The 1131669-nt window shown below is 33.2% G+C and overlaps 10 protein-coding genes and 1 long non-coding RNA gene across 29 annotated transcripts; 5 read left to right on the plus strand and 6 right to left on the minus strand.

The window, feature by feature from the left end:
* Window positions 1-13774: 13774 nt before the first annotated feature.
* Taldo (transaldolase) lies at window positions 13775-67222 on the minus strand. Its single transcript, XM_075378309.1, has 8 exons — window positions 67017-67222; window positions 45861-45984; window positions 32152-32259; window positions 29806-29937; window positions 25156-25281; window positions 23171-23307; window positions 20098-20208; window positions 13775-14162 (listed from the first exon to the last, which is right to left on the minus strand). Exons 1-8 carry the CDS (start codon window positions 67108-67110, stop codon window positions 13993-13995), a joined length of 1002 nt encoding a protein of 333 aa, XP_075234424.1. The 5' UTR covers window positions 67111-67222; the 3' UTR covers window positions 13775-13992.
* A 10781-nt stretch (window positions 67223-78003) lies between these two features.
* On the plus strand, window positions 78004-102628 carry LOC142332395 (thymidine phosphorylase-like). Of its 4 annotated transcripts, none has more exons than XM_075378821.1 (9): window positions 78004-78141; window positions 80465-80590; window positions 82636-82716; window positions 86059-86250; window positions 88308-88466; window positions 90720-90838; window positions 96620-96782; window positions 97670-97891; window positions 102274-102628. In XM_075378821.1, exons 2-9 carry the CDS (start codon window positions 80476-80478, stop codon window positions 102546-102548), a joined length of 1326 nt encoding a protein of 441 aa, XP_075234936.1. In that variant the 5' UTR covers window positions 78004-78141; window positions 80465-80475; the 3' UTR covers window positions 102549-102628. The 4 variants fall into 4 exon arrangements, with proteins under 4 accessions (XP_075234936.1, XP_075234939.1, XP_075234938.1 ...); XM_075378822.1 differs by lacking the exon at window positions 78004-78141 and adding an exon at window positions 78486-78596; XM_075378824.1 differs by lacking the exon at window positions 97670-97891.
* Window positions 102629-106432: 3804 nt separating this feature from the next.
* On the minus strand, window positions 106433-136409 carry LOC142332038 (STAGA complex 65 subunit gamma-like). Of its 4 annotated transcripts, none has more exons than XM_075378135.1 (8): window positions 136319-136409; window positions 135439-135659; window positions 126795-126900; window positions 120058-120185; window positions 115360-115469; window positions 114978-115099; window positions 111040-111221; window positions 106433-106648 (listed from the first exon to the last, which is right to left on the minus strand). In XM_075378135.1, the coding sequence occupies exons 2-8, from the start codon at window positions 135615-135617 to the stop codon at window positions 106495-106497; spliced, it is 981 nt and encodes a 326-aa protein (XP_075234250.1). In that variant the 5' UTR covers window positions 135618-135659; window positions 136319-136409; the 3' UTR covers window positions 106433-106494. The 4 variants fall into 4 exon arrangements, with proteins under 4 accessions (XP_075234250.1, XP_075234249.1, XP_075234251.1 ...); XM_075378134.1 differs by having other exon boundaries at window positions 136239-136322; XM_075378136.1 differs by lacking the exon at window positions 136319-136409 and adding an exon at window positions 136072-136089.
* Window positions 136410-136463: 54 nt separating this feature from the next.
* On the plus strand, window positions 136464-141555 carry LOC142332039 (small integral membrane protein 20). The gene is made up of 3 exons (XM_075378138.1): window positions 136464-136675; window positions 137651-137707; window positions 141429-141555. Exons 1-3 carry the CDS (start codon window positions 136561-136563, stop codon window positions 141464-141466), a joined length of 210 nt encoding a protein of 69 aa, XP_075234253.1. The 5' UTR covers window positions 136464-136560; the 3' UTR covers window positions 141467-141555.
* A 60204-nt stretch (window positions 141556-201759) lies between these two features.
* LOC142332040 (uncharacterized) lies at window positions 201760-216558 on the minus strand. The gene is made up of 3 exons (XR_012758127.1): window positions 216480-216558; window positions 208893-208970; window positions 201760-201987 (listed from the first exon to the last, which is right to left on the minus strand). It is a non-coding gene; the product is annotated as an uncharacterized LOC142332040 (long non-coding RNA).
* A 4542-nt stretch (window positions 216559-221100) lies between these two features.
* Window positions 221101-283193, plus strand: LOC142332037 (beta-1,4-glucuronyltransferase 1). 3 transcript variants are annotated; one of them, XM_075378132.1, is made up of 5 exons: window positions 221101-221270; window positions 271360-271858; window positions 274707-275208; window positions 280038-280188; window positions 282765-283193. In XM_075378132.1, the coding sequence occupies exons 1-5, from the start codon at window positions 221235-221237 to the stop codon at window positions 283050-283052; spliced, it is 1476 nt and encodes a 491-aa protein (XP_075234247.1). In that variant the 5' UTR covers window positions 221101-221234; the 3' UTR covers window positions 283053-283193. The 3 variants fall into 3 exon arrangements, with proteins under 3 accessions (XP_075234247.1, XP_075234245.1, XP_075234246.1); XM_075378130.1 differs by lacking the exon at window positions 221101-221270 and adding an exon at window positions 226512-226887; XM_075378131.1 differs by lacking the exon at window positions 221101-221270 and adding an exon at window positions 251341-251501.
* A 25043-nt stretch (window positions 283194-308236) lies between these two features.
* Bap170 (Brahma associated protein 170kD) lies at window positions 308237-586375 on the minus strand. Of its 5 annotated transcripts, none has more exons than XR_012758142.1 (22): window positions 585714-586374; window positions 579570-579663; window positions 493995-494092; window positions 474611-474762; window positions 447149-447367; window positions 432581-433266; window positions 411960-412124; window positions 409174-409504; window positions 406467-406674; window positions 402325-402742; window positions 393595-393996; window positions 386484-386738; window positions 385361-385775; window positions 378369-378773; window positions 369518-369753; window positions 345844-346871; window positions 344685-344844; window positions 329771-329935; window positions 327099-327152; window positions 316433-316524; window positions 312847-313702; window positions 308237-309108 (listed from the first exon to the last, which is right to left on the minus strand). XR_012758142.1 is itself a non-coding variant. In XM_075378240.1 (21 exons), exons 1-21 carry the CDS (start codon window positions 585803-585805, stop codon window positions 313597-313599), a joined length of 5676 nt encoding a protein of 1891 aa, XP_075234355.1. In that variant the 5' UTR covers window positions 585806-586375; the 3' UTR covers window positions 310857-313596. The 5 variants fall into 5 exon arrangements, 3 of the variants coding, with proteins under 3 accessions (XP_075234355.1, XP_075234352.1, XP_075234354.1); XR_012758143.1 differs by having other exon boundaries at window positions 308239-309108; window positions 313543-313702; XM_075378240.1 differs by lacking the exon at window positions 308237-309108 and having other exon boundaries at window positions 310857-313702; window positions 393700-393996; window positions 585714-586375.
* Window positions 586376-589248: 2873 nt separating this feature from the next.
* Window positions 589249-841240, minus strand: LOC142332109 (uncharacterized). 5 transcript variants are annotated; one of them, XR_012758155.1, is made up of 21 exons: window positions 840700-841240; window positions 722848-722983; window positions 721667-721862; window positions 690722-690938; window positions 687072-687292; window positions 686858-686985; window positions 682754-683023; window positions 679518-679737; window positions 665687-665839; window positions 663529-663812; window positions 663047-663291; window positions 661834-661901; window positions 659745-660515; window positions 654206-654460; window positions 641570-641810; window positions 636581-636791; window positions 632180-632306; window positions 616109-629098; window positions 614550-614646; window positions 609023-609142; window positions 589249-589526 (listed from the first exon to the last, which is right to left on the minus strand). XR_012758155.1 is itself a non-coding variant. In XM_075378336.1 (18 exons), exons 1-18 carry the CDS (start codon window positions 840911-840913, stop codon window positions 628805-628807), a joined length of 4251 nt encoding a protein of 1416 aa, XP_075234451.1. In that variant the 5' UTR covers window positions 840914-841240; the 3' UTR covers window positions 614433-628804. The 5 variants fall into 5 exon arrangements, 1 of the variants encoding a protein (XP_075234451.1); XR_012758156.1 differs by lacking the exon at window positions 614550-614646; XR_012758157.1 differs by lacking the exons at window positions 609023-609142; window positions 614550-614646.
* A 298-nt stretch (window positions 841241-841538) lies between these two features.
* LOC142332312 (RIB43A-like with coiled-coils protein 2) lies at window positions 841539-867333 on the plus strand. Its single transcript, XM_075378675.1, has 7 exons — window positions 841539-841720; window positions 852827-852967; window positions 856744-856907; window positions 857961-858201; window positions 864902-865129; window positions 866201-866307; window positions 867024-867333. The coding sequence occupies exons 1-7, from the start codon at window positions 841598-841600 to the stop codon at window positions 867163-867165; spliced, it is 1146 nt and encodes a 381-aa protein (XP_075234790.1). The 5' UTR covers window positions 841539-841597; the 3' UTR covers window positions 867166-867333.
* A 1551-nt stretch (window positions 867334-868884) lies between these two features.
* On the plus strand, window positions 868885-907536 carry LOC142332263 (lysosomal acid lipase/cholesteryl ester hydrolase-like). The gene is made up of 8 exons (XM_075378587.1): window positions 868885-869184; window positions 881519-881717; window positions 885607-885727; window positions 891149-891395; window positions 894523-894678; window positions 901091-901172; window positions 904747-904892; window positions 906819-907536. Exons 1-8 carry the CDS (start codon window positions 869026-869028, stop codon window positions 907017-907019), a joined length of 1311 nt encoding a protein of 436 aa, XP_075234702.1. The 5' UTR covers window positions 868885-869025; the 3' UTR covers window positions 907020-907536.
* Window positions 907537-912720: 5184 nt separating this feature from the next.
* On the minus strand, window positions 912721-950117 carry LOC142332303 (uncharacterized). 3 transcript variants are annotated; one of them, XM_075378657.1, is made up of 4 exons: window positions 949742-950112; window positions 931592-932037; window positions 924400-924618; window positions 912721-917845 (listed from the first exon to the last, which is right to left on the minus strand). In XM_075378657.1, the coding sequence occupies exons 1-4, from the start codon at window positions 949848-949850 to the stop codon at window positions 917765-917767; spliced, it is 855 nt and encodes a 284-aa protein (XP_075234772.1). In that variant the 5' UTR covers window positions 949851-950112; the 3' UTR covers window positions 912721-917764. The 3 variants fall into 3 exon arrangements, with proteins under 3 accessions (XP_075234772.1, XP_075234771.1, XP_075234773.1); XM_075378656.1 differs by having other exon boundaries at window positions 924400-924633; XM_075378658.1 differs by lacking the exon at window positions 912721-917845 and adding an exon at window positions 919472-919610 and having other exon boundaries at window positions 924400-924633; window positions 949742-950117.
* Between the last annotated feature and the right edge of the window lie 181552 nt (window positions 950118-1131669).

Below are 1131669 nucleotides of genomic sequence, written 5' to 3' on the forward strand. Positions count from 1 at the left end.
CCTGTCAAAAACTCAAGTGTTTGATTAAACCAAAAAAATTTTCAAAGTGGCTGTGATGAAGTAGAGTACAATAAAGTTACGAATGTTGTCTGCGGATTAACATCAATGAAGACAACATTCAGACCAGTCATAACCTTGTGCAAGGTGACATGGGTCTTTACTGGGAGTATGTATATATGTTGTCACACTCTTGGAGACAGCAAGTGTTAACAAGATGGATTTCACATCTTACTGAGGCAATGAGAAATGTCCAGAAAAACATCTGTCAGCTTCTGAATCACTTTGAGGAAGGAGAGTGGAATTTTTGGACAGTATTGTGACCAATGATGTAACATGGGACTGCTACTATACTTGGGAAGCAAGAGAACAAGTTTGGTTTGGTGGAAAAGTGGGAGGGGGTACCAATCAAGGCCAAGAAATGTTTGTTGGCTGGAAAAGTTCTGGCAACTTTGTTTTGGGACTCAAAAGGTATGTTTTTCATTGATCCTGCATAAGTGAAGGATGGTAGATGCTGTTGCATTTACCAATTGTTAGAAAACATCAAGGCTGCTTATCGCAACAAACTACACCAACAAACAACTTCCTGCTTCTCCAACAAGTGATTGTTTTGCTGAAAAAAGCTTTAGGAGGGGAAAGATTCTAACACAATGCCACAGTCAATATGTGTGGAGTTGGTTGTTGGGATAGCCATATTGTTTTGTTTTTTTTTTGAGGGGATCAGGAAATTAGATTAAATGTAAGTAATTAATTTATTTGTAATCTTATCTAATATCAAGAAAGCTATGTAAACAAACTCCAGTTAATATTTGAATGACCCTTGTAATTTAAAAACCTTTTTTTACGTTTCAATTTATGTTGTCTTTTTTTTTTTTTAAATTAATTTATTGTTTCTCCACATAAGCTATAACTTTATAGCTGGGATATTGGGATAGTTTACTGTCTTGCCCAAGATCTAAGGTCAGGGTTACATTATTAATATATTTCCACTGATTTTCTAAACAAATTTTTTTCCTAGTTTTAGATTGAAAAACTATGTTCCTCTTGAAAATTTTTTTGTTTTTAAGTTTTGCAACTTCAGGCCTCTTTAAAAAGTTCATTCTTTTCACAGTCTGTTTAAACCAGTTCTGATTATACTGTCTGGTATTGCTGGATTCAGGATTATGTTAACACAAGTAAACTTGAATTTAACACATAGTAATCAATTTTACGAACCTCAAGTTCTTAAAAGTTAAAACCTTAAAGTTCTTCTTTGCCTTTTTTCTGGGCTATTTAAAGTTTTAAACTGAACTATAATAATAGATGAGAATATACTTTATTATTATGTTAATTGTTTACTTTATTGCATATCTTAAGACTTCCTTCCAAGCTGGTTTTTATTGTATTACACTTCATTTATTTAAAAACTACTTTTACGACCCAAATTAAACAAATGACAAACTTCTTTCTGTAAAGTAAGAAGATTCCGGTAAAAATATTTGATTTAATTCTGTTCTATAATTTGTTGTTGACCCAATCTTTTGCTTCTTCATGATTCTGTTACAGTGAATTATGAAGGATGCAAAGTTATATTTAAATTTTTTAATAAGATTTCAGCATCCAGTTGTAAAATTTTGTAGCAAAGGTTAGTTGGATGTAATAGTAAAAAAAATTTTAAAAGTATGCATAGTTTTTAAAAATAAGTTCCCAATTTGTTCAATGTACCAAAATCATTAAAATTCTTTTTATTAAGGAATTTTTAATTTGATTTTATTTGTAGTTTGTTTTTAATTAGGTCACAGTTGCGTTGCATGCATATATGTTTACCATGTCAGCTGCCATATATATATAATTTGGTCAGTGATAAAATATAGTGGAATGTATCTTTCTAAAATAGTTCAGGTTTATCTTTTGTTAAATTTTCTTGATTTTTTTTTTTAGTATCAAATATTGAAAATATGTATTTATATTGAACCTGTTCATTGTTGTAAATTATGGAAGTACATCTTGCTTGAATTTTATCATAAAATAAAAATACACTAACGTTCAGTTTGCAATTGGTAAAAAATTCTTCTAACCAGGGAGCACAATAGTAATAAAAAACCAATGGAAAAATTACTAAACCATCAGTGTTTTTAATAAAAACAAAAACCATAGTATTAACGGGAAGTATTTTACTATTTTTATTGTTTAGCTTATTCTCTAGCATCACGAGTTTTTTTTCTCAGGAACTGTTCTTCTCAAGACTTTTGATGTATATAAGTTATTAAAAATATTATCAAACATAATGGATTGTTTCCTGCAGGTAGAGTTACTTTATGTTATGTAACTCAAAAGTTGCTTTCTTTAATTATTACAATAAGTACACCATTACTTATTGCTGAATATGTGGGTGTGTATGTAAATATTGGTGAATGTCTGAATATTTAGATTGTTAAATATTGGATTTAACAATTGGTTTTCATCGCTGATAAATAATGTTTTATTCTTGGCCGATGAAGAAGATAATGGGAAACCGTTTTCAATATTTATATTTCTGTTTCATGAGAGGGAAGAAGGGAGTGAGTGAACAGCAACATCCCATCTGATTGGTATTGCACCAAAATTTTGATAATTTATTATAAAAAAAACATTGACTACAGCAGTTAACATGTTTGCAGTTTTTATTTTTAAATTAAATTTTATTAAAGGAATTTTATGATTTATTTTTTGAAGGCAATTATTATGTAAGTTAGTTATCTTATGAAGATAATATTGATAATGTAAATAATCAAGCAAAATATTTGTTATTAATTTATAAATATTTAGTTATTTAGCAAGTAGTTCTATTGTTTTTCATTATGTATTATGTGATATGCTTGTTAAAATCCAAATATGTGCTAATCCTTTAAAATACTAAAAAAATTGTTAAAAATTAACATTAATTGTGATAAGTTTATTTTTGCACAAAATATATTTGTAATACTTCTATTGTGTATTTTTTTTTAAACAGCCTACTTGTCATATTATATAAAAATACAATTAAATTAAACAGTAATAGTTACATTTTTATATTTATCAATGAATAATTTTGTTTTCCAATTTATTTTACTTTATACATGCAGTTTAAAAATTTTTATTGTTTCAGGTAGGTTCCTTTATAGTTATTAAAACAAAAATGCTTATCAATTCATTTTTATTTATTCGCCATCTAGTACATAAATAGGTCCAAAAATAAAATAAGCAAATTAAGATTTTATACACTTGCAAACATTTGTATGGATTTATGTTATGTTTGCTTAATAATTTTATAATAGCAATAAAAATAGTATTAAGTTTCAGAGATTCATTAGAGCTAGTATATTAAACATGTTTAGTCATTAATGTTTTAATCAACTTCACTCCCTTTAATCTAGGGGCATTAATTCTCTATATTCCAAGACAATCGCGTCGTAAGGATGCAGTTTACAATCTTACCCTATTCCCATCTCATTCCAATTTCTTTCAAATACATTTTAAAATTAAGCTTGTTTCTTACTTATTTTTCATCATTTCCTTACCTGTTTGAATATTTGTCCTGACATAATTTCAACCGCATTGTATCAAAATACAATGCGGTTGAAAAAGAAGTAGTCTAAATCCATGAAACTGCAGCCATTTAAGTACATAATTTCAAATAAACAAATTTTGTGTTGTATTATTTATGATGTCTTCCGAACAAATAATTTTTTTTTAAGTACTCTGTAACATAATATTTACGTAAATATTGGCTATATATGGTAATATACCACTGTATGACAGTAAACGTGTGTTAATTGTGTATGTAATTCGTTTTAAGTTTATTTCAATATACAAACTACATGGTTTAATCGACTTTTTAAAGTTAAATTAATTTCAAACAAGTTTCATTAGACACTCTAAATGTGCATCAGACAAATGATTTCTCACTTTTGATTTTAAAAAAAACTGCTCGCAGGTATATGTGGTAGCAAGAAGTGAAGCTAAAAACAAACAAAGCATAGTTTTGAATTACTGGGAATTTGTCTTCGTTGACACACTGTGAATAAAGATTCAACAGTCCAGTATTTCTAAACTTTCCTTGCAAATCTGTATTGCATCGCAATTTGATTAGTTCCTTTTGCATATTGGTGAGTTTTCTCAACTTCACTAAATGGTATAGAAAAGACCTGGAATAAATATTCATTTGATTTGAAATCATGTAATTGTTAATAAAGTCAGACTTCAAAGAAACAAATTGCATCCGTATATTTCTCTTTGTTGGTAATTCAACTGAGCCATTGTGAGGAAGTGGAAAAAGTTATTCTTCTTTTCTTAAATGAAGTTCACATAAATGTAGCTTTGTTTCAAACATTTTTATTTGGTCAAATAGGTTATGGATCCAATTTTTTGTTCCTTGTGAAGACATAAGTTCAAATCATTGAGATGCATGGAAATGTTAGTGATAAAACCAAAAGCCACCCGCTCAGGATCGTTGATGAAACATTTTGCCTTTATTGTTCATGAACTGAGAAATTTCATCTGTAAGATTGAACACTCTCTTTAGAAATCTTTCTTTCCTTACTAAGCCAACAAACTTCTGTGTACTATAGTACGTCTCTGTACTCTGCATCCATATCACCGATGGAAGATTGAAATTGCATAAGATTCAATCCTCGAGATTGAATGAAATCGACGTTGTTTATTATGCTTTCATTTCCTTAACAGAAACATTTTTCACACACAATTGTTTTTTAATGCAGAACAACAATACTTCATTAACTACATGTTTCCACTAGAATTTGCTTCATTTTGAATTGGGCAGTGACAGCGACTTCTTTCTTGCCAACCATGGGGCCCTGTCAGTAGCAATTCCTGAGAGATTGCTCAGCTTAAGATTAAATCTCTCCAAAGTTGAGGATAAAGCTTTGAATATGTCATTTCCTTTTGTGATGCCTTTCACGGGAAATAGAGCTGCCCTTTCTTCAGTAGTATTAAAGTCTTTGTCATTACTTCTGATAAAGATGCACGACTGAACAATGTCTGTAACAGCTTCAAAGTACTTTCAATTGCTTCAGCCAATTCCTCAAACCTTCTTTGAAACAGTAACTCCAGATAAGCTAATTTTTGAAAATAAATGTTTCTGTGCCAAGCATGGATTTCGGCTGCTGACTCCATGCACTCCTTTACAAACTCATTATCAGAGAAGGGTTTGGACTTGCAGCCAGTTTTTTTCAGATACTAGGTAACTAGCTTTAACACTTAATTCACTTAAATGTAAATTGTTAAATCTGCAGTCTCTTCTTTAAATCTGTCAGTTTTTTTAAATGATATTGTCCCTGATATTTGCCCATTTTGCTAGTGTGCTTAGTTTCATAATGGCGCTTTTTTAAACTCCATCACAGATATATATAGACTCATTGAATATCAAACATACATGTTTTTCTTAAATCTCAACAAAGAAATGCAGATCTGACCACTTGTCATTAAACAACCAATTTCATCAGAAACCTTTCATTTTTTGCCAGAGCTTGTGGCCGTTACAATATAAACCACAAAACATTATGTAAACAAAAATAACATAATACTGAAACAGTCATCAGATGCATCAAAGCAAACTGAACTGAGAACTAAACAAAAGATCAAATGTGAAGAATTGGAGTGTCTGCAGCAGTGGGAGTACCAGTAAATCAGTTTTGTCAATTGTATGCAACAAAAATTTGAACACATGGACTGTAGCTTGCATACACTACAGACAAATTGTCAAAGTGATAATTAACTATGTATGTTAACAATATAAACATTCATCTTAAGAATGAAATCATAATTTTTAATTTTACTAATTTAAAAAAAAATGTTAATGTAAAGCTCTTCTTGGTAAATCTTTCAGCATTTAGCAGTAGTATCTGAAGTTAAAAGTCAAACGACAAATATTTAATCCAACATCAGGCTGCGAGTTGAAGATCACACTGATCTATAGTATTAAATTTGTCTCATGTATAAAACTGATTGAAAGGCAATGATCATAATACTGTAGGATGAATGAACGGTCATTTGTATTATTGGTAAAATATAATTACAATAGCTATCTAAAATTATTATTGTGTTACATTTTTCAATAGTCAAATTTCTCTCTTATAAAAAAATTAATTTCTAATCTTTTCCCTTAATCTATATTAAAGTCAAATAAGAATAAAATGCGATTTTTTTTTTATAACCTCAGAATAATTTTACATTTCAAATTGAAAAAAAAATTATCTACATTTTAAATGAGAAAGGCTTTTTTGTGCTATAAAATATACCTTATAGAAATAATAGTAAAAAACTTTTTGTAGATTTTGTTCATTAAAATATCATTCTCATTAACCACCTCTAAAACTTTTGGGTTTGCCAAAGATATTCATTTTTTTTTTAATGAGTTGCTTATAAAGTAGATATATTTTTCTATACTGATTAAAATCATAACTTCCTGACTATACAATTTAATCTTATTTTTTTTACTTTTAATATGAACATAATTATTTGCTTAATAATAATAATATGGAATGTAATAATTAATTCAGAATTTCCACCATCTTTAAAATTGAAATACCTGATACTTTCTCTTCTTTATATATTCAAGGGTTAGACATACATCTGTTCCAAACTTGGAAACTATCCACGGTTATAAGAATTTAAGTCAGTACAATCTCTTACAAGAGTATCCATGTCTCTTCCCCCAGCAGAATATAATGCTCTCACACCCAGGGTATTCTATCACGTGGCATTCTTTTCAAATATTGTTTCTTTAATCTTGATAAACCACAATTCTTTCATTCAAACTGTAAATGTTAAGGTTAGCACGTATATTTTCATTTCACAGTAGATGAAATGCAGACAATTCATTACTTGTAGAAATCTGCTCTAGGATTATATCATTAAGGACTACCTTTGATTGTACAGGATAATTTCCACAAAATATTATCACTTGTTTTGCTTGCAGAAATTTTAAAATTGTAATCCTTACATACTTTTTTGTTGATGAAAGAACATCCAGTATGCTACTATCCAACAAATCTGTTCTTGTTAAGATTGTAGTCGTAAAACCATGTTCTTTGTGAATAGATATTTTTATCTAACTGCATATCATTTCTGCTATTTGGGCATTTTTTCATTCTTTTTAGTACACTCCATGATTGTTCAGGTAAGTAGTGGTATGATAATACCAAAGTAGTGGTATGGTAAGACCACCAATAAAAAAAAATTAATTCAGTTAGTATGAATTCACAACCAGCAAATAAGAGCAAGTTACTGATATCACTAGCATATGAGATTTTATTTTATCACTAGAGTGAGAAAAGTAATGAGACTGACTTTTTACTTACCAAATTTTTTATTTTTTTCAAACAACAATATTATCCGCTTCAAAGTAGTTCCCTTGGGCAGCTATATACTGGCAGAGTCGTTCCCACTCCTGGTAGCAGCGCTGGAAGGCTTCAACTGGTCGGTCACAGTCTTTTGAATGTTCTCCAGAGTTCCAAAATGATGTCTTTTAAGAAGACACGTTTCAATTTCGGGAAAAGGAATAAGTTTTGAGGCCAAAATTCCCTGATGGAAATGGCCTTGTGACACAGGGCATTGTCATGATGAAGCATCCACTTGTCTGCAATGTCTGGTCTCACGTGAATCACTCTTTTCCTGAGCCTTTCAAAGACACCTTTGTAAACACTTGGTTGACAGTTTGTCCTGGAGGAACAAATTGTAATAGGAACCTACTGTCAAAAAAGTAAATCAGCATGGTTTTGATGTTTGATTTGCTCATTCAACATTTTTTTGGTCGAGCAGGTGACAGAGTGTGCCACTCTTGGCTTTGCCGCTTTGTTTCAGGATCGTACTCAAATATCCAGGATTCATCACCTGTGATCACACGATTGAAGAATTCTTGGTCATTGATAATCCTCTCAAGAAGATTGTCCACACATTTCTTTGATTGTCCTGTTCCATTGTGAGGTTTTTCAGCACCAATTTCCCACAAACCTTTCGCATGTCCAAATCATCCATCAAAATTTGATATACGGTTTAAATTTAACCGTTCACTCATCATCCTTATTGTAAACGACAGTCTGATCTCACTAGCTTAACGTTTTTGTCAGATTTTGAAGTCGATGGTCTCCCTGAGTGAGGTTGATCTTCAGTGTGTTCTCGGCCTTTCAAAAATGATTTGTGCCAGCAGAAACCTTATGCTCTTAATAAGCAATGTTCCCCGTAGGCCTGTTTCAACTTTTCCAAGGTCACACTCGCAGATTCCCTAAGTTTAACACAAAACTCCGTTACACAAATGTTCCAAATTCTGAAGCTCCATTTTCAACAAACAAAAACACAAATTCACTGATGGCACTATCAAAAATGATGTGTTGAAATTTGTACTGAGCATGTGGAAGGGAACAAACCGGTCTAGCACAGACCAGTAGACACAGCGTTGCCAGATCGCTTGCAGTGTTACCAATCTCATGACTTTTCTCACACGCCTCGTATATAAATAAATTCTTTATTTTTTTATATATTTTGTTAATGACAAAAAAATATATACTGTAGTGTATTTATTTACTGTATTTTTATAATACATTAAATAACTTGATTTTATATTATTGATACCAAGAAATTATTGTTTCTTATTATTAGTAACAAAGATTATAAAATACTATTATTTACATAGCGTTACTGGTCAAACAAAAAGTGTTACTTATCATTTCCAAAGGAAACAAAAACTAATTATTTAAATATTTTAAAAATGTTAATTTTTATAGTAAAGAAAAAGTGCACTTTACCTGTTTTACATGTATCACCAAATTACCTCAAATTACGTATTTCCCTTATATAAATGTGTAGAACATTTTTTAAACTAATAATTTTTTTTTATTACCAAAAAAGATTAATTTTAATCCATATCTCATGGAGCATAATGTATTTCTGTTTATAAAGCATAGTGTGTGTATGGTAATTTCATTTGGTTTACATATATATACTATTGTGAATAATCATTTATAACTGGTTTAGAAAATTTGTATACACTAGACAAATGTATACAGATTTGATGTATTAATATCATAATATGTACGGTTTATTTCCACAAGCATTAAAATAATACAAATTGTAAAGAAATTATATCACATAAAATAATATTTTTAATATCATAATGCTCTGAAGTATTATTATAGTAACTAAAATTTTGAAGTACAAAAACAGCATAAAAAGTTGAACTTAGTGGTTTGTACACAGTAAATTTAATAAGATTACTTTTATTTCAAAAATAATATTTCCTATCTTAATCGAAAATGAGCGACTTTGAGAAAATGAACTGTCACACTTTGATAAACCAAAATATTTTGTAAAGAATGTTATCAGTGCCACACAAAAAGAAAATGAAAATTGAAAAATCAAAGAAAACACAGTTTTCTGCCACAGTTGTGAGGAAAATCTCCATTCTTTTTTTACTTCTGTAACAAATCTCTGATACTGGATTTTTATATTAAGGAAAATAATGTACAAATAAGAAAATTGTGGGCAGGTAAAGGATTATTTTTACATTATGAACCTAAATTTTAACACACAGTTAAAGTAGAACAGTTTATTTACCGATAAGAAAAAAGTGTTATTATTCATAACATTCACGGTTCTTCCAATTTCAGATTCACATGCTCGCATATTATTATTTATGCATATTCACAAAACAACTTTGCCTTTATTTAATTGAGATTTGTAACAGAGCTGTCATATCTGTTATAAGAATAGGATAGAATGTAATTATAATTTGAAAACTTTACAAATGTTAGTGGTTACAAAGGAACTGGTAATACTAACTGTAAAATTAAGGATTAATTTGTCAAACTTCCATAAAGAAAAGCAAATCAGGGTGCTGGATAAAGCAGTTAAGATTTCCTGTGAGTTGATTATCCTTTTCCTCTATACAATTTTATCTACTCCTTTGTTTAGGGTTACAGTTTGTGAAATTCATCGGTGTAAAAATTGGTTTATAGTGAATTTTAGAATAATTAAAACTTAAATTATCTAATGGGTAAAAAAAAATTATTAACTTTTCAAGATATATGAATACTTGTTTACTTATTGTTAGCATCAGGATATAATGCAACTTCATCCCCTATTACTACAAAATGGACTGGGGAATTGTAAAAATCATGTTCCATTTCAGCAGAGAATGAACTCTTTGATTCCTAACTAAGGGAAGCAACAATAAACTACACTAGTGGCCAAAATACCTAAACTGGGGCCTCCTATTCCATAACATTATACCTGATATACATTTTCAAATAAGGTAAAATTTTTATGATATTCTCATTCTTATATCGATAGATTTTACATTTTGCGCTAGATAAATCTAGCGCGTTACAAAATGTAAATATATATGTTTTTGACAAGTCTAGTTGTTAATGATTTTGTGTTTTGTATGTTTCTGAGAAATTAATAACTAGAATTTGCAAGGTATTATATGTTTGTGCAGAATATACTTGTCTGCATTTGAGATGATGTTAAACGTAACATTGGGCCATATACATTCGAGTAATCTGGCTTACAACCTATCGAGTACTGTAATCTAAAATAAAAAAAAACTGTATATAGTGGAAAAAGTTTAAAATCATGAAAACAATTGTAAACTGAAATTAATTAAACTATCGTCAAAAAGGCAATTTGGAAAATGCAAATACAAAAAATTCTTGATAAGCACAGGTTAAAAAACCTTTCACAAAAGCCGAAATACTTTACGTTAATGATAAACCCTGTATGAAAAAACTAATGAAACCACTTTTAAATAGATTAATAAATATTTCTTAACTTTTATTTTTAAATTCGGATGTATGGAAATGAAAAGCAATCGCTTAAGAGTTTCTGATAGTAATCTATTATAGTTATGTACGATTAAAAATTAATATTTTTTGTTTTAATTTATATTTTAAGTGAGAAATATCATACCTGGCATTGTGGCTGTTCTCATTTCTTATTAAGGAGCATACTTATTTACAAGTAAAGAAATAGGAGTGATATGTATTGACAAAACACCTATCACTTGTAACTCGAACATCATACATATACAGATGAATGTATGGACATACGTTTAGACTAAATAGCACATATCTTTCAATAAATCTTGTAATATAAAGATTTTTATTATAAACTATAATTCTACAAAAGCTTTTACAAATATACCTGTTAGCATACTTGTGCAGACAAATTGAGACCACTTCTGACTGATCTATATAGAAGAAATGTGACGGTCAGAGGGAAAAGCGTCAGAATGCCTTTGACACTAGATACACAACAATTTTTATGACATCGTATAATCATTATCAAATGTGCTTTTAAGCACGACTACAACCGTTTTACATTACAGTAACAAGACTTCTTTTCCTCCAGACAATAGACTAGATGACAGTAAGGGAAAACCTGATAGAATTTTGTTTTCTACAATCGGTCTTAATCTTTCTTTCTTTTTCCTGTTTAGCCTCCTGTAATTGCCGTTAAGATAATACTTCAGAGGATGATATGTACGAGTGTAATCTTGCAACAATCTCAGTTCAACCTTTCCTGAGATGTGTGGTTAATTGAAATCCGACCACCAAAGAACACCGGTATCCACGATCTAGTGTTCAAATTCGTGTAAAAATAACTAGGTTTACTAGGACTTGAACGCTGGAACTCTCAACTTCCAAATCAGCTGATTTGGGAAGACGCGTTCACCAGTAGACCAATCCGGTGGGTTAATTGGTCTTAATCTAGAAATATTGAAAATGAATCTAATTTAATTTATTTAAGATTATTTAATATTTTAAAGAAATAATTAAAAATAAAGCCTATTGGTCAGATGACATAAAACACCAATTGGAGCGCATGACGTCTTGTCTTGCAAAACGTCAGATTGTTTACAGCGGTTTATGTGGATTGTGGATTTTGTGCTCTAAAACACATTTTTTTTGTGTGTTATACGATTTTCTGTAAGAGTACGATGATTACAAGTCTTTGCGATGGAAGCAGAGTTCGCAAAAGCCTACAACAGTAACTTGCCCAAAATTGATGTGGTTATGCTGGGAATGTTTTTCGCATCAAATAGTGATTTCTGCTCAGCGGAATTCTGAAATATCAAAACTTCTATTTAAGTGCACAACTATAAACATTGCCGTGTATTAGTTTTTCGTAATAAGTAATTATTACCTCTTATTACGATCTGCTGTATAAGTACTGTTGGTGAAAATTCTTTAATGCCCACAACGCTTAACAGCCCATCGACCATACAGTTGGTTCTTACATGGCGCCACTGAAACGCTATATTGAAATAAGAAAATAAATAAATAAAATTATAATCTTTCAAACTTAATCTACGCTCACTAACCTTGACTAGCGAACGTAGGTTAAGTTTGTTTAGATTATATTTATAATTTTATTTATTTATTTTCTTATTTCAATATAGCATTTCACTGGGGCACCCAGATTTTCAGGAAAAGAGTCTACATGTGAACTTAGGAAGTGTACCTTCAAGCTCATAGAACAGCCTAAATTTTTGTACTTCTGCAACATGTTCTCAGTGATTGATTTGAAGTTCGGATTCTTCTTATTGGCCAGAAACTTGGTTACTACATCTTTTAAAGCTCCCCCAGGCATCTTTTTTGGAACTTCCATTTGTTTCTCAAAATTACCATTTTTGAGAAATTTTCTAATGTCAGGGGACCAATAAAGACACCCTCTTTTAGTTTGGCAGTTGGTAAGCTTTTGACAAATAGCAGATCTAAGAGGTAGCAGGTGCAAAAGTAGAAAAACTTTATTCGGATCTATGAGAGCTATTCAAAGCGCATTTTTGGTTCCAGGTTCTAAAAAAGCTTGTTTTGGCCAATCTTTTCTTATCCAATGATTTTCTCTGTCTCTGCTATTCCATTCACACAAAAATAGGATACTTTGTATATCCTCCTTGCTGTCCTAAAAGTGTCAATATTATTTTTAGATTGCTGCACATAATCCACTTACGATTGTTATATTTAATTTTATCAAGAATGAATTCCAAATTATCGTAACACTCTTTAAATGGACAAAATGTCGGACGGGTATTGACAGATACATATTCCCATTGTGAAGAAGGGCAACTTTTGAGGCTTTTTTCGGACAAACATATGAACAGTCTCTAATTAGTACTTTCGTACGAATGTTAAATCAAGTCAAAAGTCCACATAATTTTTCTAATTCAAAAAACTAATTATTCTTCTTTCAAAAAATATGAAAGAAAACCCTTTTCTCTGTACCTGTACCATGATAATGAGGTGCGTGCTGCTTGCAGGTTTTTCTCTTTATTCTTTGAACCAAGCAATTCTGAATTTCAATTGGCCAGATGAAAGTCTGAAACCAAATCATTTAGTTCAGACTGTGAATAAAGCTCTGATGCACAGCTATCTCTGGGTTCGTACTCCTCAATGTTATCTAACTATTAGGAAATTGAAAGAGGATAAATTAATACCATGTTATACATATTCCAGTCTTCATAATCATTGATAGGATCTCATTATTTGTTGCTTAACTTCATTTTTTGTGAACATGATAGCTGATACGTTTCTTTATTTTATAACTTACATAACTGAAAATCATATTTTATTAAATCTTAGAACATGTTCTATTCCTCATTCTAAGAGCGAAAAAACAAGAGATAAAATTGGAAAAATAAATATACGCCTACTGGGAGTAATGTGTAGTTACCTACATGAGAGAAAATTACGCCTACAAGTTGGTCTACATGATTCCTGAAGGGTTAAGGAAAAAATGAAATAATCTAGAATTAAAAAGAAAATAAGTATAAATATATATATTTAATAATATCCCACAACAATTAGTAATCAACATTTTAAAAACAAAAATAAAGTTCTTCATAAAAAGGAATGTGAAAAAATTACCTCTATAATGCTTTTTTGTTACTAATTCTTCTTAACATAGTACTGCATTTATTTTAGCAATGAAGTCCCAATTTCCCTACAACTTTTATGAGATTCAATACCTCTTATACTTAACTCACTTTCCTTTTATTATTAAATCAGACAACAATTTTTCCAATTTACGAGCATCGTCAGCAAATTTACGAATACCTTCTGATAATTTATCGGTAGCCATCTGATCCTCATTAAGATGCCAACGGAAACTTGATTCATTTAACGTTATTTTCTCCAAATCAGATTTGCGAGCTGAAATAAATAAATTACATTCTAATTTCAATAATGAACAATATTAGCAAACTAAACTATTTATGTGTGCATATATATACATACATACATACACACACACACACACATACACATACACACACACACACACACACACACATACACACATATATATATATATATATATATTATTCTCCTTCACATCTTTTAAGAATCATATTCCTCTGTACTAATAAACAAATTATTATAATGGTAATAATGAATCTTTAGTAAATAATATGTAAAAAAAAAAAACAAATGTCAAAAATTAAACCTAATGCCTATTTAATACCAGTAACAAAAAATTGACAATGTATATTTAAAATATGTATATACTGATAACACTGATGAAAATTTAACAAAGGTTTATGATAAAAATATATTTATGCCTGCATACCAGACGAATAACCATTTAATAAAACATTTAAAAAATAATAAACATATTGATTTATATGGTTTATAAGATTTGGGTGGAATTTATAAAATTAAATGTAATGAATGTGACCATATTTATACAGGAAAAACCACTAATTTATTAACATATTTTAATTTATTTAACATATTATAAAAATGGAAAACTGGGTTTCCCTATGTTTCTGATCATCTTAATAATAATAATAATAATACACATTCAATATCTGACATTCAAACAAATTTAGAAATGGAAATTAAAAAATACAATATTAATACAAACAATGGGGATTAAGACATTTTAGAAGGTTTTTACTCTCTCTCCCTCCCACCCTCTCTCTCTCTCTCTCTCTCTCTATATATATATATATATATATACATATATATGTAAGTAAATTTAATTTGATCAACCTTCAGAGTATGAGGATGACATTATAAAAGCTGCTGTAGATAGCAGCAATTCTTCAGAGATTGTTAATTTATACTTCAACTCTGTACAGTTATGTAACATTAGCTAGTTGGACCACATGCATTTTTATTTTATTTAAATTACTTATTTACTTTTATTTTATTTTTAATTTAATTTTAGTAATTGACGTCAAATTTCTATATATGGAATTTTTTAATTTTTAGTTTAAAAAAAATTAAAAATATAATATAAAAATAATTTTTAATTTTAATATGCAATTTGATCTGAATAATTTGTAAAGTAATTTAATGCAACTGATGATGCAAGAAATTTAAAAAAGCGATTTTTGCATGCATAATGGAATAAGATAAGCGACATCCTACTTATCTATTAAGTTTGTAGTACTTATCTACTTATTTATTATTCTGTACTTTGGTTGATGTTTTATTTTTCTAAAATCAATCCATTCAAGACCCATATCACCTCTGCACTAATAATTTAAATATGTAATATAAATCAACTTAATTCACCCAAGTACAGAAATAAGATAACTCTTATTTTATTATTTTCTTTATAATTTTTACTTTCATGGATCCTGCTTCATCGGTCATATATATAAAATTTGTATACGATTACATATTAAACAGAAAATATTAAAAGATTAAAGAAGTTACATACACATATGCAAAGTCATATGAAGTAATAAGTAAAATAAAATAAAATAAAAACAAATAATAACCTGTATATGGCTAGCCAAATACTAATACTATGCTATCTAATAAAATGAAGATTTCATGTATTATCTAGGAAGATGCTGTTATCTGTTGCAGCTTTTATGAGTATATCTCCTTCAAAATCTATCAGTTGGTTGATTAAGTTGAATCTTTGCTTAACAAAGCTCTATATCCATTTTGAATTGCAATTTGTTTTGTAGTATTTATTTCTGTTTATTATTTTGTGTATAATGGATGGCTGTATTAATCATATTTGTTTATACATTAATTTTAAGAGACCAAGTTTGATTTGATTTTCTATGAATTGTTTTATTGGCTATAGATTTCCCATATACCGAAGTTACAATTTGATTATTTTTGTTAATTTCAATACTAACATCTAGAAATTTATTGTTATGTTTATAACTATTTCAAAAGTAAACTTTAAATTATTATAATACGAATTAAGTTAATTCGAAATTATGAGTGTTCATTATTTATAAGCGGATCATAAACAATAAAAACATCATAAATATGAGTCCATAACAAAACCTCATGTGTGTTAATAATGCCATAGACAATTTTACTCTCAAAATCTTGTAAGTATATCAATGACATGATAACGGATAAAGGAAATCCTAAGGCAAGGTATCTTCCTGTGTATAACACTCGGTTATTAAATTCCATGAATGCATGCTACTTATACCACTACCACCGCCAACAGTTAAGTTTTTAATTTATTTACAAATTTGTATTCGTTTCTTATGTTATAACTGTAATGTAAATTCATTTTTATCCTAAGGATTTTATCTATAATTTTGGAAATAATATAATATGGAAAAGATGTAAAATCTTAGATCACATTGGGATGCCGGGTTTATGTATTTTTGGAAGTCTTGTTAATTCTGGAGCAAACGGTTCAAAAGGGTATAATCTAGTATGGTAATCTTAAATTACTGTTATAATCAAAAATAGTTTGATATTTTGTAATTAAACTTTTTTAAATTTATTAATAGGGTCTTTTATTTTCTTAAGTTATTTTCAATTATATATTGTTTCATTAAAATATTATATTTTTCAGTGTACATAATAACAACCTTATTAGTTTTATCGGATTTTAATATGATACAATTATTTTCATTTAATTTATTATTGAAATTGTTAATGACTTTTTTATTAAAACGTGGTATATTAATAAATAATATTTAAATCTAATTTTATGGATATTGCTGCTAATAATATTACATACAAGTTCCTTATCAGGGGGATATATTTTATTAATATTTGTTTGGTATTGTTGGTGCGTATGTGTGTGTGTGTGTGTGCGCGCATGCGTGCATGTACGTGTGAATGCGTGCCAAATTGCGGATTCATGTTTTGTTGCGTGCTGATGTATGTTGATATGCGAGTGTGAGGTAGTGGGGATTCCTTTGTGCATAGTTAGTGCGTGGCGAGATATTGTGAAAGACGGATGTGTGGTCCGTCTTAAGTGCATAATTAGCAGTAATAATTAATTCATTCCAATAAAATGTTATACAGTCCACTATTGTGTGTGTGTGTAGATCATTTATCAGACAATCATTGTTCATTTAGTGAAAAAACAAAACAATATTTATTTCAGAATCGACTATAATATTTTTGATAACATTATTCTTGTTACTATCAAACAGATTAAATTTAAAAGCATTAGCGATAACAAATTGTTCAGTATCACCAAAGTTAACGTTTGTTAAATTAAAAAAATCATTATTAGTACTTATACTAAGTATTTGAATTTTCTTGTATGTTGTTAGCCTAATATGTTGTACTGTATGTTGTTAGTATATGTTATACGTATATGCCTAATTTAATATCAGTGGGCGAACACGATGTGAACTGGTGAACAGTATATAGACGCACTGATACAAGCATCACTCCCACCAAGCAGTTCTCCCACCTTAGTGGCGCTGCAGCCCCGCCATTCTCAGGCTCCAATAAAAGTGTGCACGAGAGTGAATTTTCAATTCATCCTTGGCCACCACCTGGAGAAGACCAAGAAGAAGAAGGAAGAAGACAGACGTTCCCTGGCTGCTTCAACATGGAACCTTCCAACAGATGCCAACATCCCCACCGGAGCAGCAGGCCCGGCCGGCCAACCAAGGGAACTGCTGGACATGGATGATACCTTCCCGCTCCAGTTTGCCAAGCTTCAATTGGCCTGGCTGGTGGGCTCAGCAGCAGTGGCCAGCCCAGTGTGGAATCGCTCAGGGAGAACCGCCTCGGCTGTGTGGCAAAGGAAGACAGACACCAACCCGACACTGCAGGCCACCACTGCCATGCTGTAGTGGAGACCCAACTGTTGCTGAGGGAAAACCCAGTCTGAATTAAATGGATGAGCTGCAACTCCTTGACTTTGCTGGAGACCAGCTTCCGGACCCAACAGCTCTTCTCAGAGCTAATGCAAAAACGGCCCTTTTCAGGGCCACCACAAGGTTATGAATTACAAGTCATCGAAGCCATTTGACGACAACAACAGCCCTTCTCAGGGCTACCATAAAGTTAGTAATTACAACAAGCTGTCAAAGCCAATCGACAACAAAAACAGCCCTTTTCAGGGCTACCATAAACCTTATGGTGGCACTTACTAACCTAGTAAGTGCCACGTGCCATCGAAGCCATTCGGCAACAATATCAATGAAACATTTTTGATTCATAACAATGAAGCACCATTTTTATTCATAACATTTCATTGAAACTTATCATATAGATTTCTGTTATTACCATTATTTCTTATTTTAATTATATTACCAATTTTAATATGTTTGAGATTCTTTTGACTTATGTTTATGAGTTTCAAGATTAATTTTAAATCTTAGCTACCTACTGATAAAACAATTCATATATTAAAAAAATCATGGAACACCCTAAATTTATTGATAACATTATCACTATTATAAGGAATATATGTTAACAAAATTACTTTTGAATTTAATAACAAGTGTTACACACAGGAAAAACACACCTTGCCAATGGGATTTCCTTTATCTGCTATCATGTCAGAGATATATTACAAGATTTTGATAATAAAATTGTCTATGGCATTATTCACACACACACGGTTTTGTTACTCATTATGTTGATGATATTTTTGTCATTTATGATCCGGGTTATAAATAATGAAAACCTCATATTGTTGAATAAACTTAATTCATATAATAATTTAAAGTTTACTTTTGAAATAGATATAAACAGAACAATAAATTTTCTAGATGTTAATATTGAAATTAACAAAAATAATCAAATTGTAATTTCGGTATACAGGAAATCTATAGCCAATAAAACAATTCATAGAAAATCAAATCATCCTTGGTCTCTTAAAATTAATGTATAAACAAATATGATTAATACAGCTATCCGTTATACACAAAATAATAAACAGAAATAGATACTACAAAACAAATTGCAATTCAAAATAGATATAGTGCTTTGTTAAGCAAAGATTCAACTTAATCGACCAACAGATAGATTTTGATGGAGATATACTCATAAAAGTTGCAGCAGATAACACCATCTTCTTAGACAATACATGAAATTTTCATTTTATTAGATAGCATAGTATTAGTATTTGGCTAGCCATATACAGGTTATTATATGTTTTTATTTTATTTTATTTTAAGACCAATGATGCAGGATCCTGCAAATGTACTATCGTAAAAATTACAAAGAAACTGAAAATAATAAAATAAGGTAAGAGTTTTCTTATTTCTATACTTGGGTGAATTAAGTTGATTTATATATATATATATATATATATATATATATAAATAAAATATGAAAAAAAGAATTTGTCCACTTCTTTAGTTATAGACATACCTTTAATTTCAATACAGAACAACCACAAATATAACAAATTTAAAAGTACATTTTGAAAGTAAACTGCCCTTAAAAAACCATACTGAACAAAAGACGCCTGATTATTGGTGTAAAAACAGAAAAGATGTCACTCCAGTATCTGTGAGCTGTGAACTACGACAGTAAAAATGCAAAATTATGATAAACTGTGATATAGCAGATATGGCAAGCAAAAAAAAATTTGATACGCTGGGACAACAACAATTGGGATAACAATAGATACTTAAATCACCAATAAAGTTAATAATAAAAATGATAATTTGGTCAGTGTTACAGACACACAGTTGACCAGTATAATCATACAAATGTTTTATGTACAAAGTTATTTAACTTTTATAATGAGTAATTTAATTTTTTTAATACAAACTGAAAGAGGCACAACATAATAAATTATACTTAAATATGAATAGGAATCATTGATTTCCCACAGTCAAACAGATTTCTATCATTCAAGATTAAAAACAAAAAACAATCTGATAGAAAACTAACTTACCAGCTTTCTCATTCAATGCTTCATAAATTTCTGCAGAACTATTATCAAGCTCTTCCAATAATTTTGGACTGATGGTCAACAAATCACAACCAGCTAAGGCTTTTATTTCACCTGAAGAATAAACATAATTAGTGTCAGAAAAAAAATGAACAATATATTCATAAATTTAAAACTTTGCATATCATTTAGAAAAACTGGATCTACAGTAGCGTAACAAAACCAGTATTATAATGGACCTGATTAACGGATCCCTGCCAATTAAGAAAGTAGTCGAAAATATAATATTTGTAAGAATCCAAAAAGGGGCTAAAAGAAACCCTTTTATTACACCTAACAGGTCCATTTAACAATCGTCCTTTGTTAATACTGTCTGCTGACACATCTAAACAGATGTTGTTCTAACATCTAAGAAGACTTACTGGACCCAAGTTAGGAATGCATGGGAAACTGACAGGACACGGTCGATCATTTTCACGCTCAACTGGGGTCTGGTCCTGGAGTTGAAGAGAATAGGAGTATAAATACTTTAGGGAAGAGCAGTTGACAGTCAGTCTGTGAGAGTTCTAAGTGAGGAGTTATTATGCAAGTTTGAAGCAAGAGTATTCTAAGAGATCAGTGAAGAAGCGAATTTCTAGCGCATATATAAGTTTGGCGCAATTAAAGTGATGTCACAAGTAATTCCAGTGTGGACAGTACATGAAAACAAGAAACGGTTTGGTGAGTTACTGTTAGATTATAAGTGAAAGAGATAATATAGTAAATTTCATTCATAGATTGTTTGGGTAGTTTTATTTGTGAACAGCAAAGATATTCGCAGTGAAAGAACTTTATACTTGTCTTATCTATTATACTATTGTTATTAATACAAATGGTTAAAAGTGTCAAGATTAGCAGTCACGCTGATGTTTTTTGAATTGAATTCTGGTTTTCAATATTTAACTATCTGTACATAAATCTTGATGATTACTTTAAATTCTATCTTGTTTATAATAACTGATTATTATTTTTTGTTGTGGTTATGATTACTATTATTAATAAAATTATTAGTAAATTGTCATTTATTATTATTTTGATTATTATTGATTTTTCTTGTTTTACTTATATTTTTAAACTAATAAATTGTAATTATATAAATATTTTCAACTATCAGTTTCTCAATATCCTGATCGAGCTACGAACACATGACAGTTATATATTAGAATATAATGTTATCAGATTGATCTAATTCTATTTTACAAGATCAAAATTCAGTACCAAATTTAGTCAAACAAAGACTCTTAAAAGTAAAACTTAAAAAACTGATTACTTATCAAAACAAAAAGTTAAATTTTGAAAAACATATAGTCTGGCAAGCTGTTCCCTAGGAATTTGTCCTCAAATCTCAATACACATAAAAGTTGTGGACTTTAAACTACCCTTCTTGTAGGCAGTCGCTATATGGGTTGATGTGCTCTTTTCTCTTTCCACCTTTTCCTTGTTTTACATTCCTTCTTCCTAGAATATGTGCCACAGGAATCTGATCAGACTCCACTTATTCCATCTTTGGCACGTTTTATTATCTGACACAACAGCTACTTTTTCAACGGAGTAGCGACCATCTGTGCTTGTGAAATGTTAAAGGACTTGTTTCCTATCCAGGAGCAGCCCAAAAAACAAACTAGAGACCAAGATGTATGTCTACAAAGTAAAATCTATAAAAATTACAATTAAAAAATTTAATTAATTAAACAAATCAGAAATTTCATTAGTCATTCATAAATTAGAATTGTAACATGGAAGAAAATTTTTGTATAAAGCAAAAAAAAGGTTAAAAAAACCAAGCACATTAAAATAAACAGTATGCCTATTAATATCCTTAATAAAAAGTAAAATAAAAACTCCATTACTAGTATTCTATCACACTGAATTGCTATTTGAAAATTCTTTATAAAGTAGGTCTGTTCAGAAAATAACTGAACATTTTTAATTACGCATATTTAGTGACGTGCAGCGAGCAGTATTGTGTTCCTCATAACCTCCTCTCCAACCACATGTTCTTGGATTGTTGATAACTTGTTTAGTTTCTATGTTATTGTTATTTGAGTGCAATATGTTTAAGTGTTGGTAGGGATATTTGTAATGTATTTTTCAGGAGCAACGATAAAACGTAACCTTCGACTTCATCTGATGACATCCATGTTCAGAAAATCAACGATCTGGTGTGTGGCTACAATACTGAGACAAAAGTTAAATCATCACAATGGATTGGCAAAGGATCTCCACACCCCAAGAAAGCATGTCAGTCTCGATCCACTGTCAAAGTGATGCTCTCTGGTTTTTCGATTTTAATGGAATTGTGCATTTTGAATTCTTGCCTCAAGGTGAAATAGTAAACTGTGCATACTATCAAAGCATTTTACATCAGTTACATGAAAAATCCGCAAAAAGAGACCAGAGTTGCGACAAGACAACTCATGGTTCCTTCTCCACAACACGCCCGCACATTCAGCTTTGTCAATTCATCAAAAATCTGATGTCTGTCCTTCCTCAGCCTTACTACGTGCCAGAACTGGCTCCTTGTGATTTTTTCTTATTCCTGAAATTAAAATCAGTAATGAAAGGATGCTGTTTTGAGACTATTGATGACATTAAAACAAATTCGTCACGGACCTTAAAGGCTATTCCAAATGAAGCCATCCAGGACTGCTTTGCAAAGTGGAAACCACTGAGAAAAGCATGTGAATAGAGGAGGGAAGTACTATGAAGGGGACAAGGACCAATAATCTGTAGAATTAATAAGGATTAAAAAAATAAAGTTTGGTTTATTTTCTGAATAGATGCTGTATGCCCAAGTGAGCTGCTATCCTTTAAAAAAAGTAGATTATAAAGGTTTTAAAATTAAAAAATTCTTGACCGTTGAAGAAATTTAATTGTTTTTTTTTAAAAATCTACTACAAAAGAAGATGTAAAAAAATATTTACAAAAACTTTCTCATCTGATGGCATACTGAAAAATGGTGTTCTAGGACCAGGCTAACAAGTGTGGTAAATACATTTTAAAAGTATATGATGAAACAATATAATACATTACATACCAATGTTACGGAATGAAGCACCCATGACGACAGTTTTGTAACCAAATTTTTTATAATAATTGTAAATTTTTGTTACAGATTGAACACCAGGATCTTCTGACGGCTCAAAAGATTTTTGATTTGAATTTGCAACATACCTATAAAAAAAAAACTACAGCTATTCTTCACATAAAGAATTAATTTAAAATTAGAAAAACTATAGCGAAAACTCATAAGACCTGAAAAAATACAATCTAGCAGAAAAACAATCGATAACACTTAAAACTTTCATTATTCACCAACAAAATGTAAATAATGAAGAACATTTCTACAAACAATAATCTTCTTTATAGCAGATAGTGGAATTCTAATTAAAAAGAAAACTTAAGCAATATGTTTGGAATTTAGCACTACATTGTCAATAGTAAATACAATGATATGAATAAGACAAGAGATTACATCCCCTGGCAGTCTAAAAGAATTTCACAATACCACAATCTTGGAGAATAGGTTAATTAAACAATCCCCATACACACGGTTCAGTTTATTTCATTTATATGCATTTATTATTAATACTGCTGATAAACAACCACATAAGCCAAAGAAAAGGAAATATGCAAATTGCATAATTTGTGTAGAAAATTTAATCAATAAGCCCATCAAGAATTCACATGAGAGCCATCAGATATCCATGAGTGAGCCTAGTGTGCTCCATTCGCAAACGGCAGATAATAACCTCCTCTCGATGGTTATTGTGCATGAGGAGCTCCACAGTGAAACACTGTCCTTAATCGGATGAAGTTTATTGCTCATACTAGCATCCCACTCACTTGACATTCATCATTAACTACCTTCTTCAGGAAACAGACAAGATCATTAGAAGCAATGCAACTGGTAAAAGAAGGCTGAAAACAAGCCTCTTTTGCCGCACTATCTAGACACACTCATTGCCTGGAATTCCTGTGTAGTTGGGGATCCAGCAGAAGCTCACCATTGTATTATGTCTATCATTTGTAAAATGATACACTCAAGCTCATAAACAATAGAGTGTCTGTAGTATACATCACTAATTGCCTGTAAGGCACTCATGGAATCTGAGCAAACAAGAACAAGTCAAAATTCTGGGCTAACCAAAGCCTTATTAATGGCATACAGTTCCGCAAAAAAAAAAAAAAAATACTGATCATGCTGGGAAGGCCAAAGATGTATGTTTTGTTGCTAATCACAAAATCACAATCAACAGAATTAATGTTTCCAGAGCCGTCTGCACAAACTGTAACATCAGGATTCATGTTATTTATAATACCATAAAATTTGTTTTGCAAGATAACACGATTTCTGTTCTTTTTTTTTGTATTGACAAAGATCAAAGCAGTAAATAATGAGAAGACTGCCAAAGAAGATAATAACATGGAGTAACAGTAAGGACTGGAGGTAATTGTATATATAGAGCTGAGAAAAGATGTTGAGCTCTGTTATCTAGCAGAGCAGATCTCGACTGTTCCTGGTATCAATTAGCAACTGGTTCACGAATAGCACATCAACGGTAGGATGTTTGATGTGGTAGCACAACCACATCAATGGTTGTGCTTTAATGCGAGCCACATAGGAGCATATCATTTGCTTCATCTTTTACAAAGAGATGGGCTCACCACTGTCTACCAGCAGACTTACCACAGAACTACAGCGAAAAGTACCCGTACTAAAATGGATTGCAGTGAGCATTTTTTAGTGTAATGGCCCATACCAATGACTAAGCCATGCAGCTGTAGTCTAGGCGGGAACAAACTAGAGCCTGGTAGAAGCACGTACGATCAGCTTCCCAACAGGTATTAGATAGAATCCTCAGCATATCCAACATTTTTAGTCATTTTACCTTCAGCTCCTTCAAATGTGTTATCCACATCAGCCGTTGGTCTAACATGACTGATGATGAATGATGGTGTCCTTAGCAGATGATGTAAAAAAATTAACAATAATAATAATAAAAATAATAAAATACATACCAATCTAAAATACGTCCAACAAAAGGAGATATAAGTGTAACACCGGCTTCAGCACAAGCTACAGCTTGGCAAAAGGAAAATAAAAGTGTTAAATTACAATGAATACCATACTCAGACTCTAATGTCCTGAAAAAAATAAAATATTAAAATGAAATTAGCAACAAATTTATTCATAATACTTTTAAATAAAACAATTAGTAGCAGTTACTACCCAGTTTTAGATAGTAGTGACTAATTGTATACCAAAAGAACTCAGTTTTACAAACAGTAAATATTATTCTAAAAAAAAATTCATGAGATTAATTAATAATAGCAACACAATAAAATTTTGAACAACTTGTATCATCATCAACATCAGTAAGTTAAAATTATAAAAAATAACTTTTCCAATATTATTGTTTTAAACTTTGTCACTGAATTATTTTTATTTGAATTTTGCTAAAATAAATTTAAAAAAAATTGATATGCTAAACAATTGATAAGTTCTGTGTGAAATTTAATAAAATTAATTTGAAGCGGAATAAAAAAAAATTGATATTTTATTCAGATCTCAGGATTTCTACTGAAATTACAAATATTTAAATACTTTTAAAGATTCTTCAGTTTTGATTAAATTTACCATTAATGATTATCAGAAAATTAGGGGTGCTTGAGTGGCTAGGGTGTCTTAAACATCTTCAAAACTACTTATAGCTGTTGACAGACCACCTGAAATCAGCAAATTTTTATTTAACATTCCATGTCAATGATTTAAAAAAGCAATTTTCTCCAGTGTCCACTGTTTTTCAGAGGTTTGTCAAAAACTGTCAACAGTAGTAAGAAGTATGATAGTTACACAGAATTAAATTTTGAAACATTTCTTTTAAATTCATATATACAATACATTTATAGGTAAAACAGCAAAAAAATACACTTTTTAATAAATTGAAATTAATTTGATATTATTAGAATTCAATATTTTATTTTTGGAATTTCGAACCATACAAGATCTCGTTATATCTATAACAATTTCAGATCCAATTCCTCTTTTCTTTATATCAATCATCTGAATTAAATTTATTAATAGCTTTATTCACTGTAACAAGTTACAAAATTAACAATAAAATAATTTATTTAACTTTTGCCAGCTGTTGAATATATATTTTTACCAATTGAGTTTGTGCATTTAATACTACCTAGAAGTAATTATTCCATATCACAAAAACTAAATTGAATGACATCACAAAAGCTGTCAGAGGCACAATTCCATCCATCACTACATGCCACAGAACACAAGAAACATTACAGCACTTTCACGAATCTCTGCTGATATACGAGGGTCATTCAATAAGTCCTTAGAAAATACAAGAGATGGTTTGCTTTGTCACTAGTGAAGTTAAGTTTCAGCTGTATCCATCACGTGGTTTCATTGTCATAGTTGATTGAAGTAACAAGCTACTGTTTATTTAAAAAAATGGAAAAAAGTAAGTTTTGAGTGGTGATTAAACACTTTATATTTAAAAGGCTTAACACCGAAAGAGATCAAAGCTGAGTTGGATGAAGAGCACATCTGCTCCTGTGTTTGCAACTGTTTACAATTGGGTAAATGAGTTTAAAAGTGGCCATACATCCACAAAAGATGAACATCGTTCTGGACATCCAGTGAAAGGGAAGTTTGCATATTTCATTGAGCAAGTAATGATCCTTTTCCCAGGCAGAGAATCAGATTTCAGTTTGGTGTCCCTAAGATAAAAAAATTGTATAATTTATTTATTCATTATTAACCGTATGATCACAAAGCAGTGCTAAAGAAAAAAGGGCATATATTAATTAACAAATACTTTTAAACATTAAGAGAATTTTTCAAATTAGTTCAGTATTTCCTAAGGTTAACTAGAAAAACAAACTCATTAAAGGAAATATGAGAAACCATCTCCACAGAAATTAAAATTTTTATTTTTATCTTTTTTTTTAATATAAATTACAAATGATCCACTGAGTAATACAGTAACCTGAACCGGGGTTAATGAACCCCAACCACTAAAGTACAACAGTATCCATTGTCTAGGATTTAAATCCGTACAAAAGCAATTAACTGGTACTAAAATTTGAACCTCAAAACCTTTGACTGAAAAACAGCTATTAAACAAGTTATTTGCGAGGACAAGTTCCATTAAACCAGCCTGGTGGGCTATTTCTAGTACTTCTCTCAACTAATTGTAATTGTCCACTTTTAATTGTTCATTTACTATCACTATGTGTGCACTACTTACTCAATTATTTACTTAACTATATTTGAATTACAAAGGTGAATATAAACTGTAATTTTTTTTTATAAATTTATTGATTAATATATGTAATTCATACCTTCATCATTTCTCTATATAGTCTTGTGCATGATCTACATACTTTTGTGTATGATTTGGAGGCTTGAATATGTACTCCTTGTTCATAAAAAGTTTGAGGACAAGTCGTCAATTAATTCTGTACACGCTCTTCATCTTCACTGTTTTTGAATTGTACCCCTCCAAGTGAATCTTTCAAGGGTGTAAAAAAAAATAGTCAAAGGGGAACAAATCTGGACTGTAGGGAGGGTGGTCAAGGGTTTCCCAGTGCATTTTTTCCGATGCAAAACGAGGATAAATTGTGGTGCCTAGATAACAATGCAGCTTGGCATTGTTATCGAGAAGGATGACATCTCTGTTGTATATCCCATCTTTTATTTTGGTAGGCATCTTTGATTGATTGTTAAGAGCTGGCACAGCTGCATACACAGTTCACCGATTGTGGAGAAAATCGATGATTAAAACTCCCCTTGAGTCAAAAAATATTCGGCTGACAAGACGGGTTTTGGCTTTCACTGGGCTCCCCTCATCCTCCCTTCACCATTACTTACTCGCCATGACATGGATGATGTTGTAAGCTGTGAGACTTGACCTTGGGTGTCGATCATGACTTTTGTTTTCTACCCGCCTTTAAATTGTCTGGCCCACATATACACTTAGTTCTGGGACAGTGTAGCATCCCCAAACTGTATCTTTAAACGAGTTCAAATTTCCATTAGTTAAAAATTTTATTTATGTTGTGCAACAGATTACAGAACCGCTTGCTCACTCATGGCTGTACTAACAACAGAACAGAGCAGAGGGGCAAACCAAGCTGGTTCCCTCTCTCTAACAAACTGAATATTAACCCCTCACTCCGCCATCCAGCTTGGAACTGCCTGCTGCATAGAACAGCAAAATTACTGTTTAAATTTGATTCACCCTCATATTTATTTATATTTGAGTAAATATTTTTTTCTTTTTCTCAATGTGATCAGACTTTTGTTTCCAAATTTAAATAAATTCCTTTAGGAACAATTAATAGAGAATTTATTGATGACATAAATGATTAAAGTAATAATAATTATTATAAGCTGGTTATGAATTATATCACAACAGAACAAACCATTTTATAATTTGAAATGTAGTACACTTTTTTCACACTAATTAATTAATTTGTCTCAGTATTTTTTGATAACTCTTTGAATCAAAAATATAAGGAAACATGTTGCATATGGTTCTGTTCTTTATCTCAGTGCTCTAGATTTTTTTTCTGTAAAAGATTTCTTATTATCTTCACAACAGACCAAAGGAGTTCTAGTTGACAGAGATATAAAATTTAAACATTTTTAATTTTTAAAAATTATAATGATACAAACAGAATGATGATTAATGCTGTGCGAGAGAAAATCAAAAGTTAATATATCTTTGTTTTCCAGATCAGGAGGCTAGTAACACTGACTTTTCTGTTATCTACAACTTTATTTTTCTGTTTCGCCTCCAGAACCACTGTAAGGTATTACTTAAGAGGATGAATGAGAATGATGTGTTTGAATGTAAATGAAGTGTAGTCTTGTACAGTCTCAGGTCGACCATTCCTGAGTTGTGTGTTAATTGAAACCCAGCCACCAAAGAACACCGGTATCCACAATCTAGTATTCAAATTAGTATAAAAGTAACTGCCTTGCTAGGATTTGAATCTTAGAACTCTTGACTTAAAAATCAGCTGATTTGCAATGAGGAGTTCACCACTAGACCTACCCAGTGGGTTATTATCTACAACTTAACCATGTGTAAGTGCTAAAAGTAATGACTCATTATTTAGCTCTCTGCTTCTATTATATCACATTAATTTATTACAACTCCTTCGAAGTTCTCTCTAAAAAAAATTTAAAAAAAGAAGGGAAGTGATACATTTCCTTCATTTAGAGATCGCTCTGTCCATGTTACCAGGTTCCAACTGGTGAACCCATTCTGTCAATTATTCTTTGTCAGAAATGAATCTCTTTCATTTCAAATGTTTTGTTTAACAAAGTATACTGCTTCTGCACCATGACCAGTTCTTGTGAATTCCAGCAAGCAGATTTTTATAATCTTAATGACTGATGGATGACTGAAAATGCAAACATGGCTTTTATTCAACTTATTTGTAATTTAAACAATTCTAAACTTATGAAACATTTATTCTACAGTTCAGTACTGGTGTTTATCTTTGAAGCATAAGCCCATCTGAGATATTTCCCTCATTTGTTGATCTAAAGTTCAACAGTGAGCTCTTGCTATTAGTATAATACAAACACGCTAACATAAAATAATAATTAACAATCACCCTCTGACATTAACTTACCTAGCCGCTTGTATTCCTTCCCAAGTTGAAGCCAACTTGATTAATATACGGTCTTTCTTAATTCCATGTTCCTCATACATTTTTATATATTTTCTCGCTTTCTGTATACTTGCTTCCTTATCAAACGACAATCTAAAAGAATATAAAAAAATAATTAAATAACAACTTAATAACTATTAATAATTTAAATACTAACAAAATTTGTATTAACACTGATAAACCAAAATCATAAGCTGTGTTTCAAAAAATTATTGAAGGTAATTTTAAACAATATTTTAGAAAATACAAATAACAAGGTAATTTTAAAAAGTATTACTTTTTTAAAGTCTTTTTAAATATTCTGCTCACACAAGCGAGTGGCTCAACTATTTCAAAATCAAGAAATGATGTTACATCTCTTATATCATGAGTCTCCGAAATGTATCAGTTGATTTTTTTTTGTTGCAATAACAGCTATAAAACCACGTTGACCAGTAATTTCTAATGTGTAGTGTTGCTTGTGTATCAATAACCTTTTTGTGAAACTTTGTGTCAGTAATGAACATATTACATCATCAGCATAAAAAAATCTAATCAAACCATTAACATGCATAGAAAAGGGTTGACTACAATACTGCTCTAACCCACATCTTGATTACTGCTTTATAAAGAAAAACAGTGGAATTATGTACTTACTGAAGAGATTTTAGATGTAAATCTGGCAAACAATTATAATAATTAGGTGACAGATATAGCAATCTTTTATATACTTATAGTGTTTGTAAATGTTTTGCAGATAATTAAACATCAACTGTAGTGTTAATAGTTGTTATTACAAACAGTAGGCTAGATGCTTAAATATTTGACTGCAAAATAATATTTCTGAAATGTTGAACAGTAAAAAATAGTGATTATAAACAATCATCTATAGATTTATATTAATCTGTTGTATAGTTTCTAGCTGTGGAAACTGTTTTGTACATAAGAACATCATTAATAAAACTGCAGATTGAAAAATATCACCGAAATTTTATAAAATAAAATTTTAAATCCAGTTATATTTTTTTCTTAACTTCTTTAATTCTCCAGATGTAAAATATATTCTTATTGTACAGTAAATTTTTTTACATTGATGTAGGAGAGATATTCAAAAAAGAATGATATAAAATAAACAAATAAATAATTTACCCACCAAATAAGTTAGGCACAGTCCAACTTGATAAAGTTTTTTTGAAGTAGTCTCCATCAAGCTGTATGCACTTGGCCTGACATGTCTGCCAGCTAGAATTCACAAAGCCACTCTTCAAAATTGCTGTTGAAGTCAAAGCACTGGACTAACACTTCAATTTCAAGTGAGGGAAGAGAAAAAAAAAATCACATGAAACAAGCTTTGGCACACATTCAATGTTCTGTCAAGGCAAACACTGGCAGCACGAGGGCACCAATTAATGGATACAGCTCATGTCATTTTCTTTGGATATGTTCAGCCAATATCTTCAAAACTATCAATTAATGATGTCAAGTAACTTATATGCAGAGGCATTTCACGACAGTAAACTATTCCAGAGTATTTAAGGAAAACATTATTACTACAAGCACAGCAAAACATTTTTGGTCTTCTTTGGCATCAGATTGATGCTGATTTTCAGACTCCGCTCACCTGTTTTCTTTTGGGATTATAGTCGAGAAGTCTACTCTCATTACCAGTAATGACAGGATTCAGATAAGCCTCATAATGTTCTGCTATCAAAAACTGATTGTCCTTACATGCTTCTACTCATATAAGCTTCTATCAAGAATTAGCAATCTCATCAACACCTTACACAGACATACCTCATGTACAAGTGATCATGAAGAGTGGTGAACCTTCCTAATTATTAGTTCTTAATCATGATCTCACTATAGTGGCTGATGCAAATGGACTGCCCTGCTTTGTAGTCTTAATACAGTCCTTTGAAACTTTTTCAACTGTGAAACACAGAAAAATGTGGAAAAACATCTTCATCATACACTTCTACAGCAGATTTCTGCATTCGGACATAAAATTTGCAGTCATGTACTGTTCATCACACAAACCAACTCCATTTTTCATACGTGATTGCCAGTTGCTTGTGCTTAATCAGAAGCAAGTAACTAAGATGCATATGCATTCCACAAAAACTAACCTTCTCACAATAACTGATTTTATTCCCATGTGTTAACATCACGCTATAAAACAAATTTATTCCCACTCTTTCTTAGCTAGCCGTCATATAATGATGCAATCTGTTTAACATAATATCTATGCAAAAGAATCGCCTTACATAATTATTAAAAAAATTAAGGAAAAGGTATTTTTATAGATCAACAGTAATTTTTAATTATTACCTGGCATCAACCTCAGTAGAAACACGTCCAGGAATTATATTTAAAATTTCTGTACCAAAAAGGACAACCAGTTTGTCCAGTGCAGCTTCAACTTGTGCCTGTACAGTCCTGTAACAAATAAAATTACTGTAATGTGAGAAGAATTCATTAAACATTATAGAATAGAAAAACTATACGAGGTTGTGTAAACAATATTGTGTTCAACTGAAGTCTTAGAGGACAGATAGGTAAGTTTGCCTTCTTTTCCTGTTTAGCCTCCGGTAACTACCGTTTAGATAATACTTCAGAGGATGAATGAGGATGATATGTATGAGTGTAAATGAAGTGTAGTCTTGTACATTCTCAGTTCGACCATTCCTGAGAGGTAAGTTTGCCTGCAACACACTTGGTAACAATTCAACATTAGATAAGCTCAATTTACTTTTAATCTAAAAGTAACACAGAAATTATAAATTCAATTTAATTATTTATTTTTATGTTCATACTTACATTAAAAGTGGATGTCAATTTTTGGTATTTTAAGTGCATAAACTTTAGGATATAACTCTGAGGTATCTACTACAATTTTAATACAGTAAAACTTTCCAATATCGGACATGGCTTGGGAACAATAATGTCTGTTATTTACAGGTGTCTGCTATTCAGAAAAATGTGAATACTGTATTATGTTTGATTATACAGAAACACTGTCCTCTATGTTCATATGTGAATAAAAAAAATATAAAACACTGTTATTACTGAAATCTACAGATAAAATAAGAGAATAAAATTACTATACTACATTAAAATAGAATAAAAACAATGTAAGTTATAAAAACATTAATCAAAGAAGCTACAATATATAAGAATATTAATCAAAACATATATACAAAAAAAATGTAAAAATCAAAATAAAATACTAAATACGGATACATACAATTTATTTATACGTAGATGGTTTAAAATAGCTATCTATTTTAGTTTGAATAAGTCCTGGTATACATTTTTTTTCAATAACCAATTGCACTTCTGATATTAAAATATTCTGGTAATCCTTTTTGTAAGAAATAATGCATTAATTTTATAACTTCTTCTCTTGCTTCCTTACTCATGATGGTAATCCGGGTTCATTGTCATTACCATCATCAGAATCATTGTCATTCATTTCGGAAGTAGTCAAGTCTGAGGCAGCAACAAGATCACAGGTGTCATTAAATATATCCTCAGTGTTGAGCACGTCGTCAGTATCCACTTTTCCAAATGGTTCAATATGTTCTTGTAATCCACTTGTGTGACAATTTTCATTTGGTTAAATAAGATTTTCAATGTTGGAATTGAAGTTAGTTTTTGGAGGTTTAATACCGGCTTTTATGAAATAATTTCTCACTGTTATAATAGTAACCTACCTGCTTTATAGCCATATGAATTCTTAAAACTGCATCCAACATACTAATGCTTTTAGAAAGCTCATCAGCATCCGTAACTTACATTGTTGACAGTAAGTACTGTAGCATTTTTTTCCTACATTGGATTTTAAATTTCTGAATGATCCCCGATCAAGCAGTTGACATACTGCAGTAGTATTTGGGGGAAGAAATATCAATTTTACATTTTCTTAGCTAATATTAGGGTGGGATTTTGCATTGTCCAAGAATAGCTTCCTATTCTACAATCAAAACTTAACTATCAGTCCCATCATTAATTCCTTAATAATTAAACATTTTTTATTTGAATACCAGTCAATTTCTAATGAATTTATGTTCATGCCGCTAAAACATTGTGGCTTTGCAGCTTTGCCAATTGTTAGTGGTTTTTCAAATTCACCTAGCATTCACAGCCAACATAAAAGTCAGTCTTTCTTTTGATATCTTCTTCCTTGTACATTTTCCTCTTCCAAATACATTGCTTCACTGGGCAAAGCCTGGAAAAAAGATCAGTCTCATCGCAATTAAAAATGTTTCTTTCAATATAACTAATATTTCCCTTAACATTTCCTTCCACTCAGACATCAAATTCTCATCTACAGCACCAGCCTCATCACAAATATTTTTATACGAAATGTTATGTCTAATTCAGAATTTACCAACTTCTTGATGCTTTAAACTCATCGTAACAGAGTTCTTTAGCAATGTCTAGTGTTTTCTCACATATCAAAGTTCCAACATATGTATAGATAATTTACTACAAAAATGCAGTACTAAACTGTAAAAAAAAAAAATATATTAATGTGTTCAATGTACAGTATACACTTGCACAGCAACCGATATGGATGATCAATTGATTGAAATCATAACACTAGCATCTAGGCGAGAAGTGCTTCAATTCATAACAGATAAACAAATTAGTCATACTGAGTAAACAATAAAACAAAAAAATTACAATTTTTATTCCTGCTGTCCATTTTTCAGAACTAATTTCAAAAATTTTTAAATGCACATGCAGTAGCAAGCAAGCAAATTAATCCGAACAGACATTATTTAATAAAACGTTACTTTATTTTTTTTTTAAATCCTCTACAATTTGTAAATATCTAGTAATTAATATGTCCTCTATTCTGAATCGCTTCATGGACGCTTTGATTTGGCATCAATTCAAGAAGTCTAATACACATTTTTTTGATTCTTCATCATGAAACCATACCAATATTATTGCTCTGTTAAGGCCAATTATTGTGGTACAATTATTTATGAGTTGTTTTTGGACTAGTGCCCTAAGACTACTAAAACACTACAATGAAATAAGAAAATAAATAAAATTATAAACATAATCTAATAAAACTTAACCTACGCTTGCTAACCTTGCCTAGCGAGTGTAGGTTAAGTTTGGTTATATTATATTTAAAATTTTATTTATTTTATAGCGTTTCAGTGGCACCACCATTTAAGAACTAACTACAGCAGTATATCGCCTAGTATATTAATACCAAGCTTTTTAACTGGGTTTAAGTCTGGGGAGTTGCCTGGCCACAGGAGCACTTAAACTGATTCCTTTCTTTAAAAATGTTTCCACTTTTTTGGTAGTATGGCATGGTGCCAAATCTTGTTGCAACACTCCGTTGCCTTGTGGGAATTTATTTTTGTTACAACACTTTCCTTCAGACCTTCAGAATCATGATATATCCATCACCTTTTCAACATACCTCTGCCATCAAATGTGAAACAACCCTAAAACATTCTTTTATGGAGATATTACATGATTGTTAGATATGAGCTGGTGATATATTTTCATTCAATGTTTTTCTAATGTATATACACCCTTTGCCCCTGAACATAAAAATGTGACTCGTCAAAAAACAACATTTTTCCAGTCTTTTTTGCTCCAGTTAACATCATGTGCTTTGGCCTGCAAGAGCCTTTTTTTGGCCACTGCTGATATTAAAAAACTGCTTTTAGCTGGCTGATAAGCTTTCCATCCAGCCGCAAGAAGTCGACTTCAAACAGTTTTCACATATAAATCTGTTTCACTGGTTACTAATTCTCAATTTAAGTCCAGAGCAGATAATTTTGGATCAAGTTTACTTTTTCTCACTAATCCTCTATTAGGGCTGTTTTCTGTTTTATAGTCACATTTGCTTTTCCTTTAAGGTGAAAAGGAACCAGTTTCTTTAAATTGTTTTAAAATAGCATTCACTGTTCCTAGTCCTACAGCACACTCAGAAACTATTTGTTGATGTGTCATACTGGTAGTCTCAGAAAGAGAAACAATTCTCAAATACTTTCTTGAAGTGATATCCATTACTATACATTCAAGACACACAGAACAAAAAATATAATATGATATTGTAACAAAAAATAAAACAAAATTTTCATTTATAATATGAAAATTGCTAAATAACCAAAGAACAATAACCTCAGATTATACAAACACCTTAACAAATGGATGTGGTCAAACAGTGTAGCCACAACATACGAATAAATGAAAAATTTCCTGCATTCAGATTAATTTGCATGCTACTGTATGATAACAAAGTCAGGGATTGACTTGCACATGGGGGCTTAGAATTTTAGCATAAATTCCATATTATGTTAAAAATAAAAAAGAACAAATAATTTGGTGACATAATTTGTTTTATTCTATTACTTTCCTGCATCATAGAGCTATGCTGTGAGAAGCAATGAATAGTAATCAAGTCAAAAAATGGGGCATGGTGCTTTTCTCAACATGTCATGACACAGGAACCAAAAAAATAAAAAAGTGGGGGTAATGATCATAAGTTTGAAACTTTGATTGGATAATCAGATTTTGATGAAATTTGAACAGATTCAAAATATAATGCAATTTGTTGGTGAAGGTTATGACAAAAATCTACAGTCAAAAGATAAACTTAATACATAAGAATAATAGGACCACATAAATATACAATCCGATACAATCAAAATATACTATAAAACTTTGGGATTAAAAAAATTATAAATATAAATTCCTCTTAAACATAAATAAATATCCTGTTTAATGTTATTTATAAAAATCATATTTCTCAGGGTCATATACAGAAGAGATGAGAATTCTTCAGACTAATTTTAAGTTGCTTTATGGAAATCTAATCTTTGATTCTGTGGTGATGTATTAAAAAATTTAGATGCTAAAAACAAATATTGTCTTTGGCCAAGAGTAGTCTTTCATTTTCGTTCTATACAAAATTATTATGAAGTCTAGTATTTATTTCACGAATTAAATATTTTACACAGTTATCCACTAGTTCCATCACAATATTTGAGGAAAATTTACTTGTCAGATGAAAAAAAAGCTCTTATGTTACTTGTCTTTGAAAAAGAGGAAAATATAGTATGTTAATACACTAAAGCAGTATTACATTACAATATGAATACCATTTTATTCCTTTACTACGGAACTATTTTATTTAGGTAAGCTGCACATTACATACAGATGAAGGAGTCAATCAATAGCGGTATACTGCACAAAATTTAAAAAAGTGATTAAATGAATAAGATAACTGTCAGTGCTGCACTCTATTATCATCCCCAAGTGGTCAATCCCACACCCAGTTTAATACACTGTTATAAGTGATTTCTTCTTTTTTTTTCATTTAAAGTCAGGACAGATTTCAGTTAGTGTAATACTGGTCTACTCAACATCTGCTTAACCATCAGTGATGTTAATTCACATTTCTACCTATAGAGTTCCAACAGTTTGGTGATGTTGTTCTGTGTGTTGTGTTGTCACAGAGCTGATATTTTTTATATGGTAATATTTAATATTCTCCAAATTTTGTTTTTAATATTTATGTTCAGTAAGTGTTGTTGATGTGATAAAATACTAAAATAATCATGATTCTGATGTCGGTGACATTAAGTAGTATGATAGTGAATACAATCCTAACCTACAAACCCAAAATGATTTTGGCAATGATGATGATGATGATGATGATACATTTGTAAAAACAAAAGAAATCATGGAAAGGAATACATAGGCGTTCCAGGAAAGACTAAAAAAATTGTGATTCTGGACCACAATGTCAATGTTCACTGCAGCGTATTGATTTTAAATGCAACAAATAATATTATATATCTTGTCGAACAAGAAAAAAAAAGCAAAATATTTTTGTAGCTAATATAAAAATTATTTTTACATTATTTACTTACTTCCCGTTAACTATACTGACACTGTATCATTGAAAAAGTATGAATTAACTAAAGGTAATGTTTCATTTAAGATAAGTAATAAACAGGACTGAGCCCATTATATTAATGTAGAAAGAAATACATATGGAGAATTTCATACCTTGATGCCACAGCAAAAAAAGGATGAAAAATATTTTAATGTTTATTATAAATTAATAGCGCCTGTTTTAATAAAACTTTAAATCTAATCACAGATGACATTAAAAAGGACTTTGTCTTTTTTCTTATATTTTGCATTCTCACCGCTACATGGCTATGCTGATCTATAAGGTACAACAAATACATAAGCCCTCATGAATTTAATAGTGTAAATTTTTTCAATGCTAATATTCTATGCTGATCTGTGAGAAGGAATTTTTCCATCGATCATAAACAAGTTTTCAACATACACCGTATAAACTTCTGCTTCACTATTGTTGCCACATGTGCTTATTATCGGTGGAACACAATGAAGCCAGTAGACGTCAAGGGAACTTGCAAGTCTTATCTATGCACCTGCACATGCACTCCAACTTTCACACCAGCTCACAGAGCAATGGCCCATCACAGCAGCCTGCACCCGCCACCTCGTGCAGATGGGTTTACAAGCAGCAGGAAAGCAATGTATTCACTTGTGGATCACAAGCAGGAGAAGATCAGGATGAAGTCCCCTCACCAACTCAACATGGGATCTCGTGGCAGATGCCACCATCCCCACTGGAAAGGCAGGACTGGAATGAGGCTGACTAATGTCAGAAGTTGTAGGGGTGACATCAAGCACTGCTCATGGAGAACTGCCTTGGTCACGTATGTGGAGAAGGATGACTGATGCTGACCCAACAATGCAGCACTTTGGGTGCCACCACTACAGCGGACTCTGTAGTGGGGACACAACTGCCACTGACAGGACGATTCCCACTGGGGGAGTTCGATTGCAATAGAAGAACCATAACACCCCAACTCAAGCCAAGTCAACATCACTGGGGACCAGTGACGACTCAACGGTCCTTCTCGAATAGTCCTTTTAAGGGCCACCACTACAAAATTCCAAACAGCCCTTTCCAGGGCTACCACAAGGTTCTAAGTGCCACTAGTCATCAGATCAATTTGGCAACATATAAATATGACTGCTGCAATAACCTTACTCGATCATTTTAGTTATATTATTGATTTACAAAAAAAATTAATTTCAGAAAATTTGAGTTCAGATTGTAATAATTTAAATTTTAGGGTTGTCATTACATTTATCTATCAGTAACTTAAAACAATATGTATGTAATAATTAATCTAACATGACAACATTACGCTGTTAATAATATTAAATGTGATGTGACAACTTTGTGACATAACACCTCATTCATGAGGTTATATCTCCTTACCTAATCACCCGCATTTTCCAAAAATGTAATAGAATCAACTGTCTATAACACAAGCTACCATACAAATTTGAAGATGTTACGTTAAATTTTTCCAGATATACAAATAATATCTCATAGTACACCACATATGTCACAATATACAGGTTTTTTTAGGACGATTTTTGAACCTTAAATCATCAAGAAATACAAGAGTTCAACTCTTTTTTTTACTCCTGGCAATACTTTCTCTTATTTATAAACTAATAATCTTAAGGAAAATAAGAGTATCTATATCTATTCTTTAATTTATAAATTATTTTTTTTTATATAAATTAATTTTTAATATTTATTCAAATTGCAATTTTTCATATAAACTGCATCAATGGGATGTTTTGTGATTACAAATCCTTGAACTCTGATGATAAATGAACTATTTGATATAATTAAATTAAAGAGTGATAACACGTCAGAGTTAGTTTTACATTGATTCGATAAAATGATTCCTTTTTTAAAATTACTTTTCATTTTATGAAATGCTATTTTATCAAAAAAGATGTAACAAAGCTTATATTTTTAAAAGAGACTGGAGCATGTGTTTATTACTTTAATGTTCAAAAGGAATTAATTTTTTGATTTCACTACAACTTTACGGCTCAAGACAACAAAAGATTTATAACTTAAAAATTAAAAATAAATCAAATAACATATGTCTGCATTTTTCCTCTTGATATAGCTTTAGAGATTTTTATTCTTCTAGTACAATTTTCAGTTCAGCCTTCTTTAACATCTTGCATTAATCAAACAGGTACAAAGGGGAACTGATCTAACATTTGCCCTGATCAGGACAGTATTACAAGATACAAAATGTACAAAATTAATGAATGAAGTGATTATGGCCCACATAAATACATAAAAAATTAAAACTTAAAATTACCACCTTATTTATATGTCATACATAAAACATACCAACCTCATCTCATTGGGCCATGTGGCTGCTCTATGTTCACAAGTTGAACAGATTGCAACATACACATTAGGAGTAAACAGTAAAATGAAAAAGTAAATAAATAAAACTGGTAGATAATAAAATTAAGTTATAAGTATCAATTATTAAATAATTGAATGTGTATTTACTAATACATTATTCAAATAGAAAATTCAGATATTTAGCATTATTTAAAAACTCATCGCACAATATTATTATTGTAAAAAGAGAATATTTTAAAAATAAAATAGAACAAATCATGCAATATGATAAAACATATTAATTACATCTGCCAAAATATTGCTATTTAATGTGAAAAATAGTTATATTGCCTTTTTGGTAAAACGGAATATTTTGAATTTTTACAAATATTACACATTTATAAAGATAAATGTGTCGAATGTAAGAAAGTTTAATTCATTAAAAATTAATTCATGCTGATCATATTTACCAGCATGAAACAGAGATCAAATACACAGTTACAGAAATATTCTAAAAACTCATTTTAACTTTATGAAACATCCAAAAGATGTAACAAAATGAATTTTAAAATGAGAATATACATAGGCATAGTAGATGTTTAATAATGGTCCTGGGCTTAATGATTAATTCCGATGCTTCAAAATGAAACAATATGATTTAATCAACTTATAATGAATTCAACCGGTCATGCCCTGAAAAACTGCCTCCAAACAAGGCACTAAAAAATTTTACTATAGGCAATAAATATATTGCTCGTCTTTTTATTTTTTGGCTTATCAAGTGAATATCAATTAATGCAATGTAAAAGCACCAAGGTGGATGTACAAACAAGTAAATATTCAATATCAAATTTGATAACTAACTTTAGAAGTACTGTCTGATTATTCTTTTATCACAAACTAACGCAGACTGTTTCTTCAATGTTCCTATGTGTAAAAACTGGAAAGTATTCTTGTTGTTAACGTTAAACCCGATTTACAAAGTTAAAACATTTAATACCACGATCGGTAAGATGTGTAATGTTTCAGTAAAAGAAGGTTCAATTCTATTTTCTTTGGGTTGTTCAATTTCTTAAGTTAAAAAGTTAAACCTGGCATCATTCACACTACCACATAGTTTGTAATAAGTTATAAGCAACTGACTACTTTTGCCTCTAATGTAATACAAAAGTAATATTTTGCAAACCTTTACAATGAAGTGGTAACATCTCGGCCTTTTATTTGGAAGGTCCTGTATTCAGATGATATGCATTAGGGCATGCTATTTTTCATTTACTACAAAATTTTCCCTTCTTCAAGCCTGTGTAGTGCAATTAATCATAAAAAAGGATTTCACAATTGATGGTGTGATTAGTAATGTAAATATATAATTTTTCTGAAATCAATCTTTTCAAGACCCATATCACCTCTGTACTAATTATTGTACATATATATATATATATATATATAATTCAAATTGATCCACCTAATACAGAATTAAACAGAGTAAAATGACAACTCACCTTAATTTTTCATAATGTCTACAATAGTACTTTCGTGGTATCCCACATCTTCAGCTGTAATTCTTCATAAAATGTTTATTATCAAATTACATATTAAACTCAAATTGATAATTAAAATATATAATATATAAAATTTAATATATAAGATTTAAACAATTAAATTAAGATTAAAAATTTTTAATTTATAATTTTCTTCTTTTTTTAAATATAAAAAAATGTTAAAAATTAATATTACAATTGCTGAAGTTAAAAGTTACATATATAAAAACATGATCTCAATTATGATAAAATTAAAAAGGATAAAAACAAAACATAGTACTACTTGTTTGGCCAGCCAAAACTATAATAGTGTCTGTAAATTTAAAAACTTTTAACTTCTAATTTTTAATCTTAATTTAATTTTTTAAATCTTATATAATATACATTTTAATTATCATTTTGGGTTTAATATGTAATTTGATACACATTTTATAAAGAAGAATTACAACTGAGGATGTGGGTTGCCACGAAGTACTATTGCAAACATTATGAAAAAATAAGGTGAGTGTCATTTTACTTTGTTTAATTCTGTACTTAGGTGAATTCACTGTTAATGTCCAGTGATGACATATAAAACTGATAAGGCAACTTATTCAGATTAAGTACTAATCAATTTTAATATGACCATCCGCTAATCAATCTCAAATCATCCAACTTGTCATTTAGATTTATTTAAAAGTTATTTCCAGCATGTCAGAGCTGTATTGTCTGCAAATCCTGTAAGAGACTTGAACTTCATTTTATAAATATCATTAATTGTTAGGACAAAAAAGGAAAATATCTGACAACCCTGTATCTTGTGGAGTACTCTGTGTTAGTCTTCAACTTTCACTAGTGCATTTAACTATCCTCAGACATTGTAGTCTAGATAAGACTGAATACAAGCCCTCTTTTCCTGACCTTTCTACCTTATACAATAAAATTTCATGAGTTTTCACGACTAAAGAAGGCCTCATTATACCTAAAAATAACAATGATGTTTTTAAATTACTATTTATACCAAACTTTTTCAAATAGATTATATTAACTCCAATACACTGACAGACAAAACAAATTTTTTTTTAATGTTTCTTATAAGTATGATACCATTTCTTGAATTGTTTTTTTGCGTAAATTACAGATCTGTAAATACAATCTTTCTATCACCCTTAGCTTTAAATAAATTATGCTTCAAAAGAAGATTAAGGGAAAATATAGTTAAAATCTGTCTAATTTATAATTTTGCGTGGCCATACCTGTGTTTGAATGATTTTGCTGATGCTTTTCTTTTATAAACAGCCTCAGGCACATCTCGAATCGATGTCCAACAGTAATTGGTTAGCATGTTAGTATTCCATTTCCCTTTATAGTGGCTTTCAATCACCGAAATGTCTTGGTGGAAACGTTCACAATGTTTGTCACTTACATCTCTGAGCTTGTCCAGGAACAAATCTAGATTTGAGGGGAGAAATGTATTTTCAGACATATTACATCCCATACCTCTGCATGAAGTACGAATTTGATTAACAATACCATGGTAATTGTCAGGTTTTTGTGCTGAGAAAGGTTTTGCAAACATCTTAAAATGAAGCCCAAGCTTAACTTTCTACATTACTTAACGTTGAGTTAAATACATCATCTTTGACCGACTCTCTTATTTGAGGACCAACAAATATTCCTTCTTTAATTATTCCTTCACTTACATTTGGAAATTTCTGCCTGATGTACAACAACCAGGACATCCTTCTTCATTGCTTTTACAAAATTTTTCATTGTCCTAGCTTGATATGGAAAGGGGGTAAAAATATTTTTTTGGGTTCAACTAAGAGCTCATGAATAATATTTTTCTCATTTGAAGTTAAGTTGCCTCGTTTCTTCCACTCTTTCGTAACATAATGTTTATATGTTTATCCCTAGCTCGGCTCTCCCATTCGCAAAGAAAACACATGTTCTAGTATAGCCTAACTGCATACCTAACAAAATAGGTATAACTTTCAAATCACCACATGTCTTCCAGCTATGTTTTTTATAATTTATTTTTTCAAGAACATCTTTCATCACATCGTATGTCTCTTTCAAATTAATACCATAAGCAATTGGTATCGAAGGAATTTTGTTACGGTTGTGTAGTAAAACCACTTTTAAACTATACTTGGACGAATCTATGAAAAGGCACCAATCCTCAGGTTCATGAACTTGTCCTAAGTGCAACATAAGCTCGTCAATATTTGTGCAATAAACCAAATTATTTTCATCAATAAAGTACTGAGAAAGTTCTTTTTGTCGGTTTCAAAAGTTCAAAATTTTTTTGAAGTAAATTCCAACCTTGCAGTCTTCATCGCAACAGTTCAGCTTGATTTTTTGATAAATTTAACTCCCTAACCAAGTAACTTAATTTACCTTATGATATAAGATGTGGCTTATTGGAAGATTATTCAAAATCAAAGTTGTCTTCTTTAGTACTGCCAGATTCTTCATCGCTGCTTTTAAAACATACATTCACAGATGGCTCAGGAACTCGAATAATTTCACTGTGAAGTACAGGCCTGCTTGCAGACTGCAATGAAGGATATTTTACAGTATGTTTAAATTTTTTAGAAATTCCAGACACTTGTTAAACAATAGTAACAATCAGTTACATGATCCTTTGGTTCCTGCCAAACCATAGGTACACCAAATGACAAAGCCTTTCTTGTAACTTTAAGCCATCCTCTTAAATACACAGAGAAATTAGTGCAAACTATTTGAGAAGCCCATGTCTTTTCCTGATCATCAATTTTACACTGAAAGTACAAATGATATGCTTTTTTAATTAAAGATGTATTGTTTTTTTCTATTTGATTTTACAGTAAACTCATCACATACATAACAAAAGGCATCCACATCATTTACACAATTTCAAGGCATTATGACAATGCGCTGTTAACAAACTTAAGATAGCAATAAGACTGAAAAAAATTAATTCATTCCTAAATTCAGTGCTTAATACAAACAACACAGTTGTATTTTCAGCTACATGTTTTGACCTGCACAAACATGATTAATTTGTCCATGAAGGCTCACTCTTCAGTATTAAATATGTTGTCATATAATATGTGACTATGATATGATTTAATTCTTTATCTAGCATTGTTTATTTATAGCTTACAAATTATGTCAACAAAGTTAAACAATAAAAAATGGGCTAACAAAATACAATGTAGAAGCATAAAATGCTAACTATACATCGAAAAATGAAAAAAATCCTTTAATTAAAATTTAAACATTTTTCAAAAATGGTGGGCGATAGAAAGATTCTGAGTTCATATTCGTTTTCAGCATTAAAAAATAGATTAAAATCACGTATCGCACATTAGGAAACAAAAATTAAGTTCATCAGTGTTATGTATACCTTTTAGAAAACTATGCTGTTTCTCACTAAAAAATTTATTAATATTAAACAAACTAGCACCTTTACTTTCATTACATGTTCAATAATTTTAGACTTAATGGGGCAAACAATAGACTTTCTATATAGGCTATTCTAAACCACTGTAGTTCCAGTTTTCTGTTTTCAATATACAAATCACTAGATTTCTTGAATGCAGTCATAGATCTACTGCTTTCAAAACTTAAAGTTTACAATTTGCAGAGTTTTGATGCCAATTCAAATAAACTTTTCAATAAAAAAAGGAAACACTAATTTTGGCAGATGTTTTTGATGGTAACAATAAAACATGATTTTTTAAATCTTTTTGTACTATTTATGGATAAAATCAAGAAAGGTTTACTTTCTCTTATTATTTTCATAAAAATTACGAGTGTTCAGTATTTCTATATGATTTATTATTTTATAGAGAATACCTGTAAGAAAAACTAATTTATGCAATTATGATCATTTTTTTATACTACTAATAATTACTTTTGAAGTTCTATCAAATAACATATCTAATTTAATATTTCTTTTCCTTTTTTTTAATTACGTTACTCAATATTCTCTTGAGTTTTTTACACAGAGAATATTGAGTAACCTCTATCTTCTATCTTCTTTAAATAGAATTGTTTTCTCATTAATGGCTTGATAGAGATTATCTAAAAACAAATAGTAGGTGCAGCATAACAAAGAGTATTTAACTATTTCTTTTCATCTCAGACAAACTGCTTGTGAGTATATATATGGCTTTACTTGTAGATAAGCAAAGCGGAAAAAACAATTCTTAACTAACATTTTTCATACTAAAAGAATTTTATTAAAAAAATTTAATCAGAATTATCTATTAACTTACTTTCCAACTTTCTTTCCATAATCCACGGCCTTTTCAATAAGATGTTTATACTGTGGCATCGAAGCAGCCAACAAAATTAATGATGGATTTGTGGTCGCATCTGTTGGCTTATATTTTTCCATCGCTGCAAAAATGAAAAAAAAAAAAACATAACTATTTATGCCATCAGAAAATAATAAAAGCTTCATTAATTTTATTACTCACTCTATGGTATACCCCGTTGGTACTTACGTATAAACGCCACCGCAGCTATAGCTTTATTTAAAAACAAAGTAGTCAATCGGATTTCAGTGGAAAATGGGCTGATATAGAGTTTAACATAGATTCAAAACAGTCTCTTTATTAATTTTAATAAATAATTGCAATAATTACTGAATTTATTAAATAAATACTAAAAAAATTACGGTGTTAATTAGTCAAGCGAGCGTAGGTTAAGTTTGGTTAAATTATATTTATAAAATATAAATAACCATTTATTAAAATTAATAAAGAGACTGTTCATTTTCCACCGAAATCAGATTGACTATTTTGTTTTTAAATAAATCTGTAGCTGCGGTGGCGTTAATATGCAAGTACCCTGTATCTGTATCTTATTAATCTAGAATATTTAAGCCTCAGGATATTGTAAATAAAAATAACTTATTTTCTACTAAAAATAAGAAACCCATTTCTTTTAGGTCTTGGTCCATTTTTTTTAAATTTCAAGCAAGTATTATAAGCAAGTATTACTAAATTTTTTTTTATAATTACTTCTAGTACCTAAGAGTTAAAAGGTAAAAAACAGGCCTGTTACCCTAAGCCCTGCATTATTTATTTTGAAAAACATTATTCATTAATTATTTATTTAATATGAAAAACAAACAATTTGTAAACGTAACTTCAGTAAACAATACAAGATTTGGTCATGTAACAAAATGAATTTTGAGTACACTAAGATGAAGTTCCATCTTTACTCATTCCAAAAAGCCGTTTTTGACCTCTGTATAATGTAAAATAAGAATGCTACAAGCTCATGGAAAGTGACGAAAATGGTTTTTTTTTTTTGTCTTCAGTCATTTGACTGGTTTGATGCAGCTCTCCAAGATTCCCTATCTAGTGCTAGTCGTTTCATTTCAGTATACCCTCTACATCCTACATCCCCAACAATTTGTTTTACATACTCCAAACGTGGCCTGCCTACACAATTTTTCCCTTCTACCTGTCCTTCCAATATTAAAGCGACTATTCCAGGATGCCTTAGTATGTGGCCTATAAGTCTGTCTCTTCTTTTAACTATATTTTTCCAAACGCTTCTTTCTTCATCTATTTGCCGCAATACCTCTTCATTTGTCACTTTATCCACCCATCTGATTTTTAACATTCTCCTATAGCACCACATTTCAAAAGCTTCTATTCTTTTCTTCTCAGATATTCCGATCGTCCAAGTTTCACTTCCATATAAAGCGACACTCCAAACATACACTTTCAAAAATCTTTTCCTGACATTTAAATTAATTTTTGATGTAAACAAATTATATTTCTTACTGAAGGCTCGTTTAGCTTGTGCTATTCGGCATTTTATATCGCTCCTGCTTCGTCCATCTTTAGTAATTTTACTTCCCAAATAACAAAATTCTTCTACCTCCATAATCTTTTCTCCTCCTATTTTCACATTCAGTGGTCCATCTTTGTTATTTCTACTACATTTCATTACTTTTGTTTTGTTCTTGTTTATTTTCATGCGATAGTTCTTGCGTAGGACTTCATCTATGCCGTTCATTGTTTCTTCTAAATCCTTTTTACTCTCGGCTAGAATTACTATATCATCAGCAAATCGTAGCATCTTTATCTTTTCACCTTGTACTGTTACTCCGAATCTAAATTGTTCTTTCACATCATTAACTGCTAGTTCCATGTAAAGATTAAAAAGTAACGGAGATAGGGAACATCCTTGTCGGACTCCCTTTCTTATTAGGGCTTCTTTCTTATGTTCTTCAATTGTTATTGTTGCTGTTTGGTTCCTGTACATGTTAGCAATTGTTCTTCTATCTCTGTATTTGAACCCTAATTTTTTTAAAACGCTGAACATTATATTCCAATCTACGTTATCGAAAGCCTTTTCTAGGTCTATAAACGCCAAGTATGTTGGTTTGTTTTTCTTTAATCTTCCTTCTACTATTAATCTGAGGCCTAAAATTGCTTCCCTTGTCCCTATACTTTTTCTGAAACCAAATTGGTCTTCTAACACTTCTTCCACTCTCCTCTCAATTCTTCTGTATAAAATTCTAGTTAAGATTTTTGATGCATGACTAGTTAAACTAATTGTTCTATATTCTTCACATTTATCTGCCCCTGCTTTCTTTGGTATCATAACTATAACACTTTTTTTGAAGTCTGATGGAAATTCTCCTTTTTCATAAATATTACACACCAGTTTGTATAATCTATCAATCGCTTCCTCACCTGCACTGCGCAGTAATTCTACAGGTATTCCGTCTATTCCAGGAGCCTTTCTGCCATTTAAATCTTTTAATGCTCTCTTAAATTCAGATCTCAGTATTGTTTCTCCCATTTCATCCTCCTCAACTTCCTCTTCTTCCTCTATAACACCATTTTCTAATTCATTTCCTCCGTATAACTCTTCAATATATTCCACCCATCTATCGACTTTACCTTTCGTATTATATATTGGTGTACCATCTTTGTTTAACACATTATTAGATTTTAATTTATGTACCCCAAAATTTTCCTAAACTTTCCTGTATGCTCCGTCTATTTTACCAATGTTCATTTCTCTTTCCACTTCTGAACGCTTTTCTTTAAACCACTTTTCTTTCGCCAGTTTGCACTTCCTATTTATAGCATTTCTTAATTGCCGATAGTTCCTTTTACTTTCTTCATCATTAGCATTCTTATATTTTCTACGTTCATCCATCAGCTGCAATATATCGTCTGAAACCCAAGGTTTTCTACCAGTTCTCTTTATTCCGCCTAAGTTTGCTTCTGCTGATTTAAGAATTTCCTTTTTAACATTCTCCCATTCTTCTTCTACATTTTCTACCTTATCTTTTTTTCTCAGACCTCTTGCGATGTCCTCCTCAAAAATCTTCTTTATCCCCTCTTCCTCAAGCTTCTCTAAATTCCACAGATTCATCTGACAACTTTTCTTCAGGTTTTTAAACCCCAATCTACATTTCATTATCACCAAATTATGGTCGCTATCAATGTCTGCTCCAGGGTAAGTTTTGCAGTCAACGAGTTGATTTCTAAATCTTTGCTTAACCATGATATAATCTATCTGATACCTTACAGTATCGCCTGGCTTTTTCCAAGTGTATATTCTTCTATTATGATTTTTAAATTGGGTGTTGGCAATTACTAAATTATACTTCGTGCAAAACTCTATAAGTCGGTCCCCTCTTTCATTCCTTTTGCCCAGCCCGTATTCACCCACTATATTTCCTTCCTTGCCTTTTCCAATGCTTGCATTTCAATCTCCAACTATTATTAAATTTTCATCTCCTTTTACGTGTTTAATTGCTTCATCAATCTCTTCGTATACACACTCTACCTCATCATCATCATGGGCGCTTGTAGGCATATAAACGTTAACAATCGTTGTCGGTTTAGGTTTTGATTTTATCCTTATTACAATGATTCTATCGCTATGCGTTTTGAAATACTCCACTCTCCTCCCTATCTTCTTGTTCATCACGAAACCTACTCCTGCCTGCCCATTATTTGACGCTGAATTAATTACTCTAAAATCACCCGACCAAAAGTCGCCTTCCTCTTCCCACCGAACCTCACTAATTCCTACTATATCCACATTCACCCTATCCATTTCCCTTTTTAAATTTTCTAGCCTACCAACCTTTTTTAAGCTTCTAACATTCCACGCTCTGACTCGTAGAATGTTATTTTTTAATTTTCTGGTGACCCCTTCCTTAGTAGTCCCCACCCGGAGATCCGAACGGGGGACTATTTTACCTCCGGAATATTTTACCAAGGAAGGCGCCTCCATTATTGCTATGTGAAAATGCAGAGAGCCACATTTTCTTGGAAAAAAAGCAGCTGTAGTTTTCCATTGCTTTCAGCTGCGCAGTACTCAGAGAACTGAGTGATGTTGATACGGCCGTTTAAGTCATTGTGACTCACGCCCCTAACAACTACTGAAAGAGCTGCTGCCCTCTTTCAGGAATCATTCCTTAGTCTGGCTCTCAACAGATACCTCTCCGATATGGTTGCACCTTCGGTCCAGCTACTCTGTATCCCTGAACACTCAAGCCCCCTCACCAACGGCAAGGTCTCATGATTCATAGAGGAGGAGGACCATTTGTCAAGTTATAAAATAATCTATTACTCAAGGAAAAACTTTTGAAAAAAAATATATAAATTTTTTTTGGTCGCTACTAGGTGGGTAGTTATCAAACACCAAATAATATGAAAATCAAAAATAGTGATGCACTGATCATTTGTTGAATTAAAATAGAATACCCAAAACAGATTTTCATTGACTTGTCTCCTACTCTTATTACTTTTAATTTAAAAAAAAACCCATGTCGTCTGTGAAACTTGTAATCTATTCTTCTTCCACCTAAATGATCCATTTATCTTCTAGAGCATTTTAGATGAAACGTACATAATACAGTGAATCAAATTCATTTAATTTTTCAAATTAGAAAATTTTGATTTTTCATAATTACTCAACAGTAAATAAAATAATCTAAATTACAAACTCATCTGATTATAATGTTAATATACAAGCATAACTTATAGTCACAACACCACGTTGAACTCTTTCATTATTCATTTGAAGAAATCAAGGTGACAGTGATCGTATTGTAGGTCTATTCCTTCAAAACTGATCTTATGTAAGTAATATTAGAATTTGTGTAACAAATTATATTTATGTATTAGTAAATACATTTAAACAAATTGAAATACGTCTCAAATTTTTATTGTGATTTCAATAGGCTACACTATATGTCAACTAAATAACAAGACTGATCCTTTTGTTATAAAACAGAATAAACATTGCAATTTATTTTCACAGTAATCCCCAATGTGACATCAACACTCTGTGTACATCTTTTTGCTACAGGTGTTTGAAACCTTTTGAAACAACTTATCATACTGATCTCTCACTACAGTTCGATGTTCTTTATCATCACATATTACATTCATTTCATGACTATTTTGAATTAAGGTAGCAAAAAGCATTCTTTAGGGGCCAGGTCAGTCAAAGGGTATTTTCAATGACTAAAATCGTCTTTTGTGCCAAAAAATGCCCTATCTTTAACAAAAATATGGGTAAGTACAGTATCATAAAAACTGAAAATTTATGGAATCAATAATTTCATATCACACTCAGCAAATTTTATTCCACTACCTTTGTATATCTCCTCACAGAACTACTTTGTGACTATAATTCCTTGAGGAACTAATATATTACTGCTGAACAATCTCTTCTGATATAAAAAAAATGATCAATATATACATATGATTTGGTTCTCATTCTAGATTTTTACAACGGTACTATTTTATCAGATGTTATGTTAATCACAATTCTGAGCTCCGTTGTTTCACCTTGAAATTACAATTAAAACCCAACTCTCATCAGTGATAATGATTTTAATCAAAAATTATTATCTTATTAAGATAAAATAAGATTATTATCTTATTAAGATCAAAAATTATTATCATATTATCTTATGATTACAAGTTAAGAAGAACCACTACTGCTTATGCTAAATTTCAAACTGCAGCTCACTAAATTTTTATTTGCAATCATCAGAAAGAACATACTAGTGGATTAAACTATAATCTATTTTGCCTTATGTCAACAGCAATGAGCAGATACAGTTTTGTTATTTAACTGAACACTGTATACAAGATATTTAACTGAACACTGTATACAAGATATTTGGATTATCAGATTTTCATTCATCTGGAACAGGTTTGGTGCTATCTAGTCCAGATGAAAAGGGTTATAGAGTAAATATAAATCAATAAGATTATTCTACACTAAAGTAAAAAATAAAATATGTACATATTCTTGCAAAACTGGGATTCCACACAATATTTTGACTAAATTTCTTGGATGAAGCCTTGCCAACAACTTTACCTTAATACCTATCCCAATATTTCCTACACATAATCTAATAAAAAAAAGGAAGGAAGAAGAAACCCATTTCACCGTCCCCATAGCTACTCGAGTTCTCTCCGCACTCTCTTCCTTCTTTATTTTACTATTTACAATTTGGTGGTAAACTTATCATTATATAAATCATTAGATATAGTACTTGATCACTTCTACACTTTAGTGTAAGAGTTTATACATAAATCCCTCTAATTTTTAATTTTATAACTAAAAATAAAAGTACCTACAAGTAAATACACCTAATAAAAGAACATCTGTTAGATGTAGTAACTGCAATAAGAACTTATAAACTACAAAAAATAAGCAATAATAAATATATAATCAATATTTTTAAAAAAGTAACTGTCCAAAAACGGTCAAACGATTGAATGTAGATTTATCTTGATCTCAAGAATTTTATTTTTTCTTGACTTTTTGCCTTTTTCTCATTCATATTTATTTATTTACTTTTTTTAATCTAGGTTCTTAGGAGCTTGTTCAATTTTTCTGTTCTACCTCTTCTAATGGTCTTTATGCGCATTCATTTCTCTTACATTTTTATCTAAGCATTAGATACCTTTTCCATGAAACTCTCTTACACATAAGCATATTTATTGTAAAAGTTGCTTCTACTCCCTCACAACTTTTTACACTGACATGTATAATTCAATACACCACTAAAAATTCTTGTAATAAACTTTCCAGAGATGTTTGTTTAAAGAGATACCAAAAATAATCTATTTTAGATGTACGATTGCTACAATTTCAATTAACAATCAGAAAAATAAGGATAATAATTACATTTCCCCTTAGACAATACATTTAAAAATTTTATAAAATGTTAATGTTTTAATTAACATTTTTAAAGAAAAAAGTAAAATCTGATAAAAAAATGCTGGCACAAAAATTTCTAAAAGTTAATAAATTTGTTCGTTAACAAAAATTAAATTAATATGTTTTTAATATAATCTTACTGCAACACAAAAAATGTCAATATAAAAAGTACCCATTGACACAATATCATCTGGTAAGTCACAATAATTTTAAACTTATTTGATTTACTGGTCCTCTGAGTCGACTTAGAAAACAGCTCCTTCACTGAATACTTGCTACTTAGTTAAACAAAGGAACAAACTTATCAAATTATATAAAAAAAGAATTTAATTCAGCAGTTTCTAAATTAATTAAAACATCTTTTATTTAACAAAATGTAAATTTTAATTAGAAAAAGATTAATTTGTCTAGAATTATTGAGAATTCAGCATAATTTTTATATCCTGATGCTTTGACAGTATCAATAACTGGTATTAAAGGATGCTAGTGAAGGGTGATCTAAATGGATGCTAAACTATTTGTGACAACCATTGTATCTGCTAATAATGAATGTAAACAACAAGCAAACTATACCAGATGTCCTTTAACTTTTATGATCTATGGAAAACAGAATTATTAAACATAGCTTTAGCCTCTGGCATTTTCCATTCTTTCATATACCCTTTTATTTCCATGATACTAATCCCTGACAGGTGTTATGGTACTGTCAGATCTGATAGTAATGTCATTTACTGTTAACTAATTTAGGTCCATCCAAATAGTAATTTTAATCGCCTTGATAGATCAGTGTTTAAAGTGACCAAACTATTTTAAAAAAAGTACGGGTTCAAATACCTGCACTATTAAAATTATTTTAACAGTAAGCATTCACTTTATTACTGACGCACAAAAAGACAAAAATAAGACACACAAAAATTGACAAAATAAGGCTAGTAACTAATCTGATTATAAAGCCTTAAGTAATTAGTCTAATTTTTTTTATTAAATCATGAATCTACAGATAATAATCTTATTAAAAAAAGTAAATAAAATAATTATCCAAAGTGAATGTGCTGACTTAAAAGATATAATAATTAAAATACTTTGTAATCTTTTCACAAACAAAATATTAAAAACTTTTCATAAATTTAACAGTTTAGTATTAGACCGAATACTATTACATTATGCAACTGTAATCAATATGAAGCAACACAATTATTCCATCATAAAGTTTCAAAAAGATATGTAAATTATTTTATATTTTAATAGCTTCATTATAAAATTGAATGTTATAAGAAAAACAATAATTATTACTTAAGGGTACAAAAATCAAATTTATAATTTATAGTAAAATTATAAAATATATTAAATTTGGCAATTTAATCATGGCTGGATGAAAATCATTATTGTAGCAAATAAATTACTGTTCTGCCTGGAATAATGTGGTATTGTTTGTCAGATGTTTTTGATTTTTCATGCAGAAATATTAAGGTTGACAATTGTTAGTTTATAAAAAAAATTAATTTTATACACAGATATAAATCTGTAGCCCAGAGGTAAAGGACAGCGCCTCCATTTTTGTCGAAAATGCATTTATAAGTAAATCACATAGCATTCTTTGTATTCTTTCTAGTGGTATAAACCACTATCTCCAGTTGTGAATAATAAACACGATAGTTACTTTTAAAATGACTACAAGTACAAATTTTATTTTGGTAAACAACAACCAAGTACAGATATCATTATACACCTTAGAACAATCCTGTAGTCCAGACATAAAGAGAACCATCTCCATTTTTTACAGTTTTACAGTAAAGCAGTTTGAAGTTTTGAAATTCAATTTCTAATCTACTTTGCTCATCATCATCCTTTCATCATAACATTTTCTACTAAAGTACCTTATTAAAAAATTAAGCCTTTGTGTAAAATTAAGTGTTACCAAAAAATACTGAATTATAATGAAACAAAATTTTTAAGGCTTACTGGGATTCAAGAAAGGGACACAATTTAAAAGGACAGTTCATTGCATCCTGCACTGAAGTAAGACCAAAAAAAGATCTAGAGGTATGGACGGTAGAAAATCAAAAGAAAATTCTTTTCCTTATAGATTAATCATAAATGATGTAAAAATAAGGGTGAGTAAACTGATGTTTTTAAAGACACTAGCTATATCTAATAGTTGTAATTAATACAATTAAAAAAAAGAATCGGGAGGGATCATAGAAATAGACAAAAGAGGATGGCATATACCTGTCACGAAAACACACGAAGAAATAATTCAAAATATTATTCTACTCATAAATGTTATCCCGAAATATGTGAGCTTCTATTCACACTTGAAAACTAAGAAACAGTTTTGAAGTGTCTTTAGAGTTTTGAAGTGTGTTTTAGAGAAACTATAATGATTGTATTAAGAATTCCGTACTGAAAAAAATATAGGTAAAGAAAAAGTAGCAAAAAAGTGGCTTTATAGCTTTTTATAAATGTATATTCAACAAAAAATTCAATTTGTCATTTAAGCAGCACAAACCGATACCTCTGATGCATATCTAGCAAAATTAAAGTGTGAATTAACTTCAGACGGTAAAAAATTTATTCAAAGTAATTATGAATAGTAAATTAAGGATTAGAAGCAGTATAACAAAAAAAAGTAAAGATACACAAGATACAAGGAACAGCCAAACAGTAAAAGCGTTGACAGCTGATTTACAAACACCACATGGTTAACACGAAAATTTTCTACTGCAGGAAGTTGTAGATGTTTAATTTCAAAATTTACGATTCCAATGTTCAACTTCATTTTGTATGATGTGGGTTGAAACTAAGGCAGGATGTGGTGGTAATGAAATAGCTTCTTACATTCTAAAATGGGCTGAACAAAACATTCCAGATTCAGAAATTGAAGAAATAGTATTAGGGTCAGACAATTGCTACGGCAAGAACAAAAATTTGGACAAGAGAAAAAAATAATAATATTAATAATTATATTTTTTTTTAAATACAAAACAAAAATTAATAAATATGCGATAGCATCTATAAAAGTAGACCTAAAAATGATATTTTAGTAGAAAAAGTTATGATGGAAGGATGGTGACGAACAAAGGAAATTATAAAATGTGAATTTCAAACTTTATGTAAAATTGTAAAAATGGAGATTGTGTCCTTTACCGCCAGGCTACAGAAATATTAACAACATTTTACAGAGGATATTTTTAAGCTGGTACAACAACTGCGACACTGTGCTGGTGCAAATATCTGAGGCACAGTAATAGAGTTTCTGCCTTTCATTGAGAGTTTCAAAGTTTCAGAGTCTCAGTCTGGTATTTTTTACACACTACAAAACTCACTACCATCAATCAGTAACTGTTAACGGACATCAGCCTGTGTTGCTATATAAATGATTAAGCAAATCATGATCACTGCCATATAAACACTATGAAAAGATACACTTTAGTCCTGTAAAGGACTTTCATGTAACATAATTTGAAAAAACACTGTTAACTTTGGTACAGTGACAATGGTGAGTAAACTTTCACTAACAAGGCAATATATCAATGACTAAAATAAATAATCTAAAAGATGCTGTATTTCTGAAAATGAAAATGTTCTGGAACATCATTGGTATCAGAGGAAGAAATTGATCATGTTCACTCGAGAAACTGATTAAATCCACACAAATCTACTATCATCAGCTTCTGAAGTTCAAGTTCCACAACCGACCGTTTGTGAGAAAATTTTGTGGAAATGGTTGAAAACAATTTCATGTAAATTGCAGTGTTACACTTAAGCGACGACAATAAAATCCTTCATAATGCTTTCATATAAAAGGAAAAGTTAACAATCACAATGTACGGAACAATAAACAAAAAATCCTAAAGAAATAATACAGAACACATGTGATTCACCTAAAGTAAATGTGTTTTATCTACACTCCACGAAAAACTGTATGGGCGATTCTTTTTTCACAAAGCAATAACAACTGTAAGAATTTACTTCAAACATATGAAGTAAGTGTCTAATCCTTCAACTTCAAGAAGACAGTGATACCTTCATTCTTATATGTGATGGAGATGTCACTAACTGGTGTGCAATGACGCACATAAGGTTCAAAATCTAGACTGGCTATTCAGTAGAGAAGTAGTAGAGTAGAGTTAACTATCCATTAGAGTTCAGATTGGCTATTCAATAAACAAAAACATTGCAAAAAACTATTGGTCTCGAAGAAGTTCAGATTTAATGTCTTGTAACTACTTTGTATCAGGTTTTAAATAAGAGATTTTATCCCTCCAGTTCCTATAAATATAGATAACTTGTAATAACATATCACAACAGCTGTTATTAGTGCCAAGGTGGATATGCTGCAAGCTGCAAATGGACTGCTACAATGAGGTCTGTCAACAATATACAAAGTATACACAGAACAACTATAAATTTACAGTTATAAACTAAAAAATTCTCTCTGAAATTATTAGAGTCATTTTCACTATAAAATAAGTTTTTATACGCTAGCAAAACCATTTATTTCATTCATAACTACCCAGAACTTTATAATATTTAATATTGTGAGGTACTACGAGGTGCAACAATAAAGTAATGAGACTGATTTTTCTTTGCAAGATGTGGCAACCCTGCAGCTTGCGTAGGCACACCATCTTTGACCTAGTCTATAAGCTATTTCTAGACCAAGCCGCACATTGATGCAACTGCTCAGTCGTGATTTGTGCTGTAATAAGTGAACACGTGTTTGTGTCTCTCGTCACAGAGATGAAACCGCAAATATTGCGCAACGGTATGCCATTTCTTTTTGCGTTAAATCAGGTGAAAACGCGACGACAACTTATGGTAAGCTTCAGAAGGCTTTTGGAAAGGAGGTTATGTCAAGAGCTCAAGTTTTTTCGGTGGCATAAAAGTTTTAGTGAAGCAGTACACCAATTTTTAACCTCATAACAAATTTCAGTACTACCACAGCCACCTTATTCACCAGATATCGCTCTGTGCTACTTTTTTTATTTCCAAGAGTCAAAATGGCGGTCAAGGGACACCATTTTTAAACAACACAAGATGTCCAAAAAGCTATGACGAGGGTCTTGGAGGATATTACAGAAGATGAGTTCCAGAAATGTTACCATCAATGGCAGAAGCGCTGGAATAAGTGTGTGCAATCAGAGGGGAACTACTTTGAAGGAGACAACACAAAACATGACTAAAACGGTAAGCAACATTTTTTTTCACATTAGTCTCATTACTTTATTGTCGCACCTCGTAAGTTAGAGTTAAATTGTTTACCGTGCCGCATATCTTAAAGGATATTCTTTTAAGAACCCTGAGCAAGTTCTCAAGTGGTCTTAAGAAGAAAGTTTTGCTCCAAATTTGCAAGGGGTTGTACCAATACCTGCTGTGTGGTCTTCATTTCCTGCTTTTCTATATCCTTGAGCTCTTTTTCACATCATAATTCACAGATATAGGTTAGCTAATATACTAACCAGAGAAAATGTTGAGTAACATAGAAACACTGCAAATTTACTATAGTTTCGTAAACCTTGCAGTAGTAAGCACTATTTATGTAAATATAGCCGACTAACAAAATAAACGTTTTTTCTATTTAAGTTCAAGACTAATTTTTCAACAAAATGGATCAACCCATCAAAAATAATTTTTAAATCTTGTATGTAGTTTAGGTAAATTAAGCTGAAGAATATTTCTACTAAAGATTACAAATACTTAATTTTTAAATATTTTTCTTTTTCTTATAATCACATTTTATTACGAGTTAACCAGAATAGTGAAACAAGCTGATTTTTAACTATGATATTCAGGCAGCACTTGAAATAGTTGGCTAATACAGTTTAATTCTAAACTGAAATGGAGAGATTCCAAGCATTCCTTTTCTCTTTATCGTTACAAGGTGGAGTTGTACCAGGTGCCAAGATTAGAAACTTAAACATGGAATGGCTGATAAGCTTGTAACATTAACTGCAACTAAAACAGAAATTAAGTAAATCTAGAATAAAAAAAGTCTAGGGAAGATATTATTCTATAAAATCCTAATACGCCCAACTTGAACACTCTTATCCAGTTGATAGTGCACCTTAAGCGAGTTCCATCTTTTCATTAATAAACACATGCCTGTTTCAGAAGTATCTATCTACGATAGGTTTGCTCCTAGGTGATATTACATATAAAATTTGTAATCAGTCACCTGAGATGACAAAACATACCGTGCTTGAATGTGTGGCACTCAAAGGGGAACATTGTTCTGGCAATAATTAAAAGATGCAGAATATGTTGTATCAAGCTGTTTTCCAAAATGCATAACAATCCTTAATGCTGAAACACCTCTACAGAAATTATTACTCTTTCCTTTAATAACCGAATAAAAAAGATAGAAACTTAGTTTTAATAACCAAATCATCTTTCTTCAAAATAATAAAATAAATAAGTAAGCGATAAATTAGTTTCCCGACTAAATTGAAATAAACATAGTCTAAAATATTAACATCAAAAACGTTATAATGTCATCATAATTAACTACTTGATAAAAAAAGGCCAGTATTACCTAAAGCGATGATTCTCAATCTTTTTTGCTCATGATCCCCAAAAAGTAAAAAACAATATAAAATGAATTGGCGACCCCCCCCCTTCACCAACCACAACCCGATGAAACCTACTTAAAACCGTTTAGCTGTGTTAATAGCAATGGCTATGAAAATGCATGTATGAAGTATACAAACATGAGCGATTTATAGATTCCTACTTTATGTATACAAACTCCTTGTAATTTGGTCTGCTTGCATAATATTCATTGTGAGAGCATCATGTTCAAACATGCATATGATACATTTGAACACACCGTGCTCTTAGCAGTATAAAAGAGGTGTAAGAGATTGCAGAATGTCAGTTTAGTTTCGAATGCGAATCGTGCATCTGGTGCCTTTATTTAAGTTTTTAATTTTATTGAAAATAATAATAATAAAGGTTTTGGTTTTTTAGTGTGTGGCCGAACGGTGTAACAGAGTGACCCATCTATATCCACTGAACCAATTGGTAAAAGGGCAAGATTGTACAATGATATCCTGACCCCCCATAGAAAAAGACACCCACCCACCTAGTGATGAATCCGGTCACCATGCCACACCAGCCCCTCTGTTCCTAGCCCTCATGGGTTTTACTGGAGGTTGTCTTTTAGATCCATTGTAGAATAACTGTCATTGTACAATGATAGTTATTTAAATTATGGTTTTATCTCACTGGATGGAAAGCCGTAGTGCACTGTTTGCTTTCAAGTTCTCTCCGATGAAAGCATGAAGCCATCAAATTAATTAGACGCTTGGAAACTAAACATTCAGACCAAAAAAGCAAACCCTTGGAATTTTTCAAAAGAAAATTACATACTCTGAGAAATCAACCGGCTTCTATTTGTAAATCAAGCCATATTGATAAAAGTACAATTGAAACATCTTATCTCAGCATTAACAGTAGCTAAGATGTCCAACCCCCCCCCCCCCCCCTGATCATAGTAAACTTCACATTGCTTGATTCACTCGGTGGAGTATTTCCTAGATGATAAAAATGATTTATCAAAGAGATGGGTACTAAATCCATTAAGTGAAAACACTGTTGTAGTTGCTAAGTTACCAGTTGAGATTCACAACCGGCTCATCAAAATGTCAGATAAAACATTACAACTACAATTCACATCTGAAGATTTACATATGTTTTGGCTTGCTCGTCAAAGTGAATATGGATTTAGACAAAGAAGCATTGAAAATATTAATTCCTTTTGTCATGTGTTTCCTCTGTGAAAAGTGTTTACCGTCTATCGTTGCACTAAAAACTAAATATAGGAATTGTCTTTTATTACTTGAAAACAATCTGTTTTTGTGCATTTCTAACAAAAATCCAGATTTGGAGAAACTTTTAAATGAAAAACAAATGCAACCATCTCATTAATTATTATTTTCTTTACACGTGTACTTATAGATTTAAGTAAAATGTTTATAATATATAATCTTTTTTCTTGTAAAATGATTTTATTATTGTTTAGGTGAAAGTTGCAGGCAAATTTCACAACCGCCTTTGACCGCAACCTCCAGGTTAATGCTGACCTAGGACATTACACCTAAATTAAAATGTTAAATAATATAATTTAAAACATTAATGAAGTTAATCAAGATTGACTATCTAGTTAATCGATGATTTTTAGACGGTTCAAAAATAGATAGTATCGCAGATTCAAAAATGTAACTATTTTTAATAAATAAAACCTTCCTGCAAGTAAAGCATACTCAAAAGTAGAAGATTCAGGGCTTGGATAAAGTTAATTTCTTTAAGTCAACTCTACAAACAGAAATGAACACCAAATAGACAATTTTGTCAAAGCTAATGATAACAAATTTCAGACAAAACTCTTACTGATAAAAGACATAATTGCAAAGGAGAAAAGGGTCCATTATGCAACAATACAAATACTGCAATATTATAAATAATGCTCCAAACAACATGTTTTTCTCAGCGAGACAAGTTTACCAGAACACCATTGAGAATTATTAACAAAATTTTGTAAAGCAAACAATATAAAAAATAAAATTTATCAAATAGTTTAAAAATACTTATGACAATTTCACTTTTAAAAGTAAGAAGTAAACAGAATTTGAGAAAATTATGTGTAATTGAACTTTAAATTATAATAATTTTAACAATTACGCATAACATACAAATAAAACAAAATACAAAAATTAATAGCTTATCAATAAGTAAAAATCTTATCAATACTTTCATTATATAGAAAAACAGCAATATTAATTTTTTAGTAATGTTGTACCAATAATTAGATAATTATTTCACAAATATAATTTATCTTGATATTATTTACACGTCAAACAAGAACATAGTGTTAAGCTTAAAACACACCAAAAAAAAAAACAAAATAGTTACGATAAGCAAGAAGTTAGTACATTGTACATTTATTTTTTGTATGCCAGGTTACACATAAGAATGTATTATGTGTTATCTCAATTTAAGTTTCCAGTAACAAGAAAACATTTTATGCTTCCATTACTATTACATATTCATTCTAATAAGAAGCCAGCAAATTTAAAATGGGAGTAGAATAATGTTAATGAAAATTACCTTCAAATTCACCAGTATCAGCAACAACTGTTGTAAATTTCTTTAATTGCTCTAATGAAGATGACATTTCTATTACAATGAAATATTAAAACTCAATTTGTATAATATCTAAAACTAAAACTAACTTTCCAATGAATTTAATTTTATACTGCAATACAAACATCAATCATATGTTAGAAGAATAATAAATCAAACTGATATCAGTTTTATATGTTTTTTTTTTTATTTATTCACTCTTAACGTATTTACCTAAGATAACAAAATTAAGCAACATCTTAAAATTAATCTAATTAAAAATTGTAAAAGTATAAATTAATTACCGTTATATTTATCACATCAATAAACATACAATAAATATCTTAACTGATGATTTTTGGAATGATAGACGTTCACTGCCATTACCTAGAAACATTTCCTTCACAATCATCTAGTGACAAAAACAAAAATCCTAGATGAATCACTTGTCACTAAATTTTCATAAATATTTCATTTTTCAAATATCTTGAAAAGCAAAAAAAATGAAAGTCTGTTACAATGAAAGTTATTTTATCACTCCACCTTTAAGGAATGCAAATTAATTTTTTTAAACTGGCAATTTTAAAAATAGCAACACAGTCCAAATTTATTAATTTTCCTTAAAATCACCTTTAAGTAGTTAAACAGGACTCCACAATTAATGTTAAATCTCATTCCCTAATTCTCTGTATTTCCTAAACCTATAATAATCATAAAAGCTTCAAATTCAACTGAATTGATGCCCATTAACTGTATACTGAAATAAACAACATCCAAATAACAAACTCTAATATTTGAAAAAAACATTAGGGTTCTTTCAAAAGGAACAACATTATACGTGTTTCTTATACAATTATACAAATGTTATAACAATTGTATAATTGTTTCTTATACAATTTCCATGTACATTTTTAATATATTACAATGGAAACTACAGATTTGGTACATATGTACCAAAATTCAAAAAAATATACTTTGACTATCTTTTAAATGATACATAAGAGTTTGCATCATGTAAAAACAAAACCTCGATGTTTATTTCTGCTGACATACATATCATTTACAAATGAATTTCTATATGGACTCTACTATAAAAATTATATATCACTTTACATTTGTAAATTGTTTTGTTGAGCTTGAATCGGCAAAGAATACAAAAGATATCTGCTCTTTGTAAGATACTTCAAATTTTGTCTTCAGTCATTTGACTGGTTTGATGCAGCTCTACAAGATTCCCTATCTAGTGCTAGTAGCTTCATTTCGGTATACCCCCTACATCCTACATCCCTAATAATTTGTTTTACATTATTCCAAACATCGCCTGCCTACACAATTTCTTCCTGCTACCTGTCCCTCCAATATTAAAGCGACTATTCCAGGATGCCTTAATATGTGGCCTATAAGTCTGTCTCTTCTTTTAGCTATATTTTTCCAAACGCTTCTTTCTTCACCTAATTGCAGCAAAACCTCTTCATTTGTCACTTAATCCACCCATTTAATTTTTAACATTCTCCTATAGCACCGCATTTCAAAAGCTTCTAATCTTTTCTTCTCAAGATATACTCCGATCGTCCAAGTTTTACTTCCATATAAAGCAACGCTCCAAACGTATGCTTTCAAAAATCTTTTCCTGACATTTAGATTAATTCTTTACGTAAACAAATTATATTTCTGACTGAAGGCTCATTTCACCTGTGCTGTTCGGCATTTTAGGTTGCTCCTGCTTCGTTCATCTTCAGTAATTATACTTCCTAAATAGCAAAATTCTTCTACCTCCATAATCTTTTCTCCTCCTATTTCACACTCAGCGGTCCATCTTCGTTATTTCTATTACATTTCATTACTTTCATTTTGTTCTTGTATATTTTCACGCGGTAGCTCTTGCATAGGACTTCATGCCATTCATTGTTTATCGTAAACCTTTTTTACTCTCGGCTAGAATTACTATTTCATCGTAAAAATGTAAAGATATAAGATTAAAGAATTCTACCTAATGAATCGTAAAATGGCTATGAAAATAAAGCATACTTAATCTACTGACCTACTAAAAGGAATGCAGGAAATATTGTTCTTATTATTGACCTTGTTTAACGCAAATGTATTTAAGGTATAATGAAAAATATCTAGAAAGTCAAAGGATCAGTGTAGCGGAAGAAGAGGTAAACTATAAAAGTTTCACCTATGAAGGGTTTTCTTTTTTTTTTAGGAGTGAAGCACAGGATATTCAACAGTCGATTTTGAAATTAGAAGACACTACAGAATATGGAATGTCAATAAATATGAAAAATAAAGTAACGAGGATATAAAACAAATTATTGTCTGCACAACAGGAAGAACTAAACATTACAAATACTTACGAAGAATTTTAACAATTGACGATTGCAAAATAAAAACAAAAGCAATAGCTAAAGAAAGATTTAACAAAAAGAATGGTAATTATATATCATAATGGTGATCTGTAGTTAGTCAGTTAGTTGTTAGATGGAGCCAAAAGTACAATAATAAAATTATAGATATAATCTAACCAAACTCAGCCTAAACTTAAACCTTAACTAGCGAGCATAGTTAAGTTTGGTTGGATTATACTTATAATTTTATTTATTTTCTTATTTCAATATAACCTTTCAGTGGTGCCATCTAACAACTAAATGACTACAGATTGTCTTTCTAGTGGAGCTGTTATAATATGTAAGTACCAAAAGAACATTACCTACTTGAATTAGAACACGATTAAGCAAAGATTTAGAAATCAACATGTCAACTGCAAAGCATATCAAGGAGCAGATATCGATAGGAACCGTAATTTAGCGATAATGAAATGTAAATTGGGGGTTTAAAAACCTGAAGAAAAGTTGCCAGATGAACGGGTGGAATTTAGATGCTTGAGGAAGAGGAGGCAAAAAAGATTTTTGAGGACATCGAAAGAGGTCTGAGTAAAAACAATAAAGTAGAAAATATAAAAGAAAATTGGGAAAATGTTTAAAAGGAGATTCTTAAATTAGCAGAAGAAAACTTACGCAGAACAAAAAAAACCGGTAGAAAACCTTGGATATCAGAAAATATATCGCAGATGATGGACGAGCATAAAAAGTATAAGAACGCTAGCGAAGAAAAAGATAAAAGGACCTATAGACAATTAAGAAATACTATAACAGGAAGTCTAATAATGCATTAAATAAAGACGGAATGCCTTTCTATAATATGAAAGAAAAAAAGTTAACGGTTGGGTGAAATACATTGAAGAGATACGGAGGAAATAAATTAGAAACTGTTGTTATACAGGAAGAAGAGGAAGTCGAAGAGGATGAAAAGGGAGATACAATACTGAAATTTGAATTTAATAGAGCATCGAAGGATTTGAATAGGAGAAAGGCTCCTGGGATAGACAGGATAACTGCAGAATTACTGTGCAGTGCAGGTAAGGAAGCGATAGATAGATTATACAAACTGGTGTGTAATACTTTAAAAAGTGTTGTTGAAGCAGGAGCAGATAAATATGAAAAATACACGACGAGTAGCCTAACTAGAATGCATCAAAAGATTTTAACTAGAATTCTGTACGGAATAACCGAGAGGAGAGTTAAAGAAGCGTTAAGGAGAAGAACGATTTGGTTTTAGGAAAAGTATAGGAATAAGAGAACCGATTTTAGCGCTCAGATTAATAGTAGAAGGAAGATTTAAAGAAAAACAAATCAACATACACGCCATTTTATACGTTTACAAAAGGCATCTGATAACATACACTGGAATAAAATTTTCAGCATTTTAAAAAATTTAGGGCTTAAGTATAGAGATAGAAGAACAATTCCTAATGTTTACAGAAACAAAACTGCAACAGTAATAATTGAAGAACATAAGAAAGAAGCGGTAATATAAAAATGGGAGTCAGACAAGGATGTCCCTATACCTGTTACTTTTTAATCTTTACATAGAATTTGCAGTTAATGATATTAAAGAACGGTTTAGATCTGGAGTAACAGTGCAAGGTGAAACAATAAAGATGCTACGATTTGCGATTCTAGTAATTCTAGCAGAGAGTAAAAAAGGTTTACGATAAACAATGAATGGCAAGAAGTCCTTTGCAAGAGCTACCGTGTGAAAATATACAAGAACAAAATGAAAGTAATGAAATATAGTAGAGACAAGGTAATGGATCGATAAATATAAAAATAGGTTGAGAAAAGACAATAGAGGAAGAAGAATTTTGTTATTTGGGAAGTAAAATTACTAAAGATGGATGAAGCAGCAGCGATATAAAATGCTGAATAGCACAGGCAAAATGAGCTTTCAGTCAGAAATATAATTTGCTTACGTCAAAAATTAATTAAAACATCAGGAAGCATTTTTGAAAGTATATGTTTAGAGCATAGTTTTATACAGAAGTGAAACTTGGACGATCAGAGTCCTGAGAAGAAAAGATTAAAAGCTTTTGAAATGTAGTGCTACGGAAGAATGTTAAAAATCAGATTGGTGGATAAAGTGACAAATGAGGAGGTGTTGCAGCAAATAGATGACCAAAAAGCATTTGAAACAGTCACTTTGAAATTGGAAATACAGGTAGATAGGAAAAATTGGCAGGCAGGCAGGCAAGGTTTGTAATATGTAAGACAAATAGTCGGGAATGTAAGATGTATGATGTATACTGAAACGAAACGACTGACACTAGATAGGGAATCTTGGCGACCAGCATCAAACCAGTAAAATGAGTGAAGACAAAAGCAAAAACCATACTCCTTTCATACGCAGTCGAAATCATATGCTTTCTTATACCTCCGTCCCAAAAAAAAAATTAAAATATTATATTAAACTGTGATCTTATCTAAAACATATGCTGTTTAAAAGTGTAACCAATTTTATACTTTTCATGCACAAGGTAGATAAAGAAAACATAATCACACAGATTATTTTCAATTCAAGTTAAATTTTTATAAGTTCTGCACTTATTTTAAAATTCTTAGCAATAAAGTTACAATCAAATCACAAATAGTAAAAACCGGTTATATTAGAAAGTGATAACTACATCATGTGGTAAATGCACGGTATGTGTCTAAAATAAACAAAATAATTGTAAAACAAACCTTCGAAGTCACCGGTATCGGCGACCACAGTAGTAAGTTGTTTCAGCTGTGCAAGCGAAGACATTTTTGACTTCTTGGTTTCGTGTTCACTCATGTTTGAACATATTTTAAATAATAAATGAGGAAAGGGAAAGTTATTGGCTGACAGACCTTGAGAGAGTGGAAGGACACGATTATCGCAAACAAACGCAACTGGCCTAACCTACAAAGTCACCTTTGTACAGGGTTGCACGCGGTAACTATAACACAACAAATTTGAAATATCCCTACCTACGATTTAAAATCAATAAAATATTAAAACTACCATACAAGATATCAATCATAAGGTTTAAAAGTATGAAACGGGGGTCAAAACAGAACAAAAAGTTCTGTCAGATATACCATCGATCTGATGTAATCTTTAAAAAAATTATTATTACTTTTTGGGTCTGAAGAATAATAGTTAACGGTTCGAAATTAATAATTTCGAATCTATACTAAACTGTTGGTTAAAAAAACCTTAACAGAATAAAAACAACGTAATTTCCAAAATTACTTTGAAGAATTATATTCAAAATCACTGGCGCTCATTGGCATTATTTAATAATTCATAATAACTTAAGCACTTAATCTGTGACTATTGCACCAATCTGTAGGAAAATTAAGGAAAACTATGCTAAACATTTGTATCAGTACTTAATTCAATCCGACAAAACCCAATTTTCCGCATATAAGTGTTACCGATTTTGATACCCATTGATGATTTTCACGCCCATTGTTATTTACAAATATAGTTTGTACGAGATACAAATGAAGCATAAATACGTAGCATTTTTCACAGCACATTAATTTTATTAAATGACACTGTTGCCTTTCTTTCAAGTCTTAAATTTGCTATAAAACATTTTTGGCATGCGTGTACATTTTTTAATTTCATTGAAATTTTTAATCACAATAGGAAGCAAGATCATCAGGTAGTTCAATAGTTCTGTTTGAAAGACTTACATCCCTGATAGCTTTCAAATAGAAATCACACGAGAAGAGTACTTTTATTTATGAAATATAATAAGTGCTTTTTTAGACAAATATTAAAAAGAAATCAATCAATAGGTAAAGAATACTAAATTAATAAAATTAAAATAAATTCTTATTGTACAGTAAACAACAGCAAATTTAAGACAGATACTACACGTAATAGCTATGGTACAATTTTTTTTTTCAAACTAAACAAACATACTATAAATACAATTATTTCCCAGCATTATTTGTCATTACATTTTTTTCATTGTTTTATAATATTGGTTATGTATGATGTAATACAAGTCTTAACAATGTTGAAACTATGCATAAAAAAAATGTTATTTCAATAAAATGGTACAATCTTAACTAAAACACTTATTCAGAATGTGGTATGTGTATCACGTTTATAAACAGTATGAGCCTATTTCATTTTCATAAAATAAAATTTATTAAAGGTTTACTAGGCTATTTATTATTATTATATTCCGTGTATTATGTAAATACCACCATGACTTCAATAAAAATAATCTATAATCTTACAAGGTTAATTAAACATTTCAAATTAATCAATAAATTTATATTTCCTTTAAATTGAAACTTATTACTCATCATATTTTATAACTTAATACCATACCATATCATAGTTCAAAGGTTAAGTAACTGCATAAAATATGCTAGTTTAGTATAAAAATATCAACAATAAGTGCCTTTTTGAAGATTAATTTTTTAATTTTATACAGCTTAAGAGGAAATAAATCATGTTTTTTCCACCCATGGTGTTAATAATACTACCTTTTATGAAAGCATGTTAATTACAATAAAAGTATAATGCAGTAATCGCAGGTTATTATCATTCATCATATTCCACATTCTGATAACATAAATTTAATTCTGAATAAAACAACAAATTCCTTAAACTAAGAACAGCATTTGTTACAACCAGATACAATAATGTTCAGAGCAAAAATTACTTAATTACTCTATCAATAAGAAACTGATTTTAAATACAGAATTTTCTTATTTAAAAAGAAAATTATAAATATAACTAAAAAATAATCCAAATAGCAAGATAAAAACAAAAAACACTACAGTTTTACCTCCAATATAAACCAAATCTGCTATCCCAATTAAGATATTTAATTTTGAGTTTAGTAAGCTTAAGAACAATAAACCTACGTAGTGAATAAATTATTTAGGCAGGGACGACAATTCAAAGCAAACTCTAGTAATGTGAAATCATCATGCCTCTTAAGATATACTAGTAGATTATATCATACTTTCCAAGGACGGAAGCACAATATTACCGATTAACAATTTTGCCTCAAAAAATTAAATGTGCACTGGAACAAATTACTTTTATACTATGTACTTTAGGGCTAACAACCTTCAGGATTATCTATTATGTAAAAATACCACTAAACTAAAAACATTCAGTCAGATTTCCAGTAGAGGGTTCAAAAGCTCCAAATCCTCAGAGATTCTCAGTTTAAAAATAAAAGAACAGCCACCGGTTATACTTGAGCTAGTTACATGTTGCCTAGCAATTACACACAGGTATTCAAACCCACAATACACTTTATAATTAGCATAAACATATCACACTAAACACCTTCATTAATCCTAGCACATGCATATGTCAACATAAATAATATGTAAGACTGGGAGTGATTATTCTTTTCTGAGTTTGGTCAATTGATGTAAGTATGCTCTGTCAGATACTTGAATTATTTTCTTACTAAACTGGCACTTTTTGGACTGTGCTAAGAAGAGAGCTCTAGCTGAAGCTTCTACTGCTAATTAATCGCAATAATGGGATGAGCTTTTAATGACTTGCTAGGATATCTGAGCTGAGATATCTTAAGCATAGTCTGCATGATATTTGTTCATATGTACGGATGAGCCATAAATAAGTCTGTTTTGAAAGTAATGTGGAGGATCCTAAAACTGAAATTGTCCAAGCTTGACATATATTTACTTGAAGATGCTATGTTGCTGATCATAATGTTGGCTTTCTGCTATGTGAAAGAGAACTTGGCAGACTTTCAATCAATTCTAATAACTCTCCTTTTAAATTAGATACATGAATTTTATGAAATGTAGTACCTTTTTGCTATTCCAAAGATATAAAATTGTTTTCTTTAAATGACCCATTATCAAGAAAAATAGTTTTACAAAACCTGTAATTAAACCAGTGTTATAGATGATACACTCCATATCTAAAACGTTTTTGGAGGGTACTTAAATTTTTCCATGGATGACCATGTATTTAACAAAACTAATACAAAATATAGAAATTCTATTTTAGCTTTGATTTCTAAGTTACCTGTTAAAAAATTAGTTAGGAATAACAGTTGTTATCCACTATTACTCTTCCATTTGTTTATTTACAAAATTACTATTGAATAAGGTGTTTTATAATTTAATAATACTTTTTAAAAAAAGATATGGAAGAGTTATAGGTCACCCCATCTGGGTTTCTAGCTAATCTTTTTGGGAATAACCTAAAAAAGAGATTCCAATAAGTATGGTTGAGATATGTGGCTGCTATAAGTGGATGATATATTTGGCTGTTTTTGATCTTTTCATCATATTGAAAATTTCAGAAAAATTTAAACCAAATCCTATGAAACTAAAATAAACAGATGTTACAATTTTTGGACTTGAAATAATTTATAAAGATAATAAAATAGCTCTTAATTTACAGTGTAAATACAACAGTGAGCAGAAGCTCACTGTTGTATTATGTCTCATCATTTGCAAAATGGCAGACTGAATCTCACATACAACAGGATGTTTGGAGTGCACGTCACTAATCGCCTGTAAGGCACTCATGGAATCCAAGCAAACAAGTACATGTCAAAATGTTGGTCTAATTGCTTAAGGCCTTATTAATAGCAAAAAGATACGCAACATAAAATGCTGGTAATGCTACGGAGGCCAAACATATATTGTCTATTTTCAACTACAAAATCTAATTTATTATCATCCAACAGAATCATCATTTTAGAGCCATCTGTATAAACCGTAGCATCTGAAATCAAGCAATTTACAATATCATAAAATTTGTCCTGCAGAAAAACTGGATTTGTCTTCTTTTTATTATACTGACATCAAAGGAATAATTAATGAGTGAAGACCACCAAAGCGGATGATAAGATGGAGCAATAGTAAGCACTGGAGGCAATTGTACACTTAGAGCTGAGAAAAGGTGCTGAGCTCTGATGCCAAGCAGAGCAGTAGATCTCAGCTGTTCCTGCTATCGATTAACATGTTGGTTGGAGAATAATGCATCAAAGGTTGGATGAGTTGGTTGTACTTTAATCCGAGCCACATAGAAGCACATAATCTGCTTCTACCTACTCCATAGAGATGACTCACCATAGTCCACCAGCAGACTTACTATATGGCTTAAGCGAATAACACCCATGTAAGATGGATGGATGAATGATGAACTGCATCGAGCATCTTCAGCATGGTGGCCGATGCTGACGAATAAGCCACATAGCCGTAATTTAAGCAGGAATGGTCCAGAACTCAGTAGAAGCGCAACATGCATGAGTTTTGAAGCAACCTCTCATCTGTAGACAATGTTCTACATGCTATGTAAATAGAAAAGTCCTCTACAAATAAAGAATACACAACAGGTTTTCACACGTAATTTGTTATACTATGTATGGCTATGGCAAACAAAGTAACACTAAGGACACTTCCTTCGGGTTACTCAGTTTTCCAGTGTGAAACTTTCAGATACCGTTGTTCAACTCAAATTCGGAAGGACCAACTACTGAGGAAACCCCTTGACAGATGCAAGGTGTACCCCTTGTACACCTCATTGATGAAGGGTTCTTAGGATCTATTCTCCATGCCGTGTTGTATGCCTTCTGCAAATCAAAACATCCAGCAACCAGGTCTTGGCAAAGTAAAACGATGTTTTGAACAGCAGCTTATGTTATCAATAGACAATCTGCGCAGGCAGAAACTGCATTGTTCTGGGACAGCCAAGTCATTTCTCTCAAGGTACCACACTAGACGACAGTTTATCATTCATTCAGTCACCTTGTACAAGGTACTGCTCAAGAAGATAGGGTGATAACTTGACGGGCTTGATTTATCTTTAGCAAATTTCAGTACAGGCATTACCAGTGCCGCTAACCATGTTTCTAGAAATACCTGGTCAGAGAATATCTTATTATAGATAAATAAAAAACATCACAGGACACTATCTGGGATGTGTGATAACATACTCAGCCTTATATTATCATTTTTGGGGGAAGTGTCACGAGAATTATTCAAGGCTTACCTTAACTCATTGTATGAAAATGAAGTGTTTGTCATTTTGCGAGTCTCCAATCACCAAGGGGATATTTTCTACCTGCAACTTATATCTCAGAAACTCCGGGCAGTATGATATTGTTAAGTGAAACTGTCCTAAACGACCTTACGAATGTGGCCGCTACATCAACTGTTGCGGTAACAAGGTGTCCGCCTTGCAGTCCAGTCGGTTGCCGTGAATGTACCGATCCACACATGCCCGAACACTTCTCCATACAACAGATGATGGTGTTGTACAAGAAATAGATTCGACGTAATTCAACCAAAATTTTCGTTTTGCATATCGAAAAACTCGAGGGCAGATAGCCCTCGCGTTGCGGATGGGCGTAGAGCATTTCAGTCGTCGGTCTTCGATTGAAATTACGTAAAGCCCTGCGCCGATCTCTTACTACCCGATTGCAGTCTTCATCCCACCAAGGAACAGCAGGTGACCTTGGCTATCCAGATGTTAAGGGGTGAATTCATTTGCGTTATAGAGAATCCGATGTATATAAACTTGGCAAGATAGTGGATCGCGCTACCGCTCTTGTCATAATCGCTAAAGGAATCCTTGTATCCGATCAGTCCGCTTTCTGAATCCCCCAACTTCGTCGTTGACTCCGAGGCAAATAACAATTACCGACTGTGATTACAACTGGTCTATGATCGCTTCCAAATAAGTTTTTGGAAACACACCACGTAAGACGTGGGAGTAAATTTGCTGAACACAAGGATAGACCGATACACGAAGATGTACCTGATAAAGATGACATAAACGTGCTCGATTCATCGTTCAACAAGTAAAGATCCAAGTTCTGCCTGCGATCAACTACATTGCTTCTGGGAAAACATGACGTTCAGCGTTGAAATCGCCAATTGTTAGGGATGGTATAGGAATCTGGGAAAAGAGATTGAACAGACCATCCTCACTGATATCGGAATGTGGGGGAAAATATAAGTTGCAGACATTCATTTTGAATGGTGCCAATATCTTCAATGCGACTGCGGGGATGTTTGTCACCAGCGGAGTACGAGTGGCTATTACGACTTCCTTCAGGAAAACAGCTACACCATCACATCCTCTACCCTCAGTTTGACAGTTACGTCTTTCGCAGACGTATCCGCAAAAGAATACGTCATCCTGGGGACGGAGATGATTCTCCTTCAGACACAGTATTAAAGGATTTTGTTCTTTTAGTAGGATAAATATCCTAATATATTTCAATATCCTCACAGCGGAAGTTGCGAAGAGGTCGGGAAGCCGAGGTATTTGGTATACCGTTTCGGGGCGGGCCACTACCGGAGCGGAACGGTGATATCATTGCATCGGATCTGAATTTCGTTCAGATGTCCATCTCCCGTTTGCGGAAGAGGCTGCAGAGCTTCGCAATGGATCCATGGCAGCTGGAATGCAACCCACGAATAAGGGAAGATCCTTGTATAAATTTATACAGGATCATTGGAGGATGGTATGCCTCAAGTTCGTTTTTAAGGTCAACGGGTGCCCAGGTGCTCACCAACCATGTTAATTTGACCACAATATCTGTTTCGTTTCCGCCTGGCGGCTGATGAGCTGTGCGTCTGTGGGAAGGTCCAGTCAAATGAGCATATGATGTTTGACTGCCCTGCTCTTGGGAGGACCAGAGACCGGGCCAATCTGGAATTTAGAGGTCAAGGGGAAAACTAGCCACTCACAAACGGCGAGTCAGTGTGGCGAGAGCCGCATTGTCGGACCGTGTGGGAGTTCCTCGATGCGGTTGCTTTGTTCAACCGACATCGGTAGTTTATCTAAGGGTCTCTGTCAACATTTTCACTCTCAACACTAATCAAGTGTTTTTTTCCATAAAAATTTCAATAGCGCTTTTTAAGCGAGACAAACAGACTTTTTCATTACTTATTATAATATGTGACAAAATTATAATATTATAATATGTATACAAAAGCTTGCTGCCTTAAGAATCTTATATTTAATAGGAGATTTTTCTATTATTTTTTCAACAAAACTCTTAAAAATATTCAAACAGTCTCTTTTAAATAATAAAATATCTTTATCGTTAATTTTTTTTTTCAACTCCAATTGAGTACTATAACCTATATTTATTTTATTGACGGGTATAAAATTATCATTAGTTTGAGGTCAATTTTTGAGATTACAGAACTTTCGATCACTTTTCTTTTAATGAATCTACTCATTACGTTTACAAGAATATTGTTCGATTCGGTGTACAAATACGGGAACATAGGCTCATAAGTTAGGAACTTTCGTAAAAAGGGCTCTACCTCAGCAAAAACAATAAAAAAGCACAATTTTGCTTCAACTAATTTATCTACTAGATGATTTTCTACAATTTTAAAACTATTTGATGTAATTTTTTTTACACTTTCTAAATATTGCTTAAGGTTAGGTATGATAAGTTTGGCACGTTCGGCGACTCGTATATTTTCAACCCATCTTGTAGAACAAAATTCTAAAGGAAATACTGTAGAATTAGTAAACCCTGTATAAACCGATTTTTGTGCAGGAAAATTATTTGAAAACATTATAGATTGCTCTAAGAAACGAAGAAACTGTCCATGTACTGAACTGAAAAGATGTTTTGAAACCATTGCGAACAGTATAAATACCGCAGCTTTCAATATCAATAAATTTAAGTGTTCACCATATTCATCTTTCAAATCATTTAGAAATTTAAATTAACGTTTGGCCCATCCATTGCTGTTAATCGTTTTAGTCAAATCAATGCATTTCAATTCCATTAATATGATCAGAAGCTTTTGGTATGTTCAAGGAACGCTGAACCAATATAGCGTGTTTCTGGCCTATGCGATAGTTTAGACCAAAACCTTACCCGCATATATTGTTGCTCTTTTTACGATATTGAATTTAAAGACTCGTCGAAGCTTACGCAAAAATGATGGCTATCCCTAATTTCATCTAGCAATTGACTTTGAAAATGTGAACCTAAACCGTGTATTAAAGTATAAGCTATTTTAGACGTGATAATTTCATCGCTGCAGCAATCTCAGAATCGGGAAACATCAATTTCGTAACCTCTACTGATTTTCCAGCAGCTGATCGAGTTAAATGGTTAACTCGACCATTAATATGGTCGCTTTAACATTGTTAAAGCACCAAATAATTTCAGCTTTTGTTGTTTCATTCCTGGGTGTACAAAATGACATAGTCAAAAGTTTTAGTATTATTTTGAGTTAATTCTGTCTTATTAGTAACGTTTTTGGTTAAATTTAATTCTGCATTGACATTTTCTGCTGGTGTCTCTTTTTGTTGAGTATTAGAAGCTTCATTAGAGAAAAAAATCTGTATCGAAAGTCTTTGATTAATTGTATTTAGCATAGCTTTATGTTTTAAACTCTTTTAATGACTAATTATTGCACGTTCTGCCATATTACTCAAAGAAAAAGATTTTTTTTGCAATATTTGCAAAAAGCATCATAAATACTTTTGTCACACTTATCATGCCAAGGATTGCACCCTTTTTTTTAAAGACGTAATGGATCGATCTTAGTTTTGGCCGTGGTTTCTGCAATGCATTAAAGTAATTAGTATTTGAATAATATACACTATTTTTTTTTAAATTTTATTAATATATAAAAAAATTAATTTACCTTTCTTAATTTTTGACATGCGTTTAAACGAGCATGTAAATATTAACTGTTAAGCTTATTTAAGTGTCATTACGTGTGGAGATGATTCTGTTGTGAGATGACGTATGCTGTGATAAGGGCGTGAAGTAACTTTTCACGCACAAGTTTACTTCTGCGCACGAGCCATCTAAGTTCATGCACGTGTTACTTACGTAACTTTTTATAATTTTGTGTGCGAAAGTACGACAGTTAATTGTATTTTATTGAAATTATAGAAAGAGTCAAAATACTTCAAACTTTTGAATAAAATTTAAATCGATAAATAAATCGCTTAATATGTAAAGAGTTTTAATTAAAGGTAGCGAGATTTCAAAAATTTGCCCAGAAAAAACATGATGAAAAAAATATATTTAAAATTATTATCAAATTTTGCGTAAGAAGAGGTGTACAAGAAAAAATGTTAATGTACAAAAGTATTACTTCAGTACACTACTTCTGCGCACTAATGCCAGAAAGTGGAGTTCTGCCACCGGGCACAAGCATCATTAGTACTACTTTTGCGCACGTGATTATAAAAAGGAATTTTTAAATTTCCAGAAACTTTTCAAATTTTCATTTTTTTCCAGACCCAAAAGGAAATCCCATGAGTTTCCATTTTTTCCAGTCAAGCTAACAACCCTGCATACCGCTTTTATGTTAATATCAACCGTGTTAGTGAAACACAAAAGGAATCGAACATGTTCGTCACCAATTGTCTCAACAAGTATCCGCCATCCCTCAATTTTCTGACATTTTTAGGTGAACCACTTGAGCCTGTAATAACTTTGTTGATCAGGCAAGATGAGAACTTTTGAAGGGAGCCTCCTTCCTCATTACAAATTGTACGTTCTTACACTGTGGACGGGATACGTAAACAGTTAGCCAGCTCTCATCAACAGCATTTTTATTCTCGTCAGACAACGCTAAGGGAGGTCTTTTCACTTGATTTTTTTTAGATGAACCACCAACCATCTTATGAGATTCTTGTGAGTTACTAATTTTGTTTCCACGAGTACCGATGAAATAGAAGGCCACCTCTGCAGAGCCCATGCATACAGGGGCTAGAGCTAAATACAACCGGGTTCGCCCAGGTGCCCAGAGAATATCGTAGTGCCCAGAGACACTACGTAATCATCCACCCATCCACACAATAGTTTCCACCTTGGGTTACGGTTGTATTTCGTAAGGAGTCACAACACCACCAAAAGTAAGTGAAAGAACAAATAGTGTAGAATGTTGTTGCACAATCGTGTAAGGGTATACGTTATAAATTGTGTAATGTTTTTGGTATAGTGTAAAGTGTTGTGCAGCTCAGTATGTAGCGGGAAGAAAAGGTACAAAAGTTAGGCCCATGGGGACACCAACCCCCAAAGTCTTAAAGAATAAGACTCCCTGGATGAGTCTTTATTTAGAAGAAGGCTGATCATACAGGAAAGAATCACCAAAAAATTTAACAAGCACAGCAACTTTACTTCAGAACAAAAGAGAAGCAAGATCAGAGAAAATATGGACAAAAACTATATACACAGAACAAAAAAAAATTGCTTCACACATAACAAGTTAAAAATATTTCTAAAAAATCATAATACTGTGGCTACAACTAAGAAATTGGCCTTTATCATAAAAAATCCACAAACTATAACTTAACTTGGGATAAATAAGGCGCATTAAAAGAAAGCTTGAAACCACAATAAAGGAGCATTTGGCTCATTATTATATAAAAGATGAGAAAAATCAGCTGCAGCCCAGCATTGCAAGGAAAGTTGTCACAAGCTTACTTAATGAGAAAATGTCAAAAATGTACAAAATAAAATGGAATTAGATAATTGAAAAACTAATTCAATCAATAATGAAGCTGAAACAATATCTAATAAACATTTTTGAATTTTACATTGTCATAAATCCTTTTAAGAAAGAATTCTATCATAAGAACTTCATAACGTTATCTCCTCCCTTTATCTTTTTTAGGTCAACTTTTATCTACCACACTATAAAAGAAGTCTGTATTAAGTTGTAGTAGGCACTCAGTATTACGTGTTTAAACAGTCTGGATATTTCAAAACTAAATTTAAATGTTCTATTGCATTTACCTAAAGGAACATTATTTGAATTAAAAATTTTTTTTAGTCTTGTAGAAAACAAGCTAAAATTATTAACTTTATAGTATTTTGTAAGTACTGTTTATTTGTTAATTAATACTTTTTATTTTGTTTTACTTATTTTTTTTAATATACACTTTTTTTCATACTGTCTACTGATGACAATTTTTTAACAACCAAAAGAGCACTTTAATTAAATAAATTTTATAAGAGGCTTCTGGAGAGAAATCTTGTTTTCAAATTTATTTCAATAATAGTTAAACATAGCTCTTTATTTTACATCAAAGGTTATAAATACACTGCAATAATAAGAAAAGAGTAAAGTTTGTTATCAATACTATGTCACAATCAACTGAAATGCTTCCATTATATATAGATAAAGTATTAAAAATAAATCATATGTTATCAATTAAAGGTATTACATAACAAATTTAAATATTACTTTACAACGTATGGTATTTTGTAAAAGGTTACAGATGCTTATTTTTAAAAGACATTTACCTAGTTTATATAATTAATTTACAAGGTAAAATTATTAAAGAAGTATTTGATAGTTACTTACATATAAAATATATTAAATTTAAGATAACAATAAAATACATTAACTAACAGGAATTTTAGCTAATTCAAATAAACTCATAATTAGTAATTTACAAAATAATGAGGATTCAGTTAAAACATAATAGGTACAAAAGAATTATATTTTAAAATCAAAGAAGACTAATGACTTAATTAAGTTAATTTGAAATTGTATAATAAAGCCAAAAAATTTAATCGTCTATAAACTGAATCGTAAAAAGCTGACAAAGGATTGTAAAAATTTCCTGAATTAAATTAAGTAAAACTTATTTAATTGTAAATAAAAATTTTAAATATTATTATATAAAAGTTAATACAGATTGTAATTATTAATAATAGCGGGATAATTTTTATCGGTTTCACTGACCAGACTCAGGAAGCAGATTTGATCATAGTAATGAAAAAGATAAAAACATTTTCTGTAAAAAATTTGAGTCCAGTTTGAGCCCGTAGGTCAACTGATTTTTTACCTTAAATTATGCAGTATTAAAAGTATAAAATAAATAAATAGAAAATAAAATTCTTTGTTAACAAATTCTGAGTCTCAATCAACCAACTGACTGAACAGCATTTTAATCATCAACATTATACTTAATTAGAGTAGAACTGCTAGAAAAAAATCAAAATTTATAGAAAAGAATGTTGGTCCCATTTGACCCACCTGGTTAGTTTAGTTTGTGTGTGGTGCAAGCGAAAAAGCAAGACATACTTTACTATATTTGACGATTTCTCTTTCACAAAACTGCATTTTTTTTTTCATTTTCTTCTACATTCCTTGACAAATATAGTTTTTTTAAGTATTAATGCTAAAATCACACACCAGTATAACATTTCATTTCATTGGTGTCAAGTTGTAATCGGCTGAAACTTGTTATGATTAATTCACTACATTAATAGACAGGCTCATGATTGGGAATATAATATGGAAATCATAGCATGAAAAATCCTAAACCCGATTGGGAATTCAAAATCATCATCTAGATGTAAGGCACGGAAATATCACTCCAAAAAGAAAGGGTTCATTTAAAAAAACTTAATCTTTGGCTTGATTGAAAAAAAATTTACTTTGTAGTTATTAAAACTAGATTTTTCAACACTGGGCAACAGATTCACTTCAATATTCTTTCGTACTTTATACTAATGCAGTTTAATAAATAACAAACACATGTCATTTAATTAGTTACAATAATTTTATTCAGAATTCTAATTACAACTTTAAATGTTTTAACTTCTCTAAGGCTTATTAAAAAATAAATCAACCGCTATTAATTAACAGTTTTTTTTTTTGTAAGTAATCAAGAGGTTTTTATTTACAAATTTAAGATTAGTAGTTTGATTTTCTATTGATAAAGGCAGATGTTAGGAACAATTTTTCCATTTAAATTACTGCGATTTCAGTGCTTTTTTTGTACCTGATATCAGAAAAAAGATTTTTGCGCTTTAACTGTCAAAATGAGCATAGTCTGCTGACACAAAAAATCAATACAAAATAACAGATTTAAAATATGAAACTTATTTTAAGTAGTTAGCAAATACTGGCCTCAGTAAAGCCAGTATTTCATACACACTCACTCTTTCTAACCCAATATAATACATCCTTGTAGGACAAAAATTTCACTTTATAAAGTTGTTCGATAAATAAATTAAAAGAAAAATGTTACACTCCATGTTCATAAATCATATAATGTAACAGATATTATAACATTAAAAACGAGCAGAAAAATATTCAGAATCATAACTTAACACAAATTATTTTTAATAAGAGATGTTATAAATACTACGGTTATTTTTAATAACTACTCATTTCTTTTCCAGGAGAATAAAAAATGCATATCACAGAATTACTGAAGAAAAAACGGAATGGCAAAGAGTTAAATGAGTCAGAAATAAAGTACTTCGTTAACAATACTGTTAATGGAAATATTCAAGAATCTCAAATAGGTATGACTTTTCTTTTATTAACATTAATAATACAGCATGTTAAATTAGATTACATATAGTTATCAGAATGAAAATGATATGTTACTGTCACTCAGACTAAGTCTTAATGGTTCCATAACACCTAAACATCTCAGGGAATAAAACTGTGGAAAATGGAATCTGTAAAGTAAGGATGCCATGTAGATTAAATTATGATTTAATTATTTTATGTTGATTAAACTGTGGTTTAATTATTATTTAATGTTGATTAAGCTATGTTGAGAAAGGATGTCATGCTGTTGATTATTGAAGAAAAAGAATGCTAGATGCAGTTTTATTGCTGTAATTTATTCTTTACAGGCACATAAAGTTAATGCCAAATGAAGTACAAGATATTCTACCTACCTCTATCATAGTGTTTCTGCCTTTTACACAGAAGGTCCTAGATTTAAATCTGGATTATGCTTGGGATTTTCACACATTATAAAATTAATCTCTAATCATAAAAAAAATGCAAACCACTGTAATATTCAGCCAAAGTCAATTTTGAATCATGCATGACATATTTTTCAATTTTATCAAAAGAAAAAAAACTGCTTTTATGAGAGTAAAATAATAATTTTATAGAAACATTTAATAATCACTTTCTTCATGGAATATTTTAATAGATTAAGGAATGTCACATGTTCCTTTTCCTTAAATTCATAATCCCCTTTACACATCATGTTTAACATTGAATAATTTCTTATTGCTAATGATATCCTCTAAAAAAAAACCTGTGCAATTTAAATTATTCTAATTGTTAATTGAGAGTTAATTATGTAAATAAACTTTCTTAAATTGTTTCTTTCTTAAATTTTTTGTTTAATATTTTTGAATCGATAAATCAACTTTTTTTTAATCCACAATGCATAACTTTTGTTTCTAAACAAACAGATTCATTAGTGATGAACAAATATTAATTAAAACTACACCCAGCCAAATAGATTTAATAAACACAGAGGTTTGAAAAACATACTTGTAATACTTTCAATAGAACTTGTAGGATAAGGACAAATATTAATTAAAACTACACCAAGCCAAATAGATTTAATAAACACAGAGGTTTGAAAAACATACTTGTAATACTTTCAATAGAACTTGTAGGATAAGGTCACTGAAGATAGCACCAAGAGAATAGCTCAAAACTTTAGTTTTAATAAAAACCATTAATTTGTTAAATTGAATTATTATTTTGTTATTTAAAAAGTTTGAAATAGTTTTCATTGCTGACTAACACTTATAAAAACAAAGTTTTCCTCCTTGAAATTCATACAACCAGGTCCAGCTTCTTAACATATTATCTGTCCTACCCTTCTCTTTCTTAGGTAATATATACATTACATATGAGTCCTTTAAGTGTGACAAAATAGCACATTATCTACAAGCATAATCATCAAGTTTAAAGTTACTAAAAAATGAAGCATGCGACACATAGCCTGCATGTGTATTCTAATGTTATCAAATAACCTTAAACTTGAAAGACCTATCAGCCAATTTAAAGAGCAATTTAGAGTTTCTGGTTTCAGGCCACACAGGCTGAATTCTAGACTCAATCAGGCCTATGATGCAAATGGATTTCATGCAGCTCTAATTTTCTATGTAACACACTAAGGTTAAGTCCCTACCCTGTCTAAACTAAAGATTGCAGCTATCAGTATCGGTGATCGGTAACAGCTATCAGTATCGCTAGCAAGTCCTGTAAAACATTTTGATTTTATCACGGAAACTAAAGGTGCTCAAGGATACCAGGTCCTACCTAGTCTGAATATGAACACAGGGTCACAGCCAATTAAAAAGCTAAGAGACTACTTTAGATGCCAGTTAGAAACTCTGATAGCTCTGCGTCATCCTAAACCATCTAATACAACAACAATCCTAAATTACTTGAAACATACTTATTAACATTCCTAATAGCCACTTTTTATAATATAATTCTAGTCAAAGAAAATGTAAAACTATATTTAATAATAAAAAAAATAATGGAATAACACACAGAGAAACGATTATTTTGTAATTTATTATAGGAGCAATGTTAATGGCAATATTCATAAGAGGTTTAACAACAGCAGAAACAGTAATGATGACAAAAGCTATGTTACATTCAGGTAAGTTAAAAATATACATAAGTAAATACTGACAATAGATTTAATAAGAAACTAATAATATATAATTAACAGAATAGTTCTATAAAATATCATAGTTAAAATATGACATAATTAAAATATTTAATAATAAATATTCAGATCTCAATTAAATACATTATTAAGATAATGTATGATATATGAATCGTATTTGCCTGGAAGTATCAAGGGAAACTGTATATACAGCTGGCTGCATATTTCTAACAGTCTATGTTTTTCATGTAGCATTATCATAGCAAGTTTTTAACTTATGTGGTTGTATCAGTTAAGTTGTTTTGCCCACTTATTATTCCACCATCAAAGTGCTATGCCTTTCATCTATTTTTTCAATTTTCTAAGTCTGCTCCCCATTCTTTTTTGGATGTGCCACACAATTCCAGTTTAGTTATTTGAATAGCATCTCCATAAGTTTTAATACCACAAACTTAATCAAATAACTTGCTGTCTCAAACACCCAAATATTTAGTATACATAATATTATATTTTTCAACAGAACTACCAAATATTTGGTTCACTCCACTTACTTCCATCTCGCCACTGCTACCTTTAATTGGCTGTACAACTTTCATGCTTTTCTTTGTCTAAACAAGCACAGTATTTACTAAGAATACTTTGTCAATAACTTTATCGGTGTCAAAACATGTAGCTGTAATGACACCATTTAATAATATGGTGACCATGCTTTTGCATGTTCCATCAACTGCTACTGACAAGTTTTCTATCTTTACTATTTTCTAATATAGCTGCTTCAACTGCCTTTCCAACACAATCATTTGCAATATTCTGCAATATTCTAAAGTAGTCATAAAGTTATATCTTTGCAATTTTGCTACAGGTGCAGGTAAATTCATTACACCACAAAATATTTGTCCTGCACTATGTCCTTTCCCAATAGATCTCGGTGAATAAACTAACCTAATATTAATGTCATGAAATGTGTGGTTTTTATCTTCAGTTGTAACAGCCTTTTGCACAGCATTGTAAAAATTAAATTCAAAACTACAATTACTACATACCACAGTCAGTTTTGCAGCAGGTCCCGTTTGTTCAGCAACTTTCACACAAAAACCAGTACTTGCACAGTTTTTACAAAGTACATTTTCAAAAAAAGAATTAGAAAATAAAGGTAATGTTTATTATTTGATTTTGTTCATTAACTTTCACAAACGGAGAGTAACTAGATGCGGATAACATTTTACAATCACTGGCATGTGTAGATTTAGACGAACTTGTTTTGAGAGTTCACTAATTTCTACATTTTTTTTACAATGAATACCAAAAGCTTTACGCTTTTTATACACCTGCTATTAAATCTTGACATATATGTATTAATAGGAATAAAATGAACGATATTGTACTACACACAAAAAACTTTTCACCACAATCACTTTTCACAAAAACAAACCGAATTTACGAACTTTAGCGAGATGTACGAAACGTGACAGCGTTAATGTTTTACTGAGGGAAAGATTAATTCCTTTTCAACAAGATGAAAAGTTACTTCTTTACAGAGCTTCAAACCAAAGTAATTTAACTACGAAAATTGTGAAAAATTGCCATTTAAGATGCCAAAATCTAAGCGTGGAGCTTTCAACTTTTTTTTCATTCATAAGTATGAATGTCTGAAGATTTATTTAAAAAAATGTTTAGGTCCGGGTTCCTAATCCCAAAAGTTAATAAAAAAGAAAAGTAAATATATTAATAAAAATAATATTTAAACAAAATTATAGTATTACAATTATGCAAGGTAATTAATAAATAAAATCACCATACATTAAAAAAAAAAAACAAAAAAAACATTAAAAAATATTTCAAGACATTAATTGGTTAATATTTAAGCATATTTAGGAGTACATTAAGAAATCGTATCAAAAACTAATCTGTAATATTGTTTCTATAAAAGTAATTTTATGAAAGATTTTTCAAATTATTACAAAATTTATTGAAAAGCGTGTTAATTTTTTAATGTTATAGTTAACTTAAGTGTTTACTTCAGCATTTGTTGTACATGTATAAATAACGAATGTTCAACTTAAAAGAGGGCACATACATCACTTAATTTATAAATATTACTTTATTGACAAACACATAAATAATTTACATAAGTTGTCGAAAATGATGTCCACCACTTCTATGCACTTCACGTTTGATCATGTTCCTGACTTTTGTTAACTATACAGTTTTATTTCCTGAATGGCATTGGTAATGTTGTCTTCAACTTCTGCAGGGAGTGTGGATTGCTCCTATGGTCAATTTCTTTTCCGTAACCCCACAGAAAGCTGTCTGGACTAATCAGATCAGGGGATCTTGGTGGCTACAATCATTTAGAAATGATTCCTCCATCAAAAAAATCCTGTAGCATCTCCATAGCAGAGCGAGCTGTATGGCAAATGACACTGTCCTGTTGCAACCAGCAATCATGCTCATCCTCTTGCAGTAAGGCTATTAATTATTGTATAATTCCTTGGTAGACAGCAGCATCCAGTTTTTTTAAAAAAAAACAAGGGTACTAATATTCATCACCTTGAAACAGAACACCAAAAACCTAATTTTTGTGGGTGTAGGGGAGATTCAAAGAAGATGTGCAAGTTTTCAATACCCAGGTAACGCACTGGGTTAATCTAGTGGTAAACTTGTCATCACAAATCAACTGATTTTGAAGTCGAGAGTTCCAAAGTTCAAAAACTAGTAAAGGCAGTCATATTCAAATACTACTAATATTTGAATACCAGTCAACCAGTGTTCTTTGGTGGTTGGATTTCAATTAACCACACTGTAGTGTAGGTTGAACTTAGTGAAATGCCTTTTTTCTGGCTTAGTCTCCACAAAGATTTATGAGATCTTGCAACAACTGCTTTAATGTCCTATATGATCTGCAGCATTAAAACTGACATTTGTTGCACACATTTTTGGTCTAATACTGAACCTATTTCACAAAACTTTTTAAGTGACTTCTGAATAACACTTTTTGCTGATGCTTCCTTTTCAAATTTTTTCTTGAACTTTTGCCAATTACTATAACCTGATTGTTCTAAAATACATAGAAGGTAAAAAATGCCAATCAGGCATGGAAACTATAATCTGATCATTCTAAATTACATAGAAGGTAAATGATGACTAAAAGAGTATGTTTTTTAAACTAGTTTCTACAGATCACTTTAGTATTTGTTAATAACTAATGACATAGGCAATGACAGTACTTAATAAAAAAATTAAACAAAGAATGTAAATTGTAGTAGATTTCTTAACATACCCAATATATTTTGCCTTCTACTGTGTTTAAACCCTATTATTTGCTTTATTCAGGAGATGTACTAAGTTGGAATTCAGAATGGAGTAATATGCTTGTCGATAAACACAGCACAGGTGGAGTAGGTGATAAAATATCAATACCTTTAGCTCCATCATTAGCAGCTTGTGGTCTAAAAGTACCTATGATATCTGGAAGAGGTTTAGATATCACTGGAGGAACACTTGATAAACTTGAAAGTATACCTGGTAATATCTTCAATTGTTTTTAATTAAATGACTATTTGATAACGAAAAAAAACATTACATATTGCTTTGCTGTCATGTTAACATTATACATATGAACTGAAAATTTAACCACAAGTAACCCATGCACCTCCTATCATTCTGTAAAATATAAAAATGCAAACTTATTATTCCAAAAGAAATATTTTGATACCATAAAGAAATTTATGAAAAAGAATTAATTATGAACATGGGAAATAATAATTCAGAAAGATTACATCATTCAGGAATAATTGTGGAAAAGAAAAAATAATATCCGCAAAGCACTAAATAAATTTAAAGAAGAAAGTTTTAACATTATGAGTGCTACTTATTAAATTAAATGACCATCTTTTAGCAGAGATGAAGGTCATCTCTGTGACCTATATTGTATTTACTGTAAGTGTTAAAAGCTATTAAAGAACAATGTTTACAAGAATTACATTTTGAAGGTTTAATTAATATAATGGACAGTATATTAACTGTGATAAAAAAAGTGTTTCTTTTTGGCTAAGTTTGATGTATTATAGTTAATTTGATTATTTACTAAACTAAGTGTACCGTGCCATTTAGAAATGCACGCTTAACCTTTACTTATGATGATTGTACAATTTACTAGAGCGGCATATTTTTTTAAATGTGTACTCCTGCACCAAATAAAATGCCACTACAAAAATAGCCTTATAACTTTTGATAACAACTAATGTGTTCTTCAAAACATCATAATGAGGAAAAGAATAAACAATCAAAAATTCAAACAAACATTTGAAATAAGGAACATTTGTTACATAAGCAGAAAAAAATTTAGACAATAAATTTTTTAATACAAAGAATATAAATATAAAACAATTAGCGTAACAATGAGAATTATATTCCTTGAATGCATAAGTGGATATGAGTTGGACTCTCTATGGGCTGATATCCCCTGCCTTTTGATGAATGAATGGCATGGGAATAGGTTGGGTAACAGCCTGGTTCCATCTGTATCATATGGTATCTAGTAGTGGGCAAGGCAAGTAAAAGCCCTCTGTGTCTCAAGTACTATATTCTTTACCTAAGGATAACACAAAAACTGAAGCTAGTGGCTAAAATATCTATCGGTTAAAATAACCCTTTGATTTCTCATAAAATTAATTTAATACAAAGATAAATTTAATGATGTACGTAGTTAATACAGTATGAAATAAAATATTACAGTATTAAACTTTACAATTATAAAAAATTGAATTATCATGAAGCAGAACTGAAAATCTAATATCAAAGATTCACTACACATCTGGTAATATCTTAATCATGTTACAAAATTATAGAAATCATAATACAAAAAATTTATATAAATAAGAAACAGATTACATTTAACAGTTGAAGTTGCAGATCAGTATTATGGTAAAACTAGTAATCCTTTCCATGGTTCTACTATGTTGAAAAAATACAGTATTATATTTCAATTTTTTTGTATACACTGAATTTAGACTATAGGACACTATTAATAAAACTCGGTCTGCGGGGATATTCAATTAATCATAACAGTTGTAGGATTTTTTATTTTTATGAATATAAACTTACTGGATACTTATTGAATACTTATTTACTGGATAAGGAACCAGCTTCAACAAGATTTATGCAATCGTGAACCTGGTTTCAAATATACAAACGTTCACACAACCATATTTTTATCACAAAATAAATTAATCTACAATCTGATTGTTCAATTAAAATAGTGTAATTAAATTTCCAACAGTAGTCTGCAAAAATATGTGTGTGATGCTAAGGGATTGATTTATAACTGTTCTTTGGATCAAATTAAATTATTATAGTGAAGTCCACTGTGTGTAACCAAGTGCACTGATGAGACATATTTTGTTACAAAGAACAGATAAACTGAAATTTATAATTCTTGAATTAAAAAGCCATTGTTATATTATTTAACTTTCTTAACACCCCCACCTATAAAACTTAAAATATAAATCATTGCAATTCAATTACAATATTAATTGGAAAAAAAATCATATGGTAATACATTTTAATATTAAATATTTCAGGTTTTAATGTAAATTTAACAAAACCAGACTTAGACAACTGTTTGGAAGATGCAGGATGTTTTATAATCAGTACTACAGAAAATTTATGTCCAGCTGATCAAATATTCTACACAAAAAGGAATGAAACTTCAACCGTTGATTACATCAATTTAATCGTTGGTTAGTAGATAAAACACCTACACCTTTTTTATATAAGTTAAGGTACAGTACATACATACTAATTGACTTGTTTACTTATTTAAGGGTGTTAAAAAAAACAAAATGTAGTAATGCTGCTCCAATATCACACTGGAATACAATAATTAATTTTCATAGAAACATAAAAGTAACAAGATAAATTAAAAAGCAATTGTATTCTATCATCTTCTAACTAGAATTTACACTGCTGATATGCTGAAAGATTACTAAATATTTTTATTTATCATACACAAGATGCAGATTTTATATATCTACTCTTGAAATCTCACAAATTACTGTGAGGGCTGCTGTTTTTTTTTTTCAAACCTTCGATGGACTATAAAAAAAGACATTGACATAAAAAAAATGATTTTATTAAAAGTTGAGTAGTATCTAGCTTATTTTTCTACATAATCGCCAAAACGACTGAGGAGTTTGTCGTATTGTGATACCAGCTTTCCGATGCCCTCTTCAAACAAGTTTGCTGAGAGGTAAAGTACATCTTGACAGCCTCCTGATGTTCTTCATCAGTGGTGAAGAGTTGTCTGGTGTGCACCGCTTCATCAGATGTAAAAATTAAAATAGATTTAAAAATTTAGTGAAGAATATTGTCTCTTTTTTGTTAGGTTGTAAATTGGTTGTTTTTTGTTAGGTTATTGGAGGAAAATGTTACTGGTTTACAACCTAACCAAGTATTAAGGATAGACAGTATTCTTCTCTTTAATCTTTACATCTGATTAAGCAGTGCACACCACAAAAGCGCTAATGTTAAATATTACAAAAACAAGCAGTAAGTGAATATTTTTATTTCATTATTATTAACAACAATCTGTATATTTATTTCCAAATTACATTACCTCAACACAATCTTTATTTTACAATTTTCTTTCATTTCTTAACTTCTAAAGTACTACATCATATAACACTTTTTAGGATAATGGTTAGAGAAGTTGTAAAACTTGTTTTTTAATAATGAAATGAACATAAAATTGAATAAAAATATCAGATCATTAAATCAAAAATGTTGTAAAGATTGAAAACAACAATTGTTATTGAAAACTTTTGTTTATATAATTAAATAACGTTCAAATTCTTATAATTTTTAAATTTCCATAGCAAAAAGAGGCATAACATTGTTTCCTTTAGAGAAAGTTGTACAGTAATATATTTCTTTACACACTTTTTACAGTGTTTCTTATAAATGTGAAGTAATGTTGTTTATTAGAGTAATGCTGTTTATTATTCTGTCGATCACTGTAATAAACAGAATGGAGGAGCTATTTGTACAACTCAGTAAAAGCTGCATTTTGGTATGTATAGTGTGCTGTATCCAACAATATAATTAACATAAAGAAAAAAGCAACTTGAAACCATTTTAATTTTCACTTTCTCTAACAATCCTGAAATAGAATAGTACTTATTTTTTAAAACAGCATGACATTTACAGGATGTCACATTTAACCCGTTCGACAACAAGGCCATCTAAGTCATAACTGACTTAGATGTATCAATAGATTATTGCTGATGTAGTGAGTATTTAATACTGTAATAATATGAATTTGTTATGCATCAGGTAGATTTAGAAATTGGGCTGTAGCAACAACAGCTATTGACTATAAATTATTTTGCATACAATTTTGAACATTTTATATATATATATATATATATATATAAATATATATACAGAGTTTCATTTTAATCGCCCCAAGCGATTTTCTCGTAAACTATACACAATACAAAAAAATTACCTAAACAAAAGTTATTCAGATTGGAGGGGGACACTTCAAGGTGATTTTGGATTTGACCTTGACCTAATTTCAAGGTTAACACAATTTTTTATTCAAATTGAATAATCTATTTTTTTGGCCCCACCGATGAAAAGAGAACAAAATTTTACACTGGAATATGTAATCACACATATGACCTTGGATCTTTTTTTTGAAGGTCATTTAATATGGCTAATCACCATCAGAAATATGTTACATGTTTATGAAGGTCATACAATATTCTTGGAATATTTACATTCCATGCTATTTACCTCAGTAGCAATGTGCTGATGTAATAAACATTTTCAAATTCATTCATTATTTTTTGTTAATAAATATAGTCCTTCCCAGTTGTACCACACCTAATGTATGACATTGTAATACCTATGATACCCAAAACCAAACCAGGACATCTATACAAAATTGGTCAGATCATTAGTTAAAAATGTGTTTGTTTTAAATGTTTTAGGTTCAATTATATCAAAAAAAGCAGCTGAAAACGTAAAACATCTAATTTTAGATATTAAAGTAGGGCAAGGAGCATTTATGAAAGATATTGAATCTGCTAGAAAACTGGCAAAGCAAATGGTAAGGTATTGCACAACAAATGGTCACTCAAGTAGGATCAGAATGTCATGGCTTGGCTTATGCACACATTCATACTAAGTATACTAATTCAAAGCAGGAGTTGATTGAAGGTCAATGCTGCCAGATTGTAAAGAGTTCTCATGAAGAAGCAGATATAATTTCAGGATACATTCTAATAGTGATAATAATAGATAAAAGAGAAAAATTCTCAGAGTACAGTTCAAGTTTAAATACTTTTTTTTGAGTTATGGAAAGAGAAAAATTTCACCTTGAGTTTTGCTCAACATTAAATTGAGATTATGCTGAAATTCTTGGTATACAAGTCACGCAGAAAAATTGGTGTTTTCAAAAATTTATTAACTTGAAAACAAAAATGATTCCTAAAGTTACATCCAGAGTTTTGGTTGTAAAGCTCAAAAAGTGCAGTTGCAAACACACTTTTTTGCATAAATTTACTTTGTTTAATTGGCAACAAAAAAATAAAACTTTGTAATAGAATTTAATTCTGAGAAAATGTATCTGAGTAAAGTCAACTGAAAACAAATTACATTATAATAAATTTGACTTTTATTTTAAACAAAACAGATTTATGGCAGAAAGATTCTATAATTTTAACCACACCAAGATTCTTTTTATTGTTGAAAAAAGGGAAAAAAATTAAATTAACTATTCAAAATTAAAAGAATATTATGCATACAACAAATTTATCGCATGAACTGTTCAAAAGGTCCTCAGTCACAATTTGCATAAAATTCACTTAACCTAACATTTTTGGTGTGGTTCACCACATTGTATCCGAGTTGATTTGTATAACACGCAGCACTGTAAATTCATTAACTTTTATTGTACTAATGTTTTGTTCGTATATAAAAGTATCCACAGGTAGTAGAACTCTTATCGGCCTCCGTGGCACGAGTGGTAGCATCTTGGTCTTTCATCCGGAGGTCCCGAGTTTGAGTCCAGGTCAGCATGGCATTTTCACACATGCTGCAAATCATTCACCAATTATAGAAGATCTCCAGATAATAAATTTTCAACCTTAAAAAAGGTGTCTCTTACAAAACAATATATTTCAATTAATAGTATTTAGGGTATGTTGACTTTTTTTTTTATATAGTCTAACATACACTTATATAGTTTGATAAAACATCATTTCATGATGAATTTTAAAAATTCTTAATAAAATGGGTTTCTGATTATACCATTTTTTATGACTTGTAATACATTGCTAATAACTAATGTTATAACTTCTTGAAATTATTTTTTAATTCTCTGCGCAAACTTAATTATAAATACATAATTTCATTGATGCTCTATAAAAAGGATTACTTTTTTTAGTATAACTGTTACAGATTACTTTAGTCAAGCTCATTAATTATTTTAAATTAAATTATTTAATCTCTATCTATAGTTTGATTATCAACATTTTTAACCTATTGGTTGTACTGTACTGATTTAAATTTAATAAAATATCCTATAATGTATTTGTGTTTAGAACATTTAGTCTCTCTTTTTTCTGTTTTAGCCTCTGGAACCACTGTAAAGTATTACTTCAGAGAATGAATGAGGATGACATGTAGGAATGAAAATGAAGTACAGTCTTGTACAGTCTCAGGTTGACCATTCCTGAAATGATAATTCCACTGGGCTGGTCTAGTGGTTAATTCATCATTGCAAATCAGCTGAATTCTAAATAGAGAATATTAAGGTTCAAATCCTAGTAAAGACAGCTTTATATGAATCTGAATATTAGATCGTGGATACCAGTGTTCTTTGTGGTTGGGTTTCAATTAACCACACATCTCAGGAATGGTCGATACATATCATCCTCATTCTTCCTCTAAGTAATACCTTACGGTGGTTCAAGAGGCTAAACAGAAAAAGAGAGAACATTTAGTCCAACTGAAATTATCTCTCTTCTTCAACTAGCACAAATGTTTCTCATATTATATTAATTTATGTAACTTATCTTGTTATACATTATGTATGTAAAATTATTATACAATTTATAAATTGTTATTTGATGAGAAAAAATATTATTTTGTTACAAAATTTTATTTTGTTATGGGAAACAAACAAAATAAATTTATAGGTGAAAAAAAAAAGTAAGTTTTTCAACTCTTTTGAGTTCAATTTTTTGTAGTGTACAACATTATTCTTAGAAAGTATAGGATGTAGGTATGAAACCCATTTTTTGTGTATAAAATGGGATTTATACACATTTTATCTTTTGGAGTATAAAAGCAAATTTTTCATTTTAATAACATGAAACTAAATGTTTTCAGACCTACACTTATATGAATTTATATAAACAAAAAAAAAAAAATATATATATATATATATATATATATTTTATTGAAATTAATCTTTTTAAGATTCATATTATTGCTCTGTACTGTTAAATTATATTTTTAAATATAAACCACCTATTTACAATATATATATAAAACACTGGCTGATTCAAAGAGGACTTCACAACTTTAAAGCATAAAAAAATTTATTTAGATAACTTACAGATTTAATTGAGATCTCATTTCATAGCAAGTTTTGACTCGCGTAGTTCATCAGTACTGAAATTAGCTACCAGTGCAGTTTTTTGTGCCTTAAGCAAACAAAGACTATATGGCCCATTCTTCTTCCAAGAGGCAACTGTTTATCTAGGGGCATGCTTCAAAATTTTTTATATTTTCCTCAGACAGTGATGATCAAGAAGGATGCCATTACTATCAGCAAGACAGGGCACCACCTCACTACCACCTAGAAGTCAGAGATTTTCTTGATACCCAATTCCCAGGTTGGTGGATTGGTTATGAAGATCCAATTGCATGGCCACCTCACTTCCTAAATTTGATCCCACTAGATTTTTTATTGTGGGATTTTATTAAAGATTGGGTTTATACACCACCATTGCCTGCTGATCTTTTTGAGCTAAGATTTTGAATTAACTCTACAGCTTCTAAGTCTTCTGCCTGGGGTTCACCACTCACTGAACCCAGAGACACTGGTCTCGAAGAGTTCATAGAAGCCAGGAAGAACCTCTACTTGGTCAATGATGCAGAACAGCCGCCAACTTTCTCTTCTGAACTGGGGAAAGTTACATCGATGTCACCTTGGTGATGGGTGAATTGCTCAGGTATACCAACAGTTGGACTGTCTGGCCTGAGGCCAGTGTGAGCAATCATCATAGACTTATGAGAGTGCTTAGGGAAGTGGTCTAAGAGCACCAGATTCAGGTCGCTGTAACTTAAGGGGCCTGGATCGGGACAGGCTGCAACATGAGTACACAGCTGCACTACAGGGGTTGGAATGGCGCATGGAGCACAGCGAGCAGGTGAAATTGGTGGCTGAGCAGTTCAATCCAGCCATCAAGACTGGTTGTGACATAAGTTTCGAATGCGGTTTTGAGACAGGCCAGTACCGAAGCAGAACGGATCACAATGCACTGGATCTAAATTTTTAATAGCTGCCCATCTCCCACCTGTGGAAGAGGCTTCAAAGCCTTGTGATGGAAGGATAGCAGCAGGAATGGAACACCACAACTAAGGGACAATCCTTGTATAAATTTATACAGGATCTAGAGGATGGTGTGCCTCAAGTTCATTTTTAAGGGCAACTGGAGCCCAGGTGCTCACAATCCATGTTAATTTGAAACAATATCTGTTGAGGTTCCGCCTGGCAACTGATGAACTGTGTGTCTGCGGGAAGTTCCTGTCAAAATGAACATATGATGTTCAACTGTCTTATGCTGTGGTGGGGGGGGGGGTTCCAGAAATCAGTCTACCCTGGAACTTAGAGGTCAAGGGGGGAAAATTGACCACTCAGAAACAGCAAATCAGTGTAGCATGAGAAGCATTATCGGACTGTATGAGAGTTCCTTGATGCAGTTGCGTTGTTCAATTGGCATTAGCAGCTTATTAAGGGAAATGACTCCTACAGAGCTGCTATAGGAGACTATCTTGGAGGAATGGATGGCTATTGGCCAACAGCTCTAAATGGGGGACAGGTATTTACTGGCATTCAATGACTTGGGCATGACAGTGAATTGCTGTCTTGAGATTTACAAATTAATTTTTATATTTACGATAGTCATATATTATAGTATAGACGGGGTGCATAAACCCAATTTAGTTTAATATATGACAAGTAAACGGCTGGACACAAAAGCTGATGGTGTATTTACCAAGCTTATACCATTTACGCTATTAGGTTAGCTCTAGGAGCTAAATAAAATATTGGTCACTTAAACTTTTGAGGCACAGTAGCTCTTCATGGCACGGACATTCGGTCAAATGCTTTAAGACGACCAAATGTGGTGGTGGCAGGAGAAATGCCAGTAAACCAAATGCATGCTAATTCTACAGCTGCAGAAGTAACAGCCGTCTTGCTGGCTACAGTCTGGAATGAAATCGACTTCAGGTGAGATGTCGCATTACAAATGGAAGCCAGATCAAATCAAAGTGAATGTTAGATTACAAACTTTGTGTGTTTTTCAAAAAGTTACGAAGTCCTTTTTGAATCATCTGGTATATATACACTCACCACACACGTATACATTTAGCAGACAGTTTTGAAAATATTGTTTTTAGGCATGTTCATATGATTAAAGTGAGTGAATCTTACCTAGACACAACCAAAAAATTCTGGTCAAGGCTGTATCTTAATTTCTGAGTTTTTAAACCGAGGAAAAAATTAAATTGTAAAATTCTGCCTAGTATTTTTACCAGCATAATATGAGAGAATGTTACCATTAGTAATTTTAATATTTTAAATTCAAAACTTTTTATACAAAGCAGTTTCTGGGAATTTTGGTTTGTTATTAATGAATTTTTCATCATAGTATATTATTCAGTTCAGCATGACTTCAGACAGTAAACAATTTACTTTTACTGTGGCACTGAAATATATATTTGCATTTGATTCACAATTCAATTAGATACTTTTAAAAAAAATTACAATGCTAATTAAATTAAAATTATAATAATAATATTAATGTATATTACCAAAACAAGTCAATTAACTTAATGTAATAAGTAGCAAACTTCAAGTCTTTAAGGAATAATAAAAGAACAACATTTAAGATTAACACAAGCATCTACAACCCATGATTTTTAAATCAATTATTAGATATCTAAAGAACTTTGGACTACCTTTTTGTAGTGAAGAAAACATACATTTTACTAAAGAATAAAAACAGTACAAACTTAGTGATGAGGATTAATTATAAAATCATGCTGAAAATACATAAAACTTATCTTTACTTACAATTCAAAATGATTGTACACATGTACGTATATGCTGATATTAGCTTAAATTTTAAGAACTGCTAGGCCAATCTGAATAATTCTTAAACCAGTTTCTACTGAAATTTAAAAGGATGTAAATTATTTAGGCATAAATTTATGCAAATAACAATCTTCTTGGATATGCCGAGTATCATATTTTACAGTATCATTTTTCATGGAGTAATACTGGATAAATTACATTCTGCAAAACATGGCGATTTTCATCATTTGTTTGGTTACGAGTGCTGCAATACTGCCAGTATACTGAATATTCTAATGAAAGTCAAGTAGTGCAGCTTATTAAAACTTGTAATGACACATTAATAATCATTATGTGATTATTAATTAAATAATTTCTCAGAGGTAGCAAAATTACATTTTATTAAATTTTTGGATAATATTTAATAACTATTTGAGTTATTTTGGATGCTATTGTTAATACACGATATCAAATTTTCAACACACATAATATTAAATCATTAAAATATCATATTTACAGGTGGATGTATCACATCTAATGGGTATAAAAACAAAAGCTTACTTAACAAGAATGGACCATCCATTAGGAAGGACTGTAGGAAATGCCTTAGAAATTGATGAATGTGTAAAGTTAATGCAAGGTCAATATATACCTCACATACATGAACTTGTCACGATATTTGGTGAGCACTTAAACTTGTTACTAACAATACTATAACTTTTATTGTTCTTTCCAGTAATTTAAAAAAAAAAATGCTATATTTTAATACTATCAAAGTAAAGGTAGTAGGAAGCAAATAAAAGGATATTGGGTGATATTCTCATGTTTATAACTAATATATACCAATTTAACCTGGTTACAATGCATATTTATAAGGTACTGCAAATATAAACTGACCTAATTTTTTAGGAACTGAAGAATCGGGAAATTTTATTCGAAACTCGTCTTTCACTCGTTCGTAAGATTTATACACGCAATAAATCTCAATAATAAACACACATTTGTCCTTGGAAAATGACAAAGTTACACAACAGAGATGAATTTATACAGGCATAGTGCACTAGTGCACAAGAAGGACATTTCAACTGTTACAAGCTGATAACCTTAGGTTCACTGTTGCCAAATATTGAACATCGTACCACTTTTTACAGTTCTACATTGTATTTTCTATTTTTACTCGACCATAAACACAAAAATTATAGGTTAATGAGAAACAGTCGAAAGTCAGACGTTCAATTAGGTCTCATTAACCTTTAGTTGTTCCAAAACTGGGCAACAAAAGGCTATGTTTATTAATAACATAAAAGGCTTTGACTAATACTTTATTCTTACATATTTTATTATATTCACTTGGTGAATCCAGAACAAAGAAAATGTTATCAGAATACACTGCATCAATTTTTTTTACAGAAACATTCTATTACAACAAAGTTATAGCGTGATAAAAATATAATGTGGTAAAAAAACTTAGAATAGCAACAATAACTAAAAATGTGACAAAAAAAAAATCTGTCTTAATTTAATGTTACAGTTTTTATATATTTCTAATTATGTTATATTAAATAACAGGTGGAAGCCTTCTTGAAATGTCTGGTAAAGCAGATACATTAGAAAGTGGTAAAAAAATGATAAAAGAAGTATTGAAAAACAATAAAGCACTTGAATGCTTTTATAAAATGTTAATAGATCAAGGAGTACAAGAAGAAATATGTAATAATTTATGTTATGGAGATAAAACTAAAGCACTTAAATTAGCTAAGTATCAAACTGAAATTCTGGCAAGTAAAACAGGTAATGTCTACTATTATTGTGTTATTTGCAATGTAACACTTTCTATGCTAGATAATCTATGGATAATTTTATATCTAAATTATATATCTTTTTGCATCACACACAAAACTTCATTTTGTGTGCGAGGCATCATTTTACATTACTGGAATTCACGGATTATTTTTTGGGGTCAGAAATCAATAAAAGTCTTTTTACTATGTTACATACTACTTTGTAAAATTTAATAAAAAAATATTTCTTGAATGCTTTGTTTAAAGTTTTCTTCTTGCAATCTATGGTTTCCAAGATGGAGATTATCCAAAAAGTAAGTTCCTTGAACACTGCTGCTGCAGCATTATGATCACAATTCTATTCATGTGTACTGTGTCGCTTGACATGTAAGGAAGGGATTGATGCCATTCTTATTCAATTGTCCAGTCCACATCACCCTTCTAAATGTTTGTTTATATTGCTTAAGAAAATCAAGACACAAGCCACTCATAAAATTCAATCTGTGATTTGTTTCTTGAATCCAATAAAAATTAAACCAGTTGAAATTCACAATCAAATTTAGAGAAACGCAGTAGGCCATTCCATGTATAGAGAAGAGTGTGATTGTTTGATGAACACGATAACTTACATAATGATGAATAGGACAGGCGACTGTCTTTGATTATTGATGATTTGGTCTGTCAATTGATGACAAAATAGGACACAGAACTATTATATCTTTTAAGAACCATTACAATCTTTTTCCATGCATTTTTCAGAAATTTCGCACTCCTATATGAAATGTGTCTAAGAAACTGAATTACTAGAAATTATGTGAAAGCTAGGAAATAAGTCCTTACAAAAAATCACAAAAGGTTGCAACTTTTGACTCAGTAAAGAAAACAAGATAATGACTTTTTTAGCTGTGTAGCCACTGGAGAATGGTTATCATACAGAAAAGGGTCACACATTTTGTGCCACCCAGAAAGAGAATAAGAGTTTTTCAATCAGAAGATTATGTGTACAGAGTTGGGGAAAAAATGGAATTTTGTTTGTCAACTTCTTGCCTTAAGACTGCAAAATCAATAGTAATACTTATTGCAAAATGCTGAAAAAATTGCATCGTCCATCCAAACAAGTGACATGTCTTGCTTGCTTACTCAAGAGCATTGACTGATTCACAAAAATGCTTGCCTGCATGCATGTTGCCACTACAATGAATCTCCTCATAGTCTCTAGCTGTGAATAGTTTGACCATCCCCATATTGCTGATCTTGTCCCAAGTGACTATCACCTGTTGCTGTATCTTAAAATCATCCTTGCTGACTGTCAGTTTCACAACAATGATAAGGTTAAACAAGTTGTTAATATAAGACTTGCATTGCAGGTGGCATTTTATGATGAAAGTAAACAACTTCTGTTGCCTCGCTATAATAAATACTTAATAATAGCAAGAACTATTTAGAAAAGTAGAGAAAGGTTTATAATTGAAAGAGCAACTAAAATTTTACATGAATATGTTCTTGATTGAACCACCTTTATAGAACTTACTTTCTGGATAATCTTTCATAAATATAATAGGTAAATAAGTATGTATAAGTAAATAAATAAGTAGGTCCAATAGTGAATTCTTTGAATTACTTAATTTCATTACATACTGATCGGTTAAAAATGCCAAAAGTTTTATTTAGCACTTCAGTACGAGGTATGTTGAAGAGAAAGAATAGAGTTTAATTTAAAGGAAGTATATTATACCGGGTGAGAAACATAAAACTGAACCCATAATGAAACTACCCAACACTATTATGAAAGACTCTCACCCAACTAGCACGACTCTCTCTTTTTCCTGTTTAGCCTCCGGTAACTACCGTTCAGATAATACTTCAGAGGATGAATGAGGATGATATGCATGAGTGTAAATGAAGTGTAGTTTTGTACATTCTCAGTTCGACCATTCCTGAGATGTGTGGTTAATTGAAACCCAACCACCAAAGAACACTGGTATCCACGATCTAGTATTCAAATTCGTGTAAAAATAACTGGCTTTACTAGGATTTGAACGCTGGAACTCTCGACTTTCCAAATCAGCTGATTTGGGAAGACGCGTTCACCACTAGACCAACCCGGTGGGATCAACTAGCACGACTACTGGATGTATATGTTACTACTGATTGTTGCTGCTGTTTGTCAGACGGTTATGTGTCAGTGCAGTATATATTTTGTTTAGGTGCAGTTGTGTTTGTGTAAAATGCCTTATTCGATCCAGGAGAGGATAGCTATAGTTGAGGCCTATATTTGTTCTGGTTTGTTTGGAGAATCATGTCAAGTATTCGTAGAAAAATTTCTGAATGCCTGTATCCCAGTGAAGAGTAGTATACACAATTTAGTTAAAAAATAGTGTACAACAGGTTCAGTTTCAAATGCAAAATGAAATAGGCAACCTTCCGTTAGAACTCCACAGGTCACTGCCTATATTGAAAGAATTATTGCCAGTCCAAAAAAATCACTACACCAGTTATTCCAACAATCTAGTGTTAAATACATATCTTGTCGTAAAATTCTTCATGAATTAAAATTGAAACCACACCATGTTACAACGACTTGATTATTGCAACTGGCTTCTCACAAACATTTATGATGGACAGATAAACCCAACATTGTATTTCATGTCAAACAAGGGATGGTTTCATTTTTCTGGCCATGTTAATCCGCAGAACACCAGGTATTGGAAGGCAAGGAAACCTCACGAGATATTTGAGTGTCCACTTCACGATGAGAAAATTGGTGTTTTATGAGCCGTTTCCAGTAATCATATAGTGGGATCAAAATTTTTTGATCGGACTTTCAATACATAAGTTTACCTCACAACTTTCAAAGAATTCTATACACAATTAATTGGTTACTTTGGCTACTTTCAATAAGATGGAACAACGTGTCACACATCAAACGTTTCACTAAATTGTGTTGATGCAGCTTTCACAAATGAACGAGCTGTCAGCAGAGGATGGTGGTCCCCACGTTCCACAGAGTTGTCTACTTGCGATTTTTTCTTTTGGGACTACTTAAAGGAGAGTTATGCATCTAATCCCCACAATATTGATGACCTGAAGGTGAACATTCAACGAAAAATCAACGCAATTGACAACGTTTTGCATCGACTCTCATATGATCAGTTGAGCATATCACCCTGGACATCAATGCCCAGTGGGATCATTTTGAACATCTTTTATAACAATAAGGTAAATAAATGCAACATTTAAATTGCATGTTATGTTTTTCTTATTTTATTTATCTGTATCATTCATAAAATTTCATTCCAACATAACCTACAGAGATTCTGCAGTGGTTACGTTACGGTTTCGGTTTTATGTTGCTCAATCTGTATTATTTCTCACAGTAAAATTTCAATGTGGTCTAAATCGGTCAATATTCTACCAACAGTTCATTATAAATGGCCAGGACTGAAAGTATTAAGAAACTTAATTTTTTAAGTAAAGATTTTAAATTCAAAGTAATGCAATAAATATTTTATAAAAAAATGTCAAATTTTCTCATGAAAATAATCTGAGATATAATTAATAAATTCTACACAACATTTAAACAATACAAGTAAAGGAATAATGTTTTTTTTTAAATTAAAAATTTATATAAAAAATATTATATAAAATTTTAACAGATTACAAATACTTACTTAACATTCTTAATAACTGGTACAATAGGTCTATACAACCAAAATGTTACAAATTTTTTTTTTCTCTATAAAGTCAACTTCTCACTAATTGGCACTGCTGAGGCAGATTTTACTGTTAACAGTCCTTGAAGAGGACAGTCAAATGGAAACTGATATATTGGTTATTAAGTGGAGAAGTTACGGAACATTTTGGAATCAAAATTTACTGAAATTAAAAATTTGAATTTATGGTTTCAACAGGTCATTACTCACATGATAAGCTTTACGAGACATGTTTACGCAGCACCTTTGATCTCATTAATGCGATGACATAGTCATCACGTAATGAGACATAAGCACATCAATTGCACGTATGCAAATGATAAATTAAGAAATACCAAAGGATTAAAATAACTAATCATACAGTAGGATGTATAAATTGTTCATGATCAATTAGACAAGACTGATATCATAGGAATTAGTAAGTAGTGAAAATAATATGATCCAAATCCATGCAATTAGAAACATTTTTTTGATATTATGTCTTCTGACAGACAATGAAAGTGTACTGAAAATGGTAACATTTGATTCTATTATTTATAAGCTAAGGAACACCTGACTTGATAATTCATAATTATAATAATTTTCCTTCTAGTATGTTTATTTTTCTTCACTCCCATACTTCTTTTTGTATTCAATGAAATATGAATGCTAATAAACTGTTTTATATTTATATAAACAGGCTGGATAGAACAGATAGATGTCTTAATTATAGGTACAGTATGTTACCAATTAGCAGGAGTTGTATCAAATAATAACTTAGTTGATCACAGTACGGGTGCAGTCTTACCAAAAACAATTGGTGAACATATTGAAGCAGATGAACCATGGTTAATAATATATCACTCAACACCAACACTTAACTTTGGAAAAAATACTCTTGAAAATGCAATAAAAATTTCAGATAATAAAATTGATATCAATTGTGATAATTTAATTATTGAATGGATCGAATAAAAAAAATTTGATTTACAAATTTTTTACATCTTTTTAAAATTGTACATGTTTCTTTATTAATACTAAATATGATTTACAGAATAAAATTTCATTTTGTATTTTAATTTTTGTTACCTGTTCTTTATAATCATCTAGAGTTAATAAAGGTTTTAACCCAAAATTACTAAGGTTTCATAAGGAAAATTAAAGGGTTAGTTAAGTGTTTTTCCTAAGGAACCATAAAGGTTCATCATTTAACACTCATTTCCTGGGTCTATAGTTACAAGAATTATAAATATGTTATGATACATGAAAAAAAATGATCTGTCACAATGTACACATACTACCACATCCACAAAGCTGTGGGCATCAAATTTGTAAGTAAATCAGATTTATTTCAATTATCTCTGGTACATGCCAGCAAGTTTTGAACACTTTGCTGGAACCATTCCCATTTACTCATAGAACTATTTCCATTTTGTTATAATTTAGTCCCATTTCTATTTTTTAAATTCAAGTTTTTTCTTGAAACTGAAGATTTATTCAGTTTTCAACAAATTTATTAAAATTAGCATTTATTTGTTGATTGCTGCATACAGACCATAAAACTTCATGTACAGTATATGCCAGCTTCAAAGCATACATGGAATTGACAAACTCCAAATTTGACTTTCATTCTAATGGAATTCATCAAGCATGTCTTGTTACTAAGGCTCATAGTATAACTGCTACTTCATTAGTTTGGCTAGATATAAATATAACCGTATAAAATCTGTTCAAATGTTTTGAATGTATGGTCATTATTACACTTCTTGCAACAACGTAACTTTCAATTTAGTGGTTGTAACAAAACTAACCTGTAAATCTATGTACATAAAAATATTTATTTTGCATAAAATTAGAATATTGAATGATTTGCTGCAGAGTACAGTTTAATTACCTCAATATTATGCTGCAGACATGAAACATTGTACTACAATCATGTCCTATGCCATCTTTAAGTACATTATAAATCAAATTTTTTTTCTTAAAAAGCATAAATGTAATTAACTTCAACTGCATAAAATTTCATAAAAATTAAAAAAAAATTATTTGTTCATAATTACAAATACCTGCAAAATTTGAGTTGTGGAATGTTTTTTTAACTTTTGATAATTGATTCGTATGTGCACTGAATCCAAAACTTGCCTTCTTTTTTTCTACCGCATCAGGATTTTTTGCAAATTACAAATTTCAAAATTTGTAAAAATTGCAAAAATGTGATACTATAAATAGACATAAAACTTTCTTTTAATAATAAATTAATATAATATATTCACTTTTTTGGCTTATACATTCTTATAACAAAAGAGTTGAGTGGTCTGAAGAGGGGTTGGGAGAGGTTTGGGTTGAAGATGACAAGACGGTGGGAGAGCTTGGCCGGCAGGATGTGACAAGACTTAACAAGATGTAACATGTTTATTGGCAGCTATCTGAGCCATTCATACACTGTGCAATTAGTATAAGTGCTGTTTCAGCCATCAGTGTGTGTAAATAGAGTTTTTTTCCATCGTCCGTGATCAAATGTGTTTTTGTTTGTGGAAACTATACTTTCAGTCCATAAAGAAAACTTTCTGTTTTCAAAATGGCTTCATGAGGCTGCAAAAATTCTGCAGATCCTTTTTGTTACATTTGTGGTAAGTTAATAGTGGGAAATAAAAAAAAAAAATACAAGTTTTGTTCGACAAGTGTACCTCACATATTTCAGAGTGAAAATAGGAGCTTCCAAGTTTGCTACACATGTCTTAAAGGACTTAGATAGTTGTCAAAGGGTGAACAAGAAGCATTCAGATTTGGAATTCCAATGGTGTGGCGAGAGCCACAAAATCAGACTAAAGATTGTTACTTTTGTTGGACTGGTGTTTTCTTCAATCTGTAGAATAAAAAAAGAATATCTATCCAATTATGTCATCCGCTTTACCACCCGGCTCCTCATGGTCCAGATGTACTAGTGCCAATTTCACAAAAAAATTTACCTGAAATAGATGGTTCCACAAGTGATTTAAATGAAGATAACATTGAGGAGTACAAACCCGGCGATAACTATGCATCAGAGCTTTATTCTGAGTCTGAAATAAAAGATCAAAGAAAATACAGAAATACATCTGACCAAAGAAAATTCAGAATTACTTGGTTTAAGGCATAAAGAGAAGACTCTGGCACCTCATTTTCCTGGTTCAGTACAGAGAAAAGGATTTTCTTCCATATTTTTTGGAAGAAGGTGAAGAAGAAGAAGAAGAAGAAATTAGTCTTCTGCATTGATGTACATGGACTTTTGACTCGATTTAACATTCATATCAAAGTATCAAGGTACCAATTAGAGACTGTTCATAGATTTGTCCAAAAGAAGCCTTGAAGTTGTTCTTCTTCACAATGGGGATACGTATTTGTCAATACCCATCAGACATTCTGTCTATTTAAAAGAGGGTTACAATAATTTGGAATTCGTTCTTGATCGAATTAAATGTGACAATCACAAGTGGATTATGTGAGGCGATCTCAAAATAATATTGATGCTTAGAGGACAGCAAGGAGGATATACAAAGTTCCTTGTTTTTTGTGTGAATGGGATAGCAGAGACAGAGAAAATCGTTGGAAAGAAAAGATTGGCCAAAAAAACCTTCATTAGAACCGGGTACCAAAAATGTGCTCTGAAAAGCTCTCATGGATCTGAAAAAGTTTTCCTTCCAACTCTGCATATTAAGTTAGGCTTGATGAAGCGATTTGTCAAAGCCTTACTAAAAGAAGGTATATGTTTTAAATACATTTGTGACAAATTTCAATTCTTATCAACCGCCAAACTAAAAGAGGGTGTCTTTATTGATCCTGATATTAGAAAACTTCTCAAAGATGGTAATTTTGAGAAACGAATGGAAGTTCTACAAAAAGATGTCTGGGAAGCTTTTAAAGATGTAGTAACAAAGTTTCTGGGTAATAAGAACAACCCGAACTTCAAATCAATCACCGAGAACATGCTGCAGAAGTACAAAAATTTAGGCTGTTCCATGAACTTGAAGGTACACTTCCAAAGTTCACATGTGGACTATTTTCCCGAAAATCTGGGTGCTGTTAGCAAAGAGATGGGTGAGAGATTTCATCAGGACATAAAAGAAATGGAAAGGAGGTATCAAGGAAAATAGACTACTACAATGATGGCAGACTATTGCTGGTTGTTACAATGAGATGAACCCATAGAATAGAGAGCACATAGAAGGAAAAGCGCGAAGCAGAGTATAAGCCATCCAAAAACTTTGACACGTGGAATAAAATTGTAAGTATTTTACGTACTTCATCATTAAGGGTGAGGAAGAGTGGTTTCCAAAGGCATGACACAACACATAAAAATTAATTTAAAAATGTACTATAATAGAAATTAGGGTTATTTTGTGTCAACTTTCATTAGAAATTAAGTGTTCAATGACCCCTTGCCATCCTCTTCAGACCACTCAACTGTTTACTTATAAGAATGCACAATAATATAAATAAAAAAAGTGAATATATTATATTAATTTATTTTGAAAAAAGAAGTTTCATCTATTTTATTATATTACATTTTTGCAATTTTTCAACTTTTTACAAATTTTGAAATTTGTGATTTACAAAAAATCCTGACATGATAGAATTAAAAAAAAAAATGAAGGTTGAATTCAGTGCTAAAAAATACAAAAGAATCAATTATCAAAAACTAAAAAACACAACCACTGCAGGTTTGTGTTATGAGAAGCAAGGCAGTGGAAGTATTAAATACCACTGGAAGTACTGAATTAATAATAATATTATGAAAATATAGATAGGATTCTCATGGAAATGTAATTGAGAAGAATATAGGATTAAACAAGAATTACAATGATACAATTACAAAAAAATTTACATCTATGAGATCATTTAATAAGTAAAAATGTTTTCAAAAGTGATAACAAAAAAATCATTAAGGTACAGAATGTACCTCTTGTTCAAGCATTTCTAACATCTGAAATTCTGGTTCTAATGATGGTTGGAGTTCATCGACACCATCACCTTCTCCAGCAGCAGGAAAATGAATTTCAGGAATATCATTGTCATCACCTTCTTCTTTTTTAAACCTGGAAAAGATATATCAAACATTGTTAGGTCCTAACAAATATATTATTTGCAGGCCACTCTAAACTTTAATAACAGTATTAGCTAAACAGTTTTAGAAAAAATATATATTCTTCCTTTAACTCACTTTTCACAGATGGCAATAATACTGATGATAATAAGATTCAAGTGTCATTCAAATATAAACCGGAATTTGTTTACATAAATTTATCGATATTAGATGAAATTACAAATAAATTACCTTATTTTTCTACATAGTTTCCTTCAACAGAAATACATTTTCTCCACTGGATAGGTAGCTCTTCCTGATTATCTCAAAAAAAAAAACAAGATGACTGCCCCAACAGCCAACTGCGCACCTAATGCTTGACTGCAACATCATCTTCAAATCTTTCCCCTCTTAAAGCTTCTTTCAGCAAACCAAACAAGTGGAAATCACATGGTGACTAATCTGGATTGTAAAGCGGGTGTTTAAGAGGCGTCCAATAAATTTTAGCAAGTTTTATCTGAATTGCTGTATGCAGCTGTGCACTGTCATGAAGACGGAGGATATTGTGAATCAGTTGTCGGCGTCATTTGTTGTGATATGTAGCCATCATCTAACGACCGGCCAGTAGTATGCAGCATTTACTGTCCTTTTTTCATGCAGGAAATCGATCAGTAATATGCCTTTTGAGTCCCAAAACACAGTTACCATAACTTTTCCAGCTAAAAAGTGTTTCTTGGCCTTGACTGATGCCCCTTCCCTACATCTCACCCACTCAATGTCTGACAACATTGTATACACTCTCCCAACATTTATGTCCAGCTCTGATGGAATTTCTACTGCGATCATCTTCCACAAGGTCACCAATGACCTGAACAGTCACCATCGCAAAGGACAATGGTAACTCCTACTCAGATATTTTGCTACTGAACATGAGAATGTGACCTATGGGAGTGGCTGGCTGGTTGCTACCTCTCCTCATATATCCCGACTAACTACCTGCAGCATTGCTCCACATTATCTGCTCTTCTTAGTCCACAAAGCAATATTTCAGTTTACATTTCAATAACCCTTGTAAATTCATGCAAAAAATAATTTTGCATGCTTACTACAAAAAAACTTCCTCTATATAAAAAAAATTAGTGCGTTTGACAAAAAGAAACTTTTGAACGTACACAAAAGAAAGGTTAGAATCCTCAATGGAAGGAATAAAGAAGTACAAATTATTTTTGTTGTTTTATAAGATTAATGAATTTTCTGTAGGTATTTTGTACAATTATTAATTATTGCCCCAAACAAAAGTTACCAATTTTATTTTTGATTAACTTATTCTCGCCTGGTCAGATATTGTAGCTTGGGGGAATCGATCCAAGTACATTAAAGTTAGTTTTATTCAGTAGAATGAAGTTGAATATATAATAAATGCCAAGTTTAAATAGGTGTGGGTAGAGATCAACATCCTTTTTCTGAAAGTAAGTTAAAATCTTTTGCTATAAAAATAAGACAGAATAACAACGTTTGAAACTTTCAAGAATGGCCTTCAAAAGGATCATACAAATTGTATCATTTGTAATTAAAACGTTAACACATCATAAACTCACAAAAACTAACTTTTTCCAAGAAGGGGCTCAGTAGGATGTCTCTAGATATAAAACGTATCACAACCACAAATAACTTTATATTATAAAAAATTACAAACAACCCATTTTTGAATTAATGAAACTAAATATTCCAAAAACTGTTTTCTTTGGAGGTAATTAACACCAACTTCAGTGGGATATCTGGTAGCAGTATTGTTAACAGCTTCTATATTAAAATGATAGAAACTCATTAAATATATAATTGGATGTACATTGTGAATATAATTAAATATATTAACTAATTAAAGACAAACATTTACTGCTCTTTTTATTTTTAAACTTCACAAATGTTTTCACAGTGTGCAATGCTTCATCAGGTAAACAACATAATATTATAAAATTAGTCAAATGTTAAAACTTTAGAGATACTCTCAGGCAATCTTTTTTTTTAAATTAATTAAAGTCAATGTTTTTCTTTAATTAATTAAAAGATAATAATTCTACTGCTACACTGCTTATTCATAAATTAATCTTTTATAATCAAATTTGTGTATACAATCACATGGTGTATACAAATCTGATACATTTGTTTTTATGTTGTTTTTTTTTAATTTCTTAAAATAAAAAAGCTAACAACAGAGTTGTAGGACTTTACAGTCATGCAGCTTTTTTTTGGATGCACGGCTTACACACCCAACTTAATTTAAAATACTATTAAATATTAAAATATTACATATAATATTTTTCTACAGCACCTGTATGTCAGTGCTACATTAGCGTCCCTTGTGATGACAGCAAATACTATTGACACAGTATACCCGGTTAGGCACTAGTTTAGTTTATAGCATTTTTTGGAGTGGGGATGCGATTTTGAAAAACTCTTTTACAAATATTATTATTTTTTAATTGTTAACAAATGCGCCTAAGAAATATAATACCTTAATTTGGTGAAATATTGAGATACTGAGGGTGACACCTTGCTCTACAGCCTTACTCCCTCGACCTTTTAAGTTGAAAATTTAGTGGCATAAATACCCCAAATACAGAATAAATATGACCAAGTTTGGTCAAAATCTGTGCAGTAGTTCTCGATATAAGGTGTGAGATACTGAACACACACACACAAACACAAACATCTTGAAAATATCCACCCAGTTTTTTGGGTTCCTTAAGGGTCAAAATATCAAGATCCAGTGAAAACCGCAACAGCCCAAATTGGACTGATTACAATACTTTCCCTTCTACAGCTACAGCTCTGCTATAGTGCTACATGGGCAAGTAAAAATTTAACTAACAGAAAATTATTTTAATAGGTTACAAATTATTAAACCACATACTTTACGAGGGTTAGTCAAATATAAAATGGATATCTGTTTTCACGGCTTGTCTACCGAACATGAATGGGCTGGAGCAAAAGGATATTGACAGCAGAGATGTAGGGAAAGGGAGGATGCTCCACCATTTTCATCTTTCTGATCAGTAGCATCATGTCAAAGCAAGAGGTTCCATTGTCAGTTGCATGAAATTTTTCCCAAATGAAGGCATCAAACCTTCCAAAAGTTTCATTAGATTGCATGCACAGTTTGGGGATGTGGTGCTGTCATTCCCAAACCTATATTTGATCCAGCAAATTTAAAGAAGGGCGTGAAGCTGTAGAGATTGAATCACAATGGGCGTTCAAAGACAACTGCAATGGATGACAACATTTGATTGATGTGTGACTTCAATAAAGATGATCAGTTGATAAAATTGCTTCAGAGGTGAATTTCAGTAATGAAAATGTCCATTTCATTATCACAAATTATCTTGGGTTCCACAAAGTCTGTGCATGGTGAGTTCTAAGACTTTGACCCAAAATCAGAAACAGCCCTACAGGAAATTTTCCAAAGGTTCCTATGGATTTCTACGAGGGAAATAATTTTCTGCATTGAACAGTCACATGTGATGAGACATGGGCCCATCATTACACTACCGATCAAAATCTGAGAATATGGAGTGACATAGGAGTGGAGAGCCTTGCCCTATAAATGTGGAAATGCATCAATCACCTGGAAAAATTCTTGCAACCATCTTTTGGGTTGGAAAGGAGTGATGCTTATCAATTTTTTCCATGGAAAATTAGAGTGTGAATGCCGAATACTACTGCCAGTTCCTGGACAAAGTGAAAGCCTCCTACAGGAGGCATTGAAAGAACATAGATTCCAAAACAATAACAAAGTAAAGGAGTTAGTGTGCAACTGGTTTTCAACACATCCTTAAACTTTTTAAGAAGGGATCCACAAACCCACACTGAAAAATATGTAGAAATTCAGGGAGTCGATATAGGAAAGCAAAAAATATGTTTTGTATTTATTATTCTATAATAATAAATGTTAAAAGCAATAGACGGTTTATATTTGTGCCATTAATAAACAACAAAACAACACAGCTTAAGATGTTAGCTGCTTACATACTTAATTTTTTTAACAAATTCACAATATCAATGCTACTAAATAAACAAAGCTTCAAATTTTATATCAACATGATACGGAGACTTTACTCCTACAACAATATATAAAAAGTTCCAATGAAATCCGTTAATTATTTTAGTAGACAAGAATGTACAAAGAGAGCAATACTAAAAAATCACTTTTTTTATTGGCAAGAGAAATCTGAAATGCCAAAGCATTTTTGGGTGTTCTATGTTGCAATAAATACATGCTTTTAAATAAATACAAGTTTCTGTTTGGCATCAATAAAAATCTGAAGAATTTATATAAAATCTTATATTTTCTCTTATACGTAAATTTTACATGATAAAGCAAAATAAATTAAAATGTAAACTCACCTAATATCATATGGAGGATCTTTAACCTGAAGTAAAGCACAACATACTTGATACTCCCCGACAAGTTTAAGACAGTCATTACGTACCTTCTCTCTGTAATCCAGTATTTGTGTTTGATAAAATCCTTGAATTGACCTTATGCTACCCAGTCCCATTTTGTAATACACATGTTCCATTATATCCTAGAAATTTTTTTTTTATTAAGACAAATAAAAGTAATAATATATCAATAATCATGTTGATATATTAAAACTATAAAAAAAAAAAATAATTGCTGTAATAATAAAATAAAATAATATAGTACTTGTCCTTTCAACAAAGAAAAACAGAAAGCTACTACTAAGTATCTATCAGTCTTATATAGATGATACAGGAGTAAAGGAAAAGAATTTGGGAACTAACTGACTCTAAAGCTTGAATAGGGAAAATAGTCCCTACTGTGCAAACATATGTTTGAAAATACTTTGTTATAGAGTTAATGCTAGAAAAAAATTCATTCAAATTTCAGTTATCCCAGTGAAATGAGGTCATATAAAAACAAGACGTTATATACGGGGTAAAGTAAATGGTTTCTTATATTCTAAGACACAAAAATTGAATAAAACAGGTCAAGACTGTACTTCCCTTAGTTTTAAATGTAAAACAGAAAAATTCAGTGTCAAAAAATTTGGAGACTTTTTTTATGTTTAAAGTACTAAGTTTGCTAAATAACTAATAAATACTTCAATTTTATTATCAGATCTAGTAAGAATTTAATTCTGAGAAAACTGATGAAATAAAGTCTATTAAAAAAAAGAAGATTAACTTTTATTATTAAACATTATGAATTTATGAATTATTATGAATTTCTAAAAATTAAAAACAGCTGTATTTAGTGGAATAGATTTTACTTAGAAAATTAAAATACTATTAAAGTAAAATACTCACTGTATTATATGCTGTATAAATTTATATTAATATTTCAAAAATTCCACAATTGACATCATCATGCACTTTTCAACTCGTTACTTTACATTTTCTGCTGCCAACCCAATGATATCTTCACAATCCTTGATGAGGGCTGCAGCATTGAACAATCAGTTCATCACATGTCTACTACTTGCTTGTATATCTCGCATTATATACATCCCCATAAACAGTAATCTAGCGAAATAAGATCTGGTGATCTAGTGGCCAATTTACTAGTCTCTATGTCCAATCCATTTATCAGTAAAATTTTCATTTAAGAAATGTCTTACTTCATTTGTGAAATGTGTTTGTGCTCCGTAAAGTTGATACATTTTGGTTTGTTTTGCTAATAAGAAATTTTTAAGCACTGTATGAAAATAATTGTTTAAAAATTCCAGAAAATATCTCACAGTGACATGTTGTTCTGGTTTGAAAGGGCCTAGTAATTGGTTGTAGATCATGTCTCATGAAACATTAACAGAAAATCGTTGCTGGAAATTTGATTCGACTGCACGTGGATTTTCTTCAGACCACTGACATGAATTCCATGTGTTGTTTATACCATTACCAGTAAAAGTAACTTTGTCAGAAAATAATGTGAATGGAGTTAAGTGGTAATTATTGTTAATCCATTGACAAAACTGCAGTTGTCTGAGATAGTCACAAAGCTGGAGGTGATGACTTTTTGAATGTGATAAGGACGCAGTCCGTGAGGAACTAATGTCCTCCATGCTGTACTTTTTGTAATGTTGAATTGTGTAGAAATTCTTCGCAAGCTTGTTGTAGGACTAAGCTGAACCACCTGAAGAATATTTTCCTTTTCATCACCATGTACTATTGACTCTCAGTTGCAACAGAGTGTTGAGAAGTGAACCATTCTCACAAAGACTATTAAAAATTGTACAAAATACAGTTTGGAATACTCATCCAGAATATTTATGTCAGTATTCTTCCACCTCTGCAGGAGCATTCCATCACAAAAGCTGTACACAAAAATTCATATCAGCATAGTACACAGGAGTGAAGAGATGCAGAATTTTTCATAACAAAAATCAAAACGGAATTCATTTTTTTAAATTCAAATTCAATTTAGAGTACAACAAACACAAAAACACTACATAACTTGATTCTGAAAAATTAATTATTTTTTAACATAATCAAATTTATGTCAAAAACAACTAAACTACCTAATGTTTATTGTTTATATGTACCATAATTTTGTAACAATGAGTAGTATTCAAATTAATGTCAAAGCATGCAATTAGTGTTTCCAACCTAATTTTTCAATGGTCCAAATTTATTGTACTAAAAACAGCTGTTTTTAATTTTAACAAATTCATAACATTTTTCTGTTAATTTTACTTCTGTTTAATTTTAATAATACCGGTTGATTTTTTTCACAGACTTTAAGGTCTATCCAAGTTTAAAATTTAATAAAACTACCAAATTCAAGTTATTAAAACAAAACTCACTTCATAACTAAAAAAAAATATTTTTCACAACTCTTCTTTAAATTTCAACTTTATAAAATCGGCATCAGTTTAAGACTTATTTATTTAATGGCAGTTTTTGATTTGTCATCGCCTTTTAAAAGTAAACATACTTGAAAAAGTCCTAATTTTTAATTTTGAAGTAATTTTTTTAATTTTTTAAGTTTATTAGCTTCATTTTAACAATGAATAAATTTATTAGTTAATACCCAAAAAACATGAGCAAAGAATTCCGCAATATAAATAAGCAACCGAAACGCTTTTTTAATTTATTTCGCAGATTTCAGAAATAGATGTAAAAGAATGAAAATAAATTTTACTAGTACTGCAAACAGGAAAAAACATTAAGTTTTTAAAAGAACTTCACAAACAGAAGAAAACAGTTAAATCAAGATCGACACAAAAATTCATTATTCAGAAAAGTAGATTAAACAAACAAAAATAATTAAAAAAACCTAAAAAACAAATAAAAATAGAAAATAAAAAAAATAATTTCATCAATTTAACTAAATTAATTTTGAAGAAATACAAAAGGATCTTCACTGAAAAACAAAAATTATTAAATTAAAAATTACAAAATATAGACAAAGGCAGAATTAATGAATTTTTTAAAATTTGTTGGTTTCAGTAAGATCACTGTCCATCATACTTGTTTAAATCACCAATGCGATTTCACATAACATCCACGATCAAGAAGAATGTGATACACCATTATGTAGTAACAGCCAAAGGGTATAATACACTGTAGCAATACCAGATGCCATAAGTTATCCATGTGTTAGCCTATTACCTAAACACAAATGAAAAAAAAAAATCTGTCTGTTTTCCACTTCAATGGTAATACATTAACTTTAATGTGATATGGTTTACTGCTGACGATTTTCGGCCATTATTTCTGCTAAGCTGCCTTCAATTGATGTTTCACTGAGTATATATAATTAATCAGGACAGATAAAATGTTCTACAATATCATCTGAGTGCAAGCTTCCTCAGCATATATATCAGGTCTACACACAGCCTTGGTAGCTACATCATCAGGTGGCTAATGAATGGATGAAACCGACTAAGATGATGGTGGCCATTTAAATCCAAAGAATGATATATATTCTTCCCTTCACTTTCCTTGGCTAAAGAAATGAGGAGAAAGTAAATAATCAATTCAGAGAAGGAACTGCCTTAGAATACTGTATATTCTAGTCCAGGGCATAGTTATTATACATCTAAATCATAGGCACAGAGTTAATTCTTCTGCTGCTGGCAATTTCATTAAATAATTCAACCTCATGAAAGTGAGAAATATCACAGGAACATTTCATAGATGCAAAAAACAGTTATAAAACAGCTGCCAATATTTTGTCAACTAAAGTTCTTTAAAGAATCCTAAAAATGCAGATGAGAAATTTCTAGTGTTCTTTAAGGGAGTTTTAGTACGACCAATAAAAATTTTCAATCTAGATTTATAAAGAAAATATATTAAAAAATAAATTAAATTAAACTTACAGGAAACATACTAGGTCCATGTAATATTTCTTCATCGACAGCATGACGTAAATGTAAAGTAAATTTACAGAAAAAAGATTCAGCGACATCTGTAAAAACTCTTAATGATGAATCCATTGATGCTGCAAAAATGTTAAAGATTAGAATAAAAATTAATGTTTCATACAAAACAAAAAGGTATATAAGCTCGATGTAAAGCAATCATTACAGCAACATTTTTCATTTTAATATAAAAATCACTGTATTACTAAACAACAAAATAAATTTGAAGCCATGTACATGCAATTAATAATTGAGGAAATTAAAGAAGATTTATAATTTTTGGGAGTTTTCATTAAAAAAAATGTAATAAATAAACGCAAATATTTTTTTCAATACTTACAATCAAACCCAGTATGAGCAATAAGAGTGGCAACAGATTTCTGTAGTACTTGTCTTGCATTATCGGATGATAACCTAAAATGTTCAACTGGTTTCCCAGCAGCAAATGGACTAAAATCATAAAAATAGATAAAAAAAATAAATACAGAAATATAATATAAATAAAAATATAACATACAGGTGTCCATAAAGTCTTTCCATGATTACAAAAAACTATTACAGTTACAGCTGTGTGGTTTGTGGCAAAAGAAAGAAAAAGCTATAAGTTTTTTTATATTTGTCTGTTGCAGGAAGAGGAAGAGTAGAGAACACTGTGATCAATTTTTTTATAGAATGGCGTCAGTCCAGGAGAAAGCACAATATGTGTTGTGGTATCACGAGTTGAAATCACAGATTATTTTGCAGCAGTATTTTAGAAGGAAATATGGACAACCAGCAACTGAAAGCAAGAGTATCGTGTGGTATGCAAAGTTTAAGGAGAGTGAAAGTGTAGTCGACCTTCCACGAACAAGGCGACCATCTGTTAGTGAAGAGAAAGTTGAGCTTGTGCAGCAAGCATTCTACATAGCCCTTCCAAATCTACCTGTTGTGCAGCTCATGAACTAGGGATTCCCTGGGCAACAGTGCACAAAATGTTACACAAGAAACCAAGGTTGCATGTGTATAAAGTTCAGATATTGCAAAATCTACAGCCAGATGATGGTCCCTCATCGTGCTACCTTTACGACCAACATTTTGCAATGGATTGATAACAACAATGAGTACCTGCAGTGTTTGTGTTTTTCAGACGAAAAACCTTTACTGTTTACTTTCCACACCTCAGGGAAAGTAAACAAGCAAAATGTAAAAATATGGGGCTCAGAACATTTGTTCTTTATTAGGGAAAAATTAGAGATTCCCCTGAAGTAAATGTGTGATGCACAACAGAATCGCTGGTCCCTTCTTTTTCATTGAGCAATCAACAATAGCTAATTACCTGGATAAGCTGCAACACTTTGCTATACCACAACTTAATGACTTGCAACCTAGGGTGGTTTTCCAGCAGGATGGCGCACCACCACATTCAGAGTTACTAGTTTTGAGATTTTCTGAATGAATCATTTCATGGCAGATGAATTGGGTGTGACAGGAGCTGTCACATTGTGGTGGGCAGGGAGTGGAGCACTCCCTGCCCACCACAATCACCAGACATAACTTTTTCACCCTTAGACTTTTTCCTCTGGGATTATGTTAAGGGCAGATTCTATGCAAAACCTGTACCTGATCTGGACATATCGCTGTTGATAGTGTTACCGAAGAAATGCTGACCAACACATGACATGAAATTGATTATTGGTTGGACATTCTAGGAGCGACAAAAGGCACACATGTTAGTTGACATGGTAAAAAAAACTTGATAATTCCTTCTTTCTTTTGCCACAAACTGCACAGCTGTAACTGTAATAAATAATAATAAACTGTAGGTTTTTTGTAGTAAATTTTTGTAATCATGGAAAGACTTTATGGACATCCTGTACTATTAGTTTTAGCGAAATCAACAATATGAGATGAAGAATTGGCAATTTCTGTCCAAAATAATCATGGGAAATTATTTTTCATAAGTTATCATAATTCATAACATCAAGATATAGTTGGTATCTGGTATATCCAACTCACTTTCCAAACTTGTCATCGCTTGATTTTTACCTGTTTTCTCATTTGAAATAAAATTCTGACAGGAAAGCAAAAAAACATGGACAACATGATTTTTCATTTGATAAAGCAGCTTAACACATCGGCTGTGGTTTTTTTTTTAATTGATGTAATTTAGGTTCATTACGAGTCCCCCAATATTGGGTAATAATGTTTTGAACGGTAAGGAAACCTATCTTGTAAACTTTCATTTCTGTAACATAAGAGTCAGTCTTCTATGAATGACAAGTCTTTGACAGAACTATTTTTGAGTTTATTATTCAAATGGTGCGATACCAATCACCCAGATCCAGTACGACTTTCATCCTTCAAATGTTAGAATTTAATCTTTAGAATTACTCAGTATAACATAAAAAAAAAAAAAAACTGAAGATAGACAAAAAAATTCACCTGCTGCACAGAAGGAAAATCAAGTGGAAAATAGGATGACTCACCATAAATGCTTGTGCAGGACATACATAAACGGTAACGGTAAGCCAACATGTTAACTAGATCTTTATGAAGGGGTTATTTACAACAATAACAGGTTCCAGGAATATTTCTAAAAGCTTACAAACATTCATTAAAGTATATAGTAGCTGCATAACAAAAAAAATTTATCTAAAAATTATCATCAACTTTTTAATGTCCGCAGGTTTTGTAAAAAAAACAAACTTTCTGATAGCTTTTTGAAGCTACCTCATAAAATATTCTATTAAAATTTAATCCTATTATATAATAAATTGGCAACTGACTTTGTATTTTCTGAAGAGGTTTATAGAACGAGGATTAACAACTGCAAGTATTACTTTACTTGAATGATAAATGACAACTGAAGACACATATAATGAGAACTCATAAAAAAATGTTGTAATGTTTTCTTATACGGAATAAATAAAGGCTTTGTTAGCATTTGTGTTAACATACAGACTTTATTATTTTTATATTTTTAATTATTTAATGATAAACAAATTTATGAAGGGATTTGATTGGTGTGGTGGGGATTGTTCTCCAATGCCACTCAGTCGGCCTTCAACATTCGACCTCAAGTACATAAAATTTTAAATGCATTAGACTTAGTAAACACTCTATTATAAATATACTACTATGATTAGACTGTTTTATTTACTAATTTTGACAAATTAAATTTATTTATTAAATACTGTGTAATCTTATTTCAGTTAACAGGTTTTATGCTTGTAATTGTAAACAGATGTAGAAAAAATGATGTCCTCTGTATTGCACGAAGAAGTACAGAGAACCAGAAATGAATTTCCAATTAGCCGTCGTATCTGTCTGTGGAACATAGCACATACGATAACATTAAAGAAAACACATCAATTTATACAGATGTAAAAATTGCAGTAGCTTTGTCAAATTCATTTTTTCTACATCTGTTTACAATCGCAAGCATAAATAGCTTTATTCAATGCGGTTCTAGTAGTGTTACTGGAAATATCACTCGCTTGTTTGTTTCTGTAAAACTCATTTGAAATGGCTGCTATCACAGAAAATCCCACAAACTGTGAAGTGTGTGCCGTCATCTGTTTCCCATCATGTAAAAAACCTATCAGCTGCTGAAATTCATCATGAACTTTGAGCAGTATATGGAGGAAATGTCATGAGTGACAGTGTGGTAAGTCAATGTTGCTGTACATTTTGTGAAAGTCAAACAAACATTAACGATAATGAAAGCGGCCAACCCTCAACTCACAGATGAACTTGCAAGTGTCGATGTGAAAATTCAAGAAAATTGTCAATTTACGATAACAGAATTACCCAAATTTTTTCCTCATATATCAGAAACAGTGGTATACAAAACCGTACCCAATAGGTTAGGCTTCCTTCCACAAATTTTGTGCTCGCTGGGTGCCTAAGCTTCTTACTAATGAACACACAAAAGAGTGGATGGGGTCAGTACTAATCTTTCTTCACCATTACTATAATGAGGATGAATTGCTTGGCCACATCATAACAGGCAATGAGACATGGGTTAAATTTGTTAATGCGTAAACAAAACCTCAATCATTGCAGTGGAGGCACAGTAGTTTTCCTCAAAAATCCGTAAAGGCCTGTCAAGCACTTCTTCAAAAAAAGCACTTCTTGTTGTGAGGCATCGGTTTTTTGGGACTGTAAAAGAGTAATCTTGGTTGATTTCATGGAAAGGGACATGGCAATTAATGATTAAATTTAAAGACGTTGAAGAAATTGAAACGGGCCATACAAAACAAACAACATGCTGAGTTCAGGCAGTTTTTCTTCATGACAATGCTTGTCCGCATATTGGATGGCAATTATGTAGAAACATAGCTAAAAGATGTAGTTGTAAGATGTATATAATAAATTGCTTTTTTTATCAATTGGTGTTTTTATAATAAAAAATTAGTATTTACTTTCTACCACACAGCCTCCATACTTTGAAATACAAAGCAAAATAAAAACTGTACTGGCAGAGCAAAACAGTGTCATTATGACTACCAGTCTCTTAACAGAATTTAGGTTGCACAAAGCAAACCTCAAGTTCTATGGTTAATTAGAAACTAAGAAATCATTTTTATGGTGGTACCCGTTAAGTTCATGTGTCTTTGAGGTTCTAGGCAAGCAATAATTTGTCCTTATCACAAGTAGTCTCTGTGCAGACTAATCATTCCCCTTCCTCTTCTAATCCATTTCTTTATCCTTTAATCCATTTTCTTTGGCAGAGTCCAAGGAAACTGGTTAGCCACCACCCCAGTTTCATCTAATTGCATCATGTCGGCATCTTTTGATAGTCAGAACAGCTGTTAATAGAGGCTGGACAAGACAGCAATCTCTGTGGAACTGTCCAAGGACTGTTTTTTACTGAGCGATTATACAAAAAGCCAAATTAACAGATGAAGTGCATTTTGACTAAATCAGACCTTCTATACTTGAAAAAAACTAACAATAGGTATGAGTATGTGATCAAAATGCTATCACACATTTATAATTCTAAATAAACGACTATAAAAAACCACATATCATGATTATGTGTTAAGCAACTAAATACCTCAATTCATTTTCCTGTAATACACAATATTCAACATTTTTATCTTGATTTTTTTTAGAATCTCTTTTATCTGATATTTCAGGAAATGGTGGACAGTTTTTAATTTTTTCTGCTACATTTTCTTCATCCTAAAAATAAAATGTAAATAATAAAGATTAACATCACAATTAAAAAATGCAAATTATCTTTAAATATGATGATCAGCGTGATGAGAAGATGGATAAATTAAAAATATTTATATTTTAAAATAATAAATGATTTTTTTTTTAGAAACACTTTTTCATTTTTCCAGCAAGTCTGTGATTATTGTGCAGCTTCTTCACCAATATTATTGCTGGTAGCACTAAATTGTTAATTGTTTCCATCTTAAAGCGGTTCGACAACTAATTTAGAATACAACCTAATGTGTATATGATCTGGGTTATTCAAATTCATTTTATGTTTTTTCAATATAGTAGTTCATGCTGTTTTAAGTGGTACATAAAAATTGCAAGTTGTTTTACCTCTATACATGTGTCTTGTATAAAATGATTTGCAAAGGTTGATTTTATTGTTTTCTAACTATCAGCAGTTAACACAAAGTTTGTATCTGAGATAATACACAACTTTTCTCACTGTAATTTGGGTGCTGATTTAAAATATGCTATTGAAATTACGTTACCATGAAGGTTTTGGTAAATCGTAAATTTGTAAAAATTTTTTTTAATAAACTCACTTTGTTCAACTACTGTAACAATTAAGAATAGTTTCTGTATTTTTACTTTTAAACAATATGTATACAAGCTTAATAAAGAAAAAATGAATGAATACATACACTGTATCTTGAGAAGTAGACATTTACAAACATGTCTGTATGATGACATCATACAGACAACTGTTGTTTCTTACTACAGAGGTTAAATCCTGTTCAGTCCATCTTCACTTGTCTATACATGTTGTGTTTCACAGAGTTACCAGTATGTTGCTATCAATTTTTTATAATACAAAAGCGATTCTCGTTTTTATTCGCTACATAACATGGCGTCTGCAAAAGCTTGTGAATGTTCATTCAAATCATCCAGTTTTTATGTCTGTGGTAAATTTACACCTAAATCTCCAAGAAAGACTATTTCTGAATCGATAAATATAAATTTTATTTTGATTGTGCACTCGGGGATCAAGATAAAATCCGGGTGCCTCATGTTATTTGCATATCATGCTCGATAACTCTAACTGAATGTTGAAGGGAAAATGATGAGCCATGCCATTAACTGTACTGATGGTTTGGTGGTGAACCTAAGGACGACTATACTGACTGATACTTTTGTATGACAAATATATTTGGATTTCCATTAAAAAATAAATAGTTCATAAAATATGCAGATGCATCCTCAGTTCTAAAATCTGAGAGGAGTTACCTATATCTATACCACCATGTAATCTGGCACTACTAGAACAACAGTCTGAAAATGAAGCAGACGATGTAGAGGATGTTGAAGAATTTCTTTCTGTACTTGATAAGAAATCTCCTTACTTAATTCAACAAACTAAACTAAATGATTTAGTTCACAATTTAAAGTTATCAAAGCAGCAAGCTGAACTTCTGGGGTCTAGACTGCAACAGTGAAATCTTTTAGCGGAAAAACAAAATTACTACATTTAGAACACAAAATTAAACTCTTTCAACTTATTTTACTATGAAAAATCCATTGCGTGTTGGTACTGATGTCAATGGCCTAATGAAACAGCTTGGAATTCAGCATATTCCTGAAGAATGATGTCTTTTTATTGAATCTTCCAAAGTTAGCATGAAAGTAATTTTATTGCATAGAATGAATACACAAAAATAATCTTTTTCAAATATTGATTTCATAGTGATTACGCACTTATTGGTAATTACGAAATAAATAATTGGCTATTCAGAAAGTAAGAAACGTCTTGAAATTTTAAAAAACCAAGTACAAGAAAAACTTTTTATTATATACATGTGAAAGAGGGACTAAAATACTACTTTTCAACATAATCACCATACAAATTCAGGCACTTATCATAGCGGTGGACAAGCTTTCAAATTCCTGTGACATAGAATTCTGCCGCCTGTGATCTCAACCGCTCAGTGACATGTTTTTGGCACCCATCTTGCACAAAATTTGTGGTAGCCTAGCTTCTGTGAAACAATTTCAAACAATAAAGTCCGTGAAACTTGTGGGAAACATAGAGAAAGCTCAGTTATTGTGAAACGGCGGTTTTCACGAATCTTTTCGTCAACTTTGAAGACCAGATTGTCAGTCACAATGCTCGGACGTCCATTATTCTCTTTATCGTGAACAGTTGTCCGGCCATTTTTAAAATGAATTGACCACTTCCTGACAGAACTTTCACTCATTTCGTTGTTCCCGTACACTTCACACAGTTCCCGATGAATTTCTATTGGTTTTAAGGTTTTTGCCAACAAAAAACGAATCACAGACCGCACCTCACAACTGGCGGGATTTTCGATTGCAGCACACATTTCAAATTTGTATATAAAAAAGACGTGCAGTGCGGAGATGTTCCCGTTGGCACGGCTGGACGCTGAATGAGGTGCCGGGAATGCAAAGTTGACGGGAGTTTATTTCTCCCTACTTATCGCAGAACATGGACAGAGTCCCTTGCTGCTGGATCATTCTAATCCGGCTTGTTTTTTTAAAAGGGTTATTTTATATAGCGGGTCTAATTCTTCAAGTTTTGTTTATTATTATTTAGTTAATTTAAGACGGATTTAGTTGCATTCCAATCCGTTGTTGAACCAGCGTTATCGAACCCATTTTATGGGCCGACCGCGGAAGGCTAGGCTTAGAAGCCTGTCCTCCCGACGTAATTCCCCTTCTGACCGTCTACTGAAGTCCTTTCGGTTCTAACGATTCATAGGCTAGCAGGAATACGCCACAACGGGGCACTAACTATAAGGAGGGAACAATGCGACCCCTACTCCGGAGGAGTCGCAATTGCTGGTTTGTTTTACTCTACTTGTAAGTTTTAAAAGGAGAGGTTGTGTAGAAGCTCTTCATCCGCTTCTGCTATGGCTACCCTTCAGGTCGCATCTCTGCTGGGCTCTGTTCCGGACTCCAGTCCGCGATGTTGAGACGAGTAGTGGGTCTTCCTTCTTCTTCACCTTCTTCTTCTTCCGAAGACAATGAGGTGCCGAGCACGAGCACACCGATATAAACGCGTGCGCCTGGCGGCGTCAAGTGGAAACGTTCCTTACTTTCTGAATAGCCCTCGTATATGGTAAATTATAATTATTATTGTACCATATACAATTCCAGATACATTTTTTAATTTTTATTTAATTTTTTTTTTGAACAGCGATTATTTGCCTATATTTTATTTGGTGCTAACCTGTTTATTATAACCAATATCAATCAACCTGTTTATTACATCCAAAATCTTCAACTGTATATTTTATTTGGTGCTAACCTGTTTATTATAACCAATATCAATCAACCTGTTTATTACATCCAAAATCTTCAACTGTATATTTTATAATTCTCAATCTTTTCCTATCTGTACAGTTTTTATCTTGTAACATATCCTTATATTAGAAAATTAATTAAACCCTGGTTTTGATGTCTACAATATTTTGTCAACCCTTCATAAGTTTGCTACTCAATTAACAAAATTCTCTGGACTTCTAACATACTATAACCTCCTCTTATTATTTATCATATTCCATTACCTTTTTTTTAGTCTTTAATATTTTCAAACAGAATTTTCAATTGCAAAAAACTTCCATTTTTTAAAATTAGTTTTTATCGGTATTCCTAAATCATTAATTATGTAATTTAGACTTTTCTAAAATAAATATCTTTTTTTAAACACTTTTTAACACATGTTTTGTTGAAAAAGGATCTTTAAATAGTTACAAATGAATTATTATAGTTTACAGTGCAGATTATAGTATTATTTCATAGTTTTAGGTTAGTAAATAGAAATTTTTCCTGATTAAATTTTTTTCAAATTTCACTTGAATTTGCATTCATATTTTCATGATGTGATGCATCTTAATGACTTGCATGTAGTACATACTATTCAACGAGTCTTTAATAAACCTGAAGCAAATTCTCTTAAAAATTTTGCCCTGAGTAAAAGATCAGCGTATGAGCATCTGTTTTTCCCCCCCATGAATAAACCTTTAACTCACACTGTAATTTTTTGTTTCACAATTCAGGAGCACGTTATCAATTTTAACTCAGTCATAATCAGCTGTTTTTATTGATTTAGGTTGTTAATTTTTGTTAATAAATTTTTCATGTTTTAAAAACCATTATTGAAATAACAGTTAGCTTAATACTAAGCTAACTGTTTGACTTGATACTTTTTAGTCAAATTTTCCAAACTTAGGTAAACGATCGCTTTAACATTTTAAAACTTAAAATTTTAAATAAATTTACTTACAGACACATAAAAATAACAAATAATGTCAATGGCATTGAAAAAACTGAAAAATTTGAATCAAAAGAATTAAGAAAACCCAGTGCAGTGAAGCAAATGCTTCATATTAGCTATGAAGATTAAAATAAAACTGTGAAAAAACCTGTCAAATTCAACAAATGAGAACCTTTACTACTTCAACTACTGGAAGGGGTTGTTAATCCAGCAGTAGTTAAAAGGTTTCAGGTGGGATACTACCTCCATTACAAAGTGACAATCAAAGGCTGGAAATGGGAAGTGTATTTGAATCCTCTCCCATCATTCTTTCTCCTCAGTAGAAAAATTTATAAATCTGATAAATGCGGATCTGATGAAAACTCAAGGGTTTACGAATAAGTAGAGCTGCACTGCTAAAGAAGTTAACTACAGCTTGAGCTCAAAAGAAACTAGTGACAAACATGTTGATTTAATTCCAAATATTCATAATATTATAACATTCTATTAACACAAATCTGATATATGCTAGTATTCAGTCGCTACAATTAATACTGTTCTATTCAAATAAATTTTCTGTTAAAAATTTTTTTTTGTTTAAGAGCACTTTGTATTTTGTTTTCTTTTTTCCCCACATCTAAACATGAACTACTGCAGCTTCTGCCATCTAATTTTAAGTCCTTCTAGTACATTTTCTTCTATACCATATCTTTCACAATTACTTGTCTTTTTGGGTCTCTTCAATGAAACTTGACAATATGCTCAATGCACAAAAAGTTTCTGTACTTTTGTAAGAGTGACGCTGGACATGTATAGCTAAATAGGAGATCTTCTGTTCAAGTGAACAAATCAACGCTCAACTATTACCCTCTTTAATTTCAAAAGTATGTTAAAACTTAGTCCAATTCAGTACTGGATTAAAACAGAGTTATTAAATGTATAGCTTGATACTATAATCAGAACCATAGTTGTTGAATGTACTTTACTTGTTCCAAATTTTTCCAAATCTTAATATTGTTCATACAGCACGTGTAGCCGAGATGAAAACTTATAACTTCTAGTGTGTATTATACACACACTAAATATTTGTTGTAGCAACATGTATTAGTGTATTCATCACGATCTAAATATGGTTTTATATTTTTTAAGTGTACGATCAATAACCTCAACCCCCATCACAAGTTGTAAATTCAAAGAAATTTTGCTACACTTTTTGCTGTATTAATTTTGTACTGAGATGGTGATTTTATCCATATAACAGCTTTGTTGTCATCGCATCAGATATTCTGTTAACTGTTTTTCATAACGTCATTTGATGTACATTAAATTCTTGAACAAATCAGACCGATAACCTAGATAAGCCATACTGCAAATTTATTTGCATTCTTTTATTTTAGGTTAAAGCTCCATCTTTTTTTTCCTTACTTAATTCAAGAAAGTGCTTGCTTTCAATTTCTTCAGAAAATCTATAAAGTGTTCTACAACTCTTTATTTAAAATAAATGAAATTAATTAATTTAGATCATACATAGTGGAAACCATGTTCAAGAAACTGTTTATTTCTGGAACTATTCTGGGTTTATATTCCTTTCTACAAGTTAAATGTATTGGCAATTGTCCCGACTTAAAATATAAATCTGTTAGTAACCAGATATACTGTGGAGCATATCAGTTTCCAGTGCAAGGCATTTCCTTCTTTTTTTTTTTTTTTTTTAAATAACAAAAGGAACACATGTTCCTACTCAAAGCAGATCTTCATATTTAATTTTGATTAAGTACAGGCAAAATCTTCAAGTCCCTTTTAATCATCTTCTCTGAAGTATTTGCTCCAGAAAAATTAAGTATAAGCTTATTTTTATTAATGCGCTCCAATAAATTAAGTTCATCACTCTAGGCTGATTATAGTGCTTAAACAGAACAGTTCATAGCACGGTTTTATTCTAAATTTGATATACGTTATGAAACAATGATACAACTGCTGTATTACATGGGACTGAATTTTGAGCAAGATAGCACACATATACGTATCCATGGCATATAAGAAACATTTTTGTCAATTCATCTACAAATCCGTCCATTAAATTTAACAAAAACAAAACTTTAAACTTAGACCCGACATTAAAAATAAACACTTGAAACACGCCCGATTAACAGAATCATACAGCAGCAAGAGACACTGTCCAGGCTCTGCGATTCGAAGGGAGAAATTTGTGGAACTCCTGCCACTTTTGCATTCCGTCAATTCATCCATGGCAATAAAAGAGTTAATAAAAAAAAAACTCAACAATAAACCAGACTAATAATTTAATTCTAATAAAAATAAATATAATAATCAATTAATAGAACACTTACATCAGAATTAGCTATATCTAACAATTCTTGCACTTTTCTTGCATGTTGCAATAGTTTTATAGTATCTAGTACAACTGGATCCATTGCAGTACACTCTTTTGGAATCCTAATAAAAAAGCAAATAACATTCAAACTAGAACAAAAATTAAAATAATAACAATAAATGGATATCTATTTTAATACATTGTTTTCAATGTAATTTAAAAATTTTTTTTTAAATCGATAGTATAATTATGTTACATGGATCACATCAAGAATGGCAGCTGAATTATATTCCGTGTAACACAAGAATACTGGGCCATTTGCTAGAAAAAAATGTAGGAATATATGATAAAATCTTGATCAGAGCTCATCAGAAACATAGAAATTAATGAATACAAGAAGAGAAAAGATTATAATCTATAACAATTTTTTTTTCATAACATATAAATAGACATTACAAAATATAATAACAATTTTGAAGACATAAATTGAAAAATATTCAAGTACCTATTTAAATACATATCAAAGGTGTAAAAAATCTAGGCTTTTATAATTAATATTAATTTTAAACAGATCACAAGAGTAATATTACTCTTGAGAAATATGTAATATTACTCTTTGAGAAGAATATTTTAATTTGATTTTAAATTATAACGCCGCACTAAGGAATGTGGCTTTGGCAGTACCTTTGTTTTATGAATTATGTGCATGTTCAACTTACTGAAAACACTACATTTACAATTACATTCTTTTCTTTACGCAGTTGACTACTAGTGTTATAGTGAAGGGGTTTACTTATAATTTTTGCAAAAACACATATTTTTATTCCTCTTAAAATGAGTAAAAAAAAGACAAGGAACTTTATGTAATTTTTTCTGCAGTGAAAGTTCTACTCCTAGAAATGTAAATTTAGAAAAATTGAGTGAAACAGAAAATGAATGTCCATCAAACAACAAAACTAAATCTACTTTGACAAGATGTTACAATAACGAGTACTTGAAATATGGTTTTATATTTTGTATGGATTTTACGGAAGACAAAGTACACCCAATGTGCATAAAATGTAAGGAAGTTAAGAATGATACCATAAAACCAAAATGTTGCGACATTTAAAATCAAGATATCCCGAAGTAGAACAGAAACTATTGGATTATTTTGAATTTAATCTCCAAAAGAAAAAAATTAAAAAAACTTTTATTCAAAATAAATCGCAATTGAAATTTTCATATTTAGTTGCACTACATATATCCAATTGTTCAAAACCGGGGAAAATCTGATTAAACCAGTGTTAATTGATGTTTGCAATGAAATGTTTGGGCCCTCATCTGCAGACCAGATCAGATCAATTCCTCTTTCAAATGATACGATCAGTCATCCTCTATCTGAAAATACTGAATACCAGTTAATAAAAAGTATTAAAGAATAACCGATGTTTGCCACCCACAGCGATGAATCATTGATATTTATAAAAAAAGCTACTTTTCTCTGCTACATATGGTAGATTGACTTGACTATTCTTTTGAATAAATGAAAGAATTATTATTATTTAGTAAAGATTTAGATTTTCACCCGACAAGTTCCAGAATTTTTGATTCATTGAATTCGAATATTAATAACCATTCTTTAAACTGGAAAAAATGTATTGGTCTGTGTACCAACTGGAGCAGCAAATATGACTGGGAAACATTCTAGAGTAACAAAAAGGATTAATTAATAAAAGGATTTCAGACGTCTCTAACACATTGCATAATACATCGCCAGCACTTAGCAGCCAGAAATATGTCACCTGAATTAAGCAATGTTCTCCTGGAATTGAAAAAAATTGTTAATTTCATAAAGAAAAGCGATCTTAACTCTCGATTATTTGCCATTCTTTGTCAAGAGGTAGGAGCAGAATACCAACATCTTTTATTTTACGCAGAAGTAATATGGCTCTCGTGAGGAAAAGTGTTTACCAGACTTTACAAATAAAGGACGGAAGTGGAGAAATTTTTGGTAGAAAAACAGCCTCTGTTATCAAAATGTTTTTCCAATATGTACTGGATTGCGAAGCTGGAATATTTAAATGAAATAGTTTTTTACACAAACAACCTAAACTGAAGTTTGCAGGGAAGTATGACACTTCATTTCATTTATTTAACAAAATTTATGCATATAAAAAAAATAAATAAATTTTGGTTAAAAACAAATGAAGAAAATAATCCTGATGTATTTAATTCTTATTACGATTTTATTACTACACAAAACGAATTAATAGTTGATAATCTGAATGAATGTAGTAATAAGTCAACATTTACAATCATTATATGATGGATTTTAAAAATATTTCCTTATAAACATAAATTTGCAGGAGATGAATTTATGGATAATTAATCTTTTTATCGAGCATAATTGTAATATAAATTTAAGTACCGAGGACCAAGAAAGTCTCTTAGAACCGAGTTCAGACGTAACATTAAAAAACAGTTTTTCATCCATGAATTTAATTAAATTTTGGATCGCAATAAAAAATGAATATCCAAATGTACATAACAAAGCCATGAAAATGCTACTTCCCTTTGCAACCACATATTTGTATGAAGCTGGACTCTCAGCTATGATGCTTATTAAAACCACACAAAATTGTTTATCAATAAATTCATCACCGATTGTAATTTACAACCTGACAATGAAACGATCATGCAAAAATGAGCAACAACAAATTTCTCACTAACTTTCATTATTTACAATCAGTTTGCAATATGATTTATTTGTAGTTCCTATTTTTAAATAAAACAACCTACATTTATTTTCTGATTTTCATTTATTGTTTTGTTGTTTATAAATAGAAATTATATTAATTAATATTATGTATATGCAAAATTTAATTAATAATAAAATAAAAATACGATATAAGTATTTTCTTTTTGCTTGTCAAAAAATCTAAGCTGAGGATCTGCCAGCCCCTGTATATTTTTCTAAAATTTTACCTGTCTGCTATAAAAAAAAGTTGGGAAACACTGAACTAAAGTGTAACAGAATCCTTCCTCATACGCTAAAGTATTAGTGCACAGCTAAGAGTGAAAATATTTATGCATAAAAAAGATGTCCGATGAGAGAAGAACCAAGAAAGTCATGGAAGAAATTAAGTCAGCAAAAGATGATGGAAGCAGTTAAAAGAGAAGGTGAGACGGAAGAAAGTGAAGATGCATTAACAGATAAGATAAGATGCATTAACCTGGATTCGATTAAGGATATTATGTATATACGATCTTTACAATGAAAGAAGCTGATCAAGACCAGGTTCAATCATCTCCAGAACTGATAAGACTTTCTAGATGTTACGAATATCAGTTTTTCTAAATTTGAATATTAAATAGATCTTGAATGTTCAAACATCAAAATTGTTAAATTTCAGTCTTATATTTAAAAATTTAATTCTTAGAACAATTTTTCAATCATTCTTAGCCAAAATAATTGACATATACTATTAATATTTACTGAAGATTCTTATTTAAAGATAAAAGTAGTTCAAATACATTCAAGATCATTTAATGTCTCTTTTCTTATTGTAAATTAAACGATATGTCATGATCATCATTCTGAATAAATTGTCAAGGAGGAATGGTTATTATTTTAAAGATAACACCTTTCACCAAAGTATTTTTCTAGTATTCAAAAATCTTATAGGAGCTTGTTCTGTTGGATGGAATATTTGTTACATTTAATACAAATGAAGAAATATTCAAATTTTATATGCAATTTTTTATGAACCAATCAATATGAATTAGTTTTTGTTAAAAGCTAATAGAACTGAGATTTTGACCTTTAGCCTTGGAGAATTAAAAAAAGAGATTGGACAGCTAAATATTTTCTAGATTTTCACCTGGGTTTCAAAGTTAAATAATAATATATGATGGATCACACATAGGTTGTCAGACAAACTTTAAAACTGACTTTCTTAATTTGCGAGAAAGGTGGTAAAATAACACTGAAAAGTGTAAATTTTGGTAATGAATTATGTAATTTTTTTTTGGAAAATAGGCTATTCAATCGATTAACAAACATTTCTATTTAACGTTATAAAAACTTTACCATGGTCTAAGCTAAAATCTGCTTTAAATTTAGCTTCTTCAGTCTCAAGTAAATAAAAATAAATCACAAAGATCAGATAAAGGTAAAGTTTTTGCAACATTTCACCTTAATATAGTGGCTCGCATTTATATTTTTATACATTGATAAAAATAAAAAAATAATCATTGGACAGAAGTAATATAAACTAATAATAATAAAGGTATTATAATCCCATTTCACTGTAAAAGATCATTTAAAAAAATTATTGAAAAAACTTTAACGTATTTAACTGGAATTATATTTTCTTTAACTCGCATATTCTTTTTATTCTTTTTTTTAGTTTAATGTATTGTAAATGATATGCTCAGCTGACTGCCATGATTTCCTTTGCCAATCTTTTTCTCAATGACCTTCAATACTTAATAATTTAAAATCTTTCCTTGTATTATTATGTCTAACTGCGAAGTGTTCTACTGCAATTGAAATTTGTTCAACAAATGTATACTAATCTAAAAATATTTGGATTTTGGACTTTTTCTTAACTGCTGTAAATAAGAAGGAACTGGCGGGAAGGAGGGTTTGATTCCAGAATGGCCATTAAATACCTTGGCATCTGGAATGATGCCTGATTGAGGTATGGAGTCCATGTTATGGAAAGTTGTGAGAGAGCAGAGAGGACAATCAATGCATGCGGTTCCATCTTACTACTGAACACCAGGGGCCTGGAGAACTCAGGAGGAGGTTGTTATTAAGCTGTGGTGTATTCTTCACTCTTATATGGGGCAGAGATTTGGGCAGATGTTCTGGGGTATAAAAGGTATATTGGAATACTTGCTGCGCTGCATATGAGATGCTGCCTCCAGATTTCAGCATCTTATCATACGATCTCAAGAGAGGCTGCAGAGGTGCTAGTGGGTGTTATGCCAATTGACCTGCTAATTGCTCACAGGGGGAAGCGTAGAGAATTAAGGATGCTTCCTTCTTCGGAAAAGAAGAGATTGATTGTGGCCAATCTACAAAAGTTGATGAATACTTGGCAAGAACGGTGGGATGTGAGACAGAAAGGACAGTGGACTTACCGTCTGATTGGGAATGTAAGAAGTTGGTGTGGTAGGACTCACAGATCAATTGATTACAGTCTTATGCAATTCCTGGCCAGGCATGGTGGTTACAGGTCGTATCTTTTTAGGTTTATTTTTGACCATTCAGACTGCTGTCCAGCCTGCGATGTGGAGGAAACTCCATACCATGTCTTCTTCTGTTATACGAGGTTCCAGGATGCACAGACGTGCATGCTGGATGCCCTGAGTCGGGTGGACATGTTCAGACCTGAGGATTTTCAGCAGATAATGCTTCAGGGTGTGAAGCAGAGGACTATTATAACAAATTATAACAGAAAAATTTTAGAAGAACTTAGAAACACAGAAAAAACTTGTAGGGCCGAGTATTGACACAGCCTGCAAGGGAACTTGGCGTTGGAGGATGCCGGGTTGTTCAGGTCTTCGGTCAAGTGGTGAATGTGTCTTCCCAAATCAGCTGATTTGGAAGTCATGAGTTCCAGCATTCAAGTCCTAGTAGTCAGTTATTTTTACACGGATTTGAATACTAGATCATGGATACCGGTGTTCTTTGGTGGTTGGGTTTCAATTAACCACATATCTCAGGAATGGTCAATCTGAGACTGTACAAAACTACACTTCATTTATACTCATACATATCATCCTCTGAAGTATTATCTTAACAGTAATTACCGGAGGTAAAATAAAGGGTTGGACAGGTCTGCGGCCTTGGCATGCTCTTGAGCATGATGAGGGTCGCTTTGGTGCAGTGAGGCTGTGGACACTCCACTCCCAGTGCCTGACGGCATTGCTAATGTTTTTAGTGATTATGGCTGACGATCATGTGGTAAGTAATAAGTTTGTAAGTAGTTGAGTTATGTGTATCTTAGATGGTGGGTGTGAGTTTGTGTACACTGGGTGAGATTGTGGAAATTTAATTAACTATTGAGTGTGCTTTGATGAATAAGTCTTGTGGCCATGTCCTAATGATTGTTGTGCACATTTCTTGTGTTGGCTTGATTGTATGAATGTATAAATGTGTGTGGTACATCTTAGAACCTGTTAGGTGCACTATGTTCCTGGATGTTTTCCTCTTTAGGTATTTGTGGTATGGAGTGTGTGTGTGTGTGTGTGTGTGTGTGTGTGTGTGTGTGTGTGTGTGTGTGTGTGTGTGTGTGCAGTGGTTTGGTATGGATGATGTTTGCTTGTGGAGACCAAATGTGTGTGTAGGTGCTTACTCCCACTCCTAAAGAAATGCTTTATTAGTGGTTTCGCAGGCGGCAGGGTCACCAGGGGTGGAGGTTTAGTCGGTAGTGCACAGAAATACATATGCATTTTCTGTACTGTAACAGCTTGCAAAACCTGTTAGTGAGTCCAACACTGCTTCAGCGCCCATATATGGGGTCCTCCACCTCTAAAAAAAAAAGTTGTAGCCAAATGAAATTTTAATAAATGAAATATTTGGATCTTATAAGGGGAAGGCATGTCAGTTCGAATCAGACTTCATATACTTTATTTTTTAATTTAAATATATTAATTTATTAATAATTATTAATCTCTGATTGTAAAAAAACGTTCTACAATAAATAATTCAATAACAATAAAAAAAAAAAATTATGAAAAAATATCAGAAGTACAAATACAATTTTATGTACTCTTCATTTTAAAAAAAATGTGTATATGTAATTTAATAGGCGTACAAAGAAGTCATATGGTGTCCACATCAAATTCTTTTCTCATATAAAAAATAGTAGTAATAATTAATAAAAAATTAATGAATAAAAAGAAGTTTAATTTTAATTACGTAAGATTAGGTCTTTAACCCCCTCTGTGAATCATGAGACCTTGCTGATGGTGAGGCATTTGAGTGCTCAGTGATACAGAATAGCTGGATTGAAGGTGCAACCATATCGGATAGGTATCAGTTGAGAGCCAGACCAAGGAATAATTCCTGAAAGAGGGCAGGAGCTCTTTCAGTAGCTGTTAAGGGCGTAGGTTAAGGAAGCCTTAAATGGGATATCAACATCATTCAATTTTTTGAGTACTGCACAGCTGAAAGCAATGGAAAACTACAGCTTTTTTTTCCAAGAAAATGTAGCTCTCTGCATTTTCATTTAACAAAGATGGAGGCACCTTCCTTGGTAAAATATTCCAGAGGTAAACTCCGGGTGAGGACTGCTAAGGAAGAGGTCACCAGAAAATTAAAAAATAACATTTTATAAGTTGAATCGTGTAATGTTAGTCTAAAGTTGGTAGGTTAGAAAATTTAAAGAGGGAAATGAGTAGGTTAAATGTGGATGTAGTACGAATTAGTGAAGTTCAGCGGGAAGAGGAAAATGACTTTTGGTCAGATTTTAGAATAATTAGCTCAGTGCCAAATGACACTGAGTAATAAACAAGAAGATAGAGAATAAGATAGGGTGTGTGTATGAAGAAATTGACGAAGCAATTAACACATAAAAGGGGATGAAAATTTAATAATAGTTGGAGGTAGGAATACAAGCACTGAAAAAGGCAAGGACGGAAATATTGTGGGTGAATACGGGCTGGGCAAAAGAAATCAAAGAGAGGACTGACTTATTGAGTTTTGCATGAAGCATAATTTAGTAACTGCCAACACCCAGTTAAAAATCATAATAGAAGAATACACACATGGAAAACGCCAGGTGATACTGCAAGGAATCAGATGGATTATATCATGGTTAAGGAAAGATTTAGAAATGAACTGGTTGACTGCAAAGCACATCCAGCAGCAGACACTGATAACGACTGTAATTTAGTGATAATGAAATGTAGACAGGGGTTTAAAACCTGAAGAAAAGGTGTCAGGTGAATCTGTGGAATTTAGAGAAGCTGGAGGAAGAGTTGACAAAGAAGATCTTTGAGGACAATGCAAGAGGTCCAAGTGAAAAAGATAAAGTAGAAAATATAGAAGGAGAATGGAACAATGTTAAAAAGGGAATTCTTAAATCAGCAGATGCAAACTTAGGTGAAACAATGAGAACTGGTACAAACCCATGGATATTAAAGGATATATTGCAGCTAATGGTTGAGTGTATAAAGTATAAGAATGCTACTGATGTAGCATTTTCTTCTCAGTACCTGAGAAGAAAAGATTAGAGCTTTTGAAATGCGATACTATAGGAGAACATTAAAAATCAGATGGGTCGATAAAGTGACAATTGAGGAGGTGTTGCAGCAAATTGATGAAGAAAGAAGCATTTGGAAAAATATACCTAAAAGAAGGCCACATCTTAAGGAATTATGGAATAATTGCTTTGAAATTGGAGGGCCAGGTATATGGGAAAAATGGTGCAGGGAGGCAACATTTGGAATATGCTTAACAAATAGTTAGGGATACAGGATGTATGGTGTATAATGAAATGAAACGACTGAAACTAGATAGGGAATCTTGGAGAGCTACATCAAACCAGTAAAATGACTTAAGACAAAAAAAAGTCTTTATACAAATCATTTATAACTACAAATAATATCTTTTTATAACTGATGCATTAAACATTAAATGTATATAAACAAATATTTTCACTTACTGAATTATATTGTTACAACTTTCATCGGGCACAGGTTGATAAGGTTTCGGTAATTCATGTTTAATAGCACTCAATAAAACAAGTTTACCAAGTTCCTTAGGTACAATTCTTTCCCACTCAGGCTCAGGAACTGTGGGAATTTCACCCCACAATTTGGATGTACTACTATGGCTGAACATTATGTTTAATATTTAGTCATTATGTGAAACAATTCAGTTAACCTACAAAAAAAAAGAACACATAATAAATTCAATTTTTTTTTCATTTAACTTGCAAATATAAAGCAACTTTAGACCACAAGACACCACCACGGAAGTAAAAGTTCATTAAAAAGGGTAACTGATTTGTACTACGGGCTTCAACAGCAGTCAGAACTCTAATTTTTACTTCAACAAATCATTCATTCACTGCATTAAATCTTTTGAGTCAATATTTATCAGTTATGCGAATTGTCAAAATAAAATTCAAATATGCTCGAACAAAATAATTTTCTTGCTAACTACTTTTACAACAAAATTTAACACCCTTATAAAAAGAGATTAACAAACAATCACAAAATGCATGTTTCGAAATTCTACATAAAAATAAAATCACTATTAAACAGTTGATTAATTTCGAAAAATTAATCCTCACATAACCACAATGAGGCAGTACAGCTGAATGTTAAGATATAACAAAATCAGCAGTTTAAAACGAGTAGCATTCAAAATGCCTAAGAGATCATGACAAACTATAAATATAGGATTTTTAATAGCTTTTATAGAGTATAGTTATTAGGTGCAAAAGAATTATAATGTTACCAGATTCTGAAAATAAAAACAATAATAAATTAGAGCCAACGTTTGAAACCACACTAACTTTACAGTTTGATAAAACCTACATTAAAATGTCTTTGACTTCACTTTACTTCTTCATTAATGTTTTGTGGCAAATAAATTAAGATTTAAATAGTCGGCTAGCAAAATGAAAACTAGTAGTCACTGTAAAATAAAAAAGTACAATAATTTTAATCTGTTAAACGTTGGTATTACTGAAGGTTAATTTTGTAGGTTAAGATCAGTCTAGGACTAATTTTAATTGTGCATAACATGAAATAAACAAAAATATTTGAGGATTATAGTAATGCATTTAACTGGTTGGAAGTATTACGCTGCTCTTTTGGGAGGTTGTACGGGGGTTCTTGGTGTAGTTTTTTACCCAATCTTCATTTATCCAATGATGCATGTAGATGAATACAGTAAGCAAATTAAATTCGATCCTAGATTAATTTTAATTAAATAATATTGAGTTTTGACGCAAATAATTTTCATGCAAGAAGTTATTTTATCAAGAGATCCAAGTGCTGGGTGGATATGAACTTGTAGCTTCTGTTTTGCTTGAATAATTTCGAAACATACGTTATAGAGTTCATGTTAAATCAATAACGAATAATGTAAGATAAAATTACTTATAAATTTTATGTTCATAGGTTTAAACTTAATCAGTTTAAACTTAATCTTAAGGTTTAATGTAAATCTAGTTTTTCCATTTTTCTGCAGTTTTGCTACTATATTAAGAGTAATAAACTTTTTGCCACACATTTTCATAAATTTCTTTCACAAAAGTTACTCTTGAATATAAGAAAATTGAAACTTACTTCCACTGATGTTAGTTCTTTGAAACATTTGTGTTATCGTTGTTAGAAGTTCAGGTCTTAATTACAATTTCACAATGATGGGTGTATATTTTAGCATATGATAAATGCTAAGCGTAAGTGGGTTTTTAAATCGGAAGCTTCTGTATGAACATTGAGCTACCTCTCTTACTCAGAAGTTGGCTGTATTAGTTTGCATTACTAAGTGATTTATCAATTACCTAGTCAACATACATTGCAACATTAATGTACAAACAACATGTAACATATCATATCAAATGAGTTCATCACCATATAAGTTGCTTTAAAAAAGTATGTTGGCTTCAAAAAAAAGAAGCCTTATTATTATATGTAACAAAAGATGATTGATTATGATATGAAAGAGACTTACAAACTAATATTAATTTTGTGTTATACTTCTAAACTATTTTTAATAGTACTATTTCAAAAAATAGTATTATAATATTATAAATTATTCTTGTGATTAAATAATTTATAATCACAGTCTGTATACTGCATCAAAAAGATTAACATGATCATTTTATGTTTTTTTATACAGTTTCACAATTTCTTTTTCAGAAAAGATCCAGGAATACAATAGGAGAGGTATAAAACAAGAAGAAATTCAACCTGGAGGTATGGGTTCTGTTTATTTATTACATTATTATATTACTAACTTTTACTCTATGTATATTTTAAAAATCAATGGTAAATAATTAAGCGATAAAAGTGGTAAAATAAATAAAATTAATTTTATAAATTTTAATGTACTGTAAAATTTTAAGAAAAATTCATCTTAAGTTCAAAAAGTAAATACAGATGTGACAACATAATTACACTTTATCAATAAGTTAACCTTAGAGCCACTTGGTTATACAGAGTTTGGCAGAAGTTACTGCCACATTTTGAAGGTTAATTTAAAAGAAACCAAATGTTTTAAAAGCAAAAATCTTCTTATCACAAAATGCATATAAATATATAGCTTTTTAAACTAATTTGTGTTAAACTACGTCACTTAAATTTTGACAGTCATTGGTGATACATTGTCGAAGCCTTTCTTGGAAGTTATTCGTTATTTTCTGGCACGTCTTGAGAGGAATGGTGGTGATCTCTTGGCATTTCATAAACTTTAAATGATCTAGACTTTGAGAAAAACATTTTCTTTTAAGTTTCCTCACAAAAAAGAAATCACAAGTGGAAAAATCCATTGACTCAATATCATTTGTTAGTAAGAAGTTTAGTAGATGGCCATGAAACATGACTCTCAAAATTGTGAGTGAAATTTAAGTAGTATGAGCTGTGGCACCGTCCTGTTGGGACCAAATACCTAGTGAATTTTAAAGTTTGTATAATCTAAACTGCAGAAAGCTCTCTCTCTCTGAAGCATCTCTACGTATCAATTTGAAGTCGCAGTAACAAGTGAAACAGTTGTCTTAAAAAAAAAATAGGGGATCCATACACCAATTTGCCCTATTGCACACCAAACAGTAATGTGAGGACTGTGCAGTGGTTTTTGGTGAAGTTCACGAGGGTTTGGCTTGGAACAGTAGTGAAAAATGTGTTTGTTACACTGTCAGAGAGATAAAACTGTACTTCATCGCTAAACAGCACAACAGCTGCAGGGGTATCTGCTGCCGAAATTTGTTGCACAAAAACTTTTATGATTGATGCAGTCCCTTTTGCTTTTGCAATTCTTGTGCGATTACAGTTTCATACGGGTGCATTTTAAGTTCCCTTTGGAGAATGCTTATCAAAAATCCTAAGTGCAATTGCATGTTTACATGCAGAATTGGAGATTGCACAATGGATGCTTTTACTGCCCTGCATATTTTCTGTTGTTGTTTCTGAGGTCTGTCAGTTTGTTTTTCTTTCAATGTTGATCTAGTTGCATGGAGATTTACAAAATCATTTTCCTATCTGGAACTGCGGCACATCAACTGAGACTGAAGCATATACCAAGACTGAAAGGCTCACTAGAGTTGTGATCTGTTTTTTTTTTATCAATAACAAACTACAATATTCTCCCATCCAAGCCACAGTAGCAAATAAAAATGGCGGGACTACATTTAATTAGAGACACTCTGCCTGTCTCAGTATCTCCACCATAAATGGCACAGTAATATTTTTAGATGTGGGAGATGCTTCTGCCTTATCTTTTACAGATGGTTCTAAGCATAAACAAGTGATGTGAGATTTTTTGCACAATGATAAGATCAGCTGATGAATTAACACTTAATTTACCAGATGTTTCAGATAATTTTAAGATTTCTTTTGAGGCTAACTAAACCAGTAGTTTTAAAATTTTTTTTGAGGCTGACAAAATAATCAATTGATTTAAGCACTATACTCTGATATTACCAAAACTGGTAGATTTTAGAGCGGGGTTGGACTGTATATGTTCATAGGTGATGAATGAAGACAACGCCTTTTTGCTTGTTGAGTAATGGTTTAATGAATTGTCGTCTTGACAGTTAACAAAATGAATTGTAACACAACGCATAACTTGACATATAAAAATAAAAAATATAAAATTAAATAAAACATTAAGTCTAACGTTCATCCGGACTAAGAGTATGACGTGACCGCCTTGGATGAGATTCGAGCGCCGAAACTATGAGTAACACTAATTATCCATCCAGACAAAATGAAAAATGTGACTGCACTGTGTAGGATTCTAACGTAGAATGCTAGTACGGCTTAACTTTCCGGTTAGCGCTAGCACCCACTAGATCGCAGCACTGGATTGCTCGATGTGGAACTGAACAGATACTTAATACAAAAAATACTCTGATAGTTAATACAAGATAAATTAGATCTGTATTTTGTTTGGTTATTAACTGTGTTCTTGACCTTATTTAAAAATGATTTGTATGACACATCCCATTTTAATTGTGTATATATACACAATGTATATTTATCTTCATTAACATAACTTATAAGAGCAAATTGTCTAATAAAGCGCTAAATGAAAATAAATTGCTAATCATTATTTCCCTTATTCCTAACATTGTTTGTATCTAGAAACCGATTCATATAGATCTGTTATATTTGGTATAATTAATTTACAAAACTAATCTTTGCATTGTTTGTTTATAAAAAAAGCAAAGTTTTATATATAATCCATAGAGAAAAATTATATTAATAAATCAGATAACAATAAAATAGCTTTGATTGAGATAAGGTATTATGTTATATGCATAAATATTATCATAAAAAGAACACAGTAAAAGACAATCAATTCTTTAAATCAATTTAAATTTCTTCTTGAATGTATAGCAATATTCATGAAATTTGTTGTTCCTTACAAACCATGATGTTTCTGTTATGCTCCTAAGTATTTTATTATGAAACCGCTGGATAATTCCAACATTGCTTTTACTTGATGTTCCCCGGCATGTACAATTGTTCTTGCCGGCCGTAATAAAAGGATTTATTGACAATGTTTTACTTATGTGTGAGTCAAATAAGATAGCAGATTATCACAAATCGATGGATTCCGAAAAGTACACGAAACGGTTACAAGATAAGTGTATTCCCTACTTGTCACCTCGATCGGTCATTGTACTAGGATAACGCATCGTATCACCATTCTGCTACAAAAGCGGCTAAATTATAACTTTAACAGCGGTTTGATAAAATGGTTAGCCGAACGATGAATTAATTGTTCTCCTGATATGACGAAGACTGAATTATACGATATAAAATTACAGAAAGAAAATCAAAATAAATTTTTTTGGATGATATTTTTGAAAATCGCGTAGAACATTATATATCCAAGCTATTGAAACGATTTGGAGTCAAATAGCTAAAACATGTCAGACGTTCTTAAATTAGCCGAAGAGGAATTTCATAAAGTGTCCGAAGCTAAGCGGAACAGTGTCTGCAAGCATGTTGTAAACGTTGAAAAATCTACATTGAAGATGAACATTTATATGATGTACACATTGACAATTTTGTGATAAATGTGAATTCAGGATCGTATACAATCTCTTTAGAATTTGTCGACAACATTGACTTCGGAATTTGTGAGCTACAGCGAGTAGAAAAAATAATTATTTAAAGTACTTTAAAATAATATTAATCGGGATACTAAATGCTAGCAGTTTTTTGTACCGGTAAGTATATTTATAACTATCAGCGTGTAAGTAAAGTCTCAAGTTTGCATTAGGTAATTTTTTTAATGTTATTACGCAACAAGTAAATGATACTGTAAAAAACGAGTAACCGAATACTGTGTACAGAATGACGAGTAAAAATATTGTTATAGATTCACGTAGCGATTATTTATTTTTTAATAATGTGATTTATTAAACGATTTAAAAAATTACTTTAATTGATTTTGTAATTTTGTTTTCAGGTATGAGAGTATGGTCAGATCCGTTCGACAGAAAGTAATTATGTAATTTATTGTGTTATGTTACCGGTCATAATGATTAGCGATTATTGATAGTGTAATAAAAAAAAATTGCTATTAAATGTTTCAATCTCTGTTAATTTATTTGAAGTTAATCCATCTTATTCTTTAACCGACAACAAATTCAGGATCAAATATTGTTTTAGTCCTGACCGTCTTGATGTAAATGTAATCATAAGATTCCAATTAAATACGCCTGATATGTAAATAAGCAGGATTCTAAACGATTTCGATTGTGTAAATCGATGTAAATTTCATAATATTAAAACAAAAAGAAAATAGAATAAGTTATTTGATTTTCACAAAATTATGTTACAAAGGTGATGCGTACCAAAAAGCTGTCCTGATTTTTTTAAATAGATGCGAAAAATGAAGTAACTTTATTTTCTTTTTGTTACGAAGGATTTTATAAAGCATTTTTAAAAATAATATTAGTCTTTTAAATAAATTAAAATCTACGGTTCACAATGTTTTGCTTATGACCCCTGTACCTCTAGGAAACAGATTAATAATGAATTACTTAAAATGTTATAATTGTAACTGCTATAAAAAAATATTTAGAAATGAAGTCTGTTTTATAATTTTTAACCATGTAGTACTGTACAAATGGATTGAAGTACAAGATAAGCCTTTAGTTGGGAAATTTGCTCTATGAGATATTTTATTGAAATATAGCATATTTATTTAGTAGTTCAATACTCAAAGTACTCACGGAAAAGATAATGTTGATAACTGTTGTGCAGTATGTTACTGCTTTTCTTTCTTGTTTAACTTTTGTTGTAATTTATGAATATTTATTTTCATTTTTCAGCAGTATAACTTTCAATGTTTTCAGTGTTGTTTAACACAGTCGTGTTGAGAGTTTGTTTTTTATTTTTCATAAACAAAATTACCCTCCTGTAAAACAGACATTTTTTCCCACTGAATTTATTGAAAATGATAAACGATTAAGTTCAAAAGTATCATCGTTTAGAAGATCATTCAAACCGGCGTTTGCAATCCAGATTAGATTTCTCTTATTTTATATAAAGCAAACCATCTACTTAAAATTATAAAACATTGAGATTTTTTTCAGTGTTTTAGGAGAGAAAAGAAAGGTAATTATTTCACAGCATACCGAAAACTTAACTAGTCAAACGAAAACTTAACTAGTCAAACGATGCATCATCTATTTGTATTTCACACAGACCTACAGTGTAACGCCGGTAACGTTTTTTTATCAATTAACAGTAACCGGCATTTTTCATTGTAGTTGCTCCAGTGAATCTACAACCTTGTGACGTCACGTGCTGATATTTCATATGTTTTAATGTTTTCCAAAACATTGTTATTGCACATAATTTTTTTTTTCTTTTTTTGTCCTACAAGCAATACGGGCACCCAAACAATACATTTGTTTTTTTTTGTGTTCAATTGTTTCCACTCGAGTCGATTACACGTATAAACGTGCTTAATGACTCGATCTTGTAAACAATAACAATTTCTTAACCGATGTCACTAATGCTCTGATCGGTATTATGTACAGGCCTATAAAAATTTATACATGCAGTTAAATGATGATGTCTTCGGTACAATTATGCTTAGTTCTGTCATTCGTAGTACACAATTTGTATATAAAGAAATAAACTTTAATCCAGTTTATATCGTGTTCAGTGAAGATTTTTGTGTGGTCGTTTTATTTTACAATTGCTAATTGTTTTTCGCAAATATTTTGTAATATATTATTTTTTGTTCGTGTGTTATTAGTATGGCGGAATTTAAATTCATAGTTAAGAAAAAACCTAGGAGTCAAGCGCGTGAAATTATCAATAGCGTTTATGATTTTATGAAAAAAGTAGGTAAATTATGTGACGACAAACATATAATCGGTATTCAAAAATGTAAAGAAAGAATGCTTCTGCTTGTGGGATATCGAGAACACAGGTTCAAAACCTCAGAAGAGAAAAAAAGACATGATTCTTCAGTCAACATCCCATCGTGTTCTTTCAGCACTCTGAAAAAGTATAAACGATGTTCGAAACCTGTCGGTGAACCGGAAAGTTTTGATTTAGATGTAGTTAACGGTTAATGAATTTCATTCAGAGAAGAATGAATGAACCTACTTTAAAAAAATAAGGTAAGAACTTCAGTCATCTATTGATTTTAAAGGCGGACAAAGTCGTGGTCTGATGGTACTGCTGAGGGACTTCACGTGCCGATTAATAAAGGTGACCGTTTAATAGTAATTCGTACCGGAGGAGAAATCTGTTTTATTCCAAACGCATTACCGATTTGGAAAGCCAGTTTGAAAAGCGGCTTCTTAAAGTTACGAAAAACTTCAAATTTACTCGATACGACAACGGTTGCACGTGAAAAAAGTGTAACGTGTTTAGCATACGACAAGCATCTTCTTACAATTGCAGCAACATTTTGGTCATCCCATGCTGTAAGGGTTGGTCATATCAAAAATTGTTTCGGACAAAAGTTTTAGGTAATGTTTAGCGGACTAACGACTACTTTAAACCGATTCGATTATTAAGGGAGGTATGATTTTTTTCCTTCGAAACCCTATTTTTCCACCCTGTAGGCCAACGGTTGGTGATATCAAAAAATTTTACTTAGTTAGTTTGAGGCCCTTATCCGAAGAATAGTAGGAACTTTAAACGAATTCGATATTTTACTTAATAAGAAACTTATAGCGATATTTTGTTTTTTTTTCGAAAAAGCCCCTTCTTTCATTTCCATCCCCGTGGTCCGATTTTGGCCGTTAACGCAAAATTACAGCAGTTATGTCAGAAAGTGATATATATATATATATAAACTTTTGATCTGACTGTGGTTTTGGGGTCTGGGGGATGTGAAACGCGAAGATGTGTCGAAATTTTCCGGAAGTCGAATCACGGTACCCGTTTTCTTATGAAATCTACCTAAAACACGCTAACTTATACTTTCGATTAGATTTATGAATGCGCAATCTTTTTTTAAATAAAAAAACATCCACCTTTACCAAATCAGACAACGGAACCTAAAAGGGGGATTAAGCTTCCGTTCCGATTTTTAATAAATTACCGAACCGTCTGAAAAATGTTTCTGACAAAAAAAAAATGTTTCTGAAAAATTATTAAATTTTATTTTCATAACAGTATCGCTCTGTCGATTAATTTTTTAAATTTAAAATGAACCTAATTTATTTGCATCCCGTTTAAAGTTCACATAAATAAAATAACCTTCAGTGGCTTGTTCTGAATCGTTTAAATATTCTTTAATCTAAATTTAACCTTTCGATTGATAATGCCTAAAACAACAGTCGTTTATTATTATTACTTATTTTTATTTATTTAATTTTCTTACGTAAAGTTATGTTTTTGCAGATAATCGAAATCGACATCCAATTTTAATAAAGAGTTTTGTAAAAACGGCTTTTTGTTGTGTAATCTATCTCGTTTTGCAATTTATTTCAGTAACCGTGTAGGCAGCTCTTTATTTACATTACGTTATTTAAATAATAACATAATTTAAATCAAATTAATTTACTACATCTGATTTTAAATATTAGAGAAATAAAAAAAAATATTGTAAAAATCATATGGTATATGTTTATATTTTTACATCCGTGTATTATGGTCTTTTAAAAAACTACCACTCGTATCTAATAAGTATATTATTTTAATAACGAGGATTTACTGTCGATATGTTTTTATAGGAAATAGTTATATTTTCATTATGTCATTAAATAGCAAACGGTGAGTTAGCGTATTTTTATATATATTTTTTTAATTACTTTTATCTAAGGTTACGGTAAGAGTATTATTACGTAGGAAACGGATATTATTAAACGTAGTTCTTCGGTAATTTAGTTTATAAATAATAAATGCTATTATATCAACTACCCCGTTAATTACATTGAATTTTTATGCTGTTATTTACTCTTAATACGCCAAATTTAATTGACAATTTTGTAGTGTATGAAGATGTGAAAAACATATACTTTATCGGGAGGTGAATTTTCAGTTTCGAAAATATTTGGGAAATAAATGAGATTTTATTATAGAGCCAATTATCAGGAATAATCTGCGTGCGGTGCCGCCAGTTTGATCGTTTGAACTGAAACGAAGAACCTCTACGATCTATATAGTTCTAGTTGTACCTTCAGATCTCTAAGAAACCGCAGAAGATAAATATCATTCGTACGAATGAAGTACGTACCTGGCCGACTCTAATTCTACGGGGTCAGGAAAAGAAAAGATGAGTTTATCGGAGAACTCTGGAAAACTTCAAAAACCAAAATTTTTTAAATAAATATTTTAAACGAAATAAACTAAACACAAAGATTATTACGGATGATTTTAATATAAAATCGGTAAAGAAAAAGACGATTAATAAATCAAAGGAAAATATTCGGCTCGCAAGAGAACAAATATAAAAGAAAAAGACTAACAAGCTTTTAATTTGAAGTCTATGACAAGATTTATAAAGAAATTTAAAAGATGAACGACTTTGAGATCCCTAAATCACATGCTAGAAGAATTTCAGATCGATCGTGTCGCAATATTAGGCAAAAATATAAAAGAAATTTTACATACTAAAGTAAGAAAAATAAATTTCGATTCGGATCACCATTTAACCAAAATTAAAATCAAACCTATATCTAAGTTCAGCTTAAATAGAATAAATCTAACCAAGAAATTTTTAATTCCAAACAAAATACTCGTAGTTTAAAGTGAAGAAATAGAAAAATTCAAAAAACCAAATTTAAGTAATTAAAAAAAATTAGTCTATAATTTTAAAAAAATTAGGGTTCAAATACAGAGATAGAAGAACAATTGCTAACATGTACAGGAACCAAACAGCAACAGTAACAATTGAAGAACATAAGAAAGAAGCCGTAATAAGAAAGGGAGTCCGACAAGGATGTTCCCTATCTCCGTTACTTTTTAATCTTTACATGGAACTAGCGGTTAATGATGTTAAAGAACAATTTAGATTCGGAGTAACAGTACAAGCTGAAAAGATAAAGATGCTATGATTTGCTGATGATATAGTAATTCTAGCCGAGAGTAAAAAGGATTTAGAAGAAACAATGAACGGCATAGATGAAGTCCTACGCAAGAACTATCGCATGTTAAATAAACAAGAACAAAACTAAAGTAATGAAATGTAGTAGAAATAACAAAGATAGACCGCTGAATGTGAAAATAGGAGGAGAAAAGATTATGGAGGTAGAAGAATTTTGTTATTTGGGAAGTAGAATTACTAAAGATGGACGAAGCAGGAGCTATATAAAATGCCGAATAGCACAAGCGAAACGAGCCTTCAGTAAGAAATATAATTTGTTTACATCAAAAATTAATTTAAATGTCAGGAAAAGATTTTTGAAAGTATGTGTTTGGAGCGTCGCTTTATATGGAAGTGAAACTTGGACGATCGGAGTATCTGAGCAGAAAAGATTAGAAGCTTTTGAAATGCGGTGCTGTAGGAGAATGTTAAAAATCAGACGGGTGGATAAAGTGAGAAATGAAGAGGTATTGCGGCAAATAGATGAAGAAAGAAGCATTTGGAAAAATATAGTTAAAAGAAGAGACAGACTTATAGGCCACATACTAAGGCATCCTGGAATAGTTAATATTGGAAGGACAGGTAAAAGGAAAAAATTGTGTAGGCAGGCCACGTTTGGAATATGTAAAACAAATTGTTATGGATGTAGGATGTAGAGGGTATACTGAAATGAAACGACTAGCACTAGATAGGGAATCTTGGAGAGTTGCATCAAACCAGTCAAATGACTGAAGTCTATAATTAATTGTAACACTTAAAGCAAGTAACAATTAAAAGAAAGTAGTTTTCCTCCTTTTAACGATGGTGCGAACAAGTTTTAGAATTAAAACGTACATTTTTGGCTTAAATATAGTTCCATCAACAATCCTCAAGAACAGGATGAAATAGAACGGTACAAACGTAAAAGAATTCCAACGTAATAAGAACGAAAATTCGAAAAACAAACTACAAAAAGAATAGAAAAGGACTTCTAACAGAAATAATACAAGTGACTTTTATCAAGCTAACAGTCGTCTAATCAAACGTTATCGGCCAATTTGCATGAATTTTAAAGAAGCAAAAATTATAAGGAACTTGAAAGCGGTAAAATAAATATAATAATAGGTGTTTACGCCGTTTGCGAAAAGTCGTTTTATTCCAATGAATTCAAGGTTATGGTCGAGTCTTGTAGTTTACAGGCTTGGTAATTTTATTTTGCATTTTTGTAAGGCTTATCTACGTATATTTTTAAAATAGGTTGTTTGGGTTAGTTTTCGATATCAATTTCTCTGTCTCCAGTTTGACTTGCTGACTGCATCATCATATTGGTGTCAACGTATTTCATATCTCGCATTATTTACTGCTGTTTGGTTTAAATGTATATATATTAGTCTTAAGTGTTTTTTATTCTCAACAGATTTCAATATTGTCATAGTTCCTAGAAGTCTATTTCTCTTTGTCTGCCCTGATGTCATTTCTTCAACTTGCGTATTCAGAAATTTATTTTATCAATCTTACGTAATTCTTTAGTGGTCTGCTTGCTTGTAAATTATTTTTGTTATGTCTTTGTTCCCGAATTCCAAAAGTTTTCTCTAATCGTTCTCATACTAACACTTAGACACTACTCTTGTTGTCAACACACACACACACACACACACTCTCTCTGTCCATTGCTTTGTTCGCTTCCCCTACTTATCACCACGCCAGCTTTGGCCATTATAGTCCTGACTTTCATCCTGTGCGGATCCTGGTCCTCCAGACTTTCGTCTTCATACTTTTATAAACTCTGCGGTATTTCTCTGTCGAAATATTCTCTAGTTTTATTCGTCAGTTTTTCGTGATTTCACAGTTTTCTATGTTCGTCCAGCCTCGTTTCTTTAAGTTATTCTTCAAATTCACTATATTACGTCTCTGTGGAAAGTGTTTCAATCACTACAAATTCTATCGACGCCGAATCTTCTCGAGCTGCTGATTACATTTTCATCGATGCAGAATCTCTCCCAACTCGTTGCTACATATTTGAGACGCCACGTCTCACCCCTGTATTCCTGATACACCACTGCGGACTACACCCATGATTACTGTATGTATTCATTTACCTTCATTCACGACTCTTGCTAATTTTTGTGTGCTACAGGCAAGTTTAATTTTCATTATTTATTACGTTAAACAGTTATTTTTTCATTAAAATTTGTGGAACATTCAGTTCATCGTACCTTATGCATTTTCAATCTCAAGTTTGGTTTAAAAACCATTTATTCACTTAAGTGCAGTCACGACATGTGACTTATATAAGGTTTTGTCATTGTTCACCTGAAACCTATTTTACGTGCTTAATTATTACAATTTGTTGTTATTGTATAATTAACTCTATAATTTAATCTTGTAACTTGTTAATCGCCGAGATTATTTCTTTTCTACTCATGAACTGTATTCATATTACTTCTCTTAAATTAACCTAAGGCAAATTACTCCTGATGTGCAGTTATGTTTTAGGACTTCTTTGTAATTTTATATTTTCAAGAAAGCTTGTTTACTAATATGAACTCTACTTATATGTTTACTTATTTCAATTTGATTATTGTAATTAACTTTTTTTGTACTAGAATATTATTGTGGCCTTTTTTCTACACTAAACTAGAATTGCTAGTTTTAATTATTTAATGCTAAGTTTGATGATGTTCATAAATTAGAAAAGGCCAGTGCCAATTAAGATTTACTGTATTTATTTTTCTAAGTTAATGACATTTGTTCATTGCTAATTTTTTCAATATTACAGCATATGTCAGTAATGCAATAGTTTTCCAGTCATGCTATGTTTACTGATGTTATGTTTTTCTAAGTATATGTAAATCTCATTTAAATATTATTATTACTCATATGCTGATTTCAGTTGATATTTCTTAAGTGAAATTAAGTTATGTTTATTTCCTAATTTCATTTAATTTAAGGTTATGCTTTAATATAAGTTCAGTTGTTTTACATAATTAAAGTCCAATTTCTTTTGGCAAATACGAACTGTGTATTTTTTGTTAACTTTACCCAACAATAGGCACTCATTCTTTATTACACAAAAATAAAAAATCCGTTAATTTGAAATTGTTAATAATCGATGAAGAACAAAATTTCGGTTTCGGTCAAAAAGAATTTCTTAAATCACTAAAATCCTCTTCCCATGTACTTGCAATGTCGGCAACGCCGATTCCTCGAACTCTGCAAATGTCAATGACCGGTTTAAAAGAACTTAGTAAATTGGTTTAAAAGAACTTAAATTCTCAAGATAAACTTGAGTATTTTAGTAGCATTTTGAAAATCTACTAGGTTGTTCTGAACCCGACGAACTTTTAATTTTGTAAGCATAGACAACAATGATATTCCGAACCACCGAATAAAGAAATTATAAACATAATTAAGAAACTTAAAAACAATAAAACTTATTGAGAAGACGACAGTCGAAGAAATATTGAAATATACTAACGAGGAATATGTCGAGATTTGGCAGACTGAAAAAATCCCCAATTATTGGAAAAAATGTTTTTATTCGTACATTACATATAATAAATGCATAGGCATATCTGCACCGTGTAAAATATTTTCCATATCTTAGAATATAGGAAACTGTAGAGAAAGAGCTCTTACTAAGAAGAAATCTATAACTTTAAAATGTTATTATTAAATTAATTTAAAAGTAAGTGTCCTGAAACGATCACGATTTTTGAAGACTTTAAAAAAGCGTACGATTCAATAAGTAGAGAGAATCGGTACTTAAGATATTAAAAGAATTTAAAATCGATCCCAAAATTATAAATTTCATAAAGGAAACATCGACCGAAACGTATTCTAAAATTAGATTTACGGAAGTATTGTCTGAGCCCTTTGAAATCAAGACGGGAGTCTGGTAAGGATTTTTTTGTTTTACTGGGCGTACAACGCTTTCGTGATATCATCGCCCCGAAACTATATATTTATTGTTAAACATATTTAAAAAATGTACGATTAAAAATTAATTATCCAGAATTACAGAAATTAATCTTAAAAGTAAAAAGCAAAATAAAAACACAGATAGATCGCATTATATATCTCAAAATAATATAATTACCATCTGTTTTTACGGCAAACGGCATGCGTAGTTGGAACATACTGCATATTTGAATATAAACGGACGGCGCGCTAAGAATTCGTATACCATAAGAACCGACTAAGTAAAGTATAAAAAGACAAAAAGGAAGAAGCCCTTTGCAAGGTCCGACATTTATAAAAAAAACTGTTTGTCTAAGCCTTACATGAATCTAAATGTTTACAAATCTTCTCTAGTAAAAAAATATTTAAATTAGAAAAGAAAACCTAAGGAAAATAAACCGCTCAATGATTACAGAAGATCAACAAAACTTGCTTAGAAGTACCGTGGAAATTTATGAAAATTTATAAAAAATAGAATAAACAATAAAGAAAAGAACTATTAAGAATTTTTTATCGTTCTATAGAACGGTCGACTAAACAAATATTTAACCGTTTTGATAGAAGAAAAACCAAACCTAAATGCTTCACAGAGATTGAAAAAAGATCTCTTATGTTTAGGAATCGCAAAAGATAAAATAAGATATAGACGAATTTAGGAATTTAATTCGTTAAATAAGGTTTCTAGAAAAGTAAAAACAATCTAAACCTGAAAGAAAATGGACGTAGCAAAGAATCAGAATGAGAATATTTTGGGAAAGAAAAAAAGAAAACACTTGAAAGGAAAAAACTTTTTTGACCCGCGGCGGGTAGCTCGATTTTCTTTACATCTCTTTACAGTTCCGCTTAAAAAAAATTTATTTTTTACGCTATTAAAAGATTCAACTTGAATATCCACTACTCTGAATCCGATTTACTTAAGGTTTTGGAATTTTAATTAACTTTACTGACTACTACTTTCATCGATTTATAAACGGATTCTGCGATCCGTTTATAAAAAGAAAATAATTAAAAGCGGCGAAAAGTACCCGTCTTCTTTTCCAATTTAAAGCCATCATTACCCCTATTTATAAAGATATTTTGAACCGTTTTCGAAAAATATACCTCGAGGCGGTCAGAGATAATCAAAATATATGCCGACATGCTTATGTCTACAATGTCCATAATTTTTTATTTGTAGCTACACCCAAAATTTGGTACGGTCGCTAAAATTTCCCTTTGTAGGTGTGCTGCTGCAGCAGAAATAGTGCTACAGCCGAGAAAGTAATGTTCAAGGGAAGATCGATCGCAAGTCTTTTGTTTTATACGCCGAAATAAGCCTTTTAATTTGATCGAACCCACTTTGTTGCTTTTTGTTTTAGCTATAAAGAAAATAGTGTGCGGTCGAAGAACAACGGTTTTAAATATAAAAATATATATTACCCTGATGCTATTACAGCGCTTGATGATTACATAAAAAATTGGGAAGAAGAAAATGGAAAAATTGATATGCAGTTAAGAAAAGATGTAAAGCGTGTAAATAAGGATAAATATTTAATAAAATTTACGAATCGTTTTTTTTCACCGTCAAAAAATCAATGTAAGTATCAATTAAAAAATGTTTTTGTAGATAATTTACTCCCCCCCTCAGAGTTACCCGGTAGAAAGCTATCGTTAAAACACTATGAACCCTAGGCTTCTCGGCACATGGTGGTAATGATAACCGGGCGAATTAGTACGGTTTAAGAAAAATTCCTAATTATAATTGTAAAATTTTCTTTCGTGAGTTTTATTACCAGAAATAAAAAGACATGCAGATTTGTTCTATGTAAATGTGACTTCCCAGAGTGAGTGTCAAGTTGAAATTTCCCTTTCAAACGCAGAAAAAAAGAATAGCGACGCAGGCATTTAAAATATATATTTTAAATTATTTATCGAATATACTCTACTCTTTATATCTTTAGAAAATATTCAGAAACATACCCTTGCATTATAATATAAATTCATTTAGACATTACTTTGGAGTAAAACGTTGTCGCTTGAAAAAACCCTTTTTTTTAGTAAAATACGCGTACAGCACAAAACCAGAGTCTGTATGATGTTTTACTTCCGATGACTACTACTGTTTCACACGCTTCTAATTATACACTTGAGAACTAGGTGTAGAAAGGAACATTATTATTCTTAGAAACTTGTTACAATGTTGTTGTGAAAGTTGTTACAATGTTTTGAGAGGGTAACATTACCGATAACAGGAGCTGATGAAGTTGAAGGGAGGCCTGAACCTAATTCGGTACAAATACAATTGTCAGCAGAAGCGTTAGGAATTTCAGAATAAAAACTAAGGAGTATAATAATAACAGTACTAATAAGGCCTAGAAGTAGAATCGCTAGTCTGGCCTAGTAAAAAATATCACTTGCTTAAGGTTCAACGCCGGTGGTCATTAATAGTAATCATCTGATGAATTCAAATCACGTTCGTAAATAACCGGATCTTCGTACGTCGGGTTTCCCTTCCTTCCCTTCACAACAACTATCAAAGCGTAATTTACTTGACGTTCAATAGACCTTAATTTCGCTATAACAAAAATAATTTCATCGCTATAACAAAAATAATTGTGTCGGTAGAAAATAAATCGAAAACACGCACGTAAATAAACTTGCCTCACAAATATCTACCCGTGCTTCACAAATATCCCGCTTAAACACGATTCAAAAATTATCCGATCGATAGCGAATATATGTACGAATTCAGTACGAAACTATGAACATCTGAGAGCAACGAAAGACGTGGAGTCTCAAAATGCCGGTTTCATTTTAATGGAATTTAACTGTGTTCAGATGCCGACAGGTTTAGATTTTAAATCGTTGCGACCACATGGATCGATGGTTTTGCAGGCGCATTGATTTCCGACATCTTACATCTTACCGTGCAATCGACTTTACAGATTGAAAACGCTTCGGGATATGAATTTTCCCATAAAATTCTTAGTTTACAGTCATACTATTCTTCAGATTATTCCTGCGTCACCAAACACAACAGAGAGCGTTTTCGAGATATTTTCGAGATATTAAAATGTATATTTTAATGGGTGTTATTGTATATATGTCAGTGTTGGTTATGAAATTCTTATACAGAAGAAAAGTTTTTTTAAGTTACTGTCGAAGTCAATACAAACCGAGAGTAAGATTTTAAGCACACTAAAATAACTTCACAAAAATTTGCGGCTAATATTCTAAGCTATGTATTTTTTTTCTACGTATGTATGTACATACGTATGTAAACTTAAATGATAAGATGTTGATCATTTTTAGATAAGATTTTTGATCATAAATTTGGATTTAGGACTATTGTAACATCTAGTTTTGTACCTCCCCTCTTAATTGCAATCTACAACCAAAAAAGCCCAAATTTGGATTTTGGACTTTTTCTTAACTGCAGTAATAAGAGACGTCACGCAGAAAATAGTCAAAATGGAAGAAATCTAAAAACCAAAATCCTTTACTTTTCACAAGGAAGTAAAAGTGAAACAAACACCTTATTCCAGTTATTTAATATAGATAAAGTACTATATAGATAGTTAAATGTATTTTTAACTGGAATACTAAACAATCAACCCAAGACAAACTGTGCATCGTATCCCTAATGCATATAATCCTTTAAAATATTTAAAATAATTTCCTTTAAAATATTCCTACTACAAAATAGTGATAAAATCACTGTGTCATTTTTATCATAAAACATTGTAGTTCTACCCAGGGGTGTCTGCTAATTGTATTTTGAAGAGAAGTGTGCCGCATCAGCATATCATAGGTAGCAAGAACCCAGTTACTGTCCAGCAATTAATTTTTTACTCTGTAAGTCAACTGAACTTTTTAAACTTTGACAAATAAGATAATATTAAAATAGACAGTGGTTGTGGGTGTAATTCATTATGATTATGAATCCAACCACGGCAAATATTTTTATGTGAAATTCTAATGACATAAAAAAGTTATATAAAGTGTAACTTTATCTTTCATGGACATTCTAAAAACATGATTCTCATGACATTCTACAGTCTTCAGATATCTAGTGCAACTTTATTTATTCAAAGACTCTAGACACATGCATATCTTGTTCATGTAATGAGCACACATACTTGTAGCTTGTTACATCATCTATTACCTGGCCAGGATAATAGATAATATAACAGATTGTTACATCATCTATTACCTGGCCAGGATAATAGATAATATAACAGTTGTTTGTTAAATAATAATACTGACACAGATTGTCGGTAAATAATACGGACAACAGTCTGGGGATGAGTCATTAAAACAGAACCGAGGTATGAACTTTCAACTTTTCACACACACAAAACCAAACACATGACAAAACCAAGCGCATGACTTCCGACTTTCAAGGAAGTATGAGAAGAAAATGAAATGGCCATCTGCGTTAACACTTTTTGCAAATTGGTATATTATTAAAAAAATAACATTTATTTATCTTTCTTTTTTTCAGTATTTGAAGCATTAAAATCATCTAATCAATCGCTAGAAAAATTAATTGAAATGTTAAATGAAGAAGCAAAAGTAGATATGAATCATAAAAAAAGTTTCACAAAAAAAATTATGTGCTGTAGTACTTCAACATTATTAGCAATAGACCCAAACTGTATGAATGATAATAATATACAATTTTCACAAAATTAAAAAAAATATAAAATAAAAACAACTGATTAATGTTAAATGAAGAAGCAAACGTTGATATGAATGGAAATGATAAAAATTATAAAATAAATTAAGCATAGTACTTACAACATTATTAGCAATAGACCCAAACTGTATGAATGAAAATATGCAATGTAAAATTAATAAAGATAAATTAAAAAACAGCTGATTAATTATTAATTTAAAAATTTATGATTTTCCATTCTTTTTTTTAATGTTAAGGAATTTTATAAATTTTATAATCAGATAAATTAGATTAACAGTTGAGCCAAAATTCCAATTCCATGAGTATTATTAATATTCACAAAAGGCTATTAAAAAAATAGCATCAGAATAAACTGGTGGCATCGTAGATACCACCAGTATTATATTTTTCAACCCATTATTCCAAAAAATATTGCCCAGCAGAAAGAAACATGAATGTAATATCTTAACATCCTTCTTGGTGTGGCATCAAGTGATTATTTGTTTTCTCATGTGATAAGAAAAGAAAGTGATACAAAGACACTGATCTACTGGTGTTCCCATTCCACTGGAATCTTTCATCGATTTTATGATTAGGAAAAGTTTTAGAAATATTTCAAAGCAACTTTATTACTGATGGATGATTGTAGAAGATATATAAATCTGTGCAACTGGTGTAATAAACTTGCTTACCCTGCACTCTTCTGCCTAATTAAAAATCCACCAACAGAAGCATCAACAGAATCTGAAAACAGAAGCACCATTGGATAAGGATAATTGCAAACTTGGTTTGCTGGTATTAGTGTACTTAAGTTTAAATAGAAAAAATTAAATATAAAAACAGTGGTAGAAAAGAAACGATAGCTAAAAAGAAGTTTCTACTAAGGATCAAGAAAAATTAAAATTAAGGATAAAAAACACATCATATTTGCAATAAAGAATAGTGAAAAAGTATGTCATGCAAGGTTTGGGAATCAAAATTTAAAAAAGATAAATTCAACAAATTAAATAATCAAAAATTAATTTTTTTAGTTTAGTAAATTTTTAAAATCAATTTTATTTTCTAAAATATGTTTTTTCAAAATATGTCTGTTGTGCAGATTTTATAAAATAAATACACAAAGTTACTTTTTTATTAATATTGCGGTGAAAGGTAAAATCAGATACTATGGCAACTGATGCCACAGGAAGTTTTTAACTTTTACCTTGACATCCACTCTGTGGTTAATTTTTAATTTAGGTTAGATAAGGTTTAGTAGTTTTTGAAAGGATGGCTTCAAAATGCGAGAATCTACCCAAACTGCAGAATTGTGTCCCTTGCAAGATGTGTGAAGAGATATAATTAATTTTTAATTTAGGTTAGATGAGGTTTAGTAATTTTTGAAAGGATGGCTACAGTGGCTTCAAAATGTGAGAATCAATCCATCCAGCTTCTTGCATTGGAGTGAGGAATGAAAAACTCTTTTTCTTGAAAAAACTTTAGTAACTCGAGGTACAACTCGAGGTGACCTGTGTGAGACTTGGTCAGAGAAGTCAAAGGATGATGGTACCCCCATATCGGGAAGACTGACAGTGTTAAATTCATCCCCAAAAAAGAATAGAACGAACATGATGTAACGTGTAAAATGACAAAATGCAACTTGCAAGGAAATATTACCTTTGCTAGTGGGCATTATATAAAATTTTAATGATAAGACTGGACAAGAGGAATAAGATTCTGAAGGACCAGGTGGCTTAGTTGTTGACGACCGGCACCACTGTCATGGAAAACAATTTGAAAGTGTTGGAGCTTGCTTCAGGCAGAGCTGGATGAGCAGAAAAGCGTAAGCCCAAGCCCAAATTCCCACACTTTAGGAAGCATTACAGAAATCCCAGCCACCTTTGAGGTTGAAAATAAGGTGGAAGATAAAAATAAATTGCTTTCTCAAACCACAGCTTGGACCAAGGTAGGCATATGAAATGGGCATTTTCCTTGGACGTATGAAATGCCCAAGGATATCATATCACATCTACTTTGTTTCTTTGCATTTGATGACGGCTGACTTGTTGACAAGTAGGCAATGCAAAACGCTTGACAATTGCCAATTGCCGTGGAAGATTTACATTTTGTCACCCATGTATCTGAATTTTTATTAATTCAGTCTTATTTGTTTCATTCACAGAAGTTCATAATTGCTTTCTAGTAATAAATCAGATTCATCCTCACAATCTGAATCTACAGGCTCTTCGTTACAAGTAACCTTAATATCTCTTGTTCAGCTTCAAACAGATCCATTTGTAAAATTTAAAAAAAACAACAATATTATATGAAAAATTAAAAACAATAGAACAGTTTGATATGTGTAATAATTCATTACTAAACTAATACAGCACAGTCTAAAAAATGAAAAGTAAAAGAAAAAATAATTCTTCACTATTTATTTTATTTAAAAATCTCTTAGAGAACGAAAATATAACTTTACTTACCTTCATTAATTTTATAACATGACTGGTGTGTTGGGGTGTAGCACACCCAGGTAACTTCAGCCGCTCAAACAACATATATCCAACAACAACTGGACACAAACTAACACTACTAACACACTCTGGCAGTAATTATTATGCGAAGGTAACTGAGCCATAACTCTAAAGCATAATGTACATAAAATTAATAATGAAAGAAAAATAGAGTGGGGTGTGTGTCAAACCCCATACACCACTACCGGGTTAATATATCTAATGTAGACTGGAAGCTAGCTGTAGTACACCCAAATGCTCCATTCTATGTTCGAAAGAAGGCATCGATATTTGATTTTATGGATGACCTGAACCTGTACCAGTATAACGATATTGAACCAAAAAGAGTAAAATCTATACTTGATTTAGTTCTGTCAAACTTTGTAGTGAATGTTGATTTGGAAGACGATGCGCTTGTAAAAGTTGATGCTCCACACGATCCACTCATGGTCACTATAGATTTGAAAGAAGCTGTGAACATTATGTAAGAGAAGGCGAGCATTATAGAAAAGGTGTTTTTTTATGAACTTTACCATGCTGTTAAGAATGCTGATTGGACAGCAATCTAAGATGCAGAATCTGTGGACGAGCTGCAGTTGGGTTCTCTGAGATGCTTGGTAGTATGTTAGAGATGTCCATCCCACAAAGAGATTGTAAATGTCATCTTTGCTTTTCTGCAGACCTGATAACACTGTTTGAAGAACAAGAAAGCTGTGAATAAGAAATATAAGAGAAGAAATTCTGTAGAGGATTTGCAGTCTTTGCTGAGTTGAGGAAGAAGGCAAAGATTTTATTGAACAGAGATGGGCTGAAAGAATTGAAGATGAAGTTAAGATGAAGCTTGCTAACTTATTTAAATACATCACCTATTTAAAAGAAACTAAATGCATTCAGCCCATTAAAACTGAACATGGGATAATAAGTGATGTGAAAGAAATAGGGTTTGGTAAAAAGGGTAAAAAGGTAAATAGGGTTTGGTCTCTGCTTGGTTTCTACCAAGCAGAGACCTTGAATGCCGATTTGGAGAATATTATGCCGCAGGGGGATTGAGGTTCCAGAAGTTAGTGTGGAAGATGTAGTGAAGGCCATTAGTGAATTAAGTCTCATACTACTGCCAGTTATGATAATATTCCACCTTATATATTTAAATGTTGATGTGAGCTGATTGCTCCAGTTCTCACTCACATATATAATAAGAGTTTGAGAGATGGCATTTATCCAGAATGTTACAAATTTGCTGTAATTTCACCTGTTCCTAAGAAGGGCAATTTACACAGTGTAAGCAATTACACCAGTATCAGTACTGTGTTTCGCATCTAAAACTTTTGAGAAGATTGTCCACAAGCATCTATACCAAATATTCAGGGAGAGTGTTGATAGCAGAGAACATGGATTTATGAAGAAAAATTCTACTACTTCTAACGTGAAGCAACTGCTATCTTTTGTTGCCCCTGCAGTGAAGAATAAAAAACAAGTGGATACAATTTACTTTGAGTTTTGTGAGGCCTTTGATTTGGTTTTCACAGCATCCTTGTAAGGAAACTTTTTGAAATTGGTATTGCTGAACGATGTTAAAGTGGGTAAGGTCTTACTTGATGCGAGAAAGTCTAAAGTTAAGGTGGCTGGGGAATTATCAGATGAGTATGATGTTAGCTGTGCTGTCCCACAGGGATCCAATTTGGGACAATTTTTTTTTTATACTTTATTAATGATATAACCAGCAATATTAAGACAAATATATTGATGTTTGCCGATGATATTAAGATATACGGCAATGTGAATAATGTTGCAGAGTCAGTTACTGCAATAGGATATTGACTGCATAAATTAATGGTCAGTTGTTAATAGAATACTACTGAACCTCTATAAAACAGGAGAGAGACCAGCATACATGACCTAGGAGTGCTTTTTGATTCAAACTGTTAGCAGTCACGTCGATCGTATTATTTCAAAGGCCATAAAGAATTTGGGATTGCTTCTATGGGTTGGAAGAAGATTTCATGTAGCAGATACTATATTAAGGCTGTTTAAAACTATTGTTAGACCCATATTCTAGTATTGTTCCACAATATGCAATTACAATCGGAAATATACTAGTGATAAGATAGAAGCAGCCCAGAAAAGTTTGTTATCAGTCTGGTGCTATCGAGGTTTGTGTAACGAAGGTCTGTCATATGAGTATGATTGCCAGGGTTTTAACATTTTAACCTTAGAAATGATAGAAATGAGAACAGTGTATGATATGATGATTGTATGAAAGGTTCTAAATGGAAAATTAATATTGACATATCGAAAATAAGAATTCGAGTTCCAAATGTGAATTTGAGGAGAAGATACTTGTTTGTTCACAAAGACACTGCTAGATGTCCACTGGATACATGTGTTTTGAGTTTTGAACGAATTATGCAGAGGAAGTGAAGATGTATTTGGTTCAATACCTAATGAGTTGAAATGAAAGAAATGAATTGAAATTGAAAAATGAAGTTGTATGGATAGCTGGATAAGCAGCGACATAGTGCAGCAAGTTTACTTTTGACAGGCTGCAGCATTCTTGTTTATAGGTTTTGTATTAATAGGGTTTTAGATAAATTAGTTTTATTGTTAATTCTTTCTTTGAGAAGTTCATTATAGAAGTTCTTTATGAATGTCCTACTAATGAGAAGGTCATTCTTGCTTCCCCGATACAGTAGAGCTCTTCATGGAGGTTGGGGATGGCTGTAAGGGGGTGTGAGGAGACCATCCAATAAAAAAAAAAAATTATTATATTTATTTATTTTTACTAATTGCATTAATTTTGCATTTGTCAGTTATATTTTAATCAAAAAATATAGTTAAGCCTAAAAAATGAGGCCATATTATAAATAGCCATTTACAACAAATGTAAAGGTCAAAAACCTGAAAGATCAAAAAATCGTGAAATAAAAAGATTGAAGTGCAGCAAAATCTATGTAAAGAGATAACTATAGAGCATGAATTAAAGACTTACTGGAATATAAAACTTCATACTTAAATACTTGAATATAAGAATTATAAAGTACTACATAAATATATACCATTATTTTACAACAAACCAATATTTAATAGTGATTTTGATTTTTAAAAAATCCTCAAATCTCTACGCAGATAATTTCATTTTAATTTTTTAATTTTCTCTTACCTGGAAGAACTTGTTATATAGGATCATCATTAAAACTTTTCCTACAAATTAAAAAAAAGTTATCACTGAACTTTGAGAATTATGTAGAGCGCAAAAATTGAGAATTCCTCTTTTTTAACCTGTCAATAAAAATTCTATAACCAGTACTCAAATAAAAAAATTACCTACTGGTCACATGTATTATTTAACCAACCACAACACTACTTCCCTCAAAGCAGCTGATTAATTACAATAATAATAAAAAATATATTCACAATTTAATGTTATCACACATGAGATTAGTGTTAAAATGTATTTAAACAGAGTGTAGGACACTAGTAAACAAATCTGATTTTTTAATAATCTTTTACGAAACAAAAAAAATTAAATATAAATATTTTTGTAATTTTTCATTACAATTTGATAACAAAAATATAGGTTTATTACACAAACCTTTATGGGATAAACTAGTATTAATAGTATAAATGAATACTGGTAAAACATTTTTTTTTTTTTTAAGAACTATACATCTATAGGTTTAGATATTATAATGTTAAAATAATGCAAAAATATGTTTACAGTGACCTCAACAAATCAAATTCTAATCTTTCAACAGATTCACTGGAAGTAAAAGATTGTAATATTAATAATAAAATATATGATAGACAAAATAATAAACTAAATTTAAAATGTATAAATAAAAAAAGTAATGTGAAATCAGTAGCAAATAGCAGTAAATCTAACACAGAAGATGAAACTAGTGTTCCATTTTATAGTGGTGAACTTAGTTTATCTGAAATACAAAAATTACAAAAAAATGCGAGGAAAAAAATTATAATCTGTGGAAAAAGTAATAGTAACAATAAAAAATACAAAAATAATAATATTATTAATATGTTTAATGAAAATGAACTGAAAATTGAATTAAATTGTCTTTCAATTCCTACCAGTTCATCAGTAAAAAGTGGTTACACTAAAAACAATGTTCAGAGTGCAAGTAATTCATTACGTACATGTAGATCATTAACAAGAAAAAATTCAACAAATATTCGAGAAAGGGAACGATCAGTATCGTATCTTGAACAATATAAAAAAAGACTTGAATTAAAGAATAAAACTCAAAATTTACATAAAACCGATTCAGTATGTTCTACAGGAAACTCAACTAACAGATCACCTATTTCTGTAATAGATTTAAGTAGTGATACTTATTCAAAATGTTATACAAATTGTGACTGTGATGAAAATGAATCATTTTATCAAAATATAATACAAAATGGTTGTAAAGATCATTCTAGTCCACGAAATATAGACTTCATCTACAATAGAAGTATTACAAGCAATAAAACAAGCAGTGATATAGACATATCATTTAATGAGGAGAAAATCCACAGTGACGATAACAGCAAAATGAAATCAAAATGTGAGGTAAGATGTATTAAAAGGAAGATAGAGTAAAAAAAGAAGCTTTGAAAAGCTCACAAAATACGAAATCATTATCATATTATATATATATATATATATATATATATATATAATGATTATTATTATTAATAGAAGATATGCTAATATAATTATATATTAGCATATCTTCAAAAATAAAATACAATGAAAGCCAGCTGTAAAAGCTATATTTATTAAACTGGTTATATAGATCTATATTCAAAGTGCATGAAGAAAGTTTTGCAATACAATGAAACAGATTATCACAAGTGGTTGAAAATGTGTGTTTAGACACATTCAACCTGCACTGTACCTGTTCTGTTCAGTGTTTGCAGTGTAGTTGCTTTTTAGCTGTGTTAGTGGGAAGAGGTAATGATGTGGTCATTTGAAAACTGAATACCAGGCAATTTTGCAAATGGGTTAAGTGTTGATCAGTGATTTGAGAAATTGATTCCTGTGCTTGGAAAGAACTGTCCTCATCATATAATAATATTTAGGATGTTACCCAGAGTTTGAAGAGGAAATAAGCCCTCCAAGGTCAGATGGGCCATCTTAGTCAATGACTAAGGGAAATATTTTGCTGCAGTAAAAAAAATGCTTAAGTCAGACAGCTATGTGACCTACCACCAAGTAGAGGTGTCCTTGGGCATTAATGCACCACCAGTTCATGGTATTCTGTGAGATCACCTTCAAATTAGAAACTTTGTTCCCTTCAGATGCTGCATAACTTAACCAACAATCAGATGGCACATTGTGTTTCATGGTGCCATGAAATGCTGAAAAAGTTTGAAAATGGGAAATGTATGAACACTGTTGTGACAGATGGTGAAACTTGACTGTACTATTATAATGTCCTGAGCAAGGTTCAGAGCAAAGTGTGGGTGTTAAAAGATGAGGAGACCCCCATGGCTGTGTGAAAATCCAGATCAATGAAGAATAGAATGGTGGCCATATTTTTTTGTATGAAGGAGTTTTAGAGCAAGTTGTGTTGAAAACTAAGGGTAGTGATAAGGATTGCCTGCCTTCACCCAAGCTTGGGTGAAGCTGCATCCAAACTCAAGGATGGACTCATGGTTTCTTCACCATGAGAATGCTCCAGTGTACTGCTCTAAAGTATATTTTCAGTATTTTGCCAAAATTGGACAAAATTGGTCAGGATTGTAGCAATCCTGACCTCTCCCTATGCAATTTCACCACTGTTCCCCCGGGTGAAGAACAGACTGAAAGGGAGGCATTTTATGAGTGAACTCCTAAGGGCTTTGGATGATGAGTGTGCCCAGATCTCTGATAAAACATGGCAGGATTTCTTTGAAGACTGGTTTCAAAAGATGGAGAAATGTGTAATTGTGGTGAAATTATTTAAATATTATTAAAAATAAAGTTACACTGCAAAACTTTCCTAGTGCACTTGAGTTTGCAGGGAAATTGTTACAAATTTTGTGGTTGTTAGGGTTTGTTTTTTAAATTTTTATTTTTTTTTGTTTTTTGGTTCTTGATATAATTGTAGAATTATGTACAGACTGCTGATGCAGGATCCTGTGAAAGTTGACTATTGTTATTAGTTTTTATGTTTTTACACTATGTTTTGGTGGTTAAGTTGTTGTTTTTTTTAGTTTAATTGGGACAGTGGTCAGTATATTAATTAATTATTTGAATTTTCATAAAGTTTTTTGCATAAACACTTATGACATTAAAATATCAACAGGTTAGAGAATTTATGTAACAAATGAAACATAATTTCAGCGATCTGTGAAACCAGTTTAATAAATACATCTCTGGCAAGTGTGGCTTTCCATCTTTAGTTCGTCTTTATTTTTTAAGATATAATATTACACAAATGAATAAGAGCATTTTCCTGACATTCCCCTGCTTCATATGTCCCTTAATAGGATTAGTGCATATACGAAGCGTCTTGTTGCTGTTCTACACACTATCTTCACGTTAGAGAAGGCCATTCTGCTTCCCTATTAGTTACGGTTTTTTTTCAGGGAAGTTCAAATGGCTGTAAGGGGTGACATGGAGGCCATCAATAAAAAAAAGGAAAAAAATTATTATTGTCTTCTATTTTCGGTGGCCAAAGTTTTAGAAAATTCAGAGACGAGGAGGTGAATACTGAACGTGTCTCTGAGAGTCATTGTGAAGTTTTCATGAATAAATTATTTTATGTGATTGAACACCTAAATATTAAGCTAGGTTTGTTGATCCATCATGTTTCAAACATGAATAGGGAAATTGTTTCTTTAAAATTTGAAAACAAAACACTTGTTGACAGACCTGATAAAATTAATATGGACAGTTTTTGCCTTTGGAATGGAATAGTTTGAATAGTCAGGTTACCAAAATTCCGACAGGCAAATCAAAGTTGTACTGAGCAGAAAAGAGTATTATAAAGAATTTCACTGAGGTTGATATTGCCCCTCCGGTTATGTCTGAAAATTCAGGTTTGATTTCAGTTGGGAATGGGGATGATAGGAATCTCATAAGGCCAAAAGAAATGTTAAAAAGAGCTTGAATGGTCCAGTTAAAAATAACAAAAGATTATTGTAGATACTGGAAAGACATTTATCATTCACCCAATATTGACACTGCTGTCTGTTTTTAATGACATTCTTTCCTCATATCTATACATAGGTATATTCCTTTATGCAGACAAAGGTCTAAAACGTTTCCCAGTTGGTTTTTATCTAGCCTGATCAAGTGCCTTAAACAAAAGCATTTTTTTCATAAAACATAAGAAAACTAGTATTATGATCTATCAAACATTTTCTGAATTGCGTAGTAAGGCTAAAACTCTCTTCAGAGCTGATAGTTTAAAAAGAGCCAGGTTGGCTGAGAATGACCTCACGAGGAAGTCAGAGAACTTGTTTCGTTATGTTAAGATTCTGGTGGAGTTCGCCCAAGTTGGTAATTGTACTGTTGTTGATAGTTCGGAATTATGTGAAGAATTTGGTAGGCATTTTCAGTCTGTTTACAAATCTTGTTAACAGGACGTTTGGAAAATTGATTTAGAGATCCTTAATGACGTTATTGTCAACATTCCAATTGTGAATGTTGAGGAGATCGAGTTGTACATCAAATCTTTGTGTTCTTGTTCTGCGACTGGTATCGATGGAATGCCACCTTTTATCATTAAAGGCATCTCTAATCTGGTTGCTCCAGTTTTATCTTGGATTTATAATATTAGTTTACAGTCTGGAATATTTTCTTCCAGTTGGAAGTGTGCAGTTGTTTTACCTGTGTCAAAGAAGGGTGATCTTCACTGCATAGATAACTATTGTTTGATTTCTGTCATTAATGTTGTTGCAAAGGTGTTTGAAAGAATAGTTTATGGACATCTTTACTCATAGCTGGCCTACGTGAAGGCAAAAATTTGATTTGTATTTTACTGATGCAAATGTCTGCTGAGGCATTACATCGGTGGCCTGACTGAGGCCTGGCTGTCGACCGAGGCCTGGCTGTCGACTGTGAGATGTAATCAGTTAGAGAGTCTAAAGACTACCTCCGGTAAAGCCTCTCAGGGCTCAGAACGGAGGGGGTGGTGTGGCGACCGGTAACAAGGTGGGCGTCTTCCTCTACGGGATTGGGATGGGCAAGATGGTCCGCCCCGTACCAGCACCGTTTCCGGGAACGTAAATTTATTATGACTAATCTTAACGATATGCTATTTGTTCACTGCTCCAGAGGTTGAATCTCGTAAACAGATTGGTGTTGTTTATTTTGATTTTCGTAAGGCGTTCGACACCGTGCCTCATGATCTACTTCTGTTGAAACTTTACTGCCCCTCGGTGTTACTGATCCTCTAGGGAAAGACACCCTCCAATCTCCCCTCCGTACCTCGCCCTTACCGGAGCTAGTGGCTTCACCGGAGGTCATCTTTTAAACCTCGGCATATGACATCTCTCAGTCGCCTCGGTCCTGGATGTCACCGATGGGAATGTTGCTTATGGCATTCGCATCGGTGTAACTATTACTAAAAATAGCAAAACACATCTCTTAAACATCTCTAGTTTCAAGCAACAGTGAAAACTATAGTTGTCGAAGGAACTGAATAACCTACCTACCCGAAAGGTAAAGTGAGTTCACGTGCTACGCAAACGCGGAAAAACACTGAAACAAAAACAATAAATAAAAATAAAACTAATAACAAAACAACCAAATCCGATATAACACTAACAAAACAAAGTACGTAGGAACAAGACCAAGCAGCACCCTAGATTCCCTCCGCAATCCGTTCCCTAGCCAAATAATGCAGAAATTCTGCAACTACTGACCATTCAGCCCGATCCTAACAGTTTTGATTGATGTCAAGCGTTGCTTTGATGGTATTCAGTAGAGAAATTACTGCGGTGCGCACCGCCGCAGTAATGGTGGATTCGGGTCTGTGCGGGCACAGACTCGAATCCACCAAGCCGAACCCAGCCATTCTACCCTAGAAGGTGCCGTGACCGGTAAGAAACTGAGTTATGTACTTGTTAGGAGAAACCCATGAGGCGCCCCGCAGGTTTCTAATGTCTGGGAAGAAGAGATCGTACGTATATCGCCCATCAATATTCTCATCCCATCTAGCCTGCCATATATCATAACCATGTTGCTCGATATCTCGAATATTTTCGGAAGTCAACTCAACTTTCAAGCAACATACCGCTCCTGTCTCTCAAGCGCTAGAATATCAACCAGTTTCACTCTCGCAATCACCAAGACAGCTTCTCGTGAAACCATCTGGTAAAACTACCCGTTACCGTCAACAGTAATAGTTGTTGGGCTCTCAATAATATATTTCTACAACTACGGAATTCCATCCTATCCGCCCAAACTGGCGCAGCATACACCATAATTGCTTAGCACTCGCCCTTGTACAAGATGCTAGGGTCCTAAAATTGAGACCCCCAATCCGGATTTACCACACGTCGGATACCAAAAAAGGCTCTACAAGCCTTTTCTTCTACGCATTGAAGGTGCCTCTTAAACTGAAATTTCTCATCAAGATATACCCCGAGATACTTGTGAACCTGAGCGTCTGTCATCGACTCTCCGCCAAACGACCTTTGAGGAGCATCATCGTGGTCTTCTCCGGGCTGAAAGTCATCTTTTGTTGATGAGCTCACAGCTCAAGCAACCTGCATGCACTTGTGGCTCTGAGCTCGACTTCCTCCACGAGCATCCTTCGACCAGTGGGAGACCGTCGTCCGCATAGATCACAACAAGACACCCACTGGGCAGCATCAGCCGCAAAAGAGTCAAACTCCACCACCCACAAGAGGACCAAACACTGCCTTGGGGATAACTCTTGGACAGCATCTTCCCTACTTCATGGCTGCCCTCGCGGAAAACACATCCCGATAACTGAAATAACTTTGCAACAGGTGCAGTTCATTTTCAGTGCATTCTCGCCTCTGTAATTGGAAAATGGCAGAGGACCACTACAGATTTTTAAACGCCCCGAAAATGTCTAGGAAGAGCCCCAAGACATCAATGATATCAATGAGAGAGGCGGTAAAAAAACTTAAATTGTTTAGTAAATTTTAATATATCTAATGGAGACTGAAAGCTAGCTATGGTACACCCCAACGCTCCGTTCTATGTTCAAAAGAAGGCATAGATGATATTTGATTTTATGGATGACCTGAGCCTGAGCCAGTATAACGATATCGAACAAATAAGAGGAAAATTAGCACTTTATTTAATTCTGTCCAACTTTGTAGTGAATATGTTGATTTGGAAAATGATGCGCTTGTAGACGTTGACACTCTGCACTATCCACTCCTGGTCACTAGAATTCGAAGAAGCTGTGACCGATTATTTAAGGAAGGCCTGGATGGAGTACGCTGATTGGATGGCGATCTATGGTGCGGAATCTGAGGACGAGCTGTAGTTGGGTTCTCTGAGATGCTTGGTAGTATGTTCCCAAAAAGAGACCGCGAATATTAAATAAACATCGTCATTCGTTTTCTGCAGACCTGATACACTGTTTGAAGAAGGCTGCTCATAAGAAATAAAAGAGAAGATATTCTGTAGAGGATTATGCAGTCTTTGCTGAGTTCAGAAAGAAAGTAAAGTTTTTTTACAAACAGAGACCTTCAGAGACAGGCTGACAGAATTGGAGATGAAGTTAAGATTAAGCCCAATAGCTTATATAAATGTCAAAATGCGTTCGGCCCATTAAAACCGAACATGGGATAATAATACTGATAGATAAAAAATATTTTTTTTTAATGTTTCAGAGTGATATAATTTCTTGAATTGCTTTTTTGCGTTCATTACAGATCTGTAAATACAATTTTTCTATCACCCTTAGTTTTAAATAAGTTATGCTTAAAAAAAATATTAATGGAAAATGCAGTTAAAATTTGTAAAATTTATAATTTTGCATGGCCATACCTGTGTTAGAATGATATCGCTAATGCTTTTCTTTTATAAATAGCCTCAGGCACATCCCGAATTAATGTCCAACAGTAATCGGCTAGCATGTTAGTATTCCATTTCCCTTTATATCGGCTTTCCACCACTAAAATGTCTTTGTGGAAACGTTCACAGTGTTCGTCACTTAAGTCTCCGAGGTTGTCCGGGAAAAAATCCAGATGTGAATGGAGGAAATGTATTTTCAAAACATATTACATTCCGTAGCTCTGAATGAAGTAAGAAGTTGATTAACAATATCGTGGTAATTGTCGGATTTTTGTTTGCCGAGAAAATGTTTGCAAATGTCTTTAAATTATGGATAAATGTTTATTACATGGAAGGAAAAATAATTGTTTTACAAAACTGATGAGAGGACTACTGGTTGGTGGCATCACAAGATAAATCTACTTTTAAATCTTATTCTAAACAAAAAAAGGTATTCAGTTGAAGAAGTTGTGAATTTTTGCAAAAGGTTTTTCTTTAGATCAACATGAGTAACTTTAGAAAAGAACATGAAAAAATACAATCTGTAATAGGTAAGAAAGTGCTTCATTTTTTGCTAGTTGTGAAGATCTTCTTTCTGTTGATGAGTGTGAACCAAATTTTTTAGTTGTATTTGATGATTTTACTATAACAGAGCAAACTAAGATTCAACAATATATTATCAGATCAAGACCAGAAGATATACTGTATTTACCTCAGTCAATTATGCTGTAGTAGAGATGCAGTTGATTCAAGATAATCTCAATCTCTTTTGTAAATTTAAACAGAATGATCAATGTATGAGGAGAATATACGGTGACGATTTTTAGGATCTGATGTCATATTTTAAATAATTTTACAAAGATAAACTATTGGGATATTTATTTTGGTTTTGATATGACATTTGAATATGACAAATAAAGCATGTAATGGAAAATACAAATGTTTGCTTAAATGTTACTTTAATATTAAAAATTAACATTTAATGTTTGTTAACAATCTTTTCTATTTAATAAAAGAAATGGCTGAAAGTACAAAACAAGCTAAAAAACTAAAAATAGGAAAGGATTTGTACATAAGTTTAGATATGCAGAGAAAAAAAAAGGAAGAAAAATGTAGAAAAGAAGGAATTGAAGAACATGTGCAAAGGGTAGAAACAAAGGTGTTACTTACTACTTACTACCCATAAATATAAATACTCAAACAATAAAGGAGTTAAGTGTATCTGAAGTGAAAAGGATTGAAAACATAAATAACAAGCTTGCTGAAGAATTTAACATATTTCAGTGGAGAGAACTCATACGTAGAAGTCAAGTTAACTTATTTCAATGCAGTGAAGAAGAATTAAAAAGAACAAATAAGGAAGTGAGAGCCTACAGTAAAGGCTTGTCAGTATGAGCACCTACACTGCTCATACTGAAAGCATTCATATTGAGAAAAAAACTGAAAGAGGCATCAAAAAAGATTGTTCCAGTTTTCAAACAGATTACCATCATTCCAACCATGAAAAATTCAATTTGCTGACAATCAAAATTAAAATTCTTATGCTGATTTTCAAGAAAACTCTGCACCTTTAAATTTACTATCAACTCCTGAGAAAGAATCCTTCTGAACACATAAGTCTATAAAAGAATATGTTCCAAATAAAAAAATAAATCATTGGACTGACTGCTGAAAAATATTTTAAGACTTAATGATTCACAAATTGGTATTTGGTATGATGAAGGTAAAATTGAGGCTAAAATTGGAGCACATACGACAACGTTTACTGATGATATCTAACAATTTTTGTTAAAAAATAATTTAAAAAAATATAATGGCACAGGACATTGGCATTTGTTAATTAAAAAGGATTATTTTGAAAAAAGAGGGTATAAATATACAAATAATGATTGAGAAATGTGTAAAGACGTACTTATTTGAACTAATTCTCTATATCAAAATAATGATCCTAGTAAAGTAAGACCAAAATCTAGCCAAGGACAGAAATGGAAACGATTAAAAAAGCCTTTTTAAGTAATATTTATAGCAAAGAAAAAATCTGAAACTGTGTTAGAAGATGAAGAAAATATCACTGGTTCTGGACTAATGCATTAAATAATAATGTGAGTAGAGATATACAAGTGATTTAAATGGATTTACTTTATACAAGACAAGAGATTGCTATTCATATTAATAATAGTTTTCATAATGAAAACAATGTTGTTAAAGAAATTTTTGAATGATCATTTATAAGAAATTTTGGATACGCCAAATGGAACAAAATATTTGGTTTGATGTATTGCTACTCTTACAGAGAGTGTAGTAGCTTCTGGATATTTAAACGGTTTCATAAACAATTTACCATTTGAATTGTATTGAACTGAAGCTAATTACTGTGGACAAGAAACTATATTGGAGAAAATATAGTTTAAAAACTGTCCTTCAAATATTTTTTTTCTGTGAAAATTCATTGTCAGGGCCACCCCGTCACTGAAAATCCTTTTTTTTTGACTGGTTTGATGCAGCTCTCCAAGATTCCCTACCTAGTGCTAGTCGTTTCATTTTGGTATACCCCCTACATCCCTAACAATTTGGTTTACATATTCCAAATGTTGCCTGCCTGCACAATTTTTTCCTTTTACCTGCCCACCAATATTAAAGTGACTACTCCAGAATGCCTTAATATGTGACATATAAATCTGTCTCTTTTTTTAACTATATTTTTCCAAATGCTTCTTTTTTCATCAATTTGCTGCAACACCTCTTCATTTGTCACTTTATCCACCCATCTGATTTTTAACATTCTCCTATAGCTTCTTTAACATTTCAAAAGCTTCTAATCTTTTCTTCTCAGGTACTCCGATCATCCAAGTTTCACTTCAATATAAAGCTACGCTCCAAACATATACTTTCAAAAATCTTTTCCTGATATTTAAATTAATTTTTTATGTAATCAAATTAAATTTCTGACTAAAGGCTCATTTTGCCTGTGCTAATCGGCATTTTATATCACTCCTGCTTCATCCATCTTTAGTAATTCTACTTCACAAATAACAAAATTCTTCTACTTCCATAATCTTTTCTCTTCCTATTTTTACATTTAGTAGTCCACCTTCGTTATTTCTACTACATTTCATTACTTTCATTTTGTTCTTTATTTTCATGTGGTAGTTCTTGCATAGGACTTCATCCATGCCATTCATTGTTCTTTCTAATTCTTTTTACTCTTAGCTAGAATTGCTGTATCATCAGCAAATCATAGTATCTTTTTCTTTTCACCTTGTAGTGTTACTCCGGATCTAAATTTTTCTTTAACATCATTAACTGCTAGTTCTATGTAAAGATTAAAAAGTAACGGGGATAGGGAACATCCTTGTCGGACTCCCTTTATTATTACGGCTTCTTTTTTACGTTCAATTATTACTGTTGCTGTTTGGTTCCTGTAAATGTTAGCAATTGTTCTTCTATCTCTGTATTTGAATCCTATTTTTTTAAAAATGCTGAACATTTTATTCCCGTCTACGTTATCGAATGCCTTTTCTAGGTCTATAAATGCCAAGTATGTAGGTTCGGTTTTCTTTAATCTTCCTTCTATTATTAATCTGATTGCTAAAATTGCTTCCCTTGTCCCTATACTTTTCCTGAAACCAAATTGGTCTTCCCCTAACACTTCTTCCACTCTCCTTTCAATTCTTCTGTACAGAATTCTAGTAAAGATTTTTGATGCATGACTATTTAAGCTAATTGTTCTGTATTCTTCACATTTATCTGCTCCTGCTTTCTTTGGTATCATGACTATAACACTCTTTTTGAAGTCTGATGGAACTTCCCCTTTTTCGTAAATATTACACATCAGTTCGTATAATCTATCAACTGCTTCCTCACCTGCACTGCGCAGTAATTCTACAGGTATTCCGTCTATTCCAGGAGCCTTTCTGCCATTCAAATCTTTTAATGCTCTCTTAAATTCAGATCTCAATATTGTCTCTCCCTTTTCATCCTCTTCGACTTCCTCTTCAACACCATTTTCTAATTGATTTCCTCCAATATATTCCACCCACCTATCGACTTTGCCCTTCATATTTAAATCAGTGCTCCATCTTTGTTTAATACATTACTCGGTTTTAATTTATTTACCCCAAAATTTTCGTTAACTTTCCTGCATGTTCCGTCTATTTTACCAATGTTCATTTCTCTTTCCACTTCTGAACACTCTTCTTTAATCCACTCTTCTTTTGCTAGTTTGCACTTCCTGTATGTAGTATTTCTTAATTGTTGATAGTTCCTTTTACTTTCTTCATCACCAGCATTCTTATATTTTATACGTTCATCCATCAGCTGCAATTTTTATCATCTGAAATCCAAGGTTTTCTACCAGTTCTCTTTGTTCCACATAAGTTCACTTCTTCTGATTTAAGAATTTCCTTTTTAACATTCTCCCATTCTTCTTCTATATATTCTACCTTACTTTTTTACTCAGACCTTTTGCAATATCTTCCTCAAAAATCTTCTTTACCTCTCTTCCTCAAGCTTCTCTAAATTCCACCAATTCATCTGACACCTTTCCTTCAGGTTTTTAAACCCCAATCTACATTTCATTATCACTAAATTATGGTTATATCAATGTCTGCTCCAGGGTAAGCTTTGCAGTCGACAAGTTGATTTCTAAATCTTTGCTTAACCATGATATCTATCTGTGCTTAACCTGATATCTATCTGATACTTTGCTGCATCACCTGGAAGATTTCTTAAATATAAAATCTAAAATGTTATTGGGAATTAAAATTCTTTTTCTTGATTTTTTCATCCAGTAAACCCACCTAAGATTTCTTTACACAACAATAGTCTTATAATTCTTATATTTGTCTTGTTATTCTAGTTGTTTGAGTTTTTAGATTGATTATCTTCAACTTTATAGATTATAATAAAAATTTAAAAAGTCAATGCCTATGAAATCCGAGGTCTACGATTTCTATGGAAATTTATAATAAGAGAAACTTATGTTTGTGAAGGTTTTGAAGTGCACACTTATTAAAATTGATTATTCTTAAAAGAATAGAATATGTAACAAAAGAGAAATAAGTCTAATCAATATGTGTCAGAGTGATGGGAAGATAACCAGTTTCAAAACAAACAATCTGTAGAATTAATAAGATATGGAAAGAAAAATTCCACTCCTGGAATTCAAGGCGCAGCATTTTATAAAGAGCAACAATCTAACTTATAATCATAAATCTAATTACTGGTACACACAAGTTACTGAAGATTTAATTTTTAGCAACATCATTTTGGATACCTCCTAAATTCTCAAGTGTAATTCTCATGTTATTGATTACTAAGTACAAAACTTAAACAAAATACATAGAATATTCTATGGCTGCTATACGGTCGAAAATCCAAAAATAAAACTGATATTGTTCCATATCCAAAAGATTATCAGCTGTTTTTACATTTATTTTAAAAATTTGGGAAAGAAGAAATTTGTGTATTAGCAAATGGAAAACAGTAACACATTGGACAATTATTTTTTTTCAAAGTAATTGTTTTCTTCAGGGTCAGAAGAAAAATTTAAAAAGAACTTTCAAAATGATCAAGCAAAAATATCCAAACTACAAAATTGTATATGAAAAGAAGGAAGCTCCAAATCACATCAAACTCTTTGAACTGATGATAAAAAATCTTGATATAAAGTGTTATCGTAATGACTTTACAACATCTTTAACTGAAAAATTAAAGAAGGAGATGAATGAATTGTATGAAAATACATAACAGGAGAATTTTAAATTACTTTTTGTTTTGAAAATAGTTATGCTATTAAAACATATTATTAAACATATAATTGAATAATAATATAAACTGAATTGTATTAAAAATTGAATTTAAAAATAAAAGAATTACATGTTCTTCCAAAAGAGTTGAACTTTAATTAAAGAATCAATTTCTCACTTCAACTGTGTAGTAGTAGAGTTTCTTTCTATAAAGAAGAACTTGGAAAAGCTAAAATTCATCAACTGAAAAACTCTAACATCTATAAGATCAATGTTCCTTTTTACGGATGAAAATCACGGATCATCAAAGATCTTATGAAACTACAGCATTTTGTATTTAAGAAGAATGTAGTTCAAGATTTGAGTTTCAATGTTAATCTGTTCCAACAAAAGAGGAAAGAAAACATATGTTTCCTCAAAATTAAAATTAAGTAAGTCAAAATATGTCAAGAAGTTAGAAATAACAGAAGTCAATTATACTGTAAAATTATGCAAAGTTTTAGAAGATGAAAATGCAAATAATGCTTTGATCAGACTAGCTAAAGTAAAAGCTAAGTGCCAGTGAAGAAGAAGAAGAAGATCACAAAAATTGCTAATCCTCCTGGTTTTCATCATTACATTTCAAAAGTATTAGACTCTGATGTAAGAGCAAAAAAATTTATGGATTATATTGTGAAAATTTTGTCTTCCAATAAACAAATGGATATTACATAGACTAGATGTAAATTTATATTGTAAACATACCAAGAGAAAGTAAGGGAATTGAAATTGTAAGTTTAGCTTGAGAACTTAAAACTAAAAGGTGCATAACACTTACAGTTAATGAAGGTATTGTCCTCACGCTGTAGTATCAACTTCTACAAATCACACTGATAAAATATTGAGCAGACAAATTTTAGAAAGCAAGAAGAAATAAATAAGAATCTGAAAAAATTACAAGAATGGAATTGGCAAAGAACTGTATAAATGTTTAGGAAGTTACATTCCCAAACGGTTTACTTTCAAAAATATTAAAAGTGCTGAGAAAGTGCTTATACCCTCATGTATAAAGTTTGAAGAAAAGGAAACAATTGTGTATTTTTACAAACACCAGAATCATTTTGATGCCATAAACAGTAAGAAAACTCTGACAGGGAAAAATTATTACTGTTTGAAATGTGATGATAGTTGATTATCATAGTTGTAGACCATATTTGGTCTACAACTGGAACTTGATGAAAAGTATCCAACTGTATTATGTAAGTATTGAAAACAGTTTGCTTTTAATGATGTGTGTTTAATGGAACATAAGAAAGAGATTTCTTCTTATTTCATTAAGTGTTAAGATTGTAATGTAATTTACAAGAGAACTTACAATCATAAATGTGGATATGCTTTCTGTGGACATAGTAGAGATATTGAAATATCTACACATAAATGTTACATGACTGTTAATATACAAAAAGGTGGGCTATGTTAAAAAATATGTAAGAATATATTAAAGGTAGTTCTTGAGGTTAATTAAGCTGGCAGTTATTATAATCAAATATTTATTTTTCAAATTTAAAGCTATGCAAGAAATGTGTACATGAAGCTAATCTTATAATTGTAAAATATTTTTACAGAAAGACTTCGAACTTCAATGACGTTCCTTCTGTAACTGGTTTATATCAAAATAACATTATGCATATACTTGAATAGCTTATTATCAAAAAGGATATGATGCACACTTTATTTTTAAGTACTATGTAAAAATACTTGTAACACCATATACGTTTTTTATATGTACAAACCTTCATCAGTTATTAGAAGTAATATTCACTTCTATATTAGTTGAGATATAAAATGTGATATATGTCAGTTTATTACAACAAATATATCATGTCTGGATGATGATAACATGGAAGTGTTTTCCACCCAGAAAAAACCAACCAAAAAAAAAAAATCTTATCTTTTCCAAAACTTTACGGGTTGTTAACCGAATTGAAGAAAGAATACTTGCCACATTTTTTCAACTCTAAGGAGAATCAATATTATGTAGGACCTATACCAGATTTTAAGTACTATGGTGCAGAACTATGAAACTGAATTCAAGAAAAGATTCTTTCAGTTGGCATGCTGAGAGAATGAAAAAAGGATATGTGCTCGACTTTAAAAAAGTGAAAGAAGAGTACTATAATTCAGATGTGGATATTTAAAGAAGAGGATGTTTGGATTTAAGGAAACAGTTCTTGAAGATTGTTAATATTGATCCTTTTTCATATTTGACTATTGCAAGTGTTTGTGTAGCTAACTATTTAAACGTCAAAATATTTACAGGAATAGATTATAGCAGTAATCAAGCAGGATAAGAAAGAACAAGACACTTGGGAATCCCTTACACGGTTTAATACTTTCCACTGAGTATAACACACTCTTAATGGTAGAGAAATTATATACAATATGTGGGTCAAAGGTTAATGGTTATGATAAAATGACAAAAATTGTTTACCAGTATCACACAAATGTTTCTGGCATAATTGTCTGAGGTGTTATTAACTTTACACGATAAATGATGTAAAGAAAGAGGGTATGGGTGATTTATATGTTTAGACTCAGAAGAAGTGAAAAGATTATGGAAGAAGGTTTTAATGTGACAGAGGTTGGTTCATGTCAGTGGCATTTGTTTAAAAATATTCAACAGATTTTAAAACAGTGAAATTTATGCAAGAACTTAATTCTAGATAAGGTTTCTTTGGCAGAAGAACAAATAGTAGACAATTGAAAGCAACTGATAGACTGATTTGTATGAATATTTTTAGTTTGTATCCTACCGTTCAGTTTTACGTTTTTTATCTGGTTCGACATCCTGAAAAACTTTACTATGTGAAGGTTATGATTCAAACCGGTTTGGATTATTTAAATGTAAACTACTTCCTCCAAGAAAATTATATATTCCTGTTATTTCTGTCAAAGGAGAGAAACTTATGTTTCCGTTATATGAAAACTGCTTGACAAAAAATAATTCTCCATGGTGTAATCATCCAGAATGTGATAGAAAAACCATCGGTACAGGTTAATGTTTGAATAGTTTAGGGGGTAAATCTGACAAAGATTAAATATGAATCAGACTGTATATATATATATGTTCAATGTACATGAATTTTAACGTGTTTGCAGCCACTTTTACTGTGGCTAATGCTAGACTAAGATTATTGATGAGTTAGATGTGATAAGGTTGTGTATTATGATATGGATACAGTGATTTATATTGACGATGGAACAAATACAGAGAAATATGTTGTATGTTAGAAGAATGGACACGATTATATAACTAAGTTTGTTTCAACAGGTCTGAAGAGTTATGCTTATAAACCAATTAAAGGTAAATGTATCCCAAATATTAAAGAGTTTACATTAAACTATAAGAATAGAAAAGTACTAGATATGAATATTTTGCAGAAAATGATCAAGAAAGAAATTATAATTGTAGCAGTAAGTTAAAGACTAAAAATCTTGTAAACAATAAGAAATTTCAGTTCCAATATGACAGGAGAATGATACTTGAAGAGAAAGATGGAATAATAGATTCACATCCTTGGGGATATTAGATACAGATATAACTAAAATATAATGTATAGTTAGGTACAAAAAGAATATAAGTAAAATTAACTACAGTATAGAATCCAGTTATTTTTTAATAGGTCCTCGCTTATTAAAAATGCTATTCCTTTTTTGCCATCAAGATAGTCATCAAGATAAGGTTCATTTTGAAAAATTAGAAATAAACTGTTAATAAATTTAATTTTAACCTTTCAAGGAAAACTATGTAAACACCATTTAAAAATATTAGGTTAATATTTTATTTTCCTTAACTTTGAAAATGATGGTTAAAAATTAGGATAGTGTTTTTGAAATATTTAACCTTGGTAGAAAAGTAAATTAGGTACAGAATTTTATTCTAATATTAGGTCTTAAGAGAGGTGTACGATATGCATCACTACACTACACATACAAGTTTGTGCCAGACATATAGAGAGACAGAGAGATAGTAACTTGGGAACCACTTAACTGACTAATATGAAGTATTTTGATGATTTCAGATAGAATCTTCTGTGATGGTTCTTAACATTACTACATGACTGAAATCTATGTTAATATTTTCAGAAATTCTTTTCTTTCATGAAGTGTTTGATGTTTAGATACATAAACACAAAATTCATTTTATAAGTGGTATTAAATATTTTAAGTCAATTTGTTCATATAATTACTATTTATTTAAATAGATAAAATGAAAATTATTACCTATAGAAAAAAGTTAGATATTAAACCTGTATGTACGCTTAACTGTACATTTCCCAACAAAAAGAAAAATGAACAGAAAAAATGTATAATGTATACATATAAATATATATGTAAGTACATAAATGATATCAAGACATGTATTTAGCATTATATTTCAATTTAATTTTTTAGTTTAAGAACAACCATACAAACACCATATTGAAAGCACAAAAGTAATTGGAATTATTTAGAAAAAATAATCAGCCAAATAAAAATGGTATAAATTGATAAGTCGAACATTTCAGCCACAATCCTAAAGCAACCAACTTGAAAGAGTATTAGAATTTTAGGCAAAACATACAAAAATTTGTTTGTTTAAAAGTTAATTTATCAACTTTGTTTGGCTTTATTATATTTTAAACAATAAAGGAAAAGTTGCAAAATATGTAAAAATTATAATAAATGTGTGTGTGTGGGTGTGCGCATGTGGGCGTGTTTGTATATAAATTCTAAACTATTGGTAAGAATCTTTCACTCTGATTTAGACAATGCACACATAAAAATAACATTTGAAATTTTTTTTTAAAAAACCTAGTATGAAGATCTGCCTGTAGTAAATTATTTTTATCAGATAGCCAAATTTTTCAAAACTAATCCGTCTATTAACTTTATACCTGTTATAGAAACGTGCCATTACTTTAACAAAAAAATTCAAAATTTTTGTTATTTAACAAAAAAATGAATGTAGTATACTGTCACAATTTACAGTCGTAGTTACTGAGCTCAATGGTGCAGTTGTATTGCCATCACCTTTCTTCCGGAAAGCACTGGGTTCAAATTCAAGCCAAACTTGACATTTTTACAAACACTACAAAATTCACCTTCATTAAAAAGAAAAAAAAAAAGAAGTGACTATAAAAAAAATTCAGCATCCATAAAAATATTTGTTATATGTAATATTATTCTGTATTTGATGAAACTTCAATTTACTTATTTTGTTATTATTGACATAAAAACTAGTAAAAACTGGTATTATAGTGGGATATGATCCATTATAGTGGGTTAAAATTTTTGAATTTCAATCTTTGTTTTTACTCCCAAAGATATACAAAAATTTATTAAAAGTGTAGCCACACATACATGCATGCACACCAATGGCAGCTCGTGTATAGGCACTGTGGAATGGTAGCACTCCCTATTTCCACTTGATATTATCGATAATATTTAATATAACGAGTTCTTTGTTCTTTAATTCTTTCTTTACACTTGTACAATATATAATCCTTAAGCTTAATATCAGTAGCCATCTCCCAGTTTATGAAAAAGATACAAAACTTTTTGTATGGAACTGTGGGCTTCACAGTTTCCATGGCATGGTGTTTGGCTATTGTGCGCATGCATATATAGGAAGTTGCACATGAGGCTGTGAGGAAGAGAGAGCACTGTCACTCCACAGTTTCAACCCAGGCATGCTGGTGGAAGATAGTTTTGTCTTTTACTCCGCCTGTGTATGGAACATTCTTTGTTCGTTCCCTTTTCTAGTTTAGTCGGTGGAAGGAATATGAAAGCGGTTTAGTTGTTTTTTTCAGTAGTGATCAGAAAATGGTGGAAAACGAGGGCTCCTTGATTGCCAAATCTGCCCAAAAACATGCTGGAAGGATGAAAGAGAAGGTAATTATTAAAACTAATTATGTATTTGTTTCTGTGTACATAGAAATTTAAATTAAGCACCATTGGACTATAGTAAGCAGACATTTTATTAAGTTATTATCTAATACGAGTAATACTAGAACAATTTAGATTTGGAGTAACAGTACAAGGTGAAAAGATAAAGATGCTACGCTTTGCTGATGATATAGTAATTCTAGCCGAGAGTAAAAAGGATTTAGAAGAAACAATGAACGGCATAGAAAAAGTCCTACGCAAGAAATACCGCATGAAAATAAACAAGAACAAAACGAAAGTAATGAAATGTAATAGAAATAATGAAGGTAGACCACTGAATGTGAAAATAGGAATAGAAAATATTATGGAGGTAGAAGAATTTTGTTATTTTGGAAGTAGAATTACTAAAGATGGACGAAGCAGGAGCGATATAAAATACCGAATAGCACAGGCGAAACAAGCCTTCAGTCAGAAATATAATTTGTTTACATCAAAAATTAATTTAAATGTCAGGAAAAGATTTTTGAAAGTGTATGTTTGGAGTGTCGCTTTATATGGAAGTGAAACTTGGACGATCGGAGTATCTGAGAAGAAAAGATTAGAAGCTTTTGAAATGTGGGGCTATAAGAGAATGTTAAAAATCAGATGGGTGGATAAAGTGACAAACGAAGAGGTATTGCGGCAAATAGATGAAGTAAGAAGCATTTGGAAAAATATAGCTAAAAGAAGAGACAGACTTATAGGCCACATACTAAGGCATCCTGGAATAGTCGCTTTAATATTGGAAGGACAGGTAGAAGGGAAAAATTGTGTAGGCAGGCCACGTTTGGAATATGTAAAACAAATTGTTAGGGATGTAGGATGTAGAGGGTATACTGAAATGAAACGACTAGCACTAGATAGGGAATCTTGGAGAGCTACATCAAACCAGTCAAATGACTGAAGACAAAAAAAAAAAAAGAAAAAAAATGTATTTAATCTTGTTATCCGGGGAGGGTACTTTTGCACAACCCGTCGGAATTAGGTAAGTTCTATATAGTTTCTTTATTCGATTATTTTAACTTTTATATTTTATCGTCTTCGTCTTTGGTATTGAGTTTTATTTTGCCTTCTTGGCTTGTTTTAATAAATTGTTATTATACGGTTAATAATATATTTATACCTTATAAACTTTATTATTTTGGAGTTATTTTAGCCTTTTATTGATCAAATTCCGGGCGATGATAACGCTCAGGCGTTTTTCACCCACAAACAAAAAAAAAACGTTTTTGACGCAGACCCAAAAAATGCTGCCCCCCAAGCTTCAATAAAACTTTACAATAAAAAAAAAAAATTATAAAAAAAAACCATGTTAACCAGAAAAATGACATGTAATTGAATTAAGACAGTAATACTAACACAGGTTTAGGGAAAACTGTTTTATTGCAAAACAAAATTTACATTTTTAATTAGTTAACGACAATGAACTTAACTGAAACTAGTACCCACTATTTTCAGAGATAATTTAAATATACTTTTAAACCGATAAACAAAACTAGTACAATAATAAATAGCACAATAATAAACTATGTACTAATAAAAAGTAAATAATATTTCTCTAGATTCAAGTAATCGAAATATATTTTTGTGGGTTGTGTTTTTTGCGCTCTAGTTCAGGCGGTTTTGCCGATCCTAAATTTTTCTGCCGTCGGCAGTCGCCTACCTGGCCTACCACCTAGGGCCGGCCTTGCTTCGTGATACATTCTGTATAATGTATGAGTAATGTTGGTTGTGAAAAGAAATGCAAAAGAAAAATGCACACAACACAATAATAACTTTAAGTAATTAATTTAATTAAGTATACATATATAAAAAAATTGTTTTAAGTTTTAAAATTGTTTTTCATTTTTCACAGAAAACTGATAATGTAAATAAGAAAGAACGCAGGAGGAAAAGTGCCAAAGCTGTATTAATTCCAGTTAGATTTGGAACACTGGGTCCTGATACTGAGAAAACAAAACCTAAAGTATGAATTTAATTTATTTATTTAGTAATTAATTTATTAAAAAAGTCAATTTTTGAATAACGAGAACATAAGAGTCATCCAGAAAGTAAAACCCGCTCTTGTTTTATTACGAATTTTATTTTATTTATTTTAACTTAAATATATGCATCATAATTTACATTTTTATAATTATTTTTCCTCATAATCTCGGCGGATGATCAAAAACATCCCGTATGATTATCGGGATCATTATGAGATGTGATTACATCTCATTCGAAACCTCTGAGAAGTTCACAAGTTTTTTTTTGCGGTATGTGGATGTGCATTGTCATGAAGCAAACACACTCCACGAGTCAAAAGAGTCTCGTGGAGGAAGGGTAATCCACGAGTGGGGTTATTATGCAATAATACACGATTAGGGGATGAGTGGCGCATAGCTGTGCAACAATACACAGAGAGCAGGAAGACTCTCATCTTCGAAATTAATAAGGTTAAAGGACAAAAGAAGCTGGACCTATGCGCCGACCTGGATCGGGATCCCTGGGGCGTATTGGATTTTCAGGAAGAAGTTCGGAAGACGCCTGCCCGTCTCCACGGAGGACCGTGCTAAAAGGAAAATAGACTCTTCCCCTGTACTGAGCAGGCCTTAGATAGGCCCATGAATTTGAGAGGAGATTTATGATGGAGGAGATATCCTCGGAAATTTTAAAGAATTTTTGAGGATAAGAGGAGTCCGGGTCCCGATGGGATTCCGGCTATGATATTTAAGAATCTTATCGAGCAAATTCCACGGGAAATAGTCGACATGGTGTACAAGGGCTTGGAGAACGGTTCCTTTTCGGCCTGCTGGAAGGAAGCGCGCATGGTCTTCTTTTCCAAAGGTAATCACGCCGACATATCGTAAGAATATCGTCCGCTCTGCCTGCTCAATAACACGGCTAAGGAGGTGGAGAACCCGCCAACATCCTATCCAATGCGTGCCGCATTATGGACAAGCTAAACTTGGGGGTGGGTATCCACCCGAGTCAATATGGTTTCTGGGGAGGGAGATCACACAGGCCGTCTAAAAGGTCGTCAAATGGGCAGAGGAAGAGAAGAAGGGACTTGGAGAACTAGGAGCATGCTCAAGCTGATCTTATTGGATGTGCGAAATGTTTCGGTTCGATTGGACGGATCGCCATTATGGCAGCGCTAAAGGAAAATGGTATTAGCAGCTATTTACGAAAACAGGTCGAGGAATGCCATCCTGGGAGGAGTCCCGTGACAGAGAGAAGCTGTCCGCCAACTGCGGAGGGCAGTTGGCGGACAGGCACGTGGCCGAGTGACTAGAGGTCCCCTAGAGTATGGGGGTCCTTTGGGTGCGACGAAGTCGAGGGCGCTCCATTGCGTGTCAGACGGCTGTCTAATGGGAAGATCTTACAGGTTCGATAGGTATATTGTTGTGCCTGTGACATATTGTGTGTCACGATCGACGCATCGTTTACCGGTGCTGTGAAATGCCAACCAAGGCCTGGCTTATTACTCGATATATAGTCAGTTAGACGGTCTGAAGACGACTCCCGTTAAAGCCCATCAGGGCTAGGAACGGAGTGAGGTGGTGTGACGACCGGATTCGTCAGAAGGGGGACGATTTTGTCTTCCCTTACGGGGGTTGGGATGGTGCTGTGATATGATGGCAGTTGTTGTGTCTGGATGAGGTTTGTCCTTGCATCTTGGTCTGCTTTTTCTACGTGTATGTATTATATCATTATTATATTATTATCTAGTGTAGTATATCTATTTCTGGAGTACTCCATTATCGTTGATTTATGTCGTAACATTAATTTTAGTGCATTATTGTATATTGTATTTGCTGTTATGATTTCTTGTATATGTACATTGTTTTTCTGTAGTATCGGGAAGCGGTTGAAATGTCATGTTATACGAGTATAATTGTAAGGGCATTGATGACAAATTACGGACTATATATCTTATTTTGATTTAAGTAATAACTATTATTCTACTGTTGATGTATTATGCTTCATTTATTACTTAATTTTGTATATTACTATTTTGTGTATCAGTATGCTTCAGTTCACCGATAATATAATAGTAGTTATATTATATTTTTACATTGTGTTTAATATATTATGTATCACTATAATGTATTTTGATGTATTAATTGCAGTATCCTTATTGAGGAAGTAATTGTTTTTGCTTTATTAATAAGATTGTGTAGTATTAACTCTTATCGTGCCTAATATTGTATTCTGTACTAGCTGTATTTCTATTTTTACACTGTGCATTGTAGTAATGTATCAGTATTATTATGTACTTATTAATTGTAGTAGTATCCACATTGAGGAAGTATTTGTCTTTTGCATTATACGAGTAAGTACGATCGAGTATTAATTTCTAATGTGCTTTATATATTGTATTTGTATTGTGTATATTACTGTAGTATAAATTTGGTGCTCGACTGTATGTATGGGCGACTCCTCCCTCCTTCCTGATGAAAGGGTGGGCAGCCATGGGTGGATGTTTAGTCGGTAGTGCACGCAAGTATACACACGCACCTAATATCACCTTGCGGAACCTGTTAGCGACCACGATACTGCATCGGAGTCTGTAAAATGGATTTCTCCAATCGGGGAACACCTGAAAGATAAACGGGCTACAGCAGACACTGCAGGTTAAACGTAGGCGGAAACCCGCAAAAAATTGGTGGTCCTCTGACCTTAGCGTGCTGCGCGCAAGAGTTAGGTCTGCTAGGAGAAGATACCAGCGTCGCCCCGTAACGGGATTATCGTTGACGACGTGCGCGCTAAAGATCTGCGGATCTACCGACGCGCCCGTAATGTGTACGTTCATGCCATCAAGGAAGCCAAACTCAAGTTTTGGCAAGACTCCACGCGCGAGTTGCGGCGCAATCCCTGGCAGCTCGCGAAGTCATGTTACCGGCCAAAGCCATTGCACGTGCTGTCCGATGTTCGATGCGGATTTGGTGGTCGTGACCGCACTTTAACGTCTGTGGCGACTTACCAGGCGTCCCTGAGTACTCGGTTTCCAGATGCTCTGGATGGTGAAGCAGAGGTCGTCGTTTGGGTGAGGATTATGCACTTCCCTGGCGTACGGGCTATGAATCCCGTAGATATAGACCGAATGATTTCTCGAACGGCACTGAAAAAGGCATCGGGGATTAACCGTCTTGACCCGGATATATTAATCCACCTGGTGTCATAAGAGAGCCGGGGCAGGCTGTTCTCGCGGTGCCTAAACTGGGGCTGCTTCCCGACTTGTTGGGAAAGCCAAAGCCACTTCCCGACTTGTTGGAAAGCGGCTTTGGTGAGGGTGCTCTTAAAACCAGTAAAGGATTCTAGCGAAGTTATCGACACGTTAGCCTCCTGCCGGTAATCGGCAAGTTGCTTGAAAGGCTGATTGTGGAAAGGCTCTGGGAAAGCATCGAGGTGATCGAGGGGCCAGTATGGCTTCACGAAAGGGGTTGGGACCGAGGATTGCATCTTAAATGATCTTGCCAAGGTGGAAAGCGCCGACTGTAGATATGTTTTGGCAATTTTTATAGACAAAGTATATTCTTTAATTAATCGACAAATTAAAACGCGTAAAAATATTAAGAAAAATAAAAATAACCCGGTTTTCAATAATGCAAGAAAGATTTCTGGAACCTAAATAAAGAAAGGATTACAGTTAAATTTTGTAAAACTTAGTATAGACTCTTAAAACTAAATAGTCTCTTAGTATAGACTATTTACAGATGGCAAGCAACGGGTGGACTCGCTAGGTATTAAATTGCTAGGATTTAAGTTATACAATGCTTTCAGATGTGGAATGAGGGCAAATCTTGAGAAATGCCCTGTCATAAAATGTTTTCCCAATTTCAATCTCTACTGACTACTCTTACACAGAAAACAGTACAGGCACACTTAAAATTAAATATTACCACAAACCATGCCAATAATTAAAATATTTTATTACATGTAGTGAAACTAAATTTACATTTATTTTGCATGTTTAATATTGATGAAATGTTATTAACATGTTCACAACAATTCTTATGCCAGAAGTTCTCTCATCCATCTAATTAATGTAGAATATGTATATACAGTAAATTTCAAAATTAAACAATCTGTTGATTCTTTTTTTTTTTTTTTTTATTTACCAAGTTAATATAAAGAAATGTAAAAAAATTAAATAAAAAAAAAAAAACAATCAACAGATTCATTATTATTTAATTCTGAAAGTTACTGTATATACATATTCTACAACTAGATGGAAGCGGGAACTTCTGGCATAAGAATTGTTATGAACATGTTAATAACATTTCATCAGTATTAAACACACAAAATGATTCATGATTGGATCAGTTTTTGCAGTGAGTTTGAGGCTACTGTTTAAAAATATTGTAGATTACCAACTGGTGATTACTGTTGAGCATGACCTCAATGAAGAATTCTCGCATAGTCTGGTAAGTTAGGTGAAATTACAAAGCCAGTTTTCCTATTGACTTTGCATTCAAGGCTTGTCTGATCTATAATCCCTGTAAAGCAGGACAGCTGACAGGATTAAATTGATTCAACTGGATCATCCCTGTTCAGACATATGGTTTTTCAACCGATAAGCCATACTTTTAAAATATTGTAAAAAATCACAATTTCTGTCCAAGGCCTGAATGAACATGAGAATAATGATGCATCCTTAGTGTCTGATGAGGGTCTAGTGTATCAAGTTGAAAACTCTGTTTACTGTTCAGAGGCTCATCACAAGCAATAATAGCTGAAGTGCTAGTCACATAAAACCAGGCCTGTCATTCTCTCCCCCAAATAACCTGCTATATGAGTATAATAGCAGTAGAATTAGTTACAATTGAAAACTACGTTAAAAGTAATGAACATTTTTGGTTTTCAGTTCTGTTTTCAGCAAAATTTGTTTATTTACAATTAACTTAAATTCAGTACTTTTTTATTTCAGTACCATCCTCTTATGACTAAGAAGGGTATAAAGTTGATAAATAATTAAGTGATCGCCTGATATGTATGCTCTTTGTAAATATTAACTGTAGTATATTTCTTGTAAATTATGATTTAATAAATACCAAAAATATCTTTTAATGTAATAAAAGTGCTTTCTTGTCAATCATAAGTCAGGGATATCCAATATTCCTGGAAAAAGGGCTTATGAGATTCAGTAACACATTAGATTATCATTTTTGGCCAAACCTTTCACGATCAGTTAATCCAGTTTTGTACTTTACTTTTATTTTCTCTTCATTAATTCAATATCATTGTAGAGCTCAATTTGCTTATATTACAACAAAACAAGCAAGGTTTATGGTTCACAAAACTACAAGTTACTCGTTTTCAATTTGCTTATTATACAGAAAAATATATCTTTTATTTAAAAATTACTTGATTCTATAATTTATGAAAGGCATGTAAAACTTTGATAGAAAATTAAAAAAAAGTTAATGAAATTTAAAAAAAAACAATCATGAACATATATTTATAATTATGAATTTCTTCTTAATTCAAGACAATTAATCTACCACTTATTTTCAAAAATATGTTGATAAAAGTCAGATGCGTTAAATGTCTGAAGGTAAATTTAAATATACAAATTAAGTGTAAACTTTTTAACTGTTAAAATTACATAGATGAATAATGTATTAATGATTGTTTCCTTAAAACCAAACATTTTTTCTGTTTAGCGTTATATTTTCCATTTTCAATCTTTTCTAATTGGACCTTTTATTTCTGACTCAAATAATTCCATTCCATCTTAGGAATATATGTAGTATTTTTAAATCTATTGCTTTAGATTTAGTATGTGTTGTTAACCGTTGTTAACGCTACTACTTATGGAAAATAAACATAAGCTTGTGAACCAAAAGGTTATTCTTTCCCATAATCCCATATTAGACACAACCAGCCTAATTTTGTTAAACCAAACTGAAATTAAGAAATTTTGAAGTTTTCCCTGTAGTTTTTCTTTTAATTCAGAGTTGCAAATGTCACAGAATTCTTTTTTTAAAACCGTCCCAACCATGAATGGAAGTTTTTTATACCTTCTGTCTACAGTAATGTTAGAGAAAATTTTCAACCTCGGTTAAATTGATATTTTTTCCTTTATTGAATAACACAGTCATTCTTAAAATAATAATGATCAATTATCAAATGAGAGCAGTTTCTATCAGAAGGATTGAAAGAACGTTTCCATATTGGGAGCTTGTAAATTCATTTTTTAAATCTCTTTTTTATGAGATTTTGAGCTTCACTGTATTATCGTGGAAAAAGTACAGCACAATTCACTACGAAGTATGAGTATATTGTCATGTATTTACTGACAGAGGAACAAACATACTTCACTGTTGCGTTTTTCTGCAGTTCCTTCATTATACAGAAGAAATTTAGCTATATCATTGACATTATATATAGAAAGTTGGCAATAATAGTAAATACCCTTTACCAGTATGTGCAGTAAGGATATATTTGCCATATAACCAAAGGTCATCACCATAGTATTTTTATTAGCCTTGCAATAAGCTTTAGTATTTTTGAGGCCTGTATAGAAGAATCATTTACTGTATCTCTTTATGAAGTGTCAGTTCTACAAGTATTATTCTTTTTTAGCATTTTGATTAAGTCTAGGTTTTTTTATTATGTTGAAACGCTCATACTCACACAAGTATCACGTTGTGACCATCCAAAGTAATAATTAAACTGCTACTTAAAAATGTTTAATTATATGGGTAACTAATGATAGTATCAGGAAATTTTCAACAAATAATTTGTGAATTTCCTTAATGCTAAAACCAGAATATTTAAATAAAGTGTATCTTTATTAAAATAACCGCTTGTTTTTTAAAGGGAATCATATAATAATGATCATAATAAAAATTATCCTATAGACATACATACATGTAATATGGTTACTTGCAACAAGTAAAGGACCTAATAAAGAAAACCTATTCACACATTTTTCTTACCCTTTTCTCAGAAACTGCAAGAAAATTCAAAAAGGCTTCTCAAATTCTCTGTCATGAATCCAATGAAAAATTTGAAGGAGCTAATAAGATGTGCAGTTGTTTCATTTGCATCAGATTCATTATTGTCACTTTGCTTTAGATATTTTTATCTTTGTTTTAACTGGAAAAGCCATTTGTAAAAAATGTTGTCTGAAACACCGCTCTTGTTGAAGATATAAGTTGGGTAACAAGAAAACTCTTGAGATTTTTTTACTGAAGTGAAACTGTGGTAAGAGACTTAGCATCGGTAAGATTATGAATAGGTTTTCAAAATTAAGCCTCCCTTGCCCCTCCAAGAATAGGTAAATCATAACAGTAAAAATTAAAGAAAAACTTACTTGTACTTGTATGGTTTTTTGATTGTTTATTTTGGCACAATTTTTTCATTGTAACTAATATATTCTTTACCATGAATGAGAATGTTTAATTCTATTGGCTTGTACTCCAGATCATTTTGCACTCCTCTTTTACTAGTTTTTTCATTAGATGTTACATTTTATTTAAATAATTGACGCTATCATATTACAAATTTCACTACTTATTTTAAGAAGGTAATACGGTAGTAACACCAAAACCATGTATGTATAATGCTAAGTTTTATAGTTTTTAAAAAAAAGTAGAGAACTTATTATTTCATTCACATAAAAATAAAATTTGAAATCAGCACTATTAAATACACACAGCTTATTATCAATTACTTGGCATGTTATTTACATGTCGGTAACCATGAAGGCAACATACCCTTGAAGCAGAAATTATTAACATTAGTTGATGTCAGGACAGATTGTTTACTTGTGAAAAGACATATGTCTAGGACAAGTGCCCTTTCGTTGATAATACAAATTTTTGTACTCAGGTGTTAACTCTGCAATAGCTAATGAGACAAATGTATTTTCATAACTAAACAATGCATAAGGAAGAAACAGAATTTATCACTATAATTATGGATAAAAGCTTTTTCATGTACAATTGATTCACTTTGTCATTTTAAAGAGGTACATCTTTAACTGTGGTACATGACTGAAGTGATTGACTTTTTCAGTAAGTGATTGTACTTATACTCTGTATACAGATGTTCATTATATATAAGTACATTATATAACATTAAGTGGTAAATTTACAGTTTTGTGTGAGACCTACAAGACTACTAAAACCTACAAACTACTAAAGAATTGTTTTAAACAAATTTTGTTTCTTTTTTTTTTAATTACAATTGAAGATTACCAATTTACAAGATTATTTATTTTGATTTTTTAGTTGGAAGCATTTTTAAAAAGAAAAGAATATGGAAATAATGTAAGTTGCAAAAATCGTATTGAAGTTTTGCAAAGACGTGAGACTCATTCATTCAAAGTAAGTATATACATAATCTATTTAATGATTTAAGGGATATGAAGCCCATTAGTTTTTATATTTTAATTAACTGAATGCTACATGTATGCTACATTGTTATAGTATAGCAAATTTTACTTAGTATATTATATTTCAGTAATTATTAAGTGTACTATATTTAGTCAGAACTGGTAGAAACTAATGCACTAGTCACAATAAATGACTGAAAAGTACGATTTGAGGTAAAAAGAGAACTTTCGTATAGCTCACAGAGACCTAAAAAAGCATACAAAGTAAAAACAGTATAAATAATATGCAGTATAGATATTATCAATATAGATATTATCTATCTTCCCACCTAATAAAAAACTTTATAATGAAATGTAATAGTTAACCTGATTTTATGCAGTAAGAATTCATCAACCAAATAGGGGTGAGCTGAATTTTGATCAAAGACATCCTCTCTACAGTGTCTAGGCTTTATAGCATTACATTGCAAATTGGAAAATATCACAGATATAAAAAAATAATTTACGAATTAATTCACTAAGGAATTGACACTAAACTAAATATTTTTATCGAGGATAAAACTACTTATCGCCTAGGCTTTATGTAGAATAGCTGATTGTTGTGTCTGAAAACACAGCAGATACATAAATAAACAAATAAAAGACATAATGGATGTTTCTGAACCAGAAAGTATTTGGCTACATAATTTAACCCATAAATGTAATACAGTAATTGTCCCACATTATGGACCATACCTGTATTATATAAGCAAATGCAAATTAGCCAAATATATGCTAATATTTTAGCTGAATATATTATTATTAATACATTTATGATGAAAAATATGCTTAATTTTTATGTTTATATTTTATTTATGCTCCAACAAAAACCTTACGTAAATATTCCTTCATGTGTATGTACCTGCAGTGAAATCCCTTTAAGGTGACAGCTATATATACAGTGAAATCTCCTCTAAACGAGATGTTTCTGGTAATAATCTTTCTGTTTAAGTTAACCCTAATTAAATAATAACCCCCTATAGATAATCCCATTCTGCAGTAATAATTTGTGATAAATAACAAAACCTCCTTAAAATATCATTAAACAAATTCTCTCGCCTATAAAATTGTTTCATTTACAAAATATTTTATAATGTTTTCAATTTTTATCTGATAATGTTGTGGATCCTAGGTGAGATGGTAAACCAGAGGCTAACTGATGGTTTTTCTAGACCTGGAGTACCTTAGGGAGTAGGATTTTTCAAAAGGAAAAAGAGTGTTAATAAGGACAAATTCCACTGGAGTGAAGTCGATGGGTTCCCAAATATCAATGAGTTTAAACAACATAAAAGCATGCAATCTAGTTAGATTGCACGCTAAATGAAAATATCACTTAAAGTAAAAGAAAAAAGAATAACGCCTTTTTGAAGAGAAGTAATAAAATCAATACTTAGCAATTACTGCAAGCTCATTGACCATTATATGAGCTTGAGAGTAATTTTTTATTCTGAGTTGGAATTCAATTAAAACCTACACAATGAGTTATAATTGTATCTGACTAGTACTCATTTCAATTTTTTTTTATAAGCTATGATGTGTTTGTTTATTTTTCTTTCAATTGATAAATAAATTCTACTAAGGCTCTGAATTAAACAAAATATCTCGCTTTAAATTTCCTTGTGAACAACAGTTTTATCTTATCTAACTTTTAACTTTGAAAAGATAATTATGTAATACCAATTAAGCAAATTCTAATGTCTATACTTTTTGTATAAACACAGAAATGTTCTGATAAAACAACTTTCTTACAACGTAAGTGTAGTTAATTTAACAAATATTTATCAAAAATGTTTTTTTGACATAATTATGTCATTATTAAGTTAGGTTATTTCACGGTAACAAAAATTAATGTATAACTTGTTCTTTGCATATTTAAGAGAACAATAAATAAGATATTTCAAAGTACCTAATTTTCCATATGGACATTACTCCCACTAAAAAAAAAATAATATTTCTGTTACTCATAAGCACATCTTTGCACATCAATCTCTCATTGTGTTCAGCATCTCTATAGCCAATCTTAACCGGTGGCATTTCCAAAAAAATTTTTGGAAGCGATCACAGACCAGTTGTTGTTCTCTTGGTCAGTAGCAGTCATATTCCTCAGTCAGCTACGCAGATGGTTGTTTGGGTAGGCAGACTGGATTTGGTACAAAGATTCATTTAGCTAACCGATACAATGAAAGCGATGACGTAATCCATAAACTTTCCATGTTTGCACACCTGATACTCAATAGTGCAAGTGAATATATCGCCCTAAAAACTGGAAAACCAAGCCGGCCTGCTGTTCCTTGGTGAAATGAATAATGCAGGAGGGCATTAAGTTTATGCTCTGCATAAACTTAATTTTTCAATATAAAGTGGGCTTTGCGTAATTTCAATTGTAAGCCTACGACAGAAATGCTCTGCGCCTACCACAATGTGAGGGCTGTATGCCGTTGAATGTTTCGCTGTGCTAAGTGGAAATCACGGCTAAACACTACGTTCATACAATTTTCTCAGATAATTCACTCATCGGTTATTTGGAGAAAGGTATGGGCCACGTGCGGATCAGGACAATGGCATCCTCGTTACCACAATAATTGATGTTCCAAGCACGTTTGGCTACTCTTTTAGGTCAGTTTCACTAACATCATCCTACTGTCCTGAGGGTATGAGGAAAAAGTTGCAGATAGAAAGTGTGCCTTTTATTATCAGAATTTCACAAATTAATCAACATGATTTTTGTCTCACGAGTACCAATAGGTGGACTTAGTGCACTTTTTTACCCTGTTTTCAATTATGTATTCGGAATTTCTCCATCACCCGCAGTTTTTTTTTTGTTATTTTCTTCATCCTCCCGTTGCGCAGCCCTTCTGAATCGATTCACAGACTGCTTCATTGCTATCACATTCCGAAACCACCAACCTGATATACGTTCCCGGCCAGTGCCTCTAGGAATGGCGGCTTCAGCCGCTGCCACCACCGTAGAAGTAAAATTTTCTGCCAGGATATCTATTGGCAGGCCGTCAAAGTTTCGAGAAAAATCTCCAGTCTGGACTTCAAAAAAGAGGAGAATTTCGGCCAGTCCGCTTTCTTAGGCAGGAAGCGCCTCCGGTAAACAGGAAAGTGTCTCTCTCATGGCCATCGCGCAGCTCATCCGTTATTTCATAGTATCAACCGATGATCGCTAGAACTGTCATCGACTACAGACCAGTCAACGACCCTGCCAGAGATGTCCCTATCAATGGTGATGTCAATATTTGTACCTGAAAAGGCCCTTTGTCCGTTAACCGAACAACTGCACTGCCAGGCAGTCCAGATAACCTAACAACTACCACAACAAAACAGGTGAGCGTCTTGGGGCACGATTCAAACAAAGGAAACGTCCTTATTTAGCCGACAGACACTTCTGCAACAGATTGCAAGGCATTTACGAAGCACATTACGCAGCTGTGATGCTTAAACTACACAGCAACGCAGGTTGACTGACACACACTGATGGTTGTCAGCCTCGACGACGTGAACGTAGGCACGCTGTACTTGAAACAATATATCTGTATATACCGGCAGCAGTAAATACAAGTTTTACAGCACGGGGCCAGAGGCAGAAAAACAATCCTTATGACTCGCACCGTTGTGTGAGCCATGAGGAGTACGCACGATGTCGTACTGGTGTCGGGATACTTCCAGTTTGGATTGATTATCGATGACTTGTTGGCGAAGTTGGGCAAGATTCTGGACGGTCTCCCGGGCATCAGAGTGGTTGCTCTGGGCGCTAACGCCAAGTCTTCCGCTTGGGGTTCACCACTCACTGACCCAAGAGGCGCTGGTCTCGCACAGTTCGTTGAAACCAGGAACCTCTATTTGGTTAATGAAGCAGAACAACCGCCGACTTTCTCTTCCGAACTGGGGGAAAGTTACAGCGACTTGGTGACGTCGCCTTGGTGACGGGCCATCTACTTAAGTGTATAAGTAGTTGAACTGTCTGGCCCGAGGCCAGTGTGAGTGATCATAGACTTATAACCTATGACATCGCTTATGGAGGCGGCCCAAGAGCTTCAGATTCGGGTCGCTATAACCTAAAGGGTTTGGATCAGCACAGACTGTGGCGCGAGTGTGCGGCTGCCTTACAGGGGTTGGAGTGGCGCATGGAGAACAGAGAGGAGGTGGAATTGATGGCTGAACAATTCGGCCGGGCCATCAGAACTAGCTGCGATAGAGTCCTACTGCGATCTTGGCCAATGGACGGACCCTTAGGTAGTGGCCAGTCCGCTGATCTGAGAGTGCCTGGAGCCGTCATGACCGCTGCTTCCGGGGAGCCGTCTCTTAATAGCAGGCGGAAACCCGCAAAAAATTGGTGGTCCTCTGACCTTAGCTTGCTGTGCGCAAGAGTTAGGTTCGCTAGGAGAAGATACCAGCGTCGCCCCCCAACGGGGATTATCGTTGATGACGTGCGCGCTAAGAGTCTGCGGATCTACTGGCGCGCCCGTAATGAGTACGTTCATGTCATCGAGGAAACCAAACTCAAGTTATGGCAAGACACTATGCGTGAGTTGCGGCGCAATCCCTGGCAATCCCTCGCGAAGTCATGTTACCGGCCAAAGCCATTGCACTTGCTCTCCATTGTTCGATGCGGGTTTGGTAGTCGTGACCACACTTTAACATCTGTGGCGACTTACCAGGCGTTCCTGAATATTCTGTTTCCAGATGCTCTGGAGGGTGAAGCAGAAGTCGGCGTCAGGGCGTGTGAGACACCATTCCCTGGCGTGCGGGCTGTGGATCCCGTAGATATAGACCGAGTGGCTTCTCGAATTCGAATGGCACTGAGAAGGCACCGGGGATAGACCAACTTGACCCGGATATTCTCTATCATCTGCTGCCTGTAATAAGAGAGCTGCGTGGCAGGTTGTTCTCGGGGTGCCTTAGCTGGAGCTGCTTTCCGGCTTACTGGAAGGTGGCTCTTTGGTAAGCGTGCTCTTAAAATCAGGAAATCATCCGAGTTAGGTCAGCAGTTATCGACCCATCAGCATCTTGCAGGTAATCGGCAAGTTACTTGAAAGACTGTTTGTGGAACGGCTCTGTGTGGAACGAGGTGTGTTAGAGTTCTGTCCTCTACGAGTTGGAACGCCGCAATATTTCCGTAGCCCTGCAGGCCGTAGTACGTGACTACTTGTTTGATCGCACGGCTTTGTTTAAGGATGCGCACCTAGTTGTGGAAAAGTCCGTCCCCAGGGGAAGCCCGCAGAGCTCCGTTCTCCGTCCCTTGCTGTGGAACCTGAAATTCGACGGATTTTTGGGACTAACATTCCCGTAAGAGGTCACGGCCCAGGCTTTCGCCGATGACTGTCTCTTGTTAGTTAGAGGTAACTCACGCAGCTAGAGGTCAGAGTGCAGGCGGCTTTGTAAACCGCAGAGGGCTGGATGGACATGCAAAAGTTAAGGATTTCTGTGCCCAAGACGAAGTTTATGCTTCTCAAGAGTGCAGACAAATTATCATACAGTCATAACCCCCGTATTAAGTATAAAGGCTGTGTAATCAGCCGAGTTAGAGTTCATAAGTACCTAGGTGTTTGGTTTGATGAAAAGTTGCTGTTTAGCAACTACATTAGGCAAGTATCGGCGGACGCCGTCTGTGATGCAAAAGCTTAGGAGGATTGCTCGAAAGGATTACGGCCTGCCGGGCCATCAATTGTACATGGTGTACCGAGGTGTCTTCCAAAGTATGACCTCTTACGCGGCGTCCGTTTGGGTGCATGGGTTGGAAAGAAATCTAGCACTTACTCAAAATTTAAGGAGAGCTCAGCGCAGAGCCTTAATTGTATGCATTGGTGTTTTTAAAATAACCTCCTACGAGGCTACTACTGCATTGAAAACGGTTCTTCCAATCGATTTAGTGGTGAAAGTTCGGGCGTCCATGTGGAAATTGTGAAGAGGCAGGGAGGCCGAGGTATTTTGGATGCGGTTTCGAGCCGGGCCTGTATCGGAGCGGAACAGTGATCTCAATGCAGCGGTTCTAAATTTCGATGAGCTGTGCCTCTGGGGTGAGGTCCAGTCGAACGAACACATGATGTTCAACTGCCCAGCTCTTGGGGGGGACAGAAAGGCCCCTCTGGAACTTAAAGGTCAAGGGGAAAATTGGCCACTCATAAGCGGCGAGTTAATGCGGCGAGAGCCGCATTGTCGGACATCAGTAGTTTTCCCTTAGGTAAACTACCTACTGCGCTGCTGTAGGAAGCTAACCGAGAGATATGTCTGGTTACCAGCCAGATTAAGGCTGCAAGCGCTTTAATGGTGGACTGGTACTTGCTGGCATTCAGCGGCCTAGGCGTGGCAGCGAATTGCTGTCTTTGACGAGATAAGTTTATTATTGATAGTCATATATGTTTTAGTAGTTGACGGGGTGCGCCTACCCATATTTTAGTGATATATGATAAGTGGACGGTGGGACACGCAAGCGAGAGGTGTATGGTACCACTCTTATTCCGCTCACGCTTTTAGGTTAGCTCTAAGAGCTACTTAGACAGTGGTCACTAAACTGTTTCGTGGCTCAGTAGCCGTTTGTGGTACTACAGTAGTCTTTTGCTTTTGAATGGAGTGATGGCGGAAGAAATGCCGCAAAGATCAAACACATACGTCGCTGTATTCGCCTAACGTTTAACATTTAAATTGTTCCCAGACTATTTTTGCGTGGTTATATTCATCGATGGTAAAACACGAATCGGTTCGAACTGTAAATTTTTTCTTTTGCCGGTTATAACGTTTTGTGCAATTTTGACCATGAATCAGTATATCCGTAAGGATACACTCCCTTTTTTGTGAACAACGCTAAATCGTCTGTGTTGAAATACTGTTTGACGTGAGCGAACGATTTTTTTGGTAAAGTGGGTGCTAATTTATCCAAACTCGAAGCCATAAACTGAGAAGTGTCTACAAATTTTACACTCAAAACATCCGATATCCGTTTCGTAAACATTGAATATTTTTCTGTGGTTTTAGGTGTTATTATATCTCTCCCGTCATAATCCAGTTCTATAATGAAATGTGAGTCGTAACCGGTCAAATTGTGAATAAATATTGGTGTGGTAGGTATTTTGTACTTTCTGCGTAAATCACATATATCACATTATGCGGCTCGATAACGATCTGTATAATAGCAATGATCTCTAACGTTTTTGCTTTCCCCGCCGAACTATGTATGACACATTTCGCATCGCTCTGTGTTGTCAAATTTTCTTTGTTCATCAGTTGAAAGAGCTGTAATTTTAATATGTTTCATTTTTTTGAAACTTGATTTGTGAAACGGATAGACTTTTTATAAGATGTTCAGCAGCTGTTTCACCTCTGTAAAGTACAGGTTTTTGTGGCAAAACTTGTTTTATTTTAACTTGTTTTAACAAAATATAGACAATAACTCTCATTGGTTCGTGTACGAACCGATGATTCTATAAGAACTATCTAAACGATGAATCTATAAGATTTTGCATATGTCGGTGTCGGATTCAATATGAATTCAAAATCGACGTATGCTACAACGGGCATCGGAAATCGATTTTCGTACTTTTAAAATTTTAAATCAATTTCATCCGGTTTTCGCATTTGTATACATGCCAGTTCTTTGTAAATATAACTTTTTAAATGAGCTTTCATTCTATCTTTGCTATTTCTATTTTCGTAATAGAATGTAAAACAACGTTTACATACATCTATTGCGTGATTGTTTTTTTGTTAATTGAGACCTAACCAGTTGTGAAAAATCTTTTATGTAGCAATAGTGTGAAACATCATTTTTCTTTAAATACAATAAATCAAAATGGTTTGGTTTTTCAATGGTTTGGCAAACTCTTAAAGGTCTAACTTCATCATAATTAGCTGTCAGCGTATGTACATTTATAGAAACATTGTTGGCGGATTCAAATTTTAATATCTTTTGTCTCGACTGGAAAAGTTAACATGCTGAACAGTATAACATATTAACAGTATAACGTTTATCTAATCGCTGTGGGTCACGTCTGGTTTACATGTTTCAATAAAATAGCCCATTTAAAGTAGTATATGTCTTTATTGTTAACATTAATCACATCATATTTGTTTTATTTTATCGGGTAAATCTATATATGAAGAACCGCATAGCGGCTCTAATTTATTTATACTGATTAAGAACAACCGCTATATTTTACCTTGAAATTCAGATTCCTCCAACTAAGAGCTTATCAAACGCTTCATCTATAGCTTCATCCAAATCATTACAATTATGTGTGGGGATATTTTTAATTTTAAAAGCTATGTGTTGCTTAAAAGCTTTCTTAATCTTAAAAAGCATTGTTGGCTTTGAGTTTTTTCTTTTGTACATTCCAATAACAAATTAAATTTTACATCATCTGCTGTAGCGTGCGATTTTAAAATGTTGAAAACGAAATTTCTTATATTTTTTAAAAATAAATAAATATCTTTATTATTTTTCTTATACATTTTTAGAATAATAAGTTATTAAATTATTTTTAAATACCTTTTCTAAAATTCTGAACGAACTTCTTTTTCGTTTTGTTGTGGTTTCATAGACATTTTCTAAACAGACGTGTTTACAATTCATTGGTGTCTGTATAATAAACCAGGAAAGTATTGTATAATATTGTGTTTATATGATTAAATAAGCTACTGTAATTTACATTTGAGATCAGAGGTCAATGCTACATCTGCTATTGTTAATATCTGTCTTAAATTAAATTTTTACCATTTTAATAAAAAAAATCAAATTATTACTTAATTTAATGAAATGATTGACAGCTGTATACAATGCAGGAATTCCCTGACATCATAGTATGTTACAATGAAACACATTGCTAACTAAATTACGACTATTAATGCAGAATCTGTCTGATCGATAAATTTACTGTATTTTGTTGCTTTATGTGAAATATTTTGGTGGTTGAGATTCCGACTACCAAAACATTAACAGCTGACGTCATCGACAACTGCACTGGACAGCGAAAAGGATACATTGAAGAAGAGCCCGTGCAAAGTGCGGGTAGTTTTCTAACTAAATAAAATTTCACCTATATGATTCCTATCCGTGTTGGGGTGCTGTAGTATATAAGAATTATTTTTCGGTGAAAGATGCCCTAGGACGCACCCTAGGTGCATCCTAGGACATAAATATCCAGGAGATATTTTCAGACATCGAAGAAAATACATAAAAAAATCATTAACCTGAAAATTATGCGCGCGAAAGAGTGCGAAATAAGTGAATTTTGCTTGTAAAAGGATATATTATACGTAAATTTTCTGTAGAATAAAGTGGGCGTGACCTAATTCACGTGCTGCTCTCTGATTGGCTGCTGTGCTCAAAGCGGTCATCTATATCTACTATCTGTCTTGCTACAGGTGCATTTCGTTCAAATTCTGCGGTTAAGCTCTGGTGGAAAGTGGTGAGCCATTCCTTTCGAATAGAATACACAGAATCAAATGATCTGCACTTACGTACGAGTAGCTCGTATTAAAGCGCAACGAAGTCATACAACCCTTAATGCGGTTTTCTGTAACAAATATCTGATTCGATACCCAGAACAGCCGAGATCTACTGCTTCACTATGCATCAGAGCTCACAGATTTTTCCGAGTTCTATATACAATTACCTCCAGTCCTTACTATTGTTTAATGTTATTACCATTCTTGGCGGCCATCTCTGGTTAAGTACTGCTTTGATATCTGTCAGTATCATAAAAAAACACAAATCCGATTATCTTATAAAACGAATTTTACAATATTATAAATACCGTGAATCCTGATGCTCTAGTTTATCCGGACAGCTCCTAGAAACGTGAATTCTGTTGGCTGTACTTCTGTGGTTGGCAACAGAACATACATGTTTGGCCTTCATCAGTATTTTTATTGTGGAACTGTATACCGTTAATAAGACCTCACATATAATAGCCCAAAATTTCGACATGTTCTTGTTTGCTCAGACGAGTGCCTTACAGGGGATTAATGACGTGTACTCCAGACACCTTGTTGTCTATGAGATTCAATGTGTTATTTCGCAAATGAATCACCTTACTGCAACAGTGAGCTTCTGCCGGATCTCCAGCCATATTGGGATTTCAGGCAATGAGGCCTGAAATCATGGCGCGGCAAAGGAGGCTTTTTACCAGCCTCCTTTCACCAATCGCGTCATTTCGAACGTCTGTTTTTCTAACGAGAGTGGTTCATGATGAGCGGCAAAGCGAACGGGATTGTATATTTAACAGTAAACTTCATCCGATCAAGAACATTGTGTCACCGCGGAGCTCCTCATGCAGAAATAATCGCCAAAAAGAGGATATTACTTGCCGTTTGCGAATAGGGCACACTAGGCTCACTCATAGATATTTGATGACGCAAACAGATGCACCCGTTTGTGTACGCTGCGACTGCCAACTAATAGTTCACCACATCCTTGTGGATTGTATCTGTTATGCAGCATTACGTCGCAAGTTTAACCTAGGCACTAACACGCGAACTATTCTAGGGGATAATGAAATATTTGTTATCTATGTGTTACGATTTCTCAGGGCTGTCCGTTTATATTCAAGCATTTGAACTGCAGTGTGTTTCAGCTATTTATTCCATTTGCCGTAAAGCAAAAGCTAATTTTATTATTTTGATATAATAATATGAGATATATAATATGATATATTGTCGATATGATATGTTGTTTATTACAACAAATACATTGTGTCCGGGCGATGATAACGCGGGAGCGTTTTTCGCTCAGAAAAACCAAAAAAAAAACATAATATGAAATATTTTTTTGGTGTTTTTGATAGATAACAATTCCCATAGGGAAATCAAATTGATTTAGCTTGTCACTGTTTTATGAGCCGTCACATAATCGTTTGATTTGCATAAATATAACGAATAATTGTAGTCCAACATATTTAGTGAATTAAACATAACTTATTCAAGTATTGTATTTTTGCTAAAAAAAAAAAAATAAAATAAAATAAACTAAAAAATAATAGTCACAAATTAAAAAAAAAAAAAGATGAGCCATATTTTATTTTCGTTAACCATTTTTAATACTCATTTAACAGATCTTCCCACCGATTTATTTACAATATAATTATGTATTTAGATTTTCGATTTTCAATATATATTTTATTTATAAGTACTAATTATAAATTATCTGATGTGCACTCATATATTTCGTAACAAAAAATTTATATTTATAAATTTATGTAGAAATTAAATTATATGCACTGAATATGAAAAACACCAACTTACTAAACAGACAGAACACATCAAATACACTATTTGATCGCATACTAAACTAGTTTCCTAATCGTGGAAGTGACCTTAGCAATTTATATGCAATATCTCTGCTGCTGAAAAGTCTTCCTGAAACCATATTTCAAGGTATTTTAAAAAAGTTATAAACATTTTATAAAAGAAAAAAAATTTGTTTAAATTTCAGGCAATTATACCACCACAAGAACGTTCAGAGGTTCCAGTACCTGTAGTAACATATTCGTTAGTACCAAACATCCATGTTGAAGAAAATAAAATAAAAAATAAGACTAAAAATTCAACTATAACACAGGTATGTATGTAAGGAGAAAGAAAGTATGCGTACTTAATTTTGGGGTTTTTAGGTTGTTGGAGCACCCGTGTTTCTCTCTCTCCATTTCTGCCATCTTCAAACCACTATACAACACATAATCTGTCTCTGATTCTTGAAGAATGCAGCTCTGAGACATCCCCGTGGTTTCATTAGTGCTACTTTTCCTTTAAATGAATTTGTTAAGAACCGATCGTGCTGTAACACGTCCAATCACGTTTAAAAGTGATCTTTTTCATCCACTTCTTCTAGAACTTATTCGGTACTTTTTTAAACGCCGAACTTATTTTTATTTGCTTCCTCCAGACCCATACTTTAATCGCTTCAAGCCTCTTCCTTTCCTCCATTTTCGGAGGATCCATACCTAACATCCATTTATAAACACACTTCACACATATATTTTAGCCAACTTTTCTCTGACTTCTAAGCTTACATGACTATTAATCGGTAAATTCTTATATTAATATTACCATTTTTATATTAATCTATGTTATTAATCTATCTACGGACCGGTTGCACCGTTAACGACATCCGTTGCGTCGCTAAAGAACCCCCATTGTATCATTAAAGAATCCCCGTTGCACTGTTAACAGACCTCCGTTGCACCGTTGATAATCATAATATAGTATCACTACAACACGGTTAGTTTCGTAATATAGACTGTGTTGATCATGGTGAAGGATGAAAAACAGAAATGGCTAAGCTGTTGCATGAATCGATCAAATGTAAACCTGCAGCCTATGTCAACAATTTAGCTGAGACCGATGAAGGGTTGGCTAAAGATTTCAAACCCCCTAAACAAACCGTTAGAGGAAATAAAGAAAGCTTTAGGTATGACAAAAAAAAAGATCAGCAATATCTTTGATCAGACAGAATCAACTAGACGATCGGCAGTATCATCTATCCCTTCGTCTAGTAAGGAAGAAGAGTTACACGATGATGAGAAGATGAGAAGGAAGACGAAACCATATCTAGTAACGAGATTAGTAATATAGATAATATAGGTGAAAGGACAATTGAAGAGGAGGCTCAGGATATCGTAGAAAAGAAACATATGGCATATTACACGTTAAATGTCCTATAACATATACTCGATACTCGTGAATCTAAAAGTTAGACCCTGTGTTTGAGTCAAAACGTCGATGGCTATTAGTGCATGGGGGAGAAGCCGGTCAGTTTTGACCAAGATGGAATACATATAGACGAACGAACATTTAAACTCACTCTCGGACTGCTACAACTGTTATTCTACAAAACCCCTTCCTTCCTAAGTCGTATAAAAGCGACATGTAAACCTACAGAGAAGTAATCAAGGCGACAGGTACTCACTTAATGCCAACGAGTCAGATGAAAAGCGGTAAGTCCTACAAGTACATAAACTACATCAGAAAGTTGTTTAAGCCGAAAAAACCCGGTCATACCATTTAGCGAGATGTATTCCTTCTGCACTACTCCTCGACAAGCACCTATTAGCGAAAGCACAACGAAACCGTATGTGAATCCTTAATGCTGAACACATGTTCAAATCACCGCAATCCCGCAATTAATGTTACACCTGTACCTTCAGAAGCCAACACCATAATCACGTAATGATTTGGTAACCAGATCGGTCATTAAAAGATCTCGACTCTGTAGAACTACCATCTAGTACTGTTTACTGTACGTCATCTGACGTGATAGTACCGAAACAGTCTCGTCTCAGTAGTAGCTCTCTTGCAGGCACTGCTCATCATCGTAGTTGTAGTGTCTCAACAAGACGTAAACAACATCGAAAAATGAGTTCGATGTAGCGAACTGAAGCCTATTGCCTATTTACTTCTAGTAAAGGATATATTTCACGCAGTTGAAGTAGGATTCGGAATCTGAGCCGCCATCGATTCACTCCCATTGGAAACCGTAGGGAAAGTAGATTGCATACACCTAGTCCAGTTAAAAGATCGCCGCCTCCCCCTCCACGGCGATCAGAATTGTTACAATCACCACCCTCCATTTCTCCTTCTACACAAAATTAAGAATCTGATGATGACAGTGATTCATCACTGCGGTTCAGTCTTGAAAAAAGATCTCGTACTTCTGAAGGTGAGGGCAGTTGATGAGTTATTAGAAGCATAATTAAGTCCGAAAAAGCGTTCAAAAGACAGGCGCCATATGGATAACTTTACGACGAATAAAAATATCCAGGAACAAAACGATCATCTACTAGCAGAGAAAAACCACAGCAAAGAAGAATGTATTGTGATGATGAAGGAACAAGCAGCTCTAGAGTACTAAGACTCCATTCCAATCCGCGACAGTCGAGACCTGAATATATTTACTGGAATGATTCAAATGAATTAGTCGGTAGGCTTTGAGATCTATACGATTAATATAGGGCTGGTAATTCGGGCGTGAACATCAAATCGTTGTCACAGTGGAGGAGTTGAAAGAGCACGGTGTCAATTTAAGCGACTACACACCATCACTTGCGGTTGTAATAATAGTATATTTACTTTTTTTTTATTTTCTTACAAATATAGAAGATGCCGGGATTTAAGATTGGTAATGGGAGCGATAATCGCAAACGCGGTAAGGGTTCTCGAGCTCCACCAGGCGTGGGCTTTGCTTTGACCTCAGACGGTGATTTGATATGAAAGGAAAACAACGCAGACAATCCCGAAAAAAGGGGGATGCCGTCAATTACGGGTGGGTAAATGTCTGCTGAATATGATACACGCATTGAAAAATACTTTGTCGAAAAATATACAAACAAACTAGCTAAAGTTACGGATAAAATAAAAACTGTGATCGTACCATTAGAAAGGAGATTAAAGGAAGCGAAAAAGAAAGACGAAGATTTTATGTATGACTTTAAGTTACATGTAACGGAAGCGACCGAATATATTAACAAAATATCTACAACGATTAACGATATACAAACTGGGATTTTAACATTCATTCAGAGATTAATGTAAGTGGAAGTGAAAAATTTCGTCACCTAAGATTTAATGCAAGCTACTCTCACAACATACGTAGAAAATGAAATGAGGGACTTCATGAATGACGTTAACTTATATGTATCGGAAGCAATAAGAAAAAAGAAAAAAGTCGACTAGGGAGAAGGAAGAGAGGACTGGTATTGGAGAAAACGCAGAACCGATGAAGGAACAAGTTGGAGGGATAGACTCACACGGAGGTTTTGAAATCAGACCCGATGCTGGTGATAATTTCCAATATCATCAATGAACAGCGGTTCACATCTTAGAGATGGCGAATAGGTCAGGGAAGAAGAAGCGAAAAACTACGACTAGAAAAAAAGATCGTGGAATCGTGTCATCGTTGGGTACTGTAATGAATAGAGCTACAGATTATCTATAGGCTGCTCACTTATCCGGCTATCAGTACTCGGTTCTGGCACTAAGCTGGAGAAGAGATTGAGAAGAATTGATCGTAGTATAAATAAGTTGGATCGGTCATGCAAAGAGCAAGATATCGCTCATGCTAAATACAAAGATAAAGCGCGTCCAGAGCTAAAGCTGATAAAGAGTAGGCCGAAAGGACTTGGCAATTGATGACGGCGTCTGATTCCAGCTTAGCAGAAAAATCAGCCGCTTGCGTGGTAACGAATCCTATGACGTTGAAATCAAAATTCGGCGGTAGAGTCAAGTATAAGAAGAAATGCAGCGGTTTGAATCTGTAACGCAAATCAGGCAGTAGGTTAAACCTAAAATGTGGTGGTAATATTAAAGAAACAATTATAGATTATAACAATCCGTCCGCTGAATGATAAGGAATTGCCAGAGTACGCTAAAGCGTTAAATATACATCATTTTAGAGGCGTTTTCATGCGATATAATTTACCGAATAAGCTGTGGAAACAAGAAGCGGCTACTTTTTTTCTTGACTCCCAGGGCTGGAGCTAAAGTTAAGCATAACGCAGCCGCTCCGGCGAGGTACCTTTGCCTCAAGCCCCTCAGGCGGCCGTGCCAAGACCTATGCCGTTACCTGCAGTACCACCCGAGCGGCCGGTACTCGGTCCTTTCTCGTGCCCTGCCTCTAGCGGGGAGGACCCCGAAGGAGTTCCCCCGCCGTGACTTCGGTCTTATCTTCCTTCATAAATTTCTCCCGGGATCTCCGGTCATTCCTCAAGGTAACCCATCGCAGTGAACCGCCCCCTCCTGACCGAAGCTGCCCCATCCCCTACCTTCCCCCCAAGCTTCCCCTACCTTGTACGCGGAGTCAGTCACCTCCTCACTCCCTACTCTGAATCTGTCCTCTCGGGATCTATTAATGCATCCAACGAAACTATAGCCTCACCCGCAGTACCCCATCGTGATTCATTTAGATCGTATAACTCTATCATCGGCTCCACGGTAGAGTTAGACTACGATATATTTTAACCTACATTAAAGTTTACAGATTGTATATACTTTAGGGCTGCGTTTTCTTTGTTTGTATATTTGTTTATATTTATCGGTGTATTAGATAGCCCGTTTCCAGCCCCGGCTGCAGACGGCAACTGCTCTGACGTCACACGACCTTAAACTGCGCTTCTCGCTGAATCCGGTCTCTGCATCTAGACCGCTCGATCGCCCGATCTAAGACACACGTCTTACATAATATGGCCTTGAATTGCGCTTACATCAGTCCTAATAAAATAAAAGATTTAGATCGGTAAATTTCATACTAATATCGGAGCTACATAAGATACGAGATTAAGGTCTCTGACGTCACATGGCCTTGAATTGAGCTTCCATCTGACCGACTCTCCACCTAGGCAGATAGACCGTCTCGTGGCACCCCGCCTGTGACGTCACACCCGTGACAGGCCGAGTCACCTGGGCCCCTCGCCGGCGCTGTGGCCTTGAAATGCACGTCAATGCCCATATACATCCTACTTATTTGTAATTTTAAAAAAGATCTTAACGGCGAATCTCAAGGGGCTAGGAAGGCATAAAACTTGAACCCCAATATGTAAGTTGCACCAAACGGGTTTGCGGATCAGAGTTGTCTAAAGCTGGGTGGATGTTCAGCCATGTGGATGGACATATATTCGCATATGATGTGTACATGAGCTCGATAGTACAGTGATCTCTCCAGTAAGGTCAGAGCACGGTTGATCTCGATGTATTATTCTGTTGATGCATTTTTCATGCATCAACAGAATAAAATTTGGTTAAAAGCAACCAAAATGCTTTTTGGTTGCTTTTGGTTCCTCGTCTGAGGAAGTTGACTAAAAGCAATGAACACAAAGTCGCTATTGATTGAACATGAAAGTAAATCAATTCTTTAGTTTTTAACACTTAACGACTGAATTTAAAATAAAAATTGGTCTTGTTTGTTTTGATTTTCACTTAATTCAGTTTTATTATAGAGCTCAATTTTTTTTTTAATTCAGTACACTAAGAACGTCTACTCTACACAGAACTGCTAGTAATGTCTTTTAAAAGTAATTTAAAATAAAAGCTGATTATAGTAATAATTAATATTGTTATTTGTCGAGACTAGTTTCTACATTTAAGGTAAATTACGACAAAATTTTGTATCCATAACTGCATCACAAACAAAATGGGAGCCAAAATTTTAAAAAACCATTTTAAGGGAAATAGGATCTTTGGTCGATAAATTTTTCTAATAAATATATCCATAACAAAAAAACAACATAATAAATGAAAATCATACACGCTTAACTTTATTATATAACTTCTCTTCAACCCATAATTGTTTATATGTGTGAGTATAGAAACATATTGTTATTTATGTACAAGTGAGATTTTGATGAAACGTTGCCGACTGGAGACCTTTGTTTTTCACACCGTTTAGGAATTTAAAGAACAAAGGATTTTTTAAGCATCACTGCTTAAAAAAACACAGGCAGTTGCTTTTACTAATAGACAATTTTGCATGTACCAGTTCAAATATATGTTATAGCAAATTGCTTTTTATCTAGATGTTTAAAAGCCACTTGACAACAGGCTTATGCATCTTAAAGAACATTCTCACATTCAGATCACATGCTTAATATTTTTCACTTGTCACTCATGAGGACGTTTCAAAATAAATTATGAAAACATTTATTTTGACCATCCCCTACCAACTGAAGGTTTAGATTTAACACTGAATTAAACATCTGAAATCAGTCTGTCTGGTAATCAATTTCTCATAATCGGTGAAGTGTTATTTAATTACATTTTTTTTTTTTCAGTTGAAGGAGAATAAAGAAACAGTTGTAAATACAAAAAAGAAAAATAATACAAATATGTTTGGAACAAACAGAACTAAACAGAATAATAATGAAAAAATGAGTGACAATACTACACAATTGTTATTACAAAGACATCAGCTGGAAAAAAAATTAGCAGAAAATATTCGAAATCAGTTATCAAAAAAATAAAATAGAAACTGAGTATTAGAAAAAGAATGAATTCACTGAAATTATATTACATGGGTTTGAATGTAATAATTACTTTTGTTTACCAATTTCTTTTTTGATCAATAACAAAAAAGTACAAGTATATTTAAGTGTATGTAAATATATTGCGTATTGTCCATTTATTACGTTTTTTATTTTAACAAAAAATATCTTTCATATATTTTATCAAATTACACTGAAAAAATTAAATTAAAATAAAATATTAAAAAAATTCATTTTAAAATAATTTTAACATTACTACTTCAACTAAAAAAGAAAAAAAAAAAGAGTCAATACTTAAAGAAAAATTTTCCAATAATCCATTTATATTGACAGGATGTGACAGTCTGTCTTATCAGTCACTGAATAACAAATCTATAAAATTAAAAAAAAAAAATTTAAAAAACATAGCATATAAAACTAGTGAAAAATTATTTAACACAACAAAAATATACATATGTATTTATTTTTTTAAATTTAAAGAATAAAACATCATATCAAAATTTGAAATTTGTGGCAATTTATTTTAGATAACAAATTCTGTTTTCCATAAAGGAAAATTTCAAAAAGTTTTAATTATATTACAAATTCAAGCATATGGTGTGTTGGTTTTTTTGCTGTATGTACTCGCATTTCTATTTTGAACTGAAGCACAAACTTTAATGAACTGTGACCTCTGTCTCTGTGTGAGATAGATTTGAATTGAATGATTCAAATCAATAGAATGAATATTACAGAAATATGCTTTATTTTTTACGATCAAAATATCATCCGCATATCATCTTTGAAATAGTATGATATTTGATATTTGTTAATTATTGATGGTAGACATTTTTATGAATTTTTATGGGCATTTTTATGAATAATTTTGAAAATAGAATTCTACCATTGCTAACACAGTAGACAAAAAAAATTTAATGATTCTCTATTTGTGATACCATTTCTTGAATGGTTTTTTGCATACATTACAGATCTGAAAAACAATTTTTCTATCGCTCTTAGTTTTAAATAAATTACACTTCAAAAAAAATTAAGGGAAAATATAGTTAAATATGTAAAATTTATAATTTTGCATGGCCTTACTTGTGTTAGAATGATTTCGCTGATGCTTTTCTTTTATAAATAGCCTCAGGCACATCCCGAATTAATGTCCAACAGTAATCGGCTAGCATGTTAGTATTCCATTTCCCTTTATAGTGATTTTCCATCATCGAAATGTCTTGGTGGAAACGTTCACCATGTTCATCACTTACGTCTCCGAGGCTGTCCGGGGAAAAACCAGATGCAAGTGGAGGAAATATATTTTCAAAGACATATCACATCCCATAGCTCTGTATGAAGTAAGAAGTTGATTAATAATATTGTGGTAATTGTCTGATTTCTGATTTCTGATTTCTGTTTGCCGAGAAAGTTTTTGCAAATATCTTTAAATGAAGCCCAAGCTGCACTTTCTACATTTTTTAACATCGAGTTAAATACATCATCTTTGACCGACTAACTTGTTTGAGAACCAACATTTATTCCTTCTTTAACTTTTCCTTCACTTACATTTGGAAATTTTTACCTGATGTACAAAAATCCAGGACTATTCTTAGTCCTAGCTTGATATAGAAAGGGAGTAAAAATATTTTTTTTGGGTTCAATTAAGGGCTCATGAATAATATTTTTCCCATTTGGAGTTGTCTCGTTTCTTTCACTCTTTGGTAACATTATATTTTTCCCTAGCTCGCCTGTTCCATTCATAAACAAAACACATGCACTTAGCATAGCCTAACTGCATACCTAACAAAATGTCTTTCATCACAACATATGTCTGAATCAAATTAATACCATAAGCGATTGGTACTGAAGGATACCATTGTGTATTATTATTACCATTGTATAGTAGAACCACTTTTAAACTATACTTGGACGAATCTATGAAATGCATCAGTTCTCAGGTTTATGAGCTTGTCTTAAGTGTAACAAAAGCTCATCAATATTTGTGCAATAAACCAAATTATTTTCATCAATGAAGTACTGAGAACGTTTCTTTTTGTCAGCTTCAAAAGCCCAAAATTTTTGTAACGTTTTGAAGTAAATTTCAACCTTGCAATCTTGATTCTAACAGTTCAGCTTAATTTTTTGATAAATTTAAATCCCTAACCAAGTCATTTAATTCACCTTGTGATATAAGGTGTGGCTTATCGGAAGATAATTCAAAATCAAAATCATTGTTGTTTTCTTCAGTACTGCTTGATTCTTCATCGCTGCTTTTGAAACATACACTCACAAATGCCTCAGGAACTGGAATAATTTCATTGAAGTACATTGAAGATGTGAAGTACATTGCAGATTGCAATGAAGGATATTTTACAGTATATTTAGATTTTTTAGAAATTCCAGACACACTTATTAAACAAACTAACAATTGGTTACACGATCCTTTGGCAAAGCCTTCCATGTACCTTTCAGCCATCCTCTTAAATTTACAGAACTATTAATGCATACTTTACAAGGAGCCCACATCTTATCCTGATCACCAATTTTACACTGAAAGTACAAACGATATGCTTTTTAATTAAAGGTGTAATATTTTTCTATTTGATTTTAGAGTAAACTCACCACATACATAACAAAAGGCATCGACATCATTTGCACAATTCCCAGGCATTATGACACTGCACTGTTAACAAACTTAAGAAGGCAATAAGACTGAACAAAATTAATTCATTCCTAAATCCAGTGCTTAATACAAATAACACAGCTGTTTTCAGCTACATGTTTTGGCCTGCACAGACATGATTTATCTTGTCAATGAAGGCTCACTCTTCAGTATTAAATATGTTGTCATATAATATATGACTATAATATGATTTAATTCTTTGTCTAGTATTGTTTATTTTTTTTTGTCTTCAGTCATTTGACTGGTTTGATGCAGCTCTCCAAGATTCCCTATCTAGTGCTAGTCGTTTCATTTCAGTATACCCTCTACATCCTACATCCCTAACAATTTGTTTTACATATTCTAAACTTGGCCTGCCTACACAATTTTTCCCTTCTACCTGTCCTTCCAATATTAAAGCGACTATTCCAGGTTGCCTTAGTATGTGGCCTATAAGTCTGTCTCTTCTTTTAACTATATTTTTCCAAATGCTTCTTTCTTCATCTATTTGCCGCAATACCTCTTCATTTGTCACTTTATCCACCCATCTGATTTTTAACATTCTCCTATAGCACCGCATTTCAAAAGCTTCTAATCTTTTCTTCTCAGATACTCCGATTGTCCAAGTTTCACTTCCATATAAAGCGACGCTCCAAACATATACTTTCAAAAATCTTTTCCTGACATTTAAATTAATTTTTGATGTAAACAAATTATATTTCTTACTGAAGGCTCGTTTCACTTGTGCTATTTGGCATTTTGTATCGCTCCTGCTTCGTCCATCTTTAGTAATTCTACTTCCCAAATAACAAAATTCTTCTACCTCCATAATCTTTTCTCCTCCTATTTTCACATTCTCTGGTCTATCTTTATTATTTCTACTACATTTCATTACTTTTGTTTTGTTCTTGTTAATTTTCATGCGATAGTTCTTGCGTAGGACTTCATCTATGCCGTTCATTGTTTCTTCTAAATCCTTTTTACTCTCGGCTAGAATTACTATATCATCAGCAAATCATAGCATCTTTATCTTTTCACCTTGTACTGTTACTCCGAATCTAAATTGTTCTTTAATATCATTAACTGCTAGTTCCATGTAAAGATTAAAAAGTAACGGAGATAGGGAACATCCTTGTCAGACTCCCTTTCTTATTACGGCTTCTTTCTTATGTTCTTCAATTATTACTGTTGCTGTTTGGTTCCTGTACATGTTAGCAATCGTTCTTCTATCTCTGTATTTGAACCCTAATTTTTTTAAAATGCTGAACATTTTATTCCAGTCTACGTTATCGAATGCCTTTTCTAGGTCTATAAACGCCAAGTATGTTGGTTTGTTTTTCTTTAATCTTCCTTCTACTATTAACCTGAGGCCTAAAATTGCTTCCCTAGTCCCTATACTTTTCTTGAAACTAAATTGGTCTTCTCCTAACACTTCTTCCGCTCTCCTCTCAATTCTTCTGTATAGAATTCTAGTTAACATTTTTGATGCATGACTAGTTAAACTAATTGTTCTCTATTCTTCACATTTATCTGCCCCTGCTTTCTTTGGTATCATGATATAATTGTTTATTTATAGCTTACAAATTATGTTAAAATTAAACAATAAAAAATGAGCTAACAAAATACAATATAGGAGCTTAATATCTAACTATACGTTGAAAAATGAAAAAAAATCGTTTAATTAAAATTTAAAAATTTTTCAAAAATCGTAGGCGATAGAAAAATTATGAGTTCAGATGTGTTTTCAGCATAAAAAATCAGATAGAAATCATGTATCGCATGTTGGGAAACAAAAATTATGTTTTTCAGTGTAAGTTTTGTTCATACTAACTTAAATAAGATTTATGAAAACCTAGTTAATCTTTAATTTTTTTTTGTGAATTGCATGGAAATTACTTTGAAATTACTATTAGTTTTCTGTTACTTTTAAACTCGTTCATTCAACAAGTTCATCAGAATTTTAGGCAGGCTTTCTCTTATGAACATTTTATAATCTAATAAAAACTCATGATGCTATTACCTTCTTAAACTAAATCATATGATTCAGGGTTGCCATTACTTTTTATTAACTACTGACTCATACTTTTGAAAAACCATACCTCATAATAAGTAACTAATGCTTTAATTACTTATTCAGTATTATATAAAAAAATGTTTATTTATATCCCAAAACTGGTATTTTAAAAATATACTATTTCTGTATATTTCATACCATCTCAGGAGTGACGTATGTTATGATAGCTACAACATTAATTTTCCAACCAAGGGTAAAATGAACCTGTATGGCTTTAACAATTAGTACTTGTCTATCCATGAGGAAGAGTAACAGTCTAAGGCAAAGCTTTTTATCTCAACAGAAAAATTCTGTTGAGGTTTTAATAAATAAATCTATTTATTCTGATCGCTACAAATAATATACTACATAGATCATGTCAGTTACAAGTTGGTTAGATCATCAAGTTGGTTAGATATGCTCCAACATTGGCCTGAATGGATAAAGGAACTGCAATATGGGCTTCCATCACGAAACTCACGATTAATCATAAAGTAAAAAATAGTGCGATTACAGTTCATTTTAATTATTTAAAATAGAAACACGTGAGATAATTAAAGAAATTATATGGACAAAAAGTATGAAAAAATAATTACAAAATAAATCACAATTACAAGGCCTTAATGGAAATGGGCAGGGCACATCGCGAGAAGATGTGATGGAAGGTAGACAAGGGCGGTCCTTGAGTGGAGAGGCAGGCTACCAGATTAACGGGACAGAGACATTAGAAGGGTGGCTGGAACCAGCTGGCAGAGGATGACACAGGACAGACAAGCATGGCAAGAACTGTTGAAAGCTTACCTGTCGAACTAGACTTGAAGAGGCTACATCTTGTAAAAAGAATGAACAGCTGTGTAATGATAATAATAATAATGGAAATTATTTGAGCATGTATTTCTTATATTGAATAGAAATGCAGAAAGTTCAGTTTTTTAACTAGTATTATTTATATTCGTTAACATAATAACAGTGTTTCTGCCAAATAGAATAATTTAATTAATTATATTTCAGATTAATCGATGGAAAGATTTCTTTAAGTCAAAATATTGTATTGAGTTACACAAAAAAATTCTGTTGATTGATTGGCTGGAGATGAACTTTGTTACTTTTTTCCTTTGAATTAGTGATTGTTCTTTTTAATGATCGATTGCACATTCATAAATATAAACATTATTTTCTAAAAAGGTCAACATGATTCTTATTTATGGGATCTCAACAATTTATCTGATGGTGCATTTTTGTATCTAAAAACTCATTCAAACTTTTTAAGGGAGCCTCAAATAATGACATTGTATTTTATAGAAGAATATGTATAGGTATAATAAATATTTAATAATGATGACAAGCTTAGTGTTATAAGGGGTGCTTCAAAGCAAAACAGTACAATTTGATGTTGTTGATAATGAAATTAATTTGATCATAACAAGAGAATTTTTTATATAGTTAAAACTAAGAAATTTTCCTTTACGGGCAACAGGAATTAAATTGTTTTAATCGCTGGGGATTCTATCCGTTTGATCAGCAACAAGTTATATCTACCTGAGAAGTATAATAAAATGGATTTACAAATTGTTAAATTTAGATGATTACTCTCTATCAAGTGAATAATTTTCTAACTGCTAATATAGAATTTTCAAATCCTTCTAAATCATTATCTTTGGATAGAAACACAATTGTGAATCTGTGAAGAGGCTAACAATGAATGGTTCAAGATTTTGAGGCAAAAAAATTAAACCACATTACAGACACGCCTCCCTGTGGCACTTCTTATTCTGCATTTAAAAGTAAAGACCTTATTTTACATGTGCATTCTTACCAAAGATAAATTTCAATAATCTGTTTATTGCAGCAAGGTGTGTGACTTAACCGATTATAAGCAGCTACTCTAACTAAAGTTGCTAATTTTATCATCGGTAAAACATGTGGAACCAGATTGAATGCTTCACTGAGATTGTAAAAAATTTTAAATGGAATTGTTTTGTTATCTGTGATATACAAAATATTTTCTAAAAACTGGTAAACAGCTGCTTCAGTGAACTATTCTAAAAACATGCTGAAAGTTTGTTAGCATGTTATGTTTTTCAAGAAATGTTAAAAGTTTATGTTTCAAATACATTAGAAAACAAGAACAAAATTGACCTCTAATTTTGTAAATAAGCGACAAACATTTCTTAAGGAAGAAAATAAAAATGAAAGTCTAAATGCTGCTATAAAATACTATTGCTTATTTTATTAAAATAAAAATGTTATCTTTATTTTATTAAAATATTGCACCTTAATGGGTATTATAAAGCAAAATAATAAAAAGAACCATTTAGAATAATAAAAAGAACCGATTACATCCTAACCTTTTAACCATACCTTCCCAAATAATCTCCAATTTCTTATTCTAATATTAAGATATACTCAGCACCAATTTAATAAATTCATTAATAATAACCTTATATTCTGATTATGATGATGATTGACTAAAAGGTTGACAGTTCAGTAAATTAGTATCAAATTCCACACGATTATTGTAAGCAGAGAATATTTTCCTTGAATGCTGAACCTTTTCTCTGGAAACAAATTAGTATTAGAAGGAATATAAATCTGTTACAGCAGACATATTTGCACACATTTCCCAACAGATGTTCATTCAGTATTCTAGGTTTTTAACTAATCTTCTGAAGAACTATTAACAGTACAAATACCCAGATTTAGAAGATCCTTGGACCTTCGCTTTTTAAGATCCTCAAGACCCTCACCATAGATCCAGTTTATTATACCTACGCAAAACCAGATTTATTAATACATAACCTAATTTACTGATAAGGAAACAACAAACAACATTTCTTCTACATACTAAAGAGCTTTTTATACAAAAAGATTGCTATCCCTGGAATTATGTGATGTGAGGAAGAATTTGGCTGAATTATAAACCATTCAGTCAAATTTCAAGTAGACTGTTATAAATTTGTGATAACATGTTTAAGAAGATGTTATCACAAATTTATATTTTCCCAATCCATTAAATATTTCTTTACTATTTTTTATTTTTGTAAATTTACTTTGAGAATTTTTCAAAAAAATATGTAGAAACTCAAATAGAAAATCAAATAAATTAGAACTAAAAGATTTGAAATTTAATTACACTCATGACCTCACTTTATATGTATATGTACTTTTAAAAATTAAATTTTCATACCTGATTGTTGTTAATTCAGTTAATCAGTAGTGAGTTAGAGGAAGAGAAAAGATGTGAAGGAGTATGATTTAACGTATACGTCAACAATGTTATTAGAAGATTCTCACACACACACTTTTTTTATATAAATGATAAGATAATGTAAGTTACTTATAAATTAATTAAAATAGGGGAATTCCAATAAAAAAAAATCTTACACGTACACATTTAAAAAAAATGTAAAGTACATAAAATTTGTTTGATTAATAACAATATTTTTTTCATTTTTTATATTGAATCATTATTTATAAAATTATAATTTAAAAAAAAAATCTATAGTTTAATAATTATTAATAAATCAATGTATTTAAATTAAAATAAAAGCAGGAGAAGTCTGATTCGAACCGATATGCCTTCCCCTAAGATCCAAATATTTCATTATTAAAATTTTATTTGGCTATAACTCTGGAACTGATGAAAATAAGTACCGCTTATTATAAATCGTTGAAAAGCTCACAATGAGGGCTTATTACAGCAGTTAAAAAGTCTTTTCTTAAGACTTAATAAAAAGGCTTTTTTGGACGCTTTTGGTTCAGTCTATTGCAATCAAAAGGGGAGGTGTACAACTAGATGTTACAACAGTCCTAAATCCAAAATTTCAACATCCTACTGCCGATAATTTTTTACTCATGCAAGATACATATGTACGTACAGATGTCACACTGAAACCAGTCAAAATGAATTCAGGGATGGTCAAAATCGATATTTACATTGATATCTTAAAACCAAAATTTTTTGCATTCACAATACTTCCTTTACTTCGTACAAGGTAGTAAAAAGTCTCAAAATGATTAATGAATCAACTATAGAGTGATGCGTCATAAAGAATGGAAATTAAACGCTGTGTGTTATCTATTAATGACCGGCTTACACCTATGTAAAATTTGGATTGTAGATTCTGTTTCTGTTATCAAGCAGGGCTGTGTAAAGATGAACTTGAAAAAATCTGTTAAAAGGTATACATTAAAGGATATTTTTTCCTTACTGTCATTAGCCATTAAAAAAAGGCCATCAACATGCAGAGTGAACTAGTCCAATTTTTTAACTTAAAGCGATCCACTGTACCGGTTAGTTGAATGCAGATTTGGCCATTGGCATTTAATCTTGCTTTATGCTTTCAACTTCCAGGTTAATCTCTCCAAGATGTTACTGATGCTATGGTATTTTTTGTCTGTTACATCTCCTTGGGGCCAGGACAGTGTTTTTCTTTAATACATAATAACAATGACTTTTCTAAATTTAGAGGTAACTATTATCGATAGAGTAATTATAAATTCTATTGAAATCTAACGGCAGAACCAAGCTATAATCTTTAAAATTAACTTTGATACAAAGTTTGACATTGTCAGCAAACAGGAAAATCTTAGATTTCAGCAAAAATGTAATTTATATAAGAAATAAAACAATAGAACCCAAATTAAAAATTTGAGGAAAATTGGATGCAGCACTGAAAATACCAGAAATCCAAACTATTACCTTTAACTACCTTTAAATGTCCGTTCTCTAACTTGAAATTTAGGAGTCTAACTTAACATTCCATATTTAATGAAAAACAAGTAAGCCTTTGTAAAAGCAAGTCAAAGTACCTTGTCAAAGACTTTCAGAAATTCAAATTGTACAACATCAACCGTTTTCTACCTTCCACTCGTACGATTTGTATAAGAGAAATTTGCAAACACAAAACTATGCCGACACGGCAAGTTCCTGCACAGCAAAACTGAAAATATCGATGTATCATTTTTTCAAGTACTTTAGAAACCGCATTTAGTACTGATACTGGGGCATGTAGTTAGCGATTAAATGAAAATCTTACTTTTTAAGAACAGAAAACCAGAGCTTATTTCCCACAGCTGGAAAACGTTTCAGTAGAAAAAAAACTTAAATTAAAAATGCTTTTGTAGAACCGGCGGAGTAAACATTCCAAATATTTGATTATAAAGGGTAGAATATTGTCAACATTAGACGCAGCTCTAGGTCTTAAAAAGTCTTATAGACAACAAAATAGCCTTATTTAAACAACAGGCATTTAAACTGTAATCTATATCATATTGTACAGAATATGCAAGATTATTCATCTGAAACATAGATTGATCTGTTAAAAACTACTCTGCATCAGTAATTATTCTGTCAATTTTATCAGTCATTCAGCACCGTTTTCATTTATAAAGGAATCTAATTTTGTTAACAAATTTTGTGGTTATTTTTAAAACTAAAATGTCCAGCTGTAGAAATATTAACTTCCTTTAAAAGTATTTCAGCTTGCTTCCTCGTGAAAATGTACAGTAGCGTATATCAAGCCCGGTCCATTTATATTTCTAGTGTCAATATTTTTCAATTTCAGACATCTTAAATATCAGTCCCGTGGAGAATTATGCAGATGTCTTACTATATTTTCCACCCGATCGCTTTACCAAAATGAGAAGCAAGATAAATGTCTGGGAAAGAAAAGACCGCCTAGCCAAATCATAAAGATCACAATAGTCAACTCTGCAAAACTTTCAAGAAGGCCCCTTTGAATTAAATACTACTACTTCAGCCGCCTTAACCAAATCGACCACGAGGTGTATTGTGAGACACACGATTATCAGTCAACAGCAAGCAACCTTCTTAATGTTAAGACAAAATCGAGAATATTTTTACGACACTTATGAACGTGTAAATTAAACCGCTTCATCTTAAGGTCATTCATGAAACAAAGCACAAGAGCAGGCTTACATTTTGACAAAGAAATGAGCACAAGGTTTAACAAAAAAAATTCATCCAGTTTATATCAGGAGTTCTGAAATCACATATTATCGAAACACGATGAGCGGTTTTGATCCGGGTTAGCTAACCGATTAAAATAAGACTAAAGTACAGAAAAGAGGAATCAGGACTAAAGTAATGGTTATCCAAAACCAAATTACTTCCGTCTTTCATTTTCTTTTTAATCCAGACACGCTTAGACGCATAATGATTTAAGTAATTTCTATAACAAGCCTGAATTGAAGATTGAACTACAACCTGGAAACTGCGACCAAATTTCTTACGTAAATATATACGTCTTATATAATAGACAATCGGCTCTATAATAGGAAAATAATCAGAAAATACAGAACTATTACTTAGGAAGGCTCGGTGACAAAAGGGTTACTCGATACAGGAAAAAAATTCTTAACATTATTATTGAACAACATTCCCGGTTAAGTTTCAACAAATCATAAAATAGAAGAATTAACACTCCAGAAGAGAAAGCCGTCGTACGAGTATCAACCGACCGGTAGAAAGACTAAGCCGAATAATTCTGTAATAAAATATCAGAATGAGTAGAAGCACGCTCACGTTTACCCGGTAGAGTTAGCCGTACTTGCTATTACCCGCTGGAATATCATCGCTCTTAGTTAATTTAGTGCGATCAGTGCAGAGGTATCTAGAAAAACCACCCTCGATAAAAAAAATTACATTTTGTCAGTTCAACTTTAATAAGCGACGGAAGAAAAGGTTTACATGGATTTTTACAGATTACAGAGGGGCCGTTTTCGCTTCACAGCAAAACTCTTGTCGCACACAAGAAATCAAATTCATATCCTTTACGGAAGCAAAGGACTTCAACGAACGACTAAACCTAGAGTAACCCGCGTTAAAAATTCACGCTTCAGATCGGTATCGATTAAATATTTATTTAAATATATCGTGTAACGTAAAGAAAAGAAAAACGTTAATCCTGGGTCAAGGGGAGGGGGCAGAAAAGGGGATCGATTCCTAGACCCAGAGTATCTTTCTTTCTTTTTCCTGTTTAGCCTCCGGTAACTACCGTTTAGATAATACTTCAGAGGATGAATGAGGATGATATGTTCGAGTGCGAATGAAGTGTAGTCAGTCTTGTACATTCTCAGTTCGACCGTACCTGAGATGTGTGGTTAATTGAAACCCAACCACCAAAGAACACCGGTATCCACGATCTAGTATTCAAGTCCGTGTAAAAATAGCTGGCTTTACTAGGACTTGAACGCCGTAACTCTCGACTTCCAAATCAGCTGATTTGGGAAGACGCGTTAACCACTAGACCAACCCGGTGGATTAGACCCAGAGTATCTAACTCCGGTTGACCTCACGATCAACCGACCGGAAAAGATATTAACAGAACCTGCCTAGGTAGAAAAAGCGGTGGTAACAAGGTAAACCACCGCAGCTGTATGAATTATAGTTCTTTTTTGGCTGTGCAGGGAATATATCCTAGACGGAAAAACTAGCTCGAATATTCGGGCCGGCCTTGACCGTCATTGAAAGTAGTCTGAACATACAAAAGTATCACGCATAACAGAAGTCCACTGTAAGGATGTTAAACGGTCATAGTACTTGCACAAGTACTATGTAAAAGCACAATGTGCTGTGAAAGCACGGGGCCAGAGAACGAAAAGTAATAAGGACAGTATTAATAATACAGACGACTATACTTTTACGATATTTCAGTTATCGATAAATATTTCTATACTTTTTCGTCGCTAAGATTTTATAACCACTTCAAACGGTTACCTAAAAGTAGATAACAGGTATTACGATTATAAATACTGTGTTTTTTAATGAAATCTCTTTGTTTTAAATAAGTAAGTTATAAAATGACAAAAGGCAGTCGAGTAACATCCAGTAAATTGTAACATAAATAGATTAATTTGAAGACAAGCAGTATAAATTCGTTCACAGATAGTGTTTGACTACAAATTTACGTGAAACGATATGAAATACCACATTGCACTGGACACAAATAAAGCAGTAAGTAATAGAAATTTCATAATCAAATAACTAATACGAATATATGAAGTAATAGATAACAATAAAACTAATAAAATGGAATAGAAAATCAGATAATTAAAAATTATTTTCGTTAAATTCTGTGTACTTGTTAATTACAAGATATTAAGTTAGCGCTATGTTTATAATAATAAAAAAACTCAAATATTCTCAACGAAGCGAACTCATCGATCGGTTAATTTTGTGTTATACGTCCAGTGTTCCAGGTGTTCTTATGGAAGTGATACGTGTAAAGCGGCTGAGATATGAGCGGCACGGGTCAGATTTGCTTAGTCGAATAATATTTATTATACCGTACAGTAAATAGAGTAATAGTAGTATTGCTGTTTAGCCGAATATCACCTCTACATACGATGAGGTTTTTTGAACGCAAAGAACCTTATCTTTGCGATCAGATAGTGATATATTCGGCTTACAGAAAAGGTAGGCGAGAAACTGCATCGTTTCTCGCGTTCCGTAGTAAACACGGGCATGTCGTTCTCGTTATTCTTGGGAATAGCGATTAACCATTTTTGGGAGAAACTTGCGCCTCGTGTCCGCATTCTGAGTTTTTAGCGTAGACCGATAGAAATTCCGACGCACTCGATTCCTCTGTAACTTCTGACGAAGCCGTTTTCATTCAGAACGGTTTTGTAAACGAGCTGAACCGTCGTTATCAGGCAGAGAACTACTCTCGGGAATTACACCGACAGGCGTTACACGACATCGAAGTGCTGCGACCTCACATCGGATTATCTGATCTTTCTTTATCGAAACGGACGATGATGTTTCTGTAACTGTAAATAGCGTAACCGGCGCTATACGACGCCAAAAAATGTTTAATCGAAACGATTTTTTGTTTTCATTTCGTCTGACAAAGGGCGTAGACTTCGGTTTCAACAAGACAGAGATAACGCTTACGGACGTTGAAAGAGCGTTAACGTAAATAAGAACACTTTAAGGCTCCTTATTTCGCGGTAACGTGCGTCGTCCGGTTGTCAGACCTTTCAAAAGCGAATTTTTTTCTTCGGGGATGTTTAAAAGCCAAAGTCTACGAGACACGGCCGACCGACATCCGTAAACCGAAGCAAGCAGCGTATTCAAGAGACCGTACGCGATTCCCGCACAGACCTCTCTTACAAAGTGTCATCGTTTCTCCACGGTGGATTAACACAGCGTCAAGAAAATGACATTTTGATTTATTTAATAGACCTTGTTTTAATAATTATTTTTATGAACTTAGATGAACTCCATTAGATTCTGTATAATTATGCGGTAAAAAAATTCTTCGTTTTTGTAAACGCAATTTCATTAAGTGTTAACCGAATATCTTAACAGAATCCCGGTTATCGAGATCGAATAAACTAAATTATAAATATCAACCGTTCAATATTTTATCGTTTAGATAGGCGAAGATATAATTTTTCATAAAGAATTCAAAGCGATATAAAATCAAACATTTTAACCTCTATTTTAAAGAGAACATCTTCAAGTTTTATATTTAAAAAAATTTAATTATTTTGAGAGAGCCTGAAATACCCTAATTATTAAGAAATCATACTGAATTTCTGATAGTTTGCGTATTGTATTTTTCAGTAACCTTTTTTGCAGTAATACTTCAACTTAAATAATTATATTCTTAGTTATACGTACACATATTTGTAGTAATACCTCATCGGGTAAGGGATTCTAACTAATTTTAAATAAAATTGATCGGTTGTGCTTGTCAAATATAACTAATATTTCCGTTACGCGTGAACGTACGCGACAAAAAAATAACAGTAATAATAACTTCAGTCATTTTTTCCCCCGTAGAGTGAAGTTATCTTGTTAGATGATATAATCTAACCGGAAGACCGAATCGGTTTCGTCTGCTACAAAATCACACTATACTGTTTTGGTTAGAAGCGTAATGAAATATAAAACTTGTCTTCATCACTGAAAACACATTAAACCTAAATCTTAAATTATAATAATAGAAGGAGGTTTCGGGGTTTGAGTGTCAGTCAGGCGTGGTATTTTTCGCCGCTATAAAAATCTTTGTCATCCGCCAGTAATAGTTATCGTCTGTCGCCGTATAAATAAATATTCCTACCTTTCAAAACGTTATCTTCGCATTACAATATTTCAGCCTACTAGAAAGGGCCTAATTAGGTTTGCTTTTACGTCTAATGAATCTAAAACATCTTCCCGCCGATTAATTTAATTTTTTTTTTCTTGTTGATTTTGCTACATAAATTTGAAGCTTCTGCGTGGAATATGGAAATGGAATTTTGTAGCGTATGAAAAATGCCATGCCTGACGGGATTCGAACCGGGAACCTCCGGATGAAAAGTAGACGCAATCACTCCGCCACGAAGATCGGCATTTTTTCGAACAGAACCGATATTACCGAGTCGATGAGTTTTTGGATTTTACTTTTTCAATTACTCATCGAAATTTATGAACTCTGCAAATTTAAAAAAAGTACCGTATTCTGTGATGCCGAATTTAAAAATATATAAATTCAAAGAATATTGAAAAAGTGTTTTTTTTTTTTTTTTTAATAACAAAAAACCCGCTAAAACTAACGGTTCATAAGAAACGGGAAGACGAGTATGTCGATTAAAATGAGTAAAGGAGTACAGAGAACAAAATAGACTACTACCCTCACGAGCGCGCTCTGAAATGCGGAATTCTTGTTATTGTTGATTTAAATTTTTAAAACTAATTTTCTTGAATCTTTTCATAGAAATAATTAAATACGAATTTAACTAAAACAATCCCTTTATAAAGTAATGATAACTAAAAAAATAAATATCTTCAGAATATTTACGTAGACAAATTTAATTTTTCGTCTAAAAATCTTGTTTAGAAAACCCTTACTATGTGGCAGCCAGAGCGATTTGCTGTCCAAAATATAAAAAAGAATCGTCGAATACGGCGCGAAGGATAAAGAGTAAGCTTTGAACATTTAAAAAAGTGTTTTAACCGAAGGAGTCGACTAAAAAAAATTGTAATTTTCTATATCCTAGTTAGTATTTATAAATAATATGCTCAACTACCGTCTATGAACGGCTTATAAATTAACAACTATTTATAAGTTAATAGCATAAATTATAAAATTAAGATTGTTATTTAAGCGCTAAGCGTTTTTTTTTGTAAATATCGGTACATAAGCTTTTCGGTCCTCAAATTTGTAAAATATTTTTATGATTTTTAGTTGTAATAATAGTATTTGTTCTGATAACATTAAATTTTTAGTACAAATGTTTAGTGCTCAAATACGTTCGTAGAGGCAAACGACTCGGTTTTGCGTTGTTAAATTGAAAAAGAATATATTTTTTTTCGCGATATGATTACACGTCACGCAAAACCGAAACGATAATCGTTATCTCAATTCGACCGTGACTGTCAACTTTTTTTAAAAATGAACGTCAAATCTAATTTAAATTGAATTTTCAGTAATACTCATCTTAAACGTTAGCCCTGTTAAATTTAATAGAATAAAAATTGAACTTTTAAATGTTCTGTTAACAACTCATATTTATCGGGAAAATCCCATGTTTCTGAGCCTCCCCCGCTTTTTGATGGAATTTTTGCTTAAAAAAATGTATTTACTATTTTAATATAAAAACTTCATCGCAATAAGAGAAATAGTTCGAGATGCATTATTAAAAAAACTATTAGGGAAGATTCCATAAAAAACCGGGAGAGGCTCAGAAGCGTGGGATTTTTCCGATATTATGAGTTTTGTTCGCCTGAATTTTAACAAACGGTTTCAGTAATCTAAAATAATTTTTGGGATAAATTTCCAAGATCGGGAAGACACTGAAACTTTTTTCATTCTGAACGCCGGAACAACATACTAGTCCCTTTTCTCCTATCTTAAGAATAAAGCTTAACCTCTGCTAGGCTTAGGAAAGCGGTTTCCAGTCGCGTTCTTCGCCAAGCCAAATATACTACCGGTTATTAGTATTCCCATCCTATCGGAACACAGATGATATTTACCCTACATGCGATACCTTCATTTTGTTCATCGAAGCCGTAATAAAAATTACTTTCAGAGAAATTGACTCGGATCGGTAACCTCGGACTTTTTACATATTCGCAATCGTAACGATCGCAAGATAGACCGGGACGTGTAGTGTAAAATCACAAATTATTTCGCGATATTATCTGAATGTCCGTTTGTTTGTTTCAACGTGTGGATATCCGTTTAAAACTTAGAACCGAAGAACGATCTGAATAATTCTTTCGACACAATTTTAGGCGTAAATTTATTCAAATAATTACAATACCGAACGAACAATAAAGCTTAAACAGGGAGAGTGCTATCGTATTTTTTACCTAAATGTTTTTGCGGCGTAGTATTTTTAATCGCTGACTGTAAAAGATAATTTTCTGCGGATGAAATTTAGAAAATAAACGGAATTTTACTTTCATATACAAGTTATTAAGATTAAGTTACATAAATCGGTAAGATGCGTCTTATTTTTATTTCATACGATTAAAAAAAAAAATCTTATATTACTTCAATTTGTTTTCATAACGATTTTAAATCATTAATTTTTATTTTGATCTCTTTTACTCGCTAAGAAATTTATCTCGACCGCAGTATTCTAAGGATTTAAATATTAGCCGTCTGGTATATTCTTCGCTTAAAATATTTACGTTTAAAAATAAAAAATTGATTTTCGGTATTTGTTAGTTAAGGATGCACTTACAAAAAAAAACTTGCAATTCCTGTTAAAACAATTCGCTTTCTTCCAGGAATGATTTTTGTTATAGTTTCTCATCGGATGTATGTTTTGGTAATCGATTTTTGGGGGGATAAAAATGACAAAAGTATAGAATCTGAAATAATTTCATACGAAATTTTTTTTGTTGCAACATTGATAATTTAGTATATTAATTAATATATTAAATAATTTATTCCGCGTAGCATATTGCAAAAATAAAAAGTAATTTTAATTACAGTATCTCTATTATCTCTACCTATTACGATATAAAATTAATGTTTTTTTTTTTTTTTTTTTTTTTTTTAAATACAAACATAAATATTTAATAAAGATTATTACGCGTATTAATGCGTTTTATTAATACGATAAGTTTAAGATACATTTATTTTTTTTAAATCGGTTTCTTTAATGCATAAGCGAGTCTACAGTGGAATATTATATAAAATGAAATGCGATGCGCATGACCGCAAAGGATCAATAAGGTTACGGCCGACGATATTATAACGCGATGAGAAATACCAGTAGGAAGTAAAATGATTTACAACGAACCACGATAACTTAACGAGGCGGACTGAAGGTATAAAAAATATACTAATAACGATGGATATATTTAAGACGACTGAAAATAATAAGCTTTACGATAAATAATTTTACAGTAAAACGTAATAAATAATGAAGGAAAGATCATACTTTTCATTAAAAACAAAAAAGAAGAAATAATAAATCGGGGAGATGAGCAAATATTATTACATGTAATGAACCAACAACAGTATCTTCATCCGTTTCAACAATATTCAAGAAATCAGCATCAACAAGACTCTTTCGACATAAAAAAACCAAAACAACAAAAACAAAAAATAAATCACTCGATGATTCAGGTCAGTTTTTCTTTTATTACATACATGTATTTCTTATTTTTTAATTAACATAATAAAATTTAAATTATTTTATTACGATATAGCTAATAATAATAACGTAAAACATTTTTCTTAAAATTCTTTTGATAGTTTTGATATTTCTTTTTTTTATTGTTATTATTGAATTATTATTCATCGTGAACATTTTTTGCAACGAGAGGTTAATAATTATTAATAAATCAATATATTTAAATTAAAAAAAAAGTTAAAAAAAGGAGATGAAGTCTGATACGAACCGATGTGCTTTCCCTTGTAAGATCCAAATATTTCATTAATTAAAGTTTTATTTGACTATACCTCTGGAACCGATCAGAATAAGCACCGCTTATGATATATCGTTGAAAAGCTCACAATGAAGGCTTATTACTACAGTTAAGAAAAGTTCAAAATTCAAATTTGTTTGGATTTTGGGCTCTTTACAACACTTTTGGTTCAGTCGATTGCAATCAAAAGGGGAGGTGCACAACAGATGTTACATGAGTCCTAAATCCAAAATTTCAATATCTGAAATGAAATAAAATTTTATGTACTTTTCATTAAAAAAAAAAGTGTAAATGTAATTTAATAGACGTACAAGGAAGTAATGTGTTGTCCACGTCAGATTTTTTGTAATATAATTGAGAAAATTTTATTTGATTATTTTTTTTATTGACGTCTATTTGATTTTCGTTTATTTTAAACAGAAAAAAGCTAAAGAAATTTAAGCATTTTTCGGCTTAATTTAACTTCAGTTAGATCTTTTCAAGTTCAATAAATTATTTAAATTTATCCTCAATTTAATGATGCTCTTCAACAACACTGATGCTTTTAATGAGCTTCAGTTACAATAAGATAGCGGTTTATATAATTGCTTAAATTAAATATATATATATATATATATATATATATATATATATATATACACTAAATATACAGAGTGTAACTTGAAGTTGTCTCGGGACTTTCACAAGCTATTTATTCAACATGCGAAAATAATGGAAAATGTTTATATAATATCCTAAAATCCTTCGTTTGCGCGCTACGGCTAGTAAACAACTTCGCTCGGATTTCAGCTACCCCGGTGAAATGAGGTCGTACTGAATTTTTTACAACGTTAATTAAGGGACAGAATTACTGATTTCTTATGGTTTTTAACCTCAAAAATCGAATAAAATAGCTTCCAAAATTGTATATTGCAATATTTTTTTGAGAAATCTGGGGTGAAAATCCAAGATAAATTGGGGTAATACTCTAATAAAGTGGGGTAGTACCCTAGTAAATTGGGTAAAAACCGCTTTTCTCTTTTTCTTGTTTACATTCCGGTACCTTCGTCAAGTATTACTTCAGAGTATGAGTGAAGATGAAACATATGAATAAATGAAATGTAGTCTTGTACAATCTCAGATCGACCGTTCCTGATATGTGCGGTTAATTGAAACCCAACCGCCAAAGAACAACGGTATCCACGATCTAGTATTCAAATCCGTATAAAAGTAACTCCTTTACTAGGATTTGAACCTTAGAACTTTCGGCTTCGAAATCAGCTGATTTGAGATGACGAGTTAAACTCTACACCAGTCCGGTGGGCTGGATAAAAAAACCTGTTTTATGATTGACGTACAATAACTTTGTTAAATAGATAATAGGCGCGTAAAACTTTTAAACAAAACTTCTAGAGAATTTAATTCTGAATAAAACGCTATAAGAAAATTTGGATAAAACAAAGAAAAGGTAGAAAAATTCGAATTTTATTTAGAATCAGTATGCTAAACCAAAGTGCATTTACGTACCGGTTTATAATAAATTTCAAAAATGAGCCCGCCATTTTCAGTTTATTTCTTGATAACTTCTGTGCCGCTTTATTACTTTTTTTAATTCTGCAGGGTTGCCCTTAAGTTGCTCAGTCGCATCTATAATGCGGACAGTTAACCCCGTACCAGAATATATTTATTTTTTTGCGATATTTATCATCCGTCCCCCAGACGCAAAAATTTGAAGGTGTTAGATTAGCGATTTTGTGGCCAGAATGTGGGCCACCACGATCGATCCGTTTCTCAGGGAAATGATGATTTAAGCGAGTGGAAACGGCACAAGAGAAGCGGGTAGGTGCGTCGTCGTGCTGGAAATATACTTTGCGTCTCAGCGCTACAAGAACATCTTCAAGCAGCTACGGCAATTTTTGTAGAAAGTACACATAGACCTCATAATTTATGCCGCCAGGTAATATGAACGGTCCAAACAGCTGATTATGAAGAAGGCCGAACTTACCGCTGACGCTAAATCGGTGTTGAAAATTGCCTTTCGCCGTTTCTTGAGGGCTTACTTCTGTCCCTGTACGGTCGCTGCGTAAGTTTCTGAAGCCAACTCGAATTAAATTTGCTTCGTCGGTAAATAAAACAGAGTTGTCGACAAAACTGTAGATTTTTCGATTTGTTTTACACCGGTTCCAGAACTCCAACCGAAGCGAACCGTCTCCTAGGTGTAGATGTTGAACTAGTTGTTTATAATACGGATAAAACTTGTTTTGTTTAAGCATAATAATAAATAATATGAGAATGAGAATAAATTTCTCATTCGGATCACCTGAGTCTATGTTAATTCATTATCTAACTCGAATTTGAACGAAATATTTTCTGGCGCCACAGCGATAGTTTTTTTAACGCGTACTTTAAATAACATAGTCTCATCCCTATTCCTTGTATCGAATACGAATAAAAGAGCATATGTAACGAAAGCCTAACGCAAACACCGACCGCGATGCCGCTATCGCGCCGAAGCGTATACTTATATTAATCACGCTGTTTTATCAGATAATTACCTTACCGATGCATATTATCCTAATCCGTTTAACAATTATATTTTCCTGCGATATCACTTTAAATCTTTGCAACTACCAGAATTCTGCGCCATGGAAATAAGCTGCTCGAATAATATCATAATTTCTTTCTCAGAATGGCATCTTCCTCGACCACCCTTTTTGTAATATTAAACTTTTAAAGTAACATACAAGGTTAAATCTATTTAATATTCGCCAAGTAACAAAGTTAAAACGTTAAAAATTAATTTACGTAGTGAAAGTAACGCATTAAATAAACACGAAAGTGTAATTTTACAAAATTACTAGTAATTTGCATCAACACGTCATCAAATTTAATGACTGACATCAGAATTATCAATCGCTTTCCAGTAAAATTAATCGTTAACAGAACAGCAAGTATCGTATAATAATGCGGTTGTAATTCGTAACTACATTCATTTCCCGTGAATTTTTATTTATTATTTCGTTTAATACATCAATATTTCTGTATAATACTGAACCGAACGGGATAAAATTATACGACGTAAAAATTATTCAACGAAAACAGTCAAGCGACGACGTTTGAAAGACTTGCGGAGGAGTAAAAGAAACCCAGAGACGCATCGGCCAGTGTTATATCAGGGTAAAAATCGATCCCGTCCGACATCCGACGCGTAATGTAACGGCGAACGAGAGCGACCGCATACTCTTCGTTCTGGGATATTTTACTTTCCCGCGCCTCGGAGAGCGGAGCTCCACCAATCTGCCGAGAGAATTTACTTCTACTCGGCGGAGGCTAATAGAACTTAATAAGTATCGGCGCTTAAGAAATAACCGGTATCGACCGGCTCCACCAGAATATAATTCTTGCGCCACGCTCGGCAACCTTTCAGGAGTATGTTGAACGGAAACTTTTTATCCGGATCGCCGAACGACCGCTGTAATTAATATGTTTCTGGGATTTCGGGAAGAAATCAGAGTGAGATCATCAGTTATAGGCCTATCGGTCTGTTGCCGTTTTTCAGTCGGTCGCTTGAGGAAACTCAAAGAACACATCGCGGTTGACTCTATTAAAAAATAGAGGCTGCATCATAAACTTCCCCGAATATATATTATAAAAAGCGTCCCGCCCTCTAGGTTTTTGCCATCAGATAATCCAGAGGACAGGTGGCGAGATAAACGCTAGTAAATCGATGTAGTATTACTATCGGAATCCCGTAAAATCGTTTGAAATAAAAACATAACGTTCATTAAAAGCTGTCCGTAACCTTATCCACAAAAGACGCCACACATCTCGTTTGGCGTCTTGTAATGTATTACGTTTAGACTGTACTTCTCTACCGATGCGAGTCACGGACAGTAAGAAAAAGAGAAAAAGAAAGGTCAGAGGAGTTTGGATTGCGGGTACGGTGGAGATCGAAGAAAATTAAAAGCAAGCAGAGCGATAAATGAAGTAACGAAGAGACTAAAATGAGAAAAGAAGCTTAATCGGAAAGACACAGACATGCCAATCGTCTGGAATATACGATTAAAAATAGTTCTAGAAGGATCAAGAGAAGACGCTATGAAGAAAGATCGGAAAAAATTATAGATTATCTAAAAGGAAACGGAAGCTACCGACAACTCAAAGGTTTAGCTAAAATAGAACGGAAAAGGTCATAGCACGAAGGTCCTGTATCAGAGTAGGTGGACGACCTTCCCTGATACAGATCCAACAACACAGGTCAGCGATCGTATGATGATGATAATAATGTCTATACGGTAAGTGCAGCTATCGTGTTACATTTTATGTTAGTATGATGAGGTGTTTTTCAACGGCTTATAGATAAAAAAAGATATTTCACGGTATAAATTTATCGCAAGAATATCTGCGGTATCGTTTTAATGAATAATTATTAAGGATACAACATCGAACCCAAAAACGCTCGGCTAGATTCAGGTCGATAGATCCATACGGCCGTTCAGATTTCCAAAGAAGTCGATACCGTGTGTTCCGCGACAGTACCGGTACGGAATTCGTCTTGAAACATCGAACTCGAAACGTGGAGAGAATAAATCGGTTTCGGATCGACGGTATTATCGCACAGAACATTACTTCTAAGGAGCCGATTCGACTCGACGAGTTCCAAATTTGATTTTCCGCACGGGCTCGGATAAGATAAAATAACATCAGCCATCCAAAATTTTTGTGTGAAGCGGTCTAATTCTCCAACATGTAATTACGAACGAAACGAACAGTTACAAAAAAATTTCATAACGATCATTGCAGCCGTTCTACAGTTAAAAGAAGCAACAAATTAACGACAAAACACACTCAAACTCATTGTAACCTGAGCAAAAAAATTATCCTGGCCGGCATAGAATGTCGGAAATCTCGTAAGAATTTACAAAAAGTAAAAAATACATATATATATATATGTGTATACCTTCCTAAAATAGTAACCGGTAACTTTACTAGGTTAATCTATCGACCGATTAACCAAACCCTTCTCCACTTAAGATACATCATTATACTACGTATTAGTAAAATTTCACGAACTTAATTCAAATGTACTTGGATAATTCAAAGAAATCAATAAACATAAACTTCTGTAAACACAGAAAAAATAACTATATTTTAACAGTTAATTTAATCGTAATTAATCCATGCTTAGATACATTTAAAATTTTCAAGTTTCTAAGATACACAAATAATATAAAGATAAACTACATCGATCAAATGTTGAGCTATATATGAAGTATTTAATAATTTCCTGTCATAAAAGTAATACGTAACAATTTCGGAGTAAAAAAAATTTAACGAGAATAAAAAATAATCAACACTTTAAAATATCATTCTACTTAAAACTATTAATAATCGTTTTTCGTACAGCACCCTTATCTAATCAGTTACCCGTTTAAATTAATAAAATTACGTAATTATTTTATTAAGAAAAATTTCACCGTGACTTGTTTCTAAAATAATCTACGCTATTATTGGAGCGTACTTAATCGAATAACTAATCGATAGTTAGGTAATAATTCAAAAACCGGTCGCTCCGAAAGCAAGATACAAAAACGGTACGTTTTGACACGATTACTTCAGGAAAACAATTAAAATCAATTCTCCAAAATAAATATTATAATAATTTACCGCATAAATCGCGTAGCAAAAATAATAAAAGATAACCAATATGAACGAATCGAGGTGGAAACCGTGGTTAAATCCTCGTCGGAGCAGAGCATCACAAGGTAGATAATAAATTATAAAATAAAAAAATCTACAAACGGTTAAAGCTCAGAACGATAATTTAATACATTAACACGTGAATTATAGTAAATTAAACGTATAAGTAATAATATTAAAAAATAAGAAATCGTTCTTAAAAAAATAACAAATCGGTAAATGTTAATTAAAATAAATAAAGGAAATAAAAATAAAAAATAAAAAATTACTTAAACTCAAAAACTAAACGGTTTGATTTGTTAAAAAAACTACCATTAGTATAAAAGCAACCGAGCAAATTGTATAACAAAAGAATTAATTTACTAAATTAATGAAGAAATAATGATAAATATTAAATTATTAAGTAAAAAAAAAACTTACGAACCAGTATAAAAAGTATTTCTAATAGCGTTATAGCGTATTTATATAACGTATTTATAACGTAAGCATGGTGAAGTTGGATACTGCCTCGCTCAACTACTTTCGGGCCATGGGAACTTTGATAGCTATCTGCATCGCTTCAAGAGGAGGAGAACGGCGGGTTGCAGGTACTGTGCGACAGCTGGCACAGCCGAACACACCTGGTTCGACTGTTTCAGGTGGGAGAACGAGAGACGTCAGATTCCGGTGGCTTTAACACCAGATAATGTCGTCAGACACATGCTCCAGAGTGAGAATGGATGGAGGGAGGTAGAGAGAATGGCTCGTCTCTTACTAACAGCGAAGAGGCAGGAGGAACCCCCTTGACGTGCACACGGCCCTCGATGTCAAAAGAGGCGTCGAAATGTGTTTTGTTTTTGTAGTTGTTAATGTACTTCGCTAGGTTAGGAATTTATGATTGTATTATGTGTCTTTGCTCATGTTGTTGTTGGATTATGCCGCCTGATATACCGATGGACATGGAGTGGGGGATATTGTGTGCGGTGCTCTACCGCTGACGGTGAAGGAGGCATGGCGCAACAAGTAATGAGGGGTCATGGGAATGCGTGGGTGATCGAGGACAGATACTAGTCCATCTGATGCGTGTAGGGGCCAGGGAGGCAGCCTCTATGCCTAGGGTGTTCGGGCCTACTCACGCGCAAGAGTGGGTGGGTCGGAGCTCCTCGATGATGGCATGGGGGACCCACGAGGTGTGCATGGGGGGACGCGTAACTGTGAAGGACAAACGAAATGTATGTCTTGATCAGGTACAATAGGGACTGGAAGGGTGCTCTCCTGCGGAGAAAAATTCTGATCACCGGAAGAGGTGATTAGTATATTTTCGAGGAGGCACGAGAAACCCCGATGGGATGTTCGAATTCGGACGAGCTAGGGAGGGCAGACTGCGCTACCATGAAACCCTGAGGCGACTGTGTTAAACTTTTTTTTTTTAGCGTGGGTTGGTCGTCTTGGGGGAGTTTAAAAAAAAAAAAATAGCGTTATAGAATTTTTTTTTTTAAAATAAACATATGTTTTTGTTACCGTTTTAAAAGAATCATGTTTTACGCTTTCGGTTGGGATTGTCTAAAACTGCAATTGTTTTTACTATGTTTGTGAAAACATAGTAAAAACAATACCTTCACCCACCTTTTGAACCATTTTCCATTATTTTACTGAACCATTTTCCAAAAATGTTGAATTTCAATGCCGCACAATTTACCTAAGTTTATGCCTAAACTAGAATAAAATTCGCTAATTTGCATAGTTTTTGAAAAAAAAATAGTTTAACTTTCTTATCGTTTAACAAAATTTATTTATTTAATTTATTCATTATAACCTATTCTAATAGAAAATTAACCTAAATTTCTACTTTGTAAAAAGTTCTTTTTAATATTAAAATTGTTCATACTTATAATTATTTTTTTGTTAATATCAAATTTCTAGAATTCGGAGAGGGTTAAAAAAAATACAAACCGTAAAAATAGAACACTACACAAGACACGATAGTTTTTTTTACGGGTACTAATTTTTAAATCTATCTTGAAAAATAACAATTTGTTTAATGATTTTCGAAAGATAAGTTACTTTTATCTTTTTCGAACCACGAAGCACACCGCATTATTACTTTTTAGTAGTAGCAGTCTCAGGAACGGTCGACCTAAAATCGTACAAGACTTATATATCATCTTCTAAAGTAATACCTTACGTTGGTTCCGGAGGCTAAACAGAAAAAAAAAGTAGTACCAGTAAAGCGATACACAGATCTGATAAATGAATATAAATAATATAAAGTAAAAACAAATAAAAATATTACATAATTCGACCTCAATAACGGTGAAGAACTACAAAAATGTTAATTTAGCGGCAATTTAACGGGAATTATTTAGTACGTAAACTCCTTTTGCACTTTTTGCACGCATAGGTTAATTTTTTATTTTTTCACCTACTTTTAAACTAGCCGCATCACGCGTACAACGGTTTTTCTCCCCGCCTTCATTTATTTTTTCTAAAAATACAACCCCTTCCCCTACATGCGCGGTTTGTTTGCGATATACAGATTTTTAATTTTTTTTTGCTTTTCCTTTTACCAGCGGCTTTATCCATCGGTCGATAGTAACAACAGATCGAGACTGTTTTTCTGTACTCCACATTAGCGTATAGATTTTTCTTTTATACGTTGCTTTTCCGCCTCTAATTTTTCTTTCGCGTCTGGCGGAATACCTTTAACGTTTCTTCGTATCGTTCCGGTAAGAGTCGTACATCAGCGGGATAAATATTTGGCCGACTTAATCGAACGAAAAGCTATCGACAAAAACACGGTAACAGTGGTTTAAGTGCTCTCCTATTTCTAACTATTTAACTACGACGTTGTACGCAAAGCCGCTTTTCTTCGTTTCACTCTTATCCGTTCCCTTTAGCGATAATGCGTGACAGCATCGCACACCATCCGCGGTTTCACGCTCCACCTACGACGTTTCTTGGCACGTACTTTCTTTTCTTTTCCCGTTTAGCCTCCGGTAATTACCGTTCGGATATTACTTCAGAGGATGAACGGGGATGATATGTACGAATGTAAATGAAGTGTAGTCCTTGTACGGTCTCGGTTCGACCGTTCCTGAGACGTGCGGTTAATTGAAACCCGACCGCCAAAGAACACCGGTAACCGCAATCTAGCATTCAATTCCGTACAAAAGTAACCGTCTCTTCGTGACACATCTGCAGGTTGTTGTACTCACCCCGACCTATTGCGATAGTTTTTCGGTAGACTTCCGAGAACTGCGAAACATTTATTCGGAAACGCGTGCACGAAGTTCACGAGTGCGGACAGATGGCGCCCTGTTCTTTGGTGCGTTTACAACATACCTCGTTATGCGCCATTTCTTCACTGATCGCTGAACGGTGTGTTTAGCCGGAACGGAACGATTGGGAAACGCTTTACGGAATAATTGCTGTTTTTATTCACTCGTTCTGGTGTCGAATACTTCGCTAACGCACGTATAAATTACCTTCTCGATCTGACAACTGACGGTCGGAGCACGGATGGTTGGAAAGGGAGGGACGATCGCATGACTCACGGGAGCCGAGTTCTTATGTAGAAATGTACGTTCCCTTCCTTTGTTCCGATTTTTCACGCCCGTGTCGTGTGTGCTAACTTATGATGTAAATGTTCTATTCGATATTCCGTATTCCGGTGGTGGCTACTTTCTAGTTTTAAATTTTAGTTAAAACGTTTTTGAGATAGTTTTTCCCGTTTACCGGCTTACTTTATATAGCGAATAACCGGATTAGTATTACGAGCTCTTATTTCATAAGAGGCTTTGCAAACATCTAAATTCATTGCACCACCGATGTTTCTAACAAAAGGTTCAAATATATAATATCGTAATAAAATAATATTCTATAGTAGAAAAGAAAACAATTTAACTGCAGCATATCGGTTTGTTTTACAACACTGAGGAAATAGAATCGATAAAAATTGTTCGACGATTACTTATATTACGGCTTAATAAATAATTACATATACCGACAAGAGACATTAGCAATTTTACTTCTTTATTTTAGGCGATGAATTCAAACACGTCAAAATAAATAAACGATAATAATATAAAAAGGGAATAACATTTCTATCGTTATACATGTATATAGGCCATGCGCATATAAAATTTGTATTTATATTTTAATAAACGCAATAATCTATCGTTAACATTACATCACTACATTTTCACTCGTCCATAATAAGTATTAAATTAATTAAATATTTTATACCGACAGTAAAAGATCTGGACGATTTTATTTTATTCCACAAAAACTTTTCTGTTAGTCTTTTTCTGTAATTTCATTTAATTACTGACATTTTTATCTACAAAAACAAGATATAAAGAAAAAAAAGAAAAGAATACCGTTTTACTAAATATTAACGATAAGAGTTTACACCGATGTGAAACGCGCAAAAGAAAATAATAAAGATATACCTTATTAATAATCGTTTCCGTTTCGTTATTCTCGCACGGACTGAAGGTATGAAAAAGAAACTTACCGCAATATACGAAAGGTACAAATAAAATATCTTGCGTCTTGATAAAAGAAAAAATCAAAATGAAGGGAAACAACGACAATAAACTATTGAACGGAGCTAAGATTCTCGGAAATGTGGGAAAATAGATTGTTTTTTAACAAGTTTTCCATCGGTTTTCTTAAATTTTGGCATAACAGAATGAAATCGGATTATGCGACAATCTTCCACGTTTACGGGTAGTTTTTCAAAGTCATCTTTACAAACAAATTTTTCTTTAAAAAAAAAATGTGGAATACATTTTTCCCCGGAGTCCATCTTTACGAAAATACTTATATTTGTAACTTATATTTGTATTTTTTTAATTACAAATATTATTTCTTAAAACTATTTTTAAGAAAAGTAATAAATAATTTAGATAATACTTTTTTACTATGTCCGGGAAGCGGTCCCGTTTGTAAGTCAGGACGATGATAAAACAGCAAAAGTTTTCTATTCTTCTACGTAGAACGTAAAAATCTCTCGTTTAACTTCAACTAATATAGTATATTGTAACAAGATCGGTATAGCGGGCCTGAGTAACGGATTCCTACCGGTTATTATGAAAGTAATAATAAATATAATAATCGGAAGAATCCAGAAAGGGATAAAAAGGAGAACCCTCTTTGCAAAGTACAGGTCCGTTTAACAATCGTCTTTTGTTATACCGCCCGCTAACGCACAACGAACACCTGTTGTACGGCGAGAAGAGACCGGGTTTGGAATTTACAGAAACAAAAACCTCGGTCGACTTTTTTACGCTTCGGCTTTGGGCCGGTCCGGCAGCTAAATAGGCTAGAAGTATAAATAGCCCGGTAAGAAAAGCTAAAAAAAAGTTCTATTAGAACCGGTCTGCGAGGCGTTACGACGTCGGTTCTGCGAGGAGAGGCTGCAAATCGTGTGGAACGGTGCGGGTTCGGCAGAATTCTGCGAACCAGTCTAGCGAGACGTACGACGACGGTCCAGCGTGGAGAGACACAGGTGTGAATCTGCGAGACGTCAGTCCGGCGAGGAGAGTATCCGGTTCGATACGACTAAGGTGACGCCACGAGTAATTCCGGTAACCGAGAAATACTGTCGGTGAGTTACAGTAAAACTCTAAGCGTATAAGCGAAAGAAGTAATGCGACTTCAGCCGTTAATACCGTTAAACCGTTCCGTAAACCGTTAGCGTAGACAACAAAAGGGATTTTCAAGAGAATTTTATAAGATTGTTAATATAAGACTAGCGGTTAAAAAGGGTTAAGAACAGCGGTTTCTTTTGTTAAGGGGTCTAGTTTTATATTTATCTACCTGTAATAAATTCCGAACGATTATTTATTTTGTGTGTAATCTGTATTTACTTATTTACTACCTATCGCTATTTGAAGTGTAATATTTTGATTGTTATTCTTTGTCGATTACACCGTGTTTTTATGTCATACTTACTGTTTTCATTACGTATTATGTCAGGTACATTGTTGTTTGATTTATTACTCTCATGTAATATTATTATCGTTTACTTCTATTATCCTGATTATTATCGCGGTTGTAATTACTATATTAATATCGGTGTTCATTAAACGTTTTATTATTGTCAATTATTGTTATTATTATTATCGTTATTGTATTTATCACCGTCGTTATTATTATTAATTTGTCTGGTTGTAATTATGAATATTTAAACCCGATAAACCGTAATTATATAAACATTCTAAATCGTCAACCTGTCAATTTCCTGATCGAGCCGCGGGAACACGCGACAATATCATCGAGTGTCATCGGACTCTAAATTTGCGTCTCCTCTGAGAATTCCTCAAAAAATCCTGATTTATTACTTCATCGAGAAACTTTTCGAGGTTATTACGTTTTTTACCCGCCGGGTTAGTCGGCGGTTAAACTCGTCGTTGTAAAATCAGCTGATTTTCGAAGTCAAGAAACCTAAGATCCGAGTCCTTGTAAAGGCAATCGCTTTTATATGGATTTGAACGCTAGACCGTGGATACCGGTGTTCTTTGGTGGTCGGGTTTCAATTAACCACAGGTCACTGGAGCGGTCGGTCTGAGTCCGTTCAAGACTAACTCATTTACCGGTACTTTTACACTTACACGCCAGAATGCCGACAAATGCTTTGGCATCTGCAGATTACTGTTGATATATCGCTGTGCTGTTACTCCGTAACCCGGTATTAGATAAATAAATAGATTAATCGCGTAAAAAACACTTTGAAGATCTGTAGATCCTTGATGATATATTTGCGGGCCATTCCGAGGAGAATAAAAAAAATCAGCTCGTTCCGGGTTGTAGAACATCAGTACGGACTGGAAATAGGTTTTGAGCGCTCATTTTATCTGCGCCAGAAAGGGATTGGCGGGGCGGGTAGGTGGACGTATTGTAAATGGAGTAGGCTTTTAGGCGATTTTTAAAAAATGTGTAATAATAACGTTGCGGAGCGGCTAGTGGCCACTGGTAGTCGTATAATAAAACGCACGTGCAATATTCATGAAAGTTCATTAACATCGTTGTAGTTTTTAATTTACGATTATTACTCGGTCGAAATAAGAACGCTGTAGTAGAAGCGGTGTGAAAAGAAGTACGCTACAACAGTATATGCTTTTATTAAACGAGTGTTCAAAGCGATTCGTACAAGAAACTATCTATTAAAAATCTTGTCAGAAATTAATAGTGATATATGCTATATTGCAACTGCTGTTTTATTAACACGATCGTATTCAATTTTATCACCGCGCGGTTCTATAACTGTATGTTATAATTTATTCCCGGAATAATTTAAAACGTTAATTACTTTGTGTTTATGTGCAGACGTGGACGCGCAGAGCGTAAATTATATTATTTATCGCGGTTAAAATATCGAATTAAATAAAAAAATTATAAAACTCGTATAAGATATAACACGATACCGAGATCTACTCGTCTAGTCTATGTACTACCTGTTTCTACTAAAAACTAGCATACGATACAAATAAATAAAAAATAAAAAATTGATGCCGAGATTTGTTTTTGTTCTTGTTACCAGACGTTTCGTTGTACAGGAAAAGCTGTTCGCCTAACTTTTTCCGTTTGTTAATAAAGAATTTCTTGAATTACAATTTATGTAGTAACGATTTTTAACGTTTTAACCGACCAAAAGAATCGGGAGAAGGTTCGCAAATCGATTCTAATTATATATAATTATACTTTACCTACATCAAAAATAAAGAAGTTTTCAATTCTATTCATAGATTCGTACTTTTTTGTTTTCAAGGTTTATTCTTCCTTCGATGGCCTATGTCGATAACTGTTATTTTATTTTGAAGAGTAAATTTGTCTGACGGTTCCGTTATTCTACATAACTTCTTCGGAAGGTGGTTTTTTAAACGTAAAATTACATTTCCTACGTACCCGATTTGAAGATGCGTTTCATTTATATTTTTAGTCGTCATCGGTATCGGAAATTTTTGTAGCGTAATGATATCATTTTGATATTGAAGCTATTTCCACGTAAAAAAATTAAAAATAAATTGAAGGGGAAACTCAAATTTAAAATAATAACACGTATTCTTCATTCCCGAAAGTAATCTACTGAGTTCATGCCCGGTAGTAATCTCTTTACGTAACTTTCCTACAGCAGTCCGGTTTCTCGGTTCTGTGTTTCTTACGAACGGCTTATTATCATAAAAGACTTTTTAAAAATCTATCCGTATTTAAAATAAAACTAAACGAATGGAAAACAAATTTTAACATTAGTAAATAATAATTTTCAAATCTCTAAATTTAGTTTTATTTTTTAATCGATGCCAACTAAAAGTTAGTAAATCATCGGTAGTGTTTTTTTTTAAATTTCAAACCGGTAGCAAAAAGTCGAAATTTAAATGATTTAAAAAGTATAATGTTTTACGTTTTAGGACTTTTAACCTGTTTTATTTTTTAAAATTTATTTTATATACCCGTCATTTTATCTTCAAACTTTAATTTTTATCAAATCCTCCGATGTTGATGTATTTTGCTTTGTCGGTCGTATAGCGGTAGTGAGGGGAAATGATTTTTCTTTACGTTTTCAGGTATGAGGAGTACAAAAATATCATTCGCTTAAAATGGGATTTCTACACGCGAACATACATACACACACACACACACACACACACACACACACACACACACACACACACACACACACACACACACACACACACACACACACACACACATACACACACACACACACACACACACACACACACACACACACACACGCGGGAATTTGGGATTTCCCAAAAGATGTTAATTCAATCGATTATTTTTATTAAATTAAAATTGTTACGTTCATAGTAGTCGGTCGGGCAAACATCTTACGAACATGACGTTACGGTGTTACCGAGTACAATTTAATTTTATTTCTTGACGACCGACTATTATGAATGTAACAGTTTCAATTTAAATACAATTATACGTTTAAATTTGAATTAACATCTTTTGGGAAATTCCTGATGATGGAGTAACGGCTAGGAAAGTACTCGGAAATATACTTTCATAATTGTCGGTAAGTTGAACTTTATTTTATACAACAAATATAAAAATAACTCGAGGAAAACGAGTACAACTTATGTTTTTCTGAATGAGATTTGACTTAATTTTTTTCGCATCGCAAGACCTTTTTTTTAATATACTTTCAGTAAAGCAGGCGAGATTCTAACGTACAGTCGATCGTTCTTTGTAACCGCTCACTCCTTTTTTTTAAACTTGATTCCGTCTTTCCTGTTATCGATTCTGCGAGTAAGTCCAACACCGCTTGATTCTCCATACGATGACATCGTGATTTAAATCGTAGAGCCCATTCGTCCTCTATCTTATCAAATAGCGAGAAGTCACTTCGAATTATTGGGTTATACCTGTTTCCGGTTCTGCGGCTTCCCGATAAATCTATCGGTTGAAGTACTTATCAGGAATAATATAAAGCCTTCTTATATCTCTACATAAATTGTTATCTAAATATATCGTTTACAGCAGAAATGTGTAAAAATATAACAAAAACTAAACAAACATACGCATACAAACAAAAAATAATAGAAATTAAGATAAATAAAAAATCTGATGTGGACAATGCATGAGTTCCTTGTACACCTATTAGATTACATTTACACATTTTTTTTAAAATGAAAAGTACATAACATTTTATTTCATTAATAACTTCTAATATTTTTTTTTTTTATTATTGAATAATTATTTATCGTAATTTTTTTTTACAACGAGAGGTTAATAATTATTAATAAATGAATATATTTAAATTTAAAAAGAAACGAAATGAAGTCTGATTTCAACCGACGTGCCTTCCCCTAAGATCCAAATATTTCATTAATTAAAACTTTATTTGGCTGTAACTCTGGAACCGATGAAAATAATACCACTTATTATATATCGTTAAAAAGCTCTCAATGAGGGCTTATTACTGCAGTTAAGAAAAAGCTCAAAATCCACTTTTTTTTTATTTTGGGCTTTTTTGGATACTTTTGGTTCAGTCGATCGCAATGAAAAGGAAAGATGCACCCAACCCCGCACGGGGAAGACACCTACCTTGAGACGTTACCGGTCGCCACACCACCCCCTCCGTTCCCAGCCCTGAGAGGCTTTACCGGAGGTCGTCTTTAGACCCTCTAACTGATTACATCTCCCAGGCCTCGATCACCAGCCAGGCCTCGGTCGGGATGCCACCGATGTAAATGCCTCGGCAGACATTTGCATCAGTAAAATACAAATCAAGTTTTGCCTTCACATAGTCCTCAAACGGACATCTTCACATCCAACCTAACATGATTCCTCAGACTAACTGACCGAAACCGCAGAAGCGCGGACTCCACGCCTAGTCCAAATTTGACAGCAACGTTCGTGACTGTGAATGCCTCAGAAAACGAACGAGTTAAAGTTAAATCAGAGCTACACTCGTACCGATCAAAATTATGTTTACGGAACATAGAAATTTAGACCTACACCCAAATAAGTCGACCAAATTAAGTCACCTAACAAGGGAATCGTAACCTCATTCCGGTCCGCGCAGGAGCCGGGGACAAACCCCGCAACCCCACCCGGTTCCATCATGGAGTCTCACGCGGCATTACAAAGTCACAATCAGGACCACCACCAGCGGAACGAAACCACGACCCCGGTAGCACGGGCTACCATACTCCGGCAGCGCGGCCACCCCCGCCAGCCGGAGCCCCAAATCGAATCATAAACAATACCGATATAACCCTGGAACGATACCAATGCGCCTACCTCCAACCAATCGAATGCCTAGGCCGGAAACCTAGCCGCTATTGATCGTGGCCGGGATCCTGCCACGATCAAATACCTCGACAAAACTCCCTCTGCAGACCTAAACACCGCAAGAGCGCGGAGAAAACCAGCCACTATAGACCGCTCCTCGTGGATCATCCAGTTAATACGGAGATCCAGAAAGGAATGTATTCTCTCAAGTTTCCTAACAACTCGTGAACGTTCGACCTCATATCGGCGACAGACATAGAAGACGTGGTCCACTGTATCATCAGTCCCACAATCCGGGCATCGACTCTTCTTTTTTACTGTTTAGCCTCCGGTAACTACCGTTTAGATAATTCTTCAGAGGATGAATGAGGATGATATGTATGAGTGTAAATGAAGTGTAGTCTTGTACATTCTCAGTTCGACCGTTCCTGAGATGTGTGGTTAATTGAAACCCAACCACCAAAGAACACCGGTATTCACGATCTAGTATTCAACTCCGTGTAAAAATAACTGGCTTTACTAGGACTTGAACGCTGTAACTCTCGACTTTCCAAATCAGCTGATTTGGGAAGACGCGTTAATCACTAGACCAACCCGATGGGTTCGGGCATCGACTAGAATCCGCCAAACGAAACCTAGCCAAAATCGCCCGAAAGGCACCACGCCCGGAAAGAAACTGTCTGATATACCGATCGGGGGAAACCCATCTAATCGCATCTACATCAGACACTACAGGAAATATATTATGCGTGTAGCGACCTGTGGGAGATTCGTTCCACCTGACCATCCAAGACGCAAGACCCTGGTCTTCAATCTCTTGCTTTCGTTCTGACGTCCGTAGGTTATTTATCTTGAAAAAGTAACGTTCCTTACGCTCATTAGCCAAGATATCTATCGGTTTGACTCCGGCTATAACACAGACTGTCTCTCGCGAGACTGTTCAATAACCGCCTACAACAGCCAGCAAGAGGAGTCGCTGGGCCCGCAGAAAAATGTCCGTGTAACACCTAAAAACCAAGCTGTGAACCCAGACAGATCAGCATGCAGAATAACAGCCTCGCTGACACCTTTGAAAAGGATACGCGTGGTACGGTAATTCAACCCACAAGGGAAGGTGCATCCCGACCTTGTGGCGCTTCCGGTCGCCACCCCCCCCCCCGTTCCTAGCCCTTTTGGGCTTTAACAGGAGAAGGTGCAGTAAAAATGGATATTTCCGTTGAAATCTGGAGAAATTTTTCACAGCATCTTTCGCTTCGTAGATTGTGAAGGAGGGAATTTCGAACAATTATTGTAACTGAAGTTTGATATTCTGTTACTATTTATCGTTTCATGTATTTTATTATTATTTTTTTTTATTTTGCTATATTAAGTACGTTTATTAGGTACAGAAAGAATAGTACGATTTTCTGTCTATTTTGATTTGTTCTGTTACAATAAAAAACCTATTTTAAAACTTTTTATCGGCTGTATTTACATTAATTTTCTCAGAATTAAATTCTCTACAAGTTTCGTTACTAAATCTTCCGTATTTATTAGTCGTTTAACAAAGCTGTTGTACTGCAAACCTAAAAAACTTGTTTTTCGACACTGAATTTTGTGTTTTATTAACAGAGCTGAAATCCCGGCGAAATCTTTCGCCAGCCGTAACTCAAAACAAAGCGTTTCCAGACCTACGTTCATATGAATTTTTTTCATTATTTTCACCGGTAGAACATGTCCTAAAAGTTTCTTATATGAAAAAAAGCTAACATTTTTATCGGAATATATTTATTTTTAGCGCTCAACCCGGCCGATTTTTAATGATGCTCGAAACCATAATTTCTTAAAATAATTTTTTCAGGGAAAACCTATCTAATTTCTAATCGAATCTGGGAACTTTTTTAATAAATTTTTCGACTCAGAAAACCAGATACTTTTTGTGTCAAAACGTAAAAACTGTCAAGTTAAACGCATACTTTTTTACAAAGCGGCTTGAATCGGTAACGGCCAAAGATTTCCTCCTCCTACTTTAAAATGAGATGCTTCAGAAATTGTATACATCTACTCCTTTCCGCACCGATCAATTTCATTACCGCATTTTAAGTGAATTTCATAATCCGACCGAGCCGATGCCAAAGAAGTAAAATGTACAGACATTTGTTCGTTTACAACTGTTACAGAAATATTATTTTCAATAAAGAGATAAATTTTAATCTAAAATTTCATTTCACTCGAAGGCTTTTTTCAGAACTTTTTAAATCTACTTTAACCCTTTTTATTTCCCTTTTTAATTTTAATGAAAGTAATTGCCAACAACATTTTTGTGTTGGCTGTTGTACTTTTTTGTCCAACAGCTTGATTGCTAGTACATATAAATATATACTTAAATTTTTGATTTCTTTTGTATCATATATATTTTTAAATTAATGTAAAATTATTCTACGCACAGCGAATTCCACCCCTTACGTGTCAGTACAACACACTCCGCCACCTAAGCGAAATCACACGATTAGTGCACGGCTTCTAAATATTTCTTTTAACTGATTTTTCTGAATATTTCTTCCACCGGGTTTCTTGATACCGGTGTATACAATTTATCCCGTATAATAAGGTCATTTTTAAAGGAAATATTATGAATAGTTAAACGTAAAAATAACTTCCTCGTCGATGTTCATAAAGTACGTGGCGTATTGTTAAGAGCTGTGGCAACTCTTAAATAACTTTTCAATATTTAAACGTAGAAAAATGAAATTTAGCAAATGCTCCTACCACAAAAAAATAGATTTTTCGATATGAGATCACACTATAACCTAAGGGGCCTGGATCAGCACAGGCTGCGGCGCGAGTGCGCAGCTGCCTTGCATGGGTTGGAACGGCACGTGGAGCACAGGGAAGAAGTGGAATTGATGGCTGAGATATTCGGCCGGGCCATCAAGACCGGCTGCGATAGGGACCTACGGCGGCCTCGGCCGATGGACGGACCCTTAAGCGATGACCAGTCCGCTGATCAGAGAGTGCCTGGAGCCGTCATAACCGCCGTTTCCGGCGAGCCGTCTGTTAGGCGCAGACGGAAACCCGGGAAAAAGTGGTGGTCCTCTGACCTTAGTGTGCTGCTCGCAAGAGTTAGGTCCGCTAGCAATAAATATCATTTGTCATTAATTGTCAAAATTGATTGAACCGGTCACGTTTTCTACTCGACAAGAACTAAAAATATTTTAAAGAAAAAATGAAATACCGACTGTTTAAATACATATTCGTTATTTTGTCTTTTAAATTATTTACGAACAAAGTATTTTCTCAGCGATTATAATATACAACGAATACAGTTTATCTACCGTTTTTGATACGAAATGAATTTTTAAGGCCGTAAAAATGCTAAGCCCGATCGGAATTCGACTCGAACAACTTTTCGGATGAATTTCAGAGAGAATTCTTCTAAGGAAGTACGATATTTTAACATATTAATAGTCAGGCTTTAGATGGATCGAACGGAAAACCGATTTAGAATATAAACGACAAGGAGTGATCGATTAAAATAAATAATAGATATCCGGCTAATATTTTAATATTAGCGTAGAAGAAGAGCATCCCGATAACAGTAATGGTAACTGTTATCAAATCCGATAACAAATCAAACCGATAAACGATTACATAATGAATGGAATTCTATAGATTATTTGGGGAGTATTCTATCGGTGAAATTTTAATAAAATGTACATACACATTTATCTCGAGAAAAAAAATATTTTTTAAGTACACAATTTAGTAATTAAAATAATTCGTTTGAATTTTTTTAATCGGCAAGATGGTAAAAACTGTATCGAAGGATAAATTAAGTATATTTTTTAAATTTCCTGGAGCGAAGTGTCATGTAAGATAAACTTTGTAAGTAAATATTATAATAAATAATTAGATTTTAAAATATATTAGTCTATAAATTACGCCGGTTATTCGGAATAAATTAATAGTGATGTGCTGATATTAATCTGAGAATTAATAATACCGACCGAAGTAATAGAAAATTACTTTGAATTGCGTAATTTAGTAGACGCGAACATAGAAAAAAAATAACAGAATACGTATCGATAAGATTAGATTACCGGAACGCAACGGATAAGTTAAATATTTTTTCTTCGATTACGGATAAATCGTTTATTTATCTGTATCTTATGCCTTTTGGTACTACTGTAAATCATCTTATCTACTTTAATGTGCGATAGTTTTGTTCCCGTTTCCGGTCATTTATAGGGTTAAATTAATGCGCTTTACATTTAAGTATATACATAATCGATTATCGTATCGCGTTTAAACCGAATCCTACGTAACCGTAATGGAATTCATTCACACGATGTCGATTCGTTGTGATATGCGGCTTTATTTTACGCAATGCCGTTGCGTATTTTGGTGTTGATATTTTCAGTTTCAGACCGGGGTTAAAAATAAAAGAAAACCGAGGTCGACGCGTTATTAAAATACAAGACAAAAAAACAACGAATCACCTTTATCCGATGCGCTTGTAAACGGAGTAACGATTAACATCTTAAACGGAGAACGAAGTACATTTATTTTGACCTATTTCGACTTTCTACCGCTACGTCGCGGTCAAAATTTATACGCCTAGAACTGGAAGAAGAGGAAGAAAATGGTATCGAACGGGGTGGCCGTACAGCCGGGCTCCGAACACACCGCTTAGATCGACCTGCAACGACGGCATTTACAAAGACGGGACAAAATCAATTTGAAAATCAGGCTCTGTAAATTTTATACCGTGAAGAGATAGCCGGGATAAATTTAGATAACCCGTTTTATAACTACAGAAATAACAAAAGTCGATGACTTTTTAATAAATCTTTTAAAAAAATGTTTATTTTTAAACGCCTCTACATCAAACAGCGGCAATCTATGTCGGCTATCGCATAGAATATGATAGAAATTTTTTCCGGGTGGTAAAACTACTTTTTTTCAAAAAAAATTCCGAGTGCGGCGGCAATTTTACATGTAATATTCGGTTTATAAAACAGTTAAACTATTTAAACCAGAATGGATCGACCTATAAAAAAGTTTCTTGCAGCAGCCGAATACATTCTCGGCTATCTGCTTAAAAATTTACTTATATCAAGGAAACGAAAAGTCGTTCTAAAATTAAATCGAGTAATGCGATACAGCTTTAAAAAAATCCGATAAGTTAATTTGGTTAAATAGAAATTCGAATAACTGATTTTTTGTAGTAATCAATGCTGTAGGGCACGGATCGGCAACGCGGCGCCCGCGGGTGCCATGGCGCCCTCAATGAGATTTTTATACGCCTTCACAATATTAGATACCTACTAAGCCCGATAACCGTATCGGCGTCGCGCATATATAAGGAAATATAATTGCGCAATCTCATTGTCAATAAATAGCAATCAAGGTCATACACCGACACTTTTGCTACTTAGTACGTAGGAATATCCTCGCTTCTGATAAATTTGGTAGAACGTTACCGTATTCTGAGCGCTACGTATTGCGAGTGTTATTATTATCGACTATATTTTATTATTTACGTTTTATTAATAACCGTTTCGCTCAAGATAGTCCCGTTTTCCACTATCAAATACGTATCGTACCGGTTAAATGGATTTTATATATAACCCGTCGTGAATAATCGTACAAGAAAAAGAATTTATAGTTTTAATGTTGTCTGGGAAGAACAATTTTGTTTTATCGTCTTTAAAGGCAAATGTATCTGCTTATTGTGTAATAGTGTGGCGATCCCCAAGAAAAGTAACGTAGAAAGACATTTCATACCGTTCATTCATATTTTGATGTCGACTATACTGCGGCTTCCGAAATTAGAAAAACAAAGATAGCTTCATTAAAATCAATTATTATCAAACAACAAAGCTTTTTTTCTAAGCCGTTGGAACAGTCTAAAGCTGCAACAGCCGCGTCTTTTAAGATTTCACTTTTATTAGCTAAGAAGAAGAAAACATATACAGATGCGGATTTAATAAAAGAAGCCGTATTAGAAGCTTCCGACTCGTTATTTGAAGGGTTTAAAAATAAACAGAAATACGGGCAGCTATGAGTACTTTACAATTGTCAGCTGCTTATCGGCGATTTCACACGATTTAGAAGCACAATATCAAACGTTATGAAAAAATGAATTTTCTTTTCGCTACAGTCGGATAAATCAGCAGACGTACTAGACATAGTCCGGTTAGCGGTTTGCGTAAAAATGGTATTCGATGATTTCTTTACAAAAGAAGAGTCCCTTAAAATCCTTCCGGTACTCGAAGAGAAGATATATTTTTCGCATTTAAAAAATTCCAGGACAGGGAAGAACATCGGATTTATTGATTTATGCAAATGAGATTCTTTATTTATTAAATTTGTCTTATACACCAGGAAGTACTGTACGCGAAAACTATCGGTTTTAATGATTTAATGTCACCTGTAATAAAAATAATCAGTACTATAAGATTACGAGAAACGCGACACAGATTATTTAAATTACTTTTGGAAGAGGAAAATAATGAGTGTAATGATCTTCTTTCAGATACCGATTTGAGACGGTTCAACAGGGGTAAAATACTTGAAAGATTTGTTAGCCTTTTATCACAAATAAAAGAATTTCTTACACTAAGGAGCGAATAATACGAGCGATTAGAAAATAGCGACCGGTCGATACATTTGGGATTTTTAATCGATGTTTCGGTCAAGTTAAACGAAGGAATAAAATCATCACATTTCCGATACGATTAGTGCAATAAACGCATTTAAAACTAAATTAGTGTTACCGAGATCGCAGTTAGAAAAACATTCGTTAAAGCGTTTTCCTAATCCGAAATGTATTACTGAAGGTTTGGATAATAAAACGTTTAATGCTACATCGTATATAAAAGTTATAGAGAATCTTGCAGAAGAATTTTCTTTCCGATTTGCAGATTGTAAAAAATTAGAATCTGTTGTAATATTTTTTGTTAATCCGTTTAGCGTGACTTCTTATAATGCATCTGCTGCGATCGCCCAATATTTTTAGCTTAGTAATACGGAGGAAATAGAATTAGAAATAATAGATCTGCAAAACGATATTATTTTAAAAGCGCATTTTACCGATAATATTAACATGTTTTGGAATTTAGTTTGTAAAGATAAATATCATATTTTAAGAAAACGTGCGCTAATAATTTGTTTTTATTTTGCCACTACGTTTAATCGCGAATGTCTGTTTTCAAATATGATATATCTAAAATGAAAATATCGATCTAAGCTCACAGATTTTAATCTAGATAACCGTTTAAGAACGTGTAATTCTAATTGTAATCCCGATTGTAACAAATTGGCAGATGATTTGCAACGTCGTGTCACACTGATTCGGATGTTTGTCATATTTGTATTGTATTTATAGTTTTTGAAACAAAACCTTTAATAAGTTTTTTTTCACTAGTCCCCAATAATTTTTGAATTTATTTTGCGCCCTTACTGGCAAAAAGGTTGCTGACCTCTGCTGTAGGGCATAATGTTTTTTTTCTTTTAATCCCTTTATCGGATTTACCGCGATAAAGTAAATTTAAAAATATATATATTTTATCGGATTTATAAATAGATGATGAACGGCTTTAATAAATAAAAGTGAATATATATATATATATATATACGAGAGTGGATGAATTGGACTTATATTATAAACACCAAGTTAAAAGTAACAAGTCTGTTAAAAGCGGTAGAGGACAGTGTTTTATTAATAGTTCATTATTAACTATTAGCGCGAAACATTCTACAGTAGTGCGAATGAGATCCTCGATGGAGTGAAATACATAATAGTGTAAAGAAATGACTAATAACCAGTGTAACGTAAACACATTATTTTCTGTTAGCACAACGTGTCGGGTAAAAAGAAGAAAAAATCATCGTTTCAATAAGGTTATTTATTAATTTATTTTACTAGTTTTATTTTATATTAATTTCAACCGATAAAATTAATTTAAATTTGTAATTTTTGTACGCAGACGTAATATATAAAATGAGATATGTAGTCGAGGGGGGTTCAATTTCTTATAACAAAACACGGTAAATACGTCAGAGGAGTAGGGAGGTAGAATGTCTCCCGTTAACTTACAACGTGATTATTTTCTTCCGTGGAAAATATATATAGGAAAAGATTAACGAAAAAAATAAAAATAAAAAAAGATTTCCGTATAACAATAGGTATTTTTTATATATATTTGTCGAACCGCTTGAAGCTTAATAATTCTTTAATCGCAAAAAGTCAAGTATTAATATTTCGCATAAACTTTACGTACAAAAAAAATGGTACTTAAAAATAAAAAATAAATAGCACTTATTTTCATCGGTTCCAGAGTTATAGGCAAATAAAGTTTTAATTAATGTGACATTTAGATCCTACGGGAAGCCGCATCGGTTCGAATCAGATTTCATCTCCTTTTTTTTTAATTTAAATATATCGATTTATTAATAATTATTAACCTTTAAACGTAAAAACACTTTACGGTAAATAATAATTCAGTAATGACGATAAAAAAAACTATGAAAAATATCAGAAGTTATTAATGAAATAAAATTTTATGTACTTCTCATTTAGAAAAAAATGCGTATAAGTAATTTAATAGGCGTACAAGGAAGTCATGTGGTATCCACATCGATTTTTTATTTTTTAATGTCGCTTTAAACTAAGTTTTTCCAAGGTTTCCTTTGATCCTTCCAAGCGAAGGGTACCGCGATTCCTTTTTGTTATTCGTAAAATAATAGCAAATCGACCGTTTTTAACGAAACCTGTTATGGTCTGTAATTATGTTACGATTTAAATTAAAGTATTTATCTGATTTACAATAGCGATGATGTGAACGTTTATAATCGAATCGCCGTAATGAAAATAGCCGAAACGATTAACCGGTGATTCAACGAGATCGTTTCAAATAAAACCGAGCGGTATTAATATTGTCCGCCGCAATCACCAGTTCGTTAAGTGTGTCGTCCTACACTTAGAGCTTAGTTAAACCGAAGGTAAACATTTACATGCGGTTTATTTTTGTCGGTAATATTTAAAGTAGTATCGATAAGTAATCGTATACCTCTCTTTTCTGTTAGCCTCCAGAACCGCTGTAAGGTATTACTTCAGAGGATATGTATGAATGTAAATGAAGTGTTATCTTGTGCAGTCTCAGTTTTACCGTTTCGAGTCGAGTGTGGATACTCAGCCCCGAGTGGACGTGCATTTCTAGCTCTGCGATTTATGCGTTTTTGGTTTGGTTTTTTTATTGGACAAGTAGTGAATCATTTCGAGGTAAGGATAACGGACAATTGTGTTAAATTTTGTGAATTTTGGTGACCGGACTGTGCTGTAATTACGTTTTTTCTTTTGTAACTTTTTTCTCCATAAGAGCCAATGTTAAATTGGCCTATGAGGTTAGTGAAAATAAGTTAAGTCAATAGACAAGTAACCACTAGTTTGTGACGTCACGGCTGTTGTAGTAAACAACAACTTAATTATCAAAAATAATTATCTTAAACAAGAATAATTATCGACAAAATAAGTTATACCAGTAGAATTTTTTTTCTAAGTGTTTGAGGCTCTTATAAAGGGGATGTTCCTTTCCTAATAACTCCTTCCCTGACCAATATTTTCCAAAATCCTCTCGGATCTATCCGATCCGAGACCAATACCTTTCACAGACCCCCCATTCCCCCCAATTTTTTGGGGAGCACTTTTGGTCGACTAAATATTCGACCCCCCCGACCCACCGACCCCCCGAATTTTTCTGAGGACAGATTCGGGATCATACATTTTTCGACCTCCCTCAAAAAACCCCGTCCCCCCTACCCAAACCCCCACCTCCATCCCTGAGTGTGGTATCTACAGACTTGGAATTGAGCCGAGAGTTCAATAAAAATACTGGTGATTTTTTAATTACTTCCCTATGGAAGAGGGGATGGAATTAAGTGTTTCCGGGCCTTCTGGCCCCCCAGAGAAGAAAGGATGGAAGACAGTGGATCTCAGAGGGACTAAACGAGTTAGAGCCGGTTCCTCCGAGGAAGAAGAGACTACCCCTACATTGTGGGATCTCACTTATAGGCTGGGTCATGCCCTTTTAACATTTAGACAAAATCTGGGCAAGTCTATGGTGACTCATCAAAAGGTTCACGAGAGAGAGCTGACGGAGATATATAAGTCTTTTCAGCATCTTAATGACGCAATGGCTGACGTGGATACTAAATCACAGGGGACATAGACCGAACACTCCAGGGCAGAAGAACTGACGGACATTCTTGAATCCGAACTGACCGACGAACAATTAATCGATAGATTGCCTGGTCGCTGGTCTACATGGGCCATGAATAGAGTGACTTCCGTTGACCCTCAATCTGATAGCTCTGACAGATGTAATTTTGTAGACTTGAACAACCAAATGAGACCTAGTGCTGCTAGCGGCAAATATGCTAACGCTAAACCGGGGGCAATCAGCATAGACAATATCACCATTCTAGACGAAGATAATGTTTCTACTAATTGGACTAGATACACGGTCCTTTACGACTCATCAGCAGGAGACCGCGCTACAGCCACCACTCTCCTTAGGGCGTTGAAACGAGTCGTGGTGAAAACTAGGGCTCCGGTCTTCGTGCTTCCACCGGGACCCGCGGGTACAACGATAAGGAAATTGATCATATATCTGACCAGAAAAGAAAAGGAGCTCCCGAAGATGGTCCTGCCCATATTGGAGGACTCGGTTCGGGCTCGCTCAAGATCGGCTTCAACCAGAAGGGGGACACCACCGGTAACTGATAGCAAGACTATCGTTATTAAGGCTGAGGGAAAGACTTATGCCGACCTGTTGAGAACAATGAAAAACAAAGTCACCCAGGAAGAGGCAGGCGAGGTCCTTTCCCTCCGGAAAGGCCGAAATGAAGAATTAGAGGTGAGGATAAAAGGGGCGCCGAAGGCAGGAGAACTCACCACTCTTCTGAGAGATCGGGCAGCAGAACTTCAGGTGGACCTACGTTCTAGGGGTGACAGAAGGACTGTGGTCCATATTAAGGACCTCGACGTAGACACAACCGAAAAGGAGGTGATAGAAGCGGTTTCCAGAGTTGTCAGCGCGGGGGAGACATTTTAGGTCACCTCCCTCAGGAAAGCATATGGTGACAGTAAAAACGCCACCGTCATCATGACACATAGAGGCGCCACAAAGCTGGTGGCATCAAGACTACGAGTTGGCTGGGTCCATTGTAGGACTTATATTCGTGTAGAAGGAGAGCGCTGCTACCGTTGTTGGGGCACCGGACATGGAAGCAGAGACTGTAAGGGCCCGGACAAAACCAATCTCTGTTATAACTGCGGTGGCGCTGGACACCGTATCCGGGAATGCAGAGAGGCATCCAAATGTCTTGATTGCCGTAGCCTAAACCACCCCACCGGGGGCACTGAATGCGGAGTAAAGCGCGATGCCTAAAGTCTTATTAATCAATAACCATCGAAGTCTCCTATCCCATGACTTGGTGGAGGAGACAGCTAATACTGGAGAGTACAACTTTGTTGTTGCCACTGAGCCTAACGTATACTCTGCGGCTGGGTCTCGATGGGTGCCAGATACCGCTGGGGATGTGGCTATCAAGAAAATTACTGGAAACTGGGACTATAGCTTATATTTGAGGACTGAAGGAGTCGTTGCGATAGAACTCTGTAACTGTATATTGTTTAGGGTCTATATAAGCCCGAATGTGACGCTCGTGGAGTACGAAGCCAGACTACTCGGACTGCAGAGGATGGTCATGAACGCTCCAAAGAGGACAATTGTTGTGGGTGATTTCAATTGCCGTACCGTAGCGGCTGGGGCTGTTTCCTTGAACAACAGAGGACTAGCGCTAGAAGAACTACTAGGAACTACTGGGCTTGTATGCATCAATGATGGGTCGCCCACTTTCTACGCTCGCGGGCATTCCTCTATCCTGGATCTGGTATTGATCGACGGTAGATTTCCACCAGACATGGTGAGCATGCAGGTTTTGCAAGTCGAGACTGCAAGTGATCATTTGGCTGTTTCTGTTGAAATCCTTGATACTGACACTCATATTAGAAATCAGCATCTATGGTTTAGACTTTCGGAACGTCAGGTAGAGACCATTGTTCGCAAAGTTGCTACAAAAATAACGGATGGCAGACCGGTCACGCCAGATACATTACAACAGATCATGATTACTGAGCTGGCCAGGCTCCCCGAAAGAGCTACCAGACATCACCCTGTCTATTGGTGGTCTTCCGATATTGCGGATAAACGCAGGGTTCTGCAATCCATGAAGAGGCGCGTGCAGAGACTTAGAACGAGAGCATACAGAGCTGATCGAGACCTGAACACGGCGATTACACAATAACGAGCAGCAAGAAAACAGTTAAACTTCATGATTAGCATGAAAAAAAGGCAGAAGTGGAGGGAGCTATGCAGTGAACTAGATGCTGATCCCTGGGGACGGGCGTACCAGGTAGTCATGAAGAGACTGGGAAGACGGTTGCCCGTTCTTAATAAGATAGAAGCTACACGACACATGGAAGCGCTTTTCCCGCGGGTTGATACGGGCGTCACGGAGCTAAAACCTGGTGAACGCGGCAGGTTCACCCAGGATGAAGTGGCCACTGCGGTTAAAAGACTAAAAAATAAGAAGAGTCCAGGACCAGATGGTGTGCCAGCTGCACTCATAAAGGGTCTGATGTCCGTCATCCCGTGGGAGATGACAGATATTGCGAGTTATGGGGTCCAGCATTGCTTTTTTCCTGCTTGCTGGAAGGCGTCAAGACCTGTTTTCTTGACCAAACAACAGTCAGCTCCAGGGGCTCTCGAATATCGCCCTATAAGTCTCATTAATAATATGGGAAACGTCGTGGAGCGGCTCATCGCTAATAGACTAATTGAGGAGCTGGAAAACAACAACCTCCTCCATGAGAATCAGTTTGGCTTTAGGCGGGGGCGGTCAACTATTAACGCCATCAACAAAGTAGTTTCATGGGCTGCTGCGGTGAGGGCTGGGACTTGGAGAACCAGGTGAATCCCGCTAATGATACTCCTGGATATAAGGAACGCTTTCGGTTCGGTACCTTGGCCAGCTATATTGAGGGCACTTCAAAGAAAAAATATAAGCGAGTACATAGTGACGCAAGTAGCCAGCTATCTATCCGAGAGACGAACTGAAATCAATATGGTGGAAGGTGTGGTAAGTCATCAGATCTTCGGTGGAGTCCCGCAGGGATCTGTACTCGGACCCCTACTTTGGAACATCTTCTATGATGAAATTTTCCGATTTCAATTCCCGCCGGGGGTGAATGTCGTAGGATACGCGGACGATATCTCGCTACTAGTGGAGGCCAGTACCTTAGATGAAGTGGAGGACAAGGGGAATATTACCTTAGAAATAGTTAATGAATGGCTCGTCAACAACAGTTTGGAGGTCTCTCCTTCCAAATGCAAGGGTATCCTCTTCACCGGTAGGAGGATACTCAGAAGATTAAATCTGCGCCTGAGAGGAGAGGCAATTGTCGAGGTGGAAAGGGCTAAATATCTAAGGGTGTTACTGGATAAACACCTCAAATACTCCAGCCATGTGGCCGTGATCTGCGACAGAGTGGAAACAACAATCCGTGCCATGCGAGGTCTCTTTGCGGGACAAGAAATTCCACGTGCGTCGAAGAGGCGACTTATCACCTCGGTGATAACGTCGTCTCTGTTGTACGCCGCCCCGGTATGGGCTGATGCGGTTAATGTCCAGCGCAACAGAAGAAAACTGACTAGCAGTCATAGGAAGTCGCTTCTGGGGGTAGTTTCGGGGTACCGAACGTTATCGTATGATGCACTGTGCGTGCTTTCTTCGGTGCCCCTGATAGAATTGCAGGTTAAAGGACGAAAACTAAGGGCGTCCGGTGTAGCCAAAGATGAGGCCAGTTCTAATATACGAGAACAATGGAGGGTGGCACGGGCGGGTTCAGCAGTGGCCGCCCGGACAAGAAGAATTATTCTGGACCTGGATGCTTGGCTAGATCGCTCTCATGGTGAATTAGATTACCACACAACGCAACTCATGTCGGGACACGGTGCGTTTGAACAATACCTGCATAGGTTTGGCAGGAGAGAGTCACCGATCTATTGTTACTGCGATGCGGTTGACGATGCCGAACACACTATTTTTGAGTGCAGACGATGGGAGGAACAACGTATAAATGCAGGACTGATGCTTACCCGACCGGAGCAGCTCTCGGAGTGGCTCTTGGCTATGTCCGGAAACTGGAATAATTTTGCAATATTTGCAAGGACAGTTATCAGAATAAAAGAAGATGAGGCAAGACGACTGGGATACTGAGGGGTGTAGTTTATAGTAGGGCTGGGCGGACAGCCCCGTTCCTGAGGGCTCACATGCCCTGGTGTGTGGGTTCCCGTGATGGAGCGGGGACTCCTGGGGTCCGTTAGGTGGGTATGAATGAAAAGACCGAGATCCGGCTGGCGGTGTGGGTTCCCGGATACGCTTTGGCGGCTTCGGCTCCTGCGCCGTCGGTTTGAGGCTGGCAAAAGGAAAGACCGAGACCCGGTCTCCGGCGGGGGGGCTGGGAACGGCATAGCCAGCCTGGTTATTACGTTGGAGATTAGAGGCAGGCAATTAAAAGATCCGGAAAGGACACGTCCCCGAGTCGAGTATACTTAATTGGATGTCCGGCTCGGGGATGTAGGGCAAAAAAAAAGAAAGTTTGACCGTTCCTGAGATGAGCGGTTAATTGAAACCCGACCGCCAAACAACACCGGTATCCACGATGTAGTATTCAAATCCGTATAAAAGTAACTACCTTCACTAGGATTTGAACCTTAGAACTCTCGACTTCGAAATCAGCCGATTTGCGATGACGATTTTAAGCAAATTAATCGCTTGTAAGACAATACGTAGTTTACTTGTTAATTCTGCTATTTTTTTTAAAAACACATTATCCTTGAGATTTTTGTTTGTTATCGTTCAGTTTTTACTAACTAATCTTTTATTCGTTAAGTTAAAAAAAATACATCGATAAGTAACAATATACAGTTATAAATAATTCTGAAAATAAACGAGCGACATAAAAATAGATTATCCGGTTTTGAAGTTTAACCGATACGGTTTAAATTATATACAATACTAATATAGGGTGGTAAGACCGTTTTTCACTATCTTTACAGTTTCAGTTCCGTTCTAATACTAAGATAATTATAAATAATTTTTTTGAAAGTATAGTGCGAAATATTTTTATAATTTTATATTCTGAAATCAGCATTTTTTTATCTTTCGCGTAATTTTTTATATCTTCTTAAATTATTCGTTCGTTAATCGATCCTTTATTATGAAAAAGTAACAACGGAAAATGTGAAATTGAAAAAATAGTAAGTCATAATTTAGCCGTATTGTATTTTATTATTCCACTTTCATTCGATTAAGGAGCGATAAAATAAAATTTTTGGTCTTTTCGTCAGTACCTGATACACGTAGTAAGGTACCTTCTCATCGACGAAAATAATTTTACGAATCTTGGCTCGATCTATCCGAGAAATTTTATAAACGTATAAAATATCATTCTACAATTATTATTCTCGATACGTCTCGGGGACGGTTAACCGACGCGCGATCAATTGACCTGTCCGATGTTCGTAAAGCATAGAAATAAGAATAAACGTCCTGCCGATAACAATATGGCCAGAGATAATGTAATGTTCGATTACGCGCAAACGAATGTAAAGAATAACGAGATAGAGGGGATAGTTTCATAAAAAGATGTGATTTTGCGGCAAAATAGTCATCCTTATTTTCAAAGAAAGCTATTTATTTTAAACCGCTCTTTTACTATGTATTTTTTCAGTAAATTTACTCTTTTACTATGTAAATTTGTCAATAAATGCATATTCATCCTGCAAAATACTACGTGTGGTTCTTTGCCGGAAGACCGTAGTTTGTTATTTAATGTACGGGGATTCCCCAATCTTTTACAACGGTCTGTCTGTTCTTGGAATTTATTTTACAACTTGTTGATGACGTCAATTCGTTCTTTAATAATAAAAAACTAAGGTGTTTTAATAAAAATGATACGAATTAAATTTAATTTAGTAATAATACAGAGTGACCAACATAAAACCGAACCCGTAATGAAACCGCTTTCCAACACTATTTACGAAAGACAAACAGTGGATGTATATGTTAGTACTGATTGTTGCTACCCTTTGTCTGGTGTTTACATGTCAGTGCAGTTATGTTTGTGTAAAATGCCTTATTCAATCCAGGAAAGGATAGCTATAATCGAGGCCTATATTCGTTTGAAGAATCACGTCAAGTATTCGTAGAAAAATTTCCGAACGCCTGTATCCCAGCGAAGAGCAGCAAACACGACTTGTTACGAACAGAAAAATGATACCGTAATTCTTATGGCATTTTCGGTGATTTTAAGCTAATTATCGATACAAATACAGGGGTTTTGACGCTACAATGTTACGTCAAAATGTTGGAAAAGAATTTAAAGAGTGGTAAGTACTAATCGATCTAAAAATTAATCGATTATTATTCTTCACCCGCAAAATATTTTATATAAAGTGTATCCAAAGGATATCGTAATTTCTGGTATTTATTTAAGGAAAGAATTAATTTTAAATTTAGCGAGTCGGATTTCTAGTGAAAATTTTAAAAGGATATTTTACCAAAGATTTTAATGAAATTAAAATAACGATACACGGTCGCGATTGAAATTGCGACGCCTAAAAAATTGTAGATAAATTACCGCGGGTTGCAAAAGAAAAAGATTGTAGATCAAGCCGGTGAATTAAACGTTAAAGTAAAGGAACTTAAAACTACGGCCACACCGTGTACGACTGATGAAAGAGATAATCGCCTTGTAGTTTTAGATAAAAATCAACCGAACTGATTATAAATATTACGCTACCCGCACCCGATATAGAAATTTAACAAAGGCATCTGATAAATTTTTAAAAAATGTAATTTTTTAATCGGGAATCCCAATTTAGAAATCGTTTATAAAAAAATAAAATATCCAAACAGCGTAAAATTTTACAATCTTATTCATCTCGAGCTTAAATTTAAAAGAAAATATAACGATTTTAATTCATCGATGGATGTTGATAGTTTAAAACAGGAAATAGATAATTTATATGATAAATACTTTGAACGGTTTAACTTTTTTTTTCTTGTAATAGAATAATGCCGATTAAAGCCGATTTATTAAAAGAATTACATAAGCCCGCCAGGCGCAATTTTCCATCTAGAAAAACTGAAATTAAGGGTCTAAATGATCTTTATTCTATCAGACAGATTTAGTCGAAAGGATTCGGTATTCTAGATTCGTTAACGGACACAAATACTTGTCGATTGTTTTTTTCTAAATTCGCATATGCTATTTCATTAAAGAACAAAACCGGTAAAGGAGTCGCGTCGGTATTACAATCGATATTTGAAAAAGTTAACTGAAACGTTTACAAACAGATCAGGGTAAAGAATTTTACATTTCACAAGTTAAAGCCTCGATGAAAAAATACAAGATAAACCGTTATTTAACATTTTCAGATAAAAAAGCGGCCATTTTTGGACCTTCAATAGATCACTGAAAACGAAAATGCGGACTCAATTTACAGAAAACGGTAATTATAAACGGGTCGATATGCTACAAGATTTAGTCGATGAGTACAATAATACTGCGCATTCGGCTATAAAATTTAAACCAAAAGTTGTAAGTAATAGCGATGAAGCGCAAGTGTTGAAAAATTTGAGTAAAAAATACGATAGAAAATAAGTTAAAATAGGTTAAAAGTCGGCGAAATCTCAAGTCGGCGATCACGTTCATATAAGCGAACGTAAAAAGCATTCGATAAAGATTATTGGCCAAATTGGACCGATAAAATAAACAAAATACGTGCAGTACACGCTGAATCTAGACCCGTTACTTATGAAAATTATTATTCGGATAGATACGGTATACGTAAAAATAATTTTTCATTGTGATGATTTCAGCGATTTCACCGGCAATAAACTATATATGGATATCGACTATATCGGACTGTATATTGGACTGCACTACTATATTGACTGGATATTGGAGAAGAAGATTTTGAGTACGATTTTTCAAAACGTCCTTATAGTGAAATCGATATAAACTTATCAATCTGTTCTTTAATAATTTATTAATTTTCAATTTAAATGTCGCATAATTAGAGATAGGAAACAACTAGACGTAAGCTTATAAAAATTAAATTAATCTTTTATTGATTTTTTTTTTTATTAGATATTATTATGACGCTTCGTAATAATAAAATTTTCGGTGAAGAATTAGCGGACCGTTATATAGACTTTCATAATGATGGTTTGGGTTATTTTCTTCAAAATTTAACTTTGAATATTCATTATTTCCGTATGAAAAACAATTAAATTTTCAAAAAGATGTAGAGCCCGAAATTAAAAATTTTGTGGAATCGTTATTATTTATTATATATAAATTTGATGATTTTTGTGATAGAACACATTTAAAAACGAATTATTATAATAATAATTTGGGACGTGTCGATGTAACAGATAAATGTTATAATACACAGGTATTTAGAAAACAATTTCAAGATTATTTGTCAAAAAGCCCTTATTTTTATCCATTCAGTAAAGTCGATGTAATAAGTTTATCGATAATAATTTATTAATTTTCAATATAAATATTTTCACAATTAGAGAAATAATGAAGGAATACAACAAAAAACAAAATCCCCTGTAATGAATGCAAGTTCAAAATTAGGATGTGGTAATCGTAAACGAAATAAACACAGTTTAATGTTATCAAACGCTATTAGATGCATTACATGCGGTGCCTCAAATTGTCGAAAATCGAATGTAATTTTTAATTTTTTAATTCGATCAAACGGATTACGCTTTAAAAATTTGTACATTTTTTCAAAATCTTTACATCAACCTCCGTATAGAATATTATCGGAACCGATGATGTTAAATTCAGAACTCGGTTACTATGAATATACTGAAAACGGATCAAATTATAACACCGGAAGAAGCCAAACCGCATTCAGTAATAATTTTCGATGATGTAATTAAATAAAAACAAATCGATATCGATGAATATTTTGTCAAGAGGCTGTCGTAACGATATCCATTATTTTCATTTGACGCAAACACATCTAAAATTCCAGAACAGTTGATACGTGATAATCGCAATTTTTTTAATTTTATTCGGACAAGATGAATTAACTTTACACCTCATTTATAAAGAACACGTAAATGTTATGTAGTTTGAAGATTTTTAAATCCTTAAACCGAAAGCCGTTTGGAACAAAATCCGCTATAGTTTTTTAGTTATCGATAAAAATAAGTTATACAAACGGATCCGATAAATTTCTAAACGCTGCACGATCGCTAGATATCGATACATGAACGCTAAATTTAACGTATTTCGTTACTTTATATAAAATATTCTAAATCTGATTATTTAAAAACCGTGAAATATTATGTTTCATCGATAAATTTATTTTATTTTGTTACTTTATACGAAATATTTTGCCTCTCATAAAAACCCGCGGCTCGAATGTGAGCGTCGGCTTCTTTATAAAATAATGAATAATTTTTTAAATTTTTTATTTTTTGAAAATGAAAATTTATGCCGATAATCTATCAGAATAAATATAAATTATATCGTTTATTTTGTATCGCTTTCCAAAAACGATAGAGGTTAAAGGCTAAATTTACACTATATCTTCTATTATTATTATCTATTACTTTATTTAATTAAAGAATAAACGATCGACAGGTGTATACTGTGCCGGGAATTCCCGACTGTCGATTGACGTTATCGACAAATAAACAGACCGTTATAAAAGATACGGGAATCCCCGTACATTAAATAACGAAATACGATTTTTGGCGCAGAACACACGTTCTATCTTGCCCGATGAATATTCAATTATTGACAAATTTACATAGTAAAAGAGTGAATTTACTGAAAAAATGCAAAGTAAATAGCGGTTTAAAAAACAGCTTACTCTGAAAGTAAGGATGAATATTTTGGCGTCATCACGCGTTTTTGTTTTTATAGTACTGGGAATCGTTTGTATATATTTAGTATCGATGGCTCTGCAGCTAACACACGCGTTTATATTTATACCCGACATATTTAAGTGCGTTAAACTGCTCTTTTATATATTTCTGGGGTGCACCGGTTTTCGGGAAAAATAAAAAATTGTTTTTTCACATTCAATTTGTTTTGATCTGACCTACGTTTTATTTTATCATTAAGTATTCATTTTTATTATATTTCTTTATTATCGCTCACTTCCTTAAACTGTGTGTGTGTGTGTGTGTGTGTTTGTGCGTGTGTGTATGTGTGCGCGCGTGTGTGTGTGTGTGTGTGTATGTGTGTGCGTGGGTGTAACGAAGGTTTCTGCTGTAGCCTGAACACATCCAACGATCCTGAGCGAGCGCTGCAAATCATTACGTCTAGCAGTCCCAAACTTGTGAGACTGGGATCCAGAGCCGTATCTAAAAACACGGATCCGTAAACACCGGACTGCAGATGAAACCCGAACGAAACAAGCAAAGCCGACTTCTTAGGAAGCGGCTAAGTTTTTGTGCCTCTTATCGACATGCGGGCGTATCAAAATCTGTCTGTTTCAATGAAAAAAAAAACATTTTGTACTCTGATGTTTCGATTGTTAAACGTTAAGTTGTAACGTTAAGCCGTTCAACGTTCATGTATTAAACGATTTTGCGGATATTAAAATTATTTACTTCGATCCCAACCCTCCTGCACCTTTATTTTTATCGATAAATTTTCTATATCGAGTACCGTTTACCTTTCTTAGCTTCATTCTTTTATTATATGTTGACGCGTTTCGGAATAACTCCATCGTCAAAGATTATCGTATCGGTATTTTTAGATCTCTGATATTCTTTTTATAACGTCTAGTTTAGACTAAAAGTACCGATACGATAACTCGGAGATATTTCGAAACGCGCCAACATATAATTAAAGAATGAAGCTAAGAAAGGTAAGCGATATTCGAACATAGAAATCATAGAGTTCTTAGCGTAAAATATAATAATAATTATTATTATTATCTTAATAACAATAATGTTATTAACAAATTACAAGGCGATAAAAAATATAAAACCTAAATTATAATATTTAAATAAAAAAAGAGTATCCACTTACCGACAATTGTGAGCATTAATTATCCAAGCGTCTACGGATTATTCCTCCATCATCAGGGATTATCGATTAATTATGAATTTTATAGTTGTGCGTATAAATTTTTACGAATAAGAATTAAAACGAAGATAAAAATTAAAATTATGTTCGTAACAGTCGATTTTCAAACGTTAAAAGAAAACGTCTTGTCAATAAGATGTTCACAACCGTTATGACTTCACGACTTATTTTAACGTTTGACAATCGACTGTAATGAACATAATAATTTTAATTTTTATCTTCGTTTTAATTCTTATTCGTAAAAATTTATACGCACAACTATAAAATTCATAATTAATCGATAATCCCTGACGATGAAGGAATAATCCAAAAGCGATTGGATAATTAATATTCACAATCGTTGGCGAGCGATACTTTATTTTTACTTCCTTGTGACGAAGTACAGTATTGTGATCGCGAAAAATTTCGGTTTTCAGATTTCAATGGAAATATCCATTTTGACTATCCCTGAATCGATTTTGAGTCAGACAGACAGACAGACGTCACGTTGAAAACAGTTTCAACGTGACGTCTGTACATACGTATCTCACGTAACTTAAAAAACGATTAGCCGTACTATGTTGAAATCTTGGATTTAGGACTGTTGTAACATCTTTATTTTTTTTTTGTGGAGGGCGAAAAACGTCTGTACGTTATCATCGCCCGGGTATTTTTTTTTTTATGAAAAAAAAAATAAAAGTAATTTAAAACTAGTACGTAAAACTAAAACTTAAAATAAAGATAAAAAATAAAAGCAAAACAATTAAACAAAGTCCGAGATGGGTGTAAAAGGTCCATTCTCGGATAACAAAAGCACAAGAATGATACAAAAAAGTTTAAAAAAAATAAGCAACAAACATAAAACATAGAACTAGGTTAAAACTTAAATAAAACTTAAAACTAAGTTAAAAGAATAAAACTTAAAACTAATATCACAGACTGTCATTAAAACATAAAAGCTAAAATAATAAATAAAAAAAAACTATATAAAAAATAAAATTTAACAGATTCGGATAGGGAGTGTAAAAGGTTCACTCCTCGGTTAACAAAATCAAATCTATTAAAAAATTTTCTAGAATAAGTTATATACCCGACAATGTTAAATTTTTTGGGTTAACCCTACACTACGCAGAAAAAGGAACATCCGGTTTAAAATTTCATTGTCGTTGCACAACACACCACGGATGTTTCTGGGTAATTTAAACTTACGACGCAACGCCACATAACATATGCAGTCCACGAGTATGTGGTGCACAGTCATGCGGCAGTTGCATCGTGCGCATAGAGGTGGTTGTCCTCTTGTCATCAGGTGCCCGTGTGTCCTATCCGCAACCGACAGAGGGCTACTTCCTCACGCCGAGATTTTCTACATGAGGAGTCCCATGGCAACACAGAATTTTTAATCTGCCGGAGTTTATTATCTAGAGTAGCCGTCCAGTCACCTTGCCACTTTGCTCTTAGTGATTGTTTTACATAATTAATAAAATCAGAAGTAGCAACTCGGGTGGTGAAAGGAGGCTGGTTACATGCTTCTTTGGCAGCGGAATCTACATGTTCATTACCTAAAATCCCTACGTGACTTGGGACCCAGCAAAAACTTACTTCTGTGTTGCGATTATTAAACTCAGCGATTGCGTTGTAAATTTCAATGACGATAGGATGTGTGGAATAAAAGTTTTTTAAGGCGTGGAGAGCACTACACGAGTCACTGCAAATAAGAATTTTTCTATATTTAGGGTTAATGATGTTTAGAGCCTTATTTATAGCGTATAGTTCAGCGGTAAACACACTCGTAATACCGGGTAGACCAAACATATAAGTTCTTTCATCGACAACAAATGCACAGCCAACGGTATCGTTTTGTTTCGATCCATCAGTGTATACAACCGCTTCTGGTTTCATCTTGGAGAGAACACACTGAAACATTTGCTGGAAGACAATAGGTAGTGTTGATTGTTTATTGTATGTCGTAAGGTCAAAAGTAAAATTTATACGGTTTATTCTCCACGGAGGATATGAGCAAGGATAGGTAGGAAAGAATGACGGTGTGTCAACGTTTATATGCTGCAGCAGACGCTGGGTACGGACACCTACAGGTGCAGTACGACGTGGATGGTCCTCATACTTTCCTAGATTAGGATTTCTAAAAACTGACTCAAGAACCGGGTGATTTGGCTGTCCTCTGAGACGAGCAAATAAGATAATAAAAGCTGGTCTCGTCTAGCTTGCGAAAATTACAGTTTTGTTTATTAAGAAAGGTGAAACCTTTTGGAGGGAGCCACCTTCCTGACTATTTTGGAGAACAACGAATCTAATGTTTTTAGATGTCAAGTCTAAAGATTTGCAGTTCTCTTCGGTAGGACTTTTATCCTCGTCAGACAAAGCTGATCGAGGTCTCTTCACAAGACTTAATTTGGTGGTTTTTTCAGATGGACCACCAACCATCTTGGAATTTAATATTGGAACAGAAATTTTGGTCCCACGAGTACCGGCGAAAAAATGGACCACTCCAGCAGAGCGCACGCGTACTGGAGCTAGAGCTAAGTACAACTGGGTTCGCCCTGGTGCCCAGAGGACATCGTTCGAGACTCACTACGTAGAGCCATTCACCCATCGGCACGATTTGCTCCCACCTTGGGTTACGGTTGCGTTTCGTAAGATGTCGCAACACCACCGAGTGTTAATGTAAGAAATATCAGTGTAGGATGTTGTTGTGTAATCGTGTAAGTGTGTATGTTGTAATTTATGTAGTGTTCTTGGTGTAGTATATGTGTATGATGTAAAGTGTTCTGCAGCTCACTGTATAGTGGGAAGAATAGCTGCAGAGGCTAGGCCCGTGGGGACGCCAACCCCCAAAGTCTTAAAGAATAAGACTCCCCGTCGGGAATGTTGTAACATCTGGTTATGCAACTCCCTTTTTCATTGCGATCGACCGAACCAAAAACGTCCAAAAAAGCCCAAAATCCAAAAATATCGGTTCGAATCAGACTTCATCTCCTTTTCTTATTTTAACATTTTTTTTTTTAATTTAAACGTATTGATTTATTAATAATTATTAACCCGTGATTGTAAAAAAAAATTACAATAAATAATTTTTTTTTACTTTTAATTCAATAATAATAAAAAATCTGTTAGTGAAATAAAATTTGATGTACTTTTAAAAATGTGTACGTGTAATTTAATAGGCGTTATTACATATGTATATATGTAATAGATTTGGTGAAAAATCTGATTATTCATTATTAATTGAAAATTATAATTTAGAATCGTTTTATTTTTGGATTTTCTACTTTAATTTCTGTTTAATTTTATCTACATTAAAGTTAACTACAGAGAGACTGAAAAATAGACCCTCAAAAGAGTAACATATACACTGAGGCATGCATACATGCACGATCTTTTAATAAATGCAAAAAAATCTCATTTTTTAGTTCATTACTCGTCTGATATTGTCGGACAATATTCTCCCTAAGTCTGAGTTGTTCGTTATCTCGTTTATTTGTATTTTTTTTTGTATTACCAATCATTTAGTCACTTTTTGGTTTGATATAATTCTCCTGACTTAATTTGTGTACACGTTCTCTAGTTTACCAATTTTCTCTCTCTTTATATTAATCATCCCCTCTTAATCTTTTCTTCCTCATTATATTTATCATCTTCTCTTAATTTTTTTATTCTTTCTTTGTTTGCAACATTTTCTTCCTTTTTTCGTTTTCTTTTCTTCTTAACTTTTTTTTTAATTTAAGTACATCCATTTATTAATAATTATTAACCTCTGATTGTAAAACAGTTTTACGATAAATAATAATTCAATAACAATAAAAAAAAAATATGAAAAAATATCTGAAGTTATTAGCGAAAGAACATTTTATGTACTTTTAAAAATGCGTATATGTAATTTAATAGGCGTACAAGGAAATCATGTGGTGTCCACATCATATTTTTTATATAAATCGTATAAATCCCAACGGTGTCAAACGTTAAGAAAATTAAACCTAAATTATAAAAGTCAGACCGCACGAAAACGGTCCTCGGTTTTGGATATCCGTAGGAAAACGGTGACAAAATAAGTCTCTAAAAATCTTGTTCACAAAATAAAACGTTTACGAGTGTACTCCTGATTCTCCGGGCCCGCTGAGAAGGCCATCAGGAAATGAAAAAGACAACGAGTTAACTTCGGCACCGTTAACAGGACCGTCAGACGTCATTATCGTATAAATCGGTTCTTTTTACTAACCTTTGCGCATACTGTAAGACCGTATCGGTTTACATCTGCTCCATATCACCGCAAAAGCTCGAAGATTGCGGGTAGGAGTACGTGAAATATCCGTAGCGTATGAAAAATACCGGACAGGATTCAAATCCTGAAACTTCAGGACGGAAGACGAAAACGCTATCAAAATAGTCCTTACTCTCGGGTCTACGACGAACAAAGCAAACGGTTAAAAATTACTTGTAACGCAGATATCGGCGATATGAGGCGCTGAACTTCATTCCGGCGATCGAAATTTGCAAATAGAACAAAATTTTGATATATTTTTTTGCATTTATTTATTAAAATTAACCGGATAAAACTGCAGGAATAAACATTTTCATTTTTCTTTTTATTTTTTTCGGTTTAAATGTATATATATTTTTTAAATCAAAAAATAAACTAACTCGTTCATTTATGATCTTAACGTATAGCAATAAAAAATAAATAGATCAGATTAGAACGAATCGCTTTTTAATGAGATCATTGTAATCTTAGTTATGCGACGATTACAAAATATTTTTATTATTTTTCTACAGGATATGAATCATCTTACTATATAATAAATTGCGATTTAATTTTACGAGTATATAACATAAGAGCAAGAACGAATATTTGTGTGCGCACATCTACCGGTAATTATGTTATTAATTCAGTACGATATGAATTTAAATAAACTTTACTAAGAACAGAAATTTTGAATAAAAAAAGGCCTGCTGAAGTTAGGCAGCAGTAAATAATCGTAAACATCTTATTTATATCTGTACATACTTTTACATTATTGTTACACGTCTGGGTAGCGTCTTCATATTTTATCTGAATTACATTTGTTCACTAGTTACAAAAATTAATTTCTTATCTAAGAAATAAAAGTAACGGTTATCGAACGATCGGCCAGCAAGTAGATAAAACTAAATAAAGAAAACGGGCCGGTATGTTATTCTACGTACGGAAAAATGAAATACCGGAGTAAATGCACGGAAGGAATAAGAGAAACCGTTGGAAGGCCGTGATCTGAACGCTACAAAAAATACAAAATCAAAAACAAAAGATGTCCGTAATATAAAAAAAAAATTAGAATATTAACAAATATTTGATCGCGTTAAAAGAGGTATTTTATACGTTCCTAATATACAAATCGAAAGTGCGGTGGTTCTAGAACCGACCGACCGATCGTTTTCAAATTTTCAAGATACATTAGCGTTACCTAGGGAAGGTTTTAAGCCGTAGATCGAGGCGCTGGGCCCCATGAGGCAGAAGTTGTGAATTTTCCCTCTCGGATAATAATCTAATACCGTCTTCTATTTCGTTTTTCGGCGTAAAAATAATAAACAAATAAATAAACAAAGCTTAATTTAAAAATTTAAGATTTTGTAATTTTTGTAACGTAGAGATAGGCGTACTTCGATTAGAATTTACGAGGAGTCCCGGTTAATTCGATAGACACCCTCAGCCTCCAGTTTGGCTCTTTGTACAACCCCTTGATGGTAACAAAAGTCCTTATACGGGTCCACAAGCACGACGAGTCAATGAAGTAGCAACAACAACAAAAAAAAAAACAGAGGAAAATAGTCGCTCTAACGATTACCAAACGTGTCAGATAATGCCGCACTTTTTGGTAAGAAACTTCACATATATTAAAGATTCTAGTCGTTTCCTAGCGTATCTTCCTAAAAACTTAATCGCAAATACAAAGTATCCGTATGTAACATACGCATCGGCTAAAATTGCGCCTAACAAATACAAAATTATTTATTTTTTTTATATATACATCAATAAATACCATATATGAAGTCCAAAAAATGATTTACTTCAGCTTTTCGTATTCTAAACCGCCGACCTGTAAATTAGGTACTAGCATCGAAATCGGACAATATGTTGGTCGCTGTCAAAACAATATTTGATGAATTAAAGAAGAAAACGATCAAATAGGGAGGGGAAAAATTTGTCAGAGTAAAAAAAATATAGATTTTATATGAAGAAACTGTTAATCTAACCCGCAATTCCAGACGGAAATAAGGTGTAATGTAATGAATAATATCAAAATACACACGGTTAATTCTACGTTTACTTATGTTATCGGTAGTTTAAATAAAACTTACAGTATAGTAACATATCTTAGAACGCAAAGTTCATGTAATGTCGCGAACTTAAATTAGTTTGAGATAAACTCAAAGAAACTTTTGTTTTTAATCAGGGAATAATACTTAATAAGCTATTCTCTTTAAAAATGATTTATTTATGAAATATAAATTTTATTTTGATTACAGATCGGCTGCCGCTTGTGGAATGTCAGTTTGATAATCGTACTGCTATTAACGCTATGCAATATAATGTTAACCGTAAGATTATTACATACAGAATGCCCCCATCCGATAATACAAGCGTCACAATTAAAAGAGGCGCTCGAGAAGGGTCAAAACAGAGAGAAAATATCGATGAGTTCTGCAGCAGACGAGCGAATAAAAGTTATTAAACCGTGCCTGCAGTTCCCGACATCGCTTCCGTGTAATTTTAGCCGAGGATCTCAATTTTTTAACGTAGACACACGAATAGGTCGTTGGGATAACAGAAGAATGTATAAGATGTTTGACGGTGCTGTTGTAGGAGAAAAATACGGCGATGTATCGCAAAAGTATTCTGTATGCCTTGCTACACAGAGTTCGATTGAAAAAATGTATTCGATCGTAGAAGTATCACAACATTGGACCGGTCCGATATCTGTAGCGCTTTTTGCGGCCGGTGATATGGAATACAAATTAATGAAAGGTAAAAATGTAAATATTTCACTTCTTTTTATTTTTTAACGGGTTAACATTTATAATGACATGAACTGCTTTAGGTGCTAACAAGTATAATACACACACACACATATATGTATGTATAGTATATATGCCATCTTGGCATATAGATCGTTGTCCATCTTATTATACATCAAGATCTAGGGCTAAAGAAGCCTATCTGGGCCAGAAAGATAAACCGCCTGTCATGTCTGCGTTGTTTAGATAGGATTATATTTTATAAAGAATAGAAAGCCTAATATTAGTCAGCGGCCAACTCAGCTGCTACTTCAACTTGTGTAATTATCAGGCAGGAAATAGTTTTCTCAGTTAAATTTGTGGCTTGACACTACAGATGAGACAGGGGAGGGTGACTAATAGGAAAGGATTCAGAAGAGGAAAAAAAAGGAAGGAGGATGATCGACCTGCAGAGAGATTGCCTCCAATCAAAATAGACTTGAGTTTACCTCTTGCCCTATCGACCGGTCTTGCCGGTTTCAATTACTTACTCCCTACCGCCTTCTCCATTTTAAAATATGAAATTTATAATCGCATATGTTTATAAAAATAACATATATTATCGTAATCTAGTACGTTAGATGAACGTTAACTGAATTTGTTCCGTGTCAATCGGATGATTTTTAATTTCAGATAGAAAATTTAACGACCGTAATCAGAGTAAAATTTATAAAATTATTAAATCTGAAATAAAATCGAATAGCTTCTGAAGGATCAAAATTTAATATATTAACTAAATCTGCTTTGTATATTTTATTAGATTATGAAAATACTGTCCAGTAGATCTGTAAATTTTGTTCTAGAAAGAGGTACCACGATAAAGAGCGGCAGTCACTTCTACTGCACTTGTATGATTAAATGTGTCTTAAGTGTTATTATACGCTACAGACAAGCAAATTACTGCGATCGATAAAATTTTTAATCGTCATCTAAACTCTTATTGTATGTTACATTGATTATTATTATATTTAGTCAAATCGATGACTAATAAATTGTAATTTCATAATTATAACAGCGCACATTATTTATACAGTAGAACAATTAATAGCATCTACATTAAAAATAATTAAGTAATATTTCTGAACCGAGAAACGATAAAATAATATCAAAATACATTAACATAAATTAGAGCGACCGGTGAGTTGTAAATCGTACTGACTGATAGACAAAGCACGCAGTCTGCTCTTTTGATCCGGACAGACTGCTTTGAATTATTATGAGACTACCTAAACTTATTTGTAGGGAATCTGGTCTAGCAACATTTAATGTGGATCGCTGAGGATGAATTCAGATGCTATGAAACATAGGAAAGATGACTACATTTAAAATTAATCATCATCGATAAATTAAAACCAGAGGCGAAGATATATAATTAATATAATACGTTCCGTAAAATGCATCCTAACAACTTTCCTACGGGTCCTTTTTTTTTTTAAAAAATCCTAGTAGAAATCTTTCTAGAACATACACGTGTACTTGCTACTTTGCGTGCGAGATAATAACCGGCATAGATATGTCGATGATACAATCGTATTATTCTAATATAACAAAAAACAGTTCTTAGGCGTGTGAAAAAATCAAACTGTACGACTGAACGCAAACACAATAAATAAATATTCTTCATCTCAAATGTTAAAAAAGAAAGAAACAAAAATTAAAATTTTAAAATATACAAAAGGCTAAACAAAAACATTTTTCATGAAACCTCGTCAAAAGAGCTCAGTTTTTAAAATTATAATTTATAGACCGATACTGTAAAACCGTTAAAAAAAAAATCGTTAACTCACAATAAAACTACTTCATGAAAAAAAGTCCTTGGCGAGTTATTAAAAAAATAAAAATCAGATTTACAAATAAACTTACCGATTTCTTGTTTTCACTTACATTTTTCTACAAATATATGAAGTAAATCTGACATAAATAATTAAAAGAAAATGTAGCCGAGAAAAACATATAGGAAGGTGAACATTAAATATATCCAAAGGAGAATAAGTACAGTCTATTCAGAATGCACAACTACGAAAAGTATGCAAATAAGAAACTGAAATGTTGCTAAGACGTTGACACAGTGCTGTATAATCAAATGAGAATTTTTACAGCCAGTACCTATTCCTCTATGGTCAGTATGGGTTATGCTTGATAAAGAAGTCTGAAACTCCGGATCAGCTGTGGTTTTAAAATGATCTGCTGCAATCCAATTCCATCGTTGAACTTATTTCTATCCAGGATTGCAAAATAATTAAAACACTCCTTATATTTCATTTGTTAGTTTTATTATTATTGACAACGGGATCGATATCATCTTTGTATCTTTCCATCACGTTCTATGATTTTTGGTAACAGCCACCAGATCCACAATAAAAAAGTAAAAATCTGACAAATTATTACATCTTTTGTAATTGTGATTCTACTTTCAAACCAGATTCCTACATAGTTACAGTATAGAACGCCTGATCTGTAGCTAAGGGGTCTTATCAGGAAGAGCCAGGACTCTAAATCTCATCCTTCTAACGTGAATACTCCTCTAATATGACTAAATATCTAAAATGTCGTGCAGTTTCCATTAACCAACTCATTAAATGTGCATTTCAAGTCGGTGTGATACAATACATCCAAACTTGAATTAGTAAGTTTCTGGCCAAAATTATTCTCTGTTCTAAGCTACTACCTACATTTGTCAGAAGCGTTTTATACAATAAAAGTAGTAAGATATTTCTGGTAGTTTTAAAGACATATCTAGTTCGATAAATTCACATTAGAATGTACTTTTGCAGTAATCATCATATACGATATTAATGAATGATCCTTTTCTATTTTAGGTTATGTTAAATATCTGAGAAGATGTTATTCAACTGTAAGAGAACGTGTCATATTTCATGTAATGTTTCCAAAAGAAAAAGTACCATCGACGACAAACAAAATAGAATCAACTGACAATATGGATTGTGAACATCCAGATTTAGTACTAAATAGTTTATTAAAAATGAGAACATCAGATGTAGTTAGATGGAGAGTAAGAAACCCATATCCACAAAACCACCTTAGAAATTTAGCTCGTAAAAATTGTCAAACAAATTATGTCTTCCTAACCGATGTTGATATAATACCTAGTAATAATTTAGCCGATGAATTAAATGCATTTCTCAAAGAGACAAAATGTAAAGGACACTGTGCTTATGTTATACCGACATTTGAACTAGATGAAAGAGTTAGATTTCCACGTAATAAGACTGATCTAATTAGACTTGCTGGAAAAGGACTAGCTAGACCGTTTCATCAAAAAGTTTTTATTTATAATCAATTTGCAACGAATACATCGAGGTAAGCAATACTATATTTCATTTTATCAGTAACATTTTTTATTAAATATTTTTAAGCGGTCATTAAAGACTATAGTCGTTAGTCGTTAATAAATGTATACCCTGAATCTAAATTCAGCATCATTTAATCGAGTAATCTAAGGAAACCGGTTTATCAAATGTAATTTCGATTGCTGGCATTTGCCTTAGCCTAAACTCATGAAGAAAATAAAAAATTGAAATGTAAAACAGCTCAGGGGTATAGTATGAGTAACATTCAAAATTGGGCAGCCTGGGCAGAAAATGCATACAAACACTACACTCATCAAAATTAATCTTTGTTAATCACCTTGTTGAAACAAGTTACAAATAAAAAGATATTAACCGCATCATAAAAATTATATATATATAACAAACGCGAAAGCCAAAATATCGATACAGAAAACTTGAAATTTACAAGAATTATCATTTGAGAAAATCAACATGTAGATGAACAAACACAAGACATGTTAAACACGACTACATATTAAACAGTTAACTATTTTCCTTAAGAAAAGTGCAATTATCTATTTAATTTATTTATTTTCAACTACAACTTGAATACATAATACATATACAAAAAAGACAGAAGTGATACCAGTATCCAATATTTTATACAAACTATAAAGCACTTAATTAATTAATTTAGCTTGCGCTGATATTAATTCAATTTACTACGTCAATAAATTTAGCATCCTGTTACTGAAAGATAATATTGTAGTTGCATATAAAAATATAATATCTGCAAAGAAAAAGATTGATTGTAGGTAGTAGTACCAGATCCAAGATTAAAAAACATTAAAATAAAAAGATTGTTATTCCCAATAGACACAAACACCCAGTTCTCTTCAGTTATCGCACACGCGCATGCGCTCACACACACACCTCAGGCCACAATACAATATTGACACTGACCTCATACAAATATAAGTATATAAAGATCCCATTTAAATTTAAAATTGACAAATATTTCTTTAGACTAAATCACTACTGAATACAACGCTTTACCTCATCAGTTGTCAAGGAGAATCTCCTTTAAGGAGATGATTTGATTTAAATTAATTGAGATTACAGCCAATTCTTTTACCAGGAGGCAGGCAATTAAGAACTTAGGCATCTCTTGTGCCACCAGGCAGGCAATTAAAGTACCTAGGTCTTAGAAAAAAAAAAGTTTTTTGAATTAAAGTTCAAGGCCTTGGAACAGAAATACTTCCTCTAAAAGTCTGTGTAGTTGAATAACAGCTTTCACTCTTAGATATCACCACCCCAGCATTACAATTTATTTTATAAAAAATTAGAAACACCTTATAAACAAAAAGAGATCTAATGGGAAACACAGACACTCTGAAAAAAGGGAAAGAATGAGTTCTCCTACTCGCACCACACATTACCCATATATAGCTTTTTGAAAAATTGTGATTAAAGATAACTGATGTAGGTTGATCCCCAGCGATGCGATTCATAATCAAATTTAGATTAAACTAGAGCAAAGTAGATTTGACGTAGAAAATCTACCAGAAAAAACTTCCTTATATGATAAAATCGTTTAACGCATATAAACAAACTCTGTATGTGCAAATTCCATGATAATTTGTCATTTACCATCAACCCTAAGTATTTAATAAAATTCACCTGAGATATGACTGAACAGTCATATTGTAATTGAATACGAGCACAGTCAACATTACGGAATGTTACTGAAATTAATAAGCTGGAGCAGACAATAAAATAAGAACTACATATATAGTTTTTAAAGCATTAAAAGCTAATTTATTAAACCGTAAGCAGAAATAAAACCAAACGTCCAAATTATCCAAATCAGCCTGGAAACTATCAGGTTCTTAGAAGAATATACTAGAGCAGTATTATCTGCAAAAGATATAGCTTTGCCATAAAATTTACATAAAAACAGCTCATTAATAAAAATGATAAATAAAATAGGTCCAAGAACTGAGCCGAGGGACTTCATAATTCACATGAAGGATATTGCTACACAATCATCCACAATTATGGACTAACTTCTGCCCTCCAGATAAGACACAAACCATTTTAAAGCTAGACCTCTAATTCCAGCAATACACATTTTATCTAACAAAAGTAAATGATTAACTATATTAAATGCATTACAAGTATTAAGAAATAAGCTAGAGAATTTTTGCTTATCTGATGAATTAAGTCAGAATAAACAGGTGTTATAAACTCATGCGATGCAAATTCAGTAATCAGACCCTTCTGAAACCCAAACTGACACGAGTAAAAAAATTTATTTTTGGATAAGAAACTAACCTAGCTTTTAATTACTTTATCTAGCGATTTTGAAAAAAAACTGCAAGTAATGAAATGGGCTGAAAGTCGCCAACCACACCTAAATAGCCTGATTTATTAACTGGAACAAATTTTGCCAATTTCAGGTCAGAAGGAAATTCACCTATAGCAAAACTATCAACAAAAATACCGGATAATATATGGAATACTAAAACAGAGTCAGTGTATGTATTATATGCATACACCAAACTCATGACTATTAGGATTTAAGTGAAGTAGCAGAATAAAACCGATCATGATAATGCTGCATCATTCCATCATTTACAATACCATCACTACTGATTACTTTATTAGAGACTCTAACAAAGTACTCATTAAAAATTTAGAATTTAAATACTAAAAATTACAGTGTAACTTTTATTATTATTGGTAGTAGCTCATTAATGAATATGTTATTTAGGTTACATGATTGTACTATGAATGTTAAGTATGCCAGCACTGCTACACACCTAATATAGTTGTTTCTTATAAATTATATATCCTAGGAATTTTTTGTAATTATAAAAAGTATTTTTGTGTATAAAGTTAAAAAGAAATTTATTTTTCAATGATTATGGTTTCAAGCCCAATATTATACCCTGTACCAAACTATTAGTATTCAATGCGTTATTCAAAACCGCTGAATACAATCCCGTTTGCCGGGACTGGATTAACTCAAATCAAGAAGAAATCAGGATCTACACTTATCATTATTGTAAAGTAATTGGTTAATAAAGCTGCACAAATTTGTGTGTAAAAAAAATTCATAGTATATGCAGCAGGTGGGGAGAAACTGGTGTGAATGTAAAGTCACAAATTGTAAAATATTACGATCATACAAAAACAGCATTACTATCGACTGATAAAATCTATTATATCAGATTTTACTGTAATACTTCTTTTACATTTTACATAATTTATTATTAAAATATTAATGTTTGCTTCTCTTTTTTAACAAAGTATAGTCTTACTTTAATTTGTTTTTACGATACAAACTGGGCATAATACAGACTACGGTATATTTGTTATTATACACTAAATTACGCAACCCATGAAAAATTTGCTATTTTCTCTCATTTTTGATAATCTGATAAAATTAGTAGAGCTTCTGAGGGTTTCCTACTTTTATATATGGTTTCTCATTAAAACAGTCAATAAAAATGAAGAGGAGCTCCTAGGTAGCCGAGAATTATGATCCAAATCCCTTGTACTATACAGAATCTATTATGTTTGCAGCACAAGTTGAAAAAAAATTATCATATAAACAGAGACCATCAGCACTGTTCCAAGATTTTCAGTAAATTTTAAATAAAAAATATTCTCACGTAATAAGTGTGAAATCTTATAAAACAAATATATTCTTACTAGATTGCCAAACCTTAAAAAGTGTTTGTCAAGTTCATGCACATCAATTTTAAAAGCTGAAAACAAGCTAGTTTACCACTTTATTTGTATTTAAGTTCTATAAGACTTCATCCTGAAGTATTGATTTAGTAGTATTCTAGTTGAATGTCTAGAGCTTTTTTTTTTTAAGAAAAGGCTGAATTTAAAAGAAAGCTATTAATTATAATTAAACCAAAGAAATCTTTTAAAAAATGTAATTAAGTAAGAGTGAATTAGGCACTATAAAATGCACACAGCATTAAAATATTTTAAACTTTTGCTCGATGTTTTGATCTACCCGTTTCTTATGCGTTCTACATAATGCATTATTAAATTACATTTTAACATAGAAATGTATTTGCTTATTTAGAGACAAAATTCTTTATCTATATCATGAGCTATATGAAAATTTAAATCGGTTCAGTTATTAATTTATAACTATTACATACAATGTAAAGGCAGATTTGAGATACAAAGCAGTTGTCAGTAAACTCAAACCAAAATAAAGCACTAAGTTCTGAAGTAAATTTTGCTGGGCACATAATCTCTGAAACTATTTTATTTAATAATATTAAAATATGACAAAAGAAGAAAAATACTTTGTCACTTTTTTCCAATATATTCATAACACTCTAATATAACATACAACAGCTTCTTTTAACTCAAGATTTGTTAAACTTGCTTTATGCAAATATAAAAACAAGTATATGCAAGTTTATGCAAGTTTAATTTATGCACGTTTAATTTAGCGTGAATGTGACTAAAACACAAGCTGTTTTCCTCACTGGTGTCGTATTACTTATCATTCTGTTCTTATCGCTTAATAAGGACCTGATGGCAGCAAATTATTAAATTTGCAAGTTTATTTCTACCTAGCCAATAAACACATTTAGGAGTAGAGAAACTAACCTCTATCTGAAAACTTGTTGAAAAACTTATTTACTGTTGCTTAGGCTTGTTCATTCAGCAGCTGATAGTAATTCTAATAGATTCATTACTCTTACATTTACAATTACACATGCATCATTTTTTTTCTTTGTACAAAATGAAAATCATGTCGCTTTATTTTATTAATTATAAGTGTATGAAACTATTAATCATAAAGATAATTTATTTAAAAAACAGGTGGATGAAGGATTCCGGTCCAAACGAGCTTCACGTTAGTCATAATGTAACAAATTTTGAATTTCTTTATGAACCATTTTATGTGGCACCTGATACTGTTCCACCGCATGATGAAAGATTTATAGGATATGGATTCACCAGGAATTCTCAGGTACAGTATTACTTTTATAAAATGTAGAAGAGTTTTAATATCTGTAGATTACAATTAGTTTCTAGTGCATTTATGTATAGAGCTAATCTTTTTCAAATTCCAAAGCATTGAATTAATTAAAACAAAATATAATGGGAAATTTAATTCAAATCAATTTAAATATAAATTAGTTTCACTAATCACTGGACTTTTAACATTCAGTAAGTAGTAAACATATAGTTAATCGGAGGTCTCTCAATATAAGTGGAAAACAGTGTGTGTGGATTTTTTCTGTGGCAGCTATTAATTAATAAATATAACTATATATTTATATATACATATATAGAACAATGTATTTATAAAATGTAACTCTTTTCAATGTAGTAGTAGCCACTAAACTACATGTTAGAGGTAAGCTGATAAGAATACACCCTCTTTTACTGCATGTATACAATTTGTGATGTTCTCCAAAAAACACCATAAAATTGTAATATTTTTGATCCAGAATCCACATAGCTAATATTAAGCCTGATGAAATTTTTTAAAAATCAGAATAAAAACATTACTATGCAGGATTTCACAGCTGCTGAAAACTGTATAACCATCCAGGAGGAGAGAATTAAGTGTCAATCCACCTCTAAACTGATTGCTTAAACACTCACTTCTTTAAATGATATGATGGCGATTAGGCTATTTCAGATTTTTTTAAATTATAAGAATCAAAGCTGTAACTGTACTTAAGTCGATATGCGGATAAAAGTCTAATTAAAAATTATCATGTCGATGAACGACTTCATGTGCTTTTCTTTGGAAAATCTTATACAAACTTCAACAAATATTTAGTAATCTTATAATATCTGTTTTGGTCGACTCTTTTTCAGCTTCTCAAGATGATGTTATCTATAGGTCTCACTTTTTGAAATGAGACCTTTCGGTGTTCGTTTAATGAATTAGTTATTTCTATTAATTTATTAGGCAGTAAGAAAAATTATATTTTTTTGGGATTGTGGGTATTGTATGGAAAAATTCATTTGAACATTTAATGTACAGCAGACTGACATTATTACTGAGCATGAAGTAAAGAACTGTGGCAAAAAATAATGAGAAGGCTAAATAACATGACAGGTAACGTTTTAATGGTCGTTTACTACGAGGGTAAGTCAATTATAATCCGCAATGTAGTAATAAATTTTATTGCAATACAAATAGGAAACTTGCATGTACATCATTTTTCAACATAGTCCCCTTGCATTTCAACATTGTTGGTCCATCAACAATGTTGAACATCTGATGGACACCTGATGGCAACAATGTTGCCATCAGGGCAAGCTTCCTGATGCCCTCATAAAAGAAGGTTTTCGGTTGAGATGTGAGCCAGGAATGCACTGCTTCTTTCACTGTTTGTCCGAGGTAAATCGATGGCCCCTTAATGCCTAATTGAATAGACCAAACAAGTGGTAGTCAAAAGGGGCAAGATCAGGACTATACAGAGGATGAGCCGGTACTTCAAAGTTGAGTTTCTGGAGTGTTTCAGCAGTATATGGAAAGGCATTGTCGTTTAACAACACAACACCTTTCGACAGCAGTCCTTGGCGTTTGCTTCGAATTGCAGGCTTCAGCTTGGCAGTAAGCATCTCACTGTAACGCGCACTGTTTATTGTCGTGCCCTTTTCCTCATAATGTTCCAGTACTGGGCCTTGTGAGATCCAAAAAACCGTAAGCATTAGTTTTCCTGCGGATGGTTGGTCTTTTTTTTTTTTTGCAGGGCGAATTTCGATGTTTCTATTCTCTGCCGTTTACTCTCCGGCTCGTAATGATGGATCTATGTTTCGTCACCGGTGATGTTTCTGTCTAAGAAGATGACCCGTTCGTTACCATAGAAATCCAAATGTTTTTGAAAGATGTCCAAGTGCGTTTGTTTATGTAACTGTGTGAGTTTTTTGGGACCCATCTTGCACAGACTTCATGAAACCAAACTTTGTTGTGGATGATTTCATAGGCAGAACCGTGAATAATTTGCAGACGATGTGCTACTTCATCAATAGTTACTCGTCCGTCTAAGAAAACCATGTCACGTGCACGTTCAATGGTTTCCTCAATTGTGGCGGTAAACGGTCGTCCGGCTTCTTCGTCGTGCGTAACACTTGTGCAACCATTTTTGAATTTTTCAGTCCATTAGTAGCCACTTTGTTGCAGCATCACACTGTTCCTGTATTGTACCGAAAGTCTTCGATGAATTTCGGTCCCTGATACACCTTCCGACTACAAAAAACGGATCACTGAACGTTGCTTTTCTTTGGTGCACAGAAAGCGTAGCAACCATGGTTAACGGCAGGGCAGCGATAATTAAGTAACCTAGCAGCATCAAACCTGCACAGACATAACAATTAGACCACGCATAAGTCATCTACGCAACACGACAGTACTACCACAACATAAACAAAAATATAACTTAATTGCGAATAATAATTGACTTACCCTCGTACTATGAAATTAATATCTATTGTACAATTTAAATTTACTTAGTTTTATTATATCTATCTAATTTTTTCTCCATTTTGAAGAAAATCAAATTCAAATTTACTATATTTTTACAGGTATATGAAATGCATTTAGCCGGATACCAATTTCAAGTACTTTCACCAGTTTTTAGCTGTCATTGGGGTTTACAAGTACGAAATAGTAGACCATCGTGGAGAGAAGCTCAAAATAGTCGTAATAGACGTAATTTTGATGGTTTCAAACGAGAAATATTTGCTAGATATAATAAACCACTCCCGACTAGAAAACCACCTGTGCAGAAACCACCACAATCACAACCGCAAGAAAAAGACAAAGAAGAAAATAAAGATAAGCAATCACCGGCTAGAGTTGCATTGTTATAATTCATATCAAATAAACACTAAAAAAGATAAAAACCAGTATTATTATTATTATTACATGATAAGATATTTATTTCTCTACATACAATTTTATACACATACAGTAATAAACTTTATAACAAGAAATATACTTGTACAAAACAACTCTGGGGCTTATTAAAATATTTTTGAATACCTTATTCCTTTAATTTAATAATAAGTCATTACAGATTATATTTTTCTTTATTTTTTTTTTTTTTTAGCAATAAAAATACACAGCAAGCTTAGTTTAGTTTATTAATTTTATAAAACAAAGTAAAAAAAGTGAACTTTTATCTTGCCTATCCACAAGACAGGTTAGAGAAAAATCATCAGGTTGTAAGAGAAGTAAGGGTCTTGGACAGAAATGTTACTTATTTTAATCTGTTCCAAAAATGTGAGTCAGATATTACTTCTAAAATAATGTTGAAAACACCAGGGAATTAGTTAACTTTTTATACAGTGTTATCAAAAACATGAAGATTTTATTGTTAATTGACTATTTGAGATAGTTAAATAGTTTAATGAATTAACTTCTTGACCTTCAAGTGTAAGTAAGGGGATTAATCACAGACAAGTTAACTTTTCTCAAGTCAGTTGCGTACAACTGAATTTTTTTTTTCATCTCATTAGATTTCATTAAGCACAAAAATATGAAATTCTGAGGATGAGAAACAATCTTCCTTAAGGAAACTAATCTAACCCAACCTGACTAGCATATTTTAAATACCTGAAGGAAAAGCAAATTGTTCCTGCATATATTTGAGATGTTCTCAAAAGTATGTACCATTCACTAATGATACATTTAGCCGTAATCTGCTACTAAAATCTCATGTAAGACTATTGCAATCTCTTGAGTTTTTTACTCTATGATGGATGCCCACTGCCTGAGTTACCTTTTGTTCAGGAATGCACACTTGTTTTGAGGTTCTCTATGAAGGTGAAAATCTGTTTTTAATTACCACCAACTCCTTTGCAGCACAATGGCTTTTACCCTTTTTCCGATTGGTCGGAATTAAAAATACAGGTACATTTTTTTTATGACTCTGGTATTTAAGTGGTTTAGTAAGGTCAATTTAAATATCTTTTCTATTCAATGGCTGTTCAAGTCACAAACTGGAACTTAAGATGATGATTCTCTAACACAATACAATAGTAATATAAACTTACATTAGAAGAGAATATCAATAAAGACTGTTAAAAAAAATTCTATTCAGCAGGTTTTTTTCAGGCAGTACAAATTAGTTGCATTGCCTAACAATAAATAATTGAATTGTTTTGTCAATTGCTAGAATTGCCTGTTAGGCATTGCAATTTTCCTTCTGCTTCTATTCTCAATTAGGTTCTTTTAAAAAGTTATAAGAGTTTACATGGCATTTTCATTACAATTTTTTGTTTGGCCTTTGGATTCAGCACAAAATTTTATAAATTCTCATCTGTTAATCGGAAGAGTAGAATTCTTAAAATACCTTTGTTAATAAATCGACTAAGCCTGCTTGTCAGGTGTTGTTTAATATATGTTGACCATAAACAATATTTTTACAAAACCTTATTCACCATTTTTATACTAAGTTCTTGATTACTTTTTTTTCTCTTCTGATTACATACTGTTTTTTACAATCCCATAATACTTTTAAAGATTCACTCACAAAAATCTTTAAAAAAATACGTATTCAAAATGAATAATTTTAATAAAATAAGGCATAAATGAAAACAGAACAAAACATCAAACAAAAATTGAGGCTCTATACTGTGTGCAGAATATAAGCAAGCGTGCCACAATATTACATGTATAGAGAACTTAATAAAACCAGTTTATACTTTTATCAAACAGAATTTCATCATTATATTAACATGTTGGGTTGAACTGTTATTTGTACGATGGCTATTCAGAAAGTAAGGAACATTTTGGAATTTTAAAAAACCAAGTACAGTAAAAACTTTTTATTATATACATGTGAAAGAGGGACTAAAATAGTACTTTTCAACATAATCACCATACAAATTCAGGCACTTATCATAGCGGTGGACAAGCTTTGAAATTCCTGTGTCATAGAATTTTGCCGCCTGTGATCTCAACCATTCAGTGACGCACCCATCTTGCACAAAATATCAAACAATAAAGTCCGTGAAACTTGTGGGAAACATAGAGAAAGCTCAGTAATTATGAAACGGCGGTTTTCACGAATCTTTTCGTCAACTTTGGAGACCAGATCGTCAGTCACAATGCTCGGACGTCCACTCTTCTCTTTATCGTGAACGTTTGTTCGGCCATTTTTAAACTGAATGCACCACTTCCTGACAGAACTTTCACTCATTACGTTGTTCCCGTACACTTCACACAGTTCCCGATGAATTTCTATTGGTTTTAAGTTTTTTGCCAACAAAAAACGAATCACAGACCGCATCTCACAACTGGCGGGATTTTCGATTGCAGCACACATTTCAAATTTGTATATAAAAAAGACGTGCAGTGCGTAGATGTTCCCGTTGTCACGGCTGAACGCTGATTGAGGTGCCGAGCACGAGCACACCAATATATATGCGATTGGCGTGCGCCTGGCGGCGTCAGGTGGAAACGTTCCTTACTTTCTGAATAGCCCTCGTATTTAAATAGTAATTTACTACACAAAATAAAAAATAATCAGTCCAAGCAAACCTTCCTTGGATCACACAGAAAAAAATCACATCTGTAAAACAGCCTGATGTAGAAAAATAATTAAAAATAAAAACAGACTGTCTTGAGAGACAGTGTCACTACTATGCAGGTGGAACTAGATGCAATACCTTTCTTTTTTTTTTCAAGTTTGTTAAACACCCCCAACATTCCCGGCCTCCGCCGTTAGGCTATGCACAGGAATGTCGGAGTGTCGTGGCAGTCGACTGCCCCCCTGACTTGCTTTCTTTTTGGCGTCCCATCGGGGTCCTCTCAGTTTCATAGAGATGCAGTAGCCCTCCCTTCTGGACGACCACTGCACCCCTCCGCTGAGAGGCTACCCTTCCCGTCCCCACTCTAGGTTGCCGGCTACGCCTTGCGCGCAGCCAGCAAACCGCCGTGTCCCAGATGCAATACCTAGTTTTACAATAATCAACTTCAAATTACTATAGGTCAGGGAATCCTGCCCAGGGTGTAGAAGATGATTTTATATTCAGGGTTGGGATAGTGACTGATGACCTCAGGTTTCAAGACCCAAGTCATCACTCAACTGACAGCTATATGCCTCAGAAAGTATTAGATATCTCAGAAATTTGAGATATTGAATTTTTCTTCCTTGGATGAAACAGCTGTTAATGTCGCTAAATTTGACTAAATTTTGCTATTCATGAATAATCTCTAGCTCACATGGAAATGTTATCAGAATTGACTGATAATACCTCCTGGCCATAGACCTACTGCTTATAAACTCATATTACTTTAATTTTGTAAAAATGTCAGTCGATGAAGAAAGCTTGTCAGATTTCTGAACAACATAAGCTTTTCAAATGCAATTTGAAAACAAAATACTGGTACCCAAGTTGAAAACAAAATCGGTATAACAGACCTGAGTAAGGGATATGTGTGTGTGTTTCACACTGTCTTTTATTGCACTCCCATGGTGAAACAATTTTAGGAAGTATTTTAAGTATTTATAAATTGAAACTTTATTTTCTAATTAAGTAAGTATTTCTGTAATATTTCGATTTACTTCCATTCATTAAAATACTTTGAATTTTACAATGAATAAAAATCAGGCTTGTAAGAATTCTCCAATATTTTTAGTTACATTTGAATTTAATTTGCCATGAAAAGTCAATGAAAACCAGAATCATATTCTGCTTACAAACATTATTTTGGCTGTCTCTTGAGAGACCAAGATAAATCCTTGGTTTCATATGTATCATGCATCAAGTGCTACGTTAAATCAACCCAATGGTTAAAAGGAAAAAAGAGCATTTATCTTTTGGTGTATCTACGATTTGACAAGAGTCTACTACCATTATGATGATTACAATTTTTGCTTAACAAATGTTACCAGTTTTAATTCAAACAATAAAATCAGTATCACATACCCAAATGTTTGTTCAGCTGTGAGACCAGTACTTCATGGTGTTGATTTACCGATTCTGATCGTTCCAGCTTCTTGGAAAGAGATTTCTGATCCCCCAGAAGGCTCAACCGATGAATCCTTAACTTTAATAGATATTAATTGCAATCAAGAAAAATCAAATACTGAACCTCCCTTCATCACACAATTAGAACCCAGCAACCTAATTTGTGACTTGCATTTGTTGAAACAATATGCAGAATTCCTAGGTTTACGTCTTAAAGAATGGAATATATTAAACAAGGATACTAAACTTTCAGTACATAGAAATCAAAATGAAAATTTTCTTAAAAATTTAGAAGAGATGATTAATTTGTTCCTGCCATGATGTTAAGGAGCTAATGTCTGAACTGAACATTGAATACGTTATTCATGATCAGCGTTTATTTATACTCACCAAAAAGAAGCTTAAAGGCATAATTCGAATAAGTTTTCTTCTATAACAAGAGCACATACTGTAGGAATGAAAGAAACATATGAGAGTATGTCAAAAATGTTAAATGCGATTAAGTATGATGAACACTCATGGCAAATTATCACTGACCTGAAAGCGATAGGACTTCTTCTCAGTCTCCAGAGTGGCTTTACAAAATATATGCTTGTGGGATAGTTGAGCTACAGATAAACACTATACAGTTAAAGATTGGTCAAAAAGAAATCAGTTTATCCTAGGAAAGGAAAATGTTGTCAATATTCTCCTTGTTGAAGCAGATCGTATTATTTTACTACCTCTACACTACTACACATAAAAATAGGCCGGATGAAAAACTTTGTAAAAGCATTAAATATGGATGGAGACACCTTTAATATTAAGCTGAGATTTTTTCACAATTAAGTGAAGCCAAATTAAAAGTGCGAGTATTAATTGGACCATAAATAAGAAAATTAATTTGTGAAAATATATTTGACAGTAAACTGAATCCTAAAGAACTAGCAGCATGGAAGTCATTCAAAGATGTCGTTACTGGTTTTCTTAGAAACAAAAAAGTTGAAAACAATGATTGGCTTATAAATGAACTCTTAATAAAAATTTGGGCTGCAGAATGTCACTCGAAAATTCATTTTTTACATTCTCATTTATGCTTTCTCCCTTTAAACTTGGGTAACATCAGCAACGAAGAAGGAGAAAGGTTCCACGAAGATATATTGCAGATGGAACAACAATACCAAGGCAAATGGGATGAATCTATGATGAGTGACTGCTGCTGGATAATAAAAAGAGAAGACTTCTCAGAACACAAAAGGAAAATAAGAAAAAATAAATTTAGATAAACATAAATGTCAATAAAATAAAAGTAGGAATTTTAATTGTAATTATTATTTTTGTATTCTATTATTTAAGACGTTTCTTAATATTTTAAAGTGTCATAACTAAAAATCTGAGGGTAATGAAGAAAATTTGATTTCATTTCAAGATTCAGCATAAAAAATACATTCTAATTCACCTACTTTTATCTCAATTCCAAATTATTTTTTTTTGTTGTCCTGTTATGAATCTAAATGGTGGGCTTCAATAATTTCACAGTTATAACATCCCCTAAGGAGTTAGTTATTTTATCTATTCCTCAAACTTGTTGATAAAAAAATTTTACACATCTTCTCATGAGTATTGAAATTCAGGTAATTAGGGATGTACCATAATTAAAATATATTGAAAATTAATAGAAAGAATAATGAAGCACCAATAATTATTAATGGATTTCTTCACATTGTTATGACAAGTGTATGGATGATAATAAAATAACAGCCATGAATTACCAGATAGTCCAATTATACATACAGTACTGCAGACAAAGCAAGAAGAATTTTTGTCCACATGTAAAATCAGTTTTTAAAATAACAGATTTTTTTTTTGTTAGAGGTGGGGAATCCATTTACAAACCCCTAAGCAGTGTCAAGCTCGCTAACAGGTGCCGCAAGATATTATTAATATGCTTATGTACACCTGAATACTACCGACTAAACCGCCACCCCTGGCTACCTGCAAACACTAGCAAAGCATTCCTTCTGGAATGGGGTTACACGCCCACTCACACACTCATACGTCATAGTGCAATCACATCATAATAGGAATATCAACAAAAACACATCAATCACAGCAAACAAGATACATCACTGTACATCAAGATACAGAAAACAGATTATGAAACTACATACAAAGAAAAAAGTCACACAATATATACAAATACAAGAGAAAAAAACTCAAGAAAACAGCAAGTCTCACAACAATATAAACATCATATAAAAAAAAAAATCATCAAAACCAAAACAGCAAAAACATAAAAATACACCTGAAATGCGACATTCATTACTATTACATGATCAGAGCAACAGCGCAACACTATAAATGCATCCATCAGACAGCAGTAAAAATCTCCAGGCAAATAGCTAATCGTCATGGAATGCAGTAAATACAAAATACTACATACTACAGTAAGGCCCCAATAAACAGAGAATTAGCCCAAAATCATATAGACATCATCTGTATCAAAAGCAAAATATTCAAATTTGTATGTAAAAAAAAATAAAAAAAGGCGTTTCATAATGTTCTTCGGAGTTTCGAAAATTCATTAACAAAAAACTATTTCACTCATAAGAATAAAACAAGTACTGTACGAGAGTACTTCAAATAGTTTTTTCCGCATATACTAGGCAGTTAGTAAACCATTTGCTCGCTAGGCGTCGACAGTAGAGAAAATGGCTGCCACGGGAAACGAGAAGTCGTTTTGTGTGTTAGAATTTCACTTGTCAAAGTCAGTAATTTCTGTGCAACGTGCGTTTCAGTTGAAATTTCATAAGGAGCCACCAAGTGACAATTCAATTCGTGCACGGTATAAAGAATTCAGTGAAGCCGGTCTTTTGTGCAAGCGAAAATCAACCGGTCGTCCATCAACCTCAGAAGTCAGTGTCGAACGTGTGCGTGCAAGTCTCATTCGCAGCCCGTCAAAATCGACTGCGGCTACAGGCAAAGAATTAGGAATTCCGAAAACAACAGTGTGGAGAGTTCTCCGTAAACATTTATTATGCAAACCGTACCATCTTCAATTAATCCAGCGTCTTTCTGATGGAGATAAAACACGAAGGCTCGATTTTTGTTTACAGTTACCGGAAAAGATGTTGTTAGATGAAGGTTTTGTAAACAAGATAATTTTCAGCGATGAAGCTACTTTCCATATAAGCGGCAAAGTAAACTGTCATAACGTGCAAGTTTGGGTAACTGAAACCCACACGCTTATGTGGAACACATTCTGGATTCTCCGAAAGAAAAGGTTTTTTGTGGGATCTGTCGTGGAGCAGTGTATGGACCGTTCTTTTTTTATGGAAATAAGAGTAACCGGCATGATATACCTGGATATGTTACAATTATGGCTTATGCCTCAGCTACTTCACGACTTCATTTTCCAGCAAGATGGTTGTCCTGCCAATTTTCATAACGAGGTTCGACAGTACCTTAACACAACATTACCTTGGCGCTGGATAGGACGTGCGTCTGAAGAAGACCAACACATTATGCTGTGGCCACCAAGATCACCAAACCTCACGCCATGTGATTTCTTTCTCTGGGGTTACGTGAAAGCTAAGGTGTTTATCCCACGGATGCCGCACGATATCGCTGAACGAAAGGATAGCATAATCAATGTAATCAACTCTATCAAAAATGACATGTTAGAACGAGTTTGGCAAGAGCTAGACTTTCGTGTTGATGTGCGCCGTCACCAGAGGAGCACATATTGAACATTTATGTTTGAGTCCCTGCATCACCTCGTACAACTTTCATTTAGGCAAGTGAAATACTTTTTTGTACTGAATTTTTGTAACTCCTAAGAACATTATGATACGCCCTTTATATATCAAGAACATTACATCATAATAGCAAACTTACATCAAAAACTAACCAGGCACACATACATACCCCTTATACTACCTGCGGACGCCATCAGATACGAGAGTGGAGTGTCTGCGGCCTCTTCACATCAAGGCGACCCCCCCCTAGTCGCTCACTCGCGAGCCTGTCCGCCCCCGCCTACTGTTTTGTAACTCCTTCCATGCTTGAAGGTTTCTCATCATGATTTTCACATAAGTAGTGATCGCCTTCCAGTTTTCTTTCTTTCTATCATTATGTCCATCAGCTCCTCAGGCTGGAACATCACGTTCCTGCCTCCTCCAAAAACCATATTGATTCTCGGAGACCACCCCTTCTTCAATCACATCTTCTAATCTCTGCTGAATCACCTACTCAAACAGAGTCTGTATGATGAGGATAGCTCCGGGTCCTTTCCAAGCTTTTGCACAAGGACTAGTCTCTGTGTTCTCCATTTTCCTGGGAAAATGCGCTCCCTTAGGCAGGCGTTGTATACGGACCGTGCCCGGGCCGCCACCTTTACCACTAAGTTCGGTAGATGATCTGGGACAGGAGATTTGCCCACTGACATGCAGGCAACTGCCGCCACGAGTTTGGCATCGGGAGCTCCGTTCCTGTTTCGGTATCTTCCGTCCGTGCATCCCCGTGTGTAACCCTCTATAATGCATCTAACCTCAGATTCCTCCCGTGAAGCAGAAGCTCTGAGTTTTAATGCCTTCTCACGAGAAGCTTATAGGGTCTCTTCCACAGGTCATTCTCTACTTCAGCCAGGAGTTTCCTCAAACATTCTTTTTTCGACTCGCTTATAAGCTTATCACGTTCTTCTTGCACATTTTATATTGTGCCGTATATAGGGCTCTGGCAGCGCAATGATATGCCCTCGTTGACAGTCTCCTGAGATGATGGCATTCCTTTCTTTTTGCACCTATCTCCGAGTTCCACTAATACGCCGGAGGGTGAGCTTTTATCTGGTGCCTTCTAGCTAGTGACTTGTTGCAGGCCTCCTGCAGACAGTCCACTAGGCGTACAGCCTTCTTTTTGACCGCCGGAGTGTCCCCGACTGTTCTTAGATGAAGTCCCTCTGCGAATGCTGCCTGGCCCAGGTTCCTAGTGCTCCAGCCCTTGTTTGCCTCTTCCACGTTCACTGCCAGCGATCGTCATAACGATAGCCTGATGATCACTAGCCATGTATCCTTACCACACTCTCTATCCTTGGATCCCGGATGCCAGGTCTGGGGTGGCAAAAGACACATCTACAAAAGAATCATTAGCAACCCTCCTAAAGGTGTGAGTGCTACCCGTGTTTAGGCAGATTAGATCCAGTGCTGCAGCCATATCCGCCAATATGCCGCTGCGGGCATTAGTCCTGATCGAGCCCCAGGTGGTTGACCAGGCTTTGAAATTCCCCGCTAGAAGTGCCGGCTGCTTTTCAGCTATATCATGTGTGATTGCAGCACATCACTGTATCTTTCCATGATGATGTTGGGCAAGATGTAGCAGGAGTATATATATATAGCAGGAGTATATATATATATATATATATATACCCTGCCAATCCTTGCCCTTACAAAACCATCTCCTTGATATACCTCCCTTACTGGGAGTTGATGGCATGTCCAAATGGCCGTATTTCCGTCTCTAGATAAGATCTACCCCAGGCGAGGGTACGGAGCGTAGGGCTATATATATCTGATGAGCACTATATATATCTGCATCTCGTAGACATACCAGCTCAGCACATCCTGTGCGAGGGCTGCGTGATTTGTATTAATCTGAACTATCTGCATTAGCGGTTCTTATTCTGCCCGGTCCTCTTTACTGTGCCCTTCTACAGCTCTTTTAGGGCATGCCACACTGCCCTTCTTTAATACAGGTTATGCACTGTGGCTTCCCATTGGACTCAGTAGCACGGTGTCCTGCTCGTCCACAGTTGAAGCAGGCACCTGCTCTGCCTTCACCCTTGCAGTGCCTCACAATATGTCCCGTACCCAGACAACGAAAACAGTGTTGGGGCAGATCTACAATATCAACCTGCTGGAGACCATTCCTATTTTAATCCTGTCCTTCTCTATGATCAGTATGGCATAGGTTGCCAGTATCTGGCACGTTGCCACTCCTGATCCTCCATATGCGGGCCTGTCATCTTTAAGTTTTCAAGCAGCAGTTCCCCAATGGCCGAGGTGAGTCCACTTAAGATCTCTTCGGGTTCTATGTCTCCCTCCAAATCTCATATTCTTATTGTAATCGTCTTTGGTTAGGACAACCCTCCTGTACAACTAAGGTTACCAACTGAAGTGCTCCAGCAGCATGCTTCTCCTCCCTGACTCTGATCTCTATATTTTCTCCATTCTTCCTTATAGAAAAATAGCAGGTACTGAACTGCTATCAAGAACATTGGATATTAATAAATTTTTGACTTTCAGCAAAACATATTTTTCACATAAAAGCTGGAAGGATTTAACAATTTATGTGACAGAGGCTGTCAAACTCCTTTAAAACAGATGAAGTCTTCATCATTCATGTCTTGCTTAAGTCATAAATTTCCTTACATTCAAAAGGTAATAAATGTTTAAAAAAAAGATGCCACCCTTAGAATGAAGCTATATAACTTATAGGTAGATTTTACATTTCTCTCCATCTTATTACTGGCAAGACTGCATATAGGGCAGCTATTCATAACAGTTAAAATAACCATGCCAAACATTAGTGATACTTCAGCGCACATTCCTTTGTGTTGTTTTACAGAAGAATGTGTTTACTGTACTCATTCTGCACATAAATCTTTCAAATTTAAAGTTGTCACTTAAAATTTTCCCATTACACTTTTCCTACCAAGTCAACAATTCATGAGAGTCGATATATATATATATATTCAGTGGCAGCTCATAGCTAAAATTAGTGGCGGTGCTGCTCTAGAGAATTTCTTTCTGGTTCTTTTCAAGGCCACAGTTGTTAATTTTAAGCACATAGTGCTTAAAAACTATATTCGGTTTAACTGAATAAATAATAAAATGTCAATACAGATTTATTTTTTAGTATTATAGATAATAACTTACTAAAATTTTCACTTAAAAACACTACAATACAATTGTGCTTAAATTTCAATGTACATAGAACAAATATATAATTAGTTTTTACTAATTATTTTCTCTTTCACCCTTCCAGCATGTCTTTGGGCAGATTTGGCAATCAAAGAGCCCTTGCTTTCCACCATCTTCTGATCACTAATTAAAAAACAACTAAAACAGTTTCGTATTCCTTCCGCTGACTAAACTAGAAAAGGGAATGAAAAGGTATGTTCCATACACATGCAGAGTAAAAAAAAAAACTACCTTCCACCAGCACATCAGGGTTGGCACTGCAACAGCAACAGTGCTGTCTCTCCCTTGTGTGCATGCACATAACAGCCAAACATCACGCCACTGGAACTGTGAAGTGCACAGTTTCATACAATGATTTTTGTATCTTTTCATAAACTAGAGGACGGTTACTAACATTAAGCTTAAGGATTATACAAGTATAAAGAAAGAATTAAAGAAAAAAGAACTCTTAATATTAAATGTTATCGATAATATCAAGTGGAAATAAGGGTGCTGCAGTTCCACAGTGCCTACACACGAGCTGCCACTGTATATATTTTACTGAAATTAAATTTTTTAAGATTCATATTACTCCTCTGTACTGTTAAATTATATTTAAATTCTATTAAATAAACCACCTAATAAAATGCTGAGATAAGACATATCTTAATTTTTCACAAAGGTACTTTTGTGGGATGTCGCTACCTCAGTAATGATTGAAATAATTCTGTTATTGCACAACAGAAATTTAAAAATAAAAATATTAAATTAATGAAAATTGTATATTAATTTACACAAGTGCTATCTGTAGCAGTTTTTATATAACCATCATCTCCCTCAAACACTGTACAATGATTTACCAAATTGAAATTTTGTTTTATTTATGTAATATATATTCGCATATTATGTAATATTTTTCTAACACATTTAATTTTATGTCATCTTTATTAATTTCTAATATTTTAAAATTTCTGTTAATATCAGAAATATAATGTCTATTATTATACGGTTTGCCATATTAGATAAACCTAATTTATTATTTTTATAATTTCTATATTATTCAAGAAATCTAGTTTTGAAGAATCTATTTGTTTTTCCTATATAAATAGCATCAAAATCATTACATTTAATTTTATAACCGAAAGGGTAGAGCCACAAATGAAGCTTCTGACAAGAATGCCATTTAGAAAGAATGTACATGCTCATAGAGTAATTACTATGTTTTTAATGTTATATTTCATACAATAATTTCATCGTTACTAATATTAATCGATTAATCAAATAACATCAATAATCATCAGCGGTAGAGGATAACAAACCGAATGTTGCAACAAAATATCTGTTAATGTGTATTAGCAATATAACGATAATAGGCATTACACTGCAAATACGCGTGGATCTATAGTAAAAATTACTATTTAGAGCAAGTGTTACTTGTATTACTTGCTGGCAGTCGATGCAGCAAGTAAAAAAAGTATGGAAAATATTTTTGTGAGATTTTATAATGTTAAAAACTTTTAAACCTTACCTACAATTACGGTTTTAATTACTACAGGTACTTAAAAATTTTGTCAAATGTTACATAATGCCAAATATCCTTAAAGAGTAACAAAACTGATAAATACTATAATCAAATACTGATAATCCGTAAAATCATTTAATTAAATCGTCCTAGTAAATTTATTTCCTTGTCAATGAAATCTGGTAATACGTATAAAATATTTTATACTGCCGATATATAAATATAACTAACTTAAATCGTATATCAAACAGTTATCCTAAATCTTAATGTACAGGGCATTAACAGGGCATATTCAGAATAACATGTAGGTTTGATTCAACATCTAACATAAGAGCTTGTTTTAGTTGGAGTTGAACAGAACGCAAGGATAACGGGAGATACATATCCCCCTATTAATCGCAGAGCCTGGATAACAGTCCCTTGCTGCTGGAGCTTTCTTATTATCGGGTGGGTATTTATTTAATGTCTGTTATATATTTGTTTTGTTTACAGACAGAACTGTGGATTGCATTCTGATCTTATATACAAATTTGAAATCATTACTCGGGCTATCATTAGGAGACAAGTACAAGTACTTGCATCTTTCTCCTGGCATGAGTCCCCTTCAGTCCGTCTACTTGTTGGTGCCAGTGCCTGATTGGACCCTAGTTATTGAGGATGAAATGTACTTCCTTCGCTGGAGGAAGTTGCATGTGCTAACCATAGGCCAAAATTATAAGGCGGAGGAAAGAAGGATGATTGGTGAATTTAGGTTTAATAAAGTTTAAGTGGAAAAATCATCACATTCATAGATCAATGTGCACTTTAAGCGCATAGGGTTTAAGCGGTATTAACAACTGGACGGTGGCGTACTTAGTTTTTTATTCATCCAACAGATAATTAAACGCATTAACAAGGGAGAATCACTGTCACTGTATATCACAATTTTCACAAAAAAAGCCTGTTACACTAATTCTATGAATATTTTTTTTTTAAATTAACGCTATTATAATTTTTTTATTATATAATGAAATTTTATAACATTGTAAATATTAACAAAAAATATGTATCACTTTATACAGAACGTTTCTAAAACGGCGAGCTGGCTATACTTTTTCACAATCTACTTGTAAAACTAAACAAAAAATAACCTTAGAAAAAACAGCAATTTCTCCTTCGTTTTCCCCTAACCACCATTTTGTTATTTCTATATAAAAATTTATCTCGAGTTTGGATAAATGAAATCACATTAATATTTGGTTATAAAAAGTAGCGGCGAAAAATCAGGACTTAAATACCTATACAAACTAAAAACTGGCAGTTATGCTTATTTTTCAATCCATTTTATCTCCATAATATGAGTTTTATCAAAATTTACATTATTTGCTACAAAATAAAATCTTTCATTTTGAACAAAATGAAATTTTATTTTTTAAAATCGGTTAACAAATAGTCGAGTTGCGGTAGAAAATTAATGTTGTAATTTTGTCATAATTATTAATTCTATTATCGTGAGAAAATTATTACTTAATTTGATACTAATTTACAATTCTTAAAAATTAATATTTAATCGAATGAACGTAAAGTGGAGACATGAAAACAGAAAGAAAATTACATCATCAATTTTCTCCCATAACTCAGCTATTTGTTAACAAATTTAAAAAAAATAAAATGTCATTTTGTTCAAAATAAAAGGCTTAATATTTTAGCAAATAACATAAATTTTGATAAAAGTAATATTTTTGAAGACGCAACAGATTGAAAAATAAACACGGCCACCATTTTGTAATTTGTAAAAGTATTTAAGTCCTGATTTTTTGCTAATTTTAAAACTTTATTACCAAAATGCTTACCAAATATTAATGCGATTCATCAAACCAAACTTGAGATATAAATTTTTAAATAAAAATAACAAAATAGAAGTCAGGGGAAGAACAAATGAGAAATTGCCAATTTTCCTGAGGATATTTTTTTGGTTAGTTTCACAAGTAGAATCTGAAAAAGTACAGCCAGTCTAGCGTTTTAGAAACACTCTGTATAATTGATACCATCATAAAAAGAATAAAATTAACAATCGTTTTTCTTACTTAGGGAAATAAGGTAAATTTAAAAGAACCGGATAACGGTACATAACTGCTACACATGGATTAATCATTCGCAGAAAACTTTTACAAACAAATGAATTTTTGTATTGAAACAAGTTATTAGACTTAATTTCTAAAATTAATTACTGTTTGTACTCGTAAGGTTTGTGTGTTCCAATGAGAACAATTTGCAAGATATTTAAAACTTTACATGGAAAAAATAGTCTTAATTTAGGGGCACCCGGTATTCATCTAAAGAACTACATCCTGACATAAGCCAATCCATAACGTAATAATAATAAATACAATGCAAATTATAACTTTTACGGTCTGCTGAAAAAATTTACTATCTGTAATTTTTGACTTGCACAGAAATACAATAAATTAAAACACATCATAACTAGTTAAGTAATATCACAGAATAGGCAAACGTGTGCAATCTGAACGGTTTGATTTTAACATTTCTCGCTTATGAAAGATCTCAAATGCTAGACAACTGAAAACTAACATTGAAAGTGAAATTTCAAATGCTACCACGAATATTACAAAAAGTAACAGCAAGCATTATAAATGGCTATCAGCAAAATCCAATTAAGAAGATGATCATTTTCATTATCTACTACAAAATTATGGCATATGTGTCATATGTGATTTAAATTTTTCTTTTATGGAAAATGTTAACCGCAATATTTTATTTTAATATGACTATTCAAGATAATCCACTTACCGCTATGCAAAAAACTGCTTTCACACAGGTTCTTTCATATCGATTAATAAAAACAAACTATTAAAAGTTAATAATAATAATAATGACAAAATTAAAATATCTTTATACACAGTGTATATTTTATACATATAAATATAATTATAGCCATAATATAAATAAGGTAAAAAAATAATAATAAAAAAAGAAACAAATATATTTTGTTTTGTTTTCAATTTTTTTATACAAATTTTAAAGTAATAATAATAGTAATCTATATTTATATAATTAATAATAAAGTCCATTGATAAAATGCACATCTAATTACTTTTTTTATTATTAATAATAATAATAAATAAATCACAAAATTTGTATTTATGATTACAACAAACAATATACTAAATTATGTTGATGAAATTAAGTATTTTCTAACTGATAATAAAATTAAGAAAAATATAATTACTAACAAAAAAAAAATAACAAAAAAAAAAAATATATATATATATATTTATATAATACAATCAAAGATTATAAAGACCAATGACTTTTTTCAACATTTTTTTTTTTAATTTTTACAAAAAAAAAATTACTGAAAAGATAAAATATTATCATTAATATTTAACATTGTCGATTATAATATCATCAAAAAGATAAATAAAATAATCAAAATTAATCATAAAAAAACACCACTGTTAGTTATAATATTAAAAGCAATTGCACGATATTGCTGTAGCAATTATAAAATTACAGTTTTTTAAAAGTTATATACCTTTTTTTTATATGCATATATTCTTTTTTTTAAGATGTATGAATATAAATTATGTATACAAATATATAATATGAATAAATATGTTTTCTATTTGTAAGTATACATGAGTGTACAATATCTAATGTATGTAATATATTACTATTATAGTTATTATATTTTTATTGTTTATTATTTATACATTTAAATTTATATTAAATCATTACAAAAAATTAATTACTTTTTTAAATTATAAATGTACAAAAAAATTGGATTTAAGTTTTAAAAAATTTTTTTTTTATGTTATTAATAATTTAAATTATAATTTTATATATTTACATATATGTATTTTAACATTTTTCATTAGAATTAGAAACCTTTTTTATATAAAAAAGGAAAAAGAATTGTTTTTAAAACTATCTTTGATTATTTATTTACTTAAAAAAAAAATTAATAAAATAAAGCCTCGATGAAAAAAAGCACACTATAAACTTATTTATCCAAATTACAAATATAAAAAACCACTGATTCATGCAAATTTTCTTTTGTAAAAAATAAAACAATAATATAAACTCTCTATGCTAGGTGCGATACAATCAAAACAGTCATTACCAGTAGGTTCATAAACCGACTTTATTAACAAATTCAACTGTCACTGTTGAAATAATATCATTAAATATTAGGGAAAAAATTATTTCAAATTCTTTCACAAACTTTATAATATCCAGACCTGTGTCATTAAGTGGAGAGCGACATAATACTGTACTTTTGGACAATACTGCAAATACCTTTTTGAAGTAACTACTTCAACTTCTGTGTTAAAAATCTGCACACAACTGCTAATGAATATCGTATTAAATTTAATAAACAACACCTGTTATTTCGGTTATCATTATTACCAATTGCCCTACAATAATTGGAACATCTGCAAGTTAGTGCTTTGGCAAGGATTGAAGTGAAACGTTGTCTACCCCACCTAGGAAGCAGCCTATTGAATGTAATATTTATTAAATCATGTAAATGTCATTCAAATGGGATCTTGCCATGTTTCTTAACCTAATCACCTTTTCAGCTCTGTAAACCCATAAAATATATATAATTTTCATCAAAAACAAATGGTTAGATCTTTATTAAATTTTTTGTCTCATCAAGCATATAACAAACACGTGTAATTATTGCCCAGTACCGCTGTCAGAGGTATGTAGATATATATTTTTAATACTTACAGTTTGCATTATTTCAGATAATATATTTCAGCTGATTTTGAGCCACACATACATTGTTTCACAAAATATTTTCACTAAAATACAATAACAGTTTTGGACAAAACAATTAACTACCTGATAGATAGGCGATAGATAGTAAGTCAAGAACTGAAGAGCCAATCTGTAATTTGTATTTGGTAGGGGCCTGTCTATCTACAGACTCCTCAGATGAAATGCTATCTTTTCTTTCTGGTGGTTGCAGAATAAGTTGATGGCAAGAAATTGATGACTGAATTTCTTTGACCAGATTCCCTAAAATGTTGCCAATCTGTGTAAAAATGTGATTTTCAGGGTTTCTGCTTGACTGGATAACATTAGGACCTACCTTTTCAAAACTAAATAATTAAAAAATGGCCTTTTTATTAAAAAAATCGGGGTCCCACAAAAGTACAATCAAAATATATATGGGTTTTTCATGAAAAACGTCCAGAAAATTGACTTTTTAGAAAAAAAAGTTAAAATTCACTAAAAACATGATAAAATTACTTTTTAACCGTGCTTTTGTTGTTCACTGAATTATTTACATTAAAATACTTCAATGCAAAGTTTGATTACAATATCAAACTAATGTTTCATTATAAGTTTTTTAAATGTATACAATTTTTTTGGTTTTCCAAAGCTGTAAATAATATCATTTTCAGAACTTTCGACTTCATCCTCAACAGTTTACAAATGATGTAAGTTCAAGGCAAAAACACAACATTTTTCTGATTGGATATATGTCCTATTAAATTACTGGTAGTAAGCGATCAAGTTTTACATTACACAGTTTATTTTACAATAAACACCAAGTGAAACTAGAAACCAGTGATGCTGCAAGGGCTCACAAGACAGGAAGTTCTACTATTTTGGCAGAAAGGTAAAATACCTACCAAGCATTTGAAAGATTGTTTCAAAGCTTGAAAAACTGTACTACGAACAGAGAAAAATGCATAAAACCCAAACAGAAGTGTAAGTCAAGCTCAAAGTAAGAATGTGGAAGTTTTTAAGTCAAGGCTTGATGACCTGTATGATACTGCACACCAGGACACACTGAAGAACACAGATAATTTTTGTTCTTTAAAGAGACAAAAGGGACATACTGGCTGCATGGGAGGAGTTGAGATGAAACTTCTACAAGCAGAAGAACAAAGAGCACAGAGAAAAGCAGCTGAGATGGTCAGCTGGAAAAATCAAAACTGAAACCAGTAGACCATGAAGATGTAAAAATGGAACTTTTACGCACAAACAACACCTCAGAATAGGACAACATAGAAAGAAGCATCAGAAGAACTTCCAGATACAGGAATCGACATTTCACAACCAAAGAAAATAAAGTACAATCAATGGTTGATTTAATGAGCCCCGCCTTTCAATTTAATGAACTAACTTTATATAAATTAAATAAAATTATTTCTTATATATATAAAACAGCTTGAAAATTTCGTCAAATATTCAGAATTTACTTTTGTATAAAACAAGTTTTAGTTTTACATGTAATTTAGAAAAAATGATTAATTTCAGATAAAGTGACGCATTAACTAATACGTACGACAATTAACAAATTTCATGTTGGTGTCACTGCAAACTGCCCATGCTTATTTCACTGATGCCAAGCCCACGATATACAGACTGTTGTTGCTTCTTCTAGAGTAGTGTCCATGTCTGCCATGTTTATTTGTTGTTTAGTGTCAGTTTGGTTGTTTTAGTTTCCTGTTAGAATTCTGATCATAATTTAGGAGCTAGTTTCTTATACTGTATTTAAAAGTTTAGTTTGCTTAGATTAAAAGTTACCATTATTTTTTTTTTTAATAATTTTTTTGTGAAGTTACTTCTTAGATATTATCCTAGTAAAATGTTAACTACACCGATAAGTCTAGTGGTACAGGTGTCAAAAGGAAACGCATTAATTTGTCCATCGAACAGAAAATGGAGTTGCTAAGAAAATTAGAGAATGGAACCAGTCATTGGAATGAAACCAGTTATGCGAACATGGAATTAAAAAGCAGACTGTTTCAGATATTAAAAAAATCAAAAGAGAAGCTAGTTAAATTTTCATCCTTTTTTTTTCAGAAAATGAATGAAAGCACATGAAACTTACAACTAATCAAAATTTGGAAGATTGTGCTTTTAAGTGGTTTATGCAACTCTATTCAAATGGAATAAACATCTGAGGTACAGAAGTACAACCTGCAGTGAAAAAATTTGCACTTCATTTAGGGTTGCAAAATTTTGGGGCCAATGATGGATGGTTATCGCTATTTCAAAACCAACATGGTTTAAATAATCATATCATGCACGGGGAGGCTAGTAGTGCACCCATGGAAGAAATGGAACCATTTAAAGTTAAGTTAAATGAACTTGTAAAAGATGAATCGCTGCAAATGTACCAAATATACAATGGAGATGAAACCGGTGTATTTTGGAAATCACTTCCAAAAAACATGCAAGCTCTAAAGCTTGAAAAAAATTTGCCAGGCTGTAAATTAAGTAAAGACAGACTATCAGTTCTTTTTTGTGTGAATGCAGATGGAACACATCGGCTTAAGTTGACCATTGATGATAAATCAGCATGTCTGCATACTTTATAAAATATTATGCATCTTCTTCTTGTTAATTATTACCGCTCAAAAAAAAGAATAGTTTAAGTTAAGCATTTTCGAAGATTGTTTTTTTCATAAATTTATTACTGCCATTCATCAATTTCAAAAAGAAGACCTAAAAATACCAGCTGAAAACATGAAAGCTATTTTAATTTTGGATAACTCACCTGCACAACCTTTTCCCGAGAAGCTTGTAAGCAATGACGGTAACATTAAGCGCTTGTTTTTTCTACCTAATGTTACATCACTAATTCAGCCTATGGACAAGGGAGAGATAGTTGCATGTAAAAGACTGTGTTAAAGGAGGAGGAATAAGATTTAATTGCAGATAAGGATAAAAATCATTTCAAAATATCAAAAATTACTCGATAAGATCAGCAATTTTTAATCTAAATGATGCATGGAATTTAATGAAAAAGATAACCTTGGTGCATGCCTGGGGTAAACTATTATGAATCATAACTTGTACGAATGTTGAACACGTATTAAAAAATTATCTCAATGAAGCTGAAGACCTTTGCAAACTTTTCCAGAAAAAAGGAGACTGCAATAACCGAAGATGTGTGGGAATGTCTGGAAGAAATAGAAAGTGATCCTAGGTTCCAGATTCTGAATGATGAAGAGATAGTTGATGAAGTCATTTCCAAGAACGACAGCGATTCTGATGATTGTGTTGGAGTGAACCAATAAACCGACCTGAACTTTCAAACGTTCGAGAGGCTATGGATACAATAATTTCATTTATCAATGCATCAGAACAAAGTTTTCAACAATATTATGAAAACTTTAAGCAATTGAAGTAACTTATTCTAAAACAACACTACCACTCTAGTACACTATTAAAAATTAACTTGTTTTTTACTTGAGATCACACATCACATAAGTAATATGAAGACATTTTTGTTTTACTTTCTGGTTTTGTTTTCAGTTTTTTCCAAAATTTTTTTATGGCATAGTTCGAGAATAATTTTTGTGTATTAGTGACATTTTTTGGTGACACTTATAATATTATTAGTGAGATTTGGTTGAGTCTATTTATGTTTACGTGATTAAAACAAACTGTACAGTTGTTTTGATTTTTACCACCAGTTCAGTCGCCCTACACTTTTAATATGGGTTTACATCGTGTATTAAGACAAACCAAGTTAATTCTACCACGTGGTTTTTATTTAAGTTACTGTAGTACTGTACTGTATGTTAAAAATTGTAAAAGGTAATAATCTGATCAAATGCTTTCTTAAGCAGTAGAAATGTTCGTTTTGATGTAATTTCCAATTTAACGGACCTTTACAATGGGCATCGGCATCCTCCAATTAGTCCATTAAACTGAATATTGACTGTACTTCCCAACCCCATAGGGGAAGACACCCACCTTGTGACGTTACCAATCGCCACACCACCCCCTCCATTCCAAGCCCTGAGGGGCTTTACCGGAGGTCGTCTTTAGACCCTACATTGACGTACTGCCAAGGAAGTCAAGAAATTATTACAGAAAAGTCAGTATTGTTAGATTCAATATTTCATAAGATATGTGGTTGGAATTGTTTCGGCTACTGCTGAAACATTAAGGCAACATTCACAGAAGTTAGCAGTCAGTGAGTCTACAGAATGAGTCTGCAGAAAGAAATTTTAAGAGGAAAAGTACAGATTATTAAAAATACGTTTGAAAATTTAGATTTACAAGGTGCTGTCTTAGACTGGGATGGGAAATTCCTGCCACATATATTGAATAAAGAAAATATAGAGAGGTTGGCAGTTTTGATAAGTTATAATAATGACGAGCATCGATAAAAGTTCCTCAAATGGAAAATAATATAATGGGATGTACTCAGGCAAAAGATATTTTTTCTGAAATTAAAAAAAGAGGGGGGAAAAAATAGAAAAATGTGTTTTGACACCACTGCTATCAATACTGGAATTTTGCGAGAAACAGGTGTTGTATTAGAACAATTTGAAAAAAATCTTTTATGCTTAGCATGTTGTCACCACATTTCAGAAGTAATACTGAAGGCAATTTTTTGATTGCAAAATGGGTTCAACTACTGGTCCTCAACCAGACATTTTTAAAAGATTTCAAACATGGTGGTCCAAAATTGAGAAAAAAATAAAATCAGCCTTGTTGATGAACAGGTCAAATTTAAAATAAATGATCTCTAACAGATTTCTAGTTTTCTTTCAGAGCAATTACAAAAACACATTCTCTAAAAGTTTTTTTTCTTCAGGGATCTATTTTCTTTAAGCTACTCCAAGATAGATGTCATCTAAAGTATTTCTTTGTTAATTAATGTTTATATAAAGTTTTGGTTTAATGCTTTCTAAAGCTACATTGGCCCCCATCCAAGATTTATAGTTGTTTAAAACCTTAATTGTGAAAAATTAATGTAGATCTTTCGAAGGTGGAATTGTTTACACTTATAAATCATTTGCAGTATTTGAAACCAAAGCAAGCTGCTTCTGTCTTTTTTTTATAAAACTTTCAACAAAAACAAATCAAAATAAATATGGCTACAAAACTATTGTAATTTCACAAAATAGTAATGACGATCATGATGATGATGAGCTAAGCAAGCTCATTGACCTTGAAGAAAACATACAAGACGATAGGATAGTTAAAGTCAAAATTACTTTGGAAGAAGCTTTTTTCTTGGACAAAGAAGGCGATTACTTTATTACACCACTACCACACAACTTTTTCAAAATCTTCAACATTTCAACTCATTTCTAATATTCCAATCTGAATGTTTGTAATGAAGATATGTGATTTTTTGAAGGGACAAGGAACTGTCAAACATTTCAGGGCTGTAAAAGACAGTCAAAAGAGGTATTAACTAAATTTAAGACTACAATGCAAGCATATAAAAGATGAAGAGCAGAAGCAGTATGTTATGCAAGTAGATGTTAAATGTTAAAAATTATTCCCAGACACAATGAGATCTACCCTATCAGAACATCTTACTTGATTCTGCTAACTCAATTAGAAAAATCAAAAAACAAAATCTGACTAAACAGTTCGACCTACCTATCTATTCCACTGTTGTGAAAATTTAGATATAAAACCTGTTCTGATGTCACTACTTAGTATTTCTGAAGATTGTTTTAATAATAATAAAGTTCAACATTTTAAATTCATTATGGTTTGATTATAATAAATAACCGATTCATATGTCAATGTTTTTTTTCTTCCTTCCCTATCTATCCCACTCCTTTTTATAAAAAAATTATTTATTAAAAAGCATCTTAACTTCAACTGTTTAATGCTAAACAACTGCTAAAACTAAATAATAAAAATTTATCAACTTTTGCGTCATTAACTTTTTTTTTAAAAAGTCGATTTTACGGGTCTGGTCCACGAAAAACCCATATATCTTCTGATCTGTATATTTGTCAAACAAAGTGTGGGAGTGAAAATTGAAGCCAGGAAAACATTCTCTATAAAACTAATAAAAAAACAAAAAACATGCTCCTAAGGTAAATCATTCTAATTTTATAATGAAAAAAAATCCCGATTTTTTGAGAAAAATAGCTGTTTTTTTAATCCTTTAAGGCTGATTAGGCAGAACTAAACATAAATTTCATTTTTACACTAACTGGCAACTTTTTAGAGGTTCCTGATGAAGATATAACAAAAATAAATATTCCCCCTACGTCTTATGACCACCCTGCCGCACAATGAGCCTAATAGCTTAAGTGCCTTCTAGGTAAAGCATGATCTCAAAATCATCCTACATGGAAATCAATATTTCATATTCCATAATATAACATTAACAAATTGAATAATTCTCCATTACATTATATAATTATTCAAATATTTTAACTAATGCAGAAATCAAAACTATAGAAAGCTTATTTCGATAAAAACAGAAATCAATATTAATCAAAAATATTTTGTATTCTATAAGTGAAAGCATATGGTATTTTTGTTAAAGAAATTTACAGATCACATTCAGTAATGAACTTACCCAGATGATTGACATGTATTAAAGGTTGTTGCACTATTTGTTTTCTGGTTATTCAACAATGAAGTAATATTTTGATGTATAATATTTATTTATTAAACATCGTTTATATCATTTACAATTTGTATATTATTAAATGTAGAATAACTGTTAATAAAATGTTTATTTCACTGGCTCGACATCAGCTAAAAAATGTGTTTATTATTCAGCAACAAACAATATATTTTTAAAATGAAAAATAATTTATTTGTTCAATAAAACAAAACAAGTAACTAATAATATAAACTGAAAACAAAAAAAAAAAAACCATATAAGACTACAATTAAAAAATAAAAGAAAAAAACATTACTCCTAATTGAATTCATTTGGACTGGTATAAACTTCATTTTAGTATAGTCACTGTGATGAGATCAGATAAGAGGTCGCGGTACAATGCTGTGATTTCACACAGTAAAAGGTTTCTGCTAAAGAAGTAAACCTGGGAGTGAAACTATTAAAATGTGATGAGGATTTGATAGATATTTAACTTTTTTGAATAAAAATATATTTAGAATTAAACAAATATCTCAACTTGCTAGAAAATATGTTTACTATTTTTTTAACATCTGCTCATTTGTTAATAAAAAAAAATTGATGTTAAATTGCATTATTTAATCTTAAGTCGCTCAATTATCGTAGTTACGCTAATTTTTGCAGCGGAGCATTAATTTATATTTTATGTAAAGATGAGATGAAATAAATGCATTACTGTAACAATTGTGCAATGGTTTACCGAGTGAAATTGTAGAGAAATGACTCAAAGTTGCAGCTGAAACAGTAAGGTAAAAATTACTTTCAAGACATGAACATTGGAGTCCTACAATCTTCCGCTTTAAAATCGTGGCAGAACATCTTACAGAGGATGGCTTGATTTTTGCTGTAAAATTTTATACAGACCTGTTTAACTGAAACTAACTAAAAATTACACAAATAACTGTGTCTTAAAGGTTTTATTTGATAAAAGGTAGCATGAAACTTATAAGATGGTAATATAATCATTAAACTATGAATGACATTTAACTCTCTAAATCTTGATGAAATAAAAAATTCTCAACACTGTGATGAACAAATGTTTTAAAATTAGTAACAAGAAAGCCTTTATAACACATTCAAACAACTTTTTGGAACTGCTTTAGTTGTATAAATTCATCAAGCAATACTTCTATCAAATTGAATCAAATTTTGTTATTTTAGATTCTTTATGTAATATTTACACATTTTTTATTTTTAATTCAATTTTGTTCAATGCAGTGTACTATTTTTTTTGTTTGAAGAACAAAACAATGAAAGAGTCAGGACTATGCTATTTTTTTTTAAGACGATGTTATTTATTTATAAACCTTCTAATCAATAATAGTATTATTTTCATTTTAAAGTAAATTAAAAATTACTTAAAAAACCATTTTTATAGATTTTTGTGTAGATAAAAACGCATGATGTAAGTTATATGTTAGTGTATGCTACACGTTTGGAAGGAAAGAAGTTAATACTTTGCCAGGTAATGTAAAATTAATTTTATATATTTTTATTTTTCACTTAAGTACACATTATTGTATAAGTGTTAATCCTTACATTATTGAAATTCCTTAACGATCAAATGTCACTGTTACATTCTTTTTATATGAGCACTGGCCATAGTTTACGCCAACCATACATTTGGCATTTATCATGTCAATTCCTCCAAATGCTTTACGGAATGAGATTGTTTATGTACTGAGGTTCCTTTCATTTATTACTGTTACACTGTTTACATGTAAAATTTAAGTGTTTATTTCATTTTAAAATTTAAAGTCATGAAGAGCGACAAAATTTAAAAAAATAACAAAATTAGCATAACACATTTTTCGGTCAAAAAATTTATCAGGTAAGGACAACAGTAAAATAAAGCAGCATCGCATCTATAGACTTCACAAAATTAAAATTCTCACTAGTCTCGATTCAACGATATTTTAACATTTCAATTTTAAACTTCAAATTAAATTACACAGATAAACAAATAATATGAAATAAAACATAATTATTTGAATCAACAGGTAAAATTAATTAATCCATTAATTTATTTTACTTTTTTTCACAGTCTGAGATGTGCTGTTGTAGACTTTAGCGATTAATAACCATCTCAATGGTGTTGATTAAATTCTATAAAAAAAAGAAAGAAAAGAAGTTAATAGATGAAAACTGAAATCTCATCAAAACAAAAGTATACATTTTTTTAAAGAAAAAAGTTGTAACTACGGTATAAAATGGTTGATAGTACGTTAATTTATAAATTATTTTTAACCCTTTCACTAGCTTATTTATTTTAATTGAACTGGTGAAATATCCCCTTACCACCTTTAATCCACGGTTGTAGTTTACTTGATTGTACTTTTCTGTCAATAAAAATAACAATACTCTGAGATGTACTGCCACCTGGCAGCAGTTTATAAAATATGACCATTGTCTGAACGCTCTGAAGACAATATATTTGTTCATGTAAATTCTTTCTTCCGACTTACAAAGTAAAATTCTTTTGGGTTTTAAATGTAAAAAAATTGAGTTTCTTGTTGAATTAAAAGATTATTAAAAAAACTATATTTTTTAATGCATTTTAAGCAGAAAGTAGGTGTAATTTTATAGGCTGTTATTTATTTTGTTTTTTTTTTTTTTGCATGCTGCAAGTGTTTTCAACAATTTTCTGTTTCCTTTCTAATAGGTGCTTATTTTGAAATGTTTGGATGTAAATACAGGTTACATTTACAGGGGTATTTGCATAATATTTCTTAGAAAAAATTATTCATTTATTTATTTAGAAGACATTATTTTTTACAACTTATAATTTAGAAGCGTGTAATGCGTTATGAATTTTTTTAAAATCTTTATAATCAACATAAAGTGGCAAATACAAAAAAAGAGAATTAACATTTATAAAAAGGTTCAATGCAGCTGCACATTTGACAACCAGCATGAAGTTAATTTCTCATTTTTTAATTTTTTTTTTTTAAAACCACTCTACTATAAGAAAATACAAGGTTGTATTTTTACCCGTATAATGTTTATAAGATAAATAACTTAAAAATAAAAAAGGTCTGTGCACATACAACTTCTATTTATGCTGATAATACAGTCAAATTGGAGAAAGCCATTTGGATAAATAATAGATAAATTTTCTTTTAAATAACTTTGTTAACAATAGTCAATCGGCAAGAATATGTTTACGCAAAGTGTTTCTTTTAGGGTAAGAAATTATTTTTCATTAAAAAAAAACACAACTTATCCATCAGTATAGAATATCCTACCTTAAGTCACTAAAATAGCTGCTCAATAGGAAAATGTATGTACCTTATAATAATACTCGCTAATAAAATATTGTTGATCGTATAACCTCATCATTAAATTTGTCGATTTAAAAATCTTTTTTTAAATATGACAAACAAGGTCATCAATATTATAAATATGCATCAATATGACAATGACTTTAAAAACAGTTTACCTTTCTAGCATGACCGTATCGGTTATGTTATTGTAGCCATATTATTTGTGTATTATTTTCTATTCACAAAAACTAATAATGGATTAAATAAAAAATGAAAATAAGCTAAGGCAATTCCACAACATTCTAGTTGAAATTAATTTATATTATCCAATTAAATCTGGATAAAATGCTTATAGTGTATAATGAATAATTAAATTACAATATAATCATTAAACATAATAGAACAAAATTATATGCATATTTTTTATGCAAATAATGATGTATATATTATTACTACAAAAAGGAGGAAAAGAATATATATGTATAACTAGAAACAAAATATTATATATATATATATATATATATATATATATATATATATATATATATATATATATATATATATATGTAGAAATATATACAGTTACAACAGTGATTAACTTGATTAAAAAAGGAAGAAAAAATTGTGATCATATTTATAAATAATATTTAAATTACATATTTTTTTCTTTAATACTGATACCCATAAATGTTGCCCTCATTTATCTTTCTTCATAAACATAACCTCTTACTTCAATCAAAAACATAATTAATCATAAAGTAATAAAATAATAATAATAACAATAAGAATAAATATTAAAAACAGTTTACATACTGTATTAATATTCACTTAAGTAAATATACTTTAATTAAGAAAATTTTTACTAACACCAATGACTTATTTTATTTTTATTTATTTATTTATTTGTAATAATTATTTTTATAACAACTCTATACACAGATCATTCATTCAAAAATAATAAAATATACAAAATGTTCATTTAAAAAAAAAAGAATAAAAGATGTTTTAAAGAAGAAAAAACTTTTAATAAAAAACATCAAACATTATGCCATTATAACAGCTTAGTACTTCATAGCGATTAGCACAGAACAACAGTAACCTTTTGAGAGTTATATAGTTATATATCACCACCGTATTTGTATCAGATTATCTTGCTTCATCATTATGTTGCAATCTTTTTTTAATAATAAAGCAAAAATGTTAACAGGTTTGAAAAATAAACATTTAATGAAATTAATAAAAATGCATATGTTGAGTGCATTTAATGTGTACAAGCGATTAATGCCTATAGGCAAAATGATGTCAATGCGTAACTGGGGAATTCCAAATCGCTATAGGACTCGAAAATCTAAGCACAAGTATAATCTGTAAAAAATATGTGAATCAGCAAAACTGAAGTACAACTTCAGGTACAGTATTTAAATTTATATTAAACTCCACTGAAAACATTATATATATCCGGCGCTTTTCATATTAAATAATCCTATAGTGTTAGATGTAATAGTGCAAAAATTAAATTAAAGTGCATAATTAAATAAGTGCATTTTTTCAATTATGTTAATTTTTAAAACAATCTACTGAAATTAACAAAAAAATAGTTATATTTAGATTCAAGTTATTATATTTACATAGAGATTCTGTGTTTTTCTTTGATATTATAGTGATATTTATAATTATTGTTGGTATTGAAGCATTTAGAAAGAATTTTTACTATAGTTATGTAGTTTTCAACATTTAGTGAACATTTTTTTTTTAATTTTCTTACATTACTTTCAGTCATCATATATTAACTTTAAATGAAAAAATATTTAAAAGTAAAACAGTATATATTCTCTGTTTTTTTCAAATAAGTTCAATCTTCTGAAAAAAAGTTTATTAAAATTATTTTTGATTATGTTAAGAATCTCCAGATTTCAAGAACTATTTTTAGTTCATACAGTTAGGTCCTTTTAAACTGTGTTAAACATTTCAACTATACTGCTTAAAACAAGACCTGAGGATCTATTTCCGTGACCGCTTTTACTTTTATCAGGTTTTTAATGGTTAAGGAATACATTAGAGTGTAAATTCATCGATACTGAATTCACAAGAAATGCATTAAAAATCTCATATCCAGAAATTGTAAAACATCAAGTAAAAACAAAACGGATGAAATGGGAAAAAAATTACAAACTGATGCAAAAACAATGTTACTTTAACGTTAAAGTTATGACGTTATAACTTATTATATCATTGCGACTAAAAAAGACAAGATGATACGGTTTCTGATAACTCCAGAAAGGCACTGGCAGAAATATGTTATTCGATAAAAAACAGCACAGTTGCATAAATGCACTATTTACTTTAAACATCTTATATAATTAAAAAACAGCACAGTTGCGTAAATGCACTATTTACTTTAAACATCTTACACAATTAAAAATTAACTGACAACTACATGAATTCAAAATAATAATTTAAAATGTGCTATTTACAGAGAAATAAAGAGAAAAATATTTACAAAGTAATAAAATAAAATTATAAATACCAGTTTAAAATAAAAAGAATAATAACAACGTTCAATATATATTTTCATACATACCATCTTCTTTTATTCACTTTTATAATAATTATATTTTTCACATACGTCCAGTTAGTTAACTTGTCTCTTAATTTCTACTTTTAAAATGTTAATATTTTAAACCACTCCAATCACATTTAACATTTTTTTTTTTATTTACTTGCAGACACAACTCACCAAAAAACATATTATATTATCTATAATTATACATATTTCAGACAGTGATTAGTTTAATACAATAATAATAATTATTATAATAAATACTATTACTAACAGTTTTTATATTCTTTGTTTTTAACCGTTATATTTTTTCTTAAATAATATTTTAACTTACTACATACGATCAGCTGTACTGTTAAACGTTCAAAACAACCAGTAATTAATACACTTGATCAAACAGGCATTAACACATTTAAAAAAAATAATAAAAAACTAACAATAAACACGACCAGATTGGCGTCACAAATTTTCTGTGTTCTTTGTCTATCTTATTGTAATTAAAATAAACAAATACTAAAACACTATTACTATCTCTAATAATAATAGTACAAATATATATATGCACAGTAACTTGTTAAAAGAATAACAAGAAGTTTTATATAATTGCACAATTTTTTCTTTAAACTTCTTTCCACTTGTAATTAATTAATTATTAATTATATATTAAACACACAGCAATAATAACAAAATAATTTTAAAATGAAACCTATATTTTACTTTTCCATTTTTCATTTCTTTTTCCTTATGCTTCTTTCCATCTTACTACTCCGGTCACCTTGGTTGACTCATGTCAAAAAGGACTTGTGCGATTGTTCTTGAAGATTCAACATTACTTAATGCAACACTAGCAAGGTGTGGTTCATAACTTGTCAGGTACCTGTTAAAAAAACACCAATTATAGATTTAATATTTTTTTAAAGATTTTGTGTATACAATTGATAATAAAAATTACAGAAATATATATATATTTATGTGTGTGTGTATCAAATAATAACAAAATAACCACCAAACACCGTAATAGAAAACCTAAAAGCTAATACCAATAGTTAACTTACCTTACAATAACAATAGCAGGTTTATTGTTACTGTGTTTGGTGGTTATATTATTGTCATTTGACGTTAATTGGCAGCACAGTGGTCAATATTTTGATGAATTATTTGAATTTCACAAAAAAATAAATATATATAGTGTTTCAAAATTATGTCACTCAAATGGCAGATATGTCCCTGGTCATGAAATGTGTATTGAAAATGAAGTTCCCCGATACATATAATTTACATTTTGGTCTCAACTTCTTCGCCATCATGTTCAGCACGTAGAAACAAACAATTAACACTAACATGTATAGCCCGTACACACATTTCACAGAGAATGGATGATATCACATCTTGTATTCAAGCCTCCAGGTTAATGATGTTGCAAACTGGGATAAATATTCATCTCAAATGAGTGGTAACATAATTTTGAAACAGTATATATACACACACAGAGAAGAAAAAAACACCAAAATTTCATTTAAGAACATTTAATTAATTGCCTACTGTACTATAAAGAATAATACTTCCACAGTAAGAATAAGTTGCGTAAATGTAATATTTACTTTAAACATCTTGCATAATTAAAAATTAACTAACGCTGTGAAAAACTAACTTACACCAGAATACAAGTAAACTTAAATCAATCATCCAAAAGAGGTATTTTTCACAAATTGTAGTTAATTAAAAAAGTGAAATTAGCCCCAAATTCAAACTTCTAATGTAAGTATTCTTCTATTAAAAAAAAAAATGGACCAATTAAACCAGAATGCAAACAAGTAAACTAGAAAACCTAGTCGGTAACGTGCTAGTGAACCTTTTGTATAAATCTCATATAAAGTACAAACTTCTGGTGACTGACATACTTGATTGTTAAAAAAGCATTTGACCATACAAAGCGGCTTATAAGTAGGCTTCCAATTCATGTCTACTCTTTCAAACAAGTCCCTTGTAATTCAATACACTTAACCCGATGATTTTTCTAATGTTGAAAACATTTCTTCTTCCAGTCCTTATTTAATATGAATATCAGTTGTGCTGTTGCAGCATTCTTCTATATATCCTCTTGGCTATAAAATAGTGATTCTTTCAGCAGTATCTTCAGCTCAGGGAATAACCAGAATTCATAATTGTTACTTATCTATAGAATAAAGAACTTGGTGAAACTGAATAGTTCTGCATTAATAAACACAACCTCAATTGGATGCAGGCAATGGGTAGATGTGTTCGTCATGATACCAGTCAAATGGAAGTTATGACTAGCAGTTATCATGACTTCTACTTGTCCAGTCACTAACGCTGAAACAACTGAAGTTGCTGAATTCATCTGAAGTTCAGCCATTATTTTTAAAACCAATTATTAACATTTTTTAATTTGTGCAACACTCACAGCATCATTGGCAAAATATTATGAACTGTTGCACTTCAGGTATCACCATGCCTTTGACAAAACTTGATTCAAAATGTTCCATCATAACATAATGTTAAAAATGCACAGCTATACAAGTGTGTATGTGTGTGTGTGTGTGTGTGTATGTGTGTGTATATGCGCATACACATGTGCACACGCATACACACACACTAGCCACCTGGCAGGGATTGATTCACTTTAAAGAGACTTCAAAAAATTACATGTTTTTGAGTAAAAAACTTCAGATCAAATAATACTATTAGAAAGACTATGCATTAGTAAAAAAATTTTTATATGTTATCTTTCAATACAATAAAATATGTATTACATATTTAAGTATAAATTTTATTAACATAATTATTTTTAAATTATTCTACTACATCTAACATTAATATGAAATTAATATTTTATTTATATTTAATGATTATGCATAAATTACAATTTATCAATCACCAATTCAACAAATAAATGCACATAAGTGTGTTCTGTAAATGCATTGTTATGTGAGAAAGATTATACTTATTGCAGTAATTCTAATTGTCTGTGGTAAGTAACAATTACTAAGATATAATCTTACCATATACATGAAGCAAGAGCAATACTGTTCTTTATAAGACTGTATTTTAACAATATGTAAACAGAACTGGTAATACTCTTTTGTCTGGATAAATGTGCTATTTTGACATGTTATATATACTTATTCAATTACAAAAACAATAAGTTTTTTGAGGATTTTACTGCAATGTTTATGCTGTCATTCACTTTATTCTCTCGACCGTTATTTTATTCCGAAATATAAATATAAGATATATAATTTTTTAAATGAATGTTTTATAACTGTTTATTCCTGTGATAATTTTGATTTAACTGGGAAATATTAATTTAATAAAATGGCTTACATCACTAAAATAATGGACAAAATGATCCGAATAATGTTATGGTTTAGAAATCGTGTACCTAAAAAAAATTCCTTAAATTAATACATACAATTTTTTTTTTTATGATAAGCCAAAATTTAGGTCTTTTCTTTGTTTGTTAGTCAAACTATAAAATCTCACTACATAGTGAATACACTCACTACAAAGTGTTATACATTAAATACCAGGAGAAAAAAATTAACTCAATTTTTGAGTGTTTGAATATTAACAAAATTTAACATACCTTCTGCCGTATGTAGAATAGATGACTAGGTTTCTAAGAATTAGTGCCGATGTAAGACGAATACTCTTTGTAACAGGGCCTTCATTATCATCCTGAATAAAAAAAATAAAAAAAAAAAAAACAATTACCTTTTACGTCACTACTAATATTTATTAATTACTAATATAATTAATTATATTTTTATGGGCCTTGTATTTCTTTAGTACTTGATGGTATCATAAAACTGGAACATCTCAAGCAGTATAAGACATTATGAGAATTTTAAGAGCGAAATGATAAAATTCCTACAGCTAAAGTTTTCAATGCCACCAACCACAAAATAAAAGAAAAACCAAAGTAAACTACCTAAAGGTTAAAAAAAAAATCTCAATCTAGCCACTCAAAAAATAACATCAAGAATTTAAAAGAAAGTATGAAGGAAAGGATTTTTAAACATATGAAAAAGAAACAAAGATATAAGAGTTTAGCAAATGTGGACAGTGATTAGACAATACCTTTTATTTGTTAATAAAAATTAATATGCGATTAATTAAAATTGGTATAATGGCTATTACTTTAATTTTGACAGACTTCAACCAGTAGTTTTATGTATCAGTTAATTCAATGGCCAAGAGGAAAATCTGAATTAAGAACATAAAAAGTAAGCTGAATCGATCTAAGCATGGAGGTATCATAATCTAATAACCTGATTCAGCTATGAATATAACTATTTATTAAGAGAATTTGTTGTCAACTGAAATCATTGGTACTATCGTAACATAAATTCAGTTCTTAAAGTTTTATCATTATTTAAACATCTTTATTATCTGTTCTATATTCTAACTGCAATATTTTAAAAAAGGACACAACCTTTAAAAAAAGGGAATATAATTTATGCATAAGTAAATTTTATGTTACCCCCCCTATTTGTTAGGTGACACTGTACTCCAGGTCAGGTGTACATAGTCAGTGAAATAATCATGTCATGCATTAATATCATTTCAGCATCCTTTTCATTGTAGTTACCAATTATACATTTTCGAATGATGAGCATGTGCTTATTGTAGAGATTTATTATGCATTAAAATCTCGCAAACTTATAAAGGTAAGTTTCAGTTTAAATTTCTCTAGTTCAATAAATTAACACCTCATCTGAAACATAAACTCTATAACATCAGAAGGAAAGCATACAGAATTAAAAGAGAGCAGCTATTTATCACCACTGAACATACAAGTTCTTGAAGATTTGAAAGTTGCTCGCCCAGAAAACCTCATACATCAGACTGTCAACAACTAGCTACAGCTTCCAGCACAAAAACATGTTAAACTGTATGCTTTCTCATCGGTGATGTCCATGAATTAAAAGAGCCATATCATGATAAAACACACAATGTTTATCATTCGTTAAATCTTTTATACATGAATATGGAATCGATCAAGGTGCTGCAATGTGTTTATTTTAGCAATAAGGTTTGGTTTCTTCCAGATGGCTTTATGAAACAGTTGAAGTAGCTCAATAAACATAGTGAAAATCTCAAAACTTTTCATGAAAAATCATTATACACATAAAAATGATTTTATGTATGCTATCTTCCACACCGTGTATGTATCAGTCATTTATTACTTTCTTTCACGATAAAGCTTATAAAAGTGTATATTTTCAAATCTACTCTTATACACCTGATCAACTGAAAATAAACACTGAAAGTGAAGTTCCAAACTTTAGTGAACAAATATTACAAAATGCAACTGCAAATGTCATAGAACAGATAAGAGCATGTATCTAAGAAATTGATTTCCTAATTTTAACTTCAATTTCATTGAAATTAATCTCAATGTTTACTGTGAAACTGAAAAGGGCACGTGTGATATTTTAGTAATTTGAGTAACAAATACAGAAAGAGAAAATATATACATAACTTACATTTGAGTCCCATCCTTTTCGAAACAACTACGTTTACTGTTCTTGGGTGCCACACTGTTTTCCCATGACAAAGTGGATTTTTTTATAATCTATTGCTAAGTACTTGGGAAAATGTGATAAATTTTCTAATTTATTTTAAAGGACTAATTAAAAAATTACAGAATAAAGAAAAGAAAAAACTGTGACTTCATTTCTAAAGAAAAATTAATTTTAAAGTAAACAAGAGTAAAACAAAAGTAATGAAAAGTGACAGGAAGGAGAATAATAAGATAAATTTTAAGATGTAAACACAATACACCAAATTGTAAAAATTGTTATTTGGATATTAAAATTACCAAAAATGAATTATGGAAACGAAATATTAAAAGACGACTGAGATAAGTCAGAAAAGCTCTATATCCAAAAAAGAATTGAGTTTTGTTTGTCAAACCAGACATCCTGTAGATTTAGGATTAACAAAGGATAAAGTTAAAGTGATGTATTTGTATTCAGCGCCCAATAATCGAAAGAATGTGGAGCATACAGTAAAGGAAAATGCAGATCAGAATTAAAACACAGGTATCCATTGATAAGAGATAGACACAATATACAAAAAATAAAGCAAATCAAACCGACCGATTTTTTTCATTTAATTTTGTTTGGCTCTAAAATTATTATTTTAACGGTCCATAAATCTGAACTATTTAAAACAAAGAAAGAAATATCGGTAGATTTTTATAAAAAAAAGCGGCATAACATACGTAAATTAAATAACAAGTTTTCATCTTCGATACACTGACAGCAATATTATTAGGAATTCTCCTGTTATAGTAAATACAATAATAGCATAAATTGGCATTTATCGACATAAATACCTAAGTTTCTAAAACATTTTTATTTAATATTAAAATTTTGATAAATATAATATACTAGGTTGTAGAATACTTAACCGATTAAACAAATACATTACAGTTTATTTTAGGATTTAGGTTATGAAAACTTTATGAAGTCAAGCTAACTTTTACTTTTAATCGAACTTCTTCAGAAACTGCAGTCAGGAATGCTAAGTGTAATTGTTATGTTGAATGCGATACTGGTGTTTGAGTTAGTTTTATAAGATTTTTATTGTTCATCACATGTTCAAAAAATATGCGCGATATAAATTTTATTTCTTCGTCTAGATTATCTATTTTTGGAGATTTTAATCTCTAGTTGCTTAATCATATTTTGTTTGTCGTTAATGTTTATTTGTAAGCTTTTACACTATGACTTTATAAATATGACTTGCTTCAATAAGGTGGTTCGGAATAGTGAATTTTGCGATCAAAAAAACTTTTTTTGTATGTGTTTATTATATTATCAAATGTTGTCTCTGTTCTATGAAGAACTTAACAAAATATTTTATCGTACTAAAAACTTATTTAGAACAATCAAGTTTATAAACACCATTAAAATAAACATCACCCGTGGTTTTGAGTTTTTGTCTGGAAATATATATATTTATTATGTATTGTATAAGGGATGGGCTAAACATCCAACAATATGAGGCGATTCAGGTTGATTGGATTTACAGAAAATACGTCTTGACACATCCTCAGAGCAAAAAATTGCAAGGCATAAAACAAAATTACATGAACATGATGACCATTTAATTGTTTCTCTGTATCCTATCTGTTCAAAAAGAATTTAGATCAAGGCACTCTTAATTTAAAGAGGAAAACAAGGTGTTCTGTCTTGCTGCCAAACATTCATTTAGATGATGTTAAAAACAGGGTCATTAATAGCTACGGAACATCTCAAGGTATGCATAGCTTTAAAATTCTATCTTAGCTGTATCCTTATTATTTTTCCACTGACATGTTAAAATAGAACCTTGATCCTGTTTCATGTACTTTAACATTTATTCTTGATACAGAGGTTCAACGATTAACTAAACAATAATTACATAAGCTATTATTTATATAGTACAAGATCAAAACTTTGTGTTTGTTACAGAATATAATTTGAGTTTTAGTTCTTGTATAAATTTTCTAGTATGCTTTTTTGAATTTATCAGCAATTTGTTTTCATTGAAGTCATATATTATCATCATATTATTAATTTTTTTTATAAAAAAAAATTGATAACCGTGATAAAAATCTTAGTACACAAACTAGACACACTTGTGGAACTCAAAATATGCAAACTTTTAGAGATATAATTTAAAGAAATCATGCGCTTCGAACATATAGTGAACAATAAAGATCCCTTGAAACTTAATTCAAATTTCACCACTACTAACACTTAATTCCCTTGGCTGCTATATCTGAAGAAGTTTGATTTAGTGCGACAGCAACATCAGACTCATAAAAATAAAATGCACTTAGCCTTATTTAAAAACTTATGTACATTTGTTTAAAAAGAACATTATGTACTAAATAGTTCTAAAGCATTTGAATAATTAATTCTCAGAACAACATCTCAGGTGAAATTCTCTTTCTTTCACTCACAACAATACAGTTTTGTAAAAATAAGTTAATAATACGGAGAATAAATAAGCTAATATAAGATAAAAAACAATGACAAATTCTAATTTATGTAGTGTACAACAAAATTCTACAAAATAAAACTTGTGAAAAAAATTATGTGAAAGTCTAAGAAAAAACTATTAATTTTTGTTTTATACAAATAGTTAAAAAAATATATATTAGTGCTGAATGCAGCACAGGAATCCCCCCACTCCTTTTAAAGTTGTCATTAAAGTAGAAACATTTAAATTTTACGATCCGCAACATAGTTTTAACATTTTTTAAGCCTATAGTAAAAACATAATAACCTCTAATGAATGATCAGCAACTGTACGTTGATATGGAAATTTTAAATATTTTTGGTTTAAAAGTAGTTATTAACTACATTGTTAAATTATACACATAAGGGCATATAGTGTGTAAGCACCGGATATGAAACCATAATTTTTCCTTTTTATTATGCAAAATAACTAAATACATATATTATTAAACTCATTACTTTTTAAGGTGCAAATGTAATTAACGGTGGCAAAATTTTATGTTAGTATATACTAAAATATAACAACGGAATGGAACGCAAGAATGGTGGGAGTTTCATTATTTCTCCATACAGATCGCAGAGCTGGACAACTGGTCTCTTGCTGCTGTATGTTTCTATTATCGAGCAGGTTATTGGGCATTATTAAGTGGCAGTTATTAATTTTAAGTTTTATTCACGGATGGATTTAGTAATTTGCGTTTCTATCCGTATGGACCATCAAGAATATTATTTACTGGGTCTGACCGTGGGAGACTGAGCTTTTGAGCCTCGTACTCCCGGCATGATTCCTCTTCAGTCCGTCTGCTGAAGTACTTTCAATGAAATACAACAAGCAATGTTAAAATTATGTATACTAAAAATGATTTAAGTAAATTATCAGCATTTCACTACTTTCAGGAAAAAACTCAATGGTATCAAATTTTAAATATTTAACTAGTTTAAGTCGACCAAATGATGTATTTAAACTTTCTGAGTATTAGGAATAAACAAAGTAAAATTCAACAATAAATAAGGAGAGTTCGTTGGTCAGTCTTGCCAATAAATTGAAAATTGCTAATGATAATGGCAGCTGATTTCTATTGTAATGAAAAAAGCTTGTGCCATCCTCAGGTACCTCAATAGTAATGGAGAATAGTTGTAAGATAGTTCAGTTTGCAGAATTTGATAAAAATTAATGCTTTTTTAAATATAATATATTATCTTATCAATAGCTAAGCGGAACTTACTTTCTAGAGAATGCAAGAATTCAATTATTAATTTGAATGAAAACATTATAAGAAATTTCAGAAGGCCAGTATTCTCATTAGAACTCAAATTAAGCGTAGAAAATAGTGAAGAAAAGTTTCTACTTTTTCCTTACAAGTAATGTAAGTTGTAAATATGGTCTTTTGTATTATCTATTCTTTAGCTGTTTTTGTTAGTATTTTTAATCATTTAGTATTACTAAACTGAACCCACGCATAAGATTTCCCCTATAATATTATGAAAATACAGGTGTTTGGGCTACAGGTATCCAAAAGTAACAGCTTATATTAAGTGAACCGGTCAATAAAATTTAATTATTCTTTTTTTAATAAACATAGCCACTCACAGAGTTTTAATGTACGTTAGTCAAGTTCAATGTGTGCACCTTTTGTAGCTCGGCAGATGTATAGACAATAATTTAACTCTTGCTAGGTGTTTAGGAGCATCTGTGGTGTTAGTAGACAAACAGCTTCAACAATTCTCTGTTTTAAATCATCCAAATCTTGAATATTTCTTTGGTACACACAACTTTCAATAAATACCTAAGCAGAAAAATCCAAGGAGTGATATCTGGAGATCTGTTGATATCGATCAACATTTTAGGTAGTTCGACCTCCTTGATCAATCCAACATTCAGAGAAAATATTGTTCAAGAACGTTGTAACATCTTGATGAAAGCACGATAAAGCACCATCTTGATGGAATCTGAGGAACAGCAAAGTTTTCAAGCACGATGACGTGCATGTGTCCTGTCCGAGTATGCTTCATGAAAAAAAACAAACCGATGATGCCATCTTTGTGCAGTCCTAACCGCATACTGACTTTTGGTGTGTCCATTTTATTTTTCATTACTTTATGGGAAGTTTTCAGTACACCAAATTCAACAAGTTATCAGTACACCAAATTCAACAAGTTATCTTAACTTTCGAGCACATATGAAAAGTTAGCTCATCACTAAATAAAAGTGTATCAAGATAATTAGGATTGTTTTTGATATGGTGCATTACCTCTGCAGCAAACTTATATTGTAGGCAACGATCATTTGGTTTAATGCGACAGAAGGAGTTATAACTTGTACGCTCACAAACGAAGCCATTTTTGAACAATGTCATCAACAGTGGAAAGAGGAATTTGCAGTTTGTAACTAGCCCACCTAATTGACTTTGCAGACTGCCAGTGAATGTATCGCTTACACAATCCACAGTCTCATCGCTAACTGAAACTTCTGGATGATTTCCAGAAGTTTTTTTTGTTAAACCAAGCTTCCAGACTCTCAATCTCTCAAGTTGTATCCCAATTCCACTGACGAATAAACTTGGATGTAGGAGGATTGATATTCCATTCTGTTCATACATGTCATTTAACACATATAAGTGATTGATATTTCGCTAACAAAAGCATGCACTAAACCTTCTATTCCAGGGTTCACATCTCAACTGACTACAATTGCATTGTGAGCACATGCATGTTCTGTTGACCTTAAGAGAATACAGAACACATCTTGGAGATATTTCCTGTCGCTGAGCCTACATTTAAGAAATTACAATGACTGGTTTTCTAAATACAGACCATTATTATTGGATACCTTTAACCCAAACACGCTCTTGAATTCTGTATAATTTAATATAGAAGTTCCTCCGATCAGCTAAATCTCTTAACTGTATCTCCCAAAGAGTAAGGAAAGCGCAAACTACCTACTTCACTTCAATAGAAGGGACAGTCTTTTTGTATGCTTATTAAGAACGGTTTTACAATCTCGGGCAATTCACATGCTACTTACAAGTAGTCCATCAGTAAGCCAAACCTAATTCTTTTACTATATCTTGAAACCAATACTTAATTATAAAATTTAAAATAAGATATTTATACAGGGTATTTCACCAAGAAACGGAAAGAATTTCAGGATGAGTTCTACCAGTGAAAATAATGAAAGAAGTTCATATAAACATGGGTCCGGAAACGCTTCGTCAGTGAATTATGGCTAGTGAGAGATTTTGCAGTAATTCTTGAGTAGAGTGAAATAAAGACATACTGAAATTCTAGGAACACAAATTAAGGGTAATCTTGATGATTTCTTATGGTTTTTGATTTGACAAATGAATAAAACAGGTTTCAGAACTCTATCTCCAATGATTTTTGGATAACTGGGCTAGAATGCAAAAAATTGTGGTGAAAACCCTGTTTGTTATATTTTACATGCAATAACTTTGTTACATGGGTACTAAATAAGTAAAAATTTTAAAAAAAACTTGTAGAGGATTTAATTCTGAACAAAATGATTTAAATAAACAATAAAAAAACAAAATCAAGTTACAAAAAATTAATTTTATTAACATCAAAATATCTTAAACAGAAAGAATAATACTTTTAACATCCGAGAATACCTAGAAATAAAATCATTCAATAAAAGTAAAATAATAAAAAAAATTAAGAAATTACTATTATAACAAGCGTTCAAAATGTCATCCTTCACTATTAACACAGTTCTCTGCTAGTTTTAAAATTCCTTTGGTGGCTCTTTCACTGTATCCGTATTATTTTGTCGAATTTCAAACGCATTGAAAATTCTTGCCATCAGTTCTGCTTTTGTAATTATCTTTTCAGCATATACTATCGATTCCATTTGTCCCCATACACAATAGGCCATTGGCATCAGATCAGGTGATCTAGGAGGTCAATTGATTGGTCCTTCTCGCCCGATCCAGTTTTCCTAAATGTTACTACATTCAACTACTATTTCATAAAAATGTATAGGAGCCCCATCATATTGAAAAATCATTTCTTGCCTCGTTATTAGTGGAATGTCTTCTAAAAGCTAGCGCAGGTTATTTTTTTAAAAAATACTAGTTTCCTATTAGGCGACTATCGAAAATAAATGGTCCAATCATATGCTTATCAATAATTCGGCACCAAACGTTATCGGAAAACTGATGTTGAAAACTTCTTTCTATTGTGGCATGTGGATTTTCAAAATCCCAGTGATGTTTATTTCACAAGTACTTCATCTCTTATAAATGTTACCTCATCAGCAAATAAAACAGAACTTACTTTATGACAGTTTTCTTGAAGCCACTGACAAAACCTTAGACGCAATGCAAAGTGGCCAGGCAGTAAATTTTGAACCTTCTGATAGCGGTACAGATAGAGATTTTCTTTGTTAAGTATTTGTCATACTGTACTGTGTGGCAAACCAATGCGATTTGAAATTCGTCTAGTACTAAGCCCCGGGCTACATTGAACTTGGTATCATGTTCTTCTCATAAGCAACACAACGTTGTTCTTGTCTTTCAACAGAATAAGAACATGTAGGTAAAGAATCAGTTACGTATAAACAATGGAAAACTGAAACGAAGGTTTAGATTTGGAATCCTTCTATTAGGAAATCTTTCTTGATACTGCATTTTTGCAGTCAAGGAGTTAGCATTGCAATAACCATAAATAAAAATTATGTCAGCATATTCCTCATTTGAAAACCGAAATGAAATTTTGAGAACACGGAACACAAACACTTCAACTTCACACACGCTGCACAACTGACTAAAAGTTTCAAAAGTGTACAAGACTATTCACATTCTGTAGACAAATTGTTATTGTTGATCAGCTGTTAAAACTACCGACTTATGAAATAAAAAAAACATTTATTTTACCTTTAAATTTTTTTTTCTTTTCAACAATTGTGGATAAAGTTATAAAACTGGTGTTTTATCTTACTCTTCTGTTGATCTTATTTATGTTAAATGATTTTTAGATAATCTCAGATGTTAAAAGTATTATTCTTTCTGTTTAAAAATTAATGTATTTTTTCAGCCACGTTTCAGATATTGTGATCTTAATAAAATTAATTTGTTGTAACTCGGTTTTGTTTTTTAGTACAGTTTATTTACATCAATTTGTTCAGAATTAAATTCTCCACAAGTTTTGTTTAAAATTTTTACTTATTTATTACCCATGTAACAAAGTTATTGCACATAAAACATAACAAAATGAGGTTTTCATAATTTTTTGCGTACTAGCCCAGTTTTCTCATAAACTACTGCAGACAGAGTTCTGAAACCTGTTTTATTCAATTTGTCAGATCAAAAACCATAAGAAACCATCACGCTTAACCCTTCATTTGCATTCCTACAATTTCAATATGGCTTATTTTTACTCTGTGCCCAGGAATCATGGCAAAATCTTTCGCCAGCCATAACTTGCTGGCGAAGTATTTCCGGACTCATGTTTAATGAACTTTTTTCATTAACATCAGCTGTTAAATCATACACTTAATTATAGTATAAAATTAACGTAGTACAGAATTCAAATGTACTATGCGGCTTGTATTTAGGGGAATATAGATCCAACTATTGATTGTCATAAACATTCAACCGTGGATTCCAACAAGTTAAGAAGTACTATGGATGAAAAAACAGTTAAAAAGATTAAGCAACCGTATTATTACAACAGTAATATAACGCTCCACCTCCTAACACTGTAATAGTAGAAGGCCAGCAGCTGCAGTAGAAGTCTGAAATCTGTCACTATTTTCGGAAGATCCAGCTGATATAGATATCAGTTGTGTTTTGGGTAGAAGCTGAACTCCTATAAACTGAAAAAAAGGAGTGGGAGGGTGCTTTAAACCTATTTCGAGTAATATTAATTACTACTTACAACTTGAACAAATACAAAAAAATTTTTATATAAAAAATATATTCAAACATAAACTAACTAATTGCAAATAAAAATATTTATTAAATATCATCTTACTAAAGCATAAAGCTTAACATTTTAACAAAAAAATAAACTAGAAAAAAAATTAATAATGATGAACTTAAAAAATACAAAATGAAGCCTACCATACATAACCTACAAAACACACTAACATAAAAAAGAAACATATTACAAAAAAAAAAAAACCACAAAACGTAGAGAGAAAAACCATGCACAGAACAAAAACCAAACAGTATTCAAAATATACCAAGAATTAACATTTTTTGTCAAAATTCTAGTTACCTGATCGACAGGAACTGGTGTAGGAGGGGCAGGACCTGCTTTAGCAGGTTTTTGCTGTCAGAAAAAATAAATTGTAATACAGTCAACCATATTATAAAACATGATATAAAAGTCATAAATCTTAAACGATATAAAACATACATCATAAAATTTCCAAATAGAAAATCATGATTTTGTTTTATATCTTAAATTACTGTATAACAAAGTTATACATCACAACTTTTCCTTACGTTAGATTTGACATCTATGTTAATAACATTTACATTTTTTAACATTAAATATTCTATTAACAATTTTATTATATAAATGATGGCATCTGTAATTTGAAAAAGAGAATTTATCTGTTGCAAACTCTGTAAACTGATCTAATTTCATTAGAAAATTAACTGTTGGAAAGTTTGATAATCATGTCTAGCAAAACATCTGCCTTTTTCTTGCCATATTCTTGATTATTAAAAACGTTACAGACAAAAATAAATTATAGCCCTCACAATTAAAAGTAAATTTGTCTAATTTTTTTGTATCCCGTAATAAGGACTCTGCCTCTTTTCAGGTCATAAATCAGTTACTTTATACATGTACAATATGTAGAAGGTGAAAGGAAATCTTGTTGGATAAGATATCAGAGCAGGCCAGTTTAGTAATCAAGATAAAAAATTAAATTTTTTTTTATTCTTCATTATTGCATGTTTATTACTCTAAAATAGGATCGATTATTTTTAATAATAAAACTGACAACTCTATTATACTAGGTCACACAGAAGAGAAGGAGCCTCTTGTCACTGTAAGGACATTACAATAAACAGACAAAAAATCCTAACTTATAAGGTCAAACAACGTATGAGCATGTAATCAAATTTTATTAGCAGCTTACAGGTCTTTCAATTATACATAAATCATACATTATATTAAATTTATAATACTATCCTTATTTCAGGTGTAAGCAAGATAAAAATGAATTTTCTGTAATTTTCTACAAAAAAAAAGAATTGCTACATTAACCTAACAAAGTATTACCAGTTTTAGACTGTAGTAGTACAGATTAAAAACAACTGTTTCAAGATTTTAATTAAAAAAAAAAAAAAGACTGAATTACTTACGAACTGAAAATAGTTATTATTACAATAAAAACATGTTTTGAAAATTTGTCAGCGTAAAACTAACAGAAAAATTAGTATAATTAGTTTAAAAAATACATACCTAAATTTTCTTTAAGGGAGAACAGATTTAGATAGACAGCTAGCCATATAATAAATTTCATTATTTAAATTGTGGTCTTCTATGTACATCTTATAAACCACTCAAGAGAAAGAAAAAATTTAAGTATTATACCATAAGAAAATATAGGAATTAAAGTAAATTATCCATAATGATAATTTACAATTTTTTCTAAATCTTATTTGTATTTAAATTACATACAAACTAAAAATAATTTTTTCGTTTTTAACAATTTTTTTTAGCCAACACGACCACAGTTAGGTACTGCTCAGAGGATGAGATGAAATGGAAATTTCTGTATCATGTGAAAATGCCATGCATGTTCAGGATTCGAACTCGGAACCTTGGATGAGAGGCTGAGATGCTACCACTCACACCATAGAGGCCAGCAAAAATAATAATAATAAAACTTTTAAAAAACATTAATTAAGCACAAATTTTTTTTTTTAATGTCTGCTATACTAAAACTGACCGTACAATATTTTAAAAACTTTGTTTTTAACATACCCGATACTGGTTTTTCTTCTTTTTTACATACATAATCTCTTAATGAAGCTATGAAACATTAAAATTCCCCTACTAGCAAAACAGATAAGAAAATGGTATACCTTAGGCATGTTTGCTAAAACTTCTTAGGGGTTTTTACAAATAGATTGACACTTTCAACAGTGATTTAGAAAAAAAAAAAACAAGTTTTTAAGGGGGTATAAATGTTTTTTCTTCATGACATTCTGATGACTCTTCAACAAGGTTTCCTTTTCATTGATATTCATGTAGTAATGGTATGGATCTACTATGAAATACCTAATAGTAATTGTCAGTTTTTACCAAAGAATTTGATGACAATATTATTTTAAATAACAGATTGAAAAATACAGAATAAAGACACAAATAGGCTTTCTAGTAAGACCATTATCCGAAAGGAAAAAATTTATTTGGTTTATTTTATGGTAGTAAATGAAAAAATTTATTTGGTTTATTTTATGGTAGTAAATAACAGAATGAGTTTTGAATTTGGACAACAAAAAAAGTAGTGCAGTAAAGATCTAATTGAAACAATAGACACTGGATTACATAATTTATTATAAGTGACCGACTAATTTTATAAAGTTATAAAGAAAAGAAATTTTACAAGATACCTAGAACATAGTGTGCCTGGATAAAAGGATTAGAACTGAATAACAAATGACAGAAAAACATTTCTGTCAAAACAGTAAATGGATTATTTTTAACTTGTGAACAAAATTTGTACAGCCAAAATGATAATACAATCACAAGAAATAATGTTATTCCAAGATATTTTAAATAAAATATGCTATTTAAATTAGCATTAAAAAGTCAGTAAAATATATATTTTGAAACTTAAAACAATATAGAAATTCATAAACGTTAATTGTATTTACATTTTTTTAATTTACTAAATCGATGTTAATTTTAAAAATGAATAGATTTACCTGCAGTTCTTTGGGGTTAACAAATTCGAGGGCGTGCCTCTTAATAGCATGAAAAGCTGCATTAGGAGCATAACCAGGATGAGGTGTAGGGGGAGATGGGGCAGGAATTTCACTTCGTCCAGTAACTGACAATTGTTTTCGTCTCACAGCCATCATCCGTAATACCTAAAATAAAACAATTAATAAATTACAATTAGAAATATTAACTATCATAAATAAATGTACATGCAAGTAAACTAGCACATCATTACATAGGAGAACAACAATTTGTTTTCTATGTAAAAAGATATTCCATAAAAATAAACAACTGCACTTTTATTTGTAATTCAGCCAGTAGAGTAAGGACTAAGATTTCATTATAAATAAAGCCAAAGTTCTGATACAGAGAAAAATCTCCTGATGATGACAATAGTAATGATTGTATCAAAAATATTAGTAATAGATATTCTTGTACAGTCGGATATGCAAGCGATCGATACAACTATCAGTACAAAATATCAGAACACAATCACATATTTTCTGTTCAAAATTTCTTGGTTTATATAAAGAAAACTTTTGGTAAACTTGAAATTTTTAACTTTTCTACAGTCGGACAGAATAATATCTTAATGATGTGGTGAATAATATAGTAATTTTCCTTAGAAATAACTATCAGCACCACAGCACGTCATGGTTCGTCTCAATAACTATTGTTTGAGCCTATTTTTAATTGTATGAGGATCATTCAATAAATAGACAAATAACTGTACAGTAAAAATGGTTTATTAAATAAATACAATTTTTTTTGTCTACTTTTCCCCGTAGAACCCCTTAACTTCTCTGCACTTATTCCATTTTTATACGAATCCTCTTACCCCCTCAGCGAAGAATTCTTTACCTTGATCTTGAAACCAGTTTTGTACTTTTTCCTTTACCTCTTAATTGTTGATAAACTTGATACCATGCAAAACTTCTTTCGTCATATCAAACAGATAAAAATCTGAAGGGACAAGGTCAGGGCAGGAACTACCAACCGAATAGTTTCCAGTGTCAGTTGTGCCACGTGAGGCCGTGCGTTGATTTGAAAAAGAAGCACGCCTTCCTTCCTCTGCAATCTTGGACTTTTTCTCTTCAATGGGATTTAACCTTGTTCTCAATCACAGCTAAGTAGTATAGGCTGCTTTAATAATCACAGAAAACACAGGTGAACAAAATTATGGAATTTGAAAGTTGTTTGTAATCTGATAACTGATTTTTATGTTATTTTGTGCACCAATTTCAAATATGGCCACTGTTTTTTTTATATCACGTAAGAATTTTTCACAACACTAAAAAAATAAAATTGAAAAAGGCATATTTTATATGTATTCTTCATGGAAAAGTTTTACTTATAAAAAGTAATACTTTTCCTTACCTCTACGGAGACTTGTACTACCATTTTCATTTCAGTGCTTCTCAGGCTACATTTTCTGTTATAGCTGGCTTACAGATCGTCTCTATGGATGCATCAACAGTATTCTAAAATCGTGTTCAAATTCCACCTTCCCCGATATCTGTGTTCCATTTCCTTTATATCTTGGAGAAATCTTTCACCCTGTTCTTCACTTACAGAACCAAGATTTTCAGTGAAGTAGTCAATATGAGAATGGCAAAAATACCTTCAAGCTCATCACACGATTCAAGTCTTGGAATTTCATTAGCATGTTTTCCACTATACACTTAAAGTTTGGGTCCTTATTGTTCCACAGCAATTTCTTTACGACTTCTTAAAATGCTTTCCATGCTTCTTTTTCAATGTCCTCCATTTTGATTTGTAAGACTTCATCTTAAAATGTTTTATGAATATCTGGACCAGTGAAAACGCCTTCTTTGTTTTTTTCTTCTGAAAGTTGTGAAAATTTATAGCATATGCATTTAAAGCACTCTTCTTCCTTGGATAGAGCCTTTACAAATTGTTTCATCAATCCCAGTTTGATGTGAAGTGGAGGTAGGAGGACTTTCCACGGATCAACCAAACTTTCCCGTATTACATTTTTGCTCCCAGGTTCTAATATTTCCCTACATGGTCATTCTTTTCTGGTCCAATATTCTTTCTTGTATTGACTGACCCATTCACACAAGAAGCAGGGATGGATATTTGGTGTATCCTCCCTGCTGCCCAAGAAGCACAGAAATTACTTTTAGATCACCACATATTATCCATTCATGATTGCAATATTTCAGTTTAAGTAGAACCGATTCTAAATTCTTGTACCGTTCATTCATATACACAGAGTGTCTACCAGCGCTGAAGCATATTTGTCGCCATTATGAAAAACAACAGGTTTGAGGCTTCATTTGTACAAGTCAATAAACAGCCTCCATTCATTCACATTATACTTTATGTTCACTGTTCCATTACACCAGAAACATTGTTACAATAAATTAATCTTCCATCTTCAGAAAAGTATAAAGTAAAGACTTTTCTTTGTTTCTGTACCATGAGAAAGAAGTGCCAGGGGCCAATAAGTTTTTTTCTTTTAATCTAGATCCTAAAAGTTCTACTGAATTTTTAGGAAGACCTAAATATCTGATAAAGTCATTCAGTTTATGCTGTGAAAAAAGTTGCGGTTCAGATACTACTAAAAATAAAATCAACATCATCATCTTGTGACTGTTTCAGAGTTGTTCAGTATATCTTCTAGTTTTTGTCTGCAACTGAAGGTAGAGATACCCCATGACTGTGAAGTACAGGGTGTATTGTCAAATAAAAATTTGGATTCACAATTTTTTTCTTAATTTTTAAATTGAACCTTTGCAAATTTTAAGAACAAAAGTAGCAATAATCACTGTGATTTTTGTGGTTTTCTCCAGATCATTGGTACTCCAAACTGAAAAGACTCTTTCTTACCTTTTATCCATTAGCATAGCTCTTCCACACTAGTAGAACAAACTGTATGAGGGGCCCATGTTTTATCTTGGTCACCAAGTTTTATCCCAAAATAGGCATAAGTACACCTTTTTAACAAAGTCTGTAATATTTCTTTGCCGTTTCTTCATCACAAATTCCCCGCAAATGTAACAGAAGTTATTAGGTGAATTAACACAACCCCTTGAAGCCATTCAAAATATAAAAACACAAGGACAGCACAAATAAAATAACTTCAAAAAATGAAAGAAATCTAAAACACTAGAAAGTTTGGAAAATTATTTAACACTACCAAAACTTTTCAACACAATGTTCTAACTGCAACTAATGAATCTTTACTTCGGTAGAGTAAAGTTGAGTAGAAACAAGTGAGTCATCACCTTTGCTAAAAGTTTGACAAAACCAACTCGTGAAACCACTCTAATTAATCATATTACATCATCTTATTAGCATCTTACTGTATCAAACCAAAATTATAAACACTACTTGTATTCATCCCATATAACCAAACTAATAGTAAAGTAACAAAAAAATTAACATAGGCCTTATTTTTTATTCAATGTTTTATAAATAAAATATATGATTATCAATTTAGAGAATATTAAAAAAATTGACTTAGTCAAAACATGGTACGTGATGAAATTTGTTGACTATTTTCCCTATAACAAGAGCACAAAAATCAATAAGAATCAGTTATTAGTTTTCAAACAACTTTTCCATTGTTGACCTGTGAAATCGGACCATGGGCATTCCAGAAGTTAACATGATCTTACCAGCCAATGGTTATATTTTGAATTTCTTACGGACAGGTGATTCTGGATGTTCCACTGCATGCTTTGATGCTTGAAAAAATTGATTTATTCAAGTTTATCGCAGGTTAAAATCCTGTCCAAAAATGCATCACCTTTGTTAGTGAAATGATTTTTGTGTGCAGTGCAAATAAGAAAGTTCTTGGCTTTGTGATGAATGGTAAGCTTTCTGGGAACCCACCTTGCACAACTCTTACGGTAATTCAGTTTGTTTTGAATGATAGAATGAGTTGTGTCAACACTTAAGACACTTTTCAACAATTTGTTCACTGTAAATCGTCAATCTTCTTGGATAAGTGTATCAGTACAAGAATCTAATGCCGAGGTTAAACTGTTAACGGATCTCCAGAGCGGTGCTCATCGGTCACTTTTAAATTTTTCCACCCACGTGTTAAACTCACATGGTTCATGCAACTACTGCCATACTGTTTGTTCATCCAAGAGAATATTTTTGATGGTTGTACACTTTCCGAAAGTAAAAATCAGATCACAGAACTATGTTCTTCAACAGTACTTTCTTTGAGGGGACACAACATCATAACTAAGACTTTAGACGTTATGTTTACATAAATATTAATCAAAGAGAAGACTAACACTCTTCGTTGTCAACTAACACTTACAAAAGTTTCAATCGCCTGCATTAAGCGTTTCCATCACAAAATTTTTTTTATCTGTTTAATTATTACCCTCGTACATTTCTAACATGAAACCCTTAAATTTAAATGAATTCATTACAGTGTAACTGGAACTGTTCTGTAAATTTGTATATAAATAATTAAATAATAAATGAATAGACAAAGTGCTTTTAACTAAATTTTTAATTAAACAAAACTATAAAATTAATTAAATCTATTTACTAAACTCATTGTAAAATACGCTTTAAATACACTCTATCATAAGCAACATTATCTTATCAATCTGAAGCAAGTTACAGATACACTGCTTATTCCTTTTAGATGCCATTCTTTTGTCACTCATATAGAAAGTTAACTTGAATATCAAGGACTTAAAACTTGAGGGTCACTCCCTCAAGATCTTTTATCAGTATAATACTGTAATCTGGTTCACGATAAACTAATAAAATTATCCTTTTACAGTCAAAATATGTATGTCAGTCATGAAATGAACATATGATATTCTTACAATAGGAAGGGGATCATCATATTCTTGAAATCAAAATCTGCGAATTCATTATCAAAAATGTCTTAATTGATTCAATATGGTATAAAGCGCTTGGATATGTAAATAAAATAAAATTATCTGATAAATCTTAATTTTTTCAAACACAATAATTACAATTTATTTTTGCCAGTTAGGATCATTAGAATATAAATTGACTGAAATGCAGGTAAACATAAATTATTCAGTGCATTTTAGGGGTTAATAAAAATGAACAAAGCAATGTAATGAAGGTTGATTTTTTCAAACATTAGTATAGGTACTAGATTTACTAGCTATTCCATATGATTAAAAATCATAAAGCAAGTACATTCATGATTTTTAATCATAAAGCGAGTAATTAATTATAAAGCAAAAGTATACTCACCTTAAATGAACAAGCAGGCGCAATGCAATGTCAGGGTGATCGTCATTGGGGGGGTGAGGGGCAATGCAACGGCAGGGTGGATAACTAGCACTAGGTACCTAGACATGTCACAGGAAAATGCAGTGCTATGTAAATCAATATGTGAATAACCCAACATTTACTTCAACAAGATGCACCACCACACTTGGGATTACACATTAGGAACTTCATGAACAGTTTCTCAATGTTGGATCAACTGTGATCGACCAATTCCCTGGCCACCTAGACCCCCTGATGTTATGCCACTTGATTTCTTTCTTTGAGGATTTGTCAAAGGCAAGGGGCAAAGACAAGAGGCATGGTGTGTACAACTAAGGTAATTGACATCAATAAACAAAACCGAAAAATCGAAGGAGTAATTAATGGATTAACAACTCCAGATATTCTCGATAATGTGTAGCATGAAACTAAATATCACCTATGCATTTTACACCCGCAAAAGGTGCTCGGTGCTCATGTGGAATTTGTCTTAAATATTAATAAGTGCTGTAAACAAAATTATTTGAAATGCCCTGTTCAACAATAACATTAATGTAAGTACGTTGCTTTGTTATTTTTTTATTAACACCTAAATTACATTGAATAATTTATGATCACCTGTATATAGTCTTAAGTAAAAAGATTTTTCTCTGCTGGTTGAAAATAGTGCCGATAAACGTTCTCCCATGCTGTAGCAATAACAACTTTCACAATTAACAATTTTATTTCATCTTAACCACTGTTGGTCATATAAGAACTGACTCAACATAATTATAATGCAATAACTTACTACTAAATCAGTTGAAGGCTTAATGTGCAATTTAATATTGGAAATTATTCTCTCAAATAAATTCATACTACTGCATCTAATGTAGTAGTATCATTGATACATTATTTAAACACAAATGGTCACTGTGTATTTAAGTATTTTAAAAGTAAAATACTGATCATCATGATGATTGGCATAATGAAATTGTCAGTGAAGTTTAAAACAAGTGAATTCTTAGCCATATCGATTACTATTAGCATAATTAATTTTACTGTACTATCAGATCATCATTATAGATCTACTACTTAAGAATTGTGGCCAGATAAGTTAATTAATTGATTAATTCAACTGAAACTGAAAGCATTTAAGAATATCATACTAAGGAATGAAAATTTGTATGAAAAATGCGATGTCTGACTGGGATTTGAACCCAGGACCTTCCAGGTGATTGCTTGGTTTGAGTTCTACAATAATTCTTTAAACTTTAATCTGTAATATCTGGAGCTAAGGCTTTTTACCATGACTTTCAAACACTTTACTCTAATAATTTTCAATAAAAAATCAATGCTTTAGACCTTAGGAGAAATAGAAACCTTGTTTAGAATGTTACAACACATAAGCTGCTTGTTTGGCTTTAAGCACAACCCATAAAGGAAAGTTTTGGTTTTCAAGCAATTCTACATCCTGCATCACCACCCTAAAGAGTTCTAATAAGAAGCCGCCTGCCTCACCAGCAATTAGAAGGTGCCGACCTAATATCAGCAAGTTATTATTGATAAAATTCACACATCATACATCCAAGTAGTTGGAGTCTGGAAGGCAAGAAAATTGGAATAAATAGAAGGGAGCCGATTGACTTGCAGATAGTTTCCTTCTCTCTCGCATCAGGCCCGACTGCTCTTTAACTACACTTGATTCGATATTACAACACAGATTTTTATTTATAATTTAATAAACCCCCTCTATGAATCATGAGTCCTTACCGTTGGTGAGGGGGCTTGAGTGCTCAGTGATACAGAATAGCTGTACCAAAGGTGCAACCATATCGTAGAGGTATCTGCTGAGAGCCAGACTAAGGAATGATTCCTGAAAGAGGGTAGCAGCTCTTTCAGTAGTTGTTAGGGGCGTGAGTCAGGACAACTTAAACGGCCATATCAACATCACTCTGTCCTCTGAGTACTGCGCAGCTCAAAGCAATGGAAAACTACAGCTGCTTTTTTTCCAAGAAAATGTAGCTCTCTGCATTTTCATATAGCAATGATGGAGGCGCCTTCCTTGGTAAAATATTCTGGAGGTAAATTAGTCCCCCGTTCGGATCTCCGGGTAGGGACTACTAAGGAAGGGGTCACCAGAAAATTAAAAAATAACATTCTACGAGTCGGAGTGTGGAATGTTAGAAGTTTAAAAAAGGTTGGTAGGTTAGAAAATTTAAAAAAGGAAATAGATAGGATAAATGTGGATGTAGTAGAAATTAGTGAGGTTCGGTGGGAAGAGGAAGGCGACTTTTGGTCAGGTGATTTTAGAATAATTAACTCAGATTCAAATAATGGGCAGGCAGGAGTAGGTTTCGTAATGAACAAGAAGATATGGAAGAGAGTAGAGTATTTGAAAATGCATAGCGATAGAATCATTGTAATAAGGATAAAATCAAAACCTAAACGGACAACGATTGTTAATGTCTATATGCCTACAAGTGCCCATGATGATGATGATGATGATGAGGTAGAGTGTGTATACGAAGAAATTGATGAAGCAATTAAACACATAAAAGGAGATGAAAATTTAATAATAGTTGTAGATTGTAATGCAAGCATTGGAAAAGGCAAGGAAGGAAATATAGTGGATAAATATGGGCAGGGCAAAAGGAATGAAAGAGGGGACCGACTTATAGAGTTTTGCACAAAGTATAATTTAGTAATTGCCAACACCCAATTTAAAAATCACAATAGAAGAATATACACTTGGAAAAAGCCAGGCGATACTGGAAGGTATCAGATAGATTATATTATAGTTAAGCAAAGATTTAGAAATCAACTCGTTGACTGAAACATTTACCCTGGAGCAGACATTGATAGCGACCATAATTTAGTGATAATGAAATGTAGATTGGGGTTTAAAAACCTGAAGAAAAGGTGTCAGATGAATCAGTGGAATTTAGAGAAGCTTGAGGAAGAGGAGGTAAAGAAGATTTTTGAGGAGGACATCGCAAGAGGTCTGAGTAAAAAAGATAAGGTAGAAAATGTAGAAGAATGGGAGAATGTTAAAAAGGAAATTCTTAAATCAGCAGAAGCAAACTTAGGCGGAATAAAGAGAACCGGTAGAAAACCTTGGGTTTCAGACGATATTTTGCAGCTGATGGATGAACGTAGAAAATATAAGAATGCTAGTGATGAAGAAAGTAAAAGGAACTATCGGAAATTAAGAAATGCTATAAACAGGAAGTGCAAACTCGCGAAAGAAGAGTGGATTAAAGAAAAGTGTTCAGAAGTGGAAAGAGAAATGAACATTGGTAAAATAGACGGAGCATACAGGAAAGTTAAGGAAAATTTTGGGGTACATAAACTAAAATCTAATAATGTGTTAAACAAATATGGTACACCGATTTATAATATGAAAGGTAAAGTCCATAGGTGGATGGAATATATTGAAGAGTTATATGGAGGAAATGAATTAAAAAATGGTGTTATAGAGGAAGAAGAGGAAGTCAAAGAAGATGAAATGGAAGAAACAATACTGAGATCTGAATTTAAGAGAGCATTAAAAGATTTGAATAGCAGAAAGGCTCCTGGAATAGACGGAATACCTGTAGAATTACTGCGCAGTGCAGGTGAGGAAGCGATTGATAGATTATACAAACTGGTGTGTAATATTTATGTAAAAGGGGAAGTTCTGTCAAACTTCAAAAAAAGTGTTATAGTATTGATACCAAAGAAATCAGGAGCAGATAAATGTGAAGAATACAGAACAATTAGTTTAACTAATCAAAAATCTTAACTAGAATTCTATACAGAAGAAGTGTTAGGAGAAGACCGATTTGGTTTCAAAAAAAGTATAGGAACAAGGGAAGCAATTTTAGGGCTCTGATTAATAGAACAAGAAAGATTAAAGAAAAACAAACCAATATACTTGGCACTTATAAACCTAGAAAAGACATTCCATAACATAGACTACAATAAAATGTTCAGAATTTAAAAAAAATTAGGGTTCAAATACAGAGGTAGAAGAATGATTTCTAACATTTACAGGAACTAAACAGCAACAGTAATAACTGAAGAACATAAGAAAAAAGCCATAATAAGAAAGGGAGTCTGACAAGGATGCTCCCTATCCCCGTTACTTTTTAATCTTTACATGTAACTAGCAGTTAATGATGTTAAAGAACAATTTAGATTCGGAGTAACAGTACAAGGTGAAAAGATAAAGATGCTACGATTTGCTGATGATATAGTAATTCTAGCTGAGAGTAAAAAGGATTTAGAAGAAACAACGAATGGCATGGATGAAGTCCTACACAAGAACTATCACATGAAAATAAACAAGAACAGAAGAAAAGTAATGAAATGTAGTAGAAATAACAAAGATGGATCACTGAATGTGAAAATAGGAGGAGAAAAGATTATGGAGGTAGAAGAATTTTGTTATTTGGGATGTAGAATTACTAAAGATGGACAAAGCAGGAGCGATATAAAATGCTGAATAGTACAGGCGAAACGAGCCTTCACACAGAAATATAATTTGTTTACATCAAAAATTAATTTAAATGTCAGGAAAAGATTTTTGAAAGTATATGTTTGGAGCATAGCTTTTATATGGAAGTGAATCTTGGACGATTGGACTACTGAGAAGAAAAGATTAGAAGCTTTTGAAATGTGTTGCTGTAGGAGAATGTTAAAAATCAGATGGATGGATAATGTGACAAATGAAGAGGTGTTGCGGCAAATAGATGAAGAAAGAAGCATTTGGAGAAATATAATTAAAAGAAGAGACAGACTTATAGGCCACATATTAAGGCATCCTGGAATAGTTGCTTTAATACTGGAAGGACAGGTAGAAGGAAAAAATTGTGTAGGCAGGCCACGTTTGGAATATGTAAATCAAATTGTTACGGATGCAGGATGTAGGGGCTATATCGAAATGAAACAGCTAGCACTGGATAGGGAATCTTGGAGAGCTGCATCAAACCAGTCAAATGACTGAAGACAAAAAAAAATTTTAATAACTTTGCTAAATGAAATTAGCAAAACTGTTTTTCACAAATTAGTAAAATTAAATCTTAATAATTACATTTATATACAATTGTTTATAAAAAAATTTATTTTCAAAATTACCCAATATATTATTTGAAACATTCTTTTGCAAAATTTCTTTTCTTGACTAACTGTCAACCAATTGTTACAGTAACCTATACTACAGTGAAACCTCTACAAATCAGAACCAACTGAAAATGTACAGTTTCCAAAGTCCCGATATATTTATAGAAATTAGTCTCTTCACAACGGAAAACTCCGCAATAAAAAAAAAGGAAAGCAAACATAGATTTTATTTTTACTTCTTTTTTTAAGACAGAAAGGTAATTAAAAAAAAAAATTGTACATTTACATATTATAAATTCAGTAGATGATTATTATAAAACAGTACTATAACTGTTGTTTATCTAATTATACATAGTCACATTCTTGGCTCCAAACTTCCATAAGTTGATGGTCATTAATAAAATTTGATAGCTAACAGCAGCTTATCTAAACAATCCATGTACAGTTCTGAGAATAATTCTATTCAGTGCCTTGAACACCATGGTGCCAATAAATCGCTATAGTTCTGCATTCTGTTTGTTTGTTATCTGTTGAGAGTTTAAATACGGTACATATGAGCCTTTATTTTTAGTTTAATCTAACACTATAAACTGTTACTTATTTTAATTTTAGTTATGTGTGTTTTTCTTATTTTAACATTTTGCTCATAATTATGCAGAGAAAAAATAATTTACATTTAAAGGACAAAATAGAGGTTATTAATTTAATTTCTAAAACAAACATTAAAAACTTAGTGAAATGTGAAAAACTAATTGTGAAAAACACAAAATTACATCATTTTAAAAAATTAAAATAAAATCAAGAAAGAACGGTCGAAGGGAATGCTAATTGTAGATGGTAGAAATGGAGAAATAAATTCAATTTTATTTAAACGGTTCACACATGCAAGATCAAAAGTTTGTCTATTTCGAGGCTTATCCTGCAACAACAGATGAAAGAAATTGCAGCTAAGTTAGGAGTTAGTACATTTAGCACTTCTAATGGACAGGTAGAAAAATTTCATGTGAGGCATTCTATTTCTTACAATCAAATTACAAGAAAATAGTTATAGACTAAAAAATAAAATTAAAGAAATAACTGCAGGTTACAAACCAAAAATATCAGTAACTGCGATGAAACTGGTTTATTTTTTTCGAGCTTTACTGAAAAACAAACTGCGTTTCAAAAATGAAAAGTGCATTAGAGGCAAACAATAGAGAGACTGACTGTTCAGGTGTGCGGTTTTGCGGATGGCGTGTTTTCCTTAAACTACCGGTCATAGGTAAATCTTGGAAGCCTCACTGTTTCAAAAATGTTGTTCAGTTACCGCTAGACTGGTATACAAATTAAAAGTCTTGGATGACGTCTGACATAACGGAAAAATGGCTATATAATTTAAATTAAAAAACGGTTACTGAAAATAGAAATATTCTACTGTTTTTAGATAAAGCGTAGTGTCACCCTCCTGGAAGTTATTCTAACAAAGCTTGTGTTCTTTTTCTCCAAAAACAACTAGTGTAGCTCAGCTGATGGATCAGGGAATTTAAAAACATAAAAATTCATTATCGGAAACACATTCTGCAGTTGCTAGTCGTCAATATGGATTCATGTTCTGTTCAAGAACTGATGCATAAAATTACTGTGCTGGATGTACTAAGGTGGCTTTCTTCATCGTACAAACAAATTTCAAATAACCATGTTAAAAATGCATTTAAAGAAGCTGGTTTCTGCACGGAAATCGATAACATTTATATAATTCATAGCACAGAACCACACAATAAATTAGCTTGATTTTTAAAAGCTCTGTAAGACGGAAACCTCTTCAAAATGAAATTCTTATTCAGTATCGTCAGATTCCGTTTTGGGAAGGTTTTACTGTATTAACAATTATTAAATTTAAAGTTGAATTTAATTCTAAATTCAATAGCCTGTAAATTATTCTCACTTCCTGTACAATTTTAATTTACATATATAAATTGATTTCACATCTGAATTATTTCCTAATATTCCAAGCACTGTTTAAGTCTTTTTCTTGAAATGATACAAAGTAAAATATTATATAGTACATAAAATAAAATATTATATAGTATAAAATATAATATAGTGCATGTAAAATACCATTACAAGTCACTTTTAACAATAACATTGATTAAACATAATTTCTGTTTCCTAGCATGTGATACAAGATATTAATCTATTTTTTGATGCTGAAAACGAATATGAACTCAGAATATTTCTATCACCTAACATTTTTGAAAAATTTTTAAATTTTAATTAAGGATTTTTTCATTTTTCAACATACAGTTAGCATTTTAAGCTCCTATATTGTATTTTGTTAGCTCATTTTTTTAACGCTTAACGTAGTTAACATAATTAGTAAGCTATAAATAGAACAATACTAGACAAAGAATTAAATCACATCATAGCCACATATTATGACATCATATCTAATACTGAAGTAAGCCTTCATGGATAAGATTAATCATGTCTGTGCAGGTCAAAACATGTAGCTGAAAACATAGCTGTGTTGTTTGTATTAAGCATTGGATTTAGGAATGAATTAATTTTGTTCAGTCTTATTGCCTTCTTAAGTTTGTTAACAGTGCAGTGTCATAATGCCTCGAAATTGTTTAAATAATGCGGAAGCCTTTTGTTGTGTATGTGGTGAGTTTATCATAAAATCAAAGAGAAAAAAACATTACACCATTAATTAAAAAGGCATATCATTTGTACCTTCAGTGTAAAATTGGTGATCAAGATAAGACATGGGCTCCTCATATAGTATACACTAACTGTTCTCTATATTTAAGAGGCTTAAAGGTACACGGAAGGCTTTGCCATTTGGTGTACTTATAGTTTGGCATGAACCACAGGAATATGTAACAGATTGTTACTTTTGTTTAACAAGTGTGTCTGGAATTTCTAAAAAATCTAAAAATACTATAAATATCCTCATTGCAATCTGAAATCAGGTCTGTACCTCACAGTGAAATTATTCTATTGCCTGAGCCAGCTGTGAATGTGTTTCCAAAGCAACGATGAAGATCAGGCAGTACTGAGAAAGACAACAATGAGTTTGATTTTGAATTATCTTCCAATAAACCACACCTTACATCACAAGGTGAATTAAATGACTTGGTAAGGGATTTAGATTTGCAAGACTGCAAGGTTGGAATTTACTTCAGCTTATGTCGCTCATAAGACAAGTCCATAGACCTGAAGGCTGGTGCCTTTTCATTATTTCGTCCAAGTATAATTTAAAAGCGGTTCTACAACAAATGATAACAAATATTCTTCAATACCAATCGTTTATTGTATTAATTTGAATGAGATATACAATGTGATTAAAGACGTTCTTGAAAAACATAGCTGAAACATATGTGGTGATTTGAAAGTTATAGCTATTTTGTTAGGCTATACTAAGTAAATGTATTTTCTTTGCGAATGGGACAGCCGAGCTAGGGATAAACATTATGTAACCAAACAGCGGAAGAAACAAGATAACTAAACTCTAAATGATAAAAATATTATTCATGAGCCATATTAAACCCAAAAAAATATTTTTACCCCCTCTCAAAATCAAGTTAGGACTAATGAAAAATTCTGTAAAAGCAATGAAAAAGGATAGTTCCGGATTTTTATACATCAGGCAGAAATTTCCAAATCTAACCGAAGGAAAAATTAAAGGAATATTTGTTGGTCCTGAAATAAGAGAGTTGGTCGAAGATGATGTATTTCACTTGACATTAAATAATGTAGATTATTTAGCTTGGGCTTTATTTAAAGGTGTTTGCAAAAGTTTTCTCAGCAAAAAAAAATCCGACAATTTCGACGATATTGTTAATCAACTTCTTACTTCATACAAAGCTACGGGATATAATATGTCTTTGAAAATAAATTTCCTCCGCTTGCTTCCGGATTTTTTCCTGGACAACCTCGGAGATGTAAGTGATGAACACAGTGAACGTTTCTACCAAGACTTTTTTGGAAAGCCGCTATAAAGGGAAATGGAATACTAACATGCTAGCCGATTACTGATGAACATTAATTCGGGATGTGATAGAAATCATTCTAACGCAGTTATGGCCATGCAAAATTACAAATTTTAACTACATTTTCCCTTTATTGTTTTTGAAGTGTAATTTATTTTAAACTAAGGGTGATAGAAAATTTGTATTTACAGATCTGTAATGTATGCAAAATGAGTAATTCAAGAAATTATAACTTAGAGAAACATAAAAAATTTTTTTTTTATCTATCAGTGTAATGAAATGAAATATTTAAATAACAAACTATCAAAGATTCTTAGTTGAACTGAATAAAACAAGTTAATGATATGGAAAGAGTATAAAAGAAGAAATCATATTTTAATGAACTCTATCACAGTTATCAGAATCCTTGGTGTGAATACTTGTGTAATTTATATACATAAGTTTGTAAAATCTAAATTATGTAAAGATTGTTTATTAACAAAGTATGAAACAAAAATAAACTACTTTTTTTAAAAGTCTTAGCTTTTAACCAAATATAAAATTACTATATATAAATACTAGATATAAAATTACTCTAACAAATTAAAAAATAGAAACTTACATCAGCATTACAATGTCTGTCATAAAGATGTGTCATCAATGAAAAACGTTTCCGTTTCATTGCATCACACCTTTCCCAAAGACACTGTATTTCCTGACTACCTTGAGGACAATGACTTTCACATGCGTGCATATAAACTTCATTAGCAGATTTAAAGTTCCTGAAAAAAATTACAGAAGAGTTTATTTAAAAAATAATTTTATTTAGTCGGCATAAAAATAAATAAAATTAGATTTGACAATGGAAAGTATGTTTACATAAGCGCTAAATTGATTCTCTGCAACTCTACAAGCTATTGCAGTGCATATTAGGAGTTTATAGAAGTACATGTGCCGAAAAAATAAAATTTAAATAAAAATGTATACAAATATCAAAATTAAATTTACAATTTAATGAATTCTGGAGTCTCACATATAACACTGAAATGAAAATGATGTAACTTTCAGGTCTCTATGAGAAAATAAGTTAATGCAGAACACTAAACTGTATCCCTTACAGCTTGATGGTTCCATAACACTGGAATCTCTCAGAGAGTAGTAGTTTACTTACTCAGGATGTACTTAGAAAAAATAATTATTCAGGGGAAAATTGAACTTATTCCTCTTCGTTTTGTTGAGAAAGAATTTTAACAATTTTAAGTGATGAAAATTAAAGGAAACAAATTGTACATAAATTCAAAGAAATTTTTTTTTTAATTTTGAAGACGGTTCTTTTCAAGTGGACAAGCTTTTTGCTATTTAAAATCAGTGGATAAATTTTAGAAAATAATTTAATGACACAAGAATATAATATGAGACTATTTTTATTAAAAATAATTTTTGAAATTTTGACAAACCTCTGGGAAGATAATACATATGTTCTGGTAATCAGAGGAAAATAGAACAGAAAAGAACTTTTGTTCTAGTCTGTACTAAAACTCAAACGATAGAAATTTAAATGTATAAATGATAAAAGAACAAAAATTGCCGACCTTATCTAAAGATCTTCATTTTTTCTTTGGAAAATTTAAATGTGAAATGAGTTATTTTTTATAAACATATTCGAAATAATATTTTTAACAGGATTAAATATCATAAGAAAACAAAAACGGTACGATAAAAAAGATTAGCAATCCTTATTTTAACTTGTCAAAATAATGTTGACTAAATAAATTTCTTACCTCATACAACCTCTCCATTCACATAAGAAATGTCCTTGCTGTACAACAGGGATACATGTCGCTGTGGATGGGGTAGCAGAACCTGCAGAAGCAATAGTAGTTATCACGGGTGATGATATACGCTGTGTCGTCCCTAACTGTGTTGCTGCTGTGAAAGATGTGGAAGTCGTTACCGATGTCGTTGTGACAGTAGCTGCTGTGGATAAATGATAGGGATGAGAATGAGACTGTGTGTGTGCATGCGTATGAGAAATGTGGGTACCGGTACCAATGCTACTAACACTAACACTATGATGAAGATTATCATTATTGTTATTCATAACATTAGATGCAGGTCTTATAATAGGTGTTGTCGCTCTGCTGACGATATTAGTTTTAAAGTGCTGTCCAGCAGCTACAACGCTCGTTACATTATTTGAATTGACAATATGGTGAGATGAAGTCATCGTTGAAGTCGATGTCGATGATAATGAAGGCACAGTCGATGACAACTGTGACTGCGTGGAACAACTGATCGATGATACGATCGGTGTACCGTGATGCGTTAAAGCTGTGGGATGATGCTGTGATACAACGACGGATTGGTTATGGTGCTGAATGTGTGAAGGTGCCGATGAAATAGTGGCGATGGGTGTATGTGTATTCGACGTATGTTGTGTCGATATAACATTATGTGAAGCGTGTACAACATGGGTAGGTGTATGTTGCTGTGTTAATATAGCCGTCGATACAATAACCGGTGCAGATTGTGTAGGAGGTGAAGGGACGGCACGCAAAACTTTCATTGGTGGTGGTTTAGTGGGTAAATGCGGAGTAGGACTCTGACTCGGTGAAGGTGTTGGAACAGACATTAGTGGTGGTGGTGGTGGTGGGGATTGTAATCTCTGAACAATCACTTTTTGTGGTTGCGGTGGAGGAGGTGGCTGAGTTGGTGCTTGTGCTGTCTGTGGCTGGAGTATTATTATCGTTTTGGTAGCAGTTCCTTGCTGCTGAGCTGTCTGTGCTACTAACACTGTTTGTGTCTGACCCTGAAAAATAAAATCAAGAAGATAAACACTATTTTTATCATAAACATAAAAATAATGCGTACTTAAAAAAAGAATAAATAAAGCAAGCATTAAAGTAGCGGCAATAAAGTAACATATAAATAAAGTAGAACATTAAAAAAGCGGGATAATTTTTAAACTAAAACATAACATACTGTCTATATGAAACAAAAAAATGGCTGAAACATTAATATACATAAAAAGAAGAAAATATTTTTTATGAGTTTTTCACACTTTCTTTCTTAACCGTGAATTAAAACGAGGAAATAACAAACTGCAGCAATAAACAGATATGAAATGAATTATTGTTATTGGCTGTGAATGACTTAATAAATTATCAATCAAATATAAACAAAACTACAGTGAATTACAACCGAAACACCTAATATTCTTATACTAATAAAACTTATGAACTAATAAAATTCTGTCCAATTTTAAGTTATTACAGTTATTAAGTGTAAGAAACTGCCAATTCACTAGTGCATTATGCTACATTAAAACCTCTTCTGTTATTGTGAATTACAATTAATTTGAAGAAACAAAAGCACTAATATGATCCTGTTTTTGTAATAACACAAATTCCATAACATTGTAAAAATCAGTGTTCAAAAACAAATTTATATGTGATTTTTATAAACTAAAGAAATTTTTCTGATGGTTAATTTTAACACTGCACCATGTTAAAAAATAAATGTTATTTCATCTCTCAGTAAACAGTGGAATTATGTATATTTTTTTAGGCCAACAGATGTTTTAACAATACTATTACGGTATATACATAGCTTTATATGTATGTGTATGTACTGCTGCTGATAATTTAAGCCATTTACAAGAAAAAAATACAAGCACTTCACATAAACTTATAACACATTACAAATATTATACTTAAATCTGTACAGCACTTTACACTATTTTTTAACTGATGGTAGCAAGTGCCAACTATTTTAATGGAGATCCTTCTTTCTGCCAAAACACATTTTCCATTCTATAGCTAAATGAAATTATGTGTTACCAAACAGTAAAATTGTTCCTTGTTTTGAAATTTTGAACTATAATGAATGCCCACGCCAAATTTCAAAACAAAGAACAATCTAAGATGAAGTTAAAATAACAACATTTTTTAAAAGAATTATATTATAATTACAGAATTTAATACCAACTGAAGATATGGAAAACCATGAAAATCGATTCTTGGAAATTATATGGTAAGTTTAATTTATCTTAATACTGTGTTTTGGTGGATTAAATTTCATATAATAAATTTTATTAATACAGTGGTCAATATGTTAATGAATTATTTGAATTGGAGAAAAAAATTATTTATTTATATATATATATATATATAATGTGGTGTGTATATGGTGATTAAAAAAGGACTTCACAACTTTAAAAGCATATAAACATATATTGAGATAATTTACAGATTCAGCTGAGGTCTCATTTCACAGAAAATCACATCAAGTTTGTCACCCAACATTCAGTTTGGTTCAATATGGCTTCCATTTGTAATGTGACTCAAAGAAAAATACAAATCAACCTGAAATCGATTTCATTCCAGACTGTAGCCAGAAAATTGGGTGTTACCTCTACAGCTGCAGCATTAACTCAAAGTCTTAGTTCAACAAGATCAGCAGGCAAAGGTGATACATAAACCTGATCTTTAATGAAACACCATAAGAAAAAAATATAGTGGGATCAAATCTGGAATATAGCGGGTCTGCAATCTGATCATCACACAACCAATCCTCTGATCCGGGTATCGAGTATCAAGAAAATCTCGGACTTCTATGCAGTAGCGAGGTAGGTGTCCCGTCCTACAGATAATAATGGCTTCCATCTTGGTCATCATAGTCTAACTGAGGAATTAGAAAATTTTGAAGCGTGTCCAGATAAACGAATACCATTTACGGTTGATTTTACCACTTATGGGTTCTTCCTTGAAGAACAGGTCCTTGTATAGTCTCACAGGTACAAAGACTTTTGGATTGCTTGGGGCACAAAAAACATTGACCTAAGAGCTAAATGTGCTACAAAATTTCAAGAGGGTTTTTTTCTACCCCGTATTTAGCAGTTATAGAAACCTTGCCTCTGATGTGAAATGTTGACTTATCACTAAAAATTACATTGTCTATTGTTGTCTGCAATTCTATTCATCATTTTCACACAAAACTGCAAAGCAACTTTGTCATCTATAATGTGTTGAACCGTGGTTAGTTTGTATGGCTTCAAATACAATTATTTACATAACAGCTATGCCAAACAGTCGTTTGTGGAATGGGTCATTCCATGTCAAGTGATCCAGTTTTGAAAATCGTCCCCAATTGACCATCTTCAAATATCATAAAATTTTTTAAGGAGGTTTCCCATGTCTGAAATGCCATGTTACCAAACTTCAGCTCTTCATCTGCTATGGCTGATTTTTGTGGCCTCTTGAAAAGGGAGGTACTTATATTTTATGGACACATGTAAAAATTGTTATCTTTGACCAACAACTTTGATGGCAATAATAAAGATATAGATTAAATTTTGGTACTGTTGGTTAACTTTATATGCTATATCCAAATATGTTAGTAACAGATTTCTTTTGGAACCTGGTTCTGAGATATAGCAACTGAAATTCAGCCAAAATATTTTGCAACACCTTGGAAGTCAAGTTTGAGCTTGTATATTTCCTTATCTAATTCTTTAATCAGAATGAAACTGTAATTTGAAAAAGGGATTAATTACATGTAATTGTAAGTTTCAAAACGACTGGAGGTTTATGTTCGGAAATATTCATCATCAAATGTGGTCAAAAATATTTTAGCTTGATTTTTGACCTACCTTTGAAATCTTATATTTCAGGTATACCTTTTTAGATTTTGTTAGTTTTATAATAGTTAAAAAGAGCAACTTTTAAACTACAAAATCCATGCCCAACACTTCAAATCCGTGCCACACTGTGAGGATTAAACGTAATCTGGGGAGACTCCAGAGTGTTCATTGAAGAATGTTGTTGGGTATTACATCAGCATATCAGAGAGATATACATAGCTCAGAGAGATTCAGCCAAAGGATGATCAACCAGAATCAGAATCTAATGATGTGGAAATGCTAGAGGCTTCTGGAAGAATGGATGCCTCACTATCACAACTTGGAATCTCTCCTTTGAAGCTTAAATATGTCAGCAAATAGGATTCAAAAGACTACCTGAAGCAGAAAGTAAGAAGAGTACAAGATGCTATTGCTACTACACCAGCAGCTGCTGCTGGTTTGAGTGTTACTGATGTAATACAAACATTAAAGACTAAGCAGCGTCAAGGATGTACAGATCTGGATATCCTAACTAAAGAAGTCATAGCCAAAATTTTTATCTCAGCTCGCCCACAACAAGTTCAGATTTTGACATTGGCACCCAGTAGCTGGAGTATTGAGAAAACAGCTGATGAATAAGAGATTTCAATGCGAATGGTGAAGCAGGCCAGGAACTTCAAATCTGAAGTTAGTATTTTGGCAATACTAGAAAAAATTGAAGGATGATATTAAACAGGTCCTCAATTTTTTTGAAAATGATGAATTTTCCCAAATCTGTTCGGTAAAGAAAGATTTTGTTTGGGTAAGGATCAATGGTGAAAATGTCCACATGCAAAAATGCCTACTTCTGTGCAATTTAAAAGAGATGTTCATAGCTTACTGCACATATATGGCCGTGACATTCACTTCTAACAATTTTGTGAACTTAGGCCAAAGTGGCATATTACATTTGATGCTGCTGACACATATTCAGTTTGTGTTTGTATCATTCATGAACATGTTAAGCTCATGATAGCTGCTGCTATATCCATCAAGGATGACTACGAGGTATTGATTGAGAAAACTGTCTGCAGCTTAGAATCTAAGGATTGCATGCTACAACAATGTGAACAATGTCCTGAAAAAACTGGATTGGAGTCCTAGAGTCCTATTTATTTGAAGTTTATGACTTGAAGAAACTAACAGAAGAAAACTTGTGGATTCATACAGACAGAGACACAGTGGAGATGCAACAGATTACGAAAAATTTTGTTGAATAACTTTCCTTAAAGGTTTTCGCCTTACTATCCACAATTTTGTTTCAAACAAATTTCATATTTAATACAACTGAAGGAAAATTTAAATGATAATAATACCATTATCCTGATGGATTTTGTCGAAAACTATTCGTTTGTTGTGCAAGATGCTGTATGGGGATTCCATTGGGAAAACAGCCAAGCTACACTGCATCCATTCATGGTTTATTACCAAAAAAATAAGCTTCAGAATCTTAGCATTTGCATATATTTTTGACTGAACTGATCATATACTTGAAGTGACTGAAATAAAATATATACACTTCAGTGGTAGTTCAGCTGTTCAATACAAGAATTTTATCAATTTGTACCTATAGAAAACCAGATATTGACACCAAGAGACTTATTTGAAATTTGTAAAGAAAATATACCACAAATCATGTTCTTTTTTATTTCAAGAGATGTTGAGAGAATACAACCTGAACAGGATAAGCAGTTTAGTGGTGGTCACACAATTGCTGGAACAAGAGAGAACTACCAGTTTAAACCAATTAGAAAAGCTAAAATCCAAGTCAGCAGTCTCAAATGATACTTCAGTATTTGAAGCAGAGGTTTATGAGACTGATAGACCTACTCAAGGCATATCACTTATCAGCTTGCATGTATGGCAATACTTGGTAGATTGGAAATATATGTGATATATCTTTTGAAGAACATGATGCCCTCATTAGTTTTATGCACACTCATGGTGCAGTTCATTCTTATCATGGGTCCCCTAGAAAGAACACTTGCTGGATTCCAGAACAGCACATTGTGCTACTCTTGAAGCACCATCAACGACATCATCAGGATGACAATATATGTATCCAGAATACATAAGGTCTATGATTGACAACAACTTCAGTTGAAAAGGAATTAAAAGTATTTTTCTAAGAAGTTTCTGACTACTTTAGATATCTTTATTTTATTTTGAAGCTACTGTGTTCTATAATATTGTAATACTTTATTGCACTATGTCATTACTACTACGACTATATTTCATTTTGTATATGATTTTAGTATTTTTGTGCATGTGTAATAAATTTTGACCAAATTTGATGATGAATATCTCCTGACATAAACTTCCAGTTGCTTTGAAACTTTACAATGTTATACACAGTTATGCCCTTTTTCAGGTTACAAAGTCACTTTCCAATTTAAAGTACTAGATAATGAATTATTTAAGCTCAAACTTTGACTTAAAAAATGTTGCAACAACTTTTCATCTGAATTTCAGCTGCTGTATTTCAAAACCAGGTGGTAAAAGGGACTTGTGAATAACATACCTGAATTCAGCATAAATGTTAACCGTAAATATTGAAACTCAAACCTACAGCTTATTATTGCCTTCAAAATTAAGTCAAGGTTAGAATTTTTTCATGTATGCACAAACTACCAATAAACATCATTTTTTCAAGAGAGCAAAGAAAATCAGCAATAACATATATACAGATTTAAGACCACAGTAAATGTCCACACAAAATTTTATGAAGTTTGGAGATTGTCAACTGAGAAACCCTGCTCCATTTGACATGGAATGACCTGAATCCCAGTTACACATTACGCATGTCCAGTTGATTTCTCCAGACTACATGCAACGCTTTCTCCGAGTTGTTCCATAGCAGCTTCAGAGACGTGTGGGCACTCTGGTGAGTTTGTACTTTTAACAGAACAACCTATCTCAATGAAGGTTTGGTGCCAAGAATAAATTGTAGGAGGCTCTCTACTTTACTATCTATGAAAATTAAGTTTAACTGCTGTTGGTGAATGGAAATCGTGAAACCAAAACACACAGCAAGTACATTCCTCCCAGTAAATGTATCCCATTTTTAACAGTGCTGGTAGCCAAATGAAATGAGACCTCAACTGAATCTGTAAGTTATCTCAATAAATTTTTATATACTTTTAAAGCTGTGAAGTTCTTTTTGAATTACCCAGAGTGTACAGCAGTGGTGATGCTCCACAATTCCAAATGACTATTATCATATTATAGAAATGCGAGTAGAGGAAAGTATGAAGTTCAGTGGCTCCTCCACACGGTGCTGCTGGATAGATGAAAGGAAAAATCCTGAAACTGAATTAAACAGGAGCCCTCAGACTAACACTCCAATTGTATCTTCAGCAATCTTCAGAAAGCTCCAAAACCCTAACCTCACAAATTCTGTGGATGGGAATAAGTAGAAAACAAAATAAAGTAATCCAGGAAGTAAAATCTCGTCACAAGTAGGCGTTTCGGATTCTGGGGAGCCTGCACTTTCTGCTTTGATTTTGTTGTTTAAACCTGGAAAACTTAAATTCCAGCACAAGCATAATATTGGAACACTAAATATTAACTCACTCTGTAAAACAGGAAAATATCAAAAACTAAGTTAAATGCTCAATCATCAAAATGTGAAAATTCTATCTCTACAAGAAACACGCTACACTGATGAAAACACCTTTAAAACAGAAACCTACAGTTCATTAAAAAAAAAAAACTGGCAGAAAACATTTTTGGAATGCACCTCTTATTAGAAATGGCTTTTAAGGTTAAAAATGTTATAACAGATTCAATCTTAAACTTCAACTGCACATCTAATAGACTTTCAACTTTGACAATTAAATGCAGTAATAAAACATAAACTCTAGTTAACGCAATGCATCAACAAATGTTGATAAAGAAAAATTTGGTTAAAGTTCAAGATACTATCCACAAAATCCCAGAAAAGCAGATGATTATTCTCCTAGGGAATTTCAATGCACAACTGAGCAAAGAAAAAAATACAAGAACATCAATAGGGAATTTCCCGTCTCACAAGAAAACGAACAACAATGGAGGTTTGACTTGTGGAACTATGCCAAATTTTTAACCTCAAAATTATGACCACACACTTTAAAAAACAACATAAAAAGACCAAAACATGGAAATCTCCAATCATATCCTTGGAGAGTTTCAAACTGACCACACTGCCAACTCCAGAAGAGAGTTTAAAACAGTTTAGAAGGGCGTGAAAATAGGGAGCCAATATGGATCCCTTCTCTTTGGCTCTCTAATCATTATCTTGTAAAAGCTAAAGTTAAATTCACCTCAATCAAATACCAAAATAGATGTAAACTCAAAGTAAAGCATGTTGCCAACCAAGAATATTAAGGCTGGTATACGAAACTCGTACAAATCCTAATTATAAGGCTCGTAATGAGAAGACATGAAGATTGGAATAATCAAAGCAGCATTATTATGAACCGATCAGAAAAAAATTATTTATTTATTGTAAGTATACTATTTCAATTCACATAAGGGTCATCCATTTGATGTGTCCAAAAAAAAACATAAGTTTAAGTTGGCTGATTGCAATTAAAAAAAATGTGAAGCTTACCCACTTGTTTCCTACATGTTTCAGGACCTTAAAACTATTTTTTGAAATTTTTTATTTAAGCAATTTACCTGTGGTGGTCATTTTTGTTACGGTGCGCACACCTATTTTTGTGATTGTGAGGGTTTACGGAAAAAATCATAACTAAAAAACTACTGGTCCTGGAAGAATGAAACAAAAAGTAATTTAATCATATTTTCTCAAGGTAAAAGATTGGTCCAGTGGTTTATTTATCTAGCTCTCTTCTTTCTGTAGGAAAATTACCGATAAAGTAGAATAAGAAAAACTGTGAAATTTCATTTCACTTTTGGTAATTTTTTTCACGATGCAGGGATAGCATACACAGTAAAATTATTTTTTTATATGTACATATATGTCATTAGTTTTACCACAAATAATATTAATGGTGATATACTTACCCCTAAATCTTTATGAATTTTTGAAAATTAATGTTTTTAATAAAATTCAAATTTTGGCTTCAAATAACTCTGATGGGGCAAAAATCTCAAATCTACATAACTTCAGTATTTTTTTGGATGTTTATGGCAAATAAAAAAGCATCTTGTGTATTGCACTAATAAAAAAGTTATAACCTCTCAAAAACCATGAAAAACCTGTTAAAAGCGATACCATTTTGACTCACTAAATAAGTGCTCCAAGGACGTTTCTTATCTTTTTTGCACACTACATTTTTTATATTTAGCCCTACATTGTTGAAGTTGACGTTATCAATATTTTAAAAATAGTTTTTTTTTATTATTAATAAGTCATACTTTAATGATAGTCAATACTAGTAACCTAATGCAATTTTGATTTAAAATGCTTGAAAAACTTACCCAAACTGAGATTTAAATAAGTAGCCTACATCTTTTCTCAAGAATTCATTTTTATTTTTATATTAGTTTATTTTTGTAAAAAAAATAAATAAATTATAGCAAATTTTTAATTACTCTTCAATGAAACAGCCTGTCTTTATAGCATAATGAAAAGTTTATTATTTAGTGTGGTTAACCAACCACACTAAATGAATTGATGAATTCATTGATATTCTTCTTTGATATCTCTTCTGATAATTCTCTTGAAATTTTTTGAGAAAAAAAAATTCTGTCACTGTAGTTAGTTCAAGTGATGTCAACTTTCTTAGGAGTTTGCAGATTGGTACCCACACATTGTCTTTTTGAGACTTTTGAAATGATGTACATGGACAAGCTGGATGGAAAAAATGAACCTGCACATCGTCATTTTCGAGGCTAATATCTACGAATTCTTCTATCCACCACTGAACATCATATACACAAGCAATAGAGACTTTTACCTTAAGTTATAGTGTTACAATACTTGACACAGGATGGTCTTCATAGAACTTTCATCTTCCAATTTTTTTCCTTAGGGTTTTCGCTTTTAAAGGAGACACAATCCATTTAAGTTTATCAGAACAAGGCACTTTTGTTTATGTGCTTTGACACCATCAACACGTGTCCTAACACAATCCTTTTTACCAGGGCACAGCCTGCTATTATTGTCATCTTCATAAAATTCTTAATTGTATCGTTACTAATTCCTATTTTATGTCTTTTACCTAACTCCAGTAGAATGCCTTGCTCATTAACTAATTCTCTAGTAAGTCTAACCAAACACTCAAGACACATTGAACTCTGAAATTATTTCAGATCTGCCAAGATTGGGGAAGTAAACTAATAATTTTAACCTTATCTTCTTAAGAAGCAAGAACACAATTTTCTTTTGGTTTTAAAATCATCATATTCATGTGAAGAATATTGAGCTAGATTTTCATTTTCAGAAACTTTTGAATCAAAACACAATTCAAGATTCTTCTTTAATTTTTCAGATACCATATTTATTTTACATTTTAATGCTCATGGTCTTTTATCATTGCTTAATTTTTTCAATTTTGGTGGAGGTGATACACCCAAAATGCTACAAGCAGCATCCAATTGTTCAATAATGTGACGTGGGGCAATGTATGGCTCTTGGTCTTCGCATTCATACAGTTCTTTGTTCTGCTGAGGAAAAATACTTTTGAAACAGTTGACACAAAGAGACTTTCCAGGAACTAGCTAAATTTGGAAAAATGCGTTCTTTAAGAGCTTGCTCTAATATTATTTGTCTTAAGTTTTCTTAACTGTTTTTTTATGAGTTCTCAAAGGGTCACAACAGAATTGTCCATACAGGTGACTGAAATGTGACAAAGAACACCAGTGACATCTGAATTAACACGTAAAAAAGTATGTTGTTTGTTTTCATCACTAAATTTACAAATTTTAATGAGTTTTTGGCACTGTAACATACACTGTTTTATTGCACTATTCATTCACATAAGTTCCTATCGAACATTGTTCTTCCACTGTTTTATGTGAGATTACTTGAAAATAATGTAAAAATTTAACTTATTTTAAAATTTTCAAATATAATATTTTACACAAAACTTATTTATTTAATAAACACTTCCAAACACAGGATGAAATTTTAGACGGTAGGTAAAGATGTGAACAGGTCACTGACCAGTCTGTAACTACAAAGCTAAATGCTGCAACAAGCATACAAGCATAAAGACCATGTTGCAAATTGAATTTTCTGATAACTGGAAATGACTTCATGTGCCTGTTATAAATGAATGCTGCAGTTGAATGGTTCAAACAAGTCTATTTCAACTATAGTAATAAGTATAAAAATATAAAAGACCAAGAAGGCAAGAAACCCCCTTGGAGCACTTATTTAGTGAGTCAAAATGGTATCGCTTTTAACAGGTTTTTCATGATTTTTGAGAGGTTATAACTTTTTTATTAGTACAGTACACAAGATGCTTTTTTATTTGCCATAAACATCCACAAAAATACTGAAGTGTAAATTTGAGACTTTTATCACCAACCCCATTTATTTGAAGCCAAAATTTGAATTTTATTAAAAACATTAGTTTTCAAAAATTCATAAAGATTTTGGGGTAAGTATATCACCATTAATATTATTTATGGTAAAACTAATGACATATACGTACATATAAAAAAATAATTCAAACTGTGTATGCTATCCCTGCCTCCGGAAAAAAATTACCAATAGTAAAATGAAATTTCACAGTTTTTCTTATTCTACTTTATTGGTAATTTTCTCATAGAAAGAAGAGTAATTTTCTCATAAACCACTGGACCAATCTTTTACCTAGAGAAAATATGATTAAATTGCTTTTTGTTTCATCCTTCCAGGACCAATAGTTTTTTAGTAATGATTTTTTCCATAAACCCTTACAATCACATAAATAGGTGTGCGCACTGTAACAAAAATACCACAGGCCACCACAGGTAAACTGCTTAAATAAATAATTTAACAAAAAAATAGTTTTAAGGTCCTGAGACATGTAAGAATCAAGTGGGAAAGTTTCAATTTTTATTGAATTGGTTAAGCAACCATCCTTGGCTCACTTCAAAAGGATTGACTCATAACACTGTAACAGTAAATACATAATTTACTATTATCTTAGCTATCAATTAGAAAACTGTACAACTATTAAACAAAGAAATAACTGTATAGATAAATACAAGGGACAAGGTTGAAGCCATTTCAACTTTGTTAACAGACTTATTCCTTATGAACAAACAGGGATGAATTCCAAACTAACAATATGTATATACATGAATGAAACTATATACCGTAATAATGTTAAAAATACAAATACTGAATGAAGAAAAATTCATATTTTTATTGAGAGCCAAAATAGTTAATTTTTTTCAAAATCCTCCCATATTCAAACATCACAAAATGATCTTTAGGTAACTATATATGCATATAATTGGAAATTATTTTAAATATGGCATATTCCTGATAATCCTAAACTAATTAAAATCATACTGGTTCAACTTATAGAAAAATTTATTTACAGGAGGATATATTCTACGATCCAAAAATCATTTATTACAGTGAACATAAATAATTCTTCTTGTTTTATATAAAAATGTAATAGATACTACTCTAGATATGAACAACTATATATATTCCTTATTAACAATGAAAAAATTTCAGGTCAAAAAAAAGAATTAACAAAAAAAAATTAATCATAGAATGAGATTTTACAATTACTGGATAATGAACAACGTGTAGCAAATTGATTTTTTCCGATTGTACCTGAAATCTGTTTTTTGTAAAATCCAATCATTTTTTTCCTTTCTTTTTTTGAAGATAATGACTTTTCTATATCACCATTTTATAAATGAACTACACAACTCTGAGATGGAATATTATTTTCATTCTCCAACTAAACACGTGTTGAAGCTTTTAACTGCATCAAGTTTTACCTGAATTTAATTATCCCTGTTGTCATTTTAATCAATAATTATCAATACTTTAGTCTAATTTACATTAATAATTTCACTGTTTGATTTGATGTGAAATTCATGTTGTGCATTTCTCTTAATCCAGCTTGTTACATCGACATTAGTTATTTCTGTTTCAGTAATTTTACTACTTCCATGAGCTCATCTAATTCCAAGTTCTCTTATTACCTCTAGTTTCTTCAATCACAGAAACTAAAGATTTTTTCCAAATTTTCTCAAATGAGAATTTGTTGACAAAATGTTATGCTGCTGCAAGGGAAGGTAAAATAAAAAAGGTTAACCGTAAACAGCGGTAAAGATCGGAATATACTAAAAGTTAAAATCGACACTGTTAAGAGGGTGAATAAAATTTAAATGGTAATTTAGCTATTCTACACAGCAAGCAGTTTCAAGCTGAATGGCGTGGGGAGTTTAATGTTTTGTGTATTAGAGAGGGGGAACCAGGTAGGTTAGTTCCTCCGCTCTGTTCTGTCATCACTACGGTCAGTCATGAGTGAGCAAGAGGTTCTGTCATCTGTTGCACAACATATAAAGTTTTTAACTAATGAAGGTTTTAAACCTGTGGAAATTTTAACTCATTTAAAGGTACAGTTTGGGAGCTCTACACTGTCTCCGAACTGAGGGTATACGTGGGCCAGACAATTTAAGGATGGGGAAAAAAGTGTAAAAAACAGAAGTCATGACTAACGCCCTAGGTCAAGTCTCACAGCTGATAACATCTGTGCTGTTTGAGAGCTTAACCAAGGTGAATGCAGATTCACTGTTGAAGAATTCATGTCGGTAGTGGGTATCCGCTCAATCCATTATCACTGATCGTCTTGGTTTTAGAAAAATTAGTGCTCAACGGGTAATGAAGCTATTGACCGAAAATAAAAAACAGGTCAGGTTAGAGATCAGCGATACTTCTGAATGGATTTCAGCAAGAAGGGGATGATTTTTTGAGGCATATCATCAAATGTGATGAGGCATGGGTCCATCATTACATTGTGGAGTCAAAAATGGAGAGTAAGGAGGGCCAAAGGAAGGAAGGATGAGGGCTTGCCCAGTGAAGGCCAAAACACGACTATCAGCCGGAAAAGTTCTCGCAACAATTTTTTTTTAATCAAGGGGAGTTTTACCGATTGATTTTCTCCACAATCAACAAACACTGAATACGATTTACTATTATGACAGCTGTTACAGTTAACAAAAACCGCCTACTGAACAAAAGATGGGGTATGCCCATCAGAGATGTCATCCTTTTCCATGACAACACCAGGCCGCACACCATTTATTTTGATGAAGAATAAATTGGAAAAAATGAACTGGGAAACCTTGAACATCCTCCCTACAGTCAAGATTTTTCCCCCATTACTATTTTTTGTTTGCACCCTTGAAAGAATCGCTTGGAAAAAACCAATTCAAAAACAATTAAGACGTCGAGGAGCGCATACCCAATTGGTTGATGACTCGTCCTGAAATGTTTTTTGAACAAGGAATATTCAAGCTTCCAAACTGTAGGCAAGAGTATAGATCGTGCAGGAGGCTATACAGAGAAATGATAAAGTATGAATTGAGTATATTAATCAATAAATTTATTAAAAAAAACTATCTTTATATTTTATTGACTCTTGCACTGTTTTAAAAAAGGAAGTTATGAAATTCTTAAAATTTATGAACCATAAAGAATATCTTCAGCATATACACTAACTGTGTATATGGTGCAGCAATAAGAATTTGTACATTCTTTAAATAAAGTTGTTTCAGTAAAAATGTTTAAATTCTGTATAAATTTCAAAATTAATACTATAAAACAATTATATTCATAATTCTACAAACACACGTTATCTTTAATCTCTACCTGGAGTAAAATATTTTCATGAGTATTTTTTATAAAAAAAAAATAAATAAAAAAATCTGATGTGGACACCATATCTTCCTTGTACGTCTATTAAATTACATATACACATTTTTCTGCACTTCATTTTAACTTATTTCACTTGAAAAACATATACGATACTCCAATTCTTTGATAAAAGTGTACAGTCACATAATTGCTAAAATATTAGTTTTTATTAATATCAAATATTTATGCAATTATTAATTCAACAATCTTACCTTAATATTAGGTTAGATTAAGAGTCCCTTGATTACTCTTTAAATAAATTGTTTACCAAATAATAAAAACTGATTATTCTTCACCATAAGGTCAAAATTAATATTTGTAACTAGTATACATGAGTTCCCTAAATGGAATAATTGAATAATTATTAACTTTTATTTGTACAACACACCATAAATCTTGTGCATATTACGCACACTGAAAAAAAATTTTTAACAATCACTTTAAATTGAATACAATTCAAAAATTTACTTTATTTTTCTGTCAAATAATTAAATAAAATGATTTTTTTAAAAATAAATATACAATTTTTATAAGAATTTTCTAAGATAATCAAAAAATAATACGATTCTAGATTATAATTTTTAATTAATATTAAATGTTTCACCAAATTATTTTTATTTTATTTTACTTCTAATTTTATTTCACTAATAATGTTTTTCATTTTTTTTATTACCAATGAATTATTATTTATTGTAAACATTTTTTTACAATCATGGCTTAATAATTACTATATCAATACATTTAAATTAAAAAAAAGAAAAGTTAAAAAATAAATAAAAAAAACAAAAGGAGATGAAGTCTGATTCGAGCTGATGTGCGCCCCTTTAAATATTTCATTAATTAAAATTTTTATTTTAATTTTGATTGCAATCAAAAAGTGAGGTGCACAATTAGATGTTACAACAATGCTAAATCCAAAATTTCAACATCCTATGGCTAATCGTTTTTGAGTTTTGCGAGATACATACGTCATGCTGAAACTAGTCAAAATGGGTTCAGCAATGGTCAGGATGTATATTTCCATTGAAATATGAAAACCAAAATATTTCACGATCACAATACTTCCTTTACTTTGTACAAGGAAATAGAAAAAAGTTAAAAGGAGATGAAATCTGAAGACAGAAAATTTTCAATACTTCCTTTACTTCACAAAAGGAAGTAAAAACAATAAACTTGTATAAGCAATTAAATAAATTAAAATTTAAGGTTCCACAGATCAAAAATCCACTCTAGATCTGCATATATGTAAACAGCTTTGTTTCTTTTATATATACATATCGTATTTTTTATAACCAAAAACCAACTTGAATAACCCAAGTACAGAATTATAAAGTAAATGAAATGACACTTACCATATTTTTTTTTCTTTTCTTTATTCCAATAGCACTTTTGCAGGATCCCGCATCATCAGTTGTATGTAAATTATATATATTTATAATATATTACATATAATATTAAAAATATTTTTTTTTAATTTAAAAAAATTAAAATTGAAATTATTATATATAGAAAACATAAAGTCAATTAAATAAAGTAATTACATATATTTAAATATAATGTCAATTAAGAATTAAAAATTAAAATTAAATTTAAAAATAAAATAACTAGAAGATTTATACCACGTAACCTAGCCAGCCAGCCAATGTTACCTTACTGAGTGTATTTGAAATTATTTATATGCATTCTGATAATATCTATTTTTATCTAAGAACATGCTGCCATCTGTTGCTGCTTTTATAATAGTGTCACCTTCATACTCTGTCAAGTTGATCAAGTTGGAAATTGTTTTGTACTTATATAAATAAAATCTCTCTACTATTATTTAAATTAAATTTTTGATTTCCACTGTTTCCAAATTAGTCCGAATATCAGATACAGAATGTTTGTTATTAATAAGGTGGTCAACAACATTAGATAAACCCAATTTACCATTTTTATAATTTCTAATGTGTTCTAAAAATCTAGTTTTAAAAGACCTATTAGACCATATGTATATGGTCACAATTATTGCATTTTATTTTATAAATTCCACATGAATATAAGTCAGTGTGATTGTTATTTTTCAAATATAAATATTAGATTATGAATATTTTAAAAATAATCACACTGACTTCATGCAGAATTAATAAAATAAAATGCAATGATTGTGACCATATTCATATACAAGGGTAAGTCAATTATTATCCGCAATTTAGTTATATTTTTGCTTATGTTGGTAGTACTGTCGTATTGCGTAGATGACGCATGCGTGGTTTAATTGTTGTTATGTCTATGCAGGTTTGATGCTGCTAGGTTAGTTCCATTATCACTGCCTTGCTGTAAACCACAGCTCCGCTTTCTGTGCACCAAAGAAGAGCAACATATCAGGGACCGAAATTCATAGAAGACTTTCGGTACAGTACGGGAACAGTGTGTTGCTGCAATAGAGTGGCTACAAATGGATTGAAAAATTCAAAAATGGTTGCACAAGTGTTATGCACGACGAAGGAGCTGGACAACCGTTTACCGCCACAAATAAGGAAAACATTGAGCGTGCACGTGACATGGTTTTCTTAGACAGACGAGTAACTATCGATGAAGTAGCACATTGTCTGCAAATTAATCACGGTTCTGCCTACGAAATCATCCACAACAAAGTTAGGTCTCATAAAGTTTTAGACAGAAACATCACTGGTGACGAAACATAGATCCATCATTATGAGCCGGAGAGTAAACGGCAGAGTATGGAATGGAAACATCCAAATTCACCCTGCAAAACAAAGTTCAAGACCAACCATCCGCAGGAAAACTGATGCTTATGTTTTTTGGGGATTCACAAGGCCCAGTACTGGAACATTATGAGGAAAAGGGCACGACAATAAACAGTGCGCGTTACAGTGAGATGCTTACTGCCAAGCTGAAGCCTGCAATTCGAAGCAAACGCCAAGGACTGCTGTCGAGAGGTGTTGTGTTGTTAAACGACAATGCCTGTCCACATAATGCTGCAACGCTGCAGAAACTCAACTTTGAAGTACCGGCTCATCCTCCGTATAGTCCTGATCTTGCCCCTTTTGACTACCACTTGTTTGGTCCATTCAAATAGGCATTAAGGGGCCGTCCATTTACCTCGGACAAACAGTGAAAGAAAAAGTGCATTCCTGGCTCACAGCTCAACCGAAAACCTTCTTTTATGAGGGCATCAGGAAGCTTGTGCAATGATGGACCAAGTGCATTGAAATGCAAGGGGACTATTATTTAAATATATGCAATTACTTTATTTAATTGACTTCATGTTTTCCATATATGATAGTAATTTTAATTTTAATATTTTAATCTTTTTTTTAAAAAAAAAATGTTATGTTTTGATGTGTAATTTTATATAATTTATATACAACTGGCAGGCAGGAGTAGGTTTCATATGAACAAGAAGATAGGGAAGAGAGTAGAGTATTTCAAAATGCATAGCGACAGAATCATTGTAATAAGGATAAAATCAAAACACCGATTGTTAATGTCTAATATACCTACAGGTGCTCATGATGATGATGAGGTAGAATGTGTATACGAAGAAATTGACAAAGCAATTTAACACATAAAAGCGGGATGAAAATTTAATAATAGTTGGAGATTGCAAGCATTGAAAAAGGCAAGGAAGGAAATATTGTGGGTGAATATGGGCTGGCAAAAAGGAATGAAAGAGAGGACCGACTTAGAGTTTTGCACGAAGTATAATTTAGTAATTGCCAACACCCAGTTTAAAGATCATAATAGAAGAATATATACATGGAAAAAGCCAGGTGATACTGCAAGGTCAGATAGATTACATCATGGTTAAGCAAAGATTTAGAAATCAACTTGTTGACTGCAAAGCTTACCCTGGAGCAGACAATGACAGCGACCATAATTTAGTGATAATGAAATGTTGATTGGGGTTTAAAAACCTGAAGAAAAGGTGTCAAATGAATCGGTGTAATTTAGAGAAGCTTGAAGAAGAGGTGGTAAAGAAGATTTTTGAGGAGGACATCGCAAGAGGTCTGAGTAAAAAAGGTAAGGTAGAAAATGTAGAAGAGGAATGGGAGAATGTTAAAAAGGAAATTCTTAAATCAGCAGAAGCAAACTTAGGCAGAACAAAGAGAACTGGTGGAAAACCTTGGATATCAGATATACAGCAGTTGATGGATGAACATAGAAAATATAAGAATGCTAGTGATAAAGAAAGTAAAAGTAACTATCAACAATTAAGAAATACTATAATCAGGAAGTGCAAACTAGCGAAAGAAGAGTGGATTAAAAAGAAAAGTGTTCAGAAGTGGAAAGAAAAAGGATCATTGGTAAAATAAATGGAGCATACAGGAAAGTTAAGGAGAATTTTGTGGTACATAAATTAAAATCTAATAATATGTTAAATGGAGATGGTACACCGATTTATAATACAAAAGAAAAGATCTATAGGTGGGTGGAATATATTAAAAAGTTATATGGAGGAAGTGAATTAGAAAATGGTATTATAGAGAAGGAAGTTGAAGAAGTTGAAAAGGGAGAAACAATATTGACATCTGAATTTAAGAGAGCATTAAAAGATTTTAATGACAGAAAGGCTCCTGTAATAGGCGGAATACGTGCAGAATTACTGCGCAGTGCAGGTGAGGAAGCGATAGATAACACAAACTGGTGTGTAATATTTACGAAAAAGGGGAAGTTCTGTCAGACTTCAAGAAGTGTTATAGTCATGATACCAAAGAAAGCAAGAGCAGATAAATGTGAAGAATACAGAACAATTAGTTTAACTAGTCATGCATCAAAAATCTTAACTAGAATCTATACAGAATTGAGAGGAGAGTGGAAGAAGTGTTAGGAGAAGACCAATTTGGTTTCAAAAAAAGTATAGGGACAAGGAAAGCAATTTTAGGGCTCTGATTAATATCACAAGGAAGATTAAAGAAAAACAAACCAATATAATTGGCACTTATAGACCTAGAAAAGGCATTCCATAACATAGACTACAATAAAATGTTCAGCATTTTAAAAAAATTAGGGTAAGTACAGAGGTAGAAGAATGATTTCTAACATTTACAGGAACTAAACAGCAACAGTAATAACTGAAGAACATAAGAAGAAGCCGTAATAAAAAAGGGAGTTCAACAAGAATGTTCCTATCCCAGTTACATTTTAATCTTTACATAGAACCAGCAGTTAATGATATTAAAGAACAATTGGATGTTAAGTAACAGTACAAGGTGAAAAGAAAAGACGCTACGATTTGCTGATGATATAGTAATTCTACCTGAGAGTAAAAAAGATTTAGAAGAAACAATGAATGGCATGGATGAAGTCCTATGCAAGAACTACCACATGAAAAGTAACAAAATGTAGTAGAAATAATCTAGATGACCACTGAATGTGAAAATAGGAGGAGCAAAGATTATGGAGGTAGAAGAATTTTGTTATTTGGGAAGTAGAATTACTAAAGGTGGACAGATCAGGAGCAATATAAAATGTAGAATAGAACAGGTGAAACGAGCCTTCACTCAGAAATATAATTTGTTTACACCAAAATTTAATCTGAACATCAGGAAAACATTTTTGAAACTATATATTTGGAGCATAGCTTTATATGGAAATGAAACTTGGACCATTAGACTACTTAGAAGAAAATATTAGAAGCTTTTGAAATGTGTTGCTGTAAGAGTTAAAAATCAGATGGATGAATAAAGTGACAAATGAAGAGGTATTGTGGCAAATTGATGAAGAAATGAAGCATTTGGAAAAATATAGTTAAAAAAAGAGACAGTTACAGGCCACATATTAAGGCATCCTGGAATAGTCACTTTAATATTGGATGGACAGGTAGAAGGGAAACATTGTGCAGGCAGGCAACATATGGAATATGTAAAACAAATTGTTAGGGATGTAGGATCTAGAAGGTACACTGAAATGAAACGCCTGGCACTAGACAGGGAATCTTGGAGAGCTGCAACAAACTAGTCAAATGACTAAAGAAAAAAATATATATATGTATACAATTGACGATATGGGATCCTGCAAAAGTGCTCTTCCTGCAAAAGTGCTCTTCCTGCAAAAGTCCTCTTCAAGTTGGTTTTTGATTATAAAAAATGTACAGAGGAATATGGGTCTTACAAATTATTGACTTTAGAAAAAATGGTGATTGTTTTGTATGTGTGTGCGTGCATGCGTGCGTGCATAAGAGAGAGAGAGAGAGAGCAGGTGTATTACAACAAACCCACCAGGTTGGTCTAGTGGTTAACGCGTCTTCCCAAATCAGCTGATTTGGAAGTCGAGAGTTACAGCGTTCAAGTCCTAGTAATGCCAGTTATTTTTACACGGATTTGAATACTAGATCGTGGATACCGGTGTTCTTTGGTGGTTGGGTTTCAATTAGCCACACATCTGAGGAATGGTCAAACTGAGAATATACAAGACTTACACTTCATTTACACTCATACCATCCTCTGAAGAATTATCTAAGCGGTAGTTACCGGAAGCTAAACAGGGAAAGAAAAAAAAAGAAGGTGTATTACAACAAAGTTCTCCCATGACTTTCATAACCTATTCTACTTGTGAAAACAATGGAAAAAGTTAATATAAACATTGTCCTAAAATGCTTTGCTTGCAAGTTATGATTAGTGAAAGATTTCACATGGATTTCAGCTACGTCCAGTGAAATCAGGTGATACTAAAATTTTTAGGACGTTAATTAAGGGGCAGAATTAGCGATTTTATGATTTTTGACCTCAAATCAAAATAAGTCCCTCATGGTATCTGCAGTGGTTTTTGAGAAATCTGGGGTGAAAACCAATAAATTGGGGACATAACAGACATAAGTTTTTACGTCTGATGTAAAATAACTTTGTTAAATGGGTGGTAATACACAAATAAAAATTTTAAACAAAACTTATAGAGAATTTAATCCTGAACAGAATGGTAAAAGATAAGTTGAATAAGACAAAGAAAAGTTAAAAATATTCAAATTTTATTTAGAAATAGTGCATTGGACCAAAGTGCATTATATGTAACATTTAAAATAAATGTTCAAGAGTAAGCCTGCCATTATTAACACCTTTTTTTGTATGCTTCTGTACTGCTATTTTGCTCTTTTTAGTTCTGTAGGGCTGTCCTTAAGTTGTTCAGCCAAATCCATAATGCAAACAATTAATTCCTCACAAGAATGTATTTCTGTTTTGTATACAATATTTTTCAACCACGCCCAGACCCAGAAATCTAAATGTATTAGATTAGGTCATCTCGGTGACCAGGAATGTGGACCTCCATGACCAATCAATTTCTCAGAAAAATAATAATTTCAGTGAGTGGAAACGACACAACAGAGGTGTGGAGGTGCGATCATACTGACATTATAAGCACTAGAGGAACATCTTCAAGCAGCTGCAGTAATTCTTCTAGAAGAAATTGCAAGTAAACTTCAGCATTTAAGCAGTCACGTTATTTGAATGGTCCAAACAGATGATTGCGAAGGTCAACGCTAGATTGTGCAAACATTGACACTAAATCAGTGTTAAAAATTGCCTTCCACCATTTTAAGAGGATTTACTTCTGCCCATCTATGCTCATTGCATAAGTTATTGACACCATCTCGAGTGAAATTTACCTTGTAGTAAAACAAAACGTACTTTTTAACTTGTTGAATTGTATTCCACCAGCTGCAGAATTCCAGGATAAGCAAACCGGATAGATATTGAACTATCTGTTTATGATAAGGATAAAACTTGTTTTGTTTAAGTGCCCTTCAAACCATTGAATGTTAAACTCTGATCTGCTTAGAAAGATACTTGCTGATGACTTGTGACTGCAGTGAACTGCACTGACATTAATTTTGCCGTGTTGGATAGATTTTCATAGCTGGTATGAATACTACTGCAGTGAACCTGGTTCTCGAAGAGTGTGAGAAGTTATGCTAATTGTTTTGGAATCTGGAATCCTGAAATTTGGAAAAACATTTCTCACATTCTACTGCAGCAGCTGTAGCATTACCATTAAACACACCCAAAATAAATACCATATCAGTGTACTCCTCTGTTGTAAATAAGTATGGCTGTACTTCAATGGCAAACCCATCAAATTCAAATTAAAATTCATAGAAAACCTTTGCTAACAACAGCACAGATTACAGTACCCGATAAATTTAATGTACCTTAAAGGATGATTTAAATACTAATACTGTATAGTGCATTGTTGATCAGCTGTTGTTTTATTGTCAACTTTGAAATAATAATTTTTCAAATAATTTATTGTATTTCTGTCGTTAATAAAAAATTATAATATAAGTAATTTTTATTTATATTTTACAACAGTAAATTTTGTTTTTACAAATTTTTCACATCAACAAAATTGATTTTTTTTTGTGACAGTAAATAAGTATTTTTCTTAGAAATGTACTGTTTCTAAATAAAAATCCAATTTTTCTAAAATTCTCTGTTTTATTCAACTTATCTTACATTTTGTTCTATTAGATTCTCTACAAATTTTATGTGTTTATTACCTGTTTAACAGTTATTGTATGTCAAACATAAAAAACAGGATTTTTATCCCAATTTGTTGGTTTTCACCCCATACTTCTCAAAAACTATTACAAATATGGTTTTGGGACCTATTTTGATTTTTCAGGCCAAAAACCATAAGAAATCACTCATTCTGGCCCTTAATTAACATTCTAAAAAATTCAGTATGGTCTCATTTTATCACTGGGGGTTGCTGAAACACGAGTGAAATCTTTCACTATCCATAACTAGCAAACAAAGCATTTAAGATATATGTTTATATAATTTTTTTCCAAATTCACAAGTAGAATACGTTATGAAAGTCCCAGGAGAACTTCGTGATATACTCTATATATTTATATATATATATATATATATATATAATTTATTTGTATAATTTCTTAAAAAAATAGGAAATAAAACATATAAAAACAGGACAGAATATTCTATAAGAAATGAGGCTAAGTAGGCTTTTCAAATACCTGCACTAAAGCCGTCTGTGGCTGTGCAACAACATAATGCTGTCCCATTACTGCAACACGTTGTTGTAATGCAATCTGTCCACCTGCAGTAACTAATATCTGTCTTGGAGCAGGTGCATGTGCTACAATTAACGGTTGTGGTGGTGTAGGTGGCTGTTCTTCTTCCATATCTTCCTCTCCAACCACATCTGCAGCTAAAGCCGCATATAAATTTGCTGCAGTGGAAGATACACTACCTATAAACAAACAATTAAATTGTAAGAAAACAACTAACAAATATTTAAAAACTAAGTGTAAGGTGCGGTTAAAAAAACTGAAAATGGACACGTATTTTTGAACCAAAAATTGTTCACACACAAGATAAAATAACAGATTAATAATAATAATTTTACAGATTTTATGAAAAATCGAAAATAATACTGTATAAGAAAATATTGTTGATTTTTTCATATTCTCAACTAGGTAGTGTGTCTAGGATGCTGAGCAAAAACTGTTTTATTTTTTCCACTAAAGTGCCACAAATTGACTCCTACCATTTAACTTTCATAACCTAATTTGCATTTGAGGCCCTAAAATTGTTTGTTTCATATTTTTGCAACTCTTTAGCAACAATTAGAACTCAACTCATTTCAGTCACAAAAATAATACAAATTAAATAATGTTAATTAAATAATTCCTGATAATGCAAAATATCTATTAAATAACTCTGATTTTCAAAAAGGAGAATTCATTAAAAAATTTAATATTTTAAAAATTGTTTATTTGTTCAGAAATCTCATGAGAATTTAAGAAAAAAATTATACAGAGAAGGAAAAAATGTATCTATTAGAAAAATTAATGTATAAGTCATTCAGCAAAATTACTTTCACTTTATTAATTCAAATTAAAAATAACTTTCTCTATAAATCGCTAAAATTAAAATGCTGCATTAATTCATATTTGGTCTTCTCTAGGTATCTCCATCATCGTTATAATTTCAAATAAAAATGAAAGATGGATGACAGAAAAATTTAAGGGCTAGAGCTAAAACATTATAAAAAACTTAGTATCAAATAAGAACATAGAAAATAAATCAATTAATATAATATAAATCAATCAATATAAACCCTTTCCGGACTTTGAAAATTTTTTTTTGGTTTTTTCAACTTTGAAATTTTTGTACATGGACTGTTATGATGTCTGATCTCGAGTACCCTGAACCTGATAGGGGTTGTCATTTGGCCCTTGTGAGTGGCAAGGGGCCAGTGGAAGAATCGTCCCATGATTTTCCAGTCAGCGCCGATGAATCTGGGCAGCCTGTGTGAGGCACTGGTTTACCCAAATCTAAGACCCATATTTCGTATCTCGCTGCGGCCATTGGTGTGGAATCCGGTCGAGTTGCTGATCTGTCACCGCTAGTGAGTGGATGTAAGTCTGCACGGAGCAAGATATTTGAAAGTAACTGGCAGGTGTTGTCTACAGTCGCATCCCCAAGGTCATGCAGTTCTTCTGAGGATGAGAGCATGCAACTGGGTTGCAAAGTGGATATGAATGAGAGCGGTACTGTATCGGCACCTAGACTCAAAAACTTAAGAGGCCAAAGTCTTTAACACCACTAAAGCAGAGGTTATGAACAAAGTATGCGCCACATAACGGATCTGTCAACTGTTTCGGCTGACATATGCCGTTTTACTGACTTGTCGAGTATACGGTCCTTCAAGAATCTGTCGCCGTTACAGAAATGGATCCAGCCCGGTGATGTTGTCAAGGATACCTCGAAGATTCTATGGCGAGACGAACAGCCACCAGCGAAGGTGACGTTTTGCTTATACTTTGATTCGGCTGCTGAGGAGCAGGCCTCGCTAAGAATTATTCTGCGGTCCCTATGGAATATTCAAAGGGAGTCGTCGGCTCCCATGTTTTTACCGCCGGGGCAAAGTTGGACACTGCATTGAACTGCTGGTCTTGTACATCTTCGAGAGAGCAGGGAACCCAGTGAGCATTCTTCTCCCTTCCCAACAGAGTGCTGCTACTTCAGAGGTTAAGGTCCCGGGGATCAAGAGATCGACCCCGGTAGTAACTGAGAGCCGCATAATTGTAGTAAAGGTGGCCGGTAAGACATACACTAAGTTGCTGAAAACAATGAAGGGCACTGTATCAGAGGAGGAGGCTGGTGAGGTACTTTCAATCTGGAAGGGGACTATGGAAGAGCTCTGCATCTGGATTAAAGGGGTGCAGAAGGCAGAGTAGTTGAAAGAGACTCTATATAGTAAGGCGACTGATCATCATGTTACTTACAAATCGAGGGGTGGTAGAAGGTCGGCCGTTCATATTCAGGACATAGAACACGACTCCTCTGAACAGGAGATACGGAATGCGGTGAAGCAAGTAATTGGAGACTAAGAGGAGTTCAAGATAACTTGAGTAAGGTCGGCTCACGGACAAACAAAAAATGCCACAGTCATTACTAGCCAACATGCGGCTAAGAAGCCGCATGTTGGCTAGTTGAACGATTAGCTGGGTCCACTATCATACGTACATCAGGGAGGTGGAAGACAGGTGTTTTTGGTGCTGGGGGTGGGGCATGTCGCATCACGTTGCTCGGGCCTGGATAAAACTGATTTATGCTTCATCTGTGGGAAACCGGGTCACTGGCAGGAGTGATGCGCGGAGGCGACATGTTGCGCGCTGTGTGGTATGGAGGGCCACCAAGCCAGAGGATGTCTGACAACGAAATGAGGTTCCTCCAATTCAATGCAAACAGATGTAGACAGGCCATGGACCTCTGCTGGGAGGTGGCTCAGCACAAGGCAGTAGACGTGATCCTGGTATCTGAGCCAAACAAGGCAATGGTGGGGGGACCTCGCTGGATGGTGGATCGAACTTCTGGGGCGACTATTGGGCTCCCATCGGCTAGTATGCCAGTGGTCGGCTGGGGATCAGAGAGGAGCTTTGTATGGGCTGACCTCGCTGGCTTGGTGGTGCACAGCTGCTACCACTCGCCCAACACTGACATAGAGGATTTCCTTACCTTCTTGGACGATCTGAGTGAAGAAGTCACCAGGAATAGGAACCGGAGCCCCAGGGCTCCGTTCCGGTGGTGGGGACTGGGATGCCGCCATTACAGCAGCTGGTGGCGGCTCGTGCGCAAATTTATCGGGGTGTGTCTAAGAACAATGCCAACTCAACTGTCTACCAGGATTCGCAAGCGAGATGGGATGCATCCACGAAAGGGAGGTGGACGCATTGTTTGATCACGCACATTGAGCCGTGGGCCGAGAGGAAGTTTGGCGAACTGGGATTCTGGCTGACACAATTCCTGACCGGCCATGGGGTCTTTCGTACATACCTGTGTGGACGAAGAAGAGCTGAAGACCCCTTCTGCCCTTACTGTCGAGAGTTAGACACGCCGGAACACGTGATATTCCAGTGCCCGTGGTGGGACGAGGACGCCGCGACTGTACTGCTGTAACTGGTCATCTCGAGGTTCCGGGAGGTAGTGAAAAAAAATTTACACAGTGCAAGTTTGCGGAAATTGTATAGTCTATTCAATTCTCGCACTTACAACTGAGTTTATTTTTAATTAATTTTTATTTATTTTGAATACTTATAGTTGATCTCACAGCTAGAAGACAACAAAAACTTTACTACCAATTTTAGTTACCATTTTACCACAAATCATTGTTTTTTTATTCTGTTCAATTGTATTAGTTTGTGTATATTCTTAATAAAATACCATCTATGACATGAAACATTTAATGATTAAACTTATTAAATACTTGAAAATCTGTTTGGAAAAAAAAAATTACTTGGGGGAAAAAACCTCTGTCACAAGTTAGTGCAACAGAAGGGTGAATTTCTGTTTTTAATTAACCTCAAAAACATACCCAAAAACCAAATTTTTTGCCTCTAACTTCAGTTCCTGTGAACTGATTCACTTGAAAATCAATATGAAAAAATCATTTACAATTTGTGCCTGGTAGAGCAGACTAAAAAATCATATACATACGTGTATGTATGTAAACATTGAGAATCATGTTAAGGAGACTCCAAAACGTAAAGAAATGTTGGCCCTTCCTCAACCAACGCCCCCTTATAAAATCTGTAGCTAAAATTCTTTAAAATTAAACATTCTTTGGAAATCTGCTAAAAAAATAAAAATATTTATTTGTAAACTTAATACTGTTTAAGTTTTTGGTTATGATATAAAAAAAATATATTTCTAGTGGCATATAATTAAACAAATATTATTATTTAAGTATTAATAAATACTTAACAGTACAAATAAAAATATTTTGTATGCCTCATCAGTGTTACACTTTGTATAGAAGAGGCTTTGGCTTTGTGTAGAATAGTTGATAAACATCAAACTAGTATTATCTCTTAAAATAATTTATTCTTGAGAAAATAAAAGTAAATTTAAAAAAAAATGCACTCAGTAGAATGAAAAAAAAATTGAATATGTACCCAAAAACCTTATTTTTTGGCTAACCCTGTGAGCCTTATGAACCAAATAGGGCTCTATTCCCCGTAGGTTTCAATCAGCCCACCCAGTTTTGCCAAAATCAGTGAAGATTTGTGACTGGTAGAGCAGACAAAAAAATCCTGTACAAACATACATATTGGTATAAACATAACCAGGCATGGCGGCAATTTACAAATTCTTTAGAAACCTGCTAAAAAAATCCCTACTCTTCATTAACTCTATATATATATATATATAAAGGATATTGTGTTTCATTATCTCTTCATTTAAATTAAAGTTATACAGTTAGGCCTACAAGAAAAGTTATATTTAAAACAAGTGGATGGTCGATGGAGTTATCTATCAATTCAGACAGGCATATTTTTATTTCTATTTCTACCCCTATCTCACTCAGCTATATTTCTCAAGTTGTGTGAATTGAGAGAACTTAAGCACCTTTACAAACATATATGGACGTGTACTATATCATGTACTTATATGTATTTTCAGATTTAAATATGCAATTTTTAATCTTTGACCATCTCTAGAGGGCCCAGTGATGTTTCAATCAAATTTTCCTAAAAGAAGGCCCCCCTAATATTTGATGGAGAACCCAAATCAGGTCTCAAAACCAGATGAAGAATAATCTGGATTTCACCCAAACTGAATTTCAATCGGTCATTTAACAAAGGGCTCTCAATGACAATTCTGTACAAAATGCGTTTTTTTTGTATGTATGTGTTTCTATATGTAGATATAAATTCAGGAAAGAAATGGCTCAATCCCATCAATACATATGGAAGATACAACCATTTGAACACTGCATTCACTTCAAAAGTGACAACTGCAGGAAATGAGGCCTTTCTATATGAATGTACTGACAATTGGTGGTGAATTTTGCAAGTTAGTTCATAGCTATTTCAATAATAACTCTCAACTTACTTTCAGGCAGTCCCAAATAGAAACATGTGTTAGCATGCGAGCAACTTGTAGTAAAAATGGAAAAGCCCCATATTCAATCAATGTGCCAAACAAGTTGCTGCAGCTGAATAAATGGTACACAAGCGATGCACTAAAAGTTTTTTTACTAAAATGAAAGAAAGTAAAGAAGCAAGTAAGAAAGATGATATGATTATCTCATTCTGTTTCAACTTCATCCTAAACTATTTTATCTCCGACAATTATTGGTTGCTCCTTCATTCTTAATTATATGAAACATTTTGTTCCCGACACCCATCACTATCTCTTCACAGATGGATGTATGAGACAAAACAAAAATCACTCTCTGATTAGAATATGTACAGACTTAGCTGAAACTAAACGATTTAAAAAAATTTATCACTTCTTCCCTGTCAGTGGTCCTTCATTTAACACATGTGACAGAGGCCTCCAAAAAAATTTATTAAAAAATGTGACTAAATATATTTTGTAATGGAATGTGGAGTTTATTGTAAATGCTGAAAAAAACAACAGGTTTACTGTAAAACTTATATCCATCAGGATATTTTAAATGCTGACCGATGGCGGCAAACATTTTATAAAAAAGCCTGTTATTCATCAGAAACACAGAGTACCACGGAATGAGAAAATAACTTCAGCTTATAATGATCAGGGAATTCAGTTATTATTCCAACCATCCAGGGCAAGGCTGTGAATCAAAGTACGTCGGAAATTTTGACACAATTTTCGTCACATTTGAGATGAAAATATCTGCTACATCTGTGAGCTTGCCCAACGAAAGTGTGTTCACCAAAATAGTGACCATCAATGAGAAAAAACTACCAGATTTGTCAAAACTGCTGGATTATATTTTGGATAGATTATTATTTTTGGATGGATTATCAATGTTTTTATAAAGACATACTTGCATGGCTTACTATCAACAAAGACACAGAAAAATAAAAAAATCGAAATTGTTTCAACGAAATTATTTTTTTCTTCAATTAATTTTGTAACATGCACACTGTGTAGTTAAACAATACAAAGTCTACATAATTTTTAATAATAAACTATCGTTTCTTTATTATTTCTGTTACTTTATTGAACATTACTTCGTCTTTTTTCTTTTTGCTTGACCATACATTTAAGAATGGGCTCAATTCCATAACTTTAAATTAGCATAAATACCGTAAAATTAATATTTAAAAATACCCAAATGTTTAAGTTACACTAGAACTTGGTAACTTCAGCATTAAATATAAATATGAATTACTAACTTCTTTATAAAAAATCTTATGTGTTTCCTAAAAAATTATAAGGGCAAGTCAAAAAGTAAAGTGAAATTAAAAAAAATTCATATATTTATTTGTATTTACATAAATGATACATGCATTGTTTTTCAACATAATCCCCTCCTACTTCTATGCAGTTAGTCCATCTTTTAACAAGCTTTTCAATTCCTTCCTGGAAGAAAGTTTTCGATCTGGCGGGCAGATAATTTTTCACCACTTCTATGGCCTCTTCATTAGATTGATAATAATTCCCTCGCAACTCTTCGTTTAATGGGCCAAAAAGATGAAAATATCTTGGAGCCAGGTCTAGACTGTATGGTGGGTGGTCGAGCAGCTTAAAATCGATCTGTTGAAGGCAAAGGACTGTTTTTTTTAACGTATGAGGTTGAACCATTCATATCCCAGAATATCGATCATCATCACCTTTCCTGCAGACATCTGAGTTTTGAATGTTTCATTGTGGGAGATGAAGGATGTTTTCACACTAAAATTTGTCGCTTACTCTTGGGTTCAAAATGGACCCGTATTCGCTTAAGAAATGAGTCTTTTTCAGCTTCGTAATATTTCAAAAGCTTCTGGGAAAATTTCAAACAATTCTCTTTGTGGATGCTAGTCAATTGACAGGGAACCTAGCGAGCACAGACTTTTCAAAAGTTTAAAGAATTATGGACAATTGAAAATGCTGAGCTACGGCTTACATTCAACCCACTTGCAATGTCACCAACTGTAATTCAGCGATTACAGAAAATAATTTGTTTAACCCCTTCAATATTGTCTTTGAAGTGGAAGGCGTACCTTGCCGTTGTTCATCAGAGAGAAATCCTACCATTTTTAAAGCGTTCAATCCATTTGCAGATCTTGCTTCCACTCAAACAACTCTCTCCATATTGCTGCTGCATTTGACGAATAATCTCTTCTGTTTCATCCCTTCTGAACTGAAGAAACGTTCACTGCTTGTATTTCTTCCTTGGTGCAATCAGACAAAGGAGCACTCATACAGACTTTTAAACACAATAACAAATAGCTAACAATGAAACAATACTTTCAATGAATAGCTGATAGAGATTATAAGTTATAGCAGAACACTCAGTGCTGTAATACATGTGATTGGGAGGGAAATCAAAATTTCTCTTTAATTTTTGACTTATCCTCGTAGAAATGATGCCAAAAAGCCCTTTCTTAAATGAAAGATCCATTTGTAAAAAAAACAAAAAAAAACACCTATTATCTTGTAGAAAATGGTAACAAAAATTTCAGTTATTAGACTTAATTAACAATTTTTTTTCTTGTTTTAATCTCAACCTAATTTAATGAAATTACTTTTGGAAAATCCACTTAGGGAACTGGGCAGAATTAAGTATAAAGATATAGTACTATAACCAATAGTAAGAGATACATAATGAATAGATGAGTATGTCTAAAATTATCTATGAACATTAGTTGAGAATATAATAAATCCAATCCTGAGATATAAATAACATTTGATGCAAATACACATTCATATATAAAGAATTTAACAAAAATTACAATATTTCTGGACTTAAAAACCTCAATGACACAAAACAAAAATTTGTGAAATATTACTTTTAATAATTTCTTTCAGTTATAAATTACCAGATAGGGATATAAACAAAGGAGCAAAATAATACCAAGAGTCATGTCCTATACAGTTAATTACAATTTTATTTTCATTCTTTTCTTCATTAGATAAATAAAAAATAAAATCAGAAATCATTCTGCTGAAATTAATAAATAAATCACTCTGCAGTAAAATAAGTTTAATTTTTGTTTTGGTTATCAAGTAGCCCCGAACATTGTGATTAAAGTGTTTTTAACTGCATTTGCTATACTTTGATGACACTACAATAAATTAATAAAGAAATCACACATCATAAAAATTATAACTTTCAAGTTATCAATCGCGGGAACTCATTTTAAGCTTTAAGCAAATATAGTTAAAAAATGAGCAAAATTATTGAGTTTTTAAAATTCTACTAGTGGCAGATGTCAAAGCTGAAATATATTACTAAATACACAATATCCAAAATTATCTCTCTTATATTTTATTTTTGTCTTTAATTTAGTTGAAAAGACCTAAAAATGTTTTACCAATTTTAAAACATCAATGATTACGTTTACAAAATAAAATAGTACATAAATATTAAAATCATTATACCTTCTTCAGGAGGTTCATCATTTGTCGCATCACCGTTCACATGAAGCCTTTTTGGATCAGGTTCAATGGAAGGATCATCATTTGGCCTTTTATTGCTATTGCTATTATTGTTATTATTATTATTATTATTATTACTATTATTATTATTATTAGCTGCAACAACCGGAGTAGGAGGCCGTTGTTTATTTGGTGGTGGTGATAATTCAAGACCTCTTTCACCTAATCGTAATGCACCATTTAAAACCGGAGGTTCATTCTTTTCAACAGTCTTTTCTAAAAGATCGGCAAGCATCAGACTTTTTGGTGCTGAATCCTTACTTGTCGTATCATCTACATCTAATGAATGTGGAACTCCATTTAAAAAGCCTTCAAAACTTGTTAATGAATTTTCTCCTTCTTCACCACCTTATAACAAAGAATTTTTATAAGTTAAATAAATAACAAAAACAGATTTTACGTTAACATAATTAACTAAAAAAATACATAACATTATAACGCAATCGATATACTGGCGTGACAGTTAGTCAGAATATAATGGAGGTATATTTTTCCTGTATGGTGCATTCACCTACTTAATCCAATTATTATTATGTATGATTCTCAATTGAAACTGAAAATAAATTTGTCACTATCTTTGTAACTTTGGCCAAGAGTACTACTCTAGTGCTACCCAAGCTTTGTCCAGCAAATAGAATACCGTTTTACAAGATCAACCAGCCTTCAGACTCAACACACATACGCTCAAATATTATGTAGAAGTACTGCAGCTGCATTTTCATACATTTTAGTTTTAGACAGACACAATTAAAAAGCCCAGCAAATATTCTTTGTTTATAATAAAAAATTAACTGCTGGAATGCAATCTATAGGCAATTTTAAATGAAATTTTTTTTTAAATAAGCAAAAACCTATTTATGAAAAACCAGTATTGTTGGAATAAAGTAAAAAAACTGTTAACTAAAAACGATTTTTCTTTTTAAAAATAAACTTTTAAATGTGAAAAGAATCACTTTCTGTTTTACACATCTATTCCATTTATTTTGGAAAAATCAAGCGTGGATGCAATTTTTCAGAAAAACATAATTTGATCAGTTTTTATGGTTGTTTTTAAATATATATATATATATATATATGAGTTTATAAAGTAACAAGGATACTAAAAAAAAACAACCCAATTATTTTACATATAAATCTGAGCAGATAGAATAATCCCAGTTGTGTAACCGGGATAGTAGTGAACTGATGTGTAGTTTTTTCACTCCTGTTTATTTGGTATTTTCACAGTGATTTTTTGAGTTTCTGTGAGAACTTTTGTATTTATTTATTGGATGAAAGCTTGAACTATAACAGTGTGCTTGGTTTTGTGTGGAACTATTGTGAGAGTGGTTTTTTAAGTGTTTTTTGTAGTGTTGTTTTGTCTTGAGACTTGTTGATTGGATTCGTGGTTAGTTCAGTCCATCAGATTGCATGGGACTTTAAATGAGTTACCACACGAACTGAGTTGTAACAGCTGTTGGCATCCCAACTAACATTTGCAATAGGTTTAATAGGGGATTTCTTTTTTCTGCATTAGCTCCCTTCCCTTCCTTCCTTGCTCAAATCTTCTTGTTTCTTGGAATTTTGGGTCATCCTCCATCTATTGGTGAGGTGAACCAAAAATCCCACCAACCACCCCAAATTTTTCCTACCCATATTTGAAACATTACATTTTACCTCCCCCAATTTAGTCAAGTGACTATTCGTTGGACTCGGGATTCAGTGCCCAACAAGGTCCAGATAATAGTTTGCCATGGAGCCCAAATAGAAACCACAGTCGACCGGAGAAGTAGAAGTAGAGGATATTTTTAAATGCAGTCAGAAGACAAGGCAGTTTCGATGGCCAAAATTATGGAATTAAAGTTCAAATTATTACATCAGCCACCGTATTTGACTCCCAGTGATTTTATTTCCAAACTCGAAAAAATGGCTCGGTGGGCAACAGTTCATGTCAAACAAGGAGGTCATTGTCCAAACAGATGCTTATTTTGAGGACCTTCTGAAATCCTACTTTTTAGATGGCTTAAAAAAGTTGGAGAAATGCTTGGAAAAGTGTATAGAATTAAAAGGAGATTATGGTGAAAAATCAAAAAAAATCTACACAAAATAATTTGTTGTATACATACTGACTTTACAGGGAAAAATAAAATCTCAAATTTATAGGAAAAGTAGGTGACCCACTAAATATTACACACAAAACCTTGCACGTGAATAATTTAGTTGAGATTTTTCTTATCCAGCATTATGCACCGTTTATTGTTTATAGTATAGTATTACATCCAGCACTGAATCACCAAAACAGAATTCATGTACACTACCTAATGTGTGACTAATGGGTGGGTGATAATTATATTTTTTTTAATGTGACATGAATAATATATGAATCATTTATAACTGTTTTAATTATTCTATAAATAGTAATATTTATTTTTCTTGGCTATTTATCAACTCTTCAAATTATAGTTTATTTTGCAACTTAACTGCTGCAATAAATAAAATAAATAAATAATACATTGTACTTGCATTGTTCAGGCACATGTACTTGCTGGAAAATAGAATGAGCAGTTACAAAAAATTGGAGACCTATAGGAAATTCTGACTTCAATTTGGAATCAGCACCCAAAAATACATTAAAATTTCACAAATATTGACCATGTAACAGAATCATCTTTATAACAATGAAGTTATAATAACAAGAAGTGACCAAAATTGTTTTTTTTTTAAATCAGGTAAATAATAAGGAATAATTGTTACTTTTTGTTTTGATGGTTCATTGAAATACATTTAACATTTCAGAAGAAAGAATTAAAAAAAAAAATTATATGGAAAAATTAATATAAATAACATTAAATCATTAAAAATTCTCTAAAGAAATAATTTAAATTAGCACAGAATAACCTAAAGTTAGATAAAAGGTAAAGAGTACTATATTAGAAATCAAGTATTCTGTTATTCTTGTTTCATTAAAAATTTATTTATTTACTCTTAGGTAAAAATGTTGTAATAATTTAAAAGGTCAACCTATTTGCAGCAGTCTTTTTCAGTCTAATACACCAAAACAGATTATCAGGTTATTTGTTAATCCTTTAGTTGCAGGCTTTTTATTTTTTAATATTTTTAATATTAATTACAAACTTAAATCTCTGCAAACATGCAAAAGTACAGATGACCCCCACATAACATGGTCATTAGATTAAAATAATTAGGTTTTAAAAGTTCAAGAACTATAATATATTTATTTTATAATTAAGTAAATAATTATAGTAATAATTGAATAAAAATATCATTTATATTTACTAAGTAAGGGCGTTTTTATTTTCTGGTGAAATATCTTCATCTTCTAAGCTCTACTTTTTGTAAAAAAAAAAAAAAAATAATAATAATGTTATCTTTGTTTGCTTTTGGGTGAGAGATCTTTTAAGCATTTTTGAAGTACCCTCTTAAATTTTGCTTCTTTTAGGACAAAAATCTTCATTTAGAAAATATTACTAATTTTTCTGCTAAGTTAAGTCCTTTTTTAAAGCGTTTCACTTTATCACCTCCATGTGTACTATTGCTTTTTGAATAAACTGGGTTTATAGCAAATGCAATTTCCACCAAGTTAGCTTCATAACTTTCCTCTTCCACCAATACTTCTTGAATATCTTAAAGCCTTCCTCTCCTGTAGACTTAGAAATTTCTACTACTGATAAATTTTGTTTTCTGTTGGCTCGATTAGACATACACTTTGTATTGACTCAGGCCATAAGTCTTTTCAGCAAGCATTCAAAGTTTTTTTTTATAAATGAGGTTATGAAATTAATACAGTCCAAATTTATAAAGCGTTTTCATGTCTTCATGATTTCAATAGATTCATCATATACTTTATTTAAAATCCACTGCATGGATTGTCTGATGTAATGAATTTTAAAAGCTATTACTCCTTGCTTATTGGTTAAAGTAATGAAGTTGTATTCAACAGCAGGAATATTATTTCAACATTTGGATGGTTTTAATCTTTAGGATAACTTTGTGCATTATCCAATATTAGCAGAACTTTGAAATCTAATTTTTTTTCTTTTAAGTAATTTTCTACATTTGATATAAGACAATTTTGAAACCATTTTTAAAATAAATCCCATGCCTTTTTATTCGTAGTCAAGAAATGGCCAAAGATGTAATATTTTTCATTGCACAAGTATTGAAGGTTTTGTAAACCAGCACTGGTTAAACTACATGCTCACTTGAAGGATTACTACACCTAAGTAAAATTACCCAGTCTTTTGATATCTTAAAACCAGGTGTAACTTCTTAATTTTTGAAACAAATGTTCTCTGTGGCATTTTTTACAATAATGATGATTCTCATCAGCATTAAACACTTTATGTGCTATATATCCAACTTCTTCAATAACGTTTTGTAATTTCTTTGGGTAAGTTTTAGTGGCTTCATGATCAGAGAAAGTGCTCTCCTTGTATCTTAATGTTTTGCAACAAGAAGCATTTTTTAAACTGATCACCCAAATCCTTGCTAGCAATACAGTTACATTTGGTAGTAGATTTCTAATTTTTCTTTAAAAATTGTATATTTTTATAGCTTTTTATTTAATGATATCGATACCTACTGGGATTTGTAATTTTTCTTTAATAATCTTCAATCCAAATATATATAGCTTAAAATCCAAATATATATATATATAAAGAGCTTTTCAATTTTTACTAATATTGGTTTTCTGGGGTCGAGCTATAATATTTGCAAAGATGAAAGAACCACAACCAACACAATCTCTAATTTTTTGTTCATTTTTATGTATGGTATGGATTGTTGCTTAATTTAAATTTTTGGATTTTATAATATATGATGCCTTCTCCTACTTTTTAGGCAATCCAAAATTTGTAATTTTTCCTACTGAGATGAAATGTCTCTTAAGAGGTAATGTTTTTTTACTTTCCAAAGACAATGTATAGGGATATAAAAAACTAAGTATTACAAGTGTTTAAAAATAAATTAATACATACTCGAACAATATTCTATCAAGAACATGATAAGGTCAGAAATTACAGTCACATAATATACAAAATGAATTTATAATTGTGTGCAAAGTTAACTAGACAGCACATTCGAATAAAACATATCGAATGCACCGACCATGTAGTTCTTTCTGTTTACGCTAGAAAAACGTCACTGAATAGTTGAGATTCATTTGTAAATACACTAACAATAGCATGCAAATTAGTCTGAACACAGGGAATTTTTTGTTTAATTCTATGTTATCGCTACACTGCTTGACTTCACCCATTCTTTAAGTTCATGTAATGTGAGATCATTGTTCTTTGGTTATTTAGCAATTTTCATGTCACAGTGCTTTGTGAAAGGTATTCAATTTTTTATTACAAAATCATATTTTTTGTTCTGTGCATCTTAAATGTATAATAACAGACATAACTCCAAGAAAGCATTCAAAAATTGCTTCTCTTTCTGATCATACCAACCAGTATCATACAATGTTTCCTAGTGCAGTTACTAGGAAAGTAAATATTTCAAAACAATTTAAAGAACCAGTTCTCTATCACCTAAAAGGAAAGGCAAATGTGGCAGTAAAAGAAAAACTACTCCCAACACAGGATTCATTAATAGTGAGCCAAAGCACATGCTTAACTGGAACAAATAAGACTGGAAAAATGTTATGTTTTCCACCAAATCACATTTTAATGTTCAGGGGTGAAAGAGTTCAACATGTTAGAAAAGCATCAGCTGAAGATGAAAATACAACAATGGCTCATATCCAACAATCACTTTAACATCCCCAGAAAAAATTTTAGGGGTTGTTTCACATTTGAAGGCCCTTGTTCATTACTTCCAGTAGGTGGTATATTGAAAGCGATGAATATATCAAGATTCTAAAGGAAAAGGTTGTGATACAAAAAAAATTTCCACATGCCAACAAGTGTTCCAAAATTTGCACCATGCTGTACTGTCAAAAATTGGAAAAAGTTTATAGAACAAAACATTAAAGTGTACCTGTGGTCAGGCAACTCCCCAGACTTAAACCAGATTGTAAATCTTTGGGCAATAATCAAAAAACAGCTCTCAAAAATTAATTATACCACAAAAATTTTCCTCACTAAAGCAATAATATAGGTTGGTTTCATGATAAAGAAATTAAAAAATATGCAGTTCACTTGTTGAATTGACGCCAAATTGTGTACATGAAGTGATTAAAAATAAAGGATATATTAATTACTAGGTATTCATAAATTATACAGGAATTAATTTTTTTCTAAATAGTTACTTTTTATTAAATAAAATGTAAGTTTGGATTAATTTGCATATTAGTGCAATTGTTTTTGTTCAACAAACCAGAAAACCCCTATGTCTGCCCACGCAAACACAAACGTATGTGTACGCATGCACACACACCTAAATGTCCTTAAAATTAATTAGGGAAGATGAGGTTTGTTTTTAATAGTTCTATTTTCTTTATGCTCATGCACGAAATGAATGACGTCATGTCACTTCCACAAATTGTCATATCATGCAAATGTGAAATCATGATATTGGGGGGCTTTCCCAAATTCTAAATTCTCGAACTGTGTTGTAGGAATGTCTTGTCATCCAGTGAGCCAGTAAACTGACTCCAATTTTTTTAAGTTTGGAGTCAAACTTATTCAAAATATGGAGTCAACATCAGCCAAAATATTCCTGAAATAAGGTTGTGATTTACAGATTAGTATTCTTTATAAATGGATTAAAGTATAAGAAAAATTAATCCTATCTTTGATGAAAAATAGTTTACAGTATAGTACAGAAAGGAGAAAATGCAAAATTTCAAAAACTTAATCGATTCTGCTTTTTATGAAAGTATAGTTGACCCAGATTAACTCCTTATTATTATTAAAACATAATGTTCTAACATCCAAGATAATTTTAAATGAAGTACCCCAAAATTACAGTTAAAAAATATATCTAACAATTACCTGTAGCACTACAATTATCTCTAATTCCACTCGATGCTAATGAATTATTACCAGTCGAATCGGAATCTTCCATATCTAACCTAGTGTTAGGATAATGTTTAATATTAGATGAAGGAGTCATTGTTGTCGCACTGGTCACACTTGTTATATTAGTAACATTAGGTACCGGGGCAACATGCTGTACTGGTAAATTTGGTCGCACTGTAATCTGCTGCGACTGCTGATGATGAGGTGTTATACGGCCACCGATATGGTTTTCAGTCACTGTTACTGATGTGATTGTACCAGTTGATGTAGAGCTTATTACTATCATCTGTTGATCATTGGTGCCTACATTACTACTATTCTGACTGTGACCCTCTCGTTCTCTTTCAGCAACAATTTGTACTTGCATCTCTGAATGTATCTTTGCTTCCTGTATTAAAAAAATGTAATACATTAAAAAAATAAAAGAGCAAACCTGACATGTATCTTTCATGTAATTTAACATTTAGTCAAAAAAAAGAACTCTTCACAAGTTTAAAATAAGTAAAACCTATTGACCTACAAGTACTGACTTTTTCAAAAAAATTTAGAAACGACATAAGTTATGCCTTTGTCTGTACATGTTTTATTCCTACACATACTTTACTCTGTACATACTTTACCTTTCCTACTGATCTGTTTACTTAAAACTACTTTCTTCCTATGTGGTACACAATATCTCATAAAAAGAATCGCTTATTTAAACAGTCTCTGATAACTACTAAAACAAAATGATATTAACATTCTTAATGCTTGTAACTTTGTTACGAATATGGAACCTCATGAAATTAACAAAAATTCAAGACTTATTCTTGTGCGATTCACTTTTGAGTTTAGAAATTGAAAAGTAAAAAAAAAACACATAAATTGTAATAAACATTTCAATTTATCAAGTCATAATTAAAATTGTAAAATTTTGTCTTTACCTAAAAGATACAGACAGATCTTTCACAGAAAAACTACATTTGAATGATTAGTGCTTATGTCGATAATGAGAAAATTATAAAATTTCAATCCAAAAACTACCACCGACAATGGGCCCAGTAAAATTTCAAAATATTAAAATACATATTATTTTTAAATTATAAATAATACTTACAACAGCAGCTTCAATTTGTTTAATAGTTGCTCTTGCACCATTTATCCTTGATATAACAGGTTTTCCAGAAACTAACTTAGGTACAGAATTGACAAATGTTACAGCGACTGTAGCTGGTACAGGACTAGAAGTTGGCGATCTAACTTGCGCGAGTGCTGAAGTTACAGTCGACTGAACAGATTGAACGACAGTCGATCCTTGTACTGATGTCTGCAATAACTGTTGTTGTTGTAACAACCTCTGCCTTTGTGTAACCTATAATACAATGCTTAATTAAAAAGATATCTAATCATTAAATTTTATTTTTTTTATCAATAAAAGGAATTACCTTAGTAGTGGGAAAAATGAGATTAAAAATAGAAATAATCTATATATAAATATCATATAGAACACAAACAGTGATCGAGTTTCTTTTAGCCTTTCAATAAATCAAACTTTCACTTAAATTACTTCAATTTCAGACTGTAAAAGTAACAACCGAATAAATATCCTGCGAAGCTCTTCATATTTTACTACATTATCTAGTACAGGAAAATATTAAATTCAAAAGTTTCAAATTCTGTTGAAACCTAACAAAAAGCAGAGTTTGAAACATTATCAAAAAATAAAAGAATTATCACTAGGAAAATATGTGTGCATACATTAACAACTAAAAATGTGATGATCAACAGAACTTTAAGTAAGGAAAACTTCTTTTAGCAATTTTAAGATCTTTTATGCGACACCTGGTATGTCCTAGGAACAAATTCTTTAACAACGCTAATGAATAATAAAAAAAAGTCCTTATAAATTGAACAGCAATCTTAGTTATGATTTAAATATAAAAAAATGATTAAAAATTAAGTTTCTTTTCAGTAATTATTACTATAATATATTATTATAATATTTATTAAGTAATAACCATAACCAGCTACTAATCTGTATTTTACATTATATAATATGTAATATAAATAATAATTCTCATTATTTTGTAAACCATAACTCGCATCTTAATCATAAAACTAATATACATTGTTTTTTATTTAGGAAAAAAAGATTATAAAATGATAAATAGATAATTAGATAATTAGATTATCAAAAATTGATAATTAGATAGTCTAATTTTAGAGAAGTGGAAGATCCAGTATCTTGAATCTCATCTATCGGGTAAATTCAACTATCAGGGATAGCAAACTAGCATCTTTGCTAATACTAAAGACAGTGCTGCTGTTTTACTAAGAAGCAACTGGCCTAACTACTGCATAACGGCACAATTCCATGAACGAGGTCAGAATAGCAGTCGATATGAATCCCAGAATATTTATCTGGGAAAGAAGGAATCAAGGGTAAAAAAGAAAGGAGGATCAAGGATAATAAGATAGACCCGAGGAGAAAGTGCCACAGAAGATTGGGATCAAACACAAATGTATTATTTGTTTTCTTTACTGATACATTACTGCAGTTCTGTTTTATATATTTTTGTAATTTCTGGTTAGAAATGAAATTTGCTATGAAGAAAGGACTATTTCCTATGAGGAAAATTAAAAGACTTGAAAAAGCATTAAGTTTTTACTTTTTTGTCCGATTTTTCATGCGGTTTAATTTTTTTGAAAGTTAAACAATTTTTTAATTTAATTTTATTTAAAATCTGGGTAAGATAAAAAACTGCTTTTATTTGAAAAAAAGGCCAAAAAACATTTAATTAAGAAATGTATAGCGATGGTGATCAAAAACAGATAAAAAATTATCTTATAATCACATCTTTCATTGTTTAATTTTGTTCTAAAAATTGTTTACTGTTTACACTGAAAGTTAACAGAAATAAGCTTACAACAGCACTGCAGGATGAACTTCCTATACAAAAAAAGAAATGGATTATCCAAAATCAATGAATTTGATAAAAAAAAAAAATTGACATAAATTTACATTAAAAAAAGCCATATAGGTAAAACTGAGAATTTCATTTTTTTTCAAGTCTGTTTACAATAGTTTTTAAATTCATATAATTTATCAGCATAGTGAATCATCATTGCATCTGAATAACATTGAAAAATGATAACTGTTATGCAGTAATAGATAGATTTTATTCAGTAAAAATCTTCGAGTATTTAAAAAAAAAATAACAGAAGCAGTAAATTGTAAAAGGATTAATATTATTTTCAAATAGAAAAGAATAAAATAAAGTGCGATCGAAATGAATTATTAACAGATCATTTAACCACCAGTACTGTCGATAATAATATCAATGAACTTAAAAAATATTAAATCAAATAGCACATAGTAATTTTCCCCAAAATAAATAACTAATATTTATTAAAATAACAATAAGAAAATGAAATATAAAAAACAAACCTCTTTTCCTGTTTCAATATAATTTATATTAATGCAAGCAATATAATGCAATTTTAGACAAAAGCATGAAAAAAGGTTATTCACATAAAAAAAAATATAATTAAATAATAATGGGTTACTAATAAATAAAAATGTTACACAAAATTATATTAAAAAAAAGTAAAAAATGAACAAATCCACAATATTAGACTAAATATACAAAATCAATCTGAAGTTAATGGTAAATATATTACATCAAATAAAAATGTTAATATTTAAAACTAACAGAAAAACAATTAAATCATGTTAACGATAATTTTAATCATAACTAATGCTCATCTGTAATAAAATTATTTGCCGGTTGCAAAAATCAAATAAATATCAAAACTGAAGTAAAAGCATAATATTATCTCATCATATTGTTTATACTGAAGAAATATACATAAAAAGGGTCTTAAACTGATCCGATCAAAATAATTAAATTAGTGCTGCAAAAGCCATATCGTTCACAGCCAAACTGAATTTAATCGCTGTGTAAAAAATCGATGAAATTCATCAAACATTTTCATCACAGCTAATACTTCAAAAACAAAATGAAAATAATCACACATTACACAAAGTTAGTCGTTTCCTCTTTTAAGAGGGTGACTGGCACCAAACTATCCGCTATTTAGCCTAGCTCGTTATCACAGTGATTTTCACTAAAGTGTATAAACTGTTTAATCAAGTGAACTTGTTGCATTCAAACAAGATATATTCTCTTTCCTTCTGCTATTGTATAACAAAGTGTAGTATAGTTTAATTGAATTAGTGCGATTCACAGACAAATATAAAAGCACTTAATTTTCTCGTAACAGTTTATTATGATTTTTCTATCTATTTATCACTAATAACAACAGCTGACCACATTTACGCCTATAAAAATTGATACATTATAAAATCGGTATGCGCATTGATTCATCTATCGGTTCAGCACTATCTATATCATAATTTAAATTTCTTAATAAAATTCACCCAGATGTTACTACTTTAACATATGATATGTATAAATAAAACTTGGACAAATCAAAATCTGTTTATATTAAAATACATTTATAGGCATAAATACAACAAACAAATAATGTACAAATATTTAAATAAATAGACATAAATATTTAAATTATAATTTATAGACACCTAAAGATCATTTCTTGTTATTATTAAGTTATATTGTATTTTATTTGAATACCAAAAGGTAACCCTAAACAAAATTCTAAAAAATATTTTAAATGAAGATAGTTTCAAATTTTATTTGCTTTAATTCTTCTTCCCGATAATCTTTTAGTAAAAAGTTATTCGTATTATGTGAATCGCCAAAAAAAAGGCTATCATAGGGAAGAAAACCTCATTTGGTATTAACAGAAATACTTTCCATTTTATTCATAAAGGCAGATGATGTTTCAATTGAATAATGGGTGTTCATTTTAACTTTTAAGAGCAAGTATATATAAAATTCAAATTATGTCTGAGTTCTACTCATGTAAAATGCAGAAAAGTACAAGTGTTCCGCAACAAGCATATTGGAAATAATACACGACATGAAGTACATATATGGTATCAATGTTAAAATTGTAGGAGGTTACTGCTGCAATAACTTGCACTGTTCATTAAAACTAGAGCAGTAGCTATCCAGATTCAGTCTGTGTGAGACACAGCAAGAAAAAACTATTTGTTGTAGCCAAACAGCCGAAGCATCATATAATGATCCAGTTATCAATAGCAGTCAAAGACAACAAAAAATTTCAACACACTACCACCAAAATAATAACATACAAGTTTTAACAGAAAATTTAAACTAGACGAAGCTGAAAGCATATTTCTTTAAAGTGAAATGAATAATATCATCACTACAACCCCTAAATTAGGGGTTGGGGTGAAAAAACAGTTCACAACAAGAATAAATGTATCTCATTTGTTACTAAAGATAAAAACTTAAAAAAAAAACAAAATAAAAAGAACTTAGTGTCTTTGGTTGTATACGCACAAAAAAATACATCTTGTAGAATTTTTCTTACAAATTTTTTAAACAAACAATCATCACCATTTTAATTTCAACCCTCTCTCATAATTGTATATACAAGAGGATTATCACATGCATCTAGACAAATATTTTCTGTTCAATGTAAAAAAATTCATGCAATTATCTCAATTACATCTTAAGTTATGATTTTTTTTAATGTTAACAAAACAGAGATTAAAGTTTTCAGAAAACAGAGATTAAAGATTGCAATCTACCATAGCACCTGCCAATTTTATTGCATGGTTTTAACAATGTCCTATGTAGGGTAACCTGTAGGATGAAATGTGAACTAAATAGAATATCGAGGTTTAAAATGGCAAAATATTCATATTTTTATCATTTTTCTTTTATGAGATACAAGCTATTGAATTTTGTATTTTACATAGAGAAAATACAAAATATTGCCATAAAAACAGGCTTATATTTTATTTAATTAAAATTTTTGTGATCAACAGGGAAAGAAATGATTACACAGTAAAAAGAGCACATTCCATAAAATAAGAATCGCTAAAAAAAATTCTACAAGATTTTTTTTACTGTATTAAGAGTAGACTCCAACCTTAATACTTAATTTCCAAAAAAAGAATTCTGAAAAGACCTTTTCAAGTATTTTTAATATTTCAAAATGTTTGTTTTATTATGCTAAATGTATATAATGGTACACAACAATACATGCTGTCACCGTGATGAAGGTTATGAAATAATAGAAAATGTCATTTTTTACTTTGAAGATTAATTAAGCTCACAGCTTGCTGTATTACACAACAAAAGTAAATTTATTTGATAAATTGGTTTAAAAAATTTGCCCAAATGGACATCCTATTTATTAAATTTTGATTATATTTATCAAATAACAATGAATTCGTTTTGGGGGGCAAGAGAAGACTAAGAGAATTCAGAGTATACATGAAAATTATGTATAATTTATCAAGACAATTAAAATAATAATTATATAACTAAAAACTAATATTAGTAATGTAGATTCTTAACAAAAATATTGTTAGTACTGATGAAGGAAGGAAAGGAAAATGACAACAAAGGACATCAAACAAAGGAAATTATAACACAGGAAAGGAGGCCACAACAAAGATCGATGATGAAAAACTTTCTTGTTTTTAAAAAAAAAACATCTTAACAGCGCTCATCCTCTTTTCTCTCCCTCATTCATCTTCTTTCTCTTCTTCCTTTTCAGCAGAAAATTAAAGAGATCAAGAGTTAGTGAATTAGAAGACTGGCTGATTTAAATTTATTAAACTGACTAATAGCACTCAACTACAAAATAAACATGCAAAATATAATATGCTAGTGGAAATAAATATCTGGCAATCAAAAACACAATAAAAAAAACCAAACCACACATTTTCATGCACTTTAAAACTTTACATCACCTGTGAGATGATCACCAAGGAGCATGACCAGACATACGGCGATTTTACGCACACAGTATGCGCTTCTAAATTACAATTTAAAAATTCTTTTGTTACAAATCAATATGAATCGATAAATCTGGAAACATATAGAAACTGATCTTTTCAAGGTGATCCAGAAAGAAAATTCTACAAGAAGAAAGAAACTGTATTTATACTTTATTTTGCTTTGCTTAGACATTTAGTGTTAGCAGAGAACCAAATAAGAATAACATGTGATTCATACACAATAATTATGACTGTACAATGAGAAAAAATACTTCTAGGAATGGACTGGTAAATGACTATGAAACATATACTCAAACAAAGCTGTAGTGCATTATATCAACCCATAAAAGAACAGTATTTTCATAAAATTTAACCCTTTTCTATAGCAGCAAAATAAATACAAGTAATAAAGAAATTTATGATATGCATGCACAGAACTATGCATTAATGCCATAAAAAACTTAATACATAATAAAAATTACACGTTTCAAAAGAGATGATTCAAAAAACTATAATGAAATAAAAACCAGGAGGAGAAAATTTTTTTTGTAGAGTTTTCATATTTCACTTAAGATGAAAGAATAGAGCTAAACTGATAAATCAGCAATAAAACAGTAAATATTTCTTACACTAATCTTTATTCCAAAACATAAAAGCTGCTCTTTCTATTTTGGGTTGATTATTATCGACAAGCCGATGAATTCTCTTCCTATAATCAAACATCAGCAATAATTTCTTTTCCGATATATATCTTCAATTGTTTTCTTTTCAAATATTATAAACATAGTATATTGTTTTCCAATATTTATTTATACGTAGAAAAAACCCAAGGATATACAACTAAGATTACAACCGTACGGTATGGAAAAAAACTTTTGATGGCTATTTTAAGAAAACTTGAAACAAAAATAAATCTTTTTAGAATAGTCAGCCAGGACTGTAATTTGAAACTTCATTGTAGATTAATAAATTCGGGTAAAACCAAATTTAAATGATAAAGACAATTTTTTTAAAAATGTAAACGGTGATGCAATCATGGTTTACGAAAGAGCAAATAACAGAAGGATGAAAGCTCAATATACTAGAAAAAACAAAAATAGATTCTTCTGATTAAATAAGGAAATTAAAATAGTCATTTGCTTATTAATAAATACTGCTTTCTGAGAATATTTTTTATTCAAAGCTGCATCTTGAAAAAGAAGAATGCTTTTAATGATAATTTTGCATAGCCAAAAGCCCCCTCATTCTTAGCAAGCAGTGGGCTAATAATTATTCCCTTTTCAATTCTTGACACCATTTAAGACTGCTTTAATTATATTTACATTACCTGTTGAGCACGCTCGATAGCCAGGCAACGGGTCGGACCAGTAATTCCAGAAACCAAACTCGATGCAGACGATGTTGCACAACTATAGTGGGGAGGATCGGTTACCTTGTTGGCTAGAAGACTCTTGATCAATGACGTCGATGATCCGCTGCTCGATGCCGTGCCGGAACCGGATGAAGATGATACTACTGCGTTTGTGTTTGTTCCATCGGTAATGACATTAGATGCTGCGGATGTGATAGGCGATGAAGATGTCGTACTAGTCATTGTAATTGTGGTTGTAGTATTTGTTGACGCGGCAACGGTGACAGAAACAGTAGTAGGAGGAGATGGGCTCGGTGTTGGTGAATTACTAGTGCCGACACCACGAAGTGCTTGACTCAAATGTGGATGCGATGACACCTTTACCACCATTAAAAGAGGAACACAAAACAACACATACTAGCAATACTAATACAACAAAATTAACAAAAAATAAAATAATCAGAAAATAAAAAAACATAAGGTAAAAAATAACTACAATAAACAAGCATTCTACATAATTTTATTCTTGTTAATCCATGATTTTACAGAAAATATTAACTCAAATTCCTACACGTTTATATATATTCTTTTTAATAAATAAAAAGAACTGATACATGCAACAATCAACAATTTTTGTATTCTGTACAGTCTTGTTCAGTGAAAGTCTGTTAAAACGAGAAGAAATTCTAACTCAATAAAAAATTTCCCCAAAAAATTCATCTTATTGCCATATTTTACGTTTATGTATTCCACAACAATATTAACTATAAAACTTCCTGAAATCGTAATTCAGCATACAAATCTCATAATGTGTATTGTACTCTGTAAAACTCGACATCTATGTAGAGATGTCGATCTATATTGAACATCAGTGAAGTTTAAGAGGCTGAGTCTAGTATCATTCATACACAAAGGATGAAATGACATTCATGATACTTACAAGTAAACACAGCAGTCTAACCTGTGAAGTAGTGACTTCTTGTCGCTCTTCTTGTTTTTAAACTATCTACTTCAATAATCAATATTTATTATTAAAATTAATGTTTCTTTGAAACAACATTTGAGATGATTTTGAAAAAACATATGATGAAAATGGAAATAAAAACTTATGATAAGGCACAAGCCTTTCCTGTAAAGGTAATATTAGCGTTGGTATTCAAAGGTGTTCATACACTGTGCAACAAAAATTAAAAAAAACTGATAACATTCAAAAGAAAATCTGAATAGAAATCTAATAGAAGAGATTCAAAAATGATCTGAAAATTCTTTACATTAAATGTTTAAAAAAAATATTGTCTGTATAGAAATGACACCGTACTAAGGGACACCTTGCATAGCTAACCAAGATAAAAATTTTGTGGACAATATAATTAGAGGAAATATGATTTATTGATTTATATATAACATACAAATAACATTTCAAACATTGGAATTCAAATTACTATCACCATCAATCGAAACTATTTCATTTAGACAGAAGCAAAGGAGAACTTTAATTTTTTTTTTATTCACAGGTAGTTTTCACAATAAGTTAGAACCAGGAACTGAAGGAATGAATAAAGAAATAAACAATGATATTCTTTGTTATATACAGAATGCTATTAAAGGAAACATTTGAAAAAAAATGTGAAATAATAATTAGGTACTAATGAATGACAATATGTGCCTGCATATTCATACTGATTATTATTAATCTAGCACGACATGATGTAGTTAATATCTTTGAAGCATTTATCATTCCCTCCCGATTTAACATCAGCTGATATTATTTGGTACCTCGCTCAAGAAAAATTCTAAAAAAAAAGCACTACAGGACACCAATAATATGCTGTTGACATGATAAAGTGACTAAAGAAAATTTCTAGGATTTAATTCTATAAGCATTACCAGAAACTTTGTTAGTGAACAGCTGCCAAAGGAGAGTACTACTATGAAGATAATTTAATGTAAAATATGAAACTAACTTTTCTAAATAAGTAATGTGTACATCAGTTCAATTATCACATATTCAAAACCTACTAATATTTAAACCCCTCGTAACAGCAAGATAAATAATCTCATTGAAAAAAGCAACTTTTTAATAACACATAAATGATAAATTCCTCATTACTAGCATACTTCTGTACTCTCTATAACAGACCTTCACAATACATAAACAGGAAAAGCTGAAATATTATTTAATTTTCATACTACTTTACATAATAGTGCTAATAAGAAAATATGATGCAAAAAAATATCAGAATTCAACTTCATAATAATCTGAATAAAAAAAATCAAAAAAAAAATCGATAAAATAATCTACATTCTCAGTAACAGAAATTGAAAAAAAAATCTTTGTATAAATATAAATTATATATATATATATTAGGTAATACAATCTTGCAGTAGGCAGCATAACTTTACTGTAGGTGACATGATTTGATACATTCTAAAGAATGACACAGCCATTCTTAAGAATAACAAAATTTCATGCCGGGTTTATTATGGAAGAAGAGATAATCAAGCCTAAAAAAAAAAGAAAAACACTGTAACATTTTAGATCTTTTATTCATTTTTATGAGAAATTGAAGTAAAGATTTATTGGAGCCAAAATCCAAGCCTGTTACATGAAAATTACTTTTGAAGGAACAGGCAGGTATATATATGACAAGTTTTATACAAGTTTTTTTTTAGAATTATTTGTATAATTATGGTGAAGTATGTTGGAGAGGTCAAATGAAAACCTTAAAAATACATTAAAAACTCATAAAATCATGTCACAATCTCAGTTCATACATGCATCTAAAAGAAGCTATAGTGTGTCATTCCTTTCTAACTTTCTTGGTCTCCAGTCAGTGTTAGAAGACTCTGGTTTTTTCTCCAGTGAAAATTCTTGCTAGGAAGTAATCGCTTTCTGTTTCAAAGTGCAACAAAAATTGATGCAGGCGTCAACATATCAGGAATTGTTCCAGGCATCAATTCCTCACTTTAACCGGCACGGCACCTACATTAAATGCTTTATAGAACTGCAGAACATGACGGTGATGTTCAGATAATTCAGTCTGCTAATCGTAACCCACCGGGTTGGTCTAGTGGTGAATGCGTCTTCCCAAATCAGCTGATTTGGAAGTCGAGAGTTACAGCGTTCAAGACCTAGTAAAGCCAGTTATTTTTACATGGATTTGAATACTAGATTGTGGATACCGGTGTTCTTTGGTGGTTGGGTTTCAATTAACCACACATCTCAGGAATGGTCGAACTGAGAATGTACAAGACTACACTTCATTTACACTCATACATATCATCCTCTGAAGAATTATCTAAACAGTAGTTACCGGTGGCTAAACAGGGAAAAGAAAAAAAAAAAAGTCGGCTAATCGTAGCCCATATTCAGACATGTTGCTATTTCATTCACTGTTATTTCTTCAGATTTTGTTTCACCAAGATTTCAACCGTTGCAAAGCTTTCATCAAAACTTACCTTCCTTAAACTAGTTAAGCAGAGTCTGTTACAAAACAAACACAATTTAAAAACTTTCTAATTCAAATGTACATTACATTTACATCACCATCAATATATTATATATATATATATATATATATATATACAATAAACTTTCATTTGTCAATGAATTTTGATGGGCTTCACCTCTATGCTAATAAAAAAAAAATCACAAAATACTGTTCCACTTTGAAACTATCATTGCATTAATGCTAAGACAAGATACTATGCTTGATGGCACATGTTGCCACATATTGACTTCTTTTCATCTGATAAACATTATATGTCGCAACTTTAGCACTATGTTTGAAATTTTTACCACATTTTTAAGGTTTTCATTCTACTCCCCTTCATGTACGTCTAATGAAAAACTTCTTTAACCTTCACCAGTAACTGTCGATATTAGCAGTACCGTGTGTTTCAAAATGAATATCAGGGTTTTAAAACTGTGTAATATTTCTCAAGTTTGACGCACATTGATTAATTATACGTGAAATGAAAGAGCAACTCAAAACAGTTTTATCTGTGTGCTAGCTCGTAAACTGTTTCCTGTATCTTCCGCTTGAAAGCACTAGTTGCAAAGATGGCAACCATCCCCAACAGAAAGCGGTCTGTGTTTTGCAGTTTGCAAGGTGTGAATCTGTAATTACCATTCAACATGCATTCCATTTGAAGTTCTGTTGTGATTTCCCAAGCGACATAACAATCATAGATAGTATAAACAATTTGAAACCACTGGCTGTATTTATAAAGAGAAGAGTACAGGATGACGGAGTGTCTCCGAAGGCAATGCTGAAGCATGTAAGAGAGTCTATTGTGTATAGTCCTAGAAAATCCATTAGAAAGGATAGCTACTAACTAACAATTACAGTGATGTCTGTACAAAGGGTTTTAAGGAAACACTTACAACTGCATCCATATTGTTTACAGCTGTTACAAGCTCTAAAGCCCACAGGTTATGGTTTGCCAAATAGTTTCACAAATGAAATGATGCACTGCGACGATAAAAACTTTCTTTATCGTGTTGTATTATTCAGTGATGAATCAACATTTCACATTAATAGTAAAGTAAATTCTCATAATGTGCATATCTGGGAATCAGAAAACTCTCATAAAATATTGCAGTGTGAACAAGACTCCCCAAAACTGAATGTTTTTTTTTTGTTGTATCCTAACAGCAAGTTTACAGGCCATTCTTTTTGCGGAAGAAAATATATCTAGAATGAACCATATTGTTATACAACTACGGCTCTTTCCTCAACCGCAATACGAACCACTGAACTTTATTTGGCAACAAGTTGGTATGTCTCTTCACTGGCACAATACTGTACGTGATCGGTTGAATGAAATTCTCCCCAACCGCTTGATCAGCCACCAGGAATAGATGATAGAACTTGTTTGCCACGGCTTCCACATTCACCCGATCTAACCGCACGCGATTTTTTTTCTTTGGGGATTTATAAAGAATCAAGTATATGTGCCACTGTTACCAACTGACCTACTCAACATGAGACAAAGAATGGATGCAGCTTTGCATCAATTACTCCAGACTTGTTCATTAAAGTAGAGGATGGACTCTCCTGTCAGCTGGATACGTGCCGTGTGATGAATGGTACTCGCACTGAACACTAATAGAAAAAACTGTTAAGTTGCACTTTCATTTCACGTATAATTAATTTATCAATGTAAGTGAAACATAATACATATACTTTAAAATCCAGATATTCATTTTGAAACACATGTTACATTACACATTATGAAATTGCAAATGTCCATTTCACATTTTATTCTGGCTGTTATAAATACAATCGTGTTTAAAATTCCAAATTTTACAGAACATATTTACAAGTAAGGCAATAAATACTGTAAATGGGGAAACAAAGAAAATATTTCAATATAAATTAGTAATAAAAAAAGAAAAATCTATATTTAAAGCATTAAAAAAATATACAAAGAATTCATTTTCACTAGCTTACATTAAAAAAATAAACAATTTTACTGTTTCATAAAAAAAAAAAAAAATAAATAAAAATAAATATATATATATATATATATATATATCTCAACATTCATCTAATTATTAATAACTATCTATTAACATTACCTTTTTTTTATCCATTGTATAATAGATAAAACTACTTAATACACTAAAAACTGTGACTTTTTGTTTTCTTTATTTTTTCTTATAATCGTAAATATGTTTTAACCCTTCACAGGTGGAAACCCATATATGGACTACCTGTGCTTATGCTTGAGGGCAAAACCCCAAATAAGGGTCTCTGATTGTGACCGGCTATTTGTCTTCACATATTTACTTATAAATTCCAAGAGGTGGCAGGAGATGTTCTTTCAATCATTTCAAGATTGTAATTCCTGATACAACGTGATTAGGAACCATTTACTTCAGTTATCAGACAAGTTTAATGACCGTGTGTATGTAACAAGACAGGTGCATTATTTTTTCCTGTTTTTCACTCATTTTTAAGTAATTCTTTAGAAATTGTTCCTTCCAAAACTTCATTTTCGGCTTGCTTCGTTTGAATTCAAACAAAATTTTTAAGGCAAAAATTCAGAAGGAAATGAATAAAAATATTAATATTATTATTATAATAAAGCCATATTTATACTATTCCCTGCCTAGGTGCACTACTTCTTCAAAATTGCTGTTTTTATATTACCATCAATGTTACTACTGTTACTACTACATTACCCTCTTAAGTGTCTTTATATGAAAAGAACACAATGTAAAACAAAACCAATATCATGAACTATAGTTTGCAAATCCTAGTGCGCTCAATGTGCCATTTTCACACAAGCTTTTTCTTGCGAGATAATTAAACATTGTTCCTTAACCAGACTGGTGGCAGAATTCAGCAAAAACACAATTTATATGCTGTTTTTACGCACGAATGTGTATTTTAAGTTACTTTAAATAGTTTTCGCATGAACTTTTTTTTTGAAAATGTCTTCCACCTATAGCCATAAACATTGCCCCGTGCGAAGGGTTAATACTAGGATCTGGCAAAGATAAGAAAAAAAGTAAAAGGATATTAAAAAATCAAAAACTATTGAATTAAGAACATTCTCACAATCAAATTATAAACTCGAAGGTTATACAAAAATAAATACTTATTTTAGTTAAAAAGAGATTTTATCATTAAAAAAAAATTAACTTCAAAATTTCAAAAAATGGGAACAATAAAATAAATAAAGGGAAGTTTACTGGAAGTTTATTTTTAATTAACTATATTTCTTAAAGTACACATAATTTTTTTTCACAAGCCAATTTGTTATGATATACAAGGTGCGACAATAAAGTAATGAGACTGATTTTTCTTTGCAAGATGTGGCAACCCTGCAACTTACGTAGGCACACCATCTTTGACCTTGGTCTATAAGCTACTTCTAGTCCAAGCGGCACATTGATGAAACTGCTCAGTTTTTCTTCAATTTAAAAGTATTAAAATTAAAATAAACATAAGTAGATTAATAAGTTAAAAAAATATTAAAATCATAACCAATCATCATAGTGTAAAAGTAATTACGTCCGTTATGTAGGAAAGTCGCAGTTGTTAAACTGCTTAAGCAACCATATCATGTAGTGTGTTGAATGATAAGACACCTAAATTTCAGGTGCTGCAATGGTATTGATAAGCTCTATGTAAAGAATAAACAAACCATGGTCTGGCTAGAAACATCGATCAGGGCTAGATTGGAAAAGATTACAATCTTTCTGCAGGAAAGAACAAATAAATAAAATAGAAAAACCCATCTTTAAAAAAATGTTTAAAGCATCTCACTGAAAAAACCCAAAACAGAAAAACATTTTCTAAAATAAAAATATGTTCAAAAACCAAGGGTCGCTTTTAATACCCTTAATGGTAGGTAAAGACCGTAATCAAATGAGGCTAGTATGCATTAATCCCTGGATGAAGTGGTCTAAGAGAAAAACCAATTTTTGTGGCATGCCTCTTCTGATTTTGTAGATAAATGTCTACATACTCTTGAAACATACAGAACGGGTTAGAAGATTCACAAAGTTAAAAGTATATAAAATGAACTGCAGGCCAAGATGCACACAACTACACCCTTACTTTAAATATAATCGATAATCAGAGTATTCTGCAATATGGCTTTTAGGTTTAAACTCTTAAGAAAAAATTATAGATAGAAAATGCAAGTGACAGAGGTGCAGATATGGAAGAAAATGCTGAAAACCAGACAGAATACAATTACGATCAAATTCCTATAGGTGTATCGTTAGGTAATCAATGATCACAACCAGACCCGTGTTGTATTTCCCTGTTTAATAATGTTGACTGCACATAAATTCAGAAAGATTTACTTGTTTAACCTTCATTTCTTCTTCATATGCTTTAAAATAAGCTTTTCAAAAATAGAATTAGAAATAAAATACAAAAATAATTACAATAGATCTTAGCAAAATATAAAAATATATTTGGACTGATGTGTTCTATTCATTCAGTGTACTTGTCTATAGAATTCTTACTCTTCATCACTTTATATATACAGTCAGTGATTCTAGGTGCAATTGATAATAAATATCATAGTAATAGAGACAACAATTTGGTTTATGAGGAATAAATTCATTAATTTAATGTTTTTTCAAACATAATGTTTGTTTAAATTCAAACCTATAACATTAATAGTAATACAAGCATGAGATCTGTAGATATTTACTTTGGTTTTATTTTTTCTAAACTAATTTTACCTTATTGATCTTTTTAATTTACATTATTATTTATTTGACATTAATTAAGCAAAATTAAAATCATCCTGACACACTTTTAAAGAGTAAATAAACAGATGATGGCCAAATATAGAGGAAAAGAGATGATTAACGTTGGAGCAATGAACCAACTATGAGTGATGTAGCGTAATCTGATTAATTACACAGATAACGGTTAACATCAACAGTAAAAATTTGTGTTTAGGATATGAACTGAAAAATAAATGTTTATTGGGTGCAACAATAGAAAGAAATAGAAGGATCGAGTTAGTGGAAGATGTGAAAGGAAAATATGGTAATGCCAAGATGAAGAGAAGGGTCTGAAGTGAAGTGTTACAGAAGCTAGATCCTTTAACTCCCAGTAGAAATACATAAAATTTTTCAAATTTATAGAAAAAATTGTAAAGAATAAAGCCACGGTTTTTAATGTATAGAATAATAACAATAATAATTAACTGTGATCACCTTATCCTTACCTTACTCTTGATCTCTTTTTTAATAGGCTTTGTTGGTGTTGAAGTCATATTTGAGGGCGAAGGTGACGATGAAGCAGAGGCAGGAGATGGTTTAGGAGGAGCACAAAGTTGTGCTTTTAAAATAGGTGAAACAGGTAATGATGGTAAACTTGTAATAGAATTACTAGCGGGTGAAACTATAAGACTTGCAGTCGAATGTGGTTGTGGTGATGTTAACTGATGTTGCTGTTGTTGCGGGGTCGGTGGCCTTTGTTGTGGATTTGTGGCAGTATTTATAGGATTAATAATATGTTGTTGAGGTGAATTTACTGGTTGAGGTGTTGTCTTTGTCCCTCGCACCTGTATCCCTTCATAGTGATGTACTGCCGTATCACCAACCATCGTTTGACGGGGGCCGACTGCAGCACCAAAGGCATTTCTAAACATAGAAAAAAATAACATTACAACATAAACCAAAATATATGCAGCCAAAAGCAAAATCATAATTAAATATGTTAACTCGAGGATAACAGCACACTACACAAAATAACTCCTTTAGATTATCATTGTTATATAACACAGTGATTTCAAACTTTACTTAACGTGAAACACTTTTTAAATTCTAAAATTTTTAAGGAACACTAGAGTAAATTTGGGTTTTAGTTATAATATATGGTAACACACATACATTAGACAAACAAAATAAGCACTTATGCCAATTTTTATACCTAAAAAAAAAAAACATTTTTCAGTTTTTCATTTTACATAAAATAGTACAAAAATAATTAAATGAAATAAATAGTAAAAAAAGAAAAAAACTTAGTTTTTTCTCAATGTTTTTAGTTTTCAATGACTGTGATGTGTTGGAGCTTCAAATTACAAATTCATTTAATTTCAGGAACAATGTTAGAAACCTGAATTCTTAAATCAGTAGCACATAAAGTCAATTTCTATATTTGGATTTTGTTACAGCGCAAGGTGAAAAACTTGCCTCGCATAAATATGTTGTCGCAAAAGGAAGTAAAAGATGAATAGCTAATATTATTAAGTTCACATATTCTTGGACAACTTATCCAAAATTTGTTTAGCAGAAGATTTTAAAATTGTTGTTTTATGCCAGAATCAGTTGTCAAATTAATTCATTTTCTGAAATCAGCTGTGTTCATACCTGTTGGTGTAGCTGTCATTGTGAAAGGATTTCAAATCCTAGAATCATCTTCCTGGCACTGTGGGAAATATTGACCAAGGATTAACTGCAAGTCATCCAAATGTTACAATTTAATTTTGTAAACTTTACTGTCTATTTTTAAACTTTCTTCATGTAAGTCATCTAAGGTAGGAAAACGATCAAGTTTTTTCTCTTCTAATGAAGAGATCAAGTATACAGACTTTCATTTGAAAGACACAATTTTATCCATTACATTAAAAACAGGAATGTTTCTTCCTTGTAATGTTAAATTTATTTTGTTACACTTATATCTGCTAAATAAGCAACACTCATTAACCATGTACAGTTTGTTAAAAATTCCATGAAGTTTTGCCCCAAACCGTTTGATGAAAAGAAAACAAATAACTCACTAAGCATTTCAAATGATCTCAACAATTTTTCCTAGGAACAGCCACCATAATTCAGTGTGCAATAACAGTGCAATATGTTTTTTTTCTTTTTTTGGCTTGTTTTAGCTCCGGGTCCGCAGTCAAGCACTTCAGTATGCAGAGGATGAGATGAATGTTTTGTAGCGTGTGTGAAAAATGCCATGCCTGACCGGGATTCGAACCCAGGACCTACGGGTGAAAGGTCAAGATGCTATCACTCAGTGCAATATGTTCGCTACCCACTTCATCACATAACATTTTGAATAACCTGGATTGGATTGGATGAGATTTTAGTTTGTTTTTATACATATAAACTATTAATGCACAAAGTCTTCTCCAGTAGTTCTTTCTTAGAGGTATTGCAAAAGAGTAAATCCTCTTCAATGCTCTAATTATACACATAATGCAGAAATACCAGTAGAACAGACAGACCTGTGATATCTGTTGAATCATCCATCTGTAAAACAAATTCACTGCAAAGTTTAAGTAGATTAATTAGCTCCATCTCTACCACAGTAGAAAAATCAGCAATGCAGCATAAAACAGTGTTATTGGATAATTGTAATGAATTGATTTTTTACAGACTATTTGCTGAACATGCAGAACACAATGTCTTTCACACAATGCTAACAAGTAAGCTCCAGTCATATGAACTTCACTATTACGTGCAATGCACTGGGCTCACAAAAGAATGTTCCTATAACATTGGAATTGCAAATGCTGAGCCCAGTACGATAATTCAACCCCCAATTGGGATGGATGACTCTATGGACACCAAAGAAGACATCGATGGCCTTCTTTGCAACAAACTGGAGGTGCTCCTTGAATTGAAGCCCCTCATCAAAGATAACAGCTAGATAGTCCTGAACGGTAACATAGCTAGTCGGAAGGCTGTCCATCACAACTCGTGGGTGACAGGTTGCAGCTAGATAACCTTTAAGAAACATCATAGTGGTTTTCTCTGCACTGAAAACCATCATATGCTGACGACTCCACAACTTGAGAACCTTACACGCCTGCTTTGCTCTGAGCTCTATCTCGGCACGCGAGTTGCTCTCGACCAGCACAAACCCATCATCGGCATAATCCATGATGCGGCAGCCACTAGGCATTCACAACCGCATGAGAAAGTCGAAATCAATGACCCAGATGAGTGGACCTAAAACACTGCCTTGCGAACAACCTTTTGACAAGGTCTTTCCTACTTCCAAGCTGCCATCACAAAGGTGATGGCTTCAGTTCTGTCACTGAAGTAGCTCAAGAGAGTTCTAATCTCATTTAGCATGCACCTGCACTGCTGAATTTAAAACAAGACAGAGGGCCACCACAAGTTATTGAAGGCCCTGGATATGTCCAAAAGGACACCAAGCACATATTTGCACTCGCTGGATGAAGCCAGATCCATTACCTTAAGAATTGCGTCCTTTGTGCCCTTGCTGGAGCGAAATCCATACTGGTCATCCATCAGCACGTGGTTAGAAGTCAACCTAAAATCCGGAGGTACAAGACCTTCTCGAAAACCTTACCTACTACAGGCAAGAGGGTCAGAGGACGGTAAGAAGAACTTACGGTAAGTAGGATATCCTTAACCCACCAGGTTGGTCTAGTGGTGAACGCGTCTTCCCAAATCAGTTGATTTGGAAGTCGAGAGTTCCAGCGTTCAAGTCCTTGTAAAGCCAGTTATTTTTACACGGATTTGAATACTAGATCGTGGATACCGGTATTCTTTGGTGGTTGGGTTTCAATTAACCACACATCTCAGGAATCATCGAACTGAGAGTGTACAAGACTACACTTCATTTACGCTCATACATATCATCCTCATTCATTCTCTGAGGTATTATCTGAACGGTAGTTACCGGAGGCAAAACAGGAAAAAGAAAGAAAGAAAAAAGTAGGATATCCTTGTTGCCACCTTTTAAGAGCAATTTTAACACACCACATTTCCAACACACTGGGAAATATCAAGAAGAGAAGTAATCAAAATTTACTGAACATAGTACATGTTAAAGCCACACAGAAGTTAACACCTGTTGAACTCAGTGGGCTTTTCCTACAAGTTCTGAAAGCATAAAAGCCATAAAACCCAGCAGATTCAATGAATAGTGTTAAAGTAGACTAGATTTGTTCTAAAAAATTTCTTCTTGATCTTTCTGGTTCACAAAAATTTGACATGAGAGGTCAGGTCTTATAGTATTAAGTTTAACTTTACTTTTTGACAAAACAAAGACTTTCTGAGTAAAAATCAATTATTGTGATGTGTAATCTGATAATGAATGTAATGTATGTGTGTTAATATAACATCAACTTACTAGTTTTTAAGCAACTCTATTCAATTGAGGTTAAAGATTCCAGCAGTTTTTATCTGCTATAAAATAATTAATAAATGAATAATTTACATACATACATCAATTTAAAAAAAAGACATTCAAGATTATTTTTGTTATCAACATTTAAAAGAAAAAAAAAAGAATGTTATTACAAAATTTTTTTACAGAAACTTTAAATTAAATAAATACAATGTTTTGCATCATATTTATTATATATGATAATAAATGAATTCATACCTCACACATCGAGGAAAGTGATTTGGAGCAATGACTCCTCTACGCCCAATTTTTGCACACGTTGTTATATACTGCTTATATAATTCACCTTGCTCTATTCTGCTACCATTGGACGGTTCAAAATTTGATCGCAGCCAATTAAGTGCAAACTGTTCATTTTCTTGAGCGACTTGCTGTGTTGTATGAGCTGCAGTCACAGGGACAACAACTAAAAAAGAAAATTTCATAGAAAACAGAAAATAATTGTATGTAATATGTGGTTACATAAAACTAATTTAATGTAATGGGGTACATCTTTAGAGATGATAGTTAAAATATACAATAACAAAATGTCAAACATAACTACAAAATAATTGTACCACTTTACTGTGGCTGCAAGGTTCTACAGTTTATTCATGCAATAATGATTTTCAGTATTTAATTAAAAATAGGCTATTAAGAGAATGGTACTAACACAAAAAATAAATTAACATAAATTATGTCCATAGAATTATCTAACAGAATGTTTAATTGTAATGTAAATTCAGAGTTCTTTACAGAGCTATTTCACGATTTTCCTTTTTTTCTCCAGGATTTCTGTTGTAACAACGAGATAGATAAAATTTGTTGAAATTACAAAAAAAAGTTGTTACATCTTGCTCACCTTTCACAAAACATTTTTTTATAAAACAGACTGTACATTCCAGGAAACTCATATATAGTTCGACTAAAAGTCTTCTCTTTTGTCAGAGATATTCTACTATTAGTCCTTTCTGTATCTAAGACAGTTTCTGTTAACCAGCTATTTAGATGACAATAACTGTATTAAAAACCAGAACATAAAGCTAGCAAGAAACTGTAGGAGAAATTTAAAAAAATTTAAAAAAATTTTGGAAAAAATTATTATTGATCATGATAATGAGAAAAAACCGATTCTAATCTATTCTGTCTCTATATAAAGTTAACACATAGAACTAATATTTCTAGCAATTATAATTTATCGATAGCAAAGAAATTATACATCTTCAAATACACCTTTCAAATCAACTGATTACTTTCACAGGTTATGAGGTCTGTAAATAAATAATGAGACCGGTTCAGAAATAGTTTTTATTTACAGTCAAATTATACATGGACTCTTATCACGTTCAAAATAGTTCCCTTGGGAAGCCACACAACGTTTCAAATGGTTTTCCCACTCTTCATAGCAGTGTTGGAATTCAGAAACCGGAATATCCTTCAGACGGTCGGTTACATTTTTTATTGTTCCAAAATGGTATTTTTTTTAAATCGGGATCAGGAAAAGGTTGCAGGGTAAGTCAGGTTAATAAAGCGGTTGAGGAACTACAGGAATGTTTTTTTCTTTGCAAAAAACGTATTAATTGAGAATGCATCGTCACGATGCAGCATCCAATTGACTTTGATGGCTAGTCTCACACGGCAACTCTTTTCCGCATCTTTCAAAAATTTCTTGATAAACCTATTTATTAGTCTGTCCTGCAGGCAAAAACAACTCCTTATGGACAATGCCATTACTATTGAAGAAACAAATTAGCACGGTTGATTTTTGATTTGCTCGTTTTTGCTTTTTTGGGACGTGGCGAATTTGAAGTGTGCCACTCCTTGCTCTGGTGTTTTGTTTCTGGGTCGTACCGAAATATCCAAAATTCATCATCAGTAATAACATTTTTTAGAAAATCAGGATCAGTTTCAATTCACCCCAGAAGATCGTGGCACACTTCTACCCTGTTGTTTTTCTGTTCAACAGTGAGGTTTTTAGGGACTAATTTTGCACAAACTATTTTCATGTCCAATTCGTTTGTCAAAATTTGATGAACTGTGGTACAGTTCAAATTTAATTGTTCTGCAATGATTCTGACAGTTAATCGCCGGTTGTACCGCATCAAGTCTCTGATTCGCTCAACATTGACATCACTATTTGACTTTAATGGTCTTCCACAGCATAGATCTTCCGCAACCGATTCCCAGTCATCAGAAAATGTTTTAAACCATTTAAAAACTTGGGCTCGTGACAGAGCTCATCTCCATACGTCCTTTTCAATTTTTAAAAAGTTTCAGTAGCATTTTCACCGAGTTTAACACAAAACTTGGTTGCACAACATCGCTTATAATTAGTAACACTCATTGTTGTAACGCACAACAAAAACTCACTTCTTGTAAAGTCTGTTTACATCTCATGTGGCAACAATAGACTAAAAACACTAATACCTAATGTAAATCAGCTTTTCATATAACCATATGTTTACTAGTAACTTTACAGCGTTGCCACTTTGGCTGTGAAAAGTAACTAGTCTCATTACTTTATTTATAGACCTCATGTGTTTATATATATTTGAAAATTTATGTACAGTAATTGTAGTGTGAAATTCAAGCACCATTCATGTAGATTGCTACATTAATTTCAGCGATAAAAATCAGAACAATCTATTAAATACTGATACTTCATCCATCTGTGGGATTTCATCTTTCCTTCATAAACATGTTATTCTCAAAGATACGCTAAGATGTTGTGTACAACACAAAACTATTTTATTATTATTATTATAATAATAATAATAATATGCTGTTTTGCTATCTTGTTCAAGACCCTCCAACTTTTAGAATTTTTCTCTATATATTAACCCAGAAATAAATGAATACAAAGGTATATTACATAAAATTCATTAAAATAATTCAAACTGAATAATTTAAATAAATTAATAAACACCTCTTTGTGTAGCAACAGCAGATGCTGTGGAGGTCGATACAACAGGATGAGGATGTGTAACGACAACAGAAGTGGGAGTAACATTAGGGGACGATGCGTGCACATTGGCTGTCACTGATGTAGCTGTGATAACTGGACGTGCCACAACAGGTGCTGGAAGAGGCATTGATGTTATAGTAGTAGATGCTGCTGTTGAAGAAACCGGCTGTGGTGTCAAAGTTGAACCGGTTGTTGATGCCATACTAGTTGTTGGTGTTGATGTCTGGCCGACATTCGATACAGTTTCAACCACTCGCATCAACACACACGCCTTTGGACCATAACTTTGGGCCTGACGAAAAAATTAATAACGATACATAACAATCAAATTAAAATAATTATTAATTTTTATATAATAAATTACGATGCCAATGGTGAAAATAGACAGCATCAAGTATTTATATGTATTATAGATAAATAATATGTTACATTAATCCACAATATGTATTTTTATTATAAAAATTGAAATCATGTAAAATTGCAATATCCATATAGGTTGAACATAACGATTTTCAAATAATAAAAATGAAGAATATATGAATGACTTAACATTTGTGAATAAAACTACATACATATAACTGAAGATAACTTGCACAAAAAAGTCTGATACTTTTATTTTATAATACACAAGCACATATACATTCAATTGTACCTAATTCATTTGAGTATTAATTTGAAAGTAGTGCAAAAAGCTAATTAACAAAGAACTTTTAAAGTTCTTTTTAACGATAGATTTCAAATTTGAAATTTATCGAGAAAAAATCCACATAAGTTACTTTTCTGATATGTAATCCAACAGTTTTATTAAATATCTTGAAATATAACTAAATAACACTAGGTTTGTCTGTAATAATAAAAAAGTATTAAATTATCAAACTTTAAAAAGAAAAATGATAAGAGACATGAAAAACAAATTAAAGATAAAATATCAGGTACAGAATGTTTTTTATTAATAAGGTTTTTAGGGCGTATGTGTTTGGATGTGTATGTTTGGATGATTGCATGTTCTGTTGGTGTGGATTGGAAGGGAGTTAGTGAGCGAGCGTTGTGCACAAGTTGTTGAATTAATGAGCTGTATGTGTGTGTGTGTGTGTGTGCAAGTGTATAGTCCATTTTCAATAATTACAATAAAATTCATTGTGTTCAGTAAATTCACTTTTGTGAATTTACTGAACACCTTGATTTGTTAATCAAGGATCCAGCATCCAATAGGAACCAGCCTATTAAATTCAAATTAAAAAACAAAATAGTGTTACAGTCCGCTATTAGTGCCAAAGAAAGGTAGTCACGACAATAGATAATGTTGAAGACAACACTATTATAAAAGAAGCAACAGATGGCAACATGTTTTTAGATAAAAATAAGATATAATCAGAATGTATATAAATAATTTCAAATTCATTCCGTAATGTAATATTGGCTGACCAGGTTACATGGTATTAATCTTCTAATTATTTTATTTTTAAAGTTGATTTTAATTTTTAATTCTTAATTGACATCATATTTAAATATATATATAATTTTTTTATTTAATCGACTTCATGTTTTCTATATACGATTTTAATTTTCACCTTTAAATTTTGTAAAAGAAAAAACATTGTTATATTTTGTTATGTAATTTCATATAATTTATATACAACTGATGATGCAGGATTCTGCAAAAGAGCTACTGGAATAAAGAAAAGAAACGTAAGGCAAGTGTCATTTCATTATTCAGTATTAATTTAAAACACACTTATATTCAAAACTTCAGAAAACATTAATCCAATTTGGGAAGAAATTCTTAATAAAAAAGACAAGGAGCTAACATGTTAACATATAAAAAACACAACAATTGTCTAGATGTAAGACAAACCTTAAATTTAACAGTACAAATTAAAAAAAAAAGAAAAACAATTTTAAACCACTACGTGCAATGAGTAGTACTTCATGTCAAGACAATAAGAAAAGATGATAAAATTAGAATTACTCATATCACACCAGAATAAAGCTAACAAAGGTAAAACAACTCTATGTCACAACTATTTGGAAAGGTTTAGAAAAGTACAGACAAATGAAAAAACAGGAATAAGTTGCTGGCATCTCATTTAACTGCTGTCTGGTTCGATTCCAAGCAAGAATTGGTTCAATCTCAAACCAAAAAGAACAATTGTTTTATTCTGGGTAGAGCAGGTGCTTTAGTAACAATAATAGATATATAATATGATACATATGTTATAAATAATAATATATATGAAAAAATATAATAATAGATTATAAATAAATGCTGATCAAAAATCCATACAAAAAGACACTGTTAACACAGTAACAGAATCCTGATCAGAAGAAACTATAACATAATCGTAAACAAAACAAATAAATTATAATCTAACCTAGTCGACAAAATTATTAGTAGTAAACCACAAATAACTAAAATAAAATACCATTATTAGTAGTAAACTACAAATAACTAAAATAAAATACCATTATTAGTAGTAAACTATAAATAACTAAAATAAAATACCTACAAAAACTATTAACAAAACAATTAACATAAAATAATATAACATACTCTAATTGTAATATAGGTCGTGGTTGTTAAAAAGCTCATTATCGAGTTCACTTACATGGTTATTTATATAAATGTACAGATTTAACTATTTATTTCAATACAAAAGATATCCCAAGATATCTTGGGTTATCAAAAATAAGAGGAAAAATGGCCTACCTAAACAAAAATTAACAGTATTAATTAAATTAATACTTACCTCAACAGTGATGAGTGACACTAGTGTATCTAAGGAACCATGTACTCTAACGATAGCATTGCACGATCTTTCTCCGAGAGAACTTAAGGAGTATAAACATTCAAGAGTATGAACCAATAACATAATATCTTGTAATGTCAGGAACGAACATATTCTCTCGTAAACCTATATTTTAACAAAAAAAATCACAAGTGATCATTATCAGGAAAAAACTGTTTTAATGAGTTTTTTCTTTGATCTGATATAAATAAATTTCTTTTTACAACAGGCCCAAATTTAAGAATTAAAAAACAAAATCCGTCATCAATATATGCATATTTGCTAAGGGAGATTCCCTTTTCACCGAACCTCGCTCAACCTCTTGCATATAGCAGATCAGCACACTGCTAATGACATAACATGTAAAAAAAAAGAAAAATTACTGTATACTTTTAAACATAAGATAATACATATAAAGAATATGCTAATTTTTGGAGCCTAGCTCATATGTAGAAAAAAATAATGTGTTAAAATCTTATGTTTTATTAATATTTATGCACATATATCTTGTATATAGGACACCTAACTAAATTTAAAAATTATTTAAACAATAATAAAATTCTATGTACAAAATTTTTTGGGAATTTCCATTTACTAGTATGTAGAAAAATTTTATAAAACATTTCGTTTTTTCACAGATTTTATTTACTGCAGTTAATATTTCAGTACAGTAAAATTTCTTTATCATCTATTTAATCACCAGGGCCCAATATCTATTTAATCACTAGTGATCTATCACATGCCATCGATCAAACGAACTACTAACATACTACATACTGTACTATTAACACTATACTAAAGTATAGTGTTTCTGATAATTTTGAAGCTTAAAAACTGACTTTATAATATTAGTAAAAAATCTGGGAATTAGTTTTATTTTACTCTCTAATCAGTTTCCTGTATATATAATCAATTTTGTTACAATACTGAAATTTTCCTTGAAAAAATAAACACAAGTATCCGTTTTTGACTATTCTTAAAAATATAAAGCAATTTTAAATGTGTGCAATATTAATGCCTTTTTTTTATTTTCTTCAACCCACTTGACTTTATTTTTAAATAAAAAACACTTTAACTGGAATTTAGGGAAAATTAAACAAGATATTTATACAGAACACAACTTGTTTGTTCTATCTTTCTGTTACTTCTAAATATACTGTTGAACCTACACAGTTTTTTCTTAATTAAGAATTTTTTTATTGAACTTAATTACAGCTAAACTGTATTTTATTTTATTGCAGCTTTGTTTTTAAACAGTTTCGTTATTTCCAAATAATAATAGATTTTAAAGGTCCAATTCTGTCTATTTTACTAGTATCCATTAGAACATTCATTCTCAAAGTGGGTGATAACGCCCCTTGTGGGCACTGGAGGTCTTCAGGGGGGGTGGCAGAAGGCCCACAGAAAATTGGTGGATTTCAGGCGGTCCAGAAAGGTAATGGCTGATTAATAAAAAGGCAAAAATTATATGTTTTCCTGATATTTCAAACTAAAATTAAATACCTACTATGCTAGTACAAAAAATTAAAGGGACACCTATATTTTATAATAAAAAATTATTGTATTCAACCTAGATTAACTTTGCAACTTATAATTAACTTTTGCAAGATGCTTATAGACGAATAAAACAAAAAAAAATTAAAACTTGAATACTCTACTTTTTGACAGAATACTTCAGATTTAAAAAAAACATAAAATTAAAAAAAAATCAGAAGAAAAGCTTTAAAAAATTTGAAAGTTTTTCTTCATGAAAATTATGGTCAATTGTTCAACGATTTCTGATAGCATTCCATCATCGGATTATTTGTCTGAGCATGGATTTGGTGCTGTAGCAATATTGTTAACCAAAAATCTCAGCTGCATGTTACCAAAGGCAGCGACTTACGGCTCTCAGAATAACATCCTAAAATATCAGACATTGTACATTTCAACAGACAGTATGTATCAAGAAATTCACTCAGGACTTTAATAACCTATTCTATTCATGAAAATAATGGTAAAATTAAGATTTCAATTCTCCAAAATGGTTTGTTTGCAAATTACAGCTTGTGAAAGGTTTCGCTCTGATTTCAACTACACCGGTGAAATGAGGTCGTACTGTAATTTTTAGGATGTTAAGAATTTTTTTTTTTGGGGGTGAAGGGCAAAAAATGTTTTCACGTTATCACTTGAAAAAAACATATAACAAAACAAAACATATAACAAAAAAATAAAACTAGATTAAAGGGCTCAGATATGATATTTATTTAATAAATAAATATTTAAAAGAGACAATTAAAATACAGCATAGATGGAAAGAGTCCATGACATGTTAAAAACGAAATAAAACCACAGTGAAAACAAAATTTAAAAAGTAACTTAAAAGAATAAATTAACATCAGGCCAAACAGTATAAACAGAAGATAAGAACCATATAATCAAATTTTGGAATCAAGATGCATGACCTTTATAAACTGAAAGACATTTGACAATTTCATTGCAATGTTCCCCAACATGCTTCGCATGTCAGCTCCTAGTTTAAACTTGTGATGCAATGCCATATAACAAATACAATCCACAAGGATGTAGTGCACAGTTAGTTGACAGTCAGTCACAGTAAGCACAAACAGGAGCATCTGCTTGAGGTACCAGAGGTATCCATGTGCATGCCTAATGCACTCTAGTTGCAAACAGCAAATAATAAACTCCTCATGATGGTTATTCCTACATGAAGAGCTACAGGCTGACACCTGTGTCCTTAACTGGTCTAAATTAATTATTGATGGTAGTATTCCATTCACTCTATCGCTCATCACAAACCACACTCTTCAGAAAACAGGCAAGATCATTCAAAACAATACGATTAGTGAAAGGAAGCTGCAAACTCTTTTGCCGCACGATCAGTACATTCATTGCCTGAAATTCCTATTAAATGTACCCTGAAGACGATACAAACATGTACAATCCATTGTTCAATAAGCAAAGATCTAAGTTCTGCCTCAGTTAAATCAACTACAGTGCCTCAAGAAGAACATGAACAACGATCGAGAAGTGATGGGCGATGAAACTGCCAATTATTAAGCAGGGTAAAAGAATCTGGGGCAAACAGATTGGACAGATCATCTTCACTGATTTTAGTATTTGGAGGAAGGTACAAAATGCAGATATTAATTTTAAGTGGGCCAGGAATTTGGTGGCCAGGAATGTGGACTTCACAAACGATCCATTTCTCAGCGAAATGATGATTTAAGTTAGTGGATATGACACCAGAGAAGTGGAGAGGCGCAGCATGATGGTGGAAGTATACTTTTCATCTCAGCGATACAGGAATATCTTTAAACAACTGCAGCAATTCTTCTTGAAAAAAGTGCAAGCAGACCTGGCATTTAACTGGCCAGGTAATATGAATGGTCCAAATAGCCGATTGTGAAGAAGACTGCACCATACATTTGATGCCAAATCGATATTGAAAATTGCCTTCTACTATTTCTTGAGGATTTACTTCTGCCATCTATGCTAACTGCATAAATTGTTGGCGCCATCTCAAGTGAAATTTGCCTCGTCTGTAAACAAAACATACTTGTAATCATCAATTTGTATTCCACCAGTTGCAGAATTCCAAGTAAAGTGGATCATCTCCTGCATGTAGATGTTGAACAGGCTGTTTATGATAAGGATATAACTTGTTTTATGTTTTCCAAACTACCGAATGTGAAACTCCGCTTAGAAAGACATCGTGTGCTGACACCTGGACTACATCAACTAGAATTTCATCAATAACAGCGTTGTATTGGGCAGATCATTCATTGCCGGTATGAATACAATGTAGCGAACCTGTTTCCCAAAGATTGCAAAAAATCGTGCTAAATGTTTTAGGATCTGGAATCCTGCGATTTTGAAAAACTATTTCATATTCTACTGTAACATTACCATTATACACATCCAAAATGAATACCATTTCAGCATATCCTCTGTTGTAAATACATACAGCAGTATTTCAATGGCTAACTAATCATGCTCAAAATAAAATTCACTGTGTTAATGACAGGACAGTTAACAGTACCCAATATACTCACAGAATAAGTTAAACACTAATACAGTATTATGCATTGCCAACTTTGAAATTATAATTTTCAAATAATTTATGCACCTCTCATTAATGAAAAATTATTATCTAAGAAATTTTTATTTATTTTAATTTTACAACTGTAACTCCAGTTTTTAACATTTTTTAACGGCAATTTTTAACAGTAAATTTTGTTTTTACAAATTTTTCATATCGCTACAAATGAATTTTTTTCTTTTAAATTAAATAAGTACTTTTCTGATAGATGTAATAATGAATTAAACAAAACTCAAATGTTTCTAACTTTTCTTTGTTTTTTTCAACTTATCTTACACCATTTTGTTCAAAATTAAATTCTCTACAAGTTTTGTTTAAATGCTGCATATGCTTGTTACCCATTTAACAAAGTTACTGTACATCAAACATAAAAAAGTGTGGTTTTCACCACAAAATCTACTGCAGATACAATTCTAGGACCTCATTTCAGCTCATTAACCATAAGAAATCCCAATACCGCCCCTAAATTAATGTCCTAAAAATTTCAGTACAATCTCATTTCACTGGGGTAGCTAAAATCTGAGCAAAATTTTATCAATTTCAAATGAAGCATTTTATTACATACATTTCATTTAAATGAAATTTTTCCATTATTTTTATAAGTAGTATCATTATGAAAGTCCCGGATGAACTTTGTGATGCACGCTGTATAATATTTTATTAATCGCATTATAATACATTAATTACTTATCAGAATAATGATAAAAATTACAACCTTTCTCACAGTAACTTACAAACAAAACACGTTTTTTACTGATAAATATCAAAATCAGTATATGTAATTATAAAACAAAATATTTCTGATATGATTACAAAGCTTCAAAATAGAATTTTATTTTATACAACTTATTTTTCTTTTTAAGAAATCTGAAAGGGACATTTTATTCAGACCACAAAAAACATTTGTTTTTGTCTTCCATCATTTGACTGGTTTGATGCAGCTCACCAAAAATTCCCCCAAAAAACGTTATAAAGATAATGAAAAATTAAAAAAGTTATGAACTCATAAGCATACTTGCATCCTTCATCAGCATACTTGTTTATTCCACCCAAATATTATTGAATATTTAGCAAAGCTTTATCAACTGCATGGGATGGGTTTCAACTTTTATTATTTTCTTCTTTCAATGTTAAGCTATTGGTAATTTTTTCACAAAAATCTGATGTGAACAACACATGACTTCCTTGTATTGAATTAATTTACACATTCAATTAAAATGAAAAGTACATAAAATTTTAATGCATTAAAAACTTCTTGGGAAGTCAATTTTAATTCAACAAATGATCAGTGCATCACTATTTTTTTTATAATTTAAAAAAATTATTTTCTTGAGTAATAGACAGTTTTCTAATTTGCCAACAGGTAAAAAACAGCAATTTTCATCACTTTTTCCATGAGCTCTGTAACATTCTTATTTTATACTGTACAGAGAATCAGAATGGGCTATTTGGAAAGAGTAAAGATGGAACTTTATCTTAGTGTACTCAAAATTCATTTTGTTTCACAACCAGACCTTGAAATGATTACTGAAGTTACACTTACAAATTGTTGTTTTTTCAGATTTTGGGCCCAAAATAAATAATGAAGGGCTTAGGGAAACAGGTCTTTTTTTACCTTTAAACTCTTAGATAACAGCAGTACTTAAAAAAAAAAAAAATTGGACTGTTACTGAGTGTCATTCATTAAAAAAAAAAATCGCAGCCAAATCGTAAGATTTTGAAAAAATTTCTAAGAACTGAGGTATTCTTCTCTTGAACATCTTTATTAGAGCAGAAAATAAATGTTATATTTTTAATACTGTCTTTGCAATAATTTTACATTTCAGAAGGTGTAACAATTTGATTGTTGACCGTCCTTTGAAGGTTTGCTTTAGTCATAGTCCTTTTTGCATGGTATGAGGCAAAAAAATGCCATTCAGCTGCAATTTCAAAATCTTTTTGATGGTAGCACGAATTTATGAAACCTTTTTTGTTTTTATACTGGGCCAAGGAGCCATCAGAAAAATAAAAAAATTGTTTAACTTGTGGTAACAGTGATTTTACTTTATTTATAACTTGCTTTTACAAGCAGAACTGTGTAGTACTATGCTTCAAGTACTCGCTAATCACACAGTAGAGCTTTGGTTTTGTAATTTTCCTTCTTTTACATAGATTTCATAAGAAAGCTTACCTCCTATTGTAATGGGTACCATGATTTGACTTTGAGAAAATTTTTACATATCTTCGCGTTTCACATCCTTCAGATCCCAAAACCACCATCAGTTCAAAAGTTTATATATATAGATAAATTTCACTTTCTTGTAGACACGATAACTGCCATAATTTTGTGGCAATCAGTTTCAAATTGATATATAATGACCCAAAATTTCGGTCTAGTTCATTAATGGGCAAAATCGAACCATGGGGGTGGAAATGGGGGGAGCTTTTTAGAAAAAAACAAAAATATCACTATAACTTTATTATTAAGTAAAATATTGAATTCATTTTAAATTTCCTACTATTCTTTGAATAAGGGCCTAAAAGTAAAGTTTTCTGATATCACCAACCATTGTCCCACGGGATGGAAAAAATGGGGTTTCGAAGACAAAAAAAAAATCATACCTCCCTTAATATGCACAGTATTGAATCAGTTTAAAGTGAATCATTAGTCCTCTAAACATTGTCTAAAACTTTGTAATAATTTTTGATATGACCAACCCTTACGGCAAGGATGACCAAAATGTTGCTGGAATTTTGTATGCTAAACATTTGAAACTGTTTTCACATGCAAACATTGACGTATTGAATAAATTTGAAGTTTTCTTAACTTTAAGGTAGAAATCTTTTTTATCCTCTACTTAGCACCGGTGAAATCTACCTTTGCCTTCCAGCATGCCAAATGGATTTTTTTTAAATATATGAGAAATGGATATACTGCGAGATAAAATTTTTGATCAATGACATCTTTTTGACTGGACTTCATCCTGTATCACAAAAGGAAAATTTTAAGAGAAGTTTCCTCCCATTAGATTACATTCATCTTCCAAGTTTTCCTATTTAATGTTGAGGAAATTAGCTGGTTTCTTTGTTAACACAATGATGCCTTCTTAGATTATTTAAATTTTCAGTAAGTTTATCTAAGTAGAAATGGAAGAATTTGAGTTAGTTTACAACGGTCAACAGAAACCCACTTTTTGAAGATAATTTCAGAATCAGTATCATCCCAGCTCTCTTGCAGTAATCTGAATACTTCATTAATGCTTGGACATTTAATAATACTTAATACATTTAATACTTCATTAATGTTGTGACACACTGTCACAACGTGCAAGTTTCATTTTCTGTATCACGTACCATGGTTGAAAGTAGAATTTTATAATCAAATTTCATTTTTAGAGCAGTTAACATGAGTTTTTACATTTTGGTGGGTGACCCACACACAAAAACAGAGTGAGTAACTGACCCACCAGCCAGAACACAAAATTTAGGCCTTAAATCAGAAAATTTTGAAAAACCAATTTATAAATTATGTTTTTCTTTGAAGGCTGTGTACAATTCTTTTAAGTTACATAAGATAAGACATTTTTGAATATTAATTTTTTTCCCGTCAGCTTGTCTTACAGAGACACAATCCTTCTTGCCTGGTATCATTCGGCTGTGCTCAAAATTCTAGTAAAAATTTGGACACATTTCATAAAATTTTCATCAGTTATGTGACTGCGTTTCTTTTTGCCGAATTTTAGCAAAATTCCACTTGTTTTAACTAATTATTTGAATTGACCAGCTAAATACAGACTAACACTAAACTCATTTTGAATATTTTAAATGCTCCAGCTCCTTGGTAGTAAACTTAATATGTTAATTTTTTTCCTGGGTTGATGTAACTGTTTTCATTTTATCCTTTATTTTAACGATTAATTCTTCATATTCCCTTCCTAAATCAGCATTATCTCATGGTACTAAACTGGCTTATTCTGTAAAAATATTTAAATCAAAGGAATCGTTCAGTTTACTGGTTACTGACTCCGCCTACTTTTGTAACTTCATTTTTTAAAATAGGTTCTTTGTGCTGCTCGATGATTTTTCAACCTTAACGGGAACAATCCCAAGTGCTGAACAAGCTTTATTCTTACTGACCCCTACTATAACACATTGATGCTCAAACATATCTAGTCATTACGATTTGCTTTCTGTATCATTTTGTGGTTTTTCCATTTTGTTTACGATTTGCTTTCTGTAATGCTGTGAATTTTTTGGATATATTGTTCACGGATGGAAGGACTTCATTACTCATCAACTCCTTTGAGTAATGAAATAAATTTTATATGGTTTTAAAATACATAAAAAGTACTTACTGTAAAAATTTCAGATTTTTGACCTCTGTCCTACACGTGATTTTTGGGCCCCAAAAATGTGACATTTTCAAAATCTTATGATTTGGCGGCCATTTTTTTTAATGAAGTACACTCAGTAACAGTCCAATTTTTTTTTTACAAGTACTACTAGTACCTAAGAGTTAAAAAATAAAAAACAGGCCTGTTACCTTAAGCCCGTCATTTTTTTTATTTTAAGCCCCAAATTGTAAATGTAGCTTCAGTAAACATTACAAGATTTGGTTATGTAACAAAATGAATTTTGAGTACACTAAGATGAAGTTCCATCTTTACTCTTTCGAAAAAGTCCCCCTTGATCTCTGATCTCTGATGTAAAATAAGAATGCTACAGCTCGTGGAAAAAGTGACAAAAATGATTGTTTTTACCTGTTTGCAAGTAAGAAAATAGTCTGTTACTCAAGAAAAAATTCTTTTAAAAATATAAAAAAATATTTTTTGACTGCTACAAGGTGGATAGTTATATACCAAATATCATCGAAATAGTGATGCAATAAAATATTTGATAATTTGTCAAATTAAAATGGAATACCCCTTCTGATATTTTTTCTTTTTTTTGTTATTTAATCGTTCCTCATACAAACTTTTTACAACCATCGGTTAATAATTATTAATGAATATATATATTTAAATTTTTAACAAAAGTAGATTAAGTCTGATTCGAATAGATGTGCCTTCCCCTAAGATCAAAATATTTCATAAAATTTTTTTTTTATTTGGCTTTACTAGTTATGAAAAAGTCCAAAATCCAAAAGTAGTTTGGATTTTGAGCCTTTTTGGACAGTTTTGGTTCAGTCGATTGCAATCTAAAGGGGAGGTGCACAACTACACGTTACTACAGTCCTAAATCCAAAATTTCAATAACCTACGGCGAATCGTTTTTGAGTTATGTAAGATACATACGAATGGGCGAACATACCGATGTCATGTCAAAACTAGTCAAAATCAATTCAGGGATGGTCAGAATGGAAATTTCGGTAGAAATCTGGAAACTGAAAGTTTTCACAATCACAATACTTCCTTTACTTCGTTCAAGGAAGTAAAGATTAATACAAAAAATATTATCTCATTTTTAAATCAATTTTACATAGACTTTATTTTTACAAAGTAGTCCATACTTTACCTAAAACATAATTATTATTTAACTATTAATTTATCATGTATCTGACAAAAAGCTTTCCTAATGAAAATTATTATACAGAGTACAGCCTGTACTCTGGAAAGAATCATAATAGGAAGGATTCTTAATTATTTACGAGTTGCATAAAAGAAATTAAATTGTTGCAATGTAAAGAAAAAATAAAAAGATAAAAATCTTTAAATATCTTTAAAAAATCATTCTTAAGGAATTATACTGATATAAAAATCAAGGATTACAAAAACTTCTGAAACTAAAGTGACTAACATTTTAGAAGAATAAAAAAAAATTATGCTTTAAAATGAACTTAACTAGCCCTAATAATAAAGAACTGATATAAATTGTGAAGCAAAATCTTAAATTAATTTTGTGCAAATAATCAGTGGCAGCTCAATGGGAGTGCTGCTCCAGAAAATTTTTTTCTGAGCCTTTTCATGGCCGTGGTTAAAGTTTCTGTAAAAAAAAAGAACCGAAAAAATGTATTAGATAGAATTGCTGGAAGTGGGATGATAATCTAATTCTACACTTTATCGCATAAAAGAATATTGGTACACGGTTTTTAAACAAATTATGCTTAAAAACACTATAGTCCAATGGTGCTTAATTTAAATTTCTATGTACACAGAAACAAATACATAATTAGTTTTTACTAATTACCTTACCTTTTGCCCTTCCAGCATGTTTTTGGACAGATTTGGCAAAGAGCCCTTGATCTTCTGATCACTACTGAAAAAACAACTAAACTACTTTCATATTCCTTTCACAGACTAAACTAGAAAAGGAAACGAACAAGGAAATTCTATACACACACAGAGTAAAAAAAACTACCATCCACCAACACACCAGGGTTGGCACTGCAGGAGCGATAGTGCTCTCTCACTCTCTCCCTCACAGCCTTGCATGCAGCTTCCTATGTGCACAACAGCTAACACCACACCACTGGAACTGTGAAGCGCACAGTTCCATACAAAGATTTTTATATGTTTTTCATAAACTGGGGGATGGCTACAGAGATTAAGCTTAAGGATTATATACTGTGGAAGTATAAAGAAAGAATTAAAGAAAACAGGATTCATTATATTAAATGTTATTGATAATATAAAGTGAAAATAAGGGGTGCTGCAGTTACACGTTGCTATATGCGAGCCGCCATTACAGATAATCAATGTTTTTCTTTGTCTAGTCAAAATTAAATTAAAAATATTTCTTATATACAATATTTTTGATTATCACAATATGTAAAAAAAAAATTATATCCATCTCTATAATGTGAACTTTTAACGCTTCAACAAATTTTTCTTTTTAAAGATAATCAAATAAAGGATAACAGAGCAGCAATATTAATAACTGATGTACAATTACATAAACCTAAGCATTCAAAACAAAAAAGCTATCAACAAATTTTTTTTCCGATAAAATATTCACCATAATGACCTAATATAATAGATAAATTACAGGATCACATTAATTTATTATATTAAAATTTTAGAAATTACGCTTAATTTTAGGTCACATACTGACCAATATAAAATTAAATTTAAAACAGGTCTGAATCGATCCAATAAGCACCTTAACTGATAATTTGACTAGTTGCATTATCTGTGGATAATAGGATTCTTTGGTTCCACAAGCACAAAAAAGAGAGCAACTGCCATAATTCAAAAGCTGGCATCGGCATGACATCACACATAGAACCAGGATAGCAGCTAACCAAAGTTCTCATCAAATTAATATGAAGAATAAGAAACAAAGGATAAGAAAGTGGAAAAGAGAAGAGGGAGGGGATAATAACTCAGAGGACCTGTCTCTGATCAAAGTAGTTCACAGTCTCATTAACTAATTGACCTCAAATGATTCTTATCTTGAATTTACTAAATACACAACAGTTTAAGAAAATTGATAAAAACTATCAGAGACTGAGCTAACTTTTTCCAATCAAGTGCATTCAGATACGTAGATGTAGAACGACGATGAAGTTATTTGAGAACTAGGTAAGTTTTTAATAATTTTCACCTTAAAAATTGTAAATGATTTACAGTTTTGTAAATCAAATGATTTACAAATGATTGAATGGTTGTGTAAATGATTTAATCATGGTTTTGTATATTGATCACAGTACACCATAGTGTCAAAATCAAACAGAAAATCCTTCATTTCTACATTTTCAACAATTAAACATTTCTATAACGACAGATACCAAACCTATGAAGCTAATATTTTGAAATAAGTATTTTTTGTAAATGGTAAATGATGTCAGTCAGTTATTCCTGTACAAAAGTGAAAACATTTACTTTATATATACACATGCACACACCACATGCGCACACACGCTCATATTTTAAATAGAATTTCCAAAATTACTTATCTGATTACAAAATGGTGAATAACAACAATACTGTGGGCACCGAAATTATTGGTAAATTCACCCGGTTTCTTTCTTCAAGAAAGCTTAAAGTTTTTTGTTCAAGAGAGGTAAAAAACTGTTGCATTCCTCCATAACAATTTTTATATTTAGAAAAACACTGTGGGATGTTCTGTAGTATCTCCTACAGTTCACAAAATTTTCAGAATGCTGATCAGTAATCTTTTTTATTTCCTGATGTGTAAACAACTGAGGGAAGAATAAATGTAAATCAGCAAATCCATGATGGAAGAGAATTTAACACTATTAACACACTTTTTAAAATGAAAAGAAATCCGGTCCCTGTATCTCATGCAAATAAAAAACAGCCTGCATTACAATATATACTTCTGAAAAATGCTTGCAGTTACACGCATACAAGGTGTTAGCAGTATAATCAATTACATCACCAGATGAAAGTCTAATATCATGATAACTTTGCAATAAAGATTCTATTCTAAACATGGGAATGGTTACATAAATCATTTTAGATGAGGTAACATTTTACACTGTTTGTATGGTGAACAGAAATAATACTCGTACATGAAAACAGAGGAAAAAACAAGATATTTGTTGAACATGAGGACAGGTACTGAAAACATACGGACAGTCCAAAAACAACTTATAGCATAGTTTATGCACAATAAAATCATCAAACCATTCTTTTAATAAACATGCCAAGATGCAAACTTTTCAGGATCTTAGATCAGATGAAATGTAATGAACCAACACATATCATAGCTCTACTAGATTTATTTGACAAGGATGATGTCAGACATGTTTCACAAGAGCAAGTCAATAATTATCTGCAATGTATTTTGCTTTCACATTTTGTTGGCAACACTGCTGATTATGCATGCAGATGCTATCGTGTTTCCGACTTCTGCACAGATTTGAAATTGCTATGTTCTATTATCACAACTAAAATGTTAATCGTGGCTGCTCTGCTTTCCATTTGTACCAAAGAAGTGCAGCGTTAGTAATCCATTTTTTGTGGTCTGAAGATCTACCAGGAGCTGATATCTATACCAGACTTTTAGCACAATATGGGAATAGTATTAGGGTTTGCAAAAATAGAGGGCTTATGAATGAATTGAAAAATTCAAAAATAGTCACATTTGAATTTGAAACGTTATAAATGAAAAAGAAGCTAAATGCCTGACTAGAGTAAGACATCAAAAATGTTCAGCGAGTACCTATTATCGGTTCTGAAAAACAAGAAAATGACTGATGAAATAGTCAATTAGAAATATGAAATAGACAAATAGTCTACAAATTAAATTAGTCTTAGTTGCACTTACGAAATCATTCACAATAGTAAATGAAGTTTGTGTAAGATAGGTCCCAAAACAGCTCACAATACTGCAGAAACAAATGAGCTTCAAATGAGCGTCAAATGACCATCATCAAAATTTGGCCTGCTATGACTTTCTTGGAGGGAATCATCATGGCGGTCTACTATTTCGAGCTAGAGAATGAAAGACTATGGAAATATCAACATCGTCTACCTTGAAACATTTCAAAGACAACTGTCAGTAAGAAAACTGAAGTTAACAATTTTTTGCAACTCACAAGGCCCACATAGGAAACCACACAAGGATAAATAGTCAAAAGTATTTGTTTTGTTGCGTGACAATGCCCATCTGCATACAGTTAAAGCCCTCCATAGGGAGGGCTTGAGGTATTGGCTCATTTTCCATATAATCCTAATCTCACTTTTTTACACCATCACCTATAATTAGAACTGAATAAAACAGTACGTGTTTGATTTGTTGCTCAACAAAAAACCTTTTTTTTCTGAAAAGCAGCTTGTGGCAGTACTGGAGCAAGTTACAAAACCAAATGAATTATGTTGAAAAAAGATGTCATTGTAAGTGTTTTTTTTTAATTTAAATAAAATTTACAATTGCACTGAAGATAATTATAAACTCATCCTTATGTAAATCTCAAGTGACAGAGTAATAAATACTCCCAGCACTGCAGAATTACTGTCGGTATTATTACTATTCTTTCAGAGGTGTTAGTTTACACAAAGTCAAAAATTGATGTTCTTCAAGCCAAAACATGTACTTATTCATGATAGTTTATTAGTACTGTAACAAATCAGGAGGTATATTTTGCATTGACCAAGTTTTTATTATATTTTTAAAATTATATCGCATAAAATCCTAAACTGACATAAAATTATACAATAGAACTCCATGAAGGTGCTTGTTTTAATTATAGTCTGCTGTTTTCTGAACAAATACACTATAACAGTCCAACTGGCATAAGTTTAAGCTACTGTAAATTTTTAGTGAGACTATCATAATCATGAATGAAGGCTGTACTGTTTTTTAACCTAATTGTCCATGGGAGGAGCTAAAAAACAAAATATAATACTGTAACGAGTAGAGAAACTTCCATAATGAAAAAATAAAGAAAAAAGAATCTAGAAGGAACTAAAAAGGAATCTTTCAACAAAAGGCCCTTTAGAGAAGAGAGTAAAAATCACAGAATAAAAATTATTACACTTGAACGATCAAAAGGATGGGTCAGGTACTGGTACTGCAGGTCAGCAGATATAAATACTGCCAGACACCTGAAGAGTGACAACTCTTCAAGTTCAAGTTCAGTGCAGCATGTGATAAAAGCAATCACAGGAAGTTTGGTAGCAATTGAAGAGTGTCATCATGAGTATTCCATTATGTAAAGCGGTTGAAAACAAAAAGCTCTTCAGTGAAGTTATTTGTGAACAGGAGTAAGGTGACAGTATTCTATTCCTTTATAAATTGTAAGGTAGTTCTTTTGTAAACAATAAGTAAATAAAACCAGCAGAAAGTGAATAATATGAACTTTAGACTGTTCTCCATTTTTATCTTATTGTTAACACAATACCAATTTTTATTAGTTATAATGTGCATAATAAATCACAATTATATTTTAGTAATTATTATTTAATCGCTATTGTATTAATTTAGTATTTAATTTTAATTACTATTGCGTACATTATAAACTATTTAAGAGTAATACATTATATTTATAAGAAATTTTTTCATGTGCTATCTCTCAATATCATTGTCAAACTGCAAAAACGTGATGATACATTAAAAGCTAAGAAACAAAATACAATACATTAAAATAATCAAAAGAGAAAAATCTGTTTTTGCTTTTATCTTATAATCCTAAAGGTGGCAATCTTCTTTTACAGCTGCTCTAGGTTTCCAGCAGACATAAACAAATAATATTACGCTCATATATAGGCTAAAATTTAGTAATCCTAACTTTTTATGGCCCAGCTGTAGCCGACAAGTAATATCAACAATTCAGATACTGTCAGTACTTAACAAATATATATATAAATATTTTGTTTGTACAGGTTTGTTTGTACCAAAACCTGCACCAGATTCATTTCACAAACCTATCTAAAGGTACATGATTACGTTAATTTTATTTATTATTTTATTAAACTGACAAAATAATCCTCATTTTCACATTTCTAACATCAACAACTTTACTTATACGCAAGTAGTAAGGGCAAAGAATATTAAGTTTATACAATGCATTCGGTTTACTTATGTTTCTAGTTGTTTTGGACACATTACACAAGTTCAACAATATTTTACCAACAGATGTACAAAATCAAATGTATCTTTCTTTTCTTTTTTCTAAAATTAAATTAAAAAATTAATTTTTATTTTTTTATTCAAATAAATTAATCTGTTCAGTATTATATTTAATAATCCAGGCAATATCTTTTTTAAAATGGGCGTATTTGGACTTTTTACATGATTGCTAATTTTTGCTTTAATGCTTCTGGAATATCATCAGAAATGATTATTTTGTTATGCATAGTTGAAAAAGGTGCGGTTAAATTTTTTTATTAAAATGTAAAAACAAAAAGGATCACAAAATTATCAATTTTATTCTCCTATTTTCCTAGATAACTTGATCGAAAAATACATTATTACTGATGGAAAAATAGCAATAACCATTAAAAAAATGAAAAAAAATTTTCTGGGAATTTTTTTCAAGTACTTATACGTACAACCTTCAGATAGTGCCTCAAAGAACTTTTTGATATGATAAAGCAACACACCAATTTTCAACAAAATCGGTAGGACAGTTTTTGCACAATCATTTTGTAATTAAGATTTTTTTTAAAATGCAAATTTTCCAAATCGTGTAGAACCTGAAATAAAGTCTCTAGCTGCTTGAAAATTTAAACACACATGTGAAATCTAAACAAAAATTTCAATTTTTTTTTATTTGGGAGCCTCAAATCAGAAGTTATTTTAGTGACTTTAGTGTTTAACAAAATACAGGAACACTCATACACCAGAACCATTCGGATAAAATTAAATTTTAAGAAAATAATTTCCTAGCGATAATAAATTTAAAAAAGAACTTTTAAAATTGTTTAAAAAATACTACGATACTATAATAGAGTTATAGCTCATAACTCTAAATAAACAAGGTTGCAATTTCTAGGAAGGGGTAAAAATGTTTGGTAAACTATTTTTTCAAGAAATACTAAAGACAAGGAACTATAAAAAACTAAAATTTTTACATTTTAAATGCACCGGGTAACTTGAGAGATGGATTTAAATTTAAGTTAAAAAAAGGCTTTTTGTTATTTCAGACCATTGTTGTGAGACTGACAAAAATTTTTATAACGGTTTGAAGGTCTATTGCTGTAGAAAATACAGATGCACACACTCCCATTAACTGTTTCTGTAGCACGATATCACTTAGTAAATATTTGAAATTTTATTTCAGTCAAAATTACCCCACCACCTCTTTTTCCAATTTTTGAAAAAATTTAATACATTTTCCTCTAAAAAGTATCTCTGAAAGGTAAGCATTATCTGCTTACCAAGATCGACAAAAACAGATTTTTTGGACTAGGGAGCGCATAAACATTTTTTTCAGATTATTTATGATTTATTTAATCTATTTTTGTTTTTTTAATAAAAACGTAATGTCTCGTTAAGGTACAAAACTTAAAAAATATAATTTTAGATTTTTTCTTTTACTCATCCTTTCCTATTATTACAGCTACAACTGCTATAGCAGCACATATTACTCTATATCACTCTTGCTATAGTCAGCAAAGTAAAATACCAGAGCAGACTGTATGAAACAGTTATTCATTTCTTAGCAAATTTACAACAGCCCAAAGCCAGGTGATTAGTGATGTCCAGTTGTTTGCTCTATTCAGTTTATTCTATAGTTAACGTAAGGATAAATCTACACGTGCTATAAATTATATTTTGCATTTATTCTGTCTTATTATAATAAAATTTATAATTTCATTTATATTTTTGTAGTTTATGAAAATTAATCTTCATATGTAATATAATAATTTACTTCTCCATTTATTAAAATATATTTGTATATTTATTAAAATTTGTACCTTACTTATTAAAATATCAATTTTTGTATGCACTAAAAATGCTTCACATTTTCATTCTGAATTTAAATTGACGGTTAAAGTTCCAGTCAAGCCCAGGAAATAGCGTGTCTAAGTAAATTAGAAATCGCATAGTTTTAGCGATTGTGTTGTTTTTGTAAGTCTATAACATTCATAAAGAAAAAAATTAGATCGTTTGATGAAGGTGAATATTCATTACAAACTACTAAAAAACACGAGAGAAAAACCAGTATTAGAATTAAGACGACTTTAGTAGGTGTGCACAGAGCCAAACTGTCCATGACTTTTATAAAAATGAAAAGTCTACAAAGATCAAGACTCAACTCTGTGAAAAATTAAATGAAAGTATAAACCGCACGGCAAACACAATTTAAGAAAAATACTGAAAACATTATAATACTTACAGAAGGAAATAGAAAATAAGAAACATATTAACTGAAATGTACGATGTAACAGCAATAACTATTGTGATACCTGAGAGCAACTAAGCAGAATAGAAAAGAGAAGTAACCAATCATATATTTAGACAAATTGTGAATTTTGTCTTCACACACATCCATTAAAGATCAGTCTGATAATAGTGGTAGCAGCTTCAAAAAAAGCCACTACACTGTAATCATCGATAAAATGACAATATGATAAAGCAAATCCCTCGTGACAGTCACATGCTAAAGCCAAAACTATGTCGTTAATAAAACTTAGAAAATTAAGAGTTCAGATAAAAAACAATCTGTACTGGATAACTTAATGAACTCATACAGACATATAATTCTTCACTTACTTCTGAGCATCACCTGGGACCTACATTATGTTGAGTTAATTTGAGGATTAGTGAAATGTTACAAATAGATTAGAAGATGCCACACTATATGAATTTGTGAAGAAAAAATTAATTTATTTAGAGGATGATCGATTTGCTATCTCTGTTAGAATAATAAGAACTGACTGACAAAGATTATCAAGTCAATCCGTATCAAGTGATGATCCGATGAGGGTTACTTGGCAGTTTTCAATTTTTTTAAATGTTATTCCACTATATATTGGCAGTCCACAACCAGTCTTTTTTTTATTTTTTTTTACCGGCCCACTTGTTAATGGCAGCCATTTTTGTTTAGCAGCATGTGCTAATTTTTGACTTTGCAGACATTAGTGTACTTCAATATTTGGACTGAAGTTTGCTAAAACGTTGCAACATACACATTCTTTTCATTAAATTTTCCTCATTTATATCCTTTACATTAAAAGCCTTAATAAAACTAATAATTTCTTAAATTTTGATATCAAACTTTGGAGGTCAATTTCATTTATTAGGTCTATTAAGGCGTTTAATGTAAAAGACCCAAATTAAAGAGGAAAATTTAATGAAAAAAATGTATGTTGCAATGTATTAGCAAAATCAAGTTCAAATATTGAATTTTACACTAATATCTGCAAAGCCAAAAATTAGCACGTGTTGCTAAGCAAAAATGGCTGCCAATAACAAGCGGGCTGGAATAAAAAAAAAAAAAAAAGACTGGTTGTGGACTGCCAATATATATTGGAATAACATATAACAAAAAAAAATTAAATTAAAAATGGTAAAACCAATCCGAAAAATTTTGTTTGGATCACTTCAAATGGATTGACTATTATGAGCAGAAGCACATCATAATACTACCATAGAAATTTTTATTATTACAAACAATTCTTCTAGTGAAAGCTGTAATGTGATGACGAGGAAGAATATCTCTAAGGACAAGAAAGGTAACAAATTCATTGCAAAACACTTTCTTTTATATAAAGTAAGTGAATAAATTATATTTTCTTAATATTATATAAGTCAAAATTGGATGCAAAATTTTGGATTTTTTTACGTTTAGGCCTCGTAAACTAACAACCTCTATCTTTACAGAATGTAAACTATTAGGAAACCCAAAAAAACTGATGTTAGAAAAATTTAGTAGTTAACTTCTGAATGCTAAACAGAAAGATTAGATGGAGATGATTAAAGAAAAGATTTAATTCTCATCCGGCAAACATAGACATGGCCAATACAAAAAAAAATGTATTTCAAATGGAGAATCAAATTATAAGCTAAAAAATGTATATTCATGGTAAGTTAATAAACAATTAGGCTGTAATATACTCTTCATATGTTTTTACAATGGTTAATACAATTACTTGAAATTAAAATTTTATAACCGCATAAAAAACTGAACTAGGTTTTATTGTAAACACCCAATATTGTTTAAATTTATTAAAACAAAATTTAGTTTACTTCCTGGATGATCCTCATCCTTGATCCGATTCAAAATTTATCCTTGTATTTCATAACAAATACGGTTAGAGTTAATAAGATTATAAATATGTTAAAGGAATACCAATAACTTCAACTCTTCCTATTTTTTTTTTTTTAAATAAACTTCATAACATTCTTAAAAAGATTTGTGATGAATAATTTTTTAAGTAAGCTAAGAAAAAACAAAAATCTCTCTTTTTCCAATATAATGATTTGAAAAGGCGTCAATCTAGAAGAAAACTGCATTTTTACAGAAAAAATTAAATTCATTCATTTTAATTTTGGTAAAATGTTATTCTAATATTCCTTTTCATACAAAAATTATAAATCTAAAAATTGTCCAAACATTTTTGAATATCCTTGATTTATGTACAGATTTCGCATACTTTTAATCGCTCTACCTCTAACAGTTTAAAATACAAATGGTTAAATATGTATGGTTAAAAATTTTGAAAAATTTTAAATGACCACCTTAATATAAATACTAATCAATAATGTTTATAAGTTGTTACACGACTCAAAACAGTAATATGTTAGCAGTTTTTCAAACTTTGATGTGGCTCCAGAAATTATATATGATTAACTAGATTTTGGTCCTGGGAGGCGATACAACTATCACAATCATCTTTTCTCTGCCTACCCCTTTCCCCTTTCCCCTTTCACTCTTTCACAGCCATTATCAGCTGTTTGGTGTAGGTTTGACCTCATTAAATCCTCCATGTTGAGGATCCTGAGACCATGAGATGATAAAGCCAAAATTTAAGAATGATAAGATCTGATTTTAGGATTTAATTCGGGCATAAAAACTTATGGTTGATATTTCTTCTTTCAGCAGAGTAAAAAGAAAATTAAAACAGTTATAAAAATAAATAACACATACCTTATCATCGAGACATCTTAGAAGTAATTCTTCATTACTTTCATTTTGTCCTAATTTGTTAAGAACTTCAACACAAGACAAAGCAACTGCCCTATCTTGAGATTCAAGTCCTTTATTAATAATATTTAATAACGGATCTAATATTAAATCAGAAAGAGTCACTTCACTAGCAACATTAGCCAACATATCAAGTCCCAACTGATGCAAACAGTTCCATCGCGATCCGCAACACAACATTATAAATCTAAGGAACGTAATGTCTTTACCCATAATAACAACATTTTCTTCGGTAAATGATAAATTTCGTAATATCATAGCAATCTGTATAACCCTTTGTCCGAAATAATCTTGCGTACCCAAAGTCCTACCAAGACAAAATAATTCTTTATCTTCCGGCTGTAATCTAAGTCCAGCTTCTTCATCGCACATAATTACATCATCATCATTTCTCACTGTCGATTTGCTACTCATCGAAGTTCTTTTAGGTTCAGCACCATCAGTCTTCTTTAATTCATCATTTATTACATCATAATATCCAATATAGCGACACTTTTTCTTTTTTACATATTTTGATTCATCCAATAGCACTATAAGATCTTTGTCTTCCAACACATCAATCCAAAATTGGCTCATCGAATGACCTCTAACTTTGCTGTACTGCTCCATGAACAATTCTTTTGTGGATGCTGTAACAGAAAAACATAACATAAATTGATAACTCACAATATATTCACTTTAGGAAAGCTGTGCACATCCAAGCTTTTTGAGAAAAACAACATGACATAATGTCTACATGTGCTGGCTACTGACCCCCTCAAAGCAATATACAGGTAGGGCACTAAATTAAAACATATACTAAAAATAAAAATGTTCCCTACAAAATGGAATTTAGTGCAGCATTGTTCACCACTGAGATGAGTATATCATTTTTTTGATTTCTTTCCCTAACGTCATTCGGTTTACTTATTTACTTTTTTTTTTATTCTATATTTCTAAATTCTTCATTATCTCTTCTTTATATTACAACAAATTTCTGCAATTTTTTTCCAGAATTTACTATTTTTGCAGTTGAAATTTCATCTTCTCATTCTACTGCTACACGCATTTCATTTTTTTTAAAGAGCAAAACTGTTTAAATTAACAAATAACACAACCTAATTACTGTTTATAATAACACTTCTTTCTTTTTCTGATTAGCTTCTGGAATTACCGTAAGGTATTACTTCAAAGGAATGAGGATGATATGTATGAATGTTAATGAAGTGCAGTCTTACAGTCTCAGGTCAATCTTCCTAACCAACTGGGTTGGTCTAGTGGTGAACACGTCTTCCCAAATCAGCTGATTTGGAAGTTGAGAGTTCCAGAGTATTCAAGTCCTATCAAAGGCGGTTTATTATTTGTATACGGATTTGAATACTATATCATTCATACCTATGTTCTTTGGTGGTTGGTATTAAATTAACCACACATCTCAGGAATGATTGAATTGAGACTTTACAAGACTGCACTTCATTTACACTCATACATATCATCCTCATTCATCCTCCGAAGTAATATCTGAATGGTAATTTCCAGAGGCTAAACAGAAAAAAGAAGAAGAGGTCAATCATTCCTGAGATGTGTGGTTAATTGAAACCCAACCACCAAAGAACAACAGTATCCATGATCTACTATTCAGATCCATATACAAGTAACTGCCTTTGCAAGGATTTGAACCTTAGTACTCTCGACTTCAAAATCAGCTGATTTATGATAACTTATAATAATATTACCAATCATTAACTGTCATCGATATGAGAAGGTGGCTGAGAAGTAATGTATATAAGAATGAAATAAAAAGGGCATGAAACCACATTTTGTTGGCTACAAGACTTGTCAAATAATTTTATAGTTACCATTTAAAGTTATCATTTCTCCCTACAGTGAACCAGGTTTCTTATCCTATCATTCAGAATTCTATGGCCTTTACTGATACACCTCACCGAGTCCTTGACTTCCTTCACCATAGTGAAATGAGTACCCTGTGACTGTGGAACGGGTTTGAATTTTAATCTCACATGGGAGATGGTAGCATGCGATGGTTCTGGCCAAACATTAATCATGTCACAGGATTATCAGCTCAAATCAATTTTCGAACACAACAGATACATCTTCTCAAGTATTTTACCATCTTTATATACCATTTAGGATTCACAGTCAACCTGGTTTCTAGGAATTCTATCGCATGTGTATCTTTGGCAACACTGTTTACAGTTTTTTATACACAAGGTTGCTTTCCGAATTTCTTAAGAGTGTGACAAAGAAAAGCGTAATACTCCATGATTTGCGTTTTTTTTTATGAATGTCACTAGAGCTCACATTTTTAGCTGTTAAAATTTCACTGCATGTTGTTTTAAACCTGCTGGCATAGTAGGCACACTCTGATTCCATTAATGCTACTGATAAAATATAAGCGAATGGAATTCAAAGAGATTTTGCATGTATGTAGCAGAACAATATAGCTACAAGATGACAGCATACACTGCTCTGTTTGATGTTTTGTTCTTCCATACATTTGACTGTGCAAATACTTATCAGCCATCTTTCATACATAATAGATGTTAATAAAAATAAAATTCAGAATAAATCTGTTTACAACAATTCACATGAGAGTATTATTTACTTTAAAAACAGTTTTAAACTGATAACTAGTTCACCTCCTCATAATAATTTAACAATTCAAAAAACATAGTTGCTAAACAAAACTTAAAAAATAATTATTTGTTGAACAATAATGAAATTTAATAACATGCAGTTTTTTCAAGTCAAAATGAAATTCATAAATAAAATTACCAAAAAACATTGATAATTCTATTAAAACTACACAAGTATTGATTTTCATTACTTAAATTTGGCTAAATGCATAATAAAAGTAAATAATAAACACAAGATATGATGGTAACAACACAACAATTGTGGTCATTCCACTCTGATTATTCAATACAATAGTCATGTTATAAGTGCTTGTTGAAACAGCATCGATTAAGAAGAAACATAAAATAATAGTAAAATAACATTAACATAAACTACTTACTGCAAATAATAACAAGAGATAAAACAAAAACAAATTATGATAAAGCTGAATTTCAACCGGTAATTTAAATGCGGTTTTCTATTTTATGTATAAATGAAATGAAAAACAGTTATAATAAAACCATTAAAAATTACTTAATTAAAATTACATAACATTAGCTTCAAGAATAAAATGTTTGGCTTTACCCAGTAGACTGGTTTTTTGTTTCAACACTTTTCTTCCCTCTGGATGCATGAGTCTTTAGCAATCATACATAACAGATTCACCACCCTACTAAGCTCCAATAAAGAGAAGGCTGCCAACCGGTTATCAAAACGTATCTTGGCACGGATAGATGGAAAAAAGATCCATCTAGAGGAAACTCCTCCAACACTTGCTCAGAGACTAAAGAAATCTTTCTAACATGGAAATAGAAAACTTTACACTTTTTTATTTATTATTATTTAAATTTTGTTTAGAACATTTATTTCTGTTAAGCGGAAATGGAAGGAAGGTCATATATAATATGAGAACTATCCAGAAAATAACTTATGTTTCATTGTTGTTCGCAAAGGAGTAGGGCTAGCAGCACTATCTTGATGGTCATTGCTAGCCTGATTAAGTACACAATAAGCTGCATGTGTAGAATGTTTCGAATTTGTAGCGATAAAAAAAATTCCACCGGTTGGGAAGTGAGATCGGTTATCAGAATATTTTTAGCAGAAAACTACAACCCCTATGAGATTTATGGGAAAAATTAAAAAAAAGTTTATGGGAAAAATTTAATGAATGAAGTCCCAATGGGACAGCAGTACAGCATGTCTAAAAATGGTTGCTTATACGTTCATGATGAAAAATGTGGAGAGCCTAGCATTCTGTCTGACGAACTGGTAGCAAAAATAAAAGAAAAGATTCACACTAGTTGGTACTTTACCGTTACAGAGATTTCATTTCAATTTCTGAAAATTTTATGTAGCCTTTTGCACAAAGTTGTGATCAATAAGTCAGGTTACCATAAGTTTTGTGCTCGATGTGTTCCAAAAGGTGGCTGAAAAAAGAGGTGGCAGAATCTTTGATGAAGGAATATAAAATCTCCTCCACAGGTATGACAAGCATCTCAATTTATTTGGTGTCTGCATAGAAAAATAGTTTAATGATGTATTTTCAAATTGTATGTGCAAATACTTATCAGCCATCTTTCATATATAATAGACGTTAGTAAAAATTAAATTCAGAATAAATCTGTTTATAAAAATTTTACATGGAAGTATTATTTACTTTAAAGATAGTTTTAAACGGATAAATAGTTCACCTCCTCATAAGCAATTTAACTATTCATAAAAACATAGCTGCTAAACAAAACTTGAAAAAATTATTATTTGTTAAACAATAATAAAATTTAATAACATGCAGTTTTTTCCAACGGCTGTTTTTTTTTCCACCAAAATGTCCTTGTCTCATACAATTGTAGCAGTTTGAATTAGGGAAAAATGTATTACATCAACGGGAAATAATTCTTTCCCAGTCAAGTGGATAATTTGACAATAGGACACGATTGTTTTTTTAACTCTTAAAATTAAACTAAACACAGTAAGGCAATTTACGGCCTTTATATTCTGGTGCTGGAGTGCTGTCTTGAAAAGAAATATTCTAGTAGAATTATTTAGAAGTGGGTTGATAAAGCCCACCATAAATACGATGGAAAAATCAATGTAAATTATCCTGTATAATACGGAACCTCCACAACATAGAAAAAACAGAAAGTAAGGCACCCTGAATAATACGGAAATATACTCCATGAACTATTGATATTAAGGAAGGAAAATTTACTACTTTATCAATTTTTAGGAGATTAAAAATTACAGTAATCTATAAGGGAGCTCTGACAGATGTACATGAATTGGCACATGAACATGCAAGCAGAAAATAGCTATAGTGGCGCCATACACATTCCACAAAAATAATCTCATTGTTTACCGTGCAATAATTTGTCTATGCTTCTTTTCTGTTAGTACTGCTGTGGGGTTTACTAGCTTGTAAACTAGACATGTATGCCAAGTTACCCAAAGTTCGTGTGTTAGTTCTTTGCTGTGTAATAATTACTGTGTTTGAGCTTTATTGTGCTCTTTTATATTGTGTCTGTATCTTATTACTGCACTGTACTGTACCTCACTGTGTAAAGGTTTATCGTAATTTTATAAATTTGTTTTTGTTTTAAAATTCACCAAAATATCCTGTAAAAACACAGTTTTAATATAACAAAAATAAACCGATTGTTCGTCAGTTAATGAACAAGTTTAAGTGTGGAAAAACTCAGATATACAACATTTTTTAAAAATAGGGAAAATTATGGATGAGTGGTTAAAAGGAAATGAAATATGAAAAGACAGCAGAAAATTACTGGATATTAAGAAATAAATAACTGTTGTGGGAATGGTTTGTCAGCAGTAAATCTAAATATCTGCCAACTTCTGGCCATATTTTACAGTCATGCTTCACTGTTAGCTAAAAAATTAAAACAAACCTATTTTAAAGTTTCTAATGGATGGCTTGAAAGTTTTAAAAATGGACATATCATTTGGAATGAAGTTTGTGTAGAAGCAAGTGATGTCAATAAGTCTGTAGTTAAGGAACAGGAGATAAAATTTATCACTGGAAAGATGTCAAAAGAACGCCTTATTGTCCTTCTTTGCACAAGCATGGCCTGGGAACTTCTAACACCACTCGTCACCAGTAAATCAGCAAGACCACAGTGTTTTTATCACATTAATGTTAATAAACTCCCTGTGACTTGGCGATTTAATAAAAAAAAAAGCTTGAATGACTTCTATAATAGTTGAGCGGCTGAACAATTTTAATTTTAGAATGAAAATTCAAAACTGCTGTGTTCTGTTATTTCTCGATAAAGCAACTTGTCCTCATATCAATTTATCTAATGTTAAATTAATCTGGTTTCTACCTATCGTTACAAGCATCACACAATCATAGGATCAAGGTGTGATTTACACCATGAAAATCCTCTACAGAAGAACGGTGTTACAATAGATTATTATGAAAATGAATGGTTTGAAGAGTGCTAATGAGCTCGTGAAATCAATTTCGGTACTTGATGCTGTCTACTGGATTCATATGACAGTAAAGAATATAAAAGAAGAAACCGTAACAAAATGTTTTAAAAAAGATAAATTCTTATCGCTTCCTGATGGAACAACTGTAATCTTAGATGAAGCAGAGAAAATATGAAAATTTTATAAGATTCGTGCATTACTAATGAATTTGAAATAGACGCCAATATACATGTCAACTCTGACTACCAGTGATTTGGCTTACCAGTACTACGGCTAACAATGCCGCTGAAATAGTTTTGTCACTTCCACGAGAAGATAATGAAAACAATGAACTGCTAATTGACAAAGATGAAGATCGTATCAAACACGGTGATTCATCAACAAGCAAAGTTTTGCAGATCCCGTCAAAATAAACTCGTACTTTGATGCAATCCAAAGCTTAAGTGACTTACAGAAGTCCACCGCAAGATAAAACAGTATTGAATTTTTGGAGTATTTGTGTAAAGCACATATTTCTTTAGAATACCATACTGTTAAAGAAAGTAAAGACAAAGCAGGTTAACATCGATTGACATGTGGAAATCATGCAAAATCAAGATAAAATGAAACTTAATCGTACATACTGTATTTTTTTTAAATGTGTTTTTATAGTTTTTGTAGTTAATTAGTGTAAAGTTAATTGTGCAATAAAAGTATCCAGTAAGCCTACAAATTGATTATTTTAATAAATTATATATTGTATTATTCCAGTGGATTACATACAGCATTCTAGGTAAGTTGCTGTGTATTCTTGGCATGACACATTATTACTTAGCACAAACAGTACACAATATGTGTAATCATTACTGTCATAACTAGATAAAATGGAAACCTGCCCAAAATTGAAAAATAATTTGATCCATTGGTTTCCGTTTTGAACAGGTTTTTCTGTACTACTGTATTTCATTGTTCATGATTCATGCAAATTGATGAATATTTTCGTAATTCACCCGATTCAAACCATTAAATTGTTTGTGTTTTCTTTTTTAAAACAATATTTTATAATTTTATTAGCAAATTATTTTACTTTTTCATTTTCAATAATATAGCTAATAAACATTCAATAATCCATTATTATCTACAATGGCCTCTTGCTATTGTCCCAGTCACCATTCCATGCAGATTGTTTCTAATTACCAACACGTATTAACCCGATGAGCCATGGATATAGCAAGCTACAAGTACAATCATATATAGAAACTGAAATTCATTAAACATATATTCCAAATACTGTCCAACACAGACTTGCCTGATATATGAGCTTCATTCAATAGTAAATTTCCAAAATTAGATACTAAACCGAGCAGTTTAAGGGACCAGTTAATTAGCCCAAAAGAAAACTTTCTCATTTTTAAAGGTATACAAAAAAGAATAATGTTATATACTAAAGTTAAAATAAAGGTGTATACCAAAAATGAAAATCACAAAACTTAATAAGAACAAAACATTATAATTCAGAAAAGTTACCAGAGATTATAATTAAGAGTGTTTCTAAAATGATGGGCTGGCTATACTTTTTCAGATTCTACTTCTAAAACTAAACGAAAAATATCCTTAGGGAAAACGGTGATTTCTCCTTTGTTCTCCCCATGTCTGCCATTTTGTTATTTTTATATAAAAATTTATATCTCAAGTTTGGATTGACAAAATAGATTAATATTTGGTAAGCATCTTGATAATAAAGTTTTAAAATTAGAAAAAAATTAGGAATTAAATACCTTTGCAAATAATAAAATTGCGGCCTAGTTTATTTTTCAATCCGTTATATCTCTGTAAATATTAGTTTTATCAAAATTTATGTTTTGCTATAATGTTAAGACTGTTATTTTGAACAAAATTACATTTTATTTTTTGAAATCGGTTAACAAATAGTCGAACTATGGCAGAAAATTGTAATTCTGTGTATTTTCATGTCCTCCACTTTACGTTCAATTCGATTAAATATTAATTGTTTTTATTTATTGTTAATTCTAGAATAATAAATTAATTCTAGTAAGTAATAATTTTCTTACAATAAGATTTAATATTAAGTAATAATAAAACTATTGATGTTAATGTTGATAATGTTAACGATGTAAAAATGAAGCTTCCTTCAACAAGAGTGGTGTTCAAAATGATCACAATCAGTGCATCTGGAACGATGAGAATCCTCATAGTACCTTCCAAAGTAGCCAACAAAGATTTCCTCTAAACATATGGACAGGTATTTTTAATGACTATCTTTTGCATCCTGTCATTCTACCAAATCGTTTAAATGAAGAAAATTATCTTGCTCATTTAATCAAAAATCTTCCGCATTTCTTGGAAGACCTACCTCTACAATTAAGAGGAAATATATGGTTTCACCACAATGGAGCTCCAGCACATATCAGGCAGTAGGTATCAGATTTCCTGCATGAAACTTTCCATGAAAAAAAAATGGATGGGCCTGCCCAATCGCCTGACTTAAACTCTCTTGACTTCTACCTGTGGGGCCATTTGAAACATTATTGTTTATTCAACTGAACACCGAGGATCTTCAACAAAGGATCGAAAATGAATTTCAAGAAATTCGGAATACTACCGGAATTTTTGAACAGTTAAGACAATCTCTCAGAAAAAGACTGGAGACTTCCTAATGGCGGACACTTTAACATCTCTGATAACTTTTAACGATCTTAACTGTTTAATGACACTAAATGTTGTACAATAATTAATGTAAGATTATCACAGGTAGTTGTTTTATTTTTTTAATTATTATATCTATTATTGTGAAAAAATTAATACTTAATTTGATAATAATTTACGACACTAAAATTAACAATAAATAAAAACAATTAATATTTAATCAAATTGAATGTAAAGTGGAGGACATGAAAATACACAGAATTACAATTTTCTGCCATAGTTAGACTATTTGTTAACTGATTTTAAAAAATAAAATGTCCTTTTGTTCAAAATAAAAGGCTTAATATTTTAACATAAGATAAATTTTGATAAAACTAATATTTACCGCGATAACGGATTGAAAAAAAACATGGCCGCCATTTTATAATTTGCAAAGGTATATTTAATTCCTGATTTTTTTCTATTTTAAAACTATATTATCAATATGCTTACCAAATATTAAACTGTTTTGTCAATCCAAACTTGAGATATAAATTTTTATATAAAAATAACAAAATGGCAGACAGGGGGAGAACGAAGGAGAAATCGCCGTTTTTCCTAAGGATATTTTTCATTTAGTTTTAGAAGTAGAATCCAAAAAAGTATAGCCAGCCCACCATTTTAGAAACACTCTATATATATATATATATATATATGTTATATGTTAAGTGAAAATTTCCTACAGACAGCACACAAAGCCAAAACGATTTACTTACCAGTAGTTCACTAGTTCTGTCAACACTAACTTTTTTGTACTGAATTTAACAAATTGTATTCAATAATGAAACATTAAATTGTAAATAAAAACAAAGTACTATAAGGAATTGTGATTAAATATGACTATGTAAGATTTAGCAAGCATCATAATTAATCTTACAGTAATACTATCAGGGACACCAGTCATCATTACAGAGAAAATACTTCCTTTATACAACCGTGTACTGGTAGTATAAGTGCATTTAATACTTATTTTTTGTAACATTTCAGTACTTAGACTAAGTTACAACAAAGTTAATATTAATAAATTAGGATGTGTTCAAGAGCAACAACTAGGTGGTGACTTGGAGAGTGATGGCTTCAATGCTCTTCTCGACAGCTGGCCACCTTTTAAGTTGCTATTTTGAAACAGAAAATATAAAAAAAAAAATCATTACATCTACACTGGTTCATCAAATAGCAAGGAACATCACCGTAAATTTCATAAAAACCAGAAAATATATTCAGTCATAACTGCATAACTATCAGACAAAATGCAAAAACGAAGAAAAACAAACCTACTTTTCTCAGTCGATGATGCAAGTACTGACTTAAGATAATTTTTATGAACTACAGACTCATTACTCCAGACAAGAAATACCTCATAAGGCGCACAAATGTTGACATTGAAATTTTTAAGTTTTTTTTTAACTAACTGTTGCTTGTTCTTGGGTTTGTGGTGGCATATCCATGTTTTATCTCCTATCATGCAGTCCTGAAAGTCATCAAGGTCGGTCGGCAGTATCTATATTGAAACGATTGTTTGATAATCTTCTGAATCTTTTGTAAGCAAAAGTTTTTTTTCTTTATCATGATTATTAGGTTTTCTCCCTTAAATTTATAACGCTATTCTCTACATCGGTAAACACTTTGATAAAACAGAAATAAGATTATAACAATAGTATATCTTTCAATTGTGTTAAACAAAGATGATACACCAATATATAATACGAAAGGTAAAGTCGATAGATGGGTGGAATATATTGAAGAGTTATACGGAGGAAATGAATTAGAAAATGGTGTTATAGAGGAAGAAGAGGAAGTTGAGGAGGATGAAATGGGAGAAACAATACTGAGATCTGAATTTAAGAGAGCATTAAAAGATTTAAATGGCAGAAAGGCTCCTGGAATAGACGGAATACCTGTAGAATTACAGCGCAGTGCAGGTGAGGAAGCGATTGATAGATTATACAAACTGGTGTGTAATATTTATGAAAAAAGGGAATTTCCGTCAGACTTCAAAAAACGTGTTATAGTCATGATACCAAAGAAAGCAGGGGCAGATAAATGTGAAGAATACAGAACAATTAGTTTAACTAGTCGTGCATCAAAAACCTTAACTAGAATTCTATACAAAAGAATTGAGAGGAGAGCGGAAGAAGTGTTAGGAGAAGACCAATTTGGTTTCAGGAAAAGTATAGGGACAAGGGAAGCAATTTTAGGCCTCAGATTAATAGTAGAAGGAAGATTAAAGAAAAACAAACCAACATACTTGGCGTTTATAGACCTAGAAAAGGCATTCGATAACGTAGACTGGAATAAAATGTTCAGCATTTTAAAAAAATTAGGGTTCAAATACAGAGATAGAAGAACAATTGCTAACATGTACAGGAACCAAACAGCAACAATAACAATTACAATAACAAGAACATAAGAAAGAAGCCCTAATAAGAAAGGGAGTCCGACAAGGATGTTCCCTATCTCCGTTACTTTTTAATCTTTACATGGAACTAGCAGTTAATGATGTTAAAGAACAATTTAGATTCGGAGTAACAGTACAAGGTGAAAAGATAAAGATGCTACGATTTGCTGATGGTATAGTAATTCTAGCCGAGAGTAAAAAGTACTTAGAAGAAACAATGAATGGCATAGATGAAGTCCTACGCAAGAACTATCGCATGAAAATAAACAAAAACAAAACAAAAGTAATGAAATGTAGTAGAAATAACAAAGATGGACCGCTGAATGTGAAAATAGGAGGAGAAAAGATTATGGAGGTAGAAGAATTTTGTTATTTGGGAAGTAAAATTACTAAAGATGGACGAAGCAGGAGCGATATAAAATGCTGAATAGCACAAGCTAAACGAGCCTTCAGTAAGAAATATAATTTGTTTACATCAAAAATTAATTTAAATGTCAGGAAAAGATTTTTGAAAGTGTATGTTTGGAGCGTCGCTTTATATGGAAGTGAAACTTGGACAATCAGAGTATCTGAGAAGAAAAGATTAGAAGCTTTTGAAATGCGGTGCTATAGGAGAATGTTAAAAATCAGACGGGTGGATAAAGTGACAAATGAAGAGGTATTGCGGCAAATAGATGAAGAAAGAAGCATTTGGAAAAATATAGTTAAAAGAAGAGACAGACTTATAGGCCACATACTAAGGCATCCTGGAATAGTCGCTTTAATATTGGAAGGACAGGTAGAGGGAAAAAATTGTGTAGGCAGGCCATGTTTGGAATATGTAAAACAAATTGTTAGGGATGTGGGATGTAGAGGGTATACTGAAATGAAACGACTGGCACTAGATGGGGAATCTTGCAGACAGCTCTCCAAGATTCCATCAAACCAGTCAAATGTCTGAAGACAAAAAAAAAAATATCTTTCAAAAAAAGAAGATTCGAATGAGTGAAGGTAACTTTACCTTAAAGTTCAGCTGGATTTAGAATTCACATGAAGATTTGAAATATACTAAGGCGTAGAAAAATCTACACGCCAGACATACCGTGCTTTCTAGAAGACACAGTCATGTCAAGTTAGAAACCATTAAAAAGTTATTTCCCTTACATTTTTATTTTCTTTTGCAAATACAATGATGAAAATAAAAATGTGGAAACAATACGTATTAGTGTTCTGAACACCATAAAAGCTCCTTTAAAACAGTAACTAAATGAAAACGGATTTTGGTTTTACTTACAAAAAAATTTGAGGATTCATAATTTTTCAGCAAAAATTTACAAAAATTCCCAAGTATTTTGGAACCAACCCTCCTTCCATAAGAAAGAATGCTTAAATAAGGTTAAAAAAATAAACCGTACATTCAAAATGATAATTCAGGCGATGAGATGCAGCTTTATTTATTGGAAACAATAGTCTATGACTCTTGCTCAAGAAGTGATAGTTTACATATAGCTATGAAACTTCCTAGGTACTCAAGCCATAAAGATCTGTTAATTATCACCAAACCAATAAGCAGTCAATACAGAACACTGATAATGCTAGGAAGCATTAAATTTATTTGCAATAAGAAAGTATTTAACCTTTAGGCCTCTCTATGATTTGCACTTAATTCACGGGGTAAACTAAACAGTTGCATCAGATTGTACTTTAGCTAAAAAAAATGAGAAAAAGTTATAAAAATATTTATATCATGAGAAAATCAAATACTCTAGTAGTTTGTTAAGCGGACACTTTTTTCTCAATAACAAACAAGGAAAGATTTACTAGTCTTATGAAAAATAAACATTATCTCAAAAAAAAAGTAAATTAAACATTAATAAATCTAGTCGTTAACAAAACATACACTTAGTGGGAAAAACTTTCCAAATGATCACAGTCTGGGTAAAATTGAAGCGATTGTTACCCGTATCGGTGATCAACTATCAGAAACACATAATGAAAAATGTAACAAATTTACAGTGGCTCTTGAAAAATAGATAGATTTTTTTTAACAGAAAAGTCCCCTCTTTCATTCTAACATAATATTTTTTTTAATTCAAGAACAAAATTTAAAAAAGTAAGGAGCAAAGAAACTTTCCTTCTTTGTAAGTATGATTTTTTTTAAATTTAAAATTATTATTTGTTAAATAAAATGTATATATCACATAGATCCATTTTTTAATTATTTAAATCTATATAAAAATGTTCTACAAATAAAAACTTTCTGAAATTAAATGTTTTGGTGGGTTTTCTTATTTATTAATAGACTAACCGGGTCAATAAAAAGGCATGTACATTTTTTTTCTTAATAAAAATTACTTCTAATTCATATTAGTTTGTGCATATATTTAAATTATTTAAAATGGCACCCTTAACCGTCAAATAAATTTAATAAAAAACTTACATTTGGATTTTTTACCAAGCAAATTAATTTCTATTTTTAAGAGTTACAGGGTAGATTAAATACTTCTGATATGAATTTAAATAACTTATATGTTTTGTAGAGGAAAAACGAATCAAAGAAAATTTTGAAACAAATTTATAATCTAATGTTATCAAAATAAACCGGAAAACATTACTCTCAAAAAGCGTTAACAAAATTTACTTATAACTTGAAACTAAATGGTCATTTCACTTAAAACTACCATCCTCTGTTAACAGTGGGGAAAAGTATGCGTAAAATAAATAAAAACATTAATTGACAAATAAACAGTTCTTATAAAACACTACAGAATGTGTATTTTTAAAACAACAGGAAATCTCAAAGTTGGAGGTTTCAGTGGTTTAGATATTTTTAAGCTAAACTTATGCTTTCTATTGAGATTGCATTAAATAAAAAACTTTATTTCAATATTTCTCTAAAAACAATGTTTAAAATATACTCGCTCAATAGTGTTTCATAACTACTGTTTACCTGTCAATTGGTATTATTAATATTTTCATCTATTTGTTTACTTTTTTATCACGCATACCATTTCCTCAATGCCTACTGACAATGACCGTTTAAATCATAATAGCCACCTAATCTAGCTTTTAGATTAAAGTAAAAACTTTAAGTCAATTAAGTTTTTAGATTACAGTACAAAATTGCGATACCTTTGTTTTCCAAATTATTTCAATTATCATTCGGTCTGGCTCTTAAATTATATTTAATTCAAAAAGTGGGCATTGTACAAATTTTAGTCAGAGAAAGTATAATATAATAATTATTAGGTCCTTCCACCATTGACTGTTTAAGATAAAATTTTATTCAACTTCCTCAATTATTGGATGAACCTTTTATATAATTGTGTATATAAAATACACAAAATAACTGACCTAACAATAAATAAACAGATAAGAACACTTACTGTGGTTGAATACGGCTGCATGTCCGAGTAGGAAGTGCAGTATACGTGGATGCTTATCCAATTTCAATGTATGTTTACCTTCGTTTGACAGCAAAGTGCATACATTAATTGCAAAATCCTGTTCATTAGGCAGAGGAGAGATCAACGACAACGCTAGCTTATCATAATCGGATGGTTTATACATATTAACAGACAAGCCATTGTATGACCGCAACGAATCTGAAAAATATACACAAAAATTAACACTATCCGATAATAAATACTGTGAATTTCAAAATGAATATAGGGATTTTAAAGTTATGTAATATTTATTAAGTTTTAATTACACCGATAAATTATACGTGAAATGAAAGAGCAACAGTTCTTCCTAATAAGTGTTCAATGTGAGCACCATTCATCCCATGGCAAACATCCAGCCAATAGGAGAGTTCATCCCGTACCTTAAACAGCTAATCTGGAGTAATTGATGCGACAGCTGCTTCAATCCCGTGTCTCAAGTCGAGTAGGTCAGTCACTAATAGTGGCACATACACTTAATCCTTAACAAACCCACAAAGAAACAAATCGCACGAGGTAGATCAGGGAAATGTGGAGGCGTCATCAACCAAGCCATGTCATCTGGTCCCCAGTGATCGATGCAGCAGTCGAGGAGAATTTCATTCAACCGATCGCATGCGTTATGCCAGCGAGGAAGTGTACAATCTTGTCGCCAAATAAAGTTCTGCGGTTCATATTGCAGTTGAGGATAATTTCCTAGGACTTCTCACAAGACTCTCTTAACATGTTAAACATTGTCTTGATATACTCTGTCATCCTGTACTCTTCTTCCCTTTACAAATACAGCCAGCGGTTTCAAATTGTTTATATTATCTACAAACATTATTGTCACAGAGGGAGGGGTGGAACAACAAAACTTCAAATGGAATGCATATTGAACTGCGATTACAGATTCACATTTTGCAAACTACAAAACATAGAAAGCTTTCTGTTGGCAGGGGTCGCCATCTTTGCTACTAACGCTTTCAAGCAGAAGGTACAGGAAACATTTTATGAGTTTTAGCACAGCTAATACTGCTTGAGTTGTTCTTTCATTTCACGTATAGTTAATCAATGAACTGAAACATGAGAATTATTACATAGCTTTAAAGCCCCGATATTCATTTTGAAACGCTCTATATATAATAAAACTACAACTCTTTATGGAAAACTAAAACGACATAAAATAGTAAGTATGTACACACTGATAACAATCACTAAGCCAATAAAACTATTTTAATTATATTAACTAGTATTACAATAGAAAACAGCACAGAAACATACAGTTACAGTATAGTAACAGTACTGCTACATATTTTTGAGATAATTTTATGACTGTTTTTGATTTAATACAGTAAAATAGATAAAATACAGTAAATTATACTGTTCAACTGATGATTTAACAATCTTTAACCAACAATAAGTCAGCAGATCAAACATTTAACTCAAAACAAGTAATTAACCAAGTAACCGGGTAACATGTAGCATATATTTTTTCTGAAAATCAAAACTTACTATCCGAATGCAAAATGCCGTTGATCAAAATCGCACTTCTAAAACCGATGAGAATTTCAATTAAATTAAAACAACACCAGAAGCAGCACATCATTTTCTCAAGAATAGGTGAATGGAATATATCAGTAGATTTTTTGACCGATGACTTGTATATAATAAACATAACAGACCGCCAAAATGTCAACATCGATAAAATTGACTTTTATTTTTGACAGTTAAAGAATTGAAACTGCAGTTAATCAAAGTGGAATTCAGTGAAAACAAAACATAAAATTCAGGAAGAAACATCCAATGCAAACATTTTCAATTATGTCAAAACATCAAAAATTCCAACTAAGTACTTATTTTTAATAACTAAGTACATGAACATAACTAAGCTCAACAACAACTACAACACACAGAAGCTTACAATCAACTGAGGATGATAATATAGTCTGTTTATGCAAATTAGTTAAAATGTTTTACGACAGATTCTACTTCACTATAACAACTACTTCGATGATTGTACTAAAACCTTTAGTTTTTTATTCACCATTTTCACCCGTTATAAATCATTACATTCTAAGTAAAAAATCTTTAATGTCTTTGAGATTTTAAGATTTAATTTTGATACTAATGACTTCTTTATGGACCAGGCAAAGCAATTAATTAACTCGACATCTAATCTTCTGTTCTCACCACCTACTACTTTTTTCCACATCTCTTGTACATTTTCAGTCGAGCAGTAGCTCTGACCTACTAGAACCTCTACAACTACAATGCTAAGATGTCTTGGATACAGCCAATGTATTCTCTACGTACTCCAATACGGGAGCTGTGGACCACCTACAGCCAGGGGATTATATTCAATATGTTTCGGGACAAACAACCTTTTCATAGCCATTATAATAATGTATTCCAGAACATACAACAGAAACAATTAAGGTTAAAATTTTATATCACAACCAAGGATTTGTTTAGTAAAAACATGTTCTATTTTGTTCCAGACTATCTTAGCCAACTCATCAAAACACGACAAGATTATTTTCACAATAATTTCTGAACTCAGCCCTACAAAAATATAATAGAAATACTTGGTGATGTGAATAAAACCTAGCAGTAGCTAACCCTTACCTTCTTCTAAGAAAGTGTTAAGTTTTGAGTGAATAAAAAGCTTAGATGTAATTAGGCTTAGTAATTTCTAGGTCTTTTTGGGCTTCTAGCTGTAGCTTAAAGTTGGTGTGAATAAAGAATAGCTTCTAACTTAGTCAGGCGTGCTCGCCTAGTCAGGCTAGGAGCACACTAGCTTTCAAGCTAGTCATTAGTTTTATTCGAGCCATGGCAGAGTTTATGCATGTGCAGAAACAAAAGGAGTATTATTTGTTTCCTGTTTGCCTGGAAACACGTAATTGTACAAAACTGTTAAGATTTGAGAGTGATAGTGTGGATTACTTAGCTGCCGAATTCTTAAATGAGACATGTGGAGGAGCTCTTTCTCGAAGAAAGCAAATGGAAATATTTCTATGTTATTTTGTTGACCCAGGATTTCATTCAGGAATTGCCAAGATGTTGGTGTACACAGATCTACGGCTTGTGAAACTAAAGTTATGTAATGGATCCAATAAATCTCCTAAATGGATCCGCTTTCCAGCAACAGCAGCGAAAGTAAATGAAATGAAAGTTCTCTGGTAAAGACATTTTTGTTTACCGAATGTAATAGGTGCTCTGGACTACACCCGCATGAAAATAAGAAAACCCAAGTTACATGGGGATGAGCATGTAAACTGAAAGGGATATATATGTTAGTATTAATGTCTACGGTAATTGTGACGCCCTGGAAAGATTTACAAGTGCGGGTGCAGAATGGCCAGGGAGTGTTCACAGATGCATGAATATGGCACAGAAACCCTGCTAGGGGAATTATATGTCAAGTTTTGATGGTGGAGCATGTCTACTTGGTGATTTCAGCTATGGAATATCTCCGTGATTAATAACATCATTCAAACCACCTGCTAACACAGCAGAGAAAAATTGCAACTTGTAACATTCCAGGGAAAAAGTATTTCAGCAGCTGAAAAAAAGATTCCCAATATTGGGAAATGTGTCGGCGTATCTTTGATACGCCGAAAAAGTGCTCAAGGTAATTGTGTAGTCTTACACAACATTGCAAAATTCCTTAATGATGTTTTTGAAGACGACAATAATGTTTTTCAAGAAGAGAAAATTGAAGAACAGCAATGTGAAAATGCAGGCACAACTCTTAAGGGGCAGCAGAAATGCCAAGAAGTGATGTTGTTTTTTAATGAATTGAAAAAGAACAGAAACATATATTATTTTTTTTAAATTGTTTATGTAACTGTATTAATTTAGATTTTACTGAATTGTATTAATATTGTAATAAATTTTTTCATGAATGAATTAAAAAATAAACGTAAAATTAAAGAAATACAAAAATAAACTCATCCAAACATGCACGTTAGCATACGCACAGTGACATGTACGTTTTGCAATTTTTATGTTGGATTTTAAATTTTATTTTTTATTTATTGATAGTATGAAGGATTAGGTTTAACGGATTGCATTGGATTTATTACAAACTTCAGTAAACAACATAGCTTTCTAATTGAATTACATCTGACATTTTCTTAATACTTTCAAGTTTAATTTTCTCCCTTTCAAGTTCCATCTTGTTAATTTGCATTTGCTGCAGAAGATAATTTGCTAAATCTGCAATGTCGAAAGATCAATCGTCTCATCACTTTCATAGGCCAAAACCTTTTTAGCACTTTTTCTTATTTTAGTTGCCAACTGGTTTGCTGCATCATCATCATCAAGTTCTTCTGAATTGCTGATAAGATCATCATCACTTTCCATGACTGTATTTATAACAGAAGCGGCTTACATCCTGTTCCAACAGACAGACTGCCTGCACTTTAGAGAATACTAGATTATTATTACCTTGGCTGACAATTTCTAAAATTATTTTCCCCACTTTTTTAATTTGATAGGCTTGCTGCCTGTTATAGTTTTGTGGATTTTCTTTTTGTCACTACTCTTCATATTGCTCAGAAATTTATTTAATTGTACAGTTGTCACTTCCTTACAAACAGCTGATGAACACTTTTCACTTATAGTTTTCCAGGCTGCTTTTTAAAAGCTTTTATTTAACTCGCTTTAGGAACAATCAAATCTTGCAACTGCTAAATCTTTTGATCTATCGCATGAAAATCAATGAAATTTGGTACACGTACGTATCTTCGATGACAATACAGCACTACGATGTCGGAATCTGACATGACCCACCCCCACACCCCCACGCGCTACCCCTACGCTAAATTCATGCATTTAGTTGAAAACTTTCATTTCTCATGAACTATCTTATGAAAATGATTGAAATTTGGTACACATATGTAACTTCAATGTGTAAAAATAAATATTTTTACTCTTTTTGTCTTAAAAAAAATACAAAAATATATTTGATTACATATAAAAAATTATTTTTTAAAAAAGCTTTTAACTAATATTAATATTAACATTAATAAAAAACGGAAACAAATTAGAAAAACCCTCTAAAAAGTAAAAAATAAATGATATAAATATCTAATAAATAACCAATAAATAAATGTAATAATTATTAAATTTTAAAATTAAAAGTAATGAAAATATTTAGTTAAATAAAAGCGTGGCACAGTTTTTATAACAATCTTTTCGAATAAGTATTTATAGACATTTGCTGTATTTTAAAATACATTTTTTGTTTAATGAGGTTGTTTAGTATATGTATATACTTTATTTATCTGTAATAAAATAACTCAAGTTTTAATTCTTTGATGGTTCAAATTTGCACCCAGATGACCATTACGGGTTAATAAGATTAAAAATAAAAATTAAATTTAGAAATCTTGCACAAAGTTATTATATTTTGACGGTAATCTGAAAAATTATTAATTCATTAAATAAAAATTCATAATAAATTTAATGAAACTTTTAGCGGAAAGAGTGCATTCAATTTGGCTTAGATTACAAGCAGAATTCGAAGATGAACTTCAACTATGTGAGAACACGTACAAAGAAAGCAAGTGGGTGCATTTTCCCAGATTGTTACTTGTAGCTAGTCAGTCTCAACTGGAGAGGTTCCGCAGACCTTTCCACCTCCTCGCGTCGTTATTGAAAATGAAAATTAATTGAAAATTAAAAATAAATGTTGCGTTGTTTTAAATAAATTATAAAAACTTGATAGGCTTGCTGCCTGTTGTAGTTTTGTGGGTTTTTTGTCACTACTCTTCATATTGCTCAGAAATGTATTTAGTTGTACAGTTGTTACTTCCTTACAAACAGCTGATGAAAACTTTTCACTTATAGTTTTCCAAGCTGCCTTTTTTGATTTTAACTGACATCAAAGTCTTGGATTTTTCTAATTATTACTGGATATTCTCTTTAATAAATAGTGACTCGTCTAAATATTTCTCTCTGTTTTTATCACTAGATGACATTTCTTCTACTAAGATCAAATAAATAAAATAGCCAAGCATTGTGCGGTCCAAATAAGTACGAAGCGATATGAATGAGCCAGTCATCAAATCACCATTTACAGATAACAGAAGGTGAAATGGGGGACAGACAAGTTACCACATGAAAGCCAAAAACCTAGCTAAGCTTAGCAAATGGTAACCCAAGAAATTTCTTAAGTTTTCCCAAATACTTCTAAACTAACTTAGTTCTTTCTAGCTAGAACCAGCATTTTTTTATTCATCTGAATTTGAGAGAACGCTAAAACTATCCGTTAAAGCTAGCTCATAGTTGCTAGGTTTTACTCACGTCACCAACTGTTACAGGAAAATACTTCCTTTTTAAGTTGAAACAATTAACTCGCACCTCAAATAAATTGGTTTTACCAAATAACAAAAGAGTTACGGTTTTCAAACAATCAAAACAGGAATGAATAGCGGTCTACGCATGTCACATAGCAACTACGGGATGGATAATATGTAGTCTTGATTAATGATCAATCATTTTCCCCCCTTTTTTATAACTCTTGCTTCACAGTAACTGTAACAATAAAATACCTTTTAAGTTATTTTTTTCAAGATTTCAGCTAGCAGGTTTCAGGTCTGTCTCTACATCTTATAAGTTGAAAACCTTAATCTATGAAGTATGCTTTTTAAGTTAGTATGGGTTTCATATACGTCTGCTGGAGCATGGCTGTCGCCGTTTCGCCCACATTCTACGACTAAGATGAATAATAATAGCCTAAATCTATCAGCTTGCTCGTGATTGTTAGTATTTGTTTATACTTTCCTGTGCATATTTAAAATGCCTATGGCAATACACGGTGCCGCTGATTGTGAAATACGAGCTGTAATTCGTTTCTTAAACGCAAGAGGTATGACAGCAACTGAAATTCATCGACAGATTAGAGAAGTGTTCGGGGATAACACTACGTCCGATGGAACGGTGAGAAAATCGGTTAGGGCATTTAAATAGGGTCGTACAAACGTGCACGATGAAAGCAGGCGACTGTCATTATGTCATTACCGATGACCTGGTGCAGAGTAATGTAAAATTTTTGACAATAGACGGTTTACAATTTCATCACTATGTAATGAATTTCCTTCCTTTATTATCATGAAATGTTTTCTATGAAACTGTGTCCGTACGTTTGAATTATCATAAGTTGTCCTCACGCTGGGTATCATAAACGCTGAATGAATTGTAAAAAAACAAACGTTTAGCCGGCGCTTCGAATTCCTCACGAAATACAGCAATGAAGGCGATCCATTTTTACGCCGAACTGTTACCGGACATGGGTGTTGCATTACACCGGGATCAAAACAACAGTCCATGGAATAGATACACTCAATATCTCCCAAGAAAGTCAAGTTCAAGCCGACAATGACAGCCCGGAAAATCATGTGCACTGTGTTTTGAGATAGACAGGGGCCGGCCGCTTATTGATTTTTTTGCCTTCGGGTGAAACGATAAATGCCGAAACATAGAGCGAGACCGACTTAAATGCGGTCAACAATTTAAAACCGAAGGCTTGGCTTGATCAGTACAGGAATATAATGCTGCTTCACGATAACGCTCAGGCAACATGCGGCTTATCGCTCCCGAGATCTCATCGCGTCATTTTGCCGGGAATGAACCGACAACCCGTATAGTACTGACATCGTATAGTACTGACCCGGAGCCCAGTGACTACCAGTTGTTCCTGCATTTAAATCAGCACCTCGACGGTCAGCTCCACGACCACGACGACGACGATGACGTCAAAATAGCCGTTTAGATACGGTTTGTTCTCAGACAGACTTCTACGAACCTGGAATACAAAAGCTGATCGCAAGATATAAGTGCCTTAATGTAAGTGGAAATTATGTAGTAAGATCCAAGCTTTCAGATGAATACCGTATTTACTAGCGTAATTCACGGACCTGAATTTCTAGACGATATTTTTTTTTAGATATTCAGTCAAATTTTGTCATTGATTTCCACGTTTTACTTTTACATAAAAAATGTCGGTCAAAAAAGTACGTGAATTACACAAGTACGGTATTTTTTATATATATTTTTTTTTTCAAAAAAATAATCGCTTATCTTTTACATCAAAACGGTACTTATTTAAAAAAACACGCCTTGTATTTGGCATACAATATCGTTTGTTTTTTTAATTCATCTATCTACAACAAAATGAACCTAATAATGTAAGTAAGAAAAAATAAATATATTAAAAAAATTACATTTAATTTAAAAAATTTTACACAAGACATTCAAAAAATTACTATCCTTATGAAGAAAAATGAAATCGACGATGCGATAAAATTTTAATTCATCGAGAAATAAACCGATAAAAAAAAATTAATAAAATAGTGTATTTATCAAATCGAAAAACAATTTTAAAAAACGAAGGGACAGCAGAACTACACCGGTAGCAGTCTTCTCAAGTCACAACAAACACCGAGCGTCTCCCATCCATTCACAAATATCCACCCGAAACATACACGTATACATACGGTCTACCAACTTAACAACGTACACACGCGAGACGGTGGCGATACTTTTACCCCTACCGTTTCATTGATAAAACTTCACTGTCTAATACTACTATTATTACTATTGTTACTGTACACACCGATTCGATTCCTAGACGCGGCGCGCATGCGCAATGAAATGGCGCCAAACTGTTAACCGGCAAGGTACTACGTCCGAACGCAACAAATATAAATACACAGCAGACACGTGCGCACGCTTTTATCGTGATAAAAAGACACCTAATTCTTGTTTACGCTGAACCGCGAAGATAGAACGACACGAGTCTGGTGTTCTTCGTTTACCGTACTAACATCTAAGAACAAGACTAGGCCTATCGACAAAAGACGAGACTCGTGTAAAAAGCACGAGTAGTTTTAGTATATTGCGTATTTTAGTACGATAACTACTTTTGGAACGATGGATTTTGTCAGAATATTTTTTCTACGTTATACAAAATTTCAGAAATAATAACCTGCTGTAACGCTTCTAATTTAACGTTTCTTTTATTTATATTTAAAATAATAAGAAGTACAAATTTATAATTTCTAACCGCGCAAAATGCTGCAAGAGGCAGGAATGTCTTAGGAAAAATTATCTTCAAGAAAAATATTCCAAGATACCGTTCACTTTCACGAATAGATTTACAATGAAATAAATATTACCTTCTCGGTAATGCCCCGTTCCCCTGAAATACTTTATATTTACTTACGTATAAAAGAGGTTCGTTTTAACACCGGTCGAGTCGTTTCAACGACGATCAACGAGCAAGAAAATATTGCCGGTATAACATTTCGTTGCCGTTTATAAAATTTTTGCGGCACTTGTACTTCTACTTACACGCATGTACCGGATACTAAATGCATCGGCGCGGCGTCAAATACTTCACCGCGCTATTATACAGCCTTCCCTTTGACTTACAGTTTTTAACTAAGAAATTAAACGCGCTTTTCTACAGAAGAAAATGTAACGTAAGCGCTTTCATAATTATCTTTAAAATACTATAAACAGATGAGGATATCGGCTGATTTTAACTCCGAAAGCAGTGCCGCTAAAACTTACGTACATTTTCATCATCTTCAGGTATTATACCTGGCGGCAGGTGCCTTACGCCACTGCTGTTTCTATCAATTTTTGACCCGAGCCTTTTTCTTCTTCTTCTTTTTCTCCTCCTTTTACTTTACCTCGATAATTAACTTCATCCTACTTCTTCGCATCCTTTCTCCTTCTACTGACCCTTCCGATGCGATCGTCAAGACTTAACACCCTATAACCGTACCGTCCTAACCTATTTCCTTTTTTTTCTATTTATTCCGCGTAAGTTTTTTAATTAACCCTGTTTGTTCGATACTTCCTCACCGCTCGCTTTATCCGTCCGTGTTACTTTCATCATCCTTTTCCGTACCTCATCCGTTCTTTCTCCCTCTAGCTCATCGTCCACCGGTTTACTTCCGTACGACAGGAAAATCACTTCGTAGCATTCGGCTAACTTCTTCGTTATCTGTAAGTCCAAATTTTCACTACAGTAATTTCCTCTTCTTACTGAAGGTTTCCTTTGCCGTAACTATACTTTTATTTCTATCGCGCTCTTACAGATCTCTGCGATCAAAGTACGAAATATAGGTAATATTTTACTCCTTTACTCGTCCGTACCGCTTAATCCTCCTTGTCGTTTACTTTTTTTAGTTTAGTTTTACATTTATATATTGACCTTATTGACTTCAATTTAAAAAATGACCGATAACTGGAAAACAACCCGGGTGAGTGGGAGGGGGAGAGGGGTAAAAATGCTAAAACCGAGCTAGAAAAAATGTTATTGGTCGGTCGATAAGAAAAATTTTTCCTATTTCACGTTTTAAAACCGTACAATTCCGAGTTACCTTAAAAAGTAATTAAAAAAACTATTTTTTTCTTCAGTTTTTTGGTACCGGTTAAAAAATTGAAACCTATTTAAAAAGATTCAATCAAAACCGCGACGAGACGACTGTAATCGATAAACTAATAGATTACAAATCGTACTTTTCTATACAAATGATTACTATTTTTACGGCATTTAGACTAAAAATATTAAATGTAAAATGGAACACAAACGTCGTCTCATAAAAGCGTGCAGCAATCGTTTGATTTTGCGATTTCATTTACTCGATTACGAATATATTTTTGTATTAACTGATTTTAATAATGTCTTCGGTGTACACGATTTTCTTCGATTTTAACCGTTCGGCAAGTTCCGATTTTTAGGTCCAAGTGTTTGGAATTTTTTCAGTTTTCAGGCAACCCCACTACTATGACGGATCCTTTGGCAATAATTTCGAAATTTTTTTTTAAACGACCGCATAAAATTGTTACCGTTCGTTTCATCACGGTACTCTTGGGAAGATCTGTATTCAAATATTCATAAAACAACCGTTCAAAAACCCATTTTCACTTCCTACGCGCGTTACTATTTATTTAACCGTATACCTTTTCCGGCCGAGATTCGTACCCCGGTTGACAAACCTTTCGTAAAACCGTCTTTTCCGCTCGTTTCTTTATCCACCCGTATCTTTTCCCGTACATGTCCCGCATCGATCCAAGTTTCATCTAGATAATAAATCGTCTTACTTCCTTCACGCGATCGCTTATTTTCTCTTAAATCCTACGCCGTGAAATAATATCTTCGTGTTCGATCGATAAAGAATTACTTTTTGCGGACATAACACGAAAATTCGTCGACTTTAAAACACGATGGAACGTACTTTTAAAACAATTCGGCAGTTCAGAATCGGTATTTACAGCGTTTAATTTTTTTCCCGGTTAGGAAGATAGTTATCGAAATAAAACGAACGAACTTTTTTTCTGACAGCAGTTTTAGTAAAATCGTCCGACTTTTCATTCGTTTTTACACGCTTTCGAGTCTTTTAGGGTTAACGTGTTTACAAAAAAAAAATTTTGTTTCTTTATTATATTAAAAATTTGTTCTTTCGCTAACGCCTACAGCACTACTTGCTTTCCGAGCAATGTCCCTGACAGCAGTTTCAGAGTGTTCGTGTTTTAAGGTTATATAGTGTTTCACGAGGAATCTGCAACACTTTACAGGCGTATTCCGCTTATCGAAATAATAAAAAATGTCATACAAACATAGGACTGGAAACGCTTCGTTAGCGAGTTACGGCTAGCAAAAGATTTCGCCTGGATTTCAGCCGCTCCAGTCAAATGAGGTCGTACTGAAATTTTTTGGATGTTAATTGAGGGGCGAAATTAATGGTTTTCTACGGTTTTTAACCTAAAAAATTCAATCCTTAGTTTTTAAGATATCCGACTTAAACCCAAAATTAGGGATCCAAAAAATAACTTTTTAATGATTAGCTTACAATAACTTTCTTACACAAGTAATAAACATAAACGTGTACAAAACGTTTTGTAGAGAATTTAATTCTTGAAAAAGCGATATAATCAACCTCTATGAACGCTGAACACAATGTTTTCAAATTCGTTTTTACGGAAAACCAAACACAACTAAACGATTATGAAAACCGAACACTGCAAACGAAAATTTAAATTATAAGCCTATTTCTCTCAAAACAATTTTAACCAAACGTTCGTTTAAATTTTCCACAGTATTGTTTTAATTTAAATTATTCAGTTTGATATTCGATAAACTTACAGCGAGGATTACATTAGCTGCTCAAAATGTCGACCTCCATTGGCAATACAGATTTCAAACGCGACAATCTAAGGACGCCGCTGCCTCCTCCAACATCGGTGGGCTGTTTTTTATTTCTTGGGCGGTAACCGTGATTCTTTGTAAAATTTCACGTTCATCGATCGATTTCTGAGCGTACACTAATTACTTTATGCGTCCCCGTACAAAGAAATCTAACGGGTTCAAATCAGGGGATCTGGCTGGCAACGCTATCGGTCCTCCGCGGCCGATCCACCTATTCGGGAACGTTTTATTAAGATGCCGAGTTACAAAATGCGTTCGGGCTCCGCCATGTTGGAAACGCAAAACACTTCGCGTAAGCGATGGAACGTCCTCTAAAAGTAAAGTAAGTTCATTCTGAAGAAGATTTAGATAGGCCTCCCCAAACGACCGACGATAAAGGACGTAAGGTTCGACCAGAATATTTTCTATTACACCGCACCAGACGTTTATCGAAAACCGACATTGGAAGTTTGATTCTGAGGTGGCCTGCGGATCGGTGTCGTTTCAAATAAGATTGTTTCTTAAATCGTTACACCGTTACGTGTAAATGTCGCTTCATCCCAAAGATGTATTTGAGTTAATACATTTTTAATGCGGTAACCGAAGGCAGAAATTAATTCTCCGATTGTAATCACGTTCTTCTAGATGCGGTACACGCTGAAGACGGTACGGATAAAGATGTTCACGGCGTAACGTTAAGATGCGGAATATGCACACGCGCAAATAATCTTAGTGTACTTGTTGAAGGCCTTCGCTGTATCGTAGGCGACATCTGTTCGTGACTGTTGCGTTCCCTTTCAGATTTAATACAAGACCCACGTTTTCTCGGTTTTCTGTGAGTTCTGTAAATATCTGTCCGAAGGGAATAATCCGTTAGGAAATCGTTTACGATAATGTTTAACGGATTCATAAACATTACCGTTGCAGAACCCATGTATATATGCATATTCCTCGTTCGTAAATATATAGGCGTTTTTTACCGTTATTACAAACCGACATTAACTTAAAGAACTTAAAATAAAAAAGCGAAATAAATATGAACGCTATTACATCAAAAACACGTATTACCTAACAATCGCTATTCTTCTCTGTATTATTTCACGTTGAACTTCATACCGCGGCACAAAACTAAACCGAGCTGAGATCCAGGCGAAATCTTTCGCTATCCGTAACTCGCTAACGAAGCCTTTCCATGTCTACGTTTATATGAACGTTTATCATCGTCTTGATAAGTATTGCAGATTCCTCGTGAAACATTCTGTATATACAGTGCAGATTTTTTTTTCGCAGCTACTTAAGGGTTTTACGTTTCACAACACAATCGCTCGTTGTTAAAACCCGATCGGCACGTAAGGGTTAAAAAGTAAAATTAATGAAAATAACACCGAATAAAACCGTTATTAAAATGAAGTATAGAACTGTAAGACGGTAACATAGACTCAAATACTTTCTTTCGACGAGCCAATAATTCCTGAAGCGTTAAAAATGATGTTATCGTTATTAAACGTAAATAACAAAATGTTTAATCGCTTATCGTCGGCACGCTATGGCGCCCGACAAGTACAACTTACAGTGCATTATAGTTGCCCCAGCGAATCTACGAGCTTATGACGTCACGTGCTGACATCTCATTATATTATTATTTTCCAAAACATTATTTTTGCGCGTAATTATTATTTTTGTTTCGTTTTTCGACTTACAAACAATACAGGCGCCCAAACAACATAATACATTTATGTTGTTGCGCGTTCAATTCTTTCACCTCGAGTCGATTACACGTATAAAAATTCTTAACGATTGAATCTTGTAAACGATAACGATTCATTCCGTAACCGACAACTAATGCTCTGATCGGTATTATGAACAAGGCTATAAAAATTTATACGATTAGAAATGATGTCTTTCGTCACAATTATATTTAGATCCGTTATTCGTAGTACGCACGTACGTATAAAGAAATAAACTTTAGTCCGGTTTATATCGTGTTCGGTAAACGTATTAGGATAGCGTTTTTGAGCGGTCGTATTATTTTATAATTATTCCCTGTTTTTCGCAAACTTTTTGTTATAAATTATTTTTTGTTTTATTTTTGTTCGTGTTATTAGTGCGGTTTCTTACGGCAGAATTTAAAACCGTAATTAAGAAAAACATTTTAGTCAAGCGCGTAAAATTATAACAACGTTTATGATTTTACGGAAAAAGAAACTCAAAAGTAGGTAAATTAACCGACGACAAATACATAACTGGCATACAAAAATGCGAAGAAAGAACTGCTGCTGCTGCTGCTTGTGGGATAACAAAAACACAGGTTCAAAAACTCAGAAGAGAAAAAAGGCACGATTCTTCAATCGACATCCCCCGATCGTATTCTTTCAGCACTCCGAAAAAGTATAAACGACGTTCGAAACCTATCAGCGGACTGGACGGTTTTGATTTAGGTGTAGTTAAAAGAACGGTTAATGAATTTTATTCAAAGAAGAATGAATTACCTACTTTACAAAAAAATAAGGCGAGAACTTCAGTCGCCTATTGATTTTAAAGGCACTGAATCAACTTTAGCTGTTATTTTGAAGGAGTTGCGTTTCAAACGGCGTAAAACTGAAAATAACAGAAAAATTTAATTGAAAAATCCTATATCAGTCGGAAGAGAATTGACGTTTGCAGGCGACGGTTAAGTACAGACAAAACAACGCTAAAATTGTGTATTTGGATGAAACGTACGTTTTAAGTAACATTGTTCGACAAAGTTGTGGTCCGATGGTATTGTTGAGGGACTTCGTCTGCCGATTAATAAAAGCGACAGTATAATAGTAATTCGTGCCGGAGGAGAAATCGGTTTTATTCCGAACGCATTACTAACTTGGAAAGCCGCTTCGAAAAGCGGAGACTAAAGTGCCAACATGAATAGAGACGATTTCGTGAAACGGGCGCGTGAAAAATCTATTCCAAATTTTCCACCGATGTCAGTAGTAGTTGTTTATACCGTCCCTTATCACATTACAGGTGTATCGATAAAGCGCCAAATTCTAACTCCAGAAGAAAAGATATGACCGATTTGGCTGGAAAAAACCCGTATTCCGTATAGTTAAAAAAAAACGCTGAAACCACCGTTATACAAATTAGTAAAGTTTCATAAAACTAAAGTACAAAAATATCATACGAATGAACTTTTGCATCGTGTTCTTAAGACTTCCACCGTATCTTCCTTATTTGTACGGTACGGTCGGCCGTAAAAATATCTGGCGAGTCATAACATTTTCTTTGACAAATTTTGAAAGATTAACTACGGAGAAAATTAATTCCGCGAATGAAGTCGGCTGGAAACCCTATTGTGAAAAAGTAAAAAATATTGAAAAAGCGTATGAAAAACCGGAACCACTGATAGATGAAATGACAGAACGTTAGCGTGTAGACTCTGATAGTAAAACTTATAATGAAAGTGACAGTAAGTGTTTCGTTTAGCGAGGATGGTGAACTCGCTGGAAGTTTGAAGAAAATTTGCCAATAGATGCACGAAGAAAATTCAAGTAAGCTTTTGTTTACGGTTAAACATTAACAAATTAGTACGAGTAACGGTAATAAAAGAATTAATTACGTATCGTTTATAATTAGTAAATTTAAATATGATACTTACAATACGATAATAACTAATACTTCGATTTGATACGCGGAGTTCACGTTTTTCAGGCCGAGTAGTAATACTCAGTCTGCTCGTGACGTCACGAGCTCGTATATTGGCTGGGCCTAATATACTTACGCGTAAAGCGATAATCGCACTTACACGCGGGAGTGACAGAATGACTGCCTAAACTACTGAGATATTACTAATACGTGCCGAATACATATTTATATCTGCCGCACGGTTTCGCGAGACAAGGTTCAAGCGATTAATTTCAACCTAAACCTAAACGAATACAAAACAAATTTTTTATTATTATTATATTTAAACGATTAACAAATTAATAATTTACAAAACGATGTGTAAATAAATAATATATAATAAAAAAGCTATCGTAATTTTTAAAAGCAAATTTAAAAATATAATAAACAATTAATTATTAGAGTATCGAGTGTTCAACTTAAAAAAGGCCTTTTATTACTCTGTAATTTACATTAAACGCGTATTTTTGTAAAACGCATATATTGGCACGAGACGAAGAGAATACTGCAGAGTATGTCGATACGAGAAGGACTGTTTACAACCTACGAATTTGAGTATTGCCAGTCTGTATCTACCATCGGCTCTAGAGCAAGGTCGCGTAATCGCGAGTCGTTTGACAAAATGCGGTTAATTGTTGAAGAACGCGTATTCGTGACGGAAACTTATTCTGAGACGAAATCTCACGTTGTACGTCGAGAAAGTTCAGGAAGAAATTTGAAAAGGAAGCGCCGGTTATAAGCGTTATTCAGAAGTTGCTTAAAAGATTTTAGGACTGCGGCTAACAAGAGTAGACGGAACACGGTCAAACGTGTTGAAAGCGCGTAGAAACGGATGGACATCGTTTTCAACAACTTTTGTACGCGTTATAATTACTATGTAAGTGTTTGCCGATAGACAAAGAAAAGCGACGAGACCTCTTTTTAAGTCGAACACACTATATTTGAAAATATAGCATAGTACACCGCGATTCTTAGTCGTAAATAATATAAAACATTACGTACTTACATAACCGACCTAGTAAGTTACTGTTTATATAAATATCACCGTTTTAAAGTCTTACGTTTAATTAAATTTCAATCGACGATTTTAATAACTGTAACAACCGTATTTTCTACGTCTTAATTATCTTCGGCCGATAAATTTAAAGGTTGACAACTCGCTTTAAGAGACGGGATCGAGCTAATAATAACTCCCGGCAAGACCTAGAGGAATAAGTGTACGTAAGGACCGATAGTTACTACCGGTTGTAAAGCTTACGGGAAATCCCCGTAAGAAAAACTTTATCGAAGCTACGCGATCGTTAAGCGCATTTTTCCCAATCTGTTTTCATTCACTCCTGCACCGCTGTCGTCAGCCCTTGATTTTGCCGTTGCAGTGCTTTCTTCTCTAACGAATTTTTTTAAGTAACTTGGTCGTGTAATAATAAATACTTGTAATAGTTTTCTCATAAAAACTTTCGTTACAAAAATTCCCTTTTCTTACAAAAATGAAAGTACGGTTTTTATTAACGGCTAAAAATTTATCGTTTCTAACTCAAATACCGTTTCAGCCTGAAGAAGCCTAATCCGTAAAAGAAAACAAGAAAAACCGAGCAACAGACGATCAAAAAAGACTAACGTGTTTCGTCACGGGGATACCTTCGATAGATTTCATTAAAGACGGCCGGGCGGCCCGTAGTTACATTCGACACGCACACGAACGAGGAACAGCGGCCAAGAAAATTAACGGATATACGGAAACGAGCGAACGTCGTACGAATCGATGAAAAATTAAAAAAATACATACTTTTCTACAGCTATTCTTCAGTTTACGGGAGACGATTTCAATAACAAAATAAAATCGTAGTTAAAAGAAGATCGATCGGTGAATAAAACAGGCGGCGCGACTTTTTTATAGTTCAAAAGAAACGAGTCGTTAATAAACTTTATCCTCACCGGCAAAGAAATAACCTCACTAGAAAACAACAGGTATTAAAAATTCTAAAATTACATCTACGTAAAAGCAAAAACGCGTAAAACATCGAATACTTTCGGTATAAAAATGCGACCGTTATAAATTATTACGCTTATAACGTCGAAAATAATACGTAAAAGAATCTTAAATTAACTGTAGCGTCGTAAATCGATAAGCTAATACAAAATTCCCGTAAAAACTGCAGAAAAAGTAGCTTACATATTAATTATTATTTTTAGTATTACGATGATAAATCTAAATGCGATAATGTAACGATAATATCATCGATGAATTAAAACAGAGTAATGAAATAATCGAAGATTACTTAGGAAGTTACGAAAAAGAAATAATATTAACCGATTTAAAGCGCGAGCATACGATAAAATACTTGAGACTAATTACAACGCGAAAACTAATTAAAATAAATTAATTTACGTTAAGGTTGCCGTAAAGGGCGTATCCCGATAGAGGAGCCTGTCGTCACACTAAAAATAAATTATCAATCTAGGACGAGAACATTTATAATACGTAACCGACAATTCTGGACTCGAACCCGAAAACCTCGAAAAAATCGATTGTAGATTTTTAAGATTTTTTGACATATTGAAACGTTAACACGGGCTAAAACCCGGCGATTATTAATTTTTAATTTACAATCGAATTATCGATAGTTTCATTTGCTCGCTGTTAATAGTCTTCTTCGAATTTGCAAATACGTTAATCTCATCCGTTTAATTAAACGATATTTTTAAAATGGAACACGCTGGAGTACTAATATTCAGATAAAACAGTGTGAAACACAATACTTGAAAAAAATTAGATCCGGTTAAATGCACGAGCATTTAAATTTGGCATTATAATGTAACGAACACGTATATATGTTTTAGGTTCGATTTTCATAACAATCCGCACCGTCGGTATTATACAATTTATACAAAAGTAGAGTATCCGCTTACCAACAATTACGAGTATCGACTATCCACGCGCTTTCGGATTATTCCTTCCTCAGGGATTGCCGATTAATTACGAATTTTATAGTCGTGCGTATAAATTTTTATAAACGGAAATTAAAATGAAAATAAAATTTAAAATTATTAACGGTCGATTGTCAATAGTTAAAATAAGTCAACGTTAAAAGAAAAACGTCTTTTCAGTAAGATGTTTACAACCGTTATGCGATATAAATCGAATCGGTTAGCCGACCTAATAATTAATAATTATTGTATAATTTGCTCGAATAAAATATCATTATCAAATTTGATTTATTCATTTATAAGTTTATTATTATTATTATTCGTATATGAAATTTCTCCGATATACTAGTTTTATGAATGTTACTAGAGTATTCAGATATTTCAAAAAATCCGTTTGAACTGTAATTAAGTCCATTCTCTATAATGCGTTTAGAAAATTTAGATCGATCTCTATTCTTTTTCTTTGTGCGATCGATGCGTTATTTAAATCTAACTGAGAATGAACGATTTGTCATACCGATATACTTCAAATCACAATCTTCACATTTTAGATTACTCCTTGTTTTTCGTATCGTATTTATTATATTTTATTGTTTTAGAAGGATCCTTGCTACTTATGTAATACATTATTTTATTACTAATTTTATACGCTGTTTTTAATTTAAATGTTTTATTAAACTAATTATAATAATTTCTATTACGTTCTATTTCAGCGTATTCTTCTACAGCATTATTGTTTGTTACTTTTATTTTGTCCTTTACGAGTACATTTTTTATTTTGCTATATAATTTATCTATTAAGTACGCACGGTAACAGTTATTTACTTCATTCATTGTTTTATGCTATTGCGTTTTAAGCATTTTATTGCTCTGTAAATCGACGACTTAAAAGATGCTATTTTTTGATCCCGCGAATGAAAAGAGTTAAAACGTATTACAGTGTCTTGTTTGATCGACATCAATTTTATAATTATTCAAATTTTTGTTAAATTTTATATCCGCGTAATCGATGCTATTATTATTTTCCCTGCTTAAAGTAAATTTGATATCCTTGTTTAAAGAGTTAATTTCTTCAATTATTATGTCCTCTTCGTTATTACATTGTCGATCGTATATTAAAACATCACCTACATATCTTTTGTATAAGATAATTTGATGTTTATTAATTACATCCGGTAAAAGGGTGTTTTCCTGATGAAGGAATAATCCGAAGCGCTTGGATAGTCGATACTCATAATTGTAGGTAAATTGATACTCTACTTTTATATATATATCCTACATTATGCTCTCAACGATTCTAGAACGTTATGATAACCGAACGCTTGAAAAAATACATCTGTAATTATCTCGAAACGTTTCTGACGTAATCAAACTATTTTTATTAATAAGATATAAATTAAACGTTTCTTGACAATACTCTATCGATTTTTACTCTTTTTTTAATCTAAGTAACTTTTAAAAACATCCTCCTTTGCTGTTGTTTACACAAATATTCTACTCGATTAAGATTCCTCGGGCGACCGTCATTAAAACGAAATCAGGAATGTTTTATATAGTTTCAACGCCGCCAAAGATTCTCGTCGCTAATTCCTCTTTTTTAGTTCGTTTTCTTCGTTTATTAACGATTTCGTATTACCGGAGAGGAGACCGATTAAACGTCCGACTCGCTCGATCTAGCCGTCCAATAGAACTTCAGAAGAGCTTACAACGCGGTTACGAAACAATTCCGTACATTAAGGAGAGCCGATCGAGGAATTTTAAATCGAGCGAGATTATCGTATAAACAACGAAAGAGGGCGTTTTCAACCGTTTGTTTCCAGCTGCTCTCCGATTTCGAAACGATTCCAGTTTCAATTTAAAATTACAATACGATATTTTTCTGTCGCGTTTCGATCGGTTTTGTTTTTAATATAAGTCAAATTTGTTAAACTCCCCTTCTTCTCGTTCGATCGACGTTACTTTCGTAGATTTTCTCTACAGAATTAATTAAATTCTCTATAAATTCTTTTGCAAAATTGTAAGCGATCGTTGAAAATTTAATAAAGTTACTGGACGTTAAAAATTGCGTTTTGTAACGTCGTTTATTTTTGTTTTACGGTAATTTTATTTAAAATTACTACAGAAACGGATGCGGGACCTATTCTCTTCGATTTTTCAGGTCAAAAAACCACATGGAACCGTAAAAACCGACCTCTTAATTTAAATTTCAAGAATTTCAGTACGGCTTCGTTTTACTATTTGAGCAAAAGTCAGGACAGAAAAAAAAGCGATTCCGGACCCGTTTTTATGTAAATACTTTTTTTTAAATTTCACGACGGATAGAATACATCCTGAAATTCTTTTCTTTGAGAGACGTCTGTTAAACATCGCTACTGATACTACCAGGGCGAGCTGTACTAATCATTAACCCGTAGATAACAGACTAAAAAAGCGGTACAACTCGACTCCAAACTTATACGTAATAACTTTCCTCGTAAACAGTTACTGTAGAACTTTTTTTACGCGATGTCTTCAACGCTATTCAATAATTTCTAACTATCCCGTAAATTATTCATTACCGGATACTCACCGTATCGCATTATTTTTTACAGTTAAAATACAAAACCGATTCGATATCTGTTTTACGGCGCATAACATCCTATTACAATTAACAAACTAATAATTTTTACGTTTAATGATTTCTACCCCCTCGAAAAGAAACGTGTATAAATATGTTTTACGCGACAAAAATTATGTTACTGTAACAACTTATAAAAACCGGCACCACAATATAAACAGCGCCAGCGTTACAGCAAGTTCGGTTAAACGGCTAATTCTGTATATTATGTTTATTCTGATGTTCATCCGTCGCAAAAACAAACGCGAGAGTGTCAGCGGAAAAAAATATTTACGAAAAGAATCATTGTGTATTTACAAAATAAAGCGACCGTTAAAAGCGCGGGAAGTAACTAAAACCAAATAAAAACGACTGTTAGGAGTCCCCGTTTCTTTAAAGGATATTAAAATACCGATAAACATCCCGGTAATAAAAATAAGTTTCGATAGATAAAAGATAAGGATAAGAAAAAATCGATCGTGGAAAAAGAAGTAACGACGCGTAATAAAAATAGAAAAGAAAACGGTGAAAAAGGATTTCGACAAAGAAGAGAAGGGAAAGAAAATTTAATAGAGAATCGTTTAATTAAAAAACACGAAAGAAAAGCCCCGATAGACGACGAGATATATCGGAACGTAAAACAAACGGTTTCCTAACCGGCGCAGCTCCGGCAGTATAAAGTAAGCGGCTGTAGGAGTCTGGACTAGGTTAGCGGCAGAAGCGCAATAGTAAACTACTCGCCGCTCCGGCTGCCGGCTGTTAGCACAAGCTCGGTTGAGTTATTGATCGGGACGAGTGCTTCTATAAAATTAGGAGGGCCGACACGAAGAGGGGTGTGGTCCTGTGTGCACCGCACAAACCCCCCACCAGAAACGCTACGCCTGTACGCGTTCCGGTAAACCCCACACACACGCTTCGTACTAAGCTATAAACGACTTTATACTGACTACGATGATTACGCGGCAGAGCCGCCGGCCGGCAATAACAGGATGTATTAAGAAATACGGAATTCAAAACGCTTCCGAGCCTAACGCCTAGCAACAGTACTCCGAAATATAAATAAAACTATTCTTAAATAAATTTTTCGCAAGAGTAAAACGTACGAAGATCACCGTAACGCGACAATAAAAATTTATTTATTTACTTAGTATAAAGCGAAAAGTGGAAAAATGTCGATATTACATTACAAACTTCGCAGAAAAACACGCGATTACATCGTTCTCGCTTTAAAAATTCCAAAAAACTAATACTACCGCCTAAAGAAAATTGTAAAATTCGCGAAAACCGATCGTAAATTTTGCAATTTAAATCGCTAAATTTTTTCTTCAGTAACAGTCTCTCTATTTTCACCGACCGACCGATCCCTTTCAAACTTGAAGGATACATTCGTGTTATCCCAGGGTACGTTGTAAGCCGTAGATCGACGCCCTAGCTTCCTTGCAGTAAAAGTTATAAATTAAAAGATTTTCATTATAGAAAAAAATGAATCCGTTTCGGATGAAAATAGGTTGTGTTTTCCTAGTCGACGGTATGTGTACTTTAGTTACCGTAATTACCGATATTGTCTTTTGCGAAATTCTTTTTTTTGCGTGATTTCTCCTTATAAGCTTGAAGCTTGTGCGCAGAAAATTGAATTTTGTAGCCTATGAAAAACGCAAGCCTGACCCGGGACCTCCGGATGAAAGACCGACATGCTACCACTCCGCCGTGGAGAACGGCGAGTTTCTTTTTCAGGTTTTTATAAAGCCTGAATACCTTAATCGTTATATTTATCAGTATTATTCTCACAACCACGATGGAAAGGAACAATGCGAGGGACAAGGGGGGCAGGTCCTCTGGCCAGACGAGAATATCGAGCTCTACACCCCCGGAGTCGGTCCTGGAACTCGCCTGGATCGACATCGACCTGGAATCCTGGATAGACTAGACGGTCGGTACTCGCTTCGCTCGCCCAAACAATTACTGAATGAGTGAAGAATGTGTCTGTGTGTGCGCGCGTGTGTGTATGTAAAATTATCCACAAAAATTAGCCTGGTTTTATAATTATTTTCGTTAAATAGTGAAACTTAAAGAAAAAAGAAGTTATATGACTTTGGCGAAAAACAGATTCCATAAGGATTTAATTCGTCAGAAATTCTTAAACTTCTCTGGGAAACTTTCCTCGTAATTCTCTAATTTAAAAATTGTTGTCTGTTTATATATCGTATGTTCTTTCATTAAGTGTTGTCAATTTGTTAATTGTCGTCAAAAAACTTTAACAATGTCAAACCACCGGCAGTATTTTCCAACGAATGTATAATGAACGGGCGAAGTTACACCAAAAGTATTCTTTTTTTAAATAAAAAGAAAATAATAAAAAATGGGACTCGAAGCCGGATCATTTTATCTGTTAGAAATATGAGACTTACTGAAAAAAAAATGTACGTACTTATTCAGATTTCACGACAAATAAAGTAGGAAATATCGCGAAGTAAACCGAGAGAGACTTAAAGTACATTTTTGTGGATAAAGCTGAAACCCAAGAACGAAATATTATAGTTCTTCACTGTCGAGCGATAACTTCTTAAGGTTCGGCGATGTAAATCAAGTACAAAATTAAAAAATGCGAGCATTAACAGTTAACAGTTAAACGCACAGTTATGAAAAAACGACTTCTTTCTTTTTCCTGTTTAGCCTCCGGTACCGTTTAGATAATACTTCAGAGGATGAATGAGGATGATATGTATGAGTGTAGTCTTGTACATTTTCAGTTCGACCGTACCTGAGATGTGTGGTTAATTGAAACCCAACCGCCAAAGAACACCGCTATCCACGATCTAGTATTCAAATCCGTGTAAAAATAGCTGGCTTTACTAGGACTTGAACGCTGGAACTCTCGACTTCCAAATCAGCTGATTTGGGAAGACGCGTTCACCACTAGACCAACCCGGTGGGAACGGGCACGAGTTCTAAAACTGTAAAAGTTCACGGTTAAAAAAACTGAAAAATGGAATTCACTATTTTATGACGATCTTTTAACAAAATACCGATCGGGAAATCTACTCCCTAATCTTCTCCTAATAAAAATATAAACTGACTGTCGCCGGCAGCGACCGGCAGAACCTGTTATGAAACGGTAGAGGCTACTTCCATAAACCCAAAAAATTCCACAGCAAAACTTATTCTTTTAAGAAGCTTCAGCCTGTATTCGGATGGCCGTTCGGTTACTGGATGAAAAGAGATTTCGATTCGTCAAATAGCTTAACCGAACGCGATGAGTTTTTCAAAAGTATAAAACTTATCTAAGATTCTCTTTTAGATTAATCAGACCTGTTCTTCCGAAGAATCTTTTAGGGCTAATTAACTATTAGCACTTTTTTTTGTAAGTTTCTTTTACGCTCGTTTTAAAGAAGTTAGAAAACCTCTTCGGTGTACGATTAAATATATTCGCTCTATTCTGTTTATTTAATAAAAATAATAACGCCGTTTGTAGAGTTCTGAAAGTTACACGTCGTCGTTTATATCATATGCGCATCCTATTTCTATCGGGTGAAAACATCGTTCATCTTGTGCTGCGATCCTCCATACGGATAAATTTCGTCTTAATCGGACCTATCCTTTGTACCTTACTTTTGGCCTCACCTAGTACGGTCCGGACCGGACAACGTTGAGATGTAACGACCTGATGAATCGACAACGCATTCGTAACGCGATCCTGAATAAACCACAGATCGCGCGATTTGACGGATTCGAGGTCCATTATTTCTTGTCCGGTAGCTAAACGATAGAACTATCGGGAGAAACTCTTAGGAAAGAAGAACGGTATTTCCTTCCTAGTTGTAATAAATACAATACAGAATAGAATACGATAAAATCGTAACGAACAGAAGGTAAAATCGCGAATATGTTCTTAAAAGAAACAACAAATAAGATCTAATACGGCGCTTCGATCCGTTCGACGACAAACAAACAAAACCGTTAAGACATCCGAGCAGTAAACGTAATTATAAGCTAACTTATATAAGAACGACAAAGAAAGTAGCAGTTCATTGCACTCTATGGAATAATACATACTGTAACTTTTTTTACTTAAAGCAGACCGACATCATCGTGATGTATATACAATACTATTCTATGTAAACGAATAATAAATACGTGTTCACGCGTACACACATATAAATATGCAGCGCATTCATATATAAAAATATTACGCTTTAAAAAAAATAAAAAATAATGTACCGAAGCGATCGGTAATAATTTTTTTAATGATAAAAATTGAAAAATATATATATATATATTTTTGTCGATTAGTCATGGAAAAAATATTTCATACAATTTACAGTATAACCTTTACTACAATTGTAAAGATGTGTACGGTGTTATCGTAAAATAGTAAAAGTAACAAGCACGACTTTCTTTTTTTGAAAAGAAGAAAAAAAATATAAAGCTACACAGTTCTTTTAAATAATTTGGACGTTAGCTTCCTTAACTGTTGATAACCGCTTCATACGCGGCGTATTCATAGTATTTTTTTTTTTAGTCAAATTTCTAATTTGAATTTTATTTTAATTAAAATACAAATATACTTCAATCGCTTTTCAATAAAATCAAAAGCGTAATTAAATATCAAATCCTTTACTAAATCTATTAAATCACCTTGTTCAACCGTATAATGAATTAGTACCGATAAACGACTTGGAAATATACTAGAAAAAATGCTTGAGGACAAGACCTGGAATTATTCCGGAAGCGACACGTTAGGAAATAGCAGGTGTGATTTAAATTAAACGCTAATCGCCGATATTTTACAAACCGGTTCCCGTAGCTCAATCGATCGATAACGGGTTCGTTTTCGCCGCGCGTTATCAAATCGCAGGATTATATAAATTGGAGTTTCCGTCGATTAAAATTAAGAATTGATTTTTCTTTAAAATAACGGAAGTAATTTTATAATAATAAACGATCGAGCAAAATTAGCTTTTTTTTAAAAACGTAAAGTAATTTCAAATAAAAAAAGACTGTACTCTATTTTACTACCTGTATACAGATAATACTTACTATAATATACAAACGACATAGCTAGCGCAACCCGCTAGCGATTTCAGAAAAACAATTCCAAGCGAAAAAAGATCTGGACCTCTTGATAAACATAGAGAATTTATATTTCACATAACCTGTTACTAACGCGAACAGAACTCGTGAGAAGTTAAAGGAGAAACTTTCAGTTAAACGGCCGAGATAGATATATTTAGGGATATCTCTCTGGTTTTTAATTATTTTTCATATTAAAATGTACTGCGAGGAAGCAGAAATCTTAGTCGAGACGGTTAAATAGAAATAATAACCGACGATTTCCTCAAAGTTTCAAAATTAAACTCGAAAGGAATTACACCATAATAGTATGTTGCTCGGACATAAACTTTCACAAGCCGCACGATTCTAAAGATAGTCGAACGTGTTCTGTCGAGAAACCTGAGCTTTTTTCCGTACGTTTCATTTTTATTCTCAAACGGCGCTTTAAATTTTCTAAAGAAAACTAGTTTTTTTTCTTTCAACATATTTAAACCGGACAAAATCGTCCGTCCTCTGTCAAAAATTCCCTAATCTTTAATCCTTAATCGTCTGAAAGGTTAAAAGAGAAGGAAAGGTTTCGGAGAGAAAAGACGTTTGAAGTTATTTCTCTCGTGCTAAAGCTTCTCTTTCGATAGACGTTCTCACTGCCGACAGTTTTCCTTTCTTGAGCGATTTCCTTACATTACTTTCACCGAATGTAAGTCTGCGACGAGATCGTACGAATCTGTAGAGACGCTGTGTTCTATTGTAATCTAGTAGCGGCGGGCTCCAACGGATAAATAAAGCTTTCTGCAGACCGTTCCTTCTGGCGACAGCGATAAATATAATCGTTAAAGCTCCTATCGTGTGAAACAAAGTCGTTTCCTAATCGTTACAAAAATTCAATTCCTAAGCTCGATAATGATCTTACATTTCATTTTATAATACTTAGTGAAAAACACACGCGTTAAATTAAAAATGTACAAAAAATTTAATTAAATACCTGGTACGTTGTGTTGTGTATAATTATAAGTCAACGGTACAGAATGTAATGCACGCGCCGACCACCTTCTGTGCCGACTATCCTCATCGTCATCGTTGGATCTCTCCCCGACCTCACCGAGAAAATGTACCTTTTCATAACGATCGAGGTACCTGTAAAATAAACTTTTTTTAAAAACTGAAAGCAATTTCAAACAATAAAAAAAAGGATTGTACTTATATTATCACCAGTATAAAAATAGTACTTACTTCTAAATATAATATATAATTATAATATATGCGCTAGCGATTTTAGAAAAACAATTCACATTCAGAAAAACAAGTAGAAAAAGATCTGGACCTCTTGACAAATACAGCGAATCTATATTTCCAATACATGCTTTAAGAAAACATCGTCCGATCGGCTTATCAGAGATTGTGACATTTTTTCACGGATTTAAGACCGTGAAAATAAACGTAAATAAAGCTTTAACGGTCAATTACAAATCTGACCGCCGAAAGAAATAATAAACAGACTGAAATTACAAAAAAAACTTAAATTTAACACGAAACAACGTAGGGAAAATTTGTAAAGTTGAAAAAAAAAACAATCGTTCGTCTACAGCAACAGTAAAAACATTATAGTTATTCAACCGTTCACAAAATAGTATTTGTTAGCCGTAAACAGAAATACTGTTACAAAATATCGTAACATTTATTTTCCGATCGTAATAAAATTAATCCGACTAGACTAAGAATAAAAAGTTTTTTCGTAAGAAGTTAACACTAATTCAAAAAAGCACTAACAAAATAAAAAACAAGCTATACGATTTTTATCGACGCCAACAAGCGATAAGTAAATAAGGTTTAGTTTTAGTTCCTTTTTCGCTACCGTAAGTTGAATTTGTTATGAGAGTTTTATAAAAACTTTTATAACAACAGTATCTTTTTTGTTGCACGTCGTATCAAAAAAAAAAGGTAAGTTCTTTGTTAAATAACAAAAAATATACAAGTTTTCGTAAATTATTCACTATATTTTTTGGTGTACGTAAATAAGTAAATAAAACCGATGCACTTACACGCACGTTTTATTGTTGAATAGGACATTTCAAACGGTTTTGTTTATAACACTTATTTACTTCAAACAAGTTCCACACAAGCATCTTTTACGGTGCGTAAAATGTCTAGAGACGATGATTAATTTCACGCCATCATTACGAAGAACATGCGGAACTACTTCGTTAATTTCACCTTCGGTTTTTATTTTTTAATTCATCGATACTGACAACCTTCGTCGCGTACACCCCATCTTTGACAAACACCCAAAGAAAGAAATCGAGTGGCGTAACGTCAGGGAATCGAGGTAGCTAGGGAATCGGTCAGCCACAGCCCCAACATTGAGGAAACGGTAGCAGTCCCTAACATGTAAATCCCACTGCGGTGATGCGCCATCTTATTGGAAGTAAACCTTAGGCTGCCGACGTTCAATTTGTGGTACCGCATACTCTTCTAACTTGTCTACATAACTAGCGCTAGTAATCGTTCAGCTCGGCGAAGAACGATTCGATCTCTTCATAAGCAGTCAAGGCACACCAAACGTTAATTTTCGGGCTATCGCGCCGTGTTTGTTGAACGCATGAGGGTTGAAGATACCCCAAATCCGACAATTATAACGATTAACGTGACCAGAAACAGATGATAACTTCATTAGAGAAAATTACTTTTTCTAAAAACGTATTGTCTTCGAGCACTTTATCGAGAATGTCCACGGCAAAATTGTAACGGCACGGTTTCTCGTCATCTAAAATCGTATGCGTACACTGAATTTTGTATGCGTGAAACTTTTAGGGGCTTAGGTAGAATCTGGCGTAGGGTTCAAGTCCTAGTAAAGCCGGTTATTTGTACACGGATTTGAATACTAGATCGTGGATACCGGTGTTCTTTGGCGGTTGGGTTTCAATTAACCACGCATGTCAGGAACGATCGAACCGAGACTGTACAAGACTACACTTCATTTACACTCGTTACATATCATCCTCATTCATCCTCTGAAGTATTATTTTCCCGGAAGCTAACAGGAAAAAGGTAGAATCTGGAGGGAATTGCCGGCCTCCGTGACGCGAGTGGTAGAGAGTTTAGACGTTTTATCCGGAGGTCCCGGGTTTTAATCACGGTCAGGCATGGCATTTTCACACACGCTACAAATCATTCAATCTCATCCTCTAAAGCAATACCTAACGGTAGACCCGGAGGTAATAAAAAAAGAGTAGAACTAGGGAATACGGCACTGGGGTAAATAATTGGCTGCAAGATCGTGGTTTAAGGCTTGCTCCTAATAAATGTGAATATATCACTCTTACGGGGAGAAGAGTGATTGCACCAATTTTTCTGAAAGTTGATGATCAGCTTATTCAGACCAAAACTAGCGCAAAATATTTGGGAGTTATAATAGATAAAGGATGGAAATTTACGGAGTATATCCAAGGGAGTTGAACCACGGCAGAAAAAACAATTTAGTCGCTGAATCTTTTGATGTCATCGCAGAGGGCACCCAGGGCGTCAAAGCGACGGCTGATCAGGACAGTTACATCATCATGTATGTTATATGCAGCCCCGGTTTGAGGGACATCGCTTGTAGTGAAGCGGAGTTTGGGTAGGGTGCAGAAAGTACCTGATAAAGTCAGTTATTTTTACACGGATTTGAATAGAATAGATCGCGGATACCGGTGTTCTTTGGTAGTTGGGTTTCAATTAACCACGCATCTCAGGAGTAGTCGAACTGAGACTGTAGTAAACTACACTCACGCATATCATCCTCATTCATCCTCTGAAGTTATCTGAACGGTAATTACCGGAGGTTATACAGGAAAAAGAAAGAAAGGGTGCAGAAGGTACACAACAGGAGGTCACTGCTTGGTCTGGTGTCCTCATACCGTACAGTGTCTTACGAGACACTTTGTGTGCTTGCGTCAGTTCCCACGATCGAACTGCAGGTTATTGAAAGAACGGATATTTATAAAGGTGTGGCCAAACGTGAAGTTAGAAGTAAAACTAAGGATAGTCGGATTGAAAGATGTGTGGGCTGGTAGAGTCGCTTCGTGGATCAAGACGGCGATATATGATTTACATGCCTGGATCGGTAGGGCACACCAAGAAACTAATTTCTATATTACCCAGATACTCATCGGACACGGTAATTTTGAAGTACACTTGAAGAGAATCAGGAGGAGAGACACCGCTAATTTTATGTTTTGTGCAGCAGAGCAAATCATCGGGATGATTTATTGTTATTTTTATAAATACCACCATCACAAACTATTAAGTGTATTCTGTCCCTCGCTCTTCTTGTTATTTATTAATTATCTTCCTCGAACCCCTCAGGTCGTTCGTTGTTATTTTCTAGACCGATGATCGATAAACCGGGTTAGAAAAGTTTACCTTTTTCAAAAACTTATTCATCGGTTGAATAGAGAGACTACCTAATTCAAACGTACGCAAAATTTATATGCTTCTACAGTCGAGTGCAAGGACCAATTTTGAGGATTTTGCTTATATATAAAGGCGAAAAACAAATTTCATCTGCATCAAAATCAATCTACACCGAACTGCTTCGAAGCACCTATAAATAACGTTTAGCTCATCTCCATTTTTAAATAATTAAAATGCTATTAATATTATTTTAAAACGGTTTTAATTATCCCTTGCAAATCAATCGCTCGGTCGATGAAATTTTCTACGATTAAATTTATTGGAAAGCCGATTTTGTACATTTAAATTATAGAAAAAATGTACACTACGTTTATACGAATTGATTTTTTCCGATTTAAGTGTTCATCCAAGGAGAACCCATCTCTCTTTTAAAAAATCTTAAGACGTATTTTATGTAGGGTTTCGGTGAAACGACAGTATACAAAATGTTACAATATTTACAAATTACTAAATTTTTGCAAATAATTATTAGAGAAATCTACAAACGAATCAAAATGTTCCTTCGACTCTCATCATCATTTTATACTAACCCTCGACCGGAGGTGCTTAAATAAAAATATTTATTAAAATGAGAGTCTGATCGCTCCGTCTAACGCGATCTATTCTTTTCGTTTTACGACGAATATTAATCTTTCAAGTATCGCGTTATCTAGTAGATTTAAACTAATTTACATACCGTACGAAAAGGATTTCCATCAAATACTGAAACGGGGGCTGTTAAATGCGACCGAACATGAAACGGTAGTGGGAGAAAGCTCGGTAATTTATTTATGGAAAATCAAAAATGTTTTTAGTCGATATAGAAAAAATCAGTTATTATTCTAATTTGTAACGCATTCTTGAGTATTTGTCTTTACTTGTCGGTACGATTTTCAAATAATTCTCAAAAAGGTTTCAAACAGTTTTAAGACTTTTTTTTACATTTCCGTTCAAAGTAAATGTCAAATCGACTACTTTATAATTTGATCTTTCAAATATGTTTTGGTTAATTGTGTTAATACTTTTTTCAAATCTAAAGCGTAGCTTACGGTGAGAGAGAGGGAAGGAAATATGTTTAAATCGACTTTTGTATATTTTATATAAACTCGAATTCAAGACACTATTTTTTTTTTTTTTTTCACGAGATGAAAGCGCCATCATCAACCGAATTGTTACCTGTATGACTGACAGCATCTTTTGATATCTTTTTCCTGAAAATTTGCAATACTTTACACCCTTCGTATAGTCGGACAAAAAAGAGAAAACCCTCATACACATACCGAATATTTAAACGTAACTTGCTGAAAAGTTCTACAATTAGCATCTATTTATTTTTTTAACGAAATCTAAAAAGCTTTTTTAATAATTAAAAAACTGTTAAAAAGGTTCTACTAACAAGCATCACTCGCAAACATGATGTTGAATTATTCTTTCTTAAATTCAAGAATGTATTATACAGGATAAATTACATTGATAGACAAAAAAAGTTTAGTGTTTCTCAAAGTTAGATACCATTCTTGAATTGCATTTTTGCGTACATTACAAATCTGTAAATACAATTTTTCTATCGCGCTTAGTTTTAAATAAATTACGCTTCAGAAAAATTTAAGGGAAGATATAGTTAAAATGTATAAAATGTATAATTTTGCAAGGCCATACCTGTTTTAAAATGATTTCGCTGATGCTCTTCTTTTATAAATAGCCTCAGACACGTCTCGAATTAATATGCAACAGTAATCGGCTATCATGTTAGTATTCCATTTCCCTTTGTAGTGACTTTCCATCACTGAAACGCCTTGGCGGAAACGTTCACCGTGTTCGTCACTTACACGTCTCCAAGGTTGTCCGGAAAAATATCCAAATGCGAGCGGAGGAAATGTATTTTCAAACACATATTATATCCCACAGCTGATAAACAATATCGTGGTAGTTGTCGCATTTTTGTTTGCTGACAAAACGTTTGCAAACGTCTTTAAATGAAGCCCAAGCTGCACGTTCTACATTATCTAACAACGAGTTAAATAACATCATCTTCGACCGACTCTCTTATTTGAGGACCAACAAATATTCCTTCTTTAACTTTTCCTTCACTTACATTCGGAAATTTCTGCCTGATGTACAAAAATCCGGGACTATCCTTCATCGCTTTTAGAAAATTTTTCATTAATCCTAGTTTGATATGGAGAGGGGGTAAAAATATTTTTTGGGTTCAACTAAGGGCTCGTGAATAATATTTTTCCCAATCGGAGTTAAGTTGTCTCGTTTCTTCCACTCTTTGGGAACATAATGTTTATCCCTAGCGCGGGTGTCCCGTTCGCAAAGAAAACACAAATGCTTAATATATCCTAACCGCATGCCTAACAGAATAGCTATGACTTTCAAATCACCACATATGTCAAGCTACGATTTTATAATTTATTTTTTCAAGAACACATCGTATGTCTCTTTAAAATTAATTCCATAAGCGATTGGTATCGAAGCATATTTGTTACCGTTTATAGTACAACCGCTTTTAAACTATACTTGTACGAATCTATGAAAAGGCACCGGTCTTCAGGTTTATGGACTAGTCCTAAATGCAACATAAGTTCATCAATATTTGTGCGATAAACCAAATTATTTTCATCGATATTTTTACTGAGAAAGTTCTTTTTGTCGGCTTCGAAAGCCCGAAATGTTTGAATTTTTTTTTTTTTTTAAGTAAATTCCAACCTTGCAGTATTGATCCTAACAGTTCAGCTTGATTTTTTGATAAATTTAAATTCCTAACTAATTCATTTAAATCACTTTGTGAATATAAAATATGGCTTATCGGAAGATAATTCAAAATAAAAAGCATTGTTGTCTACTTCGGTACTGCCTGCTTATTCATCGCTGCTTTCGAAACACAATCACAGTTGGTTCAGGAAATGGAATAATTTCACTTTGAAGTAAGGCCTGATTGCAGACTGCAATGAAGGATATTTTACAGTATGTTTAGATTTTTTAGAAATTCCAGACGTACTTGTTAAACAAAAGTAACAGTCGGTTACATGACCCTACCTTTTGTGTACCTTTCATCCATCCTCTTAAATATACAGAAAAATTAGCGCATACTATATGAGGAGCCCACGACTTATCCTAATCACCAACTTTACACTGAAAGTACAAACGATATGCTTTTTTAATAAAAAGTGTAATGTTTTTTCTATATGATTTTACGGTAAACTCATATAACAAAAGGCATCCACATCATTTCGAGGCATTATGACAATGCACTGTTAACAAACTTAGACGGCAATAAGACTGAACAAAATTAATTCATTCCTAAATCCAGCGCTTAATACAAACAACAGAGCAGTGTCTTCAGCTTCATGTTTTGACCTGAACAGATATGATTAATCTTGTCCATGAAGGTTCACTTTTCAGTATTATATATGATGTCATAATATGCGACTATGCTATGATTTAATTGTTTGTCGAGTATTGTTTAATTATAACTTACAAATTACGTTAACTAAGTTAAACGATAAAAAATGAGCTCACAAAATACAATATAGGAGCTTAAAATGTTAACTGTTAAGTTGAAAAATAAAAAAAATTATTTAATTCAAATTTTAATTTTTTTCAAAAAATGGTAGGTAATAGAAAGATTCGAGTTCATATTAGTTTTCAGAATCAAAAAAACAGATTAAAATCATGTTAGGAAATAAATCGCATGTTAGGAAATAAAAATTATGATTAACAGTGTTATTTAAATTACACAAAATTATTTAGAAAACGGGAGATTCATAATAATGAAAAACGATCAAATACCAATCAATGTAAAAAAAAAAATTGTTATCGAAAATTTGAATAAACATCACCGAAACTGTAAATCTTCACGGATTAGGTCTGTCTGCCTTTATGCTCGGTCGATATATATTTATCAGCTAAATCTATCTAAGAAATAAATTATTCCACGTAAAATTATCTCCATTTATTATTTTATTCCCCCGTTTTTCTTTTCAAGTTAATCAAAACGATTCTATTTTTTTAATTTTTTTATTTAAATTACAGAAAAACGTTGAATAGTTCCTTTTCGACCGGTTTTCTTTTTTACCGAAATAAGCAAAACCTTCTTGTTATTTTCACGGTGTTTACCTAATTTGAACAGATTTAGAAAAACGGTATACTCGTTTCGATGACCCGCAGTAAAAAATAAGTGTAGAACGATGTGCGTAAATAAAAATGCGATAAAATATACTGCGCCCTACGGACGATTTAATTCTAGTCCACAACGTTCAGCCGACGCATTTTCTTTCGAACGACTTTCACAAAGTCTACGTTTAATCCACGTTAAGTGATTTTCACATTACTTTTTCTACCGGCAGCAGTAAATCTAACATTTATTCTAAAATATGTTTCGTCATCGTAATAACAAACTTTACTTTTTTGCAGCTTTTCGAAATCGATCTATCGTTTGCCACTATTCGTTTAAAAATATTCGATTGAAATAATCCAAACTAGGCGTGAGTAATGAAAGAGGATAACACATTATGCAGTAATTCGCAGAACGATTCTAATTTTTTAATTAAAAAAGGTAACTTTCGTTTTTCTTCATTATCATTATATTTTTTTTCAATTAAAAAAAACTTTAATAAAAATTTATACAGCGGGGTTAAAATAAAAATAAAAAATAAAATACGAACAACTTTAACATTTTACAGTTATAATGAAGCGAATTAAAAAATCTTCAAGTTGAACGGTGAAGATATAACACGATTATTGTAGGTTACACCGACTAAAGTTTTGTTCGAATAGAAAAAAAATAATACAGCATAAAAATTATCCGATGAATGTAATAAGACCGAGAATATTACACGTAAGATTTATAATTAATATAAACAAAATAAAAATATAAGAAGAGTAGCCCCAACATTTAAAATAGACCAAAAATACCACGATAAAATCAAACCGTTTTACGCTAAAAAACGAAAGATGCGGCACAACGTATACGCTATACGAAATGACAGCGGAAACTGAACTCGACGATGCATACGAATGTACGCGCGCGCAGATGATAGGCACAGATATACGTACTGTTATCCCGATTCAACTCTTATTGTATCCTATCGGACATCGACACAAGGGTTAAGGTAGAACGGTGGTAACACAGACGTGCGGGGTTAAGAGAGTGAAACGGGGAGAGCCTCGAGAAAGAGGAGGAGAAACGAGAGGATAACAAGAGAGAGGGAATGCCCACGGCTCAGCAGTATGATGTAGGTCAGTGTTAGACTGTTAGCTAATCGTCCGATACTAAAAACGGGAGGGGGATGTAAACAAAACCACGTGCTCTCTCTCGCTCCACACTCCGGGTTGTGTACAAGACCCGGTCTGATGCCGCATGCCGACACACGTACGGCCGGGTACGTACTTACACATCGTATGTTTACATGTGCGTGTATAAGTGGGTGCGGGTGCGCGTGCTCGTAACATAGTCGCAGAGCGAGAAGCTAAGAACTTTAAGCTAGAACTGCCGATACAGTCGTCTAGCGGGCGACCGTCGAGTTCAGAGGCGAGCCTAAACGACAACGTATCCTGGCTAAAGATCGTTATCGATAAATCGAGTCGAATATATACGATAAGGAAGAATAGAGAATCTTGATACGAGCGTAAATTGTGACATCTATTAACAAAAAATGTCGGCTTACGGGACGACTAAGAAAATCCCTTTCCATACGCCGTTCCGCTATCAAAATCTAGGTCGAGTTAGAAGATCGAACCGTAATACGGCTTTGAATTTATTCGGCTCGCCTAGCTAAAAGCTGGATTTTCTGTAAGACTGGAAATAATGATCGACGAAATCCGCTAGACAGACGCAACATTTTGTCAGAGTAAAAATACTACGTCCAAACATTTGTCCTGTACCTCGAGGCAAACGCTTCGTAAGTAGATCCTGTCCGGGTAATATGTAATTTTTTTATAAACAAACTTTTTTTTTGTTTAACCACCGTTAGGTATCGCTTCAGAGGATGAAACGAATGATTTGTAGCGCGTGTGAAAATGCCATGCCTGACCGGGATTCGAACCCGGGACCTCCGGATGAGAGGCCGAGACGCTACCACTCGCGCCACGGAGGCCGGCAAACAACTTGTACAATATTTTCCCGAAATATCTTTAACGAGTGAACAACGACGATCCGAATTGTCGGAATACCGTAAAACAACCGCTAGTTTACGTACACGTACACGAATTATCAGACTGTTTTTCATTTCTTACCGTACGGGCATCCCTAAAACGACACGACGATTCTCGAGAATAAAAAACATTCCGAGTCAGGCTTAACTGGAAAATCGGGAAATGACCGTCTTTACCCGTTTCTTCCTTCACAGGCCGATTATACGACCGATTAACTACTTAAAGCCCTAAAAAATGCAGGTAATAAAAAACCTTATGCATCCTGTTAACTACTCTATTCTCCGAGATTACTACTTCGTCGTCTTTTCAGCGGTTATAAATATAAGATAATGTAAAATTCAAAATTAATGTTACTTTTTTGGACTAAAGAACCTTTTTTATTTTGAAAGAATTATTTTTTCAAAAATCACTTCGACCCGTCAGTAACAACGATCGCTTCAAATAACTGTTCAGATATTTCACGGATTTTAATTTCTGACATTTTAATTTCAGCATCGCAAGGAAAAAGAGTAGTAATAAACAGTTCGTCCAAAACGGCCGGAGCGACAAGAGAAGATCGATTACTACAAGGTATCGAGGCCGTACTAGTGAAAAGACGATCCTTTAATTTTAGTTTCCATCCGTATATTTAAGTAAATAGAAAACCCGTAAGAAACAAAATCATACACCGGCAATTTCTGATTAGGAATGTGTTTATTATCGGCTCTGTAGCGCAACCGATGTAGGTTTCTTTTTCTAACCAAATCGCAATTATAATACCGAAAGATAATTTTTAACACGGAAAAATAAATTGAAATAACTATAATTATTTATCGTCCCTTCTTCGCGCTAAATATTTTTTTGTTTGTTAATTTCTGCTATTTCATATTTATTATACGAGAAGGCCAGGAATTCACTGGAAAATAAATTATACAGCGTTTCATTTTAATGGCCCTACACGATTTTCTCGTAAATTACGTACAATACAAAAAAATGACCTAAACAAAAGTCACTCGGATTAGAGGGGACATCTTATGGTGACCTTGACCTTTATTTCAAGGTTGACGATTTTTTTTTTTAATGGAATGAACTATCTTTGACCCCACCGATGAAAGCGTAGAAAAGTTTACACTGAAATATGCGGTCACACGTACGATTGGAGTTAGTGTTGTTATATGGAGGTAGTCTTATACGATTACACGTTTTTGAAGGTATAACAATATTCTTGGCGTATTTATATTTCAGGCCACTTATCTCGCAAACTACGTTAAAACTTCAATATAAAATTTTCTATTCTTTTCATCGATGGATTCAAAAATAGGTCATTCCACTTGAAAAATCGTCTTCAAATAACGGTCAAGGTGTCCCTCTCCAATTTGAGTAACCTTTCTTTAGGTCATTTGTTCATATCGTACGTAGTTTACGAGAAAATCGCCTGGGGCGATTAAAATGAAACATCCTATACATTAGTGCGATAACAGAAATTTACAAACCCGAAAGCGGATAATAAAAAAATTTTTGTTATCTCTCCAGTAGAAATTATTAATCGGATATTCCCTTCCGTTAGCGATCGATGTAACCTGCGTTTAGATATGCGTGAGGGGGAGGCAAAATAAAACAATTTTCACCTTTATGCGGCTTAAAATCTCTCTTTTATACCGTATAAAAGGGAAAGCGAGAAGAAAGCACAGACGTTTAAACGTTAGTCGGATATAATGAAAGCGATATGCGCTTTCGGACCGGCGGTTTATAATACGTTTACACGAACGGGTTATCGACTTTACGATTTATCGCTTTGACCTTACGATACAAGAAAATGTAAGACAGGATTATAACGATTACTCTAATTTAGACTTTAAATACAAAGCGATATAATAGGTACTTCACTCCGGTACGAATAGACTATAAAAAACATCAATACGATCCGACCGATTAATGTCATACGTTAATTAAGCCTACTCGTAACGTTTTCAGGCCGACAGTTTCTAAGTTATCGGCCATCTTCCGATAATTTGTTTTGGTCTTAATTTTTTTACCGGTTTAACGCTATTTTGCATTTCTTTCTCTTTTGACTTTGGCGTATTTAATACGGCCTATATTTATTTCGTATAATCCGATCTTTGTCTTCCTCTTAGTTTTCCCTTCTACCCGTTTCCACCGTCACTAATCGACTCCGCCAAATACACAAGATTTTGCCAGAAATTTCTCTCTTTTCAAAATCTGTCGGTTTCAAATTTATCGACCCGCTAACATTTAACGTCTTCCTATTATACATTTCAAAGTCCTCTTTCCTATACCTTTCCGTTTCTTTTTCTATCGTACACGTTTCGTCGCTAAATTATTACATATTTATGAGAAATTCTTCCATCGATATTTTTTCACGAGAAATCTCCTCGCACGAACCGATCCGATTGCGATATAAACTTCACGCGTTTCATCCATCAGCCTTGTTTTATTCGATAAGTCTCGCCTAACTATACGATCCGTTTCGTTTGGTAGTTCTTCAAACACTTGTACAGTTCCATCAGGAAGAACAACGCTATCGTCGAATCTCAGCATCTTAAATGTTATCCTCGTACAATTACCGGGCTCTCGTTTTCTTAGACTCCTAGACACCTTCTTTTACGCGCAAGTCAGAAAAGCATATACCGTACGTATAACCTTTAAAAACGTTATAAGAATTTTTTCTGCGCGCTAACTTTTTTTTTTAGTATTTAAATTAAATCCGCGGAACGTACACCTTTATAATTTTAAATTAATATTAAATTACCTCGGTAAGTAAATCTTTTTCTTCGTTAACTCTTATTTTACCTCCTAGCATCGTAATTAATAAAATCGTTTAACGCAATTTATCCGTGTAACTTATAAAAATTAGCTACATACTCTTCTTTGTTTTTTACCGGCAAACTATTAGCTACATACTCTTCCTTGTTTTTTACCGGCAAACTGCGGTTCATATCCCGGGCAAATAAGACTGGATTTCTAAATTTAATCTGAACGCAAATTACTATTTAGCGTCGCATTAATAAGCTGCAACATTATATATGTTTACGTACGTTTTTAAGGTCGATTGGATTTACGAGTAGGGGATATTCGACGTTATTTCTCAAAACATTTTACTTTGTATCTCGAAAACACATCGACTAAAATAGACGTTCGGCACGACTATTACACGGGGTAATCTATTTTCGACCTGATCGGGCTCGACTTATCGATGCAAATACTTACTCCGATAAATAAAAATTTTAAATAAGAGGACAGAACAGGACTCGTACTTAAAACATCGATTATTTTCATCCGACTACAACGGTACATCTAATACCGCTACAGACAACACCGGAACTTTTTAAAGGGAGCACCTGGAACCCGACTGAGGAATTTACCCTGTTTTTATAATTTCTGATATTTTATTTGTTTTTGAAGTTTAAAAATCTTACACGAGATAACTGTCGAGCAACGGGATCGCAAACGAGACCCGAATAATTTTACTAAAAATTTCGATACTTTAGCTCGTTTTAAATATAGAATAATTTTGACGATAAAAAACGTCATCCGGTATACGGAGTCGATCGAGATCCAAAATGTTTTATTAAAAATTGTGATTTTTTTTTTCATATTTTTAATTCCCCGTAACATTTAAAATGTCACTCGATCGAGAATGTTAAATTTGTTTACAAAACCGGTTTGATATTTTTCACGATCGGACTCTTAATCGTTCGTAATAAAAAAAGCCTACGGCGTATCAGAAATAAAAATTTTTCAAGGGGAAAAATTTGAACCGTTAACCGGCTTTTTTTACTTATTTTTATTTTTATCTTCTGCATTTTTAATTTTTTTTCTTTACTATTATAATTAAGCCGTTCTACCGCCTTTTTTAGAATATCGATCGATTAAAAATAAAAATATCTTACTTTCTTTATCTTTAATGTAGATCCGATAAATAATATAAAAATGTATTAATCGGTGCGAAATAAAGCAAAATCTAATTTTTTTTAAAACATTTTTACGATATTTTTAATTCTTTTAAATATAATCGCTTTTTGTACAGCGTTAATACGAAAACCGTTCGATTCGGGGCCGGTTCGGGACCCTTTATTAAAATTTGCCGCTTTATTAAAACCCAGACGCCGGTATCGTACGAGACCGACAAGTCGTAAATCTCAAACGGAATTCCGAGTAAAGGAAAAGAAAACAAAACAAAAGGGAACGCGAATAAAAGTCATAGCGAGCCTTTTCGTAAGACTACTGCGTCAAAGAGAACCGCGATTATTTTTTCTGACGCGATGTACGACGACAAAAAGTATTCTCTACCTCGAGAAATTATAATCCGGCCGATACAAAGAGCTTACGCATCCCGACGCGCAGATAAAGTATAAATAAAAAGGAACGAATAGAACTACAAACAAGCCCGTACCGGGAAAGTACCGACCGTAAGGAAATTTATCTAGATATAATAAAGCGAGACTACGGTAAAACGTAACGCGGAGGAAATACAACCGCGTATAATACTAAAGAACTACCGACGGTCGATCGGTTTTCCCGTCTTCCTGAAACGTTAATTAACGGAAAGATAAATGGAAGTTTGCCGGCACGCACGCGTATACGAGTAGACTCTGAATCTCAGAAACATGAGAGAACTAACAAGTATGTGGATGGATGACCCTTCAAAAATTATTCCTGAATCGAGATACTGAATATATTCAGATTTTGTACACACCTGGACATTAAGTTTGTTGCTAGTGCGATACAAAATTTCTTTACGAATCGATAAATGCCGGTAAACCGACTAAAGAATTGGAATTTTGCTTACGACACCTCTTTCAATACATCGATTTGAAAACTATAAATTTCCCAAGAGTTCAAAATTAAAATCGCATCGATCGTAGAGTTTTTTCTATAGCCTTTGCGGTTTCACTTACATATGGTATTAAGCCCGATAAAGTCAGGTTTAATCAAATATTAATGCACACGTTTGATTAAGATGTTCCAAACGACTGTTGAACATTTTTTTCAGGATCCGCGGTTTTCTGATCAAAAAATCGTTCTGTATATTTTACCTGACAATCAAGATCGTTTCGATAATTCAAATCGTTTGAAAAATGAACTTACATCGCCTAAAAAATAAAGATCAGCGTCTTTTGCAGGTACTAAACGTTTTTGTGAATACCCTAAAAGTCACAGCGACATAATGAAAAATAACGTTTCGGTGAATCACAAAATTCAATCGTTTGATGAACCTGTAAATCCCACGGATATTAAAGTCGGTGTTAAGGATTTCGCGGATGGCTGTAAACCGTAAAAATCGAGAGTAGACGACAAATAGAAGCTAAAAAGCTCCAAAACAGAGAAAAATCACGAAAATTTCACGATTGCAACAAAGAGAAAATTTTACGTGCTAAAAAAGCAGCATACAACTATCGAAAAGAAAGGATAATAAATAACAAAAAAAAAGCGTACCGAAGAAAAGTAATCGAAACAGAATCTTTACTAAGCGTTTTCAAAATTCAACAAAAAATAGAGTCGTATGTAAAGTTATTTCAGAAAAATTAAACGCGGGTACCGCAATAGAAAATAACATCGAAGCTGAAACAATAATAAAACGGTGAACGGTAGGTCGAACATTGCAAACCGAATGAAAAAATCAGAAGCGTTTATCGAAAAAGCTGAAGTTACAATTTTTAATATCGAAGAGAAAGTATTAGCGTTATGTGCAGCCTCAGAACATAAAACATCATCTGAAGCTTATTTTTCGGACAGAGCGTACAGAGACGATCGCATACCGACTATATTTATTTTATCCGATTCGTCAGATAGATGGCAAACGAAATATCACTCCTTTCAAATAATGAAAAAAATACCCGTAAATTAGATCGACAATCATATAATCTGTCACCAATACTTAGGTAAACTTACGAATGTATTACCGGTAGTTTACAAGAAATCAACAAAATCGTGAAATTGTGATAAAGATCTGTACAAATCCAACGATTTAGATTTAATAAATCATCTACGAACGATTTTTGCATTCCACCAAAGATCTCAAAATAAAAAAATCGAATACGTTTTTGGAGAACTTGAAAAAATGTAACGCTCTTCACTCAAATCTTGCGAAACTTGGTCATCTTCATAGCTGTTACGTCGATATGCAGTCTCGCACCTAATCATTTATTTCTACTTTGGTATTATCTGTACGCTTTCCAAACGTCAGATATACTAAAAAATCAGTATACTATATCGTTTTACTAACCGAAAAGACAGCGCTCTAAATACAGCAGATGTAGATTTTTTGAAGTCGCAGTACGTTAAAATTAAGGAAAATCAGTAAATCACAGAACGGGAGACAGAATATATCGAACTAGACGAAGACAAAATTACGCGACTTTTCTCATCGGCATTCACGGCTTTACGTAAAAAATCGAAAACCTACAGATTCATTCGCGCGTATCTTGTGAAAACTTACGCCGCAAAAAAAATGTTCACGACATCTACAACCTTACAAAACCTCTAGATATAAAATTACGGTTAAATTTTACGAAGCGTTTAAAATTCCAAACGGATGATGTTTCTGACGGCGTAAAAAAATCGACTTCTGATGAAAATTCAAGCGTAGATCTAAATGAAAATCTACACGTAGATCCGAACTATATTTGCGACTCGTTTAAAAACGTTCCGCAAAAACAAGATACTTTCAACACGCGTACTAAATAATCTTACTGCTAAACCCGTACCGGAAAAACTATCGACTTTGAACAAATATGAAAAAATTCTAACGGAAAGAGGAAAAGCGTTTCAAGTTGTTCGGCGAATACGATCGGTGTCGAACAAAACTTTTCCTTGGAAACGCACGATTCCAAACGTCAAAGGGTAAAACGTTCAGTTTACAAATTACCTTTACAGGAAACGATCGAAAGAATTTGCCAGCCTTATGAACCTATCCACCGTGACACAGAATTTTATATTTTAGTAAGAGAATCGCCTACTAACTAAAATGTTATACGGGAGAAATTGGCCGATACGAAAGAAGTACTCGATGCGTTAATACGGTTGAGAAATAACAATCCAAAATACGGCCGAATAATTTTATCGGACGACATTAACCGTTTGTGGAAACAATTGAATTTGGATAACTCTGTATATAATATCGACGAAGAAAAAAAAGATAATGATAAACGTATCGCTGGTAAAGGGGAAGAAAACGTTGACAAGAAAGAAACTGATGAAATTCGTGATAATATTAAAAAAAAGGCTATATCCATTACATACGAGTATTACGATCGATATACAATTTATCCTGTCGATGAAAAGAAAGTAAATGATACTGCAAGGAACTTACATCAATTTGTCGTTCCTATAGATAACCGAACAAAATCGTTGGATTTATTGTGTTTCCCTGACATATTCATACGGAGTCGGGGGTCAATACGCACATAGAAATACTCGGTTAAGCGATTTGGAATTCATAAAGCGTAAATTATTGTCCGAGCATCCACAATTCGAGTAAATATCAAATATCTGTTTTACTTGCTTAACGATAACAACATAAAACTACTCCGAAACAATAAAATTGTTAGGGTTTCGGAGAGAGTTTGCCGTCGATTGAAAACATCAAAAATCGAAAATCAAAATTCGACTATTTATTTATTTATAGTTCTTCAAAAAGACATTGCCCGAATCAAAAAAGTGCAGAATGTATGAAAGGCGAGATAATTGTTACATATTTTTCCTACTTCATTTCCTCAAATATAAAAATATACACAGTTAAATATTTTCTTCCTGCTCTACTAATATTGTACTAAACGATAGAACTTTTTTAATATAAAACAAATACGAAATCGCCGAGAAATAATCGGAGTTAAACAATATTTTTATATACTTGTACATACAACACAAATCATATCGTAAAAAATTGGTCTAATTTTCTCAACTATGTTGATTGAAAAAGCAAAAACTCTTGCCGGAGGACGATAATTCACGATGCAAATCATACGAGTGATTGTTCTCTAGTTCTAAATTCACGACTATCAAACGATAAAATAATTAATTAATTAGCTAAAAAAATAATAAGGGTTCGTAATTTTCTTTATTACAAAAATTAATTCGATTCTAGACAAAAATGTTACATAATTTAAAAACGGTAAAAAAAAAAACGTAATTTCGTTCACAAAATTGAAATACTGCACGTTTTAATATTTTTTTTAAATCGAGAAGTTAATTTTTTTCAAACTAATTAACACACGATCGGAGGCAGTACCGGTAGTTATGATACTTTAAGAGTGAAGGTGACATTTAGAAATGATTTCGTCGCTTTGAATTTTCAAAATAACCAGGAAACATTTTATTAAAGGTATAATTATATAACGTTAATATCGTGTGGCTTTTTAACCGTTAGGAACATACGATAAATATGTCGACAGAAACCTACGAATGATAATCGGTTCGCGTAATAAGCCGTGTAACATTTACTTTAAATAGTCACAACTACCCGTACTGCCCCTAATGTTCATCTTTGATCGACACTTGATCTGTTCATTAAGCGATCTTTTCGTTGAAATCCGAAATCGTTTGTTGTTGTTCGTTATAGAATTTTTTCGCCGTAACGGACAAAGTCGAACTTATTGTTGAGATCGTAATGCGTTTGCGTAAACGATAAATAATAATGTTAAACGTAAAATATTGAAATTTCGTTCAAATTCGTTGTTAAAAGTATGAAATCGCGACGGCAAGAGATTTTGCATTTTCAATCGACATATTTAAGAAAATTTGACGAATTTTTTACACGATTTGTGTTATTACATATTTACACAGGAATATAAAAAAATTGTTTATCCCCGATTATTTCTCGGCGATTTTGGATTTGTTTTATATTAAAAAAGTTCTATCGTTTAGTTACAATGTTAGAAGAGCAGGAAGAAAATATTTAACGGTGTATATTTCTGTATTTGATAAAATGAAGTAGGAAAAATATATAACGATTATTATCTCGCCTTTCATACGTATCTGTACTTTTTTATTCGGACAGTTATTTTCGAAGAACTATAAATAAATAATTGAATTTTGATTTTCGATTTTTGATGTTTTCAATCGACGGCGGCAAACTCTCTCCAAAACCCTAACAATTTCATTGTTTTGGTAGTTAAGTATATTATTTGTATATATCTGGTAGTATATATATATATACTCCCGGCGGAATGGTAGCGTCTCGGCCTTTTATTCGGAGGCCCCGGATTCGAATCCCGGTCACGCATAGCGTTTTTTATAGGCTAAAAATTCCATTTCCATATCCTCGAAAAAAAAAATTTATACCTTATTTATGTATAGTATACACATAAAAATAAATATATTATATAATTAAAATAAACTACGTACCGATCAGAATAAAACATTTATTTATCGTTTAAAAAAAAAATCGTTTTTTAATAAATATTTTACAAGATTTAGCCCATCCAAGAGTCTAAAACACGAAACTCTATCTAAATAACGCAAAACTTTTATTAAAAAGTAAATCTGAAAGAATTCTCCCATCCACAATATATGAAAATCGTCAATAGGCAGTAATAATTAAGCGTTAAGCACGATCGATTTAACTACTAAAAGATTTATACAGTAGTACTTCTACGATTCCAGCGGTACTGATCAAACGTAATTACCGATTACCGTACGGTGAAAAGTAATTATGTTCACCGCTCAGCCCTTAAACTCGTAATTATTCTTCCTAACGGCTGTATCGACAACCTTAGCGAACCTGGACTCGTTCGACCGGAAATGTATTAAATATATTCAAAAGAAAGAAATAAGCTTACCTTAAATAAATCTGCTTAAGTGCGACACAACTATTGACACAATGCCTGGGGATTCTAAAAGATTCTTGTATGAGGTCCCACTCGTTTTTGCTGTTAACCTAAAACAAAAAAACAAAAAAAACACCTTAATAAATGAATTTCAAATAGTACATAAATTCGTCCGTAAAATATACTTGGGAAAAAATAAACCGTTGCGTCTCGATACGTGTAAAACAGTCTAATTTTTTCCCCGAATTTAGTCGTCTGAAAATTTATTGCTTTTTCGAGCGACAAAATACGACGAAAAAACGCATTTCTATCTAGCGAAATCGGGGAAAAGTTTTTTTAACAGAAAATCGTCCTACAAGTTTTCTCAAACGGAATTTTTTCGTCGTATTTTGTCGCTCGAAAAAGCAAAAAATTTTCAGACGACTAAATTCGGAAAAAAATTAGTCTCGAATAACAGTAAATAATGCTTACAAGAACTTTTTGGGGATTTTTAAGCAAAAATATAGTAGTATTTTTAAAAAAATGCTCGCATCATTTTCAATATGTAAACGTTGTCAGAAATTTTGAATTCGGCCAAACTTCTTTACGGGAATAAAATTTTACCAAGCCTATAAGTTACATACAACAGTTCGTATAATGAAAAGAATAATTATAGTTTGTAGGGAAGGTTTCCTTGGCATTTCTGTCGCCACCACCCCGCCCCGATCGATCGCCCTAAAGCATAAAACCGAATGTCTGTGCAACAAACGGCAACTGAGCCTCGAACAGTTTAGGGAACAGTATCTAACATAGCTCTTAGAGCTTACCTGACGGCGTGGGACAATATACGGCTAACGTGTCCAACCTCTCCCTTGTCATATATTTACGAAAACGGGTAGGCGCAACCCATCAACTACAAAAAATATATATAACATCCGTAATAAAATTTATTTCGTTTAGGCAGCAATTTGCTGCCACGCCTAGGTCGCTGAATGCCAGAAAGTACCTGTCCACCATTTTAAAGCGCTTAAAGCCATAATAATTGGCTGGTGGTAAGCCACACTCCGGGTTAGCTTCCCACGGCAATGCGGTAAGAGTCTTTCCCCTAAGCAAACTACGGATGCCGGTTGAACAAAGCAACCGCATCTAGGAACTCGCACACGGTCCGACAATGCGGCTCTCGCCGCTTGTGAGTTGTCAATTATCCTCTTGACCTCTAAGTTCCATGGTGGCCCGGTCTCTGGCCCCCCATAGAGCAGGGCAGACAAACATCAGGTATTCATTTGACTGGACCTCCCCGCAGATGCACAGCTAATCAACTGGATCGATAACTGGTCGGCAATTATCGAACCATCAACAGCCTGCCAAGCGGCTCTCTTAGGACAGGCAGCAGATGGTAGAATATATCCGGGTCAAATTGGTCAATCTCCGGTGCCCTTTTTACTGCCGTTCGAGAGACCACTCGATCTACTATATCAACATCATCCGCAGCACCTACGCCAGGGAAGGGCATAGCCACCCCCTAACGCCGACCTCTGCTTCACCCTCCGGAGCACCTGGAAAAAGAGTGTCGAGGAACGCCTGGTAAGTCGCCACAGATGTTAAAGTGTGATCACGACCACCAAACCCCCATCGAACACAGGACAGCATGTGAAACGGCTTTGGCCGGTAACATGATTTTGCGAGCTCCCAGGGGTTGCGCTGCAACTCTCGCATGGAGTCTTGCCATAACTCGAGTCTGGCTTCCTTGATAGCTTGAACATATTCATTATGGGCGCGTCGGTAGATCCGCAGACCCTAAGCACGCACGTCATCAATAATAATCTCTGTTAGGAGGCGACGCTGGTATCTTCTCCTAGAGGACCTAACTCTTGCGCGCAGCATGCTAAGGTCAGAGGGCCACCACTTTTCCCCAGGTTTCCGCCTGGGTTTAACAGAAGGCTCCCCGAAAGCAGCGGTTATGACGGCTCCAGGCACTTTCCGATCAGCGGACCGGCCAGTACCTAAGGGTCCGTCTACTGGCCGAGGCCGCCGTAGCGTCCAGAGAAACCGACACTCTGATGCCCAGAAGACCGTCCAGAATCCTGCCCAACTTCGCCAGCAAATCATTGATACTCCATCCAAGCTGGAAGTATCCCGACAACTAATACGACATCAAGCGTATCCATCGTGATTCGCACGACGATGAATTGCTCATCAGACGGATGGGGCATCCAGAAGACACCCAACGAATCTGAGCCGACCACGACCGCGTTTGTAGGGTAGAATATGAACAGGACTTAAGCGGACTTAACATGCCGTCATGAAAAAGTATATGTTCGGCGAGTGACGAAGCGACAATAACCCACCGCATTCCTCATTTTAAAGAAAATGAGGAAATAAGACGTTCATTATTCTTCGGACTCGATTATATAAAAAAAAAATAATCAAGAAGACCGACATTTCGTTATTTGAAAATATATAATATGAAAAGTCACAAATGTTCTAATTTGCCTCGCTCAAATTTTTTCAACCTTAAATTGAACGTACCTCAAAAACGATTGGACCAATCTTCTTCGAATTTTCTCATGCACAACTTCATATATACTACTCTACAGCATATCTAAATTTCAATCAAGTTGATCTAACAGTTTTGAAGATTTTCAACCCGCAAAATTTTATACATAGGCCTATAAATAAATTATATGTATATATGTAAGAAAACCACAATTAAGTGAATGTTGTTTTCGTAACCTCTTTCCCGCCATGCAACCGAAAGTAATATCGTACTTTTCTTCGTAGAGTCGGTAAAAAATCGCTAGGAATACACAGAGGTAAACTTTGAATGAGCGAAATCGAATGCGGTTTGCTATTTTTGTAACATATCGATGAACATATTCTATGTTATTATGTCTGAACATATTCAATTTTTTCAGAGCGAAATATGCCGCCGTAAAACGAGTTATAGCGACGAATACTTCATGCGATTTAAAACCAATCGTATGCTCGTATTCGATAAGACGTGAATTAATAATAAGAAAAACAAAGTCACGATTTTCATACAAAATAAAGAAATACGATAAAAAAAATAATATCTATTCGAAAAAGCATTGAACGTTAATAATAAAACTGCATACCACACGCACTACGTTAAAAAAATAAACAAGCGGAATATTCTCTAATAAAAATGGCTGGCTTACATGCGCAGAAAGGAATAAATTAAATATAATTTAAAACAGTAACAAAAAATCATTATAAATAAATAACAGATAAAATAACGCGCCGATGGATGAAAAACATTTTATATATATATATATATATATATATATATATATATATATATATATGTATGTATGTGTGTGTGTGTGTGTGTGTGTGTGTGTGAGCAGGACGAAACTAGTCGGCGAAAATATTTTTTCTTTTAAGTGTTTATTAATTTATTACACCGCAAGATGCGGTAATGAGAATCGAAAGGATCAGGAAAACCCCGCAAAAAAAGACGGTGTTTTATCGCGTTGGTAAATTTTACTTCAAGTACACAAAAAATTTCAATAATGTTACGCAGTCCCTGCATCCACTGCCGCTCGCCTCGCAATCATAATTTTACTTACGTGCCCCTTCCCGCTATACTTAGAGCACGAAGTATTATATGAATTGTTGTCCCTTATTATATAATATTACTATTATAATTTAAAATATTATTATATATAATATTTTAATACCATATATATTATTATAATTTATTTTTTGAAATACAGAAAACTATAAATAATTAGCTAATTAATAATAAAAATAATAATAATAATAATAATGCCCCCATCACAGGGGGCATTATTATGGACAACGGAAGGGTCTCCGTTACACCTGCAATAACTTTGACCCTGGCCGCCACATCACCAGCTCTAAATATGGTGCGAGTCCATTTCCAAATCATTCAGCTGTTCATATCCTGCAGGTGACCGAAAAATCTAATCCGTCTGGTGACCTGACGGTGGATACAGGTCAAAAGAAAAGCATATATCCGAGGAATTTACTCGGAACTCCGTTAGCCAGTTATATGAATTGTACGTAAGTACAGCTGTTGCCGCCCTGGACGTGGAACGTAGACGTTACGTTCCGGACGTGGGGATTATCTACCTCAGGGCATTATTATTATTATTAATAATAATAAATTCCTTGATTTAACTGAAAAAGGAAAAAAGATCCCTCCGTCGTCTAGTCATAAGGCTAAGGAAATTGTGCCAAGAGTACAGGAAAATCTAAGTCTACGGAAATGGAGGTGCAAGTCATTATTGAGAAAGCACCAGACACAGACGATAATAAATAAATAAATGCATAATGCCATAATAAATGCATAGAGCCCCCCAAAAGCTCAGAGAGTAGTCACGGTGAGAGCGTCTAGATCAGCCGGCCCCAGTACAGCCTTAAACATTGAATCCAGTTCATCAGCCACTGAAAATGCATCGCTTGCGAGTTTAGATTCAATAGCAACGATGCTAACCGCACCAACGAAGCTTTCATCACCTGATGTAAGCCGGCGGACGTCATTGGCATCAGAAAGAGAAGAAGATGCCATGTCCGCGGCCTCAGACACACAGAAGTTGAGGCCGTAAGAAGAATGGAAAAACGGTGCAAGAAAGGATGGCCGAAAGGAAAGCCTAGACGGTAAACATTGGATTCGAAAGTTGTATTAGAATATGAAATTACGAACCTTTTTTTTAATTTTTTTTTTTTTTTGAAGCGAGACGGGGCTAATGACCAAAGTAGTCGATGCCCCTAAAAACCTCAAAAAACAAAAAATAAAAATAATCGTTCGTACAGTACCGTCGAACAATAGAGAATTAGCAATTTGAAAATCAGAGAACCGTAAATAAAGTTGTCGCTTCACTAAATTATGCCACATATAACACGGTAAATAATTTTATAACACGTATAACCGCTAAATAATTTTATTCAATAACTACGGAATCAAACGAACACCCGGGCAATAAATAAACTATCGGTCCATAGATTAAGTGGATGTTAATAACTAATAAATTTTATATAAAAATTATTTACAACTTGATCGATCGTTCTGCAACACTTACGAACGTATCGGTAACCTAGAAACCGAGAAACAGAAAATCCGAATTAAGGATAGATTTACCGCAGGCCAAAACCTTTAAAATAAGGTCGATGCAATTTTATAACGAGTCGACGGTGTAACTACAAGACAGGAAAACGAAAGGACTGAAATAAATAAGAAAGAGGATTATAAGTCATATCGAAACGGTCACAAAAAATGTCTAACTACAATTATTTTTTTTTTAATGTTCAGCGATTAAGAAAGTCGGAGAAGGTTATATACGATGAAAAAGTATCGCGAGATATACAACGTAGTAGTCGCTAAAAATAAACGAGGAATGAAGAGATCGATAACAAGAAAGACGAGATAATGACGATGATGCGATACCATTCTCAGAGATCGATCGACGCATAATCTAAGCCCTCCCGTTTCTCAAGAGATTATCGAAGGGGATGTTGATAATTTATCGAGACGAGTATCGGGCAGGTCTTGAGCGATTTGATCGCCGATCAGAAAGAACTGCGACCGTCGAATAATCATCGTATCCGGGATAGACGACGGCCTCCGTGCCATTTTGGTTCGTCAACGGGTGAAAGTTTACGGAAAATTTCCTTTACAATGCGTTCGAAACGATCGCGCCTACAGACGGACGGTATTCAATAACCGAGAAAGAAACAAAATCTAAAGCGCTTTCGTACGGAAAAAGTTGAAACGGCCGGCATAATTTGCGGGCGCTGTCGTTTATCACCCGAGTTCTTCGGGCTTAAGGTCTGATTTTCTCATAAAGTAGAAAACACCGGATATAATTTTAACTGTCGGAAATCGACGGGTTTGTTATTTGTTTTCTATCGTCGTCGAAAAACCTGTCGAAACCGTTGCAAGAGTACGCATCCTGTTTTCCTATGTTACGGCGATCTATTTCAGTCTCGTGACAGATTACCGGTCAGAGAAGTTACTCTACAGGTCACCGGCAGAGAAGTTATAATCGGCCTAAACGGATTAAGGTAGAAATATATTTTTTTTTACTTATAAAAAAAGATATTTCAGAAAATAAGACCGACTACCATCACGGTCGGTCACTAGATAAGTACGACGGTCCATCCTATACGGCAGACATTTCCCGATTTTGCATTATAGGCGATCGAAATCGTTGCGTCTTTCCGTGTCTTCAGTCGAAAAAGGGGCGTTATAAAATCAATAACTTAATTTTTGAAGGAAAATACTCGTTTTTAACCGCGTGTATTATATGCGGACTTACAGCGGGAATGTCGGAAGGAGTCTAACAAAGCTTTTAATGCGATAAAGATAAACCGCTTGACACTGCCCTCCCAATACCTACTAAACTAACCGGCTACGCTAATTAGCGGCGCCGAAATGAAATCATCCAGGAACAAAATTGTTTTGTAAATTTGGAATCGAGGATCAAATCTGTTTAATCGGCCTCTTTTTTGTTTAATTTCTCTTCTCGTTCAGAAATAACGATAATACTCTACAAAATTCATTACGCCTTTTTAAACAAAATCGGATGAAAATAGGAGAAAAGATTATGGAGGTAGACGAATTTTGTTATTTGGGAAGTAGAATTACTAAAGATGGACGAAGCAGGAGCGATATAAAATGCCGAATAGCACAAACTAAACGAGCCTTCAGTCAGAAATATAATTTGTTTACATCAAAAATTAATTTAAACGTCAGGAAAAGATTTTTGAAAGTGTATGTTTGGAGCGTCGCTTTATATGGAAGTGAAACTTGGACGATCGGAGTATCTGAGAAGAAAAGATAAGAAGCTTTTGAAATGCGGTGCTATAGGAGAATGTTAAAAATCAGACGGGTGGATAAAGTGACAAATGAAGAGGTATTGCGGCAAATAGATGAAGAAAGAAGCGTTTGGAAAAATATAGTTAAAAGAAGAGACAGACTTATAGGCCACATACTAAGGCATCCTGGAATAGTCGCTTTAACATTGGAAGGACAGGTAGAAGGAAAGAATTGTGTAGGCAGGCCACGTTTGGAATATGTAAAACAAATTGTTAGGGATGTAGGATGTAGAGGATATACTGAAATGAAACGACTAGCACTAGATAGGGAATCTTGGAGAGCTGCATCAAACCAGTCAAATGACTGAAGACAAAAAAAAAAAAATCGGGAAGAGATTTGCAATTCGGCCTGAACGTTTTCAAGTTTTCGATGCGCGTAACGGACTGATTTCGAAGATAGGGAGAATTACTGAAGTCGTGTCATTCTAAACCGAGCGATCAATCGTTTTAACAAAAATATACGTCGTCTACGTAAACAAGTTTAAAATATTTTTCTGTGTTTTAATGCTACCGTACCTTGACTGTTATCCGTAATAAGACGTAGTCTGACGTCAAACCGATATAAAAAGTAATTTCGGCGAATATTCAAGAAAATTAGTCGCCAATTTAAAAAAAAAATAATACCTTTTCAAAGAAAAAAATAAAGTTTCATTTTTTTATTTTATACGTAACATATTTTATACCTAGTAAGGGACGTATAGAAAATAGTCCGTTAGATTATTTGTAGAATCAACAAATCGATCAAAGGTAAACCTCATCGTAAATAATGCAAATTTCATTAACCGTTCTCCTCCTTTACAATCACAAATTCACATATAAAAACGTTATACGTTATCGGTACGAAACTGTCACGCAATCGAACCTTTTTTGAAGATTCTAAAGCACATTACTTGCAACCGACTCGTAAAAACGAAATTACTATTTTCTTCTCCGAATGCGAATATTATGTCATCGCCAGTAAAACCGGAAGAGGATATTATAATGTATAACTAACGGACAAATGTTTTTTTTAGAGGACAAAGAAACCGCATCAAATTTATATAAATAATAGAAAAATAATCCGCTTAAAAAGCGAGACATCTCACACACATCTGAACGACCTAAACTAAAACCGCCTTAACGATAATCGTTTTTAAAGCTTCGCGTTTCACACGCGGTTCAATAACAAAGAGACATCGGTAATACTGGTTACCGATTAACATAAACAACCCGTAAGTCATTTGCATTTAACTGAAAAGGAATATATGTTGGGCTTTGAAAATCTAAATTCTTTTTCGGCAACAGTCTCACATTTATTGACATTCATTTAACGAGTTTGTACTAAGATATAACGTTAAGGACGGTAGAAAAAACATTACCGACTTCGATTACTTCATTTTGTTAAACGGATGAGATATTCATTAACGTATATAACTAAGCGGATCGGCTAAAGAGACGATTAAAAAATTGTAAATAATTTAAATAAAATCCTTTGTGATCTGCCCACAAATAATGGAAAACTACAATTCGTTTGTGTAATCAAATTTTCATACTATTATAGGTATTAAGCGTAGTTTTTTTGCAACCGACTCGTATTTTTTCTCGTACAATTCACCTAGTAACTAGTAAATCAAGACAAACATATAGGTTGTACGATAACGATGAGGTGATTATAAGAGACTGCCGCTGACGTAATAATAATCACAAAACAGCGACGTAGATTTGTTGCCCGCAAAACGTAAAAGTCGTACAAATACGCATCGGTAAATTAATAGTTTACAAATATCCACGTGTAAAACCGGCAGGAAAGATACGACAGATGTAAACCGTACGTTAACGATAAGGTGAATATAAAACAACTGATACCGAGGAGGTATCGTACAGTGTTGCCAAATCACAAGTAAAAACCACGTGGGGGCGCCCCGACCGAGTCCATCCATCGGTCGGTCGGTTCGCATGACGTCATTTAAATGAATCAGCTGATAGCGCAGACTCCCACGTGACTCTCTCACGGGTTTGCTTCGCTCGGCGGCTCTCTCACCGTCCTGTAGTACAGCTGTGCGCTCGGAAGAGGGTACATGGCGCGGCGCTAGGCTACGGCACAATACACCATCGCCGTACACGGTGCATCAAGCGCACACACGATCAGTATCGGCCGACCGTCTGCCGGTAGCAGACGGGCGAGGTGTGCAGCGTCTGCGAACGGAACGTTAGGAAGCGCGAGCGGGTGAGGTTAGCGTAGGGTACACCAAAAGCGCCTGTCAGACATCGAACGACGAACCGTCGAGAGGGATGTTACTCGCTACTGCGATCAGAATTATATATAAGCGATAGGATAGAGCCGCTTTCGTACCGATTTATTTGACAAATCGTAGAAGACTGGGCTAAGATAACCGATCGGCACGACCGCATTTACGATACTCGTACCCTCCCAAGCTAAAAGTATTTTAGTTTAATATTTAATCGCTGTATTATCCAGTAACCTATGCGAATCACACCGGCATATATTATCATTTTTAAGGAAAAAATTTAGGAACCACCCCTAACGATCAAATATTATATCTTTATACAACATAAAAAATGTTTTACATTTTTTAATAATCTGATCGCCCAAAAAAAACAACAAAATGCCGTACTAAAACAAAATATAGAAAAATATTTACAAAGTTATAAATAAAACGATAACGCATTTTTTACGTACAGAATAACAAACTTCAAATCGCGATTCGGTTAGAAATACAGACGATTCAAAGTCTGAAGCATTCTTCTAACGTTAGAAGTAATAATCGACTGTGTAATAAACGTCTGAAATTAAGTCATTTTCCCCTACAAATTTTAGCTATTTAATGCGCGTGATTTACAGGAAAATTTCAGAGCGCATTGAAGTCAAAGAACCAAAAACGATCTGCTCCTTCGACATTTTAATTAATAAATCCTACACAACTTTAATTAAGAAAAAGTTAAAAAGTCTGTTCGGAAAATTAAGCATAGTAAGATCACATACGAACGTAAAATGGAATATATTTCGAGACTCCTTATTTTAATTTCTAATTGTGATTTTGTCGCATGAACTGCGACTTGCATCTACGCACACACAGATCAACCGCGTGAACGGGATCGATATTAATTACAGATATTAAAGGAAATATTTAAAAATTTTAATACAGTTGTTTTTATTTTTTATCTGTTCTGTAACAGAATTGCTTTTTTATCTTGATTTATCGCAACAGAATTCACGGAGTGATTCGTATGGACGCCTTAAGCGATTTTGCAATTTCTTATCGTTACCCTAAGACCAGTGGTTTCCAAACTTTTCCGAGTCGCCGCGCCCTTTTTCAATTACAATTTTTCCACAGCACCCTAACCTAAGTAAAAGTACAACTACCCGCAAGTAAGAGATAAAAATAAATAAAACTCGTGTATCTTCATTATTTTTTTACTTTATTAACATTAAATTAATTATTATAAATGCCTCGGTTCAATCGGTGTCAACACCAATGGTGCAGTGGTGGTTGTCTTGACGTCAGCACCTCCCTGTCATGCAAATAACTGTTAATCCCCGCTCTGAGATAGTCTTCATTCTAATTCGTTCATAATGACCGTCCAAGGTACGCTGTTGAAGGCATTGCGTATGTCTAGGAGGACCAGCAGAGGAATCTTCCTGGTCCACCGTGTGCCAGCCCTACACGTATCGGTCCAGTATTTTACCTTATATTCCGCATCGACCGTTGATTTACCTTTAACAAAACCGAACTGCTACGGCGAAAGGCCACCTGATGTCTATAACTCCGTTCATACGCGTTCAGCAAGGAGTCGTTCTTATAATTTGCCAAGTGTAGGCAACAAACATATCGGTCGATAGGTTCGAGCTTGACCGTCCTTAGTCGGCTTCGGAATTAGTAAAAACCGTCCCTGCTTCCAAGAAACCGGAAAGTTACCGCACCCAAGGAATTTACTGAGCGGTCAGAACAAAGCCAGGGATACAAAAATAAATGTAATTTTTGTTGAAGTTTATTAGAAAATCGTGGAAACACGAAAAAATGTTCTTACCTTGTTTTCAGTGTAATTTATATCGGAGTTATAAAAACAGACACCGGGTATTTATCGGCGTTAACACTCTCAGAAGGATGAGTTTATGCGCCTTTATATATCGACAAAAACGTAATACGAGGTAATTATTGATCGGGCCGTTAAATATTTGTAAGTACGCGAATATATTCCCACAGAACGATGTTTTAATTACGTCTGAGTTTTGCGGCATTACCGTAATCCTTGTCCCGACAAATTCGCTCTAAGTACCGCAATACAATCTGTATATAAATAAAAATATACCGTTCCCGGTACTTAGACGATACCCTTTCAGGATCGGTAAAAAATTATAAAACTATTTATCTAAAAGGTTCCTGCTAAGTAAAGCTAAAAATACATTCGCTTACGATCTGACGTCTCAGTAACATCGGATATGTATAAAATAATAATTTATCGGTATTTGAAGGACGTGATGTCAGAGTGTAATAAAGCGGCTTCCTTTTACATACAACTTTTTTGCGTTTTTTTTATTTTTTTAAACTTTGTTCCCGTCAATTATTAATATTAAAAATAGAAAAAAAGGCGGGGCGTTCTTCCAGAATGTTGTTTAGATTTGAACTTTGTACGGATGAAATTGTAACTTCTGGTGGAGTTCAATCGTTTATCGATCGAGCCGCAAAGCTTACGGATGTTTACGAGAAAACGTCGAGGGCTTCTTGTGAACGAAGCCCTCAATATTCTCTGGGATTCGCTAGTTCGTGGAATTTTTAACGGTTTCTTCTCTGAAGTTGAACCCGTGTTCTAAAACCGTTCAACCCGTTGACCACACGACAAGGTGGAACGTGATCATGACGTCCTTTTTAGTGACGCCGAAATTCCTTGCAAGGAGTAAAACCGTCATCGTTTTTTAAATACGCTTCTCGGCAAACGCGTGTCGCGAGCAGATACATTTTTGCTTAACGGCAAAGTTATCTCTGCCTCAACAGCACGATCGTGAAGCGCTGCTACCTTTACACGGCTCCCTCTACGCGTTTCAGAAGTTCTTCTTTTTTCCCGGTCCACCTGTACGATTCACAGCTTCTAGACTGTAACAAGGTCTAATTACATAATCTTAATTTAACAGATTTACGATGAAACGTATAAAAATTTTCTATAGGGAAAATTTTACACTTTTCTCATCGAACAAAAATAGTTTAAGGCATTCTGATTTTAGAAAATAATGAAAACCAATCGGACGCAGTAAGGTAACATTTTTAACGAGGAAACAAAAGGAATTTGTACGATTTAAAAAATATATATAAATCATTAAAGGGATAATAAAAATTAGTTAAAAAATCGTTAAAAATTAAAATCAAAATTACGAAACACAATACAAGATCGTGATAGAGGGAAAAATTAATTCTTAAAAAAAAATTAGTTATATTGTTGTTGATATCGTGACAGATGATTTATGTTAGTATATCTGGTGACACGAGGCGCTGATCGGAGCTAATTATTACGTTTAGTATTTAACAGAGTGAGGTTAAGCCGAAGTTAGGCTGGATATCACCTGGATTTCAACGGATCGGTATACAAACGCAAAATTTTCGGTTACTGAAGAAGTCGTTGCAGAGACTATACTCAAGTGGCGATATGCGAAAGGAAAGGTAAACATTTTTAGGTCGGTCGATGTTCCGACTTAAACCGTCGTTAAAATTGAAACTCGTTGAAATCCGTTTAAAACTTGTAAAATATAAATAATATGCCCAAAAAAGGGGTTTTCTTCGTAACATGTGGGGAAAATTTGTGCCGACAGAATTTTCAACTTAGAATTCGGTCAGGTATGAAATTTATTCGCGCAAAAAAAATGCAGAAGTGAAAACGGTTACGAACAGCCAGAATGAAAAACGTAGAGAAAAATAGAAGAAGAATGACATTAAAAATATAGAATAGAAGAAGGAGTAAAACATTACCGTGGAGGTCGTTTGAAAAGTAGATTCATTGAATAACACTATTGTATCTTAATAAAAGGATTTTCATTAATGTTGTTTTCTTTCATCCCCCTCTCCCTCTGTTTATTATATGATGTAATCAGTGCCTAAGCGGAAAATCTTTCTTTTTATTATATCTCAGTTGGTTCTTCTCCCGTTCTAATCTCCTTTTCCATTTCCTCTCGCTTACGCCTGAAATTTAATTTTCAGATCTTTTCGAATGAAATCGACCGTCGGATTACTGATTACGGTGAAAATTGCTCGTTTTAAATATAATTTTTTTTATTCGGGTACAGGACGGTTTTTAAATTGTCGTATAAGCATTAATCGTGACGTAATTTGTCGACGGATGCGATAATTTTTATTGAATTCACGTTCCATAATTTTCATAAAAATTATGTGGAAGCGTTCGATGATGATACGTTTAGTTTGTGAACGGATGTATTTTAGTTATTTTTTAAGTAAGGAGTAAACACAGATTAATGTTTTTTGATTTAGCTTCTGTCGTGGTGCCGTTAAAACTCGCCGTCAAATTTTACTAATTGAAATTTTCGGTTGATTAATTATTTCCAATCGTTGTAAAGAGGTTCGGTTTTATCGTTTGATTGATATCGTGTTTCTTTCAAAATAAACTGATTTTGCCACTTGACTTTTATACGCCTAGATTACATATACACAATTTTTTTTGTTTTTTTTTAATGAAAAGTACATACAATTTTATTTACCGATAACTTCTGATTTTTTTTTTATTGTAAAACTTTTTTAAGATCAGAAGTTAATAATTGTTAATAAATCAATACATTTCAATTTAAAAAAAAACTGAAAAAAGGAAATGAAGTTGCATTCGATGGCAACCGATGTGCCTTCTCCTTATTACTGCAGAGAAAAAGGTTCAGAATCCAAATTATTTAGATTTTGGACAAATTTGGCATTCCAACGCTAATATTTTTTGAGTTATGCGAGATACATACGTATGTACAGGATCGCGCCGAAACTAGTCAAAATGGATTCAGGGATGGTCAAAATGAATATTTCCGTTGAAATCTGGAAACCGAAATTTTTTGCTATTGCAATACCTCCTTTAACTTCGTACGAGGAAGTTATCGGTTTACTTGGCATTTCTGTCGCCACCACCCCGCTCCGATCGGTCGCCCTAAAGCGTAAGACCTAATGTCTGTGCCGCAAACGGCAACTGAGCCTCGAACAGTTTAGGGAACAGTATTCTAACATAGCTCTTAGAGCTTACCCGACAGCGTGGTGCAATACACGACTTACGTGTCCCGACCGCTTCCTTGATATATATTAACGAAAACAGGTAGGCGGCTGAAAAATAGATTTAATTTAATAGAGAGAGAGAAAAAAAGAAAATCCTATCTGAGGCTGTATCTGTTTTCAGTCTAAATACTTTTTTTAACCCGTTTCAAAATTACGGGTTAGATTTATAAATTTCTTACGGATTACGTTCGAAATTTTTAAAATTAAATTCAACTTACTTTTTTAAAGGGCGCTATGAACATTTGGTCGCATGAATTACATGTAAAATTTGACGGGAAAAATGATTGCGGAAACCAGGAGTTGATATGTCAACGCCTGACTCCTTATAGTGCTCTTTTAGATTACGACCTAAACCGTCGGTTTGTTTACCACCGTTACGATTGGTCATAGCGTATACGCGTGGAACATAAAAGCTTCGCTGTTATTCATCGATGCCGATCTTACGGGAGCCGTCCTGAATATTTACGATATTACGAGAAGAACTGGTGCCGACGATTGGAAATTTTAGACTGATCGTTCTGAAGAGTTCTTGCAAGGTGAAACAGTTTTTCGTGTAAAGCCGCTTGCTCTGGAATTTCACATTCGATGGGGTGTTGCGACTCGGATTCCCTGGAAATGTATTTTTAACGGGATACACTGACGATTTGGTTCTGTTAGCTTCCGGCCAGTCAAAAGAAGCGGAAAGAGCATCCGACTTGGCGATTAGAAGAATAAGCATTTGACTCCGATCGGAAGGATTATATCGAAAAAGATTTCATTATTATAGCAACGAGGTGTAACGTAAAACCCGTATTTTTAAAATTATTTTATTTCTCTCATCAGTGCACGCGTTACTCAAATCGTAAATAAAATCATCGGGCGACAAATAAAAGTGAAATAGCATTTTAAACCTAATTTCCGCATTTACTATCCGGAAATAAACAATATCTTTCAAGGGATGAATTTTGTTTCAGGATTACACGGCTAAAATTTAATATAGGAGAAAAACCTCGTGCCGATTATTACCCGCGTAAATCGGATGAAATCATTTACGTGTATAATTTAAACAGAGAATCGACTTTATCCAAAATACCGGATAGCTATCGGCGAATTTAGCAGCTAAACGTGTAAAAAATCGATGACTCTAATTAAAATGGGCAAAACAAATCAGAAAATTTTAAAGATGTGTTTTACACTGAATAATTCATCCCCTACGGCGTTAATAGCTGGTCCATTATAATTTTTACGTTACTCGTTAATTCTGATATCTTATTTAAAATCTAAAAGTCATACGTACGCATCATAATTATTTTAACTCGTAAGCAGTTATATGACTATACGATTATTAAACAGAAAACTGTCAATTTTGTTGGAATGATTATCGCATAAGTAAATAAACGTCCGACCCGTATTTAATTATTTGAAATTCTATTATTCAATTTTAATTAAAAAGGAAGAAACAGAATCCAAAATTTATTTTTATTATCGAATCTGTGGAAAAAAGCCAACGGAACGAAAGCAATGTTTCGATAACAATAAAACTTTTTAAGCTCGAGCAACAACGACCGGGAATTTCACTTCTAACTGCCAACACAGAGCAGAACGTACAGACGTTTCTCCCCACCAACTGTATTGTTAATCGATGAGTCATTTCCACATCATCTCCGTTCACACACACACACACACATATTATTTTGACAGTTCATAAATATATTAACATAAGTTCAACCGACATTATAACACACCTACAATGTTAAAAAGCTTTAATAATAACTGCTCATTAATTTTATCCATGCGTACACAAATACACATATGTTTCTGGAGTAAAAATGAATACGCGGGCACGTACGTGTACATGCATACACACACACCAAACTAAAACAAATATTTGTCGCAACACTAGCATCAAATACAATAATAAAGAATTCAACGGTTAAATTAATGTTATCAGACGTCACGAAACAAAACGGTAAGTTTGTTTTTATTAAATATCTTTCAGGACAAATCATTACGCAAGTGTATCGAACGAAATCGTTTCCTCCCTGAAAACACCAATATTACGTCGTTAATTTCTCATTTAAAACCCTTTTTTTTTAATACTGACCTTCGACCGTCAGATTTTCTTACGATGTACGGTAATTCACTCGACACTAAAACGATCGGTTGTCGACGGTTCCCGTTCAAAGCGATAACGATTTCTTTCTTCTTTTTCGAAAATTAATAATAATTAATTTACTTAATACTGTCCGTTCTACCGACCTAAGCGGTACAGCGGTAACATCTCCGTCTTTTATCCAGACAGTTCAGGATTCGAATCCGGTCGGGCTAGATATTTATTCACAGGCGCGCTACAAAATGATTTTCATACGCGTATAAATAAAGGGGAGAAATTTAACTAGACACAGGGCTGTTGTTATCGAAGAGAGTATAGATAAATAATATTTTTTCCTCGGTCCGTTATGCGGTGTTTACGGAATCGTAAAAAAATATTATATCTTCATAATTATTAATACAGCGCTGACCTTTCAGCAACGAAGCATTAGGTAGTCTTTCATACGGTGGTTCTGGGTTCGAATTCCAGGAGGGATCGGCATTCTTCACCCGCTACAAAATTAATTTCTGATCGCAAAAAGGTAGGTAGAATTAATCGGGAGTACGCTAATCGCTACTGGAGCATCAAGTTTTTTTTTAGCGAGTAAATTTTTTAGCTGCGCCTAAGCAGCTAAATATAAATATATTATAACGGGATAAATTGTCCTATCCTCGATCTTTACATGTACAAGTGTAGGTATAGCTGACGTAAATATGATGTAAATTTTTTAAAAAGTTATAAATCGGGAAACGAAAAACATTAATTCTAAAAGTCTTCCTATAAACAGAAGTAAAAAATGCAAACGACTGTTTTCGTTTTATTAAATTAAAATCGTAAATAGTAAAGTAAACATCTGAAACCTGAAACTCAGATCACCGACTATGACCAAAACGCACACCCCTCATAAATTGTATAATAAGAAAAGGATTTATCACAAGAAAGACAGAACTTAAATTTAAAAAAAACTAGGAAGGGGAATTATTTAACGTTCTTACGGCTGAAAACAAGAATAAAAATTTAAAAGGCGAACAACCAATCCGTGCCGTTATGAAGAATTAAGTTTCCGCATCGTTATTTGCAAAATAAATTTCCCGTACCTAATTCTGTTTATTAAATTCTCGTTTGAAATAAATTAATTTTACGGCTGGTTCCGGCAAATTTCGACCTACGCTGAAGTCGATTTTCTGCCAAACTTTCCTGCATTCTACCGTCAACAGTTCTTTTAGTTTGTCCGACATTGTAATTATTCGGTTTATAATTTATTCGGTTTTAGTTTATCATTGACCGCTCGTTCGACGGATTTTTTCATATTATCTTTCGCGCTTATCTTTAACTTGGGCGCGTTAACGATCGTCTTGGGATTTTAAAAACGTTCTTTACCTTTCTGCTACACGGAACACATTGTGTATTTTTTCCACGCTCAGATTCTTCTACGTTTAAATTTTGTTTTGCCGTATTTGTAATAAACCTTTATCGACTCTTCTCGATATTATCGATGTTTTTGTCGAGGAAAACCGTCGAACTCGCCCGTAACTTAAATAAAATTCACTTTTCTGCATTCAGTTTCAACAAGCAGCAGCGGTTTTTTCAGTAAACCACCGCATTAAGGATGCCCCTTTTATGTTACGTAAAACAAAAAGAGATACCTTCGGTGAATATTTATAGAATAATAGACATCGAGATCGTATAAAAAACCTACGAACGCCTCTGATGCAAATTTTATTACGCTACTAAATCGGTTCCACGATCCCCACCGGCTGAAATGAACCTAAAAAACGCGACGTGCACATCGTGAAAACGGGGCACATTCCCGCTACTTTCCGCACACATTATTTTTCCTGTCGGTTACATAAAAAGTTTAAAAGTGACGTGTAATATACGGTATAGATCTTGTTCCGATTAAGATCCGACTTACTTTTGCCTTTTTATGTTTATATCGATATTTAATTATTCGAGGAAAAACAAAATCTTTCGCGAATAAATCTTCAAACGATTATAATATAAAAACAAAACGAAAGCCTCTTTAAAAGATATCGAAAAATTATTACGATACGAAATATTAAGTAAAATAATTTCAATAACGAAACGCTACATTAAAAGATAACACGTTGCGTAAAACCAGAGACTACCGTCATAACCGAACCTCGCTCGTGCAAAAAAGAGGGGAGGAAAGCGAACAGCTTTTCGGCAATTTACAAGATATATACGAATAAAATTACAGCGTACCACAACGGAACACAGTGAGCACCCGGGCGGGGGACACACTTTATGAGCTTTAGCGAGCTTCAAACGACTACGGACAGGCAGGAAACTCCCTACCAGAAACTACAAGGATGACTGTGGACGACCAGCGCAGTAAAAATCTAGAACGCCTACCTAAATGTAGTTACAGATTTTACGCCTACAGCCGGCGCAAAAAAAAAAAAATAAATTTTCAGTTTTAAATCCTGTTAACAAAGAGATAATAACTGTAGTAGTCTGTCTCAGGAACCGTGTAGCAGATACAAATATGAAATATCAGCCGTGTAGTTCAGGCCGAATCGTTCTGTCACACTCACGCGCACAAGTTCTTTTTTGTGCCTCCAGGACCTCCGATAGGTATTGCTTCAGAGGATGAGATGAAATGTCACGCCTGACTGGGATTCGAACCCGAGACGCTACCATTCGCGCCACGGAGGCCGGCAATCAAAGTTTTACGTTTATAATAATGTACTTTAAGCTATCGCTTGACAGGCGCCTTGACGGTGATATGAAATAAAAAATTTTGTCAAGTCTTTGTTATCGATCTTTAACGACGATAACATCATCATCTATAACGTTAAACTGGTAAGAAAGTATTTCAGTTTATCGTTATCGTGTTATTCAGAACACTTAAATACAGTTTTATATTTGAAAACAGTTTTATTCAGCGTTATTTTCATTACTTTTAATTTAACTTGTGTTTTTGGGCCGATCGTGTTTTAACAATGAGCGATTCTGCGTGAAACATAAAGCGGGAAAACTCTTAAGACATCCGGAAAAAAATTATCGGCAACATATATATATAATCTTAAAACAAGATAATCCTGAAAATGTAGTCGAGGACATAGCTCGGAAAGCAAGCTGTACAACAGGCGTTAACAAAAAAAAAAATTGTTTTAATATAATAAAGAAAGACGAAATTGATGTTAAATATGTTACTTTAAAAAGACTAGAAAACTTGTGAAAACGTTTGTAGTTTGACGATTTTACTAAAACCGCTAACAGAAAAAAGGTCATTCGTTTTCTTAAGTTAAACAAAATATTAAATACCGTGAATATCGATTCTGAACCGCCGAATTTTTCTACAAGTACATTACACGGTGCTTTTTTAAATCGATGAATTTTCGTTTCACGTCCAGAAAAACTAGTTCTTAACCGACTGAACGCGACGATATTACTTAACGGCGCAGGAAATATTTGACAGAAATTAAGCGATTTCGTGAAGAAGATAAGACAATTTATTATCTAGATAAAACTTGGGCTACTGCGGAACACGTACGGGAAGAGGTGGACGCGTGGTGCCGGTGAGTGTGGATGAATTTTGCGCTTGTATTGTAGTATTTAGATTGTTATTTTTAAGTTTTCAGTTATTATTAGTAATTTTGTTTTTGGTTTTAGTGTTTGCCGCGTTTGTTTTTTTTTTAGATTTAAGATATTAATTTGGATTATTATTTTTACAGTTTTTTTTTTCTTAGGTAGTCTTAGGTTACTCGGGCTGTTTGCTGGTGGGTGATTTATGCGTTGAGGTCTTCCCCGGAGGGGGGGGGGTATTCTTTTGGAGTTTTTCTTAGTTTTTTGTTAAATAAATCGGTCTAGGATGTTTGTTGTTAGATGTTCGACGTTTGGATACGATTATTTACGTTACCAACGGCATCCATATAGGTCTTTTCTTATCGGCTACCGGTCGGTTGTTTATATTATAGGTTTGTTCTCACCGGTTATTACATTTCGTCGAGTTTGTCGGCGATCGGTTGTTAATTCGTTATTCGTCGTGTTCGTATTTTAGATGTTTTTAACTTTTGAGGGTTGTAACTTACAACAGACTGTAAAGTTTCACAGAAGTCACGGTTGAAGAAGGCCGTTGAGGAGGATAGCGATGCCGTCAGTGTGGTTAGTGCAGCGACAAGTGTTTCAGTCCCACACGAAATCTGAGCGGCAGCTATTAAGGAACGAGAACGGGAGTAGGTCGAAGTGGTCCCTGAGACTGCTGCGAGGGAGAGGAAGAGTATGATGATTCTGACTCGGGCACGAGACTTGTGGAAGAGGTGTTTGGTTCTGCCGTTAGTCGTGATAAGTCAGTTTTGCCACCCCAGAAGGTCAAAAACACTGAAGCTGCTGCTTTAAGAGAATTGGAAACGTCGTTGGCATCAACAGACTTAGTCTCACAGGAGGCTGTTACCGAATCGGTTTATATGTTTAACGTAATGTGCGATGAGGTGGAGGAATTCGTCGGAGACTCAAAGAACGTGAGAGAGAAGAGGGCCGCCTACAACTAATCTCGGTTTCGCAAGTTAAATTTTCTTCGTTTGTTAACCGCGAACTAAACGATAGACTACAAAGTTACAAAGGCTTTAAAGCCGGGACGGTTGAGCGGATGAAGACCGTTTTGACACCACCTGTTAAAAAATTAATTAATGGGACGTTGTAAGATCGCAGCCGAGGGTTATATTGATAGATAAGCCTTCGGGAATTACCTCAGCGGGTTTTAAAGACGAAGTCATTAAATAATTAGAAGTTAGAAAGGCCGGTTTGCAAATTACCAGCGTAAAAGAGACAATCCCAACGGCGTCAAGATTGTCGCTAATGATAATTATACTGCAGACTAAATTAAGGACGATGTTAGGATCAAACGGTATCCGATAAAGACGGTAACTACAACGCCTCTCAGGCCACGAAAGATCATATACGATGTCGCTCGAAGTATAGGCATAAAAGATTTTTGGTAGCGGTTCGGAAACAGAACACCGGCTCTGAAATCTCAGAAGCGTTTGCTGGCGCGTTAAAGACCGTATTTCGGGCAGGCGACACGGGTAGTATGACTGTGCATTACGTTGTAGGGGTAGATAAGAGTTTTTGTCAAGGTTTTCTAGATCAGAGTGATCGGCTGTTTGGAAATTTTTATTCTTTTAAGGTTAAGAATTACTTTAGAGCGAGTAGGTGCTTCCAGTGTAACGGTTTAGGGCAAGCGGCTAAGATATGTAAGAGAAAGGAACTTTGTTCTTATTGCGGTGGTGTGAAGCGAAGGACTGTCCGACCAAGCAAACAGAGGGATCTCCCGGTCTGCATCGACTGTTCTCAACTCGGCGTTACACGATTGTAGATCAGATGAATGTCCCGCGTACGTGCGTGCGCAGGATATGTCGCGGAGTAAAATTGATTTTTATATTTGCACAGCCACACGGGTCACGGGCTGGGGGCTTCTGGAGTTGTTTTCTTGTTAAGGTTCATTGTTTTATGATCGTTTACGTTTCTACCGGTTACAGTTCTGTTTTGTTTTTGTTGCGGATTTTGTGTTTTTTTTAACGTTGCGTTTTTATTGTTACCGTGTTTGTTCTGTCGTTTAATATACGGTTACCTTTATCGGTTGTTTTGGTTATTGTTGTTTAGTCTCGGTCGAGTTATTTAATTTTGGTGTTTAATTTTCTCGGTTTATGCCGTTTGCGTCGACGTTATTACTGCTGTTATCGAACAAGTTTTCGTTTTGTTTTGTAATTTTGTTACCTTTAGGTTTTTGATTTATCAGTGGGCGTTACTGTTTGGTCGGTTGTTTTGTCAATATTTGGTGTTTTTGTAGTTTTTCGTTATTCTTAGGTTTTCATTTTATCAGCGTTGGCATTCTTCAGTCGTACGCTCGTTAGTATTACGTGACGGGCTCGCTCTGCCGTAGGGTGGTTTCACGAATCGGCTCTATCCGTTCTTGTTTAAGACTTGTTAGTAGCAGGATCTGATGTAGGCGTTTTACACCGACGGGAATGTCGCGTGTGGCGTTCGAATCGACGGCGTTCTGACTAACGCGAGATGGAATATGTCTTCAGATCTTTGAAGATAACCTACAGTTAAACCTACAGTTTAGTTATCTAGCCCCTCAGGGCTAGATACGTGGGGGTGGTGCGACGTTAGATCCGTCACATGGCGGGTATCTTCCCCTTGGGGGTCAGGATGTCAGGGCACATACGGGTGGGTAAGGAAACAAAGAGCGCGAAAGACGTTATTATGAAAGGTTTATCAACCGGGATCAAAACCCCAGCCGGAAAAGGTTAACGATTAACAGTTAAGCACGTAGAAAGTGAAAACGGGTTTTTGAACGGCGGTTTACGGGTATTTGAATACAGATCTTCCCAAGAATATCACGATGAAATGAACGGTGACAATTTTACGCGGTCGTTTAAAAAAAACCGTCGAAATTATTGCCGAAAGATCCGTCATAGTAACGGATAATGCGCCGTACCGTCGTTTAACTGAAAAAATTCCAAACGCTTTTACCCGAAAATCAGTAACTGCCGAACGGTTAAAATCGAAGAAAATCGCGTACACGGAAGACATAAAAAAAGAATTTTTTAAAATAGTAAAATCAGTTAATACAAAAATACATTCGTTATCGAATAAACGAAACCGCAAGATCAAAACACTGCGGCGCGTCTCCTCGTTGCGGCTTCCTCCATACCGTTGTAATTTTTACCCAGAATTTATACAAGCACAACTAAAAGGCTACATCGGGAGCAGTAGCGCAACATTAAGTTAAGCGATGTAAAAAAATTTACCGATAGAAGGTGTAAATAAAATAGCCGGATGTTGGAAAAAATACATCGAGGTAACAAATTTTTTTTTGTTTTTACTAGAACATTTAATAACGTACTTTCTTAAAATTGTTATTTTTACGGTAGGTATATCGTTTTTTTAGAATTTTCTAATTTTTTTATTAGAAGTAATTTACACTTCATTTTTACGTTAATAAGATGGATTGCGCTTAATTAAATTAGAATCATCGTACTGTTTACAATCGTATTTTTAGTACGTATTTAAAAATATTTTGCTTAATTTACATAACGCTAATAAATACTTGCGATATTAGCGAGTACCGATTAACATATTAATACGTAAACGGTTTGTTCTTAAAAAAAATTAGATATCCGTAAAATATTACACGACGGCTTTATTGAATTCACAACCGCAACTAAACGCCTTAACCGTTTCGACAGTGACTTATCCTGCAACAACGTTACATCTAAAACGAACTATAAGCCGCTGTTAAGAACGTATCTGCGCATTTAATCCGATTTATCGGAACGACTCGTATCGGCTGACTGGAACGCATGTATAACTGGCGGACCCAGAGAAGTGTGTACACACACAGAATACCAAAAACATTTTAAAGAAAACAAGCATCATGGAGACGCCAAAATATTCATTTAAAAGATTAATCGGATTTCTTAACCGTTTATTATTTACCTGGAACAGAATCTTTTATTCCACCGTCTACCTCATCCTAAACACTCTATCGCATTCTTTAATTACAATCGCGACAACAAAAAAAAATCGCAATTTAAAAACAAAATTTGTAATCGATAATATTAAACAATTTAAATAAATATTTAATAAATATTAAACAAATTTAAATACAACATCCTCAAGAAAAATAATAAGGATAAAGCGCATCACAGAAATAAGAATCTGTTCTGTAACTTAAAACAATAAAATAAAGCCTAAATTGTTTTTAGAACTGTATATCGATTACATTATTATCTATGCCGTCGATAAATATAGCGTATAAAACCGTAGAATGAATACACTAACATTTTTTTTTTAACTCGTAGCAAGAATAACGATAGAAAAATATTTTTTTCTTTTATAACGCGTAAAGTATTCGAATGCACTGACGTAACCGGTATGTGGAACCTATTCAAAAAGATTTACCTTGAATATTTAAGGGGAAAAGCTTTTAAAAATAAATCCTTTCGATCGTAAAATTACTTTCCCGGTATTCAGATTCGAACGCTAAAATCTGGCAAAATTTCAGCGATATTTCGCCAACAAATATGTACCGGTAAAAATATTTAGTAACGGTTAAGAAATAAAGAGGAAAACTGTCGACAACCGTCGCATTAGCTACGACTTTCCGCTAGCACTAGCTTGCTAACTTATAATAGTTACTTTCTTCCGAACGCAAGCGCGCACACACAAACGAATACTGCATTATTGTATTTTGAAAACACCAAGCATTGCAGTTCGTATAATGTAAAATTTCTGATACGAATTACTTCGCTAGACGATTCGGAAATGGATTTTTTTAAATTCCTAAATCTATTGCACTTATACGGCCGAAATAGCGAAATAGCTGAAATAGCGAAATGAAAAACGTAAAAATAAGAACTCCAAAAAACAGTTTTTTTTTTTTAATATCGGAAATAATACCTTCACACGCGGTCTCAAAATTTTGACAGTCTCTGAAAATTGAAAAAAAAAAAATCGATAACTTAATCCTTTCATTAATAACTTTAAAGTTCCTAAATCGCTTTGATAACGTATACCGAGTACGATTATAAAAAAAAAAAAAAAAAAAAAAAAACCGATGAACTATAAAATATTTATCAAATTATTATAATTTTGCACGGTTCTAAACACTAAGAAGTATAATTCCTGACGTAAAATAGTCGTATGATAATTAAATCCAAAAAAAGTGTGTTTTAAAAGCGTCTAAAAAATTACCGTAAATCTTATTAAATGTTAATGTACAAGCGAGTGGTGAGCTAAAAGCCCTTCTTAAAATCGCATCTTATTAAACGTCGATTTAGTATTCGATAGCACTCCGGTAATATAATTATTATTCTGTTTATTATTACAACCGCATTGAGAAAAATTGCAGCGGTCGATGAAGAAAATCATAGACGAGTTTTCCTAATTCGCCATTAAAAACCCAAAAACATTAGTGTAAACCGAAAGTATATGAAAATAATGGAAGCTTAGGAAACGTTCGAAATCGGGCAGGCCTGAAACTAATAGCGATTACGAAAAAATAACAACCGACTGCCGAGACCTTAATAAAAAGCCGTCGAACCGCTAGAAAGGCGAGGATCCATAAGGCGCCGAGGAACAACTGACACACCGGTTCACAAGATATGACGCTTTGTGAATTCTCTAACATCGACAATATTTTATTTTTACTTTCCCGGATACAGCCGGGAAAGTAGACAGTACCATGTGGGAGTTTTCTTGATGCGGTTGCATTTTTCAACCGACATCAGTAGTTTACCTAAGGGAAAAGACTCCTACCGCTGGGAAACTAACCTAGATACATTTATATATATATATATATATATACACACGAGGTGCGATAATAAAGTAATGAGACTGATGTGAAAAAAAATGTTGCTTACCGTTTTAGTCATGTTTAGTGTTGTCTCCTTCAAAGTAGTTCTCCTCTGATTGCACACACTTATTCCAGCGCTTCTGCCATTGACGGTAACATTTCTGGAACTCATCTTCTGTAATATCCTCCAAGACCCTCGTCACAGCTTTTTGGACATCTTGTGTTGTTTGAAAATGGTGTCCCTTGACCGCCATTTTGACTCTTGGAAATACAAAATAGTCGCACGCAGCGATATCTGGTGAATAAGGTGGCTGTGGTAGTACTGAAATTTGTTTTGAGGTTAAAAATTTCTGTACTGACAGAGCAGTATGGGATGGCGCATTATCGTCATGCAGAATCAAATTATCAGCAATGTTATGTTGGCACGGACACGAAGAACTCGTTTACGAAGTCTTTCTAAAATTTCTTTGTAGAAATATCGGTTAACTGTTTGTCCAGGAGGCACCCACTCTTTACGAACAATTGAAGACCCTTGGAATCGAAGAAGCACACAAACATGCGTTTCACTTTTGACTTTGACATGCGGGCTTTTTATGGTCTGGGTGATCCCTTTGAGCACCATCGCGAACTTTGGCGTTTTGTCTCTGGATCGTATTGAAAAAAGCAACCTTCATCACCGGTGATAACACGGCTCAACAAATCTGGATCGATTTCCGTTTGCTCTAACAGATCGGCTGCCACATTTTTCCGTTTTTCTTGCTGTTGTTGTGTGAGATTTTTGGGGACCATTTTTGTACAAATCTTTCTCATACCAAGATCTTCAGTTAATATTAGATAAACCGTTTCTCGATCGATGTTGAGTTCTTCTGCAATCATTTTCACGGATAATTTTCGATCAGATCGTACGATTTCACTCACCCTGGTCAAGTTGACATCTGTCCGTGAGGTTGATGGTCGTCCACTGCGGTCTTCATCAACATTCGTTCTGCCTTCACTAAAAATTGTATGCCACCGAAAAACTTGAGCTCTTGACATAACCTCCTCTCCAAAAGCCTTCTGAAGCTTACCCTAAGTTGTCGTCGCGTTTTCACCCGATTTAACGCAAAAAGAAATGGCATACCGTTGCGCAATATTTTGCAGTTTCATCTCTGTGACGAGAGACACAAACACGTGTTCACTTATTACAGCACAAATCACGACTGAGCTGTTGCATCAATGTGCCGCTTGGACTAGAAGTAGCTTACAGACCAAGGTCAAAAATGGTGTGCCTACGCAAGCTGCAGGGTTGCCACATCTTGCAAAGAAAAATCAGTCTCATTACTTTATTGTCGCACCTCGTATATATAGCTGACTACTAGCTAATTAAGGCTCCAAGCGCTTTAATATGGTGGACAGGTACTTGTTGGCGTTCAGCGACCTACGCGTGGCAGCGAATTGCTGTCTATTCGCAATAAATTTCAATTTATGGATGTCATATATATATTTTGTAGTCGACGGGATGCGCCTACCCGTTTTAGCAAATATATGAAAAGTGAGCGGTTGGGACACGTAAGCCGGTGGTGTATGCCACCACGCTTAGTCCGCTCACTGTTTCGTGGCTCAGTAGACGTTTGTGGCGCAGACATTTGTTCGTATGCTTTAGGGCGACCAAACGGAATGGTGGCAGGTGAAATGCCAAGCACGGAATGACCAAACGGGAAAGTAAATAGGTCGGTCAAAAGAAATAATAAACTGAATACATAATTGTAAATAATCTGCGGAAAAGATTTTTTATTCAGACGTTTGTGCGTATTTATGATGGCCTGTGTCGGCTTTATAACCCTCGATCCCCAGCGACCCGTTTTCTTCTAACTCTGTAGGCAGATACATACTACCTTCGAGGGGAAAGAATGTATTAAATTTTTGCGAATTCGTAAAGGGTGTTTGGTTAAAATAAAATTTTAAATCTTTACCGAAGCAAAAAAAGTTTTAAAAAAGTTGAAATTTTTTATCAAGATCACAAAAAATAAAATGTTATTTTATATTCATTCTTCGATAAAAAAAAATAATAATAATAAGTGCATTTTTATTTATTTAGGTATATGTAGCTTCAGAAGAGTTTTTGCATTCATATTTTCTGCATTAATAGGCCTTCAAGTCGCTATAAAAATATTTTTTTCTCGTCCCAATCCGATGGTCTGCGGTGTAAAAAAAATTTATTTACACTAAATTTAAATCCATCTCGAAAATTTAAATCCATCACCGAATTTAAAATGTAGTTTTATTTTTGTATAGTCCTTATTTCTATAACATTTCTTGAGAAAAAATTAGCCATTACTTTTCACCTCCTTCTAGAAACTTACAACTTTGTTTACACAGAATTAAGACTGTATCTGCATTTTTTAACGATTTTAAAAGTTATTTTTTAAATTTATTATGACCTAAACGCTTCCCCTTGGGTATGGAAGCCCGAAAAATGAAAAAAGAAAATGCGTAATTTAACATTTTTATCTAATTAAATTGAAGATTATAATTCTTTTTGTTACGCAGGCTTAAATAGAACGTATTTTACTAAATTAAATTCTATTAAAAAAAAAAAAATTCGTCACAGTTTGTAGTTTCTCTACATAAACATTTACGATACGACACACAATTTTTACCAAAAGGTTCAACTTTTCCATTTTCTACCATATTAAAAACGCTAATTTAGTTTAATCAATCAACGGCAAAGTTATCTGCATTTATAGGCAATAATTCTATTGTTTACATAAAGAAAAATCCTTTAGTCGAATAAAGATATGATTTATTTAAAATTGTACCGGTACTAAAAATATTTAAAATCGAAGCCGGAATTTAAAAAAAAAAAAAATCAAGACGTTAGCGATCGATGACGTGCGACAATTTTATATACTATTGGATGCAAAAGATTTACGTTACGTACGTTGAAACAGAAAAATGTATCGGATTCGCGACAAAAGGTTCTAAAAATACACAATAAATGATAAATTGAACTTATTTTTCCAATGACAATACAGACCAAACCTTTTTTTTTTTAATTATAAGAACAAATAATCTTCTTATAGAAGAAATTGTTAATAACGAATGGCTTTTCTCAACAGCCGCTCAAAGTATTTAAAAATTAAATGCGGAAATAGCAAAACACAAATATTAAAATTACTTGAATTTTGTATAATTTCACGTCCGGAACAATGCCAAGCTCGATCCTCAGAACTTCAAATAACATCAAACGGGAAAAACAATTACGAAATTAAAAAGCGAAATATTCACATCGCCGACTATTTTCCCATTCAAATTATCTGACCCGTCTCAAGATTGGAACAAAATGTTACCGGAAAGAAATGAATAATTCAGCCGTTAAATGCTAGCATTAATGTATGTGAAGTAAAAATACATTCCAACACTTTCCTCAGACGGCTACTACTAAAACAAAATTTGAATTTACCATATTCACCTTAGTAAGCGGGGAAAATAAATTTTTGCCATCCGGTATTTTTTTTTAGTCGACAGAACTACAGCTGGCCTCCGAGGCCGGGTGGTAATATATTTGTCTTTATCTGAAAATTAGGAACCTCTTTTACGTTCTAAAAATGACGGTACCTCATTCTTTTAGTAAGTAGGCATCGCAATCGGCAACCAGTAGTAAACTTTTACATATGCGTTTTTGTTAAGCGTAGCGAACTGTGAAAAACGGACGTTAAAAGCTAAACGGTCATTAACTTAGTAATTTATACATTAGTTTTAGCAACAAAAAAATGTCCATGTATAAATGAAACGATGAAACAAAGGAGTCCGACTGGATCAATTATAAACTACAACGCCCCCTTTTCAAACGACTTGTTACTTAACTAAGGAATAGGGAATAACGCTGGCCGTCACCGACCTTCACCCTTACAACTGCTATCAAAAGGTCACCGCGAGTTGTTCCGACTACCGGATATTATTTCCTCTCGTTAGATAAGCGATTACCGACAACAAATTCAATTCACCGTTACAAGGAACGACAATAATAAAACAGATCAAATTTTCATAATAATTAACGATCGATATATAAATCGCTACAGAATATAAAGAAAAACCGATATCAGAATCGAAGTAACAAAAAAAAGTAAATATTACGATTCCAAATTCGTTCAAACATTTTAACAAAAATATACGCTTTAAAAAAAGTAAGAGTAAAACCAAACGCGAAGAAATTAAAAGGATAAATGAAACTCGTAAAACCGGAATTATCTCCCTATTTGTTTTCGGTACAGCTTGCAGATGGTAAAACATTTTTATGGAAAAATTAAGCGTTTCTCCGTAAAAGATATCGAACTTTCAGTAGACCGAATTTTAACGAGTATTAAAAATTAAAGAATCTATAAAGGTGAAAGCCGAAACATTTAATGCTGTTAAAACAAGATTCCAACCGCTCCGTTCGATAAAATTACGTATATAAAATCGACAGCCGAATATAAAGCGGTGAAGGAGTTAATACCGTATTATATTTTGCCGGTTTTAATACCTAGTAAATTATGAATAGGACCTGATCTAAATTCGAATAATTAACTTCGTAATTACGTAATTTTATAAACGTAACTGAAAATGTATTATTATAAATTTCTAGTTTAGAAAAAATTAATTTAAAAAAAGATATTTTGAAATTTTTCCAAAGAGATGTCGATAATCGAACCGGGATCCGCACTTGAGGATCCCTTCAGCTGCCGAGACATCTTGTCTGCAATCGATGTGCGTTTTTAATACGACACAATAGAAACTATTCTGGAAACTACAAATTGAAATTACATTATTTATATAGACGATCGGTTTAGGTTTACACAAAAGAAAATAAATAAACAGGATTTAAAATTTCACAAGCGGAAAAAAGTTCGATCAAAATAAAACATCAGAAGGAAATAATACACGCATCTGTTGTACTGTAATACATCGTTACATGGCTGCGCCACTAGTCACTGTATACAACCGGGCTTGTGCCGCATATTGTAATACGGGCACAAACGCAGCTCTAGAGGCCGCCAGCTCTGTTAATATACAATGTTGCCGATTTTCCTTAGCGACGATTCGAGGCGTGGTGTTTACGACGTTGTCGGATTCACTTATCACCGCACTCCTGTTAGAATAGAAAGCGTTAAACCAAACATAACGATATAAAATAAACCTCGACACTGTTCTCGAATCGATGTAATACAACCGCGCGCGACCGCTATCGTTGTTAACGTATTACGTTACGTACCCCTCTCTTCTTTTTTTTTTGCAACATAATATAATTTTATATTATTTATACGCTTCGACGAAGAAACAAAAATTCTAAACAACGTTTTACGATTTCATTAAATACAATCTCTTTAAAAAATTACAATTAACTATAATTAAACGATTTTCACATACCCTAAGGCGGCTTGATACATTATAATAATAACAAAAATGCAAATTTAGAAATTAAGATTAAGATGACGAACTAAATCGTCACACAAAATAACAGAATATAAAAGTAATAAGATATCGCTTCGCTTATAAATATATACAAATAAAACGGCGATAAAAAGATACAAAAATACGGATTACAGATAAACACTGAATATCTGAGTAAATTCTACAACGCACAGCTAGGAGAAACATAACTAAGAGCAACGGGCACCTTGTATCGCTATACATTTGGAGAAACGAAAACCTAATATTAAAAATTCCTTTTCTGTAAATTTAAAATTAACCGAATTTATAATTTAAAGTTCTCATACATCTCGTTAAAATTCTTACAATATTTCGTATTTCTGAATGAAACATTTCAAATTACGCCGGGAGGGGGACTAACGGAATCTGACAAAAACCTGAATAAATACAAAGCCGTACGTGAAATTGGAAACGAGTCGAGAAAAATTCTGTTGAATGTCAATATAAGAAATAATACATTTAATTTTACGGCAAAAGTGTTATGTAAATTCCATCCCGACAGTTTACCCAATGGAAACCCGTCACTTAATTGCGTCCCGCCTTATAAAACAAAAGTCGCTTTTTAATTCCGTTTAAAAAAAATATTCCGTGAAAAAAAAATTAATCAAATCCGACTGGAGATCATATAAAACAAACCCTAAAATTATTTTACCCCAAAATTTTACTTTAATAAAACGACAAGTTTGAACTTTAATAAATCCCTTAACAATACCGGAAAAACTGCACTTCTTTCTCTTTTTTTAAATTAAGAAGTATATTTTTTAAATCGACGTGAAACATGCGAACAAGATTCTAAAAAAATGATACCCAAAGTTACCCTCAAAACTAATCGTTTCTCGTTATTATCACCGAATTTTGTAATTTTTCGACCGACGGTTTTCCATTTATTGACTATTATTCAAATAACCGCTAGTTAAATCAAGAGTCAGAATAATAAACATATATAAAAAATTTTAAAAACGGCTATCATCAAGTGGAAAATTGAACGATTATTTTTTTTTTGTCCTCAGTCATTTGACTGGTTTGATGCAGCTCTCCAAGATTCCCTATCTAGTGCTAGTCGTTTCATTTCAGTATACCCTCTACATTCTACATCCCTAACATGATTATATCCCTGAACGATTATATAAAAAAAAAATGATATAAATATATTACGACATACAGATGAAGAACAATACACCTATCTCAAGTCGGTCATATTGTCTTAGGAATAGTGGTCCACAATGTTTTACTACTATTTCCTTTCCGTATCGAATACTTAAGGTTATTTTTTTAAATATTCTTGGAAGCAAGTTCAACCCGTAGAAGTAAAGATTTACTTTTAATTATTAAACTTTTTTTTTAAAATTCAGTTTAAAAACCTAAACCTAAAGTTTCAAACGTAACCGTTCCTTATTAAAATATGGGTTTTTGCAAGGAAAATGAGAATCGACAACCGGCTAAAAAATAGTTGGTGTATTTTTAGAATATTTTTTACCCTTTTCACTCGACTGTAAACTCGTGTTACAAAAACAGATTACGCAATTTCATCGCATTTATTAGATATCTTCAAAATAATGAAAGAAAATCAACGAGATTAAAATAAGATCTTGATATTTTATCCTTATTATGAAGTAAAATTAAGCGATCCAAAGAAATAACTCCAAACTAAAAGGAAAGAAACGGCTGTAATATATTCAATTAACAAATAACCTTCAAATTAAATAAACTTTTAATATAAATCCCATACCGTTAAAATAAAACGGTTAAAATAAAACGAGTGTAATGATTAATTTGTGTGCGTGTGTGTGTCTGTGTGTGTGCGTGCGCGCGCAGTTGACAGTAAGAATGAACGCATTAATTTTTACGGTAAGGAACGAACAGTTGATATGGAGTATCAAGAAAGAGGAAGAGCGACTCTATCAACGAGATGAGTGAGAGAGAGCGATGGATGAGGTGTGAATGCGTTTAATTGGAGGTCAGGTCAGTTAAACTACAACACATGACAAGAAAGTCATCGTAACATGTATGACGTCATCAAAGAAATATCCAGAACAGCAAACCCGGCCGACAAGCGAGCTCAACAGCTCTCTTGAGCGGTAGTAGGTATAATACAAGTTTTAGCGACAAGCTACGATGATGTTATATGCAATAACCTAGACGGCTGACCGCTATTTACAACTTTACAACGCCGAATAGCCGCATAAATTACAATCGCTAAACATCTAATCGCATCTTGTTCCCTTAATCTACTCGACGACAAAACAACCGTTTCAGAAACGCGGCACAAATAATATGTCCACTCACAAGCGCAAATAAATTGCACCTGTTTTAACTGCATTCGGTGTAGTTAAACTGATAATTCTCGACAATTCGCATAACGTACCGCACATTTTTTATACGTAAAATATATACATACACAACTGTAACATAAAAATACCGTTATAAAAAAATTCGTGAATTTTTATTATCAGCCCTGCTGTTTTCAATTGGATATTTTGAGGTTCCTCGAGTTTAAAAAAAAGCTAGGGTATATTTAATTCAAGATATATCGTTCAGAGCCGGTATCTGAATCGCTTAATATTAACCTTTAACGTTTTAAAGTACATAAACTTTTTAAGTATTAAGTTTGGTATACGCGTGACGATGATGCTTTTGATTTATTTATTAAAACCGTGAACACTTCTACTTTAACGAAACGTGAAAAATGAACCTCGATTAACACCTTAGCTTGCAAGAAATAAACAAAAAGAGAATTCATATAGATAAAATTTAACTTCTTCCTGTTTTACTGACACGAGTGTCTACAGGTGAAACCCGAGAAACCGAAGTTTATACATTTCCACGGGAGAACGCACGCGAATAGATAATATTCGATAGTAGGAGACGATCAAAACGGCGTGATTTCATCAACGACTGCAATATTGGCGAACGTAGTTCTCATAACCGATTATCATCGCTTTGTTGTAGAATTCTTCGGATCCGCGGTCGCGCAGGGTGATTAATTTTTAAGTAAAAAAAAGAAGAAGCCGATAATTTTTGTCAGAAGGAAATGGATTCTCCGATTTCTTTCAGTTGTTGTAGGTATCGATCGAAGGCACATTAACGGTCTTTCTGGATATATTCCTGTTCTTGTCGCTTTGCGGCAAGAACGTCAGTGTGTATCTCGGTAACAGGCCAAACAGTTATCAAAAACCGGCCTGCGCGACTTAACATAGCAAGAGAAAACGATATCTCAAAAGATATTACTGTGGCGGTAAGTACACAGTTTCATACTTTCGATTGAAAACTACATGGAAAAACCGTTGTGAATCCCGATCGTCAGTTAAGCTAAGTTTTGTCACCGCATATATGCCTAACTTAATAACACGATAGCAACGATGTGAGCTGGCGCACCGTATACGGACCGCGCTGATACAGCATCGCTCCCACCGTACAGATGACCGCGCAGTTCTCCCACCATAGCGCCGCTGCACTCTCAAGCTCCAATAAAAGAGCGTGAACGAGAGTGAATTTTCAATTGATCGTCGACCACCACCTGGAGATGACTAAGAAGAAGATGGAAGCAGACGGAAGAAGTTCCTTGGCCTCTTCAGCGAGGGACCTCCCGGCGGATTCCAATATCCCCGCCGGAGCAGCAGGCTTGGCCGGTCCGCCGAGGGAGCCGCTGGACGCGAACGCTTCCTTCCCGCTCCAGCTCACCGGGCTTCAATCGCCCTGGCCGGCGAACAGCAGCGGGAGCCGGCCCAGAGTGGAATCGCTCGGGGAGAACGACCGACACTGCGGGACTCTGGGTGCCAGCACTGCCACGCTGTAGTCGGAACCCAACTGCCGCTGAGGGGAAGCCCGGTCTGACTTCAATGGACGAGCCGCAAATCCCCGACTTCGCCGGAGACCAGCTTCCGGATCCAACACCTCTTCTCAGAGCTAACGCAAAAAAAGGCCCTTTTCAGGGCCACCACAAGGTTATGAATTACGAGCCGAAGAAGCCATTCGACGACAACAGCCCTTCTCAAGGCTACCAAAAGGTTAGCGACTACAACGACCTGTTGAAGCCAATCGACGACAAAAACGACCCTTTTCAGGGCTACCATAAAGTGCCACGTGCCGTCGAAGCCATGCGGCGACAGTTTATACAGGAGCTAACAGAACAGCATGAACGAACTAACATCAACGAAGAAAGCGTTCGCGATCTTTCGTCGGTTTTTCTGCGAGTCATCAAAGGAAGTTCGTCTTTTATAAGAACCAAGATCGCTTCTCCTCCAAGTTCGCTTCAGTATAAACGCGGGACGAGCATTCGCCACGACAAGTTCGCCAGCAAACGGCTTGCGTCCTGCTCTAGATTTTATTCGGTTTTTGGTACGTTTAGCGAGCGTATTTTGTTTAGTTCTTGTGTTTCGTGACTTTTTTTATACCGTATATGCTAGCGCTTATGAAACCCTGCAGACCGGCGATACAAACGTTCCGACGATCGCGTTTCAGTAAAACTTCAGACGATCAGATTTTCCTCTTTATCTTCAACCCCGCGATCGAGTACTGAAGCGGGGTTCGTTAGGAACTACACGCTAAGTTTCTCTCGGTATACAGGTACATAGAACGGGACCGAACGGTAGGAAACTCGTGCAAGCGTATCGCTTACGCTCGTACGCTCCAGTGTAAACCTAATTTTAGAAAGAGTACAGCCGTTTCACACGAACGTAAGAACATATGCAAACTTTATACACGTCTGTACTGTGTACTATGCGATTACAAATACTAAAAAATTATTGTAGTAAAAAGAAAATTTACTTCTCTATCGTTTAAGCAGACTTACTATCATCGTAATGTAATACTTTAACGGTGCGCAACAACTTTCATTAAACAAGCATAAATTACATCACTTTAATTTTGTTTTTCAGAGACAAGTCGTTCGCGTGTATATTAATCAGTCCGTTTGACCGTTTTTCCCCGATGGATAGTTAATCACCGGCTCTTTCATCGTGTTATACATTTTTTGCAGTTTCTTCACATATTTTATTACGTTTTACCGCTTATGAAATTTGTAGGTATAAAATTTTATAAATGCGCGCGCGTGTGTTTTCTTTTATTCAACACGGTTTATTTTCTAACGATTTAACTTGGTTTAAATTAGTTCTTGTTGTGTTCAAGAGTATTTTGTTTTATCGCTTCATCGTTTACCTATTTTTATTTTTTATTTTATCCGATTTGTTATTCATTTCTTTATAGTTTATTTAAAATTTTAATTTGTGATCTCAAAGATCTTTTTGACAGGTAAGCTGTGGTTTCGCTGCATTTATATTTAAATGAATCATATATATATATGCGCGCACGTTTGTGCACGTTTAGAAGAAATATTCAACCGTTAAGAATTCTGAAAAATTTATTACCACATCACTGAAATATTAAATGTAATATTAAAAAATAATAAAAACTTTAAGCTATCGGAAAAAACTAATATTTTTTTCAAAACTTAACGTCCTCTAATGTCGTGGCAATATTATAACAAAGTATAAAATGATTTTGTTAAAATAAAATTTAAAAAAAAGATCAAAATCTCGTGATCTTTGATCATATAATCGTTCAAGAGAAGAAATAAAGGGAAAAAGATAGAAAGAAACGCGGAGTAATAAACGGCGAGAAAGAGAAGACTTAGCCCTCCCTCAATCCCATCGTAACCGGTTCATATCGTGAACTTTTCAATCCGTGCAACTTTCCATGCGCACTTTTGTTATTATTGCATTATTATCTTTCATGTTTCTTCTTATACACTGTGACCAATATATTATTATTATTATTATTATTATTATTATTATATATATATATGAGACAAAGGCAATGACTTAAGAGGGAAATCCCATCCGTAGATCTTTTGCTCGACGAAAACACGACTCCAAGATCCAGTATAGTTGGAAGTATTGAGCAAACCAAACTTAAAAAAAAAAGTTATCCAATAATACATTGATTTGACCGATAAAACGGCCGTGATACAGTTTTAATGTAAAATTGAAAGAGAAAAAGGATGCAGAAGCCTCTTTATCTTTGTTAAAATAACAACAACCAAAACTGCAAACCGGCATAAGAAATTAAACAAGGTAAAATAAGCGGCGAATATTTTTTATCGGGTTTCACTTTCAGACTATTTTAAATCAAGTCAAACCTCGTTAAAACGGTTAACATCTAATTCAACAAAATTTACAGATACTTTGCAAAATCGCTATAACATTACACACACTGCCGCAGATCAGACGATTTATTTATTTGACATGGAAGAAAGCATTCAGTTTTATTAATCGTTATGCGATTAACAAATTAATTTAATATGCTATTAATTATATATTGATAATTATTAATAATAATTAATATAATAAATAATAATTGTAATTAATATTAATAATATTATATTAATATTATTATTATAAATAATAATTATTAATTACACGCTATTCATTTATTAAGCTAATAAATTAATTTTGGAATCTACCTTCTACAATACATATAAAAACAATTTCCTTTCTTCTACAGCTTGGTAACGCGTAAATCATGTTACAATATCGGCAAGAATAAGGGAATTTTAGATAATTCTACGTCTTCGTGGTTTCTTAAGAGTTTCAGATTTGGTTTAAACAAAACCCGATTGCGTTTCAAGTACCGCCGAAAGAAATAATCCGGTTAGAATAAATCTGTAGTCCTCGCAAAGCCATTATACTCCCGTAATTTTACAAATACATCATTTTAAAGATGAATCGCACCGATCGGGTACAGCTTCATTCTTCCGTGAAACTATAAGGTTATTCAAATTCATTAATTAACGACCGGACTCTGACGATTTAAATTTTTTAACGAACACCTAGTGCCGCATTAAAGTACCGCTATTTTTTCAAATAGCGGTAAGTCAAAGTGGAGCTAGCGGACAGAATTTGAGACTTAATATAAAAAACGATACTATTTTTACCGCTGCACTCATCTCTCTGTTTCTATCGTCTATTAGCTCTCGGTTTTGTAATATCAAACCGATACCGGATTTTTCTTAACGACCTATAATAACCGACAAGGATTGAACGATTACACCGTGCGATCGTCCGTGAACGGTTTTTATTTTTTACGGCCTCCTTTTTATTATTATTATTATTATTATTTTACACTTACACGTATCGCAATACGATTGCGTAAAAATATTATGCTGGAAAAAAAGTTTAACGATTAATCCTATTAGTTAAAGCGCGTTCCAATCCTTCGATATAACACTTCTCGCTGACGTTTAACTCTAAAATTCGACGCGCTTGTTCATCGGAGAGTAATAAATAAAAAAATAAAAAATATCGGTACATGGTCTGAATCTTTCTTAAAGGCTTTAGAAAGCGGTTTACACCGCAAACACGTACAAAAACGAAACGCATCAGCGCATTACGCATAACATACTGTCATACAGCACACCCGAAATCTTCCTAAACATCTTTAGAATGCCGCCCCCAAGAATTTCAGAGAGCGGTTCGTTTTACAACCGTCTGATCGTTTAGAACTGCATTCGACAAACTTGTAAATGCCAGCTCGAATGTCTAACTTCAATAAAAAATGCAAAAGCTCTCACCCGTATTCTTGGAGTAATTAATCCAAAAAAATAATTAAGATTATTCAACGACAAAAAAAAATTGAAAATAGATAGTATCAGCGCTAGTAGTGTAAAGGTAGATGCAAAGAATAATTTTATTAAAAATCATTTTAGATAAATGACCGATTGAAAAACAAATCGCCTCCGTTTTCGTAGAAATAATAATACACAGTAAGTGTTCTGCCGGCAAATATCCGAAATTTTGTACGACAGTTGTAGAACGTTCTTTATTATGCAACGGTCTTTCGACGGCTCAGTAATCGAGTCGCCGTCGTATTTAAACCTGTAGCGATAATTAAATTCCAGAACAAAGGTACGGGATTTTCTCATTAATATTAGTACCTTCTCGATCGTTAAAAACTAACGTTATAAAATTAATAATAATTACGGAGAAAAAATGTACGAATGCGTAGCGTAAAATAGGAAATCAAGTTGATACCGCGCAACGACAGATGTACAAAGGAGAAAAACCGGGCCGGATTCTTAATCGGTCGGTCGATGTCAAACTACTACAAAAATATTATATTACCGATGACCCCTGACGAAAGGGATCTACTACGTTGGCGCGGCGGAGGGGTGGAACGAGTAAGAGATCGGGGGTCGGCCTGTCATCAGCTGAGCCGACATACACACGTGAACACACGAGTGCAGTGCAGTAGTAGTGAATGGTTTTGGCGGTACTCGATCGACCTTGACCTCAGATACGCTGTACGCGCGCGTGCACAAACACAAGCGCGCGCGCTTTCGCACAAAAACATACATAAGCGACACCTTACCTACAACGCAGACGTCGTCACTGTAAGCGAAGTCACCGACCGGAATGCACTTATCTCCTATTTTTCTCCCCACCCTGAACTCGTTCGTTACACGACTATTAATACACGCTCACGAGAAACCGCGCGGTTAGGCCGGCGAGATAACGAGTTCGCGATAGGCTACCGAATCGTACAATTCCTAAGGAAAAACTTCGAAAATTAAATCGTTATCTATGTCCGTAAATTTTTTAACGCTAATATAATGTTAATTTTGTATCAAGTCGTGACTGAAATAATACAGACTAAAAAGCAATTAAAATAATGAATTAAAACATCGTTAAAATATTTATTTCAAACCGGTTTGAAATAATTTTGTATATATATATATATATATATATATATATATCACATGCTGTTTACAATCAAGTCATTTGGCAGTGCAATTATTGATCGGCCTGAGTTCTCGTGCGTTTATTACCTATCTCAAAGTCGACCAATCCTGAGCTAAAACCTCTCCGCAGCGTTCATTCCCGATATAAAAAGATCTCTCCACACTTCAAGGTCATTAGGCTTCGTAACGATCAAGGGTAGGCAAAATAATACCGCTTCATCACACACTAGAATTCGAATCAAAAAAACAAGTTTCTCAATTTTGTCACCCCGTTGAACGTATATTTACATTAAACTTACTGAGAAGGAGAGAAAAAAAATATATATATATATATATATTTTTTTTTTATTAATATACAAATACATAACCAAACCGAACTGAATTTTTCTAATTTTACAGTTTTACATTAATAGATTCTCAGGCAGCTATGCCGTTTCCAGTGAGTACCAGGAGGATGGAGGTCATCTCCTATCGCATCTGTCTTCATTTTTGTTCGTAACATTATATAACCTTTTTTTTATTTTTTTTAAATATTACTTTCTTAGCGTTTAATAATCTACCACAAAGAAAACCGCCCTTCCACGCCCAAAAAAACAACCCTTAAATTCCTTCCCTTACAAACGACATTACTAGAATGCCAGCCATTTATTTTTTCGTAACAACTTTTCTCCTTCTTCGATGAACTCTCTCGATCCGTAATTATACTTTACGACAGTAGTCCCCCGCCTGAAATTCCGCCAGGGCGTTAACAAAATCAACGTCTCTAAAAATGTAAAAATAATATTAATACGAAAATAATTAATTTTACGTAAGGCGATAGTGAAATTACAGTTCGCTATCGCTTCTTGAGATATTTAATTCGTTTCATTATTCTAATATTTCATACGTTAAATCGACCGACGTTAATTAGCAAAAAAATGTAAGCGGTTCGTCAAAACAGAGTATGAGCTATAAGTGGATCCGTGGCAATGAAAAAGTTGGAAACCGCGCTTTACGGTATTTACTACATTTCACATTATATAACCGGTTCTTACTACATTCACACGTTTTTAAATATTAAACTTTTAAGTAAACCTTTTTGCTCTTCGTTTTTTCACACCCTATATGAATAATTTACCAACGTTGAATTAAAAAAATATATATATATCCTAATATCTTCCTTTAGAAAGTTTTTACGTGATTTTCATCTATCTCATCTCCAAACGGGCGATGTGTGAATAAAAAAATATTAATAAACAGAAATGTTAATTTTTTTTGTATGTATGTATATATATATATATATATATATATATATATATATATATATAAAACCTGAAAACAAAGAAAAGAATCCTATATCTCGAGAGAAGGAAGCCCTATTTTTGAAATTTTAAAGTTCCTCCTGAAATGTTCTCAAAATTATTCAAATCCATCCTGTAATTTCTGTCCATTTCTTAGCCAAAGGAAACGAGAAGGTGAAGGTAAAATAAAATTCAAAACGTATTTTCAAATTTGGCATTACATTAAAATAGATTTTAACGACACAATGCGGTAATCTCGGCCTAAAAGATGAATATGTTAATAAATAAATATAATTAGATTTTTAATTTCGTAAATAATTAACACGGGATTAATAATCGCAAAGAAAATACATTTTTTAACGACTATTAAAAAAACTCGATAATTAAGAAAGAAAAAAGTTAATTAATCTTACACTGAAAAAATATATAAGGAAAAATTACCGTATATAAAATAACAAGAACAGTAATACGGTTCCACTGAATAAGTACAAGTAATGGCCTTGAGGGGGGAAAAAATAACGAGACGATTGGCATTAATCCAGGTCCATGTGTTCTTTTAAACAGTATAGCCAATTTGTAGAGGAAATATGAACAACTGGGAATTTTTTTTTTCATTTTTTATAAAAAAAAAAAGAAGTAATACGATACGAAATTATAATAAATATTACAAATTAGGAATAAAAAAATTCAAACAAACTAGCTTAGGTTTCTTATATATAATTTGGGAATCGATTCTAGAACTTCAATAAAAAAATGTCCATACAAACGTACGTCCGAAAACGCTTTGTTATCTAGTTACTGTTAAAGAAACTTTTCAGATCTCCCGATGAAATGTCATAATGAAATTTTTAAGGCGATATAAAACGGGTATAAGTGATAGTACCGCGCATGTTTTTTGACCTGAAAATCACTTAAAACGGGTCCCAGAACTGCATCTACAGTAGTTTTCATAATATCAACGTAAAAAGAAAAACTCTGCGACGAAAAATCTTTTTTATATTAAGTGCAACAGTAACATAGCTAAACGACTAATAAACGCCTATGTTTTTTTATCAAATCTTGTATACCTTGAGCATTAATTTTTGAAAAAATTGATGCGATAAAAGGAAAAAGAAAAAATCAACATTTATTATTAAAATAAAAACTAACAAAATTTAACAGAAAAATGTTAGAAAATTTAAAAACAGCTGTTTTTAGTACAATAAATCTAGACCTTGGAAAAATTAGGTTGGCAACACCGACTGTAAACTTCGAAATTAATCTGAATACTACTCGCTGTAATAAAATTGTGTTGTGTTAATAATAAACATCAGGCGGGATAGTTGTTTATGAAATATTTTTGATTGCGTTTTAATTATTTCTGATAATCAAATTATATAGTGTTTTTGTGTTTATTGTCTTCTAAACTGCACCTACATTTTTCCGACCGAATCTGAATTTAAAAAAGTAAAATTCAGTTTTGAATTTTTTTCTCGAAAATACCAGATTTTCTTCACTCGTGTAAAAATACGCCGATACGATTTTTTTTCCTACGCATTTCCGATGAAAGCAGCGGTCCAGCTGCGGTGGAAAAATACCGACGTAGATATCATCCTGGTAAAATGTAAAATATTTTTTAGAATGTTTCTTCGTGAGAATGAAACGCTTCACTGCGTTCGTGTTTCATCTTAACGTCGACCGGCAAGCGATGATGAAAGGGAAAATATTCTTCAGACGGTGCGACCTAGCCCTACAACGAACAAGCGAAGAATTTCTACAAGACTCGACGTTCCACAATACCGCAAACTAAAGTACGGAGATCAATACATCCTCACGCACCGCATCCTTATCGTGTTAAAAAAATTCGCCACCTCCAGCTCGGTGGTCATGCCACCATACGACTGCAGTTGTTTCAACGGGTTAATAATTACCGCTTAATTCCGTTCATAGAATTTTCGGGCGAAGTTACTTTTACCTATAACGGTATAAACAACACAAGAAATTCGTATCGGTGGTCTGAAAAAAACGCGCATAATGTAGTCGAATCAAATTTCCAGCAACGATTTTCAGTCAACGTTTGTTCCGGCACGATCGAGATCAATTAATAGGCCCTTTCGTACTAGAACAACGTGTCGTTAGGAGAAATTATCTGAAATCTTTAAACGATGAATTTCTTACAGCGATTGAGAATTTGTCATCGACGAACTAAATGAAATGTACTAGACTTGGAACGCGTTTCACGAATAAAGGAAGAAAATTCTTAAATGAACAATTTATCGGCAAATGGACTGGACGTAAACCGGCCACTCAGAGTAGTATTTAAATTGATTTCGAAGCATACAGTCAGTGTTGCCAACCTAATTCGTCAAAGGTCTAAACTTATTGTACTAAAATAACCGTTTTTAATTTTACAAAATTATAAAAGTTGATATTTTCTATTTTCATGGACTTTATATTACATCGATTTCTCAAAATTAAATTTTCAACAAATTTTTATAATAAAAACCATCGAGTTTACCACTTATACAGAGTCATTCACGGAAACCGGATGTTTTTGAAGTGGGTTGTACTCGGGCGTTCGTGGTGGGAGGGGCACGTGGCTAGTGTCTGACGTTTCCTTTGTTCATAGCACTTACATTTTAGTCGTCGAGATGGAGCCGTGGACGCTAGACCAACGCCTGTACGCGTATGACAGTTTTGTGCGAAATGACGAATCCGTAACTGCTGTTCAGCGAGATTTCCGCCGTCAGTTTAATATCCATCGTAATGCAAGTGTCCCTTCTCGTAACACAATATCGCGACGGGTAAACAACCTACGAACAAGCGGTTCAATATTGAAGTAAAAACCACCGGGTCCCCGACGAACTGCTAGCACTCCGGAGAACATCGAACGAGTAAGGGAGGCCATCGTCAGAAGCCCACGCCGCTCTATTCACGGGCATTCAGCAGCGCTTCAAACGAGCACAAGTACGGTAAGACGAATTCTGCATACAGACCTGCATTTCCATCCTTACAAGATAGCCGTCGCGCAGCAGTTAAACGAGCAAGATTTCACGCAGCGATTACAATTTTGTCGACAAACGCTTACCGTTTATGAAGAAAATCAAAATTTGTTATCGTTAATGAGTGACGAAGCCCGTTTTCATCTGAATGGCTTCGTCAACAAACAGAATTGCCGGTATCGGCCAGAAAGAAACCCGCATCAGCTTCACGCGAAACCACTTCATAGCCCAAAGGTGACTGTCTGGTGTCCAACGGTGTTATTGGACCATATTTTTTTGAAGAAAATGACGCTGACGTAACTGTAACAGCTGATCGTTACATTGCGATGTTGAATACGTTTTTCATCCCGAGTTACGAAACCGGGGAATCGATTTTCAAAAAGTGTTATTCCAGCAGAATGGAGCTACAGCGCACACAGCGAGGGCAACGATGGCTGTTCTCCGTAACATGTTTCCGGGACGGATCGTTTCGAGATTCGGCGACATTCCTTGGCCCCCTCGGTTCCCCGACTTGAGTACTTGTGATTTATAATAAACCGCGTACATTGGAGGACCTAAAGATCGAAATTCGTCATCACGTCACCCAGATTGACGTAGACATGCTGCAAAGAATTGAGGCCGGTTACCGTGAAAGGCTACAACAATGTATTGCCCAAAATGGACATCACTTGCCGGAAATAATTTTTCGTTCACGAATAAGTAACAAATGCTTTGATTTAACAAATGTTTCAATATCAATAAAACTTTTGTAAAGTAAATATTCAATTTTTTATGATTATTTTAAAAACATCCGGTTCCCGTGAATGACCCTGTATAAGTCTTATACATTTCAGTTCGATCTCAATTCACCGGGTGAACCGAAATCCTTGCGAAATTTTTCGCTAGCCGTAACTCAGTAACAAAACTTTTCCTAGAATCAGTTTCCAAATTATTTCCCTTTTTCCTAAATCACCAGGTGTGTGTGTGTGTGTGTGTGTGTGTGTGTGTCAGCCGTTGCAAAGAAGCCGAACCAAATAGGAGCCGCCTTGCTCTGTACTCGGTCTTACGTTGACGTATATTTTCTTTTCCCTATAAATCAATAAATACGTGAAATTAAGTAATTATTTTATTTACTACTAAAAAGGGACATTTTATTCCCGTACAATATAATACGTATAACAGGAACGCTTAAATTTTACAGAAGGGAACAGATAGGTTCTGCTAGATCCAAAGAGCGTTGAATATTTACGACTTTAGGTTTACACACGATCGATTAGCGAGAGATACAAGACTTTGCAAACTACTTTCAAAGAAGGAAAACAATTTCAAAACTACTTCTATTAAATCACACTATCTTATCGATCATCGAGAGAACCGATCCGAGTAATCTCAATCACCATCTTATCGTACCAAATAACACTCGATTAACAGGAACAGATCTAGACAGACAGCCGTAGTATTCGGTCATATTCTATAAACAAAAACAACGTTTTATTGAAAAGTTTTAACAACCTTTCGCTGTTTTTATTAAAATTGTAAATTCAATGACAAAAAACAGCACTAAACCTGCTTTAAACAATCTATACTCTGATTAATCGACCCCCAACCTTTTTCCTTTAAAAAAAACTGCCTATTCGTAAAAAACACTTTTCACTCCGGCAACCGGAGATTCTTTTATAACAAACATCGGTACGCTGTACTTATAGTAGACGATGTTTCAAAATTTCAAACAAGCTTTCCCTCTCCTGGATCAAACACGATTAATTATCGTTATCCCGTTAAATTTATCGACGATCCGGTGATCTTAACCGACAATAAGGTCTAAGCGCTAAGAAAAAGTAATAACAATGTCAGAATAAGGCGCAAAATAGTACGAAATGAAAATAAATGTGAGGAAAGCAAAAGTTACGAGGAGAAACAAACAGTACACGGTAATGAAAAAAGGGAAGGAAAAATTGGGCCGTCTACAGAATAGGCAAACTTAAACAAGTGAACTGTTTTGCCTGTACGTATGTGAAACGTGAACTTCATGACGGGGAGAGAGAGAAATAGAGCGAATGTCAAGAATGGAGCTTTTGAGATGGGACAGGAAACGAGCTGATAGGAATCAAAATGAGGTTGAGAATTTCTGTTTACAATTAAAAAAAAATTGATTCGGACCGATGTTAAGAAGAACAAACAAGATCAGTAACGGCCCTTTAGAGAACAATTAAACGGAAAAACAAGAAAGAGCAAAGATTGTAACTCGATCAATGAAGTCGAGAACGGATAACAAAAGAAACTAAACATCACCGCAAGACATAATATTGGTTTCCCGTAGATCAAAAACTCAATAAATTGTATCGTCGGGGGCAATTCCGATGACGATTATCGGCAGCTAAGGCCTTACCTGTCGATGCCGTTTAAAAATTTTAAACTGCTATTAGTATGGATTCAATTTTGGGAAAAAAATTAACTTCGCTTCAAAAAATGAAAACAATGTCGTACAAAAAGTTCGACGGATGCTAGAACAAACACTGTTTTCCTTCTTTTTTTCCGAGTACAGTTTAAAAAATACTTCTATACGTATTCTGTATAGGTATAAAATTTATACATCAGATTTGGGGAGGGGGGAATGGGGACGGCGAGAAATTTGGTTATTTTGATTTTTTTTTAATGAAATTCATCGAAATTCAGTACATAATAAAATGCAGAAAATCGTTATCTTAATCGTTATTTCAAAACCGATTAGCGCAAAAACATAGAAATTTTACTGTTAAAATGAACATTAAAATTTACTCTGGATTTAAATTTTATAGATAATAGGAAAAATCATGTTTTACGAAAACGTCCACCCGATAAACCTTCGAGAACAGCAAACGTCATGACACGGGCTCGTCGTTTGTTTGTTCCTTACTATTTTTTGACGGACCAGTGAATGCAGAAACTTATTTAAGAATGTCGGAGGCACGGTTAGAGAACGTCGGAGTTTCACGAGAAGGATCTCATGGAACGAATACGATTGCGGCAAGATGGAGCACCGGGACGTTCTGCTCCATCAGTCCGCGCGCGTTTCTGAATTGAAACTATTCAACACATCGGATCGGGGCCGCGGTATTCCAGCAACACCAGCTTGGTTACCGTGGTCACCACGAAGTCCTGATGTCACCGCACCGGAATATTCATAATGGGAATTATCAAGACACGCGTATCTGCACGTCGCTACCCCGCAAATGAAGAATTGGGTGATGCTGTGCGGGACCTCTTTCGTAACCTAACACCAGAAATGCTGCGTCGCATGTCCACAACAGGACGTGGCGACGTATAGAATTGTGCGTGCAACATGAAGACGAACATACAGACCCGCTGGACCGTTAAAATTAATACTATTATTAAGAAAGTAAATAAAAGAATCCATTATTATATCGCATTTTTCATTAAAAATGGATGGCCATCTTGTATGTATATATATATATATATATATATATATATATATATAAAAGCTAAAATATTCTTTTTTATAAGATTAAAAGCCGAACAAACCTTTGTTTCTCCTGATACTATATTATATTTACTATACCGAAGGAAACCTGCTCTTCAAAATTTAAAAAAAGTTATATAAGAAATCTTCAATTTTATTTTTCCTAATTCTTAGCTCCTAAAATCGTTTAATAAAATTCATCCGAAGCGGACAAAAAAGACAGTCTCCGAAAATATAAGAAAGAACCGGCTGGAAATTAATTTTTTTTTTTTTTACGAATGTTATTAATACGTACATTTTCTTCCATTTTCGTCGCGAAGTTTCCGTTAAAATTCATATTTTAAATGCTATTACAATTAATAACGCCCGTAGGATGGTTAAAACAGCTTCGGTACAAACGGAAAAAATTCCGAAAAAAAAAAATACTTTCAAATTGTATTTCGATCGTTGAAAATTGTTCCGGTAAATTTATTTTCAGCGTGAATTAAAATAAAGCTTTACAGCAAGAGATTAAATGAAGGTTTAATATTTTTTATCCTTACCCGGAGAACCCGGAGATAGTTTACATTTCGATCGTATAAATGAACATATCTGCTTAAAATAAATTCGTTCTTCGATTTTAATCGAAATACGAACTGAACCGAACAAAGTCGATAAAACAAAGAACCTTCTTGCTTTAGTTTTTGTACGGAAAGCAAACATAGACGCATCACCTTTGGAATTCACCGGCCTATTAATTACAACAAATGCAGCACGTATGTAGAGCTCGTTACGAAAAATTACGGTACTCGATTTTCCACAAAAATCGTGTTACAATGAATTCTCGATTAAATCGATGATATAACTCGAAAATAGTTTACCCGCATTAAGACGAATGAAACAAAGATTGTTTTTAAAAAATTGTTTTTCTTTCTCATTTCACAGTGCGGGATTTTGTCAGGAGATTGAAAATATTACTAAGCAAAAATACAACGCCGAAAATAAGATACGCTCTCTGTTTAAGCGTTACTGTTGAATGGCGTTAACCGGATTAATCTACACCTAAAAAAATCCTTCAAAACGTCGGTAAAAAATCATTCAGAACGGCCCTGCGGTTCTTGAATTGGAAACCTTCATTCGGCGGTACGTAACACAGGAAATTTCTGATCGCGTATAAAAATGTTAAAAATTAAAACTAAACGTTAAAATCGCGTAATCTAATTTGTTTACATTACGCAAACAAATTAGGATCGAGTATAAAATACACTGAACATATCGTAACAGAAAGGTAAACGCGTTTATCTGTTGCTTTTTTTAATAGTACTTGTAGTTTTGTGAGCGGCCAAGACCTCGCACGTTTAGCACCGAATTTGACAAAGCACATTAAAATTAATAAAATGAAACTTACATTAATAATTATTTTAACGACTCGCACGCAACAGACTTACACTACGAGAAACGATTACTCGACTGAGTAATAAATAAATATAAGCGTATATATTTATACGCTTATATTTATTTATTACTTATTTATATACTGAGAATATATAAGCGTAAGCGTATAAATTTATACGCTTAAACATTCGACACGCACCTAAATAATAAATACAAAGTCGATAGTTACAATCGTATTCCGTTCGGTACTTACATTACGCCGGAGAGAAACCGTCGAAATACCCGGTGTTAAACCGAAAACGCTTAGGGAAAATAAAAAGTATTTTCCGAAAAAAATTGTTCGATACGACAGAAACGGCTCCCGGATTATCTGCAGTACATTTATATCGTAGAGAAGAAACTTTTAAAAACTTTAATCTGTAAAGATGCGCTTATGAATCATTTCCTCTCATGTTGGAATGCGGTTTATTCGATCGGCCTGAAACGTAGCAAGAGCGTAATACTAAAAACGTATAGCAAAACGGCTCATGAAATTAGTAAAAGGATGGAAAAATCGGAACGTTATATTTTATAAAAACAATTCCCTTATGTGACGCTCCAGAATCAGGACGAGTTTATAATTCGGTAACATTTTTTTCAGCGTTTTAAATATTATTTTTCGAACCGCATTGCATAAGCCTGCCTGGCCTTAAAATACCACCGCCAGGTTAGTTTCCCGTACCTAGTGCCTGTGCAAACCGCTGGGAATCGATGCGCGCATCCGATAATCGTTTAAGGTAGTCGATGCGATCGCTCATCTAATATTTTAATCGATATACAGACCTAGTAGTTTTACACACTTACTGCGATTAAGCTTTCAGGCATTACTATCGAGTGAAATGAATTTATTTCGCAGTCTTCGAACGACTAATAATAGTCTTTTCAATAATCGTTTTCACGAGGTTCACCGCGAACTATTTATTACTTTAATGAAATGTTTGTTTAGCCGTCTACAGTCTCATACCTCAAACATTTCCATAGTTTCATCGTAATATAACTTCTAGCTCCTACGTTGTTCGGCGAACCGTTCGTAAGAACATTATGAAACTTAAGTACTGATCGGATGCTACTTGAATATTTTTATATTGAAAAAATATAAGATCGTTAAATCGGTCGGTTTTTATGTTCAAGGTCGCTTAAATACGGTTCAACCCGTATAAGCTTCATCTTTTAATATAATAAAATTCAACTTTTTTAATTAAAATACCGAGCGAAACAAAATCGCTTATCGATCGCCGCCGATCGTGTCCCATTTACACCTTAATATCGGTGAAATTTGTGAGAGCTGAAAAGCTCTAACAACTATTTATTATTTAGACGTATGTGAAATTTGTGAGTATCTGTGAAATTATAGAAAGGCTTTTTCTGGTCGTACGGAGAATCTGTTGTTAAACCGAATTCCTTCCGTATTCGTCAAGCCGATTACTAACCGCTTTTAAAATACTTTTTGAGAAGGCCGGCAATACAGAAACGCGTCTAGTCGGTTAGTCGTTCAGTTCAACCAACATTATAGACCGGCCTAACGACCGCATACTTTAACTCGTTCGTAAAAACATCTTCCTCACGAGATAGGTTTATAATTTTAAAAAGCAGATAACTTCTTCGGCTAAAAATAGGGGGCATCATCCCGCTCGCAGAATCATTTACCGTTAATAATTTTTTCCGATTTTGCAACGGATTTAAAAATTAGTCGACGATTATTGTTAATTCGATTAAAGTCACAAAACAGCTCTAATTTACGATACGAAGGAAAACATTTTTCAGCTACTTTTCCGGTTTACACATTAAATTAATTCTCCATCGAGGCAGATTCTTTTCGTCTCGCCCGTATTAGATTTTCAGATTTTGTTTTCCGAATTACCGATAAATTCTTTTCCGCTAATTCTCCTCCTCCTTTTTCAGAAAAAAGCGCGAAATGAAACCGTCGATCGTAAACCGACTACCGAATGTTCAGTCACCGCCAAAAATAATCTTACGTACGACGAATTGTTACCGTTTCCGATAACACCGAGCATCACCGATCGTAACTGTCGAACAGGTACTTTATTATATTCCGATTCCTTGCGTACGTAAAATGTACACGATAAAATTAATAGTTACCGATCGCTACGGACAAAAAGCCCACCGCGTCGCTTTTACTGAATAAGGACTAACACAGTCGTCGCTTTTCCCGACAACTGAACCGGCCGCGTTTTCAAAGCGAGAATTACATGAAAACTCGTTTCGTCTAATAGCAATAATTACTGTAAAATTTGAAAACGATTTGCTGACGCGTTTAACTTTAACCGTGTTACGACCGCACGCAAACAGAGAAAATTCGTACGGCGTTTTGCCGACTCGCTTAGCTCGGCCGGTCTGCGTCCCGATCTCTCTCCGTACTGAAAAGGAGATAAAGTTCCAGAAATTCACAAAGGGTATCGCGAAAAATTCTCAAAAATTCCAACACGGGCTACTAGACTATCTAAATAGACCTTTATAAAATATAATTAAAACATCTCAAACAATAATATTCTGGACTACTTTTAACAAAAAAAGGTAATTATTTTAAAAAATTATCTCCTATTATTAGAAACTAAACGTATCGTCAGTACCGAATTATTTTGATCCAAACGGTCGGAAATTATTCTTACCCTTACTTGCAAATCAGAAAAAAATATAAGTCGATCCGTCTGAGTGAATAGATGAAATAATTTAATCTTAAGTTTGAAAATCTTTAACGATATTATTTTACGACGAGCCCGTAAAAGTCTGACAAAATTCAATACTTCTAAATAAACAATCGTTTAATATTTCCCCGATCTTTAATAAGTTTCTTTTAGTAGCCAAAATCAAAGCAAATTTTTTTAATAGCATTAAAAACCCATTTTTAAGCGGCAAAATCATCCGATGCCCCGGAACGATTAGGCTGACAGTAGAAACAAAACACAGTAGACTCACAGTAAAATGAAAGAAAGAAACAAAACGAATTTATTAAAACGCACAAAAGATATTTTTTTTTATCAGACGCGAAGAAAAGAAACAACACGGATAGATGTAAAGTACCACACACTAAGAGTAAAAAAATAAACAAAGATCCAACATGTAATAGAATCAACCCCTACTACGTAAATTACTATACCCCGAGATAAAACGCCAAATATAAGCCGACGCACAACGATACAAAATTTCGGTACTAAGATTGTTTTTATTATTGCGTTATAAGCATCCGTGCCGGCCGAACACTCTACGGATACGGAACAAGTTATAAGACGATCGCACGTCGTAAGTACGTAACAGCGGTGTTAACGTAAACAGAACGACAGCGTGAACAAGAATGCATATAGATCCATCGAGACAAAATAAAAACGTGACGGCGGGGGAGGGAGAAGAGCGATATGTTAAGTCTACTAAACTACGAACAAAAAGGAGAGGGGATGAACCGTATATAGAGAGAAACACTGAGGTAGAAAGAGAAAGTATATTAAAGTAAAAAGAGTGTAATAAAATACATCGACGCGCAGGCGCGAAACTTTCATTCAACAACAAACTGTTTTTGCTACAGCCACACTTCCACAGTTTAACCGCTGCTGTTATAGCAGTACTACTGTCGCTTCAGCTACATCAGAGCAAAGACTACTACCCGTCGGGGGTCGACGAGAGGAGGCCGACGGTGCCGGTTAAGCGCGTGGCATTCGATGAAACAAATCGGGCGTACTCGTAACGATGTATACGAATATTTATTATACGCCGATATAGATGAATTTTAAAAAAATCTCGTATCGATATATACCGTAGCCGTACTATATGGTGTGCACGAAAGGTTCACTTTATCGTCTAAGACGGCGTTTCTCAAACTGGGGTCGCGAAAATAGCCGCAACTTTACACGTAAACAATAACGAAATCATTTATTATCAAAATTTTACCCGCATTTATAAGTACTAATGAGACGGTCGCTTTTTATTCCGTTTAAAAGTCTCTCCATATGCGGATCTATATTACAAACGCACAAAAGCGATAAAAGAAGATTCCTTTGTTTACGTTTTAGCACAACCGTAGACGAAAAACTCTTTTCACAGAGGTAAGACGTGGCGAAACGGATAAATTTTTCAACGCTTCCGCGACCAAATTTCCATATTCATTTCGACGAGGATTCCTAAACGTATCTAAATATTCAGAAGCGAATTGTAGTCGTAACGTTTTGTCGGCAGACATTTCGACGAGCCGGTCGTGAATCTCAACGGTAAGTTAGGAGCTGCAACGTTTTCAATTAAGCGGATTTAGTACCCATCTCTTCGAGAAATCATTTTTATCATCCGGGAAATATTCCGCCGATTGAATTTTTAGCTCGCGCAAACGCAAGTCCGGTGAATAATAATATTCTCTTCTTCATTTAAAGGTTCTCAATAACATCGGATGCGAGTGGAAATACACCAGATCTTTGCTCTAAAGGCGAATAATGCAGATATAAAGCTTCGTAATGAAAGCGTGAACTTTGTCATCGATAAAATGTTTATCGCGTCCTTGAAAAACGCACATTCAGGTCATTCAAGTGCAAAAACCATTAGCTAAGTAACCCGACGGCAAAAGAAAATCGCGATTCTGTAAAAACATTGCGAATGGCGTTTGTGTATCCTGAAAAAATTAATTCACCTCGCGGTTCCAGTAACCGAGTTAACACTTTCCCCCTCGAAATCCATCTGTATTCTCTACGGGAAAGAAGAGATTTTTTCTTTTCACCCGTTTCATCGCAAAGTTTAGTACAAACAGCCTATTCTTTCAGTAACGGTCGACTTTAACAAAATTAACCGTTTTTATAGTTTTCCAAAGAATTTGTTTGAGATTTTCCGGCATATTTTTCAAGGAAAGAACATGTCTCTAAAGGAAGCAGTGCGTCTATTCCGCCTTTATCCGATCTCTTAATTTCTTCAGAAATCCACTGTTCTTTCCTTTTATCGCCTTTGTACTTTCATTACATACAGCGATACATTTTGTCCGATCTACGTTATAGTTTTTAGTAGCTTCATACAAAAAAAATCCACTGTACGGTTGCACGACCAGGTACAACATATTTTCTTCGATCGATCTGTCCCTCGCAAAACATAAAAACCGAGAAACGTTTGACGCATCTGTCGATTCGTCAAATCGAATTCTAAAAAATTCACTCGAAGGCCGATCGTATTTATCAAAACGTAAGAAAAATCTAGCCGCGATTCCAAATATAAGTATACCGCTTTGGTTCCATATCGTCAAAAAGCCAAAATTAAAATTTTGCAGGAGGTCGAAACAAACGGGATATTGACCGATATGATATCTATGTGCTGAATAGAACGCGTACAAAAAAAAACTACAACAATTTTGTAATTAAAATAATAAACTTAAAGCGATACAGAAGATTTATCGAGATGCCTTTTCGTACAGAAAAAAAATGTATAGCTTAGAAAACGGAAAACTTTGCGATACGCATAATCTGAAAAACAGGCGGTAAACACAAAATCTATTTTCTCTAATTTCATACCGCTTTCATTAAAATGCTATAAGTTATAACTACAACCTTTTTCCTTCTATCCGATTTCTTTAATCGGTTAAGCGAAAAAGATCTGGCAAGATTTTCTTAATTATAACGATCAACAAATCATATTAAGCTTGTTATATCGTCAATAATCAGGTACTAAAAGTTACTCGACTTCAGTATTTTAATTAGGAGGGAGAGAGAGTGAGACTGGTTTGCTCGCTTGTTTAAAAAGGATGAAATGATACTTTAAAATTTCAAACGGTTATAATTTTGATTTCGTAATCGGTTAAGAGCTAGAAATAAGAATACCTCATTTAACGTTCAAAATTTGTGAATTCTGCTGGAGGAATAGAAATACCATCAGATTTAAAAAAGAGTGTAGCCGTTATCGTACCGAAGAAAACAGAAACGCAACCCGAGAACGGAATGTGTATAAGAGAAGAGACCAATTTAATATGAAAAAAGGTCATTTGTTGTAGCAGTCAAGAATAAAGCCGCATACACTGCATTTGCAGATCCGAAGAAAACATTCGTTTACGCACAACTAAATAAAAAAATTAACTTCAGGAAATTTAGAGAGCTTTAACGAGCGATGTTACAAGAGGATGTTAGAAATTATACAGAAAAGAGAAAATCGCGGTAAAATCTAGAAAAACATACCGAATAGCCGGTAAGCCGATAATGAGCATATCAGACGATTCGGTACGAAGGGATGTTTAAAAGCTAACCGTAGAATTAGTAACCGAAGATGTACGCATGCACGGTGTAATATTAGTTTACGTAATAAGATCGACACAGAACACGAAGGAATCGAGAACGTCGAGTCGGTCGATCGATTGACGATTAAAAGTAAGAAAATATATTTAAAAATTTGAGGATCGAGTCTACAGCAAAATTTTGTCATCCTAAGTTAACAGTAAGGTCAAATCTTCGAGCGTATACATTAAATTTATAAAAACGTAGACGGTAAAAAATAAAGCAAAGACAAAAATTAGAATACATTAACGAGATAATTATGAAGGCGCGATCTAATAAATAGAATGAGACTAAACGATTAGCGAAGAATAGAATATAGAATATTAGATCGTAACAAAATTTATATACGTTTACGTGATTTTTAGACTAATAAATAAAATCGAACATAGTATCGCTAAATTATAAATATAGGAACGATTTTGATTCTCGATAAAATATATTTAGAGCCCAAATTTATACGTATTAGATTGTAATGATCAAACGTGCAGTCTGCAGCACTATCCATAAATTTGCGGAAAAGCGTCGAAGCTGATGTTTTCAGGAATGCAAGTGGCAATTCGCGGAAAAGTGGACTGTCAGTATAGTAATAAAACGGACATTTACGGTAAACTGTTGGTTCTATAATAAATCGAACGCTATACTGCAGGTCGAGAATAAATATTTTTGATAATTTTTATTATAAAATTGTGCGTGCATATAGTTAGAATAACCGGCTGTAGAATTTTCTGTGATAATTAGTATTAGTGTTTCCGAGTTTAAATGTAATATCGGTTAAGATGTCTAACAAACGAAAACGGCCAGACTTTCAAAACTCGAAAATTAAATTGCGGAAAATATCAAATTTCTTCTTACGTGCAAATGAAGAGCCTAGTATGCATTCTCAACCAGAAATTTTAAATAAGCCTCCAAATAAATCATCACCGTCGGCATCATCAACTTCAACGCTAAATGAAATCTTCGAGTCGCATTCTCTTAAGACAGGTATGTTTTAATAAATATCTACTAGAATCGAAGCGTTTTTTTTTTTAGATTCTAAACGCTCTGACCGAAATTTGTCCATAATGAAGTTTTCAGGACAACCCGATATCTGAAATATTTAGCTCTCGATAGTTATTTCGATATTTTTAAACTTTTGTGGCGTAATTAAAATTGCCTGAAAAGAAATATCAAAACATACGCTGATATATATATTTTTAAATGTAGCATTAAATAACGGTATCACTTATTTTGGTCAGAGACGTTGTTTTTAAAAACATGTAATTTTCAGTCGCAAAAAAACATTTCCCGTATAATCAAACGACATGAATTTTTAATATCCGATAACGTTTAAGCGAGTAAAAATTGAACGTTACGATTTTTGAAGCGTAAAAAATAAAAAAAATTGAAGAAGAAAAACGAATTCGCTTACATTTCGCAACAATTCTAGATGTTTTTATTTCTGTAAATTTTTGTATTTTTCTCCGTAGAATTGTACGATACCGATTATTATAGTCCGCTTCAGTGTTATAATACGAGAGTGAATATTAATTTTTAAATTTTTAATGCGCGAAAGTATTTAAATTGCGCATATAACATTATCAAAAAATGAGATTTTCACCGTCCCAAGCTATCGTGGAAACAAATAGCTGCTATATCTACTCTTATAAAACTAAATCGACTAACAAAATCGGTTCCTTCAATCGATATTTTTCGAGTATAAAATATGACACGCTATACAGATTACTAAAAAATGTAGCCAAAACTGAGCAATTCGATGGCGGATTATAAGCTAGAAAATTATTTGACGTCTTTATTTCAATAGGAATAATTTTTTCTGACGAAAATACAAATTTTAACAGACATACGAGATTTTTATCTTATTCAATTACATGTAGCCCTCTGTCGAACTTCTGTCTCGGTAATTCAATTTTCTTTATTTCAAAATAATTCGCCCTGATTTGAATACGCGTGTCTTGACGTCTTTTATAAGCACGAAATTTTTACTTTCAAATATTGTCAGGTGTAAATATTCATAGAGCAAACATTCGCCGCGATCGGCAGTCACGTGGTCACAATCGATGCAGATATAATTCGCGCGAATATTTTTCCTCTTTTCTTAGACCTGCACTAAACCTAACATATTTTTGCCGTTATTTCCTCATTTACCGAGATAAAAAGGTTTTGCGCATTTTGATGCGTAAATATAATTATTTACCGTGCGAATTTTATAGATGTTATCGTCTGTCGATAATAACGCGATTTGTTTCACGATATAAGCAAAAAAGGAAAAAAAAAAATAATTTTTTTTTACCGAGTACTTTTTACGATTAAAAAACATCCCATTTTTTGATAATCGACAAAATAACATCGCGTTTTTCATAACGTTGCGATAGCGGAAAAAAAGAGAAATTTAATTTGAATCTGCTCGTTTTATAAAATTAGATTTGTTTTTAAAAATTGCGCGCAAGTACCGGTTTTATGAAATCAAGTGTATTTTTTACATCGATTTCGGCTATTTCAGAAATAGAAAACGAAAAAGTAGCTCGATCGTGGAAGCTACTCCCGGTATTCAAAAATCTCAAAGTCTGCGGTCGGGTTTTAACGACGACGCCTATTTTCATATCGATGCCACTGTTAACAAACAAAACGTCCGCTTTTGGGCGACAGCAACACCACAAATGCGCGTGAAAAACAACACGGACGTTAAGCGACCGTTTAGGCGGCTTTATCGAGTCACGAATCGATAGGGTCGCTGTTTTTCGACGGTACAGTTAATTCTCGATGCCGTTTGGATACGTTAAAGAATGATTTTTTTCCCAAACTGTCTGCGACCGAGTCGACTCAATACTCAACGGTTTCTATAAGACGGTGTAACTCCTCCAACAGCTAATCGTGCTGAATTTTTTAAATTCGGTTTTTTCTAATCGCGTAATTTCAAAACGCTATCCGCGCCGCCTAAATGGAGGTTTATTTGGTCACCTTTGAGCCCGGATTTAAATCCTTGAGAAACTTTTCCCGTTAAGACCTGCAAATCTTTTGGATCCGTGCGCACACATTTCAGCTGTGTGAAGAGAACTTGTATCGCAGAATCATCAAAAACGTACACGCTCGCCTTCAACGGTGGCCATATTGAACATGTCGTGCAGTAAAAGAACTTTCCACAAACACGCGTAAATTTATTATCGTATTAAGCTTAAAAATAAATGCATAATGCGTTAATTTATTGTGCGCCACCTACGATGTACAACAAACGCATACAAATTTCAGGTAGTAGGGCCCCGTGAACGCGCAAAATTAACCCGAGAGATGTGTATAACACACCGATTAGGAAAAATATATATAATAAGTAAAATTAAAGCCGCAACGGGGAAGAAGTAATTAAAAACGATGAAAAGAACGGATATTAAGAATTAAACGGACTACTCGCAGAGAACTCACAACGCTGCACACCGAGATTCAAAACTCGAACAGACAATTGCGGTAAAAATACCGCGGGAAATAGGGATAGCGATTACCGATAGGAAAATAGAAATTACCGATATAAACAGCGATTACCGAGATAAGAAAAACGCAGTTTCCGCGGGGTAACTGCGATTGATAAAGATTTTATGCCGATAAAACATTATATATACGCCCGGTATATAATTATTTCAACCGAGTATTAAAGATAACCCGTGTGCATACTGAGGTTTCCGGATGACTGTAATCCCTGAATGCAGTCGCCCGTAATGAAAACCGTGTGGAGAATGTAAGTACGTAAACGAACGGTAAAACATTTAGCGACACTTTCACTCGACGGTTGTTTCTATTGACTTTATGTGAATTTTTTCGCTAAAAAGTACTTTCAGGACAAAATATTAAAGATCCCTGATCAAACGGTCGAGAGCTCTAATATTTAATTAACGTCGTTAAAGAATTGAAAATTTTGATTAAAAAAGTTTCAGAACGTACAATATAGCTGACTACTAATGTCAGCTATCGCCTCTTAATACCGCAAAATGAATAAAACGATCCGGTTAAATTAAACGTACAGACAAAAACGAAGCGTAAACAGATAAATAATTAGCTAAGATAGATGAAGGCCATCGAACCGGTCAAGTGTTACTATCGATAAATATCGATGCTTTTTTTTGTTTTTTCTGGGCGAAAAACGCTTCTGAGTTACCACCGCCTGCACACAACGTATTTGTTGTAATATATAAACAGACATCGCATTTTACGTCTTAATAGAATAATAAAATTTCTAAACGCTATACAGCGATTAGCACGAAGAGCCGATACGCGCCACAGTAAATTAAATATTCGAGAATAACGGACGGCCCTAGGAAATAACAACACCGGGTCTAAAGTATCCTTTTCGTTGCCCAGGATTCGTCGAACGCTTCTCCGGGCGACTTACATTTACGACGTAAGGCCGCGTAACGATTGCGATTCACAAGGATGTGAATATCGATGCTATACGTACGGGAATGAACAGAGACGACGGTATATGAAGAAATTAGCCGAACGCAAAGTAAAAAGTAAGTTAAAAAATAGGAAACGCAAACGATTTATTTTTTCGCGTACATCCAAATAAAACCGGAAATACACAGATGAAAGGCACAACGTCAACTATATACTATCACAGCGCCGTGACAAATAAATATAGTTATCCGAAGAATATTGCGATTTTTTATTTAATTCTTTTTCTCAAATAATTTAATTTTCAGTACAACAGTTAAATTAAACGTTCGTTTATTTAAAATTTAGAAGTAGAGTTCGCTATTTTATTTATCGAAGCAACATAAATAAAACGTCATGATCAATACAACATCCGTGTTGTTAAAAGATACGGTTTTTCGATCGGAAAAGAGTATCTATAAAACGTAAAGTTCGAGTACGTACACAAAAGCGTATCGAATGAAGAAAGTAGCAAATGAAGCCGATGTTGTGGCAACACTGACAAAACAGTAACGACGGCGGTAGCCGGCTACACAAGTAAAAATACAACGTTGTCAAACGATACGATCATGAGTCGTTGCGATGTTGCCAGATCGACTGTAATACTGGTGCCGGTATTATGTAGTTTGTGTGGTGGGAGTAACTCGCTCGTTGGGCGCTTTGTATGTGTGTGCGCGCGCAGTAATTTTCTTATACCAGAAGGGGAAACGGGGGTTCGACGACCCACGCTGAGCCGAGAGAGAGAACAAGTCGCCCGCCTGCTACCTATCAGCCTGCTGCAAAGAGGAGAGAGTTACAGGAGAGCAGTCCGATGCACCTCTCTTATAACCCGACTTTCCAACTCTTAACGCCTTTTTTTCTTTTACTATTTCACATATACCGACGACAATAATTCTACTAAAGACCGCCTGAATGTTGTATCCCGCCTAGTTTAATCCATTTTAATACGGCATCAACATGCCGTTTAGACACCGACACCTGCATCTTTATACCGGTTGCCGGCTGTAAACGCAACAACAAATCATATTCCCTCCGTCCATGCATCGCGCTCGAAACACGGATCAAAAAGTCCACCCCGACTACAAACTTCGCACAACATTAAATTTTTTAAACGCTTCCAAAATCTGCAATATATTTAAGTTAATTTTATTCTGAATTTTGCGTTTACTTTCATTTTAATTCAAAATCTTTAACTAATCTCTTTAAAGTGCGATTTTTTTTTTTATAATAAACAAAACAGAAGTTTTTTTCAATCCGCCAACTTTTGAAAGTTATAACATTTTTACAAATAATTTTCTACACTTTATATCGCTTTTCTAATTACATGAATATAGATTAGGATACATCGAACATAAACATCAGATAAATACAGATTTATTAAAATACTGCAATAAAAAAGGCGACGGTTAAAAAAATATTTTATTAGATCAATTTACACAAAAAACCAACACTTACAAAAATTTCGTTTAAAAATCAAGATTTTAACAGGTCAAAAAAAACAAAAAAACATTAGGATTATTTTATTCCTGCCTAAGCGAGTTTCCATAAAAATATTACAATCTTACACACACACAAAATAAGTATTGCAATAGGGAAATAAACCATTATTTCCCTAAACCGATGTTTTCACATCTTTCTTATCGGCGAGTTAACCGAACGAACTATATAAAATATTTAACGAGCACGGGAAAACTGGAGCTAAATCTCTAGACTTTTATCTACATGTCATTATAAAGTAAGGATTAAGTCACGATAATTAAGGGTCAATTTCGTTGAGTTTCCCGAAGACACAGTAATATTTAGAATTTTTTTTCTAAAAGAATAATTTCATATTAGAAGCTAAATCTTAACCCTATTTTTCACTTAAGCATTTACCTAAATATAAGAAATTAGATATACGTAAGACCGTTAAATTTTCAAATTCTAGTATCGTTAGCGTCAACCCACCGGGTCGGTCTAGTGGTGAACGCGTCTTCCCAAATCAGCTGATTTGGAAGTCGAGAGTTCCAGCGTTCAAGTCCTAGTAACGCCAGCTATTTTTACATGGATTTGAATACTAGATCGTGGATACCGGCGTTCTTTGGCGGTTGGGTTTTAATTAACCACACATCTCGGGAACGGTCGAACTGAGAATGTACAAAACTACACTTCATTTACACTCATACATGTCATCCTCATTCATCCTCTGAAGTATTATCTAAACGGTAGTTACCGGAGGCTAAACAGGAAAAAGAAAGAAAGAAAGAAAAGTATCGTTAGCGTCATATTAAACGCGTCTAGTTTGATGTTTTACACTCATCCTAGTTAAAATATCTTCACCACACTGATCGTAGACGGCCCTCTTCTGTTGACCTGATGGGAGCCGTGATACACCATCTACCGAGATGTTCGTTTGACCTTGCGGTTCCTTTGAGGCGAAGTAACTTTTTTATTTTCAACAATCTAAAAGTTCTTTCTCCTCGATCCCCGTTTCCTAAATTTTTGGCCGGTGCATGTCGGAGCCATCAGAAGAAGGACCGACTGATGACGGAGCCTATGAGATCGACGCTGGGATCGGCTGCTGTAGACCGATTCCGGGTTTTCTATCAGGTGACTTAACAATTAGGCCGCCTCATAGAATACAAATATAGCTTTAACATTGTAGCAGCGGTACAGTTTCCAGAAATAAACTAAAAGTTTTGCATATTATAAATTTCTTAGATTGTGGCCTATTACAGCAGTTTTTTAATTAAACAAAAAAAATCAATAACCTGATTGTAAAACAACCATCATAGAAACTTTTATATATATATATATATATAGCCCACACAAACACACACACTAACACCGACAGAAAACATCCCGCATCCGTTGCTGTCGTGCTTAGCGACAACAGCTATAAAAATAATAACAGTATAACTAGGAATAAGAACGATCATAGATGGGCGGTGTTACATAGGAAATTACATTTTTCGGTTTCCTGGAAACTTGAGAAATGAATATACCACACGATTAAAAAAAGGTCATTCGTCCAGAGAAAATTTAATTATCTAATGTGGCTACCGGCTGTCTAGATACAATGTCATATGGATCGGAAAAAACCAAATCTCATTTTAAATAACACATAAAATTGTCTAATACATGTAGAATTATATCTTAAAAGAAAAATAAAATCTTATATAAAAGCCAACGCATCGAACTTTAATTAAATGGTTTTACGTTCATCAGTCGGAGCCGTTTTTCAAAAGAAAATATCGTAAGGTCAACTCCATCAAATCCCAAGAGTAAATTATTCACGGCAGGAAGAGGCATTACCATCATTCCCTTTAAAAAAAAGGGGGGTGCGTGATAACAGTCACGAAGCCCACCACGGGACTACATCGAATGATTAATACGGATAAAACTGAGGTAACGTAAAAACATTCCCTGTTCTTTTTCAAAAAGCTATATACACGTGCCGACGGTGAAAATATTTCATAGCTTGCAATTATTATATTCGAACCGCCGTTCTTTTACAAAGCCTTAGGGCTAGTATGTGTGAGCGGTTTTAAGAAATGTAAAAAAAGTGTAAGAAAAAAATCAGTGGTATCGAGAGTCTGGACTTCCTTTGCCCTCTTTCAATTAAGGATGAAAAGCCACTTCACGCCGATGATAATTTACCTTCGGCAGTTAATTCATTACCCGTTCTAATTACACGATCGCAAAATTTACTTCGATATAAACAATATTATTCAACGGTTCGGATTAAAACTTTAAAAATTGTTTTTGTTTATCCGTAAAATCGTTTTGGTTTATCGACGATTTAATGTGTTGACGTGTAGCGCTTTCTTCTGAGAAGGATAAACGTTAACGAAAGGAAATTGTCAAAACATAACACCAGCAGCGTCGGACATAAAGCTTGTAATGCAGCACGACTGAACACGGTCCAACTGCACACGGACAATAAAAGTTTTTACGTAAGTAAATAAATTATTCCTGACGTTTAAAATATCATACTGCGTATCCCTTTTTGAATATTATCATTTGTGAAGACGTTTCACATTAGCATTGCGATTGCTTTTGTGTGTCTGAATTATTGTGTATTACATATTTACAACTTTATTTCTTTTAATTAGTCGTCAGTTACAAAACGCTTAAGTTTGTTTAAATCGTCCTAACAATTTTTATTATGTATTTGGTGAAGTGACGCTCAAGTCCCAAAGGCAAAACCTTACTCCATTAAAAGAAAAGTGTTATGAACTTTATTTCGGGTGTAAAGTCAGGGACTAAACAAGGATCTGGGCCCCACATATCTGTTATTTATCGTGTTCTAGGCTTCTCACTGCATGGAAAAATGGCACACCCCACATGCCATTTGCTATCCCTATGATTTGGAGGGAACCCAAAGATCTCTCTTCTGACTGTTATTTCTGCTTAACGAACATTAAAGGGATTAAGTAAAAATCAAAATATACAATGGTGAACCCTAACTTGCAATCTGCAATGAGACCGGTTCCACACGGCGAAGAATTTCCCGTACCAAAGCCTCCAGAACATGTGATATTAGATGAAGAGAGCTCAGAGTCAGATGGAAGTAAAGAAGAAAAAGAAACAGATTCTGGTGATACAACTTTTGAACAAAACGGTTCATCTGAGCCTCATTTACAGACTCAAGAAAATCTTAACGATCTCATACGAGATTTAAAATTATCCAAAAAACAGTCTGAAATGCTTGCTTCACGGCTAAAAGGATGGAATCTTCTTCAGACGAATACAAAGATATGTACTCATCGTAGTCGTCGTTCTGAATTTAAAGACTATTTTCCTGAAGAAAATGGCTTAGTGTTTTGTAATAACATTTCTTCTCTTATGGAGACACTTTGTAATGAAAATAACCCAAAAAATGGCGTTTGTTCATCGATTCCTCCAAAATTAGTTTAAAACCTATGCTTCTGCATAACGACAATAAACTCCCATCAGTACCTGTGGCTCACTCTGCTAGTATGAAAGAAACATATGAAAACTTTAAATTTCTATTGGAAAAGCTTCAATATGCAGTGTACGAATTGAATATTTGTGGTGATTTGAAGGTAATTGCACTTATTCTTGGAATGCAGCTTGGTTACACAAAGTACTATTGTTTTTCTGTGAATGGGATAGGACAGAAAAAAACAATTTCATTAGAAAAGAATGGCCTAAACGCGAACCACTCGTTCCTGAACAGAAAAATGTGAAACATGACCCGTTGTGTAATCCTAAAAACGTGTATCTACCTCCGTTACATATCAAACTAGGATTAATGAAGAATTTCGTCACGGCCATGGACAATACTTCTGGTTTCATGTACTTAAAAAAGAAGTTTCCTAAAATACGATCGGTAATTCACGATGAAAAGTTTGAGGATCTGGATTCACTGGAGAAAGCAGCTTGGAGGCAAGCATTTAAAAATGCTACTAGTTTTTTGGGAAATCGAAAGGCGGAAAATTACCGTGATATTGTCAACGAGCTTATAAAAATTTGTAAGCTCGGTTGTAATACATCGTTAAAAGTACACTTCCTGCACTCGCACCTAGAGTTCTTCCCGGAAAATCTTGGCGCAATGAGCGATGAGCACGGGGAACACTTTCATTAGGAGATTTCAGCTATGGAAAAGAGGTATCAAGGCAAACGGAATCCTAATATGCCGGCCGATTATTGTTGGACCATCAAGAGGGATGTTCCACAGGCCAAATATAGCAGAAAATTGTTATTTCATACTTTCTAGGCGAGTGAAATGTTTGAAATTATAAATTCCCGTCTCTGGGAAACCTTGCGTGACGGGGAAATACCTTTATCATACTTGAATTCACGAGAAAAAATACTATCAGAATCGCGTATTTTTCTTTCCGAGAAAGAAAAGTTTTTTTTGTTCCCCAGCGTAATTTTTTTAAAATTTCACAAATCATGTAATCTTGTTTTCAGGACTGACTTTATTTTCTAGCGATCGGGACGTTGGAATGCCTAAAGGGCCGCGAGGATATTAAATGACCTGTTGAACCGGTCGTGCTCAAAGAATAAACAAACTGTAAAATATAACATATTTAATTTTAACATTAAAAAAAACTTTTTTCTACGTTAACAATTTTCAACAATTATAAATTAATTTTTAAGCACAATTTCCACGAGAAAGCGTTATAAATTAACTCCTTTTTTTTACAAAGAAAGAAAATTATAAAACATAATTCCTACTAAACTTCAATTATTATATCAAACGTTTACGGAGTTAAAAGTAAACAAAATTTGTTTAAGAAGAAAGAATTTTATATTCTTCAAATAATTTTTTTACAATTTATTTAAGCGAACGACCACCACAAAAATAAAGTACTACCGATTCCTTATTTTTCTTGGGAACGCGTTATTTAATACGTCAGAAAATTCTAAGTTGTAGCTAAGGCGCTTACACATGTACACACTCCGACGAGGTTACGATCGGGAATTCCGATCGCGTAATTCCACACGCCACAAAAATATCAGGGGGATGAGTGAAAGTTTCCCTTAAGTCTGTTCTCTGGCGATCGATCTTAAGGAGGAAAATACAGCAACTTGTAGCATCATACGTTTGACGCTTAAGCGACACTAAATTTTTAGGTAATATGCGGGTCCACCCGTCCCGGCAAATTCGTAGCGATTTCCTAAAACGATGCGGTCAAAAAAAAAACATCCACAATCGGAAAAGGACTTGAACCGTCCCGTTAGAATCCTAACTAGATCGCTATTCACAGTTTTCCTATTATCCTCGGTCCAAGATCTTCCCTGGAGTTTTCTGTGATTTTTAAGCGTACGGCCGCTTAATTTGCCCAAAACAAGTCGGGTATGAACAGTTACTACACCGTTATTTGTGCGGTTCGATAAAGGCGGCACTGCCTACGGAACGAACCAGACTCGGTTCCCTACCCGATGATGTCTGTACAAAAAAGCCCAAAACACCAAAACTAGAATCGACTTGTTTTTTAAGGAAAATCCCAGTCTTCTAATTCATCGTACACAAATGACATATGATACTTCATAGAAAAGTAATTAATTAGCAGACGGTATATAATATAAAACAATATTCTAATCGGAATACATTTTTTACGATCGTGAATTTCACGCAAAAAAAAAAACAAAGAAAATTAAACTACGATCGTCTGAAGATCCTACAAAAACTGTGACGGATCACTGTAAATAGTTCAATTCTGACGGCGAAGTTATTTAACTATGATTATTCTTACAAGGGAACCGAACGGATTCTTAGCGGAACACTATCGTTCACTTGACTTGATATTTGCGCGTCAATCGGATGGGATTTGTCAAACAAAACTCACGAAGATCGGACGCCGCAGAAACCGCACTCGGCTTCGATCGACGTGGCTGTCGGAATTTACAAAACGAAAAGACCAACAAAAGGAATAACAGCTTGCTAATTAAGCATCAAGAGGCTCAAAACAGAAGGAACGTTTTCTGCAAAGCGGGACACGCTTTAAAAATCGGCAATAGCAATGTTTACTAATGTACACGGTACAAAATCTGTAACGCGGTCTTTACAGTACTTTTCTCTCGGCGGTGGTAAATCTAGCAGTCGTTTTCCAAAGGTTTTACGTATGAAATACAATATCATCCTCGTGAAACGAAGATCGTTTTTAATTACTTCACGCACATTTTCTTACACCGTCGATCAAAACCAACGTAGCGGTACTTACTTTTAAAAATAGCCGTTCCTGATTGAAATCTCTATTACTCGGGCTAACCGAGACTAATAACCGGAACCGGTCGATCGAAATACGTAAAAATATGAAGTACGAAAACGATATTGAAAAAAGTTTACTCTTAGCCTCCGTAAACGTAAGGTACATTTTTTTTTCTCTTCTTTTTATTATCATTCGCACAAAGATTAAGTCGTATTAGACGACAAAAAAATTAAAAAAAGAAAGGGATATTTTTATTTTTATATATATTTTTTTAAACAAATCAACAATAAAAAATATAATTTCAAAGGAGAGAAGAAAACCGATCGATGTATTAACGTCACCCTTGACTTTTAATGAAGCCAGTTAGTTAAGCTTTAAACTCATAGGCAAAGATGTAGCGCTACAACCCAAAGACTGGATTATCGCTTTAACTTCCTTTCATTCATTCGGGTAATAATAACGACGAACGATCGATTGCGTGTAATAATATAGATGCGGGGAAAACTTAGTAAATTGAAATAATTTATTTTTACTAATATTGCAAATCTTTTAGAAACCGCTTTCGGTTTTTAATAACATAGCTAATTTAAAAACAAAAGTCATCCGTTAACACAGACACGCGTGTAAGAAAAGTACTCCGTAAGACAGAAATACCAATTTCACTAGTATAGTCGTCACAAAAGAAAACGTTTCGTCGTTTAAGTTATAATTTACTAACCGCTTTAGAGAAATCAAAACAGTGTTATACACCTTACTCGTACTCTTGTTCTCCTCCATTAAAAAAAATTATTGTTTTTGCTCTCTCTAAAGATCTGTTTTAGAAGCATTATTATAGAAGGCGTAAAATTGCAAAAGACGGTTTGGGAAAACAGTAGTGTAGAAAATTTTCTACAAAAACCGAGCGAAATCAGATTTTTTTCTATAAGAAAAATTTATGTGAATTTTATTCACATAATATAATATGAATTATATTTTTTTCACACCGCAGCAAAAAATAAAAACAAAAAAAATTTCACGACAGCGACGTTTTTCCATTCCGTTAACTGAAACTGCGTGCGTACGAAATAATTTTGTTGAAACACATTCGTCGGTACAAAATAAAAATTTCCGACCTTTACACGTCGGTTGGTCTAAGTCGAAATCGCAATTTTAATTTCTTTTTTTAATGCGCCTTAACGAAACCGATATTAGAATTTGTAATACTTAAACCGCGTAAAAATCTTCACAAAAATGCTTAAACGCTATTTTTATCGGGTAATCTTTTAAAGTAAAGACGCGCTCGCATCGATTTTCCTGCGGAAAACGGTTACATCTTCGAGAAAGAATCGTAGCCCAAATAAGGTCATCGCCTAAAACCCTTTCGAATACAGCATTTAAGACACGGAAGTAGAAGCGAATCAAAATAAAATTACAGTTTTCTGCAATTCGAAGGAGCGTTTACAGCTATCATTAATAAACGATATTTTCTTTTTTATAATCGACGAACTCTTACTCAAATTATTATCGACTTTACCGGTTTTGGAACCGGGCTCTACACGCTTTAATTCGGTAATGCGAAATAGCGTTAGAACAGGTAACGTATCGTTCGTTCAAAATCAAGCGCTTTTATCTGCCTAGACGTTAACGAATTAGAAATTGAAACGCCAGTTAAAATACTAATTTTAGAAAAATAGTCGTATCCTTTCCCATATAAAACCAAAACGGCATTAAAAAATGCATATATAGAGAACATTTTATAACCCGATAATTATAAGTTATATCGAATGAAAGAACCTTTAAACATCGAGAATCATACAAATTCAAATATTGTCATTTTTTGACAGACAGCAATACTAAATCTCTTCCGTTACATTCGGTAATTAAAAACGCAAATCGAAAACTATCTGCTGGAAATTTGGGTCAACGGCAAGGGATAATTAGAACGACGCGGGGGTTTTTATTTTCAACATAAACGATTTTTTGTTAAATAACATTTTCAAACCGATTAAAAAAGAAAAACATTTCAAGACGATGAATTAAAGGAATAAAAAGAAAAATGCATTCCCGTATTCTTCTCCTCGCCGTTCCCCGCGTATGCGCGTATCTAATGCGATAAACGCTAAAAGATGCAAAAGATTGACCGACCGACGATAAAAATAGCACTCGGTACGTGAAAAAAAGGAGCTGGCAATACGCATCATTTTATACAAGTTAGATAGTTTGATAGTTCTGATTATACAAGATACTCTGTCGTAGTTCACGTACGCGAACTACGACAGAGTATCAACGAAGACTGAAATGCGTAGCGACTCTTGGAAGGGCACTTTAAACGACAGGATTAGCACAGCTAACTTAACGCACAACTAAAATAGGTAAAATTGTATGTATTTAAAAAAAGAAAGAAAAAATAATACGACAAACAAACCCGCGCACCATATTTTTTAAAGAATGATTTTTAAACGCGCACGTTATTAAAGCGGCACACGAAACGTAACGACTGAGAATCCAAAAGAGTTCTATTAATGATACAGACATATATTAAGACGGGTATATCTTTATTAATTACTAGCTCCCCGTCGCAGCTTCGCCCGCACGGTTACTTGAGTTTCCCGTAGCGGTCAATCTTTTAATTTTATGTTTGTTAGTGTAGTAACCGCATACAGTAACGGTGACGGTGGCTTTGTCGGTTGAGCCACAGCGCCGTATGCATTCGCACCCCTAAAAAAAAATTCAAAAAAATCCGAAAACGGTTTTTCAATATTAATCTGAAAAGTATTTCCGATCCCAAATTACTGAATATCTCGTTTAGTATTTTCGGGATCGGGAAAATTTACAATCACCGTCAAAATATTTTTACCTTTCTTCACCCCCTTTCAAGGTCGAATTTTAAAAATCTAGAAGTCCGTTTATTTACATCAAGATTACACTCGCCGAAAATCAAGTTGATTTCTTCATTTGTTACTGAGAAATTCAAAAAATAGTTCAGTTCATTTCATTATTACTACGTTTTACTCCTTTCGACTCGCGATTTCAAAAAATCCTATCTCGAGTGCAGTTACACCGTAAGAAAACGTATACAAATTTTCATCGATTTATCTTCTGTAGATTTTTCTTGGCGTTTATTGAAAATAAGACGAGATACGTCGTCTTAATTTCAGTAAGACCTCTACTAAAAATATCTCTACTGAAAAGTACCTCGGGAGCGGCTCGTTGTAAGAACGGGGCATGAGGATTTAGCGGCTCACCGACTCGCGGCCCAAACGACGAGTGCAGCACCATAACAGATTATTTATTATTTACACTTTTTAATAAATATTTCTTCATTTGTAGATACGTTTCCCGATAAACGTGATCCGTTAGATCGAGTGAGCCTGCAAAAGTTAGCCTTCAACCTAGTAACAAATACTCCGTTTGAATTTTGAAAATCGGAAGATTGTTTGTAGATATTATAAGAGCACCCAAATGCACCACCCAAAACAGCGCCCCGTTTTTTACGGGTCGATGGTGATGATCGGTCCAGCTTTCCACGAGGTGCTCGCACACCTCACCGCTCTAGTCTCACATGCGGTCACAACGGAAAGGCTTCTCGTGGAGACGGTATTGTTAAACAGAAATTTGTTTAAAATTTAATTCTATTATTTTTGTAATATTATTCATTCGACCGATTTGAATGGTTTAGTTCAAATGCAGCCAACACAGCGATAGAGACTCACAATACATTAATTCAATTCATTAAAGTTTGCGCTTCAACCGGTAAATCTCCACTACTACTACATATATATATATATATATATATATATATATATATATATTGGATTTCCGGGTTATGTATTTTTAATCGTACACCAATAGAGTAAAACGAAGTAGACTTGGTGGAAGAAAACCGTTTCCCCCCTACCAAATACGATTATTAATTAAAAAACTAAACTTAAAAGACAAAAAGGAAAATTTTATTTTTTAAAAATAAAACAGGAAAAAAATTATTAACTATTTAGGGTAGAACGATCACGTTTAGCAAACAACCTCAGTATTACGAATATTGTACACACCTTTATAAAACGCGTTGTGAAAATGCTGTTAACCGGGCGAACAAAGCTAATATTTGGTTTTTGGTAATCTTGAAAAATGCGCTACACTATTTTACTATTTTTTGATTTTATCACCGGTATATCAAAAATTATAATGAAAGCTTTGCTAATTTTGTATAATCATCATATGTATAAGCATTATCATATATCACATACGGGGTTTACGTGCGCGCGCGCCCATTAAAAAAACTCCAATAAATGGAAGACGCGCCGAATATTTGTTAACCTTAAAACATCATGCGATACCAAAATGAAGTATAAACATAAACGACATCTATCGACCGATACCGAAAGCTGTAAAAATTATCTCGACTCAAAGACAGACAGGTATAAGCTAAATGATATCTACATCTGGACTAGCCACCGTCCCCGAACAGACATGACTGAAGTAAAACCGGCCGGCCGAGTGAGCGGCTCGAGTCGTGCGCAACAAACAAAACCGACTGCATTCACAAGACAACTTAATACAACTCCACGCGGTAGCACTCCGAACTCATATGCACCGCTGCTGCTGTGGATGCGCTCGGCGGGGAACACTGACAAAGACGGAGCGGAGGTCACCTGATTATTGATGTCAACGATATACAAATGGATTATCACCCTTCCGACAAGATGTACGTTAACTATAAATTCAGATCGTCGCACCGCAGTCCATCTATTCACGGTTCATCGATTTACATACGACACGACCGCGCGCATATACCACGTTAAGCGGATCGACGGTCGAGTGGTAAAAGCAGACGACAGTTTTACGCCTGATACCGTAAATTTATCATCTTAACGTTAGGAATGTCTTCAGCCCCCGTTTTCGATAAACGTAACTGCGCTAAGTATTCCCTACTCTGCTTTTAAAGCGAAATAGAAAAAGGTTTTGAATCTTACGGTGGCCCTGTACCGCCCCGTTAAATTATCAGTTCTTTTGGGGAAAAGAAGCAATTTTTTTGCAAACTCGGTAGTTCGTCTCTAATTCAAAGTTTACCGAAACTTAAAGATTTTTTTTTTCATAATTTTTTTACTTCGATATCCTGACGTTCAAAAACTACGCTTAAATTGATTTTTACGTAACGGTCTAAAAGACCGTCACACAAAAATCGATAGAAAATGCGGATTCAGAAGTAATCGGCGAGTTTAATGTTGCCGTTTACCTAAATTTCTACGATGAAAAAAGGTTTCCTGCTCCGACGGTCGTAGTTATCGCTCGAGGACGAAAACACCACAGGAGAAAACGCAAGAAAATTTGTAGGTACGCAATCGGCTCGATGTCAAGGACATTACTAAAAGTTAAGTACGGATAATCTAAAAAGAGTATAAAACGCGTGACTTGTGAAGCCGCAATTTTAACGCGTTAGGATAAGTTAACTTGGAGTATTATAAGCGCTAAACGCTTAGTATAATTTTTTCGTTTAATTTCTTTTGTAAGTTTAACGTTTTGAAATAACGAAGCGTAAGGAACGTTCAAAGCAATTTCACTCGAAAATTCAAGAAGATTTAGCGCTTTAACCTTCATTTGAAAAAATCAGAGAAAAATAGATACAAATTTTTTTGCTTTCCGGTAAACCTTAGCGTACGCTCGATAGCAGCCTTTTTACGTCGTTTCTGGTTTTTTCCTTATTTTTATTAAAAGATGCAGATTTCTGGTGTTTATAATACATCTTGGGAACGATTAATTTTTTATACGGGCAGATTTTTACGCGTATTAAAAGTAAATGTTTAAACCAAAAAAAACATAAAAATAAGATTTTATCCGACTAAAATTTCATTAAATCACTAAATTTAAAAAAAATATTCTTTTTTTTAATCGTTATCTAACACTCGCCTTTTATGAAATCTGTGCTAAATTACGGTATAGCGTGTTTTTAATCAGGCACCAAATTGTAAAATCAAAAAATATTATTTGTTTGCATTTTAAGGCGGTTTCATTTACTACTTTTTTAAAGTTCTTTTTATTTATTTATACGATAATATTAATTTTGAAACTATTTTTTATAATTTTAATAATGAACACGCGCAATTTAAATTTATCTAAACCGCGACCTTCGATATGAAAACCGTCTGCAAGAAATACCATCCCGTTTGTAACATTTAATATTTTCAAAAGTTTAATAACGGTAAATTCACGTAATACAGACGATCAAATTTGCGTTCTGTTTATTAAATGAACTCGTAAAACAGGGTAACACATACCGACTTCTCTAGCGGAACGAGCATCCTTTCATTCGGAAAGTCCCGAGTTCGAATCCCAGTCACGCTCGCCATTTATCCGCACGCTAAAAAATTTGCATATACTCCCTCACACCAACTTTAAGCGCACGAGAATAAGAAAGAAAAAAAATCATTACGGTTAAAAAATACTATAAACCGCGGTACAAATGATTTTATTTTATATTTTTAAATGTGTAATAAATCTTATTTAATTTTAAGGCTATTTATCGACTATTAAAAACAAAAAATTTTAATTTCCAAAACCGATCGCAGCTCACACTGTGAATTCCAATATAACCTCGACAAGAATAAAGGTTGAAGTTCCATCAAATTATAACAAAAAGATGAACAACGATAACAATTTCCCCAACCGCGAAAAACGCACTGGATTTCAATAACATTATAATTGTTCTCGACTAGTTTTTTCATCGCATTTATAAATAAACAAAATTATTACCGAAACGAAAACTAACCTTGAAAGTATATTATTATATTCAATCGGAATGACGGTAGTTGGTGGACGGGAAAGAGAAAAAAATATCATAATTCTTTACGGCGATCACGAGATTCTACTACTAATGAAAAAAGTACACGGGTTTGTACTCCTATATTTTAAACCTTGTTACTGTATAATTTGTTTAAAAAATCGGTTCGATTTTATCGTACAAGTTCAAGGAAAAAACCTACCCGGAAATCGAAAACGGACTACCGATTATAACATGAAAAACCGTTATTTTAACCGTGTAATTTATATGATACGTACTACAATCTAACGAAAATCAATAATCTCGGGGAAAGCGAATACGATCGGTACCGTTGATCCTTAGACGTTTTATACGTGCCAAAGTTGTAAGAAACAACGTATGATATAGCATATAGTATAAAGCGAAAAGTTTACGCACTTCTTTCGGCGAGAAAGAACGCGTAACACCTGTCGACTCTATTCAACAAAAACATTTTTACTTTATACTACGAATATACAAAACCTTAAAATTAATGCGACCTATAACATTTTCATCTACTAATTTCAAACTAAGTTTGATCAAGCATCCACGACTATAACGCATTTTCTCTCGTTTCACAAAAAACCCCTTTGAATTTCAGTTTTATTTACCTAAAAAAATCTGCATCGATTAAAAGAATACGTCGTTAAGAAACAATCTGAAACCTTGAAAGACCTTTTAAGAAAACATGAAATACCAAAGGCTGTCGTGTCCGACAGTGTCGATTTGTCGAATATTAGATCACAATTTTTAGTTCATTATCGCGTAATTTTAGATTATTGTTGAATGAAATCCGATAATACATTACAACTAATAAAAGCGTTAAAAAAAAAAAACTACTACGAAACTGAGATTAAGAAACCGAATCTACCAGGCTCGGCTGACAAATCTGTGTGAAAAATGTAACTTATTTTCCACATAAATTTTGTTCTGTAGTGTTTTCCGTTTTGTAATTTAACAATTTAAAACGACGTTCGATAAATACGATACGCTTTGTAATTTAAAATCCTCGTCGTAGTAGATATAAAATGTAAAAATTTAAAATAAATAGACGTATTCTAAAGGCGTTATTCTAATACATTTTTTTTTAAATTAATTTTTAGTTTTCCAAATAATTTTCGTGAATTTTCTAGAAAAAATAATTCGAATAACCGAATGACATAAGGCTATTATACTGTTCGTTTACGACAAACCGATAATAAATAATAATGAGACAAAAAAAAATCATCTAAGACAAACGATATAATTTTTCGTTTAAAATAGATACGTAGAAAAACGAACTTTACCCGAGGAGAAAAAATAATACTAGAAAAGCTCTTGCGCACTTCTGCTCAAAAAGACCGACTTTTCGTTACCGTCGTCCTCGCTATTTTGCAATCGGAAACGCACTGATTTTCAGAGTACAATGCACAACATACTTTCGATTAAATGTTTACCCTACACACGCGTAGTTTTATTCATCGCTCTGATTCACGGCGTAAGCGCGTGTAAAAACAACACCGATACAAAGTCGACGTAAAACTTGAATTTATGTTCACCGCTGCCGTAACCGAAGGACTCAACCGATCTTCATTAAATTTTTACACGTACAACTTCAGATACACTACTTCATCCAAACTTCAATGAAATAACACTAGTACTACAGGGTGGGAAGTTCCTTTACACTGTAATAAATCCAGATTAATCGGGCTCTATCGCTGCCGATTCTCACCGCTGATATCGCTCACTGCTAGAAAAGGTGGTGAGAATAAGCCGCGGTGGGGATCGTCCGGTGCGTCCATTCGTAGCGGGATAACCTTAGTCGTAGTCGAGTGCGTTCACTGTCGAAGAGCGTTTGTTAGCTTGCGTGCGGGTCCACTAACATCCGCACGCCGGTAAAACATCGGAGAACATTAGGAAAGACTTATTTGTGCGTTTTGGAAAATCGTCACCGTCACGGCAAACGTAACCGACACGAGAGAAGAAGGCTTTTGCAACGGGAAGCGTTTTCGATGCGCCACGTAGCGGGAGGCCGAGCACTCGAGCCGAGACGTATGCTGCTGTGGAGGCATCGACTCGACGATCGCCGATGAAATTAACGCACAAACCGTTCTGCAGAGTTAGGCGTTCCAAGATCGACAATGCGAGACCGCATGCGGAAGGACTTAAAAGTTAAATGTTTTCGTCCGGCCACAGTAAATGAATCGAGCGTCAACGACCTTGATCGACGCGCTTATTGCACGTCGGTTATTGCTTGAACGCTTTCAAAGCAGATGATAAAAAGAACGTCAAACGCTCGGACGAGTGTGCGGTTTATTGAACCTCTCATAACCGAAATGTTTTTTCTGGACGATACTCACATTTTGAAGAAATCGAACGCCATCCGCCTTATGTTAGTATCTGGGCTGGGATGACAGCTTAACATATCCTTGGTCCTTAATTTTTCGACGGTGCAGTTAATCGACACAGTTATCTAAGAACGATCGACGGGCGGTTGCTTACGTAATTAACGTAAAAGGGAATGGTGACATCATTACGTATCAGCAAGACGGTGCTCCAGCGCATTTTAATTTGAATGTCCGCAGACGCCTCGACGAACATTTTCCGAATCGCTGGATCGGATTCGGACTAGAAGAGTTACCGGCTCCGTCGCCTTCACCAGCAAGAAACCCTAACCTCATCACACCTGACGATGCACTCTGGGGTTTTGAAAAAAAAAGAAATCCGAAAACGCAGATACATCAACAACGAGCAGCTCCAAGATGCTGTTCGGTCACTATTCAAAATGATCACCCCTGATATGATGTTGCAAATGAACAACCGGACATGGAGGCGCATACAGCTGAGCTTTCAACAAGGTGGAACCCACACAAACATTTTAGATTCATAGAAGGAAAGCTGCACCTCCCTAATAATTTCACAACTAGCGTAAAGGAACTTCCCGCCCGCTCCGTAGTTTTGAAGATTTTCCAGCCACAAAATTTTACGCATGAATGGTATATTTGTAATCCTCGTACCTCAAAACGTAATCAAAATTCATTTTCACTCCCAATCCCATGGTCCCATTTTGGGACCATTTATATATAGTTTGTGGCGGGTTCTGCCCGTCTCTCCAAAAACATCACGCGAGAATTAACCAACCGATTGCTACATTCGTGTTATCCCAGGGAAGGTTTTAAGCCGACGATCATGACCCTCGCCCCCTTGGAGGTTAATATACTAACGTATTCGTTAAAGAAAAAAAATCGTTTTACTTCATTATATTTATTTTACAAATCGAATAAAATTGGTCCCAGAACCGTATCCGCAATAGTTGTGAGAAATCTGTGGCGATAACCAATAAACTGAGTAAAAACCCCTCTTTTTTACGTTTAATTTACAATAAATGGGTTAAATGGGTAATGAACAAAAACGTTTTAAACAAAACTTGTAGAATTTAATTATGAACAAAACGGTTTAAGATAAGTTGAATAAAACAAAGAAAAGTTAGAAAAATTCCAACGTTATTTAGAAACAGTACGCTAGACCAAAGTGCAATTACGTACCGGTTTATAACAAATAATCAAAAATGAGCACGCTATTTCCAACATCTCTTGGCACGCTTCTGTACTGCTTTTGTTTCTCTTTTTAGTTCTTCAAGTTCTTTTAGTTTGTCGTTTTAGTTCTTTTTAGGTCTTTAAGTTGCTCAGCCGCATCCATAATGCGGACAATTAATTCCTGACAAGAATGTATTTTTGTTTTGTAAACGATATTTGTCATCCATTCACAGACGCAAAAATCGAAAGGTGTCAGATCAGGTGATCTCGGCGGCCAGGAATGTCGACATCCACGACCGATCCGTTTCTGGAAACGGCACAAGAGAAGCGGGATGGCAAGCCATCGTGGCAAAAGTATACTTTGCGTCTCGGCGCTACAGGAACATCTTCAAGCAGCTGCGGCAATTCTTCTTGAAGAAAGCGCAAGTAGATCTCAGTTTTTTAGCGGCCAGGTAATATTAAGGGTCCAAAAAGCGCTTGTGAAGAAGGCCGACCGTACGCTGGCGCTAAATCGGTGTTGAAAATTGCCTTCCACAGTTTCACGAGAGGATTCGGTTCTGCTCATATATGCTCATGGTGTTAAGTTGTCGACTCCATCTTCAGTGAAATTTGCGTCGTCGGTAATTCTTATTTTACAATTACAGAACTCCAAATAAAGCAGACGGTCTCCTGGGGGTAGATGTTGAACCGGCTCTTTATGTTAAGGATAAAACTTGTTTTGTTTAATATCCTCCATACCGTTGAATGCAAAATTCCGATCCGCTTAGAAAGATACCGTGTACTGCCGTGTACGGCTGGACCGCATCGATAGTTAGTAATCGATATAAAATAATTTCATCGATAATAGCGTCGTGTTGCACAGATCGTTCGTAAACGGTACGAATACTATGTAGTGAATACTTCCAGAGATTGCGAGAAGTCTGGGTTTGTTTCTAATTAAAGTTGAACCTGTTTAATTTAAATAGACGTTATTTACTTCAATTTTCTAAAAATTAATTCTCTATTAAGTTAACTGGATATTTTTATTTGTTTATCGGTAAATTAAAAAAGTTTATTTTATACAAAACCTAAATAAGTATATTTTCCGACAAAACTTTTTCGTGTTTTGCCCCGTTTTTTCTGAAAATTTAAGCGAGATAGAGGTCTGGGACCACCTTTATTCAATTTATTACATCAAAAACCATAAGGACGAATCAAATTTACCACTAGACTTGTACCCAAGGAATTTTAGTACGGTTTAAAATTTCACATAGGGAGCAGAACAAACATAAATATAAATATTTCGCGAGCCAAAACTCGCTGACAAACCGTTTTCTGACCTATATTTATACGATGTTTTTTCTTATTTTTGGTTGTAGAATCGTCTTCAGAGAGATTGCTGTGCAATTTGGAATCACGCGCGCGCGCGCACACAGAGAGAGAGGGGGTTTCTAAAATGGTGGTCTGGCTATACTTTTTCGGATTCTACTTGTAAAATTAAACAAAAAGTATCCTTAGGAAAAATAACGATTTCTCCTTCATTCTCCCCTGTCCACCACTTTGTTATTTTTTATATAAAAATGTATATCTCGAGATGGGTTAGCCGAATCGCATTAATATTTGGCAAGCGTCTTGGTAGTAAAGTTTTAAAATTAGCAAAAAATCAGGACTTAAATACCTTCGCAAATTAAAAATTGGCGGCCATGTTTATTTTTCAATCCGTTATATCTCCGTAAATATTAGTTTTATCAAAATCTATGTTATTTCTAAAATATTAAGCCTTTTATTTTGAAATAAATGGCATTTCATTTTTTAATATCGGTTCACAAATAGCCGAGTTACGGGAGAAAATTGAAGTTGCAATTCTGTGTTTGTTTTTATGTCCTTCCCTTTACGTTCGATTCGATTTTAATTGTTTTTATTTATTAATTCTAGTATTCTAAATTAGAATCAAATTAAATAATAATTTTTTCACAATAATAGACCTAATAATTAAAAAAATAAAACAACTACCTACGATGTTACGTTAATTGTAGAGCATTAGGTATAATTAAACGTTTTAAATTCGTTAAGTTATCAGAGATGTTCAAAGCGTCCACGATTAGAAATTACACAAGTCTCCAGTCGTTTTCCGAGATTAACTTAACCGTTCAAAAATTCCTTAGTATTCCTAATTTCTTTAAATTCGTTTTGGATCCTTTGTTGAAGATCCTCGATGTTGAGTATCGGAGTCGAATAAACAATACGTTTCAACGGCAGGTAGAAGTCAAGAGGGTTTAACTCAGGCGATCGGATAGGCCAGAGCACTGGCCCTGCGCTGCCTAACCATTTTTCACGGAAAGTTTCACGCAGGAAATCTGATACTGACCGACTGAAATCCGCTGGAGTTCCATCGATCACCACACATTTCCTCATAATTGTAGAGGTAGGTTTTCCAAAAATTGTGGAAGATTTTCGGTTAAACGAGCAAGATAATTTTCTCCATTCAGACGATATAAAACGATTTGATAGAACGACAGGACCCAAAAGATAGTCGTTAAAAATACCCGCCCATATGTTCAGGGAAAATCTTTGTCGATGGCTACTTTTGGGGTTGTTGTCGTTCCAGATACACCGGTTGTGATAGTTTTGAACACCGTTCCTGTTAAAAGAAGCTTAATTTTTACATCGTTAACACGTTCAACAGTAATAGTCGCCGTGTAGAATTATTCAAAAGTGAAAAATTAATATAAATTGTTTTATTATTGTTTAATATTAAATATTATCGCGGGAAAGTTATTTAATCTGATACTAATGTAAAATATTAGAATTAACAATAAATAAAAACGATTAATATTTAGTCAAATTAAACGTAAAGCGGAAGATATGAAGAAACACGAAACTATAACCTCTATTTTCTGCCGTAACTCGGCTATTTGTCGACCGATTTAAAAAAATAAAATGTAATTTTGTTCAAAATAAAAGGCTTAAATTTTGGCAAATAGCATAGATTTTAATAAAACTAATATTTACGGAGATATAACCGATTGAAAAATAAACATAGCCGCCATTTTGTAATTTGCGAAGGTATTTAAGTCCTGATTTTTTGCTAATTTTAAAACTTTACTACCAAGACGCTTGCCAAATATTAATGCGATTCGTCTAACCCATCTCGAGATATAAATTTTTATATAAAAATAACAAAACGGTGGACAAGGGAAGAACGAAGGAGAAATCTCCATTTTTCCTAAGGATATTTTTTTTAGTTTTACAAGCAGAATCCGAGAAAGTATATCAGTCCACCGTTTTAGAAACACTCTGTATGTACGTGTGTGTTTAACTCTTTCACCAAGGACCTTTATTTGTTACCGAACCGATGCGTTTCAAATAGTGTTTTCGTGTAGATAAGATTTGTTTATACCTTCCGCTAGTTTTTTAAAAATTGTTTCAAGCCGTCAAGCCTCATCGCTAACAACAAAGAGACGATTCGTTTGTTATTAACAACATATAAGTCTAAAACCGATCGTTTCGGAATACAAACGACATAGGTCTATCTAACGGCGTGAAATCTTAGATTAAACGAGAATAATTTTTATCTCGCAAAAGCCTTTCTTTTTTTTTTGTCCGAAAATACATCGCCGATTATAAAAGTACAAATTTGCAAATATTATACGATAATATTTACTAAACCGTAACTTATTAATCAAATAAAATCATCAATTTATCGTGGAAACACACGTAATACACACACAGACTTTTAAAGAGTCTCGACGTCGACCAGACATCGAGCAAGACTTTTAGTAAATAATAAACGAGAAACTTGATTTCATAATTATTCACGAAAAGCTAATGGTGTCAAGCTAACGACGATTCATAAACGCCGATTTTTACGGGTTATAATTTAGTAATAAAATTTGCATCGAGTAGATAAAAATGTATCTCTCTTAAGTGCCGATTTCGTTAACCGAAAAAAAATACTTGTAACGACAGAATAAAACATTAAACGTACAATAAATGAATCACACCCGCCGATAATAATATATTAAGGGGGGTAAAGCGAAGAAGGAAATCGTAACAAAACGATTATAGATTTACAAATGCGGGGAGGTGTTTATATTACCTAAAAAGCGCTCTAAATTAGAGGACGTCCCTGTCCCTGACCTGCTAAACCACAAGGAAGTAAAGGAGGGGTGGTTACAAGTAAGAGGTAGAGGAGGAGGGAAACGTTGTTACCGCATAATACGGCAACACTGCCCGCTACGAATTTACTACTACAAGACTATACGCAAAAACAAATCGCAATATAGCGTATTAGCACGGTACATAAATTTACGCACTATCAGCGCGTTCGCGTGCGTGAAGCGCATATGAACCACCGGTTATCACGTCGGAATTATATCCGACAAATTCTTCACGTTTTTACTAAGAATATAACCGGTTAAGATCGCCTATTGTTACGTTACACAAAAATACTTCATCGACCGTTCAAAAACTTTGTTCTTCATCTTTCATCTTTTTTTTTACCCCGCTTCTTAAAAAGATCGACCTCGCTATAACATTTTACTTCTAACGTAACGGGTTTTCCGTTCTTGTTTCGGTTATGAAACGTATACGTTTTATAAAAATGATAAAAAAAAATAAATAAAAGCGGTATAATTGTCGATACGGGGTAAATGATGAAAAACAATCAGAGGATAAAATAATTGGAGAATGTATACCCGTAAATACTGCAGAGTAGAAAACCAAATACCGGGGAAAACATTTTTATCTGTTCCTGCGAGATAGAAATAATAAAAAACCGATCATCTGGCTTCTACGATTTCCTTTAGTTAATTGCAGAGTTCTCGCTCACAACAATCTTCAAACGCAGAGCGCATCGACGGAAGACTACCTACTTTTTCAGAAAAGAAAAAATAGATTTCAAAAATGTTGAAATATATAACCGAAATAAAATAATTGTTACGGTCTGCGAAACGATAGCAAGCCCTCTCAAAACAACAGTTCCATTACATGTAAGCGCTTATCAGAAAGTAACATCTGAAATCTACCGGTGAATTACCGTTCAACATTATTCATCGGCAAACTGAAATTCCACTACACCCTATTTCAATTTGGAATCGAATTGGTACCGGCATCACCAGGAATTCAGCCGTTAAAGGCGAGGTCTGAAGAACGACTGCTAAATGTGTGTAGATTTAAATTATCTGAAAACAATAAAATGTCAACAGCATTTTAATAAACGTGTATCCCAAAATCATTGAGGCTACAGAATATTTTGGTCTCTGTTTCTCTTAAAGGTAAATTGAACATTTTTAAGACGCTACTACTGTATATTGTAATGATCGACAGAATGTCTATTTATTTCCAATCTGTACAAAAGACTACATCAAACTAAACCGTGGTTTCCGGTTGGACAGACCCTGATTAAATTAAAATCTATGATTTAGTCACTTTTTATTTAATCTACGATCGCATCTGAATTTAAATATATATATGATATAACACAAATATAATTAAAATAATTGATAATCTGCAAGATATATTAATACCGATACTGATATTGATTGAGAAAGTGGACGTATGACAGATAAAAAGCAAATTCTGAGAAATTTAAAGAAAAGACTCATAGAAAAGAACTAATTGCACCTTTTTTGTTTTTCAATTACAGATAAATATATGCATATATCTGAAAGAACAACCTTCCTGTTGTCATTAAAACTTCAAGAATGGACCGGCCAATCAAAAAAAAAAAAAATAATCCTACTCTACACGATACTGTTAAGTAAACATCAGAATCGGCGACTCATGACTGCTGAAGAGGTACCTTCTGCTATATTCGTTTCTTTTTTTTTCTAAATAAGATATCCAGAAGGAAAATTATGAAAATTAATTTTATCAAAACCCGGTGTAAGACCGCATATTTAATAATGTATTAAGAAAAGTATGAATCATTGTACGACAGTAGAACAACTTCAAGAGATATGTATTAAGCTTAAATAAAAGAAGTTACACGTCAAATTCAAATTTGCTGAGACAGAATAGAAGTTCTGAATGATATCAAAAGTACATTGCGTTAGGAATAGCAGGAAGAACGAACACAGTGGCTTTATGATGGTTTTCCCTCTATCGGTAAAGTTTTCTTTTCCTACGAAAGAAAAGTAGCACCTACGATTTTGATATAGAAAATGTTTATTTTATTTTTCTGCACAACATTCCAAATACCTTAAGGTCAAGATAAAGCAGGACCTCGCTACATCCTGCTGACTAAAAATGACGAGTATATAATTTAGACAAGACTTCCGTAAAGCGAATTTAATTAAAGCTCATATAAAAAATAAAATTGAAACCTTCCAGAAGGAATCTAACCAAATAGTTTACGTAATTTGGCTGTATACATCCACATGCCACATGATTATGGGTACAATTAAGGGTTTTCATTAAGTAATTATAAATCTGTTCTCAGGTGGCCATCATCATTTGGAGGGAAAGAAATGAGTTTATTTATTTATTCATTTACAGTCGGTTACTATAACAATTAAAACCGAGATAACGAATAAAACTCCATATCCAGACCAGAATTCAAATGGAGAACATTCCAGATGAATGATGGAAACATATTTAAGCTCATCGATGGAAAATCATGAACAAGTCATTAATTGTTACCATTTATCCAAGGTAAAGACACCTCGACCTCTCATTAATAGGATAAATGCCCATCACTTGGACAAGGGGTGGAAATTTCAGAGTTCATCCGTAGTCTATCATCCCTAACGCATTACCCACAATTTTTTCTAATCTTTTCTTCTGGCTGTTTATCAGTTTTGGTCACTGACCAGACTCGACAGTAGCTATGCTAACAATGGCAGTAATCTGACATTATTTATCGCTAATGCGACTGTGATAATGAACTATCTACAAATTCTTGTTTCCTACTTAGCGATTGTAGAAAATCTAAATCCAGGGCGTGTCACAGTAAAACAATTTCACAATTAAAAAGCTTTTCAGAATAAAAAGAAGGACGCTTTTGTATATAGATTATGCTAATATTCATCGTGACTTATTAACATTAACATATTTAAAGATAAAAAAAAATTTGAAAAAGTAAGTTTACAACACGGGAATCTTTTAACGAATTAAAAATAAACTACAGTATTCTCTACCGTGCTTTATTCAAGAAAAAAAATTGTAACACGTTATTCTAGAAAAATGTAACGATAAATTAAATAAGCTTATCACAATCACATGAGTTTTAGCACGTGTGAGCTTAAAAATAAAAAATCAATCGATGGATCTGACCCAACCAAAGCAATGAATTTTCTCCTTCCATTGAATAATTACCGATCGGTATAAAATACATAAATATTCATTAAAAATAAAAACGGGAAAATTTAGAAGAAAAAATTAACAACAGATGATAAAGCATCATTTAACCCGTACAAAAGTATTCCCCTAATAAAAAAAATCAGTTCGACTTTAATCCATTAAGCTTACATTTTGAATAACATTATCAGTACATGATAATAACAGATAATAGAATTTTAATACTTTTGAAATATATCTATTTATTAACTACTGGCGACTTACTTGACATAATTTCAAAAAGTAAATTAATAATAATAATAATAATTTAAACAACACTATGAAATATAAGTCCAATAATAATAATTTTGTTTGATTAATGTTTGTAACTAATTTTTCTGAATTTTCACATGAAAATACTTTGAATACCAGAATGACTTCAGAGTACCTACCGTTAACTTATAGTAATGCAATACCAAGCAACAATCACATAAAACATGAAAAATATTTTTTCATCATTTATGAAAGAAATAATAAAGATACATAGAAAATCTTATTGTGGAATCACCAGACTAACTTCCTTCTTGTAAAAAGAAAGAGAAAGACTATCCAAGTTTGTTTAAAAAAACAAATCAAACTTGGCTTAACTCAATCACCCCGATACCAAAAAAGTTCTTCCGACAAACACTCAAAACAAAACTTTCATTTTAGATAATATTCTATTATCAAACAAATTATATAATTATTACTTAAAAAGAATCAACGACTATAATTATATAATAATAAAAACAAGTCGATTAGATAAGAACAAACATTCTTATCGCTTCAAACAACTATACGTAATGAAATTAACAGAAATTATATTACACTGACCGATCGTAAAAAGAAAGATTAAAATAACTAAATGAATGATGCATCATACCTTAAGCCAACCACCTCTTCCAGTAACCAAGACGTACAACAGATACAAATCGATTTCATATCCATTAATTTTTGGTGGCCTTTTAATTGGTGTCCTGGAACAAAACAAAATCGAAAGTCATTTCAAATTTTATGTAATCAAGTTATTTAATCAAATTTAAAATATAAAAAGACAGAGCAGGTTAAACAAGAGTTATAGAATAACAAATTAATCTAAATGTGGAAAATTACATGTCAACAATTAGCGAGTAACACTGCCACTTGAATTTTACCTTCAAAGATATCACTGTTCATTTCTTGTTTATGTTCGCCGCATTTCAAACCCTATAAAATTATCATACTGCATTCCTCTACAAAATCTTAAAGTTTACATAATGAACAGAATCGCAAAAAAAAACCATTAATCCTTAAATAATGATGTATATTTAAAGCGTTTAGAATTAGAGTTTAACAAGATTTCACAATAAATAACAGTACGCGGAAACAAAGCCAATTATACTAATCCAAAACTAATTAAACAACAATTAATGTCTCATTGCTTTAAAATGAAGCTGACAAACCTTTAATAGATATCAACAGTTACGATTTACAAATTATGACTGTGAACTGTAGAACTTTGATGGTATCAAACACAACTGTGTTTAAGGTATGAAAAAGGATTAGTAAATTTGATTTTGCAAAGAATTATATAAAATAAGATAAATAAGGTTATATTAAAAAGAAAAGAAGTATAATACATTACACATATTTGAGGATGTAGTGTGTGTAATAAGTTTGTTGAGACTAAGAAATCGACATGCAGTCAAATGACATTTAAAAACCTAATTACAAATTGAAACAGAACTAAGGTCGGATATTAAAAGTAAACAGTTAGCTTTTTCAGTTAAGACAAATTATGCAGAGGGACAAATGTTGTTTTTAATTATTTTTTGATAAAGCGATAGAAAAGTGCATAACGCACAGTATATTTGTAATTTGCAATCTAAGGCTTTTAATTATCATCGTGACAATCTTTTTTTCAAATATTAATGAATTCCTAAAAAATAATAATAAAATTTTGATAATCTTCTGACACTCAACTAATTGACAAGTGCCAAATTTTAGATAATGTAAAGAAATTCAAACCACAATTGAAGTCAAACAGACATGCACAACTATCATCATGAGATTCAATGGAATCCTTGAAACAGAAAACTTGAAAAACTACAATTTGTAAATTATCAGTTACATTACTCAAAAAATTAACTCCAGCGGAAGTCTTGTTAAATGGGATTAGGTTAGATGCTATCATTCCCTACAAAATTCTGGAGACGAGCAAGTAATTGTCCTGAACAATTTTTCTTGAGGCTAGACAATGAAAAATTATTAATTGGTAATAACCTACATACAATCAGAAAAAAAGGTCCTGAATCTCTTAAGGAATTCTGGGTGAAATAGTTCAAGCTAGGGAGATCATGTTTAGATTTCCTCTGGATGAAGTTATTTGTCTCATACCAAGCGGTCAATTGTTAATCTGAGGATAAAAAATCCTTCTTGCATCCACCTGCTTTTCTCATCCTTTATCTACCTTAGAGGACACCAGAAACTTGTAGCGTAGTGTATCCCCAGTACGATCTGGTGAAGGGAGCTACCTTTTACAGATTCCAAAACTCTATCTGGCAGTTACACGGTAAGCTCGATGTCTGAAATGCTTATTGAATGAAGTCGAGCCTAATTATAAATCTATCTGATAAATTATCTATGACATCGCATAGTACAACAATCATCATCTAAAAACCGAGAAGAATAAATATAATTACAAATTAATCGAATCCATTATTCTTTACGATAAGTAGATTATCAATCTGTTTACTTTATTCACTGAACAATGAGAAATGAAAGAAAAAAAAATTTTAAACAGATGCACAATAAATAATTCATATTTAAATTCCAAATTTTAGAACAATTAAATCTAGTAAATTCTCACTACGACTACAAAAAAAATAATACTTACACTTAACACTAACAGTTTTGTCTTAAAAGTTATCCTGCACAGTTATTTTGCAGGTAGCCTTCCACTTTTTGCACATCTTTCCCCCTTTGATACTACAGAAGTAGTGTTTAGTTGCATTAGTGAAATAGCGCTGAAGTTGTTGGCCATCAAGTATGGCACCTTGGTAGTATCTTATAAAAGCTGGCAGGTAGTCATTTCTTTTATCATGATTTGATGGGATGGCGGGTCTACCGGTCAAAAGATCAAGAAAATCTACTCTTCAAGGAATCACACTAAAAGCTAAACTAGTCATTTTTCAGATAAAACCAGGTTCCGTGAACAATTCCAGAAATATTAAATACAACAGGTTAATGAAAATCATATTTTTAAAATAAATATAATTTAATTTGATAAATGGCAAATACGGCCTAATTCTCTAATGAAACAATAATAATAACCTTTTCTTATAACTTTATCTGTAATATCCCAGTTAAACAGGAAAGTTGACATATTTATATAGAAACCAAGAATCAGCAGTAACTCACAAAATTGAATGGGACCGACTACTGAGCTATTATTTTTACAATAAATTGATATTATTATTACAAAGCTACAATGTATTAGTTACTTATGTGATAAAAAAATAATTTTCCCTAATCCGTCAGAAATAAATTCATTAACACGGGTATTTTATTCGTGACAACTATTTTCATGCATAAGCAACACTAAATTATTAGACAACAGCATTTATTCTTGTAAATTTGTTCAGTTTATATTTATTAATGGCTGTCAAGTGAAATCTAACAAAAACAAATAAAATATAAAAATAACAATGTAGAAGCCACACTGCTAAAGGAAAAGAAATGAATGATATAAATATAAACAAAATATATAAAATAAAACAGAATTTATATCCCGTATGCTGAATGACAAACAATTTGACATGACACAGTAACACTGTAAATCAATTAATTATAAGAAAAATAATTTAAACCCAAAATATATGACTTAACAAAATGCAAAAAAAAGAAAGAATTCTGCTTTAAATCTTTAACGAAATAATATGGCAGTTAAATACGTAAAATGAAACCTAAGATGTCATAGTAGTTTATTAATAAAAAAATCCACAGAAATTAGTTAACTTTGTATCAAACCTTATTATAAAAGAGTTGACAAACAAAATCTTAAGGTACTGAAATATTACTTTCAGCCTAAAATAACTATCAACAATGTTTCTGAAATGAAGAAGACAAAATATTAAATCAAACTTTTGGTGTCTAGCATAACTCAATTACACCAATTATACTACCTAGCTTTTATTTTTACAACTGATGTACGCATAGTGAATGTAATGTAGCTTGTACAGTAACTTATACGTAAGTTACATTACGCTAAGCTATGTAATATAACTTCTATAGTAAACTGCATTCAACACTTTTCTTACATTCGACTTAACTCGTTAATAAAAATTCTTATTTTCATCAAATTCATTACGCTATAAAAATATAAATTAATATAACATAAAATATAAAACAAATAATAAATTTCAATTTTATAATATAAATATACAATATAAAACATGATATGCCAATAACTTTGCATAAAATACAGTATTTTTTTCCTATAAACAAAACCAACCTCTGTATCAGTACACAAGTAAAAGCTAATCTATATATATATTTTTTTTTATTTTTAAATAACAACCACCAGAACTAAGTAACAGAAAAATCTAAAAAAAAAGAAGAAAATCTAATGCCAATAGTCAACTTTTGCAGGAGTCCGCATCAGCAGTAGGAACAACATATTTCTATATCAAACAACAAAAAAAATAAAAAGTAAAAAATTTATAAAACACACTAATAACCACAAAATTTGTAATAACACATCACTGCCATTATTGGAATGAGACTCCACTGATTACTGTCATTCCAGTAATGACAGCGGTGTTGTGCTGTTAGTATAAATTTTGCGGTTATCGGTGTTTACATTTTCTAAATTAAAAAAATTTTTTTTTTATTTGTTTGATGTAATTATATAATTATGTACCGATTGATGATAAGTATAACTTATATTTTTAAGTTTTTCCGTTAGCCCAATGGGCTGATCTAGTGGTTAACCCGTCATTGCAAATCAGACGATTTCAAAGTCAAGAGTTCTACGGTTCAAATCCTAGTAAAGGCAGTTACTTTTACACAGATTTGAATACTAGATCATGGAAACTGGTGTTCTTTGATGGTTGGGTTTAAATTAAACATACATCTGAGGAACGGTTGACCTGACACTGTACAAGACTACACTTCATTTACATTCATACATATCATCCTCTGAAGTAATATCTTACGGTGGTTCCATAGGCTAAACAGAAAAAAGGTTTTTCTCTTAGTGTGTTATTGGTTAAGTTGTTATTTCTTGAATTTAATAAGCACAGTGATCAATATATTGACAAACTATTTGAATTTTCAAAAAGTTATTTATAATATATATATATACACATATATGTATAATATAGTTTTATACATCGTAAATACATATACAGTTAATTAATAGAGAAATCTACCTAACAAGAATGACATAATATTTATTATAATTTTATTAAAAATCTAAACTGTTATATTAAGGCAATTCATATTAATTTTTATTCCCAACCAAAACAAAAACGCTAAAGATATTGTGTTTTATACAGAAATACAAAAATTTTGCGATTACTATTTCTTAATCTACCATTAACAAACTAGTAGACAGGAAAACAGAAAAGATGCACATCCAAATTTAAACAGAAACATGTAATTTGTAACAAGTTGCTTCTCTACATTTTTGCTAAATTTACTATACATATTCATGTGTAAACAAATTTTTAAAAAAAGTTAAAAATAAAAAAACAAGTACAAATTATAAATAAATAAAAGTTTTTTTAAAAATAATTTAGCCTAACCTTGTTGTACAATTTTTTTCTTTTTTTAAAACCCCAATATTTTTTTTATAATATAACCTAAAGTAAGGGATTGCTAACAATTTTTTTTTTTTAAAAACTCCAAACAGTTCTTAAAAAAAAAAGCTTTAAATAACTGGCAATGTAGCTTAAGGACTCAAAATAACAAAGCTTAGATCAATCATCACTTCATTTAAATATTCAAGAAAACAAAACCATTGAAACATCCTCTCAAATGATGGATGACAGGTAGCAATGTATTTTCAAAATAAGTGTAAACAAACAATAGGCTAAAATTTTAAGATTTAATTATAAGATTAAAAGGTAGTAATTTCCAGTTATTTAATTCGATTGAGAAATTTAAAGAAACCAATTCGAAGTTTATGTTTGTAGTCGACAGAGGTTTTATAAAATGTTTATCTAAAACAATAAAAGAACAGAAATATTTATTTCAAAACAATAGAATATTTCTAACTGCATTCTACGCCTAATAATTATATAAAGCAGATTAAAGCAAATTTATTTCTTAAATAATAAAAGGCAAAAGCATTCAAAAGCTTAAAAGTTTTAACCTGGACAAAAAATAATGTTTTGTTTCCCTAAAAACTTATACTTAAAGTAATGTGGCAGACAATATATTGCTTAAATATAAAGAATTCTTATAACAAGACCAACCCCCTTAGATTAAGTTTAAAGTTTTTTACAATTAAAATTTTGGTTTTAATTACAAAAATATTTTACATTAATAACTAGTGCGGCATACACAATGCACGTTGGATACTCGTAAACAGTTAGGATGTTTAAGGCAGTAAACAAACAACAAAAATATCACAAATAGTTTCTATTAAAAAATGATTATGGATGTTTACAATAAAAATCAATACAGTAAATGATATACAACTTACGAATATCACAAGTACAATAATTTCAAAATAATATTAACCATTAAAGTACACTAATAACAAAAACACCTAGCCATACCTTAAAAATTAATAAAATATGATATAAATTTCAAAAGAGGTAAGAAATTTTTATTTATTAATGCCCATTTCAATCGAATGACACTGAAACGATACGTAAAATACATACGAATGAAAAAAATCGTTGTCTACAGTTAGAGATCACATAAGTAAACCGAAAATGTTACTACTTCACCAAATACAGTACATGTTAAGTTACACTTAAATCATATTTAATTTACGAGTAAAGGTACAGGGGAACCAAAATAAAGTGATAATACTCACCCACGAGTCTCGTGGAAATGCTGAAGATCTTTTAAAAATGCATCCCGCTCCCTATCATACGTTGCAGGGTCTTTGTCCAGTATTTTGGCCATTGCGAAGCACAAAACACTGCAGCTCACGACTCCACACGTGTTCTACCGATATATTCACCCATTGAAACGCCTGATACGCGGGACGCGAACATAGAAAACACTGTAATCGCCACTGAAAGATAGCAGTTCAGCTCCAACCGACCAAGAGTATTGTTCTTACTAGTCCCGCACAAGCATAAGTAGGTTGCCTCATCCAAATCCCTGTGCACGATCGACAACTTTAACGACGAAATTAATGTAAACTAAACGAACGCACTCATTTCTGTTTTCTAAACAATACTTAGAAAAATTTAGCAATAACATTACACCCAAAAACACATTCTCCATCAACATATAGGCCCCTTACAAATGAGCTATTTTTAATACGTGTGACACCAAGCTGGGAGTAACACACCAATATTCAAAATGGCGTCGTTAAAGCGCAATTTCAATCGAACAAATCAAATAAGGAAAACGGTTTTATTCTTTAAAATTTATAAATTTTCACGAATATTACACCAATATTTATTTATTAACCACATTACTGTTAAAACTAAAAAAATTATACGCTGTAATAGACAACCGTACAACATTTCAACATTGATGTTCTTAATAATTCCTTTAGTTCATTTTTTATTCGCACGTTCTCACATGAAGAGCAGCACTATACAGTTGTATGGCCTCACCAATCAAAATACTGTAATTTCGGCGTGCCTAAAATATTCGTCAATAAATGGTAAAATATGATGAGTTGCAGTTTCCCTCATTTTTTACGTTGACCGCTACATCGCTCTAGTCTGAACATTTTCTGTACTTTGAGAATTTTTACGTAGTAAACTTATACTATAAAAATATTTTTAGTTCTTTGGAATTATTTTTTATTATAAAAATAACTGTTATAACAATTCTGTATTGGAGTTATGTTTAATTATGGTTTTAAAAAATAAATTGAAATAAAAGTTAACAGTTTAGTTTTTTAGCAAAGGGTGTAAATAAATTTAAAAAATCAGAACCGTTTTCTATCAACAAAGAATAATCTTTTTATAAGTTTTAAACAGCAAACGTGGATGTTAACAAATGTATAATATATTTTAATAAATATCTTAATCGCTTAAAATCTATAATTTTTGTCGAAGTTCAATCATATTTACTTATATATATGTAAGAGTTATCGAATTATCTGTTTCTTCATCAGCGGTATCCAGAAGACATTATTAGAGTATCGGAATTATAAACAAAGTTCTATAATTTTGTGTAAATTAACATAGAAAACCTATTAGGGTTGTTAATTTACAGTTTTGTTTTTGTATTATCAATTTTTATATGACGTAAAAAATTATAGAAATGTTACCCCCTACCAATAAAGTAGTTTATATAATGGAAGAGTTAAGGAATATCACAATTAGGTTTCATCTGTAATGAAACCTAATCTTTCCTAGATTTTTTCTTAGTTAGAGATATTTTGAGATGATAAAGCCGTGTGAAAGATCCTTGCTGGAATTGAACTAAGGAACTCAGTCGAATGAAAAATAAGCACGCTCTCTCTTAAGGTAACATGTTTAAAACTATGCCAACATTAGCCACAATGTTAACAATGTTACCCCCACCATTTTAAGATTACTATCAACAAAACTTCCCGTGACTATCATATCATCCCCACCAACGTTTTCCAAATACAATATGTTATTTAATCATCGTATAAGTATTTACTCAATGAATCTATATTTTTAAGAATTTAAGTACGTAACTCGGTTTGTTCTTAATTATGTATTTTAAGTGTTTAATTCTAGTCTATTATATTTCTTTTTTTTAAATTGTAAATTATTGTCTATCTTTAGTGATTTTTGGAATAAAGTAACAAGTAAAATATGTTTTTCATTGTATCCATGTGTAACATAACCGTATGTATTAAAATATGAACCGTGAATGAACATTCCATTTATTAACATTCACTTTGACAGTTTTTTCCTAGACTGGAAACAAGAACAGAAAAACAAAATTACTTCCAGATTATATTTTTCCTCTTGCTTTTATAGAACTAGACGAAGATAGATAAGAGCTTGTTCTCCAGCTTTTACAATTTGTAGCAAGTATCATTCTTCATCAGATCACAATCCTTCCTACATCAGCTAATATTACAATCATCATGTTCTTCGGTTTTTCCTCAGTAACTTCTCAACACACAACTGCTCTACGACATTTTCCTTTTTAATTTAACATTCATATTTTCTCTTCCGTTTACTTTAAGACTGTCATTTCTGACATGTTGAAACTTATTTAACAGGACAAAAACTAATTTTGAAAAGACTTGTACAATTATATCGAGATCAATTAAAAAAGAAGTTTAATAACACCTCAAAGACTTTACATAAAATAGTAGTCTAAAAATCTTCTGTGGAGATGTTTTTAAAATAATTTAATTTTAATAAATAGTAACAAAAATACTATTTATTACTCATTCTTTTTGTGTCTTATTAATACCTTAACACATTTCTGAATTTTTAAATTTATCAGTTTTATTACGTCTTTATGAGGCACTCAAATAATTTGATAAAAAACTAAATATCATTAAACCGTTGAACAGTGAAATGTGTGAAAATTATTAAATACTGACTCGTTTTCAAAATACTGGAAATTTTTCTTCTATAGGACCTTTCACAGTTAATTAGCGTTATCTTCTTCCAGTCAGGTTAATAGTCCTGTAGTTAACTGTCATTCAGAAAACCACTTAAATATTTATAATCAAATACATTTGTTTATATTGTGTTTATTTGATAATATGATGTTTTTATAAAAATTTGTGTACTTATTAATTTCATGTGATTCAAGTGCATTGAGATCTTGTTTTATATATATGAAAAATAAGAAATGCCATAGATTAAATACATTATTCATTTACATGCTTAAACAGTTTCTTAACTTTCTTATGGCATGCAACATTACAAACAGCACCAGTGTCAACTCACTGAAAAAGGTACTGCCGCCAAAAGATATTTATGGATTAACTTAGTTTGTGAAAAAAACAATGTCATTATTGTATTATTTTCATCTAAGAGCCTTGAATTTCTTATAAATTCAGTTTGTTACTAATATTAGAATAAATATATTTTTTATAAAAGAATGTGATATAATTTGGACTGATATAGCTCAGCAGTACTAAGAATAACAAAAATTTTCAAAGGTTCAAGCTGTTCTATCACATTAAGCGACTCACATGATTTATAGTGTCAATAAGATTTTTCAGTTGCAAATTTGCATTAAATAATAAAATTGAGAGATAAACATTTGAATTATTGATATTTTATTTAAAACGTTATGTTTAATTGGTTTTGCATATTCTTGAATCTTTCCAACACAAACTGAGTCATTTCATATAGCAGATTAATTTATTATGAAAGCAATACAACATCAAATTTCAAAACATTCTTTTATTCAAAAAGATTATTTTATTATAAAATCATGTACTATTTAATACATACATGAAGCGGGTTAGCAGAGTAGTTTTAATTTATGTTATGATATTAAAATACAGCTTACAGCTATAAAGTATAAAGTAACACAGTTACTTTTATACGGATTTGAATATTAGATTGTGGATACCGGTGTTCTTTGGTGGTTGGGTTTCAATTAACCACACATCTCAGGACCAGTCAACCTGAGACTGTACAAGACTTCACTTCATTTATATTCACACATATCCTCACTCTCTCTCTGAAGTAATACCGTACGGTGGTTGTGGAGGCTAAAACAAAGAAAGAGAAGAAAAAAATATGTGAACACCACAAGACTTCCTTGTTCGCATGTTAAACTATATATATTTTTTATTACATTTTTTTTCTTATTGAATTGTTATTTATTATATTTTTTTTTTAAATCATAGGTTAATAATTATTAATATATTGGTTTATTAATCAATATATTTAAACTAAACAAAAAAAGAGATGAATTCTGATTCAAACCGATGTGCCTTCCCCTTGTAAGACCAAATATTTCATTAATTAAAATTTTATTTGGCTATAACTCTGGAACTGATGAAAATAAGTAACACTTATGATATATTGCTGAAAAGCTCTCAATAAGGGCTTATTACTGCAATAAAGAAAAAGTAAAAAATCCAAATTTTTTGATTTTTGGCTTTTTTGGATACTTTCGATTCAGTCGATTGCAGTCAAAAGGGGAGGTGCACAACTAGATGTTACAGCAGTTCTAAATCCATAATTTCAACATTCTATAGCTAATTGTTTTTGAGCTATGCGAGATACGTACATACAGATATCACACCAAAACTAATCAAAATAGATTCAGGGATGGTCAAAATGGATATTTCTGTTGAAATCTGAAAACCAGAATTTTTCGCGATTACAATACTTCCTTGTACAAACTAAAACTAACAGTGAAGGAACTGAAACTACCTACTCGAAATAGGTTAATGGAGTTCGACACACAACGGACAAAAGATAACAATAAATAACATAACACAAATGAAAAAAGAACATAAAATAAATCAAAATAGTAGGATAACTAACTAAAAGAATAACTATAACTAACAACCAACAAACTAAACATAACAGAAACAAGATAACCCCAGGCGGACCCCTAAATCCCTTTGGCAATTCTCTCTTTTGCCAAGTAAATTATAAAATTTTCTACTATCATCCATTCAACCTTTTGTTTTTTTTTTTAACTTCCTTCCCCTCAAGGCTCGACCCTTGATCCCATATAACATGGCCTTGAGGGTGCCAGTTACTTCTACTCCCCTGGGAGGCCATGCCAGACATGCTGTTTCTGACAGCACCCCCCAGCGGCTGGGTCTCGGTCTTTTAATAAGCATCTGCCTCTATTCCAAGGTCCCAGACCAGGTCTTGATCTTTTTTTTCCCCACCTAAGAACACCAGGAGACCCATTCAGTCATTGAAGCTGGACGCCGGAGCATCCCACTCTTCCTGAACGGGGCAGTCCTCCCCGCCATAACTCTAACACCCCCTCACCGATCATCCACTTCTTCCAGGGTCTTCTTTCGGATGAAGTTCCGTATTACCTTACTGACTAGTGACCAATCCACTCACTATGAAGCATTCCCTTCACTATATTATCTCTCTTTTTTCCTGTTTAGCCTCCGGTAACTACCGTTAGATAATTCTTCAGAGGATGAATGAGGATGATATGTATGAGTGTAAATGAAGTGTAGTCTTGTACATTCTCAGTTCGACCGTTCCTGAGATGTGTGGTTAATTGAAACCCAACCACCAAAGAACACCGGTATCCATGATCTAGTATTCAAATCAGTGTAAAAATAACTGGCTTTACTAGGACTTGAACGCTGTAACTCTCGACTTTCCAAATCAGCTGATTTGGGAAGACGCGTTAACCACTAGACCAACCCGATGGGTTTCCACTATATTATCTGCAGTAACCTCTCCCAACCGCATCCGCATTATCATCCTGTCTTCCTCCCACCTTGGGCACTGGAAGAAAGTATGTTCTGTGGTATCCTGCCCTCCATAATATTGACAGCTTTCAGATGACTGTCTCCCCCTGCCGCATAAGTAGCTATTAAATGTACCATACCCCGATAAAAATTGAGTTAGCTCAAACATGAGTTCCCCGTGCTCTTGTCTGAGCCAAGGCCTGATATCTGGTATTAACTTCTTCGTCCAGAGACCTAGCTTTGATCCAGTCCATCTCTTCTGTCAGCACTCTGTCGTCTCCTTCCTGGCCATGCTGTCTGTTATCCCTTCTCTTCTTCGCACCCGTTCTTCCACCAAGAGCTACATAGGGAGGAGCGAGGCAATCACCAGAACTGCCTATGTAGAGACCGTTTGGTAATCTCTAGCAACGCCGATTGCCGGTCGGCGCTGCAGCCCTACAAGCCTCCGAACGGCCACTTTTGTGCTAAACGTCCTCCTCCACACTGGCACGGCATACTAGGAGATGGACCGAGCCACCGCCGCTAGCATCCTCCTCTCTTTGATGAGCTCGGCCTGCTAACCTTGCTCATGAGCCTTGAGACAGTCGACACTGTTCTATCTGCCTTGTCGACTGATATGATCTTGAAAGCCTCTCCGGCTGTCAAGCTAAACCCCCCAGGTATTTGACTCTACTGACCAGCTCGATAGCAACCCCCTTACCTGTAGCCTGATGGGGGAGAGTCACCTTCTCCCGGCCATCACCAGCAGCTTCATTTTCTCTGCAGCGAGGCTAAGGCCGCGGTCCGCCAACCATCTGTTGAACAATAGAATGGCCCGTTCACCTTTCCTGATTATCTCTCTTCTGTTCTGGCGACTAATACCATGGAGACGTCATCGGCAAAACCGGTAACCGAAACTTCCTCAGGATACCGCAACCTGAGGACGCCATCATATGCTAGGTTCCACAGGATCGGTCCAATTACCGAACCCTGCAGGACACTGCGCTCCGTACTGGTCGTAACCTTCTTACCCTCTGCATGACCAACTGCATGATCCTCCTGTCAATAAAATACTCCTGAAGGACTCGCACCAGATACGTGCTAATATATCTCCGAATCAACTCATCCATGATGTACCGGAACGGCAGTGAATTGAATGCATTCTTGACATCTAACGTCACCTCTGCCGGAATGCACCTTGTCCTCCAAAAACCCGCTGCGGCCTCATCAACAATCCTCATCACCCTAGCTATGGCATCCTCCGTTGTCCGCCCTCTCCTGAATCCATATTGACATTCGCTAAGGCCTCCCTTCCGTTATCCGCCAACTGCCTCTCGAAGAGTTTGCTTAGGCAAAGAGGCCGGTAACCGACTGGCCACCCTGGCCTCCTTCAATTCTAGTGACAAACAACCATCCAGGAGTATTCGGTTGAAGGGCGCCAGCACTTGTTCCACAGTAACTTCCACCGTTGCAGCCACAACCTCGTTAGTAACCCGGTCGAGGCAGAGACTCTTTTTAGTTTTCAGCCTTCCTGCCCCTGTTGCAGCTCGCCCATTATGAATATAAGGATATCCACTGCAGCTATGTCTCTATAGATGGGCAGGTCACCTCTAAGGAACAAAACATCAATTTGATTCCTAAGAACCTCCTCGGCAAGATCGGGTAACGCCCTACCAAATCTACCAGTTAGGAAGGCGTCACCCCATACATCGTCCTCCAACCTGTCCAGGAGCTCTCTCCACTTCCTCTTCTTACTGTCTAGTATTTCACTCTTGTAAGCGCTCCTTTTTTTAGCCAGCTTCTTTCTGCATGAGAGGATGTCCTCACAACACCTCCTTCTCCTGCCCCGCTGTAGCTGACGCCTGGCCCTAATACAGCGCCTTGTCCTCTCCGCCAGCCAAGCAGTTCACAAATATACATTCTCTCTTTGCGGACTTCTATTGTCCAGCGCCTCTTCTCTTGCCTGATACCACCTTTGTCAGGTAGCTGGGGGAGACGTTTTCCAGATGACCAATGCGCTCTTTCACCAACTTCTTAAGCCTAGCTAGCCGCTGTTGTCTATCGCCACGCTACAAGACCCACTGTCTCCAATCTCAAACCAAACAAAGAAATGGTTGCTCAACAACTCCTCTTCAGTGAGCATCTTCCACTTCCACGACCCCTCTGCCAACCTCGGCGAGACAAACGTGACGCCCACAAACAAGCATCCATTTACCCTCACCAGGGTAGGCGCTGTCCCATTATTGAGCACCACAAAACCCAACTCGGCTATATGCTCTTCCAGAATCCGCCCTCTGTGGTCCGTGACTTGTCCTTCCCATGTCACGTTCTTTGCATTAAGATCACCACCCACCCACGAATACATCCTTTCGAAGAGGGTGAATCACACCGGCCAGATCCTCCAAGTATTTTTCATAATCATCCAGACCAGAGTTAGCCGAAATATAAACAGAAAAGACACAACGTCTGGAAGCTAAACCCATATGAATCCATTTCTCTCACCGGTGGTTAGGATCGGCACACCGCTCCCATAAACCGCCGCACTCCTCAGCCCATCCACTGTCCATCGTCTTCCTTCACCTTCCTCAAATTAGGCTCAGACTAACAAAAGGTCTGCTCCCTTCTGCCTTCCCAATTCCAGGGGCGCGTCATGTGATGCCGCGCTCCTGGGTTTAACTACAGAACTCTAGGCATTTCTCTTACCGCAAAGGACGCTATCAATCCGATGCCCAGTTCCACCACACCTCAAACATTTCGGCATCACCTTACACCCTTTGGTCTGGTGCTCTTCCTCACCACAGTTATGACATAAGGTCGACCTGTCGAGGTCACTGCATCTGGCCGCCATGTGCCCCACCTCGAAGCACTTATAGCACCGTGGCTCCTCCGTACTCAGAGACATTCTGGAGTAGATCCATCCCACGCGAATTCTTCTCCTGACCGCTAACGCCGTCGCCAACACTGCTGACATCTCGACTGTGGGTCTCTTCTTCGTGCCACCAAAGGCCGAGCGTAAGGAGTTTACCCTCATATCCTCCACTTTTCCATTTTCGCCAATGACTGCACAGATGGAGTTTAGAAACTCCACTTCTGTCACTTCCTCCTCAAGATCCTTAACGATAATGAGGCTTCTCCTACGCGAGCCACTTGTGATACTCACATCCTCTAGTTTACTTCTTCTTTACTGACAGCTTCTTCTTTATTGACCGTCACTTTCATATGTAAGGACTCCCCACCACCTCTCCTGATGGACAGTATGTCCCTAATCTCTTCCTTGGTCAAACCAATTTTGACTTTTTTGAGGAGGTCCGCATACGTAGCCCCTTCCTTCTTAATCACAAGTGTATTGGTGGGCTCCGTCGGCTGCTGCGGCCGTTTACCCCTGACCACCTCCTGATAACCACGTCCGGGACTTTATCGTCTGGCACACCCTCCTCTATCTGTGACAACAGCTCTCTGTTGACGGCTCTCGTAGTTTGTGTGGCCGCAGCCTTCAACGATTCATCCCTACTGCGTACCTCTATAAGACTGGAATGCGATAATGCGTACAGCTCTTTCATGACAATTTTCATATCCTTCACTCTTTCACCGACCAGAACCGCACATTCCTTAATTTCTTTTTTGGTGTTTATGTACCGGCGACAAAATTCTACCGATCTGGTAATGGCCTCCAGAAGATGGTCCATATCCGTCCCTTCTGTGAGATCCCCTTCACTGCTAGTTTTAACGATCTCCACCTTCCTCCTCAACACTGTATCTTCAGTGTTTACTATTAGATCCATCATACTGGACGCCGGCGTCGACCTAGGCGACCCAGCTGTCTTTTGACTTCGTCGAGAAGGAAACTCAGACTCCATTTTTGCTTCTTCTGGCGAACTCGATTTTGACAACTTAATATAAAATAAAATAAATTCAATATACTTCACTTCAAATCGCTTACAATTAATTACAAAAATAGCTTTACCGACAAAGCTATAAAAGTCAAGCTGTGAAAGCACCTGTTTTCAGTTATCAGTAATCAAATTAAAATTAAATTACCTCTAACTACACTATGTTATGAACTCATAGTTCAACATTATCAACGTAGATTACAAATTCCAAGTCTTAGACTTGGAATTTGTCTAAGACAAGACTTGAATTCCAAGTCTAAGACTTGGACTCAAAGAGTCTTTTTTTTAAGTCTTTTTTTCTAAGACTTAGACTCACCCTCATAACTAAACACACACATAATGGCACCAAACAAGTTCAAACCTTATTGCCTAATGTTAATAAAGCAATACAACAAAAAAAAAAAACGCTATAAAAAAAGGTTGTCCGTAATCCAAAATCTTCAAAACTTTAAAACACGACCAATAATAAACCATCGTATTTGCTAAACGTCCAGTCTAATAGGGAAAAAACCACCAAAACCAATCCAAAAACAGAATCAAAACCTCGGAGCGATAAAGATACATCCTCTTCCTACAAGAACTCCCTCTCAACTTATCCATTCGGCCCGACTCATCCGGTTGATACGGAGATCAAGTGCCGACCCAATAATATCTAGTCAACATATGATCTCCGTGCGCATCAATTCGTACTTTGAACACTGATAAAAGACATGGTACACATCGTCCAATTGTTCGCAGTGTAGACAAATGCCCGAGTCCACCAGGCCGAACTTCTGAAGTCTGTCCTGAAAATCGCCATGACCAGAAAAAAACTGCATCACATATTTATTAGGGTGTACCCAAGAGACGTCCCGCAAACCTACAACATTTGGAATAAGATCATGCGTGTGGTGTCCATCCTCTGCCTCATCCCACCTAGGCTGCCATAAGGCGTTACCATGTTCTATTTTCTGAATTTTTCCTGAAGTCAGCTCTCCTGACTTTTTGGTAACATAACGCTCAGTCAGATCTATCGGTTTCACGCTTGCGATCACCACGATTGCTACCCGTACAATCGTACGATAACCACGTTACCGTTAATAACATTGATAGACAAAAAAAAAAAAATGTAATGTTTCTCTAAGTGTGATACCGTTGATTGAATTGCATTTATTCGTACTTTACAGATCTGTAAATACAATTTTTCTATCGCCCGTAGTTTTAAATAAATTACGCTTCAAAAAAAAAATTAAGAAAAAATATAATTAAAATCTGTAAAATGTATAATTGTGCACGGCCATACCTGTGTTAGAATGATTTCGCTGATGCTTTTCTTTTATAAACAGCCCCAGGCACATCCCAAATTAATGCCCAACAGTAATCGGCTAGCATGTTAGTATTCCATTTCTCTTTATAGCGGCTTTCCATCACTGAAATGTCTTGCTGGAAATATTCACCGTGTCGTCACTTACATCTCCAAGGTTGTTCGGGAAACAATCCAGATGTGAGTGGAGGAAATGTGTTTTCAAATACATATTACATCCTGTATAAAGTAAGAAGTTGATTAACAATATCGTGGTAATTGTCGGATTTTTGTTTACCGAGAAAAGTTTTGCAAACGTCTTTAAATGAAGCCCAAGCTGCACTTTCTACATTATTTAACGAGTTAAATACATCGTCTTTGACCTACTCTCTTATTTACGAACCAACAAATATTCCTTCTTTAATTTTTCCTTCACTTACATTCGGAAATTTCTTCCTGATGTACAAAAATTCGGGACTATCCTTCTTCATTGCTTTAATAAAATGTTTCATTAGTCCTAACGTGATATGGAGAGGGGGTAAAAATATTTTTTGGACTTCAACTAAAGGGCTCGTGAATAATATTTTTCCCGTTTGGAGTTAAGTTGTCTCGTTTCTTCCACTGTTTGGTTACATAATGTTTATCCCTCATCGCAAAGAAAACACATGGACTTTATATACCCTAACTGCACGCCTAACAAAATAGCTGTAACTTTCAAATCACCACACATGTTCCAGCTATATTTTTTGTAACTTACTTTTTCAAGAACGTCTTTCATCACATCGTATGTCTGTTCCAAATTAATTCCATAAGCGATCGGTATCGAAAGATATTTGTTACCGTTGTGTATTGAAACACTTTTAAATTATACTTGGACGAATTTTTGAAAAGGCGCTGGTCCTCAGGTTTATGGACTTGTCCTAAGTGTAACATAAGCCCATCAATATTTATGCAATAAACCAAATTATTTTGATCAGTAAAGTATTAAGAAAGTTATTTTTGTCGGCTTCGAAAGCCCGAAAGTTTTGAATTTTTTTTAAAGTAAATTCCAATCTTGCAGTCTTGATCCTTACAGTTCAGCTTGATTCTTTGATAAATTTAAATCCCTAACCGAGTCATTAAATTCACCTTGTGATATAAGATGTCGCTTATTGGAAGATAATTCAAAATCAAAATCATTGTTGTCTTCTTCAGTAGTGCCTAATGTTTCATCGCTGCTTTCGAAACATACATTCACAGGTTGCTCAGGCACTGGAATAATTTCTCTGCGAGGTACAGGCCTGATTGCAGATTGCAATGAAGGATATTTTACAGTATGTTTAGATTTTTTAGAAATTCCAGACGTACTTGTTAAACAAAATTAACAGTCGGTTACATGATCCTTTGGTTCACGCTAAACCATAGGTACACCAAATAGCAAAGCCTTCCGTGTACCTTTCATCCATCCTCTTAAATAAACAGAAAAATTAGCGCATACTATATGAGGAGCCAACGTCTTCTCCTGATCAACAATTTTACACTTAAAGTATAAATGATATGCTTTTTTAATAAAAAGTGTAATGGTTTTTCTATATGATTTTACGGTAAACTCATATAACAAAAGGCATCCACATCATTTCGAGGCATTATGACAATGCACTGTTAACAAACGTAAGACGGCAATAAGACTGAACAAAATTAATTCATTCCTAAATCCAGTGCTTAATGCAAACAACACAGCTGTGTCTTCAGCTTCATGTTTTGACCTGCACAGACATGATTAATCTTGTCCATGAAGGTTCACTTTTCAGTATTAGTTATGATGTCATAATATGTGACTATCATATGATTTATTTCTTTGTCAAGTATTGTTTATTTATAACTTACAAATTACGTTAACTAAGTTAAACAATAAAAAATGAGCTCACAAAATACAATATAGGAGTTTAAAATGATAACTATACGTTGAAAAATGAAAAAAAATTCTTTAATTAAAATTTAAAATTTTTTCAAAAGTGGTGGATGATAGAAAGATTCTGAGTTCATATTAGTTTTCAGCATCAAAAACCCGATTAAAATCATCTATCGCATGTTAGGAAACAAAAATTATGTTTATCAGAGTAATATAAAGCGTTAAGCCCTTAATAATACCTCTGGATAGCTTTTAAATTTTAGCCTACCCGCCCATATGGGCGACGCATATAGCATAATAGCCTCGCAGACGCCCTTATACAGGATGCTCATGGTTTTGAAATTTAAACCCCAATCGGGATTGACCACACGTCGAATACCAAAGAAGGCACTTCTTCGCGACGTATTGAAGGTGATTCTTAAGTGACAATTTCTCATCGAGAAAGACCCCGAGGGTCTTTTGAGTCTGAACATATCTAATTCGTTGACCTGACATCGAAATGCGTATCTGCCGCCTCACAACCAAACGGCCTTTGTGGAGCATCATAATGCCCGGAGCATCTTCTCCGGACTGAACGTCCGGAGACGTTCAGTCTTATATTGATGACCCGACCGTTCGAGCAACCTGCAAGCCTGGGTGGCACAAAGTTCTACTCTACCCGCGAGCCTCTCTCGACCATCAGGAGCCCATCGTCTGCATAGGCCACGATGGGACATCCACTGGGCAATCTCAGCCGCAGAAGAGAGTCAAACTCCACCACCCTTAGCGAAGAACCCAGCACCCTGCCCCGGAGACAACCCTTGGACCAGTGTTTTGCTTATTTCATAACTGCCCTCGCGAAGGAGCACATCTCGGTGACTGAAATTACTTTGCAACTCGCTTTCAGTGCAATCTCTGTTTTGAAGTTGAAAAATAGCAAAGGGTCACCTCAGGTTGTTACACGCCCCTGAAATATCCAGGAAAATACCCAGGACATATTGCTCGCGACTGGTACCGCACTCATCACTCGGAGTATAACTGAGACGAATGAAGCCGGGCAAGGCAAGTACCCGTACGATATGAAGGCAGTACCCGTACGACCTCGCGGCAGAACTGTGGCGATCATGCTACTGGATCGATGCTAGGTGGCTGTCACAGTTCTTTAAAAATCACCGAGAAAAGCCAGGCCAACTGACTGACAACGAAGCCTGTTTTAAAAAAAAATTGCAATCCCGCCGACTGCTACAACTACTGGCCTATTCGTTTAGTTCAACCACACGATGAAGATCCTAAGCTTTTTCTTGATCTTCTGTTCCGTGACGTTTGGCCGACCAAAAAACAGTGTGGCGATTGTCTGGGGGTGCGGAACAATCGACATAATTCATGCCGCACGTCTACTCATTGAAAAACAATGCGAGAAGCAGAAGCCAGTGCATCTGGCTTGACTTGTCTTGGAGAAAGCGTTTGACCTAGTGCCGCACGACATTATCTGGATAGTGCTGCGACAGCAAGGCATCTCTGAAATACTCGTGAAGGTTGTGAGGTTGCTCTATACCTCGCCAATAAGCTATGTACAAGCCGCCGCCAGCAAGACTGCTGATTTTCGTATTACTGTCGGCGTCCGCCAGGGATCAACGCTGTTGACACTGCTCTTCTACCTTGTTGTCATGAAGACGGTGGCGGCTGATTTGAAGGGGCCAATAAATGCTACTCTATACCGCTACCACACTGGACAAATGCTGAGCAAAAGAAGTGGTAGTAACCGATTTCCACTTTTACTTACTTGGGTAGTAAGTGGTAATCAGCTAATATAATTACTGTTCAATTTTTTATTTGTATTGAGAATAATTTTGAGATGGGGGATCTCACTATTTTCTTCAAATTAGTAATCAGCTCAATAAACTTTTACTAAATGGATAAGATACCGAAGAACAATTAAATTGCCACTACATTCATCTGATTTTATACTTTGCAATTCCTTATTTTGAAGAGTTGTAAAAAAAACGTATTTTCTTCAAATCCAAATGATGTGAACTGCCTCAAGCTACAAACAGAAAACTGAGTTGATTTTGATTGAAAACATGTAACTCAGTGGTCAAAATTTTCTGTACAGCACAAGGACAGACAAGGATATTACACACACTTTCTCTGTTGTGCATTAAACATGTAACAACAAAAAACTATTTTGGATTTAACTTTTTTTATTTTATTATTAATTGAGAAAATTGACTTTTAAACTCCTCAGCACTGATTTTATATACATAATATTTGTATATAAAGTATTGTTTCGTGTTAACGGCTTGATCAGGATATTGAGAGGCTGACAATTGAAAATGTTTATATAATTACAATTTATTAGTTTAAGAACGTAAATAAAATAGGACAAATCAATAATAACAATGACAATAAGAATAATGAATGACAATAATAAACAACTCACAATAATAATAATAATAAATGTCAACAATTAACAAATAATAATCATAGTAATCACAACCACAACAATAATAATAATAACAGACAGTGATTACATACAAAACAGAATTTAAGGTAATCATCTGGATTTATTCACAGGTAGTTAAATTAAAAAAAAACAGAATTCAGTCTCACTGACATAAGACATTAGCATGACCGCTAATCTTAACACTTTTAATAACTAGTCTTGTATTAACAACGATAGTAGAATAGATAAGACAAGTATAAAGTTCTTTTACTGCAAATATCTTTGCTGTTCACAAATAAAATTACCCTAACAATTTATGAATGAAATTTAGTACATCATCTTTTTCACTTATAATTTAACAGTAACTCACTGAACCATTTCTTGTTTTCATGCGCTGGAATTACTCATGACATCATCTTAATTGTGTCCAACCTGCACTATAAATTTGCTCCCTCACTGACCTCCTCACAGAATACTCTCGCTTCAAACTATATCGTAGCACTCTCTCGTAGACTATCCTTGCAGACTAGAATTCATCTCGCAGAACTCTTATCTCATACGTCACATATCTCATATCTCACCCTAACCTGGGTATGGTAACTCTTCTCATGGAACAACATATTTTTAGGTGCGTCAGTGGGCATTTCTTTTAGCCCCTTTCTGGATTCCCCATTATTATATTTTCTATTACTTTCTTCTTAATTGGCAGGAATCTGTAATTCAGGGCCATTATAAAGGTCTTCTTACAGTATCTAAACTGTACATACACATACTTCAATTTCATGAAAAGAAGTACTTGCTGTCTGAGATGGAATGGTGGTAAAAAAACTCAAAATATAATTTGAATGGATGTTTCAACAGCTTATTTCTTATAAACCGGATAAATCTCTTCATTGACACAAATATTAGTATGAGGGATACTTCAAGCAAACCACATCACTTCTTTTATAGTACAGGCAATAAAATTAATAGCTTGTCATCTTAATAACCTACATAAGAGTGGAATACCACAGTGTAATTTCTTATTCTAATTTTGAACACAATTAACCTTTATATAGTTTATTTCAATATTGTTTAAATTAATTTAAATTAAAAATATTGTAGGAAAAAATAGCTTAGGAACTAATGTAATTATATTTTCAGAGAACAGAACTAATAAAAAATAAATTAAGAAATAAGGGTTGCAAAGTATAGTAGTGTTTACCTGATTTGGTCTTATGCTTCAGTATATAAAAAACAGAGGAATGCTTGTACAAGCCTGTAATTTTATTAGAGAGTAAAGCAGTAAATATAATTATTATAGGAAATAGTAAGACTAACATCTTAGTCCTTTAAATGGAGGTTGTAAATTTAAACAGCTCTACAATTTTAAAGTTATAATGTATTAAATAACTGCGGTTGATGAATACAATTTTATACGAGTAAATTATGCAATGAGCCTAATCTGATATCCATTAATGTACGAGTACAAAGTAAGCGCACAATCAAAGTTAGTAAGTAAGTAACAAAGTCTGTAAGTTTGCAAGAGTGCATTAATGGCCATTTTAAATAGCTACATACTGTATTTTTTCTATAGCCGAGAAAATATTGGGATTTTTTATTTAAATCAACGGTAGAATACATTGTTTAGGGTATATATTTTTCTTAATTTTCAAAAAATACATTAAACAGTACATCTCTGTGGCGATAGTTTATTAGTTATATGAATGCCTTTTCTTTAATATCAATCGATCTTAAAGACATTTCTTCCTCAGAATCAAATATAATTAAAAGAATAAACAACGTAATTTAGAAACTTAGTTATAAATTAACCTCTGCATGCTAACTAATAAATAAGATTAAAATCAAAATAAAAAAAAAACAGCTGATACATGAACAATATCTACTTCTGATTGGTCAGTGGTCAAAAAGAATAGGCATTTGGTCGGTTGAACACCTGTATCTATAATGAAAATCTGTTATAATGAAAAATATTTATAATACTAAAACTTTCACTTAAATTTAATTCATTTACATTATAATGCAATGAAAAAATTATTTAATTGATAATAATTTTTATTCTAACACACACACACACACATATATTCATATTAAAATCAAATAAAAATAATTTTGCTTTACTTAAAATTATCTTTATTTGATTTTAATTAAAGGGAGTACGATTCTTAAAAGAATTGATTTAAAAAAAATATATATATATGTTAATTTCTCAAACATGGTACCACTGATATGTTAAATAAATAAATTAACAATTAATATAATCCACCTTACCAGCAGTTGATATGTTCTCTAGATCTTTCGGCTTAATTGGAAGCCATCATCAGTTGTTAAAATTAATGCATTAAAGTCAAAGTTTAAAAAATCATTGTTAAAATAAATACAGTCATGATTGTTTTTAAATTTTAACTACGATTTTTTTCAATTGTTAAAATTAATACAGTCATGATTGTTTTTAAATTTTAACTACGATTTTTTTCAACTTTGACTAATGCATTAATTTTAGCAACTGATGATGGCTTCCAAGTAAGCCGAGAAAGATCTAGAGAACATATAAACTGTTGGTAAGGTGGATTATATTAATTGTTAATTTATTTATTTAACATATCAGTGGGTACCATGTTTGAAAAATTAACATATATATATATATATATATATATATATATATATATATATTATTTTTTTAATCAATGCTTTTAAGAATCGTACTCCCTTTAATTAAAATCAAATAAAAATAATTTTAAGTAAAGCAAAATTATTTTTATTTGATTTTAATATGAATTTTTAATTTTAATGATTTTATGGCTTGACATCATATTTTTACACATGAAAAAAATGTACAATTTAATTTTTCATATTTTTAAATATTGTTTTAATTTTTAATTTAACCGAATAAAAGTTTAAAATAAAAAGATTAAATGTTTTAAATTTTAAATAAAAATAAATAAATGCATATGTTATTATATTTTACAAAGTTTGTGATGTAATTTGAGATGAATTATAATGCAGCTGATGATACGAGTAAATCACGTAAGCGCTCCTGCATATATAGTGGAATAAGATAAGTTATCCTACTTTATCTATTCTGTACTTTGATTGATCTAATAAAATAAATAAAATATGTATATAAAAAAAAAATTTTCAATAGGTAATTTACAGGCTGATTGAAAGTCTACTGTATTTAAATGATGCAATATGTAAATTACAGCTTAATCAGTGGCAGTAATTATTCAATTAAAGAAAAGGGAGATGATATAATATTTTGATAATTAAATTCTATCACGTTTATAATAATTAATGATTCATTGCTAGAGAAGCAAATATACATACTAAAAAATGGTTCTATGTGTAAACAGAGAGCTTAATAAACGCTCCTTTTTACAAAATGCAATAGTTCTGCTGCCATTGACTATAAACATTTAATTTTAATTATAAAATAACAATACAATAATCAATAATACCTGAATATAATACTACTTCAAAAGTAACATTTCGATTCTCAAAAAATTTATTCCTGATCATCACATCGATTTATAATAATTTTAATTAATATTAACAAATACAACTCCGTTAATAACACCCATTACTAATTAGATAATAGGTAATATTTTCACACATTGCAAAATTTATTGTACATAGAATACTAGAACCTGACTGCTTGAGATTTACAAAATGTTGCTCTTTATAATGTTGTAATGTAGAAATATTTTATTCAGCAGAATAATGATAGAGTAAGAGACATCAAACAAAATTTTCAGTTTCATTTGAGTTTTTTCTTTCTAAGTTGCCCCCCTAATATATATTGTCAGTTCTTTCTCTTTTTCCTTAACCTTCCTAAGATCTTTTATATCAGTCAGTTTATTATTAAAGCTCAGCAGGATGGGGATCTACACCTGTGGGGCTTTTCTTATTCAATGTGTTACATAAAAAACCAAACTAGTCTCCTAAAATCTACATCAACCTAGCTAAATCTACCAACGGGCATCAGAAAACTTTTTATATCAACTGAAATTCTAAATTTACTGGAACAGATTTCTTTTCCTTTAAATTAATTATTCTTTTCTAGATCGTTTCTGAGGTAATTATACATTATTTCGGAAACTCCAATAACAATTAGTGTCACCAGTAATACTCTGAGAAGGAGCTCCACAATTAGTTTTGAAATGAATGATCTTCTGGAAAAATAATTTCTGATAATGGTAAATTATTAATAATAATAATTAGTGTTATGCTGATTAATAAATTTTATTTTTTAGTCTGTGAAAGCCTTGATATCCAACTGAATATTTTAGTTTTTCTAAAGCATTGATCACCTTCAATTTTTCAGCTGCAAAATATTAATAATAATAGTAACAACAATCATAGTATTTGTGTATCGTAAAACCGACTGACCATTTTCTACATGCGCATTAAACTGTGGAGGTCCAATTATGATTCGACATGGCAGGCAGAGGTTTAAGATTTAAGTAAATCTTATATAACGCTTTTCATATATCTCACTACTAAAGCATTTATAGTTAGTTTCTGATTTGACTTCACAGTCGTTTACTGGAGCACTTAAAAGATTTATAGCAAGGACATGGGGTATTCCCACTCAAGTCTTTTCTGATAATGGTTCCACCAAAAATATACTTTATAATTTGTATAGACTTTTAAATTCAGAAAAACTAAAATCATACATTCAAGCATTTACTACTACACAAGGTATTACCTAGTCATTTATTCCTCCCTCTTCACCCCATATTGGTGGTTTATGGGAAAGCGCAATCAAAGGCGTTAAATTTGATATGCATTGTGTAAGTGGACAAACAATCCTTAATTTTGAAGAATTATACACATTTTTACACAAATAGAAGACCTGAGCATAAATTATACCTATTGCCAATCTTAAATGATCGATTTAATTATTTTCATACTATGTGTTTGTAATGTCATTTGATTTATATTCTTATAATATGATTGTTAACATGCTCATAAACATTTATTAACATTTATATTATACATTATATGCTTATGTATTGATTTATATATAAAGGTGCAATAAGATACCCCAATAATGTAATAATTTATTGATCTTGAGGAACAGAATTCCCTAGATTTATTTATTTTTTAAGATTTATGTGAATGTAATTTCAAAATGTTATATATTGCAATATTCAATTGTATTATTATCTATTTAAGCAATATGTGTAATTATTATTATTTGAAATCCTAATTACAGATTATGTATTTTTATGAGCTTTAATTACTTTATTATACTTATGGAGTACTATTAATATCAAATCAGAAATGATTGTAACTGCAGTTTCTAATAATCATAAAAATTAGTAGTTTGTTTATATTCATGTTGTATGTAACTTATTTGTAATTTCTTATCATACTGTCTTTTTAAAAGTCCTTTGGACAGCTGCGCTCAGCTCCATATGGCTCACACTAGAATAGTCAGTCTCGTTCCATCCTCAAAAGACTCAACTTGTGTTTGTTATAAATGTATAATATTAATAAATGTAACAATGTTATATATATGATTTACATGTTTATGATTATAATAAAAATAATTTATAATACATTCGAAGTCAAGACTTTTATTTATTTGTATGAACCGGCGAACAACAAATATTTAGAATAATTTAAACCCAACCGTGGTATTAAACCAAGGCGGCAAATTATTTGACATTTTTGGTCCTCCAGGCCAGATTTTTGTAAACCATCTTGTTTAACAACGCTATCTTCACTTTTCATCTTTATATTTACACTGTTATTAGAATCATTTGATTTATTGTTTGATGAAATATCTGTTCCACTTAGAGCTGTTGCATTCATTTCTTTGATCACATCGATCGGTGGTTTCGATGATTTTTTTACTAGTATATTTCTTTATTAGATGATTTTTGATCATTATTAGAATTATTTATTAACTGTTGTAATTTGCATTTTACAGTATACAAATCCAAATCTTCCTCGACTTGTTCCTGATCCAATGATAAAACATCATCGTCAAAATCCATTTCAAGCTTTGATTAAATAATGTCATATTTGCCTTGTAAATCAAGAAGAATCCTTAACTTAATTTGCAAGGCGTGACTATCACCTCGTGAAGGATCAAATTTGTCAGTAAATGTGACAATTCTAGTTATAGAGGCCTTTACTGACCCTCTTTGTTTAATTAATTGTATTTGAATTAATCTCTTTATTAGGTATTATTTTCAGGCTTATTGCTATCCGGTTTAGAATCATTAATTTTGTCCATATGAATAAGTGTTATTGTTTTTAGTACAAATTTTACATAAATTGTTTGAGTAACACTCATTAATAGAATGGCCTTTATTTAAACAAATAAAACAATAATTATTATGCCTCAAAACGTTTCCGCATTCACTGATGGTCAAATTTAAAAATTCTTTACATTAAAAATGGTTTACCTGCAATCAGAAATAATTTTTTAACCTTAGAACAACAAAGTGTAATAAGGTACCAAATTACTAACTTTTTATCTGCTTGGAAAAGCTGTAAGTTAAGCGGAGGATGACCAATTACTACTTGTGAACATATAGGCATTACAGGTTTACTCCTTGCTTTTTCCACCATTCAGATAATACTTCAGATGATGAATGAGGATGATATGCATGAGTGTAGTCGTGTACAGTCTCAGTTCGACCATTCCTGAGATGTGTGGTTAATTGAAACCCAACCACCAAAGAACACCGGTATCCACGATCTAGTATTCAAATCCGTGTAAAAATAACTGGCTTTACTAGGACTTGAATTCTCGACTTCCAAATCAGCTGATTTGGGAAGACGCGGGTTACATCTATATATATATATATATATATATATATAGATGTACACGTGTGTTTTGAATATAACTTTTCATTTTTATAATTTTCAGTGTTAAATGACTAAAAAATACACATTAGTTGAATGCGGTTTATCAGTATAAAAAATTCTTCCTTTTTCCTTTTCAAAGGAAAAATGAATCATAAAAAAATCAATTCTTCATCTGAATTAGAAAGTATGAGTACAAATTGGAAATGATATCGTAGTGGATCAGGTAGGGTTTTAGAACTGGAATAGCATCTACCATCTTCAACATTCAATATATATCTTGGTGGAAGAAATGAAATGTATTCATTTCTTCCACCGGTAATGATACGGTGATGGGAAACTAGCCATTAGTATAACATAATTGATTTTGTAAATAGTATTCTCTCAGCTCTGAATAACTGATCATCTGCTTTAGAAAAGTTTTGAGGTTATTTCCAAAGCATTTGTCTTATGAAATTTTTTGAACCTACTGATAAAGGCAGGATGTATAGGTAACTTTTATTAAAGGTAACATTATGTATACTTTTTCTGCGAGCATTTGTTATTTTAGGTTAAATTACCTGGAAGGATTCATTAAAATAATATGTATTAAAAGTCTACTTAAATATATGTTTTTATCAAAACTGAAACCTTAATTATAATTCCATTAAAAAATTTCATTATACAAAATTTAATGAAAAATTTTATTTTTAAATTCATTAAAAGAAGAAAGATGGAACAAAGTTCAATCAATTGAATTAATTTTCTGAAACTGTTGAAATGATTTGTAGTATTTTGGACCTTTTGGATAACGATATTACTACAGTATTATACTAAATTATAATATAATAACAATAATTCTGGATATAACACTACTAGATTAATATTAACAAAATATATATTTTCTGCACATAAACGTTACAATACATTAATAAATCAGTATAATTTCAAAAAATTTTGATTTTCTAAAATTTATTTATTACTAAAATCTTAATATAAATGGCTTTGTAAAATTTTGCAAGTAAGTATTTAAAAGTTATTATAATATTATTTGAAAAGGTGTTTTTCCTCTTATGTATAGTAAAGTATATCAAATAACTTTTTCAGTAAAAAATTATATAAATGATAATTATAATTTTAATACTTACTAATTGCAATAAAAGAATATTTATTTATATATTGTAATAAAATTGTACGCAGTTATTAAAATTACATTACTGGAAGACTACTTTTGTAATATTATTAAAAAAACACCAGAAGTAAATTTGATCAAATATTAATCATAATCAATCTATTTTCTTTTTAAATATTATATAAAAAAGTCGATTATTAATAAGTAATTAAAAATCTTTATCTGAAATACACTCATGCAAGCATATAATTTATTATCTTAACTTTTAACGTACTTTTTACAAAATTTCACACAGAATATTAAATTATTATTTTTATTGGCTGTAAAGATAATTAAAATACATAACAGTATAATTTGTGGAAAAATTCTGGTTTTTTAAAAATTTCTTAACATTTTAATATTCATTTTATTACCTTTGATATAAATTTAAAATAAACCAATAACATCTAGTTTTGGTAATAATTACAGCCGACACTTGGATAAGACCCAAATAAACCAAACCATTGTTTAAAAGTATTTTGGTCAATGAATAACTGAAACATATACAGTATATTAATCAACAGGCTGTTTGGTATAGTTTTTGGCATGTTATATTTATAAATGTGACATAAACATATATTTTGAGAAGTCCAGGGTTGGATTTTAAATGTAATGATTTAGCATTTTTATCATGTAATCATATCTCACACACATCTTTTGCTAACATCATACCTAACAAAAAAAAAAGAAAAGAAGCTTAGTAATCAGCAACAAAAAGATCTACAGTTTGGCTGGATGTTTCCACATCCCGCATGATTCTCAGGACGCACAAAGTTACTTCTTTAGGAATGCAGTACTTGTTTTGAAGCGGCTTTTTAATTTCTGAAGGAAACCGATTTTTGCTACAGCATATATTTAATTAAGCTAGTCAACACAAAATCATTAATCTATAATGAGGTGCATCTATTCAGGTCGGTCAGAAAAGTAAAATGGTTGACTAGCCTTCCCGCACAGGCTTCTGGTGAAATCTGACAGAAAGAATTATATTTTAATTGTAAAAGTTTCTAGGTAATATCCGTGACTGTAACAGCTTAAGTCATTTTTTTTATAGGTTCTAATTAGCAATATATTTTGATCGGGCGATTGATTGATGTAACAATTTGTATAGATGTACTAATTAAATAAACAAGTGGAAATGCTGCTTATAGAACTCAAGAAAGCTGCACTTTATAAAAAATTTTCCATCATCAAACAGATTATCGAAAGACAGATTAGAGCCGAATTATCATCTGAGCAGGCTTTTGTTTTTGTTGTCGTTCCTTCTTCAGTAGATCTTCCTTTCTCAACGTCTACTCTTTTTCCTTATTGTCGATCCTTTTTTTCTGTTTTGAGCTATGCATACATATGAGACCATGTTAGGTTACAGGTAAGGATGTCAGGATCGGTAGAATCAGCCCGGCCTTAGTATAACTTAATAGGAGTGTTGACTACTGATAGATTTGGGAATTCTGTTTCATGCCCAGCAGTTTCAGAATATGCGTTTAATAAGTATGAAATCCATATTGGTAAAACTGAAAGATATTTGAAACTGTAATGGATGTAAAAAATGATTTATATCATTTATTTTATAAAAAGTCAGTTTCTTATTTTGGCAATTAAAATTTAAGAAATCACTCATTCGGTATTAAATGCATTTACGTAAAAACATCTATTACTCATAAAAATGCATAGTACTCGGTGAAAAAATTAACATTTAAAAACATTGTACAAAGCATGTAATTTGTAATTTAAGTAAAAATGTACGGTACTCGGTAAAAAAATTAACGTTCAAGAACATTGTACAAAGAATTTAATTTGTAATTTAAATAATTTATATTTTTCAGGCTTACATTTGAGAATTCTTGAAATTTTATTTTCTACTGATCAAAACTGAATGGCAATCATTTCATAAAGCGGATGTTTTAAATTAGGAAAGTGGTGCGAAAATGATCCACGGTTATTACAAAATTTGACTTATGATGAGGTGGAGGCTAAGTCAATTTATGGCATAAATCATGATGACTCTTTCAAGATGTTAGGACTGAACTGGAATCCACAAGCAGATACATTTCACTTTGTTTTACAATTTGACAGTACCACTCCTAAACACGTTAGCAAAGGAATAATTCTTTCTGAAATTTCAAGAATTTTTCACCCGTTAGGTTTAATTGGTCCAGTTGTCCTAAAAACGAAAATCCTCTTGCAGGATCTGTGGCAGCTAAAGCTGAGCCGGGACGAAATTGTTCCACTTCATGTCCATAATGAATGATTTAGAATTAGGAATTCATTTACTGCACTCAACAATTTAAAGATACCCAGATACATTAATACTTCCACAGATTGCGACTTGCAAAAGCACACATTTTCTGACAGTTGGAGAAGGGATATGGTGCCTGGGTATACCTGAGAAGCGAAGATAATCAAGGTAATATCAATGTCATACTTGTGTGCTCAAAATCCAAAGTGGCTCCCCTCAAAAGGTTGACTTTACTGAGATTAGAGCTGTGTGATGCTACTCTAGCTGCTGAATTGGCGCAAAAAACAGTCACATCATTAAAAAAGCCGTTAATCGACATTATGGTCAGATTCTAAAATTGTTTTGGCTTGGATGGCATCACCTTCCAGTAACTGGAATGCGTTCGTATCGAATAGGATAGTAATCCGGGAAATATCAGAACCATATATGTGGCATCATGTCAAGAGCGAAGACAATCCTGCTGACATGTCTACACAGGGCTTATCAGTTGACCAGTTATCTAAATCATCACTTTGGTGGAGTGGTCCAAAGTGGCTATCAGAAGCCTCAAGTTGGAATCGATCACAAGAATCTGAAAATGAATTGCCAGAATGCAAATCAACACAATCATTTCACGTTATTGACATGGAAGATGATTTAACTCACAGATTTTCATCAAACGAGTAACTGCATACATTCTTAGATTCATTAACAATTTGAAGGAGAAAAATAAACATAAAAAACAACAAGGACCATTACTAGTAACTGAGCTAGGACAATCAGAAACCATTCTTGTGAAAGTAAATGAAAGGAAGGAATTCAGTTATGAATACAATCAATTAAGAAATAGCAAAGAATTAGAAACATCCAGCAAGCTACTACCCCTGTATCCATTTATTGATAGCAACAAGGTCATCAGGGTGGGCAGTAGAATTAAAAATTTTGATTTCACTTACAACCAAAGGCATCCAAATCTATTGCCTTACAACAGTCATTTAACAACGCTCATTGCAAGCCATGAACACATAAGGCAATTGCATGCCAAACCGCAAGCTCTACTCACATCTCTTTGATTAAAATTTTGGCCGGTCAGTGGCTGCAAACTTGCAAAACAAGTAGTATGTGAATGCATAACATGTTTAAGAGTTAAACCAAGATTCATACAGCAGAAAATGAGTGACCTATCTGTTGAGCAAATGCAGTCAGTCAGACCATTTTTAAACATTGGTATTGACTATTGTGGACCGATTGAAATACTTACCGCTCACAGGCGTGGAGCTAAAAGCATAAAGGGTTACATAACACTATTTATTTGCACGGCTACAAAGGCAATTCACTTAGGGCTTGTCCAAGAATTGACTACAAATGCCTTTAGTGCATAGTTTTTTGTCCACAGGGAAAAATGTTCCAAAATATTCAGCGATAATACAAACAACTTTGTTGGAGCTTGGAATTAGTTAAAGCAGCTATTTTCCTCACCAGCACATAACTTGGAAATTCAGTCCTCCCAGGTCCCCGCATTTAGGTGGATTGTGGGAAGCAGGAGTCAAATCGGTAAAAGATTACTTGCTCAGAATAACTGGCAGAGCACCTGCTCACTTATGAAGAATTAAATAGTGTACTACGTCGTACTGAAGGCTGTCTGAATTGTCCCTTGACCCTCTCTCTTCCGATCCTTCAGATCTAGCAACTTTAATCCCTGGGCATTTCTTAATAGGTCAGCCACTCACCATGATTCCAGAAGAAGAACACAATGAGACGAGTAGCAACCGTCTCAATAGATGGCAACGTATTAAGCAATTGAGTTAACAGTTTTGGTCGAGATGGCGCAAGGACTACATCAGTGAGCTGCAGCAACGTGCAAAATGAAAGGTAGTGTCTCAAAATCTGCAGAATGGAACCATAGTTCTAATTCATGAAGACAATGTTCCCCCTTTAGTTTAGAAATTGTCTCATGTAGTTGAGACCATCAAAGGGCAAGATGGCAAGGTTAGAGTAGCAGTAGTGCAGACCCAAACACAGACACTTAAATGTAGTATAACCAAGTTATGCCCTCTCCCCAGTTCGGAATGACTATCAATATCCTGAGTTAAAGTTTAAATATGTACATGTTTAAATGATATTTTGCATTCATCTTGAACAATTTACAAGCCATTATTATTTTTATAATTATTGCTATCACTTGTATTTTTGTATTTCAGGTATCTGAAGTTTTGTTTTTGCTTTGTTGATTTTATTGTTTCATTTTGATGTAGTCGGCTAATCACAAATTTGTTTTATAATCAAATTTTCTATAATTATTTAAGTTTTGAAAACGTCAACGTTTCCAAGGTGGGTGGAATGTTGTGTTGTTGAGTGCTGCTCTATGGACAGTTGCTGAAATAACACGGAGAGCTGACAGTTCAGTTCAGATGCGGAGCTCAAACAGTCAACACGATACATAATACAGTTAAAAATTCAGTTTAGTTAAGATAATATATTGTTAAATAAAGTTTTTGTACAACTGAACTTAGTGGGATTCATTTGTTCCCCAACAATAATATAAAAACAATGTATTTTAATTATAATCATTCAGATTATAATTTGAATGTAAAACAACGCGTAAAAAAGTGATGAAAAGATGGAAACCATTGAAGTGAAATCTATTACTTTTAAACAATATGAAGTACAACAGATTTCTTTAATCATTAGTAATCAATATCAGATGGTCTGAATAATCTGCAGTTAATTGGATAATGTTCCACTCACAACAAGATTCTCATAATAGGCAAGGTTTTTGTTTAAGGAAAGCTGGGCATGCTCTCAAGAAGTTTTTTTGGTATCTTCAAGAAAATCATTTTGTTGTGGCTTATATTTGAACTAGATGATAGTAGAATCGAAACTTGTTAATCGGTAATGTGTTACTTCCTCCTGGGTAAAAATACCTGATTTCCTGAGGAATCAAGTGTGGGTATGAGTATCACTTTCATTAGATGATTTTGTTTATCTTTTTAAACATAATCCGATCCTGTTTTATTCACGGTTATCATCCCCTAACTTATTCTTTCCCGATGGTTCTCTGTTGATTTTTCTTGAATTCCTACAGGATCTGGGCCATGGTGGCAAGGACCTGTTTCAATTACTGTATTTTTATGATTGATTTTTCTAGCTTTTCTTATAAACTGATCTAAGTACTAGTTTCCTATTCATGGCTGCTTAAAAACCAGTCTAAGATAGAATTAAAGTGCTTATTGGTTAAAACAGAAATTGCTAACAGGTAAACATAAATAACCATTACTTTTTGTGTAAATTTCAAGGTAGGAGAAAAGAATGAGCTAAACAGCATCAGGGGGTTAAACCTACAGAGGAAACGCAGAATGATATTAAATAATTTCAAATTGTTTAATGTACATGTATAATAAACAAAAAAATTGCAGGTGACTTGACAATGGATACAACCACTTATAGAAATTGGTACAGCTATTTTCAAGAAAAAAAAATAAGTTGTCTTATTCACAAACATATTGCTGTACATCGATATGCCAAGCTCACCAATTAGACAATAATTAGTAATGAATGTAAAATAAAAATTGTTGATTTGTTATCAATTAATTTTAACTTAATAGAGAACATTTATTTATGATAGACATTTTTATAGCTACTCTTGAAAACTGAATTAGAGTTTAAAAATTTGTAAGTACAATTACATTGTGTGCTTCATGCCTCATGCCAATACAATTGATGAAAGTCAATAGGCCATAATTAACTTGCATGATAAATCTAAATCCTTGGACAATTTTCTTCCTTAAAAAATCCAAAAAATAATTCAGTTAAGTTTCATTAAAACCAATAGTACCATTCAAAAGTTATACATGAACAGTTACAAATATAAATTTTGATGAATTATAATACTTTCAACTGGTTCAAGCAATAAACAAGCGGGTTCCAGGATAACTGCACCCTTTTCAACCTAATGATTTGACAATATCTGGTTTGTCTTGGGCAGTAAAATCTTTGATGGAATAAGGGAATGGAAATGAATAATCTGGAATGAAGGTACAATTTCAAAGCTTAAGTCATTTTTAGCAATTCATTGAAGTTATACAATACCGGGTTTAGATTTACTGCATGTTGTTGAGATTTATTAACAGCTAATGATTGTAATAATGATACTATTTACATTACTTATATTGAATATTATTAGCTGTACTTCCTGAATTGAATTCGTGGCAATTTTATTTATATATTATTAATATTATAACAATTAATTTGATTAACCAGAAGCCTTAATTCAAATAAATTTTGTTATCTATATCTTTTGCATTCTTACTTCATTTAAAATTTAGCATTGACATGTGCCAAATTTTTTCCAAAAGTGGAAAATTATTTAAGTCAAAAGTTTTTATTTTATTATCAATAATTTTGAATTTTTTATGTAACAAAGTTTCCTAAGAGTCCCACTGCAGTTTCTTAAATGGAAGTTCAACTATATATTAATAAAGCTATCAAATTTTCAAACTATTTCTTTATCTCTAGATTTTGAAGAGTAACAACAGCGTAAAGTTTTTTACGGACATTGTTTTTAAATGATTTTTCCTCTACTGAACATTCAATAAATTATTTTAATATAAGTTAGCAACTTAAATTTAACCGTTAAATCTACTCACATTTATAATCTAAGCAATATTAAGCTATTTAATTTTCTTTATAATATTAAGTTACACATATTATATCGAGTAGTTAAGTAACTCTACACTGTGTAAATTTCTGTTCAAACTTTAATTTAAAATAAAAAAAAAATAGTTTTTATCTTATTCTGTGATTTTTACTTTTTACAAACTTTATTCAACTTTAAATAAAAATCTTCAAGTCAGACTGTACACATTCCTCAAAAAAATGAGCAACATAGTTTACTCAATTCTTTATGAATACCAGTTGAATTATTTTTTTACCAAAACCTGTGTTATTTTGTTGTTAATTTTTTCATTAAATATTTCTATTTAATAAGCATTTTTATTAAATAGCCAATTTTTTATTAAACAGAAACTTAAATTATTGATTTATGGTCTTGTTAGTCAGCTGAAAAATATCCAAAAAATATTAATTAACAAATAAGTATAATAAAAAACAAATTAAAAGAAAGAGCAAAATTATTTACTACATGGCTATGAAAAATACAAAACGTACTTCAATACAGTTGGTCAATTAGGTTATGAGAACAAAAAAAAACAAAACAATTTATGATCAATTGACTAGTAATACTTACGAATGCTAAGGCAGAAACCAAAATAAAACAATAAAAAAATTGAAAAAGTAACATTACATCACCATTAATTTTAACAACAAAAAGGAAAACATATAATTGCACACAAAAAAAAAAATATATATTTATAGAAGAATTCAATGTTTTACAAAGTACCCTCATGAATTTTTAATAAAATGGTTAAATGGTGCAGTAAAATATTCAACAATCATTTTTTGACTCGTGAAAATAGAAGTCACCATAAATAAAAAAAAATTGTTCTTCCTATGTGATTAAAGGGTAGGATTCTTGTTCACTGTAAAACTTAAGTAGTGTTGTAATAGAACCAAAAAAAAATGTTTGTTATTTTAGTTGACATTAGTTTAAAGGTGAATGTGATAAAATTTTTATTGCTATAATTTATGATAAAAACCTTTGACCTATATCATGATTATAAATTACAAACAATAAAACAATGTTTTTTTTTTTTAATCGGATAAATTGTTATTATTTCAGTTGAAGATAACGAAATAGAAAATTTATAGATCTATAAAGTACACGTATGTTCAGTACGTACATTTTTATGTTTTTACAACTATTATATTATTTTAAGTTTTTGGGTTTCATTGACCTATCCTACTGGCCTAAAAATTCTGCTGGTCAATCTGTATAATAATACATTAATAATTTATTTATTCTCCAGCAGATTTTGCTTATATTTGCTCCTTCAAAAATGTTTTGCAGCACTTGGAGCCCCTTGTCGCAGCTTCAGTTAGGTTCAGACACTGTAGCAGATGTGCGGGCTCAAACCATTTAAAATCAATCATCATACAGATAGCCTTATCTACAATGGCTCTTTCTGAATTGTGTAATGCAAGTTCTCTTCCGCCTGTTCAGCCAAATTTGGATAAGGTTGAAAATGGCTTTTGGCGGGTTGTCTTAAAATTTAATTTCAGAATTTTCCATAAAGCTAGTCCTCTTTTTTTGACCGAGCAGTAAAGCTTTCGAGGTCTATGGAGGAAGCAGTTTACTTATCACTGTCTGGGTGCCTCTATTTGCTGTCCATATATTGGATGGCATGGATTAGTTACTTGACAAATTGTTGTCCTCTTTTCAGTAATGATCCTTATTATTGAATGAAAGCTTGGAATATTTAGTTTTACTTAAAAGAATGCTAATGCAATATTCTTATTAGTCATTTTGAAGACTGTATAATTACTATTTTTTAACAGCTATTTACATTTTTCTTAGGATTATTAGAATATTTCTCTTGTATATCACTATATGCTCACTCACAATATTTAGTTCGCAACTAAAAATTCTTATTTAGTTTCTTGAGGATATATAGTTGTTATTTCTTTGGAATTTTGTTAACTAGTAAATATAAATCTTTATATATTTAAAAAGAATTAAATGTCAAATAAAAAATATTAATACAGAAACATTATATGATAAGATTTGAATTTTTGTTCTAAATAATGTAACATTTAACGGATATTTTTCATAATTTAAAGCGATAACTAAATATATATATATTATTTAACTACAAATACCAACTTAACTACTTATACTACAAATACTGTAATTATAAATACTAAGATCTGTGCACAAATGTTAAATTAATTAGGGGAGAAGCAAGGTGATCCGGATCAGGTAAAGGCGAATGTCATTGTGTTATCAGCTAAGTTAAAGTCAATGGTCAATGCATTTTTCACCAAGAATACCATAAATGGTTTCATGTTCCAGGATATGCTAGAACAATTTTTCACTTCAGAATTAGACATAGATGACCAAAAAGGTTGATTTCACTCACAACCAGGTGGTTAATCGCTGTTCTACTGCAAAGAAGTTCAGGATTTTCTTGATCCTAGGTTAATGGAACAGCGAGCTGTTAAATTGCACGGTTAAGTTATTCCATGAATTTGATACCATTCGAATCTTTTAAAGAAGGTATCATTAATGATCAAATGTTTGTTCTATTCTTACCTACTAATCTTATTGCCAAAAACAGTATCAACATTACAATAACAGAAGTGACACTGGATATATTGAATCAAGTTTAGCAACAAATTGATCTGTAGTGGGATTTCTGACATTTCACCAGTGCATGTCATCAAACAGAAGAGACTGTTTTTATAGATAGCTTGATACGTTTTATTATAAAATAAGCCCTAACTGATTTTGTGGATATGCCCAAAGGTTCTTTCTGAATTATTAGGTCAGACCGGAAAGTAATTAATGTCATACTTTTATTGTGAAGCGACTGTATGTTGCAGTGCGCTCTATCATCCACTAGGATCGATGGTGGTGTAAGTCAACTACCGAGTGATTGCTCAGTTGTCTCTGAGCTCTTGAAGGTGAAGGATAAGCAATTTTGTAAACCTCTGTTTCATCTCTTGTACAAGTTGTGATGCAGGGTTCACTGGAACGAAGAGATGCGATCAAGTTTTGTGTGAAGCTTAGTAAGTCTGCAGCAGAAACTTTTCCGACGGTTCAACAGGCCTTTGGGGATGAGAGTTTATCACAAAGGCAAGTCTACAGATGGTACAAGGCATTTTTGGAAGGCTGTGAAGAGGTTGACAATGAAGCCCGTGCTGGATGCCTCTCAACCTTCTCAAACAACGAAAATGTGACTTGCGTGAAAGAACTTTTGCAAACAGACCGTTGAATGAGTGTTCGTTTAATGGCTGACATGTTAAATATTCCAAAAACTGTTGTCCATGAGATTGTGACCAAGGATTTGCACATGAGAAAAGCATGTGCGAAGCTTGTCCCAAGAATTTTGACCGACAACCAAAAATCTTGCCGAGTGGAAATTTATCAAGACACTTTTATGAAATGTGGATATTTCAGTATGACCCCAAAACGAAGAGACAAAGTGCTGAGTGGCACACATCAGCATCCCCTCGCTCCATGAAGGCTCGAATGAGCAAATCAAAGATCAAGACCATGCTCATTGAGTTTTTTGACATCAGGGGGATCATCCACCGTGAGTTTATACCTTCCGGGACAACAGTTAACTCAAAATTTTATGTAGAAGTCCTCAAGAGACTGAGAACAAGGATACGGCATGTCAGACCTGACATCAGTGGTGATCGGAAACTTCACTATGACAACATGCCAGCCCACACTGCCTTCGCCATGACCAGTTTCCTGGCCAAATCTAATGTGACAATGCAGCCCCAGCCACCCTAAAGTCCTGAATTGGCTCCTGCAGTCTTCTTTTTGTTTCCCCATTTGAAATTCCTCTGAAAGGACATCGTTACAAAATAACTGACAACATGAAAGCAGCTTGTGAAATGGCTTTAAATGCACTTTCTGAACAGGCCTTCCAGGATGCTTTTGCAGATTGGAAATCTCATGGGTAAAGATGTATTGACGCAGAAGGGCAATATTTAAAAAAAATTTTAATGTACAGGTATTATTATGTCAATAAATGTTTTTTTTCATACTTGTAGACTTTGTGACATTACTTTCCCAACATACCTTGTACCTGTATCGTAAATATAGAGTGATTTTCAACTATAAACACTGTGAAAGTGAAATTATTAAATTAGCATTAGCACATGAGCGTTCAGTTAGAAGGAAGGCTTGAGTTTAGCATTAAAAGGTTGCAGTATTGCAAAGACTGATAAATAGACAGCAGTAATTATCTGTTTCTTTATTTGTTTCATTAAACAGTTACTTTTATTAAATTAAGGGGGGTTATTATTCTGAGCAATTATAGATCTAGCAGTGATAAATAAGCAGTCTTATTTATGACTATTAAAAATTTCATACTAAAAAAGTTGTTTGGGCCTAAACTGTCAAAAGTAGATTAAGTATAACATGTTTGTTAAAACCGACCTCAACTTAGAAAAAAATCGAGAACCATTCATTTACACTGCTATTTTTGATTTTCTACATTTGAAACAAGTAAACAAAGTAAATAGCAAATAAAAATTAAAATTAATTACAAAACACAGGATGCATAAAAATAATAATATTTACTTATATTAAATATTATTAATTTTGTTAGATAACACTTAATATTATTCATATATAAACTATCAGTTCCTGACAATAAATTACAGTAATATTTTACAATGATGCATGCATAATAATTATTTAATTATTGTAAAAATAAAATTAGTATATAATCACAATTAAAAATCAAATTAAAACTTAACAATTTAAGCACTCATGGCAAAATTTACATAATATTTACATTATAATAGTTTTTTTATAATGAAACAGGTAATAATAATAATTGATAAAAATAAAAATAATAATAATAGTAATAACAATAATGGTGGTGATGATGATAATAAAAAAAACTTAAAAGTAGTCTATTTCAATAATTTTATAACAAAGAAAGAAAAAATTACACATCCAGAAAGTAAGATCTGTTTTATCTAAATATTTCCGCTGCGGCATTATAATCATAATCCTAAGTGTACATGGTGTTGCCTGATAAGTTAGGAAGGGACTGATGCCATTCTTATTCAGTGGTCTAGACTAAATCCTTCTTAGTGTGTTTATACTTTTTAAGAAAATCAAGACACCTGTTGCACGTGTAGCAAACTACTTCTACTTCTTGAACGCAACCATTATTAAACGGGTTAAAATTAGATTGTGATTTTTATGAAGAAATTGTAACGAGTGATTCCATGGTACAGAGATGTATGAGATTGAAGGATAGTGGGATTTCATGAAGGATGTGATCAGGGTTGGCCCAAGGTGGCTGGCAAGGTAGGCAACTGCCTACGGTGGCAAAATTTAGAAGCAGCAAAACCACCTAAACTAGAGCAAAAAAAATATAAAAACAACCCACAAAAATATATTTTGATTACTTGAATCTATAAAATATTATTATTTACTATTTATTAGTAAAATAATATTATTGCACTAGTTTTGTTTATCGGTTTAAAAGTATATTTAAATTATCTCTGAAAATAGTAGGTACTAGTTTTAGTTTGTAAGTTTGTTGTCATTAGCTTGTTAAAAATGTAAATTTTGTTTTTCAATAAAACAGTTTTCCTTAAATCTTAGTATTATAGTCTTAATTCAATTATATGTTATTTTTCTGATTAACATTGTTCTTTTATAAATCTGTTTTTTGAAACTAAGGGGTGACATTTTTTGAGTGTGCCCCTATTGTGGCAAAAACACTAGGGCTGGCCCTGATGTGATATGCACAATTATAAATGAAGCGAATGACCATCATTGATGACCAACAATTTGGTGAATGCATTTGATGACAAGGTTAAAGAGAAGACGTTTCATAATCATATCTTTCTGTACATTTTCTAGAAATTTCATATTCATTTCTACACTAAACTGTGTCTGAGAAATTGAATTATTGCTAATTGTGTGCACCCTGGGGTGCCTAAGATGTTAATGTTAAATGATGAAATGTTAATGTTAAATGTTAGAACAGCACATTTGCTGTCCTACTGTTTCATTTTGTACTTAGAACAAAATGATTTCTTGGGTCGTGTAATCAATGGGAACAAAACATGGGTATCACACATAATGCCCGAATTGAAACTACAATCTATGGATGGTGATACAATTTTTCACCCAGAAAGCCAAAATGCTAGCCGATGTTTCCACTTAGAAGTTTATTTGCAGAGTGTTTTGGGGTAAAAAAGATATTTTTCTATCATCTTTTTGCCTTGAGGCTGTACAAACAATAGCAAAATTCTGTCTATTGCAAAACTCTGAAAAAATTTGACCTGTGATCTAGAACAAGCGACATGGCTCGCACATATTCTACCCCACACACAATATCTCCTCATGATCTTCGACTGAGAACAATTTCATCATCTCTGTATGGCCTAGATTTTGTACCAAATGTCTATCGCATAATTTTTTATGCCTTAAAACCTTTCTTGCTGACAGTTTGACAATAACAATGAAGTCAAACAAGTTATTTACACATGGCTTATGTTGTAGGTGGCATCATTTGATGACAAACTGATACAACTTCTGGTGCTCTGCAGTGGTAATTGCCTTAAAAATGGTGGAACTATGAAGAAAAATATGATTATGAATTATATGTCAAAGAGGAATAAAAATTTGTTATTAGTATGTTCTTAATGTTTTTTAATAGTCTTTTGGCTCTTACTTTCTGGATAAACTCTCATATGTAGTTTCATATATATATATATATATATATATATATAGTGTGTATATATATATATATATATATATATACACACACTAAACTGATTATACAGCTTACAAAGTGGAGAAGTTCATACAAATAACATCTGAAAATGCTTTGCTATTGAGTTATGGGTAGCAAAAAACTTTGCCTGGATTTCAGTTTCCCAAGTGAAATGTGGTCATACTGAAATTTTTAAGGCATTATAACTTGATGGTTTCTTATGTTTTTTGACCTGAAAAATCCAATGAAACAGGTCTCAGAACTGTATAAAAGGTTTAGTGACAAAAAACACATTTTTTAGGTTTAAGTACAATAACTTTGTTAAATGACTAATAAATGCATAAATTTTATTATAAATCTGTACCGAATTTAATTCTAACAAGATTGATGTAATAAAGTCTATGAAAAAAAAAACTATCAACCTTTATTATTAAATAATGCTATGAATTTAAAAATATATAAAAACAGCTATTTTTAGTGTAATAAATTTAGACTTTGAAAGATTATGTTAGCAACACTAAACCTATGTTTCAAAATTAATCTGAATACTACTCATTGTTGTCACAAAATTGTGATTACGTGTTAATAATAATAATATATATTAGGTAATTTAGTTGCTTTTTGAAATAATTTTGATCGCTTAATTATTTTTGAGATGAAGTTATATAGTGTTTTGCATTTGTTGTGTCTAAACTGTACCTATATTTTTCCACTTGAATCTGAATTTAAAAAAGTCAAATACCATTTTGAATTCTTTGTTTTGAAAAATGCTGCATTTCTTCACTTGTGTAGAAAATGGTGATATGATTTTTGTGATATGGCTTTTGTGAAGGAAGTGCTCAAGCTGTGTTGGAAGAATACAGATGTAGGTATTCTGGATGAGTAGTTCCAAACCGTAAAGTATTTTGTAGATGGTTTAATAATTTTTGTGGTATTCTTCAGGTGGTACAGCTTAGTCCTACTACAAACATGCAATAAATTCCACAAAGAACAGTATGGAGAACAATACATTCTAATAGACTGCATCCTTATCGTGTTCAGAAAGTTCACCACAACCACCTGGGTGCCTGACAACTGCAGCTATCAATGAGTTAAAAATAACTACCGGTTAATTTCATTCATATTTTCTGAAGAAACTACTTTTAGCCGTGATGGAATAAACAACACAAAGAATCCACATTGGTGGTCTGAAGAAAAGTCATATTCTATAGTCGAATCAAATTTCCACCAATGATTTTCAGTGAATGTTTAGTTGGCATGATGAACAAACTAATTAATAGGTCCTTTCCTACTAGAACAATCCGTTATGGGGAGAAATTATCTGGAATTTTTAAAGAATGAATTTCTTACAGCGCTTGAAAACTTCTCTTTGGCAAAATGAATTGAATGTACTATAACTTGATGGAGCCGGAACACATTTAACGAATGAAGTAAGACAATTCTCAGATTAAAAATTTACAGCTAAATGGATTGGTCATAGCGGGCTAGTAAATCGGCCACCTAGATCATTGGATCTTATTCCCTTAAATTACTGTTTATGGGGATGGATGAAACACAAGCAAAAACTAGACGCATGTGATAAACTGATCGCTCACAATCTCAATGCTGCTGGCCTTATTAAGAAAGCCAAGATGTCATTAGGTTGGCGACAGAAAATGTAAGGAAATGAGTTGAAAAATGCATCAATGTCAATAGCGGAATTTCCAAACATTTATTGTAAATTGATGCAGTATAAACCAAAATGAGTATTTTTTTTAAGGTAAATTTAAAGTATTCCAACTTTTCAAAGGTATAAATTAAATCTACTAAAAACAAATGTTTTTAATCTTTACAAATTCCTAAAAATTTTTTGTTAACTTTTGTTCTGTTTAGTTTTTAATAATAAAAGTTGATTTTTTTTTACATATTTTTTATTACATCAATTTTCATACGATTAAGTTCTCTACAAAATTTGATAAAATCTATGTATTTATTAGTCATTTAGTAAAGTTATTGTATTTCAAAACTAAAAAAAATGTGTATGTCACTTAAGTTCTCTGTTTTATGTTGGATATTATGAAATCTACAAGACATACAGTTCTAAAATCTGTTTTATTTGATTTTTCAGGTCAAAAAACATAAGAAACCATCAAATTTACCCCTCATACAATGGCTTAAAAATTTCAGTATGACATTTTACAGGGGGAACTAAAATCCGGGTGAAATGTTTAGCTAGGCATAACTCGATAGGCTTTTAGTCATATGTTTCTATGAAATTTTTTCCTTATTTCAAGCTCTAGAATCAGTTCCCAAATTTTTTCCTTTTCCTCCTGAATCATTCTGTATATAGATACATTCATTCTTCATAGATTCATTCTATATATATATATATATATATATATTTTGATACATGTTGTACCTGATTCATAATTATCTATACACAGCAAAAACTATTGAAGATAAATTGATAACATTTGTATACATGCTCTTCTTACAGTGTAAATCCACATTTTAACAAATGTAGATAACTTGATTTTTGGTGCGTGTAAACTTCATTTGTATATCTAAAAACCGATTTCTTAATTTTTCAAAATTCAATCTTGGAAGGGATAAAGAAAGCTAAAAACATTTTGAATGATGGTTGCAAATTTTATCCATTTCTGACTATACTACATGAGATATTTACTAGATCTGGGGTTGTAAATACTCTTAAGACAAATATCTAAAAATCATTTTCATGTGTTTTTGAATTTCTATTTTTTGGGGGTGCAATGGTGTACAACACAAGTGCAACGTGACTGGCTGCACCTGCCTCTGGTTACTTGATTAAAAAACATAAAATAAAAAAAGATTTAAAAAAAATTGAGAAGAGAAGTACAGACTCCTCTTAGTGGTGTTTGTCAGGTAATGCTAAGAAGTGGGAAAAAAATATTTTTACCCGTCCTTTATACGGGTAACCGGCTATAACTTAACTACCACTTTTAAGATAGAGGCTGACTATTTTGAAACCTGAATTCTTTAGATTATTCAAAATTTCAGGTCCTGTGCCGACCAAACTGTTGTTTTGAAAAAGTTATAATAACTGATATTTTTTATAAATTGGATAAGCTTTAATCTTTATTTATCATTTTTATTCTCATAAGCATGAGGACAAGGAAGGGTCCAGGGGGTAGAGTCCCCATGCTGGATAGGAAACGCAAGTAATCACATACAGAAATACAGCACGTTTAAATCTTGAGTAGAAATATATACACAGGGATGTATATATATGTATATACATACAGAAATACAGTACATTTAAATCTTGAGTAGAAACTGTTAAAACCTTTTGTTGATAAATTATAATTTATTTCATAATTAAACTTAAACTTATTTCTTACATCATACCTATACTATACGTTGAAATTAAAATATAAAAAAATACTTGACATGACTACAAAATCAGAACAATTATTGAAAAAAATATCATGTTTATCCTTTAGTAAGCTAAATAAAATTGATAAAATTTCTACAAAAATAATTTTTTATTGATATCACATTAGAAAAAAATCACAAGCTAGTTTTATGTAGAGAAGATCTATTTTATCACAATCTAAAAATTCCCACATTATAAATATTTTAATTTCCTTTGGTAGATTGATTTAAAAATCTAATTTACAAGAAGTGGTTATGATTTATGGCACATTACATGTGGCACATTTATTAAATCATGCATAAATATAAATACAAAGTTATAATAGGTAAAAAAAAAACTTAATTCTTATACTTTTTAACATTTCCAATAAATCTTATTAAATACTGACGCTTTTAGTTCTGAAAAAATATAAATATATACAGTTTTAAACGTCTATAAGTACTTTGAAAGATTTATAATTCAAATTACTGTAGAAGCAAAGGGTTGCCCAGAAATTTTAATACAATTTGTTAAACTATTTTGAAACTAATTACTCCATAAAATCATTATATTAAAATATTATCGTATGAGGTAACTATAAAAGGCTCCTGGAATCGGTGGATTTTGTTTGAAATAGTAATTGTGTTGAAGGAAATTTAATCTCATAATTTAACAGCATCCAGATATTCAGGATTCTACTATATATTTTTTTTTAAGATAGTAATGAATTTATTAAGTAATAATAAATTGTTCATTCATCAACTTAATTATGCACTTGCTTGTTAATAAAATACATAAATTTAAATTAACTGTTACAACCAGACATATCAGTTTTTAAGATTAGCTACAGAACACTATTCTAACACATAAAAGCTATAAAAACTTTATCTATGTTATAACTGTTCTCTAAATCTTCAGTTTAAGGAACAGGTGGCAGAGTTCACCAAGGAGGGACCATCAAGTTCATTTCCTGATCTCAAAAATGTTTAGATGTTAACAAGGAGTTAACATCTTATTGGTTAATAACAAATTATCAGTTAATGACAAAACAATACTGACTAAAAAATGAACCTTGTATTTTTAAATTATTTAATCATTAATGGGCTAAGTTATAGTCTTTCTTCTAGCGCATCAGATCAGGCTGGAGAAACACAGCGAAGTAATCTATGTCTGTCAAGAAAGTCAATCATAACATGTTGCAAAATAATTAGGTTTATATATGTCAAATACATATAATATGTGCATATTTGAATGGGCATAAAAGAAATGGAAGCAACCAAATTTAAGGGGCATCAGTGCATGCAATTAAATTATTTATGGAAGCACACAAGGAGGCGAACTAGGAATAGATTAAAACATTAAATAAATAATTATATTTCTGCACAAAAACTTGATGTAAATTAGAAAGAATATTACTGCTGATTGTGAATAATAAGCATAGTTCATGAAAAATAAGTATTTGGTCTGTCAGATCAGATCAGTCAGTCAGATGTGATTTCGGATTGACATTAAAATCTTCATTCATTTTTTTCTTAGGATCCTTACGATCGGTATATTATTTGTGTTCTATATGAAGTTATTTTTTCAATCATTTACCGTGTTAAGATTAAACGGAATAACTCTAAACCATAGTGGATTAAAAAAAAAGTACAATATTTACGTACATATTGTCATAATAAAGAAAGATATAAGGTCACCGATATAGTCTTAGGATATCTGGCATCTGCTACACATTGCAAAGGGATGCTATGATTATCTTACACATTTGTTTTAGAATTATATTTGCATCAAATGTATAATGTCTATCATCGGTATTGTTTATAATAAAGCAAAATGAAACAAGCAAGTGCTTTAATGTTAGTGGTGATATTTATCACCATATTTAATAGAAACATGGTATCTTTACTCAATTTACTTCAAAATAGAGGTATTCATTTATGCAGCACAGCTTGTGTAAATCTAACTGATTTCAGTACAGTTACCAAAATTTTAATAATATGAAATACAGAATGTTAATGTTTATTATGACCTTAACCCGTTAACTGCCAAGGATGCAAATATACAGCATATCAGTAATATTCAGTGACAAACTTAATAATGATAGTAATAATACTAATGTTTTTCTTGAAGAAACATTCAGTCATTTTAGAGCAAAGACTGAAAGCAAAAACAAATTCTAAGGTTATACAATTGAACACTGGTCTTTACAATTTTGAACTATCAGATGATAACTGTAATAACAATACTATTATAATAGTTTTTCCCTCTCTAAAAAACTGCAAACACAAAATAAATATATTTATTTATTTAATTTGAAATAGTTTTGTTCTATAGCAAACTTTTCTGAAACTACAATAACTAAAAATACTTCATTAAAATCCTTTTTGTTTTGGATTTATTTATTGAATGAATAAACAACCATTGAAAATGATTATTTTAGAAATGTAATTTTTTCTGTTAATAAACTGTTAATATTAATAAAAACTAAATTAAAAAAAATCATATTTATTCATTTCTTGGCTGACCTGCAGTATTTATTTAGCATTATGAAAACCGGTGGCTAATGGGTTAAGTACACATAACATTAACAATATTGAAAATTTTTTAAACTGTACACAGGATGCCATTTTAATGAAAATTAAAGAAATAAATTTATAATTATATTTTATAATTTAAAAAAAAAAATTAATATATTTATTATTTAATTTTATATCCACAGAAATATGTGGATTAATCACTGTTTTTGAAAAAAAAAATCACTCAATTAAGTGATAATTATCTTTATATATAATCACTTCAAAATATACCTATATTATTATTAATGTTATTATCATCATTATAATATAAACATATGCAATATTTTTTTACTAATAATAACAATAATTAATTACATTTACATTACATGAAAAATGAATTATGTAATTAATACATCTAAATAACAATAAAGACTAAAAAGCAATATCATCACAATACCTTTTTTCATAATTACAATAATGAATCAAGACAATAACTACATAAATGGCCTGTAATTATAATATATCAACTTTTAACAATGATAAGCAAATGTAAATCTAAAAATCACTGCAAGTAATTGCAAAACACTTATATCAATTATAATAATTACAAAAAAAGAGAAATATACATATATCACAAAAAAAATAACAAAATAAGTGCCTTATTTTTAACAATAATAAACCTAACCGTTATGAGTTGATTTATCAGATATTACAGAGACAGGTTCTTCTTCAGTTTCACTTTCATTTTCATTACGATCAATATTACCATGAAGATGAGTATCATCATCATCATCATCATCATCATCATTGTCATCAGTAAATACTGGTCCTAAATTTGAATGATTATATGCATGACTTTCATCACCGGTCTTATTAAAACTTATAAGAGGTTTTAAAGCCGATCGTAACGAAAGGAACAGACGTGGAAATAGTATCTCTTGTTGCGCTAATAATTGTTTCGTTCGATGTCGTTCCTAAACAAAACAAAAAAAATTTTTCAACATTCATTAAAATTAAATATTTATTTATTAAATTATTTTATACTTTGCTAATCAAAACTACTACTACAGTTTTTATTACTGATCCACTGGTCTCTGGTGGAGCGATAGCATCTCTTTCTTTAATTCGGAATGTTCTGTAATTGTAAAGGGATTTTAGATTTTTCATAGAATACAAAATCCATTTTTCATGATAAATTGTAATGAGGTGGTTAGTCTACAATAGTTAAAGTACATTAATTCCTGTTAAGAATGAACTATTATGCTATTATCTTAAAAACAAAGTTTCATAAACATTTATTCATTTTTAGGCGGTGGAAATTTATAAATTTATTATCATTTAGCCTGTTAGTTGAGATAGAGGGTAATATGAAATAAAAGTTTTTGTCTAAGTAATGTGTAAAATAAGGCATTAATAATACAGATAAGTTTAAGTAATATGTACAATAATAAATATAAAATAAATGTTTACCGATGTAGTATATCAAAGTTCACTCGGCACAGCTATTGCATAGGATGATGACTGGAGGTGCTGAACAGGAATGTTTTGACAAGTTTTTACTATAGAAAATGGTATGTAATAATATTATATTTACTGTATACAGACAAAAACAAAAACATTCGAATGAGTGTAGCGTAAAATACTTGTGTCTCTGGCACTTTTTTAAAATAGTTCTATTTTTTGTTTTTAGAAAAGAAACAATATTAAAAATTCATTGTTAGCGGGTAAGAATTGAAAAAAATATTATTGATAGTTTTGAAAATTATGATTGGTAATATGAATTTGAAGAGCGGACAATGTTTTATAATTATTTACATTATTCTACCCTGAATTCAATGAAGCAACTTGCTACAGTACATACTTTACTGCGCAGCGCCCTTTAATGATATATTCCACTATACTACTGGTAACAAAACATTCTTCACTTGTATCCAGTTTAATAATGAAGTAAGATATTTGACAAAATATTACATTTTGTGCAGGCATGTATGTGTCAACAATACATGCTCATTTTACATTTTATGATTAAAAAAAAAACTATGCACTAAATCATTAAAAGTAACATATAAAAACATACAATATAGTGTTATTAAAATTAAAATGGTACTGGTATTTGTAATGAAACATAAATAGTGTTGCCGTTTGAACAGTCAGTTAATGTGTATTTTAAAATATCAATTAAATTAAGCTAATAAACATTTAGTAATCTGTTAATATAATAATTAATAAAAACATTAAGAAATAAATCAGATGATAAGATGATTAACTCTACGGTGATTCGTCACCACAGTTACTTTTTTCAACGATATGTTCATGGTAATTGCAAGTATTTATTATACACACTGTTTACAGAATTTAAGAATGTTATTGGTCTTCATCAAGGCACAGCAGTTACATAATTATTTACTATATAAATTGACACCATTCTGATTTTAATACTAATATAATCTGAAATAAATAAACCCAGAATCACATAATTTTATTATCTAAAGCAGAGCTACAGGCAAACATAAAATTTAATTCATTATCTAGAAATTAAATATAGTATTATGAATATTTAAACCGATGTGAATTTAATGACAAAATAAACGATCAACAAAGTATACTATTTGTCATGCTTCTCACTTGTTATGTATTGAATGTGGCCTAAAATTTGATGTAGTTCTGAGGTTGTTGATTTCCAGTTCTTCATGATATGCAAAGAAAACTTTCATAAAGTTTTAAGATAAACATTTACAGACACAACAAAATCACAAAGTACTCTTACGTACTGTTATAAAGCATGTTTAATAAAGTCAGCTAAACATATAGTACAAGTCACGACAAGCTGACTCATTAGGCCTCAATAGAATAATTACCTACCTCCTAAAGTCATAAAATAATTAGTACAGATTAGGAACATCAAAATCATAACATCTTTTATGTGTAATCATTAGTTCATTTACATACATATAACAAATACAAATTATCCTTTTTTAGAACAACATGTGGTGCTGGAAATTCTAAGTTATCGACTTTGTTTTCTATTCTTTTACTTAGTATTCTCTGCAGCCTAAATTATCTTAAGAGTAACTAATTCAGTACTCTCCTATAATGCTTTACATCCTAATTCTTATAGACAAATCCTCTGCATTCTTATCACTATGCTTATTCAAAACTCATGATTTTTAATCATATATTAGAACAGGTAAATAATAATCACGAGACATTTAATAATAATCATAATTTCATTTTCTTCAATGATGCTTCCTTAATCCATTAAACACTTTGATAAAATCCTCCTGCTATATGTACTCCACTACTATCTACCCAATCCAACTTTCTGTTCTCAAATTTTTCATACACTAAATATCTTTAATGATATTTAGTGCTTATCGCTGAATTTACAAATCATTTTTTCCAATTTGATGGTTTTTATTACTATCATGTTTTGCGTTTCTCTATGTTCATTTTTATCAAGCAACTTTCCTACTTCTTCCATTTGAGTAAGCTGATATTGAACTACTTCACTTTAGAAATACTAAAAAAGAAATCTTTTAACTTATTAACGGAAAAGAAAAACATTTAAAAGAATAAAAAATACTGAGTGGAGAAGCTTATAAATTTACATAATTATGTACCGTACAAAAATTTAAGAATTAAAAATAATGTTTCTACAATCCAGGAAAAATCAATCAATTATCTTTAATTAAATGATGTAGTCTGGCAACTGTTTTATTTTTTTTTATTGAAGTAAATACAAGGTGATGCCTGATTACAAAATTAAAAGAAAGTGTGGTTACTTTTTTTTGGATGAGACATTTTTACCTAAGAGTGAAAAATTCCACATTAGGATTTAGATCTAGAACCTTTTAGATGGAAGTCAGAGACGTTATGCTGTCCATAGATGTCAGCTTATTTCATTACTGTAAATTAAATTATATAATGGTAAAATTACCATGTTCATTAGAAGTTTTTAATGAATTCCTAGAATTTTCACTATTTTTTACCAAACAGAAATATAGCACAAATCTTTTTATAAACTTATGTAAATAACAAAATAAAGTGAATATTACCTTAGGTGCTTCAAAACATGCAGGACAATTTTCAGGAATGATAGGTAAATCTCGGCTTTCAGCAAATTGTCTTAATGCTTTTTCACGAACGTAAACAAAAGGACGAATGACACGCAGATCTTTTTCTCTGCAAATAAAAAACAAAATATTTCAGTTTTTTAAACTCAAAATTAATAAATTTACAAACATAAATAATTTAATGGCATAGAAAAAAACATTGTCGCTTACAAAAATTGGTTCGTAAATCTCAATAAAACCATCAAGATCTGGGAAAAGGAATATATAAAAGTATAAAAAATTGGAGCTTATTTTAAAATTGTAATCCAAAATATAAATTGATTTAACTTTATAAAAAAATTTAACTCAATTATTAAATCGGGTGAAGTAACTTAGAAATTAGAAAGATGTTAAGTAAGCATGAAGTAACAACTGAATCCATGTTTAAAGTAGAACTTTCTAAATGAATTATAAACCATTAAGATTGATCCTTCAAAGGATTAACACAGTCATACAGCATTTTCATAGTTTCTTAGACTGAAATGCAGACACAGGCATTAAGTTCATTTGCATGCCAGCTCTGTATGCAAGGATGGGATGATGGTTGTCTTTAATCTATAAGCAGAAAGTTGTACTTATATTTCTTGAGTTCAAGTAATGATAGCGGTAAACATCATAAAAACAATAAAATCAGAACTAAAGAATAAATAAAAACTGTTCATAGATAAAATAAAAGCAAGTAAATAATGATGAAATAAATGCAATTATTGAAATTGCAATGGTCGATTAAACATGAGTTTGATAAAGAACAGGAACAGTGTTTGTCAATCGCTTTATGCAAACCACTGAGTTACATCTATAATAAGGGCTTACACATCAGCCTCTTTCAAATGATGGTGTGACTGGAAGGTTGATAACATCTAAATAAATAAACATTCAAATGTTATCTCTTTGGTATAGATTAAGATATACCTTTGAGAACTATGGATTCATTTTTCCTAAAATGATGTTACTGGTTACAAATCATAAGTGCTCAACATTAAACGAGAATCTTTACAGTATTCCCAGTATATATAATGCTATTTGTAAACTATTCTAAATATTAAATTTTAAAATAAACATCCCAGTAGAATTAAAGATAATGATGCTATATACATTCTTGAATAAAGAAGATTTTTAAGATAGAGCTCGTACATGTGTTTTCAGTACTTGAGTTATTAGTTACATTTAAAATCTTTACATTTGTTTGAGTGGTTGGTATAGCTTGTCCAAGCCAAATTGTAACAGATCTGATGAACAGCATAGCTGTATATCTTGCTGCCTAATGAGCACGGTTTTATAATTCTACTCGATTAAAGATAGTATGTATACTATATGACTATTGTTTATTCCAATCAATGGACCGATTCACATCTTATATTTATTAGTTACTTGTTTAATCTTGAGTTTATTTATTATTAAATTAATAATTTATTTCTTTATTAGATACTGAAATAGACATGTTTTGCAATATTATGCAGACTAATCGGCTGTTACTGATCAGTGTTTAGGCCTAAATGTATTTATTTATAGTTTTTTAATTGTATAAATATCCAAGCCAAACACACACAAGATTGATTGTTGTTTATGCTACACTCTTCACCTTTTGTTCTGGGAGTGGCGAACAACTGTACGCTAGCCTAGGCAATGAGTCATAAGTAAGAAAAATTTATTTTATTTTTCTAAATAATAACCAAACGACGTGTCATGCTACACATTCAAATGAAACATTAAATCCCTATGTATACAACCTGTTCCAGATTCATTCAGAGACTATCTTGTTTTTGTTAATGATTCTGTTCTGATTTACAATGAACTTGCTCAGTTAATTGTGTGAATCCAAAGAGTATACGATTAAAGTTTGATTATAGTGTTCTTTGAGTTAATTCATGAAAGTAGTTAAAATCTTAAGTGAAATTTTAAAAATAATTTATTCATGTTAAATTATTAAATTTTTGTTGGCTCTATTCTTACGGTAGTGAATTGATTTTATTATTTTGCACATTACGTTTAATTTACGTGGAAAAGGCATTCACCGCTAAGGGAAGAAATTATACACAACATTTTTAATTACATGCAGAAGCTGCAGTTGGAATGTTTGTTAGTGACCCCCAAAAAAGTTGTACAACGGGTTGCATCTGCCACAGAAGTCTTCTAAAGAACAGTTTAATGAATTACTGGTGAAATAGCTTCGGAAAAAAATTCAATTCTCCGTGCAAAGGAATGGGGTGCTCATTCTTGTACCCCACTCTTTAGGCTATTCATCATGCATATGAAAAAGTCAAATTTTTAATTTGAACCTATAACTTTCACATATCTTACATATCACCTTCAAAGCTTGTTGTCAAATCCATTCTGAGATACCATCCTAAAATTACTTTTTAACTTTTAGTGCGTTTAATTTAGGAGTGGTTTTTTAAGATTTTTTTTCATATTTTTTATTTTCTACTTTGTAATGTATTTAATATGAGCGGTTTTAATAAATTTCTTTTATAAATTTTTTATTTTCTACTTTTTAGTCTTCATAAGTTTATACTTTACAACTGCATTAGCGTACAGGTTTGAGCATATTTATTGAAAGATCAGATAGGTTCATTTTACGGTGGGTGAGTGCAATCAAAATGTACGACTAAATGATTTAATTTCCGGATAACCAAGAAGAGTAAACCTGATGCATTAAACGGTTAGCGTTCAACTTGCTGATACATATGCTGTTTGAATTGTGAGAATCGGATGAACGGTTGCAGAGATATTACAGTGGCATCCCATCGCACCTCCTCACCAATTTCTGAATGGCGCCCTGGGGGCATTTATTATTAACTGACAGGTACCACTGGGAGCTAATGAGGTGTGCTTGAGATGGTTGAAACAATTTTTCAGAGCGCTACAACCGATTGTTTTTGAGATATTTGCGATTTTCATCTGAAAATCCAGATCCGGTTAAAAAGTACTAAATTTCTAGTAGTAACTGCATACCCTAATATATATTTCATTTAAAATTTCTTTCACTAAGAAAATATGCATGTAAATGAGGTTGCATAAGTTCAAGGGGCATTTTTTCACTTAGCAACTTAGGGGCATCTTTGTGACTTGATAATGTTGCTGAAATGTGTTTTTGTCAGGAAAAAACCTGTGTGCAAAATTTCAAAGCGAATGGAAAAACTGAAGTGCTTCAAAATTCGACTGAAAGGTTCTGTACCATGAATCTCACATATATATAGTCCAAGAGCAATTTAATATAAGAGTGGTAAAAATAAGTAAGCTAAATATTTGTGTATTGTTTTATTTGGTTATGAATTTAAATGTTTTTTTATATAAATATCAGAATAAAATAATTAAAAAATTTATGATGTGAATTTGTTTATTGACTGGAATAAACATTAGTATAAAAAATATTTAAAAAATTTATTCCGTATATATATCATAAAATTTATTTTACTGTAAGTATACTTTTTTCTCAAGTAGCTTATTATAGCCCCCTGCTAGCTAGCTAACCATTGCCTAGATCAGATCTGTGCCAATTCGGCTTGGACAAGCTATAATATCTTTTAGGTTCGCTATGAATTATTAAATAATAAATGATAAAATACAGAATGAAAATGAGTAAAAAAGCAGAAGTAGTGAGGCTAAGAAACAATAAGCTGATAATGATTACAAAAGAGTAACATTTAATGATTAAAACAATATGGATAATTAGGTATCATGTTAAAGTTTCCAAGAGTGAAAATGAAATAAAATAATTAGAACAGTGATTGCTAGAAAGTGTTATGTTTGAAATATATTCATATATGAATGTGAAATACGATGCTAAGATGTAGGAAACAAGAAAGGTGAGAGATATTTTAAATATATATATAGGAAGAGGAAGTTGGTGAAGATTAAATAGAAAGAATGAAAAATGAAGAAGTAATGAGGAGCTTGATTAAGAATAGAAGCTTAATCAAAATGATTTGGAATAGGAAAGTCGGAATGCATCATGATAAGAGAATGATCGCTTAAAATGGTGCTAGAAAAAGATCAGTAACAGGTAACAGGAGGTTCCTAATACCCAAAAGATTTACCTTGAAACAAAAGAGAATGTCAAAGACCATGGTATAAGGCACCTAACTCAGGAGAGTACCATATAATGATGATGGTGAAATTATAAAAAAAATGTATAAAATAACAACTACATTATGTACAATAAGGAGTTACATAAAAACAAATGACAATAAATATTGTTCTATAAAACATCTTGGGTTGAGCCAATCTCAAAGAAAGAGTAATTTTTTGAATTTACCGTGAAACAGATTGTAAACATATATAAATGAAAAAAGAAAACTACCTCTACAACATAAATACTGATACAAATTTTTAAAAACTTACCTGATAACATAATGAGCCTTCATAGATCGTAAACGACCATTATGAAATGTAGACATCAAAAAACTCTCAGCCAAATCATCAAGGTGTTGACCTAACGCTAATACATTGTAATTATGCTGACGTGCAGCGGCATACAACCTTCCTCTTTTCATTCTGCTACAGAAACTACAGATAGATTTGCATTCAGCTTTCGTAGCCTGATCCAATATTTCTTTAAAAGAAATCACATATATAATTAAATTTTGATTTTTTTATGACCAATAATTAAATTATTTGTACGCAAAGAAAATAATAACAGAGATGATACTTGTTACAAAGAATTCTTAAACTGCAGTCTGAACAAAATAGTTCAAATTTACTTAAATGAATTATAATGCATAAAAAAAGGAATATGGTATATGAGAAAGATGTTATTCAAGAAACAAGATAATTTATTAATAAGGTATATGAGAAACGATGATATTTAAAATCATAAGTAATAAGCCAACATCAAGCTTTATTTTAATATCATATAGACTAGGAAATGTAGCAGTTTATACTCATACTGGAAATACTCTATATAATACATTATTATAATAACGATTGAAATGTGATGTCTGATTTGAAATCATATTTTACAATAATTATTGGATGCTTTTCTTAAAGTCAATAATAGTATATTATGCAATGAGCCTATAATGACAGCCACTTTAATGCACGAGTGCGAAGTAAGTTACGACTCAAACCTTAGTCAATGTTGTAAGCCTCCCAATAGTGCATTAATGACTATTATAGATAGTTTCATACCATATTTTTTCTATGTCTGAGAAAATAATGGGAATATTCATTTAAGTAGCCAATCTTCATGCAAAGAGACAGCATCTCAGCCTTTCATCCAGAGGTTCCGGGTATCTGAGGGTATCCTCAGGTATGACATTTTTCATATGCTAAAAAATTCCATTTCCATATCTCATTAACAAGTTTCAAGCTTACGTAGTGTGAGCATTAGAAAAAGAAAATCAAGATAGAACACATTGCTTACGGAATATATATATATATATATTTAATTTTTCAAAAAATACACTAAACAATACATTACTGTGTCAATAGTTTATAGTCATAAGTTCTGCCTTTTCTTTAATAACAATTGGCGTTACAGACACTTCTTCCTCAGAATCCGACATAATTAAACAGTGTAACAGAAACATTAGCTTTTTTTTTAAACATGGCACGGTTGGTATTTCATTTATTTATATATAAATAGAGATTTTGTTACCTATTGGTGTACTTTCAAATTAACCTTTGCTTGCCAACTACTAAATCGGATAAAAATCAAAGTAAAAAAAAAACAAATGATACATTAAACGATACATCCTTCTGATTAGTCAGTGGTTGAAAAGAATATGCTTTTGATCAGCTGAACACCTGTGTCATAATGAAAATCTGTTTCATAATGACTCTCATTATGATGCAGGTTCCAGCCGCATAATTGAAATGTTTCAATACTGCCATAGAAAAAATACTTTTTTAAAATATTTATTTTATTCAGTACGTTAATGATTATTTATAACTTAGATGAAGATTTTTTTCTTCTAATTCTGTAATTAAAAATAAATTTTTATCATGATATAATGTTTAAAAAAACTACTGACAAAAGATAATTAATTAAAAATCAAATTAAAATATTGAAAAAATTATTTTGAAAATAAATTCATGTACGGAAAACAATTATTAGCTTTTATTGTTGTATATATCTTTCACTTTTTCTAAAAATATAAATCCCTGTTCTGATTACTACTACAGAAAACTAAATACAGTTTAAAAATAAATATGCATAAGTGTTAATGCACCTCTTAGAGAGATATTTATGTGCTTGTGTAATTATCATGTGTCACACTATTGTTAATGTTCTTATTCTTAAGAGTTCTCTTATTTATCTTATATTCTCATAGGGTCATTTTGTTTGCTCACAGCTTTACTTCAAATTTTAGTTCATCAATGCAATGTACTTATAAGAAAGTCTCAGGAAAAAATTAATTATAATGAATTTCCTTTAATAAATTTTCCAGTAACTATTTTTAGCCATCTGAAAAAAGTTTAGTTTTGACAATTTTACAGTATAAGACTAAAACTATTATTAACAGCATATAAAAGCAAAAGTATTTACTTTTTTTTTTGTATATAATTTTGTAATAACAAAACATAAAGTGTAGCTCAGCTGCAGTAGTAAAAAGTGAAAATATAGAAAGCTGTTAAAAAATAATGCGAGGGAGAACAATACTGACTACATTTTTATCATTTGTTGTGAATTTGTGCTGAGAAAATCGAACTGCAAATCAAACAATCATACGATTATCACTTGAATTTGTTGCTTTAGGGCCTGAATTAGTGGAAAACTATCACGGTTTAATATGTATAAAGATTTACAGAGCATTTCTCGATTACTGTTTACTTGTAGTTTTGCTAGAAAAAAATCAACCACCCTACACAAAAATTATCTCACCCACCCTACACATCAGATTTAAGTTTGGCTAACTTTATATTTTATTTCCTAAAATACAAATTGTGATGACACGGACAAGATTCAAGAATAATCACTCATTCATCTAGAACACTGTGATGAGTAATCTGAATTCGAAGGAAATGCTTTTTCAAGCGATTGATTTACTTTATGAGTGAAGTAAAAAAACAAAGAAACAACAGGTAGCACTATGCTGAATGAAGGCAGCACTACACTGATTTTACTGATCAAAAGTAAATATTCTTGATTAGCGGTGCAAAATTTATAATGGCTCAGACCAGAATTTTATTGTTATACTGTGTGAATAAAATAATATTTTTAAATAAAAAAAAAAATTTCTGCAGCAATTATCAATATATTTTTATTTTTTGTTTGTTTTTTTGGCAGATGATTATTTCACCACATAAACTTGAAGTTTGTATGTGAGAATATGGTATAGAAATTCTTTAGCGTATGAAAAATGCCAAACCTGACCAAGATTTGAACGTGAGACCATTGAATGAAAGGCTGAGATGCTATTAATTCTGCAGTGCAGGTCAGTATATTGATACTAATTTTTTTTTCAAAAGCAATTATGAGAAGCTGCTAAATATACTGTAATTTTATTTTTTTTATTTATAGGCTGAGAATCCCTGAAACAAAATTCTAACAAATTACATACCCTGAATATTGAAGTCAATATTACCGTTGTTACACTGCCTGGCATGAACATCTTTGTTCATAGATTTCAGGATGCTAACAACACTCCACTGTGAAGATCAATGGAGTAGTAGATCTATTTGATTATTGAAAAAAGCTCAGGAATGTGGCTTATCAAAAAATTTCTGAATTACACTGATTACTCAAAGTAAGTGGGCACACTGTTATTAGCCATATCACACAGGCCTTTTGAGTTAGTATGCGATGAAAATTATTACTGATATATGTATATATCCATTTACACTGGTTTTCTAATAATGTTACAGCTCTTCAGTGATCACATACAGATATAAAAAATAAGTAGCGTATATAAACATTTTCTGAGAAAATGTGAAACTTATAAATATTTAGAATATTCAAAACAAATTTGTAGGACATTTTGAGATTGAACCGGGTACATGTTGCTTTAGTAAAATTTAAGTAAAACATTAATCAGGAACAGTAGGATGTTTTAGGCAAATAAAAGAAAATGTTTAAATGAAAAATATGTTGAAAAACAGCCCTGTTCTGTCACCACTGTGATACTAAACTCATGTACAAGGCATATTTTTTATGAAAAGGTTATTTTGATATAAAATCAAAAGTGAAAAATCTTTGTACATTAAAATAGACTTACTTTTTTTACTATTTTTCAAAGTCACGATTCACTGCAACACACTTTTCATTACGTTCTACTATCTTTATTATTCCAGTTTTGAAAAATTTTGCTAATGCCAGTGATTTAAACTACTAAGTACTTTCAGTTCTCATCGATTTGAAACTCTTGTGATGCAAGTCATTGTTTGAAATGGAGAAAAACTTAATAATCAATAGGTGCAAGATCAGCACTGTATGATGGATGTTCAAAGATTTCTCAGTGGTCATTTTAATTTTTGATCTGTTTTTGTGACAGGGTGCGATCAAGTATTGTTATATACATGTTTTGTTTTGAATAACATATCAACATTTTTTATGAGTTTCACAATATACATCAGCATTTATAGTAATTTCACAGTCAAGTAGTTTAATAAGTGACATCCATTTTTTTGTGCCAAAAAATAGCGACTATGAGAAGATTCCTGTCTAAACACTCTTGCTTAAACTTCTTGGACTTCAGTGAAGAAGATCTACCAATGCTTTGTTTCAACATTCGGTACAACATCTAAGTATTACCTCTAGTCACAATATAGTTAAGCAGTTCATCTCTATCATTTTGGTAGCGTTATAAAAATGTTTTAGCTGCAGCAATATGTTTTTCCTTTTGTCCATCTGTCTACTTTATGTAACATACTTTTAAACATTTTTAAAAATTCATTGAACATAAACCTTTTGAAATTCATTTGATAACTGTGAACAAACTGTAAATCATCTGTTTTTATCATTTTTTTCATTCACATTTCCAACAAATGCGACTGTTAAATAGTCAATGTAAATGTCACAAATCTCTTTGTAGAATTCCACAGCACATTTGTGTTTCACCAATAAGAAATGAATCATTGCTAAAACCTCACACTTTGTTGTACTATTTATTTTAGCAATTGTGTCTATTAGGTTACGCATGGCAACTACCGTGACTAACGCTGTACTATTGCTGCTGACAGATAATTACTGATATAAATAAATATGCTACTACATAAGCATTATCTGTTTCCAAATTCATGTCGGTGGTAAAGTTGAAATGGTTCTTATTTAAAAAACAAAAAATTTGCCTTGAATCAATAATGTTTTACAGTTTCTTAAACACAAAATATACGACAAACAAAGAAAAAAAATTTAAGACGATTAAGAAAAGTAAAAAAATAACTACTTACGTTGCTCTTCATATAGGTAGTGTACACCGAGTTCCTTTAAGTAAGGAATTAAAGGGCGAGGATCATATGCAGAACTACCTGGATCAACAGTCGCAGCTCCAATTCTAAACTCAATTCCTTTTGATCTTGCATAAAACTGATACTGGCGCAATGTATGTAAAAGAGATAACGAATCTTTGCCTCCACTAAGACAAACCATAACACTATCACCATCATGTAACATATTGAACTCTTTGATAGCCTGTAATCATACATAAAAAAAATTATATTTTCATCCATGACTGTTGGTGATTATAAAACTTCTGTAATTATAAACAAAAGAAATTCTGTAATAAGTATTTTAAAAAAAAATTTAAATACTGACAACACAGTTGTAGGACTTTCCCATCACATAGATTTTTTCTGATGCACAGCTTACACACAACTTAATTTAAAATATTTATCATTTTATTTAAATATAATATTTTTTGTTTATTTAATTCAATGATTCTAACTAAACAATGAGTGTATAATATTTCATTCGTATGGATGTGGCGGTACTAGCGGCCAATTTAAATACTTTTTACACTTTAAATATTATTCATTTATTTAATTCTACCACCCACCTTGATGTTACAACACAGCAGATGACTACAGCGACTGTACATCAGTGCACTCCTTGTGATGAGAAGGGGCACTAATGACGTAGTATACCCACTTAGCCACTAGTTTTTAGAGAATGTTTTGCGGTGGGGGTGCAATTTTGCAAAAATCTTTTTTTGGAAATATTATTATTATTTTTTAATTGTTAATAAATGTGTCTAAGAAAAATAAGATCTTAATTAGGTGAAATCTCACGGTACTAAGGGTGACTTTACTCTACAGCCTCACCCTTTGACCTTTTAGAGTTGAAAATTTAATGGCATCAATGCCCCGTATACAGAAATAATCTGATCAAGTTTGGTCAAAATCGATTGAGTAGTTCTGGAGATATAAGGTGATTTAGAGGACAACACTGAATATACATATGTACATACAAACATCCGGAAAATTTCCATGTGGTTTTTGGATTTTTTGGGTTCCTTAGGTGTCAAAATGTAAAGATCCAGTAAAAACCGCACAAGGCCAAATTGGACCGATTACAATACTTTACCTTCTAAAGCTATAGTGCTAAATGTAAAAGTAAAATCTTTGTGTCTATCATCAGTGATTGGTGCTACTGTTATCACACTGGCATCTTTATTTAATTTTTTGGTAGCTTTTTTAATTTAATTAGGCAGTCACACATTAAGAATGTGGTAAAAAGATGTGATTTGAATTTTACCTGTTTATTTAGTTTATTGTTATTGTAAGTTTATATCATATCATACTAATATATTAAACTGAAAGTTTGTTTGTTTGTTTCTTGATCATGAAAAACTACTGCGCCGATTTTGATGAATCTTTGTTTATTTCCTTTTTTTTAAAGAGAAAGATGTAGGCTAAAAAAATAACCCGCAAGCTAAACATCAAGAAGCATCTAGAACTGTGGAGACTGAAATGAGCATCGAAGGACTCAAGTGACATATCAAATATGCATGCAAAGCTGCATTAGTACATAACAAGTAAAACTTTTCCGTTTTACATTTGTGTGTATTCCTGTTTTGTATATGTGTAAAATATTAAGGTTGTTGTTAATGTAGTGAATTTTGATTTGTGTTCATAAGGTGATTAGCAGTTATCTACTCTTACTGTGAAAGTTTGATAAGTGTTAACATATTTTTACTGAAAATTGAATCTTTGTAAATATTTTAGGGCATTTGTGTTTGGTAATTCAGTTCTGTGTATAATAATTCTTTATTTTACACAGACACTATATCCAGATTTTTGAATTTGTGAGCTGTTTTTCTGAATCTTTGTTTTTGTAAATTAATATGACGTTATTTATTTTTGTTATTGTTTTTATATATTTTGTGTAGATGAGTGTCAATGAGTATGCTGTGTCACACAAACTGGGTTCAAAGATCATAATGTAACTGATGTCAAATAAAACACTGGTACCATTCACTGAGGATAGTCACAAAGATGACTGAAAATGCATTGCAGTAAGTTTTTTAAAAACATTATCATGTATTTTTTGTAGATTACAAATTATATAAAAATGCAAATGTAAATAAAAGTATCTGTTATATTTATGTATGGTAATTACAACATAAACAAAAGTGCTTTGTTAGCAAGTTATGGCTAGTGAAAGATTTTGCTCGGGCTTCAGTTAACCCAGTGAAATGAGGTTGTTCTGGAATTTCTAAGATGTTAATTACGGAGCAGAATTAGTGATTACTTATGGTTTTTGACCTGAAAAATTGAATAAAATAGGTCCCAAAACAATATCTCCAGTTGTTTTTGAGAAATCTGGGGTGAAAACCAATAAATTGGGTAAAAAACTCTGTTTTTATGTTTGACATACAATAACTTTGTTAAATGATAATGAACACATAAAAATTTTAAACAAAACTTGTAGAGAATCTAATTCTGAACAAAACTATGTAATATAAGTTGAATAAAACAAAGAAAAGTTAGAAAAATTAGAATTTTATTTAGAAACAGTACTTAGTATGTTTGCCAGAAAAATTTGAAAAATATAATTTAATTTTAAAAAATTCTGTTAAAAAACAAAAAAAAACAACAGGAAATTACACAATTGCAAAATAAAAATAAATAAATAAAAATTACTTAGACAATAATTTTTTTATTAATGATAGAAATAAAATAAATTATTTGAAAAATTATTATTTCAAAATGGACAATAAAATAACAACAGCCGATTTTAACAATGCGCAATAACATATTAGGGTTTTTAAATCATTGAACATGATTAAATCATTAAATAAATTAATGATTAAATCATTAAACATGATTTAAACACTAAATCATTCTGTAAGGTACATTAAATATATCGGGAACTGTGAACTAAGGTATTGTTAGTAAGGTTTTCTATGAATTTTAATTTGAATGTGATTGATTTGCCATTGAAGTAATGCCATACTTATTTACAACAGAGCAATATGTTAATATGGTATTCGTTTTGGATGGGTGTAATAGTAATGCTACAGCTGCTGCAATAGGTTTTCCGAAATCGCAGGATTCCAGATCTCAAAACAATCAGCACGACTTTTTGCAATCGTGGGGCAACAGGGTTACTGCCTAGTATACGTACCAGCTACAAATGATCTGGCCAACACGACACTGATATTGGTGAAATTATTATCGATGCAGTCCAGGCGTCAGTACATGATGTCTTCCTAAGCGGATCGGAGTTTCACATTTGATGGTTTGGAGCACACTTAAACAAAACAAGTTTTATCCTTATCATCAAGAGCCAGTTCAACATCTACACCTAGGAGATGGTCCGCTTTGCTTGGAGTTCTGCAACTGGTGGAATATAAATCAACAATTCTACAAGTATGTTTTGTTTACTGATAAGGCCAATTTCACTTGAGATGACATCAATAACTTATGCAATGAGCAAACACGGGCAGAAGTAAATCCTCATTAAACGGTGCAAGGAAATTTTCAACACCGATTTAGTGTCAATGTATGGTGCGACCTTCTTCACAATTAGCTGTTTGGACTGTTCAAATTACCTAGCTGCTTAAATTCTGGGATCTACTTGCACTTTCTTCAAGAAGAATTTCTGCAGCTGCTTAAAGATGTTCCTCCAGTGCTGAGATGCAATATATACTTCCAGAATGATGACGCACCTCCTCACTTTTGTTGTGCTGTTTCCAATCACTTAAATTATCATTTTCCTGAGAAATAGATTGGTTGTATAAGTCCACATTCCTGCCCACCAAGATCGCCTGATCTAACACCTCTAGAATTTTGCATTTGGGGATGGATGAAAAATATTGTATACAAAACAAAAGTACATTCTCTCGAGGAATTAATTGTCTACATTACGGATGCAACTGAGGAAAAGCAGTACAGAAGCATGCCAAGAAATGTGCTCATTTTTAAATATTTATTATAAACTGGTACATAAAATACACTTTGATCTAAATGTACTGTTCTTAAATAAAATTCAATTTTTTATAACTTTTCTTGTTTTATTAAAATTATTTAACACCAATTTATTCAAAATTAAATTCTATACAAGTTTTGTTAAAAAGTTTTATGCGTTCATTATTCCCCTTCAACAAAGTTATGGCATATCAAACATAAAAAAGCACAGTTTTTTATCCCAATTAACTGGTTTTTACCCTAGATTTCTCAAAGACTACTGGAGATATAGATCTGGGACCTATTTTATTTGGTTTTACAGGCCTCAAAAACCGTAAGAAATCACTAATTCTGCCCCTTAATTAATGTCCTAAAAATTTCAGTATGATCTCATTTTACCAGGGTTGCTGAAATCTGAGCAAAATCTTTCATTAGCTGTAATTCGCAAACAAAACATTTTAGTAAAAATGTTAATGAACTTTTTCCATTATTTTCACAAATAGAATAGGTTATGAAAGCCCTGGGAGAACTTTGTGATATATACTCTCTGTATATATAAACCAAAGACAGCTGACAGGAATCCATGGATAACAAAGAAATACTGTAACTGTTTGATAAATATGAAATATATGTGCCAAAGATTACATTTGTAAGAAAATATCATTATCGTTTTTGAAAATCTAAGTAAATGAATAATGAAAATAAAAAAAGAATGACAAGTAAATGGGTGAGTGGGAAATGGAAAAAAATTTCAGGAAATAATGCAAAATAAAGAAAGATTTGCCAAATTCCATGTCCTCAACATATTTAGGCTAGTTTTCTAAGTTATTGAGAAAGCGCATAAGTAACTCAGACATAACATCAGACATTTTACCGATATAAAATCAGACTATGATACTAATATGCATTTATATACCTTTTTATTAAGTGTTTGACAGTTCACAATTAGATTAAGACGTATTTAAAACCAAATTAACCAACAGTAGTGTTTACGCCAATGCATAAAGTAGCTTTACTCCAATAAATTCAAGGTCTTCTCGTAGTGTCAAGTTCACTGTAATTTTCTATTTTGTCTGCTGTAGTCGTAATCATTCATAAAAACAATTCCTATTTAGCCAAATTAGTCATAACTGTTTTGTTCTCTCCAATTTTAATGTTGTTGTCAAAGTTTCTAAAAGTCTATCTTTATCTATGATGATGTCATTCCTCAACTTGTTCGTATTCAGAAACTATCTTATTAGTCATACGTAATTCTTTTAATGGTCTGCTTGTTTATAAAAAAATCATTGTTATGCTTATCGTTCCCGAATTCCCCACGCTTCTCTAATCGTTCTCAAACTTCCCGTTTATGCTGTTTTCTTTCCCGCACTAACACTTGCACACTACCTGTTGTCGTCAACATACACACTCTTCTGTCTACGGCCTAGTTTGCTTTCCCTTCTTCTCATCACGCCACCTTTCTTCAGTGCAGGTCAGACTTCTACTGTGTGCGGATGTTCTGCCTGCTACTCATTCTCGTTTAGTGTTGTGATTTCGGAGGCCTTAGCCTAAGAAATAACGTTAATTGTTTCTTTTTAGTTTTTGTATTGAAGATGCTTTATGGAATCATTGTTTTTCACGTGCCCATTTTATATGGAGTTGTTGCATTTCTGTCCGTAGTTAAGATTATGTTTCATGAAAGAAGAATGGCTTCTTCCAATAATACCAAATAAATAACTAAACAGCACTGTATTTGCATTAATTTGTTACGGATAAAACTTAAAATTCCAAAAATAGTGATACGTCGGTGTTTAGAGTGTTAAATATGTGTCAGTTTGATTAGATTAAAGACATTGTTGTATTAAATTATTGTAGTAATACAATTTTCAGCTTAGAATCATATCCTGCATCGCATCTGACAATTCAGTTCTGTATTGACAAAAGGAAATATTCTCTACCTTAATTTACGGTTATGTTTCCTTAAGAAGAGACCTGTGTTTAGTTGACTATGGTGTTACTATTATCTTGAAGTTTGACAGAAAAATATTTTCTCCCTTAATTTATTGAGATATTACCACAATTACCTACTTTCTGATTTTTACGGCTATTTTTCTGATTAAAATAAAACCAAAGGGGATGTAAAGTTTGTAATGTTGCTTACAAAGGGTGTTTTAGATTTAATGTTTTTTTTTTGTTTTTTGATGTACATTGTGAATTTTATAATAGTTTCATTTCTTTTTGCTAATATTTCTAATAAGCTTTATTACTGTAAGAGCATTTGCTAGAAGGAGGATTTGTAAGAGGATTTGCTAGATAATAGCAAATATTATCCAATCATTATATTTACAGTACTAATTATTTTTCATTTTTTCTTGTTAATAAAATCCAATACTTTGGCAAACAAGCTATGTTTCATTTTTTGTTGTAATTTACCCAACAAGTAGAATAGATTTGAATAATGAAACAAAATTTCACATTTCACTGATTTTTCACGACACAAAATTAATATCACTTTCTTGCCTACGCGAATACGTATTAACAATTATTAACCTTATCGATCTGATTTGATGTCTTCTATGATAAATATTACTTTAATGATCAAACGTTAGTGAAGGCCAGAGTGGCATGATAATACCAATGTGAACATGTAACTTTCTATCAGATACTTCAGTACTATCAATATGTAGAAATCTAAATTGAATGAAATGATAATGTAGTATTAAAATTAATGTATTTTAGATAACATTATGTAAAAAAAAGAAATATCACTGTTGTTGGGTTTGAAAATTGTTTTTCAATGTGGTTTTTGGTTATTCAATGAGATAGAAGTTGAATTTTAACATGTAAATTTATAAATACTGTTACCTTGTTGGAATTATTACCAGTGGAAATGTAATTTTCAATAAATGTGACAGTGTAGTTTAAATACAATTAGGGTTGTAGTATGAGTATTGTGCACAAAACCGACCGAAATTAAATATTAGGCATAAAAAAGATACATTCTGTAACTGAAAAAATTTGATTAATCAGTGTTATTCATCAGTCACTAATATGTGGAGCACCAATAATTTACAGAAGGACAATATGCAAGATTTTTTGTTCTCATCAATAGGAATTACACGGTTGAAACTTTCATTAGAATGGGATACTCTAAACTTCATTCTAGAATCCATTGTTTATGACTCACATCAAGGCAATTAGGTACAACAAATGGTAAAATGCATTAATGACTTTGTGGATTAATTTTTCTTGTTGCTCTTTTTTATCTTCGTTTAAGAGAATATTTACATTTCTATAGAAACAAACAAATAATTTTTATAATTTTTTATCGATAGGATGCATTCTAATAAATTATTTAATTTAAAAAAAAAACAAAGGATATATTAAAATGAGTTTAATTATTTCATTCATAGCAAATAACTTTTCAAATATTAGAAGTATCGTCAATGATTATAAATCTCTCCTTTCTACAGCAATCCTGCATATTTTAAACAATCTAAAAGTGCTTCATCATGATGAATCTTCAGTAACTACTATAATAATAATCGCAATATGGTTTATTATTAATCCTTCTGCTCCATGAAATAATTTCAAATGATCAAAAATTTAGAATATCTAAGAGAAAAATCTTTTGAGACATTAATAAAAATATGAGAAAATAAAAGTACAAAAATATTGAGCGATTAATAAAATGTGGAAAAAAATAGTTAACATAAGTAACTAGATGTATTTTAAATCAATAATTCAAAAACAAATGCGAAATAAATTCTCCTGTAATTTGTCTTTTAATAAAAAAAATGTTGAAAAACTATCCATTGTATTATTTTTCTACATCATCTCTACATATCATCTATCTATATTTATATTTATGTAGTTTTTTTGTCTTCACTCATTTGACTGGTTTGATGCAGCTCTCGAAGGTTCAAAATCTAGTGCTAGTCATTTCATTTCGGTATACTCCCTACATCCTACATCCCTAACAATTTGTTTTACATATTCCAAACGTTGCCTGCCTGCACAATATTTTCCTTCTACCTGTCCCTCCAATAATAAAGCGACAAATCCAGGATGCCTTAATATGTGACCTATAAGTCTGTCTTTTTTTTTTAACTATATTTTATCCAAATGATTCTTTCTTCACCGATTTGCCACACCTCTTCATTTGTCACTTTAGTCACCCGTCTGATTTTTAACATTCTCCTATAGCACCGCATTTGAAAAGCTTCTAATCTTTTCTTCTCAGGTACTCCGATTGTCCAAGTTTCACTTCCACATAAAGCTATGCTCCAAACATATACTTTCAAAAATATTTTTCTGATTTTTAAATCAATTTTTGATGTAAACAAATTATATTTCTGACTGAAGGCTCGTTTCGCCTGTGCTATTCGACATTTTATATCGTTTCTGCTTCGTCCATCTTTAGTAATTCTACTTACCAAATAACAAAATTCTTCTACTTCCATAATCTTTTCTTTTCCTATTTTTACACTCAATGGTCCACATACATTATTTCTACTACATTTCATTACTTTCATTTTGTTCTTGTTTATTTTCATGCGGTTGTTCTTGCGTAGGACTTCATCCATGCCGTTCATTGTTCCTTTTAAATCCTCTTTACTCTCAGCTAGAATTACTATATCATCAGCAAATTGTATCAATTTTGTCTTTTCACCTTGTAGTTACTCCAGATCTAAATTATTCTTTAACATCTTTAACTGCTAGTTCTACGTAAAGATTAAAAAGTAATGAGGATAGGGAACATCCTTGTCGGACTCCCTTTCTTATTACGGCTTCTTTCTTATGTTCTTCAATTATTAGTGTTGCTGTTTGGTTTCTGTAAATGTTAGTAATCGTTCTTCTATCTCTGTATTTGAACCCAAATTCTTTTAAAATGCTGAACATTTTATTTCAGTCTACATTATCGAATGCCTTTTTTAGGTCTATAAATGCAAAGTATGTTGGTTTGCTTTTCTTTAATCTTCCTTCTACTAACAATCTGAGCCCTAAAATTGCTTCCCTTGTCTCTATTCTTTTCCTGAAACTAAATTGGTCTTCTCATAACACTTCTTCCACTCTCCTCTCAATTCTTCTGTACAGAATTCTAGTTAAGATTTTTTATGGATGGCTAGTTAAGCTAATTGTTCTGTATGCTTCACATTTATCTGCTCTTGCTTTCTTTGGTATCATGAATATAACACTCTTTTTGAAGTCTGACAGAACTTCCCCTTTTCCATAAATATTACACACCAGTTTGTATAACCTATCAATCACTTCCTCACCTGCACTGCACAGTAATTCTACAGGTATTCCGTCTATTCGAGGAGCCTTTCTGCCATTCAAATCTTTTAATGCTCTCTTAAATTATTCTAATATTATATACATAATATATTATCTCAGTATTGTTTCTCCCCTTTCATCCTCTTCGACTTTCTCTATAACATCATTTTCTAATTCATTTCCTCCGTATAACTCTTCAATATATTCCAGCCACCTATCGACTCTGCCTTTCGTATTATAAATCGGTGTACAATCTTTGTTCAAATTATTAGATTTTAATTTATGTACCCCAAAATTTTCCTTACTTTCCTGTATGCTCAGTCTATTTTGCCAATGTACATTTCTATTTCCTATTCTGAACACTTTTCTTTAATCCACTCTTCTTTCGCTAGTTTGCACTTCCTGTTTATAGTACAGGGTTATCATAAAAGAATGGTGCGGTTTCAGTAATTCATATGAAGATTGTAGGGAAATTTCTAGATGTTATATTGGTATCCCTGAAAGCCTCCAACCCAAAAGTTTATTTATCAGCAGTTGTAACCACAACATCAGTTCTTGTATTGTTGTTGCAGTGAGTTTAGTGAGTTACTATGTTCTCGGATAAAGACAAAGCAAAGTGTGTCTTATTGATGGCCGAATTAAAATCCGTAATTTTAGTTCAACATGTGTTTCGAGTGAATTTGGAAGAGATCCACCACACAAAAATAACATAACACGTTGGTTCAAACAATTCGAAGAAACTGGATCAGTTAAGAAACAGAAATCAACCGGCAGACCAAGTGTACCAGAAGAAATGGTTGAACTAATTAGACAATCGGCAATTAGAAGTCCTGGGAAGTCCATCCCCCGTCGAAGCGTCGAATTAGGTATTCCAAAATCAACAGTTCACAAGTTTTACATAAAAAAACTGAAATTACACACTTATAAAATCCAGATACTGCAGGAATTGAAACCCGATGCTGGTGTAAAACGTTACAATTTTGCTGTTGAAATGTTGGACAGAATAAGTGAAAACGAATCATTTTTATATGATATAATTTTTACAGACGAAGCTACATTCCATGTGAATGGATGTGTTAACAGATACAATTCACGAATACGGGGCTCTGAAAACCCACACGCAATTATTGAGAAACAACACGATTTGCCTAAAGTTAATGTTTGGTGTGGTGTGATGAAAGATCATGTAATAGGACCTTTCTTCTTTGCTAAAAAAACAATTAATGGAGTTGTGTATCTTGACATGTTAACCAATTATTGCTTTCCTCAGCTGGATGAACTCGAAAACATTCATCAATTTTATTTCCAACAAGATGGTGCTCCCCCGCACTTCAATGCATTGGTCACGGATGCTTTGAACGAAAAATTTGGAGATCGATGGATAGGCCGGCAAGGACCCATACTTTGGCCTCCAAGAGTCCATACCTAACACCTTGCGATTTTTTCTTGCGGGGGTATATCAAAAGCATTGTTTATACACAAAAAATTTGTGACCTAAACCAATTAAAAAACAGGATTAATGAGGCAATGACAACCATTAACGAAGAAATATTAACTAATGTTTGGAGAGAAGTTGAGTATCGTTTGGACATTTGTCGAGCGACTAAGGGCGCACATATTGAAATTTATTAATTATGTAAAAAAATTTTTGAAACATTTATTTCAAATAAATGTTTTTTATTTGAAAAATAAAAAACATTAACTGTAAGTAATTCTGTTTTAATTTAAACCATGTTCAAAACCGCACCATTCTTTTATGATAACCCTGTATTTCTTAATTGTCAATAGTTCCTTTTACTTCCTTCATCACTAGCATTTTTATATTTTCTACATTCATCCATCAGCTGCAATATATCGTCTGAAATCCAAGGTTTTCTACCAGTTCTCTTTGTTCCGCCTAATTTTGCTTCTGCTGTTCTAAGGATTTCCTTTTTAACATTCTCCCATTCTTCTTTTACATTTTCTACCTTATCTTATTTACTCAGACCTCTTGCGATGTCTTCCCCAAAAATCTTCTTTACCTCCTCTTCCTTAAGCTTCTCTAAATTCCACCGATTCATCTGACACCTTTTCTTCAGGTTTTTAAACCCCAATCTACATTACATTATCACTAAATTATGGTTGCTATCAATGTCTGCTCCAGGGTAAGCTTTGCAGTCGTTGATTTCTAAATCGTTGCTTAACCATGATATAATTTATCTGATACCTTGCAGTATCACCTGGCTTTTTCCATGTGTATATTCTTCTATTATGATTTTTAAACTGGGTGTTGGCAATTACTAAATTATACTTCATGCAAAACTCTGTAAGTCGGTCCCCTCTTTCATTCCTTTCGCCCAGCTCATATTCACCCACTATTTCTTTCCTTGCCTTTTCCACCAATCTCCAACTATTATTAAATTTTCATCCCCCTTTATGTGTTTAATTGCTTTGTCAATTTCTTCATATACACACTCTACCTCATCATCATCATCATGGGCAATTGTATGCATATACATGTTAACAATCATTGTCGGTTTAGGTTTCGATTTTATCCTTTTTGCAATAATTCTATCGTTCTGCATTTTAAAATAATCTACTCTCTTCCCCATCTTATTGTTCATTACGAAACCTACTCCTGCCTGCCCATAATTTGAAGCTGAGTTAATTATTCTACAATCACCCGACTAAAAGTCGTTTTCCTCTTCCCACCAAACCATGCTAATTCCTACTACATCTACACTTATCCTATCCATTTTCCTCTTTAAATTTTCTAACCTACCAAACGTTTTTAGACTTCTAACATTCCACGCTCTGACTTGTAGAATGTTATTTTTTAATTTTTTGGTGATCCCTTCCTTAGTAATCACCACCCGGAGATCTGAATGGGGGACTAGTTTGCCTCCGGATTATTTTACCAAGGAAGGCGCCTCCCATCTTTGTTATATGAAAATGCAGACAGCTACATTTTCTTGGAAAAAAGCAGCTGTAATTTTCTATTGCTTGCAGTTGTGCAGTACTCAGAGGATTGAGTGATGTTGATATAGCTGATTAAGTCATCCTGACCTATGCCCTTAACAACTACTGAAAGAGCTGCTTCCCTCTTTCAGGAATCATTCTTTAGTCTAGTTCTCCACAGATACCTCTCTGATATGGTTGCACCTTCGGTCCAGCTACTCTGTATCACTGAGCACTCAAACCCCCTCACCATCGGCAAGGTCTCATGATTCATAGAGGGAGTTATCTAGTTTAGTAGTAATGAATTCTGACTGAAGAGGAGTAATATTTGATTCTGATGTGGCAAAATTATACTCTTATTACAGCAAAGTTTTCATGTACTACTAAACTTCATATTAGCTTCAAGCTAATTTAAGTTATTTAGTATAACCAACAAATAATTTGTTACATAAATTTGTTTAGTTTTACAGTACTAACGCAACATACCTCCATAGTCGGCTTCCAAATATTTTTTGGCGGACAATACCATTTAACTTTCTTAACTGCTCTAAACAAGATGCCATCATTCATATCCTCTCCATTACTTTTTCTATCTTCTACAGAATTATTCTGAAATTGCACTTTATCAATCGGTGATAGGAACTGCCTACAGCGACTACCGTCAGATGAATTTTTCATTGAACAATCGCTTGGAGATGCAGATGAATCTCTATCATGGTAAGTAAGATTTATTCCACTGTCCTTAAAAAAAAAAAAAAAATAATAGTAATAGTAAAAAGATTAATAATATTTTAATTAATTTAAACATACCAAAAGTCTGCAACAAAATCTAAATAAGTAAAAGTTACTACTGGTCAAGTAAAAGATGAATTTGAACAGGAATGGTTTTAGACTACCATCCTGAACAACCTTGGTAAAAACAGCTCTTTCTCCTTGAGGAACATTTGGTCAAAGAAAAATGCTGATTCAACAAGTAAACGTATATCCATTTACCTGTGGGTATCTCACTCCTTTTATAGACCTGACAACTATTTTTTATAGTTAATTGTTTTTTTGTTTATTTATTTACAGTTGATTATAATTAAAATCAAATGACTTTTTGTAAAAATCCCAATCGGTAATTTTGTAATACCTTAAGAAAATCATTATTTTATTCATCAACAAACAATTCTCTCATTTCATAAACAACAATTCTTTCTCTCACCAACTTTTCTTATTGAACAATAATAATTAAAGTCTTTTTAAAATAAATAAATGTGATTACCGGGTAGCTCATTTAATTAACAAGGCCACAGATACAACCTCACTGAATTTTAAACTTATTTAAAAACATGCTGTTTTACTTAGATTTCTGCCAGGAACTAGGTTTTACTAATAGCAAAAAAAAGTTAATCCTCTCCAGTTAAAATTGCAAAAAAGAAATTGTTACATTCTTGACATAATTGAAATTTGAAATCTGGTATAAAGTTATTCATAGCAAGTAAATCACAGAAAACACTTCCCTTACAGACAAGAACCTTTTATTTGATAGTTTAAACAAATTTTTTTGTGAAACTTGTTTACAATTTTTTAGGGTACAATTTCCATCGCTTTAAATTTTTTTTTAAGCAGATCTTCAGCTAGTACGTTAGTCTAAAAGTTAAGAGGGTAGGACCCAGTTATTTCTATTGAAACCACTTGAAATAAAACAAAAACTTTCTCAGAAACTTGTATTAAACTATATTTGCATTTAAAAATTTTTTTTTTAAACGTATCTAGAACATGTAAATTAAAAAATAAGATTTAACAAAAGAGGAACACGTTTAATTTTCTGTACTATTATTCCTTTAAAAAAAGCTAGTTAATAAAATGTCAAAAATATACTTTCATTTTTTTTTTTTTTGTCGTCAGTTATTTGACTGGTTTGATGCAGCTCTCCAAGATTCCCTATCTAGTGCTAGTCGTTTCATTTCAGTATACCCCCTACATCCTACATCCCTAACAATTTATTTTACATATTCCAAACGTGGCCTGCCTACACAATTTTTTCTTTCTACCTGTCCTTCCAATATTAAAGCGACTATTCCAGGATGCCTTAGTATGTGGCCTATAAGTCTGTCTCTTCTTTTAACTATATTTTTCCAAATACTTCTTTCTTCATCTATTTGCCGCAATACCTCTTCATTTGTCACTTTATCCACCCATTTGATTTTTAAAAGAAAACCTATAGCACCACATTTCAAAAGGTTCTAATCTTTTCTTCTCAGATACTCCGATCGTCCAAGTTTCACTTCTATATAAAGCGACACTCCAAACATATACTTTCAAAAATCTTTTCCTGACATTTAAATTAACTTTTGATGTAAAAAAATTATATTTCTTACTGAAGGCTCGTTTAGCTTGTGCTATTCGGCATTTTATATCGCTCCTGCTTCGTCCATCTTTAGTAATTTTACTTCCCAAATAACAAAATTCTTCTACTTCCATAATCTTTTCTCCTCCTATTTTCACATTCAGCGGTCCATCTTTGTTATTTCTACTACATTTCATTACTTTTGTTTTGTTCTTGTTTATTTTCATGCGATAGTTCTTGCGTAGGACTTCATCTATGCCGTTCATTGTTTCTTCTAAATCCTTTTTACTCTCGGCTAGAATTACTATATCATCAGCAAATCGTAGCATCTTTATCTTTTCACCTTGTACTGTTACTCCGAATCTAAATTGTACTTTAACATCATTAACTGCTAGTTCTATGTAAAGATTAAAAAGTAATGGAGATAGGTAATATCCTTGTCGGACTCCCTTTCTTATTACGCCTTCTTTCTTACGTTCTTCAGTTATTATTGTTGCTGTTTGGTTCCTGTACATGTTAGCAATTGTTCTTCTATCTCTGTATTTGAACCCTAATTTTTTTAAAATGCTGAACATTTTATTCCAGTCTACATTATCGAATGCCTTTTCTAGGTCTATAAACGCCAAGTATGTTGGTTTGTTTTTCTTTAATCTTCCTTCTACTATTAATCTGAGGCTTAAAATTGCTTCCCTTGTCCCTATACTTTTCCTGAAACCAAATTGGTCTTCTCCTAACACTTCTTCCGCTCTCCTCTCAATTCTTCTGTGTAGAATTCTAGTTAAGATTTTTTATGGATGACTAGTTAAACTAATTGTTCTGTATTCTTCACATTTATCTGCCCCTGCTTTCTTTGGTTTTATTATTTTAGAGTTATTTTACCTTTTTATTAAAGAAAATTCCAGGCGATGATAACGCACAGGCGTATTTCAACCCCCCCCCCCCCAAAAGCACAATCCCTGGCAGCTCACGAAATCATGTTACCAGCCAAAGCCATTGCACGTGCAGTCCAGTGATCAATGCGGATTAGGTGGTTGTGATCACACTTTAACATCTGTGGAGACTTACCAGGTGTTCCTAGTTACCCTGTTTACAGATGCTGCGGAGGGTGAAGCAGAAGTCGGCGTTAGAGCAGGTGAGACACCATTCACTGGCGTACAGGGTGTGGAACCAGTAGATATAGACCGACTGGTTTCTCGAATGACACTGAGAAAGGCACTGGGAATTGACCAACTTGACCCGGATATATTCTATCATCTGCTGCCTGTCATAAGAGAACCAATTGGCAGAAAGTTCTTGGGGTGCCTAAACTGGGGTTGCTTTCTGATTTGTTGGAAGGTGGTTTTGGTGAGGATGCTCTTAAAATCAGGAAAGTATCTGACTGAGGTCAGCAGTTACAAATAGTACAAGCTTACGAGGATTGCTCGAAAGGATTAGGGGCTGTCGGGCTGTCATTTGTACATGGTGTACAAAGGTGTCTTCGAAAGCATGACCTCTTATGAGGCATCCGTTTGGGCACACAGGTCAAAAAGAAATCAAGCACTTATTCAAAATTTAAGGAGTGCCCAGTGCAGAGCCTTAATTGTATGCACTGGTGTTTTAAAAACAACCTCCTATGAGGCTACCACTGTATTGGGAAAGGCTCTCCCAATAGATTTAGTGGTGAAAGTTTGGGCATTCATGTGGAAATTGTGAAGAGGCAGGGTGGCCAAGGTATTTGAGATGTGGTTTTGAGCCAGGCCTGTGCCGAAGTGGAACGGTGACCTCAATGTGGTGAGAGCCATATTTCAGACCGTGTGGGAGTTCCTTGATGTGGTTGCTTTGTTCAATCGACATCAGTAGTTTACCTAAAAGAAAAGACTCCTACTGCACTGCTATAGGAAGCTAACCGAGTGTTATGGCTGGCTACCAGCCAGATTAAGGCTTCAAGCGCTTTAATGGTGGACAGGTACTTGCTGGCATTCAGCGGCCTAGGTGTGGCAGCAAATTGCTGTCTTTGATGAGATAAATTAATTATTGATATCATATATATTTTAGTAGTTGATGGGGTGCGCCTACCCATTTTAGTAATATATGACAAGTGGGTGGTGGGACATGCAAGTGAGTGGTGCATGGTACCACGGTTATTTCGCTTATGCTTTTATGTGAGCTTTAGGAGCTAGTTAGGACACTGGTTGCTAAACTGTTTTGAGGCTCAGTAGCTGTTTGTGGTACAGTCATTCGGTCTTATGCTTTAGGGCGACCGAATGGGGTGGTGGCGGGAGAAATGCCAAGCAAACCAACCAACAGTAATCCACATGAAGGTTCAATTCAAGGAAATTATTAAGATCACAGTAGCTTCAAGAGTTTGGTCACATAACAGAAGGGAGATCACATCAATCTTTTAGTTCTTTTATAGAAAAACAAAAAGAATGATTCTGCTCCCTTCATGCTAATAAAATAAGCAGAATAGAGCCAGATAATGTAAAGAAGCTTGAATCATTTGTATCTTATATCAGGAGGTGCAAGTTTAATATATCCAAATGGAGGTTTTATCATAGAAGATAAGATTTGTTTGAGTGTGATAGACTTCAGACAATGTATCTGAATCGCCTTGACCCAAAACATGGTGCACAACAGAAGATTTACTTTTATATAAGCCAAAATCAAGACCATTTGACTTTTTCTGATACAATGATGTTCAATTTTAGATATCAACATAAAATAATACATTTTATATCATTTAAGCAATCAAGGCTATTTAATGATAAACAATAAATGTGTTAGGGTAATTTTTAGAACTTTATATATAAATTAGTATTCAATTAATTTTATAATAATGCATTATTAAAATTAATTTTGCCTTAATTATAATAATGCATTATTAAAATTAATTTTGCCTTAATTATACCATTTATCCTTAAAATGTAACAAGTAGGGGCTAAACAACAGTACCAGAACCTACTAAACCATATTTATATTAAACTCTTATCAACTGAATAAATATATTTAGTTAAGCTTTTATATTATTCTTTAGAACACAATTTTTATAAAAATCCAGAGATTACTGAACTTATTAACAGATTGAATGTGAGCCTAAATTTTTAAAAGATGAACTTAAAGTGGATTTATTTTGTTTGAGTTTGTATTTTATTCTACTACTACTACTACTACTGTAATTTACATTTTCTGTTATTTACAAAATATACCACATATTAAAAATTGAAAATAATAGTACGCATAGAACATGGCTGGGGAATTATGTGATTTTTATATTTTTTTTCCAAAAAAATAAAAATTATAAATTTCTTCTAAATAATTGCTAAATCTCCAGTCAACTGTTATTCTTATACAGAAAGTTCAGTTGTCCTGAAACAGAGTATGAATATAAAAATATACAACAACCATGTTTATTAAAATACATATATTACATTTTCTTCATATACAGGCTTAGATATCCTTTATCCAGAGCTACAAATCGTATTACATATTTGTAAATACATGCAGACAACAAATGAAAACGGTTATTCCTACAAGCAATATTAAGACACACTAGAGCTGAATAGACACCATATTTGTCTGCCTTGTTATAACAAGGCAAACTAGTGTGTTTTATGGAACACACTATAAATCTTAAAAGTTACTGTAAATGAAATGTAATATATTGCATTTAATTTAATATAATAACATTTCTGAAATAATATTATTACCCCTTACCTGTGAACTAATACTGTTAAGCGTTGACCTCCTATTATCTTTCATAAGGTGATTACAATATGCTGAACCTTCTTCGATTTTATTTTCAGCGATCGACTTTAAACCGTCATTACTATTAATAATATTATTGTTATTATTATGAATATTAGTACATTCAGCAATAGAATTCCTTTTAAAGAAACAACACTTATTATTTTTATCACCGTAATCGATACTACTTTCACTCATTTGTTTTGATATCTCACTATTGGGAGATATTAATTCATCGACAGCACTAACCATTTCTCTAAATTCAGATTTAACTTCTGAAACGACATCTGATGTTAATTCTGCTAAATACTCTGCGACATGATTAACCGATACAGAATCGTTAGTATTTGCAGATGGCATAGGGGATAAGGATTGCGGTGGCTGCGATTGAATCGCACTGAATGATGATACAGGTGATAAACTTAACGGTTGATAATTCATTTGATTTGCTAAATTTGGATGAATACATTGAAAATGCGATTGCGGTTGTTGAAACGGTTGATAAAAATTTGTCGGCGGTGAATTATAAACAGGAAATTGTTGTAACATTTGTATTTGTTGATTATGCTGTAATAAATGCTGTTGTTGAACATCAATACTATAACGTTTATCGGTCAATGATGCGTTTGTTTCAAGAGAATCTGCACTTTCAGATAAAACATCTTCAACTTTATTAATTACTTCACGTATCTCTGATTTAATCTCAGTTGCTAATTCTTTGGTAAGTTCTTGAACGTAAGCCTAAAAATAAAAAATAAAAAATTAACGAATCGAAAATAACTTTTCTAAAGTTAATATTTAAAATGTTATTATTGAATCTGGTTTTTGTACGACAACAAAAATAAAAGGTTAATAAATAAAATGTTTTAGGGTGGCAGAAGATATTTATGAGATAACATGCTGATTAGTTGCAATATGTCATTCAAGCTTCAATGGCCATGAAATGTGACAACAGCTAACTGTATTTATCTTTTATACAATGTATCAAATTGTTCAAACTAAAATAACAGGGGATTTTCCCTTCTTATAAATAAGTACAATGGATAGCAATGCTTCTGTTAAATTTATAACAATAAAAAAAAGACTAAAAAATTCAATTATGGTACAGCAATATACAAAAATAGTATGTAAAAAACTGAAGTAATCTTTGTATTTTTCAGATTTGAAAAATTTAAGTGAGAAAAAAAATCTACTTAATGCAAAAATACTTATACTTGTCTACTAAAACTACAGAGTAAAATATCTTAAAAACTTAAAAGATAAAGTTATTAATATATTTTAGTAGCAGAAAACTAAAATTTATTTTAGAAAAGCTACTTTAGAGTAATTAAGTCACGAGAAATAGGCTAAATGAAACGGTAAAAATATACAAACACTAAAAAAAAGGAAAAGAAAAGAAATTCTAAAAACAGTCGTTAGTTAAACTTTTTCTATAAAGCTACACAAACAACAAACATTTATGATGAAATCAGTTTATTCATCTATAAATAATAAAAATAATGGTTTTTATTTCTACTGGGATACATATAAAAGGAGTGCGTCTTTTCCTTTTTTTATTTCTAAGTTAGTTAAAATGGTGCAGAGAAAATATTAATGCTCACCTAAAAAAAATATTTCAAATAGATTAAAAGTAAAATGTACAGGCAGACATAAATTTGCTGAGATGTCTTGATCCCAAAAGATTCATTCTCATTACATTATATGAGTAGTGATGAGGTTTAGTATGTTTTATGCCGGCTGATAATATTGACAAATATATATCTTAGTTGACTCAGATATGTATATGAGTTTGATCTGGAGAGGGGGCAGTAGAGAATATAAAGCCTAAAATTGATCCTTACCTGGTATCTAAAGATAAATATAACACAGCTGGATCGAGCTAATCATAGGCTAACTTTGAAAAACTGGTATCACATATCTCAAATTAGTTACTATGAAAAGAGAGAATTTAGTAAATTTAAAAGAAAATGAAAAACAATAAATAAAAAATGCAAATAATTGCATTTAATCGTTAATTAAACATATGCATATTTATATAACTAAATGAACTATATCCTACCTGTATTTGTTCAGCATTTTCTGAAATTGAATTCGGTGGGGTAGCTCCTCTTGAATCAGTACAATCACCTTAACGACAAAAAATTAATTTTTTAATCGATTGAATAAATTAAGCGATAAATAATATTTGAAATACTTAATCTTCTTCAGTTATTAAGAAGTGTTTTGTAGGTTACAAAAATGGGCATTATTTGACACCGGTAATCATGAGAATAATATATTAAGTAAATTAAAAATTTTACTTTTCCCACAAATTTACAATCATGAATAAGCGATAAAAAAATTTATGATAAATAGTTTTATTAATTTGTGTTGTCATTTTGAAATGACCTATTTTAAATCACCTAAATGTCTACAAGATTTTTTAATTTAATTAATTTAAAATTAAAAAAAAATCACAGTTTAAAAAATTCAAATAACCCTCAATTCTCTGCAACTCTGACCAGTGTATATTTAAATAATATGAACTCAAATTATTTCTCAATTAAAACCTTTAGGATTATTAATTTATTCTGCATGGATTTACTTACTAATAAATTTTTATCATCATGCATTATCAACATCATTATTTTATGCGATTCTAAATTTTAAATATTAAAATGGATGAAATTAGATAAGATTTTATGAAGAATATGATGCCTGTCTGTCCAGTACACACTTCAACAGCTTGTTCATTAGCTTTTTGTACAGCTCCTGGATACAAAATAAGACAGTCCAACGATAATTCCTTAAGACATAAAAGAGAGGGCCAACCCAACTGAACCCTAATAAAGAGGTGTCGGTTCTGCTACACTACTAGGTGTCAGCATGATATCACAGACGGAACCAGTGTAACAGCTTATCTAATTCCTATGACAGTCATCTAAAGAAGGAATAAAAGATAAGGAGAACAGGAAAGGAGGAGATAATCAATTCAGAGCAATTGCTTCTGATCCGGATAGTTTGCTGTCTTATCTAAGTACAGTGTATATACTTAGTACATTTCTTTTTTTTTACCGTCGATCAAATATTTTGCAATAATTTTATATTTGTAATGCTCATTAATCATTAAATTATTTTTGAAGGAAAAAATAAAGTGATTATCTAAAAACAACATTGGTTTTTAGGAAAAATTAATCCACACCTGATATCTCATTATAAAAAAAAGGAAAATATTAAAATATTCAGGTACGCTTTAATGGAATCATCTAAATATAAAATAGCTTATTTTTTACCTGTGACTGAGCTATCGTTTCCATTTTGTGACAAATCTGTTTGACTACCACAACTGATCTGTCTTTGTCTAGTAATACAAGGATGATAAGAAGAAATAGGTATTGGCGATGTTTTAGTCGTTCCAGTTTGTTTACTTGAGCCCAAACTATAACAACGTTCTCTAACACCCAAACTAAAAGGTAACTGAGGCATACTACCTCTTGTTGCAAGGTTTGGTGCTGGACTAGGACTTTGGCTATCTGATCTGGAAACAAAAAATCTTATTTTAGAGTTTTATAATATTATCTTTAAAGTTACAAAAAGTGCATATATATATATATATATTGATTTTTCTAAAGTCAGTTCCTTTACGAACCATATTATTCCTCTGTACTAGTATACAAATTTAAGTACAGAATAATATATATTATTCTGTACTTAGGTCGATCAAGTTCTTTAAATTTAAAACTGTAAATATATATATAAATAAGTAAAATATTACCTTTCCTGTGTGTTTCTAGCTTTAATATCAAGGGCTGATAGACTATTATGTCTTGCAAAAGGTGTTAAAATTGGTGTAGGAGGTGTACTAGGGCATAACGGTGGTGACACTCCACCTCTTGAACCACAATATTCAGCTGGAGTAAATGGCACTGTTTGTTTAACATTCTGTGAATTGCCAAGCAACAAATCTTGTGCTTCACTTGGTAACATAAACCATCTCAGTCTTGCAGCTCGTTCATCAAACATAACCGAATGATCGGTCAATGGATATCTTTGAGCCATCTGTAAAGAAACAACATACACATCACCTATACTTTTTTCCATATAAAATACTACTACAAAATGTTTACAAATAAATTATGTATAGTTAAAACTACTGCTTTAATTCCTATGTTCCTATGCTCTGAAAATGTATAGGTGAGTAGGTACAAGGCTATCAAAATGTTCCTGAACTGCATTTTACAATGAAGCTGAAGTAAACATTGAAAGTCATTACTTTCAAGGCTGCTCAGTCAGTCAATATACAATGCCAAGTAGCATTGTATTATACACGTTTAATGAGTACATAATAAAATTTTATGTGTTAGTGCTGGCCTATAATGACTCCCGTTAAAGCCCAACAGGGCAAAGAGCATGTGGGGGTGGCGACCAGAACGTCACTAGTCAGGTGTCTTCCCCTACGGGGTTGGGATGGCCTATAATGATATGGGTGGGGGTGGGGTAGTGACTGGAAGTGTCACAAGGCAGGTGTCTTCCCCTATGCGGTTGGGATGGCCTATAATGACAGATAAATTTGCATAATGTGCATGCATAAAATTTTCTATGAATTTCAATAAAACAGTTACCAAGAATTCTTAATTAATTCATCATGATTTTAAAGAATTAAAAGAATAAAGTTGAATGCAGAGTGATTGACCACCAGCAAAATGCAGGGGGAAAATCAGGAATTGATCCATATAATCATTAAACAATCATTGAATCGTATGACATGTTTGATATAAGTTATGAAATCTGTCAAGAAAACTTTGACAGAAAATTTTAACATGCAGTGCATCACTGCAAAGTGTGTCTGCCCCCCTCGCCTCTTAGCAGTTGACAAAAGCAGAAGCATGTTGTATCATGAGCTTAAATAGATGGATAAATGAAGTATATTACATCGAAAGAAATACCACTGGCAGAAAAAGTTACCTGTTTATGGCTACGATCTGAAAACAATGCAACAGTAATCACAGTGGAAGCGTCCACAGTCACAAACACCAAAGAGGGTATGCAAGCCAAAATGGGGATGCTCGTGATATTTTTCAACAAGGACATTATTCACTGAGAATTAGTTCCTTCAAGTATAAAGGTGTTTTCTGACTTCAGACTTTCTGGTCCTTCAGAGAAGATGTGTAATGAAAAAAACAAGAAATGAAGGAAACTGCAATCAGTTATTGCACTGTAACAATTTCCCACCAACAGATTTTTCAAAACAATGCAGATTTCACAATTATCACACTCCTTCATTATTCTCCCAACCTAGGCCTATTTTCCAAAATGAAATTAAAGCCCGAAGGGCACCATTTTTAGATTGTAGAAGACATCTGCACAATTGCCGGAAAAATGGACAATTTTTAGGAAAGAACTCAGTTAGTGCTTTAGAGGTATGAAATAAGTGTTAGGATTGCTGTATATTTTTTCAAGGGGACTACTGGTGGCCATTTTTTATTAAGTTAAGCTTATATGCTTTTTTGGATCTAGCATGGGGATTTTCTGATCTTCCCATAATTCTGTAATGTCAATATAAAAAGGAACGGTATGACTTACAAAGTGACTAATGTAGTCACACTGTACTGTGTTCAATTTCCTTTTGTTATATTCTATAATTGTATGTATAAAATGAAATTTATGTTTGACTACAGCACAGTATTAAGTCAAAAGGGATTCACTATAAATGGTAGTTACATGTATCTGTTCTGTTATAAATATTAAATACAAACTGTGGATGTATGCAAATACTATATATATATATATATATATATATATATATATATATGAAGGAACAGAATATGCTCTCTACAAGATATGATGTTAAAACATAACTTTTATTGAATGAAACAAAGAAGAATAAATTAAAAGAATATCTAATAAGAATAATTATAAAATATACTACTTACTTTACGTGCTTTATTAAAAATATTCCTAGCAGTCTGAAGACAATCACTATGATCAGCAGGACATGCTGCAACACTTGATATCCTTCTTTCATTTACAGTCATTTTACCATCAATATATCTTATTGATCCTAACCATTTACGTTCTTTATATACCTATAAACCACAAAAATTTATAAAAACATTTTAACCATATTAAAAGGAGTTGTAGGTGACAATCATGTTGCAGGTGCTTCCACAGAGGGGTCCCATATGTGGCTCTTTAAGGAGGTAATTTTAAATTGTGCAAACACACCATACTGTCAAATAAGTATTTATGCAGTTCTACCTACAATTCCTTCTCCGACTGGTTTTTGTGTTTGCTATTGCTATAAATGATCATTTTATACTTGCATAATTTTGAAACTGAACTCTGAAACCAGTTTATGACTTAATGTGTATTAGTTCTAAGATTATATGAAATAAACAAACTTTGTATGAGGTAGTGCTTGTATTTACAGCACACTATTTTGTATGAAATACTTGTATAGCAAACAGATGTTAGAAAATTAAACATATTAATTTTCCGCTTCCATAATATGTCTCAGGAGTGCCCAGCGCAGAGCCTTAATTGTATGCACTGGTGTTTTAAAAAATAACCTCCTACAAGGCTACCACTGTATCGGGAAAGGTTCTCCCAATCAATTTGGTGGTGAAAGTTTGGGCATCCATGTGGAAATTGCGAAGAGGCCAAGGTATTTGGGATGTGGTTTTGAGCCGGGCCTGTACCGAAGCAGAACAGTGATCTCAATGCACTGTTTCTAAATTTTGAACAGTTGCCCATCTTCCGCCTGCAGAGGAGGCTTTACAGCCTTTTGATGGAAGCATAGCAGCAAGAATGGCGCACCACGACTAAGGGAAGGTCCTTGTATAGATTTATACAGGATCTGGGGAGATGATATGCCTCACCTTCATTTTTAAGGACAACAGGAGCCCTAGTGCTCTCCAAACCAATATTTGTTTCAGTTCAACCTGGCAGCTGATGAGCTGTGCGTGTGCGGGAGGTCCAGTCAAACGAACACATGATGTTCGACTGCCCAGCTCTCTTGGGGGGGGGGGGGGCAAAATTCAGGCCACCCTGGAACAGAGGTCAAGTGGAAAATTGGCCACTCACAAGCAGTGAGTCAATGAGGTGAGAGCCATACTGTTGGACCGTGTGGGAGTTCCTTGATATGGTTGTTTTGTTCAATCGACATCAGTAGTTTACCTAAGGGAAAAGACTCCTACCATGCTGCTGTAGGAAGCTAACTGAAAGAAATGGCTGGCTACCAGCCAGATTAAGGCTCCAAGCGCTTTAATGGTGGACAGGTACTTGCTGGCATTCAGCGGCCTAGCCATGGCAGCGAATTACTGTTTTTGACGAGATAAATTAATTATTGAAAATCATATATGATTTAATAGTTGACGGGGTGTGCCTAGCCATTTTAGTAATATATGACAAGTGGGCGGTGGGACACGCAAGCATGTGGTGTATGGCATCACACTTATTCTGCTCATGCTTTTATGTAAGCTCTAGGAGCTAGTTAGGACACTGATCACTAAACTGTTTCAAGGCTCAGTAGCTGTTTGTGGCAGAGACATTTGGTCTTATGCTTTAGGGTGACCGAATATAATGATGACAGGAGAAATGCCAAGCAAACCAAATAATATACTTCAGGTTGCACAAAAGCATATCTCATTCAATTACAAGTTTCTTTCAAGTATGTTACTGGTCGACAATTAAAGAATATTATAACTCTTTAATATATTCTATAAAAAATATTACTGTCTATAAAGATGGATAAATTTGAATAATGTGCATGCATACAATTTTCTATCAAATTCAATAAAACAATTACCAAGAATTCTTAATTTCTTCATCACGCTTTTAAAGAATTAAGAGAATTATGTTAAACATAGAGTGGCTGACAAAATGCAGCGGAAAAAATCAGAAATTGATCCATAAGTACTGATATTGAATAATCATTGAATCATATGACATGTTTGGTATAAGTAATAGTAACAAGACCGGCATAGCAGGTCTGAGTAACGGATTCCTACCAATTATTATTAAAGTAATAATTAATATAATAATTGGAAGAATCCAGAAAGGGACAAAAAGGAGAACCCCTTTTGTAAAGTATAGGTCGGTTTAACAATCATCCTTTGTTATACTGCTCACTAACATAAACGAACACCTGTTATACGGTGAGAAGAGACCAGGTTTGGAATTCCTGGGAACAAAGCCTTGGTTGACTCTTCTATGCTTCGACTTGGGTCCTGTTTGACAGATAAAGAGATTAGCAGTATAAATAGCCCCCAGTAAGACCAACTAAAAATGAGTTTGACGGAGTTCTGTAAACCAGTCTGCGAGGTGTTACGGTATTGGTCCCGCAAGGGCAGTTCTGCGAGGAGAGGCTAAGTTGTGTGGGTTCAACAGAGTTCTGCGAACCAGTCCAGCGACATGTTACGAGGTCCAACGAGAAGTCACAGGTGTGACTCTGCAAGACGAGTGTGCAAGATGTCAGTCCAGCAAGGAGAGTATCCGGTTTGATACGATTAAGGAGACACCATGAGCAATTCCAGTAATCAAGAAATACTATTGGTGAGTTACAGTAAAACTATAAGTATAAAAGTGAAAGAAATAATGCAATAGATTTCATTCGTAAACTGTTAAGGTAGACAACAAAAGGGATTTTCAAGTGAATTTTATAAGATTGTTTGTTAATATAAGCCCAGTGGTTAAAAAAAGGGTTAAAACTAGTGGTTTCTTTTGTTAATGGGTCTGAATACTAGTTTTCTGTTTTTAAACCTGGTAAAAATTTCAAACGATTATTTATTTTGAACTCTGTTATATGTGTAATCTGTATTTATCACCTACTATCGACATTAGTGTCACTACTTGATGTGTAGTATCTTTTAGTTATCCTTTGATTGATTACGTTTTGTATTTTTCTCAGATTTTATGTCATACTTACTGTTTTGATTATGTATTATGTCAGGTACTTTGTTGTTATTGACATGTAATATTATCATCGTTTACTACTATTATCCTGACTGTTGTTGTGGTTGTAATTTCTATATTAATATTTGTGTTCATTACCTGTTTTATTATTGTCACTTACTATTATTATTATTATCATCATTATTGTATTTATCAGCATTGTTATTATTATTAATTTTCCTGGTTGTAATTTTAAACTAATAAACTGTAATGACATAAACATTCTAAATCGTCAACAACCTTTCAATATCCTGATCGAGCTGCGAAACACACGAGATTATGAAACCTGCCAAGAAATCTTTAACAGAAAATTTTAAAATGCAATGCATTGCTGCAAAGTGTGTCTGCCCCTCACCTCTTAATAGTTGAAAAAAGTAGAAGCATGCTGTATTATGAGTTGAGCATGGATGCTCGATGTGAGTGGTAGTCTATTGCTTGCTCCTGTGTTTTACTAAGTTTTGGATTGGTTTTTTATGGATTTTCTTCTTGATTTTTGGCTGGATCTAAATTTAAGGGCTTACGGATATTACTGGAAAATTTTATGCAATTTGGATCACGGACACAGGAAATATTTCGATTTTTCTGTTGTGAAAAGTGAAATTGGTATTTATTTTTTCGGACAAGTGTGTAAAAGGGCGTAAGTCCATTACAGGTAAATATTGTATTTACTGTTGTATAGACATAAGATAATTAATGTGGACAATTTTTTGGAAATTTTTTGAGAATTTTATAATAAAATTTTCCAAGTTAAAAGACAGGTCTGGTCTTGCAAGATAACACGTAGTAAACAAGGACTTGTAATAATTTTATAAAAGTTATTCATAACAGTGAAATTTTTTCTAAGTCCTCAGCGACTGTAAATAGGGGGAATCTTCCTTTTCATATAACTCCTCATATAACAGCTTCTTTCAGAAATCCTTTTGGATCTATCCCGATCATAACTTTTCCTTTCCATAGACCCCATAAACCCCCCCCCTTTTTTTTAATCCTTCTACCTTTTGACCACCACAGACCCTGTTTTCAGGATCCGGGGCCCAATTTTCCATGTCCCTTTTTTTTACTTTTTTGGATTCCTGCAGAATATCACTTGTGGGGTATCAATTTACTAGGAACTGGGAACTGATCCCATTTCGATTATTTAGATGTGGCTAGCTTTCATTTATTGCTGAAATAATGGAGCAGAGCAGCCCGAGTGGACAGGGAGTGACTGGACTTCCACCACGTAAAGATACTGACCAGAAAGGAAAAAAACAAATCAGACAATCGTCTTCAGAGGAGGAAATACACTCCAATAGTTTGAAGGAAATAACTAATAGGCTAGGTCAGGCAATGATACGGCATAAACAGCATTTTGGCAAGGCTATGCTCACATATATGCATGAACACGAAAGAGAGCTTTACACTGCTCTCAAGCAGCTGCAGGAAGAGACCGCTATTGTACAGACTGCTACACAAGCCACACAAACTGAATACAAGTTTGTTCCCGTGGAACCAGACATACTGAGTCTCGATTTATCAGATGAGGAGTTGATTGAACTTCTCCCACAACGATGGAACACACGGGTCATGAGTAGAGTAAATACAGTGACCCTCCCTGTAGAAGGACAGGCCGACACATGTCAGTTTGTAGATGTTGTCAAATCCAAGAGAGCCAAGTCTGAGGGGAAAAAAGCAGGCATGATTACCCTGGATACATCTTCCATGATGGAAGATGCTGATGACGAGACATCTCACGTTAGAAGGTTTACAATTTTTCACGACACAACTGACGATGAGAAACAAGCTGCTAGCTGTGCTTTGAACGCAATACGCAGCGTCCTTAAAAAATTGCCGAAAGCGATCTTTATTTTGCCCAGTGGACCGTATGGCAATGTTATACGGAAAATACTGATATACCTGCATAGGACCTGTGAGGAACCTTTCTCAGTCGTGGTACCAAGGACAGACACGAGTCGTGCTCGATCGCGGTCTGCTCCTGCTCGTCGATCGACGCCGCCGGTCGAGGGAAGTAAAACCGTTGTCATTAAAGCACAAGGTAAATCCTATGCCGAGTTACTTAGAGTTATGAAGGATAAAGTATTCAAAGAAGAAGCAGGAGAAGTCCTGTCCCTAAGAAAGGGCAGGAACAACGAACTTGAAGTAAGAATTAAAGGCGAAGAATGTGCTACCCAATTCACGTCTGTACTCCGAGAAAGGGCTGCGGAGCTTCAGGTAGACATGAGAACAAGAGGAGACAGGCGTGCAGTTGTGCACATAAAAGATCTTGAGCCTGATGTAACTGAACGTAATATACAAGAAGCAATAGTCGAGATAGTTGGAGGAGCCGAGACCTTCAAGGTCTCCTCCATAAGGCAAGCTTATGGTAATACACAAAATGCCACTATAATCACCAATTATAGGGCTGCGGTGAAATTGGTGGTGAATAGAATAAAAGTGGGATGGGTGCACTGCCGTGCATACATCCGAACTGAATACGAGAGATGTCATAGGTGCTGGTCGACTGGGCACAAGAGTATAGACTGCAGGGGACCTGATAGGACTATGCTGTGCTACAACTGTGGCAGGAAAGGACATCTCATCCGCGATTGCAGAGAGCCGATGAAATGTTTAGATTGCAACAGCGTAGAACACCGCACTGGAGGCACGATGTGCGGATGAAGATCTGATGCCTAGATTCCTATTAACAAATGCTAACCGGAGCCCATGATGATTTAGTGGGGAAGATCGCTGAAGAGGCGGAGGTGGACTTTATTGTATCCACTGAACCTAATTACAATACAGCTGCTAGACAGAATTGGTGGGCAGACACCGCCGGCAATGTTGCCGTTAAGAATGTTAGCAATAAATACGGGTGGCAACTGCATTATCGGTGTGAAGGTATGATAGCCGTAGTGTTACCGGGTATGGTTTTGATTGCTGGTTACGTTAGCCCTAATGTTGGCCTGGATATTTATGAACAATACATTAATGAGCTCCAGGGAGTCATTGTGCAGTCGCCTAGAAGAGTTGTACTTCTGGGTGACTTTAATTGTAAAACAACAGCAGCTGGTAGTAATTATACTAACAGGCGAGGTGAGATCTTCCGGATATGATGGTGATGACTGGTTTGGTTTGCCTTAACGACGAATCGCATACTTATGAGGTCATCGCTCGGTACTAGATCTCACTCTAGTAGATAATAGATGGGACCCGACATTGTTTCAGTGGTGTGTTATGAAGGCTGAGACGGCAAGCGATCACTATGCTACACTGCTGGTGATGAAAGATACTTTGACGTGTAATGTGGATATACATAGACCATTGCATCTTACTGATAAGACAGGTGGAGATAATTGTAGAAAGAGTATCAAGCAAATTGTCTGATGGGAGGACGATTACACCTATGATTTTGCTGGACATAATTGTCACAGAGATGGCTAGAATAACTTCGGACAATAAAAGACGACACCCTGTTTATTGGTGGACGGCGGAAATTGCCGATCAGCGTCGGAGGCTCCAATTCTGGCGAACGAAAAAATGCAGAACTCGTAGAGCAGAAGGATCAACTTATGAAGAGGCTACGGCTACGTTTACTGAGGCGAGACGAACGGTTAACTATTTAATTAAGCGCTCTAAGAAAGAACGGTGGAAAGAGTTATGTGCTGAACTGGATGCTGATCCATGGGGCAGAGCGTATCAGGTCGTGACTAAGAAACTAGGACGTCGCCTGTCCTTACGTCAGAAAATGCCGCCTTGCAGCTAAAGAAATTGTTCCCTGTGGAAGATTCTGAGATTACCGAATTGGTTCAGTGTGAAAGAGGCAGGTTTACGCAAAAAGAAGTTGCCACGGCAGTAATGAAATTAAAGAATAAAAAGAGTCCGGGGCCTGATGGAATTCCTGCGGCTGTACTCAAGGGGCTCTTTAAAAGGGTCCCTTGGGAAATAACTGATGTTGCCAACTTCGCGATTCAGAACAGGACATTCCCGGTTTGTTGGAAGGCCTCGAGAACGGTGTTCTTGCCAAAAAAAATGCAGCTGGATCCACAGAGGTCGGATACCATCCCCTTTGCTTAATCAATGGAATGGGTAAGATGGCTGAAAGACTCATTGCAGACAGAGTAATGCAAGAGCTGAAAGACAATGATGCTTTACACAAAAACCAGTTCGGATTCATAAAGGGAAGATCTGCCTTACAGGCAATGGATAAAATAGTAAAATGGGCTCTCACAATCAAGAGTGGAACCTGGCGCACGAGGCAGATACCGCTTCTAATTACGTTAGATATCAAGAACGCATTCGGAACGGTTAAATGGGAAGCAATCATGTCAGCCCTTAGCAGAAGATGCATTTGCTCTACCCTTCGGAGGCAGATAGCGGAATATCTTTCAGATAGATGGACGATGGTAGATACTTCGGAGGGAACACTAAGACACCAGATCCATGGAGGAGTCCCACAAGGTTCGGTCCTTGGACCACTGTTATGGTTGATTACTTTCGATGATGTCTTACGACTCAAATTACCCTTCGGAGGCAGATAGCGGAATATCTTTCAGATAGATGGACGACGGTAGATACTTCGGAGGGAACACTAAGACACCAGATCCATGGAGGAGTCCCACAAGATTCGGTCCTTGGACCACTGTTATGGTTGATTACTTTCGATGATGTCTTACGACTCAAATTACCAGTGGGAGCTGAGATTGTTGCTTATGCAGACGATTTGGCAATTCTTGTTAGTGCTAGGACCGAGTTAGAGCTCGAGAACCGTGGGAATCGAATATTGGAGCTGGTTCACACCTTGTTTACTGAACAGGGTCTGATGTTATCGTTTGATAAGTGCGTGTATATAATGCTTGCTGGGAAAAGAAATCTACGATATCTCGTTTTGAGGATAGGTGACCACGAACTGAAAAGGGTTGTACAAACCAAATATCTAGGTGTTATCATAGATAAGTCATTAAATTTCGGTTTTCATGTGATCGATAGATGTAAAGCAGCGGAAAAGACACTTAAGGCTATTCTAATACTAATGTCTGGGCGCGACGCTCCTCGCTCTTCTAAACGCAGGGTTATGGTTTCTGCCTGTATTTCTGTTTTGCTGTATGCGGCGCCGATTTACACAGAAAGGAACGCAATACGCATGAGGAGTGTGCATAGACGTGCCTTGGTGGGGGTGACGTATGGATATCGAATATTATCCTATGAAACGACATGTGTTTTAGCCTCGGCGATGCCAATAGAGCTTCAAATAATAGAAAGATGGCTCCGATTCCAGGGTATGAATCCTCGAGATGCTGCGGATATCGTGATGCAATCATGGCAGCGTAGATGGGATCAACATCAAGGGGCTGAGTGGACTAAAGACTGATTGTAGACCTTAACCAGTGGGTGAACCGTAGACACGGGGATGTCAATTTCCATATTTCGCAGATGATTTCAGGACACGGTAATTTTGAATACTACCTACACCGATTTGGGAGAAGAAATTCCCCATGCTGTATGTTTTGCGAGGATGACGACACAGCAGAACACACCATATTTGAGTGTTAGAAATTGACAATTAATAGGTATCGGACGGGTATTCAAGATCTTAGACCCGAAAATTTAATTAGTTTTATGCTAAGTTCCGATCAAAACTGGCGAAAATTTGAAAGGTTTTCACTTCTAGTCCTAAAAGAAAAAGACGATATCGACAGACGAATGGGATATTAGCAGACGAATGTTGAAATCGTAGTACAAAGTCAGTGATGAATATGGATTCCATATGAATGTATCGGATTGCTTGTAGGCGTTTTGCAATTGGTTTTTGGGGGGAATTATTAAGACCGAGACCCGGCCTCGCGGCGGGGGCCTGGAACGGCATAGTCGGGCCTGGTCCCTTGTCGTGGGGTTTGAAGCAGGCAACTGAAAAGACCGAGACCCGGTTTCTGGGGTGGGTCTGGGCGACGGCGTTGCCGGAACCTGGTGGCCCGCCCCGGGGACTAGAGCAGGGGATAATAGAAAAGACAAAAGATCCGACCGGGGAGGCTGACCTGCTGTGCCGGAATTTTAGCCGGTGGACGGGAAGGCCTCCTTTGAGTATAAGGACACTTCCCCGGGTTGAGAATACTTTATTGGATAACCGACCCGTGGGAGTAGGGGGAAAAAATAAATAAAAAAGAAAAAATGTTGTATTATGAGCTTAAGTAAATGAATGTTCTATATTTATCTAAAGAAATATCATTGGCACAGAAAGTTACCTGATCCAATTTATTAATTTAATATTACCTATTATTATTCATTTTACAATTCATGTCTTTTATTAATAGAATTGATGTTTAAATCGATTATAAGTTTAAAATTAATTTATGACTAGGTGCTTGTTTTTCTTTGCAAGACTGTTAGTTTATTTTTTTGAATGTTTATTCAAAACATAAACTAACAGATGATTTATAAAGTTAATTACAGATAGGAATGATTTCTGATTCTTTCTGGTAATAAACACAAAAAAAGGAAAGCATTCTAGAAGTGCTGAAAAGATTACTGCTGTAAATGTATTTAATACAATAAACGTTTTGTTGTAAATTAGTCCTTATTAACATAAGTAAAACTTACCTCTGAAAGTAGTAATATATCGATTAGCATTATTTTAGATATAACTGAAATCATGGAAGGAAATGTACAAATCCCTATCAAAAGGAGAAAACATAAAAAAAAATTGTTGTAGAAATTTGATGACAAATAAAAATGAGTAAGTCATTACGCATATAATTTATCAATTTTTTTATGAAATTATGTTGTTTTTAATGTAAACATACATTTTTAACCTTTTAAAATATAAATACCCTTATATGCACTTTTATTCTAAATCAGCCATCATAATTTTTTTATAAAAGTAAAGTAATTCCATAATTTCAAGTCTTACATGGTTACTGGATTCAGCTTTTCAAAGTATTTAGTTTTAAAATTTTCATGTCAAAAATGGGCATCTAGATGTTCAATTGATCTAAATTTTACGGAAAACCATAGACAAACAACAAATGAACAGGGGACTGTAGACAAACTGCATGAAAAGCATGAGAAAAATTATGCCCATTACTATTACACAGCTAGTAATAGCTACTGCATACAAAGCATATCTTTAAACCAGTGTTATGTGAACAATGATGTTATGTGATATGATAATATAGAGTAACATATATGGATAAAACTTTATCCTATGAACAGAACACAACAATTCATTACAAATAAACAGCACTGCTTCTTAAAAAGTAATTTATATTACTAATATCATAACCAAAAATTATTATAAACTGCATGAAAACCACGAAAAAAATTATACCTATCACTATTACACAGCTAGTATAATAAATAGCTACTGCATCCAAAGCATCATTTTATACCAGTATTATGTATAAAAATCTTATGATGAAAGAATTTTTTTAAAACTTTAGCTATTTGTTTATAATAATTAGCATTTTGAAGTATACATTTATTAAATAATACATAATTATTACATTTATTTATAATAAAAAAAATGTAATTATTATTTCTAAGGCTTTATTAATATTCAACATTCAAATAACAAATAGATATACAAGACACAGAAATATAAATCATAACGATCGATCGTTTGATGAGAAGAAAAGTGATGCTTGTGATGATGAGGTTGGAAAGGAATTATTCGCTAAGATTTGCTACTATCTAATCAAATGATTGGTTCTAATCTCTACCATCAACTGAAAACCAAGCGATTGAGATAAAATGAACAGAAATGATTGACAGGAAAGGTGTTGGCTTCTATCAAGAAACAACGCCTGACCCGACAAACATCTCTGGTGACCCATTGGAAATTGAGAGAGCTTGAGTGGGAAGTTTTGATGCATCCACTGTATAGTCTTGACCTTGTACTGTCAGACTACCGTTTTTTTTTTCAGTCTCTAAAGACTTTATAGTATAAAGTTGCCTTCAAAAGGAGTCTATGAAAACAACATGACAGTTTCTCATCCAAAAAAAAAACAGAAGTTTTAAAGTAATGGGACTAAAATTTCAGCTGCAAACGGTGGACAATCAAAACGGCAACACATAATTGATTTAATAAACTTCACTTGAGATATAAAAAAAATGTTATATTATTTTTGCATTAAAATACAATTAACTTTACCCCCAGCCCTTTAAATAATATATTATTACTCAAATTTTTTAAAGAATAAGTTTTGTAAAAGTGATTAAAGCGATGTCCATACTAATTTTATTTCCAAATGCTTATTATTATAAGACTGCTTGAATAATTATGGGATTTTGATTCATCTCATTTAGAAATTTTAATGAAATGAAATTTTACAGATGGATTTTTAAAAAAAGACAAAATCCTAGAACAAAACTCATAAACTTTTAACACCAATTCACAAATAAATTTTATTGCTAAAATATAAACTAAAATTTTTTTGAATAACCCAAAGGATGGTGAGAATATTCTCTAACAGCTGGCACACATGCGCTGGAACTGTTTTATTTTTTCATAGAAGAGCTATAACTGTTCACAAAACATTTATAACTTAAATTGTTTTACAGTACTTAAACTGTACTTAACATTATTACTTAAATTATAATTACTATTTATTTCTTATAAATATTTTTACATCATAGAACTGGTGAATTTCAAGCTCTGAGACACTGGAAGGAATGGAGTAGGCCACGGCAGAATGCATTTATATTATTAATGTTTAACTAAAGCTGTCAATACTAGAATAACTTACTGAAATGCACTGCTTTATAAGGCATTAATCAAAATTTGACTAATTTTTCTAAGATGAATACTAAAGTACCATTAGTACAACGCACCCTTGTTTACCTCAACTATACTATAACACAATTACATAAAGCTTGGATTCAAGCATTTATGTGTAATTTCTAAATGGAGTCTAATTAGGAGTTTTTTCGGAGATCTAAAATAAGAATATAGATTATAAATTCTTAACTTTTATGTCCAGTTCAAATTTTAACTATAAGCAGTTAAGTAATAGAAAGACTAAAGAGTAATATTTTAGTAAATGTGGAAATTAACACTGACAATTACTATTGGAAATCCATACATTATTACCAAATACATGTATCTGAGAAGAAACTTTCATATATATTTTTTTAACGAATACATGAAAAACCATAAATTTAAATGAATTTTAACATAAAATATTAATAACTTATAGGAAGAAAATAAATATTTTTTTATATTCTTAATGTGTACATTGCAATATATTCGACTAGTGAACAATAAGCAACCCTCCTTATGGTCCACTGAGATGAGGATAATATGTATGACATGTAAACGAGGTGCAGTCTCTTGTACAGGCACAGGCCAACATTCCTGAGATATGTGGTTAATTAAACCCCAGCCACCAAATTTACACTGGTATCCACTTCTAGTATTCAAATCTGTATAAAAGCAACTAGCTTTTACTAGGACAAAGCTCAGAACCCTTGATTTTGAAAATCAGCTATTAAACAACTGACTTGTAACAATGAGTTAACAACTAGACTAGCCCGGAGGGCTAGAAACTAGAATATGAAAAAAGATACTTGGGACTAAACTTAACTTTTAAGCATTTACAAGAGATTTAACTAGTAACTGATGGTTTTGGTTTATTATAAGGTCAACTGCACATAACAGTCCTGTTTTTAGGTTTGAAGAATCAGTAGATGCCATTTTGTCAAGTTTAAACAACACATTTTCAGCAAGTTTTTTCCAATGAACTACAATTTGCAGGAAGCATTTTTGTTTTCATTTGAAGAAATCGACTACTGAAAGTCTTCGTTTGCTGTCCCAAGCTTACAAATATTATGCTCCATTCATCTTGTTTATATGATTCAAAAGTAGAGATTTTGATTTGGAAGACAAGGCCAACCTGGCCTGGTTGGCCCTGGTCAACCAAAAGTGTTTGAAGAATTGTAGGCGTTAGAGGATGAAGAGCGATGTCAAATGCTTAAAGAATTGGCAGAAGCATTAAATGTGACTGAATTGGTAATTAAAAATTTGAAGTAATGGGAATGGTTGAAAAGCAGAGTGGGTGCCATATGACCCAAACCATATAAGCCAAAGGACATTGAAAGGTATTTTCTCACATGTGAATGGCTACATGAATGGCAAAAGAAGAAAGGGTTTTATGCATCATATTGTCACTGGTGATGAAGAATGGATACATTACAATAATTCCAAGGGCATAAATTCATGGTGCAAGCCTGACCAACCTACAACATCAACAATAAAGCCGAATATCCATTGTTCAAAGGTATTGCTTTGTATTTGGTGAGATCACAAGGATTTCTATTATCCGTTAAAATCTGGTGAAACCATTACCATAACAACTAGTGAGTTAAACCAAGAATTAAAAGAGGAACTACCTGAATATGCCAAAAGACATGACAAAGTAGTTTTCCAACATGACAACACTTAGCAAAATGTTACTAAACTGGTCAAGAAAATTCTAGATCTACTCAGAAGGGATGTGCTATTCCACCCACCATATTCACCAAATGTTGTGCCTCCTGTTTTCCACTTGTTTCGATCCAAACAGAATCACCTGTTTGACCAGCACTTTTAATTCTTTTGAAGATATCAAAAAATGGCTTGATTTATGCACAGCCTCAAAAGATGAGTCATTCTTCTGACAAGGTATCCATATTTTACCAGGAACCTGGGAAAAAGTTGTAGTTAACAATGGACAATATTTTGAATAACATGTACTTATCTTTTTGTTTCAAAATAAACTTTCATTTTCACAAACAAATCTTTTAAAATTAACTTAAGCTGTCCATATTTTTTGTATGTATACATAGCTGGTACATTAAACTTACTGAATTAGTATGATGCCTCCATTCTCCAGTTTCTGGGTTAAGTATATACTGTGGCAATAATTTCCATCCTTCTGTTGCAACCATTTTAATTGCTTCTAGAACATAAGCAACATCAGAATCTGGCATGAAATATGGTAATGAGATACGAGTAAAACCAGGTCTTAACATTTCATATGATGAATGTTCTTCTTTTCTTCGCAAATGCCTTCGATCTAAACGACTGAAAATCAGAAATCTATTTTAATAAATTAATAAACATGTACTACTTTTTACATTTAAAAAATTATATGTCACTTAACTGAACACCTTTCAACTCCTATAAGAATCATCATTAAAAAATTTCCTGGTGAATAATAAATAAAGTCAACATGAAAAATTTCTAATCTCTGACTGAATAACTATTATTAGTAGTAAGTTCAAATCATATTTTTTTCCTTTGGAAGATTATTTTTTAAGATTTGTTAGCAATTCATTGAGGCCTAAATGAAATCCCACTGTAACTTTTCAATTTCCAAAGACAATGGATTTTCAGGAGTATGATAATTGTGTGGTGCAGTAATTTAAATTAAGTTATTATCATATTCATTTCATTGTTGCTTTAATTATTCAATGTTTAAAATTTTATTGAATGGTGGGAGTCAAAACTGAAAAGAAAACTTCCAAGAAATATTTTTATAAATATTATATTTGAATATAAAAAAATGTAAAAACATACTTTTCTGTAAATAGAAGATAATATTGTTTTCAACAAAATAATATATATTAAGTTGTCTATTTTCACAAGTCCACAATGAAAAGCACGGGGCACAACTTCAGTTCTATTTTGCACCTTAACTTTAATTTATTCAAAGAGATTTACTAGATATTGTATATTGAAGCTAACATTTCCATTTTGCATCAAAACCTTTGTCATATTTAAAGAATTTATGTAGATATTGAATATGAAAGCAAGTCCCATGCTTTTAATTGTGGTTTTGTGAAAGTATACAACTTTTTACACATTATTTTGTTGAAAACAAAAATGTCTAAAAGTATGTTTTAAAAATTTTTTATTTTTATTTTATAATTTTTAGTCACAGTAAATAAAATTTTTATGAAACAACACTAGTTTATCAGTAAAGTAAATTTTATATAAATTTATTTATTTTTATGTACTAATACGCATATGTACTGCTCCTCCTCACCTTCTGTGCATATGTACTACCCACACCTACCTACTGCGCATGAGTACTACTCCTCTCCATCTTCTGCACATGTGTACTACTCCTCCCCACTTACTGCGCATGAGTAATGCTGCGGAACTGTTAACCGTGGAATGAAAGTTAGTTAAAGAAAAGCATATAATTACATTTTTTTGTTAAAATACATTCTGCTTAAGTAAATTAAAATCACCAAACAGAAACCAGGTTTAATTTTGAGTAATATCATATTTACAATTTGTCGAACGCATTCATTCAGTTAGTAAATGCCAAATATATTTTTCATTTAGAAGGTGTTGTCTGATGTAAATAATTCTAGATAAGATGTAACAGATTAGCGAGGCTGTAATTATTTAAACTGCTATGCCTGATTAAAACACATTTATTCTGCAAGTTTCAATAAATCAGGTTTTTTATTTCATATATGTAACCCTATACAAACACAAAAATAGATAATAATCAAGATAATTAGCTAAGATGGTAATAAGTACACACTGAAATAATGGGCTTTTGTTAACTCATTATTGTGAATAATTATATTACTCACCGACAGATGAAAATCTTATAAGATTTCAGTAAAATTATTATCTGAATTTTTTTCAAAGTAATTGAAAAAATGTTTTTATTTAAAATAATTCTTGAAAAGCATTTCCTACTTAATATACATTGTTACTGGCAAGGTACAAAATGTTTGATTTTGCATTGATTTCATTATAAAAATGATGAACAATTAAATTTTCTACCAAATTCCTAAAATTTTGAGCTCAGTTTCCTTGATTTTATAGATAAACACAAGAAAAAAAGTCAGTTAATTTCTAAACTTCATTTGTGGGATGTTCATGTAGTTATCTTTTACAGAATGATCTTCAAAACAATTCAAAATAGTAATACAAGAATGGAATTGTTTAAAATTACAGTAAACTCTCTAAGCTTTACTGATCACCCAATAATGTAACTTTCTGGATAAATTAACGTCAAAAACTAGACTTAAATTTCAATAAAAATAATCAATAGTAAAATAATCCATTTAGAATGGCTAAGTGGTTATTGGGTTTTAAAAGAACTTCAGTACATATTGAAGTTTACATATTCTGAGGTTTATCCAATAAATTTTCCTTCATCAAATCAATTGACATCTGGCTTTCTGGAAATTATATTACGTTTTTTACCCGAAACTGATGGATTAATAACGAATGTGTATATAGGCACATTTTCAGCATGAAGTAACTATCATTTTATTCGTTTTCAATGGTTGAATATTTTGTTTAAACTCTTGAATATGTTTTATTACTCCATGGTAATATTTCTTGCTCACTATCTTACCTAGTATTATAAATTCACGGTGGACAATGCTTAATTTTTGAAGTTTGAATGTTGACAGTAAGCAAGAAAAATAATCATAATCAGCTGAAGTTTAATCATGTTTGAAACATTTACACTATGCATACAGTTGAGTTCAGCTTACAACCTCATTACAAAATTCTCTTTTTAACATTTCAATAATCTTCATAAAGGATTATCCCTATCTAAGACAAAATTTCAAACAAACTCATTGTTCATGAAAATCACTCATAAAAATTGCTACGCACAACCATAGCATAATACTTGTTGACATAATTACAATGAATATGGTAAAATACTGCACCAAAGTTTTTGTCTGGTTACTACTTACTGATGTTACCATTAAAATGCAACATAATATGTTTCCAATAGTAGCATTATCTGGTGTGGTTATTCAGAAATGTACTAAACAAACCTTGTACATGCGAGGTATATGTAAGTATGTATATATATGATTATACATACACACAAATTCTGATTGTTTTTTCCATTAGAATACATAATAATGTTTTACAGCGCTTGTTAAATTTTAAAAACCTGATATCATACCAACCCCTGAATTCTCATTTACTTACGTATATTGGATACACACAAAGTATTAAAATAAACTTTAACACACAGGAATTATGTGTACAGTTAAAACGAACAAAACGTTTACTTTAAGATAATTATATAAAAATAATTTCAACTGCTCACCAGTCTTCCAGTAATATATCTTCATATTCTTGTGCAAGATCTTGATCAATACCCAATAAATCTTGTGCATAAGGTCCAGCACATGCACAACCACCTCTAACTTGTACACCGAATACATCATTCAGTATGGCGCACACAAAATTATGATGTAAATACGTACCACGAGGATGTCTTACTAAAAATGAAAATACAGCCAGTCTTTTAACACCGTGTGTACTATTACCTAATAAGATAACTTCAGGAATATTCCGCATATGTGAAAGAACCATTCTGAAAACAAAAAGTATAGAGTAATAATATTATTAAATTTCAACTACAGGAGATTATAATTATACAGAAGATTTTAATTAAAAAATTACATCGATAAGCAAATCAACTTTTCAAATCTGGTTCACTAAATACTTCATACATTATTACACTTGATGCTGAGACAAGATTAGAACTGATAAACTGCTAATTACGCGGGATGTCCAGAAAGTAATTAACATTTTGGTATTAACAGACAACAGCTGTGGGGAAAAATTTATTACATACAATTTGAAAATACATCCTTCAACTACTTTTCTATGTAGCTGCCAAATAAATTGAGACACTTATCGTATCTGTGGATGAGTTTTTATATCCCTTCATCAAAAAATTCTGCCGCTTGGTTTTTCACCCACTCAGTGACAACTTCTTGAAGCCCCTGGCATCATCAAAGCGCTTAGTTGCCAACCAGTTTTTCATGCAAGGGAAAAAATGGTAATTGCTCGGTGCCAGATCTGGGATGTACATACGATGATTGAAAATTTCCCATCCGTACTTTTCCAAAAGTTCTTGTACATTGAGCTGTGTTCAGACATATATTTTCATGGATGAAGAAAATACCATAAGTCAATGTTCTGTTTCAGTTGTTATGAATTGCACTACATAACTGTTTTAAATACACTGCTGTATTTATTGTGTCACTACGCCTCATAAATTCAACAAAAATTATGTCTTTTTCGTTTAGAAAACTGTTGTTCTGGAAGTTATGGAGCCCACTGAACACAAAACATATGGTAACAAACTTTATACAAAAGGTAAATATTAAATTAATAGAAACTGAAATGAAAGCTCTGTAATGGTAAAGGACCAATTAACACAAATCTTTTCATCAACCTTTCTGGCTAGTTCGCCAGACAGAACATTAGCCTGGCCACATTGCTTTTCATGAATATTTGAGAGGTCATTTTAAACATGATACACCACTGCCTCACTGCACCTTCACACATTACATTTTTCCCATAATCATCATATACTTCCTGATAAATCTTAATGGGTTTGTAGTTCTTTGCCAAAAAGAAATCATGTTTAAAAATAGAAAGGGTATATTAATTTGTGGTTTTACACTATTTAACTCAGTCTTTTTTATGGATGTGATGTGTGTAAAGCATCTGAGGTACAAGAAACATCATTCACAGCTGTTTTCTCTAAAAGTAATGATGTTCACTATACAATCGTCCCTGCAAGTGAAGGTTTCACTTACAGGAGTAACATTTCCAGCATATTTGTAGGCTTAATGTTCTGGTACTCAACAATATGTTCAGCTCAGTGAAGAAGGCAACAGGAAATTGCTTCACTCCTTACTCCTCTCATCCTGGCATGTTACATTGTTACGCTTGAGAACAGTTATGTTTTTTGGGAACAACTGTGACAATTCATGTCACCTTCAATTATTACAGTTAAGATACTTAAATACAAATAAAAATATTTAAAATATTAACACTGACTTATAACAAATGGATAATTAAAATAAAACTTTTAAAAAATAATATTATTTTAAAATAATATTTCAAAAATGAAAAATTTACAAAATGAATTTTCCCTTTTAATTTTATAAATATCAAGACTACTAAAAGATTGGCTTCTGACTAGCAGTTAAATCAATAGCTATGGGAAGATTCAAACCACCAACAATCTTGATACACAATTATCTTGTTACACGATTATCTCACGTTCAATGTTTTAAAGAAGTGGTCCATTAAACATCACAGAACATCACTATTGCTTTTATCAAATGTAAGATTACAAGGGATGGCTGAAATGTAATGCACAGCCACTCTAAACTTGCAAATGTAGAGATAGTCAAATGAGACAAATGTGGCGTAAAAGTACATTTTACTTGCTATAAAATATTTTCACATAGAATTTACAGCTACACAATTTTACCAATGGTGAATCAGTTTTCTCATTCCATCAATGAAAAATTCTGGTGGTCTTTCTTTGATTTACAACCTCACTATGCCCTTCAGTTCATCACCCATGGTGAAATAAATACCCTTAATATTAATAATATCCCTCTTTAATTGTGGAAAAAAGTGAAAATCAGAGTACCAAATCTGGTGTGATGAAGGGTGTGGAAGAGATTCAAATACTTCATAAGAATCTTGGCAGTTGCGAGTGATAAGTATTGCCAAGCATTTTGTGTTGCAGAATTATTAGCTTAATGGATCATCAAACAAACACACATGCCTCCTGGTGTTTTAGCATCTCTATTTATTGTACATTATTTACAGTTGACTCAGCTTTCATGCAGTCAATGCAATCATATACACGTGTTTGGAATCCCAGAACACATCAAGAGAATTTTTTTGCAGAGTTATTTTGAATTTTTTTTTATTGCAGTGAACCGTAATGATGGTATTCCAAGCCTGCTTTTTTCTTATGGATTGAAATAATGCATCTAAGTTTAGTCTACTGTCAAAATATTAAAAAGGAAATCATCTCTTTAGTCATGATAAAGTTTCAGAAGTTGTTTACAACATTCCTTTCACTGCTGTCTGTTTTTTTCTATGAATTTGTATGGTTCTCAATGCAAACAGATTTTACAGTATCCCAGTTATGCAACAAGTGCCCTAGTAATTCTTTCGAAATGGGTGATGATGCGTTGTAGTGTGATGCAATGGTCAAGTTGAATCTATTAATCCACCTCTTTTTGGAGCTTCTTAGCAGTCACAAAACCGGTCAACCGCTACAAAGTTCATCCTCAAAATTTGTTTCACCAGCTTTTAATACACAAAATTCTACTACTCACAGTACTTTGATCAATAGTTCACTACAAACAGCTTTTAGACGATGGAGAATATCACTAATATTCACTTTTTCTGCTGTTAAAAAATCAATCACTATATATTGTTTTAAACGAGCTGGCAGCAAGTGTACTTGACTCGATAAAAATGGTGACTGACAAAGAGGGCATGGGTCGATGAGTTTTGGAATATTAATAGTAGGGAAAATGAAAGTACATAACGACAGCAACTGTTGCTTTGTGTGACATTCTGCTCTCCTGTTTCATTCCAGTGTGCATTTCATTTCAGCCATTCCTTATTGTGTGTGATTTATAAGTTTCAGTAGAAGGATACAACGTGGCTGATTTCTATTCATAACTGACATGTTTATGATGATAACTGACACAATAATAAGTTAAAGAGTGACTGCTCCATATGAGATTTACACCAGAAGTTTAGAGAGGGTTTGTAGATTTTGATGTTCTCACCAAAAGGAACAAATTCAAGCAGGCACTATCAAATCAAAAAATAATAGTTGTAATATTTTGAGATACAACAGAATTTTTCCATTAGAATTCATGGAACCTGGACCAATAATAACATCACATATTTAATGTGAAATGCTGAAGAAGCAATAGCAGTCGATCTGAAGCAGGATAATATAGAATGGTTGTTGAAGGTTCTGTATTTATGAGACAACAGATGGGTTGTGTAATGTCATGCAAAAGGATATGGCTTTGCAGGACTTAATAAAGGTTTACTTGAGCTATTAAAACATGATAATCTGTCACTCCTACTCCTACTGTAGGACTACACTGTTTGTTGAATGACTACCACACTTCTTCTCAAAGATGAAAGGCTGGTTTATTGTCAACATTTTGAAACCAATGAGGATGTTATGAACTCATGGATGGAATTTAATGACCGACCAGGTACCTTGGTGGTAGATTTCTTCAATGAGGTCTTTTGAGATGGTGCTGTAACTGATAAGTGGTGACTTAGTAGAGAATTAATGTGTATGTAGGTTAATTTTTCCCTGCTAATAACACTTTTACATCAATAAATAAAAACTTACTTTGTTAATTTATCTTCACGTGCCGTTATACCAGCAACTCCAACAGTCTGTTTTAATTGCATAACAAGACCCATTCTGATAGACTCAACTATTCCAGCAGTTCCACCTTCCTCACGTAATTCTGTATCCTAAAAAAAGTTAGTGCATAAATAAAAAGCATAAAAGTGATTTTTTCATAAAAAAAAAAAAAAAAATTACACAAAAATATAAATACCTTAAGATAACAATGCGAGTTGTGCGTAACAAAAAATACGGTACCACCACCACAAGTCTCTGGTACAGGATTAACAAACACCTTTTTCTTTGCGACTAATATGCCTGGTGTTTGAACACCACCGACAAACTTATGACCAGAGAAAAAAATGGCATCTTTATAAACTGATTTTTCATTAACACCAGGAAGTATTGGATTCATATCAAGTTGTGTGTATGGAGCTGAAATAGAAAAAAAAGTTTTAAGTATAATTAGATAAGTTATATATAAAGATATGATTATTTATTAATCTTTCATCTGTTAGATGTACATAATTTTATCATAAAGATTAGAAACATACAATTTATCACAATTAACAGATCTGACTTAAAAAGGAGAACCACCAACCCTCTAAAGAAAATTCCACAAAAAAACAAATGCTTCTGTTGCTTGGCTTTATCAGTGTCATACTATATATAGAATCAGTGCAGGGGCTTAACTAATTTCCATGGTAAAAATGATAATTATTTCCATCACCATAAAGGATCAGGGTAATCTGAATAAGTAATGAAGTGATTATCCAAACTCTCAAGTTGATAAACATCAGGGTTACACCATTAGTTTTTGAATCTAAATATCTTAACTTATTTGGAAACATGGTGTAAAAATTCTAAAATAAAAAACTAAAAAAATTAAAGACTGTTTGTTCCAAAGAGTCCTTTAGAACTAAAAAAAAGTGTTCTTTGTGTTATTGACTGTATCACTGTTACAAAGAACAACTGTTGTACATAACAGTAAACAACTGTTATAAATAAACAGACCATATTGAGCTGTCTGGGAGAGATAAGACCTACATCCAAACTTTGTTTATGTGTATATTAAACATATAAAAATCCTCTAGAAGAGGATGAAAAATTAAAATTCAAAGAAGGAAAATAAGTTTTATAAGGTATAAAGATAACATGGTGTTTTTAGAAAAAGCACAGAACATTCAGCGGTTGTTTTTAAAATTAAATATTACGACAGTCTGATTTGAGAATGTATGCCTCCACAAAAAATTACTAGATGTTAACAGAGAATTACAAAAGTAAGAATGAAATAAAAACCAAAACAGCAATGTCTAAGGAAGCATTTAATAGAAACAGTTATGAGGCAAGGTGGGGGGCTATGACTTGAACAAGCAGCTTACAAAATGTTACATTTGGCGTGTAATTCTGTGAAACCGAGAAACACGACTTAGTTCTTACAAAAGAACTGAGGCTTTTGATATATAGATATGGAAGGGATCACAGAAAATTTAGTGAATAGTAAGGGAAAAAAATTAAGACGGAATGAGGAGAACAGATACTTAAACAGAACAAATCAGATTAGAAAAGCCAATTGGCTATCAGATATCATGAGAGGAGATATGAATGTACAAAAAAATAAATATGATAGAAAATTTAAAAGTAAATATAAGATATTCTAAATTCATATGTTTAGGTGGCGATAAAAGGAAACAGATGTTACTGTACAAGAGATCTGATGCCACAGGATAGACAATGATGATATATGATGCCTAGATCTATTGATGTTAAAATATACTTGGTTATCCCTTCAAAGCTGAAACAAAGCATTTCATGAAATCATTTCAAAAAATAAAAATGTAGTTTTTGTACTTGTAAAAAGAAAAATTGATCACTTGTGAGAAATTTAAAGCCTGGCAACAAAAACAAAACATTTTACACAGCAGAATCATTTACAAACTAGTTTTCATTATCAGGCTTGTTTTGTATGAACTTCTGTGCAAACACTAAAATTATTTTATAAAATTTACTAACAAAGAATACATAAGTAAATGTTAATTAAGACAAAGTATTTAAAAAAACAAAACTATACAAAAGTAATGAAAAAGAAAAAAGATTAGTACAATACATAAACTATTAAAATAATCTTTTTTTCTTTCTCATTACTTTTGGGTAGTTTTGTTTTTTAAATACTTTGTCTTAATAAACATTTACTTATATATTCTTTGCTAATAGATTTTACAAAATAAGGTTAGTTCCAATACATAAACTAATTAAAATAAAGAATTACAAAGCTGCAGAAGAACAGACCTTTATAGAGATCTGGAAACAGCAGCAAAAATCACCCTTCATCAACAGTTTGGCAACATATGAATCAAAGAACTACCAGAACACTGGATGACAGCCCTCAACCACCCGCTACACGAAAAAGTGGACAAAACAGACCCTAACAACTACTGGGGAATCTCACTCGTAGACACAACATACAAAATTCTTTCAAAAATTATCCTCAACAGGATCGTTTACAACTCAAGAAAGAACTAGGAGAATACCAGGGAAGTTTCAGACCTTGGAGGAGCTGTCTAGACTAGAAGATCACGAGTCTCAAGCTAATAATGGATTAATGCATAAAAAGAAGTAGAGACACGGTAATAACATTTGTACACTTCAAGAAAGCATATGATTGCATCCACAGAGAATCCCTACTAAAAATTCTAAGACGCTTGGATATATCCCAAATTAATAAATATGACAAAACTGACCCTCACAAACACTAAGTCAAAAATGAAATTCAGAGGTGTACATTTGGAACCATTTGAGAATCAAACAAGACTGGGCCAACACAATGGACTCTCACCGCCACTACTCAACTGTACTCTGTAAATGGTAATAAGGGAATGGCGCAAAAGATGCTCCCAAAAATAAAAATAGGCCAAAAAATCTAAACAAACTGCTTTGTTTAGCTGATGACTTTGTACTGCTAGCAAATGACATTGACGAAGCTAAAACACAGATATTAGAACTTCAAAAAACACTGTAAATAAAATTGGCCTCAAAATATATTTCGAAAAGACAGAAATTATGCCCTAAAATGTAACATAATTAAAAAAAGTAAACATAAACGGTAATAACGTCAAAATAGTAACCCGATTTAAATATCTTGTTGAAATAATAACAAACAACTTACACAAAAAACCTCAATCCAAGAACAAACAAACTAGCTAAAGCGCTAAAATTAACCTGCTACACCTATAGTAAAAAAGTCTATCCATAAACACAAAAATAAGACACAACACACTTATAAAACCGGAAGCCACTTATGCAGCAGAAACACTCTTCCATCAGAACAGAGACCGACAGACTCCAGAAAATCAAAAGAAGAATTGGAAGAACCTGCATCAACAAAAAGTACCAAAAAGATGGGAAGTGGCAGATCATAACCAACAAAATCATGTACAATGAATTCGAATCCATCACTGATACCAAGAGTAAGAGGAGACTAGGCTTCTTTAGACAAATCATGAGGATGCAAGATTTGAAACTTCAGAAACAGCTGGTAGATTATAATCTTGACTCAAAAAACACCAGGATAGGATACAGATGGATCAGAGAATAAGAGAGGATCTTAAGGAAATTGGCCTTTCACCGACACTGCAGACAAGATAAAATTAAATGAAAAACTCAAGGGCAAAGATACTCACTTCACATTCATAAGAAAAAACTCACAACATGAACAATTTCAACACCAGAAAGAAATTTTCAACACCCAAACAGTCCCTTCGAAGAGACTTGAATAATGAACTGACTAAAGTGATCCTATGTGGTCATAAAAGTTAAAGGAAAAAACTAATTACGATATAAGTAAAATTCATATAAAATACACACCAGCTGTAGCGTAATCCCAAAATGCAAGTGCATTGTACTGATGTAGCAGTAATGTAGTGGCTATATCATCGGCTAATATACCAGTTATATTAGATGCAGCTGAAAAACAACCGATCAATTGTCTATCAGGTCCTTCTAACTGTCTATGTAACTGTAATTGATTTTCCAAATCGACTAAGTCTAAGAATCCTTCCTTTGTTTCAGATATTCTAACAATCTATAAACATAAATAAAAACAAAATAAAAGATAATTTAAAAATTCTGATATCATAACAAATGAATGTTACATAATACGAGGCGCGGTTCAAAAGTATGAGGCAACTGGTTAACAAAATGAGAACAGATGAAAAAATGAAAAATTGATTAATGGTTTTAAATATTTATATTTACTTTTTTTTTAAACACTTTTGATATTGTGAAACGAGCTTTTCAAACTTACTGCCTAAAATACTATCACTTGGGATTGTAGCCATTTTTGCATTGAGATCTTCAACTCTTCACTTTCCTTAAATCATTGAGATGCAACCCACTTCTTAAGGTGTAGGAAGATATAATAATCACGGGTGTGAGATCAGGACTGTAAGGGGATAATAAAAAATCTCCTATCAGAATTTTAAATTGTTTCTGTTGTGCAACAGTCATGTGGATGTGCATTATTGTGAAGAACACCTAATCACAGCATTCCCTGTCATCAGTTTTGAGTAACATGAAGCAGTTTAGAAAGTATTTCACAATACACCTGTGATGTGATCGATGTTCAAGCTTCCATGAAATCAATTAAAAGCATACCCTTTTGGTCTCAGAATACAGTTGCCAGAATACAGTTTTAGTTTGGATGAATAGGAATGATGCCGCTGCATGGATTATCTTTTGTCTTGGCATTGAAGTATGAAATTCCTGTGTCATTGCCAGTGATGATATGGGAAAAACTTTGTCTCCCTTAAGGTTACGTGGTTGAGAAAAGCATGTGCAAGATGTCATTTTGTGATCTTTATGAACACTTGTCAACATTTTCGGCACCCATCGTACACACAGTTTACAATAGCCTAGAGATAGTCATGATTCTCAACAATGTTGTCTTTGAAACTTCTGAAAATTCTAGAGTAAGATTGCTAATAGTAAAGCGATGATTTTCTTTCACTTTTGCACTCACACGTTCAACAAATCGTCAGTCTGGACACTAGGCCTGCCACATCTCTGTTCAACAACTAAACAGCCTTCCTTAAGATCACATCATTGCCTCATTTTTCTTTCACCCATTGCTGTTGGCCCATATGTTTCACAAAATTAGCACTGAATTTCAGCAAAATTACACTCTCTTGCATTTAGAAGTTTAATCGCAGACTGAACTTCACGACTGGTGGGATTTGTTATTATCACACTCATTTCAACGCGTTGCCTTGCAAAGACAAACAACAATGAACTGATGGCAATGTAATGATTACATGCTTAACAGACTATTCAAAGTGACTGTGCAAGGGTGAACCGATCAGTGTTGTCAATCACTATTTATAACTCATTGGACCTTACTTTAGAACTGCACCTAGTATATATATACACAAAATGAAATTGCTAAATTGCTTGTTTAAATATTAAAGAACATAGTTTTATCACTTAATCAAGATAAAACTAGGCATCAGAAGATTTGAAGTGTGAAAGTACATATGGAAATAGAAAATAGGATCGCTTAAAATTTGGTTTAATAATGGCTGGAATATCTCAGAAGAGCTTAATGGAAAATGAATGGTGTAAAATAACAATAAATTGCAACATGTAAAGACGTATTTACAAAACCAGTTCTTGTATTCTGACAAAATAATCACCTAATTTTCAGTAAAGATGAACTGGAATAATGCCATTGCATGAATTGTTGTTTCATTTTGGCATTGAAGTACCCTCTGACTTGGTGAATTTCCCACCAAATCTTGGCCTGTTTCATATTGCTAAATTTTATACATATTTTCAGTACTGAATGTAATTTCAACAAAATTCCACTGAAAGAATATCTATTAAACAACTAATACAACTGCTCTAATTTTACATACTTTTTTCAAAAAATATGTTGATAAAATAACTGCTTACAAAAATATAGGTTTAGTAATGAAATACAACTCCTTTTATTCTTATATTACATCATTGTGTTTTATTTGTAGTATTTACTATAAGAGCAATTTTTCCCTCAATTCATATAAATACGCATATATAATAAAAAGAAACAATGACTTGTCTAAGCTTGCTCAGATGCAGTGTTATTTGAAATTATAAATAATCTTAAACGCAGATGCACCTTACTGTTATGTACAGCACTTACTTAATTATTTTCTATGAATCATCATAAATAGGTCATGGTTTTCACCTGTTCATTTCTTGATTAGTAATAAACAGTCTTTTTTATACCATAATTTTTTATTGTCCATTTTTACTCTCCCACTTAATTCTGCAGTCAAGGTCAACAATGTTTTATATCATAATACGCTTTATAACTCGGCTCCAAATTTAAATTCAACAAAAACAGAATAAAAAACACACAACAAAAAACATGATATATAAAATGGATGAATTATTCAGTTTAAATTTAATTAATTTTAAAACTAATTACATCCTTTCCTATCATCCTGAACTGAATTCGACTGAAAGTAACTAACTGCTGGTGAAACATCATTTGCCAAGCAAAGTATAGAAAACACTATAGAAAAATCATTAAGAAACTTTACGTAAGAGATGTTGGACATCATGATTTCTTTAAAAAGAAACCGATCATATGAATATGTAAAAAAAAGTATAGAAAAATCTTTGTTATAAGAAATATGTAATTGTAAACAAATTTCTGATTTACAATTACTCCTGTTGCATAAGAATCTGAAAAAAATTATAAAAAATTAGATTTCAATGGTTTTATTCTAAATATAATGTCAAGCGAAAGAACTTGTAGTTTATATTACAATGAAACTGATAGTAGAATGTTGTTACCATATAAATTCTTTGTGTTGACAACACTGATGTACCAAGCCACTGTCTTCACAGTTGTGCTACATAAATATTATTATAAAAGGCTATAAGTTACTGTTTTCCTATCTTTAATCAACACTGTATTCTCTCTCCCTATTGCTGATAATAAACTAGGTTTCACAACCAATTAATTCCTATTTATTAAAGATATTTTATAAATTTTTTTTGATTTCTAATAAATATGTTTATCGGTTCACAACAGAAATGTTAATCCTTTATTCTATTTTCAATTTGTTTTTTTTTTTTTTTTTTAGTTTACTTGTACCCTGCATTGTAAACATTGTTTTTACAAAATTAATTTATAAATGCCCACAATCTCAATCAGCTTATTTTTATTTTTAGCTTTTCTGAAAACAGAGACCATTTTGTTTCAATATGTTTACATTTTAACCTATAAACAAGAAAAGAAATGGATATTAAAATAATTATAGCAATTGAAATACTCAAAAACCATTTGCAAAAAAAAATTTACCTAGTAGTTCTGCGAACAGTAGACATCACTCATTCTGTTCTAAATTTAACAGGTTTTGATAAACAATGAAAATGAATTAAAATCATAAATAATACAGAATTATTGATTATGGAAGGAGGTTAAATCCATGCTAAAAATAAACTTAATAAACTTACTTATAGCAATATCATAAGCGTCCATAAAGTATCATAAAAATTTAAAAAATTGTTTGGTTGTAACTTGCATCACAAACACAAACTTATTAATTCTTGAACATTTTCTCTTAAATGAAACTATTAAAGAACTACACCTCATCTCCAGTTTATCAAATAACAATATATAATAACACTGTATAATTCAATTTTGTATAGTTAGACCTGCCTAGATTTTCATAGGTAGTTGTAATTTACTTTCATAAATTCTGATTGTACTGTAATTAAATTATTTTAAATCAATCTCATTTTTAACATAATTTTTTTTAAGTAATATTCTCTATTTTTCCTAAACTGTAACAAAAAATTATTTACTAATACATATTTTTTTGTCTGAAATAATATTTTTGTTCTTGTAAATTGTAATGAAAAATAATTTGTCATTTTTTTGTCTATTTCATTAAATTAATGGTTTATTTTAGTTAAAACAAAGCGTGTCAATTTTTTAAAACGCAACTGAAATATTAAGATATTACAAAAATACAAATCCATTGAAACAATAACTTAAGAGTTAAAATTACAATACTGTGAACCTCAGAGTTAACTTATAGGGCATATAGATATAATTGAAGATGAAATGCAACTCCAGAATGGTTGTGACTTGGGGAAAATGTCTGAGAATAAAAATGTCTTACAATTACACATCGTACCCAATAATCTAATAAAAACTGGGTGTTTCTACTTAAAAAAATAATCTTGGCTGCTATATCAGAAAAACAGAGATTTCAAACAGCTGATAGGGAATTTTTAATGCCTTATAGATTGAGGAAAGGTTCCCTATTTAAAATTCTTTGCAGCTTATCTAGTTCACAAGATATAAATGGTGGTATACTTAAAATGAACATTATATACAAGATCTGTGTATTACTAAGGGCAATTTGAGTAGATTAAAACTCCTTTTAAGTTAATTTTGTAATTTCAACTGTGAATGCCCAAAACAGCAGAGCATAAGTTATTAATCAACAGTCACTTTTATTCTACAAATGCAAGTAGAAATACTCTTTCTGTATTGTTTCATAATTATTATTTTATTATTATTATAATTACTTTATTTGTTTGTTTTATCAGTATTTGGTAATTTATTTTTTTAATACCTAATTCTTCAGTATCTACTGATTAAATTTGTTATACATGATTTCTAAGTGTTTTCTATTTCTAAATTAATTTTTATCAATTGAAAATAATTACGTAGTAATCAAAATATGCACACTTAACAGATTTTTAATTTTTTAAACAGTTTATGGGCGTTTCTCTTTACTATTTCAGTTTAATAAATATTTAACAACATAGGGCTTTCCTTGTAGGTTTGTTCAGTAAAAAAAAAAAAGTTTATTTTCATTGTTTTTTGTATAACATATAGTTCTAAAAATCAGGGGTGAAGTGAATAAAACGTAGCAACTTTATAATTGAATCTCAGATGTAGTGATAGCTTTTAGTCAAATCAGAGTGAATAAACAAACATTACATCTACATAGTTATATCTATCCTGACAGTAGTGGTATCTGGAAAAACTGAAGGTATAACTACAGGTAATTGTAACTACAGCGCAGCAAAACTTGTTCATTGTTCCCTCTGCCTCCTATCTTGCACTGTACCTCTCTCTACATGTCAATCTTAGCTAAGTATGCAGCCTTAGCTTGTAAGAGGAAGATTCTTTTATGGTTCTAGAACACTCATCTTATTTTAATGTGTCAAATGAAGATGAAAGAAATGATAAGAACATTATCCGTCAAATTACTCGCAGAACACCTAGTGTTGTGGGGAAGTCAAGAGTGCCAAAAATTAGAAATAAAAATGAAGGCGAGGGAAGACACGCCTTGGGCATGTATTTAGTATACATGCCCAAGGTAATGGGATTGAAATCTCCACAGGCCAAATGAAGAAAATGCAAAGAAATATGAAGACCAAAATAAAGAAGAAAACTTTAAAAAAATATTGGGAAACAAAAAGATCAAACTTAAATATTGGGAAAAAATGTTTTTATTAGTACTGGGTGACAGAAAATCCAGTTTTCACAAAGGTGCCCAAAAATTTTTCTGTTAGGGTACCACAGTGAACCAAAGCTAACAGCTTTGTGTCTAATAGCAATGATAGATACAGCGACCCTCTAAGATCTTCAGCTAATAAGTTTACATCTTTTCAAGTTGTACAGAAGGCAAATACCGCATCTGCAAAGTCTTATGCAAGACCCAGTATGAAGAAGATGATGTCCTACAAAATGAAGAAATGAAAGACTTAACCAGCAGTTTGAACTACAGAAAATCCAGACAGGGAAAGAGAAGAAAGAATTGGAGAAGCTAAGAAAAACTACACTGCCAATGAAAAACTACACAGACTGTCTTAATGTTAGAAACTCAGAACTTTATTTTTATGAAATTTTAAATTAAAATCATAAATAATTGTGTGTATTATATCCTTTTTCCTTTCCTAAAAAAAAAATAAATAAATAGAAATGTAGGCTGTTACAATTTGCATGGTCTGGCTGTGCACATGGTTACTAGCTTAGCTGTTGTCACCATGATGGGTGCAAATATAGCTAAGCCCTGTGTCTATCTCTGGCAGTGCAGCAGGCCTAATAGTCATAGACATAGGCCTAGTCGACAGTCAGAAGATTGGCACTGCTGCCCATGATTGGCACCAAGTACTAGGCCATGACTGCAGCATGACATCAACAGGCCAACTGGTAAAGTAGCTTGTTATTGCTGCTATCAGAATATAACTTAAATTTTTTATATTTTTATTTTGTGTTTTGTATTTTCATCGTTCTCATTATTTTGTAGAAACCAGTAATCATGATCTTATAAACTGACTATACTGCAATTGAGTTTATACAATATGTATTCTGAACAATAGATTTAGATGCTTCTGTTCCCCAAGAGATTTTGTCGCATTGTTTTCGTATATCATCTGCCAACTTCCTCTTCAAGGAACTTATCTTTCTCTCCACCTTCTTCCAAGTCCTCAAAATCAAGTAAGTCTTTAAGATGTTTGGCGATATTGTAAAGCATAGCACAGCTCATTATTAGTTTTGGTAATCCTTCTAGTGGTACTCACACGCAGAACTGAGAACCTCTGTTTGAGCTGACCAAACACTCTTCCTATTATTACTCTTTCTTCAGCGTGTTTGCTGTTAAAATCGATGTTGAATGTCACTTTCAGATGTCTTGAATGGCGTGATCAGCCCAGCAGATATACCATAGCCAGAGTCACCTATCAAACAAGCAGTGGTGTCATATGGAGAGATTATATTCTGAATATCACTTCTTCATAATCTTGCACAGAGCCTGGCCACTCAGCACTAATGCTGTATAATATAATAATAATGCTTATGCTGATGATGGGCTCTGTTAGTTGAAGCATGCTTGCGGAGGGAGGTTGAGTTCCGAGTGGCTCAGAACTCAACCCTACAGGATAATTGAGCTGTGGGGACATCAACATAAGATGACTTTCAGCCCGGAGAAGACAACTATGATGCTCCTCAAAGACCGTTTGGAAATGAGGTGGAAGGTTCATGTTTTGATAGCAGGCCAGAGCATAAATTATGTTCAGGTTTAAAAGAACTTTAAGGTGTTTCTTGATGAGAAAATGCAATTCAAGAAGCACCTTTAATACGTCGTGGAGAAGGCCTGTAGTGCCTTCTTTGGTATTTGGCATATGGTCAATCCTTATTGGGGTCATAATTTTAAGACCATGAGTATCCTGTATACTCATATACAGGATACTCGCATTGGATGCGAGTAAATTATGCTATATGCGGTACCTGTTTGGGCGGATAGGTTAAATCTAAAATGCTATCTGGGTATATTGTTGAGGGCTCAACCACCGTATACTTTTAACAGTAGCGGGTGGCTATTGTATGATTTCATGGGAGGCGATCTTGGTGATTGTGTACGTGAAATCGATAGACTTGACTGCATCAGAGCAGCAACAGTATTATGTTGCCAGGAAGTTAGGTGAATTAACTTCTGACAAAGTTCAGGAGATTGAACAACATGGTAATGCTTTGTGGCAGGCCAGAAGGGATGAGGCAGAGGGCGAATGGTATATGCATGGTTTCTTTCCTGATGTTGTTAGTTTGCAGGGTACCTCTTGGGTACACCCAAATAAGTACCTGATCTTTCTGAGCATGGTGAATTTTGGGACAAGATGCAGAGGTTTGGTCTGGTGGACTCAGGAATTTGTTCGCAATGCGGACAATTGGACTATGTACATCATGTTCTGTATGTTTGTTCAAAGTATGAGTTGATGTGCACGGAGACTACCTGTTGGCTCGGTATTATCGATTTGGCACTGGATCTCTGTGTAAAATGGTGAAACCAGGACAAATGGATAATAGTTGAGTTTCATACACTATTTGTCAAAAGAAAGGACTGCCAAGGGCATTTAGGGTGCCACCTGGGCTTTCTCACATTGATTGTTTTGTAGATGCTAATTTTTGTTGTTGGTTTGTTTCATGGTAATTGCATGTTGAACTCACTTCTTTTACCTTCGGGAAGATAGTGGATTTCAGTTCCTTTTCTTATCTTATTTACTCAGCCTGGTTTGAGACTAATGTAAGATGTGTTTTATTTTTAGTTTTACTGTTTTTTTAGGGACAGTAGTACACCAATGGGAATATCACATGTGGCATTTGCATCAGTGGCATCCTGACTGAGGCAAGAACAGGGCTGAGAGATCCCTTTTGCTAAAGTTTTGAAGATGATCTCCTGTAAAACCTGTAAGGGCTAGGTACAGAGAGAGTGGCATGGGTGTCTTTCCCTACATGGTCAGGATGTTTGGGTTATTTATTACAGTATAACTTGCAATTCTTGTTATTATTATGCTTACATGCAGTTGTACAATTTAAAACAAACAAATACAAGTTTTTAATATTAACTGACAGATCTTAAACCGTATCAATTTTTAAAAATTGGAAGGGATTTAAGAATTTACAAATATATAAGAAATATATTTATTAAATATATTACAATTATAATATCCTATAATATAAGAAAAATTTTTATATGGTTGTTCGTAAAAATTTTATCTCTTTAGAATTGATTCTGAAGGTTATTTACAAGAGTAGACAGTGATTAATATATTTACTGAAGAACTATTTTTTGTTAATCTTTCTATTCATCCCTTGTGTTTTTTTTTTTTTTTGCTGACAAAAATACACTTCAAAATGCATATTAATATTATATAATTTCTAAAGGCAATTCATGTAAGTAAAACGTTAATTTATAAATTAAATTTACAGTTACTAATATGAAAATATTAAAAGTTGAACCCACAGAAAACTTCAATCTATGTTCAGTAAAACTTATTATGCTGCAAACTTATTAAACTGTACAATAAAAAGCTTTAAACAACCGTTCAGTAAAATTATTATTTACACTATCTCTATATTATGTAGTAGATAAGAAAAATATAGGAAATATTACACATTAATATAAAATATTAAAGCCCCCCAAGAAATGAAGATAAAAAAAATTATGTCATGGTAATACCTAATATTAAATATAAAAATTTTTTAGTTACAGTAGAAATTAGTATATTTTGTATTATACTATACATAAAATAATGCCCTACAATAAATGTAATAATTCATAAATCCGATAAATAAGAATAATTATGTCAAGGACATTTACCACTGCAAAATAGAACTGTAGTTATTTAAACGATGATAAAAATAATCAAATGAAATATTGGTATAATTCAGTAATAAATAAATCCAGTATTAGAGAGGTACTAATGTCATTAGATAAAGGAAGAAAAATGTGAACCACCTCTAGATGTCTCTTATTATGAATATTTAATGCACTGTATTTGGTGGTTTTTGATTCTATAATTGATTAAATTATTAATTTCTATATCTATAATTGATTAAATAAAGCATATTAATTTTATGTATGTGATTTTTCAAAAAGTTTCAAACTTCTGAAGTTAAAATAAATAAAGTTAGCAATGTTGGTTAAAAAAAATTATATCACAGACTTTAAGTTTATAAGCCTTTCTCAAAGCAACTTTGTCTCCACTCGATTTAATCTTTTCTTAAAATCTTTCCATTCTTCAACAACCAGACTATAAATTCTTCTTTAACTCATCAATTTATTCAGTTTTTTGGTCTACCTAAAGTCGGAGTGCAATGCATTATTGAAACTATCCAAGCAATCTTTACTATTAATTACCTTGTGTACAATCTTCTGACACCTTTTAATACGCAAAGTTTAAAATTTATCTTTAATTAATTTATTAATTTATCTAGGTTTTGGCCTACTCAAAGACTAAGGCTACACTAGACTCATTCTGATATGAATTTCAGCAGCGCTACATCCTTCGGCTTGCAGAAAAATTATCACACGTCACAACTCACACTTGGCAGGAGCATCAATTGTATGTAGATTGGCTCAGACTGATGCAATGGAACCAGCAATGGCAGAGGTTGTGGTGGTGGAGGGGTGGTGCATTGCATTTCACACAGATCTGTCTCCCGCCTATCTCTTGTTAGATGCACGAACAGAGGTTGAAAAAAACAGCCCTGGTATTATAATCAAAAATTTATTCAAGAATATTTTAAGATCAAATCTGGTATAAAATTTGATACATTTTGTTCTTAAAATTGTTGCAATTTAGCTCTGTTTCTTTCTCTGTACAATTGCTCATTAATTGGTCAAAAATTGAAAATACACACTAGCAGTTTGATTACTGATTTTTGAGCTGTTTAAAAAACTGGATGGGAACAGACATAGTTCTCCTCATTCTTTACATATTATTAGTGAACATATAAAGAAATATAGACAAACATACTGCTTTTATTTCTCTTCCACAATTTGAATTACTTGATGTGTAAGTGATCTACAATTTTCTTGTAGATCACACTAAATATATTATCATAATATATACAGTAATGTTTAAATGAAATTTAAAAACAAAAATAGTCTGTAATTAATAAATCAAAAATTATTATCATAATAAAACTGTCATGGTATAAAAAGAATGAACAAGTATTAAAATTATCATTAGAAGATACTATAAGGGTCTGAAAATACAATTAAGTATGATTACTAAATATTTGCTAAACGATTAACTTTTTTATAAACTAGCAATAAAAATTTTCATTACAAAAAAAAAAGACAAAAGAAAAAATAAAATTCAAGCCAATACATTAATAACTCAGATTATGCACAGTGATAATTATCAATTACACAAACTTTACATAAGGATTTAGTTACTGCAGTATTTCTCATTTTGTGGGGCATGCGCACATCGAAAAGAAAATATTATTAAAAGAATTTATTAGTTTACTGAAAGGACAGTAAAACAAAATGTATTCTGACATAAGAAACAATAAAACACACACTTACACTGATATAATACACTTATAAATAGGATTGCATCAGTATTGCACAATGTATTTAATAATTGACTTACCAATAATAAATTAAAAACAAGTTTAATAATTATTAGCGACTCCCTAGGGCCTGTCTTGCAGAGCAACGTTTTTTGAAGGAAGTGTGAATATTAGAAATAGACATTCTGAGTTTTTTTTCTAAATTTAGCTGAGATCTATATTTTGTCTTCAAAGCAGCCACTGCACAAAATCCAGTTTTGCAAAGAAAGAATGTTGAAAATAGTAATACCCAAAATTTAGCGATTTATTACTACATTGTCTTTTGATTTTGCCATTTGCCATGAAGTCTATGGTTTTTTCTTCAGCAGTTAAGACCCCTTTGGGAGTATTTTGAAACAGATCCCTAACCCACTTGTAACTTGCTACCAAATTATAGTCAGCAAGAAAATACTTATTAAAATTCTTTGCCGGTATAGCTAAATGATTTTCAATTTTCAACTTTCACATGTTGTTTTTCAGCCTTGTAAGTTTTAACTCATTCATCTAAATTTGCAGACATCTCTAGGTTTTTTGCTTTAAATTTTTGCTCCACAAATACAATTTTCTACAAAAACAGTAACTTTATCACTTTTATCAAACATATGTGTATTTGCTTTTTGGAGTTGAAGATTCAAGGTATTTAATTTCTCGAATATGTCAACCAAGTAGCTCAATTCCATCACAATGAACCATCACGAAACTTCTCGGCTTCCAGTTGGTTTTCTCTTCTAGAAAATTGGCGATATAATTCATACAGTTAAAGAAATTTCTCACATGATAACTATCTTGCCATGCAATAAAATAGTACCGCTGAATGCACTGCAACCACCACTTTATAAAGAACAAAAAAGATTCTTGATTTTACAGCTTTCATTTTTATATGATTTATTATGGTTACAACTGTCATTAGAATATTCAGACCAGGACTTATTTCTTTGGAAGCCAGAGCTTCTTCAATATGTTCAAATACACTGTGGAGATTTTTGTTTCACAAGTGTTTGTATACTTTGTAATGTTTCAGACATTGAATGAGCACCATCAGTACATATTCAAAAGCAATTTTTCTACTCTATGTTTGCCTCGTTTATAAAATCATTTAAGATGACACATAATGTGAGTGCTGTTGCTTTGAGTTCTATTTTTTTTCTGGGAGAAAAACATTTTCGTGTTATTGCCCGGAAAACAAATATGGAATATAAAAATAAAATATAAAATCTAATAAGACAACAACAAAATTAAAACAAAATAGAAACGTAAAGTAGAAATTTAAAAACAAAATTAAAACTCAAACTAAATTACTGAAAACAAAGACAAAATAAAAACTTAAACTAAAATGTTAAATACAAAAATATACAACTACCGTACAAAAAAGAAAATTTTAAGAACACTATTAAAAAGTACGTAAAATACTAATACTTCGGATTAATAAAAATACCCAGTCCAAAACTTTATTATTATTGCCCAGGATTTGATGAAAATTCGTGGGCAATTTAAATTTATGATGCAAGGTCGTATAACATGCAATCCACAAGGATGTGGTGCACAGTCAAGTAGCACTTGCATCTACGCATATCGGTGCATTTTCTGCTGACATCAGGTACCCGTGAGTAGCTCGCGTATGTCCTATCCGCAATCAGCAGAGGACCACTACCTCTTGGCAAATTTTCCTGTGAGAGGAATCCCATGGCAACACAGTACCTTTGATATAGCAAAATTTGTTGTCAACTGTGGTAATTCAGTCGTCTTGCCACTTCATACAAAGTGCGTGTTTGACATGGTTAACAGTCGGATGTAGTAACACGAGTAGTGAAGGATGGTCGACTACTACATGCGTCTCTAGCGGCGGAATCTGCATATTCATTACCCAGTATCCCCACTTGATTAGGGATCCAGCAGAAACTCTCACTTGTGTGTTGCTATGGTTCAACTCGGCAATTGCATTGTAGAAGTCAGTGACGATAGGACGTCCGGAATAAAAATTTTCTAAGGCTTGACTACACGAGTCGCTACAAATAAGGATATGATGGTATTTAGGGTTAATGATATTCAAAACCATATATATAGTGTATAGTTCAGCAGTAAAGACACTCGTAAGACTGGGTAGACCAAACATGTAGGTTCGGTCATTAATAATAAATGTGCATCCAACAGAATCATACTGTTTTGATTCATCTGTGTATACTACTGCATCTGGGTTTGTCGAGGAGAGAATATGTGAAACATTTGCTGAAAGAAAATAGGTGGTATTGATCCTTTATTGTATATCATGAGGTCAAAAATAAAATTAATAAGGTTAATTCTCCAAGGAGGATACGATTACGGATAAATTGGAAAAATGGAAGGTGTGTCAACATTTATAAGGTATAGTAAATGCCGGGTATAAATACCTACAGGTGCAGTGTAACATGGATGGTTCTCATATCTTTGAAGATGGATTTCCAAGGACTGCATCAAAAGCCGGGTGATTTGGCTTCCTTTAACAGGGCAAAATAAGATGCTAAAACCTGGACCCGTCTAAGTGATGGCTCACTGCAGTCAACAAGGATGCTTACAACAGGACTTCATCTAAAGGCTCCTGTAGCAAGCAAAAGGGTGTACAGCATCCAGCATTTTAAGCACGGTATTGTGCGCTGAAGAATAGGTGACACAATCATAATCTAAATAGGAACAAACTAAAGAATAGTAAAAACGCAACATACATGACTGATCGGTAATCGTTAGGGTTGCTAAGGACTCATAGCATATCTAAAAGTTTTGAATACTTTGTTTTTAATTCTTTGATGTGTTTGACCTTGTAAGGCGGCTATCAAAAAATAACCCTAACAATCTGACATCAGGAGAGATAACAATTAGCTCTCCACTGAGTTCTGTTTGCAGAACAGTAGTTCTTCTACTGCTGACATACCATTACAAAATTGGACATAGGCAATGAAATGAGCATCTTTATTGCTATCTGTTGTCTCATCAAGCTGAATTGAAAACAATTTGTCACGCAACTTCCCGAAAAGCTAATGCTGTACATTTTCAACTATATCACCAATTCGACAGCCAACAGTTTCATTTGATACAGGTATGGCCTGGAAGTTTTTGTCAAAATTATCTCCAAACATAGTTTCTACAATTTCAATTGCAATTGGCAAAATAAGCTCTTCACCAATGGTGTGAAGTTTTTTACATCTGGCTATTTTATATGAAACTTTATAAGAGGAGACCTGTTTCAAACAACTTTAATGGGCATATTTGACAATGAACCTATAACATGATTTTTTTGTTGACCTAAGTCAATTATTATCTGCAATTTAGTTATATTTTTGTTTATCTTGGTAGTACTGTCATGTTGCGTAGATGACGCATGCATGGTTAAATTGTTGTTATCTCTGTGAAGGTTTGATGCTGCTAGGTTAGTTCCATTATCGCTGCCCTGCCGTTAACCATGGCTGCTCTGCTTTCTGTTTGCACCAAAGAAGAGCAATGTTCAGTGATCTGTTTTTTGTGGTCGGAAGATGTATCAGGGACCAAAATTCATCAAAGACTTTCGGTACAGTACGGGAACAGTGTGTTGCCACAACAGAGTGTCTACGAATGAATTGAAAAATTAAAAAATGGTCGCACAAGTGTTATGCACGACAAAGGAGCCAGACAACCGTTTACCACCACAAATGAGGAAAACATAGAGCGTGCACGTGACATGGTTTTGTTAGACAGATGAGTAACTATTGTTGAAGTGGCACATCGTCTGCAAATTAGTCACGGTTCTGCCTACGAAATCATCCACAACAGACTTGGTTTTCATAAAGTCTGTGCAAGATGGGTCCCAAAACTACTCACACAGTTTCATAAACAAATGCGCTTGGACATCTGCCAAAAACATTTGGATCACTATGGTAATGAACAGGACATCTTCTTAGAAACGTCGTATGACCCGGTGCGCACTCCTGACCCCCCGGGAACCTGAGTACGAGACTCACCTCCCGCGTTGGGCCGAAAGTTTGGCACCCCATCCAGCGAACGCCACTGCAAATTCGCCGGTCATGCTTCATCAAAGTTTAGCTGTCGCCTCGAAACAAAATGCAAGATAAAATCGCCACAAAAAACTAAGTGAAGTTACATTTACGTGGCTGGCTTGGAAAGAGGTAGCCAGCCTAAACTCAACAAACTAAAAATAGAGCCCTAACCTTACTCTAGGAAGAGAGACGCCGTTGCCCAACAGAGACCACATGGAGGTACTTCTCAGCATGACCAGAAGCTTGGAAAAACTTCCCCAGGGTATCATCAGACATCAGTGTGACTCTCCCAAAGTCAATGTTTGGTGCATACTGATGAATGACTATATTGTAGGCCTGTTAATTTTTGTAGAAAACACAATTTATGGGGATACTTTCTGTGATATGCTTGAACGTTACGTCTTTCCATAGATTGAGAATATTGAAAAAGAAAGAGGATTTAGTTTCTTCAGCTAGACAATCCTTTAATGCATTATAGCAACCGTATCCATGCTACAATAAACATTCAGTTTCAAAACAGATGGATTGGAAGAGGAGGGCCGATTGCATGGCCATCAAGGAGCCCAGACCTGGGCTCCTTACTTTAATTCTGACTTTTCTCAATAAGCTTCAGATGGGATATTCTTTTTTATTCTTGAAAATCAGTCTTCATTTTTAAAGGTAACTTGTGACTCGTTTCCAGTTATCTTTAAGTATTACATACTAACTTTAGTTTACATACTATTTAGTTTATACAACTAATGTGTATGTTCAGTAGGTTTAAAGTAAAATATTTCCAAGTATATAAATTTAACTTTGACAAGAAGAAAATACCTTTATTTTAGAATCGATCATGCTAACCAACTGTGTCAGCTCATTGCATGTCAGTAAATTTGTTTACAAGCTTTTTTAACTAATAAAGTTTGATCTCTAAAACCTACTAATAATGCTCTAAGTACAGATCTACTTTATAGGAGTTTATACAAAATATTATAACACACAGCAAGTAATTACATCTTTTACCTCTCAATGTCAAATTACCTGATTCAGTAAATGACAAATAAATTTATTATTCTGAATCATAAGCAAGGTAGTAATAAAAAAAAACTGATTCAAATAATAAAGAGTATTTTAAATATTATGAATCAACAAAAAAAAGAATTTAATTTTGTAAGAAAAGATTTTATGGCAACTATAGCAATTTTGATCAAGTAACACCTTACACTTATTTTTAATAATTAAATGCTATAATTATGCTATTCAAACAAAACAGAAATAAAAATAGAACTAAGAAAACGAACTATAAAAATAACTATTTGATTGATCTATGATAATAAACATGCCATTAATTAATTAAGAGTTGGAAAAGTTAGCAAGAATAATTATTTAATTAATTTTCACTAATACCATTTAATTTTGCTTATCTGAAAGCTGACTCAATGGAATTCAATAAATAATAATTACATCTATATCATTTCAGATTTCATAAATAAATAATTAATTTTAATTGAATGATACAAACAATATATAAAATTAACAATATATAAGAAAAAAAAATTACATAACGAGATTGATAATAATTCTTGAATAAATGAACACACTATTTATTGTTGATTTTAAATCATATTAAATATTATAAACATTAGGTTATGTATGAATTATATAATAAAACTTCATCTAAAAATATCCTTATTTTATGGAAATTTGATCATAGCCTAATCAGTTTTAGATTTAAAATTTTTTTTTCAGTTAACAGCATTTATAAAATTATATGGAAGCATTTATAAAATTATATGAAATATAAGACATCGGTAAACATGGTTACTAATCACAATGAAAATGAAAAGACACTCATGTAGTGGACTGTATTGATTTATTGTTGCTTAATGATTGCACATGAACGATCTGCACTCTTTCACTCACTGTTCCTCACACACTCGATCATAATTCAAAAGTACACAAAACATAACCATCCATACCCCCACCATCTACTCACACAGCACACCAAAGAACAGGTAAGCACCTACACAACACATGCATGTGCATACACACACGAGCTACAAACTTCACATGTACACATTACATTATCCAGACATTCATGGAGTATTTTCCTATATGGGAGTGTAGCATGGTCCACAGGAGCAAAAGGAAAAAGGAGAATATTTGAGCTGTGGTGCTATTGATGAATGTTGAAGATTACACGGAAGGAGAAAATAATCTATGAAGTGTTATAAAGGATCGATGAGGTGCATGTTTACGAAGGTTATTGAAGAAGCAGCGAGACAGATGGGTAGGACATGTACTACAGCATAACAGTTTGCTGCACGTCATAACAGAGGACACAGTTGAAAGAAACAATGCAAGAAGACCAAGAATAGGGTATATTGAACAAACCATATACAATGTTGGATGTAAAACGTACAAGGAAACAAAGAGACTAATATAAGATAGAACTGCCCGGAGGAGGAAGACAGCTACAAACCAATTCTAGGATTGGTCGCTAAAAGATGAACAAATGCATCTGTTGGATAATGAAATGAAATAACTTCCCGTAGTTCTACTACCATTCTTTTGCCCCAATTTTTATAATAAACTGTAAGTAATAAAAGTTTATATACTTGGAAGTTGAAAATATAATTAGCAAAAATAATGTATGGCTATTCAATTTCTGTTAAGAAGAATTACACACTTCTGTTTAAATTAATAAATGATTTCAATGAAATCAATTTACTCATGTGAAAAAGTTTGAAAAGTGTGCTAGACGTTAATAAATCCTGACAGATTAACATCAATGTCTACTTACATAAATCTAAGAGAAAAATTTGTTAAATAATTTTCTAATGATTATTGATAAATATTTGCACATTAAAACAATAATCTATTTCACTTGAAGAAAATACAACAAGGAAGATATTATGTTTTAACAAACTGTATCAAGGATACTTTTTTGCTGATTATAACTGGATATATCACTTTGGCAAAAACTGTTTTTGGATGATGGAAACCTCTGCTAAAACTTTTACACTCAAAAGGTATGAATGGCTCATAGTAAAAAATAGTTTACATTTCTTGATTGCAGGATGCAACCCTCACATGTTAATCGTATAAAATATTCTTAATAGAACAAAAATCACAAGGCTAAATTTTAAACTCATTAACAGATTTCACATCTGATGGCTAAAATTGCTTTTTATGAACTCTTTTAATAATGAATTAATTAAGAATGGCTTAGAAGAATGCAGGGTGAAGCATATTTTAAGTAGGGATGAGAAATGAAAGAATGAACGATAGAGACTATTGTCAAAAGAGCCGATCCTAGTGACTTCATAGAAATAAGACGTAATTAATAAACGATAAGAATAAATGTTTAATCAGGAATAAAATGTTAATTATTATGAATGAATGCTCTTATGTGAAAGAGCTTGATAGATAAAACTGAAAAACCAAGTTTTTACTATTTCATCCTTTTAAAAAATTTGCTCGATGTGCTTCCACTTCCTGCCATCTTCTTCAATAAAATATGCTGTAATAGTCAGTATCATTAATCAATACTCAAAACACTGCCTGAATATTGACTTTTTTTATGTTATTGACCATAAAGATTTTTGATTTGTTTAATTATATGTTTTGAGAATATCGATATTTCTGTTACTATTACTACTGTTTTTTCTACAGCGGACAACTTCATTACTGATTAATTGTAGAATTAAGTTCTTATTCCCTTGGAGTTACACGAGTTGGATGTAGTGGGATTTTTCATCAAATGCCTTTCCTAATACTAACCTAGAAAGAGTAATGTATGGAAATTACTAAAAAAATTTATATATTTGTATGAGGTATTATTGGTACTGTTATGCACCAAATTTCTTTCAATATATCTTTAACTACTGCAATTGTCTCTGGTATCACAATTCGGTATGTTTGTTCCAGTCAAGAAGAGTCTGAACTTATGCTGCAGAAAAAATTTATACACTTGCTGAAGTGACAGACACGTATTAAATAATTTAATTTTCTTTCTTTTTTTTTTTAATACGTTTTAGCATATCACTTTTATTGACAGAGGCAGCATTTCCTTCTTCCTTGTGTTGGAGTCTGTCCTCTGTGAGTTGGAATGCCGCAATGTTCCCGTAGCCTTGTAGGCCATAGTACGTGACTACCTGTCTGATCGTACAGCTCTGTTTAAGGATGCGCACCTACTTGTGGAAAAGTCCGTCACCAGGGGAAGCCTGCAGGGCTCCAGTCTCAGTCCCTTGGTGTGGAACAAGGTATTTGTCGGATTTTTGGGACTGACATTCTCAGACAAGGTCACGGCCGATCCTTTTGCCAATGACTGTGTCCTTTTAGTTTGTGGTAATTACAATTGCAGCTAGAAGAATGAGCGCAGGTGGCTTTGTTAACCGCAGAGGGCTGGATGGACATTCAAAATTTAACGATTTTTTTGCCCAAGATAAAGTGTATGCTTCTAATCATACATATTTGTCTGCATAGTGTACGCAGACAAATTATCATTCAGTTGTAACCCACGTATTAAGTATAAAGGCTGTGTAATCAGCTAAGTTCAAGTTCATAAGTACATAAGTGTTTTGTTTGATGAGAAGTTGCTGTTTAGCAACCATATTAGGCAAGTAGCGATGGATGCCATCTTTGTGATGTACAAGCTTAGGAGGATTACTTGAAAGGATTATGGGTTGTTGGGCCGTCATTTGTACATGGTGTACCGAGGTGTCTTTGATAGTATGACCTCTTATGTGGCATCTGTTTGGATGCATCGGTGAGAAAGAAATTGAGCAGAACCTTAAGTGTATGCACTAGTATTTTTAAAACAACCTCCTACGAGGCTACCACAGCATTAGGAAAGGCTCTCCCAATTGATTTAGTGTGAAAGTTCAGGCGGCCATATGAAAATTGCGAAGAGGCAGGAAGGCTGAAGTATTTGGGATGTGGTTTTGAGCCGGGCCTGTACCAGAGTGGAATGGTGATCTCAATGCACCGGTTCTAAATTTTGAACAGTTGCCCATCTCCTGCCTGCAGAGGAGACTTTACAGCCTCGCGATGGAAGCATAGCAGCAAGAATGGCACGCCACGACTAAGGGAAGATCCTTGTACAAGTTTATACAGGATTTGGGGGGATGGTATGCCTCTCCTTTGTTTTTAAGGGCAATGGGAGCCCGAGTGCTCTCCAACAATGTAAATTTAAACCATTATTTGTTTCGGTTCTGCCTGGCAGCTGATGAGCTGTGCTTTTATGGTCTTATGCTTTAGGGCAACTGAATGGGGTGGTGGCGGGAGAAATGCCAAACAAATCAAATATCAATATTACAAAAAACAAATGACAGAATGCGTCCCTCTTTGCTGCATGTTTTAAGGAGAGCTGTCATCTTTACATCACTGTCACAACATTGCATTAAGTTCTGGTATCTTTCTTCATTTTTGGCCACTCTTTGGTTCCTGATTATCATTTATACCTACTTAAAGGTAAATGGTGTGGTATTTTTATGTACTTTTAAGGTTTTCATTTGACTTGTATCTTTCATCAGTATATTAGTCTTATTTTCACACACAAAATTAAAGCTTTATTTTTTTTATATTTTACTGTAACAATTTAATAACATAATTCAAAAGTAAAAATGCAAAGGTAAATAGAAGATGGATGCTATATGGAAGATATTATATAGCATAAATCAGTAAGTTTCAAAAATTGAAAATGAAATCTTAAATTAGCATGCAAGGAAGTTTATATACATAATTTTTGATAAAAGTCATAATTTTTTTCCTAATTATAATAGTAAGTGCTATAAGGTAATAACTACATCATACAGCACATTTACAATTCATGTGTGAAAGTCAACAAACTATATAAGAGAACATAAAGATAAACACACTGAACAAATAAAATAAAATATACTCAAACAGAAGTCTAATAAAAATTCAGTAAGCTAACATAAAACAAAAAGCTATTAACAACTGTGTCAGACATGGTGACCTAATAGTTAATCATTAAAAAGGAATATTACAAATAATGTATTATAGTTATTAATAAAAAAACTAATATTAATGACAATAATAACCACCTCAACAGCTATAAGTAAAAAAAAAGATTTTACAGCAGTTTTTTAATTTTATGAAGATTGCATTTCATTTAAATTTCTACATATTAAAAATTATATAACATATATATATATATATATATATATATATACATATATATAAAATAAATATATATGTAAAGATAGATCATGTTACATAATATCTATATAACTTATTTTTATCTTAAACACAATTTTTATTTTTAACCGTTTATCATCAATGTGAAGTATTATGTTTGAATTATCTTTTTGAAATTATGAAAGAAAACATATAAAATTAAAAATTTGTTATTAGCATTTCTACATATAGTAGGATTCAATAATTTTCTAATGAATTTTAAAAATTAAGCTCTACAAAAAAATTAGTTAATTAAATGAAAGATTCTTATGAAATACTTAACAGAATTATCCATTGTAATTAACCATAGAAGGTTTAACCGATTCCAAAATAATTTTAATTATCATTTAATCTTTAAAAAAATATCATAAACACTTTCTTCACAGACACCAAAACATTACACAAATAATGACTGTATGTGCATTATGATTCTTCAGTTATGACTGTACTTTCTATTCTGAAATTTTTTGCAAATATTTAAATAATATTACACATAATAAATATATATCAAACTTTAATACAACAAAGTAGTATATATGAAGATAATATATACATGTATATATCACCTAATGGGCGACTCTTCTTACGGACTGACAGCTAACAACACTCTTTCCAATAGCTGTATCTGTTTAAAATGAAAAATTTTATGAAAACAAATTTAAAAAATTTAAATATGAAAAAAGGTAAAAAAAAAATAGGAAAAGATTTAAAAGCTTTTACAAAAATCGATACTCATATATCAATCTACCTGACAGCGAGGAATCTTAATGACAAATTTTCTAAAAAAATTGAAAACATAATCGGCTGTAATTACGTTAAAAACATACAAACTAACAGAATGTCGATTTAAACAGGACTTTAATTTGCTCGGTCAATAACTGTTCACATTGTTTACAGATTGTAAACATTGTGAAGCGTTCCAAACTTCAGGAAATGATTTTATATGTCAAATTAAAGAAAAATGTCTAACAATATATAAAAAGTACTTTGTGTTTCTGTGCCCCTGTGAATGGTACTAGAAGCTAACTGTAAACTGAAAAAAACTTACATCAACTTTTCTTTCTCTTTTTTTATTTTAACGACCGGTCATAATTTATAAGCGGCTACATTTTTAAATTTCTACCGCTATTCACATCTGGAAAAAATCATTTTAGTACTGTTCAAGGAGGCAAAAATACCAATTTATTTCTCGAATTCCTACCTGCTATCATCAACAGTATTGCTCAAATAAACTGAATTTTGATAATGATAAAAATGAAACTATATTTTAATGTACATTAGCTAAATAATTTTATCAAAAATTACCAACAATATTTTTATGCAGTTTGGAAATTACATTCAAGAAATACAAACTTGTCCATCATTTTTCTAAACACTTATATAAACTAGAAGTTTTTTGTTTAAGTTATAATAAAAAAAAAATAAAAAAAGAACAAACTAATTCACAAAAAAGATTATAATTATAGAATTACGATTGTTCCGATTCAGTGTTTTCCAATGACTAAACCCTAAGTGTAATGATTTTTTTTTACACATTTTCTTGTTTAAAGATCGTTTAGAATTATTGGCAGATTTGTGGAATTAAAATTACAGAGATGAGATGATCATAATATAGGATTATCTAGTTAAGATAATACAAATAATTTTTTTATATTTATATTAACAGATTGTTCAAAAACCTGGCCAGCCTATTTTAGGTAGTATAGGTAATATGAGCGATTACATTCTGCTTCCAATGGACATAATAAAATTGTGTTATGTTATAACATTTCAGATTTTTTTCAGCCATTCAAAAAAGAGACACAAATCAAACTATATTTTTTATAAATATGTTCCGAGGCTTACTTTTTTCTGAATATACAGATTTCAATCGTTCTTAATTTTGTAAAGGAAGTTCTCAGACGGTTCCACAGAAAGTTTCTTTTGGATAACATAAATAGAAAATTTTTGAAGAAATAAATTATATTTCCCTCTTTCCCTACTCAGTCCTTGTAGGGTATCTTACAAATGTTTGAACAAAAGAGGATACATTTATTTTGTTGTTTTTTGCTATCTGTCCCGACCTTTCTTACGGTTGTGATATGTGTAAAGCACCTGTATTATAAGAAGCACCAACAAGCAGCTTTCTCTTAAAGTGATGATATTCACCTTTAATCAGTCAATAAAGGTGTTGTCTGTATGCTGAATATCCGCTGCATTTTGGTGGGGAAACTGTATTGATATGCAACAGTACATTTGGCTTGGCAAAGAAGGTAACAGGAAATCACATCATTCAGTGAAAGTGAAGAATGTTTACAATTCATTTCAGATGGCCTAAAGCATTTTGGTTATTGACAATTAACATTGGTACATAGACAATTTGAAGTTTTTTCTTCTTTTTGTCGTTATCATTTCTTACCGTCATATATGTGTAGCACAAACATTTAGAGAAGACTGATCTTATACTAGTTTAAAGTATTTTCATGCAAAAATTCAGGATAATTTATTGGAAAATCTGCAATAATGTGCACGCCCTAAATACAAAAAAAGAATTTTAAAATTATTTTTAAAAATCCTTTCTTTGACTTACATTTTATACAAATAAAAATGTATAAATTAAAGGTAAAAAGTAATTCCCATATTCAGGAAAGCCACTTGGTTACAGAAATAGCTTATGATCAGAATATTCTCCTAAGATCATTCCCTACTTTCCTTTTTATATTTCATCGACACATAATTTCTAGCTTGGTTTTTCTTTTGGACGTGTTTTTTTCAAGCAGTTTGGATTTTTAGTAGGTCTATCATAATTTTAATTCAAAAAAGTAAACATTTAATTTAAAAAAAAAAAATATATATATATATATTAAAAACTATTATCAACAATTTGCTAACACTAATTTGATACATTTTCAAAATTGAAATTTTAGGAAGAATTGAAAAAGTAGTTATTTTTATTTTTTAATGCTATTTTGAACTTTATTTTTAAGTTTACAAATGAAAGTAAACTTATATTTTTTATAAGTTTTGATTTCTGTTAATTTTTACCATTTTGTTTTCTTGCATTCTTTATAACTACTGATTACGATCATTAAATAACTGAAATGTGCAATTAGTTCTCAATTTATTTTATGTAAGGGTGTATTCCATTTTAATTCAACAAATTTTCAAAACTTTTATTGCATCATTTGATTTTGATGATATTTGGTATAACTACCCACCCACCTTGTAGTGGACAAAAAATATTTTTTTAATATTTTTAAAAGATTTTTTCTTGAGTAATAGACTATAGACTATTTTCTAACTTGCCAACAGGTAAAAACAGCCATTTTCATCACTTATTCTATGAGCTGTAGGCATTCTTATTTTACATCATACACGGGATCAAAAAGGGCTTTTTGGAAAGAGTAAAGATGGAACTTCATCTTAGTGTACTCAAACTTCATTTTGTTAAATAACCAAATCCTGTAATGTTTACTGAGGCTACATTTACAAATTGTTTTTTTCAAATTTTGGGACCAAAATAAATAATGAAGGGCTTAGGGTAACAGACCTGTTATTTACCTTTTAACTATTAGTATTTATAAAAAAAAATGGACTATTACCGAGTCCTTCATTAAAAAGAAAATGGCCACCAAATTGTAAGATTTTGAAAATGTCTCATTTTTTAAGCCAAAAACCACATGTATGACAGGTGGCGAAAATCTGAAGTTTTTACAGCAGTAAGTACTATTTATGTACTTTAAAACAATATAAAATTTATTTTGTTACTCAAAGGGGTTGACGAGTAATGAAGCCATTAAATCCACTAAGAACACCGTTCCTTCTAACCATGAACAATAACAATGTGTCCTAAAAGTTCAGTCTGTATTTTTTCAGATAATAATGCAAAGTATTTTGATATGTCTATAAGATTGTTACTTAAAGTATGACTCACACAAATTCATGTTTAAACGCAAAAGTGAATAGACGTGCATGGACATGGATGGTTGTGTAATCCTGAATGTAAACATTGTAAAAGGCTCAGTTACTGTTTTGATTTCAATATGATATGCGATATATGTGTACTGTTTCTAGTGTTAATACTGTGGTTAGGTAACGTACAAATGTTTATAAAGTAATTTTATTAGCAGTGAACTTCTCTTTTATGCGACATCTTTTATTTTTAATTTTATTAATTAGAGAAATTTTTATTTTAGCTGTAGAAAAACTGGGATAAAACAAAAAGAAGTGCAATTAGTAGTTTTATAATTTATACTAACTGTATTGTTATTGTAAGAAACCTTGCATTTTATAAAAATTGATTACGGAGTGTTCAACTGGCATTCACACCGAAACAGTATTTCACAAATTGACTTACAATAGATCTTCAGTACTGCATGATATTTTAGAATTTACTGAACAGCAAATAATATTGATATCTTTAAGAAGTGGATGTACTGAAACAAAAAGTAACTGAACTTTTCATAAAACTGAATATTTAGATAAATATTTTCATATTAATGGAAAAAGTTGCTCTGACCCATTTAGCTGTCACACTAAACCGGTTAAGAAATCTCTTCAACAAATATCTTTGACACTTTCAAAAAGCAATCAAAATTTAAAATTAATTCCAGACAGAGCACTGTGCACAAAATGCTTAAACAATATACAAAAATAACAAGGTGATACAGAAAGTGAATCGGAATGTCAAGATATACTTGAGCCTCAACGTGTTAGAGTCAAGTCGGTGAATAAAGCTTGTTCAGCACCTGGTGTTTCTTCCATTAAGGTTCAAAAATTATCGAGCAGCGCAAAGGAACCAATTTAAAAAAATAAAGTTACAAAAATAGCCGAGTCAGTTACCAGTAAATTAAATGATTCCTTTGATTTAAATATTTTTACAGAAGAAACCAGTTTAGTACCACAAAATTATACTGATTTAGGTAGGGAATATGAAGAATTAATTATATTTATAAAGGTTAACATAAAAACAGTTACATCAATCCAGGAAAAAATTAATATTTTAAGTTTATTACCAAGCAGCTGGAGCATTCAAAAAATTCAAAATGAGTTTAGTGTTGCACAGTATTTAGCCGGTCCATCCAAACAATTAGTTAAAATATGTGGAATTTTGCCACAAATTGGCAAAAAGAAACCCAGTCACATAATTGATGAAAATATTATTAAATGTGTTCAAGATATTTACCAGAATGATGAGCACAGCCAAATGATGCCAGGCAAGAAGGATTGTGTCTCTGTAAGACAAACTGACAGGAAGAAAATTAATGTTCAAAGAAGGCTTATCTTATATGTAACTTAAAAGAATTGTACACAGCCTTCACAGAAAAAATAATTTAAAAATTAGTTTTTCAAAATTTTCTGATTTGACCTAAATTTTGTGTTACGGCTGGTGGGATAGGTACTCACTCTGTGTGTGTGTGTGTCACCCACCAAAATGTAAAACTCATGTTATCTGCTCTAAAAATGAGATTTGATTATAAAATTCTCCTTTCAACCGTGGTATGTGATGAAGAAAATGAAACATGCATGCTGTCGCAGTGTGAAAAATGTCCAGGCACTAATGAAGTGTTCAGATTACTGCAAGAGAGCTGGGATGATTTTGATTCTAAAATTATCTTCAAACAGTGGGTTTCTGTTGAGTGTTGTGAAATAACTAATCAAATCTTCCATTTCAAGAGTACTTAGATAAACTTACAAGGGAAAGGACTGAAAATTTAAATAATCTAAAAAGGCATCATTTTGTTGCAAGAAATAAACTAATTTCCTCAACAATAAAAAGGAAAATTTGTTGTAGAGTGAATTTATTATAATGGGAGACTTCTCTTAAGATTTTCCGTTTGTGATACAGGATGAAGTCCAGTCATATCACCGGTCAAAAACTTATGCCACAGTACATCCATTTCTCATATATTTTAAAAAGAAGGAAAATTACAAAGCCAAAGCTACTGTGTGATTTGTGATTAGCGAGTACTAGAAGCACAATACTACATTGTTGTTCTGCTTCCAAAAGCAGGTTATAAATAAAGTAAAAACACTGTTACCACAAGTTAAACAATTTTTTTTCTCATGGCTCCTCAGCCCAGTATAAAAACAAAAAAATTTCATAAATTTGTGCTACCATCAAGAAGATTTGAAATCGCAGCTGAATGGCATTTTATTGCCTCATACTATGGAAAAGGACCATGTGATGGTATTGGTGGAACTGTATAAAGGACTAAAGCAAGTCTTTAAAGGACAGTCAACAATCAAATTGTTACACCTGAAATGTACAATTATTGCAAAGACAATAATAAAAATATAACATTTATTTTCTGCTCTAATAAGGATGTTCAAGAGACTGAAGAATACCTCAGTTCTCCTTATCAGGTAACCGTAATCACAACAGTCCCATAAACAAGAACCTTTCACAGTTATGTTCCAACAAGTCAGAAATGTATTCTGAAAGTCTGGGTGACTTCTGAATCAGAAACATTTATGTTAGTACAGGTACACAAGGCCATTAGTGTTTCTGATTGCTTTATAGCTTTACCAAAGCCAAAATGTAAAAATGATGTCTGCTGTGTATATGATGCCAAGTGGTGGTTAGGCGAAGACATTGAAGTCAAAGTACATGAAAATGACGAGGAATATTGAATACACTTTTTCCATGTGTAGGATCCTGGTACTTCATTCAAAAAATCATTGAGGGATAGTCAAACATGGGTTCAACTGGAAAATATTTTAGAGATTCTCACACCTTCAGAGCTTTTTCTATCAACTACTGGAAGAGGACATAATATTACACCAAAGATGAATGAGGACTTATCAGTTCTACTCAATAAAAAAATAGCAGGAGCACTAAGTTATGTTAGTTAAGTTTGTTATCAAAAAGTGCAAGATTTATTCATAAATTCCATTAGCAGGAGTAAAATATGGTAAAAGTGAACTGAACAACTTGTTAATGTATTTGAATTGTATACCAATTTGTAATTATTTAACATTCTATAATTGACAATTATAAATTTATTCATTCTAATGAGTTTAGTTGTAATTTTTATAATCTGAAAAAAATACATAACATCAGTATTTTTGGATATGTTGTTTACGGTTAGAAGGAACAGTGTTTTTAGCAGTTTTGTTGACTTCATTATTCTTCAACAACTTTGAGTAACAAAATAAATTTTATACGGTTTATAAAGTACATAAAAAGTACTTACTGCTGTAAACATTTCAGATTTTCCCATCTGTTCCACATGTAGTTTTGGGCCCCAAAAATGAGACATTTTCAAATCTTACAATTTGGTGGCCCTTTTTTTTAATGAAGGACACTTGGTACAGTCCAATTTTGTTTATAAGTACTACTAGTACCTACCAGTAAAAAGGTAAAAAAAGGCCTGTTACCCTAAGCCCTTCATTATTTATTTTGGACCCAAAATTTGAAAAGAAAAAAAACAATTTGTAAACGTAATTTCAGTAAACATTACAAGATTTGGTTGTGTAACAAAATGAATTTTGAGTACACTAAGATGAAGTTCCATTTTTACTCTTTCTAAAATGCCCATTTTGATTCTCTGTATGTTGTAAAATAAGAATGCTACAGCTCAAGGAAAAAGTGATGAAAATTGCTGTTTTTACCTGTTGATGAGTTAGAAAATAATCTATAGTCTATTACTCAAGAAAAAATCATTTAAAAATATTTTTTGGTAACTACATGGTGGGTAGTTATCACATACCAAATATCATCAAAATAAAAAATAGTGACGCACTGATCATTTATTGAATTAAAATGAAATATCCCGTAAATGATTTAACAATTTCATTTTATCATTATTTTATTTTAATCACCATTAAACAGTTCATATATATATATATATAATGTTAAATAATTTGATAAAAAAAATATACATTCACTATTTAGATGATAGTACGTACATTTAGCATTTTGAAAATAAAAACCATGCACAAATCTTAATTTAGATAATTAATGAAAGTGTAAGATAGTTTCATGACCTTTTATGGAAAAAAAAAAAATAATTAAGACCACTTTTAATAAACAACATAATTATCTTTATCAATGAGAACACACAGTAACAATAAAATAAAATGTTACAAAATGATAAATAAAACTTAAAAATTACAGAGAAAAAACCTCACTTGGCTGACATCTTTTGATCTCCACTATATTCAACTATAGTCACAAATAACATAGTTTTTTTAGAATAGTTTGAGTATGCCAGTAACTATTTCTTAGATATGGAAATTTAAAAATACATCAACCATTAAGCAGTGAACATATGAAGGCTTTAATGAAATCAACATCTGAATTGTTGGTAAAAAAAAAAATTCCATTTTATATATACTTTATAGCTACTTATCTGTATTAAAGTAAATACAGATAAAGTGACAAATGAAGAGGTATTGCAGCAAATAGATGAAGAAAGAAGCATTTGGAAAAATATAGTTAAAAGAAGAGACAGACTTATAGGCCACATACTAAGGCATCCTGTAATAGTCGCTTTAATATTGGAAGGACAGGTAGAAGGAAAAAATTGTGTAGGCAGGCCACGTTTGGAATATGTAAAACAAATTGTTAGGGATGTAGGATGTAGAGAGTATACTGAAATGAAACGACTAGCACTAGATAGGGAATCTTGGAGAGCTGCATCAAACCAGTCAAATGACTGAAGACAAAAAAAAAAAAATCTGTATTACTTCTTTTCTTAGTTACCATTCACATTTATAATTTCCATACCCCAAAAAACTTCATTGCCGAGGTACCTGACAAGTTATTATTTCTAATCGTCCAACCCTAATCGGTTTCAAAGGACTGGTCAAAGCCAACCTTCATTTAATGAAAGGAGCCTTCAATTCATGCCAAGCCCAATCTGTTGGTGATTGGTTACAGATTATTCGATTCAAACGGTCAAGTAAAGAGCCTTTGAAATGTGATTTGTGAAGTGGCATCACATATTTCGGTGCAAAATACACCATTTGTAAACATCCAGTCATTTGTTTTGTATCGACTTCTGAACAGAAATTTACAAAATTTATGGAAATTCATCTGGAAGTTTAGAAACTTTATATAAGTTCAGCAATCACAATTGAGTTTCCCCTTTCAATCCTCCTCCTAATCATACACAGATGTTTATAATGAGGTTTTCAAGCACTGCTTTCCAAAAGTGCTATCGCTAACAACATGAATGTAAACATGAAACTATTGTCAATGGAGTTTGATGGTGATATATGCAAAAGAAAATCAATCTTCCCTTCACAATCGATGAACTTTATGATGGGAATGACAATAAAGAGAGTTCCACATCTCACAGACTACTGCTTTAATTGAGCTGAATAGAATGAATGGCAAATAGGTATATAAAGAAATTGTAGAATGCCGGTGGCTACAGTATATGTGTCGTAATATCGCTATGATGATCTGATTATTATTTATTTTCAATGGCCAACTAGAAGTCAATCTTGGAATAGCATTCGTATATATTACTCACCAAAGTTTAGGGCTCAGTCGACTCACAGGATGGGGATGGATTACTGGACTGGTTTCTTATTACCTACAAAGCCTGTCGCAGTATACTATCTCCTCCATATCCTAATAGTACTAACTACAGGAAATACAAAAAACTACTTAAGACATCCCAGGCAGAAGTACTGTTCATCGAGTGAATTTATGCTTTCTAAACTTTGATGAGTAATACGTAATGTGGATTTAAACTCATTTACATTACAAATAAAATCTGGTACCTTAGCTTGTAATTCTCGCCACGGTAATAAATTAGAATGATGTTCACACGGTCCAACAAATACAACAGGTGATTCCATAAGAGCTAATCCATGTATCAACTTATGTACAGCAGCTGTAGAACCGTTACCGGCAAATATAACTACATCATCTTCAGATGCGTGAACAGCATTTCTTATTATATCTCTTGCTTCGTGCCTAGAAAACAGAAAATAAGTCGTTAAGTAACAGGTAATTCTATTGCATTGATGGCGATCAAAGATTAAACATCAAAGTAAACAAAAAATGTTAAGGAATTTTTTAAAGATAGTTCTAAATAAAATGATTACAAACACCTAATCGTAAATGTGTCATACTCCATATCACATGGAATACGATAAGAGGTTAACAATTAAATGTACGCAATGAAAACTAAGAAATAAGACATAATAAGCCACAACTTATATGCAAAATGTTAAGCTTTATTATTTAAATAGTCTACTGACAACATGAAAAATTTTACAGCCTTTTCAACAACTATTTATTAAAAAAATTATTTTTTTTTTCATCGACTAATAGGCATACACCAATTACAGCTTTCCTAATTTTTTTCTTTTTATTTACAATAAAAAAAATTTCTTGGAGCGAGAAAAAATCCAAGCCTGGGATTCAAGAACAGAATCTTTTGAATGAAAGCAAGAGATTCAACCACTCTAATGCGGGGTCGGCGGTATACCCCATCAACTATTATAAGACCAGAAATTACAAAATTTTCGTTTTAAACTAACATACTATAGTACATAGATACGTACATGTAAGTATATTACAATGAGATATTTAAATGTCTTACAACAATCCTGTAAAATGAAACACAGCCAAAAAATTATGTTTCATAACAATCTTGAAAAATAATGCAAGACGTTATTACAAGTTTCTTAATGGTAAATCTATTGAACTATGTTGAGTCTAAGCAGACAATATCTTAAGACATTGAATCATACAGATATTGTTGTAAAATAATTAAAAGTTAAAATTATATACAACAAGTACCAATGTATGTCATCATATATGGGATCACTGCCATATCACAATTCTGAGAACTGATTTATCTCTACAGAGGATGGACATAATGATGAAGCAGACAAAGATTGCAGACATTTTTCAAGGATCCAGTCTCATATAATAAGCAAAATAAAATAAATACCTTAATAAAGTCGACTGCATAGATGTAATACTAGTCGTAGTATGTGTGTTTCCATAAACCGGTAAGACTTCTCTTATTATGTAATCCTCAATAAACTGAAGAGATCTCCCTGAAGCTGTGTAATCGCAGTACACAACTGAAACAAAATAAAAACAAATTAAATTTGAAAAGAAAATAATTAAATAAAATATGTAAAAACAAACAAAAATCTAGCTACAGAAAATCACATCTGATCTTCCTTTTTATCCCCGACTGTGAACAACCAGAAAAATTATTTTCATACAAGCTTAAATTAAACTTATTCACTAAAAGCGAACTGAAACTGTCGTTTAATTTTGTAGGAACACAAAATCAAAGCCAAAAAATTATTTTAAGAAACAGAAAATAAATAACGCTAAGCAGATGACAAGTACAAACTATCCCGATCTATGAAGGTACGGTATTGTCTGACGATTAGCTCTGTGAATCAGATCGACAGCGTTGATCGAGTAGGTGGGGTGAGGACAGTACCTGTTATGTACTTTACCACACTTATAATACATACAACATAAAATACAACTATTCAGTAACTAACATGTTTTCACAAATGCATTATTATTCACTGAAGATCATTACATTGTTTCACAACCTAAATTCATGGAGTTCTACATCACACGATATATGATGCTACTATTTGCGATGGATAAACCATACCCTTTTGTTGGTTCTGTAGGTACAGGTGCGGCCCAACTAGGTTATGCATTCTGAGGTCGCTCAGATCTGAAGAGCAAGTGCATGCTCGGTATCTAGCAGGGGCACATCCTGGGATACCAACTCAGAAGTCTGATTTTTGTTTCCTATGTGAAGAATGTGCAATAATATGCCAGAAATGGTTTAAAAGTCTATAGAGTTAAATAAAGCTTTCTATAATAAAAAAATGTCGATAACGAATTAGACAAGAAAAATTAAGATGGATGAAGATATCCATTATACAAAAAAATTAATTTTTTTTTGTAACTGTCGCTTATAAAAAATGATTTATTTTCTTTAATAGGTAAGTAACAAACACTTGTAAAAGTTTTTTGTGGGTTTATATTAATAATAGAATGTGAATGTCTAAAAATATTTATATATGGCTCAGAATGGAATAATTTGGAGGTGTGACTAATTTATCATTACATCATAGAATGACATCTGTACTAACGTTTTACTACAGTTCATTCCTTCAAGGGAAAATGAAATTGATCACATTAATATTACGATTTAATTAAGCCTTTATTAATGAAATCGTAATCGATTTGGTAATTGTTATACATAAATGGTGATTTAGGTAAAAACCACAATTTTTACTGTGGAGTAGCCAAACCAGAAAATCAGTTTTCTTCTGGCTTTCATGTGAATACCGTTATAAGTTTGGTCTTTTGTTTTACTCCTACTTTTTCTAACACAGATGTGTATTGTTTTTCCTTTTCTTCATACATGTTGATTTTTGTGTACTGTTAGTAATTTATAAAGATATGTCCCTTAGTTGTCATATAATTCATACTAAACATTTTTTTAAGCGTGCGGTGAATTAATTTTTAAATCACAAAGAAGAAATATAAATCCTTTGGTTAAAAAATCATACGAACTCTATTTTGGGTGTAAAATAGGAGATCAGGACAAGTCTTGGGCCCCTCATATCTGCTGTGATTCTTGTATAATTTTACAAAATGACTTGCTAAGTGATCATATGTCTTTTGCTGCTTTTTCCGATGGTACGAATAGAGCCTAAAGGACCACTTCCCAGACTGTTCTTTTTGTATCATAAAAATCAGCCATACGACCGACGTTTAGCCATACGAGTACAAGTTTAACGTACGCGAAAAGATCAATAAACACGAAATACGAATACGGAAAACAGATGATTGTGAACATATGAACACATGATTTGTAGCCGTGTGAAAATGAAATGCCTGACCGGAATTCGAATCCGAGAACTCCGGATGAAAGGCCGAGACGCTACCACTCGCACCACGGAGGCCGGCAATAAAGATGACTATTTTAACTGTTTAGCCTGCGGGAATCACCATCAGGTATTACTTCAGAGGATGAATGAGGATGATATGTACGAGTGTAAATGAAGCGAAGTCTTGTACGGTCTCAGTTCGACCGTTCCTGAGATGCGTGGTTAATTGAAACCCAACCGCCAAAGAACACCGGTATCCACGATCTAGTATTCAAATCCGTGTAAAAATAACTGACTTTATTAGGACTTGAATGCTGTAACTCTCGACTTCCAAATCAGCTGATTTGGGAAGACGCGTGCACCACTTGACCAACCTGGTGGGTTAGCTGATCCACCTAATCAAATAAAAAAGTACCATACATTAATCTGTATATGGTTTTTTTCCCAAACCGGGTGGAGGATTGTTAATATTGATTTTAAACAAAATATTTTTGTTATGCTGACATAATTGGTAATTGAAAAGTTACCGCTATGTGGTATATTTAAAACAAAGATAGTACTATCTATAAGTAGTCAATTTTTAAATGCATTTGTAGCATATAGATAAGGAAACAACTAGATGGGTAACTGTACGGTTGATGATCAGATAAAATATGTAAAAATGAAGAATGAAGAATACATATGTGTATTCTGAAAATGGTGTGCGGTAAAGTAAAATGTCATCAGCCAGTCAGGTTTAATAAACCGCTTCCATTACATTACCAAAGCTAAACAATGTTGGATGCAGTTTCCTTACACGATACTGAAATATATTAGTCGCTGATGACTGTTAACAGTTGACGCTACTTAAAATAAAAATTACAAGATTTAACAAAATATTAACTTTTGAATTACATAGAAATTGTTCTTCCATAAAATATTTCAGATCTACTACGGTAGCTTTTTCACAAGATAAATTAAAACATTTGATATGCCAATCCGTACAAATACATATTAATATTTTACGTTTAAATCGATTATTATTAACACTAATTCTCATACTGAACTGAAATGATGTGCGTACTATGCGCATAATGCAGTGTTTTTAAAAACATAATGGTATATTTGTTGCTTCATACTATCTGTCCGGATCTTTCTTACGGCTGTAACAGATGTAAGGCAGACAAGCTAAAAGAGGTACTGATTAGAACTGCTTTCTTCGTCTGTAAAAAACATTCGATGTTTTTACCTGTTAAACATTCAACAGTTAGTACCTGTCGGATGAACAAGTCGCTTCTAAAGTTGAATATTAATCGCATTTTGTCGGCTTGATATGCTATGCATTTAATACAGACAATAGTATAATTAGTTCCATGAAGACAACAGGAGACAACTTCACTCCTCACTTTCTGTAATTAACCTGACGATGTGGATTATTCTTGAGAATCATTTTAATATTGTCCGGTGATAACACTCTCGGAATCGATAGTTTCACGGTTTTATAGTACGTAAAACAGTATCGCATAGGTAAAAAGAGTAATCAAATTATGAAAAAAGATAAGATACGCTAGGATAAAAGCAGAAAATAAAATCAATAGCAAGCTGTATAATAGTAACATAAATATAATAATGAAGGAATTTCGTTGGAAGATGAATAAAGCAAAACAACTAAACACGTAAAATGTTAAAACGGGATATATAATAAACGGGGTGTAGTTTATTATAAAAGAAGGGTTGTATTTATTTTCACCTTGACCCGATTCTAGAATATTTTATTATAGAGTGGTTTTAGCAGAAGTATAGGAACAGAATTGAGATCATCATTGTTGAAATTATCATCGGCAAACGAAAAGAGTAGAAACAAGCGGTAATAGTAAATCTATTGACAGGGATGAGAGAAATAAAAGTTAATAAAAATATTATTACATTTCCCTTGCACAGTCTTCATCATATGAAGTTTAAAACTAATAACACTTTCAAAAATTCTCCTTTCCACCAAAACATTGAGCGTAAGTGTACAAAAAAAAAAAAACAAAATAGAAAATCAAGCTTAATAATTTAATCTAGATAATAAACAGATTCATCCTTGCAATGTAATTTAAAAATCAACGTATGAATCTGTATAAACATCCTTGCATCAAACCTTTTAAATATTGCATCAGGTAATCGGGACAACTCATAAAAGAATACCAAATTTATATATTTAAATTATACATTACCTTTGTATATCGTATTAATACAGGAATACAGTCGCAGTATTTTCACTCTGAAATTTGATGACCTTAATTTTATACAATTTATTATACAGGGTCATTCACGGGAACCGGATGTTTTTAAAATAATCATAAAAAATTGAATATTTAATTTAAAAAAGTTTTATTGATACTGAAACACTTGTTAAATTAAAGCATTTGTTACTTACTCGTGAACGAAAAATTATGTCCGGCAAGTGATGTCCATTTTGGGCAATACATTGTTGTAGCCTTTCACGGTAACCGGCCTCAATTCTTTGCAGCATGTCTACATCAATCTGGGTGACGCGATGACGAATTGCGATCTTTAGGTCCTCCAATGTACGCGGTTTATTGTAAATCACAACTACTCAAGTCGGGGGACCGAGGGGGCCAAGGAATGTCGCCGAATCTGGAAACGATCCGTCCCGGAAACAAGTTACGGAGAACAGCCATCGTTGCCCTCGCTGTGTGCGCTGTAGCTCCATCCTGCTGGAATAACACATTTTGAAAATCAATTCCCCGGTTTCGTAACTCAGGGATGAAAAACATATTCAACATCGCAATGTAACGATCGGCTGTTACAGTTACGGCAGCGTCATTTTCTTCAAAAAATATGGTCCAATAACACCGGCCTTTCCTATTGCAAACCAGACAGTCACCTTTGGGCTATGAAATGGTCTCTTGTGAAGCTGATGTGGGTTTCTTTCTGCCCGATACCGGCAATTCTGTTTGTTGACGAAGCCATTCAGATGAAAACGGGTTTCGTCATTCATTAACGATAACAAATTTTCATTTTCTTCAAAAACGGTAAGCATTTGTCGACAAATTTGTAATCGCTGCGTGAAATCTTGCTCGTTTAACTGCTGCACGACGGCTATCTTGCAAGGATGGAAATGCAGGTCTGTATGCAAAATTTGTCTTACCGTACTTGTGTTCATTTGAAGCGGTGCTGAATGCCTCTGAATAGAGCGGCGTGGGCTTCTGACGATGGCTTCCCTTACTCGTTCGATGTTCTCCGGAGTGCTAGCGGTTCATCGGGGACCCGATGAACCGTTCATCGGGGGGTTTTTTCTTCAATATTGAACCCCTTGTTCGAAGGTTGTTTACCCGTCGCGATATTGTGTTACGAGAAGGGACGCTTGCATTACGATGGATATTAAACTGACGGCGGAAATCTCGCTGAACAGCAGTTACGGATTCGTCATTTCGCACAAAACTGTCATACGCGTACAGGCGTTGGTCTAGCGTCCACGGCTCCATCTCAACGACTAAAATGTAAATGCTATGAACAAAGGAAACGTCAGACACCAGCCACGTGCCCCTGCCACCACGAACGCCCGAGTACAACCCGCTTCAAAAACATCCGTTTCCCGTGAATGACCCTGTATAAAAAACACGGGAAAATTTTTTTTCCGACTTTTTTTTCCGACTTTATATCATCCATAATGAATAATTAATAATAAAAGAATACATAAATATGATGACGTAGTTCACTAGAATTAATTTAAAAAAATAGTACGATTTTCATTAATAAAGCTAATGCAAAAACCTGTTACTTTTGTCTAATAGGTATGACCACGATTATTTTAAAAATGTTAATTTTATTTCTCAAATTTTAAATATATTAATTTGTTTATTGTTTTATAGAGCGTAAAATCGCTTTGCAAAATTACATGTGATTTCAGAAATACTGATAAGAAGGATTTCTTAACTATTCATAATCAAGTTCTTAATAGATTATCAATCCATCATGAAAAAATTAAATAAAAATCTTACATGAATATATGAACTCATCAAGGATACAGCCTTTTTGTAGATCACCTGAGAAAGACCCGGATAACATCAAACTTCTTTTTTTTTTCGAATCGACTGTTTTTGTGAAAGTTCCATTTTTATGATCCTGATACTGTCATCGAGCTTCGGTTATGCCTTGAATTACTGGAAACGGCCATAATATAAAATATAAAACGGAAGGTATTTGTATTTTGGAAGGTATAAGGAGAACCGAGTTTCAATCTTGCTAATCAAGTTCATTTCATTTCAACAGGCTATTGTGCTGCTACTGGAGAAGAAACAGTCACTTGATCGGTCCGTAGGCATGCACTGCCTCAAAAGGTTCCGGTACACTCGACGTGAGCTTAGAAGGTTCTAGACTTATACCCGATCGATGGCAGGCGAGATGGGCGGTGAGTCAGGTGGGCCAGTGGACCAGACGCCTGATCCCGGACGTGAGAGCTTGGGTGGGGCGACGTCATGGAGAGGTGGATTATTTCCTCAATCAGGTGCTCACGGGACACGGCGATTTCGGCAGTTACCTGCACAGGTTTAAGCACAGAAGAACGGCGACGTGCAGGTACTGCAGCGGACACGGTCGAGCATACTTGGTTCGACTGTGTCCGGTGGGACGCCGCAAGGAGAAGGGTGGCGGCGTTCTCACCCGACGATGTGGTCAGGCGTACGGTCAGGACCGATCAAGAATGGCAGGAGATGACGAGCCTGGCTCACACCATCATGGATACAAAGGTTAAGGAAGAACCCCCTCGGCTGCGTGCGCGCCTCTGAGGAGTGGATGACTGGTGTCGGTGTCACAGTTTATAGTTTTAAGGATTGATAATTGTTAGGTTAGGTCTTTCCAGTGAATTGTATTATATTTTGAAGAATGAGTGACTGCGTGACTGAGACAAGTATAATGGTTGTGTTTAGAGTGGTGGACACCACTCTAAACTATGTGTGTACATTAGTTAGGTTAATCATTGTGTTTTATTTATGGGCAGGTTTATTTACGGTGTTGTTTTTTGTATAGTTTAGCTAGATGTTAGGTTAAAGTTGTGTTGTGATCGGCGGGTAGTCGGTAGCATTAGCACGTAGAACATTTGTTGGATAAGTGCATTGAAAGAGGCACTGTAGTATTTTCCGACTACGTATCGCGGGGTATTTTAGATTATTTAGATTTAGTGAATTATTATTGTGATTTTGCCGGTTACTTATCAATACTTGTGTATAATGTGTAGGCTATACTTGTTCTGGTCCGGGCACGAATGAAGAGTGGCCGGACTAGTAGATGCAACAGAAGGAAGTGACATACCACTGTCAAGTGGTGATGGGGAGGGGGGGAAGAAAAAAAAGAAGACATACCTGTTGGGTAAAGTTAACAAAAAACATAGCTCGTATTTGTCAAAAGAAATTGGATTTTAATTATGTAAAACAACTGAACTTATGTTAAAACATAACCTAAAATTAAATGAAATTAGGAAATAAAAATAACTTAATTTTACATAAGAAATATCAGCATATCAATAATAATAATATTAAATGAGATTTACAACAAATATACTCAGAAAAAAATAATATCAATAAACATAGTACGACTGGAAACTATTGCATTACTGACAGATGCTGTAATATTGAAAAATTAGCGATGAACAAATGTCATTAACTTAGAAAATTAAATTACAATAAATCTTAATTGGCACTGGTCTTTCCTGATTTATGAACATGAAACTTAGCATTAAATAATTCAAACATGTAATTCTAGTTTAATGTAGAAAAAAGGCCACAATAATAGTACAAAAAGAGTTAATTACAATAATCAAATTGAAAAAAATAAACATATAAATAGAGTACCTTTCCTAGTAAGCTTTCTTGAAAATATAAAATTACAAAGTCCTACAACATAACTGTACATCAGAAGTAATTTGCTTTAGGTTAATTTAAGAAAAGTATTATGAATACAGTTCATGAATAGAAAAGAATTAATTTCGGCGATTAACAAGTTACAAGATAAACGATAGAGTTAATTACAATAACAACAAATTGAAATTAATTAAGCACGTAAAAATAGGTTGCAGCTGAACGATGACACGACCTTGTATAAATCACCTGTCGTGACTGTACTTAAGTGAATAAATGGTTTTTAAACTAAACTTGAAATTGAAAATGCATAAGGTACGATGAACTGAATGTTCCACAAACTTTTAATTATAAAATAACTGTTTCACGTAATAAATAATGAAAATTGAACTCGCCTGTAGCACACAAATATTAGCAAGAGACGAACTCGTGAATGAAGGTGAATGAATACAAACAGTAATCCTGGGTGTAGTCCGCAGTGGTGTATCAGGAATACGAGGGTGAGAAAGTGGTTTAGAGATTGAGCAGGACGTGGCGTCTCAAAAATGTAGCGACGAGTTCGGAGGGATTCTGCATCGATGAAAATGTAATTAGCAGCTAGAGAAGATTCGGCGTCGATAGAACTGGCAGTTTGTAGTAATTGAAGCGCTTTCAGCATAGACGTAATATACAGAATTTGAAGATTAAACTTGACAAAGAAACGAGGCAAAAACAAAACATAGAGATCGGTGAAATAACGAACCACTGACTGGTAGAACTAGAGATAATTTCGACACAGAGAAATTCCGCAACGGGTATGCGAGTATGAATGCGATGAAAATATTAGCACAAAGGTTGAGAGCGAAAAGTCATAAGCGACTTTACATGGTGAAGGTCTGGTCTACTCTGACGAAAAGATGGCGTGTGCGAAAGGAGGGGGAAACCAAGCCTAGGCAGTGGACAGGAGAGAGTGTGTGTAAAAAACAAAAGAAGTGTCTTAGTGTTAATATGGGAACGAAGCAAAAGGGAGTGTATGAGAGCAGCAATAGATTTGCGAGAAATGAAAACACGCGGTCACTAAAGATGACAGAAATCGGAAGAGATGACTTTCTCCTCATCGATGGATGAGGAGAAAGAACATTTACTTTTGAAGATGCCGTAGCTTGATGCAAAACACCGTGTTGACAACATTACTTGAGGCTGTTATCTGGTAGTAGACACCCATTTCACTCAAAATCTCTTGACAGATCAACACATTTTTACCGGAATAAGAGCAGCAGATTAGCGTTCAAAACCTTTCCATATACCGGCTTAAACATGTGCCGCTATAAAAATTTATTTTCCTCCAAACATTAAATGGCCATTCGAAAACAAGAATACTGTTAAAAAAGGAACTTAACCGCCCTGTATCTTTGGATTCGTGCAAAGTGTGAAAGTATACGACTAAACTTAAAACATTTAGCCATACCCCATCGCCTTGGAGAGCGATCCAAAATAACAATATTCAAAAATATCGACTGAGCATATGGCGACTGCTGCGATAAAAATATCGACTGCTGCTCCGGCGAGGATGTTGGCATCCGTCGGGAGGTCCCACGTCGCGGCGGCCAGGGAACATCTTCTGTCTCCTTCTTCTTGGTCTTCTCCAGGTGGTGGTCGACGATGAATTAAAAATTCACTCGGGTGCACGCTCTTTTATTGGAGCCTGAGAGCGGTGGGGCCGCAGCCCCGCTGTGGTGGAAAAACTGCGCGGTCATCTGCAAGGCGGAAGTGAAACTTGTACCGGCACGTACATATACCGGCCTGGAGCTGACATCTGAGCTGCTATCGTGTTCGTCCTCCGATATTTAATTAAGCATATATGCGGTAACACTTTGTATATCAAGTTTTTTAAGATTCGGGGCAAACATTTATTTTTTTGACGGATAGCAGCTTCATACTGTAAGCGTTTATATTATTCATTCGCCATTTATTTTTGATTACATAATGTTTTTGTCATAAGGAGATTCATTAACACTTTTACAACAAAGTTGTTTTTTTGGTGGTTGTGATAGTTATTTTTGGATGTACGTTGATTATTTCTTTTCGACAGTAATTCAACTATATTTTTACTGCGTTTACCCTTCACAATAATAATTCACAAAAAATATAATTTTACCTTTATTATTATTTTTGTCGATAATTATTATTATAATATTGTATTTTTAATTTATCAAACTGTTTTTTCATAATAATTTTTTGATATACATTCTAGTATTTTCTGAACCCTGATAAATTAGAATCCTGATCTCGCTTGCGCCAGCTGACGAAATATAGATTAAACGTACGCCTGCTTGCTGTCGCAGAAGAATAAAAATGGCGGAATCATTTTGCGCGATTAGAAAAAAGTAAAAACAAATTAAACGTGTCGATGAATATTTAATTGTGGAAATAGCTTTTACGTATAGAAAAGTGCATAACAAGAGGTATTACCGGTTATCATGTCGGTATATATTTTTTTTTGTGAAGGAAAAATCGCTACCTCTCATATGAAGCTATATCATTACTGTGTATAACACCCGTTTTTTTCTTGGGTTTTTCTCTCTTGCGCTAAGTTTTTGGGGGAGATTCACTCGACTCCAAAACGGGGTGTCTTGATATTTTGTTGCATTGTAATAAAAAAACGATTTTTTTTTGCATTTTATTATCATAGTAAATTAAATCCCGGTAGACGTTTTCGTTGTTTACAATGTAAGAACCACAAACCCACAGACAACCTTCGTTTATAAAGTAAAACTTTTAATAGGAAATATTCAATATGACCATAACTTTAGTTATTAATCGTACAGTTAACGATCAGTTCCAATCGGGGAAACGTATACTACAATTCATTTATAAAAAAATTTCCTTTTTTTTAATGCGTGAAAGTAACCGCACTTATAACTACAGTAAAATTTAGCATTTTATCAGTGAAATAAATTGAATATACTTCACTTCTCCGATAATAAATAATACATTCTGCCTAAAACATGTTAAAACCAAATTTTTATACGTTAAAAATTTTAATTCAAAACATTTTTCAGCTAGGGTAGCCGCTACAAAACAGATAAAGTCAACTCATCATTAATTAAGGCATTTCACAAGTCGCTGCTTAATTTTATTACCCCGCTCTTCAGGTTTTCGAACATATTAGAAAAAAAGAAGTAGCATTTTTAACACACTTCAGAACGAGGAGAAGGTTCTCGATTACATATATTACACTACGCCTGTGTAGTGTAATTTGTAACATTCATTCGCGTATACCGCAGAATTACGTAATTTAATATACCGTTCCGGTAACTACATTTTTATAAAAAACATCGGCATCGATTTTAAATTTAAATTTATAATTCCGCGAATCGATTTAAAAATGATGTCTGACAAATATAAATAAGATTTAAATAAAATTAACGTTAAATAAATAAAATAACGATAGAATGAATAAACGCCATCCCTTCGATACTCTCGGTAATGTGCGTAATCTCAGTAAAAACAAAAATGCGCGAAATTAATTTTCTTATCTTATAAATAATTAATTATATTTATGTCATTTTGTTTTGCGATAATACAGTATAAACTGTTTCCGTTATTTTGTTTTTAGATAATAAAACGGTCGCTTAATCAGTCTTTTTTTTTTTTACAATATTTTTTCTGTGTAATTTTTATTGCGCTATAAATTAGTCTTATCAATTATAATTTGATGTAAAATCTAGATTATTGAATAATCAGCATTAAATTTTTATTCTAAAGAATTGCAGAAGTTTATATAATTTCAATATATTAGCTTAAATTTAACTTAATAAGTAAATTTGAAAACGTCAAATTAAACGGTTATAATTAAAGAGTCAAAACGCTTTAAATATCAAATATTTTTTAAAGCGGCAAAGTATAAAGAAATAAATAATCGTTAATTTAGCTTCGATGTCAGTATTAAAAGAAACACTGAAACGTATTATCGTTTCTTTTATGAAGTCGGCTTTTATTTATTTAAATTTTTATTTACGGTACGGGCTGCGGTATATTAAAAAAAAACCATCCGGAAAAAAACAAAAAACAAGAAATCTTCTTAGCGATAAAAATAAGAAAGCAAACACAGAAACTCGTTAAAAACTCGAACGCGAGCTAAAGCTTTCGATAATTACGTTCGGATATACTATGGATCCGCGCAAGGCAGAAATATTAATAAATTACCGGACTCCCTAAGTAACTTTCCGACAGTTAAATATAAGTATGAAACTTAGCGGATTCTCCTACCTCAAAACAATCTAGTTTTCGGTATAAAAAGACCGAGCCTCGCCTCAAGCGAATTCAAAAAAATGAAAAGGGTAGCGTTGCAACTCGTAATTTTAAAGGGCACCGAAAAACAAAAACAGTTGACCGAACCTAAACGGCGGCCGATTAACTAAAAAAAAAAATGACTTAACAAAAACGGAGGCCGTTTAATATTTTTCACAGTTAGCTTCACACGCGGCCTACATTTCGTTCCAAATTCCGGCCTCGTAGCGAAAAAATAGATCGTTTCGATGAATTCATTTTTGGCGTACAATACATCTATTATTTCGTTCCGGTACCGGCCCCTCGGTAAAAATTCCACGTTCCAAAAAACGAAACTCAATGAGTTTCGTTGATATCAATGTGTATCAAGAAATACGAAACTCAATGCGCTAAATTTTAACTTCGTATTATAAATATAACAAAATTAAACTGTCTACATGTAATTTATTTTCTAATAATATTACAAAAATTTTTCAAAATTTTTAAAAACTTGCTTTATACTTTTTAGTGGAACTTTAATCCAATTATCATACATTACACGAATTTATATATATATGTATGTGTGTGTGTGTGTGTGTGTGTGTGTGTGTGTGTGTGTGTGTGTGTGTGTGTGTGTGTGTGTGTGTACGTGATGACGAAACGTTGTCAAAATCGAAATCACAAAAACTCCCGTACCAAGTTTTTGTCATCTTTCTTTTTTTATGTCAAACTACTATCGGATTTGTCATCTGCGATTCCAAAAACCCCGCATAACCGTTTTGTAGATTTTTCAACTTTTACATCCGCACCCTTAATTTACTTCTGAACGGAGGGATGTTTGCAAAAGTAACGGTGGAATATTGTATTGTCACCCGAGTAACCGTGCAAAATTTCATCAGTATGAAATTTCAGGTAGTGTGTTAAATTAAGGATGCAAGATTTGAGAATAAACATGAAAAAAAAACATTGTGAGTAAAAGAAAACACAGTAAATAAGCGTAAGACAAAATATTCTATAAATCGTAAACCCCCCCCCCCCCAGGGTGGGGTATAAACTGGATAACACTTGTAAACAGTTAAAGAGGGTGTATTAAACAAATATGACAAGTAACTTTTAACGTAAGTGGAACACGTAATAAAAAACAGACGTGAACTGGGAAAAGAAATTTTGCTTAATATTCTCAATCTTTGTACAAGTCTTTTATTTCAGAAATAATTCATTGAATAAAAAAAGCAGGCAAACGGTGGTAAAATTTTCACAGTCCTTTATTTCGCATACATTTTTGGGTTTTTAAATATATTAATAATATATACTTAAAAATCGATCAAATAAATTACAGTTCATAGGGATCCTAATTTGAGGAGATATGAGGACCGTCCACGTTGTACTGCGCCTGTAGGTGTCCGTGCACGACGTCTGCTACAGCGTATGAATATTGGCACTCCCCCGATGCTTCCATCATGTCCGTGCTCGAATCCTTCGTGGAGAATAAACCATGTAGATTTTAAGTTTGATCTTATAACGTATGATAAACGATCAACGCCTCCTATTGTTTTCCAGCAGATGTTTCAGTTTCTCCTCACTAAGTCGAACCCAGACGTGGTGGTATACACTGATGGGTCGAAACATGACGGTAACGTTGGTTGTGCTTTTGTTTTCGATGGACAGACTTATATGTTTGGCCTATCTGGTGTTACGAGTGTGTTCACCGCGGAACTACTCGCTGTGGATAGGGCTCTGAGTATCGTTGGCCCTAAATATAGGAGCATTCTTATTTGCAGTGACTCGTACAGTGCTCTCCAGCCGTTGGAAAACCTTTATTCCGGACGTCGTTGGCATTTATGATAAAAGCGCTGAGTTAGATAAACGAAACAGGGGGGGGTAGGTTTTTGCTGGATCCCTAGCCACGTTGGAATTCTAAGTAACGAGAGGGCGGATTCTGCTGCGAAAGAAGCGTGTATTCAGCCTCCTTTCACCACCCGAGTTACTACCTTTGATTTTATCAATCATATAAGACGCTCATGCGAGCGAGGTGGCAAAGTGGCTGGACGGCTGCCGTCGATAATAAATTTCGACGGATTAAAGATTCAGTGTTGTCGTGGGGCTCCTCTTGCAGGAACTCTCGTCGTGAGGAAGTAGTCCTCTGCCGGTTACGGTTGGGGCATACGAGGATCACGCACGAATATCTAATGTCAGGAGAAGACCCACCCCTGTGCACACGATGCAACTGCCGCATGACTGTACACCACATTCTCGTGGACTGCGTATGTTATGCGGCGTTGCGTCGTCAGTTTAATATACCCAGCAACATTCGTGATATCTTGTGCAATGATGGCGGGATTTTGGAACGGATGTTTCTCTTATTACATGGTACTGGGTTACTGCAAAGGATTTAATATTCTCATATATGTTTTTCTGTAAGGAGAGTTTTTTAATAATTTCAACCTTTATTTTCGATTTGATTTTTAGTTCTATGTGTTTAATTTTACTATCTGCGAAGGGGATTTTTGCGCAACACATCGGAGCTGGGTAAGTTTTTATACTTTCTTTATTCTATTATTTTAGCTTTTATATTATATCAACTTTGTCTGTGGTATTAGTTTTGGTGTTTGTTTTGTCTTCTTGGCTTGTTTTAGTAAATTTTTATTAAATGGTTAATATTACGTTTACACCCTGTGTTGTTTATTATTTTGAAGTTATTTTACCCTTTTAATAATAACTACCGGGCGATGATAACGTCCAGGCGTTTTTCGCCCACCTACAAAAAAAAAAACAAACTACACGTCGTTGTCCTGCAACGGGGGGTCCTTCTTCCCCCCGTACCGGAAACGACCATCGACAACTCGTATCTCTCCAAGTCAGAGGCCTCCTCCGCCGAATAAAGGGAACTCCAACCGGCCCGAGACTTCTTCTTCCCCTCAGACGCCGGAAGAGAACCACGTAATCGACCCCTTTCAATCTTCCTGGTCATCACCCGACCCTGTCGGGAGAGACGGAAAATCTATTTCGTAGCCCCTACCGGACGAACCAACAACTCTCTTCTAGCGTCGAAGATGACTTTTTTTTTATTTTTTAACCTCCGGGTCCACTGTTGGGTATCGCTTCAGAGGATGAGACAAATGATTTGTAGCGTATGTGAAAATGCCATGCCTGACCGGGATTCGAACCCGGGATCTCTGGGTGAAAGGCCGAGACGCTACCACTCGCGCCACGGAGGCCGGCGTCGAAGATGACTTAAAACGTAACATCACGTGTTATGGGATGAATTTTTTTTTCACGGGTGCACAACGAAGTGTCGTTATCAGTGCTCGGACACAATACTACTATAGGAAACGATTTTAACTTAACAGAACCAAACTTAAAAAATTAAATAACAGTAATATAAAACAAACAGCAAATTTGGGACGAATAGGAAATACTGTTTGTATCTAACGTCGGATTCAAGATGCATTTGCGGAACATTTATAGATATAAACTTTTCTCCAATCAACGTAACCGTGAATAAACAAAAACAAATTTTCTAATCGTGTAAGTAATAATTTCGGCATTTGAAAAATCAGCCTTTTACAAACCACCGAAACTGTTTATTTTTTTTGTAATCAACCTATAGTTCAAAATTTACAATAAATATTAAGGTATAATTTTACACATTTAGTATTAAACAGAAAATTCTACAATAAACAAAAGACAAAAAATCTGACGTCATTATTTTTCTTTTATGAAAATACCCGATCCGGGTTCACCGATCCATACGTAATTAAAAACATTATTTTTCACATCAAACGACAACGTAAAATATTCCAGGACCATAGCGATCTGTCTCTCCTAAAAATAATGTAAAAACAAACAATATTAAAATGTAAAACATTAAATGAAAATTATCATATATAATTTACTCTGTGTTATATTACCACTCCTATGTAAAATAAATAAATACAAATATCTCAGACAACAAATTACATAAAAAATAAATACGACTAACATCAGCAATAATTATAATTACAGTTGAAATTTTACTACAAAATAATAGATTAAATTTAACGATTGAGCACGTAAAATACTAAATATATAAAGGAAAAAAAATCACACGAATCAACCATTGCCACGAATAATAATTTTTTCTGACCGTGACCTAGTTTTGAATAACTTATAACGATAGATACATCATCATATGAAACGTACAATTCGCTTCGATTTATTAAAAAAAAACAAAAAAAAAACTCTTAAGTTATAAAACGGTTTCATCTGGCCGTTGTATACATCCGAGTAAACGTACTTCATAATTTAAAGCGTACATAATACATACATTCATACGTACTTAATATGATTACATACATATCATATAGAAATTGGTTAGAGGTTAAATTAAAAAAAAAAAAAAAAAAAAAAAAAAACAATCGAAATTCATTACGATCGTCACTTTTTATCTCGTAAATCACAATAAAAAGTATTATATATAATTACGAAAAATATTAGGTGTCAAAAAACATATTAATATAATAAAAAAAAAACATAAAAAGATTTTTCAGAGCGCGAAAAACGAATTACCGCCAACATATTATACAGGCCAAACAGGCAGAACAGATATAAAATTCTGTTATACATTATGCAGCACTCAAAATTAGACGTTATTATTAAAGATAATAAACCAACAGTATTTTACGATCGGTTTGTTTAAAAACAAAGTACACAACAGATATTAAATAACGGTTGAAGGCTTAAACACAACCGAGTGGCGTGAAATAAAAGATTAAAAAATGGCCGCAATAACTTTGAAGGCGTGTAAAAGTTTATTCAGAATATGCACAGAATCGGTCGAAGCTTATATTTTATAAGAAATCATATCAAATATTAATGCGAACGCTGCCGAATTCCATCACTACGAGCGAAGCGCCGTACAAATTCCGAATGCTACGAGTAATACCGCCGCCCGGTTCCTTGGTGACCGTTTGCCGAGCAGGCGAAGGATCGGTTGTGCGGCCCGATCCGCACGACCACCTCGGTTTCCCGGATGTCTAACGCACTTCGATTTTTTTACTAGGGTTACATATTAAAGATCGAGTGTTAGCTACCCCCTTATATTTATTAACGTGTTTTTATCTCGAGTAAAAACATTTCGCTTTATATATAATATTTAACGGTAATATATGTGTTTAATATATTACATACGCTAATTATATTTTAAATACTTTTTTTTATTGCAGCCCGTTTTTAAAATTCCTGCCCCATTCTTTTGCGCGTTTGATACCTCTTTCTGAAACAGGAGCTCCACATCGGAGAGATATCCTTCTTTATGTTATCGGACAAAGCGCGTAGCGTTCTTAAGCCGAAAAGGGTGTTTCTCTCGAATCGCCGACTAAGTTTTACTCCATCTGCGATGTAATAACATTCACAGTATAGCTTGTAATTTGGAAAATAACTTACCTAATCGGCGGTCGTCTGATCGAATCTGCGATTACTTGACCGGGTCGAACCGTTGGATTTACTAACCTTACAGTATATCGGTAATGTTTTGAATCTCGGATTTATTTTGCCGTTGCCGAGTTTGTAGCGTTTTCATCCGACGTCGCAGTCTTAATAGGCCGGTTTCCGGTCTCGTTTCTATCGGTTTTTTTTTTCTTTAGCCGGCTCTTTTTGTTATACGATTATATTTTTTTCTGCAGCGCTGACGGGCTACATTTTCCCAAACATTTCCTAGAATAACCGCGCTAAGTTTAGGGAGCAAAACCCTTTTTCTCAACGGATTTTGGGAGATGCGGTTCTGCGTTTTTGAATTTTGGACCTTTTTTTAACCGCAGTGATAAGTTCACATCGAGAACTTTTCAACGATATATCATAAGCGTTACTTATTTTCATCGGTTCCAGAATTATAGCCGAATAAAATTTTAATCAATGAAATATTTGGATCTTCGGGGAAGACACATCGGTTCAAATCGTACTTCATCTCCTTTTTTTTAACTTCTTTTTTTAAAATTTAAGTGTATCGATTTGTCGATAATTATTAACCTCTAAAAAAACTTGTAAAAAAAATTACGATGAATAATATTCGATAACAAAAAAAAAATATCAGAAGTTTTTAATGAAATAAAATTTTATGTACTTTTAATCTGAAAATGTAATTTAATAGGCGTACAAGGCAGTCATGTGTTATCCGCATCAGATTTTTTTTTATTTATACGGCTCGAGACTATGTCACCGAGAGACCTTCTTGCCAAAAATACAGCCGGATCTAGGTTTCTATCGGCTTGCCTCTCGGTGTGTGTCATTTGTTTTATTATATTTATTCGACGATAAAATGAGGTAACGTCGAGTAAAAAACCAGTAACGCAATTTTACTTCCTCTAGTCGATTTCATTTTCACAGTTATAAAATATTTCCTCTTTTCTTCGATATCTACAAGGTACTCGCTTAGAATATTTCGTTTTTTGTATCTGCAGAAATGTAGTCTCTTAGACCGTCAATGGGAAAAAGGTTTATAGAGGTTTATAACACGCATAAAAATCTACGAACGCATGAATTGAACAAACGCCAAAAATGTACATATTTTAATGGTATGTAATATATATATATATCAACACTGAGTTAATTCAGTCTATGAGAGAATGAAAAGAGGTCTAGTGTTAAACATTTATCGACTTATACCAGTCGGTTATTAATTTTGTTTACTTTTTTTACAGATTCTTTTATAGTAATTTCAGGTCACAACAATTATTCAAAAATTTATTTATCGAAACATTTTTTCTTTTGCCCTGTACCGGTAAGAAGAAGTTGGAATGTTCGACTTACCTAATCGATAGAGAGAAATTCTGTAAAGATACGTTTCCCGATTATGTTGTTACTTTTTGCGGAAGCGGTTTTGATTTCCGAGCCCGGTTAGATTCGTATCAGTATCTACTCTTAATGTAGCGATTCTACATTACCAGATGATGTTCGATATATTTGTCGGATAATAAATGAATTCTTTAGAATTAATCTACTTCCATTTTATTAGTTAACACTATTCATTAACCTTGTGTATATCGAAAGGGATTTATAAATATAACGTGGAAAGTAAATCCAAGGATTTGTAATATAGGTTTTTCGATCGTTTCATTACTGAGTAAAATAATATCTGGCTAACATTTTTTCCGCATGTTTCAGTCAAATGTTTAAGAACGACTCTAAAAACAAGTATTTTTATCTGCTATTTATAGTTGTCCACGCGAGCACCCGCGTCCATTTAAAAATCTGTAAAATATATATATATATATATATATATATATAAATAGTATATTTTTATACTTCATAATAAGTTTGTAAATCATAGTCCGATACTGTATTTTGTACGCTCGTGTTATTTATAACAGTTTATTTTAATCTGGCTATATACCAACTAATGTAGCTAGCTATAATAAACGGTCGTTACTCAACTATGACTATCCTTCCTTATGATTATAAAATTAATACCGCTACTGTTTTTGAATGTCAAGTGTATTAAAAACGCGCTGCATGCGTGTTCTTCTGTAATTTATTTACTAACTGTATCCGCGATGGTGATATAATGCTGTAATGCTGATATAACTAGAAAGTACGAATATAGAAGTGTATGAAAACGTTGTTTTTAGAAGAATCCTTAGCAAGACGGGTAAATTTTCCCCATCAGAAGCGGTTCCGATATCGTTTTATTTTCTATTTTTTCCGTTCTTTAATTCTTCTTCGTCGTTTTGCAAGTAGACTCATGAACTCAGATGAATCCGTACTAATAAAGGAGCAATTTACCGAATTATTCACAAATGAGGAGCCGAAACTGATGTTTGAACATGGATACCAAAAATTCTAGTTACAAAAACAAATACCGATTTTATATCCTGCATTACGGGTCAGCGTACAAAAGCTGTTGATTGTTTTTCCGTCTTCCTATTTAGGAGAACGTAAATTTAGTACGGTAACGAACCTCATTACAAACAAAGAACTCGACTGGAAATTAGTGCCCGTGGAGATTTACGACTGTTATTCACAAACATAGAGCCGACCGTAATTAATTTCATAACATCCCATCCGGTTCACCTATCTCATTGAAAAAAAAATGTTTTTTGTATTTTAAAACAAAAGTTATAATTTGAATAAATACTACTTTAAATACCACAAGGGTTTTATTTATATTGTATTTTATTTTTACGTCACCATTTATCATTCAAGACGGCAAAGTTAAATTTGCAATTTTTCTATTTTGCAGTTCTGTACTCGTACAGTTTTTTTCACTTTGAGGTTCACGGTCAGATTTTTGCTATAAAAAGAGATCGATGGGCATTGAAAGTTTGGGAGCCACTGGTCTAAACCTAAAGGAGTGATTCAGGACGTCAAAATAAGCAAAAAAGGTTCATGGGGGTGAAAAACGTTTACACGTTATCGTCACCCGAATCTGGACAAATGCCCAGTGCTCTATCTCGCTTCATTTTTAACCGATCGCTATTTTTTTTGTATTTTTAAAAAAATGTATATTTTAAGAACGAACTGAAATAATTTGATAGAATTTGGTGTACGTAGACCCGACATATATATATATATATATATATATTCTTTAAGTTTTCTAAGATTAACTTAAATTATAAATCGGTTAAAAATTTCAATAAAAATACTGTAGTTTTATTTCTTAAGTTAAATTTGGAAACAATAAAATTAAGTAATTAATTCATTACAGGTTTTTGTTCAATTTTTAAATGCAGTATAAAATAGATAGAAAACAACCGAGTAAACATTATTAAAACGATCCGGCTGACAGCTGTTTAAAACTCAAATCTGTAAAACAAAAACAGCGTATTCTGCGTGCTGCGCCAGTAAAGTATTATATTATGAAATATTACGTTCCCTAACTTGTGTACTGTATACTATTTAATGAAGTATATAACCTTGAAGCGTGTTCTAAGTCTGAACTATGCGTTTCAGAACAATAAAAAAAAAGAAGAAAGAAAAAAGAAAAAATAAAACATTTGAAGCGTGTCTAGTGTACACCAACAGTAATAAAAATGTCAACATGACTTGTATAATTAAAATACAACGCAAAAGAAACCGTTTGACAAAAGTAAACGAGAATAACGGAATAAGATGCAAAATAAATAAAAAGATAAGAAATAAATACAATTTTAAACACGGAAAAAGGTCGACTCGGTTTAAATGATCAAACTTATCGGCCTCTCTATTACATACAAATCGGATTGTCCTTGTGAATGTTTATAGGAATGTATATATTCACAACGTTCGCAAAAAAAACTTAATCGACTGCTGGGCGAATCTGAACGATTCATTTGCCGATCTTAAAACATACAGCTATACTATTTTTATAGCATCATTTTCGAGTAGTAATATATTAAGTCGCTGAACGTAGCTGTAAGGTACCCCGCGAATGTAATTTAAATAGAAGATTGAATTTTTCCTCTATTAAAATCGGGTACACTTTTTTAAAATTATTATGACTTAATCATAATTATTAAACGTAATCTTAACAATATGATGAGAGCAAGCCGATCGACATAATAATTTTTTTACTGGTTTTAAATTTTACACGCAACTTGCCGTAAAATTATGGCAAGACAGCTTTCTCGGTAGTATAAAATTTACAAATATAATGTTTTTAACGACGAAATAATAATTGCGTTTTTTTTTCTTCAATCGTTTCCTGGATTGATGGACTCGATGGACTCGGAGATTCTTTATCTAGTGCTAGTAGTTTCATTTCGGTACACCCTTACTTCCTACATCCCCAACAATTTGTTTTACATATTCCAAACGTTGCCTGCCTGCACATTTTTTCCCATTTTCTTGTCCCTCCAATATCAAAACGACTATTCCAGGATGCCTTAAGATGTGGACTATAAATCAAGCTTCTTCTTTCAACTATACTTTTCCAAACGCCTCTTTCTTCATAGATTTGCCCCAAAACCTCTTCATTTGTCGCTTTATCCACCCGTCTGATTTTTAACATTCTCCTATAGCAGCGGATTTCAAAAGCTTCTTCTTCTCTTCTCAGGTACTCCGAACGTCCAAGTTTCACTTCCACATAAAGCTACGCTCCAAACATATACTTTCAAAAATCCTTTCCGGAACTTTAAATGAAATAAATTGTTGATGTAAGCAAATTATATTTCCGACTGAAAGTTCGTTTCGCCTGTGCTATTCGGCATTTTATATCGCTTCTGCTTCGGTCATCTTTAGTAATTCTACTTCCCAAATAACAAAATTGTTCTACCTCCATAATCTTTTCTTTTCCTATTTTTATATTCAGAGGCCCATCTACATTATTTCTACTACATTTCATCACATTCGTTTTGTTCTTGTTTATTTTCATGCGGCAGTTCTTGCCTAAGACTTCATCCGTGCCGTTCATTGGTTCTTCTAAATCTTTGTTACGCTCGGCTAGAATTAACATATCATCAGCAAATCGTAGCATCTTTATCTTTTCATCTTACACTGTTACTCCGGATCTAAATTGTTCTTTAACATCATTAACTGGTATATGTAAAGATTAAAAATTAATGGGGATAGGGAACATCCTAGTCGGACTCGCTTTTTTATTACGGCTTCTTTCTTATGTTCTTCGATTATTAGTGTTGTAGTTTGGTTCCTGTAAATGTTAGCGATTGTTCTATTTTTTACTTGAACCCTACAGTTTTTAAAATGCTGAACATTTTATTCCGGTCTACGTTATCAAATATCTTTTCAAATCTGTAAATGCCATCTATGTCGGTTTGTTTTTCTTTAATATTCCTTCTGCTACTACTCTGAGCGCTAAAATTGCTTCCCTTCTCACTATACTTCTCCTTAAACCAAATCGGTCTTCTCCTAACACTTCTTCCACTCTCCTCTCGATTCTTCTGTAGAGAATTCTAGTTAAGATTTTTTATGCAGAACTAGTTAAGCTAATCGTTCTCTATTCTTCACATTTATCTGCTGCTGCTTTCTTTGGTATCACGCCAATAACACTCTTTTTGAAGTCTGACGGAACTTCCTCTTTTTGGTAAATGTTACTTACCAGGTGGTTTAATCTATCTATGGCCTCCTCACCTGCATTGCGCAGTAATTCGGCAGGCATCCCGTCTATCCTAGGAGCCTTTCTGCCATTCAAATCTTTTAATGCTCTATTAAATACAGATCTCTTTTAATTTACGTACCACAAAATTTTCCTTAAATTTCTCGTCTATTTTACCGATGATCATTTCCCTTTGCACTTGTTAATCATTTTCTTTAATCCACTCTTTTTTCGCTAATTTGCATTTCCTGTTTATAGTATTTATTAATTGTCGAAAGTTCCTTTTACCTTCTTCATCACTAGCATTCTTATACTTTCTACGTTCATCCATTAGCTGCAATATATCCTCTGATATGAAAGTTTTTCTATCGGTTCTCTTTGTTCCGCCGAATTTCGCTTCTGCTGATTTATGAATTTCAGGCGAAAGTGGCGAGTAGAGAAAACGCGTCAAGAATACCAAGAAAGAAAACAAATGGAGATAAAGAAGCCAAGCAGGCAAGATTGGATAATCATAACAAATACAAAGAGCGATTGAGAACTACCGGCACCAGAATCGGCGTGAAGTTCGATCGGCATTTCGAGGCGCCGCAATATCGTGCAACAGAGACACCTCAAGACCGCGAAGCTCGCTTGGAAAGTCAACATTAGTGCTCTTTAGAATGTAGAGAACTAGAGATGCCACAAGAACAAGAAATTAGTTTAGAGCGTGGGCGTCAACGGCGTTATGAATATAATGCTGATCTTACAGCTTTCGAGAATGCGATCGGCACATTTTGCGATAGCACCTCTGAAATTTGTACAAAACTATCCTAACCCGGTTTTAACATTTCTATTTGCAGCAACAAAACCATCATATTTGCCTAACGAATTAAAACAAAAAATCAAATACTACTTTATCATCGCTGTAAAATTCATACAAGTCGAAACAACAGCACCTTCTAGACTAATCGGAACTATCTTTAACTAGGATCGATACCGAATACGATTCAAATACGTTCGCAATCAGAATAATTACTATCACGCACAATACCGGTCGACAAGGTCATCAAATTTGATAGTTTGAACGGGCAAATTGGTTTCAAAGGACACGACATTTTTTCCCCAAGTATCTTTGAAGTCGCGAGAAATGCACCTAGTCAACAGATGATGCAGGATTGCGGTCGTTACGGAATATCTCGATAACTTAAACAAAACACCCCAGTAAAGAATAGTTTTGTTTTGGTAGTTTTCTTTAAAGAAAAGTACGTTTTAAAAATGTTTATTTATTTTTCATTTTTTTTTTATTTTGATGTCATCTGTAATTTAAGTTTTAGTCGTCCAGCGTTTTGTTAATTATCTATTCCATATACGTAAAAAATTAAACAGAATTTAATTATATTTCGTTATTAAAAAGAATAAAACGCTGTATTAACGGCGTTTGATAATATGAAATGGAACACATTTTTTTTTATTTCAAAGAAAGCTGAAGTGAAACGTAAGGAAATAAGAATTAATTAAACCGTACAAAAAACAAGTAAGAGGGTTAAAAGTAGAAACGAAAAAAGGAGAGATGCGATTCAAAAAGAGTGACGCAAGGATTTAGTCTGTTCCCGATGCTTTTCAACGTATATATAGAACAAAGACGGGATTTAAAAGACAATTTAAAAACCGAATAATTTATCTAAAAGAGAAATAAAACTGAATAATTATCCGGAGGAAAAATAAAATGTTACAATTCATCGACATTTTACTTTTGGTAGAAACCAAAAACGGGAAGAAATTCAGTCTGAAAATGAGTAAAAGTAAAACAAAAACAACATTACCGAAATCTGACAAAAAGGAACATAACGACGAGAAATGTTGAAACGGGGGAAGTAATGTACGAAAAGCGGAGGAGGATTCTGCTACTGAGGTAATAAAATTACAAAGGAGGAAGGAGGTACACAGAAATCAAAAGCCGACCGTACAAGAAAGAATATCTTTTACGCAAAGAAGTCTGTCGGTACCGCGCATTGGAGGTAGTGAAACATCGATAAAAGTACATAGAGATCTTTGGAATACGGTGTTACACGAGGGTCTTGAAAATTAGGCGTAAATAAGTATAGGAAGAGGAGAGAAATTTGTCGCAGAATCTTGTAAAAGAAAGAACTATATCGGTCTATCGTTTAATAAAAAAATACAGGTTTTTGTTAATTTAACGGTATAAAGATGCGAATAGTAGTCGGTAAACAACGATAAAAGAGGGTAAAACTGTAAAACAACATCGCGCAATAAATAGAATAAAAACTGAAATGTAAGATGCGATAAAAACCCCTACAATTTCGTTAATGCGGATGAAACTACTCGTATTACGCGTAATAGGATCGGCCGATTCAATCGAATCAAATAATGAAGCGTTACGCATAGAATATAACTACCCAGAAATTTTGCGGAAGCGACAAAATTTTTTACGGTTATCCCATCAGGTATCTTAATCTAAAGCGGAAGAATTTTTTGACGATAACAGCTAGCGCAGTTAAAAAGATAAACTCGGAATTTAAATGCGGAAAAAGAAGAAATAATGCGCGCATGCTTTTTTACCGCTGTTCCTGGGTAAATCGAATTCAGTAAGAAAAAACCTTCTCTTGATACCGGTGAACTTTTACTTGCTACGCAAAAATACCAAATGAACTTCCAAAACCGTCGGATTGACCACGCCTTCCAGAAGACGATCCAAAAATTCTGATCTCGAGTCTCTTAATTCTCAACGGTATCTACGTATTGTTTTCAGATAATTTACTGTCCGTCTTGACGGTACAAAAAAATATGTTTTACAAAATCTTTTGGCCCGGCAAAACCGGGCCGGTCTAGCGGCTACCTCATCGTCGCAGATCGGTTGTTTAACCGATTTTCAAAGTCGAAGGTTCTGAGGTTCAAATCCTAGTAAGCGTCAGTCGCTTTTATACGGACCTGAATAATAGACAGCGGATAGCGGTGTACTTTGGTGGTTTGGGTTCGAGTAACCACACGTCTCAGAAATGCGGTCCTCCTGGTGCGTACAAGATTACACCTCATTTACATCTCGTACATATCATCCTCGTGTTATTGGAGGTAGCTTATCGTTCACTAGCTGAATACGGTACTGTTCGATTACAATACGGTTTTATTAATAATTTCTTAAATTTATTTTACTGTAAATTTTTAATTTAATCTATTTAAAATAAATCCGTTTCAATAAAATACATAATCGAGAATTCCTTCGTAAACAAAACGGATGCACAAAAACAAATCAAAAAGACCGCGATAAGCGCGAGCGTGAACTTTAGAAAGACTCTTAATAACAGATTTTTTTACGGCATTCACTATTATCAGATGTAAACAGTTTTTAAACGTAGAAGCAAATTTTTATCAACTACGGAATTTTTTTCACTACAATAATTTTTTCTTCTTATGCTTTCCGCATTATTATTAAAAATATTAAATTTTTAAATAAAACGCTGTTTAGAATGATGAAATGAAACGGGTTGAAGGTTGACATTTCGCATATACATTTTTCTTTTTTCCGTAAAAACGTTTGAAAATAAAATACTCTTCACATAATCGTAGCGGCTTTCGTAATCTGGTAAGGGAGATTCCTTCTTTGAAACCTTGAATATTTCTTCCCTTGTAAACTACTATCCAAAAATATATAAACGAATAAAAATCTTACGTTATTAAAAAAACAAGAAATGCAAGTCAAATTTCCTTTAAATATCGATAAGAAGTAAACGGGAAACAAGTTTTACGTAATAACCAAAGTCAAATAAGAAATAATAGTTAATTGGCATATAGAAATAGATGGTATACAAAGAGGCGTATAACATAAATATTATAATTAAATTAATAAGCGTAGAAGACACGCGACATTTCATGTAAATACATACAATAATGTGAAATAGAAAATTACTAAAACTACTTAAAATAAAATATATATGTATATAAATGCACATATATAAATGCACACACACACATATATATATATATATATATATATATATATATATATATGTGTGTGTGTGTGTGTGTGTGTGTGTGTATGAGTTTACATAATAATTAATATTTTTTACCGTTTGGGGCTTTCCGTTGACCGAAAGTTTAAATTCTGGAAAAATTACTCACCTGTGAACAGAAAATAAAAAAATTATACATTTTAGATTAATGCAGTTAAAAAAAATAAAATAAAAGTTTTTTACAAAATCAGTTAACATTTAGATAGAAGAACATAATAAAACTTTACCTGTGGTAAGCGTACAAAAACAGAGAAAAAAATACTAATTCAAAAAAGAGTGAAAGAAGCATGTTCTCTGATCCTTTTTTTTTTTAAATATATAAAAGTAAAGATAAGACGTTTTACGGACTATTTCGATGCTCTCGCAGTATCCGTGATAATTTATACAACTATCCGCACACGTCAATATATCTGCAGCGAAGTGTTAAAAAAGACTGCTCCAAGACGGCCCCCGATTTTTCGACGATGAAATTACAATCGTAGCCGTAATAGAGGGGAGAAATTCATTACGAGAAGCTTTTCGTGTAAGAGAAATTTTTAAGTTACTTTACTCCAGAAGCGGACGCGCAATTAAAAATCGATCGTTTATAAGCGTCTGTAAATAAATTACTTCGAGAAATAATCTGTATAGGTCTAAATTAGTTACTATAAAATATAAAATCGTATACGTATTAACCATATGTCGTTCCAAATTTCCCCTTTATGACTTACACCCGCGTATTTTCCATTTACAAAATCATAAATTACAGGATGTTGCCGTACTAATTCGATTTACTCGTTTGTCATTCCTATTTATTAATAGTATTTTGAATGCGATAAACAAATAAATAAATAGAATAAGTAATAAATAAATGCGAACGACAATAATAAAATACCGCTTTATAAAAAGTATAAAATTATTTAGAAAAGTACATATAATTTAAAAAACTGCCGGTACAAGTACTACGAAGGTGAAAACGAAAAATATAATCGGCGGTTAACTTTATTTTCACTGTGTAAAAGGGTTCACTACGATACCGTTACGGGCCGGTTAGAAAACGAGATAAAGATACTTTTTATCACCGGCACCGGTAGAATTTCACCGGACGGTGAAATTAAGGTCGCTGTTATGTTCGAAGAAAAGCCTTAAGAGGTATACATTGTACAGCGGATTTAACTATCTGAGGAGAGAAAAATTTTATTTACCGCTTATTTTTCCGGAAGAAAAAGTTAGAAAATCGAATGAACGGTACGGAGTGATTATTTAGAAACGAGCAAGAATAAACACAACCGAGAAAATTTGGCGAAGAGGTAACGTCTTTGACTTTTTTTATCCTGAGGTTTCAGTTTCGAATTCCGGTCAGCGGTAAGATTTTACATACGATTATATTTTTATAGAAGCGACGTAGAATGACATCTTGCCCTAAAATTCTGCTAACTTCCACTCGGTATAAAAAAAAACTCGAAAAAATACACAAAAGAGAGAAAAAAAGCTGCGTATGGTATTTCTTAAATCTTAAGAAAACGTACAAAGGAAGAGCTGAAGATCTTACCGAATCGAGTTCAAGAAATACGACTCCAAAGTCAAGAGTTTCTGGAGTTTATAATTCTAGTTTTTACATCGTAAACCGATTTGAAAGCTCAAATTGTTTACCCCAAAATTAAAATATCAGAAATTAAGATTTATTTTGTAACGTAAAATATCTGCAATAGAGAATGTAAAAATTAAAAAAAAAAAACCTTTTCAGATGCATCGTGGTTATAACAAATTTGGGAGCTGCTGAGTAAATAAAGGAAGCGGTACCTCGAGGAACCGGTAATATTTTACAAAATTTAAATATAAAAATGGGAATCAAATTTAAAATAATATTACAAAATTATTTAATTTTATATAAACGAAAATTACTTAATTTTCATTAAAACGCGCACAAACAAATAAAATACCTAAAAAACAAATAGGCATCAAAATGCAGAGGGGTAAGCGAATTTCTCTTTAGAAACGACTCTAAGAAAATATATAGCGATTGGACCGACGCCAACATAATAAACACGCGGAATTACTCGAATCCAGGATGAGATTGCGGCGAAAAAAATATAAATAAAAAATAAGAAAGAGCTAACGGGATAGAGCAGGAAGTGGAGGAAAAAGGGAAGAAAACGACGATCTAAACACGCTCGACAAAATCATTTCGCTGTCGAGATTAGAAAAAAGAATAAGATCCTAGAAAAGAAATAGTTGCCGGATTTTAGATACTTAATGTATCCGATAACAAAAAGAAGAATAAAATAACCGTATTTAAAAACAGGGATTAAATGCGATCGGTTACGTGATGAAAAATTAAGTGTGGAAGAGAAAACAAGAACCCGGGCGATATAAAAAACCGATTTGAATCTGACCTGATGGAATGCTAAGCCAAGAAAAAACGAGTAATTAGTTCACGAGTGAACTGTGCGACCGTCAAAAGGTCCTCGTTCTAGTACTTATTAATGCAACTCTGTTTAGTTACGTGTATAATGCCACTGCCACTTGAGGAGTCTTTAAGAAACTGCATTACACTAGCGGCTACCTAAATAGCGTAGCACAATTAAACTAAACATCTCTACTCGACGTTCTCGTATTTTGCTCCGAATATATAAAAAGAAGACCGACAAAAATATGTAATTACAGGTAGATTCTGTATAACGTCATACGATTTTTGCGTCATAGTTTTACGCCTATCTCGGCGGCGGAACGATAGCGAATCGCCCTTCATCCGCAGGTCCGGGGTTCAAATCCCTGCCAAGCATTGGGGTTTTTACATACTCTATAAAATTCCATATATCCGTGCACAAGCTTCGAGCTTATGCGGTACAATAATCATCCACAAAAAATAAAAAAATTTGTTCGCTTAACGTCGTCTTTAATTAATACAACGTCGCTCGTGCGTATATTAAATATGTACTATCTCTATCGACTTATTAGTACGATGTAAAGACTTTTGGATACCGACAGTAAAGAAAAATATAAACGAATTATAAACACCGACAAAACCGCTAAAATTTTAATGAGATCGTAATCGCGGTCAAATGTTTCCACAAATGTACGGTGTATAGCGTTTGAAAAAAGTTTACGACCGAAACGAATCGAAGATAAAAGAGAATCTCAAAATAACGCGGAAACGCCGCCGAACAAGATGATCGAACAAGTTTTTCGTAACGACAATCAGAAGTAAATAAACCTGTTTCTTAAAAAAAATATACATATCAAAAGAAGAGTGAAATAATACTTTTTACTGAAATTTTATACATTAAATAAATTAAAATAACGAAAACGCATTAAAAAAAATTAACTTATGATTTAACAAAACAGTATTTCAGTACAATTTGCGATTTCATGAACGCATTCCCTTTGATAATCGGAGACTAAAGTACACATAACAAATACTACTAATAACTAATATAGTACCGTTAACTCACAGCTTACAAAACAACAAATATCCCATGCAAGGCACAATAAGAAAAATATCAGAGAATGCTTCCCGGTCGACTTTCTGGTTCTGGTTCTGGTTCTCTCTCTCTCTCTCTCTCTCTATCTATATATATATATATATATATATTAAGGTATTCGATACTTTGGCAATTCAAGACTGTGTTGGCGTCAATTTTAATCTGAGTCGAAGATTAAATGTCTGCGATCTATGCGGTGGACTGTACTCTTGAGTATGACAAGTAAGGGCAAATAATTCTTACGAAATGTGCTAAAACGTAAACGTTAATAACTGCACGATATCTGTTCCTCCTATCAGATCTGTCTAAGACGAGGTAAGCCAGACCGACGCATTCGACTTTTAAACCGATCAAACTTTATATTATGTTTTAATGATGACGCCACGGACGCCAAACCGTTAAAAAACCAATCGTAGAGGCTACGCCTTAAAATCGGAAAATATTTCTTCTGACAATTTTCAAAACCACCGGAGTCTAAAAGTAGACAATAATCGCCGACAAAAAAATAGGCATCCCACATATGAAGCGTATAAAAATTAAAATTCTTTGTACTGTCGAATAAACATAGTTACTGACTGTTATTATACGGGTATTAAGTCAGACGATAATTACCGTAGTTTACTCTTTGGGCGATAAATAAATAAGCCGATCCTCTATTAAATTAAAAAATTCTTTTGGTAATACATAGATACGATTTTACAAGATATACGTACATCCGGGATCGATAAATCTACTGTTTCACAAATAGATTCCTGAATGAGATTACCGATTTACAATAAAAATTTATGTAACCTACCTTAATAAATATATCTAACGAAAATATATTCTGCAAAACTGAAACCTTCGTATTATACTAATCTGTAGATACAACAATAACAGTACGGTAAAAACGATATAATTCCGTAATACCATATCGTCGCAAAGCTTACCGAAGGAGTAGCGAAAGAGACCGCTTCATTCAGTAATCGGCTATCTAATGTATCTATCGTTACTTTTTGACAAAGTAACTGTTCTTCGTATAAAATAAATTGTTATCTCAGTGACAGATGGACAGAGGTCTACACGGTTGAGGGGACGGAGAAATACCAGATTTTTTGTGGTGTCCCGCAGGGATCCGTATTAGGACCCCCTGCTTTGGAACGTCTTTTATGATTTCGTGTTTCGGCTTAATTACCCAGACGGAGTTACAATCGTAGCATATGCCGACGACGTTGCTGTACCGGTTGAAGATCGGGAGCTAGACGCTGTGGAGGCAAAGGCTAACCTCTCCCTTAGATTGATAGACGAGTGGCTAGCGAGAAATAGTATGGAGGTGTCTCCTACCAAAGTAGGTGTATCCTCTTCACGGGTAGACGGAGACTTCGCGGTGTTAATATTGCGATTCGTAAAGAGGATATTACTGAAGTTACTAGAACAAAATATCTGGGGGTTGTGCTAGATAAGAATCTAAAGTTTGGCAGGCATATAGAAATGGTATACAAGAAGGCTTCGTCGACAGTAAAAAAGTACAGGGGGCTGTTTGCTGGACACACAGTACCTAGAACGTCAAGAAGGAGGCTCATCACGTCTGCGATGGTGTCGTCTGTACTATACGCGGCTTCAATATGGGCTGATGCCGTAAATATACAAAGAAACAGACAAAAACTGACAAGTAAGCATCGGACGGCGCTATTAGGTGTAGTGGCAGGTTACCGTACAATGTCGTACAACGCGTTATGTGTTTTGGCATCAGTTCCGCCAATCAACCTACAAGTCAAAGGTAGGAGGCTACGGGCGGCTGGTCATAATAAAATTGAAGCAGAAGAGGTGGTCAGGAATGAGTGGAAGACGGTCTGGACCGAGTCATCAGTAGCAGAGTGGACCAGGCGACTAATACATTTATTAGATAACCGGCTGGACCGGCGTCACGGTGATATGGATTACCACATTACCCAATTGACGTCTGGCCATGGCTGTTTCAGCACCTACCTGAATAGAATTGGTAAGGAGTCGCCTGTTTGTGAATACTGTCAGGACGTAGATGACGCCGAACATACGCTGTTCGAGTGCCATAGATGGGCGCAACACCGCCAACGATTAGTACATGAACGCATTGTGACGGGAAATCTTGTGGAGTGGATGTTGGCCTCTGAAAATAACTGGAAACGGTTCGCAAACTTCGCGAGAACAGTTCTCCGTACGAAGGTGGAGGAATATCGACGCCGGGGTTACTAGAGTGCTAAGTGTAGGGAAGGATGGACAGCCCCGTCTGCTTAGGTGTACGGGTACCTGTGAGGGGACGGGGACTCCATGGGAAAGCCTTCGCGAGGGGTTAAGTTAAGACAGAGACCCGGCCGAAGGTGTTGGTTTTCTGGGGGTGCTTGCGCCCTTGGTGCTGGCACCTTTGGTTTGAGGCAAGGCATAATGACCGAGACCCGGTTTTTGGGGGGGGGGGGGGGGAACGGCATAGCCGGGCCCTGTTTCCCCCGCCGGGGATTAGAGGCAGGCACAAAAGATCCACAACCGGGGGGGTTGACCTGTCGTGTCGGATGTTAAGCCGGTGGATGGGGAGACCTCCTTAGAGTCGGAAGGACACGTCCCTGGGCCGAGTATACTTAATTGGATATCCGGCCCAGGGACGTAAGGGGAAAAAACTGTTCGTACGCTAGGTGCTGCAATATATCCCGTTCTGTGGGTAAACATGAGTTATACGCACTGATCTATTCGATAGAAACGCAATGTATTAAAATAAGATTTAACTTTTCGCTTAAGCGAGGCGAATTAACCGACTTTTCCGATGGACCTTCTATTTAAAAATTTACGAAATTTATAAAACCCATTTATTTTAGTTTGGATTTAAAAAATCTGTTAAAAATGAATTAAAGGGAGTCTTGTACTTCGTAATAAATTTAAATAGAAGCCGAAAGACATTCGCGCGTAATTTATCAACCAAAATTGTAATATTTTTAAGTCGAGGGAGACTTTGAGAAATACCAAATGCAGGGTATTTTAAAGGATGAAGATCATTTTTTGACCTTAGTTTATATACTAAAATAACTTATATACTGTAGACGGCTTTTCCGATAAAAACATTAATTTCACCGACGTTCCGATTAACTTGTAGTGGGCTCGATTCACCTTTGCGGATGAGGCTAACTTATTATGCAGCTTCATAAAACCGAAAAAAAAAACAGTATAAAAAAGAAACCGTCTATTTTACACACCGAACTCTAATGTACCCGATTTTATTCGACTGAAACTTTTCTTCGAAAAATCGATGAATCATAAACGTACGCTTTTACTTTAATAACCGAAAACGATTCCGATTGCGAAACGTGCAAAATAAATTCTAAAAATATAATTATTATTTTTTAAAAATTAAATCTATTCGCAAACTGTTATCGCTCGATTCTGACGTTTCGATCTCGATCGACGGTTTTCAAATGTCGCTTTACAAAGAACAAAGTTTTCAGTCATGAATAGTTACTTTTAAACATTTTAACCGTCGATAAGTTCGTTCTGATAATCCGAGTAACAAAATACGACTAGTAATAAAAAAAACAAAAAAAAAACAAAAAAACAAAACAAAAACAAACATTATTAATCGATTGCAGACGACTTAATATTTTAAAATGAAATAGGATTTTTTTTCGCGCCGTAACGAGAAATATACAGCAAAACTGCAATAATATAATTAGCCGGTATATAGGGTTTACAAACGGCTGTGATTTACGTTTAAAATGCAAACTATACCGTAAAATAAGAAAAACTGCAATTATTTACGTTATTACAAAAAGAGTTAATAGGTTTCAAACTAATCGGTAAAGACATATCGCTAAGTAAACGATCAAATAATCGGAGTTAAAAAAAGATCCGTGTACTTTTTAAGCTAGATAAATTTAATTATTAAATACCTTGTACCGAATTCATAATATACACTCGGTAACGGGTAATATACCTGATTAATATCTGTCTGTTGTAAGATATATTATCTGTTAAAGGGTTTAAAAATTACTATAATAAAGTATTAGTTGCGGAACGAAATATATACGGTTTTGCATACGTAGTAATTATATGCCGTGTAAATTATAATAATAGAATATAACAACTAAAATAAAGCGAAGGCCGCTTAGCGGCCTATAAGAGTTACGTTTAAGTTAAAAATACGGTTTAGCGATACTTAATACAATGTATACAGAATATTGCAAGTTTTTGTCTAAAAGACGACCGTAAAAAGCAGGTCGTCTTGAAAAATAAAAATTAAAAAACTAAAATCGTGTATATAAATCGTTTGCGCTATATAGTATACATAACTAAAGCGCGTAAACTACACACACTAATACAAAAAACGCGGTAACATAAAGGCTTTTTTTCGTGCGTAAAATCATCGCGGTCTATAATCAAACCGAGATTGTAAAACAGTTGAAACAGATTCTACAGAAAATTTTTTCTACAGAAATTCTGTTGTTTCAGTTGATCTGCTGTTTCTACAGAAAACTGTAGAAACAGATGTTGTTCTACTTATCTAATCGTTAAAAAAAAAGTCAAGAATTTAATAAAATATTCTTCTTTCTAAACACTATACTTTCAGAGAAATATAAATAATATAAGCTAGGTTCAACGGTAAAGCTTTAGATGCGGATAGATTACTTCGACAATAGCTCCGAACGTAATAAAATACTATATAGGTGACAAACCGGCGATTCGGGAACTAAACTTCTTTATTCTAATCTGACGTCAGTAGTACGCTATGTTCATCCGGCAGACCACCGCAAAATTTTTAAGAGAAATGCCTTTCTAAACCGACACTATTAAAATAAATACTTACTGTTATTTTAGAAATGCGATGAATTAATTTTATTTTATATAAAAGTTGCTTTTTTCAACATTTCTTTTAATCGGATACTTTACCGCTATAATGTTTTTAAAATAATTCTCTAAACATAGATCGCTGTCTAGACGAAATGAATTTTTATTTACGGATATCATATACATTTTTAGTAGCTGACGGGGTGCGCCTACCCGTTTTAGCAAATATTTGACAAACGAGCGGTCGGGACACGTAAGCCGGTGGTGTACCGCACCGCGCTTAGTCCGCTCACGCTGTTAGGTAAGCTGTAGGAGCTATTTAGGATATCGGTCGTTAAACCGTTTCGAGGCTCAGTAGCCGTTTGTGGCACAGACATTTGGTCGTATGCTTTAGGACGACCGAACGGGGCGGTGGCGGGAGAAACGCCAAGCAAACCGATTATTCCCAGCCGCTTCCCCAGGTCCAGCCGCCTCTGGAGGTCCGGGATCCGTCCTGAGGACGGAACTACGAAAAATTAAATAACAGTATTCTAAGACAACAAAACGATCCGCAGCCTCTTTTTTCAATCGAATCGAGCGATTCACTCCTTTCGCTTAAATACATCGGGCAAATATTACGTTATTCCTTATTTTTTTAATTTTTAATTTATTTTACATACTGAACGTAATAAGAGTTTGTTTTAGTAAACGAATTCCGTTTATTAAGTAAAGTTTTCCGTGAAATATATATATATATATATATATATATATATATATGAAATAAATAAATGTATTTATATCTAAATAAATATTTATAGCAGTATTTACAACAGACTGAATCCTTTTAAAAAACAGAAATACATCTGATTTTTTAGTTTATATAAATATTTATTATTTACGTTAATACTTTTAACGAAAAAGGTGACATTTTTATTAACTTATACACTCATAATTACTTTTCTTAAAACGATAAATTATATAATCGATATATCAAATAAAAAACCGCATTACACATTACACCGATTAATACGGGTAATAAGACTACTTTCATAGCGATGGCTTTTTGTCTGTTACAAGAATTAAAATATACTTTTATGTGAAAATCTACGTCAGAAGTACATCTGCGGATGCGTAATTTTGTTTATTAAAATTTAACCTGTTACTCTGACGTTTCGGTATCAGACCTGTAACGCAGTCCGGTCGGGTTTAGCGAAAATAGAATTTTATCGCGTACACTAGCGATAAATTCGTGAAGAATTAATGTAAATTACGTAAATTTTATTACAAAACTTTTTATTCCGGTCGTAATCAAACACCGCGGTATTACTAACGCGTATTTTAATAATAGTAATTTTATATATTTAATCAAATATCCTAGTAAGAAACAAGTTTATTTTTCAGACGAAACTGTTATATCGACTAAAAAACATAAAAAAGAGAGAAAGAGAACAGAGAATTATAATAAAAGGAGAAGGAAAACAAGGTGGGTTTATGACATTAAGATAATATATAAATGGCTTACCAGACGACAACCTTCAGTGTTACCACAAATATAACCTTCAACCCGCTCGTTATATGCACGCTAGAATTTTTATATTTATTCTAACTTTTATAAAAAAAAAAATAATATACTACTAATCTCTAATTTATATATACTTTAAAGAAAAAAAAAAAGAAAATACAAATCGTAATTTTAATCGCGTAAAATGACTTCATTATAAATTTTTAGACATCATTTGTACTTAGAAATTAGAAATAGAATTTCCTTATCCGATTAAAAAAACTCGCGGTTAAAATCAACTTCACAAAATTACGCCAAAAATCTTTTAAAATAAATAATAATTTTAAATAAAATCACAATAACACCGAACGAACGATGCGCGATGGTCTAATGGCTTTTAAACTAGAATTATTAAAGTCGTAAAAACTTACCTTAATTTTTTTTCTACATCCCCGAGCCGGACATCCAATTAAGTATACTCGACTCGGGGACGTGTCCTTTCCAGATATTTTAATTGCCTGCCTCTAATCTCCAACGGAAGAACCAGTTCCCAGCCCCCCCGCCGGAGACCGGGTCTCGGTCTTTCCTTTTGCCCGCCTCAAACCGACGGCGCAGGAGCCGAAGCCGCTAAAGCGTATCCGGGAACCCACACCGCCGGCCGGGTCTCGGTCTTTTCATTCATTCGTACCTAACGGACCCCAGGAGTCCCCGCTCCATCACGGGAACCCACACACCAGGGCATGTGAGCCATCAGGAACGGGGCTATCCGCCCAGCCCTGCTATAAACTACAACCCTCAGTATCCCAGTCGTCTTGCCTCATCTTCTTTTATTCTAAGAACTGCTCTTGCAAATATTGCAAAATTATTCCAGTTTTCGGACGTAGCCAAGAGCCACTCCGAGAGCTGCTCCGGTCGGGTACGCATCAGTCCTGCATCTATACGATGTTCCTCCCATCGTCTGCACTCAAAAATAGTGTGTTCGGCATCGTCAACCGCATCGCAGTAACAACAGATCGGTGACTCTCTCCTGCCAAACCTATGCAGGTATTGTTCAAACGCACCATGTCCCGACATGAGTCGCGTTAACTTACCTTAATTACTGAACGACAAGATAACGCGCGTTTCAAAATGAATATAGGCGGGATTTTAAAGTTACGCGATATTTATAGAATTTCAAATACGTTGATTAATTATACGTGAAATGAAAGAGCGACTCAAAAAGTTTTTCCTATAAGTGTTCGATGCGAGCACCACTTGTTACACGGCACACATCCAGCCGATAGGAGAGTTCATACTTCAATCGGTAACTGTAGCGTAATCGATGCGATAGCTGCTGCTTCAATGTGCGTCTCGAGTCGGGTGATCGCCCGGCCGGTTACGAAAGCGCAAACAATTGATCCTTTACAAACCGACGATGAAAGAATCGCAAGGGGTCAGATCGGGCGAACGTGGAGGCCACGGCAAACAAGCTCTGTCATCTGGCCCCGGCGACCGTCCAGCGGTTGGGAAGAATTTCATTCGACCGATCGCATACAGCATTATGCCAGCGAGGAGGGTCACCATCTTGTCGCCAAATAAAGTTCTGCGGTTCGTACTGCGGTCGAGGAAAGAGCCGTATTTGTAGACAAATCAAGACGATTCGCTCCAGACGCACTTGCTTCCGCGAAAAAGAACGGCCCGTAAAATTGCCGACGGTATACGGCACAAAAAACATTCGGTTTTGTTTCGAACACGGCCGGTGATTTCAAATCGTTTATACCGACTACGAATGTTATTGTCGCTGGGGGATCGCAACGGAACGTCAAACGGAAAGCACGTTGAACGGTAATTACAGATTCGCTCTTTGCAAACTACAAAACATAGAACGCTTTCTGTTGGCGGTTCCCATCTTTCTACTACCGCTTTTAAGAGGAGCGGTTACGAGTTTTAAGATGGCTAAAACCGTTCTGAGTTGCTCTTTCATTTCGCATATAATTAATCGATGGACGTAAACTTTACAAATATTACGTAGCTTTAAAACACCGATATTTATTTTGAAACGTAATAAATTTTAAATTATTTTCATTTTAACCCTTGAAGAATGATTTTTTTTTAAACTTCCTTATCGCAGCATAACGTAACATTAAATCAACCTTAATTTAGTTACGAGAATGATATTTGATGCTATCATTCGGAAGAAAAATTGTTATATTATACTACTTCATATATCACAGGCGTGGAGCAGAACTTACCGGTAAAGAGTTTAGCGGTTAGGGTTTCAGTTGATTATTTCAATTCGGCTTTAATTATTCGATGCGATGTTACATCTTGTATTTTTTCTTTTACACACAGGCATGTACGTGTGTGAAACTTAATAGCGACAGGATAATCCGATTTTTATGAGATTTTGTACAGAAATTCATGTATACGGGGTAATTTACGGGCAAAAATTTGGGGTTAATATCTCCAGGCGGTGAACGGCAGGTTTTTTGGGAGTAAACGTTCTCAAATTTTTGCAAACACAACCCAAATTTATATTAAGCTCAGAACACGCGTGCACGCTTATCTTTTAAAAAATAATTTACTCCAAAATTTCCCCTTCCTCAAAATCGAAAAAGGCTACAATTTTATTTATCGCATAGTTTTTAACAGATTTTTTAACGTCTCCCTAGGCATAGCAGTAGTGCAAGCGGCCAAAAAAATACTTTGGAGATAATACTGGGAGCGGCGGAGACGACCAAAGTTTAAAAATATCGATTTTTAATTTTTTCAAATTTTTTTTTGATTTTACGAGTAACTTCTAATATTATTTATTATAAATTATAAACTTATAGTATTAATATTACGATAAAAGTTAATCGTAATTCGACTCTCTCAATCCCCAAAAAGAGATATTTACTAACCTTTTATCGATTGCACATTTTTCAGTGAAATTTTGTCCATTTAATGTAGTAAGGTGATTTTGACGGTGAAGGAGCAAAACAAAATAATAAAATACCAATTTTTTTTTAATTTTAAAATTTTTTTTTGATTTATTATAGATATAATGACAATTTTACAATAAAAGTTTCATTATAAATTGCCCTCACCCCGTAAAAGAAATCTTAGGAAATTTTTTTCACGTATAAATGTTTTCACGTTAAACAAAAGCTTTTTCCTATTCTAGAAGCGATTAACTAAAAACGAGTGATGTAGTCAGAATAACGGTCGCTTATACGTAAATCACGCAAGATATTAGCAAATTATAGTCTGCTGGGCTCGGTTAACGATCATTTATATATATATATATATATATATATATATATATATATATATATATATATATGAATAAGAAAAATCTGCTTAGATTCAGTTTATTTTAAGAAATGATGTAAATACACAACCGGTCTCCTCTTCCCACCCGTTTTCACCCGCTTTCTACACCCGTACTTTCTTGACAGAAAGAGATGGGAAGATGATGATGCAGCGGGTAAGAGTGAGAGAGAAAGAACTGCTATAAAATAAAGTCTTCTAAATCAACAAATAAGAATAACTTACAAAGGAATGGAACACAAGGAGAACAAAGACGAATCTGATGAAAACCAGCTAGAGACAAAAACGAGCACGAGTCTACAAGGAAGCCGGGGAATTTTAATTTTCAGTTTAATATGAAGAAAAATTTAAGGGTACCAAGCAATGACCGCATTCGATAATGTAAAACGGAATAAAATATTTAAAACTTTAATAAAATTAAAGCCGAAATTAAGGGGGTAGGCAACTGAATTTTTTTTTAGTTTTTAGGATTATTTTGCTTTTCTGGTCTGAAAATGAACTAGTATCTAAACAGAAATTACGCTACAAAAATCATATCCATATTTGATTTACAACCCATAAAATTGAGGGTGGGGATAAATAATCGTGATTTACAAGAAACGCTTTATCTTACATACGATGTCTTTAACTAGAAACTTAATTCTTAACCAAAATAAATAGAAAGTTTTGCTCTGTGATATGTAGAGCCGTTTTTTGTTTGACTTTTTTTACCGCGTCAGAAAAAAACGTTTTGCGAAAATTACCAAAAACGATAACGTTTCCTAGATATTTTATTTATTTAATTACACACGAATTATTTTAAGATAACCTCACTACAATCACAGATAAAGAATTTATCGTAATTTAAAAAAAATTCATCAAAATCTCACGCGCAAAAGTTTAGTTATAATGTTTCTAGCGTTTTAAAATCCTGGAAAAAAGTGTACGGAAAATGTAAAAAAACATTTTTAGAACATAATTAATCGATAAATTCAGGTCTGGTCATCGTGAATTTCTTGAAGTTCTGATTTTTGAAAGTCAGTCAGCCGTATAATAACATTTTCTGTGCTAATTTCACCTATGCTTACATGAGATGGGCCGGTCTTCGGTTCATTATGTTGAATCTCAGGAGCTACGAGGGCGACTAGACTTTTTGCCACACTTTTTTCGTTCGTAATTTGAATTTTTGATTTTCGTTCTCTTACATTTTGTTTTTGTGAAACGCGGGTCGTTTTGTCGGTCCCAATATTATAATTTACTTTATACACAAATAAACTGATCGAATAAAAATTATAACTAATCGAGAAAAAAGGAAAGCAAATGTCTGTACGGCCAAATACGTAATCTAAATATTACAATCGCTTGTCCGCAATGTTTTAAAAAGGGCACCTTATTTATCCCAAATAACTACACAAAGCGAAATAAAAACGGTAATTAATGATGCAACGTAAATAATTTACGTCACAAATCCAAAAAATCGAAAAGTATTTGTCACAGTAAACAAAGCGCACGACACAAACAAATAACTATACTACTCAAAAGTGTAGTACTACTATCAGGTGGAAAAAGACTGAACTAAAAGAAGACAAAATAAGCTTTAAAATGAGTCCTTAATGAACTACTTATCGCGATCGGAACAAGAGAAATAAACTTTTAAAAATAGACAAATTATTTGTTTACAAAGAAAAAAAATTTATATCGCGTTAAAAGCAGATTTTAAAGAATCAAATGAAAAAAATATTATTTTTTAAATCAAAATTTGGGTTGATGACCCCTTAAGATAGAAAATATTCAAGTTAATAAATTCTAACGGTATATACGTATTTTACCTTCATTATAGCAATAATGATTGCGCATGCGCTACTATTTGGCAATATTAAGGGGGTATGAACGGTTTGTTAAGGCGACATCAATAAAACATCTCAAGCTAGTGTTGTCTGTCGACATAATCGGCGAAAAGAAATAATTAATTAAAAAGATGCGATTATAATTTTTCGTATTTCTTTTTCCGTTTACACGTAGGAAAAAACGATGAAAGATTTGAATAATAAAATTCATCGATGATATTTTTCCTGTTTTACCTAAACTATAAAAAGTACTACAAATAACGTATGTAAAATACGAGAAAAAAACGACTCAAAAAATGATAATCAGAACAAAATATACCGCGCGTAGAATTTCACTTATTCAGAAACATAAGATTCAGTAGAAATATAATAAAAGGAAATAGTCTTCACGCAAACAAATTTAAAAATGGACTCGCACGTATATTTTGAATCGTGTAGTGAATTACGGAGCGAAAAACGGACGGTTGGGGAAAATGACAGAATATAGAATTCCGACACGCGACGAATAAAAAAGAAATTCATTATTATTAAACGGATCGGTAAAATTTAGTAACGAAGAGAATTTAAGACGTCTGGTAAAATGCTGACTTTGGAAATTGGTGAACGATTCCATTAAACGGTCGGTAGGTCATGTATTACAACGCTCAGGGTCAACCGACTGGGTCTGTGTGTCCCATAAGAAGTTATGGACATTGAGGTATCTCCTCATAGTAGTTTGAACACCTCAAAGGGCGCTGAAGTGTGCATAGATTTGTTGAACTGCACAGAAGAGGAGATTGTACATGAACTGCATATTCAAGGAGTTGTTGCGTGCCGTCGCTTAAACATGCGTCGAAATGGGAAAGTTCAATCCTCCGCATCACATGTGCTAACTTTCAACAAACCAAAGTGTCCAGAAAAGATGAAGACTGGGTTTCAAAGGTTGGATGTGCGTCAGTTTATCTCGACACCCCTGTGTTACTTTTGGTGTCAGCGATTCGGACATACGGCGGCAAGGTGAACAAGAAAACAGATATGGGTGTGTGGTGAGCCGTTACACCCTGATAACCAGTGCAGGGATCCTCCTCTCTGTGTCAACTGTCACGGACACCATCCTGCAAGGTCTAGGAATTGTCCTATTTACAAACAGGAAGTAGCTATCCAAGAAATTAAGTCGGCACAGAAAGCGAGCTACTTCTTTCAAGGAAAATTGTGCTTGCCAGGATACATAAAACAGCTTCGTATACGAAAGTTGCGGCTGCTCCTGCGGCTTCTATAAAATCAAAGGATGTGCTTACAGAACTGGCATCAGTCTTAGCTACGATGCTCGAACGTATCATCGAAGACAAAATGAAGAGTCGTCCATCAAGAGAAAGCAGTCCGAAGCCTATACCGATAAAAGTAGATAGATCTGTCGAAAGTAGCACAGTAAAGCCGAAATCTGTTTCTACAATTAAAGCAGTAGCCGAAAAGAAAACCGAACCGACTAAAGTAAAGAAACAGGAAGTAAAAACCCCCACTGAGGATCTGCGAAAATAGAAGTTATGATTTTGGAAAAGAAGGATTTTAAAAAACCGATAGTTAAACCTCCGAAAACACAGAGACCGTTAGCGGAAAGGGCGAGACAATCGACCGCCCCACGATCTTTAGCTGTAAGTGCATCCAGTATGGACTGCGATGTACTTTTGTCTGCGCCAGCGTAGTCGGTGTCATCCGACGCCGGGAGCAGGAGATCCTCCGAGACTTACGGCGGGGAAACTGAAGACTCCATCTCGAGGACTCGGACACAATGGATGTCAACATCGAGGCCCTTCGCAGGATGGAGAAAAAGACTAAAAAGGATGGCCGGAAGGAAAATCGAGGTGACGAGGTGATAAAATTAAAGGAAAACTGATTTATTTTTCTACGGATAAGTTATATATATGTATTATTTAAATAATTTTAGATATATCTATTTTAATGTGACATGTTAGGTGACAAGAGCCCTTTAGACTCTTGTCATAACTTATATATCGATGTTTTAACGTATTTTGGAATGATGATTAGAATGGTGTTTACTAGATGTAAATTTTGAACTGTTTGACAACGTTTCGAAAGAAATGGTTTCTTGTTTTTTAAGCGGCAAGGACAATTTACCCCCTTGCCATTTTGTGTTCTTTTGGGTTTTAGCCCTATGAAGAGTCAGTGTTTTAGATGGTTCTTATTAACAAGACAAGTCTTTTGACTGTGTCGCTGGGAGGGAATAATATGTTTTTCTTTTTATCATTTTTGTTGCGGAAGGGGCTAATGACCACAGCAGTCGATGCGCCTAATATGGTGAGAAATAACAACTAAAATTAGAAAAATATCTTCAAAAAAAGTGATGAATCCTTATTATTCGTACTACATCGTTGCCGACTCATAATAATGATGATGCAGGTATTCTTTATTTATCAAATTTTCAATTAAATTAAAAGAGAACTACTGTTTTCCGATTATTTTCTTAACTTACGTCCTTGTGAACCGTGCGAAAACATGTCGAAAAATATTTCTATCGACTTCCTGCTAACTAATCTTTTCTCCTTGTCGTCGCCCGATATTTGGAACAACGGTCTTTACATAAAATATCGTTGTATTTAGAAATAAAAAAAAACCCGGTATGTGGCATTTCATATGTATATATTTAACTGTTATTACGACGGGGATGAACCGGCATTTTAAAATAAATAATATATTAACTGAAGCAAACAGAAAAGTACTGAAACGATCGGGTAACATAACGGTGAACCGCTGAACGCTAAGAGAAAGGCGCCGAATATCATTTTCTTGCGAGAGTATACTCCCGCACCGACTGAAATATTTAACAGCATTTTTATTTACAAATATCACTTCATCCGCATCGTAATAATGTTTGTTTTTCATTATTATTCGTATTTTTTTGTTAAGGTTATCAAAACGACATGCGGGGTTCCTTGTAATTTTTAACTTTCATAATTAAAATATTACTCGAATGAAAATAATAATCGACGACTGGAAAACGATGTTAAAAAACGCTCATATCTGGCAAAGACGATGAGAAAATATATCAATAGATGATAGTAGGGAATTTAAAAAAAAATTTGTACACGAGAGCGAAAAATCGTGTTAAGTTAAAAACAGTCGAAAAGCTACTTTGTTAATTTTTTCAAGAAAAATTTCAGTAATGAAATGAAAGTCCACAGCATAACCGAAAACCGGAGTGGAAAATTCGATTTTCCAGTATTTTTATCGTATACCATGCGTTACGTACGCATACGTATTATATATGCGTTATAGCTAACAAATTATATTCGATAAGAAATCGACTGAAGAATTAAAGGGATTTACTTATAAGGGGAATTGAATTACCGGTGTTGCTTAAAACAAAAGATATAATTCTATAGGATACATCGGGCAAAACAAGTATTCTATTTTTCAACAGACTACACCCGGAATCTATTATCACAAACTTACGGTTGCGAAGTACAGCTCTGTAAGCAAACGGGAGAATAACGAACCAATTAGTTAGTTCTGAGAAGAATAAGAGAAGAAAATAAATTTTGAAGAAAGGCGATACGACTCAACATTCGTATAGCGAGGTGAAAATAATGGAAACTTTGTCGAAAGAGGAAATCTAGAGGGAAACTGATATTTACAACAATTATGAAATGCGTGCGTTCCTTATCTAAGGGAAAAACCATTAGAAATAGCGACTTTGATAACCGCCGCCGACCAGTGTTTGGATCGGATATTACAAAAGAAAAATATGAATCGCGTTATTAAGCATCATCAAACTGACCGGCGAAGATGTAGATTAACCGTAAAGTCAAATTAACGCCTTTAATATAACAGCTATTTATATAGATTATTTTAGTGTAAATGACATAGAAAGACTATCGATATCGGATAAAATAATGCTTCCGTTCTGAATTTTGGTATTTCTAAAGATCATGCGAGTCCAAAAGGATTGAAAATCATGTTTAATACATTTTGTGTGTACGGATATATAAATAAATGATGATGATCATCATCATACGGTTTTCAGCGTCGGGGCAGGTCCCACCAACTACGTCTCTCCAATTTTTCCCTGCTGAAAATTTCAAATATTCATAACTCCCTCTTCCTTTTAACAGTTAATTACAGCGGGTGTAGTTAAAAGATATTGGAATATTAATTTGTTATAATATCTTGGTTTTTTCTTTTTCACGGTACCCCGTCAAAATACCAAGACTATATGTACAAACACAGATAAGCACCGGTGAGGGTCGAAACGATAACTAGAAGAAATTAAGAAAAAAAAAATCACCCGATACTAATTTCTAAGAAAAATAGATTACAAGAAACCCTCGTAAAAAAATTAAGTTTAAATTTAAGCCAAAATAACCTACGCTCGCTAACCTTGTCTAATTAACGTTAAATATTCAAATTTTTTCGGGGCTATTTTAGAATAGGCTATTTAGTCTTGGGCTATTTTGAGGGGTCACGCTTTTTCACTTTTGCAATCTTCTGTTAACATGTTATCTGACGATCTGCACTTTTTACTTATTCAATTCTTCCTTATTTTCGGTTGACATTCACGGACTACTCTTTTACCGTCTTAAAGTTCTTTTTACTTTCACTTTCCCCGTTCTGTCATAGCGATTTGTAATTTTGAAATAAGCTATCGGATACTCTATATTTCATCCGCTATTAAAACCACGTATTTGCAAATCTTACACGATATATTCGTCGATTCCTTAGTTTTCTTTTAGAGCATTTTACGATTATATATTCAATACATATTAAACTAGGTCACCGATAGACAACACCTTATCGAATCGGTACTCGGATTAAATATTCTTAATTTTTTTGGTCTTTTCCGACCCGGGTACGATTTTTTAATCGATCTTCTATTCTTCGGCTTCTGTATCACCATCGGTTTATCTAATTTGACACGTCGAATGTTTTTTCCACATAGATATGTAGAAATAAGCGAGTATATGTTTTATAACTAGAATAAAATTCCTTATTCCAATAATAAATAGAATTATCGATAGAAAACAATATTCGAAAAAATATTAACTTCAGTTTTTTACTGTTATAATAAAAATAATTACTATCGATCTTCTGAATTGTCGCAAAGATACTCGACCCGTCTACTGTCGATCTCTTCCCGGAAAATCCCTCTAATAATTTAAAAATTATATATACTCGTTTCTACCGGTTGAAGTAGGTCATATTTGCCTACATATAACAATACATATATACGATATACCGACAAGTATTTTCGATCGTAAACGCAATAATACCTTATTTAAGGTCAGAAATATAATTCTATACGTGCGGATGTACGACCTTCACCGATATAGCTTCCGGTGTAATATCAAACCGATAATGCAGAATGTGACGGTCAATATTTATATTACGTCTATCGGCTATCGACTACGTACATATTATAACTAAAATCATGTTATATTACGATACAGCCTATCTTATAACATAATAACGTAATATTAAAGCGAGAGATTGCGACCTTCAATTCACCTCCCCTTATATTGTTCTCGATTCTCTTTTCTCTTCCGTATATGAATTACACGTAAATAATATTTCTATGTTAATCGCCTTTGTACTTTATTACGTATTCTTATTGCACTATTATTACTATTTATGGATGCTTTCTTAGTTCGATTAATTTTTTATTCGCTAATTAATTAATTTTTACTAATATCTTAACTACATAAAAACTGAAGTAAAATATGTGTACGGTAATAAAAATATTTTATTACAGATCGTAAACTACTTTACTGTTAAGTTGATATCAGATTTAAAAAAAAATAAAATAAGAAAATGTTCAATTGTTATTTTATTTGAAAAATATTTTCAACTTTAGAATTATAAAAAAAAAACCCGGTATGAAATTGTCTTTACTTACTATAAACTAATCGACAATCGATTCGATCCCTTTTCCAATTTAAAACTATACTGAATGATTCCATAATTCCCGCTTTAAAGGTTCTCCTCCCCAGAACAAAAGAATATATTACTATTTTTACTCCTTGTACGAAGTTCGGTTTTCAGATTTCAACAGAAATATCCATTTAGACCATCCCTGAATCCATTTTAACTAGTTTCGGCGTGACGTCTGTACGTACGTATGTATTTCGCATAAATCAAAAACGATTTGCCGTAGGATGTTAAAATTTTGAATTTAGGACTGTTTTAACATTTAGTTGTGCACCTCCCCTTTTGGTTGCAATCGACTGGACCAAAAGTGTCCAAAAAGCCCAAAATCCAAAAAAAATTGAATTTTGGGAATTTTCTTAACCGCATGGTAAGCCCTCATTGAGAGCTTTTCATATATCATAAGAGGTACGTATTTTCATCGGCTCCAGAGTTATAGCAAAATAAAATTTTAATTATAGAAATATTTGGGTCTTAGGAGAGCAAGTCACATCGGTTCAAATCCGACTTCATCTCCTTTTTTTTTAAATTAAATTATTAGCCTATAATTGTAAAAAAAATTACAATAAATAATAATAATTCAAATACAACAAAAAAAAAAAAAAAAAAAAAAAAAATATAAAAATATGTCAGAAGTTATTAATGAAAAGAAATTTTACGTACTTTTCATTTTAAAAACGTGTGTGTAATTTAATAGACGTACTAGGAAGTCATGTGGTGTCCACATCAGACTTTTTTTAAGTTTCATTAGGTGGGATAATAATAGCGGCGATTAATAATTTAAAATTATTTTTAATCGATTTAAATATATATATATATATATATATATATATATATATATATATATATATATATAAGTTTTTCAAGTCGAAGATATCAGTTTTTTTTTTTAGAATAAAAATCCCTCTGGTGTTAATTATATATTATTGTTGTCTGAAACCTAGTTTAATTTTTTTAATTTCTTTTTCAGCTCATGTATTTAGGTAATGTAACGTATTTAGATTTGCTCTTGGACTGGTCATAGCTGTACATATTTTATACGGCCAAGGGATTTAGTAAACAGAAACAAACAGTAAAGGAATTTGTACAATCTGTCTGCCTATCTGTATATCTTGAAATATAAGTGTGTTTTACACATGGCGCACGCGCGCAAACACACACACACTAGTGTAATATGTATATGTGATATCTGTTACTCGCACTGCCAATTGGGTTCGCTCCAGTTATACATATATACTAATTTTTGCTTTAAAGTTAAGTACCTTTTAATACTTGAGCCAGATAATTGTTGTTACAGATTCATTAGTGAACAATGCCGATTCAATTTATTATAACGGAACACCTTGGTACTACATAGTCACGAAAAATAATTTAAATAGATAACAGGGAAAATTTATGAGTCTCTTTATATTATAAAAAGTACAGGGGATTATTACAATAGGTATAACAACAAAAAATTGAAATTACTTCTTTATTTATTACGTATATCTTATTACATAAAAGACAAAGGTTTTTCTAAAAATATCTTTACATTTTAGAGGTCTACAGAATTTAAGCTTTAACAATTTTTTTATTCTTAGAAATTTTTTTTGAGTATATTTTTTTTCAAAAGTTCTAAGAACTTAATTATCTTGGAAAACTTATTAATAAAATTAAATTTCTCTTCATAAATGTTACGCATCTAATCCTTCCCGCAAATCGATCGATCCCTGAACATTTCAACCGGGGTTCAAACTTAAAATAGCGATACCTCAGAACCCAAGTTTTATAGTTCCTTCACCCTTCCTATATGTATAACCGATTTACAAAGATTGTGTAACGCATAATGTATCCTAAATACGAGGTCTGTTCAGAAAATAACAGAACTTTTTTAATTACGCGCCAACGGAGATATTTAGTCACGTCCGCTTAACCTCCTCTGTAACCACATCTTCTTGGAGTTATTCCCGGCTAAACTCACACGAGTCGATTTTTCCGGGTTCTGTGCAAAGTCTCTCTTAGTCGATCCGCAACTTCCTCGGAGACGGGAGGTCTGCCGGCGCCTTTTTTTTGTACTACACTTCTTGTATCCTGAAACTGCTAATACCGACGTTTAATAGAGTCTTTGTTAGGAGGATCGCGGCCGTGCTCCAAACAGTAATAATGGTTCCGCTTTAATGAAATCGTTGTACGCACATCGCTTTCTCCTGCACGGTAGCCATCTGACAACTGACAATCCCCCCCCCCTGTCGTTACATCGCGCCGTTTTTTTATTAACCCCTATATTGCGCTGAATAATCTACATTCATCCTGCATGTTAATTATTTATTATTTTTTGATATCGCCACATAAGCTAGAGGCTTGTGCGGGGGACATGAAAATGGAATTTTGTAGCGTGTGAAAAATTCTATCTCTGGCCTGGTTTTGAACCCGGGACCTCAGAATGAAAGGGCGAGACGCTACCATTCCGCCACGGAGATCGGTGGATCAAATTCTTGGGTACCAGGATTTTTTGGGATTTTTTGAGATCCCTTGAATTCAAAAGAAAATAATAAAGTAAATCCGTATTCTGTATGTTTGGATATGTTTGTTTTCAGCGATTTTATTTAATGTGGAACAAGTGGACACTATATATATATATTACATAGTTAATAGATTTAATATGGTGACAAATATATATAGGACATAGTTGCTATTTTATATATATAAAACCCGGGATTGTTTGTTGTTTTTTTTAGCATTTATTCCATCAGGTGCACTCAACAAATATATAAAAATTAATTAACGAATAAGATTTAAAAATGTAACATTTAATATAAATTTGTTTTATTTTGATTACGTTTCTTAGTCTGTTGTTCAGTCGGAAAAATTGTTTTTGTTTCCCGTTTAATTATTCGAGAAAGTTGAAAAAAAATTATAATTATAATTGAAATGCGCTATAGTGTGTACAGGACCCGATAAAATTAAAAACAGTATTATGCAGTAGACTACGAAACCGTTGACAGTTTCTTTGAAAATTCGGAAACATTTGCCGTTTAAAAATTTTCCCAGGAAAACGGGCGTCATCCCTTTTGCGTATTCTAGTTTTGTTTTAATAATGGGTTTTTCGTTATGGATTTTAAAGTATGTTGTTTCTTAGGATACGTTATTTACATACGAGGTCTTTTCAGAAAATAACCGAACATTATTTTTTGTGTTATTGTTATTTGAGTACATGTTTAAGTGTTAGTAGCGATTTTTGTAACGTGCAATTTTTTGATTGAACTTTTGTCCGATGTCGTAGCCGTAAACTCAGCTTTCGGCTCTCGTTACGATCCTTTGCGTGAATGTTTCATCGTCATCGGCGTGTTCAAGAAGTTGCCGATAATTGCCCCCTCGATGTTCTTTCTGCTGTTCGGTCGTCAAACGAGAAACAATCTTTGCTGCGAATCAGTACACGTTCAATTTTTCAGTCGACATGCCACGGCACGATCCGATCGACATGCTAACCCTTTCCGCAAGTTCTCTTACAGTCAGTCGACAACTTGCACGCACCAGACGGTTGATTTTCTGAACGCGTGTATCATCTGTTGAAGTCGAATGCCTTCTTGGTCGAGGGTCATCTTCGATCGACCGTCGACTACTTTTAAAAACTTATATCCGCGATCAACTAACTGTAACACGGTCCTATTACTCCTGGAAAACAAGAAAATTAGGAGATTTAGCGAACAAAAATGTTGTATTTTAAAAAAGGGACTATATAAACCTTTTTTCTGAATTAACGAAAAAGAGAGGACGAATAAAATTTTAAATACATCATGCTTGGACGACCCCAAGCATCATGCTATTCCATTGCATGCAATTTCCATTGCATCATCTGCTATCACTATTTAGGCGGGGTATGAATATTAATAAGCATTGTATAGCATTGTTAAACGTAAATTTTATTCGTCCATAAACCGTTCAATAGCCTTGCTAGAGAAAGGATTATAACCTCTACCTGCGGACGATCGAAGGCTTCTAAATGTACAGTTCACTCTTTAAGAATATTAAAACGACTAACACCTTATTCCTTATTCAATTCTATAATTCATCTCAATAGAAAAATAAAAACTTCATTTTAACCGAACAGAACATTTTACATTTACGGAAAAAATAAATCACCAACGTCGATAAACGTTACTTGTATCTCATCTGTAATATTATATAAAGAGGAAGAGCAAACAACAACGAAAAACCTACCCGATCGATCGCAACAAAATTTAACCCATATTTTTTTATGTAACTGAAAAGGTTTTCGACATATTTCATGTCGAAAAAATCTAAAAAAAGATATACATATTTATATGTAGTACTAGCAGACCCGACAATGCTTCGCTATTGCTGGATATAAGTATATATATATATATATATATATATATATATATAGATTAAATGAACACAATTGAAAATTTCATAAAAGTTTAGAAAAAATGAACTCATTGGAAACTTCAGAAAATTTAATCTTTCACTTTATTCCTTTTTTGTTTTTTCTCCTTTCCCCTATATTCATTTTTCCCTTCTTCCCTTTTTCGGGTTTTTCTTTTTCAATTTTCCCTTATATTCCCTTTTTTTCGTTTTACCTTTTTCCCTTTATCCCTTTTCCGAAATTTCCTTTTTCCCGCGCATAAATCTGTCCAGTAGTTTTTTATATAGCGGACGCACATAAGAACATTGCCTTTTATATATATATATATATAAAAGAAGAAAGTTTATATATTTGTTTGTTTGTTTCGTAAATATCTCGACACCGGCGCCACCTAGAGGGTCCATTTTTCGCAAAAATATTCCTTTTCACGTAACTAATATATATCTTAAATATAAGCGTAAATGCAATTTTTCCAAATATGTCCACCCCAGCGCCATCTAGTGGCTCCGTTTTTTTTTTTTTTGTTGAGGTATTTCTTTTCATGTAAGTAACGCATATTTTGAATATAAGCCGAATCGGACCGAAAATACAATTTTTCGAAATATCTCGACCCCAGCCCCACCTAGCGGGTCCAAAGTAATTCAGAAACCTTCGCGGGCGTGCGCACAACAACTCGCCAAAGTTTCATCGTAATCGGATGAACGGTTTAGGAAGGCATAAGAGACAAACAAACATTCATTTTTATAAATATATATATATATATATAAATATATATAGAGATTTGCCAGTTGAACCGCAAACTTTAATGAACTGAATTAATTAACTGTGAACTGTGAGTCTTTATCAGCGTGTGAGCTGGGTTTGAACCGAACGATTAGAATCAATCGAACGAATAATATTACAAAAATATCAGAATCGAATTTACGTTAAATATATTTAAAAAAATTCTCTTTGCTTCTCGTGGGGATTGCGTGTGAGGCTAATCCGGTGAGGTGATGCGAGCACCTCGTAGGGGGTCACCATCAACCGGTAACAAACAGGGTGTTCAGATTCATGTCTTCTTCATACTCTTGATAATTGTAAACATTCTGTAACTTTCTTATTTCTTATTTTTTTAATAATGAACCGGCTAAGCTTAAGTATTATTAAGCAATTAATAATTTACGAGTTCACTTTTGCTTTAAATCGTTAACTAAGCAACATTACTAATATATCTGTTCTAGCTACAACATATATTTGTATTAAATAAAGTATGAAACTATTACGATTTAATGTATTAATTAATTAATTAATTCAAAGTAAATTTAAAGGTAAATAAAGGAAGTGTAAATTATCCGTAGTTTATTTATCCGGCAATTACTTAGTGTACGCTATTACCACAACCAACGTATTGGACCGCGGCTGGAATTGCTGTACACCGGGTACTCCTGGAGCGCTGTTTTTGGAGGTGCTCTAATATTATCTCTGAAAACAATCTCGATTTTAAAAATTCATACGGGGTATCTAATAGTAGGTTGAAAGCTAACATTTGCATGCATCAGGTATGCTCTCGATCTAACATATCATAGTTATTCGGAAATGTATGTATATATATCAATACACACACACACACGCACACACACACACACACACACACGTCTGTTTGTTTGTTATCGCATCACGTGAGAACAAACCGACCGTACTTTCAAATTTGCAGGATACATTCGTGTTATTCCAGGGAAGGGTTTAAGCCATCGACCGATGCCCTAGCTCCCTTGAAGGTTAAGATATTAAAAGTAATCATTCCTTCTTCGCGACCAAGGAGGGTGAAGTCGTGAATTAAGGATATTCATGAAGAAAATATAATACTTTTACTTCGTTATTATATTTCTGCCACCACGGCAAAGAATTAAGTATGAATTTTTCGTCGTCAAAGGGGTGTGTATTTTAGTTATCCTACAAGTAGTTACTATTATTTTGTCTTTTGTAATTTAGTTTCGTTTTAAGATTTCTATAAAATCTTAATACTATAATTATTATTATCAGTATTATTCTCGCAACTATTAGGATAAGGTACAGTGCGGGATACAAGCAGCAGCAGCTCTCTGAGTAGATGGGAATGACGATCGAAGCAAGTTCTGCGGGTGTCCAGGGCGCTGATCCCCTGGCAAATTCGGAATGGCGAGCGAAGCGAGTTCTGCGGCCATGCGGTAAGCCCCTTGGCCCCGAAAAGCCTACGAGTTGGCTTCGGATTCGCCTGGGTTGACCCGGGCCCCGAGGGTTAATATTCTGGCTAGACGGGCCGGCTAGTTTTATATAAACAGCGGGCAACGATTTCGACAAACTTATTCGACATTTGAATAAAGATTAAAATCTAATTCTTCTATGATCGATCATTTAAATCGTAATCGTTAATATCGTTATTTTATTATTCTCTTAGGATATATTCTCAGATGCGGCTATAAGGACCAGCGATTTATACGGGATCACTAGTTTTTCCCTGTCAGTCAGTGGTTGTTTTGCGATCTTGTTACCAATTTTTCCATCTAGCAGGCTTTTTCACACCTTTCGGGCTATTTTATGGAATAAAGCAACACGATATGAGGAACAAGCTTCTGTCGATTCTGATATCGTGTTTCAAAATATTTTGACTAATTCTTCATACTCGCCCCGGATAAGACTCGCACAAAGAATCTGGATGCTGAACTTACTTCAGAAAATAGTCGGTAAATTATTTGAGTTATGGCTATATGAAAAACGATGTACTTCTCGATACACTTTTTTCTAAGACCGGTACGATTTTTAGTACGACTGCTGAAATACGAGGTCTGATAAATACGAACATACAATTAAAAAACCGACTTAATGAGGTCTTAAGAATAAAAAATAGTTGTTGTAACGTAGCGGTAAGCTACTGTCAAACAACGACGACTACGTCGTTATTAAGTAAATCTTTGGAAAATAAGAACGAGTCGCTTAATACATAAGGGAATAAAGCCGACCTTAAGAGTAGATTTATTGAAGAAAGGACAGGATTCAAATGAATCTGAGGAAGGTATATCGGTTGCTTCTATTGAATATAATAGGAAGAAATGATCGATGATGCGGTGAACGATTGTTAAATCACACACCGAGGCTCGAAAAGAAAAAGAAATCGGTGAGGAAAAAGCCGTAGTTGATGGTGACGAAATTCTTATTTGTCACCGGATTTAGTCCTCCATACTGCTCATAATGATATGGAAAAAATGTCGTTGAATCCGCTTCATTAAAGAGATGAAATGCACTAAGCCGGCTGCTAAAGCTCTTTTTACGTTGATACGGATGAATGCAATTTTGATAAAGTTTCTATCTCCTAAAGTAATTGTTTTTGTTTTACGGTCCTTTAAAATTTAACCAGATTTTTTTTATAGTAATGCTAAGAAAGCCTAAGAGGAGGACACATCTACTTTCATTATCGGCTTGTAAATCCCTTCGAGTAATATAACACAACGTAAGATGACGTCGCATTGTCAGATGAAGTTTTTGTGTGAATAATCCTTTCGTTCCGTTGCTTTCACTAAGCCTTCTTTAAACGATATTTCTGTCTTCCGATTACATTACCGATAATTTTACGGTTAACCGAGACGATCGATATTTCCGGAAAGAAATTAGACGGTGATCCCCTGGTGCGGTACGGTCTTCGATTCAGAGGTGGCGTAGAAGTGATTTAAAATAAGCATCCGAATGAGTCTAGATTGAAATTAAAACGAGAGAGAAGTAATCTGTTATAGTCAAATTTTAATGAAATAGCTAAATCGGATCTACCTAAATTTTTAACGTTTGTAAATAAATAGACCGATGACAAAATTCCTCGCCTTAATAAACGTTTGACAAAATACATCGATTTACTTTTTTATGAACTTCTTTCTGAGCGATAACTTAAGTAAGTGTCTGGTAACTTCTCATTATTTTCAAGTAACTTTTATTTATTTATTTATTCTGATGAGAGAAAGAAATACGTCTGCCTTTAAAGTACGGGAGAAACGTCCTGAAATACTCCGTATAAAACCAAATAGAAGATAATAAAACGCAAGTAGACAGAATTTTATAACCCGCATTTTATATTTCCGACGTACAATTTTATCGACGAAAGTTTCCGATTTTCCGACGTACGTATTTTATATTTCCTACGTGTAATATGTCGAAGTACAAAAAACAATCTAAATGGGAGGTCATTTTTTAGCGACAGCAATACTCTATTTTTATCAATGAAAACCAAAAAAGTTAAATTAAACATTTCACAACGGTCTCCGATATTAATCTGTAAAACGATTAAGTAATATATTTAAAAGCTAGGACAGTCGGAAATCATACCGAGCGATACGAACTTACAACGTGGGATTTTCTTTATAATCTTATTTACTTGATGATTTTAAATAAATAATGTTGACAAAGCGGATGTCAATTAAATGCTAACCGATTAAAAAATCAGGTAAAACATTTTAATGAGACGATAAAAAAAATGATTTTTATACGTTTCAGAATCTGTAGAATAGCAAAAATTTTATTAAACAAAAGAAAAATTAACAAATACGATTAAAAAAATAATGTAAAAAAGAGTTAACATTTAATTAAAATTAAGTAAACATTACGCAAGATTACACCAAAAAATAATATATTAAAGGAAAAATTACAAGATAAAATAATCGCTTTCGCAGCCAATTTTTGTTATGTCAAAACAAAAGCGTTATGTTACAGACGTCAGTAACCGATACCGATGTCGCCTCGGCGTTTAACTTGTAGCTTAAATAATTTGTCGATGAATTGTACATTTGTATCAAATTTTGCACGAGCCGCTAATATACCAGTGGCCTACATAAGACTGATTATTACACACTGGATGTAAATATTTGTACGGTTTATAAAAATTAAACCGAATAAACAACGCAACAAATTTAAAGTTTACCGATCTAGAAAGCTACGCATTAATTATTCATGCACGTTATCTAATTTTTTTTTAAAATTATTACTTCTATTTATACATGCTGACCGCTCCTGAGGACTCATCATTATAAATAGTCATACAAAGAAAAACTTTAAGAAGGAAGGGAGGAACAGCGCTTTAGGAAACAACTCTTACGAGGAACAGAAAGCGAAGAAGTATATGAAGACAGTTTTGAGAAAAGAGTGATCACACGAGTATATTATTTAGCGTATTTTAGGTATTGATAAAACAAATAATAAAGCTATGCTCTTATATGCATATTTTGTCGTTGAACTAGGGATTTCAAACCGATTTGTTTACAACACTTATTAATTCCAAACAAATTCTACAAGAGCACCTTTTGTGGCGGGTAAAATGACTAGACGATATTCTATTTCACGCCACGCATTAAACAGAGCATCTGGAGTTATAACATCGATTACATCTTCGATTATACTTTAATGTTCATCGACGTTGACAACCTTCGTCGCGCAGAGCCACACTGTCGTTTTTGACAAACCCCCAAGGAAAGAAACGGAGGGACGTAACCTCAGGGGATCAAGGTGGTCAGGGAATCGGTCCATCACGGCCGATTCGACGTTGAGGAAATAGTTCGTGTAGCTAATCCCTGACATGTAAAACCCGATGTAGTGGTGAGCCATCTTTCTGGAAATAAAGTTGAGTTGTCGACGTTCAATTTGTGATGCTGCAATCATCTTCCTGTAACATGTCTTGATAACTAGCGCTAGTTATCGTCGGTTCGGCGAAGAAGAACGGTCCGATCACTTTATAAGCAGTCAACACACACCAAACGTTAATTTTCGGACTATCGGGTTGTATTTATCCGACGGCACGAGGATTCTCGCTATCCTAAATTCGACAATTATGACTGTTAACGTGACCGGATGAAAGGTAACTTCGTCAGAGGCGCTTACTTTTTCTGAAAACGTTTTTTAACTTCGTTCATTTTATCAAGAATATCCACGGAAAAATTAAAACGGCGTGGTTTTTCGTCATCTTCATTCATTTTTTATTAACCCCTAAAATGAGCCGAATAATTTAACTTAACTCTAATAATTTACGTTATCAACCGGATATACAACCCGAGGAACTAAATTAAACTAATCCTTTTAGATGATAGTTCGGTTTTATTTTTCACTGTAACGTACTAGGGCCGATAGAAAAGTTTTCGACCTGTGAAAAGAAAACACAAGATTTATCAGAAATTCTTATTTTTATTTTTTAACGCGATCGCTTGCAACTCGATACATTTAGATCAATGACTTTCCAAGTTTTTAATATTATCAGTATAAAGAGATCGGACAAATTCTGCAAAATAAGCCGTAGCCTCAGCTTTGACCTCATCATTTGAAGAGAACGTTCGTCCAGCTAGCTATTTTTTCGAAGTATAGATCGGAGTTTCACAGCAAACAATACCGGACAAGTGCAAGCCTGTTACCGGGGTGAGAAAGCGCTTTCATTTTGGCGAGATGTGGTCGTTTAAGCTGAATAATATACCCTTCAATCGGTTCAATAATGAAGCGTAATACTCCCTGATGATCGAGCTGCTTTTTTAGGCGGTCTATGAGCATCAAGAGAATCCCAATAAAAACCGTAGCCTGACTTTTTCTGTAAACGAAATCGTTTACGGCTTCTTTGGCCTGCTTTCTCCCCTCACAGCTACTGTTTGAACTGCTATTCCGTCGCTGGCGTATAAAGGTGAATCTACGATTCGCCATTTCATCTACCGTTATAAAACATCGAAGAAACTAGGTGAAACCGCGCATAAATAAATCTAAGCGCTATTCCAAAGTCTCCAGTCGCGGCATCCCTCGACCGGAAAGCTTTTTCATACCCAAAACGAAGCGTAAAATTGTAGCGGACACGCTCTATCGAGATGTTTACAACGTCAGCAAACACGCGCTCCTTTAGTAGACAATCATTAAATAAGGTACTGTGGATTTTTGTGTTCATTTCGTCGGACGCAGCGATTTTTGACCGTTCCGAGAGCTTATCATCTTGAACGCATCTACCGTCGCATTTAAATTTAGGATCCCGCTTTTTCACTGTTCAAAGTGTAAGGGGAAGAATCTGTAAAAAAAAATAAGCGGAGTATAACTCTTTTTGTACGATCGTCGGGATTAACCTTTTAAAACAAAGCGCTTTATAACATCTTGAATTTCAATTTTATATATTTTTCAGAAAACGGCAAAACTTATTTGTCGTACTAGATCGCCACGAAACGGCAACTAAACGCACGCGTCTGAAACTTCGCAGCACGCCATCTAAAACATCAGTCATCCGGTTACGCTTCCGAAATCTTTGTCAGGCCGAGAACTTTCTAAAAGATCCTCGTATTTAGACTTCTTATGCGTTTGTACGCGTCGAGTTACATTTTTATAATATAGCGTCGTATATATTTTTACGGATTGTAATTTTACGAGAGGAATTTAAAATTATAAAAATAATGACCTTTCAGTAATATCCCTTTTAACAGCGGTACAAGTATGGAATTCAAGGTCGAATGATTTCGTGAAATCGTGTAGTATACTACTTCCGATTAATCCTTATTCTTTATTTAAATGCGCTTATTTATGTTTAGTTTTAGTAACAAAAAAAAAAAAAGTGTAACTAGAATATTTAATTATTAACGGTTGTTTTTTAAGTTAACACCGCTCTTAAATATTATACAAATAATTTCACAAAAATATGTTAATCCATTTCAAGGTTAACATTTTACGCCGTTAAATTAAAACTAACTAAAATAATTGCACGTTGGCCTAAAGAAGAAAATTAATTAATTAATTTGACCTTTAAGAAGAAAATTCATAAATATAAAATATATTTTTTCCATATAAGCAATACATATAAGTTAACTACACGAAAAACCAGCCGGAACAATAAAAAAAAAAAATGAACCTACACATGAAGATTGAAATCTTTTATTATTTTTTATTCCGCTTTCTCCGACATACATTGTGATTATTTATTTAGTACTAGCCGACCCGGTAATGCTTCGCTATCGCTAGATTTGAGTAAATATATAGATTAAACGAACACAAATGAAAGTTTGATAAAACATTAGGAAACTGAACAATACGGAACATCACAAAATTTAACCTATCCTTTCTTCCCTTTTTCCTTCTTCCGATCTTCACCCCTTCCCCTGTTTCCCTTCTTCCGTTTTTCGGAAAAATATTTGTTTTCGCGTAACTAACAGATAATCTGAATACGAATCAAATCGGACCGTAAATACAACTTTTTGAAATACCTCAACTCCCGCGCCACCTAGGGGGTCCAAACTAATCAGAAACCTTCACGGGCGTGCGCACAACTCACTAAAGTTTCATCGCAAGCGGATGAATGGTATAGGAACGCATACGGGATAAACAAACAAACAAACATTCATTTATATATATATATATATATATATATATATATATAAGATTTCAAGATTCCAGATAAATTAATGTACAAAGATACTAAATAATAATCGGATATATTCTTTGTATTTTAAATTGTGGTATCAAATGGCGGGAACTACAAGAGTTATCTTTGTTGATTTTAAGCGGGATGAAAACTAGTATAATTTTAATTATGCTCTTTCGTTCACAGTCCCCGTACTTCTTTTAAAAGAAGACACCTCGTGTACCGAGGTGTCTTCGACAGTATGATCGCATACGCGGCGCCAGTTTGGGCGCACAGGTTGGATAGAAATAGAGCACTGCTTCTAAATTTAAGGAGTGCCCGGCGCAGAGCCTTAATTGTATGCACTGGTGTTTTTAAAACAACCTCCTACGAGGCTACCACCGTATTGGGAAAGGCTCTCCCAATCGATTTAGTGGTGAAAGTTCGAGCAGCCATGTGGAAGTTGCGAAGAGGTCGGGAAACCGAGGTATTTGGGATGCGGTTTCGGGCCGGGCTAGAACCGGAACGGAACGGCTATCACAATACACCGGGTCTAAATTTCGAACAGTTGCCCATTTCCCGCCTGCGGAAGAGGCTTTGGAGCCTCGCGATGGAGGCATGGCAGCATGAATGGCACACCACGACTAAGGGAAGATCTCTGTATAGATTTATACAGGATCTGGGGGGATGGTATGCCTCGAGTTCATTTTTAAGGGCGGCGGGTGCCCAAGTGCTCATTAACAATGTGAATTTCATGCAAATCTGTTCAGGTTTCGCCTAGCGGCTGATGAGTTGTGTGTCAGCGGGGAGGTCCAGTCGAACGAACATCTAATGTTCGACTGCCCTGCTCTTGGCCAGAGACCGGGCCACCCTGGAACTTAAGAGGTCAGGGGGAAAACTGGCCGCTCATAAATGGCGAGTCAATGTGGCGTGAGCCGCATTGTCGGACCGTGTGGGAGTTCCTAGATGAGGTTGCGATGTTCAACCGTTATCGTTAGATAGTTTAATTTAAATGGGATTTATTGATTCCTGTAGCGTATCTGTGGGAAATCTTCCTTGAAATAATGGCTGCCATCAGCCAGTAATAAGCTCCAAGCGCTTTAAATGGTGGACAGGCACTAGCTGGCAAACAGCGACCGAGGCGTGGCGGCTTAAATTGCCGTCTTTTTAACTTATAACTTTTTTAGTTTTAAATTGTAACAAGGGGTGCGCCTCCCCGATCTAGTTTTAATGTGACAAGTGAGCGGTAGGGACACATAAAGCGGGTGCTGTACGGCACCCAGCTTAACCGCTCACGCAAGATAGGAGCTCACTAGGAGCATTAGGAATAACGAGGTCGCAAATCTGTTTTTGAGGCACAGTAGTGTTATTTGGCACGGAACATTTGGTCTATGCTCTAGGGCGACCGAATGGGGTGGTGGCGGGAGAGATGCCAGCTAACCAAACTGTACTTCTTTTAAAGCATTGTTACGTAGAATGACTTTCATTTTTTTTTTTAATTTACATTAAAGAAATTATGGACTGCAGTATATTATCTAATCTACCTGGTACAAAACTTGCTCGTATTTTATTAGAAAAGAATTAACACGCGTATAACAAAATATTATAAAACTTCATAATTTAAGTACATTATTTCATATCCGGGTCTGATTTAGAGGTAGATGAAACACCTGATTTATAATCCTCCGAAACTTATGTAAAAAGTAATTCTCATTCTGTTCCTAAAATTATATAAATTATTTATAAATTTAGAAAACTAACCCGAGTTCCTATATATTATCTTAAAAATATGGAAGAGATGGGGAAATTCTCTACGATCAGATATTCGTAGAACTAATCAAACTTTAGAAAACACGTAACGGAGCTCGTTAATAAAAACCTCTTAAACGTCGACCCGAAAGTTTCCGTTCGCCCGCATACCCCCAACACAAGTCTATGGAATTCAGTTCAAGTCAAGGAATTCAGTTTACGCGTTATCGACTGCGGCTTCGTAAAGATGATTTTTGACACGAGCGTAGAATTTTACTTCCGATTAATTATTTGTCGCGATACAGATCCTAATTTCTTTAGATCGTCGTTAAGGTCTGATAAAGTACGCTTCAAACCGAATGACCAAGTAAGCCGTCATAATACGTTTATTATCCTGACGAAAATTCTTACGTAATTTACGTACGAGTACTCGGCGTACCTGGAGTTCACTTTCAGCACGGGATCGTAAAAAAGCGGGTCCGGCTCTTATTTCTTCGACAGAAATGTAACGGGCGATTCATATCTTGACGAGTTATTAAACAATCTGATGTTTGATACCGGCCGTACCTATTTTACGACGGGAGACCGCCTCGTTGTACCGCAATTAAGCTTTTCCTAAACGGTTATGTCGTAGAGGAACAATTTAAAACCCGTCTACCAAATTCGTACGATTACAAGTCGTTTTTAGGAAAGAGACATCGTCAAAAACGCGGTAATTTTGTTCGAATCCAAACGATCGTCTAGAGTTATCGATCGAAAACTCATCCGTTTTATAAATCCGAACAAAACTTTATCGGAAAACACGAGTAATTTAGCAGTTAATCGTCGCTACAGATAGATAACGGCAGAATAACAACGCTTTTTCTGATGCGTTTTAAACAAGTAACAAATAAAAAGCTTCTTTAAACTTACGTATTATCCGGTTTCGTATTAAATATATAAACCACGAGAAACATTTACTATCGATGTTATTTCAATTCGAAGGGTATATTTCTTTTTATGAACCTTTCTATTTACCAAACCGATCGATTTTGATAATTCTTTCCTGTTTTATAAATATTCGTCTGACTGTCCTATTGTACATTTTTCAAGATAAATTTACGTGGAAAAATTACGTTATTTACATAAATAAACTGAACATTTTTTTTCATCTTCGTTTATTATGTTATTTGCAAAGTATCGCAAAATGTAATTACAATAAAATGATATTACGTATACATCCTGATGTCGGGCTGATGTCTAAAATATTTTTCTACGAAAAGTAGCTGGAAAACCACGGTCAAAAATTTAATACGTACTCCGAAATTAGCGCAATCTCGGTAGTAAACTTTTTACGTTCTTAACAAAGATTCCCGGATTTCCTGCACACGGTTCTTTTTCACAAATGTAGGATTTTAATTTTTTTAAAAGCGTAAAACAAGGCTAAAAAAAGAAAACCGTTAAAAAAAAATTAAATAAAAAACCAAGATAGTAAGTTAGTCCTCGCTTAGATAAAATAAAATAAAAAAATTATTTTTTGCGCAATCTGTTTTAATTTGAAAAAATATTCACAGTTTATTTTTTAAAAAGTGTTTTTGTCACCGTTCATTGAAATCGTAAAACTATTATCACAAAAATCGTTTCTTCAAGTTTAGAACGGAACCGTGCGTTTGAAAGTTAAAACAAAAAACGTATAAGCATAGAAATTTAATACGTTTTCAATTCGCTTACTCATCGTAAAGAAAAATTCTGATCCAAGAAAAGGGCGGTCTTTAATAACAATTTTTTAAGTTAAAATATTTGAATCGTTTGAACGCATCCGATCTGACGCTTCATAAAGCGGATAGAGCTGCGTAAAAATGTGCAGGCGACGATGAGCTTTTGATATAAGCCGTAACCTAAAACGTAAATTATTATCACGAGATAAGCATTACGACAATCGCTAATAAATATATTAAATCGCTAGTAATCTAATTAATAATCCGTAAACGGTAAGTATTTTTACGGCTAAGGAACTTCAGTTCAACCGTAGACGTCGCGTTTCGTGTGCGTTTATTTATAAATCGATTCGGCTATTCTTTTGTCACGACCCGACATCGATAAATTTAAAAAACGAATAATTTAAATTAATTTTAAACACGTTTTAATTTCTTTTTTCTAAATTATTTCTATTAATGAATTCCCCTTTCTAAATATTTAAAAAAATATAATTCAATCGCATTTAAATAACGCTATTTATCGTCGTTATTTATTTCTGACGATCACCAGCGGCCATTTGCTGCTCAACAGCGTTGTCATAACGAAGTAATGTTATACATTTTTTTTTTTTAAACCGGTTAAAAACCTATTCCGTTTACACACGTTATCACCCCCGACCGCCAGTTCTCTTTCCTTTCGTACGGTAAAATACACGCACAAAACCTATTTCTAGTCCGTTAAGAGTCCTATTGAACAGATAGGGCTGATTTTTTTTCTATTAAAAAAAATCTAATTAAAATTGATTTTTTTTCTATTTAAAAAATCTAATTAAAATTGATTTTTTTCTATTTAAAAAATTCTATTAAAAAATGTTTTGCTCCAAACGGCTCGCAAAATATGTCGTCCGGCATCCTCAGACTTCAAAATGATTTTCTTGTGAATAATTTCGGAAAGTTCCTCGATTAAGTAATAAATGACAATTTTTTGAGAAATTCTCAGAGGAGACTCGAGTTTGGAGTCCGATGACGCTCGATGAAATATCTGCGGGTCATTCCGAGCAGAATTACAAAAAATCGGTCCGATCCGTCCAGCAGAACGCCCACACTTACTGGAAATAAGTTTTCGGCTCGATCTTTTTAATATATAAGATTTTGATTCTAGATATTTCCAAAATTTAAACGGTTCTTGTTTCTGTTTAAAATTGTAATAGAGTATTTTTTTGCTACGTTTTCGATCCGTTTTGTTTTTAAAAAGTCGAATTTCTTAAACTGTTTTTCGAGTTAAGTTGAATTTACAGAGTAGAAATCGTCTCAAAATTAAATTCTAAAAACGTTGTCGCTAAATTTTAATTGTACTTTAAACGACAATTCAAGGAAGTTATTGTACTTTTAAACCTAAAATATTGCGTTTCGAAATACAAATCTTCTTTGTTTTACAATAATCTTCTTAACGATTACTTAATCAGAAATCGGGGCGAAACGTTTCGCAATCTAGTACTTCAAAACACGTGTTTATATGAACTCTTTTTCTAAATCTTTACTAAGAACATTCTGTTCTCTTTCTTCGCGAGACGCCCTGTAAATCTATAAATTAACACCGACCATAGGTTTCCTGTAAATCGCTGAATACGGTAAGTACAGTACGGCAAGCTACCGCAGTTTAAACTGACTTGCAAGTAATCCTTACTAATAATTTTTTATTATACAAAACGAATAGGTATAAATTTAATCTTATTATTTATATTTCACCCGCGCAATTTTACTGCGATTTACATCGTGTAGTTTTATTAAAACGATTTATTACATAGATAAAAATAATTCGTTACGTAAAATTACAAAAAAAACAGTTCCTGAAGTTTTACAAAAACCGCAAAGAATAAAAATAAATAAAGTAAAAAACAAGGTCCAGAATAAAACAATAAATTATCTTTAAATCGCAGCGAATTTTATTAAACGTTTTTCCTCTGCTAAATCGATAGATTTTAATATTTACGAACCGTCAGAAAATAAATCGTTAAATAAATAAATGTTTAAAACGTTTTGCATTGTTAGCGATATGTTAGGAAACGGTTATATTAAACGAATATATCAAAATTTAAAACGTCTTATTGTACATCGCATTATTAATAATGACGATGTACAAAGGAGAATATAGTAGTTGTAGTACTACACGTTCTAGAAGCTGTATCGGATAAAGACCGGTTCGGTAAAGTACGGGTACAAGGGAGAAATTTATATCGCCTGGAATACAGCTTATAAAGAGTACGGCCACCGACCGACATACGGTAGCCTACTTGAAGGTCTAGAGAAAGTATTTGATAATTAAGGACGTAATAAAATATTTAACTTTTTTAAGGAAAATCTGACCGAAAGAGAAGAAAGGAATAGCGTTACAAGAATCTTTCTTTTCTCCAAAATAGGAAGATCCTGAATAGATCCTTTTTTTAAAAAAGGATTTATCAAAAATTAGGCGACAGGAAGTCGAATAAGAAATAAGCGAGATCCGATTCATAAAGGAGTGAGATAAGCGTGTAACCTGTCCCTGATGCTTTTAAACCTGTATACAAAAGAAACGATACGCCGATCGAAGGACAATTTTCAAAGAGAGGAGGTAATATCCGAAGAGATTAGATAAAAATGTCGTCGACAGTATCGTTATTTTGGCAGAAGCATGCACCGAGATGAATTACAAGAAATTCAGGATGAAAATATTGACGGTTAAGCGAAGATAAAGATAATACAATATAAAACACCAGAACCAGCGGAACTACCGTCGACCAGAGTAATAAACAAATTACTTTTGAGTATTTTTCCGAGATTAAAATTGTTTATCGTTTACTTATTTGCATACGATAAAATAAATACATAAGTTTAAATAAGTTAACCGTAAGTAATACTTATAAAAAATAAATATTGAAATAAATATTTGATAAATAGCTATAAAAAGTATTTCTATTACAACCGTGAAGATAACCGGTATTATTTACAATGTGCGTTTGCTAACCGGATTTGTTTACAAAATAAAAAAAAGGTGACAAACTAATATCATGCACGCTCTTCTATAATGTATTATCGGTAAAAAAACACAACAAAATACAAAAACTAGTATTAAAAAAAGTTAAGTTTAAAATTACAAAATTTCAAAGATATCTCTACCCGCACGTATTTTTTCCTGTAACAATCAAAATAATTATACTTTTTTTATTACTTAAAGATGTTAAAGAACAATTCAGATTCGGAGTAACAGTACAAGGTGAAAAGATAAAGATGCTACGATTTGCTGATGATATAGTAATTCTAGCCGAGAGTAAAAAGGATTTAGAAGAAACAATGAACGGCATAGATGAAGTCCTACGCAAGAACTATCGCGTGAAAATAAACAAGAAGAAAACAAAAGTAATGAAATGTAGTAGAAATAACAAAGATGGACCGCTGAATGTGAAAATAGGAGGAGAAAAGATTATGGAGGTAGAAGAATTTTGTTATTTGGGAAGTAGAATTACTAAAGATGGACGAAGCAGGAGCGATATAAAATGCCGAATAGCACAAGCGAAACGAGCCTTCAGTCAGAAATATAATTTGTTACCATCAAAAATTAATTTAAATGTCATGAAAAATTTTTTGAAAGTATATGTTGGAGTGTCGCTTTATATGGAAGTGAAGCTTGGACGATCGGAGTATCTGAGAAGAAAAGATTAGAAGCTTTTGAAATGCGGTGCTATAGGAGAATGTTAAAAATCAGACGGGTGGATAAAGTGACAAATGAAGAGGTATTGCGGCAAATAGATGAAGAAAGAAGCATTTGGAAAAATATAGTTAAAAGAAGAGACAGACTTACAGGCCACATACTAAGGCATCCTGGAATAGTCGCTTTAATATTGGAAGGACAGGTAGAAGGAAAAAATTGTGTAGGCAGGCCACGTTTGGAATATGTAAAACAAATTGTTAGGGATGTAGGATGTAGAGGGTATACTGAAATGAAATGACTAGCACTAGATAGAGACTCTTGAAGAGCTGCATCAAACCAGTCAAATGACTGAAGACAAAAAAAAATTACTTAAAATACGTTCGGATACCGTCGTATTTATTTCCAGTTTAATAAGTAAATATTAAACTTCCGTAATTTCCCTAATCTTTTAATAAAATTTTCAACGTAAGGAGAAAAGAAACAAAAATATCGCCCGCGTATCTCAACCAAATTTGTTGCAAAAGTATCGAAATTAATTTTTACCTATCGTTTCCAGATTATCAACGAAAAGATTAGATAGTTATTTAAAACGGGGTTGTCCGATGCCGTTCCATACCGGGGGTTTCCCCCTAAAAGTTGTTATTCGACTGAAAAATGATTTTGTTTCACAGTAAACCTGTCGATGTCGTACGAATCCCTCAAGATCATCTGACAATGCTCTCTTCTGCTTGCTCGTATGTTACATTCTAAGTATTTCCGCGCATCGCGAAGTATTACGTCACGGATTTAAATAGGACACAAGATTAGCTTTGTTTTCGGTGATGCGGCCGAAATAGAAAAACCTTTCAAATTCTTAACGAACTTATATCTGAATTTTCTATTCCTTTTAACTTTTTTTCAGCGAACCTCTTACGCTCTCCTTGTATATGATTCATACAAATGTAATTTATTTTTTTTTTACGACGCAATTTATTTATCCGAAGTACGGCTTTTTCATTCCAGCCGTCAAATTTTTCTCGTTAGTGCGGAGGGGGCTCCTTTTTAACTCTTACACTTTTTAATTTACAGCGCACTGCGTATATTACGCTTACGAAAATACTCGAATGCATTCGGTTACCGCTAATGTATAGAGAGTGCAAGACAGAATGTGTCGGCCAACATTAAGAAACCGATTCAGAAAATCAATGCGAACAAAAATCTTTATGCAGACAAATGCCCACATTCGCTTAATTTTCACTGAATTCGTCGTTTTGTGTTTTTTTAAATCAAAATATATATCTTAAGAACGAATCGAGATATCTTAATAAAACTTTGGTGTACATGTATATTTAATAGGTAATACCTCCGTAAATATTAGTTTCACCGAATTACTCTTTTATTAAATGAAACGCTAAGCGTCTTATTGTGAACTAAATGACACCTCGTTTGTTGAAGTCGGGCGATAAACAGCTGAAATTATTAAAGTGGATCAAAAAAGTTGAACCGAGGTTATTTTTTTTTTGAACTGTTAGTAATAATATATTAATAATAGAATTAGTTTTAATTTGATTCAGTCAGCGAACGAAGTGAAAAAAAAATTGTCAGACCGCTTAATTTTTGTCATCCATTTCAACAATTTCAACTACATCTCGGCTTCTATTAAACGATCGGGTACATGTATACCAAATTTCATTAAAATACTTCATTCTGTTCTTAAGATATACATTTTTATTTTAAAGACACAAAATAAAGCTCGGGCATTTATCCGCACGGACATTTTTGTTTATTTTGCTGTCCTAAATCGATCACTTAAGTTCGGTTAACACCTCCCGTGTTACATTCTGTACGTTTAAAGACTCCGTTATTTAATAGCGTATTAAATTTTTAAAACCGTTTTATTTTATCCTTTTTCGTAAAATTTAATTAATCGTTTCCGTAGTTTGAAGAGTGTGGCGTCGTGTCGCTTGTGTTACTGGGACGATAATGACCTGTCTGGTAATTCGCTTAGAAAAAAATTACACGAATTAGTAGAGAAAAAGATTAATCGATCCTTCAAAATCGCCGATGTTTCTTTAATCGGAAAGCTAGAATATTAGTGTAGAAACAAAAACCGATTCCACCGATCGATGAAATTTAATTTTTTTAATTAATTAAATCGCACGTCGTTTTAATCGAAAAAGATACGATGGTTTTTGAGTTAGCGAATTCTTTTAATAATCGTTTCGTTAAACTAAGATGGACCGTTTATTCCGTAGACAATCGGTCGCATTCCACTAATAGAGACAAATATAGTTTTGACGCGATCGGATCTAAAATAATTAGCCTGTTCCAAATAACTCTTCTTAATAAATCGTTACAAATAATTCGATTAGCTTCTCAAATGAAATCAAACGAGGGGGTTGTTGTTAATCTTTTAGTATCCAGTGCCGTCTCTATAATTTTATACACCCTACTATAAGTGATTTCAATAAAAATCATAAAACCATCAGTGTTATCGGTCTTTAAATAGAAAAGTTATTTTAAGTTCATTAAAACTAGTATTTTGCTTTACTTCCTGTTACGTTTTGGTTTAGTACGCAAATTTATTGGAACCAATAAATGTGAAAAAAACTTTTTATTATGATTAAAATTATTTTCTACTTGGATCTTACTGATAACAGTTTCGAAATTTTAATATATATATATATATATACATATATACTTTATGAAGCACAACTTCCTGAGTATAAAGAAGTTTATTAGAAAAAAGGCAAAAGGTTTGATAAACTTCAAAAATACATAATCGATTTGTATATATAGTTGAACAACAGATTGATTTTTGTTACCTAATAAGACAATTATTAAAAACTTCACTGTCTGGTTTCCCCACACCAATCCTCAAATAAAAAAAGCCTGTAAAACTTTACTAATGTTTCGGTTCTGAAACTTAACTTTCTGAAATATCTTACAGATAATAGCGATTACTTTTAGATTTATAAACAGAACTAATAAATAATTATTTTCCGACTGTATTTTTAGTATAAACTCTATAGACTGTTTCTGGCTCAAAAGACGGAGGCTTAGCGTTCACTCAGCCGAGATAATTAATTACCCCTTTTAATACCTTTATCGTTGAAGGTCCACGCACATACCGCGGTATTATCGTTGTTATAAGATTTAAAAACAGTTTTTAAGACCGCTCTGAAATCAATAAAAAATGAAAACTTCATTGAGATTATTTCGTTCAATAATAACACCGATAAACATAATTATTATTTCCTAAGATGTGATACATGATTTTTATCTCTTTTTTGATGCTTATAACGAATATGAACTCTTAAGTTCTTAAGATGTGTGGTTAATTGAAACCCAACCACCAAAGAACACCGGTATCCACGATCTAGAATAAAAATCCGTGTAAAAATAACTGGCTTTACTACGACTTGAACGCTGTAACTCTCGACTTCCAAATCAGCTGATTTGGGAAGACGCGTTCACCGCTAGACCAACCCGGTGGGTTAGGAAGCTCTGGGTCCGGCCGAAATAAATTCAACGGTCGGCTGAAGGCTTGCCGAACAACACATATTTGCCGGGCAGTAACTGTCCGTTTCCAGCGTTTCTTCCGCAGCAGGTCAGTCAGCGGCGCAGAAAGCTCTGAGAATCTCGGGTTATATTTTCGCAACCGGTTACGAGGTGCCGAGAAACTTCTGCGACTTTTTTTTCGACTCAGGATTTTTTCTACGATCAAACTTCGTAGTACAGATTATAAAAAAAGCCTTCACCGAAACACTTCTACCTTACGGTCTAAAGTTAACCGATCTTTCCGTCGTAAATTACGGAGCGGAAATACGGACTGAGAGAGCTGAAAGTCGATCCGTGTCCCACTCGCGAATAAGACAAAGAGAACCTTTTTGTTTTTATACATATAAAACAAATTTACGGCTCTTAATAGCGAAAGATACGGAAATTCAAAATACGTTTATCAATTAAACGGATGCAGTAGCATTTATAGAAAAGAATTCAACGGCGATAACACGTTTTAAGTAACGGAACGAAACGATTAGAAAAATGTAGAAGTAAATGGAAAGAAGGTGTCCGTGAAAAGACTCAAGGACGGAATAACGGAAGATCTTAAGTATTAGAAGCAAACGGGTACAGAAATATCGAAGCCGAAGGGATCCGACTACGTTAAGAATACAGGCTACTTAAGGTAAGGTAAACTTTAAGAGAGAAACGCTATACCTGAACGCTTACTTCATTTATTTTTCAGATAAATAAAAATAAGTACTCGCTAAAAAAAAGATTAGCAAACATAATACGAATTGCATTGACGGTATTAATTTTAATAAAAGAGACAATGAAACCGAAGGGTATTTAAAAACTAGGTTAAAAGAACCACCCGTTTGATAAATTATATAAGTAAAAACGATGATGAAAGTAATAAAAAAAATGTACCGCCCATATTAAACCGTAACATAGAAAAATGATCTAATGAACGGGTATTAATAAATTTCACCGTACCATTAAGTATTAAGTACACTACGTACAAGTAGTAGTAATAATAACTAGTACATAAATTCATATACGACGGTTTCATGCGAAAATTATAACGTCACGATATTAGATAATACAGAAATGCATTGTAAAAAACTACATCATACTGTTTGAATTTCAATGACCTTGACCCGGTTTCCTTTATTAATCGCTTATGAAGTTTAAAACATCCCTTCCTAAATTCTACTTAAACTATGATTATAATCGCAAAAAAGATAGTGAATAAGAAAAATAAAACAAAATCGGTCAAATTAACCTAGTTAACAAATTCAAAAAAAAAACAAAAAAAACCACCAACTATTATTATAAAATTATAAGAACTGTTCTACCTAAAAATATGTCAATATTTCCGACCTTGTTACTTTTTAAAATTTATTTATTTTATAATTTAACTAAGTAAGTAAAGGCAAAATCATTACAAAAATGGTCGTGTGTTTTTATTAATAAACTTTAATTATATCTGTAAAACAGTAGCTGCTAATAATAACCGGATTAAATTTAACAACGTAAGGTAAATAATATACGAATAAATAAAGTATTAGTAACGGTAGTACATCATCTCGTCGGTCCTCTTCGCACGCAACTAAACAAGAGCTTCGATTCAGAACGAAAAATGGAAACAACAGGGACGGTTAAAGAAGCGTTATATATAGAATAAAACTCAAGTTATTATTATGTAATAAGCTGTAGTTAGATTTGAGGAAGCGTTTTGCGAAGTAAAGTACGGATTTGAAATGAAGACGCTAAGAAAGAGAACGGCTGGCTAAACAAAGGACACGCAAGACTGCGGAGAAAATTATATAGCTCAACGGAGTAAAACGAATTAGGAAAGTTAACTAGATTAGAATGTATAATCAGAACGATTCGGAACAGGAATGTCGAGACGGAAAATAGCGATAAGTAGAAGTTGAAAAAAAAGAAAGGCCGCCAAAGAGTAAAAAAAATATTAGAATAATAGAAAATAAAACGATAAAATATAATAGAATATAAAAAGATTTATTAACTCAAAATATAATAAACGATCTAAAAGGAAGAAGTTATCAGGATCTTAAAATTTTGGTCGGAAATAGAGAAGAATGAGGAATGCAGATTACCGTACGATGATGAATATTCATTAATGTAAAGCGTTTAATTTTGATCGCCCCAAACGATTTTCTCGTAAACTACGCACAATAAATAAAAAAAAGAACTAAACAAAGGTTACTCAGATTGGAGGGGAAAAACTCACAGTGACCTTGGATTTGGCCTTGACCTTATTTTAAATATTAACAAGATTTTTTTTAAAAATGGAATTACCTATTTTGACCGCACCGATGGAAAGAGCAGAAAATTTTACGTCGGAATATGTACTCACACGTATGACCTTGGGCCTTTTTGAAGGTCATACGGCTAATCATCAAAGATAACGTTATACTAGTTGGACGTTTTTTAAGGTTGTACAATATTTCTAGAATATTTATATTTCAGACCGTTTATCTCGAAAACTACGGAAAAGAGCATAAAAATGACTTTACACTAATCGTATACGGCCATAAATTTGACTTAGGAATTCCACTTATAACTTCCGATTAACACAATTTGCCGATTCAACACGATACCGGATAGCAATCTTCTTCTCACGACTTAGAAACCGGTGAGTGAAAAGAATCCAACACCCGAATAACACTATCTCTGATGGTTAGCCGTATGACCTTCAAAAATTTCCAAGATCATATGTGTGACCGCATATTCTAGTGTAAAATTTATCGCACTTTTCATCGGTCGGATCAAAAATAGGACATTCGATTTGAAAAAAAAATCGTGTTAGCCTTGAAATAACATCAAGTTCAAGGTCAAATACAAGTCACCGTGAGGTGTCCCCTCCAATCCGAGTAAATTTTGTTTAGGTTTAAATTTCTTAACGTTTGGCACCGTTGGTATTATACAATTTATATAAAAATAGAGTATCCGCTTACCAATAATTGTGAGTATTAATTATCCAACCGCTTTCGGATTATTCTTCCATCATCAGGGCTTACCGATTAATTATGAATTTTATAGTTGTGCGTATAAATTTTTGTAAATAAGAATTAAAATGAAAACAATAATTTTAAATTTTATTTTCAATAATAATTTTAAATTTTACTTTTAAATTTAACTCCCTGATGATGGAGGAATAATCCGAAAGCGCTTGGATAATTAATACTCACAACTGTTGATAAGCGGATATTCTATTTTTATATAAACTTTTGTTTAGGTCATTTTTTTGTATTGTGCATAGTTTACGAGAAAATCGTCTGGAGCGATTAAAATGAAATTCTGTATAAGATATTAAACATAATAATTAACGGTTTTTGGATTTAAGTCGCTTCGATAAGTATTAAAATACAAGACGGAGGTCGTTTCCTCTGACAACAGTTTTTTTTACGTGATTTAATAAAAATAACAAGATAAAAAATAGGTACTTTATTAAAAGCACTAACTTGGCCTTTCGGTTAAGCTACAACTTGAATTTGAAGCCTAATAACTTCACAATTTTCTTCTATAATATTTAATCCAAAAACCGGTCGGTTTCTAATAATATTTCTTTTAATCCCTTCCGCATGATTAATAACTGTTGTAAATATGTTCATTTCTGTCTTTCTTTTTTCAAAAAAGCCTTCCATTATTACTTTTATTATATATCGAGTTAATTAATAGTTATTTTTTTCAAACTTAAATACGGAGAGCGCTTCTGTACGGTACCTTAATTATAATAATCCAGAAAAGGAAATATTAACTGGCCGGAGACATGTTGCGATTGAAAGGTAGCTTAAAATAGCGTTAAAAAAGATCAGCCGAAGTCGCAAAGTTGTTAAAAACTAAATAAGACATTACAGGAAACGGGAGTTATGAAGAAATCACAAATTTACATGGAAATAGAGGAGATGACACCTCAGGGAAGATATGACTACGATTAAGATACAAAAAAATGTATATATACAAATTTCTTGATCTACATTCACGTAAATATGAATAATTCATACAATTAAAGTTAAATAAAGCGAAATCAAAAGTCGCTTTCTCTGAAAGTAATGTCCGTATTACTTATACGGACAATCCTTGTAGTGTAACAGTGAAGATGCACCTTGAGACTCAATACTACTTGCATTTAGAAGGGCTTGGCAAGTGCCGATACGTAACAGTACGATTCGGCTTAGCTATTACTATTTAAATACGCTATTTAAAGCGTTAAAATTAAATAATTATTTTTTTAAAGACCTAATTTGCGATATTTTAAACGGTTTAAACGATTATTAAATTATTATTTTAAAAAACCCGGTAAATAAAATAAACCTTAATCCAGAATATAAAATACGAGGTCGATTAAATAAATTTTTATCGCCGATCTTTTTTTTAATTAAATGCGTATATCGTATTTGCATTTAAATAACAATAAAATATAAACGGTTGAGATACGGCAGAAATTGTTAAAGCGGGTCTAAAAAATGACGCAGTCAATTTTGCGCCTGTCTAACTTACTAATAATAGAAATTATTATCGATTATTTTTAATTTGATTAGCGGATAATTATTTGCCTGTTTTCATTTCCTCCACAAAATGTAATAAAAAATAATTAATAATAAATAACAGCAGTAAAATAATAAAAATAAATTAACAATAATAAAAGTTATCGCCTTGTGTTTGGCGGGCAAGCGTACTGCCGGATTAATTTTCTACAATAACTTGACGGTTTGTCAACCGATTTTTATAAATGAGGTGTCATTTTGTTCAAAATAAAACGCTTAATAAATTTTGTAAGATTCCCTATCTAGTGCCGGTCGTTTGATTTCGGTATACCCCTTCATCCTACATCCTAAACAATTTGTTTTACATATTCCACCCGGTACCTGGCTACGCAATTTTTCCCATCTACCTGTCCGCCAATATCATAGAGACTATTTCAGGATGCCTTAAGATGTGGCCTATAAATCTCTTTCTTCTTTCGACTATATTTTTCCAAATGCTTCTTTCGTCATCGACTTGCCGCAACATCTCCTTCGTTTGTCACTTTATCCACCCACCTGATTTTTAACATTCTCCTATAGCAGAGCATTTCAAAAGCATCTTATGTTCTCTTCTCAGGTGCTCCGATCGTCCAAATTTTTACTTCCATATAAAGCTACGCTCCAAACATATACTTTCAAAGGTATCTTCCTGACGTTTAAATTAATTTTTGATGTAAGCAAATTATATTTGCGACTTAAAACTCGTTTCCCCTGGGCTATTCAGCGTTTTATAACGCTCCTGCTTCGTTCATCTTTAGTAATTCTACTTCCCAAATAACAAAATTGTTCTACCTCCATAATCTTTTCTCTTCCTATTTTTATATCAGCGGTCCATTATATCCACTACATTCGTTTTGTTCTTGCCTAGGACTTCATCCGTGCCGTTCGTTGTTTATTCTAAATCTTTCATAGACTCGGCTAGAACTACTATATCAGCAAATCGTAGCACCTTTACCTTTTCACCTTGCGCTGTTACTCCGGATCTAAATTGTTCTTTAACATCATTAACTGATAGTTCTATGTAAACATTAAAAAGTAACGGGGATAGGGAACGTCCTTGTCGAACTCCCTTTTTTATTACGGTTTCTTTCTTATGTTCTTCGATTATTACTGTTGCAATTTGGTTCCAGTAAATGCTAGCAATCGTTCTATTTTTTGTCGCCAAAAGCTTCGACGGCACGTAATTATAATCCTTTTGGTGGCCCTGAAACGGGCCATTTTTTGAGTTAGCTCTGAGAAGAGCTGTTTGGTCCGGAAGTTGGTCTCCGGACGAAGTCAGGGAGTTGCGGCTCGTCCACTGAAGTCCGACCGGGCTTTCCCTCAGCGTCAGTCGAATCCCCAGTACAGCGTGGCAGAGGTGGCCCCCAGACCCTCGCAGTGTCGTGTCGGCGTCGGTCGTCCTTCGCCCGCGCGGCCGAGACGGTTCTCCCCGAGCGATCCCACGCTAGGGCTCCTGCTGTTCAGTCCGTTGGCCAGGGCGGTTGAGTCCTAGGCGGGACGGCCAGGCCTGCCCACCGAGGGAGCCGCTGGACGCTGTCCAACTACTTGTACATCTAAGCAGATCGCCCGTCGCCAAGGTGACGTCGATATAACTTTCCTCCAGTTCGCAAGAGAGTCGGCGGTTGTTTTGACTTTAGAGGCTTCAACGAACTGAGTGAGACCAGTGCCTCTGGGATCATTGAGTGTTAGACCCCAGACGGAAGACTTGGCATTAGCGTCCAGAGCAACCAGCACTGATGGCCGGAAGACAGTTCAGAATCCGCCCCAACTTCACATCAAGTCATCGATACTCCATCCAAGCTGGATGTATCCCGACACCAGTACGAGATGGAGAGTACCCCTCGTGACTCACACAACGGTGAACTGCTCGTCAGCAAATTGGAGCATCCAGAAGACGGAGCCGACCACCCAACGAGACCGAGCCGACCACGATCGCAGAAAGCGGCCGCTCCCCACGAGATTGAACAACATCTACTCCGTGGAAGCCAACCACCATATTCAAGACCGTGTTCGGCTCCTGCAGAAAGAAGGCCTCGAGGTCGTACTCCTCAAGGATCCTCATGGCTGCATAGGTGGCCGCCCGGTATGATGGAGGTTTAACTGCCCCAGGCGCAAGCGTTCAACAAGGTGACGACCGTCCGCGAAAGCATCCCATAATTCAGGCGTCGCCATACGCCGTAATATGAACGATCTTCGCCTGGGTTTTGTCGTGCGACCTACATTGTTTGCCACCGACCCGGTGTCCAGCATCAAAGACTTTCACCAAGGTACAAGGAGCGCACTTTGCAGGCGCGGTTTTATTAGGGCAGTTAACTGCCCTGTGCCGATCAAGGGTGCAATGACCACACATCTCCGACTGTGCTCTACAGCGGAGAGAGGTGCGATCAAAGCCTTGATATTTGAAGCACCGGGGTACTTCTGTATGGTCGACGACCCTGCAAGACGTCCACCCAAAGAACAGCCGACTGTCAACTGCCGGACCACACTGTTCCCCTTGAGGAAGTCCTCGACAGCCATATCTAACATAGGATTTTGGCTATGTATAGACCTGAGGATTTTAGGCTCGTCTACCCTCGTTTCCCTAGGCAAATTGTAAACCAATATTTGCGGTCTCCGCTCGGCCAGCAACTGAGCCTTCAGCCCGTTCTTCCTAACAACGTCGGCCTCCAGTAGCCGCTTCTCCTGCTACTCATTAACAACCTCCAAGACGGCTCACGGTCCCTTGTTTTTGTGATCAGAGAAATCTGGAACCTCCCTTACGCGGGTCTATGATCTTCTTCAGGGTCAGCTCTGTCATCGTAGACGAAGCCCCCGGACCAGATGTCACAGGGACCACCTTGAAGGTGGCCCGCTTAATTTTCATAACCGGCGCTTGGACTGGCGGCGGGAAACTAACCCGCTTAGGCCCCGGCGCGGCACTTTCCGCAATGAAGGAGACAGGTTTTTTACCTTCTCCTCCACCCGTATCAGAAAAGTGTGGATCTCGCCAAGGACCCTCCCTGTCTCCGGTTTGAAGTCCTTAACTCTTTCCACCGCCTGATTCACCTTGGCCGACAGTCGGAAACGAATCAATCAAGGACTCGGTTTGCGCCCTGCAGGTTTTCGTTTTTTAACGCCAGTTCAGCAACCATCAAGGAACATTCAGAAAGGTACGAGTCGACCAGCTGTCTAAACTCGACCGAAATCCTTGACTCCTTTTTTGAGGATATTTTGGCCAATGCGGGCCGCTATCCTCGATCCACCCTATCCCTTCGCATCCCGAGCTAGTGTCCTTGAAATGAGGCTTCGCTCCGGAGTCCTCCGGGAGAGAGCCGACCACCTCACTGCTATACTCCACCATCCTCGACTTCGCAAGGCGCTGCCTTCAGGTTTGGCTCGCCCTCCACGGTTCCGACCGAAGTCTTTCTCGCACAGCTCGATGTAGAGGTTTTGGCCGGATTTTTCGTGCAATCCGCCGACGCACAAGAAGGTAGGGCCTCCCTCCTCTTAGAGACCTCCGTGACCTTTTTAACAGAGGACCGTGGCCTCGGCGGAGAACTGCCTAGTGAACTTCTCGGCAGGAGGGGATCACCGGTAACCAAATCCTTGGCTAAACCAACCAAGTCCTCGAGGCAATCTCCCCTGGACTGTTCCATCGCAGCTTATTAAAATAATACAACTGCACTACCAACCCCGTAGTGGGAAAAGCTTGTAAAGTTACCGGTCGCCACACCACCCTCACCGTTCCAAGCCCTGAGGGGCTTTACCGGAGGTAAAGCTGTAATGTCAGGCATTACAGCTGCAGTGTGAATGAATACTATCACCTATTACAAAGAAAATGAGCGTTCGGCTTAAATATTCCGAGCAAGGCCGTCTGTTCTTACGCAACCTCACTCGAAAAAGTCAAAGCTTAAAAGCTCCTAGTGTAGACCACCGGCGAGGTCGGAGCAAAATCGCTTCCCGAATCTGCCACAGGATCTGAATCTTTCCTTGGCATCACGAACTACGAAATGGGGTTACTGACACAGAAAGAAAACGTTCTTATTTAGCTAACAGTGGCACCTGTGCAACACACTACTTAGCTGTGTTGCCTAAACCCCACAGCAACGCAGGTAGACTGACAGACACTGATCGTTGTCAGCCCCGACGACGTTAAACTAGGCATGCTGTACTTGTTGAAGCAATATATCGTTTCAACATATACTGTAACCGGTTATAAAAATTGACCGTCGTTCGAGTGTTAAAGTGTACGCTTCAGGATTTTGGTGGTCATAATGTAAAGCGAAACGTGAGAAATACTCCGGAGTATTAAATGAATTACATTACTAAAATTATTGTTGTCTCCACCGTACAAGGACACTGAAAACGATGAATTACTAGGAAGGAAATCTTGACGTATGCGGTAATAAAAATACCTTTTTCATATACATCAGGTAATACTAACTTACGTATAACAAATTCTAAAAACAAATCAAGAATGTACGATCTGTGGTCTATCTAATTCTGAAAATGCTAAAAAGACTTATTCTGACTGGCAAAAAGACTTAACATGCTATTAATAAGAGTTGTTTATGCGGCTCTTAAGTTATTCTCTTTTTATAATAGCTTTCCGTTTCATTTTTGTACAAAAACTGATGAAAAATAGCCTATCAATTCGAGTCCATTTGTTCATTTTAAGTACAGTTCACTTGATTTATCTTATTTGTTATATTCTGTGGATAGCCATTAACACAGTTTATATTTTGTTGAACAAAATCGCAGGTCGACAGTTGAAAAATATTCGAACAAATAAATCAGTTAAAATTTAGATATTTTCTGAAATAAAAACAACATTTAAAACAAACATTTAAAAAAAAAAAAATATATATATATATATATATTCTGCATATAAAATCATCTTTTTAATAATAATTATTATTGAGTACACAACAAAGAATGGGTGAATAGAAAACCGTACGATTCATCAGTACCACTACGTAGTTACGTCAACTTTTTTATTTATCTTATCTTTAACTGGTCTGTATTAAATAGATTATTTGTGAGTAACGTACAATATAAAGTACGCAGGTCAGTCTTTATTACGAATACATTTCAACAATTCCGTGATAAAGCTTACAATAATTCACAGTCCATATACCGATGATGTGAGAATTACCGACAACGTGAAAATATCAGAATGTTTGAACACGATCGAACGACTAGTAAATTAGTAGAAAACTATACTTTCGGTCTGTTTTATTAAATATCATAAAATTAACAAAGAAAATTATTTTCATAACTAATATCGCTTTTACGCCTAAAAGTCACGTATTATTAGTATCGTTATGATTGGTTTGTACAACTCTCCGGCGCGAAACTGGCAGAACGTTCAACAGATAATTTCACATTCTACACGAATCAGAAGATAACCGGTTCTTTTCTTAATAAAGACTTGACCGTATTTCAGGGATTCTTTAATAACAGAGGGATTCTTTAACAAAAGATTTGAAGTGTAAAGACTTGTTCCGGCATATAAAACGACATTTTATTTGAACTAATCGACGTAAAATTAAAATTGTTGATAGGTAAAATCTGCTTTCATCCTATATAAAGATAATTAATCCCTTATCACCGCTCAACGATTTCCCTTAAGCTTTGAATCCTTCTTCACCGGGGTGTTCTATAGGTTTTATCGAGCCGAATGAATTTATATCGAGGTTGTCGCTGAGAATATGTTATTTTCATGATAACTTAGAATTTCATACAAAAATAAAGTAAAATGTCTTTTATTAGCGAATTTCCAAAGAATTTAGAAATTGTTACTCCTCCCGGTGATGTTTATATACATGTAGATGTGTAAAATATTTTTCGTTCGCTCTACCGGACGCAAATCTTAACCGATTCTGATTTAACTCGGTGGGGTGTTGTAAACCTATCGGGAATACAACCCTAGTGATTTTCGTGCAAATCGGTTCACAGACACCGTAGTTAGAAGCAAAAAAACTCGGATTTTGGGTACGTTTTCAAGGTTGACTGAATCCGGAAATCCACCCTACCGACGCAGTTACTGCGACAGAGTTTTATTAATCTATGTCAATTTTTTTCTGCTTGCATAAACGTTTCGGAAGAACGGGTTTTGATGAAACTTTCAAAACTTACCTCGACCGCATTCAGTTAGGTACGTAAAATTTATACAACGGTCGGTTTCGCTTTTGACAAAATACATTTTTTTAAGATAGAGTTTCGCTCAAAAAATTTATTAAATAAATTTATCTTTGTAATTCATAACAACTGAATCGCTTTCAAAAATTTTAAACCGGGCAATATCGCCGACTTTATTATAGCGATACTTGTTTTAGTTTGATTTACAGATTTAGGATTCGCAGTTCTACTAAATTATACTTTTTTATTAATTTATTCTTTTGTCTTCAGTCATTTGACTGGTTTGATGCAGCTCTCCAAGATTCGCTATCTAGTGACAGTCGTTTCATTTCGGTATACCCTCTACATCCTACACTCTTAACAATTGTTATACATATTCCAAAGTTGCCTGCCTGCAAAATTTTTTCCACCAATCTGTCCCTCGAATATCAAAGCGAATATTCCAGGGTGCCTTAAGATGTGCCCTGTAAGTTTGTCTCTTCTTTTACCTATATTTTTCCAAACGGTTCTTTCTTCATCGATTTGCCGCAACACCTCTTTATTTCTCCACCCGTCTGATTTTTAACATTCTCTTATAGCACCACATTTCAAAAGCTTCTAATCTTTTCTTCTCAGGCGGTCCGATCGTCCAAGATTCACTTTCATATAAAGCTACGCTCCAAACATATATTTAAAAAAATATTTTCCTAACTTTTAATTAAATTTCTGATGTAAGCAAATTATATTTCTGACTGAAAGCTCGTTTCGCCTGTGCTATTCGGCATTTTATATCGGTCCTGCTTCGTCCATCTTTAGTAATTATACTTTCCAAATAACAAAATTGTTCTACCTCCACAATCTTTTCTCTTCCCATTTTTATATTCACGGTCCACCTACTTTATTGCTACTTAAAATTAAAATATTTCCAATTAAAATTCGTAAACAATTTATGTTAAAATAAAAAAAATAAAAAATAGATTCCAGTAACCGTAAATAATTACTAGTGGAAAACGACAACTGCAATAAATATAACATATAATTTTATATATCTATGCAAACCGATACTGGTTAAATAATAACGATGACACACATCAGACGACAATAAATTAACGTCAGACCAATAAGGAAAAAGACAAAGAAAATAACAAAGAATAATGACGTTTACCGTAGAGAAAAAAATCCATAATAGAAAAAAAAAGAGAGGTGAAAATGTTTACTAATACTCGTAAAGACAAGGGCATCTTTTTATTACCTGTCGTAAACGACCGAAAGAATACAAACAGTCATCGTATTCATAATTTTCTTATTTTTATTTCCTTAAATTATAAGAAAACAACTAAAATGCTCTTTAATTTATCGGTAGTTCAATTTTACAAAATTATCCGAAAACCTTCTTCCCAGATCTTTGTATTTTATTTTTAAATTTTCATTAACCTTGAGCTCCAAAAAATTAAAAAGAAAACGAATTTTATTTTAGATTTTTTTAGAATCAATTACTATGTATAAATTCAAGTCCATCCGTTAGTTATTATTTATCTACGTAATAAAATATGAACTGTGAAATTAAATGACAAAAAAAAATTGAAAAGAAAAATATTATTTAAGTTACCGTAACGCAAATAAAATATTTTATTAATTCATCCATCCGTTGTATAAACGAGAGATTAGAAAAAAATCTTCCATATAAGGTGTCTAATATTTAATAAAAACCGTATTAAATTTTCGATCGAGAACCTGGATTTAGAATGAATATACGAGTATATATCATCGCTTAATCTAGATTTAAAATTAATATACGAGTATATAATAGCTGTATTATAACGCATCAAACTCCAATCGTTACGTTTTCTTTCGTTAGACAGTTAATCGCCAGCGTCCAAGTCCTAGTAAAGGCAGTTTCTTTTATACGGATTTGAATAATAGATCTCGGATACCGGTGTTCTTTGGCGGTTGGATTTCAATTAATCACACAAAACAGGAATTTTCAACTTGAGATTGTACAAGCCTACACTTTATTTACACTCGTACATATGATCCTCATTCGTCCTCTGAAGTAATCTGAACGATAATTCCCGGAGACTAAACAGGAAAAGAAAAAAACAGTTAGATGACAGCGGTGAAGTACCGTACCGTCACATACGGAGAATCACGTGAAAATAAAGAAACCGAGCAGAAAAACAAGAAGAAAATTCCAGTCGACATTGCCGAAGACCAGAAAGAAAACAATTTTTTCGTATGGTGTTCTCTCTTTTCCGTTAGCGACCCGACCGGGATTCACCGGGCTATTTGCCGTCGACCAACTCGATATACCTGTCGCGTAACAGAACGTATAAACGACCGGAACAAAGAAATCCATCAGGCCTAATCCTACGAGGCTACTCTCGGTCCTAACACCGAAACGGCTTTCAGCGAGTACATCGAAAGGAAACTCGTCGTGAGATGACGCAAACAAACGACAATTCCGAAGGACATTTCGGATTTTCGTACCGACCTATAGTACGTCGGTATCAGGTATTTACAGCTTCAGAAAAATGTCGTGCCTGATCACGAATCAAAGCTGGAACCTTCGAATCAAAGAAAGGGCATTTACGCGCGCGCAACACACACACACACAAATTAATATAAAATCATCACGCAAACACACATCTCTTTTTTATGTCAAGGTGATTAATAATTGTAATAGGTTACTGTAAACATCCGACTAAGTAAAAATACTATTATCGAGTAAAAAATGTTTATTACTTATCGCAAGCATATATTTTTACCTTATAGAGATAATTTTAATTACGAATAAACCTCGATAGCCGGAAAGAGGATCAGATTAGACCGTCTTTCAAATGTTTTACAGGCGTACTATCATTAAAATGGACCTAATTAGACCTTTATTAGACCTTTAATAAAGGTCTAATCTTAATTAGACCTTTATTAAAGGTCTAATTAGGATCGTCCCGTGGGAGAAGACGGACGTCGCCAGTTATGGTTTACAACACCGTACATTCCCAGACTGTTGGAAGGCAGCAAAAACGGTCTTACTACATAAATCAGCCGGTAGAGTAGGCACCAACGACTACCGTCCAATAAGCTTAATAAACAACATGGGCAAAGTCGTGGAAAGGCTTGTAGCAATCAGGCTACAAGAAGAATTAGAAAGAAACAACAGCCTGCACGGTGAGCAATACGGTTTCCGTAAGGGTCGCTCGACGGTAGACGCAATAAATAGGGTGGTGCGATGGACAACGGAGGTCCGACAGGGCACTTGGCGAAGAGAAGGATACCGCTAATGATACAGCTTGATATAAAGAACGCGTTTGGGTCCGTTCCGTGGTCGACTATAGTGGCAGCGTTGAGAGGAATGAAAATAAGTGACTATTTGATTAATCAAATAAATTGTTATCTCAGTGACAGATGGTCAACACGGTTGAGGGGACGGATAGGTACCAGATTTTTGGTAGTGTCCCTCAGGGATCCGTATTAGGACCCCTGCTTTGGAACGACTTTTATGATTTCGTTTTTCGGCTTAATTACCCAGACGGCGTTACAATCGTAGCATATGCCGACGTCGTTGCTGTACTGGTTGGAGATCGGGAGCTAGACGCTTTGGAGGCAAAGGCTAACCTCTCCCTTAGATTGATAGACGAGTGGCTAGCGAGAAATAGTATGGAGGTGTCTCCTACCAAAAGTAGGTGTATCCTCTTCACGGGTAGACGGAGACTTCGCGGTGTTAATATTGCGATTCGTGAAGAGGATATTACTGAAGTTACTAGCACGAAATATCTGGGGGTTGTGCTAGATAAGAATCTAAAGTTTGGCAGGCATATAGAAATGGTATGCAAGAAGGCTTCGTCGACAGTAAAAGCGTTCAGGGGGCTGTTTGCTGGACACACAGTACCTAGAACGTCAAGAAGGAGGCTCATCACGTCTGCGATGGTGTCGTCTGTACTATACGCGGCATCAATATGGGCTGATGCTGTAAATATACAAAGAAACAGACAAAAACTGACAAGTATGCATCGGGCGGCGCTATTAGGTGTAGTGGCAGGTTACCGTACAATGTCGTACAACGCGTTATGTGTTTTGGCATCAGTTCCGCCAATCTACCTACAAGTCAAAGGTAGGAGGCTAAGGGCGGCTGGTCATAATAAAATTGAAGCAGAAGAGGTGGTCAGGAAAGAGTGGAAGACGGTCTGGACCGAGTCATCAGTAGCAGAGTGGACCAAGCGACTAATACATGAATTAGATAACAGGCTGGACCGGCGTCACGGTGATATGGATTACCACATTACCCGATTAATGTCTGGCAATGGCTGTTTCAGCACCTACCTGAATAGAATTGGTAAGAAGGAGTCGCCTGTTTGTGAATATTGTCAGGGCGTAGATGACGCCGAACATACGCTGTTCGAGTGCCATAGATGGGCGCAACACCGCCAACGATTAGTAGATGAACGCATTGTGACGGGAAATCTTGTGGAGTGGATGTTGGCCTCTGAAAATAACTGGAAACGATTCGCAAACTTCGCGAGAACAGTTCTCCGTACGAAGGTGGAGGAATATCGACGCCGGGGTTACTAGAGCGCTAAGTGTATGGAAGGATGGACAGCCCCGTCTTGGAGGACCCGTATGCTTAGGCGTACGGGTACCTGTGAGGGGACGGGGACTCCATGGGAAAGCCTTCGCGAGGGGTTAAGTTAAGACCGAGACCCGGCCGAGGGTGTTGGTTTTCTGGTCTTGGTTTTCTGCTTGCGCCCTTGGTGCTGGCACCTTTGGTTTGTGGCAAGGCATAATGATCGAGACCCGGTTCCTGTTTGGGGGGGGGGGGAGGAACGGCATTGCCAGGCCCTGTTTTCCCCACCGGGGATTAGAGGTAGGCACAAAAGATCCAGAACCGGGGGAGTTGACCTGCCGTGCCGGATGTTAAGCCGGTGGATGGGGAGACCTCCTTAGAGTCGGAAGGACACGTCCCTGGGCCGAGTATACTTAATTGGATATCCGGACCAGGGATGTAGGAATTAAAAAAAAAAAAAAAAGAACAAAAACTTAAACCGCTTGTACTCTGGTACGACAATGAGTCACGAAATGCCAGTAGAGTCGGAAGCTATTCGTTATCAGTTTCGATTTAAACGAAACGAGATGCTGAATGATTTAAACGAACTGACAATTCGACCGAATACTGCGTTCTGTCTAGTTTGCACGTAAAAATTTTCATCCGGTTTAAAAAAGTAGTTTCTTTGTTTAGCGTTTACCTGACAATTTATTAAAACAACGCACAAGTACGAGCAGAAAACAAACGATTTAAGAAGAGCATCGCACTTTTCAAGAAAATTGAGAATTACAATACTTTTATATTCAAGGGAAAAATAAAATTTTACGTTTGATATGCAGAAACTCCATAGCGGTTTGTAAAGAGTATAATATTAAAAGACGCTACGATACGATTCATAGAGAAAATTATGACAAATATGTAGGGAATATTCAAAGATAAGCCGTCAGAATTAAGGTCGATACTTCAAAAACAAAGCGTATTTGCCAAACCTATTGAAGATAATACGTCTGCTGAAAAAACGAGCTATTTGATATCGCATTTAACCGAAACCGTTCATCGAAGGGGACTTTAATAGCGAACGTATGATTCAGGCAGTGGAAATATTACGTCCACAAAAATTAATAAATGTAAGCTTAACAAGAAATACCATCGCCGGTAGAACCGATCATATAGCCGAAAATTTACGTAATCGATAATTCTAACGTTTGAAACTTATTCCGCTGGAATTGACGAAAGCACAGGCGTACAAGATAAAGCTCAACCGGCTGTTTTTATTCGCGGATGCGATGCCAACTTGAAAGTAAGTGAAGAGCTTTTGGAGATTATCCCGATTTACGATACGACCACCGGGGTTGATATTTTTAACGCGACCATCGATGTTCTGAATAAATATAATTTATCGTTACAAAAATTAGTTTCTCTTGCGACCGATGGTGTTCCTGCTACGACCGGTGTTATTAAACAAGTAAAGAAAAATGCACAGAACAAGGTAATAATTCTCTTCAACACTTTCATTGTATTATTCATCGACAAACATTATGCACCAGAGTTCTAAACATCGGGCGCGTTTTAAATATTAATAAAATTGTAAATTATATTCGCGCACGTGAATTTAATCACCGTCAATTTAGTAAGTCTCTAGAAGATTCAGGTAAATTTCTAGTAGATCAATCGATCTATCTTATCGCACAAAAATTCAACGGTTTTCCAGAAAAAGTTTTAAAGCGATTCTTTCGATTGTCGAACGAAGTTATTTTTTTAGAATCCAAAAATTACGAACGTAAAATATTAAAAGACGATCGACGAATAAAAGATCTGACTTTGGCCGTAGACATTACAAATCACCTCGGTGAACTTAATCTCAAACAACAAGGCAAACAGCATGCGGTTACCAACTTATTTGACGATTTAAACGTTTTCAAACGGAAATTATTACTCTGGCAAAAACAAATTCAAAAACAAAATTTATCTCGATTCGAATCGTACCGGTCATTATTACAAAAATCATCACGACTGAAGTTTTCAGAATACGCCGACGAAATTAAATCGTTAGAAAACGAATTCTAAAGAAGATTTTTGGACTTCAAGAAATGTGAAAATCGATTCAATTATTTACTTCTCCTTTGAACACCGATGTTGAAACTGTTGATGGAAATTTATAGCTCAAATTAATCAAAATTCAGTGCGATTCCGTACCGAACAAAAATATATGGATGATGGGTTCCACATTTCTATAATTGATTATCACTGGAGCGACTTTCCAATGTGTTATTAGCAATTAAACGTATTTTATCTACGTTCGATAGCGCATATTTGTGCGGACAACTATTTTCCACTTTAAAAAACATTAAATTTGCGGAAAGATCAAGATTAGCCAGACAAGCATGTGCAATTTTAAAAATAACTACGTTCAACAAATTCGACCAAATTTTGAAGATTTAGTTAATGAAAAACGTTGCCGAGTTTATTAAAAAAAAAAACAAGATATTTTATTTAAATAATGTTAAATCGAAAAAAATAAAATTTCCTACAGGCATATGTATTTTGTAATAAATTTATATTCTGTGTATTATTTTGTACGTATTTATTTGTTTATAAAAGCTTTTTTTATTTGTTTGTTAATCTTTATTTTCATTTGTTTTTTTTTTTTGTTTCGCGGCCTGCGACTAATAATATAATACCTAATATGGCCCTCGGTGGTTAATGAGTTCGACATGCCTGGTCTACGACGACGATCACCGACTACATAGAATAGAGCGATAACTTCTAACTTACCACGACGAATAAAAAAAAATACTTAAAAAACCTGTTGAAATCAACACCAATAGTAATCGATATTCACCTCCAAATTTCTTACCTGCAACAAATTAAAAAAAATATATATATATATATAAATATAAAACAAATAGATATTTAGAAAAAACTAATAATTTAATAACGATTAAAATGGGTAGAGTGAGGCGATCTTAATCTTAATTTAGCTAAATAATATTTTATTAGTTAAAATATAAAGCGCTTAATTTTGAATAAATAACTCGCTATTTATTCCAATAACCGAATTAAAGCGAACATCTTTACGATGAAACGAGCAGAATACCGCGTTAACAGTGAAGGAGGACATTTTGAACAGTTGTAATAGTTTTTACTATTTTATTTTTGTTGAATGATTTATTTCTGGCGTTCTCGAATATACTTTAAACATTAAAGTATATTTTTAGCCGCGTTTCAGATATTTTAATGTTAATAAAATTCATTTTTTGTAACTTGTTTTTGTTTTGTAGTTTAGGAAGTAATTATAATCCGTAACACAAAATGTTCCTGATGATGGATTAATATCCGAAAGGCACGGACGTAATAATAAAAATAGTTCGTAAGTGGAAATTATTATATAATTAATCGCCGCATTACGTACGCCTTGTTAACGATACGTTTCTTGCCTTTCAGCAGAATAAGAAAGTGCGGCAAAAGAACCGGTTGTGCGTAAGCGATGGAAAACCGAAGCGAATATTTTGCGATTTGGAATCCTTCTATTAGGAAATTTTTCTTGATATTGAATTTTTGCAGGCGACGAGTTACCGTTGCGATAACCGTAAATAAAAATTATGTCAAAATATTCCTTATTTGAAAACTGAAATGACATTTTGAGAACGCGGAACACAAATACTTCATCTTGACACACACTGCATAATTGACTGCGACTTTTAAAGGTGTACAAAACTATTCACATGCTGTAGACAAATTGTGATGTTGATCGGCAGTTAATATTGCCAACGTGAAATAAAAAAAGACATTTATTTTAGCATTAATACTTTCTTCTTTTCTACATTCGTGGATAAAGTTATTAAACTGGTGTTTTATGTTACTTCTCTTCTGTCGATTTTATTTTTGTTAAATCATTTTATTTCTAGATACTCTCGGATATTAAAAGTATTATTCTTTCTGTATTTTTTCAACAACTTTTCGGATATTTTGATGTTAATAAGATTCATTTTTTAAACTCGTTTTTCTTTTGTAGTTCAGTTTACGTTCATCATTTTGTTCAGAATTAAATTCTCTATAAGTTTTGTTTATAAATTTTCCCGTGTAACAAAATTATTGTGCGTGAAACGTAAAACAAATGGGGTTTTCACCGCAATGTTTTGTGTCCTAGCCCATTTTTCTCAAAAACCACTGCAGATACGGTTCTGAAAACTGTTTTATTCACTTTTTCACGTCAAAAACCATAAGAAACCATCAAGTTTACCTCTTAATTTGAGTTCTTAGAATTTCAATACGGCTTTCGCTATGATTCCTCGGCAAAGAGGAATCGTAGCGAAATATTTCACCGGCCGTAACTTGCTAACGAAACGTTTCGGGACCCGTGTTTATATAAACCTTGTTCATTATTTTCACTGGTAGAACGCGTCCTGAAATTCTTTCCGTTTCTTCGCGAAACATCCACATTTCTATATACATTATACATTAGTTGCAATTTTTATTATATTTAAATAATTACGTTATTTAAACATTTCAACACGAAAGAAGCATTTGAAAAAAATATAGTTAAAAGAAGAAACAGACTTATAGGCCACACATTAAGGCATCCTGGTATAGTCGCTTTAATATTAGAGCGTCAGGTAGATGGAAAAAATTGCGCAGGCAGGCAACGTTTGGAATATGTAAAACAAATTGTTACAGATGTAGGATGTACGGGGTATACCGAAATGAAACGACTAGCATTAAATAGTGAATCTTGGAGAGCTGCATCAAACCAGTCAAATGACTGAAGACCAAAAAAAAAACACTTCAAGGGATTAGAATCCAAAATATCAAGAGTATAATACTACAAAACTATTTATAAAAAGCGACTGTATAAATCTGAATCGCCAAAATATTCAGTAGTAACGGAAAATAATATAAATTTACAAGTTTTAAAACGAAAAATAAATTGTTTAACTTTTTGTTGTTTCTAAAAGAAAGTCGCCGACAAATATTTCACAAAGTATTTTTCAGTAAAAAAAAGATAGTAAAGAATAAAAAGACCAAAAAGGAGGGAAGAAAATACAGGCAAAGCGGAAAGGGATTCAAGGACACCGGGCATGCGCTAACATCAAAATCTCTCAAACAACGCAGAACCCTTTCCAGAAAATCAATTGCGGGAGTCTGGTTACAGGATAAAAAATTTAAATCGTAAAATGACATACAAATTTCAAAAAAGTAATAAAAAAAGATTATCGCAAAACAAAACGAATAACAGAAAATCGTTAAAATTCATATAAATATATACATACGTTAACCGTTATTACATCTACAAAATAAAATAATCAATAACCTGTATACATTTAAATAAAAAAAGAGCCCAAAAACGTATCTAATATTTATAAACACACACTCAGAATTTAGAATCGCGTAGGTCCTATGCAAGGTACGCTTACAAATACGCGTGAAAATCAAGTGGTAAAACCACAACGGTTATAAGTCATCTATCACGTCGGAGTCTCGCTACGAAAACAGCTAACCGTAACGGATTCCCGTCGACTATTTCAACGAATTGAACGTACCGTTATGTAATATCATTCTAAGCCCGACCGGGACCCTTCACTCTCTTCATTACAGCTGCTCGCTGTATATTATAGTAACATCAATACTCTTAAAAAGAGCAACACAGTAACGTTACCTAATATTTATTATAAATGTATAAATTTATAACGTTTTCTCAGACAAAAAAAATCAAAAATAATCTTACGATTCAAATAAAACATATTTAACAATTTTTAACAGTTAACTATTATCTACGTCAACGGTTCGATTTCTTACGCCTAAGTGTTATAATAACGCTGCTAACGGCTGAACTTGTAAAGCGATGATTTTAATAATATACGAACAAGACAACGCAACGATACGTAGGATATTAAAAATAAATAATTAGTCCATCGTACGTTATTTTTACTTCCTTGTACGAAGTAAAGTAACTAATATCCAAAAATGCACGAAATCCAAAAATATTTGATTTTGGGCTTTTTCTTAACCGCAGTCATAAGCCATCACCGAGAGCTTTTCAACGATATATCATAAGTAGTACTTATTTTCTTTGATTCCAAAGTTATAGCCAAATAAAATTTTAATTAATGAAATATTTGGATCTTACAAGGGGAAGGCACATCGGTTCGAATCCGACTTCATTTCCTTTTTTTTTAACTTTTCTTTTTAAATTTAATATATGTACTTTTCATTTTAATTCAAAAAATTTTACAGAAGTTAATAATTATTAATAAATCAATATATTTAAATTAAAAAAAAAGTTTAAAAAATATATGTATTATGACATCGGATTTGAACTGATATGTGCACGGTTAGGGATCCAACACGTTCTCATTTACACCACATAACTACTTGAGCGACGTGAAACAAAATTAATATAAAACGTTGATACGGACACCACAAAAAATGTGATGCATGTGGTGTCCACCACAATGCAATTGTTTAACTGTCCGCTTTATTAAAGAATTGGAAGATCGTATCTCACTTTCAAATGAAGTGCAGAAAAAAAGTGTATATGTAATTTAACAGGCGCACAAGGGAGTCATGTGGTGTCCGCATCAGATTTTTTAAATCTTACGATACGGCTGTACCTTCATTAAATTGAATCCCGTAAGAGGCGACTTCATTTGTTCTTGCGGTTTATTAAAATCCTGGATCGGTGAACCGGAAAAGATGTTAATCTGAAATTCGATAAGAGAATGGCGATGAGAAGTCGGTATGAAAATGCCAATACTTTATTATAAAAAAAAGTAAGACCTGTCGATAACAAACAATTTTTGAAAACGCATCTCTTAATTATCAGGAAGGAATACTTAGTAATAAAAAATATCGAAAGGATATAAACAGGAAACCGATATTTCACGCCGATCTAGATCTGTTCCCCGAGAAAAATTATCGGCCGGAGCGGAAAATCGAAGAGGTGGGCGACCACGATTCGCCCTAACCGATTTTTAAAATTTTAAAGATAAGGTCATCGGGAATTTTTGAAATAATCTGGGGTAAGAAAAAAAGTTGATTCGAAAGAAACATTTTACGTAAACCTACGAATCGACCGAAGAGCTAGTATCCTCAAAAATGAACGATTAGAGGAGTTAACTGTTGACATATTATAGAGAAAGAATGAAACAATCGAGAAAAAAACAAAGAAATCGTGAGGGGAGAAATACAGGAAATATATTAACGGGAGAAGGAGGGGATATGACAAGATCGTAATAGAAAGAAAAAACTGGTCCGGTCAGCCTTCAGCGTCGATAGGAAGCGATAATCCTTTGCGACACCCAGCAAATATAATCAAAATACCAACTTCCAGTGAGAGTTTGTCCGTAATACAGAAGGATACAACACGCCGCATGAAATCAGGGACGAGTGATTATTTCTTCAGAGAATTTAAAGGCGTTACTTAAACGCTTAAACTGAAGCGTTTCAACTAAAGAGCTTAAACGTCTAAAAACTGTAAGCGTTTAGATAAAACTAAAGAGAGACTTAAAAGTGAGGCGTTAGTTTTTCGTGGAGAGAGAACGATTTTGCCGCAGCAAAAATTAAAAGGAATAAATTATTTAAAATCAAACACGAATATTCACGGCCGAATATACCTTTTCATATAAGTATGAAGATTAACAATCGCTTTATAATCGAGTAAAAAAAAAACCTGTGGTCGGTGTTATTTTATTCCCCGACCATTTTTGTGTTGACTGATGCAGATTTAACCTTCTCATAAGAGTGGCATCACGAGAGAAAGCTTTTTCTCTTCTTTCTAAGGAAATCGTCGTTACGTAGCTAAAATAAGATAACAGGAATATTTAAAAAAAATGTATATATATATTATCTACATAGTCAATTTGAGATATTTTGCTCGTATTATATAATCATTAATCGACCGCGGATCGTCAAAACAATAGCAATTACTCGTAATGTCATTATGCGGTGTCTTAATGTCATATTTGAAACGTGGGGCTGTAGGAGAATGCTAAAAATCTGATAGGTGGATAAAATGACAAATGAAGAAATGTTGCGGGAGATAGATGAAAAAGGAAGCATTTTGAAAAATATAGTTAAAAGAAGACTGATTTGCACGGCATTCTCCCGCCACCACCCTATTCGGTCACCCTAAAACATAAAACCGAATGTCTGTGCAACAAACGGCTACTGAGCCTCGAATCAGTTTAGCGACCCCTGTCCTAACTAGCTGCTAGAGCTAACCTAATTGCGTGAGCGAACTAAGCACGGTGCCACACACCACTTGCTTCGTGTCCAACCGCTCACTTGTAATATATTCTAAAACGGGTAGGCGCACACCGTCAACTACTAAAATATATATGATATTCAATAAATTAAATATATCCGGTTCGCTGAATTCCAACAAGAATTAAATAAATTTAAGACGTATTACATTTAAATTATTTAAATTTAAGACGAATAAATTTAAGGCGAATTTCAAGATCTAGATAAATTTAAGACGTCCTGTCCGGTTTAGACGTCCTGTCAACCAATATTAAAGCGCTTGGAGCTTTAATTGGCTGATGGCCAGCCATAACTTTCGGGTAGCTTCCCACAGCCGCAACGTAGGAGTCTTTCCCTTAAATAAACTACTGATGCCGGTTGAAAATAGCAACGGCATCAAAGAACTCCCACACGGTCCGATAATGCGGCTCACGCCACATTGACTCGCCGCTTATGAGTGGCCGATTTTCCTCTTAACCTCTAAGTTCAGGGTGGCCTGAGTTTTGGCCCCCCAAGAGCTGGGCAGTAGAAGATCATTTGTTCATTCGGCTGGACCTACCCGCAGACGCATAGCTCATCAGCTGCCAGGCGGAACCAAAATAAATATCGGTTCAAGTTCGCGTGGTTGGAGAGCACCTGGGCACCCGTTGCCCTTAAAAACGAAGGAGAGGCATACCATCCCCCCAAATCCTGTTTAAATCTAAACAAGAACCTTCCCTTATTCGTGGTGTGCCATTCTTGCTGCCATGAATCCATCGCGAAAATGGAAAGCCTCCTCCGAAGGCGGGAGATAGACAACTGAACGAAATTTGCGGTGCATTGTGATCACCGTTCCGCTTCGGTACAGGCCCAGCTCGAAACCACATCCAAAATACCTCGACCTCCCTGCCTCTTCGCAACTTCCACATGGTCCCCGAACTTTCGCAACTAAATCGATTGGGAGAGTAGTCTTTCCCGATACGGTGGTAGCCCCGTAAGAGATTGTTTTAAATACACCAGTGCATATTTATTATTAATGCACTGCGCTGGGCACTCCTTAAATTCTGAATAAGTGATCGATTTTTGTCCAACCTATGCGCCCAAACGGACGCAGCATAAGAGACCATACTTTCGAAGACACCTCGGTACACAATGTACGAATGACGGCCCTACAGCCCGCGAACCTTCCAGCAATTCTCCTAAGCTTGTGCATCACAGAGACGGCGTCCGCCGCTACTTGCCTAATGCGGTTGCTAAACAGCAATTTCTCATTAAACAAAACACCTAGGTCCTTGTGAACTCTAACTCGGCTGATCACATAGCCTATATACTTACGGTGGGGGTTACGACTGTGCGATAATTTGCCTGCAAAACCCTTAAAAAGTATAAACTTCGTCTTGGGCATAGAAATCTTTAGATTTTGAATGTCCATCAAGCTCTCCAAGGTCGACAAAGCCGCCTGCGACCGGTATTCTAGCTGCGGTCGTGAATTAATACGAACAGGAGACAGTCATCGGGGAAAGTCTGCACCGTGACCCCTTCTGGAAATGTCAGTCTCAGAAACCCTCAAATACCAGGTTCCACAGCAGGGGACCGAGAACGGAACCCTGCGGGCTTCCCCTGGTGACGGACTTTTCCACAGCCAGGTGCGCATCTCTAAGCAGAGCCGAACGGTTAGACAAACAATCACGCACTATGGCCTACAGGGCTACGGGAACATTGTGGCTTTCCAACTCATAGAGGACAGAACTCCAACACAAGGAAGGAAATGCTACCTCTACGTTAATAAAAATTTCCAAAACATATTTACAGTCGGTGCCAACCCCTTTCATGAAGCCATACTGGCCTTGATTTAGAAGTGAGTTCATATCGATGCTTTCTCAGAGCCGTTCCACAACCAGCCTTTCAAGCAACTTGCCGATTACCGACAAGAGGCTGATGGTAATGCTGACCTCACTCGGATCCTTTCCTGATTTTAAGAGCACCCTCACCAAAGCCACTCTCTTATTAGAGACAGCAGAAGATAGAAAATATCCGCGTCAAGTTGGTCAATCCCAAGTGCTTTTCTCAGTGTCATTCGAGAAACCACTCGGTTTATATCTATGGGTTCCACAGCCGTACGCCAGGGAATGGTGTCTTACTCGCTCTAACGCCGATTTCTGCTTCATCCTCCGGAGCATCTGGAAACAGAGTATCTAGGAACGCCTGGTAAGTCACCACTGATGTTAAATTGTGTTCACGACCACCAAATACGCATCGAACACTGGCCGATCTTGTTTTTTATTCTACTCGGAACGGTCCGCAGATATGTCGCAGACTTTCAAAGTAATTTTCCTGCGACTGGTAACCTCGGAAGGTTCCTCGATAAAATAATAAACGTGGATGTTTTGAAGATTTTTAGAGGAGACTCAATTTTGGAGCCCGATGAGCTTGATGACATATTAACGGATCATTCCGAACAGAAAAAAAAAAATCGGCCCGATCCGTCCGATAAAACACCCACACTTACTCTAGAAATAGATTTTCAGCCCGACTGCAAAAATATATAAAAATTATTCTACAGATATTTTGGATAAATTTGAATTACATCCAAAAGTAATCTCTGAACGGTCAATTTTTCCTTTGAAAAGAAAAAAATAACATCGTATGTTTTTACACTTACCGTTAAGGTAAATTTAATTAAATACTTGCGGTTTTAGTTTGACAAAAATATCTCAAAATCGGACTACCACTATATCATTTAGACGATACAATCGTAAAAATATTTTTAAAAAAATAAATCAATAAATAATTACAGGGTTATTTGATAAAATTATACTGAATTACTGAACGATAAAAAATGGATCTATATAAAATTCGTAATTGGAGCTGAGAAAAACAAATGGAAAAACTTTATTTTTTTAAGTAAAAGACACCACAATAAATAACTACGGTTTAAGATAATTTAATATTTGCAAAATTGAAACGTTCTTTAATTTTCATAAATAAAGAATCTAGCGAAATATTTTTTTTTTAATACTGAAAAAAATGTCATAATATATTTTAGTAGTATACGAGAAAAGCTCCGGTAGTTCTACAATTCTAGTTATCGTATTCCATCAGAAATTGGACGGTATCCTTTTTATTTTTTCCTGTAAATTTCTACGATCTATCTATCATACGCTTCAACGATTCATTCATCGATGAAATTCTGCCTTCAAGCGAATACGAGTAGAGTGAACTCAATAGTAACAGACTAAAAGTTCACGAGTTGTTTCTTCAAATTATATACGAAGATTCACGAATAATCCAACAAACTGTCAATACATGTTTTACCGGTTAAAATAAAGAAGAAAGACCATGTACACATAGGTTTGAAAGAGCTTAGTTAGCGAGTGTCGGTTACCGAAAGATTTCGCTCTGATTTCTGCGCCTTCGGTAAAATTAAACCAGATTGTAATTCTTGAGAGCAGAATTAGGGAGTAGATTTAATAGTTTTACGTGAACTCTAACCAGAAAAATTAAAAAAAAAAAAAAAAAAAAATAGGTCCCAAAACTGTATTTTAAGTAGCGTTTAAAAAGATAAAAGTTTTTTAACAAAAGTCGTAAAAAATTTTATTCCAAGTAAAACGGTACGAATAAAGTTACAGAGGCTAAATACAAAGTAAGAATATCGAAAAACAAAATATATCAAAATTTTAACTAGGTATTGAAGAAACAAAATCATCGATATTACAAAACAGAAGAATGCTATCAATTTTTCAGAAAACCTCAAAACTTCTTTGCCTTATTCGATCGCTACAACGGGTGTGCAACTTGGCAGCACGCGATCTAAACGATCACATTTAACAAATATCATACTCATTAGGTCATCTATGTCAGGCCGAGAATTCTCCTCCGAACGATTCCGGATATAGAAATTGCAATTTTTTTCACGCGACTATTTTTATTGCAATCGACGAACGACCGCTAGAAACCTCGATGTCGTTTAACAGACAAGGATAAAAAATGTCATACGAGTGTAAGAAAGTCATAATTTTTTAAATTTTAACGATAAGATAGTACGAGAATCTTCAGATTTAATATCGTTTGAATCATAGAAGAATTAAAATCTAGTACCGATTAAAAATCGTTAGGATGGAGGAAACAAAATATACTAATTTACATTAAAACGCTTCAATAATTATATTTGTGATGAAACAGACTTTAACGATTACGTAACCGTATAATAAATAATAACATTACTAAATCCAATTCATTTTAACAGAATACAAGGACAATTAATAGAGGAAAAAAACGTGCGACTAAATAAATACCGAACGCAGTATTTACTGTGCGTGAAGGGAACACAACAGCTTTAAAATGTTATCTATCAATTTAACCTTGGCTTATTACAACTACTAAAAATATAAATTAAAAAAACGCAAAAATATATTCAATAAAGTAGCTAGTAAGCGATTCATAATATTCACGCGACCTTTCAAATTTGTTTGTCCGCGAGGGATAATAAAAAAAAGGGAAAATGCAAATAAAACAAATATTAACGTTAAAAATAATAATAAAAAGGTATTTCCTTATGTACTAATTCATTATTTAATTGAAACTAAAACAAACCGATTACTGATACGGTTACAAACGTATCTGTTACTAAATTAATTGAACTCGGGTTCAAGTTCCGACAAGGTTTTCAGTTCATTCATTATTTCAATCATTACTATTTTAATAAACAAATAAATAAACAATCAATAGTCATTTTATCTCCCTATAGAGTAGAGATGGCGTGTAATAATGACATAAAGTATTTAATTATCTACAAAATATTTAGAAAAAAATTTAGAGACCCTATGATTCTTTTTCCTCAAAACGAATAACAAAAAAATAATGTTACTTGTAACGATTAAACTACGTAGAATTCAATAAAGAAACAAATTGACTAGGTTTCACTCGTTTTTCTGCGACTATTTATTTTTTATCGAATCAAAGGATAAAGTCTTATTATTTTACTAAAAAACTTATACTCGAAAAATATTTTCAAGCGATTTTGTTTTTGGAATCTTTTAATATGTAAAACACCGAATAATTATAAAAAAATACTATACTCGTATAATTAAAGTTAACAAAACGTAAAATAACTTTTAACAACTAAATATTATTCAAAGTCTGCGGAAGTCTTGTAAAGCAGGTTACATTTTTAAAAACTGCGAGCTACGCGCTGTATTTACAACATAAAAATACAAATACGCATGCGAAAGTTAAAACAAAAAATAAAGTACAATCTCATCGTAGCGATGCAACGGTCCCCGTCGGATAGTTAAAACAGCAAAGCCTACTCGATACCATTAATGTTATTTAAAGATCACGACAGACAGGATACGACTACGTAACCTGAAGAGTACATATTATCATTGTGTGTCCGACGCGAATGGGCTAGAAGAATGCGTTCGGCAAATAAAAAAAAATTGTAAACTTTTTTAGTATTTTAAATTGCAAATTTAGAATATAAGACGATTGTCGATTTACAAAATCCGACCTGTAAATAACAAACTGAACGTAAACGCTTTAAACGTAAAAACTATAACGAAAATTCGCATTAACGGTTAAGATTTTCTTTGTTGTCGCTTCCAAAATAGTAGAAAATTGTAAGAATCTTTTTTAATACGTCCCCGCCACTTCTCGGGTGCAAAATTCATCTAAAAAAAGGAACGTGTTCTGACGTATTACTTTATTTAACGGTATGTCGTATAATTATTTAATATTATAAAACATTACCGTCACGATTATCCATTACTATCGACCGAACGCAGGAACAAACCTCTAGCGAGGGGATAATATACTCGAAACCGGAAGCGTCTGTGTAGCGCTGAATTAATGACGACAATGCCGATTTAATTGGTAAAATTTTCGTCGATGCGATAGCAATCGCCGAAAATATCGAGCCGAATAAAAAAAAATCAAACAGCGTTGAAGTTTTATAAGGGAGTATATTAACAAGCGCATAATTATTACTACTGTTAAATTATCGACGAAATAAAAGTAAATTTAACTAACGAATAAAAGGGATTTTAAATTTTCAATGGGAATTTTAACGAAAAACATTCGGAAAGGTAAGTGCAACAATTTTTTGTCTTCAGACGTTACAAAAGGAAAGATTATAAATTGTACTACGAATCTTTCGTTTCAGTGTTTTCAAGTAAACAGGGGTTTCTCTCAAAATATGAGGCTTATTTGAATAAACCAAACCAAAAGAAATCAAGCATTACACAGTAGCTGTAACAACACTTAAATCGTTACCGATTATAGTTAATCGATCCAAGTAAAGTATTTATTTACATTACAATATGTTCAAAAGTCGATTCTCACAAAAAATGTACTTTTACTTGTGAAAGAAGTAATCCGTTAAAAAAATTGGACAATAGAAAGAAAATACTTCAGTAGCAGAAAATAATCTTTTTACAAGATCAGAACCGCGCGCTGTTTAAGAAAGCATTAAATACTGACTGCTATTCCTAACAGAAATGTTTTTATCCGCAAAATAGCGACTAAAGTACACTTACTTTTTAAATACTAAAAGTTATACTTTATTGCACATAATGTACAAAAAAAAAATGTATATACGGGGAACAAAGTAAAAGTAATTTCTTCCACAGTCATCGGCAAGTAATTTCTGCAGTACATAAAGTATTTTTTTTCAGGCGACTATTATAGGTATGAAGGAAAAAAAATCGAGTACTGGAGTCGGTCGACTTATAAAATATAAATCGACAAATATAAATCATAATGATTAACAATTTTGAAACCGTTAATCAATATATTGCTAATCCGTTCACGGAAAAAATCTAAGTGTGCATGAGACATCCGAAGTATAGGTTTATCGAGATCAAAACTAAAGATGGATATGTCCGAATTTAACTTTTTATGAAAACTAATCCAATCTTTTTATCAAAACCCAAATTAAAGAGTCTAGATGTCTATCGGATAAAACTAGGGTAATCGTAAAAATAAATAAACACAAATATCCATTACATCAAGGCATTAATTAGATTGCAAACGGCTTCTATTAAAAGCTTTTCGCACGATTTTCCGCACAGCTTTTTTTTTTTTAGGGGGTCGATTTGAATCCAGCAATTTTTATTCCATAAACGTACAAACATTCAACCTCACTTAAGATGTTTGATTATCTATCAGAAAATATTTTAAAAGAAAAATATAAAAGGACTTTGTCAGCAAATAATATGTTTTCTTACGTAACAACACGAATTTATTTCGATTATAAATTCAATCGTACATTTCCACAACAAACAACTATGTTTGTATACGATTAATCGATCGGTTTTGTTGAACTCTATCGCGTTTCAAATTTTCTTTCAATAAATATAATTTTATTGAATAATAAGATTAAACCGGATTTGCCAAATTAATATATGTTTACAAAACAAAACTAGAAAATAAAATTGTCTTTGTAGTTAAAATCGAGTATTAATTAATATTCAATCGGAGGATTCCAAAAAAATATAAATATAATTTTATAAACAAAGAAAAACATGTTAAGTTGAAAAACTTGTTTTTTTCTATACGATAAGACAGGCAAGCTCGACGACTACAACTAATAGCAGCAATTAACAAGACACAGTTCTGTGTCAAGGTGTTCCTGGCTGAAATTTACTGTTTGAAGCGTCTGTTCAACGAATAGTTGATACGAACGCAATCCGAATTAAAAGCCGTCTAAGCATGAACTTAAAATATCGCATACTTTCTGCAGACATGCCGTCTGGGCGTTAACGATATAATTACATACATACACAATCTGCAGCTGTATCGTGCTCAAAATATGATAATAATCTTTTACATAATACGGCTTTCATTCGACCTCAAAAATTATATTTTATCGTGTAATTCATTTAAATATTAATCGAAATAAATTATCGTTAATTTATTTTAATCGATATTATTTATACGGGAAAAGATTAAGGTTAATAAACCTAAACCTACTTTCACAATAAAAATCTTTGCTAACACACGGTAAGCGTAAACGTTTTTTTTTGTTCACTTCATACATCATTCCTTGAAATAAATTACACTTTTTTCTTTTTTTTTTAAAGATACAATCGAGTATATGATAATTACCATTCCTCTAAATAACTTAAAAGAGATTCCAGCCGGATTAATTAATTGTTTCATGTAATGAATGAACCGTACACAAGTAACCTATATCTATTAATTTAAATTTCATAGTGTTCTAAAAAGGTAAGAATACATAAAATTACAGATACTTTTTATTATTTTTTCAAAATATTTTTTATTTAAAGAATACTTTTCAAAGAAGGTGGCTGGAATTCATAAACAAAGCTATATAAAATAGCGTCTACGGGAAACGCCCATAATAAGTCGTATTATGACTGCCTCAAATTAAATACCCGGACACCAACTGTAACAGTACGCTAAGGTTCACCGGAGAGGATCTGTTAACTTATTTCCCGTGTTTCGGGTACAACATCGGATCTCAAATAAGTCTATTCACATAACTTATAATCGGCCTCTTTCAGACTCGAATTCGAATCCTTTCCCGCTTATCTTCATTTTCCTATAGATTCAAAATGCAATCAGGACCAACGCAATTACAAATTCTTTGACTTTTTATTTTGCAGAGGAAGCTTCTCTGATACTGCCATCTAGTGGTTAACTTATTTTGAAATAACTTTTATAGCTATTTCAGAATAATTCTTATTCTAACTCGTTTCTTAATTGTAAGTTATAAGTAAGTTGTAAGTTATATTGAAATATTTTTCAAACAAAAATTACGTTACTTTCATGAACGATATGAAAATATATTAATATTAATTTATTCGCAGTCGTAACTGAATCGTACGGTATTTGCTGTATTTTAACGATAAATACCTGTCTATATGATAATTAAAATATTTTTATTCCAAAATTCAAGAATATTAAAAGAAAAAGTTAATAAAAAATAATATTTTTTATTAACGTATTATTGCATTCCAGAAAGGCTTAGTTCACGCACATTAGTAGCTTCTTAGGTCGTTACTCTACATTCCTTTTCTTATTTAGTTTCATGCATTTGCGTTTCTTGGAAGCGATTTTTTCCCTAGAAGCACCGCTTTTCTTTGTTGTAGGCCTATTCATAATTTAAATTTAAGAAAATCTGATGTGGACACCATAGACTTCCTTGTACGTCTATTAAATTACATACCCACATTTTTGATGCACTTCATTTAAACTTATTTAATTTGAAAGTGAGATACAATTCGCCAATTCTTTAATAAAAGTGAACAGTTATACGATCGCTAAAATAATAGTTTTTATTAACATCAAATATTTATACGATTATTAATTCAACAATCTTACCTGAATATTAGGTTAGATTAAAAGTCCCTTGATTACTCTTTAAATAAATTGTTTACCAAATAATCCAATAATAAAAACTGATTATTCTACATCAAAATTAATATTTGTAACCAGCATAAAGGGGTTCACTAAACGGAATAGTTTAATTATTATTAACTTCGATTTATACGACACACCAAAAATCTTGTGCACATTACGTACAAGTGAAAAAAGATTTTCTACAATCACTTTACATTGAATAAAATTCAAACCAGTATTTTATTTTTGCGTCAAATAATTAAATAAAATGATTTTTGTAAACCTAAATATACAATTTTTATAATAATTTGCTAAGAAAATCCAAAAATAATAAAATTGTTAATTATAATTTTTAATTAATATTAAATAATCAAATGTTTCACCAAATTTTTACATACACACATATGTAATACCTATTAAATTACATTTACACATTTTTAAAAATACAAAAATTTTATTTCACTAATAATTTTATTCATTTTTTTTATTATCATTGAATTATTATTTATTGGACGTTTTTACAATAACGGGTTAATATAACGGGATATTAAATCAATATATTTCATTAAAAAAAAACAAAAATTACAAAAAATAAATTTAAAAAAAACAAAAGGAGATGAAGTCTGATTCGAACCGATGCGCCTTTCCTTTAAGATCCAAATATTTCATTAACTAAAATTTTAATTCTAATTTCAATTGTAATCCAAAAGGGAGGTGCATAACTAGATGTTACAACAGTGCTATATCCAAAATGTCAGCATTCTACGGCTAATCGTTTTTGAGTTACGCGAGATACGTACATACGTCACGTCGAAACTAGTCAAAATGGATTCAGTTAAAATGGTTAAAATGGATATTTCCGTTCAAATATGAAAACCGAAATATTTCGCGATCACAATACCTGCTTTATTTAGTACAAGGAAGTAAAGACTATAAAATAAATTTATCAAAGGAAATAAGTAAAATCGATTAAAACGAAAAATATTCATTCCTTACATTTAGAAGTGTTTTTTTTAAATCGGCACCAAATATAGGATTTGTAAGTTGCAGTTAATTTGACCCGAGCCGGTCAAAATTTAAAGAATTAATCTAAAAAAACCATATTTTTCAATTTTTAATATTTTTTTTAAGTCCATTACATAATTTTTTCAATTTTAATTAAGTACAAAAATCGCATACAATTTAATTTTCAATTAATTCCGAGCGGTAAAAATATATAGAATTTATTGCAAGAGATTGAACAAGGTTTATTGCTGAATTTATTACAGTACAATAAAAAAAGAATAACCATAACATCCAATTTCTGTTATCTATAAGCTTAGGAAGTGAGGAATCGGCATGAGTCGTGCTCCTTAATATCACTTAAATTTCAACCCCCCTAATACCACTATTCGGAGGTTGAATTTATTAAAACTATTTATTAGGTTGTTCTAGGCTCTCAGCGGAGCAACCATCCCCTTTTATAAGTAAAAATTTATAGGAGCGAGAAATCTTAAAGATGGAACATAAAAAAATTCTAATAAAACATCTTCAAATTCTCTAAACCTCGAAATAAAGTTGATCTATAACAAATTTTGTTTCAGTAGAGATATTTTAGATGCACAATCCTATTATTTCTGCTTTCTTTATAACAAGGAAGTAAAAAAAAGGTACTCTTGAAAACAAATTACTTCAGTAAACGGAATGAAAATATTTTATTTTTAAATGTTTAACAAAATCTTAAGACTAACATATGTATAAATTTACGTTTAATTTACAAAAATATTTGTCGTTGAACTGAAACAAAATCCTTGAATCAAATAGCCTAAGAATTACGCAATACTTACCTATACTTATTACAGTCGATAGTTAGAATAATTAATATTAGATTCACCTTACAGTAAATATAATAATAAATACCTACATAATTTTACACTGCTGAACGGAAATTACAAACAATTAAATACAATTGAAAGTTGTATACAATTAATATACAGCATGTGAAATTGAATAATATTATATAATAAAAATAATACGATAAATATAAAAATTGAAAGTCGTGTACAATTAATATACAGCATGTGAAGTTGAATAATATATATATAAAGATAAAATAATACGTAAATATTTTAGAACAAAAGATTAACAATATTATACAAAATTACGCTTTTAATAATCGTTTAAATTTGTATTTTTTTGGAATTCAGGGCGTAATTAAAAACAAATAAGTATCAACAACTTGCTTAACCTTTAATTTGGTGTCGAATTCAAAAAATCGAAATTTAAAGATACTAATTAAGGAATATTAATTTTAAGCATTAATATGCGCTACTTTTTTGTACATCCAGTAAAAATACTTTCACGCTATTTGGATTCAACGATATCCTTGCATAATGAAATACAAAACAAACAAGTGAAACTTAAAAATAAAATATTTATATAAAGTTAAAAAAAAACTATTCTAAAAGATAAAATAAACTTAACGAAAAATAATAAATCGCATGTTTTGAACGGGTTGGATAAAATAAGGATTAATACAAATATAGAGACAATATAATTAATTCAATACAGTATAACCTTCAAAGTTGGCGAAAGTAAATAGGATTATAAAAAAAGACGACACATGTATTACACTGGAGAATAAATTCATTTTAATATAATAATATTGTAATTTTTTAATTAAATTTAATAACTTGCCAAGTCGCCAAACAAGTTAAACGAGATGGCAATTATATAATAAATGAATTCATTAATATAAATAAATTAATTAACTGTAAATAAACGACTTGATTGCCTCCGATGACGAAGACGCGCGTAACTGTGGTACTTCTTCAATATTATTTAACCACGTACATAATGCTAACGTAAGACATGGTTAGTTTTAAATCTTTTGTTTGTTTTTTTTTTAAATTTATTCTTATACAATGCATACGTAGGGTAGCCCTGGAGTTGTTTAACAAACTTAAGGGACCGATTCGGAACATAAAAATAAACGAAAAACTTCTAGTAAACAACTACCATCTCTCATTTCATTTTCCGCTGTCCACCTTTTGCGTTTTTTTCAGTAAAAATTTATCAGTTTCCATTTTCTTCACTAATCGAATTAAAAATAATGAACTATAATAATAATAGAACATGCACGAAATTGTAAGACTGCATAATTTTTGCGACCCGCTTTAACAATTTCAGTTATATATCAACAGCAACAGATTTTAATCCGTTATCGACCGATTTTAATAAAACAGGTGTCAATCGATTTGTTCAAAGTAAAGACTTAATTAACATTTTATTTAATAAAATATAATTCGATAAAATCAATATTTACGGAGTTGTTATTGAATAGAAAAATTAAATGGCCGCCGGTTTGAAATTTTCATTGTGAAGTTTTCAAATTTTTTATTTTATAGATGTAGTCGGGTACACCAAATTTCATTACAATATCTCAATCCCTTCAAACGATATTAAAATCTTCACTCTGTAAATGTATTTTTTCAATAAAAAAAAGTACAAAAAATCCTTCATGTGTAAAACATTCCCAAAACATCTTTTTGGCCGGGTGTTTGGGAACTTCTTGCAGGTGTGCTGGCGTAGTAATCTTTTCATCTAACGACTTAAGAATGTAAGCTGGCTACTCTTTCCCCTTGGACAAAGAAATGAGTCTCGTCTGAAAAAATAACTTTTTTCCACATCTCATTATTCCATTCTTTATGTTCCTTTGCCCGGTGAAGACTTTTCGTCTCGTAACCTGTGTCGGTAACCGCTTCTTTTTAGGTTTCTAAGCAACCCTTCCCACTACCAACAATCTACCACGAACTGTCATACCAAAAACATTAGACCTACTGGCTCTCAAGTCCTTATTAAGGTCAACAGCTGACAATTGTGGATTATTTTGCTTTTTCTTATTAATAATCGATCCTGTGTAGGCGTGGTTTCCTTTTTTCGTCCACATTTTCCTTTTCTCTTTGGAGAGACGGAACTTGTTTTCCTAAAACTTTTCACGATTTCATTTCAGTATCTAACCCCACACTACAGTCTGTCTTCAAGTCATATGTATGTATTGGGACAGAGCAACAATTTTTGACCGCTTTCGTGGGGTTATATCGATCGTATTAACTAGAAACGAATAACAAACTTATAACAGAAACTCACAAAGTCACCAAGAACTAATCGATGAATTAATGAATTAATTAAATCAATGAATTATAAAACACAAAAACCACTAATTCTGTTTGTATACCTTAAACACCAAACAGTAAGCAGTCTGCCGCAGAATGAAAACTCCCTACATCATAAAAAAATTCCCTTTGTTCGGATTAATTTGTTCGCTACTGTAGTCGCCTCTGTAGACATTTACAAGGGTGATTTTTAAACTCAGAATTTGCCTTCGCTGTAGGCCTCGTTCGGACATTTTGAATGTCCTACATCGTTGCTCTCTAAACTAGCCAACCGAGTTCGCGGACGCAAGAACCCCGCGCCTAGTTCTACTTTTACTGAGCCGCTTTCTTGTAAATGTGTTAGATTTCTAGGAAAATTAGAAAACAACATACTACCAAAAATGTTGTTCGCAACAAAGAAAATTTAGTTCTAGTTCCCTTTAGCGAACTAGAACTAAATTTCAGTTCATATCCCTGACTTGGTTAATTTACAGACTCCGATCTAGTCTACGAGGGAGAGAAGGACAGACCTCTACTTCCACTCAGCTCCACCGTAGAGTCCCGCGTGATATTTACTTCACTTACTACTATCGTTGAGATGCCGCTACACCTCACGACTGCGCAGGATGGCAACGCAGTCGCCATCCTGCCGACAGTGATGTCTGCTCATTTAAAAGCTGCCCTCGTCAAAATGGTGCTACACCTCACGGCTGCACGGTAACCCATACCCTCGGCAGTGCAGTCGCCGTTAGCTAACATTCAATAATAATCACCAGAATTTCTATCTAACTGTGGCTCAATGCCAACATTCCTACCTCCAGCCAAACAAATGCCCAGGCGGTCCCTAGCCACCCGGGGTGCTACTTACTATACCCCTTCAGCCGTCCTGCTCAGGGCGAGGAAACGGAGGAAGCCAGCCACACTAGTCCATTCGCTGCGAGTCTTCTAATTTTTCTTTTTTTGGGGGCGAAAACGTTTTAACGTTATCATTGCTCGGGACACAAAAATATAAAATATATAAATAAAATATAAAATCTAAACAACAACTTGGAAAAGCCGTTCCAAAACGTCCTTATCATTGCCCAGGATTTGATAAATGTTCCTGAGCCACATAAATTTACGACGCAACGCCGCATACCGTACGCGATCTACAAGGATGTGGCGCACAGTCAAGCGGCAGTTGCATCGTACGCACATTGGTGCATTTACGTTTGACATTAGATGTCCGTGAGTGGCTCTGGTATGGCCCAACCGCAATCGACAAAGGAACACTTGCTCTCGACGGAGTTTTTCTGAAAGAAGAATCCCATGGCAAAACAGTGTCTTTAATATATCGGAGTTCATTATTAACTATTGCAGACAAATTACCCTGCCACGTTGCTCGAAGAGCGTGTTTTACACAACTGATAAAATCGCATGTAGTAACACGATTGGTGAAAGAAGGTTTACTACATGCGTCCTTAGCAGCGGAATCTGCACGTTCATTGCCCGCAATTCCTACGTGGCTAGGGATCCAGCAGAAACTCACTTGCGTGTTACGATGGTTCAACTCGGCGATTGCGTTATAGACTTCGGTGACCAGAGGATGTCGAAAGCAAAAATCCTCCAAAGCTTGGAGTGCACTACACGAGTCGCTAAAAACAAGGATATGACGGCATTTTGGGTTAACGATAAGCCTTATTCATGGCGTACAGTTCCGCAGTAAATACACTTGTAATACTAGCTAGACCAAACATATATATTCTGCTATTAAGAATAAAAGCGCATCCAACGGTATCATTCTGTTTCGATCCATCTGTTATACTATTGCGTCTGGATTTATCTTGGAAAGAATATGGTGAAAACTTTGCTAAAATACGATAGGTGGTGTCGATTGTTTCTTGTAGTGTTAAGATCAAAAATAAAATTTATAAGATTGATTCTCCAAGGAGGATATGAACAGGGATACGTTGGAAAAATAGGAGTGTCTACGTTTAAAAGCTATAGTAACCGTCGGGTACGTACACCCATACGTGCAGTATAACGCGGATGATCTTCATATCTCTGTATATTAGGATTGGCAAGAACTGCGGTAAAAGCCGGGTGATTTGATTGCCCTTTCAGACGGGCAAAATAAGATGCTAAAAGTTTGTTACGTCTATCTTAAAGTGATGGTTCACCGCACTCAACAAGTATGCTAGTGACAGGGCTTGATCTAAAAGCACCTGTAGCAAGACGGAGAATGCTTGTACTCTTTATACAACCCTTTACGGTTGACGCAAGTCTAAGCCTCTTTTTTCTGCGGACAATCATCACGCTTGTGGCTCTCTTCACCACAATGCGCGCAGACCGATGCGTACTTACAGAATTTGGCCCTATGGCCTAAACGACAACATCTGAAGCATCGCTGCACATCAAGATACTTCTTGATGCGGCAGGATGAGAAATCCAGAAAGATTCTACCCTCCGACAAGAACTTCTAGAAGAGACCAGCGCCTAACTCAAATACTCCGCGATACCTTGGGGCAACACGCTTGCCTGTTTTGAAGATAAGCCTACATACTTTCCTGAATGCAGACTCGTCAAAGTCGGTGTTTTGTTCCTTCATGAAGGTTAGAACCTCCTCATCAGAGAGGCTACGGTCTTATGTCTTATGTCATAAACTATGACACGGGGCCTAAGACCGCGCTTGAGGTCAACCTTGACCTCAAGCTTCTTGAGCAGGAGAGTCCTAGTTGGCTCGGACCGTCTCCTTGGTATCTGCAACGATGACTAGACCCTTCCTGGTCTCTTTGATGTCCCTGATCTTTAGGCCTTTCCGCCTATCAAGAAGGATAGCCTGAAAGTCCTTTTTAAGCTCCGTGTTGGTCTTTGGTGAACCCTCTGGTTTGTTCAGAAAAAGGACTTCCGGTTTTTTGGCACGGCTGGACTGTTTTTTGCTGCGAACGACCTTAACATAGCGCCTGGGCTGTGCTGGAGCAGGAGCCGGTTTTTGAACTACCTTAACCTCCTTGGTCTTGGAGGCCAAAGTCTCACACCCTTCCGTCACAGCAGAAAAGGCTTCCTGAAGTTTCAACAAGCGAGGGAGAATTCTTCCTCGCTTGTTCACCCGACGAGTCTTCCTCACACCTGAGCCGACGCTGCAAGGGAGAACAAGAAACTCAATTGGGTAGTCCAGGTCGCCCTGGACTGCCTTGGCCAGCGGAGCAGAACTGCCAGGTCTGGTCATCGCTTTACAGAATGCCTCTACTGCAGGATTAGGTTTACTCCGGGTGGGTGTCTCTGTATCCATCTTTGAAGCCTTATCCTACGACGAAATAGTAGGAACAGGCTCCGGCTTCATCTTCCGCCTGAACTTCTTCACCTCGGTAAACTCTGTCATGGCCGGAGATTCCCCAGCCTGCCTGACATGATTAACGAGACGCTTGCTGTATTCCTCCTAACTGGAATATTGGGCAAGCTCAATGGTGTGACGATTGCCGGAGATCTTAAATATTCTCCTGTCATTCTTCGTACCTCTTAGCCGCTTCTGGATCGGTTATAAAGTTACGGATTACGGCCCTCGTTCTTAACAGAACGCGAGTAGGACTAAAGGGAGTATTCTGTTACTCGTGACGGGCACTTACAACCAGAAGTCGTTGTCACCTCTTCGCCGCGGTGAACCGGGTACACGTCCTAGAAATCAGTGCCTTGTACACCGCAAAAAAGGGGTAAATTGAGAACTAAACTGATGCTTAACAGCAGCCGTAGTATGCATTCAGAAACCCATCAAACTGTTGTTTGTCAAAACACTGTCGTCCGACAGTTAAAACACTAACAGTAAACCGAATAACCACAGAAACTTCTGGCAACGCATACAACAGAGAATACATACCAGAGAATAGGCTTTCGATTCACTTTTGATCGAAAAAGAAAGCGTCACGTGCAAATTAACGAGCTAAGCGAATCTTTTCTGCCCGCTGAAATTCGTCGATTCCTTTAGCCGGTCCAGGAACGAAGTCCTAATATTTAATCGAAAACAAAGAACGAAAGACTGTATACTGAAATTCATAATCGGATCACACACTTCGATATCCTTTAGTTGCGGTCCGCAAACTCATTTTGTATATTTACGTTTTAGTTAAATCGCATAATAACGTAATATTTTGGTTTCACCGCATCGTTTGGAAAAAAAATCTCCAATTTTTTGTAAGTCAAGAGAATTAATTACTTGAGATAAATTGCTGGAAGGTAGCCTCCTTTAACACGAAGGAATTACGTAAATATAACAGGAGCTCTATTTCCTCATTATATTAAGTAATAAATAATTTTAGAAAGAACGTTTAAGTGAATAATACTTTAAAATACGGAACAAAAATTACCGCGTTAAACGTAGAATTAGTTGTTTTGAACGATAAAAATATTAAAAACTATCTACGTCAAATGTGTTTTGACGTAAACTAAAGATTGGATAGCAGTAATTAATTTATTAATTAGCATAAAAAATTTTAATGAATATCACTTGACAACTGAAGCGATGATAAGAACAAATAGTAAATTATAATAAACAAATATAATATCTTTTTTATTGTATTATTTTGGTAAGTAATAAAAGATCCTTAAAATATACGATTGCGTCAGTTTTACTAAATATATTTCAAAGTACGAATTTTGTTAACCAAAACTCGTTTAATCGGCTTTATGATACTTTCATAGATAAAACCGGTAAAAAAATACATATAATTTCAATTCTTGGAATAAAGAATATCGTAATTATTTTAGCGGTACGATACAAGAAACTGATTTAATGACCGACATATACTTAAAACAACGGAACTTCTCCTTACGTGTAAAAAAAATTCTAATTTAAATATTGCATTGCACGTTTCAAAATCACTTTAAAAATTTGTCATTACAAATGTTTTTATTACAGTAATAAATTATCGATCTCCACGGCCAAGAGGTAGCATCTTTGTCTTTCGTGCGGAGATCTCGGGTTCGAGTCCTGATAGGTATGACATTTTTCGCAAACAACGAAATTCAAAAAAACATCTGACAGTAATTGTTACGTGTAGTTTAGGAACTGCGCTACTAAAAAAAATATATTACAGATTTGAAAACTGAAAGTAGCTAAAATTTTATGATTTTTGAAAACACAAACACGAGATTTATTACTTTTTTTACAGAATATCAGATAAATTAAAAACAGATTCGCTGAACTTTAACAATACTTTTCAATCTGTTATAAGAGAAAAAATGTTCTGTTTGAAAAAACAGAAACCAAGCATTTTAGTACATAGGAACAATGATTATATTTATAAACATTTTTTTTTAGTATCGCAAGTTATGAGAGTTTATTCGTGTTACACTCTGTAAATGCACAAGGCCAACTACGAAAAACTATCACTGGATGAAATAAATGTTCGGTCCTAAGATACTATTAATTTTTTTTTTCTGTTATTGTTATATATTTTATATACGAAATGAAATCTTAATAGTTGTTATTTACATGTACATAATCTAAGCTGTACAAAAACGAATATCGGGGTTTTAAAGCTATTCAATAACTTTTAACTGTGACATAGTATGAATCGTAAATAAAATGAAAGTTTTCCCTGCAAGTGTGCGGTATACCTTTGGTCACACGGTACACATCTGACTGATAGGAGAGTTTGTCCCGTACTTTAACCGACAAGTCTGGAATAACGGAAGCGATTGTTTCAGTTCTCCGTCTCAAGTCGGGTAGATCAGTAGGTTGCGGTGGCGAGCGTACAAGATGCTTTATAAAATCCCAAAAGAAACATCTCATGGAGTCAGATCGGATGACCTTATCGGCCCCGGGGACAAACTCTTATCATCCGGTCTGTGCCGACCGATCCGGTGGCGATCGGGGAAAACGCCATTCAACCGTTACCGGTTATAGCACAGAAAACATTTAATTTTGGGCGTCCCTTTGAGATTGAAAGAATTCATGGAGATTTTCTGTCCTCCAGATATAGATATTATGCGAGTTAACTTTCCATTAGAATGAAATGTCTACTCGTAACTAAACACGACACGATCGCCCTGCTCCAACACTTCCGTCGAAAAGTCGGCTCGCACAGTGTAATCGGTAGGCTTTCGAGATCGGTATCGGCTGTAAACGATACGGTAGCACGTCTAAGCGTTTCCTCAAAATATTGCAAACCGTAATCACAGGCATAGCTAGTTCGACCGGACTTCCGGAAAAAACGTTTTAGGACCGCGCAGAAAAGACTTCCTTTCACGTTCAACATTTTCTTCAGAGGGTCCCCTCCCGATCATTCCAAAGCTTCCCTTTGCACAGACATCCGGTCGTTTCAAATCGACGAATGTTATTGGCGATCGGGGGATCACGATTAAACTCTCTACGAAACGTACGTCGAACTGTATCAACAGATTGACATTAAACAAAACTAGAAATCACAGAAGGCTTTTTGCCGAGAAGTCGACGTCTTTGCTAGCGGCGGTGTCAACAGGAAAGTAGCGAATCAATCTATGGCTGTGGGCGCAACTAAAACTATCCTTTTTGCTCTTTAATTCCAGCCTTAAATCAACACTGTATACCTCATCCAAGAGATATTATTACAAATTAAAATGTCAAAATTATCTTTAAAAGTAGTAAATTTCAGTCGAACAACGTAGTATCGAATGTATTAGATTATATGACAGATTGATGGACTCTGTCTTTTCTTTTTCCTGATTAGCTTCCGGGAATTACCGTTCAGAGGATGAATGAGGATGATATGTATGAGTGCAAGTCTTGTACGGTTTCAGTTCGACTATTCCCGAGATGTGTGGCTAACTGAAACCCAACCACCAAAGAAAACCGGTATCTGCGATCTAGCGATTCAAATCCGTAGAAAAATAACTGCCTTTACTAGGACTTGAATGATGAACTCTCGACTTCCGAATCAGCTGATTTGCGAAGACGCGTTCACCACTACACCCGACCCGATGGATCGATGGTCTCGGTCTAAGTGAATTGTCAAAATTGCTTTTAAAATTAAAGAACAGCAAGACGAAATTTCTAGGCGTATAATACTGAGACAAAGGCCATTATAAGACACAACAAAGGTTAAAAGTTATCGTTTTAAATTTTGCCAATCTATTTATATTAATTTAATTAATTACGCGTGATTCGTTTGAACCGTTTCTTTTGGTATGTTAGTGTTCGCTAAGTTTGAAAACAAGTAATTATATGTTTACATATAAGAATGTAAATGGAACTACCAAGTAGCTATACTATTGTTAAAAAGAAAATACTAGTTTACGGGCAGATGGAACTTTTATAATCCACAGAGTTGGTCTAGTGATGAACGTCTTCGGAAATCAGCTGATTTCAAAGTCGAGAGTTCTAAGGTTTAAATTCTAGTAAAGGCAGTTACTATTATACGGATTTGAATACTAGATCGCGGATAACGGTGTTCTTACGTGGTTGGGTTTCAATTAACCACACATCTCAGGAACGGTCGAACTGAGACTGTACAAGACTACACATTATATTCATACATATCACAATTATATTATATTATATACACAATTATATTCATACATATCAACCTCAATCATCCTCTGAACTAATATCTGACATCGGTTCCGAAGGCTAAACAGAAAAAGAAAGGTGGAAGTACATTGAAAAACGTTTACGTTACACCACACTAGATGAAAAATCCCGCAGGGATTTTAGAGTGTATCACAAATATTATGGCGGTTGTTTATGAAAGTAAAGTGAGACACCTAAGTAACAAGGATGGAGATATATTATTTTTTTTAATAATAGGTACAGTTTAAACCTAAAATCTCAATAAATCTTACGATACTCTGTTTAAACGGATGTATTCTATTATTATGATGCAAAAAAGAGACAACCTTTGCAGCAAGGGATTCTAAAATCGGAGACGTGACTTTCGATTTCCACATAAAGAAAATTCAAATCTGATGAATGGGACTAAATTTTTCCCTACCTTAACAAAAATAACTATTGTTATTTGTATTACTTTGTACTCCACACGAAAAGAAAAATCGGATAACTTAATATATATATATTATTTATATGTATATATATATATATATATATATATACACACACCCAGACATATAAAGTAACGAATAAGGGACGAACCAAATTACGAATTTCTATTTGTAGATTTAGACTTAATATACCTAAACTTATCAGCGATTACGTAACGATTAGGAATTTTTTGAAATTTCATATCGGAATCCTTCATGTTTAAAATGAATTCAAACTGCGTTAGAGTTAAAGGCAATGTATTATCCTTTCATTTTTAGTTTTTCAATAATTATTATTATGATTATCGGGCAATCCAAAAACTATCTGCGTATGTGAATGAGTGTTGAGCAACTTTTATCGACTAAGAAAAAAATATATGCCGATAAACTACACGGAAGAAATGGATTCCAGGGTGTTGATAGTTTATGAAGATAAACTTGTTTTCAGGAACACATGTTCCTGTCGATTACCTTTGAGGACTGCAAAAGCATAAAATTTAAACAAAGCTACATACATTAATAATATTTTGTAAGTTGATTTAACGATAAAAATTAATCGATTCTATAAGCGTTTAATTACTTTCGTTCACATTTATGCTCCTTAAGAATGATTGGTAAACAAACAAGTCAGTAGAGCCTAAAATGCTGGCGACAGGTTTTATTTTATTCAATCAAGGTGTCGATGATTCAAGGTATTTAGTAATCGAGCGGGCGACCTCTCACCCGACTATCATAACCTAAAAAGATTCTACTTTAATAATGTAAAAAAATTAATTAATTAGATCCCATGGGAAAAAACAAAAAAATAAAAAAAATAGTACAAATATAATACATTTTATTGCGTTTATAAATTTACGTAGATAAAGTAAGTATTTCAACATAAATCTTTTACTAATGAGTCTGTAAAAATATTTGATAAAAATACAATAAAAGCAAAGTAAACTAGACAAAAAATAAATAAATTTCACTACTTTTGAAAAAATTAAAATCTTATTAAACTTTTTGTTCTTTTTCAAAATTAGTTTTTGAAAATTTGCGACAAAAAATTCTTACGACGAACTGTAAAAATTGAAAAAACTCTCTAAAAGAATAGTAAATAAATAACTTACACTGTAAGAAAAAGAAAACTCAAATGACTCTTTAAACTGTTTTCCCCCGTGTTTCATGCAAAACAGAATTAATCGCTTCCATTGCTCAATAAAACTTGAAATATGCACTTGCATATAAGAAATTATTTTAAAAATAAAATTATTTTCGTCGTATACAAATATTTGATTTTATCTTAATAATACATTAAATACAATAATTAATTCACACATTACATCACAACTAACTGATTCTAGCTATTTTAGCACATATATGAGCCAAGCTCGTAAAAAAAAAAATATTCGGTAAAAATTTAATTGGGAGTTAATAAAGGAGCCAAATAGATACTGTAAAAACCTAAATTCACAATTTTTTTTACCTTATTATTCTGAAACTAGATTCGAAGGGGATCTCCGGTGGAGATAACCTGACCTTTACTGTGGGCTAAACCTACAAAAAAATTGACGTAATTTTAATAATAGTACTGAATTATTTTAAAACTTTGAATTACGTTTTAAAACTAAAAGCTTTACTGAAAAACGTTTGCAGCCTGGTATAACACACTTGAAAACTGATTAAAGACAATTTAATGAAGTTAATGAAAGAGATGCAATTAGATTTATAAGGACTATTAAGAACAAGCACATCAAAAAGATAGGTGAGGAGGGGATTTTCACCACAATTTAAGGTTATGTACAATTATGGTTGTTATCAATTGTTCACGTAACTCAGAAGAAATGTTAACCTTTTTTAACTCACCTTTTCTCCTGCCATAAGGACCGGCAAATGTAGTATGTTTACCGATAACATTTTCATCTATATATTTAACCAGTTTAGCAGTTTCTTCTTTTTTCAAACTCGTAGAACGATATTTAGCACTTTTCAAAGCATAATCTTCTGGTAACGCATAAAATTTTCTGTTCCCAAATTGTTTCTTAATCGAAGACATTATCACACGTGAAACAGATGGCATTAACGTTATACACACATAATAATAAAATTAATAAAAACGTATAGATTTATTATATTTAATATAATATATACAGATTGATAAGATGATAGACACATGAGCAAGTGCCTATCACGTACTCTTGCTGCAATACAACCAGAAAGTACCGATGTAACCGTAAACAATGAATCTGCCGAAAATTTCAATCGGAGTGATAACAAGACACTGAACAATACCTATAAAAAACTAGAACAGTCAAACAATACACGGGACTGACGCACAACGTAACAAGATTAGAACTCACGTAACATAACCAGTCTTCACAGAACTGCTTTTTAGAAAAATGTTTTGCATCGACAGTATTGCAAACTTGAAAATCAAAAACATTGTATGCTTTACTCAAAATTTAAAAATTACCTGTATTTATATATTTTTGTTTGAAATTTAATTAAAAGTAATTGAAAATAAAAAATAAAAATTGGTAACTTTTTTGACTACGTACGTAAATGACGAAGTGCGTATTATAATTCAATATACTGTAATAACTTATCGCTAGATCGCAGCACTGTAAATCTAAGTAACTAAGCAACAAATTGGAGCTTTTAAAATCTTGTTTAGTAAAGAAGTGTTTTTGTAAAACAACGTTATTTTATAATTGTTCTCTGTCTTTTTTAATAAGAGTTTGGAGTTAATAATAAATTTGTCATAATGTTAAATTTATTTATTTCGCTTCCAAAAGATAGAAGAGAAGCGGCAAAAATCGAAAAAGCAAGACAATATGAAGAAACTAGGAAAAATAGAATATTTAATCCAAGAATTAGATTAATTGGAGTAAGTTTAAATTCTTATTTAATACATTATTACCATTACAATTTTATTTATTTAATTAAAATAATATTACATTTGATTTATACAGTCACCCAAATTAAATTAAAAATTAATGAAATTAGGGAGGAAAGCAGTGCCACTTTCTGAAAATGTGGAATAGGCTTTCGAAATATTTTCCTGCTCTTTAATCAACTACATTGTCTGTGGTCATTTTATTTACATGCTTTCCCAAAATATTTTGTTATGTAAATCAGAAACTTAAGTTATATTTGCTTACATATGTTTTTTCCAATTATTGATTTTATTATTTGTTTTCATTAAGTGACACGTTTTTTTGATTGAAGAGCAAATAATTTTTTTTTTAATTTTAGAAATGTTTCTTTCTGCAAAGATAATAAGAAAACTGGATATTAAGAAAACTTCATTTCATAAACTGTATCAGTTTTATATAATCTTTTTTTTATTTATTTGTTGTATGCAGACGTGATGTCTATATAGCTTTAATTTTCAGTCACTTCTGGCATTCAACAACTAGTTCAATTGATTAAGTGAATGTTGTTCTATGTCCTTATATTTAAAATCTTGTACAAAAAAAATTCTTTTCTATTTTTTTTATTTATAATTAATAATGAGAGCTATAATTTTATAATAGTAAAAGCATTTCAGCTGAATATTAGTGCATAGATAAAATCAATTACTTGTCCAAAAGGAAATAAAAATTCAGTGATAACAATTGATTGTAGTTACTTTTAGTAACCAGTTATCAGTAACTGTGGTTTCAAATATTTTATGATGTGTAGTAAACCTCCAAACCTCACATACTTAAAAAGATTATTTAAGTAATCTCTTTTTTTCTCTTTTTTTTAATATTAATTTTTATCTTAAGATATTGTATGAGTATTGTGGTAGATATTAGGAAATAACACGCATTGTATTATCCCTAATAAAAAGTATTACAAGATCCACATTTTAAATTTAATATGAATCTAAAATTAATTACTCAATTACAATGTTCTATAATTTTGTTATTTTAATAATTTTTGTGACAAAATCTAAAAAAATAAAATTACCTTAATTTTAACTGTAGAACAAGGTTTCATGTTTACGTCAAATTGTTTACTAAATATTTAATTAAAATCTAAAACTAGATGGTCACTTTGGCTGTCAGTGATCATTAGTTGATGTTGTGGTTAAAGTGTATAAATAAGTAAACAAATTTTAAAAGAATAAAGAAATAATAGTAACTAATAGTTGACAAATAAACAGCACTTAGGAAATACTATTATTATACTGTGCACTGTAGCTATTATTATTAAATCGCTTAGATATTTTTTTCATATGTTGTTGTTTTATATGTAATATTATTTTTGTGTTAAAAAAGTACTGTTTATTTTTAACTAATACGTGTTATTACTATACTACGTGTTACTATACGTGTTATATACTATACCAGTAAAATGGTATATAAGTAAAATGTGTTATAAACTGTTTTTGATATATGTATAAAAATATTCATATTTATATTTTAAATTATACGCCATTTAAACAATAAAGTTTTAGTTACATAGTTATCAATAAGTAATATTCAATACATATGATGTATTTAGGTTGATGCTCATTTTTAGGTGTAATTTTAGGTGTTTTCTATGACTTTCTTCATCAATAAAAGTATACTAAAATTAATTTGATGTTTTATTACAACATTGTAGCAGAGCATGGTTGTTTTTTTTTTTTTTTTTTTTTTGAAAAATAAACTTTAATGAAAGACAAAGACTTTGATATTGAAGAACATTATATCATGCAAGTTTTTCATTAATTCTTTAAGGTTTATAAGCAATGATAACGAATATTAAGTATTGAAAAGCTGCAATGGATGAGAAAATTAATTCATTATGCAAGAATAAGATGTGTAATTAGTGAATTTAGCATCTCAAAGTACACTTATTGATAATAGATGTTTTCTTTCTATAAAAAGAATTCCAAAGATGAAATTATTCAGTATAAAAGTCATTTAGTGGCTAGTAATTTCAATCAAAGAAAAGGGCATGATTTTAATGATACTTTCAGTCCAGTTGACAGATTAAGAACAACAAGAGCTCTGTTGGGTGTTGCTGTTCAGCGTGATTGGAGTATTAAACAATTTGACATGAGAATAGCTTTCTCGAATGGTACCTTAGAAGAAAATATAAATATGCAGCAATCATAGGGATATAACAGCAATACAGGTGAGCGAGTGTGTAAATTACTTAAAAAGTTTATATGGACTGAAATAGGCTTTGAAATGTTGGTATAAATGTTTAATTGAATTCCTTGGAACTTGTAATTTATGGGAGTTGTGAAGATTCTTGAGTTTTTAAAATGAAAAATTGATACTATTTTTTCATGTGGATGATGAGTTATTTACGAGATGAGAGGAATAGTCAATGAACTCATATTCAGATTGGCCCATCATTTTGAGATCATTTCCTCAGATGTAGACTGTTATTTTGGAATGAAAATTAATAAATCTCATGATTATATTGGAATTTCTCAAACTGCATATGTGAATAAAATATTAAAAAAATAAAAACTTGGCGTGAATGATGTAAAGCCATTAATGATCCCTATTTAACCTGGATGGACACCAAGTGATTCACATTGCCAGAAGATAAAAGTGGCTATCATTAAATCATTACTAGCTTAATGTATTTAGTGTTGGAAACCAGACCAATGAACTCAGAATCTTTCCATCACCCACCATTTTTGAAAAATTTTTACATTTTAATTCAAGGATTTTTTCATTTTTCAATGTACAGTTGGTTGAAAACCAGTCCAATTAGTGTTGGAAACCAGACCAATGAACTCAGAATCTTTCTATCATCCACCAGTTTTGAAAAATTTTTTAATTTTAATTAAAGGATTTTTTTCAGTTTTCAACATAGTCAGCATTTTAGACTCCTATATTATATTTTGTTAGCACATTTTTTATTGTTTGTTAACATAATTTGTAAGCTATAAATAAACAATATTAGAAAAAGAATTAAATCATATTATGACATCATATCTAATATTTAAGAGTGAGACTTCATGGACAAGATTAAACATGTCTGTGCAGGCCAAAACATGTAGTTGAAAACACAGCTGTGTTTGTATTGAGTACTGGATTAATTGTCTTCAGTCTTATTGCTGTCTTAAGTTTGTTAACAGTGCAGTGTCATAATGCCTCGAAATTGTGTAAATGATGTGGATTCCTTTTGTTATGTTAGTGTAGGAAAACTTAAAGAAGGAATATTTGTTGGTCCTCAAAAAAGAGAGTTTGTAAAAGATGATGTATTTAACTCTATGTTAAATAATGTAGAAAGTGCAGCTTGGGCTTCATTTAAAGATGCTTGCAAAAACTTTCTCGGCAAACAAAAATCTGACAATTACCACAATATTGTTAATCAATTTCTTACTTCATACTAAGGTATGGGATGTAATATATATTTTAAAATGCATCTCCTCCACTTAAGTGGAGATGTAAGTGGCGAACACTTTGAATGCTTCCACAAAGACATTTCAGTGATGGAAAGCCATTACAAAGGAAAATTGTATACTAACATGCTAGCCGATTACTGTTGAACATTAATTTGGGATGTGGCTGAGGCTATATAAAAGAAAAGCATCAGCGAAATCATTCTAACTCAGGTATGGCCATGCAAAATGATAAATTCTACAGATTTTAACTATATTTTCCCTTAATTTTTTCTTAAGCATAATATATTTATAACTAAGGGTTATAGAAAAATTGTATTTACAGATCTGTAATGAATGCAAAAAAGCAATTCAAAAAATGGTATCACACTTACAGAAACACTAAAAAACTTTTTTTTGTCTATCAGTGTTATGGAAATGAATTCAAGAAAATGGAGAATTTAAGAATCAAAGAAGTGATGCAGACCATGTTGGAGATAAAATTACAAGTTCTATAAATGGCACACTGCAAAAATTTAGTGGTGGACTGATCAAATGGAAGAGTAAATTTCAAAATTGTATGGCTCTATCAGAGTATAGCCCTAAGCAGAATATGTGGTTTGGGGAACTTCAAAATCCCTTTACATTGAATAGAGTACTGAAAGAAGGTTGAATTAATGATCAAAATTCTATTCCTCTGATGCACATTGACAACCAGAGTACAATTAGATTCAACAGAAACACTATTTTCCATGAGTGTTCAAAACATACAGACATAAGTTTTTTTTTTTTGCGTTTAACTTTTATTTATAGATTTTGTGTGGGATAGACACACTATCCCAATTATCTACATCTGACAATCAGTTGCAGATAGACAAATAGCAGTGCAATATATATACCTTCTGAAGAATAAGCAGCAGATATTTTCTCTAACCCTGTATCATCAAATAAATAGATCGTATGAAATATTTGATCGATATTTTCACCACATAATCTTTTAATGGTTATTATATTTACATATGAATATTTCAGGAGAGTGTGTCACAGTCACATGTACAAAAATATTCATATTTATAGTTTAATTTATGCACCTTTAAAATAGTAAAGTTTTAGTTACATAACGATAGATTACTAATTCCATACAGTGATATATTTAAGTTGATGCTCTATTGTTATGTTGTAATTTTTGATGTTATCTATGATTTTCTTCATCAATAAAAATGTACTAAAACTAATTAGATGTTTTATTGAAATAGTTATAATTATACAAGTAAAGCTTTTGTAAACTGTTTTTTTTGTAATATTGTTCTCCAATTTATATCTGTAAATATTTACCGTACATCTTTAATCCTATATGGCCTATCTTTCCTTTTTCCTGTTTAGCCTCTGGGAATCACCATCAGGTATTACTTCAGAGAATGAATGAGGATAATATGTATGCATGTAAGTGAAGTGTAGTCTTGTACAGTCTCAGGTCAATCCTTTCTGAGATGTGTGGTTAATTGAAATCCTACCACCAAACAACACCGGTATCCACGATCTAATATTCAAATCCGTATAAAAGTAATTGTTTAGTAGGATTTGAACATTGGAACTGTCGACTTCGAAATCAGCCGATTTGCAAAGGCACATTCACCACTAGACCAACCTGGTGGGTTATATAGCCTATATAGTTCAAATTATTGATATTCTGTACCATTAACTGTATCTAATCTTGGCCTGTTGTTAGAATTTTGTTTGTCAACTGAGGCACTCAGAGTATATTGTGAAATGTATTGGTTCACTTCTACTAATTAAAAATCTTCACTCTTCTTGGTTTGTCAGTGTTAATGGAATGTTTATTTTGTTTTAAGTTAGGTTTTATAAAACAACTAAGTTTTTCTTAAAGTATCTTTCAATATTTTACTCAACACCAGTATTTTAATCAATACATGATTAATTTAAAATTCTTTTTATCACATCAAATTACAGAAAGTTTCATTCAGGTAGTAACGTATTCTTTAAACGTTGGTTATTATTCCATAAAAAAATTAACAATAAAAATATACGTAATGAAAAAAAAGACAATTTAGATTATAAAAGAAATAGAAAAATTTGAATTTTTTTTTAGCTTAAAAAAAAGATGATTAAATCCATGACTCTAAAGTAAAGTTTTTGTAAAACGTTTATGGTCTTCATATGATTTTTTGATTAGGCCTCTAGGGACAAGTCAAACAGAATTATTCTTTTTGTTCTTCCAGTATTCTATCATTCTGCTAGTTCATTCTAGTTTTCTTTCTTCAGTCCATTTTATGCCTGGTCTTTTGGCTTTCTCTAGTAGTCTATTGTTTTTTATAAGTTTTCTGAATTTATCTTGGGTCTTGTAATGTGTTTTCATTAATTTTTAACGGAGAACTGTGTGACTTTAGTTTTTGTTGTATTAAATGTATTAAACATTTTTTTTTGTAAGTCTTTGTGTATCCATTATCTACAAGTGGCCGTAAAATTGTAACCTTCATTTTTTTATTGTTTTGTAGATTTTAATCTATGTTTCTGTAAATTTCGTTTTTGCTTTTAAGTTTATGGGTTCCATAAAAGTTTGTGCCATAAATGTTTCATAGGATTTGTTTTTCCGCTTTGAAAATTTCTTTTAATGGAAAATGTTTGGAGGCATTCAGCTGCATATAGGGGCTTTGCGTAAAATTACTGTGTTGTTCTGTTTTAGTTTAGTGTTATAAGCCATTAATTTTTATTGTAGATCTTTCTTGTTAACTTCATTTTCTTGACTGTAAAGATTCATCATTTTCTTTCTCTTTCTCTCATCGCTTCTTTTTCTAAAAATGTTAGGGGTTATTTCACAGAGGTATTTAAATTTTGGAACTCTTTGGATTTCTTGATTTTCATCTATTTTGATTTTTGTTTATTTTAATTTTTGTCTATTCTAATAAGTAGGGTGTTTGCATTGTTTTGTTTCTCAAATTCTTTGGTCCATTCTCTGAACACTTTTTTTAGTGCACAATCGAATAAGATCAGGTACAGCCCATCTCCCTGTCTCACTCCTATTTTGATTTCAAAAGGGTTGAAAAGTTCGCCCAAGGACTTAATTTTGGATTTTGTGTTTGCTAGAGTTTGTTGGATAATGCTTATTCTTTTCGTGTCTTTTTTTAATTCTTTGTGTTTTAAAGAGGGATTAACAGTGTATGGAGTCATATCCTTTTTTAAAGTTGACGAAAACAGTTATTGTTTTTGGTTTCCTTACTTTGTGATATTGTAGAATTTGTATAAGGTTAAAAATTAGCTCTGTGCAGCTTCGCCCTGGTCTGAAACCACCTTGGTATTCCCAAAGTTCTTTCTCTATTGAGGGTTGTATGCGGTCAAGTAGAGTTTTGTGTAGTATTTTATAGGGGACTGAAAGCAGCAAGATTATAGAGGACTGAAGGTAGTGAAATTCCTCTGTAATCGTTTATATCGGTTTTTGCACCTTTTTTATGAGTCGGGTGAATTAAGGCATTTTTCTCTTCTTTGGGGATTTTCTTGGTTTCCCAAATTTCTCTGAAGGTGTTCTCTAGTTTTTCGCTTAGTTTGTCTTCCGTGAAATTAAGAATCTCCGCAATTATTGAGTCTTCTCTGCTTGCTTTGTAATTTTTAAGAGATGTAATTGCATTTTGTATTTCTTTGGTTGGAGGTTTAGATTCTGGGGTGTTTTGATTTTGGAGATTAAAGTTAAAGGTTTCATCAGAGTTTGGGCAGTTTAGTAGTTCTTCAAAGTATTTTGCTAATCTTTATAGATTCTCTTGTTTATCCATTCTTTCTCATCTTTAAAGTTTGTGCAAACGGAGCTAAATGTTTAAAGTTTGTTTTTAAATATTTGATAAAAGTCGCATGTGTTGTTTTTTATGAAGTTTTCTTCTATTTCTACGAATCTATTTTTTTTGTAGTATCTTTTCGTTTTTCTAATTAATTTTGAGATTTATTTTTGAGTTATTAACCAATTTTAGGTGTTTGCAGGGATCTGGTCGGAATGGTACTTCCCATATTCTCTTCCTTACGTTTAACGCTTCCTCGCATGTGTCGTTCCACCTTGAGTGTTTCTTCCTTTTACCTTTTCCTAAGGTTTTCCTGACTGTTGTTATATTGAATTTTTGATTTCTTCTCAGGAATAGCCTTTCATTTTTGAGATTTCTTTTTTGAAGCATTTAATGTTTTCTTCTTTTATCATCAGCTTCTGGACGTTAAATGTTTGGATTTTACATTTATTGGATTTTCTGTGGGTTTTGAGTAAGAATTTTAGTTTAATTTGAGATAAAAAATGGTTAGAATCAAAGTTGGATTTTCATACTCTTAACATTTTGAATTTTTGTGGGATAGCCATAGCCGACTCTGTGAGATAGCCATGCGATTGATTTGGAATTCTTTGAGCATTTGATTAGGACTTCTCCATGTCTTGCATTTTCTTGGGAATCTTTTACGTAATTTTGACAGTTTTAAGCTGATTCTGTTATAAAAAGTGACGAGTCTTTTACCATTTGCTTTGGATTTTTATGTGCTGAATATTTTCCTTCGTCTCTGCCGATTTCTTCTTTATCTCTGCCGATCTGGGTGTTAAAGTTGCAAAGTAGGATTTTAGTGTTCCTAGGATTGAGTTTATGTATTTCGTATTCTAGGGTTTCCCAATATGCATTAACTTTTCATCGTAGCCTTTGGTTGTCTTGATATATGGGGATGGCAGTTAATTTAAGTCATAGTATCTGTTTTTACATTTTATTATTAGGATTGAAAGTCTGTTTGGGGAGTAGAAATTAGTTACATTGTTTTCATATTGCTTATCTACTAAGAAAGCGGCCCTGAAACATCTTATTGTGAAATTTTCCAATTTTTCTGCTGGTTTTCCTTGTAGAATTTTGAAATTCTCGCCGTAAAAATTGTTTTCGTCTGTAAATCATGTTTCTTGTGTCGCCCGGATTTTGATTTTAATTTAGTTTAATCGTGTATCTCTTGTAAAACAGGATTCAACAGCGATTAGAATATTACTCAAGAAATCGGGATGATGTTCGCATTGTAATTAACCGTCGACAGAATTTCATCCGTTTACCAAATCTTATTTCGTACAAATGTACAAGATTTATTACTTGTACACTTGTACGAAATAGGTATACTTGTCGCTTTCGTAACGTTCCCCGCAGACTTGATTGCGAAACGTGAAAACGATGCGCAACCTTCTGATGCTTGAGGCGGGAGATACTTGTACCGCATTCAATATTGCTTCTTCAGCGTCGGCATTTCTCACAAAACGTTCACGACCAGCATCAAATCTTTGCGGTTTAATCGTACCTGTTTCTCGAACGAACTCGCCCCTCCAAAACCTCAAATGTTTCACGAACCAGATAATTTTTCCGGTATTTACGCCCAACAGCCGATCCATTTTTATTTACTTTACTGTAAATTAACACGTCTGTAAACTCTACAACGAAAAAAAAATTGTGGTATCCCGAATAAATTGAATAAAAAAAAATAAATAAACGAAATAAATTTGCGAACGACTGACCGAACAATTACGGCACAAGCACCGCTCAAATGAATATTCAAATGCTGGACGTTCAAGTTAATTGTCGATCGGATTATATGAAAATTAAAATATATAATAATGTAATGTCTGATGTGTATAATTTTTGATGCACTGGTAAACCTGTAAAAGTATTTAATACTGTAAACATAGGTCGGCTAATCGCTAATCTATGGAAAAAAACTTTTTAAATTAATTTTTCAGAAGGATATAATTCAAATTTATTTTTAGAATTGGTAGACTATGTAAATTGTTCTGTATAAAGTTGTACCTCTTTTCCGATCAGTATTGTGTTTTTTTTTTGTTTTTTTGTTTATTAAAGTTGAACTTTTTAAATGTGTGTTTAATTTTTTTTACATAGATTTTTCTAATATTAAATTCTCTGTAAAGTTAACTTATTTGTTGGAAATTAACAAAGTTATTTTATTCCAAACCTAAAAAAGTGTATTTTCTGACAATTGTTTTCGTGTTTTACCCTGTTCTTCTTAATACGTAAGCGAGGTAGATGTCTGGGATTACTTTTAATCAATTTCTTAGATCAAAAATCATAAGGAAAAACCAAATTTACCCTCTTGATTTGATTGTAAGAATTTTAGTACGGTTTAATTTCACAGAGGGAGCAGAAAGAAGGGCTTAATGTTTGCTAATGAACGGTTTTCTGACTTATGTTTATGTAAACTTTTTTCTTATTTTTGGTTATAGATTCATCTTCCGGGAGATTGCCTTGCAATTTACAGTCTTTTTGTATATATCCTTAGCGTTTTTCACTGTCTGTAAAATTTAATTTTAAAAATTATTAAATAGTACCTCAAAGTAACTTTTATTTTTACCAAGTATTTTTTTTAATCTTTACACGGAGGATAGGTTGAAAATACTCTTCAATGAGTTAATAAGAAATCAGTCGAAAGCGATTTAAAAATCTAAGTAAATACTTGATGTGAAATTTGTTATTCGTTATTAAGCACGCTGTACTTTTTGACAAAGAATTAACATTTTATTACAATTTAATTGTTTTATTATTTTTTAATATAATTATTTTTAAAAAAATTAAATTATATGACACAGCTAGTAAACAGTTGACAAATTACTATGATCGATGTCACTCAAAAAAAATAATGTCTCTAATAGGAATCGTACAATAAAAAGAGATTATTTAATTCAACATCTGATGGATGTATAGGAAGTACATAATTACTAATGAAATTAAACATCCTAATTTAATGTCAGATTTAAATGATACAAGATTACAAATAAAATGGAACATGATGTACACAGTCATTTTTTTCCAACTACGTACGCAATAAGTTGATTATACGCTTATAAATAAATATATAAGTTTAGTATAAAATTAAGTATAAAGTAAATGAATAATTATAATTAAATAAATTATAAAGCAATTATAATTAAATTAAGTGTAAAGCGAGTATAAAATTCTGTAAGAAATTACAAAAAATTGCGTTTAGTATATAATATTTTTTAGGCATACTGTTCCACAGCGCTATGTCGTCTGCAGTGTGTAAAGCGATATCTCCTTAGAATGAACAGAGAGTACATGAACACTCCGAGCAAAAACGTCATAACTCGATTGTTTGTCAATGGATTTTTACAAATGAGGTGTCAGCTTTTTCGAAATAAAATGCCAAATTTAGTTAAAGTAGGTTTACCCGTTCCTAAGAAATAATTTTTTGTTGAAATTCAAAAAATGGCGTCAAGAAAGAAAACAAAGCAAATTAGGACTTAGGTCAATATGAACGTTGTGTGTGCGTGCGAGCGCGTGTGTGTAGGGGGTGTGAGTTTGTGTATGTGCATAAGCGCGTGTGTGTAGGGGGTGTGAGTTTGTGTATGTGCATAAGCGCGTGTATTTTATCTTAATGAGAGTTTAACCCAGAAAAAATCCAAGAAAATTTCATCTTAGGGTGGTATGACTGACCTGTTTCAGATTGTTTTTTAATATATTTACATTAAGATATAAATGATTTACATAAGATATAAATGTATGTACAGCAGGGGATATATTAATACACCGATAAAGTATATTCTTTAAAATAGATGCTTTTTTAAAAGGGAAAACCGATACAAGTCGTGGTTATTTATTTAATAATAAGGTAAAAAACAGAAATTTTTTATTATTCTAGGTTGACAAAGATGCACTTAAAAAACAGATGGCTGAAAAAAAGGCTCGAGATGAAGATGAAAAAGCAAGAGAAGAAGCGCATCGTTTAAAACTTCTACGTGATAATGAGATAGCACTAGAATTAGAAAAGGAAGTTGTAAAAGTAAGTAAAATTACAATGAAACATTGTCAATTTAAACAGTAACAATCAAATCTAACATCATATAAAAATCTGTTTTTTGTTGCTTGAATTTTTTATGCGTTACAACATTAATATTCCCAATAATTCAAACTATTTTGATTAATTAAAAATAAAATTTTGCAAAGATTGACTGTTAGAACAGTTGCAATAGTAATAGCATTTCGTATCAAGAAATTACCAAAGCTGTTAACTGATTTCATGTATGTGCAACTTGTAAAACAGTCACAAATATCAGAAACAACTGTTCTCAAGCATGAATATTGCAGACTGCTTTTACGTTCTAAAAAACAAACATAAATATGGGAAAATTGGAATTTTTAACGACTGTTCATATTCATGAGTATTACAGATTACTTTTATGGTCTTGGCAGAAATGATAAAATTTTAACTAAAAATACATGTGCTAACTTGTCTGGAAAACATATTAATTGGGGAAATTTGGAAAAATTCTTCTACCTAATATAAGTCTAATATAAAGTCTTGTCAAATATAAAAAAGTACACAGGGTCATACATCTAAATCGATTCTGCCACAAAAAGCAACCGTAAAAAAAAGTTATCCTTAGAATATGAAGAATTTTGACGATCCTTCTTCAGCTTTCATCTTTGAAAGAGTAAGATATGAATTACCTTTTTATAAATTATTGAACTATTTAAAAGATGTTTCTAGCGATTTAAAATACAATTATAAAAAGATTTTCTTTAACAGAAACAAAATTATTCTGTCAGTATTACTGTGCTGATGATTTTAAATAGTACTAATTAAAAAATAAAATAAGTCTGAATTTTCTGGATCTCCATTCAACATGTAAATAAGTTGTGCTCAAATAATTTGTATTAAAATTAAAGCCTTCTAAATTGTGATTTGTTTTATTTTTAATTATTCTTTATATACTTGCACTTACTTTAATATTATTTCTCATGCGCTTATATTTATAAGAGTTAGGCGCATTTACTCTAATCATATTTTTAAAAAAAAGTTATTTATTTTATAAATAACCCTGTTCTGACTTATTCTGGACAGTACACAATAATAAATTTCAGAATAACCAGAATAACTTAATATATATATATATATATATATATATATATATATATATATATATATATATATATATATATATATTGATAGTATATACTATCGCAACATAAATACAGTATCAACTTTCTTGCAATTGTACTCTAAATATTTCAAAATTAGGTCATTAATATTCATAACTATAGCATGTTTGAAATAAAGGACAAAGCTGTAAAAGTTATGTGATTGTCAGCTTTTTATTTTTCTCATTTACGTTAGGTTTAGTATTATAATAATGAATTGTGTCGATCATAATGTTTAATAAAAGTTAAGTCATTCAAAAACACTTTGAAATGACATTCAGGATCTCCTTTATGAACTTAACACTTTGCAAGCCAGAGCCATACTGTAACATCTGCACTGATTTCGTGAAAAATGTCAAACATGTATTTCATATTTTCTTCTATTTTCTGTAGTTCATAATGAGCTCCTTCATAATATTACTCCTTTTAAAGTGTTAGGTATTGTTAAATATTAGTTATAAAACATATGTAGAAATCGATAATGTTAATTGAACATAATCGATCAGAAGAAAAATTTTATTTAACAGCTGACAAAGTATTATTTTGTTGTTTGCTTTATGTCCATTATGAGTAAATGAGGCTATGGGTTATGATGTGTTTTTGAGTTATGTAAAGAGATAGAATAAAGAAAATAGAATAAGGAAATTGAGTTATATAAAGAACAGAGCGGTGAGGAAACGTAGATAACTACAAAGATCTTTTATAAACAAAATTATAAAATATTACTGAATTATTTAAAAACTTTTAATTTTGTCAAAAATGGATTTTTCATTTCAAATCTACAAATATGTCGATATGTAAAGATAAATAAGATTTATAAAAGTTAAAAAATTTAATTTTATATACGATCCGTAGTTTGATCTATTATAAATAGCTTTAAAAAAATCTGGGAAATGCAATAAAATAGTGCCACCGAAAAGGTCCTGTAATTAAATGGCTGACCATCAGTGTTAAATATTCAAGAAGAAAAGTCTATTCTACAGCTCGATCATCAAACATTACACTTTTTTGTTCGACTGAATAGGCCATGTTCCATGAATATAATTTCATTGAAGTTAATGAAATTATAGGTTATTACAGTTGATTCAATCAGAACTAGCACATGTCCTCAAATAGCTAAATATATAGTTAATAATATAATAGCTTACATGCACATACTATACAATACATAATAAATTGAACATTGTACTCGACTGAATGAAATTAGCTAAAGGCTTGTAAGAAAATAGTTTATACATTAAAATTCATGGATAAATTAAATTAATTATAGAACTAATTTAATAAAGGTAATTTAATAGAATAGTAACTAAATAAGTATTTTCTGTTCACGATTACATTTCTTTATTTCCTCCTTTTTATCTACCTTAAATTGTATTTTAATTTTTAATAATAGATTTCTGTACTATTACAACTGTGTCACGGTTTACAATGTGATATCATGTGGTACGGTTATTTGCCTTGAGGCAGGCTAGATAATTTAGATCTTTTATTGATCCTTTTCAGCACTTTTCACTCGGTCCTTCTCCTCTTATGGTATTTCTCAACCTATTCTGATTCTGATTTCAGCAGTAGTTTTCTTATTCTGAATAAGCTTCGAATGGCTACGTGTAAAAAATTGCATAAAATAAAAAAACCATCGCTCATTTATTCACGGCTTCTATTGAAATTTTCTTCAGTGGAGTTACTTTCAACCGATCACCATCAAACTCATTAATAAAACATTCGACTTGCCCTTGCATTATTTAACATGGACCCTTGGATCTGCTGATATTCATCTTTGTAGGCAACGCTTATCCCAATCATTAACTATATCCTTTGAAAACCTTTTCTCTACAGGGTTTTATAACAACAGCTGAATGTTACATTATTACTTGACCTATTTTTTTTATCTAAATTCATATCAGTTTGATCGGGTTCAAATCTGAATGATATGGAGCTAAGCACAATACAACTTACTGTATTTTTTTTTAGTATTTCATCTATTATAAATAGTCGTTACTTTCCTTTTTAGTTTTATAATATCCTGCAAACACTACCTACGCATGGTTTTTATGTAGTCATACATTTAACTGTTTATAGACTAGTCATAAAAAATGTAATTAAATATAATTACTAGATAAAATTGGTTTTAATATTTTTATATTTAATGTAATATAATAAAATTTACAAGAAATTATAAAAAATGCTAGTAGTAACAATTGGATAAACTCCATAAAAATGGTAGCGACTCATACCTGAATTTTCAACGTTAATTACTTCTTTCTTTGGCTGATAACATACCTTGATCTACAATATAACATTAGCTTAGATCAAAAAATTCAGAGGAATTTGTGAATATAACATCTGTGTAGTTGTCTTACGCTGGGTTACATGTGGTCTGTCTCGGGTCTCTATGCTGAATGTTTTAAGAACACATTTCATGGATCATAAAGAAAGGATATAGTACTGGCTACAGATATATGTGTAATTTTAGAAAAAATTGATTTTTTAATGAAAATCATGTTTCAGTTAAAAGAAGTCACCTTCCTATAGTAATATTAATATATTTTTTCCTTATGTGGAATACAATGTAGAATAGATAACTTTAAATTAACTTTTAAACAAAAAAAAAGAAACTGAAATATAAAATTATTTCAGAGACGACGTAAATTAGATGAAGAGATTAATGAATTCCGTTTACAATATCAAAGGAAAGAGGATAGACGTGATTTTGATTTATATGATCCAGATTATCTTAAGAAAAGTCTACCGGCTCGTGTAATGGATGATGATCCACGACTTAGTATATCTGGGGCTCAAAAGTAAGTTAATTATATTATAAAAAAATTAATTACAATTATTAGTCGATTAATAATTATTATTAACAATTAATCGAGTCATGATTTAATTTGCATTCCTACTTATAAGTGACAAAATAGTAAGATCGATTTAAAACCTAATTTGGCTTTTGTTCTAATAATAAGTGTTTGTTTTTCTAACAATAACCTTAGTTTATATCTTCGATTGTCCTTGCACCTCCACCCAATTGCCATGATCTGGATTGAGGCAGACTCTTTGTGTGTTGATTATGTCCTTTCTGTCCTCGCCTCTTTCCTTAAACTTTATCCTTCCCCGTAGATGAATACTGTAGGAAATAAATGAAACGACAGTGTTTCCATTTATGACATCATGTTGGTATCTTCAAGTAGCTGACAGACGAGCCATGATTTTCTTTTTGTGTCTGTGGAACTGTTTCCTGTCTGGGCATTGCACAGAAATCAAACCGTTGCTGAGGAGGTACTGGTATTTTATTTGTTTATAGGAGGCAGGCTTCCTATTCTTCCTACTGTAACTAAATCTACATCTAATAATGGCTTTGGGCCTTTCTACATCGAATAACTTTATAAAGTACTTTCTTAAAGTAAGAGGATGTCGTGTGGAGTAACAATATAATGCTGATCAAGATCATTATTAGTTCCCACCATAACTGAATTATTTCTTTCTTAAATACAATGAATGCTTCAATATTACATCTTTAAAATACAGTACTAATTACAAAAGTAATCTTACAAAATAAAAGTAAATTAATCTATGTCAAAAATATATAATAATAAATTTAATTATTATCTGTTCTAGATAATAAGTTTTATTACTAGAATGATTAACTAGTTTTAATAGTTTAATCATTTACTTGTTTCATCTTTATGAAATTGATTTTATAAATATTCACACTATCGTAATTTGTAATGTAAACAGCATTGTACGGTAAATAATTAATTAGAATCATTGTATACAAGTACGATAAAAAATTTAAGTTTATAATTTTCTTGAATTATCTGAAAAGAACGTTTAAAATTTAAAAATTTTGTTATTAGATTTGAAGGTGAGGATATGGAAGCAAACAAACGAAAAAAGTATCAAATGGAACAACAAAAAATATGGCTTCAACAACAAATTGATGAAAGAATCCAAGCAGAAAAAGATAAAAAATTGGCAGAATTTGCATATGATGAAATGGTACTCGCAAGAGATGAACGATCTAAACAACTCGAATCTTTGGAAAATGAATGTAAGAGACAATTGGATGAGGCAACTGCAAGATTTAATCAAGCTTTGGTTAGTATTACACAGAGTTCCAAATAGAATACTGTAACTTTCAGGGTAAGTTGTTGGTCCTCTACTTTACCTTTCTTGGAAGGTGGCCTAGGGGTGGTTGTAACTCAAATATTTTAAATGGTAATATCCTTTGTGTGATACATCATTTTAAAGATTTCTTTAAGACAAGAAAAATTATGTAAATAAAAACTTGGTACAATGTTTGTACCCAAAATGGCTGTTGGATAAAGAAATTAAATTGGATTAAATTAAAATTTAATCTAATTTAATTAAAGTTAAGTTAGTTAAATTTAAAAAAAATTGAAAAAGCTTTATTTTTCAATTCAAAAAATTGTTTTTGTTTCAATTTAATGAGTAAATAAAAATACAGTCACTTACTCATGGTGATGAGCTGATTATTGATGGTCTCTTACCATTGTTGCAAAAATGAAGCCTACTTCATTGTTGTGTAATATTCCATGTAGAGTGTTTCATTCATGAGAATATATTGTGATCGGTTGGCTAAGTGATTTTGTCTACCTTTACCACATTTGAAGAAACAGGAAGCATTAATAATAATAGGGTAAAACCAGGGAAGCCTAAGTCTGCAATAAGTAATAACGAATAATGATGTGTTATATTATTATTAGAGATTATGTAAGAATTTATTGAGAATCCTCATTCCTTGACTCGAACAGCAGCACAAGAACATAACATGGCTAAAATTCAGTGATTTGAAATTGAAAAGTGAAATTTTCAAATGCTTCAAAATTCATCTGATGCAAAAACTTAATGAAGATGACTATGATCGAAGACTTGAGTTCTGAAAAATTATGTTGAATATATTTGTTCAGATCCTAATTTATTAATCAACAGAGCTTTTAATGACGTGGCCACATTTTTTTAAAATGGCAATGTAAATCGCCATAATTTGTTGATACTGGACTGGTATTAATCCACAGTGGTATCATGAGGTACATATACAGTATCCAGTCAAAGTCAACATTTATTAAAATGAAATATAAGTAAATAAATAAATTTTATGCTTAATAAATAATTTATTTTTTAAAAATAAATTTATTTAAAACATTTTTATAATTTTATTTATTTGCTATAACAGTTCCCTAAATTACATAGGTCAACAAAAAAAAATAAATAAAATAAATAATTTGTAACTGAGATAAAAGTAGGTGAACTAAAATGTATTTTTTTATGCTGAATCTTAAAATAAAATCAGTTTTTCATCACCAACCTCAGATTTTTAGTTAATGATCCTTTAAAATATTGAGAAACTTCTTAAATAATAGAATACAAAAATAATAATTAAAATTAAAATGCCTACCTTTATTTTGTAGACATCTACATTTATCTTAATTTCTTTTTTCTTATTTTCCTTTTGTATTAAGTGAAGTCTTTGCTGTTTATCATCCAGCAGTAGTTACTCATCATAGATTCATCCCATCTGCCTCGATTATTTAAAACATTTTTATAATTTTATTTATTTGCTATAACAGTTCCCTAAATTACATAGGTCAACAAAAAAAAATAAATAAAATAAATAATTTGTAACTGAGATAAAAGTAGGTGAACTAAAATGTATTTTTTTATGCTGAATCTTAAAATAAAATCAGTTTTTCATCACCAACCTCAGATTTTTAGTTAATGATCCTTTAAAATATTGAGAAACTTCTTAAATAATAGAATACAAAAATAATAATTAAAATTAAAATGCCTACCTTTATTTTGTAGACATCTACATTTATCTTAATTTCTTTTTTCTTATTTTCCTTTTGTATTAAGTGAAGTCTTTGCTGTTTATCATCCAGCAGTAGTTACTCATCATAGATTCATCCCATCTGCCTCGATAATGTTGTTCCATCTGCAATATATCTTGGTGGAACCTTTCTTCTAGTTTGTCCCTGATATCAACCAAGTTTAAAGGGAAAAAGTTCAAATGAGAATGTAAAAAATGAATTTTCAATGACTTTTGCAGCCTATGTTTTTGTAGTTCACTAAGAGTTCGTTTATAAACGAATCATGGCTTTCAGCTTTTTTGTTTCCAAGAAAACCAGTAATAACATCTTTGAATGACTTCCATGCTGCTAGTTCTTTAGGATTCAGTGATTCAATGTGTTGTCAAATATATTTTCAAAAATTAATTTTCTTATTTGTGGCCCGATTTATATTATTCCCCTTTTAATTTGGCTTTACTTAATTGTGGAAAAACCTCAGGTAAATATTTAAAGCTATCTCCATCTTTATCTAATGCCTTTACAAAATTCTTCATCAGGCCTAGTTTTATGTGTAGACGTGGTAAAATAATATTATCTGCTTTGACAAGGGGAATAGTGACTACACTTTTCTTTCCTAGGGTAAACTGATTTCTTTTTGGCCAGTATTTAACTGCATAGTGTTTTATCTGTAGCCCTACTATCCCCCAAACACAAGAAACACATATATTTTGTAAAGCCACTCTGGAGACCTGAAGCCCTATCGCTTTCAGGTCAGCAATGATTTGCTATGAGTGTTCATCATACTTAATAGATTTTAAAATTTTTTACATACTTTCATATGCTTCTTTCATTTCTACAGCTTGTGCTACTGGTGTAGAAGAAAAATTATTCGAGTTATGCAACAATATTGCAAAAAATAAGCTTCTTTTTGATGAGTCTATAAATAAACAGCTATTTTGAATAACATATTAAATGTCCAGTTCAGACATTAGCCCCCTAACATCATGGAAGGAAAAAATTAAACCATCTCTAATAAGTATTTCAGTAAATTTTCAATTCAATTTCTATATACTGAAATTTTAGTATCTTGTTTAACAAATTCCATTCTTTAAGATATGAACCTATGAGTTCTGCATGTCATTTCGATAAACAAGTCACGAATAATGTCGCTCAGTTCTGCTTGTGGTGAGGTGAGGTTCAGTATTGATTCTTCTGGATTATAGATAATATCTATTGAAGTTGAGAATTCATCGGTTGAGTCTTCTAGGAATCAGAAATTTCTTTCCAAGAAGTTTGAGTGATCGGAATCGTTAATTCAACTCCATGAATTACCTACAAGTCTCATAGCTGAATCAACATTTGGGTATGCAATAATGCTTCTATTGTTTGATTTGAAAGTGGTGCAACATTTGCTAAGCAAAAATAGCAGTCATCATAATGGTTAGTAGGCTCTTGCCAAATCATAGATACACCAAAAAGCAAATGTTCTCTTTTTTCTTTTAACCACCAGGTTAATTTAACGTAGCACTCGATGCATGCTACATGTGGAGCCCAGGATTTATCTTTGTCTCCCAAGGGGCAGTCAAAATAATGTTTGTAAGTTGTTTTCAGCAGATTCGATGGTAATTTTTGTTGACTTTTTGAGTTGAATTCTCCGAAAACGTATACATTTCAAAAGCTTCTAATCTTTTCTTCTCAGATACTCCGATTGTCCAAGTTTCACTTCCATATAAAGCGACACTCCAAACATATACTTTCAAAAATCTTTTCCTGACATTTAAATTAACTTTTGATGTAAACAAATTATATTTCTTACTGAAGGCTCGTTCCGCTTGTGCTATTCAGCATTTTATATCGCTCCTGCTTCATCCATCTTTAGTAATTCTACTTCCCAAATAACAAACTTCTTCTATCTCCATAATCTTTTCTCCTCCTATTTTCACATTCAGTGGTCCATCTTTGTTATTTCTACTACATTTCATTACTTTTGTTTTGTTCTTGTTTATTTTCATGCGATAGTTCTTGCGTAGGACTTCATCTATGTCGTATAATTTATAAATACTTAATTACTTAAAATACTTGATAAAATTGTTTCACCATGGAGTGCAATAAAACATCTTGAAACACACACACGTGTGTGTGCTTACAACTTATTTGTTACAAATTAACAAATCTTGATGTTCAATTAAATAATACCAAAAGTTGTTCTACATAAAAGTCTTCCACTAAATTTATGGCATATCTTATGAAACAGTATTTAAAATATGTGTATGATAAAACCGCTACCACAATTAAAGAAAACAGCAAGTCATACCAAGAGCTGAACTCATGCTAAAGAAAATTTCATTGCGTTGAATTATTCATTACTTGACTCGTTGGCATATCTATACATGTCTGGATGGCTTGACATGAAATGACATCATTCGACTGTTAAGTATCAAATATAAGTCTACAGCATGTATCACAATATAAATCAGATGTGAATAAGCAAACATACAGATGTACTAACTTATTTGTATTGTTTGTTTCATGAATGATGGAACAAATAACTTTAAAGGGGGTTGTAACTTAAGAATGTTACATGATGGGTTTTGGAATACGTATTCAGATTCAGTATATAAAGTACTAAATAGAAAACCTACTCCCTTTTCAGTTACAAGTTTTACATTGACCAGTGTTGATGTAATTTTTTCAAAATTTATCTCTCTGCCATTTTGGGTACAGACATCACATGAACCTTTTATTTACACTAATTTTCTTTTCTTCAAAAAATCTTTAAAATGATGTACCATGCAAAGGGTGTTACTATTAAAAGTATTTGAACCTCTGGGCCACCTTCCAAGAAGGGGTTGAAATTCTATTTCTCGTCAATAGGTAAAGTAGTTGCTCGATACTTTATTCTGAAAGTTACAGTATTCTATCTGGAACAGTTTTAAAATTGTTGAGGGGTTTCCATATTTTTGACTTGCTCTGTATATTTAAAATTTATCTATATTAATGTAATATTTCTTTGATGAAGTTCACATCGCTTTAAAAATATTTTGTGTAATTCTGTGTTTGATAGTAGTTCAGTCTATGCTTCATCACATTCCTGTTGATTGTGCACATGTTGTGTCCTTATGATGATGTAGATTCAGATAAGGGTACATTATCTTACTATATATACATATGCAAATGTTTTTGTTTTTACAATTCTAAACTGATTATAATATATTTCATATTAATTAATAGCAATGTGCAGATGTATCGGAAGTTAAATGCATTAGTTGGGCATATTTTGTAATAACTTATTATAATAGATCTTGTCTAGCTATATCTTCCGCTATTGATATTGGCTATATTCAACAATCTATTAAAAAATAATTTACCGAAAGACTGATATTTTCCTGGAATAGTTGCTTTAATATTGGAGGGAGAGGTAGAAGGAAAAAATTATGCATGCAGGCAACGTTTGGAGTATGTAAAACAAACTGTTAGGAATGTAGGATGTAGGGGGTATATCGAAATGAAACAACTAGCACTAGATAGGGAATCTTGGAGAGCTGCATCAAACCAGTCAAATGACTGAAGACAAAAAAAATATGACTCGCTTTCAGGTTATAGATATTTTAAAATGAATTTTCAGCACACCCCTCAGTGGGTCTTTGGTGGCATTGTTGTTAATGGACTAACACTAAAAAAAATAATAAAAAAATAGTAATCATAAAAAACCCATAAAAGTAATAATAGAAAAAAGGAAAATCATAGTAAATACTCTAAAAACAAAAGACAACAATCTTAATAATTTTAAGAAACTCCATAAGTAGTAATTAAATAACAAATTCTGTCAATGATTTTGCCTGTTTTGTTTAACGTGTTGTTTTTGCTGAATTAGTATTTTTGGTATTCTGTCTCTTTCAAAAGGGTTGAGATCTTGGTTTTAGTGGGCTATGAGTAAAATTTGCATATTGTAATTAATATTTTTGAATGTGTGATATTTTTTTTGTGAATATTTGAAAAAGTTGATTCAGTTGGGTGTAGTATATGTACGTGTATTTCCTGCATCTCTGGATTAAGGTGCTTCCAGTCTGTCTGATACAGTATTTAGTATGATGACTACAGTTAATTTTTATACGTTGAGGGTTACTGTGTTTGTCAAAGGGATAATTGTATTTTTTTTTATAAATATGTTTTACGGTGCTTTTAGAATTTTTCTATATTTTGTGTGTCATGCTTATCTATTGTTTGAGTGCATAGATAGTCATACCTCTGACTGTTAACCTTCAGAAAGACTTTCAGGAACTAATTAGCTCCAAAAGGCCTTTGAAAGAATAATTCCATTAATCTGAAAGAGACTTCATAAATTTTAAGACCAAATTTACGTGTCTACAGTTTACTTTCTAAAGTTTTCTGTTGTTTTTGCAACTGTCTTCAGCAACTGATACTGTTGTTGAAAAAAGATAAACAGAATGAACAGACACAACTTTAACCCGATACAATTTTAGAATACATTTTAATACACATCTGCCTTACTCAAAAAAACAGTGAGAAATAATTTCTATTGATACCAAAGTGAAAACAACAGTATTAAATTTATTTTATTTTGGCATTTAAAAAGTCTATAATTTTAAAGAACTATTTTCATATTATTGAGAAAAAACCTGTAATATTTTTAATTTATTCAATTTTGTATATATGATGCACTTCCGATTGGGTTTTGTCTTGCATTTTCCTTAATTTTTTCAGGTAAAATCTTGGAAACTTCCTTTTTGATATTCATGCGGTACAACATTTATCAATTCTTGATATGATTTACTTATAAGTACCCATCTGAATAAAATATTAATTTGAAAATATATATTTTTTTAATAATATTTTCATCACATTATTTTTTTATATAACTTAAAACTTTAGTGATTTTAATTTATTTTATATGATTTTAAATATGAAAAATAAAACATACTTGGTGATGAATTATTTCAATCAGACCGGTTTAAAATTGTTTTTAGTCAGCAGAACAAGCAACACAAAGGCGAATGCAAGAAATGAGAGATTTAGAGGATAAACGAGCAGAAATATACAATGCAATTACTGGTGATTTCCTAACTGAAAATCCAGATACAGCAATTAGCTGTCTTGGACTGAATCGAATAATTGGTAGTCAATATAAAGGCATGCATCCACATGAAAAAGAAGCAATAAGAAAAGAGCAATTACAACAAATTGAAGAAAATAAGGTAAATATTTAAGCTACTTTAAATAAGAACAGTCTGTGTATAAAATAACTGGAAACTGAAATTGTGTCTTGCTGTGATATTATTGTAACAAAGACAGATTTTTTTGTATTTTAAGACAAATTTCACATTTTAATAGTACATGTGCTGAAAAATTAAAATGAGTACTAAAGAATATTGAAATCACTTTAATAATTAAATTTGAATTTTATTGCGATTTTTTTTTTTTTTTTTTTTTTTTTTTTTTTTTACTTATATGATTATTATTAACAAAACATTTAGAATTAACTGTTGAATCTTATCTGCACATGTAAAGATTTTAATTTTCAAAAATTTTTAGAATTTTAAAATTTTATGTTACATCAGTCTATTGCCATGTATTTAGGTCTCTGAAAATGCTGCTAAGTTACTGAAACAGAAAATTAAAATTAAGCCCTTCTATAGAACCTTAAGAACAGCAAGGTGACATTCATTATTATTGAACATATTTGATGGAATAATATAAACCATCACAATTCTTTTTCACCCTCACAAAATCTGTTAGAAAATTTGTCAAATCATGTAATGAATCTTCCTTAAATTTTTTAAGAAATCCGTTCCATTGTTAAGTGAACACTCTAAAGTCTTAAATAATTTAATTATGACAGACAACATTTATTTTATTTAACAAGGGTATATTAACACAAAAAGTTGTAGATACTGGGTCTTGTGAATGATGTTAATGTGTACTTGAACAATATAACATATGATGTTGTATGGTAAATGAATATTATGAAAAATTAATGTTTGCCAGCAGAGAAAATACCTTAAGCAGTGTAAACTACTTAAGGTATTTCCTCTGCTCTGCTGACCATCTTTATGCCATCAATAGAAACATAATTTTAAACTGAATCATGCCTCCTGCAATAAATGTGCAGTGTACATTTTTCATAATCTATGCCTATAAATTACACCCAAAATTTTGTTTAACCTGACTCGATTTTTATTATACTTTTGAAAGATGGTCTAAGTGACAATCATTAATCTAAAAATATGCCTTTGTTCGCATTAATTAAATTACAATTTGTTTTACAGATGAAACGGGAAGCAGAAAAGAAACTTGAATCCGATTGGGCAGAATTATCAAATTATATGCTAAGTACAGTTGCACTGAATGAACAAGAAATTAAAAAAAGACAAAGGTAAAGTAAAATAATATTTAAAATTGTCAACACTTCATTTTGGGTATGCGTTTATTTGCGTTTCAAAATGTTTGAATGTGTTGAGGTGTGATCCTTTTCTTGTATGTATATAAAATCAAAACCAAAACCTATTAGGTAGCCTTTAAGAATTAAAAATTAAAAAAAAAAAACATCCTTTTGTGAAAATTTAAGAGAGAGGATTTAAGATAGGATTTTATTTAAGATAGTATTTGATCAAACACTAATCTTCTCTCTTAAATTTTGTTCAAGGGTGGAAATGTTTATTTGGGTTTGGTTTAAAGTTCTTATCTTTTTTGAGATAAGTTTTATCTATCCGATCTACATAAACGATAGAGGTAATTTGATGCGTAGTTTTAAAAAAAATTTAGATTAAATTTATACTTTCTATTGTGAGTGCTTGAAACAATAACAGTTACTAGACTTAAAAAGTAGTTAATTGTTTTGTATATTTGCATATTTTTTACGCATTTATATTTATTATTACTTTATCGTTTTCATTTAACTTCTTTTTTATTTTTAAACATTTCTTTATTTATTCTTTTTTTGTAGAATGAAAATTGATTACAATAAAATGGCTGTTAGATTTACATTTGTAATTAAAATAATTTTTGTAAAAGGTTTTTGAAGATAATTTTCTAAAATAAAAATCAATATATAAAGTTATTTATTGTAATTCTTTTTATTATTAATTACAGGGAACTTAATCGCCAACTATATGAACAAAATAAATTATTATGCATGCAACAAAGAAAAAATAAAGAATTAACAGAAGAATTCGTTAAATCGGCAGGAGCAACTGAAGAATTTTATAATCAATTTAATAAAAGCACTCGATAAAAGTTTTACAAGAAATAAAAAAAGTACGATATTAATGAATTTTATCAGAATATTTAAAAAACTGAATAAAAATAAAATATTAACTGCTACTGGCTGGTGAATGTACTGAGTGTTTATCTTAAAATAAATTTTTACATGTGTGACTATGGTGATAACATTTATGCACCGTTATGACATGTCAACCATTTTCAGATGAATATAAGAGTTCATACATGTTGTTAATATAAATTTTAATATAAATACAAGTTTTTAACAAATTAAAAATGTTTTTAATTACTTGAATAATCAGTTCTCCGTATTTTGCCCATTTTCCCTATTCATAATCTTTATCTCTACATCTCTGCTGGATTCTTAATCTTGTTGTAACACCCCTCTCGCCTTTAAACCATGTGTTATATTGTTTCTCTTTATTTTGTTTACTGATTTTCTCTTCTTTTTTTACTTCCTCCATCGGTCACTCTGTTCAACTTTGCAAAAAACATTTTTATTTTCTAGATCTCTTTTCAGCACTATACAAGAATGTATAATAGAACATCTTTACGCTTAGGTACGTATGTTTAATATTTTTTATTGTGTTCATTAGCTTTGGTTTGCTTTTAGTTACCTGGGGGGTATAGGGGGGGGAATACATCAGTATTCAACATTCAGTTCAAAATTCTAACACTATGGCTAAAAAAATCTATGAAAAAGATAATATTTTGCATAAAAAATGTTTGCAATGCCATAAAAAATAGTGCTTTTCCTCAGTTGTATTACTGACTAATGCTTACATGACATTATGTCATGAGATGACAGGTGGTGGGTGATCTTGCTTACAAAAAATATTATTTATTTAACCGTTCCTACCCGTTTTTAAAATTTACTTAATTTTTGCTGTGTTTTATCAGCAGTATTTTATTTCTAATAAATATTTTTATGAAAATTGTTGGTGTTTTATATCCACGTTCGATTATTTTAATTTAATACACTGCAAATTGTAAACACCGATTCAATAATACTTTTAGGCTTCTTATTGATCCTGTACTAAAGCATCAGCTGTGTAGTAATACGTGCGCCTTATTGGATTATTTGTATTTTTTTTTCTGTAATATGTTTAAATTAAATAAATTACTAATAAGTACTAATTAAATTAAATAAGTACTAATAACTGGCAAAAAACTGGTTTTGCACACAACAAAAAAGCAGTCTACTATTATTTGGAAACAGCATTGAATAGTTTCTGATAGCTCCCAAAAAATGGTGTATTAAAATATTTTTAATACTGTTCTCTGAGCAGTATAATAAAGATGGAAAGCATTACAAGCACGTCTACAAGAGAGACTATGAATAATGTTAAAGTTTAGGTAAAATGTTAAATTTACTCGTACATAGCTAAGCAGCACTGGCATTCCTTGCAATACTGATCGTTTATTGTTTTAAGTCTGCTAACATTTCAGTAGTGCCTTGTGTATATTTCCCATCGACATGTATTTTCAAAGTGGTCCTCATGTACATAACAAAGATACAATAAAAAAAAAAATAAATGATATTTACTGAAAATAATAACTGATAATTACTCATAATGTAAAATGTGTTACACTTCTACTGCCGATAATAAAGGGTCTAAACTTTAAAATTTTGATAACAATAACCTTAATTTTGCGTAAAACGTTTTTAATCAATAGAACTTAGATAAGAACTTTTATCAACACTTACTATTTTTATAGCGACTATAATAATTTATCAGTTATTTTATTTAAAAGGTGTAACTGATGCAAGCGCATAAATATAATATTGTGTATAACATTTGCTGCTCAGTAACTTTGCATAAAAATAATCAGCTAAACAGTATACATATATATTTTTTTCTAATTAAAAAAAATGCATAATTTAAAATTATTTTTTGTTTATTTAATTTACTTTTTGACATTAAATATAAACTTAAGTGATTCTAATAGCTTAAATTGGATAAAGCTTCTTCTAGATGTAGACTATACCATTCATCCGCATAAAACTGATCCAAAATACAGGGAAAAAACAGTAAGAAATTATTAATGATATTAATGTTATTTTTAGTTAACTATTGTATTCATTAAGTTACTAACATATACTAATGTAGTATACTTCATACTAAGTTTCAGTGCAAAACTTCAACCGATGTGATTAAAGTTTGTTTTTTATGACACCATTTACTTCCCAAGATAGTAAGTACTTGCTGAGATGTTTCATGTAGAAATAATGAGGTTGTAAAAGATACAGTAAAAAGGTATTTTAAAAAAGTTATTTTTTTAAAATGAATTTTAAGTGGCATCGACATATGTCATTAGATACTTAGAAATGCCAAAAAAATGGAATAAAATTTTACCCGATATTGTTTTTAACTTTGATAATCTACAGAAATCAGTGTTGAATAACTAACCACCTTGGTGTAATGCCTCAATCGGGAGTATTTATTCAATCTTAAATTCACCGGTTCATATTTCTGATAAATAAAGGCTATTGGTTAGTTAATGGTTAAATATCATTTTTAATCTGTTGTAGTCATAATTAGATCTTTAATATTTATTTTTAAGTTTTATATGAATATTACATTGTTGAAGAGTCGATGAGAGTGTATAATGACAGAATAAAATTAAGTCTAGACTGAACAATATATTAATAATTAGAAAAATAATAAATAAAATATCAGCTGGTAAAATAGGCTAGCTGAATATAAACAAATAAGAAGGAGACAGTTTATGTATTTTAATAAGAAGAAAAGGAGAAATAAGTTTTAATCAGTTTATTACACAGGGTTAGCTATTAGTATTAGTGATATTTTAATAGACTTTATAATGGCAAATGAAAGTTGAATTAATATAATGAACCGATAATATGAAAAATATGGTGTAATAAATTACTTAAAAATGTTAAAGGTAACTGAGAAGGAACTTATATTTTACTACTTCTTGTTTACTTTAATTTTTGATAATGCTAATTTTCTGACAGAACGATTTGGTCAACATTTCTTATTTTGCATGACCATCCCAAGCTTTTTAATGGCTGGGATATATTTAAAGAAAGACTTGAAGATATACTTGTATTTCTGATGAGTTAGAAGTAACATTAATCAGAATTACTTTCTCAATACTGTTAATTGTAATGTTCATTACACTGGTATTAACTAACAAACAGAATGAAAATGTTACTTGTGGGGGCTGAATATTATTTATATTAAAGCTTAAGGAGAATATTTTTTGTACAATTAGCTCAGTGATGAAAGTAGCAGGTAACTACCTCGCTATTCACTTTCTCTAATAAACCTCCATGTTATAAATGGTATTTTGTCATTTTCATGCATACGTGATTGGAATCTCACATCACCTCACCAATAACTATAGTGATTATAGCGCCTTAATAATAATTTTTTATTTACGCACGGAGTGTCGGGCTCCCACTGATGGTATTATTCAATCACTATCGGCAGACTATCGACTAAAACCACCAGCCTTTCTACCACGACTCGACCAGAAACCGTTTAACAAATTACTGCCGGCCCAGTCCTCTGAAAAGCGCTACCTAGCCTGAGAAGGTGCTACCTAATTTTTAGGAATATCCAGGTCACCCTTTTTGGTCTTGAGAATGTTGCGGCAAATCGGGGTACACTCTCCCAGCTGCTCAGATTACGGAGCGTCATCGCAACTACATTGTGGGGGGTCAGTGCCCCGAGATCCGCCTCTAGTGTCCCTCGATCTGCCGCCCACAGATTAGAAAAAGATGTGCTCAACGTCGTCCCGTACACCAGGGCAATAGAGGCAGTCGGGGGACGGCGCTTTCCTTATGACATGGAGGTAAGCGCGGAAGTACCCGTGAACCGTTGAAAAACTGGGTCATGTAGTACTCCTCCTCTCCATGCCGCCGCTCCGTTCACAGTCTGACCAGATGGATAAGTCTTGCGGTCCATCGTCCACTGGCCTCGTAGTCCCAGGTCTCTTGCCATGCGAGTGCTTTCCTCGTTGGCAATGGTTTCCCGATCTTCGCCTGCCCGTCGCCACCTGTAAGTCACCTGACGCTCCCTTGCCAAAATAGCAATGGGTATGATGCCGGCGACCACCAGTGCTGCAGGCTCGGAAACCGTCCGATACGGGGAAGAGACTCGCAAGACTGCGGTGCGTTGCACCTGCACGAGCCGCTTTCGGTTTCTTGCAGCTCTTAATGCCTGGGCCCACACTTCCGACCCGTATAACAGGATGGAATGCACCGTCAACATCAGCAATCGCCGTCTGCTGGCCTTTGGTCCGTCGACATTCTCCATGAGCCGGCTGAGAGCAGTTATGGCTCTCGCAGCTTTGTCGGCGGCTCTCCCAAGCTGCTCAGCAAAGCTGAGTTTCCGGTCAATCGTCATACCTAGGTACTTTGCGGCCGGTTTGGTCTCGACAACCTCCACCCCGACCCGCAGGGAGAGAAGGGTGTCGATACGCTTTTTAGTTAGAACCACGATCTCCGTTTTGCTGAGGGCTAGAGACAACTTATGGTCGTCCAAACAGGCACTGATTCTGTGCATGGCTCGGCTGAGCCTCATTTGGATGCGCACCACATCGCGGTCTGCGAAAAGTAGCGCAATGTCGTCAGCGTACCCAGCAAAGACAGATTATCCATCCCCAGCAAGCCATCATAGACGGCGTTCCAAAAGTCGGGGCCGAGAATCGACCCCTGCGCCGCCCCTGATGTGTCGCAGTCCTACGCCAGCCTGCCGCGGACTCGTAAATGAGACCGCGGGGCCTCAGGATTGCGTCCACCATTCTGAGGAGGTATTGAGGCACATGGAACGAATGCTCCAGGGCCCGAATCATACCGCTCCACGGTGGGGAGTTGAAAGCGTTCTTAACGTCCAACGTAACGAGAAGGACCGCACGTCGCGAAAAATGATTGTGGTACTCTGCTCGCCGCACTGCCTCACAACTTCTTGAACCTCTTGGGTCGACTGGCCCTGCCGGAAACCACACTGGTTGGGTGACAGGCCACCTGCCTGATTCATCGCCGCAACCAGTCTTTTCTTTAACAGCTTCTCCAATACCGTAGCTGTGGCTGTAGAGGACGGCGAGTCTGGGCTTTCTTTTCCCTTGGGAATTAGCACAAGACGCGCGGTCTTCCACCTGGCGCTAAAAGACCCAGCCTTCAGACATGCATTATACATGTCTAGAAGAAGTCGGGACCTGCAGCGCCCCGCTAGTTTGAGTACCTCGGCCGGTATACCGTCGGGACCAGGGGCTTTTTTGTCTTTCAGCGACCGTAGCACTCCCTCCAGTTCCTCCATCGATTAAAGTGGGAAGTCGCCGAAGTCCCGCTCGGTACAGACCGAGTGGGCCGGGAACAACATCTTAACGATGTGCTCCGCTTTAGCCTCGTCTAGTGGAGCTGGTGACCGCGAGACCCCTAATCGCCGAGTTACTGTCTTGTAACCCAGCCCCCAAGGGTCTGCGTCCACGGTCTCCGTCAGTCAGTTCTCTCCAGCAGCGTGCCTTGCTCACATTGATGGCTCGACGGAGCCGCTTCTTTGCCGTCTTACAGTCAGCTGACATGGCGTCTGTGCGATTCCTTGCACGTTGCGCCACTCGTCTTAGTCGTATATCTGGAAAAGCCAAAAAAATCTCTCCGTCAAAAGTCGCAAGGCAAAGGAGGGTGCGGCAATACGGGCGAAATCAGACAGTAGTGCAATGTAGGTGCAATTATAATAGAGAAAGCACCAGACACAGACGATATACAATCTCTACCAAGAGAACCTCCTAAAGCCCAGAGGACAGCTACGGGGAGGGTGTATATTTCAGCTGCTCCAAGTTACCTTTAGAAATCGACTTGAGTTCGTCAGCTGCTGAAAATGTATCAATTGCGAGTTTTGATTCAATAACAATGATTCTAAGTGCACCATTTAAGCTGTCATCACCTGATGTCAGCCGTAAAACATCATTGGTATCAGAAAGGGAGGAAGATGCCATGTCCGAGGCCTTAGACACATTGTCATCAGAAGTTGAGGCCGTAAGAAGAATGGAAAAAAAGTGCAAGAAAGGATGGCTGAAAGGAAAGCCTAGGCGTGAAACCAAAAAAAATAATTGTGTTATGTTCAGGAATCCAAAATCATAGCGATTAATTCCTGCATTTGTTTGTTTTTATAAACAAGAAAGTTTTAACGATTCTAGTCTCTCTGAGAATGTGAAAAATTTCAGATTTTTTTATTTTTTATTTTTTCGAAGCGTGACGGGGCTAATGACCGAAGTAATCGATGCCCCTAAAAAACCTCAAAAAAAATATATATATATATGTGATATTTTGAAAGGATCATCTACATGAGTACATCTTACAGTTTAAATTTGACATTTATGCGAGTAAAAAAGGCAATTATGTTTTAAAAAGACTAAGATTTCTACAGAAAGAACATTTAGAGAATAAAATCTGTAAAAGACAAAGACAATAAAATAAAAATAAGCATAAGTAAGTAGAATGTAGCTAATTTGTGGTTAAAATATACTACGTATGCAGAATAAAAAGTTATGCTTAAATATGTTTTAATTTGGTCAGAAAAATGATGAAACATATTTTTTATTCACTATCACTATAGCGATGAAGTAAAAGCTAACAACCGATATGTACGTATGTTCAGTGCCATAACAAAAAGGTTGCAGGCAACACAAGATAAAATCACTTCCAAAATTGGTGTATCAAGAATAACAACATCCAGCCGTAAGTAAAATGGGTAAAGTGTTTACAATGTTGTTGCCTCCATTTAGCCAAATGTAATATTGTATTTCAGCATGCCAAGCCTACCGTAATACTAATTTTATTGTCATAGCGTAATATTTTTAGTTGCGGTAAAGAATAAAAGTTAAAAAGGAACACTTGTTTCTTTAAACCGACTTCATTAATAGAGATTCAGTTAAAAAGAGAAATATCGTTAAAATAAAATTAAATGGAATATGCAAAAATATTATAATTTATTTGGAAATGTTCCTTTAATTTATGTTCATTTTTATTTTAATGTAGATTTATTAAGTCTTCAACTCTCTCAATTTAAAAGTTTTTTTTCTTTACATCTAGTCTAAATGTACTATCTAATGAAAAAAAAAGACAATTTCCCGCCATAACTTATGGTCCACTACCGTTCGAATCAGTGTGCTTAATGTTACTCCAGTCGCTTCTTCAATTTGGTTCAGCCATCTTAATGACGGTCTTCCGCATAACCTTCTGTCCTCGATTTTTCCCTGTATGACTAGCTTCTCAACATTTTCACCAATCCTACAGACTATAATGTCAAAAACGCGGAGGATGCACTGGAAGAATATTGCAGACATTTACTAGTTAATCGTATATAGAGGTGTCCAAAAACACCTGAACCTCATGTTTGTTAGTCCACATTTCGTGACAAATTTGACGTAAAACATTTGGCGTGACAATATTTGACACTGAAAGAGGATTATGGTATGCGTTCTAAATGAACAATAGCAACTTCTATATAACGCCCGTGGCCCATGGCGATGTACTGCACACCAAACTACGGCTGTTAGTGTGTCTGACGTAATGGCAGCACATGACTACGATTTTTTCACGTAGCTCGTCGATTGTTGATGGTTTTTGTCGATTCGCATCATTTTTGACGGTGCCCCAGAGGTGTTAAATCAGGAGATCAAGGAGAGTACTCAACAGCACCTCTTCGACCCACCCACCGTCCAAGTAGAATTTTATCGAGGTACATCTCGATGGTAGTGAGGCGGGGCTCCGTCACGTTGCACGTAGAAAAGTTCATCACCATACAGGTTTTGGATGGCAGGCAAAATCCTTGTCTGAAGCGTATCAAGATATGCCTTGCCGGTTACAGTACCCTAGAAGAAGAAGGGACCGATCAAACCACGCATTGATAGACCGCACCACACAGCAACCTCCAGTAAATTCACTACCCTGTCCGCATGAGCGTGAGGATTTTCTGGAGCCCAGTAGACACAGTTGTGACGGTTCACAGAACCGTTAAATTTGAATTGCGCCTCGTCAGTCCACACAAACTTCCTTGCAAATGCCTTATCCTCGCCAACCGTGTGCTGAAACCGTTCACAGTACTCCATCTTTTGATCTGGGTCGTCGTCATTCATCGCGTGTAGCGGTCTTGGATTGTACACTTTCCACTTTGCACTCTTAAGAATGCGTCTTACACTTGACCGGCTCATCCCACTTTCGCGCGCTCCCTGGTTCACTAATGTTTACGGTAATCTTTTCTTGTGCACATCTTTAACAGTTCCGTCTGCTTCGAATTTATCGCGAATGCGAGTAATTATTCGACGTATTGGTGGCGGTGTTCCAAACTCTTTCTGTCACTGCCTTGTACCTCGTGAATATTGTCGTACTTCCAGTACCACTTCAGTACAGCCTTGCGTTCAACAAACGATAAGCAAACCTCAGTCACTGTTGCTACTCGACTGTCTTCTGCTGCACTGTCTAATATGACCGGCTAGTTCCACCACCAACCACCCGTACATGAGTGGCATAAATTGCCAGCTCCGACTACCACGACAAATTTAATACCTTACGCTACACTACACATTACATTAGTGAGTGTAAGTCTTTTTGTTCAGATATTATTTAATTAAAGACAGTGAGTACATTTTTTTGGATCCCTCTATATATTTACAGATCTGGTGCATAATCGTAACACACTATTCATCTGTTGCTTTAATCATTTTAGCTGACACTATCTGGGCCTGGTGAACTGCGGTGTCTCAATTTTGTTTATGCTTTCCTTACCTCCTCTTTGAGAATTTCTGGTTCTCTCTCCCCTACCTCCACCTTAGGGGAGGTAGGAAGTTTTAAATGTATCGACCTGACTTGTTGAAGGTAACCACAGACTCATGCTGCTATCAACTCGATCATGGACTTATCTATTTCATTGTGCTGGGGAGCATATACGCGTATGTTCAGACTGTCAGGAAATGATATTATTAATTGTCAAACGTAGCACTATAAAAAAACATTTGTCGGTTTTAGAACCTGAATGTAGCCAGACGAATAATTAAGCTCCCAACTCTTCAAATCTATAGGCAGACTCCTTGTGGAGGAAACCCATTTACGGGCGCCGAAGCACTGTCGGACTCGTTAACAGGTTCCGCAAGATGTTATTAAGTGCGTATGTGTTCCTGCGCACTACCGACTAAACCTCCACCTGTGGGTTTCCGCCCCTCCTGGGAATCGCTTTGTAGCATTACTTCAGAAAGGAGGGAAACTTCCACGCACACAATCGGTCATCACAATCAAAACTGAAACATCTAAACACACACTTATGCAACACCAAGGATAACACCAGCACAAGGAGTAACAAATCACTTGCACATCACAATAAGTAAAAACACACGTAACACAGGAAATTATTTTTTTTCCATACTGTGAACACTCATGGTAACACACACTCATGCGATATAACTCATGCAACCACAATAACCGACACCAAGAGAAAAAATCACACACACATCACACAAACAGACTCACAACACAGAACTTACCAGCTCAGTACTTACCGATTGACAACTGTCTTCCGTAGCAATGAGAACGCCATCAAGCACCAGGAACAGCGTGCCCACGGCTTCACCTCACAAAGACGACCTCCAGACGCTCAGAAGGCCCTTTGAGGTGCTCGGTCACCACCTGTCTGCCCCAGCACCCTTTGACGTCTTGTTCAGGCTTCTTCTACAGCTCTTAGCTCTTCCATTATGCACTTATTGAATCTTGCTATTGCTGTCCACTGCTGTTCTCCCATTTGAATGATGCACTGGAGTTCCTCCGGTGTGAACATATCCTACACAGAGCTAGAATCTAGGTCAGCCATCTCCTCACCGTCATCAGAGGTGACATAATTATGTTGATATCAATCTCTTAAGTAGTGTGTCAGTATAAATAGTTAGTACAACAAGTGTATAATCTTTGGTATATAATTAAGCACTTATTCATTTATTATGATTATGATTTGCTGACGATATAGTAATTCTAGCCGAGAATAAAAAGGATTTAGAAGAAACAATGAACGGCATAGATGAAGTCCTATGCAAGAACTATCGCATGAAAATAAACAAGAACAAAACAAAAGTAATGAAATGTAGTAGAAATAACAAAGATGGACCACTGAATGTGAAAATAGGAGGAGAAAAGATTATGGAGGTAGAAATTTGTTATTTGGGAAGTAGAATTACTAAAGATGGACGAAGCAGGAGCGATATAAAATGCCAAATAGCATATGCGAAACGAGCCTTCAGTAAGAAATATAATTTGTTTACATCAAAAATTAATTTAAATGTCAGGAAAAGATTTTTGAAAGTGTATGTTTGGAGTGTCGCTTTATATGGAAGTGAAACTTGGACGATCGGAGTATCTGAGAAGAAAAGATTAGAAGCTTTTGAAATGCGGTGCTATAGGAGAATGTTAAAAATCAGATGGGTGGATAAAGTGACAAATGAAGAGGTATTGCGGCAAATAGATGAAGAAAGAAGCGTTTGGAAAAATATAGTTAAAAGAAGAGACAGACTTATAGGCCACATACTAAGACATCCTGGAATAGTCGCTTTAATATTGGAAGGACAGGTAGAAGGAAAAAATTGTGTAGGCAGGCCACATTTGGAATATGTAAAACAAATTGTTAGGGATGTAGGATGTAGAGGGTATACTGAAATGAAACGACTAGCACTAGATAGGGAATCTTGAAGAGCTGCATCAAACCAGTCAAATGACTGAAGACAAAAAAAAAATGATTATAATACAGAACCAAAAACGTAAAAAACTTTTCCAATTCACCAATTTTCAGATTGCCAAAATGTTATTAGTATTCATAGTTGTAATAATTTTATACTGTTATCAAGGAAAAATAATCAATCTTTAATTAGATTTATTTTTTTAAATTGCACATACTAGCATTTAATTGCGATGATAATAATAAGTTAGTAGAAATATATATATATATTTTTTAATATTGTTTAAAAAGAACTTGGATAAGAAAGTTACACAATTTTTCAATTTGAATTATAAAATAATAGTAAAGTGTGTACAGCTTGTTGAAAATAAAGATATCTATTTAAGTTGTTTGAGTGTCACTCGAATGATGAATTTATGTATTAAGTTATAATGATGCATATGTATTTTTATTTCAATGTATATTCAATAAATTTTTTTTTTGCTTGTCCAACAAAAAAATCCATGTAAATTTGTTATATTTAGTAATTTATGAAGTTCTTACATCCAGGAATAAAAAAAAAAAAAATAGATATAAAAAACAGTATAAATATTAAAAATGGAGTTTTATCTGATAAAACAGGTACACCTTACGTAAGCTTTTTTGTATAGAATGACGTGATGACTCATCATGAAATAATTAACTCAACGCTGCTTTACTTCATGTCTACAACATGCAGTTTATTAAACATGGTTTCAGTTTTTGTATGTTCTCCTTACTTAATATCCATTTTTTTCCTTGGATATAATACTTAAATGTCTGGACACTGTGGAACCATAAGATTGTGAGATATACAGTTGAGAGATGGCTAGCTCAAGACTCATTTTGAGATTGTTGAACATGAATCTTATGATTGTAGGGACTTCACTATCGTTCTCTTCTTATATATGTTATCAAACGTTTTGCTAAATCAAATGAAATATTAAGAAAGTACACTAAATTTCCCTTTGATGTAAACCTTGAGATTTATACACATATTGCATAAATCTGGGTGTTGGAGACCTTGCCAAAGATCCGGCAGGACTTGGTGGCTGGTGGACGTCAGTTTTTCGGTTGGACCTAATGTAGGGTCGTCGACCATATAGAGATCGCCCAATGATACAAGTCTCAGGGCTTTGGTCACATTTATCTCTGCTGTAGAGCGCAGTTGGAGAGACGTGTGGCCAGTGTGCTCTTCCGGGGCAACCAAAGGCAACCAAAAAATGCTCTGCCAAGTCTGCATCTGCCAAGTGCGCGGCCTGTACCTTGGTGAAAAGAAGCGATGCTAGACACAGAGTCGGAAGTAGGCAGTGCAAAGCGTATGGTATTGCACGGGGCAAGAACTCTAAAAAAACACAGCTTATGGCGACGCCTGAACTGAGGGAAGCCTTTGAGGACAGACTCCACCATGTTGAACATCCAGAAAATGCGGCTCTCGCCATATTGACTTACCGCTTCTGAGTGGCCGATTTTCCCCTTGACCTCTAAGTTCCAGGAAGGAAATGCTGCTTCTATATCTATAAAAATTGCCAAAACATACTTACAGTCGAAGCACCACCTTGTGACGTTACCGGTCGCCACACCACATCCTCCGTTCCGAGCCCTGAGTGGTTTTACTGGAGGTCGTCTTTAGACCCTCTAACAGATTAAATTTAACAGTCATCAGGCCTCGGTTTGGATGCCACCGATGTAAATGCCTCGGCAGACATTTGCAACAGTAAAATATATATCCAATTTCTCCTTCACATAGGCCTCATACTGACATCTTCACATCCAATCTAACATGATTTCCTCAAACTAACTGACCGAAAACGCGGAGGAATGAACCCTGCGTCTAGTACAGATTTGACAGCACCGTTCATGACTGTGAATGCCTGAGAAAACGAACGAGTTTAAATTTAAATCAGTACTACACTCATACCGATCAAAATTATGTTTTACGCAGCATAGAAAGTCTGACCTGGACTCAAATAAGTCGAACAATTTAGGTCCCCTAACAAGGGAACGTAACCTCATGCCGGTCCGCGCAGGTGCCGGGGACAAATCTCGCACCCCCACCCGGTCCCATCATGGGGTTTTGCGCGGCATTTACAAGTCACATCCAGGACCGCCACCGGCGGAACGAAGCCACGCCCCCGGTCGTACGGGTCACTATATTCCGGCAGCGCGGCCGCCCGCACCAGCGCGATCCCCAAATCGAATCACAAACAACACCAATATAACCGTGGCATGATGCCAATTTGCCTACCTTCAACCAATCTAATCCCTCGGCTGGAACCCTATCCATCCGGGATCCTACGGCTCAGTGGGATCCCTGTATTGGAAGTATGAACTAAATAACTCTAAGTTATTTGCGAACTATCGCATGAAAATAAACAAGAACAAAACAAAACTATGAAATGTAGTAGAAATAACAAAGATGGACCACTGAATGTGAAAATAGGAGGAGAAAAGATTACGGAGGTAGAAGAATTTTGTTATTTGGGAAGTAGAATTACTAAAGATGGACGAAGCAGGAGCGATATAAAATGCCGAATAGCACAAGCGAAACGAGCCTTCAGTAAGAAATATAATTTGTTTACATCAAAAATTAATTTAAATGTCAGGAAAAGATTTTTGAAAGTGTATGTTTGGAGTGTCGCTTTATATGGAAGTGAAACTTGGACGATCGCAGTATCTGAGAAGAAAAGGTTAGAAGCTTTTGAAATGCGGTGCTATAGGAGAATGTTAAAAATCAGACGGGTGGATAAAGTGACAAATGAAGAGGTATTGCGGCAAATAGATGAAGAAAGAAGCGTTTGGAAAAATATAGTTAAAAGAATAGACAGACTTATAGGCCACATACTAAGGCATCCTGGAATAGTCGCTTTAATATTGGAAGGACAGGTAGAAGGGAAAAATTGTGTAGGCAGGCCACGTTTGGAATATGTAAAACAAATTTTTAGGGATGTAGGATGTAGAGGGTATAATGAAATGAGACGACTAGCACTAGATAGGGAATCTTGGAGAGCTGCATCAAACCAGTCAAATGACTGAAGACAAAAAAAAAAACTCTAAGAGTCTGTACGTGAATGGCAAGTCTGACCACAACATGATGCGCGTCAGAAACCTGCTATATAAAGACACTATCAGGCGACTTCCTTCACAGAATACAAAGAAATAACATTTAACATTATATTAGTCAAACTAGATCATCGATACTTGTTACTGAATTAATTTTTTAATTTTTTTGTACCAAATTTTCGCATATCAGAGTTAGTCTTTACTTAATTGAAAATATCAAAATACTTTTTATTATCTACATAAAAATATATAAAAATTCATCGGTAGAATTTTTCTTAGGTGGAATTTCATATAATCGAATCTTTAATGAGGTGTATCCTTTTTAAATTTTTCACCAAATTCTCTTTATTAATAATACATACAACATCTTTCTGTTCAACTTTATAAAAGTGTTTTTTAAATAAACCCGATATTTTTATCTTATGTTCTTATTAGAGCAAAACTATATTACAAAAACCTACACTTCTGTTCGTATGAGTAAATTTAAAGACTTTAACTGAATTACAACCTTCTACATTATGAATTATTTTAAAATACAATCGGCAGTTGTAGTACGAAATTGAAATAATTAAAAACTTTTTTTTCCCATATCAACAGGAAGATGTAATCAGAGAAGCAGGCTATGTAGCTGAAAGACATGAAATAAAAACTGAAGACGGTTATTGGTTAACAGTTCATAGAATACCACGTGGAAAAGGTCAATTACCTCTAGCAAATAAGCCTGCAGTAATTTTACAACACGGACTACTTTCTAGTTCAGCCGGCTGGGTTTTAAGCGGTCCTAAAAATGGATTAGGTAAGTATTATTTTTTAAAAGAAAATTATTTTGCTTGATTTAAATTATAATTTTTTTTAGGTACCATAATGGAAAAAAACCAGCTTAATCTGTGAAAAAGAATTTCAGGATAAGTCAGAAAAGTTGTGCGCTAGCAGATCGTGGAGTTTTCTGTAGGGTAGTGCAAGTCAGACCGGAGAATCTTTCCTGTACTCACCATCTCAGAAAAATTCTTGATTTAAAATCCATAGTTACATGAAATAGGGTTAGAATACCGGATCAGATGTCCTATTCAGTTATAAATTACTGGCTATCCTGAAAACTGGATGGAGTGAAGTCAGGAAAAATATCGCTACATTTTATAAATGTATGTTGGGAAAATTAAATGTTGCTGTGTGCTGTTTTGTTGATTTATTATTGGTTAATTATAAACAGCTGACTCTCATTAAAATTTATTACAAAAAATGCTCCTTGAAGTAAACCGCTTCGTAACTTCTAATATATGATATAATTATAAATTCCTAATGATAAATCATAAAATAAAAAGAATGTAATTTTAATAAAAAAAAAAAAAAAGATTACGTTTATTATCGAAGACCGATTCACAAATTATAAAATTAAATTCAAACTGAAGATTCAGGATCGTGTGAAAATTGATTCTCGGAATTAAAATACTGAATTTAACTTATCTATTTACTGTGTTTTGGTGGTTTATAATATATATGTAAGGAAAGTACGAGTATATTACTTCCTTAATACGATTGAATTTACACAAGTTTGATTGTTTAGGAGATAAAAATAATAAGAAATTAATAAACATATGGCGTGTTAATGACTAATTGAATTAGACCAACAAAAAATTGTTTGTAAAAGAGGGGAACAACATAGCGAATAACAAGCCTTAAATATTGTTTCTTTGGTTTACAGGTAGCTTTATAATTAATGTAATTAGCAATTATAAAATTTGTAAATAAATAGAATTTACTTTGGTTTACAGTGAAACATTTCAGTTTAATTACTTGTGTTTAACCCCAAGAAAATACCATCTGCTGTTAATTCTACGGCAAGTGTAGTTACTAAACCTTTAACTTATCGGGAAGGGAAGAAACTCTTTTAGCCGGTAAAAAATTTTCATTACACAATTCTTTTAAGTTACCAAAAGTACTGAAATCATATAGAAAGTTTTTCCAAAATAAGATGACTTTACCTTCGGATAAGATACTTTCACGGACTTCCACAAACCTATTTGTTCCGTTTCTTCTTTTATCATTAGATCGCTTAAATACTTTTTAAATCATTCAACCTTAAAATGATTATATTTTTGTAGTAAATAATGAGGAACTGTCATCAATTACACGTAGATGTTTGAACGATAACATTGATAAACATAATTTTTGTTTCCTAACATGCGATATATGATTTTAATCTGTTTTTTTGATGCTGAAAACGAATATGATCTCAGAATCTTTTTATCACCCGCCATTTGAAAAATCTTTAAATTTTAATTAAAGAACTTTTTTCATTTTTCAACGTATAGTTAGCATTTTAACCTCTTATATCGTATTTTGATAGCTCGTTTTTTATTGTTAACGTAATTTGTAAGCTATAAATAAACAATACTAGACAAAGAATTAAATCGTATCAGTCACATATTATGACATCACATCTAATACTGAAGAGCAAGCCTTCATGGACAAGAATAATTATGTCTGTGCAGGTCAAAACATGTAGCTGAAAACACTGTATTGTTTGTATTAAACGCTGGATTTAGGAATGAATTAATTTTCTTCAGTCTTATTGCCGTCTTAAGTTTGTTACCAGTGGAGTGTCATAATGCTTCAAAATTGTGTAAATGATGTGGATGCCTTTTGTTATGTATGCGGTGAGTTTACCTTAAAATCAAATAGAAAAACATTACACCTTCAATTAAAAAAGCATATCGTTTTTAGTGTAAAATTGATGATCAGGATAAGACGTGGGCTCCTCATATTATGCACTAACTGTTCTGTATATTTAAGAGGATTGCTGAAAGGTACACGGAAGGCTTTGCCATTTGGTGTACCTGTGGTTTGGTGTGAACCAAAGGATCATGTAACCGATTGATACTTTTGTTTAACAAGTGTGTCTGAAATTTCAGGAAATTCTAAACATATTGTAAAATACCCTTAGTCTGCAATCAGGCCTGTACCACACGGTGAAATTATTCCAGATCCTGAGCCGCCTGTGAATGTATGTTTCGAAAGCAGCGATAAAGAATCAGGCAGTACTGAAGAAAACAACGATTTTGATTTTGAATTATTTTCCAATAAGCCACATCTTATATCACAAGGTGAATTAAATGACTCGGTTAGGGATTTAAATTTATCAAAAAATCAACCTGAATTGTTTGGATCAGACTGCAAGGTTGGAATTTACTTTAATAAAATACAAAATTTTCAGGATTTTGAAGCCAACAAAAATAAATTTCTCAGTACTTTATTGATGAAAATAATTTGTTTTATTGCAAAAATATTGATGAGCTTAACAAGTATAACTTAAAAGCGGTTCTACTACACTACGGTAACAAATATCCTTCGATTAATTTGAGAAACATACGATGCGATGAAAGACGTTCTTGAAAAAATAAATTATAAAAAACATAGCTGGAACATATGCGGTGGTTTGAAAGTTGTAGCTATTTTGTTAGGCATGCAGTCAGGCTATACTAAGTTCATGTGTTTTCTTTGTGAATGGGACACCCAAGCTAGGGATAAACTTTACGTTACCAAAGAGAGGAAGAAACAAGACAACTTAACTCCAAATGGGAAAAATATTATTCATGAGCCCTTAGCTGAACCCAAAAAATATTCTTACCGCCTCTCCATATCAAGCTAGGACTAATGAAAAATTCTGTAAAAGCAATGAAGAAGATAGTCTCGGATTTTTGTACATCAGGCAGAAATTTCCGAATGTAAGTGAAGAAAAAATTAAAGAAGGAATACTTATTGGTCCTCAAATAAGAGAGTCAATCAAAGATGAAGTATTTTACTCGATGTTAAATAATGTAGAAAGTGCAGCTTGGGCTTCATTTAAAAACGTTTGCAAAACTTTTCTCGGCAAACAAGAATCCGACAATTACCACGATATTGTTAATCAACTTCTTACTTCATACAGAGCTAAGGGATGTAAAATGTCTTTGAAAATACAATTCCTCCACTCACATCTGGATTTTTTCCCGGACAACCTCGGATACGTTAGTGAGGAACACAGTGAACGTTTCCACCCAGACATTTCGTTAATGGAAAGTCGCTATAAAGAAAACGGAATACTAACATGCTAGCCGATTACTGTAGGACATTAATTTGGGATGTGCATGAGGCTATTTTTAAAAGAAAGGCATCAGAAAAATCATTCTAACACAGGTATGACCGTGTAAAATTATAAATTTTACAGATTTTAACTATATTTTCCTTTAATATTTTTGAATCGTAATTCGTTTAAAATTAAGGGTGATAGAAAGATTGTATTTACAGATCTGTAATGTACGCAAAAAAGCAATTCAAGAAATTGTATCACACTTAGAGAAACATTAAAAAAAGTTTTTTTTCTGTCAGTGTAATTAATCAGAGGGTTTCAGATACTCATTATCCTACCACGAATCTAATAGCTTTTGTCATGAAAACTTGATTTTATCTATTTTTTACTAACTACGTTAAATAGTTCTGCTAAACTCTTAATGCTCAAATCTACGTATTAAATTTATTAAATTTATTATCAAACTCGCTATAAAAAAAACAAATTCTGAAACACTGCTCGATAACAAACGAAGAAAAATACCGATAGATTTTTTATTAATCTTTTTACTTAGAATTAAATGGGACAAGACCGAGCTACTTGCATAGCTAATACACATTTTACTGTTAAATTCTAGGTTTTGCACTTGCAGATGAAGGCTACGATGTATGGATGCCTAATGTCAGAGGTAATACCTACTCAAAACGTCATGAATTCCTAAATTCAGTTAAAGAACCACCACGTTTTTGGAATTTTAGGTAAGAGTAACAGTCAATGCTTAAAAAAATGTTTTGAGATAATGTTAATTACGGTTATTATAAACGTTCAAATTCAAAGAGCGATTAAATTGTAAATAATGTATGTTTGTCTAGCCACACATTTACAAAATTCCTGAGTAGGACATTCAATCACCGTGAAATTTTTTTAAAAACATATTTATAGAATTTGAGAATAGCCAAATTCGGTCAGAAATGATTGATTTCATCAAAATAAAAATTTAAGATATTTTTCTTTATCTTCGATATTGAATATTTTGTTTCCTATGGAGTCTCAACAACTAAGTGGCAGACATACTTGAATAATCGACCTTGCTTGAGGTTCAATGCTATCGCATAATATATACAGATTTCATTTTTAAAGCTAAAATGTTATTTATTTTCGACAGATAAAATTATTTGGTTTCTTTATTTCAATATCTTTTTTTTGCAAAAAAATTGCTTTCCAGTTTTATTTTTCGTAAGTTAACATTATACTCAAATGCAAGTTGAACGTCGACAGAAAAATATTTAGTTTTATATTCTAAAATTATATATCTCTACAAAACGGTTTACAAAACCGACCCAGATTATACGATCTTAAGCTGACCGACCTTAAATACTGACGACCAAGAATACTTGGGTCCTACAACATCACATAATCACCGTTTAGCTGGTCAGTGAAAGTATTTACCGTTTAACAAATCGATGTGAAGATACGATTCACCAAATTTGAAAAATCAAAGTTATTAAAAATCACAACTTTATTAATATAAGTATTTGTTTTAATTTTACCGATACGATCAAAAAGTTGTTTCGTTAAGTCAGATTGGCGTATTTATACCGAATATCGTTTGAAAATTAATTTACAATTGTGTAAATTGGCACAGAAAAAATTTCCTCACTAACCAATCATTTGCTATATACCAGTGGAGATCTGGTTGCTTGTTTTATTGTTGAGAAGGGAAATAATACACTAAAAACAATTTTGGGGGCGAGTGAGACTATTCCGTTAAAAATTATGTAATTTATTTAATATTTTAATTATGTAGTTTCAGATAGCACTTATATTTTCTGAAAGAAAAAAATCTTTGTTGTAGCAAATAATTAAACTTTTTAATTGGAAATTTCTCATGCTTGTTCCATCTGATTTTCAGTAGGATTCAGGCATTTGCAGTGCGGGAGGGAATCTTTAACTTTGTGTCCAACAGCAAATGCTTAGTCCTTTTCCTCACTATCATACATCTTTTTCTTATCCTTTCACTCACTGTGGCTTCCATGGCTTCCATGGGATTCTTTCACGTTCAGTGGGGGTCACAAAAACAAACGATCATGGAGTCGTCTTGGAGGTTGTTAATGAGCAGCAGGCGAAGCGGGTGCTGGAGGCCGTCGTTCTTAGGAAGAATAGGCTGAAGGCTCAGTTGCTGGCCGAACGGAGGCCGCAAATATTGGTCTACGATTTGCCAAGGGCGACGAGGGTAGAGGAGCCCGAAATCCTCAGGGTTATACACAGCCAAAACTCTGTTTTGGATATGGCTGTCGAGTACTTTCTCAAGGGGACATGGGTGGTCCGGCAGTTGGGGCGGAAAGAGGCCCCAAAGAGCCGCTGGATAATTGAGACCTTGTCAAAGATCCGGCAGGTCTTGGAGGCCGGTAGTCGGCTGTTCCTAGGGTGGACCTCTTGCAGGGTTGTCGACCGTACAGAAGTACCCCGGTGCTTCAAACGTCAAGGCTTTGATCACACCTTTCTCCGCTGGAGAGCGCAGTCGGAGATATGTGTTCATTGCGTCCTTGTTGGGCACAGGGCAGTTAACTGCCCTAATAAAACCCCCTCTGCAAAGTGGGTTCCCTGTGCCTTAGTGAAAGGTTTTGATGTAGGACACCGGGTCGAGAGCAAACAATGCAGATCGCATGACATAACCCGGGCAAAGATCGTGAACTATACGGCGTATGGCGACGCCTGAATTGAGGGAAGCCTTTGAGGACGGACGCCACCATGTTGAACGCTTGCGTATAGGGCGGTTAAATCTGCATCATTCACCAGTGAGGTCATGAGGCGCTTTGAGGAGTACGACCTCGAGGTCCTCTTGATCCAGGAGCCATACGCGGTCGTGGATAGGGTGGTCGGCTTCCGCGGGGTGGATGTTATTAATTCTCGTGGGGGAAGGCCGCTCTCCGCGATCGTGGTTGGCTCAGATTCGTCGGGTGTCTTCTAGATATCCCATCGGTCCGATGAGCGATTCGCTGACGCAAATCACGAGGGTTTCACTTGATATCGTACTAGTGTCGGGATACTTCCAGCTTGGATGGAGTACCGTTAACTTGCTGGCAAAGTTGGGAAGGATTCTGGACGGGCGCTAGAGTGCTGGTTGCTCTTGACACTAATGCCAAGTCTCCCGCCTGGGGTTCACCACTCACTAAGCATAGAGGCGCAGCTCTCGAACAGTTCGTGGAAGCCAGAAAACTCTTCTTGATTACTGATGCAGAACAACTGCCGTTATTCTCTTCAGAATCGGGAGAAAGTTACATCGACATCACTTTGGTGACGGGCAACTTGCTGCGAAGTACAAGTCGTTGGACTGTCTGGCCCGATGCCAGTGTGAGCGATCATAGGCTTATAATGTATGAGATCGTTTACGGAGGCGATATAAGAGTTCTAGATTCGGGTCGCTGTAAACTAAGGAGCCGGGATCAGCACAGGCTGGGGCGCGAGTGCGCAGCTGTCTTATATGGTTGGAATGGCGCATTGAACGATGGTGGAGGTGGAATTGATGGCTGAGCGATTCGGCCGGGCCACCAAAACTGGCTGAGATAGGGTCCTACGGCGGCCTCGGCCAATGGACGGATCCTTAAGCGGTGGCCAGTCCATCGATGAGAGAGTGCTTGAAGCCGTCATTGTTTTGCTTGGCATTTCTCCCGCAACCACTTCATTCGGTTGCTCTAATGCATACGACTGAATGTCTGTGCCGCAAATGGCTACTGAGCCACGCAACAGTTTTGCGACCAGTATCCTAAAAAGCTCCTAGATCTTACTTAACAGCGTGAGCCGATTAAGAGCGGTGCCATAAACCATCGGCTTACGTGTTCAACCCGATCATTTGTCGTATATTTATTAAAATGTGTAGGCGCACCCCGTCAACTACTAAAAATATATATGACATCCATAAATTAAAATTTACTTCATCTAGGCAGCAATTTGCTGCCACGCCTTGGTCGGTGAATGCCAGCAAGTACCTGTTCACAATTTTATAGCGCTTGGAGCCATAATAATTGGCTGGTAGTCAGCCATACTCAGGGTTAGCTTCCCACTGCAACGCGGTAAGAGTCTTTTTCTTAAGCAAACTACAGATGCCGGTTGAACATAGCAACCGCATCTAGGAACTCCAACACAGTCCGACAATGCGGCTCTCGCCACATTGACTCGCCGCTTGTGAGTGGCCAATTTTCTCCTTGACCTCTATGTTCTAGGGTGATCCAGTCCCTGGCCTTTCCAAGAGCAGGGTAGTCAAACATCAGGTGTTCATTTGACTGAAAACAGAGAAATGCCAAGCAAAACATTCGGACTGAGGCCTGGCTTATGACTGTGAGATGTAATCAGTTAGAGGATCAAAAGACGACCTCCGGTAAAGTCCCTCACGACTCGGAAGTCTCCTAACTCAGTTCCCGTTCGGGCACTGGGTATTCGGGACGTATCTCTATAGATTTGGGAGAAGAGACTCACCAAAATATTTTTAATGTGAATAGGAAGATACTTTGGCCCACACATTTTTAAATGCCCAAGATGGGTACAGATCAAAGAAAGACTGGGACTAGGCAGGTTATTACCAGAGACAACTGTGAGCTACATGCTGTCCAGCTGTAAACAGTGGGAAGCTGTAGAGAAATACATCGAGGAAGTTCTAAGTGCCAAAGAGCAGGTCCTTAGGGAATGAAATGCTGATCAACGTGACCTTGAAGGTAATTCTTAGAAGTTCAAGCCGGAGGGTAAAGGGGTGATGGACAGTCCTCTTTTGAGCTGCTGTTTGTCTACGCTTGCGAGGATAGGCATCGGTGATGAGGCTCGACCCCTGACCACCCGAGCCAGAAGGTACCTCCTGCAGCTGTGTAATGCTTAATTGCTGGTCCAGCCCTGGGAGGGTGGACCGGTGAGATGGGAGCTTTAGTGGGTAGAGCTCAGGCACACATATGCACTTTTAGTAACACTTTGTGAAACCTGCTAGTGAGCCTGACACTGCCCTTAAATGGGGTTCCTCAGACTCATTGAAAACAAAAAAAAAGCTGATATTTAATCTTGGTGACAAGACATACATTGGAGGAGTATGATAGGTGATAATGAGCACTGTATTTAAAATGTGTTGTGGGCTACTTGGCTTAAATAATGTATCAAACAGGGTAGGAAACACATCAATGTGTTATGTAACCTTGGTGTGAAGAATGTATTGAACATTTTAAAGGTATTTGCCCAGCATTAAATGAAATCAGAAGAAAATGGTTTGATTGTAATAGGTTGAATACAAATGAAGTAACTGATTATTTGAATGGCAATAACTGGAACACACTGGTGGGATACATCCGAGAAGGAAGAAAATACAGAAATTGACTAGTTGGGGAGTATAATTATTAACAGTATGCTAAATGGGGAAAATAAATAGAAAAGATAAAATAAATAATAGTAAAAAAAAAGAAACTTTTTGTAAAATACTTATTGGAATAAATGTATGAAATTAAAGGCACTTTAACGTCCTCTCTTATTTCAATTTTGTAGTTAATATTTTTATATCTTGAAAAAAAACAAAAGAAAGGCAGACCGGTTAGCAGTATGTCATTATAGAGGTACAGGGAGGGTTGGGTATGGTAAGTAGTGTAATGTAGATAATTGATTAATGGAAAAATAATGATAATCTCATTTAATTTGTAAAATTTAAAAATTATAAACAACAGATTATAATAATATGTAGAAAGAATCAGGCAGATGACTTTTGTCATGCCAATTCGTGTGTTGGTGCAGTTTTCATTTTATTGTTAACATTTATTTTTTCTGATTGTATTCAATAACTTAAAAGTTTATTTACATAATACAACAACAGAATTACCATAATACAAACACTGATTTTGTAAAATCCCACAGCAGGGAGTAAAAAACTTTTATGGAGAACATTTGTTCAGGTATCAAGTGTCCAGAGATTCAGGTTTTTTTTTACATTAATCTGTATTTAATTTAACTACTTAAGGATAATTAACAAAATTCATTTTTTCTCGGATTTTTAGATTCCTTAGTTAAACTCCCTTTTAGTTATCCTTTAGGGATAACTCTGTTAAAGGATTAGCTTTCTAGCTACCCACAAAACTGGAAAATTAATGATAGGTAATAACTTTTCCATAATGACTAATCAATTTATGCTTTGCTTTGTTTATCTGTTACAGTTTTCATGAAATGGGTTACTATGATTTACCAGCAACAATTGATTATATATTAAGCTCAACTGGACAAAAACAGATTTACTATATAGGACACAGCATGGGTACAACAATATCATATGTTTTAATGTCAACACGACCTGAGTACAATAAAGTGATAAAAGCTTGTTTTAGTCTTGCACCGATCGCATTTGTTGACCATATTAAAAGCCCACTGTTAAGATTTCTTGAGCTTACTGAACCTTTTCTATCGGTATAAATATTTTATATTATTAAATACCATTGTAAATTTGTAATGTATATTTTTGTAAGTAAACTAAATCTTGTTTTTTAGCAGATATATTTTTTGGAGAAATTATTTTTTAATCTTAGAGAAAGGTTTATTTGTTAAAATTAGAACAATGCATTATAATCAGGCACATATCACAAAAGCTCCCTGCTTTGAGAGTTAACTGGTTCTCTGAATGAGGTTGTAATTCAGTTGATTGTAAATCATGCCTTTAGCCATATTTTTACTGACACAACTGCAAGAAAATCCTTTTGAATTTAAGTTAATTGAATTACAGCAATAAACAACTGGATATTCAATGTTGCTTTATTATTTTACTATACAAACTACGTAGAAATATGTCAAAATAAAAAAAAATCATCAAAACTTAACCTATCTGGTGTAATAACTACAATTTGTTTAATAAAGTTTAAACGAAGATTGACTAATATCAGTATTATTAAAAAAATGTCAATTACAACTACTCAGTGTATCTACAAGAACCAGTTCTTTCTGATATTTACCGTTAATGGTTTACTTAAAGAATAAGTCTCAATTCCCAGGATACTACTCAGAGACGTCTCAGGTATTTATTCACTGAAACCGATAAACTACTTACCTGATAAAAAGTTAATAATAGGTTTACTTTATCCCCATCTTAAGATAGAATACAAAAGTGTACATGAATCTCTGCTGGACATATAAGCTCTCATTTGAGCGTTAATTGATTAAGTAACTTTTATATGAAAGTGCTCACATATTAAATGATTTTTTTTGTAGCACTTTTATTTATTGCATCACTCACGTATTGCACTATAGTTCTTGTTAAAACTGTATCAAGTTTAACAATGTTATCTTTTTTTTACTAATTTTGTATGACTTGAAAAAATAATACAAATTTTTTTTCATAATATTTTCTTTACTTTCTTTTGATGTGCTTAAGGAGGGAAAAACTTTTAACTGTGTTCATATTACAGAAATATTGTACTGAGGTACAAAATATAGTGTAAATGAAACTGTTGTTATAATCCTAGATTTTTCAGTTAGAAGCAGTTTTGGAAGGAGTAATAAAACATATTAGACTTCTGCAAGGATATGTAAATAAACAGCAATAAATACAAATTGGCTTTTAAGTATTTGTATTTATTAAATTAAGGTGTTATACTGAATGAGAAGTTTGCTATATTTAGTCTTTCCCCTAATAGATAACAGTATGTAATATACTGTTTCCCATAGAACAGGTAAAATAATTTCTACTGAACCAATTGTTTTTTTTTTTTTTTTAATGTGATCCATGTAAACCATTTTGATTACAAGTTTTTTTAATTGGAGTTGTTTCTTCTAAAAATAATGATTTTCATTTAATAGCTATTCTCTGTAAATAAAGAGAGAAATTGAGTCGTTTGTAGAATTAAATATTACAATATTCATTCTCCTTGGTAAACAAATATGAAAAATATAATTTTTTATGTTTTCTTCATTATAACTGGCAACAATATTAATTTGAAATAAATATTTTTGTAATGATGCGCTTAATAAACTGTATAAAAATATGTTATTAAAAAACTTACTTGAAAAGGTTTTCTGTGTTCTTTGTGATTGTCCTCTGCGACTGGTGCTGTTGTTTTACACTGATGTACTGTACTGGTCGCAGTTTTTTCTAATCAGGCAATCATATATTAAGAATGTAGTCAAAAAGTGTGTGAAATTTGAATCATGTTTGTTTTTTCATTTAGTATGTCGTTGTTCTGCATTTTTGTATGTTTATACATTTTATGATGTTTAGGTGTGTTAAGATGCGAATCCTCTTTTGTGTTTGGTCGAATATCAAGGTTGTTGTCTATGTTGATGAATTTGTATTAATAAATGTCGACTCTTTATGTTGTTGTAGAGGGATTTTAAGTTTTTATTGTATTTTTGTTTAAGATTACGTTCCGTTTAATCGATGTAGAAAAATGTGCAGTCAGAATGTTTATTTTTTTGCATTATAAAAAATAAACATTCTGACTGCACATTACATTCATGGTGATTACATTCTATGTGTAATGATTTGTTTCATTTGTTGTTCTAAAGATCGAGATACTTTAAATTAAGCTAATTTCTCTGAGTCTTTGTTTATGTATGTTAATGTGATGTATATTTGTTCTGTTTTTATTTTGCGTAGGAGGATATAGTTATATATTTATCTATGTGTGTTAAGTATTATAGTTTTGAGTTCAATGTGGCTTTCAGGCAACATGTGTGAGTAGAGTAGTATGTAGATCATACTTCTATAAGCAGATAGTTTAAGCGATTCAATTCTTCACTTTCCCAAGTCTGAAATTTAATGCTTATTATTCTTGGAAATGGCTATGTTATTTTCAAGAGTGAACAATGTTTTGTGTCGGCTCATCTACAATTGTTTTTTATTATGGCACCTCAGATGAATTATTTATTTTTAGAAATTTTAAAACAATAATTCATTGTATTATAAAATATTTTTCATCAAATATTTCTACAGGTTATCAATATATTTCTATATATAATTATATATATTAAAAATATAATATTATATATATTAATATATATATATATATATATATATATATATATATATATATATATATTCTATATATGAAGGATGAAGAATAGCAATATTTCTAAAGGTTAGGGTTAGCAATTTGTTGGACACTTTCCTGTAGACTATGCCATCTCTCTGAGGTATGACTTGCCATACCTCTGTATGGTAATTTACAAATAAATTATTAAGTTTTAAAATTACTAAGATAACTGATGTTGCCTCAGTAGTTGAATTTGGGTACCAATGTCTAAATTTGCACATAATATTACTATGATGAATGAAAAAATGATGTGAAATTAAATGATCTGGAACAGTTGAAAGAGAATATGCATGATGAGGAAATTCTGGACAATTCCTGATTATTAGAATGACCTGGAGTTCACCAAAATAAAATTGAGTCTAATATTTTCATACTAAAAAAACATGTGGTTCTCTTGAGGTACAGTAACAATGAATTCATGCTAACTTTTAGAACAATTCATAGCTTCACAAGAATAATTACTTGTAAAAAAATGTTATAAATAAAATACTACTGATGTTTTTTAATTTCAGAATTATCTTCTAGATCATGACAAATATGAATTATTACCACAAAGTAATTGGTTGGATTTTGCACATTCACATATATGCAATAACAGCTTAACTTTTCGTGTGTGTGAAACATTTATAGGCTTAATAACTGGATTTGATTTTTCTGAATTGGATAAGGCAAGTATAATGAAACCATTTCTATTGTCTAGAACCAATGTATATAAAATTCTTTTTCACAGATAAACATTTGTTAATTTGTGTAAGTTGAGATGTTTTATCTGTGAATTGTGATGTTCATTATGTAGCTAGTACTATAAAGAACAGTATGAAGGAGTCACTTGTAGGGTTGTTTAGCTTAATATGCTGAGGTGTGATAGTATATTTGGCTGATTAAAGAAGGCAATGAGACATTGATTCACTCTACTTTCTTTATTAAACCTGGGATAGTATGCTTATCATTCTTAGGATTCAGAAATGAATGGCTTTAGGTTATCTATAGCCATTAGAGTCATTGCACTTAACATAAATATATATCCGATGTAGTTCTTCCTTTCACAGTCACCTTGCACACAGTCAATTGAATGAAATATGCAGTTTGAATTTGCTGTATTAAAATCTGCAAACATTTTAAATTAAATTAACTTATAAGATTAATTATGTTTTGAAAATTACATTGAACTTTATTTTCTTCTTTTTTTAATAAATTATTTGATTTTATTTTATTGGTCAACTTAATTAAACCAATGATTAATTTTTAATTCCATCAGTAAATTCTCAGTCAATTGAACAATTGGACGCCTTCCCAGTAGGCTTAAATTAATAGGGTAGATGGACCTACAAACTGATCCTGGACTTCCAGAGATGGCTGGACTGTAAACATGGGGAGCTGGGGTACAAGTTGACCCAGTTCCTTACCATTCACAGTTGTTTTAAAGCATACCTGTGTGCATTGAGACCTCTGCAAAATGTGGTTATTGCAAAGAGAAGGACACCACAACATACATGAGAGATTTCAGCATGCTTACCCCAGATAACATCATGAGAACTATGTTGTAGACTGAACAGGTGTGGCACACGGTGTTAGTCAAGATTATTTGTACAAAGATGGCAGTAGTGAATAAAGCCCCCTGATTCTCCATTGAAGCTGAGTTCATATTAAAGCAGGTCGAGCCCCAAAGTGAAGTAACTGATAAAAACAAGTAAGTTTAAATTAGAACTCTAAGTTGGTTTACTAGGATTACTCCTGCCACCACCCTATTTGGTCACCCTAAAGTAGAAGACTGAATATCTGTGCCATGAAGGGCTACTGAGCCTTGAACAACCTAAGTGACCATTCTCCTAACTAGCTCCTGGAGCTGACCTAATAGTGTGAACGGAATAAGTACGGTATAATACACCAGTCACTTTTGTGTCCAGCCGTTTGTCATACAATCAGAACTTGTCATATTTTAACTAAAATTAGGTTGGAGCACTCCATCTATATTAAAGTATATGACAGTCATAAATATAAAATTTATATTGTCAAAGACAGAAATTTGCCGCCACACCTAGGTCTCTGGCCAGCAAGTACCTATCCACCATTTACAGTTCTTGGAGCTATTGGATGACGGCCAGCTATTTCTCTTGGATAGCCTCCTACAGCAGTCCAGCAAGAGTCTCTCTTCCATTTCCCACCAGTAGTAAGAAACTACTGATGCCAATTGCAATGCAACTGCTTCAAGGAACTCCCACACAGTCCGAAAATGCAGCTCACGCCACACTGACTCACCGCTTGTGAGAGGCCAATTTTCCCCTTGAACTTTAAGTTCCAGGGTGGCCTGAGTTCTGGCCCCCCCCCAAGAGCAGGGTAGTCGAACATCATATGTTTGTTCGACTGGACCACCTCGCAGACACACAGCTCATCAGTTACCACGCAGAACCTACACAAATATTATCTTAAATTCACATGGTTGGTGAGCAACTGGAATCCTGTTGCCCTTAAAAATGAGCCCCAGGTATTAATTTATACAAGGACCTTCCCTTAGTCCTCGTGTGCCATTCTTGCTGCCATGCTTCCATTGCAAGGCTTTAAAGCATCCTCTGCAGGCAGGAGATTGGCAACTGTTTGAAATTTAGCTCAGGTGCATCGAGATCACTGTTCTGCTCCGATACAGGCTCAGCTCAAAACCGCATCCCAAATCCTCGGCCTCGCTACCTCTTTATAATCTTCATATGACCGCCTGAACTTTCACCACTAAATCGACTTGAAGAGCTTTCCCAATACAGTGGTAGTCTCATAGGAGGTTGTTTTAAAAACACCAGTGCATACAGGCCCTGCACTAGGCACTCTTTAAATTTTGAATAAGTGCTCTATTCTTATCCAACCTATACGACGAAATGGGTGCCACATGGGTAGTCATACTTTTGAAGACACCTCGGTACACCATGCACAATTGACAGCCCATAGTCCATAGTCCTTCTGAGCAATCCTCCTAAACTTGTACATCACAGATGACATCTGCCGATACTTGTTTAATATGGTTGCTAAAGAACTTTTCATAAAAAAAAACACCTAGATATTTATGAACCCTAACTCGGCTGATTACACAGCTTTTATATTTAATATGGGGGTTACGACTGTACGATAATTTGACTGCGCCCTTCAGAGGATACTTCGTGTTGGGCACAGAAATCTCTTCTCCTCTCGGGGGGGAAATCGAGATGGGCACAGAAATCCTTAAATGTTGGTTGTCCATCTTGCTCTCGTTGGTTGACAAGGCCGCCTGCGCTCTTTCTTCCAGCTGTGGTCATAAATTACCACAAACTAAAAGGAGACAGTCATCAGCAAAATCCTAGACCGTGACCCCTTCTGGGAAAGTCAATCCCAGAAATCCGTCAAACACCAGGTTCCACAGCAGAGGACCGAGAACAGAACCCTGTGGGCTTCCCCTAGTAACTGATTTTTCCATAACTAGGCGCGTATCCTTGAACAGAGCTGTGCAGTTAGACAAATAGTCTTGCATCACGGCCTGTAGGGCCTCGGGAACATTACAGCATTCCAACAAAAGGAAGGAAATGCTGTCTCTACATCAATAAAAATTGCCAAAACGTATTACAGTCGGCGCTTCGACTGAAGGTAACAGGCTTTTTCACCTTCTCCTTCACCCTTTTAAAAAGGTATGGATCTCACTAAGAAGTCTCCCCATTGTCGACCCTGACTCCTTCCACAATCTGGTCCACCTTACCTGATACTTGTGCTACGACTGCATCAAGGGTTTGGTTTGTGCCCTGGACTGCCCTCTCACATTTTAATGCCAGACTGCAACCAACAAACCTCACTCAGAAAGGTACCAGTCCACCAGTTGTCGGAATTCGACCGAAATCTGCGATTACATTTTGAGGAGATTTTGGCCTAGCGGTCCTCATCTCCTCGATCCGCCCCAAACCTTTGTACCCGGTACTAGACCTACCTAAAGATGGCTTCACTCCGGAAACCTCAGACTCAGGGCCGACCACCCCACCACTATTCTCAGCCACTCCTGATTTCACAAGGTGACAACCTTCGGACTTGGCCTGTCCTCCATCACCGTGCCTTCCTTGCGCAGTTCCGACAACCGTCTTCCCTGTGCAATTCAAAGCAGATGCTACAGTAGGATTTCAGTGCAATTCCGCACATTCACGAGTGGGTAGATGGTACTCTCGATGTGGAGACCACAGGATCCTTAGTGGAAACCCGCAGCCTCGGCGGAGACCTACTGATCGACCTCCTCGGTGTGAAGAGGTCACCAGTTATCAAATCCTCGGCCAACCCAACCAAGTCTTTTAAGTAATCTCCGCTGAATTGCTGCTCCATCGTAATTCAATTATAAATACACCGACTGTACCACCAGGCACTATGATGCAGTCTAAATGAAACCTATTACCTAACACAAGACTTAAGTGAGTGTTAGCAATTTGTTTTCCTGAGCAAGGTTGTCTGTTCTTATACAACCCTGTTGTTGTTGGAAAAGTCCAAAGCTAAAACCCTGAAGACCACTGCAAGACTACTGGCGAGGTCGGAGCAAATCGCTTCCCGAACCTGTCAGAGAATTGCAAATTTTATTTGGCCTTATGAACCTATGAAAGTGGGACTCTCTATTTCAATAAAGGAAATGTCCTTACTTTGCCAACAGTGACACTACTGCAACACACTACACTACTGTTTGGTCAGCACTCCACAACAGTGCAGGTTGACTATCAACGACTGACTATTTTACAGCCCTGACGACATGAACATAGGAACACTGTACTTGCAGAAAACTATATAATAACTACCAATAGATGAAAAGCAAGTTTACATCACAGGGCCAGAGGCTGAGAAGCGATTAGAACTTTAAGCACCTTTTGCTATAGTAAGAAGAAAAATAGCCTTGTAGTTAATTTTTTCTCAATTTTAATTAAAGTAAATTATAACACAAAGCATCTCAACCTCACCATATCTCTGAGCGAATAAATATTAGATTGGATTTTATGCTTTGAAAAATGAAAAATTTGTTCCTGCAGTATTTTGGACTGTGATATTGTATACAATTTTTTTCACCTTTATTAGAGGTTTAAAATGGCATATCACATGGTCTTCCAAATCAAGGATTAAAGTTACAATGCAATTAAATATCTGATTTCAATTCAATAAACCATTCATAAACAGCTTTCTCTTGTGGAGTCACACTTGTAAACAATGGAAAACCCAACAGACAGTAGCATGTACTAAACATAAACTATTATCTGTTACTACACTTTTTATGATCAATTAAGTTGTACAGATCATTTATAGATGAACAGACAGACCATAATGTTCTATGGATTCAGAGCAAATGTCAGTCAACTTCTTTCTCTTTATCCCTGTTTATCTCCTGCATATTTTTTCTTTATCATAAATAATTTTATAATTTTAAAGCTATATTTCTTTTTAAAAATATATATATATATATATATATATATATATGTATGTATGTATGTATGTATGTATGTATGTGTGGTGTGTGTGTGTGTGTGTGTGTGTGTGTGTGTGTGTGTGTGTGTGTGTGTGTGTGTGTGTGAGAGAGAGAGAGAGAGCATGTGCGTGCGTGTTTGTGCAATAATATTGTTACATAATTTATTGTTAGAATTTTATTATATGATGTACTGGACTGATTGCTGAGTCTTTAAAATTCCCTTCTTTATTTATAGAAGCAAAAACTACATCTAACCCATCATAACACTTAAAAATTGAAGTTCACTTTAGAAAAAAATCTCCATAAATAAAGTAAATTAGCTAATTCATTTTAATTAGTTTGAATGATATTAAAATGAAGCCAATAACCAGAAACTGATTACCTCTTGATTGTGCTACACCTATTATTATAGAATTCAGATATGAGAGATTGTGTTCTAATTAATACACAGCAGAAGTTGACTTGCACCCTCTTATGACTAAAAGTCAATCGATGGCTTTAACAGTTACAAGCTACTATATAAACATATCCTATCAGCAGTGAGAATGGGAGAGATACTATTATAAAACAAAACACTAATAAAATACTTTTTTGGTAAAATTTGCTAAATTGATTTTTCCTGTTAGGTCGTCAAGATATCAAAGATTAGCTTATGTGTTATAAGTAAGACGATTATGAATTATTTATATTTTATATACTGATGTTTGAAAAGTTAAGGAATGAACACTTTGTTTTTAGCTAATTATGTTTTTATTCACTTCACTGAATAAATATAAATTTGACATAAGCATTCAAAAAACTATAGACAACTGGTGCGAGTAAATAATGCAAAGGTTTGGACAAATGTTTTAAAAGAATTACTGATCATTAATTTTTGTTTTAAAAACACAATTTAACCGATGGGTTATCAAGTATTCAATAAGTAAATTTCCTAAACACGGTTTTCGCTGATATATTTAAAAAATAATTAAAAATTTTTTAACCACCTTACCAACAAAAAATATATTCTCAAGATCTTTCGGTTTTCGGAAAAAAAAACAAAAAATCTTGAAAAATTTTCAAATCAAAAATGTTTGAATGTCAAAAGTATATTACCTTTGACATTCAAAGAGTCATGATTGTGTACTCATTTTAAGTTTTGACTTATTATAACATTTTTAATCTCCTGATGATGGGTATGAAAAAATCGAAAGATCTTGAGAACATATGTCTTTTTTATTGGTAAGGTGATTAAAAATTTTAAATTATTTTTTATATTCAATAAGTAGTCTGATAACCACTTTTTAATATTCTAATAACTTTAAACAAACAGAAACAAGTATATTTAAATATAATAAAGTCACACTCCAATATTTCTATGAAAATTACATAGGAATAGATTCATGCATGGAATGACTTGTAATACACATTACATGAACTTTATAGCATTACTCAAAACAAATAAATAGTAGCATTCGTACTAATAAAGTTTGTAGTATATTACAGTACGGTGGCATATTTCATTTTTGTACTAACCTTAAATAAATTAATTCATGATTTAAGACTTTAAGACTTTATGACTTTCAGCCACTTTCATAGATTTGGCAAGTATATATATGCAACTTGTGAATATATGCTGTGAATATGATTTGTTTTAGAGCACTTTGGATAAAATATTAGACCATTACCCAGCCGGAGCTTCATTGAAAACATTAATCCACTACAGACAACTGATGCAAGGTATTTCTTAATAATTTATGCTTTAACCCTAAAATACAACCATGTTGCAGAAATACAATAATCTTTTTCTGATCTCTAATGTAATACTAGACTTACACTGAACTGAATACATGAAGTTGTAGTTCAGTAACAGAATACTGATCACTATTATTTACTTTTACTCATTTGACAGTGCTAGTAGTTCGTAAACACCTTAATTTTATGCTGTGTGGAAGTTATTTTTAAATTGTTTATGTAACAAATTGGGATGGAGAAAAAATATAATAAAATTGAGGTCGGTTACTAAGTCTGGTAATTTGTTTACTATTTGAGTTTCAAATGTTTGCTGTGTTACTGCAACAACATGCAGTAATAGTATAATAACCTACATAACTTCTGACAGTTTTCTGAACTTGTTTACATTACAAGTATGTAATTTAGTATTGGTTTATATCTGAAAAACATGTTCAGGTATTCAGAAATTTTAAAAAACATATAAATAATGATTTAGAGGATTATTTAAATGATTTAATCGGAAATGGTTATAATTCTGATGATGGTTGTGAATTAGCGGATCCTGATGACATTTATATTCTGATCATAAGGATGACAATAATGGCACTATTGATGATATAAATAATAATAATGTTGATATAGAAAACAATAAAAATATGGAATTTGAGTCCACATAAAGATTGTCAGTTGGTGAATTTAGGCCTATATTACAGACTGAAACTATTCCAACTTCAGTAAATTCAACTTCACTGATTACATAGTTTAGTTGACATATACATTACCTTCTGCTTCAACCAGTATTACCTGTACTCCCACCTACTTCTGATTCTGCAAACCCTCTTCAATGTCATTTAATAAAAAATATGTAGCATGTAAATTGATCTGGAAAAAGAAAAATTTAATTGCAAATGATAATCGGTTGAAATTTCTTGGTAATACTCAGTTAACCCCAGATACCTTAGAACTTGATACTCTGTACAGAATTTTTAATTGATTTTTACTGACAGCATTACTTATAAAATTGTTGAAGAAACAAATCATTGTTCGACTCAAAAGTCTCCTGATAAACTACACATATTAACACTGTTATTAGAAAATTCATTGGTACATTACTATTTATATCTGCCTACTATTACCCAATTGTAAGGTCATATCGGTCTAAATTTGGTTTTGGAAATATTATAGAAACTATGTCCATCAATAAGTTCAAAAACGATTCAAGAAATTTTCCATATGAATGATAATGATGAACAGCATCCATCAAATGATTCTAACCATGACACTGCATAAAATTAGGCCATTAATTGATAATTTAAACAAAAGATTTTTAAGAATATCTATGGATCAGCATCTTTTTATTGATGAACAAATATGTTCAACAAATATTAGGCATTTTTTGAAACAATACCTACCGAAAGAGCCTCACAAGTGGAGCTTTAAATAGTTGAGTCTATGGGTTTTGCATAAAAAATTGAAATCTACAGTGGCAAAGAGAGTAGGCATATTTCTCTATTATCAAATAAACCTGATCGGGGAATACTGCTAATGCTGTTAGATTGGCTTGCACTATTCTTTGTTAACATTATGTAGATAATTTTTACTCATATATTCCACATTTTAGCAAGCAGAAGGATATGTCGTTTGGGTACCATCCAACAAAATAAATTACCAAATTACAAGTTGCCCAGTAAAAAGAATTTAATGAACTCCAATATTTCTCATGGAATATACAAAGAACAAATCACTAGATACGATAACATTGATTTACCTGCTGCATTGTGAAGAGAAAAATAGACATATCTTGCCTGAAAATAATCAGAATATAATACCAGCATAGGAGGTTGATAGTATGGATTCCTCCATTGGGCGATATACTATATTAGCATGAAAAGCTGAAAATGGTATCTGAGATTGTTATATCACCTAATTGATCATATAGCTGTGATCAATTCATAGCTTTTGTAGAAGAAAGTCAACATACAAAAAGGAATTGATCCAAACAAACTTTTAAATACTCCTGATTTTAAAACTGAAGTTGCAAGAACAATTTAACTGCTGTTCTTAAATGATATAAATTGCATAATAAACACATACAATTCATTAAAATAAATCTTACTGTACTTGTAAGACTAAAATATATCTGTAATTGTAAAGATATAAACAAATTATTACATTATACCAAAAACTTGTTCATCATGTGAGATAACAAACACACGATAAATACTGCGACATGGCAGTATACAAATTAAAATGGACTAAATAATTGTACTATACATTACACAAAACCCACTTTCATCTACAGATACAAAGAACAAAACAAATACTAAATAAAAAATCAATCTTTGCGAATAACCTAACATATATAACTGGGATAGATTTAGAACGATAATAACCTCTAAATAAAAATTATTTTTTTCTTATACTGAACAGGTTTTCTAAATCTTTTTAAAACAACTACCATCGTCATTACCACTAACCAAGATATTGGATATCAGTATCAAAAAGATCTGATGTGTTCAGTTACTTAGAAAGTGAGTTATGATTAAATTTTACAAAATGTACATAAACATAACCTCATTATGCTGATCTAAAACTTTTAATTAGTTTTATTCTTTATAAATTTTGAAAATAAAGTTAAAATAATAAATTTATGTAGTAAAAATTTACCTGGACTTTTTTTTGTAATAGATTAAATCTAAATCAAAATCTATAAAAATTTTCTTTTGACAGATTTAAATCTTAACAATTAATTTATTAAGTTAACAATTCATTTTTGGCAAAGGTTGCTCTAGAACTCATTGTTTTGTTAATGTCTCCTAAACTGGTCGGATGCAATGGTAACCAAGACAGGCTTGCCTCTACCTTAATAGTCAAGCAGTGGTTGGGCTAGCTCAAATGTGTGTAAATCTAAGTGGGGTTCTTCAAGGAGCTGTTTTGGCCGATCAACCATCAGCTCATGTCAGAAGAGTAACTTAAAGTTCAGCTTCAACCTTTAAGTAGTTTTGAAAAGAACTGATTATAGTAGGTGGTCTGAATTTGAAGTTGATCGAGATGACTGACTGCAGTAAAGCCATCAAGTTACTCTGCACCGAGTGTTTTCTTGGTCTTGCAATGTCATCCGAATCTTTCTGATAACGATATCTCTGGCCTAGTTATGCTAGTATTCTCATAACTGCCAGACTTCTGTGATGGGAGATTATTGACCAGCTGTCTACGAACATATTATAGGTCAGAATAATGATAATTTGCTTTGCTAGATCCACTGCACACCATCGGTCAAAATAGTCTTTAGCTTTCCAGTCAACTGCTTTTACAAATCAGTAGTCCAATAATTTCATGAATGGTTATTTTGACAGATAATTATAACTAGACACGACAATATAATACATTTAAAAATGTTTAAATTAGTATAGGATGGGATATATTATAACCCCAAATCTCATCTTTTTTTTAACATCACACAATACATCATTTTCTATTGTACATGCATGTAAAAAAAAAAAAAAACAATTTAATCTTTTGCACATTTCACATATTGTCTATGAATATAAAGTTATTACGTTTATTTTTATAATTTCAGATAAATCATTTCACCAATATTATTATGGACTTAAAGAAAATTACATTCAGTATGGAACAGTAAAAACACCTGAATATGACTTTAACAACATAACTGCTCCAGTTATACTATTCTTTGGAAAAAATGACTGGATCGCAGTTAGAGAGGTAACTCAATTTATTTTTTAACAAAGGCTATGGCTAACTGATTTCTGATGGGTCATTTAAAATAAAATGACTGTATTATCAAGTCTGTACATATACAGCTACCAACAATCATTCTCATATGTACATGTTTGCTGTCCATCATTATCTTTAATGCTAGTAAAACAGGAGTTAATAAACCAGGGAATCATGTTTTGAGCAATTTTTTTTTTTTTTTTGCAAGAGGAAGGCTTCAAGTTTCAAATGTTGTGTGACAATGCTGTAAGAAGTTGGTGCTGGGAATTTTTAAAAACAGCCACCCACAATTACAAGATAAGGGGAAAAGTCAGTAGATAACTCATTAAAAATGTTGAAAAAATCCTAAGTGATTTCTGAATTTTTAAATGAGTTTCCACAAATTTGTAGAATAACTCTAAGGATCATGACACAGCAGTTGAGTTTCCTTTAAGTTTGGTTCATGGAGTGTGGCAAAAGCAACTGATGTTCAACAAAGTAAAAAAAAAAATTGTGAATTTAACTTCCTTGAGAACAATATTTAGTTGTAATAAACTAATGATTCACTTTAATAAAGAAGCTAACATGGTGAACTTCATATCTCTACAACTTGTTGTCTGGGAGATAATGTCTTCATAAAAAGCAATAAAAATCTTAAAGATAAAAGTTAGTAATTTGAAATTTGGCCATAACCTTTTGGAATATTATGATAACATCTGTAACAGTTCGGTTATTGAATTTGTGATTTACAATTAGCCAAAGTAAAGGCTACAAATTAAAGCTTTAAAAAACTGTTATTTTAGGAATTAAAAATTTTAGTTAAAGGGACTAGTTTTTTTGCATGTATTTTATAAAATCTTATAATTAATTTTTGGAGATATTTATAATTCAATCACACATAATATTCAACTAAACAGCATAAAGCTGGAAACCAATCATATGGTTGGTTTTATTTACCTTCTGTGTTAAATGTTCAAAAACTGTACTATTCTGATATGGCTTTTTATTATTATTTTTTAAAGTCATCATTATTTACAAACAAGTTTTAATAGAAAAAAATTTTACTATAAAACCTTTTAATGGATATAACAAAATTTCAAAAGGAAGTGGGAAAATTTGCCTGACTCAAATGCCCAGCAGCCTGCACATACTGGGTGTGTGGTGTTCACCGCCTATGCGGTGGGACCCACTAAAAACCGACTCCCTCACGCAGGGTGGTGTTGGAATTGACATAAAGGCATAATATCAGTACCACCCCTGTCACAGGCACACTTCTCATTCACATCAATATTTACATAACACATTCAGACACTATTTACACTCAATATTATATTCACAATTAATAATATATACAGCTCAGAATAAATACACTATAGCTATGCTGGCCTCAGACAACAGGAATGCGTCCTGTGGGAGCCGTTGGTGACAATGTAGAGGCATCATCCTCAAATAAGGTGAAATGCCTCGCTCCTTTAACTGCTGCAATATGGCCTCCCACCTCACCATCTTATTTACGAAAATGATATTCGTCATATAACTTTCTTTTTCTGTTTAGCCTCCAGAACCACCATAAGGTATTCATTATTTCAGAGGATGAATGAGGAAATGACATGTAGTCTTGTACAACCTCAGGTTGACCCATCTTGAGATGTGAAGTTAATTGAAACCCAACAACCAAAGAACACTGGTATCCACAATCTAGTACTCAAATCAATATAAAAGTAATTTGCCTTTACTAGGATTTGAACCTTAGAACACGCGACTTCAAAATCAGCTAATTTGATATGACAAGTTTACCACTAGACCAACCCATAGTCGACATATTATAAGCATTAAGTACCTATACATACGTATATACATAGTTAAGTAATTGGAAGTATATTATAATAATAATAATTTTATTAAATATTCTAATTCTTTATTTTTTCTTTACAGGATGTTGATAATCTGTTTAACAAGTTACCACATATTGTTGGAAAAATAATAATAGATTACAAAAACTTCAATCACCTTGATTTTATGTTTGCCAAAAATATAAATTATTTAGCATTTAATACGCTCATAAATATTTTAAATAGATATAGGGATGTAGGTGATGTTGATAGTGATTTTATGAAACAGTATGAAACAATTTAACTTAAAAGATTATAAATTCATATGATTATTTTCTGAATCAAGAAAAATTATGTTGATTAATAATAAAACGTACTTTTAACTTGTCAAATCAAATACTATCTGTTAATATTAAACATTCTTTTAAGTTACTTATCAAATATCACTTCTTTAATTCAAACTAACACACAAGGAGGTGATTAAAAAACGGCTATAGTTGAATTCTGATAATTATATTTCAATTAACAACATTAAAAACAATTACAAAAATATATATGGATGATCACAAAAGTCTTTAATTTCACAAAAGTTGTTCTCTCTGATTTGGAAGCTGGTTCTTATAGTTTCATGACATTTGTGGCCACTTTTTGTAAACAATTCAACTTCATTATAATAAATTTCATAAAAAACATATAAAGGACTATGGGTGGGAGATTGTAATAATAGAAATTGATATTTAAATCTTTATATGAAGATTATATACAATAAAAATCAAGTATGTTCATTTGTTACTGAGAAATTAAAAAAATTGTAAAGTTCATTGTTACTCCATTTTAACCCTTTGAAGAAAGAATTTCAAAAAAATCCTTTCTTAGTGTGCACTTATACTGTAAGGAGAACGTGCATTCAAATCTTCAGCAATTTTATCTTCACTACCTTTTGCTGGGCGTTGATTATGAATGACTCGTCATATTATTTTATATATATAGATAAACTAGCAGACCGGTCACGGCTTCATCCGTGCTATATGCATACTTGTGTTTTCTGTTGTAATCAGGAAATGTTTAGCAGACTGGGCTCGCTTTACTTGGCCTTCTGGTCTAGCCAGGGGCTTTGTCCTCTGGACCCTCATGCATTCATTAAATTCAAGCTTGTGACAATAAAAATGAAAAATAAAAATTAAAGCCTGTTCGATTTATAAAAACTATCAGAGTATAGTAATTTCTTCATAGCAAAAGGTTGGTATAGACCTTAACTTTTTGAGTGATCTAAGAATGTGGGTGTGAAAACAGTTGGCCTCCATGTTAAAAATATTAGTTATAACTGGTTACCCTCACAAAGTACAGGTAAAAATGTATGTTTCCCAGTTCTTATCATTACCCAAAAAACACCACTAGGAAGTGACTATACTTCATTTCTCTTCTTTTTTTTTAAGTCAGGTAACTGGAGGCAGATGCAGCCAGTTGTGTCATATATACAGTAACAGCGGTAATATATACCGGTAATTTATGTCAACTTTTCTTTTATTCTTTTATGTCAACATCATGTTGACGTAAAACAATCACTTGACAAATTGTAATTCGAAACAGATTAAATGTCTGTTGTTGTTTAAAAGTAAAGTCAGAGGTGGTAGGGAAAAATAAATTTTGCCTCCATTGAAACCAAACAGTGAAGAAATAAAAAAATTGTGCGGGAAAAGGATTTATTAGAATAGGAGACTTAATAGTACATGATTCTGTCTTGATGAAGTTTTGGAATCGATAGAAGGAGAATGTAATAATAAAAATTATGAAATAAATGAAAAAAATATTTTTATTGAAACAACTGTCTTTAAAAAATCAAGTTTTAAAACGGTCTAGAATATAATTTAAAATTAAGACGTTGAAGGTCATGATTTTCAAAATTTAATTAGGGTAATGGAGAACCATAAGGAATACATATTAATGTGCAAAGAAAAAGTTTTGTAAAACAAACCGTTCACTAGGTTTTTACAATTATATTTTTTATATCCTGGTTTTAATAAAGTATTAAAAGATTATATATTGGCATAATTTTAATGTAAAAAAAAAAATTATTTCACTTAATACTTGTAAGTTAATCTTGTAATAAACTGAAAGGATAATTTTTGTAGTTAGTAATGCCTTAATTTATGTGGTTTTCCTTTTTTAATTGAATTAAAAATTTCTTTTAGTATTTATTGGCCATACAAAAATTTACTGCCCAAACGAACTTTTTTGTTTTGATATCCTAAATCAGTCACTTAAGTTTGACCACTATGTCCTCGGACATTCTGTATGACCCTATTATTACTGATTAAGGTACTCATGATTTTTTTTCTAAAAATAATGCACAGCTTTTATGATTTTAGCATTTAATCTTATAGAAAGTACTCTGCTTTCTACTGTAAACATTTGTCTAAAAACTTTACATTTTGATTATTAGTATTTGTGGAAATTTTCTATACCGATAACTTGACAATGTCCAGCGTTTTGATTTTCACTTGATTTTCAGCGTTTTATATTTTCACAATAAATATTTATTGTTACCGATAATAATTGGTGGGGGCATTTTACACAAGAGAACAGGAAAAAAGATGCATGGTGTCAGGATGGTGAAAAAGTAGGTAAGGAAAAATGACATTTTTTTCAAAAACTGCTTCACTCTTAAAAGTTTGTAGGTAGAATCATAGTAATGGTTTATCGATCGCTGCTGCTTTACACATTTGATTGTTTTCTTTGTAGACTATTGCATAATCTTTTAAAAATTCCAAATAAAAATGGGGAGTTCTGAACAAAAGTCCTTTGCGCATATTGCAATACATAAAAAAACAATCGTCTTAATGTTGAAACATATACCTGTTGGGGATATGAACTCTTTTATCTTGTATCAACAGATAAAAGAGTATACAGTGTTCATTTTAATCTCCTCAGGCGATTTTCTCATAAACTATGCACAATATAAAAAAAATGACCAAAACAAAAGTTACTCAGATCGATGGGGGACATCTCATGGTGAACTTGATCTTATTTCAAGGTTAACACAATTTTTCCAATCGGAATGATTTATTTTTGACCCCGCCAGTGAAAAGAGCAGAAAAGTTTACATTGGAATATGCGGTCACACATATGACTTTGGAACTTTTTTTGAAGGTCATATGGCTAACCATCAGAGATAGTGTTATACAGTTGGTGGATTCTTTTCACAGATATTTATAGTCACTGGTTTCTAAGTTGTGAGAATAGGATTGTTATCTGGCCGTCTTGAATCAGCAAATTGTGTTAATCGGATACCATGTGATTAACTCCTAAACCAAAGTTTATGGCCATATGACCTTAATAAAAGTTTCACGATTTTATATGGAACCATATATTCCAGTGTAAACTTTTCTACTTTTTTCATTGGTGGGGTGGTAAAGTAAGTCATTCCATTTGAAAAAAATTGTGTGAACCTTGAAATAAGGTCAAGTTCAAGGTAAAATCGAAGGGCACAGTGAGCTGTTGCACTCCAATCTGAGTTAATTTTTGTCTAGGTAATTTTTCTGTATTGTTTGTAGTTTACGATAAAATCGCCTGCGGGCGATTAAAATAACACCTATACATCAATGTAATCATAATTTTGTAGAAAGAGGTATCTAATGTTAAAATTTTTAACATTTATTGATGAAATTCCAAAAAAATGAATCATTTCAGAAATCTCATCGCTGAAGTGATTATTTTAATTTTAATATGTTTTAATTTTCATATTGTAGGCTATACATAACTTAAAATTTACCTTAAAAACAATTATTATTATTTATAAATATTTTCCATCTATTAAATACAATAACTTCATAAAGATTTTTCTAATGGAAATTGCTTTGCTAAAAAAGCACAGCCTGTGCTCAGGAAAGGAAAGGATATGTCGCTAGACATTCTTTTTTACAGAATGGGTGGTGTGTGTTTTTGATCTTTTATATTTTTTTTGGATCTTTCATTTTCGGGTTTCAAGTAATATTTCATCACTTATTTAAATGCTAGAACAATTTTTAACACTAGCAGCTCAATTAAAAATTCTTAAAAGATCTTTGTTTAAACAAAACTCCAGCAGTCTATTTTCTTACAGAAAAATAAACTTCATCATTATTATTTACAATCGTAAAACTTAGTTACATAGATTTGAAAAAAGCTGCAACAATAATGATTCTAAACAAATTGCTCCTTCAAGCAGTCTGTGTTGAACAGTTGTCGCTCAACATTTGTTCCAGTAGCTACTAGTTTTCAATTTACGTTTACATCAATTTTATTTCTTATTATTCTTGCTTTTTATTACTTTATTATTATTACTTGCTTATTATTACTTTATTTTTATTGCTTTTTATTAAGAACAAGTTTATGTTCTATAATCACTATTTTTCTTTGTTAGAGGTGATAAGGTACATTCTTTTAATAGATTTTAAATAGCATTTAAAGAACTTAAGCGAAAAACGTTCAAAAGATATTTGATGTGATTTGAAGAAGAAACAATTTTGAAATGCCTTCTTGGAGTTAAATACTTTTTTTTTGTAGAATACACAAAATATAAAAAATCCAATTAAAAAAAAAAAATAACCATTCACCAATTATTGGAGAAAGAAAAATCGATTTCAAATTATTTTAAAATAGGTGTGCTGAGTACTGCACCCAGAATTTAGAAAGAAATCAAAAGTCACTGTGATTCAAATAATCTGCAGGTTACAAGTTCATGAAAAAATTTTAGTAATAAACACACTCTAGTATTTTCTTTATTATTTTATAATATACAAGTTCATGTTCTGTTTTCAAAATTATTAAATTAAGTTAAAACATAAAACACATTATAACTTTTTGCTAACGTTGATACACTCAGAGTAATGTTGTAAAACTCTAAAAGGTCTGTAAGTAATCAAAGTTTCTTCTTTAGTCAATTTCAATTTTGAAAATATAATATTTTTCCTTTTTTCTGAATAAATTTTGCAACAATCACAAGGACACTTTGTATTCAATTTATAATCTGAAGGTATTTTTATATTGACACCGCATTCAGAAACGTTTTCTGTATAATAAGGAATAGCATCGGATTCTTTAGACAAATACTTACTTGCCTCGATTAACAAATTATTTTTTTTTATAATCCACGGGATTAAGTACATAATATTCCCACAAAAACAAAATGAAACTATGTCCTCAAATTTTGATCTGAAACGAAGATTGGTTTTGTTTAATAATTTAACTATTTTCTCACGGTTTTTTAAAAAACATCTAGGTTCTATTGTTTCTGCATTATAAAATGGCATATAAAATGAGTTAAATGTTACCTGTGCTTCAGGGGTTTCTTTTTTCAATATTTTCTTCAATTTAAGACTAGTTCTAGTGCATTTTCTTTCTAGATTATCAGCAACTTGTTTTTTACAAATATTACATGAACGTTTGCTATTTTTACATTCTTGTTTATCAGTTTTAAGCGGTGAAGTAAAATATTTAAGTCGATGTTTAGCAATTTGCTCTTCATACCATTTAAGTGGATCAAAATTACTTGCACTGCAACTACAAATTATTAAACTTGTTCTTGTACAGCTTGGTGTATGAACGCTATGTTCTGAAGGAATAATCTGGCTATTCTGAAAACCTTTTCTACAGTGTGAAAAAAAATTATACCTTTTACTATCGATTTCAGGTTTTATAATACATTCTTTAATTTCACTGCAATTTTCTGTATATTTGTTATTCATATTAAGTTTTTTTTGTATACTATGAGAAAGAGATAACATATTTTCTTTATTAACCGCATTACCATTTTTAACTTCCTTTTCAACTTTATCTAGACTTTTTTTTTCATCTCCATATTTATTATAGGTAGTAACACTAATAATTTTTTCTTCATCATTAAAAGGGATATTATGTACAGGCATACTGTAGTTAATTATTAAAAAAAAAACAGAGAAAGTTGCATAATCTAATTTTTTTACTAATAATGAAATGGTGAGAATACACTATTTTACTACATTTTAAAAAAAATTATGTGTACAATATAAACTACAAGTATAAATTTTATGATGAATTGATATGAAATATACGGGTTTAAAATTTAAACAAACTTACCAAAATTCAAATATATATAAATTTAAACAGGTTTTTAAAAATATTAATCTTCTTAAATATAACTAAAAAAACTAAATACTCAAAATTTAATAGTTTATTTTATTGCTAACAATGAAAAAACATATGTTATGTTTCTTTTTTAATATTTTCATCAGAACTTTTTTAAAAATTACCCGGAGTAAAAAATATGAAATTATAAGTAAAAATATTAGCTCTAAAAGTATCCATCCAATTTAAAGCCTTCCACCTATAACCGTTTAACCATCAAGCACATTAATTTATAATATTAAGAAGTGTACTCATCAACCGTCCTTAAATCGTGCATTTTATCCTTAATTATCATAAACTAACAGAGAAATTTATAACGCATAAAATAAGCCCGAAAGGTTCACGTATTTATAATGTATTAATAGGTTTCTTAATTTTCATAACTAATGTCAACAGACTAGACGCTGAGGTGTGTATTTTAAAATAGACGGGGATGCTATACTACTGCTATATGTGTACTTTCTTACAACTATTAAGCTATACTACAAGAATAGTTAGCTATAGAGAGTACAACTTTCTGTGTAATGAAAAAAACTTTCTGTATAAATTTAAAAACCGCAGTAAATAAAAACATACACGATACTAGACAGATAAACAGATAGAAACCGCAGAGATAACTAGAGGATCATACAGTATTTCGGCCTAAGTAGAAGTCATTTCGCTTTCGTTCCTATTTTTAATATTTTAACAATAAAATAAAAAAAGATGATATCGCATTTGATTTCATTATGATTTAAATTATTATATTAAAAACTGCTAAACTACGCCGCTTGAGCACGACAATAGCATCCGCTGGTGGTGTTTCAACCGAAAAGAGGAGAAAAAATTATTAATAAAAATGAGAAAAATGAACATTTATAATAATATTTAGTAAATTAAAATACTATTCTAAAAAAAAATACATTTTTTTTTTCAAAAGAAAAAAGATCTCACCGTGAATTAAAATTTTTTATTAAAACAAAACTGATATTATTTACTGTACATGACGAATCTCTTTATACTAATATTATTTAAATAAAAATATTATTGAAACTAACTGCTTCTTAACGCAGACCGGGATGTGGCGACTGAGAAAACACGAGCTACACGAAAAAGCGTCACGCGCTAGCTGAATCGAAAACGTAACATCGATGCGTTTGTTTTAATCATCGAATCAATATAAGTAAATTAAGTGCCTGTTGTAGCGGATTTTAATGTAAATAGTGTAAATTTACGAATATGTACGCTAATCATCTGATTTAGTTATAAATAAACTATCATCTGTAGAATCGAAAACTAATTTTCCAGGTTATAATGTTGAATAAAACTGCATATAATTTTTTCCTTGTTAAAGAATTAAAAATAAAACCTACTTTTCAGTTTATATACTTATACGGTTTAAAAAACAAAAAAAAATATTTAGTGGAAAAATTAACATTTTACGAAGACATTTTCTTACATAAAAGATATAATTTGTTTAAATATGTTTTCAGCCGACTCGGTTTTGTGGAGGAAATAAAAAATGGAATAATATAATTCCTCAGAAATTATTTATATGTGTATTTCATTGTCGGTTCGTATTTCTTATCGATAAAAAATTTATCATTTGTGTATATTGCGTACACCTTATTTTGCACCGTTCACATAATATTGCGTAAGAAGCTTCGTTTCCGTCGTGTGTCCAAGCACCGACGCACTCGTTTTTATTTATTAAATAAAGATATTCTTTAATAAATACAGATAAAACATTTGTTTTTCACCGGCATATATTTTTAGATTATTTATAGTTATTAAAAAGAGGGAGAAAAGACAGAAGACAGAACTGAACTTCAATAAAATTACACCTAATTACAAAAATCATTAATTAAAAGGGGTTCACCGTATTCTAAACTATCGTACTATCGATTAAAATTATACGAGTAGAATAATATTTTAATTTGCTAAATATTATTATAAATGTTCACTTTTCTCATTTTTATTGATAATTTTTTCTCCTCTTTTCGGTTGAAACTCCACCAGCAGACGGTATAGTTGTGCTCAACGAAATGAGATTTACATCGTTTAAAAATAAGGCATTCAGTAATTAAATATTTACAGAAATAGTCTTGTAGCAAACTTTAAATCGACTTCATCATCGTTAAGAATACAGTATTGTTCAAGATAAAATAAGAAAATATGCGTATAAGATTGTCTATTTTAAAATAAAACCGTTCCTCGACTTAGTATTCAATACGATAAGATTTAGTTAATCAAAGTCGGTAAAGTTAACGGGAGGGTTAGACTTATTTATTTACTACTAGAATAGAATATTTTCCGTCATGAAACAAGCGTTTCATGAAGGCCCACAGAAAATTGGGGGCGTTCAGGAGGTCTAGGAAGGTGATGATTGATTAAAAAAAGGGAAAAATTATGTTTTCCTGATATTTCAAACTAAAATGTAAAGTAAAATGTAAGTTTTGACTCAGAAATAGGATGTGCCGCGTTTAAAAACAATAATTACAATTGCTGTTTTTAGGAGCGCATCTTAAATACAGCAATTGCGATTATTATTTTTAACAGATGGTAAGTTTAAAAATGTTGGGGGCCGCTAGAAAATTTTTATCTTTCAGTGCGGGCGGTGGGCGAAAACGTTTGAGAATCAACGCTCTAAAGGAAAGAAAAAAGCTGAAAAAATTTCAGCTTACACATTACAATTCTTTAAATGAATTTTAATCTGAAAACCTTCGGATGTTCTGCACGTTGAATCGGGCAAAGGCTGTATACTTTGTATTTTTCCGCGTCTTCCAAACCGTTATTATTTTTGTTTTACTATTATTTCACGTAATTATTTTAATTTTATGGATTGTATTTTATAATGCTGCTTTGATCAAGGTTGTAGGGTGGATAGTTATCACTTCTTCGACCGTTAATAGCTACTATCCCACCGCTTGCAGTAATGGACGAAAGGAAACAAATGTTTGAAGTACGATGTATACCTTTTATCGACTAATCCTTTTACTTTTTGATTTACAGGGTTATTTTTGTTTTCGATAATATTCTCTTCGACACGAAGAATTCATTTCAGACATTGGAATTTCCTTTTTTACACGTTCTTGTTAATTTTTCATGTATTCTTTTGCGATTCTAGAAATAAAGCTTACACTTACGTCTTTCTTATATCGCACCCGATAATTAAGAACGGTTTCTGATCTGCGATGGTTTATTGTATCGTATCAAGTCAAGGTCTCTGTTATCGTAATTCACGCAAACCGACTTTATTACCGATTAACTTAACAGAATTTGATCGTAAATTAAAATTATTTATTTATTCTCAAAGAGACGGCAAGCTTATGATAAAATACAGTTAATTTACGACAGATGAATTTTTAGCGTATGAAAAACGCCAAGCCTGACCGGTACTAGAACTCACAACCGTCCGGATGAAAGACAGAGACACTCCATCTCCCCAAGGAGGTCGGCAAAGCGGTGACCTACAGTATTAATAAGTAGAATATTAATAATATTTTAAACGGTAATCGTTTACGCGTTACTAAATCTATAAATTATTTACAACGAATAAACAATTATATTTTTTCTTGGGGCCCGACGTTCTTTCGATTGTTTTTCTAACCGACTTTTGGACTTTCTGTTAATAGACGTTTTACGCAGACGACAATTTTTGTCGAACGCCCGACAACAAATCGCGTTTTCTAACGTTTGGAGACGGAATGAATTTTATTTTCTTATGCGCCTATCGTAGTTTAATTTTTCACCGCGACCTGTGAAACGTATCAAACAGTTACACAGTGTCCTACAGTTTACTGCGCCTGATAAATTTGTGGAGTGTAACGGGTCGTTTTAAGCGTACACGAGAACCTTGGGCCGCCATTTTTTTACATATCAGCGGTAACCTGCGCACGAATCGATTAACTGTTTGAATTCAAATTGTAAACTATACCGATTACACGATTCTTACCGTAAGCTTAGTAACGAGACTACGTGTTATACATATTGAATAGTCGTCTGGAATTTATTCAAACCGTGCCGTTTGTGTTCTAAAATAATTCACAAAACTCGTTCTAACGGTCTCCTAATTTTCCGTATAAATTAGTGTTCCGGCTGTGGCGCAAACGGATCGATACGGCCGAGTCGATCGAATGAATATAAGAGATTTTTCGACTTTTTCGTGTTACGTCCGATAAAATAATTTAAGGGTGAATACAAAAATTCGGCTGCAAAAAGCAGCCGGTGTTATATTTCCTCTACCGTTACTTCGTTTTCTTCACCGGTGAGAATCGCCATTGTTGTTGGGCGTCCGGTGATACAAAAAGGGCTTTAAGATAAAATCTTTACTTTCTTCAGAAAGCGATACGATTGTAGTTACCTTTACGATGAGCGCTAAAAAAACAACTCGGATAGCCTACGCAGTGCTAAACATTATATTTCGTAGGGGAACTCGTAGGAATAAAAGAGAAACGAGAAACCGTGGTGCGATCTGCTTTGCGATCTTCGCTCACGAGAAACTCTTTCACCAGCAAATCTCAGTCCTGGAATATATGTATCGGTTCCGACGACAGTGCGGTGCAGAAGTGCTCCCAGATTATTGTTGGACGTTAAAAAGGAACGTTCCAGATGTTGTACTTCAGCAGGTGACGGTATTAGTAGATGCATTTTAGTCATCGATATCAAACTATTAGCGTTGATCAAACGCAAAAAAAATCGAGTAAACCTGACGGTTACCGCATTACACCAGAAACATGTTTTCTTACCAAATAAAATTAATTTTATCGGTACAATATAATTTAAATTACTTCAACTGTAATAATTATAATTCAAGATTATAATACAGACCGTAACGTATGAAATAATCATTAAATGCTATTACAATAAAATTATGAAACCGATTAATTTATTTACTTATATTTACAAGTGTTATCGTTTAACAGACTAGAGAGTTTCTTGTTTTAATTCTAAAGCCCATACATGCTGAGGCCATCCTGTTCTTCCTTTTGCTTTCCGACTTTCATTCTGAAAACAAAAAATACCCACCAAAATTAACTAAAATTTAAAAAGTAGAATATATATATAAATGTGTGTATATACACGGGATGAAACATAGGTGTCGCACGATACGATAATGTACGGTGGCACACTTCGTCGCTCAGAAATACAAAATGCAAGCCGATATTTTCCACTTTTAAAATTGTATGCAGAGATTTCAGAAAAAAGGAATTTTCCTCAAAACAACTTTTAAGTTGATTAAACTAGAACTTTGACTAGAGAGAACTTCTTTCTCTAGTCGACTTCCTGACTAGTTCGATCGATAGCGATGTCTATCGCGAAATGCTGAAAAAATTGAGATGTGGAATCCAAAACAAGAGACTCGGTTCGGTTATTCGGAGTGTTGTGTCGATTCATGACAACACCAGCTCGTACACCCCCGCTGCAACGCAACGTTTCTCACGACCTTTCGCCGGGAACAGTTCAACAAATCCCCGGTACAGTCCAGTCTTGCATCGAGTTCTACGTCGGCGAGATAAAGTAGTAAATACGTGATTTGCGTGGCAAATGGCACCATTCTATAACGAAGGAATCCAACTGATCCCGCAGCGATAAGTGTCTCAATAATGGCGGAAAATTATATATAAAAAAAACCTAAAATGTGTATATCGTAAAGCGATTACATTTTTATGTATGTTCTTGATTTTTTTTTATAACTATTTGGAACTTACTTTCTGGAATATCACGTACATATATGCACACATATGCATAAAATCTAATATTACTTAATATTAGTTACGTTCAAAGAACGGGTGCGATAAACTAAGATCTTATTCGATAAACATTTGGAGGTTAGTTTACATAAAACTTGTTAAACTTTTGATAATGACGTCTCCACAAAAAAAAAGTAATAGACTTAACTACATTAATGAAAATATAAAAATATTTGACTTCGTATTCAGAATTTGATTAAAATAATCGATAACGATGTAATAATTTAAAACTTTTGCAGCGATTACACATACTGATTGTTTTTCTTAGATACATAGTAAATATATATTTCATTAAATAAACTTTCTTTCTTTTCCTGTTTAGCCTCCGGTAACTACCGTTTAGATAATACTTCAGAGGATGAATGAGGATGATATGTATGAGTGTAAATGAAGTGTATGTAGTCTTGTACATTCTCAGTTCGACCGTTCCTAGATGTGTGGTTAATTGAAACCCAACCACCAAAGAACACCGGTATCCACGATCTAGTATTCAAATCCGTGTAAAAATAACTGGCTTTACTAGGACTTGAAACGCTGGAACTCTCGGCTTCCAAATCAGCTGATTTGGGAAGACGCGTTCACCACTAGACCAAGCCGGTGGGATTCATTAAATAAACTTAATTTTAATTAAATTACAGGTTAACCTTTTCTATCGTAGGTTTTCCTTTTTTATCATTAACGATTTCGCTAATTAATATTTATTTTTTATCGCCTGTTTTTGAATCGTCTTTAGGAGAAATCTCTTGATTATTGTATTTTTAAATATTGCATTTCAGAAGAACACGTTTTCATCGGAAGGGTCAAATAAAAATATCTGATTATAGTTTAAGTAATAAAATTATTAAAATTTATTTAATTTACAATATATTAAATAGTAACGAATAAGTTTTATGCGTGCTGAAAAAAATCTTTTAAAAGCGACGTTATAAGTTCTAATAAAAGTTCCATTCTGTGCTAAAACGTTAGGACTTAATTATTACTTAAAACATCTGAGAACGAGAATATTTTGACATCACCATCTGAAAAAGTGTAATTAAATATGTGAAATGAAGAGTAAAAAAGAAAAAAATTACAAACTAAGTTCGTCAGAAGCTTTAAAAAATTATAAAGTTAATATTTATTTGATTAATTCACAAATTTTAAAGTACATAAAACGATACAAATAAATAAAAAATCAAAATCAAAAAGATTTGAAAAAAATAGCTAAATGTCTAAAAACGTTTTTTAAAGGATACATAATTGGACAGGTTGACAAAATTTGAACAATTAAAAAAAATTAATATTTCTATATAGCTGAGGGTGAAGTTAGCTTTAAAAATGCTTTATTTTAAAATAATGATTTCCACTAAAGACCGTGAAGAAATATAAAAATCACACGCGCGCGCGCGCGTGCCCCCTCATATGATACAGTTACATTCAGACAATTAAATTATCTTTTTGAAAAGTGTGGAATTGGACATAAAAATAATATAGCCTATACAATTACCTCATTGACACAATAAAACCATTAGGGTAAGTGTGGCGCAGTCATCATTTATTTAATTTTACGATAAATAAGAGGGTGTAGCTGTAATATAATTGACATTTATAATCCCTTCCATTACTGTCTGTGGCAATGACATAATTCAAAAATAACTCGCGACACCATCATTTATTTGATCGTGTATCAAAGAATAAATGTAAAATTATTTACTCTGCACGTAAAACTGAAGAAGCTGATTTATTCAATTTTTTTTTTGTCTTCAGTCATTTGCCTGATTTGATGCAGCCCGTATCTAGTGCCAGTCGTTTCATTTCGGTATACCCCCTGCGTCATACATCCCTAACAATTTGTTTTACGTATTCCAAACGTTGCCTGCCTGCACAATTTTTCCCATCTACATATCCCTCTAATGGTAAAGCGAGTATTCCAGGATTCCATAATATGTGGCCTATAAGTCTGTCTCTTCTTTTAACTATATTTTTCCAAATGCTTCTTTCTTCACTGATTTGCCGCAACACCTCTTCATTAGTCACTTTATCCATCCATCTGATTTTTAACATTCTCCTACAGCAACACATTTCAAAAGCTTCTAATCTTTTCTTCTCACGTACTCCGATCGTCCAAGTTTCACTTCCATATAAAGCTACGCTCCAAACATATACTTTCAAAAATATTTTCCTGACGTTTAAATTAATTTTTGATGGAAGCAAATTATATTTCTGACTGAAGGCTCGTTTCGCTTGTGCTATTAGGAATTTTATATCGCTTCTGCTTCGTCCATCTTTAGTAATTCTACTTCCCAAATAACAAAATTCATCTACCTCCGTAATTTTCTCATTTCGTATTTTTTATAATCAGCGGTCCATCTACATTATTTCTACTATATTTCATTACTTTCGTTTTGTTCTTGTTTATTTTCATGCGGTAGTTCTTGCGTAGGATTTCATCTATACCGTTCATTGTTTCTTCTAATTTTTTTTTACTTTCAGCTAGAATTACTATATAATCAGAAAATCGTAGCATCTTTATTTTTCACCTTGAACAGTTACTCCGGTTCTAAATTGTTCTTTAACATCATTAACTGCTACATCTATAAAAAGATTAAGTGATGGCAATAGGGAACGTCCTTGTCGGACTCCCTTTCTTATTACGGTTTCTTTCTTATGTTCTTCGATTATTACTGTTGTAGTTTGGTTCCTATAAATGTTAGCAATTGTTCTAATATTTTTATACTTGAACCCTACATTTTTTAAAATGCTGAACATTTTATTCCAGTCTACGTTATCGAATGCCTTTTCTAAGTCTGTAAATGCCACGCATGTCAGTTTGTTTTTCTTTAATATTCCTTCTGCTACTAATCTAAGCGCTAAAATTGCTTTTCTTGTCTCTATACTTTTCCTGAAACCAAATCGGTCTTCTCCTAACACTTCTTCCACTCTCCTCTCAATTCTTCTGTACAGAATTCTAGTTAAGATTTTTTATGCACGAGTAGTTAAGCTAACTGTTTTATATTTTTCACATTTATCTATTCTTGCTTTCTTTGGTATCATGACTACAACACTCTTTTTAAAGTCTAACGGAAGTTCCCCTTTTTCGTAAATATTACACACCGGTTTGTATAATCTTTCTTTTTCCTGTTTATCCTCCGGTAATTACCTTTCAGATAATACTTCAAAGGATGAATGAGGATGATGAAGTGTAAATGAAGTGTAGTCTTTTACTGTCTCAGTTCGACCGTTCCTGAGATGTGTGGTTAATTGAAACCCAACCCCCAAAGAACACAGGTATCCACGATCTAGTATTCGAATCCGAGTAAAAATAACTGACTTTACTAGGACTTGAACGCTGGAACTCTCGATTTCCAAATCAGCTGACTTGTGAAGACGCGATCACCACTAGACCAAACCGGTGGGTTAGTTTGTATAATCTATCTATTGCTTCCTCACCTGCACTGTAGAATTAAATAAATGAATAATATTTAAAGTGTGAAAAAGTAACTCGGTCTGGCTGGATCTCGAATTCGAACGCCCGGTCGACTCGGTATCTGTTGCGTTAAGCCTTGCGGCTACACCAGTCTGCTAACCGTACAAGTGAAATTTGTTCTGCGTAAGTTGTGAAATTACATTAGTTTAGTTAGTTCCGATCGTCGCCGCTAGTACCGCTACACCGGCGTGAATTAAACACGGTTTGCGCGCGCGCTTTATTCATCGAATTAAATAAACGGAAAAGTATTATATTTAAATAAAATGATAAATATTTTAAATTAAATAGCGCGTGTATGCGTGTGTAAGCCGTGCATTAGAAAAAACAAGCCACAGTTGCAGGATTTACGTACAACTTAAGTCCTACAACTGTGATGTCACCGTGAAAATTGGTACGAAAAACCATTCTGGCGATCTGGGAGAAACGGTAAAAAAAAATTTCTCAAGCCCACGACTTTATACTTCTCGTGCTAATTCACAACTTCTTGAACAGAAGGATACTCTTCATTCTGCGTTCACACTACCTTTCTTGAAACAGACAAAAGCTGATAAATGTGTAAATTATATATCTGGAAGAAAGGCGTGTCGTTCAGTTTTATCGGTGTAGAAACCCCCTCTTTCGCCAATCAAGAGGAGATTAAATCGGTTTACGCAGCTTTCTTCATAACTTTACACATCTTTGTAGGACTTGTATTTCGTTCTACTTTACGATTGTTTTAGCGGAAGTGATACTTTTCATTCTATCTTCATCTCAGGAAGGAAATTCTGCCTGTATGTTAATGTTTTTTGGCAAATTCTGTCGACATAGACGTAACATTTCCTTCCTGTGTTGGAGTTCTGTCCTCTATGAGTTGGAACGCCACATTGTTCCCGTAGCCCTGCAGGCCGTAGTAGGGCCGCTTGTCTGATCGCACGGCTCTGTTTAAGGATGTGCACCTAGTTGTGGAAAACTCCGTCACCAGGGAAAGCTTGCAGGGCTCCGTTCTTGGTCCCTTGCTGTGGAACCTGGTGTTTGACGGATTTCTGGAACTGACATTTCCAGAAGGGGTCACGGCCCAGGCTTTCGCCGATGACTGTCTCCTATTAGTTCGTGGTAATTCACGACGGCAGCTAGAAGTTCTAGCGCAGGCGGCTTTGTCAACCGCAGAGGGTTGGATGGACATTCAAAATTTAAATATTTCTGTGCCCAGGACGATGTTTATGATTTTCAAGGGTGCAGACAAATTATCGTACAGTCGTAACACTCGTATTAAGTACAAAGGCTGTGTAATCAGCCGAGTTCGAGTTCATAAGTACCTAGGTGTTTTGTTTGATGAGAAGTTGCTGTTTAGCAACCGCATTAGGTAAGTACGCCGTCTCTGTGATACACAATCTTAGGAGGGTTGCTTGAAAGGATTACGGGCTGTCAGGCCGTCATTTTTACACGGTGTACCGAGGTGTCTTCAAAAGTATATCGAGAGTATCTTTGGAGGGCTAGAACTCAGGCCACCCTAGAACTTAGAGGTCAAGGGGAAAATTGTCCGCTCACAAGCGGCGAGTCTATGTAGTGAGAGCCGCATTGTCGGACCGTGTGGGAGTTCCTTGATGCGGTTGCTTTGTTCAACCGACATCAGCAGTTTACCTAAGGGAAAAGACTCTTACCGCGTTGCTGTAGGAAGCTAACCGAGAGATATGGCTGGCTACCTGCAAGATTAAGGCTCCAAGCGCTTTAATATGGTGGACAGGTAGTTGCCGGTATTTAGCGGTCTAGGCGTGGCAGCGAATTTGTGTCTTTGACGAGATAAATTTAATTATCGATAATCATATTCATATAAGTTTTAGTAGTTGACGGGGTTTGCCTACCCGTTTTAGTGACGCATGATAAGCGGTCGATGGGACACGCAAGCGAGTGGTGTACGGTACCACGCTTATTCCGCTCACGCTTTTAGGTTAGCTGTAGGAGCTAGTTAGGACACTGGGGTCGCTAAACTGTTTCGCGGCTCAGTAGCCATTTGTGGTACAGACATTCGGTCTTACTCTTTACGGCGACCGAATGAGGTGGTGCGAGAGAAATGCCAAGCAAACCTATCTACCTATATTCAGAGAATATAGGTAGATCATCTCCTGTTCATCTCCTGTGAAACAGAGAGAAACTGAATCGTGTAAATCAAGAATCTAGTAAAAAGGCAGATTTATTGAGGCAGTACTCAGTTAAAATCATACCGCAATTAGGTGGAGGGAATATTTCTCCCATTCACTCATAATCTTTCATCTCGGTAACAACACGTTCGTAAAGTCACCTTACAAAAATATTTTAGATTGAACAAAAGAAAAAAAATTAATACGTTTTATTTTCATACATACCTGCTGTACGTTTCTTCTACATTCATTGGCAGGTCTTCTACTACCGTGACTGGATAAGTCCGCCTTAAATCCGTCACCGCAATCTTCGTTTTCCAATACGCCCATTAAATAACCGATATATGATGTAGCCAATCTCAGCGTTTTAATTTTACTTAATTTTGTGTCGGCTGGTACATTCGGTATGCATTCCCTCAGATCAGCAAATGCGTTGTTTATACTCTGCAAAGACGTCAGCTAACAGATAAAAAAACACGGTTCCTTTTTCTTAAAAATAAATTTTTCTTATTTTTATAAATTATAACTATCTATAAGATATAATACATTAAAATGTTCGTTTTGTTTCGCCTATTTGACTACGTCAGCGTAGATTTACAATAAAATTACGGTCGGTAATTTTGTAGGGAAACGTTTCAAAAAAATTAAATAATCGATAAGTTTTTCATTTTAGTACTAAATCGGTTCTGAAATCAGAGTAGGCGGTAAAGAATTATCTTCTTAAGTACGTCAATGATCGGCCAGTAATAGTGTATCTTGATGAAAAGAAATTACTTTTCTTTTCAAAATCAGAGGGAAGAAAAATCAGAAAATAAGGGATAAGTAAAGTACGAAGATAAATAGGCGATAACATCGAAAATAACTCAGGAAGAGTTACCGGGGTAATGAAATGTAATAAGGTAAAGGCTAGATCGAGCGATATCTTACAGAAATATCTTGCAAACGACTGTAACCGTAAAGAACAGATTCAAAGAAGGATCTCTTAGGCAAAAATTGTCGGTAAGATGAAGGAACTGACAAAAATAAGAATACTGTATAAAATATTCTTTTCTATTAGGGATTTGGCCGAATAATTTTTGACGGTTCAGTTTATCGTTCAATTTATCACACAATTCTTGAGACGAACAAGATATTCCTTAGGGGAATCTGAACCTTCCTCCAGTATCCGGTGTAAAACGTATCTGTTACAGACTTTCGTTCGAGCCAGTCAACGCAAAAATTGTAGCCTGAATAAAACGTCCCGATTCACTTAACGATTAGAAATATCCTAAAGCCTTCCTTCGGGACGGTCTATTTATCTTCACTGTAGATCGTAATGTTTTTTTACAATTTGTCCCTTTTTCCACCGGCGGGTAAATACAGTTATTTAGTCTTCGGTGTTTATTTGGTTTTATATTCGGACTTTATCAGGAATTTTTTCTTATTTCGTGCCGTATAAAACTTCAGAATTTATCCGGTAACGCAGAGACTCTTGGTAATATTAAACCGTATGTATATAGATCTAAAAACGAAAAATTTATTATATTAAACGAATGGAAATTAGAATATTGAAAACGACTAAGCAAAAGTTTTTGGAAAGTAACGAAGATTTCCCTTTCGTTGCAAACGTTAAAGAAGAACGGCCGTTAAAGAAGTAAATACGAGGAAATTCTGAAAAGGAACGGGGAATATGATAATTATAATGAAAGAGATAAGCAGGGGGAAATCTAATTCGCCTGCAGAAGATTATTAAAGGAAAGGTAGACGAGATGAATATAACAGGAAGAACGGTGCGCTTACGATCAAAACGTAAGAAAAGAGTATTTACTAAAGGTTGTTCTACTTCGATGAAGATGATGATTCATTCGACTTTGTTGTCACAAAGTTCTGGAACTAGAAACGATTCGCCCGTTCTATATTTTTTCAGCATCTCTAAAAGTCCTTTTCGGGAAGGGTAATTATAGTAGTACAAAATAAAAACATTTTCAAAGCTTTTTAGTTCTGAAAGTTTTAAATTTATAAAGTAGTCTGTCGGTGTAGGGATTACCGTGCTGGATGCTAAATCAAGCGGTGTCGATTTCCATTCTCAGAAAGGATTTGACATTTTTTCACCTACTATTTCATCCGTCCCGATTTTGCAAGTAAAAATAAGCGTAAAAGCACATCCGAAGTCGTACTCGTACTAGCGATAAATAAAATTCGAAAAAAAATACTTACAACTACTACATCGTAGATTTTTTTACACCTCGTCCGTAAAATACTATCGAGTTAGACGGTTTAAAGATTAACAGACAAGAGGTGAATATAAGAGATAAGAGTGGATAAGCGATCCGATTTTAGGAAAAATGAGAAAAACTATAATAAAAAAGAGAAATAATATTTTTTTAATTCGATGGTTTTTTTTTTTTATATCTTAACAAAGCATCCGATCGGTCAGAAGACAGAAAAGGAAGGGGTTTGACGACGATCTGCTTTTACTATTGCAAAAACTGTTAAATCCGGCACCGATTTTAGTTTAAATAAAAGCAGTTTTAATATAGAATGCGCGATACGAACGATTCTAAAAACAATTTTTGCAAGTGTTCTTTACAACTTATCTCAAATCTTTGCTTCTTCAACGCATTAGTTTCACCGAATTCCCTACACTCGTTAACTTTTTGTTATAAAAATAACTGTTTTTTATAATATAATCTAACCTTGTAGATGCAATGCGTTTGTTTATCATGTTATCTCCAGTAAAATATCTGTAAGACATTTTACGTATTATCTTTTTTCAGCTCAAAGTAGTATATTGTACTGATTTACTTTCATAATCGCTTAAAAAGTATATATATATATATATATATAAAAATACATTAAAAATATTTGTTTATAAAATCTATAAAAAAAACTACACAAATACATTTTCTAAATCTATAGAAAATCCACAACTGAAGTAATTATTCATAAAAATTCTAAACATCTAATTTAAAACAAAAGCGCATTAAAAAAAAAAAAACATTTTGAATAAAGTTAAACCATTCATTCGCTTACAGGGCGAGTCGTACTGTTGGAACAACTGGAAGAAGAAATCTGCGATTACTTACCTACGTACAATCATTTATTGTCAAGATATGCATAAAGTATAAAAACCGATGATTATAGTAACGATGATGATAATAATGTAACAAACAACCTTAAGACGATAATATAAATTAACCGATATTCACACAAAATAACAACGTTTACAAAAAAACATATAACTTCTGCTATTTTCAAAAACTAATCGGAATATATTAAAACGTAAAGCAAAAACTAACAAAATATACTTTACGCTTAAAGAGTAAGAGTATAAATTATAGATTATAGTAAATACAGCCAAATATTAAATCGGACAGACAGAAAAAGCATTCAATAAAAAATACAAACACGGTATCGTTGTGATAAAGTGAAGTCAGAATCGATGTTTGCATATCGATGGATAACAATCTGTTACGTCGAATCGGATGGGGGTATTAAATCTAAACTGAAATACAGAAATATTTAAAAAATAAAAATAACAACGCGAATGTAAAGGGAACATGTAATAGAGTTAAATTTTTATCCGGTGTCCATCTATAATCTGAGACCTTTCCTAATCGAATCGTTTGATATACTTCGTATCGATCTGTCTGTCCGTCGTCCTTTATAACTGGAATTTGACTGTCACCTAATGATTTTATTAGTAATAAAATATGCGATATTAAGTTTCGAGAGCCGAACAGATTAATTTGTAAAATATTTTATATTAATCGGTCCGTCTTCGTCTTCGTTAATAGTAGATGATGTGAAATGTTTTCGGACATTTAAATACTTATTTCACGTGCGTTTACGTATCGGATCGTTTACGACTTTTCTTTGAATATAAATTGCAGTATCTATTTTTTTTCGGTTTTAAATATCGTACGACATAACTTTTTCCCGCAATATTTTACGTTTCCGGTAGAATTATCGTAATCGATTTGAGCGCTATTTTCTGCCCTTCTTAGCATCGCCGCTCTAACTAAGTAGTTTACAAATAAACAGGTAGCGCAAATACAGCTGATATTCGGCTTTACAACTGACACCACCTTAATTCTGTTTACTATAAGAAGCAGGTATTTGATGAACATCGTTACACGAGAAAAAACATCTATGACGATCGACGCTTGTACCTCAGATGCTCTTCAAACATCGCAGCATTTTTCCAGAACGATCGGCAAAGAGGTGTAATCGACAATTTAATGCGCCTGGTTATAGAAAAAAATATTTTGTAATTATTAGTTTCGCTCGGTCGGGGAATTCTGTTGAATATTTTTTACAAATCGGAATCTACAACCGAGTAAATATATCGATTATAATTAAACGGTTTATCCGCTAACTAAAATAAAAATTACCTATTTATAAAACACGTTAAAAAAAATAACGTCCACGGAACAGACCTTTAATTAAATAATTAATTACTAAGAAACTCGACCGAGTATTAAGAAAGAACTTCGGGGGAGGGGTACATATTTAGCGTAAATCTGATCTTAAGTAATAAACTGAATTATCCCGTTAGCTTTTTAAAACAGGCATACATTTACGTAATCTTCAGTATCTCGCACTTTCCAATCGTTCGTTTCTAATCGAATTTATAGCTAAACCGTCCTCGGTGTAACTTAAGATTGTAATATTTTTAGATGACGAGACAATAAATACAAAAATTTCAGAGTAGGAAGGATTCTTTTTTTTTTGGCGATACAGCGATACGTTTCCTTCGTCGTACAATACAACAACGTTAATGTAAAATGCATTTCTAATAAACTTTCCGACTTGTTCGTTCTCAAAAACGTAAAGAAAAAGAAATCGGCGTAAAAATCTTTTAATAACGCAAAGGTAACCTAAATAGTGTATTATTTTTTTTGTCGGTTGAGAAAACAAAATATATACATTTAATGTAAGAAAAATCCTCCGATATCGATGGAATGTCAGACTACAAATAACATTTCTTCAAGGCGATATTTCTGATTTGATGCGTAAAGTTCTAGGTATTATTAAACCGTTTTAATGCGGGTAGATTAAACGGTTCCGAATTTAAAACCGTTTCGTTGTTTTAACGTTACTTAATCGACCGTCTGTGTTTGTTCGTCGGCTATTCCAAAATCGTATTAAAAAAGATCACGTGTAATTTTAAACTTTTTAAGATATGTGGGTGGGGCAATTCAAAGCTATATCGGTATTTTTATAACTTTTTAATTTGCCGATTGTATATTTGAACCGATATTTTTTACCTTAACAATACATTGCACGTTGCAAAAAGAGATTGCACGTTAACGTTTTTAAATTATTTCAAACTAAGCAAAATTTTTCTTAAACTTTGTTTTTGAATGATATTCAATCATCGTTTCTGATATTTTATAATTTAAAATAAAATATCTTGAGAAAAAGCTTTTTTTAAAAAGAACAAAAAATTTGTCCCGTAATCAAATTATTGTTGGTTTTTTGTAAAAAATAATAAAAAAATGAGGCGATTATCGTTACAAAGAACTATATCGGTTAAAAGAAATTTTAAAGCCCTTCTTCTCCCTCTTTTTAAAATTAATATTCTTTAATTTTATTGACCGATTAATAAATAGGCAAAAAAGACTAATCCTTCGGTAACTTTTATCGAGATATAACACTCCCTAACACTATTTTCCCGATCAAGAAGGACTTCAAAAAAAATCTAATGACATTAGTAGACCGTGTGTACAATTTATCCTACCTAATTTTAAGACTTCACGACAAATTTTTCCTGAGAAATTAAGCGCAATAAAAAGTCAACACGCGCGCGCGCGCGCGCACACACACACCAATTTTGTGGTCTCCTGACTCAAAAAATTAATTTATTTCGACGGTTCATTTTTGATATGATAGATTGTTTTCTATTTATTATATTGCAACAGGACCAAGGTAACGGATTTCTTCCGATTAAGATGAAAGAAGAATCCAGAAGTAACTAAACGTCATCCTTTTCTCAGAGTAACAGGTCCGTTTTACAATCTGCTCTTTGTCATACAGACAATGACATCTCCAAAAGTTGTTGTTCGACCGGAAGGATTACCGATCCTGAATAAAAAAGTAAGGACGCGGACGATGAAAATTATTACCCTTCGAGAATTAAAGAGACGAGGCGGGTACTGGTACTGCCAGGAACCGGCGGAAACAGTCGGTAGTTCGGCGAGGTCGTGTTTGGCGCAGTCATGATAACGAGCGATAGCAGCGACTACTTTTGTAAGCCCGAGTTCGACTCTATTGCGTTAACAGCGATAACAGTAAGCGTTTGATAACGACGATTGAAGAGTACGTCATCAGCGTTTTTTTTCTGGACAGTAGGTGAATACAATAAGTTGTTCGGCGAGTTATCGGTAAACGGTAGTGAAAGTGATAATATTCTATTCGTTCGTAAGTGTAGAATAGTTCTTTTACGAGAAAGTAAACCGAATAATACTTACAAAAATTGAATCGTGTGCACTTTAGACTTTTCTAGTGATATCTTCTTTTTAATGCCATATGAAGTCATAGCGGTCATTATAACGTTTACGGTCAATCGGACTGTATTATTGTTTTTATAATTTAACTGTCGTTAAATAAATCTTGTCCTTTATTTGAGTTACTATTTTGTATGTTATATATGGGTACTGTCGTTATATTATTATTTATTTTGTTCTTGTCTTAAGAGTAATAAATTGTATTTGTAAGACATTTTTACGTTTAATAGTCTCTCAATACTCTAGTCGAATCGCGAACACGCGATAATATTTTATAATGGCCAAAAAGTTAAAAAAAAGTAGCGTCGATCTGATTTTTGTTTTTGTATTAAATAAACCGACCGATGAATAATTTACAATACGTTTCATTTTTCAAAAAAAAAAAGTTTATTTCTTAATTATTCACTTCGTAATTTGAAAAGAACATTTCTTTTATAACGTAAAACTTACGTTACTTATTTACGGTATGAAAAATACAAGCGCGATATAAAGAGATGCAGAAAGAGGAGAAATCTGTTGTAATTTACACCGAATCATTTCAATCGATCCGTAAACAAGTATATTTTATAAAGTTGCAATCCGTTAAGTTTTTTTTAATATTGATTTATTTGACCGCCCGATACGTTTGAAAAAATAATTTATCGGTGCTAAAATACGTTTCATTTGTAAGTTTACGATTAAAAAAAAAAAAATACGAAAACACCAACAGTCACTAGTTAACCGAGATCGATCGCGTTAAATGGAAAATATAACTACGAAAACAGGTCGAAAGAGTTTTTACGTCGTAGAAGGATTAAGATTTTCTACATTAGCACAAAAACAGCATTTTACGTAGAACTATGCAGGGCTAGATATCCGTAAACCTGTTAAATTTAATTCTTTAAGTTTTAAATAACATTTATTTATTAAAAATTTGAAACGATATATACCTGTGTTCGTCGTCTTTCTTTTTTATTTGCTGTATTACGTCTTTTGACGACTCTTATCACTGGAATTTCATTATTAGATAAATCGTTTCGATGATGGTGATGATGAAAATGATGATAATCAGGATGCGAATTACAATAATCGGTATAAATATCACTTATTTGATTCGGACTACTGTTACCCCCACCGTTATTATAATGTCCGTTATCGATATTATTATTATTATTATACGGTATATGATTGTTACTAATCGATGTTATCGATCCGTTTATTTTATTATTATTTTCATTAGATATATAACCACCGGAATCTAAATTATAATATCTTTCTGACGGTGTCGAAGTCGATATATTATCTTGATAAAATCTACATTCTTCTGGTGACGACGATGTAGGACTCGGTGGTGTCCAATATTCACGTTCTTTCTCGGTATCGTGCTCTATCGTTTCTGTAAAAAAATAAAAACGCATCAATAAAAATATATATTAGTAATTCAATGAACATTACACAACTCCTTCGCTCGTTTGTATTTAATTTAACAAATTGAGCTCTACGACTAAATTTAATTAATAAAACTAAATTTTAAAAAAATCGATTAAGAAAGACTTAACAAGTTCCAAAAATAATCTTACTGCCGGCCTCCGTGGCGCGAATGGTAGCATCTCGGCCTTTCACCCGAAGGTCCCGGATTCGAATCCCGGTCATTCTCACACGCTACAAAAATTGTCATTCATCTCATCCTCTGAAGCAATACTTAACGGTGGTGCGGGAGGTTAAAAAAAAAAAAAAATCTTACTGGATCGGTCGGAAGAATTGTTTTGACGCTGCTGTTGTTGGTGACGACTATATATATATACTCCATATATATGGAGTTAGAGTGCGTTCAGTGAAAATAAAGGCATGTGAGAAGTCGAGACTGCAATACTACCGAACCTGAAAACATTTACAAATATCAAATAGGACAACAATAATAATCGCGATACTTTTTTTTATGCGCGTTTAATTTATTACCGTTTTCGTGATTATAATTCATATATTTAATGAATTATTTAGTGAATTATGTGTGTATAATTCATATATTTATAACTCATTGTTGTTTAATTAGCGAATAATTCAATAAACAAATATTGCAAAAACAAGCGTTTTAATTTAGGTATATTTTTAAATTAGAAAAAAATCTTGCTAGTGCTTGAACGTATATTATATCCGTAATTAATTACACTAAATTAAATTTACAGTTGTTATTGTACAATATTTAGAAATTTTTTTATTTAAAATTTTCAAATCCTTTTTTTACGATTATTTTTATTGTTCATTGTAAAATTATTATTATTATTAACACTTGCTTGAAATTTACATTATATTTCCAGTTGATATGCGAGTTCACCATCTTCTCTATCTTCATCGGAACAGTTACTTCTATCAATATGTACCAATGTACCGTAAATTTGGCCGTCGATTAGCGGTTTCACCTTCTTGGTTTCAGCTCTTTTACATGTTCGCAATGCGGTCTCCGATCATCCTTATTCGTTTCATTCATATTTTCCACGGCTAATTTTTTAATTTCTCTTTTCAGAGGCGACCGAACCATCTCGATTGGATTTAAATCGGGTTAATAAGGTGGAAAACGCAGAAATTGAGGCCCGTATTGTTTTAATAGTTCACCAAAATGGTATACCAACCACCGACCGAGGGGGAAGTCCAGGAATTAATTTTTCAGATGTCCGCTTCATGAAATTGTTATCGATATATTGATCGTTTATATATTGTTATGACGGTTATATATCGTTTATTGTTATCGATTGCAGTCGCGATAGTTACCGCTTTTTGAACTCGTTTTCAGAGTTAACATCGCGTTCGGATTGAACCCCGTTTCTCCTCCAGCGCCGATTACGATTAACCGATCGCCTTAATCGGCACCTTTACTCCAGCGCCACTGTCATCCGACCACGATTTTGTCGTCGAACGGAACGTTAAAATATACGATTCGTCCAAATAAAAACTCGAAGAATTTTTTTTTCTGTAATCGGTCATTTTTCTTAAATATTCTATCCTCTTCCACCGTTTATCTTCTTTCTCGATCAAACCTTTCCTATTATTATCGGTTTTGTACCGCTTAAACTCTAAATCTTGCAGAATAGTTGACGGCCTAGTTCTAGAACCTTTAGATTGAATACTCTGTTGAAGTTCTTCGCGAAATTTATTTAATGTACGCAGTTCGTTATGTTTTGCGTGAAACTCGTTAACCGTTCTTACAAAGCCTTTATGAAAACCATCTAATCCACTAACGGGTTTTAAACGTCGATTGTACTTTTTTGGTGCGGTGAATGAGCACGACTGCGATTTAGATTTAAGAAGAATCTGCTTTTCTTTTCGGAGTTTTTGGACTTACGATCTTGAAATCCCACATGCAGCGGCGCACAACCTCACATTTTTCAATGAATATTAAAAATTTGTAGTCTAATTTTCCAAATCTTAGTTTCTTTCTTCGTAAAATCGTACTCGTTATTAACTATTTCACGAGCTAGACTTACGGAGCTTTCTTGATTTTACGGAGCTTTTTGTTCTTAACTAAGGATTTAAATTCTGCAATCGCAAAAAAAATTCGCTAACAAAAACCGCAAAAAACATAACTATTCATTAGCGCTCGCAAAACATTAACTAACACGCCACATATTACACAAGGAAACAACTACACCATTCGTACCGGGCCAGGAATTGAAATAGGTTTATTAAAAATGAAAATTAAACATTAGTATTGAGTATTAGTCGACAATGTGAAAAAAAAATAACTTAGCTATTCTATGAATACGTATAAAATAACTAAGCTGCTAATAAACTATTAGAATTTGTAGGGTATACGTCTATTAAACGATGATGTTTATCAACAATATTAATGCTCGTTGCAAACGCATTCAAATGAAATATTTCGGTAACCTTTATTCGTATAAAGTGATCATTCATTTTACGACTCGCTTGATGGAGGGAGCGTAATAATAATCTTATAAACTATTCGTTTTTGTACTGTAAACAGTAAGAAATTTTTACGAATACGCTAAATATTTTCCAAGAGATTATTGTCTGAAATTAAAGAAAATTAAAAAAAATTTTAATCGTGGAAAGAATTTTTACTATTTATGAAAATAGTTAAACATTCCGTATCGCACAATAATCGGGTTTCTGAGTGAAGCAAATATTACAAGAGGTTAGTGTAATACCTGCACGGCGACTGCGAGTCGTGCAAGCAAGTTTTTATTTTCATCGTACGCACTATATTTCCACGATCCAGGATTTCTCTTGAAACATTTATTTATCTATTTAACTGTTTAAACAAAATAAATATGATTAGGTTAATACTAAGCGATTATAATAAGTAAATCATACTAAGTATAAATATCATGAAATTGAAATAATCATTAGTCAAAAAAAAAAAAAAATTCCTTTACCTGGAATCGTACCTGGTGATTTTAACTAATTTTAGGATGCTGAATTCAAAACCGTTATCAAAATTTATTTAATATGTCCCGTTTTTTTTTTTTAGATACGTACCATTTAGATATACGATTTATTTACCAATAAATGCATAATCACTGTTAAATCAATATTAAAAAAAAACAACATTATTTACGTGTAATCTTTTAGAATAATTTTATTTAGCATGGCCCGTTGGTATATATAATTTAAAAATATACAAATTATAATTCCGCTTGTAATTAATTATTATGCTATAGCGCTTTCGGAAGTTATCTTTCCATCTTCAGGAACATCTGATAATTTTGTATATAAGTATTCACTTCACATATTAATCGGATGTATATCAAAATAAAAATAAAATAAATTTCCACAAATATAACATCGCGGTCAATTGTTATGACCTAATGGAATGGATGGCTCTTTGTTACCGTTACACAATAAAACTGCTTTCATGCTAACTTTAGGAGAGTCAATAAAAAGACGCCATTCTTCAGGAATATGCCGAATCTTAAGCTCTTTCATCAGGCCATCTACATCAGTACAAACGCACAATGAATTTTTCATACTAAAATAAGTTGAAAAAGTTTTATTTCGTGTTCTAAATGTAGTAACTTTAGTTTTCTCCGCTAAAAGATTCCGCTGTTGAGACCCAAGAACTTCTGCTTGCTGTTTTGATAACTTTAAATCGCGAACTAAATCGTTAAGTTATGTTGTTAAATTAGAAGAGGACATTTCTCATCAGATACATGAAAAAATTCTTCAACGTCCTCTACATTATCCGCTTCATTTTCAGATCGTTCTTCTAGAAATGTCGGATTAGATGGTGGTACAGGTAAAGGTAACTTCCTCTCCGGCTTTAGAGCTGAGGATACATCTGCCTATTTTATGAACTTTCTATTTTTGAATGAAAATCCAAATATATTTGTCATACGAAAGCAGCAGTCGGTAAAGTGGTCCTTAGGTTCACGTCAAACCATCGGTATAACAAATGACATGGCTCGTCGTTTCCCTTTCAACCGTTCAGTTAGTGTTACAGAGCGCGATATGCAAATGACATAAGTCGTCCAGATTTTATCTTCATTCCCGACCGCAATCAAAATAAATTTATAAGCTGTTTTTATCGATTCAGAAATAGTCTTTCTTTGAAATTTAGATTTAGATTTGCGTAACTTTACCGCAGACATAACAAGAATTTTCTTGATAATTTGAAACATCCACGAACTTTTGCAGAAGCCGTGTTGTAGCAAATAAAAACGAGAAAGATCACTTTTGTTTTATAAAAAAATCGATGAAAATATAGTAAAACACTAATAACTCTGTGAAACACAACACACAGTATAGACAAGTGAAGGTAGACTGAATAAGATTTTAAGCTCTGCAGTAAACAACAGATGTCTGTAGGAAGTCATCATACAGACATGTTTGTACGCTATACTTCTCATGATACAGTGAATATATTTATCTATTTTTTCTTTATTAAGCGTTTAATTTATAGTTCGTGTAAGTAAGCGTGTAATTAATTCGTATTGTTTAAAAGTAAAAATACATATACTATTCTTATTTGTAATCAGTAATAGATCAAAATGAATTTATTATAACATTTTTACAAATTTACGATTTACGTAAAACCTTTACGCGGAAAAATAATTTCAATAGCATATTTGAAATCAGCACCCAAATTACAGCGAGAAAAGTTATGTAACATGTTAGATACAAATTTTGTGTTGACTAGTTAAACAAAAAATGCCGATCTCTGTGGCGGAGCGTTAGTGTCTTGGCGTTTCATACGGGGTCCTCGGTTCGAATCCCGGTCAGGGATGGCTTTTTCACGCGCTACAAAATTCTGTTTCCATATTCCCATGTACAAGTTTCAAAAGCTTCTGTGTTATTAATTCATCAAGAAAAAAAAATCAAAATAATTTTGGAGACAAAAACTAACATTATCCAAATAGAAGCGCTGAGTATTTACTCATAATAATGTACTGAGAAAGGCACGTTGCTGTACGAAAATCGTTCGGGAAGTTCCCAGCCTCACAAAGAAAACACAAGATTTTTTTATTTATAAAAATGTAATCACTTTACAATTCGATACAATAAGACCACCGACATTTTAATATCCTCAGTATAATGCGATTCGTCAAACGTTATTAGTCATAAATAATTTATTTTGTAAAAAAAAAAATGATCACTTTCGGTGTTCATGTAAGTCATTCGGTAGAATGACGCCGGCGAGAGTTTGTCCACACCGAAAGACTTATTTACACTGACCAGCTCGCAAATTGACATTTCAAAATTTTTAAATTGTTTAAAACATAAAAAAAAAAAAATGAAATAAATAAAACTATAATATACATCGCAAAAATAGATGATCTTAATGAATATAGGTTTGTTTTTCGATAAATATATGATAATCTTCGTAATTTCGCACTTTTTAATTTGAAACGTGAAATTTTTGTTCTAACCCTATTTTTTTTCTCCTAACCCGTTTACCAATAGCGCTGCTAGATATACTTGATAGTACCAGGTAGCGTACAAACACTTGATAATGTATACTTGAAATAGTAAAATTTAAAAGAAAATATACTACAGCTTGTTTTAATAGTAAATGAAAGTACTGAAGATGAAACATTTTTTTTAATTCCCATCGCTTCGTTAAAAAAATAAATAAAGGTATTAGTTTACAAGAGACTATACTAATTTTATGAATACATAAAACAGAAATATATTGGTAAAATTTTTATTCTACAATTAGAACTATTTGATGGAGCTGGCGTCGTGATATTTCGAAAAATTGTACATATAATGAATATACATATATATGTCTACACTAACATATAATTATTTATTCATTGCTTTATATTTATTTAGAATTAATATTTAACTTTTTTACCGTTTTGAAACCTGTATTTTTTGATAATTTTCTGTCAACATTATCAAAATATTTTTTTTAGTAATGCTGAACCGTTTTCACATTATTATTGCAATCGCTCAAATCAATGAAAATTGAAACTAAAATAGTAATATATGACTAGATATCGACCAGAAAATCTAATTAATATGAACTAGATTAGATTAATTTCATTTTTACTGCGGTGAAAAAAAAAAAAGATTTTCATTCATGAAGATCGAGTGCTTTATCGGATGAGAATTTTGAAGTTGTTTTTTCATAAAAATAAGAAGAATCTTATTATTAATAGATGACTACTTATTGACTAGACTTGATACATCGTCTAAAATTTCTGGAATGAACAGAAAACAAAAAACAGAACGTATCAAAACTCCCAAAACAATAAAATCGGTAAGGTTTCAGCGAGAGACTGCCGACAGTTGAAAACATCAAAAATCGAAAACCAAAATTCAACAATTTATTTATTATTCTTCAAAAAGACGTTGTCCGAATCAAAAAATACAGATATGTATGAAAGGCGAGATAATGATTGTTATATATTTTTCCTACTTCATTTTCTCAAACACAAAGATATACACAGTTTCTTCCTGCTCTACTAATATTGTAACTGAATGGTAGAACTTTTTTAATATAAAACAAATACGAAATCGTCGACAGATAATTGGAAATAAACAATTTTTTAACATACTTAACGCAAATCATATAATAAAAAATTTATCAAATTTTCTCGAATATCTTGACTGAAAATCCAAAAACTCTTGCCGGTCCGATTTCATACATCCTAATAATCATGATCCGTAACTGAGCGTTCCGCTTCTTAACTTGCTTTTGAAAGACGATAATTCACAATGCAAATCGTACGAGTGACCATTCTCTAGTTCTAAATTCATGACGGTATCATATGAGTCGATCGTTGAAAATAATTAATTAATAGCTGAAAAAATATTAACGATTCGTAATTTTCTTTGTTTCAAAAATTAATTCGGTTCTAGAAAAGAATGTCGTACAATTTCAAAATAGAAAACAAAAAGAAAATTTCGTTAAAAAAATTGAAATATGTTTTAATAATTTTTTTATTCGATAAGTTAATTTTTTCCAACCTAATTAATCCGGTAGTTATGATACTTTAGAGTGAAGGTGACATTAGAAATGATTTCGTCGCTTTGAATTTTCAAAATATCAAGGAAACATTTTATTAAAACTAAAATTACATAAGATTAATATCGTGTGACTTTTTAACCGTTAGGAACATATGATAAATATATCAATAGACATTTACGAATGATAATCAGTTCACATAATACGCCGTGTAATATTCACTTTAAATTGTCACAACTACCCGAACTGCCCCTAATTTTGATCTTCGATCGACACTTGATATGTTCATTAAGTGATCTTTTCATTGAAATCAGAAATCGATTATTGTTCTTTATAGAATTTTTTCGCCGTAACGGACAAAGTTGAAGTTATTGTTGAGATCGTAATTCATTACCGTAAATAATAAATAATAATGTTAAGCGTAAATATTGAAGTTTCGTTCAAATTCGTTATTAAAAGTAATCGGGCCGGCAAGAGTTTTTTCATTTTCAATCAATATATTTGAGAAAATTTGACGAATTTTTTATTATATGATTTGCGTTAAGGATATGTTTATTTCCAATTATCTGTCGACGATTTCGTATTTGTTTTATATTAAAAAAGTTCTATCATTTAGTTATACTATTAGTAGAGCAGGAAGAAACTGTGTATATTTTTGTGTTTGAGAAAATGAAGTAGGAAAAATATATAACAATCATTATCTCGGTTTTCATACATGTCTGTACTTTTTTGATTCGGACAATATCTTTTCGAAGAAGTAATTATAAGTAGATAAAATGTTGACTTTTGGTTTTCGATTTTTTATGTTTTAACTGACGACAAGCTCTCGCCGAAACCTTAACAATTTTATTGTATCGGGAGTTTTAAGTGTTACATAAATCATGAAAAATACTTTACGTGATGGGTTTTGATTTATTACTTCTTCTTTTTAATTATTTACCTTTTTATATATTATTTCCTCAGTATCACCTGGAGATGAACATTTAACAATCGAAGTAGACATCTTCTAGCAGGGTTATTGTTTAAATAACAAAATGTTTGTAAACGGTTGATAGGCGAGAAAGTTTCTTATTTTACGATTGAAAATTTTATGAAAAATCGATACAAATGTGTGTCGTTCCGCTTAATAACAAGAGACCTTTTAAACTTAAAAACGTCTACGGTCATAACCGATACAAAACACTATAATGACGAACTTGCGTTACTCGTTTCGATCAATCGATAAAATTTACCGCAATATTTTTTCTTTTTAGGTAATTAATATCTACACTCTGTTCCATCGGAATAATTAATAGCGTTAAATATCTGTAATCGACTTGAAGGAGAGAAAGCCCGACATCAATTTGTATTTTGTTTATTCTAGTTGCCAGCCTGACAGCCACCGATGTTAGATAATGAAATGAATTTTTTGTAGTGTGAAAAATTATCTTGGCTGATCTGGACTCGAACTCAAAACGTTCGAATGAAAGACAGAGACTTTATCATTCCACCACAGAGTTGGATATTTTTAATATTAAATGGGAAAATTTATTTTAAAAAAAGTATAAAATATAGTACGCTTACCTTTTTATAAAACGTTTCTTAAAAATTAAACCGTAAAAAGGAGATATACTAAAATGAAGTTAGCTTTGTGCACACGTACAGTCAAACCTCCTCTCAAATCGAACCTCCTTAATTCGAATAACTCACTGAATCGAATATTTAATTTGTTCCCTTGAAAAATTCTCTTTAAATCGAATTAAATCACCTCCTTTATTCGAAAATTTCGAGGTCTTGATATTCGTATTATTTCTTCGATGAAAATGTTTTCGATAAAGAATTTACATTCTGTACACGATTTCCAAACAAGCGTAGGTATTAAATGCAGTTTAATAGTGTATAGCGATCGTTAGTGTGAACTGCGAATTTTATCCGGTAGTGTATGCCTAATGTTTTTCAACTTCCGACTTGTTTATTTCCGTCACCGGACGCCGGAGTAGTCGATAACAAAACTACGTGCACGGTACTACTGTATGACGATGCGTAATACTCGGTCTTATTCCTTCGCTGACAAGCGTGGAGGAATGTCTGCCCAGAAGCGAAGTTAATCGCTTCAATACTTGTGGATTTTCATCCGGAAAAAATCAAGATGAATCTGTAGACCCTTTCTCAGTTTCAAAAGAAAAACGGAGTGTAATTTGTAAAAACTTTAACGGAAAGAAATTTCGTTTGACTTGTTCGCACACTTTTACGATGATATTGCAGTTAGTGCCAACCGATGATGATGTCACATCGAACCGTTCATAAGGATTCCGATGAAGAAGACGAAACGGAACAAGTAGAGATTACAATTACTGCAAAAGACGCGAGATCGGCAATAAATAATCTTCGTAAGTTATTTAGCGCATCAGTGACGATTGAAAATGCTCTTCATTTACAAATCTGCTAAAAGAAAGCTCAAAAAAAAAATTACAGACATTTTTTCAAGGAATAATTAAAAGTTTGTACTGTATTTTTTTCTAGTTTTTATTTTTATATAATACTATTTTCCAACAAAATTTAGTACTGTAGTACGTTATCGTAGTTTAACATAAATTTTTATTAAATTATAAAATTTTTCTGTACAATTTTTGAGTTTCATTATTTTACCTCTCTAAATAGAAAACGCCCTAAATCGAAAAAATTACTGGTCCCTCAGATTCGAATTAGAGAGGTTTGACTATTAAATCTATTGTAGCCGGTACGTAAAACTTAAGTTTCGTTAAATCTGATTAAAACCGATCCAAATAAAAGTAAAAAAACAACATCATAAAAAAAAGTTTTCTTTCGACCGCGTACACTTTCCTTTAAGTCGTGAGATATTTAAAAAAAAAACTCAATAGGTGTTTCAAGATACAAGAATGTTGGAGCTTTGATCGCTAACGGCAAATATGATGATTCTTGAAGACAAAATTCATGTAAAATGAAAAAAAAATGCTAACTATTTCTAAAAAATAACAATATTTATTGGCATCAAACCAGAAAACACAACTATTTTCGCGTTGTTCAGCGTAATACCTTACTGCGCAAGAAGGGCCGTGTTATATACTTCTACGTAATAATGTAAAAGATAACCGCAGCAGTTTGTCTGATATAAGATTAAAGATATCCTTTTAGAAAAAACAGTATTATTCTATAGATGAATTTTTAAATTTTGTTAGGAAAACGTGAATCGTCTATGCGTTTCGTATATCGTGTATTCGTAGCCCGATATTTAGTTATTAAAAGTCCCTAAAATCGTTATTTTATTACAACTGAATTTATTTATATGTATCTTAACGTAATTGTATTAGTATTTTATAAAATAATTATTTTTACACGTTAATACGGGTTATAACCATTTCTGTTTTTTATTTATTATTTTTTACATTACAATTTGTTCTGAATCGAGGTTTATCCATTATTTTTTTAGATCTTTCCAGCCATACGGTGGAATAATTCTTTTTTCTTATCTCGCTTACCGATCCTGACTTGATTTACATAGTATTACGCTATCATCTGAATGATATTTAATGATAATTTATTTAACGGTTGTTCATATTAGTGTAAAGACACTTGATCGCGATATTTAGCAGTTCTTAATTTACGCAGTAGTCATTTTAAGTGTGCCGCTATTGGAATCTCGAAAATTAGAAACGCTACGAAGAACTTTAAAAAGGAAACGTTTTTCGATTTTTGAAAGCAGTAAAAAATGCCCTATAGACATGTTTGAAATCTCCACCGTTTTTCCAATAAGTCGGCCGAGTTAATTTTTTAAAAATGAACTCGGCCGAAATATCGCAAACGTTTTGCAACTCTGTTTTGGATACAAAACTTAATTCTAAAATATTTTTATTCCGCACATTTTTCCTTAAACGCAACCGTTCAGGAGCTACATCTCATCTCCTACCTACACCTACCTTGCCGTATCTATCCTCAACCTAAGTCCACAGTCTTGTAATTATATTATTTTCTTATTGTTTCAACGGTGTTATATTTTATTACTTTTGTTAAACGTTAATAACAATACGTTAACAAAAAACTTGTCCCGAATTCTTTACCGATCTCGATATTCCGGCAAATAAATGCGTACAAAATTACATAAATGTACGTATATTTTATTTCGATTTATGAAAATAAATTATTAAGTTAATGAAACTTATAATAATTTTTCATTACATTTTACGAAAACAAATATTATTATTTTGGACCACGAGTCTTCTTCAAGCCGCAGCACGGGGGGCCACATGCTGTCTTAGAGGTTTTTGTGGTTCAACAAAAACCTCTGAGATCATTAAGGTTAGAACGTTTCTGATACTCAAAAATATATCTTATTCTTTTAATAAATGTTTCTGTAAAAAATAAATTTTCCAGACGGTTAGAATAAAACAACGGACGTTAATCTTATTTAATTTCATTCATTATTTGTCGAATTTGTAAAAAATAAACCGCAGTAGCAAACGTTTGCGTAACAGTTTAAGAATTTTCAAACCCAAACTAGCGTACATCAGTTTTATTCTATAATAAAACTTTTCAAGTATATAGTATAACTGTTAATTGACTTATCGTCGGACAAGAAAGGATTCAAATATAACAACGTAAGAAAATTATGCAAAAAACTTAGAAAGTTCTCCATAACTCAAAAGTATCTAAATTGAAATAGGCTTTTCAACAGGAACGGCAGTGTAGACCTATAGAAACAACATAAATATTTGTTTAATCGATTAAAATATTATTTGTACTGGACGGCAGGGCTATCGAATCAGAATTAATTAGAAATGTCGGCCCGAGAGTGAAAAAAATTGAAGGATCCTGCTTTAGACGATACAAAAAAAACGATCGGTAAATGATTTTTTATTACAATCTAGGAAAAATTATTCGCATTACTTTAAAAAATAACAATACTGAAAAAAATAATCGGTTTAATAATTTCAAAACCACCCGTGAAAATCTAGACTACTCATAGTTTTCGAAAAATGTATGTTATACGGTGTTAAATATTTTCAGAAGGTACAACTGGATGTGCGTGTATTTACCGGGGCAGTTTCTGAACGGTCGCCTTTAGGGGAAGATTTTCAAGAATAAAATTGTCTTACAAAAGTTAAAAAATGTTGGATTTCCATTTAAAAAAATGAAGTCGGTTAGAGATTTCAAACATACCATTAGGGTATTTTTTAAATGCACTTAAAAAGTGAGGTATGGTTTCCCGTTTAAATTTCTTCGTAGCTTCCTTATCTCGATTAAAATCAGCATATCGTATAGGTTTTCTTAGCTTAAAAAACAATCTTTAAGTTATATTTTCCCATTTTTCAAGGTTTTTTTTGGCTGGTGACAACGAAAGAGTTTTGGGCTACTTTTAGAGCCACCTAGGTGTCGTTCGTAACATCTCCTTACTATTATGAAAAGAATGAAGTATGAAAATTCTTAGGGCGTAACAAATACTGTTTAAAACAACGATCCATGAAAAACGGTCTCATTCTGTTTTAATTTGATTATTACTCAAATCTACTTAGAAGAGCGACATAGAATTAATCGATTAGTGAAATGAAATATATGTGTTAATGAATTTTTATTTTATCTTCTACATTATGTGACGTCTATTAAAAAAAAACCTGAGAAATTTTGAAAAAAATACCAGTTAAAAAACGATAACGAAATACAATTTGCACACAATTTTCAATATCTCATTATAATAGTGAAAACAATATTGAAAACGAGAATGCAATGGTTATACGCTTAATTTATCAATAAGTAACATTTCATTAGCGCTTATTAAATTATTCTGTTCGTATATCGTATTGTTATGTATAAACGTAAATCGTAATAAATAAATAAAATTAAAATAGAAATAATATTATTTTCTAATCCCGCGTTGAGTTTTAAGTTTCAGAAGATGAATAAAATTAAAAACTACCGACAAATGACAGACCTAACTAGCCGCAGATTTAAACATTTTGATTTTAAAGAAGTAAAAGAGAAATGTGGATATACCTAGAAGAAACGCTGCCCCCACGGGCCAAGATTTTTATAAGTAAGGGAAAAGGTGAAAAATCTTTGTATTAAAATAAAAATAAGAAAGAAAAATTTACATAGAAAATTGCTACCGAGCATGCAGTAAGGAAAGCGCCCTGCAATGCAGTAGTATATGTTATTTTTTACTGTAATTTTTCCTGCTATATTTGCATGAACATACTTTCAATTCATTTTACTTAAAAAAAAAAAATTCCGTGACTGGAAAACTTAAAACAAGATCATCAGAGGAACTCTCTCTACAAAAAAATAAATAAATAAATAAAATAAAACACCACTCGAATTGAGAATTGTCCTTTTTTGAAGTCGGTTAAAAAGCAGATAAGACATTAAACGAGGAAAATCTTATAAAATTTTTATTGTCGTAAAATAAAATTTATACGAAAATAATGAGAAAGAAAATAACAAAATTCAAACTAAAATTTCAAAAAACTTATTAATAATCGTTTTTTTTGTTGGTTTTCGAATTACAAATAAGTCCTATAAGTAAGTGTATCTACAACAGTAATTGTCGTGGATCTAGTGGAGTTTTACATTACTGATTTACATCGGTCTAGAAGCATTTATATTTTTAGTTTAGTAAACGGCAGACAGAAAAGATCAATAGGAAAATGCTCTTTACGGCTGCTATAGATAGTAGTATATAATGAACTTATAACGTTTTGTGTGATTTTTTTACTTATTTATAAGAAGCTATTTTTTTATCTAAACAAAGTATTGAACTTCATACGATTAACGCAAAGAAACAATCGGCAGAAATTTCAATCGGTTCTAGATCAAGAAAGACGTACCGATTTATGAAAATTTTGTGGTCGGTCGATAAACAGACAGCCGATTGCCGATTGATTTTTAATATTTTACGTGAATGTTTTAATATGATTATACATGTAGCGAACGAAAATCGTGGATCGTGAACAACGGCAGATGAAAATAGATATTTTTTTAAGGTGTTCAACGATATGTGGTTCGATCGTTTATTATTTTTGTCGATAAATTATTTAATTGGTTTTATTAAAAACGATTTTGTTATTTATCGATCTACTTAAAAAATTAGAAAGTTATTCACGATATTTATTTTGATATTGAAATGAGTATACTGACGGCCTTCACACTGGATCGTTGAGCGAGACTGAAATTTCATCGTGAAAAATATTCTATCTATGAAAGTCGGTGTGTAAATAAATGAGCTGGAACGGAACATTGACTTTGTTTCGCAGGCGAAATATTCTTATCTTATGTTATTAATCTAAACTTATAGTTATTTATCGCTGATATTTTACGCGTACGAAAGCTAGTAGCGGTGTTTCAATGCACCAGCACTAATCGTTTGAGGACTAAATTATTAGTCGGTTTTTATTTCTTTAAGTTCAGCAGATTACCGAATGCTGATATACGATGGGAGTGTATAAAGGTGTTGTCATTATCTTCCTCGGAAACGCGAAAGATCTTGTTACGACTCTTTCTCCTTGGATCTGGAGAGGGGGCTCCTGTGAAGGTGTATTTCCGAGTAAAATGTTTGTCGATTGCGCGTTTTTAAGTTTATTTTAGACTGTACTTTAGAAAATAAATTACAAGCAGTCTCTAAACAGGTCTAAAATCGCAAAAACCTTTACAAGATCAGGTCGTGGCCTGCGGTCCCGAAACGATCGAAGAATTTGGCGATCGGTTCTTTGTGTTAATTGCGGGTCGATAGTTGAGACGACTAACAAAAAAATGTAAATCGTCGTGAAAAAGTGCGCTAGTTCTTTTTATAAAAAGTCGAAATTCTTTTTTGAGCGCTTTTGGTTCAGTCGATTGCAATCAAAAGGGGAGGTGCACAACTAGATGTTACAACAATCCTACGTAAAAAATTTCTACATCTACGGCTAATCGTTTTCGAGTTATGCGAGATACATACGTACGTTCGTATGTACATACATACGTACGTACAGACGTCACGCCGAAACTAGTTAAAATGAATTCAGGGGTGGTCAAAATGGATATTTCCGTTGAAATCTGGAAACCGAAATTTTTTGCGAGCGCAATACTTCCTTTAGTTCGTACAAGAAAGTAAAAATCATCCGCAAATTTTGATTTACGTTTAACAGGAATACTGTGGTTATCGTTAACGGGAATTTTATGGAAAATATTTATTCATCCGCAAAAAAGTTACTTACGAAAAGAAGGATTTATAAAGACCGCAAAGACGAAAAACACGCTTCTCGATAAAATTAAAGAAGCGATTTAAAGTAATCGCGTAAAGATACCGCTACCGTATTCTTTTACCGAGCGTAAGCTAAACGTTCTTTGAAATGCGGGAATGTTATATAATTTTCTAGCCTAAATCTTCCAAGCCGCTTTTCCTGAATGTTTTCAAGGAAATATACTTTGCATCAGGGCCAGTCCTTGGCGGCGGCAAAAATTTAGGAGCGACAAAACCGCCTGAATTATAGCGCAAAAAACACAACCCACAAAAATATATTTCGATTACTCGAATCTAGAAAAATATTATTTACTATTTATTACTACAATAATATTATTATCGAACTAGTTTTGCTTATCGTTTTAAAAGTATATTAAAATTATGTGTGAAAGTAGTACGTACTAGCTTTAGTTTGTAAGTTCGTTTTCTTTAGCTAGTTAAAAATGTAAATTTTGTTTTCTAATAAATAATTTTCCGTAAATCTGTATTAGTGTTATGTCTCGATTCAATTTTATGTAATTTTCTGGTTTACATGGTTTTTTATAATTCTGTTTTTTTCTGAAAAATTTTAAAGTTTTTTTGAAGCTTTGGAACAGCTAAGCTCAACAATTTAGTAAAATACAACAGCTAATAGACCTGCATAAATTATGCTTATTACCATCATTTAATGATTGAAATATTAGTCAAATTCATTTAGCTTACATTTGTTTACGTACTTATTATAGTTACAATTTTGCTTAATCGAGTTTATATTTCACGTTATCGTTGTAATATTATAAAGGGAAAATTATTCTGATTTTGAAGGACATTATGTTCAGTTTCATGTATCTTTTCCTCCATATAAATAAGAACACTGTCTCGTATCTTTCTTTACTTAAAACGCTTAAAGTATTTAATTCAGTCGGCTCATCAACAGCTGACAGTTTTGTAATATTATTTCATTTAATTATTTTCTATCGCGCTGTAAAATTTACGTCACGTACAAGCAAACATACGTTTTCGTAGTTCTACATTTACAACAATATAATACGTAAAATCATTAATAACTTAATCGCATATTTCAATGTAATAATAATCATTACGGTTAATTAAAGGATACATTACAACATATAATAAACGAGTTATTATTTAACCGGTGAAGCGAATCAGTGACACTACAGTCGATCAAAAAATTTCACAATTTTCTGGTCCTCCGTGCCGGAATTTTTTGGGTTTGCCTATGGCGGCAAAAACGCTAGGGCCGGTTCTGTTTGAATACAAGAATGACATCAAGCGATCAATTATTACGCTATAACATTTCCATCGTAAACGGTGAGAAAAAATAAAATAATACTTTTAAATCGACTGTGTAGACGAAATTATTTTTCATTTAAAAATGTTCTACTCTAAGTTATCAGAAAAAAATTAAAGCAGTAGGACCACCAGAGTCTTGTACAAAATAAAAAATATTTATGCAAATATATTAGACCGATACGCGAAGAGCTTGGACGCACGTCGAAATAAATTAAATAAAAATCGTGTTGAGAACATTTTCCTTTTAAATTTATTAAAAATATTATGCTCGTACTCCAGCATCTGTGCCGGGCTAGTAAATACCGGGAATACGAGAAGATTTTATTCTTACTTTACGAAATGAATTCCGTATAAGTACTCTACTAAATAAACTAAATTGCAAAACAGAGATTGTTATTTCACATAAAATATTAAAACTATTTTTTTAAATTTTATTTTTAAATCGTTTTACAACTACTTTTTTTTATAATACGCAAATCTTCTACTTTTCTTGAAGCTCCGCGTGAAAATGACTTACATGACAGCATAAGTTACACGCATAGTTACTTACATGACACCGTACTGGTTTTGTTTCGGCGGAATATCGACAAAGGGAAGAAAAGGATCGATTTTTTTTTTACCGATAAATTAATTCACCGCAGAAACTTATGAAGAAGCTTGAACGCGGTAATGTGAAAATGGGAATATGTAGCGAATGAAAATTGCCGTACTCGATCGGGATTCGAACCGTGGACCGCAGGATGAAATGTCGAGATGCTACCTCTTCGCCAAGAGATCGGTGGAAATTTTAAATAAAACTTCCCGCCTTATTTGAAGAGTTTACAAAAATTGAAATTTATTAATGCGACCGGTACGGAAAATTATCCCATTTTTTTAAAAAATGTTTTTATTTTTTATTAGAACCGTAAAAATCGAAGGAAAAATTATTAAATCGATAAAGTTTGAACGTAACAAGCGATTTAAAAAAGTAGGGATTAATCGAAGCGTTGAAGTCTAAGGATTTTTTTTAAATCGAGTGAGCCAAAAGGAATGAAGTTATCAAGAGATTTTGAAAATAAATGTTTTTTCGATTAAAAATATTTCTTACAAGCTTTTTACTTAGCGTTTTATGAAAAATTATAAATTTATAAATTAGTAAAGAAGAATAAAAATAAAAACACAAAAACTGACCGGTTCCATGCAAAGTATAATTTGGGTAGAATGTAGATGGAGATTGTCCGTAATAGGTGTTATCGGCTTGGTTGTTAGTAAGATTATTAAAATTACTAACGACGTTCATTTTGATAGATTCTTTTTTCAAAAAAAAAAATAATAATAATTTAGAAAACTAACAACACTATTTGTAATAAATCATAATATCAATAAACCGATATATTTTGTATAACTTAGAAAATTTATAAGGAATAACAATATAATATCAAAAACTGTAAAAAGATTAATTCGAAAAAAGTACAAAAATACGAACGAGAAATTTCTCCTATACGCTTCGTTGTCGAAAAGATACTGCGGGTATATCTGTTCTTACCGTAGGTGATCTCGTAAATGAAATAAGCTCCGCCCGTTTTCCCCGAGTGGTTTTTTTTTCTTTATTATACCCCTATAACATCAGCCGTTTATCCCCACCGCTACAGAATCGCTAACGTCAGAGTACGTTGATATCTTAATCGGATAATGCGCCGAAGTACTCCGATCGTATTAAAATGTTTCTTCCCTCCTTCATTTACCTCTTCCGTACAAAACCCTATGAATTTTTACGGTAATATTTAATTATTTATCAGAAAAATACGGGGGAAAATTTTTTCCGAGAATCGGAACGCGATTCAAAATTACACTTCTGCAGACTTTAAAAAAAGCTTAAGCGAAATATTTAATTGAAAAAATGTTGACTTTTAAGCGATTCGAAAAAGGAAAGATATGTTTTTTTATACGTTCAATCCTATTGTAGAACGAATGAGCCGATTTCAATAACGAATTTATATTTTTATATTTTACGTACAAAATTAATAAAAATACACGATAATAAAAGAATCTTTTAATGAATATAAATATTTAATGACGCGCTCATAAATAATGAAAATTTTCTTCTTTTTTTCGACACCTGTAAATTTGTAACTTGAATGCAGGCAATCATCGTGCGATAAAAATAACATCAAATATAAAGTCGGTTAAAGGAACGATCAACATCAAGAGAAAGATTATGTCGGATGATAATCGAAACCGTCATCTTGACGGAAGATGAAAACGTCATTTTCTATCGATGTACAGATAACAATTTAAAATAAAGCGTTCTACAAACTTCTCTTGAAACTTAGTATCGTTCGTTCAATTTATTAATGATAAGATCATTAGGTTCGAATACAGTCATTTATAACGCCGGTAATATGACGGCGGCTAACTAAAAAAAATCTCGCTTCGTAATATTTTGATCAAATTGGTTTTTCAATTGTTTTTCGAGAAACAATCGAATGGCCACCGCGTTCGTTTAATTTTTCGTTTTTGGGAATCGTCAAAGACATATGTTATTTTTAAAATCCAAACTGAACCGCTTCAAATTGTCAAAAACTCAGTCGATTTCATAATCGGGAAAAATACATAATGCAATGGTAAAACGCTGCCACATTGATAACGGCAGAAAGACACATTCTGAACTCTTTCTCTGGTGCGTATTAATAATAATCTTTTTATTTATTCGGGTAAATCCGGTATTTAAAATGTAAATTCCAATGTGTAGTTTATCCTTCTCCATAGGAGTCGGTTTTATTTTTAATATTATTATTATTCCTAAATTTTTTCCCTGTTTTAACCTCTGGGAATTACCGTTCAGATAATCTTCAGAGGACGAATGAGGATTATATGTACGAGTGTAAATGAAGTGTAGTCTTGTACGGTCTCAGTTCGACCGTTACTGAAATGTGAGCTTAATTGAAACCCAACCGCCAAAGAACACCGGTATCCACGATCTAGTATTCAAATTCGTATAAAAGTGCAATGGCAGTAATTAGTCACCGCCTAATTCTAAGCGTAAGAAACTCTCTTATAACCGTAATTTTAGAATCGCCGAATAATATTTTTTGAAAATTTAATGAAAAAATAAAAATGTTCTGGGTGAACCGCAACCTGTGAAATTATATCGATGTTTCTACTTACAGATTTCTACAAACGGAGGTCGATAACGGGTAATTTAAAGTGATTTTATGCAAAATAAAGAATTATTAGGCTGTAGGATATCAATTTTCTGTAGCGTTATCCAACCGTGAAGTTTTACGAATCGTTATTAATAAAGCGGCTCTACGACTGTTAAATTCTTACGCGTGGCAAACATTAAAAAAACAGAATCGGTTTCAAATAAATTTATCTAACGACAGAGCAAAATAATCCGAGTTTTCAATTCTTCAACGCATATAATAAACCAGATTCTTTTCTATTCGAGTTCCAATATTTTTTTTTTTTTAAATTACGTAACCTATTCTGAAGTGCAATTATTATTTTTACAAATCGATACGTGTATATCCGTTCGTTTCACGAGTATAGCTTTATCTTTAGTCATTTTAGGCCGAATAAATTTTCTAGACGTAACTCAAAAAATGACTGAATGTTTTGCTATCTTTAATACGAGTATATATTTTTGACATTTTTTGCTGTACGGGTCTGTTTTAATAGAATTATTAAGGTAAGCTTAATCTTTAGAAGAATTATAAACGGTTTTAACCTTATCCCAACGTTTTTAACGTTATTAACGTTTTATCCCAAAAATGTTGCGGTAAACTACGATGCACAGTGTAAATGATTTTTGATAATATATTCATAATTGTGCGTACTATTCTCTAAATATCAGTGCTTTTATCATCTTTAAAAAGTAATTTTGTTAAAAAAACAAAAAAGATAACAACCTGTTACTTTCAATTATATAGACGGATTTTATGTTTTTGTTCATTTGATTAAACCTTTTTTAGCCAAAATATTCTGCTGATAAATGTCAACGTCACCGAAGAAAAAAAAAATCTTATTTCATATTTCAAAAAAGTTATTGAGAATTACTGAATTTTTTAATTATTTAAACAAGATAATAATCTATACGTATTAACCAAGGTGTCATTTTTATGTATTTAGAATATAAATAAACTTAGCGATTCGTTAACGTATTAGAAAACTTAACTTATTATACAATAAAATTACATTATTACCCTTCTTTTATCATTGGACTTATCATTTGGTAGGAAAAGAGGACAGACAGGTGTGTGTGTGTGTGTGTGTGTGTGTGTGTGTTGGGGGGGTGTGAGAGAGAGAGTGTTTGAGTGAAAGTGAGCAAAAAAGAACTAAGTGAGTGGATGAAGATGGGGTAAATAATTGAACTGACTACTCACCAATAGAAATACAGCATAGCTCCGCCTTTTCTACGCATGTGTAAAAAGGAATCGTGTATTTACTGTAAAGCTAGGGTCGCGGGGTTTTCCTTACTTATTATCTTTTGCCTCTTGCTAAAATCAGATCGATAAAATACACGTCAATAAAACAGGAAAAATAGTTTACAAATTTGGTACAATACGGTTAAAAAAAACTACTTGAGTTTAAGAACTTATAATTTTGAAAAAACGGTTTAAAAAAATTCTATTATCACATAATCTAAAATTAAGCATACATTTCACGTCATCCAAAAATAATTTATACAAAAAAGAAGTACGACGATGGTATTTTCTCAAAATTATACAAATTACATGATTTTATGTCGTATGTGTTTTCTAATTTTCAAAATTTAATGAAACAATAAGTATGTATTTATTACAATACGATAAAATATAGATTTTTTTTTTTAATTGGATTTCGGTTCATTTCATATTTTATTTCGGCGGGTAGAATATTTGTTTTAGTTGGTACTCCATCCCAAGGTTATCGAAACGATTTTTTTACACTAATTAATAAATATACTAAATAACTTTAAAAAGTAAGTATTTATTGTGAGCATTCGAATTGAAAATATCAGAATAATAATTTGTTAAAATGACTAAAAACTTTTACGTCAGCAGTTAACAATTTTTTTTTGGCTATCGGTCATTTAATGTTATTCTCAATTTCATTTTATTTTTCATTAATATTTTAAACCTCAAATATTTATATATCTCAATCTCTTTGCCTTCTTCTGCTTTTAAAAATTCTAAAAGTATATCAAATGTCTTTAATGCCACAAATTTTTCTTTCCTAATAGTCTTAAGAACTCTTTCACTTCAATTTTTTCATCCTTCTGTGATACTAAATGAAGCCTTCTAATCTATTTCTTTCTGGCTTTCTATCGGCCGTCTTCACTATTAAAAAGTGCTACGCTCCGCACGAAATTGTTTAAATCTTTATTTTTTATTCTAAGATCTGTTGTATTTGACGGTAGCCGATTTATTTTCCGCACAAGAGAAAATAAATCTCATTATTTGCGCTAGTCAGTTTTTTATGTGCGTATTTACTCCGTAATTAATTTGTAATTTTATCGAATAAATAGCACACTTTTTAACTTATGGTCTGTTATTTTCTCCTTTCGTAATACGAAGCGCGATCAAATTTAAAATATAATTTGAACTCGGCTCCAAATAGAAAAAAAAGCCGAAGTCGGTAGCACCGTCTGATAAACGAAAACAAGTATTAACCTATTCCATTCATTAAGCACCCGACTGATATGAGTGAAAAAAAAGATTCGAGCGTGATTCTTAAAGTGTGAAACCGTCAGAAATATGCGAAAGACTAAAAAGATAGTTTGACGAAAAAACGTTGACAAACATAAATCTAAAGATGGAATAAAACTTTTAAAGACGGTAGTGAACGTGTAGAGAATGAACCGCATTCTCGCCGCCCGAAAACATCGACAACAGAAGAAATGGCCGACAAGATTAATACAATTTTTCAAAAATGATCTTGGAATTACAGTGCAGAATATCGCTTTTAAACTCTATAGCAGTGTCGGCAGTGTGTTTAGCTGTACGAGAAATAAACTTTATAGCCGGAAAGTACCTGCAAATCGGATTCCACGAAAGCTAACGGACGAACACAACAAAACATTTTGTAAACGTTTCGACGGAAGATGTCGGACCGTTCTCCGTACAATCCGGATCGTACTGTCAGCAGTTTTCTTCAAAGAGGTCATCATCTCCCGCGCTCGTTTCCCAAATTTCCAAAATGTTTTTGAAATTCAACGGGAATTACGTTAAAAAGTAGTTTTCCGTGAAAAAAGTACACGTAGAAAAAACAATGCTAAATTCATATTTTTTTTTAATATAATATCCAAAATTATTTTTTTAATAAAAAAGAGAAGTAAGTTGAGAAAAAGCTTGGACTGCCAGTAGCGTAAAATAACACTGATAAACGTAATTCTTGTTTCCTAACATGCGATACATGATTTTAATCTGTTTTTTGATGCTGAAATCGAATATTAACTCAGAATCTTTCTATTAACCACCATTTAAATTAAATTTTTAAATTTGAATTAAAGGATTTTTTTCATTTTTCAACGTACATTTAGCATTTTAAGCTCCTATATTGTATTTTGTTATCTCATTTTTTATCGTTTAACTCTGTTAAAATAATTTGTAAGTTAAAATAAACAACACTAGACAAAGAATAAAAATCATAGCATAGTCGCATATTATGACATCGTATCTAAGACTGAAGAGTGAACCTTCATGGACAAGATTAATCATGTCTGTGCAGGTCAAAACATGAAGCTGAAAACACAGCTGTGTCGTTTGTATTAAGCACTGGATTTAGGAATGAATTAATTTTGTTCAGTCTTATTGCCTGCCGTCTTACGCTTGTTAACAGTGCAGTGTCATAATGCCTCGAAATTGTGTAAATGATATGGATGTCTTTTGTTACGTGTATGGTGAGTTTACCGTAAAATCAAGTAGAAAAAACATTACACCTTTAATTAAAAAAACATATCGTTTGTACTTTCAGTGTAAAATTGGTAATCAGGATAAGACGTAGGCTCCTCGTAAAATATGCACCAATTGTTCTGTGTATTTAAGAGGATTGCTGAAAGGTACACGGAAAGCTTTGTCATTTGGTGTACCTGCGGTTTGGCGTTAACCAAAGGATTGTAACCGATTGTTACTTTTGTTTAACAATTGCGTTTGGAATTTCTAAAAAATCTAAACGTACTGTAAAATATCCTTCATTGCCATCTGCAATCAGGACCTGTACCTCACAGTGAAATTATTCCAGTTCCTGAGCCGCCTGTGAATGTATGTTTCGAAAGCACAGATGAAGAATCAGGCAGTACTGAAGAAGACAACAACGATTTTGATTTTGAATTATTTTCCAATAAGCCACATATTATATCACAAGGTGATTAGATGACTCGGTTAGGGATTTAAATTTATCAAAAAATCAACCTGAATTTTTAGGATCAAAACTACAAGGTTGGAATTTACTTAAAAAAAATACAAAATTTTCAGGTTTTTGAAGCCAACAAAAATAAATTTCTCAGTACTTTATTGATGAAAATAATTTGATTTATTGCAAAAATATTGATGAGCTTATGTTGCACGTAGAACAAGTGCATAAACCTGAGGACTGGCGCCTTTTCAAAGATTCGTCCAAGTATAGCTTAAAATTTGTTCTACTACACTACGGTAACAAATATCCTTCGATACCAATCGTTTACGGTAACCTTAGTTTGAAAGAGACATACGATGTGATGAAAGACGTTCTTGAAAAAATAAATTATAAAAGACATAGCTGGAACATATGCGGTGGTTTGAAAGTTGTAGATATTTCGTTAGGCATGCTATACTAAGTACATGTGTTTTCTTTGTGAATGGGACACCCAAGCTAGGGATAAACTTTACGTTACCAAAGAGAGGAAGAAACAAGACAACTTAACTCCAAATGGGAAAAATATTATTCATGAGCCCTTAGCTGAACCCAAAAAATATTCTTACCGACTCTCCATATCAAGCTAGGACTAATGAAAAATTTTGTAAAAGCAATGAAGAAAGATAGTCCCGGATTTTTGTACATCAGGCAGAAATTTCCGAATGTAAGTGAAGAAAGAATTAAAGAAGGAATACTTATTGGTCCTCAAATAAGAGAGTCAATCAAAGATGAAGTATTTTACTCGATGTTAAATAATGTAGAAAGTGCAGCTTGGGCTTCATTTAAAAACGTTTGCAAAACTTTTCTCGGCAAACAAAAATCTGACAATTACCACGATATTTTTAATGAACTTCATACAGAGCTATGAGATTTAATAATATGTCTTTGAAAATACATTTCCTCCACTCACATCTGGAGTTTTTCCCGGACAACCTCGGAAACGTCAGTGACGAACACGGTGCACGTTTCCACCAAGATATTTAGGTGATGGAAAGCTGCTATGAAGGAAAACGGGATACTTACATGCTAGCCGATTACTGTATTACATTAATTGGGGATGTGCCTGAGGCTGTTTATAAAAGAAAAGCATCAGCGAAATCATTCACACGGGTATGGCCGTGCAAAATTATAAATATTTCAGATTTTAATTATATTTCCCTAATTTAAAAAAAAATGTAAATATTTAAAACTAAGAACGATAGAAAAATTGTATTTACAGATCTGTAATGTACGCAAAAAGTAGTTCAAGAACTTGTATTACTCTTATAGAAACATTAAAAAGAACATTTTTTGGCTATCAGTGCAATTTATTTTTGTTGTAAAATATTTTTTTTATATAAAAAATTAACAAACTAAATAAAAGATATTACTATTATTAAATAGATACATTTCGCAAATGTCCAGCGGTTACTTCAGTATTGATACTTATTAAGAAGATGGAACGCCACTTTAATGTTTGTTAAAAGTTGTATTTGATAGAACTAATCTGTACCCGATTAAGAATCTTTTTCAAATTTCGGATGTGAAATAATTAAATCTCTACTTATTTAAAAATACAGACAAATTCGTACCTTCTTGTAAAATCTACACCTTGGGTTCGACAACAGAATGTTTTTTTTTAAACTCCGAAAACAAGTTTAACTGTTGAAGAAAACATATATTTTATTCCGCTAGCTAATCGATAAATCTAACCCCCGATAACGTTTTCCATCTTCGAACAATAAATCAAAGAACAATTTTATTTTAAAACGAGTAATCTAATACAAACATCTTGTTTTTAATTTACCTTGCACTCGCATACGTTTTCTTTGTAATTATTTAAAATATTTTATTAAGGCTGCAACAATACGCCAGTATCGCCCAAGTTTAGGTTCTGATATCGGTGTCTCGAGGAAAAACAGAAAATTGAGAGAAGAGAAATTTCAGCAAACATTCGACAAATCACACGCATCTATGAGTCGATAGAGTCATGAACGACCGTTACGGTAGGCGGTTCCTGTGAAATACTGTCATAAGAATTTTAGAGGAACAGAGTCATCCTAAAACCTAATCGTCCTAATTCTCACCGGGTGTCTAGGTATTATTGTACTCTAAATGCCGAAGCGCGTTAGTCATTACTCAATGATCCCTACCGCCCGATACGTAGCGTGTACCCAAGCAACGGCTTGAAAAAAAAAAGACGGAAAGCGTTGCAGTACGCTTCCCGTTTCAATGAAAGCGACCGGACAAAGCTCAAGCCACTTTTTCAGGTAGCGGACATAAATTCCGCCCTAATCTCTTTGGAGATTCGGTACTTAAAAGAACGGTAAAAACACGTTACCGATCGATGATTTTGCATCGACAGCTTAAATATTCGGAATGTTACCGACGGCAAAGGAAATATTCAATAAGAAAAACACATTACTATGTAGTAAAAATTTTGGACGAGTTAAGAAAGAGGTTAGTCAAACGCTATGTACGGAGCGCCTTCTCGTATGGAAGCAAAGCGTGGACGACAAGGAAGAGCGAAAGGGATCTTTATTAAGGCTTTTGATATGCGGAAACGGAGGAGGATGGAGAAAGTAAGATAGACGGTTAAAGTGAGGAACGAGGAAGCGGTGAAGAGGATTAAAGAAAAAATGGCACTTTTCAGGGAAGTACACAAAAGAAAAAGAACCGGTCAGAACTATAGTTAAAGGAAGTGAATTTTGACAGTCGAATCGGAAAAGGGTCAGTAAAAGGAGAAAGGAAGCGAAGAAGAAGAACGATGAAGTTAATAGATTATATGAAGATTGGAAACAGCAAGGGGTCGAAGGAGAAGGCTTGAGACATAAACGGATGGAAACAGCGGTGGCGTAAGGGAGCTGCCGCCAAGCAGAACAACGGATGATGATGATGCTGATGATAATGAGCTTAAATATGCGTATACACGCTTTAAGAAAATTTATTTTCCTCAAAAAATTAAGATCAACTTGGAAGCTGGTATAGGATTCCTAAAAACACATCCTCACCGATCCGTATGAATGTAATGGAGGGATTCAATAAAAAAAATACGAATGTGAATCGTTCAGTCAGACTCCCACTAAAGATGTGAACCTAGAACAAGATTCGATATCCAAATAATGAATCGTGTCAGTTACAATTTTTCCGACAGATAGCCTCACTTAAATCTTGATGTAAGGTGAATCTTGATTTACAACGAGTATTGTTTTTGGTAGCGTATTTTGTTTGAAAATTTAACGAAGTTAACCGTGAATATGTTATAATTTAACGCTTTATAATTACCGGTGATAAATTAATATTATTTTTAAAATAACAGCGAGTAGCTTACTATTACTTTAGCTTCATTTCAGAATGAAAATGCTGAAAAATCACCTTCCAACGGATTTATCTTATCGTGAAATCAATTTTCCTATGTTTTGGAAATACACAATCACCAACCGTTGTCATCGGCAATCTTGTAAATATTAAGCATTTCCAAACGCGTTATAAAAAAAAAATCATGTTCACGTGAAATTATGTACTACGATTTAATAATAATAATATAATATAATAATTTAGCTATTGGAGGAAATATAATATAATTTAGCTACGTGAAATTAAATTGGAGAAGACAAACAGAAAAGAAAAACTTAATATGTATTGCCAAGAACGAGGGGTGAGTATTAATTAAAAATAATTTTCAAAGCATATTTAAACTTCAAAGTCCAAGTTTTATAAATATTACAAATTATTAAATGTAGATGGTTTATCTCTTAAAAGTAAATTTCATTTCAGTTTAAATATAGAACTGTACTTATTTGAAATATACGATTTATCTACCGGTTTCGATAAAACTAACCGATAAATTAATTTGAATTACAAAATTTACTTCCTCTATGAATCATGAGACCTTGCCGTTGGTGAGGGGGCTTGAGTGCTCAGGGATACAGAGTAGCTGGACCGAAGGTGCAACCATATCAGAGAGGTATCTGTGGAGAACTAGACTAAGGAATGATTCCTGAAAGAGGGCAGCAGCTCTTTCAGTAGTTGTTAAGGGCGTGAGTTAGAATGACTTAAACGGCCATATCGAACAACGATTGTTAACGTCTATATGCCTACAAGCGCCCATGATGATGATGATGAGGTAGAGTGTGTATACGAAGAGATTGATGAAGCAATTAAACACGTAAAAGGAGATGAAAATTTAATAATAGTTGGAGATTGGAATGCCAGCATTGGAAAAGGCAAGGAAGGAAATATAGTTGGTGAATACGAGCTGGGCATAAGGAATGAAAGAGGGGACCGACTTATAGAGTTTTGCACGAAGTATAATTTAGTAATTGCCAAAACCCATTTTAAAAATCATAATAGAAGAATATACACTTGGAAAAAGCCAGGCTATACTGCAAGGTATCAGATAGATTATATCATGGTTAAGCAAAGATTTAGAAATCAACTCGTTGACTGCTCGAAGTCAGACTCGTTGAAATGAAAGTAAAAGGAACTATCGGCAATTAAGAAATGCTATAAACAGGAAGTGCAAACTGGCGAAAGAAGAGTGGATTAAAGAAAAGTGTTCAGAAGTGGAAAGAGAAATGAACATTGGTAAAATAGACGGAGCATACAGGAAAGTTAAGGAAAATTTTGGGGTACATAAATTAAAATCTAATAATGTGTTAAACAAAGATGGTACACCGATATATAATACGAAAGGTAAAGTCGATAGATGGGTGGAATATATTGGAGAGTTATACGGACGAAATGAATTAGAAAATAGTGTTATAGAGGAAGAAAAGGAAGTTGAGGAGGATGATCTTTGCAGTTGCTTTGGAACTAGCAGTTAATGATGTTAAAGAACAATTTAGATTCGGAGTAACAGTACAAGGTGAAAAGATAAAGATGCTACGATTTGCTGATGATATAGTAATTCTAGCCGAGAGTAAAAAGGATTTAGAAGACACAATGAACGGCATAGATGAAGTCCTACGCAAGAACTATCGCGTAAAAATAAACTAGAACAAAACAAAAGTAATGAAATGTAGTAGAAATAACAAAGATGGACCACTGAATGTGAAAATAGGAGGAGAAAAGATTACGGAGGTAGAAGAATTTTGTTATTTGGGAAGTAGAATTACTAAAGATGGACGAAGCAGGAGCGATATAAAATGCCGAATAGCACAAGCGAAACGAGCCTTCAGTAAGAAATATAATTTGTTTACATCAAAAATTAATTTAAATGTCAGGAAAAAAGTTTTGAAAGTATATGTTTGGAGTGTCGCTTTATATGGAAGTGAAACTTGGACGATCGGAGTATCTGAAAAGAAAAGATTAGAAGCTTTTGAAATGCGGTGCTATAGGAGAATGTTAAAAATCAGATGGGTGGATAAAGTGACAAATGAAGAGGTATTGCGACAAATGGATGAAGAAAGAAGCATTTGGAAAAATATAGTTAAAAGAAGAGACAGACTTATAAGCTACATACTAAGGCATCCTGGAATAGTCGCTTTAATATTGGAAGGACAGGTAGAAGGAAAAAATTGTGTAGGCAGGCCACGTTTGGAATGTGTAAAACAAATTGTTAGGGATGTAGGATGTAGAGGGTATACTGGAAACGACTAGCACTAGATAGGGAATCTTGGAGAGCCGCATCAAACCAGTCAAATGACTGAAGACAAAAAAAAAATACAAAATTTAATGAAAAGTTTGTAAAAAAATGTAAATTATATACCAGGTAACATTTAAGTATGGAAACAGCTTTATACTGCGTATCTGAGAGGTATATGGAGGCAGAAACAAGTGGGATCGACATAGTTAAAAAAAAATCTGCATTACGGTGAGCTTTTAATTTTTGTCCGCCATATTGAAATATTGAATCAAACTTAATTTTTTTTTAATAGAAAGCTGATCATGTGAATCGCAATTTCGATTTAAAATTTTACAGGAAAAACAACGGTGAAATCCGTTTTTCTGTTAATGCCTTCGTTTTCGATTTATAAACAATCAAAATTGCGATGACGGAAAAATCGTGTTAACAATAAAACGAGGTAAAACGCGATGCGTGAACAATTTTATCGCGTTTTACATTCGTAATGCGTACAATAACGAACTTTAAACAGCGTTATAATATCGACTATAATAATAAACAACTAATAATTAACAAATTGAACGGCTCTTTCGACCGATATTATTTACTTTAAATATTACGGTATTTATTTTAAAATCTTAAAGAAATGTTTTCGATCGTAAATTGCTATAAAATAAATTTTGAAAGCAACCGTTCTACAAAAAAATGTGTAAAACGCTTACCTTGTAAAGCTTGGCACTGTGCTAACCTCAAGTAATATCCGTTTATAACTCGTCGTACATGTCTGGCGGTACACGAACAGTTTCATGCACCACGAATCAATTATTCTATACTTATTGAATTAGTCTTATATTTTATAGAACCATTCTATAATTTGTATCGGTTATTCTTCTTTTCGATTCGTCAATGTCTGCAGGTTTTGTTTTGTAAACGTAATGTTTAGGTACTCCCCAAAAAAGTATGCAGAGGAGACAGGTCTGGGGACCTGGCGGTTCACTCTACGGTTCCTCTATGATCTATCTGGCGATTTGGAAATTGTTCGTTTAGAATTTGCCGTGATCTTAGATAATAATGAGGTGCTGCTCCATCTTGTTGAAACCGTACGTTATTATTTAATTCTTGTCCGACATTTTCCGAATATTCGGTAGAATCCTATCGGCTAACGATTTGCAGTAAGCGTGTGCGATTGTCATCTAAAATAAAAGGCCTTACAATACAATGATCGACGATTCCCGCCCAAACGTTCACTTTCTGAGGGTGTTGTGCATGAGCTTCCAACATCTGGGATTATTATCGATCCGATCTCGACAGTTTTACTTATTAACATGGCCGTTTAACATAAAAGTCGCTCGTCAGTAAGTATTATTGAATTAGAAAAATAGGCATCTACGTCTAATTATCGCGTTATAATATCGCAATACTCGACTCGGGGATCAAAATCATCTTCCGAAAGTTCTTACATCAGGTATAGCTTATTTTTTTTTTTTTTTTTGTCTTCAGTCATTTGACTGGTTTGATGCAGCTCTCCAAGATTCCCTATCTAGTGCTAGTCGTTTCATTTCAGTATACCCTCTACATCCTACATCCCCAACAATTTGTTTTACATACTCCAAACGTGGCCTGCCTACACAATTTTTCCCTTCTACCTGTCCTTCCAATATTAAAGCGACTATTCCAGGATACCTTAGTATGTGGCTTATAAGTCTGTCTCTTCTTTTAACTATATTTTTCCAAATGCTTCTGTCTTCATCTATTTGCCGCAATACCTCTTCATTTGTCACTTTATCCACCCATCTGATTTTTAACATTCTCCTATAGCACCGCATTTCAAAAGCTTCTAATCTTTTCTTCTCAGATATTCCGATCGTCCAAGTTTCACTTCCATATAAAGCGACACTCCAAACATACACTTTCAAAAATCTTTTCCTGACATTTAAATTAATTTTTGATGTAAACAAATTATATTTCTTACTGAAGGCTCGTTTAGCTTGTGCTATTCGGTATTTTATATCGCTCCTGCTTCGTCCATCTTTAGTAATTCTACTTCCCAAATAACAAAATTCTTCTACCTCCATAATCTTTTCTCCTCCTATTTTCACATTCAGCGGTCCATCTTTGTTATTTCTACTACATTTCATTACTTTTGTTTTGTTCTTGTTTATTTTCACGCGATAGTTCTTGCGTAGGACTTCATCTATGCCGTTCATTGTTTCTTCTAAATCCTTTTTACTCTCGGCTAGAATTACTATATCATCAGCAAATCGTAGCATCTTTATCTTTTCACCTTGTACTGTTACTCCGAATCTGAATTGTTCTTTAACATCTTTAAGTAATAAAAAAAGTAAAATTAAAAAGTAAAAATTCCACCCATCTATCGATTTTACCTTTCGTATTATATATTGGTGTACCATCTTTGTTTAACACATTATTAGATTTTAATTTATGTACCCCAAAATTTTCCTTAACTTTCCTGTATGCTCCGTCTATTTTACCAATGTTAATTTCTCTTTCCACTTCTGAACACTTTTCTTTAATCCACTTTTCTTTCGCCAGTTTGCACTTCCTATTTATAGCATTTCTTAATTGCCGATAGTTCCTTTTACTTTCTTCATCATTAGCATTCTTATATTTTCTACGTTCATCCATCAGCTGCAATATATCGTCTGAAACCCAAGGTTTTCTACCGGTTCTCTTTATTCCGCCTAAGTTTGCTTCTGCTGATTTAAGAATTTCCTTTTTAACATTCTCCCATTCTTCTTCTACATTTTCTACCTTATCTTTTTTTCTCAGACCTCTTGCGATGTCCTCCTCAAAAATCTTCTTTACCCCCTCTTCCTCAAGCTTCTCTAAATTCCACCGATTCATCTGACAACTTTTCTTCAGGTTTTTAAACCCCAATCTACATTTCATTATCACCAAATTATGGTCGCTATCAATGTCTGCTCCAGGGTAAGTTTTGCAGTCAACAAGTTGATTTCTAAATCTTTGCTTAACCATGATATAATCTATCTGATACCTTGCAGTATCGCCTGGCTTTTTCCAAGTGTATATTCTTCTATTATGATTTTTAAATTGGGTGTTGGCAATTACTAAATTATACTTCGTGCAAAACTCTATAAGTCGGTCCCCTCTTTCATTCCTTTTGCCCAGCCCGTATTCACCCACTATATTTCCTTCCTTGCCTTTTCCAATGCTTGCATTCCAATCTCCAACTATTATTAAATTTTTATCTCCTTTTACGTGTTTAATTGCTTCATCAATCTCTTCGTATACACACTCTACCTCAGTATAGCTTATAAGGATGAAATTTATTTGTTTTAAGAATCTTTTAAACCGAAAAATAACTGTTGTCATGTCGGACAACAGCTTTCCAAATCTTATGAATTAGGATCTTCAGTTTGTATCGGTTACGGCAATTCTCGGTCTGCCTGTGCGAGGACGATCTTTACGGAACCGGTTTCTTCAAACCGCTGTACGGTCTTGATCGCAGCCGATTTACTTATCGGTTCTCCGTTTGGAAATTTATTATTAAATAATCACATATCTCTTGTAAAGGCCGAACTCTTGTCACCGTACCCGTACATTATCGTTAGAGTTATTCTTCGTTTCGCTTAAAGAAGTCGTTGCTATTTGACGATTTAATATTTAATAAAACTAAATAAACGAACGAGGAAACTAATAAATAATAAAACTTTCACCGAAAACCAAATTTGAACCGCAAGGCCTTCAACTTAATTTTTACTAGCGCTATAAAATATTACCGTTACAACTATAGTGAAGTGGAATGGAATGGAATGCAAAGTTGGCAGGAGTTTATTACTCCCTACTCCATCGCAGAACCTGGACAGAGTCCCTTGCTGCTGGATCATTCTAATCGGGCTTGGTTTTTAAAAGAATTATTTTAAATCTCGGTTCTAATTTTCTCAAGTTTTGTTTATTATTATTTAGTATTTTAAGGACGAATTTAATTGCATTCCAATCCGTTGCTAAACCAGCGTAATCGAACCCATTTTATGGGCCGACCGCGGAAGGCTAGGCTTATAAAGCCTGTCCTCCCGACGTAATTCCCCTTCAGACCGTCCACTGAAGTCCTTTCGGTGCTAACTCTTTAATAGGCTAGCCTACTCTTTAATAGGCTAGGAATACGCCACAACGGGGCACTACCTGTAAGGAGGTATAGTGAAGTAAAAATGCGAAATTAGAAGTTATTAATTCGGATTGTTTCAACGTAATACAAGCTGCATTGTTGTAAATTAACAGCTGATTTACTCAACCGAATTTGTAGTACAGTTTTTAAGTAAGTATTTCCAGCCGATTTGTTTCATTTACGATAAGTAACAAATATCGGTCGACATTAACGCTGGAAGTTAATTTTTATTTAGCAAATAATTTCAATCGATATAGCCGTTAATTTGTTGTTAATTATTAGTTGTTGTTTATTACTATCGGTATTATAGCGCTGTTTAAAGTTTGTTATTGTAAGCATTATGGATGTAAAATGCTATAAAATTGAACACGTATCGCGTTTTACCATGTTTTGTTGTTAACACGATTTTTCCGTCATCGCAAATTTGAATGTTTATAACTCGATAACGAAGGCGTTAACAGAAAAACGGGTCTCACCACTGTTTTTCTATTAAAAGTTTTAAATTATAATTACGTGTCATATGTCCATTTTAATATTTAAAAAAAAAAATAAGTTTGATTCGGTACGGCGGAAAAAATTGAAAACCCACCGTAATGCAGATTTTTTTTTAACTATGTCGATCCCACTTCTTTCTGCCTTCATATACCTCTCAGATATACAGTATAAAGTTGTTTCCGTAATTAAATATCACCCGGTATATGTATATATATATATATATATATATATATATATATATATATATATATAAACAATAAAAAAGTAATTTACGATTCATTAATTAATATATATTTTTAAAAAAATATTAGTAACATAAATGGATACATAGTAATAAATAAAAGTGGTAATAAGTCGGCTTGTAATATCTTCATTTTTAATAGTTATGAATTTTATAGTATAAATACAATAAAAGGATAATAAATCACAAGAAAGTGGGGGGTAGCAGGAAGGAAAGTGAAAGATACAGGAATATTTGAAGCGTGAGATCACAGTCTTAATATATATTAAAAAAAAGCACATTATGTTGTAGCCTGTAACTAATACGGGTGGTTACATATTAGTTTATAGTGTATAGCCTTCGTGAAGGAGACTATCTAAATCGCTAGAGACAGACTCAAGTGGTTGATGTCTGTGGTTTCCCATTATAAATATCGATGAAGTTTTAATTTTTTTAACTAAATGAAAAGACACTTGTGTTTTAATCGCGTAAATATTTACACAGATACACGTATACTCGTAATTATTACAAATTAAAAAAAATATACGAAATAAAAAAATGAATATTTAAAAAAAAAATAATATCGAATAAAATCCAAGAATAAAAAAACATCATAAAAGCGTGAAAAAAATCTCCAACTACTAAATTCTGAGATCGATAAAAATATTTTTTTTTATGTATTTATTAGTTTTTAAAGATTTTGTTGGAATCTTCGAATCGTAATTAATAAGTTTAACCGTACGAAGTAATTGCATCTGAATTATAGAATTGAAAAAATTAAAAATTTGGACGATGATTAAAAGTAGATAAAAAGATCTTAAATTATTTGAGGAGGGTGAAAGTATTAGAAGATGAAATAGAAAAGTAGCAAGAGAAAAAGAATTTAGAGATACAGAAAATCGAATAATTAATGAATTATGCAGAGTAACAACACAAAAAGCAAAAGAGAAACGGATACAAAAAATTGATTTACAAAAATGTAAAAAAAAATGACGCGGGATAAACGGAGAAAGAGTATAGACATTAAAGAAATTTCCAGTAGAGGTGGCAGTATACGCAAAGAGGAAATAATACTTAATATTTGGAAGGAATATATAAAGGAATTTTTTCAGCTCTGTGGAAAGCCAAACGATTTCTACTACATACAGATCAGGTTGAGACGGTAGAGAACGAAACAAAAGTATCGACGATCCTAAAATCGATAGGTTTATGAACGAAATAAGATAGGAAAAACTAGCGGACTTGATAACATGCCGATAGAAGCGAATAAATTCTCGATGACGGTTTCCGGGAACCGGTGAAAATTGTTTGATATTCGTAAAACAATTGTGACAGCGATTTTCAAAAAAAAAAGCGTGATACGGTAAAGATCAAGGGAAGATCAGCTTAATTTTAGATCCGACAAAGAATTCTGAAAATTCATCTGACAGAAGACCGTGGAAAAAATTAAGTAAATAATTACAGGGAAGAATACGGATTTAGGAACGGAAGATCGGATTAATAAGAACTTTGTTGAGGTGTATATGGAAAGAGCAATCGATCGTGTTAAACTGAATTACCTAAAGACGAAACAGTAGAATGGAAAAATAGAAGATTAATTAAGGGACGGAACTCGAATTAGAAAACATTTATGTAGGTAGGGGAAGCACAAATCGAGAGGTTTGACCTAGGGTGTTGACTGTCACCTGTCTTGTTATGTATGAATGTTGAACGAATAATCTAGAAGAAACGTTCTAGAAGGTGAAGGGCTTGATGTACCAGAAACGAGAATAAATTGTATAAGACTCTCTCACATGACATGGTTTTTTCGTAAGAAATGAAGCGCACAACATTCGAGAGATAATTTCAAATATCTCTCGCAGAAGACACCACCGTGACAGAGATAGAAGCCCGTAAAATTCAAGTACTGATTGAGGTTTTAAAGAAATACACTACTTTAAATAATACAAATATTTTAATACAGATATTATTAATATGCCGTTTTTAATATAGTATATAGAATATTATTACAATACAGTAAATATTTAATAAAATACGGAATTCAGAACGTACCGAGAGATTTTACCGAACTTAAAGGTTTGATTATAAAAATATTCATGCGGATAAATGTCCGATCTCACTTCATTTTCTCTCTGTTACCCTTTTGTGATTTTACAATAAAAATGAATATCTTAAGAACGAATTGTGTTATTTTAAGTTGAAATTTGTTGTAAATAGGGCCGACAATATATTCTACGAATTAAATAATCTGAAAATTTTACCTTTACAAATTCCAAAACGGCGGTCATATAAAATGTTTAATCGTCGATCTGTAGATATTAGTTTATTGAATTACGTTAAGCGAAAAAAAATTTAAGCGTTTTATTGTGAACTCATTCCTTCAAATCGGTATACGGCTGAAATTTTTAAAATTAATTTAAAAAAATCACGCGGTTTAACAATTTTGCATTTCACACATTATTTTGACAAAGTTTGTCCGATACCTCCCGGAACATTCTGTATATTTAAAGCGACATTTAATTTTTTAAGAATTGGAAAATCTAGGTTTTCTGATCTTAAAATCGTTTCGTTTCGTTATAAAAACTAACGAATTTATAAAATAGCTGATCGAATTGTATTCGAATAACGGTAAGGTCGTTGGGATTCTAAAATACTAAGCCGAGTTCAATGTATTAAGAATTTTTTACGATTTACGAATACCGGCATTCGAATTAGGAAAAATTACCTTTGTTACGGGATCAAATCGTAACGATACGATTATTTTTAAGAATTATAAGTTCCTGTGCCGTACTTATATGAAAAGGGAGGAATGAAATATAACTTCTTGCTCTAAATACGCCGTTAAACATCAGCATGCCGGCTGAAATGGCGACAATATAGTAACAACCTTTTCATTCTGATAACCTACGAGATTTAGAACCGACAATGAACATCATTATTCCAGCAGAAAGGAATAATATTTGTACTTAGAATGAGTTACATACGTCAAAGCCGTACGAAAGATCGGAATATGTAGTTTAAAGCAAAATGAAGTAAGCTTAAAATAAAACAAAAACAATTGACTTTAAAAATGAAGAAAAAACTAAAGTATAATCCCTATTAAATTATATTAATTTCAAATTTTCGCGCCGAATTAAAAACCTACAACTTATTAACCCTCGATTAGTTATAGGATTTCAAAAAGTTAGAGTTTAACGTAGAACCGAATAGAATAATTTTTTACCGACGTTTCGAGGAAAAGGACGGTATTACTTTCAGTCGCACGGTAGGATCGGGGATGAGATTGAACTTCTTTCCGTTTTGAGGTACGAGGATTTCGAAAATACCATTCGCGTATAACATTTTGCGGATCGAAACCTCCAAAACTTTTACATCGATTTAACTGAAATTTAGATCTGCTGTAGCGGTGGATCTGAAATTGCTCACGTGAGAATTCGATGAAGATCGGTCGACGTTTTTGAGTTTCGCTCAGTCGTTCCAAAAAGGTTGAAAATTTTTTACTTTGAAAATCTCCAACACTACTCGATCCAATTTTAATGAAACTCAAATATACGGTTCAGTCGTTCTTCAGTTACGCTCAATTTAAGGGCGATAACAGATAACACGACCTCGATTTGAGTTTTCGTCGACTTGGTGTCGGTATAGTCTTCATACGCGCTTATGCAACGAGTCAAAGCGACGAGCGAGTCTGAGTCTGCGTGTAGGGTCTACTCGTTAATCGAACGTATGTAAGTTGTATTCTGAAAATCATTGCGTTTCTGAATGCGACATACTGAGAGCGTCGGAAACGAAAAATCGGTCATGCGCGGAACCGGGCAAATCTTATTTTATTTTAAGAGCGGTTTTTGACGACGGTTTTTTTTTAAATGCAATTTTACTTAAAACATTTTAGTCGCATTTTATTTAAAATGTAAATATACTTTTACTAGATAAAAACATGAAACGGTATAAAAAAAAGAAATCCAAACTGTGGAAAACATATATCGTTAAAAATTAAAAATGAAGTGCAGATAAACGACGTTAATTATCTACAACCGAATGTGAAAAATAGCTACGCATATATATTTTTTTCTATTACGACAGATTTTCAACCGATTTCTTTCAAGATTTTCATGAAAATATCTTGAATATCACAATGTCTTCGTGTTATAAATCGACGGACTGAAACAATGTAATTCTAAGTAACGATGTCGACAAACAAATGAAAATTATCTTCAATCCTTGTACGTTAACGATGTAATTTCTTGTTAAAAATATTTTTCAGTTAACTTACCTGAGAAAATCTGAAACGCAACTACCGGACGGATTTCCTTTAATAGATAAAAAAAAAATCTTTGACACTAATCCTCTTTGGTAAACAGTAATGTTTGAATATTCATAAAAAAATAATTATCGGTCGAATCGAGAGTCTCTCCTTGTGTTTTTTCGAAGAATTAAACACCTTCCTTTAGTGAAATTTTTGAATATAATCTTTCGCCTAGGAAAACCGAGAAATAATAACAAATTACAAATTGTAATTTGTAGAAAAAAATCGGTAATTAAATATTACAGTAATATAAAACTAAAAGATAAAAAACGTTCTAAAGATAACGTAGAGTTTGACGGAAGTTTGTATTTACAATTATAATACTATTCTAAAAAAACAAAGCTATAAACTTAGAAAATGAATAAATAAATAAATAACCTGAACGCTATTAAAAATAATAAAACAAGTTTTAAATTTTCTTCTTCTTTTAAGAAATAATAATAATAACAATACGAACTTTCATTTTATGTGTTTATTTATAAAAGTTTTACCATTTTTATTAGGGCCATGTGGTATGTTACGTGTTTGCTGTACGCTGTATTAATAACATTATGTATATTCCAGTAGCGTATAAAGATAAAGAAGTAGGGGAAAAATTTAAACACGTGACCTTTTTCTTACGGTGCTTACAGACGTTTTATTTGAAAAATTTATAGCGGGTCCTCTACTCCTGTCATTTGGAGCGATTAAAATCGAAAACGTTTTCGAAATACTACTTTAAATTTTTGATAATATTGTAAAATTTGTTTAATCTATCCAAAAAATTTGTCTGCAGATGTTCTTCCGATTATAATAATTTACAAACCAAAAAATTCAATAAATTGTTTTGTTTTTTTACACAAAAATATATAAAAAAAGGCGTTATCGATAATGTACTTTATATCTAAAAATAAATCTATCACCGGTTTAATAAAATGTAAATATACGTAATTATAGAGAGGCTCCTTTTAAACTAAGGATCTTTTACGTATATCAAAAAGCTAAAAGTCTAACTTTAGAATTCAATCCGGATGAAAACGTGTCGATCGCATCAAACGTTATTTTTCAATAACATTACCTTAACCGAATCGGGGGGGCCTTGTCGGTTGCGAAGTGTAATCGGCGATTCGAATTTAAATTCAAAATACCGTTTGCCCGGCAGAAATTCATCGATGATTAGTCGAACAATAAGATGTGATGAACGAGGCGTATGCGCGGGAACGTTCATTTTAGGCAAAAGCCTAAAATTTATAACCTTCAAACCCCCTCTCACACAAAAAAAAGAAAAAAATCTTCAGACGTGACAGTCACGATAAACGAAAAAAGAATTCGTCTGATCGATTTCCTACCTCGTTCCTAAGAGGATGTATCTTTACTAGCAGTGCGTTCTCGCGTTCATAACAAAATGACAGAACAGTTACAAACGTTTCAACGGTAAGTACCGAGCCGCTTTGTACAGCCAGGATTTTTCATCGTCAAACTCTCATCTCTTCCTAAAATTGAAGAAACTGTTGTGCGGAAAACATATATAAAGACCGACGATGATGCTGTCATCGATCGGTTTCAGGGGACGGCCGATACAATATTTCGGTGAAGCGATTGAGCGATTTCATAATAAATGAACTTGAACTTGGCAGTGTTAACTGGATCACAAAAATTGCAATTATTTTTTTTTTCTTGAGTTACTAAAAAAGGTCGTCTGGCTTGATGTTAATCTTCACTCGTTTCTATTCTGTACTAATTTCTTTTACCGCCACAGATTTACTACATCCTATCTTTTTGACTGTCCGCTCTGCATATCGCAAAATTGCTCTGCAGTTTTTACTATTTACACTCGATCGCTAAACCAAATTAATTAAACCTATATGTCTTAATACGCGTGTGTGGCCCACGGACCTAGTTCATATGAAATCTCAAGATCTCCTCGTTTCGACCTATTCTACTCTTTTGTTTTTCCTGATGTACAGGTTTTAAAAAAAACTTGAGCATTATATACGATACACCAAATATTTCAATAATTTCTAATTTTTAAAATTTATACTCCGAATGAAGTTCTCGTTGCTTGTGCCATTCTGCTTTATTTTCACACTACTTCGTTCGTACTTTGTAATTTTACTAAATAAATAACATTTTCGTGATTCTGGTGTATCGTTTTCCCGTTTCCCGTTATTCTTCTTACTGTTACATTTCATTAACCTTGTTTTATTCTTATTTATTTTCAGACAGAATATCCTTCCTTCCTTGATTTAGTCTTTCGTATTAAGTGTGTTCTGCCTTTTCAAAAAAAAATTAAAATGACATAAATATAATCAGCGAATCGTGAGTATAAATCAGTGACATTTTTATTTCTTCTCTTCAAACTTTAAATCAGACGTCAAATTTTTCTTTCGATTCTAGTATTTATTTCTTTTATTTACAATACCTCCCCGTCGCAGCTTCGCCTGCGCTATTTGGTTACTTGCGTTTCTCGTAGCGGTCAATTTTTTTATTTTATGCTCTTTAGTAAAGTACCGGAGATAGATGCAGTCAGTCACAGGTACAGTTACGGTGGCAGTGGCTGTGTTGATTGAGCTACAGAGCAGTATACCTTCGAACCTCTGAAAGAATTAAAAACCCCTAAAATGGTTTTTAAATATTTATCTGAACGGTATTTGCAAGCCCAAATTATACTGAATATATCGTTTACTATAGTCGGGACTGAAAATTTACAATCATTGTTCAAAAGGTAAAAGGTTTTTACCTTTCTTCATTCCCTTTCAAGGTCGAATTTCAAAAATCTAGAAATGGTTTATCGACATGAAGATTACACTCACCAAAAATCAAATTGATTTCTTCATTTCTTACCGAAAAATTAAAAAAAAATCTTTAAAAAAATTAAAAATCCGTTATACCACTTTTAATCTTTGAATTTAAAAAATGTAGAAATCAATTTTTAGATATTCATATTAAGATTATACACACCAAAAATTATGTTGATATTTACGTCTGTTACTTAGAAATAAAAAATAAATTAAAAAAAAATTATTTCATTCTTACTCCGTTTTAACCCGTTAAACTCGGAATTTCTTAGTGGATTTTCTTAGTTTGCACTTACACCGAAAGGAGGAAATGTATACAAATTTTCATCAATTTATCTTCAGTAGTTTTTGCTCGGCGTTGATCACTCACGACATGTTATTTTAATATATATATATATATATATATATGTATAGATAGCATACCCCGTCTCGGTTTCGCCTGAGCTGATAATATAGCCCACTTTTTTTACTGTATTAAACCGATACAACTTCCGAGTATATGATATTTTTTGCGGCTTCTTGATTTTCTGTTACAGCAGAATATTATGGCCGTTGCAATGTGGAGGACCATAAAACCTTAGCGGTAGGTTTTAGAGCAAGTGTGAACTATAGATGCATCGGTGATGAATTGAAGCAACGCCTTGTTGCCTATTGAATTGTTATTTAATATCTTGTCGTCTTCACATTTAGATAACATATAATTGAACTTGTAACATATAAAGTAACGCATATAATTAAACTCGATAACAAATAAGTAGACGATTAAAATAAGCGTTCATCGAACATTAGTAGACATGCGAATCCATCCAGACTGAGTGTACAACACGACCGCTCTGGCTCAGATTATGGCGCCGAATGAATTGAAGGTCGCTACATAATAATGACTACTCCTTGCGGTATTATGACGTAGGACATGGTTTTATCATCGTATGATCATACCTTGCTAGGTAGCAGCACCCGACGGCACAAATGGAACGTAACACAGAATGTACTGATTTTCCGAATTGTATTTTCCGTATTCTATGAAAAAGTAATTTGATCGTAAATCAATATAAGTGTGATTGAATGTCTGACCTTGCGCTTTATTCATTGTTATAGTAAACGAAATTTTATAGGGAATTTCAGTCTCTTGAATTGAAACGGTAAGTCCGTTGGGATGCGGGGTATAAGAGCAAGCTCTCTTGCAGCTGAACCTGTCCTGAATAGTAGCCTCAATGACGTGATTTCGCATAGTTTTGACTTGTGACCTGGTGCCGTTACATAAGCTTGGAGAGTTAAGGTTTCGTAGTAAAATAATCGGAACTCCATTTTTAAGACTGAGACTACGAGCTGAAAAAACTGCAGGATTAAGGGAATTCAAACATTCTGGATAGCGGACTACATCTTCGGCATCGATTATAGAATCTACAGATCGATATTCCTAGCTTTATTACCCTTCCTGGTAATAGATAAAAAAGTCGCTAAAGAATACTGGTTAGTTGCGTATACGTATTACTTTTCCATAGTATATAGACTGTAGTCTACCTTTTTAAAATCCTCACGTAATATCAGTCCAATTAAACATAACGAATTTTCACAAATGAAATTTACTTTTGTATTGTGATACGTTCGTTATTTATACAAGTAACTTATCACAAGTAAAATCACTAATATGATTTTTTTCTAAAATCATATAGTTAGGTTCAAATTCAGAAACATTTCGAGGAGTTATGATAGATCTTTCACGAAGCCATTCGTACGGTTTTTTTTTTTGTAAAAGCTTACTAATTTCTGGATAAACATTGGAACTGAGGATCATCCATTGTACGCACAGCGGTATCGATCATTTCATCTACAGAAATGTAACCGTCATTGTGAGGAAGAGTCCCATTTCCAATGTTTAGTAGTTGTAAGGGAAACTTATCATCGCCAACCGCCATTCCCAAGATGAATTCTCATATTAGTTCTTAAGTTAATAGCGAGGACAAATTTCCATAAGGGTGATGATTTAAGGCGCGCCTGAACAACATCAGTCCTAGTTTCTCTCGCGATGACAGGCAATGTTTGTCGAAAGTCTTTAGCAAACACGAAAGTTTTACCACCCGTTAATTTACCGCACGATTTAATATCTCAAAGGGTTCGATCAGTGGCTTCAATATGAGCTGGATGACTCATTGTTTATTCTTCTCACTCTGTAAGTTTAGTAACTTGAAAAATTTGTCCAAGCAGACCGTTTATAAGAATAGAACAAACATATTCTTGTCCGCATGCGACATTTAACGATAACTTAAAAGTGCAATGTGCAGTTCTTCCACCAAGTGTAAGTGTAGCAGCTATTTGTGATGATGCTACACCGATTGCGACAAACTTGTCGCAAACTTTAGTCGAGCAAACTTGAGCAAGAAGCAGATTGATTAAGAAAGTTTTCCCAGCGCCTCCAGGAGCATCTAAGAAAAACATTTTTGGGTTGCTGTTAGCAACACTGTCATTTATATCGTGAAATGCCGGACGGTGATCCGGTACTGATTTAGGAAGATTAATACTTACAGATTCTTTCTGTTCATCGACGTCGAAAGAAAGACTTAACAACGTATCATAAGCGTTAATAGCTTCTTGATTATCACGTGTAGGTGTTTGTAAACCGAAATCGCATAAGTATTTCTCATTTAACGTAACGACAATATCTTCAATCTCAATGAGACCTCTATTCAATATTTAATCTGAAATTGTAATCTTAACGTTATCGGTTTGACGTCGGATTTGCTATAAAATATCTTTACAAAATTCTTTTTGGAACATTTCCCACAATACATTCGGTCGGGCAGGATGACAAAAATCTATTATAATTGCAAATAATTCTTCTCAATTTAGGCGAAGACTGACAGATAGAAGTATGAGCAAGCGTGCCTACCCGATGATTATCATTTTCCAATAAGTCAAGTGCAGTGCAAGCAGCTTTATATGTTTAGTGTAGCGCGCCATCAACAGCTTTCAAGTAACCAATAGATGTAGATCCTTTAACATTATGCAAAAACCTACGCAGATGAAAGCATTCAATATGGTTCGGATGAATTGTATATACTCTAACCAGAGCAGCATCCTTTTTGATTTCAGGAAATTCTTCGATGTCAGTTCCGCTCTTTCTTCAGCTAAACTTGTTATTATTATAGGTATGTTATCTAGGAACCTCAGGATGTAACAGCGTCTTAGCAAAGTTATCAAACTGATAAAGCTCAAAAAAAGCATAACAGTGGTCTTCCAAGGACTTTAAAGAACTCGCTGGAGATTTTGTTCGCTAAAATAAATACATCGATAGTTTTCTAAATGAACCGCGAAGTGTACAATAGTGAGATAACGCAGATGTATTAGAAAGTCAGAAAATCACCTATCGGCTTTAGATGTACATATATATCTACCATTAATGTCAAAGACATTAATGGTAGATATATAATGTCTTTGACATTAATGGTTTTTAGTTGAGCTAACTTGACAAAGAAGCAGATTGATTAAGGAAGTTTTCCTAGCACCTCCAAGAGCATCTAAGAAAATTTTTTTTGGGTGGTTGCTAGCAACAGTGTCATTTATTAATGTCAAAGAGATTAATGGTACATATATATTATATTTATATTATATTTGGGAATATATTTGCAGATATATCGAATCGCTTGCACGAAGTTGCAAAATTCAACATTTATGTGGGCATTAAAGCGATGTGACAATAGTGACAATGTGGGACGATCGATCTATTATCTGCATCAATTATGTTGTTACCTTGCATGACCTCCGTCGTCTTGACTAGACTTTCCCTGGGATAAGTCCGATAACCATCAGCAGTTTGAGTGTTGCAAATGTGGATTCGAGGATACATTTTTGGAACATTTTCCTTTTATTATGCACGGTGATGACCTATTTATATCATCACATGGTCCGCCACACATACGCTTACAACAATGTCATATAATAACGGGTCAACATTTTTACCAGGGAGTTCATCAGATACGATAAGATCAATTTCATCAGGTCGTATTTTTGTTACTAACCGTACCGATATGTGAAAATGAGGTAAGCCTCGTTTTTGCTACTCGACACTTAGCAAATATTTCTTTTACTCGACACCAAATATTTCTTTTTTTTTTAATTTTCAAATGGAAAATTCTGGATATAATATTGTGTCTATCAGTAGATTTTTAACCGGTAATAGTCCGTTTTTTATTTCTGACCATCCAGGATTTTACGTAAACGTTATAAAAAAATCTGGACGCACATGTTTAAGCACGTTTATATCATCTTCAGATTTCTCATCCGTATACCGTGGTGAAACAGTGGTGAAACCGTAAGGGACGTATCACACTTTGAATCGTGTTGTTATAATTAACGTTGGTGTCTTGTTGCACAGTATCTCAAGATGAATTTAATCATCGGTACGTAATTTTTTTTGGTTATTATGAATAAAGGCTAATCTTTCAGCGATTATTTTGGCGATCATGTAAACACAATATTGATTAATTAAGTTTCTGCAACAACGTAAAACGTTTTCGATGTTATCTGGAACCGTAAGTCGATAAGCGTAAAATTACACGCACAAAACCGTTTTATTTTGTTTATTATTATTTAGCGGAATAGTAGGCCGATCAAATTAGATTTTTAACGTAACATATACTTAAATATAAAAGTTATTCCGCAGGGATCGATTTCGTTTTCTTTACTGTAAGCTAAATTATGTTGGACCACGTAAAATATTTATTCCATTCGGCACGTTGATGCGCTTGGTGGAGAGAGATAGATTCGACTTGGCGTCCTCTCATAGTCTGTCAACCGACGAGTCGAAGTCTCTCTTCGCCCACCACGTGCATCAACGTGCCGAATGGAATAAGTATTTTACGGGGTTCGACTTAATTTAGCTTACAGTAAAGAAAACGAGATCGATCTCTGCGGAATAATTTTTATATTAAAGTACAATATTCGAGTACAACGTGTACAAATTTCAGACCTTAATATTGACAAATGAAATGTAGAAATGTTTTTGAAAAAAAAATTATTTTGGCTCCCGTAAAAGGAGCAAAAGGTTTTTTAAAATTCGTAGAAAAATGGCAATAATGACATTTTTATGGAATTCCAACTTTAAAAAATAATTGAAGTTTTTCGAGTGGATGTTTTGGTAGATTTTTCGCATATTTGCAATCGCTTTGAAATACGCGCACTATTTGCACAAGTTAGTACAATTCTTAAAGAAAATTTTAAGCCCTGGATGGGCCACGTTGGTGCATTACAGTATTAGTTATTCGAATTTTAAAGAAACGTATTTTTTCCGAAAAACTCGTTTTTTGCAAAAACTATTGAATATTTTGCAAAAGTCAAAAAAAGGTACTTTTATTCTACTCGCCAAGGACTACAAATTCTGGAAGTTGCGTCAAAAAATATTTTTTTCATTTTAAAGATATTAATAATCGAAGAAAACGTTATTTTTTAAACGTTTTTTTTATAAAATGTTATTTCGAAAAACTAATTTATTTGTTGATCGATTGACATCGGGCAGGACTTAAAGTTTTTTTTTTCAAAAACGTCCTACAACCTTTATTTAAAATCTTTTTTTTGTAAAACGTCTAGTTTTTCTTTAAACAAAAAAACTATTTTTCGCCAACTTTGAACGCCATTTTAAAAATGATGCGGAAAAATGAGACGGTGGAAGAGTAGTTCATTCAATTTTATGGAATCTTTCCTGCTTTTTACACGTCTTACCTAACGGAAGTTAATTTTGACAAAAAAAAAACGAGGTATTTTCGACAGTTTGATCGGCCTGTGGTTAGATAATAACCCATCTTCACCCTTAAAAAACGAGAGGGGATATTGCAAAAAATCATAAGAGCGATGAAGCTCAGACACACGTTGCATTTAACCGTCAAGACAACGTAAGATTATATCTTTAGGTCCTTTATCTTCATCGACCAGTAAAACAGCAATAATAGTGACCTCTGTGCTGATTAACAGGTACACGAACAGCATGAATTATTAATTAAAATCTTTCGTGTTACCCAAAAGCGTATTGTCAATATCGCATTTAAACTCTCTGATCAAATTATTATGTTCGAGCAAAAATTGCAAGAGTGCTGTTATCAGTTCCTTCTTCGAGTTTGGAACAATATTACGAAGAGAAGTTTGATCAGCATCAGAAAGAAAGTAAATTTGTTAAAATTGGCGATCGACACCAGGCGGTGGCAACAAACGTTCTTGCTGCGATAAACTTGACCTTGAATTTTAAACGTAGGCGTAAAATTCCCTTCTATCATTTATTTAGCACCGAAAGACGTCACCTGAAATAAAGTGTTGTATTTTCCAACATTATCGAGAAAACGTTTTGACAAAGGATGTGATCCTTAAACTAAACTGTTGATCGGTTCTGCTAGTTTATCCCGCCAGAACAAGTGCCAGGCGCTTCATCTTTCCATTTTTTGCAAAACAATGATTGCATATTTTAATTATTGCACCGGATTGTAAATATTTACTATTAATATAATCCAAACGAGGATCGTATACAAAAGCAGAACAGAACTTTAAAGCGGCTCCCGTATATTGTATCGCATCGTAAAATAGATCCTCACCCTCTTCCATAGTCTCATGTAAACGCGATTTAGACATTCGCCTCGCATCTGGAAATTTTCTACCGATATTACGTTTCTTCCGTTTACGGCATGATTTTAGAAAAAGAACTCGACAAATACCGCCAAAATAGATAATTAAATTTCAATAATCGAATATTTATCGCCGAATAAATACCGTCAAAATCATTTTCTATAAAAAAAAAAAAATGATGGTGCGTGGGATTGTTTTATGCGCTCACATTTTTATTTTAGCTACTACTGGCGCAGAGCGGACCAATGGAGGTGCGCCGGGCGGCTGTACATAGCTGAGGATGGCTCCACACAGCTTCGGCTCAAATCATGATTTATCTGAAATAATGATCGCTACAAAAAAAATGTTAAAAAAACTTTCGTCGGAAAAAGTCGAATCGTTTTTAAAAATCTATATTTTACGGGTACGGATAGTTTTAGAATCAACGGTATTATCTTTTGATAAGCTAGCGTTTTAGAATATTTCCATATCGACATCATCCCCGTCGAAATTTAATAGAATAATCTTCTATTAAATTTACTAGACGAAGAGGCTTTACATCAAAATCTACGTATAAAACATTTTTACACTGGATTCAACAAACCGAAGAAAAAATAGAAATACATAAAATTTACAGGAAGATTTTTTTTTATAGATAGCAGTACCTCTCCAATAATATAAGTATTATAACACTCGAGGATGTAAAAAAAAAGATTTGTAACTTAGCTTGGAATACTAATAATACATAAGATGCGACTAATTAAATGTAGGTTACGTTTTAGAGATGTCAAGTTAAGATGAAGAAAAAAAATAACCGGCATTATATCATAGTGTCAAAGTCCTTAAGAGCTAAAAATAAGGAGTGGTATCGATGTCTCGCAGGGGTGGACGCGGTCACTCAAAGTTTGATGAGCCAGAACCTAATACCTCTTCTTATACCTGTATCTCAATATATTGCATACATATGTGTAGAAATATAATATATTATATATGTGTGCGTTCTATATATCTTTTTAAACGTACAATGTTGAAAAGAAAAAAATTGTTTACGTTACTACGCGTCACTGTCCGGCAGACAGTTGTCTTCACTTTTTCTTAAGAAATGAGTAGCGGTTAGAGGGTGTGATATTATGATTTTTAAAGGGGAAGAAGAGCGTGGAATAGTAAAAACGAGTGAAACTGAAGACTTTTTCTTTTTCTTTCTTTTTTTGTTTGACTTTAATTATTATCACATGTCCTGTTTTAAACCGTACCCGATATTAGAATTCGGAAGGACCGTAAATGAAATAAAAACTATTTAAAATTAACGATTTTTCCCTTATTAATTAAAATTTTTATTCCTTCGTGTTTTTAGTTTATTTTCCGTTTTTTTTTTTTTTTTTTTTTTACAAAAATTATGTAATATAATCGACCCTAATAAACTATAAACGATTAAAAAATTATTTATAGCGATAAGAAAAAGTAAATCTATCAAGAAAAAAAATAACAGAGAGAGATCAAAAAACTATTTGTATACAATACTAACTGTGCAGCGTACCGCTAAGACGCACACCTATTCTGGATATAAACCTTACAAATTTAACCGGCTTATTTTAAATGTTTAAACTTTTCGAGACGTTAAAAAAAAATTTTGAAAACGATTAAAGAGATTGTATTGAAACGACAGAGATTTTTTATCTTTATCCGAACAGGAGTTCCATTAAATAGCATATAATATATTTTTAAATGAGGTTAGATGTACGCGAAAGACTATTTATAATTTTTAACTATTTATAACGGTAGATGATTGCGTTTAATTACTTGACCGTTGCACCGAAATGTAAGTCTAAACGAAGAAAACAGCAAAGACAGGAGGTGCAGACGGTTGATTCACTGCAAATTAAAGAAGTCTGGACTTGACAAGCTATTTTTATTATATTTTAATATTTATTTATTAAAGTAAACGATAGTAATCGTCGTTATAAGTAAATAATAATAATCGTCTGACGCCCGATAATAATTACTATGGGGACGGCAATGAATTTTTTAGCGTATGAAAAATGCTACGCCTAACCGGAACTCGAACCTGGAATCTTCAGATATCGCTTAATCGTTATATTATAATACTGAACCGGGTATTTTAATGTAAAAGTGAAATACAATTTTCTTTTACATTCTAATTAAGGTTTACCAAATCAAAAATATATGCCGTTTTAATCGACCGCCTTTTGCCATTTTCGAGGTAAAAATCATAATCCAGTCGGTGAAGAACTTTAGTGTTTTCTAGATTAAAAATTATGATCGGTGATTTTCACAGTCCTCTTTTAAAACCAACGTTATAACTTTGAGAGAGTTCTGCGGAGACCGAAAGAAATGGTCAGGACTATACATTGGATGCATCAAAACATCTTGGTAAGCTCCCTCAAATATCAAGACGGGTCAACAAACAGTGTGGCGGTCTTGCGTTGTCTTGATGAAAGACAACACCTTTCCAATTGGTCGATTCCGACCGCTTTATCCACTGCTTGAAGTAATTTTTCTAGAGTCTAGAATCTATTATTTCTTCGGATGGCAGCAGGACCTAGACAATTCCTTTCCGATCTCTCACACACACACACACACACACACACATACATACATACACACATACATACATACATACATACATACATACATACTCACACACACACACACACACACACACATATATATATATATATATATATATATATATATATATACACACACACATAATTACATACATACATACATACGCGCGCGCACTATTATCCGTTTTTTTGAGCTTGCCATCATTTGCGGAACTTCAGCTCGCTTCAATCACTTTGCCGTACATTATTATCGTATTTTGATACATTCGCATCGTCCTTAATGAGCCGTTTCAAAAATATTTCGATTTCGTTCCGTTTTAGCAACGATTGGCTAATGGAATTTCAATCTGTTAACTTTTTTAAATTTTTTTTGTATGCAGCCGTCTTTAAACAACTTAAAACCGTTTTTGGGTCGATGTTTAGATATCACGAACGCGAATGTGTTGGTGTTGCTCTATTTTTTCATGATCTCATCGACTTTTTCAGTTATTAACCGATCAGAGCAAGGTTCATCATCGACGTCAAAATTTCTAGACTGAAAACGCTTGAACTAACTTTTCGCCTACATTCTGATACCGCATCACAAATAGCAGCCTGAGTCGCACTCTGTCTTTTTTTTGTTATAGAATTTTTAAATGTATAGAAATCTTCTTTATTTTCATTAAATAATCTTCTGTAATCATAACCTTTCTGAAAATACCGAGTGATATGTATCACCTACACGCAAGCGTTACCAGATTTGATTTTTATTACTAGAGCTATGCGATCCTAAAGGCACCTACCGGGAAGAATACGAAGAAACGTTTCCTCCAATCCCTGTATATTATAATATATAAAATTATTTTAGACGAAAATTATAAAAAAAATGCTTAATAAAAATTATATGTTAGCGTAAAATAATACTATTTAATATTTGAAGGTTAGGGCGCTCCAAAATATATACTGAAGCAAAACAATTACTTTTAATTAAATTACAGAGTTAATTTGACGAAGATTTATTAAATCTTGATTACATCTACAGCAAAATAATTTTTAATTTTATTTTATGTATATATTCGTTCGACATAGCGGATTATTTTTTACGTAAATTAGTCGTTAGACAGAATGGAATCGGTGAAAGGACGCGTATCATAATCGAAAGTCGAAATAGGAGACGGTAGACTTCACGTTCGACTATGTCGGACGAGTTATACTGTGTACGTAGAAAAATTGTTAACACCAAATAAATCCTGGAAATCAGTTTGCACGAGATAAGAAATAATTTATAACAAAATTTTGGGGGGAGTAAAATTTACGGGTAATAGGAATAAATGTACATACTATCTATAAATATCGGGAGTAAAAATAAATATTCGGGGATGTTAACCGGCCTTTTAACAATTAGGGAGAAGGTGACAATTTATACGGGGAACCTTCACTACTTTTTTGAGGTTATTACAAACGCGATACCTGTTAGCAAATTTTGAGCTTTTTAGTTTAAAGATGCTCGAATATAAACGCTGAGAAATAATCGTGTATTCTTTCTGTTTCTGAAACGCTAACGAAATAGAAACTTTATCACCCTTCGTCATCGATAAGGAAGTACATAAATACATTATACAGTTTAGCAAACCGCATCGAATAAAATGTTTTTAAAAAACACGGAAGACATAATAGTTACCGATATTATAAAGTCCGAAAAACAAATTAACGGATTAGATACGTCGATGACATTGTGGTGATTTACAGTAAACAAGATCGGCCTAATTTAGAATAACATATAATTCTTTAAAAAAAAAAAAAAATTAAATAATCCTTGTAAAAAAGTTAAACAAAATTTAGATGTAGAAATAAATAAAAAAAAAAAAATATAACTACTAAAGATTGTAAAAAGCCGTTAATAGACTAATTAACAGATGTTAATTTATATATAAAATAATTAAATTTACAACTTTTTTTATCACTTTAAAATAATATATTAACACGTAAACGGTCCAAGAGGCGTTTCATCAGTAATAAAATTGCCGTTAAAACGTAAAATAATACTCGGATAAAATAACTAATAACAAATCTAATAACATAATACGTTTAATAAACCCGGAGTTTGTATAATATGACGAGTAGAAAACAATTCTACACGTTAAATAAATAAATCTTTTATTTTAACGCTTTAGTAATTTAAAACAAAAAAGGCGATGTGATGTATTAGTAAAAAAAAACAGTTCTATTGCTCGGTTCGGCGGAGATGGCTATCTTTATTATTTTTTTGAGAATGAGTAACTATCATATCATTCATTCACCTTTAAGCGAACCTTGTACATTCATTCATAAATATAAACTCGACAATAAATTGAATAAAAAAAAGCTTTTTTTACTCGTATTACTATTACGAAGGAAAACTTTTAAAAGACCTTACTGTAAACATCAGTTACGAGCGTATAAATTTAATTGTGCCGATCCCGTTAGAGATAATAATCATAGATTTTCAACTACAGATAAAAGGCAGATATTAAAAATAATATACGCTTAATATCAATGTAATTATTCCCTTACAGTAGACAAAATACGTATAAAAAAAACAACGACAAAAATATAATTAATAACAAATAAATCTTAAACATTACGGATAGATTCTCTGGAAATAGTATTTTTTTGTCTTCAGTCATTTGACTGGTTTGATGCAGCTCTCCAAGATTCCCTATCTACTGCTAGTCGTTTCATTTCAGTATACCCTCTACATCCTACATCCCTAACAATTTGTTTTACATACTCCAAACGCGGCCTGCCTACACAATTTTTCCCTTCTACCTGTCCTTCCAATATTAAAGCGACTATTCCAGGATGCCTTAGTATGTGGCCTATAAGTCTGTCTCTTCTTTTAACTATATTTTTCCAAACGCTTCTTTCTTCATCTATTTGCCGCAATACCTCTTCATTTGTCACTTTATCCACCCGTCTGATTTTTAACATTCTCCTATAGCACCGCATTTCAAAAGCTTCTAATCTTTTCTTCTCAGATACTCCGATCGTCCAAGTTTCACTTCCATATAAAGCGACACTCCAAACATACACTTTCAAAAATCTTTTCTTGACATTTAAATTAATTTTTGATGTAAACAAATTATATTTCTTACTGAAGGCTCGTTTAGCTTGTGCTATTCGGCATTTTATATCGCTCCTGCTTCGTACATCTTTAGTAATTCTACTTCCCAAATAACAAACTTCTTCTACCTCCATAATCTTTTCTTATCCTATTTTCACATTCAGTGGTCCATCTTTGTTATTTCTACTACATTTCATTACTTTTGTTTTCTTCTTGTTTATTTTCACGCGATAGTTCTTGCGTAGGACTTCATCTATGCCGTTCATTGTTTCTTCTAAATCCTTTTTACTCTCGGCTAGAATTACTATATCATCAGCAAATCGTAGCATCTTTATCTTTTCACCTTGTACTGCTACTCCGAATCTAAATTGTTCTTTAAAATCATTAACTGCTAGTTCCATGTAAAGATTAAAAAGTAACGGAGATTGGGAAAATCCTTGTCGGATTCCCTTTCTTATTACGGCTTCTTTCTCTCTCTGGAAATAGTACGTTTATTTGAAATTTTAAAATTTCCTTTTTAAAAATATATATATGTAAAATAATGATACCGACAAACAATAGTTTGTTTACCGTAAGATTACAACAGCAGGAGAATAATTTATCGGCGACTAAGATAGCAAACGTACTTCTTCGTAGATTGAATTTTCTATGTATTCAGTTCAAAATTGATATATTCATATATTCTGACGAAGCAAAGATCTATGTATCAGATCTCAACCCGAGAAAAGAAGAAAAAAAAGAAAAAATGAAATGAAAATAAATAGATATTTGTTAATTTATTTCACGTCTTCCACGATTGGAAATTGAAAATAATTTTTATCGCGCTAATCGTAACGTATATGCAAAGAGTACATCGAATTCAAACGGCTCGTACACAGCACCGAGATGTTGTTCTGTTATTCCCTAATTAAAAAAAAATACTAGTAAAAATCCTAAATGAATACACCGACGATCAAAATAAAACTAAAATTATATAATAAATGCTACTGCGCGTTTTGAAATGCTAAAAACGTTCCTAGGTACGAGTGATAAACCCGAACGGTTCGTCAGCAGGCTGATGTATTGACCGGATATGTTTTTACTATAAACCGCTTTCCGGTTTACATCACTTCCTTCAATAATCCGGATATGATTATTGGAAAACTTTCCGTTGAATTTTTTCTTTTTAGATTTTTTTATTTCCTTAATAAAAGAAATGTAGCGTTTTTACTACTTCGGTATAGCTCTTGGAAGTAACGAAATATATAAAAAAATGTAAAACTACATAATTCCTAATTTATACAATACGGTTGAAAATTAGCCGTATATCCCATAAAATGCAAAAGTATGTGGCCTCTAGAAAGAAATTTTTCACGATTGAAATTGCACGCGTTGTATGGATTAGAAATCGGTTACTTTCCCGGTTATTATAATAAAGAACTACACTATTCTAATAGCAAAATTAATGATTTCTTATGGTATTTGACCTGTAAAATCGAATAAAATAGGTCCCAAGACTGGTATCTGCAGTAGTTTTTTTTAGAAATCTGGGGTGTATACCGATAAATTAGGCTAAAAACCCTGTTTTATTGTTTGACGTAAAATAACTTTGTTAAATGGGTAATAAACATACAAAACTTAAAAAAAAAACTTGTAGAAAATTTAATTCAGAACAAAATGGTATAAGATAAACTGAATAAAACAAAGGAAACTTAGAAAAAATCGAATTTTATTTAGAAACCGTACATTAATACATTGTCAGAAAATTTCTTATTTTATGTAAACAAAAACCAAATTATTTTTCGGTGGTGCGAAAAATTTTGTTAAAACAAAATTTACTGTTAAAAAATTTAAAAAACTGGAAATTACTCGACAATTGTAAAACAAAAATTACTTAGATAATACATATATTTTTTTTTATTAATGACAGAAATACAATAAATTATTTAAAGAATTATTATTTCAAAGTCGGCAATAAAATAACAGCTAATCAACAATGGGCGGGCAAAACTGTATTAATATGTAAATAATTCTGTAAGGTACATTAAGTACATCGGGTATTGGGAACTGTGCTGTCGTTAGCGAAGGTTTTCTGAGAATTTTAGCTTGAACGTGAACGGTGCCGTTGAAGTACAGCCGTACTTATTTACAACAGAGGAATACGATGATACGGTATTCATTTTGGATGTGCGTAATGGTAATGCTACAGATGCTGCAGTAGAATACGAAATACAGTTTCCGAATCGCAGCATCCCAGATCCCAAAACTATTAGCGCGACTACGCAATCTTCGGAAAATAGATTCTGCCAGATATTCATACAGGCTACGAACGATCTGTCCAACACGACCCTGTTATTGACGAAATTAGTATCGATGTAGTTTAGCGCGGTCCAAGCGTCGGTACACGACGTTTTTCTAAGCCGATCGGAGTTTCACATTCGACGGTTTGAAGTACACTTAAATAAAACAGGTTTTATCCTCATCATAAACAGCCAGTTCAACATGTACACCCAGAAGACGGCCCGATTCGCTTGGAGTTCTGCAAATGGTGGAACACAAATCGAAAACTCTACAAGTATGTTTTGTTTACCGACGAGTAAAATTTCACCGAGTTGGCGTCAACAACTTACGCGATGAGCATACACGGGCAGAAGTAAATCCTCATGAAACGGTGCAAGGAAATTTTCAACACCGATTTAGCGTCGATATATGGTGCGGCCTTCTTCACAGTCAGTTGTTTGGACCGTTTATATTACTTGGCCGCTTAAATCCTGAGGTCTGTTTGCAATTTCTTCAAGAAGAATTGCGGCAACTGCTTCAAGATTTTCCTTTAGCGCTGAGACGCAAAGTATAATTCCAACACGATGACGCACCTCCCCGCTTTTCTTGTGCCGTTTCCATTTACTTAAACCATTATGTCTCTGAGAAATGGATCTTTCGTCGAGGTCCACATTCCTGGCCGCGAAGATCGCCTGATCTAACACCTTTAAACTTTTGCTTGTGGGGACGGATGAAAAGTATTGTATGCGAAACAAAAATATATTCTCGTGAGGAATTAATTGTCCGCATTACGAATACGGCTGAGCGACTTAAAGACAATCCTGAAGAACTAAAAAGAGCAGCAAAAGTAATACAGAAGCGTGCCAAGAAATGTTTTGAAAATAGCGGGCTCGTTTATGAACATTTATTGTTAACCGGTACGTGAAATGCGCTTAGGTTTAACGTGCTGTTTCTAAATAAAATTCGAATTTTTCTAACTTTTCTTTCTTTTATTCAACTTACTTTATAGTATTCTGTTCAGAATTAAATTCTCAATTTAAAACATATATATATTTTCCATTTACAGTACGTATACATAACGAGTAAATCCTAATATAAATTTACATACGTATTACATTTCTAAACGTACATAAATTATAGGGTTTTATTACTCATTTAACAAAGTTATTGTAGGTCAAACGTAAAAAAAACAGGGGTTTTATCCTAATTTAACGGTTTACAGTCCAAATTTCTCAAATATTGCTGCTGATACCATTGTGGGACTTATTTTATGCGATTTTTTAGTTTAAACACCATAAGAAATCACTAATTCTGCTCCTTAATTAACATCCTAAAAATTTCGTACGACCTTATTTCACCGGGGTAGCTGAAATCCAAGCGAAATCTTTCCCTAGTCGTAACTAACAAACGAAGCATTTTAGGACAATGTTTATATGTTTTCCCCATTATTTTCAATAGTAGAACAGGTTATGAAAGTTCCAGGAGAAATTCGCGATACACGCTATATATATGTATATATACGGGGACATTAACGCTAAAACTTTTATGAAAATCACTGTATACTTTCCAGACCGCTTTACTTATTTTCAACGTTCTTTTGATCCAAACACTTATACCGAACTCCGTGGTGGACGGTGGCATCGGGTGGTCCCGGGTTCGAATCTCGATCAAAGGCGGCATTCTTCATACGCTTAAAAATTGCCGTTCCTTATTCCCGAACTTTAAACTTATGCGGTGAATTAATCTGCGGCTGTCTCAAAATCATTATCCGGCTGTTTCAAGTACCGCATTTGAGTGTTTTGTACCACCGCCGTACAATACACGCGCCGTGAACCGAAATAAATTAACGTTTAACGTTATTTTTCTTGAAATCCTTTATCGTGCGGAAAATGTTTTAGGGAATAATTTATACCGAGAATTCTTTTATCTATTTGGAAAATTCCATCGTGACGTGAAAGCACGCATTCGGGAGAATAATTTTTCCGTTTAGTAAACGAATCGCAAACATTTTTTTTTTTTACACTAAACGTTTAAATCGCAGTTTATTATATCGCTATAACATTAATACGCAATACTATTTCAGGTCAACTCCTACTGTCGCTTAAATATAAATGTCACCTTTCCACTTCAATCGTAAAACCGAACTATCTTTAGAAGTTCTCTTTATTTTAATTTTTACTTCACCAAGAAGATTTGCAAAAAATAAATCAGACTGCCGCTGCACCCCCTACATATGTTTCTCGTGGAAGTCCGTGGAAGAGGTTATTTTAACTTTATAAAACCGGAAAAGGTAAAACTATAAAGAAGAAAAAACTCTGTAATCACTGTATAAGCTGGAAGATTGTGCGTGGGTTATGGAAATGGATTTTTTATCTATAAAAAATGCCATGCCTGGGCGGCATTCAAACCCTGGACGTCCTAATGAAAGGCCAAGATGCTACCGCTCAGCCACGGAGATTAGTCAAGGGTTTATTTCAAACTCCCCTTCTCCTTATAAAATATTATAGACTGCAATCTCGTTCTATCCACCTGTAGTTTTCTTCGAGGCTTCTTCCTCCTATTTGCTTCCAAAATTAATGCTCTTAATGATATTTCAAAATCTTATCTTAAAAAAAGATTTATATTAAATACGTTAAATATTTTTTAAACGTAAGATATTTAACGGGTGTAATTTAAAAAATCCACCCGTTTACTTATTTCAAATTAGGCCATCTTCGTATTTAAAGTGTACTCGTAACCGAATAAATAATAACGAATCTAAAAAGAGGGATAACATTTTTAAGTGTAACTTATTCGCAACAAACTAACCGAATGCGATCGGAAATCGTTATAAAAATAGGATAGAGAAGTAAAGTAAAATAAAAGATACAAAATCCTTTTCAAAACGTTTTACGATCCTTTTAAATAAATTTTAAAAATATTAGGATACGATAATACGTTATTTAAAAAAGAACCCGACAGACGGCTAGGCTTTGAAGTAAAAAGAAAATCAGTAAAATGATGTTTTTTTTTTATTTACCAGAACTATGTGTGCATTATTAGTGTAAAGATAGAGAAAGTAAGATAGAAAATGAAGTTATTGAATATAATAGAGATAAAGAATGAGGGTGATTGTAGGCTATCTTCTATATAGGAGGCGTGTTTAGATAATTACGTATATATAGAGATATCTGGTCAGTGTCAAATGCTGTTATTTTTCTCCTCCTCCGCTCTAAAGTATCCTCCCCATTTTTCTCCTCATCGTCCTATCGCTGTTCATTCCTTTATACTCTACTCTCAAAAATCCCCCCTACTGTAGACATACCCCTTCATCGACACGCTAATTCGATTTCACTCCGTCTACAACTCTAATCCCCTCTCTACTACCCTAAAAACAGTCTCGAAAATTTCTCGCATTCTGCGGTGCGCCCTATTAAACAAATTAATTTTGCTACGCTGTTACGCTATCTATATATAACTTATATAATTTTATAAATATAATTAAATCTACAAAATTATCTGCGTCCGTTAAATCTATCTTATTCGTTCTTAACTTCTGCGCCTCTGTTCTGGAAAAACATAATAAACTTTATATTTGTTTTTGCCAAAGGGAATTTTAAAAACCGACTCTAAAAAAAGCGATCGAAGATAATTAATTAAAATCGAGTTCGCAGAATCGGTTTAAAAAGTTGGAAATTAACCTGATGAAAGATTAAAACTTTAAAAGTTTTTAAATAATTTATAGTCCGCTAACGTTATTTCAAATTACGCAAAAATTAAACTTTTTGTAAACGGTAAATAAAAATGTAATTTGTATCATCTGTTACTTTTTAAACGAACGAATTTCGATACCGGTCTCGACTTCTTCAGACATTTAATAAGCGATTTAGTAAATTTAATGCGATTTTCTATTAACGATAACGACTGTTTATCGTAATTTACTAAAAATTAAATTAAAAGGATACGACATCTAAACATTAAAATTCATCTATCGAAATTTTTTTTATCTCCGAGCGGGATTACCGTTAGTTATGCTTCAGAGAATGAGAAGAAATTACAATTTTTGTAGCGTGTGTAGCCTTGCCTGACCGAACTAAAAAGAAAACGAACGGAACACTTGTACAAATCATATTTTATTTCGCACATTACGAGTCCGATTCAGGATTTAGTTCGGCGATTAGTCTATTTGAATGTAATCGGACAAATCACAATGTCTGCCAAAATTATATATGAATTTTAACGATACAAAACTATTACGCTTTTACCTGGACGTTTGCTATTATCATCTTGGTTATAAGGAATCGTTTATATTTACGAACGTTTAATTTTTGCTAAAAAGAATAGTCGCTTATCGTTAAAAAAATAACAACATCCATTTCTACCCGGACAATAGAATTATTTTCTTGTAATTTTAACGTAATACATCGGCTTACGAGAGAGAGCCTTTTTATGCACTCGTTGCCGTTTTAACGTATTACCTAACCGTTTGAATATTCTTTCTATCAATTTATTTACCGATTAAAGAAATTTCTATTTCGCGTGTGTATAATATGTACTCAAATAATTTTCATTAACGCCTTCTCAATTGTAATCTCTTGTGTGGTTATTTTTTATATTTAATATCTTTATGTGTTATTTACTCTACCGTTATTTCGCGTAGTTATATTTAAAATAAATAATATGAACTTTAGGGATATCTATTTTTTTATTTAATAATTAACTGTATATTTTTTTACGCTACTCTAAACAAGGTTTTACAACGGTTTCCTCTGATCCACCCAGACTGCTTGGGAAGTTTTTTCTCCGTTGAGTGATTTGTACATAATGTATAATTACATCGATTAGAATAAAATATTTACTTTTGTGCGTTTCAGCTCATCTTTTCATTTAAAAGTCGTAGATTTTGAATATCGATCCGTTTCAGTAAACGATTTAGTTGCAAGAAAATTACTTGGGTCGTATTGCATTTTATTACTTCATTAAATTGTTCGTCATCGACAACCGTTAATGAAACTTAAATCGCTTTCGAAAACGGTATCTTTTATCTTCAGATATTTATTATTTGGTACTTATTAAAATGAAAACTTAATAAAATACTGTACAACATTTCATTTTATATATAGCGTGATTTATAAAAAAATTCTGTTTTTACAAGATTAAATCAGCTCAAAAATTAGGTTGTTTTTTGTAGTTTAAACTATGAGGTAAACCTGAAGCTAATAACACATTTTCCAGACTAACTTACATATATATATATATATATATATATAAGATGACAAACTTGTAATATTTTTTGTGATTTTTATTTATGCATAACAAGCTTTTTTTTTTTTTGAAGTAAATTATTGAAGTACAGATTACACAAATTATCAATCGACAGACATCTTGGTTGATTCTAGATGACAGACAACCCTGCGATTTTAACATGTAAAGCTTCGCGTGCATTTATACCTATTTACGACAAGCTAGTATTTTTATTAACAAATAACTGACCTAAAATAAACATTTAAAAACGCTTGACAGACAGCTTGTTGATTCTAGATCACAGGCAGACGTCCTGTCCTTCAAAGGTTTTGTAGTCGGTTGATACAAATCCATCTGCCAATTGATTTTTAATGTTTTACATGATTATATAAAACAAATTGTTAGGGATGCAGGATGTAGGGGGTATACCGAAATGAAACGACTAGGACTAGATTGGGAATCTTGGAGAGCTGCATCAAACCAGTCAAATGACTGAAAACAAAAAAAAATCATCCATCGGTAGTTGTTACAGGGTGCCAGCTGGAATAAAACGGAATATTGAGGAATTAGTTTGTATCGGGCTTTAAGTCCAATGCAAAAGTAAGTCTCCTTTATGGAGTGCAACAAGCTGCTGCTTGTTGCACTCCAGAGTCGGATCCCGTAGATCCAAATCGGTTTCAGAATTGTCGTGTACAAATGTTAGATAGTGAAAGCTCTTATTTTCTGCTTTGTGATTCTGTTTGGGGCTCCCCAAACAGAATGGTGGTGGTAACTGCGCTGTCGGGGTATGGTACCCGTGCGAACGGAGGTGTGGCTTTCCTCCGCCGGTGGCGGTCCTGATCGCGACTTGGTAATACCACGCGAGACACCATGATTGGACCGGGTAAGGGTGCGGGGTTTGTCCCCGGCTCCTGCGCGGACCGGAATGAGGTTGCGTTCCCTTTGTTAGGTGATCTAAATCGGTCGACTTAATCGGGCGTAGGTCAGAATTTCTATGTTGCGTAAAACATAATTTTGTCGGTAGGAGTGTAGCACCGATTTAACTTTAAACTCGTTCGTTCTCTGAGGCATTCACAGTCACAAACGGTGTTGTGAAATCTTTACTAGGCGCGGGGTTCGCGCTTCTGCGGTTTCGGTCAGTTGGTTTGGGGGAATCATATTAGTTTGTTGGATGTGAAGATGTCCGCTTGAGGCCTACGTGAAGGTGAAATTTGATTTGTATCTTACTGATGCAAATGTCTACCGCGGCATTTAAATCGGTGGCATCCCGACCAAGACCTGGCTGATGACTGTGAGATGTAATCGGTTAGAGGGTCTAAATACGACCTCCGGTAAAGCCCCGCAGGGCTCGAAACGGAAGGGGTGGTGTGGCAACCGGTAACGTCCCAAGGTGGATGTATTCTCCCTACGGGGTTGGGATGTTATTTTCTGCTCGGCAACCGGTACATATCCTTAAACTTAATATTCAGTCGTTTTCTATTTTCCCTTACGTGAATGTTAGACGACAATTTAGATAAAGACCAAGTTACGGTACGCTCTGAGAGTGCGGTATGAAAAAGCCATTGAGATGGACCCGTGGGTAGACTCGTCACGTTGCGAATGTCATATGACTCGACTTCGCTTGATTAATCACAATCCTCCATTTAATCAGCCATCCGTTGACTCGGTTCAAGTTCAATTCAGATTGTATTTTAGTTGAAGGCAGACTTGAGTAAACATCAGCAGCCAGGACAGCCGTGTCATCGGCAATATAGCAACGGTCACCATCTAGAAGCGGAGTCGAAAGATTAGCTTTGACAACGGTATGTTAAACAGGTCTCAAAACCGATTTTTGAGGAACACCAATTGAGTGTCAAAGTATACAGTCAACTCCTGATCGTACTTCATCTTTTTTTTTCCTGTTTAGCCTCCGGGAATTACCATTCAGGTATTACTTCAGAGGATGATATGCACGAGTGTAAATGAAGTGTAGTCTTGTACAGTCTCAGGTCGACCGTTCCTGAGATGTGTGGTTAATCGAAACCCGACCGCCAAAGAGCACCGATATATAGTACTCATATCTAGTACTCAAATCCGTAAAAAAAAACTGACTTTACTAGGACTTGAACGCTGAACTCTCGACTTCCAAATCAGCTTATTTGGGAAGACGCGTTCACCACCAGACCAACCCGATGGATTGATTGTTCTTCACCTGTAAAAAAACGTCCGTCCAAGTATTTGCTCAATTATTTATAAAATTCAGCAAAAAATGATCGAGAACTACTAATATATTCAGGCTCTAGCAATCCTACACCGATCAGAGATGACGACTAACAAACCGGTAATATATTATAATTGTGCATTTAAACCCGTGCAATTTTTCGTTAAGTTACAAGAAAGTTCCTCCCTAATATTATGAAAAAACCGGCGAAAGCCGTTCATTTGGTGAAGAATATGATACGATGTACGAATGAACGTTAAATAACCTTATATTAAAATTCTTAAATTAATTAATTAAATAGTAATGCGGTGGAGTAATGTCTAAACGTCATCCTATGCGTATTATTTTTAAATTATCTGAAAACTGGATTACCATAATTAAAATTAACATAACTTTTTCTGTTTTAATTAATAATAGTTAAAAACGATTTCAGTAAATCAGAGTTTAATCTCAACGTTTATTTATACGCTTTCCGGTAACGACAGAACTATACCTAATAACAGTCGCTTCTTTCATTCTTTTCTTTTTATTAAAAATTTAATTTCTGTTAAAAAAGATGAATGAAAATCCCTTGACAGGGATTTCATCCCGATATATACCGGATGAGCGAAAAATACATTACTGTCAGTCGATTGTTTCGGTTAATAATTATCGTTTTTTTAAACTTGTTCTAGGATATATTACCTTATAAAATAGTTATAAACAGAACGGGACTAATTGAGACAAGTTATTAGCAGATTATAATTTAAAAGTAGGGAGATCCGTGCGGTGTAGTTTTAATTTTCTTTTACTTTTTTTTTAATAGTCTGTGAACATGTTTACACTAGGAAGGTATGTTTACATAATTTGGGCAGTAAAGGATTTCTTTTTTCAGTAGCACGTGTTTTATACATGTCGTCACCCCTACGCAAACTTCTTTCTATACACCCGTCGTTATTCGTTTGCCTTCTTGGCATCTTTGATGCGCGTGTGTGTGTGTATGTACTAAATAAGTTTGTTACTTTTTATAAACACAAATGAGAGGATAGGGTAAAAATTTAAACTAAAAGTAACGGAAGGTGTGTATTCATGAAACACCGTTTTTATTCCTTCCCTCTTGGTCGCTCTCTCTTTTTCGATCTCTCTGTCTGAGAAACCCCCGTTCGTACTCGCTAAAAAAACAACTTTAAAAAATTATAGATACAAATAAACAAAAAAACGTACCCCTATTTAGACAGGAAGTAACAACTGACATTTTTAAATAATAAATAAATAATGTATAAATTAGTTTATTTATTCACGAATTTTAAGAAAAATAAACAACCCTACTACCGGCCGACAAAGGAATTCAGTAAAACGTTAAATAAAGTATAAATTTATAAAATTTGACAAATTATTCTCATAAGTAGAAGTCGTCCTAATTATTTTGATGCGGTTAATACGATGAAGTAAGATAAACTTAGAAAAACATTAATCCGAGTTAAAAATGTATTATAAAGTAAAAAAAAAAAATAATAATAATTCGTTTGCAATCGCTATTTTAATTTCCAAGTTTTAACGGCGGCGCAAAATAAATAACATATCGTATATTAATCTGGCGTGGACATCAAAACATCGAGATATAAATAATTGAATAAGTATTAACATACCTTTTTTTTAGTAACGATTTTATTACGTAACATTAGGTGCATTTAACTACAATATAATTAGGATGTTGTAAGCTTTGTTAAAATTACAGTTATTCTCAAAAACAGAAACCATTCTACGCACGAGTTTACCGGTAAAAGTAGAGTTAAGTGTTTTCTGTTAGCATCTTTACCGAACCGAATATACTATTACAAATCGGTTTGCCGAGAACCCACCAAAATACAAATGATATTCGGCACTAAAAATGATAAATACGTTCCATTCACCGCAGAGACTGACTGCATAATGGCGTTTGTATAATAGCCATTACTCTCAGAGAAAACAGCTGAGATATGCGTCTCTGGTACGTAAGGTGATTACGAGTAGATACAAATTTATACAAAAGTACGATCGTAAGAACGACTGCGACAAGTAGGTTAAACAGATAAATTTACAAGCGGTGTATGAATCGCATCGGAAAAAAATCTTTTTTTTAAATTTAAAATATCTGTAAGACCGTACGCATAATGTCGTAGAAATCCCAGTATTTTCGAGAAGGAAAGGTAATTCGGAAAAGATAATACAGAGGTACAACAAAGCCTCAACGTCAAACGCAACACGTGATTTTTTTTATTTTAATCCACCACCCGTTTGACTTGTTTGATAATTATCCGAGTTAATTTTTGTTCTACACTAGTTTTTTTTTTTTTGTCTTAGCGTATTTACTACATCCTACCTCCTCGATTATGTGTTTTATTTATTCCGATCTTCGTTTTCACGTGGAATATTTACTCTCACAATCATCCGATTAACTAAATCTGGACGTCTTCATACACGATGCGACTATACATCGAGGAAAGAAATAACGAGCGATTAAATAAAAATAAAAGAAATAAAAAATTTCTTCGTTTGTATCGTAATATTAAATTTGGAACTTACTCCGATAATACAATTTTGTAACAACTCTCAGACCGGTGCCCGATCTATCGCTCTGTCCATGATCTAGAACAAGGTTGATTTTTAAGGATTTAGAGACACCTATAGCTTCAAATGCTTTGTGCGGTTATGTAGACTTCACTAGCCGTTAAAGAAATTTTCTTCGTAATGAAAATAGGCGCTAACAATTCTGTCCGTCGCTTCGAATGCTGAAACATACGGCGCTGATCTCAGACGCCCAAAGTCGTAGATCTCCGGATCGAGTAGTTTGCCGGCCTCTTACAGCGATACTCTGCAGGCATTTCCTTCGAAAACATCTCCCCGGTAACGTTCGGGAACGAGTTTTGACTTAGACGGCCGTAGCAAAGCGTTTTTACGCCGTACGAGAGGAACCGAACCGTTTCAAAAGAAATTATTTATATACTCTTGCGAAATATGTAGTTCAGGAATAACGCGTTTTTGAATAACGTAAATGCTATCGTGCTCGTCGAATTACGGCGGATTGACAGCGCTGCGGCAAAGTATAGCGACATTTTTACTTTTGCCCGTGGATAGTCGTCGCGCAAATTCCCATAAGATTCCTACGCCGACGAGCGATCTGCACGACAGACATCGTTATCGTCGACTACGAAACTACGTCGACTACATTATTATCGATACACCGATATTCTCTCAAATTACACCCGAATGTTTTTACCGAACGTTTTCGTTTTTCGCATTTGTAGGTCGATTCTGCTTTCTGCAAGTAATTGTATAATTAAACCGTTAGTATTCGTTATAAATCCTACGGCTAAATTTGAAATAAGAATCTGTTAAGGGCAAACCCGAGAAAGTTATGCGATCCTTTGCTTGACTTTTTTTCGTTAAGTCGATAAAAAATATTTAACTTTTACCTTTCTTTTCAATTTTTATTTCGTTTGATTTTTTAACGTAAAGAGAAATAAACAAATGTATTTTTATTATCATAATACATTTTACAACGTAAAACGGTTACCGGATGTCTTAAATGTACTGTGTATATAATATATTTTTATTATATAAGTTAGATATGAGTTATTTCAGTACATAACTGAACTGCAGCAGCATCATTACAATTTTACGATTGTATATTACTGCTACGTATTTTTTATACGAGTATTTGTGTAAGTGTGTAGGTGTGTGTGTGTGTGTGTGTGTGTGTGTGTGTGTGTGTGTGTTTTGTTTGCCTTCTTAAGTGTTAGTATATATATATATGGTACAGTGATGGTAAATTAAGCTTGATAATAGCATTACAACATTAGCTGATTGCGCGTCTGTTTTATGTCAAGGAATGAAACAACATGCTTATTCCATAGTCTACTGTAGACTATTTCTGTTTAACCGAATTTTTCCTCACTAAAAAAAAATATACTTTTTAAGATCGATTTTTATCTGTTAATTTTTCCCCTTTTTTAATACACCAATTTTTTTATCGTTTTTAAAACAGATCTTTTTATATTATATTAATATTACGTACATTTATAAATATAAATCTCAATATTATTTCTCAAGCGTGTAAATGAAACTTACTTTTCTTATCGTAAACTGATTTCATAACGTAAAGCCTAACCGAATTAAAAAGAATACATCGATCGATTAATAAAAACCAACTGATCGTTAATAAATTCATTTCTAATCGAAACTGAAGTCAGACAAGGTTACAGATTATCACCGCGTTTATTCAATCGCGTACTAGAAAACGTTGTCAGAGGTAATGTAAAATTGAAAGGGCATCCTAAAATTACGTCCTACAAAAGATCCAAAAAGAGTCGAAAATAAGCGTATTGTGATATCAAGTAGGAGATGAGTAGATGCGTCTGAAGTTAACTGTCAAACAATACTGAATCAGAAGCGACTTTTCGGGGTCATAAATCAGAGGAATGGATCGGAGTCTGTTCGTCTTTGAATAAACACTACCGATGTACAGGTTATGAATGTGTTACTTGATGCGGTTTGGTATTACACATCTGTAACGATTTTCAAAATCGTTTCACAGCGATGTCAATCGTATGAAGATTTAACGTTTGACGATTACGGCCTTATTCTCCTGTATCTGTGTCGCATTTTTTAGGGAAATATTCAATCGCTGTGTATATTTGTTACGATTTTTATAATCGTCGTGCGATAGATCAAAAGATTCCGGAACGTCTTTCAAAACTGATATTTAATGTTCGGTAGTCTCTTATACGGGTTTTGAATTAATCGAATAAAATAATATAATAATTAATAAAATACAAAATTATTCTATTCAAAAAATAACAAAACTTTTTTTTATATGTAATTCTTTACTTGCACACTTAATTTAATGTTCCGCTTAATTTTCCATTCTACGTAATAATCTGTCGAGGATGAAGCGTAATTTCTCTAATTATTTTTGGTATAACACACTTTTTTAAATATTAAACATTTTATTTTTATTGGAAATTGTTTACGCCTACAAAAGAAATCTGATGTGGACACCGCATAACTTCCTTGTGCTTCTATTAAATTAAATTTACACGTTTTTAAAAGTACATAAAATTTTATTTGTCTAATAACTTCTGATTTTTTAAATATTTTTTCTTATTGTTATTATTGAATTATTATTTATTGTAATTTTTTTACAATCAGAGGTTAATAATTACTAATAAATCAATATATTTAAAAAAAGTATATAAAGTCTAATTCGAACCGATGTGCCTTCCCCTTGTAAGATCCAAATATTTCATTAATTAAAATTTTATTTGGCTATAACTCTGGAACCGATGAAAATAAGTACCGCTTATCATATATCTTGAAAAACTCTCAACGGGGGCGCTTGCAGTTAAGAAAAACGTCAAAATCTAATTTTGTTTGGATTTTGGCCTTTTATAGACGCCTTTGGTTCAGTCTATTAGAATTAAAAGGGAAGGTGCACAACTAGATGTTACAACAGTCCTACGTACAAAATTTCAACATCCTACGGCTAATCGTTTTTGAGTTATGCGAGATACGTACATACTGTAACAAGACCTAGCGGGCCTGAATAACGGATTCCTACCGATTATTATAAAAGTAATAGAAAATGTAATAATCGGAAGAATCCAGAAAGGGACAAAAAAGGAGAACCCTTTTTGTAAAGAATAAGTCCGTTTTACAATTTTCTTTTGTTATTCCGCCCGGTAACACACAATGAACAACACCTGTTGTACGGTGAGAAGAAATCAGGCTTGGAATTCACGGGAAGAAGGCCTCTGTCGACACTTCTCACGCTTTAACTTGGGTCCGGTTCTACAGGTAAACAGGCTAACAGTGTAAATAGTCCAGTAAGACAGCTAAAAATCAGTTCGGCAGAGTTCTGTGAACCAGTCTGCGAGGCGTTACGACGTCGGTCCCGCAAGGACAGTTCTGCGAGGAGAGGCTGCGAGTTATGCGGAGTCGTATGGGTTCAAAAGAGTTCTGTGAATGAGTCTAGCGAGACATTCGACGACATTCCAGCGTGGAGAGTCGCAGGTGTGAGTCTGCGAGACGAGCGTGCAAGACGTCAGTCTAGCGTGGAGAGTAGACAGTTCGATACAATTATGATGACGCCACGAGTAATTCCAGTAAGTAAGAAATACTATCGGTGAGTAAAACTATAAGTGTATAAGCGAAATAAATAATGCAATATACTTCATTCATAAACTGCTAGGGTAGACAACAAAAAGAGATTTGCAAGTGAATTTTATAAGATTGTTTGTTAATACAAGACTAGTGGTTAAAAACGGTTATAACTAGCGATTTCTTTTGTTAATGGGTCTGAATATTTGTTTTCTTTTTATATACCTGGAATAAATTCCAAACGATTATTTATTTTGAACCCTGTCTTATGTGTAATCTGTATTTATTACTTACTATTGACATTACTATCACTTTTTGATGTATAATAATTTGTTATTCTTTGTTGGTTACGTTATGTATTTTTCTCCGTTTTTATGTCATGCCGACTGTTTTATGTTATGTCTTATGTCATGTAATTATCGTTTACTACTATTATCCTGACTATTATTGTGGTTGTAATTATTATATTAATATTTGTGTTCATTACTATTTTATTATTGTCACGTTATTTTTTTTCTTGTTTTTACGGGCATCAACTGCTAAGGTCATTAGCCCTCGTCACATTCTTAAAAAGAGGTTAGTATCACCATCAGGGTCGTCATATGTAAGGGTGTAAAGGGCCCTTACATTTTTATTTAAAAGCACGAAGTACACAAAAAACATTAATCTAACAACAATAAACAATACAAGACTTATGGGGTGTAAAGGGCCCCGATTTTAAAAATTTGCGAAACTTCACAAATAACATAAATAGAAAATACAAGTCTTTACAATGCCGTTATCTCCTTCTACTTGTCTCGTTTATTTATTTATTTAAGCACCCTCGGGGCGACCAGAATCGCCGTTAAGCAGCATATCAGTCGTCTCAGGATGTCGTGGCAGTTGACTCCCCCCTATAAACAGTCCCGTAGGACGTAACCCATCGGGGTCCTCCCAGCGTCATAAGAGCAATCTGACAACCTGTTCAGGACGGCCAAAAAGCCCCTCGGCGGGGAGGCTACCCTTCCCGGTCCTGACCTACTTGGCTACAGGCATGCATTGCGCTTACCCATAGCCTCGCGCCCTCAGTCCATCCTTGAGGGTCCCCCATGCCATCATTGGACACACCCCGACTCACTGCTCTTGCATGCAGGCGAGCCAGGGTGGCCTAGGCAAGAGGGCTACCTCCCGTCACTATACGTTCCACGCTTCGAGACTCCCTTATATATATACAAAACTATCTCTTACAGTTTGTTTAACACAGCTTAAAATTTTTCACTTTTACAGACTTCTAAGAAGTCCACTGACGTTTAAATAAGCAACTATCTTTTCAACTAAGCAACTATATCATTTCTTAGCCGGAACCTCTTTCTGAGGTCCTCGTATATGGTACACTCTTCCATTAGATGCTTAATTGTAAGTGTTTCATTACAAACACCGCACATTGGTCTCTCTCTTTGCCGGTTAACAAATATGAATTTGTTATTCGCGTGTGACCGATTCTAAGTCTGGTCATAGCCGCTTGTTTTCGGCGAGTCAACTTAACGTCGCTTTTCCGTTTATACGGAGAAGTTTTGACCGAGTTTAATTTTGTATTCAAACTCCTCCGATCAGCATTCCACTTGTTTCTTATTATGTTAGTTAGACAGTTTTTAACATCTGCCACCCTTACAGGAATTGCATCCAAAACATCACAGACTGTTGCCTTTCTGGCAGCTTCGTCTGGGCTTTCATTACCTGAAATACCAGCATGCCCTGGAGTCTATACATCGCTGTCCTCGTTGATTTAGAACGTACAAAATGGACAGGATGTTTGCAATTAGGACATCCTTAATGTTCTTGTTCCGAATTGCAACAAGCGCACTTTGAGAATCGGAATATATCAGCACTCTTTCTTCGCAATAGTGTTCTGTGTACCGAAGAGCTTCCTGTATGTCAGTAAGTTCTGCCGTATAGACACTGGCCGTATCTGGCAGTTTCCAAAAATAGGCTTCTCCAGTTACATGTACGGAACATCCAACACCATGTTCGGTTTTAAAACCGTCACTATAAATTCTTCGTAGCTACTGACGGCTGCCAAAAATTCCTGTTGGATGATCACTGTTGGCTTCTTTTTTTTTTCTTCTTGAGATGTATTTACCGCTGGCAAGAGCCATGGAGGCATTTCTCTCGTAGAAATTGCTAATGTATCTGGAATTGCAATTTCGTGATTTCTTCTTAATTCATGGTACCTAATTCCGACTGGTCTGGAATAGGTAGCACGATGTTCGCATAATGGAGCCAAAGGAAGATTGTTACGTTTTTTATTTATATGGACCGGAAAAGCCCATATATTTGCTGCATATCTTAGCAAAAGGATCTATCTTCTTTAACGTAGTGGCATTATTCCGGCTTCGGACATTAGACTAGTCGCCGGACTTGTGCGGAAAGCGCCTGTCGCATATCTTATTTCGCTATTATGAATAACGTCTAACTTTCTTAAATGCGACTTCCTAGCGGATGAATGTACAATACATCCGTAGTCTAGTTTCGATTGTACCAATGCCTTAAATAGTCCTTATAATATTTCTTTATCTGAGCCCCAATTGATGTTCGATAAAAAATTTTGTAATGTTTAGGGCTTTTTTGCATCTATCACTGAAGTCTTGTGTATGTAGTCCCCATGTAAGAGATTTATTCAATACCAGTCCTAAAAATCTCACATTGTCCTTATATTGTATTGGATTGTTGCCGATTGCCAAAATAGGGCTTTGGTGAGGAATTCTCTTCCTACAGACGTCTACACAGCACGTTTTTTCTGGTGAAAATTGGAATCGATTATTTCTAGCAACTTCATTTAGAGCGTTAATCGCTCGTTATAATTTGTATTTCACCATAGCAGTCTTGTTGCTGGCATACACAATTGCCAGATCATCAACATAGACGCTTTTGCTGATTTCTACTGGAATGGCTAGTATCAATTTATTAATGGCAATGGTAAACAAGGTACCGCTCAACGGCGAACCCTGCGGTATGCCATTTTCCAAGATTCTTTCACATGAATATTCATTGTTGACGCGTACTTGGAAGGTACGGTCATTCATGTAGTTGCTGAGCAGTATAGGCAGATTGCCACGAATGCCCCATTCATGTATCTGGAGCATTATACCATGACGCCAGGTCATATCGAAAGCCTTCTGAAGATCAAAGAAGACTCCGACACAATGTTTCCTTGCATAAAAGCTGTTGTATATAATGTTCTCTAAGTTGATCATTTGATAGTGGTAGAATGGTATTGTCGAAAACCTGCTTGGTATGGTGATATCAGGTTTTCTTTTTCTAAAAGCCAAACGAGTCGATTATTAATCATCTTTTCAAGTATTTTTCCCATAGCGCACGTCAAAGAAATAGGACTGTAGCTATTGGGAACTGTTAAATTTTTATTTTTCTTCGGTACTGGAACAACAGATGCTTTTTTCCACTGCTGCGGGTAAATTCCATCCCGCCATATTTGATTATACGGTTCTAATAATCTGCGTTTTGCAGTGGTATTCAGCTGCCTTATCATGTTATAATGGATTTCAACCGGACCAGCAGCTGTGTTGCCATCTTACTTTCTAGCTTCACGCTAGAAGCTATGAAGCGTATCTTATTTTTCAGGTAAATGTAGTGCTGCTAATAGTTGGAATAAATTTCCCGCTAATGATAACGAGAATATTTCTGTTACCCGTAATGTGAAATTTATCAGCATTTTATTAGATGACGAATTCACACGGTACGACCAAATTGATTTCGTATACGGCTAAGTCAAACAGTCTTTTTTCGCTTTAAAGCCGCTTAATAAAACGCTAGGTTTGTCGTTTTGTTAAATATTTATTACGTTTACGTATATTTCCGTCTAGAGCGCAATATCGTATTTTGGATTCCACTGAAAAAGTCAGAACGAGTTTCCAAGAAAAAAAACCGACTGTCAGATTATCGTTCGGTACATATAAATATTAAATTATATTAACCTGTACTTACAAGCACGCTGAAACTTTTAACTTACGTATTCGTGCGCTTATATATTAATGAATGCGTAGTATTTTCTAAAAATAACACCGGTTTGTTCTTAAAAATAACAATATCCACCTCTATCAAATCGGATAATAGAATCGCTTTGCCAAACGACTCGACTTTTGTCAACACAATCGATACTTCATTTTACGAGATACTTCCATTATCGTTTTAAATAAAATACAAAACCGTTAAGAGTGCGATTAAAAAAAAAAATTACTTTACAGAAAAATGATTTTTAAATTATAACGATAGAAAAAAACTGCGAATTTTCTGCATCTCCACAATTATGTAAATTTTCCCGACCGGTTTTCCAGCTACTACCGGGTCTGGTTGTGTGCGTACGGGCAAATGCGATTACCGCTACCAGCTTGCCAGACCTGAAGTAGCCGCATTGAAAGTGTAAACGTACCGGTAAATATGTAGTCTGGAAGAGATTCAGTTCGACCGCTTCTGAGACGTGTGGTTAACTGAAACCCTACCGCCAAAGTACACCGGTATCCGCATTCTAGCAATAAAATCAATATAAAAGCAACCTTTACAAGGAATCAGACCTTAGAACCTCCCGAGTATACGTAAATATGTGCTCAAACAACTTTCATTAACGCCTTCTGAATCGCGATCTATTTTGTACTAGAATTTTTGTACCCTATCTTCATATATTTATCTTAAAATGATTTCACGTGTTTTTATTTTAAATAACTAATACGGACCTGCAAAATCTTTAAACGTTTAGTCTTCTGACAACTCTCAGGTCGAGGTTTTACTACGGTTGCCCTTGGTCCATCCAGGCAAATTTTAGTCGCAGGTCCTTATTTTCCTTATCCGTGGAGCAGTACACCTAGGCGATCTATATAAGATATTATAAATATAAAGATCAGAATAAAACATTAATCTGTTTATTTACCGCCAGTAAACCGATTCATCGGAAATTCTTGATTTAAAAATACATTTTCACTTCGCGATTGAATTTTTAAATATCCCCAACTCCCGTCCAGTAAAAGAAAGAAAATTTAATATTTAATTGTAAAATGCCTCCCTCGAGATTTAATTTCCTAGGGTAACGTCATCCACCCCGTTAAGTACTCAAAAATGATACAGAATTTTCCCAATTTTTTTTTTTTTAATTAAATTTTTGTAGATTTTTAGTAATTTGAATTTTCAATGACTTTTGGTTTATTTTCGATGATTTCAGTATTATAAAGAAATTTTTAAGGTTGTATCTAAAAATTAAAGAAGAAACATTATACGCGTGCATTCGAGTACACACAAATTAAGTAGACACCGATTAGGCTGTTACCCGATGAATATATACATATATAAAACTGTTAAGTATTACATTGCATTTAAATGAAGCGAAAAATAAATCATCGTAACGTTAACCGGATGTGTTCCGTAGGGGGTGTGACACCGCAACGACATCTACCGTTGTTATAGGGATGAGTAAATAAAAGGGATGGTGATGAGTGCAGCCGAGCAGCGTACGTGTTTATAAAATGACAGTAGGAAGCCGAGGCGGTGAGGGATGAAGTCTCGCTGGAAGGAGCACCCCTGCGACGGTCAGACGAGGGGTATACAAGCAAGGTGTATACTTTTGGTGTGAGATATTGCACTGAAGGCGCCTAAAGTTCCAGTTCCAGAAGATTTAGGCGCCAGTCATCCACCCGAATAGGTTACATACATCAGTTTTATAGTTCTACGTCCCTCGATTTGAATGATTTCTCTTCTTCTTCTTATTTTTCTTAAAGCGATCTCTAAAAAATAAAGTATTTCAAACGACCGACAAAATAAATATTTTAAAACAAATCGTACGTCAGTCGCCGACGGTAGGTCACTAGTTCATCATAAATCGACTGTGTTTGTCAAACCGAGTAATTTTAACTGAGGAATAAACTTAGAACTTAACAAAAAATAAAAGAAAATATATAAATTAGCAACATTTCGCGGAAATAAAGCGTTGACCATCTGTTCTTAATCTTTATTTTTTCGTTTAACAATGAAAAATAAAAAGAATTTGAGGTTAAATTGTTATAAGTATTAGAAACTAAAGAAACGCGTTTACTTTGGTAGAGATTATTTTTTATTGGAGGGGAAGATTTTTCTTCTTATAACAAATCAAACTTGTTCTTTCTATATCTTTCTTGAGATTCTCAATTTACATGAAAAAAAAGAATATCCCAAGGAATTATGATAAATTGTGTCAAATACGTAACGAGTTTTTCGATCGTAATTTCTTATTATACGTTCTACATATTTAAAAAAAGGAATTAAAATTTCTCTGATGGACAGATTCAATCTGACAATAATATAAATAAATAAATCGTTATTCTAATCTGAAGTAAAAATATATTATACAGATCGCGTAGATATAAAACAAATTTTAAGGTGAAAAACTAGGTATTTAAAGTACATATTTTATTTAAATACAAACAAATGAAATATTTAATAATAAATATAAAAAGATCATTTATAAAAAGTCTATTTAAAAGATAAAATGTGTCGTTACGAAAGGAGTATTTTTCTTCTTGTGGATTCCGTTTCGGATATCGGTTACTATCACACCTATTCTTACTTTGACCACGTCGGCCCAAAAAAATTTCAGTTAACATCGAAAACCGTATTTTAGAAGATTCTGAAGCCAGGATATTCTTCTTCCACCCGAATTTATCAGTACAATCGCTTTACATCAAAGAATATTTTGTAGGAATTGATTCTTGTGTGCGGAGCAGCACAGGTCACGGGTAAATAAATTAACTTAAGTTGTAATCGATAATTAACTTTGCGGTTCGTTACACTTCCTTCCAGACAATATTAACTGCGCGTCGACTCTTAGGTTTCATCTCCGCTTTCACATTTTTAAACGATTTTGCGCGCGATAGAGTAACGTATAATTGTCCAGGGCTAAAATCCGATTCAGGTACGTAGATTCCTATTCGGTCCAGAATTTCTACTCGCGCCTTGTTGACGGCCACGCAAAACGGTAACCGTATAGGAAATTGTCTCCGTTTAAAAGAAAACGGGACATTAATGTCAGACGACGTCAAATCGATTTGAGGCAAAAGGACCTGTTGTCTGACATTCACACCTGTTATAATTTCCAAGTCAAAACATTTTTAGGAATCGAAGTCGATGTGGCTCATTCGATGGCTATTTGAGGCGGTGAGCGTTTTAAGATCCCGACGAAGTCTGTAACTAAATTAGTTACTGATTAATTGCAGAAAAACTAATTTTTTTTTCGGTATACTCGTAAATATATTTTTTCGTTTATAACAAAAAACTTACACGTCCTAAAAAAAAGAAAGAATTCCACCTGATTTTCTAATAAGTTTATTTGATAATACTCTCCTCTATGAAAGTATATATAAATAGAGGACTTGACCGCAACTGCAAATCAGAGAGCAGCATTTTAGTCACGTGACTTAAGTCCCGCCCATTTTTTTTTTACCGGCAAATTTCACATATTATGCAGTCGTTTGCGAGCAAATTTAAATATTCCGCAGTCTTTTGCAAGCAATATTTTCAGGATAATGATTATTTAATGGATTTTTTAAATTTATTCGCAATTTTTTACGAGTAATAGTTTCACAATATTTTACAAGCAACATCATCTTAACGTAAACGTTGTTTTACATTTTATTATAAATATAAAATAGCGAAGATAGATTGGAAGCTCATTTAAAACGTTGTATTTACAACGAACCGGCACTTAAAAACGACAAAACAAGTGAAAATGTATTAAAATTTAAAAAGTAGAAAATCAATTTCCTATGCCCGTTGTAACACATGTTGATTTTGAATGTATACTGAATCCGACACTGTATTATCCTACTAGTTATAAAACACGTATTCACAAACCGATGAGTTATTGTCTATATTTTGTTTGTCGTGAATCGGTTTACGACGAAATAAAAAAAGGTTTTACTAAAACAACCTGTACTGTTTAGAGATAAAACCGCCGCTGAAACTTTAATAAAAATTTTATCTGATTTCGCAAATCAAGTTTCAGAAAAAATGATCGTATAAAAATTACGACTCTTTCAACCGATGAACAAAGAAACTTTAGCAGCACTAAGCGATGCGAAACGTGACGTACATCATTTGAAGAAAAACGTGAAAAAATCTGAGATCATTGCAACTTTACAGGTCGTTATCGAGCTTCATTATGCGATACATGCAATTTACGCAGACAAGTACCAAATACTGTACCGATATTTATTCACAATTTGACCGGTTACGATTCGTATTCATAAGACAACTGGATTAAGACAAACAAGCTATAAACACCATACCTAAAACTATTGAAAAACATACAATGTTTACAAAACGGATATCGAAAAATGTGAGTAAAATTTTTACACACTTTTCAATTTACGACTTCAAGTTTCGATAAATTAGCGACTAATTTACCAAAATAATCGTTTAATCATGTCAAACAGCATTTTAAAATCTATGATTTAGCATCGGTCACAAAAAAGGATACATCCTTTTTTTAGTAAACTAAAAAAGTAGTTTACTACTTTTTTAGTAACCGAAAAGTTACTAAAAAAGTTACTTTTTTAGTAACTTTTTTTACTAATATACTGATACAGGGTCAAAATTGAATGAAACACAGTTTCCGACAAAAGAAAAAAGTTTTACACTTCATTAGTCGATTCGCATATTACTGATGATGAATATAATCACGCAAAAAACAGTTTGGGAACATTTTAAATGTAAAACTTTAGGCGAATACAGCGATATATATATAAAATATGATGCGCTGTTATCGGCTGATGTTTTTGAAAATTTTAGATCGTTATGTTTAAGAGAATATCATCTTGATACGGCGGATTATATTTCGGTACCGGGTTTGGCTTTTGATGTCACGTTGTATAAAACTAATATTGAATCGGAACTGTTTACTGACGCCGACGTATTGACGATTTACTGCCCGACGACAGTGAAGCTGGAGAAACCGCATACCGTCTGCGGGTGCGGCGTGAAGTTTCTCAGTTTCGCGGGGTATAGTGTCCTTGTAGATTACCGATGCTGAAGTGCGTCAAGTTATTTGCGGTTTAGGTAGGGGCAAGGCCCCAGGGTTCGATAGAATAACGACTGAGCCCCTTGTTCGCTCAGTTGTGGTTAGTATGAAAACAATCACACGCGTACTTAACAAATTACCGTTTGGAGGCTACTTCCCGGTATGTTGGAAGAAGGGTATTGTTAAATTGTTGTTTATAGGAGGCGACAAGAATCTCGTTGTTACTTCGTCGTACGTTATTGCCGGTTATCGGTAAGGTCTTCGAAAATGTTTTGTACTTGCGTATAAACGAGAGGCTGATCTCACTAAGGTTATTGATGAAAAATAAATACGGGTTTCGTCCCGGAAAGGGTACCGAGGACGCCGTACTCCGCGTGATGAGTGTGATGAGCTAGCGAGGAGGAATATGTCCTGGGAATTTTCCTGGACATCTCCGTGAGTTTAATAATCTGTGATGGCCTTGTGTCGTTTATCGATTACAAAAAAGACAATGCACCGATTGTGAGCTGCGAGTAACGCAAAGTTACTCCAGGCATCGGGATGTGCTGCTCGGCGAGGGCGGGTATGAGGTAGGCAAGACGCTGTCCAAGGGTTGTCCTCTGGGCAGCGTGTTGGGTTCATTGTTGTGGGTGGTGGAGTTTGATTCTCTTCTGCGGCTGAGATTGTCCGCCGGGTGTCTTATCGTGGCCTATGCCGAACGGGCTCCTGCTGTTCGAATGAAGCTCGCGGAGGGAGGCTGAGTTTCGAGCCGCCCAGACATGGAGGATACTTGAGTTGTGATACTTGAGCTGTCATCGACATAAGATGACGTTTAGTCCGGAGAAGACCACGATGATATTTCTTAAAGGCCGTTTGGCAGTAAGGCGTCAGGTACGTGTTTCGATGTCAGGCCTTCGTATTAAATATGTTCAAGTTCAAAAGTACCTCGGGCTGTTTCTTGACGAAAAATTGCAGTTCAAGACGCACCTTAATTACGTCACGGAGAAGGCCTGTCGCGCCTTCTTTGGTATTCGACGAGTGGTCGATCCTGATCGGGGTCATAATTTTAAGAGATTATGAGATCCTACATAAGGGCATGTACGAGGCGATTGTGCTATATGCGGCGCCTGTTTGGGGGAATAGACTAAAATTTAAAAGCTATCGGGATAGATTATTAAGAGCTCAACGCCTTGTATTATTAACGGTAACGGAAGATTACCGTACTATTTCACGGGAGACAATCTTGATGATTGCAGGCGTGAAACCGATAGACTTAATCGCGTCATAAAAGCAGCAGCGTTATATCGCCAAGAAGTCAGGTAAATTGACTTCAGAAAAAATGTTTGAGATAGATGCCTTTTGCATGCGTTCTGAAGATGACCTCCGGTAAAGCCCATAAGGGCTACGTACGGAGAGGGTGGCGTGGCGACCAGAACTGCCACATGGTGGATGTCTTCCCCTACGGGGTCAGGATGTATATGTTTATTAAATCCGGCATTAGAGGTGGCATTTCAACCTGTATTAAAAAATACGCTGTAACAAACGGTAAATATCTTGAAAACACCAGCGCGCCCAGGAAATATATAATTTACGTTGACGCCAATAACTTATACGGATTTAGTGTGTCAGCCTTTACCGTACAATAACATTAAATGGATCGATAAACAGCATTTTAATCAAATTTTAGATTCTATAATGAATCATGTCGAAGATGCAGATGCAGGCTATACATTTGAAGTCGATGTAACGTATCCGACAAGCTTGCACGAATATCATAATGATTTGCCATTCTTACCGGTTAATAAAATACCGCCCGGTCCAAAATGCAGAAAATTATTGACCGCATTAGACGATAAAACAAATTACTTATGTCATTAAGTAGTTTTAAAAAAAGCAATAGCGAATGGATCGATTGTAAAACAAGTACACAATATATTGTCGTTTAAACAGAACGTGGTTGAAAAGTTACATAGATTTGAATATTGAAAACAGAAAAAAAGCCACAAATGATTTTGAAAAAGACTTTTCCAAATCGAACAATTTTGTATTCGGTAAAAGTATGGAAAATGTAAGAAACTATAAGAATTTGAAACTGTCGGTTAATGAATTCAAACTGAAAAATCAAATCGCATAATCTAATTTTATACATAGAATAATATTTAAAGAGTCTTTAGTCGGCGTACAAATGGCTAAAGATACAATGCATTTAAAAAAACCGATTTATGTAGATTAACAATATTGGATCATAGCAAAACCGTAATGTACGATTTTCATTATAATGTTATGCAGCCTAAATACGGAGATAAAATCAATTTATGTTTCATGGATACGAATGGAAGAATACAAAACAATTAGTTTAACTAGTCATGCATCAAAATCTTAACTAGAATTCTATGCAGAAGAATTGAGAGGAGAGTGGTAGAAGTGTTAGGAGAAGACCAATTTGCTTTCAGGAAAAGTATAGGGACAAGAAAAGCAATTTTAGCGCTCAGATTAGTAGCAGAAGGAATATTAAAAAAAAACAAACCAACATACTTGGCATTAATACATCTACAAAAGGCATTCGATAACGTAGACTGGAATAAAATGTTCAGCATTTAAAAAAAATTAGGGTTCAAATACAGAGATAGAAGAACAATTGCTAACATTTACAGGAACCAAATAGCAACAGTAATAATTGAAGAACATAAGAAAGAAGTCGTAATAAGAAAGCGAGTCCGACAAGGATGTTCCCTATACCCGTTGCTTTTTAATCTTTACAGTTGCTTTGGAACTAGCAATTAATGATGTTAAAGAACAATTTAGATTCGGAGTAACAGTACAAGGTGAAAAGATAAAAATGCTACGAAATCGTAGCATTTACGTAGAATTACTACATCATCAGCAAATGCTGATGATATAGTAATTTTACCCTAGAGTAAAAAGGATTTAGAAGACACAATGAATGGCATAGATGAAGTCCTACGCAAGAACTATTGCATGAAAATAAACAAGAACAAAATGAAAGTAATGAAATGTAGTAGAAATAACAAAGATGACCGCTGAATGTGAAAATAGGAGAAGAAAAGATTATGGAGGTAGAAGAATTTTGTTATTTGGGAAGTAGAATTACTAAAGATGGACGAAGCAGGAGCGATATAAAATGCCAAATAGTACAAGCGAAACGAGCCTTCAGTAAGAAATATAATTTGTTTACATCAAAAATTAATTTAAAGGTCAGTAAAAGATTTTTGAAAGTATATGTTTGGAGTGTCGCTTTATATGGAAGTGAAACTTGGAAAACCTTTAGCTGAGAGGGCGTGACATTCGGCCGCTCCACACGTCCTCGCAGTGAGCACATCCAGTCTTGACTATGATATACCTCTGGCTGCGCCAATGGAGACGGTGTCATCCGGTACCAGCAGCAGGAGATCCTCCGCTTTTTTCACCGGAGGAATTGAGGGATCGATGTCGGATGTATCAGACACAGCAGAATTCGATATCGAGGCCTTAAGGAAAATGGAGAAGAGCAAGAAATGAGGATGGCCTAAAGGAAAACCAAGGCGAAAAATTTCAGAAAACGAAAGATCAAATATCTAGATTGAGATTTTTAATTAATATAGATATTTGAGATTATTTATAAGTGTTTTGCTTGTGATGTTAAACGGCAAGGGCCCGTGATGTTTTCGTTTAATAGATTTTATCGATGTGTATTTTAATTTACATCACTGACAAGTTTTGTTTTAAGAGTTTTTGACTAAATTTCGTATGAAATGGCTAGAAATATTTTAGAATGAAAAGGGCCTTTACACCCTTGTTGTGTTGTGTTTTTGGGGTTTTCAAGAATCATTGACAAGTCTTTTTAGATGCTCTTTTTTTGACAAGAGTAGTCGTTCACTATGTCACCTGCCTTCTGTTTTCGGAGGAGGAAAGATATTTTGTATATTGACTATGTCGCTAGAGTTGTTTGTACCGGGAGGAAATAGAATCTTTTTCTTTTTTTTTTAATTTTTGTTGTGGAAGGAGCTAATGACCATAGCAGTCGATGCCCCTAAAACTCAAGAAAATAATAATATCAACCGATGATGACGTAATTTGTGGACGATTATGTTTAGAGTTTTTAAGCGAATAAAATATTAATATTGTTTATTTTTTTTCTATTTAAAGAGATGACAGTTTTATTATCGATTGATGGTAGTAGTTCGGCGATTAAAAATACATTTTTTCCATCGATCGATCTTTCAAAAGGACAATATGAATCGGTTTTACAACGGTTAATGACCGGTAACAGCATATTCCAAATGTAGAAGAAAATAAAAATAACAAATTTTGTTTTGGTCAAGATGGAAAAAAGAATGAAAACAATAATAATTATACGCTAACTAAAAAACATTACATAACTATACCGACAGCCAGTTACGAAATTGAAGATATCGGTGAATATATACAAGCTGAATTGAAAAAAAATTAAACAAACCGTTTTCATTAAAGCAATCAATAAGCCTTTACAGACTGAAATTAAATGCACAGTTTGGATAGATTTTTCGGATAAAGATTGCAGTATCGGTAGTTTAATGAGTTACGGATCGAGACTTTTGAAGCCGAAGGTAACTCATGTATCAGATCGACCGATACATATTCCCCCCCTGTAAATGTGATACGTGTAAAATGCAATATTATTACGGGCAATTTCAAAAATGGAGATCAATGAATTTCCTTTAATCGCCGATCCCGGTGATATAATTGAAGAATATCCATTGAATATCATATTTTTACCGGTAGATGTGAAAGAAGTTAGCAATTTAGAGATACCACTGACCGATCAAACTGACAATTTATTAAATTTACTCGGTGAACGAGTAAGAGAATATCTAAGCAAACTATTGCAAATAAAATATTTTTTATTTTTATAGATATATGCGATATATTCAAATTCAGGTGAAGATATTTTTGTTAAAAAAACGTTTCAAATTGACCGAAGAAAGCGTTAAAAAATTAAAGGTTTTAGGGTTTGAAATTTTAAATGGAAAATTAAAATCTGTAATTTATTTTTTTTAAATCAAGAGTTATTACAATATCTTTCATCGGCTGGAATCCAGCCGATGAGATCACTGCATTTCGATGCATTTCGACCTACTTTTATACATTATATGAAATATTTTACTCTTAAAAGTCGAAGATGGAATTCCAGCATCGACTAAATTTTTAAAGCGATACATTATTGAAATTAAAAATTTATTTTTTCTTATATAGATTACATAATGGATTATTTAAGCGTTGAAAAATATAAACGTCAAGACGATTCACTAACGTATCGTAAACATTATCCGTTTGTAAACAAATTCGATAACCGTGTAGAAATTAGAATCGTTTTAAACCAACCAGATATATATACTGCTCCTGGCGGTAGTTTTTTGTTTATTAAGGGAAAACTTATCGGGGAAAATGGGAAAAAATCAACATCAGATTTGGTAAATTTTGCGGACTTCAATTTGACGAGATTAAATTTCTTATAAACAAACAAGAAATAGCCGATACTAGAAATGCAGGTGTAACAACAATCGTAAAATATGTACTTTCAATGAAAAATTCTTTAATTTCTTCGGCTGAAAGTGCCGGTTGGATCTACGGTGAATATAGTAAAATTTATATAGATAATGATGGCCGGTTTTACTTTGCGTATACCATTATTAATGTTGATGAGTTTTGCTGAAGATTATAAAAAAATTATTATAAATTATAGGGAAGAATTAGTGTCGAAACGTAGTAACATTGATGTGAACGCGTTAGTAACTGTAAATTCAGAACGTTAATCTAAATTAGAAATAACTGAAATCGCATGGAACGTACCGTATTTTAAAAGCCGCACCTGAAATTCAACTGGAAATAGTTAAATTGCGAAATGAAAATAAAGAATTGCTTCTGAAATTCAGAAATCGGGAACTTCACGAATATCCAACAGTTCCTCAGATTCTATTATACGGAATGTAAAAACAACATCTCAATAAGATAAACCCGTTTTGTTATTGTAGGTTTTCAAACCGATAGGAAAGATAAAGTTGTTAAAGACGCGTCGAAATTTTATTCTAGTAACGTAAGAAATATTAAAGGAACGATAAATTCAACTCCATATCCGTATGAAGTTTTACAGAGAAATCAGATGTCGATGCGTAAACCGTTTACAAAATTTCAAATGTCATATTACAAAAGTATCGACTCCCCATACAAACTTTTAGATTATAAAAACAATTATCCATTATATGTAATCGATTGTTTTCGACAAGATGAATGTATAAAAATAGGCGTTGTTGATTTGAAAATTAAAATTGAAACTGAAGAAAATTTCAAGACCGATACAACAGCGTGCTGCTTATTAGTATATGATACTATCGCTTGCAAAATATTGCAAAAATGTCGCTTGCAAAAGATCGGGAATTATTGAAAACGTTGCTTGTAAAAGATCGCAAGATATGCGTACTTGCTTGCAAAAGACCATGAAGTATGTGAATTTGCTTGTAAAAGCCTGGATAATATGTAAATTTCGCTGGTAAAAAAAGCGGTCGGAGCTTAAATCACGCGACCAAAATGCTGCTTTCTGATCGGGTGTTGTGACCAAATCCTTCAAAAAATTCTGTTTTTTTTTCTTCTTCATATCATTACATACATATATGATAGCCTATTTTCTCCATTTTATACGAATCGGTTAAGAGAGGAAAAAACAACTGAAAAATTACAATTCTTTTATTATTTTTCTTCTTCTTCTTCTTCTTCTTCTTTGTCTTAATTGATCCACAATACGGTTTATAAATCCCGCTTTAAAATGATTTGTCATTTAATATCATATCAAATTATTCATCGTAATTATCAGAACAAATAGGTAACATGCAAAACCCATTGTGTTTAAATAACCCAAATAATTCTATTTAAAATTTAACGAAAACGTTTAGATAAATCTGTAAATCTATCTAAAAAAAATACTCGTTTCGGAAATAAAAATGCAATAGACTTCAGGTTTGTAGTAAATTCGGTAAAGAATTTGGTACGATTAAAGAATTTGTAGCGTATCAGGATATCTAAGAAAGCCAACTGAGGAACTGAAAAAAAAACTTGAAAATTACAATGAACAAAGAGAAGACTTGAACATTCTACCATTATAAGTGCTTGCTGATATTACAGTTAGTTATTTTTATGTTTTAGTTTTAAAAAAAAATAAAACATAAAAGCAGTTTAAAAGTTTTAATTGTTTAAAAGTCGGTTATATTTTTTTATATTTGATATGGTTTATTCTTTTATTTTTATATACAGTTTTTGCAGATTATATATCTTGTTTTAACTTCTGCAAAGCTTTACTAGTGAAATTTCTGTTGGTTAACTTCACGCATAAAGATTCAAATTGTACGAGTATAATTTTTTAAATATTGAAAAAATGAGGGAGAAAATATATTTTAGCGAAAAATATTTAAAAAATAAATTTCTAGTTACAAGTAAACTCCTGTAAGTAAATTTTATAAAAATGAATGAATTTTTATTTATAACAAAGTTATTGTTTCTATTTAGATCGGTTCATGAAAAAAGGTAAAATGAAAAATTATAGGAATCTAAAGAAAAATCATCATCTCGATATTGTAAATATCATTGCAGAGAGGAGAAATACTCGGATCTAGTTTCGTTATAAAAAAATTACTTAAATAATAATAATTTTATCAAACGTGGATAGCAATCTATTAATATGCTATAACCGTTAAATATAATAAAAAAATTCAACCTTACAAAATACATTTAAATTAAAGTACCTTCTGATACTTTTGATCCTAGAATCATCTTAATAGGGTAAAAAGAATTTTTTCATTAATTTAATAAAAATTTAACAAAATAAATAACGTACCACTGAATAAAGGCAATGCTTAATATGATCTGGTTAAATAAGTAGGGTGTGTAAAAATACGCCTCCTTCTCAAATTACATATGCGATGTTATAAATGCTTATAACTAAAAATAATCAATCATATATATATATATATATGTACTTATATATGACATTTTATTTATACTTTTACAAATTCCACCTTTTTGCCATGTACTTTGCTGTTCGTTAAAAAATCTAAAACATTTTATTTTTATTGATAATTAAAAATAAATTTTTATTACACAAATCGTGTAGTAAAAGTATATTAAGAACATCATATTTCATCGCGGATGAAAACGTTAAGTAGTGACACAAAAAATGTTCCAAACGATAAACCGTCAAACAAATTAATTTATTATAAATAAACAATTTTATATCTTAGCGACATCGGTTCGTAAAAGAAAAAATATACGAAGATATATGTACAGACATATCGATACAGATAGATATACACAGGGGATATATACTTGGAAAAATATGTATATTTTTTATGACAGGTCAAAAGTTTATGGGAGGTCAAGTGGGTCGGAAGAGAGAGTAGACAAGAGTATATTAAAACATGAGACTTCCATTAAATAAGCGATACATTTTAAAGACTCTCACCGATCTCAGTTTTCCCCTCGACCCGTCTTCATCGAAGAATAATTCGGACAGTTTACCCTAATAACTCACCCTAAATCCTGGAAGTCTGGAAGAGATCAAAATAAAACGAAAGGAAAGCTTATGATATTTCCTGTTGGATTTTTTTTAATGCTGCATGATAATAGTTATTTAGAAAGAGTACTATAAAAAAGGCCGCAAATAGATTATTACATCTTTTTTTAATTAATAAAATCGGGCACTCCCTACCAAATCACATCTAATATTTATTATTATTATAATCAGGGGATAGCATTCCCCGATCTTTGGCCGAGAGGAGTCCTTGTTCTGCCGTACTATGGAAATTTTGGTTCCAGAAAGTATTTATTAGGAAGACAGTACGAGTGGAAATGAAAGTAAGAATAATGAAACCCAGGAAGAGGGAAATGAACCCACCGGGTTGGTCTAGTGGTTAACGCGTCTTCCCAAATCAGCTGATTTGGAAGTCGAGAGTTACAGCGTTCAAGTCCTAGTAAAGCCGGTTATTTTTACACGGATTTGAATACTAGATCGTGGATACCGGTGTTCTTTGGTGGTTGGGTTTCAATTAACCACACATCTCAGGAACGGTCGAACTGAGAATGTACAAGACTACACTTCATTTACACTCATACATATCATCCTCATTCATCCTCTGAAGAATTATCTAAACGGTAGTTACCGGAGGCTAAACAGGAAAAAGCAACAGGAAGAGGGAAATGAAACCCCGTATAACGGACTCTAAACAGAAGAAACTTTTTTATCTTGCTTCGTACTAAGCAAGAATTTTTTCTTCGGTTGCTGGATCTGCATTTGACGTAGTAGCTGCGACAGAAACAGCGTTAATTCAATAACATGTGAGTATTTTCCTAGCGGCTGGAGCGTATATCGTATTGACAGGGACTACGAGAACAGAAATAAACCACGTGGTGGTGGTTCTTTGCCGGCTATCAGGAATGTAATACAGAGCTGCAGAAAAGACTTGGAACCGGCAGCAGAAAGCGTTTGGGATGAGGTGAAATCAAAGGACGGTAGTAATTTAATATTAGGTAACCGTTACTTCAGTCCAAATATAAAATTACTATTCTCAATCATCGAGAGAGGCAATATCAAACTTAAACTGCCGAGTAATATCACATAAGGCAAGAATGCGGATTAGACTTCTAAACCGCCAATCGACTCAGTAGTCATACGGTTAAGTACAGACAGGTTGCAAGCGTCTAATCCACCGGGTTGGTCTCGCGGTGAACTCGTCGTCGCAAATCAGCCGATTTCGAAGTCGAGAGTTCTAAGATTCAAATCCTACTAAAGGCTTTTATACGGATTTGAATCCTGGATCGTGAATTCCGGTGGTCTTTGGCGGTCGGGTTTCAATTAACCACACATTCAGGAACGGTCGACCTGAGACCGTACAAGACTACACTTCATTCACATTCGTACATATCATCCTCATTCATTCTCTGAAGTAAATACTTTACGGTGGTTCCGAAGGTAAACAGAAAAAGAAAGGTTGCAAGCGTCTGTTAAAGCTGCGCATGTATTGTGAATTAAACGCTGTTACTGTCGTTTATTATTAATGATGAATATAACAAATTTTTTTATATTACTATTTATATTCGGATTGCTTTTTTTTCACAATTTTCAGTTATTATTAAACTTATTCGACCGGTTCTCATCGTCGTTTTAGTAGGTGATTTTCAGGTTGAGGCCGTATCAAGGACAATACCGAAAATATGAAAATTAAAAATATTAAATACTTTCACGAAAAGAAAAAACAAGTAGACAGCTTCATCTACTTCAATCGAAAGCTGGAAGTTCACATTTTTCTCTGCACGTGAAGTTAAGTTAGCGGCGTTGTAGATTAGTGTTGACCCCAACCGCTATGTCGGTGAGTCCAAATGCGATGTTAATTAAATCATGAAGTATCTGTATCTAATAATCTTTTTCTTTATAAATCCTAATGTATTACGCTATGTTAAAACGCTCCATTATTTAACGGACCGTATTCAGCATTGTACTATAAATATTACTCGTAAGAAGTTTAGAAAGCTCAGTTAAAGGATTACTGGATCTGTAACGCCCTGTCGCAGATCATTATCACATCTTCTGTACTACTAGCAACGCCGGGTAGAATTGTTGTACATGTTTGCGTTTGAAAACGGTGTTCAAAATTTGTCTCTGTATAACACGAGTATATGTTCGGCATACCTTCGTTTTTTTTAATCTTATATAGATAAAAATATTCTATTTGTTTCGGAAAAGATTAAATAATATATAAGGTATTCAAAATCGCGTTAAAAGAAACCTTGAATCGCATTAATACACAGGCGAGTGACAAGAGAAAAAACACGACAGAAAATATCTCTAATTACACAAATAAGATATAAAACAATATTTGAGAATCTTTAGAAAATATTTAAAAAAAAAAAATTCTTTAACCATCCCCAAGAGCTTCCGTAAAGATTAGTGAAGGGAATAAAAAAACTAATTTACGTTCTTTCAAATTTAAATCGATGAAAAAAAATAAAAAGGTGTTTTTCCCTTCCTTTATTGTCATTAGTATTTGTCTGGAATTCTACTGTACACGTTTATTTATTCACTAGCATCCGGATTTAGACATCAGATACACAATTACGAACGGTTTTAAACAAGAAAGACTGCATCTCATTAGAATCTGTTACCCTCATACAAAGATCTAATATAAATATCACTACGTAACCATTTGCACACGCGTTCACACAAACGCGTGCTCGTAATTAATTTACCCAACTATCTTCGTAATACTCTCACACAAACACACACTCATCTCTCTCCCTCTCTCTCTCTCTCTCTCACACACACATACACACACACACAGAGAGAGAGAGAGAGAGAGATAGAGAGAGATACTTTTGTATTGCCTCCTGTAGCCAACCCTAATACCGTTTTTATAAAAAGATCTCCATGTTAATATAATATTCATTATTTATTTTGAATAATTAAACTTTATAAATCATTATTCAGTAATGTTAGCCAAAAATAAGAAAAGAAAATATGAAGTAGAAAGTGGCAGTAAAGAATCGAAGGCTTAAAAAATAAAAATTAATGATAATAAAATATTTTCTTCTAGAATCTACAAAAATTCTTTTTTAAACTTTGGTTCTTAGAAATTTCCGCCGAGTTAAAAATTAAACTATCGCCGATCTACTGACTTAAATAATTTAATCTTTGACTTCAAAAAGTCTTAAATTAAAATTAGTTTCGTCTTAGTTTTTTTAAGTTAATTTTACATTTGTTCTATCTTTACGATTATCAGATTTAAATTTATGTAGAATTGTCCGAAAAAAAAGCCGATCGTATGAAAACAAAGCCGCTAGTATAAAAGAGAAAAAGGCGAGACGCCTGCGCCTTAATAATAAAAAAATAAAGAAATTCAGACTTAAGACGTAAAGAAACTATTATATTGATTAAGGTTGTTGAAGCTCTCCGGAATTCCGACGTATGTTATTATTTTTTTTACATGTTTCCCGATTAATTCTCTTCAGTTTTTCTTGTGAAAATTTGTTTTCTAAATGTAAGGACATGAGGCTGTATACAACTAAGGCTGAACAATATAAATAATTATAGGTACGAGTATGTTCCTATCGAATAAATAATTCGTGGTTTTTGTTAAATCGGCGATTAATTTTCATTTGAAGTAAACGCCAGTCAGGCCACGACCGTTTTTCGATGTTTATTTAACAATTGTTGTTTAGTTTGATCCGGTGATAAACGAAAAGTATATTTTCTGTCGCAATACCCGATTGTTTTTTTGCTAAGGTAATTATTATTTTTTATTACGGAAAAAAAAAAATTATTATAAAATATTTAATTTCCGTACCGCAATATTATAAACGAATTTAGAAAAAAAGTATCGTTATTATAATACTTATAATACGATTATAAGGGACGACGACATCGAAGAATTTAAAAAAAATAATTCGACTTCTTTGTAGACTTTTAACTTTTTATAGAAAAAAATCGATTATCTAGAAATCAGAAAATTATATAGGAATTTAAAATTATCTGGTAATAAGTACAGAAGGACGATCAAAGGAATTTCCTCTATAAAATTAAACAAAAAAACCGGCGAAGGGCCGCATAACATATTCGGACTTTGACAGATTTTTATCTCAAATACGACAGGGTTCTAAATGTTACCGACGACTGTGCAATACTTTGTGAACGATTGCGAAAACGTCAACACTCCGTTAAAAATATTTGGGTTCGATTTACCCCTCGATAAAATTACGTTTTTACCTTAAATTACGTAATATTACAAATATGATTGAGAAAAATAGTTTTTTTTTTCAGTAATCAAAAACACATTTCAGCCGAGATTCATGTTCCATCAAGCCATTCCTTCCTCAGAAACCGAGCGGTGTATACATCGTTAATTCATTTATTTCCGATACAGAATTATTATTAGCTACAGAAATATATATTAAGAATTTTGCTCTTATCAGGTTTTAATTTTTTTTTTCGCTTCCTTTAATGAATTATTTTCAAAATATAAAAAACAAATATTTTAACGCGCGTCACTAGTTTGTAAAAAGTTATATAATATAAATTATGCAAACTAAGAAATAATGATAAAAAATCTGATGAGGACACCACACCGCATGACTTTCTTGTACGCCTATTAAGTTACATATACACATTTTTTGCTGCACTTCATAAATTTGAAGGATAGAGTAAGCATTCTGAAATTAATAATTTACAAATTATTCTTATTATAAATGAAAATAATTTTCCTGGTAAGGTCCAACATAGCATTGTATTTTATTGTTCTGTCAAATATTTTTTTAAAAATAAATATACAACTTTTAAAAAGTTTTTCTAAGGAAATCCGAAAATAATACGATTCTAAATTATAATTTCAAATTAATATTAAATAATCAGATATAATAGATAAGGTTATTACCGACACAACATTAAATTATTCTACATATCGATAACTCACTCGATTGCATTCAAAAAGGGAGGTGCACAACTAGATGTTCCAACAATCCTAAATACAAAATTTCAATATTCTACGGCAAATCGTGAGAATGTGTAAAAGGTAAAACAAGATAGGCGCTAAGGTCGTGCTTAACGTTTAAAAAACAAATAGCTTTTCGTAAGCAAATGATTTCTAATTTCAAAAGAAAATAACTATAGCGACCGTTTTCTATAAAAAGTTAAATCGGTATAAGGCACCTAAGATCCGTATTACTGTAGCTAACAAGGGCAAGACACGGGCCTCGGGACTCCTATTTGAACCGTACTACGTATGTGAATAGTACAATGCTTACGTGCTTCGTCGCAAAATAGTAACAAGCAATATTCAATTATAATCAAGAAAAGCGGCCGTAAAAAGTTCCTTAGCGTTTTATATTAATTTTGTTTCACGTCGCTCAATTAGATATGTGGTGAAAGTGAGAACGTGTTGGATCCGTAATCATACACACATCGGTTCGAATCCGACTTCATATACATATATTTTTTTTAACTTTTTTTAAATTTAAATATATTAATTTATTAACGATTAACCCCTGATGGTAAAAATGTTGAATTAAAATGAAAAGTACATAAAGTACTATTATTAATTTTTTTTGTATTGTTATTATTGAATTATTATTTATTGTTAAGATTTTTTTTTACAAGAAGTTTTACAATAAATAATATATTTATATTATAAAAAAAAAGTTAAAAAAAATATATGTATATGAAGTCGGATTCGAACCGATGTGCTTTCCCCTTGAAGATCCAAATATTTCATTAATTAAAATTTTATTTGGCTATAACTCTGGAACCGATGAAAATATCACTTATGATATCGTCGTTGAAAATTTCTCAAAGAGGGCTTATTACTGCAGTTACGCAAAAATTTCAAAATTCAAATGTTTGAAAACTGAGACCCCGCACATTTTTGGTTCAGTCGATTGCGATCAAAAGGGGAGGTGCACAACTAGATGTTGCGATAGTCCTAAATCCAAAATGTTACCATCCTACGGGTAATCGTTTTTGAGTTATGCGATATGCATACATACATATGTGTACATACGTACGTACAGACGTCACACCGAAAGTAGTCAAAATGGATATTTCCGTTGAAATCTGGAAACCGAAATTTTTCGCGATCACAATACTTCCTTTACTTCGTATAAGGAATTAAAAACACAGAACTGACAGAACATTAAAAGAAAAGTATTTCAAGTACTGAAATTGTTTTTAGGTAGAAAATTTACTTCGTAAAACTCGAATGAAATTAATGAAAATTAAGAAAAAAATATGTTGTGTAACTATTAGTTTAACGTGATAACATAAGTACTTATAAGAATTTAAGTAACATAAGAGCTCTTCATTATTCTTTCAACTATTAATTTAAAAAAATTATCAAACGATTTAAGATAATTCTACTTTATAACACGAGGTTAAAGCGTGGTGGTTATGGATCTACCCTCCTCTTAATGTGATCGGAGGGTGTGTGTGAAAATTGTTTACAGTTACCCCGTGGGATGGTAGAACGGATAACATTGCTCCGTGTGACATTCATCCCTCGAGAGGAAATATGTATAAAAACCGATCTCGCGGGAATAGTTAGCAGAGTTATAAAGCTTTTGCTTTGTATATCTTTTTTCAAAATCACACTAATTTTATTTTCTTATTTTTATTATCTCAGATCTCCCATAAGAACAGTTATAAAACATATAAATCACTGATAATAAGCCATTTCATATCGATTACTAACAAATGCGTGCGTATGCATATGCCCGTACAGTGTAATTAAATTATAATAAAAAATCAGATGCGTATAGGTTTTGAACACGACCGACCAAAATTAAGTGTTTGTTTACCGCACACTTTGAGCAGAAAGACTTATTGTTAATTATGAAATTAAGCGTTTTACAACTGTTCCGCAAAGAGGCTCATCTTCATCCGGTATGTCGTATTCGTTTCATTTTATTTCGCCGACGAATCTGAAACTCAATAACTCCATCATCAACGGAGGAAAATTAAGTTTAATCTCGTATTATTTGTTTATCGTTAATCTATCCTTTTTTTAATTATTAAAATTTTTCTTGAAAACAAAAAATATAAGGAAAACCTATAAAAAAAATCCTTTTAGTTTTCCGGCTACAGATAGCGTAGCTTTAAAGGGTATGTATAGCGTCGAACAAAATTTGGGTATCGGAGTTTTGGAAACGTCGACGTACAAGACCTCCTTAGTCAAACAGCCACAAAAAATTTAAAGAAATTTTTAGATTTGTATTTTCATTAATATCCTCGGACCGGGTAAATATGAATTTTTCGAGAACGGCTCAAAGATTTCCTGTATACGTTAAATTTATTCATTATATTTTGGACAAAATTAATACACGAGGGGTAGTTTTCACCGTTTTTAATTTTTTGGCTTTAACAGACGAAAGCATTAGTTATAAAGTTATTTAAAGTTCCACGTTTTTAAGTCGATCGGATTTAACATTATTTCTAAACATTTTTTGACTGGTATATCGAAAATTCGTCGATAGAAACAGCGGAAGAAATATTTTACGATATATATCTTCCAGGATTTGGTCTTATTTTTGACTCCGTCAAACAAGGAAGCGTCCCGCTAGCTTTAAATTTTTTTAGGAAGCTGTAATTTTTTTAGTCTTATTGACTAACATTGCCCCAAATTGGACCGACTTATTTAACTAAATGATTACGCCGATAAATAAACTTTTTAAGCCTAAAAACAAGGAGGCTGAACGGGAACCGTAATAAAATTATCAATTTTTTTAAACTTTATTTTTCAAGACTGAAAATTCAGCCGCATCTATTATCGATGTAGATGACGAGGAAATCTTTTTAAAAAAAACCCCCCGATGAACCCGACTTAAGAATTTTTAGTTCGTTCGTAATTTCTGATACTTTTAATCAGCTTTAGTAACAGCCGTATTAGGTAACTGTCGAGCAAAGGGATAAAATGGAAACCAAATTTTTTACTAAAACGGTTTAATTTTTTAACTCGATTTTATTCTCAGTACGGTATAATTTTGATGATAAAATCGTTCCTTGATCAAAGGGGTCGATGAGGACCAAAATGTTTTTACTAAAGGTTTTTATGGTTTCTCAAGTCTACTTTTAATAACGCGAAATTTTTAAGGTAGAAACATAATTCGATCGAGGGTCAAATCGGAACAAAATATTTTAAATCTTTTTCGCGATAGTTGTTCTCTTAAACATCGCGTAATTAAGTCATTAATATTTAAAAGAAAAATCTATGAAGGGCACAACCAGGGAAGTTATGCCGCTCTTTGCTGGCTGTTTATAAGTACTTTTAAAGTTAGCTGAATTCATATTACGCGTGGAACCAGAAAAAAATAGTTTACAATAAGTTCTATTAGCATTCAAATAAATAATATTTCTTCAGCGTCTTTGGAAAGTTTGAAATTTTTTATCATCGGCTTGCTATTACAACATTTCCGGTCAGGAATGATTATAGAAAAAAAATTATAATAGAATAACAGTTTCTGCATTTAGTCCACGGAAGCAAAACCTTTTAAGAGTTACATTAACAATCTTTGATGTACGAAATTGAATTTAACTGGAACTCGATTATTATAATCAAATAGCATTAAACCTTATTTTCAATTTATTTGAAGAAAATCTGTACGAATTAACAGTAAATCGGCTATATGATACACTATTTTTGTCAGATTTTCCAATACAAGTTTAAACTTCTATATCCTCGTCGAGAAATTGTATTAAGTTATAACCGCATCGAGAACAAGAAATTTATTTTCGATTAAGTATTTCGTAAAATTTTTCCGATGGACGGTTTCAATACGACCGTTTATAAAACAAATTGCTGGTTCAGTCCTCTCGGTTAGGTAAGATAATCTATTCGATCAAAACTGTTGGTAATACTGGCTGTCTGTAAGAAACGAGTATAATCGCTTTAAATGCTTCAAAATGAAACGCTTGTACGGACCAATTCGAGGTGCGTTATACATTTTACACTTATTTTTAACGATTTTCCTTTTTCCAGTTTTAAATTTTAATAAAATTCTCATTAAAAAATTAAAATCCCGACTTCTAATTATTGTACACATCTACCTAGAACAACTATGAAAAATAAACGGAACAAAAAATAGTCAAGTTCTGCTTCTTTTTCCGAGTATATTTTTCGCTTATATCTCGAGAACGACGAATTTTTCGAAACAATTTGAATTTCCAAGAAACATTCGCACAAAATTTTAACACGGTAAATAAATACGCGTCAGATTTTGAATAAATTCGGTTCATCCAGTTTGAATATATTTTGCTAAAAGCAGCGGGACGTGCACACAGATCCAGAATTTTTTTTTGTTTTCTCAGTGTTAATGGACTTCTTCCTCGACATGTAAAACGTCGAGGTTTGTCAAAAAGACGGTAGGCGATTCTTTTTTTTACCGATCACCATACTTTGTTTTATATATGTCAAGGCGGGAAAGAAAAATAAGTCTAAGAAAAGTTTCAATAATAGAATATAATTCCAGAAAGCGTGTAATAAAATAAGAACGCTTTCGTTTTTTCTAATAATTATTACTCGGTGAATTTACTGGAGTTGAAACTCATCGGTACAGATAAACGTAGAACAAACGGTATAATTATTTGCATACCGATTCACGAATATATAGCGTATATTAAATTACACGCTAAGTGTTATAAAGAAAAAAATAATTATTAAACGTCAGTTTTTTTTGGTAAAATGCGGGTGTTGTTGCACGCACACTTAAAAATCACATAATCTTTGGATCGATTCCCGAGAAGGGGTTTACGTTTCTTTCGATGTTTCTCTACAGAAATACGTGGAACAGATGCAAGTTCAGGAGTAACCTCGCAACAGATACTTCAATTTAATATATTCTCGCCGATTCTAATAGTCAAGAATATTTTTAATCGGTTCCATTTTTATTTACACGAAAATAAGATATATTTTGTACGAAACGACTGTAAATCTATCTTTCGATTAGCTTACAACCGATTAAACTAGAAAAGCGATAGACATATCGCTAATATAAATAGCACGCTTCTCGCTATTAAATTAGTCTTGTATTTTATTTTTTGGTTTATTTTTAAAACCGATTAAACGTATTTACATGTACAAAAATACAAAAACTCTTTACATACGTAATTACACAGATTAGAAAAGTCACTTAAAAATTACGCGATTAAGCTTAGCGACTATTTACTACCTCAGGATTCTGTATAGTACAAGACGAAAATTAAACTCCATCGTATTAGTAACGTTAATAAAAAGTTCATAAAGTTATAAGCAAGTTCGAGTTTATTTCAAAAAAGAAAATAAGCCGTAGTTTTCTACTACTTCTGAAATAAATACGCTTTCGCGTTTACTGGTTACGAGGTAAAATACCGGGCAAAATGTAGCAAAACTATAATTTAATTCGTTGGTCAGACTGAGGAGCACACATCAGTAAAACTGTAGATTTTGACGATAAATGTTTTGATATTAGTAGCGGCGTCTACTGTACCCATCTGAAACTAAATTTTATAATGAAATACTACAACGGTATTGTGCCTACCGCTATACTCTAAGGATAAAAGTGGCATCTACTTGTAGTATTAGTTGTCGACATTAAACGCGGACTTTTTATTTTAAAATTAGTATTAAATAAACAATTAGTTTAATTAAATTTTTTTTTTTTTAAATCGTTCATAAATAATTTTAACGTAACAGAAAATCACATAATCGGTAAAAAATGCAATTTCTATCGACAAATAATATTAAAAAGATTTTAAAATAACATTGTTGGAAATTGTATAAATAGATTCAACCGGATTACTTACATCCTTACCGTTTAATACAATAATTAAATCCACGATCAATTAAGTTGATTTTTTTAAAAACTTAACACATCTTACAATATAATTTAATTAATTTTACATTAAAAAATTATTTTTTATTTCTATCTCGTTCAATTCTTATGTTACCTTACACATATTCATTTTCATTCAATTCTGTAAGAATATAGACATTTATAGTAATATATATATATATATATATATATATAGATATTATATATAAATATCTCCGTCACGTCATCGTGGTAGTCTCCAGATTTTTTGGATTCAAAAACGAGAAATCTTCCCGCTAAAAATCCATTTTCATTGCCAATATGTACCGCAATTAATCGCTTTCCTTTATTTTTTGGAGGTTGCAAGCCCCTTGCTTAGTCCTGACAGAAATGTTTTCAAACATCCGGTAGTTACAACAGCTTGGCGCGTGCAGTAGTGCGCTGTATATACACTATCTCCTTCTAAGAACGAACAGATTATACGTACACATTAATTAGGGCTAAAATATGAAATATTAATAGTGAAACGACAGTATCCGATTAAAAAAATCAAAAAATTTACTGTAAAAAGTAACAACTAGAGTTATAACATACAGACAACAGTACGACACAGTAACAGAACTTTTTTTTTTAAATAGGACTTAAAGACAGTAGACGGTGTAAAAGTACCGTCTATGTGATAACTCAATTGCCTGCATTAGCTCATTTTTAGTAATTTTTTTTAATAAAAATCTTTCCCATATTTAAAAATAATGTTTTACGTCAAAGTTTTAATTTAACGATTTGAATTGTCGGGAACATTTAAATCTTTGAAATGATGTTAGAAATTTAAAAAAAAAGAAAAAAAAAGGGAGAAAATCATGACTTTGATGAGGAGTCACAACCAAAAATCAGTGACAAAGTTTCAAAATCAAGGTCGTGTTCCTGCTATTCGCTAGAAGTCTGCTCTGTAAACAAGCATTTCATTTACCGATAATAAAATTTTAAGGAAGTAGTGAAAAGAAGCAGCTGCAGGTCAGGAACAGTAGTAACGAGGATAATGGCATAATGGAATACCATATTCAGCTCTTTGTAGAAGGCAACAAAGAACTACTTCAGTCCTTACTTTACTTAGAAGTCTGTTACGAATACTTGTTTTTGGTTGTTTCTTCATTTTTTTTTTGAAAGTGATCATTTCCTACAAGCATTACGGTTCAGCTACTTAATATATATGTATATGTATGTATATACATGATGTACAATAAGTAAACTGTTTTATTTATCCAATTTTGAAATCTACGGACAAAATAAAAGCATTTAAACTATATTTATAACATCCTGCTCTTTAAGAACAAAACTTTTAACATCACAAATATTTTTCTGTACCAATTTTTGTGATCTACTGTATATAGTTTATCCATCACTCTTTATACATTCAATCGAATGTATCGGGGTTTAATATTTCAAGACCTGTATCGTGCAAGATTTTGATGCGTTGAATATATTAGTTTTAAAATATTCTACAGGGCAAAAAACACATACGGAAAGGATATAACGACTGGCCGCATGATGTTCCCATATCAAACAATAAGAACAAAAACATAAAAACTCTGGTACCGCTTCATCTTATGAAAAAAATATCTTTTTATTTACAATATGCTGAATTCAACATATCGCGCAATAGAGATAACTAAAAAATTATCTAACTTGTGAATGTTATACGCTCACTTTTACAGTCCTTTCTTTGTTTCTTTACATCCAATAACTCCAAACGAGATTGCCCACCGTACAACAACTACGGATTTATAAAGTAGTTTCTCATAAAGAGTGTTGTTTTTGTGAAAGACTATTAACAGAAGTTCTGTCATTAATTAACTGATAAATGAAAATAAGCTTCATTACCAGAGTTGTTCATCGGTTCTTGATTTTCATTAATCGACAAAAAAAAAAACCATTTGGCCAAAATTAGATCGGTTTTCACAGCCTCATATGTGTAGTAAATTAGTAACTTGGACTTTTTATAGGGTTGGAGGTGTAAGCTGACATGCACTTTATTCATCGTCTTCTCTACATACTTCATTGTTCCTATGTACTTGGGATGTACATTCAACATATACTATTGACAATTCTATTTTTTATGAAAAAGGGGAATTTCCGTCAGACTTCAAAAAAAGTGTTATAGTCAAGATACCAAAGAAAGCAGGGGCAGATAAATGTGAAGAATACAGAACAATTAGTTTAACTAGTCATGCATCCAAAATCTTAACTAGGATTCTATACAGAAGAATTGAGAGGAGAGTGGAAAAAGTGTTAGGAGAAGACCAATTTGGTTTCAGGAAAAGTTTAGGGACAAGGGAAGCAATTTTAGGCCTCAGATTAATAGTAGAAGGAAGATTAAAGAAAAACAAACCGACATACTTGGCGTTTATAGACCTAGAAAAGGCATTCGATAACGTAGACTGGAATAAAATGTTCAGCATTTTAAAAAAATTAGGGTTCAAATACAGAGATAGAAGAACAATTGCTAACATGTACAGGAACCTAACAGCAACAGTAACAATTGAAGAACATAAGAAAGAAGCCGTAATAAGAAAGGGAGTCTGACAAGGATGTTCCCTATCTCTGTTACTTTTTAATCTTTACATGGAACTAGCAGTTAATGATGTTAAAGAACAATTTAGATTCGGAGTAACAGTACAAGGTGAAAAGATAAAGATGCTACGATTTGCTGATGATATAGTAATTCTAGCCGAGAGTAAAAAGGATTTAGAAGAAACAATGAACGGCATAGATGAAGTCCTACGCAAGAACTGTCGCGTGAAAATAAACAAGAACAAAACAAAAGTAATGAAATGTAGTAGAAATAACAAAGATGGACCGCTGAATGTGAAAATAGGAGGAGAAAAGATTATGGAGGTAGAAGAATTTTGTTATTTGAGAAGTAGAATTACTAAAGATGGACGAAGCAGGAGCGATATAAAATGCCGAATAACACAAGCACTAGATAGGGAATCTTGGAGAGCTGCATCAAACCAGTCAAATGACTGCAGACAAGAAAAAAAATTTTAATTCTATATCCTGTTGCAGTTCATCTAATTTTAAGATATCTCTTGAATGTCCTATGCTGTAAATGTTAAATTTCTTAATTAGATGCTATTAAAATCATTAGTAATGTTTTTGTAGATATTTTTACACAGTCCAGGAAGAAGGAGCCGATAGTTAGTTTAAACATTTTTTGGAAGAGAAAGGTTTCATGAATTTGAACGTGAATAAATTAATATTTAATCATTTTTAGCAGAAAATTTACAGTAATTGTTACTGTTGCTGTTTGGTTCCTGTACATGTTAGTAATTGTTCTTCTATCTCTGTATTTGAACCCTAATTTTTTTAAAATGCTGAACATTTTATTCCAGTCTACGTTATCGAATGTTTTTTCTAGGTCTATAAACGCCAAGTATGTTGGTTTGTTTTTCTTTAATCTTCCTTCTACTATTAATATGAGGCTTAAAATTGCTTCCCTTCTCCCTATACTTTTCCTGAAACCAAATTGGTCTTCTAACACTTCTTCCACACTCCTCTCAATTCATCTGTATAGAATTTTAGTTAAGATTTTTGATGCATGACTAGTTAAACTAATTGTTCTGTATTCTTCACATTTATCTGCCCCTGCTTTCTATGGTATCATGACTATAACACTTTTTTTGAAGTCTGACAGAACTTCCCCTTTTTCATAAATATTACACACCAGTTTGTATAATCTATCAATCGCTTCCTCACCTGCACTGCGCAGTAATTCTACAGGTATCCGTCTATTCCAGGAGCCTTTCTGCCATTTAAATCTTTTAATGCTCTCTTAAATTCAGATCTCAGTATTGTTTCTCCCATTTCATCTCCTCAACTTCCTCTTCTTCCTCTATAACACTATTTTCTAATTCATTTCCTCCGTATAACTCTTCAATATATTCCACCCATCCATCGACTTTACCTTTCGTATTATATATCGGTGTACCATCTTTGTTTAACACATTATTAGATTTTAATTTATGTACCCCAAAATTTTCCTTAACTTTCCTGTATGCTCAGTCTACTTCACCAATGTTCATCTCTCCACTTTTCTTTAATCCACTCTTCTTTCGCCAGTTTGCACTTCCTGTTTATAGCATTTCTTAATCGTCGATAGTTCCTTTTACTTTCCTCATCAATAGCATTCTTATATTTTCTACGTTCATCCATGTGCTGCAATATATCGTTTGAAACCCAAGGTTTTCTACCAGTTCTCTTTATTCCGCCTAAGTTTGCTTCTGCTGATTTAAGAATTTCCTTTTTAACATTCTCCCATTCTTCTTCTACATTTTCTACCTTATCTTTTTTACTCAGACCTCTTGCGACGTCCTCCTCAAAAATCTTCTTTACCTCCTCTTCCTCAAGCTTCTCTAAATTCCACCGATTCATCTGACACCTTTTCATCAGGTTTTTAAACCCCAATCTACATTTCATTATCACCAAATTATGGTCACTACCAATGTCTGCTCCAGGGTAAGTTTTGCAGTCAACAAGTTGATTTCTAAATCTTTGCTTAACCATGATATAATCTATCTGATACCTTGCAGTATCGCCTGGCTTTTTCAAAGTGTATATTTTTCTATTATGATTTTTAAAATGGGTGTTGGCAATTACTAAATTATACTTCGTGCAACACTCTATAAGTCGGTCCCCTCTTTGGTTCCTTTTGCCCAGCCCGTATTCACCTACTATATTTCCTTCCTTGCTTTTTCCAATGCTTGCACATTCCAATCTCCAACTATTATTAAATTTTCATCTCCTTTTACGTGTTTAATTGCTTCATCAATCTCTTTGTATACACACTCTACCTCATCATATCATGGGCGCTTGTAGGCATATAGACGTTAACAATCGTTGTCGGTTTAGGTTTTGATTTTATCCTTATTACAATATTCTATCGCTATGCGTTTTGAAATACTCTACTCTCTTCCCTATCTTCTTGTTCATTATGAAACCTACTCCTGCCTGCCCATTATTTGAAGCTGAGTTAATTATTCTAAAATCACCTGACCAAAAGTCGCCTTACTCTTCCCACCGAACCTCACTAATTCCTACTACATCTACATTTGTCCTATCCATTTCCCTTTTTAAATTTTCTAGCCTATTAAAATTAATATTAAAAAAAGAGGTAATGAGGAGACAATAGCTAATATATCTACATAAAAAAAGTAAAACATAACAGGTACTTATAAAGGATGTAAAAAGAGTATAACAAAACTAAAAATTAAAACAACATTGGCTAAAGAAATATTTTAGAAAGAAACAGTGTGATTATATAATAAGATGGAGTTAAATTAGAGAAAGCATAATGAGATGAGATATGTTTAGGGTGTACTTCTGTATGACATGGATCGCTTAAGAAAAAGAGTAAAAAGAAAAGTTGCATTTAAAGACACTCAAAATCTGAGTACGGAGGAGAATGGAAAACATTATGTAAGCAGAGATAATCAGAGTGAAAGAAATTAAAAGCTAAATTTAAACAATTCAAAGCAGAAAAGCTAACCGATCGAGACATATTATGATAGAAGAATCGACTAATACAGCAATACAAAGATTAGTAAAGATGCAAAAAAGAACAATCGAAAAAGATTGAAAATGATAGATAAAAGAAAATGGGAATTATGAGGCCTTAAAAATTTAGCAGGAAATAGAGTTGAACAAAGGTCTTATACATAATCTATAATATATCAATAATAATAGAACATACATTATAGCTGACATTGAGGGTAAGAACAAGATGATCACACAATTATGAACCCATATAACATACGAGCCAAATAAATTCTCGCTCACCGCTGGACAAACACATTTTAATAAGCATGATGAACTGAAAATTGTCAGTAAACTTAAGAAAGAAGGAATTTCAAGTGATCTAGCACAAATAAAGGCTGTCAAATAATCTCCACAATAATAATACACAGACAAACTACATAATATATTAAATAAAACAATATAATTAAAGTAAAATTTGAATCTATACTGAAATAAATTATTCAAAATATATTTTAAACAAAACAAGTAATACTTCCTTAACAAATACTCCTTCTAATCACCCGTATTTATTTAAAACATGAAATAACACAAAAATTCTTATCATACAAGAAGTTACATATACATACAATTATAATCGTAAAAAAAATAAAATAAAATATAATAATAAATAAATAATTTCACAGCCTTACAGTTATAATTAATGGTTATATATAACACTATAATAATGTACAACAGAACTGTTTACATTGATATAAAATATTCTACATTTAATTTACTTTAAAAGTAATAAAATCTGAAAACAAAAAAATAAGTACTGCTTGCGATTCCAAAAATTATTTTCCAAATATAAGTTTTGGTAATTGTAATCACTTCTGCAATTTTAATCTTGAAATGTTTCTTTATTTGTCATCTTTCTTGAAGATGTAATATGAGTATCATTTGTAAAAGGTGTTATTGATGAATATCAGTTCTAAGGGATATATATGATTTTACATATTACAATTATGAGTTTTAGAGCCTATAGTCCATGTTCCACAATTTGTGAAAAGCATGAACTGAATGTCCTAGTATATAAACAATTATAATTGTGAGTGTTTTCCTTAAGAAAACAGACTTCTACTTCTATAAGACCATTTGAATAGCTCATTATAATCTGAAAAGCTCCCGCCAAAAAAAGTAACTCAGAGAAAAGTCAAATTATTCTGTTTGACTTTTCTCATGAAATGTAATAAAATTTTTTTTTTTTAATTTTGCTCACATCATCATCTAAAACAATGCTAAATATCCAAACTAGTTTAAACTTACAACGATGGAACTCTATGTACACAAGAATGTGATAAAAATTGAGTTCTTATTGACCCCTTCAACAGTATTATATATATTTAAAATTAATAAATCTTAGAGTGAATAGATGATACAAAAATCTGATACTTTTCCTTTAAATAATATCAAAACCAATTTAAAATAAGTAGATGTAAACCATAAAAACAAATTTCACGAGTGAAATTCCAAGGTGAATGCTGTTAATGACAGATTAAATTTAAAAAAAATTTCTACGACATCTATTACCTAACAAAGAATGTATGTCGCTTAAAAAATCAATAATGGATGCTTTGAATTCCTCTAAGTTGAAAAGATCACACCGATAAAGTGAAATTATTTGACTAATTGATAGATGGCTATGTAAAATTCTCTATTCCTTTAAGTAAAAGAACAAAAGTGAGATAACTCAATAATTTTCTTCCGTTACATAGAAGTTTGAGCAAATCAAATGATATCACTTGCCCTTGCCGCATTAAAATAAGTAGAAAAAACATCTCAAAAAAAGCATTATTACAAAAAATTATGTAAAAGATGGAAAGAATTTGAAAATAATGCGTGGAATGTTATCAAATCTGCTACAAATTTAATTCTTTAATACTGCCAATGTCTTTATAATGGCATTAGAGCAAATTAAGGAAAAAATATATACTCAAATTAACCAGTCATTGAATAAAATTTCTATACTCAAAAAGCAAATTAAAATTATTTATTTTGCTATTATAACTAAATTCTACAAGTCAACCTCCATAGTGAAGTGGTATTATTTCTACCTTTCATCTGGAAGGTTCTGAGTTTGAATCCCAGTCAGGCTAGACATTTTTCAAACACTACAGAATTTATCTTATTGAAAGATATCTGCCCAGACTAAAGACATCAACAAAAAAAATAATAAAATAAAATAAAACAACACTGCCTTAATGAAAAATCTGAATAGTTTCATTATGGAATTCCTGAAACTTTATAAATTTAATAAAAACTCAGCATTAGCATAAGGACATATCAGACTACATACTCTTTAACACAAATTTCATGAGGGGGAATTAATGCGATGTGGAATACTAGCATTCTCTATATGGCATTAATTCTACTATTAGTTGTATTCAAATTTTATTTCTTAAATAAGTTTGCTAATTTTATTTGATAGTAATTTGAATAAGTTTTAATAAATTGCAATGTTACAAAAAGATTTACAAAATAATATGAAATTTGTTTTTTTACACAAATCACATAATTTGAAAGAAAATCATTTAATTTTTATCTTTTTGATATTAAAATCATGTATTTATTAAAGGGTATATAAATAAATAGGCCCATCGATTGAACATGTCACCGGCTATTCTACAGCCCCTGTGTACAAAGTAGCTGATCTGTGAGCAGAATGATTTCACGTCGGTCCAGAGTTGTATCATTTGATATAATTGGTCTTTCTACTAACATACTTGTGCAAATTAACACGGTTCACTAAAAAACAATACATGCTTCTACAATATGCGACTGAAATCACAATGAGCAACAGAAAAAAATTACTTTGAGGGTAACAACAAATTTTGAGTTCAATTATTTCTAGTTTACTAGCTCCAATAAATAAATCTTTATTCAGATATTAACATAAAAATAGATGTGCTTAAAGTACACATTTATAAGATAAAAAATAAATATGTTTAAAGCCCATATTAATTATTAAAGTATTAGCACATGAAATAATTTTAAGGTAGATACTTTAAGAATAAAAGATTACTACAAAATCCACAAATCAGACGCCGCTATTTGAAATTATTTTGACTACATACTTATTCACATATTGAACAAGATGGAGATATCTGTTTATAATCAGTTTTATTCAAAAATTTATCGACAAGTAGTATTGTGTCTGAAAAAAAATCTTAGTTGCATCGGTAACAATTGATGGGAACATTTTTCAAACGGTTCAGCAATTTATTAAAAATGGCAACATTAGCCAAATTATTATGCTGAATTACATAAAAACAGTTCCATTTTCTGGCTTGGTAAAGAGTGGATATGGTTATTTTTTAAGAATAAATGACCAATCTTTTTAGCAAAGATTGCAAATTCATAAATATAAACACAGAGATAAGTTAAAATATTTTATTTCCTAAATTTAGGTTTACTCAATTTATAAAAATGATCTACAGTCCATTTTTGTATCTTAAAAACTCGTTCTGACTTTTTGAGGGATAATTTCAAGAGATAACATTATTCTTTATATAAGAATACATGTAGGCATAATAAATATTTAATAATATCAAGTTTAGCATTTTATTAAGACGCTTCAGAGCAACACAGTACGAAGTGGATTTTATTTCAACTGAAATCAATTTGATCATTCTTCAAGAACTTGTCATCTAATACAACACCAAAAAATATTTCTTTATGGGCAAAAAAAATACTATTGTCATCATTAATAGGAATTCTTTCCACGCAATAAGCATGCTACGTTACCTGAAAAGAATAATGAACAGTTTTATCCGTATTTAAAGTTGATGGTTAAAACCCATCCGGTGAACAATAGTATCATTTGATATACCAACAACAAACCTATATTCCAACATCCCAGTATAGAAAAGCTCTGCATTACTAAAAACAAACTAAATGAAAGAAGTACCAGAATACATCTTGATAAAAATTTTTTTAAAATATTAAACAACAAACAAATTTTATATACAACAACAAAATTACTCTACTATTCCAAACAAATTTTATATACAGCTTAATGATATTCCTATGGTTTCCTATCTTTCCAGCAACTTAGCAGGAATCTTTCTGTTACAAAATAACAATGCTCATACTCTTGGATAATAAATGAACTTATAAAATATCATGCTAGAATAGACATTTTAATAATAATATCTTATTGTACTGAGGAAACACAAAGCAATGTGAGCAATTATTAACATATATGAATAAAATAATACCAAAAAATTAAAAATTACAGCTGAATATCAACACAATGAGAAAATAAAGAGTTTGTGATCTCATTATCACAAACACAACCAAACTAAAGAACACACTTAAAATGTTCATAAATCAACCTTAACACACTCTTGCCAGAATATCTCAAACAATACTATTTCATATATTTAGAAATATGGTAACATTCAACTCATCCATACCATCTGAAGACCAATTAGAAGGCTCAATGTTGTAAAATCCTTACCGTACACTTGTTTTACAAAGCTAATTCATTAATACATTTCTAAATAAAAACAAAGATTAATAAATTCATATTAACAAACAAAGAAAATTGCTCTGAAATTAAAAAAAAAAACAAGTACTTTCTTTTCAGTGTACTTTTCTCTCCTAAGCAGTAATTTTATTGTATTTAAATAAACATTATTTCATTCATGATATTAAAACGTTTTCTTCTTCTTCTTCTTATTATTATTATTATTATACAAACCTTACTTATAAACCATTTTTAAAATCACCATTCCTGAGAAGTTATTACTTGCAAAGAAAAATGATCACAGACAGGACTCTCCAAAACACCCAAAACTTGTGTAAATTGTGAGACAATATTGTTAGTTATTAGGCAGATAATAGGACATGATTACAATGTTTGGGTGATTCACATGACGTTGTCTTATGTAGAAATGGAATGTTTACCTTCCTTAAAAAAAAAATAAGTTTTATTAATGTTATTGAGAAGAGAGGAGTAAAACTCATTGGTGAAGAAATAGCAAAACCAATATAACATCATACAATGAAAACAAAATTATAAATAACAAGAATTTCCAGGTTCTGAAGTTACAGCACAACTTATTGAAGCTTTTAATCCTATACATTTACCTGTTATAAAGTTTATTATAAAAGCATTCCTATCTGATAGGATATGGGGTTAGTGATACTGCTTACCAATCAACATTAAAACAACACCTGACCTGTTAGGTGATTGCCACTAATTTAGTAATTTTACTGATCTAGAATCATTATACTTTTTTAACTAGAACTCTTTAAAAAAAAAGTAAAATCCGACACGTACTTTTTACAGGAAAAGTTTACAAATTAAAACCTGCAACACAATTGTAGTATGTTTAGCACTGGCACAAATTTGAGCTCTATAGTTCCAGTAGATTTTGAGGTAATGGGTTAAATGTATTTAAAAATGTGATTTTCAGAAAAATGCAAATAAAATGAATAAATAAATATTTTTATGACTAACTTGTTTTAAAATCCACTTGCCTCATATTGATAGCCACTATCCCATTTAAGGGTTTCTCTTTTTCATTCTTTTTTAGCTCTTTTGTCATTTGTTTCAATGAAAATTCAGCTATTGAAATCCTTTCCACTTCCAATCGCTGTAAAATTACTTTGAGGTTCCCACCACACATTCATTAAATGTAATTACTGCATCTCACACTCCTTAACTGTAAAGTCTTTCTTTCCGCAAACACATTTTTGGGAATTCTTGTCCATATAAAGTTGTTGAAAGATTCATTAATATTTTGCATTTTTCCACGTAAACACTTTTTAACGGATCTGTAGTTGAAATATCACTACTGTAAATAGATTTTATTTTATTTAACACAGCTTTAGGAAGTGAATTTTTATGTTTATTATAGAGTACTTCTTTTTCTTCAACTTTTTTGTATGTACATCATTCTGGTGAACAAACATATGTTGAAAAGCATCAGTAGACAACTTATGCAACCAAGTTGCACAAACTCTGCCTTTCTCATAGATGAAAGATCAGTATTGCTTCTCAAAGCATTTCTGTAATATCTCTGTAATTTATTTATTACACTATCAGTAAGCCTACCTTTTCCTGTTATTGTTTTCCTATCTTCCAGTTTTGTGCTCCCAAACTTATCTTTCAACTTTCTAAGCTGTGTACCCATTCACTTCTGAATATGATTTATACATTCTAAATTTTCAATAGGAATATCATAAAGATTATTTTCACATACTGCAGGAAATGCTGAGGAGTCCCAATCACCTAAAAAATGCACATATTGCACCCCTCTCTTATGAGAGAATGAAAAATAGATACTACTGCAGCAGATTCCATTGCACCACTGGACTCTTCATAATTTTTTCGGCAGAACTGAGTTTTTCTTTCTCATTTGCAGTTTTTGCAGACAAACACCCATTATAGTAATTAGATAACACCCCCACATCCATTACTTTTCTATACTGGTAGTTGTAAATACTCCATTCAAAGATTTGAGGCCATGCTTTTGCCATATTTCATCAAATGCTACACTAATACCTGTAACCCCACAATTTTCTTTATCAGCTTCTTTAGGTGCCTTTTTCATTGAATATTCAGCTAATGTTAGATATTATTTGAAATCAGATTCCTGTATCTACTAATAGAAGTACTAGGCCTAGGTAAATTCAGCATCCCACATAAAACTTTTCTAGCTTCGGTTCCTTTTCTGATACAGCTCAATCCATAATACAACCTAATATTTACATGAAACAAATTACTATTTTCAACATTCTCTGTAGTCGAAACTGAAGTGTTATTACATTTCATACATAATACAGCTAGCTTATAAGCTAAACTATTTCTAATCTTTTATTCTTCGGCTAAAGTTCCTTCTCCCCATATTTTTTACAACATACACAACCAGTCATCAATGAAATTAAACTTATAAATTACTATCCAGCACTGTTAATTCTTCAAAACTAATGTCACTTGTATAAAGTTTCCTTTTTGATGAACTAGGTTATGAACTACTTGCGTTTTATGTGTATCATCACAACTTTAGTGGGTTCATTTTCACCATGAATGTTAGTTTAATAATATTTTCTTTATTTACTTTCTTTTAAAATATTCTTTTTAGTTTAGTCAGTAAAAGATGAAAGAATAAATTGAAAAATAAAGATAGCAGGTTCAAATTACACTTCACAACATTACACAAATTTAAACTCAGAAAAAACAACACACGTTTTGGTTATGTTTACTTTCTTCTTCATACCGTTTGATTCCAGGTTAGCCACTACAGAAAGAAAAAGACTTCTCCTCATAAAAAAACCGCAGCCCTCTAGACCAAATCCCTTAGTAGTTGTGCTTTGTTTTCAAACTGCAAGGCATTTTTAAAACAAATATTTAAAATCATTATTTAGGTATGCTTTATATACCAAAATACTCAGAATTAATTACATTTTAATTTAAGAAAACAAAAAAAAAAAAATATAAAAATAAAAAATTATTTTTCGTTTAACTCCCATTAAAAAGTAATTTTCATTGAATTTATTTTTTTCATCTGTTCATATGCTTTTGATTGATACCAATGGAAACCAAATATTAATTCCTGGATATTGATACCTCCGGGTCCACCGTTATGTACTGCTTCTGAGGATGAGATGAATGGAATGATTTGTAGCGCGTGAAAATGCCATACCTGACCGGGATTCGAATCCGAGACCTCCGGATAAAAGGCCGAGACGCTACCACTCGCGCCACGGAGCCCGGCAATTATGAGTCATTGCCACATTCTAGTTTCCTTGCTGTTATAAAACTTGCACTAAAACAATTTCAATAGCTATTACCTTTTACATTGGTTACCTTTTTTTTTTAATGTATAATTTTATATAGAAAAATCACATAATAATGCCATGAGTTAGTGGTGGGGGAAAAATGAATACTGTGTTGACTATTAATGTGTTTAATTATTGTATTAATTTAACTGAAGAGTCGCTTCCAAGAGATAAAGAGGTAAAAGTGTGCCTTTTTGAGAAAAACAAGAAAGATAAGCAGATTTAGGCAGAAACACTTATTTTTATCCAAAGTTGTAAGATATTTTCTTGGATTTTTACAATAATATAAATAATACTTTACTAATGAAAGTCATAGCATTATCAATCTCTACATTATAACAATCTAATATGCTAAGCATCTAATACATGTAATTTATTACACATACAGATTTCATCTATATATATAATTAAATATCTCATTTCCATTTTTCGTTATTGGAAAAAAAACACTAAAAAACTGTCCACAAGAATAACTTGCTCTGTAAAATAAGTGTGCAAATCAACCCATTTGATGAAATAAGGCTTGAAACAAAATATGTATGTATATATATATATATATATATATACATACCTATGTATGTTATATATATACATAGGTATATATGCATACATATATATACCCATATATATATATATGGATAAAATTGCTTTGTTTTAAAATATCGCATGATCCAATTTATCAGATTTTTAGTAGCACAAATTGCAACTGTACAAGCATAGTTTTAAGGATGTACACAGAGAAAATAAACACTTAAACTTATAAATTTATATACATGTACAATGAGGGTAAGGTTATAAAAATGACTATATATGTACATTTTAAAGATTATATTTTTCAAGGCTTACTTTTATTACGCATTATTTAATTCAAGATTATTTTTATTCAAGGTTTACTTATTCTACATATTTATCTGATTGAAAATTGTATTTTCAAAACTTAGTTGTATTTATTCATTTTAAGATTTATTTGTTTAAAAACATTTGTTATGTATTGAACTTGCTATTCAAGAGTTAGTTGTGTATATGTTTGCACTATGTTTAATTATGATATGTAGACTTCTTCTTTCTTATAGTCACTTAATCTTCTTGAAACCAATTACTTAAGAACATATTGTTCTATCTCAGTTTTATTAAAATATTACATAAGTAAATGTTAAAATATTAATCTAAATTATGTAAACTTAAAATTAATTTTAACTGTTATAATAATTTTAATAAGTATAATTAGAATGTAAAATTATATTGTAATGTTCGAAAATAACTAAAACATAACATTAAATATAAAAATGTAATAAATAAACTACAATTTAACCTTATAGTACAAGAAATCAGAGTAATTTAATGTAAGGCACGAATTGTACATGAAAATTGGGCCTCTGGGCCAGATTGTGTTTTAAAGGATATTATTTAAACAATTTGTATTTAAGAACTGGATGAATATGTTAGTATGATAAAAGGTTATACTAGTGCATTGTAGCTTTATGTATCTCTTAAATGATATCGCAGCATATAAATATTACACTAACACTATTTCACAATATATTTATTATTAGAATTTCTTGTGGTAATTATTTATTATTCTTGTAAATATAACTAATAATTTAGAAGATACACATTTAAATCTATCAATATTGAAAACTAAATGTACAGTTGTCATTACAAGGATACAAACTTTTGTAAGCAGTTTTCACTTTTTTATGAAGGGTATCAAGGTAACCAAGAATTCTATTGTGAGATTCTACTAACCAAAAAAAAAAAAAACATTATGAATTAAGAAGCTAACTTAGTGTACAGCTAGTGCCTCCTTCTTGGCTACTAGATGACTTATTCAAATTGCTAATAACAAAGCTCAATTGCCTGTTACTTGTCAAACCATAATAAATGACTTATATTGATCTTCACAATTTAATGTACTAAAGTGACAATTTCATGTAATAAAATGGTTAAAGGCTGGCATAACTTAAACCGATATGGGTTTCTATTTCATAAATGGTTTTCTAAAATGATTTAAATATAAATTCCAAATGATAATCGTAACATTTTATTAAACAAAGATGAAAATATATGCACATTAGGAATCTTACACAACAACCATTCAGACAATGGATATTAAAATTTATAAAATAAAAAAGATAACTACTGACTAAAAGAAATATCCTGTCTATCATTTTCAGAATTTATAAACCATTAGGCTTACATGGTCCGGTAGTATTATTTTGTAAACACTTTATGCAATGATTGTGACAAATTAAATGTCAATGTCAGGTTAATATGTCAAAACACATATTAACCTGGTTACTTATTATTCCGATGAATGATTTATACATCCAATTAAAGTCAGCTAGCAATATTACAATTAATATCTCAACTATAAAAAATAATTCTATAAAATCCTTTCAAATTCATGTACTTGCAGATGCAACACTGAATCATTACGTGGTATTATGTTAGAAAATCATTTATTCTAATAGAAAAATTTCATCCAACCTACTCCATTCCAAGTCTATGGTTTTCCTACTCAAAATTTCACTACTAAGACTTGAATTATGTGCTTGTTTACGACTAACTCGTTAGACTAATCAAATACTTATATCTTTAAATACTTGCATTGATTTAAATTTTATTCAGATTCTATGATTGCACTTCACCTGATTGTAACATTAATCCACACCTTTTTCTTTTTCCTTTTTATTCTCCAGGAATTACTGTTCAAGTATTACTTCAGAGAATGATATGTATGAGTGTAAATGAGGAGCAGTCTTGTACAGTTTCAGTTTGACCATTCCTGAGATGTGTGGTTAACTGAAACCCAACTACCAAAGACCACCAGTATTCATGATCTAGTATTCAAATCCGTATAAAAGTAACTGTCTTTACTAGGACTTGAATGCTGGAACTCTTGACTTCCAAATCGGCTGATTTCGGAAGATGCAGTCACCACTAGACCAATCCGGTGGGTTGATTAATCCACACCTATAGCTACTGTTGATTTATTCATAATGCCAAGTTAAATTCTTTTGGAAGAATCATTGATACATTGTCCACTAAGGAAGGAATTAAATGGCACTCTTAATGTACTTATATGAATATCACTAATAAAATATTTTAATACAGAAATCAATGACACTCAGTCTGAGATTCAAAAGAAAATAAATTATTCTCTCTAGATCCATTTATAGACTCATCAGGTATTGTTTCATATATGGGTAGGGGGAGGGATCGCCTACAGCATTCCAAGTTATCATTTAGTAATATAACTTATCTTGCATCCTAATGCACAGTTAAAATTAATAATCAAAATTGAACATTTATATCTTTACATAGAGGCATTCAATTAATTGTATAAATTTAATAACTTTATCAATTACTATCTGTTTGAGTTACCTCTCTTGCTATGCTCTGTCAATTATGGCCCTTTAATGATTCCTTATGACGGACAGAGATCATATTCCATATTAGAAAATCTATATTTGCCTATTTATATGCCTTTCAACTAAGGCTATATACATTTTGAATTAGTATCTGAGTAAAATTCTCAACTTTCGATGCTTTCTTTGCTGCATTGTATAGAGGTATACCAAGCAAGAGCTCTCTGATGACGGAACAAACTTTAAGGCTATAAATAACATTCTCCATGAATTGTTCACAATATTTCAAATACAATGTTCAGTCCTTTTCCACTTTACAAGGAACAGATTGGTCATTAATCCCTCCTTCATTCCTGCATTTCAGCTTGGTTAAATTCATGCCCGCTATAAGGTATAACTTCTTATTCGGGGATCCTCAATCATTAACGTCTCTACATTTTCTCATTGGATCTGCTATTACTTCAATTCCTAACCGAATTTCTATTAATTATTTAGGCTGTTAGCAACTATTGTAAAAACTTACACAATTTATTTGGAATAAATGCCTGAAAGAATACTTAAATAAATTACAATATAACAAATGGCAAAGTCCTAAGAGGAGTATCTATAAAGGAGACTTAGTATTAATATCTGATAAAAATACTCCTCTGCAATGAAGATATGGTTTAATAATGAAAACATTTACAGGAGTAGACAATTTCCTATGTGTTGCAGATGTCAGAATGCCAATTGTAACCAATACACAAACTATTGGTTACCAATTATAAGGAAATAAGGAATTATAAGTACTTATTAAAAATATTTTTAATCTTTATTTTATTGAAGGTTTCTGTTTAAATTTGTAAAATGATATTTAATCATACAAGCAAGTTATTTAAGAAATCTATTTGTACAGTGTCTAATCAAATTTTCCCATCTGTACAAGCAATTTACCTATGTAAGAAATCTGTCTATACAATGTAAATATATCCAGTTTTGCTCTCTGTACAAGTGATTTGCTTATTTAAGAAATCAATTTCTATAAAGTACATACATATATATGCTCAAGGTATACTGTTCAAAGTATAGGTTCAAGATTATACACATTATTTTTATCCAAGGCTTATTTATGCTGCGTACTTATTTAATTCAAAGTTTAAAATTTTTATTATTTTATTCAACAAATATAATTTTCAAAAATCTAACTTTCAATTACTTTAGTAAATATAACTTTCAATTATTTTATTTTATTCAAAGTTTTCTTTGTTTTGCAAAAACTGAAGAAAAATCTGTGATATTTAGCAAATGCATCATTTTTTGTAAAAGGTTGTCCACAGTAGTATTTGAGATTGCTACAGTACTTTTCTCTCCTAAGCAGCATTATACTTCATCTAATAATATATAATTTCATTCGTAAAAATATTTTTTAAAATTATTATAAAAACCTTACCTATAAAATCAAAATAAGTTCTTTATTGTGGTCATAAACCACAATATCACTCGACAAAAACACTCAGAACTGGTATAAACTGTGAGAAAATATGGTTCTTTTTCAGAATCTGCGAGCCACTTTTTTCAATTTTTTTAGAGTATGTAATTTTCAATTTTTAAGATTTAAAAAAATTTTATCATTTGTATTGAAATTACACATATAATCTAACCAAATTTAGATACATTATACATTTCATCTAACCAAACCTAACCTACGCTTGCTGGTCAAGGTTAGCAAACGAAGTGAAAATAGGTTAAGTTTGGTTAGATTATATCTATAATTTAAAGACTTTCTGAAAGAGTACTCAGAACTGAATATAATTTTGGTACTTTTTAAAAAAACTGAAAAAAGTGGCTGTTAGATTTTGAAAAAGAACTGAAAATATTATTAGTTTTAAGGGATATAATTACAATGTTTGGACGAGTCACATGGGCATGAGGGCCCATGTGTTTTGTTTTTAATTTAAGAATTAAAAACAAATTATTTAAAAATACTATATCATAACATTACCATAACCATAGATAATTCTCTCTATATCTCTCTCTCCCTCACTCACTCTCTCTCTCTCTGTATGTGTGTGTGTGTGTGTGTGTGTTATGTGTATATATATATATATATGTATATATATATATATATATATATATATATATAGAGGTAGAGAGAAATATTTACATATAGATAGAGATATGTAGAAATCTATCTATGATATGGTGATGTACCACACAGTGTAAATTCACATAAATAAAATTTCCTAACTTTATGAAGGAACAAAATTTTTTTTTAATTGTTCCCTAACTGAAACTGACCACTGAACAATTATTTTTTAAATTCTTAAATTGTAAACAAAACTTTATCCTAAAATAAATTAAGATCTGTAATTAATTAAATAAATGGAATGTTTAAACCACCATAAAATATGGGATACTTTCAAGTGTATTGCAAAGGCTTTCTTTTATCAAAACTTTCATGAATGCTGGAGAAAAGAATTCCGTTTTATGTACTTTATAATTCAAAATGAGCCCTTTCTGTGATAACTGCTAGTCACCTAATTCAAAAAGTAACACGTTCAAATTGAATAAATTCTTCCCTCATTCTGTTTGCACAAGCAGCAGATAACAAATTTGCATGTTGGATAGCAAGCTATGTACATACATAACTGTTGCCATACCAGGATAAATGTAATTAAGGACACATAATTAATTAAATCTGATAGACAATATGAGAATTAATTACAAAACAGAAAAGTCATTTGTAAAATGTAATAAAAACTTATCTGTTGTCACTCAGTAACTTCTAAATTACTTAACTTTGATATCCTTTTAATATTAGGATTTAAAAAAGGAGTAATATTATCCAGCCTTGAAATTCAAAAAGCATTTCTATATCACCTGAAAAAAAAAAGCTAACAGAAAAATCAAATTAAAATCAGCCAAAATTTGAAGAATTTTAAACTACAAACTAATTTTTTTGTGGCAGAATAGAGATAAATTATTTCAACTTGAATGTTCTATTAATTGTGTAATTAATTTAGTTTTATAGACTAGTTCTTTGATTTTATATATTTTTTTTTAAATGTAGACATATCATAAACATCTTAATAAAAAATCTGATGTGGACACCGAATGACTTTCTTGTACACCTATAAAATTACATATACACATTTTTTGTTGAACTTCATTTAAACATATTTTATTTGAAAGTAAGATATGATCCTCCAATTCTTTAATAAAGTGGACAGTTACACAATTACATTCTGGTGGACACCACATTGCATCACAGTTTTTGTATTGTCCATATCAGCATTTTATATTAGTAGTTATGTGGTGTAAGCAAGAACATGTTGGTTCTGTAACCCATCGGTTCAAATTCGACTTCATATACATATATTTTTTTATGTTTTTTCTTTTAATTTAAATATATTGATTTTAATAATTATTAACCTCTGTAAAAAGTTTTGAATTAAAATGAAAGGTACGTAAAATTTTATTTCACTAATAACTTCTAATTTTTTTCATACCTTTTTTTATTGTTATTATTGAATTATTATTTATTGTGTAAAACTTTTTTTACAATTAAGGGTTAATAATTATTCATAAATCAATATATTTTAATAAAAAAAAAAAGAAAAGGAAATGAAGTTGCAGTCGAATCAATGTGCCTTCTCCTTGTAAGATCCAAATATTTCATTAATTAAAATTTTATTTGGCTATAACTCTGGAACCAATGAAAATAGAAACCGCTTATGATATGTCGTTGAAAGCTCTAAATGAGGGCTTATTACTGAAGTTAAAAAAAGTCCAAAATCTAAATTTTTTTTTATTTTTGGCTTTTTTGGAAACTTTGGTCCAATCAATTGCAGTTAAAAGGGGAGGTGCACAACTACATGTTACAGCAGTCCTAAATACAAAATTTCAACATTCTATGGCTAACTGTTTTTGAGTTATGCGAGATATATATGTCACACCGAAACTAGTCAAAATGGATTCAGGGATTTTTAAAATGGATATTTCTGTTGAAATCTGAAAACCAACATTTTTCATGACATAACACTTCCTTTATTTTGAACAAAGAAATAAAACTATCACTGTCTCAAATCAAACTTTCACTAATTTTTATCTTTTGTCTGTTCATTCATTTGTGGGTGTGGGTTGGTCAGGCTCTTACTGCTTGTAAAAAAATGATACTCATCTCTTTCAGATATTAGGTACTACTATTTTTCCATTCGATTCTTGTAAAACTGGAATAATCAGCTCAATCTTAGATGGGATTGAAGTTCACAAAAACATTACCAAATGAAGTATATGCCCTTTTTTCACTTTCTTGGGTCTATGACCTTTCTTCACTTTTCTTGGGGTTTTTCCAAGGAAAAGATTTGACAGGATGCCCATTAATTATATACTTTGTATTAAAGGAAAAGAAAAATTTTAAATCTTAAAACTTATTTTTAATTAAAAAAAAAGGTTTTTTAATTTCTGCTGTACTTTGAGTAGTCACCAGAGGAAGAATGGTATTTTGTATTGCTCTATGCTCTATAAAATGCATATAGATGGCCTTAACTAGGTACCCTTTTAATTACTGAAAAGTTAAAAATGTCTTTTGCAATAACAATTATGCCGTTTGCAATGTCAATTACTTCATTAAGCCAAGCATACTAACTGCATTTGGTGGTTAATCCAAACTGGTAAATTTTATATATATTTTGAGTAGTACGGAAATAGGGGTACGGTCGCCATCTGTGACGTCATTGACACACACACACGCGCGCGCGCGCGCACGAATAAAAAACAATTTTTTAGAGGTACCTCGAGGATGATCCTGGTCGTCCATGCGACGGCCTCGGGAGGCGTGACCAGGCGTTTCAGTTCATCAGACCCACTTGTCGCTACACAAAACCTAAACCAACATTTGATCGAGTGTAAGCGACACGGTGCACAAAGGATAAGAGTACCCGATCCCACTAAAGAAAAGGAATGCGTGATGAAGTTTAGGGACTACTCGTCCACACTACGCGTTCCGTATGCGGTGTATGCAGACTTTGAATCATTTGTATATCCGATGGACACTGCTACTCCTAAACCCTAAATATGGATATAAGCGAAAACATTTTGTGTGATTTCATCATTCGCAATCTGTAATTGAAAGTGAATACATCAATCGCAGAGAGATCATTATCATTTCATCTTAATTAGCAAGATAAGTTTTACTTTAATTAAATTTTTAAAAATAAATACAATTAAAGGAATACGTTATTAATTTAAAAATAATAAATACTAATGGGACAGTATGGTATTATCAAATAACTTTCAATCAAATAAAATAAATAATTTAATTAAATTTAAAAAAATAAATACTATAAAAAATATACTTTATAAATTTAACTATATTAACACAATAAAAAAATACTTTATAAATTTAAAAAAAAATAAATACAATAAAAAATAATTTTAAACAAATAAAATAAATATATATAATGAAAAAAAATAAAATTTCCGAGTAAATTCCTCGGATATGCTTTTCTTTTGACCTGTTTCCACCTTCAGGTCACCTCATGGATTGAATTTTTCGGCTACCTGCAGGATATGAACAATTTATTGATTAGGAAGTGGACATATACCAAACTTAGAGCTGGCGATGTGGCGGCCACGGTCAAAGTTATTTGCAGGTTTAACGGAGACCTTTCGTCGTCCACATGCCCCCCGCGATGGCAAGCATGTAGCTAAGGTGCCCATGTTCGGAGCATGGGAGCCCTGAAAGCTTCGGTGTGTAGGGGCCTGGAGTCAGTGCAGAGACTGCGCATCCGCTCTCTGCCAGGACATATGCCGGTTCCACCGGAGTACCGGAACGGACCTCCAGGGTTGGTAGCCCTGGAGTGGGGGTGTACCCCGGCGGCTAGCCTTACTGTAGAAGGGATTATTTGTTCATGGAAAGTGAACAACTAAACGTAGCAGAGGGTTCACGCAAACACCCTCGTTTAGAACCGGCCGTTTCGCCTGAAGCAAAACGGAGAAAAAGTGTGGAAACTAAAAGGATTGAGATTGAGGCTAGAAAAAGCTTACAAAAAGCTTTTTTTAAAAGTAGTAATGTACCGAAACCCAAATATTTGGTCATTACAAAGGAGGATGGAAATTTCTCGAGTGTGAGTCCTTTTCTCATCGCTCGGGAGATAACCAAATGCGCTGGTGGCCCTGTAAAAGAAATAAGGAAGACCTTCATGGGACTTCATGTTGAGACTGTAAATGATGTCCAGTCTCAAAAGATTTTGGGGCTTAAACAATTTGGAGAACCGGCTTTACATGTCGATCCCCACAGTACGCTCAACACCTCAAGAGGTGTGGTCGTCTGTCGGGATCTTCTAAATTGCACGGAGCAAGAAATTGTTGAAAAGTTGTCATCACAGGGAGTAATTGAGTGTCGCAGATTGAACATGAGGAGGAATGGCGAAGTCCTACCTTCAGCCTCTCATGTTCTCACATTTAACCGGCCTACCTTGCCGGAGAAGATTAGAGCGGGGATACATCGATTGGATGTGCGGGCATTTATCCCGCAACCAATGCGATGCTTCAAGTGCCAACGTTTTGGCCACACCGCTATCAAATGTGAGAGAACGCAAATATGCGTGTGCGGCGAAGAGGTGCATGAGGGAGAGCCGTGTAAAGAGCCCCTTACATGCATCAATTGCAAGGGACAGCATTCATGTAGATCCAGGAATTGTCCTGTCTACAAAGAAGAAGTAGCTATGCAGGAAGTTAAAACCCTGCAGAAAGTCAGCTACATCGAAGCCAAAAAGATTGTTAACGCCCGCAAACCTAGAGCAACAACATCTTATGCTCAGGCTGCGGCTACTGTTCCTGATCCTGCTCCGATTCCTGTAGATGAGCCTCAAATTATAAATAAACTTGCGCCTACTTTGGCTAACATGATTGAGAGGATCATCGAAAACAAGATGAAACCTTTTGGCAATAAAGAATTTGTTAAGCCAAAGATAGTGGTACAGCCTGCTGAAGATAAATCGATAAAAGTGAAAGTTGCTCCTCCAGAAAAGAAAACGGACACCAAACCAGAATGTCAAGCCCGTCTCAGCGAGATTCTTGATGAAAAGAAGAAGGTGATTTCTTTTTTTTTTTTTTTTTAGGGCGAAAAACGGTTGGACGTTATCATCGCCCGGAAAATAAATAAATAAAAGTAATTAATATTGTTACATAAAATTAAAACTTAAAACTACTATCACAGGAAACAAAATCCGGAATGGGTGTAAAAGGCCCATTCCCGGATAACAAAAACACTAACATGTAACTTAAAACTACGTTAAAAACTATCATATTAAAAATAAATAAAACTTAAAACTAAAAAGAAATAAAACTTAAAACTATTATGTTTAAAGTCTTACAACTAATATCACAAAAATCTTACAACTAATATCACAGACGAATTTAAAAAACAAACAAAAAAAATATGAATATATATATATATATATATATATATAAGAAAAAAAAATTCCGATAGAGAGTGTAAAAGGCTCGCTACTCGGATAACAAAAACAATACATAGGACAATACATACAATTACAAAACAATACATACTAACTAAATTTTTTGTATTAACCCTATACTACGTAAAAACAGAAACATCCGGTTTAAAACCTCTTTATCATTACGCAAGATACCACGGATGTTACTGGGTAGTTTAAATTTACGACGTAATGCCGCATAACATACGCAGTCCACGAGTATGTGGTGCACAGTCACGCGGCAGTTGCATCGTGCGCATAGAGGTGGTTGTCCTCTTGTAAACAGGTACTCGTGTGTGACCCTCATGTGTCCTAACCGCAATCGACAGAGAACTACTGCCTCACGCCGGGGTTTTCTGTAAGAGGAGTCCCATGGTAACACAGAATCTTTAATCTGACGGAGTTTATTATCAATAGTAGCCGTCCAATCACCTTGCCACCTTGCTCTTAATAATTGTTTTACATAGTTAATGAAATCATAAGTAGCAACTCGGGTGGTGAAAGGAGGCTGGTTACATGCTTCTTTGGCAGCGGAATCTGCATGTTCATTACCGGGAATCCCTACGTGGCTAGGGACCCAGAAAAAACTTAATTCTGTGTTGCGATTATTCAACTCAGCGATTGCGTTATAAATTTCAATGACGATAGGATGTTTAGAATAAAAGTTTTTTAAGGCATAGAGAGCACTACACGAGTCACTGCAAATAAGAATTTTTCTATATTTAGGGTTAATGATGTTTAGAGCCTTATTTATAGCGTATAGTTCAGCGGTAAACACACTCGTAATACCGGGGAGACCAAACATATAAGTTCTCTCATTGACAACAAATGCACACCCAACTGTATCGTTTTGTTTCGATCCATCAGTGTATACAACCGCGTCTGGTTTCATCTTGGAGAGAACACACTGAAACATTTGTTGAAAGACAATAGATGGTGTTGATTGTTTATTGTATGTAGTCAGGTCAAAATTCAAATTTATGAGGTTTATTCTCCATGGAGGATATGAGCAAGGGTACATAGGAAAGAATGACGGTGTGTCAACATTTATATGCTGCAGCAGACGCCAGGTACGGACACCTACAGGTGCAGTACGACGTCGATGGTCCTCATACTTTCCTAGATTAGGATTTCTAAAGACTGGCTCAAGAACCGGGTGATTTGGCTGTCCTCTGGGACGAGCAAAATAAGATAATAAGAGCTGGTCTCGTCTATCCCAAAGTGATAGTTCACCACAGTCTACAAGTAAGCTTGCGACAGGACTTGATCTAAACGCGCCTGTGGCAAGCCGAAGGAAAGCATGATGTACACTGTCCAGGATTTTAAGCACGGTTTGACGAGCTGAAGAGTAGGCGACACAACCATAATCTAAACGGGAGCGAACAAAGGAATAGTAAAAACGTATCATACATGATCTATCGGCTCCCCAGTTGGCGTTAGTAAGGACTCGCATCATATCTAGAAGTTTGGAACATTTTGTTTTCAATTCTTTTAAATGTTTGACCCAAGTAAGACGGCTATCAAAAAATAAACCTAAAAACTTGACGTAAGTAGAGATAGTAATAGTCTCTCCGTTCAGAAATATTTGCGGAATAGAATGGTTTCGTAGCCGAGAAAAAACTACACATTTTGTTTTTTCGGATGAAAATGTGAAACCAGTAATCCTGGACCACGCTTCAAGGTGAGATATAGTGTTCTGCAGTAGTCTCTCTGTTGTAGGTGCTGAACGGCTTGCAATGTAGATAGCAAAGTCGTCAGCAAACAGAGAGCATGAGACAGGAGCCTGCACACATTTGGTAATATCGTTCATGGCTACAGAAAATAAGGTGGCACTTAATACACTACCTTGGGGCACTCCATTCTCCAAGATGACACTATCTGAGAGCGAATCATCCACACGAACACGAACTGTTCGGTGATTTAAGAATCCCCGGATAAAAGCAAGCATATTGCCCTTGATTCCCCATTCTTTGAGTGTTAAGAATACCACGTCGCCAGGCTGTGTCATACGCCTTTTTTATATCGAAGATAGCGACGAGGTGCTGCCGATTTAGGAAAGCGTTTTGTATGGCTATTTCTAGTGACACTAAATGGTCAATAGAAGATCGTCCTTGTCGAAAACCACACTGTTCTGGAGATAGAAAGCCATGTTTCTCCAAGTACCATGTAAGTCTGCGGTTTACCATTCTCTCCATTATTTTACACAAAACGCTTGTTAATGAAATAGGGCGGTAGCTTGAGGGGTTCGTTTGGTCTTTACCAGGTTTTAGTACTGGTATAATAAATGCTTCTGACCAGCCGGGTGGGAAGACTTGTTCGGAGAATAAACCGTTGAAAATATTCAAAAGTTGTTGTAGTGCCGAATTAGAAAGGTGTGAAAGCATGGAAAGGCGAATGTTGTCCGGTCCAGGGGAAGTGTCCTGTGAATTTTTAAGTGCATGTAACAATTCTTTAAATACGAATGGAGTGTTTAATTCACCAACCGAATCACCAATGTTTAACGATAATACTTCTATTTTTTCTTGTACCGTTGAAAATCGTTATTATATGATGAGGTGAGAGACACCGAGTGGAAAGATTTTGCTAGACTATTTTTTTTTTTTTTTTTTTTTTTTTTTTTTTAAGGGCGAAAAACGGTTGAACGTTATCATCGCCCGGAAAATAAATAAATAGATAAAAAAATAAATAAATAAAAATAATTTTAGGTTTTTAGATAAAATTAAAACTTAAAACTACTATCACAGAAACAAAATCCGGAATGGGTGTAAAAGGCCCATTCTCGGATAACAAAAACACTAATATGTAACTTAAAACTCTGTTAAAAACTATCACATTAAAAATAAATAAAACTTAAAACTATGTTAAAAACTATCACATTAAAAATAAATAAAACTTAAAACTAAAAAAGGAGATAAAACTTAAAACTAATATCACAAAAATCTTATAACTAATATCACAGACGAATTTAAAAAACATACAAAAAAAACAAAAAAATCCGATAGGGAGTGTAAAAGGCTCCCTACTCGGATAACAAAAACAATACATAGGACAATACATACAATTATGAAAGAACACATACTTATTAAATTTTTTGCATTAACCCTATACTATGTAAAAATATAAACATCCGGTTTAAAACCTCCTTATCGTCACGCAAGATACCACGGATGTTACCAGGTAATTTAAATTTACGACGCAATGCCGCATAACATATGCAGTCCACGAGTATGTGGCGCACAGTCATGCGGCAGTTGCATCTTGCGCATAGAGGTGGTTGTCCTCTTGTAAACAGGTACTCGTGTGTGACTCTCGTGTGTCCTATCCGCAATCGACAGAGAACTACTTCCTCACGCCGGGGTTTTCTGTATGAGGAGTTCCATGGTAACACAGAATCTTTAATCTGACGGAGTTTATTATCGACAGTAGCTGTCCAATCACCTTGCCACCTTGTTCTTAATAATTGTTTTACATAGTTAATGAAATCAGAAGTAGCAACTCGGGTGGTGAAAGGAGGCTGGTTACATGCTTCTTTGGCAGCGGAATCTGCATGTTCATTACCTGGAATCCCTACGTGGCTAGGGACCCAGCAAAAACTTAATTCTGTGTTGCGATTATTCAACTCAGCGATTGCGTTGTAAATTTCAATGACGATAGGATGTTTGGAATAAAAATTCTTTAAGGCTTGGAGAGCACTACACGAGTCACTGCAAATAAGAATTTTTCTATATTTAGGGTTAATGATGTTTAGAGCCTTATTTATAGCATATAGTTCAGCGGTAAACACACTCGTAATACTGGGGAGACCAAACATATAAGTTCTCTCATTGACAACAAAAGCACACCCAACCGTATCGTTTTGTTTCGATCCATCAGTGTATACAACCGCGTCTGGTTTCGTCTTGGAGAGAACACACTGAAACATCTGCTGAAAGACGATAGATGGTGTTGATTGTTTATTACATGTAGTCAGGTCAAAATTAAAATTTATAAGGCTTATTCTCCATGGAGGATATGAGCAAGGGTACATAGGAAAGAATGACGGTGTGTCAACATTTATATGCTGCAGCAGACGCCAGGTACGGACACCTACAGGTGCAGTACGACGTGGATGATCCTCATACTTTCCTAGATTAGGATTTTTAAAGACTGACTCAAGAGCCGGGTGATTTGGCTGTCCTCTGAGACGAGCAAAATACGATAATAAAAGCTGGTCTCGTCTATCCCAAAGTGATGGTTCACCACAGTCTACAAGTAAGCTTGCGACAGGACTTGATCTAAACGCGCCTGTGGCAAGCCGAAGGAAAGCATGATGTACACTATCCAGCATTTTAAGCACGGTTTGACGAGCTGATGAGTAGGCCACACAACCGTAATCTAAACGGGAGCGAACAAAGGAATAGTAAAAACGTATCATACATGATCTATCGGCTCCCCAGTTGGTGTTAGTAAGGACTCGCATCATATCTAAAATTTTGGAACATTTTGTTTTCAATTCTTTTAAATGTTTAACCCAAGTAAGACGACTATCAAAAATTAAACCTAAAAACTTAACGTAATTAGAGATAGTAATAGTCTCACCGTTCAGAAAAATTTGCGGAATAGAAGGGTTTCGTAGCCGAGAAAAAACTACACATTTTGTTTTTTCGGATGAAAATGTGAAACCAGTAATCCTGGACCAAGCTTCAAGGTGATATATAGTGTTCTGCAGTAGTCTCTCTGCTGTAGGTGCCGAACGGCTTGCAATGTAGATAGCAAAGTCGTCAGCAAATAGAGAGCATGAGACAGGAGCCTGAACACATTTGGTAATATCATTTATGGCTACAGAAAATAAGGTGGCACTTAATACACTACCTTGGGGCACTCCATTCTCCAAGATGACACTATCTGAGAGCGAATCATCTACACGAACACGAGCCGTTCGGTGATTTATGAATCCCCGGATAAAAGCAAGCATATTGCCCTTGATTCCCCATTTTTGGAGAGTGTTAAGAATACCACGTCGCCAGGCTGTATCATACGCCTTTTTTATATCAAAGAAGATAGCGACGAGGTGTTGCCGATTGAGGAAAGCGTTTTGTATGGCTGTTTCTAGTGACACTAAATGGTCAATGGAAGATCGTCCTTGTCGAAAACCACACTGTTCTGGAGATAGAAAGCCATGTTTCTCCAAGTACCATGTAAGTCTGCGGTTTACCATTCTCTCCATTATTTTACACAACACGCTTGTTAATGAAATAGGGCGATAGCTTGAGGGGTTCGTTTGGTCTTTACCAGGTTTTAGTACTGGTATAATAAATGCTTCTGACCAGCCAGGTGGGAAGACTTGTTCGGAGAATATACCGTTGAAAATATTCAAAAGTTGTTGTAGTGCCGAATTAGGAAGGTGTGAAAGCATGGAAAGGCGAATGTTGTCCGGTCCAGGGGAAGTGTCCCGTGAATTTTTAAGTGCATGTAACAATTCTTTAAATACGAATGGAGTGTTTAATTCACCAACCGAATCACCAATGTTTAACGACAACACCTCCATTTGTATCTTGTACCGTTGAAAATCGTAATTATATGATGAGGTGAGAGACACCGAGCGGAAAGATTTTGCTAGACTATTTGCCACTTCCGAGGATGATGAAAGGAGTTCTCCTTCATCAATAAGACCAAGAATAGATTGTTTCGGTGATCCGAAGATTGCACGAATTTTCTTCCATACAGTAGACGTGGAAGTAGTGCGCGAGATAGTGCTCACGTATTTCGTCCATGAATTCCTCTTAGCGTCCAAGAATACTCGACGGCACACCGCTCTAGCCCTGCGGTATAAATTTAGATGTTCTGTTGTGGGCCTACGATTAAATTTACCTAGTGCCTGCCGTCGATTCCTAATAGCAATTTTGCATTCATCGTTCCACCATGGAACGAAAGGACGTCTAGGATTACCCGATGTTTGTGGGATATACCTATTGGCATTCTTAAGTATCATGGACGTAAAAGAAGAATATTGGTCGAGGATGTTCGCTCCATCGTCATACTGAGATTGGAATGCTTTACAGTATCCGTTCCAATCTGCCTTTTCAACAATCCATCTCCGTGGCATTCTTTTAATCTCGCAGTCTACACCGAAACTAATAATAATTGGTCTATGATCACTGCCGTGATAGTCATCACAAATCGACCAATTAAGATGAGGGAGTACATTCGGTGAGCATATGGAAAGATCAAGGTTAGATGCAGCACCAGTTGATAAGGACATAAATGTGTGTGATCCATTATTCAGTAGGCAAAGGTCAAAATCTTGTCTCAATCTGTTTATCATATTTCCTCGAGTGGAGCAGAAGGTTGAGCCCCAGGAAATATGATGGGCATTGAAGTCTCCTACTATTAACGATGGAGATGGTATTTGTGTAAGGAGATTTGAGACATCTAAAGCACTGAACACAGTGTTTGGTGAGAGATACAGATTGCAGATATGCAATTTGAAGGGAATAGTGACCTTTACTGCAATAGCAGGAATGACAGTGGTTAGTTGAATTCTTGTAGCTGACACCCCATTCTTCATGAAAATCGCTACTCCACCACTCTCCCTACTGTCTACTAGGCAGTCGTATCTCTCGCAGAAGTATCCTCTAAATGTAATTCGGTCATGTTGTAGGAGGTGAGTTTCCTGGAAACACATGATTAGTGGATCATGTGTGTGCGCCAGTACTCTAATATCTTCAATGCGGGACCGAATACCTCTAACATTCCACTGAATAATGTTCATAAGTGTAAAAAGCAAATAAAAAAATAAATTTCGGAAACTATATAAAAATTAGTTGTACGTGATTCGGTTTTTCTTTTTTGAATTTTTTATTTTAAAGAACTCCGATGCCCTAGGGTCGGGTGGTTCTTCAACCATATCCTCCAGTATATGAGGAGATGGTGGAGGAGATTTATTTGAATGGGATGCTGTAGTTGACATCCCAGAAGAGATAGTTACGTGGGTTCCCTTTATGGGGAGCTTATTAGGTGGCTTACTGCCAGCTGTGATAGTCGCTATTCGTGGCGGTACGATTTTGGGAATAGGAACTTTCGTATGTATCATACTGTTTGATTCACTAGCTGCGATGGAGGACTTTTTATTCATTTTTGTCAGCTCTGAGATAGTGGCTGTAAGTGAAGCTACTTGATCAGATAGCATCTGAACAAGTTTTTTAAGCTCATTGCAGGATCCGCACTGCTGATTATTAGCATTTGTAGGAATTTGTTTAGTTGTAGCGGTGGCAAAAGATACGTCTGGTTTAACCAGGTTCCGTGAATTGTTTATCTTTTTATATTCTCTACGTGCAGCCGGAAAAGATAGTTTTTGCTCCGTACAGATTTTGAGAATTGCCTTTTCTTCTTTAAAAGTTGGGCAATCTCGGGAGCGGGCTGTATGTGGACCACTGCAGTTTGCACATTTTTCACTTTCTTCGCAGTTAGTGTCGTTGTGACCTTCTTTACCACATCGAGCACAGATCTCAGTTTTCGTGCAAGATGTTGTAGTATGACCAAAACCTTGGCATCTGAAACATCGCCGTGGGTTGGGTATGAATGGTCGTACCCGAACCGAGAGGTAACCCACTTTAATCTTTTCTCGTGGAACAGGGAGACTGAATGTTAATATAAGAGACGGTGTCGGTTCTTCTGTTCCATTCTGCCGTTTCATTATACGTTTTACTTCAACAACATCTTGGTGGCAAAGCTCGTCAACTATTTCAGAGATATCTATATCCAGAAGGTCTCTACAAAAAATTACACCCCGGCTCGTATTTAGCGTTTTGTGGCATTCTGCGCTTATATTTATGCCACCCATATTACGGAGACGTAAGATAGATCGACTCTGCTCATCGTTGAATGTTTCAACCAGAATCGATCCGTCGCGTAATTTCCTGATATTCTTCGGGGAGCCACTTGCACCTGTTATGGTTTTGTTTATTAAAAACGGTGAGACCTTTTGAAGGGAGCCACCTTCCTGACTATTTTTGAGAACAACGAATCTAATATTTTTATATTTTGATTCTTTCTCTTTTGTAGGACTTTTATCCTCGTCAGACGAAGCTGATCGAGGTCTCTTCGCAAGACTTGAATTGGTGGTTTTTTCAGATGGACCACCAACCATCATTGTGTTAATTGTTGGAACTGAAATTTTGGTCCCACGAGTACCGGCGAAAAATGGACCACTCCAGCAGAGCGCACGCGTACTGGAGTTAGAGCTAAATACAACTGGGTTCGCCCTGGTGCCCAGAGGACATCGTTCGGGACTCACTACGTAGAGCCATTCACCCATCGGCACGATTTGTTCCCACCTTGGGTTACGGTTGCGTTTCGTAAGATGTCGCAACACCACCGAGTGTAAATGTAAGAAATATCAGTGTAGGTTGTTGTTGTGTAATTGTGTATGTGTGTATGTTGTAATTTATGTAGTGTTCTTGGTGTAGTATATGTGTAAAATGTAAAGTGTTCCGCAGCTCATTGTATAGTGGGAAGAAAAGCTGCGGAGGCTAGGCCCGTGGGGATGCCAACCCCCAAAGTCTTAAAGAATAAGACTCCCCGTCGGGGAGCTAGACTATTTGCCACTTCCGAGGAGTGAATGGTGAGGATGAAAGGAGTTCTCCTTCATCAATAAGACCGAAAATAGATTGTTTCGGTGATCCGAAAATTGCACGAATTTTCTTCCATACAGTAGACGTGGGAGTAGTGCCTGAGATAGTGCTCACGTATTTCGTCCATGAATTCCTCTTAGCGTCCAAGAATACTCGACGGCACACCGCTCTAGCCCTGCGATATAAATTTAGATGTTCTGTTGTAGGCCTATGATTAAATTTACGTAGTGCTTGTCGTCGATTCCTAATAGCATTTTTGCAATCATCGTTCCACCATGGAACGAAAGGACGTCTAGGATTACCCGATGTTTGTGGGATATATCTGTTGGCATTCTCAAGTATCATGGACGTAAAAGAAGAATATTGGTCGAGGATGTTCGCTCCATGTCATACTGAGATTGGAATGCTTTATGGTATCCGTTCCAATCTGCGTTTTCAACAATCCATCTCCGTGGCCTTCTTTTAATCTCGCAGTCTACACCGAAACCAATAATAATTGGTCTATGATCACTGCCGTGAAAGTCATCAAAAACAGACCAATTAAAATGAGGGAGCACATTCGGTGAGCATATGGAAAGATCAAGGTTAGATACAGTACCAGTTGATAAGGACATGAATGTGTGTGATCCATTATTCAGTAGGCAAAGGTCAAAATCTTGTCTCAATCTGTTTATCATATTTCCTCGAGTGGAGCAGAAGGTTGAGCCCCAGGAAATATGATGGGCATTGAAGTCTCCTACTATTAACGATGGAGATGGTATTTGCGTGAGGAGATTTGAGACATCTAAAGCACTGAACTCAGTGTTCGGTGAGAGATACAGATTGCAGATATGCAATTTGAAGGGAATAGAGACCTTTACTGCAATAGCAGAAATGACAGTGGTTAGTTGAATTCTTGTAGCAGACACCCCATTCTTCATGAAAATCGCTACTCCACCACTCTCCCTACTGTCTAATAGGCAGTCGTATCTCTCACAGAAGTATCCTCTGAGTGTAATTAGGTCATGTTGTAGAAGGTGAGTTTCTTGGAAACACATGATTAGTGGATCATGTGTGTGCGCTAGTACTTTAATATCTTCAATGCGGGACCGAATACCTCTAACATTCCACTGAATAATGTTAATAAGTGTAAAAAATAAATTTCGGAAATTATATAAAAATTAGTTGTACGTGATTCGGTTTTTCTTTTTTGTATTTTTTATTTTAAAGAACTCCGATGCCCTAGGGTCAGGTGGTTCTTCAACCATATCCTTCAGTATATGAGATGATGGTGGAGGAGATTTATTGGAATGGGATGCTGTAGTTGACATCCCAGAGGAGATAGTTATGTGGGTTCCCTTTATGGGGAGCTTATTAGGTGGCTTACTGCCAGCTGTGATAGTCGCTACTCGTGGCGGTACGACTTTGGGAATAGGAAAATTTCGTATGTATCATACTGTTTGATTCACTAACTGCGACAGAGGACTTTTTATTCATTTTTGTCAGCTCTGAGATAGTGGCTGTAAGTGAAGCTACTTGATCAGATAGCATCTGAACAAGTTTTTTAAGCTCATTGCAGGATCCGCACTGCTGATTATTAACATTTGTAGGAATTTGTTTAGATGTAGCGGTGGCAAAAGATACGTCTGGTTTAACCAGGTTCCGTGAATTGTTTATCTTTTTATATTCTCTACGTGCAGCCGGAAAAGATAGTTTTTGCTCCGTACAGATTTTGAGAATTGCCTTTTCTTCTTTAAAAGTTGGGCAATCTCGGGAGCGGGCTGTATGTGGACCACTGCAGTTTGCACATTTTTCACTTTCTTCGCAGTTAGTGTCATTGTGACCTTCTTTACCACATCGAGCACAGATCTCAGTTTTCGTGCAAGATGTTGTAGTGTGCCCAAAACCTTGGCATCTGAAACATCCCCGTGGGTTGGGTATGAATGATCGTACCTGAACCGAGAGGTAACCCACTTTAATCTTTTCTGGTGGAACAGGGAGATTGAATGTTAATATAAGAGACGGTGTCGGTTCTTCTGTTCCGTTCTGCCGTTTCATTATACGTTTCACTTCAACAACGTCTTGGTGGCAAAGCTCATCAACTATTTCCGAGATATCTATATCTAGAAGGTCTCTACAAAAAATTACACCCCGGCTCGTATTTAGCGTTTTGTGGCATTCTGCACTTATATTTATACCACCCATACTACGGAGACGTAAGATAGATCGACTCTGTCCATCGTTGAATTTTTCAACCGGAATCGATCCGTCGCGTAATTTCCTGATATTCTTCGGGGAGCCACTTGCACCTGTTATCGTTTTGTTAATAAAAAAAGGGGAAACCATTTGAAGGGAGCCACCTTCCTGACCATTTCTGAGAACAACAAATCTAATATTTTTATATTTCGATTCTAACAAGTTGTGGTTCTCTTCAGTAGGACTTTTATCCTCGTCAGACAAAGCTGACCGAGGTCTCTTCACAAGACTGTATTTGGTGTTTTTTTCAGATGGACCACCAACCATCATTGTGTTTATTGTTGGAACTGAAATTTTGGTCCCACGAGAACCGGCGAAAAATGGACCACTCCAGCAGAGCGCACGCGTACTGGAGCTAGAGCTAAATACAACTGGGTTCGCCCTGGTGCCCAGAGGACATCGTTCGAGACTCACTACGTACAGCCATTCACCCATCGGCACGATTTGTTCCCACCTTGGGTTACGGTTGCGTTTCGTAAAATGTCGCAACACCACCGAGTGTAAATGTAAGAAATATCAGTGTAGGTTGTTGTTGTGTAATTGTGTATGTGTGTGTTGTAATTTATGTAGTGTTCTTGGTGTAGTATATGTGTATAATGTAAAGTGTTCCGCAGCTCATTGTATAGTGGGAAGAAAAGCTGCGGAGGCTAGGCCCGTAGGGACGCCAATTCCCAAAGTCTTAAAGAATAAGACTCCCCGTCAGGGGAAAAAGGTGATACCTACGATACCTACAGAGACTGTTATGGAGGCTCCCAACCCTCCTGTAGTGGCCTCTAAACCTCAGAGGCCACAAAAAATCACACAAGGGGGCGAGTGTCCACCCCCTCCCGCAGGCGGTGACCGGTGCGACCCCCGTGTTGGGGAGTGGCCAGGTTGCCGCCTCTCAATCGGCGCCGATCCATGCCCGTCGTCGTCGGCGGCTTCGGTGGTCTCAGATTCGGAGACCGGAAGCTACACCGGCGACGACTTTCTCCGCGAACATGATGCCGTTCGCAATATGGAGAAGAAGAGAAAAAAAGGATGGCCGAAAGGAAAACCTAGGTCATAATTTAATTAAAAATTAGCGAGTCGATAGTACAGTGGAACATCAATGGATGTTTTTTAAACATCCATGCTTCAACGCTTGGTACATGACGTAGACCCGATTTGTATATGTCTGCAAGAAACGCATTTCCGCCGAAATGAAAATTTTAAATTAAAAGGATTCGATATATTTCGGCGAGATCAACCGCCAAATGTAAGAGTTAGAGGTGGAGTAGCTATATTAACATCGACTAGAGCTACCACCGAAGCGGTTGTTCTAAACACAAACCTACAAGCGGTCGCCGTTAGAATGAAGCGTCCGCTTCAGATCACTGTTTGCAGCATATACTTGCCGAATTTTGATTGGAATAAGGATGACATAACATGAATAATTTCCGAGCTTCCCCCACCTGTTTTACTGGTGGGTGACTTTAACGCTCATAATTCTTTTTGGGGATCGGATCGAGTAGATCCCCGTGGAAGAGAACTGGAAGGGTTCCTGATGAATTCAGAACTTATTATTTTAAACGACGGATCAGGAACCTTTTTCAATGCCAGAGATGGATCGACGTCCTGTATAGATCTTGCACTTATAAGCGGATCGATAGCACCGAGGTACAGCTTCCATGTCATAGACGATCTGCATGGAAGCGATCATTTCTCGGTGCAAATTGTAACTGATGTTACAAGAACAATATATCCCATTCCTAAAAGATGGTTATTTGAAAAGGACGAGCTTCACAGCTAGAACGATACACCCAGAAACAACTGGAGTTATCGGAGACGATGTCGACGCCATAACAAATGCAATAATTGAGTCGGCATCGAGATATATTCCCAAAACATCTGGGAAACTTACGAAAAAACCCGTTCCATGGTGGAACGATGAAATAAGTGAAGCTATAAAAAGAAACAAAAGGGCGCATAACGCCTTTAAGAAGCGTCCTCGCATTGAAAATCTTGTTGCCTTTAAGAAATACAGGGCGTATGCAAAACGTCTTATGATAGACTCGAAAAAACGATCCTGGCAGCAATACGTGTCATCCATCGACAAAACTACTACTGCATCAGATGTTTGGAGGAAAGTGAAGGCGATTTGTGGGCGTAATGATTTTGCTCCCATAACTAGCCTTCAAGATGAAGATGAAATAAAAGACACTCCATATGAAATTGCAGAGCTGTTATCCAATCACTTCGAAAAGGCCAGCAGAACGGCCAACTACGAGGAAGGTTTTCGAACCAAAAAAGAAGAACTCGAAGGTCTACTAAATTTTAGAACTGAGTATAATTACTCATATAATGTACCATTTAAAATGTAAGAATTCGCGAAAGCGTTGGAAAAAGCAGGTAACGAAGCTGCTGGTCCGGATGAAATCCATTATAATATGATCAGGCAGCTGAATACCACTGCAAAAAGCAGATTATTAGAACTTTATAATAAAATATGGCGGGATGGAACGTACCCGCAGCAGTGGAAAAAAGCTCATGTTGTTCCAGTACCAAAGAAAAATAACAATTTATCAGACCCCAATAGCTATCGTCCTATTTCTTTGACGTGTGCTATGGGAAAAATGCTGGGAAAAATGCTGGAAAAAATGATTAATAATCGACTCGTCTGGGTTTTGGAAAAAGAAAACCTGATATCACCGTATCAAGCAGGTTTTCGGCAATACCATTCTACCACTGATCAAATGATCAGCTTAGAGGACATTATATATAACAGCTTTATTAAAAGGAAACATTGTGTCGGAGTCTTCTTTGATCTTCAGAAGGCTTTCGATATGACCTGGCGTCATGGTATAATGCTCCAGATACATGAATGGGGCATTCGTGGCAATCTGCCTATACTGCTCAGCAACTACATGAATGACCGTACCTTCCAAGTACGCGTCAAAAATGAATATTCATGTGAAAGAATCTTGGAAAATGGCATACCGCAGGGTTCGCCGTTGAGCGGTACCTTGTTTACCATTGCCATTAATAAATTGATACTAGCCATTCCAGTAGAAATCAGCAAAAGCGTCTATGTTGATGATCTGGCAATTGTGTATGCCAGCAACAAGACTGCTATGGTGAGGTACAAATTGCAACGAGCGATCAATGCTCTAAATGAAGTTGCAAGGAATAGCGGATTCCAATTCTCACCAGAGAAAACGTGCTGTGTACACTTTTGTAGGAAGAGAATTCCTCATCAAAGTCCTGCGTTGACAATTGACGATAATCCAATACAATATAAAGATAGCGTAAGATATTTAGGACTAGTATTGGATAAATCCCTTACATGGGGATTACATATACAGGACTTGAGTGATAGATGCAAAAGAGCCCTAAACATTATAAAATGTTTATCGAATTTAAATTGGGGCTCAGACAAAGAGACATTATTGAGATTGTATAAAGCATTGGTTCAATCTAAACTAGACTACGGATGCATCGTATATTCATCCGCTAGAAAGTCGCACTTAAGAAAGTTAGACGAAGTTCATAATAGCGGAATAAGATACGCAACAGGCGCTTTCCGCACAAGTCCGGCGGCTAGTCTGATGTCTGAAGCCGGAATAATGCCACTACATTATAGAAGAGATATCCTTTAGTTAAGATATGCAGCAAATGTATGGGCTTTCCCTGCTCATATAAATAATAAATTGTTTACAAATCATCCTATGGCTGCAGTATATGAACATCGTGCTACCTATTCCAGACCAGCCGGAATTAGGTATCACGAATTAAGAAGAAAATATGAAATTGCTATACCAGAGACACTAGCGATTTCTACTAGAGAAATACCTCCATGGCTCTTGCCAGCGGTAAATACATCTCAGGAAGAAAAAAAAAAGAAGCCAACGGTGATCATCCAACAGGAATTTTTGGCAGCCGTCAGTAGCTACGAAGAACATATTAGAATTTATACTGACGGTTTTAAAACCGAACATGGTGTTGGATGTTCCGTACATGTATATGGAGAAGCCCATTTTTGGAAACTGCCAGATACGGCCAGTGTCTATACGGCAGAACTTACTGACATACAGGAAGCTCTTCGGTACACAGAACACTATTGCGAAGAAAGAGTGCTGATATATTCCGATTCTCAAAGTGCGCTTGTTGCAATTCGGAACAAGAACAATAAGGATGTCCTAATTGCAAACATCCTGTCCATTTTATACGTACTAAAACAACGAGGACAGCGATGCGTATTTGTATGGACTCCGGGGCATGCTGGTACTACAGGTAATGAAATCGCAGACGAAGCTGCCAGAAAGACAACAGTCTGCGATGATTTGGATGCATTTCCTGTAAGAGTGGCAGATGTTAAAAACCGTCTAACAAACATAGTAAGAAACACGTGGAACGCTGAATGGAGGAGTTTAAATACAAAATTAAACTCAGTTAAAACTTCTCCTTATAAATGGAAAAGCGACTTTAAGTTGACTCGCCGTGAACAAGTAGCGGTGACCAGACTTAGAATCGGTCACACGCGCTTAACAGATTTATATTTGTTAACCGGCGAAGGGAGACCAATGTGCGGTGTTTGTAATAAAACACTGACAATCAAGCATCTAATAGAAGAGTGTACCATATATGAGGACCTCAGAAAGAGGTTCCGTCTTACAAATAATATTAGTGCTGATCTGGATAATGGAAATGAAGATAATATAGTTGCATTTTTACACGCCAGTTGACTTCTTAAAAGTCTATAAAATGGAAGTTAAAAGCTGTGGTAAAAGATACTCTAAGCGGTAGTTTTATATATACATATAAGGGAGTCTCGAAGCGTCGCACGTATAGTGACGGGAGGTAGCCCTCTTGCCTAGGCCATTTTGGCTCAACTGCATTCAAGAGCAGCGAGTCGGGGTGTGTCCGATGATGGCATGGGGGACCCTCCAGGGTGGATTGAGGACGCAAGGCTATGGGTGTACGCCGTGCATGCCTATGGCCTGATATAAGAAGGATTCAACTGCCACGGCACCCTGGCGCGACTGATATACTGTTCAACGGCGGTTCTGGTCGCCCCGAGGGTGCTTAAACGAACTATAAATGAGACTCGTAGAAGAAAGAAAGAAAGATATAATATTGATAAGTTTAATTTTAATTTCATGGTATTTTGAGAACCTATCTCAAATTTTAATATTGGGGCCCTTTACACCCCGTAAGTGTTTGTGATTGTCCTTGTCTTTTTTGTTTTAATGTTTATTGTGAAGTTTGTGTTTTTAAATAAAATGTAAGGGCCCTTTACACCCTTACATATGACGATCCTGATGGAGATAATGATTTCTTTTAAAGAAAGTGACGAGGGCTAATGACCTTAGCAGTAGATGCCAGTAAAAATTCAGTTAAAAAAAATAAAACTTCTTCTGTTACTCACTGAAACCACAAAAAAACAATGTTCGATATATGTTATTTTAATTTGTTTCAGATATTACAAAAAATAGAAATGGTATCACCGGTAGTTATCCAATAATAAATAACAACGTCATCCATCTTCCATGTGACCTGTCTGACTTTGAGGAGATGTATCTCCTTTCAATCCTTCTACGGTATTAGAACATCCTGAACTGTTAAGAAAGAAGGCAGACGTTTTGACGGCAACATAAAATGGTAATTAAAAAACGTCAATACTCTTTTGTAAATGTACTGTTTTTATGTTAATACATTTTTTTAGTTATTAAAAAATTGTAGTCAATATGTACTAAAGTTATTCTGTATCTACAAGTACGTTGCAGCATAACGTTGAATTGATGAAGCAGACACGTCTCGAAGAGAGAGTAGAGACGAAATTTACCAATTTGTACCTACATGGAAAAACTAGAACGGTGATAAATTTGGAAGATAACACCAACGTTGTTGAAGAATCATGGATAAAATCAGTAGAAAGATCATAGATACTGATCAAATTAATCAACAACGGCAGCGGGTGGGTAATGAAAAAAATTATTTATATAAATTTAAACATTATTCGTTACCGTCCGCGGCATGGTGCCTCTAGCACATTCATTGATACACCGAAAAAACTTGTAAGAAGAGAGACAATAATTAATCTAAAAAATCCGCATGATGAAAAATGTTTCCTATGGTCCGTACTAGCATACGCCTACAATCAGGCTGGCAAACACCAACGAACGGTTTGGTATGCAAAGTACGAACATGAAATTAACATGACCGGGATATCATATCCAGTAAAAGTAAAAGACATTGATCGCTTCGAGGTGTTGAACCCCACAATAAGCATCAATGTCTAAGGCTATGAAGAAGATAATGATCGTGTGTACCCGGTACGTGTTACCGAAAACCGCGATCGTACCCACTGCATACACACACCTATTGCTGCTTGCAGGCGAGACGAGAAATAAATTCCATTATTGCCTTATAAATACCAAACCTGGTAAGAACGGGCTATCTCGTCTCCTTTCGGGTCTCACAGAGTCGATGCAGCAGTCAATATTGTCCATATTGTCTGCACAGTTTCAGTTCATCAGACCCACTTGTCGCTACACAAAACCTAAACCAACATTTGATCGAGTGTAAGCGACACGGTGCACAAATGATAAGAGTACCCGATCCCACTAAAGAAAAGGAATGCGTAATGAAGTTTAGGGACTACTCGTCCACACTACGCGTTCCGTATGCGGTGTATGCAGACTTTGAATCATTTGTATATCCGATGGACACTGCTACTCCTAAACCCAACACTAGTTTTACAGATAAGGTAGCCCATAATCCTCCGTCCGGGTCCGCCTATGTAATCGTCGACGAGGATGGGCAGATTTTTTAATGTCCTGTATTCTACCGCGCGAGAACCGATGGTAAAAATATCGTTGAAAATATGCTGGATGAATTGCTCGGTCACGCCGATAGATTGTACAAAATTATGTTTACCGAAAAACCGATGGTGATGACTCCCGAAGACACTGAAACATGTCAAAGGGCTACCGAGTGTTTTCTTTGTCATTTGAGTTGAACGACGATCGTGTACGTCATCACTCACATACCACAGGAAGGTTTCTTGGTGCATGTCATAACGAGTGCAATTTAAATTGTAAACGCACCGAGCATATTCCGGTATTTTTTCATAACCTCCGCGGTTACGATAGCCATCATATAGTTCATGTTTTGGGAAAATATAAGGACGATGTAAAAATAAACTATATCGCTAACACGTCCGAGCGATTAGTCACTATCCGTCGGTCCGTTGAGGTTCTTGGACTCTTTACAATTTCTTTCGTCGTCGCCCGAAAAACTTGTGGAAAATCTAGTAAAAGATTGTCAGGACAAAGACACCGTATTTAAACGTCTCACGAACTGTTACCCGCTACCCGAGAAAAGAGATTGTTTAATCCGTAAAGGCGTTTACCCGTACGAGTACATGACCCATATAAACAAGTTTTTCGAAACCCAACTTCCACTGCAGATGGCATTCTATAGTACGCTAAGAAGAGAGAACATAACGGACGATGATTACGTCCACGCTCAAAACGTGTGGGAAACGTTTAACTGCAATACGTTAGGCGATTACCACGATCTTTATCTTCTTAGTGACGTATTATTGTTGGCAGACGTCTTTGAAAATTTCCGAAGTACGTCTATGCAATATTACGGTTTGGACCCCTGTCACTTTTACTCCACCTCCCATTTCACGTAGAATGCCATATTAAAATTTACCCGACAAAAATTGGAACTGTAGACCGGAATAGATATGCATCTGTTTGTTGAAGAAGGTACACGAGGCGGTGTAGCCATGATTTCAAACAGGTACGCTAAGGCGAACAATCCCAACATTCCAGATCAGTATGACCCATCCGAACCCACATCCTGCGTTCAATATTACGATTGCAACAACCTTTACGGAACAGCCATGGTTGAGCCCCTACCACACGCTAATTTTAGGTGGTTGAGTACTGAAGAGATTGACAATCTCGATATTAACAGCGTTGACGATCGTGGTAAAAAGGGTTACATCTTGGAAGTGGATCTTGAGTATCCGAAAGAATTGCACGATCGTCACAAGGATTACCCTCTCGCACCAGAACGATTCATACCAACCGATGATATGTTGTCCCCGTATTTGAAGGACATAAAGAGATGTCCCGTAAAGAAATTAATGACAAGATTGTACGACAAACAAAAATACGTTTTACATTAAAGAAACCTAAAGTTGTATACACGACTAGGACTGAAAGTGAAAAACGTTCACAGAGTTCTGGAATTCTCCCAATCGCCCTGGTTGAAACCGTACGTCGATTTCAATACTGAAAAACGTGCACAAGCACGAAACAGTTTTGAAAAATAATTTTTTAAGTTGATGAAAAACGCGGTGTACGGCAAGTCCTTGGAAAACGTACGAAACAGAATAGACTTCCAACTGGTCACTAACAAACGTAAACTGGATAAGGTGATTGCAAAACCGAGAGTTAAGTTACATCTAGTTAACAAGGATGTCGTCGGGGTAAGTCTGAAGAAAACGGAGATATTCCTCAATCGTCCGATCTTCATCGGATTTACCGTATTGGACATTAGCAAAATGATCATGTAAAATTCCACTATGACTACATGGTGGAAAAGTACGGTCATAATATAAATCTTCTAATGACCGATACGGACAGTCTGATGTATCATATCGTGACCGATAACGTTTACAACGATATTCTTCACGATATCGATCGGTTCGATACTTCAGATTACCCTCACGATCACGCATGTTTTAGTAATACTAATAAGAAACGACTTGGTAAATTCAGACGAAATGAATGGAAAAGCTATTCGTGAATTTGTCGGTCTTCGTGCAAAGATGTATAGCATTCTCGACTTTAAAAAGAAAGAGAAGAATGTAGAAAAGGGTATTCTTAGAGTATCCATTGCAAAGAATCTTAGACACGATCTGTACAAAAAAAGTCTTTGTAATGATTCCGTTACGTACACAAGCGCGTACGGAATCATAAGCACTTTACACAATATATTTTCTATTGACAAGTCAAAGAAATCACTTTCGCCTTACGACGATAAGCGGTACATATTAGAAAACAAAATCAACACAGTCCTATACGGACATTACAGTAGAAACAAAAAGAAAAGTAAAATCCCACCCAATAATGACGACAACACTCCGAAAAAGAGACCAAGAACCGTAAACGAAGTGTTCAGATAAAAAATAATTGGAAAATAAAACAAGTTAATTTTTTAAGAGATAAAAAAAATTATTCGAAACTTTATTCATTCTTGCGTTAACACTCAATCATAATGGAACGTTCTTTTTATGATAGAGTACATACATTTTACAGGGTTACTAGAAACGGCAACAAAAAGATATATACACCGTTATGGCCGTATATGGACAATCCATTACTTTCCCCCTGATCTTAGCTATGCATAGGTTCAGGTACGAGGGTATTCAAGATATGGTCAGATGTGACAATGGTCACATCTGACAAGAGACAGACAATCCATATGTGGAACATACAAGCGGCGTATGCCGTATTGTACGTTTTTCGGGTAACCGTTTAAAATGTAAAACGACCCTTTATGTAAAACGGCTGTTTTCAGGGGCACCCTAGGGCTGTTGTCTTTAAAGACAACAGCCCTTTTTACATTTCCAACCCACAGCGGGATATCCACAACTGTTGAGGGATCGCGTGGCGGGACCTTTGTCAAGTACCGTGTGAAAAGTCGTCTGATCGGATGACGGTCACCTTCCGAATGTAAATGCAACAGATAGCTATTGACGATAGCGATGACTGGTGTTGTTGTATTTTGCTATCAATTTCGGTAGTAATTCTAACCACTTGTAGGTTCCTTGTTCGGTAAATTTTCTCCACATCATCGTTTTCAGTGTTCGATTAAATCGCTCGACCATCGACGCTTTTTCATCCGAATGTGTGGAATAGTGGATTTATATTGTACGAATGTAATAGTCGTTTAACCGTCGGATTGTAGAACGCTTTAGCCAAATCGGTTTGAAAATGCCGCATCTTGTGTTTATCCAAAATAGGTTTGAGGGCTTTAGCGATCTCCGTAACGGTTTTAGTTTTAACCGGTACGGCGAATGCTAGTTTAGAAAAACAATTTATCAGCGTTAATATGTATCGATAGCCTTTGTTTGATCTAGCGTACGGTCCTTTTTAGCGTACATTTCTACAAGGTCAGCTTGGAAAAGATCAGAAATATTCATCAGTTCGACACGTCTTGTAGGATAGTTTCGTCGAGCCTGTCAGTGAAGCTCTTTAGCTATTGACGCCTTGACGTTCATTGTTGTACTGACCGTATTTCGTGTGTTTGGATAGGATCTGATGATACCGTCTATCGATCAGGGTGTGACGCAATATTACCGCGAATTGTGCAATACCAATCACCGTCCGACGAGAATGAATGTTTTGTTAATCGATGTTATACGTTTCCTACGCAGAACCAAACAACACGCAGTGTTCTTTAGATCGGTGGAACTAGGATCGTGATGTGATCGACTGTTTTCCGATCATTCGTAAACATGATGTCGAACAAGAACGAGGTCGATATGCCATCGTTGTCGTTATTGTCGTCGTTGTCGCAATGGAAATCGATAGAATACGAGATTCGATTAAACGAAAACATCGCGCTATTACACAAGGAATAACGGAATCGGAACAAATTATGGAAAAGCAGTTTAAGCCTATTGTCGAACCGCTCCGAGAACTTAATCTTTCGTTTAAACAAAAGTACGATGTTAAAAAAGTAAAGAATGCAAAGGGAGTGGGTGAAAAGGAGGAGGAGGTGGAAGACACCGACGGTTATGAGAAGACTCTTTAAAACACCGCCGTCGGAAAAACAGTTCGTCAAACCTGTAGACCCGTCGACACCGAAAACGTTGAGCGATCGTGCAAAACATTTCCTGGATCTGGCAAAACGGATAAAGGTAAAAAAATAGACAACGTCCACGGAGTGAAAAACATTGACGATCAATGGACGATCGGAACAGAACCACTCCAGTTCAAAGGAAATAAAATAGTTAACAACAAGACGTATAGCGGTTCCAAAGGTCTATAACAATTGATTTTTTTTAACGAACCTGTAGATTATACAACCAAAGATTTAAATAATTATAAGAAAATATTAGAAATTACTGAGGCGCATAAAAGTCAAAATACCGGTCGCATAATTTCCAGTCGATCGTTAAAGTACAAGAATATTATCAAAAGACTGTTTTCCTCGAACGCATCTTTTGTCGGAAAGCGGTAATGACGACGAAAGTCCAATAACCGGATCGGGTCTGTTGATGAGAGCGAAGAAAACGGTTAGACGGGGTTACGTTTACTGAGACGACCCGAATGAACTGTGCGATAGACTGCGACTTTTATTGGCTTTGAAACGTGCGGGTCATACCGGTCAGAAGAACGAAATAGTTTCGATCATAGAAGAACTGCAAGAAGGCGGATACATAAAGGAGGGTAGTACAGGGAACTTTTTATTTTAAACAGTCTGAAGATGAGTATCGACAACTTCGGACGTTCTCGCGTTGGGAGTGCAACCACCAAACCACCACCAACTCGGATTGAAAAAACCGCCGATTGCCGTTTGAAAAATTTTTTTGATTTCGATATCAAAAAAAGACGTTTGTGCAACGTCGGATCGCATGTTGAAGATGATGATGGTACAACAATTGGTCACGTTAAGAAAATGTTCGTAAAGCAAAGCGAATTGAATAATAAATACTTACCGACGGTTTGACCGATGGACAACAACGCACTCTCCTTTTCAAAGAGGCGATTGTGCGATATCGCCGATCCAATTGAAAAAACAGACGTCGTAACTGTCGATGAAAAGCAAATAATCGACGCTAGAGAATCTGTTATCACTAACGCTGGCATGCCTAAAAGTAGCAACGATCTCGCTACAAATTCCTACGTGGACGATATGCAATTATATATACAAAAATTACTTATTACGACTAAGGGTTATATCGATGACACACTATTTAAGTTTTACAAATTTCTATTTGTAAACTACTATTTGTTCTATAAACATTAAGGACAACGCTAACAGAAACTTAAATCAAAAATCGCTTATGCGTATATTAACCGCTGACAACATCACCAAAGCGATTCTGCAAACACAGATCTAAATAGTAGATGCAAAGGAGAACGATGATGCGACAAAAAATATGGTGCGTCCTCCGATCGCTAATAAGACAATGAAGAATGAGGATGTGAATAAAAATATGATACGTCCCCCGGTCTCGGATTCAAAAACAGATAAGATGACAACGAAAGAGGATGATGTGAATAAGAATATGGTACGATTGCCGAACACGGATCCAATGTAAGATGGTAGAATGTCGTAAATAAGTTCATTGTCTATCCGACATGCCAACAGTGAGGAGGTCAAAACGTTCTTCTTCAGTTCGAAAGGGTAAGGTGAGAAAATCTAAACGAATAGCCAGTCAAACGAGGCGGTGGACTGTTAACAACCCTAACAGCAGAAGCTGCAGGAGCGTTGGTATCTTATATTGGCGATAAAGCATTAAAAGGTGACAAAAAGGTGGTTGTAAATAAAGGGATCGATTTATTACCGATAGAGTTACATATTCCGGGATATCAGTACTGCGGATCGAGAACAAATTTAAAAAACGATTAAAGAGAGGCGATCCTGGTGTAAACAAGTTGGACGCCGCTTGTAAAGAACACGATATCGCATACGCAACGTACAGCGATAACGAAAGAAGAGCGGTAGCAGATCGTAAATTAGCCGATAGCGCTTAGGAAAGAGTTAAAACTAAGGATTCGAGTATCGCGGAAAAGGCTACGGCATTGGCGGTTACAAACGCTATGAAGTTAAAAGCAAAGTTCGGTGGCGGAAGAGTACGAAGACGAAGAAGACGATCAAAAAGGAATAATATAAAACGCTTTGTCGAAATGATGAAACGAAAAGCGGGCGCTGCAGGGCGGAGATTATACCTTAAGCCCTACCCTTTGACCGGATCGGGGATGGGCGGTAAAAAAAAACGTCGTCGTCGTCTCCAATAAAGGGAATACCAGTGCGACCGCTATCGAACATAGAACTAATGTGGAACGCGAGAAGACTAAATATAGCCGATTTTTGAGGGGTCTTCATGTTGGACGCATTAACCACACAACCGAAGACTAACGAAACTGCGATAGTTAATCTTGACCGCAGTACCGGTCATGGAACACACTGGGTATGTTATAGAAAACGTGGACTGACGGTGGACTATTTCGATAGTTTCGGTAATCTGCGTCCACATAACGAATTGAGGCGTTATTTTCCAATCGATTCGATTATAAATTTCAATTATAACGGCAGACAGAGTGTAAACACGGTTTTATCTGCGGTCATTTACATCTTGAATTTCTCAGTCGTGATTCGTCAGCCTACAGGTAAACATGTTCTGTATAAGTACAAATACGTCGTTCTTACACGCTACATTCTTTCCGCCATTGGATTTGTCTAATAGCGATTAGGAATTGGTGTTGATAAACTTAACCACATACAACTCGATTCCAAATGTCGAAAAGGGAATCAACAACACATTTACTGTTGTACCAAAGAAACCTCAAAAACCTTTTAAGCTGACACTAGCGACCGGATCGTACGAAGTGGATGATATCGCCAAACGCTTGAGCGATGAACTCAAAGACAAAAGCAAAATAGATTTACTTATGCGTCCGAATAACAACACGTTAAAATGCAAACTTAAATGCAGTGCCGCGATTGATTTGACATCAACAGATAGTTTGGCACCGCTGTTGGGATTCGAGAAAACTAATCTGACGGCGAATATATGGCACGAGTCATCGAAGCCAGTCGCCATTAACAACGTGAACACCGTACGGGTCGAATGCAACCTTATACGAGGCTCCTATACGAACGGATCAGAGGGACACGTGTTGCACGAATTCACGCTAAGCGTACCGCCTGGTTTCAAAATAATCGAATCGCCGAAGAATATAATCTATCTACCGGTGAATACGAAGAGCTTAGACGATATCACTACAAAGTTTACCGATCAAGACGGAAAAGCGATAAATTTTCGCGGTGAAACCGTTACGGTGAGATTGCATTTACAAAGGAAAACGAAGTAAAAGGAAAGCCAATAGATGGGGTTAATATAGAATAGCGGTGGTACTAGTAGCGAAACGACGCGCAAACCGATCAGTCGACGTGCAAACACCAATGCGTTAACATCGCGTAACGTGTTGTTTCTTCGAAAACTTGGTTTTACATTTTTAGTGAACCGTAATGGCAGCGATAGGAGCGAATATGTTGGACGTCGGTGAAAGTGTTTCATTCGACAACACGATCACACAGTTCGAATATCATACCCATCTACCGTACGCTTCGTCGACTTACAACAACAACAATGAAATCCGAATTCCGATACACCAACAAGATGTGTACACGTTACCGCATAAAAGCTATTTGATGGTCAAAGGTGCGTTAACTGCTAACGCAGGCGATAAAAAGGCAATGGAAACGAGGTTAACAAACAACGCGATACAGTTTCTCTTCGAGGAGATAGGATACGAGATAAACGGCACTGAAATGTGTCGCGTACAAAAGTTAGGAATAACGACAACGATAAAGAATATTCTTTTGTTGCGTTAAAGCAAAGAAAAATATTTTTGAAAATTTCGGGTGGAAGTTCAAAGCGTCTGATAAGTTCGATTTGGAAGAAAACACGGGAAGATTTTGCTTTGACGTACCGCTGCGTATGCTGAAGGGTTTCGCCGAAGACTACAAACCCATAATATTGAACATCAAAAAAGAATTGGTTTTGCTTAGATCTTCCAGCGACGTGAACGCATTAGTGTCTTCCAAAGAGACGCCTGATTCCAAGTTGAAAGTGACTAAGATAGCGTTGAAAATTCCGTATGTTCACGTTACCGATACGATGCGATTGCAATTGTTGAAGGAAGTAGAACGAGATAGACCGTTAGCGATTGCTTTTCGTACATGGCAAATCCACGAATATCCGGCTCTACCACAAACAAACATACATTCATGGACGGTAAAAGCATGTGCGCAAACGGAGAAACCGAGATACGTGATATTCGGTTTACAGACGGATAGAAAGGATAAAGCTCAAAAATCATTGACGCTCTTCGATATGTGCGAGTTTGTAAACGTTCGTCTGTATTTGAATTCGCAGTACTATCCGTACGACAATCTACAGGGAGATGTGAATATGATGTATGAAATGTTCGCCAGCTTACGGTCCGGTTATTATAACAAACCAGAAGACGAATGTCCCGCTTACAGTTTGGCGGATTTCAAGACCAGTGTACCGTTAATAGTTATCGACTGTTCCCGTCAGAACGAATCGCTTAAAAAAGGAACAGCAGATGTACGTATTGATTTCGATAATAAAAACAATATACCGGCCAACACGACTGCCTACTGTCTCATTATACATTACAGCATCGTCACATACACTCCGCTGACTGGAATAGTGAAAAAATTATGTAATGCGGGAGGTATTTAAAATCGATCAATTAGGCCGTGGGGATGGACGGGGAAAGGAAGGTAAAAAGCAAATATTAGCTACGTGGCGACGGTTTATATTATATTAGCAGCATTTTATATTAGTAGTACGTGTAGGCAAGAACATGTTGGTTCTGTAACCCATCGGTTCAAATTCGACTTCATACACATATATTTTTTTATGTTTTTTCTTTTAATTTAAATATATTGATTTTAATAATTATTAACCTCTGTAAAAAGTTTTGAATTAAAATGGAAGGTACGTAAAATTTTATTTCACTAATAACTTCCAATTTTTTTCATACCTTTTTTTATTGTTATTATTTATTGTGTAAAACATTTTTTACAATTAAGGGTTAATAATTATTCATGAATGAATATATTTTAATAAAAAAAAGGAAATGAAGTTGCAGTCGAATCAATGTGCCTTCTCCTTGTAAGATCCAAATATTTCATTAATTAAAATTTTATTTGGCTATAACTCTGGAACCAATGAAAATAGAAACCGCTTATGATATGTCGTTGAAAGCTCTAAATGAGGGCTTATAACTGAAGTTAAAAAAAGTCCAAAATCTAAATTTTTTTTTATTTTTGGCTTTTTTGGAAACTTTGGTCCAATCAATTGCAGTTAAAAGGGGAGGTGCACAACTACATGTTACAGCAGTCCTAAATAAAAAATTTCAACATTCTATGGCTAACTGTTTTTGAGTTATGCGAGATATATATGTCACACCGAAACTAGTCAAAATGGATTTAGGGATTTTTAAAATGGATATTTCTGTTGAAATCTGAAAACCTACATTTTTTATGACATAACACTTCCTTTATTTTGAACAAGGAAATAAAACTATCACTGTCTCAAATCAAACTTTCACTAATTTTTATCTTTTGTCCGTTCATTCATTTGTGAGTGTGGGTTGGTCCGGCTCTTACTGCTTGTAAAAAAATGATACTCATCTCTTTCAGATATTAGGTACTACTATTTTTCCATTCGATTCTTGTAAAACTGGAATAATCAGCTCAATCTTAGATGGGATTGAAGTTCACAAAAACATTACCAAATGAAGTATATGCCCTATTTTCACTTTCTTGGGTCTATGACCTTTCTTCACTTTTCTTGGGGTTTTTCCAAGGAAAAGATTTGACAGGATGCCCATTAATTATATACTTTGTATTAAAGGAAAAGAAAAATTTTAAATCTTAATACTTATTTTTAATTAAAAAAAAGGTTTTTTAATTTCTGCTGTACTTTGAGTAGTCACCAGAGGAAGAATGGTATTTTGTATTTCTCTATGGCCTATAAAATGCATATAGATGGCCTTAACTAGGTACCCTTTTAATTACCGAAAAGTTAAAAATGTCTTTTGCAATAAATATTATGCCGTTTGCAACGCCAATTACTTCATTAAGCCATGCATACTAACTGCATTTGGTGGTTAATCCAAACTGGTAAATTTTATATATATTTTGAATAGTACGGAAATAGAGGTACGGTCGCCATCTGTGACGTCATTGACACACACACACGCGCTCGCGCGCACGAATAAAAAACAATTTTTTAGAGGTACCTCGAGGATGATCCTGGTCGTCCAGGCGACGGCCTCGGGAGGCGTGACCAGGCGTTTCAGTTCATCAGACCCACTTGTCGCTACACAAAAGGGACTACTCGTCCACACTACGCGTTCCGTATGCGGTGTATGCAGACTTTGAATCAATTGTATATCCGATGGACACTGCTACTCCTAAACCCAACACTAGTTTTACAGATAAGGTAGCCCATCATCTTCCGTCCGGGTCCGCCTATGTAATCGTCGACGAGGATGGGCAGATTTTTGAAGGTCCTGTAGTCTACCGCGCGAGAACCGATGGTAAAAATATCGTTGAAAATATGCTGGATGAATTGCTCGGTCACGCCGATAGATTGTACAAAATTATGTTTACCGAAAAACCGATGGTGATGACTCCCGAAGACACTGAAACATTTCAAAGGGCTACCGAGTGTTTTCTTTGTCATTTGAGTTGAACGACGATCGTGTACGTCATCACTCACATACCACAGGAAGGTTTCTTGGTGCATGTCATAACGAGTGCAATTTAAATTGTAAACGCACCGAGCATATTCCGGTATTTTTTCATAACCTCCGCGGTTACGATAGCCATCATATAGTTCATGTTTTGGGAAAATATAAGGACGATGTAAAAATAAACTATATCGCTAACACGTCCGAGCGATTAGTCACTATCCGTCGGTCCGTTGAGGTTCTTGGACTCTTTACAATTTCTTTCGTCGTCTCCCGAAAAACTTGTGGAAAATCTAGTAAAAGATTGTCAGGACAAAGACACCGTATTTAAACGTCTCACGAACTGTTACCCGCTACCCGAGAAAAGAGATTGTTTAATCCGTAAAGGCGTTTACCCGTACGAGTACATGACCCATATAAACAAGTTTTTCGAAACCCAACTTCCACTGCAGATGGCATTCTATAGTACGCTAAGAAGAGAGAACATAACGGACGATGATTACGTCCACGCTCAAAACGTGTGGGAAACGTTTAACTGCAATACGTTAGGCGATTACCACGATCTTTATCTTCTTAGTGACGTATTATTGTTGGCAGACGTCTTTGAAAATTTCCGAAGTACGTCTATGCAATATTACGGTTTGGACCCCTGTCACTTTTACTCCACCCCCCATTTCACGTAGAATGCCATATTAAAATTTACCCGACAAAAATTGGAACTGTAGACCGGAATAGATATGCATCTGTTTGTTGAAGAAGGTACACGAGGCGGTGTAGCCATGATTTCAAACAGGTACGCTAAGGCGAACAATCCCAACATTCCAGATCAGTATGACCCATCCGAACCCACATCCTGCGTTCAATATTACGATTGCAACAACCTTTACGGAACAGCCATGGTTGAGCCCCTACCACACGCTAATTTTAGGTGGTTGAGTACTGAAGAGATTGACAATCTCGATATTAACAGCGTTGACGATCGTGGTAAAAAGGGTTACATCTTGGAAGTGGATCTTGAGTATCCGAAAGAATTGCACGATCGTCACAAGGATTACCCTCTCGCACCAGAACGATTAATACCAACCGATGATATGTTGTCCCCGTATTTGAAGGACATAAAGAGATGTCCCGTAAAGAAATTAATGACAAGATTGTACGACAAACAAAAATACGTTTTACATTAAAGAAACCTAAAGTTGTATACACGACTAGGACTGAAAGTGAAAAACGTTCACAGAGTTCTGGAATTCTCCCAATCGCCCTGGTTGAAACCGTACGTCGATTTCAATACTGAAAAACGTGCACAAGCACGAAACAGTTTTGAAAAATAATTTTTTAAGTTGATGAAAAACGCGGTGTACGGCAAGTCCTTGGAAAACGTACGAAACAGAATAGACTTCCAACTGGTCACTAACAAACGTAAACTGGATAAGGTGATTGCAAAACCGAGAGTTAAGTTACATCTAGTTAACAAGGATGTCGTCGGGGTAAGTCTGAAGAAAACTGAGATATTCCTCAATCGTCCGATCTTCATCGGATTTACCGTATTGGACATTAGCAAAATGATCATGCAAAATTCCACTATGACTACATGGTGGAAAAGTACGGTCATAATATAAATCTTCTAATGACCGATACGGACAGTCTGATGTATCATATCGTGACCGATAACGTTTACAACGATATTCTTCACGATATCGATCGGTTCGATACTTCAGATTACCCTCACGATCACGCATGTTTTAGTAATACTAATAAGAAACGACTTGGTAAATTCAGACAAAATGAATGGAAAAGCTATTCGTGAATTTGTCGGTCTTCGTGCAAAGATGTATAGCATTCTCGACTTTAAAAAGAAAGAGAAGAATGTAGAAAAGGGTATTCCTAGAGTATTCATTGCAAAGAATCTTAGACACGATCTGTACAAAAAAAGTCTTTGTAATGATTCCGTTACGTACACAAGCGCGTACGGAATCATAAGCACTTTACACAATATATTTTCTATTGACAAGTCAAAGAAATCACTTTCGCCTTACGACGATAAACGGTACATATTAGAAAACAAAATCAACACAGTTCTATACGGACATTACAGTAGAAACAAAAAGAAAAGTAAAATCCCACCCAATAATGACGACAACACTCCGAAAAAGAGACCAAGAACCGTAAACGAAGTGCTCATAGCCCACTGTCATGACTATTGTAGTCCAAGAACCGTAAACGAAACCGTAGTAGCTCAGGGCCATGACTATTGTTAATTTTTTTATCATGCGGATATATATTGCCTTTCTTTTATTTATAATAAAACCATTATGTAATAAATTATTGAAATAAAGTATATATCTAATAATATAAATGACTATTTTTTTAAAAGCGATCCTTAATCACAATTAAGTCTTGAAAGGCGCTCATCAACTCTATCTCATGCTGTACTGTATAATATGCCATTGTGAACACTTCTTCAATACGTAATGTTGACATGTAAAATGTTGAAGTCAGAATGATACTTATATATATACAAAAAGAAATATTAAGTAAACTGCAATCTTATCAATTTAGTTTATGTACTGTTTTTAATTGCAGTGTCAGCGATAACAAGTACGCGGTTACAAATTAATTTTATTAAAATACAATTTTAACTGCAGTATGAGCGATAACAACAATGCGGTTTTGATAAAACTTCTTATAACAAATAAATGTAATTATTATCATCAAGTGAGAGAGAGAGAGAGAGAGAGAGAGACATACTGCATTTCATAATAAAGAAATAATTATTGCACATAATAAAAAAATTATTAAAATAAACTAAATTTAAAGAAATAATTATTAAATAAATTAAATTTTATACAACTTATCAGCGGAAGTTGCATTTAGATAAAAATAATTGGAAAATAAAACAGTTTGCATACGATAATTTAATCGCGGTTAGTCAACTCTTTGTATAAACTTTATTTTCGGAACTTGCATTCAGATAAAAAATAATTGGAAAATAAAACAAGTTAATTTTTTAAGAGATAAAAAAAATTATTCGAAACTTTATTCATTCTTGCGTTAACACTCAATCATAATGGAACGTTCTTTTTATGATAGAGTACATACATTTTACAGGGTTATTAGAAACGGACACAAAAAGATATATACACCGTTATGGCCGTATATGGCCAATCCGTTACTTTCCCCTTGATCTTAGCTATGCATAGGTTCAGGTACGAGGGTATTCATGATATGGTCAGATGTGACAATGGTCACATCTGACAAGAGACAGACAATCCATATGTGGAACATACAAGCGGCGTATGCCGTATTGTACGTTTTTCGGGTAACCGTTGAAAATGTAAAACGGCTCTTTTCAGGGGCACCCTAAACCCCCCGAATCGATCACACATTAAATCTTTATAACCGATCTACACATGTGTAGATCGATTAATGATTTATCATTGTTATCGATACGGCCGGTGCCAAGGCCGGGATATAAGAGCGGTGAGGCGGGTAAAAAAACAATAAAGAAATAAAGATCCTTTTTCTTCCTATTCCTATCCAAACACACGAAATACGGTCAGTACAACAATGAACGTCAAGGCGTCAATAGCTAAAGAGCTTCACTGACAGGCTCGACGAAACTATCCTACAAGACGTGTCGAACTGATGAATATTTCTGATCTTTTCCAAGCTGACCTTGTAGAAATGGGACCGTACGCTAGATCAAACAAAGGCTATCGATACATATTAACGATGATAAATTGTTTTTCTAAACTAGCATTCGCCGTACCGGTTAAAACTAAAACCGTTACGGAGATCGCTAAAGCCCTCAAACCTATTTTGGATAAACACAAGATGCGGCATTTTCAAACCGATTTGGCTAAAGAGTTCTACAGTCCGACGGTTAAACGACTATTACATTCGTACAATATAAATCCACTATTCCACACATTCGGATAAAAAAGCGTCGACGGTCGAGCGATTTAATCGAACACTGAAAACGATGATGTGGAGAAAATTTACCGAACAAGGAACCTACAAGTGGTTAGAATTACAACCGAAATTGATAGCAAAATACAACAACACCAGTCATCGCTATCGTCAATAGCTATCTGTTGCATTTACATTCGGAAGGTGACCGTCATCCGATCAGACGACTTTTCACACGGTACTTGACAAAGGTCCCGCCATCCCTCAACAGTTGTGGATATCCCGCTGTGGGTTGGAAATGTAAAAAGGGCTGTTGTCTTTAAAGACACAAGCACAAAACTGATGATACCGTCTATCGATCAGGGTGTGACGCAATATTACCGCGAATTGTGCAATACCAATCACCGTCCGACGAGAACGAATGTTTTGTTAATCGATGTTATACGTTTCCTACGCAGAACCAAACAACACGCAGTGTTCTTTAGATCGGTGGAACTAGGATCGTGATGTGATTGACTGTTTTCCGATCATTCGTAAACATGTCGAACAAGAACGAGGTCGATATGCCATCGTTGTCGTTATTGTCGTCGTTGTCGCAATGGAAATCGATGGAATACGAGATTCGATTAAACGAAAACATCGCGCTATTACACAAGGAATAACGGAATCGGAACAAATTATGGAAAAGCAGTTTAATCCTATTGTCGAACCGCTCCGAGAACTTAATCTTTCGTTTAAACAAAAGTACGATGTTAAAAAAGTAAAGAATGCAAAGGGAGTGGGTGAAAAGGAGGAGGAGGTGGAAGAGACACCGACGGTTATGAGAAGACTCTTTAAAACACCGCCGTCGGAAAAACAGTTCGTCAAACCTGTAGACCCGTCGACACCGAAAACGTTGAGCGATCGTGCAAAACATTTCCTGGATCTGGCAAAACGGATAAAGGTAAAAAAATAGACAACGTCCACGGAGTGAAAAACATTGACGATCAATGGACGATCGGAACAAAACCACTCCAGTTCAAAGGAAATAAAATAGTTAACAACAAGACGTATAGTGGTTCCAAAGGTCTATAACAATTGATTTTTTTTAACGAACCTGTAGATTATACAACCAAAGATTTAAATAATTATAAGAAAATATTAGAAATTACTGAGGCGCATAAAAGTCAAAATACCGGTCGCATAATTTCCAGTCGATCGTTAAAGTACAAGAATATTATCAAAAGACTGTTTTCCTCGAACGCATCTTTTGTCGGAAAGCGGTAATGACGACGAAAGTCCAATAACCGGATCGGGTCTGTTGATGAGAGCGAAGAAAACGGTTAGACGGGGTTACGTTTACTGGGACGACCCGAATGAACTGTGCGATAGACTGCGACTTTTATTGGCTTTGAAACGTGCGGGTCATACCGGTCAGAAGAACGAAATAGTTTCGATCATAGAAGAACTGCAAGAAGGCGGATACATAAAGGAGGGTAGTACAGGGAACTTTTTATTTTAAACAGTCTGAAGATGAGTATCGACAACTTCGGACGTTCTCGCGTTGGGAGTGCAACCACCAAACCACCACCAACTCGGATTGAAAAAACCGCCGATTGTCGTTTGAAAAATTTTTTTGATTTCGATATCAAAAAAAGACGTTTGTGCAACGCCGGATCGCATGTTGAAGATGATGATGGTACAACAATTGGTCACGTTAAGAAAATGTTCGTAAAGCAAAGCGAATTGAATAATAAATACTTACCGACGGTTTGACCGATGGACAACAACGCACTCTCCTTTTCAAAGAGGCGATTGTGCGATATCGCCGATCCAATTGAAAAAACAGACGTCGTAACTGTCGACTATTTACGGAAAAAACTTTTCGATAAAAATGAGACAATTAACGCGAGAGGGTGCGTTATCGCAAATGCTGGTGCACCAAGTAATAGCAAGGATCTCACTACAAAGTCATACGTAGACAAAGTGACAAATGGGATTTTAACGATTAAAAACGGAATTGTGGATATCCATAAAAGTGTTATAACAAACGCCATGTCGCCTCAACAGTTGACCGACCTCGCGACCAAATGATATGTCGATATAATGAGGGATGAATTGAAGGAAGAGTACGTAATGCATAGCGATCTAAATCATATGTATTCTTAGCGAAGATTTTTAAAGATGATGACAACGCAGTCAATTATCAAAATAAGCTAATATGTAGAGTCGGTGATCCTGTCGAAAAGACGGACGTCGTTACTGTCAACTATTTACAAAAAAAAATTTTTCGATGAAAAGCAAATAATCGACGCTAGAGAATCTGTTATCACTATCGCTGGCATGCCTAAAAGTAGCAACGATCTCGCTACAAATTCCTACGTGGACGATATGCAATTATATATACAAAAATTACTTATTACGACTAAGGGTTATATCGATGACACACTATTTAAGTTTTACAAATTTCTATTTGTAAACTACTATTTGTTCTATAAACATTAAGGACAACGCTAACAGAAACTTAAATCAAAAATCGCTTATGCGTATATTAACCGCTGACAACATCACCAAAGCGATTCTGCAAACACAGATCTAAATAGTAGATGCAAAGGAGAACGATGATGCGACAAAAAATATGGTGCGTCCTCCGATCGCTGATAAGACAATGAAGAATGAGGATGTGAATAAAAATATGATACGTCCCCCGGTCTCGGATTCAAAAACAGATAAGATGACAACGAAAGAGGATGATGTGAATAAGAATATGGTACGATTGCCGAACACGGATCCAATGTAAGATGGTAGAATGTCGTAAATAAGTTCATTGTCTATCCGACATGGCAACAGTGAGGAGGTCAAAACGTTCTTCTTCAGTTCGAAAGGGTAAGGTGAGAAGATCTAAACGAATAGCCAGTCTTAAACGAGGCGGTGGACTGTTAACAACCCTAACAGCGGAAGCTGCAGGAGCGTTGGTATCTTATATTGGCGATAAAGCATTAAAAGGTGACAAAAAGGTGGTTGTAAATAAAGGGATCGATTTATTACCGATAGAGTTACATATTCCGGGATATCAGTACTGCGGACCGAGAACAAATTTAAAAAACGATTAAAGAGAGGCGATCCTGGTGTAAACAAGTTGGACGCCGCTTGTAAAGAACACGATATCGCATACGCAACGTACAGCGATAACGAAAGAAGAGCGGTAGCAGATCGTAAATTAGCCGATAGCGCTTAGGAAAGAGTTAAAACTAAGGATTCGAGTATCGCGGAAAAGGCTACGGCATTGGCGGTTACAAACGCTATGAAGTTAAAAGCAAAGTTCGGTGGCGGAAGAGTACGAAGACGAAGAAGACGATCAAAAAGGAATAATATAAAACGCTTTGTCGAAATGATGAAACGAAAAGCGGGCGCTGCAGGGCGGAGATTATACCTTAAGCCCTACCCTTTGACCGGATCGGGGATGGGCGGTAAAAAAAACGTCGTCGTCGTCTCCAATAAAGGGAATACCAGTGCGACCGCTATCGAACATAGAACTAATGTGGAACGCGAGAAGACTAAATATAGCCGATTTTTGAGGGGTCTTCATGTTGGACGCATTAACCACACAACCGAAGACTAACGAAACTGCGATAGTTAATCTTGACCGCAGTACCGGTCATGGAACACACTGGGTATGTTATAGAAAACGTGGACTGACGGTGGACTATTTCGATAGTTTCGGTAATCTGCGTCCACATAACGAATTGAGGCGTTATTTTCCAATCGATTCGATTATAAATTTCAATTATAACGGCAGACAGAGTGTAAACACGGTTTTATCTGCGGTCATTTACATCTTGAATTTCTCAGTCGTGATTCGTCAGCCTACAGGTAAACATGTTCTGTATAAGTACAAATACGTCGTTCTTACACGCTACATTCTTTCCGCCATTGGATTTGTCTAATAGCGATTAGGAATTGGTGTTGATAAACTTAACCACATACAACTCGATTCCAAATGTCGAAAAGGGAATCAACAACACATTTACTGTTGTACCAAAGAAACCTCAAAAACCTTTTAAGCTGACACTAGCGACCGGATCGTACGAAGTGGATGATATCGCCAAACGCTTGAGCGATGAACTCAAAGACAAAAGCAAAATAGATTTACTTATGCGTCCGAATAACAACACGTTAAAATGCAAACTTAAATGCAGTGCCGCGATTGATTTGACATCAACAGATAGTTTGGCACCGCTGTTGGGATTCGAGAAAACTAATCTGACGGCGAATATATGGCACGAGTCATCGAAGCCAGTCGCCATTAACAACGTGAACACCGTACGGGTCGAATGCAACCTTATACGAGGCTCCTATACGAACGGATCAGAGGGACACGTGTTGCACGAATTCACGCTAAGCGTACCGCCTGGTTTCAAAATAATCGAATCGCCGAAGAATATAATCTATCTACCGGTGAATACGAAGAGCTTAGACGATATCACTACAAAGTTTACCGATCAAGACGGAAAAGCGATAAATTTTCGCGGTGAAACCGTTACGGTGAGATTGCATTTACAAAGGAAAACGAAGTAAAAGGAAAGCCAATAGATGGGGTTAATATAGAATAGCGGTGGTACTAGTAGCGAAACGACGCGCAAACCGATCAGTCGACGTGCAAACACCAATGCGTTAACATCGCGTAACGTGTTGTTTCTTCGAAAACTTGGTTTTACATTTTTAGTGAACCGTAATGGCAGCGATAGGAGCGAATATGTTGGACGTCGGTGAAAGTGTTTCATTCGACAACACGATCACACAGTTCGAATATCATACCCATCTACCGTACGCTTCGTCGACTTACAACAACAACAATGAAATCCGAATTCCGATACACCAACAAGATGTGTACACGTTACCGCATAAAAGCTATTTGATGGTCAAAGGTGCGTTAACTGCTAACGCAGGCGATAAAAAGGCAATGGAAACGAGGTTAACAAACAACGCGATACAGTTTCTCTTCGAGGAGATAGGATACGAGATAAACGGCACTGAAATGTGTCGCGTACAAAAGTTAGGAATAACGACAACGATAAAGAATATTCTTTTGTTGCGTTAAAGCAAAGAAAAATATTTTTGAAAATTTCGGGTGGAAGTTCAAAGCGTCTGATAAGTTCGATTTGGAAGAAAACACGGGAAGATTTTGCTTTGACGTACCGCTGCGTATGCTGAAGGGTTTCGCCGAAGACTACAAACCCATAATATTGAACATCAAAAAAGAATTGGTTTTGCTTAGATCTTCCAGCGACGTGAACGCATTAGTGTCTTCCAAAGAGACGCCTGATTCCAAGTTGAAAGTGACTAAGATAGCGTTGAAAGTGACTACGATAGCGTTGAAAATCCCGTATGTTCACGTTACCGATACGATGCGATTGCAATTGTTGAAGGAAGTAGAACGAGATAGACCGTTAGCGATTGCTTTTCGTACATGGCAAATCCACGAATATCCGGCTCTACCACAAACAAACATACATTCATGGACGGTAAAAGCATGTGCGCAAACGGAGAAACCGAGATACGTGATATTCGGTTTACAGACGGATAGAAAGGATAAAGCTCAAAAATCATTGACGCTCTTCGATATGTGCGAGTTTGTAAACGTTCGTCTGTATTTGAATTCGCAGTACTATCCGTACGACAATCTACAGGGAGATGTGAATATGATGTATGAAATGTTCGCCAGCATACGGTCCGGTTATTATAACAAACCAGAAGACGAATGTCCCGCTTACAGTTTGGCGGATTTCAAGACCAGTGTACCGTTAATAGTTATCGACTGTTCCCGTCAGAACGAATCGCTTAAAAAAGGAACAGCAGATGTACGTATTGATTTCGATAATAAAAACAATATACCGGCCAACACGACTGCCTACTGTCTCATTATACATTACAGCATCGTCACATACACTCCGCTGACTGGAATAGTGAAAAAATTATGTAATGCGGGAGGTATTTAAAATCGATCAATTAGGCCGTAAGGATGGACGGGGAAAGGAAGGTAAAAAGCAAATATTAGCTACGTGGCGACGGTTTATATTATATTAGCAGCATTTTATATTAGTAGTAGGTGTAGGCAAGAACATGTTGGTTCTGTAACCCATCGGTTCAAATTCGACTTCATACACATATATTTTTTTATGTTTTTTCTTTTAATTTAAATATATTGATTTTAATAATTATTAACCTCTGTAAAAAGTTTTGAATTAAAATGGAAGGTACGTAAAATTTTATTTCACTAATAACTTCCAATTTTTTTCATACCTTTTTTTATTGTTATTATTTATTGTGTAAAACATTTTTTACAATTAAGGGTTAATAATTATTCATGAATGAATATATTTTAATAAAAAAAAGGAAATGAAGTTGCAGTCGAATCAATGTGCCTTCTCCTTGTAAGATCCAAATATTTCATTAATTAAAATTTTATTTGGCTATAACTCTGGAACCAATGAAAATAGAAACCGCTTATGATATGTCGTTGAAAGCTCTAAATGAGGGCTTATAACTGAAGTTAAAAAAAGTCCAAAATCTAAATTTTTTTTTATTTTTGGCTTTTTTGGAAACTTTGGTCCAATCAATTGCAGTTAAAAGGGGAGGTGCACAACTACATGTTACAGCAGTCCTAAATAAAAAATTTCAACATTCTATGGCTAACTGTTTTTGAGTTATGCGAGATATATATGTCACACCGAAACTAGTCAAAATGGATTTAGGGATTTTTAAAATGGATATTTCTGTTGAAATCTGAAAACCTACATTTTTTATGACATAACACTTCCTTTATTTTGAACAAGGAAATAAAACTATCACTGTCTCAAATCAAACTTTCACTAATTTTTATCTTTTGTCTGTTCATTCATTTGTGAGTGTGGGTTGGTCCGGCTCTTACTGCTAGTAAAAAAATGATACTCATCTCTTTCAGATATTAGGTACTACTATTTTTCCATTCGATTCTTGTAAAACTGGAATAATCAGCTCAATCTTAGATGGGATTGAAGTTCACAAAAACATTACCAAATGAAGTATATGCCCTATTTTCACTTTCTTGGGTCTATGACCTTTCTTCACTTTTCTTGGGGGTTTTCCAAGGAAAAGATTTGACAGGATGCCCATTAATTATATACTTTGTATTAAAGGAAAAGAAAAATTTTAAATCTTAATACTTATTTTTAATTAAAAAAAAGGTTTTTTAATTTCTGCTGTACTTTGAGTAGTCACCAGAGGAAGAATGGTATTTTGTATTTCTCTATGGCCTATAAAATGCATATAGATGGCCTTAACTAGGTACCCTTTTAATTACCGAAAAGTTAAAAATGTCTTTTGCAATAAATATTATGCCGTTTGCAATGCCAATTACTTCATTAAGCCATGCATACTAACTGCATTTGGTGGTTAATCCAAACTGGTAAATTTTATATATATTTTGAATAGTACGGAAATAGAGGTACGGTCGCCATCTGTGACGTCATTGACACACACACACGCGCGCGCGCGCACGAATAAAAAACAATTTTTTAGAGGTACCTTGAGGATGATCCTGGTCGTCCAGGCGACGGCCTCGGGAGGCGTGACCAGGCGTTTCAGTTCATCAGACCCACTTGTCGCTACACAAAAGGGACTACTCGTCCACACTACGCGTTCCGTATGCGGTGTATGCAGACTTTGAATCAATTGTATATCCGATGGACACTGCTACTCCTAAACCCAACACTAGTTTTACAGATAAGGTAGCCCATCATCTTCCGTCCGGGTCCGCCTATGTAATCGTCGACGAGGATGGGCAGATTTTTGAAGGTCCTGTAGTCTACCGCGCGAGAACCGATGGTAAAAATATCGTTGAAAATATGCTGGATGAATTGCTCGGTCACGCCGATAGATTGTACAAAATTATGTTTACCGAAAAACCGATGGTGATGACTCCCGAAGACACTGAAACATTTCAAAGGGCTACCGAGTGTTTTCTTTGTCATTTGAGTTGAACGACGATCGTGTACGTCATCACTCACATACCACAGGAAGGTTTCTTGGTGCATGTCATAACGAGTGCAATTTAAATTGTAAACGCACCGAGCATATTCCGGTATTTTTTCATAACCTCCGCGGTTACGATAGCCATCATATAGTTCATGTTTTGGGAAAATATAAGGACGATGTAAAAATAAACTATATCGCTAACACGTCCGAGCGATTAGTCACTATCCGTCGGTCCGTTGAGGTTCTTGGACTCTTTACAATTTCTTTCGTCGTCTCCCGAAAAACTTGTGGAAAATCTAGTAAAAGATTGTCAGGACAAAGACACCGTATTTAAACGTCTCACGAACTGTTACCCGCTACCCGAGAAAAGAGATTGTTTAATCCGTAAAGGCGTTTACCCGTACGAGTACATGACCCATATAAACAAGTTTTTCGAAACCCAACTTCCACTGCAGATGGCATTCTATAGTACGCTAAGAAGAGAGAACATAACGGACGATGATTACGTCCACGCTCAAAACGTGTGGGAAACGTTTAACTGCAATACGTTAGGCGATTACCACGATCTTTATCTTCTTAGTGACGTATTATTGTTGGCAGACGTCTTTGAAAATTTCCGAAGTACGTCTATGCAATATTACGGTTTGGACCCCTGTCACTTTTACTCCACCCCCCATTTCACGTAGAATGCCATATTAAAATTTACCCGACAAAAATTGGAACTGTAGACCGGAATAGATATGCATCTGTTTGTTGAAGAAGGTACACGAGGCGGTGTAGCCATGATTTCAAACAGGTACGCTAAGGCGAACAATCCCAACATTCCAGATCAGTATGACCCATCCGAACCCACATCCTGCGTTCAATATTACGATTGCAACAACCTTTACGGAACAGCCATGGTTGAGCCCCTACCACACGCTAATTTTAGGTGGTTGAGTACTGAAGAGATTGACAATCTCGATATTAACAGCGTTGACGATCGTGGTAAAAAGGGTTACATCTTGGAAGTGGATCTTGAGTATCCGAAAGAATTGCACGATCGTCACAAGGATTACCCTCTCGCACCAGAACGATTAATACCAACCGATGATATGTTGTCCCCGTATTTGAAGGACATAAAGAGATGTCCCGTAAAGAAATTAATGACAAGATTGTACGACAAACAAAAATACGTTTTACATTAAAGAAACCTAAAGTTGTATACACGACTAGGACTGAAAGTGAAAAACGTTCACAGAGTTCTGGAATTCTCCCAATCGCCCTGGTTGAAACCGTACGTCGATTTCAATACTGAAAAACGTGCACAAGCACGAAACAGTTTTGAAAAATAATTTTTTAAGTTGATGAAAAACGCGGTGTACGGCAAGTCCTTGGAAAACGTACGAAACAGAATAGACTTCCAACTGGTCACTAACAAACGTAAACTGGATAAGGTGATTGCAAAACCGAGAGTTAAGTTACATCTAGTTAACAAGGATGTCGTCGGGGTAAGTCTGAAGAAAACTGAGATATTCCTCAATCGTCCGATCTTCATCGGATTTACCGTATTGGACATTAGCAAAATGATCATGTAAAATTCCACTATGACTACATGGTGGAAAAGTACGGTCATAATATAAATCTTCTAATGACCGATACGGACAGTCTGATGTATCATATCGTGACCGATAACGTTTACAACGATATTCTTCACGATATCGATCGGTTCGATACTTCAGATTACCCTCACGATCACGCATGTTTTAGTAATACTAATAAGAAACGACTTGGTAAATTCAGACAAAATGAATGGAAAAGCTATTCGTGAATTTGTCGGTCTTCGTGCAAAGATGTATAGCATTCTCGACTTTAAAAAGAAAGAGAAGAATGTAGAAAAGGGTATTCCTAGAGTATTCATTGCAAAGAATCTTAGACACGATCTGTACAAAAAAAGTCTTTGTAATGATTCCGTTACGTACACAAGCGCGTACGGAATCATAAGCACTTTACACAATATATTTTCTATTGACAAGTCAAAGAAATCACTTTCGCCTTACGACGATAAACGGTACATATTAGAAAACAAAATCAACACAGTTCTATACGGACATTACAGTAGAAACAAAAAGAAAAGTAAAATCCCACCCAATAATGACGACAACACTCCGAAAAAGAGACCAAGAACCGTAAACGAAGTGCTCATAGCCCACTGTCATGACTATTGTAGTCCAAGAACCGTAAACGAAACCGTAGTAGCTCAGGGCCATGACTATTGTTAATTTTTTTTATCATGCGGATATATATTGCCTTTCTTTTATTTATAATAAAACCATTATGTAATAAATTATTGAAATAAAGTATATATCTAATAATATAAATGACTATTTTTTTAAAAGCGATCCTTAATCACAATTAAGTCTTGAAAGGCGCTCATCAACTCTATCTCATGCTGTACTGTATAATATGCCATTGTGAACACTTCTTCAATACGTAATGTTGACATGTAAAATGTTGAAGTCAGAATGATACTTATATATATACAAAAAGAAATATTAAGTAAACTGCAATCTTATCAATTTAGTTTATGTACTGTTTTTAATTGCAGTGTCAGCGATAACAAGTACGCGGTTACAAATTAATTTTATTAAAATACAATTTTAACTGCAGTATGAGCGATAACAACAATGCGGTTTTGATAAAACTTCTTATAACAAATAAATGTAATTATTATCATCAAGTGAGAGAGAGAGAGAGAGAGAGAGACATACTGCATTTCATAATAAAGAAATAATTATTGCACATAATAAAAAAATTATTAAAATAAACTAAATTTAAAGAAATAATTATTAAATAAATTAAATTTTATACAACTTATCAGCGGAAGTTGCATTTAGATAAAAATAATTGGAAAATAAAACAGTTTGCATACGATAATTTAATCGCGGTTAGTCAACTCTTTGTATAAACTTTATTTTCGGAACTTGCATTCAGATAAAAAATAATTGGAAAATAAAACAAGTTAATTTTTTAAGAGATAAAAAAAATTATTCGAAACTTTATTCATTCTTGCGTTAACACTCAATCATAATGGAACGTTCTTTTTATGATAGAGTACATACATTTTACAGGGTTATTAGAAACGGACACAAAAAGATATATACACCGTTATGGCCGTATATGGCCAATCCGTTACTTTCCCCTTGATCTTAGCTATGCATAGGTTCAGGTACGAGGGTATTCATGATATGGTCAGATGTGACAATGGTCACATCTGACAAGAGACAGACAATCCATATGTGGAACATACAAGCGGCGTATGCCGTATTGTACGTTTTTCGGGTAACCGTTGAAAATGTAAAACGGCTCTTTTCAGGGGCACCCTAAACCCCCCGAATCGATCACACATTAAATCTTTATAACCGATCTACACATGTGTAGATCGATTAATGATTTATCATTGTTATCGATACGGCCGGTGCCAAGGCCGGGATATAAGAGCGGTGAGGCGGGTAAAAAAACAATAAAGAAATAAAGATCCTTTTTCTTCCTATTCCTATCCAAACACACGAAATACGGTCAGTACAACAATGAACGTCAAGGCGTCAATAGCTAAAGAGCTTCACTGACAGGCTCGACGAAACTATCCTACAAGACGTGTCGAACTGATGAATATTTCTGATCTTTTCCAAGCTGACCTTGTAGAAATGGGACCGTACGCTAGATCAAACAAAGGCTATCGATACATATTAACGATGATAAATTGTTTTTCTAAACTAGCATTCGCCGTACCGGTTAAAACTAAAACCGTTACGGAGATCGCTAAAGCCCTCAAACCTATTTTGGATAAACACAAGATGCGGCATTTTCAAACCGATTTGGCTAAAGAGTTCTACAGTCCGACGGTTAAACGACTATTACATTCGTACAATATAAATCCACTATTCCACACATTCGGATAAAAAAGCGTCGACGGTCGAGCGATTTAATCGAACACTGAAAACGATGATGTGGAGAAAATTTACCGAACAAGGAACCTACAAGTGGTTAGAATTACAACCGAAATTGATAGCAAAATACAACAACACCAGTCATCGCTATCGTCAATAGCTATCTGTTGCATTTACATTCGGAAGGTGACCGTCATCCGATCAGACGACTTTTCACACGGTACTTGACAAAGGTCCCGCCATCCCTCAACAGTTGTGGATATCCCGCTGTGGGTTGGAAATGTAAAAAGGGCTGTTGTCTTTAAAGACACAAGCACAAAACTGATGATACCGTCTATCGATCAGGGTGTGACGCAATATTACCGCGAATTGTGCAATACCAATCACCGTCCGACGAGAACGAATGTTTTGTTAATCGATGTTATACGTTTCCTACGCAGAACCAAACAACACGCAGTGTTCTTTAGATCGGTGGAACTAGGATCGTGATGTGATTGACTGTTTTCCGATCATTCGTAAACATGTCGAACAAGAACGAGGTCGATATGCCATCGTTGTCGTTATTGTCGTCGTTGTCGCAATGGAAATCGATGGAATACGAGATTCGATTAAACGAAAACATCGCGCTATTACACAAGGAATAACGGAATCGGAACAAATTATGGAAAAGCAGTTTAATCCTATTGTCGAACCGCTCCGAGAACTTAATCTTTCGTTTAAACAAAAGTACGATGTTAAAAAAGTAAAGAATGCAAAGGGAGTGGGTGAAAAGGAGGAGGAGGTGGAAGAGACACCGACGGTTATGAGAAGACTCTTTAAAACACCGCCGTCGGAAAAACAGTTCGTCAAACCTGTAGACCCGTCGACACCGAAAACGTTGAGCGATCGTGCAAAACATTTCCTGGATCTGGCAAAACGGATAAAGGTAAAAAAATAGACAACGTCCACGGAGTGAAAAACATTGACGATCAATGGACGATCGGAACAAAACCACTCCAGTTCAAAGGAAATAAAATAGTTAACAACAAGACGTATAGTGGTTCCAAAGGTCTATAACAATTGATTTTTTTTAACGAACCTGTAGATTATACAACCAAAGATTTAAATAATTATAAGAAAATATTAGAAATTACTGAGGCGCATAAAAGTCAAAATACCGGTCGCATAATTTCCAGTCGATCGTTAAAGTACAAGAATATTATCAAAAGACTGTTTTCCTCGAACGCATCTTTTGTCGGAAAGCGGTAATGACGACGAAAGTCCAATAACCGGATCGGGTCTGTTGATGAGAGCGAAGAAAACGGTTAGACGGGGTTACGTTTACTGGGACGACCCGAATGAACTGTGCGATAGACTGCGACTTTTATTGGCTTTGAAACGTGCGGGTCATACCGGTCAGAAGAACGAAATAGTTTCGATCATAGAAGAACTGCAAGAAGGCGGATACATAAAGGAGGGTAGTACAGGGAACTTTTTATTTTAAACAGTCTGAAGATGAGTATCGACAACTTCGGACGTTCTCGCGTTGGGAGTGCAACCACCAAACCACCACCAACTCGGATTGAAAAAACCGCCGATTGTCGTTTGAAAAATTTTTTTGATTTCGATATCAAAAAAAGACGTTTGTGCAACGCCGGATCGCATGTTGAAGATGATGATGGTACAACAATTGGTCACGTTAAGAAAATGTTCGTAAAGCAAAGCGAATTGAATAATAAATACTTACCGACGGTTTGACCGATGGACAACAACGCACTCTCCTTTTCAAAGAGGCGATTGTGCGATATCGCCGATCCAATTGAAAAAACAGACGTCGTAACTGTCGACTATTTACGGAAAAAACTTTTCGATAAAAATGAGACAATTAACGCGAGAGGGTGCGTTATCGCAAATGCTGGTGCACCAAGTAATAGCAAGGATCTCACTACAAAGTCATACGTAGACAAAGTGACAAATGGGATTTTAACGATTAAAAACGGAATTGTGGATATCCATAAAAGTGTTATAACAAACGCCATGTCGCCTCAACAGTTGACCGACCTCGCGACCAAATGATATGTCGATATAATGAGGGATGAATTGAAGGAAGAGTACGTAATGCATAGCGATCTAAATCATATGTATTCTTAGCGAAGATTTTTAAAGATGATGACAACGCAGTCAATTATCAAAATAAGCTAATATGTAGAGTCGGTGATCCTGTCGAAAAGACGGACGTCGTTACTGTCAACTATTTACAAAAAAAAATTTTTCGATGAAAAGCAAATAATCGACGCTAGAGAATCTGTTATCACTATCGCTGGCATGCCTAAAAGTAGCAACGATCTCGCTACAAATTCCTACGTGGACGATATGCAATTATATATACAAAAATTACTTATTACGACTAAGGGTTATATCGATGACACACTATTTAAGTTTTACAAATTTCTATTTGTAAACTACTATTTGTTCTATAAACATTAAGGACAACGCTAACAGAAACTTAAATCAAAAATCGCTTATGCGTATATTAACCGCTGACAACATCACCAAAGCGATTCTGCAAACACAGATCTAAATAGTAGATGCAAAGGAGAACGATGATGCGACAAAAAATATGGTGCGTCCTCCGATCGCTGATAAGACAATGAAGAATGAGGATGTGAATAAAAATATGATACGTCCCCCGGTCTCGGATTCAAAAACAGATAAGATGACAACGAAAGAGGATGATGTGAATAAGAATATGGTACGATTGCCGAACACGGATCCAATGTAAGATGGTAGAATGTCGTAAATAAGTTCATTGTCTATCCGACATGGCAACAGTGAGGAGGTCAAAACGTTCTTCTTCAGTTCGAAAGGGTAAGGTGAGAAGATCTAAACGAATAGCCAGTCTTAAACGAGGCGGTGGACTGTTAACAACCCTAACAGCGGAAGCTGCAGGAGCGTTGGTATCTTATATTGGCGATAAAGCATTAAAAGGTGACAAAAAGGTGGTTGTAAATAAAGGGATCGATTTATTACCGATAGAGTTACATATTCCGGGATATCAGTACTGCGGACCGAGAACAAATTTAAAAAACGATTAAAGAGAGGCGATCCTGGTGTAAACAAGTTGGACGCCGCTTGTAAAGAACACGATATCGCATACGCAACGTACAGCGATAACGAAAGAAGAGCGGTAGCAGATCGTAAATTAGCCGATAGCGCTTAGGAAAGAGTTAAAACTAAGGATTCGAGTATCGCGGAAAAGGCTACGGCATTGGCGGTTACAAACGCTATGAAGTTAAAAGCAAAGTTCGGTGGCGGAAGAGTACGAAGACGAAGAAGACGATCAAAAAGGAATAATATAAAACGCTTTGTCGAAATGATGAAACGAAAAGCGGGCGCTGCAGGGCGGAGATTATACCTTAAGCCCTACCCTTTGACCGGATCGGGGATGGGCGGTAAAAAAAACGTCGTCGTCGTCTCCAATAAAGGGAATACCAGTGCGACCGCTATCGAACATAGAACTAATGTGGAACGCGAGAAGACTAAATATAGCCGATTTTTGAGGGGTCTTCATGTTGGACGCATTAACCACACAACCGAAGACTAACGAAACTGCGATAGTTAATCTTGACCGCAGTACCGGTCATGGAACACACTGGGTATGTTATAGAAAACGTGGACTGACGGTGGACTATTTCGATAGTTTCGGTAATCTGCGTCCACATAACGAATTGAGGCGTTATTTTCCAATCGATTCGATTATAAATTTCAATTATAACGGCAGACAGAGTGTAAACACGGTTTTATCTGCGGTCATTTACATCTTGAATTTCTCAGTCGTGATTCGTCAGCCTACAGGTAAACATGTTCTGTATAAGTACAAATACGTCGTTCTTACACGCTACATTCTTTCCGCCATTGGATTTGTCTAATAGCGATTAGGAATTGGTGTTGATAAACTTAACCACATACAACTCGATTCCAAATGTCGAAAAGGGAATCAACAACACATTTACTGTTGTACCAAAGAAACCTCAAAAACCTTTTAAGCTGACACTAGCGACCGGATCGTACGAAGTGGATGATATCGCCAAACGCTTGAGCGATGAACTCAAAGACAAAAGCAAAATAGATTTACTTATGCGTCCGAATAACAACACGTTAAAATGCAAACTTAAATGCAGTGCCGCGATTGATTTGACATCAACAGATAGTTTGGCACCGCTGTTGGGATTCGAGAAAACTAATCTGACGGCGAATATATGGCACGAGTCATCGAAGCCAGTCGCCATTAACAACGTGAACACCGTACGGGTCGAATGCAACCTTATACGAGGCTCCTATACGAACGGATCAGAGGGACACGTGTTGCACGAATTCACGCTAAGCGTACCGCCTGGTTTCAAAATAATCGAATCGCCGAAGAATATAATCTATCTACCGGTGAATACGAAGAGCTTAGACGATATCACTACAAAGTTTACCGATCAAGACGGAAAAGCGATAAATTTTCGCGGTGAAACCGTTACGGTGAGATTGCATTTACAAAGGAAAACGAAGTAAAAGGAAAGCCAATAGATGGGGTTAATATAGAATAGCGGTGGTACTAGTAGCGAAACGACGCGCAAACCGATCAGTCGACGTGCAAACACCAATGCGTTAACATCGCGTAACGTGTTGTTTCTTCGAAAACTTGGTTTTACATTTTTAGTGAACCGTAATGGCAGCGATAGGAGCGAATATGTTGGACGTCGGTGAAAGTGTTTCATTCGACAACACGATCACACAGTTCGAATATCATACCCATCTACCGTACGCTTCGTCGACTTACAACAACAACAATGAAATCCGAATTCCGATACACCAACAAGATGTGTACACGTTACCGCATAAAAGCTATTTGATGGTCAAAGGTGCGTTAACTGCTAACGCAGGCGATAAAAAGGCAATGGAAACGAGGTTAACAAACAACGCGATACAGTTTCTCTTCGAGGAGATAGGATACGAGATAAACGGCACTGAAATGTGTCGCGTACAAAAGTTAGGAATAACGACAACGATAAAGAATATTCTTTTGTTGCGTTAAAGCAAAGAAAAATATTTTTGAAAATTTCGGGTGGAAGTTCAAAGCGTCTGATAAGTTCGATTTGGAAGAAAACACGGGAAGATTTTGCTTTGACGTACCGCTGCGTATGCTGAAGGGTTTCGCCGAAGACTACAAACCCATAATATTGAACATCAAAAAAGAATTGGTTTTGCTTAGATCTTCCAGCGACGTGAACGCATTAGTGTCTTCCAAAGAGACGCCTGATTCCAAGTTGAAAGTGACTAAGATAGCGTTGAAAGTGACTACGATAGCGTTGAAAATCCCGTATGTTCACGTTACCGATACGATGCGATTGCAATTGTTGAAGGAAGTAGAACGAGATAGACCGTTAGCGATTGCTTTTCGTACATGGCAAATCCACGAATATCCGGCTCTACCACAAACAAACATACATTCATGGACGGTAAAAGCATGTGCGCAAACGGAGAAACCGAGATACGTGATATTCGGTTTACAGACGGATAGAAAGGATAAAGCTCAAAAATCATTGACGCTCTTCGATATGTGCGAGTTTGTAAACGTTCGTCTGTATTTGAATTCGCAGTACTATCCGTACGACAATCTACAGGGAGATGTGAATATGATGTATGAAATGTTCGCCAGCATACGGTCCGGTTATTATAACAAACCAGAAGACGAATGTCCCGCTTACAGTTTGGCGGATTTCAAGACCAGTGTACCGTTAATAGTTATCGACTGTTCCCGTCAGAACGAATCGCTTAAAAAAGGAACAGCAGATGTACGTATTGATTTCGATAATAAAAACAATATACCGGCCAACACGACTGCCTACTGTCTCATTATACATTACAGCATCGTCACATACACTCCGCTGACTGGAATAGTGAAAAAATTATGTAATGCGGGAGGTATTTAAAATCGATCAATTAGGCCGTAAGGATGGACGGGGAAAGGAAGGTAAAAAGCAAATATTAGCTACGTGGCGACGGTTTATATTATATTAGCAGCATTTTATATTAGTAGTAGGTGTAGGCAAGAACATGTTGGTTCTGTAACCCATCGGTTCAAATTCGACTTCATACACATATATTTTTTTATGTTTTTTCTTTTAAATTAAATATATTGATTTTAATAATTATTAACCTCTGTAAAAAGTTTTGAATTAAAATGGAAGGTACGTAAAATTTTATTTCACTAATAACTTCCAATTTTTTTCATACCTTTTTTTATTGTTATTATTTATTGTGTAAAACATTTTTTACAATTAAGGGTTAATAATTATTCATGAATGAATATATTTTAATAAAAAAAAGGAAATGAAGTTGCAGTCGAATCAATGTGCCTTCTCTTTGTAAGATCCAAATATTTCATTAATTAAAATTTTATTTGGCTATAACTCTGGAACCAATGAAAATAGAAACCGCTTATGATATGTCGTTGAAAGCTCTAAATGAGGGCTTATTACTGAAGTTAAAAAAAGTCCAAAATCTAAATTTTTTTTTATTTTTGGCTTTTTTGGAAACTTTGGTCCAATCAATTGCAGTTAAAAGGGGAGGTGAACAACTACATGTTACAGCAGTCCTAAATAAAAAATTTCAACATTCTATGGCTAACTGTTTTTGAGTTATGCGAGATATATATGTCACACCGAAACTAGTCAAAATGGATTTAGGGATTTTTAAAATGGATATTTCTGTTGAAATCTGAAAACCTACATTTTTTATGACATAACACTTCCTTTATTTTGAACAAGGAAATAAAACTATCACTGTCTCAAATCAAACTTTCACTAATTTTTATCTTTTGTCTGTTCATTCATTTGTGAGTGTGGGTTGGTCCGGCTCTTACTGCTTGTAAAAAAATGATACTCATCTCTCTCAGATATTAGGTACTACTATTTTTCCATTCGATTCTTGTAAAACTGGAATAATCAGCTCAATCTTAGATGGGATTGAAGTTCACAAAAACATTACCAAATGAAGTATATGCCCTATTTTCACTTTCTTGGGTCTATGACCTTTCTTCACTTTTCTTGGGGGTTTTCCAAGGAAAAGATTTGACAGGATGCCCATTAATTATATACTTTGTATTAAAGGAAAAGAAAAATTTTAAATCTTAATACTTATTTTTAATTAAAAAAAAGGTTTTTTAATTTCTGCTGTACTTTGAGTAGTCACCAGAGGAAGAATGGTATTTTGTATTTCTCTATGGCCTATAAAATGCATATAGATGGCCTTAACTAGGTACCCTTTTAATTACTGAAAAGTTAAAAATGTCTTTTGCAATAAATATTATGCCGTTTGCAATGCCAATTACTTCATTAAGCCATGCATACTAACTGCATTTGGTGGTTAATCCAAACTGGTAAATTTTATATATATTTTGAATAGTACGGAAATAGAGGTACGGTCGCCATCTGTGACGTCATTGACACACACACACGCGCGCGCGCGCACGAATAAAAAACAATTTTTTAGAGGTACCTTGAGGATGATCCTGGTCGTCCAGGCGACGGCCTCGGGAGGCGTGACCAGGCGTTTCAGTTCATCAGACCCACTTGTCGCTACACAAAAGGGACTACTCGTCCACACTACGCGTTCCGTATGCGGTGTATGCAGACTTTGAATCAATTGTATATCCGATGGACACTGCTACTCCTAAACCCAACACTAGTTTTACAGATAAGGTAGCCCATCATCTTCCGTCCGGGTCCGCCTATGTAATCGTCGACGAGGATGGGCAGATTTTTGAAGGTCCTGTAGTCTACCGCGCGAGAACCGATGGTAAAAATATCGTTGAAAATATGCTGGATGAATTGCTCGGTCACGCCGATAGATTGTACAAAATTATGTTTACCGAAAAACCGATGGTGATGACTCCCGAAGACACTGAAACATTTCAAAGGGCTACCGAGTGTTTTCTTTGTCATTTGAGTTGAACGACGATCGTGTACGTCATCACTCACATACCACAGGAAGGTTTCTTGGTGCATATCATAACGAGTGCAATTTAAATTGTAAACGCACCGAGCATATTCCGGTATTTTTTCATAACCTCCGCGGTTACGATAGCCATCATATAGTTCATGTTTTGGGAAAATATAAGGACGATGTAAAAATAAACTATATCGCTAACACGTCCGAGCGATTAGTCACTATCCGTCGGTCCGTTGAGGTTCTTGGACTCTTTACAATTTCTTTCGTCGTCTCCCGAAAAACTTGTGGAAAATCTAGTAAAAGATTGTCAGGACAAAGACACCGTATTTAAACGTCTCACGAACTGTTACCCGCTACCCGAGAAAAGAGATTGTTTAATCCGTAAAGGCGTTTACCCGTACGAGTACATGACCCATATAAACAAGTTTTTCGAAACCCAACTTCCACTGCAGATGGCATTCTATAGTACGCTAAGAAGAGAGAACATAACGGACGATGATTACGTCCACGCTCAAAACGTGTGGGAAACGTTTAACTGCAATACGTTAGGCGATTACCACGATCTTTATCTTCTTAGTGACGTATTATTGTTGGCAGACGTCTTTGAAAATTTCCGAAGTACGTCTATGCAATATTACGGTTTGGACCCCTGTCACTTTTACTCCACCCCCCATTTCACGTAGAATGCCATATTAAAATTTACCCGACAAAAATTGGAACTGTAGACCGGAATAGATATGCATCTGTTTGTTGAAGAAGGTACACGAGGCGGTGTAGCCATGATTTCAAACAGGTACGCTAAGGCGAACAATCCCAACATTCCAGATCAGTATGACCCATCCGAACCCACATCCTGCGTTCAATATTACGATTGCAACAACCTTTACGGAACAGCCATGGTTGAGCCCCTACCACACGCTAATTTTAGGTGGCTGAGTACTGAAGAGATTGACAATCTCGATATTAACAGCGTTGACGATCGTGGTAAAAAGGGTTACATCTTGGAAGTGGATCTTGAGTATCCGAAAGAATTGCACGATCGTCACAAGGATTACCCTCTCGCACCAGAACGATTAATACCAACCGATGATATGTTGTCCCCGTATTTGAAGGACATAAAGAGATGTCCCGTAAAGAAATTAATGACAAGATTGTACGACAAACAAAAATCCGTTTTACATTAAAGAAACCTAAAGTTGTATACACGACTAGGACTGAAAGTGAAATACGTTCACAGAGTTCTGGAATTCTCCCAATCGCCCTGGTTGAAACCGTACGTCGATTTCAATACTGAAAAACGTGCACAAGCACGAAACAGTTTTGAAAAATAATTTTTTAAGTTGATGAAAAACGCGGTGTACGGCAAGTCCTTGGAAAACGTACGAAACAGAATAGACTTCCAACTGGTCACTAACAAACGTAAACTGGATAAGGTGATTGCAAAACCGAGAGTTAAGTTACATCTAGTTAACAAGGATGTCGTCGGGGTAAGTCTGAAGAAAACTGAGATATTCCTCAATCGTCCGATCTTCATCGGATTTACCGTATTGGACATTAGCAAAATGATCATGTAAAATTCCACTATGACTACATGGTGGAAAAGTACGGTCATAATATAAATCTTCTAATGACCGATACGGACAGTCTGATGTATCATATCGTGACCGATAACGTTTACAACGATATTCTTCACGATATCGATCGGTTCGATACTTCAGATTACCCTCACGATCACGCATGTTTTAGTAATACTAATAAGAAACGACTTGGTAAATTCAGACAAAATGAATGAAAAAGCTATTCGTGAATTTGTCGGTCTTCGTGCAAAGATGTATAGCATTCTCGACTTTAAAAAGAAAGAGAAGAATGTAGAAAAGGGTATTCCTAGAGTATTCATTGCAAAGAATCTTAGACACGATCTGTACAAAAAAAGTCTTTGTAATGATTCCGTTACGTACACAAGCGCGTACGGAATCATAAGCACTTTACACAATATATTTTCTATTGACAAGTCAAAGAAATCACTTTCGCCTTACGACGATAAACGGTACATATTAGAAAACAAAATCAACACAGTTCTATACGGACATTACAGTAGAAACAAAAAGAAAAGTAAAATCCCACCCAATAATGACGACAACACTCCGAAAAAGAGACCAAGAACCGTAAACGAAGTGCTCATAGCCCACTGTCATGACTATTGTAGTCCAAGAACCGTAAACGAAACCGTAGTAGCTCAGGGCCATGACTATTGTTAATTTTTTTTATCATGCGGATATATATTGCCTTTCTTTTATTTATAATAAAACCATTATGTAATAAATTATTGAAATAAAGTATATATCTAATAATATAAATGACTATTTTTTTAAAAGCGATCCTTAATCACAATTAAGTCTTGAAAGGCGCTCATCAACTCTATCTCATGCTGTACTGTATAATATGCCATTGTGAACACTTCTTCAATACGTAATGTTGACATGTAAAATGTTGAAGTCAGAATGATACTTATATATATACAAAAAGAAATATTAAGTAAACTGCAATCTTATCAATTTAGTTTATGTACCGTTTTTAATTGCAGTGTCAGCGATAACAAGTACGCGGTTACAAATTAATTTTATTAAAATACAATTTTAACTGCAGTATGAGCGATAACAACAATGCGGTTTTGATAAAACTTCTTATAACAAATAAATGTAATTATTATCATCAAGTGAGAGAGAGAGAGAGAGAGAGACATACTGCATTTCATAATAAAGAAATAATTATTGCACATAATAAAAAAATTATTAAAATAAACTAAATTTAAAGAAATAATTATTAAATAAATTAAATTTTATACAACTTATCAGCGGAAGTTGCATTTAGATAAAAATAATTGGAAAATAAAACAGTTTGCATACGATAATTTAATCGCGGTTAGTCAACTCTTTGTATAAACTTTATTTTCGGAACTTGCATTCAGATAAAAAATAATTGGAAAATAAAACAAGTTAATTTTTTAAGAGATAAAAAAAATTATTCGAAACTTTATTCATTCTTGCGTTAACACTCAATCATAATGGAACGTTCTTTTTATGATAGAGTACATACATTTTACAGGGTTATTAGAAACGGACACAAAAAGATATATACACCGTTATGGCCGAATATGGCCAATCTGTTACTTTCCCCTTGATCTTAGCTATGCATAGGTTCAGGTACGAGGGTATTCATGATATGGTCAGATGTGACAATGGTCACATCTGACAAGAGACAGACAATCCATATGTGGAACATACAAGCGGCGTATGCCGTATTGTACGTTTTTCGGGTAACCGTTGAAAATGTAAAACGGCTCTTTTCAGGGGCACCCTAAACCCCCCGAATCGATCACACATTAAATCTTTATAACCGATCTACACATGTGTAGATCGATTAATGATTTATCATTGTTATCGATACGGCCGGTGCCAAGGCCGGGATATAAGAGCGGTGAGGCGGGTAAAAAAACAATAAAGAAATAAAGATCCTTTTTCTTCCTATTCCTATCCAAACACACGAAATACGGTCAGTACAACAATGAACGTCAAGGCGTCAATAGCTAAAGAGCTTCACTGACAGGCTCGACGAAACTATCCTTCAAGACGTGTCGAACTTATGAATATTTCTGATCTTTTCCAAGCTGACCTTGTAGAAATGGGACCGTACGCTAGATCAAACAAAGGCTATCGATACATATTAACGATGATAAATTGTTTTTCTAAACTAGCATTCGCCGTACCGGTTAAAACTAAAACCGGTACGGAGATCGCTAAAGCCCTCAAACCTATTTTGGATAAACACAAGATGCGGCATTTTCAAACCGATTTGGCTAAAGCGTTCTACAATCCGACGGTTAACCGACTATTACATTCGTACAATATAAATCCACTATTCCACACATTCGGATGAAAAAGCGTCGATGGTCGAGCGATTTAATCGAACACTGAAAACGATGATGTGGAGAAAATTTACCGAACAAGGAACCTACAAGTGGTTAGAATTACTACCGAAATTGATCGCAAAATACAACACCAGTCATCGCTATCGTCAATAGCTATCTGTTGCATTTACATTCGGAAGGTGACCGTCATCCGATCAGACGACTTTTCACACGGTACTTGACAAAGGTCCCGCCACGCGATCCCACAACAGTTGTGGATATCCCGCTGTGGGTTGGAAATGTAAAAAGGGCTGTTGTCTTTAAAGACACAAGCACAAAACTGATGATACCGTCTATCGATCAGGGTGTGACGCAATATTACCGCGAATTGTGCATTACCAATCACCGTCCGACGAGAATGAATGTTTTGTTAATCGATGTTATACGTTTCCTACGCAGAACCAAACAACACGCAGTGTTCTTTAGATCGGTGGAACTAGGATCGTGATGTGATCGACTGTTTTCCGATCATTCGTAAACATGATGTCGAACAAGAACGAGGTCGATATGCCATCGTTGTCGCAATGGAAATCGATAGAATACGAGATTCGATTAAACGAAAACATCGCGCTATTACGCAAGGAATAACGGAATCGGAACAAATTATGGAAAAGCAGTTTAAGCCTATTGTCGAACCGCTCCGAGAACTTAATCTTTCGTTTAAACAAAAGTACGATGTTAAAAAAGTAAAGAATGCAAAGGGAGTGGGTGAAAAGGAGGAGGAGGTGGAAGAGACACCGACGGTTATGAGAAGACTCTTTAAAACACCGCCGTCGGAAAAACAGTTCGTCAAACCTGTAGACCCGTCGACACCGAAAACGTTGAGCGATCGTGCAAAACATTTCCTGGATCTGGCAAAACGGATAAAGGTAAAAAAATAGACAACGTCCACGGAGTGAAAAACATTGACGATCAATGGACGATCGGAACAAAACCACTCCAGTTCAAAGGAAATAAAATAGTTAACAACAAGACGTATAGTGGTTCCAAAGGTCTATAACAATTGATTTTTTTTAACGAACCTGTAGATTATACAACCAAAGATTTAAATAATTATAAGAAAATATTAGAAATTACTGAATAAAAGTCAAAATACCGGTCGCATAATTTCCAGTCGATCGTTAAAGTACAAGAATATTATCAAAAGACTGTTTTCCTCGAACGCATCTTTTGTCGGAAAGCGGTAATGACGACGAAAGTCCAATAACCGGATCGGGTCTGTTGATGAGAGCGAAGAAAACGGTTAGACGGGGTTACGTTTACTGGGACGACCCGAATGAACTGTGCGATAGACTGCGACTTTTATTGGCTTTGAAACGTGCGGGTCATACCGGTCAGAAGAACGAAATAGTTTCGATCATAGAAGAACTGCAAGAAGGCGGATACATAAAGGAGGGTAGTACAGGGAACTTTTTATTTTAAACAGTCTGAAGATGAGTATCGACAACTTCGGACGTTCTCGCGTTGGGAGTGCAACCACCAAACCACCACCAACTCGGATTGAAAAAACCGCCGATTGTCGTTTGAAAAATTTTTTTGATTTCGATATCAAAAAAAGACGTTTGTGCAACGCCGGATCGCATGTTGAAGATGATGATGGTACAACAATTGGTCACGTTAAGAAAATGTTCGTAAAGCAAAGCGAATTGAATAATAAATACTTACCGACGGTTTGACCGATGGACAACAACGCACTCTCCTTTTCAAAGAGGCGATTGTGCGATATCGCCGATCCAATTGAAAAAACAGACGTCGTAACTGTCGACTATTTACGGAAAAAACTTTTCGATAAAAATGAGACAATTAACGCGAGAGGGTGCGTTATCGCAAATGCTGGTGCACCAAGTAATAGCAAGGATCTCACTACAAAGTCATACGTAGACAAAGTGACAAATGGGATTTTAACGATTAAAAACGGAATTGTGGATATCCATAAAAGTGTTATAACAAACGCCATGTCGCCTCAACAGTTGACCGACCTCGCGACCAAATGATATGTCGATATAATGAGGGATGAATTGAAGGAAGAGTACGTAATGCATAGCGATCTAAATCATATGTATTCTTAGCGAAGATTTTTAAAGATGATGACAACGCAGTCAATTATCAAAATAAGCTAATATGTAGAGTCGGTGATCCTGTCGAAAAGACGGACGTCGTTACTGTCAACTATTTACAAAAAAAAATTTTTCGATGAAAAGCAAATAATCGACGCTAGAGAATCTGTTATCACTATCGCTGGCATGCCTAAAAGTAGCAACGATCTCGCTACAAATTCCTACGTGGACGATATGCAATTATATATACAAAAATTACTTATTACGACTAAGGGTTATATCGATGACACACTATTTAAGTTTTACAAATTTCTATTTGTAAACTACTATTTGTTCTATAAACATTAAGGACAACGCTAACAGAAACTTAAATCAAAAATCGCTTATGCGTATATTAACCGCTGACAACATCACCAAAGCGATTCTGCAAACACAGATCTAAATAGTAGATGCAAAGGAGAACGATGATGCGACAAAAAATATGGTGCGTCCTCCGATCGCTGATAAGACAATGAAGAATGAGGATGTGAATAAAAATATGATACGTCCCCCGGTCTCGGATTCAAAAACAGATAAGATGACAACGAAAGAGGATGATGTGAATAAGAATATGGTACGATTGCCGAACACGGATCCAATGTAAGATGGTAGAATGTCGTAAATAAGTTCATTGTCTATCCGACATGGCAACAGTGAGGAGGTCAAAACGTTCTTCTTCAGTTCGAAAGGGTAAGGTGAGAAGATCTAAACGAATAGCCAGTCTTAAACGAGGCGGTGGACTGTTAACAACCCTAACAGCGGAAGCTGCAGGAGCGTTGGTATCTTATATTGGCGATAAAGCATTAAAAGGTGACAAAAAGGTGGTTGTAAATAAAGGGATCGATTTATTACCGATAGAGTTACATATTCCGGGATATCAGTACTGCGGACCGAGAACAAATTTAAAAAACGATTAAAGAGAGGCGATCCTGGTGTAAACAAGTTGGACGCCGCTTGTAAAGAACACGATATCGCATACGCAACGTACAGCGATAACGAAAGAAGAGCGGTAGCAGATCGTAAATTAGCCGATAGCGCTTAGGAAAGAGTTAAAACTAAGGATTCGAGTATCGCGGAAAAGGCTACGGCATTGGCGGTTACAAACGCTATGAAGTTAAAAGCAAAGTTCGGTGGCGGAAGAGTACGAAGACGAAGAAGACGATCAAAAAGGAATAATATAAAACGCTTTGTCGAAATGATGAAACGAAAAGCGGGCGCTGCAGGGCGGAGATTATACCTTAAGCCCTACCCTTTGACCGGATCGGGGATGGGCGGTAAAAAAAACGTCGTCGTCGTCTCCAATAAAGGGAATACCAGTGCGACCGCTATCGAACATAGAACTAATGTGGAACGCGAGAAGACTAAATATAGCCGATTTTTGAGGGGTCTTCATGTTGGACGCATTAACCACACAACCGAAGACTAACGAAACTGCGATAGTTAATCTTGACCGCAGTACCGGTCATGGAACACACTGGGTATGTTATAGAAAACGTGGACTGACGGTGGACTATTTCGATAGTTTCGGTAATCTGCGTCCACATAACGAATTGAGGCGTTATTTTCCAATCGATTCGATTATAAATTTCAATTATAACGGCAGACAGAGTGTAAACACGGTTTTATCTGCGGTCATTTACATCTTGAATTTCTCAGTCGTGATTCGTCAGCCTACAGGTAAACATGTTCTGTATAAGTACAAATACGTCGTTCTTACACGCTACATTCTTTCCGCCATTGGATTTGTCTAATAGCGATTAGGAATTGGTGTTGATAAACTTAACCACATACAACTCGATTCCAAATGTCGAAAAGGGAATCAACAACACATTTACTGTTGTACCAAAGAAACCTCAAAAACCGTTTAAGCTGACACTAGCGACCGGATCGTACGAAGTGGATGATATCGCCAAACGCTTGAGCGATGAACTCAAAGACAAAAGCAAAATAGATTTACTTATGCGTCCGAATAACAACACGTTAAAATGCAAACTTAAATGCAGTGCCGCGATTGATTTGACATCAACAGATAGTTTGGCACCGCTGTTGGGATTCGAGAAAACTAATCTGACGGCGAATATATGGCACGAGTCATCGAAGCCAGTCGCCATTAACAACGTGAACACCGTACGGGTCGAATGCAACCTTATACGAGGCTCCTATACGAACGGATCAGAGGGACACGTGTTGCACGAATTCACGCTAAGCGTACCGCCTGGTTTCAAAATAATCGAATCGCCGAAGAATATAATCTATCTACCGGTGAATACGAAGAGCTTAGACGATATCACTACAAAGTTTACCGATCAAGACGGAAAAGCGATAAATTTTCGCGGTGAAACCGTTACGGTGAGATTGCATTTACAAAGGAAAACGAAGTAAAAGGAAAGCCAATAGATGGGGTTAATATAGAATAGCGGTGGTACTAGTAGCGAAACGACCCGCAAACCTATCAGTCGACGTGCAAACACCTAAGCGTTAACATCGCGTAACGTGTTGTTTCTTCGAAAACTTGGTTTCACAGTTTTAGTGAACCGTAATGGCAGCGATAGGAGCGAATATGTTGGACGTCGGTGGAAGTGTTTCATTCGACAACACGATCACACAGTACGAATATCATACCCATCTACCGTACGCTTCGTCGACTTACAACAACAACAATGAAATCCGAATTCCGATGCACCAACAAGATGTGTACACGTTACCGCATAAGAGCTATTTGATGGTCAAAGGTGCGTTAACTACTAATGCAGGCGATAAAAAGGCAATGGAAACGTGGTTAACAAACAACGCGATACAGTTTCTCTTCGAGGAGATACGATACGAGATAAACGGCACGGAAATGTGTCGCGTACAAAAGTTAGGAATAACGACAACGATAAAGAATATTCTTTTGTTGCGTTAAAGCAAAGAAAAATATTTTTGAAAATTTCGGGTGGAAGTTCAAAGCGTCTGATAAGTTCGATTTGGAAGAAAACACGGGAAGATTTTGCTTTGACGTACCGCTGCGTATGCTGAAGGGTTTCGCCGAAGACTACAAACCCATAATATTGAACGTCAAACAAGAATTGGTTTTGCTTCGATCTTCCAGCGACGTGAACGCCATTAGTGTCTTCCAAAGAGACGCCTGATTCCAAATTGAAAGTGACTAAGATAGCGTGGAAAATTCCGTATGTTCACGTTACCGATACGATGCGATTGCAATTGTTGAAGGAAGTAGAACGAGATAGACCGTTAGCGATTGCTTTTCGTACATGGCAAATCCACGAATATCCGGCTCTACCACAAACAAACACACATTCATGGACGGTAAAAGCATGTGCGCAAACGGAGAAAGCTCCAAAATCATTGACGCTCTTCGATATGTGCGACTTTGTAAACGTTCGTCTGTATTTGAATTCGCAGTACTATCCGTACGACAATCTACAGGGAGATGTGAATATGATGTATGAAATGTTCGCCAGCTTACGGTCCGGTTATTATAACAAACCAGAGGACGAATGTCCCGCTTACAGTTTGGCGGATTTCAAGACCAGTGTACCGTTAATAGTTATCGACTGTTCCCGTCAGAACGAATCGCTTAAAACAGGAACAGCAGATGTACGTATCGATTTCGATACCAAAAACAATATACCGGCCAACACGACTGCCTACTGTCTCATTATACATTACAGCAACGTCACATACAGTCCGCTGACTGGAATAGTGAAAAAATTTATGTAATGCGCGAGGTATTTAAAATCGATCAATTAGGCCGTGGGGATGGACGGGGAAAGGAAGGTAAAAAGCAAATATTAGCTACGTGGCGACGGTTTACGAAATGGTTGATAACATTGAGTGCATTTAAATTAGGTATAGCAGTTGGTATAATTGTAACACTATTACTGGGCGACTTTTCACATGAATCTTGTACAACGATGAAGCCGATACGGTGTAGAGTGACTTTTTCTACACAATCGCTGGTTAACATACCGTTAGTATGGTGTAATTCATCGTCTGTGGAGGTGTCCATTTTTTACAACGCTACCGTATCACCACTATCATCTTCGAAAAACCTGTCTGCTGACGTAGTAAGCAACATCACTACATCGTCACCTTCAGAAAAAGCAATAGTGTTACCTTCAGCGAAGACACCAGTATTACCAAAGGTAAACATCAACAAAACCACATTGAAGAAGAAAACGTATAGTGAATGTAACGGCATTATTACCTTCAGCTAGAAGTCATCAGGCGAATAAAGACCTCCTCCTTCCTCACGGAAGGAGGAGGTCTTTATTCGCTTGACGACGTTAAATCGTTTCTATTCATGAACGAATCTTTACATAACATCGAAAGCCATCCTCACATTACGAAACCGACTGAGAAGGAGGTGAAATCGAAACAAACGAAGATCCGAAAAAAAAGAAATCCAAGTAAAAAATCTTATGATAAGCCTTCTTCAGTTGAACAGACGATCACAAAGACTAAGACCAATAAGAAGAAGAAGAAGAAGAAGAAGAAGAAGGACACAAAGAAGGGGGATAAGGGGGAGGAGAACGAAGGATATCCCCCACCAACATTGTGATTTCATAGACATCGTCGGTGGTTACATATCGCCGTCCTCATACACGGATGAGCGATCGTCATGGAAGGAGTTATCGAGTATCACGGCTTTCTCGGCAAACGAGGCGAGTTTATAGTTAAGGAACTTGCTGTTGTCAATCATGGAAACTATATGATTCTTCATTTTCGATCACCGTACCCAAAGTCCGAGATGACATCTAAATACAGACGGATGGCCGGATGGTTGGAGAGGAATTTTCACAAAATCGATTGGAATTACGGCGAAGTCGTATACAACGACGATATCATGAAGGCGTTATGTTCTCAGTTTGCCACAATACACACCAAAGGGCTGAAGAAAGTGAATATTTTGCGACGGTTTCATAACGATGTTCGTCAAATACCGGACGGCACACCGAAACCGAATTCAAATTACATCGTAAATTGTCCGTACCACACGCACAAGGAGAGTGGAAAATGTGCGTTACAAACCGGTTGTTTCTACATGGAGTGGCTGAAGATGTGTAAAAAGCCATTGGATCTGGTGAGGGAAGCCGACCGATTACGATCGTTTGCGAACACAAACGCGGAAAACAAAGAGGAGGTGGCAAAAAACAGTTATTACTATTCCTTTAACGAATTGTGTGTAAAATGTTGTTGGTATAACGAAAGGATTGATGTGCAACACCACTCAACTCGTTGTCAAAACTGCATCAAGGAAAACATACCGCTTTCGTTTGAACATGTTGTTCCACGTCGAGTACAGCTGTAGAGCTGTCTGCTGTAAGATGTTGATGAATCAACATCTTTGGTTAGAGATCTCAATTATAGTTATTGCCTTCCATCTTGGTTTTATGCCAGGAATATGATTTATGCTTGCACTGAATCACTTGCAAACATTTACAAAAAAAAATAAATAAAAATAATATAAAAAAAGATTCGAGTGTTTTATAGTAGGCCTATTGGGGAGAGATTTCACTCAAAAAAAAAAAAAAATCTCAACGCGCCACGGTTGCTACCTCGTGGGTGGTGTGGAAACGTAACCGTTTTTTATTTAATTTTGTAAAAATAGCAAGCGGGAAATAACAGGAAGTACAGTCCATAGCACTGATAAGGTATATATATTTGTCGCTCCGCTCACTACAACATTAATTTCACAACACAGCTGCACATTAGACGAACATGGGTGAATGAACATCGACATATTCGAACTTGCTAAAGCAAGAGTGGCTACCAGTATTAGGAACTTAGTGCGCAATATCACCAGTGTGAAGGGTGCAGACATACCCTTTTTAGAATCACTTAGTGAGGCATTAAGAAATCTGAAATGTGTAGTAGAACGAGGTGTTATACGGGATGAAGATTTGACCAGTACGCTGCGATGTAAAATATGTCTGAGTGCACGTGTAGGTGCAGCGATACTACTGTGTGGTCACACATTCTGTATAGATTGTGTTCGTTATTTAATTCAACACAACCTTCCATGTGGGATGTGTAGACAAGGAGTGACTGGCTATATAAAGATTTATTTTAACTAATCACCTCTCCGTTTTTCCCAAACTGTCCTTTTCAGGACAACAACACACTACACAAACAACAGAAAAATTACACACACATAGACAAAACAAAAAACACTTTAACCCCCATACAATAAATTGTAACTATTTATTGTTTTTTAATTAAAAAAAAATCTATATTTACATTTATTGAATGCAGTGGTTCCAAGGCCCGTGACGCGATATGATATTGGATTTATCCACTATCAATTGTGTTACAAATGGTGAGGAGAGTGTTTTACAGTAAACCTATTTTATTTTTTCCCCTTAAAAGACCTTCCGTTGTATAATTCCTCCGCAGTTTAGCGATGGATGTTGATATAGCCGCATCGGTGTGGACGATTAGATTTTTTCCGAATCATCGCGTAAGAACGTTGCGTCATCTTATGAAACTTACAATTGCTGCGTTTCCTCACGCAACAAGTATTACCGCAGACATACACCGTTTCAATACGGTTAGAGTGGTTTTCAATTACGACGCCACTTACGCTGAACTTCACGATGGTTACAAGAATATTTAGACAGTTTAAAAATAGATACTGTAGACGGCTTGTGTAAACATTATATTCATTATAATAGGGAAGGGTAAAGTATAATGATGATGGAGAGGTCTTTCACCGATTCAGTTAACGAATTGAGGTTTATTGCATTGCATATTTGCAAATATTGTTTTATGATGCTTGCCACCCACTCTGTTCACTACGATGATAATGATGAAATACATGCTTTCGATTGTAAGAAATTCGACTACTGCGGACGTGGTCTACCAGAATACTTATGTTCGTGCGAATTGAAAAACGTGAAAAGAATGCACGCTATGGTACGTGCAAATAAATACGAGGTGTTATGGGAAAGTCCGTTCGCCTATACAGTTATCGATCGTAACGAACTCTATCGGTTGTTTTGCAAAATTGTCGTGGAAAGAGGGAGTAAGAAGATAAATCACACTTGCAATTGCCATTCGAGTGTGAGCACTGTGAATGTTAAGATGGACACCGTAGTATTTATTAACATTTTCAACGATGAATATTGTTTTCTAAAGAAGATACCGTTCAGGAGGATGACCGATCTTGATATCGGTGTGAGCTACGTACTGTTGGAAATGAGAAAAATATTTACTCAATACGGCGAACTCCGTATTTGCGTAATATTGTTCGACAGCGAATCGGATGAACCGGACAGCTTTCAAACCTTATTACCAAAGACGTATACAAACAGATTTACCGACGATGAATTGAACGTTGTAAAAAATCATTCGATGAAATTAACTTATTATGAAAAGAAAAAAACTCGCCAACGGTGACGTTGACGAGTTCAACGAGGATATAAAAATAAGTTTGTAAAATTTTGCACGAGTGTTCGTAGCCCTATTGAGGAGAGATATCTTGCATAAAAAAATTTCAACGCGCTGCAGTTGCAACCTCTTGGGTGGTGTGGAAACGCAACTCGAACAAATGTATTTTTTTGTGGTAGTGGTAAAGGTTTTTAAGAGACTTATAAAATTTCTCTCATCCTCTCACAACGCGAATGTACCTTTACCCGAGAGGCTTTAAATTCTTAAATGTACACAATCATAATTTTGTCTAACAGTCTTTTTTGCTTTATTCTTTTTTTTATAGGTCTTCGGTGTTCATTATTATTATTGTTTATTAAAGTTTGTAAATACTGAAAAATCTCACCAATATTTGGATCGATATTTTCTTTATTATCACACTTTATTTCGTACAATATAAATTGCTCGTCGGTAACAAGATCCATTGTGCATAGCGTTCAGTGCACCGTCTCTCTTTTAAATTCTTGCTAACGAGTTTGTGGTTGATTTGTGATTTCTGTTTTATAAGGAAAATATAATTTTTAATTGGCACGACCGAATACAAGTTCGAGATAAGCAATTTCAAACTTGTTAGTATGCGGTTAATTGGAAAGAAAAAAATTATTTTTAAATATTTATAGCGTTGATCCTCCTCTATGAATCACGAGACCTTGCCGTTGGTGAAGGGGCTTGAGTGCTCAGGGATACAGAGTAGCTGGACCGAAGGTGCAACCATATCGGAGAGGTATCTGTTGAGAGCCAGACTAAGGAATGATTTCTGAAAGAGGGCAGCAGCTCTTTCAGTAGTTGTTAGGGGCGTGAGTCGCAATGACTTAAACGGCCATATCAACATCACTCAGTCCTCTGAGTACTACGCAGCTGAAAGCAATGGAAAACTACAGCTGCTTTTTTCCAAGAAAATGTGGCTCTCTGCATTTTCATATAGCAATGATGGAGGCGCCTTCCTTGGTAAAATATTCCGGAGGTAAACTAGTCCCCCGTTCGGATCTCCGGGTGGGGACGACTAAGGAAGGGGTCACCAGAAAATTAAAAAACAACATTCTACGAGTCGGAGCGTGGAATGTTAGAAGCTTAAAAAAGTTTGGTAGGCTAGAAAATTTAAAAAGGGAAATGGATATGATAAATGTGGATGTAGTAGGAATTAGTGAGGTGGGAAGAGGAAGGCGACTTTTGGTCAGGTGAATTTAGAGTAATTAACTCAGCTTCAAATAATGGGGGCAGGCAGGAGTAGGTTTCATAATGAACAAGAAGATAGGGAAGAGAGTAGAGTATTTCAAAACGCATAGTGATAGAATCGATGTAATAAGGATAAAATCAAAACCTAAACCGACAACGATTGTTAACGTCTATTTGCCTACAAGCGCCCATGATGATGACGAGGTAGAGTGTGTATACGAAGAGATTGATGAAGCAATTAAACACGTAAAAGGAGATGAAAATTTAATAATAGTTGGAGATTGGAATGCAAGCATTGGAAAAGGCAAGGAAGGAAATATAGTGGGTGAATACGGGCTGGGAAAAAGGAATGAAAGAGGGGACCAACTTATAGAATTTTGCACGAAGTATAATTTAGTAATTGCCAACACCCAATTTAAAAATCATAATAGAAGAATATACACTTGGAAAAAGCCAGGCGATACTGCAAGGTATCAGATAGATTATATCATGGTTAAGCAAAGATTTAGAAATCAACTCGTTGACTGCAAAACTTACCCTGGAGCAGACATTGATAGCGACCATAATTTGGTGATAATGAAATGTAGATTGGGGTTTAAAAACCTGAAGAAAAGGTGTCAGATGAGTCGGTGGAATTTAGAGAAGCTTGAGGAAGAGGAGGTAAAGAAGATTTTTGAGGAGGACAAGAGGTCTGAGTAAAAAATATAAGGTAGAAAATGTAGAAGAAGAACGGGAGAATGTTAAAAAGGAAATTCTTAAATCAGCAGAAGCAAACTTAGGCGGAATAAAGAGAACTGGTAGAAAACCTTGGGTTTCAGACGATATATTGCAGCTGATGGATGAACGTAGAAAATATAAGAATGCTAATGATGAAGAAAGTAAAAGGAACTATCGGCAATTAAGAAATGCTATAAACAGGAAGTGCAAACTGGCGAAAGAAGAGTGGATTAAAGAAAAGTGTTCAGAAGTGGAAAGAGAAATGAACATTGATAAAACAGACGGAGCATACAGGAAAGTTAAGGAAAATTTTGGGGTACATAAATTAAAATCTAATAATGTGTTAAACAAAGATGGTACACCAATATATAATACGAAAGGTAAAGTCGATAGATGGGTGGAATATATTGAAGAGTTATACGGAGGAAATGAATTAGAAAATGGTGTTATAGAGGAAGAAGAGGAAGTTGAGGAGGATGAAATAGGAGAAACAATACTGAGATCTGAATTTAAGAGAGCATTAAAAGATTTAAATGGCAGAAAGGTTCCTGGAATAGACGGAATACCTGTAGAATTACTGCGCAGTGCAGGTTAAGCGATTGATAGATTATACAAACTGGTAGGTAATATTTATGAAAAAGGGGAATTTCCGTCAGACTTCAAAAAAAGTGTTATAGTCATGATACCAAAGAAAGCAGGGGCAGATAAATGTGAGGAATACAGAACAATTAGTTTAACTAGTCATGCATCAAAAATCTTAACTAGGTTTCTATACAGAAGAATTGAGAGGAGAGTGGAAGAAGTGTTAGGAGAAGACCAATTTTGTTTCAGGAAAAGTATAGGGACAAGGGAAGCAATTTTAGGCCTCAGATTAATAGAAGGAAGATTAAAGAAAAACAAACCAACATACTTGGCGTTTATAGACCTAGAAAAGGCATTCGATAATGTAGACTGGAATAAAATGTTCAGCATTTAAAAAAAATTAAGGTTCAAATATAGAGATAGAAGAACAATTGCTAACATGTACAGGAACCAAACAGCAACAGTAACAATTGAAGAACATAACAAAGAAGCCGTAATAAGAAAGGGAGTCCGACAAGGATGTTCCCTATCTCCGTTACTTTTTAATCTTTACATGGAACAAGCGGTTAATGATGTTAAAGAACAATTTAGATTCGGAGTAACAGTACAAGGTGAAAAGATAAAGATGCTACGATTTGGTGATGATATAGTAATTCTAGCCGAGAGTAAAAAGGATTTAGAAGAAAAAATGAATGGCATAGATGAAGTTCTACGCTAGAAATATCGCATGAAAATAAATAAGAACAAAACAAAAGTAATTAAATGTAGTAGAAATAACAAAGATGGACCATTGAATGTGAAAATAGGAGGAGAAAAGATTATGGAGGTAGAAGAATTTTGTTATTTGGGAAGTAGAATTACTAAAGATGGACGAAGCAGGAGCGATATAAAATGCCGAATAGCACAAGCTAAACGAGCCTTCAGTAAGAAATATAATTTGTTTACATCAAAAATTAATGTAAATGTCAGGAAAAGATTTTTGAAAGTGTATGTTTGGAGTGTCGCTTTATATGGAAGTGAAACTTGGACAATCGGAGTATCTGAGAAGAAAAGATTAGAAGCTTTTGAAATGCGGTGCTATAGGAGAATGTTTAAAATCAGATGGGTGGATAAAGTGACAAATGAAGAGGTATTGCGGCAAATAGATGAAGAAAGAAGCATTTGGAAAAATATAGTTAAAAGAAGAGACAGACTTATAGGCCACATACTAAGGCATCCTAGAATAGTCGCTTTAATATTGGAAGGACAGGTAGAAGGGAAAAATTATGTAGGCAGGCCACGTTTGGAATATGTAAAACAAATTGCTAGGGATGTAGGATGTAGAGGGTATACTGAAATGAAACGACTAGCACTAGATAGGGAATCTTGGAGAGCTGCATCAAACCAGTCAAATGACTGAAGACAAAAAAAAAAAATTGCGTTGATAAGAAATAATTGGCTCGACCGATGTGATTAGTAGATAAGAACTTAAAATAAATACGATTCGTGGAATTATTTATCTGACGATAAGAATAAAAATAATTTATGGCTTTGATAAGAAAAAATAATTGGCTCAACCGGATGTTGTTAGTTGATAAGCAATTAAAATAAATATTAGTCGTCGATTCTTGGAATACCGAATGCGGATGTTAATAAGCAGATGTGTGGGAATAAATAGCCATTCGTAATCGCCCTAGTCTCATTCTAAAGCTAACTCTTGGACAAACAACATCATCATGACTGACGGCAACAGAAAAGATTTTATTCATCAATTGAATAAGCGACTTGTTGCTACCAACTTCGAAACAAAAAGCGTTGGTGATCTCACTATCGGTATACCTTATGAAATTGTATGGTTAAGGAAAATCGCTACACGTTATGGGAAGAGCATAGTATGTCGTTTACAAGATGGCGAAGAAGAACAACCATTTAACGTTTATTTACCAAGACGTTTTACCGAAACGCTTAATGAGGATGAGTTAGAAACAATGGTATCTATGAAATCTATAAAACTCTTATATAAAGTACTAATTGGTAAAGCTTTCGATGTAGCATTCGAATAATGATTAACAGGTAGCTATTTAAACCGTCTTTTTCAGGACAACACATTAAACAAACACAAAATTATAGACATACATACACAAAACAAAAAACACTTTAAACCCCCATTCAATAAAAACTGTAATTAACTAATGTTTTTTTAAAATGTTTTCTTTTAAAGAAAACAAGATAGAAAACGATATTTAGTTACGTTTATTGAATGCAGTGGTTCCAAGGCCCGCGACACGATCTGGTAATAGATTTATCTACTATCGGATTATGTTGCAAATGGTGAGGAGAGTGTTTAACAAAAAACGGATTTAGTTCTGTTTTTAAAACTTCTCGCGAGGAGCGTCTTAGTCGTCTGCTAACGACAATAAGTTTATTTGTGCTTAAGCATTCGGCGTGAACGGTTGAACATCGGGAAAATGAATATTTTATTGTGTGTACAGCTTTTGTTACATTATAATTACTGTAGTGTCTCAATTCGTTATTCTACGAAATGTATATGCAAAAGTTAGCTTTTCGGTGTAAGATACCGCAAGAAAGATCCGTACTGGTAATGAGTCTTTCGAAAGATTTAAATTCTCAAAGATTTACTTTCAGACTGGTTTATGTCGTTCTACATCGTTGTGATATAGGTTCGGGTTGTTGTCATCAGAGTCCTGAATTCGAATGCCAACCAGATGTTAATGGTATCGAAAAAGTGATAGTCGAAATTAACATAACAGAAGTTTATTAATAACACTTTGAAAATGTATCATAGAAAAATTGTAGCTTCAAATCATACAAAATGTACTTGTCAGGATATCACCATACCTATCAGATGAATTTTTTCGAATTGTGTATGGGAGGTTGTGACATTCTAATTCGTTGATAGCAGGGTGTGGTAGTTGTGGTGGTGGGGAGGAGCTTATAAATAACGTGTAACTGAGTGAAGCAGTTTATTCGTTGAGAAACGTTCGAGGTGTAAACATGAATCAGTTTAGTGAAGAAGATGTATGCGTGCGCATCGGTGACCATCATCTGACGCCTATGTGTTTTAAATTAAAACACAGTTACGTATATATTGTCGATTAATCTGAACATTATTTCGATAAAAACGGTGATAACGTGACCATAAGAGTGGTTTTCAATGATGATGATTTCGGATATGGACGAAAATATTATTGCGAATTTGAATGCGGTGAACAAGCTATCGCACTAATTCACAGCAAAGAAGTACTGTTTTCTGGATTCTACGGTAACGACGGTAACGTAAAGGCGTTCAAATTAAATCGTTCGTCGAATATGAAGTTGAATGCGACGGTGTTAAAAAATCTCAATACGTCGCATCGAATAAATAACGTACTCGCGGTAAACGTGTTTGCTGCAAATGAAAAAAGAAGAGTAACAGCTAATGTAGCGACGGACGGAGGACTTTTCTTCAGGACCCGCGATGAGGTAGATTGTTCTGCCGATGGTTGTGACGATGATACCCAACCGCTGATAGTCGCGTACGACACGGCTGAAAATTCGATTACGTTAAAACCAATCGATATATGAGAGGACGTCATATCGCTTCTCTTTATTTTATTTTATACAAGAATACGAAACGCAAAGAAGAGGATAAAGAAAACCGTCAACGGAAAGAAAACCGTTTGCACGAATTTTTTAATTTCTACGATGTTTAAATAAGTCCTTTTAAGGACTACAACACATTACACAATCAACACAAAATTACACACATACACAAAACAAAAAACACTTTAAACCCCCATACAATAAATTGTAACTAACTATTGTTTTTTTTAAAAAACCCGATATTTAATTACATTTATTGAATGCAGTGGTTCCAAGGCCCGCGACATGTGGTAATAGATTTATCTACTATCGGATTATGTTGCAAATGGTGATGAGTGTTTAAAAATTTTTTTATTTATACAACTTATGTATGCGAAACATTTTTTCATGTTACTTCATGGTATATCTTTACAAGACCATGATGCGATAAACATCAAACGTAAATGATGGATACCGGTAGACTTGCAATTGTTTCGCATACATACATGAAAGTTAACTGTTTTCTTTCAGATAGATCTGTTGTGCAAGTTTATCGGTATCCATCGTTTGCGTTTGATGTCTATCGTATCGCGGTCTTGTAAAGACATATCATGAAGATACTTCTTGTAGATGCGTGTTTTGTAGGCGTACTGGGGAGAGATATCACTCTAAAAAAAATCTCAACGCACCACGGTTACTACCTCTTGGGTGGTGTGGAAATGCAACAAATTTTTTCACTTATATACACACAACTGGATTTAACCTGTTACAACTCAAGACACTTTTGTATTAGTGACCCTATAATTATCAACAAAAAAAATTTTCCTTATCGCATTCGCTCTTATTAGATACGACGATCCAGTTCGCACGTACGCACTACCGGCTAGTGCGCATGCGCCGATTCGAATTCAAACGCTGCGATTGGTCAATCGGACAACTTTTGACCACGTCGGTCCCACAATTCTTCAGTCGAGCGCCGCTTCTCGCACGGTAAACACCTCTGCGTCACTCCGCTGATGTACGCACGGAAACACACGCGCAGCAGACACCGCCGCCACCGCCTCACGGCGCACGATCTACAACGAAAACCTCTCTTCTTCGCGGTAACTCCTCCCGACGCCATCGCCTGGACGGCCAGGATCATCCTCGAGGTACGTCTAAAATTTTTTTTGTTCACTTGTGTGTATATATGTGTGTGTGTGTGTGTGTGTGCGTGCGTGTGTGTACAGACTGATGTGACGTTAAAATTCACAGCTTATGTAGAACATTTTTCACTCATTACATCAGGGAGTCACTGCAGCCGATTGGTTTAAGGCGTCAGTCGGTCGCGTCCCGTCATGACCGGGTTCGAATCCTCTAGCCGACCTAATTTTTTTTCACTTTAAATATTATTTATTTATTTATCTAATTCAAACCGACCGCCACACAACAGTGCTACCAACCTTTGAAATATTACTTCAATATACAACCATGTCGACACAAAATAAATCAAGTTGGCAACACTGACGGGCTACGGCCGCCACTGACGTAACAATCCAAGATGGCCGACCACCGCCATCTTGAATTAGTGACGTCAGTCGTGACGTTTCCAATATGGCGGACAGCCGCCATCTTGGACGGTCACAAATGGCGACCGTACCACCATTTCTGTACTACTGTTTTCATCTTCTACTACGTGTTATGGAGCTAATTCAACAGGTAGATGATGTTACGGTTGGTAAACAACATTAAACACCAATGTGTTTCAAATTAAAATACAGTTATATATACATTGTTGATGTTAACGATCATGTATTTGATAAAGATGGTGATAATGTAATTATAAAGATGATTTTCGATCTGATGAATAATGAAAAAGGTTTTTGTGACTGAATGTGGGAACAAAACGATTGGACTTATCGGCAGTAGAGAAATTGTATTTTCTGGTTTCCAAGGCGATAATGATAACCGTGTAAAGGCTTTTAAGTTAAACGATTCTTTGAACATGAATTTAGATACGATTACGTTAAAAAAACTAACTACAACTTGTTTAAAAAATAACGTTCTTGCTGTTAACTTGTACACCGCAAAAGAAAGAAGAATCAACACCGTCACCACATCACGTGTTGCGTGCGATGGATGAAGAGAATTCCGAAATTAATCATGATGAAAGTAATCAGTACGAAAGGGGACGTCCGTTAGCGTCGATTTATTTCATAATGTACAAGAATCATATACAACGTAGTGAAGTTCTATCGAATAGAAGAATATTTCATTGATAATCTATATTGAACAGAACTACAGCAATTTACACATACAAATCACACACACACACACACAAAACAAAAACACCGTAAACCCCCATACAATAATGTACGACACTATTAAATTTTAATAATCTCTTACATTATTGAAAGAAGTGGTTTCAAGGCCCGTTATATGATTTGGTATTGGATTTATCCACCGTCAAATTTTGTATTGGATTTATCCACTGTCAAATTATATTACAAATGGTGAGGACAGTGTTTAATACATTAAGTTATTTTTTAGGTTATTATTAGTATTGACGCATTGCGGTTTAAAATTGAAAAGTTTTTTTAATTCGGTGTTAAGGTTTCTTAATATGAGAGTTGCATCTTTTAATAATCGTTTTTTCTTGTTCGATGTCAAGAGGTCGCCATCGATCACGTGGCTTGGGTGTGGTTCTTTGTGCGCGTGTGATAATTGCAGTGTTTATATTGGTCGAGATGACGTAATCGTTTTTTCCTGTTCAAACATGTTCGAGGTAACACGGCTTGGGCGTGGTACTTTGTGCGCGTGTGAACAATTAAATGATAACTGCCGTGTTTCTATTGGTCGAGATGACGGCAATGTGTGAGTGAGTGGTGGGAAGAAGAGATATATATATATATATATATATATAAATCGTTATACATACTGTTTAACTCCTTCACTTGTATCTTGTGGGCTGTATCTCGTTGTATCTCGCTACTATACTTTACAGTGGCAGAAGGTTTCGTTACAAGATAAAATAATATAACGGCAGCGTAAAATGTTATAACAAAAAGTGTCGGTGATTTGGTAATCGGTAAAAAATATAAAATTAAAACTATGGATTTGACAGACACAAAGTATGGGAAGGCCGTTTTGTGTATGCTGGAGTGTGAGGGTGAGGTATGTAGTGTTTCTACCAAAGAGGTTTGCCAAAGCGATGACCGAAGAGGAGATGAAGAAGGTAGTGGAGATGCGATTAGATTTTATATATAAAGGTAACGTTGGAAAAACGTACGATGTAGTTTTCGAATAGACTACAGTAACAATTTAAAAAATTACACATATTACACATACAACACATAATTACACAAAACAAAAGCACTTTAAACCCCCATACAATAATAATAATTATTGTATATATGGTTCCAAGGCCCGGGACATGATCTGATATTAGATTTATCTACTACCTGATTTTGTTACAAATGGTGAGGAAAGTGTTAACATAATTCACATTACACATTCAACACAAAAGGATGACGGCAATGTGTGAGTGGTGGGACGAAAATTATAATGGTAGAAAGTTTCGTTACTAGATTAAATAATATAAAGGTGGTGTCAAATATTATAACTTAAAGTGTCTGTGATTTATTAAAATATAAAATTAAATCTATAGATTTAACAGACACAAAGTTTGGAAAGGCTGTTTGTGTATGCTGAAGTGTGAAGGCGAGGTATATAAAGTGTTTTTACCAAAACGGTTTGCCAAAGGTATGACCGAAGAGGAGATGAAGAAGGTAGTGGAGATGCAATTAAATTTAATGGCAGAAAGTTTCGTTACTAGAATGAACAATATAACGGTGGTGTCAAATATTATAACTAAAAGTGAAGGTGATTAAAAATATGAAATTAAATCTATAGATTTAACAGACACAAAGTTTAGGAAGACTGTTTTGCGTATGATGAAGTGTTTTTTACCGAAACGATTTGGCAAAGCGATGACCGAAGAGAAGATGCAAGACCTAGTTTTTGAATAGACTACATCATACATACACACAAAAAACACTTTAAACCCCCATACAATAATAATTATTATTGTATGTACAGTTCCAAGGCCCGTGACATGATCTGATAATAGATTTATCTACTATCCGATTATGTTACAAATAGTGGGAAAGTGTTAACAAAATTAAAATACCTTTCAAGACTACAACAGGTTGTAGAACACTTATGCATGCGAAACTGGTAGCCAAGCAGTAGTAGAACATGGAAAAATCTTCATGCTACTTCTTTTCAAAAAACATGATGTCATGAGTAATGAACAACAAATGCAGATGATGGATACTGATAAACTTCCACAAGAAAACGCGTTTTGCATACATAATTGGATTTCCTGTCAAAGGTCTTGACAATTTCCTCCCATGGTTGGATACATTTTCTTGTGCAAGTTAATCAGTATCCATTATCTGCATTTGTTGATCATTACTCATGATATCATGGTTTTGTAAAGAAGTATCATGACGATGTTTCCATGTTCTACTATTGCTTGGTAAAACATTTTAAACCCCCATACAATAATGATTGTTATTGTATGTACGGTTCCAAGGCCTGTATTATAATTGATATTGGATTTATCCACAGTCGAATTATATTACAAATGGAGAGGAGAGTGTTTAAGATTTTATTAATAAAGATAAACTCAATGCGCCGCGGTTGCTACCTCCTGGCTGGTGTGGAAATGCGAACATTTATTTTTATTTACGTACATTTTTTTATACACAGAATACAAGTCTCTTTATTTTTGTTCGTAGTAATTTTTATAGTATCCAACTTAATTTTTTTTGTACGAGTGTTTTGTAGACCTATCGGGGAGAGATTTCACTCTAAAAAAATCTCAACGCGCCGCGGTTGGTACCTCTTGGGTGGTGTGGAAATGCAGCAACAACTCTAAACCTCCCCCCAAACAGTAATGTAAAACTATTTTTTTAGAAATAAAATTTAGTCGAGAGGCATTACTGGATGAAGAATCCAAGGCCTGCGGTGTATTCCGACGTCGGATGAAATCACACAAAATGTTTCCGCTCATATCCAAACACAACTGGATTTAACCGGTTACAACACACACATGACTCGAAATTTATTTAAAAAAATTTTCCTTATCGCATCTAATAGAAACGCGACGCGACGATCCAGTTGGCATGTACACACGTATGTACGCATGTACAGCGTCGGGAATCGGCGCGCATGCACGCGCCGATCGCCGACGCTGCGATTGGATAACTTCAGACCGCGTCGGACCCACAATTCTCCAGTCGACCGCCGCGTCCCGCACTGTAAACATTTCTCTCTCTGCCTACGTCGCTCCGCTGACGCACGCACGCGCATACACCACCGCCTCCCGGTGCACGATCTACGACAAGAACCTCTGTCTTCTTCGGTCACGCCTCCCGACGCCATCGCCTGGACGACCAGGATCATCCTCGAGGTACGTCTAAAAAATTTTTTTATTCGCGCGCGCGCGTGTGTGTCTGTGGCCGTGTACAGACTGATGTGACGTTAAAATTCACAGCTTGTGTAGAACATTTTTCACTCATTACATCAGGGAGTCACTGCAACCGATTGGTTTAAGGCGTCAGTCGGTCGCGTCCCGTCATGACCGGGTTCGAATCCTCTAGCCGACCTAATTTTTTTTCACTTCAAATATGATTATTTATTTAATTCAATGCAACCGCTACACAACAGTGCTACCAACCTTTGAAATATTACTTCAATATACAACCATGTCGACACAAAATAAATCAAGTTGGCAACACTGACGGGCTACGGCCGCCACTAACGTCACAATCCAAGATGGGTGACCACCGCCATCTTGAATTAATGACGTGACAGATGGCGACCGTACACCTATTTCCGTACTACTATTTTGCATCAGAATCAGTGTAGCACTTCTTACTTCTTCA

Source organism: Lycorma delicatula, chromosome 11, assembly GCF_047948215.1.
Source record: "Lycorma delicatula isolate Av1 chromosome 11, ASM4794821v1, whole genome shotgun sequence".
Lineage (NCBI taxonomy): Eukaryota > Metazoa > Arthropoda > Insecta > Hemiptera > Fulgoridae > Lycorma > Lycorma delicatula.

Bases quoted from the DNA above. Each gene is read 5' to 3' on its own strand.
- LOC142332263 (XM_075378587.1), top strand. From the start codon at position 869,026: ATGCATAATTTAAAATTATTTTTTGTTTATTTAATTTACTTTTTGACA. The intron at 885,728-891,148 runs GTAAGAGTAACA...TATCTGTTACAG, and splicing joins CCACGTTTTTGGAATTTTAG to TTTTCATGAAATGGGTTACT. The intron at 901,173-904,746 runs GTATTTCTTAAT...TTATAATTTCAG, and splicing joins CTACAGACAACTGATGCAAG to ATAAATCATTTCACCAATAT.
- LOC142332038 (XM_075378135.1), bottom strand. From the start codon at position 135,617: ATGTTCAGCCATAGTAGTACATCCAAATTGTGGGGTGAAATTCCCACA. The intron at 126,901-135,438 runs GTAAGTGAAAAT...CTTTTTTATTAG, and splicing joins AGTTGTAACAATATAATTCA to GATTCCAAAAGAGTGTACTG. The intron at 120,186-126,794 runs GTAAGTGTTCTA...TTTTATTTTTAG, and splicing joins TAGATATAGCTAATTCTGAT to GATGAAGAAAATGTAGCAGA.
- LOC142332303 (XM_075378656.1), bottom strand. From the start codon at position 949,850: ATGAACGTCGTTAGTAATTTTAATAATCTTACTAACAACCAAGCCGAT. The intron at 924,634-931,591 runs GTATATATCGTT...TTTATCTGTTAG, and splicing joins AAGAAAGACGACGAACACAG to CTGACGTCTTTGCAGAGTAT. The intron at 917,846-924,399 runs GTATGTATGAAA...TTTTGTTTTCAG, and splicing joins GTAGAAGAAACGTACAGCAG to AATGAAAGTCGGAAAGCAAA.
- Taldo (XM_075378309.1), bottom strand. From the start codon at position 67,110: ATGAGTGAACACGAAACCAAGAAGTCAAAAATGTCTTCGCTTGCACAG. The intron at 23,308-25,155 runs GTATGTATTTTA...TTTTTTTTATAG, and splicing joins GTTGGACGTATTTTAGATTG to GTATGTTGCAAATTCAAATC. The intron at 14,163-20,097 runs GTAAGTTAGTTT...TATTTATTTCAG, and splicing joins AGCATTGAATGAGAAAGCTG to CTCGCAAATCTGATTTGGAG.
- LOC142332312 (XM_075378675.1), top strand. From the start codon at position 841,598: ATGTTAAATTTATTTATTTCGCTTCCAAAAGATAGAAGAGAAGCGGCA. The intron at 852,968-856,743 runs GTAAGTAAAATT...AAATTATTTCAG, and splicing joins TAGAAAAGGAAGTTGTAAAA to AGACGACGTAAATTAGATGA. The intron at 866,308-867,023 runs GTAAAGTAAAAT...TATTAATTACAG, and splicing joins GAAATTAAAAAAAGACAAAG to GGAACTTAATCGCCAACTAT.
- Bap170 (XM_075378237.1), bottom strand. From the start codon at position 585,805: ATGGCCAAAATACTGGACAAAGACCCTGCAACGTATGATAGGGAGCGG. The intron at 494,093-579,569 runs GTATGATGCATC...TTTTTGTTTTAG, and splicing joins GAAGAGGTGGTTGGCTTAAG to GTTAACAGCAAAAACGAGTG. The intron at 346,872-369,517 runs GTATTTGAAAAG...TTTATTTTTCAG, and splicing joins CACAGACGGCTTTAGTGCAG to GGTCAGACACAAACAGTGTT.
- LOC142332395 (XM_075378821.1), top strand. From the start codon at position 80,476: ATGCATATCACAGAATTACTGAAGAAAAAACGGAATGGCAAAGAGTTA. The intron at 86,251-88,307 runs GTAATATCTTCA...TAAATATTTCAG, and splicing joins TAAACTTGAAAGTATACCTG to GTTTTAATGTAAATTTAACA. The intron at 96,783-97,669 runs GTGAGCACTTAA...ATTAAATAACAG, and splicing joins TGAACTTGTCACGATATTTG to GTGGAAGCCTTCTTGAAATG.
- LOC142332109 (XM_075378336.1), bottom strand. From the start codon at position 840,913: ATGCCATCTGTTTCACGTGTGATAATGTCTTCGATTAAGAAACAATTT. The intron at 679,738-682,753 runs GTGAGCAGTTGA...TCTGATTTTCAG, and splicing joins GATATATTACTGGAAGACTG to TCGTTTAGATCGAAGGCATT. The intron at 636,792-641,569 runs GTAAGTAGTTAT...TTTCTTTTAAAG, and splicing joins CTACCTATATGAAGAGCAAC to AAATATTGGATCAGGCTACG.
- LOC142332037 (XM_075378130.1), top strand. From the start codon at position 226,765: ATGAACCAACAACAGTATCTTCATCCGTTTCAACAATATTCAAGAAAT. The intron at 271,859-274,706 runs GTAAAAATGTAA...TTTCTATTTTAG, and splicing joins GGAATACAAATTAATGAAAG to GTTATGTTAAATATCTGAGA. The intron at 280,189-282,764 runs GTACAGTATTAC...ATATTTTTACAG, and splicing joins GATTCACCAGGAATTCTCAG to GTATATGAAATGCATTTAGC.
- LOC142332039 (XM_075378138.1), top strand. From the start codon at position 136,561: ATGCATTTAACTGGTTGGAAGTATTACGCTGCTCTTTTGGGAGGTTGT. The intron at 136,676-137,650 runs GTAAGCAAATTA...TTTCTTTTTCAG, and splicing joins GATGCATGTAGATGAATACA to AAAAGATCCAGGAATACAAT. The intron at 137,708-141,428 runs GTATGGGTTCTG...TTTTGTTTTCAG, and splicing joins AGAAGAAATTCAACCTGGAG to GTATGAGAGTATGGTCAGAT.